We start from the raw sequence: 1076927 nt of genomic DNA on the forward strand, positions 1-1076927 counted from the left end.
AATAAGATGAACGCGAACAATATTCCACCAAGAAGGAGAAATTCATTTGCGCACTTTCTAAGTACGATGGCGAACACTTCATCAGGACCAGACACCTTATTGATATCGAGCTGTTTCGAAATTCGCTTAACTAGACGTTGTCATTGTGGATTCTAGTGTGGCAATAGTGGGTGGTGCCTTTTCCAGAAAATCGACTGTGGAGTGGGAACAATTGTTCAGCTAGTAGCTAGTGGTGGAATTGGGGATTTTGTAAAGTTCTGATCAATAACTTTAGCCACCAACCAGAAGGATCTAGACCCGTTGGGATTGGCAAGCAGTTTATCCCTAATTATCTGATTGTGGAATTTTTTCATTCGGTTTTCATTCAGTTTTCGGCACTGGGATTTTTGTGCCACTGCCGGTAGGCGAGATTTTTGGAGGCGACAGCTTGCTCGCAATTTTTGTTGAACCAAGGTTTGCCGTTAGAAGTTCATTGAAAAAAAAATATTTGCATCCATGGATGATAGGATAACTTCCGTGACTGCAGAAGCACAAGTGTTGATGAATCATTAGAGCTGAAACAAACATCTAGCCAGGGAAAATTTCGGAAATGTTTGGAGTACTTCATCTTGTTATCCATAGTAGTGCTGAAGAGGCAATAAGACAAGAAAGTATCTCATTCCGAAACATCAGTGTACGCCATTGAGAATGAAAATGTTCCATTTAAGTGAAATGTGTCTCTTTTATTTATTATATTGTGTTGCAATCCTGCGAATTATATCTGATTCAATTTCATAACGAATGTTTGGAGTACAAGCTGGATAGCTTGTATATTTCAGTGTTGTATATTTCAATGTTGTATATTTCAATGTTGTATATTTCAACGTTGTATATTTCAATGTTATATATTTCAATGTTCATATGGAAGTAATTGTTCCAAAAGTACTTTTTCTTTCTTATTTCAAGAGGACAATTTCCCAGTTTGTGTCTGTAAGGCACTTCTTTGCGTAATCTACACATTTTTGTGAAGAGTTCAAAATTGTTTCAAAATTGATTGCTTTCTTCTTTTCTTTGAAAGTTTTTCACAATTTTGTATGGATGAATGGAGAAGTAGAAAGTGAAAACCTCTTTGTTCCAAAAATCATTCTTTCCTAAAAATATACCTATTTCAATTTCTTGGAAGTTGAACGACATGATTAAACATCACTGAAAATATAAGTTTTATGATATCATTACATATCCAGTACTTGGTGAAGTTTTTGATAATCGCTCGTTCAAGCTAAATCACCAATTTTTCTGAAATTTCACAATATCATACGACCATTATTGATTGAAAATTTGCTATAAAAAATATAGGTTCCCATTCAAAATTTCAAAGTTGAAGGTGCCCCAATTCATTCTATAGAAAAATTTTGTGATCATGTTCTGACAAATGAATATTACTGGAGTTTTTTTCCAACACCAAATCGTTATTTTCACACCTCGAGGTGTTGGTGTTGGTGTTTGGTGTTACTACACCAAAGGTTCCAAACAGTGCATCATAAGTATATTCTGACAGTCCAAAAAAAGTTGGTATGGCATATATAAAACAGATTTTCAATATTTCTGTAGATGAAGGAGATACAGTAAAACATCTATATTCTAATTTTTTTCTGTAAAACTGTGAATTCAAAAAGAATAGTATCTTGTTAACAATCGCGATGCTAAGTCATTTCACTCTAGAGAAATTATGAGGTTTCTTGGGGAAATTTTGGATGAGTAAAAAGTGATAACAAAGTATTCAAAATATTCAGATACGATTGTTTATTTCGAGAGAGTGGGAAATAAATATTTCAAAACACATTTAGGTACTTCATGTAGGTATTCTGAGAGATATAAATGTAACCACTTCCGCACATTAAAACCGCAACACTCTTTTCTACGTGCATTTCATCAACCAAGTTGGCATCATCAGGAGAATATCTATACAAGGTCCTCAAATTATACTTCGCCTTTCCGCCTAACAAAATACGGATAAACCCTCACCTTTACCCTCAGCCTCAATAATTTCCTGATTATAAATTTGAGAAAAATTACTGATTATAGTGCTCGGGATATTTCCCGATTTAGTGTCATGTACTAATTTAAACAACTTTATTCATTCTATGACTGTTCTCCGAAGCGTATTAGTCGACACCAAACTTTCCTGAACATGTGTTTTAAAATCTCGTCTAGTCTGACCAACATACTTTTTTCACTATCCTATCAGCTTGTTTCATAAATCCCAGATTTTTCAGTTCCCATCATATGTTCATTAGGGATCCTTACTTTTTTTGAAGGAAACAAGATATTTTGAAAGCTACTTCTGGGTTAGATTTCCGAAAATTTGATCTAGCGTATCAAGGATTCTTGGTTCAAATAAAAACGAACTTTGACTTCTCGTCTCCTCGAAAAGTCAGGAATTCACGAAGACGCTGTCCCTGATAACAATTTTCCCGAAATTTTACATTTTTTTGCATAAAGGAAAGACAACAAACCTTTGTACAAGTGTAGAGTCGAATTTTTTTGTTGTGTACAATTGTGGGATTTGCAGAAATATTTCTGAAAGAAATGTGGGGACTAGAACATGAAAGTGCATGGACTGAAATTAAAAAAGCTTTCAAATTATCGCGTTTATTTCAGCAAGTATTCCTCAGAGACAAGATGGCGAAAAATGAGTTAGGAAATGAAGTTCTAAGATTAAGACAACAAATATGTGTGTCATACTAAATGAGCAATCAAAACTGGTTTCAAAGAAAACACTGTACACATCCGATTTTGTAGACCAGATAGAAACGCATGCGGAACTATTCAGATCATTAAGGAGAATAATTTGAAAAACAAAAAAAAATATTTTTCGAAATCGAAATCAATGATTTCAACTCATAACTGACATATAGAAGGTTATCGTTTTCTATCTAGCAAACTCCAAGTCCAAAATAACCTCCACAGTTAGTAATTGAATTAGATAGCTAGGTATATTTTTTGAAAGAGAAACTTCTCTAACACTGAACATTTTCCATTATCAAAAACGAACTAAAGAAAAAATTTTGGGTAATACTTCTTTTTTGACATACTTCAAATGCGTTCAATGAAATTAACGTGAACCGATCGTACTAAGCAGAGTCGGCAAATGAAAGGATTTGTGCCATAAATTCCATAAGAGAACTGCATTTGATTGTATTTTTTCGCGAATTGCAAAACATTAGTCAAGTGTTTTGCAAGTGCGCAAACCGATTTTAGATTATTATATGGACATTCGTTTCAGTAGTTTATTCCTCGACTTCACACAGATTGAATTTCAATTCGAGAAACCAGAACTACATTCATTTGTCCTTGCATCTCGTATCCTACAAAAGCCAATAATCTTTTGCTTTTTTGCAATCATTTGCGGTTAGCAATTACGATCCGTATATTATGTCGAGTGCCATGTATTCATTAACTTTTCAGAACAAACAGTTGCTATCCCAGCCCCAACCTTGAATCAAATATTAATAACACCGTCTTAGCTAATGAAGCATTAGTAAGGTAAATAACCGCTGTAGTAATGGATCTTTTTACATTTTCGAATAATTTTTTTGATTTACATGAAAATGTTTTAAACGTTCACCTTCAGGCAATGAAACACTGCTGAACCTCAACTGTTCTTAAATAGGATTTCAAGAAAGAGTCATCTAATTCGTAATGTAAATATGAACTGAAGAAAAGTAAATTGTTTTTAAGTTGTTTATATTAAGATATTCTTTGAGGAATGTAAAAACTGGAAATCCTCTCAGTTCTTTTCATAAAACATTAGTTTTCAAATCCCATTATTTAAGTATATATCCACTATTATTCCCAAGTATTCGATTGACTTTCTTTCTGCTATTTTGGTGTCTTGTTCAATGATCAAGTATTCAACGTCAGCTAATTATATCCGAACTGAATTATCATTTTCTTACAATCTTCCTCGATTTCTATTTTGAGTTAAGTTGAATTTCCATATCTGTAGAATATTACTATGTTATCAGCTATAATATCCCAAGGACATTGATAACTAACGAAATAATTTTATCACAGTTTTCGAAAGCACGTTATTTGGTAACATCCCGACGCTGAAGGCGGAGGGATGTTACCTAAAATAACGTGCTTGAGGAAGTTGTGATAAAATTATGAGTTATTTATCAATGTTCGAGGGATATTCGGTGAGAAAATTTTTTGCAATTCGAACGAAATTATTTATTGAACACACAGTTATTAAAAGAACAATTCGTATAATGATATTCCGTTGATCTTGCTGTATTTGCCTCGGTTACTGCATAGGTGTTTCCACGCATACTATTGATTATTTGGTTATGATGTTCCTGATCAATATTCAAATAAGGTTTTATAGAATTTCCATTATTGTGCCCAGTAATTTTCAACAATTGCTGTTCTTGAACTCCACTCTTAGCTAGTTGACTGACTGCAGTTGCTCTATTAGAGTGATTGGTTATTTTCCTCTGTTTCGTATCCAAGCCAATTGCTTCAGCAGAAGATTTCGTCCATCCGTTGATTATATTTCTACCCAGAGGCATATTGTCATACCAGTTATCGCTTCCTGTCTTCCAGTGACGATTTGGCCTTAAAAATAGTCTATTTGTCTTGATATTTGTGCCTCGTTTTGATAATAATTTAATGAATAATCTGACAGGACAAGCATTGTTATCACTATTTTGAACTAACCATTTGCTAGAGGCGCAGTTCTTTGAACCCCCTTGGCAGGTTTTACTGAAAATTGGATTATATTCTATCCTATTAGTTGGAGATCCATTGTTGTCCTTTTCGATATGAAAATAATCAACTAAGCAAGCAGCACCTTCACCACCTCTCTAAGCCAATTCCACCGCTGCTATGTGATAAAATTTGCGTAGGAATCCTATAGGGGTATTTTCATCCCAAAAGTTTATAATTTTACTCGTTTCATTTGAAGTTAATGGTACTGAGCTTGTTTTGCGTTTAGTGGGATCTGTTTGTAAATTTGTTCGTGCTGCGTCTCGTGCATTCCGCGCTTGTTTGAATGCAACACTTTTAAAGGGGTCTAGCATGATATTATACTCCTTGTAATACTTTTCTTGTAATAATTTGCTTGTTATATTCCATACGGTTTTAACAGTAGCCTCCTTAAACTCTGTGCTATCCTTTTTTCTCATATTAATCGCCCAATCCTTGAGTATTAATGCAAGCTCTTCGAGAGTACGATTTCTATCCAATTCATATTTTCTGGCGTCAATTGCCGCATCATTTTGAACACCAAAGCGAGGAAGTGACATTTTCGAAATAAATTGAATTACTGAAATGTCAAACAACTTTATTGTGTTGGTTGCTTAGCAATGTCATGACATAAGTGATAACTACCCGTGAAAACTATCCATGGGTAGTTATCAGTGTAATGATGGTTTCATTGGTTATTTCGACACACATGACTAGAAATAGACAAATTTGATAGGATAATTTTTTTGGCAAAAAATTTTCAGCAAAACAGAACTAACCCTTGTGTTTTCATTGATAACGAACTATCAAAATATTCAGTGAAAAGTAGTAGACCTGGCATTGTACCTTGTGGGACTCCGTTTGTGATTTTTCTCGCTTCGCTGATGCTACCGTCAATATGAGGCACATGTTGGCGATTCGATAGGTAACTTTCTAATGAAGAATGTGCATTTCCTCTAACGCTATAGAAACGTTGTTTTTGTAGCATATTCTGTGGCACACAGTAATACGCTTATAGCGACTTCTGAGGACTGTCGAATTTGTTAAGTCAATTCTCCCATCAATTAAATTCACCACTGAAATGGAAGTATATAATTCAATAAATATTCTAGACCAAACTATCACTAAAACTTATAATAAGCATGATTTTGCATTTTTTCCATAAATCATCTCGTACGGACATTATCACTACTCGTGGGACTTTCCTGGACAGAGAAAACTTAAAAATTCTTTCTTACGCTGAGTCTATAGAGGAGATGGATGTTGAAGTTACGACTCCAACTGACCTCCCTGTAAACTTGGATCAGGAGCGAGTCTACAGAGGAGATGGATATCAAGTTTACGACTACAACTGACCTCTCTGTAAATTTAGTTCAGGAGCGAATCTAGAGAGGAGATGGATGTCGAGTTTACGACTCCAACGAACCTCCCTGTAAATTTAGTTCAGGAGCGAGTCGGCAGAGGAGATGCGGATGTCGAATTTACAACTCTAACTGACCTTCCTCTAAATTCAGTTCAGGAGCGACGAGTGTAGCTGACGTGCAAAAACCCTCATATGGAAAGGTTGTGGTGGGTATCAAGTTGGGAATCTTGCAACTTGACTATCCGAATGCCTCATCAACAGAGCATATACTTTGTGCCTGTCCCGCTGGGGACCGAATCAGTTCTTTAGAATTTGGCAAAACCGAACTCTTACCATCTAACCTGAAAGACCACTCACCATAAAACCTAATCGGCTTCATTAAGAAGCTGGGTTTATTTGGCAGAGTGTGAATAGATGTGAGTCGCATTGAAACCTTGCGGGTTGCGATGGAGGATCGAATAGACCAACTCACTTTGGACCTAACCCAACCTAACCTACCTCTGATAGTCCTTTAGAGCTTTTTTCAGTTATCTTTGAGTTTTGTTGTTTTGTTTTGAGTTGCATTAGATTTTGTTTTTAGGTTGTATCAGTATAGATAGTGTTTTTTGGTTTTCTAAGATTTCTTTTATTTTCCAAATTGTGGTCCAGCTTTTGAATATGGTCTAATATCTTTAGGCAAAATATACGAAGTGATGGTCATGCTGATATATCTTACTTCAGTCATTGGATTCACTTCAGGAGTTTTTATTACCTAATCTGCTCTCGTTTCTGAATATATTTTCGCTGAGCGGTGATATCCCAGTCAATCTGGATTGGATATCTCTAATCATAGCTACCAGTAGCAATCATGTTTTCACCAACTCGGTGTCGCCTGCTTGAAATATTTCTTCACTGTTCTGTCTAAAGGCTGCCGCTTATAACTGCAGTGGGGACACGATGATAGAACTGTAACCCCATTTTCTTTGAAATTATTGAATACATCGATGGACAACTGTGAGTCATAGATACCCAACAGTAACAACAGAACAAGCTTTTTCTAATTAGGTATTTCACGAAGTGTTTCGCAAATGTTTGGAAATTATCTTCCTTCATCCACCCAGAAGAATTATCATCGCCATCAGAACCTATCGGTCCACCTCTTATAAAATAATAATAATTTATTTCCTTGTTCAAAAGTACAGAGTTAGAAGAAAAGAGAATTGAAACTTTCTATGTTTTTCACCACTGTAAGTTGGAAAATGTCCTAATAGAACGAAACTGTAGTAATGCCAGTTACAAATAAAAGTGGTAAAAAACATAGTAAGTTTCAATTCTCTTTTCTTCATTATAATTTTCTACCACGTAGTAACGGCTACATCCATCAGTTCATTTACAGAGTTAGAAGTATATGATTTTTATATGTACAGTGACTCGTTACAGAGTGAAATTTTTGTTGATAATCGTTAATAATCTAAAATATTATACATATAGGCATATACATACAATTGTTTAATCGTCTTAGATTATGTAGGAAGAACGAAGTATATATAAATAATTACAGAAACATAAAATTTAATTTGATCACATTATTTTGATATTTGTCATAAAAAATTTAAAAAACTTTAAAACTCATAAAGTGTGTAGAAATTTTGTTCAAAAAGTACCTTTATTAGTCTTGATTTAAAAAATTTCAGAATTGGTGATATTTTAATTGTTTCTTCTAACTTATTGAACATTTTAGGTCCAAGATAAAAAAACTTTTCTGGTGAAGAGTTGTCCTATGAACATTGGGCATCAGTTTATCTCTAGAACGAGTTGGATAAGTATGTTGCTGGGAAGGTATATCATGCATCTTTTCATAAACGTATATACATAATTTATAAATATAGAGACCAGCAACAGTTAGTATATTGAGATGTTTGAATGCATCTCTACATGAATCTCTTCAACCAATACCGGAAATGACTCTTATTGCATTTTTTCCCAAAATAAATATTTTTTCAGCAGCAGATCCGGTACCCCAATTAAAAATTCCATATCTCAAGTTACAATTTATAGTGGCATAGTACAATCTTAGTAAAATCTCTTTACCACAAAAATTAACAATGAATCTCAGAGCATAGCAGTTTTTCATCAATTTAATACAGAGTGTCTCAATATGAGGTCTTAATAGTGGACACGTGACAAATAAAGAACAAAGGAATCATGTTACCAAGCACCAAAATAGCAACTTCGATCAGCAGAAGTCATTCTTCCAAGTGTTTGATGCTACGACGAGATATCATTCTATTAGAAACCGTGTACCGTTGTCGTCCTGTTTCATCTGTATGTTGTTTTGTTGAAAAATGTGACTTGAGATAAACTTGTAGAAATTGGCAGCAGGCCGGGATTGCTTTCAAATATTTTTCTCATATTAACTACGTGGCGTTGGAGTATTTTATACGGTATAGCAAATTCTTCTGCTGTGAAATCAATACTATTTCCATCGAAGTCAACTTGTTCGCGGGGACTGAGCAGGGGGGATAACGGGTGCTATCACCTAGTCATCCGACGCAAAACGTTTGCGTAGCTCGTGTTTTTGGCAATTAGTCTACCTGCCCCTATAGTCAACTATCCCCGGTCCCCCCTATAGGTAAAGTGTTTTCAATAGATTCATTTTACGTTAAAAATTCAGTTGAGATGAGATCATTCACGGATTGGGAAGCCTTCAAGGCTTTCCTAGTGGAGACACGTACAGACCGTGAGGCACTTCAAACTCGCAACGGTCTCGACGCGGCGGTGGCGGATTTCGAGTTGTTTGTGAACAACGCTTTTCGCGCAGCAACAACCAAGACAAGACGTAGTGTCCACTGCGGAGCTACAATGATTTTTCTCCCAGGATAAAGAACCTTATCCGGGAGAGAAACCGACTCAGACGAGTTTATCAGCAGACTCATTATCCTGGAGACAAGACTGCGGCTAGCAGGATGGCCAACCAAGTTGATCAGGTCATCACTGACTACAAACACGAGAGGTGGAGTGAATGTTTGGAATCGCTCGAACCTGGAGATGACGAGCTCTGGCGAATCATCCGCAGGCTTGAAACGAGGAAGACCGCTCCCTCCCCTCTTCACGGACAGCGTGTCATCTGCTACTCCCAATCCGAGAAGGCGTTGGCCTTTACAGATACAATGGAGAGTCAGTTTCGACTCAATGTCGATCCGGATGATGATATCGACCGTGATATCTATGTTTCCCCTGTTTCACCAGAATCACCGTCTGATGAACAAATCGGCTTCAGGAGGGCACACTCCATTAAGCTGTAGGCCCTGAGACTGGTCGAAAATTCCATCTTAGAGCTGAATAATAGGAAGAGAGTCCATCTACTACATAAACTGCTTCGGGCCTGGTTCAGTGGATTAGATCCATTCTGAAAGACAGTACGTTTCAGGTACGAGTTGAAGGAATCCTGTCACGAAAATCCAAGCTGGAGTGCCTCAGGGAGCTGTGCTATCTCCATCACTTCATAGCCTGTACGTGAGCGACCTTCCTAGGTTTAATCACGTAAAGGTTTTACTTTACACTGATGATACGGCTCTCTTCGATTCTTCCATGGGTCGGGCATTGGCGGTCGTCTAGATGCAACATGCATTGGACGACCTCGGACCCTGGTACTTCGATTGGAAGATTCGGTTGAATCCAGATAAAACCCAGGCGATAGACTTGGAAAGACGTAGCGTTTTTCCAGACACAAAGGTTACGATCTCACGCAGGGAGATCGAATGGCAACTGCGAGTCAAATACCTAAGTCTTTGGATAGATTGCCGGCTCACCTGGGTAAATGACATTGAGAACATCAAGAGCAAGGTTCAATCAAGGATAGCCAGACTCTATCCTCTGGTCAACATACAGTCAAAGCTCAACCTCAGAAATAAGGTTTTACTGTACAATACGATGTTCAAACCTATAATTATGCATGCTTTAGGCTGAAAAGATTACAAAATGAGATTCTACGAATGCTGCTGAATGATTCATGGTTCGTGCGGAATGAAGTCATCTGCAGAGATTTGCAGCTGTTGACTATACATCAGTCCATTCAGTCGAGGAATCAAGAGAGTTTTATAGTCAGCGGACACTCATGAAAACATACATCAGGGAAGCTGTAGATTACACTGTAGATGACCCCACCCGATTCAGAAGGCCCCGTCGCTCAGTTAAGTGAAGGTCCCACGACGTCCGTTAAAGTGAACAGTTTGTTAATCAAATACCCCAGGGAAGGGGTATACAGGGTGGCATTGAACTTTATGTTGCAACAAACACCTTGAGTTTTGAATCATTCGTCCTCCTGACGAACCTCAGTTGAAAGGGTAAGGAAATATTTTCCAACCTGATTGAAGTGAAGGTGACTGCTGAGAAATTGTCACGTAGTGAAATGACCTATAGATTGCAAAAATAATATTTTGCCAAACAATGAGTCAAATACTACAAAGACCGTTATTAGTGAAATAGGATAATTATTATGACATTCACGAAGAAATTGAAGGTTACTCGAATCTAACACTCCCCGTAATGAAATTTATGATTACTTTCCATACCCAGTACGAAGAATAATTTTTTTGGTTCCTTCCAATTATTTTAGCAACGCGTTTCCATTAATCATTGTGAAAGTAGCTACATACTTATGACTACGCCCAACGAAATATTGTCAAATATGTGTGTTTGAACTTTAAACAGAAAGAAGTAAAATTTTGACGATTCAAATTAACACCTGTTCAACCGCTCCTTTGTTTCCTCACTACGTTTTTAGCAAATTGTCCAACTGAATGAGAAATACAATACCTTTTGTAACCGAGTCGAGTATGATGACATTCATAAATAGAGTATCCCGCTGCGTTTTTGATGAATGGGTCGCGGAAGCGGTTGAGACCATGTAGAGGCGCGCCTATTGAAATATTAATTGATAGGAATCTGAAATTTTCGGATTGATTAATACTAGATATGGATATTTCATCAACTTTCCACTACACCAAACGGACACAGAAACAAGCGTGTTTTATTGCTACTTATTCATTCAACATCAGTACACACCGAATGTATTCCGAGATATTTATAAGGAAAACCATGATTGTAACTGTAAACAATTCCCAGGTGTTGTATTATTAGATTCATCAAAAACTTCTGAGTTACTTCGGAGAGATGCATATGAAATTCCGAAGTTCTAATGAAATACAAAACCTTACCATTTTTAGGTACGACTAGCACATAATTGACGAAGAAACAACAACAAACCTGGCTAATGACGTTGAAGACATAGCCACTTGTGCAATGTCTTACCTTTGGAAACAAAAAATAATTTCTCCTCATCAATGTCGAGTGGGTCAGTTAAGACAAAATTAAACGTCTCTAAATCCCTAACAAACAAAATTCCTTTCAGCTATTCACGACCTTTGTCTGCAGTTGTATCGGTGGTTTACAATAAATAGATGGGTATTCAGGAAGCAAATCCACCACACATACTTCAGGTGTGGGTGGAATTTTGTTCGTACTAGATTCGCAGATAGTTCTTTACATCTCAACTGACCCACCTGGTACTGACGAAGAACCAGTACTCCGAAACTGGTCTGTCGGTGTGGTCAACACGAAAAAATCAATTTCTGTTTTTCATTTTCAGGAAGCCATACTTGTGATGATTTTTACAAATTGAAAACGTTGTTTAGGTGTCTATAGATTCACTTTAACATTCACCGTGGCATTAGCAGGTTGTGTTGTTGTTTTTTCGTCAGTTATCTGCTACTCTTACATACAAAATGGTGGGTCTCATATATGAGAGGCAAAGATTCGGTGTTTGAGCATTTCATTTTCATACACATATTTATTAATTGATAGGAATCTGAAATTGTTATATTGATCAACAAGCGTCTTGAATTATTGCCGATCATTCCATTAGTACACGCTATTTTTTTTCCATAATATTTATGAGAGAAAAACCATTGAACTTATCGATACCAATTCCAAATGCATTTATCAAAGTTTCTGATTTCATGAATCAAAAACTTCTTTGTATAGGAAAAGTCATCATTCTCATATCGTGTTTGTTCTTGCTCAAGACAGCTTAATGTCTTCATGACCCAGCCTAATACTACTAATGATAAATTTCTTTTCACACGAATATTTTCATTATTCATATTAGCCAAAATAAGCAGAAGCCATCCTTACATCTAAACTCCCGTTGAATGAAAAAAAAAACAGTTGTTTCAATATATAATAATGAAACAGTGTATTGTTTCATTATGAAGAAAAGTGATGTTTTGCATGGCGAAGGGTGGTGATGGGCCGACGACTCGTATTAACTGTGTTATTAAAACATACTATTATTTCTTTAAACGAGAAAAATGCTCTTCATACGTATGTTCGGTGTTTTGGTGATTACTTCCAGCCCAAATGGCAGCTCTTACCGGTACCGGAGATAACGTCAACGTATGTATAAGAATATCCATCACAATACGTCACACACGTTTGATAATTGAATATAAGTTACATTTCTAATAGAGGATATCAAAGCGCCCTCCCTTACCATACCCAGAGTAGTCAACTGCCTAGGGGCCCAGGATCGACAGGGGCCCACTGCAGTCCGCAAAAAAAAGTTTTATGGATCGAAAATGATAATCAACAATACCATTCTTTTTTTTTTCAACGCATGTAACACTATACATTAATCCTTCGGAACGCAACTGGACTTCTTTCACGTAGGGGGAATCCCCGATTCGTTGGGTGCGTTCTGTAAGCTTCCGTAGCGTGATAATAATTTGTAGCGTAATAATTCCGAAACTTTCGAAATACGTTAATTACAATATGTGAGTTTTGCGATTGTGAGGTAAATTCAATAAAGTTTTAGTGTGCTCCGTGTTTGAAGACTTACGATTTTCACATACACCAAAGGTATTAAAAAAATTCCGAACGCAGCGAATAGGCGGACTGTTTATCTCGTTTTACGTTGAGAAAACCCCGATTTGTAGGATGCTATCAGGAGCGTTTTATGACAGTGAATTGGAAAACACTTTATGCTTTGTGTTTACTCTAAATAGGAGTAGAGTATTAGTTTTTTTATGAACACTGTCTTGAAAACTTAACGAGGAAATGAATCTTGATTATAAAACAGAATTAAATAAGGTAAGTTTAATGATTATTTGTGATATTATAATTTGACCAAAAATAGGTACGAAGATCTTTATTTTTCTGAAAATTTAACCAATTCTTTGTCACAGTTTTTCATTCACACCTTCCTTTCAAGGAACAAAATGTCCGATCAGCCCGTGAAAAACAAGCATTTGAGCGGTGCAGAAAAACGTAAAAAGCGGCTAGACCAACAAAATAAGCGTGATGAGGTATTGAAGAAAACGCAAAACCTTTTCCGCTTTTCCAACTTGGATTTGTTTGTCAACCACTCGAAAATCAATCTTTTCCGAGGACGTCTGCTGCTGATCAAACCGGGAGTTCGGAGGCGGACTCGGGAGATATTCTTAGCGAGTGTTCTGAGTAGGCTAACCAGTATCAAGAAACAGCTACTTTAGCAGCCTATCAAGTTGTAGAATACCAGAATGACATTGACTTGTGGCAAAATATTACCAAAGAAATACAAGATTATTGGTGTATCAGAGATTTTAACGAATGTCAACACTTTGACTGTGATTTTTCTGCTTCAAGCCGTTAATACGAAGATAGCAAAAGATGTTTTTTCTCAGTCGAAGTTTTTTAGTAAACATATAAGTGGGGGTAAAATGAAACGAGAGTGGCTCGTGTAATCTCCATCGACTGGAAAAGTATTCTGTTTACCATGTGTTCTTTTTGGTGGTGTTGAAAACCAAGTTCATTGTAGAAAACGCTCAGAGCAATGGAAAAAATATGAATAGTTACCTAAAAATGAAAAAACCTCTCGAAAAACTCTACGATACATAGGGAGACGTGAAAGTTGCTATTATGTTTTTATTCAACTCAGTCAACCAATTTCCAGGGCCGTAATTTAAAAGGGAATAATTCACACAATTATAATCGAATATTACCGAAACGTCCCGAAATATTAAATTGAATTCAATTTTTCAGTGTGAAGTGAACGTCTACGATCCAAAAACTACAACAAAAAATACAGGTTCGTATTTAAAAATTAAAAGATGGGGGTGGCCCAAGTCAGATGACACCCCATATAAAAGATTCATGGATATATTCTGAGAGCCCACATCAAGTGCCAATAGCAAAATGTGGACTGATTTTCAATATGTCTGCGAACAATGAAGATATAGGCAAAATATAATTTGGGATTTTTTGGTTTTTCCTGTATATCTCCAAAACCAAAAGAGCTATATTCGATTCCTTCACATCATTGAATAGGTCTCTGAAATACACAACTTTGCCACAATTTAACCGACACTATCTCCCTTATCTTTTACGAGATCCCCATGTACAGAAACGAATTTGAATAACCCTGTATAAAATCTTGAATAATAGTAAGAATTATAAAGTAATATTCTGATAATTATCACCGGTCATATATTATTTAAAATACATTTAAAATGTTACCATAGTCACTCAATATAAATTTCATCTACTTTATAGTAACATTTACTGATAAGAAGCTTTCTCAATTTGTTTTTGAATAAATATATATTTCCATTGTGCATAAAAGTAGTCTAAAGTTCATTTTTTCAAATTTACTCGGTAAATTGAAAGATGGTGAAAAATGTTTCAAGATGATATATCACATCCCTATACCTAAATCGTCAAGTTTTCTCAATAAAGTCGCTTCTTCTAGAAACATTATTTTTTTTTTAGAATTTGGATTTAGGTAGCAGTGGAATTATCAAGCTTATAGCAGTTCGGTTACTTTTATAAGTAATTCACAAAGAGTTATCGACGATGTTTCGAATCCTCTTCCCAAATGAATGCAAATATCGATTATTCAAACGAAGTTCTTATGAAATTATTTATTATACACATGAACAAAGTGATCAAATCATTGTCAGAACGTGTAAAAAATTCAACCAAACGTATCCTGAATTAACACCAATGAACGAGAGGAAGTTTGTAACGTTACAAAATAATTTCCTTAACTATGGCTCAAAGTTTCCAGGGAACAACTGTACCAAAAATCAGTCATTTCTAGGTAGAAAGTAACATTTTGTGGGCTAAAACATGTGAAAGTAGACAATAACAGAATAGGATGATTCAAAATAACAAAATTGTAAACAAAATATCACATTTTCACAATAAATGCTGAAAACGTCCATTACATTCTAAACACTTTAAAATGTTTTTTGTACGCGACTTGTGGTTGCTTTTTCAATTTCCTGGGGATCCAGATCTTCAATACTCCGCACTATTCGCCGTCGCAATTCTTCTTTGGTAGGCACTGGAGTACTGTATACCCTTTCGTGTTGATCAAAAAGTACTTATCTATTTATTTTTTGATTTTCATGGAATTATTTTACAGTAGCTTGACTGCATTAACCTTTCTAAATTTCATATCATTTCTAAAAACATGTGGATTCGTTTTCCGATGGCATTTCAGGTTAGCTTACCACCAACACTGACATAAAAACTTGGCAAGTTGACTTGGGTGTCACACCAATAGGTGGTTCTACTTATGTTTCGCTTGCGTTTACACAGCTATTTTTATCAAGTACTTCCTTGGTTTTTCTCATTTTGTCTTCAATCGAGGACCGCCTGCCCGGTACTGACGATGCCCAATAGGCTGAAACAGCTATATACCGGTGGCTCTTAAATTGAAATCAATATGGGAATGATCAAAAAGTATTTATCAATTTATCTTATATATATATATATATATATATATATATATATATATATATATATATATATATATATATATATATATATATACGTTCGAATTCAGTAAACTTATTATAATAAGTATCACATTTTTTTCATATAAAATAATTACAGAACTCATTAGAAGTCTCATTAGAAGTAAAACAAAAATACAATCATTCAAAATTATACATAGGGCTGCGAGAATGATGCTAATAATAACATCTGGAAAAAGTTTCCATTGAAAAATCATGTTGTTTCTTGATCAAATAAAAAATTAATAAATGGATATCAAATGCCCATTTTGAATGACTGACTGAAAACCGTAATGCTAACAATGCTAACTACATGACAGGTTGATGAATAATTTTATAAATATCCGAGGCTCATGAGAACTAGTCGCTAAATCTCATGTACCTTGATCAAAAGGTGTTCTCACCATTAATCAACCGTAGAAGGAATGAACGCCTATAATGATCAAATGTGGGATAACTTAATAGCTGCCTATAAGGACTTGCATTAAATAGATAATCTCACTATGAAAGACATTCATCATTTGGAGCCGAGTAAATATACAGTATAATCGTGCACGAATCGAAGATTGTTAACTTCGATTTCAAGTTGACAGTTGAAAATATATAGTTCATATGTGAATAGTCAAAATTCCGCTCAGTCCAAATGTAGTGATTAACTGGGTCTACTAATGGCATTTGGCTCATGAATCAATGGAAAAAGAATGTAGTTATCAGCGATTTCAATATGTTCTAATTACCTTTTCGATTTCATTTAGACTTCAAGCTTTTCCAAAATAACGTTAGAAACCGTTCGTTATGCAATTGACGTTACAATGTTTTGAATTTTTCAACTTGGCAATGTGCATTATGAATCACGTCATAGAATAATATCCAATAAAGTTTGAGCTTTTCAAGTTAGGACAAACAAAAAATTTGCTTGGAAAGCCTCTCAACCTCAAACGTGTCAGTCACCTCACCTATATAATTTGAAGAAATCCCAAAATAGAGAAAAATTCCACATTATAGATTAGTCAGTACCTAAAATGAACAAAATAATTGACTAAGGGTACCATCTTACGGTAACTTCTAGTCTACAAGATTTTCTGAAACAAAAAACAACAGTCCCAACACCAGTATATCCCAGTTTTTATGAATATGTCGTTTACTATGTGATAAAATGAAAATTTCAAAATGGAGATATAAATAGATTTATGGCATAATTAACAACGTATCAAAAACATATAACTGTGGTTGTGGGTTCAGAAATATTGATTCAATAAAAGGAAGGTTTTGTCTTTCTACTTCTCCATCTTTATACAAAAAATGTATATCGTGTGAAGAAGTAATTTTCAGACACAAACTGGAAGGAGCCATCTCAAAATAGCTACACGAAAGAAAAATACTTTCGAAATAAATACTTTTATATGAACACTGAATTATATAAAAAACATTTTTTGCTATTCAGTTTGCATTCCATACATTTGTTATGGAATTGAATCAGATATCATTTACAGCATTCCTACACAAAATAATATATGGATGAAGTAAAATTCCATCCGCACTGGTGGACATTCGATGTTTCGAAATAAGACACTTGCTATATTGCCTCTTCAGCACCAATCTTTGGAAGGTTCACACATTATATATATATATATATATATATATATATATATATATATATATATATATATATATACATATATATATACATATATATATATATATATATGTATATATATATATATATATATATGTATATATATATATATGATCTAATCAAAAGGGCTTTAACTTCAGCCAAAATTCCTGCGATTTTAGAAACCATAGGCACAAGTCGAGACGACGGAAAACGGCCGGATGGTATGACACTTGTTCCATGGAAAAATGGTAAATCTATTGTTTGGGACTTTACTTGTGTAGATACATTAGCAACTTGCCATCTTCCTGCTACTTCTGCGAAAGCAGGTGCTGCTGCTTCTTTAGGAGAAAGTTCCAAACTACGGAAATATCAGAATTTGGGAAATAATTATATCTTTCGCCCAATAGCTATTGAAACGTTTGGTGTTTTTGGCCCTGAAGCCTTATCTCTCATCAATGAAATTGGAAAAAAGGTAACCGATGAAACCCACGAATCAAGAGCCACATCTTTTCTCATTCAGAAAATTAGTATTGCCATCCAAAGAGGAAATGCAGCTTCGTTTTTCGGTACTCTCCCTGATTCCAAAAAACTTGATGAAATTTACTTGTTTCCACTTTATGAAATTAAAATAAAAGCAAATGAAAAAAATACTTTATCTCAGCAAAATTCTCAAATGGGTTTCAAAGATATTTCGGATTGTTCAGTGATAAATTCTTCAGTCAAAACCTTTGGGTTAAATGGTTTAAAAAATATTGGTAACACCTGTTTCATGAACAGCGTAATTCAATGTTTATCAAATACGAGATGATTATTGGGATATTTGAAAAAGGATGAATTCATGAAAGATATCAATACTAGTATTTCTAGTATGAAGGGTGCTTTAATAAAATCGTTTGCAGAAGTCATCAAGGAGTTGTGGTCAGAAGATGCATTTGATAAAGTAGTAAATACAGCCTCCTTAAAAAATCAGATTCAAAGTTTTGCTCCTCGATTCATGGGTAATTCCCATCAAGACGCCCAGGAGTTTCTCCGTTATCTTTTAGAAGGATTACATGAAGAGGTTAATATAATTAATGAGAAACCTAAACCAATCTTAACGGAGATTGACGAAAAATTGAGCGACAGCGGAAATGCACAAGAGTCATGGCTCACATATTTGAGGATGCATAACTCTAAGATTGTAGATAACTTCGTTGGCCAATTGAAATCCACATTTGATCCTTTCTGGGATTTGTCTCTCTCCATACCACAAAGAACCGACCAATTGAGTTTGTGGCAATGCTTAGATTATTTTACAACAGAAGAAACTTTGGATCGAATTGAAAAACCGACGTGTTCGAAATGCAAGGAAAGGAGAAAATGCATAAAGTCCCTATCAATCCACAAGTTTCCCTATATTTTAGTAATACATTCAAATAGATTCTCTCCAACGGAAAGTAGAGGCAAATTGAATGATGTCATCGAATTTCCTCTAGAAGGATTGGATATGGACAATTTTGCAGCAGAAAATGTGGCTACTTGTTATAATCTATATGTACTTTTAAATCACAGTGGGACTACTAACAGAGGACAGTATACAGCATACTGCAGAGACCCGTATACTGGCGCATGGCACAAATACAACGATTCACACGTGTCACCAATTTCACCAAAGTCGCTTGTGAGTGGAGAAGCATACGTCCTCTTTTATGTAAAGGATGGAACAAAATCGCACCTTTAAGATATCCGAGGGAAAGTTTCTTTGTGCAATTATTATTTATTTTTTGTTAATTTCTTACATGTTGTGTTATTATATTGTACTTCTACTAATTTAAATATATATATATATATATATATATATATATATATATATATATATATATATATAATAATAATAATAATATAATAATGACGTTTATTCGTGATAAAATAAAATCCATACAATAATATAAGAGTTGTGTATAAAAATGAATAAACATAATAATATCCACAGAAGTATCAAACATACTTGTTTGTGGAATTACAAAAGAGACAGTCACGAAAGATAAAATATAAAACTAAGTGTAAAATAAATATACATCAATTAAAATTATACCTGATTAATTCATATTATAATAGTATAGATAAACTAGAGTATACATACATGCATTTCAATCTCTGCAGAAATCTTATATCTAATGAATAATGGATATACACATATATACATACATATACACGCATACATACGCACACACATATACATACATATATACACACACATACACAATACATACACGCATATACACATACATACATACATATATAAATAAGCTATTGATAATCATAATAACAATATATTTGGACAGTGGTTCAACCTTCGATTAGTTTATGAATATCCGTTCTTGCATTTTCCTTTACAAATGATACTAATTGTTTTTTGAAGCGTTTCATAGAAGTTTCATATGTAATTTCTTTTGGTAAATAATTTAATAGTTTGGGAGCTAGATAACGATAGCTTCTCTGTCCTATAGATTTGGAAACCAGTGGTATACAATGGTGATGCCTTTTTCTCGTTGCGTATGGGTGGTTTGGAGTGTCATCTTCAGCTTTGTTCTTGTATAGCTGGCATCCTATCTGAACGATGAATAATTGTCTCAAATCTAAAATTTGTGTCTCTTTATACAGCAAATTACTTTCATACCTTGCAAGTTTATTGAGTAGTATTCGAAGAAATCGTCTTTGAGAGACTTCAAGAGGATGTAGGTGAGTTTTTGATACTCCTCTCCAACCAATGATGCCATAATTCAAGTGTGATTCTACTAAACTGTGGTATAGAATTTTTCTGTATTTGTAATTCACGAACTTTCCGACTTGTTTCAGTCTATATGAAATACAACGTAGTTTTTTTGTTAAGTAATGTATATGGTGGTCCCATCTAAGATGATTATCTATATATATATACCCATATATTTGATTTTTTTCGCAGGTTTAATTACAAGATTTTGTTGAATATTCAGAGTGTATTCTGGCAAGGATGTTGAGAGACTGCTGAATGGTAAGTATACTGTTTTGTCAAAATTAATTGAAAGTAATCTACTGTCAAACCAGTCTTTGAGATTTCTTAGGTCTTTTTCAATGTTCAGTTTCAGATTGTACCAGTCTTCATCTTTATAGTATATTACCGTGTCGTCCGCAAAACTTATAATTTTCCCGATTGTTTTTTGTATGAATAAGTCATTCAAATAGATCACGAATAGCACCGGCCCCAGTACTGTCCCTTGAGGTACACCGCATGTTATTTCCATTTCTGCACTGATTTGGCTTCCAATTTTCACTCTTTGCTTTCTATTTGTTAAGTAGCTTTTAAGTAATTTGTGTGCAGTACCTCTTACGCCCATATTTTCTAAGGTATCTAGAAGTATGGAGTGGTCGACCGTATCGAATGCCTTTTTCAGATCTGTGAAAACACCTATTGAAGGGGTACTTGAGTCTAGAGATTCATAGATGGTTTTTGTTAGGGAATGAATTGCATCAGTAGTAGATTTATTATCTCTAAAGCCAAACTGAGATGTTGACAGTAGATTATATTTGGTAAGAAATGTACATAATCTGGCTTTTAGAATTTTTTCGAAAATTTTGCTGATCGATGATAAAAGGGATATGGGCCTATAATTTGTGACATTATCTGTTTCGCCGCATTTGAAAATTGGAGTTACTATTGAGTTCTTCAGAACTGAGGGAAATGTCCCAGATTCAAATGATCTATTTATGATGTCCATTAAAGGTTTGCTAATGAAGTCAATGATGATTTTGAGAATTTCGGCTTTGATTCCATCGTGTCCAGGAGATTTATTATTCTTCAATTCATTTATAGTATTCCTTATCTCATTCATACTTGTAGGTGTGAGAAAAATTGAATTATTCGTTATATTTTTCTTATTTTTGTGAATAGGATTTTTTTTAATGTTTTTCGCTAGGTTTCTTCCTACATTCACGAAAAAACTGTTGAACATGTCAGCGATTATTTTTTGATCGGTGACGATTTCTCCTTTCTCGTTTTTGATGTTATTTATTTGTTTTTTTGTTTCGATTTTCAGAATTTCATTAACCGTTTTCCATAGATTTTTGCTTGTATTCTGTTCATTTTCCATTAGCTTTCCATAATACTTTTCTTTTGCATCTCGTATTTTTTTCTCAGTTATTTTTTTGGTTGTGAGATAATCATTTTTCATGTTCACATTGGTTGGGTCTTGTTTCCAAAGGCGATACAATAGGTTTTTTTCGTTGATATGTGTTATCAAGGACTTCGTAATCCAATTTTTTCGTCTGCGCTCACTATTTTTCATTTTTATGTGTCTTGTTGATTTACGAATACAGGTATTTATTATATTTATGAATTTTTCTGTTACAGTTTCAAGATTATGCATCGGGTATAATTCATCCTCCCAATTTATGTGGCTTATGGATTCAAGCAATTCTTTTTTATCTAATCTTTGAAAGTATTTTTTTGAATTGTTATTTATTTCATTTTTTGTTTTATTATTTAGTACGATTTGTAGTAGCGTTATGTAATGATCTGTGATTGTGGTGGAGATAGTTATAGGCAATAGATTGTTGAAGTTTTGCTGTTTCATTTTAATAAATATATGATCTAGACATGATTCCGATCCATTCCTTGCTCTGGTAGTGGTGTTTATGGTTGAGTGAAACCCATATTCACTCATAATGTCGAGATATGCTTTCGAGTCTTCAGTTTCCTTCAATAGATCAATGTTTATATCACCAACGAATAAACTGTAATGTGGGTTCTTATTCTCTTTGTTTAGCAATTCGTTAAGTTGATATAGGAAGTCATCAATTTTACTCGCTGGAGATCTATAGAACGCGTAGATACAGATGGTCTGTTCGTCTACCGTCATATTGGTTGTAGTTGCTGTCATTGTATAGAGTAACATAATCGGTCATATTAAGGGTGGAAGTATCAGGCACGTGCCAAGTTTCTGTTAAGACTATGCAGTCGAAAGACGCTTTAAGCTCTTCAAGATTGATTTTGAGTTCATCTATATTTTTTGAAATACTGCAAATATTAGTATTGAGGACTTTTATATCACTGAATTTATTATTAATCGCTAAGACTTCTTTCGCTTCATTGCAATTATTCAGGGGGTATGTTCTTATTTTTTCTACTATAAAATCTCTTATATAAGGATCCATACTGATAAGATTTACAAATATTACTATATTAATACAAAGAAATAGAATGTTTTATACTATAAATTCTGAAAGAGTTCACAATAACGAAGAATGGTGAGATTATATAAATATATCTAAGGTATGTAAAGATTGCTATTTCTGGAATACCTATAGAATCGTAAGAATATGTATGTAGTTAATTTACAGCTTGCCGTTGCTTATTTATTTATTTGCCGATCGTAGTCTGTTCTTTCCGTTGGAAGGTTGTTCTCCTGTTTTCTTCTTAATTATACTAGAGTTCGTAGCGATAACTGATTTTTCGGTAGTCTTATTTTTTTGATGGGATTCCGTTCCTTGCGTAGCTGTGCCTTGGCTGAGTGTATCGTTGAAAAATTCTGGTAGACTGGATTCTATTTCTAAAGTATATTCTTTATTCCTTATGTTTGGTGTGGGAGGTGCGCTATTATGTTTTTCGTAGAGGGGATATTCTTCAGCGTTTTCAAGTTGTTCCACAGTGTATGCTTTATTATTGATGTACAGTTTGTTTCCTTTTATATACGTTATATTATCCTTGTTTAGTCTTGCTCTGTTCAGGTTTTCACGTAATATTCTATTTTCTGCCCTTTGTTCAAATGTCAAGTCCTGTAGGATTGATATATTTGTTCCCTTCAGCTTCTTGCAATTTCTTAGTATCTCTTGTTTTTTCATATAAGATATCAGCTCCACTTTCAATGGGTTTCTTTTCATATTTCTCAATGGATAAATGTTATTTATATCATCTTCAGTGATACTGATACCAAGAGAATTTTTTAATTTTGTGCAAACATTGACCGTAGTATTCTCTGTTGTTTGGTCCAAACCAAGTATCAAGATATTATTTTTTTTTTTTTGATGTCCTTTCGAGTAGCTCAACCTTCTTCTTCAAGTCTTGATTTTCTCTTTCCAATTTATTCACTTTGTTATTCAATTCCTCTAATGTCAGTAATACTCTGGCTTCGCTTGCTTCTATTGCACTTTTTATTTCTTTTCTATTTCTAATGACTTCTTGACGAAGTTCTTCCATTTCAATAGCTTGGCAATTAGATTTTAACGTGTATGGACACTCTTAGCCAAATGCTTATCTTCAACTGATAAGGGCATTTGTTGATAGTTTTTATTCTGGGAGTCTCTTATTACTTCGGTAGTCTTTTTTAATTCGTTTTCACTATTTATTTACAGTTTGCTAATATACTTCTTTTTTAGTTTTTCAGAACGTCATATACTTTATGCTTCACCGCTTTTTATAATTTTCAATGCAGTTGTTTACATACCATGACTGACTTTCTGATAGAGCTCTTTAGTTCGACCACTTCACTATATATATATATATATATATATATATATATATATATATATATATATATATATATATAGAAACAGAAGTTAATATCGGACATAGCACTCATGAAAGTGGCAAACCATAGACACGTGTTTCGGGCTTTTGGCCCATCATCAGTATGGTGCAGCCAAGTGTAAGGATGGGCAACACTTGGTTACCAAAAGATAGAAATACAAATGCACGGAGCCATCAACAGGAGCCAACCGCACATTTGTGGTTTCAGTTGATAGATCTTGTGTTTACAAGAAAACTATCAAAATCACCACGGAGGCAGCTATAGCTACCTGCGTGACATCCGGGTCCAGGAAATTATACGAATATGAAAGTTATTGAGTGTCTTGATATAGAAACAGAAGTTAATATCGGACATAGCACTCATGAAAGTGGCAAACCATAGACACGTGTTTCGGGCTTTTGGCCCATCATCAGTATGGTGCAGCCAAGTGTAAGGATGGGCAACACTTGGTTACCAAAAGATAGAAATACAAATGCACGGAGCCATCAACAGGAGCCAACCGCACATTTGTGGTTTCAGTTGATAGATCTTGTGTTTACAAGAAAACTATCAAAATCACCACGGAGGCAGCTATAGCTACCTGCGTGACATCCGGGTCCAGGAAATTATACGAATATGAAAGTTATTGAGTGTCTTGATATAGAAACAGAAGTTAATATCGGACATAGCACTCATGAAAGTGGCAAACCATAGACACGTGTTTCGGGCTTTTGGCCCATCATCAGTATGGTGCAGCCAAGTGTAAGGATGGGCAACACTTGGTTACCAAAAGATAGAAATACAAATGCACGGAGCCATCAACAGGAGCCAACCGCACATTTGTGGTTTCAGTTGATAGATCTTGTGTTTACAAGAAAACTATCAAAATCACCACGGAGGCAGCTATAGCTACCTGCGTGACATCCGGGTCCAGGAAATTATACGAATATGAAAGTTATTGAGTGTCTTGATATAGAAACAGAAGTTAATATCGTTAATATCTTGTAAACACAAGATCTATCAACTGAAACCACAAATGTGCGGTTGGCTCCTGTTGATGGCTCCGTGCATTTGTATTTCTATCTTTTGGTAACCAAGTGTTGCCCATCCTTACACTTGGCTGCACCATACTGATGATGGGCCAAAAGCCCGAAACACGTGTCTATGGTTTGCCACTTTCATGAGTGCTATGTCCGATATTAACTTCTGTTTCTATATCAAGACACTCAATAACTTTCATATTCGTATATATATATATATATATATATATATATATATATATATATATATATATATATATATATATAGGTTTTCGCGAATGGATCTGATTTTCATCATGGAATTGGTTGCTTTGTGCGCGGTTAAAAACTTGTACTTTTTTATAGTATCAACTATTTTATGAAAATCATTTTCTGCTGCATTAGAGAGAACGACATTCGGGCTGGTAGGCCGTGGTTAAATATAACTTGTAGTACCGAACGTTTCGTCTGCTACTGCGGCAGACATCATTCCTTAAGTCTATCTGGTAACCGTTCTGACAAATTGCTTGGTAAAAAGTAAGACCTTCTTTATCCTTACCTCTGAGAGTTTTCGTTTGTATGGAAATTGTTCAATTGAAAACCCCGTTATAATAATTTTACTAGTTCGGACTTCCATTGTCTAGTATGATTCTAATATATTTTTTATTCTCTCATTTCTGCTTACCTTTCATTTTTATTTTTTTTCATGTATTTCTACTCTGTGGCCATTTTCAAGTTTTATTGCTCATACATAATTTTAATTTTATTTGTTCTTCCATAGATTTCGAATCATAATAGAATCATATTAGACAATGAGATTCCAAACTAGTAAAATTAACTACCGAACATTGTTAAACCATTTCAGAAGTTGATGATATAATTTATGGTATTCTGGATATTGAGAAAAAACTCATTGGCAATTTTCCCATTCTCCGTTGTTGTTTTCTATTTTCTTTTCATTCATAGAACTTCACTTTTCACGTTCTGATAAATTGACGATTCATTTATATTTCGAATGGTCCTTACAGATTTTAGAGTGTTAGCCATTATTTTTATCTTGTTTTGTAACCATTTACAAAAAATGTTAACAGAACGCATTTCTCTCACTGGAAGCAAAGTGAAACTATTATGAGGTTTAACGTGATTAACTGTGTCGGACAATAAATGTCGTCAACATTTGAATAATTACCAAGAAGCTCTATATGTTTATTTCTTTGGGTACCGCAATGACAGGTTTCACATAAATATATTTTATGGAACTTAAAAATATGCTGTTATAACAAGTTATAAGTCATCCTTTCTGGGAATTAAATTCTACTAATTATTCCGTCATATGTTTCTACTGCAGTTCATTCAACTGATGATAATCTCGTAATTAAGGTAATCAAATGATTAGAGTGGTCACTGATTTTTGTAAATGTGAAGATTCATAGTAGGTACTTTCCTTTTTATTTTAATTTCCGCCTTATAAATCAATTGCCAATCATAAAACACGGGACCGCGAACACTATGTTTCGTGGTTTCTCTTTTTATGACGCTTTCAGATTTTGGTGTTATGTATAATTATGGGAGGAGGCGAAAAAGCCATGATTTTATTAGATTCTAACAATTAACATTAATTACGACGATTAGGAAATCAAATTAATAAAATTCTTCTCGAAAGTGCAGGTGAATTACTGACATCAAGAGATGATAGCACGACGTGAAGCGAAAAAAGTGGTGATCGTTTCTGAGAATTCATTTCGGATTTTCTCATCACGAAAATTCAAAGTTATGTTTTATTTCAATTTGAAATATATTTGCACCAGTAGAAGAACTGGTTGTGTCGTTAGGATGAAGTCTTGTTTCGTAGAATAAATATTTGAACTTGAACAGTAGTAGCAAGCGTTACTACTGCAACTGGTGAAAATGTCTCCATTGCTAATATTTCAAATCCAGAATGTCCACTGTGCAGCAACAGAAATAATCATTTAAAATGATTATACATTTTGAAGTTACAACCATTTTGGAATCAGTTATTCAGATATCTTATTTTTCTCTCTGCAAACATTAACGGCATTCAACCAGCTTTGGAAAAGTGGCAAAATTATGAAGGTAACTATTCAACAATGGTATCGTATATCTAAATGTAAATATATAATTGGTCTCCGAAATCACTCTTGGTTCATGCACGATGGAGCTCCTGCTCATTTTTTCAGACGTAGCATATCCCCAACGATGGATAGGAAGAGGAGGCACTGAGCAATGGCCACGAGGTCACCGGACCTCAATTCCGTCGATTTTCTCTTTTGGGGACACCTAAATCACTAGTTTATGCTAGCCCCATTGAAAACGCGGAAATGTTGAGGGATCGCATTATAGCTTGCTGCGAAACGATAAGAACCACTCCAGGCATTTTTCAACGGGTGCGGAATTCTTTGATGAGAAGAGCAAAAGGAAGCTTGTATTACTGTTGGGGGGTCGCCACTTTGAACAGTTGTTGTAACAGTTGTTTCGTTCAATTTTTATATGTTAATTTCCCTAATAAATAACATAGTACTTCTCCGAATTGTTTTTTTTACAAACTCCGAAATGTAGCACTTTCTAATAGAATAATTAAACCTGACAAATTTTTTAAATCGGTATACTGCGTATAAAGTTTGATGAAAATAACTAAAATTGCAAAAAACTTATGACAAAAACCCACCATGTTTTGAAAAATTTCAACAATCTGTATTTCGAAAACGAATCATTCTTCGTTGAACATTTGATACAAAAAAGTTGTTTATTTTGACGAGATCCACCACATACTTAGTTTTTGTAATGTTCTCAGCAACTTCACTTAGCGCCCTAAGAGCCAAGTAATATGCATCGATATAGAAAATTGTAAATATTCCGTAAACGATCACCTCCAACGTTGTTGAGGAAATGTACCTTTTTTACTTGAAGAAGGTGTGGGGATGAGGTTTTTTCATGAAAAGTACTAAAAGTTTACTGTCAAAAAAGTTAGGGCAATTTGAAATAAATAATGATAGCGTACGCAGCGCCCTCTAGATGTTACATGAAAATTAATACGAAATTATGATTTCCCACGTCAAAAAAACCCCGGGTACCGAATTTCGTGCCAATAACTTATTTTTTGCTAGAGTTTTTTTTACAAAGCTAACAATAAAATTCAATTTCAACAACCCGTATCTCCGAAACGAAGCATTTTCGGACACAAGTTCATGTAGACTTTTTTTCTTAAAATTGTCTCAGGAATACGTCACTTGAATATTTCAACATACCTACGTCATGGTTTAATGTACAAGTCCGTCTGATACAATTTGTATAAGATTGAATATAATTAAATATGCTTGATGACTTTTTTGGAAGGTATATTTTTTGACAAATAAACAAACTCGAATGTTTTTAAATAACAACTACAACATACTTATATACAGTGGGCTCATCCATCATAAAAGAACAATCTTCATTCTGCAATGACTGCTTTTGTTAAAGAATCTGCAACCATTTTCTCGGTGGAAACTTTTGTGGCGATATTTTTTTTATTTCTGACAACTTTACTTTTTTAGAAAGGTAATCATCCATGCCTCTACAGTCATTGTACTTATCATTACCAATTGTTCGATTAAAGCAGCAACTCTTGAAAATCCTTTGGGTTCAAAGATTTTAGCTTAGCGATCCCACACTTCTTTGCCTGTTTTCAATTCCTTTAGTTCAGTGTAGATATGAGTTTTCACACCAGACACTATGGATGCAAGTGCTCATTTACTTTCACCTTCAAAACCGGCTTTGTTGTCATCTTTTGTTCCATTTACATATTCCAACAGTTCGCAATTGATGAGATGAATTTCCAAGGCGTACTTCCAATCGACATAATTTTCACTTCGAAAGATGCTGAGACGGCAGTATTTGATATGGACATTTTATCAGGAACAGGTATATCTAACTTATTCTGCCTTCTAATTGCAGTATAAGAACAACAGAAATCTAAAGTAAATGAACTTTAAACGTTCAAGCCAGTCTTTATGCTCCTACACAGTAGATTTAATGGACTGTTGCCTATCAGAAAACAACTACTCCCCTGGCTAATACCACGAAGGGCGTTGGATTATATCCGATAGGCGTTAGTGCAGGATTCTTCACAGAAAATTTCCTGCATATGCAATTGGCAATACAACTGAAAGAGTCGACCTTCAATTCTGGAACGGGCACACTTGCAGACCGGTTTCGGGCTTATTAGCCACTCATCAGTGCCAGATAGTGACCATCATCGACCTAAAAACAATGATATTCTACAATTGAAAATCGGAATTCTTTCAGAGTATTTCATTCCTCTTCCGAAGTTGGAGTTAGGGTATGAAATTGGATACGTGTGAGATGGAAAGTTCGGGCGATGTATGGTTTGTGTGTTCCTCTTACGTTTAACTAGTTTCAGAACTTCACAACGAAACTCAATTTTTGGTCTTCGTCAAATTTGCTGATTGAGGGAAGGAAACTTTCGAAAAACGATCTGTCCGGATCAGGTTGTGAAGCTGGAGGAGGCGTAGGCGTAGGCTTCGTCATGAAGTCTATCAATGCGGACTCCACGTTTCGTTTACGTTTCATTGAACTCCCTTGGTCGTATTTTGGACGTTCTGATCCCTTTGATTGGACTGTTTGTTCAGATTGATTTTCAGGTTGAGCAACATCTTCATCTTCGTGAGTTCCTGCTAAGCTGGACTGAGTTTCAGTTATGGCCCCACTAGATCCAAGGAAGGATAACTGCCTGGCATAAATGTTTTTCTTCGTGTTGTCAACAGACTGTCCAGATTTGGTTTTTTCTTTAAACTTTTGGAATAGCTATCTCTTATGTTCCTCCACTTTTTAAACAACTTGTTGCCTGAAAAAAAAAGAATATATGTATAATAAATATGAAAATAAGCAATTTTTTTTAACATGTTGAAAAATTTATACAACGGGTATATATTTTTCCAATATTCTTAACAAATCATTTCTGAACCGTGAGTATATTTTTCTCTTCATTGCAGATACTTGGTTAGCGGATGCAATCAAATTGATCTGCATTTGACATACAGAATAGAACATACAACAATCGGAAGGATTCTTAGAAAAGTTTGCATGGTGATTTGGGAATGTTTACTACTAGAATCCTTTCCCGAGTTAACGGAAGAACGGTGGAAAACGGTTGCTGAAGGTTTTCAAGAATACTGCCAGTTTCCAAATTGCTTGACAGCATGTCGGAAAGCATGTCAGACCTAGAAAACCAAAAATGAGCGGGTCTCTTTTTTATAATTATAGACTTTTTTCCATTGTTTTATTGGCAATGAAGTTGTAATTCGTACAACTTCATTAACATCGATGTTGGAGATTTTCTAAAGGAATCTGACAGCACTATATTTCAACGGTCTTCTTTGTACAGAAAGCTCGAAAATAATACATTGAATATTCCAAGACCACAGCCTCTACCGGGTACTGAAACAAGGATGCCTTATACGTTTATTGGCGATGAGGCTTTTTCCCTCTCGCCAAATATTATGAGACCATTCAGCGGCAAAGTTTTGTCAGAGAAAAAAAGGATATTATATTATAGATTGTCACTTGCCCGAAGAAATGTCGAAAGTACCTTTGGTATACTGTCTAATAAAGCTATAAATGTTAATTTAGATTTGGCCGTTCATGATGCATTGAGTGTGGAAGGTTTCTTTGATATCGTCCGATGTAACCATACACAAAGAGGACCGAATCAATCAATTGAAGCTAGAAATGAGCTGGCAAGTTATTTCGTTTTAGAGGTTGGCAGCGTTCCTTGGCAAAACAAATATATTTAGGTTAGAAATTTGACTTTTTTACATTATATTCTGTTATATTTTTATACTATGCTGGTTAAAACCAGTATAATATTATCGATACATTTTGACAATAAATATGAATTGTACTTACAAATTTCGTTTCTTTCCTTGTCATCCTTCTGTTTTAAATTTTCACTGAACAAACAACATATATTTGTCCATGCTGCTCTCTTTTTCGTTAGATCATGGTAATTTTCATGGCTCACGTTCCATATTTCTGGGTATTTTTTAATTTCTTCAATGAAGAACTCAATATCCACTTCCCTATCAGCCATTGTGTGAACTCACGTGAACAACCTGATGTGTGCACCGGTCAATATAGAAAATAGTACTGAGAGACCTCGGATACGTTTGCGGTCCCGTTGCGGCCTAGAGGAAAGTGCTAGGAAAAAACGTCCGTAACATAGCTTGTTGCGGCGCCGCAACAGGACGGCAGGTGGTGAACATCCTTCCATCTGATACTTTGTACCTCAGACCGCAAGTGCGGCCCCGCAACGGCGTCGCAACTTAAAAAATCGGTTGTCTACACCGGGCCTTAAACTTCTCAAAACTGCGGCCAGACTGTCCGCAGTCTCAACCAGAGACTCGAGGGACATTTGAGAAGTTGCAGGTTGAATAAATAAGATTCTTGGCCAGCCAGAAGTTCAGATGTTAACCGTATTGACTTAAGCTTCTGGGGTTTTATGAAAGAGGACGTGTATTCTGGTTGAATATTCGACGAACAACAACTGAGTCATCAAATCATTGAAAGTGCAATTATATTTCGTCAGAAGCCTATTATCTTTCAAAAAATTCGGTTTTATTTTTTAAAGGTACCGTGTATTATCAGGAAAATGAAGGCATTCACTTTAGGAAATACCACACATTCGAACATTTTTTCTTAGTTATTATGAAATATTTTTGTTACTCAAAATTTTTGCGACATCTCGATAAAAACTGGCTTTTCAAAAAAGTGCTACGAGGTAGCACTTTTGATGTAATGAACCAATGGTGTCATGAATGATAGTATGTAATTGTTGAACCCACTATTTGTTATTTATCCATAGGAACAGCAAGTGTTGGACAGCCAACTGACTATTTATTAAAGAATAATGAAAAAGGTTCCTTATCTCAATAAAAACTGGCTTTTCTAAAAAGTGGTATTCAACAAAAAAAATTAAAAATAATGTGTTACACCAATGGCGTCACAATACTAATTCAATTGAAACAAATAAAATTGTGTGGGGGGTTTTAGGGGTTCAATACTCCCCTAAAATTATTATGGACAGAACATATTTCGTGGTTTTATATAAAAATATTCTTCTACGATAAGGATGCCATGGATCCATTTTCATCACAAAATGTTAAACAGTTCATGAAATAATAGAAAAAATCAGTTTTCATTTTGTACTTTCCAAGGGCTATAATTTTTTTTTGTGTGCACATTTGCATTGAGGTAAGTTATATCCAAGCGACTTATTTTTGGCAAGGAAGGTGATCATACACCAACGGACATTATCAGTACGTTCTCAGAATTCCGATTAATCTTATGAGTAATGTGTTAAGTTTATTAATTATCCATTTCAGCAAAACACATATTAGGGAATCAACCCAACATTCCATAACTTTTAAAGAGATTTAATTCGACGTAGCGAGAGTTTCACGTGAGAAAAGTTTGTGGCAGTAACAATTCGTCGACAGGAATTCAATTTTTTCAATCATTCAGTTGTAAAAGTTTCATATCAATTTAATATTCGTTTATTCTTCAAAAAAAGCCAAGTTCATGAAAAACTATCATCCATAATTTTCATTGATGTCATCCGTTCATGGTCAGTGGAGTTGTAAAAATCCTGCCACTGTTAGACGTGATTCAGAAAACAATGCAATGAGATTAATCTAGGAAAAAAACGTTTCAACGGTAATAAAATAACCAAAGAATGGTAAATACTTTGTAAGGTCACACGAACAATGACTGGCACACATTTAAATAAGGAATACTTCTAGTTTTGTAATTATACGCGGTGTTTTTTAAGGTTATCTGCAGATGAGAAGATTTTCAAATGAATTGAATCGAAATCATTCATTATGGATCACGTATTTGTTTGTTCATATCTTTACAAGAACATCAAAATGATTAAAACAATTATGTGCGAACATTAAAAATGTATTTAGGATGCATCGATGGAGTTTGAGAAATTATTTATTATAAGCATCAAATTTTTTTCAGAATCATTGATTTGGTAGATCGATAGTTTTGAGTTTACCGCCTTTCCGACATTTCTTTAATGTCCCCCCCTTTTATTTTTTGAATGGGTCAACTTAAAAAACTGAAATTTGGGATAATGAAATTAATGCATAAATTATTTATTTTGAAGTAAAATTGACAAATGAAATTTTCAAGATGGCGACTGGGCGCCATCCCGAAAAAAACTAAACGGAAACGGGGGTCTTGTGACACATCATTTTGAAGTTCTTGACAAATACCTCACTACCCTAGAATATAAAGTCAATATCTTCACTTACTACAAAATGAAGGAACATTTAATAATTTCCTGAAGACAAACACATTAATATCGATATTTCTAGAAATTTTTCTTTTTATCTACCATATGGCCATTCGTTCAATCCGATAAGGTTTGTTAAGTTATTTTTTGGTTTATTAAAATGACAAAAATTGTCAGTACGAAAATGAACATCATTATTCAGTTAGAATATTCTCATTTAGTTTTTGGTTTTACTAGTAGAAAGGTACCACGTCAACAATCTTTAAAATAGTCGTCAATTTTCCTCGATTGGAAGAAAAAATTAAAGCGATTTTTATTTAAGATGCGACGCGTAACTTTCACGAGACCGAAATGATTTTCAATGAACGTTTTCCGAATTGTCCTATCTGTATAAAATATTTGAGGGAACTTGCATCCTAATTCACAATTACTCATCTCTACTGTGTGGAGACTTTTGTAGAGGAATAAGTATCATTTATTCCATCTCTCTTTTCTTCTAATAAACTGTTAGACTTCGTTTAGTTCCGATAGTATCTAGTGTGTGAACTTTATGGAGATCCCACAAATTTGACAGAATTATTTCTGAGAACGACATGCAGCAGACAAAGTGAATTCAGATAGGGAGTACCAATCCCTTTTAATTAGAAGCGAATCATGCATATAGTTACATACATGCCCAAGTTATTGTTGGTTTTGAAAGTAGTATTTACACCTTTGCTGTGCAGAAAATCTGAAATATTTGTAGTGGTTTGGCCTAGGTAGGTTAAGGTTCTATAACTTTTATCCTCCTCTCTTCGAATTGGGTAAACTTCTTTCAAAGCTTGACTGTATAACTTCTTTGATAATAAAGAATGTATCAGGCCACTATCATAATCATTGTTGACGGCTATTTGCTTTATTGTATTCAGTTCTTTATTGAAATTCGCTTCTGACATAGGTACATTTATCAGTCTGTGGATCATACTGTTGAAAGCTGCTACCTTACGCTGATATGGGTGGGTGGACGAATTATGAATGATAATATCTGTATGTGCCGGTTTAGAATAAACTCTATTTATTAGTTTTTTAAATATGGATTTTCATCAAGTATCGGCCAGTTCTATTCAATTGGAGCATCCCTTGTTAAGATACAGCCCCTTAAAGGAGGTAAATAAAATTTGTATAACAATTATTTTCACAAGCACTAAATTAACCTGACGTTTTGTACTACCAAAAAAACACTTAGCCAGAAATTTATTTGGTTTACCCCATGGTTGTAAGGGGTGGAAAACGCAACCCCTTAAATTTATTTCCAATGTAACTTTTTGTCTTATCATTTGTTTACCATTTAAAAATGTATTTCCGATAGCCTGTTTCATTCTATACAAAAAATGTCTCTTGGATTTTTTGCCCAAAATAAACCAGTTCGCAGCAAAAAATTATTTTATGAACAACTGATAAATGCAAAAATACGAAACTAATCTATCAAGTAGGTCGCTATTAGCGATAGTGACAATTAAATTGGTATGACGCTCTGTCAGTTCGTGAATTTTCGAAATTGAATTAATACCAATTGTGTGTTGTTGTTCTGTTCTTAATTTGTTACTTAAATAATTCACTTCTTATCAAAATGGCATACACAAATGAGAAAATGGCTGATATGCATTACGTTTACGGTCTGTCGCAGGGGAATGGGTTAGAAGCTTCTAGAAGATATGCTGAAATGTATCCTCAACGGCAGCATCCTTCACATAAAATAATTGCTCGACTTCATCAACGATTACGAGAATATGGTTCATTCGAAAAAATAACGCAGGATTGTGGTCGCCATCGAGAAGTACGAACACCACAACTTGAGGAAGCAGTACTTAATTTGATTGAAGAACAACCTACTACCAGTACTAGAAAGATTGCTTTCCAGCTGAATGTTGATCATATGACGGTATTTCGAATTTTAAAGGAACAACTCTTATTCCCTTATCATCTGCAACGAGTACAGGCACTGTTACCGCGAGACTTTCCAAACCGTCTTGAATTTTGCCATTGGATCCTGGAAATGAAATTGTGACTTTCTGAAGACGATAGAATTCACAGACGAATGTAGTTTTTCTTGGGGCAAGATTAATAATTTTCATAATTGCCACATATGGGCTGATGAAACCCTCACGCTATTGTCGAAACTAACCATCAAGAACAGTTTTCTCTTAACGTGTGGCTCGGAGTTATTGGGGATGATTCAATTGGGCCTCATTTTCTACCTCCTCGATTAAATGGTGAAGCATACGTTCAATTTTCAAGAGAAGTGCATTCAGTACTGCTGGTGGAAGTTCCTTTGGGCGTCAGAAGGGATATGTTTTTTATGCATGATAGGGCTCCCGCCCATTTTAGTCAAGTAGCACGTCAACATTTAACTGAAACATATGCAAATCAGTGGATAGGTCGAGGAGGACCACAGAACTGGCCCGCTCGATCCCCGGATCTCAATCCTCTCGATTTATCTATTTGGGTCCGTTTACAGCATTTGGTTTATCGTACTCCTGTTCGCGATGTAGAGAACTTAAGAAACTCCATCATCGATGCGTGCAGGGTAATCAGAGAGACTTCAGGAATATTTGAGCGTATACGTGGCTCAATGCGCCGACATCTAGACACATGCGTAATGTCTGAAGGTAGACATATTGAACATTTACTATGATTTATACATGTGTGTTTTGTTATTAATAAATTAGTTTTGTTTATTACCCTTTGATCGTTTAATACAGGTACTAACTACAAAATAACAATAAATCCAATTCGCGTTCATGACGATGTATCTCTGTAGTTGTTCGTAAAATAAGTTTTTGCTATGAACTGGTTTATTTTGGGCAAAAAACCCCAGAGACATTTTTTGTTTAGAAAGAAACAGGCTATCGGAAATAAATTTTCAAATGGTAAACAAATAATAAGACAAAAAGTTTTAGGGATTGCGTTTTCCACCCCTTACAACCATGGGGTAGACCAAATAAATTACTGGCTAAGTGTCTTTTTGGTAGTACAAAACGTCAGGTTAATTTCAATATTGTAAATTTTTCAGTGCTTGTGAAAAAAATGGTTATACAAATTTTATGTATCCCCTTTAAGGGGGTACATAAAACCACTATCTTTTTTTCGATGAGAAGGTTCAATATATATGATCGTAAGCTTTGTTATAATTGCATAATAGTACCGTACGACTTAATATTTATCTCATTAAATAATATGAAATTGGGTATGTCTTTCTTTTATTTCAACTGTTGTATCTACTCTCTACCTTAGATTTCTGATTTTTTCCAAATAAGACAGTGGCGCCCTTATTGTATTCTTATTTTATTTAACAGAATCACAGTAATCAATCCACTCCCATATGTCGCCGCCGTACAGCTGCCGGAGCTACTTTGCCATGTTTTCTCTTTTGTAAAAAGACAAAATAGGGAAAAAGATCAACCAGGCATACATCTGATTATTTTGTATGATGAAGACTTTATTCATATGTACTGAATTTATCCATAAAAATCAATCCGTAGCTCAATGCAATGAGTTTTCTTAAAATGAAGCAAATTGTACTCTATTTATCAGTTAGATCATTAATATGAGGTTCTCATGTCATTTTCTGATATATTTTGACACTCAGAAATGTATTGACATTTTCCTATTCTACCGATTCACTCGTATTGGAAAATTCATATCACGATTTATATTTTTGATGCTTTATAAAGCTCATATCAGACCTCCTTTGGAGTATCGTTCTCATGTATGGAGCTCTGCCCCCAAACATACCCTGAAATTGCTGGATTCCATCCTGAAAAGAGCCATCCGCCTGATTGGAGATGCGAACATTACGTGCTGCCTTGATAGCCTAGAACATCGAAGAAAAGTTAGAGATTTGTCTGTCTTCTATAGATACTTTCACGGAAGGTGTTCAAGTGACTTGGCACATTTGATTCCACCAAGAGCGGTACATATCAGAAATACGCGACAGACTGTGGCTTTTCATGGTTTTAAGATTCAACTCAGTACACCTCGAACTTCACTGTATAAGAACTCTTTCATCTGGAAAATTGCGTTTATGTGAATAAACTTCCTGAGATCGTTTTTCCAAATGGATTTGATCTCAAGCGACTCAAATCCAATGTGAATCGCTACTTTCGCACAGGCACCGATCCGAGAGAGCCTTAAGGAGTTTCCTGTAGTGATTGTGTTTTGTCCTTAAAAAAAAGAATACTAAAAATAATATTGTTGATAGGTTAACTAATAGTCCATTGAACGAGCACCATTTATGAAAATCTTCACCACAAATGCTTGCTCTGGTAACAGCGTTTTTTATTTTTTATCATCTAATATGAGAATATTAGTGTTATCAGCATACATTACAATTTTTCAAGCACTGGGACATGAGTACACCATATCATTGATAAATATTATAAAGAGAACAGGTCCCAAGATTGAGCCTTGAGGGACACCAGTATTTAAAATTTTTTCTACTGGTCTATTTTCACCTAATACTACGAATTGTTGCTTTCCTCTGAAATAAGATGCAACCCATCCGTAGATACACGAATCCGATACAGCTTGCCCAATAAAAGAATATGGTCAACTGTATCGAATGATCTACTCAGGTCAAAGAAAAGTGCAATGGGATTGTGTTTGTCGTTAAGACAGTCTGTACAAAAATCGTCCAATGCGGTTGATGCTGATTTGTTTTGTCTGAAACCGTTTTGACAATTAAATAATATGTGGTGGTGATACGAATATTATATGCCTTGTCAATTATTTTTGCTATTTGACTCTGCAAGCAAACATTACGGTATTTTGTAACATCATCTTTTGATTCCTTATTTTTAAAAATTGGTATCGATTTGGAAACCTTATGTGTAACCCATAAGGTTAGTGATGAACTCTTCTTATGCAGGGTGTTTCAAATTCGGTCCTCACCATTGAGATCTTGGAAAATATGAGAGATACGAAGATAGTTAAATTGGGGCAAAGTTGCGCATTCAGCTGACTAACAATATTCCGTTGAGAAAGTTCTGAAATTCCGAGTATATCCGGAGATATCCAAAAAAAAAACAGAAATTTCGGTTTTTATTTTTTTCTGGCTTTATTTTTCGAAGGATTCGAAAATACATTGCACTTCCACATTGCCACTACATAATGGTGTTTTCAGTTTTGTTATCCGACGTTTCGTTTTCCGGCCACCATCATCAACTTTATTTTTTCTTATTGGCGCAACATTGGATTCTTTCTGTTTTGAATAGAATCAGATTTTACCTTTTCAATGATGTGTCATAAGTTATCATGTTTTTTCGAATAATTGGTGATATTGAAAAAAATTAATTCTCATCATAATAGGCTTTGGCTTTGATGTTTCCAAATTTTACTTTCAATTCGTTACACTCAATGACTTTTGTTATTGTACAAGTCATTGAATTTTTGGCGAAAAATGGCTTTCACAAATTAAAAAAAAAGAGATATGATACAAATTTATTACAAATACGATAGAAATAGTGTTAGGACATCGGAAATGTATTTAAATTTGTATCTCGAAAGACGACAACCACATCGAACTATGTTCAAGTTATTGGATCAAAATCTTACCGAGTTTTGGTTAAATTGAAAAGCCAATGAAAGAATACGGAGACAATATCAATAATAAAATTTAATAAATGAAGTGTGTATAAGATAAATTAGACATTATGTTATTTTCAATGAAAATAGAACTTTGAACAAATAACAATAATTAACCAAAATGTGAAGACAAAAGTAAATCACAGCAAATGCTCAAAATGCTGGCCTTGTTCATGATAACAAAACTAACTGTGCCCTTCTTCGAATATTATTCACTGCACGATTAATTTCCCTCCTCCTTGAAGGTCATCAATATTTTGATACTCCGTAAACTCTATTCTTCAATGTACCCTATAAGAATGTATCCATAACACTCAAGTTCGGAGACCTTGCTGGCCACCTCACCAGCCCATTTTTTCCTATCTATTTATCACCAAACCTTTCAGTCAGGGAATTAGATACTCGTCTGGTAGTGTGCGGTGGAGCACCATCATGTTGAAACCAGATGTTGTTATAATTAGCCAAAAGTAAATCATCCAAATAGTCTTCGAAAATCGACATTAAAAACTGGTGATAGGTTTCTCCATTCAAAATTTCGTCAAATAAATAAGGACCCAAAATTCTATCTTTGTAAATTCCTGCCCACGCGTTAATACTAAATCGCAATCCAGGTCGAATTTCTCGGAACTGCCTGGGGTTGTTTGTGTTCCAAATGTGTTCGTTATTTCGGATGAATATCCCACAATTCGTAAAAGTGCTTTCATCTGTCCAAATTACATTTTCAAGGAAAACTGGAAAATCAGGTCTTCTTATTAGCCTATTACAAAATTCTAATCGCCTTTCGGGGTCACCTAGATGCAATTTTTGAGATATGTGTATTTTGTAACATTTTAAACCGCTTTTTTTAAAGATGTCTCCAAGCACTTGTATGACAAATATGCATTTCGAAAGAAATTTGACATGTAGATTTTCCCGAGTTCATGTTTATCTGCAAATTATTAATTTTTATTGAAAAAGACACAATGTCTAACTTACCTCATACGTACCTCATTTATCAAATTTTCTTTAGTTTCCTGTTCCATTCTGTCTCCGTATTTTTTTCTCGGCTTTTCAAATGAATCAAACTCGGTGAGATTTGATCCAATAATTTGAACATATTTCGATGTGGTTGTCGTCTTTCGGGATACGAGTTTAAATACATTTCCAATGCCCTAACACTGTTTCTATCGTATTTGTAATACGTTTGTACCATATCTCTTTTTTCTTCATTCGTGAAAGCCATTTTTCGCCAAAAATTCAATGACTTGTACAATAACAAAACGTCATCTAGTGTAACAAATTGCAAGTCAAAGCCTATTATGATGAGAATTAATTTTTATCAATATCTTCAATTTTTCGAAAAATAATGATAGCTTATGATACATCATTGAATAGGTAAAATATGGTTCTATTCAAAACAGAAAGAATTCAATGTAGCGCCTATAAGAAAAAATAAAGTTGATGATGGTGACCGGAAGACGAAACGTCGGATAGCAAAACTGAAAACACCTTTATGTAGTGGCAATGTAGAGGTGCAATTTATTTTCGAATTCTTCGAAAAATGAAGCCAGAAAAAAATTTCAAAAAATATTTTCCGAAATTTCTGTTTTTTTCGGATATACTCTGAATTTCAGAACTTTCTCAACGGCATATTGCTAGTCAGGTAAATGCGCAACTTTACCTCGCTTTAACCATCTTCGTATCTCTCATAGTTTCCGAGATCCCAATGGTGAGGATCGAATTTAAAACACCCTGTATATGCAAAATAGAATCCTTAAATCCTGAATGATATTCCCAACACCTATAGATTCTGTACAATATGTCATTTTTGTAAAAAAAAAATCAGCTTCTCTATACTGTTATTTATTCATGATACAATAATTTTAAGAACTCTGTAAAATGAACAATGACTCGTTTGAAGTGAAATTGTGATAACCTTTTTCCCCCGGTGTTATAGAGCAATTCTTGGAATGTCAACTCAAAAAGGTAATTCCCCCAATTTTCGATATGACAAATTTTTCAGTAGTTCCCAAATATATTCTATAAAATGTGGTTGACTGTTTCGATTAGTGTTGAGTTCAAAACATAAACATCATGAAGTTTTTCATCTTAATCAGTGCCTTATCAGCGGTGTCTAGTGCTTACCCATATATTGACAAGTGGCAACATCAGCCACCACTTCCTAAACGATACAAAAGGTAATAATAACCTGTCAACTAGTTTAGTGATCCAAAGATTTTTCTGAAGAAAGGTTGGTTAGGTAACGGGACCAATTTTTTGAACAATTGTTTTCTTTCCAACGTTTCGAATTTGATGAAATTCTTCTTCAGGGCTCGAGATGCAGTTTCTAAGTTTTAATATTACTATTTTAAAACCCATTAGACATATTAGATACACTGAAAAAAACATTGCAACAACCAAATATTCGAGACAACATCAACACAGAACAACATGAAACAAGTTTGTTTCGAAAATTGGTTTGTTCCAATGTATTTTTTTATGTATTTTATATGTATGTCTAATGGATTTTAAAATAGTAATATTAACACGAAGAAACTTCTTTTCAAACTCTGAAGAAGATTTTAATTAAATTCCAAACAAGAAAACAATTGTTTTTTATAAGAAAAAATTGATCCTGTTACCCAATCAACCTTTGTTGATTGTTTTATTGTTATCATCTCCATTTATTATTGAAATTATACAGGAAGTCCTAACAGCGGACATCCAAAAAACCATATTTATTAATATCCGATTGTTGATGGTTCTGAAGTTATTGACGTTGTTGAGTTTCCAATCAAAATCGCTTCATGCATTCTTTTACAAATTCATAATATAACAAATTAACAGATATCACTGAAAGTTACCTATTAATATAGAATATTATACAGTATAATACTACGAGGGTGAGTCAAATATTCTTCAGTGATTACCATTTTTATTAGGCCAATGGCTTTTGAACCACAGTAAGTAATTTTCCCAATGAAGAAGGCAAAAAATGATACAAAAACGTGTTCATCTCGGGATGTCCGACAGAAGTGATAACTTAAACTAATCCAAGTTAAACTATTTAATATTGACATTGTTCAACTTGAGAAAATCTCAGGTTATAACTTGAAATTTTATGTATATTAATATGACAATGTTAGGAAATGTTATTTATTATTAAAATCTTTTATTGATTATTTTGTGTATGTACATATGTTATAGCTGCCACAAGCCCATTATTACTTTTGTAGGGTTAAATAATGTTACCAATGAAGTACATACACAAAATTAGTATCAACATTTTTGAGCTATGTTTCACATAATAAAGGAATATTAAGTGTTTATTGGTTAGATTTTTATAATAATCATAAACACAATGTAATCTATATATATAGAGCGAGAGAGAGAGAGTGAGAGAGAGAGAGAGAGAGAGAGAGAGAGTTTACTTTCATTCACCAACTTATTCCATGCACAACTGTCATGCATTCTTTTACAAATTCATAATATAACAAATTAACAGATATCACTGAAAGTTACCTAATTATACAGTATAATACTATAATACTGTCATTTAAAGTGACATTTTTAATGATTGTCAAGAGTATTAAAAGATGGTTTTTACAAAGTAGCGTGTTAACAATATATTAAGCAAAGTATTTTTGAGACGATTTTTTTCGACCAAATAGCAATAAACAAAACATAGATACAATTAAATTCTATTACAAATGTATTATATACATTAATTACATTATTATTATTATTTATGAACATCAATATGAAAAGTACAATCAGAACAACTGCTGATTTCAATACATTGCGATGTTGAAGAGCCTTGTAATATATCTGAACTATCTGAGTTAACAATTTCATGGGCATTACCTTTCAATTCTTGAAGTGGAGAGAACGATGCTGTAACTCTAGAGCTAGTTGTTTAGATTATTCTTTCAGCAATAGCCTTTTCATGAGAAATAGATGTATCGATGTAACCCTCAGCTACTGTTATAGACTTCCATACTCAATGTTCTTAGTACCTATCCGTTATATTTGCTCCTAATTCTGCTAGCAAAGAGGCAAAAGATCTTCTGAAACAGTGACCTGTATATTCCTTTGGTTCCGGGAGGTTCAGAAACTCACCAATGGTAGAGGGGATTTTCCCAAACGTTTATACACCAACTGGGTTGGCACTACATTTATAATTTGAGTATTTCAGAATAAAACGTTGATGATTGATAAGAGAAGGGAATTATGCAACGTATTTTTTAAAATAGTCAATGTTTTTTCCAACAATGCAAAACAGTACGATATATTTTCGTTTTTGTATTTGGAACTTAACTTAACAGTCAATAATGTATCTATTAATTTAATGTCTTATATTAATAAATGGCACAGCCCTTCAACGCCGACAGGCTTCATATATTCCGAAAATAGTAGCAACTTTTATCATCATATATTTTTCATCTGGCGGAAATGTATCTATTTCAAACAGGACAGTTGTACGAAAAAATTTGTATGATATTTGTGTTGAGAGTAAGTAAGTTGAAAGTAACAAAATAGAACCTTACTTTTAACACACTTATCATTAATAGCTATTTCAGGCGTAATTACACTATTTCCAAAAATAACAGGTTCCAGATTTCTTCTTATCTCGTAATAAGGGGTAAAAAAATTGACAAAATCACTTCTTTCATCATTTACTGAATGGACACCATATCTAGGTAATAATAAGTCCGTTCTCATCAGTAGACTTGGCTCCATAGTTCGACGTGCAACGATGACGTGACATAGTGCTCACAACACTACTCCAGCACGGCTGACCGACCGAAGTTTCGTGCCCACGCGAGATACTTCTTAGTCGCGATTGTGAGTGAGGAGAAAAGGAAACCACACATACTGATGCGTTACGTTACAAAGCGGTTTACCCTACCATAAGAAGATAACATTTCCAAAAAGCTTATTGCTGCCTACATCACAATTATTATTCAAAATTTGGTAAAAGGGTATACAAATGTCTCCAACTACGTGGAAAAACCTAGTCACGCAGACACGAATTCAAGCACCATCAATCTACCAAAAGAGAAATCATCAAGAATCTAGTGGATAGTGCTTTCAGGCTCTGTCTCGAGAAGGAAATAGGCATCATCAGAAAAAATCTTCAACGAAATGGTTACTCCAAAGCGATGGTAAAACAGACTTTTGCTAGAAAGCAGCAACAGTTTCGTGAAGAAGAGAGGCCGTCACAAACAGTGCTCACCCTTTCTTATGTCAGAGGATTGTCGGAAAGTATAAGAAGAATTGGGTCCAAGTACATCAGGCCCTGCTTCGAATCCGGAAACATCATCCGTAGCAGCCTCTCGAAAACCAAGCCACTAAACGCGGACTGCGATTCCAAGAATTGCATTTACTAAGAGGCCATCGAAAGTCCGTATTGCTCAGCACAATAGAAACACACAGCAAGGAGAAACTAGCAAATCGGGAATAGCAGAGCATGTTTGGATTCATCAACATAACATCAAGTGGTCCCAAGCTGAGATCATCCACAAGGAGAAACGATGGTTTAAGATAGTGTTCAAATAAGCTGCATATATGTTGTTCATCAACACATTCAACCAAGCTAGCGTAGAGACACAGATATACGCATTATATGGAAACCTGTAATCAAACAGAAAAACTTGAATATAACTGGCCGATACTTGCTGAAAATCCATATTTAAAAAACTAATAAACAGAAAAACGGTCAACTCACACTAAACCAGTGAAGCAGAGAGAGAGAGAGAGAGGAAAGAGGGGATAGGTGAATGCACTCGAATGACCTGTAAATAGGAATATTTCGGAAGAATAGTCCAGTCATTACCCGAAGACGATTGTGAATACTAGCAATCGAAACGTCGTGAATGAACTTGTTTTGAAATTTTTTGATTTTTTTGCTTATTGTTATCTTTATTCTTTCATTTCTTTCTCACCATGTGTTGATTTTCATATTTCATCTTGATTATTTTCTTCGTTTCGTTGTATTTTCATTTCACATTTAATTACTTATTATAATTGATATTTTAGCTACTCATTCTGATTTCATTTATTCTTTCATAGATTTCGAATCATACTAGACGATGAAAATCTGAACTATTAAAATTAACCATTAAACATTGTCAAACATTTTCAAACAAAAGTATTCAAAATGTCTATCGCCTGCTCTAATACACTTTCGACAACGAAGGTTGAAAATCTGTTTGATGCGTCGAAAAGTTCTTTCATTTTTGGTGATAACGTTGGTCGCCTGTCTATTGTTTCAACGCAGTTTCATGAAAACAAGTTCTTTGAAATGGTTCAATAAAAAATTTGAGTCGCCTCTAGGACACTCTTTTCTTTTCTCCTGCTATGTTTAAATTAAGATAAATATAAGTACAGTCATGGACAAATATCTCAGAGACTTTCAAATTAATAAAATTGATACCGTTACAGCTGAAAATATACATCAAATAAACAAACTCTTCAAATGTGAAACTCCAAAATTTCAAATTATTTCATATAACATTCGAAGCTTGAACAAAAATTTAGATGAATTGAAGTTGCTTTTATATCAGTGTGATCAGGATTTTGATTTTATTATTCTCTCAGAAACATGGCAAATTGAAGAAGAATAACGGGAATTGAAATAATATCGAAATTAAACAACAAACAATTATCAATTCTAGCTCTATACAGACCACCTTCAACAAATATACAATCTTTCATTGAAAAACTGGGAGAGTACCTCAAAAATTGTTCCAAAGCTGATACACAAATCGTAACTGAGGACATGAATCTAAATATCTTGGGTGATGATAATGAAGATGATAAGAATGATTATCTCAATATTTTGAGTGAGTACGATTATGCTTCCGTAATAAATGTAGCCACAAGAATACAAGGAAATTCAAAGACCTGCATAGATCATATGTTCATTGAGTATGTCAGAAATTTCATTGATATATTACCAATCGTTCTACAAACCAGTATAACGGACCACTTTGCACAAGTTGTTAGATTCAAATCATCTGAAATAAAAAATAAAGATATTAATTGAAAAATACTAGAATACATTAATGAAAATAAATTATTTGATATCATAAAAAAAAGAACATTTCTCAGAAGTGTATCTATGCAGTGACAATAATACTGCCACCAACATATTTATAGACACAATAAAAAAACATATAAAAAAAAGTACAACGAATATCAAAATAAAAAATTCTCAATTTAGGAAAATAAATTGATGGCAGATGACATCTTGAAATTAGTTAACCAGAAGTATGAACTATATGCAATAAAAATAAAATTCCCAACTGCTGAAAATATACAAATTTATAAAAAATACAGAAACAAATTGAATGATATAATGAAAGAAGCAAAAAAAATACTATCAAAACGAAATTTCAAAAAATTAAGATAGCTCGTTAAGTCTATGGAAGTGTGTGAATGAAATAACAATGAAAACACAGAAAATGGAGCTATAAATAAAATAATTGATGAAAACGGTGACATTCTCACCGATAACAAACAGATGGCTAATGAATTTAATAATTTCTTTTAAAGTATAGGAAAAAAAATGGCAGAAGCAATAAAACAACATAATAATATACATCCACAGGCTCTAAATCAATCGATGAATTCATTTTTTCTAAGGGAGACAAATTATGATGAAATATATGGATACATTGATGAATTGAAAAAAACGAAAGCACCAGGTCTTGACAACGTGACTGCCGAGATTATAAAACTAATTGCCGAATACATCATCAAACCCTTGGTTTATATCATAAATTGGTCTATACAAACTGGCATATTTCCATCCGCTCTCAAGATTTCTGTAATCAAACCACTGCACAAAAATGGAAACACAGAAAATATTTCAAATTACCGTCCAATTTCCTTGATCTCTAATTTTGCAAAAAATTTCGAAATGTTACTGAAAACGCGTCTTACAAACTATTTAAAAGAAATATGGATTATTATCGGAAAAACAATTTGGCTTTAGAGAAAATAGATCCAGGCAAGACGCCATAGTATACGTCACTTCCAGAATATTCAAATATGTTGACAAAGCCAAACCAACATTGGTCATATTCATAGATCTCGCTAAAGCGTTCGACACTGTCGACCATCATACATTGCTAAAGATATTGGAAAGTATTGGCATAAGAGGAAAAACATACGATCTGATAAAAAACTATCTACAAGAAAGAATTCAAAGAGTTAAGGTAAATGATGGCCTCAGTGAAGAAACAGTAATAAAATATGTTGTTCCACAGGGCACAGTCCTGGGGCATATACTTTTCAATGTTTATCTCAACGATTTGCTGAAACTTAATTTAGAAGGAGATGTGGTAAGTTACGCTGACGACACAGCAATTATATATGTAGACGAGGATTGGTAATCTTCAAAAAAAAGCTGAAAGAGACTTAAAAATAATCCAAGAGTGGTTTAAAAATCGGCTTTTAACAATGAACATCGAGGAAACACATTTCATGCCTTTCACCTCATACGAGAACTTACCAGAATATGACACCCTTCAAATAGATGGCAACCAAACAATATCAATGGCCCAACATATTAAATATTTGGGAGTATTCATAGACTGTAATTTGAAATTGGACCTCCATATCGCCTTCGTCTTGAAAAAACTAGGAAGTACATTGTCAAAGTTCAAATATCTATCGAATATTTTGAAAACTGATCAGCTTTGGATATTATATTGAACCACACTAGTTGAACCACACTTGAATTATGGAATATTAGCCTGGGGAGCGGCAACAAATAATTATACCAAACAACTGGAAAAAATACAAAAGTGGATCATCAAAATAATATCTAAGAAACCATACACTTACCCCAACAATGACTTATACCGCGAAACGAAGTTATTTGATCTTCGACAACTATATTTCCTATCAGCAGTAATGCGACAGCATACTCACAGAAATACACTGATAGCCATAAATCATAACTACAGTACACGTCACAAAATCAATTCTTCTGTTATACCAAGACCAGAAAAAAACACCCTATAAAGAAGTTATGTCTACTTGGGACCCAAATTATATAGATTGATCCCTCATGAAATGAAAGAATATGATTCCCATCATTTATTTAAAGCAAAAATTAAGGAATGGATAAGCGCCCAGTCACGCCTTCCCATCCATCAATATATTGATATAAAAAACATATATTACAATTCGTTATTAAAAAAAAAATCAAATTGAAAAAAAAATCACATAGAAATTATTGCTCTATAATATAAGTATTCTTTAATTATAAGTATTCTTTCGTTACTGTTTCCTTAGTATTTATATTTAATATATACAACATTATTCTTTCTTCATTCAAAACTTCTTCCATGATATTTTATATATGCATTACTTTTAATTTTATATTTGCAATACCATTTTTACATTTTATATATAAAATACTATTTTTTCTATATTTTATATACTTTAGACTTCATATTTGAATTTTATATCAACAGCACTATTCATTACTCTTCTGATACTCTTTCCATGATATTTTATATATACAACATTATCCTTAATTTTATATTTACAGCACTATTTTTAAAATTTTATATTCACAACAGTATTTCGAATTTTATTTTTACAACAATATTTTTATATTTTGAACACTTTATAATTCATATTTCAATTTCATATTTTCTTTTAATTTTCCCGATATGATTTCGAGATTCTGGATCTACGTAGACAATTTCACTGTAGTCAAGGTCCGCCTTTTGGTATTTTGTCTACTTTGACCAGATCCCCTTAGGCCAATTGAATGTATAAGCTATTACTTTTGTAAAGTTTTACTCCCACTACCAAGGCTTGCTTTGTGGGGTAGTATGTATTTATTTACCATTGAATGCCTTCTTTTATTGTACGTTTTATTTTAATATAATGTAAATAAATATTATTATTATATATATATACATATATGCCATCTACTAATGAAAATTATTTCAATTAAAGTCCAAATGTCCCCGTAGACTAATTTTCGAACCAAAATAAAAATCACACGATACAAATCAAAGGGGTATCAATTGTTTTGAATTTAATATTTGATAATACTCATCATTTGAATGGTAAAGTTCATTTTATATCCCAAAATTAAGTGAATCATTTTGACGATTATATTTATTTTAAAATACTGGAAGAATTCATCAATCATTCTTCAATATCCATGATATTGAAATGATTGCTTCAGTTTTCGAATAGTTCCTAATAATACTTTTCGGCAACGTTCCATAATTTTTCCAAAAAGAAAAGTGTTTCTTCAAAAACATTTATTTTGTACGCAATGTATACATTCACTTCATTTTGTTCTTCTTTTATAGGTCTACAAAATAGTTCACGATAGCATAAGTCTATATTTTAAGGATAGCTTACTGTTGTGAGCATTCGATGTTGTGGAACGTTGTTGAATACTCTCGAATACCCTCGATTGTTCTAGACTGTTCCATAATTTTCTTGAAGGCGGAAATTATAACCCTCATATATTTGAAAGATCGCTTTTCAGGTGAAAACAGTAACGTTTTTCATGGATAGGGGATAGAGGACTATAACTCTCTTAATCGTTCCACAATGTTCTGGGATATTCCGGAATGTTTCAGAACATTCCAGAATATAACCAAACATTCCATCACATTTGAGAATGTTCCGTGGGCATTGTGAAATATTGTGGAATGCTCTCGAACACTCTCGAATATTCTGTACTATTCTAAAAGAGGGTTGAAACTTCCAGCATGTATAAAGCATGTCTTTAATATTAAAACGAGAATGTTCTTGATGAATTGAAGACAAAGAGCTACTACTCCATATAACTCCCTTGACTTTTTCACAATGATGTGGAATGTTCCGGGATTTTTCCAAACGTTTCAGACTATCTACGAACAATTCAGATCATTTTAGAATATTGCGAGATGTTTTGTAATGTTGTGGAATGTTTTTGAATACTTTCGAATATTCTGAACTTTCTTCCACCCTCATACCTCAACTAACAGCCTTTATACCTTTCGGTAAAAACGGGAAGCTACTTAATGGGCTAGTTGACGTAACAATATGAGTCACTAGACTAAACGAGAAATGGAAAACACATCTTCAAAAATTTTGTTTTGTTCAAATTGTTTCCAATTCTTACTGTTCAGCGAACTAAAGTAAAAGTGCGAAAAAATATTCAAGCCGTATAATTTTATAATTATTCAAAACATTTCCTCTTCTATTTGTGTCAAGTTTAATAAGATTATTCACCGTACAAGGCTAATCCTTAATATCTTTAATAGAAGCTCTCCTATCATATTAGTGACACTTTCCTATTAGTGACATTTATCTTTTTATAGACAATAATCAATTAATTTTCAAATTGATCCTAATTACCGAAATAACTTTGCTTGATGAAAAGGCTATTAAAAAATTAATGAAAAAGTGGATTTGCGATTTGAAAATGCATTCCATCCACAATGTATGTATGTTAGGAAGAAGAGAAAGCAACTTAATTCCAATATTGCCTTTGTTGATATCATTAAAATATAATACCCCCTTTCTTTTTATACTCCTTCAGTGTTCTCGTCTGTATAAACAAACATAATTCTTCAACTATGGAAGCAAGACGGGGAAAACAAATCGAATAGAAAGGTTGCCAAACTTCTGAACAGGTTTCCAAACAATCCAATTGCATATAATTGCAGTTTTCTCATTCATTATGTTCGCTATAAATTATCCTTGATTATTTTTGTCAAAATTTTTAATTGCAAAATCATCATTGAACCTCATTAGAAAACTTCATTGATCAATGTCTCATAATACTTTTAATTTTTTTTTTAGAATATTCAGAATTTTCTAATTGAAATTCAGACAAAGGGCAAATATTCGTTTTTGAAAAAATTTTTGAATGTACTTACGTATTTTGATGGATTACGAATCCGAAAGAAAAAAGGGACGCTCTCCCTTATTTACAAAGTTACGGCCCTTCAAAGTTCAGAAAAGGGCAACTTTTCAGCTTTCTTTTTCACAAGATAAACTATTTAAAAACACAAGCATTTATTCACTAGGTCACCTTTACACCTTATTTCTCCTTCCTTGACACTTTTCACTCCAACAATCAACATTTTTCCAATGAAAATTTTAAAACATGTACAGAACTGCTTTCTGGTTATAGATTTCTGTATTTTACGTTTTTAAGGTTAATGGCACAGTTGGTACGATTGATGCTGTCAATATTCCTAAAGTTATTCATATATTTTTTGCCTTCATTCTTAGATCGTAAATTGGTTTTTGGTGGTGTATTACGAATTTGAAATAGTAGGCGGCGGCAAATACCAACCGCTTTTTTCTGAAATGTCACTAGTAACTAACCTCAAAATAGAAGAATGTCACCAGAAGAAGCATTCGTTTCTAAATTAAATTTTTCATAAGAAAAATGTTGATTGTTGAATTGAAAAGTGCCAATTAAGGAGGAATAAGGTGTAAAGGAGACCTAGTGAATAAATGCTTGTGTTTTTGAATACTTTATCTTGTGAAAACGCTGAAAAGTTGCCCTTTTCTGAACTTTGAAGGGTTGTAACTTTTAAATAAGGAAGTGCGCCGCTTTTTTCTTTCGGATTCCTAATCTACACATCAATATATACGTACACTCAAAAAAATTTTCAAAATCGCCGGGTGCCCTCAAAACGAATATTAACATAATTCGATTCTGGTACCATCTATAACCATGTGCATGAAGTTGGCACAGCCTCATTTCTCGTGTAAAAAGTTTGTGACACAAGAAAAGCGAATTAGTGAAAACAACAGGTTTTCTATCCATCTTACCTAAGATACCTGTATAGTGGTGTAACGGCTCATTGGTGTGAAACTTTTATATAAATCTGATAACTTGATGAAAATTAAAAAAAAAAATGACACCATCTTGCGGTAACGTCACCCTACTTGGTCTTCAAAAATTTCTGAAAGTTGTTTCACTGTCTCTCAACATGTTAACTCTTCGGAACTGAAGAAAAGCCTTCTGGACGTGTATATTACCACAAAGATGTTTCAGGGCCGACGTTTCAATTACCAATAATTTGAAATATGGCATCAGAGATGGAGTACCCTACTTGGATCACAAAGTAAATCTTGCAAATTCTGGTGGGCACATCTTGGATGCTCATGCTCATGTTTCAAAGAACTTTCATGGAAATGGTCCGCTTCAAACCGGAGGAAGTTTGAACTACGGTCATCCATCCGGTATGTTAAAACATTATACGGGAGGTATCACATCGGGATTCCTTCAGTACTTTGTAGTGAAAGAGTGGAGGTATCAAAAATTATTTTTGTAACGTTGTTGAATAATAATAATAATATTGAATATTTTAAATAAGACGCATTACTTTAGTTCTATTTTATAGAATACTTCGAGAATCATGTTACGTTATCCGTAAAATTTTAGAAAAACTCCTAAAATGTAGGCATCCAGGAATACATTTCAGTTTTCTTTCATATCGCATGAGTCAGGGTTAAATATTTGAATCCATTGGCACCCGTTAAAGTGACACCCAGTATTTCAGGAACTCACCCCTCTCTCCCTGTTCAGGCCAGCTGTGAGCGTAACCCTTTACTTCACCTTGTTTACGTAACCATTTGGTATAGTTTTTTTTTGTACAATTCAAAGCTGATAAATTTATTACGTAACAATCGACATCAAATCAAAAAAGCATATTCAAACATATAAACAACAAAATGAAAAAATATTCCATTTTCATGCATAGTTCACCAGTGGCAGAAGGAAAGAAATTCTTGGACAAACAACCAAAGCTGGAATTCGAATTTACCACAATTTTGTGTAAAAATAATGCTTTCATTTTATCCATATTCAAATTTCTTAAAAAATATTTCGAAATCACTTAATTAAAATGCAGTCTACTGCGGTCTGATTTGGTTGCAATTAACATACGGAATATGTAAGTAATGATCATATCTACCCTAAATTATCCCAGACATCGTTTTTCTCTGGACAGTCGAAAAACACTGGCCAAGATTCTCTCACTTCGTTAGCTGAGGAAATGCGAAACTATAATCGAAAAACTGATGCAGTCAACATAAATTTGACAAGTGATTTTTTATTCCACGGGCACTTCTGCAACAATCCGTAAAATCCATAAAGGAGAATTTCAACCCTAAATCTTTCCAGATGAAAAATAGGTTAAACTGTGATATTTCCATAAAAATTTGTCATGTTAATGTCCAGGGTTTGTTAAATAATTATAATTTAATTGAATTGTTTGTGAAGGCAAATAATATTGACGTCCTCTGCTTATCGGAGCATTGGCTTAAGGATGACCATTCTATAAATAATTTATACTTTGGTAACTATGAAATGGCATCTATCTATGCTAGAAAAAATAAAAAACGGGGTGGTGCCCTCATTTTAGTTAAAAAGGGGCAATCATTCTCAGAAATAGAGCCAATTAAAAAGATATCAATTGAAACTGAAATTGAAATTTGTGCTATTCGCTATCATATAAATGATACAAAAATTGCTATTGTAACAGGGTATAGACCACCTGGTGGTAAAATTAACACTTTCATGGAATGCCTAACGCAGACACTCCACCTTGCATCTAAAAGATCTGACTTCATAATACTGTGTGGTGATTTTAATATAAACTGTCATAAATCGGATCTAAATACAAAACTACTATCTGACATTTTCAATTCATACCAGATAAGCAATAATCCTCAAGGTGCCACTAGAATTTTCACTAATAAAAACGCGGACACTACCTCATCCTGCATTGATTACATGGTGACCAGCCTACCTCAACCAAAATGGGAAATAAATTTGGTCCAACCAAATATAGCCGATCATTTGGCACACATTCTGGTATATAAAGAAACAAACACTGTATGCAATAAGAAAAACAAAATATCATATATTGAGAGGCGTAGTTTATGCGATGACAATATGACCGAACTACAACATCGGTTAACTCGTGAAGATTGGTGCCAAATTTTTTATTTACAAATAAATGAAGCTTTTGAGTACTTCTATAACACACTGATTTGGTGTTTCGATGTATCATGTCCAAAAAAGCGGTGCTATGGGAAATCCTACCAGAAAAGCTGGATAACTCATGAAATCATTGATGAAAGTAAAAAATTAAAGGAAGTGTTTTGGCTTCTCTCAAATTCCCAAAAATCTGAACCTCACTTGATTGAACATTATAAATCAAGATTGCGAGAGCACAAACATAATGTAAAGTTGGCAAAAAATAACTATTTTAAGTCTAGAATAAACCAGTCAGAAAACAAAACTAGAGAGACTTGGAAGATAATAAATAAAGAATTAGAACGAAGCACAAACAACTCGAAAAAAACAATAACTCTCAACTATGATGATGGGTCTAAAATTGACTCAGAGGAAGTAACTGAAATATTTGCTGAATATTTCTCAAATGCAGCTGAAAATTTCATATCAAATCACTTCGGGCAAAACTTATCTCTACCCTGTACTGTTACTGAAAATATTACCATTATTGAACCGTTCCAATCTTATCCGGTTACGGAATATGAGATATCGAATGTCCTATCAGAAATGAAAAACAAAAAAACGGCAGGCTTTGATGAACTATCAATTATAACAATTAAGAAAATATTACCATCTATTGTCGTTCCTTTAACATACTTAATGAATCAATCACTTATACAAGGATACTTTCCAGAAGTTCTGAAAAAATCACTCGTTAAACCTGTATATAAAAAAGGAAACCTCACAGAAAGGGACAACTATAGGCAAATATCTTTGTTATGCTCGATATCTAAATTATTTGAAAAAGTTGTAGCACGTAGGGTTATGGATCATTTGGAATCAAATAGGTTGTTATGTATGTCTCAGCATGGTTTCAGGAAAAATAAATCTATAGAAACAGCTTCCTATCATCTTCTGAATTATATTTACACAGAGATTGATAAAAAAAATTATGTGATCTCACTATTTTTCGATCTATCAAAAGCGTTTGATACAGTATGCGCGGAATTTCTCATAAAAAAACTGTCATTGTTCGGGTTTCCACGAAATATAATAAATTGGATACAATCCTATATGACAAACAGAGAAATGGTTGTAATCTGCAATGGAGTTACATCTGAGTCAAAGACGGTAAAACTCGGGGTGCCACAGGGCTCTGTTCTAGGACCTCTACTGTTTCTTCTCTATGTAAATGATCTTCCTCAACATATAAAGGGAGGCTACGTCACAATGTTTGCTGATGATACAACGATAACCATAGCAGGCAATAGTGCTGAGCAACTCATCAGCAAATCTGAACAACTGATCAGTTCAGTACCTGGTGCCAAAGAAATAAGCTCATTCTAAATACTTCTAAATCGATCAGTGTTAACTTTCACTTCAGAAGAAATATTCCAATTGGACGACACTCTAGTTATGACATTAAAACTTCTGAAGAAATGAAATTTTTAGGGACGTTCCTAGACGCCAATCTAAATTGGGAAAGGCAGGTGGACTATATATGTGCTAAGTTAAATAGAGCATATTATGCCATAAAACAGCTGAAATCCTGTTTGGATAAAACTGCCTTACTCAGCATATATTATGCCATGGCCTACCCTCATATAAGTCTTAATATTATGGCTTGGGGCAGAGCAAGGGATTTTTCCAGAGTCTTCATAGCACAAAAACGCATCATAAGGCTAATCTTCAATATGGATTTCCGGGATAGCTGCCGGCCAGTCTTTATAGACAAAAAAATATTGACAGCCCCTTCCATCTTCATTTTTAAATGTATTTCATTTGTTAGGAAAAACAATAAATTATATGATAAGACTGCTTCAGATCACAGTCATAATACAAGAAACGGTGATCTTCTAAAAATCCCACAGCATCTCATGACAAGCTATAAAAAATCCCCTCAGTATAATGCCATTACGTGCTTCAATAAGCTGCCAAATGAAGTTAAAAAAATCACAAGTGACAAGGTATTCCATGATTATGTTAAAACTATGCTTTTAGAAAGAGGCTATTACAGTTACCAAGATTTTTTAATTGACAATCTCACAAGCAATCAAATTCACAGTGGACGAAATGTTATTTAGATTAAATTATGTGAATGATGTAAAATGTTTAGTTAATTTGAGGGCATCTATGCTTACTTGTATATGTGTGTATATATGTGTATATGTGTATATTTAGAGGTGATTCTGTGTTCAATCTCCAACTCTTTTTATCTTTACTAGCCTGTAGAACAACTGACTTACCATATATACCCAAGTGTATCAAAAATGGTGAATAAATATTATTATTATTATTATTTTTTTTTTTTTTTTTTTTTTTTTTTTTTCACCGTAGTGTGCGCTGGTCAGGCCCTATCCCCCGAAGCCCCGATACATTCGGGAGGGCGCGCCAGCATAATCAACCAATGACCACTCCCCACACCGTGGGGTAAGTGATCATTGGGTCCGAGAATCATGTGCCCTGAGCAAACGCAGTGAGCCAAGAATGACAGCCTTCTGCATTTGTGCGGCTAAGATTTCTGCCTTAGTGCGGCAAGCCGGTATGATTTTGATATTCGAGAGTAGAGAAGACATCATTCCACCAAGGACTCCAATAATCAGAACGACCATCTTGACAGAGTGATCTGGATAGAGTCTGCGGAGTTCGAAGAGAAAATCTCGATATTTTATCCGTTTTTCCTCCTCTTTTCTGACGATATTCGTCTCGCCAGGAGCTGAAAACTCCACGACAAATATCGTTTTGGTCTGGTGATCGAGAAGGACTACATCAGGCTTATTAGCTTGTATGAGCCTGAGGGTGGGGAACGAATAGTTCCAATAAATTCGGCACTTCTCGTTCCCCACAACGGATTCAATATCCCCCGGAGCGTAGGGCAACACCGGTGTCTCGTCAATACCGTAAGAGTGCCGTAGATGGTAATATAGCACTCTCAGGGCCGCGTTATGTCGATGGATATAGGCCGAGACCGCATATGCTGGACATGCTGATAGCAAGTGCATTAGGGTCTCGGGCGCCTCGCGGCAGGCCCTGCACCTTGTGTCAGGAACCTCTATACCCATCACGCGACTGCGGTAGACTAAGGTGTTGAAGACACCATCCTGGCAAGCCATGATGAACCCCTCAGTTTCCGACTTCAGCCCACTCGACCTGAGAAAAGCGAACGTCAGGCGCTTTGATAAGCCAAGGTCTTCAATGTTATTGAAGAAGACCCCATGCATCGGCTTATCCCTGTGTCTCCGCAGAAGTAAGGTGATCTCTGCGGCTTTTATCTGAGCTTTTTGCTGAACGGGTTCCAACTCGGTGACAGAGTTGTAGTCACCTCGTTCAGAGTCGAAAACTATACCGAGTTCATCAGCTGCTCGAGCAGCTGCCCTAAGGAGAAATGCTCCAATTCCTGCTCTCTCATGGTCACGGACCATGCAGAGAAGGGGATCCGAACTCCTGACGACTTTACAGGCTGTATCCAGTATCATTCTGTCATGTAGACACTCCAAACTCAAAAGTCCACGACCTCCCTGTTGTCGGGGGAAGTACAACCGTGGAACGGACGATTTGGGATGCAAACTCCTATAGAGCTGCATCATTTTTCGGGTCCTTACGTCGAGTTGATACAGCTCCTCCCGAGTCCACTTCACTACTCCAAAGGAGTAGAGTAAGATTGGAACGGCAAGCATATTTGTTGCAGCTACTTTGTTCTTCCCCGACAGTTCCGATGACCAGATCTGTCGAAGTTTGTGCTGATACTTGCCGCGGAGAGAGTTTTTCACTGCAGTTACCTCTTGTGAGTGGCGTTGTTCCACCCCGAGGTAAGTATACGTCTCTCCGGCATCCAGATGGTGTAGGATGCTTCCATCTACGAGCTGCACATCCTCTCCGTAGTCCCCGCATCGTCCTCTTTTGAGATGAACCATTGCACATTTGTCTATCCCGAATTTCATACCGATAGCATGCGTGTACTCTTCCACCACCCTCAAGGACTGATAGAGATCCTTCTCTCCAGAGGCATAAAGTTTAAGATCATCCATATAAAACAGATGGGTGACCTTGTGCCTCCGGTTTCCGAGGGTGCCACAGTTATATCCTCGAGTCTTTCTGAGCGCAACGGATAATGGCAATAGTGAGATGCAGAATAGAAGGGGGCTGAGGGAATCACCCTGAAATACACCCCTTTTGAAAGTGACCCACCCTGTTTGAACTCTTGCTTGACCAGATGTTATGGTGAAGCGAGTTCGCCAAAGTGGTGTCAGTTGTTCAATGCATCTCACTATGTTGTCGGGTACCGCAAGGCATCTGAGCAAATGCAAGATGAGCTCATGCGAAATTGTATCAAATGCCTTACGGTAATCGATCCAGGCCATAGAGAGGTTACGCTTATATTGTATCGAGTCCTGCGTTACACATCTATCGATGAGCAGGTTCTCTTTACATCCAGCGACTCCTCTCTTCGACCCTCTCTGCTCATATATCCGTTCGAACACTCGGTCAACTGCGGTGAGTATTCGTGTGTATAAGATGCTTGTAAACAACTTATAACACGAATTCAAGCATGTTATCGGTCTGTAATTCTTAGGAATCGACAAATCTCCGCTTTTGGGGATAAGAACGGTCCGCCCCTCGACAAACCAATCCGGAATCGGCTGCTCTCCATCGAGCCATGAGTTGAAAACTCTGGCCAGATGGTGGTGGGTACTTGATAGTTTTTTCCACCAATAAGTGTTCAGCCCATCTGGGCCTGGAGCAGCAAAGTTCTTGGAACCAACGAGGGCCCTTCGAACGTCATCCGGGGTTATCGGGTTGCGCAGTTCATTGGGCTCAGGCTGTCGAAGCTCTCTGTTGAAAGCTTCGAACTGCGCTAGGGCTGGAGTGTCTAAGTTGAGTGGCTGCGGGTGTTCATAGATATCCTTCCAGAAGGATTCCACCTGATCAGCGGTCGGCGGATTATCCACAACACGTGGAGGCTCTTGGAATAAGCGAGAAGGTTTCTCGCGGAACCTAAGGTTTTCCGCGATACTTCTCGCTCGCCTCACTAGTGACTTCTTAGCAGCCACTAGCATTCGTATCCTATCAAGGCAGTGCTGTTTGGTGGTCAGCAGCACGCCTTGGCTCAAAGTGTGATGGATACGTCGTAGATTGGCGGCTATTCGCCGCACTGCGGGCGTGAAAGGCCTGTTGGCTGCCCTGTAATCCATCACACATTGGATACGAGACGCGTGTTGTCTCGCCGACGTGATTTTAGCCTCCATCTTGTGTACACGCCGTTCAATCTTCCGAGCCGCAAGGCCGGGATTTCGTCCTTCCGATTCGGAAAGCGATTGGACGACGTTATACACGGCGGTGTTGATTTACCAGATGTCAGCCTCTTCTGTTAGAACACTATGAACCTCCGCATCCAAACGAGCCAGTTCTTGTGGCTTCAGGGGCTTAATCCTGTGGAGCGCCCTGCGTGTTCTGATTGTCGTCTCCATTGGTGGTATGGTGCTGGTCTCCTCTTCAGCCGTGCCAACGGGTGGTGGAACTGCCACTTCCACCACTTCGTTAGCAGGCTGGAAAGGAGCTATATAGCCCTGCCGCCGAAGATAGGATACGTAATCCCTAAGGTTTTGGGCGGAAAAGGCGGCATGCTCCGGATGTGTTTCACACCACAGAGCATGCAATCTCGCCATGTACCCTCTTCGCGCGGGCTCACTACTCTCGTAGCAATGCATAAGGCTATCTCTTAGTTCATGCGTCCACTCAAAACGTCCGTTTTCATTGCCAGGGTTGTCATCAGTAGGCAAATCATCGTTTTGGGCCCCACCACCTTGCCTCTGACCCCTCCGAGCGGGTCGATTGTGGGGGCCCCTTCCTTGATTATTGGGAACCAAGTGTTGGGTCCACCGGGTGGTTAGCCCTGTGGACCCACGGCCGGCACCGGAGGAGGAATAGAGTTCTCCTTCCCGGGTGCGCCTGGGCTGCCGGTCCGGTTTTGCACCAGTTGCTCGGGTAAGTGGTGTCGCAACTCACCAAAGGCCAAGGGTGTTAGTGGCCATCCCTGCTATTATTATTATTATTATTTTTTTTTTTTTTTTTTTTTTTTTTTTTTTTTTTTTTTTTTTCACCGTAGTGTGCGCTGGTCAGGCCCTATCCCCCGAAGCCCCGACACATTCGGGAGGGCGCGCCAGCATAATCAACCAATGACCACTCCCCACACCGTGGGGTAAGTGATCATTGGGTCCGAGAATCATGTGCCCTGAGCAAACGCAGTGAGCCAAGAATGACAGCCTTCTGCATCTGTGCGGCTAAGATTTCTGCCTTAGTGCGGCAAGCCGGTATGATTTTTAGATTCGAGAGTAGAGAAGACATCATTCCACCAAGGACTCCAACAATCAGAACGACCATCTTGACAGAGTGATCTGGATAGAGTCTGCGGAGTTCGAAGAGAAAATCTCGATATTTTATCCGTTTTTCCTCCTCTTTTCTGACGATATTCGTCTCGCCAGGAGCTGAAAACTCCACGACAAATATCGTTTTGGTCTGGTGGTCGAGAAGGACTACATCAGGCTTATTAGCTTGTATGAGCCTGAGGGTGGGGAACGAATAGTTCCAATAAATTCGGCACTTCTCGTTCCCCACAACGGATTCAATATCCCCCGGAGCGTAGGGCAACACCGGTGTCTCGTCAATACCGTAAGAGTGCCGTAGATGGTAATATAGCACTCTTAGGGCCGCGTTATGTCGATGGATATAGGCCGAGACCGCATATGCTGGACATGCTGATAGCAAGTGCATTAGGGTCTCAGGCGCCTCGCGGCAGGCCCTGCACCTTGTGTCAGGAACCTCTATACCCATCACGCGACTGCGGTAGACTAAGGTGTTGAAGACACCATCCTGGCAAGCCATGATGAACCCCTCAGTTTCCGACTTCAGCCCACTCGACCTGAGAAAAGCGAACGTCAGGCGCTTTGATAAGCCAAGGTCTTCAATGTTATTGAAGAAGACCCCATGCATTGGCTTATCCCTGTGTCTCCGCAGAAGTAAGGTGATCTCTGCGGCTTTTATCTGAGCTTTTTGCTGAACGGGTTCCAACTCGGTGACAGAGTTGTAGTCACCTCGTTCAGAGTCGAAAACTATACCGAGTTCATCAGCTGCTCGAGCAGCTGCCCTAAGGAGAAATGCTCCAATTCCTGCTCTCTCATGGTCACGGACCATGCATAGAAGGGGATCCGAACTCCTGACAACTTTACAGGCTGTATCCAGTACCATTCTGTCATGTAGACACTCCAAACTCAAAAGTCCACGACCTCCCTGTTGTCGGGGGAAGTATAACCGTGGAACGGACGATTTGGGATGCAAACTCCTATAGAGATGCATCATTTTTCGGGTCCTTACGTCGAGTTGATACAGCTCCTCCCGAGTCCACTTCACTACTCCAAACGAGTAGAGTAAGATTGGAACGGCAAGCATATTTGTTGCAGCTACTTTGTTCTTCCCCGACAGTTCCGATGACCAGATCTGTCGAAGTTTGTGCTGATACTTGCCGCGGAGAGAGTTTTTCACTGCAGTTACCTCTTGTGAGTGGCGTTGTTCCACCCCGAGGTAAGTATACGTCTCTCCGGCATCCAGATGGTGTAGGATGCTTCCATCTACGAGCTGCACATCCTCTCCGTAGTCCCCGCATCGTCCTCTTTTGAGATGAACCATTGCACATTTGTCTATCCCGAATTTCATACCGATAGCATGCGTGTACTCTTCCACCACCCTCAAGGACTGATGGAGATCCTTCTCTCCAGAGGCATAAAGTTTAAGATCATCCATATAAAACAAATGGGTGACCTTGTGCCTCCGGTTTCCGGGAGTGCCACAGTTATACCCTCGAGTCTTTCTGAGCGCAACGGATAATGGCAATAGTGAGATGCAGAATAGAAGGGGGCTGAGGGAATCACCCTGAAATACACCCCTTCTGAAAGTGACCCACCTTGTTTGAACTCTTGCTTGACCAGATGTTATGGTGAAGCGAGTTCGCCAAAGTGGTATCAGTTGTTCAATGCATCTCACTATGTTGTCGGGTACCGCAAGGCATCTGAGCAAATGCAAGATGAGCTCATGCGAAATTGTATCAAATGCCTTACGGTAATCGATCCAGGCCATAGAGAGGTTACGCTTATATTGTATCGAGTCCTGCGTTACACATCTATCGATGAGCAGGTTCTCTTTACATCCAGCGACTCCTCTCTTCGACCCTCTCTGCTCATATATCCGTTCGAACACTCGGTCAACTGCGGTGAGTATTCGTGTGTATAAGATGCTTGTAAACAACTTATAACACGAATTCAAGCATGTTATCGGTCTGTAATTCTTAGGAATCGACAAATCTCCGCTTTTGGGGATAAGAACGGTCCGCCCCTCGACAAACCAATCCGGAATCGGCTGCTCTCCATCGAGCCATGAGTTGAAAACTCTGGCCAGATGGCGGTGGGTACTTGGTAGTTTTTTCCACCAATAAGTGTTCAGCCCATCTGGGCCTGGAGCAGCAAAGTTCTTGGAACCAACGAGGGCCCTTCGAACGTCATCCGGGGTTATCGGGTTGCGCAGTTCATTGGGCTCAGGCTGTCGAAGCTCTCTGTTGAAAGCTTCGAACTGCGCTAGGGCTGGAGTGTCTAAGTTGAGTGGCTGCGGGTGTTCATAGATATCCTTCCAGAAGGATTCCACCTGATCAGCGGTCGGCGGATTATCCACAACACGTGGAGGCTCTTGGAATAAGCGGGAAGGTTTCTCGCGGAACCTAAGGTTTTCCGCGATACTTCTCGCTCGCCTCACTAGTGACTTCTTAGCAGCCACTAGCATTCGTATCCTATCAAGGCAGTGCTGTTTGGTGGTCAGCAGCACGCCTTGGCTTAAAGTGTGATGGATACGTCGTAGATTGGCGGCTATTCGCCGCACTGCGGGCGTGAAAGGCCTGTTGGCTGCCCTGTAATCCATCACACATTGGATACGAGATGCGTGTTGTCTCGCCGACGTGATTTTAGCTTCCATCTTGTGTACACGCCGTTCAATCTTCCGAACCGCAAGGCCGGAATTTCGTCCTTCCGATTCGGAAAGTGATTGGACGACGTTATACACGGCGGTGTTGATTTGCCAGATGTCAGCCTCTTCTGTTAGAACACTATGAACCTCCGCATCCAAACGAGCCAGTTCTTGTGGCTTCAGGGGCTTAATCCTGTGGAGCGCCCTGCGTGTTCTGATTGTCGTTTCCATTGGTGATATGGTGCGAGTCTCCTCTCCAGCCGTGCCAACGGGTGGTAGAACTGCCACTTCTACCACTTCGTTAGCAGGCTGGGAAGGAGCTATATAGCCCTGCCGCCGAAGATAGGATACGTAATCCCTAAGGTTTTGGGCGGAAAAGGCGGCATGCTCCGGATGTGTTTCACACCACAGAGCATGCAATCTCGCCATGTACCCTCTTCGCGCGGGCTCACTACTCTCGTAGCAATGCATAAGGCTATCTCTTAGCTCATGCGTCCACTCAAAACGTCCGTTTTCATTGCCAGGGTTGTCATCAGTAGGCAAATCATCGTTTTGGGCCCCACCCCCTTGCCTCTGACCCCTCCGAGCGGGTCGATTGTGGGGGCCCCTTCCTTGATTATTGGGAACCAAGTGTTGGGTCCACCGGGTGGTTAGCCCTGTGGACCCACGGCCGGCACCGGAGGAAGAATAGAGTTCTCCTTCCCGGGTGCGCCTGGGCTGCCGGTCCGGTTTTGCACCAGTTGCTCGGGTAAGTGGTGTCGCAACTCACCAAAGGCCAAGGGTGTTAGTGGCCATCCCTGCTTATTTATTATTATTATTATTATTATTATTATTATTATTATTAAGGTGGGGAGGAGTAAATTATTCTCACATAAATAGTCTGAACATTGTTCATAAAGAAATTTTTGAAGATAATTTTGGTAAAGGGAGAACTTGCCCAAGTAATCTATACAAAAAAATAATTTTTTTGATATCATACAAAATATATTGTTAAAAAATATTTTTGAATACATTCGAAAAATTAAATTAAATTACAACTGTAGCCAAACAAATTCAGTGAAACTATCTGAGTACGAGTATGGAATGTTCAAAAACGAAGTGAAAAATTGGTTAAATTTATAGAGACATTGAATGACAAACTTCATTTTGTGAAGGAAATCGGAGTTTTTACCCACTTTCTTGGATTTTTTTGTGATGAATAACTTCATGTATAGGTGTAGAAAGAGCATCACGATAACTTACTGCGTAAATTCAAAGTATTTTTACAAAGAAAATGTTCTATTCATCAGTTTTTTGCCGTATAAATGAAAAATCCCATTTCTACACCTACATACAATTGTCCAGTTCAGTCCTATTGTAAAACAACGATAAAAATAAAAACAACATTAAAAATTAATTAGCGCTCCGGGCGACTTCATTGATTGCAGTGGCGCATTTGCTTTTTCAGCTGCAGGAAAACCCGGAAAAACGTGCAGCACCACATCGTCTGAAGATCTTGATCTGCCAATGTCCTCTCTCCCATAAAATAAAATGTAGGGTGTCTCCAAAGGCTCCAATAGATTCAATACATCGCCAGAACACTTTCTGACATGACTATCGTCAAACTTAAACCAGACACATTCTAAAAACCCTCAAACGAACTAATATCTAATTCAGTTTTGAGCAGTTTTGCTTCGAATTCCTTATCCTATCAGTCCAATGAAGGGGAGAATCATCCTATCCGTATTTACTCAGAAGAAGATAGTAGTGGCAAACGTAGTTGCAACAATAGATCGGTGATACATTCTTCAATCAAAACTCTTGGGTTCAATAGTTTAAAAAATCTTGAAAACACCTGTTTCATGAACAGTATAATCCAATGTTTATCAAACACGGGATGGTTGCTGGAATACCTAAAAAAGGATGCATACATGGAAAATATCAATACTAGTATTTCTAGTATGAAAGGTGTTTTAATCAAATCGTTCGCAGAAGTTATCAAGGAATTATGGTCAGAAGATTCATCTGATAGAGTAATTAACACAGTCTACTTCAAAAATCAGATTCAAAGATTTGCCCCTCGATACATGGGTTCTGCCCATCAAGACGCTCACGAATTCCTTCGATATCTTTTAGAAGGTTTACATGAGGACAAAATTACTGAGAAACCTGAACCAATCTTTACTGAGATTGACGAAAAATTGAGCGATAACGGAAAAGCACAAGAGTCCTGGCAGAGATATTTGAATATTAACAACTCCAAGATAGTAGACTATTTCGTTGGTCAATTAAAATCCACTATGAAGTGCACACACTGTGGACACTCATCAGTAATCTTTGATCCTTTCTGGGATTTGTCCCTTCCCATACCACAAAGATCTGGCCAAGTAAGTTTGTCACATAGCTTGGAATCTTTCACAAGAGAGGAAATTCTGGATGGAGATGAAAAACCAATGTGTTCGAGGTGCAAGCAAAGGAGAAAATGTACAAAGTCCTTATCAATCTATAAGTTTCCCCGTATTTTAGTATCTCATTTGAAAAGATTCTCTCCGACGGAAAGGTTCAGAGGCAAATTGAATGTTTCCATTGACTTTTCTTCACATGGATTAGATATGAGCAGTTATGCAGCAGATAATGTGGCTCCTTGTCATTATAATCTATATGCACTTTCAAATCCCAGTAGGACTACTTGAAACGGACATTACACAGCATATTGCAGACACCCATATAGTGGCACATGGCATGAATACAACGATTCACACGTGTTCCCAATTTCGCCAAAATCAATTGTGAGCAATGAGGCATATGTCCTCTTTTATGAACAGGAGGAAACGAAGCAGCACCTTTGATGTGTTTTTTTTTTCTTCTTTTTTTTTTTTTCTTTTTTCCTTTTTTTTTCTTCTTTCCTATTTTTTATAATCTTAGTTCTTTGAATTGATTTGTATTTCTAGTTGTGTCACAATTAAACATAAAAATATTAAAATGAGGAATTTAATGTATTTTCAAACTGCAATAACTTCGACGTACGCATATATTGATAATTACCAGTCTTATACTCATCTACTAATATTGTCGATTATATTATCATGTTACACTTTGGCACCTTTCATTCCTCAGAATGAACGTAAAAACCTCCTAAGCACAAGATAACAGTGGTGTCGTGTCAATACCGTAGAAGTGGGGTAGGTGGTAATAAGGCACTTTTAGGGCCACGTAATATCAATAGATACAGTCCGTCTCGTATTTCTGATATGTACCGCTCTTGATGGAATCAGATGTGTCAAATCACTTGTACACTTCCCGTGGAAGTATCTGTAGAAGAGAGACAAATCTCTAACCTTTCTTCGATGTTCCAGACTATCAAGGTTGCAAGTGATGTTCACGTCTCCAATCAGGCGAATGTCTCTTTTCTGGATGGAATCCAGCAGTTTCAGGGTATGTTTGGGGGCGGAGCTCCATACATGAGAACAATACTCCAAAGAAGGTCTGATCTGAGCTTGAGAAGCAGCCTATGTAATTCCAGCGATATTATTGTGCCAAGACATATTGGTTTCCATTTTAACCCCTCACAGACTTTTGGAGAAAACTGATCTACATCCGCGCCGATGTCCGGGAATCCAAATGTAATGACGAGACAAGTGTGCTGTCGTCAGCAAAGCAATATATAGGATTCTTGTTTTTTCCAATAAGTCTTTGATATACAATAAAAAAAAGGATTGGAGACAATATGGATCCCTGAGGAACACTAGCGTTGATGGTGAATGGATTCGAGAGATATCCATCGACGGCCACTTGCAGGGAACGTTCTTTCAGGAAGCTCGAAAGACATACATGAAAATGATTCAACAAGACATAGCATCAAAGTTTGGCCAGCAAACCCTCATACCACACACGGTCAAAGGCCTTAAAAATATCAAGCGCCACAGCACTTGACTCTCAATGTTTCTCGATTGTGTTATTCCAAATATGGGTGACATACGATAGAAGGTCGCCTGTTGATCTTTGTTTTCGAAAGCCAAATTGATGATCGCTCAAGATGTTGAAGCCTTCCAAATATTTAAGGATATGGTGGTTCACGGCTTCCTGCATGATTTTTTATATCACTGATGGCAAAGCGACTGGTTTATAGACGCTGTCGAAAAGTAATTTCCGGCATTATGGATTCTAGTGTGGGAATAGTGGGTGGTGCCTTTTCAAGAAAATCAACTGTGGAGTGGGACGCAAATTGTTCAGCTAGTAGATTTGCTTTTTCTATAGCTGTTGTTGCAATTGAACCATCCGCTTGTGATAATGTGTGAATAACAGCTTAGGCTACCGACCAGAAGAATCTAGACCCGTTGAAATTGGCAAGCAGTTTATCCCTAATTCTCTGATTGTGAAGTTCTTTGCTTTCATTTATCCCAAGTTTGCAGCTATTGCGAACATTAACAAACCTAGTTTGGTTTTCGGCACTAGGATTTTTGCGCGACAGCTTGCTCGCAATATTTGATGAACCAAGGTTTGCCGTTAGAAGGTCGTTTCATTGAAAAAGGAATATATGTATCCATAGATGATAGAATAACTTTCGTGACTTCAGAAGCACAAGTTGATGGATCTTTAGAGCTGAAACAAACATCTAGCCAGGGAAAATTTCGGAAATCATCTTGAAAATCCTCCCATGCAGCTCATATGTAATGCCAAACTTTGCCCGGCTTGGATTTTTCCTCAACATTTATCGGTAATTCACTCAACACTGAAATGAGTTTGTGGTCATAAGACCCCAGTGGAGACTTTTCAGTGATTATGTGAATTTCTGGATTGGTTGTTGAGTATAGATCCAGAAGACTAGCATATTCTTCATTGCAGTCAGGAATCCTGGTTGGCTCATTTATAATCTGAGAAAGTCCGCTTCTTATTGCAAAAGCCTCAGCTTCGCGACCTTGCTCGTCGTTGATATTTAAAAATTTGAACCATTCGATATTGTGGACATTGAAGTCACCGAATATGGAAATTTCGGCACTGGAATGATTGATTTGCAGAAAGACAATAGTGTTTGCGAGTGAAAAGAATAGTGCCCTATATTGTGTATCGCTAGTTGGTCGATAAACTCAGCATATGTATTTGGTGATCTTCTGTGATATTATTTTGAATCACATAATATCAAAGTTTATGGGTTCCAACATTTCCTCTCATTGATAGGACAGATCGCTTCTGATAAAAAGAAATACTCCAAAGTTACGTCTGAATCGGAAGGGAAATCATATCCAGGATATAGGAAACTGACGGGGTTTGTTGAAGCACTGACTTTGGTTTCTGTGAGTGCAGGAATATGAGGACTATTTGATAGCATTGAGTTTATATTTGAGTTGAGTCCTCTGATGCTGCAGAAATCGATTTTGAAGTTACTAGTGGGTCTCTTAGCAACTGCAGTTATCATGCTAAATGCTATTTCCCTATGAAATGATGTTAGGACCCTGCTGACTATCAGAAATAGTGGCAGGATGATGCCGTTAAATCAACCTCCACCCGGAGATCCTATTGGGGAGCTATTTTACCTCCGGAGTATTTTGACCCTAATAGCGCCATTATGCCTCTTCCTTATATCCCCACCCTTGAAATCGAAAACAACGACACAGCAACGAAACGTTAACCCGAAAGCAACTTCACGCTGTCCAAGCCGTTGCGATGATATCTCACCGGGCAATGCCAGGTGGGATGAGCATCTACCATCTATTCCTGTTATGCGACTACGGCATACCATCCTGGTAAGCCATGATGAACCACTCAATTTTCGACTTCAGTCCTCTCGATCTGAAGAAAGCTAAGTTCAGGTGCTTTGATAATCCGAGGACTGCGGTGTTGTTGAAGAGGGTTCACGCATTGCCTTATCCTTGTGAGATCTCTGGGGCTTTCATGTTGCTGAATTGGTTCCAACTCGGTGACAGAGTTGTACTTGTCTTGTCCAGTGTCGAAAACTAAACAAAATCTTACAGAAATAATGCTGATACCTGCCGAAGAACGTGTTTCGTCTTCATTTTCTACTTGTAGCAGAAAAAGAAGCTGTATAAAAGTATGTATTTTATTTCGTATCTCATTAAGGCCGCATGTGTATTCTTTTCTCGGCCCAACTATATCTCCATTAGATCATTTCAATGGGAGTACATAATAGATATCAAAATACGTTCGAAGACTGTATCGAGGAGAGATACAAACATATATGAAATTAAATATTTCGAAATACAATCTCGAAACATTCATCTCTCCCAACGTACCTATAAAGTAGGTTCTGGTAAATACCTGCCGGAAAACAAATATTTCCCTGGCTGATACCACGTTGGACATTGAATAATATCTGCCCTACATTTGTGCAAGATACCTCACTGAGACTAATTTCGCAGATGTGTCTTGGTCATCCAGCAGCAGGACCATGCTTAAATCAGTCGAGTACATCACCTACAGAACGGTTTCTAGGTACCTCGAAACACAACAATAAATCACACTTGGAAAACGTGATGGAATTCCATGGCACTTTGACCAGAAAGTACTCAGTAGAATGTTCATATTATATCCATTCGAATCTTATTTTCAGTAAATAAATGAAGATGTTTCAAAGTCTATCTAGAAAAATTGAGTATCGATAAAGTTTTCAATATATGATAATACTTCGAATGTATTGCATGCAATCGCTGAAGAGGGTGTCTAGTGGAAAAAATGGTACTTTGAGGACCATATCGGTCCGATGAAACGGCATTTTGAAAAAACATTGTTTTCACACATCTTTGAATTTTTATAAAATATTTTCGCTTTCTCTATTTATTTAAATTGAACATTGGTATATGTAAATTTATCTTCATCAATCGACTATCTTCTTCAGTTTCGGCGATCTCAGTAGTGATCATCGAAAAAGTGGCCACCCCATACATACCCCATACATACATTTCAAAGGAATTCGATTATGGCAAACCGAGTGGTATGACCCACTATATTAGCAAATTATTTGAAAATTCTGATTGTATCCAACCTAAAAATATAATGGAACCACTCGGTGTGACACATACACTGTCATTATAAAATTTCTTTCGTGGTCATGACAAAGCTTAATTGTTGAGGTTCATTTGTTCGATTTGAAGAAAAGATATTATCTTGTAAAATCAAATTTTCATCATTAAATTTCAATAATGAAGAGTATCGAAGAGTTGATGAGTCGAATTTAGAACAAAAAGACTGTATCTCGACGCGCATTTCGCAAACCAAATCAGCATCATCAGGAAATGTAGAACTCTTTCTGACATCTCCCGATGATGCTAACTTGGTTAGCGAAACGGGCGTCGAGAGACAGTATGTTTGTTCTGGCGAGGAAAAGTGTGTTTAATTGTACCAAAGAGGTCTAATAAAAATGTGATTTTCAGGAGGTGGATTTGAAATAAGCGGTTCAAAATTCCCAGGGGGAGGTTCAAATATTGGTGCAGCTGGTGTATACAATCTTTACCGAAATGGAGGATTTGGAGTTGATCTTAAAGGAGGATATAATCAAAACTTTGGCGGACCTAGAGGAAATGGTCCCCCTATTGTTGATGTAGAAATTAAAGGAGGATATGCTTTTCCATCGGGAAGATAACTATTTTTCATTGTAAAATCATTAATAATTTCCATTTGTCATTGTATATTCATTTAGAAATGAAATTTATTCCATAGAAGTTTCGTGGAATTTGCCTCTATTTTTTTAATATACTTTTTTTTAAAACAATCATGACATGTCTTTTTCACTTCGCCAGCTATCTTTCTAAAACGGCATCAATGGCATTGACTGAAAGCTCAAAAGCACGAGTAACAATAAACAAACAATAAAGATAAACAAAGATTCCGCTGACGGTTCATTGCATAGTCAAAAGCTAACTGTCTGTCTCTTTAGTTTTCACCCTAAGCAGACAACTAAATGAAATCAATTTTTAGGTGGAGTGAAGGGACAAAAATTAACAGTTTCTTCAGCCGTATCAGTACATTTCAGAAATTTTAAACTTTGAAATACCGTATATGTACACACCACACGCGTTAAAACATAACTGACCACTCCGACACTGTAACATAAATTCCGCCAGCCGATTGCAGTCAAATCTTATTGGCCAGCGAAAGTTGAATTGTTTATTTTACCCAATAGATGCAAATGTGCATGTTGACCATTCTTTGATCACGTATCTATGTTTGTTTGGGTTACTTCGTTTTTTGGATGGATATAGTTTAGTTGCTCTATATAAATTTTCGAAGTTGTAAGAAAATATTCAGTGTAACCTTCTTTTACTTCTCCTTCTTTCACAAGATTGGTTATATTTAAAATGAATAAATGAACAATTTTACTTTTCAAAACTGCTTTCATTTCGATCCACATACAGATTTTTTGAAGGATATGTTTGCTAGAGTTCATACCGGGTAGTTCAAACATTGGAGAGACTCATATTAATAATAAGTATTCATTTTGTAATAAAATAAAAAATTGCACACAGAAGGAGCAAGTACTTTCAAATTGATATCAATCATGCTCAAAAAACAGATAAAAACATATAATACAAACAAACTGATACGATTAAAATTTGCTTGAAGTCAGCTTTGAAGCTTTGAGATTTTTCTTCAGAGTAGGAGCAGATAAATTACGATACTCTGCACAAAGGTATCAAGTAAAGAAAGGATGCCTCGAAAAATGGAGAACGATGAACAGGAACAGAAAATTTATGATTTATGTTTCTCAGTGATCTGTTATGAATGTACTCCCTTCAAACTATTCTTGGGGTAAGGTACTTGGGTAGTCCAGTGACCAAAATCTTGTCGACAAGATAAGCGTAGTGAACAAAACGTGTTTCTTCCAATTTCAAAAGTTGCAATTTTTGCATTTTTTACAACCTTACAAGCCTTTCATGTAATAAACGCGGTTCATAAACTATGTCAGCATAGTTACTATGCGAGAGAGTAAATATTTTTTCAAAGGTAGTGTCCAGATCCTGTTTGAAGAGAATAGTTTTTCAAGGCGTATATACGAGAAGGTTATCTTTATGACAACACCTAATCCACTGACGATAAACTATAAAAACACAGTATTGTCTATTTTCGATGATAGTTTTATATTTGTTGAGTAGTTTCGGTCATTACACCATTTTCAAAACTAACTAGATTACATTCAAATATGAGTATTCATACCTACATTGCCTATACCTATCATTAATAATTTGATAACTACATTGTCTTTACCTGGGATAACCTCAATTGATAGCAGTATACCGAAGAACATAACAAAAATTTTTTATAAAACGTAGGTTTTGGGTACAGGGTTATAGGTTCAGAAGAGGACTATTGTCCTCATTGAATTATCTTTCAAATTCCATCCAATTGAAATTCAGGAAGCAGATTATTTAATTCCAAACCTAAATTAGACAAAGGGAAAAGATCTGGTATATATCGAATTGAATGTGGTGAATGCTCCGCCATATATATACAGGCCAAACTGGTAGAAATTTTGATATAAGGTAACATGAACATGTCATTTCGGATAAAAAATCAATGTATGAACATCTTCAAAATTCGAAACGCCTTGAGGAAATCGTCTGTCTAGAACACACTGCGGAGACTATACTATGTCCTTTACGGAAGACTGACTTGACTGTTCTTCAACAAAGTCTTGTATCAGGGAAAGTATGACCCATTCAGTGATTTTGAGGAATGTATGTATCAGATTTATGGGGCGAAGATCACTGAGGCCACATACTTTTGTAGAGAGCTTTTCAGGAATGTATTTGACAATTGATGTCTTCCACCGCTGGGGAATACAATCTGTTTCAAATGATGAATTTATTATATGCGTAAGGGACGAAGGCAATCTTTAATCGACATTTGAAACATTCCAAGAGAGATTTCATAATGGTTTCATTCAACACCCAATATCTCTTTCTGGATCAAAAGGAATATTTTAATCATTTATCCAAGAATAACACTTCCATCTCTTATTCACAACTTTAATCGAGTGGTGCTTTTTCCATGCAAGGCTGGTCACTTTCTTCACAGTTTCTCTAAAAAGGTCATACTGGAATAGTTTTTACTGTAAGCTTTCAGAAAATGTAGGATTTGATTATTAGATGTCTATCAAAAGTATGGAAAATTCATTGAACCAAAGGAATAACAATGTTTTCATTAAATGCAGGAAAAACTGGAAATGTTCAAATAATCTTTCAATCCGAGCGATGCGTAATCAAGTCCATCTTCAATTTGTTTTCCAAACACAATTAAGGTTTTTTCATTCCATTCAATCCAGTAGTGGCATAATCATGTAGCTGAAATTGCAAAGGGCTCAAAACATTATTCCGAACCGGAAGAACTGTACACACCTGAGCAACTTTTGATGTTGTATAAAGCTCAGATCAGACTTTCTTTGGAGAATTGTTTTCATATATGGAGCTCCGCCCCTAAGCATAACCTGAAGCTGCTGGATTTCATCCAGAAATGAGCCATCCGCCTGATTGGAATAGCGAACATCATTTGCAACCTTGATAGTCTGGAACATCGAAGAGGGGTTGGGAATTTGACTCTCTTCTACCGATACTTCCACGATAAGTATTCAGATGACTCGGCACGTTTGATTTCACCAAAAGCGGTACATATCAGAAATACGCGACGGACTGTGGCTGCTCATCGTTTTCAAGTTCAACTCAGTACACCTTGAACTTCACTGTTTGAGAACTGTTTCATTTGGAGAACTGGGTTTATGTGGAATAAACTTCCTGAGGACGTTTTTCCGAATGGATTTAATCTCCAGCGATTCAAATTCAATGTGAATCGCTACTTCCGCACAGGCACCCCTCTGATATAAATCTCACAATAATTCCAGAACCACACGATATAAACCCAAAAAACTGTATATTCTTGGGAAATCTTTTGATAAAAATTATTCAAGTGAAAAGATAAGGTGTATTCCACATGAAAAACCATAATTTGTAAATCACAACTTTATTTAGCTATCCTACACCCACACATCGTTGATATACCCTGTATGTTACTCAAACCCTATTATCTACATAAAAAAGGGAAAGTTTTTGAAACAACTAGGACAACGACAATGAAGTTGATGCAGTATTCAATAAAAAAAAGAAGGAATTCCAACACGTGAAAGCTAGAAAAAGTCAAGGCTAGATATTCTTTTACTCAGTGGCAGGGCACTAGAAGTTAAAAACAAGGAAAAATCGATAAATGTGTTGTTACGAAAAATAAAGCAAAGTAACAAACAAGTGAACAAATTATTAAAAAAATATTTTTTTACTGATAATAAGAAAAAATATCTACCTCATCGGCTAACACACTATAAGAACATTGAGTCACTAAAAATCGTTTTATAATTTGTACATGAGGTTTATTAGTTCCCGCATAATCGGATAATCTCTACTTTTAATCCATCTGTTCGCGAAAAACTGGATCAACTTGAAAGAACTATATCATGTATGTCGAAAAGTGTTACAATATATTCACTTTAATGAAAAGAATAAAAACACTTTTGTCTAATTACCTCTAGTTGATTTTATTTACACGACCGATTTCGGGTTCAACCCCATTATCAAGTGAAAAACTAAAATGTGAAATTTGAAAACTCGGTTATATCGGTAGTTTCTAGATAAGATGGAAGAACAGGTAGTAGAACGAACCAGGGTGCCAACTTTAAAATTCGACACTGAAGATCATAGGGGTTGTTTAACTTATAAATTCAATAGTGGAGACCTACATAAATCGAGTTGCTCGTTTAGGAGTATATATTTCTGGTTTTTAATTGATTTGTTAATTTCCATGGTCCAAAGTCATTTTCTTCCTTTTATTACATATTTGTAGGATTTTAAGGTTATCTTTACTTATCATGTGTTTTGATTCTTGAAAATGTTGATACATTATTTTGTAGATTTTTTGTCCAAACAGACGTGTACACGGAGCCTTACGTCAAAATTTCTACCGATTGGGCCTGTATATACTGCAGAGCATTCGCCATTCTATATATACCTGATTTTTTCATCCTATCTCGTTTGGGTTTTGCATAGAAGAGTTCTGCCTAAATTATTACTACTTATGAAAGCTGTTATTATTTTGTATTATATATACTCAGGTTCCATTCGAAATATAATTTTGTTTGACCTCCTAGAACGTTATTTCAAAAATCCTTATTAGGGAATAAATAGGTTTCAACTAAAACAAATTAAAAAAATGTCAAATTGTCAACAGTTTTAGATACGTCTTGTCCAAAAAATATTAAAACTATTTTCTTCTTGGAAACATTTTTCTGACATGAAAATCTATAAAAGGTCAAACTCGGATTACAATATTATAAAATATTATAGTAATGGTAGGAATAAATTAGGTTATCAAATATGTCAAAGTTTTCGAAAAGTTTTGTATTTCATATCCAGTTGGATAAAATATTTGTAGTTGTTTGAAAAGTTTGGTTCGTCAGCATAAATTGGCGAAGGTTCTACCGGTGAGAAAGTTATCAAAGTGCTTGAAAAGATGGTAATCGGTTGGCCAGAAATCTGAGGATAATGATGGGTGTGGCATGAATTCGACGCTCAACTTTCGGACGGTGATTTGTAAAACGTGCGGACGGGCGTTGTCATATGGAGCTATAAAAACATATGACATAAAACTAATACCAACTAAATCGTTCAAAGAAATGATAACTATTTTGAATATTTCCTCACAAATAGTCAAACATTATCTACATATTATTTCCAGACTGTTGAAGTCTCTATAGTAGAAGCCGGAGAAAATAAGTTCAGGACCAAGTCTGTTTAAAACATATTTCAACCAGCTATTAGTTCAAAGAAATGAAAACTATTTTGAATATTTCCTCACAAATAGTCAAACGTTATCTACATATTATTTGCAGACTGTTGAAGTCTCTATAGTAGAAGCCGGAGAAAATAAGTTCAGGACCAAGTCTGTTTAAAACATATTTCAACCAGCTATTAGTTCAAAGAAATGATAACTATTTTGAATATTTTCTCACAAATAGTCAAACATTATCTACATATTATTTCCAGAGTGTTGAAGTCTCTATAGTAGAAGGTGGAGAAAATAAGTTCCGGACCAAGTATGTTTATAGTTATTTATGTATCAAGGGAATTAGGAGGGCCTTAATTACCGATGGCAATGTTTGCGTCCCGAGGGCCTCTGGCCCGAGGGACAGCAATTGCCTGAGGTTATTAAGGCTCATTAATTCCCGTGGTACATAGATAATTTTATTTCTGACCGATTTCAATAAAATTTTGTTCATTGTTGAAACGGAAAAATGTACCAATTCATTACCTTCCCGGTATATTTGAATCAGGTACCGTTGATTATAGTAGTTTTCTTGTTGCTAGGTTGTTGCTATGTTACTTGTTTATAAACAGAACTTTGTTATTAAGCTGTGTTTGCGGTGAAAACGTGTTTTCTACCCCAAATATAATGGAGGATATTTTGAAAAAAGCTGAACAAGCAAGAGAATCATTAATTCCATCGAAAAGTGAAGCCGTATACCAAAAAGAATACAAGATATATCTGGACTGGCTGACACGGAAAAATGTTATGCCAAAAGATGTCACTGAAACTGTATTTCTGGCATATTTTCAAGAACTGGTAAGGAATTTTCTATGTTTTTCGGTAGATTTGGTTTATTCCTTTCAGTCAGAAACGTATAGTCCGAATTCTTTATGGACTAAATGGTCAATGCTAAAATCGATGGTGACTATACATGAGAAACGAGATATCACCAAGTTCAATGAACTACAGGCTTTTTTGAAACGGAAGAGTAAGAGTTATAAGCCGAAAAAGTCTGCTGTTTTATCTCCTGAAGATGTTATCAGATTCCTAAAGGACGCTCCTAATGATATTCATTTATTGCATAAGGTAATTTTTTTCTTATTTTCCTTTTTGTGTGTATTTATTTCCTTTTTTTTTTGTTATAGGTTGTTTTGATTATGGGTTATTTTGGAGGATGCAGAAGTCAGGAACTTTTGAATATGAAGATATCGGATATAGAGGACCGGGATTCCGTTATGGTAGTGAACGTACCGGAAAGTAAAACTGGTGTATCGAAGAAATTTACAGTTGTGGATGAAAAAGAGTTCTCCGCTTTGCCTTTATTAAGACTTTATATGTCTTTGCGTCCTAAAGGTATTGAACGATTTTTTTTGAGCTTCCGACAAAATAAATGTACATCTCAGCCAATTGGAAAAAACATGTTTGGGAAAATCCCCAGCAAAATCGCAATGTATTTAGGATTGCCAAACTCATCTTCCTATACGGGACATTGCCTTCGTCGCACTTCTGCTACTGCTCTAGCCAATGCAGGAACAACTATGACTAACTTAAAAAGACACGGAGGTTGGAAAAGTTCCACGGTGGCGGAGGGATATTTGGAGGATAGCATCGAATTGAGAAATAAAACGGCGCGTATGTTGTCTACTTTGTCATCAGAAGAGGCAGGTACCTCGACTGTAGTGAACAGAAGCTCCAGCCATACAAAAGAAGAAATTGTTTCCAGTGGCGGAAGTAATTTTCAGGGAACATTTCAAAATTGTACATTTATTATTTGTAATGACGTGAATAAATAAAATATGGTTCAGTTTTCATTTCTATTTATTTTTATTTCTGACCGGGATATTATAAGCTTATATCGTCATAGTTACGCTATCAATAAAGAGGGTCATAACTCCCTTGGGACATTATAGATTTTATAATTCCCTCTACCTTTCACAAGTAAAAATGAATAGAAATGAAAACTGAACCATATTTTATTTTATTTCTGACCGGGATATTATAAGCTTATATCGTCATAGTTACGCTATCAATAAAGAGGGTCATAAATCCCTTGGGACATTATAGATTTTATAATTCCCTCTACCTTTCACAAATAAAAATAAATAGAAATGAAAACTGAACCATATTTTATTTATTCACGTCATTACAAATAATAAATGTACAATTTTGAAATGTTCCCTGAAAATTACTTCCGCCACTGGAAACAATTTCTTCTTTTGTATGGCTGGAGCTTCTGTTCTTGATAACATCTTTAGGAGATGAAACAGCAGACTTTTTTGGCTTATAACTCTTACTCTTCCGTTTCAAAAAAGCCTGTAGTTCATTGAACTTGGTGATATCTCGTTTCTCATGTATAGTCACCATCGATTTTAGCATTGACCATTTAGTCCATAAAGAATTCGGACTATACGTTTCTGAATGAAACGAATAAACACAATTACTACCAAATCTACCGAATAACATTGAAAATTCCTTACCAGTTCTTGAAAATATGCCAGAAATACAGTTTCAGTGACATCTTTTGGCATAACATTTTTCCGTGTCAGCCAGTCCAGATATATCGTGTATTCTTTTTGGTATACGGCTTCACTTTTCGATGGAATTAATGATTCTCTTGCTTGTTCAGCTTTTTTCAAAATATCCTCCATTATATTTGGGGTAGAAAACACGTTTTCACCGCAAACACAGCTTGATAACAAAGTTCTGTTTATAAACAAGTAACATAGCAACAACCTAGCAACAAGAAAACTCTACTATAATCAACGGTACCTGATTCAAATATACCGGGAAGGTAATGAATTGGTACATTTTTCCGTTTCAAAAATGAACAAAATTTTATTGAAATCGGTCAGAAATAAAATTATCTATGTACCACGGGAATTAATGAGCCTTAATAACCTCAGGCAATTGCTGTCCCTCGGGCCAGAGGCCCTCGGGACGCAAACTTTGCCATCGGTAATTAAGGCCCTCCTAATTCCCTTGATACATAAATAACTATTACTTGTGAAAGGTAGAGGGAATTATAAAATCTATAATGTCCCAAGGGAGTTATGACCCTCTTTATTGATAGCGTAACTATGACGATATAAGCTTATAATATCCCGGTCAGAAATAAAAACATATTTCAACCAGCTATTAGTTTCTATTCAAATGGCTTGCTTTGTGCCAAGTATGATCACGTTTCTACTGAATGCGGTTACGACGTGACGAATTTACACTTAAAGAAATGCTGCAGCACGATTTTCACATAGTCAGTGATGATTTAATGGTCGATTGATTTACCAAGTATCGATAACACTTCCTTGGGTTTCCATAAATAAAAACAAACGATTTTCTGTTTGTATTGTGTCACTTTCTATTGTCAGCAAGACAATCTATACTAATATTATAAATGTGAAAGTTTGTGAGGATGGATAAATGTATGTGTGTATGTTTGTTTGTGGTTCTTTCACGCCTAAATGACTGAATGGATTTAAATGACATTTTACATAAATACAGGTTATACATCAGAATAACATATAGGCTACATTTCATAAAAGTTTTGTGTAATTATGATCATAATATAACGATAAGTATTGAGTAAGTCGGAAAAATTCTTGCTCCCTGAGAGCTATCTTAACGTGCGCTGCCTATACCGTTGGAGTTACATGAAGATAATGTACCATAAGATTGTTTATCTTAAATAAAAGTCCGCGATATCATATTTCTACCTCTTATGTGGTAGCCACCATATGCGAAATACTGAGCCATACTACGATTGAACTTGATACTTTTTTTACAATGCACATTTTACAATATCTGTCAAACTTATATAAAAATTGTCCTTTTGAGTATTTAATGTAGATGAACTTTATCTTTCACACTAAGCAATTTGCACGAATCGAGTTATCACGATAAGATTAACTTGATTTTTCCCCGTTGGGGATGGAAATTCCTGATTCCCGTTCTTGATGCTTATTTACGCTATACAAAGAACCTACCTGCATATTTCAAGATTCTAGGTTCAGTAGCTTCGGCTGTACGTTAAGAGAAGTGTACCAGTCAATCAATAGGTACCTACCCACTTTTACAATACTAGCTGTTCCCCGCTGTTTTACCCGCGTTACCGTGAGAATTTACCCTATATGTCATTCCAGATAATGATCTATCTATATACCAACTTACGTTTGAATCAGTTGAACTGTTTAGGCGTAAAAAATAAAACACGTAAATACATAACATCACATTCATCCATCCTCATAAACTGTACGCATTTCTAATATTAGTAGGAGTAGGATTACCAATGTATTTCATTCTAACCCTTCCAGTTTTTTTGTTGGTGCTATTCAATATTGTATAAGTCAGTATCGATTGATTTACTGACAATCTTATATTAACGTACAGCCGAAGCTACTGAACCTAGAATCTTGAAATATACAGGTACGTTATTTGTACAACATCAAGAAAAGGAATCAGGAATTTTCTTCTCCCAGGGGGGAAAAATAGGGGTTTGAATATCGTATTGAATTTCGTCAGTTTTGAAGTTGGATACCTGAAGTTTTGGGTTAATAACAAAATATATTAAAGAAGAAAGTAATACAAGTCATGAAATTATGAAACAACAATAAAAATTAATTGGCGCTCCGGGGCGACTTCATTGATTCCAGTGGCGCATTTGCTTTTTGAGCTGAAGGAAAACCCGAAAAAACCTGCCTTGTAACTATTTGTTACGAAACTTTTTGTCACGAAACTTAATGTGACAAATCAAATCCTATGCGGGCGAAGTCGAGGGCAACAATTAATAATTTATATCGATGGTATCGATTCGAATCCAAAACTAACCTTTGTATGACTGCAAGCACGTATAAGGCAACTATTATATAGTGAAACATGTGTTGTGGTTTTGTAAACTGTTAATTCCATAACTTCATAATCTTGAATGTTGGTCTAACCTTCATTATGAACATGCCCGAGGAATCTATTGTATAATAAAACACGTGTTAAGGTTTCGTAAACTGTTATGGAAGTATCAGACCCTCAGAGTAATAATAAGACATAATGTTGCCATGCCTGTACGGTGCCTATACCAATACAATACATGTGTTTTGAAACGGGTATCGTACTATCCTTTTCTGTACAAGTTATGGGCGAGGTAGTAACTATTTGAACAGAATACATTTTCACCTGAAATGATTTATTTTATAAATATATAATATCTCTCCGATTATCAACTAAACCGACCGCCTCTGTTTTATAGTCCAACTTACTTCCCGTAAACAAACAAAGTTATGCTGCCTTCAATGTAAGGATGAAAAAGGCATCTCTATTGTCTTTTGTTACTCTGAGATCAGACCATTTCATCACATATGGTGGGATTTGTATCCATGGAAATTTTCCTATTACATCAGTATTGGGCGAAGAAAATCTATTATAACTCTATAAAAATGTAACTTTATAGATTCGACAGAAACCGTTATTTTGACCACAAAAGGTATAACAGCAAAGAATATATACCTAGGATATATTATACCTACTGTTGTAACCGACTACAACTATAGCTATTGCTGAAATTCTTGTAGGTCTTTAGCAAAATAACTCCGCTGATATGAATCACGAGTGTCTGTGAAATTATATCCATCAATCACAAGATACAGGCTCCGGTACTCTTGGGATTATTGCCACCATTTTATTATCTAAAAGTTTGAAATGGGTGAGATATCAAAGTCGGACAAATTTTGTATGAATAGAAATAAAATTTAGTACTTCATTTAATTTCGTTTGATTTTTCAAAAATGTGTCACTCTACACCTTCAAAAGAAAAAAACATAAGCAAATGTCATCTACGTCGGGCCCGGGCGTAATTTTCAACAGACAGAAAGATTGTTCAATGCAAGATTTCCAGATAATCTGGCAAAAATATCTCAGGCAATTGATTGAAAAATTTCAAACACTATAAGGAGTGTAGATAGAGCTAGAGGAGCGGGAAAAAATCTGCATAAAAAGTATTTGTTTTATTGACGCATACACTTTTTTCTTAAACGGAAATATAAACCACCAAAATGTGCGATATTGGTCAGACAAAAATCCACATAATTTTTGAGAAGGTCACACTCAAACTTCTGATAAAATAAATGACTGGGCTGTAATATTGAGAAAGCATATTGTTGATCCCATATATCTAGAAGAAAATCTGACTGGCAATTTATATTTGGAAATTTTTCAAATCCTCATTCACCCACGGACTCAAGAAATTTTGACCAACAATCAAGATGATTTCGATAATTCAGTTGTTGGCCCACCCTTTTATTTTTCTAGACCTGCAAGGGATTGGTTGGATCAGACATACTCATCCTGTGGACTGGAAGCCTCGGTCCGCTGAAATGGTCTGCTCGTTCACAGGATTTGACTCATCTCAATTTTTTCGTTCGGAAATATAACAAATCGAAATTCATGTTACCCAACCTGAAACAGTACGGTAACTTGCAGACAGAATTACCGATATTTGTGCTAGCATTCCTAAAAAACATTCCAAAATGTTAGAAATGGGTTAAAGAATAAACTGTCAGGGGGTTCAAGAATATTTTTATGAAAAAGTGCTGAAAATTATTCATTTATTTTTGTTCGATTCTGGTATCTTGCCGCGTTCGAAAGTTAAGAGTGGAGAGGGACTATTTACGTCCGCACTGTATAGAGCAAGTAAGTCAAACCCATATTTCTCGAATTCTCCAGATTACCTCAAACAAGTTTTCAAATAGGAGATTATCTGAATAGATAGTTCATTTTATATGCGAACTACCATGTAGTAAATAGTTGAATGAACGAATATGAGTATGGGCTGATATTTCATGATTAATGAACTACATACTGTGTGTATAAATTAGAATGGTACTAGATTCAAGAATTTATTCGTTCTGCTTGCGAATTTGTTGTTCAGCTGACCACGACCTCGTTAGTGAACTAATAATGTATAATTTTTGTTTCAGATGATAGAAGTGAGAGACCTAATGATTGTTCATTCTTATATCGCAAAACTTCATAATCTTGTGTGTTGATCCAACATTCATTCAATTGAGGAAAAGGAAGCTTTCGTTCGTAGAATTAGGTTCACAATGAGCCCACCACAACTACCTTTTTTCAGATTGTCAAAAGATTTTTTTCAGATTTCACTACTGAAAACAAATATTTTTTTCAAAAAAATACCTGAAATTTGTAAAAAAAAACAGCTTTATGCTCTTACAATATAGATTAGACAGATGAACATAGAAATGACAACCAGTCACTTATTGAATCCACATTTTTTCAAATTGCACATAATTTTTTGCAGTTTTCCATTAAGTTTGATTTCGACCCGTTGACTATTCCTCCAATATTTGTGACCTCTAACTATACTCCAAAGCCAAGATTATTTATGATATATTTTTTAATATACATACAAATCAGATGAAGACGTAGAATAATAGACTAACCCCAAAAGGAAAATCCTGGAATGTAGTCATTATCTATCATCACAATATTACCGAATATGATGAAAATGTAATGAACACTTTAATGATTAAAGAAGTAAAAATGTACGCCACTTATCACAATAAGTCCTCAAGTACACCCCTGGTTATGACGCACGACAATGACGTAACTATTTACATTTTTCAATTGTTATTATTTATAATTCATTTTGATTAGAGTATTTTGGCTTGTTTGAAGGTGGTTGACAATATAAATCAATATAAATTGATTTGAAATCCCTGAAAGAATCAGTAAAAAATTAAAAAAAGATTAACCGAAAAATAACAATTCAATTAACCAAAGAACTGAAATTGCAAAGAAATAATATACAAGCAACAACCAAAAAATAAAAAAACTGAAATATTAATACAAGCTGAAAATTAGAACATATTATTAAAAAGAAATGAAAATTAAAAATTAAAAGATTCCAAACCAAGTTATGACTCGAAGTTTTGATTGTTAGTATCCACAATCATTTTCTGTTGATAACTGGACTTATTCCTCCGAGATCTGACTATTCATAGGTCATTCGAGGGCTTTCACCTACCTCCTCTTCCCTCTTTCCGCTTAATTGGTTTTAGCCCGAGATGACCGTTTGGCGAGAGTTGGTCGTTTTCCGCTTGATTAGAGGTTTCCATATGTTACGTATCTCTACGCTAGCTTAGCTAAATGCGTTGTTGGACAACATATACGCGGCTTCTTTGAATTTTCTCCTAAACCAGTGATCCTCCCGAACATTGGTCCTTCGAGCTGGATTTCTTTGGAGTGTAAAACACATAATTGAAAGAGACAGTATCGGTAAATTAGACAACGAAAAGTGGACATTTCTGAACCCTTAGCAGCAGAACGAGTAACAGTAAAAGAAAAAAACATTAGAGAAGTTTACGGAATTCAAAAAGCTTTGTACATCTAGAGCAGGGGAAATGCGCCACTGGCGACATAAAAAACAAGGTCAACGAAAGCGATAACAATAGCTGGGGTAGGAGGATAAGTGTATTCCTTATTTTCCATTCATTGGAGTAAATGCGTGTTCTTTTATCTATGTCACATACTAATCATTACAGTTTTTAATATTCCTCTTTGAAGATGATCACTTGGTGATCGAAACACGGGTCTAGGTGTTAAAAATAACGATTTGGTGTTGGGAAAAAACTCCAGTAATATTTAATCATTACAAAATAAGTAAAATAAAGGAACTAGAAATCAAGCGAAGTAACCTAACTTAACAAATGAACTATTCATCATTAAAAAAATTACAGGGGAATATTATGAGTATTCAAGTCAAAACTGAAGACTCAAAAGAAGTTGATATTCATGCATAAAAATGCATTTTTCAAAGTGATAGTAGGTAAGGTAAAAAAAAATTAGCAGGAAATCTGGTTGAGAACAATATAGTTCGTTCTTTACTGGTTCTAGGGGGGCCAAGCCGCCAGTTAAATTGTTATGAAAATGGCGATTTTTCGAAGTGGATACAAAAAACGGCCGGAATTTATTTAACAACACTTTCAGAACTCTTATACATTTAAATGTGGATATTAGTGCGGTATAAAAATTTCATTTTTTTATTTAAATCAAAATACACTCAAGTGTGATGCGACGGAAATTTCACCTTTGGAAGTTCCCAAGGAAACTTACGCAGTGTCGTGGTCATTTTTACAGAAACGGTTTGAAAACCAAAAATTAATTACACTGAGTCACCTCAATACTTTATTGCATTTTCCACCAATTGAAAATTAATCTTATATTACCCTAATAAAGTCATTAGATGAACTAAATGAAATCATAAAGCTTTAAAAGGTTTCCGTCAGCCTGTAGATACATTTTGGAGAATAAATCAGATAACATTAAAAACAGAATGAAAATAAGAAAGTGAATCTGATGAATTTTCTAAATTGGATAATTTTTTTAAATTTCCGAGTCAAACGTGTCAATTAGGTATTACAGGTTCTGGAAACGAATAAAATAACAAATATTATTTCGAAATGATATCTCAAAACAGTCATTTCCCTTAAGGTACCTACGCAGTAGGTTCCGGTAAATTTCTGCCATGAAATAACTCGTTTCCCGACTAATACCACGATGAACATTGAACTATATCCGACCAGACTTTCATGCAAGATATCTCACAAAGGTTAGTCTTGCAGAAGCTGAAAATTTGTGAGAGTTCAATTTTGAGTATTTTTTTAGTATAATAAGGTACTCAAAGGTATTTTAATAAATAAATTCATTCAAAAGGTATTCTCTTTCCATCTTTATGAAAATGTATAACAATAATTGTTTCTGAAAAATCAGCATATTCCCTTTATAAGATTGTTGAAGAATCAAGAGCTACGAAAAGTGAAGCAAAGTGCAAAGTAAGTGTATATGTATCCAATGGACCGTAGCTGGCGCTTGACATCCCCCTAGAACTGCGTAAGTGCCAAATGTCAGCTAAACTTGATCTTGTGCAGGTCATCGTGAAAATAAATGTACACTGAGGAAAAACGTCGATAATCACGACGGAAATATCGATAGTATCAATCAAAGAGTTCATCTACAATGTAACCGGGGGACAGCTCACTTACTGCAAATAAAAAAAGAACCCTAACATGGTTATGATTGTCACTATCAAAGATTTACCGATCAGTTGAAGTAAACTGGGGCACTTACGGTAATAATCCTGACTATGTTTTAGTTATAAACATTTCAATTGTTCTAGACTACATAATAGCGTCGGCTTCAATGAAAATTAATTTATTGTTAATAAACTCAGTATTTATCATAATTAAACTGTCAGTCGTGACATAAAGTCATAGATACTTTTATAAATGAATTGAGTGCTTCATTTTGTAATGTTGTCCAGATTGTGATTCAATTCCATAACGGACATTTGGAGTACAATCTCAATGGAAAAAAAGTTTTTTTGTTTAATGCAATATTCATATGAAAGTAGTTATTTCTGAAGTTTTTTTTGTTTGTTTATATAAAAGTACTTAAGTGTTTCAAGAAGGCTTTTTCTTCCAGTTCGTGTATCTCAAAGTTACTTCTTTGCATGATCTACACATCTTTGTAGTGAGTTTATTCTGAAATTAATTGCTTTCTTCTTTTCTTCGGAATATTCCGAATGAATATTCCGAGAAAGAAGTATAAAGCCGAAACATTTCCCAAAAATAAACAAAGTATCTGTTTACCTCAATTAATTATTTTGCTAGTGATTACATACACAATTAAATAATCTATCCGGGAATCAATAGCAAAGAAACAACGACGAACTCTAACAGATATCAACATGAGTCTGATGATTTTATCAGGAGTGGTATCTACATACATAGGCAGGAACTTGCTAGATCCTACATAAAGAAGAAGAAGAGTGAAAATTTCGAATTTCAATTCGAAATATTTATTTTTCTTATACGAAAGAAACTATCATTTAAAAATCACTGTTAAGGTTGGAAATGATTCAAATAGTGCTTCCTAGTGAACCAATAAAAATAAAAATTACCAATTCATTTTGATCTTAAGCCTACGTCGAGTCTAGTTTATATTTGTATAGTAGTTGTTGCTCGCGACTTCACCCGCGTAGAATTTAGTTTATCGCATTGAGTTTCGTGACAGACCATTTTGAACAAATAATAACAATATTTTTTCATCATCCCATAACTTCCGGTTTCCAACTTCAAATCTGACGAAATTCAATACTATCTTTCAACCCCTATTTTCCCCCATCTATGCTTATTTACGCTATACAAATAACCTACCTGCATATTTCAGAATTCTAGGTTCAGTAGCTTCGGCTGTACGTTAATATAAGAGCGGGCAACATATATTATTATAAGATGATGATGATGTTGATGTTATTGTTTTAAAGTTTGATTTGGATTTTGAAAAATCTAAGTTTTTAATTTTCATTATTTTATTATTATTAATATTACTTGTGATGAAAATTTTACCCGGCTTGACTCTTATGTTGAGTTTAAATCCTATACCACAGTGTATAGAGATTTTTCTCGACCTCTCAGGTGGATTCAGGCACAAACACATGATATATATATATATATATATATATATATATATATATATATATATATATATATATATATCAATTGTCAAAATAGAAAATTCCTTAAATCTAAGAATATCCTAAATCTACAATGAACTATTCAAAGTGAATACACGAACATATTTGACAAATGTCAATTTACTATTGCAGGTCACTGTATTTCTACAGACTCGAGTTTTTGATTCAGAATTTAATTTTGAGGGTCTTGTTCAGTTCTTGGATACTTTCATTAATATATGCATATATTATTTAGAAATGGTATAGTATAATACCTTACCTTTCCTCCAACGCTGGTGTGTGTGGTGTGATATTTCTGCGAAGCTGGAACTCATGGATATCTTACTAGACTTGGCTGGACAGGTAGGTTTTTTCACTGAATTTATTATTACAAATCAGTATTGACTACTATTCTGTTTACTTCTTAATTTATATACTATATATTTCAAATTTTACGGAGAGAAAAATTTAGCGTGGCGTCTCTTTCATTACCTCAAGAAGAATCCTGTTGTTGATAAAAAAATTTAAAATCTATCTCGTTCCCCTAGTTACCATCTATCAATTTTCACATTTTCACAAGTTTTCAACTTCTTTATCAGGAAAATTATCTATTCTACTAATTTAACATTGGCTCTTAAATTTAGATACATTTTCATTTTATAGTTTCGTACAAAAATAGTTAACCTCACTTTTATGTAAATATAAATATTTTTCAAAAGCATCACTTGATGTCAGTTTCCAAGGAAATGATTCACAATAATAAATTTTGAATTTTACATCATTCCTAAATAATAACAATTAGTTTATCATGCCTTTTTCGTTTTTTCATCACAGATGTTAATTTAATTTTATCTGACATTTCCTTCTAACCTATATCGGTTATCAGTTTTTCGTATTTCGATGTGTTTTGATGTAAGAATCTCAATATTTGAATTTCCCACTCTTATTTGCTTGTTTCCGGTCAAAGCTGTGGGTTTCAATATATATATATATATATATATATATATATATATATATATATATATATATATATATATATATATATATATATATATATATATATATAATATATATATATATATATAATATATATATATATATATACTTCAACAATACAGTAACTAAAAAAATATGCCAACTGCACTAAGTGATGAATAGCTTCGAGAATCAAATTATGTTACCTATGAAGAAATTTGCAAAACTAACACAACCTTCAACGACGTCCGCCCTCACGGGTCTGCCCCCATTCGGGTTATGTTCTTAACGATGGCGTTTCATTGCTTAGACCGCCCCTCTACCCCCGCACGTCCCCCCCTCGCTGTCTTACAGTAGACGCGACGCGTAAGGACTTACTGCGTTGCGTCAAGTTGATCGTATCGTGATAACTTTTAAACAATTCTTTCAAATTACTTAGATAAAGTTTACCTATATTAAATACTTAAAACGACAATTTTATCAATTTTCATAAGAACTTGACAGATAATGTAAAATGTTCATTGTAAAAAAGTATCCAATTTAATTGTATATATGGTTCAGTATTTTGCATATGGTGGCTAACACATAAGAGGTAGATATATGCTATCGCGGACTTTTATTCAGAACTATTTAAGATAAATAATCTTACGGTACATTATCTGCATGTAACTCCAACGGTATAGACAGCGCACGCCAACATAGCTCTCAGGGAGCAAGAATTTTTCCGACTTACTCAATACTTATCGTTATATTATGATCATAATTACACAAAACTTTTATAAATTGTAGCCTATATGTTATTCTGATGTACAAGCTGTATTTATGTAAAGTTTCATTTAAATCCGTTCAGTCGTTTAGGTGTAAAAGAGCCACAAAGTTACATGCATACATATATTCATCCTCACAAACTTTCACATTTATAATATTAGTATAGATGTTCACTTAATAAATATGGTGAAGAAACTCTGAATTTGATCTGATAAAAGTCTGAATTCTATGTCGAAGTGAGAACACACATATTTTATACAATACATTTTTCACCCACACTTCATAAATTAAAAATGTCAACCTTTTTTTCTATAAATATATAGTTTATATTATTTGTATTTTGCTCACTTAATGAATATGGAATAAAAGTCTGAATTCATCAATGCGTATACAAAACCAGGATTAATGTCAAAAATGATGATTCCAGAGGCTATAATCACTTTCAGAGAAAGTATATCGAGTGCGTTTGGTACATACATATACATTACGTATAAAGCACTCTTTAAGGTGTGGTACACTCGTCAAACTATGTCCTCGACGAGAAAAATATGTTATGCAATATCAATTTCCTGTAGACCGATACTATAAGAGTGTTGACCTTAGATCATTGTTTTATTGAATGATGTCAAATAATATTTACTAAAAGTAATTTGAGATAATTGGATATCTGGATATTTTATTTTCTTAGTAATGGTGTTAACAGATTTCTGTTTGACTATTTTTTTGGAAAATTATTATTTGTTTTGTGAAAGCGACCTGTGACTGGTTTATCGATTTTCTTCTGTCCTCAGTGGAATTTCTTAAAACTCTCACCTTCTGGACATCATTACCTTTTTTCAACCTATCATCAAGACAATTGAATGCCTTAAATTCATTGTATATGAATTCAATAATTTCTATAAATAATTATTCGATTGATGTTCTTCTTCCAACACTGACATGTATGCTCTTTGATGGGTAATTTTCCTGCCTTTTCCTTTTCCTAAAAATTGATACAGTTGTAACTGTTACAAATGGGGATTGAATATTCTTATGCCGCACCTGGTTGAATATTCAGAGCCACTCTAGCTCTGAGGTATATTCCCAGTAAGTGGAGAGAAGTACGAGTAGTATTTATACCCAAACCAGGTAAGATGGACTACACATTGCCAAAAGCATTCCGACCAATTAGTCTCACACCGTTGTGTTTTAAAAACTCTGGAGAGGCTATGTGAGCGGTACATAAGAGATGAAGTACTAGTTCACAATGCACTTCATCCATATCAGCATGCATATACTCCGGGAAGGTCCCTCCACCATGTGGTGGAGGGCCGAATCATGTGAGGGAGCGTTTGATAAAACAACATTTCCAACAATTACCCAGCAATTACACTCCAGGAATGTACCTATGGTAGTAGAAGAATGGATACTCAAGATGCTATGTGGTAGAGCAATAAGTATCAATGTAGAAGACATCATAGTGAGAGGACTGGTCATGAGGGGATGTCCACAGGGAGTGGTCTTATCACCCCTTTTTCAGAACATAGTTCTGGATACCCTGATTAATCACCTCAACAATAATGGATTCTACACAATTGCATATGCACATGACATAGTTATCATGCAGACCGGCAAATTTGTGGACACACTGTGCGATAGAGCGCAGGATGGGCTCAAATTAATAGAAACATGGTGTAAGGAACACTCACTGTCGATCAATCCCAAGAAGACTGAGATGGTCCTTTTCACCAGGAAAAGAAGTTTATCGGGCCCAAAACAAACCAAAATCTTGAAAGCTAACTAAACTTATCTGAAGAGGTGAAATACATTGGTACTATCCTCGACAGGAAGCTAACATGGAACTCTCACCTACAGAGTAGAACAAAAAGAGCATATGTGGCTAATGAGCAATGTCGAAGGACAGTGGGACGCGCATGGGGTCTTTCACCCCGTGTACAGTAATGCAGTAATGCAATTGAGCCCAGGTTTGTGTTTAATAAACCCTACAAAATACAAATAAAACAGAACACAGAGTCAGATGCTACAAATGCAATACGTATATATACAGACGGATCAAAAACCAAAGAAGGCTCAAGGTGTGGAGTGTACTATATATGATCAGAATGGTACTTACTATATAGTACCAATACACAATGAGACATGTGAATAAAAACTAGCACTTTCTACCTAGCATATGCTAGGTCTAGTAAGTATTTGGTCAAATCAGTGTGAATAAAGATTTGTAGAAAATACTAGGGCAAGTCTAGTGGAATCCGGAAAAACCCAAGCACTTACTCGCAAGGTAGTACATGCTAGACCAAGTAAATGCTAGATTTTAACGTTCCTGTCACGACACGTTCTCCCCTCCACTACCTTTTAGTCTACTCCACATCGGCGGCCCCTCTCTCACTTTTTTCAACCACGTGCTAGAAGATGTATTCATCATCAGAAGAATCTGACAGTGATTTTAATAAAATAGAAAAAATTGATCGCACTCTGTTTGTACGTCTCCTTTCGGATCACATTGTCTTACTTAGCAAATCAAAAACCCCTGCTGTGTTGAAGGCTAAGAAAGAAACTTGGGAAACCTTACGTTATGACTACTGTAGTGCATTGGGGAAACAAGTTACTGTAGGCCAACTAATAAAAGCATTGAACAATGTGAAGTCTACCGTCAAGAAGACAACTGACGTAAAAGTGACGGGAAACAGAAAAATAAAACTACAACCGTGGGAAAAAACATTCTTGGAGTTAATAGAAGATGATAACCCAGTATTCCATAAAATCCCGGGTAATATTTCTGTTGGCACAAGTGTCGGGCCCCCAGTTCAGCCACCAACCAGTGATGACATCCAAGAAAGTTTGCCGAATACAGAAACTGAAGGGAAATCAAATAAAAATGAAGAATCGAAGAGCCAAGAAACAAAGAAGCCGATGAAAACTAAATCTGATGCCGACCACCACAAAAATAAGATCAGAAAAAGTGAAAAAATTGTGTCGAATCATGAAGCAGATGAAACTGAAGACCTGTCCACACCGCAGTTGCAAAGGATTGTTTTGTTGCAACAATACAAACTGAATAACATCATACTGGAGAAGGAAACTATATTGTTGGAAACCATGAAGAAGCAAACCGTTGAAAAGTCTACTCAAACTGATGTAACTGTTGATGATTGCCATACTCATTCACATTGTAATTAATTGTAGGCTACATAAGTTGTATTTTCCTCTGGATTATAATAATGTAGGATTCTTAGGATTATAATTCTTACCATTGTAATCAAACTTGTAATTTGAAATAATTCAGTAATGGTGTGAATGAAAACTAGTATATAAAATAAGATGATTTTATTCAGTGAATAAACAAATCCATATCTCAAAAAAAATTTAAAAAAATATACAAAATTGTGTGCAAGTAGGTGCTTGCGTGAGAAAAACATGAAAACGTTACTAAGTTCAATTTCACAAAAACAATTTCCTGACTGAATATTCAAATACGCCATCATATTGGCACGCTTGTCTTTGTCTCTTAATGTTGTGTCGGGATTTTCATAACGAACCACCCCAGGTTGGTCATCTTCATTTGGGACGTTATCTAGATCTCCATACTCAAAGTCATCCTTTAGCTGCTTGGCAATGTTGTGTAGCACAGCGCAACTGACTACCACTTGTGGAATGTTGTTTAATGCAACTCTAACACAGTTTCCCAGGATTGGGAATCTCCTTTTTAACTGGCCAAAACACCTTTCTATTATAACCCTTTCTCTAGCATGAATTAGATTGAACTCTCGTTCTTGATGCATTCGTGGAGGCTTGAATGGTGTAATCAACCACGGCGATAAACCGTATCTTGAATCTCCTGAAAGACAAACTGCTCCATCATACTGAGACACGATGTCTCTGACATGACTATTCCTCCACACTCTGCCGTCGTGAACACTGCCGGGCCACTCCGCACCAATACTTGTAAACTGTTCCAATGCATTGCATGTTGCCTGGACATTTATACTAGGATATTCTTTTCTACAACTATACTCATCACCGTGCAGCCCAGGCTTTTGTATCTCAATTTGAGTACAATCAAGGGCACCAATTACAGACGGCAAACGAAAATGTCTCTGCCACAAAACTTTAGCCTCGGTCATATCTTCAGTTGTAGTTGGAAACCGTATCCAATTATGTAATTGTTCAACTACTCTACTCATCACGTACCTTATTGTCTTGTTAGCAGTAATAAGATGTACACCCACATCTTGAGCTACACCAGACTGAAAGCCAGGATCAACCACAAACCTCAGAAATATTTCCATTTGCTGTCTTCTGGAATTACCACCGCCACGAGTATCACTTTCTTCAAGAAACTGTGCCGCAAGGAAATCAACACTCTCACTGTTAAACCTTAACAGTTGATTACAATTACGTTCGTTTATTCCAGAGCGAACAGAATAAATTTTACGTTGACGAATAGGCACAAACTCAGCCATGATCAACAACAAACTGTGGACTGAGCAGACAGGTAGTAAATGCTAGGAAAAAGTCTAGTATGCCCCAGACCAGGCTTGAAAATATCGAAGCATATGCTGCAGAACAATCTACTTCAAAAGTTTTATTCACACCATTTTTTAAGCATTTACCACTCGTCCGGGAAAACTCTAGAACTTACTACCCCTAGCAAGTGCTAGTGTGTTTATTCACACAAAACGTAGTATTTACTTAAGAAATTCCTAGTATTTGCTTATACTAGTTTTCATTCACATTACTGAATACTCGCCTCAGCACCGCTGGTGACGTCATGAGATTGCAAACACATTGAATGAGAAACTGATTTATCCTTCCAACGTATATGCTTATAGAACTGAAAAAAGCGTTTCTTTGAACACACCTGAGAGTAGTTTATCAGCTGATGTTTCTTTTTTAAATTGTTAGGTTACATTTTCATGTCACGCAAATGAGTGACGGTTAGCTTAAATATAATATGTTTTAATAATACAATGATGATTTAGTGTTAGTATAGTATAAGTAACAATCAAGAATAGGCATCTTCAAGGTGAGCATTTTTATTTTCATGAAACGGCTTTAAGATATATAAAATTTGAATTTCAAAAAAAATCCAACCAAACTAATTGTTATTGTTACCTGACCTGATTCCAATTATTTTGAATCAAACGTTTTATTGATTCCTCAGATAAAAATATAAGTATGTTGGGACTCTAATTTCAATGAAAAGGCCAGTAATATAAACGTGGAAATATATGAGAGTATGTGTTATGAGAATCAAACTTGATAACATGTTTCAAGATTACTCAAGTCCCTTATTCTGTAATAGAAACTCTCCTATTTATATTTATTTCGTTGCATTGTTTATGTGAATATAAATTGGTATATATATTTCTGAGATTAATAAGAATTTGAATAGTATAAAACTTGTCAGTAATCTTAGTTCATTCAGCAAATTAAGTGGAGTCCAATATAACCAACTACACTCTTGTTCGTATTTAGAATAGTTTCCTTGAAGTTTAGATCACCTGAATCCACTGATGTGCAATTCTTGAAATTATATTCTTTTAGGGAATTTCGAATGAAGTTATTCTCGAACTATTGTATATGACTGTTCTATATAGACATACATCGAATGGAAAATCTCATTCAGACTAGAATTATCGAACACCAGTTTTACCATAGCATAAAAAATCTTTTACTTTTGATCAAAATTTTTATTACATGAACTATATGACCACCCCTCTAATGAAGTTTTCTAATTAGAAAAACTCATGAAACCATCGCAAATGTCACTCATCACACTAAGTGATCTAAAATGCAGACTACAGACTAATTTTAGTAGATTCAAGTAGATGTAAGTAGAGTTAAGTATATATATATACTGTTAGCTATCCATATTTTACGTGTTACTGTTTTTGGTATATTCGTAAATAAATAAATACTAACATAGTGAACTGTGAATTGTTCCAGATTCTTGGAAAGTACTTCAATGATGAGTAAGATGGCAGATAAAGTGGATATAACTAAGAAAATTTTAGAAACAAGAAAACAAACTGAGGAACTGAAAGCGCAGCTGCAAAACCTAATTGATACAGGAAAAAATGTTATGGATTCTGGATTTCATTCAGGTATAGTTAATTCAGTTGATGGGTCCAGTGGAGGAGAAGGAAATTCGAAGTCATCGCCAAACAAAGTTCAAATTATAAGATCTTTTGATGTGCAACATTCCAGTCATACCAATAAACCTGAAACTTCGAAAAACATTCCAAAAGTACCTTGTAATAAAGAAAACATAACTAAAAAGGAGTCTCCAAGAAAAATACGAAACTATGACGTTACAGAAGCTCGACAATACATCAAAAAACAACGTGAGAAACGTTTGGAACAATTGAAATTTCAAAATGAAGAAAAATGCCGGATAGAAAATCAAAAGAAAAAGTTACAAGAGCTTCATAAAAAGTCTTTGGAATTAGTTACCAAAAACGTACAAGCCAAAAGAGAGAGATCTAAATCCAGAGACAAAAATGTTTACGTTCGACCCCAAGAAAATATTCGGAATGAAAGTGTTAAAACCGGTGTAAAGCAGACACGGTCTCGATCAGTTTCTAGAGAAAGGGGACAACAAAAGGCATCAGAAAAAATATCCCATAAATCCAGAAGCAAATCAAATACAAGAGATAATTATGTTGCAAAAAAAACAACTGAATGTGATAAAAAGAAAGAAATTCAACCCAGAAACCCCAATTTGTTATATCCACCTCTGCCTGATTATATGCAAAGGAAAATCACTAATAGAGAAAAGACTGACAATAATAAAGTAAATGAACAAATTGAATCTCATAGAGAAATACTCATTCCAGAAGAAAGTGAAACCAAATCTGATGCAAAAATTGGCACAAATGGGGCAGTCACTCCAATCAAACATTTAATGCCAGTTAACCTATTCAATTCTCTCGAAGATGAGTTACAAAAAATCAATTATATGCAAGAAAATCATGTTGCAAAAGAAAAGTCATCCACTGAAACTAATGAATTAGTTGAAGACTCAACAGACAATAAATTGTCCAAGGAACAAAAGCGGCATATCAATGTTATTTCAAATATTGCCCAACATTTTGATAATTTCAAAGAACAAATTGAGAGCCCAAAAAGAAAAAAAAATGAAACTATCAAAAATTCTGTTTTCAGCCAAATGAATACCAGTAAAAATAATTTAGAAAAGGAAACTCAAACCTTAGAAGTTAGGAAAGAATGTCCGGAATGGCTACAAGAGCAACCAGTTCAGGCCTATCCTTTCAACTTCATCAATACTGTGAAGAGGAAGTTGCAGTATACAGTGAATTCTCCAAAACCATCAACTGATGTTGCAGTTCACAGTTCACTAATTGCAGACATGTCTGCAAATACTCAGTTGGAACACATGAAAACTAGAGAACAGTTACGGGAAATCATACAAGAAAGTACAAAGTCTAAAAATAATTCCGAAATGAAATCATTTATTTCCCACAAACGTTTGAACTTGGATCCAAAATCAATTGATCATTTGGAATTAATTCCTCAAAGAAGTATTAACAAAAATAATTCAAGAAATCATCAAATTCATGAAATAGATAGCAGAACTGTAACTCAACCAACAGAAACAAGTAGTGAATCAGATACGTCCAAAAACATTCCAGAAATATCAAGTGAGAGTGGAACTTCTCTCAAGAAAAATGCAGAATCGGTCAAGAAAAACTTAAATTCAGAACTGAAACTTTCCATCAATACTGATAAAATTAGTAATATGAGACTTATACCTCCAAGTATCAACTCTAATATATCTGTGCCCAAATATAGCCTCGAAATATCAACTAACAAAGGAACTCCACATTCCATTCCCAAATCAAAAGTAGGTGAAAAATCCAAATCCCAATCTAGTCAAATTATATCCACAGAGAAGGAAAGAAAAGGATTTGATAAATTGTCTGTACCCTCTGTAGAAAATGAATATACATCTGACTTCCATTCAGGTAGTGATTTAGATCTAAGTTATCAAGACTTGGCAAGGAGCCGAGATTCAATAATAGCTTTCAATAGCCCCAAATATGAAACACAAATCGTTACATTGAGTCCAGATTATATGAGAACAAACTTTTGTACAATTACCAGCAATAATATCAATTTGGAGAATGAACAGAATAAAAATATATCAGAATCATCTGCTACTTCAAGTAAACTGAAACATTCCAAAAACATTCCGCAAACCATCAGTTCGACTTCAAAATCAGATGTATTTTCTAATGAACCACATTCCAAAAAAGTCGAATATTGTAGTAAAGACGAATTGACAAGTGTCCATTCGAGAAGTGAAGCAAAAAAATCTGGCAAAAGTTCCAAGTCATCCCTCGAGTTCACTTCACTCCATACAAGCTTCCATCCTTCTAAGACTCTCAGCAACCAGTTATCCAAATCTGACAGCAATGTTCAGTCTATTAATACACAAAGGGGAAGCAGTTATTTTTCGAAGAATGATGAATTAGGAGTTCTGCCATTAAAAGAGCCCTCTGTATTTCTGACAGAACCTGAAATTATTAAAGAATTTCTAGAGGAAAATAAAGATATCAACAGGTCGACTAAGAATATGTCTCTGAAGTCAAACATGAGCAGACCAGTTGTGGGTGCGGTAAGCAATTGATTTTATGATTTAGTTATAACACTTGAATATATTAGCATTCTCTTCATTACTGGAATCTTCTTCATGAAAAACTGTAAAATGAATATTTTTCTGTCATAACGTAGGCGTGTGTAAAAATATCCTATAGCTATGATGAGAATTTTTCAAAATACTTTTTCAAAATAAAATATTCCAGTGTTTAGAAAGCTTATTCATCATATCATCGCATTATTTCGTTCCTTTTCTTTTTCATTGTTGAAGTCATAGTAAGAAATTTGTATAGAGTCTTTCATCAGGGACTTCCGAACTTTGTTAATTGATAATAGCCATCTCGTTGAAGCTACATCTGTCAAATTAGTTGTCATTTATTCAATCTATTTCATCAAATCATAATGGACGGATATAGCAATAATTTATGTATTTATTCAAAGTAAACATGGTTGTTCTGTTGTGGCAACATACCACGTGCTTCGTCTATTTTAAGGTCGCCATATTCGCCCTACCGAGAGGACTGTTCGCAATGCGTTAGATAAATTTGAGCCCACTGGTTCAGTAAACGATCGACCAACACCCGTACGTCGACGAAACGCAAGATCTGCCGAAAACATCGCCGCTGTCTGTGAGAGTGTGCAGGAGAATCCGAGGCAGTTACTTGGACCTGCACCCGTACCAAATTCAAATGACACCGAAACTGAAGGTAAACGACTATAGACAACGACGTGGGTTTGCTGAATGGGCTCTGGAGCAGTTGGTAACTGACCCAAATTTCCATCGAAAAATCATCTTAGCCATGAGGCTAATTTCTGGATGAATGGGTCATCGGTCCATATTTCTTTGAGAACGACATTGTCCAGGCTATCGCTGTCAACTGCGAGCACTATTGGTCAATGAATACCAACTTTTTTTAGCCTGAATTGGATGATCTGGATACCAACGACATGTGGTTTCAACAGAACGGCGCCACGTGCCACACAGCTCATGCCACATTGGATATTCTGCACGAATGATTTGAGGGCATGGTCATCTCACCTAGAGGAGATTTGAACAGGCCACCAAGATCGTGCGATTTAACTCCGTTAGACTTTTTCTTGTGGGGTTTTCTTGAGTCCCAGGTGTATGCAAATAAGCCACAAACCACTGCTGTCCTCAAAACCAACACAACACATGCTATCAGTCAAACTCAGATTGATTTATAAGTCAGAGTAATGGAGAATTGGACGTTTCGGATACGCTCCACCCAGAGAAGACGTGACAGGCATTTGTATGATGTTATATTGCATAATAGCCTCAATAGGTCTTTCAAACGAATCAAAAATTTTGATGATATCTCACACAAGCTTTGTTTTATTCAAATTTAAAGATAGGAAGGGCTTAATGAAAGACCCTATATAAACATAAATTACCTATTATGGATTTGATGGAAGAGCAATCTATGCATTAGATCATTTTTCAAAAAAATAATAATTTTGTCACACATCAGAACTGTAAAAAACTAATCTCAACACTCATCATGATGTTGCAAACTCATTTCTTTAAACCTGCACTGAGAATAGTGTTTTCGATATTTACTGTATTTGGAAAATGGAACTTTCCTTAAATTTGTCCTCAAATATAAAATTTCATTCCTACCTACTACTGGCTCATTATTTTATTGCAGAATGGTACCAACGAAATTCATTTGAAATTCGAAGCAGAAATTCATCTTCTAAATGACTTCAACGAATCGTTGCGACAGTTTTCTGCAGTAGAGAAGGTAGATTTGAGTTGAACCTAGTGAATTATGTACTGAAGTTTCATTATTTTCAGGTTTTTGAAACTTTGAAAACCAACAATGAACTTACTTCTTCGAAAATTCTTCAGAACCAAGATACCCAAACTTCTGCTATGGCAAAACTATCAACGACTTCTAGAAGTACAGAAATTGATGCTGGCTCCGACAAATCTCGCATGAGTGGAACGTCTACTATTAATTATTCAAGGGGATCATTTGTCACCTCTGCCGTAGATGATGATTTCAAAATATTCAATAACTCAGCTTTACAACCAGAGAGTAATAGTTTGATTTCAACTACCAGAACAGATGTTTTACCTATGAATGTAACCAAAAGCTCATCCCTCATCAGAAGCAATGATAATTTGTCAAACTTTGAAAATATACAAGCTAATAATTTTGCTGGATTGTCCCTCAATATGGTAAGTTTAAATGCCAATATGTACAGTGTCCGTATATCTGTATGATGTCAATATGCATCACAGAAAGTACAAGGTTTTTGAATAATATTTAAAGCATACCAGAGTGAAGAATCATAGTACAACAGTTATTCACTAATAATTCCTCGATGGTGTAGTTTTTTTTTTAGAAGATGAGCTTTCAACCACCAATGATTAATTTTTGATAATTTTTCAGCAATGTGTTTCATTTATTGAATATATTGGGTTCGAGATAGTATTAACTTTTTATATTCTTATTCTGGAAGTAGGTTAGGTTAGGTTAGGTCTAAAATGAGTGGGTGTATTCGACCCTCCACCACAACCCGCAAGGGTTTAATGTAGCTCATATCTATTCACACTCTACCAAATAAACCCAGCTTCTTAACGATTCTGATTAGTTTGTATGGTGAGTGGTCTTTCAGGTCAGATGGTAAGAGTACGGCTCTGCCGAACTCTAAAAACCTGATTCGGTCCCCAGCGGGGCAGGCACAAAGTATATGATCTGCTGTTTCATTATTATCCAAACAGAGGCGACACACACTGTCTTCTAACAGTCCAAGTCTCTGCATATGATGATTCAAATGACAGTGACCTTTAAAAAGGCCTATTAGACATCATGATTCATCCCTACTGTTTGGTATCAAGCTTCGAAGGAAGAGCCAATCCTGGAAGATTCTGCCAGAAGTCCATAAATCTTCTTGCCATCCAGGTGTTCAATATTTGCAAAGCCTAAAGCGAACATCGTCCAACGTGCTTTGGAGGATATTACAAGCTACCCTTCTCGAGGTGGACCTTACCAGGATAACAAGGTCATCTGCATAAGCGACCACAGAATGGGAGATAGTACCCCACCTTGAGGGCAGCCCCTGGTGACCCTGAACCTAATGGCCTCTCCTTGAAGTGTTGTAGTTGCAGTTCTGTTTACCAGCAAGGCATAGATCCAGCTAATTATGGTCGATTCTATACCTTTCCTAGCCAGAGACAATCCTATAGATTTGAGTAGTGCATTGTCAAATGCTCTTTCAATATCAAGAAATACAGCAACCTCAATTTCCTTGTTGTCCAGGGATTGGGAGATTTTGTTAACAAAATGGATAATTGTGAATTTGAATGACAAAGGATTGAATGAGAAGTACCTATTAGTACAAAGGAATTTTATAATTTTGTTTCCTATTCAAAGTGTTATGAGGGTGGTGATTTTTCTCGAACTTAACAAAAAAGTTTTATCAGATTGAAAAATAGACGAATAAATGTAATTCAAAATATTTTGTCAACTATTTAAAAACAATCACTCTTGATTTCTGTTATCAATTTTATCTAGTTACAAAACAAACTTTCATTTGACTTCAGAAATATTATTACAATTCACATATTACAATCTCAAGTAGTTACTGGCAACTTCAAACACTATGCCTCAGGCTTTCAGAAACCTATGATAATTTTTTTTTGTGAATGCTAAAAAAGAAACATCAATGATGAAGAAAAAATAAGCAGTAATAGAAGCTTTGAAGTCAAGCAATTTGACTTGATATGACCCCATCTCTAAGGAGTTCAGAGATTGGAAAGTTCAAGATTGTTAACGTATTTTCAAAACCACTTTGTTTTCAGAAACTGTATAAAAACTTAACTGAATTTTCCTACTTACTTAAACTTACAAGTGTATAAAAATTATATCAATCGAGCAAGTTCAAGCTTGCATTAAAGGAGTTTTAGGAATACTACGCTCATTTGTGCTATAGTAATGTCTCCATTTTTGTTTTCATAGTTTGAACAGCTCATCAAGGATGAGGATGCTCGTTTAGAAAATTTGAAGACAATTTTAAAAATCAGAGAACAAGTTTTGCTGGATCGAACTAAAGGAGAATTGGCCTGGTTAGAAATTCAAAGAAAGTTAGTATAGATGTCATAATTTGTGAAATTGAAGTAACCTTTCATTTTCTCCTCAGACATTTCAAAGAAACTGGTCAACTTCAAGAAGCATCTGTGATCAAGAAGAAACAAAGAGGAATACTGGTAAATCATCAAAAAGAAAAGCATGAAATGCAAAGGTAACATACTTACGCCCTCAAAGCAGAAATAATTATAGAGTTTTCACAATGATTTTTTTAACGCATTTTGCTACAGGGTTCCTAGTGTATCAAAGAATTGTATTGACTACCTCGAGTGAACTACACTAAAACAATGAAGCAGACCGACTATCTGCCAATTAAACTACATAACCTTATACCGGTGGATTGTAAGACATTCAAGACAAAAAAAATTGAAACATTATTTAAAAAATTCACTTCTTGTAAATCCACTTTATAATATTGAAGATGTTTTCTCCCATATATGGACTTAATATTTAGTACTGTCTATTTAACGTACTACCTTACACAAAGCCTAGTCTCTAGGATTATCTCATTTTAACAGAATTCAATACTTTTATTTCTACAAAGCTTTAAAATTTTATATACATTTTTATATTACTACACCTCAGTCTTGACGTACCTATACAATTATGTTGTGAATTTATCTCATAAACATTTTTGTAATTTTTGAAGGTCAATAAATGAAAAAAACTATTCTACAATATCTTTTATATAGCATTAGGTAAAAACAATTAGATGAATGAGTAAATCATTAGATATTAGATAAGTTATTAAATTATTACCTACTGTTATATAAAAGATATTGTAGAATAGTTTGATGTACTGAGGAAGCAAAACACATTTTAAATAAAGTTCATTGGTAAAATTCTATAATTATTATTATCATGGACAGTGATAATAATTTTCATCACCTAATTGTCAGAGTATTCATAATTTAAAGCAGATTTATTATATTTATTTCTGCTGAAAAAAATTGTGGAAGGTCATTTACTTACAGAAGAAGTAGAAAAGGTCCAGGAAGTGAACCCAATCGTACTTCTAGTCAGGTTTCAATATGAGGTCTATATTTTTTCACAATTATAGTAAATAATTCATTATAACCTGCAGAGGTCTTATTTTTCATTTTGTAAATTGGTATTGGTGTTTTTTCTTCACTAGTACAAAAAGGGACATATTTTGACCAAAATAAATTAACATTTGAAGCGCTCAGTGAAATTTTGTGCTACTTTTCATAGATCTGAATTTTTTTCAAGGCCTGATTCTTTATTTTCAGAGTTCTTTATTTTTGACGAGTAATTATTCATTTTTGCTTTTTCAACTTCTTCTTCTTTGTGTCCCTTAACTTTTGCCTAAAATAAATCCTTAAGAACTGAATTGTTATCTTGAGAATGTGTCAATACCCAAAACTATCTGTCAACTCCTTACTTGATTCAGAGTTAAATGATGCTCCTCTTGGCTCATTAATAGTCTCGTTCTTGACACATTCATATTTTCGGGATAAATCCTCCATCTTAAAACTGAGTTTCCACTATGTACTTCCTCAATTCTATCAATATTTTCCTTTGTATTAAAATATAAGCAAGGTTATCAGCGATATTTGCTTAAACAAAATTACACTGATTACTTGATTTTGGGATATTTCTGTCCTTATGGGCAATAGAAGTTGATCTCTTATAGTAATTTTTATTGGTTGAAACTCTGGTAGATAGTTTGAGATTTTCTCGTGAATTGAGTTTAAGATATCAAGGAGCAATTCATTATTCAGATTAAGTTCAAAACAGTCTATGTTAAATAAGAAAACTGGTCACACATAACTGCTTTTACTGATCTTCTAATCTATATCAATTTTCTTGAATTCCTCATGCCAGTTGATAAATGATAATATTTGTTTTGCTTTCAGACAATATAGAAGTTTTTTCAGTAATGTTATTCATATGTCATGTTTCTCTATTGTGGAATAAAAACTGAGTTCATCTGATGTTTGTTGCAAAACCCCAGCATGCAATACCGTACCTGGTGAGGCTCAAAAGTAGAACTGTTCAACATTTCTAATAACAAAAATAGGATGTTATTAAAATTTCATCTAAACTTTCAAAAGCATCTGTGACTTTTTTACATTTTTTTTACTTTTACTTTATTTGACAAATCTTCTCTTGGTCTACCTGCTGATCTGATGAAGATTTCCCTCACTTAAGGAAGGTACTTTAGAAATCTGCATTTAGTAATTTACTTAACTATTTATTAAGATAAGAGTATATTAATGTCCTCTCGAAGTGTAAACGAAACTTGTAAGCTTACTGAACTTAAAATTAAAGTGTCAACAATAAGTGTTGCTCTGTATGAAAAGGGCATAAGTTCAAAAACTTTGAAAACACCATAAATACGGTTGCATATCTAGCATATCTATCTAGGTATATTTGAAAACATTTCAGAAATTGGTAATTAATTTGAAGAATCAAAACAGAAAAAGGAAATATGATTTAATAATTTATTTAATATTAATTTGAAGACACTTTTTCAACTCTGATTATATCCTCCGGACATATCTCAAATTCAAAAAGATTATCTTATCTATTATTCAATTCAATAAAAAATGTTATCAGTGTGAATGTACGACGTGAAATAAACATTCAACTTCAAGAATAGATTTGTTATTGTGATTGTGTGTGTCAGTAGTTGTCAGCCATCAGTGATTCTAGAAATTAAACAATGGCTAACTGGCTAATTGTGTGTCATAAGGTTGGAATTTTTATGAGTGAACTGAAAAATATTTCTCAGAACTTTAAGATTAGTTAGCAACCTGCATTTATTTCAATCACGTCTAGTCAGAATAAAATGTTGATTTAAATAATGTCGAAGAGGTATACATTTTGTTGGTCTTCAATATAAGCATAGATTTGGAATTTTTTCTGCATTTCAGACTGAAACAAATGCAAAAAGCAGCTTCGATCGAGAGGAAAATAGTTCTTAAGGAACAGAGGAACTTGATTAGGCAGCAACTGTCCACTGATAGTATGCTTAAGAAAATGAAAGTCAGCACCCCTAGAGATCGTAGACTATCTGGTCCATTAAAAGTAAGTCTTCAGTCACATTATAACGAGTTGCAATATGTGTTTTACTATACAATAGCTTCAATTCTTACTAAATTTAGTTGCTATTAGCTATTGCCCACTAGTTCATTCGCAAAGACTTCAGTTCTTGTTTTTTTTTACAGAATTTTGTATGAGCAAAAAAAAAGTTAACCAATGTTTCAGCCAAATAAATGTTTGACGTGATTCTTTAAATTAATGTAACTTCTGATTTATGAACTGATTCAAATCAAAATCTAAATGTTAAGTGAAATTTACCCCAATAGATTTGTGAAAACACAAACACAGAGACAGCGATCAGTTACACATTTATGATACGTATTGATTGAACACGCTCAGTAAAAATTTCACAATGAAGTATTTTTATTGAATATCAGGCAATTCCATCACATTGATTCAAAAATGTTTCCAGGTGATTCAAAACCACACTGAATCAATCAGATCTGAAACGTCTATATCGAAGAGGAGTTCTACTGATAGAGAAAAAGAAGTTCTCAGTATAACTTCCCACCATTCGATGATAAGCAAAGTTTCCGAAATCTCAGAAATTGAGGTATCCTCGAGAGGTGTGCAGTCCGATCCAGAATCAATAGAGCAGCAATCAGCTATGAAGAGGTTAGTTTGCTTTTATTTTTAATACTCATGCACAAATAGTCAAACAGATTGGAATTCAGCAAAACAAGCTCATCATCCTGCTGTCTGATGGATGGATATAATTTATTTTCCAAGGGTTGGATGTTTTTTCGTAACACCCTGTAACAAAATGATAATAAATAAAAATTCACAATCAAATTAATATGATGAAAGTAATTCTCTTGTCCTCTTTTGTCGAGAGAACTAACTTGTGTTTCGTCTTGACAAATATGACCCAATTTCTAGTCTTGTTGAGAAACGATTTTACAAAAATAGAATATCTTGTCAGGTTAGGAACACTACCTTTCACCATCAAAGTAAAACAATATTCGTATTAAGTTTCGTTTGAAAGGAGACGTAAAATCAAATGAAATATCGAGATTTATCTCTTGAAACTTCTTAGACTCTATCTAGACCAGCCAATTAAGATGTTTGTCGTTGGTGAACTGATGCCCTATGACAAAAATTTTTCCTGGACAAATATAGAAAGCAGGCTTACTTGTTTCACTTTGTGGTAAAACTTGGAGGTTTAGGTCCCAAAGAAATCCTTTGGATTTATGTGATGATTGTCAGACCAATGATCACTTATGAAGCAAGCGCCTGGTGGCAAAAGGCTTTACAGAAAACGCTCAGGCGAAACTCTCTGGCTTACAGAGACAGGCTTGTCTCCTCTACACGTTTTTCTGGAGAGAGAGGCTAGATGGACTGCATAAAGACTTGTGCATATTGCTAATGGCACAAATCAATTTAATGCAGAGTGCAACAGACTGTTGGTTGACACCGGAAGTCACAGCATTCTGGAAATGACCTCTGACTTTATTCCTCCAACTGTCAACTATGAACTGCCTTATAAAGTACTGTTCCCGAGTAGAGAGGACTGGTTCCTCCGGATCCGGAGGAGCAGATAGTTGTTGGTTCACAGATGGAACAAAAACACCTTCCGGTTCCAGTGCAGGTGTTTTTAGTCGCAGACCCAGGACAGAGATATCTACCTGCCTAGGAACCTATGCGACTGTATTTCAAGCGGAAATTTACGCTATTGAATTGTGTGCGGAGAGATTGGAAAAATCATTCCAACCTCATACACAAGTCAATAAAAATATGTTAATGAAATAAATAAAATAAAACACTTTTGTCTAATTACCACTGGTACATTTTATTTATACGACCGGTTTCGAGTTTGACCCTATTATCAAGTATAAAACCTCTTACACATAATAAAAATATTGTCGGACAGTCAAGCGGCATTGGAAGCTCTTGGCTCCTACCGAGCAACATCTAAATTGGTAGCAAATTGCCAAAAACGACTCTCCTTGATAGGAAGACTTAACAGATTGTCTATGGTCTGGATTCCTGGCCATATGGCCTGGAATACAATGAGGCTGCTGACTCCCTTGCAAAGAGGGTGCTGCTAGCAGCTTCATCAGACCAGAACCTCTCATTGGCTTTGCCAAACAAACATTGAACACCTGGATGGCAAGAAGATTTATGGACTTCTGGCAGAATCTTCCAGGATTGGCTTACTACAAGGCGTTTATTCACCCTTCGAAGCTTGATACCAAACTTGAAACCAAAGTTGATGGACTACAGTAGGGATGAACTACAATGTCTAACATGCCTTCTTACAGGTCACTGTCATTTGAATCATCATATGCAAAGACTCGGGCTGTCGGAAGACAGTGTTTGTCGCCTCTGTTTGGAAAATGATGAAACAGCAGAGCACATACTTCGTACCTGTCCCGCTGGGGACCAAATCAGGTTTTAGAGTTCGGCAGAGCTATACTCTTACCCTCTGACCTGAAAGACCACTCACTATACCAACTAATTGGCTTCGTTAAGAAGCTGGATTTATTTGGTCGAGTGTGAATTGTGTGAGCCACAATGAACCTTGCGGGTTGCGATGGAGGGTCGAATAGACCCACTCACTTCAGGCAAAACCTAACCTACTTGTTTCGCTACATTTTCTTAGGGTACACAATTCTTAGACCCAATGATCACTTATTTCAGAGAGTGGAAAGGTCATTGGGTAATGATGTTGGCATACCCTACGAAGGAGTGTAAGTGAAGTCTTGATATGAACATATATGTTCAAAAGGTTCAGTTAACGATTACTCAAACAACGAAGCAAATATTTTCTTCAGCCCAACCTGTGGTACTCAAACTATTGTTCATGTAGAAGAATGCCAACCAATCAAACCAAGAGATTCCAACCATAACCGATTATTTCTACTGAAAAAGTATAACTGGGAGGTCTGGCAAAATATGAATATAACACTAACACTGATATCTCACAAATTATCAGTACAAAATAGGATGTTACAGTTTGCAATAACTTAAATACATTTCACTAAGCGTTAAATAGTAACTTTATTAAAAGTTTCCTAAAACTCTAAAAAAAAAGCATCGAATAAATCATTGTTTTGAATATAATTAAAGCTCTTGTGTCTCAGTATTTTCCTAAACCCATATTTAAAAAGCATTCGCATGCATTCAGACACTGTGAAAGAGCCGGTGAGATACCCAACTTTGATTCTGCTTTGATGAATTAAAAAAAAAGGTACAAACATGAATGGCCACCTCCTTGAAGTTTGCTGAAAATGCCTTTTACACAAATATTAACATTGGTTTCAGGAACATCTGTTGTTAGAAATCTTCTCCTAAAGGTGCGTATTCACCAAAAAAGCGAGCACGAGCGAACAAGAGTGAACAAGCATTCTGCATCAATAATGAGCACAAATGCTAGCTCGTGCTAGCTTTTTTGGTGAATACGCACCTTCAGACATATTTATTGCGCACGCACTGCTCGCACAAAGTAGATGGATCAACTACGACTACGAACTTGAAGATATTCGCTCTGGTGTGGACGAGACATCAATATGTCGAGCGAATACGAGCAAACATACACGAATGCTCGCTCGTGCTCGCTTTTTTGGTGAATACGCACCTTAAGATGTCATGTAAACATTTTCTTCATCTGCATCTTTGTTTTTTTCCTAAGGTCAAAAAAATCGATATGATAACTGGCTTTTTCGAACTCAAAATGTGCCGACTTTTGTCAAGAGTGGCACCCAGTCTTATATGTTTATTGAACTTCAGTTCATTATACAGACTGGTTTAAAGAAATCCTACTATTACTGCCTCAGAAATGGGAAGATACAATAAAAATGATGATTCAAATTACAACTATTAATGGCCGTTTTTGAGATATTTGAAATAAAACAAAATTGACAGATTTCATTTTTTAGCTTCAACTCCTTCATTTCAAATAATTTGAAAACTAAGCAAAGGAACTTTTTATAATGGAAGACATATAAAACTCAAAAGATTTTTGTGTATACCCATGTTTTCGTAAAAGAATAGAAGTGTATTTCAAAAACCAATTATCACCACAAATTTGACCATATATCAACACATGTATTTATCGATGTTTCGTCCTCAAAATTTGATCACTGAAAAATTTCTTTCGATAAGAGTCTGAATTTTCCAATTCCATCATAGGGAGGCATAATGAAAAAAATCTATATAAAACAACTGAAATAAAATGAAAACTTTACATTTATATATCTTTATTTCATGTCTTACTAGAAAAACTTGTTTCCAATATTTTTATTTGCCGAAAAAAGCAGAAATGAACATTCATGTTCCATAAAAAATAGTTTTCAAACAGATTCATTTGAGTTTTTATTTCAAGTTGTTTTCTACTGTACAAGCCAAAAAATGAACATCATGTGCATTCACTAACGTTACTATCCAATAATGAGTTTTTTCCCAACTAAAATGAGAATTAATTATTCAGAATTACCCTGAAAGAAATATATAAACTGATGTTGTTGTGATGCCACATGCATACCATCTCAAGTAATCGAACAACAGGATGGAGGGCCATCTGAATATAACTTTTCAAAAAAAAAGTTCCTAATCCAAACCTATTATATATTTATTGAAAACACTTGGACTTGGATATTTTCACAATTCACGTTTTGTGGTATGATTTGAACAATCATATGGAAAGCAGTGCTGAACAATATGTTCAGCTATCTTTATTAAATGAGGTGAATCTGTTTATGGGAACGATGGGATTATTAATTTTGTTTCTTAGTATGTTCATCTATCTGTTCAGACTGTTGAATTTAGTTTTTTCACATAGAACTAACTCAACAAGGAGATTACAAATATTGAGAAATATAATTTCTATCGATATAAAAATCACGTAAAAAATTTCAAGGTAAATTTTTCTAAGTCTCCAAAGTTTCACCAGTGAACCATTTTTTTTTTTTTTTCAAAAAACTTATCAAGTATATTTTTATCACACTCCTACAAACAAAATATTGAAACTTATATCTCCATCTGAAATTAAAAATGCTGTTGATGTTGAAATTTTGAGATTCTTATATATTAGCAATAATATATTTACATATGATCCTGTCATTTTTTTTAATATTTTTTTATTCTTTATGAATTTTCAATTTAAAATATATTTGAAATTTCATTTAACAAGATGAATTATGCTTCCATATCATTTCCAAAGTTTTTTTTAGTCATCAGCAGTTCCTCTAGAAGCAACCCTCAGACGTCCACGTGAGACTTTTGCATGACAAAGGGAGACGAGGGTCTCAACTTTCAGAATGTAGGATTAAATAACATTATCAAGGACCACCAAAGTCCATTCAAATAACAGTTTCAATCTATTTTTTGTGTGCTGTTAATTATAATATAACGTATATTGAATTGCTGCAGAAAAGATACCCATATGTTCAGTTATTTTGATGTATAATTTTCGTATTCGGAAGTCATGATTACTTAAAGAAATATGATATCTCATCATTTAATTCAACTCTGTCTTAGGCAAGCATTAATTCATTATTTCTTCGAATTTATGAAGTGCCTATTAACTCAATGAATATTAATTGAAGAAAACATAATTATATCATCCCATTTTCTCTTGTCTTGCCCACTTTGTAAGAAGACTTATACATGATATATTTAGCATGAAGAGTTTGTCAACAAAGGCGGTTTTAAAAATAACTCCTTAATTATGGTTGTTAAGGTTGTTATTATGAGAATTAGAAATGATTAAAAACAAACTACCTAATATTAGATATCCTGTTGGAACCGATCCAAAAGTCTGTTTTGTGTTAGGAAGTTTCCTATACAGAGGAAATACATGTTTGAAAATTAATCAGCACTTCATTCAGTTGGAGACTGTTATTAGTTGAATGACAAATATGTTTGTCACTTCATGTTAATTCATAAATTGTTGCAAGCTCAATGTTTTTGTTGGATCCATCCTGAATGGAACTTCAAAATTCAGATGTTCGTGTTATGTAATTTGTATGTTTTAGGACGTTGTTGATGCGAGAGGAAGCTCTTAAGAAACGTAAAAAGGCGGCTGAAGAACTGCTGCAATGGCACAAAAAATTACTAGAGGAAGAAAAGAGGATAGCCGAATTGGAGTCTACTGCAAGCGCTATAATTTCTCAACAACCTACTACTTCCAAACCACTTGAGAAATATAAGTTCAAAGGAAAACAACTGAATCAACTATGGTATAATTTAACAGGCTGTGAAAAGAAAAAATTCATCGAAGATAAAATCTACCCTATGTCTCAGATGGCTCTGGAAAGGTTTTGTAAGAGTGCCAGAGAATATTCCAATAAATCTAAAAAACTACTCAGGAGGACTAGTGATAGTGAAGCTAAATTAAATAGTAGTGTTAGTGAAAGCATTCCAGAACAAAAAGATTCCCACCCCATCAGTGGTAGAGCGGCAGCAGATTCCCCCATACATAGTCCGCCAAAGGTCGTCTCTTCAACTGATTATGTTTCTGATTTTGATGTTGAATCAATCGAAGATATTGTCAACAATGAAGATGTTGATGTAGTTGATCAGAGCATCAACCTGTTGATTGACAACTTCAGCAAACTTGAACAAGATATTTCGGCTCGTGGTAGTAATCATTCCAAACACTCTGATGAAGAAACAAATATTACAGAAGATATCAGCAAGGATTCCAGGTTTGAAAAAAGCGAGTCTGAAGCTGAAATATCAGTAATTGAAACAAACAGAGCATCGAGGGAAAGTGAGTTGAAATCTTCATCTGAGAAAATGCTATTGGAAGAGATAAATACAACGGAATCAGAAGTGATTTCTCAGAAAATCAATCATTGTATTGCTGCTGTTGCTGAGGAATCTAATATAAGTGAATATATTGAAACGGGTAAACAAAATTCCTATAAAGAAAATTCAGTTTCATTGCTGAAAGGATCTCCAGAAGCTGATACAATAAAATCAGAAGATAATGATCTTACTGATGAGAAGGAAAATGGTCAGAATTTACACATGCTGACAGTTAATAAACCTGTTACTGAAAATTCAGAAACCCTCACACAATCTTCCCTATTTATAAGTGAAGCAAAGGACAATTTGAATGATTCAAAGGAAATTCTACTCATATTAGGAGAAGCTGAAACAAATAACTATGTTGATCTGACAAATGATGGAAACATTACAAATAATTTAAGTGCAACTGAGGATATACTTTCAAGATTGAGTCAAGTTATAACAGATCTCTCTTTGGAGAAGAAATCTGATATTGAAAAGGATAGTGATCTAGTAAATGAACTAGATAGAGTGAATGATTCGTTACAGATTTCTAGAGATTCTGATCTCAAAAGTTTTTCAGAGAAACTGTCTTCGCCACCAGCTGAAAACAAAGATCTTAGTGAATCTTTAGACTTATTAATGAAAATCAGTCAATCAGATGAAAGAATCCAGTCAGATGAAGAAACTGGAAAACTGTCACTTACAAACTCCAATAATATACTGCGAGATGTATCAGCTCTAGAGGATTTGACTGATAAGTCAGCTGATAAAATTATTGAAAACTCATGTGTCCAAGAAGAAATCAACATAGATTTAGCTGGAGTTTCTAGGGTTAACTTGGAGGGGGATGACTTGCCAGTAGATTTGAAATGTAGTCAAACGTCACCTCATTCTGTTGAACCACTTGAAATCAGCGATGAAGATAATGGAAGTGTGTTGCCTTCTAATGTTGTTGATGAAAAGAAAGTGACTCCTAATGAAGTTGTGGAAATTGAAAGTGATGAAAATATTTCCACTGACGAAACCAGAAAATCACCAGTTGTAGAACTTGTGTCATCATCCTCGAATGAACATATTCCTTCTGAAACGAAAACAAGCGTCACAGAAAACTTGGTGATTGAAGAACTCCAGTCTTCTCCAACAAACAGTGAAGGCTCATCTGGTAAGCCAAGCCTGGATTTGAGTTACGGGATCATTGAGTCTGCTAGAAGTAATGAAGCAGACAACTTTGAGAAGTACATGGATGATAAAGAGTCGGAACCTATTACGGCCAAAGAAGACATCAATTCTTATGAAGAAAAGGAGCTAGATTCATTATCATCACCTACTGATGGTGGATCTCCCAGAGAAAAAGCGGACCTAAATGAGGAGTCTATTTCGACTGAAGAGTTGAAAAGCAGTGTTTCAGGTTGTGAATCATCTGAATTCAAATCCAAAGATGTCAGGAAACGAGTGTCTGAGATTATGGCAGAGGCGAATCAATCTTCTAAAGGAGACAAAAGTCCCAGGATGCAGGATTTGTATGTCACTACGTATGATTTGATTTCTCCTGCAAGTTCACCTGAACCTGGTGAGTTTTTCTTTATTTCAATTTTTTTCATTGAATAAATATTACCTTTTCAAAATTAGATATTGATTCCAAACGCCAGACCTGCAATACTCTTCTCGAAATGTGTTTAACGAACCAAGTTGGCATCTTCGGGAAATAAAGTAGACCGAAGATAAATCTACTTCATCTCTTGAAGATGCAAGTTGGTTGATGAATAATGCTTTGAGAAAAGTGTTGTGGTTTAAGTGTTTAGAAGTAGTTCTTGTTTTGGATGCAAATGATGATGATGATGATAATATACTTTATTGTGCATACAATAAATCATGATTACGAAGATTTAAATGATACAATATAGTATATAATGTCAAATGAATTAAAAAACAATACGTCCACAAATAATTGCAAATGAGTCTAAAGCTGTATAAAAATCTTGATAACAAAATTAACAGATTAAAGTAGTTAATGTACCAGAAGGAATCTTCAGAGTACTCTTCAATATTATAATAAAATTTTTTCACCATAAGGTTCTCCACTGATTTTTTAAATTTGATAAGGATTCTATATTTTTTATTTCAACTGGTGAATGATTATATATCTTACAGTCATTTTAAATAAATGAGTTTTCAAAGTTGTAGAAGGAAGAGTAAGTTCAATTTGAATTTGAATATCACTATTTTGGGGAGTATTGTAGTATATTTAATGGAAGCCGAACATGTCTAAATGTTTCTTTATGATCAATACTGTTTCTAAGATTATAATGATTCTGCAGTTAATATTTGATAGAATTTAACAGTTAATATTTGATAGAATTTAAGTAGTGATTTACATGGCTTGTTATATCTCTTTTTTGAACTTTGAATATGTTTTTGAAACGATAGTTGCTGCAACTACCCCAAAATGAACATACCTCAAGTGAATTTCAAATACAGAGTGATACACCATTTCATCTATAGAACACACTAATTCTATCAATATCATTTCAACTGCTTAGCAATCAGAATTTTTTTTAATCTTGTTGAATGTTCCTCGAATTTGGGTTTATTGTCAACATGGATTCATAAAGATTTTGCACAGATTGTATTTTTTATTACTTCCTAATTAATTGTCAAATTTCATAAAGAGCACTTGATTGTGAGTAAATTGTTTTTTTTTTATAATAAACGAAAGACGATTTGATTCACACCAGTTGAATACTTTTCCCATATCTTCCTCAACACACTTTTTTGAGTCTTCAATGTTGGTATTGTTCCACATTATAGTTGGGCCATCAACATATAATGTAAAACTACCTAATGTATCAACATTTGTTAGATCATTCACATAAATTAAGAAAAGAACTAGGCCCAGAACCGTGCCTTGTGGAACCCCACATTAAACTTGAATTTTCATCAGCTTTCACTATTTGACTACGATTCAATAGAGAGAGAGAGAGAGAGAGAGAGAGAGAAGAGAGAGAGAGAGAGAGATGAGAGAGTCCTGTAAATAAAAAATATTTAAGTTTTTACAGGAGTATTCCATGATCAACACAATCAAATGCTTTAGTTAGATCACAGAAAACTATGTCACGTAAAAGATTAAATACGGCATTGGTAGCGTTTTTTTTTTTTTATTCATTTTGAATTCCAAATTGTGAGCGGTTTATGATTTTATGTTTCTGTGAAAATGTATTACCCTCAGTTTTACTAATTTTTCTCCTATTTTTGCTATAGTTGGAATGAGAACTGTTGTAGAACTATTGTTCGATACTTTGAAGGTTCTTCGGAGTCTCCTCCTTTATGTAGTGGAAATATAATTCATGTTTTGAATGGCTCTGGAAATTTTTCGCTTTTGAATGAGTGATTTATAAGGTGAACTAATATCACCATGCTTCATCTGGTAGGTTCTCAATGATTCATATAGAGATTTCATCAATTCCAGAAGATTTTTTATTTTTCAAACCAGAAACAACTTGTGTTATTTCACAGTGTCATATAAAATAAAAGTTTCGTTGATTCTTTTAAATTTAATATATTTGATAAGATCCTGACCAGGTCTAAAGTTATAACTGAGATTTTCTGCATATATTACGAGGGATTGGTACTTTATGTACTTAGCAAATGATTTGTCAATCATTTGCCAAATTTCTTTAGTCTTGTTGTCTGACTTATTTATTTTGTTCTTGTAATATTTTTCCTCGGCATACTTGATAATTCGCTTATAAATCTCTCTGTTTAAAAAAAAATATATTTTTATGCATGTTGCGAGCTACCACCTTTTTGTTTTTGTGCTTTATTTTCCTTACCGGAAATGAATTATTGAATATATTCAAGAAGTATCTAAAACTGTATGAATTGGGTATTTTCATTCTGAATATTGTCCTATTTGACTGTAGTGCAGGATACAAAGAATCTATTGAAGTTTTCCTTGTGATACATTCTTTCGATTTTTAAATTTTTTGGTTTCAAACAAGTATTAATTTCCTACAAGAATACTATATAGAGTATCAGAGAGTCTTGAATTAATTACATTGCAGAATCTTCAGAAATATTTGTACAAATATAATCAATGATAGTGAAAAGTGTGTAGTTGATTTAACAACATATTGAAAGAATTCAAGATTTGCTAAATATTCAGTTTCAGTATTCTGAGGGTCGTATAAATCAATGTTAAAGTCACCAGTTATACCATTTTCGATTATAATGGCAAATTGTCAAATAAGTATCCTAAGTTGTTAAAAAATATGTTGATATCTGAACTGGGGGCCCGGTAAAGGCATGTTAAATAAATATTCAAATTTTCAGAGTATACAATGGAAACCTCAAATGCTTTCTTAACTGAGTATTAAATTTTCAAATTTAGCAACGTTTTCAACTATAATTAGTTCTGTAGTGAATTTTTTGTTGATATAATTGTACCATGTTGGAATTGGGATCTACAGTATATTGATGATATGGAGTAATCAGACAAATTGAAGAGTTCATCTGGTTTTAACCAATGCTCTGTTGTGAAAAGTATATCAGGTTCTTTTGAAATTGATTGCTTCCTTCCTTTCTTTGGAAGATTCCCACATTTTTTTGTATCAAGATGGAGTAGTAGTCAGAATAATGAACATATTTCAGAGAGGTGCATATGATATGACCAGGATCTGGTGAAAATACCAACTTTCGCATCAAATGTATCAAACTTTTTGCATTTTTCACTTTTCCATATTGGTAGTATACACCATTACGTTATATTAGTGAAATTTCAAATTATTTAAACTCTGATTTTCAATCGGTTTTAGTTTTCTATGTGCTCTTTGAAGAGTAACCCTCAAGGAAAGTCGATTGGCATTTAAATTCTTAATATGAAATCAGTTTTCAGTTTGATTTCATCAAAAGTGAAATTTCACAAAAGTGCTTCAGTCTCCAATTAAAAACTTTCAAAACGATAGAAAACTTATACCTGTTTGAATTTTTGACTATTCAAATGCCTTTGATGTTTTTTCACAAACTTTCTATCTTTCTATCAAAAATTATTTTGCTTTAATTACCAAACCTCTAAATGTAAATTATCAGATCCTCGGCGGACAGTATAGTCAGATATGTCCATCAATGTTAGTGCAAAAATTTTTGCCATCTGGCAAAAATTCAATTAAAATTGTAGCAAATGCAAAATACAATTAAAAGAAAATAATTAATGAATTTCAATTTCTGAAAAATTGTTTTCCAAAACAAATTTTCGAAGGTTGAAATTCATTATTCATCGAGACCAGTTGAGTCAATATCCCATTTTTCATTTGTTGAAGTAGTATTCTGATTTGATTTGAAATGTTTTTCTCAAAGGACAAAAATTACAAATTTTACAATTTTTCTTTAAATTATGATTTTTTTTTGCAGTATCACCTACAAGAAGAGAACCTAACTTCCTACCGTCAACAAGCTTATTCGGTAATGAAGCTGAGGAACTTTTGAAAAAACAGTTAGCCATAGAGCAGGAGGTAAGTTAAAAAAATTAATCATTTCACTGAAAAATTTAATTTTTCATCCTGAAATGTCAAAATCTACAAAAGGGTGATATTTTTCAATTTTTATATATGTCTAAATGTTGATAAAACAAATATAATAATGTTTGAAACTAGTCATTCCAACAGTAAACTTCTAAATCATATCAATTTGAATAATACCGTAATTGATTGCACACGACACACTAAACTGCTCGGTCTTTTTATTGGGAGTAATCTGAAATGGAATGACCATATAGACACACTATGCGTGAAATTGGCGAGAGTATGTTATGCATTGAGTGTATCCTCCCATCAATGTAGTAAAGATATACTCAGGCAACTATACTTTGGATGCTTTCATTCCAACTTAAAATATGGCATTATGCATTGGGGGACTTCACCTTTCGCTTCTAGAGTTTTTGTCTTACAAAAAAGAGCTCTTCGTATTTTGGCAAATTTAAAATCAACTGATTCATTTCATCAGTTCGGACTTCCATTGTCTAATATAATATAAATTGATTTGAAATCCCTGTTATTTTCTGGTTGTAGCTTGTATGTTATTTCCTGGTAATTTCAGTTTTTTTTTAATAAAATTGTTATTTTCGGTTAATCTTTTACTATTTTCAGGGATTTCAAATCAATTTATATTATATTAGACAATGGAAGTCCGAACTGATGAAATACACCACGAAACATTGTCAACCACCTTCAAACAAACAACTGATTCATGTCGAGTATCATTTACAAACTTCCAAGTTTTAACAATGATATCAGTCTACATCTATGAAGTTTGCTGTTTTGTTTTCAAAAGAGGAAGTTTTTTCAATCATAGAAAATTAATCACATCTACGAAACTCATAACAAACTGTTATTAGTTCCACCAAAGCATTTAACAAGTAAATACCAGAAAGGTATTTATTACTATGGATGTAAACTTTTCAAAAAGTTACCAAATTCGAATGAAGAATGCAAAAAATCCATTAGGTTCGAACAAGAAATTAAAGAACTTCTTTTTACAAATATGTACTACAGTGTTGAGTAATTTCTAACTGACTTATAACATTTAATTTATATTTTCATGTTTAGTTATACAGGCTGATTCACGGTGGATGGCACATTAGACGTTTCTGGTGAACCAGACAACGGATCACTTTGAAAATTCAATGGAGGGCATATTCGGACATTCTCTAGCCAACTAAAATATTTGGTTTGGAGTTAGGTGATACTTGGACACTTCCCACACGTCAGCCTAATCTCCGTTACTTCAATACAGGGTGGTAAAAAAATACAGTTTTTTCGTTTGCTTGAAAAAGTTGCTGAAATTTGATTATTTTAAATGGAACACCCTGTATATTATTGAAAATTCGTAAAGCTGCTGAAATTTGCTTTCTTTCTATGTATATCATACCTATACCTAACTAGTCAAGTTTCGGACTTATGAACATTTATTTGTGAAAATGTCCCTTCAGAATGGTATTTCCATTCGGTATTTGGTAAGCAGGCCATGATTACTATTTGACAGTAGCGTTGTGACATTCTCCTAATAATATCGACATTTTCGTCACTTCAGAAGTTGCAAATACCTTCAAAACGATGGAACGAAACTATTCAAACGAAGTTCTTATGAATTTGTTTATTATTTTTGGACAGTGTGACAAAATTATCAGCAGAACATGTAGAAAGTTCAATGAAATGTATCCGAATCTACCGCCAATGAACCTCAAGAAATTTATACGAATTCAGAACAATTTCAATATGTTTGGATAAACTTTAAAAAAGCACCAAGAAACTTGAAATTGGAAATATTGATATGAATAATTATAAAAAAGTAAAACAATCATGTGGAATATTTCAAAATATGTTCGAATCGCTGGCCGTTCACTTCCAAGCACTTTAAAATGCGGGTGTTGACTGCTTTCGTGGTGGCAGAGCTGATTTCATTGGGATCCAAATCTTCAAATGTTTGGGCAATCCTTTCTAACAATTCATCTCTCGAACGCACGGGTATTTTGTTAGCTTTTTCTTTAAACATTCCCCACAAATAAAAATCTAATGGATTAAGATCGGGTGATCTCGCTGGCCAATTCCATGGTCCCAAGCGCCTCATCCACCGATCGTCAAATAGTCTATCCAGTTCTGCGCTCACTTCTCTTGTGCAATGTGCAGGAGCTCCGTCTAGTTGGTACCAACAGTTTCGATAATCTTCGAGTGGCAGATTATCCACGAAACTGTCTACAGTATTCTCCAAAATATTCAGGTAGCTTCTGGATGTTAATGACTCCTCGTATATCACGTACCTCAATTTGTTGTCCATCAACATGCAGAAGACATTAAAACTAAATTTTTCTTGAAATCCGGCTTCTTTTGTGACGTGAGGATTTTCACTGGACCAATAATGACGATTTTTTCTATTGAAAATCCCTTCTCTCGAAAATTTCGATTCATCAGTCCAAATAATTTTATTTAAAAAAAGTGGATCTTCTTGAATACGTGTCAACAACATTTCACAAAATTCTACTCTCTGTTGAGGATCTTGAGGCTTCATTGCTTGAATTTTGGTGAATTTATAATCATGCATTTTATGTCTTCGCAAGATTCTTTGAACCAATGAATATTTTATACCCAAATCTTCTTCAGCACTTCTTATCGATGACTCGGGAAATGCGTGAAAATATGCTAAGACATTAATCTGGTTGTCTTCGAAAGTTACGGGTCGAGGCAAGTTTCTTGGTGCTTTTAAAGTTGATCCAAATGCATTGAAATTGTTCTGAATTCGTATAAATTTCTTGAGGTTCATTGGCGGTAGATTCGGATACATTTCATTGAACTTTCTACATGTTCTGCTGATAATTTTGTCACACTGTCCAAAAATAATAAACAAATTCATAAGAACTTTGAATAGTTTTGTTCCATCGTTTTGAAGGTATTTGCAACTTCTAAAGTGACGAAAATGTCGATATTATTAGGAGAATGTCACAACGCTACTGTCAAATAGTAATCATGGCCTGCTTACCAAATACCGAATGGAAATACCATTCTGAAGGGACATTTTCACAAATAAATGTTCATACGTCCGAAACTTGACTAGTTAGGTATAGGTATGATATACATAGAAAGAAAGCAAATTTCAGCAGCTTTCCGAATTTTCAATAATATACAGGGTGTTCCATTTAAAATAATTAAATTTCAGCAACTTTTTCAAGCAAACGAAAAAACTGTATTTTTTACCACCCTGTATTGAAGTAACGGAGATTAGGCTGACGTGTGGGAAGTGTCCAAGTATCACCTAACTCCAAACCAAATTTCGATATCATAGTACTTCTTAACTAAAAGATATCGGCATTTTTAGAAGTCATGATTTTCGAAGAAAAAAATTGAAATTAGTTTTTATTTCGAAAACGGTAACAGATAGGTATAGGGAAATATCAAGAAAAGTTGTCGGGCAATTGTTGGAGATTTTAAAAATAATATTATATACAGAGTGTTCCATTTGAAAAATCAAAGTTGCTACTGCTTTCTAATAGAAGCGGCAACACCGCATTGTCGAAAATATTTTAGTTGGCTAGAGAATGTTCGAATATGCCCTCCATTAAATTTTCAAAGTGATCCGTTGTCTGGTTCACCAGAAACGTCTAATGTGCCATCCACCGTGAATCAGCCTGTATAAAGATATGTAACTGTGACACATGTCTAATTCAACAGTATACATGTAATTCCTACTTCTCTGCTCACACCTGATCACACCTGACATGTTTGCTCTCCTTCACTTTTTATTTTATTCACTATATAACTCTCTTAATATGTGCATTGTGTGTGTTGTTTATGACAACATTATTGTATTAATTTTTAGATAATGACAATTCTGATAACCATCTGTTTACGATGTAAAAATTGTATAGAAGCTTTTCTGCATGATATATGATAATAATAATATATTTATTGCCATGGGTTTCCTATGAAACATCAGCAACGTCAAATTCAAAATTACAATTTACAAACACACATATAAATATATAAGTAAATACTTATAATAAAATCAAAATTACCATTAAAATGTATATATATATATATATATATATATATATATATATATATATATATATATATATATATATTTCAATATTAATAGAAGACATAAAGCTTCAAATCCTTTTTGTAGAATTTAATATTGAAATACTCATAAAAAGGAAAATTAGTTGCATCAATCAAAAAATAAAATAAAATATATATAAATATATATATATATATATATATATATATATATATATATATATATATATATATATCATCACTTAGAGTACGTTAATTTGTAGCTGTTACAAAAAACAAAAAAAAAAAAGTATGTATATATAACTCATACGTTACACTTTACAGACATTGTATTATTCGTCAAGTGAATATAAGGGATTTTCAATCAGATATTCCTTCAAAGTTCGTTCGAAAATACTCATGGTATTGATTTCTTTGAAATGTGGAGGCAGTGCATTATATATTTTTATACAGTTATAGTACGGATCTTTCTTAAATAGACTTGTTCTATGTATTGAAATGCGTAGATGTTTCTCTTCTTACTATATTGCAAATGTATTGATTATTTGCAGGTATTTTCTAGCGAATATTGCAATATTATATATTTATGCACAATGAACAGCCATAATTCATAAATTGAAAAATAATTGTCTGCAAGAGGTATCATTTTTCAGTTAAGTATAGTTATTATGATTTTTTTGTGATAGATGAATATATGCTTAGATGTTGGTGCACGATACCAAAATATTACGCAATTCTTTATCTATCATAATCCCTAAAAATTTGAAGGAAAATGTCATCCATTTCGGAATTGTTTATATTGATATGTAGTGGGGCTTCCATGCCATTTCTGAAATTTATATAATTGGTTTTATTATTATTAATTAAAAGATAGTTCTTTTCATACCACTAAACAACTCAAGACACTGTTGCATTAGATGTTTCATTTAGAGTATAAATATCCCTTTCTGACACAACAACTGAGATGTTGTCAACGAACAGAAAAACTGAGCTAATGTCTATTTGAGGTCTAATGTGGTTGATAAATATGAAGAAAAGAATGGGACCGATTATGGAGCCCTGAGGCACTCCTATGACAGTTTGTACTTTTTCAGAGTAAATAATTATGTACATCTGGGACTTTCTGTACGGTGTTTATGTTATGGATGTTAGTTAGAATGTATATTGCAACAATGGTGAGGATTTTGATTTCTTAAAATGTAGTCCTGCATGATTCTGTATAATCTGAATTGAAAATGAGGTGTATTAATCTTTTCTGATTAATAAGTACTCTAATATTGTCAGAGGCTTGTCTCCATACAACAATATTATAACTCATCACTGAGTGACCTAAAGAATAATAAACATGTGTTAATGAACTTCTCTGTTAAGTGAGGATTTGAGATTATTTATAACAAAATATGATTGATTCAGTTTTTACACACATTGTTTATTTGATCCTACCAAATAAATTTGTCATCGATGTAACTGTTGATGTAACTTGAAGTAGACAGAGAAATGTTTTGGACATGAATATTTTCAAATTGAATAAAACCTCGACGATTCATGAAAAAATGCATTATATAAGCTTGGAATGAAATAGGTAATCATTATAGGAAATATTCAAACGATCTATTTCCTATAATATCTCCTTCACAAAAAATTATCTCCATAAATGGGAAAACAATTGTTTTAACATGTCAGAAACTGTTTTTAAAAGTAGGTTTAAACAGCATCTGTTCAGCATTCAGAAAAAGGTTTTAGCTATTCATATATCTATATCTTTATATTACCTTCTCTTTTCTTTTTTTCTTTCTTCTTTTCTTCTCTTCAAGCCCTCATTTATTTATTTTTATACATTTTCTACATTGGTGGAAGAGCAGATGCGAATGCAAATTCGCGATCTGAACCGAAAGCCATTTGCAATAAAATACAAAGTGTTTTTATTTTTCTCTCTCTTGTATTTTGTTATTATCTTGTTATTTATTGTTATTTTCATCAAAACGTTGACATTATGGCTCTTCAAAGATGAAGCAACTCAGAGCATAAATTTGTATAATTTGTTTCCTAACATATGACAAGAAGTCACCCCTAAAAGTAAAATCATGATAATCTCTGTATATTGTCATTTTGAGTACTTTGTAAACAAAATCTTCATTTTCTAACAATTGAGCATTCCTAATACGAATTTTGCCTCACCTTAACTATCAATTACTTTCATTTCAGATAAAAGCAATAACGGAACAACAGAAGAAGGAGCAACAAATTCCTCACATATTTGTCAGGGAAATTCCTAATAAACCACCCCCTCCTTACACACCACCCTCATCTTTGTCCACCGGAAATCCTGTTACTATCATTCCAACTCCCAGCGAAATTGAGGAAATCTGCAAATACTCCGCCAAAATATTGCACAAAGCCTACTTGTCGAAAAATCTAGAAAACATTTGCATTTCCGAAAATACTTTGAGTTTGATTTCTAAGGATATCATCAAGGAGTGTTACAAGTTTGTGTTTGATTTGTGCAAAGAAATCGCAAAGGAGCACTACAGCCAGTTCGAGGAAGAAAAGGGTCCTTCTTGGTTACGTTCGAATAAGAAAAATCGGTTAGCTGTACTTCAACCATTGGATGTGATCGGTTTGGAGGCATACATGATCAAAAAACTGAAAGAACTATTCGTTTATGAAAAATCCGCCAAACGAGAAAACGCCATCATCAAATGGAGCAGAAAAAAACGAGATCACGTGGATGAAATATTAGTGATGGAATCTCAAGCAGAAGAGCCAAAATGGATCAACTACGATAAAGATGAGCTTCTGGTCATCAACCAAGTTACAAATGAGATTATGAACAGTTTACTCAAAGAGACTGGTGAAGTTTTAAATAATATTTTTCTAAAACGGACTTGATATTTCTTTGTTTTTTACTTACTATTTTATTATTACCTGTATTATTGTTAGTATTATTTTCGACTGCCATAGTGTTTTTTATTGTAAATAAACTCATTTTTTCAGATTTTTTATTCAGTGTTTTTCAATTTTATGACTTTAACTGTATACCTATCAAAAGCTAGTAAGTTCACTAATCAAAAATCAGACTATATTTTTGAAAAGTTTTCCGTATATATTGCCCGTGATACTAATATTTTTTTCAAGACACCTCATCTTCTCCAGTGACAAAATTGCAACATTTCATGTCCTACAACCTGGACTTTCCTAGTTCCTTCATAATAAAACCTGTTCCCAGGTCTTCAAAAAAGTACATACCTTTTAAAGTGATAAAAAAGAAAGAATAAATTGGTAAAGAATAAAATCCAGAACAAACCCTGCACCCACACACCAGAACTGCAACACACTCTTGACATGCGTTTCACCAACCAAGTTGGCATTATCAAGAAATGAACTATACTCATTCCTAACTCTAACTTCGCCTATTTGTATCTAACATAGTGAACATTTAATGAACCTTTTTCCTGAAGTACGAAAAATCACTCACTAGCAGCGCTAGTAGTTCGTTAGGGAGAAACACTGCCTAATCCTCATATAAACATATGGTAAAGTACAATTAAAAAAGAATGTTATTAACACAAGAAGATGTTCCTGGAGCAAAACTAAAATTTGCAACTGTAAAGGATAACAATGTTGTAATATTAAAAAGTTGGCTTGCATGTCGTAATTTAAAAGTAATTGAAAAAAAAGTTAATCAATAGACAGGTTAGTATACACACTCTGGTAAAAGAGTAGCTGTAGATTCAAACTGTAATAAGAGAAATTTAAAATAATTATTGATTTCAGATTTATTTCCGAGTGAAATATGAATCAAATATAGATGGTAATGAAATAAATTTAATTAAGTATAATAAATGAATATAGTTTAATAAACGATTGAGGTTATATCTCATTCTAATCAATGGTAATAACTATGAAAAGTTTACTATTCATTTCATGTTTAGAGCATACATATGAATATTTATTTATTTTTTGCATTGTTAAATTCACTCTCCTCAAAGCATGTATCCATTTCTTACATCTAACCTCATTAATATGAGGTTTTATAAATGATATTAAAAACAGTTTTCTTCCGGATATCGATTATCCGATGTACAATTCGCAAAACAACAATGCTTTGTTGGCATTATACTAGCAGAAAATAATGTTTTTCATCAGATTTATATTTTTAAATAATAAATTATATTACGTAAATAACACTGTTTTACATGTGAATAGTTTATGTTTGTCCCTACTACTAGCGCTGTCTCTCGTACTATTCTCAGGAAAAAGGCTCATTCCAGTCATATATGAATAATTTCTTGTGTACAAATTAGCGGGAAGTTTCTGGAAAGTTCCCGCTAATTTTAACAGAGTGGACTGTGAAATAGGACCTTTGTCACTGTTTCTATTTCTCATGCCACACTGCTATTTCCAGACTTGTGAAAGTATTCAAAAGTCGAATGTCAACAATATTCATTTATTCTACAGGCATTCTCCAAGGCATATTGAACAACACTAGACTTTTCTGGTCTCTGAAATTGGATGTGCATCTTGTTCTTTGAAATGCATTTGATCCTCTCGTTTATTCTGACGCCATGTACCCTTTGTCACAGTAATCACAGATTAGGGGCCGTTCAAGTATAACGTAAGCATAATTATTACAATTATTTACCCCGAGTATTTTTTAGTAGCTACAAAGAATCTTGAAATTTTTCCTTTCTTATACTCTTCAAATAGGTATTTTTTCAGATCACCTAGTTTAGACATTGTAGGTAACGGTGTATGCATGTAATCGGCGCTGAAATAACAATATAAACTGGCTCCTGGCAAACAGAATCGGGCGGTCGTTCTTGATGCGTGGCGCGTGGAGACTTCGTTTGTTGCCTGGCAACGGCAAGTCAGTCACATTACACACCGCTTTTTGGTTTAAAAATCGCGCTTCACGTGCGTGATACTTCGTTATTTTTGCTAAACCCCCTCCATCCTTTCAAGCCTAACGTGATTGATGGACGGCCCCTTACCCCCCCTTCCATGCTTACATAAACATTGTGATATGCATTTTTCAAACATAGACAATGCGCGGGTTGCCATATGTGTAAAAAAGTAAATAACTACTGCTGACGTGATCACCATCTAGACTCCCCGCCCCATGTCATCACCCAGAGCAGAGGCCCCCCTATAGTGCTTACGTAATACTTAAACAGACCCGACCTTTCATTTTTATGGTTATCCTACACTTGATTTGAACAAGAATTTTCGAAAGCTACTCTCAAGGTGTTTTTTTTTTTTAATTAGATAGTCTCTGGTCGGTTGGTTCGACGTGGGTGCTTTGTTCACTCACTCAAATTGACCGCCGTGTTGGTCGATGTTCAAAGCCGCAGGCTGAATGATCGATTTACACTTGCTATCCTCCAACCCATGTTAGGAATCACACGTTAAAAGGTAAGACCTCGTTAGTCCTGAGCTCGCACAAGTTTCAACTTCTGAGGGTTGTCATTCGTAGGGGTGCGACAACTGGTTAACAGAAAAACATTTTAAGTGTACAGCTTGTCAAGTCTCTTTCTAGTTTTGACAAGCTATATTTTGTTTCAAATGAAAAAAAGAACTCAGGTTTTTACTTTAAAGACATATGAGTCCTATAATGTACTCATGGTCAATTTAGTATCATTGATGAGACCTAAAGCAGTTGAAATAGCGCTCTTTGGTGTTGGATCACATACGCTTTGTTTTTGGCCGCTAGATTCAACTAAATTAACTTTCACTCTGTGTCTTTTTGAAAAGGTCAAAGATTCATAAAAATGTTCCACCAATTTTTCTTGTAGTGGATGATGGCAGCTATTAGGAATATATCTGTAAGTTAAAGTTATTCTTCTCGGAGCAATGAAATATCTGCTCCGATGTATCTTCTCAAAGCAATAAAATAATTCCTATAGACATCAAAATCTACACCCTGGTTACTTCTAATTACGGAAACATCTAATCTTGATGATTTCAGTTCCATACATTCAGGACTCTGTTGAGTCGAAACAAGAGTCTGTGTTTTAAAAACCAAAGTTAGTGGAAAGTTATGCAACTCTTCTCTTGCTTGCAGTTCAACTCTCATGATTAGATTAGTTATGAAAAGAGACAGTGGGTTTCTCATTCAAAAATTAGTAAAAATAAAATAAGTTGTACAGCTTCAATAATATTAAGCAATATTTCTCTATATCATGGCATAATCCAAAGCATGTGAAGCGACACTGAACTTTTCTGGACTATGAAAATAGCGTTCTCTTTAAAATGTTTTGGTTGCTTGTCCAACATATTGTGGCACATTACTGATTAACGGAAAGAGATATAATAGTTTTTTTAGCTTTTTGGTAATTTAACAAATTCTTCAAATGAAAATTATCCCTGAGGTTTCAATTTCATATATAAATAGTTGGTTTTCTAATTAATAGCACAAATGAAAGAACTATAACTTTCATAAATTATATTTACAAATGGTATAACATTTTTTCAGCAAGAACATTATTATTCAGTGTCCATTTCCTCTGAGGAGTCAGACTCTTCAGACTCCTCTTCACTTCCCTCATCACTCTCGGAGTCAGAACCTAGCCATTCCAATGAAGATGTGTCATCCTCGATGATTGTCTTCCATTCTTCATTTTTTTTTAAATCCAAAGAATAGAAATCACTGAATGTTATTTGTTTATCACCGTCTTCATACATGCCCCCATACAAGTATAAAACTCCATGCTTTATTGCTAGCCCACAGCTAGCTCTAGGAGAGGGTTGGAATAATTTGGAAATATGACCATTACTGAAAATTTCTGTACTTCCTGATGTTGCAGGTGCTGCACCCAAAGTAACTTTGAATATGCCATCATCTGATATTGTAGTAGATTCTATTTTTTCCTCAATATGTTCTATTTCCATATCTTGGTCATCAACTTCGTTGTCTAGGAAATAAGTGTCTAGGTAATAAGTATAATTTTTTAAAAAAGGTATAAACACACACAAAAATGTCACTACCATCAAAATTTCACACTCACCATCATTCATTTCATCTCCATCTTTATTTTTCCTTCGTCGTGTTTTATCTTTTTCTTTTTTGCCACTGAGACTAACATTCTTCCAAGTGAGCCTTTCCAAATCCAGTTGATAGAGATCATTAAAGAAATGTCCAGCAATATTTTCTTCATCATCTTCAGTATCAAAAACTCCACCATAACAATAAGCTGATAAGTTATTTGAGGCAGATACAATGGGCATGCTACATCTAGGCGAGATATGTATACCTCCTATTTTTGTTTGAACCCATTTGTACTTTAGACCAGTAACATCATTTTCTGAAAAAAAAAAAGAGAAAAATTAGATGGATAAAAATAGTTTTAGCAGTAAAAAAAGACATTGAAATAAAATTATCATACGGAACACAACCATGACACTGAATAATTACACATATAATACATATGGATAAACAAACCTAAAAAAATATTTGAATACAACAAACAGCATAAAAAATTGAAAAATACTTGTTTTCCTTACTGATTCATGATACATTTTTTTTAAATAAGATCAACATTATTTTTTTTAATTTCTTCTGACCAGTTATTATGAATAAAAACTTCATTATGAAGGAGTAATAATTTTTTACTTGAGATGCACTGTTTGCAACCTATAGTGAAGTAATGAATATTAATGGAGTTTATTCCCAACACCTCAACACGTTATTTTCAATACCTCGACACGTGTTTCAATCACCAAGTGATCATCTTCAAGAGGAACATTAAACTTGAAGATGGTCACTTGGTGATTGAAACACGTGTCGAGGTATTAAAAATAACGGTTTGGTATTGGAATTTAACTCTAGTAATATTCGTGTGATTTTTTTACCGAAGTTTGACTTGATTCTCCCTAAACCAAATCATTCAATTGTGTTTTACTTAGGAATACTGAAATCTGAAATAAATATTGATACAGAATATTTGGTATTGTTTGAAGTGAGTGAATACATTAATCATATTCAAAAAACACTTTATTGTGAGCTTTTCACTGAACGATTTTACAAAAACGCGTTTTTGTAAAAAGTATCGGCCAATTCCATCATATATAATACATAAATCTTCCATTTGAATAGCTGGTACCGGAAATACACTGGTAATTTGGAAATACACTTCTTTGTCCATTTTGTGATTGAAACACGTGTCGAGGTATTAAAAATAACGGTTTGGTATTGGAATTTAACTCTAGTAATATTCGTGTGATTTTTTTACCGAAGTTTGACTTGATTCTCCCTAAACCAAATCATTCAATTGTGTTTTACTTAGGAATACTGAAATCTGAAATAAATATTGATACAGAATATTTGGTATTGTTTGAAGTGAGTGAATACATTAATCATATTCAAAAAACACTTTATTGTGAGCTTTTCACTGAACGATTTTACAAAAACGCGTTTTTGTAAAAAGTATCGGCCAATTCCATCATATATAATACATAAATCTTCCATTTGAATAGCTGGTACCGGAAATACACTGGTAATTTGGAAATACACTTCTTTGTCCATTTTGTAGCGGTTTTAAGGGTCTTGAAATATGAATGTCTGCTGATTTCCACATTGAAAAAAAATATTCTCAGTTTTAATATAAAAGAATGAAATATATAATTCTCAATATTTTTGTGATGATTTCTTATTCTTTATCAAATTCTGACAACTAGCGATATTCTCTTTCTCAGATACATGATATGATTTGACCATGAGAAAATTGAATATAACTCCAAGAACTAGTATCAAAAAGGGAACTATTGTTTTAATTCTAAAGTTATAAGTTCAATCAAGCATTTCTGAAGTGCTTGTTTTGGATTTATTCTATACTAGAGGTTTCAGTGTTACCTTTTACTCTAAACTAATACTTTCACACTAATGTAGAAATAGCAAAGAAACTTTCAAACTTCCGCATTCACCTCTAACTCAGTATTGTGACACTCAACAAAACCACACAAATCCTTGTGCTTGTAGAGTTGTCTACTTTCAAAGGTAACTCTGGTTATGATGATAATATAGTTAAGAACAATTTTGAGGAACAAAAACAATGTATAGCTCTGAAATTATGAAGAATTGCAGTTGTTTATAGTAACCATTCCTTACTTTCTGGAATTAAGATGAAAGCGTCCGTGAGCACAATCCCTTTATCTACATCTTTTTTGATATTTTTTTTTAAGTATCCCCCATAAACAAGTATTCGCCCATCATTCATGGCTACCATACAACAGCCAGACCTTGGAGACGGTGCTGTTCCACTTGGTTCCAGTTTTGTCCATTTGTAGGTTTCAGTATTGAAGGAATATATATCATTATAGTATTTATAGCTCCTAAGATTATCGTTGTAACCACCAAAAACAAATAACTGTTTTTTGATGAATACCATTCTATGCCCACTTCTTGCACTCGGCCCATTGGGAACTGTAATTTTTTCCCATCGTTTGGCAGCAATGTGAAACAACCACAGATCTCTGTAGTGGTAAAATTGAGATTGTGTGGGAGAGGCGAATTCTCCTCCAAACACCCATAGCTGACCCTTGTTGGCTGATGTTACAACCATTTGATGCCCACATCTTGGAGGAGGACCCGCAGGAGCTTTCACAGCAATCCAAGTATTGTTAGGGATGTTGTAGAAAAACAAATCACTGTACAAATGAGTCTGAAAATGAAAAGTCAATGGACACGATATATTAAAGCATAATAAAGTAAATGTATGTTTTAAAGGAGTACACTAGTTTTAAAGTAAGTAAGTAATTTATTGGTGCTTTATGTAATGCAGCATTCACACAAGTCAATACATTCATACGTGTTTATAAATTGACAAGTTGAAATTTCTTACGAACAAGAGACACCTACACATATCCACAAGAACTGATACTCATAGAAGTAAAATCAGTTTGTTTCATTCAACAAATTCAGAGTTGCGGGGAAAAATTGAAACTGTGAAACTTGGAAGTAGAGTAAAAACGGTGAGTTTGGAAAAAATGTTTCATTCTACTCTTGAAAAAATTCTGGGAAAGATCTATGAAGTAATCTGGAAGTTTGTTGTGTGAAGATCAAGGTCCATCGAATTTTCCCTAGATTTATTCAACCTATATCGATGACATCTATGGTTTGAATTTTTGGTTAGAATCTTACTTGTGATGAATTTCTAATATGGAATTATAAATGTTTCATATTTATTTCTGTTCGCAAATCATCAACTCGATATCAAAACTTGGAGCTCTAGGATACTTTTGGAGATACTATTACTCAAAAGTCAAAAAATCAACTAATTCTGGTAATAAGAACTTTTGAAACAATACCTTTTTTTCATAATCCCAAGCTGTGGACCTGTATTGACTCATCAGTTAACCTGGCACATTTTGAGTTCATCCATCTGCATTACATTATAAGAAATTTGAAAAAAATAAACCAATTTTTGTGGAGAAGAGGGGTTTTTCAAAATGATTTATCTTGTTGACAAATTTTAATATCCTCATATTCATCACTGTACTAAAATGTATGTATCTCACAAAGTAAACACATATCAAGAGTGTTGATTCATCATTCCAATCTACAGCACAACTAACAGGTGTTTTGATTTTGATGGAGTTTGCCGTGGTGTTGACTATAGTACGAATCAATTTTGTAAGGCTGCTAATAGCCCTTAAAAGTGTCATTTAGTTACATAAACAATGTTTATAATAGTATATTGTTTGCTGGAAAACTGCAATATGTGACTGTTAAAAAAAGTCGTTTTCACTATTCATATTATAACAGTGGCCGTATCTCCAAAAGAAAACTGAAGTGTGAAGTTCTGACTTCAGATTTGTGATCAATAGACAAAAGAAAACAATTATACTAAAAATTTTGTCAAAAAATAACCCGATATTAAAATTATTCTTTATCATATCAACTAACATACCTGCCCCCCATTAAAATATTCTCCCCCATACAATATGAGCTGGTCTTTGTTTGGGTGAGCAACAAGTGTGAAATTTAATCTTCGAGATGGAGGTTCAACCAAAGTTTCTGTAACTTGCAACCTTTTCTTCTCTTCCTTTTCAATTTGTGCTACAATGCATTCAATATCATCCTGAAATAAGTAAATATGATTAATGAACGGGATTAAATCATGAAAACCAAATCACCTCTCCCATAACTTTCAATTCTTTTTTCATTTTATGAAAATCTTTTTTCTCTGTTTTCGCCTGAGTCTTTTCAGCACCTTTTCCTTTCTTCTTGTCTTTTTTATTTTTACCCATCTTCGAATATCAATTTACCAACAAGAAATAATGAAAATAACGAGTAAAATGAAATTGTTTACATACAAAAAAACTTATTTTCAATCTAACCACAGAATTGACAGAATATTGGAACACCTAACCTTAATAAACAAAACTGTCAAAACTATCTTTCTCTCTCACACTTACTGGTTCCTGCTTTCGTTCCAGGCCTTTTGAATCATGTTTAATAGTGGCGTGGGTGGTGGGTGTACAACAGTATTACCAACCACTATGCAAAATCATATCGTGTTCGCATTACACTGTAGGCGTAACATTTAGAACTCGAAACGACAGAACTCATTGCATAAGGTGTTTTCTGGCATTCAATCGTAATCGAGTGTGTATTCAAAAACGATTCGCTGTGGTTACGCCATAAGATTCGCCAGAATGGAACATCGACATAACCTTAAATAGAATAATTCAATTTGTGTCAGATGTCAAATTCAATAATAAAAACAAACTTTTCAATTTTCTCTAACGTCAATTATAATTGGATCTGTGCAAGTAATAATTTTCCAGCTTTATTTTGTACATCCTTACAACGTATTTGATGAAAAGTGTTCAGCAATCTATAAACTATAACGATCAAAATCTCAGAGTAACAAAAAACAATAGAGAGGCCTTTTGCATCCTTATATTGAAGGCAGCATAACTTTGTTTATTTACGGGAAGTAAGTTGGACCATAAAACAGCGGTTGGTTTAGTTGATAATCGGAGAGATAGTATATATTTATAAAATAAATCATTTCAGGTGAAAATGTATTCTGTTCAAATAGTTCCTACAGGAAATCTGATTTATTATTAATGATTTTGGAAATAGGGCCAGTTTTTTTACCACCTACTAGATTTTCATTTATGTATGGCTTTATAATAAAGTGCGTGGTTTACTGGGTTACAATTAAATTATTTCATATGAAGTAATTCATAACAATGATAAATGTTAATTTCAAAAGTAATGAACTTTGCTTTATAAAATCAGACGAAGAAATTTGTGATTTATTCTCAGATTTGAAAAACAAGCGGTAAGGTATCTAGGGGTCTTTGTGGACCGACATTATGAAAGAGGATATTTTGATGTTTTCAATGATAATGTTTTTATCTTATTCTTATAAATAAAGTTTTTGAAACTAGGTTTACATTATTTCATTATTTGACATATCCCAACCAAAAAATTATTAAAAAAATGACAACCAAATTTCTTATTGAATATTGTCTGTATGCAACGCTAGAGCCTCGTGCAAAGATATAAAAACCAAAACGGAAATCATATTCTTTGTTTGACGTAATTGTGTGACATAAGTTAGTTGTTGAGTGAGCAATAACAGATTTAACACCGGTTGCACAAGAATAACTATTTAGTATACAAACTGAACATTGAGCAGAAAGCTTTTTAATATGTTGATCACAAAATGAATATGGCACACATATGAAAAACATATTTTTCATTTTTGAATACAGTTTTTTTCATTTACATTGATGATTTTTCGTAATTGTAGAATTCATTAGCATGAATTATTGAAAAAAAAAAACATAATGTCGGTCCGCAAAGACCCCTAGATACCAATTTTGAATGAAATCACATAATAATATCAAACCTCAATCGTAATTATAAATATTCATGATTTCTAATCGAAAATTCTTTATATCGGACCTCACAAACCGTACCGCTTGTTCATCAAATCTGAGAATAAATCACAAATTTCTTCATCTGATTTCATGAAGCAAAGTTCATTACTTTCAAAATTAATTTTATCATTGTTATGAATAAGTTCATATGAAATAATTTAATGTTAACCCAGTAAAACACGCGCTTCATTATAAAGCTATACATAAATAAAAATCTAGTAGGTGGTAGAAAAACTGGCCTCATTTCCATAATCATTAATAATAAATCAGATTTCCTCTACGAACTATTTGAACAGAATACATTTTCACCTGAAATTATTTATTTTATAAAACATATATAATATCCCTCCGATTATCAACTAAACCAACCGCCACTGTTTTACGGTCCAACTTACTTCAAATGTAAACAAACTCTCCATAACCTCTCATTACCCACCACCTCCCCTCGTACAGAAAAGGATAGTACGATACCCGTTTCAAAATACATGTATTGTATTTGTATAGGCATGCCAACTCTATGTCTTATTATTATTCTGAGATCAAAATAAAGCAGAAACTGACAACTGACGTAACGTAATGTCAAATTCCGTTTCAAAACTAACCTTCACGTTAGTTCTGAATCACCATGAATACATTTCAAATCATAGTTGATGTGACGTCATCGTTTCAACGCCAGAATGGATGTATTTGAATCACAGACGAATACGTTTTGAATATATGAGCGCCAGAAAACCTCCATAGTAATGATGTAATCACTTAAACCCCTCTTTATGTAAAATATTTTGACAAAAATACTCGATCTACAGCACTCTTGATTCTTCATAGAATAAAGACATCCAACGTAATTCGACATTCCATTCACAGAGATGCTAAACTCAAACCAATGTTTACACTTGGAAACGATTCTTGTATCATTAATCAGCATGTTTACTGTGACGTGTACAATGTTGGGTCAATCTGATTCCTAGCGTTGAGAGTGTTCAACAAAAAAAAGCGAATTGGTTTAAACATCAGGGTTTCTATACATCTTTTTAGCTACTAAGATCCTGACTGAAGAATGATGACAGTTGTTCAAAATTTGACTGACAATGTCAAGTTGGAAAATTCTGAATAATAATCCCACTTGACATTCTCAGTCAAATTTTGAACAACTGTCATCATTTCATGTTTATTCTATGTTTTTGAACCATTTTATATTTTATTCTCACGTTAGTAAGTTCTCCATATTTATATATGGAGCCCAGCTATTGACTGCAACCTCATAAATTGAACCGATTTATAGTTAATCCAGTCACTAATTCTTCTATATATATATATATATATATATATATATATATATATATATATATATATATATATATATATATATATATATATATATATATATATATATATATATATATATATATTTCTCCATCTCCATACAAAAAATGTGGGAAAATTAATGTCTCCTAAAAAATATTCCCCTCTTTCAATTTCATAATTTGGATTACTTTCTTTTTTTGTATGTTTCTATAATTAAAAATTCACTCTTGATTGAAACATATACATTGTTAGTTAAATGAATTAAAATTGTTTCTCCTACACTTATTACAAGATATATTTCCAAAAGGTAGCACATTGGAAGCACTACAAGTTTTATAATCTGACTGACCGTTTAAAAGCCATTATCAACATTAGCTCTACAAATACGACAAAATACCACTTTTTAAGCTTTCTGGATCATACTATCAAACCTCCACTCATTTTTACACGTGATATGTCAGATACATTTCGTTTCAAAATTATTTTTGAACATATTTCATTATTTCAAAAGACTAATTGGAATTCGTTTTCGAATATTTCGAAACATGAAGAGGATTTATTTAGCAAAAAAAAATTGATATTCACGAACATTTTTCAGCACCTTATTTTTTGTGGGGGGAGTCAATTTTTCTTACTGTTTCACCTATAACCTGAGAAATTAAGTTCAATCGATAAAGAATGTGCTGAAGAGTAATGAAGGACAAACTGTGTAAACCACTGAAGTAAAACAAAATAATCTTTTTCGTTTTCAAAACCTAAAAAAAATTACTTGTGAACAACGCCTCAATTAGAAATATCTACATTTTCTTTGACACACATCTTAAGAATGAAAAGCCCAGATGTCATATTCCATAGTCTACATAAATACGCATGAAGAATGGTTTCTGATAATTCAGTTCAGGTTCATATTTCCGTTTTCTACTTTCCGCCTTAGCAATGGCAACTACGTACGATCAATATCCATAGAGCTATTTGAGATACACTTGTTACCTGCTAAAAGAATATATACGGATTTGTTAAGAATCATCTCAGGTTTTGAACTTACTTTAACTTTCCATATTGGTGTTGAAATTGGTTTACAGCCAATGAGATTGAAACATTCAAGAATCTTCATGGCATATGCTTTTTTACTTATCTTAATACTTCCATCCTCTTTCTGGTTAATTTCTATTCCTAAATAATATGTTGCTGGCTCAACTGTAATTATAAACTGGGAGTTTAGTTCTTTTAAGAATTCTTCTAGATCTCCGGAGCCAGAGGCTACTATTAAGCCATCAACAACATACAAGACTAAGAATAGTTTCTCGCTATTTCTTTGCCTGCTGTATGAGCATGGATCAGCTTCGTTGACTGTGAATCCTCAATTTGTCAGAAATATTTGAAGCGACTATACCCATATCTAGGAGCCTGTTTCAAACAATATAAGCTGCTTTTAATTCACAAACCCTGTTTGTAGCGTCGTTGTATCCATCCGGCTGTTGCATATATATAGCTTCGCCACTGGACTGAATGTTTGGCTATAATCGATACCCTGGCGTTGATTGAATCCTTTTACTACCAGCCTGGCCTTATACCTTTCAACACCTCAATCTGGATTTGTTTTAATTCGAAAAACCCATCTGCAAGGTAATGCCTTGGCTGTTTCAGGTACATTTGTTAATTCCCAAGTATGATTTTCTTTTGAAGAAGCTATTTCACTATCCATTGCTTCTTTCCACTTGATTCCCTCTTTACTGTTAACTGCCTCTTCAAAGGTCTCGGGATTTAACATATTGACTAGATCTTCAATAGACAAAACATAATTTTCGAAACGTGTAGGTGGTTTTAGCATTGACCTCTCTTAGATTTCTCCTGGTGTGATACTGAAGATCAGATTCCTCTATCCAATCTTCATTTCCATCGTAGGAAGTTTCTTCTTTTATTTCACGTTTCTTTATGTCTTCTTCTATACATCGAAGTGGCAATCTAATCGTCTCTGAACATTCAAGTATGCTCTCTTGGAATTTTACATCTCTGGATAATATAACTTGATGAGTGTTTCTGGCTATTGGCCTCATCAGCACGATGTAGCCAAGTGTAAAGATGGGCAACACTTGTTTGCCGAAAGCAGGAAACAACATACGCACGGAGTCAACAACAGGATGAGCCAGCCGCACATTTGTGGTTCCAGCTAGAAGACCTAGAATTTCCAGGCTACATCTAACATGACCACGTAGGCAGCTATAGCTACGTGCGTGACATCCGGGTCCAGGATATAAATACAGAGAGAGATTTTATCGAGTGTGTATGATTCAAATAAAAAATGAAACAAGTAGTGGACACAACACTCCAAAAAGGGGGCAAATTGAAGGTCGACTCTTTCAGTTGTATTGCCCATTGCATATGCAGTATATTTTCTGTGAAGATTCCTGCCAGGGGAATAGTTTAAGTTCATTTCTTTAGATTTGTTTACTGCCAGTCTTCAAGCATAGCCTACTGACTAATAAGAAAATATATTCTACTTGTTGAATTGAAGTAAATTTGATTTTTTTTTTCCTTTGCTCTTCAGTATAAGTTTGGAAAAACCTAAGAGTTACAATTAGTTTTAAATCGTTTTAGCTAAGAAACCATAATTTCCCCATTTTGAAACTCTGCACACTGCTGGTCCGTAAAGATTGGTATATACAAAGTCAATTCAAATGTCATATAAACTAAATAGTTACCGAACGTCGGTAGTTTCTTTGTATGGTTGAGAGTCAAGCCATTCATTATTTTTATGTGAGCAGTTTTATATGGTATCAACTAGTAAATTTATCAGACTTGGTACATTAGTCTTTCATTTAGTTGTTCTGATTGACTTTGTATAGACTATAGACTACTTCTGGGAATTTTTGTACGTGACTTTTCAGAAACTCAAAATCCATTTTTTTCAATTAGGAGAAAAGAAATAACAATTTGAGTAAATGCCTCAGAGTGATATTAAGTGTCTTTTGGAAAATCAAAATGGATATAAAATAGGTTAACACGAAAATTTATAATTTTATATGATTTTCAGACTATATGAAATATGCATATGTGCGAAGTTTTATCAAACTCTGAGACATAAGGTTTAATAGGTTTGTTGCTTTGACAAAGATTGACTCCACAGCAGATTCTCTATTGATTTAGCTTTGTTTATTTTTCAAATTGTGGAAGACGAAACATCCAAAAATAGTGAGAAACTACTAAGTATTGAAAAATAATACATCATTATTTAAAACTCATTTATTCAAAAGTATTCCTGTATGTTTTTTTTTGACATGTTTTCTGAAAGCACCTCTGGTATTGAATTTCATATCACAGCTTTCACATTCAAATTCTCTTAAGTTGCTATGAGTTCTTAGATGTTCTTCAAAACCACTAGTCATAGTTTTTCCACAAATATTACAAGTGTTCTTTTTGATTGTCCCTTCATGGTATTTTGAGTGAGCATCTAAATTTTTCTGGGAAGCAAACCTTTTATCACAAACCGTGCAAGAATAGTTTTTTATACCCTTATGGTTATTAACATGCGCTTCTAAATATTCCTTTCGCATGAAACCTTTTGCACAAATAGAGCAAGTAAAAGGTCTACTGCTATTGTGGACTTTCATGTGAAAATTGAGATTACTTATGGTTTTATAACTTTTACTACATTTTGAACAGGAATATTTTTTGTCAGTACTATGAGTAACCATGTGACTTTTATAATCTGAAACTTTAACAAATCCAATGTTACAAATAGAACAAATGGCTATGAATTTCTTGTCATGTTTGAGTTTAACATGATTTTTTAGCTTATTAGCTGAAGCAAATTTTTTGTTACAATAGTGCTGTTTGCACACGAATGGCAAGATTCCCAAACAAAAATTTTGATGTTCCCTCAAATTTGACTTTGTTCTGTGAGTCTTTTCACAATTGGAGCACTTCAAAGGGTCTATATTAACAATTTTTTTATGTACTTTCAAATGCAATAAAAACTTTCTTCTACTAATTGATACCAAGCCACACAAATCACAAAGAAATTTGCGAGTTTTGTGTCTTTTGATATGGTAACGAAAAAAACTCTGGAGGCAAAATACATTTTTACATAATCTACATCTGAACTTTAGAAACTTATTACTGTATAATTTTTTAGTGATTTTGACATCTTCATTTAGTATTTTTTTTTTAACTGAAATATTATTTTCCTTACATGTTTTCTTGAATTTTGTGATGAATTCTTCATTGAAATTTTCCAGTTTGAGTTGCAGGTGGTCTATTGTATTGATTAGTCCTAAACATTCACTGCACAGATAGTTTTTTTTGGTAGAAAAGGCCCCTACTATTTCTGTAATTTTATTAATCACTGGTCGTTGACTTGACATGGTGAGGGGATTTTCAGTGGTCAATAAGTAAAATTGAGTGCCCAGAGGAGTATAATTTATGTTACATACAAGGCACCTATTTGTCTGGTATTGCTGCCTCCTATCATGGTCCTCGCTATGATCTGTTACTTCATCATCAGATTCTTCAACTATAATGTCACTATCATCATTTGAATCTTCAGTCTGCTGATCAATAGGATTTATTATTGGAGTAAAAGGTATATTTGAAGATGTACCGAAGAAATTTTCATTATGGGAAACTGGCTGGCAGAACTGATTTTTATCATAATAATTATAAGAATTATAATCAGGAACAAAGTCACTTGAAGATTTATATCCATTTTTATTGAAAAAATCCGAGCTTTCTGGGGGCAAATTATCGATGTAGCCACAACTCTTGGTGAAAAAATCCAAATCATAATTTTTTTGAATGCTGCAGAACTTTTGAGATTTATCTAAATGGGTGGAAACCTGGGCGCATGATGGCAACTCATAATTTCTTTCACAATTATTTTGGCTATACCACTGATTGTTAAATCTAGTAAAATAATTTGCTTCTTTTTCTAGGGGTTTAGGACTTTCAAGGTCTGCATTGCTAATATATCCAACAGGACTTGGATTTTTACAAGATATTTCAATCATTTCCATCTTATCTGGCATTTTTATGTTTTTTGCTACATCTGGAATCAGCCTATTCTCCCAGTTCAGGTGCTCCAGTTGGTCTGTACTGGATGCATAGTAATTTTGCTGGCGATTTTGTATAGAACCAGTATTAGTATTATAAACATCCATATAATTCACAGAAGATAAAAAGTTATTGTTCACCTGAGGGATAGAATAGTTAGGCCCAATGTTAATCTGAGGCTGTTTGTTACTCTGGAGATACAAATTTGAAAAAGTTTCCATTGTAGAATATTAGTAAACAAAAAATTATCCATATAAATATAGGTTTAATATAAAATAAAAATGTTTGGGGAGGTTCGATGTTCGTTGACAGTTAAGGTTATTGTGATAATTTATATCAGCATAGTCGTCTTCTTTTAAATCATGTTGGAATTAAAACTTCTCTCTCTCTCTCACTCTAATTTATATGGCCGTTGCATCTCATTCGAGCGCATTTGGCCAAGGTGTTCCTATCCATAGTGAAGTTCTGTTCCATAGTGAACAGAAGCTTCGTCCGAGTGCGCAGCGGTCTTGCAAAAAAACACTCTCTTTTCTATAATTCATATAAAAGTATTTGTTTCTAAAGTATTTTTTTTCGTGTAATTCAATGTTTATATGAAAGTAGTTGTTTCGAGAGGACTTTTCTTCCAGTTTGTGTCTGAAAGTTTTTTCTTTGTATAGAGTTAATTTTTTGATATTTATTGTCTCCTTCCTTTATTAGAAAGACTCCGACATTTTTTTGTATAAAGGTGGAGAAGTAGAAAGCCAAAACCTTTCTTTCCCAAAAATCAATCACTCCTTAAAATATACCCCTTACAATTTAAATCTTTTTTTTTGTACCTTGGGAGCTGTCTGACTTGTCCATTCAGTCCAAATCTCCAGAAAACACTGCAGCCTCTTGGGCTTATTGCGTTTATTCTCCCATCTTCTCATGACACCCATTCATTCTATCAGTGTTGTTCCGTGTTGGATGTTCGTCATATTCTTCTGGGCGTAATTTTGTACGTCCATATATTGCTTGCCTCCTGAGATTCGGTGCCTCACATTCGCATAAGATGTGTAAAGCTGTTTCTATCCCTTCGTTGCATAATCTGCAGCTGAGGTCTCCAGTACAGCCTCATTTTATTCAGGTGTCCTCTAATCGGACAATGACCGGTTAGTAATCCTGTAATTATTCTGAGCCGACCCCTACTACATTGAAGTAGTTCTTCGGTTCTTTTATCGGACGCTTCCCTAATGAAAGTTCTACTGTGTTTGTTGCCAAGTACTTTTGTCCAGTACTCTGTGTGCTTCTTATTGGTCCATGTTCTAATATGGTTTCGTAACAATGATTTTGGTACCCCGAGAGCTGGTTCAGGACCTATATATGAAGTTGATGATCCGCGTCTAGCGCATTCATCAGCTTTATTATTACCTGTGATTCCTGAATACCCTGGCACCCAGTACAAAGTTAATTTGTTTCTGTTTGCAAGTTCATTCATTTCTTCATGGCATTCCCAGACCAGTTTTGATGTCCCCTTCGGGTTTGTCAGAGCCCCTAGTGCGCTCTTGCTGTCTGTAAAAATTTTGATCCGCTCATTTCTTTGAGGTCTCAATTTAATAAGCCTTGCACGCTGCAAGATAGCGTACACTTCCGCCTGAAAGACGGATGTGTATAGTCCTAGCGGATAGCTGTAGTTTAGATTTCTATCCGGTCGGTATATTCCAGCTCCCGTTCCATGTTTAGTCTTCGATCCATCTGTATACCAGGTGTTTTTTCCAAACATGTTTTCGGGATGACTAATGGTCTTTCACTCTTAGTTTTGTTTGTGTTAAAGGTGTACTTCGTTGTCATGAGGTCCGTGCACATATTCAATATGTGCTCCTCCACTTGTTCTGAAATTTCGGTTCGGTCCGATCTTTTGTAGTTCGGTGAGTTTTCCAGTCTGAATTGGCCCATCCTGGCCTCCCCCAATATCACAAAGTGTAAAGGAGGTAGATTCAGGAGTGTCTCCAATGCAGCTGTTGGGGTAGTTCTCATTGCTCCCGTCATTCCCAAATATGCAAGTCTTTGCACCTTGCCTAGTTGGTTGATGGCGGTCGCCTGCTTCATATTTGGCTACCAGACCAGAGATGCGTATGTTATCATGGGTTTAACCACCATCGTGTATAGCCAATATACCATGTCTGGTTTTAGCCTCCATGTTTTTCCATAGGTGCGTCTGGCGAGCATCAGTGCTACCTCCACTTTCCTCTTTATCCTGTACAAGTGTTGGTTCCAGGTCAGTTTGGAATCTAGGATTACTACCAGATATTTAACCTCCCCCGACACTTGTATTTCTCAACCTCGAAGTTTTAGAGGTCCGAGACCCTCTGTTTTAGTCCTCTTGGTGAATGCTACTATGGTCGATTTGAATGTGCTTATGTTAAGCCCTTCTTCTTCGGTCCATCTTGTTATAATTTTCAGGGCCTGCTGCATGCATCCCTTCACTACATTATTGTATTTACCCTGGACTAAGATGACTAAGTCGTCTACATAGCCCAGTGGTTTATACCCATTATGGTCCAAGAGACATAGTAGCTCGTCCATTACAAGGTTCCATAACATAGGGGATAGAACCCCCCTGAGAACAGCCCCTTGCTACCCGTGCCACGACTGTTTCTCCCATAATGGTTGTATATACCAATCTTCCCCTAAGCATGCAGTCTATCTTTAAATATTTTACTACCTATTTAATATTTTTATTCCATTGTTACGCCTGAACACATAATTCATATTTCATTCGTAATTTATAATTCCATCATTTTGCTAGTGTTTTTCATTGCCAGAGTAAGAAGTTGAATCAATTGGACTCTGAGCAGCCAATACTTGAAATAAATATTTCGAAATTGACTCTCGAAATATTCATCCTTCCTAACTACCTATACCGTAGGTTCTGGTAAATGCCTGCCGGAAAACAATTACTTTCCCGGCTAATACAACGCTGGATATTGAATTATATCCGACAGACATTTTTGCAAGATACTTCACAAAAGTTAATCTTGCAGATATTTATCGTTCATCAAGCAACAGGAACATGGTGAAATTATTCGAGTATGTTTTATTCGTTCTACGGATTAACTCTTTATAGAAGTTTTGACTACTTTATATAGTTTTATTTTAATAAAAACATTATATGTTGTTACAATTTATCAGTCATTATATTCCCAGAACACCTCTCATATGTCAATGGTCAAAAAACTCTTCTTCTTTTTTCATAACTCTGGTTAAGGTAGGTAATACAACATCCCCCTCCAAGATGATACATCTTCTCATCTTCAGCATAACTACTGACTAACCTTCGCGATAGCGTAAAGGTCTGACAACCGCTCTCCCAGAGCGTTATATTCTTACCCTGCTCGATATTAAATGGTCCCTCAGTTTTCATTGACGTTGGAAGTCGTACAGGCGTTTTGGGTTGAGTTGGGTGACTTTCCACTTCCTGAATACCACTCTCAATGTTTATTGGTCTTTGGGGTGTTATTTGTTGAGCAGTCGGTGTAGTTTCAGGAGTCGAATTGGTTTGTTGAATCCCTGGCAGTTGTTTCACTACTTCGTCGGGGATATTGCTTAGATATGGAGCAGAGATCAGATGAAAACGGTTTCTCCTTATGGCAGTCTTAACTATGTATGATCTTGGTTTAACTTCGTTAATGATTTCCCCATGTCGTTTCAGATCTGTGATCTTTGATGATTTAAATTCAGCTAATGCGATTGATGGTAGATTATCTCTCAATTTTCTTCCAAACATCATTTCAGATGGACTGAATCCATTCTCTAGTGGTGTGTTTCGATATAACAGAAGTGCCATCTCGACGTTGTTCTTATTCTTTTTTATTAAAGTTTTTGTGACTTTTACAGCAGATTCTGCTGCACCATTTGCTTGGTGGAATTGTGGGCTACTTCTTAATGTAGAGAACCCCCATTCTCTGGCAAACTGTTGGAACTCTGATGTTTCAACAGCCTGAAATTGTGTTCCACTGTCGGAACAAACCAGCTGTGGTATACCATATCTTGCAAATGTTGTTTTACAGATGTTTATTATCTCATGTGATCTCATGTTCTGAACAGGGAGTATTTCGAAAAACCTGGAATAGTTATCAGTTATGACGATATACCATTTCCCTTCAGTTTTAAAAAGGTCCATTGATATCACTTGCCATGGATAATCCGGAAATTTGGCTGGCAATAGAGGCTCATGATGGTTTGTCGAGTTTCGAATGCAGATAGGACAAGATTTTACTTTAGCTTCTACTTCTTGAGAAATTCCTGGCCACCACATCGTCCCCAGAGCACGACGACGAGTTTTAGTTATTCCAAAGTGACCAGCGTGTAATTTTTCCAACATGATTGCCCTGAGCTCGCATGGAATGATCATACGCCTCCCTCTAAGAAGGATACCATCCACAACAGATAGTTCGTGACGTACTCAGTAGTATGGTTTAACATCACATGATAATGCAGACTTGTGAGGCCAGTCTCCCATTATGTAGTTCTTCAGTTGGTTACAGGTTGGATCATAGAAATGCATTGCTTGGACTGACTAAACTTGTGATTGGTTGCATAATTTCACTCCTATTAGGGATAAATTTCGCTAGGAATGTTACAGTACCCATAAGGCGTTGAACTTCCTTGACATCTTTTGGTGCTTCCATTTCTACAATTGCTTTCACCTTGTCTGGATCTGGTGCTACCCCATCCTTCGACAACACAAATCCCAAGAAATCGATTTTCTGCTTACAGAATTCAGTTTTGCCCTTATTCAGGGTTATACGTGCTTTTTTGATTCTCTCGAGCACTTCTCTTAGGCAGTCATCGTGTTCCTCTTTTGTGTTTCCCCATACCAGTACATCATCCATATGGACTAGGGTATTTTTTTGCTCCTTCAAGGACTCGTGACATTCTTTTCTGGAATTCCTCTGGTGCTGATGTAAAACCGAAAGGTAATTTCTGGAATTTAAATCTTCCAAATGGGGTTAAAAAGGTTGTGTAGTCTCTTGATTCTTCGGTTAAATTAAGTTGCCGGAATCCATGATTTGCATCAAGTTTGCTAAAATATTTAGCTCCTCTAATCTCTGCAAGTTGTAACTCTACAGCTGGAATTGGATGAAACTGACGTTTGACACTTTTATTTAACCTTGACAAATCGACACAAATACGGACCCCTTTTCCTCTTTTCTTTATGTTTACTACCATTGGGGCACACCATTCGGTCGCATATGGTCTACAGGAACAATGACACCATTTTTCTGCATTTCTTCCAAAGCTTCCTTTACTTGGTCTCTCAATGGAACTGGAACAGTTCTTGGTACAGAAATAGCATATGGTTCAGCATTTTCATTTATTTCAATTTTGTATTCACCCTCCATATTGCCTAGTCCTTGGAATAATGAAGAGTATTCTGTGACCCAATTTGTCTCAGTGCTTATAGAATAAATTCTTTTTACTAAATATAACCCTTGGCATGCTTTTCTGCTCAGCAATGGAACATCGATCTCTTCAGAGATGAATACATTTTCTGTAATTTCCCTCTTTTTATATTTTAGTTATAGTTTTACTGTACCTAGAATTTTGAATCTTTCTTGCTTTTTTGCACTGAATACTTTATTCGAAGATTCATTCAAAGGTAGTTCATTAATTACATCCTTCAGCACTTGGACGGGTACCATTGTTACATCAGCAGCAGTATCCAATTTGAATGTGATAGGTTCAAGCATTTTGTCTTTGTAGCTTGCTTGTAGTTTTTGTGTCCACATATTCTTTTCATCACTAGCTTAGATTTCATGTACATAAGAGTTTTCGTCACTGTCGGGCTCTGAATCTTGTTGAATGGCATGTACATTTTTATTTTTGGACTTTTTATTTTTGTAACACATCTTGCTGTAGTGCCCTTTGTTTTTGCATGTACCACATTTACCATTTTTTGCAGGACAGTTTGCTAATTTATCATGCCAATCATATCCACATCTAGGGCATTTTTTCGTTTTCTCACCTTTACTTAACTGTTGGCAATTTTGGGGTTTCTGTAGTATTTTGTAAGACGATTGTTTTCTTATAGCAAAAACATTTGGTTCATTTAGGTTTTGTTTTTGACGGATTAGCTCTTCATGTTGTCTTAGACAGGTTACAGCTTTTTCGAGAGTAAGTGCAGGATCAAGTTGCAGTTTATCACTTATACTTGTATCTCTCATTCCGATAATCAACACTAATAAAACCATATCATTGTTTAGATTCCCCCAATCACATGTTTTCGATAATTGGCGTGAAGTTATCCACAGATTTCTGGCCACACATGCCGACGTAGAGGAAAATAAAAATCTGTGGTTGGGATACAAAATTATTAGCACCCGTACTAATATCTGTGGCTGGAAATACCTATTCACTATAGGTTGAACGTGAAATTATTAAGACTATTTGGTGTTCAACATTTTTATAGAGTCTTGAGTAGATTAAGGCGTTGATAATCCTTTTCTCATCAACAATACAGATTCAGGGAAAAATAAAATTGAAAATATTAGACTTACTTTCCAATACCCTATATAGAAATGATATCCGATGATGTGCGTCAATCAAAATCACACAACTTCCATAGTTTCTTGGGAAGATCAACTTGGTGATAACAGTTTTCTTGTCATCTAAACAGATTTCGAAAAAGAAATTGTTGAAACAATCAGACTCATTTTTTGAGATTCCTTGTGTTTATGAAAACCACACAACTCTTATAGAATCTTGAATAGATCAACACAGTGAAAACCGTTATCTTGTTACCTATACAGATTTCGAAAATAAAATTGTTGAAACGATCAGACCAACTTTTTAAACCCCTTGTAGAATTGAAACCAGATAATGTGCGTGCATAAAAATCGCATGAATCTTGGGTAGATTGACGTAGTGATAACAATTTTCTTGTCACCCGAACAGATTTTGAAAACAAAAATGTTGAAACAATCAGACTCATTTTTGAGATTCCTTGTAGAATTGGAACCAGAAGATGTGCGTTCATGAAAATTACACAACTGTTATAGAATCTTAGGTAGATCGATATAGTGAAAACCGTTTTCTTGTCACCCATACAGATTTCGAGAAAAAAATTGTTGCAATAATCAGACTCACTTTTTAAAACACCTTGTAGAATTGTAAATAGAAGATGTGCGTTCATGAAAATCACACAACTGTTATAGAATCTTGGGTAGATCGATAAAGTGAAAACTGTTTTCTTGTCCCCCATACAGATTTCGAGAAAAAAATTGTTGCAACAATCAGGCTCACTTTTTAAAGCACCTTGTAGAATTGGAACTAGAAGATGTGCGTTCATGAAAATTACATAAATGTTATAGAATCTTGGGTAGATCGATATAGTGTAAACCGTTTCCTTGTCACCCATACAGATTTCGATAAAAAAATTGTTGCAACAAACAGACTCATTTTTTGAGATTCCTTGTAGAATTGAAACCAGAAGATGTGCGTTCATGAAAATAACATAACTGTTATAGAATCTTGGGTAGATCGATACAGTGAAAACCGTTTTTTTGTCACCCATACAGATTTCCAGGAAAAAATATTGACACAATCAGACTCACTTTTTAAAACACCTTGTAGAATTGGAACTAGAAGATGTGCGTTCATGAAAATTACACAACTGTTATAGAATTTTGGGTAGATTGATATAGTGAAAACCGTTTTCTTGTCACCCATACAGATTTCAAGAGAAAAATTGTTGCAACAATCAGACTCACTTTTTAAAACACCTTGTAGAATTGGAACCAGAAGAAGTGCGTTCATGAAAATTACACAACTGTTATAGAATCTAGAGTAGATTGATATAGTGAAAACCGTTTTCTTGTCACCCATACAGATTTCGATAAAAAAAATTGTTGCATCAGACTCATATTTTGAGTCTGTAAATCTGTGTGGGTAACAAGAAAACGATTTTCACTATATCGATTCACCCAAGATTCTATAAGAGCTGTGTTATTTTCATGAACACATAACATATGGTTCCAATTCTACAAGGTGTTTTAAAAAGTGAGTCTGATTGTTGCAACAATTTTTTTCTCGAAATCTGTATGGGTGACAAGAAAACGGTTCTCACTATATCAATCTACCCACGATTCTATAACAGTTGTGTAATTTTCATGAATGCACACCTTCTGGTTCCAATTCTACAAGGTGTTTCAAAAAGTGAGTCTGATTGTTGCAACAATTTTTTTCTCGAAATCTGTATGGGTGACCAGAAAACGGTTTTCACTGTGTTTATCTATCCAAGATTGTATGAGAGTTGTGTGATTTTCATGAACGCACATCTTCTGGTTCTGATTCCACAAGGAATCTCAAAAAATGAGTCTGATTGTTTCAACATTTTTGTTTTCGAAATCTGTTCGGTTGACATGAAAATTGTTATCACTACATCAATCTACCTAAGATCCCATAAGAGTTGTGCGATTTTCATGCACACACATTATCTGGTTTCAATTCCACAAGGGGTTTTAAAAAGTGAGTCTGATTGTTGCAACAATTTTTTTCTCTAAATCTGTATGGGTGACAAGAAAACAGTTTTCACTTTTTCGATCTACCCAAGATTCTATAACAGTTGTGTTATTTTCATGAACGCACATCTTCTGGTTCCAATTCTACAAGGTGTTTCAAAAAGTGAGTCTGATTGTTGCAACAATTTTTCTCTCGAAATCTGTATGGGTGACAAGAAAACGGTTTCCACTATATCAATCTAGCCAAGATTCTATAACAGTTGTGTGATTTTCATGAACGCACATCTTCTAGAATCCTGCACTGACACCTGTCGGATATAATCCAACGCCCTCCGTGGTATTAGCCAGGGGAGTAGTTGTTTTCTGATAGGTGTCAGTCCATTAACCTACTGTGTAGGGAGTTGAGACTGGCCTGAACGAATTGTTCTTAGATAATTTGATTTATAGCCAGTCTTCAAGTATGCCCACTGACTATATGTGAAAATATCCAGTTAGGCATTAGCCTACTGCATAGGTGGTTGGGAAAGATGAATATGTCGAGATTTCATTTCGAATATTTATTTCTTATACGTATGATGTATTTCTCGTCGATACAGTCTTCAGACACGTTTTGATCGCTACGATATTTCAGTCAATGCCTCAGCCGTTGATGTTGATATGGATATTTTTTGGAAAATTTTTATTCGAGTGACTCTACAATATCTTTCGAATTCACTAATTATCATAAAGAGGTAATTTTACATTCGAGTAGATAGTTAAGAAGTAACAAAATTACTGGAAATTAATAATACTTGATAATTTTTATGCACATTTGATTCCACCAAGAGCGGTACATATCAGAAACACGCTACAGGCTGTGGTTAATCATCGTTTTGAGGTTCAACTCAGTACACGTCGAAGTTCACTGTTTGAGAAAGCTTCTATTATGTTACGTATTAGGAGGCACACTGATCAAATGCGCCTGACCTGTGGCCTGACTAAGGAAGCAATAATCATACAAATGGAGAAGAATAAGAAAAGATAGAGGTTAATTGCTTTTTTACAAGTCAGAGGAATTATGAGAAATTTCTTAAGGGATAGTTATCATGAACGTTAAAATAAAATTATGCTACAGTAATAAGTTGATGAAATAATGGTGAAACAGCTAAACAAATTTTTGATTTATATTTATTGTTGAATTATTTTTTCAGGAAGAAGATTCTGATTTGGAAGAGCTGGAATGGAGACTATACAGTCAAGTTTACCATTCTATTGGTGGAAATGAAGAAAATCCCATTTCTGAAAATGCCATGGATCATGTACCTTCTGCAAGAAATAATGTTAGGAAACCCAAGCGTTATTTTCAGCAAAAAGTTCAATCTGATTCACCCTATCAATCACGAACATATATTTCATTAGACAAAAGTCTAGTTGAAGAGAGTTCCACCTCTAAAATTCAAAATGATTTTACATTTGATTCTAACTCGACAACTATTATCACCAGTAGTGACAAGGATCAATTCCACAATAATATAACAGTTAATCAGTTCACTTTACCGGTCATAATAAATCCTGATAGGACCTTAATATCGCAGCCTGAAAAGTATATTACTTCTTGGTCGAAGGAGACCCTTAAATTGTTGAAATTGTCTAAAAAGGATAAAAAGAAACAAAAAAAAAGAATAGACAAACCAAAACAATCGAATGAAGTAACCATATTTTTATCTGACGATTCTGATGATTGTGTTATAGTAGAGAATAACACAATTACAAACACTTCTAGAAATCAAGAAATCAATACTGGATTTCCCAAAAAATATGATGAATTGGAAGGCGGGAAAAAACCTGAATCAGATGATGATATTGTTTATATCCCACCAGCTCCTATTGAGGTAATTGACATTGAAGAAAATGAAACAGAAATAAATCCTCCAAATATACTTGTCGATAAATCTGGTTCAAAAGATATATCGAAGAAGTCTACTATAGAAAATCAGTTGAAAAATTCCAGCAACCTAGAAGAAAGCAGAGATTTGGTAAAAACTCCAGAGTCAAATGCATCGAATGATTTCCTAGAACACCCATCGCCAGAGAATATCTCTACGGACTTCAATTTTAGTTTACATGGATCAGATTTTAATAATAGCCACGGGGATTTTGTAAGGCCATCAACAAAGCCTGTTGAATATTGTGAAACTGAAAGTAGTTGTAGTACAAATGAGCAGAACAGAGATTTCAGCAATACAGTTAAAACAATTGTTTTTGATGAAGTTGAGTTTCCCAAAGAAGATATATTTTCTGAAAAAAATTTAGAAAGTTTCAGTTCATTTATAACACCCAAAAGAAACACCAAGTCATCTAAGGAAATTTCAACCAACCAAAGTCCTAAAGTCGTTTGTGAAAACAAACAGGATCATAATACTTCATCAGATGATACCAGTTCTGAGAGTGATTATGATCATGTCAATGAAATCAAACTGAGGATTATTGAAAATGATCCAAAATATAAAAATTTACCACATTTATCACCTATGACCCGTTTTGAAGGGACACCTAGAAAAAGTATATCGAAGGCATTAACAGCCAAAAGTTTTCTGCAAAGTGGCTCAAAATTTGAGTTGGAAAAAATAGAAAATTCTCCTACATCTGAAGACAGAAATTATCAACTGAAGAAAAAACAAAGGAAGAAGAAGAAAAAATCATCCCAAAGAGTAATTATAAACTCTGAGGATGATGATGATGATGATAATCAATATTCATCAGGAAGTAATGAAGAAAATACAGAAAATAAAATGAGGCAGTCTGATTGTGCCCGTCTTTCCAATGTCGGTGACTCAAAGGAAAAGTCTCCTACCTCATCCAAACAAAAACGGAGAAAAGGGAAATCTGTCACTTCCGAAAATCATCAAAGAATATCAGACAATGAAATTATAAATAGTCTTCAAGAAAAATCAAGGAAAAAAAGAAAGAAGGATGTGTTAGTTGCTGAAAAATCACTAGAGAATGAAGCAAACGTTGCAGGAAGTGGTGAAACTGAAGTCAACCCTACATCTGACCCAAAAGAGGAAAATGATGAGTCCCAAAATATTGAAGATGGTAGAGATGTTGATGTAGAAAAGGTGATAGAAACGGTGATACTACCTGGGAAATTTAAAAAGAAGAAAAGAAAATCTGGTCCCGAAATCCTACAAGATGATTCTGGTTTAGAAATATCTGAAGGGACTGCGGATAAGTTGAAAAAGAGAAAAAAAAAGAGAGATTCAACATCAGAAAAACTACTGTCAACTGAAATGGAACAACAAATCTCTGTTGGAAATACAGTATTATCAACAAATGATGAACCCATAGAAAATAAAATTGATGATTCTTTGTTAATAACTGAGAGTAATTCTGAGCCTGTAAATTGTGAAATTGAACAGAATACATCTGGATTTGGAACAGACCTCATAGTAATCGATGATACTGAAAACAACCGTGAAGTCCAAGTAATCACATTTTCAGACTCTGAATCCGATTCAAATTTCCATAACTTGGAAGATATTAGTGACGAAGTCAGATTGGCTAACTGTTTCAGCAGTGTTGAAGTTACTGAGGAGAAAAATAGTACTGGAAAAAATATATGTGATAGTGAAATTTCTCAGGGAACTGCAGCTTTTGAAGAGTTCGATGTTCATAGAGTCCAGAGGAACCAGTCAGGTAAGTTCATTATTGTGGTATCATGTTTATGAATGAAAAATCATAGAGACCATTGGAAAGTGTTTTATGGTTAGTATTTTTTTCAGCTAAAAATGAATAGACTTAAGATAATATTTTTATCCAAACTCTCTATCCTCCGAAATGAAATGAAACGAGAAAACTAAGTATACAAAATAGAGTCCATGTTCATGAGCAACTCCATTGAAAATCACACATAATCAGTCTAGGAAAAACCTCATTTAAACATCTCAATCCTAAACTTGTAAGCAAATATTCAAAAGAGAAATCGTTAAGAATACATTACGAGGGTGATCTGAAAAGTTTGCGACCTAACAAAGATACAAGACATTTTTTCAGGTTTTTTTCAACATAGTCTCCTTTTAACTCTACACACTTCTCCCGAAAATGCTTCCATCTCTGTAATCCGTCTAAATAGTACTCGGCGTTTTTCTCTGCAAAATAATTGTTCACAAAGGTGATTGTCTCTTCATTTGACAAAAATCTCTTTACTCCGAGCACAATGTTTAGATGAGGGAACAAAAGAAGTCGCTTGGAACTAGATCTGGTGAGTAAGGCAGATAGATACTGATACTTTATTGTCTAAGAATAACTTCTTATTGACAAAGTGTCATAAGTAATCATTAAAGTAATGAAGGTACAAAATACAAGTAAGCATAAAAGTGGAAGTATAAAAATTATAAAATTAGTCGAGACGAATAAGATGAGATTAATGTGTATAAACAAATAAGTCGCAAAAAAGTAAAACAAGTCTAACAAAAGTAAAAACATGCGCCCGAGGCGCTCATCAGTCTACTATACAAAACTATAAGGTAAAATACAAGACAACAAAGACAAATCATCAGTTTTACATTTAAAGCGAATCGTTAAAAAACTCATCCAAAGTGTAGTATGCCTTATCAAACAGTAACTCTTTGACACTTTTCCTAATTTTTCTCTCTGAATTTAGATCTTTGATATTCTGGGGTAAATGATTGAAAATTTTTTTTGAGTTATAAATCAGGGAATTTTTAACTTGTGTAGTGTTGGGCTTAGGAAGATCCAAATTACCCATCTGTCTAGTCAGGTAACTAGGGTTTTTTATGGTGTTTCTATTTAACTTATGTTTTTTAAACATCAAACACACCGTCTCTAGTATAAATATGCAGGTAAGGGTCATTATTCTATGTGATTTGAATAGTGGACGACATGAATCTCTAAAGCCAGCCCTACAAACATACCGGACAGCTCTTTTTTGTAGCTTAAATATCATATTGAAAGATGCTTTGTCGGAATTGCCCCAGTAGCAGATCCCATATCTCAGGTGTGACTCTATAAATGCAAAATATGTTGATCTTGCCATGGTTGGTATTTTGCAGATGATCAAGCAGTTTAAACCGTAATTTGTGAATTTTCGCCATGGCAACCACTGAGGTATCCAGACAGTGTGTTGCCTTGGTGAAACAGGATTTTCTTTTTCTGCAAATGTGACCTTTTTTCGCAAGGTATGTGTTTATTATCCAATATACAGGACATTATTGACAAACACTGGTAAACAGAGAACCTGTAAATAACTTCATCCAGATAAATATACAATTACATAACTACATGAAAATAATACATATCACATCTAGGTAAAAGTACACATATGTTATTACATATAAGCACCGTCAATTTCATATCGTTTCGTCATTAAAATATTCTGTCAGATTGTAATAGGCTTTAGATGCCAGTCTTTCATGTAACTTTTTCCTAAAAGTTTTTAGAGAATCTGTGTTGTTTATATCTTCAGGAAGTTTATTATACATTTTGACACCGACGTAAATTATTGAGTCTTTGATCAGTGTGGATTTAGGGATGATTAATGATGACCTCATTGCATTCTGTGCAGTGCGATTATTATTTACATATAAAGATAAGTTTATTTCATCATATTAACTACAAAATGTACAATAGTGACAAGTCAAACTGACAAATAAGAAAAACAATAGTTGCAGTTTATACACACTATTACTATAAAGTAGCTATTTCTAAAATTTAAAAACAAAAAATAACATATTGAAAGGTTAATGTCTCACAATTCAAATACTCTTCGATGGAGTAGATACAGTTCCTCAATAACGAGTGCTTAACTCTAGCCTTGAAACAGTTATAACTTAAACTAGTTACGTATATTGGTATTTTATTATATAAATGTAGGTTGAGCGAATTTCGAGCTGATAGATCCATTCGATAAAATTGAGGCCTCAGGTGAGCACCTCTTTAAGGTGGGTCATTATGAAAGTCAGCATTTGTGAGATACTTAATATTATTTTTGTGTATTTCTAAAACGTTGTAGAGTATGAAAATACATGGCAAGGGTAGAATTTTAAGTTCTTGAAATGAAGGACAACAGTGTACTCTGTAAGAAACATTTGCTATTATTTGACTGACCCCATAAAAGTATGCCATATGTTAGGTGGCTGCTAAAAAGCCACATGCTATGCACATTATGTGCATAGCAAAAAGATAAGCTTGGAAGTAAAAAATGTAAAAAATCATTGATATATATCACGAAAAGAGTTAGTAGCAGTATGAAACCTTGTGGTACACCATGCGAAATGGATCTACATGTGCTAGAATTTCCAGATGTATAAACAACTTTCTTTCTCCCACATAAGTAGGTTTTCATCAGCTCTAAAGCTCTGCTACGTTTCTCATAATCTTTCAGTTTACCTAGTAATAGCTCATGATTTATACTGTCAAAAGCCTTACTTAGATCATATAAAGTTAGAGCAGACACTAGGCCTTTTTCTATATTCTCTGTTATTTGTATCAACTATAGCCATCTCAGCTTGGGTTGTCGATTTGTTAGACCTAAATCCAAATTGATTTTTATCAAGTACAGAACGAGCCTTTGAAGAAGAAATTGAAATTAAGTGGTTTTTTAATTAGCATCTCAAAAGTTTACTAAAGATAGGAATGATTGTTATCTGATAGTTATCTGAAATATTTGGATCGCCCTTTTTAAATATGGGAATGATTTTACTTGTTTTAAAGATGTCTGAAAATAGTCCTTTACAGAAATAACGGTTGAAAAATACAGTCAATGGACCAGAAACAAGGTGTACGGTTTCCTTAATTCTACTGTTTAAGTTATATTTGTCCAAGAAAGCAGAGTTTTTTAATTTAATTATTGCTTGTTTAACTTCAACCTCTGTAACTGGGCTGGGGAAAATAGAAGTGCTAGGTTTGGGGAGTGTAAAAAAGTAGGTTAGAGTATTAATAACACAGGAAGGTAGAGATTTTACAATTTGTTCAGCTACATCTGTGAAAAAGATGTTATATCCATCAGGAGAAATGCTGCTTGAGACTGAAAGTTTTTATTTAAATTTCATTCATGGTTAATTAACTTATATAGCACTCTGTTATTGCCTTTTATAAGGCAATATTGTAATAAATTGCCTGCATGATCAGTTATACAAGGATAGCCGTGATGTTGGTCAAGTCAAAATTGAATTATGGCTACCAGCGGCGGTCGGCGTTACTTTCTTTAGGGCATGATTTACAACACTAACCTCTTCCCTGAGGTTGTACGCCCCGAACAACATTCCAAGAGGGGACATCACAACCCATGTATGGACTCAGTCTCTCTATGTGGACAACTTTAGACTTGCTTCTGGGTGACAGTTGGATTCTGTACACCAGGTCGTTTATCTTTTTGGTTACCAAGTAAAAGTTCTTGCCATGGTCTCTGCAATTTGGGACACAAACCTTTCCGACGTTGGGTTTGGTAGATCCACACCGCATCGCCTTCCTTGAAACTCACTGGCAACCACTTTTTGTTCTTGCAACAGGGCTTCCGCCACCGTTTCAGCCTCTTGGTTGGGTAAGGCTACTACTTCAGGCCCTTTGGAGAAATACTCCATCACAACCGTAAGGTACTTGTTACCAGATTTGGTTATAGTGAGTGATCCCAGAATGTCGACTGCGATTCTCTCGAAAGGGCACCCACTGGGGTACTGCTTCAACTTTCCTCTTTGCCTTGTCTTCGGTCCCTTTCTCGAAGAGCATAGATCACACCGCTTACACCACTCTTCCACGTCTCGACGCCAATTGACCCAATAATACCTCTCACGCACTTTCGGTAGAGTTCTGTTTACTCCAAAATGCCCTCCATTGCGACTATCCTGGAGCTGTTCGAGTATATTCGGGATACACGTCTTTAAAAGGGTTATCCGGAATTTGTGGGTTCTTCCATCCGAGCTTTTCCATTTCCGAGTGGATAGCTCATGGAGTCCCATTGAAGCCAGTAGCTAACCCATTTCCTGATGCATTATCCTCGAAGCAATGCTACGTCTGGAACGGCCACCAGCGCACGTCGAGTTAGACGTGATCTTGGTCACGTCACAATTGAATTATGGCTACCAGCGGTGGCCGGCCTTACTTTCTTTAGGGCATGATTTACAACAATACCTAAAGAAATTTCTATTGAATATAGAATCATATTCACTTGAGTAATATTTCAGCTGAGGGGCAAATTTTCCTTGTGACACTATTCCATTTTCATTTTTTGAGAAAGAAAGTTTTTGGTTTTCTACTACTCCATCTTGATACAAAAAAGATGAGGGAATCTTCCAAAGAAAGGAAGGAAGTAATCAATTTGAAAATAAGTAACTCTAAACATGAATGTGTAGATCATGCAAAGAAGTAGCTTTCAGACACAAACTGAAAGAAAGTCCTCCTGAAACAGCTACTTTCATATAAACATTGAATTACACGAAAGAAAAAAAATTATTTCGAAACAAATACTTCTATATGAACACTGAATTATACAGAAGATACTTTTCTCTTTGCATGATCTACACATCCATGTTCAGAGTTACTTATTTTCAAATTGATTACTTCCTTCCTTTCTTTGGAAGATTCCTTCATCTTTTTTTGTATCAAGATGGAGTAGTAGAAAGCCAAAAACTTTCTTTCCCAAAAATTAATCACTCCTAAAAATATAACCCCTTCAATCCATTTTTATATTTTATATGTCTTGTAATGTATAAAATATCACTGTGAAATAACAAATGTTATTATTATTATCATAAATGAAAATTAATTCGGACATTACTTATATTGTATAAGTAGAATATGTGAAACAAATAACATAATATGGTTTTTCTTATCAGGTTTTCAGTTTTTCATGTAATCCAGAAATTTCTATTTCATTTTTGCTTAAATAAAATATATATATATATATATATATATATATATATATATATATATATATATATATATATATCGGATTAACATAAATAGTACCAAAATGAAGCGTTTATTGAAATAGTAATAACGATAATAGATTTCATTCATAAAATTTTACATTAAACTTGAATTACAATGTATTGAAAAAATCTTAAAGAAATACAGCTTTACGAACTATAACTAATCAATTCTTTGTAAATTGATTTATGAAAAAGTTTAAAAATTCAATACATTTTCAAATACTGTCCTTACAATTGTTTACAATTTTCACAATACTAGTCCAACTGATGAAGTTGCCTTTTAGCGAAATGCGTTTTGAATAAAATTTATTGTGATAATTGTACAATTATTATTATCATGGATAGTGTTATTGATTTTTCTCAAGTAACGGGTTAGTGTATTCATACGTTTTCAAATTTTTAATCTAAATACCCCAAACAAAAATGTTATTTCTCAAGACATCTCAGTCAGTTTTATCTCTTAAGATATATCACAGATCTAATATTTGAATTTTTTCAGATGATCCAGATAAATGGAAAATTTCCCACAAAGACCGTGCCACCTATTTAAAAATGGATGGTAATAAGGGACCGAGGTGTAACCGCTGCAGGCATTTTGGACATATAGCTTTGAAATGTACAGAAAAACCAGAACTGCCAAGTTGTTTTCTTTGCGGTCAAAGAGACCATAGAGAACCGAGGTGTCCAAATAAAAGATGTACACAGGTAGACATGAACATTGTATAATTAGTCAAATGGAGTACTTAGTTAAAAAATTGTGTACCTAAATCAATATCGATATACGAGGTATGTTCAGAAATTAAGGAAAATTTTCATTTTTCTCAAAAAATATTTATTTATTCATCAATTTCCCTCAGATATAATACACTTGGGTCGCCGTTTTTTGCAAACCTCGGAGCAGTTCTGATAGGCATTCAGTTTTTATCTCCTCAACTGTCGCCAAACGCCGTTTTCTCATGGGTCTCTTTAATCTTAGGAATAATAAAAAGTCACAGGGAGCCAAATTTGGTGAATACGGTGGCTAAGGCATAATAACGGTGTTGTTTTTGGCTAAAAAATTTACGAACAAGCAATGAAGAGTGAGCAAATGCCATGAATTGTTTTTATACAATGATTCGTCACCACTTAGGACCCTCTAAAACAAATCTGGATCCCTGTTGACGTCATTCAACATTTCCTAGGTGATGCTCATGCAATGTTTTTTTGGTCAAAATTCAGCAATTTTGGAACCAACTTTGCTGCTACACGCTTTATGCCCCAAATTTCCGAAAAAATTGTGTGACATGAGCCAACCAAAATGCCGACCTACTTAGCAACTTTGTTAATAGTAATTCGACGATTCTCCATAACAATTTTCTCCACTTTCTCAACATTTTCATCAGTTTTTGATGTGCTGGAGAATCCAGGCAAGCGTCACCATTCACATCTTCTCGACCTGTGAAAAGCTTATACCACTAGTAAACTTTTTTCTGAGTCAAAATACAATCACTGTATGTCACTGTCAACATTTCAAAAGTTTTTGAGCACTTAATTCAATTTTTTACACAAAATTTGATGCAAATTCTTTCATCCATTTTTTTGATAACAGAAAATCTCCGAAAACGCCTCTCACCAACAAACTAAACAGCTGAAAGTGTGAACATATGTTCAAAACGAGTGGGGCAACATAAAAAAATTGCCTTCGAAATTTAAACATTCACCTTATTTTTTGAACAGACCTTGTTTGTCAGGTGTAAAAAAAATCTTAGGCACTTATTATTTCTATACATGTAAATGAGCCCTGTGGATAAACTATGAAAGAATATAAGCATAAAACATCAAGCTTTTGAAATATACTATAATGAATTCATGTTGAATTCTTTGCAGTGTTTATAATTTTGGTATCTGTTGACCCAGATTTGATAATGGTTTCATTACTAATTCTCTTAAATGGTTTTTGTTAACGTGAAATGATATATCTATGTGATAATAAGAGTATATTTTCTTTATTGAATAATTCTTTTTTTGTAATCGGACTTTTGATTGTATTTTAGAAAACTGATATTTTTTCTTGTAGTGTGGAAATCATGGAGATTATTCGACAACTTATTGTTGGAAATGTTTCAAATTTCGTAATTACGTGTGCAGGTTATGCAAAATGAAGGGGCACGTTGAAAATACATGTCCTGATATTTGGAGAAGATATCATTCAACCGTAAGTTGATATACCACCTACTACTATTTATTTAATAGAACATTATGAATATTATTTTGAAGTTTAATATTGCAAAGTGGTGAAGCATTGAATTGATATAAATAACTTGATATAAAACACAAAATTACCAACGAAAGTTTCAACTCTAGTGTGTATTATGGCACCAACCACTTGTATTAGAAAAGTGTGTTCTGATGATTTTGAGATGTTTCTGTTTTCATATAAGTTGGAAATGTCTGTTGTCACATAATATTCAGTACATTGGAGATTGTACAATACATAATACAATATACTAAACCTATACTCTGTGAAACTAGAAATTTCCACTGGAAGAAAAATTGAATTAATTTTCTGTTCAAACCTGAACATATTCTTTTTACCTATGAATTGTTGAAATATACACTAAATTTAAGTTGTAGTTGCAACAGGTCTCTTCATAACCGTAAGTCTAAAATTCATGAAATCAGTATAATAAAGTTTTGAATAAGATATTTTAAACTTTGAAAAATATTATTTACGATAATGTATGAAGAAAACTATTAAAAAGAACATCTTCATGTCATATCTATTGGGTAAGTAGTAAGATTGTGAAAACATGTCTTTCTACGGCCGATGCTTGGGTCTATCTAGTTACTTTAATTGAATAACCTTATTAGCAACCCCCAAAATATTTGAAAAATTTTCTTCTCTTATGGGCAACGAACCAGAACTTTTACAATATCTGGAAAAATTAAACTACCACAGCTACGTATTTCGATGAAAATTTTTTCTGACATTATTTAGGAATATATTAAAACACAATACTACTTTTCCATTGCCACTTTTTAAGCTGTACAAGTTGGTGTTTACAGATATTTCATCTCTGAGAAACCATCACCAATTTTAATTTTTTATAAGGACCAGAAAAAAAATCACCTAGTATAATCTAGCCTCTTCAGCGAAAACTGATATATCACCATTATTCCTTAGTTAGTGAATTTAAAAACGTCATTTGAATAAACAACTTTTTCTTAATGCAACAGACTTTAAATCTCTTCCGGTTTCCCCTGCTGGTCCTCTTTATCTGGGACACATTATATGACTTTTATGAGCAGTTTTGATAATATTTGGAAATATCATTATACAATTTATTCGAAGTGTGTAATTTTTTTCAGACTATCGAAGGTCCAATTATTATATCTCAAGGTCAATTCAAACCAAGACATGAACAGTGGTGTTCAGGATGTGCCCGACAAGGGCATTTAGAGCATGAATGTAATAATTATAATAGAGAGTATCCGCCAACCACACCATACATCATTAATTATGAAGACAATTTGGCTGAGGACAAGAACAAATTGCCACAATCTATTGTTGCTAATGAAGACTCACAGGAGTGTGTGCCAAGAAATTTAGATGATTCTGCTCCCAGCACGTCTTCTGCCAATAACAGTGCTTTTTACCAACCCACAATTGATGCTCTTCTAATGTCTAATCAATTTCCGTTTCCAAATCAACAACAACCCAATCAGTTGTCAGTACTTGGTCTGTTACCACCTCCCAGTCAGATAGGTTACCTAAATCAAGTCTTACCCCCTTATACGTTGAAACTGTTCAGTCAGCTGCCAGTGCTTAGCCAGTTACAAACAATGGCTATGATGAATAAACAAAGTGTGGTTCCGAACCCTGTTAATCCCAACTTTATCAACGAAATTTCTAACAGGGTTTTGAATCCCTGTTCTGTTCCTAATAGTACAAGTACTTTGTCTTCTGTAAACTCCACCAATGAATATTATTTAGACAATGCCAAGATGACTAAAGTTATTGACGAGAAAGAAATTAAGAAAATAATACTTTCTGCCTCCTTCTCTGTTGTCAATGACTTTTTGATACAACAAATGGAAGAGTTAAGAAATACTGATATTCAACCTCGACTCTTAAAAAATAAACTATACAAATATGATAATGTAAATGCAAATAAAAGATCAACCACAAAATTCAAACGGGAGAAATCCTATTGGTTCAGACTCCTCAATATGTTCATCTTCGGTAAGCACAAGATTGGCGATGGTCAGCTACATGTTAATTATTTGAACAAGTATCTGACTCACCCGATAAAGTCTCAATTGGATGATCATAAACGACGGTCATTGTTGAGTTCATATTCTTATATTTTTACCTATGATAAACATAAAAATGTTAATTACTATAAGTGGATAAACATTCTGATTCAGAAATATGAGAAAAGATCGATTAATAAGTATATCTCATGAGTACAATATATCATGCAGTGATAGGTATTTAACAAAATGTAATATACTTTTGATAAAATTGTTTCTAAATTTTTGTTTCAAATAAATTCGATATTAATTTGTTCGATTTTTTTTTATTAGGTCTTCTTCATACATGGTATCCAGCGACCTGGAATATTCCGAAAAAATAAAAATCCTTGAAAGGTCACGGAATTACGTTTCTAATTTGTAAATTACTGTAATTTTTCGAAATTTTGTTTCATTTGGTAATATTGCATTTAGTGATAAACATGGTAAGCATGAATAGAAATTCTTGATGAGCACCAATTATATAGGTAATGTTTGGTGTTTTTGCATTCTGGTTCGTATATTACAAAGATTTGACTCCCATTTAAGATACGATAATATTTATTAACTTATCATGATACACTTGGTATATGTGGTGAGTCAAGATAAATGTGATAATCAAAATGAAATGAGAAAATAAATCAAGTGAGCGTTCATTGAACATAGTCAAAAACCTCTGAATAAAGTATTCAGAAAACACTTTATTGTGAGATTTTCACTAAACAATTTTACAGAAACGTAACACGTGTTTCGCCATACAATGGAGTGAGATTAAAACTCATCTTCCTCTTTGAAAATGATCACTTGGTGATCGAAACACGTGTCGAGGTGTTAAAAATAACGATTTGGTGTTGGGAAAAAACTCCAGTAATATTCATTACTACACCAAAGGTTCCAAACAGTGCATCATAAGTAAATAAATATTTGGAAAATGGTATTCACCTTTAATTGAAACTACCACACTTCCGATAACAATAAATTCAAACTATCAATTTGAGAATTATTACCCATGAATTTCTCTCAGATAAAAAAAATAAATGAAATTAAAATTGATCATAATAAGTCTGCATACATTATTCTAAAATTTTCTTGATTATGTACCATTATCATTCATGTTCCAAAATCTTCATACTAAATCTTCAAAATCTCAATAGTTAGTTGGGCACTGAAAGACAACGAATTAAACAAGAAAATGGGAAAAGGATATCAAATCTGTTGTGGAAGAGACTAAATGTGAGTTCATATTAGAACGATTGCGATAATATTTTTGCGGTTCCGCAAATTTGCCTCAATTGTCAAAATACCCAGTTCATGTTGAAGCGGGCAATATCTAGGGATCTCATTGTTGAATTTTAAATTTTATTACATGAACCTGAATGATTTCATACGACTCATACGAAATACGACTTTCAAGACCAGAACCCATCATATCAGAATATAGGACTAACAATTTTCTCAAGTTTTGTTTAATAGAAGCGTGTCTTCAAAGCACTTATCTTAACGTTACTGCCTGCAGGGGCGAGGGGTTCTTTTGCAAAATGAGTTTTCTTTAATGAGGGGCCAACCAAATTCAATAATTTATTGAATAATAAAAGAGTGACCCTGAAATAGTTGAAATGTTTCTCTGGATCACTAATTCTCATTTATTTCAGCCACAAGATTGTGATATTCTCCATATTTTCTTCTTTTTTTGAAAATATTTCCCACTATAAAGATGGGGTTTTATCAATGAAGTTTTTTACTGTAAAGTTGATAAAATTTGAACAACCTGACACATTCGTCCATTTCAGATTCAATTTCGATGTATGGGCTTAAAAAACGGGAGTCAAAGCAATATAACTACTTTGTATGATGACGTATAACATTTTGCGGAAATCGCAAAAAAGTTCAATTTTTTCAACTTTTTTACGATAAACACGACACCGTTTTAAATCACACTCTTTATGCGATGTTCGTTCCAACATGAACTAGCCTTAAAGGGTCTACATCTTTCCATCAAACAAGGACAAAATACAGGTTATTTTGTCTTTCGACTATGGGTAATAAGTTTAGGCCTAAACGCCAAGAAGAGGAAGATAAAATAAGATTTGGCTTTAGTTCACAGCTGCATAGCTCTCACAGAACAACCTAAGTTTGGGTGTTCTGTGGCTCTTTTACTCTGAGTGTATTCTACTGTGACGTTAGGCGTTAGTATATTGTGAAATGTGATACTATATAGTTATTAGATGATTACCACTTGACAGATCAAGGAAAACTTCAATTTAATTTAATGTGATTTATTATCTCGTAAGTTTGTGATAATCAAGCAAAAAAAAAAATACACAATGACTATCAACGATCCCAATCAAGAAGAATGTGGAGACAAATCAGATGAAACTGAAAAAATGAGCCTAACCTCATTTATTGAAGAGGTACAAGAAAAGTTGAATTTCAAAAAAGAATTGAGAATTTCAAATCAAAATGCCCTAAATTCACGACCAAGTGACTCTCATTTTAGTAAATTGGATTCAAGTTTAAAGAAAAACACTGCGTTTGTAAAGAAAATTAGGAATTTTTCCTCTGTTCATCTTGATAGTTACCTCAAAGATATGTTTGGATTGAATTTGTCGAAATATATATCGGAAGTGGCTGCTGCATTAGTGGAAGCAAAACTCAAAATGAATGATGTTCCTGCGGCAGTTAAATTATGTAGTATCCTTCACCAAACTTATATAGAATTTTCACAGCATCTGTTCGAGAATTGGCAGAAAGTATTGGCGATAAAGCTGGGGGAAAAGATTCCCAATCCAAGTAAATTACGAGTCGATTTAAGGTTCTACGCTGATTTGCTACAAGCAGGAATTTTCTCAAATAAGAATGCTCTAACCTTACTGGGATCCGTTTTGATGAATCTAATAAATATGGATAAAGAAGACCATTTCAATGCTTCTATTATATTGAGTTTTTGCAAACACTGTGGAGATGATTATGCAGGTAAAGAGTTGTGAACAATTTCAGTAGGTATTACTATTTCAAACACATGTATGTGTACCTATGTGAAGTGTTTTCAGTGATATAACGAATTGACAGTTCAACAGTTTTAAATCAATCTTCAGCTTCAACTTCATACTATACATTATTTGAGTTGCATCTACAGTACGGTTCAACTGTCTCAAGCACTGCAGTTTTTTGTCATTTGAATTAAGTATTTACTTTACCCGAAAGAACTGAGAAGTATCAGGGTGTATACTACATGGAATCCTGTAAACCAATGTTTTGTGAACTCCAAATGAAGAGTTTTTTTTCTTTGATAATCTATTCAGTACTACTAAATGTTGAGCAAAATATTGATAAGTATATTAGGTTTACTGAAATTAACTCCTATGATTTACAAAATTTGATACTGCCTCTGTGACGTGATGTGACAAATCCTGTACCCCTGTGCTTTGTGGAAATAAATTGAATTGTAGGTGCTCACAGAAACGCTCCACCTCGTCTTTTAAATTTTATTCGAATTGATATATTTCAGACGTCACACAGGGACAATTAATAATATTTTACGAGTTCATATGGGACAATAAACCCTATTATATATCATATACTGCAGACATAGCACAGCACATACAGCTTCGGATTTTAATGAAAATTCAACTTGAGCGGCATATACCCCCTTATCCTGTAATGCACTGCGGCATATACCATCTTGTCTGCAAATGTGTTAAGCCTGAATGATAGACTAGCTGCAATCAAAGGTGTAAGTACATATTTGGTACAGATTGTTGTAATTCAAATATATAATTTTCGATTTTCAAAGAAATTTACAAGTGAAAATATTTATTTCCATTCGATAGAAATTGATGTTTTTCTATAAGAAAAACATGACGTCTGATTCAAATTAATAGGATTCATGACTTTTTACTAGAATTTGATGACATAATAATATCTAATATAAAAAAATCGTTCACAAGAAAACTGATTCCAAATATGCTACATGCTTCTCATCATAACGAATAATGCTTCTTACCATCGTTGACAGTTTTCAAGAGTTCCTGGCGTTTCAAGAATAAAAACAGATTCAGAATAATTTTGGTTGGTTTCCGGGTTTTACCGTGGTCTTTTTTGGTTATAATCTCCAAACGTTTCGAGCAACTGTGGCAGTCATCTTCAGTGGCGTGGTCGAAGTACTCTTCTTGACGTGTCAGTTGACACGTCAAGAATAGTACTTCAACATGTCACGTGTCAGTTGACACGTCAAAGAAGAGTACTTCGACCACGTCACTGAAGATGAAGTTGCTCGAAACGTTTGGAGATTATAACCAAAGAAGACCACGGCAAAACCCGGAAACCCTCCAAAACATTGACGCCAGCTGTGAAAGCTTACATTTCTAGATTCGGAATTAGTTATTGTGCAGTGATATATAAGAAACACAAAAAATTAACTATTTAAAATATAAAGACCTTTCAATTTTCAGAATGTCATGTTTGCAATAATCTAGCTATAAAAAAGGGATAGCCAAACTAAGATTTCCTCCATATCATTGTAATTTTAATGCGGTTGTGTTACTTTGGCACATACTTCAATCAAGAGTATGCTCTGAAAATATATCACCAAAATTGATGAATACAATCATTAGTTTAAAAAAGAAACTGCAAGGAAGTTAGAAAAATTCAGTATAAAAAATTATTGATTATGAAAATTCATAAAATAATTTTGCTACCTTTATAGGTCCAGTAATAATAATAATAACAGTTTATTTCAATCAATAAAGTTGTTCACAATGATACAAGTGGGTTGAATGCACACTATGAGACATTATTGTGAAGGACGTCAATGGGAGCGTTACATAATATATTATATATACCTGTATACAATAAACAATACTTTATAGACAGTCACAAGGATTAAAAAAAGATATAAGATTCAGTTGAGGAATTCTTCAAAAGTGTAGTAATTTTTTTGTACTCTGTGTTGTTTCATCATTTTTTCAAAAACATGTTTTTGCGTCAATTCACTTCATAACTATCGTAAAAGAGGGCAGTACGATGGCGTGGTGGTAGTAACAACTGTTCTCTTGTGTTATGGTTATGTAAACATTCATACATGTTATTCAACCTCTGTTCAAACACAAGCTTCTGGGATTAATGTCCCTGCCACTGTTAAATATTAAATTTTTCAAAGAAATATCTGTACGAGTCTCTAGAGTCCCCTCAATTCAAAATGCCACATTTCAGGTGAGAGTGGAAATTAATGATTAATTTCAATGATAATGATTTGAATTTTTATATTGGTATAGAGTGTAGAGTGTGACTTTATAACAAACATTCTCACATTTTTATATTTTTATACTATTTTTTTACTCATATACAATAATTTATAACACTAGAATTTTGTAGATATGTATTATGTATATATAGATATAACCTTTTTTTAGCTACTAAGAACTACCTTTACACAAATTGTTGATATATTCACTACATATTTTCAAATACAGATAAACCTAAGTATCAAAATACATTTTCAGTTACTGGTTTGAAAATGGGTTCTTTTCGTTAATACTTAGAAGTGTTTGCACCCTGTGTTTACAATCTTTATTATCCAAAATATCAATTCGATATATTTCTGAAAATGCTTTACCTAGAAGGCAAAGACTTTTGTGTACGTAACTACTGTTATTATAGTTCTTATATTAATGTTCATTTTATTTTCGCAGGCCTCATTTCCAGACGTATGCGAGAGTTATCTATCAAATATCAGATGAAAATTCCCCGAAGTGATTTTTTACCGCCAGAAAAGAAACAAAATGTTAGATGTCTTTTGAAAGATTATTATATCTCTCTTAGTAAACATTTGGTTAAAGACCACATAGAAATGCAAAATTTTGAGAAACAGAATATGCGTATTTTGCAAAACAAAGGTGAATTAAGTCAGGAGAGGAAGGAAAAACTTGAGTCACTTCAGTCAGCTTACGATAAACTTTTAACAAATACCCAAAATTTTTCTGATATTTTAGATGAAGATATGCCGACGTTAAAAGTGCAAACCATGCCAAAAAATGAGGAGGTAAGATATCTGCAAGTTTTCGAACACTTGAATAATTAATATTCTTTCAGAGTATGATTGTGACTGGTTCAGGAACAGATATGGAGGACGTTACAGTTAATATAGAAAATATTTGGTGTGATATTGAAACACAGAGATTTTATTGTGATCTTCCTGAACTGACTGTTTTTCTTCCTACATCATTTTTGAATAAAGGGCAAACTCCACCGCCAGCAGAAACTGTAACGGAAGAAGTTCTTGATTCAGATTTGCCAGTTGAAGATTTGGAAGAAGAAAGTAAGTTTATTTAATTTCATGAAGAATGTTTGACTAAAATCAGCAGTATTTCTAAAATGTGTGACAATGGTATTGAAAGTAATTTTTTAAATAACATTCTATTACAATACATACATTTTCAGGAAACAAAGGTTCTGGCTTTCTACTTCTCCATCTTGATACAAAAAATTTGATGTGTAGATCATGCAAAGAAGTAACTTTGAGACACAAACTGGAAAAAAAACTAAAACAATAACTAATTATCTTCTATAATATATCACGATTACGAACTGTTGCTGGACAGTCACCACATTCTAGTCTATATATGCCCGATTTTTTCCACTTGAGTGCTCGATTCAGTTTATGTCAACATTCCTTTTCAAATTCTGTAGGATACTTGTGGTAAAATGGGGAATGTTCCTCAATTTGGGTTATTACAGCAAATGCAAGTTTGAACAAAATAAAGTTGAGTTTAATTCACGAGTTTTTCAAATTCACTTCAAAAAGTATTCAAATTGATGTTTCAAATGTTGGATTTTAATTTTTAAATGGATTTGTTTCTAATTCACATATTGGCAACAGCGCCTATATCAAGTTGAAATAATTTATACGTACTTAGATATTCTACTTTAAAAAAGGAAAATTATCTTTATAAATCAACAATTAAGGCAAAATATAAATTATAGTTCAATACCACGTCCACAAGCCACATAAACAACAGTTGTTTCGTTATTTATTTATATAGAGGAAGATAGGTTAGGTGCACAAAATGTCATATGTAACAGAATATCTCGGAACATAAGTAAACAGAACAGCACGCCTCTGAAATATGTCATCTTTGTTTGTCTCATACAGGTAACAGATTATTTCATTCTTTTTTTAAGTATCCAAATAATTTTTTAAAGGGAAAGGTTGAAATGATAAGTTTAAAATACGTTGTTTTAGAGCTCTTTTATGAAACCTACTTGATTTTCGTCAGGAGGAACATTCCCCATTATAAATGAGGTTGTTCGGTTGAACCTATAAAAACACAGAATAAATGATTTGCCTTGATATGATAATGAGATAAAAGAAAAAGCTAAAGAAAGAAATAATGTATACTTAACATATAGAAGAAACCAAAGTGATGCCAATTCGATTTATAAAAAACTAAATGAAGGAATAAATTTAACTAGACTAAAAAAAAATTACTATAATCAAATCTACATAGAAATGCATAGAAATGACCCGCCTAAAATGTAGAAAACATAAAAAAATTGATAGATCCAAAAAAATTGATACATTTGTTAATGACATTCAGTTTGAACTCGATGGGAAGAAGGTGGTTATCGAAAAAGAAGATGAGATTGCAGAAATCTTCAACTTAATTTTTTGAAGCATTGTAAGAGATATTGTGAACACTATTGATTCACATATCTGTTTTATATAGTAATTCAACTTTTAACGAATTGCAATTGCTTTCATTATATAATTTGGATACGATGTTTGGAGAGATAATCAGGGATCTAATGTAGATATTATAAATATTTTCGTTATAAAAAATTCATTTGATGTATAAGACATGTACAATACTTTGGAGAAATATATCTTATAGTCAAGTTGATTTATTTTCTTTTGAAGGTAAAACAGAAGAACCTCCTGCAGTTGAGGAAGAAACAGAGGATGTAGCAACAACAACAGCTAGTAATAAAATAGTTTTAGAAGCATTTTTGAACAATTTACCCAATTGTGTCAATAGAGAGATGATTGACAACGCAGCAATAGATTTTCTAGTAACGCTCAACACCAAACATAACCGTAAAAAACTTGTCCGTAGTTTGTTTGCTGTGAATCGTACCAGATTAGATTTGCTTCCATTCTATGCCCGCTTCGTAGCTATTCTCCAACCAGCTCTGCCGGAAGTAGGAAATGAACTGTGCCAAATGCTGAGGCAAGATTTCAAATATCATGTTAGAAAGAAAGATCAAATAAACATCGAATCAAAGATAAAAGTCGTTAGGTTCATAGGAGAACTAGTGAAATTCAATTTGTATTCAAAAATAGAGGCACTTTACTGCCTAAAGGTTTTACTGCATGACTTTTCCCATCACCACATAGAAATGGCCTGTAATTTACTGGAAGTTTGTGGAAGATTTCTGTACTGTAGCCCTGATTCTCACCAGAGGACAAAGGTGTACCTGGAACAGATGATGAGAAAAAAATCTGTGATGCCTTTAGATTCGAGATACGTTACTCAGATTGAAAATGCCTATTACTATGTCAACCCACCAGAAGTTGTCACGATTGCGAAGAAGGAGAGGCCTGTCATGCATCAATTCATCAGAAAATTGCTGTATCAGGACCTACAGAAAAATAACACAGACAAAATAATGAGACTGATGAGGAAATTAGATTGGTCAAATCGAGAGATATCTACCTATGCAATCAAATGTTTGTCAGGAGCACACAATCTCAAATACTTCAACATCAGGTGAGTCTCAAGAAATAAATAATGCAACTTCTGAACTCAATACAATTACTAGAACAGTCTGGGTTTTTTAAAAATCTTAATTGGAATTATTATTTTTTCAAAGGACAAAACACAAGAACCACAGGAAAATCCTTGAAGCGCTCTAAGAGCGGTGCCTGTGCTAATCTTTTAAGAGCCTACCAGTGAAATTTTAAACTAATACTAAAGTCACTGATTTTTGGAGAAAATTCACTTTCCTATTCTTCATTGATAAATTGAGTAATATAATGAGTTTTGATACACTTTCTGCTTGGAATCGTGTGCTATATATCCTCTGCTGCTTTGAGATATTACCATCGTCCTCACAGTCAATGCATATACCACTGAAAATATCTGCCGAAGTAGCAGATGAAAAGTTAGATACTACAAGTTTCATTCGACCACATCCTACCAGCCAGGATTTGTTCTCTCTAATCATGACTTCGGCCCAGTCTGTAAAACAGGAAAAAGAAATATTCCTTACTAACCACATTGTGATTTTGAACTGAAGTTATATAGTAATTTTTAGAGACAATCCTCACTACAATATTAATCGTGAGAAGTGAAATTATATTCATAAAGTTTCTATTTTTCTCAAAATCCCTTTGGAGAATATTTTCCTTATTGATTTGTCATAATCGAAAACCATTTATGGCCTAACAAAAACAAAATCTACTTGCAAAATAGATAACAGACATTGAATATACTATTGAAAAATAAAGTATTTCATAATATTTAATTTATTGCCACTGACTGGTACATGATCTTCAGTCTGTACTTATTAGATCTTTATGATTCCATATCCTTCCATATCTTGCTTTTAGTATAGAAGTTTCTTGGTCAGTGTCTTAAAAATATGGAAATCTTAAAATTGGAATCAAGAGGAAAATATATTACATTTATATGGCTATTTTATCATTTGGCCAACAGATAGGTCTTTGGATAGGTTTTTGGAGGAAATTGAAAAATCCAAATATAATAATAACGAGATTACTGAGATTTGTTTTATTTTGTCTCAAACATTGTAGTAATAGGGACAGAGAACAAGTCAAGTCCTACAGGTTTTTTTTGTTCAAGATCTGTATGAGTACAATGAAGTTCCAGAACTTGTAAAAAAATATCATACACATTGTCAGTTCAGAAGGCAAGCTAACTGCCTATTTGACTGAAAACTAGCATTTTTTCTCAATATATTTGATGAATAGGATAGATGTGATGAAATTAAAATAGGTATTTGAACTATATTGTATTAATTTTTTTAAAATAAAGATTGATTGAATGAGATACTTTGTCACATATTTGGTTGACCATTTTACACATAGTACGGAAATATTTATTATTTCTATAAATAAAAACATTTAATTTATGGTCAAAGGAGGTATAAGAAAAATTAATAGAGGTAACAACTTTAGGCAGTTAATGTGATAGTTTGTGAGTTAATAAATAAATATATAGAAATAATATATTCTACAGTCATCCATAATCTGTTCAACAACAAAGATGAACTACCAACCACTTCAGAGAAGAATAAATAAATTATCTCAAATTTCATCAATTCAGTTTAATATTTCAACAGTCTCATTACATTATATTCAACCAGCTTGCATTAATTGAAATTTATTTTTAGAATACCCCAATTTTCTTATGACAACAATCAATTCTAATTGCCAATTACTAACTCGAATAAATTTAAATTCATTACTCATTAAAATTATTATCATTGATAAAGGTGAATTGAATTTCAGATGTCTGGCGAATTTACTGGCAGGTCTTGTAGCTTATCAAGAAGAAATTGGAACAAAAGTTGTTGATAACGTTTTGGAAGACATTAGATTGGGTATGGAAGTGAATCTACCAAAATTCAACCAGCGAAGAATTGCACAAGTCAAATATTTAGGTGAATTGTATAACTATCGAATGGTTGAAAGCTCCGACGTTTTCAAGGTGAGTGATTTCTCAGATTGATATAAATATCAGCTATTAATACAACTGTAAACATGTAAACAATAAATTTGAAATTTTTGTTCAATTCATTCCATAGATTCTCTATTCCATTATATCATTTGGGGTGTCCATGGATCCAACAGAAATATCTCCTTTGGACCCACCAAACCAACTGTTTCGAATTCGGCTGGCATGTGTCTTACTGGAAACTTGTGGTAAGGAAATTTCTATTTTATTCAAGATTTATTTTCACCATCATCTTTTACAGAAAAAATATAAAAGTTGTGCTTTTCATTTTGAGAAATATGAAATGATCTAAAGATTGAAAAATCATTTTTGTACCAAGTAGTCTGTATAAATCAATGTTCTGGGCCTATCATGACGATAAATATTTCTCGCACCAATAACTGAGCATGATGTGCACTCTACAGTTCTCGAATTTGATGTGCTACCTGTACTTTTTAATGCAAATACTTGAGGAGTATGTGCATGTTGATTTTATATACATATACTTCTCGAAAGCTTTTGATAGAGTTCCACATAGTTTGTTTATTGACAAATTATGTACATTTGGTATCACTGGTAACGAGCTCGAATGGTTTACCAGTTATTTATTGGGTAGTTTTCACATAGTTCGCTTACATAACAGAGTTTTTGAAGGATGTGTAATGATGCTACTACTTCGATAAGGTTGATAAACTTAGGGCAGAATTTTTGGAATTGAGTGGAAGCACATTTCAGTGAAGGTCTTGTCTCCAAATGAATGAACTCCGCCTTTTTCTCTTGTATATTAGGTTAGGTTAGGTCCAAAATGAGTGGGTCTATTCGACCCTCCACCGCAACCCGCAAGGGTTTATTGTGTCTCACACCTATTCACACTCGACCAAATAAACCCAGCTTCTTAACAAAGCCGATTAGTTTGTATGGTGAGTGGTCTTTCAGGTCAGATGGTCAGAGTACGGCTCTGCAGAACTCTAAAAACCTGATTCGGTCCCCAGCAGGGCAGGCACAAAGTATGTGCTCTGCTGTTTCATCATTTTCCAGACAGGAGCGATACACACTGTCTCCGACAGTCCGAGTCTCTGCGTATGATCATTCAAATGACAGTGACCTGTAAGAAGGCCTGTTAGACATCGTAGTTCATCCCTACTGTAGTCCAACAACTGTTTGGTATCAAGCTTTGAAGGGTGAATAAACGCCTTGGAGTGAGTAAATCCTGGAAGATTCTGACAGAAGTCCATAAATCTTCTTGCCATCCAGGTGTTCAATCTTTGTTTGGCAAAGTCTAAAGGGATGCCAATGACAGGTTCTGGTCCGATGAAGCTGCTTGCAGCACCCTCCTTTGCAAGGGAATCAGCAGTCTCATTTCCTTCCAAGCCAGTATGGCCAGGAATCCAGACCAGAGACAATCTTTTAAGTTTTCCTATCGAGGAGAGCTTCCAACACCGCTTGACTGTCCGAGAATATTTTCATTGACTTATGTATGAGGTTGGATTCTCCCAATCTCTCCGCACACAATTCAATAGCGTAAATTTCCGCTTGAAATAAATGAAATACAGGCCCATAGGTTTCTAGGCAGGTCCTTGTTTATAATCTCATGGTGACAAATATGAAGTGTATGTATGTGAGAAACAAAGGCAATTGTTATTATTATACCTGTGAAATCGGGAGTGCCACAGGGATCCATTGTGGACCGGAGCTGTTCTGACTATTCAGCAATGTTATCAACTCATATGTAGTGAAGTGTCCAAGGACGTATATCTTTGAAATGACCTGAATGCCAATGCTGATTGATGTGGAGTTAATTGCCTGTACCCGAATTCAGGCAAATGTGTCTATAGTTTTTAGTAGATCACAGTCTCCAGATTATTTCGATTAGGAGTGGAATAACATGGTACATGTGAGAAACGGTGAATGTAATCATTTGGGCAAAATTCTAGATAACAAAATTTGTTTAAACTTCAGTGTAATTGCTTTTCGAGTTTGGAAGCCGTGGATTTTTGGAATTTCTTCCTGACGTTTCGCTGGCGTGAGTGGCTAGCTTCTTCAGAGGTTTAACCATCATGGCTTGCTGTCCGATGACTACCTTTTAGGCTTCGTAAAGAGTATTTATGCCTTGTCAGGTAATCAGTTGTATTTGTACCTGTATTTGTACCTGTACTTGTACCTGCACTTGTACCTGCACTTGTACCTGTACTCGTACCTGCACTTGACCCTGGAACATTAACAATCTTGCTGCGAAAGTCTAAACCATTTTGTTTGTTTCAACTACCGTGTAGACATGATATCTCAGAAAGCTCTAAAAATGCTTGGTTTTGAGACCATCTCATGATTTTTATGTTTACACTACAAAAGTTTTATATTGCTTATTCAGGAAATACACTTTAATGTGACATTTCTACTTGAAAATTTACAAAACCGCGACTCATGTTCGGCCATACGATAGTATCTTTGGAAGTCACAAGTATTGGTCAGTTTTGTCGTATTTTATATTGCTCCTTAGTTAGATCCAATGTAGATTTTGGTACTGTAATCCATATTACATCAAACACATTCATAGTATTGAAACTGTGAAAAATACATTTTTAAAATATGTAGCTGATTATTTAAGATTTGGTAGTAGGTGAATGTAATTGTAATGAAGTAAGGAATATAATATCTTCACCATGCTTTCAGGATCGTCCGACAATTGCATCATTGACATTTTTTTATGAACTTCATCAGGGCACATCAATTGTTCTGAAATCCTTTCACTAATATCTTTGTTTGTTCTAAGTGAACAGAAGAGGCATAAAAACTTATTTTATGTACAATTCCATTCAACATATGATTATTTAGACACTTTCGTGTATGTTAAGATTAGGTTATGTTTTTCCAACAATTTGAATTCATTGAAAAGTCAAATGAGTCATTTAACTCTTGTGATAACATTTTTAATGCTTTGTAAACTGAATTAGGGTTTTCTTCCTGACGTTTCGCTGGCGTGAGTGGCTAGCTTCTTCAGAGGTTTAACCATCATGGCTTGCTGTCCGATGACTACCTTTTAGGCTTCGTAAAGAGTATTTATGCCTTGTCAGGTAATCAGTTGTATTTGTACCTGTATTTGTACCTGTACTTGTACCTGCACTTGTACCTGCACTTGTACCTGTACTCGTACCTGCACTTGACCCTGGAACATTAACAATCTTGCTGCCTGTTCGTTATTCGAGAATTCCTTAAAATTGGGTTCCATATTTGATTGAGGTTCACCGCTTCTTCTTTTCTGTTGAAATTCTCCGTGTGTTTGTGGATCTTTATTGCCTCCCGTACCAGTCGGCTATGGTATCCCTGGTTGGGGGCAATTAGTTCTGTGTTTTCAAACAAAATTATGTGGTCTCCTTCACTAAGTGCGTGTTCTGCCACAGCTGACTTGTCTGTTTGGCCTAGCCTGCAGTTCCTTTTATGCTCTTTTAGTCTTGTTCCCATGGATCGTTTAGTGGTTCCGATATATACCTTTCCACAAGTGCACGGTATGCCATAGACCCCCGCTGCTGATAATGGGTCTCTTTTGTCTTCAGCCTACCTGAGGCTTTGTTGTATCTTCCTCGTGGGTTTGAAGACTGTTTCGATGTTGTGTTTGCCCAATAGTTTTCCAATTCTGTCCGTGACCCTAGGGATAAACGGTAGATATGCGCGTGCAATCATCCGATCCTTTTTCGCTTTCTGAACCGTGGTGCCCTTTGGTTTCATGGCTTTTCTGGTCTCGGAGGCACTGTATCCATTCTATCTCAAGATCACTTCAAGGTATTTCAGTTCCCTCTCCAGATGTTCTGGTTCACATATTCTCCGAGCCCGTTCCGTTAGAGTTGAGATGAAATTCGAAAAGCAATGACACTGAAAACCTCAGCCGCGAAAGTCTAAACCATTTTGTTTGTTTCAACTACCGTGTAGACATGATATCTCAGAAAGCTCTAAAAATGCTTGGTTTTGAGACCATCTCATGATTTTTATGTTTACACTACAAAAGTTTTATATTGCTTATTCAGGAAATACACTTTAATGTGACATTTCTACTTGAAAATTTACAAAACCGCGACTCATGTTCGGCCATACGATAGTATCTTTGGAAGTCACAAGTATTGGTCAGTTTTGTCGTATTTTATATTGCTCCTTAGTTAGATCCAATGTAGATTTTGGTACTGTAATCCATATTACATCAAACACATTCATAGTATTGAAACTGTGAAAAATACATTTTTAAAATATGTAGCTGATTATTTAAGATTTGGTAGTAGGTGAATGTAATTGTAATGAAGTTAGGAATATAATATCTTCACCATGCTTTCAGGATCGTCCGACAATTGCATCATTGACATTTTTTTATGAACTTCATCAGGGCACATCAATTGTTCTGAAATCCTTTCACTAATATCTTTGTTTGTTCTAAGTGAACAGAAGAGGCATAAAAACTTATTTTATGTACAATTCCATTCAACATATGATTATTTAGACACTTTCGTGTATGTTAAGATTAGGTTATGTTTTTCCAACAATTTGAATTCATTGAAAAGTCAAATGAGTCAAAAAACTCTTGTGATAACATTTTTAATGCTTTGTAAACTGAATTAGGGTTTTCGGGTTTGAGAATAAATAAATTAAATGGAAAAAAAATTAAATTGGTTGTCTAATGGAACTGGCCTATACTTGATAAAAATCCATTGTAACACTTTATTGTGAGATTTTCTATTTACAGTTTACAAAATCGCGACACGACTTTCACTATACAATAGCTTCTTTAGGGTGTGTTTACTACTAACGTAGTTAGTAGGTTAGCACTCAACAGTTTACAAAACTGTAACACGTGATTCACTATATATTAGCTTAAGAAGCTATTAAATAGTGAAACACGGTTTTGGTTTTGTAAACTTTCAAGTCAGAATCTTATGATAAAGTATTAAATCCGTTGGTAATAATGAAATCCTAGTGTTTGTGTGGTGATCTTAAGCATAAACACTTGAGTTTTATCATTTTATTAGAATAAGTTTGAAGTTTTCTATTACTTTCTTGCAGGTACTTATTTCAGTAGCGGAAGCAGTAAAAAAAAACTTGACTACTATTTAGTGTTTTTACAAGCTTACTACTGGTACAAGAAAAAGCTTTGGCAAGAATCGTTTCCTCCGATGTTAGAACATCTTTTTAAAGAAACTTTGACAGCTCTCAGACCTAAACTGAAACTGTGTAAAAGTTACGAAGAAGCTGTAGAAGAGGTGAATAATATTCGTACCACCCTCGGTATTGAGAAACTATTGGAGGTAGACAGCACAGTGTTGGATGAAGATGGGTTGGATACCATAGCCGAGACAGACAACGAAGAAGGTGTGGACGACGAAACTTCTGAGGGAGTAACTGGACCAATAACAGACGATACCGCAACTGAAGATGAAACAGTTGATAATACCCAAGGATCAGATGATGAAGGTAAGTGATTTTTTTTGTAACAGTGTGCAGTGGTGGCTATATACAATATAAATGATGAATGTATATGTTTGTTGCCTGTGAAACATTTTTTCTTTATCCAAAAAAAAACACTGTTTGGAAACCGGGCTTGTTTTGGGTTTATTATTTGCCAGAGATTCCAGTTCTACCTTTAATATTAATATTTCTTCTTAAACAGATTATTAGTATATGTCTGTATAGTCACGAATATCTGTGTATAAAGATACATTTATAATCAACTTTCAAAACTCCTTAATTTTAAATGCATTCAGAGAGAGAGAGAGAGATATGTTTAATGTCATAAGAAATACATCTTATCGACAAACATTTTTCTGCTAAAAAACTAACTATAAATATTAATAAATTGTTAAGTACATATATATATATGTACGAACAAATAAAAGTTGGTGACATAGTTTATTTCTCTCAGTATGATGCAGTGGTCCTATATTTACTGGACTGTTAGAAATAAATAATCCAATTTCCTTATCTTCTTATCAGTAGGACTTTTTTGCATCTTTTTGTTTTTATATCCTGTTTTCCGAAGAAAAACTAGGTATTAAGTTGCATCAATCATAATTGGTTTTCACTATCACACCTGAGGGTCAAATAGGCATCAAATACCACTTGGTCAGATTGCAGCTTATAATATTCCACACAACTACATATAAATTTTATCTTTTAATTTGACGCTTTCACCAAGAATTTTTGCCTTGAACGTGGAGCAATGAAAACACAACTACCTGGGGCTTTATGTATACACAATGTGATCATTTGCTGTATGAAAGTGATGATTTGAATAATCCTTTCAATCAGCATTCCATTTCTCTATTCCAACTGTAGCAAAAATTATTGAGAAATCAGTCAAAGAATGTTTAAAAAAAAATTTAAACTTTCACGATATTTTAAACAAATATTGGTTTGGGACCATCAGAATTAAACTACAGATTTCATCTATTAGTGGTTTGATCTGTTTTAGGTGAACCAAATACAAGCGAGGCAGAACAAGATCCAGTATCAGAATCTTTAGCCATTCCTAAAGGCCCAAATAGGGTAGATTGTCCAGAAGATGACGAGTTTTTAAACGCACTAGATAAAATGGTTTCTGAAAATATCCAGGAAAGAATGAAAGAACCTATTAAAGCTGGCAACGTTGACATTTCGGTTCCGGTTGTTATGAAATCTAATGTCAAGAAAACTTATGAACAACTTCAGGTAAGTGATGGAATCGGCTGATATTTGATGACAACCCATAATGTATTCAAGAAACACTTTATTGTGACATTTTCACTACACAGTTTTACAAAATGGCAACACGTGTTTCGTTATACAATAGCTTTTTCAGATGTCTCTATACTAACGGAAATATACATATTCAATGATTTATATATATTTTCACAATTTGAAGTAATTGAATTTTACATACCCAATTAATGTTGAAAATGTGTACCCAAGTTCAAGAATGAATCAATTAACATCAACATAAGAAAAGAAATTGTACAAATTCATTTAAATAAACATGCCATGAATTAAATTACCTGAGTTAATATATTAGTTAATAACCAGTTTCCACATTTGAGAAAATGTTCTGTAACAGGGAGTTATTTAATTCTATTTGGTCATTTTGTAAATGATCCAAAATCTATCAAATTATCCAAGAAGAATTCGTTCAGGCCAGTCTCAACTCCCTAAACAGTAGGTTAATGGACTGACACCTACTACTACTCCCTACAACTACTCCCCTATGTATAAATCTATTTATTTCTAAAGGTTCTAAAAGATTGAGTTTCAAACTTTTCTAAATGTAATATGTCATAGTCATGATTGAACTCATCTCCTTCTGCTTAAAGATGGTTTGCAAATGTGGAATTGGTCTTTCTATTCAAGAAACTACTTCTATGATCTTAAATTCTTTGGGAAAATGTTCTCCTTGTTTGGCCAATACTTCAGTTAAAATCCATTCGCATTTTGGCTCACGCTTATACTTAATCTCCTGAGGTATAAGTCTTCTCAAACACTATCGTGTTCTTGATCTTCCTCGATTTCTTTATTGAGGTGTTGTGTTAATTTTCTCATCATCTCTGTTGATGACCTTTTCCTTATGTGTCCTATTTTTTCTAACAATTAAGATTTGATTACTCTCAATATATTTCATATCCAGCTCTTTTTTTGTTTCTTTATTTCTTTGTCTTCTTTCTCCTTCTGAGGTGATATCAAGACCTAGAAGTGTTCCCATTATTTTACTTTCCAGAATTCTTAAGTTTTTGTTTGTTTTTAATATTCATCACCAATGTAGCCATTGCATATGTGAGGATGTTTTGTATATCTTTAATTTTGTCTAGTTTTACATTTTTAACAATATTCTGTTTCTTCTAAAGACTTGGTTTTCTGGCCTGAATCTATTTTGATAGTCTGCCAGTATTTTTCTTATAGTTTTTGATTTCCCTGTAATTATATTTGCAAATTTTTTATATAATGAATGTCAAAGAAATCATTGTTCACAAAGCCATTCAGTTGTTCTGGAATAAGAAATTTGAATGTTTGTTTGAAAGTGGTTGACAATTTGATAATTCATATTGCAACCTCTGGCGTAAAATTAATCTATTGAAAACACTTTCCCAACAAGAGAACAAAAAATACAGTTGCTCGACTTACGTTTCGCTAACCAAGGTAGCGTCCTCAGGAGATCATTGTACTGCTATGTTAGTGTTTTTATATCCTAGTGGCCAAACTACTAGCTATTAGTATTACCTAACTGCACCAGTTAGTATTATATAACTACTACCTGTTATCAATCCTATGCTAAACTACCTGATTTAATACCTCTGATTTGTTATGTATTTCCTCTACATTGGTGATCGTGATCATCTCTAATATTTAACGTTTTTATTTTTATTCCATATTCAAGAATGGTATTTCTTCCTTATTTTCAATTTCATACATGAATTTTGTACTTGCAAATCTGTTGTTGAGGCAAAATACAAAATCCTTTACCTTACTCATATTTGTATCTTTTGATACTGTTAATCCTGAAATTTTGTTGAACAAATTAATTGGTATTAGCGGTAATGCATTTTTATGATTTCAAAATTATTTAAGTGATAGGAAGCAATGTATTTCTGGAAAATGAGAAAATGTTAATAAAAAACATTGTTTGTGGAGAACGCCAGGGATTTATATTAGAACATTTACTCTTTCTCATTCATATAAATTCATTTCAGAATTCCAGCTTTCTGTAAAGTTAATACTATTTGCTGATGATACAACTTTGATCTATCTCAATGAAGATTCACAATTGGTACACCAACAAATTAACTTCGAATTTTGAAGATCTTCATTTATGTTTTTCAATGAAGAGCCCTGTGACAACTTCCAGATTAGTGAATTCAATAGTTCGGAACATATGAAATGATTTGAAATCCCTGAAACAATTGAAAAAGAAGAATTAAAAATGAATAGCTGAAAATAACAAATATATTAAGCAAAAATAACCTGAAATGAAATAATAGTGAAATTAAATACATGTAAAAATGGAACGATTGAACAAAAATTGAAATTAAAGAAATAAAAATGAAAATAAAAAAGTTAAGGGATTCCAAGCCACGTTAGTTCACGACATTTCGATTGTTAGTATCTACAATCGTCTTCGGGTGATGACGATTGTAGATACTAACAATTGAAACGTCGTGAACTAACATGGCTTGGAATCTCTTAACTTTTTTATTTTCATTTTTATTTCTTCAATTTTAATTTTTGTTCAATCGTTCTATTTTTAGTTGTATTTTATTTCACTCTTATTTCATTTCAGGTTATTTTTGCTTAATACATTTGTTATTTTCACCTATTCATTTTTAATTCTTCTTTTTTAGTTGTTTCAGGGATTTCAAATCATTTCATATATTAGACAATGGAAGTCCGAACTAGTGAAATTCAGATTAGTGTTTGGATACTACAAAATCGAAAGGTTCACTAGTGTTTAGTTCTTAGTTATAGATGAAACTCTTTAATGGACTATCCAGATTGATGTGATTTGAAAAAAGTTAGCACCAATCATTGGTATTCTATATAAAATAAGAAACTATATAGTTTACAAAATAAAGTCTTGAAATGCATTTTCCATTTACTTTTCTTAGAACCAACTAAAAATCTATATAATGAGTCTTTTTCCTGAGAATACTATAGCAAACGTGTCACGAGAGGCAGCACTAGTAGTAGGGACAAACAATAAACTATTCACATGTAAAACAGTGTTATTTACGTAACATTAATTTATATTTTAAAAATATAAATCTGATATGAAAAATTATTTTATGCTAGTATAATGCCAACAAAGCTTTGCTGTTTTGCGAATTGTACGTCAGATAATCGATATCCGGAAGAAAACATGTTTTTTATACCATGTATAAAACCTCATAATAATGAGGTTAGATGTAAGAAATGGATACATGCTTCGAGGAGAGTGGATTTAACAGTGCAAAAAGGAAATAAATATTCATATGTATGCTCTAAACATGAAATGAATAGTAGATTTTTCATAGTTAATTACCATTGATTAGAATGACATATAACCTCAATCCTTTAGTAATTTATATTCATTTATTATATTCAATTAAATTTATTTCATTACCATCTATATTTGATTCATATTTCAATCGGAAATAAATCTGAAATCAATAATTATTTTAAATTTATTTTTTTTAAATTTGAATCTACAACTACTCTTTTACAAGAATCTGTATACTAACCTGTCTATTAATTCACTTTTTTTTCCAGTTACTTTTAAATTACGGCATGCAAGCCAACATTTTAATGTTACAACATTGTTATCCTTTACAGTTGCAAATTTTAGTATTGCTCCAGGAACATCTTCTGTTAAAAACATCTTTTTTAATTGTACTCTACCATATGTTCATATGAGGATTATGCAGTGTTTGTCCTTACCGAACTACTAGCGCTGCTAGTGAGTGATTTTTCGTACTTCAGGAAAACGGTTCATTAAGTTTATTCGACATTAATCCTATTTATAAATCAAAAGTATGTACCTTTCCGCAGTCCATTATAAAGGATAAAAAACATTCCACTACGAAATTTATGTAACAGAAATGTACATGATCATCAAACAAGACAGCTCAATAATCTGATAACAAGTAATCTCAGATCTGCATTTTCCAGAAATATTTTACAAAGAAATAATTGCCCATAACGAATTACCAAATGGTGATACAACATATTGAAACACTATTTGTTGTATTAATTTACATTATCATATTTGAATATTACTGGAGTTTTTTCCCAACACCAAATCGTTATTTTCAACACCTCGACATGTGTTTCGATCAGCAAGTGATCATCTTTAAAGAGGGAGATTAAAGTTAAAGTTTTAATCTTCCTCTTTGAAGATGATCACTTGGTGATCGAAACACGTGTCGAGGTGAAGGAAGATCAAAACTTTAACTTTAATCTTCCTCTTTGAAGATGATCACTTGGATATCGAAACACGTGTCGAGGTGAATATTACTGGAGTTTTTTCTCAAAATCTTCCTCTTTGAAGATGATCACTTGGTGATCGAAACACGTGTCGAGGTGTTAAAAATAACGATTTGATGTTGGGAAAAAACTCCAGTAATATTCATTACTACACCAAAGGTTCCAAACAGTGCATCATAAGTACGTGTCGAGGTGTTGAAAATAACGATTTGGTGTTGGGAAAAAACTCCAGTAATATTCATTACTACACCAAAGGTTCCAAACAGTGAATCATAAAAAATTATCATATTTGTTTGTTTTTATTATCAATCAGACCAATTCTGAAATAGCTTCCTTTGAAGTTATATATAAATATAAAACATTGAAGTTTCTTGAGAATAAATACATTTTTATTATATATTGCTTCCATTTTCCTTATTTTGTATTTTTTTTGCCCAGCCACTTGAGCTCCGTTTCATTGTTTTTTTATTTTTAGGAACCACCTAGTGAGAACGAACAAGGGAAAATTGGTTTCGTTTTGATGGTACGTAAAGGCAATAAGCAGCAGTACAAGCAATTTGAGGCGGAGATTGATTCAGAATTGGCCCAAAATTTAAGAGATCAAGAACAGGTTCAGAAAGAAGAAAAGGAGAAAGTAAAACGACTAACATTAAATATTACTGAAAGGTTTGAAGAAGAAGATTATCAGGAGATGATTCAACAACAAAATAGACCTGTTACACAAAACCTAAATAGAGAACGTAAAAAATATCAACATCCCAAGGGGGCCCCCGATGCCGATTTGATATTTGGTCCAAAGAAAGTTCGGTAGGAAGTGACACAACGAAAATTGGGTTTCAAACATGTAAGCATTACGCACTTTGTTGAACAATGCGATTTTTGGCAGAATAGAAGAATGTGACCCCAAGATGGAGTTTCCTTCAAGAATTTCAAGGGATCCTGTAACATTTTGATTCGGTGAAATAATATATGTTTCAATGGATTAAGGCAAAAAATTCGGAGTAATTTTTTTATTTTATTTTCAAACATACTTTGGACTTATTAGGTAGAAAATGCAAAGCTTTTTCCAGCATATGTCTCACTAAGACTTCTGAGATTCACTTAGCCTGATTGTGGTAAAAGCAGTATTGAAAGCCTTTTTTTGTACTTCTCTTATTAAATAAAATACTAAACAGGAAATACATTTTTGCTTTTCTTTATTGTAGCACATGATTTAAAATTGGTATAAATATGACTACCAATCAGACATCAATAAATACAAAAGTACAAAAAACTAATTCTAATCAGCATCTTGAAATTCCTCTTCTTCATCATGTCCATTTGTTGTCGTAATTTGAATGTCATGGAAATTGTCACGGATTCTTCTTGTGAGGTCATCTACATCTGAAAAATAATTTTTCATGAGGCAAGAGATACACAGACTCATCAGTAGATTATTATAATAGTTCTATGACTGAAATATACATTTTCCCATTCAAATCTCCAGGTCAGACTTGTTAATTTTGTAACTAGATGTCTCCAAATAGTCATTAGAATTATCCAAAAACTGAATCTACCCAAAACGTTGCTAAATTTTTGTCCGATTCAATTGAACGCCACAAAGATGTTTTTGATGGTCGCCTGAGAAAACAGTAAAATTGACAGTTGACTCTAATAAAATTGCCATAGCAGCCGTGATTAATCACGTGTACGAAGATAAAAAAGAGAGGCCAATTGCTGTCACGTTTATTAAACTCAGCAGAATTAAAATATGGACAGATGGAAAAAGAGGCATGTGCTATAATTTTCTGTGTCAAAAAATTTTTTCAGTACTTGTTTGGCAAAAAATTCCAAATTTTTACAGACTGCAAAGGTGGGCACACATACTGTCTGCTTTTGATACTTTGTTAATTCTGAAAATAATCATGCAGATTTTCTTTCACGATCACCAGTTGGTGGTGAGTGTGAAAGCATCCCAAAAATGTCATATTAACATTGTCATGAAAAATACGATAGTATTTCATATTTAAGTTTTGTATAAAATCACAATATACCTCTAAAGTTCAACGAAATAAAACTGGTCATACGAAAGGATCCATTTGAGTCACTTTTGAGTAAAATAATTTCTTACGTTTTCAATGGATGGCTAACAAAATGTACGAAGTCGAATATGCAACAATATGTTTTGCTAAAAAATGAGCTCAACTTCGAGCAAGATTGTTTACATTGGGTACACAGATTAGTTATTCTGGGGAATTTCAAAATTATAATATTAGACAATTACACGAATCCCATATGGGTATAGTAAAAATGAAGGGGCTAGCTCGATCTTACTTTTGGTGGCGGGTCATTGACAAAGATATAGAGAAATCGCGAATTCTTGCTAAATTTGTGTTAAATTTTCAAATTCTCCACCAAAAACAAGTTTAGCCGTTTGGGAATGGTCAAAAGATGTTTGGACAAGGCTCCATTTTGATTTTTTTCGGACCTTGTTTAGGTAAATACTTTCTCATTTTAGAAAATGCAACTTCAAAATGGATCGAGTATTGCGAAGTAAATAATATGTCGGCTTAAATCACAACACGAATTTCATGGAACACATTTGCAAGGTTTGGTTTACCAAAGGAAATATGTACAGATAACGCCCCAACAACACCCTACAGCCCTCACACAAACGGTAAGGCCGAAAGCGCTGTTAAAATCATGAATAAAGCAATTTTGAAGGGTCATATTGAAGGTACAACTGACGTGAATTTTGTAATAAAAATAGGTCTTTTTGCAGTATTGAAACACTTCTCACTCTACTATGGGTGTGGAATCTTTAAAATTACTTTTGGATCGAAGACTGCCATTGAAAATTGATCTATTACTCTCATCAGTTGAAAACACATGAAGGACTACAAATCAAATTCTCAAAGATGGGTAAAAGGGCACATTAAAAAAAGATCGGTTCTAGAACATATTTAGTGTCTACGGTTGATGGAGAAATGACTTGGAAAAGGCATACCAATCAGTTAAGATCGAGAATTAAAAGAAAATTGTTTCAAGAAAATGGTCAAATTCTGAAAAGTCAAGACAGTGAAAATTGTCCTAATGTAAACGACAGTATTTTACCACCATGGCCAGAAAACACTAATTTAGAGATACAGTTTTTTTTCTGATTGATTTGGCCGTTACTTGATGAAGATCAAATCATAAGGTGTAGTTTATGAAAATAGAGTCAAGTGACCGTCAAACCGACATTTCAGAAAATCACCAGATTAATAGTGGCAGATGTCTGTGGAGATGGAGTAAGTTGAATCCACCAGAACGATTTACTCCATTGTTAAAAAGTAACATGTATTAGTGTCTACTATTTCTATTAACGTGTATTTTCTATCAGGAAGAGATTACTTCACATCTCTTCCTGATAGTATATTAGGGAAAACTTTAGAGAACTCTCCTGCACTCAGACAGGTAAAAAATGGATCTCCTGCCTGAATGTATCGCAGACCGAATATGTTTTCTTTCAGTAATAAATGAGCAGCATTAAACATTTGTTTACTTATAACCTGAAAACACAAAAATTTCCATTCAGAGTATTGTTGATGTTAAATAGATATGTCACGTATATAAGTTGAGGAGAGATAACTTGTCGATATTTGTTGAAAAATAATGGAAATCCATATTTTATATGACTAGTGACAAAATTAGGATGAATATAGTGATAATTTAATAGAATAACTAGTATAACTAGAATAACCTAACAAAATTAACAGAAATATAGTAACAATTCTGAGAGTAATTCAAAATTTAATGATGTAATAAAAATATAAAGAATTTTCAATACCAATAAATCTGGAGGAAAACCAAAGAAGTCTATAGACTTTTTGGTTAAATCTAGTGACTATTTAGGTAATATACAAGTATGACCCACTTTTTTCTTATGGATTCACATAGGTAATCATTGTATTGTCTTTATTATCCCAAGAAACATTGAATGCTTATGAATAGTGATTAACTACAGATACAAATTTAACAAAATAATTAATTATTGAACAGGAAAATATCAATATGAGCAGTGAACACGGGACAAAAATATTGAATTACATTAGATACTGAAGATCTGAAATTTGGGTATAGGGTACCATAATTTTTATTGAAACATGAAGCTTTCATCTGCAAACACTTTTTTCAATGTTTTGAGGTTCTGAATTGTCAAATTTCATTTGAGAAATGGTTTTTTAATATATTTGCTGATTTAATATGGGATAATCCAAATTTAAATCCCTAATAATAATAATATGTATTTGCATCAATAAGAGGATTTACATAACAAGAAGTATTTGTCAATAAACAAAATTAATTCAATGAGTCTGCAGGGTATAGGTAATAATTCAAATATATTACAAAAATAATCTATAAACTAATAAAATGAAAAAAATAAATAAAAGGAAAAATAAATAAACCACCAGTCCACCTCTTGAAATTTATTTACATTTCTTAATATTTGGGTAACTGAAGTTTTATAATTCACATTCAAAAATGATATCTTCAGAGTGAATTTTACCTAATAAATTTGATTTAATAACATATGTCAGTAATTAGTTTTTATGTACTTAATTTTAATTGATATCATTTAGTATGAATAATCACATTTTGAAAAACCATTCTTTAAGAAAACAATCATTAAAATTTGTTTTGATGAGCTTTTTTGCTCACATGAATTTCATCATTAAAGATAACCTGTTAAATAAAAAAAAGAGCTTGAATAAAATATAGAAGTACCAACATCATCAATTAATAGACTGAAAAGTGTATCATATTCAGTAGGTAAAAAACAATCCTGTCATTTGTCTGGTATGAAATCCACAAACTAGTTTGGAATTGATATAAAGGGGCATAAACTGCCATGCAATATTCATTTTTGTAAATTAGCTTTCAAATTTATCTGAACTGACCCGTTTCTTGATGAAAATTGATAATACTATTCATGATAAAAATTACACAATTTTCACAAACATTTTAATTTCTAGACATATTTCGCTAACACAGTAGCTTCCTGGGTAGAAATGAATGAGAAGCTTTTTGCAAAATAAGTAGAAAAGATTTCAGAAATTACGGGTGGGCAACTTAAAAACTAAAATTCCAAAGGCTTTGGAGAACAAGTATCAGGAATATTTCGTCAATAAATAATAAATTGAGTAAAATTATAATTCCAATACAGCTTCTCAGGTGTAAAAAATATTGAAAATAGGTTCATTTGTCTCTAATGAATTCAGGGGCACTGTTTAAACTGAGCTCAGCACTTCACATTGAAAACCCAGATGTCAATTATTAAATTACCATATTTGGTATTACCAAGAACCAAGAAGGGGTGACATCTAGGTTTGATAATTCAAATATCAAACTTAAGGAAATCATTGATTATTATTACCATAAGGAATCATGGTTACAAATATTCCTTAATGGGATATATCACTATTTTTTACAATAAATTCAAATGATATTGTTCAGTAAGCCAGTATGATAATTATAAAATATATCTAAGCAGTTTTCTATACAATCCTAAAACAAAAAAAAAGTTTGAATGAAGATGTGTTCAAGTCAGAAAAGTTTTAATGAAACAGACTGAAATAATTACTGTAGGTGGATTTATTCATGGTTATGGAATATTTCAATAAGAATAAGGACTAAGGTTTTTATCAAATTTAATGATTAGTAGCTTTTTTGAAGTCTAGGTATTCAAATTAATTACAAGTCCATTTAATGAACTCCTTTCTCCATATAGCTTTTTGCAAGGCTTCATCAACTTCTTTATTTTTGACAGCAATTACAAACAATTTGTTTGATGCATTTTGAGTTGAATGAGTATACTCATAAATTTAACAATACTTTTTCGGGACTTTTTTATCCTTTACTTACAAAATACCGGCAGATGAATACAAACAACCGAAAAGTATTCTACCTTTCTATCTTATCCAGAGAAACACAAATAAACGGCAAAACAGTATAATATTCATTCTTGGGTAATAATGTATGTGTGTATATGTGACTTATCTTATTTGTATACATCTAAAAGATCAATAAATTGTCTTATCTTATCTTTCACACCACTTACATAGAATTGCCTCAAAATAACATCATATATAAATGAAAAAATCAAATAAACCAAATTACAATAATAATCATTTCCAAAGATAACTTTAAAAAATAATCTAGAGGGGAAATATTTTAAAGTTTTTAATTTGGTATTTCGACTTCAGTATCTGTTATTATGGTAGATTTTTCAAATTATGTCTGAAAAGCAATGAAAAAAGAGATCATACAAATTGTCTCGTTGTATATTGTGGTATATAATATTCATTCTGATTTCTGAGACCTTTATCATGGGCATTGTGTCTATATGTCAATTAGGAGATATTGAGGTCACCGTTTGATCCTGAGGTTATGAACGAAATTAACTAGATTAATTATGTTGAACATTTTCTGCCACCAAATCTGATATATGAATTGGAGATACATGATTTCTGAATTTTAAGTTTAAAATAAATCTTCTAAAATTTTTGTATTCTTGATAATGTGATTTGATTGAAATGTCTTGTTTACATTTTCTTTATTCATGATAATATTTAAACAAATTTCACACTATAAATTTTATTTAAGTCGCATTTCACTACACGGTAGCTTCATCAGTTGGACACCTGTCCAACCGTGTAGTGAAATATGTCATGACATGGAATAAAATTCATAGTTTGAAAATTGTATTATTATTATGGATAATGTTATTAATTTTCATCAAGTAACGGATCAATGAATTTATAATGGAATTTCTTTTGTTTTCTAGAATTTTGCTGAGCTACCTTAAGCCAATGACACCCTCAAATAATATTGGATTTTGGAACATTTAGCCTAAGCAAATTTTCACATTTTGAGAGTAGGTTACTTACCAGCATCACCTCCACCTCTTTCCATAATTTCATTCTCCTCATTCAGTTCAGCTTCAGCGTCTTCGTAGAGATTGTCATCTTCATTTGTGCTGTCATCATCCATATCCATGGCAGGATCAGGATTCAATTCCTAAATATTGTATATACGTTGAAACGTCTTATAGAATTCAATTTTTTTTCTTGTAACTGAGGTAGAAAACGTGACAGTGAGATATTTCCTTTCAAAGGATAAAGATGTTGAAAGATCCATTTTTGTGAAATGACACTTTTTACAATGATTGTGTGCTCTGGATACAAATAATCTTTTTTCTGCAGTTACATCTTAAATGGAATCAAAGCTTCACAATAACATTAGTATCTTTGTTCTTATTTGATTCCATTATAACAATACAAGAAAGTCATTGTTTTCAAGTCTCTGTTTCATAACTGAAAGTATAATTAAGAAATGAGAATTGAAACTTTCTATGTTTTTTACCACTTTTATTTGTAACTTACGTTACTACAGTTTCGTCCTATAAGGACATTTTCAAAATTATACATTAAATAAAAGTGGTAAAAAAACAGAAAGCTTCAATTCTCTTTTCTTCATTATGATCTCCTACCACGTAGTAATGGCTACATTCATCAATTTATTGATAGTAAATGTTTCATTTCATTTAATCATATTTACTTCATAGAGTTAGGTCTATTATTCCAGTTTTGATGTGTTATTCTATTATAAGTAAAAATATTCATCTTTTATGATTCAACAGGTTCTACACCCATCAGGGTCTTTGTACCAAATAAGTACGCCACTGCAAGAGACAGATTAAGGCAAAAACGTCAGTCATTTCCGAGAATGTAGTGCCTAGTATTTTAGAATTATAGTATAATAATGATGATGAAAAAGTTTATTTGACCAAAAGTGACTACTCAAATAATTTTTGGCATTTTCTGTATTCTCAATTACAAGTTATAAAAAATATAATTGGTGTAATATTGAAAGTCATTAGACAGATTTCAAAGAAGAGACAAAATATTTATTTGCTAGTAAGAATATATGATTTTCAATGAGTGCATTCATTTCACCAACTCTGATCCACTAGAATAAAGGTTTGAAAGTATATCTATCTTTCTTCAAGGTTATAATGTTTAATTTCAAAACCCTTTTCAAGGAAATATAAGCTGTCAATTAAAAAAAATCAATGTTTTTTCATGTTAGACACTTGAAAAAATTACTTTCCAATTATGATATTCAAATGTGGCTTGAAAGTTTTGATATTTATAGTAACATAGTTTTGCAATAAGGTAGATATAATGAATACTGCTCGACCTCAAAACATTATAAAAATCTATTGCAACTTTACCTGACAGTGCATTATAGCCTCGTAAAGCTGTCTGACAACTTCAGTATCATCATTAGTTGAACTTGGTACTAATAATAATTCTGAACACTCATGTGATACTTCACAATAACTATCTTCACTGTCAGCTGCATCACTGTCATCTGCATCAGGCGATGAAGGATCTTCCCCTGAGAAATTCAAGATAACAAATAATTAGGTTCAAAGTTTTGAAAGATGTTCATAAGGTACCTGGCATATGAATCTTTCCTGCAACCACTACATAAACACATTCTCCTGGGTAAACAGAATCATCTTTCGAGATACCATGTAATACTATATTGGGGTACTCTATCGTTAGACCAACATCCCCGTTCCGTTGCCAACATAAAGTTCTTTAAAAAGGGTGAGTTATGTCTTGACAAATTTTACTATTGAGAAAAAACTTACTGCTCACTAACGTACAGGGTTCCGTTTCCAAGATCCTTTTTTTCTAATACAACTCGAATATTTTCTTTCTGGTACTTAATATCTGATTCCGGATATTTAAATGAATTTATAATAACCATTTTTTGTAATTTTTGAAATCAATAAACTTAACAATGAAAACAAACCAATGACTACAATATAGATGAAGATAGGAACATGCAATGTTCTTCTTCCCTTCTTCTAAATTTTTCTGGATATCCCGCCTTGATTAGTTGTCCACAAATCGAATTCAGGTGAACCGCAAGGTTCCACAATCTGAAAAAAAATAGAAATTGTAATAGAGAACTTCTTACAAGTGTAAAAGGGCAAACTTCTAGTTTACTACAATAAGTTACTGTGCGCATTAGAAATATTTTTACGAGGAAACATAATCTGTTTATTGGAAACCAGCAGCCGTAAAATTTTGCCTTAAAAAAGGTTATGAATTTAAATCTCTGAATCTGTATAGAAATATTATATTTTTTTTATGATGATAGAAGGAAGGTGAAAATCGAAAAGGTTATTGAAAAACTGATTTCCTACACATAAAATGACTGAACCAATACTTGAAGGGACCACAATATTCTGTGATGGGTAAAGGAATGCAGCCAATAACAAAAAATGAACGAAATGCATACAAAATATAAGTCAACAACACAGATCAACAACAACAATAACAGTTTAATCTTCCTCTTGAAGATGATCACTTGGTGATTGAAACACGTGTCGAGGTGTTGAAAATAACGATTTGGTGTTGGGAAAAACTCCAGTAATATTCAGATCAGTATAACAATTTAATCTCTGACATGGTGGTGGATGGACGTGTTGATAATGACCGTTCACAAAAGAAGTAACATGGACGCCATTGGGGGGGATATAAATCATTTTATATAATGATTCTCCGACGTCTGAGTACGTACATCGAACTTAAAAATATATATGTAGTGTTTGCCATTGATGCGATTATTTGTGCATGAGAAGAGTGAACGCTGGTTATAATAGCGCCGTAAAAAAAGCTGACACCAATGAGCTAGTCGAAGAAGAATAAGAACATAATATAACCTCAAACATAAAGTTGTTAATTATTTTGATAGCATTTAAGGTATTCCATCTTTTAATTTTTCCATCCTGAGTGCTTTTTATACGAGGCAGCATTTCGATTCGTGGTAATGGTAATGCTTCACAGCTGCCCTGAAGCGAGAAGAGTCTATACCTGCACAAAGAAGAATATATTGAAGAAGAAATGGAAAAACAAAGAATACAAATATATTAAAAAGAAGAAAAAATGAAGTACAATATTATGTAAAACAAGATTTTACTACTCCTTGGACAAAGTTTTTATTATAGTTATTACTATAATAAAAAGAGTACTGGTTATAATAGCGCCATTTCTGGAAGCTAGGACCAAAATTGAGAAGAAGAATTGTAATAAGCGATTTCGATTTATTGTTTTTCCTATTTCACCATTGTTATTAATAACGTAAAGAACTTGTAGTCGTAGTATTATAGTCAGTAGTATCTCACTGTTTGGATGAGAAAAGTTGTTATTTTTATCTACTTTATTTCAAAGATGGAAGAGAAGTACTATACTAATTAATTAAATTTAAATTAAATTTAATGAACATCAGAGTCAAAGCAATAAAATATCGTGAGACCACAAATGGAGTTACCAAAGATTAGTTTTTACACAGAAATATCTTTAATGATGTTTGGGTTCGGAGACAGTCACACACCAAATCAGGAAACTGTTCTTCTAGTAGAAAATATTGTTTTAAAGCAATTGCGAACATTGGTACAGGAAGCTCTGAAATACTCAGATGGAAAAAATTTGAAAGGAGAAGAGTTAGTGTTTTTAATGCGCCACAATAAACAAAAAATGAGGAGTTTTGTGAAGTATCTCATCAATAAGCAAACCAAGTCAGCAATTCAAAAAATGCAGACGAATGTGGTTGAAATCGATAAGATCCAAAAACCAAAAGGACCCCTGATGGAGTTCATTGAGAGAATTGATGAAACTGGTGAATTTACAGATTTGAGTGAATTTGATGAAATTAAGTACCAACGCCAGCTGCGTGCCGATAGGATCTCCTTAGCATTAGATGAAAAAAAATATCTGGAATTTTGTAAAGCTCGATGTGCTTCATTCTGTAGTCGAGATACTACTCAAAGAAGTTTGGAAAAATTGAGACTTTGGGTGGACCCCAAGAAGAAAATCAATTTCAAAGTTGAAGCTTTAGATGTATTGGCTTATTATGCTTATCAGACTGTTGCTGAAATAACTGATTACGCACTTCTTGTTAGAATGGATTCAAAATGTGGAACTGACCCACTGAAGCACTTACCAGGATCATATTATACTGCTACTATGTTTAGTGGTAAACATAGATTTGAGGAACCTAACCCAGACTACAGTACTGTTCACAGTAGTCAGCCTCCAATAAGTGTCAATGAAATCAAAGAGGTAATGAGAAGGGTTACATCTCCTCAAGCTGGAAGATTGAGTTTTGGGGGAAAGCTGCCTGAGACACATTTTTTATTTGCCATTTGATGAATCAATTCTTATTTACCTATTGCAGACCAATCTAGTTATTTTCAAAAACTTCTAATCAATTACATTTTCAAATTTCTTCAATATTTCAATTGTAAGGGAGAATAAATACCCAAATTACATTATTGTAAGAAGTAAACTGAATAATTGGAGAGGAATATCGCAAAGTGATTTGTCCAGAAAATAGTACTGTACAGTGAGATTTTTATACAAACCCTTATTAATGTTTGATGTGCTGTTTAGTAAATTGTTTATGTAAAATTCCGAGAATGAAATGGTTTAAGTAATTATTTAACGAGTTTTCAATTAGTTTTTGGAAATGAAAAAATTCTCAATAACTTTTGCCCAACATTTCCTCAATATTTGGTGTGTAAATCTATTATTATTATTATTATGTGATTTTGTCGAATGAATATTGTTTGTTATTTGTGTAGTTTCATTTTTGATAAAATACTTTTTAGCTGGAACAAAAATTATCGAAAACAACTATTTTCAAACATAGTGTCTCCACAGTGTGTTGAAAGAAAAAATTTACTCTTTATTTTAGGCAAAAAAGACATTCTTCATAAAAAGTTCTGCAAAGAATAATACCAAAAATTCAACCATCAGTTATATTATTATATGAATTTTAATCGGAAGTAAATTATCTCTATTTTTAACAATATCAAAAATTGTAACTCATATTCTTTCACGGCTGGAGTCACAATTAAAGAGAACAAAATCTGACTAGTAGTCCGTGGTCGAATGGATTATGAAGTATCAAACGTTTCGTTTGCTACTACAGCAAACGTCATCAGTGGTATGTGTGTTGACTGCGAGGACGAAAGTTATACAAATTCAGCAAACAAACCCCAATAAAATATGGAGTACCACAAGGCAGTGTTCTGGGGCTCTTGCTGCTTCTGATATGTATAAACGATTTGCCCTCTTCTATGAATATGAAAACTGTCTTATAAGCCGAAGGCACACCATTTTTATGTAAACAATAATAGAAGAGGAAGCCCCAGTTGCCCTCAGGTACTGAGGGATTCAATGTAACTAAGTTACATATCAATGAAACGGCTTCGATGGTATTCTCAAACTAGGGACATGGTACTGAAGTTTTTAGGAAGTCACCTGGATAGCAACCTAGGTACCTATTGACATTACCTTGGTTAGTCCTATATACTAACTTGGTATGCCTATGTAAAAGAAAATATTAGTAACTATTCTACACTTAGTGATATTCATAATTATAACATACATACATATATATCTGTTTAAAATATGTTTTTCCGTTAACCAGCTGTCGCACCCCTACGAACGACAACCCTCAGAAGTCGAAACTTGTGAAAATATATATTTATATATATAATTATATATATACAATATTATATATATACAATATTATATATAATTATATATATATATATATATATATATATATATATATACATATATATATATATATATATATATATATACATATATATATATATATATATATATATATATATATATACAGGGCTATTCAATGGGGATCTCATAAACGATAAGAGATAGAGTGTTGGTTGAAGTGTGGCAAAGTTGTGTATTTCAGAGACCTATTCAATGATGTAAAGAAATCGAATATAGCTCTTTTGGTTCTGGAGATATACAGGAAAAACCAAATGATCCCAAATTATTTTTTTGCCTATATCTTCTATTCGCAGACATATTGAAAATCTGTCCACATTTTGCTATTGGCACTTGATGTCAATATATTCATGAATCTTTTATACAGGGTGTCATCTGACTTGGGCCACCCCCATCTTTGAATTTTTAAATACGGACCTGTATTTTCTGTTGTAGTTTTTGGATCGTAGACGTTCACTTCATACTGAGAAATTAAATTCAATTTTATATTTCGGGATTTTTCAGTAATATTCGATTATAATTGTGTGAATTATTCCCTTTTAAATTACGGCCCTGGAAATTGGTTGACTGAGTTGAATAAAAACATAATAGCAACTTTCACGTCTCTGAGCGTTTTCTTCAATGAACTTCAAACAAGAAAACCTTTTATGATTATTTGAAACATATCTATATCAAAAATAGATTATATGTGTTTTAATAAGCAGAAAATGAAATGATAGCAATAATAACATCCGAAACGAACACTATAATTGTAATGAAAATTGAAATGAAGTAATTTGTATAGGTACCCAAAAAAATTATTGGCGCAATAAATGTTCGAATTGGAGTCCTTCCATTTCGAGACATTTTTAAACTCGGTTTTTCATATTATTTATTGCCCTTAATACACTTATTTGCTGCATTGTTGCGAAATCATTCAAAATCCTTAATCTCGAGTCTTCCACATTTTCTATCTCTCTCCCAGCGTAAATCCTATTTTTCAATGTCCCCCATAGAAAATAGTCCAAAATAGTAAGATTTGGTGATCTTGCAGACTATCTTATTGTCCCATTATTTGTCACGAAATGGAATGACTCCAATTCGAACATTTGTTGCACAATTAATTTTTTTGTGTATATGAATTACCTCATTTCAATTTTCATTATAATTGTAGTGTTCGTTTCGGATGTTATTATTGATACCAATTTTTTTTCTGCTCATCAAAACACATATAATATATTTTTGTTGTAGATGTTTCAGATAATCATAAAAGGTTTTCTTATTCGAAGTTCATTGTAGAAAACGCTCAGAGCAATGGAAAAAATATGAATAGGTACCTAAAAATGAAAAATAACTCTTGAAAAACTCTACGGTACATAGGGAGACTTGAAAGTTGCTATTGTGTTTTTATTCAACTCAGTCAACCAGTTTCCAGGACCGTAATTTAAAAGGGAATAATTCACACAATTATAATCGAATATTACCGAAACATCCCGAAATGTAAAATTGAATTTAATTTCTCAGTATGAAGTGAACGTCTACGATCCAAAAAATACAGGTCCGTATTTAAAAATTCAAAGATGGGGGTGGCCCAAGTCAGATGCCACCCTGTATAAAAGATTCATGAATATATTCTGAGAGCCCACATCAAGTGCCAATAGCTAAATGTGGACAGATTTGCAATATGTTTGCGAATAAAGAAGATATACGCAAACAAATAATTTGGGATATTTTGGTTATCTCCAGAACCAAAAGAGCTATATTCGATTTCTTTACATCATTGAATAGGTCTCTGAAATACACAACTTTGCCACAATTTAACCAACACTCTATATCGCTTATCGTTTATGAGATCCCCATGTACAGCGGACCATAGAAAGACAAGTCTAATAATAATTCCTTGCTTTTTTACGAACGTTAAACTTTCATGTCCATCAACTACAAAAAGCAATTTGTCTTTAAGGCTCGCTTTTACATGCGTCTGTAAGTGGATCATTTATGAAAAGCAGATGTTATCTAACCTGATTTTCGTGCAATGCTCAAACTACCGGTTTGAGCTTAGTCTATGAACTTCTGATTCATGGTTTTTATCGGACAAATTCAGTTCCGGGATAAATTGCCATTTGCCCTCGGGTAAAACATTTGTCACATGAGACCTCTTTTCAGCACTAGTTGAAGCCCCATCCTGCTTACATACAGTAGTAGCAGACACCTTTTGGGGTCTCTATGGATAAAGCTGGCTATTCAACATTGTAGAGTTTATGCGGAGAAATATTATTGCTCTGGATGATGTCTTGATGAATAATAATAATATTAATTGCTTTTATTGACAAAATGCAGTACAACATATAGTAGATATAAAAAAAAACAGGCAGTTCTTTTTGTCAAAAGGCAAAATTCAGGTTCTGATCTTGTCATTTGAGTAACTCAATCAGAACTTGCTCTTCTATTCAACCGTCTTCATAACAATAATTACAAATGAATTCTAATCATTAACCACTTATGCTATCACCTATCCTTATTTCGTTCAATGAACGACAATGAAAAAACAATAAATAAAAATAGAAAAATGTTGGCAAATTATTTTACCTAGAAACAGATATTTGCATGTATATACACATAGGCATTTATATACCTACACACATATATAAGTAATATAAAATAAGTAAAAGTAATATTAAAAAAATACATCTACTTGCGGCTTGTTGAAGTTTTGGGCTCTCGCAGCTGAAGTCGCTGTTGGTTTTCTAAAATATATAAAATAATCACACAAAATATTTACAATGTAAAATTCAAATTCATATATGTATGAATAAAAGTTGAAAACTAATACATAACAATTTAAAACAAATTTATAATATGAAAGGGACACATTATGTAATATTATGGTTTCATATAAATTATTCGCTATCTATGAGTCATAGTAATATATGTATAAATAAATAAAATTCAGAAGCAATATATAACAATGCTAAATATTCTTTAGTTTATTTTTGAATAATTCCAGGTGTGTATCTCTCAATTCGGTTGTCAATTTATCAAAAAAGGCTTATTCCTAAGCAATTGCGATTAGAACTAGCACAATTTTTTTCCTTGGTGTAATCGGCATCGACTACATTGGTGATTAGCCTCGTGTCCTGGGTAGGCAATGTTAATAACTCCCTGGGCCACCTAGGGAGCATCATGACTATTCGCAGTCCGTCAGCCATGTAATGTTGCAGAATCATCCCAACTTCAACTAGATAAATTATCTCGAGAAAAATATCTGGTCGAGGTTGGGATCGAACTTACGACCTTCCAGCTGTGAGTCGGGCGCACTACCACTGCACCAATTCACCATTAACTAGCTAATTTATGTTATGGAATCAGCAGGTTGTTTTTATTATGCGTGTTATAATTATGAATATTACTAAGTGTCGAATAGTTACTGATATTTTCTTTTACATAGGTATACCAAGTTAGTATATATGACTAACCAAGGTAATGTCAATAGGTACCCAAGGTTGCTATCCAGGTGAATTCCTGAAAACTTCAGTATCATGTCCCTGGTTTGAGAATACCATCGAAGCCGTTTTCTCTCTATTGATATGTGACTTAGTTACATTGAACCCCTCAGTACCTGTCTCGATTATGTCTTGCTGGGCAACTGCGGCTTTCTCTTCTATTATTATTTACATGAAAAATGTTGTGCGGCTTATAAGATAGTTTTCATATTCATAGAAGAGGGCAAATCGTTTATACCTACATATCAGAAGCAGCAAGAGCTCCAGAACACTGCCTTTTGGTACTCCATATTTTATTGAGGCTTGTTTGCTGAATTTGTTTTCATGGTACACAGATTTTATACTATTTTTCACATAGGATTGCATCAACTGCAAATAGTGAAGCCATAGTGTTCAAGCTTTTCTAGTAAAATATTTTGTGAGACACAACGGAAGCTCTACTCAGATCAACAGTACTCTGCCAAGGTTGCTCCCTCATCCTCGAATCCCCCTCACGGTTGTCTGCGTCGAAATCCCGCCAACCATTTATTGCCTGCCCTTTTTTGTTATTATCAAAATCATGACGAATATTATTCACGTCTGCAAACTGGTAGGCCAATTCCACAATTTTCTTCCGAGTGAACCCAAACAATCTTTCTTTCCAGTAGTTCAATATTTTCAATCACTCTAGTTCTTATGTCAAGACACTACTGTGCCTACCCATACCTAAAACAAAAAAATAGTGATTATATTCACCATATCAATCGCATTTTTTAAATTTATATTAGAGACGACATTAGTTGTGTCGAATGTGAAGTGAGAGTAGCCGAAACTTGGTTGCGTTGTACTCCAACATTTCGAATGATGCAGTTTTTTTTTAAATAATCGTTCGTCAGGATCTGCCAACCGGGAACGGATGAGTGGGTTTATTATTGGGAATGCAAATGTTGTAGAGACAATACTTTTATTGAACTTGTCATCGGAAAAATCTTGATAGCTATAGGTAATATTTTCAGACCTCTAAACTCTAGTATAAGTAAATTTTTTGATCACATCGCCGGAAATCTTTCTTCAAATATATTTTCAAATTTTAGAAGCATTATATGCAACGGTGCAACTTCAAATTTGATGCATGCTAATCTGCAGTGGGAAACAGTCAAGTATCACATCATATGCCGTGTTAGGAATCACACGTTAAAAGGTAAGACCTCGTTAGTCCTTAGCTCGCACACGTTTCTCAACTTCTTAGAGTTATCGTTCGTATGGGGGCGACAGCTGATTAACGGAAAAATAGATTTTTAACAGATTTTTCAAACAGATATGCGATTGGGTCACAAATTAAAAATAGATTTTGAGAATACAAATATTATGAAAAAACACATACTTAAAGATCTCTAAATGACATACCTAAATGCTAAGCTTCACCTTGGCAAATTATTTTTGTTAGTAATGATATAGATACGAAAGAAATTCCTGACAATTTGAATAGTAGGTACCTATAATGACATCAATATACATTTAACTGGTTCAACAAAAAAATGTTAACTCAGTGGGCGAGGAGTTACTAACTTGTTCGATTGATGACCTATTTATTTTGTAGAAATTCGTATTGAATATGGAATTAAGAAAATAACTTTTAGTCTAATTTCTACTAAGTATATTATTTGTTATGACCGGTTTCGGGTTATTAGACTATTTTCTAGTTAGTCGAAAGTGTTAGGAATCATACGCTAAAAGGTAAGACCTCGTTAGTCCTCAGGTCGCACAAGTTTTGACTTCTGAGGGTTGTCGTTCGTAGGGGTGCGATAGCTGGTTAACGGAAAAACATATTTTAAACATAAACATTTATTATTTTATTTTGAAAGGTTTATCCTTTGTACAAAAATTTAAAACTTTTATGTGGTGTTGGTGGAGGTCAGAAACAGTTTCTTACCACTTTCCGAATCAATAAGTTCAGCCATTTATTCATCAGAATGTAGCTAATTTTATAATATCACTGCTATTGCATATTTTTTTATTCCTTTGATGGATAACAATAATATATTATTGTTTTGAATTGTTGCTGATATAAGTCATAGAAAAAGTACAGTATTCTACCCTGAGAAATTATTCGCTCGTTGACTTGTTATTGACTACATGTAAAATTTTTCAACTTTACTTTTTGAGTGAAACCACCAGTGTTCAATTTCTCATTAGCACCTTTTTAGATCACTTTGAAAGTGATACAACTAAGTAATTGATTCAATACCAACCATAGAAACTACGTTTGATTGAAACGGGTATTTTTTTTATGAAAGCTTAGTTCTATTGAAAACATTTTTCAATGCTATCTCTCGACGGGCGTTTCGCTAACCAAGATAGCACCATCAGTAGATGACTGAAACCCAGTTGATGTTAACTTGGTGCTGATTGCTAACTGATGATGTAAGCGAAACGCATATCGAGAGACAGCGTTTTTGTTCTCGCGAGAAAAAAGGAAAATCGATTCAGCCGTTCCAAAGTGATTAACAGGTATATATATTCGTTTCAAGAATCTGCAAGCAAACGATAAATATGATAGTTTCAACAGAAAATGCATTCCTAATCCACACGAATTCATTTCTTAAATTACGAAATGTTCCTGGGGTTAAATTTGTTGCAAACACCTCTTTTTTCATCCACAAGTTCTAAAATGAACTGTGGTTACATACTGTACATGTGTGATGTGTCACGTATCCCTACAAAAATATCTAGAGGCGCCAAATCAGGTGATCCAGTGGACCATTTTAAGGGACCACGTCTGCCTATCTACCAGTTAGGAAATTTGACAAAACCTAATGAGTTTTCAACTGATGTTACGTTCGTTCCAGCGAGATGAATTACCTTCTCATTACGGAACGCTGGTTTAAAAGTGCCTGAAAATTATCCAAATTGGCCGATAGGCCTCCTAGATCACCTGATATGACGCTTCTAGATGTTTATGAGGCAATGTATGACATCTGAAGTGTATGGTATATAACCGCCGTTCATTTTAGAACTCCTGGATAGAAAAAGAGATTTGTATTACCTCAGGAACATTTCATAATGTAAGAGATACATTTGTAAACAGACATTATAGGAAGACAGTAAAAATTAAATTAGCCAGGCGGTTTGACGTGGGTGCTTTGTTTTTCTCTCGAATTGGCTGCCGTGTTGGTCGGTGGTCCAAGCCTTCGTTTGAACGAACGATTTTCATTTGCTATCGTTCAACCCGTGTTAGGAATTACACGTTAAAAGGTAAGACCTCGTTAATCCTTAGCTCGCACAAGTTTCAAATTCCGAGGGTTGTCGTTCGTAGGGATGCGACAGCTGGTTAACGGAAAAACAGATTTTAAACAGAACGAGGTATCACGAGACCCCCGTTTCCATTTAAAAAAAAAAGAAGTTGGTAACACCTTCGGTGATGAGTGATGCACAAAGTAGTGAAAATGAAGTCTTCTCACGTAAATTTTATCCGACTTTGAAACCTTGTTCAGTTTAAAAGTCAAGATTGAGAGGCGACTATTATTCCGACTGATTTTGACCAATATATTTCGATGTATCTATTGAAATGTTGTTCGAGGATGGATGTTATTCAAAAATACCAAGTCTTCAGTCATTTTACACAGCGATTACACATCTGGGTGTTAAATCAATGAAAAACAGCACCAATCGAATCAGACTGTAGCCGTTTTAATAAGTTGGTTCTTTTACAGGTAGGTGCCGCCATCGGACAACAATTGAAAATCGCCGCGCAATCGCTACGTTTACCAATTTATTCATACAGTTCTGCGCGTGCCGTAGTTGTGGTTAGTTGACTTTCTCGTTCCTAGTTTCGAAGTGTTTGTTTGAAAATGGCGTTCAATGGAGATGGTCCTCACTCGAAAAGACAACGGACAGAAACTGATTCTATTAATAATAGAGTAAGTCCTTCAAATATTTGAAATATGTAGAAAATGCATAGGTGCATGCATATTTTGCTTGATAGGTTATGAACGGCCCCTTCCCTCGTAAAAATACTGTCAAACTGTTTTGAATCCACTAACTGTGCAAGAAATTTTTAAAGAAAATCTTGAAGCAAGTCCAGTTTCTGTCATTTTTGTTGATGAATAATTTCCGATGTCTGTCGTTTCTGTCATTTTAAGTGTTAAATAATTTTCGACGTCAGTTCTACAGAGCTGATATGATTTGTTTACTTGGTAAAAATATAACTGAACTCAGCCGGTTTTATTTTTTTTCTAAAAATGAGATTTTTGGAAAAATCATCTATCCAAAATGTTTCAGAATAAAAAAGGTATTTACATAATCCTGACCAGTCATCACTAGCTTAATGATTTAATCACAAATCATGAACTTTTAACCGGAAAACTTCAATATGGTTGGATTTTGATCCAAAATAGTTTTCACGGTGATTATATATACATATCCATTTATATTTTTGATTGTGTACGGTGCGAAGCTATAAAGATAAGATCAACGCAAATTTTACCAATTTTTGACAGTTCACATGAAGCCCCTTGGTGTCAGAGCCTTCTACTCTTATAATTTGTTTGTTTTCATCATTTTGTCAAGTATGTACTGTGTTGAATATATATTTGAGGGAATACAGATTAGAATTTTTGTAGAGATATACAGATTCACATGATCTATTTTTAAGGGTAGGTACTGAATAGAAATCTGTCCTTCGAACACTGCATACTGCAATTTTTAAACAGGTTCGATTTTTGATATTTCAAGTCGCGTTAAAGAAATAAAAAAATTTGTCCAGAATTATTTTTTTAATCCATACAAGTATCAAGTTTTATATAAAAATTCATATTTTTTATTTTATTCAATAGTTTAGTCTTCACACGAAATCATTTTTTAAGTAGTTGGAAACAACTTTTTGGCTTTCTACTTTTCCATCATTAGGCAAAAAAAAATGTGGGAAAGTGTTAAAGAAAGGAAGATAGGAAATAACTATGTTCTTTCTTCCTATTTTACAAAAAATTGGAAGAAAAAGCTCTCTCGTTATAAGTAACTACTTTGTGATATGAACATTAAATTGAACGTAAGAAAAAATACTTTGGAAACAATTGTTTTTATATGAACATTGAATTATACAATAAAACTATTTTGTATTCATTTTGTGCTCCGAACATTTATTATGGAATTGAATCAGATATCATTCACAGGATTGCTACACAATATAGTATATGAAAGAGGAATATTCTCACCCTCAATGGCGGACATCCGATGTTTCGAAATAATACACTTGCCTTACTGCCTCGAAACAACTACTTTCATATAAACATTTAATTACACGAAAGAAAAATACTTTAAAAAAACTACTTTTATATAAAAATTGAATTATACAAAATACTTTTTTCTGTCCAGTTTGTACTCTACACATTAATATTTTCTTATTTGATATCTAGTGTGCTAGCATGAGAACAAACGATTTGACATTTCTTTCTGTCAGAACAAATTTAGTGAGATAACTGCGTTAAATTTTATTACAAGACAAAACAATTGGAATTATTCGTTTGTCGATGTAGCAGACATTGCTTGATACATTCCCAACTACTCCAATTACTCATGGAAAAAGAACCGCATCGAATGCTGTTGTCAATTAAAGTGGTAGTTAATTTTACCAGTTTGGACTTCCATTGTATAATATGATATAATATGATTTGAAATCTTTGAAGGAACCAATAAAATTGAATGAAATAATAAAATTAAAATGAATGCTGAAAATAACAATTATATTAATTGATAAACATGAGTTCCCGCCCGCTCAAGAACATATACAGGAATCCTTGTTATGGAAAGGTCTAAACTTCGCCATTGCGCCAACGTCTGTTCCCACTTTGGATATAATTACTGCATGGAATCCACCAGTTTCCTTATTGGTCAGACCGAAGCAGTAACATTTAGATGGAAAATCAAAAAACAGCTGGATCGAGAACCAGTTCCAACATCCAACATCAACGATAGAGAACTAAGATGTCTGAACGGCCTACGAAGATATACCATCATCAAAATCATATCTGCAGATAAGGGAAACGCTACTGTTAGGATGAATACCGATCTCTACGAACAAAATATGGAAGATGTTTTTCATAACGGACAATACACGAAGATTGTACGGGACCCTACTGCATCAATTGAAAGTAATTTGTACCAGACTTAGGAAAAACGTTGAGTCTTTTTTTCGGAAAAATAAAGATTATCGCTATCACCGCACTACAGAAAGCCCCTTCATCTGTATCCACAAAATCCACAAGAAGGGTGTCCCGCTCGGCCCGATCATTATTTCTAGAAATTCAGCTACTTGAAACTTGTCCAGGTTTTTACTTCTAATTATGCAACCACTACGAGGAAAAACTTCATTTTTTTGTTTAGACGTGGAAAGTCTTTACACCAACGTTTATGTCGAAGAAGCAGTTCAAATCATACTTAGCAAGCTATCCGAAGACGAGGACCTGGAAGATAGAACCAACTTACCTATAGAAGTAATCATGGACTTACTAGTATACTGTGTATGGAACTGCTATTTCCAACTGAATGAAGAATTCTTGACGCAAGATGAAGGACTGCCAAAGGGATCGACACTTCCACCAGTTATAGCCAACATATATATGGAATGGTTTGAAACTCTGGTCATTGAAGAAGCCCACACGTTTGGTTGAGATACGTTGACGATACCTTCATAGTATGGAATCATGGGAATACAGAAATAGACATCTTTCTGAAGGACATCAACAGCGTAAAACCTTCCATCACCTTCACAATGGAGAAGGAAATCCACAACGAATTGCCATTCTTGGATGTATTGGTGAAGAGGACCAACACTAAGTGGGAAACATCTCTATATCGTAAACCGACTCACACAGGCCAGTATCTGAAACACAAATCTAAGCATCATTAATCTACCAAAAAGGAATCATCAAGACTCTAGTAAATCGTGCTTTCGGGCTCTGTAATACAAAAGAAGATTTCGAGAAGGAACTAGGAATCATCAAAAAATATCTTCATCAAAATGATTACTCCAAAGTGATGGTGGAACAGATTTTGACTTTGAGACAGCAAGAGCCTCACAAGGAAGATAATCCGTCACAACTAGTGCTTGCCCTTTCATACGTCAGAGGATTGTCGGAAAGGATAAAAAGAATTTGTTCCAAATATAACATCAGAACCTGCTTCTGATTCGGAAACACCATCCGTAGCAGCCTAAGGAAAACCAGTGGTTCCAAGTTGAATCATCCATAGGGAGGAACAGTGGATTAAAAAAAAGCTCAGAGAAGCTGCATATATCCAACGACGCTTTCAGCCAAGCTAAACCGGTGAAGCGGAGGTTAGGAAAGAGGGAATAGATGAAAGCGTTCGATTGATCTATAAATAGTCATCTCTCGGAGGAATATTCCAGTTATCATCCGAATACGATTGTGGATACTAACAATCGAAATGACGTGATTTAAGTTGGTTTGAATTTTTTTTCAATTATAATTCACTTCATCTTTTTTAATTGTTCAATTTTTAATTTTTCACTTGATTTTATTTTATTTTATTGTAATTTCACACGTTTTATTGCTTAATATAATAATTATTTTAGCTATTCATTTTAATTGAAAAGAACTGGCCGAGTCTTGATGAAAAAAAAAAACTAATCAATAAAGTTTATTGTATGATTTTAACTATAAAGGGTTTCACAAAAACCGCGACACGTGTTTCGCTATAAAATAGCTTTCTCAAGAGTTTATGCTCTAGGAAGTTATTGTATAGCGAAACACGTGTCGCGGTTTTTGTTAAACCCTTTATAGTGAAAATTATACAATAAACTGTATTGATAATTTTTTTTCTATTCATTTTAATTCATTTCAATTCATCCTATATCATATTAGACAGTGGAAGTCCGAACTAGTAAAATTCAGCATGAAACATTGTCAACGATTTTCAAACGAAAGAAGTAGTGTTATCAAAATATCTGAAAAAGGTCAACCTCGTTGAATACATCGATATCCCAAAGATAACGCTACATTGGCGGCAAATGGAGAACATTCACGTATGAGCCTTTGAGATTTGTCGTCTCAACTGAATATAACCCAGGATGAACTCAGAAGATGCTTCATTTTCCACAGGATCGAGTCTTATTAAACCGAAATTCTTGCATATATCGAAAATGAGCGAGGTTACCGATTTGGAACCCGTTCAGCAAAAAGCTCAGATAAAAGCCGCAGAGATCACCTCACTTCTGCGGAAATACAAAGATAAGCCAATGCATGTGGTCTTCTTCAATAACATTGGAGACCTTGGCTTATCAAAGCGCCTGAGTTTCGCTTTCCTCGAGTGGGTTGAAGTTGAAAACTGAGGGATTAATCATGGCTTGCCAGGATGGTGTCTTCAACACCTTAGTCTATCGCAGTCGCGTGATGGGTATAGGGGTTCCTGACACAAGGTGCAGGGCCTGCCGCGAGGCGCCCGAGACCATAATGCACTTGCATGTCCAGCATATGCGGTCTCGGCCTATATCCATCGACATAACGCGGCCCTAAGAGTGTTATATTACCATCTACGTCACTCTTAAGGTATAGACGAGACACCGGCGTTGCCCTACGCTCCGGGGGATATTGAATCCGTTGTGGGGAACGAGAAGTGCCAAATTTATTGGAACTATTCCCTCAGGCTCATACAAGCTAATAAGCCTGATGTAGTCCTTCTCGACCACCAGAGCAAGACGATAATTGTCGGGTAGTTTTCAGCTCCTGACGAGACGAATATCGTCAGAAAAGAGGAGGAAAAACGGATAAAATATAGAGATTTTCTCTTCGAACTCCGCAGACTCAGACCACTCTGTCAAGATGGTTGTTCTGATTATTGGAGTCCTTGGTGAAATGATGCCCTTTCTACTCTCGAATCTTGAAATCATACCGGCTTGCCGCACTAAGGCAGAAATCTTAGCCGCACAGATGCAGAAGGCTGTCTTTCTTGGCTCACTGCGCTTGCTCATGGCACATGATTTTCGGACCCAATTATAACTTACCCCACGGGGTGGGGAGTGGTCGTTGGTTGATAATGCTGGCGCGCCCTCCTGAATGTATCGGGGCTTTGGGGGATAGGACCTGACCAGTGCATACTTCGGTAAAAAAATAATAATATTAAACGACTTTATTGCTTCCATCTATAGATTGAAAAGAATACATTTAAAATATGAATTTGGCCCAGAGCAAAAGGCAAAGTTCAGTTTATGAGATTATATAAAATCAGCTCATAAACTGTTCTTCCACTTAACCTTAAGTATATCGCTAGGTGTGTTGAACTTAACAATATAAAATATAAAAGTTCAACAAATTACAGCTATTTTTAATCTAATTTCCATCGTACGTATATCAGGATTACATTGAAAACAAGTGTTTGTTATAGGCCTTCTTGAATCTTTGCAAACTGTAGGATTTGAACATGATAGGGACCTGATTGTATATTGAACATATTTTATACATAACTACGTCTGAATATTTCTAATCTGAAGATTGGCGGTGAAAGGGTTCCTTTATATCGGATATTTAGATTATTTATGTCGGATCGATAGGTGATTTTTCTGTGCAAATATAAGGGTGTTTTATAGAAAATAATTTTTTGAAAAAGAACAGCGGCATGTAATCTCCTATTGCTCATATTTAGCCAACTATCATCTTTCAATTTGTGCATGTGAAATATGTTGTCTTCTGCGGATAACAAATATTATTCGTAAGATTAAATTTTGTATTTTTTGTATTTTTATTTGATATTGGCTGGACAAGAATGGACCATAGAGTACATCTGCATTATTAAATATGGACAGTATTAATCACTCACACAAATTTGATTTCATTCGAATAGGGAGGAAATATTTACTGCCATATATAGTTTTGAGAGTGAAGTATGCACGTTGAATAAGCTGATTTATATATTTTTCAATATTATACCTAAACTTTTAGATTCACTTACGTTTTAATGTACTTCATTTTTTATTACAATACTTATATTGTCAGAAATCTCATCTCGTTTGTTTTTGTTCACAAAAAGAATAAAATAAGGTTTACTGCAATTAATACTAAGACAGTGATCTCCTGCAACTTCAATAAACCTATGCCTCATTCATGAGGTCACATGACTCCACACCTCAAGCCCAAAATCGACACCAAACCGTTACTTTTTGGGATGCATTGGACGCTCCTGGATCTAATGTAGATTCGTATCGTTCCAAATTCAACAATTTTGTTTGTTCACGGACCCATTCATCCAGAAATGGGCCTCATCGCTGAAGAACCCATTCAGCGAGCATACATCGTTGTCTATGGTCGTTTACCTTCAGTTCCTGGCTTAGTAGAATTTTGTACAAGTGCAGGCCCAAGTCACGACGTAAAATTCGCCAAGTTGTGATCTATGAAAGGAAAATTTCTTGTGAGCAACGCGAAATGGACTGCCTCGGATGCACACTCTCACAGACAGCGGCGATGTTTTCGGCAGATCTTTTTATTCGACGTTAAGACGACGAATGGATGTTGGTCGATCGTTTACTAAACCAGTGGACTCAAATTTATCCACGACATTGCTAATAGTCCTCTCGGTAGGACGATTATGTCGACCATGAAATTGGGAAGCGCGCGGTATGTTGCCCGAACAAGAACACCCATTTTGGTGCCAAAATCTTTCTCAAAAACCAATCTCTTCAAAAATATACCAATTTCAATCTCTCAGATTTTTTGGTTATTTTCTGTTGGTTCTCAAATTATGCAGATATGATCTTTTTCTCGATCGATCCTATATTTTCCATTTTATCTTCTCCTATTCTCATTTATGCTGATTTTTTGGGAACGATTTCCACCTTTCTTGGAATGTTCAGAATTGAAAACACGTGGTTTGATTTTTTTCCTATTGAAAATAATATAAGTAATACACAGTAATGAATTTTTATTGTCCTCTCCAGGAAACGATCGATTTGTTCTTGTTTCGTCAATTCGTGATTCGTCACCTGCCCCAAAATTTCTTGTTTCGTCACCTGTACCTTTTTGACCTTTTCGCAGGTAATAATTTATTCCGCATTCTTCAACTGGGATTACTAGGGCCATAAATGTCCGTAAACCTAAATTCTTTTTAATGCTTATTTGCAATAATATTACAATAATCTACACTAATATTATAAAGAGGAAATATTTGATTTTTCTGTTTGAAGAAGGCAAACTTTTCCAATTTCTAGACTTCATTTGGAATCGAATAGTTTAAACCGTATTTAATTATTTTTAAAATAAAAATAAAAAATGCATAATAGAAGCCTCTTAATCACTAGCGCAGGTGCAAAGATGAGGTCACGAAACAAGAACACCTTAACCAGGTATATTTTGCAGTTGACGAAACAAGAATAAAATGGGTCATACAGGTAAAATTTCCCTAGGTGACGAAACACGAATTGACGAAACAAGAAACTACCAAACGATCATAACAAATATACGCTATAAACGACGTTGTTGACGATTATTATTACATTGTGTTTCATGAAATTTAAATCCTAAGCACTATTTTCTGCCGATATCTATTGTTACTATTTACTTTTATACGGAAGGATTCCAAATCTGTCAATCTAGCACAACAAATTGGGGAGATAACAATTATAAAAACAATGATCTTATATCAATATAAATTTCACAGTTCGGTAATATTTATGCAGAATGAGTGTACCGACGATCATATAATTTTATGATGCTTGATACCAAATAATATAAACAAACATTTCACTTGATTGTTCAAGCTTTGAATGTTTATATTCGTCAAACATAAATAAAGCCTGGCTCAAATTATACATTTATAATACTGCCAAAAGTATTTTGATTGATTAGCATTATGCAGGTGCAGTTCAATAATAATAGTAATAATAAATTTGAAATAAAGGTATAAATCTTTTTCGTAGAACGTATTTCATTTTTTAGGAGAGGTACAAACCAAAAATCCCAGCTTTAAAATCAGGGTGTTTGTTTTCCATAAATCTTGATCATCCAACCGATGTTATATAAAAAAAATTATAGTGGGAAAGGGCTCAGTGATCTATTTGGACTTTGGAGAACTACTTAGTTAAGGTCTAATGGCCCTTTACATAGATTTTTTTCAAATTCGATCGTCAAAGCATTTTATAGAGTATAATAGTATATAAGTCAGAACCCTTATTTTGTAATATACATGTTATTGGAGATACAGGATGTTACATTTCTAATAAATGTAATGATTCTTATAATTTACAAAAAAAATTAAAAAGTGTTTTGTATACAGGGTGTTTCAAATTCGATCCTAACCATTGGGATCTTGGAAACTATGAGAGATACGAAGATGGTCAAATTGGAGCAAGTAGCGCATTAACCTGACTAACAATATGCCGTTAAGAAAGTTCTGAAATTCCGAGTATATCCGGAGATATCCGAAAAAAAAATTCGGAAAATGGTTTTTATTTTTTTGTGGCTTTATTTTTCGAAGGAAAATAAATTACTCTTCCACATTGCCACTTTTTCACAGCTACATAATGGTGTTTTCAGATTTGTTATCCGACGTTTCGTCTTCCGGCCACCATCATCAACTTTATTTTTTCTTATGTTCTGTTTTAAATAGAACCAGATTTTATCTTTTCAATGATGTATCGTAATTTATCATTCTTTTTCGAAAAATGGAGATATTCAAATGAATTAATTCTTATCATAATAGGCTTTGACTTTGATGTTTCTAAATTTGACTTTCAATTTGTTACACTCAATGACATTTTGTTATTGTACAAGTCATTGAATTTTTGGCGAAAAATGGCTTCACGAATGAAGAAAAAAAGAGATATGATACAAATTTATTACAAATACAATAGAAACAGTGTTAGGACATCGGAAATGTATTTAAACTTGTACCCCGAAAGACGACAACCACATCGAATTATGTTCAAGTTATTGGATCAAAATCTTACCGAGTTTGGTTCATTTGAAAAGCCGAGGAAAAAATACGGAGACTATTTGGATGATCTACCTTTGGCTAACTATAACAACATCTGGTTTCAACATGATGGTGCTCCACTGCACACTACCAGACGAGTATCTAATTCCCTGACTGAAAGGTTTGGTGATGAATGGATAGGGAATAATGGGCCGGTGAGGTGGCCAGCAAGGTCTCCAGATTCGGATGTTATGGATACATTATTCTGGGGTACACTGAAAAATTGAGTTTATGGTCAGAGGGAATATCAAAATATTGAGGACCTTCAACACAGCATTGCTAGAGAGTTCGAAAGATTGAGAAGAAGGGAATTAATCGTGCATTGAATAATATTCGAAGAAGGGCACATTGTGTTATCATGAACAACGCCAGCATTTTGAGTTTTTGCTGTGATTTACTTTTGTCTTTACATTTTAGTTAATTATTGTTATTTGTTCAAAGTTATATTTCCATTGAAGAGGACACAATGTCTAATTTACCTCATACGTACCTCATTTATTAAATTTCATTGTTGATTCTGTCTCCGTATTTTTTCTTTGGCTTTTCAAACGAACTAAACTCGGTGAGATTTTGATCCAATAACTTGAAACTAGTTTGATGTTATTGTTGTCTTTCGGGATAAAAGTTTAAATACATTTTCGATGTCCTAACACTGTTTCTATCGTATTTGTAATAAATTTGTATCAAATCTCTTTTTCCTTCATTCGTGAAAGCCATTTTCTCCCAAAAATTCAATGACTTGTACAATAACAAAATGTCATTGAATGTAACAAATTGAAAGTCAAATTTAGAAACATCAAAGTCAAAGCCTATTATGATAAGAAATAATTGTTTTCAATATCTCCAATTTTTTGATAAAGAATGATAACTTATGATACATCATTGAAAAGGTGAAATCTGGTTCTATTCAAAACAGAAAGAATCCAATATAGCGCCCATTAGAAAAAATAAAGTTGATGATGGTGGCCGAAAGACGAAACGTCGGATATCAAATCTGAAAACACAATTATGTAGCAGGGGAAATGTGACATTGTGGAAGTGCAATTTATTTTCGAATCCTTCGAAAAATAAAGTCCGAAAAAAATAAAAACCATTTTCCGAAATTTCTGTTTTTTTTCGGATATCTCCGGATATACTGGAATTTCTCAACGGCATATTGTTAGTCAGGTAAATGCGCAACTTTGCCCCAATTTAAACATCTTCGTATCTCTCATAGTTTCCGAGATCCCAATGGGGAGGATCGAATTTTAAACACCCTGTATGTAGCAAGCAGAATCTCGCTGAACATTTCTTGGCGGGTTCAGTTATCAAAATCTTGGGTATCACCGAAAAATGAACATAATTGAAGATTGGGAAACAGAATTATCCTGAATTTAAAGCTTAGAGAAAAACTCAAATTTCAGAGTTGTTTTGCTAGCTTAACAGGGTCGTTTCAGTTTCTTCAGTTATTTATATTGGGCTTTTTTGCGGAATAATTCGTAAATAATATTACTTTATCGAGATTGAAGGAATTCAGAAAAAAGGTTTTAACTAAGGTGGCAATGCTTGAAGCAAACTCGAATTACTCGAGTTTTTTTTCAAAAAAAGTGAAATTTCATTCATTCCCGATACAGGGTCAACTTTGTAGAGGGTGGGTAGAATCCAAATTCAGATTTTTATATAAATCGGTGCAGTTTGACAGAATTTTACAGTATTGCCGTGTTTTACATTCTATAATTAGACTCTACACCAAAACATCATTGTAATTAGTTTTTTATGTTTCAGATAAATACTGGCTTCGGTGCGTCATCAGATGAGCCACGCAGAAAGAGAGCAGACGATACAAAACCAAATCACATACTGCTCTTCACAATAATAAATCCCATGTACCCCATCACAGTGGTAAGTGCAATCAGGCGTTCATCAGATTTCATCGACGGAGCAGGGTAATTCCGTAAAATCGTGTTTTTGCATTTATTGAACGCTTTCGTTACGAATGTTATGCAGTAGCGGCCTCAATCATTGAGAGGCTTCGGGCGGCAGAACTTTATGGATCACTTGACTATTACGAAAGCTTCTCATTGAAGAAGCTTTCATTTTTCCAGTATAGATTAACTATAAAAATTTCGTTAGAACAAAACTGTGAACGAATTATTAAAATATCTCTACAAATGAGAAAGTTATCGGCAATTGACGTTGCGCCTGCAAGAATGATTCCGTCAGGCGTGTGACTCATTCTGCTCATGTCGTATTTCATTCATTACGATGGTCGAACCTGAAAAATACTCTTACAAATATTTTATAGCAACAATTGCGATTGCTAGATCCGATGATGTCAGCTGCCAGTCGTTCTACGCTAAAATACGAAAAATTCTATGATCCATTTTCCTAGTGTACATTCTTTTACTGATTCCACTATTTTGTTTTATATTTTGAGTTCAATTAGGTTGATCTGTCATTAACAATGCCGTCAAACTCCTCAAACTTTTAGCAGCGTATGACGGGTGGGCATAAACATTCATGTAATTGAATTACGTTTATATTCCGTCAAGTACGCATTTCGAACTGTGCGTTCGAGTTTTTTTGTTGTTTGTTGAAATTGTTTGGTTGTTGTTCATTTGGAATTATTTTTTCAACGACTTTGCTCGTACCAGAATAATAATTGCAGATGAAAAATTCAACAACACTGCGGGTTTTAGATTACTTACTTGCAGTGGCGTAACTACAGGGTGGCAAGCCGGAAAATGCCACGGGCTCCCAGCCGGAACGGGCTCCCAGTCAGAGGAGAATCCCAACCCAAATACGGTGTATGTCCATTGTACCGCTCATAATTTAAATTTAGTATTAAATGATGCAGTAAAAGAGGTCATAGAAATACAAACATTATTCAAAACTGTGCAACAAATTTATAATTTTTTGGGCCATAGTATTAAACGATGGAATATTTATTATCTAGTTTTATATCTGACAGACCGGGGTATAATCAAATTCAGTAGCATTAAAAACAATGAATCCAACTAGATGGGCAGGACACTGTTATTCCATGTTTGCTTTAAAAATTCGGTTTGTTGATGTTCAAAAAGCGCTTACAAAAACTATTTTATTAATGATGAGAGGGATGAAGCTATCTTGCTGTAGAAGAAGATAGAAAACTACAATTTTATTATGTTGTTGGTTTTCCATTGCAAAATCTTACAAACTATAGACGAGGCTTCTAAAGCACTTCAGTCTTGAGCCATCGATCTTTCAATGCTTCGAAGCGTTTGCAAATCAGTCTAGAACAACTTGAAAAGTATCGACATGAATTTGAAGATTTAAAAAAGAAAGCAAATATTGCAGTGAAGTGGTTTATAAACTCTGAATTTCCTAAAACTTGTCAGAGATAAGTGAAACGTCATTTTGATGAAATTTGTGAGGATGAACGTCTTTAAAATCCTGAAAGCTTGTTTGAAGTGATCGTATTTTATCGGGTATTAGACATAATAATTAATCAACTGAAATCGCGTTTCCTTGAAATGAATGGAATTGTTTCCAATTTCAGTGTCTTGCAACCTGCCACTTTGCAAAATTTGAACGGTACTGATTTATTGGAAAAGGCTTTGGCATTTGTCCATCTATAATAAAGAAGATATATTCATCTCGTTTTCCAAGGAAATGCTCAGTTTTCGATTCTCTTTTAGACACGAAATAGAAACTTCATCTTCTATAAGAGAACTTGCTGACTTATTAATAATAAAAAATCATTCTATATCTTTAAGCTTTCCTGAAGTGTGCACTGCATTTCTATTAATTATTTCTCATCATTCCTGTGACTACGGCTGGTGCCGAGCGATCATTTTCAAAACTGAAATTGCGTATATCAAATTGCTTTTTTATTTTTCAAGTCATTTTGACTACTCTATGTGCCCATATCAATTAAATGCTGACTGTACTTTAAATTAGGTACTTTTAATTTGAATTATTAGAAAATCAAGTACCTAAGTATAATTATAAAGTTTGTATGTACCTACTTAACGTAGTGATGTATTATTGTACTCTTACAAGTAAAAGTGTATAAATAAGTATTATAAAATAAAAAAATAGTATTATTGTTGGTTCAGCTTCTTTATATTGGGGGGAGGGGGCCCATCCGATGAATTTGCCAGGGGCCTTGAACGGTATAGTTACGCCACTGCTTACTTGAGTCTAGTTTTGACCTGTAGTTCAATTTTAGATATAAGTTATAAAAAATTGAAATTTCTTCTTGCTGGACCGCATTTGCTGGACATGATAGCAAGTGCATTAGGGTTTCGGACGCCTCGCGGTTGGACTTGCACCATGTGTCAGGAACCTCTATACCCATCACGCGACTGCGGTAGACTAAGGTGTTGAAGACACCATCTTGGCATACCATGCTGAACCCTTTAGTTTCCGACTTCAGCCCACTCGACCTGAGGAAAGCGAAAGTCAGGCGCTTTGATAAGCCAAGGTCTCCAATGGTATTGAAGAATACCCCATGCATTTGCTTATCCTTGTGTTGTCGCAGAAGTGAGGACGACTTGGAATGCAAACCCCTATGGGGATGAATCAGTTTCGGGTCTTTACGTCGAGTAGATACAGCTCCTCCCGAGTCCACTTCAGTACTCAAAACGAATAGTGTAAGATTAAAATGACTAGCATATCTGTTGCAGCAACTTAGTTCTTTTCCGACAGTTCCGAAGACCAGATCTGTCGGAATTTGTGCTGATAATTGCCGCGGAGAGAGTTCTTCACTGTTGTTACCTCTTGTGAGTAGCGTTGTTCTACCACGAGATAAGTATGCGTCTCTCCGGCAACCAGATGGTGTAGGATGCTTCTACTTACGAGCTGCACATCCTTTCCGTAGTCCCCGCATCGACCTTTTTAGAGATGGACCATTGCACATTTGTCTATCTCAAATTTCATACCGATATCATTCGTGTATTCTCCCACCACCCTCAAAGACTGATGGAGACCCTTCTCTCCAGTGGAAAAAAGTTTAAGATCATCCTTATAAAACAAATGGGTGATCTTGTGCCTCCGGTTTCCGGGGGTACCACAGTGCAACGGATAATGGCAATAGTGAGATGCAGAAGAGAAGGCGACTAAGGGAATCGCCACGAAATACACCCATTCTAAAAGTGACCCACCCTGTTTGGACTTTGCCTTGACTAGATGTTATGGTGAAGCGAGTCCGCCAGAGTGGTATCAGTTGTTCAAGGTATCTCACTATTTTGTCAGGTACCGCAAGGCATCTGAGCAAATGCAAGATGAGATCATGAGATGTTGTATCGAATGCCTTGCGCCACTAGCATTCGTATCACATATTGGATACGAGACGTGTGTTGTTTCGCTAATGTGACCTTGGCCTCCATCTTGTGTAAAAGCCGTTCAATCTTCCGCAAGGCTGGGATTTCGTCGGAAAGCGATTGGACGACGCTATGCACGGCGGTGTTGATTTGTAAGATGTCAGCCTCTTCTATTAGAACACTATGAACCTCCGCAACAAGCCAGTTCTTGTAGCTCCAGAGATCTTATTCTGTGGAGCGCCCTGCTCTCTAGCCGTGCTAACCGGTAACTGTCACTTCTACCATTTACTTAGCAGGCTGGAAAGGAGCTATATGGCCCTGTCGCTATATCAAAAATAGGGATTTTGATCAAAAGAAGGATGACCTTGAAAATAAGATTAGGGTCAAATCGTTGTGACTTGTTGTATTTTGGTTTTTAGGAGTTCTCATACTTTTTTCTCACTCAGTATGAGCGACTAACAAAGTAAGCGAATGATAAGTGAGGGTTGGCGGATGTCTCGGGAAATCCCCGAACATAAATGATGTTAGTAACCGCCGAAATTATTTTATCATTTCAACTTATATCTTAGAATGAAATGAAGTTTTACATGTGAACTCTTTTATTGGGGTCACTACTCAGAGTTGCCCTGCTCGCCACCCCCATAGGGCCGCCTCTGTATGTGCACATGCACGTAATGGACACATGATATTTATTTCATGAACTCTGAAACGGCATTGCGATCCGGATTACGAGAGATTTCATTTTCAAAAGATTAACATTATTCGATGTTAGTAAAACCAATGTTATCTGGGATTACAATGCCGTGCAAACTTTTCCTGAAGCTCGCTCGATTTTTTTTCACAAACAACATTGTTACCCCTCAGGGGTAACAATACAAACATTTTAGGGGCTGGATAAACTGAAAAAACAGTGATATGCGACATACGAATATACAGTATATTTCAAAAACGATAATAACCTCAGTATTTCAGATCAAGAAGTCAATATCCAAAATTGTCGAAACATATCGATTTCTGAACTGAAGAAGAAACTAAGCAAAGAAGGGGAGCTGTGTGTTACATATATCTGGCGAAGACGTTTGATAAAATGAAGAGGGACCATGTTTGAAAAACCTCACAAGAAAACGGAATTCATAAAGAAATGTCTGATATGTTGCAGGCTTTATACGAAAACGAAGATTTTATTGCAAAACGAAGAATCTATATCTATAACTTCCCTAACAAATGTAGGTGTAAAACACGGATGTGAACTTAGTTAGCCCTTTTCTCTTCTCATTACATGAAAAAATGTACAATAGGAAATTGCAGGGTGAAAAAGTTGAATCAAGGGAACTATTGTTTGCCGATGATATGGCCATTGGAGTAGGTTCAGAAAAAAACCATAACACAATGAGAAAATTATTCAATGTAGCACTGGAGAAGATAAACAAAAATGATGAAAACTATATTTATATCAACAAAACAACAAATACAAAATGTACATAGAAGGTAAAGAAATAGAAAACGTATAACTATAGTTATACGTAAGTAGACCCTAGGATCAGGTTTCAAAGTTGTCACAAGATAGAAAACATTGAAATAGATTGAAATAGATTAAATATATGTTAAGAGTTAACAGACCTTCGAGGTCTCTTTACAAGGATCCCATCTACGGTATGGACAGAAAACTTGAACCTTATATATATCTAAGATAAACCCCTAATAAGCCTCACTGTCTTAACTATTCAAAATGAGTTTTGCCATTAATATCTCTACTCGACCTCCACTAGTAGTCTAGTTGGCAAGTGCAATTTCAGTTCGTTTACATCGAGGTGTCATTCGATTCGTAACTTCACACAGAGTAATTCACGATTTGGGTCAAATTGTGCTGATAAATAGTTTAAATGTTATATAGTGCATTCCATTTAAAACGAGCCACCCTGAATAACTTTTGGTATAATGATTTTCAGGAAAAATAAAAAACACGTCAACAATAGTATACATTTTGACATATTCACATTTGATATTACTTCCCCAATCGCACCCCCAAAACATGTCACTAATTTTTTTTTAAATGGATCACCGTATATTGTTTCACATTATCAGATGCTCCATGATGAGCAGATTTCAACAAAGTATAAAACAGATGGTTTGAAGCTTATGATTCGGGAGCTACAAATTATTTGAGTTGAAAACGAGCCACCCTGAATAACTTTTGAAACAATAATTTGCAGGAAAAATAAATAAACAGGTCAACAATTATACATGAGGCCACATTTTCAAATATTCGTTCTAGAGGCAAATATGCAAGCAATAAATCAGAAAAAGAATTTTTTTATTAATTCTTGGATCAAAATCTGATGACTGGCAAATGAGAAGAAAAAAAATTCTATTTCTCTGCAATGCCTCATGATATCCTCTCTCAAATCTTCTAATGTTGTTGATTCTATCTCATACACTTTTAGACTTCAGATGACCCCATAGAAAAAAATCTACAGGAGTGAGATCCGGTGGCCATTCTGTAGGACCTGTATGAATATATCCTCAGAGGGGAACCCACTATTCTATCCTTCTGAATCAATTTAATGTAATATCTATGAATACACGACGACTTTTTGTCACAATCTCCTTTCTTCACAAACTGCTAAACAATAGATCTCGTGCGCCCCTCTTTTACAAATGATCAACTTCCGCACCCCACGCCTTAATTCCAGATACCAAACGACATTTTACTGTGATCTTGTCAGAACAAATAACAGTTTGAAAGCACTATAATTCAATATGTGATATGTGCGATATCAATCACAGTTCTCAAAGTTTTATTTTAAAATGTATTCTCACTAGAACCTTTTCACTGTGATCACTTTTTCTTTTCGCTTTTTGTGATATATTTCTATTTCTACCTATTTTTCTTTTAGTTGTAGCAATATTTTTTTTAAACTGATTATACTGTTTTGCATATATTTTCATCAACACCTTTGTACATTTCCTGAAATTGGGTGAATGTCTGTTGGAAATAAAGTGCTATCAATCAATTGCCCTATTGATGCACGGTATTATTCGATTCTCCAACATAGCCAAATATTTATCACTAGTCAAATTATCATCGACAAAAAAAGTCCTATGATTTGGTCACCTAAAATCCTGCCCAAACATTCAATTTTTGAAGTCGTTGGGTATGAACTTGACGGTATAAATGAGGATTCGTATCACTCAAATATCGACAATTTTGCCGATTCACCTCTCCAGTCAAACTAAACGTACATTCATCCGAAAAACAAATTTTATACAAGAAACTCTGATGCAAGTTGATCCGTTCAGTGAGACTTTCACAAAACTCGATACGTCTATCGAAATCATCTTCGTTCAATTCATGAAGTAGTCTAATTTTATATGGATGGAATTTGTACTTATGAAGGATCCTGAAAACATTTGTACGACTGATTCCTGATTCTCGAGATAATTCAGTAAGAGATTGTGAATTTTCCATTAGTCCAACGTGCCCTAAAACTGCAGTACAAATGGCTTCATCGTTGACAACTCCTGAACGGTTATGGTTTTTATTGTTAACAGATCCAGTTTCCATAAATTTGTTCATTAATTCCGAAACGTATTTATGTCGCGTATGGGCTGCAGCTCTAGCACTATTTCCATTCTGGTAGTACAAACTGACTATTTCAATCCGTTCTCGAAGCATATAAACCATTGCTTCCCAAGAATTCACAAAAACAGAAACACCAATTGTAACTTCACCTGGTAGGTAATCGGTATTGTAGAATGAGACAAATACAAAGTGAAGAGAATATCGAATTCAAATTTAACTAGGCAAAATAAGATTTTTTTGAAGTATACTTCACAAAAACACCTATGAAACCAAGACTACAGTGCATGGCTTGTTTTCAACTCAAATAATTTTTAGCTCCTGAACATTAGCTTCAGACCATATGTTTTATACTCTGTTGAAATATGCTTATCATGGAGCATCTAATAATACGAAACAATGTAGGGTGATCCATTAAAAAAAATTGGTGACATGCTCTGGGGGTGCGATAGGAAAAGTAACATCAAATGCGAATATGTCCAAATGTGTCCCCCTGTATACTATTGTTGACATGTTGACATGTTTTTTTTATTTTTCCTGAACATCATTGTACCAAAAGTTATCCAGGGTGGCTCGTTTTAAATGGAATGCACTTTATGTATAGTTATGGTCTTACTCACCTCATAAGGGTTAACAGACCTTCGAGGTCTCTTTACGAGGATCCCATCTACGGTATCCACAGAAAACTTGAACCTTATGTTTATCCAAAATAAACCCCTAATAAGCCTCACTGTCTCAACAAGTCAGAGCGAGTTTTCCCATTTCTATCTCTTCTCAACCTCCACTAGTAGTTTAGTCGGCAAGTGCAATTTCACTTCATCTACATCGAGGTGTCATTCGATTCGTAATTCACGATTCGAGTCAAGTTGTGCTGACAAATAGTTCAAATGTTATATACATATCACTTGAACAAAAAAGAGAGGTTCTTTGTTTGTATTAAGGTCGATCCTAACTGCACATGAATAATTACAAGAATTAATGTTTCCATTTATCAAAAAAGTTGCTTGTTACATTAAAAGCAATATTGTATTTCTGTTCGTTGTTACAGTATTAGATGTGTAACCTTGGATGGAATAAAAATAGATTCTGGAATACTTGAAATCTAATTTCACTATAGATATTTGAAAATCGAAAAAAAATTATAAATCGACCATTCGTATAGTACATTATGAATGTGTGATTTCAATTTTTGAAACTTCATTTATTGAAAGTGATCTCAACATTCGTAGTGAGGAACATTTTTGTTCAAGTGGCTTGTTTTATAATAGATATCTATGCATTTTGCTTATCTATTGTGTTTTCAAATGTTATTCTAACCTCATAAATTACATAGTACGATAGATACGCGTACATTGTCAAGTGTTTATATATCAATATCGTGAAGTTTTCATGTGTAAACATTGTTACTGAATAATTCACGTTAGATAAAGTGACGTAAAACTCGAATGTATCAATCAGATAAATCAGTTTTCGTTCTTGATTTACAACTACGAAATTGTGAGATAAGGCATACCCGAATTAAGAATATTAAGATTATTTTTACCTCCCTATGACGGGTGGAAAATAAAAGTTTACTTTTGAATGACAAATGGCTATTCACATGAAAAACAAAAGATGATATAAATTGAGAAGCCTCATAGCAAAGTTTAAACATATCAAGAAATTTCTTGAAATAAGATACTTGAGAATTTTATACACTGGTGGAATCACAATTGAGGTACGGAATAATAGCTTGGGGAGGTGCCTACAATAATCAAATGAACGGACTTGATCTACTCCAGAAATGGATACTAAGGATAATATACTCTAAAGATCGAATATATTCCAGTGATGGAATGTATCAACTAGCAAAAGTTTTAGATACTGAACAATTATTTTTGAACGTCTTGATAGTGACGCAGAAGAAAGAAGGATCTGAAAATTACTGTGTGCACATATATGATACTCGGAAAGGAGATAACCACCTCGCAGTGCCTTTCGTCTCTAAAACAATATACCAACGTTCATCATATTTCCTCAAACCCAGAGTATACAGTGCAGTTCCCACTGAACTGAAAACAATCAATTCGCTAAGCCTATTCAAGAAAGAACTGAAAAATTGGACTTCAAACTTTCCTAGATCATTCACCCATCAACTGATTGATATAAAGAATAATTTCTGAAATAATACAATATGTCTTCGTTTCCATTGTAGACTGAGTTTTCTTCAATGTAAAAGTATCGATACTATAATTTTCAAATAGCTTCATTTATGTATGTGTATACGGTAATTTTTCTTTTCGTCAACACGTATACACTTCTGTCCTTTATTATTTTCTATCATTATTTTCTTTCAATGTTCCACGACAAGCATATTATGTTTCTGTCTGTAGATTATCACTCATATTTATTATTTTATATTTCATTTCATGATACAGTGTGACCCATTTAAAATGGAACCACCCCTGTAGAATGTGCATTTTTCAATCAATCTCAATTTTTTTTTATTGAAATATTAAGCATGAAAAACTGTATCTTGACACTAACTTTCACAATTTTAGTTTCATTTCCAAGGCACTCTATGGTTTTTTTTGTTTGTCAAAAACGGCAAAAGTTTATTAGGCAATTTTTGTTTTCAAATTTGACTACACCACTGGATTCGTAGTCGTTATAAATCAAAACTGTCAAATTTTCATTAAAAAATATTTGTTAACAACGAAGTTACAACAACTTCAATTTTGGAAACAAAGTATTTGTTTGTAATTTTTATTCAGATTATAGACATATTTGAGATCTGACAACACTGTCATCACCAAGTAGAACACCAGTGAATTTGTACAGTGAAAATCCGAAGTCAACAGCTCAATGCGTTCTACAGTTATAACTCCTGAAAATATGGTAATGTGAGAGATTTGTGGTGCAAGCGTTTTGTAATAAAAATCTGACTACGCCACTGGATTTGTGGATAATATTCCCTTAAAATCATTCATTTGAGTGTAGGTTACGAGAAGTGTATTCTAGAATAACAGAAAATTAAAAATTAATTTTCAAGTTATGCAGTACTTAGTACATTCTTCCGCATAGCCGCTAAAATCAAATTGATTTAAAGCATGGAAATCATTTATTCAATAATAAAACAGAGAGCAGGACAAAAATTGTTCCCTGTAAATTCTTCATAACTCAGCTAAAACAATCTTTTAGAGGAGATATCAATAATTTGAGGAAGCTGAACTCATTAGCAAAGGTTTTATAATAAATCAACAGTAGGCTGTGATTTTGACAGTTAATCATAAATAAAATAATAGTTGTTAGTTACGTGCATTTAATAATGGCTTTGCAATTATCATTAGAAGAAAGAATTGAAATTGTGAGAATTTCTGGGGACAATTATCATAGTGAAAGAGAAGCAGCTAGGATATTTAATCACAGACATCCAAATCGACTTCCCATTGACAGAAGCACCGTCAGTAAAATTAACAAAACATTTAAAGAAACCGGTGCAGTCAGCAAACATATTTTAAAAAATAATCACCGAAGAAGAAATTTAAACGAAGGTGCTGTTTTAGATTATTTTAGAAACCACCCAAACAGAAGTTTACGAGTAGCCAGTTTGGATTTAAACTTACCGAGAGAGACTATTCGACGATGTCTTAAACAAAACAAAATGAGAGCATTTAAACCTAAATTTCTTCACTCTTTAAAGGCAGGTGATGAAGTGAAACGTATGGAATTTTGTTTGTGGGCACAAGGCGAGTACCTGAATACAAGAAATTTTTTAAACTGCATAATGTTTAGTGATGAAGCTTCTTTCAGCACCAATGGGGTAGTTTCATCGCAAAATGCTCGGTATTGGGCTACGGAAAATCCGCACTGGATCATAAATTGTAAAAGTCAATATTCCGAAAAAGTTAACGTTTGGTGTGGTATAGTACAAAAAAGAATAATAGGTCCATATTTTTTTGATGGAAACATAAACGGGCAAAATTTTTTGGAATTTCTAAATAACCAATTATCGGACGAAATAGATGAAATGCCTCTTGCGGAACAAGTAAATTTATATTTTCAGCTCGACGGCTGTTCCGTGCACAATTCGAGGATTGTTAAAGAGTGGCTAAATAACCAGTTTCCAAATCATTGGATAGGACGAGGTAGTGACTTAATTGAATGGCCACCTAGATCGCCTGATCTAACAATATTAGACTTTTTTCTGTGGGGTATTCTGACACAAAAAGTATACAGAACAAGACCAACGAATCGAGCTGAACTCATGCAAAGGATGCGACAAGCTTGTGCCGAAATTACAGTTCAACAAATAAGAAATAGTGTAAATGAAACTAAAATTGTGAAAGTTAGTGTCAAGATACAGTTTTTCATGCTTAATATTTCAATAAAAAAAATTGAGATTGATTGAAAAATGCACATTCTACAGGGGTGGTTCCATTTTAAATGGGTCACACTGTATAATACTATGTAAACTATGTACAAAAATATCTTTAAAACCATTTTACCTACCTACTTAAATTATTATGTATTATATAATTAACTATGTCATTTGTTCTAGTGAATAAATATTTTATTGAATAGAACTGGCCGATACTTGATGAAAATCCATATTAAAAACTAATTAATACAGTTTATTGTATGATTTTCACTATAAAGGGTTTTACAAAAACCGCGACACGTGTTTCGCTATACAATAGCTTTCTCAAGCATAAACTTTCAGTTGACACAGGTGATACTCTGGAAACATCTTCATTCTATTGAGGATGGGATTCCACATTGGGTTCCTTCTTTCCTATTACAATTGTCTGTGTGTTTATGGATCTCTATCGCCTATATTTTTAGCCGAGTATAATATCCTTCGGCTGCGCTAGCAGCTCAACTTCCCTGAAGAGGATTTAGTGATCTTCTCTAATCGCATGTTACACAACTGTTGATATATCTACCTGTTCGTTCTGTGATTCCTTTGGTTCTCTTTTATGCTAGTACTAATGCATTTCTTTGTGGTTCCTATTCTAACCGTACCATACGAACGTGATAAACGATATACCCCAGCATCTGTAAGTGGTTCTATACGCTCTTTAACCGATCGAAGATAATCCTTTATTCAACTTATATCAAACGGATTAACAATATCTGAGAGTTTCAAATCCATGAACTTGCAAATGTACAATAACGATTGAAAAAATATATTCACTTTCATTTCTATAGTACCGCAGCAAATAGGAAAAAATCTAGACAGGACAATATAGAAATCATATTTAAACCAACATGGAAAAAAAAGAAATTAGCTGCGATCGGTCAAGATTCGAAGAGACCCTCTCATAGCTGCTGGGATAAGTCGCATACTCCGTTCGAGTGTTAAAGTAAACATAGGAACCTCAAAATGATCAATGGATACTAGAATAAAGGATCACCAGAGCAATAAAAAACTTAGACGTATTTTTTATTTTATTTATTGTTTTTATTATTGTTATACTTGAGTACCAAGTTTGTAAAATAATTTTCAAATACGACACTTTGGGAAACTAATACGCGCTAAAACATATTTGTGACATCACAAGGGATGTATGCGTCGTTGTTGCCAAGTGTGAATAACTCTGTATACTCTCGATTGCATTTAAACCTGATTAAATCGTTCGTTTTCATCAATTTCATAGGTATCTGGTAAAATATGAAATCAATAGTTTCGTTATGCTATGAAGATCATCATACATTCTGCATTTACGTATTTTATCCCCAGGAAGAATCTTTATGTTTATTTCGTATCTCTTCGCTTTGACTGCTCGCATTTCAACAAATGCAAACTATGAATTATTCGAAGGAAAAAATGCCACTACCAAAGGGAGATTATTCCTTCAAACTTTGATTCCTTTTCAATCATTATACAATAATTATGACACAACACATTCAAAAAGCATGTGTTAATGTCGTATAATCGATCGAATTCCACAAATAATTTCGATCTACATGTTTTTTTATGTAGACGAGCTGACAGGCGAATGCACAATGCAAATGACAGCGGTAAATATATCTTGCGAGATATTTTGCTCCATAGAACTGTCTCGGAAAAAAATACCACATTTCGTAACAAAATGGTATGACTGATGATTGGTGGAATAAAAACATACTTCAAATACAAAATTTTGTCAGATTTGTAAAATGAATCATTGAAAAAAAACTCCCACATTCCGTTTCAAATATCTATTTGACGCTGTTGTGTAAACTCTGACAGTATTATCAACGGCGCGACGTCTAATTATGGCGAATAACGACGCAGCCAACTTCTAACGTCAATGACTTCTGAGAAAGTAAGAATTTTGCATTACATGAATTTTTGTTTGAAAAACAAGTGCACACTTGTAATGATAATCAGAAGGGTTGCAGACAATCGTTGAAAGAAAACCAACATGATGTTACGTGATTTTTGGCTTTTCTTAGTAAGCGATAAAACAGTTTAGGTGTATGCACCGACTAATATCTCAGTGGAGTCGGGTGTGGGTCTTATTATTAGTATTAGACACAAAAAATGGTATGAGAGGGCGCCAAGTGATTTGAAAAAATATAACATACACCTCTCTTAGAGTTGAAATCACTAAATCCAATTGGCTTACTTGCCAACCTATATGTTAGTTGAAATAAAAATAGGTGAATGGTATAAATATGTCTCTATAATAGCACAGTAAATATTTTGTAACACAAATTATACAAAATTTAGAGGTTAAAGGCCAAAAAAAACTCTCGAGAGAAAGGTTCCAGAATAAAGTCGATAAAAATCAACCTTTATTTCAGAACGCAACTACTTATTCGTAAAACTAAATCAAGGTAACCAAATATAGGTATATATACATATATATATATAAATTCTAGGAGGCTTTAAGAAAAAATACTCGGCTTGTTCCCACACAGCAAGTGTTTTCCTTATGTGCGCGAATAGACAAAAAATAAAGAAACATCCACTGGGTGGTACTTATCAATGGATCCTTAAGCGAATTCTATCGGGACGTTCCACGAGATAGGGTGAGACTTCCTCCGTTCCCGTATCAGCTGTCTTATGTTTGATCCCAGACAAAGGAAAAATTATCCAATCCTTTTATCACCTCGAAGACTACCACAAAATCCTATTCCTCGGGAGAATTGGAAATACAAGTTGAAACAGTATCATAAAACGCCTAAAAAGTCATGGAAAGTGTTACGGTCTGATCTAAACAGAACGCGGTATAAAAAGGAATATAATTTTCCACAACTCACCTCATGTGCAAAAACCCGACGCAACCCTGAGACGTTGAATATTAATATTCTATAGACTTATCCTCTATTACTAAAGAAAATTCGGCGATATCCAGACAATACTATAATCCAAAACGAACTTCGCCAATTTGGAATGCAATAGTGAAAAATCCGTTAATAACGATACATAATATGCACTATTCATCCAATCTATCCAAAATACACACAGTCACTGTTCGGTCGACCGAAACATCCGATACGGTTTTTTTTTTCCGTACCTACTTTTTTTTCCCATAAAATTCGCATTCCCAATTGAAATCGCTCATTTTGACCGGCGAACGAAATAAATGAATTCGCATGTGTGAGGAAATTCACTATACATACCGAGTGTTGTTTCGCGGCGGTACCCTAGTATTTTAAAACCTTTTATAATTCATTAAAACACGTTACAAACTCCCCTTTTACTTCCCCAAAAAAAAAAAAAAATATATTTACATATATACTCTTTTTTTTTTTTTTTTTTTTTTTTTTTTTAATCTAACTTGATATCTTTAATATGCCAATTACCTAAAAAAGCACCCGATACAAAATCAGTCAGTGAATATACATTAGGAGAAACTTTCCGGGCTACCTTGCACTTTATAAACTTAGGCGCTAATTTTGACGCAAAATAAGCCGCCTTATCGGACAATTGATAGTTTTTCTTCCAAACTATTTGACCAATTTCCAAATTGAGTGGTCGTCTCCTGAAATTATAACGATTCGCACTCTTTTCGTAGGCACTAGTTAACCGGGACTTGACTAAATCATTAATTTCCCTTAAACCTTTGACATGGTCAGCTAAACATTGCCTATCTGCAAATTCAAATTCGGTATTTTCGATATTTGGACCCAATTTATTATGAACTTTTCCCGAAAGATATAACTCACGTCCAAAATTTAAGTAAGCAGGACTATATTTCGTGACTTCGTGCACTGCGGTTCGTAAAGCAAATCCGAATTTGTGAAGATCTTCATCCCAAGTGCGATGATTATCCTTTATAAATGACCTGATCATGGTTTTCACAACACGGTTAACTCTTTCAGTTGGATTTGCTTGCGGATGGTAATGAGCATTGAACTGTATGTGAGAGTCGTAAGAGGAAACTAGCTTTTTAAAATGATTACTTACGTATTGGCGACCGTTATCGCAAATTATTCGCTCAGGTACACCATATATCATGAAAATATCTTTTTCCATATGATTTACTATGGCTTGACTAGTAGCGGACTTGATAGGAAAAAGTAAAACATATTTGGTAAATAAATCTGCCACAACAAAAATGAAACGATTTTTCTTCTTACTGAGTGGAAGTGGACCTATAAGATCAGAGCAGATTACTTCCCATGGACGAGATACTACTCGGGCACTCATTTGACCAAATGGTAGTTTTTGCTCAGGCTTCTGAGACTTGCAGACTTGACAATTCTTTATATATTTTGCTATATCAACGTTCAGTTTAGGCCAGTAATATAATGATGCAACTCGATTTTTTGTTTTGAAATACCCTAGGTGTCCTGAAGTTGGAGCATCATGACATTCCATGAAAACTTTCTTCCGAAGAGATTTGGGTACCAGTAATTTCCAATCATGGTCAGGATCAGAAGATGAAGTCGACTTCACCAGCTTGTAAAGTTTTCCCTCCCGTTCACACCACTTAACATATTTTTCTGGCACGGAACGGATTTTGTATAGAAGTTTTTCATACCATGGATCATAATCATCTTGAGTAACGTCAATATACGCTACCGCTCTTGATAAGGCATCGGGTACCACGTTCAATTTACCCTTACGATGAATTATTTCAAAATCAAAATTCTGTAATTGGAGAGACCACCTAGCTAAGCGACCTGAGGGATTTTGAAGTTTATGAAGCCATAGAAGTGAAAAGTGATCCGTAATGACCTTGAATTTAACTCCTTCAACGTAACAACGGTGCTTCTGAATTCCCCATAAGACTGCTAAACATTCCAGTTCCGTGGTTGAAAATTTGGATTCCTGAGAAGTCAAGGCTCTGCTGGCATAAGCAATCACGTGTTCACCGTCCTCCAAATTCTGTGTCAACACGCAACCTATTCCCACCTGTGAAGCGTCACACTGCAAAATGAATTCCTTCGAAAAATCCGGACAACTGAGTATGGGCGTAGAAATCAGCAACTCCTTAATTCTCAAGAAAGCAGAATCGGCTTCCTCAGACCAGACAAATTTTTGGTGTTTGCGAGTTAGTTGACTGATGGGCGAAACTAGAGAAGCGAAATTTGGAATAAACCGCCTGTACCAACTGACCATTCCAATAAAACGACGAACCTCTTTGACTGTCTTCGGAGTTGGATAGTTCAGCATCGACTCAACTTTCTGCGGATCTGTTCGGAGACCATGTTCGTCGACAAGATATCCCAAAAATCTCAACTGACTCTTCACAAACTCACATTTGTTTCTGTTAACTGTCAACCCCGCTTGTAAAAGTTTATCAAAAACTTTTCGTAAAACTTCAAGATGTGAAGAGAAATCCTTGGTAGCTACAATGATATCATCCATATAAACAAAAACTGAGTTTTCCAATTCGGCCCCAAAAATAGTATCTACAAAACGTTGCATAGTTGCAGGAGCATTATGAAGCCCGAAAGGCATTCTATTGAAATGAAATAAACCCTTTCCTGGAACTGTGAACGCGGTTTTTTCTTTACTGGAAGGATCCAACAAAATTTGATGATATGCACTGTTCAGATCAATTGAACTCAAAACCCTAGCATCTCGTAATTTATCGAGTATACTATTGATGTACGGAAGTGGATAAGCATCTTTTTTTGATACCTGATTGACCTTCCTGAAATCTATACAAAAACGATATTCATTGTTCGGTTTTTTCACCATCACCACTGGACTGGACCAAGCAGACTTTGAAGGCTCAATAACCCCAAGCTGTAACAATTTATCAACTTCCTTATTTATCAATTCCTGAATATACGGAGAAACTGGATAATATCGCTGCTTTATAGGTAGAGCATCCCCTGTATCGATCACATGACAAACTCCCTTGGCACAACCTAAATCGCTTTTCATTTTACTGAAAAAATCGGTAACTAGCTCATTTAACTTAGACCTGTCCTCCACTCCAACCAGACATAAACCTAACAGATTTCCATTATCCCCAAATTCCCACGAATTATTTGAAAAAGAACCGACAATGTCCATCTGTTTACAAAAATCTATTCCTAAAATGATATCAACCTCAATATCTTCTACGACTAAAGCTCTAATAATTCTTACTTTACCTTCTAAGTCTACTGGAAGTAGGATAGACCCCAAAACTTTACATTCGTCTCCATTCGCAACCCTGACTTTAAAATTATTTTTTTCTAACCTAACAAGATTGCCTAACTTCAATAATTTAGGCCAGCCTTTATTACCTATAATCGTTTGCGCTGCCCCTGTATCTAAAAGTCCATAAAAATTGATTCCATGGATCTTCACATTAATATATGGACGGGGATCATCTTTAGATGTACAAAATATTGCATCTATTTTACTTTTCCGATATTGAACACTTATAAAATTTAACCATGCCCCCCAAGAATCGTTTTCCGGTTTATTCAATGAGGAGGTCCTAGAAGACCGGATACTTAATGACCTCCTGAGCCGTTTCCCCGAGGATTACAAGTACATTGAAACTTAGTTACATTCGGTTTTCCGCAGCGAAAGCAAAATTTTCGCGAACGAGATTTTGAACATTTAGAAAAACTATGTCCTACCTCTTTGCAATTCCAACACGTCAAGTTGGCAACATTAGTACTGGAAATATTATTTATTGAAAGCAATGGTCTTGAACTAGGACCGGCCAAATCGGTTTCAAGGACACATAACCTTCGATTGGGTACAGGACGACTTTCGGCTAAGTGTTTAGTTTTCTCTAATTTTTTACATTCTTGTAATAAAGAATCAACCGAATTGATATCGTGTAGACGTGAACCTAAACCGTGAATATAATAAAAATCTATATTTTGACGCAAAATTTCCAATTTTTCCGATTCAGTTGGAGAATGTGGCAGTCTCTTGAATAAATTCATCATTCGAGCAAAATAAGTACCAACCCCTTCGATAGCTCCCTGTACACTAGTACGAATCTCCTCTTTGAGATCTCTTTCGAATGTAAAAGGCAAAAATTCTTCTTTCAAAAGTTTAACAAAATCAGACCAAGAATTAACATTATCTTTCACTAAACGATACCAAATTAATGCATCCCCAAAGAGTAAATCTGTAATAGAGTATTTCAGTTCCTCCTCCGACACTCCTCGTGATATCTTGTATTCTTCCACCCTCTCAAGAAAAGCATTCACTCCCAAACCTAATTTATCTTTTGAATTTCCACTAAACTGAATCCCCCATTTGTGTACCGGAACATATGCTCTGTGAGTAGTTTGATTATTACTTAAACTAGTGGATGAAGATGGCGTAATCACTAAGTTATTATCATTATTCTGTCTACTAGTACTATCACCCTGAGGTTTGCTAATAAAAATTTTATCATCTAATTTTGTTTCCAACTCATTTAATTGTTCGAACAAATTAGTAATAGAACTTCTAATTGTATCATTGGTTCCTCCTACATTAGTTAATCTCGTTAACCTGCCGTACAAGTGAAGTAACTTAGTATTGACATATTTCTGTTCTGTGCTCCCAACTGAAATATTTTTTTCCTCAAAATATTCCAATAAATTGACAACCTTTCTATTACAACAATCTACTTCAGAAACAGGATCTAAAGTCAAATTCTCATCAGTGACCAAGTCTCCCCAAGTTTCATTGTTCAGGTTCTCTTTTAGTTTTTTCCTCATAACCTCAACCGTGAGAGCCTGAGTATTCACCAAACCCCTAACCTTGAGTTCGTAAATCAACTCATCCCTAGCCAAACGATAAGGATCCATTATGTGAACTAAATATTGAACAAAATGACTATAACTATAACCGTAAAACAATATAAAATGTGAGTGTCCTTAAATTTTACTAAATATTATTACTATTATCCCGATTCTCGAGAAATAAAAATGCTTTGTGGACAAAAACAAGCTGAAGGCTGATAGAAACTCGGAAAAAAATTGAAAATGTGCCAAGTTTTTTTTTTCCCAACCTACAAAATACAGTCGATATATCATATACAGTTTCGAAAAAAATAAAAAAATGATTTCAAATACAATTCATGAAATATTCCAAAAATTCAACTAACATAAAATTCACTAGAAATTAATTCAATACAGAACTCAAAAATCGGGCCCCCAAAGTTGAGCGCCAATAAAACTGTTACGTGATTTTTGGCTTTTCTTAGTAAGCGATAAAACAGTTTAGGTGTATGCACCGACTAATATCTCAGTGGAGTCGGGTGTGGGTCTTATTATTAGTATTAGACACAAAAAATGGTATGAGAGGGCGCCAAGTGATTTGAAAAAATATAACATACACCTCTCTTAGAGTTGAAATCACTAAATCCAATTGGCTTACTTGCCAACCTATATGTTAGTTGAAATAAAAATAGGTGAATGGTATAAATATGTCTCTATAATAGCACAGTAAATATTTTGTAACACAAATTATACAAAATTTAGAGGTTAAAGGCCAAAAAAAACTCTCGAGAGAAAGGTTCCAGAATAAAGTCGATAAAAATCAACCTTTATTTCAGAACGCAACTACTTATTCGTAAAACTAAATCAAGGTAACCAAATATAGGTATATATACATATATATATATATATAAAATTCTAGGAGGCTTTAAGAAAAAATACTCGGCTTGTTCCCACACAGCAAGTGTTTTCCTTATGTGCGCGAATAGACAAAAAATAAAGAAACATCCACTGGGTGGTACTTATCAATGGATCCTTAAGCGAATTCTATCGGGACGTTCCACGAGATAGGGTGAGACTTCCTCCGTTCCCGTATCAGCTGTCTTATGTTTGATCCCAGACAAAGGAAAAATTATCCAATCCTTTTATCACCTCGAAGACTACCACAAAATCCTATTCCTCGGGAGAATTGGAAATACAAGTTGAAACAGTATCATAAAACGCCTAAAAAGTCATGGAAAGTGTTACGGTCTGATCTAAACAGAACGCGGTATAAAAAGGAATATAATTTTCCACAACTCACCTCATGTGCAAAAACCCGACGCAACCCTGAGACGTTGAATATTAATATTCTATAGACTTATCCTCTATTACTAAAGAAAATTCGGCGATATCCAGACAATACTATAATCCAAAACGAACTTCGCCAATTTGGAATGCAATAGTGAAAAATCCGTTAATAACGATACATAATATGCACTATTCATCCAATCTATCCAAAATACACACAGTCACTGTTCGGTCGACCGAAACATCCGATACGGTTTTTTTTTTCCGTACCTACTTTTTTTTCCCATAAAATTCGCATTCCCAATTGAAATCGCTCATTTTGACCGGCGAACGAAATAAATGAATTCGCATGTGTGAGGAAATTCACTATACATACCGAGTGTTGTTTCGCGGCGGTACCCTAGTATTTTAAAACCTTTTATAATTCATTAAAACACGTTACAATGAAATTAGCATTTAGCGAAACAACCGCTCAGCGAAGGGGATCATCAAATTCGTTTCGGGAAAGATACGCCAGTAGCGCCAGCATGGTCAATTTCAATGGAAAAAAGAAACCATAAATCTCAATCCAATATGGAACTCAATCCTAGAATTGAAATAGGACCATAGCCCCCCGACTACCATTAACGGCTTCTTCGCTTCCTCGGCTTGCCCTGCCATCTTGCTCAGGATATAAATACAATTTCCAACTAAAGACAACAAGGCGCATAAAAAGCAAAAACTGGGTATGTTTCCTATCTTCGTACATTATGCGTTTTTTGGTTTTTGCAAATTTTCTGGACCATTACCATTCAGTGGTGAATGTTTGGTGAAACGAACGGTGTGCTCTTTTATCTTCTGTGTACCAATTACCGGTGGAGGCTACATACATTTTTAGAACTAATGACCTTTCTACGCCTTTGTAGAATAGTGACGAAAACAGAAGAAAACATAGTAGTGAAACAAATATCATTTACTTAATCAAACAGATAATTCCATTTGATGTTTTCATCTGCAAGTGCGGTTGACATCATCATAGGCGGTGCAGCAATGCCGCAGACTTCGGCAATACCCGAAATAATCACATAATGAACTGTATGGACTCTTTCATACGGGGAGCTTCACATCTCCCGCTTCTATATGGGAGCGTTTATCACTCCTACCTACCGGCCATTCACACCGGGAGCCTTTTTAGTTCCTGGTTCCTGGCTCCTTGAGGTCAGTCATATAATGGATCGCATGCGGGCTGTTATCATATACCTTTTCTACCGTCGAATAAACCTCTACGACAGAAACGTCAACGATCAAGAATGGGATGGGTGGATGAAGTTGCGAAATCTACGTTGAGCCCCTTGCAGACCGAACTTTTATCCCATAGATCGGGTCAGTTGCAGACAGCACTAACAGTTCCACATCGTAATCTGCCATGATACATAGTGTGAATGTGTGAAGCGTAAACGTGAGACGTGGCTCCTTGGCTCGAGGTGTAGGAGACGTGAGAGCTCTCGTCACCCGAGACGTAGCGGCTCCCGCTCTTCCCCTGAAAGCTCCATTGGACACGTTGCATTTTGGCGCTGAGAGCATTTCTTTCTCTCGGGAGCGAGAGACGTGAAGCTTCCCATGTGAAAGGACGCTTAGACATTGGTCGTGAAAGCCTACACATCATGATAATTTTATTTATCTATTTATTTTTCTTTTTTTTTATTGAAGTGAATTTCGGTGATTGTCATTCATACAAGCCAATTCATTCATGAATTTATGTTTTAGCACTTTTCGATCCAATTTTGCGAAATTTTGACATCAACCTGGCCCAAAAAACTCGTTGGATTGGCAACACTATTGTAATAACGGCCATTGCGATAGTAGTAGTAGTATTCATTGAGATCGAGGTCGATCACCCGTTTTTCGGTGTCGATGGTGACCTAAATAGGGGAGTTATTTTCTCTAAAAGTGGGTTGCGAAATTTTGGAAAAAATGGTGTAGTGAAATCCTAGGTCGGTATTTGGTACAAGGGAGTTTAAAATTAAAAGTGTTGGTGTTGAAGACACCCCGGGTCAACAGAACCTATGGTTGACCACGAACCACCCAAAGAAGCGTTATGTGGGTGTTTGTTATTTTTTTTACTAACCAGTTGATATTTAGAGAGTTCACATATTATTTTGTCTGAGTCCACTTCCTATTTGCAAAGAGGTTACATATTGTGGGGTTCCTGATTGTTTAGCTAAAGTTGATAATACAATTACAGAAAAGGGCGAAAATTTGGAGTTATACACCACTCTCCCTAAAGTAAAAGTAAAACTAGGAGTATTTTGTACGGAGTTGGCGCATTTGTAATTATTCAACAGGTTAGATTAATGGTAAATGGCATGGTAAAATTGGCGGCATTTCCTTTGTTCTAGTTTAATTCATTTTATAGAATTTAACATTTTCCTTTTATATAATATTTTACACGTTTTCATTTTGTCCATGGAGTCGTTTTTCTACTTATTATACTTTATATTTGAAACCTTGGACTTTTATTTTCTCTTGGTCTGAGAAAAATACCATCCTCGTAGAGTAGGATGAAGTTAAGAGAACAAAAAAATACAGATAGGATACTTTTTGTCAATCTATCGAGTAGAGAATAGTGAGTTAAAATCATTTTAATTAAGAATAAAAATTCAATTCTGGAACCACATAATGTAAGAGAATATAAGTACGTATACCAAATGATCAGATTTCAAAAAGACTGGCATTCGTGCGACCGGCACGAACCCTACAATGCCTTTTCGGAATTGCCTAACTACCAAATTTGATGTGGAGAAATCTGCATCTGCTGACAGCCACTGCTAAATTAATAATAATAATAGATAACACCATATATGAATAGAATACACATATATCGGGGTGAGGTATTCCAATACTTTGTCGGAACTGCCTAATTTTTGTACTTTGTTACACTGTCCGAGAAAAGGATAAAACCAGCATTTATTACACTATTGAGGGTACACATGTCCACTCTCAACATCCGACGTGGAATTACTTCTGAAGAAATTAACCACGCTTGCTAGCGAAGCGTCACGAGAAATTACATAATTTGACGATTCTTAAGATAGTTCTGTAATCTGATCACGAACGCCCAGCAACATTTTTATTTAAATTAACTCTGTCATTCGATTCATACATAATTTTAATTTGTTTTGTTTTTTGGCCATCTTTATACATCCCAAAATATTAAATATTATAACACAAAAACCGATTTTTATCAATATTTTCCAAGCAACAAAAATAGTGTAGAAATCTTTCTACTGTCACATAATTCACCATTTGAGCTGATGTGATATGAATACCATTCTACTTCCATCAGACTTTCTTCCGGAATAACTCTCGTTTTATTGTGTGATAGGTCGATCCTTTTTATAGAACATTATTTTAGGAACTGGGTCACTACACACCGATCAGTAATTTTAGGTACGTCCCCTAATTATTTCAACTTCCCTTTAAATTCAAGATATTCCTGGAACTTCCAACCGTTGATAAATGTGCCACCTTCATTTCGGCTTATGTTTAGACGTTAACGTCATGTCCAGAGTGCGTTTCTATTCGTTTCACATGTCAACGGTTTAGTGTTTCCCGAACACCTGTTTAAAAATGTCCCGGGAATTGCATACGCAAATTCCGTTGAATATTCTTCCACAGTAGACTATTTTCTAAATATCAAACAAATATCCCAAATGATAAATAACAATAGTGGGTAACTAAAAACTGTAGAATTTGTAACGGGACTTCCTTGAATGGATGCAAAAAATTCGAAATTGTACCAGCAACAGGTCTGAGTTTTGGAAATATATTTGAAGTTATATTTTTGGGTCCTCGTTTATTTTGTTCCATATGCCAAGTATAGAATATCTTACATCTTATCTAGTTCAATTTTCAGGTTATAATAATAATAATAATAATAATTGCTATCAGCATGTCCAGCATATGCGGTCTCGGCCTATATCCATCGACATAACGCGGCCCTAAGAGTGCTATATTACCATCTACGGCACTCTTACGGTATTGACGAGACACCGGTGTTGCCCTACGCTCCGGGGGATATTGAATCCGTTGTGGGGAACGAGAAGTGCCGAATTTATTGGAACTATTCGTTCCCCACCCTCAGGCTCATACAAGCTAATAAGCCTGATGTAGTCCTTCTCGACCACCAGACCAAAATGATATTTGTCGTGGAGTTTTCAGCTCCTGGCGAGACGAATATCGTCAGAAAAGAGGAGGAAAAACGGATAAAATATCGAGATTTTCTCTTCGAACTCCGCAGACTCTATCCAGATCACTCTGTCAAGATGGTCGTTCTGATTATTGGAGTCCTTGGTGGAATGATGTCTTCTCTACTCTTGAATTTCAAAATCATACCGGCTTGCCGCACTAAGGCAGAAATCTTAGCCGCACAGATGCAGAAGGCTGTCATTCTTGGTTCACTGCGTTTGCTCAGGGCACATGATTCTCGGACCCAATGAACACTTACCCCACGGTATGGGGAGTGGTCATTGGTTGATTATGCTGGCGCGCCCTCCCGAATGTATCGGGGCTTCGGGGGATAGGGCCTGACCAGCGCACACTACGGTGAAAAAAAAAAAAATAATAATAATACTTTTTCCGTGTAGACAATATACATTGTATAGGAATAGTCAATAAAAGAAATAAAAATAAAGATAAAAACAGAGTATAAGAAACATACAAGTTGAAACAACACCTTAAAACTAAAATAATGCCCTACTTATCTAATCTAAAAAATTCATTCAATGAATAAAAACATTGTTCAATTAGAAAACTCTTTAAATTTCTCTTAAAAATCACATAATTATGTTCTTCCCTTAAACGATCGGGCAGTTTGTCGAATATTTTTATTCCAATGTATTCTGGTGCAAATAAAGTTATTCTTAGTCTTGCATATGGCACATGAAATCTATTTTTTGTTCTAGTGTCATAGTGATGAACATTTTCATTCATTTTGAAATGTGTTTTGTTTTTGAATATGTAGCTGCATATTTCAAATATATAAACAGATGTGAGTGTTATGATGTGATACTTTTTGAAAATTTGTCTGCAAGATTCTCTCCTTGAGACATTCGCAATACACCGTATAATGCGTTTTTGAGCAATGAATACGTTATGAGTCATGGATGACCCACCCCAGAAGCAGACACCATACCTCAGTCTTGAATCAACTTGAGCATAATAAATGCTCATTAGTTGAGTGGTAGTTAAAACTGTCCGCAGATTCATAAATAGAAATTTCATTGAATTAAGCTTAGAAATTAGATGCTGACAATGAGCATTCCAGTTCAAGTTTTCATCAAGAAGAATACCCAGGAATTTAACACTTTTATTCAATTTTGAGTATGTCACATTATCAGCACTGAAACTGAAGTCTTCCATCCTATTTTGTCTATTATGAAAACGAATAATATTTGTTTTATCCGAATTGAAAAATAAATCATGATAATTGAAAAATTCTGATATATGTTCAACTGCAGAAGCACATTTGTCTTTCAATATTTCATCATCTGATGCCGAGATGATCATAGAAATGTCGTCGGCATAAGCTGTATAATGAACTTCAGAAACAACAGAGTCTATATTGTTTACATATAGAATAAAAAGGATTGGGCCCAGAATGGACCCTTGAGGTACTCCCATATCTACACTGAAAGGCTCAGAATTTATTCTCTGGATTTCATTTTTGACCGTACACTGGAGAGATACATATTGTCTCCTACCTTCAAGGAATGAGGATATCCAGTTGAGAGATGCACCTCTTAGTCCATATCTTTCCAATTTCAGTAAAAGTTTTTGATGATTGACGCAGTCGAATGCCCAACTCAAATCACAGAATATCGCTGCCGGGCATTCACCTGCCTCAATATATCTAATTACCTCATTATATAATGAAAAAATGGCAGTATTAGTTGATTTTTCTGCACGAAAGCCATGCTGCGTGTTTGTTAATATTTTGTGTAGATTCAAAAATGAAGTAAGTCGATCCAAAAATGCATATTCTAATATCTTTGATAGTCCATATGGTACTGTTACTGGACGATAATTTTCTATTAAGTTCGGGTTGTTTTTCTTCAAAATGGGAGTTACTTTTCCGATTTTCATTTCTTGCGGAAAGACACCTTTTACAAATGACAGATTAATCAGATATGTTAATGGTTTTATTATCGTTGGAAGAATTCTTTTCCAAATGTACATGGGAATATACAGGTTAATAAAAGGTTCATTCCAAATTGAAAGTATTTGTAAGAATATATCTATTAAAGAAAATGGGTCTGGATTGGAGCATTATCAGAACGTTGTCTTCTGCATGAGTAGGGAAATTAAAAAAAAAAATGGAAAAAAAACGATTTTTTTACGTAGCTGAGGTTTTGCACGGGCTAAAAAGTTTCTCAACTCCTGAGAGTTGTCGTTCGTATGGGGGCGACAGCTGATTAACGGAAAAAACAGATTTAAACAGATATTGTTAAGCTGTTTCATGACAACATGATGTTGGGATTTTTCTGTAGAATCACGTGGTACATGATTTGTTTTTTCCTTGAAATCAAAATGTAATCTTTCAGCGGGATTACGATACGCAAATAACGGATTCGGTTGTTATAATCCTCGGGTTACAATATTCAACCTCATCCGTTATTTGCTACATATCGACCGTGTAACCTTGATAACTATATTCGGTTTGTTCTTGTTTTTAGGTTGTACTGATTTGATGTTTAGCTTCTATAAAGGTTAAACAACTTGTCAAAAAACCGATTGGTTCCCTGATTTATTAGTATTGCGGAAAGAAAGAAAGATTTGTTTGACTGTTTTTGGAATTTACACAAACTCAATTAGCTTCAAATCGTCCCTCGACCAATTACGTGAAAATTTAGCATCTGGGGGGAAGTTAATTATAATTGATCCTGTATGTTCGGTAGTGACTTTTATCCTGACTCTAACTAACCCAATCGGTGGGCGTGGTGATATTTATCCATCGACCACTCCCCTGGATCGACCGCATCCGCGTGGTAAGTAATCAATTGATCTGTTATTTATGTTCGGGTTCGAGGGTAGCGAAAGCATCATTTTGTCGAGGACACTTATAAAAAGGACCGCTTTCTTGATAGATCTGGAGTGGAATTCGCGAAGTTTGAAGGAACAAACAAAATTCAAATGATCGAATTTTTCCGTTTTATTCAAAATTGATAAAAGTCTAATGATTTGGAACGGTTCATTGAAAATAATTATTATTCATGCGGCTGATGTTTATTTAAAAAAAATATGTTTGAAATCTGTTCTTCCATAAACCAGCTGTCGCACCCCAACGAACGACAACCCTTAGAAGACGATACTTGTGCGAGCTAAGGATTAACGAGGTCTTACCTTTTTAACGTGTGATTCCTAACACGGGTTAGACGACCGAAAGTGAAAATCGATCGTTCAGCCTGGGGCTTGAACCACCGACCAACACGGCAGTCAATTCGAATGAGTGAACAATGCACCCACCGACCGACTTTGATATATTGTCAGATAAAATCGATAATGTCTACGTATACTTATGTAAAGGTTAAATTGAATACAACTTTACACAGTGTGGGCCATCAAAAACGTAACGCAAGGCAAAACTGCTTAGGAAAAAATGTTTCGCTAAAAACCAAGAAGACAACACGTGTGTTCGTAACAGGGACAAGTTTTGAATCAACATCCATTAATTATAAAACCTTCACTCTTCTACGTGGGGATGTCATCCTGCATTTTTTTCACGAGTATGGAGGTTATGTGACAACTCAATGAAAATAGTTTCTGATTCCCAGGCTACTGGGTTACCTAGGCATCCTAGTCCAGGGCCAATCCCTGCATGCATTTAAAGATGAAGGGTTGAAGATAAGCCTAACGGAATCTACATTATAGCATTTACCAAGAGGACCAAGACGAAGGGCTTATGAAGACATACATCTGCCTATTGACTGTTACTAAACCCCAGATTGACCTGGAACCAACATCTAGGAAGGGTAAAAAAAGCGATGTAGCACTATTGTCGGCCAGGCAAGGCATGATAGCTGACACCATACATGATGTACCATGTTGGTTAACCCATGATAACATATTTATGCATACCTATATGGTCTAGTGGCCAAAGATGAAGCAAACAACCGTTCTTAACACTCGACTCTCAACCAACCAGGGTGCAAAAACCTGCTTTTTTGGGATTCGGTGATATTCAGCTTGTAAATAATAATGATAATAATGTTCTTTGATAAGAGTTTGTTGAAAACTTATTAATTTTAGGGATAGAAAGGTTTTTGCTTTCTACTTCTCCATCTGTATACAAAAAAAGTGGGATTCTTCCACTTTTCATATACTACTTTCATATAAACATTGAATTACACGAAATAAGAAATACTTTCGAAACGACTACTTTCATATGGACATTGAATTATACAAATAACACTTTCAACTATTCAGTCTGTACTCCAAACATTCGTTATGAAATTGAATCAGATATCAATCACTGAATTGCTCACAATATAGTACATGGAAGAGGTAAACTTTCACTTACATGGAACACTGTAAACTTCAAAATTGAAACTCGTGCGAAAAAATAAATTCAAGCGGTCTGAGAAACTGATGCGAATCCCACATTTGTATGAAGATGGAGAAGTAGAAAGCTAAAACCTTTCCAAAAATCAATCTCTCATATAAATATACCGTTTTCAATTTGATAATTCTAATTTTGAAATAGGTAAATACTTATGTATCCGAAGACAAATAAAAAATGCGAACTCAACCTTGATTCATTACGTAAAACAGAGGCCAATCAATTGCAATCTTTCTTCATAACGCGTGTCGCATCATTTTCTCGGACCGCTTGAATTTATTTTTACTCACGATAATTTCAATTTTGCGATATCTATTAATTTAGCAGCCACGGCCGATTAGAGTTTGAAAGATACAAAATAATGTATTCACGATTTGAATACAGTAGTTAACAACAAATATAAAAAATAACAAACAAAAAAAAGAACAATACGAACACAGTGATTTTTTGTATGAGCTATAAAAACTCAGTGGGAAAAATGTTTATATGCACATCCATGTGAGAATATGAATTAAAACCAGCTCTTCGCATGTCTGTATATTTACGTTGGAATATATCACCAACATTCTGTACAGTCATAGTCTTGACATAACTGGCACAGAAGAGAAACGAAAGTCACTTTACTATCAGAATAGGGAAGAAAGATATCAGCATTGCGTACCGACAATATGGGTATATGCAGTATATGTGTAAGCAATTATGTACTTTTGCTTTCATAAGCATTAAATTATATATGGAAACAAATTGCCCACATAAGTAATTGCTCATTTGTTTGTTACATCACGATTTGGATAAACTTCATCACATTTGAAACTAATTTATTTAAAAAATGGTCTGTGAATATTCTCCAATTGAATGATTAAACAGTTAATTTTGTAGCCCCTAGTCAAAATAGAGTTTATGTGAGAGGTGAATGTAAGTTTGGATTCAAAAATAGTGTCTAGGCCCTTGAATTTATTCAATCTTGGTTGAGTGTGCTCGTTGAATGTAAAACAAAAATGAATTGATGATATTTCACGACTGTATGAAATCCTATTGTATTTAGAGGAAGTCGATTAGCCAATCAATCAAATGGGGAATGTTCCTCCTGACGAAAATCAAGTAGTTTTCATAAAAGAGTTCTTAAACAACGTATTTCGAACTCATCATTTCAACCTTTTTAAAAATTATTTAAATACTTGAAAAAGAGGAATTAAATAATGCATTCAACATTTGAAGGGATTCGTTTCTATTTCACCATTTGGCAACATCGGTTAAAGCTGATAAAGGACAATGAATCTGTTACCTGTATGAGACAAACAAAATATGACATATTTCAGAGGCGTGCTGTTTACTTATGTTCCGAGTTCCGAGACATTCTGTGCACCTAACCTATCTTCCTCTATATAAATAAATAACAAAACAACTGTTGTTTATGTGGCTTGTGGGCGTGGTATCGAACTATAATTTATATTTTGCCTTAATTGTTGATTTATAAAGATATTTTTCCTTTTTTAAAGTAGAATATCTAAGTACGTATAAATTATTTCAACTTGATATAGGCGCTGTTGCCAATATGTGAATTAGAAACAAATCCCTTCAAAAATTAAAACCCAACATTTGAAACATCAATTTGAATACTTTTCGAAGTGAATTTGAAAAACTCATGAATTAAACTCAACTTTATTTTGTTCAAACTTGCATTTGCTGTAATAACCCAAATTGAGGAACATTCCCCATTGTTGATGTTGTTCCCTTTGAAGACAGTAACCGTCATTCAGTGATAATATTCGATGGAATACCTTACAATTATCTGCAAACAAAAGGATTTCTGAGTCTATATCTACATATATATCATTTATAGAAATTTTTACTGCAAAGAGCGTCGTGCAACATTAGAGAATGGTATGCCATATTTGAAACTAAGGTGAAATGTGAAACTGGAAACTCTGTAAAATAACCCCACAACCAATACTGTATTCACACACCAGAAGTGCAACACTCATCTCGTTACTAGTTACACCAACTAATTTGGCGTCATCATGTGCCGAGAAAAAATTTGTGGAAGTATTTTTTATTTTGGGGGCGAAACGAAGGTTCTGTTTTCTACGAAATAACGTTCAAAGATTTCTGCCATATCAAAAAAATCCGATTTGATGATAAGATATCTAATAAATTATCTCTCATAGTTTCGTTTAGTGAATACAATAATTCGGAAATCAAATTATTGAAGCAAAAATCAATTCAGCAAAAATAAGTAATAGTTCTTACAGAAAAAATCCAGTGGTAGTTGTTAAAGTAATATCGTCATTCAAAACATAAAAGATTCTTGATGGTAACCTTGGGGAACACCTAAAAGAATGAGATATATGAATATGTTTAATATTTTTCATTAATGTGTCATTATTTTTTTATTTTAAAAATGAGTGCACACTCCTCGATTTTTTTTGTTTGTGATGGAAATGGAAGTTTCAATCCAAGTATTGCTCAAGATAAGTCGTACAAATGAAGTGTGTTTTTTTGTATACTTATTCACATTACGTTATATATGCGATTAAAAGTTACTGGGCCTATTTGTGAGGATCACAAAATCACTTTTACAATATCAGCGCTAATTCAAAAACACACAGAAATTGAATTTTTTTCAGCGAAGTAAATAGGATGTTATTGTTTCGATTTGCTTTGAGCAGTTATTGCTTGCTAGCTTATAGTTTGCTAACAGAATGGATCCACTAAGTGTGACTCATGAAAAGGATAATTTTGTCTCATTTGAATTTGGAACTAGCATTAGAAAATTTAGATTAAAAGAAAACTATTGTGAATTGTTGAATGATAAATCGTTTTGAAGTTTCCACCTATCTTTTTCTAGAGAAATAATGTTGATTGAAATATTTTTATGGGCTTTTCCACTTGAAGGTATGGTAACCCCTGATTGAAGTAGTACTCTGTTACAATATATTAAATAGAGTGGAAGATGTGATACTTCTGTAGACGCCTTAAATATAATTGTTCATTTAGTAGTTGAGATTGATTCGATAAAAACGTAAAGTTAATTATATTTAAGAATGTAAAGCAACTTCTTAGGAAAAACCGAAAATAGTATCAGAGTTCTTCTATTCAACATGTTTATTTTTAGCGTAATAGGTGATTGGTTTCTGTCAAATTATATTTGATACCTAATAATACTTGATTAATCACTACTCCGCTACCACTTAACTCGAATATAATTAGCAGCGATGTTCTTGGCATTTCTTCAACGCCTGCGTCACGTGTTTGAATAATCAGCTCATGAAAGCAATAATTTCCGTAAATACTCAAAAGTACTGTGTAGTAAAACTATTTTATTTCGGAAGTTCATTTAAATATGTGAATTTTGTATATGTATTTTGGTTCACAAATATCTTTTGAAAGAGGGGAGTTAAAAGTTATTCCACTTAACTGAGCTAGACTTGAACGTTGGCCGGATATCTGGTACTCTTTATACGGTACTGTTTCATTTTCAGAATTCATTTTGGTTAAGTTTATATTGCGCAAAAGCTGACACGGAGGTAGTAACTATCACTCTCAGTTTTGCATGCCATTCTTTTGGAGAAGTTTTATTTTGGGAGTTCATTTAAATATGTGAATTTTGTATATGTATTTTGGTTCACAAATATTTTTTGAAAGAGGGGAGTTGAAAGTTATTCCACTAAACTGAGCTAGACTTGAACGTTGGCCGGATATCTGGTACTCTTTATACGGTACTGTTTCATTTTTAGAATTCATTTTGGCTTAGTTTTTACTGCGCAAAAGCTGACATGGAGGTAGTAACTATCACTCTCAGTTTTGCATGCCATTCTTTTGGAGAAGTTAATGGTAGAAGTTCTAAAGACATTTCCACAGACAACAGTTCATGAAATTATGTGAACAAAAAAGAAATAGCTCAAATTCTCCTGCGATCTTCTAAAATAGATAGATTAAATGTCAATGGGACTCGCGAGATAGTGATTTCTTTGTGTGTTTTTTTCTGGGAGTTGAGAATTTTAAGTATTTTGAGCTGATGTATGAAAGGTTTTTTAGAACAATATATCCTAAGTTTAACCCAAAGTAGGGTATCTATAATAATGGGCTTGTTTCATGATTTTTGGTTTATAGTTCACTCGATAGAAATTTCAAATTAAAAAACAGTGCAGTTTGTTTCAGCTCTCTAAGTACCGTAGTTTCCCCGTAATTAGTTATTAAAAATCGAATGTGGTAGGGCGGTGACGTCACTGGCCTATTCCCGCTTCTTGTTCGATTTACCAATAGGAACAATAGCCTATAATTACCAATTTAATTATGAAAGTGTATATGAACCCGTTAACGTTTCAATTAATGAAAAATTCTCCACATGGAATAAAATGTACACGAAAAATCATGTTTGGAAATGAAATCTGTATCTAAAAGCAGTACACAAAGTCAAAAATCACATGCTCATGAACTGTAATGAAATAAATCAATTATGCATTTATGCTACCCATCTGGTATATTAGCCATATTGTCATCTAGTCAGCCAGCGCCCTCTGTAATGTAAGCGACAATGTGCTCTTTCTAATGTCAATTGTTTCCACACATAACTTCGTATTTTTGTTAAAATAATTTCAAAATGAATGTTGAGCCTAGTTTTGTTAAAGCTGACTCCGACATCTTACCAAGATTCGATTTTAAAATGATCAATGACTTTTACTTGAAAAATTTGAAATACTTTGGTACCGAAATGAAGAATGAAAAATTTAAACGGTATGTGGTATATTTAGTAGGTCCCTTTTATTTATATGACATTCATTTCAGACTTTGTCTTTTATCGAAGGATGGAAAGTTTTATTTTAGCTTGGTCAACTGAAGAAAACCATAGATCTCTTAGAGTTTCGTTTTTTGGAACACTGAAAGACTATTTCTCTGGTATGGATGATCTGTTTTCACAACTAGGTATAAAACATATTTTAACCATTTTGGTGGTAGAAATAGTCAAATTCAATCCAAAAATGTTCTGAAAAAATATTTTTCGGAATGTAAACTAATGACACGGAATATGCAGTAAAATAGGCACCCGCCGAGACCTACCTTTTACAAAAAAATGTTCTTCAATTAGATAATTGTAACAGTTGTATTCACACCGAGTTGACAATAGTAATAACAAAAATGGCGTCTGTCAAATTGGATCATCAGATCTGTGATTGGATATTTAAAACCAATACACTTGGCAACTCCGCTCCAGACACGATCAATTTTATTGGTCAACAGACACGGGGCCATTTTAAATTCTTGCTTTTCGAATTGTTTTTTTTCTGCAAATATAAAGAGATCTTGAGACCGATTAGGCTTGATAAGTATAATATACCCCTTACTCGATCAGTCTAAAAGCAAACCAGTATCATTTTCCATAGCATGAAACAAGCCCATTGATATAAAACTGGTGGCACACTAATAGGAAGTATCTGGAGAAGTTTATAGGTCAGTCAGCCTTGCATTTGTGGCATACGTTGATTTCTGGTTGATCTGAGATATCGTTTTTTTGTTATTTTCTGGACTCTAACTGTTGATAGGGGGTACATCCGGCTTGTAACAAATACCGGTGTCAAAAATTCGTCAGACTCGTTCAAGGACATTTAGGTGGGACGAGTAAACGTAGCTTAGGATCTTTATTGTGAAAGTTATGTTCTGAAGAATCATTTGTTTACTGTAAGCTGATTCAAAAACATGATTCTTTCATATTAGTTGATGAAAGGGGTTGACTGAGAAAAACGGCAATATTGAATCGTTGAGAGCGTCTCCAGATTAGCTTTGAGACAATCAGGTTTTTTCAGAATTTATTAATTCTTTCATTGTCGCCTGTCTCATCGTTTTTCAACCTCCAGCCTTTGTATGATTCTCCGTTTGGTGTTCAGAGGCACAATTCAATTTGAATGTGATACTTGGTTTTACTTCTACTATTTGTGTCACAGCATTCCATATAAACATCGTTTGTTTACCCACCCTTTCCTCTTGTGTATGACTACTCATGCTTCCATATCAGAGAAAAACTTTTCCAACTTTCCTATTCGGGTAGCATTTCAACAGTCCTCCTTAGCTGTTGACTCGAAATAATTTTCATGATCAATCTGATAATTTAGAACCTTTCTCAATTTGCTAATTTTTTGACAGTTTTGGGCTCTGCGGTCATTGTCATTAAATACTTTGACTAAAGGAGTGTGTCCACATTAGTGGCACTGAGAGGAGATTTCAGTAATTTTTTGAACTTTTCCTTGCTATAAGCTGAAAACTCCATGATGAATGTTGTTACCCTCATTGTTTTTCCATATAAATTGTTTTTATTATTAATCATTAATCATTTTTATTCATTCATTTCATTATCATGTTGATTACGTGAAAACTACTGTTTATTTTTATGAAGCTGTGTATGATAAACTTATCGTAACATCTTATTCTTAAGTTTTCTTCAAGTAGTTTTTATGTAATCAAGATGTTCAAAAAGATCGTTATGCATTTTTCAGAACACTAAAAAACTAGTCCTTGCTTTTCAATATTCAATTGAACAGTAAATTTCACCTTATTGACGAGTCATTCGTTTCTGACCCGAATAATTTGTAAATTGTATCTCGTATTTCTAAAAATAAGTTGCTCGACGTCGACCTTCGTAACGAGAATGTAATCATTAAGTGTGTCATTACGCCGTCGTCTGTCGAAGTCTCGTTTTGAGTTGACGGCTCATGATGTTATCTGGAATTGAAAAATTGAATCGTTCATTTACTTGGCTAAGGATTCGCTATTTTCTGATTCGAACAGTTTTACTTCAGTTGTACGCGACTGGTGATGAGTATATTTTGTGTCACTTTATGTCTACGTCTTAATGAGAGATGTTCATGCTCATTTATACTTGTGCTTTAACCAATGTCGAGTCTAACAATGCTTTCGTAGTTGGAATAATGTTTTGTTTTAAAGATATAGTTTTACCGAAGAGGCTGTAGGCATTTAAATCTAATTAACTTCCTCAACTGATACGTATAAACGTCTGTTTACTCTAATTTCGATTGATAATGTTTTTGTAATGACTTCAAAAAAACAAACTGCAAAACGTTTATTGTTCATGTTAGACAAAGTATTTGATTCAGTGTACTATTTTGTTCAACTAGTCAAGAAAAAAGACCCAAAGTTTCAGTCATGATTTGTTTTGAAAATGAAAGTCGGACACTTGAAGAAATTATTACTCATTGTTTATTGTAATGAAAGTCGCCCAAACTATAATTCAATTTTGCATTCAACGGTATTGGTGAAAACAGATAATGTGATGGCTCTTTTGAAGTCACAAGTCTTATATTATACCATATGTTAGTTCATGATGTGACAGAGATTGTGGCATACATTCAATATTGTTAGTTGTTCTGCTTCTTCAAATACTCGTAACAAATAAATAAAAACTGAAATTTGATTCAACTCATAATTATTTTGAAGAAAAAGTATCCTTTTAATGGAAGAATAGCGACGTATGCCAAACTCCACCAAGTATAGTAAAGACCATTTATTATTATTTTTTTAAACCGTAGTTTGCGCTGGTCAGGCCCTATTCCCCGAAGCCCCGATACATTCGGGAGGGCGCGCCAGCATTATCAACCAACGACCACTCCCCACACCGTGGGGTAAGTGATCTTTGTGTTCGAGAATCATGTGACCTGAGCAAGCGCAGTGAGCCAAGAATGACAGCCTTCTGCATCTGTCCGGCTAAGATTTCTGCCTTAGTGCGGCAGGCCGGTATGATTTTAAGATTCGAGAGTAGAGAGGGCATCATTCCACCAAGGACTCCAATAATCAGAACAACCATCTTGACAAAGTTATCTGGATAGAGTCTGCGGAGTTCGAAGAGAAAATTTCTATATTTTATCTGTTTCTCCTCCTCTTTTCGGAAGATATTCGTCTCGCCAGGAGCTGAAAACTCCACGACAAATATCGTCTTGCTGTGGTAGTCGAGGCTACATCAGGCTTATTATTAGTAATAATATCATTATTATTATTTTTATTAATTCTGTCCTTTTTTATATTTTTCGTATAACAGTTAGTAGTTGTTTACAGCTGATTCTCGGCCTCCCCCCACCACTATGACGTATTAATTGCTTTTTTTATTGGTTGTTGTTTGGTGAAGTTTTTTTGTTGTGCAGTGAAGTCAAGGCATTGTGACCTTGAAGTGTCTGGTGCATGGATCGTTCAGATTTTTTTTTCATATGAGATTTTGTGTGTTTATGTGTGTGTGTAGGAGAATGCACGGTACAGGGTTTCATCATGTGCTTGTTTGTCTATGTACAAACATACGTCTGCATACTTCGAAGATCCTCCAAGTAATAAATGCTCCATCGGTGTTAGGGCACCAAGTTAGTAGTGGAGTGACGTCACAGCAATAACCGTTCAACGGCTAGAGAGCGACATGTTCACTCCACGACGTGTGGCAGAGTAATGCGTATTCATCGGTCTGCCCTCACCTCTCCTGAAGCGATGAAGGTTCGCTCTAGCCCCGCTATCGATGGTGACACAACGGCAGCCGAGGACTGTTTGCCTAGCGTCTACCCTCTCCGAGACCGCAACGACCACTGCTTGCTCGTACCGGCAACTGTTATCGCATCAAGTTGGGAGATGGGCTTGGCTGTGACGTCAGGCATCTCTAGTGGATAGCAACTAGCAATGTGAATCTTTCACGGTTTCATGGTGGGGGTGACTCACACTGTTTAATATAAAAGAAATGCCTGGCACACTATGAAATCAGTAGACGAATATATCTGCAGCAGTTAGCAATTGGTAGAGTGTTATTCAGTTCGTAATAGAAGGAAGACGGTGAGTGTATTTGTCTGTTGGAAATTGTTTATATTTTCATATATATTTTCATCATGTCCGTTTCAAAAGTAGACTTGAATAAAATTAATAATTTGATTGTACAGGAGGTTGAAATACTAGAGCAAAAGGCCTTATCATCATTGCCAATTGATGAAGTGTACATAATTAAAAATATGTCAACTTATTCTACACGATTTGGTAAATCAATTTTATTAACTTTGCAAGATGTGAGCAATGATAAATTATTTAAAACATGGCTACCAAAACGTATTTCGTTGCAATTCAGTGATGACGATATATCTTGTATCAACTCATCAGGTGGTAAATATACGATGATGTATTTAGGACAGAGCCAACAAAGTTTTGCTGGCATGAAAACGCGATCTCTAGTCAAATTCAATATGATTGAATAATAGTAATAATTTATAGTGAATTTCTTTAGGTCATAGCTTACAAAGTTTTTTTTTGGTGTGAAAACGATAACTCTAGTCAAATTCAATATGATTGAATAATAATAGTAATTATAATGAATTTCTTATTGTTTTATTAATATTCATATATTAGATGATAATTATATGGAAATATAAACATTACTAACTTAGTTGAATACACTCACTTTGTAACTACAAGTAAAATGGGAATGTGAGTATTATATCACTGAAAAATTGGAGGTTGCTTATTGTTTTTTTTTTGTTCGATTTCAGTTCCACCATTTAAAGATGTGGATGCAGTACGCAAGTCAAGATTGGGTCGATATTGTAGATCTCAAATCATCGGTTCAACATTTGTCGTCTAAATTGAAGGTGTTGGGTGATGGAGCCGAACATGCAAGCGTTTATGATATGAGTGTATGCTATGATGAAAAACAAATCGAATTATGCCTTCGTGATGCTGAGAACTATTGGAGTGGTGCAGAAGTTTGCAACAAATTTTTGGATAATGAATTGGAATTGTGGCAACTTTGTGAGGTTATGATTGAACTGAACCTAAGAAGATTCCTGTATAGCCTCCAACCATACTTGCCAGAATGGATTATTCATCACTTTGAATTGAATGATGAAAATCGAGAGGAAATTGAAGATGGTCGCGAAAATGATGATTATGAGGAAGAAGTTATTTTAGATAGTCTGTATGTTCCTGTGAATCATAAATAATGTCAAATAAAAAACTTTGTATTATTTTCATGTTTTATTTATTTAAATCTGATGAAATACAATAGAAAATGATTACAAAACAATAAATATGATATAAAATACAATACATGATATAAGTCAGTTACAAATAAAAAAAAAAGATCATAAAACAGTACATGATAGAGTGAAAAAAAAGTGTCAATATCTGCTATGAACTGAACCATCCAATGCATTGTATGTTAAAACTGTATCATGCAAAATTAATGCATATACTTTAGTGTTGTCTGGAAACTTGGTCTTCCTCGTCTCAAACTCAATCTTTATATCAATAGTTGATGATTTTGTTGCATTCGGTTGATGGGAACAATCGATGACGAATAGTGGATTCTCTCTAAATTGTCCAATGTCCATCAGAGGTTCACTCATATCTTTATCATAATAACTTCGCTGGAAACTCTCAAAAGCATAATAAGCAGGAGCATCAAGTTTTTTATCGAAATTCAAATTCCAACGCTCATATGGATAAACTTCAGAATTCAAGTATACTCGAATACTATTGATATCAGCAGTTGTGAATTTTGTAATATCTTGTGTTCTATCTTCAGATGTGGTAGTACTTTGGAATGCGATGATGACAAAACGAGGAGTTTCCAATGCGTTAGTTGTTTTGATGGCCCATATGTCTGAAGAAGTCCCACGTAATGATGGTAGTTCATAGAGGTCCCACATACGATACGCCAACTTGATTTTGGCATTCAGACCGCTTTTGTTTATTCTACTCAAAAGTTTGAGCTTGTGTTTATCATCTGGTACAATATGCCTTATTTTCCATTCGATTTTATTTATTTCCAAATCAGCATCAACCTCACCTATATATGAGTTTTTGAATGATCGAGCGATAATCAAAATCAATTCCTGTTTGGCATTCAAGATACTTTTGTTGTAATCTTCAGCAAAACCCATCAAATATTTCAGTGGTAGTTTTCCACTAAAAACATGACTGTTTGTATCCAAGATATCTTGCTTCAATTGTGAAAGTCCCCAACCAGATGTCAATAATGTGTTAGCATGAGATTGTCCAAATGATATCATGGTTTTCATTGTAGATGTTATCCCAGGTTTTCTAACAACAGCCACTTGTTCACCTCCCATTTCATAACGAATTTCGTCAAAGAGAAATGCAATTGCATTATTCGAGAGATAGCATGTTTTCGCTACATCTTTGGGGGTGAATTTACCTTCTATGTAAATGAAGCTCTCGGCAATATCTAGTATAACATCTTGATTATTGATTGCAATTCTGATTTCATCCGAATTCCTGAATAGCGGTGATCCATAGGGCTTATATGTGTGCTCATGTAAACTTATGAGAGAATGATCGAGCACTGGTTCATTGAATATATTCAACTTTTCATTGTTTGTTTCGAGCACCATTGTTATTTTCTCACTTTCAATCCAATCGATTTCAAAAATTTAAGATCACTCACAGACAGAGCGTTATGTGCTAACTGTTTAGCATACACTTGTGGAATGAGCTTCTTTTTATGCACACCTTTCTTTTTGATAGTGCAACTCGTTTGGGATTGTTCAATGCGATTTTGTCTATTATAAATGAAACCCATAACAACAGTTATTCGATTTTCTTCAATTCCAAAATAATGAAAATCTCTTCTTCACTTCCAAAATCGATAAGGTTATTTTTTTCATCCAAAATACGCACTGTAATGTTGTGAATCAATTGACGACCTTCTGGACTGACAGGCATATATATAATACTGTGTGGTTCTTTAGTAAGATTGTAGCCAGGTTCAACATCAATATCGAATGAGAAAAGAATGTGGGATTCTTCACCATTTATATATGAACCAGATATTATATTGCAATCTAAGCGGATAAGTCTCACAGTTGTAATGTTTATTGGTAATGATGATTCATGTATCTGATTTGGTGGAAATATTTCATGAGCGAACCCCATCATTTCTGCTATTGAATTTGGATGTGTCAGATCAATTTCATATTTGGATCGCATTTCACATTTGAATGTATTATTATTGGCGTGTAGATAGAAAATATCATCTGCAACGACATCATTTGGTTTTTTATCATGAAACAATCTGAACATGATATGTTTCTGTATGACGGCATTGATCTCTTCTATTTCATAAGCACCACATGGAATTTCAATTGTCAACTTTTGGGGTATCGATGAGTTGTCATTACTGATTCTAAAACTAACTAAGTTATTAGCTTCAGTTATATTATTGATTGTATTGCATCCATAGAATCCCAAAAGTCCTAATCCATAACGACTGTTCCTATCCAATTCAATTGGTGGAAAAAAATCCGCACTCAAGACACTTGTCCCGACAGCTTGTAGCTCGAACTTTCGTGACATGACTGATGAATATTTTGAAACACATTTCAATTTATTATTGTACACAGCAACAGCACATTTGAGACAATTTACACTTTTTGGAAGGTGTTGTATTGTAATAAGTATCATTTTTATTGATACCAATATTCACATCCTCTATATTACAAATACAACACATAGATTTCCGAGGTATAGGACCGTCATTAACATCCGATTCTGAATTTTGATCGTGGTGGTGGTGCTCATAACAATATCTATGTTTCATTATATCGATGTCATCTTGCAGATGCTTAGGCAACTTTTCCCAAACATATGCAATCTCATGTGCAACACATGCAAGTATCACTTCCTTAGGCATATTTGCAAGCATCACTTTATCCATTTTTTTCAAGGTACCATATTTTGAAAACATTCTAAGTGAAAACCCCATTCCCTTGATAGCCTCCCGATCCAGTTTTGGTGTTGAATCCATTTTTATTTGGAAAATTATTTAGAGAGAAACTGCAAGCACAAGTGACCACAGAGAACTGTATTAAATTTCTGTTGTCGATCATAGTTATATTTGATTTTTACATTCGAACATTTTCGAAAGAATCGAGTCAATTCCAATGGTGGGGGTAGATCTCCAAAACTATCGAAATATGTGACTTCTTTCCCACATTTTTTATATGCCACCCAATGTGTTCCTGGTCCACTTATTCCATCTAAATTAACAATAGCTGTCTCATTTTGTTTTGGACCTGAAGATGGTAATCTATCACGCATAAAAACACCACGAAAATGTGGAATTTTCATTTTTTGTGCATAATAACTGAGATCGAGATCAGTAAGAGGCCTCTGAGGTAGGGGTTCAATTAGTTTTTTGTTTTGTTTGTGGCTTTGTATGGTTTTAAATATAGTCCTAAACCTTTACGGTATGGTTTGAGATATATTCCACTTCCGCGTTTGCCTAATGCTACAGCCTCCATGGTTTTATTGTGACGATTGGCTTCCATTAAAGCCGCTCTGCTGGCTTTTGCCGAATTCACGGCCTTGGTAATACCAGCAGCAGCTCCCGCCAAACTTCCTAGTGCGGATAGTCCAGCAAAAATTGGTATCAATGGTAAAAGTCCACCGATCTTGGGAACAGGAATTATGCGTGGTGTGCGGATTTTCTTCTTTCCACCGGCAGCTTTAAGGTATTTACGTGCCGCCTGCAATGCCACAGTGATAGCTTTTTTGCTATTATTCGTCACAAATTGATTCCCACCAGCTTTCTTCAATACATTTCGCACTTTATGGACTATCCCAGCACCAAATGCAACTTTTTTAATTTTATTTTTCTTCGTTTGTTTCCTCTTACATTTTTTCTTATTGGTACTACAACCCATGCCCATATGTCTTTTCGCTTTCATAATGTTGGTGACAAGTAATGCAGCTGCTCTTTCCCCAATACTCGCGTCCTTCGATTTAACCCTATCCCAAGCGCTGTATTCAAGTTCTTTGTCGGCTAAATGTCTTGCTGCAAGATCGGATGGATGCTTAGAATATTGAATATCGTGTTTTTTGCATTCAATATCTAATTTATTGATTCCAGGGTCGTTACGAGCTAAACGTTGTTTCAATTTTGTACCCGGTCCACAGTATTGATAACCTCCGGTAGATGTAATTCGAAAGGAAGTTTGTTTATTAAATCATTAACAAAACCACAACCTCTTTTAATTTTACGATCACTTTCAATACGTCCGTATCGTTTGATGGTACACATTGAAATGAATAAGCTAATAACATTTATATAGTCTCCAACCACGGCACGATGCGCATTGTAAAACAGAAAGAAAAGTTTGCTGTAGATAATCTAGATGAGAAATTTGGTTGTGGATTGAATGGACAAAGGGTATTCAGACATGGTCCACTACTTCCATCATCAGTTCGAGGACTCATTATAGGACCTTCAAATTGTGGAAAGACGAATGCAATGATATCACTATTAACACATCCACAAGGACTGAGATTTAGAAATGTGTATCTCTATTCGAAATCACTCAATCAACCTAAATATCAGTACTTGCGAAGTGTTTTGGAACCTATAAAAGGATTAGGTTTTTATACATTCAGCAATAATGCAGAAATAGTGGAACCCTCCGACGCTAAGCCTAATTCTGTTTTCATTTTCGATGATGTGATATGTGAAAAGCAAGATATTATTAGATCATATTTCTGTATGGGACGTCATAAGGATGTTGATTGTTTTTATCTAGCACAGACATATTCACGGGTACCCAAACAGTTAGTGCGTGACAATACCAATTTCATTATAATGTTCAAACAAGATGAGACGAATTTACATCACATTTATTCAGATCATGTTTCACCCGATGTAACATTCAAACAATTCCAATTGATGTGTGTTAAATGCTGGGAGGACCAATATGGATTTCTAGTCATTGATAAGGATAGAAAAATAGATGAAGGTAGATATCGCAAAGGATTCGATAGTTTTATATACCCATGATCTTGTTTTTGGAACTTATTCGATCACTGAATATTGTAGTGGTCACTTCACCAACGAATTAAGCTTTAATTCAAAAAAAAGGGCATTATGAATACAAAAAAAGATCCTGAAAATAAAAACAATGAAATAAATTTGAAACGTCAACTAGTAGAGACAACAGAAGCTGTCAGGCAGAAATTCAACTCTATCAAGAATGATAATATTGAAAATCGTACGACACTTGAAAGATTGTATGAGCCCATAATGAAACCATTGAATGTTTTATCATCAAACGCTACTTCTAAATCACCAGTGTTATCACCAAATCATGGAACTGTTCAATCTACTTCAAATTATCCCATGAGTACTCCAATAGGAAGAAAACAATCTTTTGGTAGTGTATCATCTGTGAATAGTGACACGAGCACACTTCAAGACGATATGAGAACAACTCTATTCGAAACACCATCATCGTCCCACATCGATTCCTCGGATCCTGACATCTCACCTGTTATGAATGAAAGTGGTGAAGATGTTTTGATGAAACATTTGAATAATATAAAATCTAGAAATCCAGCATATGATGGAACATTTGGCGTACGTATGGATCCAATTACACAAAAGCTGAAAATGGGAAGTCTAGTGGTAAATTTCAAAGATGGAAACATTTCATTTTGGGATGCTAATAAAGTGAAAAAATATGAATGCGCAGGTAGTCCAGAATTGTATGATATGATTTTTTTGAAGAATCCACAAGATGTTGATAATGAAGAAACTCGTCAAGTATATTCCAAAATATTGAAAATAACGAATGCTCCATATAAACAATATCATCTGAAGAATGGTTTTAAAAATACAAATTCTAAAAAATTTCGTGAAGTTATCAAACCTCTATTAGACTCACGACAATATCCAATAAGAAGTAGAAGTAAAATTGGTGGAGCACTCAAACGAGTGAAAATGGAGAAAATATATAATTCTAAACCTGTGAATTATGTGTACTGGAATTCACCGAAAGAGTTAGTTGCTCGCCTACGACTATTGGTAGCTTCAAAGTCAGCCGGACATACCGGACATGATAATGAAATAATTTCAATAATTGAAGAATTACGTGAAGAAGGTATAATATATTAACATATTCACATGTAATGATCACTGTCACATCATCATTCAATGCAGTAACATTATCACCTTTTCTCTTTAATCATATTGAAATAGAATGACTAATGAAATAAGTGATGTCAAACGACAAGTTGTTAATGAATTACATAAACCTGCAAGACGTAATTTTCGTAGAAGAATAACCACCATCAAAGGTTTTGCAGATCTATGGCAAATAGATTTAGCTGAACTGCAACCTTATGCAAAAAGTAATGAAGGATACCGATATATACTTGTAGTGATAGATTGTTACTCCAAATATCTGTGGACTGTAGCAGTTAAAGATAAAACAGGTAGTACAGTAACTAATGCAATGAAACATGTACTGAAAGAAGCCAAATACTCCCCCAAACACATACAAAGCGATCAAGGGAAAGAATTTTTCAATAAAAGCTTCTCATCTCTCATGCGAGAATATAATATCAATCATTATTCAACATTTAGCACAAAGAAGGCAGCTATAGCAGAAAGAGTGATTCGTACAATAAAGGCATGGCTCTACAAGGAATTTTCGATGAGAGGTCACCACAAATGGCTTGATATTCTTCCAATTATAACTAGTAGATATAATAATAAAGTTCATCGTACAATAGGTATGGCACCCATCAATGTTGATTCAACAACAAAATTAAAATTCAAGGGTATCAATGGAATTGGAGGAAGACAAAGTAAACCCAAATTCCAATTAAATGATATTGTACGTATAAGTAAATACAAACATATTTTTGAAAAGTCTTACACTGCGAATTTTACCACGGAGCTATTCAAGATTGTTAAAATTAATAAAACCATCCCAACGACTTATAATCTTGAAGATATGAATGAACAGCCGATTAGAGGATGTTTTTACGAAGAAGAGTTATTACGAACCGAGAATCCTGACGTATATCTGATTGAGAAGGTGTTGAAGAGAAGAAAAAATAAAGTATATGTAAAGTGGTTAGGCCTTCCTAGCGAACAAAATTCTTGGATTGATGAATCAAATATGGTTTAAATGTATATAATAGTGACTTTTATGAATAAAGTAATATTAAAGTTCATTATTGTTTTCATTTCAATTATAAGTATGTGAACTGAAAAATATTGCAGCGGTAAACATTGCCCCAGCCATTCGCAATGTTCTGTGTATACCAAACCAAATTAATTGTATACTCCATTCCCGCTTATATTTTTCAACTCACGATATTGAAAACACATTATCATTCCCAAAACTAATCGCCGTCACTTTGAAATGCAGTATCCAACTCTTTTTGCCAATTATCTCTCACTGATAATGCTGTCTCATAAAGCTTAGTCGACTCCTCAAGCTCAGCCTGAGCTTGCATTCTCGAACGTTGATGGAATTGCTTATCTTTACCAATTTTTGAACGGAGTTCATCAGCATCTTTAGACATTCTAGCCAATTCAACCTTCGCTAATGCAATCTTGGCATCTAATGCTTCAAGAGTTTCATTATTAGCATTAATAGCTCGCTCACTCTTTTCAAGTTCAGCAATAGTCATCTGTGCCTTTACAAGACGGCATTTTGCTTTCCTTTTCATTTCCCCAAACCGATGGAGGGGGCTGAAAGAAGATAGCGGTTCAGCTTTCAAATCACTCTTCATTTCTTTAGGAGTACCTTTTGGCTTCCTCTTCGATCTGTCACTTTTCGTTGCGGGTTTTTTCTGTCGCACAACACTTTTGGATTCTTTCTTTTCTTTAAAGTCAGTGACAATCGATGAAGATGCCTTAGTAACCTTCCTCTTGATTGTTCTAGATTTCTTATCAACACCAAGAGGAAGGGTAGATGAAGAGTGTTTGAGTGATGATAATTGCGAAACGATCGGATTTTCAATAATAATTTGCTCATTTGGTTCTGGCACATCTGCAAAGTTAACGAAGTCGTTAATATCAAAATCATTTATCGAATCTTGACTCGATAAATGTAATACTGGAATATTTTCAAAATCAGTCTGATCGATATCAACAAGTGGTGAACCATCTTCAGCAATCAATAGCGGCATAGAGCTCATGATTATTAAGGTCTGAGGAATGATATGTGATAGCAATAGAATGTGGATAGGAAAGGTGATGATGTTACTGAGACCTCACCATTTATAGAAGAAAATAAACTAGCGCATGCGCTCTTTCATCAACTGGCACATGCGCTCTCTCACTAAACTATTCACGCATGTAACAATCTTTGTCATTTAAGAGGAAAACTTTGTGTTGCATGCATGTATTTTTAAATGTTAGAAAATAATACAAATAAATTCAAAATATATATATTTATTAATAATAGAGGACAATAACGATAATAAAAAATGAAAAATGTTAATATGTCTCTGTGGATGTGGAACGTTCTTTGACTCTATTCCTCAATAGTTGTTGCTCGTGCGTCAAACACCAACATTGAAAAAAATGGATTCTCCTATTGGGGTAGAGTTGACCAACCTTCTCACACAGATCCCAAGTACTTCTACATGCATTGCATACATGATTCCAACAATTCATGGAATATGTATCACAACGCAAACAACGTTGCAGTGGAGTTGGAACGGCAGCACAGGTACCACAAATATTTCTACAGATACCTATATTGTTAAATATTATAGGTTCGGAACACTTCAGACACTGTAACTGTTGTTGACGATAATCCGATTTTGTTCGCTTCGGTGGATGAGAAGGAGGCGATAGTTGAATCCGCAACACGCAATCACTACACATACCAGTACATGGATTGATTGAATCCTTAGGTCTACTTATTTGACAAAAGTAGCACACAATAGCCCCTGCAATCATCATTGGGTAGACACACACTTTTGGTTTTTCATTCCACTCTTTTGGAAACGGCATTTTACTAATTCGATTAGAAATATTAAGAGATGACTTACAGAAACTCTGAATGCTCTCTCCTATACCTACGATCTCTATTTATACGAATCAACATCATGTGGAAGTATAGTGGGATAACTTCTCCTACTATTCCACTCTAAACGAGTCAAGTGGGAGTCGCATCACCTCCTATATAAGTTGACTTGAAAACCTAGAGTTCATTCATTCACTCTCTACAACTGTGAGCAAACAACAACAAGATGAATTCTGCAAAAATAAATGCTGCATTAAATAGAATAGCTGCTGTTGATGAAAACAATTGGATAGACGAATCAGATGATGAGGATGTCAATGTTCCGCTAGAGGAAGTGATAGTTGAAGCAGAAGATGTTGGAGTCGATGAAGATGAGATAGACGAAGTTGAAAACGAGGCCAACCAAAGCGACGAAGATGATGACGTGATGGAGTTTGAGAGGGTCATGGATGAAGAAGGAGATGATGAAGGGATAGAAGCTGACACAACTGAAGGTGATGGTGCTATGAGGATCGGTATGCGAACACTCAATGTCAGTGAGACACTGGAAGATCCCTTGGATTTGTATTGTGCATTGGATGCATACGTATTGATCAGCACAATAGATGGAGAGAACAAAAAACTATGTTGGTGCTGCTTTCGGTTTTATTCGCATAGAAACAATAATGGAGGGTGGTATGCCCATGTCAACACCCACAACACTGTCTCAATTATGGAAATGGGACAGAATTGGTGTGAAGCTTGCGAGAGGCCACTAACAAACTTCACCCGAGTATCTACATGTATTATATGTAATAATGTCCAACCTGTGGCACAATAACCGTGGACCTACTGGTCAAAAAAAAAACAACAGCCCTTTTCAGGGCTACATTATTCACACAAACAGTAGTTAGTTGTATTAGTATTCATAGATTATGTGACAAATGAATACTTTGACTAATAAAAGTCTAAGTTGGAAATTTGTTAGTCTTTGAATATCTATACATTATATGACAAATAAATTACTACTTTGACTGAAAAGTCGAAATTTGGAATTTGATAGTCATTGAATATCTATGCATATGATGAGTACTACTTTAAATGAAAGTTGAAGTTGGCATTTGTCAATCATTCATATGCATATAATGATGAATACTTTCACATACATATATTTCGTTTGAGATTATAATGTTAACATAATGTTAACAATGGTATGAATCTGTTTCTGTTTGAAAGTATAATGGTAGCTCTGAAAAGAGCTATTTTTTTTATTGTTTCAGTCTTTAATTGTAGCCCTGAAAAGGGCTGTTATTTTTTTATTAATCCATGCAATGATATGGACTAACGCTCCTCATCATCAGAAACAATAATTATGGTATCGTCATCTGAATCAGATGATATACTAATGATATCATCCTCATAGTAGTCATCTGAATCAGATGATATACTCATGATGTCGTCGTCGTCATAATCAGCTGAATCAGATGATATACTAATCACATCATCCGCATTATTATCGTCAACAGCATCTATGTCGTCCTGAATACCTTGTTCCACTCGTTCTGCGAAATCATCAGGAAGATCATAGATTCGCTGCAGAAATTGAGCGAAGGTTGTACTCAAATGATCAGACGTTGAATCTATTTCATGTACTTGGATGGGTCCTGTACTCGACATTGTGGAAGAATGATATAGAACTGGGATTGTTGCTATATTTATATTGGAAGAAATGAAATGGAGGGGGTGAAATGTAGAACAGTGTTTGAGATTCGAAAACATCAAGAATGAAACTCTGAGCGATTATTAGGAGAAATTCTAGTGATTATTATGGAAAAAAAAACTAATAAGAGGGAGAGGAAGGGAGGAAGACACTGCCCCAGCCTCGCAGTGCCTCGTGTACACCAACCAAAAAGTGTGTACTCCGTGGAAGGAAAGGAAAGGAAATGATGGACGAGTAGATGATTATATGTCATCATCGGAATTGAGGACATCATCATCGATTAGGATTGGGGATGGCGGAGGACTATCCTCGATGAGGATAGGGGATGGTGGAGGACGTCTAACGTCAAGCTCGTCATCAGCATCATCACCAGAGTCGTCGTCGTCATCATCATCGTCGTCGCTACTCATTGGGACAATGTCATCATAAGCAGGGTCCCACCATCCGTCAGGATCTGGATATTCCGAGTCATCCAAGTGTCCTTCGTCACTGCCAGTGACATGTTGAACTTGCATCCTGATGTCGTGATCCCGGTATTCGTATGGCGGACTGTGGGGTTCCGTGGTGGAAGAGACTACCTGTACCTGGCTGTTATCCCAGTAATTGAAGTTGTACCCCTGATCCGGGCAGCTATAGGGTTCGGAGGTTGAATCGGGTTCCATCTCGATGCTAGCTGATCAACTGAATGTTTCATCAGATGATTTCTACTTTTATACTTTCGAGAGGGAGTGGGAGAGGAGTGGAACATTGAGTAGGGGTAAATTGTAGTGTGACATAAGACATATTCAATGAGTAGGGGTAAATTGCAAAGTGACATAAGACATATTCAATGAAAGAGATACTTGAATGGATAAAATACAAATGAAATATACTTGTCGATTTCACTATGAAACATGTCTATTTTTTATTTTTTAAATTTTCTTCACATGAAATTATTTACAAGTGATTAGAGGACACAAAAATTGATGTGAGGTATTTGTCTAGAAGAACTTGGAATTGAAATAAAAAAAATAATAATAATAATAAGAGGAAGTGAAGAAAAATGCTCCAACCATCGCATTGTTCAATGTGTACCAAACCAAAAAACAGTGTACACCCTTTATTTCACTTCCTTTTCATTTATTCAATATAAACTTAACAAATATAAACTTAAAACTACCATAATTAAATACTCCTAACTAACCTAAAACTAATCTTACATTTACACTTCATCTACAAAAAGAGTGTCCATAACTGTCACTATTTTTTTGTACAGCTTTATCGAAGAGGTCTCTGCTTTACACCTTTCCTGCAGAGATGCATAATTCCGATCTATTTCGGCCATTTCCTTTTGGATTTCCCTCCGTCGGTTATCCATTTCAGCCATTTGTCGCTTCATGGTAACCAACGCGGCCTCGCTAGATCGGGCAGCTCGTTCTGCTTTCTTGCATCTCTGCAGAAAAACACTCATCTTTTCACTAACCTCTCCGATAGGCTGTGGCACCAACACCTCAGGATCCGCCGGTGTCGCTGGCAGCGGTGGTAGTCGCGTCACCAACGGCGACAATATCACCAACTCCGGAGAAGGACTCCTCGGAATTTCCACTGCTGCTGGTGCTGCTGCTGGTGTGGAGGCCCTCTTACGAGAGGTCGAAAAACTACCTGCATAAGGATTAGTCCTATTGCAAGTAGCTCGGTACTTTGAAATAGGACCAACCTTTGCTGCAGGTCGTTGGCAAACCTTCTTCACAGCCCTGACTTCCTCCTCCTCCTCGAATAAGTCAGGGCTAGAAGATCTGCACCTAACTCGCGAACGCGAAGTGGTTGGCTGGTCAACCGTCACCGCTCTCGAAGATGCTGCCTCCTCCTGGTCAGCGGACACCGGCAGAATAGACGCCACAGCATTATTCACCTCCTGTGTATTGGTTGCCATTCTGAAAAAGAAGAAATAATACAAAGTTAGTTGATATAAAAAATAACATTCCTAATTTACTTACTCAAATATCAAGTTGGTCGTTGGAACGTACTGCCTTGTTGTGGAGTGGACTGCTCTCGATGAGATGACTTCTCGAACTGAATGTTGTGGAGTGCTCTCCGGAGGGTATCGACTTCGATGCGTGAGCGGTGGGAAAATGGTGGGAGCGCACATGCGCGATGAGGGTAGGGGTGTACATGCGCAAATGTTGGGAGTCGGGGGGGCGGGGCTTCGGGGAGGGGAGGGGCGGGGCTTCGGAAAGGGGGCGGGGCTTCGGAAAGGGGCGGGGTATCCGAAAAGTTGGTGGCGACGGGGGGGGTGTGGCCCTAACGGGCCCCGCCCACTGCCTGGGCTCCGCCCAGGTGGGTGGGGCCTCCGGCCCCAGGTAGGCGGGACATCTGGAGAGACATCTACGCCCTCTTCGCGCGCGCGTTCGTAACATAATATGCAACCGAACACCTAACCTAACGTATTAACGTATTAACGTAACCTAACCTAGTACGCTAACCTACCGCTATGCAACCGAACACCTAACCTATCGTATGTATTAACGTAACCTAACCTGGTACTCTAACCTACCGCTATGCAACCGAACACCTAACCTAACCTAACCTAACCTAACCTAACCTAACCTAACCTACAGTAACTATTAACCTAACCTAACGAGGGAATACTAACCTAACACCTAACCTAACGTAAGTATGCAGCTAACCTAACGAGGGAATACATTCACCATGTTGGTTCCATTAATACATCATCAGTTGGTTTTGGTTTTGGTTGTATTATTCTATGATTTGGATTAATGTTCAGTCCTGGATATCCCAGTCCACCTGATGATGATGGCCTGACTTTATAGTTTCTCTCCAAAACTTCTTTATGGTTTTTCTCCAATACTTCAACTCTCTGTTCCAGTACATCATACTTTTTCATTGTAGTCCCTGTTATGTTTGACATAGCATCAAATTTTTTATTTGTAGACGCTGTTATGTCAGACATTTTTATGTCTACATCACTTGTAAGTTTGTCAAATTTACGAGTGAAAGTTATCCGAGCCTCTGCAATTTTATCGTCAAATGCTTGCCGGGCGTCCCGAGCAATATTGCCTATTGTGGATTGTATTGCAGCTTGTAGGGCTAGAAGTATAACTTCCTTTGCTCCATTAATTTCCCCCTCAAGATATGATACAGTTACACAATCACTCTTGTCAATTGGTTCACTTGTATTTTTCAATATTTTCCTTTGCATGTCATAATGACCATCTTTTGTTAATTTAAAACCATTCCCAGGAGGACCTCGAATGACATTACCACCCCATTTTCTTTTTCTACCAAACTTATCGATTGTTTTAGACATTGTGCACTCTACGATGATTCTCTTCAAACTGATATTTCTATCATTTACATTATACTATATATTGCAGTAATTGATTAGGGAAATAGAAATAATACAAATAAAATTTTAATCATTTTATATTCATTACAGTAATACATATACATACATACATAATATATTAATATCACATTACTTCTATCATATATTATTAATTATAAATGGCTACATAAATATCAATATTGAATTTTCCGGTTTTGAAGATATTGAATGATATTTCAATCATTGATCTCGGCAGATAATAAATTAATCAATTGATCCAATGGAGTCTCCTGAGATTGTGATTGTTGAATAATATTACTTATCCAACGAATGTTCTCATTTGGATCGTTTTCATAAAATTCAATATCATTATGACCCCAAGGAAGAGTGTGGGTAGTATTCGGAATGATAAATCGTTTATCATCGTGATATGATAATGCAACTTAATTTTTTAATTCAGTATACATATCATGTAACACGCTTCTAAATGAATTCATCTTTCTGAATATCATACCACCTTGTTCGACGATTTTTTGATAATCTTCGCATGTCAATTCATTCTTTATTACAGATCGTTTAACCCCTTTGGCTTTCTTAAATTCACCATCAACAGATTTCACATAATATGCTTTAGCACCTGTACCATAAAAACTCATGATTGGATCATTTGGAAATTCATCTTTGAAGTTACCCAAGACTGAACTTGTTACTGGAATATTGAATTGGTTAACTATACTGTAATTGGATGTATCAAATCTACTTATGTTAGTTTTTATGAATTCATAAAAATTTTCTGTGTTTACTTTAAGAATGAGCGAGTCGGTATCTGTGTAAAGTAAAGAGACATTTTCATCAAAGTGTTGTTTGATGCATCCATAGAAAAAGTCATACATGACTGTTTTAGATAATTCTAATATGGAAAATCCCAAATATAATGGTTTATCGTAATGAACCTTCACTCTACCCAATTGAATGGCAACGAAATTATCAGTGAAAATTGAACAATTTTTGAAATTTGGTTTGGCTATGAGAGTGCTGGCACCTATATTTTTCTTTATATTTTCCCAATGTGTAACGAGTCTAACATCAATTCGATTATCTACATTCTCCATTGTCTTTCCATACACCGCATTATTCATTAGTTTATAGAAATCTTTAACAGATTTGTTGTTAGACCTATTACGCATTTCAGTATTAAGATCTATATAGGGTTTCATCCAGCATGATTGTTTGAATTTCAATACTCTATGTGTATTCATTACAATCAATCCATTTTTGACAGCTTGCTGTAGATTCCTATAATGAACAATATATTTTCTTTTATCATTCAAATTTGGATCAGTTCAATCATAACCTCACAAAGTTGCCACAATTCCAATTCATTATCCAAAAATTTGTTGCAAACTTCTGCACCACTCCAATAGTTCTCAGCATCACGAAGGCATAATTCGATTTGTTTTTCATCATAGCATACACTCATATCATAAACGCTTGCATGTTCGGCTCCATCACCCAACACCTTCAATTTAGACGACAAATGTTGAACCGATGATTTGAGATCTACAATATCGACCCAATCTTGACTTGCGTACTGCATCCACATCTTTAAATGGTGGAACTGAAATCGAACAAAAAAAAAACAATAAGCAACCTCCAATTTTTCAGTGATATAATACTCACATTCCCATTTTACTTGTAGTTACAAAGTGAGTGTATTCAACTAAGTTAGTAATGTTTATATTTCCATATAATTATCATCTAATATATGAATATTAATAAAACAATAAGAAATTCATTATAATTACTATTATTATTCAATCATATTGAATTTGACTAGAGTTATCGTTTTCACACCAAAAAAAAACTTTGTAAGCTATGACCTAAAGAAATTCACTATAAATTATTACTATTATTCAATCATATTGAATTTGACTAGAGATCGCGTTTTCATGCCAGCAAAACTTTGTTGGCTCTGTCCTAAATACATCATCGTATATTTACCACCTGATGAGTTGATACAAGATATATCGTCATCACTGAATTGCAACGAAATACGTTTTGGTAGCCATGTTTTAAATAATTTATCATTGCTCACATCTTGCAAAGTTAATAAAATTGATTTACCAAATCGTGTAGAATAAGTTGACATATTTTTAATTATGTACACTTCATCAATTGGCAATGATGATAAGGCCTTTTGCTCTAGTATTTCAACCTCCTGTACAATCAAATTATTAATTTTATTCAAGTCTACTTTTGAAACGGACATGATGAAAATATATATGAAAATATAAACAATTTCCAACAGACAAATACACTCACCGTCTTCCTTCTATTACGAACTGAATAACACTCTACCAATTGCTAACTGCTGCAGATATATTCGTCTACTGATTTCATAGTGTGCCAGGCATTTCTTTTATATTAAACAGTGTGAGTCACCCCCACCATGAAACCGTGAAAGATTCACATTGCTAGTTGCTATCCACTAGAGATGCCTGACGTCACAGCCAAGCCCATCTCCCAACTTGATGCGATAACAGTTGCCGGTACGAGCAAGCAGTGGTCGTTGCGGTCTCGGAGAGGGTAGACGCTAGGCAAACAGTCCTCGGCTGCCGTTGTGTCACCATCGATAGCGGGGCTAGAGCGAACCTTCATCGCTTCAGGAGAGGTGAGGGCAGACCGATGAATACGCATTACTCTGCCACACGTCGTGGAGTGAACATGTCGCTCTCTAGCCGTTGAACGGTTATTGCTGTGACGTCACTCCACTACTAACTTGGTGCCCTAACACCGATGGAGCATTTATTACTTGGAGGATCTTCGAAGTATGCAGACGTATGTTTGTACATAGACAAACAAGCACATGATGAAACCCTGTACCGTGCATTCTCCTACACACACACATAAACACACAAAATCTCATATGAAAAAAAAATCTGAACGATCCATGCACCAGACACTTCAAGGTCACAATGCCTTGACTTCACTGCACAACAAAAAAACTTCACCAAACAACAACCAATAAAAAAAGCAATTAATACGTCATAGTGGTGGGGGGAGGCCGAGAATCAGCTGTAAACAACTACTACAGTTTAAACGTTCGTGTTCGAATTGCAAAGAAAAAAGCAAATGCACAGAATCCCTGTCGACTGATAAATTTCATAGAATATTGGTCATACTCGTATATTAGAAGGGATTTTTTTCAACAAAGATTTACAGACTGAATGTTGATTACGACTTTCCACTGGACGACATATCTATCGAGAAAAAATGACCCTGTATCTACATTAACTGAAATTGAACAAATGTTTCAGTACAAGCAGTTTATACATAAACATTTTCTTAAAAAACCTAACCTAACCTAACCTAACCTTACCTATTTTCTGTTAACCAGCTGTCGCGCACGACAACTCTCAGAACATTTTAAAAAAAATATTACTTTTGTTGACCACGATCGGTTTAATCACCCAGTATGCGAAAAAATGATTTTGAAAGATAGTATTTATCGATATGACTGCGAAAAAAAATGAGCAATTCGAAAAATTGTTTTTCCTGATAGCAATGGATCGACGGAATCTGTATATAGATGGAGACGAAAAAGTTTTACTTCAATCGTATAGTCTAAAGTTAAAGTTAAAGCACACTCGCTTTTCTTCACTACTCACCTCATATTCATCCAGTATCACAGATACAAAAATCTTAACAAGAACAAATTGATGGATATAGCCGTTACTACTTGGTAGGAGATGATCATGAAAAATGAGAAATAAAATTTTCTATGTTTTTACATCACTTGAGTGTAACTAACGTTACTGTGACGTTATTTACAAATACAAGTGGTAAAAAAACATGGAAATTTTATTTCTTATTTTTCATTTACAAAAAAATGTATTTCATATTAACAATTTTAATATTTTTAGTACGATATAGCATAAAATTGATAACAATTTGTGTGAAGGATATTTATTAAAAACAACATTCCAAACTGTGGGAAAAAGTAGCCACATAATTTATCTAAAACCGTATTTTTTTCGCAGTCAAAACGCTGATTTCAACCTGTTTATTATTTTTGAGCAGTTTATGGCTCATTGATTGGATTCTCTGATACCAAAATGCAATATTTCGACTTACAAATAAATTGTCTCTGTTCATGATTTTCAATACCTACACAGTTGGAAACATTAAATTTTGCATTTTGTCAGAATAGTAATAGATGCTTTATTTTAGGTTTCACGAAAAATTTTATTAGTACCACTGAATGATTCAATTTAGTAAATATCGTTAGTCGTATGTACTTGAGATTATTGTAGACTAATAAGTATGTATTTTTTTTCTTTCTCTTGGGTTGCGCAAGTCTCATTACATCTTCCGAGTGTTGCTCGTAGCAGAGCTATATTTTTTAATATTTATTTTCGTAGGTAGAGTGAGAAAATCAAACATCATGGCACTCTTTTTGAATATTCTAAATCTGTTTTCACTAATAGAAAATGAATAGTTCGAAATAAAATCTGGAAATAATGATCTCTCCCAACTACTATTACCGTGAGTTCTGGTAAATACCTGCCGGAAAATAACTTCCCGGGCTAATATCACGCTGGATATTGAATTATATCTGACAGACATTTATCTCTAAACAGGTCTGTAGGTGATCTACTTGAATAATTTAAGCATGGTCCTGCTGCTGGATGAGCGAGAAACGTCTTCGAGACTAACATTTGTGAGGTATCTTGCTTAAATATCTGCCGGATATAATTCAATATCCATCGTGGTATTAGTCAGGGAAGTAGGATGTAGCTCTCCTCGATACAATCTTCACACATGGTTCGATATCTGTTGGAGTATTGATACATGGGATGTTTCTTTCCCGCTTGGGGCTTTGTTCACCAAATGGAGCTATTACTAGTTAACAATCTTTCTCTTAGACGAAGATTCCATACATGCAGTTGAACCGCGTTGAAATTATTCGAGTCCCAGGCAAAGGGTCGGATCTTTCCTGCACTGATGAGAGGTTATACCTCGAAACCGGTATTTAGAAGGAATACACGAATAATTTCAGCATAGTATTCCTGCTGGATGAACGAGAAACACCTGCATAAATATCTGTCGGATACAATACAATATCCAGCGTGGTATTACCTCGGGAAGTAGTTGTTTTCCGGCAGGCATTTATCAGAACCCACGGTAGGTAGTTGGGAGAGATAAACATTTCAAAATCTTTATTTTCTCCTCGATACAGTCTGCAGACACTGTTTTCACTAATTTGACCACCGATTTTATTTATCCGAATTTTTGTATGAAATAGATAATTAACATTTGTTTTTTTGTTGCAGGATGTACTACACACAATATGCCAGTCTAGTGGGCAAGTGCTAAGAATAGTAATTTTCAAGAAGAATGGTGTCCAAGCTATGGTGGAATATCCTTTTTTAACAATTTAACAATTATATGAATAAGCAGATCAGAGTATTATAAATTGATCACCTAACGCGAAAAAATGTTAACAGAGGCACATTCATAAAAAAAACAATTTAGACGCCAAAGTAAAATTAAACTTTACAATTGAAACTTTGATGAAATTTTATACCCCGGTACTCGGTAAAAATCAGTAACACTATTCATGATAATAATTACAAATTTTCACAATATATATTGTATTTACAATACGAGTTGCACTATAACATAATATTTTCCTCAGATTTGGTTGAAATTGGCTACAGTTATTTGAAGTAATATGCCGCTTATTTAGCCCTAACTAGATTGAATTTATTGGGTCAAGTGGAGTCTAAGTGGGCACCACAGCCAACAATATTGATAAAAAACTCACTGATGTAGTTTTTTAATTATTTTAGATTAATTCACTAAAAATACAACTTTTTCTACGCTTGTGTTCTCTTCATATCTAGCTTCGTTAAAAAAAATTGAAGCCACTTTGCATATCATGACCATTTGTTTTGAAGACCAGCTGACAGTGATAGTGTTGACATATCAGTGAAAGTCAGAGTTGTCAATTACCAGTGATTCCATCATGAATAATTTTACTAACTCTGAAATGGCTGACATGCACTTCATTTATGGATTAGCAAATGGAAATGCGGAAGAAGCATTTACCGAGAAAGATATCTTAACAGAGTCATTCCATGTGCAAAAACATTTAGAACGCTACATGCAAGATTATGTGAAACTGGGAGTTTTAATAAAAATGCAGGTGATGGAAGACCACAAACTATAACAACGCCTGAACAAAAAGAAGCTATACTTGATGCGATAGAAGAAGATCTCTCAAATAGTACCAGGAAGATTGTACTGCTCTGTTCTAGCTCTGCTGCCTCGGGATTTTCAACCAAGATTAATGTTTTGCAGGTGGTTCATTCATATGATGGCACACAATAATGATTTATTACCAGATATTTTATTTAGAGACGAAGCAAATTTTTCACGAGATGCTATAATGAACTTTCACAATGACCATTTTTGGCCAATGAAAAAAGTCATTTTCAACAACAATTTTCGCTGAACGTTTGGGTAGGAATGATTGATGACTTACCTAGTTGGCCTATTTTTTCTACCAGCAAGATTAACAGGTTAGGTAAAGTGCTGGTAGTTGTAAGAGGCAACATGTGGTTTATGCACGACGGGGCTCCAGCTTCAGAAGGTGGACATGTTGCTCATTTACTTAAAGGTTGAAATTGTATTTTTGGTTTTCATTTTATGTTGTCTATGGATAGATTTTAGAAGTGATTATTTTTTTTCTAGAAAACGAAGCTTGAAAGGAAGAAAACACAAGCAACAAAAAAGTTGTATTTTCAGTTGCCTAATCTGAAAAAATAAAAAAACTACAAAAAGTCAGGGGCGTTTTCTTTTTTTTTTTCACAATATTGTTGGCTGTGCCCACTGAGACGCCACTGGTCCTAATAATTTCAATCTAGTTCAGGCTAAATAAGCGCCTTATTACTTCAAATAACTGTAGCGAATTTCAACCAAATCGGTGTAAGGATATTTTTGATATTTTATAAATACCATTTTTTTTTAAACTTCAACGACCTGTATCTTGATCTGTACTTGAAGGTTGTGAAACAAAAACTTCAAAAATAATCTCATCATGATAAAACAATAAAGTAAAGAAGATATGGACGAGATAAGTTGCTAAAACAATTATAATGAGACCAAGAACCGAGAATGCTCTAGCATTCATAGCAGAAAAATGGGACTCTTCACAAAGGGCCAACAAATCTCCCAGAAAGAAATGACAGAGAGAGTTCAACAAGTCTAAGATATTTTGTTTGAGAAGTGAAAAATCAGTTGAAAAATCAGCGAGTGCGTCACGAACAAGAAATTGAATACATGAAAAAATTCAGAATCATTATGACGTGAAACTGTGAAGCCTATATGACCATGTACCATTGTCAATCGTCTGTAGCAGTCAACGTTTAGGCAGAAAAAAAAAGCCTAATCCGGCTAGGTTAGGTCCTCGAAATATATTCTATTGTTCCGGAAGGCAGTCTGAATGATTATTAAAATATTGCAGGATCTCTAGAAATGCCATTTGGACTACAATACTTGAAGCAAGGACACCAGACCCACTCCAGGAGCAAATATCAACCATAGGAGACTTGCAGGAGTATGATGCAGAGATATGGAAGACTAATGAATTTTGCATATTTAATCAGCTCACAGATGTATTGTAGAGTAGATTGGAGTATCATTGACGGATTTCATTGGTTGTTAAAATGATGCAAGTTCTGCGACCAAGACATCATGTTAATCGAAGAAAAGAACTATCAACTTCAAAGAAAGAGCAGAATGACGTTTTAAAATTATAGAGGTTGAACATAAGTTCTATAAATGAAAGGATTAGAACCGGTAACCACGAAAAAAGAAGTATTTCAGCAACTGTTGGCAAGCTTAACATCAGATTTTACGGGACTGGGCAATATAATAATGAAATACAAATACAGTTCAATTGCTTTCACCCTAAACTAAATGTTTTTGTTTCGAAAACGATTATTTGATCTGACTGACTACCAACGCGATTGTGATTGGTCTATTGCACACCGTATATACCTACTGAATCATTCAAATCAAATTGCTGCGATGTCACAGTTTCGAATTATCATTTACCATTGAAAGCATTACGAGGTACATAATAGTAATTATGAACTTTGAGTATTGCCGTTATGTGGCTTAATTTCAGAAGTTTTCCATTGAATTTTTTTAGTGGTACGTTAGTTCATTAGGGAAAGTGTGCGTCAATAAAAACCTATTAGCCGCGGAAAAGCTGTCAGACATGAAATTAATAGAAAAGGAACAATTTCTTGTCCAGTTAATGTTTCATTTTTTTCGAGGTTTAATGATCTGCTACTTCCAGACTTGTTGATTGATTTATGTCCTTATGTTCTGAGTAACAATTTATTATCATGTATTCGCTTCTAGATGAAAGGTTTCAGTTAATTTTTCTGCTAACGAACTTCAACGGAACTTGAAGAGGAAATTATATGGAAATGTTTTATTGCATTTTTCAAATCCATAGTGAAACATAAAGAAGGAGAACGAACATTTTTTTATTTATTGCATTCAATACGATATTTGGATATAACTTCTTGGGTTTTTTCTCACTACAATATAAAAAAATGGCAAATTGTTGCATTCAAAATCGGAAAGACAGATTGGTTAAGTCTAGCCAGAAAACCAGGAAATTTCTGGGCTAACGAAAATTGTTTTCGATTACGAAAAACAAAACATCAACTTGTGAACGAAAAAGTTGAAGAAAATGAAACAAGTTATCTTTCAAAATGTGTTCCTGGAATAGAAATTCAGTTTAGTCAACTCACGATCACAAACGTAATATTGCACTGGTGAATTATCATTAACGTTTTCAATAACTGACAGTGAACTCTTAAAAAGCATGTGACTGTTCAACATTTTCAATCAATCAGTTTTAATTAATACAAGATCGATTTTTTTTATTGTCATAGTAGTTCATCATGTAAAAAAATATACATTAGCCTACACTGAATTATGTACAGTAACACGTGTGATTATTATTTAACAACTTCATTTCACAGTATAAAAACAACTGAAAACACCTTTTAGACCAAACTGTTGAGATTACTTCACTAGATCGATTTACTATTCCCTTTTAGGGCTCACTTGTCCCGAAACTTTGAAGTACACAATTGAGGATGGTAGTGTTTCATGTAACTGAAACTTTATATCAATACTCTTTAATATTTACGTTTTGTGTAGCGTTCTTATGTATGATATCTGTTTCAATTCCACAACAAATGTTTGGAGTAATTTGGGATAATAAAAGTTTAGTGCATTTTCATAACAATAGTTAATCACGTCAAGCCATTCATGAGTAGAGTCTGAAAATACCCGAGCCTTCATTCATTTCTGAAAGATGATATCGTCACGTCATATACTGACACCTACATTTTGCTTGTCATCTCGCCTACGTTCTATAAATATTTTACCTTTGAAAGTTCACTTTCTACAAGACCCCATGTGAAAAGTTGACATGTATATCTGGCTAATATACATATAAAGCGATTTATATTTAGGCATGAGAATTTGAAATATTTAATTAGGTTGTTTCAATGGAAAACGTTATAGATAGTCGCGTCGAAGAATAAATGGAACAGTCAATATTCAGGAGTCTTCAGAAACAGCTCCATTTTGATAATTCAAGAGTTTTTTCAATATCAAGCAAGGACAGAATTGTTAATAATGTTTAAATAATTTTTATGCTATTCATATACAAAATTCTGTATTGGGTGGTTTCTTAAAAAATTTGTTATGTATTATTTATTATAACAGTACATTACATATTAACGAAATAACTATGGCGTCAACATTGAAGTTGTTTTTGATGGATATAATGGAAGAAGATATATCTTCAAAGGAAAATTTTAGGAAAATAACTGGAGATTGCTTGATTTTAATCGGTTTTTGATTGTTATTGTTTTCTATTGATGAACTCACAAGTAAACTCTGACTATGTCATTTTGTCAGAGGGAATTTCTGAGTTGTATAGTGCTTTCAGAGATATTCCAAATTGACAATTTATTTGTGATGCACTGTTTGTAGTACTGAATATTACTGGAGTTTTTTCCCAACACCAAATCTTCATTTCAACACCTCGACACGTGTTTCGATAACCAAGTGATCATCTTCAAGAGGAAGATTAAACTAACAGTTAGTTTCGTTATTTTCGTTTTTTCTGTTCCCTGAAAATGGCTTTTTCTGTAAATATCCAATGTACTCTTGTTATATTGATCCATGTACCAAGCCGTGCAAAACTGAATATCATATATATTGTTTAAACAATATGAATAACTTTGACCCCTCTTCAAAAAGTTTCTAATCTCAAATGATATAATAAAACAAATTTTTGTTTCTGGCGACCTCCGACTTAGTCGATTCGTTGATTCGACTAAGATAATCGAGTACCTACACTAGTGAATTTTACCAATCAATAATAACATTTTTTGATTACCTTTCACACCTAACTAAATACATGAAGGGTAGATAAATATACATTCATTTTTATGTAATTAATTTAAGTAATCTTTATTGTGAGACTTTCACACACTACAATAACTTCTTTATGTTGGTTCAACATAAATATATTTCTAAACAACATTTCAATTTGATCATTTGATTTGAAATCATTCATGTACTTTTGTTGACTCTGTGGCATTGGCAATGTAATATTCCTCAATAAAAATTAAAAAATTTTATATTGGTCGATTGAGAATTGAAAACTGTTTATAAAGTTCTATGCCACAAATTCTTGTTTCATTTAAACATTTCAAAAAGGGAGTCATCACTTCAAGGTGGTTGATGAGGAAGTTTAGAAAATAATTTTAAAATATTATATTGAGAATAGAAAATTGGTTTTCAGGAAAAGTATTAGCATTGGCCTTTTACAGAGATCACTAATCGTTATTCTAGTTATCATTCACATTAGTGTTTTCCTGAGTAATAATTTAAACAATATCGGGGACAGGTCTCACATTGATATTCCAATAAAATTTATATTTTTTATGGAAATGCGAACGGCTTCGCCATTATTTTTTGTTTCGTTTGCTATTCAGAAAAACATTTATCGTAACAGACAATAACACATTAACATCTTCCTTGTAACGGTAGCTGAAGGCACTCGTATCTCAAATTGCTTTTCTAATAACGAGAAACTATCATTTTGCCTGACTATCGATGTTAATTATTTGATAACTGTAGTTATGAACCACAAGCGAAATTAAAAATGATATTGTTGGACTACCGTTGATGTATAATTTCAGTTATTGATATTGGTGTGTTATGAGTTCTCAACATCACTTTGTCACTAATTATGGTGAAAACGTAATAAGTATTATATTACTTGGATTTTTATTTCGAGACAATAACATTAATTTCAAAAGTGCTGCTTTCTTGAATGGTTTAATATTTCCATATTCTAAATAAAACAGTTCTGATAGTTACTTTTTGGAAAGATTTGCATGTCAATATCCACAGGGTAATTCCTAATTGCTGTAAAAAAATGTAAGAGCTAATTTTAGGAAAATCTATCAACATAGATCTGAAAATAATTGTTTTCAAGGTACATGGTGCTAAACGGAAAAAACATTTTTTGTGTTAATATTATAAATCTCTATTGTCACAATAACAAATGTAACTTGACAAATGGCAAAAAATCGCAATCAACCACTTTTTTAATGCTTAGCACACTAACTGTTCATTTCCACTTATCGAGCGAGCTACGAAAACAAAACGAAGGATAAATAAATATAGTTTAAAAAACTAAAAAACACGCTTTTGAAAAACATCGAATTAAAAAGTTAAAAATATTTTTTCAAATAGGCTTAAAACAATAACGAACGAAAAATACTAGTATTATTGTGAAAAAAGCGACAAGCGCTTGATATACAAAAAAATATGGTACAAAGCGCCCACGCTTTTTTCACAATGATACAAGTATTTTTCGTTCGTTATTGTTTTAAACTTATTTAAAAAAAATATTTTTAACTTTTTAGTTCGATGTTCTTTAAAAGCGTGTTTTTTGGTTTTTTTAACTATATTTATTTTTCATTTTTAAGTTTCGTATGCTATAAAAGCGTGTTTTTTAGTCTTTTCAACTATATTTATTTTATCTAAACTTTGGAATCTATTAGCCGGAATCGGAGAGGGAGCCTCAAAATCAGCTACCAACCCCAAGGCAGCAGGCGCAAAAAGGAGGGTTACAAAAAAGGCAGCAGGAGTGCGTGTTAATAAAAAAATCCTTTTTTCAGATGAAGAAATACATGTAAAGTAAGTTCGAATTATATCAAGGCCATCTGCCCGCGAATATATCAAGCAATAATGTCGATATATCAAGGAGGTTACGTGCAGCGCCATCTGCCCGCGAATAGATCAAGCAATAATGTCAATATATCAAGAAAGTTATGTACAGCGCCATCTGCCCGCGAATAGATCAAGCAATAATGTCGATATTTCTGTCAAATACAGATCTTGACCTTGAGAGTTACAAACAGACATGCATACATACAGGTGAAGCTAATGAAAGCGTGTTTAAAAGGTTTCAATTTTATATGTTTTATCCAAACACGAAATTAAATGTCACAAGAATCGTTAGTAACGTTCATTTTTTGGTTAAATAAGTTGGGTAAACTGTGTCCCGACACGCTACTGGACTCGATAATTTGTATTTGATCAAGAATAAATGATCCTCTTATCACCTATAATAACATTGCTAAGTTTTACATTTGTGGGATATTTAGAAAATTAATACGAAAATGGATTTTTTCAGAAAACTTTAACACCCTTTATCTTGGAAACAGTGCATTTTCGGGCCATTTTCATTTGTACTACAAGTAATAAGTACCCTCTATAAATAATATTACACAAGAATACTATTTTCCAAATAAATTTTTGAATATGATAATTCGAGACTGTAACAGCATCCTCGAGTTCTCAGTTTAATGAATCATATAATATTTTTTCTTTTAATGCTTTTAAAATACAGTGCGGACGTAAATAGTTCCACGCTTCCCCCCTATTTCGAAAGGAGCAAGATATCAGAGTCGGACAACATTTTTGTAAAAAAGGATCATTTTTACTACTTTTTGATAGAGAAGCCAATAATTGAAGGTATTTCAATTCTCTAAACAATTTCAATTACTGGTTACGGAGTTATTGTTGTTTGAATTTGGGACAAGAAACTTCGTAACTCGGCCACCCTATGTGAGATTTTTTTGAAGTAAATGTTCAATGAAAAGAGAAATAGATTAGAAACATCTTTTGCAAAAGATGGGTGTTAATTTTAAGAGCACAAAACGATAGTATTTAATTTTAATTTTATTATTCATCTTAAAATATTTGTACAAAAATACAGAATGTTCTCCTTGAACCCCATGACAGTAAAACAGTTCATTTCAAACACATTTCTAACATTTTGGAATGTTTCAGGGGCAATGCTAGCATAAGTTTCAGATAATATGTCTCTAAATTTCCGTATTGTCCTAGGTTGCGTAACGTGAACTTTCGTTTTGCCTGATAGAAATAATTGAGATGTATCAAATCTGGTGAACGAGCACGTCATTCCAATGGCACAAATACTATTTAAGCAGTTTCAATTTGCAATCAAACGTTCGGTCATTTGCTCACAAAACTGCATTCCTTTGTCAGTTTATACATTATAAACTGAGGTATTTTTCGATAGTGGCTGTTAAGATTTCATTCTCACGAGCAACTCTTATCGTGCACTACAGATGCAACAATTTCTGTTTCTCGTCCGAGATAGTTTTTTTTCCCAGTTCCTCTAGATTTAGCTATACTTTCATTTGTTCGATATTATTCAACCAATTCCAATTCTACAGATTGGATTATCCTTTTTGCCTCATAAAAATCATGTGAATAAGGATTGCTTCTGTTTTTTTTCTCTTAAGATCTGTCCCGTACCATTTTTGATGATTTAAACGAAATGAAATGAAGCCAATTCTCAGTTTCAATAGGGGAGCTGCGATGCTACCCCTATTGATACGAGGGAAACACACTGGTAAAAATTTTTCCACCGGTACCGGTGGCAATTTAATTACCGCCCATATTAGCGAGAAATTACTTTCGTGTGTGATCTTAGATTCCATGCAGAATATTATTTTGTAATTCTACCCCGAAGACAAGTGTGGAATTTTTCAGTGTAATTTTTCATTTTGAGTGTACTTTTGTGTTGAAATAAAACTTTATAGGGTAAATTTGCGATATACATTTATATCGAGATATTACACTCTTGACAAAATTTTACAGTAGAATTTTACACTCTTATATAATTTCACAGTGGAATTCTATACTCTGATACAATTTTACGGTGTAATTTTTCATTTACGGGTTATATTACCTTGGGATATTCCGTTGTAAGAAGGTCCGTATTCAGAGTAGTTTTGAAGATAATGATACCTCAATCGGATGTTGACTCTTGACTCTTAAGTGGCCATTTTTCCTCATAATTTAGATAATTGAATGCACAAGACATATTACACATTGATATATTGAAAAAAATATGTATATACAAAATTAGTTCATATACATTCTTGGAATGAAATTCTATAAAACATTTTTTTTTTATTTTCAAAAAAGTCAAATAACAGTACAAAATAAAAAAACCATTCTTCAAATTAACACATTTTCTTTCTTGCTCATGGTGGTATTATTCGGAAAGAGAAATGAAAGTAATATTCCTTTTTCTATTTTCCTCAATTCCTGTTATTATCCTAAAAGAGAAATGAAATATCATCAAATGAATAGGTTTAGAAATCTAAAAACACAGTAAGTTGACGAACACACATTCCTAGAGAAAAACTACTACTAGTTTGACTTCAATATTAATATTTCTCAAAAATTTTTGATACATATTCAACCGTTTAAATAAAAAATTAGATTTTTCCAAATGTTTTCCAACATTTTCTGAAATATAGCAAATATAGCTATTACGATATGGTATGAAGTGGTGATGAAGTGTTTTGTTCACCTCTTCAACAGAAAAAAAAGGTCCTAAAGTGTTTCTCGATTCCTTCAATTTTGAGTTCCAACTTGCCTCCCATCGCAAAAATGTGTTCAAGTTCAATAATAAGAATCACAAATCCTCAAATTTATCCAAAATTATGAGAGATGCGAATGAAACGTTCAGATATTTTTTAGGTGAATGAAATTACGATTTAACATTGTCCGATATTTGCAACCACCAATACCAAACTTTATTCCTCATAGAAATTCATTTTTAAAATGGATCGTGCATACGGCGTCACTGATGAGTCACGCCACTGCTATCGAATATATCTCTTTTTCTCAATACCATTCAGTAATTATCACAAACATTTTCAAATATATGTTCTGTAATTATTTGAAAATCAGTTAAAATATGTTGTACTATTCCATATAGTATGAAATAATTCGCGATGTGAGGGTAGGATATACTTGTAATAAAAAACATTCTATAATGCATAACGAGAAAACTCAATGAATTCATCTGTTTATTGGACTAGTTATTGAAATTTTACAAGAAATGTACTCACCTTCTTTACTTATTTTCACCAACAACAAAAATATTCTAATACGCACGTCAGACAAACTGATGCGCTTCTGTAGACAAGAATGAACAATACAATAATCGCTCACAAATACAAGCGTAATTTTACATTCGATAAAGAGATGGCGAAAATTTACATTTCACTAAGGGGGAATACCCATCGTCCAGTTAGTAATTCTCTTCACATGAAATAATACGTTATGATTTCACACATATATTAGATGAATATTTAATTCTCAATGAAAAGTACATTGCCTACTGAAATTACGCTCGGGGATGTGAATTATTCAATAGAGAGAGTATATTTTCAATAAAACTGAAGTAATTTTCTTCGTTCGAAATGAAAATTCCGAGGTAGATTTCAATCATTTTTCCCGGTGCACGGCGTGGATTCGCATATACTTTGTCAATCACAAAAAAATTCTAAATTGGATTAAAAACAGAAATGTGGTTTTTTGTCAAATACTTTTTTTGGGAAAGAAATATTTTGGCTTTCTACTTTCCGTCTTGATACAAAAAATGTGGGAATCTTCCAAAGAAAGGAAAGAAGCTATTAATTTAAAAAATTAATTCTATACAAAGATGTGTAGATCATGCAAAAAAGTAACTTTCAGACACAAACTGGATGAAAAAGCCCTCTCTGAACAGCTATTTTCATATAAACAGTGAATTACACGAAAGAAAAATACTTCCGAAACAAATACTTTTATATGAACGCTGAATTATACGAAAAAACACTTTTCTTTATTCCGTTTGTATTCCATACTTTCGTGGTATCAAGATAGAGAAGTAGAAAGCCAAAATTTTTCTCAAAAATTAATCTCTTATAAAAATGTACTTTGGTTTAGTTAAATTTTATTTCAAACACGAATCATTTTCTTGAAAAATATCGTTCTCTTACACATTACAAACCTTGTGTAACCTCTGTAAGTTTGAAGCCGTTTCAATTCCCATTCGTTGCAACGATTCGAATTATCATTTTTCTTAGTTTCCAATTCATACGCCAATAACTCCGAAACCGGTTATCCAAATTCAAAACGGAGAAGATCGTTGTATAAAGAATTGAAATATATTTCGAAAAAGATTCAGGAACCCCTTTTCTACTTGAAAAAAGTTGATAGCGCCTGCTTTGCTACAAGTGATGTCACACCATTAACTACTAAAAAATGATTCCTTTCCATTCAAACTTCTGTCCGACTTTGATATCTTGTCTCGTTAAAAAGTTGGGAGTGGAAAAACTTTATATAATATATGCTTTTGCCACCATTTTCTGCTATAGATTTTCCTTAATATACAATACGTTCGAGAGTGTGGAATCGGCAATGAGGGCCAAGGAATCCTTGAATGGAGCTGACATATATTCCGGATGCTGCACGCTGAAGATTGACTTCGCCAAGGTATGTCAAACAAAAAAGTTTTTCAAATATTTTTTTGTATTTTCATGTTCCAGAATATTCCACTATTTTGAGGAGACATGAAACATTTTTTTTGTAATGTTTCAACAAATTTTTTCTGGTATACATTTTGTCAGTGTCGGTATTTTGACTTTACGGTATACAAAAAACCCGTGAGATACTCGCTGAATTGAAAAATCGAATGTGAAATTATAAAAACGAAACTTGATGATCTGAAACTTTCACCATTGCATAAGTAAACAAGCAATTGCTTTAAACAACAAATTTGACTAGATGAGTATGTTATCTTTTGTTTTTAATTCAATCTTTCGAGTTGGTTTGTAAGCGGGTTTTGTTTATAAAAACATCAGTTCTGATGGTGACTTCGTTATTCATTTTCAGTTTTGTGCGTGAAAGAGAATAAGATCAGAAAGAAAATAAAAAATAAAAAATAAAACTGGAACCTCTGGCGTAGAAAGAATCCAAAACAATCACTTTTCTCAATTTGGCGTCTTTAGGAAATGAAGACGCCAACTTGGTTGGTGAAACGCATGTCGAGAAGAGTATTGCATTTCAGGCGATTGGAAAAAGTTTTTGTTTTGAATATTAGTATTCATTAAAAAAACACTACATTGGAAAGTATTTTCCAAGTATTATCGAAACTGCTGGTTCTGAGTATTCGTATCTCTTCAACCAAACTAGTTTTTATTTCAACATTTCCATAAAGAAGATTTTTTGGAGTTGAATAGTGAAGGTAGTATCCAAATCAAACGAAAGTATGAAAAAAAAATCACAATGAAAGACTTTTCAAAGAAGTATTGAAATTTCATAAACTACACCTTTCGATTTCAATTCACTGTTGAAGAAGCTACTGTATCAGCGAAACATGTGGTGATATATTTCTCAAATACAGTTTGTGGATATCAAATCGTAAGGTGTAGTTTATCTAGATCTAGACACATCACCACTAATATTAACAAAATTTTATATTGAGAAGTTGTGAGATTCTTCAGTACTATCTATTAAATTGGTTAAGGCTTTCGCGGCCGAGATTTTCAGTGTTACTATCTTCATTCGGGTTTGAAGGCCGTCGTAGTTTGGAGCTGCATACTAACGTTTCGCCAGCACGAGTGGCTGGCTTCTTCAGAAGTTTATTCATCGTGATGATTCACCGATGACTGGTGATTTCTAGTTCGTAGGTTGTATTTATGTTGACTCAGTCCGCCTCTCTTGTTGATGTGTTGCTTCTGGCCGAAGTGTTATTACCTGTTAATGACGAACACTGCATTGCGTTGTTGCCACTTTAGCATCTTTTGGTAAGGGATTCCAAATCCGGTTAAGCGTTACCACCTTCTCTTTTCTGTTGTAGTTTCCCTTATGTTTATTGATTTCTATGGATTATCGTACAAGCCGACTGTGGTATCCGTGATCGGGGGCAAGTAATTTACATCTTCAAACAGTACCGTGTGATCTCCTTTATTAAGCGGGTGTCCGCTATTGCCGATTTGTCTATTCGACCTAATCTACAGTTTCTCCGATGTTCATTCAGCCTGTACCCATGGATCTTCTGGTGGTACAAACAGAATTGGAAAAATCATTAAATAAAAACAGTGTCCAAGCCCACAAGGAAAATGCAACAAAGCCTTAGATCTGCGAAAGACAAAAAAGATTCACTATCAGCTGCGGGAATATATCATATACCATACACCTGAGGAAAAGTTCATATCGGTACCACCAATAGATCCATGAGTACAAGGCTGAATGAACATCGGAGAAACTTTAGATAAGGTTAAATAGACAAATCGGCAGTAGCGGAACACGCGTTTAGTGAAGGAGATCACACGATACTGTTTGAAGATATGTAACTACTTGCTCCCGATCACTGATACCACAGTTGGCTTCTACGGGAACCCATAGAAATCCATAAACTACAACGGAAAACTACAACAAATCCGCTTAACCGGATTTGGAATTCCATACTAAAAGGAGCTAAAATGGCAAGAGCGCAATGTAATGTAATCAACAGGTAATAACACTTCGGCCAATAGCAAAGAAGAGAGACGGACTAACTGAGTCAACATAGATAAATACAACCTACGAACTAGAAATCGCCGGTCATCGGTGAATCATCAAGACGAATTAACCTCTAAGGAAGCCAGCCACTCGTTCTGGCGAAACGTTAAGGTGCGTATTCACCAAAAAAGCGAGCAAGAGAGAGCATAAGCGAGCATTCATGTATGTTTGCTTGTGTTCGCTCATGTTCGCTCGTGTTTGCTCGGCATATTGATGTCTCGTCCACATCAGATCGAATATCTTCAAGTTCGTAGTCGTAGTTGGTCCATCTACTTTGTGCGAGCACCTTTTGATGTATGACCTTTTTCTCGATCATTTCTGAACGCGAACAAGCATACGTTCGCTCGCTAGCCCGTACTCATCAGACGATTATTGATGCAGAATGCTCGTTCACTCTTTTTCGCTCGTGCTCGCTTTTTTGGTGAATACGCACCTTTAGGATACAGTTCCAAACTACGACGGCCTTCAAACCCAAATGGAGATAGTAACACCGACTATCTATTGAAATGGCGGTTTAAGGAGAGGGATCTTCCGCTTGCAGTTGATCCTAGTATCATTCCATGGGTGAGGTTTGACCTCTTCTGGATGCTGTTTATTTGCTTTGAAATATGAGCATGTCAAGTATTCTACTTTACATACTCATAACTTCTTATGGTAAATCATTTATATATCACCTACTCTCTAGCTCGTGACATGCCCTTGAAACCAAAATATATCATTTTCACAAACTACATCGAAAACAGTTTAATCTTCATAAGATCAAATCGTTTCCGGTGTAGTTTATGAAATTACTATGAATCTTAACCAAGTAACAGCCGAGTCAATCAGAAAAAAAAAGAACAATTTTACATATCTTTCCTGAAATATTGAAAGTGGATCGGTTTTAAATACACACACTTTGTATGTATTACTCACATTTCTTCCGTGAATGTAGTAAGACAAATTGATTATTGTATTTCGTTATGTGCTTTCTTCGTCTAAATTGAACTCGCGAAGAAATATATTCGAAATTTATTCGGTACACAAAGGAAGGCATTAAGGATGATAAATTATTTCAATATGGCCGAGAAGCACAAGTATAGCGACGGAAGGGAAAAATAAAGGCTGTTCAAACATGTTAAATATTCAATCCACTGGAATGCTCGAAACTGATCGCACACTTTTGCAGGAATGAGAAAATTTCCTTATCGTACCTACAAAATATTTGTAGTGTCATTTGTGTCTAATGTTGCATTACGAAAATCAAACCATGCTTGTATTAATTTATCGTCACAAGTAATTTTTCTGTTCAAATTACAGTTTTTTTTATCGCGGGAAGTGGTAGCTAATATGTATAGAGACAGCATGTAGAGACAGACTAAACTGAAATTAACTTGGCAGTGAACATTTTTCAGTGGAGGAATAAGAATACTACACTTCAACTCATTTTTTATCTTCAATAACCTTTAATAAATGATAAGTATAACAATTACCAACTTCTAGCCCTACTAGCTAATGAATTTCTAACCTGAAACTGGAAATACAAGGTGGCTCTACCTGTTAATTGGGTTTGTATTTGTTTATTCTAAACTTTAGGAATTACAAAGTCGGTCAAATTTTGTAAATATGAAGGACGTTCTAAGAAAAACTTGACCCCCCTGTAAGTCAGTAACGGACATGTAATCGAAAATTCCAAAGAACACGTCGATTTTTATTTCTAGGGAGACTAATTCTGATATGAAAATCATACCCGAAACTTCACCCTCCGCCGGTCAGCAACTACCCCCCTATTTTTTTTAATAGCATGGGGCCTCGAGTGATACATCATTTGAAAGGTCTTTTGTCCCTCTATTACTTCTGTAACTTTTTTCGAAATTGGTTCATTCGTTATTGAGAAATTAAATGTTGAACGTTTTATTTAAGAAATCGGCATTCCTGAACAATTCTTTGTCGCAGGTCTTCCAGATTTGTAGAATTTATTTAATTAGTAGTAATCGTTTTGAAATGTACGATACTGTTAGTTTTTCTGCACTGATAGTTTTTGTTGAATCTAGTTGTCCCAGAACAAGAAGTATGTAGTTGGCTACTGTCACTTCTTTACGAATTATTATTCAGTCATCCTTGTTCACTGTATTCAAACATGGTTTATTCTACTGAAGAAAGAATATAAATTGTTGCAACCTATAATCGAAATAATGAATGTGCTAAAGCTGCTGCAAGAATTTATAATACGAATCAACCAGAACACAATGTGAGCTTTGGCGATAAGTTGAATTTTACAATTTGTAGCATATTCTTCAGGAGGTATCCAATTGATTCATTTTTTGTCACTCTGTTTATATTGAATAGAACCGGTCCATACTTGCTGAACATCTATATTATAGTAATAATCTTATAAAAAACGTTTAATTAAAACTATTTGGTACTGAATATAAAATAAGACTATATGTTGGAATCGGATACATTTAAAAAATTATTGCAAATGTTTACTATCAAATCGTGATGTTGAGTTATTGAAACTTCCGTCATCTATGGTCGCAATTTGCTATCACCGATTAATCATGATTAGCATGGCGAATACATTTATGACATTCAGTATTGTATCCCTGTTATATTTGTGTTTCGTTAGTGTAATGATAGTTTGGAAATCATTGAAAACATTTTAATTATTCAGGACTTTCCAATCTGGAGTCTCAGTATATGAATTTGAGAATGGGTAGAGTCAGTTAAGCTGGTTATTGCCAAAATTGACAATAAATTGGAATTGAATTTTTTCATTGTGAAGCTAGATTGAGGATTTCATTTTTCAAATATCTCTGAATGTTATTTGGGTATTTGTGGTTTGCACTCCCTTGAAATCCAAATATGAAGGAAAAAGTTATTTACGAGTTACTGACTTTGAATAAAATTCAGAGAAGACAATTTATCCAACTTCACAGTCACATTTTTTATTAAAAAAAGCATATATGTGTTACAACAACTAGATAATATTGATATATTAATGGGATGTCAATAAAAAATTGGGCCTGTACTTTGTTCACTAAATGTTGGTGGTGAAATTTATCTAGTAGTGAATTTTTCCAGTTATTTATCAGGTAACAAAGTTTGATTGAAATTCTTTTAACCTGTTGTCATATTCTCAACACCATTCAACATTCAATTTGGTACTATCATCAGAAGTTTTGCCCAATCCATTATGGGAGTTTTATCTGTTGATGAAATTTGATAACATTGAGCAATGTAAAACAATTTTTGAATTTTTTTCTTCGCTTGATAGATTTGTTCGAATGCACAAGGTAACTTCGTTTTTTTGCCAATTTTTTTGTAAGTCGCCCCATAGCAGTAATCAAAACGCATAGTTTCAATAAAACTGATAACAATTTCCACTAAATTTACCACTAATGAATGAAACTTCAACAATAAAGAACAAGCACAAGAAAGGAAATTAAAAAATAAGATCTTTCAAACCTTTCCCAGAGGTAAAGTCCATAGGCTTTAGGTCCGGTGACCTGGACGGCCAACGTTTGATTCTAGGTTGGCTATCCAATTATTAACAACATTTGCAGCCAAAAAATTGGTGACTATTGCAGTGTTTTGAAGCGAAGTCCCGTCTTGTTGAAAATATATTTTTCTGAGGCCCATTAGTGGTCCTCCGCTGGTCTGAGTTGATAAACTCTTCTGGTCTTGTATGGCTTGAATTTGTGTTTTTTTCAAAATCCACCTAACATTAGTTCTTCTTCTTATCCCAACTTCTTATCCTTATTTGATTCATGTAATTTTGCTCTTTTCTTTTCAAATTGACCACCATTAATTAGGTTGTGTCGCAATGTGAAAATATATATAAAAGGTTGTATTCTTTCTGGACACCTCTCGTGATACAATGCTTCTGCATTTTCCCCGGTTTGTATAAAACAGATCATCATATTCCATTTTTCATAATTCTTATACTTCATTGCGATTGCGATTGTGAAAATTGAATACAAACGACTAATTGAAAAGCGTCTTCACTGCTTAAATCAAAATTTGACAGCAATCAGTAAGAATGTGCATTGTGTTTTATGGCGGCATCGTCCAAAGCCTGTTTGTGCATTTCAAAGTCTACATGGAAAACCTAAAAGCTCTTTATTTCAAACATTACTGTAGCAAAACATCAAGTGTGCTACATTTTTGGAAAGGTAATTTTAATGCAGGAATTTACAAGATGTCTCACTTAAAAAAATAGTTTTATGTCTATAACTATTAAAATCTCATTTTCCACACCATTGAATTATACGTAAAACAGTTATTTGTAAATGTTTTCGTATAAACAAGAAAACTTTTCCGAAAATGAACATTTTTGAAGAACATGCTGTAACTCAGAAACGATATGTCTGTTTAAAATCTGTTTTTCCGTTAACCAGCTGTTGCACCCCTACGAACGACAACCCTCAGAAGTCGAAACTTGTGCGAGCTAAGAATTAATGAGTTCTTACCTTTTAATGTGTGATTCCTAACGCGGGTTGGAATTGGAATTAAGTTTGTCATAAAATTTGATCCTCAGACACAGCCATCAGTTTTCATTTATCCAGTTTGAAAACAGGAGTTTCCTTTTAAAACTGCCTAATTTTGCGGACCCTGTATCACTGATTCGTTGCTGAAAAGGCGTACAGAAAAACAAGTTGTTGGAATTGGTGACAGGTGCATTATTAATCAGTCGGAAACAGCGTTTACAAATACTATAATTTATTATTAACACCAACAAATGAACAAACAGAAAAATAGTGTAACCTCGTAACGAGGAGAATGAGAATCAGTGTTAGTTAGTTCCCGGTCGAAATCACAGAACCGAATCAATGAATGTCTCTGCTAAAAAGTCACTTTCGAAATAATCGTCACTAACAATATGGTCGAGGTCATAAATATATTCGAGAAGGGTCAACCACTTGGGCCCTTATCTTAATAAATCAGAGTGTTAACAATGGCTTCCTACTCAGAACATCCCAAATGGTTTCGTTCTAAATAATCATATGTTTTCGGCAATAACCGTTGGGTTGGAGAGAATAGAGTTATGAAAAGTTAATTTCCTAACAGGAATTTATAATACAAAAATAAAAATCAATAAAGACATGAAATGTTTCTAAACTAAATCGTTTTAGGAAAAACCTTTCAAAGTGAACAAGTGAACAAAAGGGTGTTTTTTGAATTCGAGCAAAAATAGCAATTCATGCAAGACCTGTCTTAATATCTACTATTTTGATTGATCTTCTGGAATAAATATCTATTTTAATATGCTTTGAAGACTCTATACTTGTTTAATCTTCACATTAAACCACATAACGCTTGTCAACAAGAAGTTGGCATCAGCTTGTATTTGCTGTTCAATTCGAAATGTCTTTGGAATTTTATTTTTATCAAGCGAACGCCAAACAGTTGTTTGTTTTGAGTTGGGTCGTGTATTGGTTTTCCAAACCATTTCCCGTTTTTTCCTTCTTTGTATATTACCGGAAAAGTTAAATGTGACTGAGATTTTTGGGATAACCGAAATAATCCTCGGAAAAATGAGTTATATCTCTAGCATGTCTATAGAAAACATTGACCGGCCATGCCCATGCCCATGCCCCGACCTCACTTTTTCAGTGAATGTTTTCATTTCGAGAATACTCAAGAAACACTTCAAACTAAAATCTACGTGTTCAATGTTTTATATACATTTTTATAATTTGAAGTACCTGAATTTTACCTACCCATTTAATGTTAAAAATGTATACCTTAGTTTAAGAATGAATCAATTAACATTAACGTAAGAAAAAAAATTTCACCAACTCATTAAAATAAACATGTTCTGAATGAATTTACCTAAGTTTATGTATTAGTTAATTACCAGATCCACATTTGAAATAATTTTTATTTTTATAGTAATAAAAGCAGAAGAATCATGAAATACGAATCAATTAACAGAATTCAGTTTATAAAAAGAAAAAAAAATACCTCAAAAGTGCTGCTTCGTTCCCTCCTGTTCATAAAAGAGGACATATGCCTCCTCACAAGCGATTTTGGTGAAATTAGGGACACGTGTGAATCGTGCCAATATATCGGTATCTGCAATATGCTGCTCATTGTAAGTAGTTCCACTGTGATTCGAAAGTGCATAAAGATTATAACGACAAGGAGCCATATTGTTTGCTGCATAATTGCTCTTGTCTAATACTTCTGGCAACATTCAATTTGCTTCTGAATGTTTCCGTTGAAGAGAATATTTTCAAACAAATTACAGAAATCCGGGGAAACTTATGGATTGATAGTGCATTTTCTTTTTCCCTTGAACCTCGAACACGTTGGTTTTTCATCTCCATCCAGAGTTTCTTCTCTTGTGAAGGAATCCAAGCAATGTGACAAACTCATTTGGCCAGTTCTTTCTGGTATGGGGAGAGACAAATCCCAGAAAGGATCGAAGGTTACTGATGAGTGACCACAGTGTGTGCACTTTGTAGTGGATTTTAATTGACTAACGAATTTGTCTACAATCTTAGAGTTGTTCATGTTAAAATATCTCAGTCAGGACTCTTGCGCTTTTCCGCTGTCGCTCACTTTTTCGTCATTCTCCGTTAAGATCGAATTAGGTTTCTCAGTAATTCTATCAAGGTCCTCATGTAAACCTTCTAGAATATATCAAAGGAATTCCTGGGCGTCTTGATGGGCAGAACCCATGATTCAAGGGGCAAATCTTTGAATCTAACTTTTAAAGTAGGCAGTGTTTATTACTCTATCAGATGAATTTTCTGACCTTAATTCCTTGTTAATTTTTGTGAACGCTTTGATCGAAGCAATTTTCATACTAGAAATACTAGTATTAATACCTTCCATATATGTATTCTATCTTGAATATTTCAGCAACAATCTTATGTTTCATAAACATTGGATTACACTGTTCATGAAACAGGAGTTTCTAATATTTTTCACTCCATTAAACCCAAGAGTTCTGACTGAAGAATGTTATGTAACGGGAACTCATTTAATTTTATTTGATCATTCTGTAAATGACCCAACTTTTCAAATCTATTTATTTACAAACCTTCATAAAGATAGAATTTCAAACTTTTCTTTCAATTGTAACACGTCATAGTCGTGATGGAACTCATGTCCTTCTGCTAGAAGATTGTTTGCAAATCTGGAATTTATCTTTCCATTCAAGAAACTACTTTTATGCTCTTTGATTATTCGGGAAAATGTTCTTGCCGTTTGACCAAAATAATGGTTTGGGCAGGAACCACCAGTCAACTTATGTATCCGACACTGAAGTTTTGTCTTTGTTGTTTTAAATTAATTTCATTAGATTATTATTTGTTCTGCAAGCCAAGTCCAAGCCCTTCTTTTCCAAAACGCGAGCAGTATTACTGGTGGTTTCACCAAGATATGTCAATGTCCTGTAATGCACACTTACGTTTCTTGAAGTTGAATAGACCTGGTGCATGGCTTGTTTTCGTATTTTTTTGGAGAGAATGGTGTCGATGATATGTACCTTGTTGACAGCGGTTTGTTTAATGAAACTCAGCTCTCTATGAAAGTTATATTCCGACCGTGTCGTGAAACATACTATCGAATGCAGCTACTTTATGCTGGTAGAGATATGTGGAGGAATTATGTGTGAGAATGTCTGTATAAGATGGTTTCTGGAAAATTGCAGAATCATGTTTATTATTGATTTTCGTAATAGTTGACTTGAGATAATTTATAGAATTATTCACCTTGACTTGAATGACTTTCGAATTTTTCACAAACTAAAGGAAATTGCCAACCACAATCCATCTTATAAGGACATTGTCATACATTATTCCTCCACACATTCCTTCCAGCAAAAAGAAGCTGCATTCAATAGTATGTTTCACAGACTATTGAATATTCCACTGTCGGAAAGTAATTTTCAGAGCGAGCCGATTTTTATCAAACAAATCGCTATTATCAACGGTTACAAAATAAATATTGTCGACTCCTTTCTCTCCAAAAAACTACGAAAAGAAGCCATGAAACAGGTCAACCCAACTTCAAGAAACCTTAGTGTGCGTTACAGGACATTGCCATATCTTGGTGAAGCCATCGGTAATATTGCTTGGACTTTGCTTACAGAACAAATAATTTAATCGAATTTGTTAAAAACAATTTAGACAAAACTTCAGTGTCGGATAAATCGGGAGTATATAAGTTGACTTGTGGCTTTTGCCCAAAACTTTATATTGGCCTAATGGGGAGAACATTTGCCCGAATAATTAACGAGCATAGAAGTAGTTTCTTGAATGGAAAGAGCAATTCCACCAATATGTAGATTTTAGTTAGTACAGACACACCTGAAGAAGCTATTGTATAGCGAAAAACGTATTTTGTTTTTATAAAACCATATAGTAAAAATCTCACAATAAAGTGTTTCTTGAATACGTTATTGATCTCCATCAAATATCGGCCAATCCCATCCAATTTCTAGTATATTCAATAATCATCTTTGATATACCGTAGTCCTCCAAAGTACTCTCATCTACAAATTTTACGAATTTCACTGTGTATTTTCCCGATCAAATATATTGATGAAGATATGCATTATAGAGGACTCAATAATGATTTCAGATTTCTCGAAAATGTTTTTTACATTTTCGAAATTTTGTTATTTCAAAATTGTTTCATTAAAATTGGAGGTTTTGTTGATTTACCATAAGATAATCAAATTTAAACGAAAACCTGATTATTTGGAACCCAATTTGAAGTGACTGATTCTGTCAAAATACAGATAAGGACAACTCATAGAAAAATGAAGAGAACGACAAGAAAAGACAGAAGAAAAAAATGAGAAGAGACAGACTGAGATATAGAAAGATACAGAGAAACAGATAGATGTAGATTGACGTAAATGGAGAGAAATAGAGGACGAAGCATGAAAAGAAGGAAAAAAAGAAAGAAACAGAAAAAGCCGAGAATAGACAGACTGAGATATAGAAATTTACAGAGAAATGGAGAGAAATAGAGGACGAAGCATGAAATGAAGGAATGGAAAGAAAGAAACAAAAAACCGAGAAGAGACAGACTGATATATAGAAAGATACAGGGAAAAAGATAGATGGAGAATGATATAAATGAAGAGAAATAGAGGACGAAGCATAAAAAGAAGGAATAGAAAGAAAGAAACAGTGGGACTTGGAAGGAGGTTTTTATTAACCAAGAGATACATAGAACGAAAGATGATGAGACAAAGACGGGTGAAGTAAGAACTAGAAAGATAAATGAATGCTGAGAGAAATACAATAAGATGTAGAGAGAAATTTTTGAATGATGAAATATTTCAGGATGCCTCAGAGATAGGATATTATAGTTTTGTGATAATCGTACGCTCTGGGAAAAATATTTTGCCTTCTTCTGAAAATATACTCGTTTAATTCACAAAAAAAAACACGATTGCTCGAACTGATCCAGTATATTCCTTATTTCATACCAAATTTATTACAGATCAATTTTTCGTATATCTGGCATTTAATGCCATGCCATAATATAATTTTTCCCATCATTGTTATTTTCACTTGCAATAAAGGACTTTTCTAAGTTGATGTTGCCACTAGCGAGTATTCTTATTAAAAGGAATAAACCTGATGCTGAACCCTGAGTTATAAATTCATTTTCTATCAGCAGATATGACATCATTGTATTTAAATATTTTACAAGTACACACAGTGTCAAGTTTATACGTATTGCGGTAGGTCAATTTACACTGCACCTAATAAACATGTACAGATAAATATGTGAATGCGTTCATCCAGAATAACGGGAGAGCATGTTTATAATTTACGAGCACCAAGAAATAAACAGTGAAATTTGAATAACCGCATAAATATCCTGTCAGCTTGAGTGAATTATGACAGAAGTAATTGATTCTGTCCCATCTTTAATGCTGTGTAAGTTTACTAGGATCCACGTATTTATGAAATAACTGGTAAATAATTATTTCGTTGGTAATATTAATCTTCAAGTTTTATGCATAATAAGTGTAGGTGAATTGTTTATCCGGGGATCGAATACACAGTGTTGAATGTTTGGTATCGACTAAAAACAGTTCATTGAATGTTAGAAAGTATAGTTCGTGTATCTGATAAAAACATAATTAAATGAAATGTATAATTATTGGATCGAAGTCTCACGTCAATTCGTTTCATTTAGTACCATTCTGTTATTTAGATACTTGGAACTAGTGTCCGACCGAAAGTTCGGTTTCGGTCGAGTTTCGGCAAAAAAACGGGTTTCGGTTTAGTTTCGGCGGCAAACCTGCCGAAACTACGACCGAAACCGACATTGCATTCGGGAATTTCCACGCTGTGATCGGTCATGTTCGGCGCGTTGAATTTCATACAAGCGACGAAGACATTTTGCCGAGTATACGTGCCTAATCATGTCATGACTCGTGACTTACTTTGTGATTTACTTTGTTTATTACATAAATATTAAGTACCTATTGTGATATTCGGTAACAACTTAAATAAGTAATTTTATGTTTAATATTTTTGAAAAACCATCAATAATATTCAAAAGAAGGATCCACACCTACTCAAATAAACACCTCACCTATTTTAAGTATTTTTAAGGTGCAATTAATATTGTTTCCCAAACAAGGGTTTGTTATGTTGATTATCAATAAGTACAAATGTCGAGGACTGCATAACGTTGTGATTTAAAGATAAAAAAAAATAGAGACTGACTGATTATAATAACGTTTGCTTTATTTTTCCCTCAAAATATAATCCTTGTAAGGAAGTTTCGGTTTCGGCCGAAACTGAGACCGTTGCCGAAATTCGGTTTCGGTCGTAAAAACCAGTTTCGGTCGGACACTACTTCATACTCTTAATGGTTTGCGTTTGGAGCGTCTGCATAACAGAAAGGTACTGAATAACACCTGTTAGATCATCAAGTAGTTCAGATCCCATTCTCTCCAAGGTCTTCAATCATTAAAGCAGCTGCCCGAGCGGCTATAAACTTGGTTTGGGTTTAGACCTTGAATGAGGTTTCCACACCTCTGTGAAAACCCTAGAGACCACTGTTCTCCTGTCACTATGAAAGCTCACAACATCAAGACCTTGGCCTGTCAAAGCACCTGACTTTTGCTTTACTCAGGTTGATTGGGCTGAAGTCAAAAACTAATGATTTCATCATTGTCTACCAGAATGGCCTCAATAACTTTGTCTACCATAGTCGCGCGATGGTCTACCATAGTCGTGTGATGAGTATTTGAGGTTTCTGATATACATTGTGTACGGCCTGCCGCGGGACGGGTGACACTTATGCATCTGGTGTCTAAGGCATGTCTAGTATGTGTAGTTTCAACTTGTATCCGTAGGCATAATGTGACCCTGCGAGTGTTATATGAGAACTTTCGTCAATACGCTCTTATGCTCTGGATGATTTTGAGTCCTTCGTAAGGAATAAGAAGTGACAAAAATTTAATCGAACTATTCATTAGATTATAAGTCTGATATAACTCTACTGCAACTACTGCACAAATCTTAACGTGAAAATGTAGATGTAATTTTTGGTTCATTGTCCAAAATTGATGATTTTTGTTGTGTAGTCTATTCATTACTATGTGGTTTTTTAGTTTTTCTTTCGAATTTCTTCTCACCCTCGTGGTTACTGAAGCACTACCAAGATATGAGTACATTTTTTATTACATTTTAATATGGTGCACAGTCAAATATTTTTCAAGAAGTTCAGTAATCTATATTTCGACAATACTGCCTTTGTAAGAGATTATACTCATAATTTTTTTGATGAAGCAATATAGGCCATTTGTTTTGTATCGACAACGCTTTGATTGTTTTTTATTTGACGGTGTCTCAATATCAACAGAAATCAGCTAAAACTGTAGTATCGTGTAGATGAATATAAATATTTTCGGTCGTAAATTATCAAGATAATAAACTAACTGATTTTATATGGCTTGAATTACCTCTGTGTGTCGTTTAAATAAATTCAAGTAGTGTCGGTTATCGCCATGGAATGAATCGTAAAGATATTTTAATGATCAAAAGCGGGATTGAGAGAAATTTGACTGTTCCCAAAAAAGTAAATACTCTGGATGAATTCATATCTTTCTCTGGTGTGGTTGCAGATATTCTTTCACCTTTCCTTCAAATCAATTTTGACAGTAGTTTGAAACAGGAGTTTTTTCCTAACACACAGTAAAAATAAAAATCTCAAAGTAAAGAACATTATCTCGATTTAAAGAAATTTTGCTCTCCTATATTCATGAAGGAATATTTTTATAAACTGAAAAATATATTCTCTCAAGTTGAATTTGATTCATTAATTCAAATGGACTCAATAAACGTTTATTTCAAGTAAAAAAAATATTCCAAGATTATATGCATACATTTCAATAGAAATCATCACATTAGCTCAAGAGAAGTAAGTATGCATTTTTTAGTGTGAGCAAAATCAATCTCGAAGCAAAACTTGTTTGGGTTTTGAAAGAATGAATGATATGTTAACTTGGAACACTATTTAAATATCTCCGTGGGAGAAATTAATTGTTTTCTTTTGAAGAGAAGCATTTTTCATTCAAACGCTTTTATTTGTATAAATCAAATGAACTAATTTACTTCATGAAAGATGAACTTATGCTTCTGTTTATAAACTGTCTTTCTCATATGAATGTCTTTAGTTATTTGAATCCAAAGTATCTCATCTGTAATATGAACAGCTATAAGTGGTAAGGGAAGAAATTAAGTAATACATTATATATTATGATTGGTTTATTTTAAACAATTGCAAATCACAAATATTATCTTGAAAAAGCCTATGATGAAAAACAAAACGTAGGTAATAGACAACTAAATTTTCTTTGCCAATCTTTGCTTAAATGTCATATTCCATCCTCACACTATTGAGAGATCATTCAGTTATAAAAATAACAGAAATAAAAATTCAATTCGAAAACATACATAAAAAAAGTGTCATATTCTTGAAAAATTGCAAATTAACAAAAAAAATTCGAAGCCTATAAACATTATAACTCAGACAAGAAAATGAATTAATTTATTAGTAATTTTACACAAATAAAGTTTTTAAAACTAGTTGCCATTCTGGTAAGTAACATTAAAAAAATCACTATCGTCTATCAAGTTCTGCATTCTGCTTTTGTTTATCCACAATTGCTGGAACATCAATTGGATTCTGAAAAGAAAGAAGAAATCAGCACATTATCCTTAGACACTATTTCAAATATATAGAAAGGTAAAAATATGAAAACAGCAGCCACTTGATCAAAAAAAAAATATATATTTTTTTTCAATAAAAAACTGTATGAGTGGGGTTATTCCGTTAACCAACCCAATTGTTGTTCGCATACGAACGACAACTCTCAAAATTTTAAACTTGTCTTATTGTTTAACATACGATTCCTATCAAGTTAAAAGGTGCTTAAACATTCCTTCATCAGAAATAAATAATCAATTCAAAAGACGTACCTCAAATTCCTTTGAAGTGGACAGAAGTCTTTACAGAAAAATTGCCTTTCAAAATAATCATTTTGGAATCGTTATAGGAATTCAAAGTGTTGTGTGATTATTATTAGAGGATCAATGGAAAATATAAAATGTTTAATTCGAAAAATTCAACTCATGATCATACAAACAAACTTAAAGGTATGTGATTCGCTATTTGAATAAAAACATTCACTGTTTTCACGTTTTTGGAAATTGTGATATCTCGTCTAGTGAGTTTGGTAATATTTCTACCTATTTCTTACATTCCTACAGGAAATATATTAAATAATTTCAAACTGAGTAGGGTATATTGAATTTGTTCCCAACGAATAAAAACTTTTCTGAAGTAATTACAGAAAGTAAAGACATTTCGGAATTCAACAAACATTTACATGTTGAAATCAGAAAGTGGCTGACATATGGAGGTGCTTTTTATACCTACTGGTGCCTATTTTGGTATTTTTTGTAATATAATTTATTATCGAAACTATAAGTACCTCTCTCGTTCAATAAAAAATGAATTCGGTCTAAGAGAAAATCAAATTTTATTTAGAGAAAATGCACTTATTTAAAACAAGATAAAAGATATGTTCAAAACAAGAGATTGGCGAATTTGAATCAACGTAGAGGATTTTTCAGTTCAAATCAATATACACTTGCAGAGCTCGGCAAATGTAATAATGCATGTGTGAAACATTGATATAATTTTCGCAAAATGAGGGCAAAATTAAGAGTTGCAGTCAAAGTTTACCACTTTCTCTTCGGTACTAGGTATACAACGCAGTACTTACTGATATAGCGGAGTTTCTTTCTCAAGTAACCCAAACACCTCAATTTTATCCAATTATAATACTCACCCATGAAACTATCTTCCAACTGTGTAAGACCCCAGTCGTGTAAAATCTGTTCCATTATGGTGGATACAAAATAATCGAAAAATAATTGCACTACCTAGAGACACATAAAACACTTCCTCCTTAAAATCACAACACACCCATGTTACTTTCCAAATCATACTGGATACTGGCGCGTACGCGAAAACTGTTCTACATTGTTAGTATCTCATAATACTAAATTTAAATTATTTTCAATAATATCTATGTTTAAATAAAACAGTTTTTTTCAAACTGTAATGAATGAAATACTTCTTTGAAAGAAATCCTGTTCATGTTCATTTTATACAAAATTCCTGTTACGTTCAGTCGATCATAATATAGTTTTGCATATAGATTCACAAAACTCTTGTTATAAACGAATTGAGTTATTTGAAGGGATAAAGTTTTGAATTCAAACAAACAATGTGTTTTCAGATCAAGTTGATATTGCTCTCCATTTGAAACAGTTTATTTTTCTCTTCAAATAGGTGGTAGATTTTGAGATGATATTATATTTTCTTGATTCAAAATAGTTCATCTTCGCAATAATAATTGTATTTCTCTTGTGGAACATGGCACTGTTGGCATGAAGTAATAATTTCTCCAATAAAGATAAACATATCAAAGCAACCTATGATCTTCTTTGAAAGAAATACTTTTTACTGTGCACCTGTGATAAGTGACGAGTTGTGGAAAACTGTAAGAACCTTGATGGGTTTTGTTATTTTTGATGTACACTCTCTGAGAAACAAAATAATGAAAAACAGCATAGATAGGATTGTTTGTCAAAATAAAAAACCAGTGGCTGTGGAGGAGCTTGAGATAACTTGATATACTGTAAATGCAATCAGTTCAGAAAATTCGGGAAGTGCATGAATCTGAACATCGTCCAACGGAAGCTGAGACAAGCCTTAACAAAATCGTCTGCTATGGAGGACTTCGGTCCGATATCAGTTTTGTAGATCATTTCCATAATATCAGAAAATGGTATCAACATTTTTTTTAAATTTTCGTGGATCAAACCTGTTGATTTTTTTCTCGAAACTTATTATCCATACGTTACTGAAAAACGAGTAGAAGGCCAAAAGGATATTTTGTATTCTTCAAATATGGATGATATTGAAATTGCAAACGAATATCCAAAAAAGACAACCGGCTAAGCGTCAAACACGAAAGTTCATCTAACGCAAGTGATTCGAAATTAAAATAAACATACTCCTAAAGAGCCCAATTAGGAAAGTTGATACAAGTAATTAAATTTCAGTTTGACATTCACACCGTGTGAAACGACTCTGAATCACCTTGCGAATCCCTGCTAATTGCTAGCTTTTATTCGATAGTGTATACGAGAGCGTCTCAATTTCATAAACCCAACATAAACCTCATAACATCGTTCCACATTCCATATTCAGAAAGTAGGTATTGCATTTGTCTTATTTTCCCGCTCTCGGAATCCATCCTGGATCGACATAAACCCTTCATTCTGATTATGTATACATGAGAAGACTCGAAATGTGATTCGGAAGTCGTCGGTGGTATGATATTTCTGGTAATTCCAACAGAAACGGCAAAAGAAGCATTGTGATATAGCGAGGGTGATGGTTAAGAGAAATCCATGGCAAATTTGATATGTAGATCCCGAGGTAACTTTTTTCTTTACTTTGAAGTTGCCTGCGATGATTTGTTGGTTGGGATTTGTTTGGATAGGTGAATGATTCATTTTATACTAGCGATCTGACCCGGCTTCACACCGGTTGCATAACATATAAGCTTACATTTTTTGTCATAGTTTCGCATCAGCTTGTAACTTATAATAACGACCTTTTATGAAATTCATTTAATTATTTCAACAGACCAGCCAATTTACAATTTCACAAATGTTTGCTGCTTACAGAATTTGTTGAGCAAGATGGCCGCTGCAACAAAATGGTGGATTACATATTGTTTCACAATTACCGGTATACGGGTATCAAATGACAGGGTTGACTAGTAGAATAGTAGTACACTTTGGAAAAGATGCTAATTCAAGATGGCCGCAGCTACAAAATGGCGGATTACATATTGTTTCACAACTATCTCAATATGGGCTTGACTAGTAGAATAGTACTACACTTTGACAAATATCTAAATATAAGATGACCGCAGCTACAAAATGGCTGGGTAAATTTTTTTTACAGGATTGACTGGTAGAATAGTAGTACACTTTGAAAAATATGCAAATTCAAGATGGCCTCAGCTACAAAATGGCGAAAATGGCGTATTTTTCAACAACTGCCTCAATATAGTATCAAATGACAGGGCTTGCCAGTATTACACTTTGAAAAAGATGCAAAATTCATATGGACGCTGCTACAAAATGGAGGATTACATAATATCTTGTAATAATGAGGCATGAATGAACTAAACAGAATGAGAAGAATTCAGTAAAAAATTAGAAACTAAAAACTTGAAAATTAAATCAGTGAAAAAAAATTATGTTGAATAGTTTTATTGAAAAAAAAAGATAATAATGATATAGATAATGTACTGAAAATTAAAAAATGATTCGGAAGGTTCTAGGTAGTAGTCATCACACCACTCTCCTCTCAGCAATCTACAGTATTGATCAGATGAAAAAATAATAAAATCGTTGGGCGTAGTATTTACATATTTACTAAGGTTACGCTACGTCCAACGATTTTATTATTTTATTATCTGATCTAGTGATGATTTGTCACCTTAAAAATTCTATAAATGGTTTCATTTTGATCTTAATTGGTTCTACAAAGAGGAATTTCTGTTTCTTGTAGGATTCACAGAAAAAGAACAAAGTTCGACTATTTCCGGACAATTAATATAGCCATCAACAATTTTATGCACGAATATAAGATCAGTTTCAAGTCTTCTGTGAGATAAAGTATTCATATTCAATATATTCAGTTTTTGTGAATATTTGTATGATTCTTTATTGAACCTTAGGTGACAAGCACATTATTTTTAAAACTTATTTTGACATCCCCTCAACAAATCAACATTGATATTACAGTGAGACGACCAAATAATGGATTTGTACTCAAGTATGAATCTAACTTGTCTGCTAGAGCGTGTGCGGAGCCTAACATTTTACCGGCTCGGAATAAAATCTTCATTATATATGGTGCTTAGGGGACATTTTTGAGTTGGAAATAACTCTTAGACACCTAGACGTTTGATTTTATCAGCTATCGTCACATCCTTCCCATTGATTCTCTATGGAAAATCAATTCAACCTCAGGCCTTAGAGAAATCTGTGTATATAGAATCGACCTGTAACTTGTTTTAAAAAAAATGATATTACGGTTCTCATAAAGTAATAGGCAGTTGATTGTTCCTTGGTGAATCCATGTTGTTGACTGATGTCTTTGAAATCATGAAAAAGTTTACTGGTGATTATACAATCCAACATTTTGGACAACACTGATTGGTTGTAAATATCCCTGTAATTTTCAAAATTATCACGAGAACCATTTTTATGAATGTTTCATGTAGCTTTGTTGACAGATGTCTGAGAAATATTACTGTTTCAAGAGGGTATCTAACTGAATAACCATTGAATTGTTTTTGCTAATTATTGTAAATATATAATTTTTGATCAGATGTAGAGGAATATCTTAAGTTTATATGGTAATGAAAGTACAAAATCTATAATTTCCTTAATAATTATGCTTGCTTAAATAGCAGACATCAGCTATTTTGTAGAAGTAGTACTGAGAATTTGATGTGCTATGGTATCATCATGAACTGTTGGAAAATATTTTGAGAAAATATTGACAAATTCATCGCTAGTATGTTACTACAAACATCTTTATAAACCATTCGATATGGGAGGTTGCGAAATTTTTATCAAAAATACATTTCCAGAAGTATTGGGAATGAGCTGTTTTACATATTCATTTTGTTGACGAAACGCATAAAAGTTAGCAGTGTTTTCCGTGTTTGGCAATTTTTTGCTATCGAAAAAAATGTATCAAAGAATGATCTTGAAAAAAAAACATGAAATGTTGAAAATGGCATACGGTGATTGTACTCTGAGTCAGAAAAATATTTACAAGTGATACAAGCTTTTCACAAAAGGTCGAGAAAATATGAATGACGACGCTCGCTCTGGACCCCCCAGCACATCAACAATGTGTTATGGAAAATCGTCGAACCACTATCAAAGAAGTTGCTAAGGATATCTGCATATCGGTGGGCCATATTCACCGATTTGCCCCCCAGCGACTTTTTTCTGTTCCCAAGATTGGAGAGACCAAAGAAAAACAGCAATTTGCGAAGATTGAGGAGATAAAAACCGAGTCACTGAGAGAGCTTAACGACATACCAAAAAGTGCATATCAGAACTACTTCAAGGATTATAAATCAGCGAAGACCTAGAAGAAATCTAAATGGGTTATGTCGGGTAATCTTGCTGGTCACCTGACGGAACTGTGTGTTCCAAGCTATCATTCAAATATCAACTATAAGTTATCATTGTATTCAGAAAATTATGTAGATTTAAAAATGTTGTGACATTCAGAGTGTTTCACTTGAAAATCAACAGAAGTTGAGAAAAGTCTACCATTACGTCAAAAAGTTCCTCTTTGTGAGCAGATTCAATATTGTGATTTAGTGAAAATAGCTAGAGAAATAAAAAAAAACGACGTACCGTTAGTCTGTGTCACCCGGTATGGAATCAACACGTTTCCAAATGTTGACTGTATCCCGAATAGGGTCGAACTTTTCAGTAACGCTAGTTGCACACATACCGATTTTGGACGGCCAGTATAAAATCGGCCGATATTTTATTGGTAGCGGGTGCTTGCACACTCACCGGATTTTTATCGGTCAAACAATCAGTTGCTTTGTTGTCGTAATTAGCACGCACTACCAAAACGAAGTTAATGCGTAGTAACTACAATTTCACCGAGTATTCGAGACTGGAATGGTCGGTAAAAAACCGGTGAGTATGCAAGAGTGTATTTAGTCATGTACGCCACTACTTCCCGGTACTGCGGCGATACAGTGGCAGTGGACGGCTGCTCACCGGTATTTTACCGGCGACGATCACCGGTCGGCGTGTGCCAGGTCCCGTTCCCACATGTGGTTCGCTTTTGGAATTTGGACGACCGGTACAAAGTCGGCCGTCCAAATTCCAATAGTGAACCACATGTGGGAATGGGAACCGGTGATCGTCGTCGGTAAAATACCGGTGAGCAGCCGTCCACTGCCACTATATCGCCGGCAGTATCGGGAAGTAGTGGCGTACATGACTAAAAACACTCTTGCATATTCACCGGTTTTTTACCGACCATTCCAGTTTCGAATGCTCGGTGAAATTGTAGTTACTACGCATTAACTTCGTTTTGGTAGTGCGTGCTAATTACGACAAGAAAGCAACTGATTGTTTGACCGATAAAAATCCGGTGTGTGTGCAAGCCCCCGCTACCAATAAAATATCGGCCGATTTCATACTGGCCGTCCAAAATCGGTGTGTGTGCAACTAGCGTAAGGTTGTTTTGTTTATAAGCCTGGCAAACATGTACTCGTGACAAGTATTAAAGGTGTAGCGATCATAACGAAAGGTCATCCGAACAATTCAAACTGGATTACTAGCCATTTAGGAGAACACTTATTCGAATGTGGAACACGAATGACCGCATAATGTAAGCGATCGTGATCTTCAGGTTGAGAGAACGTTCGTTAAAATATATGATGAATATCAGCTGTCATTTTTGTTGGTTGTGAATACCTCATGTCGTGCATCATGATATTGCACTAGGTGTGCTGACTATCAAAATATGTCCTTGAACTCTACTATGAATTTTTTATTTTTTTGTTGACTTTGGTATGAACAACGGAATCAAATAAAATATTTCGGTGTCACCAGCTGACATGTTTGTTTTAGACTGTTGATTGCAGTTAACAGAAAGTTTATTATTACTTCCGGTGTACCTAATAATGACGGCTTGGTAGTTATTGGTCATAAAACTATAAGAGAGTAGACATAAAAATGACACTAGCCAACAAATAAGAGGAAAAAATTGCGACTAATATTATAATGGCTATACATGAGAGTTTAAAGCATCCTGACGGTGACTTCAACATCAAACATTTTCCATTACGTAATGATTTTCAGTTATAGTTATTTTCATTTTATACAAAAATGTTCACATATTATAGGGAAATATATGATCACCCATCATTGCTGCAACCCATCTGCCTTGGTAACGTTGCTCCATTGTCAGTATGTCTTGGTGGCACCTTTCCCCTTGTTCGTCACTGACAGCACCCAAATTTTCTGGGTTATTAAGGCCGATGAAATATCCCTTTACGAAGACATCATCTATAGGATCGACAAAGAAGTCAATCCTCGCATATCAAAGATATACGAGGCTTCCAAAGACGGTCAGTTGCAAAACAAAGCTTCGACATCGACCTCTCACTAGATTTGTTCTGTGTCTTTCACAACAGCTTCCACTGCAGCTTGACTTTGCAGCTGACCACCTTTTTAATTGAAAATGTCAATTCCCTTAAGGGGAGATGTCGTGTAAGGACAGTTGACTCTGGCAATACATTTTTGGTTCAGCCTAGCACCAGTGAAGAAACCTATGGCGGGTAGAAGTAGCGCTTTCTGGTATTTAATAATGAATGTTTGGCTTCGCAACTGATCGGTTTGAGTTTTCTGTCGATATGATAGATGGCGTCTTCGTATGGGGAGATGTCATAGCCCCCAATTAAAGAACTCTTGTTTCCACAGAATGTTATTACTTGGTAAACTATCCCAACTTACTATAAAATAACAGTTTCTCAGATATTTTGTCGAAGACTTGTTCTCTATTTTGCCGGTTATTTTCTTTTGACTTCTGTCATTTAGAGTGAAAGTAAACATATTCTGAAATGAATTTCAGCTATGTTTTAGTCATTTGAAGTCACAGTTGGTTAAAAACTATTCAATTTCTATCAGAAGGAAAAATGAGCATGAATAGGATCAACATGAAATCGAAAGCCTGTCCATCCAAAATGAACGATGGTTTCGTGAAAAGTCTTGATATCGCTTACCGAATTGGGTAATCGCTGTTGGTCTCTCTCTGACCTTCACTACAAGTCATTTGATGAATTCAGAGTTCGAAAGCATTCGAAACCCAATACCGAACAGCGTTGTTCCGATCTTTCTTTATGAGTACTCGGCGTGATTACGAGAGAAGGTTTGTACTCGGCTGGCCTCTGAAGACACATTCTGAGAAAGACATGAGCGTGATAGTTTACTTCATGAAGAAATTGTCTATACATTGGACAAAAAAATCTGTTATTCTGAAATTATTGATAATTATTCTTCGGCTCCAAATTTTGGTTTGTTAATTTACCCGTCGCGTCGTAGTACTTGAAAAATACGCCAAAGAACTTGTTCTTTTTCAATTTGTCGTGTCAAAAAGTTTTTCCTCATTGTTGAGAGATTTCTCGAGATCAACATGTACCAAAAAAGGTAAAAATTAGCTAAATGGCTACACTGTATATTACATTTTTTGTATCAAATGGGATTTAAAAAAATAGTATCCAATATACAGAGTACTCAGCACAAGCATGTTTTTTAAGGAAAAAAACACAAGCACTGCAGGAAAATTCCTCGGCGCTCTAAGAGCGGTGCCTGTGTGAAAGTAGCGATTCACATTGAATTTGAACAGCTGGATATTAAATCCATTCGGAAAAACGTCCTCAGGAAGTTTATTCCACATACACGCAGTTCTTCAAATGAAAGAGTTCTTAAACAGTGAAGTTCGAGGTGTGCTGAGTTGAACCTCAAAACGATGAGCAGCCGCAGTACGTCGCGTATTTCTGATATGTACCGTTCTTGGTGGAATAAAATGTGCCAAATTACTTGAACACCTCCCTTAAAAGTATCTATAGAAGAGAGACAAATCCCCAACCTTTCTTCGATGTTCCAGACTATGAAGGTTGCAAGTGAGGTTCTCGTTTCCAATCAGGCGGTTGGCTCTTTTCAGGATGTAATCCAGCAGCTTCAGGGTATGCTTAGGGGCGGAGCTCCATACATGAGAACAATACTCTAAAGAAGGTCTGATCTGAGCTTTATTGGGCATCAAAATTTGCTGAGGTGTGTACAACTTTTTTGTTCGGAACAGTGTTTCAAACTTTTGTTAAGCAGCAGAAAAGCACCTTTAAAAAATATAAGATTGTTATCGAGCGCTTTACAAGTTGATCCAAAAATAACTTACAAAAAAAGGGATCTATTAAACCATCCTGTTTCTTTATGAAGTTTTTATAACGTGGTTTTTTCTATATAGAATAATAATTTGACCATACTCTTTTTTCTGATATTTAGTGAACCGAAACTCAAAAAGATTTTTTTGAGCAGGTCGAGTGAGTTATACCATAAATACATACAAATCAAGATTCAAACAGTATGTTATTGTTATTCTGCTCAGAAAAATATTTTGATTTCACCGTTAACAAGTTATTGGACTGAGATACTGGCGGAGTCAGTGTTTAAAACTTTTTTTTTTAATTGAAAGGGAATTCATTTTTCAGCAGAGATCCTCACGTGTAATCGATAAATTTCAGACACCTTTATCATCAACACTGTTGCTTCTCAGATATTGGTAGATATAGATAGATTGGTAACATAGATATTGGTAACATCCTTTTTTAACGCCCTATTCAGAAAAGACCAATAATTTAGTTTTGAAGTGATAACTCATGAGAGGTAAACCACTTCGTTACCTAACGCGTAACGGTGCCAGTTTCTCTGGCTTCCCTTTCTCTCACGCATACGTCAGCGGAAGTCTGGCTCCTCCTCTCTCGTCGGACAGACGATCAGTGTATGCATTAGACAAGAACTGTTGACAGTATTATGTAAATCTAACCAGTAAGCACATAATATTATTTTATTATGTGAAACGTGGCCTAAAAATGATGATACAAATTTTGTGAATGTACAGTATCATTGTGAATGTATTAGTATCATTATTTAATCCTACAAAAGTACCAATTGGCTTATGGTAGCTATAATATATGTACATACACAAAATAATCTGTAAAATATTTTATCAATAAATAACCTTTCCTTGCATTATCATATTGAAATGCATAAAATGTAAGCTTTTCTCAAGTTAAACAATTCAATATCAAATATTTCAACTTATATTAGTTCAAGTTATCCCTTCAGTCTTACGTAGGATTCGCACATGTTTTTTTTCCAACGAGACATACTTACGATTCCTGAACCGGTATTATAATGCTATACAATTCCGCAAGTGCTTTTATTGATTTTTGTTGATGGCAAAATGGATACCAATTATTCCTGGCACAAACACCTTAACTAGAATACCTGGTAAACTTGGAACTGGCTTTGGCTTTGGATGGTTCTGACTGGTTCGTTTTAAATGATTTGTTGGTGAACAGAGCTTCGATACAGCAGTTGCAGCTGACTCTTCGTATGTGTGAGTACCTGTCTAAGAAAGACATGATAACTTGAGTAACGAAGTCTCCCTGATAAAGTGGTGTTGGATGGCAAGTTTTTGCACAAGATTTTCCTTGCAGATGAAAAGTGAATTCGACATCTCAAGAATAATAATAAATTGTCAATTCACATTTCTAACAGATTTTGACAAAACGATCTGTTATAATGTGAAAAGATGAAGTGTCACTTCAAAATGTTTTTCAAGTTAACCTGAACCAGTAGAATAAATTAACAAAGTTATCTATGTCCAAACGGATATGTTTGTATTTTCTTTAAATTCTGAGCATCTGTTGATTTCATTGCAATATATTCGTTGATTTTGAATTCACAAAAATATTTCAAAATAAGTGTGTACCAGACAAATACATTTAGCGTATGAAAAACATAATTTTGAACCAGTGGAATAAATTAACGAAGAAATATCTCATCCAAACGGATATGGTCTGCAATAAATAGGGTTGGGTCATGAAACACTTATGAATGATTGATGAAAAGAAACAAGATTTATCTCTGCAGATTTGTTTCAGTTTTTCGCCCGTCCGTGTAGAAATGTTCTCCAGCTTGCTTGATAAAAAATGCAATGGACGCAATCAAGTGAGAATTCGTCCCTCTTATTCATCCGACAAAATTTCCATTCGCATAATAATTCATTCGCCGTGTGAGGCGCGGGCGATTTTTCTCTTTTCTCGAAGAAATTGCTTATAAAAAATTCAGCAAACCAACCAACACCGACCTGGGCTTCTCTGAACTAATCAGAAGGCTTCCTCGGGTAGCGCTTTCAGGTCTGTCCTCATTGTTTTCCATGCAAACTCAGCGGTTAGTAAAAGCATTGTCACGTTCATCGACGCACTAGCGATTCTGGTTGGATTTGCATGTTAGAGTGTTCAATCTTTTAATGCATACATATTGGAAAGAACTGCATAGTGTTCGTGAGAACCAAAGATGGGAATTCAAGATGCGAGCTGTCTAGGTTTGTGAGGAATTTTGCCTGTCGATAGTGGCACAAAACAGTCTTGGGAGTAGATTCGTATCAGGTTCGTTAATGATCGCATCGATTGCAAACAGACAAAAGTAGGGCATACTCAGAGAATCAGGAATAAACTACGTACTAGTCTTATCTATCATGAATCTTTCTCGTTATAGTAGCTCAATCTAGAATGAAAGTTTCTCCAAGTCCACAATTCCTTTACAATCCCGAGAGGATGGTGGAGATTTATCAGTGGAAAACTGGCTAATGCTATGGGTGGGACAGCGTCTTATCAAAGTAATCTGTCTGGAAACAGCTTAACACCAACAGATCTTCTCGTCCTGATATAACACCCATTATCGTTCAAAAAAGGGTGGTAATAAAGTTTTAAATGCGTTTGTAAGACCAAAGTTCTCGTTTTTTTCCATTGTTTTGAAAGTTACAATTATATTCAAAAGGGGCAAGATGAATCCTACATACTATAAAACAGTTGCTTTAGTGTTAGTGATATCGAGAATCCCCCGAGACAGCTAAAAATAAAAATATTTTTGATGATTTTGAATGCTTCCACATCTCAAGTGATCATCAATGAGTTTCAGCCAGTAATAACAAACAGGGGCCTTTTTACATGTCATCTATCTTTGGAACAATGAAATTTAGAAATACAATGGTCTCTAACGGAAAATTGCATAGTCTATTTCTTCCAGGTTCAACTCACTATTCCTTGAACTACTTTTGTTCTGAAAAAGTGATTATTTTGTGAACAACGAATTCCATGACAAATAAACTTTCCAGGCAACACAAGAAACGTCAAAATGATAACAGTTTTTCTTAGATAGACCAAGTTCTTAATATTATCAAAGATCTAGTGTAATGTCCAAGTTCGTAATTTTTTGCCATTTTTTTAAATGGGCTATGTCCTTGACATGTACGTGATATGTAAACTCATGACTAGAATGAATGAAATTGAATGAAAACATTCTGTATATGACTGTATTCAAGTACCTATGTTACTTACAAATTCTGGATTAAGCACTCGAAATGCTGGATTCTAAACTGATCTTTCACGTACGATGTCTTTACGATAGCATCTAAGCCTGGTTCGATATTACAGTAATACATTGCAGAGGAATGCCGACACGTAATTGATTCCGCGGACTATAAATAAATGAAAAATCTTTTGTTTTGATGACGAAAATATCAAGACGCCATGTAGCCGGCCGGAGTGGATTTTGGTATTTTCACTAGGAATTTACGGACTATCGCAGTAGTGACGCAAACATCGTCTGTTCCGGTCTAATAAACCAACGGTTTAATGGCATTTTAAACAGGCGATATAATTATTTAATGCGACATTTATCGAAGTCTTCAAGTAAACGTGTCGATCAACCCGTGAAACGAAGGTTCACAGTCAATTTCATGGGCGCTCTCGTCTCTCTGAAACTTGCTAATGAGATTTGCTATGCGATTGGATGTCCATCCAGTCTATACTGAAATTTCTTAATAGTGGGCACTAAATTGTCAGAAATATTATTGCAATAAAACGAAAATATTGTCAGGTTGTGATTCTATGTATTTTATCATTGTACTTATATATTTCATCAGATGATAAAATATATAGAATCACAACCTGACAAAATGTTTTTGTTTCAATGCAATAATATTTCATAGAATGTAGTGCCTACTATTGTGGAATTTTAGTTTATAGTGTATCTCTTGGGGGAACAATTGGCTTGAATCTTAAATTGATGTAGTTTGCAAAACTATGAAATTATTCTCAATGCCAACGGTTACAAAACCTCACAAGTCGTAAATTTCACACTGCTACCACAGAATTACACCAACATGCGATAACATTTTGATTTATAATTTTGAATTTCAATCTTTATTGGAAGAAGTGGTGAAGTAGTGGGAAGAAGGTCGAGGTGAAGTCAACTGAACTTCATAATGCAATCCGTCGTTTCGGTTTATTAATACTTTTCAATTAAGATCACTTATTGTTCACAACGTGTACGTTCTTAGAAAAACGAATGAAACTTGGAAAAAATACATAAGCTGATCTAAACAATATCTCATAAGACCTTGTTTTATGATCTGAATAAATTGTGAGGACTTTATATATTAATTTTTATCGTATAATTTTGTTTGTACTGAATTTCCTAATACTCAATTTGCTTTGAGAGGGTTCACGATATTTTCTTATTTCGGCACAAGTGTCCTTGATAAAATTAATAAAAGATCTGAAATTTGCGCAAGAATACTGTCCAAACACTCGAAAAAAAAATGATAACAAATAATTCATTTATTTTTGGTTGCGAACCAAATCAAGATCTCGGTGCAAGTCCCATTGAGGAAAATTATTTCATTATTTGAAGTCAAAATCATAATGCGTTTTGAATTGGAAAAAGTTTCCTACCTCTCATTATTTTAGAATTTTTATCGTTTCTAAAGAAATCCGAAATACTCGGGAATGGAAAAATTAAGAGGTATTGGTGTCTCCGCCAACATAATCAAAAAATCTACCTTCCTACCAGTTTCTTCCAAAATTGTCTGACACGTATCAAATGTCATTTGATGAAATATGTGTAAGTAGCTGATCAACTTTAGAAATATTTGATGTGTAACAAAGTCTTTTCTAATACCATTTTGTTACAAAAGTGTCCAGATCTGTCTCCCAAGGCCGTCCGTTTCCAGCGAGGTATTTGAGAAATCAGTACTAATAAGCCTCGTAGCATTGGTTCATCAGAGATAATCTTCGCCCTATTTCAATCAATTCGATGGTCGCCATGGAATTTCAAAACATGTTAACGCACTATTCCTGTTGTAATCTCAATGTCAATTCTGGCGCATCTTTTACGTACTCTCAAATATCGTAAATAAAAAGTTTCTGGAATAACTATTAAGTAGTATTAGAACTGTGGATTGAGTTGAAACGGCAATTGAATGAACTTGGACATTACACTAGATCTTTGACATTCCTAAGAACTTGATCTATCTAAAAGAAACTGTTATTATTTTAACGTTTCTTGTGTTTGGTGGAAATTTTACTTGTCATGAAATTCGTTGTTCACACAAAATAATCACTTTTTCAGAACAAAAGTAGTTCAAGGAATAGTGAGTTGAACCTGGAAGAAATAGACTATGAAATTTCCGTTACAGACTTAGAGACCATATAGATAAAAGGTCTATAAAAAAGCTGTGAAATCTAAAAGACTAGTTCCGACTTCCATTGTCTACTATATAAAATAATTTGAAATCCCTAAAACAACTAAAAAGAAGAATTAAAAATGAATAGCTGAAAATAACAATTATATTAAGCAAAATAAACCTGAAATGAAATAATAGTGAAATAAAATACAATAGTATTTAAAATACAAAAATTGAACAAAAATAAATAAAAATAAGGAAATGAAAAAAAAAATAAAAATAAAAATTTGAGAGATTCCAAGTCACGTTAGTTCACGACGTTTCGATTGTTAGTATCTACAATCGTCTTCGGGTGATGACTGGACTGATTCCTCCGAGAGATGACTATTTATAGGTCGTTTGAGTACTTTCACTTATCCCCGCTTTCCATTTTCCGCTTCACTGGTTCCGTGGGAGATGACCGTTTGGCGAGAGTTGGCCATTTTTCGCTTGATGATGGGTTTCCATATGTTACGTATTTCTACGCTGGCCTGGCTGAATACGCTGTTGGACAACATGTATGTGGCTTCCTTGAATTTTCTTCTAAACCAATGTTCCTCTCTGTGCAAGATCTCAGCTTGGGACCACTCGATGTTGTGTTGATGGGTCCAAACATGGTCTGCTATTTCTGATTTGCTGGTTTCCCCTCGCTGTGTGTGTTTCTTGTGCTCGGCAATGCGAACATTCAATGACCTCTTAGTTTCACCAATATAGGATTTTTCGCACTCACAGGGTATCCGGTAAATGCAATTCTTGAAATCGCAGTCCGCGTTTGGTGGCCTGGTTTTCGTGAGGCTGCTACGGATAGTGTTACCGGATCTGAAGCAGGTTCTGATGTTGTACTTGGAACCAATTCTTCTTATCCTCTCCGATAATCCTCTGATGTAGGGAAGTGCAAGCACTGATTGTGACAGTTTTTCTTCCTTGCTAGGCTCCCGCTGTCTTTTAGCCAAGGTCTTTTCTACCATCGCTTTGGACTAGCCGTTCCGTTGAAGATCATTTTTGATGTCTAGTTCCTTCTCGATACCTTCCTTCGTATTACAGAGCCCGAAAGCACGGTCTAATAGAGTCTTGATGATTCATCTTTTAGTTGATTGAAGGTGGTTGGATGCGTGGTTCAGATACTGTCCCGTATGAGTGGGTTTTCGATATACAGATGTTTCCCACTTAGTATCGGTCCTCTTCACCAAAACGTCTAAGAATGGCAATTTTTTGTGGATTTCCTTCTCCATTGTGATGTGTTTCAGGAAGGCGTCTAGTTCAGTGTTCCCATGGTTCCATATTATGAAGGTGTCGTCAACATATCTCAACCAGACTCGAGGTTCCTTGTGGGCTTCTTCAATGGCCAGAGTTTCAAACCACTCCATATATATGTTGGCTACGACTGGTGAAAGTGGCGATCCCATTGCCAGTCTCTCATCTTGTGTGAAGAATTCGTCCTTCAGTTGGAAATAACAGTTTCGTACACAGAATCCTAGTAATTCCATAATCACATATATAGGTAGATTCGTTCTCTCTTTCAGGTTCCCGTCTTCGGATAGCTTTCTCTGTAAGATTTGGAGTGCTTCTTCGACCGGAACGTTGGTGTAAAGGCTTTCCACGTCGAAACTAATTAGTTGATCTTCCTGTGTGGATATTAACAATCGAAACGTCGTGCACTAACGTGTACGACGTGTTATTACTGGCAGAAACTCATTGATGATCACTTGAGATGTGGAAGCATTCAAAATAGTCAAAAATATTTTTATTTTTAGCTCTCTCGAGGGGTTTTCGATATCATTAACACTAAAGCAACTGTTTTATATTATGTCCCTTTTGGATATAATTGTAGCATTCAAAAGAATGGAAAAACAAACTCCTTTTTGCGATAAGTTAGGTCTTACATATATATATATATATATATATATATATATATATATATATATATATATTTCAATATTAAATTTTACAAAAAGGATTCGAAGCTTTATATCTTCTATTAATTATCTGCGAGCGCTTTCGACAGTTGGTAGTACTGTCATCTTTTAGGCACTCCTTTGAGGAGTGCCTAAAAGATGAAGTGCCGGTTGTAGTATAATATAAAAAGCTATGAAAAAGAAGCAGACAAAAACATAAACGGAGTGTACAGCATACAATGCCCGGATTGCAACCAATTCTATTTCGGCCAAACCAAGAAAAAACTGATTCAAAGGTACGACGAGCACAAAAAAGCATACGTGACCCGAATAACATTTAAATCAAACCTCGCAACACACACCATACAAAACAAACATAACTTCCTCCAACAGAAAACATCAAACTCATAAAACAAGTCTATAAAGGAAACCGTATGGACATATGGGAAAACCTAAACATCCATAAATTCAAAAGTCATTCACTTATCGAGGAACAAATACAAATCAAAATACAGCAAGACCTAATATTCAATATACTACATAATACAATACACATTCCTAGAAATAATGAAACTAGAGAAACTTCAACACAAAGGATATTACCTGATGTAACCCGAATTCAGGCAAACTTTAAGAGGCATCCGGAAGACAGGAGAGAACAAATAACTGCACTAAGGCGTTTTAACTGTATGAAACAACAAATAAGAAGACGTTCAGTTTTAGTAGAGCCATGCAGATGATAGTACAGCCTGCTATCGAAAGCGCTCGCATATAATAAGTGGAAGTTATCAAAGCTTCAAATCCTTTTTGTAAAAATGTTTTGGTACTCCCATTGCTTCATTTATTGTTATTCTGTTTTGGTAATCCTATTGTTTCATTCATTGTTTTTTAGAATAAAGTCAAACTATTCGGTTGTTGTAATTTTGAATTATTGTCTTTATGTTTTGTGTGACTTCTGTGAAGTTACATTTTTATTTTTTCATCCACCACATTTTTTTCCAGCTGATTCTATCGTAAGCATAAGATTTGAATTCATCTATGTCGGATTTTGGCAGGTATATTATATTTATACCCAACTATAAATAGAATATATAAAAACATTCTGGACTCGCTGATGACTAATTGCAAAGTTCAATTGTAATACGTAATGAAGTTATTCGAGACTCATCATATTTTATTTGAGTATTGTAACGAGTAGCATATTCCTGATTTTATTTTCAAAACAGGTCGCATTGTTTCATATCAAAAATAATTTTCTGCATTCACGTCAAGCTTAAATGCAAAATGAACTTTAATATTGCTTCACTTCAATATACTTCTTTATTTACACCACTGAAATATTTTCTCTCGTGAACTGGTTGTTTTGAACTTATTTAAGGTCGAATCAGACTGAAGGGAAACGGTATAAGCTCACGACAAACGATGTTATGTTGTTAAAATGAATAATTTTCAGTCAATTCACACTATTGCCAGTTCTTATATTTTTGTACCTACCTCACTAATAGAATTTATAGCATTGAATGGCCTTCAATATCACCAGATTTGTCGCCTTTTGATTTTTTTGTTGGGATATCTGAAATGTAAAATGTCAAGGGCTCCAAGTGTAATCACAACAAATCAGTTGAGTTTTGATGGTCTGGTGCGTAAAACCGTCAATCTTGGTCGAGGTCGACCATTATTAACGTAAAGCCCTACCTGTGGTTTACTAACGCCAAATAAACCTGAATCTTCGTTGTTGTCTCTATTGGAGGAAAATGCCGTAAGTCGAGATTTTCCAGTCCTTCCATTGTATGAATTTGAACATTTTGTTTATAAATGGCAACTCATTCTTGAATTAAAACTTCCGGTAAAATTAATGGTTTTTCTATTTTTCTGTTGTTTTTATTGCTTCATATGTAGGTGTGACGTTGATTTACTTTTACCACAATATTTACACTATACTCGATCATTGACAGCTCACGCATGTTTGAATGAGTTTGTATAAAATTTTTGCCATCATAATATAATTTCGTTTGACGTTTGTTACATATTTCAACCATTTCATAACGGAATAAGGTAATACAAATATTTGAAATGCCGAATTTTGAAATATGTGAATTTTTGCCCTTGAACTTAACCGTCGGATTACCCATTGATTGACTTTCACGTAGTTTTTTTAGTGTTTTAAACCAGCATTGTTGCTTGTACAGAAGGCATTTAGATTTTAGGTATGTTTGGCGTATAGGCTTTGAAAATATTGCATAAGTTATCTCCCAAATCTATTCAGCTTAAGCAAAAACCAGCCCAACAGTACATTCATCCTTCTGTAGAGAAGCTAGTAGTGGCTAAGGTCATAACAGAACTGTTTGAATAAAGTTGAAGGCTAACAAACTTATGATTTCGAAAAGTTATAACTTCATTGGAAGAGCCTTGTCGTGAGAGTAAAGCAGAGAAACAAAATTACTGACATCGTCACTGTTTATTTAAATTGAAATTTCAAAATTTTAGGCTGCGGAGGATCGTGATCTTACTCTCATCGTTCATGAAAGAACTTCAGTATACTTGAAAATAGTTTCTGTTGATAGACAGTTTTTAAGGAAAGTCATCATTTTCCTTGTCTGTACCGTTATTCTCTGAGTTAGAGTCATGATCCCAGAGGCTTCGGATTTATTCTTCTGCTAACTGATATGCCAATTTCGTTGTCCAACATATTCAATCTGTTTAGTGGGTTGAACAGTTGTAGCAATCGGTGTTTTAGTTTATATATTTCAACAATGGTACGTACAAAAATATATCTAGGTGAATATTTTTAGCCTTACTAACTATCCAACGTGTGCCAACTAGGAAATCCTGGCTCTCGGGAGAATATAAACATATGCATGACGGAAAAATCATTCGAGATATTCGAGGCTGACAGATCTTGGCCAAATATTGGAGAGCATTTGGATACCTATAAATTCATTTTTTTTTCAAGATGCAGCGAACAACGGTCCTGATTTTTTTGTAAACCGTTCAAGATTGCTTTTGTTTGAATACTTTTATGTATTGGTGATCTATAGTAGTTCTGATGTCTGGTTTTATCCACATTGTTATTTTGAATCGTGACATGGCTGGTAGTTAACATGCTACGAACTTTTTTCAGGATATCCTTCGATGAAAACTCACGTGGTTGGTATATGGTGTCATTTATTATTTTTTAAATTATTTTTATTTGTGTTAATGCACCGAAAGATTGCCAGATCATATGAAATAAGCAAAGTTTTTCTAGCTAGAGTTATATTCTTTTGTAAATTGTTGTGAAGTTCAATATGCAAAGGTGCCAATAGTTGACACCGATGATTGACATTGATTTTATCGAATGTTTAACACTCCTCAAACATTTCAGATATACATTCTGTAGTCCATCTTTTTTTTAAAGTTTTGGTTTGGTTATGATGATACTTTTTTAGAACTGTCGTGATTTACCCATTAGTTGGCAGCACTGATGATAGTGTGGTGGAATAAAAAATAATCATAATAAAGTACAAGAGATTTCAAAATGCAAATCAAACGAATTCGATTTCTATTTTACCATGCGCTAATATGTGGAAAGTCAAGTTTTTTAAATTTTTTTTGTATTCGAACATTTTTTCATTGCAATAAACCTATTCAATGAATTCTTGGGCACTTCATTTTTCTCAGGAAACTCGACAACAATAAAGTCGCTCTTCCTCAGCGGAGTCATTATTAGAATGTGGAAAGTCGGTATTCATGAGGATGCCATCTCTCAAAGAGCTATTATACTAGACTGAAACTATTCTTCAGATGTTTCGGAATCGAAATGATTCTTTTTTCCTTTTTTTTCCTTTTTTTCCCCTTTTTTTTCCTTTTTTTTCCTTTTTTTTCATACTATTGTTGCCACCCTATGGAAATAGCAACAGTTTTTTTTATTTTTGAGTATTTTGTTGCACTCAGGTCAAAAAACCACTCGTTTGAATGGGGATGGTATAAGCTCAGACCTAGGTGGCACTGGATTATATTCTTATTGCTGACATTTTTCTACAATAGGAGAAGATATTTTGTGAGACTCAGAAAAAAACATCCTTATTGTTTTAATTTCTAATTACAATATTATCCTCATCAACACTTACGAGTATTTCATTATTTTTTTTGTTTGGGTAAGTTGGTATGGGTTCTCAGCAGTAATATTCGATTGCATTTCAGCATCGCCTTCCTTCTGAATTATTTTACTGTCGATATTTGTGCTTTCAATTTGACATGCGTCACTTAATGGAACTTCTTTTATTTTTTTTAATAAAATTTGAACAAAGATAAGTCTCCTACGGAATATCCCTGCCACTTGAAATTGCAAACCATTTTGGAGTTCCTTCAACACTATGTTTTTCTGAACTATGAGAAATTTGATCGCGTGTTTGATGCTTCTCGAAGTTCCATGGCACAACACCGCATTTGTGAAAACCATTTGGCAAAATGTAGTGTTGATCTATCTAGCCAGCTTTCAATGTTCTGAAAACAGACCCGTCCATTGCCTGATTTATGGAATTATCTAAAAGCATAATACGTTCAGGACAGTCTCAACTTACCTACTCTGTAGGATAATGGCTTGACAGCTATCAGAAAACAACTACTTCCCTGGCTAATACTACGAAGGGCGTTGGATTATATCCGATAGTGTAGTTAATTTGATTCTGGGCTGAACGAATCGTTCGTTCAGATAATTTGATTTACAGCCAGTCTTCAAGTACATTTGAGGTTTTTTCCATATACGAGGAATTGGGCGATTCGGATATAATAAGAGTGATATATTACCATCCACGGCACTCTTACGGTATTGACGACACACCGGTGTTGCCCTACGCTGGGGATAGTGAATCCGTTGTGGGGAACGAGAAGTGCTAAATTTTTTGGAACTATTCGTTCCCCACCCTCGGGCTCATACAAGCTAATAAGCCTGATGTAGTCCTTCTCGACCACCAGAGCAAAACGATATTTGTCGTGGAGTTTTCAGCTCCTGGCGAGACGAATACCGTCAGAAAAGAGGAGGAAAAACGGATAAAATATAGAGATTTTCTCTTCGAACTCCACAGACTCTATCCAGATCACGCTGTCAAGATGGTTGTTCTGATTATTGGAGTCCTTGGTGGAGTGATGTCCTCTCTACTCTCGAATCTGAATCTTAAAATCATACCAGCTTGCCGCACTAAGGCAGAAATCTTAGCCGCACAGATGCAGAAGGCTGTCTTTCTTGGCTCACTGCGCTTGCTCAGGGCACATAATTCTCGGACCCAATGATCACTTACCCCACGGTGTGGGGAATGGTCATTGGCTGATAATGCTGGCGCGCTCTCCCGAATGTATCGAGGCTTCGGGGGATAGGGCCTGACCAGCGCACACTACGGTGAAAAAAAATGTCTTTACTGTTTACAACTGATAAGGTTCAACAGTTAATGAAAAGTATGTACACAAATATGGATAAGTTGGAAACAAAAGGCGAAGTTCAATTTTTTAACGATAAATCGTAATTAATTGATCTTCCACTCAACCTCAAAAAGTCGATGCGTTGTTGTAAGAGCATTATTATAAGATGATCCATTCTACTGTAATCAAGGCATGGCACGATTAGAATAATAATAAAATAAATCACTGAGTTTCGAATAAATATTTCTCATCTAATTTGAAATCGCTAAAATCCACTCTTTTTAATCATTTCGGGAATATTATTATAGATTGTGCAAACTTGATAACTGAAACTGCGTCCAAAAAGTTCGAGTCGAAAACAAGGAGGTGTTAATAAACCTTTATTTCTAACATTGAGATTATGAACATCTGCCAGATGAGTGATTTTTCTATGTCGGTATGCTGGTGTTTTGGTCAGAACCTATTACTCTATGGAAAAGTACTGCAGAATGAAGAACTCATATTTAACCAGCCAAATAAGTTTGTGTGAAATTGTTTGACGTCTCCTCATGCCATAGGTTACCCGCAAGCAAGAATTTTGAACTTTGAATTTTCAATTTATATTGACTGGTTAAACATGGACCCAAGATCACATCTGCATAATTGAAATTTGAAAGGAATGTTGCCTCACATAATATTGTCCTCAACCCCAATGAAAAGAAATATATTTGACCGTATATAATCCTCAACATGACATATGCACGTTGTAAGAATATATTGACGTGTTTATCAAATCTGAGATCGACATCTAGGAGAACTCCCAGACTTATTGCTTCTCGAACAGTTGCGAGAGAAGTTTCATTTATATGAACATTTAGATCATTAGGTATACAGTATAGCGATTGATTTTGAAGCCGAAAACAATCATATTAGATTTACTATTATTAATATAATCGGACAGTGGTTTGTTATCAGCGGTTGGTTACCTCGTTTACGGGCAAATGGGGCGATGACAAATATGTCGTTTGTCGTTCGCTTCGAGAAATGATACTCTGAAAGGAATTTGATTTTCAATAATGGGAAATCTTCGTCTTCATGTTGAAGATGGACATTACCTTGCACAGACGAGAGGCCAAATAGACCGAGACCTGTCTGTGCAAGTATGCCTGTTCCAATAATTGAAAATCGATTCCGGTAGTTGTATCGCCAACGGTATATGCAGGAATTACTTCTGTGAAGAATTATGCATCAACACCTGTTGGAAATAATCCTACGCCCTTCGTGGTATTAGCCAGGAAAGTAGTTGCTTTCTGATAGGTCAATTAACCTACAGTGTAAGTGAGCTGAGACTGTCCCGAACAAATTGTTTTTTAGATAATTTGATTCACAGCCAGTCTTCAAGTATGCCCCTTATTATATTTTTTCCTTATACGAGGAATTGGGCGATTCGGATATGCGATTGGTTAGTACTTCGTTCACGGGCAGATGGGGCGATGACAAATTTGTTGTTTGTCGTTTGATCCAGCCTTGTTCGATGAATGATACTCTGAAAGAAATTCGATTTTCAATTATGGAAAATCATCGACTTAATGTTGATGATGGACACTACCTTGCACTGAGGCCGAATAGCCCGAAACCGGTCTCGTGGTATTATCCAGGGGAGTAGGTAGTTATTTTCTAATATGTGTCAGTTCATTAACCAGTGAAGGTGAGTTGAGACTGACCTGAACGAATTGTTCTTTTTGATAATTTGAATGATAGCCAGTCTTCAAGTATACCCCTTACTGAATGTGATGAATTTTATGGATGGCATTCAGATATAAAGCTCTAAGAATTATTCCATTTTTCTCGCAGAACTTATTTCTACACATGATTGAATGAGAAGAGTTACCATAGTTGCAAAATATGGGGAGTGTTATTTTCTTCTCTAACAAACAGGGATGCAAACCATTACTCATAAATTCGAAAAAAGTTTCTTTATTCGTCCATTCAGAGTCGGATTTAGTCATCAACCCAATCACTCGGTACGCTAACTCTTGTGGTATTCGTTCATAGCGAAATTTTACCAGCAGAGCATTTTCTGTGAATAAAACAAATAAGTATGATTATTGGGCCTTTCTATCTGTTTTAAAATCTTTCATGTGACGTTTCTGAAAGAACTTTGTTCTGGAGTTGCCGTTCTTTCATTCGTCCAATATTTTGTTTTGGTTTTCTCTGGAAATCATAGCATATGATTATTATGGTGTTTGTTTAACGAAGTTGCTGTTTTACTTTTTCGAATTGTAGATAAAAACATAGTAATATTTGTTTTGCACCTACAGTTTATATTCATTTATTACCGCATCCTATGTGAACAATCGCCAAAATTGTTTTGACGATTGTTTTGGATAGATAGCAACTTGAAAACTAAGACTTATCAGGTTATACTGTTAAAAATATTACCAACAAAAGGAAGTGTTGTCGATTATATTCAGATTTCTACTCAAGTTACAGAATCGGAGACTAAGTGACCTTGTTACTTTAAACTGGTCGTTCTACGTTCGTGAATATTGTTTATTTCTTGCCACCAAGTCGGTCATGCAAAGCGTTCGATTGCGACTTTTTTTTCAGCTCTCCTTACAAAATCATACGAGGTCAAGGACGTTTTCCTTGCAGTTGTCGTGGTCAAGAACGAAGTTAGTAATATTCATCGTCGCCAGAACTTTGCTTCGTTGCCAGTTTGCTGATTTTTCCCTAGACATAGATCCAGATGAAATAGTTTATCGACTTTTCTAGATCGAGTTGGTGAAGCAAGGGAAGATTGAAGGGAAGCACTTTTTTGTAGAGGAAATTGACCTTTCACTATCCGAAAAAATTGTAATGGATTACTTTATTAACGTATAGGAATGGTGAACTTTTAATTCTTTCTGTCCGTTCTCATTTTTTATTTGAATCAGCGTTTTTCAAAGACTACTATCTCTTTCTGAAATCATTCCATCATCGTTAATTTAGTATATCCACGAAATATCTATCTTACAACTTTCTACTAATGTGAGTTCGTCAGCAGTTCTTAAAGTGCTGAACTTTTGTAATAACTGTCTGGGATATTGAGAAAGCCCCCTCAAGATTTGCATTTCATTAATTGAATGATGAAAGCTTCTTTCCGTATCTGTTGGGTTTTCTATTTGTCTGTGGAATGAACACCCGAGAGTACGGGAACTACGAATAAGAATAATGAAATAAATCTTGATTAACTTTTTTGTAGTGAAGCAGTTGGTAGAAACAATCTCCTATAAGTATGATTCCAAGTTAATTACGAGATGATTTTACTACAACTTTCGAAAGCATGTTACAATTTTTAGTAGTATTCGTGGGATTTTGAGTCAGAAATTGATTTGCAATTCTTATTCATAATAAAAAATGTTCGATAAAAATTATTCTTATACAATTCCCAAAGAAAATTATTCTCAACGCTAATGTTGAACAATCAATTTCAATTCATTCAAAATACTAAATATGTTACGGTAAAATGGTTGACATTTGCTGTTTGAAGGATCTCTATGCCAGAGAAGTTGGCACTAGCAGTAATATTACTGTAATGTAGATCTCTTTGATGAGTCAACAGGAACGCATTAATTTCATTCACTGAGTCATCGGTGAATGCTGGCGAAACGTTAGGATGCAGTTCCAAACTGCGACGGTCTTCAAACCCGAATGGAGATAGTAACACTGAAAATCTCGGCCGCGAAAGCCAACCAATTTATCACCACCAATCAATTTATCACCACCAATCAATTTATCAAACCAAATTCTACGCTGGCGAAGCCGCGGGCAACAGCTAGTAATTTATATTTTCAACACAACCGTCAACGACGTCTGTGCTCACGTGTCTGTGCTCCTCTACCCCCGCGTATTGTTCCCAGTCGTCTTACAGTAGACGCGACGCGTAATGGCTTACTGCGTTGCGTAATCTTATCGTGACAACTTTTGAATGATTCGTCCAAATTACTTACGACCGATTTCATGAAGAAACATAAGTGTCACTTTAATTTTAAAGGATACTTTAATAAATATTTTTGATTTCATCACCAACACGTATTCTTTAAGCCAAAAACGTCCCTTAAGGTAAAAGTGTCGATTTCTCTACTTTTACTCGCTGAAGTTTCATTTAACGACAATATAACCTCAATTTTTATAATTGTGATTTTTTGTGCTACTCGCTACGTTTGCAAGTTTTGTGTTCGTTTAATCGTTGATTATAATAATTTGAATAATTTTGAAACGTCTTGCTCAAGTTTATCTGATGAAGAATTTGTTTATACTAGAAGACCAAAAGTGTATAGAAAAAAATAACAGAGTGTTTTGAAAAATATGATGAGCTTGACTTTTACCAACGTTTTCGCTTAAAAAAACAAATTGTTTTGTATCTACTAGATGAAATAAAAGATCAAATTGAATTACCTACTAATAAGTAAGTTGTAAAATTTTTATTAATAATAGAATTATCAAAAACTTTTATTTTTAGACGTGGGTGCATTACACTATTACAACAATTATTGTTGACTTTAAGATTCTACGCATCAGGAAATATGCAAATAATAGTATCAAATTTTATGGGAATGTCTAGAAGTTCAGTTAACAGGATTATCAAAAATGTGTTTATTGCTATTGCCTCACTATCCCGACAACACATTCGCATGTATGAAAATTATCGAGAATTGGAAGAAGCGGTTGAAAAATTTTATGAAATAGCTTCATTTCCCAAGACTATTGGAGCAATTGATTTCACATTAGTTAATATTGATTCTCGTGGTGGACATGATGCAGAAATATTCAGATGTAGAAAATCTTATTTTGCATTAAATGTTCAGACAGTAAGCGATGCTAAATCAGTTACTGCATTAATTACTTCATTAGTAGTTTTGCATTCTAAAATATGCTTGATAAAAATTTGACAAGCGAACTTTCTTATTATGTTTCAAAATTTCCGTTTTTTTCCAAATAAATCGTCCTCAAAAATAATAAAAACACCAAAAATCACAACTTTTAACCTTAATTATTTAAACACGGAACGGAAAAACTCGCCAATAATGACATATCTTGTCAAAATCCATGTACCTATTTAAGGTTAACCAACATCTTAAAAATTACTTAAAAGATACTTTATGGAAATGGCACTTTAATATCAATTATGAAACCAAATGACGGCAACAGCTACTTTAAAGGGGACTTTAGTGTAAAGTCTCCTTTCGGTAAAGTGGACTTCAGATATTGATTATGTAATCGGCCGTTAGTGTAAAAGACAAAGTTTATCTATATTAAGTACTTATAACGACAATTGTATCAATTTTTATAAGAATTTAACAGGTATTCTCGGTATTCTCAAATGTGCATCGTTAAAAAAGGATCCAATTTAATTGTTTTTATGGCTCACTATTTTGCATATAGCGGCTACCACATACGAGTGTAGATATATGCTATCGCGGACTTTTATTTAGAACATTATCCGCATGTTTCTCCAACGGTAGAGACGGCGCACGTCAAGGTAATTCTCAGGGAGCAAGAATTTTCCCGACTTACCTAATACTTATATTATGACCACTTTAATGAGATGAGTGAAAACACTTTTGTCTAATTACCACTAGTTGATAGTGCTAATTAGACAAAAGTATCTTCATTCATTTCATTATAGTGATCATGAATTATCACAAAATAAACAAGTCATCAATCACAAATACTTATATCATGACCAAAATTACACAAAATCTTTGTAGCCTTCATGTTATCCTGGTGTACAAGCTGCATTTATGTGAAGTTTCATCTAAATCCGTTAAGTCGTTTAGGCGTGAAAGAGCCACAAACATACATACATACATTTATCCCATCCTCTCAAAGTTTCACATTTATAATATTAGTATAGATATTTGCAAATGTGTGTTTGGTGGTATGTGTAAAAGTATAACATTTTGTGCAATATGTATGATAAAAAATTACATTATTCCCATATCACAACGATATGTGTATTTATTTTCCATATATATATATATATATATATATATATATATATATATATATATATATATATATATATATATATATATATATATATATATATATATATATATATATATATATATATATATATATATATATATATATATATATATATATATATATATATATATATATATATATATATATATATATATATATATATATATATATATATATATATATATATATATATATATATATATATATATATATATATATATATATATATATATATATATATATAGTCTTGAATAATGAATCAAGAACCCAGGCTCAAAGTTTTACCTTATATAGTGTCTCATTTGTTCACTGTCTTATGGGGTGAATCTATAAGAATTTTTTATGGTATTCTCATTCGTTTCAGTGAAATAAAGGCAAGCTTGCGTCGTATTTGAACACCAGAAAACTATTTTGAGAAAGTTGTTGTATGTCCCTATTATCACCCTTCAATTTTTAAAGTTCCTCAGCCCTCGTCAATTCCTTTACGCATTTGTTACGTATTATCATTTGTTTCCAAAGTGTTTTTGATGAAAACTATGCTTTCAAGGGTAACAACTACAAGTTTGTTCAAGTTCAAACTTTCACTCCATAAGCTTGCCACGAAAATCCTTTTACGCTTTAGTAGGCCTGCCGAGTTGTTGGGACTTATAGGATGTGCTAAACATACTTTGGGCTTAGACATATGAGTAAGTTTCACTCTAAGGACTGGAATATAATGTACTAGATTTTGAAGTTCATTAAAAATTGTCCTTATGTGGAAAAATGCATTCGTTAGTATAACACAAGAGTTAAATGAAATTAATCATCAATCAGGAGAATAGAAAAGGAAACGGCAGATTTCCACAAAATATACAGGGGCAACGAGACAGTTTCTGGAAGCTAGACGAAATATATTCTCAATGATATTGATGGGTATCCCCAAAAAATGCAGTTTATCGGTTTTTTACACAGAATACCTCCTATTCCATTTTTGAGTTCTATGAAAAATGGGCTTCAGTTAAGGTTATCCATAGCTAAATTAAGTCGATTCCGAAACATTGTAATTTTTTAACAATCGGTGTGTTTGAAAACCCCCATTTAACACGTTTTAAATCAGTCACAGAAATTTCTCGAATGGTTCCATTAGTGTTCACAGATAAAATGGGTCATTTCTGTTCGGTTTTAAACATCAATATCTTTTTTTAGTAGAACATTTCATATTGCTACTTCATAATGAAGGTTTTCTAATTTTCTTTTCAAAGATGCATCTTATATCTATTACTAAGTTTAGTTGAGATGATTCAACAAAGTAATGCCATCGCTTATTATGTATTATCAACTTTAACGCATCAAAGTATTAAATGGAAATAGATCTAAGAAATATAGTTGATAGTGTCGAGAAGATACATTCTGAGATAAAAAAAATTTGAAATATTTTTTTTGTAGCCATCCGTCACAGAAAGATTGACAAATGTACTATTGAAAACAACTATTTCCCGAGCTAATACCACGACGGGTATACATTGCATATGAAAGTTTCCATATTTGTAGATGATTTCTTGTTATTTCGTGGCAATGATCTATAGACTGCTCTCGGAGTTTTTACTTCTCATCGGTGCAGGTCAAACCCAAATAGAAATGGGTCGATACCTTGTTTGAAAATTCAATAAATTCCTTTTCTTCCCACAGTCATTTCAGAATTATATCTTTTATACGTTACTTAATGAAATGCGCGTGTTTAATACTAAATATAGTATTAAACATGCCTGAATATGCTGTTGTATAGTGGATTGCGTATTTCGGTTTTGTGAGCTATATCAATTCTTATGAATAAGTAAGTTTGGAACTGCATCCTAACGTTTCATCAGATCGCAAGTACACTGGTTCAGTATACTTGCGATCAACACCCGTACGTCGACGAAACGCAAGATCTACCGAAAATATCGCCACTGTCTGTGAAAGTGTGCAGGATGATTTGAGCTAGTTGATTTCGCGTTGCACACATGAACTCGGTCTTTCGGCAGACCACACTTTGGCGAATTTTGCGTCGTGACTTGGGGCTGCATCCGTACAAAATTCAACTGACGTGAACAAACAACATTGTCGAATTTGGGAAGATAGCAATCCAGCAATCCACATGAGATTGAAGAGTGTCCAATGTATCCCGAAAAAGTCACTGTTTGGAATGGATTTTAGGCTGGGCCGTCATCGGTCCATATTTCTTTGAGATATTCATTAATTCTTCTTTGTAGTTTCAAAGTTCAGCAATTGTTTTGAAGCTCAACCCAAAAAATTAATATTAGTTTTTAGCATGAGCAAGTTGATGAAATCAGGAGTTACTGAAAAAGGTGAGACAAAATGGAAATCCCCGTAGTGATTCAAAAGTTATATTCAATTTTCGCGTCACTCGGTACAATTCATTTGCATTCACGTGCGTTTTCAAAGGTGCTCAAATTTTTTGGATCGAGACCAGAAGTCATCCCGTCTAATTTTCGTCGAAACGCAAGCATGAATCATCCGTCACACCTCAAAAATATCACCGAAAATATTTGCAAGTTGTGTTTTTGAGCAAATGCAATTTATTCTGTGACGAAGTCAGAATGTCATCTCAATATAGAGTGGTGTAATGAATAATTTCATGAGGTGTGAGTTTAGACAAATGTTGTTTCTATAGTTAACAAGTTAACGCATTCTTCATTAGAATTAAGGCGATATTTTTTGCTTGCGACATTATTTGCATTCAATGAGTAGGTGGTGTATATATGATACATCATAATATTCAATTTTTTTCTCAATATATCACGGAGATTGAAACTATGGTAGAGATTCTTAGTGTTCGGACGTCAACAAATGATCCGTTATCATGAATGTGGTCCAAAGATAATGGTAGGTAGGTCCAAAGTGAGTGGGTCCATTTGACGCTCCACGGCAACCCACGAGGGTTTATTGTGGCTCACATCAATGTAAAGTCGAACAAATAAATCCAGATTCTCAACGATGATGAATACTTGTGTGGTAAGGGATTTTTCAGGTCTGCTGGCAAAAGTGGACTCAAACACTAAAAATGATCCGGTATTCGGCTATGCTGAAATTTTCTTTATGGTATCCATATCGGCATACTTAAAAGAAAACAATACACCGAAAAAAAACTGAAAAAAATCTAGTTCAGTCAGAGAGACGCGGTGCATTCTTCAGTTTTGTTAATGTGATGAAATAATGAAGTTTTGGCAAATTTAAAATTACTATTAATTTGAAATTCATAGTGGACTACAATATTCGTTTTAATAATTCGTAAAAATGTCAAGCAGCGAGTTATAGATAATTGCTTTTATCTAGACGCCAGTGTGATGGAGCAACAAAAATTCTGACGAATTTAAAAAACGATAATATTGGAAGATATCAAACATTTCAATAAAACATGTTTGTGTCATTTATTCAATATCCAATCCATCACTACTTTTACGTTGAGAAGGAAACGAATGTTTTATTCAAAATTCCTGGGGTCCACACCTTGCAAAGCAATTCTTGTCGAATCAGAGATTAAAGAAATATTCCATCAATAATTACGTAATGTAGAGTTTTTCATGAATTATATTTGCGTGGATATTTGTTTCACTTTTCATTGGAGTCGAATGTTTGGTAAACGAATTGAAAAGAAAAAAGAAACATTTATTGTTTCAGATGGACTTTTTCTTTCAGTTTGATTGAAACATACATATAGTTTCGAATAATTTTCATTGATATTCTGAGGTTTTTATTCGGATTTTTTTTTTATTTTTCAATATAAATGGAAAAGCGAAAAAACAGAAAGGATGTTTTCCCTTGAACCATTCGGTGCTCATTCATACGACAAAACAGAAAAATAATTTTCCTACCTACTTCTATACCTACCTACTTCATTTACAATCAATTTATTTTTTATTCACCTTCATATTTCGTTTCACATTTGGCAACTCAGTAATACCCCTTTCTCTCGATCGACCCACCGACCTCGAGGGGTCTTTAACCTCTTCATAGGCTTAGGTAGGCGTCCAGCGTTACGTGGCAGATAAGTTGCAATTCTGACAGCCATTCGCACGTGCACTTCGGCCCGATCCATTATTGGCTACTGGAGCACGTGGCTGAGATAAATAACACCAGGATTTTTTCTCACCATTCTTCATGATGAATAACTTGGAAAAATTCCCAAGAAAACTGATAGAAATTGAAATAACTTGCGTTCGATGCAAATACGTGCACGTTCCTCGCTTTCTGATTGATTACTTTCTAATTGGAGTTTTTTTTTCATTCTGTCTAGTAATTCAACTCACTCTTTACTCATTTGCGGCCGATAAATCGAACAGTACAGTACCTGATATTGTAATGTGTTGCCCAACAACACTTTTTGTTTTTGAAATCAGTGACGTTTCAGTTTCGACTATTGGCTAGTTCTCACTCAAATATGACAATTCGAACTGCACAAAATGTAGAAGGTGTGTACAAAATACGTACTTGCGCCCTCGTCTCTCTCTCTCTCTCTCTCTCTCTCTCTCTATATATATATATATATATATATATATATATATATATATATATAATATATATACAAATATGAAAGTTATTGAGTGTCGATATAGAAACAGAAGTTAATATCGGACATAGCACTCATGGCAAACCATAGACACGTGTTTCGGGCTTTTGGCCCATCATCAGTATGGTGCAGCCAAGTGTAAGGATGGGCAACACTTGGTTACCAAAAAATAGAAATACAAATGCACGGAGCCACCAACAGGAGCCAACCGCACATTTGTGGTGGCTCCGTGCATTTGTATTTCTATCTTTTGGTAACCAAGTGTTGCCCATCTTTACACTTGGCTGCACCATACTGATGATGGGCCAAAAGCCCGAAACACGTGTCTATGATTTGCCACTTTCATGAGTGCTATGTCCGATATCAACTTCTGTTTCTGTATCAAGACACTCAATAACTTTCATATTTGTATAATTTCCTGGACCCGGATGTCACGCAAGTAGCTATAGCTGCCTCAGTGGTGATTTTGATAGTTTTCTTGTAAACACAAGATCTATCAACTGAAACCACAAATGTGCGGTTGGCTCCTGTTGGTGGCTCCGTGCATTTGTATTTCTATCTTTTGGTAACCAAGTGTTGCCCATCCTTACACTTGGCTCCACCATACTGATGATGGGCCAAAAGCCCGAAACACGTGTCTATGGTTTGCCACTTTCATGAGTGATATATATATATATATATATATATATATATATATATATATATATATATATATATATAACTCGAAGATTCTCACGGATAAAGTATGATGAGCTGTTTTCTCGGGTTTCGCTCCGTGTTCTGTGTATTTTCTCCCCATAAGGATTATTTTCACAACGTTTCGGCAAAGTCTCATTTGCCATCTTCTAGTCTAGTTGTAGAGTCTAGTTGAAAAAACCAGACATCACCAGAAGATGGCAAATGAGACTTTGCCGAAACGTTGTGAAAATAATCCTTATGGGGAGAAAATACACAGAACACGGAGCGAAACCCGAGAAAACAGCTCATCATATATATATATATATATATATATATATATATATATATATATATATATATATATATATCGTCAATACCGGGCAGGCGGTCTTCGATTGAAGACAAAATGGGAAAAACCAAGAGTTGAAGTTGAGAATCTTAGCGACTAGAGATATGTACAGTAAAATAAATTAACGGGGTCTCTCAGTCAGAAAATCAAAACTCTAATGGAAAGCTTCTTCAGGACTATATATATTTACTTAATTATTTATTACTTAATTTACTTACTTAATTATTTAATTTATTAAATCATCAAACATCAAAATTAAATAGTTATTTCGGAACAAACTCATTGTTTTTCTAGTAATTCGTCTTAAAACACTTATTTTGGACAAGAAAATCTCCAGGAAATCAATGAATTTGTTCAGAAATACTTATTTTATTTTGTTGTTTTATGATTTGATATTATTGAATATCAAGTATGGTGATATGTAAAGATCAGTGTTTTCAAAAGTAAACCTTCAGATTTGAACGACTTAAAACAACGAATAACGCTTGCGATTAGGTCGGCAACGCCTGATATGTTGAATAATATTAGAAAACAGTTTTTTTGAGATTAGGAAGTTGCCAAGACTTTCGCGGTTAACATTTTGAACATCTACTTCGTTAACATCCATAGTTCTTTTTCGTATTCTACATTTCATTACGTTTTGCATTACATTTCAGTTTTTGAGTGTATTTTATCGAATTTCGGTAACCACATGATTTCAATTTATTTTATCTTGATTGTTGCAATGAAGTTGAAAGCGATAACATTTTTGAATAGAGAATGAAGATACTTTTCAAACGATATATCACAAATCTATACTTCCCATTTAAAAAATTGGGGTTTGTACCTGTCATTCGAAGGGGGTTGAAGGTAGGGCTGGCATTTTTACGTTGGAAAATTATTATTTACATTTGACGTGTTTCGAGATTTTTTAAAATATGTACAGTAACCGAAATAATTAATTTATTCCATTTAACTTTTACACACTTTATAAACCTTCCTCTTGAATCATTCTATCTATTAAAAAACAGGTACCAAAATCCGTTGCGTCTTTTATAGATCTAAGCATACATGGTGACAGACATGTAGTGATTCACATTGTCAACGGCTTGTTGATACTTTGCTGTTCCACAAATTACTTTGGTAATTCTCCAATCATAACATTCAACTCGATGATTTAAGGTGATTTGGTTATTTCATAATTCAGTACTAACACGTGCGAAGTCATATTAAAAAATATGCAAAACCATTATGACATTTTAACTAATTTCTGTAACATTCTTTCGCTTGATTTTGGGTAAATTGATGATACACGTATATGATCACGTATGTTTAAGTAATAAATAGTTAAATCTATTCTGGTTCCAGTGTTAAAGTGCGGGGTTGTTTTTGACTTATAATGGTTTTATTTGTTTGCACATTTCATTGATGTGAGTTCAATAGAGGGGTAGAAAAAATAAGCTGTATGTACATAGGCGACATTTTTTGGTTTCTGCCCAAATGCGCATACAGTGTCACAACATAAATAATGTACCTGGAACATGTCTCTTTCCAAGCTGAGTATAAAGAATCAATAACGATGAGATTGGAATCTTTGGTGTGAAAGTTGAATAACTTTTTTCGAGATCAATTGCTCTAACACCAAACTGATATTTTTGCACTCGACGCGCGCTTCGCCAACAAAGTTAGAAAATTGATCAATTTTCTTCTCCTGAGGATGCTAACTTTGTTGGCGAAACGCGCGTCGAGTGCAAAAATATCAGTTTGGTGTTAGGGCAATTGATCTCGAAAAAAGTTATAAAGAATCAAGTCATGATCTCAAAGATACACCACGACACACAGCTGCTCGCGTAAAGAAACAACTTGACCCTGTCACATTCAACATAAAGAGTCGCTAAAAAAAGATTTACACACACACCAAGTATTCTAACACCTGTTGGAAAACTAATAATTAAAACACAATTCACTTCCCAAAAATATATATTTCACTTCCGTACGTTACAAATGGTATCGATAGAATGAATAACTTTCTCTCCCTTTGTCGTGCCTATGACTCAACTCCCTGATTCCTCTACCACATTAAAACTATAATAGATATGAAAACAAATATATACATCTATTGAGTGGTCGCTTATCATGGGATTTCTAACACACCCTTCTCGATGCACTTTTCACTATATAGGTATGTTACTTGTAGTTTAGATCATCTGAAAAAACCAACTTGATTGTTGAAACGCACATCAAAGAAGGTGTTCAAATTCTGGTGAGTGTGTGAGAAGTATTTCTGTTAGACATGCTATGAAATATTTGTTTCCTCTCACAAAATTGTCTTTTTTCGCAAAGTGACTGAGTCTCATGCTGATAAAAAGTAATAACTAGAAAATGAAATTATTCCAATACTCGCACTTTTTATGTTGTTTATCTCAACCTCCATTCATGTAGGTAACATTTACGACGTGATTCAACATTTTCAGGGATTCCACTCCAAATTGTGTCCTGATTCATACGTTACGATATGTGTTTCAACTGTTGGCAACCAGAAATAAAATTACGCCGTGGAAACTGGAAACCTTCCAAAAATTCGACTGGCATTGATATTGAACTAGCAGTTTTCGATTCAACTCGAAATATTACTTGTTTGTGAAAATAATTTGGAAAATGCAATTTTTACAATCAATTTCGCTAGTCAACAAGTGGATGCGTGGGTTCATTTCGGGAATTTGATGTCGGGGAGATTATAACCTCTCTCGTGAGAGACGTTTTTTTCGAATGAGTGAGTGAGTGAGTCATTCAGGTTTTCCGATAGATTTAGAATTGTAATGGGTCGCAAGGTCCTCCAGCGTCTTAGAAGGTCTGCTCTGCTATCAGGGCCTGAAATTCCTTGGCCTGAAATTCCTTCCATTTTCCTCAATTTATTGAGGACTTGATTGGCGGTAAGTTTGGGACTACCTGTAGCTAAGCAACAAATATCTGGGGCTTGGGAAATAGGTCTCTTGTGACGCATTTCAAGAAGCCCACCCATGGAGTCACAACTGCACTTATCAATCAGGAAACGCTTTCCTTATCCTCTAAGATGATTTCTAGCCATCCAGAACGAAATGTTCAACTCTGGAATCGTACCTTTGGACCATCTTCTGAAATATCCTCTACAGTAGTCATTATAACTCAGGAGAGATTTCAGATGACTGTTCGTCATTGTGCTTTGTCGAATGTTCATGGTGCAAAATTCCCATCTTAAGAACAACAGTAACCTTCTCATCTGGGAACATCCGTAAGTTACCCAGCTAGACATGACTGTATAGTTGTATTCGATTCAGTCATTTAGGACGTTTTCGCCTCTGGCTTATTTTAGTTTGAGCGTTTGCTAACCTGCTCAATGATTGTTGGTTTCTTCCACTGATGCAGATTCTGCTTCTCAAGATACTGGTGTAAGTCAGATTGCTCTTGAGGAGGAAATAAGTCTCTTCCTGCACTGCACCACCTAGCCTCCTAGGCTTGTTAACAATATTGATATTTGAAGAACTAGGACGCTATTTCTCTTGTTTGGATGTTTCAGGTGGAGAGTTTGGGCCGTTCAGTCGACTCATATCTTCTCTGCAGGGTGAGTGTCGGATTATTGGTTACTTATGGTACATAAAGGGTCCCACTATTAGTTAAGGAAAGGAGGTCCGTTTCGACAGCGCACTGAATTACTTGCATTTACTATGACAAGACTTTCTATGACAAAATAGCACTCAGAGTAAAAGGCTATAACCCTCATGCAGCGTCTCACTACTGAAACCTATGTGGTCTTTTGTATATAACTCTAATATGTTCAATGTATGGTGCGAAGGGCATTTCAATGGTCCTATACGTACCACAAACACATTTACTTTTATTTATATCCTCCTTTCAACTCGTGAAATATATGTAAAAGCCAGATTGTTTGGGGTGTAGCTAAAAAATATGTTTCCAATGCATTCACATTCACTTTGCATTCACTAATTGTATGTTTACCAGTAAATATTATTATTATGTAACGTTCGTGCAATCACTCTGTACTGTCATGTTGTGTTATTGAAATGCTTATTTGGGAGTTCTTTTTAGAATTTTTTCATTCCATTTATTAGATTGTAGTATCCTAATACGGTGCACTCTAAAAAAGGACGTTTCTGAAAGCTCGTGCCATAAGCACACACACACGATTTTATATTATTATTGGTGGGCGTGAATTGATTTCTCTCGATTAGATTACCTGACCTTGTTTGTATACAATTAGGAACGGGTAACCAGATTTTATTAATGTTCATTGTCTCTTTTTTTCTATTGAAATTATCCCTGTGTTTTTAAATTTCTATTGTCTTTCTACATACTCTTGGAAAGTAATTTTGAGTTTTATTGAGTATTACTGCATTTTCAAACTAGATGATGTGAGTACCTTATTTTTTGAGAGCATGTTCGGCTACAGCTGATTTGTAGGTTCGTCCGAGGCGACAATTTCTCTTGTGTTCAGAGAGACAGGTACCTATACTTCTTTTTGTGGTTCCAATGAAGACCGACCTGCAGCTACAATTCGGTATACCCTGGCTGTTGCTAAATACTCTCTGAGATCCTTAGCTGAACTCTGACTTTCTCTGATAGTTTTCGTTGGTCTAAATATTTGTTTCACGTCGTTTTTATAAAAAATCTACCAATCCGGTCTGTAACATTTTTAACATGAGAAAGGAAAGCTTTTCTCTCAACGGGCCTAGCTGATGGGGTTACTTCTGGGTCGTACGAATTCTTCGCTTTACCCATTCCCGCTGAAGGCATACCACGGTCAAAAAACCCGAAAAATAACTTCGACACAGATATCTCTGGCCGTGAAAGTTTACATTCTTTAAACATTTTTTTGTTTGTCACTTCTGCCATAACTAGGCATTAATTGTTTTTCAAATCCAGTGGACAATGCATGTTGAACGTTGAAGAACTCCATTCGTAAAAATCTAAATATACTTTAATTCATTTCCTTCAAGAACGCAATCCAGTAACGTTCTCTTACTATTTGTTATGATGATGAACTATTATAAGATAAGAATTGCTTGCAGAATAATAATGAAAGAAGGTCTATTAATATTTCAATTTCGTAAAATGTCGCCTACTCACAAGAGAATACTAAGTGTGTAGAATCCCATTATTTTCTCGTGTTTTTATGTACCCATTCCCAAAACATTGTTAATTTCGTAAGCAATCCTGGTTGAGATCTTTCATTAACTAGTTTGAATTTATTCAAGCTGCTGGAATAAAGTTATACAAATGGCGTTCATAAAAAAATTGTTCCAGACCCGTTGGTTTTACAATCTTTTATTCAACTTGCAATGTTTGTATGTATATATTATTAAGAATGTTTATTCAAGTAACTGAATTTTGAAGGAGGTATCATCAACTACTGAGCTGAAATTTTGCATACACGTTTACTGTGGATGAAAATGACAATGCACGTTTAACAAAGTGACCTCATACTACATCCAATGATGATGGCGTATTCGTTTTTTATCACCCCCTCTGTATGGATATCAAATGGAAGGGTTTGCTGAAAAGAATACAAAAAATAACATCATGTCACTCTTAATACAATATGGTTGATCACACAAAATGGCGGACTAGTTTTTTCATGCACCACTATGATATGGATTTTAAATGAAAGGAATATATTTGGGAAGCTGAAGTGTATAATTATAAAATTATTGCAAAGCGCTTTCGACTTTCGTCATCATCAGTGCTCACCTGAAAGTAAGTGATCTAATTGAAAAGAAAGTTTTATGAAAATTGAAATTTGCAAAAAATTTTGAGGTTATGATATTTGGAAATTTGTTTATGATTACTTACTTGTCAGGCAACAGGAAGTATCGAAATGAGTACATGGCACATTTGTAATATTTGACTTATATAAAACAAAATAGGCTGATAGCCAAGAAAATACATTTTTGGATTGAGGCCATGAGGTTCATTTCGATAGTTTCGGGTGGAACATGTCATGCCGTCTCCGCTTGAAGCCTTTCCCGGGCCGTTCTCCCGCCCCTGCTCCCTTCCTCCTCACTGCGCATTCTTAACCTTGGATTTTAGTGCTTTACGAAGACACCACGAGATATTCACGCCTTTCCTTCAGGTGTCTGGATTTTTCCTATGAAAATATAAAGAATTTCGAGGAAAAATTGATATGTGTTATCCAACAATAGCCTGGGAACAGAGCAACAGACAGACACATGCCAGGACGGAAACAGGATGGGTCTGGCACACGCCGTGCCATCTCCGCTCGAAAAGTAAACCTTCCTGTGCCTATCCACAGACGTCCTCTCACCCCTGCTCATTTCCTCCTCACTGCGCATGCTTAACCTTGGATTTTAATGCTTTACGAAGACACCACGAGATATTCTTGCGTCTTTCCTGTAGGTGTTTGGATTGTCGCTATGAAAATATAGAGAATTTCGATAAAAAATGGATATGTGCTATCCAACAATATCTTGTATTGTTTGATTTGTCCAGTAAATTATATTACGATATAAAAGTTTCAATTACAGTACTCTTCTCATCGGATGAGGGTATCATAATCCGAAAGGGAAATCATCGTAAACATTACTAGTATCAAGGTATTAAATACGGGAGGAACCGAGCAGGAAGAAAAAGAACAGGATGCGGCATCCTGAAGAAGACAAAGGCAGACAAATGACAGGCGGCAATGGACAGGCCAAGTCCCGTCATGTTCTCGATCTGTACCGTCCTGTCGCAGTGTGCGCCTTGATTTTAGGCCTCTCGTCCACTTGGAGCGGAAAGCTGCAAACTGCGAAGCAACGAATTCGTGCGAACGCCGTTCGTTCGAATTAATAATAATAATAATCGTCTTTATTGTTTCCCAGCTGTAGTTACATACAAATATTTAGATGAATTACACAGCTAGTTGCTGATATAACAAAAGGCGAAGTTCAACTCAGCACAAGTGCTACTGAGTTGTTTTTCCACGTGCGATGCACATCGTCCATTGCTCAGTATTTCCGGATTCGTAGTAGGTGAGATGGTTTTTTGGAACGGGTTTTTCAATTATTCTGATGAAGAAATTTTCGCTTTGAATTATCACTTTTGATTGATCGTCGTATCAGACACAGGCGATATACACAAAGGCGGGAAATGTGAGATAATCTCATTTACGCAAAAAGACAGGAGTTCGGTGAATTTTTTTCATTTGTGGCGTGGTCTTCAAATCGACAATAATCACCACTTTTTCATTTTTGAATGAGAAAAGACACATTTCAATACATTATTGTAACTATTTTCGCACCAGATCGCAATTAAATACCAATAGAGTCGGACGAAAACTGACAAACGATACGGACCAAGGGGACGCTGTCCCCTTCCGATCCATGTGATTAGATCGTTCTTGCGTTTTCGCGCGAATTGTGTTGAATATATTTGGCAACTGATCGCAGCTTTCCGCTCCCACGAGAAGCGTTAAACATTCAAGCGAAGATAGCGAGGCATGCAAGTAGAACATTGTGACAAATACATTCCTCACGTTTATGAAATATGCTGTCTATTTTTCAATGTTTAATATTTTGTGTTAAAGCAGTTGGTGTAAAAAATACAATTTTCCTCATATTCTAATTCTTCTAATGCCAATATTCATATAGTCTGTATCAGCTGTGAATGATTAAAACTACGTCTTTGTGGGTCGAAAAATACAATATTATTTTCCATGAACGTGTTTGAGAAAATTATTATGAGAATGTCATTCTCATTTGAAACTTTTTTGAAAATATCTTATTATAATATATAGTCAATTCACTGGTATAGCAGAGAAGAATACCTGTTAGTACCTAGTTTGGTTGTGATCATGGAGGAAGTTTCCAGGATTTTTCACAACGTTATGAAGAACGTACACATATTAAATTAAACATATATGTGTCATTTATATTCGTGAGATTGAATTGGCTGATGTCACTTCCTGATTTCGTTCCAGATTGATACATCTCATCTCATATGCGATTTATCGATCGATACATCAGTAATAGACATGCATATCTTGAATGAACAGAAAATGTCATTTGTACACATCCAGGATTGATGATAAATTCGATAAAAATATTGAAAATTAACTCGTATTGACTTTCATTTGCTTAGCACTCTCGCCAAATAATTTTTTTTTGTGACGGGAAAAAAGTTCGACTTTTTATCTCTGATGTAACAAAATGTCACTTTTCATGAAATTAGTTTTTTCCCCGGTCCCCGTGAAAAAAGTGAGTACTTTTTTCTCGCTCCGCTTCGCGTTGGGAGACATCACAACCTCGAGCTAAAATCTAATACTTGTTTCCCTTGTATAATAAATAACTACATAATACTGACTTCATAATGGCTTTGAGATGAAGTCCCGTGTTAAACATGGTACATACTTAATTTGTATATCTTATATAGGCTCACGATCGTTTACAGCAGATTTCCAAACATTTTTTACCGTGGACCAATTTCAAAATTTTGATGATTCCGGTGGACCCCCTGCAGCTCATTTCTACCTTATTTCCAAAATTCGACAAAAAATATGAAGATTAGATCTGACCAGGGAAATTTGCGTTGCGCCTGCGTTCTAACCCGAAATAACAGTTTTCGAATAAAAAGTGAGGCTTGTAAATGCTCCCCTTTTGCCCCCACGGAGGGCGCTCAGTTGAAATATTTGAAAATTCTTTGTAAGTAGGCATCTGAGACCTGAGAAGCACCTTTATGTCAAATTTTAGTTTCCTAGGAATCATCAACACGGAAAAACAGAGTGAATGAGTGTTAAAGTGAGTGACTTTCGCATTCATATGTATAGATTCATCATATCAATTTATGTCGCACAATCAGATTTCTTGCTCTCTATGTGTATGAATCCCGTTTTTATGAATTGAATGGAGATGATTTCGACAGAAAAGTTATAAGATCCTCTCGGCACGAATAATTCAATTTCCTGCCAATAATTAACAACGCCATCCAGTTATATGCTCTATGATGGAATGGGATAGTTCTTCATCAAGATGGGATTCCTTCTCATTGCGTTGTACTAGTGCGGCAGTTAGTGGATAATAGATTGGAATAAGAGGTTGTACAGAATGGCCATCCAGAATCCCGATTCAACTGTATTTTTTCAATTGGGATGGTTGAAATCAAAATTCTACGAGACCAACCAACCACTGTAGATGATTTACGAAAGAAATTATCACGTGTTGTAGGCTATTGACACCTGACATTCTTAAGAATATAAGGAAGGTAACAGAAACTCGTTTTAACCATTGTATGCAAGTTGATGGTGCTCAGTTTGGACATTCGATAATGTAATTTCTTTTGTATAGTTTCACTTTCTAGTTTCAAATTGAATACAAACTCAAACATGTATTTTATTTTCTTCTGACATCGGTTATTATGAAAAATGTTGATACAGAATTAAAATACCTTTCAAAGAAAATGTCACTTGACTATTATTCCATTTTGAAATTTTGGATTTGTAGGTTGTTATGGTTAGGTGTCTGATAAGGAGTTATATTTTTCTAGAAATGTGTCCTCCTGAAAACTAAAGTTGACGTGCATCGCGATTTATAGTCTCAATAACAAATTACGTATTCAGGGTGACTCGTTTCAATTGGAATTCACAGTATAATAGCTTAATAGAAATTTTGTTAATGTTAATTTAAAATAATAGTTCTAGTGAACTGATGAGTGATTTTTTTGCTGGTATCTTTTTGGCAACACTGTTTTTACAGATCACGCGTGAATCGTGTCTTGTGTCATTGTCAAACTTGTTCAGTTTGGTCTATAATTTAACCATGAACTTAACGAATGAAAACGCTTGCAAATTATTGAATTTTATTATCAAAATTCATGCTTGGTGAAGAAAGTGCATCGTGCACTTCTTCCAATTTATTGGCAGTTTCGTCGGCCTGAGAGAGCTATTCGGAAGCTTATGACTAAATTTCGAATCCAGTTCACGTTATTGGACATTAAATCACCAACACGCATACGTAGAGTGAGGACCGAAGAAAATATTGCGGCTGTATCCGCCAGTGTTCGTGATGACCGTGAAATGTCGATTCGCCGCCGTTCGCAGCAATTGGGCCCTCTGTTACTCCACTACGTGGAAAATTTTGCGAAAGGATTTGGGTGTTAAACCTTATAAGATAAGCTGGTGCAAGAATTGAAACCACACGACCTACCACAACGTCTAACATTTGCTGGCAAATTTGGAGGAAGATCCACATTTTTATCAAAAAATTGTGTTCAGCGACGAGGCTCATTTCTGGTTGAATGGATACGTTAACAAGCAAAATTGCCGAATCTGGAGTGAAGATCAGCCACAAGATTTGCAAGAGCTACCGATGCATCCCAAAAAAGGCACTGTTTGGTGTAGATTATGGGTCGGTGGCATCATCGGTCCGTACTTCTTCAAAGACGACAATGTCCGGAACGTTACTGTGAATGGCAAGCGCTACCGTGTGATGATTGACGACTACAAAAAATGGAAGAATTGGACATGCCTGACATGTGGTTTCAACAAGACGGTGCCACATGCCACACGGCAGGCGAAATAATGGCCCAATTAAGAGCTGCCTTCAGTGAACAGTTTATCTCACGTTTGTGGCCCGTTAATTGGACGCCTAGATCGCCATTAGATTATTTCTTGTGGGGTCATGTTGAGGCTATTAAGGCTCATGTCTACAGGAATAAACCAGCAACGACTGATGCTCTGGAAGCATCAGTCATGCAAATGTTGTCCGCGGAGCCGCGGACCTCTTAAAAAATCACCCGTTATAAAGAAAAATGTTTCCGCATAATTTATCAATTTACAGTTTCCTTTTTGTCGAAAGTAAAGAAACTAGTCTATAGATATTTAGAGACTTCTGTTGAATACATTCGAGCAACATTTCACCGGAAATGGTAAATTTTTTATTGGGTTCCAGATTACTTCATAATCGATTTCTTGAGGTATATTAACCTATTTCGTGAGGACTAGAAGCTTTTTTTATCGAATCAGGGGTTGGTTGAGGATTTTTGCAATTAGACGCTGTGAAATGTTAATCGACAAGGAAATAATATGTTTTCAGTATGAGAGATCGTCTTATTACACATTCTATTCGTAGGGCGTTTTCCACATAAAAATGTATTTATCCATAACGAGCAAGAAGCCCAGGGAGATCGCTGCCAGCGGATATTTCGAAGATCGATGTACTTACCATCTGGCGTGAGCTATATGATAAATTGAACATCCAGAGTTATAAGTGTTCGAGAGCAGATCTATTCAAATTCGATTCTCTCTTGTTGTCGAGATATGGTTTACATATTTCATTCTGTAAGAGGCTACGACAATTGTTCTGTTTGGTTGCGTTTCGCATTGTTGTCGATCGTTCGTGATTGATTTCTGGAATTTGAGTAGGAAACAATTTGGTCGAGTGAACGTTGATAATGACGAGTTAAATTGTACTCTGCATTGGTGATTATAACAGAAGAGTTGAATAAAGCTCTTATACATTGTGTGAATCAGGAATTGAAAATTGATGCTAATATTTCATGTCATTTCTAATCGTAAACATATTTTTCCATCTAATCTGAGCGATACAGTTTTGGTGCAACGCTATATATATACTGAACTGCTAATGAGAAAAATATTTTCACATTTGGTACACAGTTTGTATACAGTAAAAAGTAGAAAAATAGTAGGGTATGATAGTTCTCTCATAATATTGTGTATATAGTTTATAGTAATATTTAAAAAAAATTCAAACATATTCCGTACATATTCTGTAGCAAAGAACAAAGTTTTTATGCTACTTTGACATCGCTGCACATTATTCTCCTGTTCCCCTCTGCAAGACTGATCGAGAGAGAGAGAGAGAAGAGGAATCTGAAGAGAATACCACACTGATAGCTAGAGCATAAATATTCTTATAAAATAGATGCTTTATGCTCTGCTATACCTGAGGTTTCCTGAGCTTCTCGGATATTGATAATGAGCTACAGAAAAGCTGGCCGAAACACCTTGATTCTGAATATATTCTGCACTGTCTGAACTCTGATCTTACCCGATTTTATGGTGAAGCGAAGATTGCACGAGATCCCACTGCATTGATGGAAATGAAGTTGTTCTAAACCTTCAAGAAATATTAACATTTTTATTCTGAAAACATTATCAGTTCCATAAATTTAGCTACTAACTTGGCATCATTCCTACTTCCAATTATTCAATCACTGGAAGGGAAAACTTTATCTTTTATGGAGAATTCAAGACTCTTTGTAACGTTATTAAAGGCAATAATACTATTATCTCAGTCTCTGTAACACGAAAGTCTCGATAGGAATCTAGGCCGCGTCAGAAAATATTCAGCAGAATGGTTATTATTAGAAATCCAGTGGTACCTTCCTAGTGTTAGGAAGAATTAAAAAAATGTGTCAAGGTACACCTTTAGAACCTAGTTTCCTGGTTGGATCCGGTCACACAATTTGCAGCAGCCTCACCAAAACTAAGCCACCAAACGTGGACTACGACCCCAAGAAATGTACACACATCAAAAAAACTAGGGAACAGAAGAATTCAAGACTCTTTGTAACGTTATTAAAGGCAATAATATTATTATCTCAGTCTCTGTAACACGGAAGTCTCGATAGGAAACTAGGCCGCATTAGAAAATATTCAGCAGAATGGTTATTATTAGAAATCCATTGGTCTCTTTCCAGTGTTAGAAAGAATTAAAAAAATGTGTCAAGGTACACCTTGAGAACCTGGTTTCCTGCTTTGGATCCGGTCACACAATTTGCAGCAACCTCACCAAAACCAAGCCACCAAACGTGGACTACCCCAAGAATTGTACACACATCGAAAGAAATCTAAGAAACAAGATAACAAATAAAAATATTTACTTCATAATAATTGGGAAGAACGAAAGGAAGAATAAAGGATATTCATTTCATAAAGTATTTTTTATTACAAGAAGCAAACGTAACAGACTAGTATGGAGATCCGTAACATACGGAAACCTTCAGTTGAGCAGAAAAAGGACTGACATTGGTGGAAGCTTTCGAACAATTTTGAAAGCTGTTTCAATTTTTCACAATGTCATCATATTTTATCACTATTATATTATTCAACTCTCACAAGTTTCTGAATTCTCCCATTATCATATAACAACTAGATCACCCCAGTTGAAATGGTAGCAGAAAATGGTAGTGGTGTGCTTTGATTTTTTGTTCAATGAAAATTTTTTCTAATTACTGCTCTTGCGATCTACATTCGTACGTGATTAATTCCAGAGTAATTGGGAGTAATTGCGGAAAACGAGCACCATCCACTTCACACTCAAAGCAGTCGTTCAAGCCCACCACAATTTCAAGAAGACATGAAGTGTTTTCGATTTATGGGAGCGTTCGGCGGAGTTGGGAGTTCGTTTTGTGGCTACGATAATAAAAATTGATGTTTTCTAGGAAATATGGTGGATGCGAATTACATGCCACCGAATGAAATTGCTATTTTTTGTGTTTCATTATTTGGTGAAGCTTTGGAATATTAAGTTATATTTTGTACTTTGGACAGCTGTGACAGAGGCAGAGATTACTATTTCAAAATTTAATATTTTCATATTTCTCTCTAACATATTGCGCGGTCGGCTACACCAAACACTCTTGGTAAAACTACATGAAATGTGGGGGTAGTGACATTCAAAATTCATATGAAGATGTTTTATGTTTCACTGCGAATATATATGAATAAATCTCATTTTCAGGAAATAGAAATGTAGATGAGAGTACGACAGAAAATAACACTGTAGTTGCATGAATAATCCCATAATGTAATGCAAGTATGTACCTACACTGAGGTGTTTATATGAATGAGAATTAAATTTCAATATGAAGCAACAAACAAGGAATATACAATTAACACTAACGTGTACGAAGGCACAGTGATAAATAACTCATATATGAAGGCAATAATACTATTAATTCAGTCTCTGTAACATGGAAGTCTCGATAGGAAACTAGGCACAGTCATAAATAACTCAGAACACTTTCGAATATTAGAAAAAAACTCGAAAAATATAAACAGGAAAATGTATAGATCAATGTATAAATCTTTTTCCGTTTTGCTCCCTAATTAGAGAAAAACTTTTTGTACAATAAAATCAAAACTTTCCAACTAAAAATAGAAGTTATTCTGTTTAAGAATAACTCACTAACAATCTTGCTTTACTAAGCTGCATTAATGACCTTTTCTGAATTAGTGAACTTATTTATTCTGATTCTCTGAATCAATTGACCTATATATTGGCTCTGGTTTCAATAAGATGCTCGGCAGTGAAAACTGCAGAGTAAAACAGATCGAAACTTTTTCGGCGTTAGATGGTAAAGCTTGGCTTTGCAATTAACCGCACCATCTGTGAATCCCATGGATTATCTTTGTAAGGCAATCAAAATATTGTACGAAAATTTAAAATCGTTTCAAATACACAAATCAAAATGGCGCCTCAGTTACATTGGGGATGAATCTCAAATAATAAGCAATTTTGGGTGACAACAATTATAATCCGAATATTACTAGGGATACTAACAATCGAAACGTCGGTGTTTATTATTGACATTTGACTGCATTCATTATTTTTTATAAGTTTAGAAATTTACCTTCAAATTCCTCATTACGTTGGTCCAATGATGGGAAGAATCATTGCATCCGTGATTAACAGCGATGGCTACAACACAATTAGATCAGTGATACGTTCCTCAGTCAAAACCCTTGGACTTAATGGGCTGAAAAATATTGGCAACACCTGTTTCATGAATAGTGTACTCCAATGTTTATCCAATTCGAGATGGCTACTGGAATATTTGAAAAAAGATGAGTACATAAAAGATATCAATATTAATATTTCTAGTTCGGAGGGTGCTTTAATCAAAGCTTTTGCAGAAGTTATCAAGGAATAATTATGGTCAGAAAATTCATCTGACAGAGCAGTGAAAACAGTCTCCTTAAAAAGTAAGATTCAGAGTTTTGGCCCTCGATTCCTGGCTCATGGGCATCAAGACGCCCAGGAGTTCCATCGTTATCTCTTAGAAGGTTTACATGATGACGTTAATATAATTATTGAGAAACCTAAACCGACATTAACGGAGATTGACGAAAAATTGAGCGACAGCGAAAAAGCGCAAAAGTCATGGTTGATTTACTTGAGTACATATAACTCTAAGATTGTAGATAATTTCGTTGGTCCTTTCTGGGATTTGTCACTCCCCATACCAGAAAGAACTAACCAATTGAGTTTATCACAGTGCTTGGATTTCTTCACAAGAGAGGAAACTTTGGATGGACATGAAAAACCGACGTGTTCAAGTTGCATAGAAAGAAGAAAATGCACAAAGTTTCTATCGATCCATAAGTTTCCCCATACTTTAGTTATTCATTTTAAAAGATTTTCTCTAACAGAAAGATTATTTAGAGGCAAGTTGAATGTTGCCATCGAATTTCCTCTAGATGGATTAGATATGAACAATTATGCAGCAGATAATGTGACTCCTTGTCGCTATAATCTATATGCACTTTCGAATCACAGTGGGTCTTCCTACAGCGGACATTATACAGCATTCTGCAGACATCCTTCCAATGGCACGTGGCACGAATACAATGATTCACAAGTGTCACCAATTTCACCAAAATCGCTTGTGAGTGGAGATGCATACATCCTCTTTTATGAAAAGGAGGAAACTAGTTCGCACCTTTGAGCGTTTTGAAAAGTTATTTTTGAACTGTTCATTTTAATGTTATGTATCATCTAGTTAAATGTTTATAATTTATTAGGAAATATTTGTAATATAGTTGTACGTCATTAATTTTGCAATTCATACTTATTGCTTATTGAAGTTGTACTTCTTTTGGCGCGTTAGGAAAAAATGACTTTCACAAATGACTATATGACTTTCACAAATAACACATCTATTATCGCACTGACGACCTCATCGAATTCTTCGACATCCAGCCTGGTTACTGGTGTAGGGGGCTGCCAGTCCTCTCAAAATGTCTTTTACTTCAATATTCATTCAAACTTGACTTTATTTTTTGAAAAACACCTCACTTTTGTACCAAGACATTCACGTGCCATGTTTGAGTACGGTCGTTATCGGACAACCGTCCTGTGCCGCGATCGAAGAGGAAGTCCCTGAAGTTAGTTTTTCAAAAAAAGTTACCAACAGAGTAAAAGTAAAGACATCTACGTTTATATGCGTGAAAACTGCCAACTGTATTCACTATATTTATTCAAGTGTTTTTGACCCCTACAACACGTGTTTTGTATCAGTCCGAATAAAATATATATAAATATACGTGAATATAATTTTTTTCAAATAAAATATCGTGGTGCCTAATTATTATTAACAATTTATATTTAAGGATAATTTACTGTGATTATAAGTGATAAAAGTGGTTTTTACATATTACTTTGAGTACGTTTGTAGAATTTGAGGTTAGTTGATAGTATGTATCATTTATTTACATCATAAACAAAATAATAAATATAAAAGTCCGCAAAAATTAAATAATTCCAAATATTGAGTTGAAATAAATCTTTCTTAAAGAAACCTTGAAATTTTAAACAAAAAAATTTATCGTCAGGCTGTCCCATACATAGTACAACATGATGATGGTATCAATATAAATGTTTGGAATATATGAACAAACTTAAACAAATAATCAAATAAATCACAGCAAGAAATAGTTTTAAAAAACGAAGTATAACTTCTTACGTGTCTACATAAGTACACACACACTTTTTTTTTTCTCAATTTTTTGACAGTATTGTATTTTGATACAATATCATTCGATCCTGGTATTTTTAGTTTCTTAAATATTTTTTTCCGTTTTTTTTATAGATATAAAATCTGTTAACGCCTTTTTCAAACGATGGAACTTGTAACATTCACTAAAAACATTTTTAACCACATTCAACCGTTGAAAAGTTGTTATTATTTCGGATAATCGGATAATACACCAGAGTTTTCCGTCAAAAACCGTCTTTGATATGCTTTATATTAGAAGAACGTTTGATAGAATATCTCAATGTTTAATTAATATTTCAAATAATATATTTCGTATAACTCCTTGGCTTTTGTTTCTCTACCATCTAAGGCTTACAGTAAAATGAGCGAACTGCTTCTTAGGCCGATCCCTTATGTCAGTTGGAAAATTAACATTACTCAGTCGCCTGCTCATTACTTTGTTTACACAAAGTTCATAAATAAACTGTGATTAATATAACCTGGTACCTCGTAGTTATTGTATCCGGACTTTTATTCAACGTTCCTACGTAGGCCGTTATCAAATTTCATTAAACCTTTCATGTGCTCTTCCTTCCTCCCACATTTCTTTGTGCGAATCCGGAAACACCGCTTTGAATTCCCTCGGCGTACGAAGTTATTCGGTTAGCTTTTAGTGTATCAGGTCGTGAGCCTTGAATTTTTCGTGACGGTGATTTAACTTTGGCTCCGAATAGGAATTACTTTTCTTTTCACGATAAATGTATGTTGAGAAAACTACTCTACGACACTTATATTGTAACTCGACTTGAATACCAAATTGTCGTTTTTGCTTTGGATAACAATCCTCTACTACGTAAATGACTTTAGTTCAGTTATTAATTCTATCATTGTTAACGTTTCCTTTCTATCTTTTCAATATACAGTGTGTCCGCAAAGTATGGAATAAAATCGATATTTCCAAAACCAAAGGTCGTTTTACAAAAACCTGAAACACGTCGATTTTTAATCTTAATATTCCACATTTTACAACAAAATTTCATTATACAGGGTGATCCATATTAATGTGACGACGTCATCGGTAATTTTTTAAATGCAACACCCTGTATTTGGTGTTACGAGCTGATTCCAAAAATGTATGATACTTGGGGTCTAACTGACAGAATTTGAAATATGTGCGCTTAGAAAATAAATGTTATTGATATCTACTAAAAGTAGAAATTAATTATTTTATGTTTTTTTCTAATGATTAATTTAACAATGGGAAAGTGATCCAGTAATAAATACATGACTTTATTTTAAATGTTTGAACTGTAGTCCTTGCTATAGTTGAAATGCTAACAAGTAATTCTTAATAATTTCAAAAAACTAGGCGGTTAGTTTTTTTTGTTATTGTGAAATGTCATTATTTCGATTGACGTTCAGTAACTGTTAAATAGGATAACAACATTCGTGAATTTTCTGTAGTATTGATTCGAATTAATTTGAAGTAGTAATGAATTTAAGTGTAAAGCAAAAAATACTGATTATGATTGGCTATGGAGACAAATCGCAAACTCAGATGGAAGCGTGTAACTTATTTAATAAAAAATATCCAGAAAGACGCATAACGCAGTCAGCAGTAAGTAAGATTGAAAAGAAATTTCGAGAAACTGGTACAGTTGAAAATGCACGCAAATCAGGTCGTCCTTCTGTAAATGATGATACAAAACTAGATGTTCTACTTGCTTTTGAAGAAGATGTTCGTAAGGTTAGTCGTGATTTCGATGTCAGTAAAACAACTGTACACAAAGTAAGTAAAATTGGAAAAATGGCATCCCTTTAAAATCGTACTTCTACAGGAATTGAACGAGGATGATCCAGATAGAAGAATATAATTTTGTGGAGCCATGATGGATAACTGTCACCGAGACCGTCTCCTCGTAAAAAATATATTTTTTTCTGATGAAGCCACGTTTATATTAAATGGTGGGGTCAACCGTCAGAATTGTAGGTACTGGGCCAAAGAAAACCCCCCACTGGATGCGTGAGCATCATACACAATACCCGCAAAAGGTAAATGTATGGGCTGGCACTGTAAGAAACAGGATCATAGTACCCTACTTTTTCGACGGTAGTTTAGACAGCCCAACATACTTTCAGTTTTTAAGGGGATATCTTGTACCTACTTTAATTAATTCATTCCTCAGAATAATTGATCCTGGAAGTTTTGATGAAAGTTTTTGGTTTCATCGGGATGGTGCGCCTCCACATTATGCTCCAGATATTCGAAGGTATCTCGACCAAATGTTTACGAACCGATGGATTGGTAGACGTGGACATATTGAGTGGCCAGCGAGGTCGCCAGACTCAAATCCGTTGAATTACTTTATATGGGGCCATCTGAAGAATGTTGTTTATGAAACGAAACCATCAAATATTCAAGAATTAAAAGAGATAATTCGAACAGAAATAAACAATATTCCTCAAGAAACCATAATTAGGGCTCAACAAGAATTTATTCAACGTTTAGGTTACTAATCTAAAACGTTCAAGCCAGTCTCTATATACCTACACAGTAGGTTCAATGGACTGACGCCTATCAGAAAACAACTACTCCCCTGGCAAATACCACGAAGGGCGTTGGATTATATCCGACAGGCGTCAGTGAAGGAATCTTCACAGAAAATTTCCTGCATATGCAATTGGCAATACAACTGAAAGAGTCGACCTTCAATTATGGAACGGGCACACTTGAAGACCGGTTTCGGGCTTATTAGCCACTCATCAGTGCAAGATAGTGACCATCATCGACCTAAAGTCAATGATATTCCACAATTGAAAATCGGAATTCTTTCAGAGTATTTCATTCCTCTTCCGAAGTTGGAGCGAACATCACAAAATGTCATTCCATCTAGTGGACGAGGTACTAACCAACTGCATATCCGTAATTTGGCCGATTCCTCTGAATAAGGAGAAACACTTTCTTATTAGTCAGTGGGCTATGCTTGAAGACTGGCAGTAAACAAATCTAAAGCAAATGGAACTTCAAACGTTCAAGCCAGTCTCTATATACCTACACAGTAGGTTTAATGGACTGACGCCTATCAGAAAACATTTGCTTTAGATTTGTTTACTGCCAGTCTTCAAGCATAGCCCACTGACTAATAAGAAAGTTTAGGTTACTGTCAAATATAGCAAGGACTACATTTTCAACATTCAAAATAAAGTCATGTATTTATTACTGGATTACTTTCACATTGTTGAATTAATCGTTAGAGATTCTGTGAAAATCTAGAGAAGAAAATTGGATTGGATAATTTAGGAAACACTTGATACATGAATAGCATTTTACAAGTGTTGTTCATGACGAAGAATTTCAAGAACGAGGTTTTAAAGATGAACTAGAACGGGAATGTTTCCTACTTATTCATCAAACTCAAACACCTGTTATGCAGCTGCAGTTTCGTAAGAATGTATCATCTTTCCCTCCAACCGATTTTCTGGAGTCTTTGAAGTCCATTAGATACAACAAGAGGATTGTTCCAAATTCTTAGGGTTCTTGTTGAATACTCTTCTTGAGCAAAACAATAGCAAAATCAATACTCCCGACCGCTCTGGATTGAATGATTCCGTACAGTCTATCTCGTCTTGTGTTTGTAAATCTTTTGCTGGAAAAATCCTCACTTGTTTACTTTGTAGTAAATGTTCAAAAGGGAGCGAGAACTTATGTGAATTTCTAGAACTTCATCTAGCGTTTCCTAATATGACTAATAACCAGTCCGTGCAAAGCTCATTGTTAAATCATCTGAAAATGGAATTTTTAACAGGTGATGATCGACTGTATTGCCAAACATGCGCCAAACTAACTGACAGTTATAAGGAAACAAGTATAGCTAAGGCACCAGTCAATCTAATAATAACACTGATGATCTTCAGACTCAACCTCTGACGGAAGCAAGAAACTCTTTTGAGGGTTCGAAATAGATGAACATTTCAATCTAGCAGACCACTATTATAATATTCATGCAGTCATTGTTCACTGTGGTTCTGGCGTTGAATTTGGTCATTATTACGCCTTGGTCAAAGACGAAACGGGCTGGTTTAAGTTTGACGATAGTCGTGTCACGGAGTGTTCCGGCGATGTATTGAATCTATTGGAATCTCTGGAGACACATTTTGTTTCATGAAAGAGAGGACATTGGCAGATCAAGATCTTCAGATGATGTGGTGCTGCAAGTTTTTCCGGGTTTTCCTGCAGCTGAAAAAGCAAATGCGGCACTGGAATCAATGAAGTCACCCCGGATCGCCAATTAATTTTGATTGTTGTTTTTATTATTATCTTTGTTTTAAAGTAAACTGTTTGAATATCATTAGAAAAAAATATAAATTAATTAATTAATTTCTACTTTTATTAGATATCAATAAAGTGTATTTTCTAAGCGCACATCTTTCAAATTCTGTCCGTTAGACCCCAAGCATCATACCTTTTCGGAAAAACCTCGTTACGGGATATCTAAAACTGACACCAAATACAGGGTGTTGCATTTAAAAAAAATACCGATTACATCATCACATTAATATGTATCACCCTGTATAATGAAGTTTTGTTGTGAAATGTAGAATATTAAAATTAAAAATCGACGTTTTTCGGGTTTTTGTAAAACGACTTCCGTTTTTGAAAATATCGAATTTATTCCATACTTTGCGGACACACTGTATTTAGTATCAATGGAGGCTTTTCTTTAGAACCAGCTGATCTATGTCTTTGCAGCTTGGTAGTACGTCACATAATTCTCGAATGAATGTACCTTTTATCTGAATGGTAAGTAAATTGTCGAAATTTTCTTTACTGGATTTATTCGAATCCCAAAGTCACACCCAAAAAGAAGACCATTCTTTTTGGAAGCAAATATAAGTGATGAAGGATGTTCCAATTTGCTGAATAATGCTGAATAATTTGCTATTTCGAATATAAACTTAATTAAGTAGGTTATTTTTTACATTTTCCTTCCTTGTAATGTTGAAAATGTTGAGAGGATTGGATTCGAATTGAAAGACCGTCCAATAAAGTATTGGGGAGGTGGTGGCCAACAGGCACTCGCGATGCAAGAATCTATATTTCATTAGAATTATGAACCAACTTCATTATAAATTAATTGAAGGTAGCCGATATTCTCGCAAAAGTGAGGGCAAATATTCCATCCCTTTCTTGGGACCAGAATCTTGCTGTAGACTTTAAAAAAATCGCAATGAAATATACGTCTGTCGAATGTAGTGCTAGGATAAAACAAAAAATTCATGGATAAACATTTTTAAGAGCATCCATAGCAAGAGAATGTCAAAAAAGACACTTGCAAATGGCAAGAAACAATCATTTGCGGTTACAGTTTAGAAAAAAAACACTCTTCTCTACAAATGACTTGAGCTCCTTGCAAATGAAACACTAACACTATTCCTCTGGCATCAACAAACTGGTCAATTGGAAGTTTCAGCATACCGAGAATTGACAATATTACAAATCTGGCGTGAACTGAGAAGCTGGAAGGAACAATTCATATACAATGTGAATGAATTTTGATATAAGACTTATCCATCATTTTTTAATTGGATTGAATTGTGTGCGGAGAGATTGGAAGAATCCAACCTCATACACAAGTCAATAAAAATATTCTCGAATAGTCAAGCGGCGTTGGAAGTTCTTGGCTTCTACCGAGCAACGTCTAAATTGGTAGCAAATTGCCAAAAATGACTCTCGTCGATAGGAAGACTTAACAGATTGTCTCTGGTCTGGATTCCAGGCCAGTATGGCCAGGAATCTAGACCAGGAATCCAATACAATGATGCTGCTGACTCCCTTGCAAAAGAAGGTGCTGCAAGCAGCTTTATCAGACCAGAACCTGTCATTGGCTTAGCCAAACAAACATTGAACACCTGGATGGCAAAAAGATTTATGGACTTCTGGCAGAATCTTCCAGGATTGGCTCACTCCAATGCGTTTATTCACCCTTCGAAGCTTGATACCAAACAATTGTTGGACTATGATGTCTAGCAGGGCTTCTTAACGGTCATATGCAGAAACTCGGACTGCGTTTGAAAAATGATGAAACAGCAGAGCACATATTGCCTGCCCCGCTGGGGACCAAATCAGGACCAAATCGGCAGAGCCGTACTCTTACCATCTGACCTGAAAGACCACTCGCCATACAGACTAATCGGCTTCATTAAGAAGCTGGGTTTATTCGGTCGAGTGTGAATAGGTGTGAGCCACAATAATAGACCCACTCTTGACCTTTTTGACCTAACCTAACCTAACCTATCCATAATTTAAAAATCTCAACCATTGAGGCAATTTTTCTTCTGAAAAAATTTTTATTGACTTTGAGGAGAGTTTTGGTTATAAATTGAACTCTAGGGATGTCATATTCTTATGGTTTCAACACCGACTGACTTGTTTGATAGTAGTGGAAGACCTCTGATACTTAATTGGCATAGAATCAAATATTGATAGCATTATTTTCTTCATTATTTGAATTCAACTCACAGTGAACATAGTGGAAGGAACAATCCTCAGTGTAGAGCTTGGAGTGACTCGAACTGACTACAAAACTATCGATTCAGTCAGTTAAGATCATCACTTAAGTCACCCCGGATCGCCAATTAATTTTGATTGTTGTTTTTATTATTATCTTTGTTTTAAAGTAAACTGTTTGAATATCATTAGAAAAAAATATAAATTAATTAATTAATTTCTTCTTTTATTAGATATCAATAAAGTGTATTTTCTAAGCGCACATCTTTCAAATTCTGTCCGTTAGACCCCAAGCATCATACCTTTTCGGAAAAACCTCGTTACGGGATATCTAAAACTGACACCAAATACAGGGTGTTGCATTTAAAAAAAATACCGATTACATCATCACATTAATATGTATCACCCTGTATAATGAAGTTTTGTTGTGAAATGTAGAATATTAAAATTAAAAATCGACGTTTTTCGGGTTTTTGTAAAACGACTTCCGTTTTTGAAAATATCGAATTTATTCCATACTTTGCGGACACACTGTATTTAGTATCAATGGAGGCTTTTCTTTAGAACCAGCTGATCTATGTCTTTGCAGCTTGGTAGTACGTCACATAATTCTCGAATGAATGTACCTTTTATCTGAATGGTAAGTAAATTGTCGAAATTTTCTTTACTGGATTTATTCGAATCCCAAAGTCACACCCAAAAAGAAGACCATTCTTTTTGGAAGCAAATATAAGTGATGAAGGATGTTCCAATTTGCTGAATAATGCTGAATAATTTGCTATTTCGAATATAAACTTAATTAAGTAGGTTATTTTTTACATTTTCCTTCCTTGTAATGTTGAAAATGTTGAGAGGATTGGATTCGAATTGAAAGACCGTCCAATAAAGTATTGGGGAGGTGGTGGCCAACAGGCACTCGCGATGCAAGAATCTATATTTCATTAGAATTATGAACCAACTTCATTATAAATTAATTGAAGGTAGCCGATATTCTCGCAAAAGTGAGGGCAAATATTCCATCCCTTTCTTGGGACCAGAATCTTGCTGTAGACTTTAAAAAAATCGCAATGAAATATACGTCTGTCGAATGTAGTGCTAGGATAAAACAAAAAATTCATGGATAAACATTTTTAAGAGCATCCATAGCAAGAGAATGTCAAAAAAGACACTTGCAAATGGCAAGAAACAATCATTTGCGGTTACAGTTTAGGAAAAAAACACTCTTCTCTACAAATGACTTGAGCTCCTTGCAAATGAAACACTAACACTATTCCTCTGGCATCAACAAACTGGTCAATTGGAAGTTTCAGCATACCGAGAATTGACAATATTACAAATCTGGCGTGAACTGAGAAGCTGGAAGGAACAATTCATATACAATGTGAATGAATTTTGATATAAGACTTATCCATCATTTTTTAATTGGATTGAATTGTGTGCGGAGAGATTGGAAGAATCCAACCTCATACACAAGTCAATAAAAATATTCTCGAATAGTCAAGCGGCGTTGGAAGTTCTTGGCTTCTACCGAGCAACGTCTAAATTGGTAGCAAATTGCCAAAAATGACTCTCGTCGATAGGAAGACTTAACAGATTGTCTCTGGTCTGGATTCCAGGCCAGTATGGCCAGGAATCTAGACCAGGAATCCAATACAATGATGCTGCTGACTCCCTTGCAAAAGAAGGTGCTGCAAGCAGCTTTATCAGACCAGAACCTGTCATTGGCTTAGCCAAACAAACATTGAACACCTGGATGGCAAAAAGATTTATGGACTTCTGGCAGAATCTTCCAGGATTGGCTCACTCCAATGCGTTTATTCACCCTTCGAAGCTTGATACCAAACAATTGTTGGACTATGATGTCTAGCAGGGCTTCTTAACGGTCATATGCAGAAACTCGGACTGCGTTTGAAAAATGATGAAACAGCAGAGCACATATTGCCTGCCCCGCTGGGGACCAAATCAGGACCAAATCGGCAGAGCCGTACTCTTACCATCTGACCTGAAAGACCACTCGCCATACAGACTAATCGGCTTCATTAAGAAGCTGGGTTTATTCGGTCGAGTGTGAATAGGTGTGAGCCACAATAATAGACCCACTCTTGACCTTTTTGACCTAACCTAACCTAACCTATCCATAATTTAAAAATCTCAACCATTGAGGCAATTTTTCTTCTGAAAAAATTTTTATTGACTGAGGAGAGTTTTGGTTATGAATTGAACTCTAGGGATGTCATATTCTTATGGTTTCAACACCGACTGACTTGTTTGATAGTAGTGGAAGACCTCTGATACTTAATTGGCATAGAATCAAATATTGATAGCATTATTTTCTTCATTATTTGAATTCAACTCACAGTGAACATAGTGGAAGGAACAATCCTCAGTGTAGAGCTTGGAGTGACTCGAACTGACTACAAAACTATCGATTCAGTCAGTTAAGATCATCACTTGATGATACCAACTTGGTTTCCGAAGTATCACTCAAAAAAGTGTTGTTACATTGCTTCCGTTGATGCATGAATATTTTGAAACTTTTCAAGAATTCATCAGTTGGATTAGCAGTGGTAGTGCCAATCCAACTGATGAAGCGATTAAGTGGCGAAACGCGTCTCAACTGAAATGTTATAATTATCACGAATATTAGTAAAGAAATTAAATTAACGAATAAAACATTGTAATTATCAAGAAATGTTTACTCTCTTTAGGAATTTTTTTTTTCGGTTTCTGTAAGGAAAAAATCTTTGAAGTATCTCTAATTATCGTATAACATTGAATACGAAAAATTTTTTTTTTTCTGCTATTCTCTGAAAATATCTTGTTATTTTGGCAAAATGAGAGGAAGGAAGGAAACTTATGTTGCCATAAGAAAAGTGACTATGAGTAATTTTTTTTTGTTATAAAATTGATCAAAAGCATTCCTCTTCATAGCTTTTAGAAATGACTGATTGAGTAATCTCAAAGAAAACACATTTTTCAACTAGAAGTCTATAAGAAAATATTATTTCACATATATATTTCCAAGTGATATGAATTTCATATTATATACCTAATATAAAATATGATTATTTTCACGTTTATAATTTATCCCTTCACTGTTATCCATTTCTTGTATTCTGCTTCGATGGAATCGAGATTAAAATTAATTTGTTACAGGTACTGAAATAAAAGAGGTTGAAAATACTCTTTGGTTTCTCCCTTACAGTTGTTTTCACTTCGGACTTCGATCTTTTACTTTATTCATGAGGCTACCTTTTCTTTTTTCCTTTTATTCGAATGGTCCGAAGTCCTTGCTTGGAATAAGGTCACGGCCCTTCTAAATTGAGGGTACAGAGCGCTCGATGAGGTTACGTTACGTTAATCTATCTAATTCTAAACAAAGTAATGTGAAACAGAAGTTATAAATTAACTTGGCAGGGCTGCCAATGCAGCCCTATCTTGAGATGACACTGGTTTGTAGTGGAATTTGATCTGCCTTTATATTGTGGGTGGTTAAAGATGTGAATGGTCTTTGTTTGAGGGTTTGTATCTTCAACAGTCTTCGTTTCAGTCAATCAAGATTAAGTATATAGTGCATTGGTACTTTTCTATACAGGTGTACTGATGGGAAGTTACTAAATGTATTTTTGATTATGATGTTTTAGAGTAGGAAAGTGATGAAGCATTTGAAGTTATAGGTTATTTTAATCTAGTACAATTAAACAAAAAATAAACGCCAATGAAAAATAAAATGAACCGGCGTTCTTCTTAAAGTTCTTATATGAAGTAACATCAACATTCATTGAGAAAATTGATAACACCGGAAAATAATAAGTATAGCACCGGAAAATAATAAGTATAGCTATAAAACATAATAACGGAAGAAACAGTTACATACCTGTGCTATGTGAGGATTATTTCTTTATAAATTTCAATTTTGAAAGAAATCTTCAACGAAAAAGCACTCCTATATATATATATATATATATATATATATATATATATATATATATATATATATATATATATATATATATATATATATATATTTATATTTATACCTTATATCAAAGGTGTGACCGACAAAATCGGGAGAATACTAAGACGTAAAAACATTCGGACAACCTACAAACCACACAAAACGATATCCAGTTGGCTGCCCAGACCGAAAGAGAGAATTTCCCTAGAAAACCAAGGAGTATATAGCATCACATGCGAGGACTGTGGACAACAATATATCGGTCAGACCAACAGACGTATATCTGCCAGAACCCAGGAGCCCAAAACTCGATAAGAACAAAACAAACCTCCTCTGCCCTCTTTCAACACCATCTACAAACAGGTCACAAGATTAATTTTGAGTCCACAAAACAGATAGCACAGGTGCAAAACCCAAGAATACGACAAATCAGGGAAGCTATCGAAATCGAAAAGCGAGGCTTCATCAACAAAAGGGATGACTCACTAAACATCCCAAGGATTTGGAAAACAATAATTAAAAACAACCACCAAAGACAACCACAAATTGATAATGAACCATCGCAGGTAGGAAGAACCGCCAGAAGCCATTAACAACCCTCAGGTAGAAAAACAGGTAGGAGAACTACCAAAAGCCATCAACAACCCTCAGGTAGAAAAACAGGTAACAAATCCATACAACTTACGCAAGCGAAACCATATAAAAACACCACAAGAAGAACCTGACATCAGTTACACCTCTCGAAGCGAAGCAGTAACACGTCTTGATAATGCCATCTGAGATGATGGCGAAACGTCGACTATCGAATAGTACACAACGGATGAACACCCGGAAAAACAACACATCATATATATATATATATATATATATATGGTGTTTCAGGAACCGTGGAGGTACCAAAACAATTGGTATACGTCCAAAGAGTCAGTAAGAACCATAAAGAATACAGGGATAATGAACTACTTGATGAATATTTATGAATTCATGGTAATTGATTAGTGAGGTATGACAGATTGTGTCCCTCTGGATATCACTTAGTGGCAAATTAAATTACACAATATTCAGCAACAATATAGGTATACAATGATTGAAGTAAAGATATTTATTGAACATGAATGAATGAGAATCTACAGAAGGCATTGGCTTGTACGTAGATACATTTCATGCGATTTGAGTCTAATAATGACATGTTGTATTAAATTAGGAACACAATATTATTGTACAAAAAACTTAAAACAAAAATATACAAACTAACAATTGATGGGAATAAATCGTAAATTACAAAGAATGCAAGGAATTTCTTGCTGAAAATTGGGTTTGCCTAAGCAAAAAAAGAATAGATAGATAATAGCACTTTTGGGTTTGTATAGTATTGCGTGGTTTGATGCGAGAAAGGATAAACTAGTTTATGGATAATCGTGGTTTCGAGAAAATGTATATTTAGCAAAAATGGTTTTTATTTCCACTTGTGAAGTTTCGGTTCGAAGTACCTATAAATTATTTTTCATTACATACATTCCATACAAAGAGACATGTTTCAAAATAGATTTAGTGTATCCAATTTATATGACATACCCAATGACTGCTAAATGTACTTCCACACTTTTCATATTTGTATCTTGACGGTTTCGTTGAATGTGCTTTGAATGCTCGTCCCGGGTTGAGTGCCTTGAGTTGAAATCTTCCCCACACGGTTACTGTGTGCAGAACATCCCATCTTGTCCATCCACCCCCGCTCCTCTGGAGCGGTCCTCAACTTACCGATGGGCACATCAGCAAAATTGACATCTGACCTCTTTCAGTCGAAAGTCAGTCTTTAGGTGATTTTACTTTCTAATCGATTGTTTTCTTTTATCGTGACTTTCCTAACTGAATTTTTGCATGGGGTCCTCAAAATCTAACCGGAGACGAATGTCTTTATGTCTTTATGTCACCACTGTTGTTGTTTCCCAGTGAATCTGAAAATGAAGTGAATTTGAAATCTGATTAAGAAGTTTTTATACTTACCGGAGCCGCCTGATAGCGACTCTCGGGGGTGGTCTCTCGCGTAGCGCTGGATTGTTATTCGCTCGAATTCTGTCAAACGCGTCTTCTGTGTGTTTTCTCATACATGCGTCTACGTAGTTTATGTTCAGGTCTAGATCCCGGAATATGTACCTATTCGGTACATATCTTGGAGCGTTTACACGCACGCGTTCATACACGGCAGAATCTGTCTTCTGTATGTCGCCGCGCACTGGTCCCAGGCAGTGCAGGGAATGCGCTGCATTTATTTTTTTTTGGTTTTATATCCGAATTCGATGGTAGCCTAATCGATTATATACCCATTAAATGAATACTCCCGAGAGTTAGGTACCAGTTGAAATGAGCATCCTTTATATCCCTCGAATCTACTCTTTCACACACCTACCAGTGTTAAATTCTAGATAAATACCGTTTCATCTAATCGTGGTTGATAGGACGAGTATATCGTGGAATGTAGATCGTTTTCGTTACAGTTACGATATTGAATGGTAATAACCGGTTTCTATTTTTTAATTAAAGATAATATATAATGAGTCGACTCGATAAGTTATTAAATCAGTCATTGGCCTGTGTTTTTCCGTTGTTGTGATGAACATATACTTCTTATGCAGGTTGAGTATTACTGTTACTTGCTCGTATATAACCAGAATACATTATTTCGATAAATGTTTCAATTGATTACTTTACACTGTGCACCAAAGATCAGTGTTTGCAATTTTTTTTTGTTTTATTAATCGATTATTTGGTAAACGTAACGGTTTGTAACTATTCATGCTTGAATGAAAATTCTGTATATTTTCAAAATGTTCGGGAGTTTAATTGCTTAGCAATTAAAATTGCATACATCCCTTCTTCACTACTGAAATATTCAACCACCTCCTGCGAGTATATAAACCTTTCGTTTGTATAAATGAATTCGTCAAATATTCTAGAAATTTTTTCGAATGCTCAACCAATGGAAATTGGGGGAGCATTCATTTTTCAGCCTAAAAATGCGCCGTGTTTCTCAACATTTTAGAAGTTGAAAACTACTATTTTCTGTACCTACTTCATTCTCTGAACCGTTTCAGCTCATTATTTTAAAATATATTTGTATGCTAAACTCCAAATATTGAATAAACTCTTGGAATTTTATGAATCATTATTGAATCGTTATGAATCGTTATTTATAATATTCTCACAAATATTTCAACAATTTTTTTTGTTTCAGGTAAGACTTATGACATCACCAAGTTGAAGATTTGTAAGTACTTACATACTGGTATATATTTGAGTCTTATTTATTTATAAGTAGTATGTAGATGTGTGATAGAAAATTCATCATTTTCTTACACTCTAAGAAAATAATCTACCGTGTCTATTCCTATTATGGCATTGGTTCCTTTATCAATTTTGAAAATGTTCAAATAGCTAGAACTACGTTATACAAGCTGCTGAAAACTTTTTCAAGTCATACACTTTCTGCAAATACCATTATCGTTTTGTCAAAATTATCTGTTAACATCTATCCTCTTCTACATGGCTTGAAAACAGTTCTCGAAATTCCAAATCTGATACTGTAGTACGACACTCTATACTTCAATGATTTCATATATCTTGACAGCAATATAAATCTTCACCAAACTTTCTTATTATCGATGGGTAACAAGAAGTTAAAAGGTGAAGAGTAATGTTGTAATCCAATGACTTATGTATGCTCATTCCAATTTTTGGTACCTTGAACAGATTTTCTTTGGTGGAAAATGTCTGATATAATGAAAATAATATTATGAAAATATTTAAAAAATCATATTTGTACAAAACATTGTGAGAAACACCCAAAATAAGGAAGAAAGCAATTACATTCAAAATAAAGGCTTATAAAGATGTGCATGAATGTGTATAAAGAAAGAAATTCAAGTCATAGTACGCCGGCTGAAACTTCAGTGGGGACTATGCTTCAGCTGCCAGCATAAACTCGAAAAAATAACTAAAATACAGTTATAGAACCCCGGATAAGATTTATCTAGGTCGTTGTTTGAATAATTAATAATATTTTACGTTTCATTGACCAATTCCTAATACTTTTTGACATGAATACATGAAACAAATCTGATGATTTTGTACGTTTTGTTTATTACACTTTGAAATCAGGAACCTTCGCTTAAACAATGTGTAAGTTATTTAGTAAAAACGAGTTATCATAAAATACTAATCGAAAACTTTGAAAAAATATTTATTTTTGTGTTCATATGTCTATATAAAAGGTTTGAAATAATATGTACATGTTCCATAATATTTTGTGGTTCTTAACTTCCCATAATCTGAAACATAAATCTTGATAAAAGACAATCTGCTAAAGTGCAATAAAGGGCAAAATGCCTTTAATTAGTTATCAACTTGTCGTATTTATAACTCTGCCTAAATATAATGAATAATTGTAACATTAAAATTTTTATGCCTACTTTACCTTTTTAATATAGCTAAGCATGACCTTTCTGTTCCCGAAACTTTTCTATTAGAAATATGCACATTTCTTTCAACGTGTGACAAACATTATGTTTCTTTTTATATTTTGACGGAAAGGCATGATGTTTCGGATTTTTAGCCATTTTAAAAAAGCTAAGAAACATTCCGGAGTGAACATTTCAGTTTGCCCTTCAGCACATTTTAGCAGGTTCTGTGTTTATCTATCTAATTTATTTTTCAGTTTGCGGAAGATTAAAATACTCATCAATATTGGAGTTGTTCTTGAGGGTTTCCCAGGAAAATTCTTCATTGGAGTGATTCAAGACCAAACAGTTTTTGTGTTTCTATTTCTCTATTTTCATACAAAAAATGTGGGAACCTTCCAAAGGACGGAAGAAAACAATTAAGTTCAAAATAAAGTATTTACAAAAATGTGGAGATTATGCATAGGAGTTACTTTCAGATATAAATTGGAAGATAAAGCTCTCCGTAAACAACTATTTTCACATGAACATTGAATTACACGAGAGAAAACAAACAACTATATTCATGTGAATATTGAATTAAGTATAGTAAATTCATGTTTCGCTATTTAGTTTGTACTCCAAACATTCGTTATGGAACTGAATCAAATATCATTGATAGGAACGCTGAACAACATAATGTATAAAAGAGTACAAAAGTGTACGAGAGAGTGATAATGTAAGAAGGAGCAATATAAAATTTTCCTAACATGGAACACTATTATCCTCAATGGCGGACATTAGCACCTTTCTTGATAATATTACATTCAATTCATTCAGAACATTCATTGTTGGGGATATGAACATTGACATCCTCGACGAAAATGACAAAAGCGTCAATGACTACTTAACAGTCATGGCGGAGTACGGGTACAAATCTCTCATAAATGCACCAACGCGCCTTGCAGCTTGTCTTGACCACATCTTTATTAAACCCTGTACTATACAAGATATCGAATTTTCGATCCCGATAGTTACTCTCACAGATATAACAGATCACTCAACCATTATTGTTCAAGAAGTATTCGGAAAAAACACTGAACCAAAAAAATATGAGAAAAAAACCATAAGACAGCTCAATGAAAAAAAGTTTATTGAAAATATAAAAAAACACAAATTGGCAAAACATTTTCTCAGATAGTAACTTGGATATTGTAGTTGAGAGATTTGTTGCACATTTACAATATGAAGCTGAGCAATGCACCAGTTATATACTAATAAAAAGAAACCAAAAAAAAAGGAAAGATTGGATATCTACATCTTTGGTCAAATCGGTAAATAAAAAAAATAGTATATACCTACAACTCAAAAACAACCCAAACAATTTACGACTCAAAGATGAGTATAAGAATTACAAAAACACGCTTGAAAAGATAATAGAAAAAACAAAAAATGCATACTATAAAAGAAAAATTAATGAAAACAAGAATAATGCTGCCAACCTGTGGCGAAACATAAATGAAATGTTTGGTGGAGATCAGAAAAAAGTTGAAATAAAATCTATAAAAAATGAAAATGGAAACATGGTTAATGATATGAATGAAATTGTAGACATTTTTAACAGTACCTTCATCAATACAGGAAAAGAACTTGCAAAAAAATCAATAGAGCATCAAACCATAAATTCACTGAATATATAAACGAAAAATCTATATTTTTGAGTCCTACAACCCCTAAAGAAGTTTCAAGCGTTATAAAAGGACTTAAAAATCAAAAAGCACCTGGAATTGACAATTTAAAGGGTGAAACATTAAAATTAGTTACTGAATTCATCGCTGAACCGATAACGCATATTTTCAACAAGGCTGTAGAAACTGGACACTTTCCATCATGCTTGAAAACATCGATAGTAACTCCAATATATAAAAGTGGAAGCAGAGATGAAGTGGTTAACTATAGGCCAGTTTCATTAATAACAGACTTCAACAAAATTATAGAAAAGTTAATTAAATCCAGACTAAATTCATTTATCCAAAAACACAAAATATTATCAAAATCACAATTTGGTTTTCAGGAAGGGAAATGCACCCAAAATGCACTATTGCAGCTAACTGATAGCATATACAAAGTACTAGATAGAAGCAAACCGTCAATAGGAGTTTTCATCGATCTATCAAAAGCATTTGACACAGTTAACCACTCCATACTATTAACCACTCTGGAGAACATTGGAATAAGAGGGAACGCAATCAAATTATTAAAATCATATTTGACAGATCGGAAACAAATCGTGAGAATTCAAAATATAAAGAGTACTGAAAGGAAAATTGAATATGGAGTACCACAAGGAACGGTTTTAGGTCCAGTACTATTCTGTATATATGTGAACCAATTATTTTCTATAGGATCTTCAGGTGAAATAACTAGTTTTGCAGATGACACTGCGGTTTTCTACTCTGGGGAAACCTGGCTTGAGGTCAAAGAACAAGCAGAAAAAGACCTGGAAATGATTAAAGATTGGTTTGATTACAAACAACTTTCCTTAAATTTCAACAAGACATTTTTCTTACCTTTCTGTAATTATAAATCTTCCTTGCCACAATATCAATTCATAACTATTCAAAATACATTCAGAATATCTTCAACGACAAATATAAAATACTTAGGAGTTTTAATAGATTCTCATTTGAGATGGAACTTCCATATAAATTATTTGGTGAAAAAATTAAGAACTATTCTTTATAAGTTCCGCCAACTTAACAACAGATTGGATCTGAAACAAAAAAAAATAGTTTATTATAGTCTGGTACAAAGTCATTTGACATACTGCCTAATAGGATAGGGAGGAGTATCCAAAACTTACCTGTATCCATTAAACGTAATACAGAGGAAATTCTTAAAACTAATGTTGAACAAGTCTCTCCGCTATAGTAGTGACAAGTTGTATGAGGAATCTGGGATGTTCGACCTAAGACAATTATTTTATAAGACACTTGTGCTAAATCAATTCAAGGAAAAGGGAAAACTAAGTCGGCCGAGCCATGAGTATATCACACGTCACAAAAATATATATATTATACCATATGCATCCAAGAATGTAGGTCAGAGGTCCTATAATTTTCTGGGACCAACTGTATTCAACTCCCTACCAGATAGCATACATTCCCTAGAATCATTTTCACATCTGAAAAAAGCGGTCGATAAATTAATTAGAAGCTAACCTCGTGAGAAAATTGGTCAAATATTTGATGATGCCATTTGAAATGTTCTATTCAAATAAAAAAAAAAATTACTCACCGTTACGCTCTCGCAAGACAATTTCCAACTTGTAAGAAATTTTATTTACACCTCCCATGTGATCTATTTCATCCTTACACGTGTCCAATTGTTTTGTGATCCGAATGATTTTTCTTATACATGTGATTCATTTTATATATAAAAGTCTCGGATGTTCTTATGATTGTTATAATGGTTATTTCAATCTATTTTATTTATACCACATATGATTAATTTTATATCTACTTACACGTCTACAAAGTTTTTGAATGTTCTGTATATATTTATTTCACCCTTTTGTTAACCTTATACTCATTATTAATTTTAGTATCTGAAGTTATAAAAATTAATTTACACCACGCACAAGCAACACCTGTTGCTTCTGTGGGTTTCCCAATGTTTATTTGCAAAATGTATAGCCTTATTATGGTTTCTGTTTTTCTTTTGTGTAAATAAACGATGATGATGATGATGATTACGACTTTGTCACGGACGAGACAAATTTACTCATGTCACGATGACAGTACGTAAATACATTCATACGCTTTTTGGATTTAATCCCAGCGACAGGAATCTTGTTCGGAATGAAAAGGATATTTTTTATGAGAGGCTATTTTCCCATAATTTTTTCTATTAAGATGGAGAAGTGGAGAGCTGAAAACCTTTTTTCTCCAAAAACTAGTCTCTGCTGAATAAAACTCCTTTCAACTGAAGGAAGTCATTATTAGCTCTGCTGGGAACTCTCCATCTTTGCTTATTTTCAATCATCATCAGAGAGATCAGGTAATGCCACTCTCCAATCTAATGTTATTTATTCATTTATTTGTGGGAATTGCAATTTGGTGAAATGCTTATTCGCTTCGCTCATTCGTATTGTATATGGGTTTAAACAGTATCACTCCTGATCCGTTCTCATCATTCGAACAATTTTATTCGCGAAATAATTAATCCGTCAATTTCCGGCTATAATTCGTTTTGGTGAGTTCAAAAGGGATGGTCTGATTTTTATTTCGAAATTATCCTGCCAGTTAGTGTGCTTTAACCAGCCATTTAATAATTGATTCGTTGTGTTCGTGATTGTAATCTGCATCATTTGTGCTTGCGTTCGTTGCATTATTGATCTGTGAACGGCACATTTCCAGTTATGCTCATTTTGATTGTAATGGAGGTGTCACGATATGAGGTTCAGTGTAATATGTTATATTCTTAGAGCAAGCGTCGATTTTGGAAGGCCGTTATTTACATCTGGTCTTAGACCAAATCTCAATAAAAAATTATGAACCTCCTTCCAAAAGTGACATTTTGATACATCTCTAACATCTCTATATATATATATACAAATATGAAAGTTATTGGGTGTCTTGATATAGAAACAGAAGTTAATATCGGACATAGCACTCATGAAAGTCCGAAACACGTGTCTATGGTTTGCCACTTTCATGAGTGCTATGTCCGATATTAACTTCTGTTTCTATATATATATATATATATATATATATATATATATATATATATATATATATATATATATATATATATATATAACAGAATAATTAGTAACTGGATTAACTATAAATCGGTTTAATTCGTGAGGTTGCAGTCAATATCTGGGCTGTTACAAAGAAAACTCTTTGTTATATGTCAAGCTTTCGGTATATTTCACACCTTCGTCAGGACAATAACGTGAGAATAAAATATAAAATGGTTCAAAAACATTTTGAAAACATTAAAGAATATTTTCCAAAACGTCAAACATCTATATAAAAGTATATAATTTAATTTTTTTCCATTGATTAATCACTTGGTTGGCAAAATTTATGAATACGACAAGTTAGTGACAATTTGGACTCTTCAGTGGTTTATATTACGCAGTGAAATTTTCAAATTGTGCTTTACACTCTAACAGATTCTCTATCGATTAAGCTTTGTATTTTTTTTCAGATTATTGAAGGTTGTACACCCAAAAATAGTTAACGTTGATATTTCGTATACATTTTTGTATACAAAAAAACATGATAGAACATAATAGATAGAACTGGCGGATACTTGGTAGAAAACCAAAAATTTCAAAAGAAGTAATTCTATACATAGATGTGTAAAAGTAACTTTCAGACAGAAACTGGAGGGCTTTTTTTAATAGATGTTTATCCAGTTCGATAATTTTTCTGATCAATGATTTAGTTACAAACTAACTCGAAATATCATACTTTTCTGTACACTGAACATTGACTTACAGTTTATAGAATTGGAAAAAACATTTATGGCATTTTTCGAAATTTCCAAAAAAACTTATTTTTATTATGAGCGATGCCTGTGCAAAAGTAGCGTTTCAGATTGGATTTGAATCGCTGGAGATTAAATCCATCTGGAAAAACGTTCTCAGGAAGTTTATTTCACATAAACGTAGTTCTCCAAATGAAAGAGTTCTTTAGCAGTGAAGTTCAAGCTGAACTGAGTTGAACCTCAAAACGATGAGAAGCCACAGTCCGTCGAGTCCTTCTAATATGTACCGCTCTTGGTGGAATCAAATGTGCCAAGTCACTTGAACACTTCCCGTGAAAGTATATATAGAAGAGAGACAAATCTCCAACCTTCCTTCGATGTTCCAGTGTAGATGTTCCTGGTTGCAAGTGATGTTCGTGTCACCAATCAGGTGTATGGCTTTTTCTGGATGGAATCCAGTAGGTTCGAAGTATGCTTGGGGACGGAGCTCCATACAAAATAATTCGCAGAATGTATGATCTGAGCTTAATAAAGCATCAAAAGTTGCTGAGGTGTGTATAGTTTTCTGGTTCGGAACAGTGTTCCGAGCTTTTGAGAAGCAGCCTTTGCAATTTCAGCGACATGATTGTGCCAAGATATATTGATGTCCATTTTAAACCCCCAACAAACTTATCGAAGCAGAAAGCAGAATTGTCTGACCTGACATTATGATAGTTATGAGAAAGTACTTACGGAAATTGTTACATAATATTCATTATATTATTGACCAATATATCAATTGATTCTTTTCGAAGATGCATTTTTCAATTTTCTCCATTACTTAAGCTCTTCCTGATTATATAGAATCATGATTTCCCTAAACGTGTTTTTTGTAAAACCAACTAATACACTTTATTGTATGATTTTCACTATATATAGTTTCAATACAGATTTTCATCAAGTATCCGCCAGTTCTATTCATCATTTCTATCTATTATGTTCTATCATGTTTTTTTGTATACAAAAATGTATACGGAATATCAACGTCAACTATTTTTGGGTGTACAACCTTCAATAATCTGAAAAAAAATACAAAGCTTAATCGATAGAGAATCTGTTAGAGTGTAAAGCACAATTTGAAAATTTCACTGCGTAATATAAACCACTGAAGAGTCCAAATTGTCACTAACTTGTCGTATTCATAAATTTTGCCAACCAAGTGATTAATCAATGGAAAAAAATTAATTTATATACTTTTATATAGATGTTTGACGTTTTGGAAAATATTCTTTAATGTTTTCAAAACCCAAAACAAACAGTTGCACACAAGGCCTTCATTGCAAAAAGCAATATTCTCTTGGACACACGTCAAAAGAATTAAATGTCTAGATGCAATATCCGATAGTCTACATGGATATACATATGGACAGTTTTCCGAGATCTCAGTTTAAGTTCATATTTCTGTTTTCAACCTCTCGCCCCAGCATTGGCAACCAGATACAATCCACTTCGTCATAATTATTTGAAATATATTTGTTAGTTATTAAAATATTATATGAGGTTTCTTGTGGCAATTTTTGCTTCACTCCATTTCTTTGCGTGATCACCAGTTGAATTTATAATATGCTCTGCTATCCCCGATCCTGTTATCTGTCTTCTCTTTATATAATCATGATATATCCTTGAATATTACTGGAGTGTTTTCCCAACACCAAATCGTTATTTTTAACACCTCGACATGTGTTTCGATAAACAAATGATCATCTTCAAGAGGAATATTAAACTTTTCAATCTTCCTCTTGAAGATGATCACTTGGTGATCGAAACACGTGTCGAGGTGTTAAAAATAACGATTTGGTGTTGGGAAAAAAACTCCAGTAATATACATTACTACACCAAAGGTTCCAAACAGTGCATCATAAATGATATATCCTTGTTTATTTCTTCGGATTGTAGGTTATACATATAAAATCGGTAAGAAACATTGACGCCACAAAAATTGTCTTTCAAACAATTAAAAAACAAGTTTTATTTCCATAATCATCTTGCGGTTTCGTTTCGTTTTTGGTAAATGTTGGGCATTTAAAATATTCCACAAATTTGTTACTTGTGTTTAATATTGTGATTTGAATAAAAAATACAGTCCTTCGACCATTTTTTATTACTGCGTTCACTGTTATGTATAATACGTAACTCAAATCAGGTGTTTCATACATATATCCGCATATTTAATCCCTTTAGGAAATGCATGAGAAATAAATAAATTTGTTACAAAATATATGATCTATGAACCATGTTACTCAACATTTGGAAACCTAATTTTCCCTTTTGTATGACCTGCAAAATTGTCTCGTAAATGTTTCATTTCCTTACTAGATTGTAAAATCCAGTGAGTTGAGAAAAAACCCTATTAAATTAGAACACGTGTCGAGTTGAATTTGCAGAGCGTTGCCATCCTTGCACAAAATTGATATAAGCTGTGTCACTTGAACGTGAACAGGAAAATAGCGAGTAGAACAGGTAACTAGCTAGAAAGGTTGGATATTCCAGTTGTTTTGATGCCTATAATGAAGTTCTATCGTGTTTAACATGTAACAACACGGGAGACTTGTGAAATTTCATTGGAATGATAAAGGAAGACCTTGCTGGCAATAACTCATTTTGTACAACAGTCTAAAATACTTCTGAGTATTGTTTTGAGTTTGAATGATTACTAGATTCGTCGGACCAACGTAAAGAAATTTCGCCTTATCTATTTCATTTTTCGTGCACAAATTTATGTCTAATTCTCTTTTTCTTTACTTCTTCCATATACCGTCCTGCCATGCTCTCCATTATTTTTTTAACTCTGTATTTAAATTTTGCCGGCAGTTACTCTCCCTGTAATTTTTTCGCTGTGTTCTGCATTGATTATTTAAATCAGAGATATTTATGACTACCTATTCTATGAATTATTTGATCAACCGTTTATAATCGTATCTAATTTATTATATCCACGAAATATCTATCTTACAACGTTCCTCTAATGTGAGTTTGTCAGCAGTTCTTAAAGTGCTGAACTTTTGTAATAACTGTCTGGAAAATTGAGAAAACTCATTTAAAATTTGCATTTTATTAATTGAACGACGAAAGCTTCTTTCCGTATCTGTTGTGGATTTCTATGCTTGCTGAATGAACATTTTCGAGCGTCCGAGAAATTTAAGTGTTATCTATGACGATTGATGGCATCGTTGAAATGTTTTTCTTTCAATTTCAGGAAAATAGATTTCGAATAAATATTTTTTCCGTTCACATAATTCAGATAATTATTAGGATAACAGTAAAATAGAAAGCGGTGAATTGGTACAGAGCGTAAGTGCTCGGCTCTACCTTGGGGCCCTGAGCTCGAACCCATCTTCAACTAGATATTTTTTTCACGCGACTTTCTCGGGTTGAATCTGCTACGTTACATCGTAGCCCATGGACTGGGCTACGATGCTCTCTAAATGGTTCGGTTAGTTATTAACAGTACACCCAGTACACCCTACCCTTGCAGTAACAGATAGAGGACGAATCTCATCGGCGGTCGATGTTTTAGCTTAGCTTTTCAACTAACCGCCTTGGGGAACCTTGTTTATATTTGATAGGATTGAGTTCTCTGTCGATCTCATCGTGTTCGTCAGGAGAGAAGGTATCGCCCTCACTTATTTAGGCTTTTCTTTCAAGGGCACTTGAGTCCAGCAATACATTTGTAGTTCAGCCTAGCACCACTGATGAGACTTATGGCGGGTCAAAACAGCGATGGTGAATCACAAATGCGTTGCGTTTGGGCTCTTTATTTCAAAGGGTCGTAGAAGTGGATGCCTTTGAAATAGCAGAAAAAAATGCAGCATAAAAAAGTAGGATGGAAAGTATAACTATCCTATAGTATATATTATACAGGTTATATTGATTGTGGTTATGTCAAATGAAACGCTATAAAAATATCAAATGTGATATAAAGACAGGTCCGTATTCTTAAAAAAAGCTGAAGGTGGCCATGTTGACACGAAACGTTTTATCAAATATTTATTATTACATCGTCATAGCACACTTCGAATACAATAAATTTTTTTTTCCATTTTTTGATATTGTTCTAAATAACAACTCCATTCGAAAAAAAAACGAAAAACAGCTTTTTTGGTTTTCCCCGTATAACTCGAGAAGGGCGAGAGTCTCCGTACATTTTCGTCGACCATTGTATTGTTCCTGATGACACTTACCTTTTTTCCTATTTAATCATCTTCGTATCTGTTACGTTTCAGGTTTAGAATATAGCTATGTTACCACATGATAGAAGAAACGGCCTGTACTAAACTACTATATTAGTATAGTATAACGTATTCGTGTCTACATGCTTTCTGTCGTAGAATAATGCATGCAGTTCTTAGAGCTCACTTTCGTTGAAATGTTCAATTCTATAATACAATTTCGTTTATCTTCACACCTGTGTGAAATAAGTTAATTTGTGACTCTCATTATATCATATTTATTCAGTAGAATTTTATACCTTCATAAAGTTAGCAAGGCAACTTGCAGTAAAATTATTGAAATATACGTTTTCAATTGTCGAGAATTTGTCTTGAAAGAAAAATAATTGTCGCGCATCTTTTTTTTTTATGTAGCCCTGCTAACTTGATATAAAGTTAGCACAGCACCTGTAGTAAATTTTTTAATATAACTGAATTATTAAAACTTCCATTACTAGTATTTGTGGAATAATTGTCGCAACCCGATCCGTATCAAGAAATTTCCTGAAACGTATTTTTTGGAAAATATTGCGTTTTTGTAATATATGGATATTTTGAACCATATGGCAACACCGCAACAGGCGTATTTAATTTTTTCATATATTTTTCAAAGGGATCAACAGTGAAAAGTGCTAAAATAAATTTGTAATGTATCTACGTAAAAATTATCTATACATTTTTTTGTTCCATGAATTTTTGTAATCCTATAATCATGTCGATTATTTTTTGCAATTAGCAACCTATTGACCAATTGTATCTCTTTCGACAATCATTTATAAATAATTAATTATTTTTTTTTTACAAAAGACAACTTATTGATCAATTGTATCTCTTTCGATAATTGTTTATGAATGAAAAACAATTGTCGCTCTTCAACTTTTTTTAAATTGGTGGCTCTGCTAACTTGATATAAAGTTAGCACGATCATCCTAGTACAGGTCTGAATAATTCTCAAATGTCGAAATTTTTGTTATTTATATTTGTCGAGTAATTGTATCTCTTTCGACAATTGTTTATGAAGAAAAAACAATTGTTGCTCTTCATTTTTTTAAATAGGTGGCTCTGCTAACTTGATATGTAGTTCCCATCTTCCAAATATTAATAACAAAAATTTCGACATTTGAGAATTATTCAGACCTGTACTGGGATGATCGTGCTAATTTATATCATGTTAGCAGAGCCACCTATTCAAAAAAAAATGTTGAGCGACAATTGTTTTCCATTCATAAACAATTGTCGAAAAAGACACGACAATTGATCAATAAGTTGTCTTTTGGAGAAAAATAATTAACAGAAAAACAGATCACTTTGCTTGATGGGAAAAATTCATAATTCTTCTTTAATATACCTACATACGATATATCAATTCTGCTGTTTCGACAATTGAACAATACTTTTGTTTTTGATTGATCTTTATTTATAAACGATTGTCGAAAGAGATACAATTGGTCAATAGATTGCTAATTGCAAAAAATATTCGACACGATTATAGGATTACAAAAATTGGTGAAACAAGAAAATGTATCGATAATTTCCACGTAGATACATTAAAAATTTATTTAAGCACTTTTCACTGACGCTTCTTTAAAAAAATATATGAAGAAATCAAATACGCCTGTTGCGGTGTTGCCATATGGTTCAAAATATCCATATATTACAAAAACGCAATATTTTCCAAAAAAATACGTTTTAGGAATTTTTTATATATGGACTGGGTTACGACAATTATTCGACAAATACTAGTAATGAAAGTTTTAATAATTCAGTTATATTAAAAATTTTACAACAGGTGCTGTGCTAACTTTATATCAAGTTAGCAGGGCTACTCCTTATGAAAAAAAAGAAGAGGCGCGACAATTATTTTCCTTTCAGGACAAATTCTCGACAATTATTCGACAATTAAAAAAGTATATTTCAATAATTTTACTACAAGTTGCCTTGATAACTTTATGGAGGTGTAATTTATCGTTCACAAAGTCAAAAGATTTTTCCAAAATCTAAAAATGAAAACCTTGGGTTGGTGATAAGAAAACGATTTCAATATCTTATCAAGATTTCATGAAATGAAACTTGGAGATACAGATTCACACAACAAAACAATATAAAAATGAATGGACTGAAAATAAATAATATTCTGTGAGGATTTTTTTCGTTACTTTTTAAATTCATTACCAAAGCATCGACGCACTTCATTGTTCTAGTGGTCATTTCCTGCTTTGCATCTGAATTAAGCACCTTCATTTTCGTGACTAGTATTTTTTTATTAGCATCCCAAGTATTTTTGCTATAAACAAGAATGTATTCCAAAAACACTTTATTGTGAGATTTTCACTAAATTGTTTTACAAAAACGCAACACGTGTTTCGCCATACAATGGCTTCATCTGGCGTTGAAAGACACGCCAGATGAAGCCATTGTATGGCGAAACACGTGTTGCGTTTTTGTAAAACAATTTAGTGAAAATCTCACAATAAAGTGTTTTTGGAATACGTTAGTTATGGATTTTCATCAAGTATCGGCCGATTCCATCATATAACAGGAATGTGATTCGATTATTTCTATAAGTCAGGATAAAATGTATAATTAGAAACTGTGGCGTAGAATAAATACAAAACAAGCACTTTTCTGAACCATCAAATCTGCAGAACTCCACTCGACATGCGTTTCATCAACCAAGTTGGCGTCTTCAGGAGGTGGGGTAAACTCTAAAACTGGTTTCTATTTATATCTAGTAAGGTACACTTCACTATCAAATTCCGACACACATCAATGACTTTCGAGTAGAAATTCACCTGGAAATCTGTCTTGAAAGTTCCGTCTAGTTTTTACAGAGTAATTCATGAAAATATAAACGAAGAGATGATTGGAATGGGATCTTTGTCACTGTTCATAGTTCTCACGCCACACTATGGAATTTCCAGACTTTCGAAAGCATCCAGAAATATAGTATCATATAACAATCTCAACAATTTTAGACAATTTCAAGATTTGTCTCTCTCTCTCTCTCTCTCTAACATATTATTAAGAATAAAGTCAAATAAACTTGTAATAGATGTTTATTTTGGTCATTCTCCGTGGGACAAACTCGTTGGATCCACGATGGATAATGTTTGGGCAACTTACGAAACAAATCTTAATGTACGGCTCGTTCAATCCTGTTTCCAATAAATTATCGCTTCATTTTGTCCTACACTCGGTCGACTTTCAGGACCATGGGAGAGTCACGTTCAATTTGTAGTCGTCTCGATTAGTTTGACCGAGTTTAGAAACGTAACAGTTTCGTTGCACAACTAACTCCCAACTAGATTCGACGGCGTTCTCCACAGTCGAAAGATCAATCGATACCTAGCCTGACAGGGATTGAGCATGATGTGTAAATTATGCTAGTTTACGTGTCTTTATTTGTTGAGAGTTCGAAAGATTTATTAGTCCATTTAGGTGAATGCCATGTTACTTCGAGATAATGAGTGAAACTGTTTCTTTGAGTTCAGGCGGGTAGCACTAATGTTCCATAATACAATTTGTTTGATTAATGATTTGTAGAGTGTCAGAAACGGTAGCAAGAATGCTCATGTGCATGATTTCGTTCAGTCAACCTGCTTCGTAAGTCTCTGGTTTTTTGTTGGTTACTTTGCAAGCTGGTTACTATTTGTTAATCTTTAGTTGACATTAAGTTTTCAATACTACTGCTAATCTGATAGCTCATTCGATTGTGATATTAAATATGAATACTTTTTTATCATCATAAAAAAGCCAATTCATCCCAGAGGATTCAAGAAGTGAGATTAGTGCTATAATTGGAAACCCATTTAGCCCAATATTTCGAGCATAACAGTTCTCACAGGTACCACCATGATCTATTCTAGGACGTATTCTAATTCTCATTTTTATCAGTGATTCACCTTTTTTAGCAGTGTAGAAATCCACGGGTTGGCCTTCCGTATTTTACCACATCTGGAACCGTCATTACATAACATACCATTTCCACTTTCATTGGTGTATTTTGCCGTAGCCTCTCCTCCTTTTCCTAATTTTTATAATTCGGACGGTATTCCAGTTGCTTTTGCCCTCCATCAACACATTGACCCAGTTGTACGCTTTCAGTATAGTTTCGACATTGGTATTACACATGTCACTTTGTCTCAACCATCTAGGGCCTAGGGTATACAAAGATCATATGCTCAATCGTGTCCAATTGATCACAATACTCCCAGGAGTCGTTTTCCTATATGCCGATCACCAAGGTGTATGTTTTACATGAGCCGCGACCAGTTAGTGGTTGAGTAAACCAATAATTTCTTCTCATGAGTCTGCACGTCATCCACTTTTTGATATAAGGGATGAATGCTTTTGTCCACTGTGTTTTTTCCTGAAGGCTTCTCCTTCTGGCTTTCTATTTTAGTGTTTCCAGGTTGGCATCGCCACATTTATCAAGGACATACTTTCTCTCAAGTACTAGAAAATCAGTGGGAATCATTCCTGTTATCACCTGCAGCGCTTTCACAGAAACCGTCCTATAAGCTGACGCCTTTCTCCATAGGCCCTTCCTCTGTGTTTTTGCCATCAAATTGCTTTATATTTTGAACCTAAGCACTGAATATCCATACAACAATATGTATTGAGCTACTCCACACAAAATTGCTCTTTTTTGACTACTTGGCCGATTCATATTCGGTGTTATTCTCGTCAGTTTGGCTATTTTGTCTTCCGCTTTCTTTACAGAGGCTTTAACATGCCTCCGAATTGTTCTCATGTCATCGAAGATGATCCTGATGCATTTAAGGGTTTCTCCGGGCGTCATTATCGTACCGTCGAATATGATTTTTTCCCTCGTATACTTTCAGTCTATTCAGGAGCTTCTTCTTGTAGCTCGTCATCCAATCATTTGTCCGATTGATACATCCATTTGTTTTCCCCATTAGGGTATCTCTTTACAATGATTCATCTAGTGCAGGGGTCTCCAAACTACGGCCCGCGGCCAAATCCGGCCCGCCAGTGTCATCAATCCGGCCCGCGACAGCCAATGATTTACTGTTATCAATCTGGCCCGCGACCGCCAATGATTACCTAATTGTTGTTACTATTGCTGTGATAAGTTGAAGAAGAAAACACAGAATGATAATTAATCGGTTTTATTTACTTGTAAAGTAAAACTTAACGACAGAAATGATGACAAAGAAAACTTAACTTAAGTATTTGAGTTTAAGCATATTAATAACTAACAAATAATTGAAATGAATCACAGTAAAACAAAAACACTAATGAGATTTATGTAATTGTGATTTTCCACCAGAACTTTGCTGTAAGAGTTTCAGAGGAAGACAGAAGATGATTCTCTTTCAGCGATTGATATCAGAGCTTGACTTCGCAACAAACTGCCTTGAGGAGCCGCGTTTATCTTCTCTGATATTCGTGAATTGAAAAATATCCATGCCTATTTATATTAAACCTGCAGCTTTTCATTTGCTTCTAGAACATAATACTTGAGAAATAATAAGGTTTCGGAATAATGAAATCAGTTGTGACGATTGTGACCAAAAGTTTCAAGAATACATGGAACCTATTCGTTTTTGTTGTGCAGAAAAGTGTGGTTGTGGTGATCGTACACATGAGCTACGTTACAAAAAAAGTACGTATTGACATTTAAATTTCATAAGTTAGTTGACATTTTATGATTCATTTTAATTTCATTGTATTTCATGTAAATCATTGTCATCCATTTTGGAATTCTGCACATAATGCAAGCACTTACTCTTTTACAAAACGCTTAAAATTTCTAACTTGAAATTATTTTCAGAAGAAATAAAGGTATTTCAATGGAATGATGTATCATGATAACAAAAATTCGGATATATTACTTCTAAAAAACACTTCTTCAAAGACCAATTCTAATAGCAGAATACAATGTATTTATAAAAGTGCTTTCAAAACGTTTTTTTCGTTTTATAGACCTATATCAAGTTTATTGAATATATCTGCAGGTGTACCCCAAGGTTCAATTTTCGGTCCCACGCTTTTCATAATTCACACATCCCAATTTCCAAAGTGTCTCCATCACACCGAAATTCATAGCTACGCTGATGACACCCAAATTTATAAACGATTTTCAGAATCTTCCGTGGCACTTGCTTGTGAGCAAATAAATGCAGATTTAAAATCCTTACTCACAACCTCAAAGAATTACTGTCTGACGATCAATCCCTCCAAAACAGTAGTAATGCTATTTGGTCGAACAACAATGAGGAAAAGATGTGAGAGAAATATCGATATTGTTCTGGACGAGCAACAGCTGTCTTTGACAGAATCTGCGATTCTTCGTCTTGGTCTCATAATTGACCAATCCCTTAAGTTCAACTCTCATGTCTCCCAAATTATAAAACGTGGCTATAGAAATCAATATAGATACTTGAATAGGAAGTCATTGAATCAAAAATCGAAGAAAATATTATGCGATGCCTTAGTTCCCTCTCACGCCAACTATACATATGGCCCAGCGTTAAGTTTATCTGATAAAAAGATAAATCAGACCATACAAAACGCATGCCTCAGACTCATTACAGGAACTAGGAGGGGACAACACGAGTTTCATTATTTGGGATACTGGGATGACTAAAAATGGAAGCTCGACGCATATTTCATGCTTGTATCACCTAACAAAGATTATAACAACCTAACATAAGTTATCATCACGACAAAATTTAACAGACATCCGTAATTTGAATCTGATATTCAGAAATCAACTAACTACACCCCGCCACAGAACCACTTTATTTCGTGGATCCTTCACTTATAATGTGACCGGGCTTTATAATCGAATTCCCAATTCACTAAAATCACTCTTCGCCCTATATTATAGAAATAAACTCAATATTTACTTACTAGAACACGAATTGGCTCAACTCCTCTGTCAATAAGTTAATTTTGATGTAAATGAGCATTTCATACAGTTTGGTTTTCATTAGTTTTTTTTTATTGTTGTTAGTACCAACAGAAATGATTCTGGTGCATTTGGCACTGAAATATATCTAGGATTTACGTATGTTCTGCATGTAGGTACAATATTTTTCATTCATTTATTTTTTTTCTCGATGTTGAAGTTCTGATTGAGTCATTCGTGACAAGATCAGAAATTGAATTCTGCCTTTTGATAGGTACGTGGATGGATTGTATATATTGTATTCCATACATTTTTTTTACCTATCAATAAAAACAATTATTATTATTATATTATGTATTGTTTTCCCCAAAATCTTGAAAGTAAAATTTAGAAATGAACCATGATAACCACTAAATTACCATGATAAATTGAAATTGGAATCTGATCTTCACTTACTTGAGAAAATCATGCTCAAGAATTATATTTATCCTGAATTGTTTGAATGCATAACCATTAAACAGAATCTTGTTTACAGAATTCATAACTTTTATTAAAAAAATCACATTCTCTCACTTTATAAAATGATTTCATGTTTCATGTAAAACAAATCATATAAAATATATTGAATTTTGAACTTTTTCTACTTACACTGAACTGAGTTGGAAATACCATTTCCAACTATTGTCAAAAGATAATTTCGAAGTAATACTAGTATTAAATGAAGACACAGTATTTGTTAACAACCCGTATCGGTTTGTTCCACTGCCAGTTACTATCAACCGAGAAGCAGTGAAAATTGTCCGTGTACAAAAATAAATTTAGAATGGTTAATAGTATGCGAGCAAAAATGCATGATGCATGCGGTACATTATTCTAATGAATGCATTCGTAATTAGATCTGTAAACTGAGCAAACAAAAGACATGGTAGCAAACAACTCGGAAATGCCAGTTTAATTTTGAAACGCCATTTCGCAATCACTACAGTTGGAGCAAAATATGAGAGATACAAGTGATTTTTCAAACGCCGTAGCTTGCAGTGCCTGTTCAGTTTTTCATTTGGGAATAAATTATAACGTCTGATGAATGTAATATTTCTAGCCGCAATTCAAATTACGTCTTATATTTTAAGCTTGTAAGAGTTTCGTTCGCACAATTTCAATTTTCTTTTCTCTTATAATGGTATTATATAAGATCCCAGAATCGCCAGATGTACGTCGTTTTAGTGAAGCTTATATTTTGGTCATGAATGTAAAATTTTCGGATAGACTGAAAATTGCTGATACAATTTCAGTTTATCAAAAAGAAAATCTATTTTGAGTTCATTTTGTGTGAATTCACAGAGCATTGCGTTGGCCAAAAATAACCAGTGTGAAATTACAATAGTAATTGTAACGAAGACGGTCTGTTATAAATTATGTAGAAGGGGCATTTGTTATGATATTATTATGATAGATTACAACGAGATGACGTATGTCTTCACAAATACTAATGAATCAGTAGAATATAAATTGAAATGATACTCCATATATTATGTAATAATAAATGATTTTTTAAGTGAATCCTCGAATATGATTTGAAATCCTTAGATATTTATTCGATTTTACAGGTCTACTTGTATAATATTTACCTTGTCATAAGTGGGATTTTACATAATATAAAGATTCACACTCTAAATTTAAATTTTCCCTGTATTTAAAAAAAATATTTTCACAGTTTCTACTGTAATTCTATACTATAAAATCTATTCTATAAAATCGCATTGATTGTATTACCGTAATGAATTTCCTGATTTCACCGTCACTTCACAGTAGATTTTCATATATTTCATTTTCATCATAATACATACAATCGAAGTTATCGTGTGTCGGGCATAACACTCAGAAAAAACATAGGCCTAACACTTATTTTGGGCTAGTTTTTCATGGTTGTATGTTTGAAAACACTTTCTCTTGGATTTATATAACAGAATACTCGATGACCTTCCTAGTAGTATGATTTCTCGAACCCAAATGTCACGTGAATCTTATAACCAAAAGAACATGTGTGGAGGGCTTCTGTTGAATCCCTTCAATTTTGTTTCATTTTGCAACCAGTTGCATTCATATACAAATTTCAATTTACAACAAAACTGATACCGCATTAAGAAATGTTTTTACGAAACTGAATCATTTTTTCAAAAAGTTGTACCTGGTCATATGAAAATACTATAAGAGAAGAAATATAGCTTCTACATTTGATAAAACTTTTCAAGTGAAAAACGTTTCCTCATTAGGTTCTGGAAAATTACCTCAAGAGCGCCGTCCAAAATCGATTATTCTAATACTTAAACACATATAAAAAATCAAGTCATCATCAGTATGGATTTCGTACAGTTGAAACAGTGACAAATGACAGGATTCAACCCATCTGTAACAAGCTGCTTTCGATACGCTGGCGCCTGGACTTCTTTCTGAGAAACTCTTTTGGAATCCAGAGGACACATTAATGACTGGATCTTGGCATTCATAAGCAATAGTTAAAGGTACAAACAATCAATCAAGTAAATTTATAGGTTTCACTTAGAATTTCACGGGTAACTATATTTGAACTGCTGTTGTTTCTTCTGTACCTGAATGATATGCTCTCTCACCGAAACGTAGACCATTGAACGAAACAGTCACACGCGTGAGAACTGTTCTGTGGCTGCGAAAACAATCATTTCACAGTAAATTTGAAAAAAGCGTTCTATTACAATGTATAGACCTATTTTAGAGAGACGAGAAAAATCTCAACGAGATGGCTCTGAAAATTTTTTTTTTTTGAGGACAAAACACGCGTATTTCTGATATGTACCGCTCTTGGTGGAATCAAGTGTGTCAAGTCACTTGAACACTTACCGTGAAAATATCTATAGAAGAGCGACAAATATCTAACCTTTCTTCGATGTTCCGAACTATCAAGGCTGCAGGTGATGCAGGTCTTCAATCAGGCGGACAGCTCTTTTCTGGATAAGGTCTGATCTGAGCTTCATAAAGCATCAAAAGTTGCTGAGGTGTGTACAGTTTTCTGGTTCGAAACAGTGTTCCAAGCTTTTCAGGAGCAACCTTTGAAATTCCAGCCACATGACATGTTGGTGTCTATTTTAACCCCCAAAAAACTCATCGAAGCAGAAAGCGGAATTCAATGACCTGACATTATTATATGCGGTTCGGAGACATTCACCTTTTTGGAGAAAACCGATGCCTAGGTTTTTCATCTAGTAGATTTGCTTTTTCTATGACTGTTGTTGCAATTGAACCATCCGCTTATGCTAGTGTAGGAATTGTGGATTTTGTAAACTTCTGTTTAACAGCTTTAGCTACCGATAGCAGGGAAGCCCACGATGCCAAATGGTGATTTATTCGAGCGTCATTGAGACATATTAGGTTGCAAAGCTTAAATGATAAAAAGAAAACATTTTTATATAATATATACCTTTTTATCGGTGAGGGAAGCGGCTATAAATTTTATGTAAAAAAATACTTTTGTTTGAAGGTGATTGACAATGTTTCATGATGAATTTCACTAGTTCGGACTTCCATTGTCTACTATATAAAATGATTTGAAATCCCTGAAACAACTAAAAAAGAATAATTAAAAATGAATAGCTGAAAATAACAATTATATTAAGCAAAATAAACCTGAAATGAAATAATAGTGAAATAAACTACAAGTTAAAATATAACAATTGAATAAATAAAAATAAAGGAATGAAAAAAAATAAAAATAAAAAGTGTAGAGATTCCAAGTCACGTTAGTTCACGACGTTTCGATTGTTAGTATCTACAATCGTCATCACCTGACGCGCTCGAATATTGATAGCATCAATATCCTACGTATTTTTAATAATGTTGATATGGTAATATGATCGTTTGCATGATGTGGGTGGTTGTAGTAAGGGTTGAAAGTGAAAAGAAAAAAAATTTAATCGAGCGCGTCAGATTTTCTAAGGTGGTGTTGAGTACAGTAAAAAAAGCTCTAATTCAATAATCTGACGATTTCGATCTGACACAAACTCGCGGCCATTATTATAATGTGCAAAAAAAATTCGCCACTTTGAAATACTCAAGCGCGAGAGAAAGATATATATGGTTCATCTTTATGTTTTAGACGTGCTGTCTGATAATCTGACGATTATCTAGAGGGATTCGCTTAATCTGACAAAAACAATATTTTTTTCATTTTTTTCAATTCATTGAACTCAATTAATCAAATAGCTCAGGAAATAGCATGCAAATAAATAAGTGTATGTTTTTTAAGTAGAATACTTGTATTTATAAGAAAATAATTTTTTTTAAATGCTCAAAAAAATTAATTTTTTATAATCAATTGATCAATTAATTAAGAGAAGAGAAATGAAACATTCTATGTTTTTTACCACTTTTATTTGTAACTAACGTTACTGCAGTTTCGTCCTATAAAAACATTTTCAAACTTGTATATTGTATAAGTTTGAAAATGTCCTTATAGGACGAAACTGCAGTAACGTTAGTTATAAATGAAAGTGCTAAAAACATAGAAAGTTTAATTTCTCTTTTCATCATTATGATTTCCTACCACGTAGTAACGGCTACATCCATCAATCAATTGATTAATTAATCATCATTTTCATCACAAACGAGTCTCTGTGATCAGCTGTGATGGCGTCATGGCAACAGAATTCAGAGTGGGGACGTAGTGAGAGGTAATAGATGGAGAAAAAGAGAATAGAGGAATAGAAACTCGGGGAGGGAAATATAAATATCACACAGCTGTACGCATTAAACTTTTTTGATGAATTTTTGTTATTTCGACTTGCAGAAATCGTCAGATTATATAGTTTTCATTATCATTGATTTTTCCCTTTAAAATAAAAAAATTAGCTACGCTCGAGAATGTCGAAATGACGTTTTTTTTTACAACTTTGCTGCCCTCCCCTTTCTTTACGTCACTCTCAAATTGTCAGATTTCTGGAATATACACTTTTTAGCAGGTTAACTCACCCTACCTTAATCTGACGGGCTCGAGGATTTCTGATGATCAATTATTTTTTACTAATCTGATCCTCAATCCCTCACAGGCGGCCTTTTATATGGGGCTCATATGTAGTGGAGGTACTTAACCGAGTACAAGATATCCCCCTATATATTAATCTGCCACGTTTTAATAAATCCCCAAATCCCCACTTGGTCTCCCCTATTACGACCTAAAGGGTCTAGACCCGTTGGGATTGGCAAGCAATTTATCCCCAATTCTCTGATTGTTCAGTTTTTGGTCTCGTTGACAGGAGAGACTGCTTCTGATAAAAAGAGTTATTCCAAAGTTACGTCAGAATTGGGAGTGGAAATCATAGCCGGGATATAGAAAATTGACGGAGTTTGTTGAAGCACTGACTTTGGTTTCTGTGAGTGTAAGAATATGAGAACTATTTGATTGCAGGTGCTAGCGGGCCTCTTAGCAACTGCAGCTACCATTATATTTCCCTGTGGACTGATGTTAGGAAGACCCTGCTGATTGTCAGAAATAGTGATTTTCGAGTAACTTCTGCAGGATGATGCCCTTGAATCAGCCCCCACCCGGAGATCCGATTAGGGAGCTATTTTATATCTTGAGTATTTTGACCCTAGGAGCGCCATCATGCATTTTTTCGTATATTCCCACCCTTGAAACCAAAAACAGCAAGAAAAGAAACGTTAGCCCGACAGCAACTTTACGCTGCCTAAGGCGTTGCGATGGTATCTCACCGGGCGATTCCGGGTGGGACCAAAATCTACCATCTGTAAAAATGAACAGCAGTTCATTCAGTCATGAAGCCAAGTTTCGATATGGATCATCCAAAAATGTATTAACGGTTCAGCCAAGTACTACTGATGAGACATGTGGTGGATGCAATAAACGTTCAGATCACGAATGATTTTTTAGCAGCTAGTTTATTTGCAGGGAAAGCTGCGGTGAGAGAAATATGAAGAATCTCGTTCGGTAGTTGATGCCGACTTAGGGAGACTCGGTTACTTTTGATATTCGTGGAATGGGTGATATGGCGATCCCATAGAGGGTGTCTTCGTAAGGAGACGATATTTATTTATTCAGACTTGTCTTTTAGAGGCAGTGGAGTCTACCTATGCGTTCGTGGTTCAGCCTAGCACTACTGATGTCGGTTTGAAACAGCGTTGTTGGAACACAAATGTTTTGTCTACGCTCTGCTTTCATCTTGTTGCCTTACAGTCGAAGATGCAGTGAGAGGCAGAGTATTATTCTCGTTCGGCGGTTCATATCAAAAATATCATTAGGTTAATTTTTTCTGATTATTTCGAGACACCAGTGGTCACTTTGTCATCGCCAACTTTACCAGAAAACCATGGTTTCAACGGCGATTTTAGTTCTTCTCCGGTCTATATCAAATACTTACTAGATATTTCAATGAAGATCGACTTATACCAAAGTATAATTCAAATAAAAATTGGCAATGAAAGGTAGAACTGAAACTTCTAGCGTAGAATGAATCCAAAACAATCGCTGGTCCCAAACACCAGAACTGAAACACTCTTTACGATGTGCGTCTTCAGGAGATGAAGTAGACTGAACATTTTTGTCGACAGGATTTTTTATTAACGTTGTAAAGGATTGTTACCTTTCTGTCGGAATTTACTTTCGAATTTTGACAAATAAAGTAATACTTTTCAAAATTGTTCTAAAAATATCCTTGAATTGAGTCAAGAAAATGTTTACTTATCTCAGCTGACGGAACCAAATACGAAAAACGAAACCACATATGTTTCAAGTTGAACCATTATTATATTCGACTTCTTTTCTTATGTATTGAAGTCAACAAAGAATACATTTTACATTATCATATTTTTTTATTTCTTGGGCATGTAAAATGTAATGTTGACTTCGTAAACTGTCCAGTTAGCGAATCCTTAAGGTAATAAAACACCCTGAGAGAAGCTTTAAAATATGGTCTGAAAGTTGAATTTTCTCATAACAAAGCAAATAATTCGACCAACAAAATCTATTCTTATATCTGAATAATCATTATTTTGAGAGCACCGAGGCTTATATTCTTCAATTTCTGTCTGGAATCTCCATTAATCTAAAAACTAAAGACTTTTGATACTTTATCTTGGTAAAAGCAAATTCGAGTTTATGATCAGTCTTGTGTGATACTTCACAAATGCCAACGTGAATACAAAAACATGCAAATTTGTCGGAAAACCCATTAGAATCTCATCTAAAGTAATTAGTTGTTTTTGAAAGAAACCCATCAGCAGCTCATTTCCAAGGTTATAGCTCGGAGGCTCGGAGAAACACAAGCCCATCCTTCGAAGGACGTTTTAAATATGAATATATTTTCCTCCGGAACATTATTTCTGTATCGATAATTTTTTTATCATTTATTCTTACACCTACTGCTTGAGTTCATGAATGTTCATAAGATGGTGCATCATTTTTTATCATTTAGTAGTTGAGTTCATTTACAAATTCAGATCTCACTTCATTTGATGTTGGACATTTTTCTTGACTGTGAGAATTTTTTTGTTTTTCTGTAGCTTTGCAGTGGTCACGGAATACCTGAAATTGAAAAATCTGGGAATTCACCGTGGGTTAAAAAGTGTTTTTCAGGTAATCAACTGCCCCTTTTGAAAACGACAATCCTCAGTAGTCTAAGTGCCACCGATAATGTCTTCCGCAGTGGTAGACGAAATGTTTGGTACTTCTGGTTCCATTCGACCATGGCCTACCAACCCGGTTTTTGTTCTCTTCAATTCAGGATATTTCACTCATGCTGGGTGAACAGCAATAAAACACCGCTGTCGCCGCTTTACCATGTGCACGGCAGTATGCGAGGCGAGCTGTGTAGTGCTTCACTGTGTCTTCACCCTTGGCAGTGATGACCATGTACGATGCATTTTCACATAGTTGGTTGAAAAACACTATCAACTGGAAAATGAATTATTTGAGGCTGTTTACATCAATATATTTTTCAGAAAGTTGCGGCTTTTATACCAGCGACTAAATATCGACTCAGAAAAAAAGATGTATGGTATAACTAAATATATGTTTAGGAAATTTGCCGCATAATGATCAGTGAAGAATGTTATCAAAATGAAAAGAAAATTATACTTTCGATCAGTAATGATAAATACTTCACTGACATCTATAACGACACCTAAAACGTCATGCAAGCCATGTTTGAATTAGAGGTGAAGTTTGAAGTGGTTATAAACAACCGGCAAACAGACATACCTGGGTACGAAAGCATCAGTTTGCTTTATCGAAGTAATGGTAATAATAATGATAATTTATTCTCCGGAAGGACAATACAAGTATTGTATAGGAGTATTAATATGCTTGTGGGTCCAAACTAACTTGGAACTGCAAAAGCCCTTTGAGACAACTGACAGAGAGAAGTAAATTAACCTTGACGTGGGTGTCAGATGTCCCCACAAAGGAAAGAGGGGTGTTTAGTAAAGTTTCAAGAAATACTCACTGGACACTGTCCATTGACAGGATGTCCAGTATTTCACGTGTTTTGCTATTAACTCTTCTGTGAAAAGACCATCTTGTTTCTTTTCGAAAAATAAAACACTGTTTTTGTTCAACTGTCATTAAAAGTGATATTTTTAATGGATGTCAAGAGTATTAAAAGATGATTTTACAAAGTAGCGTGTACAACTGTCATTAAAAGTGACATTTTTAATGGATGTCAAGAGTATTAAAAGATGATTTTACAAAGTAGCGTGTTAAACATATTTTTAACACTAGTGTTAAAAGTATTTTCAACATGATTTTTTTCGATCTATTAGTGATAAACCAAACATAATTATTCAATTTTCAAGGAAGTTTTATTATGAACAATAGATCTAGATACAATATGCTATTGCAAATGTATTGTAAACAATAATCATATTATTATTATTATTTATGAACATTAATATGAAAAGTACAATTAAAACAACTGCTGAGTTGACATTTTCATGGGCATTAACATTTAAGTCTTGGAAGTGCTGGATGATGTACCGCTGGAGCTAGCTGTTGGAATTACTCTTTCAGCAATAGCCTTTTTATTATAAGAAAGATTGATCGATGTAACCCTCAGCTACTGTTGTAGACTTCCATCCTCCGTGCTTCTCAGTACCTATTCGTCATATTTGTTCCTGATTCTGTTAGCAAAGAAGCAGAAGAAGACCTTCTGAAAATGTGTTGGTTCCGGGAGGTACAGAAACTCAGCAATTGTAGAGGGCAATTGTTGTTGGCACTGCATTTGTAATTTGAGTATTTCAGAAAAAACGTTGATGACTGATAACAGAAGGGTGTACTGCAACGTATTTATTAAAATAGTGAATGTTTTTTCCATATGTTCCGAAAATAGTAGCAACTTTTATCATCAAATATTTTTCATCTGATGCCTCATTTATAAACCTCTGGACTTGATCAAACGTAAAAAAATTTTATTTTTTGGGCCTATAACTTTAATTTTTCCGCTTTAAGAATGTTATTACCTTGAAATATTCGCTTGTATTAACAATATTTTTAACGAGCGCACTCGACTTTATCATTGAAAACTTGCTCCACAAAGTTGACGAGTTCCATATTTTTGATTTCTCTTTTAGATAGGCTAAGAAGACGGTTTCGCTGAAATTTCCTTCGACGTTTTCAAGTCTACACCAGCTAAGAAAATTAGAATGTGCGATGTCTTACTGCTGAGCCGATTTTTTTGGTAACAATTCAATTGAAGCTCTTTTTGCAGCCTCTTCAATATCGTCAGAAACACACAATTCCACACTATTGTTCTTCATTATGCAAGACATTAAACACCAGCAAAAACTTTAAATGTGACTTTAAATAAAACGCGTGAGCTATAAACAACACTGTTTGTTGGTAACCAGGTGATTCGGCGTCACCTGACACGGCCACTTCACAGAAAATGCGATGACATGAAAATAGTTAACCAACCCTACAAGAGATGCCAAAATGTGTTTTTATAGAAATAATAAATGTATCTATTTTATTATGAAAACAGGACAGTTGTACAATAAAATTTGTATGATATTTGTGTTAAAAGTAAGTTTTATTTTGTTCGTGAAAATAAAACCTTACCTTCAACACTCATATCATAAATAGCTATTATGAAATATTATTGGCATTGTAATGTGCGTGTATATACCATACATTCTCGTTCGTTTCATTACTCTTTGTGGTTTGCTAATAATTTCATGGAAGCAGGAATAAATATAGTGACAGGTTTTGACATGGTGATACTATATATTTCAAGCAAATTGTGTATTTCATTCCGTGTGGTATTAATTACTAGAGGATATCACGATCGGGAATGTTTTCAGTGAAAACCAGTATTTCTTTTGTCGAATTGGGCATGATAATGAAATTGAAATAAATTTAGGATAGCTTCGAGCATAGAATTAATTATATATATCAAGATCTTTCGAAGAATAATTCGATATTCAGACTTGATTATCGTTTAAAGGTTTCGTTGAAGAAAGAGATTTCTTGGATGATATTATTTTCGTGAGAAGAATGATATTCTTAGATACGTCGTTATCTTCATTTGATAATGTTTCTTTCATTATTGTTGAAGGAAAATTATATTTAGTTAACAACATTTGTTTTTGTATTTAGCATTTCTGTTGAACGTTCTGATAATACTGACCTCTAGCAAGTAACCGAATGATCAGTTTATACTAATTGATATAGACAGATTAATGAAAACATTTTCGAGACTTTATGTTGATTATATTTTTGAAATAAGGTATGAAAGAAAACTACTTCTGCTCGAAAATTCTGTATACAGGGTGTTTCAAATTTGATTGGGATCTCGGAAACTATGAGAGATACGAAGATAGTTATATTGGGGCAAAGTTGCGCATTTACCTGTTAAAATCTGGTTCTATTCAAAACAGAAAGAATCCAATGTAGGGCCCATACTAAAAAATAAAGTTCATGATGGTGATCGGAAGACGAAACGTCGGATAACAAATCTAAAAACACCATTATGTAGCAGGAAAAAGTGGCAATGTAGAAGTGCAATTTATTTTCGAATCCTTCGGAAAATAAAGCCGGAAAAAAATTAAAAACCATTTTCCAAAATTTCTGTTTTTTCCGGATATCTCCGGATCTACTTGGAATTTCAGAACTTTCCCAACGGTATATTGTTAGTCAGGTAAATGTGCAACTTTGCCCCAATATAACCATCTTCGTATCTCATAGTTTCCGAGATCCCAATGGTGAGAATCGAATTTGAAACACCCTGTATACTCCTAAATAGTATAGACACGTCTGAAAAATCTATTGTGTAGCAAAACACATATTGCTTTTTTGTAAAACTATGTAGTGAAAATCTCACAGTACAGTATATCTTGAACAAATTAGGATCCAAGTTTATAACCCATATACAAATGTTTAATTTTTGCTTGGATGCATTTATTTCACAAAATATAATGTGACACTTATATATACTGATAATCTGATAACCCGTAAACCAAATTCACGAACAGTTAGTGAAATGTATGTGTGTTGGTAAAAATGGCTGAATGGAAACGTAATTGATTCTTTTTTATTGTAGAAACAATAATTTTTAGTATTATCATATCAAATGATTTGTGAAGAAATTGGCCGATAATTGATGAGAATCTATAACGTATTCAAGTTTTACTTGTAAGATTTTCACTGACAGTTTACAAAACCGCCACGGTTTTGTAATGTAATGAATAATAATAAACTTTAAACAGAAGTATCTCGGTGGAGATTAAATAAACTTGTGATTGAGACACCAATTTTTTTTCTCAGGGTTATTTTAATCCTAACTGCTTGAGGAAAAAGTAATATTGCAAACTAGGATACAATCAAGAAGTATTGGGAGGAGCAGTTCAAAGAAACGTCTTTGAACACAATAACAATTCAAAATTTATCCACTACGATAATCTACCGGCACGGCGCATACCTTCTAAATAATTTTTCATTTCAAATTTCGTTCCGTGCTCGACTTATGAAAATACTAACTTTCAACTCCAAACCAACAGCGGTATTGCCGGAACGTAATTTAATTTTTACTAAATATGTTAATGCCTAAACACTGACTGTCAGTATATATCAAATGAAACCAAATGGGGTGGTTTAATAAACAAACAAAATATCACAATAAACAATCAAATCACAGATTTACTTTCATTTTTGATTAAATTGAAAACTCGTGAACATTTTGATCAGGAAAATTCTGTGCTCACAAAAAGGAGGGTGGAAGTATTTATTTTTCATGATAATGGGTCAAAAGATGTCTCTGAAACTTTTCGAATTGCATCATAGATTTCAGTCGCATCAAAAAGAGAGAAAGTAATTTATAGTTTACCGTCATATCCACATGCCCTCTAAATCAAGATCCTTGCTCTTTTTTATCCTCTCTGTGTGCATCATTTCATAAAAAATTACATTTTTTTGTTCAGAAAATGTTTTTCAGATTCATTGTTCTGAATATTTTACGCTTCAGATCTTGAGAAATGTTATGAAGAATTCGAAAACTTAGACTTTCAGGTGCTGTTCAGAACCAGAAAGAATAAATTTGATATCTTATATAGTTCAGCGATTATGATGAAATGTGATTTCATCTACAAAATAACTGACACAGTTTTGCACACATTTTTACTTTAGTATCCTTGTTCATGTTTCACATGGGGGGGTTGAGCAAACCAGCCATTGGATGCCTGCTTCCACGTAGCTCCGCTGGATACGGGAATGGCAGAATCACTTGTAGTTCTGGTATTCCCTAACTGAATGGCATCCCAACGATGGCTTAATCCTAAGGTGTGTGTATCCGTGCCGAGAGGATGAATGACAAGGAACCTATCAGCTGTCTCTACGCAACCTTCGAGATACCGGGCGCCCTCTCGTCATAGCATCGCTTTGTCGCGGTAATGCGGGTCTCTGTCGTGATTGACCTTCTTTCCGTAGCTACTCGCGAGACGTTTATAGACAGAGTAAACCTAAAAATTTTTTCTGACGCTGAGTCTACAGAGGAGATGGATGTCGAGTTTACGACTCCAAATGACCTCCCTGCAAATTTTAGATCAGGAGCGAGAGCTTCTCAACTCTCAAACTCCTGATCCAATAACTGAACCTAAAATAAAGGTTTGGTGATGGAGCCAGGAAACGACTGAGTCGTCTCAAGAGCGGGGTACCTTATGAAACCGCCTTGCACCAAATTCTTGAGCGACGTACGCAGAATCTTTCTCAGGCGAAGGAACAAACCCCCCATGAGCAGGTTAGCAAACGTTTGTGCTCAAGTGATGATTCACCAAAACCAGAGGCGATAAAGCCCTGCACGATTGAATCTAAGGCATCGTCAGGTGTAGCTGACGTGCAAAAACCCTTATGTGAGAAGGTTGTCGCGGGTATCAAGGTGGGAACCTTGCATCTTGACTATCTGAATACCTCATTAACGATGGAACAGCAGAGCATATACTTTGTGCCTGCCCCGCTGGGGACCGAATCAGGTTCTTAGAGTTCGGCAGAGCCTCACTCTTACCATCTGACCTGAAAGACCACTCAGCATACAAACTAAGCGGATTCGTTAAGAAGCTGGATTTATTTGGTCTAGTGTGAATAGGTGTGAGACACAATAAACCCTTGCGGGTTGCGGTGGAGAGTCGAATAGACCCACTCTTTTTGGACCTAACCTAACCTACTTTAGTGGATATACATATACGTTTCAGAAAAACCAGAGGTAAATCAGATTATAATAATATTTGAATATCATTCATATGAAATTATATTTCGAAACTCCGGGAAACTCTGAGAGAGATGCTTCAATTGCAAACAACAAGTAGTTGTTTTTATAGCAGTCACTTGACAAAAGTATAGTTTTGGGACACATTAACTCTAATCTAAAATTATCCTTTTTTCCGTCGAAGATAAATGGGATAGAACCGAATTCCACTGTTTTCAAGTCAAAACACATACCGACTTAACAAATCCGTCGTGATATATTTATTTGAAAAAATAAAGAAACGTTATTTGTCAGCTGGATTCTAGACAAGCGAAAATCCTCGTGGTCGATAACTCATCAACTTTGCAATTCGTGACGTGCCAGTAAATTTGGATTCCCTACTGTGTTGGAATGTGCGAACGCATCCTACGACATATTCGAGACCAGAAAGCGGAAATATTGCACAAATTATTCAGAGATATACGGGGAGTAACCAGTGTGAAGGCAGCCATGGGTTTCAGCCACGAATTGGTGGAATTTACCATTAACGGAAAGGAGTGCGCCAAGCCACCATTGGTCGTTAAAATTCATTGCTAGCCATGAAAATTTGTCTTTTAAAACAATAATTTCATGGCCAGCCATGGAAATTTTCACATGAAACAATAGTTTTCATCGTTTTCAATAATACCTTTAGAGTCCTCGGTTCTGTGGCGGAAAAAAACATTCCCTATAACTCCTTGCATCATTTTGATTGAAAAAAATCATATCTTTTGAAAAATTTTTGCTGCTCGGGATATTTTCACATAAAACGAAAGTATTCGGCGTATTCTATGATACCTACATAGTCCTCGATTTTGTCGCGGAAAAATACACCCCCTGTAACCCCTCCTATCATTTTGATAAAAAAAATCTTTTGAAAAGTGTAAAAATATTCTCAGCAGCACAAATTTTTTGAAAGATTTGATTTTTTTAATCCAAATGATGGAAGGGGTTGCAGGGGGTATAGTTTTCCGCGACAAAATCGAGGACCATAAAGGTATCATAGAATACGCCGAAAACCTTCGTTTTATGTGAAAATATCCCTAGCAGCACAAATTTTTCAAAAGATATGATTTTTGTTTATCGAAATGATAGGAGGGGTTACAGGGGGTGTATTTTCCCGCGACAAAATCGAGGACCATATAGGTATCATAGAATACGCCGAATACTTTCGTTTTATGTGAAAATAAACCCACCAGAACAATTTTATCAAAAGATATGATTTTTTGTTATCAAAATAATTGGAGGGGTTGCAGGAGGTGTATTTTTCCGCGACAAAATCGAGGACCATATAGGTATCATAGAATACGCCGAATACTTCCGTTTTATGTGAAAATAAGCCCAGCAGCACACACTTTTCAAGATATGAATTTTCAATCCAAATGATGGACGGGGTTAGAGGGGGTGTAATTTTCCGAGACAAAATCGAGGACTGTAAAGGTATTACTGAAAACGATGAAAACTATCGTTCCATGTCAAAACTTCCATGGCTGGCCATGAAATTATTTTTATAAAAGAAAACTTTTCATGGCTAGTAATGAATTTTAACGACCAATGGTGGCTTGGCGCACTCCTTTCCGTTAATGGTAAATTCCCCCAATTCGTGGCTGAAACCCATGGCTGCCTTCACACTGGTCGGGGAGTATACGGATACATTAGCGTGATGGGTGTGTAGGAAATAAATGATGCGGAAAAGTTGGAATTTATTGAGATAGAAAATTCAATAGATTATACTGAGTCGGCTTATTCCTCAATCAAACTGGCTCCTTTGAATTAATTTTTTTTTATAAAATTGACAAATATCAGAAAAGATATAGTGCAGATGAAGTAGGTCCTGAAATCTCAAATAATTTGTTTCATATTATCGGATATACTCTATTCAGTCTAATGAATTTTAATCTATCGAAAGGAAAAGTGCCTCAGTATTTCAAAATTTCAAATCAGTCTAATTCGTGAAATTGTTGATAGTAATCTGACAGAACAATTGAGACCCATACGTATGTTACCAATCTGTGATCAAATACTTGTTCATATCGATCAGCTTTTCGTAAATCTCATTCATTGGAATCAGCACTTCAATGTATTTTCTCAGGTATGAAACAAATCCTAGAAAAATCTTGTGAAAAGGGCTTCCGAAACGATATAACGATATATGGAGCCACTGGGATAGTAGAATGGAAGTGTTATTTCAATGTTATAATCCGTAGAAGAAAATTGAAAAACACAGAATCAGATTCGAATGAAACAGCTATGGTGATCCACAAGGAAGTGTTCTAGGCCATCTCCTACGACCTTGGGTATGAATTATCTGAATGTAAGATACATCCATTCGCAGATGGCACTTTGATTGATTTATTTACATAGTAATGACACTGTTGACCTTGTGAAACGATAAATAATGATCTTCACGAACTTTTCAGTGAATTCAAAATTAATAAATTGAAAAGCAAACATATATTTATTGAAAATAACCCACTCTACCATAAATATATTATTTTGGGACTACATATACGAATTAACGACGAACGGTTGAGAATGCCGCAAGAAATTTAATATCTGGGGCTTTTCCTTCATTCCCAACTAGAATTTGACAAACATTTCGATTATATTTTCAAAAAAATTGGTGATACTCATCAAACTCATTAAACGAGTCGCTTCAACTTTATCCTCATATAGTCGTAGGACAGTACCTATTCAATATTATTATTTCACACCATTTTAATTACTGCAGCTCCATAATTCACTCATGAACATCTAACCAAGATAAATATCAAAGTTTTCAGAGCAGAACATATATAGAAGGTATGTTAGGTACGTTAAATCGGTTCAATATAAAAAATGGATATTTTTGGTGAAGAAAGGTTTTGGCCCTCTACTTCTCCATCTTATTACAAAAAAATGTGGGACTCTTTCCAGCCAGAATCTTTCTTTCCTAAAAATTAATATCTCCTGAAAAGATTTTCCCTTTCAATTTAAAATCGCTCTATTCAAACGATGATCTTTGTTAACAAATTCGTAAATATTTTACTACCTGACTATTTCCAACGTCAATTGATTCCTGCGAAAAGCATTCATAATCAAGAAACGAAAACGGTCAAAACAAAATATGAACTTTTATATGAAATCGACATCGGAAGCTAGTTGTACAAAAGTCTAAGAAAAAACTCAAAAATATCATTTGTGTCAGATATGATCAATATGAAAAACAACCGAACGTCCTGTCACATTTCAAATTTATTTTTAGTCTTATTTTCTGTGGTGATATTTGTATCATTATAATGGTTCATGACATTCAGCGGTTAGTTGAGTGGTCAAAAGTGTTTCTCAAATAAAACACGTTATAGACTAACTTTCTCGTTTTGATATAGGAAATATTGAATGAAGTTTCACAGACACCCACTTTATACTTCATAAATTTCAGCACTTTTAAACATACCTCAAACCTCGCTTCTGCTCTGTATTATCTTCAGCTGTTTTCGTTTTACATTTTTTATTTCTCGCTGTTCATGTGTGGGGTAACCAAATCCACCAAAAAATAAAAAAGTAGCCTTTGTTACTCTCAATCAGTATAGTCGAAGTATTCTTTATTGTGGATACCTAAAGCTATCGGCGCCCTCAAAGGCCAAAAAACCCTATAAAAAGAGATAAAGCCGCTGCCAGCTAGTCCACGTGGACTGAAGAATTGGCGGTTCGTATTGGATGATTTTTACTAACCGAGTTTTATGATTGGCTGTAGAGTCATAAAATTAAATTTTGAAGTCATATTACGGTGACGAATAGAATGCGAGCCGTCTTATTGTCAATGCTCAATTCAGGAACTGATCGGAGTGTTGAAATTCGGTATTGGTGTAGTTATAATTACTTAAAATTTTTGTTATCTGTGGCGTCCTTGGACAAGTACTAATAGTAATAACGCAGACTTTTTCTCGTGTAGTGATTCCAATAGCGCTGGTGAACAATGTGAAAAAGATATACCAGTGAATAAGATTCGGATGCATTTGAATATTGAAAGACAGAGAACTGCAATGTTGACAATCAATCATAAAATTTATTTCCTTGCGTTGCATTTGATGATAAACTACCGCGTTCTTTTAATTAAATTCGATATGAATGCCCAGCAAATGTTTGTGTTGCACGAGATCTTTCCTAATTTATTACAATAGTATTGATCAAACTTCGGAATAAATGTAATGAAACTGATTCAAAGATAATAAATGAAGAATTCCCTTCTGGGTTATTCGCAATGTGATACAAATAACTAAGAGAATGTAATTTTTTTTATTTATAGGGTATTTCAGTTAATTGCAGAAACAGCTTTTAAGTTTCTGAGAAAGTAGGGAAAACGATTATCTTTAAGGGAGCTCAAGATTTTTTCCCAATTTCTTTCGAAACTTTTGGCAACAAACTTTCGTGGGATTTGGTTCATTCCGAAATACCCAACCAATGGATGTGCTTAGTTGCTTAGTTTCCGGACCATACAACATAGTCGAGAATGTAAAGAGGCATGGGGTCATTCATTACTGCCTATGTGTGATCTCTTCAATATTTTTGATTCTCAAATAAACTTTCCTTTTATGGCTTTAGAGCTACGCCGTTGAAATTATTCGAGTAGTATCTAACAGGTAGATTAAAGTTTGTCCACGTGAATAATTGTTTCAAATCAGATCTGAAAATCATACAGCGTGGAGCACAGTAAAGGTTCTGTTCTAGGGTCACTGCTATTTAAATCATCTATAGTAACAACCTATGTTTTCATATGATGGCGAAACGTTAAGTTGTTCTGTTTGTGGATGCTTTTCTCGAAATCTTATTAAGTGAAAGAGAAAGTTCTCTGTCAACTAAATATAATAATAATAATAATAGCTTGGAACTATTCGTTCCCCACCCTCAGGCTCATACAAGCTAATAAGCCTGATGTGGTCCTTCTCGACCACCAGAGCAAAACGATATTTGTCGTGGAGTTTTCAGCTGCTGGCGAGACTAATATCGTTTAAAAAAAAGGAGGAAAAACGGATAAAATATCGATATTTTCTCTTCGAACTCCGCAGACTTTATTCAGATCACTCTGTCAAGATGGTTGTTCTGATTATTGTAGTCCTTGGTGGAATGATGTCCTCTCTACTCTCGAATCTTAAAATCATACCGGCTTGCCGCACTAAGGCAGAAATCTTAGCCGCACAGATGCAGAAGGCTGTCATTCTTGACTCACTGCGCTTGCTCAGGGCACATGATTCTCGGACCCAATGATCACTTACCCCACGGTGTGGGGAGTGATCATTGGTTGATAATGCTGGCGCGCCCTCCCGAATGTATCGGAGCTTCGGGGTATAGGGCCTGACCAGCGCACACTACGGTGGAAAAAAAATAATATCTTTATTGTCCAACAGTTACCCATTTACAGGACAATATAAAATTTCATTCACAATACTTAACCATAAACGAAAAATAAAATGAACGAAAAAGAAAAACTAATTCTAATTACCTACTTCAAGTGCATGTTAGCAATTCTAATAATGTTTGTGAAGAATAAATCAACATGGGCACAAATGCTATTGAAATTTGTACACATAACATATTTTGGGGAATTGAGCATAATGTTCCTTCTTGCTGTGAGAGGTCTAAAAATGGATTGAGATCGTGAAGCTGGTCGTGGTACATTGAAGTTAATTTGTTCAAGAACTTTAGGATAGTCAACTCTCTCATTCACTAACTTGAATAAAAATATGAGCGACGCACATTTTCTGCGATGCTCTGAACTAAAAAGTTCCAAACGTTCATATATGACATCATTACTAATACTTCTCTCAGGGTAAAAACCATCTATTCTGAAAATTAGAAACTTACAAAACTTTCTTTGAACTCTTTCAATGGCTATGTTATGAATCTCATAGAATGGACTCCAGACGATACTTGCATATTCTATCTTCGAACGTACGTAGGTGAAGTACAACAGCTTCATGGCTTTGATATTATGAAAGTTTCTGCAATTTCTAACAATGAAACCATAAGCTCTGAGAGATTCTGAAACTTTCTGGGAAATATGTCTACCAAATGTTAATTTATGATCGAATATTACCCCTAGGTCTTTGATCTCAGCATCTCAGCAGATATGAATCTGGTATTACATACGGGAATGTATAAACCTCTTTTTTTTACTATAACTCACTACTTCACATTTCTACACATTGAGTTTCAATTTATTATTGTTACACCAAGTAACAAGAAATTCTAATTGAGATTGAAGATTTACACAATCACCTACTTCCTTAATTATAGAAAATAATTTCAAGTCATCCGCGAAGCATAACCGCTCACAAGCTAAACTTTCACATAAGTTATTATTAAACATTATAAACAAAAGAGGACCTAGATTGGAGCCCTGAGGCACACCAGAAGAAGCTATATATGTTCTAGATTTATAACCGTAATAGGAGATGAATTGTTTTCTACATGTCAGATAGGATTGCATCGTGCAGTATTCGAAAAACCAAAACTCATCAGTTTATTGAGCAAGATACCATGTTCAATTTTATCAAATGCTTTAGAGAAATCCGTGTATATAACATCAACTTGGCCATTGTTATCTAATGCCTCGGAAACAAATTGAGTAATAATGACTAGATTTGTAACAGTAGAACGCTTAGTAACAAATCCATGTTGATGTTGAGATAGTTGCCGTTGAACAGAAGCGTATATGCGATTATATAAAATCTCAAAATTTTTAGAAAACATAAAATAGATATGGATCTGTAATTCTCTCTCTATATATATATATATATATATATATATATATATATATATATATATATATATATATATATATATATATATATATAATTTTTCACCACTTTTGTATACAGGACACACTTTAGCTAATTTCCAAATATTTTGGAATGTTCCAGATATCAGACATGAATTAAAAAATTCTCGTTAAAGGTTTTGCCAATACTCCTGCAACAAAAATGATGGGATCATACCTGGGCCTGATGTCAGTTGGTCCTTTAGTTTTTTAGTTGCAAATATAACCTCAGTTTCTTGAATGGGGTAATAATGAAAATGAATATTATTATTCACTGTACCAACTTTGTTCAAAAGTGAGTCAGATTTTGAATACACATCACTGAAAAAATTACTGAAGGCATCAACAATTTCATCAGTTCGGACTTCCATTGTCTAATATAATATAAATTGATTTGAAATCCCTGAAAAAAATAAAAGACTAACCGAAAATAACAATTTTATTAAAACAAAAAACTGAAATTACAAGGAAATAACATACAAGCTAGCTACAACTAGAAAATAAAAAATTGAAATATCAATAATAGCTGAAAATTAAAAAATATCATTAACAAAAATGAAAAATAAAAATAACCAAATCCCTTGGTTTGGAATCTTTTAATTTTGTTTTTTTGCTAAGAGGTTACTGATCCTGGTATTCTTGTGCTGTTATTCTTAGAGTGAACATATGACCAGAATCTGCTAGGATCTCTAGATAACATTGTTTGTATGTTTGCAAGATAGTTATCATGTGCAATTTTTATTTGGCTTTTAATCAAAGCACACAAACGTTGGAATTCAAATCTATCCTCATCACGTCTAAATTTCCTAAATTTTTTTCTGAATTTAGCCTTCTGTTTAATGTTCTTCATATCAGAATGAAACCATTTAGGATAAATATGACTAAAATTTTTGAATTTGGGTATATGATCCTCGAAAATGCCATATAAAATTGAATATAGGTTATCGACTAATTTATTAACGTCCTTGGACGTACCTAAATTACTCCAATCAGTTTCCTCTATCTCTCTATATAAATATGGGAAAATCATAGAATCTCACAGTTTCCACTCATAATCAGATCATGCTACGTAAATACTGCAAATTGCTAGGGGTCATTTTATACGATTGTAGCATGGACAAATTTTCATTTTGGCATTTTCCATTATTTAATGACGCTTAATCATGATAAGGTGCTGTGGGGGTAATTCTGTTGATTCTATGAAAATATTCAGGTTACAAATTATTAGCTGAAAAAAAAACCACTACCATCCATTGTTTAAAATACTGAGGATTCTGCCACTCTCGAGTATACTTCTATCAAAATTTGATAGAAATCCATTCGAAAATGTATAACATAGAAGAGTTTCTTGCCTTCATCAATACCCTATCCCCTCTGCCAACGAAGAATGTCAGATCGTACTACTACAGAATTAATAAAGTGTGTTAACATAATACAATATTATAAACGGAAACTTAGTAAGGTACTATGACTTTTTCCAGGATATATATCGAATTTTATCAGATAGAATACGCAAAATTAAAGATTAGTTAATGAAAAGTACATAGGATATATAAACTTACCACATCAAAATAGAAATAATACTAGGCTTTATGATTTACGCGTTAAACATCACGAAAAATAATAATTCCTTGATATAAAGTGAATTTCTTTAAAGTCCTCCCCCTTTTATTTTTTGAACGGGTCAACTCGAAAAATTGAAATTTGGTATAATGAAATTATTGCATGAATACTTTATTTTGGAGTGAAATTGACAGATGAAGCTTTCAAAATGGCGACTGGGCGCCATCTGGGGAAAAAAATTAAATGGAAAGGGGGTCTTGTGACACACCATTTTGAAGCTCCTGACGAATAGTTACTTCACAACCCTAGAATATGAAGTAAATATCTTCACCTACTACAAAATGGCGGAACATTTAATAATTTCCTGAAGACACATTAATTTCAAAAACTACACCTCACGATTTAATCTTCACAAAAGTTTGTGGATCTATGGATCTTCATCAAGTAACGGCCGAATCAATAAAAAAAACACATTTATATCAATATTTCTACAAATATTTCTTTTTATTTGTCATATGGCAATTTCAACAACCCGATATTGTTAAGTTATTTTTTGTTTATTAAAACGACAAAAAATGTCAGTACGACAATGAAAATCATTGTTCAGTTAGAATATTTTCATTTAGTTTTCGGTTTTACTAGTAGAAAGGTACCATGTCAACAATCTCTGGAATGGTCAATCCTCGTCCATTGGAAGAAAAAATTGAAGCGAGACCGAGACCAAATTCACAACGACCGGTAGTGTACTTAACAAAAATACTCCAGGTCATTCGTCCATTCCGGAAGAACTGCAAGTGCAAATAATTGGTGAAATGGCAGTAAATCCTGAACAGTCCACTTATTTCGTCGAGAATGATTGTGAGGTATCTCCTTCTACTGTGTGGATACTTTGGAAGAGGAATAGGTATCATCCATACAAAATTAAAATGGTACACCAATTAACTGAAGATGATCCTGATCGAAGAACAGAATTCTGCGAAATCATGACGGAAACCATTGCAAGGCATCCTACCTATCTCCACAATATTTGTTTTAGTGACGAATGTACATTTTTTCAAACGGTAATGTTCACAGACAAAATTGCCGTTATTGGAGTGACACCCACCCTTATGTTTTCTGGAAAACACATATCCAATATCCAAAAAAAATCAACGTTTGGTCAGGAATATTGGGAAACCATATTGTAGGACCTTTATTTATTGACCAAAATTTAACAGGGGTACTGTATTTGAATATGCTGGAAACTACTGTCAACCCTTTCATCATCAAATCGTCGAAGCAAATCCTAATTAATTCGATATGGATATTATATTCCAACAAGATGGAGCACCACCACATTACTCCAGACAAGTAAGAAACTATTTGGATACTACTTTTCCCGGTGTACGAAACTGAACCTGCTTCAATATTAGATATACGGCAGAGAATAATAAATATTTGTAGAGATATTGACATTATTGTGTTCGAAACTTCTGAACTAACCTCAAGCTTATTATCTCATATTATGTAGGTAAATGTCAATATATTCAGGCAATTATTAAAAGTTCCGCCATTTTGTAGGGTTGTGAAGCATTCGTCAGGAGCTTGAAAAAGTTGTGTCACAAGACCCCTCTTTCTATTTAATTTTTTTTCCCAGATGGCACCCAGTCGCCATCTTGAAAGTTTCATCTGTCAATTTCATTATCCCAAATTTCAACTTTTTGGGTTGACCCGTTCAAAAAATAAAAAAGGGGGGACATTAAAGAAATACACTGTATACCATGAAACTTACAGAATGCATCACGAAATTTTACTTACATTTTTTGCAGTGTATAAGTTGTTCTGTAAATTCAGATCCATTAATGTTTCGGATGATAGATCCCTCTCATATTTGATTTAGTATAATATAAACCATATCACGTATGAGTTATACATATAATCAGATAGATTTTATAGTTTCCATGTTCAATTTTTTGAGCATTTCCATTTCGCATTCTTTTTTGAGCGACGTCTTGGGTCAGTTTACGCGGAATTTATCCAATGGACAATTTTATCTCACGGTTTTTCATATAGCAGTAGTCTTGTTTTCGGCAATAATGTTTTCTGGAAGCACAACTAATTTTGGTCGTCTTTCACAATATTCTTCATTGGACGGACATAAAATCACGACGAAATTCTACGAAGTAATTGTATAATGTATTTTTTTCCGATGGTGTATCATTAAAAGTTGAATGTAGTGATTGTCAACATTTTTGTCGAATTAATCGTTTTCGAGCGGAATCCTTTTACTGAACAAACAAGATCTGCAAATATATCTTCTGTGAGACACAATATTTGTTCGATATAATTCATATCCATTGTGAAATTAGCCAGGGAAATTGTTGATTTCCGGTAGGAAATTGGCCCCATACTACTGCGGCGGGATGTTGGAAGAGGTGAATATTTCGAATTCAATTCAATATACCTATTCACTTTCTCATTATTCAAGAAACACTATATTGTGAGATTATCACTAAATAGTTTAACAAAAACGCAACACGTGTTTCGCCATACAATGGCTTCTTCGGGCGTGTAACGAAACGTGTCTTTACACGCTTATACTATTGGATTTCTTATAATTCAGTGAGAATTCAAATGATAAAACAATGATACTAGAGGTGATGTTATCTCTCCCCACTAAGACGACATTTATGGACTCAACCCTCGAATATTGAGGATAAACACGGCTATTCGTATGAGGAGGAGGTTTCATCGCCTTTACTTTCAGGCTTGTTCGTTTCACGGCAGGTGTTGCCATGTCATTTTCTTGAATTAGTAGATTTTATGTCAACAGATTGATACAAAAAACGATAGAATATATATGGTGATTTCCATAATGTGCAGTCATTCAATAATTATCATAGATAGTGAACTGACTCATCAGTAGATTTAAACTTTTATACAAAAGAACATTATCTCGAGAGCACAAACAGGAGATCTACTGGCAAAACACTAGACATGACAACACTGACTATGTCGTGTTATTTCTTCTTCATCTGCAATGGATTGATTTTATATACTTTGCTATCCAATTCAGTCAAATATCCGTTATGATTATTCGATCTTATTGCTCGCGGCATTGTAACTAACATGGCGACTTTTCTACTATTATGACATCAATTATTCCTGTGCGGCTCACTTGCAAATGTCATAATCTCAATTGCCTTTGCGTGCACTGTGACAATTGTCAGAACCTCACCAACCGAACATCTTCAATTTGTTTCATCTTTTTTTTAATGTTTCAATATTATTTCTGCTATTCCGAACAGAGACGAATTTAACAAATCAAAAATCATAAAAATCCATCCAGATTCTGTTGAAACTAACACGATTTTGACATTTTGTTTTATCTAGAAATTTTGTTCTTCATTTCTCAAATGTTTTAAAGTTATTCTTTTTTGGTAGGAGTTATATCCAACAAATGAAAAATCATGAAATTCTTGAGTTATACATGTTGTGACGAACACGATTTTGCGACTTTGTTTTATATATTTGATTTTTCATATTGAACAAGTAACCTCATTGGAAAAAAATAAATGAACTAAATTCATATCACTGCCAGATAAGTTGACAAATTTTTTATTTGCTGATTCTCTCAGACTTCGGAAATTTCAGAAAGAGAATACAGAAATCTCTTTCTACCTCTATTAACCCGACATCACTTCCGAAAGATTCGATTTCGAAAGTTTTTATGAAGGAGTAAAAATTTACGTTTGAATTGTTTCTAAAAAAACACTTTTGATATCAAAAGATAAAACTGGAACCTCCGGCGTAGAATAATAATAAATCGCGCGTTTCAGCAACTAAGTTGGCGTTTCAGGAGATGAAGAAACGCGTGTCAAGAAGAGTATTGCATTTAAGGTGATTGGGAAAAGTGTTTATTTTGGTATTCATCAAAGACTACTAGGATGTAATTATATAAAATTATAAATTGAAGAAATTTTATTATTCTATATTTATTATTATTTATTCATTCATTCATTCATTTATTTATTTAGTTATTACATATAAACTATTCTTTGAAGTTTGAAGATTCATTTTAAAACATATTGTTAATCGCCTTGATGAAAATCAATCATTTATATAAAATGTCAGAAGAATGAACTCTGGGTGGAAAGCAATTAAATTCTCTTGACACTTTCATTAAGTATTCTACTTTCTCTATGTCCACTTTTTAATAAAACTGAACTGCTGTGAACTAAGCTTGCATCTTTCATTTCCTTCCTTCTGTTTTTAGGAGTCTCTGGAAATTTTCGACGTGACTCTCTCTCTCTCTGAAAAGTGTTGACCTCGTTCTGTGATTGCTGCGGTATTATATACTTGTTGCCTTTTGTATACATCTCGACGATTCTTATAGTCGCTTGAAGTTTGAAGGTTTGAAGTCGTATTACGTCGTTTTGTGAACTATGGGGTGCTAATTACTACATACAAGGTGAATCTCCAAGAATTGCATCTATCGATTGTGGGAAAATCGATTGTGGAAAGCATCTGAAAATTTGACAATATACATAAGTCGATGGGGGCAACTCGCCTAAAACATTTTCCAAATAGCGACACTTCCGGTTATACCGGAAGTAACTGTCAACTTCGTGATTTTAAACGGAACACCCCATACAGGCCGTTTCTTTCATCATGTGGTAACATTGCTATATTCTAAACCGTAACACATACGAATGCGATTAATTGAAAAGGTAACTGTCATTGGGAACAATACAATGGTCGAAGACAATTTACGGGGACTTTCGCCCTTCTTGGGCGAAAAACCAAAAATGCTATTTTTCGTTTTTTTCGAATGGAATTGTTATTTCAGGGAATATCAAAAAATAGAAAAGGAAAATGTTATTGTATTTAAAGTGTACTATGACAATGTAATAATAAATATTCCATAAAACGTTTCGTGTTAACATGGCCACCATCAACTTGTTTTTAAATACGGTCTTTTTTATTACAGAAATTGATATAGCAATGAATTCATAATCCAAGGGTATATCACATTTGATATTTTTATAGCGTTTCATTTGAAATAACTACCATCATCAGTGAAAACAATTTTAAATTACGGTCCTGTCGTTACTTCTTTTGTAAATTATTTCAATTTCTTTGAAATATAATTCAGACAACTCAATTAATTCCACAGGTAGGTACCATAACACAATGAAAATTCGTACTTTTTCGTTTTGGAAAATTTTTGTGTTGACGTAATCCTTTCAAGGCTTATTACTCCCTAGGCAATTATAATTCGTAATATTTTTATAATTCTCAATCCTGGAAGTAATGAAAATATCAGTTTTTAGTCAAAATTCGATTGTTGTATAATTTAGTATGATCAAATAGCATCTCAATTCATTTACCATCTTAAACGCGTAGGCTTGCTTGGTTTCTATTGCAGGAAAAATGAATGCCTTGTTGATATCTGTCAGACGTTTATGAACATATCAAAGATGTATTCAAATGATGAAAGGACTGATATGCTATTCAGTTATGCAAAATCAAATAGAAATCCTCTCTTGGCAGGGAATGTGAATGTTGAGCTATACACGAATCGTCGTATTCCGAACATCCAAATGTTAAGACAATTAGAAAGATTTGAGGGACTATGGTGCATTTGACAGAAAGAAAACAAGAAAATATGTGGTTACTGGAAGGGTTAAAAATCAAATAAATGTTATAGGTGAGTAACTATTACCACATAAAAATTTACACAGTGAAAACACCTTTTTTTTTAATTTAGGATTGGCCAGTAACAAAAATTATGTTAATCAAAATTGTTCTTCTCGAGAAATTTTTCACGAAATGGGGATTTCTGTAAAATCCACCAGAACTATTTAGAAAAAAAAAACAAATATAAGTGGTACAGTATCCTGTAGCAAATTTCATCACCTCAATGAAAGGGATTACGGAATGAGAGTACGATTTGCGAAATGCTTAAGACGTAAAAATAGGAAAGTTGGCAATATTTGTAAAAAGATCATATTGACGGACGAAACAAAATTCAACAACAATGGTTGTTTTAACAGAAATATCCATTTTAGGTGGAATAATACAAATGAATAGGAAAACCAATTTCCAAGAAAGGTTCGGAATAAATGTTTGGTTGGGAATTGTGGGAACAAACATCCCTGATTCTTTGTTTTACGATGATCATTTGAAAAGTGAAATGTATCTTAATTTTTTATTCAATGAATTCAATGGCCACTCAGATGAATTGCCACTGAATATCCGCCATGAAATACACAATAGTAAGAGAACATTTAGATGTGATATTCCCAAGAAAATGGATTGGAAACAATGGACCAATTAACTGGCCAGCTCGATTCTCAGATCTTACTTCTTTAGATTTTTTTGTCTGGGGATACATAAAGGATAACTTTTTTTCAACACCAAGTACAGATATCGACCATCTCAAACAAAAAGTAATAGTGTATGTATTAGTTTTACACCTATTATGCTGGAAAATTGCCACAGAAGTTGTCTGGACCGACAACTTATGGGAATTTAACAAAGAGGTCGTCAATTCGAGCTTTTAATGTAGATTGATTTTTTTCTGTATTGGTTTCATTTTTCCCAAAAGTTCATGTTAAATTGTTTTTCTGTTTGATTGTTATCACTGATGATGGTGGTCATTGCAAATGAAACGCTATAATAATATAAAATGTGATATACCCTTGGATTGTGAATGTATCGCTTTATCAATATCTGTAATAAAAAAGACAGGTCCATATTAAAAAAAATGATGTTGGTCATTCTAACATGAAATGTTTTATCGACTTTTTATTATTATCTACATCATCATAGTATACTTCGGATACAATAACATTTTACTTTTCCATTTTTGATATATTTTGAAATTACAATTCCATTCGAAAAAGACGAAAAAAGCATTTTTGGTTTTCCCCGTATAACTGTAGAAGGGCGATTAAATAACACAAACGAAGGTTATTTAATTTTATTCCATTTCAAAGAAATGTGATACATTTGCGACCCGATTTCCCGAAAAAAAAAACCAATACCAAATACTGCCAAGAAAATTATACAAAATTTCAAGAATCTTGGATCTCAGGCATCAATAAGAATTTCACGAAACCACTAGTTTCAATGTACATATATTAAGAGAACTAAATTTTTAAGAGTCCAGGCAATTTAATGTTTATTGAGCCATGTGAAATGACAGCGCCGTGCCTTAGAATTTTATGAAGAGAATTTAAATGTTAATTGAAGACAGTTTTGAGTTCCTCTAGTTATAAAACACGTTTAATAACTTTTAGATGAGCGTTATTTTAACTTCCCGTCTCACACAATTTTGAAATTAACTATCTAGAAACTTTGCCACTGGCTGCCACCGCGCTTTCCAGATCTGACATTACTCGATTTCTTCATCTGGGAAACAGTCAGAAATAATGTTTATAATACCGTAGTAACCACTAAGGAAGATTGCATGCAGATGATCAGAACTTTATTTGAAGAACTTAACTCTCAGTCAGTAAGGAGAGCCACTCATGGAGAATTACTAGGTAGGTGCGAGAAATTGCTAGAAGTTCAAAGGCATCACTTTGAACATTCATTAAAATAATATTTGTAACTCTTCGTTCTAATTGAATATTTTCTTTGGAAACTAGTAAATTTTTTTTGGTTATTTTTCTGCACATTGCCTCTTATGCATACAAAATTTAGTATAATTCTTTTAACAGTATTAGGTGACAAGTAGTGACATTATCATATTAATTGATTGTTTTCTAACGCCGCGACGTCATGGCCAACTGACAGAATTTAGAAACCGTATAGAAAGTATTCTGTCAATGGAATAATATTAAATTGCGAATATTTCAAAAACTACTAATTTTTGGAATATATTTCTTAAAACAAAGTTACCTGTGTAAACAAAGTTGTCTGTGCTCAATACGATTAAATCATTAAAATGGTGGGTTTCTATTTGAAAAGAATCACTGTAGAGGGTTTATTGAATTTCATTTGTATTCTTCTTTTTTGACCATCCTGCATTAATAATTATCGAAATTTCATATAAATTCTATTAAATTTGGTTCTACTCCACAAGGCCCGACCAAAAATAATGATGAAGATTTCCTTATAGGAGCGCATCATGAATAAGTGCATTTCAACAGTTTGAACTTAATCCCTATTATATGAAAAAAATTGGCAAAATCATTGAAACCATCAAGGGTATACATCAAGGCTGAAAGATGATGGTATTTTTTATAGTGACTAAATTATAGTTGGATTTTCAGAAACTTGTTAATAATAAAACTGTGACTATCAAATTGAAAGTGACAATTTTGGAGGTATGAATTTGCCATATAAAAAATCACTGAGAAATAGTAATTATATAATGTCAGCTCAAAAATTTATCAATTGAAAAACAATTTTTTTCAACAAGTTGTATCATCGTTGGAAGCACGAAAAATTGAAACACTAATGTCGATAACGATACTAACTACAATTGTCATATTGAATTCACCTTCAATCCACTGACAATAATAATACAACTATCAAAGGTTACCACTGAATTTATTACTTGGTTTTTATATAAGTGATCTATATTACCTTTCACTTATCTCATGTTTACTCAAAATCACAAAAATTCGTATTTGCTATATTTATCATTCCAAAACTCATTTGAGAATTTCGGATTGAAATTAAATATTTGTCAATTGATTGCTCTTTATCAATGAGATGTAGGTAATACCTATCAATACCTGTTTCAAAGAATTCTGTTATATTGATTATCACACTTTGATCAGTTGAAAATGTGTAATTTCATTAGAACATCTGAGATAAATTTATAACGAATACCTATAATTCGAATTTTGTCAAAGGTCAGTTTGTTCAATTTCTTCGAATTTAGTTTCTTATTTTGTCATTGCTTTTAGTTCCTAACCGTACCAAAAGAACGAAAGGAATCGTTTCTGATCACGATCAAGAAATAGTTATATGATGTGGTAACCCTCCAATACTTTATGCAGGAAGAAAGTTTCTGTCTGAAGATGTAAAAGCATCAGAAGTTGGAGAATAGTCTGGCAGGTTCGGAAATATCATAGAACATCTCAAAGCAACGTGAAACGTTACAGAACATTCCTGAATATTCTGGAATATTGAGATCCATTTAGAGCCTTTCTTGTATGCGTGAGGCTGCCTATTGCTAGGAGTTATATAAAGGATTCGTATAAAGATTCGTCGATCTCTTGTAATTTTGGGTTTATCTTTTCATTCGGCTACCCCATTAGTATTTTATATTTATAAAATCAATATTCAAAAAAACTTTTTTTTTAAGTTGTTTTTTGTCTTTGAACTCGTACATCTCCCTAATGACTTGAAACTCAAAATCTTTTTTACTTTTTCAAAGTGAAATTTATTAGTTACCTATTGGTGAATAAACGGAAACAGTATTTGTACTAGCAATTTCAGTAGTTATTTGAACAAATCAACAAATTAAAGTACGAGTAACTATCGGTAAATATTTTTATATGATGTGATACTTGATTCCTTTGATAGTTTTGTGTTTCAAATGTTTCCATTCTAGCATACATCTGGCAGCAAGCCAGTTGATAATGGATGTTTGAGGTCGCCTTTAAATTATTATTTGAGATTCGTGTAACACTGTTTATAGGTGTGTTTGGTTGATGGTTATATGAGCCGTAGACATGTTTTAAGTGACCGCACTCTATGTTGAACATATGAATGAACACATGAACCAATGACAGGTTGATGTGGGAGGAAAATATTATGTAGTGTAATAAATAATAAGCAACTACTTTATTTTATGATCTTATGATGGAGAAATGACTTGATGTATCAGAAAAGCGCAACATTGTAGATGCTAAAATTACTGTTTTTCTTTAATTTATTTCGATTTTTACTGAATAATGCATTGAAATACATGATATATGATGGAATCGGCCGATACTTGATGAAAATCCATAACTAACGTATTCCAAAAACACTTTATTGTGAGATTTTCACTAAATTGTTTTACAAAAACGCAACACGTGTTTCGCCATACAATGGCTTCATCTGGCGTGTTGAAAGACACGCCAGATGAAGCCATTGTATGGCGAAACACGTGTTGCGTTTTTGTAAAACAATTTAGTGAAAATCTCACAATAAAGTGTTTTTGGAATACGTTGGCATTGAAATACAGTAGGGCTCGATCTTGTACTAAACTTCTCAAATGATAATAAAAACTACTATAGGTAAATCCAATTTTGGAAACAACTAATATTATTCTTTCGATGTTTGATATTCAACAATTTTTCGTAACGAGTTTTGGCGAAGGTGTCAGTTTTTAATTACCCTCCACCATAAACCATAAAAAGCTCTAGTGTACTCTTGATGAACGTATTTGCCTATTCTTAACGTTAAAACCGTTTAGATTCAGATATTTTTTCCAATGAATACTTATTCTTAATTTTTTTATAGAGCTAAAAAAACTTAGTTCTCGGCATTCGAATTAAAAGTGTCAGTGGCTACAAAGGCTGATGATGGCTAGTTTTAGAAATATTGCCCAAAATCGAAATTTTTCTGTGGAGAACTGGAGAACCTTTTGCTTTTATAATACGATAAGCGGATACATTCAATCATATCATATATTGAAATAAAAACGAGTTTTGAACGTCATAATAAATATTTTACAGTGAACCTTCATTTTTTTTTCATTTTCATTGCACATCCATTCTTGCATTTCGCGAGTTTGTTGAACCCTTCTGTAATTCAACTCATGTTAATTGAGTCGAATGATATTATTGGGCATGTAAGTCTTGTTATGATGAATAAATCAATGAATAAATAAATCATAAAGTCAGATAACTACTATTAACGCCACTGTCCTGCATAACACTTGAACAATATTAACTCATCAATTTTTAAATGGATATTATGAGTTTCATCTCAACTCCAAACCGTTATCTTAAACTCAGTTATTTCTTCCTGAGTTTAATCTCAAACTCGGTTTAATCTTCCTCTTGAAGATGATCACATGGTGATCGAAACACGTGTCGAGGTGTTAAAATGACGATTTGGTGTTGAAATAAAACTCCAGTAGTATTCATTACTATGCCAAAGGTTCCAAACAGTGCATCACAATTTCATCAATTTTTGATTGTGAACATCAATGTTAGAGACCAGCGAACTTCGTTTTGCCTTAGAATTAATAAATGTTGTGTTAAGTTGTTAAGTTATATCAACAGTTTTATAGTGTGTTTGTGAAGAATGAAGTCGGGCCATATTAACCCGGCCGATCTTACTACTTTATTTTCTTGTCAAGCAGTAGATTTTGTGTCATAGGAACAGTAAATTAATGCAAAAAACAGAAAAAAATATATTTTATAGAAGATACTGCATACATGATAATTTCTGCTAGTGAATACGCATGAAGAAGCTATTGTATAACGAAACACGGGTTGTCTAACAATGAAGTGTTTCTTGAATACGCTATGAATTTTCATGAAGTATCGGCCGATTCCATCACATATTGAGATAGAAAGGAAACTGAGTATCAAGTGAATTTTAACATTAGAGCAGTATGTTCAGAGTCAAAACAGGAGATTTTCTACAAAAACACTGGATCTGTTAACACTGAACACGGCGCTCTACTCGTGCGATTTTTCCTTCATTCGCGGTGAATTGATTCGCAATATTCCTCAGTCTAGTTGTATCACGGTTTTTTTGTAAGAGATCCGATCTTCTCGCTAACGGTAATGGTAATAACATTGTGATGGATATTGCTGACATTGTTTCTATTATGACTCAACAGTTATTCATGTGAGCACAATAACAAATGTCGTAACCTCAATTGGCTGCGTTTACTATGACAACTAATAACCTACCCTAATTGTAATAATGTAACTTTTTTTTCAAAAGTTTTTATAGCTACTCTGCTAATGCAGGCGGAGGTAATGTCAATATTGATCCACTAACTAACACGATTTTGCGAATGTTTAATATATTAGATTTAAACCATAATTAATTATAGAAATAATTATTGTCAACTCAATTTTTTCATCATTGATAATTTATTATTTCATTGTTTAGAGAATTTCTATTTAGTTCAGTCAAGTCTATCTGCAGAAACTGATTATTAGAAATAGTCATTGGTTTGCCGTGTTTTTTGTTGATGACATTCAATGATAAAAAATTTACGTCATTCCGTTTCTTGGAATCAACATGCAAATTTTCACCTGTTCTGATATTACATATTACTTAAATTGTAGTAGGTGAACATAAGAAAATTCATTAGTTGGTGTAACTACCTATCCTACATAATCTGTTGGGTTCAGAATGGATCCCAATAACCCTTTTGTCTAACTAATGGTTAACCCTTTCGGAGCGTTATGAGTTTCCGTCCAAGTACAAAATCACCATTTAGGGATATTCGTTTGGAATGATTTGTCTGCAATTAGACGAAATTGATGTTTGTAATAATCGGAATTTGACAAATTCAATAATGTGAGTTGCAATAGTACATACATTTTTGTCTTCCACTACTCTTTTCGAGGAACAACAAACATCAACAATTTTATTTGAAAAAAATCAATGATAGGCTCAAAAGAATGGAAATGACACATTTTTATTGAAGAACTCAGTTTGGGTTCTTATTTCCATTTTCAGCCTCTCGCTTCGACAATGTTAACCTAGTACATTTCATTTCTTCAGAAGTGTTTGAAATACTCCTGTTACCAATTCAAAAATATATGCGCTTTCTTTGAGTTTCTGAGAGTTCAACTCAGTTTTTGTTTCATTTCAATTTATGATGATTTTAAAGTGTTTTTGCTATCCCTGAACCTGTTTGTTATCTGCATTTTCTATTTTTCAGTCGAAATGAAAATACCAATCAACTTCTCGATTTGTAAACCTGTATAATCGTCTTGTTTTTCACAAGTAATCTGCGCACAGTGATATCTTGAGAGAATAGAAATGATTGTCTATCTCTCACGAAAATACTAAAAAGTAATAGATTTAAATGTGAGCATTTGGGGACACTACAGAAATGTTGGATTTGCCTACATATTGAGTGTTCTTGCTGTGATAGAAGCCAAGTAGTTTCAAAAATTTGTTCTGAACACCAAAAAGAGTTGATTGATGCCGAAAACATTTGGAAAATTGCTGTTCACTGCGCATGTCGCGACAAAATTTTCATATAGTATCCGTATTGGTAAATTGCGATTTTATTTTCAATCGTGGGAAAAGTTTTTCACTTGATATTGTCTTGAGAAATTTATTCAGCAAAAAGGTAGGCTTGAAATTTTTTCATTTGTCTTTTTCCTAGATTATGACAACGGGTACCTACTAATTTCCTGTCAGGAAAGTTGACAAAGCAATGAAAACGAAACGATATGGCTACTGCCCCGGAAAACGGTAAAGTAATGTAGAAATGTATACATTTTTCAATGAAGAATTATTTTTATTTATGAAATTCGCGAACAATCAAATCTATGTAATCATGTCACTACTTTATTGAGTACATTATTTTTTATATTTCATATTTCAACTCCGATATCTGGCAATTCCGTATGCGAAACGTAAGACAGAATCAGTAAATAACCTTGATGTATGTAGCCGTTACTACGTGGTAGAAAATCATAATAATAAAGAACAGAGAAATGAAACTTTTTTACCACTTCTATTTGTTTGAAAATGTCCGTTAGGACGAAACTGCAGTATCGTTAGTTACAAATAAAAGTGGTAAAAAACATAGGAAGTTTCATTTCTCTTTTCTTCAGAATCAGTAAAATTTACTTACCATGAAATGAGAAATGTATGCAGTGTAGTAGTTGTGGAAACCACTATTTAGTAAGATAGATAACTTCAAATCATAGAAACTTCTCAGTAAACAAAATTGAACTATGAGAGGATAGTGATACGTCAATTGCTCGATTTGAATTCACGCTTGTTCAGTTATCTCTCTTCGATGTACCAAGTGAAAGCTATCATTAAAACAAAAGCTTTCGCCGATTAAATGCAAACGTTTACTGTCTTCGTTTTTCACTTGTAGAAGAAAATGATGCTATATAAATATATATTGTTTCATTGCGTTAGGTATTGATGAAGAATGTTTAGTGATTTGTGATCCTAACTGTATATTGGTAAATAGAATTTGGAACCTCTGGTGGTGGTTTTGATCATCTTCTGATAATGCTAACTTGGTTAGCGAAACGCACGTTGGGAGAAAAGTGATTTTAATAGATCTGGGTGTACAGCTAAGTTTATTCACATGAATTTATAAAAATGCAATAATATCATCTAACCCAAGGTCCCCTAGGTTATATATAAGTGCTGCTTCTCAGTAATATTCAAGTCGATTCATCAATTAGTTTTGCGACAAGGTTTGAGATTTGGACTTTGTGTACAATAGTTTTGTGGGGTTGGCTTTACAATATTTCACTAATTCTATTTCAATTTTGGTAATTGTTAGTTTCATAAGTTTTGAAAGTGCTGACAATGCTCTTATTCTAAAGTTAGTGAGCTATTGTGCTTCTTAATCCTTAGATATCGCGATTTGTGATCAGGTTGGCGTGGTTCATCTCTTTAGTTATTCAGAGTGGTTTCAGTTCTGACATGGTCTGGAGTGAAGATTGCATGGGTTTAGAGTTCATGTGTGACTCCGGGATATCCTCCAGGGCTCCTAGGAGTCTGGCTGGTAAACAGCATGTTGATGCAGCGGTGTTTGTGCTGTTGGCATCGATGGGCGTATCGACCTCGGAGCTCCTAGAACCTTCAGTTGATAGGTGTGAGTATGACGGTATCGTATAGTTGGTTGAAAGGGAATACTCGATGAGAACCAATGTAAAATTCTCCACATAAAGTACGTTGTGTTCTGCCGTATTTCACCTTCCTTATATGTCAATCAATTTTATAATTGCATTTCGGATTACACAATCAGTCTGCAACGATATTACCGATGCAATAACTTTCCTAATATCAAGTCCCCATTATCACTTCCCAAACTTCACAACCGAATTACATGGTTCGAAATAATTCTATCGCAAAAGTTACGTTGTGTACATGATCGGATTTACATAATTGCTGAGCGACGGTCGGACAAACACAATACAAGTGCATGAACTAATTTTAATGACTGGGATATGGAATACGCTGAGTAAAGGAGGAAGATTAATCAACATACAGCCCAACAAGGTTTACGTCTTCGTATGTGGAAATAAAAAAAATACAGGCTTGTATACTTTTGTTCTCAGGGGGCATATTTATACATTATTTCTATTATTGTAACTTTAGCCCTCTGTAGAGCAGCATTCACTCTTATTTTTTTCTAATATTAAGGAGTAAATAGTGCAACGATTTTTTCATTTGCACTGCGGATTCCCGAAAAATTTAATTTTATTTTACTGATCGTACGAGGATTGCTAATTCAATCCAGTACTTCGATCGCCATGTACTGTCATGTATACAGTGCATTTCTTTAATGTCCCCACCCCCTTTATTCTTTGAACGGATCACCTCAAAAAATTGAAATTTGGGATATTGAAATTATTGCATGAATACTTTATTTTGAAGTGAAATTGATAGATGAAACTTTCAAGATGGCGACTGGGCGCCATCTGGGAGAAAAAATTAAATGAAAAGGGGGGTTTTGTGACACATCTTTTTGAAGCTCCTGATCAGGGCCGTAGCGAAAAGAAAAACCAGGGAGGGGAGGGAATCCAAATTTTCCCAACCCCACCAGCAAAATTTCCCAACTTTTTAAAAAATTGAAGCCGAGGGATTAGTTACTACTATAATATAATAATTTTGTTACTTAGCTATCCAAAGATTGGCTGAATGCTTATGCCCGTTAGGGTATGCACAAACATAAATAAATTTTGGTAATTATAAAAATAATAATGGGAATTATTGTACTTGGATCAAGGTCCTTGGTCTTTCACCATATCCACCATGTATAGCAATATTCAATACCAAAGGAAAGGAAACAACACTTAAATAATATTGTGCTTATTGTTTTCTGCTTTTATTTTTTCCATCTTCACGGCCCGAAATTTCCAAACTTTTCCAAGTCGAATAAACAGTGAAAAGTTGTGTTTGTAAAATTGTTACTTCAAAATTTGTGGACTGTTCAATTGTTTTCTCTTACTTGGGAGAAATTAAACTTTTTGAAGTTTTCAAACTACTCAGAATTTCAAAATATGGAATCTCCAAGTTATGCATCTTGGGAAATCCCAACCTTGTCCTGGTTCATTCCCTTTCCTTATTACCTCCTTTTTTTTTCTCTCATTTTTATTTTTTTAATTTTTATTAATTTTTTTACTATTATTTTTTTTATCTTCACTTCCCAACTTTTTCCCAAGTCGAAAAATCAGAGGGGTATCCCCCCATGGTGACGGCCCTGCTCCTGACAAATGCTTCACAAATCTAGAATATGATGTCAATATCTTCAACTAATACAAAATGGCGGAACTTTTAATAATTGCCTGATTACATTGACATTTAATTACATAATATGAAGTAATAAGCTTGAGGTCAGTTCAGAAGATGCTCGAAATGTTTGTCTTGAACTTTTTGACATATGAACAGCCTATCCGATATCTCACACCGAACATTTCCGAACACAGTAACGTCAATATCTCTACAAATATTTATTATTCTCTGCCGTATATCCAATATTGAAGCTGGATCTGGCGAGCGGGCTGGCCATTCTGTAGGACCTCGACGGCCAATCCAACGACCGGGAAAAGTAGTATCCAAATAGTTTCTTACTTGTCTGGAGAAATGTGCTGGTGCTCCATTTTGTTGGAATACAATATCCATATCGAATTCATTAGGAATCGATTCGACGATTTCAGTGATGAGAGGGTCAACAGTACTTTCCAGCTTATTCAAATACAGTTCCCCTGTTGAATTTCGATCAATAAATAGAGGTCCTACAATATGGTTTCCCAATATTCCTGCCCAAACGTTAATTTTTTCTGGATATTGGGTATGTGTTTTCCGGAAAACGTGAGGGTTGGTGTCACTCCAATAACGGCAATTTTGTCTCAACATTGCCGTTTAAAAAAAATTCACATTCGTCACTGAAACAAATAAAACAAATATTGTGGAGATGGGTAGGATGCCTTGCAATGGTTTCCGTCATGACTTCGCAGAATTCTGTTCTGTTCAGGGTCATCTTCAGTTAATTGGTGTTCCATTTTAATTTTGTATGTAAGTATCCACACAGTAGAAGGAGACATCTCACAAACATTCGCGACGAAATAAGTAGACTCTTCAGGATTTACATCCATCTCACCAATTATAATTGGTGAGATGGATGGATGTGCAAATAATTATTTGCACTTGCAGTTCTTCCGGAATGGACGGATGACCTGGAGGCTTTTTGTTATGTACACTACCGGTAGTTGTGAATTTGTATACAAGTTCCCTCAAATATTTTCTACAGATAGGACGATTCGGAAAACGTTCATTGAAAATCCTTTTGGTCTTGTGAAAGTTATGCATCGCACCGTAAATAAAAATCTCTTCAATTTTTTCTTCCAATGGACGAGAATTGACCTGTTTACGAGATTGTTGACGTGGTACCTTTCTACTAGTAAAACCGTAAACTAAATGAGAATATTCTAACTGAACAATGATGTTCATTGTCGTACCGACATTTTTTTACGTTTTCATAAACAAAAAATAACTTAACAAACCTTATCGAATTGTTGGAATCACCATATGGCAGATAAAAAGGAATATTTCTAGAAATATTGATATTAATGTGTTTGTCTTCAGGAAATTATTAAATGTTGTGCCATTTTGTAGTAGGTGAAGATATTGACTTCATATTCTTAGGTTGTGAAGTGTTCGTCAGGAGCTTCAAAATGATGTGTCACAAGACCTCTCTTTCCATATAGTTTTTTTTCCAGATGGCGACTGGGCGCCATCTTGAAAGTTTCATCTGTCAATTTCACTTCAAAATAAAGTATTCATGCATTAATTACCTCAAATTTCAATTTTTTGTGTTGACCCGTTCAAAAAATAAGAGGTGGGAGACATTTTAGCGACATGCAATTCTTGTTTGATTCAAATGATGAAGTAAATAAACAAAATTGTTCGTACGATAGTAATCATTCATCTTCAGAACCACGTACATAACTTGGTATCTTGTAAGATCATATTGTTGGGTCTTTTTGTCGACAGTAATCTAAACATTTCAAATCATTTACATCCAGGATGACCAAAATAGCGCAAAAAGATGATAACCTCACCGAAAACGAACAGGAAGGGGCACCTCATACAGTGTTGCCCTCCTTGATATAATTATCAATAGTATTGGTGGATAACAATAAAAAAACTTTGGGCTATGAAGATCAATTTCAGTTCTGTAATATGGTTATCGAAGGTGAGTTTCAATATTTAATGAAGATCAAATAAAAATGGATATGTTACTTTTTCAACTCCTTTTATTCTTAATTCTCGATAACGTATTCATAAAAATGCAAAACGAAAAGAGAGTAGAGTGAATCAACTTATTGAAGTATCGATTCATTTCCTTTTCTAAAAAAAATAAGATGGCTCTGTAGTATAGGGATGAGATTCGTTTTATTAAACATTTTAGTTTTCTGGATATAAAATACGTGTCTCACGTGTCAAGTAAAGAGTGTATAGAGTGATGAAAGTTGAAATTTTGATATTGAAGTCGGAGTTTCCAGTTTTAAAATTGGAATTTCCAAGAAACAAATGATAAAATATGTAGCCTCTCTGCGCTTCCGTAATTATTCCTGTTAGAACTCCTCTATTTATAATTAAGTTCATTTCACTACAAAAAATAAAAATTATCTGAAATGTTTTCTAAATATAAACAGTCAATTTTGCAAGCAAGATATTATGTCAATCGCAGCATATAGCTAAGAGCATTTTTGAAACGAATATACCTTTGCCGTTGGGTATTATGTACTCGTATGATATGAATAATGCATATATCCCGCGAATACAACGTTTCATTATCGAATAACCTGCTGAGTTTATGAGTAGTTGACATGTACTTTCCCGGTTTCAGCATCAAAGTGATATATAATTTCATCTCTCTCACTGTTCCGGCTATGATTTTGTGAAATTTTAGTCTATCAAAGTGAATGGAAAGTAGTAGCTGTTATCAAATATACACTGTTTTTAATTTTTCTTATTATTTTGTTCAGGCAATATGAACCCTAATAATTGAATAGAACTGACCTATACTTATTGATAAAACATCCATATCAAAAATAATCAAATACAGTTTATTGTATGATTTTTACTCATGAAAGGTTTTACAAAAACCGCGACACGTGTTACGCTATACAATAACTTCCTCAATCGTAAACTAAAAGTTTTTGTAAAACCCTTTCTAGTGAAAATCATACAATAAACTATAATATTTATTTATAAACCCAAATATTTCTTGTTGAAAGTGACTATTTCTTTATAATAACTTCAGCAAAAAAAAAATACGATTCGCTGGAGTGAAAGAAGATAAAATTTCGATCACGCTAACTTATGCTCGATAAAAGAGAGTTTTCGAAGTCCATGGAAAGCGGTTGACATAAAAACAAATTATCAACTATGTGCATTTACAAAATGTCGTTTTGCCAACGCTTTTCCATTATTGACGGACTATTTGAAGAATAGACATCAACTGGTTAGTATAGAGGAAAATAACTCAGATATCTTATATCTCAAATCAGGGGTACCTCAAGGATACATACTCGGCCCTTTATTGTTCTCTATGTATACGTCTAACTGACAGGTGTATTTATACGCTGATGATACTCAAGTATATCATAGCTTTTCGGCGAAAATGGCAGACAATGCTTGTGACAATATCAATGCAGATATAAACAGATTTGTTGAATTGGCAACGGACTAGTAACCCTAGTAAATCGAATGTAATGATCTTTGGTCCGTTCCATAGTGAATAAGTCTACATTCGAAATGAGCCACTAGATATTGTTAGTGAAGAAAAGAATCTTGGTGTTTTGATGGATGTAGATCTGGGATTTGAAAAATTTATAAATAAACTCTTACAACGTGCCTATTCTGCACTGAAACTCATTTATGATAACCGACATATTTTTGCCTTATTATGTGAAAAAATACTTTTGTGAATCTTTGGTGATTTCAGTTTTCAATTATGCGGATTGTATTTATGGCACATGTTTAACCAATCAATACAAAAATAAGATTCAAAAAGTTCAAAACTCGTGCCTTATATTAATTTTTGCTATTGGTCGGCGACACAGGATCTCATATAAACTTCAAGAAATTGGATGGCTGAACATGAAGAAAAAAAGGTTACTTCACGCTGTCTGTTTTTTCCATAAAATAACCAACAAAAAAACCTTCAGATATTCATAGAAAAATTACATATCGTACAGTCATCCAAAACCTGAATATTTGATTTAAAAATACGTTTGCAATGCCAAAATACCAACAGAATTGTTCAGGTGGTCTTTCAGGTACCAAATTCGTCAAAAGTATAATTCTGTTCCCAACTCCCTCAAACAATTAAATTTCACAAAATTCAAAACTAAATATAAAGACTATTTGTTCGACTGAAATTAAATTGAATTATTGATATCTTGTGAAGAATAGGTAAACTAAACTCTTCATGTAAGGTGTTTGTTCCTATTCATATTATAATATCATTATATATAACAATCAGAGTTTTATTTTTGTTCTCTTTTGTTTTCTTTCCGTGTTGTATTTTATTACGGACGATGAACTTCGCCTTTTATTTCAATTGATAGTTGAATATATAACTTGTGTTGACTTTTTTTGTTTTGGTTATGAAATAATGAAGGCGATATTATTATTATCATATTTGATTTTTTTATTCTGAAAGATGTTTGTCCGAGCTGCAACATTCTTTTACAATTTCTATGTCTGTTTTATAGTGGCGAGTGAATTAGTCCCAGTAGTGATTGCTGATATTCTCCAAAGTTGATATTATTATTTTCGTATCGTTGTGTCTCAACGACCCATCCATTCTCCGAAAAAAAAAAACCAAAAACACGTTGGCCTGTAACAAATATACAAAAGGTATATCTTATTCTCTCCAAATATAAAAAGTAGTGAAAAATCAATCTTGCTTGCAATATGTTTTTGCTCTATTCGTGTCATATAAATAATAACATATCTCTATCACTAATGGACATTTAGATATCATTACACATGAAGAATTCAAAACTTCTGAACATACTTAGACTTATTGCGGAAAAGAAAGATTTCTACCTCTCCTTCCTCATACAAAAAATGAGGGTGACAATGATCCATGTAAGTGATATTTCATCTCTTTCATAAACCGTTTTGTATAACGTTTCCGCAAATGACTGTTCGGATTATAAAGTAGATAGGAACGTAAAGTGATCTTTTATATAATTTAATGTTAATTGAAAGTACTCAGTTGTTTCAACTGTACTTTTTCTTTCGTTTAATTCAATATATGAAAGTAGTTGTTTCAAGAGGACAGTTTCTTACAGTTTTTGTATGAAGATGGAAAAGTAGAAAGCAAAACCGTTCTTTCCCAAAAACTAATTAGTCTTGAAAATATATTCCTTTCAATTTTCACAAATCAAAACGTTACTATTCAAAACATCAACGAAAACTGATTAATTTGAAGAACATTTATCACAGTGGTTTCACGAATAACTTAATTATAATGCGGGGGATTTCGTTATCTGAAATCTAAACAAAATCATTCCTCATGCCTGTTAGTTGAAATGATGCTAATATTTAACAGATGATAAAATTGTAGGGACGTTTATTTTTAACTGATCGTTTAGAAGTAGAACAGACAGAAATAGTGAATTGTATATGAGAAGAGGTGATGTACTATTATACCCTCTCAATTTTTTCGTATACTGGTTCACAAAATTATCATCAGTATCAATTCCGGGGGTATTCAGTATATGGCATGACCAGCGAGTGATGATTTCACAAACCCGAGGGCTTCTGGCCCTTGGACAAATCCGTTCATCATTGCATAAAGCATGGCTAGAGCGATAAAAATGAGCATTCAAGCCATATCCAGCCGTGTTCATACAATATTGAACATTCCTTAGGAAGCTATTGTATGATGAAACACGTGCGTTTTTGTAAAACTGTGTAGTAGAAATCTCACAATAAAGTGTTACTTGAATATGTTATGCATTTTCATCAAATATCGGTAAACTCTTTCAGATATTATTTATAATTGTCATTTTTATCATATTGTGTTTGTTCAGTTTATTTGTATGTATCTGAAAATGATTTTCACCGGTAGACTTTTTAGTTATTGCTGATTAGTAATGAATACACATATTCGTCTGTAGGACATTCATCTTAGGACAAAAATTATATTTGATGATTTCGGTTGTGAAATAATGAAAAGTTGTATAATCCTGCATTCCTCTGAGAGGAATGTATTCGAATAACCTGCCTCCTGCGGTCAAACTTCAAAAATCGTCTAGTTTCCACCGGAATCAAAAAGAATATTGAGTTAAAATCAAATTGTATTATTTATTGATCATAGATCTTAACCTATAACGCGTGTTAATTCTTGAAATGAAAATATAGATATAGTCGTATTTCGAATTCTACCTGTTATGATTATAATGACCCTTGCTTCAGTGTTGTAACTTTTCGTGCTGGAACCAATAAATTGAAAAAAAACATGACATACTATAGTTATTCATTAAAATTATTGTGTAACGAAGACATGTTTTTGGCAGTCATTCAATTTTGTATAATAGAAAAGTTATCTTGAGTGAATATTTGAATTTATTAACTAGTTATATTTGAATTTGGTTCACATGTATATATTATTTGCAAGTTGTCAACAATTTAATCTAGGAAACATTATTTTTGATCAATTATTGTACTCCTTGAACCACACTACTACTATTACTGTTATTACGTGTGGGACTTTTTTTTATGGACGATAGACAAAACTCTTACTATTGAAAACTATCCAATTAATAAATAAAAAATAATGAAACTAAACTATATCCATCCAACAAACAAAGTAACCTAAACAAAAATAGGTGCCTGATCAAAGCATGATCACCACGCACGTTTGGATGTATTGGGTGAAATAAACAAGCCTCTCAACGCTGGCCAATCAGATTCAACTGCAATCGGCTTGTGGAATTCATTGTTACAGTGTTCGAGTGGTCAGATACGTTGTAATGCTTGTGGTGTCTACATATACGGTATTTTCAAGTTTAAAATTATTTAAATGCCAAGTACTGATACGGCTGAAAAAACTGTGTTCCTACACTCCACCTAGAAAATTCTCTTATGCCCAACCGTATATTATGAAAAAAAAATTCTGTCGTCCGTTAGAGCGACTCTGTGTTCCTACACTGTGTTCCTATACTACACCTAGAAAATTCTCTTATGCCCAGCCGTTTATTAGGAAAAAAATTCGGTCGTCCCTCAGAGCGACCCTGTACGAGCAGCCTTGTCTGGGAAATCACGAACACTATGCATGATAATGTTTTGGAGCACTCTGTTTGGAAAGAGTATATAATTGAAAATACTGGAATGAATATTGTGGGAAGTAAAATATTCATTAGGTACTTCACTTCTGTGATAACTAATTCCAGATTGTCAACGGCATCTGCTAAGAGAAAGTGGATTGTTTAAAACGGCAGAAAACTGTACACACCTCAGTAACTTTTGATGATTTTGTAATAACGTACAAAAACAATATAACAATAATAAAAATCGTCTGAATTGTGGAATTAGATTTCTTAACCGAGAAATCCTCGGATTTTTATATATAGCTGGGTCATCAGTGAAATAATACTTAATTATCTATCAATCATTCGTAACCATCTCGCTATCGCCGTGTTTCTTTCATTAAAATAAAATCTGGTGGCTGCTGTCGTCACCAAATGCAGATTTCTCCACATCAAAATTTGAATGTCAGGCAATTCCGAAAAGGCTGTAGGGTTCGTGCCGGTCGCAAGAAGGCCGATCTTTTTTAAATCTGATCATTTGGTATACTTACTTATATCCTCTCTCATTATATGTTTCCAGAACGATCCGAATATGCTCTAACTGAATTTTAATCTTAGTTAAAATGCTTTCATTTCTCGATAGATTGACAGAAAGTCAATGATTTGCTTTGGTTTTCTTAACTTTATCTTTCTCTACGAGGATGGTATCTTTCTCAGTCCAAGAGAAAATGAAAGTCCAAAGATTCAAATATAAAGTAAAATAAGTAAAACAACGAATCCATAGACGAAATGAAAAAACAACAAGGGAGAGAGGTATATGCGCCCTTTTTTGTGATTGTAATATGAACTCTAGCTAAACATCCCGCACTAGGAGCCCAACAATATATAATCTCTTTGCAAATAGGAAGTGAACTCAGACAAAATAGTATGTGAACTCTCCCAATATCAACTGGTTAGTAAAAAAAAACACACACATAACGCCTCTTTGGTGGTTCATGGTCAACCACAGGTTCCGTTGACCCGGTGTGTCGTCTACACCGAAACTTTTATTTTCAACTTCCCTGTACTCAATACCGGCTTACGATTTCACTATCGATTTTCCTCTAATTTAGCATCACGCGCTTACAAACAAAATAACTCCCCTATTTAGGCCACCTTCCTTAGCCTCGAAGGCCGAACCCGTCTCGATGGGCTCCGGTGACAGACTTTTTGTGTCTCCGAAAAACTCCCAAGCCCTCGTGTCAGCAGCGTTAGCCACAAAAACCTCATCTCAGCATTTTTAACTTTCCCATCGGCAGTATGTGATATTTATATTTGTTTAGTCTAGCCCAACTTGTTCATGACCACAACGACGCTCAAAGGTCCGACAGTCATAAGTAGTTCAAATGCTTTTTGATCAGGAAAAATATCGACACCGAAGAAACGGGTGACTGACCTCGATCTCTATGAATAAAATTATATTTTACGTTACTATCGCAATGGCAGTTATTACATTTTATAAAACTCAGATCAGACCTTCTTTGGAGTACTGTTCTCATGTATGCAGCTCAGTCCCCAAACATATCCTGAAGTTGCTGGATTACATCCAAAAAAGAGCCATTCGCCTGATTGGAGACGCGAACATCACGTGCTACCTCGATAGCCTGGAACATCGAAGAAAAGTTGGAGATTTATCTCTCTTTTATAGATACTTTCACGGGAGGTGTTCAAGTGACTTGGCACATTTGATTCCACCAAGAGCGGTACATATATCAGAAATACACGACGGACTGTTGCTGCTCATCGTTTTGAGGTTCAACTCAGTTCACTTCGAACTTCACTGTTCAAGAACTCTCTTATTTGGAAAACTGTGTTTACGTGGAGTAAACTTCCTGAGAACGTTTTTCCAAATGGATTTCAAGCGATTCAAATCCAATGTGAATCGCTACTTTCGCACTGGTACCGCTCTGATAGGCTCTTAAGGATTTTTCTGTAGTGATTGTGTTGTGTTCTTAAAAAAAACATTGTGAATTCATTATTTCATGGTATATTTTCTCCTGAAGCTATTACTTCCCAATAGTTCAAAGGCTGAGATTCAGGTCAGTTAATATGAATTATTGACTAACACTTGAGATCAGAACCAGAACAAGATTTAAACTTCAACGAAATCGCACGTTTAATGGTTCGATCGCGTTAAACATAAGATCGCACAAGTTTAGATATTTGAGGGTAGTCGTTGGTAGCGGGGCGACAGATGGTTAACGGGAAAACAAATTTTCAACAGACAGATATGTGCTTGAAAAGAGAATTTTGGAGGTTTAGAAGTACACTCTGAAGTAACAGAAATATCTTTTTTTTTATTCAAAGAAAGGATTGCGTCTGGTTATCGTTGAGTACAGACTGACCACTTATCCGTTCGACGTTTACACAATCAAGCTGTGCCATTATTGATAAAATTATGTTTATCTGCGTCCATTAAAATATTTCACTCTACCGGAAAATATATATCGAATGCCAAAGCCCATTCAATATTCAGTGCACCTATTTTTGCACCAACATCGACAGCATTCATAACAGAGAAAAAACAAATGTTGGCTTCGACCCAAAAAACATACCAGAACTTCATGGCATTTGTTATCGAATAATTTGAATTGATGTTCGTAACTACCTCACTAATTGAAAGGCTTTGATCTGACGCAACTTCTCATTAAAATAACACCCACTAACGCGACCCATTACGAGTATGATATGATCAAAAGGAAGTAACTCTCAACTTTTCGCATTAAAAAATATATCTTTGCATTTCACATTATTGTAATGCACATTTTTTGTGCTTTCTCTGAAGACGGTTAATTTTAAGTGCCAGTGTGTGATTTGTATTTCATTCATGCTAACTATATCTGTTCATTCATTTGCTTCAATGTATAAGACGAGGAGAAAATAATGCCTAATCTAATATCAGGTTACTGAATAAATACAGTTTTTAGTGAATGATGCAACTTATACAGAGCACAAATCTAAACTCGACAAAACTCAACTTGAAAAGTATAGATTATTGTTAGATCTCAAAGAACAATTATGGAAGTAAACTAACCCCAAGTTTATAATACAACCACCTCTTCTAATAACAACCCATCGACTTATAATTAATCAGGCCTTGTATGAGGCCGATGTTTGACTTTTGAATCTAGTTGGAAGTGGTACGTCATAAATCATGTTTCTTCTTGAATTCGTAAGGTAAATACCCATCCACCAAAAATCATTTTTGCTTCAGAAAGGAATAGTTTTTGAATTGAAGGGGTTATATTTTTAGGCGTGATTAATTTTTGGGAAAGAAAGTTCTTGGCTACTTTCATATTAACATTGAATTACACGAAAGAAAAAAATACTTTTGTATGAACACTGAATTATACAGAAGATACTTCTCTCTTCTCAGTTTGTATTCCAAACATTTCGCTATGGAATAAAACCAGATATCATTCACAAGAGTTCTATTTTAAATGAATGGTACCAAATTGCGGTTACATGGAACACTACCATCCTCACTGGTAGACATCGATGTTTCGCCGTAATACACTTGGTTTAGGGCTCTTCAGTACCAGTCTGGATAACATTGAAGAAAATACAGTGGAGTCTAATAGTTACCAGACTTCAGTTTGATCGTGGCAAAGCTATGGCTGACTGAGTGCATGTTTAATTTGCGTTAAAAAATATTATAAACCAAGAAGTACGTGTGATCGTGACTTCAAAGCATTATACGGATTCAATAAAGAAAATGTTAAGTGGCTTTCAAATAACTTTTTGGGTAAAGAATCGGAAGAAACAAGAGGTGGAGCTATATGCAACTTTGATAAAATGAAAATATTTTTAAGATATGAAGGTGATCCGGGGTTTCAAACAGTAGTGGGAGAAGATGTTGGTGTTCATCAAAGTACTGTGTCTAAGGTTGTGACGCAAGTTGCTGATCAGATAAAAGAAAAATGCGCACATACGATGAAATTTCCTTGCAGTCCGCCGGATATAATAGCAGCTTGAAAAAGATGGCAAACAAAGACACTTTTCCGTGTGCTATGGGTGTGATCGATTGCACCCACATAAAAATAAAAAAACCACCTCTTCATAGTGATGAATATATAAATCGCAAAGGATATTACAGTATCAACGTTCAAGCAACTTGCAATGCAGATGAGTGGTTTACAAGCGAAGACGCATCATGGCCAGGATCTGTTCATGATTCACGCATATGGAGTAACTCACAAATTTGTAACATTGCTAAAAATGAGTTTAGGATGTCAAATGCATTAATTTTAGGAGATGAAGGTTATGGCGTGCACCGTGGTTAATGGTGCCTTTTAGAAATCCAAGCTCCGGCACAGCTTGCTTATAACAAATTATTTACAAAGGAGCGTGTAATAATTGAACGATGTTTTGGGCAACTAAAACAACGATTTCCGATGCTTCATCGGAAATCGGGTGTCGATTGAAAATGTTCCAAAACTTGTTATATGTTACAGAATGTAGCTAAATGTTTAAATTGATGAACTCGATCCAATGGAGCCCCCAATACAAGATATTTGGGATTCGCTTCCCGTACAAGATATAGATGACATTAGACCAAGTGGGTAACGAAGGCGATCTGAATTAGCAGAAATCATTCTTGCTTTTACTCAAGGTAAGTAAAAGTCGAACAAAACAACGCATTTTAATTTTCATTTGTTAATTTTTTTTTCATAACTTTTACTTTGCAACACTTCACAAATATATTTAAATATTACATATCACTGTAAGTTTTTCCGTTTGCATCGTCAACGATATCATTATTATTTGAAGTCAATTGTTCACTTGGATTTAGCTCCCTCTTCAGTTTTTGCTCCTTCATTTCCAAAACTCTCAGTTGTTTCAGCAAAACTAGCCTTTGTAGTTCGGTATTTGAAAGCTGTTTAGTATCTTTTGTCTGGTATTTTTCAAAAGGGGTAATTTTATTGGATTTTTTTTTCAGGTAGATTTACTCCACTAGCAGTATCATCATTTGTGGTTCTAGAAACAGAAGGCATGCGGATTTTAGCTTCATGACTGCTGCTTGCTATTGTGTCTGTTTGTTTTGTACCGACAGACAATACTCCTAAAATGAAATTGTAAAATAACTTTAACAGAAATATATTTTTTGGTTTTAGATTAAATATACCTTGGCTGCCTTATTTATATTTTTATTTATAAATATTACATCACCTGGACTCTTTGCAAGTACTGGATTTGTATCGCCTTCCATGATTCCGAACAAAATCTTTTCCCAATCCTGCAGAACCATTTTCTTATTTCCAGTTCTATTAATATCAGTCTTTTCTTGAGTCTGGATTTCATAATATTAATTTTTTTGTTGATTTTACTTGTTATTTGTGAACCGAAATTAAGCTTCCATTCTTTTCTCATCACTTCAAGTGCTTCTGACTTTGATAGTCGGACAGCTGGTGTTTGTGACTTGGACAAAAGTACAGGAAAATCACGTAAATATATGCACGAATCCCATTTAGGATTCGCATCCCTCATTACTTTTGTTTTCACTGCTTTTACTCATTGTAACAAGACAACGCGCTAATTAATTGCTCAAATTAAAGGCAATGTGAGAATATTCCGAATCCCTGCTACCTCCTTAACAGGTTCTGACAAGTTTATAGAAATTAAATAGCGAGTATTTACTCTTATGTACTGTGGGCAGATACTCATCACATCGAAATATTTTTATTCATATAAAATGGAGTACAAACTCATACTTTATGCTCATACTCATGAGAACATACTCGGAGTTTATACTCCGGTATTATTCATACCACCCATTGTCGCTTTTCGATGTATCTTCTTCTCTGCTTTTGTGCAACCAAAATTATCCTTTTTGTATCGTATCGTCACGTATGATGAGAAGTGGGTCCTTTACCTTAACAGGAAGCGTTCAGGACAGTGATTGGACACCGACTCGGGCACTTCCTACAGACGAAAACCCAACAGAAAAAGATGATGGTTACTGTTTGGTGGTCAGCGGCTGGTGTGATTCAGTATAACTTTCTGCAATCGAGCCAAACCATCACAGCAGAGCCGAAAATTGCGTAATTAGCAGCCTGCCCTGGTCAAGACAAGAGGTCCGATTCTGTTCCACGACCACGCCTGTCCGCACGTTTCACAAATCACCATCGAAGTTCTGCCTCACCATAGGACGACCAATCAGGACTAGGCAAAAATGTTACGTTGGCAAACGTGCACTCACTCAAATGACGCTTAATTCGACTGAATTGAATGAGTTCAAAGTTGACTCATAAAAACGAAGACAACTTTCGAAACAACCTAATAGGAATTAGTTTAAATAATCTGTCAATCCTAAATATTGATTTCATGCTAGATTATGTTTCACGCTATATTTGTACCGTGACAAACCTCTACAAATTGTCTGAATGTCATAATGTCAACCGTTTCATTTTTTCTTTCAATAAACGTAACTAGCAAACGATGTGTTTGTTCTTGCATTATACCTCATTAATTAATTTAAACATTCCTTGGCGTTCAATCACGACTAAATTTGTTTCTCTGGTCTCACTGCCAAATCACAGATTTCATTTAAGACAAATACCATGCAACTGCTGTTGTAATTGGCGTAAAATGATTTGTTCATCCATAAAGTTATTCTTTCTAAGTAGAACACCTCAGCTGACTTTTTGTTATTTTTTTTATGATCTATTGATGAATTCATTTTTCAGATGTTGTTTTTTATAATAAATTTGAAAACAATAAAGTTTTCGAATGAACAATGAAAAGGCCCAAGGTTAGAGCCATCCCTTGGGATAAAATTTTACGTAATATGTTGAAATTTTTAAACATGACATTGACATATTTCAGGATTTTTCATAAATATTCACAATGACTAATAATGATAATGCATTCCCTTTATACGTTTCACAGTATACAGGGTAATAAAAGGTGACAGTAGGTTGTTTTGAAGGGCGTCGAATAAAATATTGCAGTTCTGGTATTTGGAAAAAGTGCTCGTTTTGAAAATTCACAGGGTATTTCATAAGTGATGAGATTCGTTTCAAAGAATTTTCCTTTTTGTGATTTTACAAAAAACTACGTTTTTATAAAAAAAAGTGTAGAACACCCAAAGATATTTTTGTTTGTTCAAAAGTACATAGCAGAATTGTCGGTCTTTGCAGTATATTCGTGAAAATTTTTTTTTGAAAATCTTGTTATTTTAAAATTGAGCAGAATTCAAAAGACTGTATATCAAAACAACGTAGTGAAACGACAAAGTGGTTAAGGCTTTCGCGGCCGAGGATTTTAGTGTCGTCAATTTTTAGAATTTTTTCCTGACGCCGGTCCGAGTGGCTAGCCACTCGCCGGTCCGAGTGGCTAGCTTCTTCACAGGTTTATACATTCTGGATTGCTATCCGATAACTAAAATTACGCTTTCGTAACGCGTATGTATGCTTTGTCAGGTATTTTGGAGTGGTAATACCTGTACCTGGACTAGGTAATTTGTCGTTAACATTCATTGACTCTTTTCTACCTTCTGTCATGCTATTTGCTATCCTTGAGTTTCATAGAATGGAATTTTATATTCGATTGAGGTCCACAGCTTCTTATTTTCTGTTGAAATTATCCGAATGTTTGTGGATTCCTGTTGCCTCCCGTTACAGTCGGATATGGTATCCCTGACTGGGGGCAATGAGTTCCGCGGTTTCAAACATAATTCTGTGGTTTCCTTCACTGAGTGCGTGTCCTGCCACAGCTGACTTGTCTGTTCGACCATTCTGCAGTTTATTTCATGTTCCTTCGGCCTTTTTCCTGTGGATCTTTTGGTGGTTCCGGTATATACCTTCCCACAAGTGCACGGTATGCGATAGAGCCCTGCTGCTGATAGTGTGTCCCTTTTGTCTTTTGCCGACCTGAGGCTCTGTTGTATCTTCCTAGTGGGTTTGAAAACTGTTTCAATGTCGTGTTTCCCCAAAAGTTTTCCATTTGTGCCTGTGACCCTAGGGATATACGGTAGATACGCGCGTGTAATCATCTGCTCCTTCTCCCGGTTTTGAACTGTATGACTCTTCAGTTTCATCACTTTGTTGATCTGGTACAGTGTATCCATTCGATCTCAAGATCACTCGTAGATGTTCTAGTTCTTACTCTAGATGCTCTGCTTTACATATTCTCTGAGCCCGTTCCGTTAAAGTGGAGATAACTCCGCTCTTTTGACTAGGATGGTGATTCGATAGTGCGTGCAGGTACCTATCCATGTACGTGGGTTTTCGGTGGATTAGTCCAGCAGTCTCCATGGTGAACTTAGGTGTTGAGCGTTCAGGTGGTCTAGGAAAATATTCAGAGCGTAGCGTCTCTTTCATGTTTCCAGATGACGAAGGTGTCGATTGCTTTTTCTTCAAAACGTTCCATTAAGTAGTTGGCTATAACTGGGCTAAGTGGAATTCCCATCGCCAAGTCGTCCAGTTGGTCATAGAAGTTTTCCCTCCATTGAAACATACTCTGATGCTTCAGAGACATGCTCTGAAGCTGAAATAAAATGGAATTGAATGCTCAAAAACACTTCAAATGTTGTATTTTGCATGAGAAAAATGTTTACGAGTGGTGCAAGCTTTTCACAGAAGGTTGCCCTGGACGCCCCAGCACTTCAACAACCGATGAAAATATTAAGAAAGTGAAGAAAATTGTTATGGAGAATCAATCGTGGAGTCACTATTAGGAAAGTTGCTGAGTATTTCGGCAAAAAGTGCATATCAGATCTGCTCCGAGATTTGGAAATAACGCTGACACAAGTGTATTATATCTTCGGGGGGCTACTTTGAAGGGCACACTATTGAAATTGATGATTAAATAAATATTTTTTGAGAATAATGAAAACTCATCTCACTTTTTGAAAAGACAGCGTATATGGTATATCGGTCAATGAAACAATATTTTTCTCGAAGACAAGAATACGACCGAATTGACAATAAAGATATCCTATGCTACTTCGACTTCTGACATTTTAGAGCAGAAGAAAATTAGAAATTTGGATTTCAATCTGTTATTTCCTGAATGGAAGGCTCGAAATAACTTTTGTTTGTTGCAACAAAGATTTTGGAAGACTTTTGGGAGCATTATAATCCAGATGGTTTCTGAAATTTCAACTTAGTTAACATGTATACTTCTCTATTATAAACATGTAATGTTTCTTGAGAATTGAGCATCACTATTTCTGGCGATTTTTTTAGTTCCAAAACAGTTTTCAATAATAAGAGTCTACAACTGTGATGAGTTTGGATTGACAAGCAACTCGCGTTGTTCTGTCATAAATTTTTGATAGCAAAATTCCACGAGTCTGCTGCTCAAAAATAGGCATTAATACATACTCGTACACATAGTTGGGTATTACCAAGAAACCGAAATAATTTTCAGGTCATAACATAACATTTTCAATTCCATAAAGGGATGAAAGCTCACCTTGGAGAAACTGACTTATTTGAAATTCTCAATCAAAGAAGACCTTGTTTTGATGTCTGTTTTTCTGATTAATTTTTTCCTTGTATCTCCGTGATCATGCACTGTACAACATGATCAAAATATTGGAAAGGCGATATGATCTTTTTTCCAATATCCTGAAAAGTTATTAATACCGTTGTAGGCGCAATAACAAAATTGAATCGGCATATTTTGGTGAAAAAATTCGCTCGCATATTCAGGCCGTGTTGATTTTACAAGAATAGAAAATTGTTTTGAATGGCATTCCTTGTTTATGTGTTGGCTTGGAATGATTCATATTGCAGATGATGAAAAACGAAATGAGTATTCCGTATTTACGGATTTGCTCAAAAAATGACGGAATTTTTCCGTTTAATGAATCGTTTATTTAGGCGAAGAAAAATTAGAACGAACAAAAGATTTATCGCCGTGATCACATCCATCACTTTTTGGATCTCGTCCACATATCTTTTGATTAATCTTCAATGGACCTTAACGATATACAGCCATAAATTTTGAATACATGTAGTAAGGAACACAATAATTTATTATTTTTATCAAGTGTACGGAACTTAGTATAATAAGTAATCTTGATAAATGATGTTAGAAATTCCTCTTCGAGATTCAAACCTGATTCAGATTTTATATTGAATAATTTCATATGAGGTGTTTATAATCCTCACTCATATACAAACATTAAGAATTTGAAATGAAAATAAGAAAAAGATTTCAGAGTAAGTTACTTCAAATCGTTTCAATTGTTAGTATCCACAATTGAAACGTCCTGAAATATTTTGCGTTGAAATCTTTTTCTTATTTTCAATTGTTTATTTGTATTCATTTTCATCTTGATGTTTTACTATGTTTTTACAGTATTTTTCGATTTGTTTTCATTTACGAATGAGCGTTTTTACAATTTTTTGCTATTCATTTTTGCTTTACTTACTTTAAAAACATTTTTTCAATAGATCGATTTATATATTTAAAATATGTTTTTTCCGTTAACCAGATATCGCACCCCTACGAGCGACAACCCTCAGAAGTCGAAACTTTAGCGAGCTAAGTACTAACGAGGTCTTACCTTTTAACGTGTGATTCCTAACACGATGCGTTAAAAGTATAACTACATGGGATTACTTCCTTCACATCATTTTCTTTTACTCCACTCTCATTCATTGTTGCTTCCAGTACATTCTCGAAATACGATATTTCTCGAAATTCCTAACTTCATCAGTTTAGAAATATAGTGTAATACTACTTATTCAGTGTACGGAGACTTTGTGCTGTCTCAAAGTACTTTTTTAAAAACGACTTCTTGAAGTATCGGTCTTTGCTTGTATAATCTTGCTCGTATAATCACACATGATCTAAGTGTGACATAAAGCAATTTTTTCGCCACTTTACATATTTTTAGTGAAGAACATTTGTTTTCACTTCCTGAAATAATGTTTTTATTTTTGTGTTTCAAAACGAAATTGTTAGTTCAATGATTAAGTTTGACGTTTGAGAACATATTTTGGAGTAAGAAATATGCAAGATCTACTTCTGATTGAAAATACTTGGAACAAAATGTAAAGTTATGCTTATCCGTGATTGACCTCGAAGGTATTGAATTATGAATTTAGTCAACTGTTATTGGTTCGAAGATGTGATTTATAGATCATTATTTGCGTATCAGTTTGTTGAGAAGAATTGGCCGATACTTGATGAAAATCCATATTAAAAAAACTAATTAATACAGTTTATTGTATATAAAGGGTTTTATAAAAACCACGACACGTGTTTCGCTATACAATAGCTTTCTCAAGCATAAACCGCTTGAGTTTTTTTTGTATCCGTTTGTAAACGACTTATTGTTCGTGTTTATTTTCTTTTTCATTCCTCTAATAATTTCTGAATCGCTATAATCAATAAAACATTTGGCATTGTTTTTATCTGAATTGTTATTTTTGTTAAATTTTATACCCAACATCTGACCTTTAAGATCACTCACCATATAAACTAATCAGCTTCGTTGAGAAACTGGGTTTATTTTCGAGTTTGAATAGGTGTGAGCCACAATAAACCCTTGCGGGTTATGGTGGAGCGTCGAATAGACCCACTCACTTTTGACCTAACCTAAACTACCTCAATTTCATTTTCCCGTTTCTCCTTCCATGACTTTCAACTTTTTGGAACTTTCCATTGGAAAATCACTATGTATTCATTTGAATTTAATTCAAGCAATTCATTGAGTCAAAATTATTATTGTTCACTCACAGGCTTTATTTTTTTCAAGTGCGGAATATCTGATAATAAATTGATGGATGTAGCCGTTACTACGTGGTAAGAAATCAACATGAAAAGTGAGAATAAAAGTTTTATTTCTCATTTTTTATGTCTTATAATAATTTGAATGCATCATACAAGTTTCCATGAATGTGGTTTAATTTAATTGCTTTTGTGATTCAACAAAATTGTAATATGATTATTTCAATGCTTGGATTGATTTTTCTTTTTCTTAGTTCATATTTAAGTAATAACAGTAATTTGAGAAGCGAATGAAATACTTTTCAATTAACAGTTCATCTAGACACTAGAGGAAGGCACTGAAAAATTAATATAGTAATTTATTTCATCACTATATTACTTGAGGAATCATTTCTTTGTATGAGATGAATAATTCTCACAGTTTTCTGAAGTAACGAGAAAATCTCAGAGAAAATATGCCACTAGTGCTTTTTTTCCTTGTTCATTGTTATCGTTGAAGGAATAGACTGTGAATAATGTTTTTTATTTTGTTACAGCCGGAGAAACTAAATATACACAAGAATGACTCAGAGAGTTGGGACTACACCGTTTCATTATGTAAGTACAAGAAACCGTTATTCGAGTATGAACCATTCTTCATGACATTGCACATCTTGTTCACTACTCTCACACATATAAGTATATAAGTAACTTACAGGTCATCCGTCGTATATTGCAGCAATTTGACTCGAAACCATAACGATGTGCAGCTCTGAATTTTCGCCCCCTTCTTGTCCGTCTCTTCAGTTTTCTCTTTGATGTCCTTTTCAATTTGATGAGAATTCTTAATCCAATTTTTAAACTACTTATTTTCATTTGACCAGTATGTACGAGTTCCGCTAGATCTTTTGAAGATATTTATGTCGTTTCACTAAATGTCTGTCTATGATATCAAAATCTGGAGTTTCACCGGTAGATATATCCGAAATAAACATAGAAGGGCTGAGAGGTTTTAAATCACCTTCATCCTAAATATAAGTTGAAGGCTTACATAATGATCATCTTTATCATTTATAATGACTAATTTTCTTTTTCCAGGACAAATCTATGCACTCGTTTTTTGTTTGAGTATAAAATCAAAGTAGTACACCATCAGCTGATAGTTCCGCATTTATAGAGTCGGACAATTGAGTTACGAAATTTTATTTTCATAAAGTTCAATTGATATTGAGCCCAGTATGTCCAACTTCGCGAAATGAGCTGACTCACATTTCATTTCACTCTACCCCCTGGACTAACTTTTCGATTATAATTTTCAAATTGAAGCCAATCAGTTGTAAATTCATATTTGAGCAATTTCATGAAGAACGGGAAAACACGCCTCGTTCATTAAATATATTGAAGTGGAAAGGAAGCGAACGAATTTTGCAGAATATATTTTATTTTCATGAAAATTTGTTTCCTGTTTTCATATAATGACTGCTCTATACTCGAAAGATATTGAACAGTTTCATTTGATTTTTTCCACGCAATTTTCCATGAATTTCGTTCTGTTCATCGATAACGCCATTGATTATTCATTTACCAATTGTTTATAAACTGAAGTACATCCTGTTGTGTTTTAATCACTGAATTTAAATTGAGCTTGCCAATGTTTGTTTTAATTGATCTATTTTAATTATGAATATTTGTGCTTTCAAAATTTCTAATGCAGATGGGAACACTTAGTAGCTATTTCCGAACTATTTATAAATACACAGTAAATTGATAGATCCTGATTGGATTTTTAACATTCCTTCATAATTGAAATTCAAAAAAGTGTATGTGGAAATTTATCTCATTTTATTTGATTTGGAAGTTTTTATACAGGGTTTTGAATTCAACTGTAGGTTATAAAAACTGCTAGGGTGACATATTATTATGTGACTTGTCAATTCAGCGTTATTTCCGTACAATATAGGGTGGTTTGTCAAAAATATATGGCAAAGCAGACCTACCAGGAAAAACTCCGGGGACTCCGTTTGTAAGGGAAGCAAGTTTTGACCTGAAACCAAACCATTGCAAATTATTTTACTCTCTGAGCGGAAGTGTCGTCCCACCATTTTTTTAATGGGAATGGTGGTGGAGTCACACCACTCAGAATAAAGAGGGACAGGGTAAAAATCCAGTGTTCACTGAAGCCACAAAGGTACAGCAAGCGCCAAACGTGATGGCGAGCTCACCCCCATGCGCACAAACTCATTTTTAATGTAAACCCACTACAGCTTTTGCAAGACATACAAATGCTCTGTACAGAGGCGTATCATTACTTGTCCTCCAATGCCCAGGTATGAAATACCTAGATCCTTGCTTTCATACTTGAGCACAAACTAGTAACATGAAACTATAATACAGAGAAATATACAACAACAACTATTAGGTAAATTAACTTAAGTAATATGTGATTCTTCCATCTATATACATTATTTCATTAATTCAAACTGTGATTATTTTCAAAACCATCAGACGAATTGAGGAAACGCTTCCTAAATTTCTATCGAATATATGAGAAGATTTTTTTTCAATTCTTGAGGAATTCCTTTGTAGAGTGCGTGATTCAATATGAGGAAGCTCGTTTAAATAACTCAGTTCTGTGAGTTGGTTTTTTCCATAGATAACTTGAAGATTTGTGAATGATAATATTATGAAACAGATATGTCGAGTGTACCTTTCTCGTATAGGCCATGTTCAGCCATTGAATTTCAGAAAGCTCATAAGAAATTCTTTGCCTTCTCCTCATTGCAAATATTAGACGCACACGAGTTCTGCATGACTTGTGATAGTCGGACATCTTTAATAGCTAACTATAATATTGTACTTGCTTTGCTGAATCATCTCGATGTAGTTTTAGGTATAAGTGAATTCTGTAACATTCCAAACTTTCCACTGCAAGCACTCGGTCGGAAAAAAGTATTTCCTTTTTCATATTTTTCTCTTGGTTTCTCACACGAACCCAATTGATCAAGATTTTTATTCATTGATTCGGTTCTAAAAAGGTATAAGAACGGCCGGTATTCACAAGATTCCCTGTTGGTGACTTAATTCACATCGGAACTACCAAACGCAATATCAACACCAGGAAACAAGAACACAAGCATAATTGTCGCCTCATATGATCACAGAAATTCTGCAGGAACGGACCATAATAATAAATTACTGCTGCCTAGTCGAATTCAACGTATCACCACGCATGCATTCATATGGAGGCCAACAGAATAGTCTAGATCTAAAATACATCTCACCATCAGTATAACTATTATGATTTCAAATATGATTCCGTAACTTTGAATTGTAAAAACAATCGATTTAAAATTTCAAATATATGAAAGAAGATATATTATTTAAATTTACCTTAGAAGTTTCTTTCATATTTTCGATCTGTACTCGAATTTGCTCTCTGTTAAAATGTATTACTCCTAATTAATTTTACGCCGCAATGGAGATTACAAATAGTTTATTTAACTGCAACCTTGTTTTCGTATGTAATTTTGGACTCTGTGAAAAATCTGGCAATTAAAATAATGCCCCACAAATGAATCACTTCGTCGAAAATACACTTTCAGCTGTTTTCGTTTGCAAACAATATCATTCTGTTAATTGTTGTAGTTCCGCTTCAGTTTAGTCGGACCTGCCAGTAAATTGAATTGTTGGACGAAACGTTTCATTGGTGTCCTATTAATTTGCCTTACTTTTAAAAAAATGTGATAGATCTATAAGTAGAAAGAGGTATTGATTTCATATTTTTTTGGCGATATTATTGATGTAATTAAATTAACGGTGTTCATCTTTTCATTTGTGAAGAAAAATGTATAACAATAACTCATTCATTTCACTTGACATATTTCTCATGGGAATATATCTCTGAATTACAAAAACGAGGAAGAGTGTTACAAACTATGTTTGAATGTCAAAAATTCGATCATTCACAATTTAAGAGCCGTCGGTAAATAGCTGTTTTTGCCTACATGGCATCATCAGTACCGGGCAGCCGGTCCTCGATTGAAAAAAAAAACCGTGACCCAATCGGTCATCTTCAGTTTAGACAGATTGGAGCCTAGCTTCCTTACCCTTTCGGCTGGTGTTTGTCATAAGGACAAATGGGCCATGACTGAATGGTGGCGGCGGTATGAAAATCCTTAGACATCAGTATCGCCCTTCACGGTGTACCCCTTCCTGGCTGGGATGAGATGGATAAAAAATTGTTCACCTGTTAACGGGGGACATGAGGACCTCGTTCGACAGAGTGTCGGGGCCTTCTATATCAGGAGGGGTCGTCTACAGCATAGTCTATAGCTTCCCTAACTAACGGTACAAACCGTGAAAAACCAAGACAAGTATTTACTTCATAAAAATTACTGTGTGAACGCAAGCGAGATATAACTACCTATTGGTGTGACACCCAATAATAGGGGAGCCCAAGCGGGGATTTCGGGATTTACTAAAGCGCGGCAGATTAATATACCTTGTACCTGGTTAAGTACCTCCACCAAATATGATGAGCGTTAATTAGCCGTTTCCGGAAAATATTCAACAGATCAACCTGAAAATTCCCTAGTATGCATAAGTCAATATGACCTTCACGCCTAAAATATTTTAGACGAAGCAGCGTTGTCGCTTCTACTATAAAGTAGCGGCTTCTTTGATTTTTCAAATGGAACTCCCCGTATATAATATCATATTATGATTCATTATCACTTTGTCAACAAATTCATATACTATTTTCCTATACCTATCTATTACCGTTTGAAGATATAAATTAATTTCGAAATTTTTTTACCAAACATGAACTTTTATAAATGCTGATAATCTTGAACTCTCTTGCACTAAAACGATCAAATTTGAAATGGAGTGGAGTGATACTATGAGGATCTTCACTGCGAGTCATATTTTCATTTGCCTCATACAGGGTCTTCAAAAAATGCAGATACTTTGATCTCATGAAAAAATGAGTGGAACTCAATTTTTTCAAATGGAACACCCTGTATATTTCAACATTTTTGAGCTCTACATTCAATTTTAGATTAACTCTGTTCAGATAATACTATTTCTATTTTGAACCGTTTTCGAGATAAACTGTTTTGGTAAAAAAAAATATCGAAATTAATTTATATCTTCTAAACGGAAATAGATAGGTATATGGAAATAGTATATGAATCTGTTGACCAAGTGATAATGAATCATAATATGATATTATATACGGGGTGTTCCATTTGAAAAATCAAAGAAGCCACTACTTTATAGCAGAAGCGACAACGCCGCTTCGTCTGAAATATTTTAGGCGTGTAGGTCATATTGATTTATGTATACTGTGAAATTTTCAGGTTAATCCGTTAAATAGTTTGTCAGAAACGGCTAATTAACGCTCATCATGAAAAGCCCTGTATAAGGCCGCCTGTGAGGGATAAAGGATCATATTAGTAAAAAAAATTGATCATCAGAAATTCTCGAGCGCGTCAGATTGAGGAAGGGTGAGTTAATTACCTGCTAAAAAGTGTATATTCCAGTAATCTGACGAGAGAGTGACGTAAAAAAAGGGGAGGGCAGCAAAGTTGTAGAAAAGTAACGTCATTTTGACATTCTCGAGCGTAGCAAATTTTTTTTTATTTTGAAGGAAATACTTTAAAGATAACGAAAAATATATAATCTGACGATTTCCGCTAGCCGAAATAACAAAAATTCGTCGATATAAAGTTCAATGCGTGCAGCTGTGTGATACCTATATTTCCCTCTCCGAGTTTCTATTCCTCTATTCTCTATTCACTTTTTTCTATCTATTACTCTCTCACTCCGCCCCCACTCTGAATTCTGTTGCCATGACGCCATCACAGCTGATCACAAAGACTCGTTCGTGATGAAGATGATGATTAATGAATCAATTAGTTGATGGATGTAGCCGTTACTACATGGTACGAAATCATAATGAAGAGAAGAGAAATTGAACTTTATATGTTTTTTACCACTTTTATTTGTAACTAACTAATTTATATATTGTATAAGTTTGAAAATGTCCTTATAGGACGAAACTGCAGTAACGTTAGTTACAAATAGAAAGTTTCATTTCTCTTTTCTTCATTAATTAATCAATTGATTATAAAAAATATTTTTTTTGAGCATTTTCTACAGTGTTCTACTTAAAAAACAAACACTTATTCATTTGCATGCTATTTCCTGAGCTTTTCAATGAATCAAGTAATAAAGTTCAATGAATGAAAAAAAAATTTAAAAAAAATATTGTTTTTGTCAGATTAAGCGAATCCCTCTAGATAATCGTCAGAATATGAAACTGCACGTCTAAAACATAAAGATGAACCTTATATATTTTAATCTGACGCGCTTGAGTATTTCAAAATGACGATTTTTTTTGCACATTATAATAATGGCCGCGAGTTCGCGTTAGATCGAAATCTACAGATTATTAAATGAGAGCTTTTTTTTGTTGCACTCAACACCCCCTTAGAAAATCTGACGCGCACGATTAATTTTTTTTTCTTTTCACTTTAAACCCTTAAGTACAACCACCCACATCATCCAAACGATCAGATTAACATACCAACATTATTACAAGTCAACTTGCCAAGTTTTTATATCGGCGTTGGTGGTTTAACCAATCTTTTAAATATACAGCTGTGACAGCAGAAATTTGGGAAGCTTTCTTGGAATGTCATCGAAAAACGAATCCACATGTTATTCTTAAAATGAACAGTTTAATAGATGACTATTATTCCGACCATTCTATCTAATTTCTTTTTTATATTTACATTTTATTGTTTTCAGCTATTTAATGAGAGATATAAGTCGCAACTGACATAGACCTAGATTTTATCTACACCAAGTCCTTGGATTAATTCACATTGTATAGCTTTATCTATGAGAACCTTCTTTACTTCAGATAATGAAATATATATTTAATTATTTGGTTCATTTATTGAAATTGTGAAGTGTCTTCAATTATTTTGTTCGAAATAGTGTTTTCCGAGTTTCCGAGAAACTGTCTTTGCTATTAAAACTATGTGAACATAATTATGTTGGATTGTGCTACACTTTCACAGAGGAAGCTGATGCCTGTATGTTCTTTGACTTGAATTCTACTTGGTTACTGTCACCTCAAGGTGCATTTCCTTGAGATCTTCATTAAGACACGAAACTTGTCGTCGGAGTTTTCTAATGGTAGCTGATGTTCTGGCATTAAACTAAAAACAAGAGACAAGTGTGCTGCCGTCAGTAACGCAATGTATTGAATATCTAATTCTTCCATATACAGTAAAAAAAGGAGTAAGTGAAAATATGGATCATCATTATACCCTTCGTCAATATGTTTCCACTATTCCATATTTTTCCCGAGTTTAGTCAGCTCTTTTCACTGTTGATAATATAGTATGAAACTTTTTAGGCATCATATTTAATAAGGGTCTGTTTATTATTTTCCAACTAGACGATTTCTGGAAAGTAAATCGAACATATACATTTCTCTGTTCAATTGTCTCTCCCCAATGTAAATTTATTGAAAAAGTTTCGGTAATGAACTGTGTAGTCCCTAATTAGTTCTATGTTCTGTAGATGCATGTTTTTCTTCCCTCGTTTTTTAACCTGAGTCAGGGGATGAAGAATAAAAAAATAATTGGAGAGAACTTGAATCGATCATATTGTAAATATTTTGTTAACTACTCATATTCTTGAACAATGTCCCGAATGTTTCTCTGATAAGGGAACTGACAAATCGGATTTGAGGACTTCATGTAGTTTATGGAGTATTATTTTCTAGATAATATAAATATGGAGTGGAGAAATTATACTGAGAATCCGAATTCAGCATTACATTTCTTCACCAGCTCCAAGCACTTCTCATCTATTGATGATTTTTTTGCTAGATTCGTCATGTAGACATGAGAAACTGTATGTATGGTTCTCTTGTACGCTATGGGATAAGTAAAAGTATTGACCTTTCTTTTTTCTGCATCTAAGACCTTATTTGTTTCATACATTTATGCATTACAAGAGTAACAAATGAATGATTTCTTCGTTTTTTTACAAGTAACCTTTCCGTTTTGTTCTTTAAATCTTCGTCTTTCAGTAACATATGATTGAGATATTTTTCATTGAACGGTTTACAAAAGTGCAATGAGTTTTATTTTACAATAGCTTTTTCAGGCGTGTTCAAAAAGTGACCCTATAATCACCTTTTATCAAGTATTGGCCACTTCTATCGCATGAAGTAGAGATGGTTCAAATCCTACCTGGAAATTATTTTTCACCAAGGCATTCAAAAATTTTATATCATAAGAATTGTGGCAAGTCCTCATTTTTTATTGCCATTTGTTAATTTTTACGAGTTTACTATGATATTCGTATAATTTTGTACCTTTTGTTTTTTTGAGGATAAAACAGAAACACTACAGGAGCGGTCCCGGGCGAAAGTATCGATTCACATTGGATTTGAATCGCTGGAGATTAAATCCATTTGGAAAAACGTTCTCAGGAAGTTTATTCTGCACATAAACGCAGTTCTCCAAATGAAATAGTTTTTAAACAGTGAAGTTCGAGGAGTACTGAGTTGGACCTCAAAACGATGAGCAGTCACATTTCATCGCGTATTTCTGATGTACCGCTCTTGGTGGAATTAAGTGTGTCAAGTCATTTGAACACTTTCCGTGAAAGTATCTATAGAAGAGAGACGAATCCTTAACCTTCCTTCGATGTTCCAGACTGTCAAGGTTGTAAGTGATCTTCGCGTCTCCAATTAGGCGGATAGCTTTTTTCTGGATGGAATCCAGCAGCTTCAGGGTATGATCAAGTGTTGAGCTCCATACAGGAGTTTAATACTGATCTGAGCTTTATGTAGAAAAAAAATCTGAGGTGTGTACACTTTTTTGGTTCGGAGCAGTGGTCAAAGCTTTTGAGAAGCAGCCTTTGTTATTCCAGCGATATGATCGTTCCAAGACGTATTGGTTGTCCATTTTAACCCCAAACAAACTTATCGATCGAATGTGGCAACATGACTGGTAAAGACGTGTTAACGAGTGCTCCGAGAAATATATGTAAAAAGTGCAAGAAAAATGTGTTTAATGGGCCTAAATGCTCCATTTGTGAACGTTTATATCATCCTAGTTGTGCGAAAAGTACGGGCTATATAAAAATCAATGGAGTTGATTCTATAAAGTGTTGTGAGGGAGAATCAGCAAAACCGGATATAGATACTGATATTGCATTCTTTGATGCTTTAGAAAATGTAAGTACGGAAAACAAAATAGATATTCAAATATTCAATTACGTCGTGAAACAGAAGGATATTATAATTCAAGAATTACAAGAAAAGGTGAAAATGTTGAAAGAATACTTGGACGTATTGAACGAGAATCGAATAAAAACCCATCAAAGTACAGACATGACTGCTTCAAAAACTTCTTATACAAAAAATATCGATTCAGATACAATGAATGAGTCGACCAAATCATCCGGTGATGATAGTAAAATAATTACCAGCGTTGCCAATATAATACCAATAGCAGCAAATGATAGAAAACAATCAACGTCTTCCCTACAACAAGGCAAAAATGTAATGAACTGATACAGTTAGCACCGGAAACTGCTTCTATTGACAAGAACTCTCCGACTTCGGCAGGTAGTGTTTTACGAGAAAATAAATTAGATGACCATTATTCAGACTGGAAGAGAGTATCCTACAAACGCAACAAAAACCGTTTTGTTGTTGGTGACAATGGTGACACAAGCATTAAAGGTGTCTCTAAGCATGTCCCACTACATGTCACAAGAGTGGATCCGATGACAAAAATTGACGAATTCAAAGAATTGGTGACACTCGTTTTTCCTGAGGTCGCCTGTGAGTTAATTACCACTAAACACCCAACCCTTTATAGTTCATTCAAGGTCACGATTTATGAACAACATTTCCGTAAGGCTATGGATCCCAGTGTATGGCCCAAAGGTTCTTACGTGAGTAGGTTTTTTCAGAAACGCCAAACGAGAAATCATACACCAAACTAATGTTTTATTCAGACCTATTTCTACTCAATGTATGCAGTTTGAATAGTTCTACTATAAATCAAATTGAAAATCATGTTCTAGATTGTAAGTTTTATTTCATTTGTTTAACTGAAACATGAATTCGGCTGAAACAGACTTCAAACACATAGGAGGTTATACACTTACAAGTTATTTTTGTAGAACTTTTTATCGTAATGGTGGTGTTGCACTTTTTGCTCTTGATGAGTTGAATTGCTCAGAAATTAAATTAAATGAATTTTGCTGTTGAGATATCTGGGTTGCACTGTAAAAACTACAAGGGTATGTCTGTTGTGGTACTAGTCTGTTACAGATCTCCGGAAGGAAATTTTAATATTTTTCTGATGAGATTTTATTTATATGCCTGGTAAAAATATTATTTTAACTGGAGATTTGAATATTGATGCAACTGAAAACTCTAGGGATGCTAATGCCTATCGTAATTTGATAACTCTTTTGTCAGGTTTTAATTTACGTCAGGTGGTCGAGTGGTCAACACGCATAACCTACCATTCTGAAACCATTATAGATCAAATCTATACTAATATATCTAACCCTACTGTATGTGTTCTGGACAATACAATTTCTGATCATCGAACTGTATTATTTGAATATGTTGAGACTGTCTCACCACTAAAGATGGAGGTACCACAACCCCGCAGAAGTTTCAGTGCTAATAACGTAAATAGATTCATTCAATCATTAGAGAGAGAGTTTTGGAATGACGTGTACAATTTTTCCAATGTCGAAGACGCATATAATACTTTCAACGACATTTTTGTTTACCACTTCAACATCTGTTTTCCGCTCAGAAGGCATTATGGTTCAAAAAATTCCAATAAATTGTGGATTGATGATAATGTTAGGAAGTCGAGCATTAAACTGAAGGATTTATTTCTATTTAAATGTAGTTTTCCCGACCTGAACGAAGCTTATGCATCTGCAAAGAAGCAACATGAATTGTTATTAACAGAAACTAAGCGATCCTACTACCAAAGTAAAATATTTAATGCAAACAATCCTGCAAAAATGGCTTGGAATATAGTACGAGAAAACATTCCTTTAATAATATCTCTATCTCGCATGAAAATCAATCTGTTGAAGACCCAGAGAGAATCAGTAATTTATTTAACGAATTTTTCATAAATATGCCAATCAAACTTCTCAGTGAACATGGGCCTCAAAGGACAGCTCAACTCCCCGAACCTGAAATAATTATTACAGTTGATGTCGAATAAATTGAAGAATAAAGCCTCGTCGGGGCCACTTATCTAGTTAATCTTTCTTCCACTTGTGGATGTTTTCCATCTTTATTGAAAATCGGCAAAGTCATCCCAGTATACAAAAAGCAAAATCCAGCAAATCTTAAGCCTATTACTGTCACATCCTGCTTTTGTAAGGTTTTTGAATATTCTTATCTCCAAAGACTTTTTGCATTAAATCATGGCATCTTCTCAGATAACCAACATGGTTTCCTGCCTGGAGACTCGACTCAGAGTGCGGTGTTGTCATTTTATGAAAAATTGATCAAAGCAATCGAATCAGGTGAGTGCCTAGTTGGGATCTTCTGTGATCTCAGCAGGGCATTTGACTGCGTTCAGCATGAGGTATTCTTGTCTAAATTGTACAAATATGGTATTCGTGGAGTTTCACTCGACTGGATACGGAGTTTCTTAACACACAGAAAACAATTTGTTAGTATATCTTCCACTGAATCTGCATATCAAAATATCTCAATGGGCGTTCCCCAAGGCTCTGTTTTATTTTTATTCTACACGAATGACATGGAAAATATCGAATCTTCTGCCAGCTTTATTAGATATACAGATGACACCAATATATTTGTCTCTGACAAATGTGAAAATACCTTGAAACAAAAGTGTACGACTGCGGTTGGTAACCTTATTTCATGGTGTGATCAGAAGTGGCTCTATTTCAATAGTAATAAGACAAATATAATACGATTCCACAACTACCAAAAACAATGTGAAACTGTAACAATAAAAACTGATGAAACTTGATTGAGCCTACTTTATCAGTTAAATTTCTTGGAATTACTATAGACTCTGGTTTAAACTGGAAAGAACATTGTACCAACTTGATCTCAAAATTGAACTCATTATGTTTTATGTTCCGAAATCTTAAGAACATTTTGTTACGTGAACAATTAATCGTATTATATCATGCACAAGTAGCCTCCCGATTACGATATGGCATATATTTCTGGGGTGTGTCCACTCGAGCACCAGACGTATTTATTGTATAAAAACGCATTTTAAAAATTATTTGCGATACCTCAAGCAAAGCATCTTGTAGACCGATTTTTAAAGTATCAAAAATTTTACTACGATGAATTGCGCTGATTTCCACATTCCCTACTGTAAATATGTTGTATCTTCGAAATCTTCTGAATATTTGAGTCTGAGGATTTTTAATAAACTGCCTGAAGAAATAGTTAGTTGGGCCAATATTTCTATTTTTAAAACCCGCTTGAGGAAATATTTACTCGACAATGCTTTTTATACATTAGATGATTTTTTAATTTTTTAGATCTTCAGATTATAAGTGACTATTGCTATATGTTTTATCATCTTTGGGAAAAATAAATGTATTATTATTATCGAAGCAGAAAGTCGAATTGTCAGTCCTGACATTATTATATCCGGTTAGGAGACATTTATCTTTTTGGAGAAAACCGATGCCTGGGTTTTTGTGACATTAAATTGAACCTGGTTGCTTTCACTTCAACTCGAAATCACTTCTAGATCGTGATTAAAATATGTAACTTTCTGCTGCCTGTGAAGATGTGACGAGACCAGTGTGCAATGTATTGGAATCTTCATTTTTGCTAATAAATCGAGATATACAATAAAAATAGGGTTAATATGGATCCCTGGGAACACCAGTGTTGATAGTAAAAGTATTCGAGAGATATCCATTGACGGCCACTTGCAGGGAACTTTATTCCAGGAAGCTGGAGAACCATACACAAAAATGATCCGGCAAGCCATAGCATCTAATTTTGGTCAACAAACTCTCAGGTCACAAACGGTCAAAGGCTTTAGAAATATCAAGCGCAACAGCTCTTGACTATGTCTCTCGATTGTGTTATTCCTAATATGGGTGACGTACGATAGAAGGTAGCCTATTGATTTTTGTTTGCGAAAGCCATATATTGAATACTTTTTAGTCTCATTGTACTGCCTATACTGCCTGTATTGTCTATTGTATTCTGTAGTATACTTAGTATCAGCATTTCATCCGTGCGGAGCCGGGGCAGGTTGCTAGTGTTCAATATGATTAAATAATGTCTGTTTATCTGTGGCATAGTTCGACCAATATTTGATATCTGGCTATCTGTTGTTTATATTTCAAAATTTCCCAATGAATGTATGGATAAGGAAATGTTCATTATGATCCCTCGGTGAAATACATTTCAATTCAATATTTTATATTTCATGTCTTGATTATCCACTGGAAGTTGTTGTTTAAAAATATAGAGAGCATATAGAATGAAGAAATGTAGATGTTTGTATCGAATACTTTTTTACTATATTTACGTTCAAAACGATATTTATTTATTTCGCCATAAATTCAATAACCGCATTGATGTATTTTATTATCAGTTAATATGATCATCATTAAATCATCGAATATTATTTATATCAACCTACTTTTTGAAAACATTATACTCGTAAGGAAGCCATGAAACGTTATGTTATCTAGAGCTATTTACATTGCTAATCTACTGAATAAATAAGTATTTAGTCCGCCCTTCTCTGAAAATACTATCATCTCCTAAGTGAAATTTCTATTCGTAGAGATGAAGTATAATATTATACTCACATTATTCATTTTCATAAATGATACCACCCTTTAGTGATTGTTGAATAAAATCTCTCGGATAGAAGACGTACTGTAGTTTACAATACCCATCGTTATAACTCTTACGACAGATTATATACTGAAACTCGACACGATTAAACTCAAGTCTTTGTCCAACCGTTGTTTATTATTGCAAATTGCTCGACAGCTGGCAACTCTTGTTATGTCGACCGCGGCGCTTCACATGTTATTTCAATTTCTATTCTTGTAGAATACAATCATTAATATCTTCTTGTGTTTTGCTTTATATTCTCCTAACCATCTCTATTAGCTGTATGTTTTGTTTTTAGGCGACCAAGGTTTGGTATCGTGCATCGTTTATTGTATGATTTTCACTATAAAGGGTTTTACAAAACCTGCGACATGTGTTTCGCTATACAATAGCTTCCTCAAATGTAGTTTACGCGAAACACGTGTTGCGGTTTTTGTAAAACCCTTTATAGTGAAAATCATACAATAAACTGTATTGATTACTTTTAATATGGATTTTCATCAAGTATCGGCCAGTTCTATTCAATTATAATGTATATGCTTTGAAAGACATTTTCAATGAAAGACTCAATGTTTATTACTGTTTTTAGGTATACACGTATACCAAAAGAAATATAGTTACCTATTCACAATTGAGACGAAAGTTTTCAAATGAATCTTATATGAATGGCACTTTTTAATATTCGTCGGAAATTGTACAACACAGTGGCAAATTTTCATATATTGAGCCTACAATCCTTTGCAATTTGTCATGATACTGGTACCTCTATAACTTCTATAATTGTCGGATTTTCATTATGTCTCTTTTTATTTTGATTCGTTCTAGTTTTGTGAAATTTTGCCACCAACAATTTTCGTAGAACGCCGTCGGATGCCGTCGCGTCGGTTGAATAGCTCCCGCAAACCTATTTCCACGCTCATCGTCTTAATAATAGTTTTCACCATATCTGGAAGTGAGTACCTCATGACTGATACATTGGAAATGTTTTAAATAATCTTCAACCCATTCACCCCCTCACAAGTCAGATACTTACTAATAACAGTATCAATAATTATTATGGATATAGGGGTTCCAACACCTGCACCTGTCTTGAGATCCTAAGGCAGCTTATACACTGATACAACTCAACTCACACGATCGACTTATGCAACTAGTTGCATGAGATCGATGTTTCCACATTGATGTATAATTGATGCTACTATAATTAATCGAGTCGAAATGAAGTCGTCAGAAGACGAGGATGTTAACATTTCTTGGTATTCTCGTAGGAGAAAAAAAAAGACGTTTCTGGGCGCACCCGTATTTCGTAGAAAATTTTGAACGAGTCGGTCATGTTTATATGTATGTAAAGGATAAGTCTAACAACCTTCGTAGAACTACCCGACCTAATTACTTTGAATAGAACCTGCGGCTTGAACCACCGACTCACACATCCTTCGATTGAGGTGAAAATATTGAATTCTGAATTATTTCAAGAAGATGATTTTTTTGTCATCACTTCTCAATCATTATTTGAAATATGAATTCCTAATTGCCAAAGCTTTTTGGGCACCTGGTGTTATTTTTCATAAATAAGAAAATTATTTTAAATCATTTTGGTATGTCGTGTTATTTTATTATTATTTTATTCATATATAAATAGGTGCAAAATTAATTTGCCAGACGTTAATTCAGTTAATTCAGCAGCCAGATCGATTTAATGTTGAAGGGTACCACGAGCAGAGATACATAGGCAAATACAAATTTAAATACTTACTTCCTGGATTGTAGATATATATTGTGTATTAATTTGTTTCAAGTCTGAAACTATTATGATTAAAATAACCTTCATTTTATAATTCAACTTTATTTTACAATAGTTTATTCTGTCATGGATCCCTATATCCATTGATTGTTTACGTTTATTTATATTATGTTCAAATATGTCCAGTTCAAACTTATGTTTTTATCCATAGTTAGTATCCATTCAATAAACTGGTTCATTTTTAATTATTCATATTCTGTTCAAATATGTCCAGTTTGAACTTATATTTTTATCTATATCTACTTCTTATTCCAATACATCGATTGGTTTTATTCATTTATATTCTGTTCATATGTAGCTATTTTTAATATATACCTTAGTACTTGATTCAATGCATGAACCTCATTCCTTACACACAGGCAGATCATTTTGCCTCCTGAGATATATTTCATTTGTGCACTGTTCATTTCTATATGAACATGTAGTTTTACTGTAAACAATCTTGAAAAAGTGAATACATATATTATTATTATTAATATGTTAGTTGTTAGAGAGATAGCGGCAGAGTAGACTGGTGAAAAAGAGACAGGAGTACATATACAGTGTTCAAAGTTATTTTCATTTATCTCAAACTTGTTGATAATGATATAATTGAATGCAATATTGATTAACATAATATTATATTTTCAACAAAATAATAAAAAATACCTGGATACATCATTTATCAGTCTGAAAATGATTATAATTTTCAATTTAATTATTAAAATACAATGCGAACATGTGCCAAACTAACTGACTGTTATTAGGAAACAAGTATAGATGAGGCACCAGTCAATCTAATAATAACACTGATGACCTTCAAATATGACTCAACCTCTGACGGAAGCACCAAACTGTTACGACGATTCGAAATAGATGAATACTTCAGTCTAGCAGACCACTATATTATAATATTCATGCAGTCATTATTCACTGTGGTTCTAGCGTTGAATCTGGTTGAGTCCGCCTTGGTCAAAGACGAAACGGACTGGTTTAAGTATGATGATAGTCGTATCACTGAGTGTTCTGGCGATGGAGCCTCTAGAGACACCCTACATTTTGTTTTATGGGCGAGAGGATATTAGCAGATGATGTGGTGCTGCAGGTTTTTCCGGGTTTTCCTACAGCTGAAAAAGCAAATGCGCTACTGGAATCAACGAAGTCGGCCCGGAGCGCCAATTAATTTTTGTTGTTGTTTGATAATTTCGTGATTTGTATTTTGGAAGTGCTGTTAATATATTTTTGATGAAATATTTCACTTGAATTGAATAATTATTGAAAAGATAAAGGAGATTGTGTTGCAGAAGAGTGACGCATCTCCATAGTCGTCATCATCGTCACTACTCTAATCATTGTAATCAGTATCAACATCATCATCGTTATCGGTAGTATTTTTCTTGTCCAGTAGTGTCGGTTCAGTAACAAAATAAATTTTTAATTATTAGGTTACTTTTGTATTTCTCATTTTGCCAATAACATTTTTATAATACAATAATATCAGCAACGATGCTGGAAACTGCTCCCCAGCAAACCGTTGAAATTATATTCATCGTCATTTATGACCCAACCGGAAACTGTTGGTGATAGAAATGTTGGACTCTTAAAGTGGGCGTTTCTTCAAATAGCAATAAATTATACTATAATTTAGTTTTACATGGTGGTAGCCTCGATTAATCGAATTTGCTCTTCTTTTTTCAAAATTATCAGCTTCTTTCGATTAGTTTTTTTGCAAATAGATTAAAACGAACATCGTTACCTTTTGAAGAGTTAGACACCCCGTAGATGTGACAAATTACTTTTTCCAGCTTCATAAATGTACGTTCGACTACATCTTCATCGTCAGTTGTGATCTCCTGACACGCCGCCTGTTACTCAACATATTTTTTGAGCAATTTGAAAGGCCTCAGTTTGCCTTTTCTGAAAAAATATGGCGTGTAATCGCACCCTGTCATTTCATGGAAACATGGTAGATCATTCGAAAAAGGAATACCAAGAGCTTGATATAATTCATTGGCGTTCATGATTTCCAAAGCTTCAAACGCGCTCTCAGGTGATCCATTGCCGTATAATTGAAATATCGGAGTCTCAGCAGCTTACAACTTGTGCGTTAAAATTCGTGGCAAATATTATAAACATCCGAGTATCAGTTTCTTCATGTTCTTCATATGGTAATGATTCTTCAATGTTCCGAATAACTGTATTATTTTCGGTACGAGTAACACTTATCAAAACTTAAATAAATACATACTTTTACTACATTAAATAGATCTGGCTGTTGACTTAACAACCGAATCAACGTCTGGCAAATTAATTTTGCACCTATTTGTCATCAACAAAAATGCCTCGCGATTAGAAATTCTTGTTTCTAATAATGTTCAAAAGTAATGAGAAAAAATATCTTCTTGAAATAATTTAGAATTCAATATTTTCACGTGTACAGGTGTGCTGCGCAGTACTAAACGTAACCTCTACCAGCAGGTAGCCGATACGCTGTTTGAGGGAATATTCTTTCTCGAAAACGTTGCAATATCTCAGACTTTATGGTACATCAGTAAGATTACGCAAGTGTGAATGCTTCTTGTTAAAATCTTTATGGATCAGACTGATGCAACTAGTTGCTTGAGTCGGTCGTGTCAGTTGCGATCCATCAATGTGTAACCTGCCTTTACTGATCAAAATTGAGCTCCGGCACTTATACGTTATTTACGAGATCCCGGTGTTGTCTTAAGCTCCGGTCGATTTTGGGAATGCAAAGTGTCGAGTTTATTGCCCACTATCAGGCTTATACAAACTAAAAAGCATGATGTAGTCCTCCTTGACAGTCAAAGTAGGGCAATATTTGTCATGCAGTTTTCAGCTAGGAATGAGGCGAATATCGTCTGATAAGAGGAAGATAAATGAACGAAAGATCGTCATCTTCTCTTTGAACTCCACAGACTTTCTAGCCGAACCACTTTGTTGTAATCTTTGGTGGAATCGCTTTCTCTACTCTCTACTGGAATTCTTGACTCATTGAACACGATTCTTGGACGCAATAATAATTCACTTCAGTGTATGGGATGTGGTTATTGGTTGGTGATCATGGTTCACAATCCAAATATGTCGGAGCTTCGTGCAACAGGGTCTGACCGGTGCAACTTTCAGCTGATCAAAATGCATAAATTCATTTTCTACTGTTGAATAATACCATGACTTTTGTTAACAAAATTGAAGAATGACTTCCTCGCTTAGATCGTTGAAGATTAAGCAATGGCTCTAATGTAAAAACAATGTTAAAGCTTTGACATACAATATCGATGGGCACTCTGCATATGTGCCATTTGCACATTTTTTACGAATTTCATAAAATCAGGGAATATTCGTTATAATTCAGATAAGATAGCTCTCTAATGACTCCGCCTAACGTCATGTAAATATTATTTTCCAGTGTTTTGTGTGTTCACCAATGAATAGTATTCTCCTATCTCTCTAATTATCGTTTCAGTCTGTTTGAAGTAATTTGCTAATGATGATAATAGTCCTAATTTACCTCTGAACAACTAGCTTAGACAGAAACCCTAACTACTACGTCGATATATCTCGACCCAAAGTTCAGCCAGGCTAATCTATTATCTGTTTCCCCTTCGTTCATTACCATAAACATCGGAAACTGTCCGGCAGTTTTCGGTATGCCTGCCATAAAAGTTAATGTCGAACCAACCAGATAAACGACGAAGTGTCAACAAAATTTAATATTCGTTTCATTTGTGTTCCGTGTAAGGCTGATCGTATACAGATCGAAACATTTTGGATTACAACGTTGCGCAATGTTTCACCGTGTCGCAGATAAAGTGTAAACTAGTTGAGACATTGTTTATAGTCAAATTGCCTTGATCGGCATCGTGTTTTTTGGAGTCAAAACCGAGATTAATCACGGAGGGACGCAAGATGCGAATTGTAGTAGGAGCAGTAGTGCTTCATTGTACTCAGTCAGTCAACTGCTACGTGAAATTTGGTTCGATTTCAACTGTTGGATTTTCGATTTTGTCTGCTAATAATTTCAGGTTGAAAGAGAAGTCCTCGTTAATCAGTAGCTCGCCCTAGTTTTAACATCTGAAAGTTGTTGTTCGTAGAAGGGTGACAACTGGTTAACAGATAAATACCTTTCAATGCATTTGACCTAGCAACTAGATTACATTCTTTTCTATAAGGAGCATAAACGAATTTTAAAACATATGTATGAGTCTACACAGACTGAGTATGTAGCCGTTACTACGTGGTAGGAAATTATAATGAAAAGAGAAATGAAAATGTATATGTTTTTTACCACTTTTATTTGTAACTAACGTTACTGCAGTTTCGTCCTATACGGGCATCGAAGAAAACAGTGAGCAAAACATTTGATGTGACATTTGATCGAACTTGACATGCTTTCATTGGTCTTGGCTCTCCTGAGGTCTTCCATTGGGACAATAATTGGACTTTGGTTTTCGAAAACAATGCAAGGCATGAAACAACCGAAATGTCGACATTCTCAACAACTTCTCTTCTTCACTTCCTCAACATTCTCATCGGGGCGTCCAGGGCAAAAAAACATTATTCCGACTCAGAGTACAATGACCGTATGCCACTGCCAACATTTCAAGTTTTTTTTGAGCACTCAATTTCAAAATTTCATGCAAATTCTTTGATCCACTTCTTCGATAGCAGAAAATCGTCGAAGACGCAAAACATTTCTAATTTTTATGCCTCACACCAAAAAATGAACATGCTGAACTGATGAAACTGTGAACATTTGTTCCAGACGAGTGTATCAACAAAAAAAGAGCTTATCGAATGTACGTATCGCTCGAAATTTGAACATTCACCTTATTTTTTTAATAGACCTCGTATTTTTGCAGGCGCAACTTCAACTACCCACAACTTTCTCATTTATAAAGATATTATTGTAATTCGTTCACAGTTACCTATATTCACATAATTAATCTATATTGAAAAAATTAAAACTTCTCCATCGGATCAACTCTCACAACAGAATGGCAATATTTGCATCCTCGGCCATTCTTCTTCGATAAAACACAAACGCACTCGGTCAATGGTCAAAAAAAACTGTTTCAACCTGTATGCAGGTAGCAAGAATTGATCATCACATTTTGATTCGAAACGATGTGTTTGGAACCAAAACGTTTCTATCGTATGTGCGATCAGCTTAAGAACTCCAGAAACTGCGGATTCGATGGAGAAACTTAATTGGTTCCTCGTGTTCGCAAATTCCAACGTCATCCATTAATTATGTCGATCTGGGAATTTCTTAGAGGCGTGTCTCTTGTCGCTGACTGTATGATGCTATCAATCACAATTCTGTTGCGGACGGACCTTCATCAAATCGGTACGATAAGAAGTTTTCGTAGGAGATTATGTGTTTGGGGGAACAATTTGAAACTTCTGGGAGAAACAAGTCGAAGGATCGTACTTAAAACGAAAAGGGGATGATCGAGTGTAAGGAAGTGTAAGATAAACTTTGGTAATATAGGAACGCAGGCTTTCACGACTGGCGTCAATGTTTTGGTTGGTTTCCGGGTTTCGCCGTGGTCTTCTTTGGTTATAATTTCCAAACGTTTCGACTGCATCTGCGGCAGTCATCTTTAGTGGCGTGGTCGAAGTACTCTTCTTGACGTATCAACTAAAACTGGAGATCCCATTTCTGACATGTCCGCGCAATTTCTGTAATGGCGGTAACGCGAACCTGCCATTACAGAAAGTGCGAGACTAAGCGAGATTTTGAACTCATTTCGAAGATCACGCAGCACATATCCGATTTCGGAAACTAGAAAAACCCAGTGTCGCTCAACTCGCCTTGAATACGAACATAGAATGAAAAAATGACGACATTTTCAAACGTATTCGTTGGAAGATGTCCTTATAGGACGAAACTGCAGTAACCACAGTTACAAATACAAGTGGTATGAAAGCATTCTTCATCATTATATTATTAAATACAGAAATTTTTCAGATTTTGTTGATCCTTCAGAATTTTATTTTTACATTCAGTTCAATTGATTCATAATAATCCGTACACAGTATTATCATACAGGTCAATAATTGCTATTGGCACTTGTATGACAGACTCCGTTTTCTTCAATATCGTGGTAAATTTTATTTGAAATTTGATCTTTAGTTATTGGTTTCGTTCAGAACGTAACTCCATTTTCATTTGCTTTCAATGAACCCAGCAATTGCCTTTTCTCCGGGCCATAAATAAATGAATTTCTCATAGTTTTTCAGTGTTTAAAAATGTCAGTCAAAACTGAAACTTCCTGTGAAATTAATACTCGTTTCGTGAGATGTTCCAGCTGTAATTCTTTTCTTCGCTCTGAATTTTTTGTTAATCCTGTCACTCTAAAATGTTGTTTTGGTTTTCTGAAAGATTTCATGTCTCAGAGCTGCTAGCTGGTCAATCTCGACCGTTTGAAATTTTATCGGCTTTTATTTTTGTAAACGTTTGAGTGTACAATATTTTCGGAGCGTTGTCTTGATGGATTGCAAAGGTTACCTTTGATTTACTTTCAGTCATTCATCTGTTGATGTCGTGGTTAGTTGTATGTATCACTGAAGTTTCAGTAATATATGTGCACTGGACTGTCACAATGTTTAAAATCTGTTTAAAACTTGTTTTTCCGTTAATCAGCTGTCGCCTCCATACGAACAACAACTCTCAGGAGTTGAGAAACTTGTGCGAGCCAAGGACTAACGAGGTCTTACCTTTTAGCGTGTAATTTCTAACATGTAAATGAGCAAAGTTACTGATTAAACGTGAATTTCGAAATAGGGTATAATTATCCGAAATTCGATTAGAATTGATAGTAATTAAATAGTTAGTAATTGAACAAAATTGTCCTTGGCAAATACGAAGTAGATCTGCAAGTTTATGCCGATGATTTTGCCATCATGGCAGATATCACGTCGGGAAAGTTGGAATGTGATATTCTCCAAAGAAATCTGGACAATGTTCATACTTGGTATTAGAGGAAGCAGATTTATGTGAATTTTAGAAAAACTGTTGTCGGGACTGGTGATAGTTGAATTATTAATCACAGGGACACAGCGTTTACAAATAATAAAATTCATTAATAACACCAACAAAACGACACACAAAAAAATAACAGTGTAACCTCGTGGCGAGGAGAATTAGAATTAGGATTAGTATCCGGCAGAAATACCCTGAACAGACCGAATGCATCGGCTAAGAAAATGCGTTCGAAGTCACTTTCGAATAATCATCACTGACAATATGGTCGGGGTCATAAATATAGTCGAAAAGGATCAACCACTTGGGCCATTGTCTTTATCCAATTGGTGCCTGTCGTTCTAAATATCCATCTGTTTTTCGACAATACATTTTCTTTACGAGAGAAGAGGGCATTTCAATGATATGCGATGAAAAAATTAAAAAATGATAAGTAATAATAAAAATAAAAGAATTAACATAAAAACCCAAGCAGATAGATATTTTGAACACCTGCGTGGTAAAAGAGTTATGAAAAGTTAATTTCCGAACAAGAATTTATAATACAAAAATTAAAATCAATAACGAAATAAAATGTTTCTAAAGTAAGTAATTGTAGGAAAAACCCTACACTGTGATAGTCAGAAAGAGGAATCTGGATGATTGATTTACCATAATAATGGGGTTATTCAATTTTAAATGAAGGTGAAATATCTAAGTACTATTCTAGATATTAGATATTATTACTGATAAAAACTCAATTGGTAAACATTTTATACAAAACCAGACTATACATCTATCAAAGGAATTGTAGAAAATATTGATTTTATGTGAATATTACAGTATGATGATCATATACTGAGCGATTGCTGATCGACCAAAAAATTGACAGCAAACGGCCCAGGTGCAGATCACTGGTATAAAGAGACAGGTTTGTCTGACTATCTCTGGTGCCATCAGAATCAGCCAGATGCCGTGAAATTCCTTCTGAGATAACGTACCCTCTCTGCACATCTTTCTGGGGGGGGGGGGGAGAGCGACTATCTGGACAACATAAATAATTGTATATTGCGGAGCCTCGCAAACTACTGTATGCCATTGAAATTATAGCATTCTGGGAATGACATCTGACTCAATGTCTATTTCTCAACTGCGACCTGCTTTGAATAGTCCTAATTCCAGGTAGAGACAATTAGATCCTCCGGTAGGTAGAAATACAAATAGCAACAAATAGCAGATAGCTGTTGGCTCACAAAAACACGTTCAGGTTCTGGTGCCGGCGTAATCAGTCGCAGACCCAGGTAGATATAACTTGCTTAGGGAACTGTGCTGCGACTATATTTCAAACGAAAATTTACGTCAGTGATTATATGGACATCTTGGCAGAAACCAACTCCACACGTGAACCATTAACAATACATGAACATTTTCGCACAGTTTTATAACTACTGACCCGTGTATATACAATTGTAAATATAGTACTTTCCTTTATTCATGTACTCGACCGATGAATATTATTATTAATATTGCCAAAATAACAAATCCTTGATTTTTCTCTCAGCTTGAAAATAGATTTTGTAAAAGTTGCCTATTTTTGTCCTTATTACTTATTGCAATACATTTTTTTGTTACACGTAAACAAATCGTTGCTAACAACCTTTTCAGTAGATAAGTCCGCTGTGAGCACCAGGAGTGGTACTTTATTCGAATGTTGTCTGTCTTTGTAGAATGTTTTTCATAACTCCGAACAATTTGTACTTTTATCAGAATATTGGTGCTTCATCAATACATCATCTTTTTTTATGTTTTTTATGTGCAAGTATATATCAATTTCTGAGAGAAATATTCTATAGAAACATATTTTTTGTTGTCGACTCTGCTCAACTCACCCCTATGAAAATAGGGATTGGAATAAGGTTTCTAGTGCATTAGGTGTTTCGGAAATAGATATTGTTCTCTTCTTATTTCCGATTGTACCGCTGGATCGATATCCATTGATACAAATTGAAGGAAAGTGTATTATTTTTATTCGTTTCAGATGCATTTCAAAAAGAGTTGGTAAATGAATGATTCGTTAATATACTTTGTTGTTTTGAGTGAACAGATTTGGAACATTATAATGACGGGAATAGCTGATGTCCCAATTTCACTGTCATAATAACGCCAACATTTTTTTGTGATTCTGATACATAGTTTCAATTTTGGTTGCTACCTACTGAAACATTTTCTATTTTCCAGTAATGCTAACAAATTTCAATGAAACTCCTCAAAATGAGAATGCAGTTTCTAAATTTACTCAAACTATTGACATAAAATTTCATAGGGAAAAGGTATTCTCTTTTTACTTTGCGAAATGGTCCAGTGGAATTATCAGTGTTACCAAGTTTGGAGCTTTCTTCGAGCAACTTTGTATACTTGTAAAACTAATTAAAGAAACTTGTTTGCATAAATTTCGCATTCCGTTTGTCCTTCTAAGAATAATTGTGTTCTACCTCCAATGAAACAAATAAAGTTTGGAATAAATTCATACCAAGTAAACAATCAATCGAACTGTCCGCGCTTGATTGATAAATTATTACCCCAACAAAATAATGATTCCGTACCATTGTTGAAGTTGTTTGTACTGGTATAGGTGACGCTTCAATAAACTTATATAGTCCATGCGCCTTCGCCGTATGTATTTGAGTACTTATATCTTTCAATGTCTTCTCGGTAACCTAATTGTATTGGATTTTTCTGTGTGTGGAACCAATTTTCTCAATTTGTTAGACTTGGCGGTCGGTAGCCAGGCGGTTCAACGTGGGTGCTTTGTTCACTCACTCGAATTGACTGCCGTGTTGGTCGGTGGTTCAAGCCCTAGTCTGAACGATCGATTTTTCACTTGCTATCGTCCAATTCGTGTTAGGAATCACAAGTTAAAAGGTAAGACCTCGTTAATTCTTAGCTCGCACAAGTTTCAACTTCTGAGGGTTGTCGTAGTAGGCTGGTTAACAGAAAAACAGATTTTTAAACAGATTTGAGGTATGAAACATTTTTCTGTTATGGCCAACTTTCGTCATAAATTAATAGTTTGTCAGAATTTTTTGAAACAGTAAGTCGTCTTTTATTATATTTCAATTGTATAGTTCTAGAACTTATTTAATTTGATGTACGTTTTTAGTTGAAGTGGTATCAGTTTCGACTTCTGAAAGTTATCTTTCGTTTGAGGGGCGACAGACAATTTTTCAATCCTAATTTCGACCCATTTTCTAAAATGTAAGTCGTGTATCTATATATAAAAAATTTAATATCAAGATCTTCAAATTTTTCTAAAAAATTACACAGTTTTTTTAAAAAACACGAATACGTTTCATCATTAAAATATTAAAGTGAGAGTTATATTACCGTTCTATTCAAAAACCCCTTATTCATTATTAGAGTTACTGAGAGCCTAGACCATAAAGCCCCTAGACGAACCCTTTTTGATACCGATTAATAACAATAGTGTATTTTATTTGCATATATATTATACACAGAATGAATCTTTGACAGTGAAGGTGGAATTATATTTAGTTACACTAAATGTCAGTTCTCAATTGGTCTTTCGGATTTATCTTTGTAAATATGGGAGAGTGTAAAACCTAAAGCAGATTGAGGGGCAAATCACACCTAATTTTTTCTATGAATTGAAAACATACCAGAATCAAGAAATTTATATTTCACTTCTTTGAAGCTTTCATTATAATTTCTGGTTGATATCCAAACATGCTTATTTTCAATAAATTATAAAGAGGCGTTAGAATTTTTCACAATTATTTTATGAATTTATAATGAAAGTTGATCATAATTTTTTTAGGTTCCGTTTCGGTTTCGTTACGGTTTTAAGAACATTAGCCCTTTAAATGGCACCGACACGTTTATCCAGAATATGTAACTTATATTTGATTTTTGGAAAATAGACATTTTTCTTCAACTTCAATCTGCATTTTCAAAGCTCCTTTGAAACTTTTTCGATATTCCAAATGTCAAGAGAAAACAGACAATTAAAGAAAAAAAGGGCTCTTCAAATTTTGTATAATGATAATAAAATATGATATTAAAATATGTTGATAAGCATGAGATATTTCAAGTTCATCACAATTGTGGCACTTGCGAAATAACTCATTCTGCTTTAAGTAGAGGCAAATTTTGAAATGTGTTTTTCCATTAGCAAGAAATAACCTTTATACGGAAGGCAACCCTGAGAAGTAAGCCTGTGCGAGCTGAGGATTGACGAACGATTCCTAGCACTGTTCGAACGGTAAGCAGTGAAAATCAAAAATCCCATAGTTGCAATCGAATCAACGTTCATGTAGGGGTATATTGAATGCGTAGAACGAACCACTCATGCTAACCAACCGTTACTAACTTATTAATCAACGTTGCTTTGAAGTCTCCACACAAATGAACTTTCTCGTTTTTCTCTAAAACCAATACAATGGGATAAGTTTACTCGGGAAATTCTTCTTGTAATTAATACAATTGTATTGAACATACTTTCTCAATTGTTTCTGTTTTTGGTTTTGAGGCATAAGGGACAAGTCGTGGTTAACAAAACTAATCAAATAATTCAAGGAAATTTTGTATTAATTACTTACGAGACAGTAGAGCGGCTCTAGACCGAAGACCGAAATAGAATCATTCAAATAAAAAGGGAAGACGATACATATGCCAATGACGTTCCGAAGTGTTCACTTTTAATGCCTTCCGAAAAACAGCTATAGTCCCAACAGGGACTTTCGAACATAACATAGCATTCTGGATATAGCATTCAACAACCCGTGCTAGTAATGAAATTGTTTCATCAAAATGGGTGTTCTGTTCGGGCAACGTACCGCGCGCTTTGCCCATTTTACGGTCGCCATAATCATCTTACCGAGAGAACTATTCTCAATGTGGTGGATAAATTTGAGCAGCTGTGGAGCAATTAACAACTGACCCTAATTCTCATCGAAAAATCATCTTAGCGATCAGGCCCATTTCTGGATGAATGGGTATGTGAACAAACAAAATCGTCGAACTTGGGACGATACTAATTCAAGAGCGTCCATTGCATCCCGAGAAAGTCACTGTTTGGCTTCTTCGGTCTATATTTCTTTGAGACTGGCTAACTTTTTTTGCCCTCAATTGGATCATCTGGACACAAACGACATGTTCAAATCATGATTTATGCGCCAGAGTCATGGAAAATTGTCCGTTTCGTATGCGCTCCACCCAGAGAAGCCGCGACGGACATTTGAACGATATTATATTTCATACATAATGGCATCAATAGCTCTTTCAAACGAATAAAACATTTTCGATGATATCTCACCACACTTTTTTTTATTAAAAAAGACGCTTCAACCACGTAGGGTTATTAGCGTAGGTTCAGTGATACAGATTATGCTAGTGCTATATTTCCTGTAACATATTAATGTGTTTGAGAAAAGCTAAGAGATTGTCAGTATTACAATTTTCTCCTAAGGTGTCTTTGAGTGAACGAGTAATATTGAAATCGAGTCTATCATTATGATATAGAACGCATTCGGTTAACATATGTTCAACATTTAAAATAGAATTACACACTGTACATTTAGGTTGCTGTTCGCCCGTCAAAAGATATCCATGAGTAGCGCGTGTATGATCCATTCGAAGTCATGAGAGGATTACTTGTTTTCGCCTGTTATCAGGTGTGTGCTTCCATGGTAGAACTGATGCCTTGATGCTGGATAATTTTGAGGATGATTGGGATTGCCAACAGTTGGTGAGGATATGTTTGTAAAAGGGTTTCAGATCTCGGTACGCAATTTGAAGTTCTGTTACTGTAATTGGGTTGGTAATAGCTTCCTTTGCTAGTTTGTCCGCCATCTCATTACCTGCTATTCCTATATGCGATGGAATCCACATAAAATGAATTTGTGATTCTTCATTTTGTAGCAGAGAGTGTATAGCTCTTTTCATGAGGAGTATGATGGGGTGGTTGGTGTACAGTTCTTCAATCAAGTGCATTCAGCGAGTCTGTCACAATAAGGCATTTTGTTAGATTTCGTACTTCGGCGAAATTTAATGCTTTCAATATAGCATATAATTCCCCTGTGAGTACTGTACTCTCTTTGGGTAATTTGAAGGAGGCCCTGTAATCAGAACTTATGAAAGCTGCCCCAAAACCCTCTTCGGTTTTTGATGCGTCCGTGTATATCAAACAAAAGTCCTCATATTGGTTTATTAGTTGATGAAATTGTGTCTTAATTATCTCATAATTGGTTTCATTTTTGTTATTCTGGGTGAGACTTATGTTTGTTTGTATTTGAGGAATTGTCCAGGGAGGAGGGTTTGATATATTTGAAGTAGTCATAATATTTGGAAGTGAAAGACGTAAACTGGATAGGTAGCGGTTGTATCTCTCATAGAATGGAAGATCAGCTCTTTTCTTTCTAGCAAAAGTGTTTTTAAAAGAATTGAAGGGGTTATATTTTTAGGAGTGATTGATTTTTGGGAAAGAAAGTTTTTGGCTTTCTACTACTCCATCTGATACAAAAAAAGGAATGAGAGAATCTTCCAAAGAAAGGAAGGAAGTAATCAATTTGAAAATAAGTTACTCTATACATGGATGTGTAGATCATGCAAAGAAGTAACTTTAAATATGTTTGCGACGACGTTGTGGTGAACTGGGTTTTCTGGATTTGAGTTGACATAAGCTGCATATGTAAGAGTCAAGAGTTGTCTCCGAGAAGATAATGATGGTAAACCTGCTTCACAACGGATGCTGTTTACCGGACTAGCATTATTCTGAATGGTATCTAGTTATTTTAGAACTGTCTTCTTTGCCGAGTTACATTTGATTGCCCCGTAGTCTTATTAATGACCTGTAGATTTGCATTGAGGTCTTTGAATCGGCACCCCAACTTTTACAGAAAATGGTTTTCATCAAATTCAGTCCTTTCTGACAGGAGGTTTTAAGGTGTTGAATATGTAGTTTCCAGTTTAGTCGGTGGTCAAAAATCATTCCTAGAAATTTTGTATTCTCCATGTATTGGATACTCTTGCCGAATAGTTGTAGTTGGGGTAGGTTTCCTTTATATCTCTTGCAGAACCGGATGCACTTGGTCTTGTCTTCTGATATCTGAAGTCCTGTGGAGGGGATCCAGTCTTGGAGCTTAACAAGGAAACGTTGTAGATAGTTATATATCGTTTTGGGTTTTTTTCCTCTGCCGAAGACTACGAGATCGTCTGCATATACCCTTGCCTTGAGCGGTGTGGTGCACTCTTCTATTATGCTGTCGATGGCTAGAAGAAAAAGAGTTGTGCTCGAAGGAGAACCTTGAGGTACTCCGTTTTCCTGAATTTTCGTAGTAGACAGGATTCTGTTAGCTCGTACTCGAAACTTGCGACATTTCAAAAAATTGTTCACAAATGCTAGAGAGTTTGCACCAAATGACCATTTTTGCAGTGTTTTCAGAAGAAGATCGCAATGCATTCTTGGTTGTTGATGAAATACTCGTGTATTTTCAATTCAAGTTCCACCAAGTTGTCTAGTGTGGATCTCTCTTTCCGGAAACCACTCTGTTCGGGAATTAGAGGATTCTTTTCTTCTAAGAACCATGTAAATCTGTTATTGACGATTTTTTCTAACAACTTGCTCATTGCACATGTTAACGAGATTGGTCTGTATGATTCTGAGATGATCTTTGTTTTCTTTATGTATTGGTATAATGATCGATTCAGTCCATTTCTGAGGAAATACTTGTTTGTTCCAGATAATATATTTTGAGCAACAATTTCTTAGCACTTTCTGGTAACATTTTTAGTAAAACTGTTGGAATATCATCAGGACCAGGAGAAGAATCTTTCATGCATTTGAGGCATTCGCTAAATTATTTGATTGTCCAATGTATTTGATGTTGTGGCTGAAGAAATTTTAAACAATTTCTCTCTTAACCTCGTCTGTTTTATAATAATGACAGGAAACCAATCGTTGCTGGAGTGTTCTTGAAGGGAGGTCGCTAGGGTTTCTGCTATATCTTCTGGAGATGTAAAAATATTTCCGTCCATTGCTATGTGGTTAATAAAATTGTGGAATTGAATTCAAAATCTTGTTTATTGTTTGCCAGACGGTACTGGATGGAGTTGAGCTGTTTAGTCCGTTCACAAATGTCTTCCACGAATCGCGTTTACTCTTTTTCATCGTGTACCTAGCTATTGCTCTCAAGCGTTTGAATTCTACTAGATTTTCAGCTGTTTTGTGTTTCTTTTGGCATTCAATGTTTCACCAAGGAAGTGGAGGATATTTGAATATGGTACTAGTTTTTCCAATACTTACTTATTTCTGCTGTTTCAATTATCATCTGTGAAAATTGCTCAACAAGCTGGTCTATGTTAAGATGTGATATTCCATTTTCTTTCACAGTTGATACTTTATTATCTATGATGGATTCATAGAGGTTCCAGTTCGCATTTTTCAGATTCCATTTCGAGGGTGGAGTAGAAGAGAATTCTGATCTCTCTTTAGTTATAATGATAGAATGATAATCACTACCATACAAATCTGAAAATACTTCCCATTTCGAGACCATAGATAATTCCGGTTCGCAAAATGATAAATCAATTGCAGATGATTCCCCATTAGCTGAATTGAAGCGAGTGTTTCTACTACACTCATTGAGGAGATTGAGATTGGTTATATTCATAAGATTTTCAATTTTACAACCCATTGAGGTGGTTTTTTTTGTAACCCCAAATATGGTTATGTGAGTTGAAATCTTCTATCACTATTCGAGGTGCCGGTATCTGATCAAAAAGTTCGGTGAGTTCGTTAATACTAGGTTTATGGCTGGGAGGAATGTAAATGTTGCAGATATTTATTGCTCTTGGCCCTTTAATTGACACCGCTACTGCTTCTAGATTTATCGTAATAGGAACGAGTTCTGCCTCTACTGACTTTTTTATGTGGATAGCTACATCACCATTGGCTATAAGTTGATTGGGTCTATTTTTGTGGAAACAGTTGTAGTTCGAGAGTTTGTGGAAAGTGTCGTATTGGAAGTGGGTTTCTTGTAGGCTTAATATGGATGGAGTATATTTTGACAAAATAATTTTCAACATTTCGTATTGGGTATGCTATCCATTGATGTTCCATTGAAGTATCGACGTGATTTTTTTTTTAAAGAAAGGAAAGTGGTAAGACCAGACTAATGTGTCTCCTGGGACGTATCACTATCTTCTATGTCGCTATCGACTCCAGTTCTAATTCTTTCTTGATTTTGTTCTGTATTTTGGTACAACTTGATTTTATCCTCCTTTCCGTAAGGAATGGATAAATCTTGTGTAGTAGAGAAAGAAGCCCTTGAATATCGGAAGTATAGGATTTTGCTACACTTAAAGGATCAGGCGAGCCGTGGACGTTTTCAAAGAAGTCGATGATCTCGTCATATGTTAACGCGTGTTTTATTGTGTTGTCCTCAAACATTGGTTTGGCCGAGTGTAAAAGGTCTTCCACTGGTGGGTTTTTGTCACCAGTCCTGACTTTTTTCCTCCTCTGATCTGTATTAGGTTTCAAAATTGTTGGATTTTCATTGACTTCAAGGGCCGGTGGAGTTGTTATCTCAGATATAGTTCTATGAAGGCTTTTCATTAACAGTTTCTTGGGGATTGCTATCGGTGTTGACTGTGTCTTTCTGTACAACGACGGCTGGGTTTTCTGTCGTAGTGTCCTTTGGGTTTTGTTTGGGCAGTTGGCTGCTAATTATCCTCCTTGTTTGCAGCAGAAGCATAGCTGATTATCCAAGGAGTGGTATATACGGTAGAGTGTATCGTCAAAGTTTATAATTATTGATTGGGGGATTTTGGAATGGTCTATAAGAGTAACGTACGTTTGTCTTCGAAAGCAAAGAATGTGTTTGTATTCGGGATTAGAAACTCCTATTCTCAAAAAGGATATTGGTGACACCAGGTTCAGATTTAACTTGCGTAATTCCTGCTCCAAAAAACTATGGGGAATAGAAGGGCACACATTTGAAACGGGGGTGATTAGTCTTCGAGCTGTATGGATTTCTTGGTTGATAACAATTTTTCCGTTAGCGTAGTTCATGAATTCTTCAACTTTTTTTTCGCTGGACAGATATATGCATACTCTGTTGTTTGAGATTCTTGAGGAAAAAAGGATATCCTTCGGGTTCATTTTTCCTCCTAAAGCAAGGAGGTAGTCTTCTAACTTCAAGTTATCTAGGGCATTAAATAGAATTGCTTGTTTTTTAGTGGGGAACTTCGGCATGTTTGTTTGGTTTAAAACAGTGGAAAACAATCTTGTAGAGTTATTGGTACTTCTGTAGTCAGAAGTACCCGCCGATGAATTTTCATCCATAATTGAAAGCAGGTGTCATCAAGGTCTAGTACAGATCGCACGCTGCTTCCTGGGGTGATGATAACAGACAGTATTCGTCCTTGGATTGACAGCAATTTACTATGTTCTTGTTTTGTAGGTGAATTCAATTAAGAAAAAACAATGAACTTACGGGTCTCCAAGTGGTCTTCAATTTTGTGAAGACGTGTGAAATCCGTAAAATTTTCGAATGGTTTATTTCACTGATAAAACTAATAATTTTAAACGATTCTGATAAGTACACCTGTTGTTCACTCAGTCAGAACCGGACTCCCTCACCACACTTTGTTAACACGCTTTTGTTAGCTTCACCTGTTTGTATGTATGTATGTTTGTTTGTTTGTAACTTCAAAGCTCGGGATCAGTATTTGACAGAATTATCGACATTATTGCTCATCGCGGGCAGATGACGCTGTACGTAACCTCATTGATATAATTCGAACTCACTTTACATGTATTTCCTCATTTGAAATAAGTATTTTTTCATTCACACGCGCGCCTGCTGCCTTATTTGTAACCCTACTTTGCGCGCCTGCTGCCTTGGGTTTGGTAGCTGATTATCAGGCTCCCTTTCCGGAATTGGAAAATATCAATGGTCATTTTTTTTCTAAACAATATATGGCTGATTGATCCCAAAGTTTAGATAAAATAAATATAGTTTAGAAAGACTGAGAAACACGCTTTTATAGCATACGAAACTGAAAAATGAAAAATAAATATAGTTTTAAAAAAACAAAAAAACACGTTTTCAAAGAACATCGAACAAAAAATTCAAATAAGCTTTAAACAATAACAAACGAAAATATTAGTATTATTGTCACTTTCTGCCATATTTTTTGTATCTATATCAAGCGCCCGTCGCTTTTTTCATAATAATTGTCACTGATTCGTTAGAACAAGCTACCCGCTCACACACGAGTCTCAAATATTTCGATTTTAACTGAAACACGGTTTCGAAAATCGTCTAGAAACTTTCATTGCTGTAGAACAGTTACGAATTACGATCAGAATGATCAAAAATTGTACAAGGTCAACTGACAACTTCTAACTATCCTAAGTATTTAAAATGAAAATTTTTTGCCAAAAAAATTATCCTATCAAATTTGTCTATTTCTAGTCATGTGTGTCGAAATAACCAATGAAACCATCATTACACTGATAACTACCCATGGATAGTTTTCACGGGTACTTATCACTTATGTCATGACATTGCTAAGCAACCAACACAATAAAGTTGTTTGAAATTTCAGTAATTCAATTTATTTCGAAAATGTCACTTCCTCGCTTTGGTGTTCAAAATGATGCGGCAATTGACAAAATCATTGAAGAAAATACACCAAAAAATACTGTCAATAGTAAAAAATACACTTGGAAAATATTTATGGAGTTATATCATTATACGAATTGTTCTTTTAATAACTGTGTGTTCAATAAATAATTTTGTTCGAAATGCAAAAAATTTTCTCACCGAATATCCCTCGAACATTGATAAATAACTCATAATTTTATCACAACTTCCTCAAGCACGTTATTTTAGGTAACATCCCTCCGCCTTCGGCGTCGGGATGTTACCAAATAACGTGCTTTCGAAAACTGTGATAAAATTATTTCGTTAGTTATCAATGTCCTTGGGATATTATAGCTGACAACTTGTCAAATCTGAATATACAGATTGAACATGAAAAATGTCTCATACAATAATACTAGTATTTTTCGTTCGTTATTGTTTTAAGCTTATTTTAAAAAAAAATAACTTTTTAGTTCGATGTTCTTTGACAGCGTGTTTTTTATTTTTTTTTAACTATATTTATTCAAATTTAAAGATACAACAATACTTTCAATACAATAATTCAATATCCCCGAAAGACGTTTGTGAAAATTTTCTCATAGAGAAAGACGAGTTTCATGAGTATAATGGATTTCGCTGAAATCAATCTAGTGGTTATCCACATATGTTTTTCAGGTGGTAATGAGAATTGAAAATGACCCACTGTTTCTCGAATTTTGTAACTACGTGTTTGTTTCCTTATTCATCATTCTGTTTATTTCACTGTCGGTTCAGAGGTTATACGATGCGAGAAGTGTTCACGAACAGGAAACTGAATTATTTCGGGATTTGAATTTTTAATAACATAGTGGAAAAGCGGAAGGTAGGAATACCGTTGTTTGGATGAAATAGTCATCGGGATGCTTGTAGAAAAGCTTGTGTATTATTAAAATACTGTTCTGCTATATTGGCTAGCTTCCTTTTCCACGTAATATGGTCTGGAAAAACTTCTCGTCTCCTGTTATCCTATTGGGAAAAATGGTTTTGGCTAACTACATTCCATTTTTATATAAAAAATGTGGAAAACTTCCGATGGAAGGAAAAACGCAATTACGTTCAAAATTAACTGTTTACAAAGATGTGTAAGTCATGCATAGAAGCTACTATTAGATACGAACTGGAGGAAAAAAGAGTCCTCCCGAAACAACTACTTTCATGTGAAAATTAGTGCTTCAGGTATGCATTTTTTCGTATTCGATGGATTCATGAATTTCATCGATTTCACGGGAAGGTATATTAAAACTCGGCCTTTCCGATTTTCATGTTTAATTTCTCATAGTCGCTTATGAATGATATTGGTCCTCAAAGTTGGCTTGATACGAGCTAAAGTCTACCTAAATTACAATTATATATTACAATTTGAATCTTATAAACTTCTGCTTACTTAGTGACTAATTTCACTGATAATGTGAGTTTATGTACAAACTATCAGGTTGTTTCAAAAGTTTTGTTGGTTATAAAGTCATGTGTTTTTCAGCTACATATAGTCCATATCTTAATCAATATTTATTCTACTGTCGTATGTCGTATACATGAGCGTATAATGCGTATACATCGTATAATGAGCGATAGAGAATTTTCTACTCTTTACATTGATGCTGTTCACTTTTTTTTCCAAATTTCAAGTTTTTGACTCTTTTCAGCTTGTTTCTCTATGATGTAGTTGAGCAATTCGTGGTCAGTTTGTTACTATGATCTCAAATTGAACCATAAAACTGCCGAAAGAGTCCGAAAAATTAACCAGGGATTTGACAATGATAGTGTTAATGAACGCACTTTTCGACGTTGGTACGTGAGATTCCGTTCCGAATATTATAGCCTCGAAGTTAAGCCTCCTAGTGGTCGACCTACAGTAATCCAGGACAAGGATTTGAGGACCCTGGTGGAGTTTGACGGTGTGTGGAATGGCGGAAGAACTGAGCGTCAGCTCTCATGCAGTTTTTGATGGTTTCAAACATATTGAGAAGGTCAAAAAGCTCGAAAAGTGGGTGCCCCACAATTTGAAAGATTATTTTCGAGGCGTTGAGGACAGTGGTTGAACACCGATGAGCCACCCAGGTACTTCTCAACGGCAAAAACCCCCTAAAAAAGATCATGGTTACTGTATAGTGGTAAATAAAGTGTCGAAGTTCTGCCTCAACCCCCATACCCCTCAGACCTCTCGCCAACCGAGTACCATCTTTTCAAACACTTTGATATTTTTTTCAATTGAGAAACGGCACTGATTCAAATGACGCTTATTTCGATGAATTTGAATACGTATTCACTGATATTTAAAGTAGAATCATAAAAGCGGACAAAACTTTTTAAACAACCTAATGATTCAAAATTCAATCATTATGAAAGAAATTTCACCAAATTATAAACTGATTACCAGATTCAATAGAGGAAAATAATCCAATTCTATTTTGGCGTCCAGTAAATTTTCCAAATTCTTATATCTATTAATTTGCGAATATTCCAAAAGATTGAGTTTCAAATCTTTCTCTTCCAAATGTAATACGTCATAGTTGTGGTTGAACTCATGCCCCTCTGCCAAAAGATGGTTTGAAAATGTGGAATTTGTGTTCGCATTTGAAAAAATACTCCTGTTTTTTATTCTTTGGAAAAAGGTTCTCTCCTCTCGGCCAATATAGTTCTTCGCAAGAACCATAAATCATACTCCTGATCTTTCCGACCCTGAAGTTTCGTCTTTGTTGTTTTCAAAACGTTTGCTCAAGTTATCATTTTTTCTGTGAGTCATGTCCAAGTCTTTTTTTAAACATTCGATATTATTGTTGGGTTCAGCAAAGTATGTCAAAGTATGACGCTTATTCTTGTTTCTTGAAGTAGGAGAAGTTTGGTAAATGACTTGTGTTCGTAAATTTTTGGAAAGAATCAAGTCAATAATGTCTACCTTGTAATCGTTGTTGACGTTGAAGAATTCGTTCAATAAAACCCAGTTTTCAGAATCAAATTTTCAGAGTGTGGTACTAGAATACGTTATGGATTTTCATCAAGAATTGGTCAAGTCCATCACATAGGTGAAACTTTACACTGACACTTCTGTTCATTGCTATGATAACGTAATATTTTGCACGGATCGTGTCCAGGTGAACTTCTACGAGGTAAGTTGGGTTAGATTTCGTCCTTCTTATGAAAAAAAGTTATAAAAGTAATCCTTTTTATGACAAGACTATTTTGTAGAATATTGGTGAGCCTTATACAGTGTGTCTCACTTCTCATGGAAACACCCCCGTATCTTCCGTAATATTCGAGGTAGAACGATGAAACTCTCTGGACTGATGGAAATGCTCAAAATGCACCTACCACCTGAATGGGGTTGGCCAAAGTGATATATACTGTCCGCCACTCGCGATGGAACACCCCATTTTTACGGTAAAACATATTAGGGGGCAAATTAGGCTCAAAATTCCTTCAGATTCGTGATCAGGACTACCAACTTACTACGAATACACTTTTTTTCCTGAAAAAATGTCAGTCCTGAAAAATCCGAATTTGTCTCACTTCTCATGGAAACACCCCCGTATCTTCCGTAATAATTGAAGTAGATTTTTTTTGGTTTTGACATCAAAACATGAACATCAGTCCTGAGAGTTTCATTGCTCCACCTCGAATATTACGGAAGATACGGGGGTGTTTCCATGAGAAGTGAGACAAATTCGGATTTTTCAGGAAAAATAGTGTATTCGTAGTAAGTTGGTAGTCCTGATCACGAATCTGAAGGAATTTTGAGCCTATTTTGCCCCCTAATATGTTTTACCGTAAAAATGGGGTGTTCCATCGCGAGTGGCGGACAGTGTACATCACTTTGGCCAACCCTGTTCAAGTGGTAGATGCATTTTGAGCATTTCCATCAGTCCTGAGAGTTATATCGTTCTACCTCGAATATTACGGAAGATAAGCGGGTGTTTCCATGAGAAGTGAGACACACTGTATTTATAATGTCATTGGTATTGTTAATAAGCACACATCCAACGAAATATTGATTTCAACATTTCGGTTTCAGTAAGTGAATATTCGCTATATTCGTTTGTTTGAAGATGATTGACAATGTTTCATGATGAATTTCAATAGTCCGGGATTCCATTATCTGATATTGTATAAAATGATTTGAAATCCCTGAAAGAACTAATAAAAGAAGACGTAACTTAGCTTAGGATCTCCTAATTTTTATTTTATTTTTTGTTCAATTGCATTTTATTTCACTACTATTTCATTTCAGGTTTTTCTACTCAATATAATTATTCACAGCTATTCATTTTAATTCTTTTTTTATCAGTTCTTTCAGGGATTCCAAATCATTTTATATAATATCAGACAATTGAAGTCCGAAATATTGAAATTCTCTATATTCATTAAAAATGTGTTACAATACGAATATCGGAAAAAATTGCAACGGAAGTCAGAAATTGAAGAGTGAACTCCCGATGTTAATACGTGCATATTCATCATATATTTCAACGATACACTGAAAATTAAAAGTCTAAATTTCGTTCCCCTCTTTTCTGCACTAAATCAATATCAAACATTCAAAGAGATCTTTGACATTTTTGACGAATACTCGCTTTGAAGAACACAAGTGATGAAATCTAAGTTTCCCAGCAACAAACGAATAATTGATTATATTCAGCGGCGTTTGCTTTGATCTGTTTATAATTCATAATTTCAAATCAAACATTTTTGGATCTGTCTGATTTTGATTGACGTAATATTTAGATTGCAGAAACCACAAACTGAAAAATAATATAATATCACTTGCAGATGGATCAACATTTTCTTATGTGACTGTTATGTCAGTACCCCTTACCTAAAACATGGTTGAGATATGTCCAGAATAATTTTTTGTCAATTTACTTCTCTGATGGGTGGTTATCGCTTGTATATGGCTTTGATATGAAAATCAATTCAGAAATTAGCCCCATCAACCCCAGGGAGATACTCATCTCTATTATTCAACAGACACAATGCGGATTTCTGCAGACCAACATCTCCGTAAGCTGATCTGGTACATGTCGGAATCTGACCGAATCTAATTACACTGTCTATCTCGGAACGCACATCTGTCCAGATGCACTGATGAAATTAAAAACAAAAAATTCTACCTTGCTAATATTTGATATACCGTACAGTCAATGGATATGCGTTACCAATTTGCTCATCCGATAGAAATCGAACAAGTAATTCACAAGTAGAAGAATTGATCCAAAACAAGCACTTTTTCCAATCACCAGAAATGCAATACTTTTCTCGACGCGCGTTTCACCAACTAAATTGGCACTTCAGAAGATATTTGTATGCGTTGACGCCATTATAAGTGGATGCATGACATTTTCCCAAGACGCCATCCATGGGATTGACAGATTGACCCCAAGGTGTTCAGTTGGTTCAAACTAGTGGTAGCTACAGTAAAATACAGAGGACAAATCTTGTTTGGCCGGCGATGTTAGAGCTTTGCTTTGCAACTACCGCCTTGGAGAGTCTCGTTCATCTCTGATATAATAATATTTCTTTGATGGGTGTCATTGAAATGTAAAGAAGAAGTTATAATTTGCATATAAAAGAATCGAATTTTTATTTGCCTTCTAGTGAAATATTATTCCTTTATTTCTTAACAAAAGCATGCCAATATTCATTAAAATTTGTTCTCAATTGTACTACATGGCGTCCGCAGAATGGGTAGTATACGAGGTGTCAATTTAAAAACTTCTCACCCATAAAATCTTCCTTCAAGTAAATAATATAAGGAATCAAAAACTATGTATAAATGAATTACGCGTGGGATGTTTCAATTGTTAGTTATTGTCTTTTTACAAAATGAAATTTATTTTCGAGAAAGACATTTTAAACATAAAATCTATGCTTATTTTATAAACTGTTCGTACTTCGTCCATTTTTGCTCTAAACAGTAATAACATCTGTTTTTGAATTTCCCTCTAACATCACCGGAAACTTCACTAGAGATTGACTATCATGCCACTGTAATACGTCTTTTAAGTTCTTCAATATCAGAAGGTTGCGTTTTATAAACAACGGATTTAAGATGCCCCCAAAACAATAAATATAAGGGTGTTGAATCCGGTAATCTCGGAGGCCATTCAACTGTTCCCCTTCTGCCAATCCATCTATTCGGAAATTTCTCGTTCAACAACTGTCGGACGGGAAAAAAATAATGAGGTAGAGCACTATCCTGCTGGAAATGTTACAGATAATCCTACAAAATTTCATTACCTTCTGCATTCATTTGAGTTTCTAGCTCGTGAGTAATAAGAGGATCGATAATCTCTTCAAGCATTTCAAGGTACAGATTGTCAGTCATGTTTTCATCCAGAAATAATGGCCCAATGATAGCATTTCCAATAATACCAGCCCAAACATTAATTTTTGTGGAAAAAATATGTGGGTTTTCGTCAATCCAATATCGACAATTTTGTCTATTAACGTTGCCATGCAGAAAAAAGGAACACTCAACGCTGAAACAGTTTTCATCACAAAACTCTATTCTTCTATCATAATCATCCTCGTGAATCTCTTGAAGAATCAGCATTTTAGAAGGATTAAATTTATGCATTTTCACACTGATCTGATACTGATCGTATGGAGCTCGTGGGGTCTGTAGCAAACGTTTCCAAAACTTCAATTTGAGCTGCTTCATTTAGTACTCTGGGGATATTTTTTTATTTGTCACTGAACCAGTTTCGTAAAACTTATTCACCAAACCAAGCACATACCGGTGACTTACATTATAATTTGGATGTCTTTCGTTAAAAAGACATGCCGCCCTTCGTGCGCACTACTGTTACTATTAAACTACTGTTTGATGTAAATTAATTGGAGCTAATGGCTAATGTTAGCTCTAATAAAGGGTTGGAATAGTAATACCTATAATATTCTCATCAGTTGTGGTCAAACCATGCATCTCAGTACAGGCGTAGTAATAATCACTTTTGTTAGTTTAGAAAGCTATTTTTTGGAGAATGCTCATCAAAAAATAATAAATCAGGGTATACCATCGGAAACAGAATTGAACGCCAATTAAAATGATGTGCCACTTGAACCCCCCTTCCTGTTTAAAATTCTAAGCGTAACATCTACCCCTTTTAGGAAGTTAAACCACGAGGGCTACAAATAGTCCTTGAAAGTGTCTACTTGATAACAAACTTGACCTGTTTTTTCGATTCCTCAGAGGAAAATCATGAGTGTGGGGAGTTTTCAAATTCAATGGAATAAATTCCAATCTTTCAGATTTTCACAATTTGATAAAATGAAATTCCTTGGAGAATATCAAATTATTATGCCAGCGCTTTAAGCAGTTTATTTCAAACTTTCTATAAATGCTTTACTTACAATTGATATATCATTGAGTGAATGAACATCAATTTTCTTTTTTATAGTAAAATACTAGAACTTAGGCAACTTTTAATAACAGAAAGAATCTTGATATATAAAAATGTTTAATTTGGTCGTTAAAATAATTATTCATGTACCAAAGCAATGAATTGTGATGGTGTCATTTATAACTTTTGAGACACTATTTTTTATACTGACTAAAATAATTATAATTGATAGTTTGAAGAAGCTTTCTAGTAATATCAGTTCATTCACTTATTTAATTACTTATTATACTTATTATATTATGTTAGTATAATTAAGACTGGGTTCAAAATGATTTTTTCCGTGATGAGTACAATCATTCCAATATCGGTTAGTTTTCAAGTCTCCACAAGGAATATTTTCTTACCTGACGCGAGGAGACCAACCACAGCTTGTATCTGCTTTACCTAAGGAGTACCGTAAATGATAATCTAGCCTTTATTATCATCATTTATAATTTATTGGTCAAAATATGTTTATATATTATGCATTAATTTCGGCCTTCGTGCAGTTATACTTTTCGAAAAAATAGAAGCTTGTGAACTATGGTCATTCGCTTCGATTTCGGGCTTTTAACAATCCATTAACTTCTGAGATTTGTCCAAAGAAAAATCGCTCGATAACATAAACTTTTCGATAACGTCCCCGGCACTGGTAAAAGACCCATTTCCTTTATCCAACTGCGTTATTCTTTCAATCGATCAGTCACATGCGGCATAGCTGGTCTCCCATTTACAGAAATTGTTCAATTTATAACCCAAAACATTAAATTGCGATGGTGTCGTTTATAACTTTCGAGATGTTTTTTTTTCTTTACTAGTGTACTACCACTGAGAGGAAATATGAAATGGTATTATTTTGGGGGTGGCAAACTGGAAGAGATGTTATCAACGTAGTAATTAACGTTATGAGTGATCCACGAAATGATTTGATTTTGGGAGGGTCATGAAAGTCGAACTAATGGCTTTTATCTGATAAAAGCAAGGAGCTCGACAAGGAGCGAAAGCTGTATTCTACCAGACTATGTTTTCACATGCCTCGTCATCATAGGAGATTTGAAACTTAGGCAGTTTCCTGAAAAGTAGCTGTTCATATCTTATTGATGTTTGTTTCGTTGTAATCCACTCACAAGTTTGTTAACTGTATAAGCATTTCAAAAATAAATAGATAACATTCTGAGAATTTTTGTTGCGATATTATTCGAATCATATCACATTTTTTCAGATTTTACTTCTACCATCACTCATAAGTTCTGGGAAAGAGACGGTTTCAATGCCAACTGAAATATTCTTAAGGCGCTCTCAGAGGGGTGCCTGTGCGAAAGTTGCGATTCACATTGGATTTGAATCGCTGAAGATTAAATCCATTTGAAAAAACCTTCTCAGGAAGTTTATTTCACATAAACGCAGTTTTCCAGATGAAATAGTTCTTAAACAGTGAAGTTCGAGGTGTACTGAGTTGTTAGCCTATTTCCACACCACTTGATGTTTTGCTTCACATTCACGGAAGGTTTCAGTCTGATCTCTTTATCGTTGTTGATTAACATATAGTATATTGATTTTTTTTTAATTATACTGTTGCTATTCAGCTAACATTTTATTAAATTTGGAATACTTTCCAACAAGTTTTATTATGATTGGGTGGATATATTATTTGATTTGCTGAATTTATGGGTTCATTATTATTGACTCTGCAGGAAGGAAAAACGTGAAGGTCAATCAATCATCTTTGTTTTTTCACTGACACTCAAGTTAATATAATATCTAGCTGTGTAAAATGGTTGATGATTCATTGAAAATTGTTTCTTCATATTTTGAGTATCTGAAATCACTTACACTACACGAGTGTTCGAATTTTACCTTGATTACAATTCTGATAAATGTTGATGTTGTTTTGTGAATAGGATTTTTTTCATTGGCTATTAAAAGTTCATGAATTTGTTTAACAAATATCTCGTAATTGTTTATTTGAATAATGTATCCTTATTCGAAAATAATATTTGATCAACTTCTTGTTGTACATTATTCCATACTGTTACATTAATATCTTAATGAATTTGTCAATTTCAGTAAAGTCGATTGTCGTATCCACTCTCATTCGAGGAATATATTATATTGTTTTTTCAAGGATTTTTTTTGGCAGATTTCAGTTTAAATCGGCCCAGTTGAATTCAGAAATAAGTTTTTATAAGGAAGTAATGCGATTTTTGCCTCTCTCAATCTTTTTGGTACTTGAGCTCACGTAAGAAATCTAAGAACTGAAGTTAGTAATATAGCTGCAAGAGTTCTATGACATTCCTTTTTGAAAAACGCATGCGAATTTGGGCGGGTCCATTCTGGCGATTTTACGACCTTCGACCTTCAAACCCCACTTCATGGTCACATGTGTCTATTGTCCACTTCAAGGTCACGCGTCGTTGGTAAGTGTTTCAGAGAGAGACGTTAGTGAGTGGAAAGATACTCATGTGACGTAGTCTCCCCACTCCTCCACTTTTGCCATCATCCAGTTGACCTATCAGAAGCTACCTCGCGTACAGCGGGAAATTCAAATATGAAGATGAACAAGGCCGTGAAGAACACTTCAAGATTGCGCGTCGTTGGTGAGTGATAAGTTGAGAGAGACTTTAGTGAGTGGGAGAGAGAAACGTGTGACGTTATCGATGCAGAAAAGGATGGAATGAGTATCGGATAGATTCAAAGATAAGAGGGCATCCTTGTCGCGTACCAGTCAATAATGTGTTTAGTATATACAATATTGACCCTTGAATTGTCTCGGAATCATCTCGAAATTGTTGGCCTGGTTATATACACAGAGATTGAAACTTTTTAATGTTGAAAATATGTTTTCCGTTAGCCAGCTGTCGTCCCCCTATAAGAACGACATCACTCAAGAGTTGAAACTTTTTTGTATGTTATGCAATGAAAATCGAACGTCACGCGCAGGGTTCGAACCACCGTTCCCACGCGCAACTTTAGTTTTAGTGGGAATTCCATGTTTATTTACATATCAATAATAATCAATTCTAGTGTTGATTGTGTAGTGAAATTTTTTTGGTTAATAAACTTATTATTATTATAACATAGCTGTCGATTGAATGAGAAGAACGAACCACTCAAATAACCCAATCGACTTCTATCCCACCAAAAATTGACGAACTGGGCTAATTTAAGCAGGTCTTGAAACGTTCAGTTTATAAATGTACCGTTCAAACAAATAACAAAAAATATTCGTTTCGTGAAAATTTCACTGCCACGTCAACTATTTACTATGATCCGTACACTTTTTATTGTTTTATAGTACACTTTTTTCAGACATTTCGGTTAAGTATTTTTAAAAACTTTTTATTTTTTGGGCTTGGGTGGTCGAACAGTGTTGAAGGGTTTGACTTCTGTAATATCTGAAATAAGAAATCAGCTTTCAGAACAAACTCAATTATATCTCATTTCTGTATCTCAACTCTCTTTGCATGTTTTGTTTCTATTGTTAATGAAACTTTCAAATTGTCAAATGGTTTTGCCGTGTGATATCCGAAACAAATATCAAGTAGTCCACTTACCACTGAGAAAGGGTATTTTATTGGAAACTTTTTTTTCAATCATATTTCAAATAACATTCACCAATTACGGTCAAAACAATAATTCCGAAAGACGTATTCATCCATCGTTGCATTTGTCATTTTTCCACTACCACATGAGGTAAATTTCCAATTTTCCAGTGACGGTTTAACCAATCAATATTTCCAATCAGCCGAAGAGATTGCTGCACCACACCGCGTCACTGGACTGAATAATGTACATGTAAAACTGATAACATGATCCAGACTTCAGTCGAGTTTGAGAGCGTGAAGAAAAACATACTTTGTTATATATTTGAAATTTATTTTACTGGTGATATTTGTTTATCGCATTTCTGCAGTATATGATATCGCTAAGCCTCCATTATGTCAAAAAGAAGAGTAAATCAGTCTGGTTCACACTAGTACTGATTCTTGTCGGAGCGTACAGCTACCAAACTGAGTCATGGCCGGGGGAGAAATCGTACATACATACTTATTGTATTGGGGGAGGGGCTTATAGTATAAAAATAAACTTTATATGTAGTAGTAGAGATTATCCTGAAGAGGCATTAGCCTCTAGCAGGGCCCTACACAAACATACCCAACAAATGAAGTGTAATTAACCAAAAAATTTGAATAAACGATTTGCATTCATTCATTCGTAGTAGTAGAGGAGACCGTGGGAGATCCACCTTCACCCATCAGATTACTTGATGCGACATATTTTTATCAAATATAATTTACCAAGAAACATGCCTATGATAACTTGCCTATCGAAAAGTTTACATATAATTTCAATTGAATTAATTTTTATCAATCTTCTTTCATCAATTTCACTCTTTTCATAACCGAATGAGTTTTATCTCAACTATATTGACCTACATCACTTCTGCTGAGATTATCAATAACAGTAACTTGCTGGAACTATACCAAAACTCATATTGAAATTAATGAAAATTGTATCAATCAACTTTCCCTTTAGAGTCAAAGATTATCAAATCATCATGCCCAATGAAAAATGACATTTATGTGAAGGTATGACATTTGTCAAACCAAAAAACTCCATTAATGTTTAACTTTTTTCGTCGATTTATATGTTCACTTAATTGTTTCTTACTCATTTTTACTGTAAGTATGATTTGTAATTTTATTCATTGGCAAAAAAACCCACAACTCAATAAATTATAGACCCTGGAGAAGCTTCCCACTAGAAGCGAAAGCTTGGCAAAGTAAAACAGAGTTTTTGATTTTTTGACTGAGAGACCCCGTTATTCCATTCTACTGTATATATATATATATATATATATATATATATATATATATATAGCTGTGAAATAATTAAAAAGTAATAATTCATTATGACAACAATAACAAAAACTTAGTTCAAAGCTAAATTATGAAATTATAAAATTATATACAGCAAGCGCCAAACGTGATGGCGAGCGATCGCGCGCAGGTAAAGACTCTCAACTAAATCACTATTGGATTACGATAAGCCCCTTGCCGGCCAGTGTCGTACCTATAATTAATTTTAATGAGGGTAGCAAATGGAACATGACTTCTTAATTATTCCTTTTCATATTCTATTTAATATTATAGGTAGTAGTACACAGTTCATTGAAATGTTATATAATGATAGGTACACTTATCCAAAAATGAACTTTTTTTAGTCGATGACATTTTTCCAGAAACAATACAAAATATTCAGACAATGCCAAACGTCAACAGCATTGGAGGACAAGTGATGATACGTATCTGTATAGAGGGTTTGTATGTCTTACAAGAGCTGTAGTGGGGGTTATATTGAAAATGAATGTGTGCGCATGAGGGCGTGCTCGCTATCACGTTTAGCGCTTGCTATAAAAATTTATATTCCTTATTTGAAATCATATAAAGAATAATTTATTTATATTTGAAAACTAAATAAATACCGTGAAGCGAGAAAGAATAAGTGTTGCTTTTTTAAAATTTTAGTATATGAATTAAAAAACATTCATCGATATAGAAAAATAAAATTGAAACCGTCTATGTTATTCAAAGCGTTTATTACAAAGCATATGAAAACATAGAAAAATTAAATTAAAACATTTATTATAATTTTGATTGTGCACCATCGGAATCACCGGAAGCTGAATAAAGATATTCAGTATCTGATAATTTTGTTTTTTATGGAAAATCAATTTTAAAGAGCATATCAACACTCTTAACTCATTTTTGACTGCCAGTCAATATTATTTAGCACGTGTTGTCACTAATAAATGAATTTCGACTGTATACGAGCATGCGAACTCGGATGTTGTGTCTTGTTAGTAGGGTGCTAATGCCGACTGAACGCCTCCCCCCACCCCTTTTGACCTTGAGACGTCACACGACCTTGAATGACGTCACCTAACCTTGAACGTCGTACACATAGTATGAGATTGAATGCGGTGTTTGACCTTGAGTGTGGGGTTTGACCTTGACGTTCGACACTTCGACTACCTTGAGCTTGCTCCATGGCATTGAATGTTGACCTTGAATGAAATCGTGACGTGTACAGAATATAACCTTGAACAGTGGGCGTTCGGCGTTGTCCACTCCCTTGTTGGTAATTCCTATATAAGTTCAGAATATCGTATGACGTCACCTAACCTTGAACGTCGTACACATAGTATGAGATTGAATGCGGTGTTTGACCTTGAGTGTGGGGTTTGACCTTGACGTTCGACACTTCGACTACCTTGAGCTTGCTCCATGGCATTGAATGTTGACCTTGAATGAAATCGTGACGTGTACAGAATATACAGTGGGATTAGGCGTTGCGGTGTTTGACCTTGAGTGTGGGGTTTGACATTGACGTTCGTCACTTCGACTACCTTGAGCTTGCTCTGTGGCATTGAATGTTGACCTTGTAGCTCTCATTTGGGTTATGGTGGGGGGGAGGAGTTGGGCTTTTATAAGGAGTGTGGTGTGAACGTTTCACTCATTTCAAATTCTCCTTATCGTACGGTATATATTTCTATATACAAGATGTATTCGTGCGTTGATTGTAAAAAAAGTTTCACTCGTAATGACAACCTACGTCGTCATCAGCGGGATTCCTGCACACCCGCAAATGGTGATGGACCTCCAACATCGAAGAGGCAACGGTTGACACCCTCAGCACTTCCAACACTGCAAACATGCGTTTGCTGCAATTTGACTATTGCAAGCGATCAGATGAATGTACATCGGAGGACGTTGCAGCACAGAACAAATGCATGTGTTCAATATGGGGAAGGTGTGAAAATTGTCAATACAGCTTTCAAGTGTCGAATTGTGAGCTACCGAGTGGACAGTGAAAACCACCACATGGATTACCCAACATTCTTCAATGAAATTAAGCAGAAAGTAGTGAAACTACTCGAAGAAGTGTTGGATATCCATAAATGCATGAAAGTGAACATGGAAGTGTTTGGGCGGTACAGTCTGCAAACTAAGGATCTTTCAGACATCAAATCATTTAATAGTCCCAATGAAGTAATTGATCAATCGAATGATTTGGATGTGGTTTATAGCAGTTTTGCAGATAGTTTAACTGTTAAAGCAGCGGAATTTCAAGATCGGGATTCAGGTATGTGATCTAGTCAAAATGTTGATGATGATGGACTTATAGAGAAAACCTATATTTTCAGGTTGGACCATTGAGAAAATTTTGTACTTGGAGGTGAATATCAACAAGTATAGCCCCTTCGGAGGGTCTTCATACATCAAATTGCCAAGGTTCATCGAATTGAAGAAAAGTGTGGTGAATGTTCTTAATCAAGATCAGTGCTGCTTTGCGTGGGCTGTGACTTCAGCTTTATACCCTGCCAGTCAGAAACTTAATGAAATTTCATCATATCCCCACTTCTCAACCGTCTTGAATGTAGCAGGTATGGAATTTCCAGTTAAGTTGAAAGATATTCCTAAGTTTGAGGTTATGAACGATTGCTCTATCAATGTTTATGGGTTGGAAAATGTTTTTAAAAATGGTAGAATTGAATATGAAGTTGTGGGTCCGTTACACTATTCTAAACGTAGATTAAATAGTCATGTTAATCTGTTGATTATTACAGATGATTCTGGTAATAGTCATTATTGTTGGATTAAGGATTTATCGAGACTAGTATCATCACAAATATCTGCCCGTGGTCATAAAAAGTATTTTTGTGATGGTTGTTTATTGTACTTTGATAATGAACGAACTTTATTGCGACATCAGTTGAATGATTGTAATCACATATCGACAACGACACCATCCACAAATTTCAGGGTTGATAAATTTGGTAAAAGGGTACCTGAGAATATTTTGAAATTTGAAAATATCGAGAAACAGTTGAGGGTTCCATTCGTTGTATATGCTGATTTCGAATCTATTCTGAAACCAGTGCATACTAATGAGCCAAATCCTGCTAACTCTTATACAAATCGAACATATCTTCATGAACCATATGCTTTTTCTTACCTCATAAAGTGCTCTTTTGATGATTCTATATCTAAATTTGTACTATATAGAGGTGCTGATGCAGCTAAAGTGTTTGTGTCAAACTTGGAGGCTGATGTCACCAATATTTATCACAAATATTTGAAGAAAGTCATTCCAATGAGTCCATTGACTGATGAGGAAGAGCATGATTTCAATATTGCCGCCACATGTGGTATATGTGGAGAACCATTTGGTGATGGTGATATTAAGGTGCGTGACCACTGCCATCTAACGGGGAAAAAAGAAATGGAGCTGCACATAGTATTTGTAACCTCAATTTCAAATTGCCCAACTTTATACCCGTAATTTTTCATAATCTCAGTGGGTATGACTGTCATTTGTTCATAAAAGAGTTATGCACAAACAAAACAAAAGTTGATGTCATTGCTCAAACTAAAGAAAAGTATGTTTCCTTCACGAAACATATAATTATGGAGAGAATAGTAGATCACAATGGAGTGACGAAAAATAAGTTTTTGAAATTAAGGTTCATCGATAGTTTTAAATTTATGGCTGCTTCCCTTCAAGAGTTAGGTGACAATTTAGATGAAAAACATTTTGTGGAAACAAGAAAATATTTTCCGGAACAGGATAAATTCAAACTTATGAGGCAGAAAGGTGTTTTTCCGTACAGTTTTATCGATTCTTTAGATAAATTAAATTATTCTAGTATACCATCAAAGGTGGACTTTTATGATAAATTAAATGAAAAACATGTTTCTGATGAGGATTATGATAGAGTAAAGCAGGTATGGAACACATTCAATTGTCAAGATTTGGGTGAATATTCTGACATATACCTAAAATCTGATGTTCTACTGTTGTGCGATATTTTTGAAAATTTTAGAAATATGAGTTTAGATACATATAAATTGGATCCTGCTCACTATTTCACTTCTCCAGGTCTTTCTTGGGATGCTATGTTGAAGTATACGGGTGTCAACTTGGAATTATTAACTGATATCGATATGGTGCATTTTCTCCAAAACGGTATACGTGGTGGTGTAAGCCAGTGTTCGGAGAGAAAGCATATTGCAAACAATCAGTTTCTTCCAAATTATAATCCCGAAGAACCTTCATCTTTCATAATGTATTTGGATGCAACAAATCTGTATGGTCATAGCATGTCTCAATCATTACCTTTTGGTGGGTTCACTTGGTTGACCGCCAGTGAAATATGTCAGTTGGATATCAATAGTATTCCAGATGATAGCCCCCAAGGATACATACTTGAAGTAGATGTGCATTATCCTGTCGAGTTACACGATCTACATTCGGATTTACCATTTTTGGTTGAAAGTATTATACCACCTGGTTCAAAGTCCAAAATACCCAAACTTATTCCTAATTTGAATGATAAAAAGAAATATATCGTTCATTATAGGAATTTGAAACAAGCGGTCCGTAATGGTTTGATGGTGATGAAAACTCATAGAATTCTCAGATTCAATCAGTCACCGTGGCTGAAAAAATATATCGATTTAAATACAAATTTGAGAAATAAGGCTACCAATAAGTTTGAGAAGGGTTACTTCAAATTGAATATAAATTCCATATTTGGCAAAACGATGGAAAATGTAAACAATAGAAGAGACATTCGAATTGTCACACATTGGGAATCCATAAGAAGAGGTATGGGTGCCAATGCTTTGATAGCTCGTCCCAATTTCAAAACATTATCCATATTTTCGGAAGACTTTGTCGTCATACATATGGATAAAGTTAAGGTTTGTTATAATAAACCATTGTATTTGGGGTTCAGTATATTGGATATGTCGAAAACAGTCATTTATGATTTTTTCTATGATGTCATCAAAAAACATTACGGACCACAAGCTTCTCTTCTCTATACCGATACGGATTCTTTGATACTGAAAATAATGACGGATAATTTTTATAATTTTATGATTGCAAATGTTGACAAATTTGACACTTCTAACTATAGGTTGGGTAATAAATTCAATGTGCCAGTTAGCAAATCGGTGATTGGAAATATGAAGGATGAACTTCCGAGTGATCCCATCATCAGTTTCCATGGCACCGGTGCGAAAGCATATCATGTACAAAGTGTGTCTGATGAAATAAAGAAAGCAAAAGGTATTAAAAAATCCGTTATAAAAAATCAAATTTCAATTGAAGATTACATTAGGATTGTTGAAACAGGCGGTATAATATTTAGAAAGATGAATGTATTCAGGAGTGATTTACATGATATTTACACGTTGATGTGCAATAAAGTCGCGCTATCACATAATGATGATAAGCGATTCATCATTCCTAATACCACCAAGACATTACCTTGGGGCCACAACGATATTGAATTCTATCAGACAAGTTCCGAACAAAATTTAAGAATTCTTTTGAATGTACTGAAAGATGAAAACAGTATAAGTGACAAGAAATTAAATTTACTCATTGCCTTATTGGAAGAGCAATCGAGTAATTGAATTTTTTCACTCATTACCTGGTTTGTTCAACAAATTGTGAAATTCATACTTGTCGAATATTTCAAACGAATTATCCTACCCCACTTCCACCCCCACTCCCATTCCCACCCGAAGTGGTAGGGAGCATACGGCTATAAAACATGAGGAGGAGGCCACAGTTCATCATTCGATTGCAGTCTTCCTTCGAAAGAAGCAGCCAACCTGAGATACCTGCCAGCCAACTTAGTTGAAAATTCCAAGCAGCTTGATGTAAGTACACACTTCCATACTATTTATATTATATTGTCTAATATTTTCATTTTCTCTTTCTAGAATCATGTCTTTTCTGAGGAATGCTCTGATGACCCCGATTACCACTCTCAGTGAGAGACAGTTGGAGGATGTAGAGCGGAGGAGGGTGGTTGTCCTACAGGACATCATGGTACAACCACCAGCTGCAACACCAGCTGCAGCTCCCATTCCACCACCGGGGATGACTTCCACCCAGGAAGTGGCGGCTCCCATTCCACCACCGGGGATGACTTCCACCCAGGAAGTGGCGGCTCCTGACTTGAAGTTCTTTTTCGAGGACTTCAAACCAACCCCCGAGGAGGAGGAGATTGACCCCCCACCAACTTTGTCGACATTCAGTGGACCAACTTCTTCGTCAGCACCCCAAATTGAAGATTTACTGAATGTCTACAACCCGGACCTGGACGAGTCTCTGGCGGATTTATCGCATCTTCAAAGCTTCTTATCGCCCATCGAACCATTATCCCCCATCGATTCAGGGGATGAGTTCGAGAAACCGGTGAAGAGGGCCAAGAAGATGAAGAAGTCCGCACCTGTGAAGAAGTCCGCACCTGTGAAGGCATCCAAAGCCAAAGGTGGGAGGGGTGGTAAGTTGAGTGCTTTTCGCAAAAAGTGTGAAAAGAACTCACCTTACGGTGGTTGGCCTACAGCACCCCTTCCAGTGATGGAGGTGCAGAACTTGGTGGAAGTCGTCGCCCAGGTCCATCGGGATGCGTCACCCCCTCCAGTCACCCCCCAGGTCCATCGGAATGCGTCACCCCCTCCAGTCACCCCCCAGGTACGTGTTGAGCATTCCGAACAAGAGGTTGGCCCGGAAAATGTCCTTTCACAGACTGTGGTAGAGGGTAATAAACTCAAAGAGTCTATTACCTATGCACAGTCTGTGAAAAAGAGATATTTGAGGGAAAAGAAGGTTGTGGATGGTTCTGATTCCAGAAAAAGGGCCTTGATGGCGGATATTTCCACCATCGAGGCCCAGAAACTGGAATTAGAGAAGCGACTCTCTATGCTTAGGGCGAAACTTCAAGAAGAAGATTCGCAACAAGGAAAGAGTTTGGCTTACATCCAAAAATATGGACCTTAATACCTAACCCCTTTTGTAAATATATTTTTGTTTAGTTTAAGTTAGATGTATGTTTAGAATAAAAAAATTGTAATTTTAGGAATATAATGAAAACTTGCATGTTAATTTTAAGGTTATGAATGTTATGAATGAAAAAATAAAATAAGGAATATTGGAGTGCATATCTATTTTGGTTGTTGCACACAAAATACTGCGTGGTTGGGGCAGTATTTATTCCTTCATTCTAGTCATTTTCTAGTCACATGTAGTATATAGAATAAAATTAGTTAAATAGAATAATTGTATAGAATTTCCATCATTTGAAAGTGTGTGAATTGTAAAAAAGTTATTTTTTCTAGAGAATAAATGAAAGTGATTCTAGTAATGCTCTGAGTATAATTCCAAAACTTTTGACACTTCTCTCATCATTACTTCTCTCAACATTATTCAAACAAATTTCATTTATGTGAATGTGTAAAAATGAAATCATGAATCTAATGAATATTATATTGGATTTATTCCCCAATTCTCACATCAATACTTGAATAAATAACCTAGTGGGTCTTTATTTTTCACATATTCCCCCTCCCTTACTCTACCCCACTTTCTTCAAATCATATAAATAAGATTGTATTCTCAATATTCTTCAACTTGTTCGTTCATCATGAATCAAGCAACACCAATTATTCGGGAAGCTGATTCCACCAGTGAACCTCATTTTGCCCCACCAGAGAATTGGTCCTATGGTGACATTCAAGTTGCTGTAGTTGATTCAACATCTCCCGATGATGAATTCGATGGGTATTCAGATACAACAATAGAGCTGAATGAAGAACAAGATGTAACCTCAGACGAAGATGAATTTGAACATGATGAATTTGCCAGCCCAGAACTTGTGGATCAACTGTGGCTCGAAGATCATCAAATCGCTCCACCAAATATCATCGTGGTGGTTGATTCTCCCGAACCTGACATCATCATTATAGATGATGATGATGATGATCAGGTAGGTTAGGTTAGGTTTTCCTCGGAGTGCACATAGTACCTGGTTGGTGCACACGGAATGCTGCGTGGATGGGGCAGCATTCAACCTAACCACTCTATTTGGTAGTAGTGAAAAAAATAGGGCTATATCGGTACACCCTTGCGGTGAAACGTTAGTTGTTTCGCTATAAAATGAACTAATTAGAAAATGGAAACAGTTAATCATTATCTTTGAATATCTTTGGAACATTATTTCAATAATGTTGATAAAAATTCGTATCATAAAGAAATTTCAAGCAATGTATATTCGGATAAGTAACGAAGGGAAAGGTTGTATAGGCGATCGCGAAGCGATCGCTCAGCAGGCCGCTTCGCGGCCTGGGGCGCTCAACATCCACCACTTGCATCCGGGGCGCGTTTTTTGCGACCCCCACCTCCCCCCCACTCCGCCTCCCACTATACCCCCTCCTGTGCAAGAGTATAAATGTAGGAGTTCCTCAATGTAATCTTCAGTTGAGTAGCTATCGTCAGCATGTCAACATACCAGGAAGCCGATTCCACGACCGGACCCCAGGCGGAAGAACCTACAGCGCCACTCCCGGATCTTCAGTTGGAGGATTCCGATATGGAGAATCCAGATATGGAGGCCGATTCAACCACCACGCCTCATCACCCTTCCACATCTTCGGTCCAGGTACTGCATGTGACCAGTACCGAAGACCACTCCGAAGACTCTTGCAGCTCGGATGATGATGATGACGATCTCTGGGACGACGACGCATTTGCGGAGGAAATGGCGTTTTCTGAGGGTTCGGTGATGTGGCAGTACTTCCCCCGACCCGATGACAGCGACGACGACGACGACTTGTAATCCTTTCCTTTTTTTTCCCTATTTTTTTCCCTATTTCACCCATCCTTTATCCTTCCTCGGAGTACACATTTTGTTTGGTTGGTGTACACGAGATACTGCGTGGTTGGGGCAGTGTCTACCTCCCTCTCTCCTTTCCACCTTTGAAATAAATATTCTGAATTACAATACCAATTACTCTTATTGACTACTCTGAATAAACACCCCTCGAATTTGAAATATTGTCTTATGAAAATTATATTTCCAAATCTTGACATGAATTCTGCAATTGTTCAGATAAGAGAGAGCTAGTATGTTATCAAACAGATTCAAATCCACTCGGACGCTTAAACAATCATTTTTCAATGTGATTTATTTTACAAAGATAAGATATTCAGAGAACTTACATATTCTATAACACATTTGTGCATACCTCATATGTATATGGATGTACATTTTAGAGGTATATCCATATATTACAAACTACTCTTCGTATGATTATGTGACACTCAAAATATTCTATTTCTTTGACTGAGTGATCAATCTTATTATTAGATATCTACACTTTGTTTGTAGCTCTGAAAAGAGCTGTATTTTTGTTGACCCGAAAGTCCACGGTAACTGCTCCGCAGATGGGGTGTTGTTGCAATCTCATTATGAGATATCTACTCTTTGTTTAAATAATGTAGCCCTGAAAAGGGCTGTTTTTTTTGTTGACCCGAAGGTCCACGGTTACATCTCCAGAGGTGGGGTGTTGTTACATATGATACAGACGGCTATTCTCCTAAAGTTGGTCAAAGGCCTATCACATGCTTTACACCATGTTTGCCCCATCTCCATGAAGCGGGCGGTGTAATGAATGTCGACGTGCTCATAATACCCTCCATTGTTATTCCGCACAGAATAAAAGCGGAAGCAACACCAACACAACTTCTCTATTTCACCGTCAATCGTTTTGATCCTGACATGGCTATCCGTTACACAATACAAATCTAACGGATCATCCAATGTCTCAGTGATATTCAACCACTCAACATTGCCAATAACTACTCCGCTGTCGTCAGTCTCGTGAGTCGAATCTGTTGCGATACCTTCATCTTCTTCTTCAACAAGACCTTCTTCATCATCATCAATGTCTAAATCCCCAACACCTTGCTCAATTGCCTCATCGTCTTCGATATTTAAGCCACCTTCTGCACCTTGCTCATTCACCTCATACTGCATATCTCCACCATCATTTTCTTCGTCAACACCCACTATCTGTCCAACGTCTTCAAACTCTTCCACCAGCTCATGGTTATTAATATCTCTCTGAGATAATAATGCTAACACAGCAGCTCTCTGGGCAGACATATTAATGTATTCTTGTGGTGATACTTGAATACTGACTGAAGTTTACAATCACTCACCGATTTTTATATGATTTTTGACAGTGGTGGTGGTAGCTCCCTCCACTCTACCCCACTCTTCACGGTACCTGTTTATAAGAGGGAAACATGGGAGCGTGAGAGTGTAGTTAAATTCATCGATTGAATATTTGTACATCTATCAGTGAATATGTCTTTCCCTAAAGAGTGGGATACAAAACCGACAATACGCGGCTTTCCAATCAAAATTGGCAAACATATAGTGTGTTACAACTGCCATGGGTATTGGCCTGAAACATATATCAACCCATGTACCGGCCTGTGTCGTAGATGTGTTGTGGCAAGGAATCCAGACCCACTTCGGAAGAGGATAAATGGTTCAACTCTAGAAGTAAGTGACTACCGCCAGCAGTGCAGAGAATGTTCGAAAGAGATTATGTGTAATAATATGGGCATTTCAAGGAATATATGCATAAATTGTGTAGCGACTTGCGATACATTAGTCCAGCGATGTCTACAATGTGGTGAATATAGTGTGGATTGTTGGAACAATTTATGCAGTGCTTGTAGAAATGATTGGCAATTGTGTGAGAATGTCGGCCAATTTCACCCCAACAGAGATGTCCACTTTCGAGAGTGCTGGTGTCTAACCCATGAAGAGCGGATAGAGAGACGGAGGATTCATGGAAATCTTATGCTAACATACACATCTTGAAGTGATTTCAATATGTTGAATTTATGAAAAATAAAACCAATAGTTTACATATTACTTGCATCATTTCTAAGGTTATTATTCTATTTAGTTTTTAATAAATAAAACAATTTTAATACACTATTTTTTTATTTTTTATCTAATATTGAGTACAATCATGATAATGTCATTACACTAAAGAATTTTCATCGATCCATGAGTTGTGATCTTCAGAGAACCCCAGCCACTTTACATAGAGGCGATGTCCTTTTCTTTTCAAAACTCGCTCCACCAAATACGTATTGGGATCTTTCGTTTTATTCAACTCCAGCCCATAAAAACAGCCTTTGATTGGTTGCCCATTCACATCTTCTAATGCATAAGTTATAGGTTCTGTATTATTAACTTTCACAACTTTGAATATTTCAGCTGTAAAATTTGCTGTATAACCTTTATCGAATGCATTTTTATATTTGCTGATTCGAACACTATCCCCAATTTTAAACGTATTTTTTTTACGTTTCACATGTGGACTCTTAGATTCGGCATACATTGACAATTTAGTAGACTGTTTCACATCTGCAGGTTTCATACCAATCGTACGATGAACTTTGTTGTTATACTGACGAGTAATTCTAGGAAGAATGTTCAACCACTTGTAATGACCTTGAAGTGAAAACTCCTTATAAAGCCAACTCTTCAATGTTCTGATTACTCGTTCTGCAATTGCAGCTTTTTTTGTGCTGAATGTTGAGTAATGATTGATGCTGTGTTTCTTCATTAACGATGAGAATTTCGAATTATAGAACTCAGTACCATGATCAGATTGTAAATTTTTTGGAGTATATTTAGCATCTTTCAACACGCTTGCCATAGCTGCAGTAACTGAATCACCAGTTTTATTCTTCAACGGCCTTGACCATACAAACTTTGAATAACAGTTGATAACTATAAGGATGTACCTACATCCCTCATTTTCTTTAGAATATGGTTGCATTTCCATCAAATCCATCTGCCACAAGTCAGAAAAACCCTTTATTATTGTCTTCCGACGGGGGAAATTTCGACGCGCCGGCTTGTGTATTTCTTTCACAACCTGCCATTTTGCATTACTCATATTACTGCTCTAAGACTTCTTCAAGATGATAAAATTGAGGAATCACTTTTCTACTGTTCAGGTGCAAGTGTAACGATTGACTATTAAACTTCAATGACTCGCTCAGTAAAAGTATCAACCAACTTAGCTATTACGTCAGTTCGCTTTTCCACATTACTCAATTGATCAGCTAATGCAGAAGTGATGAGTGCATTTTTGTCAATGATTATTTGCACCTCATTATGTTTTGAATCAATATGTTTTCCGATGTTACGTAGCGTTGATGCAATGAATTCTTGGAAATACTTCAGAGTTGTCTCATTGACTTTTCTAATGTGATCGTCAACATATCCTTTAGTAACAGAATCTTTACTGTCTACAGGTTCACCAACATTTTGAAACCGCTTATTCTGAATATCATAATCACCATTTGGTGTGAGAATGAATCCAACACCAGATCTTCCAACTATTGGTTTACTAACACCACCTCTTCTACGACCAAATTTATCAATTGTGGTATGCATAGTTAGATCGTTTGTGATCGACTGAGCCAGTTTCACACATCATGTTCATGATATTGCGGTCAATAGACTAATCCTTCTTCACGTAATTCCTCAATTATGGCTAATATTTCATTATCATGTCCGGTATGTCCAGCCAGTCGTGAACTCCAAAGTAGTCGAAGGCGATCAATCAATTCTTCGAGTTCATTCCAATAAACATAATCTGTATGCTTATTTCTGATATATTTTTTCTGGGTGGGTATTTTGATCATGCCAGCACCTTCTCTACTAGGGTTTCCATTGGATAATAATGGTAGGATTATTTCTCTATATTTCTTCCAATTATTCGATAGAAGACCTTGTTTTCTCTCATTGTATTTATATGCAGCCTTTGTTAATTTGAGTATATCACCATATGTGGTCATATCGGAAGAGGGGATATTTCTCGATGGTACTTTCATGAATATCAAGTTATATAGTTTTGGAGTGCCCTGATAAGAGCCAATAGTTTTACCATTTTTCATAAACACAATTTTCTCATCGATAAATTCCACATCAGCTACTCCCATTTGTAAATTTCCCGTTTCAGTGTTCATGTGTACTCCAAAGACTGTATCGTAAGAGGGATTTCCTGATAGTAACTTTTTTATATGCTTTTGTACTTCATCACCATCATCGAATACATTAGGTGATTGTGAATCTAAAGTTGTCAATTGAGAGGTTTGAAGATCCTTCGAGTAAGCCCCTTCAAATTTCGGTTTCCACTCACTTTCAATTATAGTTTTGGCTGTTAATGGTGTAGCAGGCTTTGTTTTCTGCATCACTTGATTCATTTGAGATGCTCCTTCAGTATTGGCAGATATTACAAAGGTGTTATTATTGGCTCATAGATCCTCTCGAGTGCTGATTGATCACCTAGACGACTACTTTTGATATAATTGAATTTCTTCCGAACGGCATCCGTTGCATCAATTAACTTTCTTTTTAAACATATTTCATCATCATTTTTTCCCTCCATAATTCACTCCAAGAATTTGTATAATGAAGTGTTATCTCCACTATCTAGCACTCAAGTGATTCAATTCTTCAAGAACGTCAAGGATATATGAAAGCGTCGAATCCTTTTCGATAACGTCCATTTACCACTTCTCGATCCTTATCAATTACTAAAAATCCATATTTATCTTCCCAACATCTCGCACACATATCTTGAAATTGCTTATATGTTACATCTGGTGATACATGGTCGGAAAAAATATGATTGAGATTCATATCATCTTGTTTGAACATTACGATAAAATTTGCATTATCTCGTATCAATTGTTTCGGAACTCTTGAATATGTTTGGGCTAAATAGAAACAATCCACATTTTTATGACGACCCATACTGAAATATGATCGTATAACATCCTGTTTCTCGCACATAACATCATCAAAAATGAATATCGAATCAGGTTTGGCGTCTGAAGGCTCTACTATTTCACCTGCATTATTGGCAAAAGTGTAAAAACCCAACCCTTCGATTGGAGATAATACTTCACGTAAATACTCGTATTTAGGTTGATAAAGAGACTTTGAATAAAGATAAACATTTGCGAATCGTAATCCTAGAGGATGCGTTAGCAAAGAAATCATAACATTTGTCTTGCCACAGTTAGAAGGTCCAATAATCAGGCCGCGAATAGAAAGTGGAAGTAAAGATCCGTGACGTTGTTTGACACCGCTTCCCGATCCACCACCCACTTTTTCATCGAAATTATCGATGGAAAATTGCTGCTTCTGCTTCAATATGCGCATTGTATGACAGTTGGAGACTATATAAGCAGGGTTCCACATCGATTCCTTTATTTAAATAGGGGTTATGAGTCGATGCAGATCTACTGAACTGCATTCAAATAAAACTGGTAGAGGATTGATCAATTCCCTCATCAATAATCTACCATTTGAATTACACTTACCTGGCTATCAGTATTGCGGTCCGGGCACCAAATTGCAGAAAAGATTGTTGAGAGGTGATTCGGGTGTCAATCAGCTGGATTTTGCATGCAAAAAACACGATATTGCATATTCACAGAACCCTGATAATCTTGCAGCTAGACACATAGCGGATAAGGAGCTTGCAGAAAGTGCTTGGAATCGTGTCAAAGCAAAAGACGCTACTATTGGAGAAAAAGGAGCTGCTTGGCTAGTTATGAATATAATGAAAGGGAAACGCCGATTTGGTATGGGTTGTGACTCATCTCCCAAGCAGTCACACATTCCGAAGAAAAAGCGTTCTATTAAGAAAAAAAAAGTTAAAAAAATATTGAAAGCTTCTAAGGTGATAGCTTTTGGTTCTGGGATCGTTCAGAAAGTGCGTGATGTTCTACACAAAGCGGGTGGGAGTGAATTTGTTGTCAAAAATTCTAAAAGAGCAGCTGAAATTGCACTCAAAGCAGCACGCAAATATATGAGGGCTGCAGGTGGGAAAAAGAAAATTCGCACACCGCGAATCATACCGATTCCTAAAATTGGTGGAATACTACCACTCATTCCAATTTTTGCTGGTTTATCAGCACTAGGTAGTTTAGCCGGTGCTACTGCTGGTATAACGAAAGCAGTTCAAGCAGCAAAAGCGAGTAGGGAGCAGTTGAGTGAGACAAATCGCCATAATAAACACATGGAGGCAATTGCTATAGGTAAACAAGGAAGTGGTATCTACTTGAAGCCTTACCGCAAAGGATTAGGAGTCTATTTGAAACCTCAAAATTCAAAAAACTCATAAATTTGCTACCTAAAAAAGCTCTCTCCAATATCGACCTCAACTATTACGCTAAGAAAATGACGATTCCATATTTTCGGGGGGTATATATGCGTGACGATTTACCAAAATCAGGACCACTCCGATATGAATCTGCCATAGTAAATTTGGATAGTCGACATGGTCAAGGGACACATTGGGTAGCATATAGAAAAAGGGGAACTTCGATAAAATATTTTGATAGTTTTGGCGATTTACCCCCTCCCAAAGAACTGATTCACTATTTTTATATGGGTTCGAATCCTATCAATACTATCACATATAACTATAAGCGTGAACAACGATTCAACACAGTATGGTGTGGCCATTTGTGTTTGAAGTTTCTTCAGAACAAGACATGGAGTTAACACCAGTACAGGATAGGGAGAGTATCAAGAGGATGAGTCATTCATTGATCGCATATTCCAGAGTACGCACTTTACAAAAAATGAGTAAAGAACAACTCGCTGATATGCCGAAAGAGGTGTTGATTGGGTGTGCATCACATGAAATTGCATCTGTATGGGATAAGTTACCACAAAACCTACAAAATGATATTGATGTCTTGAAGTATCAGTACTGTCAAGAGCATTACAATGATTCCAGCGGTAGCAGTAGTAATTCCGATATGAATGATGGTCCACCTACAAGAAAAATTTTTTGTTGTTATTGTAAAGTGAATGATGTGAATGTAGTCACACATAATGATATGGATAGACCACCGAAAAAGCGACGATTGGTCCACAATTTCTGCTGTCAGCAATAAAAAGACATGAATCATCGAAAATTCGTCAGTCATGTCACGCACGTTTTCATTGTCGGGATTCTCTAGCGAGTTGAGTGCCAACTTCTACCCACCCATCGAATTGGATACCAATAGTAATTATGGTCTGGGATTACATGGTTTCTACTCCTACAATTCCATATTCAATGTAGATGCTAAGAATAATGTTATCGGCTATTCGAAGGCAATTATCTCACCCCCCACTATTATAAAAATTCCACCTGGGGCATATGAAATTGATGAAATTAATAAGGTGATTCAAAGATTCATGAAATCCAAAGAAGTGCAACTAGAAAATGGAATTGAAGAAAATATCGACGAAGTATTTCTCCTACGTGCAAACAACAACACTCTGAAATGTGAAATGCGATCGAAATATTACATTCATCTCAAACATGAAAACAGCATTGCTGAACTTCTAGGGTTCGATGACAATGTTTTCAATTGTGGTGAAATACATGAATCAACATTGCCCGTGAATATCAATAAGGTGAGGATTATTCGTGTGGATTGTAATGTCACAGCTGGAGCATATTCGAATGGCGATGAAATCCATAGCATCTTTGAATTTGATATTGATGTAGAGCCCGGTTACAAACTCACCAAGGAGCCACAAAATATTATTTATATGCCAATCCGACCTGGTGGTCGTCAGTACCTCGACAATATCACTCTTCGCATATTGGATGATAATGGTAATCTGATCAATTTCAATGGTGAAAAAATAATAGTCAAATTGGAATTGATAAAGCTATAATAATCATCATTTCTCATATATTTATTCACAACATCGACAACAGTCATTAGTAACAATCATCGTTCCTCATACGTTGATTCAGAACATCGATGACTGTCATTAGTGTATCATAAAGAAAATGAGTAAAGGAAGCATCGATAAGTTTGGTCGCAGAAGTAAGGCAGTTTCAAATACTGTTTTGCGTGGGCAGCCTGGAGTTGGTTTCAAATTAACAACCGATGGAAACTTTGATATGGAAAATAAACGTTTGAAAAATATAGCAGAGCCTGAAGAGAGTACGGATTGTGTTAATCGAGGATATGTCGGTTTTTACATCTCAAAGATGAGAGGAGAATTAGATACTGATATTGACAAAATTAATTTGAAATTAGATGGAGTAGAAAAATATTCCGTATCAGTGAGGGAAGATCTCATTACGCTTGGACTGAAATTAGTAGAATTTGTAAAAAAGTATGAGCATATGGATAAGGATATCAAATCGCTGCAATCTGATTTGAAAAAACAACCCTCGATAAGCATTCAAACGATCGAGCAAAAACGATGGTGAGCGATGATCATCTGTGAAAAAAGTCAATATAAAGCTGAAGTTGATCAAATTGTTACTCAGTATTTGTTACTTCCTAACGCTGAGCAGGTGATATTCATTGATGGAACTATAAATTCTGCGATTATCGTTTCTAAAAATGGGGTTGTGCTTCAATAGTCAGCGATTGCCGCAGCGGCAGCAGTTGAGTCAGCATAATGTATTTGGTGGAGGCTATGATCATGTGCATTTAAAGAAGCGAAAATCCAGCAGTCGATTCATTCCACGTATATCTGCCAAACGGTCAAGATATAGAATAAGTGCTAGTAGCCTGAACTTTCTCAAATCTATTGGCTTGAAGGTGCGATATAAAAAATAGTAATAACATGGCGACAATCACCACAAGTGATAAATTGGAAGTGTTCGAGGAGCCCATGTTCGACCATTCCCTCATCAGCCTTCATGAGCATACATATAAGCCGTATGGTTCACCATATTACAAAAATTCAGATGAAATACGAATTCCAATCAATTATCAAGATCTCATACTCGATATTGCAGATAGTTACATTTATATCGAGGGGAAGTTCACACCATCTGATGCCACAAAGCGGTGCTACCTATCCAATAATGCTCTCGCCTTTCTCTTCGACGAAATTCGCTATGAAATGGGTGGTGAGCAAGTGGTTGTTGTTCGAAAACCCGGCATAACTACCACAATGAAAACGATGATATCATTCGGAAAAACGCATGCAAATTCGCTACTACCGATAGGATGGGGACTCGATGTGAATAAACAAGATATATTCGATCCCGTTAGCAATGTATTTAGTGGTAAATTACCCTTGAAGTATCTCATGGGTTTTGCTGAAGATTACAATAAGGGGATAATGAATGTGAAGCAGGAGCTCATTTTGATTATAGCTCGCTCATTCAAAAATTCATTCATTGGGGAAGTCGATGCAGATTTGGAAATCAATAAAATAGAATGGAGAATCAGGCACATTGTGCCGGAAGATCGACAGAAACTGAAACTATTGAATCGCATAAATAAAAATGGTAATAATGCTAAAGTGAAGGTGGCTTATCGTATGTGGGACCTTTATGAATTACCCACACTTCGTGATACATCCTCGGATATATGGGCGGTGAAGACAACCAGCAGCCTCGAAAGACCACGATATATCATCATCGGCTTTCAAAACACCGACCAATCCGAAAATATGTCAAAAGATGTAACGAAATTCACACATGTGAATATTAATAATATTCGACTATCTCTGAACTCTGAAGTATACCCATATGAGCGTTGGAATCTGGATTTCGACAAGAAGTTAGACTCATCAGCTTACTATGCATATGAAAACTTCCAACGTAGCTACTATTATAAAACTATGAGTGAACCGATGATGGATATTGGTAGCTTTCGCAACAACCCACTATTCATTATCGACTGCTCCCATCAACCCGAAGCTATGAAGTCATCCACTGTCGACATCAAAATAGAATTCGAAACACGCAAGGTGAAGTTTCCAGCAAACACCAAAGTATATGCACTCATCCTCCACGATGCTGTTCTATCATATAATGCTCTTAATGGCTCTGTTCAAACTGGATTGTAATAAGATTGACATGTAATATGCTATGAAATATTCGATATTGATGAATAATAAAACACTCAATAATTATGTTATATCTTTTATTCACCAAACAATTAGATACAAACAAATATGGATTGAAACATTATTTTATTCACAAACATATACAACAGATTTCAAATATTTACAACACCATCATTTATCGCTTCTTCCAGTTGCGGGTTGGGACTCTGTGGTTCCAATTGATATTTCTCTATGATATTTTGCGGTAGGTAGGTGCATATGTCTTGAAGAAAATGTTTCAAGTCTGCTTCAATCATTAACTCACAGAACTCATCCAAATTTCTACTCCCATATGAATATTTATGACACAATGCCACACCGAGTTCATACTTCTCACTAAGCTCCAAAAGTTTTCGCACCTCTTCAGCATCGTAACATACACTCAAATCATAATTTGATGAATGTAGAGCATCAAAACTCAGATCAGCCATCTCCCAAGCCATTTTTCTTATGGCGGAATCCAAATCCACTGCTTCCGGCCACTCTTGGGCTGAATATTGCATCCACATATTTATAGAATGGTGAGTTCTGGAAATTCATAAATGGCATTCATTAGTTTGCAAATAATATAAAAAAAAATACTCACTTGAAATCTGACTATGTCTATGAAGTGACCAAGTTGATACATATTTTATATTAATCTACCATATTTTCACTATTTACAAAAAAAAATCATAATTTCAAAATGTTCAATCTAAAACATTGAATTTCATCAATGATCGGGTTTTAGCACCAGGATAATCCTGCGAACTTTGACCCATATAAGTAAGTGTGAATTTGGCTTTGGATGAATTCACTTCACGAATGAAGTCTTCTGGTAATTGCTCTGTGACACGTTTTGGAAGCCATGCTTTAAAAGGAGTATCACTTTCCTCATCCAATAAAACTACTTGAATTGATTTACCATATCGAGTGGAATACATTGACATTTTTTCAATTTTATATTCTTTATCAATAACCAGAGCGTTTATAGGTTTCTGCTCTAAAGCTTCACTTTGTTGAATTATAGAAAAATTAATTTTTTCAATGTCAAATTTCAAATTATCCATATTCATAAATATAGTGAAATTACGGTTAATTAAAATAAAATATATATTCACCTCACTGACGAAAACGCCCTCTCGGATGGGTTGATACTCGTTGTCTTCACTTTGGAATTCGACAAGTACTTCTGTTTACCTATTTGGGTATTTTAGAGTGTCTAAACTGAATGTGGAAGCATGATATTCTGAACTTATATAGGAATTACCAACAAGGGAGGGGGCAACGCCGAACCCCACTGTTCAAGGTTATATTCTGTGCACGTCACGATTTCATTCAAGGTCAACATGCAATGCCACAGAGCAAGCTCAAGGTAGTCGAAGTGTCGAACGTCAAGGTCAAACCCCACACTCAAGGTAAAACACCGCATTCAATCTCATACTATGTGTACGACGTTCAAGGTTAGGTGACGTCATACGATATTCTGAACTTATATAGGAATTACCAACAAGGGAGTGGACAACGCCGAACGCCCACTGTTCAAGGTTATATTCTGTACACGTCACGATTTCATTCAAGGTCAACATTCAATGCCATGGAGCAAGCTCAAGGTAGTCGAAGTGTCGAACGTCAAGGTCAAACCCCACACTCAAGGTCAAACACCGCATTCAATCTCATACTATGTGTACGACGTTCAAGGTTAGGTGACGTCATTCAAGGTCGTGTGACGTCTCAAGGTTAAAAGGGGTGGGGGGAGGCGTTCAGTCGGCATTAGCACCCTACTCTTGTTCTATCACACGGACATATATAATTTTATATATGTCGAAAGAAAAATCATCATAGCGATTAGAAAGAACAAAATCCGGACATGTAACCACGCGTCGAATGGAACTTGTAATACCTACCAAACTTTTCGTCTTTCGAACGAAAGAAACGTTTGGCACTACAAGTTCTATTCGACTATGATCTGCCAGCTTGGATTCTGTTATCTATACAATCAACGCTCAGGCTGTTCTTGAATCATCATAACGTTCTGAAGGATGTTCTGGGCGTCGATCATCTTCGATGTCTCCTCGCCATTTGAAACGTTTATACCACTTGGAACTCGTTTACGTGACACACATTCATCCCCACACACTGGTGTAAGAAAGAATAGGTCTCTGCTGCTGATTTACCGAGTTTCGCTAAAAATTATTGCTTGACAAGTTACTCAGTTGAAACGCCAATCAGAGAGCGGCAGATACAAGGTCCGACAAGAACCAGAGTTGTGGTTCAACTTAGCAAGCTGGTGTCGCCCATCCGGTTGTAATGTGGAAATGGAATGTCAGGCGATGGTGTTAGACCTGGTCTTTCTTAATTTCAGGAAAATGTAGTAGTAGTTTAGTTTATTCACGAACGATCGTTTCCAACAATACAATAATACAATGCAATACAAAGTACTATATGAGACTAAGGAAAAGTATTATATGAATAAAGTAATTTTGATAAGTGATTGACCACTTGTTTCAAGTTCAAGAAAGACATTGACAATAAATAAATACAATGAAGAAATAATTAAGAATGCAATTTTCAATAGGTAGGATAGAGAGTAACTGTAATAATATAACACAATTATCATGAAAAAATAGGCAGAACAATGAACATATAAACGGTTGTCGATATGTAAAATTATCTTGAAACTGAAAACTATATTACTAATTCATCTAGAATTTTTTTCAGTTTTATATACCATCGCAGGTACGTTGATGGTCCAGAGATATATGAGCTTTCCGAAAAATACGCATTGAATACCATAATTGCACAGAAGAATAATTTAAAAAAAGTACAAACACTTTTACTACTTTTTTCAGAAATAGCCGCTCCGAATATCTTCAAAATTCTTTGATGTCTCCCCGTATACACTTAATAATGTAGGTGTTTTTCCTTAGGTAAACAATTGTATAAATCGATAGATTTACTTGGTGGCCATTTTCTAAGTAGGTCGTAGGTTAGAATTCTATTCACTCTTTATCGAACATGTTGTTGCAATAAATCCATAATGGGTTCAACATTTTTCCATTTTGGGTCGAAAAGACGCTGAATTCTCAATCGACGTTAAAATAAAGTGAATCACCTCGATTTTACCGTTCCATTTGTTCGCATATCAATTAGATAACATTCCTCGATTCATATAAAGAGCTGAATTACTTTTGAAGTGTTCTCAACGTTTTTTTATGATAGGAAAATCGTACGAAAACAAGATTGACCCAAAATACAATCATCATTAAATGCATTCGTTCGGAATATAAAAGAGGCTCGTGAGGTGATTGGATTTTTTGGGTAAATTGTATCTCTATTTCATATCCTTCAAAGTCGCTTCAGTGCTCGTTTTCTGTGTTTGATAATGACCTAAAATATGTGTATCACTTATATAAAAATATGTGCGTTGAATGAAAATTGATTCTAATCAAATTTTGGTGAATGAGATTTCGAAAGAAATTGTGGATTAATTTCGACTGTGATATCTGATCTTTAAACATTAGTGGTAGGAAATTGAATATGTCGCAGGATAATTGAAAATATTCAGAATTTAATTTCGAATTATTCATGCTGTCATCTATAGGAACCACTTATTGAAATTTTAACAAAATGAATGATTTTTTTTAAATAATAAACTTGTCTTATTATTTCGAATGAACCATTTTTTGATATCTTGATATGACATCCACTGTATATTTCAGAAACTCCGCCATTGAGAAGCCTACTATTCAAATTTGAGTATATTCAAACAATTGTTAATTTACCACATATGAAAATCATTCACAGTGCACTTGTAGAATTTATGTTGAGGTATGGTATACTTGGTTGAGGTGGAGTTACGAAAACACATCTGAAAAAATTGGAATAATTACTAAAAAAGTTTATAAAAATAATGTACCAAAAAAATTCAACCTACCCTTCATATGCACTACTCAAAGATGCACTACTCCTCGATATAAGGCAGCTTCACTTCATAGATGTTGTGTCATTACAATTTAGAGAAAAAAACATGCACTTTGTAGATCACCGATATTCCACCAGATACAAAACTGATACAAATTTTGAAACAAATCCGGCTACAAGAACCCTTGCACAAAGATGCCACTTTCACCTTGCAGCGGGATTATTCAATACCCTGGCAACTGATATCAAATATGGCATCAATAGCCCAAAATTATTCAGGACCAAGTGAAAAACTATTTGCTTGGTTCAAATAGAATGAATATTCGTAATTTGATTCATGCGAATAACAGTTGAGTTAAAAGAATATGTTGGCTATTTTGTTAGGAAAAATATGTGGTTTAAGGGGACACCAAAATAATTTTTATATCTTTAATATTTTTTTCTATAATTATTTCTTCATTGTTTTCATCTTATCATGCAAAGGATTAGAATTATAAGCTGTTAGGAATGAATTATAAATGGGTATAAATGATATACAGTATTTTCTTTTTTACGAAATACTAATTTTTTTATTCTTTTATCTTTTTTTCATAAAAATACATTTTTTGATATCACCCGATGACGATGAAGTAACTTGGTTTGGAATCTTTGAATTTTTATTTCTTGTTAATAATTTTAAAATTTTTTAATTTTCATCTCGTGTTAATATTTCAATTTTTTTATTTTTGGTTGTTGCTTGTATTTTATTTCATTGTAATTTCAGTTTTTTTTGCTTAATATAATTGTTATTTTTCAGCTAAACTTTTTAATTTTTTGACAGATTCTTTCAGGAATTCCAAATCAATGTATATAATATTAGACAATGGAAGTCCGAACTAATGAAATGCGAATGTGAATATGTCAAAATGTGTCCTCCTGTAGACTATTGTTTAGGTGTTTTATTTTTCCTGAAAATCATTGTTTCAAAAGTTATTCAGGGTGGCTCGTTTTCAACTCAAATAATTTGCAGCTCCCGAAACATAAGCTTCAGACCATATGTTTTATACTTTGTTGAAATAGGGTGATATGCCATAGGGAAAGTAACATCAAATGTGAATATGTCAAAAGGTGTCCCCCTGTATACTATGGTTGACGTGTTTTTTATTTTTCCTGCAAATTATTGTACCAAAAGTTATTCAGGGTGGCTCGTTTTGAATGAATGAACTGTATAATAGAAGTGGAAAAACTGAACAGAAATTCAGTAAATCTTTCAGTTGTAATCGAGATTTTCCAGTTGACAGTAATAATTTCTCCCACCCTCACTTATTCTATGGCCTAATCTATATAGTCTATCCAGTCTGCGGCTATAATATTGACCGTTTTGACATGTGATAATTGTTCTTGCTCTATTGAAAATAAAATTTCAATATAATTTTACAAGCAATATCTTTGTATAATAATAGATTAGTGCTAAAAAATGCCGTCCATGAGTCCATAAGAATTAAAGGATTTTCATGAATTACAATCACAATTCAAGTTTTGTATAATTCAGACTTTACAGCTTAGAGAATGATTGAGATTAATTAGTTTCAGGAGTAATCGGGTATTTTATGTTCTCAACAAGAGATCGTAAGGGATTAGGTCGAGATTTTGGACAATTACCTACCCGTTTTATAGCGAGCATTCCAGAGTTGCCAGAGGTAATTCCACTCAAAGAGTTAGTAATTTTGACCTTTTGTGTTGAACTTTCGATGTTAATTCCTGCTTTGAAAGTTATAGTAGTATTCTGGAAACTCCGATCCTACAATGATGTGGATTTCTAGAAAAAACTTTTTTCTAATTGGATTTATAATGGAATGTTACTCAATTGCACCCATTCAATGTTTGTCATTGTAATCGGCAACCATTATTTTCAGTTCACGCTGTTTTTATGTGATTTGTGCCGAACGACGAATAATTAGATCTGTCATAATACGACTAGAGTAGCAACATTATTTTTTGTGATAAAACCTTAAGATATGTGATGGAAATGACCGATACTTGATGAAAATCCATAACCTATTCAAGTTACAGTTTACAAAACCGTAACACTTGTTTCGCTATACAATACCTGACAATAACATTTTACTTCAAAACAGCTTGAAACCACGTTTTCGCTTCAAATTATTCAACAGATATGATTTGTATGGTTCATACCAGAGGTTTTCCCCAGCCTTTCACCCCTTTACGTTTAATGGGAGGTATAATCTACTTTGAAAATTTGAATGGCCACGTTTACTCCTCTTGATATTTCGATTGATTGCTTTTTTATACTGAATGAAACAAACTCAATGGATACATAAAGAGGTATTCACCAAAATTAAGAATGCCAATATTCAAGTAAGCGTTATTGAAGATCTCAAATCAATATCGTAGAAACAACTTTAACCTTGAGTATAAGTAACTCGTTTGTTACTTATATTCAAGGTTAAACTAATACAATAGATTAAGGCCCAGTTGTACAAGTTGAACTTTACTGAACTTGAAACCTGGCTTAAATATTATGATACGTTTCACAATCGAATGTCAAATCGAGTTTATTCCGATTTTTTTTATATTTACACTGTTATGAGAGTAATATTTATTCCTCCTTGTTTGGACATGTACCAAAGGTATCAAGAGATACCTTATGGGTAAACTGGCGATATTATAAAAACTGGTATAGTTTTTCTATATTTCGGTCTCTGTGGGCAATCAGTCTTATAACATTCTATATTGAACTATTCTTGCTGTACTTTTATCATCACTAGAAAAGTCACTTGCAGTAGCTGGGATAAACTTTCCGATTATATAGAACTACAATGTTAAAATACAATCATTCCTAATTGAAAGTGATATATTTTCAGGAGAGGTTTTGACTTTCCACTTCTCCATCGTATCCAAGATTGTGATATCTTCACTAAACATTTTTACAGAAAAGTAACACGTGTTTCGCTATGCAATAGATTCTTCAGGCGAGTAAAGACACGCCAAAAGCAATCGTAGTATCAATATTGAGACTCTTAAATCTTAGTTATTTGAACCTGAAAAAAAGTTGATTCAGTTGATAAGTAACAAAAAAGGGGTATATCTGTGTCACTTTTTTTTAACTTCAAGACTGGAAACGGTACTCTCATTATTGATACATTTGATTTTTATTTCGATATGTTGTACAGGAGAAACCTAATTTTTGTCTTCAACAATGGTGTACAACACAGCTGAACGTGTGGAAATGATTTTTATTTATGGTAGAGAAGATCTGTGTCTGTTAAGAATAACTAAAGTATTCAACCAGAGGTTACCCGGGGAGAAATTAGCGGTGTGCCTCGGGGAGAAATTTACTAAATAGTAGCAAAATTTCAAGAAACTGGTACTGTCACATATAAAAATTGGGATCAATCAAGATTAATGGACGAAGCAACACAAATTGAAGTACTCGAACAGTTTGCAATGAATCATACTTTATCGATTCGTCAGAAAGCTACAGCAACCGGATAATCCTGCGAATCTGTAAGGAGAGTACTCAAATCACATAAATGTCATCCATATAAAATGCAAATCTATCACGAACTGACCCCGATAGAAGAATTGAACTTTATGAAATTATGACAGCTGGAATTATCGCAGAACCTTGGCTCATCAAAAATATTTGCTTTGATGACGAGTGCACTTTTCATTTAAATGGGCATGCAAATAAACGGAACTGTCGTTACTGAAAAAGTTAATGTTTGGGCTGGTACATTGGGATATGTAATTATTTATTACATTTTCCACATGATGTAGTTCCAGTTAGATAGTAGTTACATTATGATTATGTTAATCATTGGATTGGAAAAAGATATCCTATTTAATGGTCTCTTATATCCCCGGACCTATCTCCTCTTTATTTCTTTCTTTGGGGCCACTTAAGATATATTATTTTTAAGGCGTAACCTGACTCAGTAGAGCAACTGAAGGAAAGAATAATCCAAGAATACCAAGGTATTTTCGCTTTTGTTCTACCGTTGAACTAGCCTAGTACAACTTGTCGCAGTCGATCATCAGTCGAATTAGTTGCTTTTACATTTACGGTCAATTATTAAATTGCTTAAGATTATTACAAGGCTTTTTTCATATATCAGGCATTGCGTCGCCATTTTTGTATAGGAACATCAAATTTGATTTAGAGTTCACAGTGTTTTCTCTCAACCCTGTTACTGTATTCACTATAAAAAATATATTGATAAGGTCACCACAAAAAGGCTTTGCAAATTTCCAAGTGTTGTAGGAAAGTGGTCTCTAAGAATGAAGGGTAGGAGCTTGAAAATTACATGACCAATGACCAAATGCCGATTTCAAAATGGAAATCTAAGAAATTTATGTTGGCGGTTTTGCGCTAAGAAATATATTTGTTTCAATCAAACCTTTAGTAGTGAAGGGTATCAATTGAGATATTTGAAGTGAAATTCACCATGGTGTTAACTCTATAATAAACTGTTCACTATTTGTTTTGAAAACTGTAATTGAATTTTGATCCATCGCCTTTCATAATCAATTTGAGTATGCGGCCAAGATGAAATGTATCCGCAGGAAAACACAAAACGATTCAGTTTCCTAATCTGAAGGCGTCTGTTCTGTGAGATAAAACTGTATTTATTAAAGTTTTATGTTGTCAATTAAGTTCCTTCTATGAAAATATGAATTTTCATTCCGCTGATTTAATCAAGTTGATTGTACTAACAACTTGGGGTTGCACTATAATGAGAAAAGCAAAACGATTAATGAAAAGATTGAGAATGTTAAAATTTCAAATTTTACAACTTTTCAGTTGATTTTCCATTTGAGAATATGTGTACAATGTATACTTGTTTAATTGATACACTTTATTGTTAATCTTGACAAAGAAAGTAAATTTAAATTTAGGAAAAATGTGCAAGTTTCACAATTGGAGAATTTAAACGATTACTTCGTTCATATTCTCCAATTTTAGTGTTTCATTTTAATAATTCAAAAGCATATAACTACTTGTCTATCAATGAAAAAATCAATTTACAATCGAGTATTGTTCAAAAATTAAAAAAAAAGGTTTCCGTGTTCATATAATTACTACGAATTGCTTTTTTTGAAAAAAAGATTTTCAGTTCGAAAAACTAATTCCTCCTAAAATATTGTCTTTTCATTTCAGATAACAATTTTTGTCCGTTGCATTTTCTGTAACTTCAGTTATCCAACCAGATCCTCTGTCTGATCAGTTCGATACTCCTAGCAGGGGGACTAGTCTCATTATTTCAAATATCACTTTTCACTCTCTTGAGATCATAGATTATAATGTATTGAGTAATTGCACTTTAGGTACTTTCTCTTTTTCGACAGCCAATGAATCTAGTTATTTGGACTGAAATTGGCTTCATAATCAGCGACTGTGGTTCTTAACTCTTTTGAAAGTTTCAAATCTATTTTGCGGGTATGTTTCATTCATTGAGAATTGCCGGTAAAAGTTTATAAGTGGTGAGCCAATAAACCAGACAATGAAACTTTCCTCAAAAACCTGAAAAAATTCAGAAAATGATTCTCTAAATCATTATCCAATCATATTCCTATCCAACTGAATAACTTTCAAATGAATAAAAAATCTTAGATATTCGATAAATATTTTTGTGAACATTGTAGCCCGCCAAAATAAATACAAAGCGAATCTAGAATCCATCAGTCATTCATACCTCACACGTCAAAGACCGTCAAAAACATATTGCAAAGATTTTCTTTACTTAGGTCCAAAACTTGATAGGTACCAAACAATTTAAAAAAACTTAAAACTTTCCAAACGAAAAACTAAGTCATGGGTTTCCAAATCACCCGATTCCAAATCTGTCGATATGTTGATATAAAAAAAATTATTTATTACTTGTATAAATTATTCATTATTTCAAAGATGTTTCACTCTGATACATAAATTTGAACTTGACTCAGAAAAGTATAATTCTTTTATTTATAAAACCCTGACACGGTCCATTTTGGATTACGGGAGTATTTTTTACGGTAATGCATCAAAAACTAATTTGAAAAAAGTTGAGAATATAAAAAATAGAAGCCCGAGATTATGCTTAGGATTACTCAACAGCACACCCATCTCAGCCCTTGAATCGGAAGCAGTAGAACCACCACTACATCTGCGTAGACAATTACTCAGCCACAAATTCATCACTAAATTATACGCCAAGAAAAGTGATTGATTACTCAAATTACATGACTTGAGCGTTTTGGGACTGACCAATAAATATTGGCGTAAGAAAGTTCTGCCACTTATATGCAATAGTTATACCAAGGCTTCTAGTTTTGCAGATATAATATATTCCAATGAAATACTTCCCTTATTCCAGGGCAAACCACAAGATTACAATTATTCCATACGTACAAACTACCTCACTTCAAGGGAACTTCCTCACTCAACAATCCAAAATATCTTCAAAGAACGAATGTCCAAAGAATGGGCTAATAGAGAATATATCTATACAGATGGCTCAATAATAGATGATAAATGTACTTGTACATTTTACCATTCCAATAATGAATATTCAGAAACTTTTAGACTATCTGATAGGGCATCGATATATACTTTGGAAATCGTAGCTATTCAAAAGGCCCTTGAATATATTAAAGGAAATGATAAAACGAATTTCATGATATTTACAGATAGCAAAAGTGCTGTAGATAAATTCAGAAATTTACAAATAGACAGCAATCTTTCACACATTCTTTCGAATATAATTGGTTTGAATGAAGAAATTCTAGAAAGTAACAAAACTCTAAAAATTGTATGGATTAAGGGTCATGCAGGAATTGAGGGAAATGAAATTGTGGATAAAATGGCGAAGAAAGCAGGTGGTAACAATATTTCTAATATCAAAATACCATACACGGATCTAACGAAAGTGTTCAGGAAAGAAATGTTATATATATATAATTCAGGAGAATCCGCAAAAGTCTCCGTGGTACATATGAAATTAACAGAAACTTTATCAGATCAATCTGCAGGATGCGAACTAGACACGCAATGTACCCAGAATATAAATTCAGAATAGGATTATCCGAAAATCCAAATTGCTCATGTGGAAAAATTGGTACGTTAGATCATCTAATTCTGGAATGTATCGAAAATAAAGAACATATTGATAACCTATATGAAATACTGAAAAATGAAAATATGATATTCCCAATAAGATTGGAAGAATTTCTAATCATTAGAAAAAATACAAATTCTATTCGAATTCTATAAAAGAATTAAAAAAAAGGAAAATTAAACAGAGAAGACAAAAATGTGTACATATTGAAATTCTTAGATAACTCACATAAAACAAGAAATTAATAAAAAAATAAAAAAATGAAAGTTAAAAAAAATGAAAATGAAAACAAATATTGAAAAATGAATGAAATAGTAAGAGAAAAATAAAAAATAGAAAAGAAAAAGAAACACAACTCATTAGTACTAACTAACCGCGGACACGTGTTTCTGGCTATTGGCCTCATCAGCGCGGTGGGAATTCTAGGTCTTCTAATTGAAACCACAAATGTGCGGTTAGCTCCTGTTGGTGACACGGTGCATATGTGAAGTTTTTCATTTTTGGTAACCAGTTGTTATCCATCTTTGCAATTGGCTGCACCGCGCTGATGAGGCCAATAGCCAGAAACACGTGTCCGCGGTTTGCCCCTATTTTTTGAGTGTTCTGTCCACGAATTTTCTCCTTTTGATTTATATCATACACACTCGTTAATATTTATATATATATATATATATATATATATATATATATATATATATATATATATATATATATATATATATATAGATATATATATTACCTTTTCTTGGAATAATTGTAACTATATTGATGTAGCTTTTGCTTATATTATGCTCTATTTAATTTTTCTAACAAGGTATCATTCTTCATGGTCTTAGTACGCTATTCAAAACAAGTAGTATTTTCCACACCGGCACTGCTATTTTCCTTGATGTAAATTATGGAGTGTTTAATTAAAGTTAATATCCAAACTCTTGCCTTGGCAGTGTCTGAGTAAACACTTGAAGTTGTTTCTGCTGGAATTTATGTATATGGAAAATAACACGGCACCGGGCAAATTTATCAGATGAGCAGAGGTGAGGTATTTTCATGTTTGAAAAAGTTTCAAGATTTTTCGCACTGATTTTTTGTTTTGTTTTTGAGGATCTTAGATTCTTTCACAAATATTAAAACAACTTCAATCGATGGATCATTTAAATATTTTCCATAATGCCTCTTTCGCAATGACTGATGGTTTTGAGTTTTAAATCTATTGTCAGGTTATACTAACTTTATAAAATGCTCAGTTTGAATTTTGTATGGCGGTGATGTAGTGAGGTAATTTCTGTCAGAATCAATTCCATTGCTCAAATGTTTCGTAATTGAACGTCGAATCTTTTACAGAGCTTTTACAATCTTTCATTGTAAAACACTTTCAGTAGCACAAACATTGTTTAATAATTATTCCTTGATTTTTTAACGGTACATCCCAGATGAATATAGGAGAATACTGTTTCAGATGGATTGTGTGTAGTAACCTTGTAAAAGTTACTAATCATGAAAATATGTGATATATTGAAAAACAACAATAAAGAAAAAAATCAATGCATTGAAAACTAAACTAGGCGAATTGAAAACATGAGATTTAGTTGTGGATTATTGTTTGTGGTTATATGTCTATTTTCTTTGTTTCTTGTTTCATAAATTGATGTATATGTTTTTCAAACATTAAACTTTTTTTTATCAATTATAGATATTTTTTTAAATAATTACTTGACTGTTAAGATTTCGTATTTTTTGAATAATTTATATGATTGAGAGTCAAAAGAATGAATTTAAAAAAATAATAGTATGAAGTATTTCTGTAGAAAATGTAAAAATTAGATAAAACAAAATTCAGACTAACGATTTCAATGTGTTTTCATGTAATGCGCCCCAGATGTATAAAGATGGAGAAGTAGAAAGCCAAAAACTTTCTTTTCCATATTTGACATATTCTACACTTTCGATTTTTTTAGGATATTGTCAAGATTTGTCATTATCAACGACCGTGTTAGGAATCACACGTTAAAAGGTTAGACCTCGTTAGTCCTTAGCTCGCACAAATTTCAACTTCTGAGGGTTGTCGTTCGTAGGGGTGCGATAGCTGGTTAACGGAAGAACAGATTTTCACTATGGATTTCAAGTTGTTATGTAATATGTTGATATAGATTATGTCTACACAGGCTACGTCTCATGAATTTATATTTTTTTTTTAAATTCCAATTGACTAAGGTCATAGTTCACTTCCTTTTTGGAATTTATAAATCATCTTCTGTGATGATACTGTTTCCTCAACTATCTCCACTAATTATATAAACCATTTCTTTTGCAAATGATATCAATTTAATTTTGGAAGTTTCGTGTGTGTATTTTTGTATAGAAAAAATGAACAGACCTAACTCAGTTCTTTCGCATTTTAAATATTTGATTCCGCTGTTTGTTTTATCTGAGAAAATACTCTGTTCGATCTCTCTGAAAAAGAACTCTCGAAAATTTTCAAATAATTTCTTTCACATCATCTTTTCAAGTTTATGTTATATGAATAGGCCAAAAATTTAAACTGAAGTGAAAAACTTGAAAATCTGTTGAAATTTTAATTTACTTCTTTCGACAAATAGGTGCGTACCTTCTTAATCACCCAAATTTATTCAATGTGACATTTATCCGCTCCCTTGAATGATATCAGAGTTCCTAAGTAAACGTGTCCATTTATCTGTGAAACGAAGAACTCTTACTCTATCTTCTGCCACTTCATTTATCCACTAAGATATATCGGAAAAGACTAATGGAGATAGAATCTACTTTGTTTGGATTCGATGATGAGAAGAGAAAGGAGAATTGTCCATCTTGAAAAAGATTTTATGAGATTTATTCGGGAAATCCAGTGATGAACGAGGCCAATGAACTCTTACATTCGTAAATTATTATCATTCACATGTGAGAAGTAGTCGATGGTGTAATATGGGATTTGAGAAACGCATCAAATCATAATATCATTAGGCACAATAATGCTAGCGCAATTTACCTTTGTCAAAATGGATTGGTATTCATATTCATGTATAATTGATAGACATATACGATTATGTTTTTCATTTTGAAACGCTTCACATTAATCCCTGTAAATCATTAATTTTTCAGCCGATTCGCCGTACTGTCATTAACTTCGGAGTTCAAGAAAAAAAAGTGTGACAAAGTCAATAAACTAAATGGAGTTTTCACATACAGTCAGTGGGCATACGAGGAATTAGGCAAATTTCGGATATGCGGTTGGTCACCTCGTTCACACACAGATGGAGCGATGACAAACTTGTTGTTTGTTGTCCGCTTCAGCCTAGTTCGTGGAATGATACTCTGAAGGAATTCGATTTTCAATTATCGGAATTCATCGACTTTATGTTGATGATGAACACTACCTTGCACTGACGAGTGGCCAAAGAGCCCGGAACCGGTCTGAAAGTGTGTTCCAATAATTGAAAAATCTATTGCGGCAGTTGTATCGCCAACAACATATGCAGGAATAACTTCAGTGAAGAATCCTGCACTGACTCCTGTCGGATATACAGGGTGTTCGTAAAACAAGTGGAAAAAATTAAAGGACCATTCCTTGGATTATTCTAAGGATATTTTGTCCTTTGATGATTTTTGATAGGCGCTTTGTTTCGAAGATACGGGGCGAAAAAGAACTTCGCTAATAACATTTTTGGTGATTCTGAAATTATTAACGTAGCCGAAATAAAAGTATAGCGTTCTTCACTGGACCTACCAAGTAAGAAAAAATCTAACAATTTTGTTGGTACCTATTAACAACATTTCGATTATTACAAACGGCTGCAGACATTCAATTTGAATAGTATGTCTTGTAAGTGATCATTTGTATGTGTCTAATAGGAATAAAAATAGTGTGCTCATTAGAAAATCAATTGAGAATTGTCATTGAACTTTTATTGAAAATAGTTATGAATGGAAATTTTAGGCAGTGATTGTGAATTTTTCCCCTTCAAAAATCATTTGTTTTCGCGATATTCGGTGGTGGAAACAACGTGATATTTTATTTTGATGTCTAACCTGAAGTATCCATGTCACGAAAACAGTTTTTTCACACTCATTGTTGGTGTTTTCTATATTGACCTGTCTACTTTCAGATGTTGTGACAAAAACTCACCTTTAAGAAATTTGTCAAAAAATGTAAATAACTCAAAAACGTGTTCTGAAACGAAATTTTTCGTTAAAATTTTTGATAAATGTAAAACGTTATGTTAAATTATTGAATGAGATAATTGTCAATTATCACAGTATGAGATTTTGCAAATACTTAGCTAAAGTATTTTTTCTGAGTATTAAATATGAGATTTTGTCTAGAAAAAGAATGTTACTTTATTATTTCGAAACTGATTTATTAGATTTCGGTGACATTAATGAAATGGAAAATTTTATACTATAAAAATTTAGTTTTTGGAAAAGAAATGTTTTGGCTTTCTACTCCTCCATCTTGATTTATAAAAATGTGGGAATCTTCCAAAGAAAGGAAGGAAGTATCAATTTTGAAAGAAGTAACTTTGTACATAGATGTGTAGATCATGCAAAGAAGTAACTTCCAGACACAAACTGGAAGAAAAAGCCCTCTCGAAACAGCTATTTTCGTATAAACATTGAATTAGACGAAAAAAAAACTTTTGAAACAAATTACTTTTATATAAACGCTATTCCGTTTATATTCCAAAAATTCGTTATGGAATCAAATTAAATATCACTCACAGGATTCCTACATGATATAATTTTGTGTCTGAAAGATACTTCTTTGCATGATCTTCATATCTTTGAATAGAGTTAAGTTTTGAAATGCATTGCTTTCTTTTTTCATTGAAAGATTCACATATATTTTTTATAAAGATGGAGAAGTAAAAACCAAAACCTTCATTTCCCAAAAATTAATCTCCCCTAAATCTATCTGTACCAATGTAAATGTGAAAGTTTGTGAGGTTCGATGTATGTGTGTATGTTTGTGGCTATTTCACGTCTAAATGACTGAACGAATTTAGATGAAACTTTACATAAATACAGCTCATACATCACAATAACATATAGGCTACAATTCACAAAGGTTTTCTGTAATTTTGGTCATAATATAAAGTTAGTATTGAGTAAGCTGGAAAAATTCTTGCTCCCTGAGAGCTATCTTGGCGTGCGCTGCGTATACCGTTGGAGTTACATGTATATTTTATAATGTACCGTTAGATCGTTTATCTTAAATAGTTCTAAATTAAAGTCCGTGATATCATATATCTACCTCTCATATGGTAATCACTATATGCAAAATACTGAGCCCTGAAATTAAATTGCATACTTCTTCCACAGTACACATTTAAGAACATTGTCAAATTTTTATAAAAATTGATACAATTGTCGTTATAAGTATTTAATATAGATGAACTTTGTCTTTTACCCTAAGTAATTTGGACGAATCGTTCAAAAATTATCAAGATAAGATTAACTTGACTCATCTCAGTAAGCCATTACGCGTCGCTTCTACTATAAGATGACAGGGGTCGATGCGCGGGGGTAGAGGGGCGGTCTAAGTATAATGAAGCGCCATCACCGAAAACGCGACCCGAACGTGGGTAGACGTCGTTGACGGTTGTGTTAGTTTTGCGAATTTCTTTATAGGAAACATTATTTGATTATCGAAGCTATTCATTACTTAGTGCAGTTGGCATATTTTTTAAGTTACTTGAAGTATAAATATAAATTACTAGCTGTTGCCTGCCTTTATATTAACGTACAGCCGAAGCTACTGAACCTATGATCTTAAAATATGCAAATAGATTCTGTGTATAGCGTAAATAAGCCTCAATAAAAAGAATCAGGAATTTCCACCACAAGGGGGAAAATACGGGTTGAATTTCGTCAGTTTTGAAGGTCTAAACCTGAAGTTTTGGGTTAATTAAAAAATATTGTAACTATTGTTCGGATTGTTCCGAATTCTTGGGGTTCTTGTTGAATACTCTTCGTGAGCAAAACAATAGCAAAATCAATACTCCCAGCCGCTCTGGACTGAATGATTCCGTACAACCCATTTCGTCTTGTGTTTGTAAATCTTTTGCTGGAAAAATCCTCACTTGTTTACTTTGTGGTACATGTTCAAGAAGTACTGAAAACTTATTTGAATTTCTGGAACTTCATCTAGCTTTTCCTAATACGACTAATTACCAGTCCGTGCAAAGCTTATTGTTAAATCATCTGAAAATGGAATTTTTAACAGGTGATGATCGACTGTATTGTCAAACATGCGCCAAACTAACTGACTGTTATAAGGAAACAAGTATAGCTGAGGCACCAGTCAATCTAATAATAACTCTGATGATTTTCAAACAAGACTCAACCTCTAACGGAAGCAAGAAACTCTTTGGAAGGTTCGAAATAGATGAACATTTCAACCTAGCAGACCACTGTTATAATATTCATGCAGTCATTGTTCACTGTGGTTCTGGCGTTGAATTTGGTCATTATTACGCCTTGGTCAAAGACGAAACGGACTGGTTTAAGTTTGACGATAGTCGTGTCACAAAGTGTTCTGGCGATGCATTGAATTTATTGGAGCCTCTGGAGACACCCTACATTTTGTTTTATGAGAGAGAGGACATTGTTAGATCAAGATCTTCAGATGATGTGGTGCTGCAGGTTTTTCCGGGTTTTCCTGCAGCTGAAAAAGCAAATGCGCCACTGGAATCAGTGAAGTCGCCCCGGAGCGCCAATTAATTTTTATTGTTGTATTTATTTTGTTTAAATTAGTTTGTCACGAAACCAAATTCTACGCGAGCGAAGCCGCGGGCAACAACTAGTTTAGTCATATGTTAATAAACATTGGGAAAATATTTCGAAATATATATTTTGTGTTTAAAAAAAAATCAACTGAGAATGAGTACATGAATGTTATTCCACAAAAAATTGAATTGGATTGAATACTTATGAATTTTTTTTATTATAATTGTAAACATATTTTCATACACTTTCATCACAGTAATTTAAAATATACCCAATCATCTACTACTCACTTTGAAAAATATGTTATCTTGAATCTGATGTCCAGTCAAAAACAAAATTATATAAATCAAAATAAGTGTTTTCAATTGAGAAACAATATGATTATTGTTACTATGAAGGATTAGTCAATATTTTGATTGACGGGACAATTCATTCACCTTGAAGTTGGTGCAAGTTAAGAAGTATGAAATGAAGTGAATTTTACTGTGAAATGGTACTTTTCAGTTTCCACAGAAACTAGACCACTTCAGTGGTAATATTACTTTTTCACTCAGAATAAAATTTTCCTGTCACGCAAATCATTCATTTTTCATGAAATTTGATGTATACCTACTCATTTACATACTTAAAAAGCTATATTTCTGAATTCATTTAAGATTTCATTCTGATTTTAAACCTAAAAAAGGTCCAGTTTGTTTCTAAATCCACGGTGGTTTTTTTATTCAAACCTTTGAATTACTGTAGTAGGAGAAACATTGCTTTGGAAAACTTTTCCAGAAAAATTTTTTTGATACCAGATAATTTCATCTGAAAAAAAATTACCTAAAAACTGTTTTCAGCACGTCAGTATTTCAGGCTGAAAATGACATTTTTTTTTAATTAACCTCAAAATAAGATGATATTCTGAATATTTACATTCAAAAATTGTTTGTAACACAAATAGGTGAATTTCAACCATTTTGTAAGGAAAAAAAATAAGTAAATACGAAAATATGTACCAGTTTTTTCAATTGTTTGCGTTAGGTTTATATTTCCTACAACTTTTATATTCAAATTTTTTCGTCAGGGGCTCAGATATTTCTGTTGTCTCTATGCACCGGTGAATCATTTCACTATCTGTAAATCAAGCAATATACCAAATTGGTATTGGAGATAGCTAACACCTAGGTAACAAAAAATGTATTTACTCTGAAAAGAAAATATTACCAATCTTCAGAAATATTTCTTTTAATATCACTTCCACATACAATTTTCTACCCTATATTTTGATGAAATATCGATTACTGATGGAATGGTCGCTTGTATTCCCCAAGGAATATTTTCAATTTCTACGAGAGTGCACGTGCACATCCTTTCCACGGGAAAAATATTTCTGTCCATAAATACTTGGAAGTTTTCGGTAGAGTGAAACCTGAATGAAAAAGCTTTTAAATGTATGTGTGGTGAGTTGGTTTTCTCGCATTTCACTGTGAGTGCATTAACCAGATTTGCACACAAAAGCGAATATTCCCCCATGGGAACACGGTCAGGTTGATATACGTACTTTTCGCGAATGATCGGGACAGAATATTAGGTTGTTATTTCCAGAGGTGACATAATTTCAGATTGCTATAATTCAAAATGAATATATATGGAATAATATTTGATTTAAACTTTTTTCTATCAAGATAATTGAAAAAAAAATAAATAAAAATTTATTAGGAATATTTAGTTGTCAGTCGAAATTGAAAGAAGGTGACTGAGTACCCTCCGTGAGAGAACTTATAACTTATAGCAAGTGCTATAAGTTATAAGTTAAAGCTGCATGTACGTAACTGATCAATCAGGAATAGAGTCGTATTTCGTGTAAATAATTTATTTGTAAATTGCAAAGCACTTTCGGCTTTTATGACATCATCAGTGCGATACTCGTCAATTATATACAAGAAGATCCTGTAGAATCAAAGAACAAAACCTTGGTAAAACACTACTTTGAGTGGACATGAACATGAAAGTTATAATACGCACCCCTTTGGATTTAACGTTTCAATATTTTTTGTTTGAAACCTTTTTATAATATTATTTCCAGCGTGCTGAGTGACGAGTACTCGTCACTATATCATCACCAAACAAATATTTAAATAGTTTTTCACAGTTTCGAGAGTTGCTATTTCAATCTCTTTTTTTGGATTAATCAACTCAATTATATCAATTCACAGCCTTCACAGGAATACTAGTTATATCTATATATATGGAAGAGCAATTTCTGTGATGATTTAACATAAGCAGATATTGAATACTGCCATTTGACTGGTTGTAATTGTATGGTACCATCATTATTATTATTATTATTGAATTAACTCGAAAGATATGAAATGAATTTTAAAATTGAAAACTTCATCATCATTATAAAACCAACTTATATGGACACGAATGTAAAGTCAAAATGTTTGTTATTGTGAACTTATTTGAAAATTCTTATAACTGAGAAATCTCGGAATGGTAGCTTGATTTTGTTTTTAATTTCATATGTGAACTAAATAGTTGGTGATCTTCTATATCGAAAGTCTTCTTGACTTGAGTTTATTCTGGTTTCAGTGTCCCAATGAATAAAATAAAGTTATGACTACCCCTTTTCATATCATTTCTTTTTCTACTCTTAGTTCGACTAAAATTAAATGAATATTCTAAGGAGAGAACAGAAGGAAGTAATCAATATCAAAAAATCAACTCTATACAAAGATGTGTAGATCATGCAAAGAGTAACTTTCAGACACGAACTGGAATTGGTTTTTTATTGATTCGGCCTTTTCTTGATGAAGATCCATAGTAATTGCATAAACTTCACCTTACGATTTGACCTCTACAAACTTTATTCAAAGAAATATATCACGACCTGTTTCGCTAACACAGTAACTTTTTCGTAGTGAATTAAGTACAAACTGGAATAAAAAGCTGTCTCGAAACAGCTATTTTTATACTTACAAACATTGAATTACACGAAAGAAAAATACTTTCGAAACACGAAAACCAGTTTTCTCTATCCAGTTTGTATTCCAAACATTCCTAATGGAATCGAATCAGATATCATTCACAGGATTCCTACACATTATAATCAATGAAAGAAGTAAAATGTCACTTACATGGAACACTGTTATTCTCACTGCTAGACATCCGACGTTTCGCCGTAAGACACTTGCCTTATCGACTCTTCACTAGCAAATACGGATATTATGAGAAAAAACACTCGATTCGTTCATCTTTGGAAGATTCCCACATTTTTGTATCAAGATGGAGAAGAAGAGAGTCAAAACCTTTCTTTCGTATAAAATTATATACTTTTCAAATTGTTTGAATTCATAGTGCGTCTAAAGATTTTAATTCACCTCTACCTCCTTAGTGGTCATGATATACAAAAAAGTCTTACAGTATTACAAGCATAATTTTCCTTTGTCAAAACCTGGTTACGGAATAGATATATTCAAGTGTTGTTCAGAAAATCATCCTTGCATATTAGAAATATCGAATAATGCTCTTGGTCTTAATTTTAGTATGGTATTTTTATTTGCAGTTGAATTTCCTGTGTAATTTTTTTTAGAGATAGGTATATATCTTAAATTTTGAAAAATCCGTCCTATCGAATCACAATTGATTTTGATTTGCAATTGATTTTTTCATACAAACAAGAGATGGGAAATACTGAAAGTGAATTTTCTTGTGTTTATTATATTTCCAAAACATTTTTCACACCTGATTATGATTTTCATGATCATGATATGATATGATTATGATGATGATTATGATTTTCATCAATAATTAATTTGCTGAGATTGGACATACTTGAAATCAATAATACTAATACTGATTCATTGATGTGAGAAATAATTCAATTATATAAATGTTTGATAAGGCGATAATCATTATATTGTTATTTGAATATTATGGCCATCTTGATATTCGATTCAAATTATATCTAATCCATTTCACTTCCAGAGAAATGAAATCACACAAAAATATTGTCATCAGCATTTGCATTATGACGGCCATATCTGTTTTTTTACGGATTTCAACGTTAATACTTTTTGAATTTCTGTTAATTGACATACACTGTTTACTATGGCGCATTGCATTTTTTGCCATTCCAATGATGACTGCTATGCGTGGTTGTTGAAAGAGCTGACTACATGAAATCGGAATATATCGCTGAAATCATTTAGGATTGTCGAAAAAGTGCTCATGCGACATTACATTCGGCTTTTTATTTCCTGCTTTTTATTGGAAACAAATGAGCCCTTTCATTATTCGGCAGTAGTCTCCACTGAATTTAACTTCAATTCGTTCAGACGCATTAAAGTGCTGGGCAGAAAATTCTTTGAAATGATTCCGAGGATAATGTACATGCAATTAATTGATGATGATAACAAAATATTGTTGTTTCCAGGGCAGTTGAGCTTTGTACTTTTGCAGATTTTTTTAACAAAACTTTCGTTTGATGTGTATCAAACAGAATTATAGTTATACTCTTCTCACATCAAACCAAATTATGATTCTCAGAAATTCGTGAAGATTCTGAGAATCATAAAAATAATCCAAATAAAATGAAAATATAATATCTTTACAATACTATATGTTCATTCATCAACATTATTTATAAAAGGTATATTGTAGTGTTCATTATATTTTTTTAAATCTATGTGTACTTTTCATTATGAAGAAAAGAAAAACAGGAGATTTGAAAACCGATGCTTTTGCATGACATTTATCCTACTCAAATATATTCAACGAATATACTCTACGAAATTGCATATTCATATATACATGATAGTATATATTCCCTGAAAAGCTCACCTAAGTAAGAACGTATTTTGTTGGTCAGGTTTCATGATTTTTGTTTGACATAAAATGTTTAAAAATATCTTGACTCTTTTGACTATTTTGCATTTCCTCACCCTCTTCTTATACTGACCATTTACTTCAAATTCAAGGTGGAAAAATTGAAAGAAAGGCGGCCTAAACAGAGGTTCAGCGATAAAACTGACAGCCATAAAGTTAACATCTGTATGCCTTCCATAAAATCAATTTAATTACGGTGGGGTGATTGGGATTGTACGAAAGCAAAATAAAATATTTCCTGTCTAAACCGTCTTTGGAATATTCAAATTTTGAAAGCATTTATTTTTCCTGTCAAGAATTTCATTTGTAGGTCTCGCTTTCATTACCGATCTATGGTTTTTCCAAGATATTTCATTGATTCTGCCTCAGCCAACCCATCATCAAGGTGATTTAGACAATTATGAGTAAAAACGTGAATGACTCTGTGTCATCTGCAAAACTGACCTTCTCGTAATTCATACCCCGAGTAAGTACCTGAGTGACTATTCATGTACAGAATGAAGAGCACAGGCCCCAAAAGTGACCCTCTGTACTGCTCTACTTCTATCAGAAAAATAGTTATTTACCGAATTATAGATTTTTTTTTTAATAATTATTTAAATAATTTTTGATGACTGACCGTGTCGAAAGTTTTTTTGATGTGAAATATGCTTACAATTGTCCTTTTTTTATTCATACATTCATAAATCACTGACGTTAATATGTAAATTGCATCTTGAATAAATTCTTTTTAGTCTCGAAATTCAAACTGGTAAAAACTGTGATAAAATTTTGAATTTCATAAAAAACTATCTGGAAATTTGCTTATTATAAAACAACAATTAGTTATGTAAGTAAGGAGTGATTTCATGAGCAATTCATTTAACAGTTACTGTTAAATGAATGTTGTCAAAATCGGGAAATAAGCATCAAAATACTGTATATCAATTTGAACAAATCATAAATCAGTTGATCTTATCTGATCAAATGGTTCTACTTTCACTTGCGTTAGAGAAATGGTAAAGAAAGCATCTTAAAACAAATTAGGGTATCCAGATAGGATAAATAGCTTCGATTTCGTCGATAAATCTAATAATTTCTGGAGTGTCATTATCACCACCGCTATCTAGTTTTACGAGCACTATGAAATTGTGTAATTACAAACTAATTGGTGGAAGTTTGCACCCTTCTTGACTGCAGCTCGATCTGATATATTAACCCATACCTTCGAATTCCATTAGTGGGTTGGGAGTTCTTGAAGAGATATATAGGTTTGTGGATTGACTGTTTGTTTGTAGGAAAACGATCCTGACTTTGCAGATCTTTCCAGTTTCTTATACAAGCAGTAATTAGTTACCGTTATCGACATTGTTAACAAATTGAAATGAAAAAAAATGCTTGAAGGATTGTTGATATGACATTTCCTAAGGGTCAAATAACTTCACGGATTGGAAACATCCGATCACTTGAGAAAATCAATAAAGATATCGATATCTGTTTTGAAAAATAATTCTATTCAACATATTCTGAATTCGTGTTTTATTAATTGCCACATTTCAGAAACTGCTCAATTGTATGAAAAAATAAAGGTTTTGAGTAGGTAATTAAGTGATATTCAAATGTAAATTTGCTGCATTTTCATTTTGAGTTATGGTGAAGGAGGTTTTGTAAAATCTGGTGGAGCCCTATTAGCAGTCACGTAGGAAAGAATTATTAAATCTGTTGTGGAGTGCTACTATGCAAATTTCAAAATAGATTATTGTTGCAAAATTTCTGTGTTGCGTTATATAGACAGCAAAAGAAAAAAATATTTATATACTTCTTCGATTGGAATTATCATTTCTTTCTTGCAAATTCAGGAAGCAACTATAAGAATGTACAATAAAACTTTAGTGATGCACCCCCACCTAAAACATAGTTCCAACAATTCATAGTTTTTATATCAATTCGAGATTTTAGAGATGGCATTTTGATGCGAAAATATTCCTCCATTTATAAAAAAGAGAGATACTATTTAAATATTTTCAGTGTTTATTCCATATAAATCTATTTAAAAAATCTTTAGGTTTCATTTCATGAATTTCAAACAATTTATATTGATTTATATGCTCGCTTTTATAATTCATCTCCATAGTTTCAATTAATGGTAATCGTAACATGGATATTCGTTTCAGAACTATTGTAGACGATCGATTGTCACTAAAAAAGATGAGGTTTTCACTTTTTTACAAATTTTCACAAATGTTCGTTTAATAGGATTTGCACTTTTAAGGTAAGAACTCGTGGAAGTTTCAGTTCAGAGGGTTATCGTTTGTATGGAGACGACATCAAGTTAGCTTAAAAATCCATTTCACCGATTCTTACACAATAACAATAATTCATAAAATGCAGAATTTAAAATATTGAGTGTTTTCCAAGTTTTACGCATAGCGAAGCTCTGGTGAGATTTTTCGATCTGAAATTTTTATAAAAAATAGTAGTATTTTTGAAATATTCGTTGTTAGTTTTATGCCTTAGCAGGTGATGCAGGTAATTTTATGTACGTGGAAAATGCTGTCTTTCGATAAATACCTTGCGTTCAGAAGAGGGAAAAGTGAAAAATTATTATTAGTTTGAATCATTACTCACAAATATTTTTGTGATAACTTTTGTGAAATACACGTTATCTTATATGTTATGGTATATTGATTGTGCTATATTTGTTTTTATTGTGTGATAATTATACTTTGTATTTTTGTTAATTAGTTAATTATTAAGCTTGCTACTTATTTACCAATAAAAAACGAAAACAGAAAACTATTGAAAAGTATTTGGAGTTTACCCAAAAAGTATTAGTGAATTACTGATATTCGATTCGCGGAAGCAGTATTTATTGAACCAATTAGCCAACATGACATGCCGCAGCTCAGCTTTTATTAATTCTCTTCTGTGCCGGATAAGTCAAGGCACTCCATTTCCACATCCTGTATAGACCAATATATTTTCCAGCTCGTTGCAAATCCTTTCCCAAACCACCTTTTAGGAAGCTTACTTTTGTCTTAGGGTTTTATTAGGACCGACACAATGCCCTATCGCAACTATCGGTTTGCGACAGACCTGCCTTATTTCAAAGTGAATTCGCTTGACTCGGTGTTTCAAAGTGGTCGGCTCTTATTGAAAGACTAGTGATACGTTGCTGTTTACACTGTTGAAGGTTTTTGTATTTGCTGAGTACTTGGAACGTTAGACTATCTCGTTTGTTTATTTTTGATTCCGTTTTCCAACCCTTCCTTAACAGGTTTTCAAGTCGATAGTACGTCTGTTTGGAAAAGAAATGGGTAATTGGAAACAGACCACAATAGCCGCGAAAAAATATTATAATAATAGACTTGAATTGAATTGGCCTTCCCTTCATGAGAATATTGATGGGGATGATAGATAGATGAATATATTTCAAAACATAGTAACCTACTACTGAAATAATTTATAAGTAACACGACATCCAATAATTAATATTATATATGTATAAGTAAGTAGGAATACAGGAAACCGTACTTACTTGAACTGCAGCTTCATTTGAAATTTGATGGAAGCTTCGTTCAAGAGATTATTGATTTGAAAATCAATAAATTCTAATAAAGCAATAATTGATGAGTTTTTTATGAGGTCAGTTGTACAATCGGATATAAAGTTTTTGCTATAATCGAGAAAATTAAAAAAATATGGTAAATAGATTTATTATAAATAAAATTGTGAGCCTTCACGGGACGCCTGTCAGATGAGAATCATCAATAATAATAATATTTCGTGACCCCTGAGATGATTGTTGGGTATTGAAATATTTATAAAAAATGTATAATTGAAATATACATTAAAACATTTTAATGTAGCTTCAATATATTAGTAAACTCAAGAATTTTAGGTAGTCATTGCAGTATATTACTGAAACACACTATTTGTCTGTGAAATGTTAGTTATTATTTCAGGGTCACTGTGACTTCCTGTTGGCTTTTAATGGAAATTCTTGTATTCATTAATTTTATTCAGTTGTCCCGTTTTTTGTTCTTGGACAATTTCTTTTATATATATATATATATATATATATATATATATATATATATATATATATATATATATATATATATATATATATATGCATATATTTTATGTTTGAAGTGGAATAGGTAAATACCTGGTTCTTGTCCAATGTGTTATGTAGTGTGAATTTATAACCTCTGGATTCCTTTTCACTACTGCTCAGAATGCTTCAATCACTAAACTAGGACTGGATCTGGCGTATCAGGTTGGTTTTTACCAAGTAATTAATTAATTATCATTATTCAATACAATAATATATAATTTTCTAACTTTTCTATCGAAATATTATTCAATTTCTGTTTGGCCTCCCCTTCGTCGCCTTGAGCAAAATTGTGTTGTTGATGAAAAAGTTGAAAATCTCTTATTTTTCTTAGTTATCAAATTTCACACCTTCGTCAGGACAACTACAATAATAAGATTATATATCTTGTAAAAAATATATAAATACATATATATATATATATATATATATATATATATATATATATATATATATATATATATATATATCAGTTCTTTTATTCATTGAGTGGTCTTCGTTATTGATATGTATCATTTCCAAAAATATTCTTTCAGTTGTATTGATTTCTCTATCTAAAATATTTGGGTTTTCAATTTTTCGAATCAATATGTTCTGCACAAGAATTAACATTTCGTCTACAGTCGCTCTCATGGGAAGGGATGCGACTACTTGTTTACTATAAATTTATATATATATATATATATATATATATATAGTTTCAATTTCCCCCAAATCACCTCGATGGGATTGAAAACACAAAAATAGGGGGGAGGTCTCAATATGGTGTGTCAAGAATTATTACACTATTCGCATCCTAATTTGGGATCAATGTATTTCCAAACTATTCCTCAAAAATAGTAGCTTCCATGTTCCTTATGATAGTCAACATTGCAGTCCTCAAATTTTTTCTACATAATTTCGAAGAGATCGGAACCCATTCTTTACTTTATCTGCAAAGCACAATGATTAGTCGCAATCCTTTGATTGCAGGCATGTTAGGCGTTCACATTTTCGAACCATAAGTCCACCCTTTCGTAACTGTGTCGTGAGACTCATACCAAGTTTCGTCCAAATAGAAAATTTGCCGTTGTTCTTGTCTATATTTAGTTATTTGTTCTAAGTATTTGTTATGCAATTCCACTATTCTTCTGATTTCCATAACTGATTGACGTTTGTTTACTATTTTAAATCTAAATCCCAGTTTCTTTATCCAATTCTGAAGAGTTTTGTCACAGCAGCTCACGTTATGGCCGAAAGTATTCAATTTATTTCTTCCTTATGATTTCAATTGTAGGTATCTCATTGCTTTTGTAACAGTCGTATACCTATTGTTTTCTTCAATGATTTTATTAGATGAACATCTAAAGGTTTTGATAATCCCGTATCAGATCGCGTCTTGCGTTCATAACGTTTGTTTTTGACTATTTTGCGTACATTGAGAAAGGAATTTCGGTCAAATATGATGTTGCTTGTAATAGTTTGTTTCCCTCGAAACCAAACTCGAGATGAAGATTCTTAAATACTTTGGAACATACTATCTGTGTTTCAATATTCAAATGCATCCGCTTCTTATTCACTGGTATGTCTTTTTCGCATTGTTCACCATCGCTATTCTAATCACTACACAGGAAAAAGTCTGCGTTGTTGTCACACTCGTTATTACTATTAGTATTTATCCAAAGACGCTACATTTTAAACAGATAACAAAAATTTTAAGTAATTATAACTGCACCAATATCGAAATTCAACACTCAAAACGCGATCAGTTCCTAACAGAACATTGACAACACGACTCTTATAACCCTGCTCGCATTCTATTTGTCACCGTAACATGACTTCAAATTTAATTTTATGACTCTTCAGCCAATCATAAAACTCGGTTAGCAAAAATCATGCAATACGAACCGCCTAGTCTATGGTCCTCGTGGACTAGTTGGCAGTGGCTTTATTTTTCTCTATTGGTTTTTTTGGCCTTTGAGATCGCCGAAAGCTTTAACTATGCACAATACCAGTTACTTCGGCTATACCTTATCCAGGAAACGGTACGTACTCTAGTGAAACTTGCTTTCTTCTTGAAAGAGAGCATTTGTAGGTGTGACTACACTTTAGTGGTTGGCATATATTTCGGGTGGACTTACGATGAATTGCATATTTGAAGGAAAGGTCTTGTTAATTCTTGGCTGATGCTAATTTCGATGGATTGACGTTCGTAGGGGATACAAAAGAAACTGTACACTGTGATATATGGAAAAATCAGCGGTGGCAGAACACGCACTAAGGACTGGAGAGCACTGGGCACGTTTCGAAGTCCACTCGTCAGCCTTTTACAATCGGTTCGTTCGTGAAACAATTGAAATCTTCAAACAAGACAACAATTCCAACCGAAAGAAAGAATCCATGTATATTAATAAAATTTGGACACTGTCTTAACGAAACACCAGTAAGGCGAAAATGACAATACTGACTGAGAAATATTTCTCCGTGAGTGTCAAAGAAGTTCAGAATTGTTTTTCTTAGAGCGACATTTGAAATTTTTGGAGAGACCTTCTACCATTCGAACAGAATTATTATTTTCAACTCTTTTATAGTGTCCCGTCTTGGCATAAAAAGATCCTCATAACTAAATTATACCCCTTCGTATCATTGAATAATTTCCGCATTCATCAAGTTTCTTTTTCGTCCGGCACGAGCAACTTCCTTTATAAACTTCAAACTTTTCCTTAATCTAATTCAATCTTTGAACCAATTTCATTAGCGATATTTTATCGAAGACGAGTGGGCGGTATTTTTTATCGAATTTTTATTTCCATTGTTCCTGTATGAATGAAAAAATGGATGAAGTTTTCGAAAATGAAAAAATCATTCTTGATTAAATTTCGTCTGGATCGAAATTCACGTGAAATCCGATGATGTTTGATCTTTTGTTTCCCTTTTCTTTTGTGTTGGCACAATAGTAAGGCCTGCGTGACCCCATATGCTGGATTGAACGAATTGTTCGGATTCTCGTTTTCAATACTTCATCAGGAGTTAATGGTGAAGTTTCTATATATTTTTCTCTCGACGTTTTCATCAGGAAAACAGCGTATTAACGGTATCTGCCGTGAATGGGGGAATCCTACAATGGCCTCATGGAAATGTCATTCATGGCTTTTTTCATGTTATTCGCTTCCACCCCTGATTACAGTTCTTTTGTGGAAATAGTGACATAAAGTTAAACAAATAATTCAGCCGTGAAGTTATGTGTAATGTCATAACCGACCAGGTTTCGATACATGATAATGCAAAATAGAAATAGGCTATTAGTTATATTGAAAAATCCAGTAAAAGTGACAAATTGTTCGACTCAACCTAAAAGTCATGGCTTATTGAGAAATATAGTTTTATTTGGAAACTGAAACGGGACTAGTCAAATAGGTTGGATAGTGAGTTATTTTTCTAACAATGCACAAAAAAAGTAACATTATTTTATTATATAAAAATTTTCTCGGATGGAGATAACAGTGTCAAAGTTATTGGGAGAATTGTAGAGACAAAATATTGTACACAAAAAAGGCAATTTAATCCAATTAAGAGAAATGAAGCCCCACCCACCAATGATGGTATAAAATCGGCCACAAATTTCAACATTGCATGCCCCTGAAGAGGCTTAAGACGCATGACCCCTCACAATCATAGGTAATAATACTAACTCTTTACCAACATTGTAGTTTCTGCATTCGAACACTTCGACCATTACCTCAGGCATAAAAACGTCAGGCATAAAAACCTGCAGACCATGGCAGGAAAATAGCTTTGACACAATAAATTTTTCAGTTATATCCTGAAAATGGTTGAACTGATTTTTTTTTTTCGTTGTGGAGAATAGAGTTAATTGCAGTATACATAGTTCACAGTTGAATTTTGAGTTTAATTACAATATTTGTGAATCCTATTTTCGTTGAAATTCATTTTAGAGTAAATTATCGAGAATATTTCAGAACGAAATGATTGAAATGGTAATTGAAGCGAGTAGTATATGACAAATTATCTAAAAGAACAAGCCAGTTTCAACTTGCCTACACTGTAGGTTAATGAACTGACACCTATCAGAAAACAATTACTGTCCCTGGCTAATATCACGAAGGGCGTTGGATTATATCCGACAGGTGTCACTGCAGAATTCTTCACTGAAGCTATTCCTGCATATGCTGTTGGCGATACAACTGCCGCAATCGATTTTCAATTATTGGAACACACTTGCAAACTGGTTTCTAGCTGTTTGGCCACTCGTCAGTCGATGATTTTCCATAATTGAGAATCGAATCCGTATCAGAGTATCATTCCTCGAACTAGGCTGAAGCGATATAATGCAACGCCCTTCGTGGTATTAGTGGAGTAGTCGTTTTCTGTTAGGTTTCAGTCTATTGATCTATAGGTAGGTACTAAAAATTATAAATCTATATCTATATTATATGTATGTAGTTTTCTATATGTAGTTTTCATCATGAAATGTTGTACACATGTTCTTGGAGATATTAGAAGTAACATAGGATACTTTTTATTAAAGAAAACAAGTATTTTTCATGTAAGATAAAAAATCTCAAAATCCAGCTACTTCAACATCATCTAGCATTCCCTACTAATATTATAAATGCGAATGTAAGTTTGTTTGTTACTGTTTCATGCGAAAACTACTCAACCGATCATCATGAAATTTCGTACACATGTTCTTGGAGGTATTAGAAGTAACATAGGATACTTTTTATTAAAAAAAAATAATTATTTTTTATGTAAGATAAAAAAATGTTTTGTCAAAAAAATCTCAAAATCCTAACGTCATCTAGCATTCCAGTAATGAAGTTCCAAACCTCAGTACCGTAATACCGTCGCACTATATTATTCACAGTCACGACAATATCCAATCCAATCCAATTGACTATAGTTTCAGGTGTTTGGAATTTTTCTATATTTATGGTTTTTTCCTCTGTCACCCGTGAGCGAAGCCGCGGGTAGAAGCTATTATATATTATATGTTACATTTTTTACCTTCCCATATAATTATTGAACATGGAGATTGAACTACGATGAATAATGTATAATACGCAACCAAGATTCTGTTGTTTTTTCATCTATCGAAATTGATGATCTTGCTTCGGTTTACGCCTTCACTGATACCGCGTCAAATTGCATATATCTCGCTAATCATCTAAGTATCTACTCGACACTGTGCCCAACATTTACCAGCGGAAGATATATCATCAGTCGTAACTTTCGCGGGATAAATCAGGTTGCGATGGGCTCGAAGTTCCATATATTTTTATCTACGTTCAGATAAATTTCGCGTCTCTCTTGTGGTCTAGATATGCCGTGTTCAAGTTTGGTATCGAATTTCGAATTGAGAGTCAGCTTTTCCTATAAATTAATAGATGATATTCACGGTTACGGTTTTTATCCAGAATATGTTAGTTATATTGTGAGTAATAGAGAAATGAAATGTAAATTTCGACCATTAAGGATGGATTATAAGGCGCATATCAGGAATCACAACCCAGGATTATTCATTTGAGTGATTAATTACTGTTTTGATTTGCACATTACATTAGGAGATGACTACAACAGTTTCTGATGATGCTAACTGTTTATTCAAGTTACACCTCATTGTGAGATTTTCACTGAGCAGTTCACAAAACCGCAACACGTGTTGTTCTATACAATAGCTTCCTCAATCGTTTCTATATAGTAGTCAGTAGTAAATTAAACCAATTTGGATGAAGAATCGCTCAGTGTTATTCAAGTGTTTGAAACTCCTCCGTCCAAATAAATTCGAAAATTTATGACACTCGATTGACTGATAAAATGTGGTATTGTATAGCTAAATACATGCCGTGGTTTTGTAGACTCTCAAGTGAAAGTCTCACATTGAAGTGTGTTTTTTTTTGAGTATAAGATAAAGGTGACAACTGATACTCGTATTTGCTTTGAAAGTACAATTTTCTACTAGAGACAATCAGTAGTAGCAAATATCAGAGAACACATTGTGAGATTTCCACTAAACAGTTAACAAAACGGCAACACGTGTTTCAATAGCTTTCTCAGGCGTTTTCAGTATGGAAAACTTTCGAAGGTTTTGCAAATATTCGAAAACGAAAAGTTCCAAAAAATATTCCAGTGAATCCTCATCAGGAGTATCCAAATAAAAAGTTGAAAATGAAGGGAATTACTTGAATCTGAACTCATTATAAACTTCGCCAGATTGTATACAGTTTTATTGTAAAGATAAAAGCTATTTTCGACGAAGACTTGCGTTCCGCAAAATAAAATTATTTTTCAGTTTCGAAACAGTTTGTACTCGTATAAAAAAACCGAACATAGAATTTAATTTGAAATAAACTTTATTGGATCTTTATAATAACTACTTTTTGAGTCCTAGTCAAAATCTGTATCGGCAGTTTAACACTATATTATGGCAATGTTTATTACTCCCGATCTCAATCTTCTACAAGTCGAATAAATGTCATGTTAGAATCCCTTTCTATTATATATCGTAGGGAGTTGAGCTTTCCTTGCAGAAGAACATAAATCAACTCGACCCAAGAGTAAAATATTTCCAGAACCCGCTAGGGATTAAGAAATTGTCGATCCCGATTCTTATTTTGACGCCAGAAAATATCTCCAGGCTGACCTCTGAAACCAACTCTATTTCATTTTGTGGCCTATAATTTACTTGTGTTTCATCTAGGAGGAGTCTACCCTATTCATCATTATTCATATATATTGCAGAACAGGCCCGTACCGAGAACATTCAGACATTTAAGAAACTATTTTCGAAAACAGAAAATGTATTTCAGATAGAGTAATGATAAATTGTAGTGTAGCCAATTGATAAAACTAGAGGGATAGCTCCCCTCGTAGATAAGTACCTACTGTTTGTTTTTTATGACCCTCAGTGATATTTTCTTAGAGTGTACTTCAGCTATCCAGTGAAAAAAAATATTTCTAGGTAGTTTTTCTTTACTATATCATCATTGTTCCTGGAACCGGTAAATTTAGACATACTTCATATATAGTATGACATGTATGAACATAAACATTTATTATTTTGACATTGGCATTGACAATTGAAATTCTTGTCAAATGAATGCTGGATTTGGTGAAAATTTATTACGCCTAGAAATGGTTAAGTTCACGCCATAAAACACGGCGTAAAATGAACTTTTTGCAATACGTTTCCAACAAAATTGTTATTCTGTAGATGAAATGAATACTGTACAATAGCTTCCTCATGCATGTTCATGCTGTATGAACACGTCCGAGGAAGTGTTCATACAGCAGGAATATATAGTGAAACACATGTTGCATATGCATTTCTTGCAAGTTTTCGGAGATTAAAGTGTACCATCGCACCCTGTTATTTTGAGAAAACTCATCGTTGATTACGACAGTAATTTAGAAGAAAAACATTTTTTTTGCAATATTTAGTGGACATGACATAAGTCATAGTCCAATAGTTAGTCCAATAGTTATAATATTCACAAGGTTTTTTCATAAAAATCATTAAAATAAAGATAACTTTGAGGAATCGGACACCATGTTATACGATTTTTTTTATCCTCCTCTATCACGGCAATCTGTAGCTTCTGGTGCCGATTGCCATACTGAATCTCGACCATTCACTGAAAAATTAATAAACATTATTATTATTATTATTACTATTACAGTACATCCTCGTCCAACTTATTCATCAATAAGAATAAATGGAGTAGCAGACGAATTCCAGAAACACCTTAAAATGTAACTGAAAATTATGTGCTTTTTATAACAAATTAAAACCTACCCGATTTTGTTACAAAATGGGTAAGCGTCGTGGTAAGTCAAAATAGTATTCTCGATTTACGTCAAAAAATTTCCACCATAATTCGCCCTTCCTAACCTAACCTAACCTAACGGGAAAAAATTCGGACAAATAATAATAATAATAATAATCGTCTTTATTGTTACCCAGCTGTAGTTACATACAAATATTTAAATAAATTAGAGAGCTAGTTGCTGACATAACAAAAGGCGAAGTTCAACTTAGTTAGCACGAGTGCTACCGGGTAGCTTTGTTAACGCGAGACGAAATACGGTTTTATTGGCCAAAAACTGTTACTATAATATTTTGAAAATAAAAATCGAAAACCGTTTTAGGAACTTATATTTTATTAAAATCTCTTTACTTTAAATTCATTATACAACAATTTTTCTCTATGTATGTCGATGTGGATTGTGCTTGCTTTGCTTTCACATTATATCAACCATTCTAACCAAATACAAACCACATCAATTTACCAACACACAAACATCAAACAACCAAAATTTTCCCATCAGTGTCGCTCCACTGCGCCGCCCTGCATACAGACAAACATCATGCACATCACCAACCAATAAGACAAATTTACATCGAAAAAAAAAGAAAGATAAAGACTCACGTGTGGCTCTGTCTGTCTGTGTGCAGGTCGCCGCGGAGGAGGGTAGATACCGAACAACAACCATCCATCATCCCCCATTCCACGTTCTCATCTCCGACGATGGTGGCTGCAACACCGGGAATGCATGGCAAGGCAAGGGTTGAGATGGAATTCTGCTTTGGATAGACACCTGGTGAGTTTTTTGTTTGTTTGAAGTTTTCTATAGCATTGAAAAACGTTTAAGCTGTAATGATTGATCTAGAAAATCGGCAGTTTACAACATAGAGTATGGGGTATATAACCCCTCCACAAAGCACTGAGTCCTAGGAGGTTTTCTATTGATGTTCAATAGTAGGCATTCAGGAACAAAAATAAGAAAAAATAAAACCATTGCTTATTTTTGAATATTGTATAACAAGTAACAATAAGGAAAATATGTATATTAAAAATAATCCATACCATCATTGGCATTGAGTGAAAAGCTGATCAAGTAGAAGCATAATGAACTAAAAAGTGAAAGCCGTGAACCCCCATATCCTTAAATATTTGGAAGGCTTCATCTTGACCGATCATCAATATGGATTTCGAAAACAAAAAACAACACACGATACCAATATTTGAAATAACGCAATCCAGAAACATGGATAGTCTAGAGCTGTTGTGCTTGATATTTCTAAGACCGTGTGTGGCATGAGGGTGTGCTGGCTATACTTCGATGCTATGGCTTTTCGGATTATTTTTGTATATGGCTCTCCAGCTTCCTAAAAGAACGTTCCCTGCAGGTGGCTTAGGAATCCTTAGGAATCCATATTGTCTCCAACCCTCGTTTTATTGTATATCAACGACTTATATCCAATATATTGCTTTGCTGACGACAGCACACGAATTGGTCTTGAAGAAACCAGGTTCAATTCAATGCCACGAAAACCAGGCATCTGTTTTCTCCAAAAAGATGAATGTTTCCGAACCGGATAAAATAATGTCAGGGCAGACAGTTCCGCTTTCTGCTTCGATGAGTTTGTTAGGGGTTTAAATGGATACCAATACGTCTTGGCACAATCATGTCGCTGGAATTGCAAATGCTGATTCTCAAAAGCTTGGAACACTGTTCCGAACCAGAAAACTGTACACACCTCAACAATTTTTGATGCTTCATAAATCACAGATCAGACTTTATTCGGAGTATTATTCTCATGTATGGAGCTCCGTCCCTTAGCATACCCTGAAGCTACTGGATTCTATCAAGAAAAGAGCCATCCTCCTGATTGGATACACGAACATCACTTGCCACCTTGATAGTCTGGAACATCGAAGAAAGGTGAAGATTTCTCATTCTTTTATAGATACTTTCACGGGGGGTGTTTGAATGACTTGGTACATTCGAATCCACCAAGAGTGGTACATATCAGAAATACGCGACGGACTGTGACTGTTCAATGTTTTGAGGTTCAACTCAGTACACCTTGAACTTCACTGTTTAAGAACTCTTTCATCTAGAGAACTGCGTTTATGTGGAATTAACCTCCTGAGAACGTTTTTCCAAATGAATTTAATTTCCAGCGATTCAAATCGCGCCTTAAAAGATAATTTTCTTTATTGCTTTCTTATGTATACGTCCAAGACTTCTTCAGCTTCCATTGTATTGGAAATATCCTGGTGTACGTGCAGTAAAGCGAAACAATATAGTCTCTCTTCAGCCATTGTATTGCGTAGATATGTTTTTGAACGACGCAAAGCGGAAAAAGTTCTCTCTGCTGTTTGGGAGAGAATTGGCAAACTTGTAAGCTTTCGTCGGGTGTTAAGGCAACTTCTTTTCAGGATTTGATTTCCACATTTGTTTCCAAATTGGCAAGTCACCTTTCAAGGTCAACAAGCATGGAAAATGTCACTAATGTAGGCATCATTTATATCGGGTGTTAACAAGTGTTGGAGCTTGCCTATACATTCCATCTCCTTTTTGGGAAATCTTGCCGTCAGTTCATTTATAATGAAATCAAGAAACTGGATGTACATTGACATGCGATAATAGACCATAGATCAGTCTAGTTGCACATTAGATCGATTTTTTGTCCAGCTGTTGTCCTATGTGTTGTCCATGTGTTCTGCTTGGAGTTTGCGAGCTAAGGGTAAAGTTACTCCAAGTACCTCAGCCAACACTACTACACTATTAAAAACTCTGACGACAGAATAGAGTGCAGAAAAGCAAATGAATCACTACCTCTACCTTCCGTTGAACTAGCGATGGGTTCGAGGATAGTGGGAAGTGCAGGAAGGTGTTCCATGAACGTCGACACGGCTTCGTGCCTTTCTATCCATCTCGTTACACACAGTTTTTTAAACCATGTGTTCGTGGCTTGAGGTCATGAATTTCCCGCATCTCTTCTTCCAAAGCTTTGAATCTTGCAGTGGAGTTACGCAAAAAAACTGCCAGGGAAGATATAACTCCCATGGCATTTCAGATGCTAGTAACAGAACAAGCTTTGCTTACTACTAATTTCAGCCTATGGTTGGCACACTGGCTGTAGATTGCAAGAGGCTGAATTTGGGAAATGCGGGGTTGCGCAAACCCCTGAATATTCCACTCATATTGGAGAATCCATCAAAAGCTTGTCCCGGCCAAATCAAGGCCAATCTTACCTAGATCTCATTGCTGAATTTCCAGCACTGAGATCGGCCACATCCATATCGTCTTCAATCTTGTATTCCTTGGTCTTGAAATACCTTATGCAAATTTTTTTTCAAGAAGAAAACACAAGCACTACAGAAACATCCTCAAGGCGCTTTCAGAGCGGTGCCTGTGCGAAAGTAGCGATTTACATTGGATTTGAATCGCTGGAGATTAAATTAATTTGGAATAACGTTCATTCCACAGTTCTCCAGATGAAAGAGTTCTCAAACAGTGAAGTTTGAGGTGTACTGAGTTTAACCTCAAAACGATGAGCAGCCACAGTTTGTCGCATATTTCTGATACATACCGCTCTAGGTGGAATCAAATGTGCCAAGTCACTTGAATACTTTCCGTGAAAGTATCTAGAAACGAGACAAATCTTCAACCTTTCTTCGATGTCCGAGGCTATCAAGGTTGCACGTGATGTTCGCGTCTCCAATTAGGCGAATGACTCTTTTCTGGATGCATTCTAGCAACTTCAGGGTAAGTTTGGAGGCAGAGCTTCATACATAAGAACAATACTCCAAAGAAGGTCTGATCAGACCTTTATAAAGCATCAAAAGTTGCTGAGGTGTGTACAGTTTTCTGGTTCGGAACAGTGTTCCAAGCTCTTGAGAATCAGCCTTTGCAATTCCAGCGACATGATTGTGCCAAGACATATTGGTGTCCATTTTAACCCCTAATAAACTTATCGAAGCCGAAAGCGGAATTGTCTGACCTGACATTATTATATCCGGTTCGGAGACATTTATCTTCTTGGAGAAAAGCGATGCCTGGGTTTTTGTGGCATTGAATTGAATTTGGTTACTTACACCCCAATTCTAAATCACTTCTAGATCCTCATCAAGATATGCAACCTTCTGCTGCCGGTGACGATGTGCCTCTGTAGCCGATGTTCTGGAATCCAAATGGAATGACGAGACAAGTGTGCTGTCGTCAGCAAAGCAAAATATTGGATTCTTGTTTTTTTTTTCAATGAGTCGTTGATATACAAATAATAAAAAAAAGGTTGGGGACAATATGGATCCCTGGAAACACCAGCGTTGATGATGAAAGTATTCGAGAGATATCCATCGATGGCCACTTGCAGGAAACGCTCTTTCAGAAAGCTGAAGAGCCATTCAAAAAATGCAATAGCATTGAAGTATGGCCATCAAACCCTCACGGCACACACGGTCAAAGGCCTTAGAAATATCAAGCGCAATAGCTCGTGATTCTCTGGTTCTTCAATAGACAAATATGTGGTCTCATTTGTCATTATTGTGAGAAACCCTTTTATTTTATCAACAATCTTGTCAGTGATAACTTTGCCTCAATATTCTATAATTTCATTCTGCGTGGTTTTGCTGATATTTGTTATATGTGAGGCTAGATTGTTATCACCAGCATCAACTCTGACTTTCAGCAGTGTTCTGAAATTTACTTCGCTGAAACAACTCCCAGCTGTCTCAATAATACTATGATCTCTGTGCCCTCTAAAGGGTATGTTTTGGGCACCAAATGAAATGACTGTTTTAATGATTGGAATAAGGATCCTACAGTAACAATTGTTTTTTTGTCTGTTAGCACTGTTAGCTTTACCTTCATGAGTCATACGAGAGTTGTGATAAAGCACCGTATTTTTTTATTATACTTTTATGATGATCTAAAATTACACAACATTTGCAGAGCCCCCTTGTAATTTTTTGGAGTATCAATTATTGATATGTTTGTAACCAACTGTGCCGAAAATAACGGTTCTCATTTCCTTCTGGAACCGTAGGAAATTTTAAGTTCTGAGGGGGTACCCAAGATTTTTTTAGTCCTAGGTATTTTCATCATCATCTCGCTTCTTCAATAGTTGGCCAAAATCACGATCCTGTAAAAAGTGACCGGAAGTTCCATCGTCAGTGTTAATTTCCGGTGAGGCTATGTGTGTGATTCCTACAAGAAAAACTTTGTTTTGCATAACTTAATTTTCAACTGCCATCCGCTTCTCCTATTTTTCATAATATTCTTTTTCATTACGGATAATACGAGTTTGGTAAAATCAGAGAACTAGTAGTGTTTTTTTTTCGCTGATTAATGTGGTACTAACAGGAAGTCAATTGAACATCGCGTTTTCGATTTATTTTCAAAAATGGTTTTGTCTGATGACACACTATATATTTCTGCTTTATTCGATCAACAAATCACTCCTGAATTTGAAAGATTGATGAATTTCATCATAAAGCATTTGAAAGCATTTCTTCTAGCCTTTTAAATAGTACTACCATCGTTGGCATTCGTTTTGGCTATCTGGAGATCCTAGATACTATCGTAGCGATTTTTATTTACCTTGCTTTTCAAAAACCTCCAAAAGTAAAAATCCATGGGTTGATATCTAGAGAACGGGAAGGCCAACGAACTGGTCTCCTGGTAGCATCAAAACAATCATTAAAAAGGTCAAACAAAAACTATAACGTATCGAGTGTTGTGTGGAGCATCTTTCTGTCAAAACACTCTTTGGCAATCAACTAAGTTGAGATTATCAAGAAACTCTTGCAATATGGTTCTACGATAACGCTCACCTGTTAAAGTACCACCGTGAAAACTGGTTCAATGATTTTTAACCCAATAAGACCGCACCATACTTTTATGCTGAAACGCATACCTGTGGGTTACAAGGAATATTTCGCAAAAATATGATGATATTTTCTGTTATACAGAAAATCACGATTAGCATTCACAAATCATCGGAAAAATGGCATTCGTCTTTTTTGGTCACCAGGTTAAAGGCAATCAGTAGGTCTGTATTTATACAATACGAACTCATATTTCGTCAAAATGTTCTGAATAGTTCCAAAACACAACCCACTGGCTCCTACCATGTAGGAACGGCTACATCCAACAATTTATATTGTTTTGATTTTAAATTGAATTTAAAGGCTAACCTGACGAAAAGAGAGAAAAAACATAACTCCGTTGTTTTTGGTTTCATAATAAAATTCATGATAACGTTTCAGGTTTAGAAAACAGAAGGAAACGATTAAGGTGGTAATACACAGGGTGTCCATTTAAACAATACCTTTTTTGAAATACATTGAAAACGCGATATTTAATTAGTTTTCTTTTAGTACCACTTACTAGCGATAAAACACTACTAGTTCTCTGATTCAAAACTCGTATCTTCAATAACAGGGAAGTTAGCAATAGTATCGGCGTGAGTTGGACATTGTATATGAGCGTTTGAACCACTTGCATTGCAAGTGCAGCAGCATTGACCATTATGCTTGAGACAACTCCAGAACATGATTTTTAATCTGTCAACGGCGTCTTCAGCTGACGGAAATCATTTTTCGCAAACAGAAACAAAAAAGGTTATTTGTTAACGATTCAAAACATTATGGCAGGTGACCCATTAATTCGTTCTTCAATGTGATAATTGGAGAGTGAAACAACTCGTGGAAGAATCAAGTGAAGAAGAGTTAGTTTATCGAAAAATCTAATTATGTGAAACATAACCAATTTGTGCAGTTGGAAAAATGAATTGGTGGCAACTAAAAAACCTACTGTAAGAAGGGTATGTTAAGATGTGATGAAGAAAAATAATAGTCTAATCAATAAAAATATAAAATAAATTGAAAATTTCTCCTACTATTTACAGAATAAAAAAACTCAAGCTTTTTCCATTATTATCGTTCTTTTTGGAGGTGCGCTTCACGCCTAAATATGATTATGTTGACTGGACTCCCAATATTGACTCTTTAATGAAAACAAACGAAAGGAAAACACACATTACATTATCCTGCTGTATCTCAGTTAGTGGTATGTTTATTCAGGCCAGCTAGTAACGTTTCTGTTTCATGGTGTATTCCCATCCGCGCCAACGGTTTGAAAATTGCTATATTATTTGAACATGAAATAATTTTTATGTACCTCCTAGGTACCTATTTGGGTATTTTCACCCTTTGCAGACTAAAATAAATTAAAATCTATAAATACATTGATGAAAAAGGTATACTTTCCCAGTAATACTTCCTCATCAAATTTTTAGGAATTCTAGTTGGAGAAAGGAGAATTTTGTTATTCTTCAACCAAATTCAGGAATTGTTTTGGCGTTTCTCGAGATGTGTTTATCGTTTCACTGTTCAGCAAACACCTTTGTTTGGAATTTTCAGGCATACAAACATTCTCATATATAGTCAGTGGGCATACTTGAAGACTGGCTATAAATCAAATCATCAACCTCAACTCCCTACACTGTAGGTTAATGGACTGACACCTGTCAGAAAGCAATTACTCTCCTGGCTAATACCACGAAGGGTATTGGATTATATCTGACAGGTTTCAGTGCAGGATTCTTCACCGAAGTTATCCCTGTATTTGCTGTCGGCGATACAACTGCCGTAATAGATTTTCAATTATTGGAACACACTTGCAGACCGGGCTGTTTGGCCACTCGTCAGTCCAATTGAGTATCTATCATCAACAAAAAGTCGATGACTTCTGATAATTGTAAATCGAATTCCTTCAGAGTATCATTCCTCGAACTAGGCTGAAGCGGACAACAAACAACAGGTTTGTCATCGCCCCATCTACCTGTAAACGAGGTAATCAACTGCATATCTGAAATTTGTCCAATTCCTCGTATAAGGAAAGAAAACTTCCGACTTTATGTTGATGATAAACACTACATTGCACTGACGAGTCGCCAAACAGGCTGCAACCGGTCTGCAAGTGTGTTCCAATAATTGAAAATCTATTGTGGCAGTTGTATCGCCAATAGCATTATGCAGGAATAACTTCTGTGAAGAATCCTGCACTGACACCTGTCGGATATAATCCAACGCCCTTCGTGCTATTAGCCAGGGGAGTAGTTGTTTTCTGATAGGTGTCAGTCCATTAACCTACATTGTAGGAATATGAGACTGGCCTGAACGAATTGTTCTTTTAGATGGTTTACAAACATTCGTTTCCAGTTTTATTATACTGACGTTATAATAACTTCTTTTTGACCTCTACTCTGTTTAAAACATTCCAAGTCTTGTTACAATGACCCTGATAATATGGTATCAATATGAAATTGATTACTTTTTCTAGTATTTTTCTGGTATAGTGTCCATTTTGTATGACACATGTAATATTTGATTGATTACAAAAATCAATTTGAAGTTTACAACTCGACCAGATAAATAAATCATCGAATATTTCTTCTCAAGTTCCCACAACATATATCTGGGAATCGATTTCATTTCATAAACATGTGAAGGCACATCGCGTGAATACTAAAATGGAACAACTGATCAACGATTCCAAATATGTATTTCTCTTGCGAAATACTCGGCAAGACTAAATAATATCTTCACTGGAACGAAAAAAGGGAAACGAACGAATTGTTGTTTTGTATATATGTTTGGAAAATGCTGTGAATAGGTTTAGTAGTATTGCTGATCGAAGTACCACGTTATGTTTGCCAATATTACCAATATATTTAACTTGGGCACATTTTGTAGTTCAAGCAATTGAACATTTTCATAAAAGGTACTCCATAAGTAAGTTGTCGAAAATGGTTCCGAAGTCCATTTTTTATTTTATTTTGTTTTTTATACACGAATCAGTATGTGTAGTTCTGTTGTCAAATATTATTTTACGAATTCTATTCAATGTCTTGAGTTTGAATCGATCCATTACACGTATGACAGCAACGTCTTAGGGGCCGTTCATTAATCACGTGATGTTTTTTAAGACTGCTTTCACCTATCCCCTCTTCCCTCTTACCGCTTCCTTTGTTTTTAGCGGGAGCTGACCGTTTGGTGGGAGTTGGTCATGTTCCGATTGATTAGAGGTTTCCATATGTTACGTATCTCTACGCTAGCTTGGCAAAATGCGTTGTTGGACAACATATATGCGGCTTCTTTGAATTTTATTCTAAACCAGTGTTCCTCCTTGTGGATGATTTCAGCTTGAGCCCACTTGATTATATGTTGATGAGTCCAAACATGCTCTGCTATTCCGGATTTGCTGGTTTCTCCTCGCTGTGTGTGTTTTTTGTGCTCGGCAATGCCGAACCAATGCCTGGTTTTCGTGAGACTGCTATGGATAGTGTTCCCAGATCTGAAGCAGGTTCTGATGTTATACTTGGACCCAATCCTTCTTATCCTTTCCAACAATCCTCCAATGTAGAGAAGTACAAGTACTGGTTGTGGCGGCTTCTCTTCTTCTTGTGGAGCTCTTGCTGTCTTCTAGCTGAAACCTATTCAATCATCACTTTGGAGTAACCATTCCGTTGAAGGTCATTTTTGATGATGCCTAGTTCCTTTTCGAGACATTCCTTTGTATCGACTAAGAGAGGAATCATCAAGACTCTACTAGACCGTGCTTTCGGGCTCTGCAATATAAAGAATGGTCTCGAAAAGGAACTAGGCATAATCAAAAATGACCTTCAACGGAATGGTTACTCTTAGTAGTATTGTCAATCACTTAAAAAAACCTTTCACAGCCTGAAGATTTAATTTCTGTTGCATTCTTTGGCAAATGGTTGAACATTTCACAACCATTATAGACAATGAAATCCTTTATGACAGATGTCATTGGTATTGGCAACTCAATGTTGTTGTATTGTCTTGTCACATAATGGGTTGGTGAGGATTGAAATTCGTTTAAATATTTTTTAACTGTACACACTGTTTCCATTATGAAGATAGAAATCACTGTTAGAATGCCATGAGTGGTAAAGAGTATAATCTACAAGATTATACTCTTGATTTGCTCATATACCTTACGGCGCGTTTTTGCGAAATAAAAATATTTTGTAGAAGATAACCACTGTATACACCGCAAAATGGAATTCCATATCTCAGGTGAGATTCCACTAGAGAAAAATAAACAGTCTTAGCTGCTATTGAACCAAGTTCATTTGCGACTACTCTGTCTGCATAACAACCAGAGGACACTTTGTTACACAAGGCATAAATATGGTCTTCAAATTTTTGTTTACTATCGATATGTACTCCTGAAAATTTTAAGCTACTTTTATTCTCAATGATGTCATTCCCAATGGGTATATTGTCCCAATGGGTATATTTAGAGGAAGATGACTTGTTTCACACCAACTCTTTACTTCCATCATATCCTTGAATATGATTTTAGTTTTCAATCATTTGCATTGTCTGATTGCCAAAAAATCGTAGTATTGCTTGCAAATAGTGTGAATTTTCCTGATATATTTATACTTGTCAAATCGTTGACGTAGAGAAGAAACAATGTTGGCTCTAGTATTGAACCTTGAGGCACACTCTTACGTATTTTAATAAATTCATAAATTTTCATAAATTCGTCAACTGGCTACGACGTGACAAATATGAACTGAACCAGCTTAATATCACTCCTGAAGCCGTAGAAAGGAAGCTTCCACACAGTCGAAAGCCTTTGAAAAATTGCAAAATACTGCAAACAAATTTTTAGAAAACGGTCAATATAACGGTGTACATGATAAAAAATTGACATGAAAATTCAATAAAAGCTATTTTTCTTCCTGGTGGATTCTTTAGTAATAGACATTTTCATCGATGTTTTTGATCCGAAATGAAAGATTTTTGAATATGAAACAATTGAAAATAACATATTTTAAAATTTTATCAAGTGAATTATTCTGAAAAAGCTTGTCTATTTATGTTGACGTTTCTTTATTTTCATCTTCTGATTTTATTTCCACATGAAATTTGGGATGAAACATCAAATTAAAATGGTGTTAACAAATTATGGATGAGAAAAGCTGAATACAAAAAACAGGTTCTCACATTTTCGTTCGATTATTATGATATTCTGGACTACTGATATATTTCAAAGAACCCACATTTATATCTTTAGTATAGTGTATATGTTGACGTTTGTATTTATATTTTGTTCAATTCGTGCTTATTTAAGCTCCCTGTATTTCATATATTCATTTTATTGTAATGTCGTGATTGTTCAATTAATTTGCTTGTATTTTAAAAGATGCTAGTGACTTATTGACAACTCTCTAATAATGATTAGGAACTTATTATCAGATATCGAAGATGAGTTTTGAGGATACTCTATTTAAAATTTTTAAAATACTTTTTCTGAACAGCAAATACATTTCTTGACGAATCAAGTTTCCAAAATGAGTTGAGTTATTAATGTGTAATCAAACATGAAAATTTATCTGTCTTTTTCAGTTTTCTCTTCCAATTTGAATTTTTATTTATTTCTTCACTAACGTGTATAATATTTCTGTTATTATATTTTCACAATACTGATTTACCATCGATTATTTTTTATATTATCGATAACATTATCCAACTAATATGTAATGTTCACGAAGGAATCTTACAATCAATTTCAAAAAGCAAAAGTTATTCCAAATAGTAATTTCGATTAAAATATATGATGACTCTCCTGAAAAGATTCACGTTTTGATTATATTACACTGATGAAATAGTTGCTATATCTTTCGAAAGAATTAATTTCCCAGAATGAAATATTACAAAAATGATGACTAGTATATATAGACCAGTCGAACGTTAAAGACTGAATTTTTGTAGTCAAATTTTTTTGTATGATAGGGGTTTACTGAGTATGTAAAAAATATGATAGAACTGACCGATACTTGAAGAAAATTCATTATAACTTATTCAAAACTATACACTTTGATGTTTGAAGTGGTAATTCCACAATAAAGTGTGTTTTTAATATGATTTTTCATTTCCTTTCACCTCGGAAGTTATTCGAATTTGATTATTTTTCTGAATACCTTTTTTGAGGCCATGATTTCCCTTGAAATGGAAAATTTTTGCAAATATATGTTTCTCAGAAATTTTATCCATATGCAGAAAAATAGGTTATTTCAGTCTAAAACTTTATTTGAGTAATCGAGTCGAATACTGAAGACAGTCAATATCAGTTCGGCAGGATTGGTGAACGAAAAGTTAAATTGAGTATCCGATATCCGATCTGGCCGATAATGACACCCGACGCGACGTTATAGAAAATGGCTATGGAAGGCAGGATGTAAGCGATAGGAAGCAGAGATAATATATCTTTTTTCTTCTAGTGTCAATCCAGTTCGACATTCTCTGCAAACAACTTTCCATTCTCCATGCAGTATGAAGTTGCACAGAACACCGTTTCGATTACATTAGATATCCTGTTTTCAAAGAGGTGTACACGATTAGTGAATATTGTTTGAATCCTTATTACTGGATTCAACCTGTGTCACAAAAATCGAAGCTATATTAATTCAGTGTTGTAGTTATATTTTGTCCAAATTAACAATTTAAAAAAAATATTTTCAAATTGCCTATGATCAATCAACATTTAATTGGTCCAAGTATGAATTAGGACGTAAGATAAAAATGGCAATAGTCAGAGTTACAGTAATTGAAAACGCCCAGAAGAAATATTGATTCTTTTTTTCAACCCCCCTTCACAAAAACCTGGTCTAATTATTTCGCATAGGGTCCCCTACGCTTTGTTATCTTCTCTAGCATGATTCATAGTGGCTACCAGTAATTTTGATATTCTTGTTCAGTTTTCGAATTTGTTTTGAAAATATTTAATTTGTCAAACAGTTTGATAATAATAATAATTGTAATAATAATAAGTAGTTTCGAAAAAGGTGAAGTTCATGAAGATCTTGCCAACTGTTGTAAGCTAGAATAGATGAAAAACTTTTGATTAATTTAGCGAAGCAGATCTGAATTTGAAATGAATATGAAATTACTGAGTTTGAAATAAGTTTTTTCTGAATCGATTATATCCATTTCAAAGCAATTCTCTTATAACAGTGAAAGATGAAATATTTATAACTGAAGTGATTTGTTCAGTCGTATTTTGTTGATATGCTCATTGTAGATAGTATATTGAATTGAAAATATGAAATTAAATGCAAAGCACCACTTAAATATTTTTGATAATCGCTAAAAACGTTCAGAATGATTGATGGATATAACTTGACACTCATAGACTTGAGGCTCCAACATCACAAGCAATCCTTATTGTCTGAAATTTACAAAAAAGATTGGGCCATATGCTACAAATATCGGACATTTCTTGCCCACATGATATTTCCAAAAGAGTGAAAAGTAAAAAAAACACTGTCTCTAATGAGTATAATCTACCTGGAGTTGAATAAAACGTAAATCGTTTTTTCGCAAAGGCAAAGATGTGTTTTGTTAGAACACGGCCTCGTGTTCAACCCACTATGGATTTGAATAGATGGGTGAAGGATATATCCATCTTATACTAGAATACCTATAGAAGTAAGGTGATTTGTGTAAGAAAGATGTTAGGCAGATATTTTTTGAATAATAACTGAATTTATGTTGTGTTTTTGGGGAACCTGAAAAAACTTTCCCCCTGTACTTACATTGGCTGTACCATGAACATCTTTGCAATGCCTCTCCAGAACAGCTGATGAAAGGACATTTAAGAGTCAATTAAGCAGCAGCATTTCCAACAAACGGGGACCCTCGTCAAACACAAAATGGCTGTAAAGGACATCCATATCAATTCCAAATTTTCCTCTACATACTACAAACAGAATCCCTAGGAAATGATAAATATATAAATAAAAATATGAAATGCCATTGGAATTTAATTTATAATACGGACCGGTAGGGATTTCCTGAGAATGTCGGCATCTGCGATGGACGTAGGACATTAAATGTTCCTTTCGCTAGTTACATCTTCGAAAAGCGGATTTTTCCTCGACGTGCATACCTCAGCAGATGGAATTGAAGTATTAGGTCCGGTTCAGGTATTTTCATTTCCGATCCGAACGCTTTTCCGAAATATGAAATGGTTTCGAACTGGATTGTAAGCTTAACGGCATGCATTTTTCATAGATTCTCTTTTATTTTGTCGTATCATTCACGTCAATGATTTATTGGAGGCGTTAATTATCTTCCAAAGGACAGAAGGAATCAATAAAGTTCAAACTAAAATCTTCACAGGGATGTGTAGATCATGTATAGAAGTTTCTTTCAGATAAAAACAGAAGAAAAGCCCTTCCGAAACAACTACTTTCACATAAACATTGAAATATAAGTTTGAATTATGTTTTTCCGTTAACCAGCTGTCACACCCCTACGAACGACAACCCTCAGAAGTCGAAACTTGTGCGAGCCAAGGACTAACGAGGTCTTACCTTTCAACGTGTGATAACTAACACGGATTGGACGATAGCAAGTGAAAATCGATCGTTCAGCCTGCGGCTTGAACCACCGACTAACACAGCGGTCTATTGAGCGAGCGAACAAAGTACCCCGTCCATGAATTGCACAAAAGAAAAAATTCGTTCGAAACAACTACTGTATTATGAACATTGAATTATACGAAAATCCATTTTTTTTATTCAGTTTGTACTCCCAAACATTCGTTTTGGAATTGAATCATGTATTGCTACACAATATACTATATTGAAGAATACGATTTGAAATTACTCTAACATGGAACTATAGATATTATCCCCAATGCCAGACTTCGAAGTTTCGAAATACGTTTTATTCCCTCTTCAGCACCTTTCTCGATAATATCATAAGATTACAACCATAGAAATATCGTTTATTCCGAAAGAGGTAAAATTTTATAACCTTTTCAATTCAAATAATGAAATATGTTATCACAAATCATGTTTTTGATAAAAACCGGAAGTTGATATGGCACTTGTTTCGGAATGTAAAAATATTTAGCTTTTATTTGTTTCCACCAGATTTATTTCCAGTTTCATTTCTTGATATACAGGGTGTTTATTAAATATGCAGCAAAAATTTGAGGAACTATTCCTTTGACTATTCTAAAGATATTTGCCTTGATGATTTTTGTTAGGGCGCTTTAATTCGAAGATACGGAGCGAAAAAGAAATTCGACAATAAGAATTTATTACCAAAAATTACATGTAATGTTTCTTAATCTACAAGAACATAGTCACTAATGATAGAGAACTTCACTAACAAGACTTTAAATATTGAACATAGAAAATGCACATTAAATAGACAAACTCAATGAGTTTCAACCTATTCGACGCATTCAATTTAAATGTCTGCAGCCGTTTGTAGTAATCGGAATGTTGTTGATGGGTACCAACGGAATTATTAGATTTTTTCATCACTTGGTGGATCCAGTGCAGTACGCTATACTGTTATTTCGACTTTGTTAATCATTTTAAAATGATCAAAATTGTTATTGTAGAAATTATTTTTCGCCTCATATCTTCCAAACAAAGCGCTCTATCAAAAATAATCAAATGACAAAATATCCATAGAATAGTCCAAGGAATTTTTTGCCGCATGTTAAATAAAACGCATGTACAAATGCTTTTTTAGGTACTACTTGACTCATTAAAAAATTCCAAATTCATTTTAAAGTCCAAATTCGTTCGAGCCAAGGATTACCGAGATTCTATCTTTTGACGTGCGATTTTCGACGTTAAACTAATAATTCTCTTTTCGAATCGGAACAAACGAATCGTTTTCAGACCAAAGCTATGAATACTTCTACGTCTAATTTCAGATTGGTTGAACGTGGGGTACCTAATCGAGACTGATACAGCCAAAAACAAAGCATTCGTGATCTACCACTGAGCAGCGTAGTTTCGACCCTTTGTGGGTCTCATTAGTGGTGCTAGGCTGAAATACGAATTAAGTATTTGTCTCAACTGTCCTTGAAGGGAAGCCTGAGTAAGAAAAGGCGATGTCGATGACGCCTTCTATAGGATCGACAAAAGGTTCAGGCCAAGAATATAAATGATAAACGAGGCTTCTATTGCGAAGCCATGCTTGGACATGTCGTGTCAATTGAAGTAAAATGTCAAGAATTCATTATCCCTAATTGGTTTTTCGAAAAATTGTAGGAAGAGATTCATAACTGAATATAAAAACATCAACTGAAGTGTTTGTTTGAAAAATACATATAAATGTATACTTATTGAATAAAGGCGAATGAAGCGGACTAGTACACTGTTAGCAAGATATCAATTTTTTCAGTTAAACTTCTTTTTAGAGACAAACCAGACTCATGAATAGTGTATTCCTCTCTGAGGAAGAGAAACTCTTTCAGGATTGATTCTTGTTCCAATATGCAGTGGCTTTTCGGCATTTGAAACTCATCAGTTATTCATCAGATTCTCGATATCCGTGAAGTGTATTTCGAGATATATATTGAAGATAGAAGGGGCGGATTCGAATAAATATCAATCATAAATGCTTTTTGGAAAACAGTTATTGATATCCAAGGCTTTGACAATCGCATTAGGTTTATTTCTATACATAGATATATTCACGAAACTGTTATGAACTGAGTATCTGTGTCATCGCATAATCTGACACGCCATGTTTGTCTGTCTAGACACGATAAACTCAAACTCAATTTTTACGGTTTTCAACAATAAATGAATTCAAGAATGATTCAAAAGAAAGGTTTATGTTTATAATTCATCAATATTTTGTGAAAATTGGTTCAAATATGAAGAGCTTTTATCGAAAACACTGCATAATTCCTTCGAGATTCAACAAAACAATTCAAACATATTTGTTTTTCTACAAAAAAGTTCGCGATGGCAGTTGCCTAACTTTCGAGGGTAGCTTGTCTTATACATTTCATTCTTTGAAATGCACATAAATAAATTGTAGTAGTTGAAAAGCTATTTAGATGTATACGATATTGATCCGCATGAAATGAAAACTTTAGTTCAGTTAATATTAATAACGGAACTAATAACTAATATTAATAACAGAAGTATCCAATTAGTCAGTAACTGATCGTTTTTATAAATATTGTTCTTAGCTTACTTTACTGAATGATTTTCAGTGGTTTATATTACGCAGAAACTTATCGAGGTGAACATGTCAGTGCGAAAATAATATTTTAAAAAACTAAAAAACACGCTTCAATAGGAACACAAACTAAAAAATTGAAAATCATCTGAAACTAATTTAAGATTGCATTCAACATCGATAATAGTCCTATGGGTTGATGTAATTAATGACTTAATGAGTGTATTTCCATAAATATTAAAAATCGCTGTAGTGAAACTTCTCTATAAGTCAGGAACTAAAAGTTCCCTTACAAATTATAGACCTATTTCAGTTATTTCGAATATTAGTAAAATAATAGAAAAAATTATGAAAAACGAATTTTCAGTTTTGTACAAAAGTACCATTTAATTTATGATAATCAATTTGGTTTTATGGAGGGTAAATCAACACAACATGCAATGGCCGATTTAATCAAAAAGATGTACGCAGCGATAGACACTAAGGAACCGGTCATCTGTGTCTTCATTGATTTGGCAAAAGCCTTCGATACTTCATCAAATCCAAATTTGATGAAGTCCCTCGAAAATATAGGATTAGGAACTATTCTTCTCATACTTTATATCAATGAGATGTTTAACCTACCCATTCCTGGAGATAAAACTGGCTTTGCTGATGACACGGTTGTTTTTTTCAAAGATCGAGACTGAAACAAACTGAAAGAGAAAATCCAAAATGCACTATCAGTTTTATTCAACTTCCTTAGTGGTAAACTTCTGACAGTAAATGTTGGAAAAACAGTATACTTACCACTGACCAGTTATGAACCAAACTGAACATCGATCCTGTCTTTCCAGGAAGGTGGACAGGTGACTAGGAGACATCTTCTTTATATTGGCAGGTGTAGGCCAAGACTCGCCGAACACACACTCTCTTATTGAATATAACTCCGGGCACTCGCATGACAGTTTCATCTTCCTGTTCACGCATCCTGCATAGAGGTGTGTCTACTAGCCCCATATTATGGAGGTGTTTCCTCAGTTGACAGTGGCCAGTCAGAAATCCTACTGTTAAGCATAGGCTTTTCCTGATCATCGCTAGATGACCAGACTTATTGAAAGTCATTAGTTACATCAATCCTTAGGACTTATTATCGATGTTGAACAAAATCTCAAATTTGTTTCGAATAATTTTTTATTTTAAAGTTTGTGTTGCTAATGAAGTGTATTTTTTTAGTTTGGCTTGCTATTTCAAGCCCAAGACAAGCAAAAAGACAAATATGTCCAAATGCTACAGATCAACAACACATTCATTTTTAGTTATTTTTTAAATTATATAATTTGAATCCCACGGAAGTCCTACATTAACTTTCTGGGAAATCTGACTGAGAAAGAGAATAAACAATTATTCTTTGCATTAGCCAAATTCGTACCGAACTCTAATTAGAAATTCTCTCTCCATAGAATATTTCGCTATAAGGGATTACTAGAGTATTCTAAGAAGCGCGTTTGAATAATGCTTGCAATCAATTTGCAATCTGACAGAGAGAATCCGCGCGAATGAGTTCGAAAAATATGAATCTTTCAAGCGAAAATTTAATATTTGAAATCATTTCTCTAACGGGCACACCATAGGAAATAATTCTTGTTGTCAGTTTTATTCGACAACAATGCAGTTGAAATAACATCTTTATTACTGAAACTTACCCAAATAAATAATGAATACTGGATTGATCCGTTACTTGATGGAAATGATGATATACATGATGATAATTAAATAAATTTCTCGAGCATTTTTTATTTCTACACGCTAACACCGTAGCTATCGAGGAAGAGTAACGCGTCTAAAAAAAAATGTTTGTGGGAATTTTTTAATTATTATCATAATATTAGGATAAGAACATAGGCCGGAGTCATGATTGAAAAGAACAAAATTAGAGCTAGTAGGCCGTGGTCGAATATAATCTGAAGTACCAAACGTTTCGTTTGCTACTGCAGCATCAGTGTACGTTGACTACGAAGACCAATGTTATATCTCGAAGTATTAGCAACGACTGATTTGTTGAGACTTCAAAATATAACCTTAATATTAGAAATGTTTTTGTGCATTTTGAATACATTTTTTTTTCTAGTTGATTCGACCGTTACTTTCATAAACTGTAGTTTATGAAATTACTATGGATGGTGTAGTTTATGAAATTGATTTTTCGCATACTTTTGCTGTACCGTAGTTTCTGCTTTGTGTTATTTCAGTTTCAAATACATTAAAATTATCCTTTTCTCCACTATAATTATAATAGTACTATTTTCCGTCACCAAATACTTTCAGTTATGGGATTTTCATTTCATCTTCAGGCATATTGCGGTTTTGTAAACTGTTTAGTGAAAATCTCACAATTTTGAATGTCTTCTTGACATTATTCTATTTCTTCGCTCTTTGAGTAGTACGCTCCTTTCTCATCAGATTTAGATAACTTGGAAATAGATTTTATCATTAGACAAAAAGTGATTATTGTCAGTCATCAGACTCATTCTGATTTCAAAAAGATCTAGTCAAATTTTGAATAAAAATACAAATTTTCTTATGATTTTTTAAAAATATTTGAATTATTATTAGGAAGATACATATTAGATACAACTTACTGTAATCACTGTGTAATTACTGAGTTGTGGGTTAGATTAGAGCAGGGGTTCCCAATTTTATATGGCCACGCATGGAACCCTAATTGAGCATACATTTTTTGATTGAACCCTAAACTGTTTATTTCGATAACTAAAGTGCTCACCTAGTAGTTTGAATATTTTCATGTTGGGACTCGAAAAAACAAAAAAAAAATATAAATGAAAAATAATCATTATAATGTAACATAACGTAAGGGATGATTTTGTAACATATTTTCTCATAATAATACTAAAATTAGGGTTCATGTCTGACGGTTGCATGCAAAGATTAGAAGCTACATCCATTCTGTTTCCGTTTTTTTGTGTAAGTGTATGCTGAAAATACAGTCTGGCATAAAATAGTTCTTTTAATAATTGCAGGGTATTTCGATCTTCAATAGAGCGCGCGGAACCCCTGTGACCTTTTTATTTTTTTTGTCATAACTCCTCGCAAGAGTCAAAGGAACTCTGTTATTAACTTGATGATGGTGGAGAATGAGAATTGAAACTTCCTATGTTTTTATACCAATTGTATTTGGTAAAAAACGGTACTGCAGTTTCGTCCTTAAAGGACAATATTGTAAATGAAATGAAATTTATACTCCAGATGAAGTAGATTCAGTTTACTAAAAGTATGATAACCAAAAAACTACTGTGCAAAATGTATTCAAGAATATTGCCATACCTGGAGTTGATTCAATATTTTCAAACTTTCTGCACTTCCTAATTTTATACTGAGATGAAACTAGTGCACGTGTGGGAAGATAATTCGTCATATAAATTCTAACCACCTAGTCAGAATTCACTTCAGTTAATCACTTCTGTAATAACGATTTCAAACAGCATGGGATAATTGGCTTAGGAGTATAATTTAACTGTTTTGGTGTCTCGAAATACAAACTAAGGCGCCACTGGATATTCGTGTTGTAGGGAAAATATGTCATAAACCTGACGACACGGTGGAAAATATGTTTTCACCCGAACTGCGAGATTTATTATTTTATGAGACTGTTGAAACTGCTGAAGTTGGTTAATTCCAAATACTTGCATTTTTCCTTTTTTCTATCTCGACAATACTTATTATTATATCTTCTTCATTTAGTTGCTGATAGACTATATCGGATAAATATTCTATTTGGAAAACATGTATTTTTTCTGAGTTGGCTTCTGTGTTTATTTGTCGTTAATGTCAGTTGTCATGTTAATTGTTCACGCCGTTGCTTCCACTAAATCTCTATATCACTAAATGGAAAATGAATATAATGAAAACAGTGAATGAAACTCATAAATGTTCTACATACACCTGACACTAATGATGAATAAACAGAGTGGCTAACCCAAAAGAAAAATTCTCCAAACAAAATCCTTATCCGATATGGTCCATTCATATATCGAATATAGTAAATACCATAATCAGTTCCTTAAATCTTTATATAAGGAAAATAATTGTTGATACTTATAATGTTAACGCGATATGAGCTGAACAGCTTTTAAAAATTTTTTCCGTAAAGTTTTAAGCGGCTTACACACATGGGAACCTGGTTCGCTGAACTTGGTTCGGCAAACCCTCTACACACAAAGGAATGTGAACAATGGTTCGCCACTTCACCAGTTTCATTCCAGCAGTTGGGATGAGTTCTTCGAAGATTGCAGCTACTATTGATATATTAGATGAGTTTGGGGTTTTACAAGGAAGAAGATAAATAGATCAAGCAGTGTCTTCATGAGAGAGAGAGAGAGAGAGAGAGAGAGAGAGAGAGAGAGAGAGAGTCTGCACTGAGTACTGACGAAAATTAAAATGGCGAACAACGGTTCCCCTCCCCCACACAAAGACAAACTTGGTGCGCCCTGCCGGTGAACCGAACAAATGTTTTCCATCCCGATGGAATACCAAGTTCGTGAGAAATTGTGGCGATCTTGGTTCGTTAAACACCACACATAAACAAATTGATACTTTTATCTCTTGTTATTTCAGCCGAACGAAATCCAACTCTTGAAGTGCCTTAAAGGGCAACTTTTCACTTGATTTTCCTTTACTTGGGTTTCTTTTACTTTTTGAATCATACTGCCAAACCCGAAGATAGCCTAGAATTATTATTTCAATATAAATCTTTATTATTCAGAAATTCTTAGTGTTAAATTTGTATCTTCAATGTAATAAAATGTGCAAGTAAGGTCCCCTTTATTCAACAGTCACAATGGCGTTGTGAATATTGTCTTCACCAAAAGTCAACTATTCAAAAGCAATGGTGTTATAGTAGGTAGAAATCAGGGATTTTTCCCAAGCACCAGAACTATTCTCGATGCGCGTTACTCTGACCAAGTTGGCGAAACTTGCGTGTTCTTGGGTTTGAGAAGAGTACTTGTATTCGATTTATCCAGACGTTCGAGTTTGTCCTTTCAAAACAGTGGGTGAATTAGCAAAACCTAGTATTCGTAGAATGTGATATCAGATAGAACAATATTTAGTTCAAGATATATTTACATTTCGTAAAAAATTATGTTAAAAAATAAGTTTCAATTCAAAAGAAATTGGAACTTTCTTCACCTGAGAACATTTAATCGATATGTTGAAATGATTAAATAGCAAAATATCATGCATCAATGATTGAAATTGTGAGAGTGTTATGCAACTAAGTGCTTAGAATAGTTTTATCATAGAATATGAAAGCTATGTCGTAGGAGACTTTTTTTTATGACAATTAAGTGAATTGATAGTAGAAGTGTATATTGATGATATTTTATATAACAGCGACATATAATATGCTATGAAATATCGGTTTCCAGTTCAGTTATGAACAAAATGACAAAATACTCTTTATTACTGGATTTTGGCGTTTTACCCGTACCTCTACTTTATAACATCAACGACCTATTCAAAACAATTATGAAATACATTCATGAATAACAATTGTGAAATACATACTTACTAGAAAAATTATGAAAAAGATTACCTCTCTGTTGATAGAACAATAGTTTAATTTACTCACATACCCAAATATAATTTGGGATTGAACATCTTTGTCGTCATGAAGTTTCACGTATTTATCAATTTAAAAAAAATATTTCGAAAATGTAGAATAGAAAAATGTTTTTCAATAAGTATAATCTATAGATATTCGAATGCAGTGGTGTAAAGATTTCGTTCTGAAGTTTTCTTCAGGATTTAGATGTGATACGAAAGAAATTAAAGTATTATTTAGTTGAAAATTATATTATAGTTAAAAACAAGTTAAGGGAATAGATCTCCGCAACTCTGTATACTCTCGTATTGATTTTTTTGTATGTTGCTTCATTTGAATTCATATTGAATTGCCACATGTACTAGATATATTCCAAAGCGGATAATAAAACAATTACATAATTTGATTGGAATGACTGTCCATTTATCATAATATTTTCAGTGCGAAATGTTTGAGGGAAACTCAAATTTTTACTAATCCTTCCATGGCTTCTGTGAACGTTAAATATGGCGAGCAATTTCGCCCGGACTCCGGCGATAATTAGGTAATGTGAATCAATGAAATCTAATGATAGCCCATAACCGTGATTTAATCACGAATTATCCTCCAACGCGTAATATTCGTGTTTGGCACTGTTTAGTTGACTGTAACGTATCATTACTGGATTAATGGGTTTTTCATATCATTTATTGGTGAATTGCTCAGCTTAAAGTGTACCTACTTATATTTTTATACTAGCTGTTTCCCGCGACTTCGTTTGCATGGACTGTACGTTTTAGATTTTTCGGATTGTTTAACTCTTAAAATTTCTCATATATTCATCTATGGGTTCATACGAAAATCGATGTTATGAATATAATTTACGGACCGATTGAAATAATTTAAACAGTAAATGTTAGGTGAAGCTTCAATAAATTTGTGAAAAAAGATTGTGCTCAACTCTATTGCGTTAATAAAAATATCAATTTTTCTCAAATATATTTCATGCACAGAAAGCGTCCAGTTAGTTACACGTTTATGATATGCATTGATATTTGGAAATTTGAAGCACATTGGAACTATTGATGTTCTTCATTACATTTTTATTCAACCAGATTGTGAAAGGTACAAAATACTATTAAAATACTTTGATTTCCTCCACACAAAGTTACTTTTGTATGTGAATGAATACCTTTTGACGACTTGAAGAATTTTCTAGGATTTGATGAATCCGGATACTTGAAAATATGGACAGAAAAACGAATAAATTTTTTTCAAACAAATGAACTTTTCTTTTATGACTTGTAGATAGTCAAACGAATTGTGTAGAATTTTTTCATCGAGTGAATTCAATAATTCCATAATTTGATATTTCGAAATTTTGATTTGCATTTTTTTATATAGATTTCATTGAAATTTGTCAATCAACTGTCATAACTGATATGAAATTGACATATTAGTGCAGTCATATCGGTTCCACGGCTCATTTCATGAAATATATAACTGAATAACAACATTTGAAATTTTTGTAATCTGAAATGAAAATCATTTAAGAAATGGAATGAAATTGTAATAAAAATTAAGAGTAATGAAAAAAATTGCAAGAAAGATAATAAGAAAAGATGTCAAGTTAGCCTACTTCAAGAAGAGAACTTCGACCACGTCACTGAAGATGACTGCCGCAGTTGCAGTCGAAACGTTTGGATATTATAACCAAAGAAGACAACGGCAAAACCAAAACATACATTCCTATATATGCCGAAAGGGGCTGGCAGGGTTTCATTTGACATAGTACTTGGTGTTGTTAAAATTTGGAATCAATGAATTATGGTGAATTATTATTCTAACTATTCTAACATTTTTATAAACAATGAAGTGAAACTGTGTTATATAAAGAAATAATGACACACTTTACTCAAAATTCTATAGAATAACAGCCGTCATTTAGGTTTTATCGCGAACAATAACAAAAGTTATGGATCTCGTGAATAATTTGAATAGCTTCAAATATTACTTCACCTCTCAACGATAAAACTTTATTAGTCTTGTTTTACGATTTTCTATAAGTAGAACTTCAAGGAAAGAAATCTCGTGATCCTAAAGTATAAGTGCCGTATGAAACAATGGTAAAACTTCAATAATAATAGATGCAATATATAGGTTGAAACTAACCTCAGTACATACAATATAACTCAGCTCTTCAGACGAGTTATAAGATATTGGTAAATGGAAATTGGAAAATGAGACGTAATATACTGAGGTGATGAGATTATTGCCCCCATTAATTCAGATTTATCTCTGTATTCAAAAAGTCGTTTGATATTGTTATTAGCAATAATTTAATTAACGATTCATAAGGTAAATGAACAATTATATCATAATTAAGTCAGGTAAATTATTATTACCATCATCATCACCTAATATGACACACGATATTTAAGAAATCAATTTAGTGTTGGAAGAACATGTTAATCCAGCCTGTGACCTTATTCCCGTATAATCTGTTTAAATCTGTTTTTTCGTTAATCAGCTGTTGCCAAACATCACCAGTGTTCATCAAAATTTGGATTTCGCTTCTACTGATGAATCAGCGCACTTTTGCTAACGTTAAACAAGTCGATTAATTATATCAACATGAAAGTTGTGTGGTCGGGATTCCATGAAATCGACGAAGCCCGTTTTTGCCGGTCTTGATTGGCGAAGGTTCTACCTGTGAGAAAGTTATCGAAGTGCTTGAAAAGATGGTAGTCGGTTGAAGAGAGGTCTTCGGAGTATGGTGGGTAAGGCAGAATTTCGATGCTCAGTTCGGTATATTTTCTGTCGGTGATTTGTGAAACGTGCGGACGGGCATTGTCCTGGATCAGTATTGGACCTCTTCTATTGACCGGTGTCGGCTGCTGCTGTTGCAATTTTCGGTACATTTCGTCGATTTCCTCACAACAGGATTCTGCTGTGATGGTTTAGGTCCGGTTGCATAAAGTTATAGTGAATCACACCAGCCGCTGATCATCATAAAGTAGGGGAGGCCGGGTACAAAAGTAACACTTTGTACTTTTACTTTAATTTCTGGCTGGGTGTTACTGTTGTTATTAAATTAATATAACCATGTATAAATTCAGTTTATGTTCTTTACACTAGTAACTCGATTTATTATATTATGATGTGTTTTATATGAATAACATTAATTAAAAAAAATCGTTTGTTGTTACTTTCGACCACGTAGGCAGGTTGAAAGTAACACGTTGTGGTTCGAAGGTAAGAAGAAATTATATATTAAAAAAAACAAATCAATAAAAAGTATTCTTAGTTTGAGTAATGAGATCAATTTAGTATGATGTTAATCATTCTTTTATAATCAGACTTTTATAACTCAGTCATTATTCTCTCACTCAGAATCGCAATTATGGCACACATATTTCTTATCATCACCCACTTATTCCACGTGGGACCACATTTTACATTCGATACATTGTATCCACTGTTCATTTGGTCGACTATTGCCAAAAGTTTCTAAACAGACAAGACAGAAGCAATCTTCGTCGTCAGATTTATTTTCCTTTTCTTTTGGTGCCTTCTTTGTCTTTTTTCCTTTTCCCTTTTCTTTTGCACATATCAATTTTCTCTTACCTTCTCCAGTATTAGTTTGCAGTACCATTTTCTTGGCTTCATTTCGTTGTTGGTGTTCTTGTTCAATTAAGTTTTTTTCGGGAATATCCATCAAAATGGCAGTCTTACGTTTTTTACGACCTTTATTTGTTTCAGTCCTCGGACCCGCTTGTGGTAAAGGTCTAAGATATTTAGGTGAAAAATTAAACAGCTGGGTAGAATTTGTATATTGCAGCTCGCTAGGTCCTGCCACTGGTGATTTGGATCTTCGATTAAAAATCGAGTTAGCTAACAGAGGATCAGTGTCAGCAGAGATCGGGTCCGGTATATTTTGAACAGCCGATGGGTGGTCATTATTCTTTAACAAATCATTGCTATCTGTATGGTGAACAGATAGGCCAATTTATGTTGGAAGATCACCAGCTGGAGTACTGGGATCAACTTGAATGGATGATATTGCGTCAGAACTAGTCAACACATCATTTGGCGGAATTTGTCTGTTAACTTGTAATGGCCGGTCAGTCACAGATGATGGCGCGTAGTCAATAGCAGTAAAAATATTTCTATTAAAAGGACTTATGCCGGTACAGGTGAATTCAACAATTGCATTTCTATTAGTGACAGAAAGAGGAAATGCTTCTCTAACAATCCCAGGAATGAATAGTCATCGTTCGACCAGGATGATTTCGCATCCAGTTTCTGTAGCGGTGTTTATCATTTTCTTAAATGGCCCAAATACTGCTCTATCCAAAGGCTGAAGTTTATGTGTGCAATGGGGTGGGGACGATAGCAGTACTATTCCATTTTCTTTACAAAAATCTAGAGCTTGAATCGATATATGCGATGCATAGTTGTCGAGCAGTAACAAGCATTTTTGATCAACTGTGCGGGCTTGACTTGTCTTTTAAAATGTTGTAGAAACAGTAAAAATTCTGATTCCTGCATCTATCCACTAGCATTTCCAGCTCCAGCACAACCAACAGAACCCTAGCATAACATATGGTCTTGGAATAGTTTCAGTGGGAATACGAAAAGAGGCGGGATGTGTCCTTGGGCATTGATGGCAACAGCAACAGTTAATAATCTTCCACCCTCTGCTGAGGTTACTACACCCACTTGTTTAATTGCTTTTTAAGCTACAATTTTGTTAGGTTTTTGGGCAGTATTCACCCCTGCCTCGTCCATATTCCAGATATATTTTGGCTCGAATTGGTACCCATCCATTACCTCAGCAATGTTATCAAAAAATGTACTCACATTATGCTCGTTGAAACTTGAAGCCCGCGACAGACTTGGACAGGCTCGGTTGTCGTTTTAAAAATCCCGTCAACTATTCCTTACCCGCCATTCGACTATCGTGCAACTTCTCAAGAAATCTCTTTCCATTTTTATTCGCTAACTCGTAGGCCAGTTTATGTACTTCAGATGGAGATAGCCCAAAATACACTGCAGAGCACTCAATTAAATAGTCGCGGAGATTACTTTCCTCATTATTAGTAAAAACTCGGTTGACGCAACGGTAGCCCACAACTGCGATAGTATTTTCTGCTTTTAGTTTTTTCATATATCTACAGTGTCAACATTAAAGTGCGCACCATATGGGAAACTTTTTTTTCGAAAAGTTTCAATGAAGTATAACTTCGGCACTTGTTTGTGCTTTAAATTCAACTCAAAATGATGCGCCCAAATGCGACCCACTGACGTTCAGTGTTTGTCAAATTAAACTTTTTTTTTAATCGAAAAAGTGCATTTCTAGATCGAATTTAACAAAAAGTTACTAGAAAAAGTTGTGTCTACGGCAATTTTATATCCATATGCCAAATTTTATGCAACTAGGATAAAGTTAACGTTTTGCTTATTTTTGACAGATATCCCTTTTATTTTAAATAACAAGTTCGGTTAATTGTCATCAATTCATGTATACATAACAAACTCATTATGGAATTTAACTTTTCTGATACATTTTCACTCGTAGGGACATTTTTAGAGAGAAATTAAAAATGTGCTACACAAATTTTAACATGACTGGTGCAAAGTTTCAATCACTTGGCTATTTTCTTAAACAAACGTCAGTACCTTCAATTTTGAAAAAGCAGACACAACTCAAAAACTGTAATAAGTATTAATAAAATTACTAGAGATTAAAATTTTAATATTCAGTATTTACAGATTATTTATAAACACTAACTAGGGCGGTAAGGATGCTTAATCACGTTGAATAAAATTTTTAAGTAGGTCTTGACAAACAAAATGCATGCCGTGGTAGTGTCAAGTTGTTGATTTACTTGTCAAATTTTTAACAGTTATTGTTGCAATAATGTTGTCTATTCAGGAAAGAATAGAAATAGTTTTAATATGTGGTGAGAATACACCATACCGGCAAGTAGCTAACAATTTTAATGAACGGCATCCAGGAAAAAATGTTCAACATACTACTGCGTCAAGGATAATGTCAGAGAAACAGGATCCGTAGCAAATCAATTTAAGAAAAAGCACACTCCAAGTAAATATGATGAGGAGGCCCAACTCAACATTTGTTTAAAGTTATTGAACACGGGCAAACGAGCATAATCGATATTATAAAAAATACCGATTACAAAAGAGAAAGTGTTAGAAAATTTTTATTAAAGAACAAATTTTGGCCTTACAAGCCAAAATTCATTAACACATTAAAAGAACAAGATTTTGATGTCCGTTTGGGGTTTTTATTCTGGTTTCATGGAGAGAGAGAAGAAAATGTAAAGTTTCGGTATAACATTTTATGGACAGATGAGGCAACGTTCTCTTGAAATGGAACGGTAAGTTCTCAAAATTGCCGATGGTGTGCCCAAGAAAAACCCCATTTTACAGTTGAATGTGGTGATCAGTATTCCTTTAAAATTAATGTATGGTGTGGGATACTTAATGACCAAATAATTGGGCCATTTTTCCTTAGGGAAGATTTATCATCTGTCGGTTATCTCAACCTTTTAAATAATGAGGTTAGTGAAGTTTTAGATAATATGCCTTCAAATATTAAATACGACCTATGGTATCAGCTTGATGGCGCACCAATACATCACACGGTTGCTGTAAAACAGTCCCTCCCTCCAACAAATGTTCAGCGGCAAAGTTATTGGACGTAACTGGGAACATTATTGCCCACCTAGATCACCCGACTTGATGCCTTTAGACTTTTTGTTGGGTTACCTGAAACAAAAAGTGTACCGAAGTAGACCATTTACTGACATAAAACATCTGGAAAATACCATTCGCGAATGTTGTGCTAATATAAATCCCCGATTTATTAAAAATGCAGTTACAGATGTCAGCAGAAGGACCATAATTTGTTTCGAACATGGAGGACGACATATTGAAATGTAGGCTGACATACTGAAATGTAGGCTATAAGTGTTTGACAACCTCATTTAGATCAATAAGTAATTTTTTGTACCCATTTGTATTTACTATAATATTATTGTTGTTTATAATTTATAATAAAAATAATAGTTCTATCGAAATTATTTGCATTTTTTTCAGTTGCCTCTGCTTTTTCGAAATCAAAGGTTTGTTTAAGAAAATATCCAAGTGATTAAAACTTTGCACCAGTCATGTTAAAATGTTCATAGCAAATTTTTAATTTCTCTCTAAAAATGTCCGTATAAGTAAAAATGTATCAGAAAAGTTAAACTCCATGATGATTTTGTTATGTATACATGAATTGATGACAATTAACCGAACTTTTTAAAATAAAGGGGGTATCTGTCAAAAATAAGCAAAAGGTTAACTTTATCCTAGTTGGATAAAATTTGGCATATGGATATAAAATTGCCGTAGACACAACTGTTTCTAGTAACTTTTTGTTGAATTCGATCTAGAAATGCACTTTTTCAATTTTTTTCAAAAAAAAAGTTGAATTTGACAAACACTGAACGTCAGTGGGTCGCAGTTGGCCGCATCATTTTAAGTTAAATTCAAAGCACAAACAAGTGCCGAAGTTAAACTTCATTGAAACTTTTCGAAAAAAAAAGTTTCCCATATGGTGCGCACTTTAATGGTGACACAGGCCTCTAATTTTTGCACCATCTTCAAAATGCTCTTCAGCCGCTTTTCGATACACTTTCATATCGGTAGTTCCTCGTTCAGTAGTTCTTGTCGCGGCATTCTGCTGAAGTAAAGACACACACAAAAATATGATGAATAATTAAATCATTATGGGGACAAAAGTAACATGTTACATGTAACATGTAACATGTTACATGTAACATGAGATAAAAGTAACATATTACTTTTGTACCCATAGGGCTATGTTACTTTTGTACCCGTCCACATTTTTATCAAAACGTCCAACATAGGCAATAAATTCAAGCAATATATAATCACTCTAATGAAAAATGGATATGCAAACATTCAGATTACTATCATCATTTTCAGACTTTGTAAAAATGCAAAAAGAATACGTCTAAAAACTCACTTTTGATTCGTGAAAACCCGTGTGTCCTGTCACACAGTCTAACAACGCATGGCGTACGCGGCGACTGAATGCAATTGCCTTCGGGAAGTGCTTGGGTGGCTCATCACGTGACGATCGATTTGATTGTCCAAAAGCAAAAAGGAAAATACCTCAGAACGTGAAAATGTATGTCAATCGTTCAAATGGTGGTCGTGACCTTTCAATAAGTATCAAACCGTCAAAAACTGCATGGGAGCTGAAGCCGTTTGTGATGGGTGACTCCACCAGGTTCCTCAAATCCTCGTCCTAGATAGGTCGACCACTTCGGGGTTCATTTCCGAGGCTGTTTTCTCCGGGGCGAAATTTCACAAGGCAACGTCGAATAGTGCGTTCATTAGCACTATCATTGTCAAATGCATGGTTGATTTTTTTGGGCTGTTTCAACAACGCTTTGGGTTAATTTGAATCCGTAGAGAAAAATTGGTCGGAATTCATTTAACGACATCATATACTAATAAGCTGAAACGAAGCAAAAATTTAAAATTTGGGAAAAATTAACAGCATCAATGTATATACCATAACACAGTAAAGAATAAATATCTATTGAGATGTGGAGCTACAAAAACACGTGATATTAAACGGATAAAACTTTTGAAACAACCTAATAATTCTAAAATTAAGGAAAATTAGTTGCATCATTCAAATATATATATATATATATATATATATATATATATATATATATATATATATATATATATATATATATATATATATATATATATCGCGCTGATGAGGCCAATAGCCAGAAACACGTGTCCGCGGTTTGCCCCCCCCTTTTGGAATGTTATGTCCACTATTTGTTACATTTTTTATTTGTATCATACACACTCGATAAAATTATATTTCTAAAACATATATAGGACAAACATCTAGACCTCCAAGTTGTCGCATCACTTCCCATAAGAGCGACTGTAGACGAAATGTTAATTCTTGTGCATTAACAGAACATGTTAATTCGGAGGATTATCAAATGAATTTTGAAAATCCAAATATTTTAGATAGAGAAACCAATACAACTAAAAGAATATTTCTGGAAATGATGAACTGAATGAATAAACGAACTGATATTGAGAGTCTTAGCAAAATTTACACGTACCTACTGAAATATGATAAAGAAAATAAAAGATATAGTAATTCGAGTATCATTCAGAATTTTCCCACTTGACATTGTCATCCAAAAATTTTTATCAACTGTCATTATTTAATGTTTTTCTATCTGTTTTTGACGTTTTTATATTTTATTCTCACGTTAGTAAGTTCTCCATATTTATATATTTTTTACAAGATATATAATCTTATTATTGTAGTTGTCCTGACGAAGGTGTAAAATATACCAATAGTTTGACATATAACAAAGAGTTTTCTTTGTAACAGCCCAGCTATTGACTGCAACCTCACGAATTGAACCGATTCATATATATATATATATATATATATATATATATATATATATATATATACCTTTTATGGACACATTGGGGTCGCAATCTGGCATGAACGCGGTTGATCGAAACCAATTTGACACATTGGGACCATGGACCCAATGATTCCATGTATTTTCTAGCATAAACGCGTACTATTGGGATCACAAGGCGGGGCTAGGGGCGGAGCTTGATTAAGAAAAATTAATATATATTCTACACATTCAGACCATTTAATGCTGCGTTGCCAAATGGTCCGGTGTACGTGTATAATCAATTTCGAGCTATCATTACATATTTATGAAAATGTTATTGTTGCTTTCAAACGAAGATGATGAGTTAATCCATTAGGTGTAAATAACTGAAAAATAATGAAATATTGCATGAATAAAAACGTTTTTGATACAAGGTTTTATAAAGTCGCGACATTTGTTTTGCTATACAATAGCTTAGTCAGGTAGAGATGATTCCTTCTTGAAAGCTATTTTGTAATTGAGAACGTTTTATAGTGAACATCTGTCAGTGAACGGTATCAGTAAATTTTGAAATCAATTTTCATGAAGTATCGATCAGTTATATTTAATTTTTGTTATATTCACAATATTGGAACATTCATGCTGTTATTCTTGAATGATAATTTATACATTGCTAAACACAGGTTGTCGTCGAGGATCCAGTGAAAAAAGTCAGTTTTCATCTCGTTTTGGACAAATATTGTACGTGAAAAACGAAATGTCGAAATTATTTTTTTTAATCTTTGAAATATTGAATCCTATCATACTCGTTAAAAACTTTTTGGAGTAATGGAGTAATATGTGAGTAATTGGAGCTTTTGTTAGGATATAATATCCGTATCCAATAAAAACTGATAGTAAATGACTCTGATCGCCCCTCTTAAATAAATATTTTTCCACGAACTAACGTATACTTGATCATATTCCGACAAAAGCAGTTATCGCAGGAAGTAATATTAATTATTTGACAAATTGCTTTCAGCTGTAACATAATTTTTGAAAGGTTTACCTTATTTTTTCATAGACATATCAATAATATAACATTGTCACATACGTACCGCGTGAAAACAAATCTATTAGATTAGTGAAAATAATATCAAAATAAGATGTATTTTAGGTAAATGGTATGTGGAGAGAAAAGTTTTCGGTCACCGGAAATTGCTCGTGTTTTGAATTTTTCACCCTACATATTTTAACGTTGTTTGGATTTCTAAGAGAAGTCTGGATCAGAAAGAAACATTTTCAAAACTTTCAAAGAATACTTCATTTATTTAGAGTTATATTTAATATTCAATCTATGTGGATATAATTGAACGTAATCTAACCTAAGGCCTCAGGTGATACCAGAAAATTACAATCGCAAAGTTTTAGTGACAAGTATGATAGATAGAAATAAGACAAGTTGGCAAAATTACAGGGCAGTGTCTTGTATGGTGATAACTGGTTGACAACCACTTTTCGGAAAAAATCGTTTTTCCCTCATTCCCAACTATCATACTAGTCACTAAAGCTCTATAATAAATGTTTTGACATCATCTCAGATAGTTAGCGTTCGATCAAGGCCATCTAGATGCAATATTGAAAGTGGCTTTAAAAAATTAGGTAGTGGTAGGACTTTTTAAAGTTTCACATTCCAATTTCTCAAAGTCGTTAACGAAAATTAACGTACAATTTGGTATAAAACTTTACCTCGGCTAGCTCGTGTCTAATTGCATAAAATATTTTTTTACAAAGCGAAAATAGGATCATAAAAAAATATAAATACATATTGGAGGCGGGGACAAAAGGTCACTTCAAGTTCACTAAAAAACTGAGATAACATAACAAATAAAGTTCACAATGATGAAGAGTTTCGATATATCGTGTGAAATGGAGAATATATTTATACTTCCAGTTGAAAAGTGGTTTCAACGATGTTGTAATATATTTTAACTTATTTATAATTCGTACTATGAAAATTATATTTCAGAACCATTTTCTCTCGTGCCAAACTGACAGCTTTTTATTTATCAAAAAACTATTATACCGTTTCCTAATAATCGTTTTCTATTGCGAAATCGGCTACATGCACAATGAATATGAACGTAAATGCAAATAAATGACTTATGATGCAAGTTAATAACGTGGGACTATGTATACAACATTTTTAAGTGGATACGTTAAGAATCAAATACATAATCACTACAATACTTGCTTATCGAAGAATTCGAAGCAAATGTGACAAATCAAAAGTAAATGAATTACATTTTTATAATTTACCGCTCAATACATATACCTATCTAGGCAGTGTTAAAAAGTATACCTGTCTGTCGATTTGGTCGGTTTTCAATTTTTGGATTTTTTCTCGATTTTACAACTTTCCAATTATTTTTTGAATTTTCATTGATATATACACTTTTTAATAAATTTTCAACTTTTTTCGACTTTTGTCATTTTGTCATCGTTTCAACAGTTATTCGTTCATTTTCATTTTTTTGGCGGTAATACAATCTATCGTCGATTTGATTTTTTTTAAATTAGGAAAAAATAAAAAATCGAAAAAAGATTAAAAATCGCTAAAAAATAGAATAATCAACGGAAAATTGACGAAATGAAAATTGGAAAATCGACAGAAAACTTGAAAATCAACAAAGAATCCAATAAATGAAAAAATCTACGAATGATTGAAAATATCGAAAAAATGTCAAAAAACTACCAAAAAATAGAAGAAGGGTTGTTTGATTTTTGAACCGTTTCTTATGTTTTGGTCGGTTTTTCAAATTTTTTATTTTTTCTTCATTTTTTGTTGATTTTTCAATTTTTCTTCGATTTCAAAGTCTTCGTTTCTCGTCAATTTCACAATTTTCAACTTTTTTTTGATTATTCTATTTTTGAAGATTTTGAATTTTTTTAATTTTTCATTTTATCAAATCGATAAAAAAAATGAAGGATCGAGAAAAAAATCGAAATGATAATGGTGATCAACACTTAAATACTTATAATCAGCAAACAATCGAATAATTGAAAAACCAAGAGTCGAAATAAATCGAATGAAATATCGACTTTTTGACGATTATTTGATGTTTTCAGTTTTTCAATTTTTCTTCATTTTTTTTTGAGAAAATCGATAAAAAATGTAAAATCGAGTGTAATCAAAAAGTTGAAAAAAGACAAATAAATGAAAATCAATAAAAACTCTTTGATGAATTGTAGTCGCCGATAAAAATGTGAAATAGATGAGAAATGAAAAACAGGAAAACGGACTATTGTTTTTGATTAATTTTTATGTTTTATCGGTATTTCAAAATTTCACTTTTTTGTTTCTTTTTTTTCTGTCGATTTTTCCATTTTTGTCGATCTTACAGCTTCTTAATTTTACGATTTTCCAACGATTATTCGATTTTGATGATTTTGCGAGAAAATTGATGAGAAATTCGTCAATTGACGAACAATTCTAAAAAGAGAAAAAACCAAAAGGAAAGAAAAACAGTAAAATCGATAAAATAATTGAAAATTCTACATGAAATCGAGAAAGTGACAAAAAATTCGAAAAAAATTGGCGAACAATCGAAAATGAAATGGAAAATTACAAAATTGAAAACCCGACCAAAAATTGCGAATATTTGAAGAAATCGAAAAATAAATGAAAATTACTGAAACGTAAATTGATAACCCAATTGACAAAAATTATTTGTTTTCCTTCAATTTTTGGTATATTTTTTGTCGATTTGAAAATTTTTAACTATATTCAGAAAGAATGTTGAAAAAAATTAAAAACCGAATATAATGTGGAAAATCTTCAAAAACAATCGGCGAAAAATTGAATATTCGACATAAAATGAAAATATTGACAAAATGAATGAAATGAATGAAATACTGTGGAAAATGAACGGATGAAAAACTGTGAAATTGACACAAAATGTAAAAAATAAAAAATTCATCAAAAATTATAAAAAAACCTTCACGATAATCGAAAAATATCGACTGAAAATCGAGAAATTGAGAAACTGACCAAAAATCAAAAAATTGTAAAAACGATGAAAAATCGTTAATATGGAAAATTGACAAATTACGAAACAAATGTAAAATCCTCTAACCAACAATTGAGAAAATCAAAAAAATGGACAAAATGAAAATTGAGAAATCGATCAAAATCAATGAAAAATCGACAGAATCAAAAAATGAAAAAATCTACAGCGAATTGAAAATATCAACAAAAAATTGAACTGAATGAAAAGTAGAAAAAATTGCCATGGAACAAAATATTATCGAAAAGTTTGAAAATAGGTGAAAAGTCGTTTGATTTTTGGACCATTTTTCAGATTTTCTTTGTTGATTTTCGATTTTGATTTTGCAATTTTTGATCGATTTAACTCATTTGGATTCTTAATTTTTCGGTTATTCCTCTCTTGATTGGTTGAGAATATTGATTTATCGAAAGCAAAAGTTAAAACAGAAAAAAACGAAAAATCGATGAAAAGTATCTCAATTGAAAAAATATTGTTGAACATGAAAAAAAAATGAACAATAATAAAATCGATATTGAATTGATAAAAAATGGAAAAAATTTATGAAAATCGCAAATATCGACGAAAATCTGAAAAACAATTGAAAAATTGTTACATCGCCAAAAAATTACAATTTAGAATCAAAAACTGTTAAATTGAGGAGGAATTGTAATATCGATGAAAAATTGTAAAATCGAAAATAGAAAAAAAAATCAAAAAATTTGAAAAACGAACGAAACATAAGAATTGGTAAAATATCATACCACTTCATTTATTTTCTTGGTTTTCGATAATTTTTGTTTTTTGGGGATTTTTTCAATTTTTCATTTATTTTTCAATTTTTTGTCGATATTTCCAATTATCTGTATATTTTTCGATTTCTTGGAATCTGTGGAGATTTTTCAGTTTTCATCGAATTCTGATCAATTTCTCAATTTTAATTCCGTCCATTTTCCAGTTTTTGTGAATTATAGATTTTGTTGTGATTTTAAAATTTTTCATATATTTTTTGATTTTACAATATTTTGACGATTTGATATTTTTCAAAGAATTTTTGAGAAAAAAGTGAAATAATGAGAACTTGAAAATTCGTCATATCGTCAAAAATCGAATGAACGATGAAAAATTGAATTTTGTATTTTTTTTTCGTTCGATTTTTCAATTTTCAGATATTTTGTCAAATTTTTAATTTTTCATTCATTTTCAGATTTATCGCCTGTTTTTTTTTTCAATTTTTTTTTCATTTTTCATCTTCTTTACTATTTTTCGTTCTCATTCTTTATTTTTGTATTTTGTACAATTTTTCGTCATTTGAGAAATTTTTCATTATTCGATTTTTTTCTACTTTCCTTTTTGTTGTCTATTTCAAAATTTTTCGTCGATTTGACATTTTTCACTGATTTTTTTGGGAAATAATTGAAGAAAAAATAAATCTTTTCTTTTTTGGTCAATTTTACGTTCATTTTTCAAGGACAAAACACAAGCTTTGCAGGAAAATCCTTAAGGTGCTCGGTTTGAGGCTGGTGCTTGTGCGGATCTGAATCACTGGATATTGAATTCATTTGAGAAAACGTCCTCATTTTTCGATTCACGTCGATATTTTCATTTTTTTATTTTTGGTTGCTTCGTCAAATAAAAATTGTAGAATTGATGAAAAATTTTAAGATTGACGAAAAATTGAAAAATCGACAGAAAATAGGAAATTCCTGTTTTTCGTTTTTTTTTGTTGATTTCTAATATTTCGCAAATCCTTAAATAAGTACGCCTTATCAGTTACGCCAATCTGGCTAATTATCTTTATGAATGCAAGCACTTTCACAAATGATTTTGAATCGTTGGAATTATTTCTCGAATACCGACGATTTCAAAATTACTAAAACTGACAACTAACACTCAAGGTGGTCATTCTTCACTTTGACTCTTCGTTTTTGGCATGTTTGACTTGGTTTCAGTAATTTATGAGACTTCGAATTGGTAATAAAAATTTCATATTATGTGAATTTCTCAATTCTTTCTAAACTATGTCAAAATAGTATATTGTGTAACAAGTGCGTGAAATTGACTTTTTTACACAAGCGTGGAATTTGCGACACGAGCCCTCAGGCGAGTGTCGCAAACAACGCGAGTGTGAAAAAGTCTTCACGCACATGTTGCACACTATACTTTTTCTACGACCATACAGAGAAAATTAAGCACCATTAGTTTAAAGAGCTTTATTGAATTTCAGAATAATTAGTAAGTACCTATATTATAAAATTAACAATTAATTCTTATACTGAGATTATTATTTTTGGTTTTCATTCTGATGTGGAATAATAATGATTATTAATAGTAATATTGGAACCCGTGACCATTCCAAAACTTACACCTGCAGCATTTGATTTTTCTATTAGTGTGTTTCTTGACTTGGAAGTTGAGATGATAGAAGTAGTGGCGATAGGGGCTGAAGAAATTTGATTTTGAGGCGATAAAATTTTATTTGCCACATCAATTTTCTGAGTAATTGAGTTTTCTATGTAATGCTCTGTCACTGCAGAGGATTTCCAACCTCCATGTTTTTTTAAGGTAAGCAAATCGCCTCCAGCTTCTACTAATAACGTGGCGGATAACCGCCTAAAACAGTGGCCTGTATATTGTTCAGCATGAGGTAAATTTAGGTATTTTGCGATTACCGAAGGAACTTTACCAATTTTATTTATACCAACGATCTGGCAGGTACATTTTCCACCTTGATAATTAATAAATAATTTTTTTTCTCCGTATTTTTGCGGACGGAGTGCCGTATATTTTCGGTATAATTCAAGATGTTCCGTGATGGTAAATTTTCTTGAGATTTTGGTTTTTGTATCATGGACGTTTACTATGAGTATTGTACCTAAATCTTCAATATTATCTAATTTCAGTTTATACAGTTCATCTCTTCTATGAGCTCCAGCAAGTCCAAATATTAGTATAACCTAAAAGAAAAAGAAATTACAATATTGAAACTAAAAAAAGATTATGGCTGTCAGAAATCGAACCCAGGTCCTTGGGCGCGCGAGGCCGACGCACTACCGCTGAACCATTTTTATTTACAAATATATGTGTGAAAACGCGATTCTCAACGCCCAATTTAAAATAATTTAGAAGATCATAGTTAGATATCACATTAACATAGTTTTAGATAATATATCTGATTTGGCCAACTATACTTATTAGGATCTACCTAATTTATAGATATTATTTTCTATTTATTTAATACTACCGTGAGACATTAAACTTACCTTGGTCAATAAAAATTTTTCGTCAGGAGCTTCTTGTATAAACTTCAGTATTTGTTCTTTCTCCAAAACTCTGGATTTTTTGGGAACGTATCCCTCACTCTTCCTTTTTAAAAAAGCACGTACCTTAGGATAGTCAATATTTATGTTTTTTTTTTAATGCTGATGGTACTTTTTAGCATTGAGAAATTACTCCAAAGTGTTGCTGCCTTGAAGTTCTCGGATAATTCTGACAAATATGCCAATATTACGTTTTCAGAAAATGAATTGATATTCTTTGTTTTCCTCCATGCCATGGATTTCTCATACGTATTTTCATACACTCTCAATGATTTTTGGGGTAATAAAATCTTACTAGCCTCATTGGCTGCATCCATAACATCTGGCGGGGTACTTCGTATATCTGAATGATCAGAATCCATTATAATATAATGTTAAAATATTAATAATTAACTCTCAACAATGAGCTCACAACAATAATGATCAAGCTATTTTGACAGTTTATTTATGATTTATTGCTGCTCTTAAACAAAAGATGCACTAAGGCCGCCTATCAGCGAAATATTCATGTATTAGGTCTTATGGACAGACTACAATGTATTTCTTATGAGTATATTTAACGCACTGGTAATAAAAACACTTGAATGTACCATGTTATTCTTATGGGTTTATTTCACGCCCTAGGGCGTAAAAATAATTTCACGCACAAGGGCGTGAAATTACGTTTTATGATTCGTGAACGGTGTGTGAAAGTACTATTTCACGTACGGGAGTAGAAAAAATAATTTATAGCATCCCTTGAATGATGCACTGAAACATTAAAGGAACTGAATGACACACATGACAGTGCAAATATTTCAGATGAAGTACTCTTCAATTTATTTGCTACAGCAGCAACAATCACGTGATATATTACAATTTTATAAAAGTTTTTTCACAAAAATTTTCATGAAGTTTTTATTGATTTAAAGAGTTCTTCACGTGTTTCGTCTTAATTTCCGTCAGCCCTAATAATTTAACAACCACAACTTTCAAAATACCTGATTACTTTTGCCATAGTCTTCTTCCAGCTGTTGCCAGTTCCATCAATTATTAGAGAATATTTGGTTTTTTTAACATCACTCACGGCATTCTCTGAGTCATAATTTTTAACTCATTTTTCAAAAATATCATATTTTGCATTCTTATCACTCAAGCAACTAAATAACTGTTTTTGGAAGACTAAACATTCGTGAAATTATTGTAGGCGGGGATGTCGTGGAAGGTCTCAAAAACACCCAGACTAATGGTCTAGAATTTTGAAACCGAATCTCTAGCTGAAGTTTTGAATTGATCCCTAGTATGGACTCATCAGTTATACCTGATCCATAAAATTTATCAGATCAGCCATCTCTAGTTCAATTTGTGGAGTGAAAAATCGAAAACTTGAAGAAAAGATGATTTCTTTTTTTTTACCAAGATTTTTGGAACAGAAAAATTTAAAAAAATTCAATGTCTGTTTGAGGTTTCGTATAGAGAATTTCCATGTTTATGAATTAAATATCACATTGGCCAAGTAATTTTATCTGACTACAATAGAAATAGCCAATGTCCATTATTTCAGGTAAAGGAAATACTATTTTTTTGCTAAAGTCAAGTTCTTATATCAATTCAAGTTTTTGAATAACGTGAAAGTCAGGATTCTATAGAACCAAGCCATCGATTCAATCGGGAGAGACTATTCTGATAGTAAAAAATTAACGAGTCTTGGATAGAGAAATAAATATCTATGAAACGATGTATCCCCGATTTTGTTCAAAAAAATACTCTATAGTGTCCTTGTGGCAACAAGTGACGTTACATAAAAGTGAACCTATTTTACGTTATTTTGTCAGACCTTGATATCAAGTCCCGTTCAAAAGTTAAGAGGGGTAGTCAGTCCATTTACGTACGTGCTGCATATACAAAAATTTCGTAGTCGTCTGTAGAATATTTTATTCAAATTACATACCATGATGCAAAACTCAAAAGTACCAAAATTATCCAAATGAAATAAAAACATTTTTGAAAAATATATCCTCCGTCATCAAGAAAGTAATTTGAAATTCGAAAATTAAATGCAATATTGATGTTGAAAATAAAATTTGAAAACATTTATTACTACTTGAACTAAATAAATCAAAAATATATTTCCTGTTTTTCAAACTCAAAAGTTCAACATCACTTCTAATATTGGTTATGAACAATTTTCAAAGCGTGCTGTAAATGTGCCACAACCATTTCCGGAGTTCTTCTTTGTAATTGGGGATATTTCTCTATCGCTTCGCAAATTCTTTTGAGGCTTGGATATACTCCCTTCTCAACGTCTTCTCCAAACAACTCTCTACAAATTTTTTTTTTCAGGAGTCGACCAAGTTCGTCGGGACATTCCTAAAAAAAGTCAGTGTCAGTAAAATGATCACAACAATTTTAACCATCACTGAAAAAGTTTAGAACATTGCCGTCTATTTACTTTTTAACTTAATTAATAGAAAAATGAACTTAAGGAATAATAATTACATTAAATAAATACATTCTTTTTCACTAAAATACTTACTGTTTGTTTGTTCGGAAACAGCACTCTCAACACACTTTTTTAATATCCAAGAATATTCAGTAAATGGTTGAAAAGAATAAAAACGTAGTGTCTAACTTCAGATGTACAAGTAATATCAAACAAAGTCATATATATCACATTGATGCAGAGTTTCAAAGAACCGTGTGAAATGGAAAATATATTTATAATTTCATTTGAGAAGTGGTTTCAATGATTTTTTTAAATATTTGAACTTATATATAATTTCTACTACGAGAATTATATTTCGAAATCACTTCCAGGAAGTAACGTCGTCTGCACGCCCAACTGACAAGTTTTTTCTACCAAAACACTATTATGAGTTCTTCCAACAGACAACATATTTATGTACCGTTTCCTAAACATTATGGTTTTCAGTGCAGCCAGCAAAATAAATAGGAACGCAATGGCAAATAAATCAGTCATAACAGCGGCGGCTCGTCAGAGGAGCAAGCGAGGCTTAGCCTAACCATAAAATTTGAGGCTATTAATCGCAATGAATTAAAAGATATCGACAAATAATTATGATATTTTTTTTCTAAAAATACTTGGGTATGTATCATTACTTTACCATTAATTTTTGATATAAAAACATAGTATGCCCAAAAAACTTCACTCACTACGTAGTACGTACCTCACTGTATTCTGCCTCAACAAACCTGAAACGCACAGCACATGAACGAATAACGAAGAAACCATCAATCCGAAATAATAAATGCCATACGTTGCAAGGCAGCCAAGCCTCCGACCAGTTTAAAAAACACAAGCTCCGCGAAACCGATCCAGCCAGCGACATACGTCCCGATTTGTAATTTTAGTTGTAGAAATGATAGCGTTAGAGGAGGCTAGCCTCCAGTTGGTCTTCGTTAGTGTTAGACTGCGTTTGATGGGAATGAAAAATATTTCGGTAAATCGTTTTATGTTTCTTAATAATATTTGTTATTTGTGTATAAAACAGGCAGTATTGTATTATAGTAGTGCTTTTTGGTAATATTTTTAATGTGTTTTCAAAGTGTTTTCTTTCAATTTCAAGGTGATTTCATGTTTTCACTTTCCGGTAAGTTTTTTTTTCCATTTATTATGGATAAGTTGGACGAAATTAAAAAAATCTGACGATATAGTCGATTGGTTGCTGAAAAATAATGTTAAGTCTTTATCTCATAATAATACATTTCACATTATTAAAACTCTGGGAAGGCCTCAACCAAATTCTATTTCAATTAAAGCGTCAGATAATCGACAAAATCGAGGATTTTATATTAGTTGGTACGATAAATGCGATTGGTTAACCGGCACCATTGAACGAGAAAAACTTTTTTGTTGGCCCTGTGTTTTATTTTCCGTACAAACCGAATACCAAACGTGGTCTAAAATAGGATACTCTGATTTAAAAAATTTACCTGGTTCTACAGAAAGACATTTTATATCTAAGGAGCATATATTTTCGTCTTATAAATTAAAATTGTTTAGCAAACAAAATATAGCAACAGTTTTAGATACAGCTCAAAAAGAGGCCATCATTTCTTTTGATAATCAGGTTAGGGAAAATCGGTCGAATTTGAAAAGTTTTATCGATATTACGATTAATTTGGGTTCCCAAGAATTAGCTTTTCGCGGACACGATGAAACCTAAGATTCGATTAATCGTGGCAATTACAAGGAACTTTCAATGTTATGGGGCAAATATGGTTTACAATTTGGCACTTTTTTAAACGGTAGCGTTTTTTCGGGCACCTCAAAAACCATCCAAAATAAGCTTATAGAAAGTGTGGCATATGTTATTAAGGAAAATATAAGCAAGGATATTGAAAAGTGTTTCTCGCCTGAGGGCTCGTGTCGCAAATTCCACGCTTGTGTAAAAAAGTCGATTTCACGCACTTGTTACACAGTATACTATTAAATGATCACAAGTTTTGTTACTTGTTAGAAATATTTAAATCAATATTTCAACATACCGGTGTTGTTTTTTCTATTCTTCAAAATGAATCAACAGATATTAATTACTCAAAACAACGGTTAAACAATATAACAGAAATTTTGATGAATTTTAGAAATAACGATACATTTTTTAATAATATTTTCGAATCAATTGATTTAACTCTCGAACCGACGGTGCCGAAAAAAAGAAAAACCAATTTAGACTTACCCAATGAATGAAGAAAAAATTAAAAACTAAAAAAATGGAAAACTCGCCAAGAAATCGATTAACCGACGAAAAGTCTAAAACTCAATGAAAATTGTGAAATCGACAAAAAAGTGAAACATGTTGGATTTACATTCTTTTCTATTTTTCAAGTTTTCGTCGACATTTACAGTTTTTTGTAAATTTTTCGATTATTGGTCAATTTTTCACTTTTTCCATATTTTGTTAATTTTGAGTTTGCTCGATTTTACGATTTTTTGTCGATTCGATAGTTCTTTATTGATTTTTCAAAAAAAATTAATGAACTAAATTTCATAAAAATCAAATAATCAAAAATCAAAGAAAATCTGTTCAAAATCTGTTTTTCCGTTAATCAGCTGCCGCCTCCATACGAACGACAACTCTCAGAAGTTGAGAAAGATAAGGACTAACGAAGTCTTACCTTTTAACGTGTGATTCCTAACACGGTTGCAGAATCATTCCAGCTTCAACCAGATAAATTCTCTCGAGAAAAATATCTGGTCGAGGCGGGAATCGAACACACGACCTTCCGATGTGAAAGAATAAATCGACAAAAGTTTATAAAATCTACTAGATTCTAAAAATCAACCAGAAGTCGATTTTTGGCGAATTTTTTTTGTCGGCATTCACATTTTTCTATTTCACATTTATATGGCGATTACTCAAACTTTTGTCGATTCTTTCATTTTTATCGATTTTCGAGTGATTTTTCAATTTTCGTCGATTTGACAATTTTTATCTATTTTTCTCTTTTATCAACTTTTCGATTTTTTTTGACGATTTAAAAACTCTTCTTCGACTCGGAAAGTTTTTATTAATTTTGAAAAATTGAAAAACGGGAAAACAATGGAAAAATCTTAAAAAAATTAAATAATCTGCGAAAAATTGAAAGATCACTGAACATTCACAAATTTTTTCAATAATCTATAAAAAATTGGAAAATCGATAAAAATAGAAAAAAACGAAAAATTGAATTTCTCTTTTTTCTTATATTTTACGAGAATCAAAAATTGAGATTTTCAATGGCAATAACTTAAAATTGAAAGAAGCAAGCAGTTGACTTGTTCCCTGTCTTACATTCCCTGCTTTATGTATTTTTCCGTTGGATATTGAGATCCTCAAATCTTTTCAAATGGAAAAATGTCACAAGCATTGTGATTTTCTTTCGATATTTATTTGATATTTCGAAAGAACGAAAAAAACAGTAAAATAGATAAAAAATTGAAAAATGGACGGAAAAACTGAAAATTTGACAAACACCAGACATATCGGCAAAAAAAAAGAAAAATAAATGAAAAATTATGAAATTGACAAAATATTGAAGAATTGGAGGATCGGAACGATCATAAAATAAAAAAATTGACGATATTTATATTTTTTTCAATTTATTTATCAGAAATAGTTGAAAAATATTCAAATAAAAAAAATTTGCAATTATTTTGACATGTTTTTCAAGTTCAAAGGATCACAAAATCCACAAAAGAAAAATTTACAAAGCGGTGAATATGAAACAATCAGTTACAAAAATTGGAAACAATTCAACTGTGGTTGTAATGGATGCTTTTCATTTTCATTCTTCTATTTTCTGACGATTTTTAAAATTTTTGCCAATTATTAAAAATTTTTTACATTTTTTTTAATTCTTCATTTTTCAAGTCGACGGAGAATTGTTGAACAGAAAATCGAAAGATTGAAAAGAGACGAAAAACCGACGAATACTGAAAAAATTACACAAATATGAGGAGTAGCTGGAAAAATTATTATTGAATAGACAAAAAATTTAAAATTTGAAAACTAACAATAGATAAAAAATGGATCAAAAATTGACTTTTGTATAATTTTTCGTATCTTTAGTAGATTTACATTTTTCAGGAAGCTCCTCAAATTTTTGTCAATTTTTCCTTATTGATTTTAAAATTTTTCTTGAATTTGTGAATTTTTGAATAATCCCTCATTTTTATACCAAAAAGAGATAGAAAATTTTTGATAATGAAACTAAAATGAAAAAAAAATTGAAAAATCATTCAAAAATGATAATAAATAAAAAATCGACAAAAATTTGAGGTGGCTGAAAAAATGTAAAATAGACAAAACATTCAACGACAAGCAGTAAAATGTATGAAAAGTCGATTTTTTCTGGTCTATTTTTTCTATCGATATTTCAATTTTCTTCATGCATCTATTTCCTGTCGATTTTTGATTTTACAATTTTTTGTCGATCGATTTGCCAATTGTCAATTATTTCTTTCTTTCTCTTTTAATATTGCCAAACAACGACAAAAAATTGAAAAACAGAAAAAAATATCTCAATTTCATAAATTTCCTCAAATATTCATTTTTCAACACTTTTTCTAAAATTGAAGAAGAAATGAAATCACTACACAGAATATTGAAAAATTGTCAAAAATTCGAATTATTGAAAAAAGTCTCATTTCTTATTTCTTCATTTTTTCCTCTTACATGACTGAACATAGCAATTAACAAATAACTAACCTAGATAGAATCAATGAAGTCGCCCCGGAGCGCCAATTAATTTTTATTGTTGTATTTATTTTATTTTTACCATAAAAATAATACAAGATAGAGAATAATAAATAGACAATGATAAATATTATTGAATATAACTGGCCAATATTTAATGAAAATCCATATTAAAACTTATTAATACAGTTCATTGTATGATTTTCACTAAAAGGTATTAATAACTCAAAAAATATATTGTTATAAATCTCTCCTGAATGGGAGTATGTCATAAGATATCTAATCTACGTGGTTCATTTAGATAAATTACACCCCACAGTATAGCACAGAACTAAGTTTTATAAAGCTCCTCTCATGCACGTTGCAAAATGTGAACTTTTTGCACGCCACTGTGAGGTACCAAAAATAAATAATAACATATAACTTGAATTGAAGGGGTTATATTTTTTAGGAGTGATAAATTTTTGGGAAAGAAAGTTTTTGGCTTTCTACTACTCCATCTTGTACAAAAGATAGAGTAGTAGAAAGCCAAAAACTTTCCTTCCCAAAAACATATAACTCTTTGGTCGAAATTGCAAAAAACGTGCAAATTGTCAAATGTTCATAATTTGGTAGGTCTTTCGAACCTTTCAGTAGGTTTGCACGTACTTGTTGCACGTAAATTGTTGAAAATAATTGTAGTTTATTGGATAAAAATGCAAAAACGTTCAAATCATAACAAAGAACTCAAGAAATGATTGAGTAAATTTGCAGCTTTCAGTCTGATTTGGAAATCTATGTTTTTCGCAAATATAATTTTTTATTACTCAAAATATATATTTGGCTCTCTGCAAAATTGCAAACAAAACAAAAACTACGTGCAGTTTGATTATGCTGTAATTTGTTGGAAATTGGAAGCACCAATGCCATTTCTCACTTAGGTAGGTATAGTAAACGGATATATAATATAATATAATATAGTATATATATAGTAAACGGATATATAATATAATATAACTTTTCATTTCATTGTAAATATATACACTTTATCAGCACCAATCACAATCGTCGACCTCTGATCATCTGTTGGTACACTGACAGGTAGGTATTTGGGGTTAAAAAAAGTTATTGATATTGTAGTGACAATGAGAAAAAAACTTATAATAAGAGTTTACAAGATACAGGGGAAATATGAAAAAGTGCAATTTTTTTCCCTCGAGGCCTTTTTTTAGTTTTTCCTTCATGAACTCTTCCACTCATTGAGGGTTTTTTTCACCGTTCAATTTGTCATCATTATACACAACTTTCATTTCATTTAATCGACTTTCTATTTCCCACCGCTTCAGAGATCTCAATATGTATAACATATGTCTCAATATGTATAACAATATGTCTGCTTTTCCGCCGTTCGTTTCTTTCCATCATGGAAAATTTTCGATTGATTTGTATGTCTGTATTTTGGCTTAATTAATTAACAATTTGAGAATATTTTATGGAATTAAAAGTAAATCAAACAGTGAAAGTATTATTATTATTGTTAGTGCGATAAAATGAAGTTCTTACTGATTATATTTCCAAAAAATTTTTAAAAATTATTATGTAATTAGCTAGAAAAGGTTCATTTTGAGAAAGGGACGCAACTGAATATTCTTTAAAGGTCTTCTATTTATCACTCACGAAAGTGAGTGCAAACTTGCTCAATTATTCCTATGGTAATGGAGGTTCTTTGTTAGGATTTGTACGTTTTTTGCATTTTTATCTAAGAAACTACAATTATTTTTAACAATGGATTTTTTAAGTGTGTTCCCACAAACGCAAGTACGTATAATACCTACTAAAACCTTCGAAGTATCAAATCATGCACTTTTGCCGATATGCACGTTATATGCAATTTTGACCATAGTTATTTATACGTTATTGTGACTTTTCGGTGACTAAAAAATGTTTGGTATGTTACAGTGACGTGCAAATTCTTAAAGTACACTTTTTGTAATTATAACACATTTGTGCAAAGTTTCAGATCGTGCAATTATTTTCAATTCCTAATCCCCATTGACTGGCCTATTGTACACTTTCATAGGTATATGTCAAATCACGACATGACTGAAAATTACTGAAATTCTCAGACGATCTGAACTTGTATTTCCGAGTAAACTAGTCATTGTGATATAATCATAGGTCTAGAAATCACAATACGTGCCTATTTTTCATACAGATCAAAATAAAATTATATTTAGGTACTCGCCAAAACACATACAAACACACAAAAACTCACAATGGCTATAGCTTAGCAACCAAATAAAATATAAGAAAAAACAACTCCCATAATAGGGTGAGGGAGACAAAATGATGTATTAGCAAATTTTTTTTCACTTACCCCCTCACCCCCAGCCATCACAATTTTATATTCTTTGATGGCAACCCTCTACTTGTGATTCCTTATTTGAAAGCTGTTAAAAAATGTTCTTCAAAGCCCTACAAAGCTACATTCGATGTAGTAGTTTTTGGTTTATTAAATAAAAGGCTTTTTATTTAAATTGAAATTTTATTTTCTATTATTAATTAAAGAATTAAAAAAAAAATTCTTATCACCATCGTAGCATTAATATTAAGTATTATTTTTGTTTCTTTGCACCTGAAAAAATTTGTCTTCGTTAATAAGTGAAAGTAACAAAATAGGGTGTTTGAAATATTCGTTTCTGAGAAGTATTTTCGTATTGCATTTTTTACTTTAAGACGGGAAACGATACTCTTATTATTAATACATTTGATTTTTATTTCCATACGTTTCACAAGAGAAAGATAATTTTTATCTGCCACAATAATATACACAACAGCTGAACGGGTGGAAATGATTTTTATTTATGGTAGAGAAGGTCAGTATTTGTTGAGGACAACTACAGTATATAACCAGATGTATCCGGAGAGAAATATAAGTCACATGTTCATTCGCCAACTGGTAGCAAAATTTCTAGAAACTGGTACATATAAAATGCAAATCCTTCTAGAATTTGGTGACGATGACCCCTACAGAAGAAATGAATTTTGTGAAATAATGACAGCCAGAATTATTGCGGAGACTCTGCTCATCAAAAATATTTGCTTTAGTGACGAGTGCACTTTTTATTCAAATGGGCAAATAAATAAACAAAACTATCGCTACTGGTGTGACGAGAACCTACGACTATTTGGAAGATGCAATTATTGTTCCATTATTCATAGAAGAAAATTCAAATGGCGGAATGTATGCTCACATGTTAGAAATATCTGTCGAACCTCGGAGGGTTCATGAATTAGAGAATCAGAGAGACTTACACGACAATTCATCTTCAAAAGAAAATTTATTACATTTTCAAGAGGATGGGCCACCTCCTCATTATGTAATTCCAGTTACGACAATGGTAAGATAGTAGTTATGCTAATAAGTGAATTAGAAGAAGAGGTCCTATTGAATAGCCTCCTTGATCCACGGACCTATCTCCTCTTGATTCATTTCTCTAGGGCCCCTAAAATCTGTTGTTTTCAAAACTTAACCTGACTCAATAAAGCAACTGAAGGAAAAAATAATCCAAAAATGTCAAGCTATTTCCAGAGAAACATTTGCCAATATAAGGCGAATGTAGTTTTGTACGATTGAGAAGCATTTCTTAAGAGCTTTTAGATAAGCTGTCACAGTTGGGGGTTGTCATTTAAAAATATAAAGTTGGGGTTCCTGGGAGAAAGAGTAAGTGAAAACAAAATAGCTATTACATTATTTTGTTTCCCCCCTCCTTATTATAGAAGTTGTTTCCAGCGATTTCTTATATTTTATTTGTTTGCTCAGATATAGCCATTGTACGTTTTCTAATTGTCACCCTGTGTATGGGTATATGATAAAAGACGTAATTTCCGTTCACTGGTATTCATAGTCCAGTTTCATTTCAGTAAAAACCGATTCAAATACTCAATATAACAACCCAGTATTGAATCAAGTAGTGTCACAATGCAATTCTAATGATTGGCCTGACAATAAGCTGACTGAAATTATTCTTATAATTTTGTTTGCAAAAATATTCATAACGAATTCATCAAGAAGTTAATTTATTACAGAATAATAAAGGTGGATTAATTTTCGAATCAAAATATATATCAATATTTTAATTCACCGGAAATGGGAATATGAATTAAAAAATATAGGAAATTGACACATTGGGTCCATTGATTGATATGGCAACACTGCTAGACCTCAATCTGTAGGTTTACTATCAAAACAAAACTATAGTCACGCCCCTTCGGCAAGGAAGGGGAAATGACCCCGAAGATCCTAGAGTAGGTATATATATATATATATATATATATATATATATATATATATAGATAATGACAAATGAGATTTTGTCGAAACGTCGGTGAAATTAGAGATAATATCACATACACGGATCAAATACCCGGAAAACCAGTTCAGCATATTCCTATCCGTGAAAACTTCAGATTTCATATTCGATACCTTAACGGGGAGATGAGGTCAACTAAGAAGAAGAAGAACTCAGGTAAAACTCAACAACATTTAAGTAGTAGGTAGTAGAGAGTTTATGGACACTCTATATCTGAACACGTAACGAATTCCGTTTTACCAGTATAGTAAGAAGTGAGTTGAGCAAAGGGTCAACAAAACTTCTGAACACGTAACAGCACACCTAGATAATGACAAATGAGATTTTGTCGAAACGTCGGTGAAATTAGAGATAATATCACATACACGGATCAAATACCCGGAAAACCAGTTCAGCATATATATATATATATATATATATATATATATATATATATATATATATATATATATATATCAGAATAATTAGTGACTGGATTAACTATAAATCGGTTCAATTCGTGACGTTGCAGCCCAGCTGTTACAAAGAAACAGCCCAGCTGTTACAAAGAAACCTGCAACCTCACGAATTGAACCGATTTATATATGTCATATGTTATATGTCAAGCTTTCGGTATATTCCACACCTTCGTCAGGACAACTACAATAATAAGATTATATATCTTGTAAAAAATATATAAATATGGAGAACTTACTAACGTGAGAATAAAATAATAAAATATAAAAAGGTTCAAAAACAGATTGAGAAACATTAAATAATGACATCATTAATGATATACAATTCTATTGCACCACGATTTTATTCGTTACCTAAAGTTCATAAACCTACCTTATCCATGCGACCAATTGTATCTTCCATTGATGCACCTAACTCCTAACTTTGTAAATTTCTAACGAATATTTTAACAACTTCCTATAAAATAGACAATCCTTATTATATTGAAGATTCTTTTTCATTTAGTGAATTTATAAATAATTTTCAGTTTCCTCAAAATTCTGTTTTGATAAGCCTAGATGTTGTTTCACTTTTCACAAACCTACCGTTAAAAGTAGTGAAACAAACTTTGAACAAAAATTGGTCTAACATTGAAGAACATTGTGAATTAGACAAAATTACATTCATGAATATTTTAGATTTTATTTTTGATTCAACATATTTTATATTTGAAGACAAATTTTGTAAACAAATATTTGGCACGCCTATGGGTTCCACCATTTTACCAATTTCATCGAGTTTTGTTTTAGATGAGCTTATTGATGAATGTATTCAAAAATTATCTTTCCGTATTCCATTCATCAAACGTTTTGTAGATGATTTGATTCTGACCATACCTGCAGAAGGAAAAGAAGAAATTTTGAACGTATTCAATTCATATGATCTCAATATCCAATTCACTATTGAAGAGGAAATAAACAACTCTATTCCTTTCGTCGATATGAAGTTATTGAGATTTATTAATTACCATTCCTATCATCCAAATAAAATGAAAATTAATTTAATAAAATCATTAAAAAACATAATCATCAAAATTACCCATCCCGATTTGCAAAACCAAAGTTTGTCTAATTTTAGTAAAATTCTGATCCAAAATTATTATCCTAAATCTTTAGTAAACAGAATTTTATTTTGTGAAAGAACAAAATTTCAAAATGATAATGAAGAAGTTGAACATTAATTAATTTATTGCGAAATAATAACCTCAAAATATCTAAAACAAATGTCACTTCTATATCTAAATCATACAGTAAACTATAAGCTCCAATTTCAAATAAACAAAAATCCAATTTAGTATACAAAATTTCTTGTATGGTTGTTCTGAAACATATATAGGACAAACATCTAGACCTTTTAGAGAGAGTTACAAGTGGTGGAACACATAAGAAACATGATAAATATTAATATTGAAGAGGCCTGAAAAGAAAGCTCAGTTCAAAAATGTATTTGATATTCGAAAAACTGACGGAAAATGAATTGTAAGGTTTGAATCCTGAAGCATACGATCGAAAAAAAATGTTTTCCTTCCTGTTATAATTTGCAATATCTATTACCACCATTTCAGCAACGGTAATAAAATTCACAGAAACTGTGTAACTACTTGGTATAGGCAAGTTAGATTTTCAAATGTAACTACTAGCAACAAACTATGTCCCAATCTATAATGCCTCGAATGTTAACAACCTGTATATCTGGGGTGCAGTATAAGCGTCTACTTTCTTCTTTCCTCATTATCGTCGGAGCTTCACTGCCCGATACGGCTTTCGTAAAGTCGTTTTTCGCCCCCGCGGTTAAACGTTCTTATCGGTACACCAGCTTATGGGTTGGAGCTGATACATTCAGAAAAAGCGCGAACATGATCCAAAATCAATATTTATGTGATTCGGTTTGTTTCATGACAAAAATCTATATTTGTTTGCGTTACTTCTATAACGTTAGCTCTGATATTTCAATAATTATTTAATTAATTTTGTAAGTGGCCTTGCTAACGTTATGACGATGTGTGCGATGTGTAAAATTAAAGTTGTCGAATAAGTAGGTATAATTTTGATTTTTCATGACAGTTACCAGAGTGAATTTTGAAAGTACTGTTTCTTTCGTGTAATTTAATGTTCATGTGAGAGTTGTTGTTTTGGGAGAGCTTTTTCTTCCAGTTTGTATCTTCTACACATCTTTGTAAAAGATTTATTTTAAACTTAGTTTTTCATCCTTCCTTTGGAAGTTTTCCATAATTGTTTGTATATAGATGGAGAAGTGAAAGCCAGAAAGTTTTTTCCCGTTGAAATCAATTTATTTTGTGGTTGAATTTCTTCAAAATCTGATAATGTAGATCTAGACTGCTCAATAGTTTTTAATAATATTGAAGGTTTGTCTCTCGCTAGTGATTTCCCTTACCAGAAACTTCCAGTAAAACCACAAATTATGCTACATAAGCCCAAATTACATCCTCGTAAAATGTCGATAGCTGTTATCATCATTAGGGAAGGTTTCCGTGTCACATAATTCCAGATTTTAGAGTTTGTTACATCACGGACGACCGGCATATCTCGCCTCAAACTTGGCCTCAAAAACCCTCGTATGTGAAAACGTGACAATGAAATACTTATAGACACTCTGTGAAAATGAACGGGAAGCACGGAAGCGTGAACTTTCCACATAATGTTCCATATTCGACATAACACAATATCAGGCAGCCCGTATAAAATAACCGTGCCGCCAACATCTAATGAAAGTTTCACCGTGACAAAGTAGAAAAGATAATAAGGAAATGAGCGAATCCTTTCGACAAAGGCCTGCTAGACCGTAAGGGTTAAATTATTAGATGAGTGTCTTTGATGGGTTGTGTGAATCGAGAAACGGTGCTCTTTTATTATCTGTGAAATTAACTATTTGACTGTGAAATGTGAACGTCGCTGGCTATGCCGATATGGATATTAGACCTGTCTGTCGAGGGGAATGAAACTGAGAATATGGACTTGATTTTGATATGGGAAGTTGTCTTGCTTTACGCCTTTTTGTGGAATTGTCAAAAAATACATCTCTATTCGTGTATACATTATTGAAGTATATTTCAATTTTCTAATAATTTTTTTCTAATGATACCCAAGAAATAAGTTTGCTAACGTGCATAACTTTCTATTAAATTTTCCGATACTTATTGGAAATCTAGAATGAACTGTTTGGGAAAGTTATGGGAAAGAGCCTCAAGCCAGCCTAACTGATCTATCCGACACCACAGTTTTGTCTTTCTCTCCTTCTCTTTTTCATGGTCTTTGCTTCTCTTTGGCGCAGTAGACCAGAAATTTTTGTCTTTGTTTTTAATAAGTAAACGTCATCAGAATTGTCTAGAGGACAAGAAAAAAAAGTAGGTTAATGCAATTTTTAATATGTTAATGAACAATTCCATCACATTCATCATATCGGTTTATTTTTGTTGATTTGAAATAAATATTTTTTGAGGTTCAACCGTTCAACTGAACAGTTCAATTTTTGCTGCAAGTGTAGTTTGTTTACTCTCAATATTTTCCAAATTAATTGTAAAATGACCATTTAATTATTTTCCTCCTCACTTTGCACTCTATATCATTTAGATGTGTTTAAATATTGAAGTTTACTGAACAAACCATTTTATAGTGAAAAATTTTGCTACTGTGTAAAATTCTTATTTGATAGGTGGCGTGAAAGGAATCTAATGAAAACACGAAACGTCCATTGATAAATAATAGTTCTGGTGCGTGTGGAAAACGTGTTTTCATTATCTAGATGTTTGTACCTACCTACTCTACATATCCGAATCGCTTTTCTGTGAAGAACAACACCAGTTACTTACAAAAGGCATCGATGTTGGGTATAATCAGTTTTTGTTTTCGAATCTCCACCACAATTTTTTCAGTTAAAGAACGATCACTCAACAATATAAGTCTCTGAGCTATCTCAACAAAATATTTTATTTTACTATAAATCGTACTAAGTTGGTAGTTTTGAACCAATTTCTTGTAATGGGATTTTGATATTTCAAGTTGTTTGGTTTGATTCCTATTTATTGCGCATCATGTATCATCGCATCATGAATATTTGGAATATTTTTCTGTATTTCTATGTCGAATATTTGCTTTTAAAGTTGCAATATTTTCATATTACCTTATCAAACTTTTTTATTCGCTTATTCTGACTGAAGAGTCCGTCATAACATTGACTATTTGGTATCGTATAATCTATTCAGCATCAGTAAGGTGTAATAATATATCAACTATTGTATTTCTAGACACGAACAGAATATCAAGTGAAGTTAAATTTATCCTTGTTTGTTTACATACTTGTGGGGTACGAAGTATTTATTTAAAGTCAATTCAACTGAAAATCGGACAACGGTGTTATATTGATGAATTTAAACCATAAACCAATATTTAGATTGAGCATTTTAAGAATAGACTAATGAGTTGAATAATGATGATTTTATTGCATAGCGAAACGCGTGTTGCAGTTCTATAAACTGTCCAGTGAAGATCTCACAATAAAGTATTACTTGATTACTAAGAGGCTTTGCATTCTACTGTATAAAGTGTGACCACCAAAGGTCGTTTTACAAAAACCTGAAACATGTTGATTTTTAATTTCAATATTCTACATTTCACAACAAAATTTCATTATTCATAGTGATCCATATTAATATGATGACATCATCGGAAATTTTTTTGAATGCAACACCCTGTATTTGGTGTCAGTTTAAGATGATCTTTAACGAGCTGATTCCGAAAAGGTATGATACCTACTTGGGGTCTAACGGACAGAATTTGAAAGATGTGCGCTTAGAAAATAAATTTTATTGATATCTAATAGAAGTAGAAATTAAATAATTATTTTATATTTTTTTCTAAATATTAATTCAACAATGGGAAAGTTATCCAGTAATAAATACATGACTTCATTTTAAATGTTCGAACTGTAGTTGACAGTAACCGTGCTAACAAGTATTTCTTATCAATTTCAAAAAACTAGGCGGCTAGTTTTTTTGTTATTGTGAAATGTCATTATTTCGATTGACGTTCAGTAACTGTTAAATAGGACAGTAGTTATTATATTGATTCGTGAATTTTCTGTAGTATTGCTTCGAGTTAATTTGAAGTAGTAATAAATTTAAGTGTAAAGCAAATAATTGAAATACTTTTGATGATTGGCTATGGAGACCGATCCCGAACTCAGATGGAAATGTGTAACTCATTTAATGCAAAATATCCAGAAAGCTACATAACGCAGTCAGCAGTAAGTAAGATTGAAAAGAAATTTCGAGAAACTGGTACAGTTGAAAATGCACGCAAATCAGGTCGTTATTCTGTAAATGATAATACAAAACTAGATGTTCTACTTGCTTTTGAAGAAGATGTGCATACTTCTGTTCATAAGGTTAGTCGTGATTTCGATGTCAGTAAAACAACTGTACACAAAATATTTAAATCGGAAAAATTGCATCCCTTTAAAATCGAACTTCTACAGGATGGTCAGGTCAACCGTCAGAATTGTAGGTTCTGGGACAAAGAAAACCCCCACTGGATGCGTGAGCATCATACACAATACCCGCAAAAGGTACATGTATGTGCTGGCATTAATAATAATAATAATTCATTTATTTCGCTTGTTAAAAGAACATAACAGTGGATAATTCTATCAGTACAATAAACAGGAAAACGTCATAAGATTCTGTGCTTTTCATATACATATATTCAAACTCAAGAATTCATCTAAATATTTTAAAAGAATTGAGATAAAAAGATGAAAAAAATATGTAGACACATAAAAGTTGCGAAATAATACAACAGTAAAATTGAGGGTCATGGTTATAATTGAAAAGTTTAAATAATGGTAATGTCGAATATTGACAAGAACGTTAAAGAAGACAAAAAAAACACCTAACCTAACATTCCTCAAGGGTGTAGCAATTTTTATCTATGAGAGCAGCTTCCAGTCTTGATTTAAAAATATTAACATTTGGCGCATTCTTTACCGAATCATAAAGCTTAATGTGAAATTTTGGTCCAAGAAAAAAGTGGCTTTTTTGTATATGGTGGTTCGATGCATATGGGGTATTAATAAGTTTTTAGAGCCGGTAGGGTATTTATGCTGATTAGATATAAAATTATGACAATTCTTGTGCATGTGTATGCATAATTCATAAATATAAATACTCGCAACGGTGGGTATTTTGAGTTCTTTGAAAATGTTTCTACACGATTGCCTCCATCCTATACGAGCAATAGTTCTGATGGCATATTTCTGTAGATCACTGCAGATGATCTAGTGCCCCAGTTCAGTATTCCGTATCGTATATGGCAGTGTATTGATCCATAGTCGTTACAGATTCAACAAAACTTGTTTACTGCAATGATTTGACATAAATCTTAGCGCATAGCAATTTTTGCGGAGTTTGTCGCAAAGAGTTTCAATGTAAGGGATCCAAGTGAGCTTGTAGTCAAGTGTAAGGCCAAGCATTTTTGTTGTTGAGCAAGATTCAACATACAACTCCTCATTCTCATAAATGCTAAAATTGTCATGAGCAGAATTCAGCGAGAATTTCATTTATGATGTTCTCGTGATGTTCAGGGATAGTTGATTTTTTTTGCCCATGTTACTACCTTCTCATAGACATTCTCTGTTTTCTCTGCAAGTGCTATTGCATTGCTCTCTTTGATGAGGAAGTTGGTGTCGTCTGAATAAGCAATCACTTGTATTTCCGTGGGACTATTCATGAACTGCAACGAGTCATTCGCAGTAGGAGTCAAGAATTGAGCCTTGTGAAACACCCTGTTCAATGGTTGCTGACTGACTAACAATTTTCCGAATCACTACTTTTTGGGTCCTTCCATGCAAATGAGACTTCATTAATTTCAATGTGGTTCGCCTCACGCCATATCGTTCAATTTTTACATTATCGAAGGCTCTGGAGAAGTCAATAAATAAACCACAGATACTTAGTTTGCTATCAAGAGCATTTATGATATGTTCGTGGAATTCATATAGTGCCGTTTCAGTACTTTTCTTCTGGGTGAAACCATGCTGATTTGTTCATTAGCATAAAAATGATAGTAATTGCTTTTTAATGTGCAGCTCAAAAATCTTTGAAATGCTTGAAAGCAAGCTTATTCCTCTATAATTCTCATAAAGATCAGTATCTCCTTTTTTTAAAATTGGTATAACGAGTGCAGCTTTCAATTTTTCGGGAAAAGTTCCTCGTTCCATCGACAAATTCAAGATGTATGCCAAAGGTTATTTGAGATTTCGTCGTGACCACGTGCGTTAGAATTTTTCAATATTTTTACAAGGTCTACAATGTCATGCCTAGTTATAGGATGTAAGAAAATGGAGTTGTGGCATTCTTCAAAGTTACTTTCGAAAAAATCCGAATCAATAGCTTCTTGTTTATGAGCTACGGAAAAATGTTTATTGAAGTTGTTGGTCATTTCAATTTCAAGGACAGTTTTGTAGGAAACAGGATCATTGGACCCTACTTTTTCGACGGTACTTTAGACGGGCCAACATACCTTCAGTTTTCAAGGGGATATCTTGTACCTACTTTAATTAATTTATTCCCCAGTAGAAATAATCCTGGAAGTTTTGATGAAAGTTTATGGTTACAACAGGATGGTGCGCCTCCACATTATGCTGCAGATGTTCGAAGGTAGCTCGACCAAATGTTTACGAACCGATGGATTGGTAGACGTGGACATATTGAATGGCCAGCGAGGTCGCCAGACTTGAATCTGTTGGATTACTTTTTGTGGGGCCATCTGAAGAATGTTGTTTATAAAACGAAACCAGCAAATATTCAAGAATTAAAAGAGAGAATTCGAACAGAAATAAACAATATTTCTTAAGAAACCATAAACAAGGATCAACAATAATTTATTCAACGTTTAAGTTACTGTCAAATACAGCAAGGACTACAGTTCGAACATTTAAAATGAAGGCATGTATTTATTGCTGGATTACTTTCCCATGGTTAAATCAATAATTATAAAAACAAATATAAAATCATTAATTAATTTCTACTTTCATTATATATCAATAAAATTTATTTTCTAAGCGCACATCTTTCAAATTCTGTCCGTCAGACCCCAAGTATCATACCTTTTTGGAATCAACTCGTTTCGGATTATCTAAAATCAGGGTATTGCATTTAAAAAAATTACCAATGATGTCATCACATTAATATAGATCACCCTGTATGATGAAATTTTTATGTAAAATGTAGAAGAAAATTAAAAATCGACGTGTTTCAGGTTTTTGTAAAACGACCTTTGGTTTTGGAAATATCGAATTTATTCCATACTTTGCGGACACACTGTATACCTTATGTAGCCAAAATGTATCTGCGTTACCTTCTTCAGACGTCACTTAATTTGAATGTCTGTTTAACAAACCATCATACAAATTGTCACCAATTTACACTACCCATTTCATGTAAGTTTTTCCAGTCAATGTTCATGATTTTTTTAAATATTCATTTCAAGAGAAATCTCTTCCTCCCCCATTATTTTCCAATTTGTTTAGATGACTATGGAATTGAAAATATTTACTTCAGCAGTTCAGTTATCTGACTATGAATTGAAATATTGATTTAATAAAATAAACATGGATCGAGATATATTTGACATGATCCAATTTTTATTGCTTGGTAATAACGATATAACGGGACAAAAAGATGAATAAATGTAAATTGAACATTTGTAAATGTATAATTCAGTTTGAAATTTCACTGTATCATTCGTGTTGTACATGAATATCGCAAATTCGAATATTAATGTGATTTCGGTTAATGTGATTTATTTACGGATAAAAAGTTCAATAATTGATATTCATTACGTTTTTGCAATGTGGTCATTGATGTACGATTTAGTGTTAAAAAAATTATGATTTTGTGATCTGTTGTTATATCCGAAGAAAAATTGTGCACAAAAGCAAGTTTTTTATTATTGAAATGCATTATGTTTTCATCAGGATTATCGACCATCATTTAGTCGACTCGATGTTTCCTCTCACTACAAGCGATTACTATGTTCAGAACCACCCTCACTTCTAAACATGAGAAATAGAAGGGAGATATTTTCTGAATTTTTTTTTTGTTCTGGTGAGATTGTTTTTGTGATAAACGAGGTGGTTATACCTGTTTAAAATGTGTTATATCTGTTTTTCCGTTAATCAGCTGTCGCCTCCATACGAACGACAACTCTCAGAAGTTGAGGAACTTATGCGAGCTAAGGACAAACGAGGTCTTACCTTTTAACTTGTGATTCCTAACACGGTTGCAGAATCATCCCAGCTTCAACCAGATAAATTCTCTCGAAAAATATCTGGTCGAGGCGGGAATCAACCCACGGCCTTCCGATCGTGATTCGGGCGCACTACCACCGCGGCCAATTCCACAATCATAATAATACAATATCATAATTATCTTTAGAATATTTGGAGGAAACGTATACGGGATCAAAACAACGCTTTTATATTGTTTCTATCTTGTATATGAAACTTATGTTTTAAACTTGACACCTAATTTCAAGTTCAATAATATTGAATTTATGTGGTGAATTTTCATAATATAACTGCTGCGAAGTACTTCAAAAAATTTTTGTTTCGGGAATTCATTGTCATAATGTAGTTGTAAAGTGACGTGGGGCAAGTGCAGAAATGGGGTGAGTGCATAAGTTGTGCTCTTGGAAAAAAACTGGATGCAGTCTAAAGATTAAGTTCGTAACTAATGCCATTATACTCATTCGCCAGAGAGTTCCAATATCACTAGTAATCTTTATGGAAGGCACTTAAAACACAATTTTTCAAAAAGAGGTCAAATGTGTGGTGAAAACATGACAACGCACGTGATATACTTTCCCCTAGGCTTTTCTGATGATATCTATTTTCCCAACTTCTACGATTTTTTCATCAAATTTTCCATTAATTTGCTGCGCGGTATAAAAGATGTCAGTAGTTTCCCAAGACCCTTAGGAGTTTTCTAAGAAAAATAACTCGAAACATTGTAGGACAGAAAGAACAAAATCCAGGCTGGTAAGCCGTGGCGAATAGAACTTTCAGTACCAAACGTTTTGTCTGCTACTGCGGTAGACATATTCGGTGGTATATGCGTTGATTGCGACAGTAGTATTTCGAAGTCTCAGTTACAACTGACTGAACTGAAAGTTCGATTCGGTTACGGCCTATCGGAGTTTGTTTTCTTTGTAAGACAAGTTATCTAATTCGATTAATACCACCATGTCCTTCTCCTGGGTTGGGTGCTGATTGACTTCAAACAGATCGATATTCGTATTCAAAAACACTTTTTTGTGAGATTTTCAAAAACGTGTCATACCGAAGAAGCCCGAAGAAGCCATTGTATGGCGAAACACGTGTTGAGTTTTTGTAAAACTGTTCAGTAAAAATCTCACAGTAAAGTGTTTTCTGAATACATTAGTTATGGATTTTCATCAAGTATCGGCCAATTCCATCATAGATCGTCTCGTCTTTTACTAGTTATACCTGACTCTACTGTATGTTTTGAATGCAAGGTGGTGTTCTGTAGCTAGCGGGAGACCTTTGATCAAGGAAACTATGTGATCAAATATATAAATGGAAGTATGACGTACGGTATTCAAATACCCAATATGAATACCCAAGAAAACTTAGCTTCCTTCGATAAAATGCGATATTTATGTTCCTTCAGAAATAGGAGGAGGGGTGGAGTCATTTTCGACATACAATTCTCTAGCTTTAACGTCCATTAAATTTGTAATCAATAAGTATTGTCCTTTTATCTTTCATTTTGCTATTCGTTTACCTAAAATGTATTTTTATTAGTATTTCATTTTTTTTGTTTCTATCCAATTGAAGTTCCTTGTTACTTTATTTTACCAAAAAAGTAAACTTTTATCTAACTGTGTGTGTATATATATAAATATAAAAATATATAAATGTGTATATATATATATATATATATATATATATATATATATATATATATATATATATATATATATATATATATATATATGTATAAATCAAAAGGGGAAAATTTGTGGACAGAACACTCGAATTACTAGATTTTTTATTTTCTTTATCATATTTCAGTAGGTACGTGTAAATTTCAGTATCATTCAGAATTTTCCCACTTGACATTGTCAGCCAAAATTTTTATTAACTGTCATTTATTAATGTTTTTCTATCTGTTTTTGAACCATTTAATATTTTATTCTCACGTTAGTAAGTTCTCCATATTTATATATTTTTTACAAGATATATAATCTTATTATTGTAGTTGTCCTGACGAAGGTGTGAAATATACCGAAAGCTTGACATATAACAAAAAGTTTTCTTTGTAACAGCCCAGCTATTGACTGCAACCTCACGAATTAAATCGATTTATATATATATATATATATATATATATATATATATATATATATATATATATATATATATATATATATATATATATATATATATATATATATATATATATATATATATATATATATATATATACAGGGTGTCCCTGGACTTCCTCTTTTCCTCTCGGGAATGTATAGATGGGGTCAAAATATCACCAGTACTTCATATAACTTTTTTTCCTAAAATCCTTCGTTACCAAGTAACGGGCCCTCGAAGTTACAAAATGAAAAATGTTTTTCTTTGATAACTTTCCAAGTGAATATTCAAAATCATCCAAATTTTGGTAATTGACTAAACAAATGAATTCCTTCCATGAGCTTTCATGCAGGAGTCAGTTGTTTTGCTACAAAGTCAGGAACGGACTACCCCCGATGGTCCACACCCCAAAACTTTGAAATGACAGATATTTTTCAATATTTTTCAACAAATTAAGGTTACTTGGACAATTTTATGAATAAAAGTACTCGTGTGGAAAGTCGATCGGAGCAACGAGTCTTGATAAAAATGTAGTTTCACTCGACGACATCAAACCCGCTCGTCCACCATTATTTGAAATGAATAATTATCAAAGCAGAAATAATAATTATAACGTTAATTCAACAACATTTATCCTGAGATGTCTACCATTATTCGAAAATGTTAGTTTTTAAGGAAAATGGAAATGATAGGTAAAATGTTCATAACGAATTTTTATAATGCAAACACGTTTAACTAACGAAACTCAAGAGCCTCAAGAGCAAACAGAAATGAAAAATCCGCTACAGAAACTGCTCGATATGACCACCTTCTCTCTCTATACATTTTCTTAGTCTGCGAAGACACCCTCTCTGTACTTGAAATAGCATTCCAGGGTCGTTTCGTATGGCTTCACAATGTAATGTTATTTTATTCAACAATAGGTGTAGCGTAAACAAGGCTTTTCAGATGCCCCCACAGAAAGAAATCCAATAGATTTAAATCCGGAGACCGCGATGGCCATGAATATGGCCCACCTCTACCAATCCATCTATTGTGGAAAAAATGGTTCAGATGGTCACGCACAATCAAACTAAAATGAGGAGGAGCGCCATCATGCATAAACCACATATCTCTTCGGGTTTGCAATGGAACATGTTCCAAAAGTCCATTGAAATCGTTCTGAATGAACTCCAAATAACGTTCTCCATTCAATCGGTCCTGTAGAACGAATAGTCCTATAAGATGGTTTCCTATGATACCAGCCCAAACATTCACGTTGAATTTCCGTTGGTGTTTGGTTTGCAATATCCCATGGGGATTTTCTTCGGCCCATATATGGAGATTATGAGAGTTGATAACTCCATCTCTACTGAAACCTGCTTCATCAGTGGATGTGAAATGGGTGGAGCAGTTGTTCCCTAATTATTCTATGAATAGTGGACTTGGATGTATGGAACTGTTCTGATAGATTTCTGATGCTCATTGAAGGATCATCAGCGATGGCTTCCAAAATATTTTCCTCCAATACAACGGTACGTACAGTCCTAGGAGCGCCCTCACCACCTCGTTTTGGCAAAACTGTACCTACAATAATATCGAAATAAAACAACGTGCTCAAATTAATTATCAATTATTACATACCTGTCTCCCTCAAACTGCGATCGACACGATCGAATGTTACTCTTGACGGTACCGTTCGATTGGGAAAATGCTCGGAATACAGACGACGAGCTTCTGCAGCATTACAAAATGCTCGTCCATAAAATACATGCATATCTGCATATTCATTGAATGTAAACTGTTCGGCCATATCAAAAAAATTCAAAATATCCTATAGAATATTGACAATACAATGATAGTCATATGACAACGCACCACTCAACAAAACAAAATCGCATTCCAGTTTCTCATTTTTTATCAAAACTTTCTGAAAGGTTTTTTGTCAACATCTGTGAAAGAAATGAAACATAATTATTCCCTGGATATTTTTCACCTGATCATGTGCAGCCGTTTTTGTAGTTCATTCGTTTGCTTTTTATTAGTATATTAAATATTTTTTCCGATGTGCGTTTTTTCAGCTAAATTTAGATTCGTGTTAAAGAATTTCTCCCATAAAATTATAATTATCAGTGAAACTCCTCAACAGTTTAGCTGTGAAGAAGAATTTGAAACATTCGAATGTTGAGTTTCATGAGATTCAGATAACTGATCAACACGAAACGTGATTATTCCACACGTATTATGTACATACAAAATATGGAATGAATTCGATATTTCATAGTAGAGTAGCTTGTTAGTTTAAAAACACCACGAATCTACAGAACTAGATATTTCTTTTGAAAAAATATCTGCTATCACAATTGTGACTTAAACTTCCATATAGGTACTGTACTTTTTGTTTACGACTTCATTTTAGCATACTTTGTATTATTTCTGTTATAAATGTTGTTGAATTAACGTTATCATTATTATTTCTGCTTTGATAATTATTCATTTCAAATAATGGTGGACGAGCGGGTTTGATGTTGTCGAGTAGAACTACATTTTTATCAAGACTCGTTGCTCCGATCGACTTTCCACACGAGTACTTTTATTCATAAAATTGTCCAAGTAACCTTATTTTGTTGAAAAATATTGAAAAAAGTTTTGGGGTGTGGACCATCGGGGGTAGTCCGTTCCTGACTTTGTAGCAAAACAACTGACTCCTGCATGAAAGCTCATCGACGGAATTCATTTGTTTAGTCAATTACCAAAATTTGGATGATTTTGAATATTCACTTGAAAAGTTATCAAAGAAAAACATTTTTCATTTTGTAACTTCGAGGGCCCGTAACTTGGTTACGAAGACTTTTAGGAAAAAAAGTTATATGAAGTACTGGTGATATTTTGACCCCATCTATACATTCCCGAGAGGAAAAGAGAAAGTCCAGGGACACCCTGTATATATATATATATATATATATATATATATATATATATATATATATATATATATATATATATATATATATATATATATATATATATATATATATATATATATATATATAGCTCGGGCAGCTAAAAAGAGTAAATATTTATTCTAATCAGACCGAATCCCCGAAAAACTACTATTCTATATATATATATATATATATATATATATATCAGTTTATTGAGTTCATCAGTATTGTTTGGTTTTTTGATTTCGTTTCCTTTTGGTGTAAGTGTTTGCTTAATGAATTGTAAAAGTTTTCAAATCGGCGAAACTTCATCTAATTTTGGAATTTCACTCACTTGCTCCTTCAAAACGGGGCAAGTTCGTCAGTATTGCAAAGGCTGTTAGATCATAATGCTGATGATTTTTGTGGCTGAGGAAAAAAACCAACTGTATATTTGAGAACAAGGAATTTTGGGGTATCCAAAGCAGAAAGAAATATTAACCTATTTCTGGGATCTAGTTGAAGTTGAACTTTGAACCATACCAGGCATTTTCCCACCTTACCTCATTTCAACAGGCCGGGAATATATCACTCAAGCTCACTTTCAACGTTAATATTTAGTTTCTTGAGCAGCCATTAAAGGTAGTAGCTATCTGGTTCGAAGCGCCTCATCATGAAATGATTGAAGATGTGAGCCGAATAACTAATCCTTTCACTTTGCCGCGTATTCTGACTGGGATTAATATCACTGAGCCGTACGTTTATTGTATACTGGAAGACAATTTAGCCGACTTGTGTAAATTTAGAGTAGACATGAATCGACACCGATGGTTAGTAATGCATCATAACGTCAACCGGGACAGCCATCTTGATGGTTAGAAACACTTTGTTTGGAAGTGCACTTAGCATCCGGTTATCTGAGGATGTCGGAGAAACTTGTATCGTATTTCGTATGCTCATCAGGATTGCGAGTTACTTTGGAGAAGTTTCGGTTAGGTTGACTATTAACTTTTCATCTGGGTAACGAGTTTTGAAAAAGTTGGCGGAAATAAGTTGGTTGAAATGTTTACTGCTGGGGGCGGTAACAAACGTACATTGTTGGCAGTTTTTTTTTTATTGTGAAAACGGTGTACGCTGATTCTATTTTTCGTCCATTCAAAATAATACAGGGTTATTCCGAGAAAATTATGAAAATTTTACATTATAACAATGATATTGATTGCTTCAAATGTTTTCCTCTGTATTTTATATTTTCCAGTTTCTGTTTCAACACTGTGGGAAGGTCTAAATCAAGGTATCCACAAAAATATTGAAAATTGATATTTATAAACTGTGGTGAATGTCGTTTCTTCAAATGAAAATCCTCACTTTATATTACTTTATCGTGATCAACTTTAAAAACGATTATAACTTCCACTTACATTTTCTTCATCTACAGTAATCTACACTGAATTGTTTTCATTCAAATCCACTTTGTATGTTATCACGCAGATGGATCAATCAATTGATGCTAAGAGTTAGAAATAGCATCACTTTTTTTGTTATGTCGGAAAGTATAAGTCTATTTAACTATAAAAACTTTGATTTGTGTAACGGATATATTAGCCCATACATTAACACTTCCATCTAAATTAAAGTGATTTCATAACTTCAAACAAAGATTCTTCCGAAATTCAGATTGCCACTAGTCATACATAACCTAATATAATAATTCAATACAAAAATACATCTGAAATTATTTTCTGTGGAATTGAAAAGAATTGCTCCAAAAAAAATGACATACAACTTATCAAATCTATTCCCTGTAATACGAGATTATTATTGCAACTGAGTGCTATCACCATCTTCTAATGCCCATGTAACACCGTAGAGAAGTGAACGTGTTTACTGTGCATGTAGTTTGTAGAACCATATCGAAATTGAGAATGTTCGTACTATTTCATTAATTCGGACTTCTATTGTCTAATATGATATAAAATGATTTGAAATCCCTGAAAGAATCTGTAAAAAAATTAAAAAGATTATTTGAAACATAACAATTATATCACACAAAAAAACTCAAATAACAATGAAATAAAATACAAGCAACAACCAAAAAAAATTGAACTATAAACACGAGATGAAAATTGAAAGATTATCAACAAGAAATGAAAATAAAGAATTGAAAGATTCCAAAGCAAGTTACTTCACTCGAAAAGGAACTAGGCATCATCAAAAATGACCTTCAACGGAATAGTTACTCCAAAGTGATGGTAGAACAGGCTTTAGCTGTAAGACAGTAAGAGCTCCACAAGGAAGAGAAGCCGCCACACCTAGTACTTGTACTTCTCTACATCATAGGATTGTCGGAAAGGATGAGAAGGATTGGGTCCAAGTATAACATCAGAACCTGTTTCAGATCTGGGAACACTATCCGTAGCAGCCTCACGAAAACCAGGCCACCAAACGCGGACTGCGATTCCAAGAATTGCATTTACCGGATACTCTGCGAGTGCGGATAATCATATATCGGTGAAACTGAGAGGCCATTGAAAGTTCGCATTGTCGATCATAAGAAACACACACAGCGAGGAGAAACCAGCAAATCAGGAATAGCAGAGCATGTTTGAACTCATCAACATAAAATCAAGTGGGCACAAGCTGAAATCATCCACAAGGTGGAACACTGGTTTACGAGAAAATTCAAATAAGCCGCGTATATGTTGTCCAACAACGCATTTAGCCAAGCTAGCGTAGAGATAGGCAACATATGTAAACCTCTAATCAAGCGAAACACGACCAACTCCCGCCAAACGGTCAGCTTCCGCTAAAACCGATGAAGCGGATAGAGGGAAGAGGGGATAGGTGAAAGCACTCGAATGACCTATAAATAGTGGGATCTCGGAGGAATAAGTCCAGTTATCACACGAAGATGATTGTGGATATTGACAATCGAAACGTCGTGATGTAACGTGGTTTGAAATTTTTTATTTTTATTTTTAATTTTCTGTTAATAATTTTTCAATTATCATCTCGTGTTGGTCGTCCAATTTTTTTTAGTTCTTGGTTGTTGCTTGTATTTTATTTCATTGTAATTTAAGTTTTTTTGCTTGGTATGATTGTTATTTCACAGATACTCTTTTTTGATTTTTCAGAGATTTTTTCAGGGATTTCAAATCATTTTATATCATATTAGACAATGGAAGTCCGAACTGCATCACGAAACATTGTCAACCATCTTCAAACAAACGTTCGTACTATATTTGATACAAGCTATTCACATATAAATTCGACAGAGGGTGCTTATCTGAAACTGAGCACACAAAAAGAAATATACTTTAATGTGCTTGGCATTGAGTTCAACCCTTGGCAGATTTTCTGTATTTGGATAATATATAATAAGTGAGAAGTCCTCACCTTAGATTGTAGTGTTGACCATTGCGTGTCGCCTGTAACTATATCAAAAAGCGAGTGGAGTTGAAAAACAGCTTTACCTAACACTTCACCCATTCTTCTTCATAAGCTAATCTTCAATCAATGTAAATACAAATAGGGTATCCTTTATATCATGTGATGAATAAAGTCTATAATAATTATTAATTAGCGCAGTGGTAGTGCACCCGACTCCCGATCGAGAGGTTTTGAGTTCGATTCCAACTTCGTCGAGATATTTTTCTCGAGAGAATTTTTTCAGTTGGAATTGGGATAATTTTGCAAAGTTGCATAGCTGACGGAGTGCGAATCGCTATAATGCTCCCTAAGTGGTTCGGTAAGTTACTATTGACTCTAGAACACGAAGCTAACGACCAAAGGATTCGATACCATCGATAATAAAAGATGTCGGAAAATACATAGGTTAGGTTAGGTTAGTTCAAAAGTGAGTGAGTCTATTCGATCTCTACCGCAACACACAAAGGTTTATTGTGGCTTACACCTATTCAGACTCGACCAACTAAACCCAGCTTCTTGACAAAGCCGATTAGTTTATATGGTGAGTGATATTTCAGGTCAGATGGTAAGACTGTGGTTCCACCAAACTCGGTCCGCAACGAGGCAGGCACAAAGTATATAATCTGCTGTTTCATCACTTTCCAAACAGAGGCTACACACACTATCTTCCGATAGTCCGAGTCTCTGCATATGATGATTCAAACGACATTCACCTGCAAGAAGGCCTGTTAGACATCGTAGTTCATCCCTACTGTAGCCCAACAACTGTTTGGTATCGAGCTTCGAAGGGTGAATGAACACCTTGGAGTGATCCACTCCTGGAAGATTTTGCCATCCAAGTGTTCAATGTTCGTTTGGCAATACTCAGCCAGTGACAGGTTCTAGTTCGATGAAGCTGCTTGCAGCGCCCTTTTTTGCAAGATAGTCAGCAGCCTCATAGCCTTCCAGGCCAATGTGGCCAGGAATCCAGACCAGAGACAATTTGTTAAGTCTTCCTATCGAGGAGAGTCATTTTTGGCAATATGCTATCAATTAAGACGTTGCCAAGAACTTTCAGCGCCGCTTGACTGTCCGAGAATTTTTTTTTTGACTTATGTGTGAGGTTGGATTATACCAATCTCTCCGCACAGAATCCAGTAGCATATATTTCCGCTTGAAATACAGTCGCATAGGTCCCTTGGCAGGTTGATATCTCTATCTTGGGTCTGCAACTGAAAACACCTGCCCCAGAGCCTGAAGGAGTTTTTGATCCATCTGTGAACAAGCTACTATCTGCTCTCAGAGGATCCACTCCTCTCCACTTAGGAAAAGTACTGTATGAAGCAGTTCGTAGTTGACAGTTGGAGGCATAAAGTCAGAGGTCTTTCCCAGAATGCTGTGACTTCCAGAAAATACATAACAACCAATAACTATCACGGTGAGCAAGCATATTACTATCTGAAGGAATTAACTATTCATTTGTCCCATGAAAGCACTTTTGTTTATATTAAGTGAATTTTTCTCGACAATAATCGTTAAGTTCCCATAGGAGCTATTGTATTGAAATGAATGTGTTTTTAAAATTTTCTATACTCGTATATTTTATATATTGCATCAGTCCAGTTTGATTTCATTTCCGAAAACACGTTTTTGATTTCAATGCTAAGTTAAGTTTGTTAATTAACATTTTCCAAGTCGTTTGGAACGTGACACGGAAACCTTTTTCCGAACAAACCGCACAGAAAAAAATGTATCAACGCTCCAGTCTATTCCATGAATAAATTCATTCATTCGTTGATGAACTTCTGAAATGTATTATTTCATTGTAGAGTGCAGGATTCAGTTCGATGATTAATTTACGGTCGTTGGTCTTCAAAGCAAACTTGTGCTGACACTTTGTAACAATCTGTACTGGAATCCAAAAGTCCCAGTGGCAGATATTGCTGTTCTGCACAGCTGGTGGTTTCTGTTCGATGCAAGTTGGTGACGGTTTTACTTTTCGATATCTTTGTCGATTGTTCAGCTAAGCTGTACGGCAAAATCAAGACTGTGTAACGGTCTAAATTTACTTGTAAATATTGTAGATATTGTTCGTTTATTTACTATGGAATCGACAGAATTGTCATTTATTGATGACGAACTTTTCGTCACAGCTAGGGACACATCTGGTTTGTCAGTGTGCCCAACCTACATTTTCAAAGAAGTTGTTACGTTTCAATTTAGCACTAGATCAAACTGCTCTTATGTGACCTTTCAAAAACACTACCTTACCTTTTAAGATCTTTATTCAGAGGATATTAACAATGTAATTCAGTTACAAGTTCATTTTATTCATTTAACATCATAGTAATGGGAATCTTCCGTTCCATAGAAAACCATACCTGAAATGTATAAGAATAAATGTATGCTCCCTGACTAACTGCTTGACCAGTACTTACGCATTCTCCTATTGCCAATCGACGTTGGAGATCCGAAATTCCTCGCTAGGTTGAAATAGTTGTTATTGTTTGTTTCTCAGTTTTCTTCACCTATCATTTTTTTCAGCCGTTGTCTGCCTTATTCCCTATACCTTTCCGAGAATATTTCTTGCATAGATTGTTATTCATCACTTCCAGAAGGTTTACTGACATATTAGAGCCATATCGCCTGAAAAACAATATTAGTTACCTCTGGGTTTCTGAATACTGTTTGATATTTTCGGTAAATAATCTGAATAATACGAATGCTCTAATATTTGTACTGAAAGGGAAGGATGTGGCGACTTACCTTGTATGTTTCTATTCCATCGCATGAATAAGGATTGGTAAATAGTTGAAAATAGGTTGGAACAATATATTTTGTAAATATTCGTAAACAAGGTTAAGAGACAGCTGTTGGTTGACATCTGCCGAACTTTCGTAGTATCGTTCCGTCGACTTACACCGAACTAGTTCTACAGTTGTTCACGGGTGGAGGATTTATCGGTTACTCAAGTTGTCAAGGGTTGTTTTAGGGTTGCATTGCTTTGAGAAGGAGTTTTGATGGGTTATGGACTTGTTGATATTGTCTCAAGTGGCTGTGGAGGAATTGATAGATGTATGATGTTGTGCACAGCGCCCCCTTGGTGCTTGTAGTGTAGATTGGATGCACTGTGGCAACAACTGGTTAGCTGTCAGATGTGGCAGTCGCTTAGTATTTGGAAGTTAGCCTTCGGTGAGCTTGGTTCGGAGTTCAAAGGGTACCATCAGACTGATTGTAGGATATATTTGGTTGTATTTGTGCCATCCTTCACGGGGATTAATTCTACAAGTCAGGATTGTATAGTGGAAGACTGATTGGTCATTTTGGTGTGGATATTTGCAGTCTGAAACTTAAGCTCTTTTGAGGATTTGTGGTGGTTACCGAACTCGTGCCAGGTGGAAGGATTTCCGAAATTAGGTATGTCTGAATCACTGTCGCATCTCTCATGTGATCTTAGCTATGATATCACTTCTTCAATTCTACAACCTTCGTTTCTCGTCTCTAGATTCATAAGGAACAGAAGGCCCTCAGTCACTCATCAAGTCCCAGCAGGACTTCCGTGCAGAACACCGCACACGAAGAATCGTATAGAAAACCCCTTGGCCAGGGTAAGAATTTTACCATTAAATGTGTTTTAAATGATTTTAGTAATTTCTGGTTCCATCGTTATATCTCAACTGAATATTAGTATTGAAGAGAGGTTTCAACACTCATTCAATTTTCTTGATTTTTACGGGTCATATGGTTATACAGGGCACCCAAAAATATACTCTTGTTATCTTGCTACTTTGCTTAAATGAAAATATACCAGGGGTATTGATTAGTCAAATAGTCCTATTGAATGGGGGTTGAATCTCACCTTGTTTTTATCTGATTCTGATTGAGAATTTTCTTCCGTAGGGTTTTTCTTCCTGCTTTTTTTTTGTCTTCGTTACGGGTTCCTGTTTTCCTTTTTTTTCTTCTTGGGTCTTATTTGATGATCCATTACTGGTCCAGCTTGTCGTGCCCTACAGGGTGATCTATCTTGGTGGTGCTACAGGGTGATCCATCTCCGCCGTACTACAGGGTGATCCATCTCAGCAGTACTACAGGGTGATCCACTTCCGTCGAACTACGGGGTAGCCTAACACCATATACCGGGTGGCCCAAAAGGAGCACGCAAGTTATAATTGATTTAATTGAATATTTGTGATATACTGAGATATTTGAATAATTGTTGCCCTTATGTTTATTGATACCTGTTGATATAGTGTTTGTTTATCGTTTATTGATTAAGAGTTTGTTATTGATACCTGATTGACATAGATATTTGTGAAACGGAAATTGAGGTATATTCTTCCTTTCACGATTGCTGATTGACACCGATGCGCCTACGCCTGAGCTCACGCGACGCAAACGAGTTTGTCTTACCATCCGATACTAGTATTTACGATTTCACCTACTCAATTTTCGTGGTAGTTTTACTCGACGTATTGTAGTTTTTTTTGAGCGTCGTTACTACCGTAATTTATGGCTGATTGAATTCGTGGTATATACACCGCGCTCTTGTATGGACATTTGAACATCGCGTAGTAGTGTGAATATTGCATTGTTGTCTTAGAAGCGTTGTTGGTTAATCCATGTAAGTTAGGATTACTGAATAAATCATATTGGGGACCTTTATCTTTTATTTCCAATATTAATTGGTAAGTTATTGATATTGTGAGTTACTTAGGGTATCTGGAGGATTAAATTTACCTGGCGCCCATTAAGATCTATTTGAAATTTGCTAAGTTGTTTAACCCACTCCCGTCTCCACTGTTTAGCTTAGCCGCGGATACCCATCTGTCTTATTTGTTACCGACAGATGATTTAGTCTCCTCTTGTGGTTTGTGAGGTGACAACTGGTGGGGGATGTCCTGAAAAACTGATAGGAATAAGTTAACTACTTAATGTATCAGACACAGATTAATAAGGGCCTGAATCAGTTACGGGAAAACCAAAATTTCTGGTACGAACTTAGATCAGAAACTGGGACAATACAAAAATTCAATTTACTAGAAATATACACCTGGGAATATACACGGGATGATCTTATAAAGGGAAAATTCAAGAAAAAAACTAACTGAGCAGAGATTTGCTCAGATTAATAACTAGGTTACTGCCTGGATATTGTCAATTCAGAGGACACTTGAAGCAATGCAAAAAAGGAACAAAGGTAGTTTGTCATGTTTTACGTTTTTGTGAGAAACTGGAATACATCAGGCTATCAGTTATTGGGCAATCAATATATTCAGAACAGTATGACAAACATCCAGCCAGACCTACTTATACATGGCACAAGATTGTTGGAATGGGTGTCAAGCAAGAGATGGGGAAAAACGCAATGAGCGAATCTTGGCAGAAATTTTTGTATTGACAGGTTTTTGTATTGATACTTTTATGTTCACGTTAGACCCGTTTCACAAAGAACCAACTATCAGTCGAATGAATTGCTTCAACATTTGCGCGTAAAGGCATTTTGAATTTGTTACAGTGAAAATGACATGAGATCTTCTGCTGATGTCATTCATCAATGTTGACTTTGTTACTCTATTTTTGTTACTGTGATGCAGTAAATCTGTAATAGATTCTATCGAATCCACCATAAAATCCCATGAAATCTTTTACGTCGTTCCCCTTTGTGGATAAAAGTAATAGTATAAAGGCAAAAAATAGTTATTTATTCAACTAAGCAGAAAAGTAACAACTATACTGCCGGGGCTAGCATTTCTTCACAGAGGCAATGAAACGTATGATATTTTCTTCCGCTGTTTATTCAGTGGGTTTGGAAAATCCAAATAATAAATATTTATACTATGATTACAAAGGGCAAAACGGATTATCAGGCCAGTGGGGTTATGTTGAAGAAATGTCCACAAATTTCGTCCGCTATGTATGGAGCCACCATACTGTTTTTTGCATTGACAAACAAATCATAATTTCCGACTCTGAAAACCCCCACTTATCAATTTTGAATCAAATCGAACCATAATTTCAAATCTTGTCTGGCATTGTGGAGCCGCCATTTTGTTTTTTGTCTTAGAAAAATTACATATTGCATTGTTAGCGAATTTATGACAAATAAGCTTGCAAAAGAAGTATCATAATTTAGAATACGGAAAAGTTTTTTCCCGTCAGAGGGCGCAAAATAGAAAGTTAGGTAGCGAAAATTGACATGGTCCAATTCTTTATGAAATTACCTTTTCAATGATATGTGTCACTTACTACTTTTCCTATTCAAATTGTTTGGGTGATAGTGACCGACGGGTGGGTATGACAGTTGAGGTTATGATAGAAAGATGTCCCCCTTGCATTATAAATCGACGTGTTTTCGCATTTTTTTTCCAGAAAACATGTTTTGAATATATTCGATCTGTTCCGTTTTCGATGCCCCGCCCTGTATATAATACATAATTCAGTTGTAGGTGAAAGCAATGTTCAAATTGGCAGAAAAACGGCCTTGAATAACAACAAGTTGAGCTCACATGTAGAAATTTGTGTCTCCATGCGTGTTCAATAGATAAATATTTTCCAAAAAATAGCTCATTAGATCCAGAATGAAAAATGCGTATTTTATTGATTTTACAGCACACAAAAATGGCAATTGTTATCAACAAATTAAGATGAATGAGGCATTTAGTTCATTGTTTATAACTAAGGAACTATTGTTACCTAAGAAATAAAAATGAAATATTCTAATGAAGGTGAAAATTTACAACGAAAAGTTCTTAGAACTACTTATCAATAAAAACCATAGAATTTGTCAAAAAATATTTGATTTTTGCAACAATCTGAAGTATTTAGAATATTTAATGGAATTTGCTGATACTTGATGATAATCCATCCGTATTTTACTAACAGTTTTTGTGAAGTTAACAAAACGTTACACGTATTTCATTGTACAAAAGATTCTTCGGGCATATTAAATGAATCTACCTGAAAATTTAAATACAAATATTCCATGATGAAATATTTTGTAGTTCTCTACCAACTGCAGTATAGTTGGAGCTGGAAACATATGATAGTATAGGCAGATAAGCTGGCTTAGTGCTAATAACACTCGAGAATTGCAAAAGTTTCAGGGCTTTCAGATAAGGCTAATGCGGGTAGTGGAAAGCGTTATGAAGTTCTCAAAGTCTCAAAGTTTGTGTAAATCATTCAACGAGGTAAATGGTAACAGAACTCCACTTGCTAATTAAATATCTTTCTTGATGTTCTGGGGTTATTTTTTGCTGCAATCTACGAGTAATTAGACGAGAACAATAAGTTAGATTGAGAATCTTGATAACGAAGGACACACTGTTTTTTTCTTTGTGATAACTAGAAAAAATTCGAGATGCCGAAAAAGAAGCAGGTTGACATCTTGTCCAAAAGGCCGAGATGTAACATTTTATTTTTGTATTGAGTATTTTTTCTTCATTTTGTATTACATTCTTCATGTTTTTCATATATAGGCAGTTTCTATAAAATCCTGTTATTTTCACGTACGTAATGATTTTTCAGTAACATCAACTAAGTACTGCGTGTTGATTTGTATTTCATTTACGTTTTTAAGAATTAATTTTTTTCTTGACCGAAACATTTACAGTCAAGAAAGATGGGTAATAAATTTATTATTTAACAAAATAGTGAAATAATAAAAACTATGAACTTGTTCTAAATTGAGTCGGCCTCATTGCCAACTCAGTTATTATTGATGCTACGAATTCGGTTGAATAGGCAAACTAGTAGTATTTTTAATGGGCTTCTCGATGCCACAAAAAAATTGACAGTCGCGTTTTCAAAATTGTTCATAAAATGATATTTTTTTAAATGGGACACTCTGTATTTCATTATGCATTTCGATTCTTAGAAACATTCTCAACAACAAAGCTTTTCTTCCTCTTGGTATTGCTTCGATTAATTTACATTTCAAATATTTCCCAATATCGGATATACTTGCCAGGGGTGTATTTTAGGTATAGGAAGGACATTCTTCATGAATTTCATATCTTTTTTTTCGTAGTATCCAAAAATAATAGTACCTATAGTGTATGGTTTCCATTTGAAAAATCGTGTTTCATCAGTTTTCTCGATGTTATGCTTTAGGTGGAAATTTCGACCACCCTGCAAATTATTTTCGAAAATTCGATAGACCTATTCATGACTTGATGCTTAAGGTATAATTCTGTGAAATTTCACATTTTCAACTGTTACTGTCTATGAGGTATGATTTTTTCGGAGTGGTGCTGTAATTATAAAATTCTTCAGAAAAAAATTAATATCTCGAAAACTAACAAATTTGGATATAGATATTGTTATACAAAGTGGGCCTAAAATGTGCTGAGAAATTCAAAATGTAATACAATACAGGGTGGTCCATTTGAAATAAGGAAGATGCCCTCAACTTTCGGTATAACGGAAAGAGACCGGAAGTTGAAAATATTTCAGTTGAGAAGGCCATTTTGTAAAACCCACTACCACAAAATTTCAAGTTTTTATTTTAAATCGTTCTCCATAATATGATCCTAACGAACGCTCATCGTGAAGACCAAGTGCGCACCATATGGGAAACTTTTTTTTCGAAAAGTTTCAATGAAGTTTAAGTTCGGCACTTGTTTGTGCTTTAAATTTAACTTAAAATGATGCGGCCAACTGCGACCCACTGACGTTCAGTGTTTGTCAAATTCAACTTTCTTTTTTGAAAAAAATTGAAAAGTGCATTTCTAGATCGAATTTAACAAAAAGTTACTTGAAAAAGTTGTGTCTACGACAATTTTATATCCATATGCCAAATTTTATGCAACTAGGATAAAGTTAACGTTTTGCTTATTTTTGACAGATATCCCCTTTATTTTAAAAAACAAGTTCGGTTAATTGTCATCAATTCATATAACAAACTCATCATGGAGATTAACTTTTCTGATACATTTTTACTAATACGGACATTTTTAGAGAGAAATTAAAAATTTGCTATAAAAATTTTAACATGACTGGTGCAAAGTTTCAATCACTTGGCTATTTTCTTGAACAAACGTCAGTACCTTCAATTTTGAAAAAGCAGACACAACTCAAAAACTGCAATAAGTATTAATAAAATTACTAGAGTTGGAATTACATTAAAATTTCAATATTCAGTATTTACAGATTATTTATAAACACTAACTAGGGCGGTAAGGATGCTTAATCACGTTGAATAAAATTTTTAAGTAGGTCTTGACAAACAAAATGCATGCTATGGTAGTGTCAAGTTGTTGATTTACTTGTCAAATTTTTAACAGTTATTGTTGCAATAATGATGTCTCTTCAGAAAAGAATAGAAATAGTTTCAATATGTGGTGAGATTACACCATACCGGCAAGTAGCAACATTTTTAATGAACGGCATCCAGGAAAAACTGTTCAACATACTACTGTGCCAAGGATAATGTCGAAATTCAGAGAAACAGGATCCGTAGCAAATCAATTTAAGAAAAAGCACACTCCGAGTAAATATGATGAGGAAGCCCAACATAACATTTGTTTAAAAGTTATTGAAGATGGACAAACGAGCATAACCGATATTATAAAAAATACCGATTACAAGAAAGAAAATTTTAATAAAGAATAAATTTTGGCCTTGCAAGCCAAAATTTATTAACACATAAATAGAACGAGATTTTGATGTCCGTTTGGGGTTTTCAGTCTGGTTTCAAGGAGAGAGAGAAGAAAATCTAAAGTTTCCGTATAAAATTTTATGGACAGATGAGGCAACGTTCTCTTCAAATGAACGGTAAGTTCTCAAAAATGCCGATGGTGGGCCAAAGAAAATCCCAATTTCACAGTTGAATGTGGTGATCAGTATTCTTTAAAACTAATGTATGGTGTGGGATACTTAACGACCAAATAATTGGACCATTTTTCTTTAGGGAAAATTTATCATTCGTCGGTTATCTCAACCTTTTAAATAATGAGGTTAGTGAAGTTTTAGATAATATGCCTTAAAATATTAAATACGACCTATGGTATCAGCTTGGTGGCGCACCAATACCATTCGCGAGTGCTGTGCAAATATAAATCCCCGATTTATTAAAAATGCAGTTACAGATATCAGTAGAAGGACCATAATTTGTATTGAACGTGGAGGACGACATACTGAAATGTAGGCTATAAGTGATTGACAACCTCATTTAGATCAATAAGTAATTTTTTGTACCCATTCGTATTTTCTATAATATTATTGTTGTTTAAAATTTATAATAATAATAATAATAGTTTTATCGAAATTATTTGCATTTTTTTAGTTGCCTCTGCTTTTTCGAAATCAAAGATTTCCGAACTTGTTTTTTAAAATAAAGGGGATATCTGTCAAAAATAAATAAACGTTAACTTTATCCTAGTTGCATAAAATTTGGCATATGGATAAAAAATTGTCGTAGACACAACTTTCTCAAGTAACTTTTTGTTAAATTCGATTTAGAAAGGCACTTTTTAAATTTTTTCCAAAAAAAAGTTGAATTTGACAAACACTGAACGTCAGTGGATCGCAGTTGGCCGTATCATTTTAAGTTAGATTTAAAGCACAAACAAGTGCCGAAGTTGAACTTCATTGAAACTTTTCAAAAAAAAAAGTTTCCCATATGGTGCGCACTTTAATGGTAACACTATATATATATATATATATATATATATATATATATATATATATATATATGTCCAAACAGGACATAACATCAATTTCGACAACACAAAAATGCTAGCAAGCAACGAAAACTTTTACTCACGAACAATCAGAGAGGCAATCGAAATTGAAAAACGACCTAATAATATGAACAAGAGGGATGATGCGCAAAGATTACCATCAACATGGAGATCCGTTTTATCACTTCGCACAAGCAATCAGACCGCTCAACTTCAGAGGCAAAACTCGGTACATGACAATACAGGTACAATAACAGAGACAGGAGAGGCAGCTCAGGTAATAAGACCTAAACAGGTAGTCGAACAAACACAGGTAGTGGCAGCAACGCAGGTAAAGGGAAACATCCATCCCTATAAATTGAGACACAGAGTTCGAAGTAATCAGTCTAGTTGAAAAAAACCAGACATCACCAGAAGATGGCAAATGAGACTTTGCCGAAACGTTGTGAAAATAATCCTTATGGGGAGAAAATACACAGAACACGGAGCGAAACCCGAGAAAACAGCTCATCATACTTTATCCGTGAGAATCTTCGAGTTAACATATATATATATATATATATATATATATATATATATATATATATATATATATATATATATATATAGGTATATATATTTTTTTTTGGATGATGCAACTAATTTTTCTTTATTTTCAGTATTTTGATATTAAATTTCACTAAAAGGATTTGAAATTTGGATTTGGAATTCTTTAGTGATTTAAACAACTTCACGATGAAACTCGACGTGTTATTTGTTTGTGCTTTTCTTACACCGTCCTTTGAGTTTAATTATTTCAGTTTTTATTGAATTGGTTGAACTAGCATGTTATAAATGGATTAGAAGAAAAGTTTCTATCAGACTTACTGAACTAATGTACTTCAGAAATAAAATAAGTTTTACTCTTAGTGACCCGTCACGAGACGTCTGTCAGATGTGAAATATCATTGATAATAATATTTGACCCCTTTCATGATTGTTGGGTACTGAAATATGTAATCAAAATATACATGAGAATATTTTAATGTGGCTTTAATATACTAATAAACTCAAGAATTTTAGCTAGTTATTGCAATATATTATTAAAGATCTTAAATTATGAATATCAATAATAAATGTTTCAATATAAATTTCAGCATCATTAAAAAATTAATTAAATATTCAATTTTTTGATGATCCTTTTGATTACAAATAAGAAAAACATTCGTGCGCTGCTCGATATCGGCTGATTTGAAATACAATTTTGTCAGCCTTTATTAAACCTATTCGTCAAGCAACTGTTTGAGTCATAAGAATGAAATTAAAATTAATAAATAATTAATTTAAAAACTGAAAAGGTTATATTTTCAGGAGTGAATAATTTTTGGGAAAAAAAGTTTGGCCTTATACTTCGCCATCTTGATACAAAAAATTTGGGAATTTTCCAAAGAAAGGAAAGAAGCAATCGATTTAAAAAAAAGTAACTCTATACATAGATGTGTAGATCATGCAAAGAAGTAACTTTCAAACAAAAAGTGAAAAAAAACGCCCTCCTGAAACAGCTACTTTCATATAAACCTTGAATTACACGAATGGAATTTTTTTGAAAGAAATACTTTTATATGACTACTGAATTATACAGAAAACATTTTTCCCCACTCAGTTTGTATTCCAAACACTCGCTATGATATTGAATCAGATTTTTACTTTCATTCAGTATATTGTATAGGAATCTTGTGAATGATATCTGATTCAATTCCATAACGAATGTTTGGAATACAAACTGAGTAGAGAAAAGTGTTTTTTGTATAATTCAGTGTTCACATAAAAGTATTTGTTTCGAAAGTATTTTTTTCGTGTAATTCAAAGTTTATATAAAAGTAGCTGTTTCAGGATACCTTTTTTTCCGTTTGTGTCTGAAAGTTACTTCTTTGAATTATCTACACATCTATGTATAAAGTAACTTTTTTGAAATTCATTGTTTCCCTTTTTTCTTTGGAAGATTCCCACATTTTTTGTATCAAGATGGAATAGTAGAAAGCCAAAAACTTTCTTTTCCAATAATTTGAAAATATTATATGCCATGAAAATTGTGTAAATTTTATTCTAACTAGAGAGTGTATTTATCATTTACTGACCCTTGAGACAGACCAAATATACGCGGGTTTGATGTGTAGATAAATGTACCCTTTAATTATAAAATACAAAAATATAATTAACTTACTGATGACTTGATAATGTTTCGTAGTGTGATTTTGCTTTTTTTGCAAGGAGACTGCTCACTTTCACTTTCTAAATCATTACTGCCAGACATATTCCATTGTAAAGCGGCCTACACACGTTACGATTTTTCGTACTGCATATTGAACTGTAAATTGTAAAGAAAATCGTACGGCATGCAGTACAGCCATGTTTTATCCACACCTCACAACAGCTCGTACTGCCGAGGTTTAGATTTGAACTTTTCATAAGTCACGTCTGAAGGAAGTTCTTGTTCTTGTTTTTCATTACTTCTTAAGATTCGTTTGGGAACAATTCTTTGAATTTCGCAAATAAAATATCGCAACTTGAATTTCTCTTTATTTTATTCGCGTAATCTTTTGATTTTACATGCCACAGGCAGCTGTTTTCTTTATATACAGCAATAAACTCTTTTCAGAACGTCTTATTTTTCATATCCATTATAATGATATGAAATATATAAAACCCTTTTTCCTGAATGATGTGCTTTAAACGATATAAAATCGTAAATGCCGCAACAATAAGCTCCACACGTTCCAACTTGTCTACAACGCCCACCCCAGACACGACCGTTGATACAATATTTATGGAAGTTCTGTACTGCGAACGATTCGACGACTGCATACTGCAAAACACCCAATTTGCCTACACACGTTATAATTTATCGTTACTGCGGCAGTACCGATACATATCGTACTGCAAGCAGTACGTAAAATCGTAGCGTGTGTAGGCCGTTTCAGTCATTATTTTTTAAATTATTTATATAGTTAAACGTTTATACTGTAGTCGCCACGCCAGCAGTCGGTTTTACGTGCGGCTATGTATGTTTCACATATAAATACTTACTTTTATTCTATTTCATTTCTCAACATACATTTTTGTAATATTGGGGATATACAGGCTGATTCACGGTGGATGGCACATTAGACGTTTCTGGTGAACCAGACAACGGATCACTTTGAAAATTTAATGGAGGGCATATTCGGACATTCTCTAGCCAACTAAAATATTTTCGACAATGCGGTGTTGCCGCTTCTATTGGAAAGCAGTAGCAACTTTGATTTTTCAAATGGAACACTCTGTATATAATATTATTTTTGGAATCTCCAACAATTGCCCGACAACTTTTCTTGATATTTCCCTATACCTATCTGTTACCGTTTTCGAAATAAAAATTAATTTCAATTTTTTTCTTTGAAAATCATGACTTCTAAAAATGCCGATATCTTTTAGTTAAGAAGTACTATGATATCGAAATTTGGTTTGGAGTTAGGTGATACTTGGACACTTCCCACACGTCAGCCTAATCTCCGTTACTTCAATACAGGGTGGTAAAAAAATACAGTTCTTTCGTTTGCTTGAAAAAGTTGCTGAAATTTGATTATTTTAAATGGAACACCCTGTATATTATTGAAAATTCGGAAAGCTGCTGAAATTTGCTTTCTTTCTATGTATATCATACCTATACCTAACTAGTCAAGTTTCGGACTTATGAACATTTATTTGTGAAAATGTATCTTCAGAATGGTATTTCCATTCGGTATTTGGTAAGCAGGCCATGATTACTATTTGACAGTAGCGTTGTGACATTCTCCTAATAATATCGACATTTTCGTCACTTCAGAAGTTGCAAATACCTTCAAAACGATGGAACAAAACTATTCAAACGAAGTTCTTATGAATTTGTTTATTATTTTTGGACAGTGTGACAAAATTATCAGCAGAACATGTAGAAAGTTCAATGAAATGTATCCGCATGTTGATGGACAACAAATTGAGGTACGTGATATACGAGGAGTCATTAACATCCAGAAGCTACCTGAATATTTTGGAGAATACTGTAGACAGTTTCGTGGATAATCTGCCACTCGATGATTATCGAAACTGTTGGTACCAACTAGACGGAGCTCCTGCACATTGCACAAGAGAAGTGAGCGCAGAACTGGATAGACTATTTGACGATCGGTGGATGAGGCGCTTGGGACCATGGAATTGGCCAGCGAGATCACCCGATCTTAATCCATTAGATTTTTATTTGTGGGGAATGTTTAAAGAAAAAGTTTACAAAATACCCGTGCGTTCGAGAGATGAATTGTTATAAAGGATTGCCCAAACATTTGAAGATTTGGATCCCAATGAAATCAGATCTGCCACCACGAAAGCAGTCAACACCCGCATTTTAAAGTGCTTGGAAGTGAACGGCCAGCGATTCGAACATATTTTGAAATATTCCACATGATTCTTTTACTTTTTTATAATTATTCATATCAATATTTCCAATTTCAAGTTTCTTGGTGCTTTTAAAGTTGATCCAAATGCATTGAAATTGTTCTGAATTCGTATAAATTTCTTGAGGTTCATTGGCGGTAGATTCGGATACATTTCATTGAACTTTCTACATGTTCTGCTGATAATTTTGTCACACTGTCCAAAAATAATAAACAAATTCATAAGAACTTCGTTTGAATAGTTTTGTTCCATCGTTTTGAAGGTATTTGCAACTTCTGAAGTGACGAAAATGTCGATATTATTAGGAGAATGTCACAACGCTGTCGAATAGTAATCATGGCCTGCTTACCAAATACCGAATGGAAATACCATTCTGAAGGGACATTTTCACAAATAAATGTTCCTAAGTCCGAAACTTGACTAGTTAGGTATAGGTATGATATACATAGAAAGAAAGCAAATTTCAGCAGCTTTCCGAATGTTCAATAATATACAGGGTGTTCCATTTAAAATAATCAAAATTCAGCAACTTTTTCAAGCAAACGAAAAAACTGTATTTTTTTACCACCCTGTATTGAAGTAACGGAGATTAGGCTGACGTGTGGGAAGTGTCCAAGTATCACCTAACTCCAAACCAAATTTCGATATCATAGTACTTCTTAACTAAAAGATATCGGCATTTTTAGAAGTCATGATTTTCGAAGAAAAAAATTGAAATTAATTTTTATTTCGAAAACGGTAACAGATAGGTATAGGGAAATATCAAGAAAAGTTGTCGGGCAATTGTTGGAGATTCCAAAAATAATATTATATACAGAGTGTTCCATTTAAAAAATCAAAGTTGCTACTGCTTTCTAATAGAAGCGGCAACACCGCATTGTCGAAAATATTTTAGTTGGCTAGAGAATGTCCGAATATGCCCTAGATTAAATTTTCAAAGTGATCCGTTGTCTGGTTCACCAGAAACGTCTAACGTGCCATCCACCGTGAATCAGCCTGTATAACGACTGAGAACGAATTGGATGATTTTCCATGTGGAGCAATTTTGAAAGGAGACAATTTTAATTAAATTTCAACTTGGAGCTTGCTAGATGTAGAGTTGGAGTGAATTGACTTCTCTCAATCTACCTGATTCTCATGGAAATTAACTTTTCCGAATGTGAACAATTCAATTCACGTGCCATCTGGTTCGGCTTAATCCCTTGAAAAGCGTCTGGATTGCACCAGCACCTACATGTAATTTGAACCGGATCAAACCTTACATTTTCTCGAAACTAACTTGAAGAAAGCTTCGTAAATATTTTGTTCAACTTGAATACCTTGCATTAATTCTCTCAAAGATAATTGAGGGTGTTTACTTTCACCGCTCTATAAATTCAAATTAGTTTTCCATTATCGAGCTTTTGTTTAATCAATCTTTTATTTTTTTTTCAGTAAAGGAAAACGCAAACAACGGGCGACCACAACCTTTACTGCAAGAGCCTCATTTTGGATCACGACCGCAGCCGTACAGTAAGTTGTTTTCTGTTGGTCCATTATTTCAAATCGTAGTTTGATAAAAATGTGATAACATAATACTGCTGAGAACTATTTACTCTTCAGGACAAATCAATGCATTGGTCCAAAAAAATGCGAAACTAAAATTGTTACTGAAGGTATATACTCACTAATTATATTGTTATTAGAATGTTCATTCCTGCTTTGATTGGCGTTGTTCATATGAAATTAAATTAGAATTGAAATCGCTTTCTTGGAGATGGAAAATTCACGAATATACTCTAAATTTTTATTTTCACTGATCGATTAATCTTACAGACCGGTTCACAATGTGAGATGAGATAATCAGCCAGAAAAAAAGGGAAAGTTTGAGAGAAAAGAATAGCTCATTTCAAAAACTTATATTTGCTCATTAGAACAAAAAAATTGGCATTGAGAATGAAAATTCGAAATGTTAGTCTTTGCCATTTTCCTACACAATATGATCTTTTTTGGTTGCAAACACGAGTAACATTGGATTTCAATCGACCAAATGAGAAACTAGTTGTAGACGTTTCTTGTATGTTAGGGATCACCTATAGACAGGCATTGCCGTCTTCGTGTAACTGATGAGAAATGGCAATCCGAAACCGGAGTGTAAGTGGTCAGTCAGATATTTTCTGTTTGGAACAAACAAGAAAAAATTTCAAAAAACAGACATTTCTGTACGCTGTTTCTGCACAAATGTCGTGGTATTCTCCAGGTGACTATGTTTTTGGTCAGGCATATGCCAGAACCTACTGTATATGAAAGCTGAAAGGTGTGAATTAATCGAATTTGAATTGGAAATATTTCATTTTCACCAACGTTTATATTTCTTCTCGATATATTCGTCAAATTGATTGGAAATTTAATTGAGAAGTTCTAATTTCAGAATTGTAAGAGAAATCAAGAAATAATCAAAATGAAAGGCTTTATTTTTGATTAACACATCAAATTAATTTCGACATACTTCTAGATGTTTTCTTGAATATATATCCAAATTTTTTTCAATAGAAAAGACGTACTTGTGGTCATTTTCTTGAAAATGAATACTACATTGTGATGACCGGTAATACAGTAATGAGTACGTATTCATAATGGTTGTGTTCTCTAGTATTTTGTTTTGTAATATTCGGTCTATGTACTTGACATAAAAGAGACATTTTTTAGATTGCATTATTTTTCGTTTTGATTTGCATTGATTGAAAGAGCATCCATTCTAATCTAAGCAGACACATTTTTTGGGGGGAGGATTTTCTGAAATATGTATTCTGCCGAAGCCCTCATGGACCTGGACAATATTTGATAAAACATAAATAAATAACAATATAAATATTCTGCTAACCACTATTCAAGAAATATCTTCAGGATGTAAGTACTGATAACATAAACGTTACTAGTACATATGTGACTACAAAGTAAGGAATATAAGAAAATGATATCATTCAATTCATGAAAGTGGAGAATCTTCATAAGAATGGTTGAACTTATTCGAAACAATTGATTGTTACAGAAGGAGCACAGAATACATCGTTGGAGGCGAGTTATGTATCGGAAATAATTGTACTCGATTTAAATTCTTCCAAAACACATTCTAGCATCATATCGAAATAATTTCTCGACTGCCTCAATTTCAACTATACCTACTCGTACAAATAAGAGAACTATCGAGAGAAGCATGCAGACTGCTCCTTTTGAATACGTTTATTTCGTTCTGAATTCATTTGTGCATGTATATGGGCTGTTCTAAAGTTCTTTTTGTAAGAGAATACGCGATATTTGATGCTAGGGGTCACATATGGGATTACGAGGGTGAAGAAATAAGTATACGAGGGGCACAACTTTGAATTATAGATATATGATGGAATTGGCCGAAATCCATAACTAACTTATTCAAAAAAACACTTTATTGTGAGATTTCCACTGAACAATTTTACGTTTGCGTTTTTGTAAAAATATTTAGGGAAAATCTCACAATAAAGGGTTTTTTGAATACGTTTGAATTATAGGTTGCAAGCCCACGTTAACTTTTTAGGGGTATATACTTTTTGACAATGTATGATTTTCTGCTTCATTTGATAGTTCGTACTGGAACCTCTGACGTAAAATGAATCTATTGAAAACACTTTCCCAACACTAGAACAAAATTGCTAACATGGTTAGCGAAACGCGCGTCGAGAGACAGTAATTTTGTTCTGGTGCTGGAAAAGTGTTTTCAATAGATTTCTGCTTCATATCATAAGTTTTAGGTGGTGTACGTGAAAATCCTGAGAAAGTGAAAACAATAACCCAATTCACTACTGAAATTTTTTCAACTAAACGCCGTTCCTAAAAAAATGAGACAGGAAAAATATTCCTCTATATGCAAAGATAATAAAAAGTCCTTCGCAGACCACACGCTCTCAAACCAAAAATTTTGAGAAGCATAACAGAATTTTTTTTATATAGAAAAATAATTTCACAAGCCATACCGAAGTTTATCAACTTTGAGATTATGAACATTTTTACAATTTTTCAGTCCCGTTTTTTGTAAGGTATTTGATTATGAAAGATCCCAGTCATAATTGATGATATATAAATTTATAAAAGTCTCACAAGAGTGTTTGGCAAATTATTCCTCAACTTGGGTTATTGATTTGACTTTCCCAAGATTTTTACGAGACCCACCCACTAACGGCATAAAGGTGAAACTCATTTCTCACTTCAGAACTATAAAAATCATACATTTCAACGAGGTATCAACCCCCAGTATTCAACTCCCAGAAATGTCATCTTCCTCTTGAAGATGATCATTTGGTGATTTGAACACATGTCGAAGTGTTAAAAATAACGGTTTGGTGTTGGGAAAGAACTCCAGTAATATTCAGACTTTGGTACAATTTTAAAATGGATTTAGTCGTGATCTTTTCTCAACAGATGATGTACATTTGCTAATTTATGGTAAAATACTCGTTGTGTTACTGTAACTGGTTCAAATTAGAGAGACTCCTTTCAATGTGTCGATGTCGATTAGTTACGTAGATAGGTAGATTAGTTTCAAAATTCCACGATATTTTCTCTTCGGTTAATTTTATTTAACCGAACTTGAAAGAGAATCACGTGTGAACGAATATGTTAATAATGATGAATCATTGATTTTTAAGATTCTTATCGAAGAAAAACATCAGTGATTTCGATTTGGTCACTTTTTATAAGTTTTTATACATCAGAAAAAATAATTTAGTAGCAAAAATACAAATTCTGCTTCTTCTGGTACTTTTGTTCTAAAAAATGATTTTGAGTTTTCATGAATATATTCACAATAAACGGACCATTCTCATTTTCCTATGAAAATTTTACCTGAAAAACATTGACATGGTTTTAGTTAAAAATCAAAAATCATCACTATGAAATATGCTGAATCATCATGTGTTTATTTCAATTGAATTTTTTATATTAGATATACAGTTTTGGTAAGGAAGGTCGTTTGAATCGTACGTAAACTAATAATCGTCAAACAACACTCCTGGCACATTCCACGTCAGATATAAAGTTACAGCCTTACAGCAAATTGAATTTATTTGATACAAATTCAAAAAAATCCTGCACAGTAGTCGAATGCATGTCGAACATATTGCAATATTCGTCATGGTAGCAATCACGAAAGTAGTTGATTTTGAAAATGCATTTGTCAAGCTCCAATATAACGTTTTTTGAGGGAAGTAATAGTTATCATTATATCCAGTTGATGTTTTCAGTCACATGAAATTATTATTTCCTTTCAACTGTCTTCCGTATATGCAAAGAGTAAGAATTTCCAGAATAGGACTGGAATATTTCATTCATGGATGTCTAAGTTTCTGTACTTCCGGCCGTGAACTTGCTCTAACAAAGCATCACGCTCTCAAACAAACTTTTCTCGATCGTGAAATCGGCATTCGAGCTGAAATTAAACGTCAAGCCTTCACTCGACCGTGAATTGAACTAAAATATATGAAGTTATCAAATTTTCAGTGATATGAAACGAATTGAAGAGTTTTATCGATTCTACATTCATGAACTCCAAATTGATGTTCAATATAAAAAGTATTTATCGTTTCAAAGTTAATAAAAGGAAGTAGATGAATCAGAAAACTAATAAAGATAATATTGTGTTAGCGGAAAACATGAATACCACTGTGAAAAGAGATCATTTTTACGCAGTTGGTGCTCTGTTTGTTTCTTCTTCTAGCTTTAGAAAAAGTTAATCATGACATTTTCAACAACCTCTATCGAAAATATTTGTTGTGGACGTACGAGTATTACTTTCATTTGGAGGGCACGTATATCATTAACAAATAACTACTATATTGAAATTAATATGTTTCTGGTAGAACCTTCTGCTACAAAATTTGGCGTCATCTGGAGACTGTAACTCTTCACTTTTAGAGATAAGACCGTTGGAATTTGATAGATTCAATTTCATGTTATCATTAGAAGCGACACTTCCTGAGGAAGTTTTTCCAAATGGATCTGATCTCCAGCGATTCAAATCCAATGTGAATTGCTACTTTCGCACACGTAATGCTCTTAGAGCGTTTTAAGGATTGTCCTATAGTGCTCGTGTTTTGTCCTTAAAAAAAATCCAAAAAGTTGCATTTTGAACCCTTCTTCTCCAAATGTAGTCATGATTGAACTCGTAACCCTCTGTTAAAAGATTGTTTTCAAATTTTGAATTGGTCTTCTCATTCAGAAAACTAGTCCTATGGTCTTTTATTCTTTCCGATAAATTATTTCCGGTTTGGCCAATATACAATTGTGCCGATATAAATTTTATATTGGTAGAATTCTTTCATGAAAGTGTTTTTTTAATACATAATATTTATTGTGATATTACCCCAAAGAAAAGTATAGTGAATAGTGTTTATTATTTACACTATTTCCTTTATTTATATTTCAAAGGGCTGTTTTCGTAGAATCGTCCTTCTGACATTAATGCACCAGAGTTTTAATCGCGGATCAAGAGTTGAAGGTGGTTCAACTTTTTCATTTTCATAGGGAGCTTTGAAACATAGTATATGTGATAACTTCTAGAAATTATTATGTTTGTAATGTATTAACATTATTATTAAGAGTTCAATATTACCATTATGAAAAATATTAAATGACGAATACTGTCTGATTGTTGTGAAAATATTGACTTTCACATAAAAAGGTTACAGCCTATCTAAACTTCGTTGAAAACCCTTTCCTAATGAATTGACGACCCGGTCTGGTATTTAAATTTTGTTAAGGGTTTGTTCGTCACCCAAAACGTTTACGAGGTATTCGTTGCACGTGCCAAATTCTTTTCCGTCCAACCTATCTACTAGACATGTTATTTATTGCATGGTTCTCGTTCTTTGTTACGCTATATTTTTTTAAATTTCTTGCGATGCAAATGGCGCATGTAGTAAGCAAACGTTGTTGTGACGACATATGTGAAGGATGTTAGTTATTTCACTGGCATTTGTTCAAACAAGCTGTTTCATTAATTAATATTGTTTTGAAATAATATAATTAAATGGATGTATTTATGTCCAAGAAAATCTGAAAAGAAACTAGCAACGAATTTTTTTCAAGCTTTCAAATCGAAAGTAGTTTGTTTTGAAAGATATGCTACCCTATGTGAATTTGTTAAATGATGCAATATTAAATCACATGAAAAAAATGAATATCGTCAAAAAATATACCCCTTTCAATTTGAATATGCATCATTTATTTTATTAGATTTCTATCTCTGCACATACTTTGTTTGAATCAACAGAATTCAACACAATACAAATTCATTTCAATTTCTTCAATTTTTTATTTTTTGACAAGCTCTACTATTGTAGAGCACCCAAGTCTCTGTGGGAAGAATCATGCGAAAATGACAATTTTCATTAATTATGTAAATCCACTTGCTATAGATTGAATTTTGGATAAATATTTCTCAATAAAAAAGTTCTCAACCCTTTTTGATGGGAATAAGTTATCTCAGATTGTGCTTTTGAAAGACTTTGTTATATTTCAATATTTTTATACTTTTAATTTGAAATATATCATTCCAAGTTTCTTAGAAATGGGCTTAGCCAATTCTCCTGTTCTCTAGACACAAACAAATTAGTTGTGAAACCTAACGGAATGATTGTGGCTTCTGTCATTTCCTGTATTACTCCGCTTCATCATAAGTATCCATTTAGATCTCTTTGTATATGTCGACAAGGATGTGTAACTGATGTTTGGATATTTAAATTGAAAAATGAGATAAGGATGCTGCCAACGAAGCAATATAATGCACTTTTTGTATATATCAATATATATTAGATATTTACTGCAGAATGGGTCAGATATATTATATATTCTTGAGGGTCAGCAAAGCTTGTGAGAAAAATATCTAAGAGAGACACCCATGCATGGATTTCCATAATATAATATGCATAGTACAGTAATCAAAATCGTAAGAGAATGATCTTTGAATGAAAAAGTTTTGTGAAATGTAGGACTTATTTTTGTAGTACAGATTCATGAAATTTTGGATCTACTGTACACTGGCATGAAATACAGTTTGTCAAGAATGACAGTAGTGGAAACGTAAAAGACAGGAGTGGAAACGCCCACAGCCCAGTCAGTTGAATTTGTATGTTGTGAAGTGACCATCGCGGGTAAATCGAGTGTACCGGGTGTCCCACATTTTATGTGACAGGCAATATCTGGTTTGTTGAAGGAGATACACAAAAATGTTTCATACAAAAGTTTTAGGAGTTCATGAGAGCTATATTTTGATATAATTTTTAAATATACAGGGTGTTTGGTGTAGGTGCTACAGACCAAAATTCCATTTTTTAAAATAGAACGCCCTGTATATCATTACACATTCAGATGCTACGTTAAATTCTGATATCATTTCATGTTTGGTTTTTGAAATTCGGTTACGGCGTTGTTGAGTTATTGCTTAAAATGTAAAGTCTTGAGAACGACTATTATTTTTAAAAATATCTCATACAATTATTCACTCTGCATCAGATCACATGAAAATTAGTCAAAATTTTGGGTGTTCGAAGTAATGGTTTCAATTTTGAGTTGTGGAATCCAGTCAGGAATCATTTTGAATATGAAACAATTGCGAAATTGAAAGAGGTGTATTCAAAAACAAATCTTTAATTAATAACAATGTAAATAATATAACTTGATGAATCATTTCATAAGAATGGTAGGTACCTAGAAATAAGTCATAAAAATTGTTCAAAGTGATGCCCATTAGATATTATACAGGCTTCGAAACGTCGAATCACTTCTCTCGTACAAGTCGCTCTTATAATATCAGGCGTAATATCACTGCACGCTAGTCGAATTTTCATTTTCAGATCATCCACATTCAAAGGGGGAGTAGTGAAAACAATATCTTTTAAATAACCCCATAGGAAAAATCGAGCGGTGATAAATCTGGGGAACGAGCCGGCCACCGAATTGGACCCTTATTACCAATCCATGTATTTGGGTACGTTCTATCCAGATATTCAGTAACAACCTGTGAATTGTGAGGAGGAGCACCATCTTGTTGCCACCAAATTCCTTGTCGTTCTGCTATGGGAATATCTTACATCAACTGGATCAAATCATTTTCTAGAAAATGTAAATATCGCAATCCATTGAGATTTTCATTGAAAAAGTAAGGTCCTATGATGCGGCCATTGAACAATCCACACCATACATTAATACCCCAAGTAATTTGAAAATTACTTTCGCGGACCCAGTGGGGATTTTCTTGAGACCAATAGTGACTGTTATGTCGATTCATAACTCCATTATTGTGGAATCGCGATTCATCGCTCCACAAAATTTGACTGAATATGTTAGGACTTTCATGTAATATTACCTGAATACAAGCAATGAATTCAAGTCGTCGTTCAAAGTCCGTGGGTTTCAAACCTTGTACCAACTGAATTTTGAATGGGTGGTATTTATTTTCTTTCAGAATTCTCTGTACATTAGATTTACTCACACCGACTTCTTCTGCAAGAGTACGGATAGAAACATGTGGATGAATAATAATATAAGCCAACACATTGATCTCTAAATCTTCAGGTCTAACAGATCTCGTATGATGACGATGCTTTATAGTAGAAGGAAATGACCCAGTTCGCAATTTTTCTACAACTCTCGAAAAAGTCATTCATGACGGAATGGGTCTGTCTGGAAAACGTTCTTGGTATAGACGTTGTGCTTGACGGCAGTTTTTCTGACATTCCCCAAAAATTAATAACATATCAATGCAATCACTTGGACTAAACGCGAAAGGCATACTGGAGTTTTCGCACAAAGAACACAGTTACTGTTTTGCAAAGAATCACTGAATCGAACTGACAAGTAGATACAATTCAACAACATTTGTTACTATGGCATCAACAAGCATAAGCTACTTGATGAAATTGTGCCAATATAAAGCAATTCACCCTCAAGTTAGTCACATTCTCAAGAATTTCAATATTATATTCAACTGATATCGATATCGTATCGTAGAGGTGAGAATAATGGTTTGTATTCAGTAGTAGTCTAGTTCAATTTAATAAAAGATATAGACTGGATTCGTGTACGAGTAAATAAGTTTTTTTGAAACTTTATATTTAAGGAAAAGTGCAATAACTCAACAACGCCGTAACCGAATTTCAAAAACCAAACATAAAATGATATCAGAATTTAACGTAGCATCTGAATATGTAATGATATACAGGGCGTTCTATTTTAAAAAATGGAATTTTGGTCTGTAGCACCTACACCAAACACCCTGTATATTTAAAAATTATATCAAAATATAGCTCTCATGAACTCCTAAAACTTTTGTATGAAACATTTTTGTGTATTTCCTTCGACAAACCAGATATTGCCTGTCACATAAAATGTGGGACACCCGGTATAGTCCGAGCAGAATTAAAGCGTAAAGGGTACAATTTGAATATTGTCACTTAACCAGGATGGAGTTCAAATGAAACCTAAATCGTGAAGCGCTGACAAGTCAAACGAGGGAAGTTATAGAAAATGAGAAAAAAATACCATTTCTTATTCTGAATTTGTCTTCAACGAAAGGGTTAACAACAACATATCTGGAAACGTTGGCATCACAGGAACCCATTCAAACGCCGTTCATATAAATTTGAGAGCAAATGTTGTATATCTTCTTAGCATACAGAAAAGATTCTGTTGAGATAACATTTGAGCGAAAGTATAGATATTACTACATATTTCCAACTCTTACGGTTATACTATTTTAGTTGTTTTTATTGGCAAATATTTTCTCTCGACAGAATTATATTTTTTTCAACTTTTTGCCTCATTCTTCCCCTCGTATTTGCTGTTTTAGGGTTTCACTTTTGATTTATTATTCGGCTCTGGCTTGTTACTCCGAGAAATATTTTTTATGATGCCCGTGTAACATGAAACAATTTTATTTCCTATTAGGTTGTTGCGCTGAAACATGGAATATTACTTTCTCTAAGAGTAAGTCACATTTGGATTGAAGTAAGTGATGAGAATTATTCAGACGTCCAAGATTTTCATTATATCATTCAGAAAAATGTATTTGTAATCAACGTTACTGTAACAAATTTTACAAGTGGTGAAAAGTATAGAAAGTTTTAAATCGCTATTTCATGATCTCCTACCACGTAGTAACGGCTACATCCATCAATTTATCATATTATTCGTAAGATTGTCAACCGTTGTTTATTTTGAGTTAATTTCTCTATTCTGTCGTCAAGAGAGTTTGGCATAGTCGTATTTAACTGAAAATATAGAGTTCATCTATTCAAAAATATCAATAACAACATGGCAGTTTGAGAGTAGTTACATGGAATTTGATTTCAATTATTTTCATAACTTTGGATGTGGAATAAATATTTTAATTTTGAGTTTATATTGACACTTATTAGTGCTATAATACAAGAATAAATTCATGCCGATTCTGATATATTTCTGAGAGCTTTATGGAATGTAATGTTTGCCCTACATATTTTTATGTAGGGCACGTATTGAATGATATTTTCGAAATATCGACGACAGTAAAGATACCTGCCTGATTTCACTTGATTGCTCCAAGGCCTTCGACACCATTGATTTTCTTCTTCTGTTGAAAAACCATATTTCACCCACTTGTCGAATTACCGGCAACGAGTGAAATTTTTTTTTCTGATTGTCACTCAGTAAACATAGGGTTGCTGCAAGGCAATGTTTTTTGGTCTTTTTTTCAACTCACCTATACAGCTGATATAAGAAAATATTCAAAATACTGCTCTATGCATCAATATGTAGACAATACCCAAATATACTACTTATTTTATTCATGAAGACGTTTTAAAGCCGGCTCTAACATAAATAAAATGCTTATGTGCACAAGCAAATTATGAAAAAAAAACTTAATATCAAAAATTTGATTTCACAATTGGTTGTTAACATTTGGGCTCAGATGTTAACATGAACTTTGAAAGATATGTAACGAACCTTATTAAAAAAACATCTATGGTAACATTCTTGATAGCTCTGTTTAGTTTTCACTATGTGATAAATAATAATGGAATTTTTTCATCAACTCAAACAGTTCTTTTAACAAACACAAAGGAGAAACGTACAATACAGGAATTCTTGAGGGGTATTGTAGATGACATAATAAGGAAGAAGAAATTCAGGTTGAGAATGAACTAAATTTCAACTTTTCAAAAGGACAAAAACCAAGATAAATAAATCTCAGTCCCATACAACCAGTACACGAAGAACTTTGGAAATATTTTCAAGGAACTAGGTATGAAGGTGGCTTTTAAAACAAGTCATACACTACAGAGCCTTTTAGGAAATCCAAAAGACAAAGTCGAGAATTCGGAAAAGTCTGGAATTTACGAAATTAAATGCGAGGACTGCGATGCAAAATATTATGGACAAACAAGAAGATCTATTAAAATAAGATATAAGAAACACTTAGGACACTTAAAATATTGAAGACCAGAAAAATCCGCAGTCGCCCATCATATTTTGCTACAAAACCATTCCATAGACTTCAGTTCATTGAGACTAGTTTAGACAAGTTAACAACAGACATCTAGATGCCTATGGGAATGTAGAAATAAGTAAACATAATATTATGAATAACGATGGTGGACCAACACCTAATAGTATACTATATAGCTTGTTTAAATAATGTTTTATTCATTAGATTTACCTGTCTATCACGTAAGGACACATTGTAAAATTAATTGAAGACTGGTAGATAAGGCAATATTGTGAATTCATTTAAGACACTTAAGAGGTACCTATAACAGGTATCTATGGTATAAATAAGGATACCTTTGTAAGTACGATTAGTTTTATCTTCCTCTTGAAGATGATCACTCGGTGGCCGAAACACGTGTCGAGATGTTAAAATAACGGTCTGGTGTTGGAGAAAAACTTCAGTAATATTCATTATTTCTGTTTTTCCGATAACCAGCTGTCGCACCCCTACAAACGACAACCCTCAGAAGTCGAAACTTGTGCAAGCTAAGGATTAACGAGGTCTTACCTTGTAACGTGTGATTCCTAACACGGGTTGGACGGTTGCAAGTGAAGATCGATCGTTCAGACTAGGGCTTGAACCACCGACCAACACGGCAGTCAATTCGAGTGAGTGAACAAAGCACACACGCCGAACCGCTTGGCTACCGCTTGGCTATTACACCAATGGTTCAAATAGTCCATCACAAGTACTTTGTGATAGTCTGATACTATCACAGTTTTCTTATCGCATACTAGGTGTGTACTGGCCGGCTTTACTTACTGAACAAAAAAAATTCTGAATCTCTGTCGGAGATTTGCACAACATAAGAAAATACTATCACATTTCTAGTGTAGAATTTAAGTCACAGCATGGCTTGTTTCGTCTACAAACTAAATAAGAGGTAACAACTGAATTATGATTTCGACAGACTCACAAAACTAGATAACTCCAATTATTGACAAATACGAAATCATTCCCAAGCATACATCACAATTCGAACTTTGTTTAGTATAATGCAAACAAAATTAAATGTAACAAATTTCCAAAGAGAAATTTGGATGATTTGTTCGCTATATGGAATTGTTGGAATAAAGATAAATTATTAATATTAGCTTTGCAATTATTATTATTTATACTGTTTTCAACCTAACACGTTAAACAAGTATGAGCTGACACCATGTGCTATTAATATCAATCATAATCCACTATACTTTTACATAATTGCAGCACTTTCGTGCGTACTTCAGGGTTGAATTTCGAGTAGGTTGTCCACCTACTGATGTTCAAACATTGATGCGGTACATACACACTGGTGTTAAAACTGACTGTCGCCTGACTTAAAGAAAGGCGAACGATGTTATATGAGCTAACCACTTATCAATATCAGAAAATGGATTGCTGTCTAGAATAGTGATGACATGTGCCCTCCTCTGCACGCATCATTTTGGAGATCTCTGTTTTTGAACGGTCGTTTCATATTTGGTAGGCGATTCATCAAAACATCACTCTCTTTGGGGTGAGTGAATTTTCTTTAAAATTCAGATAATTCAGTCAACGCAATCTCTGTAATCTTCTGTCGAATTCATCAGAAGGAAGACATCGGAGTATATGGGAAGTTTTCATATTGTCACCCTGTATGAAGAAGAGTATGATAACAATTTACTTTTGATACTCTGAAAAAGTTGGAGATGCAATGAGCCTTTTTCCTGAGAATAGTACAGTGAACGTGTCACGAGAGGCAGCACTAGTAGTAGGGACAAACATAAACTATTCACATGTAAAACAGTGTTATTTACATAATATTAATTTATTACTTAAAAATATAAATCTGATATAAAAAATTATTTTGTCCTAGTATAATGCCAAAAAAGCATTGTTGTTTTGCGAATTGTACGTCGGATAATCGATATCCGGAAGAAAACGTGTTTTTATACCAATAATAAAACCTCATATTAATGCGGTTAGATGTAAGAAATGGATACATGCTTCGAGGAGAGTGGATTTAACAGTACCAAAAATAAATAAATATTCATATGTATGTAAACATGAAATGAATAGTAAATTTTTCATCGTTAATTACCATTGATTAGAATGAGATATAACCTCAATCTTTTATTAAATCATATTCATTTATTGTATTTAAATTAATTTATTTCATTACCATCTATATTTGATTTATATTTCACTCGGAAATCTGAAATTCATAATTATTTTTAATTTCATATATTACAGTTTGAATCTACCGCTACTCTTTTACTAGAGTCTGTATACTAACCTGTCTAATAAGTCAATTTTTTTCCAGTTAATTTTAAATTACGGCATGGAAGCCAACGTTTAAATATTACAACATTGTTATCCTTCACAGTTGCAAATTTTAGTTTTGCTACAGGAACATCTTTTTCTGTTAAAAACATTATTTTTTAATTGTACTTTACCATATGTTTATATGAGGATTAAGCAGTGTTTGTCCCTACCGAACTACTAGCGCTGCTAGTGAGTGATTTTTCGTACTCAGGCTCAAAATTAGCGAGTTGACAAAACTATAAGTATTGGCTGGATTTTCAAATTTCCCGTCTCCTTCGCCATTTTATGAACACACTTCAAATAATTATTTTACATTATTATTTATTCGTTATCTTAATTATTCAAGTCGTTCCTCCCTATTTTTGATACTAAAACTGTCTCTCATGTAGTGGCAACATTTTTTTTTTAGATAGACAATAGCCACTATTTACGAATCCTAACCAAGTGAAACTCATGCAAAAACCAAGATATCAGTGAACATGAACCGGAAGCTATTGTGTGAATTCTGAAAATTTGGTAATCAGTTGATAATATTTGCAGTAGATGGATTTTACGGTTTGAAACAATCTTACTTCGCGTAAATTCCTCTGAACCTAGAATAGGACGTTTTAATTGAAGGGATTATTCCATAATTTTGTTAAGGATCGTGCATCTTGCATGAGCATATAGTACTTACATTACTTACCGAGTAATAATAATAATAATAATTCTTTATTGGTGTGATGACATTAAAAATGTTTACACAAGTCAGGAAAGGATAAAGACATAAAAATGGTAATATATATATATATATATATATATATATATATATATATATATATATATATATATATATATATATATATATATATATATATATATATAGTAATACAAAATACAAAAAAAACTTATTGTAAATACTACAGTTCACAAATCTTTGTAAAATCAGCATTTAAAAATTCGTTAAAATCGTAAAAGGCACCCCTGAGTAACAGTTGCTTAATTGCTTAATTTGGACCTTAAATGTGTTCAAATGTGCATTCTTAATCGATTCGGGTAGAGCATTGAAAAATTTTGGAGCATAGTAGTTGATTCCATTGCGACTTTTTGAAACTCTCTGATAATCTAGGTATATGTTTTTGGAACTTCTGGTGTGGTGATTATGTATGTCAGAGTGACTTGTGTATTTATGTGAGTTGGTTTTAATATATATAAGGCACTGGAAAATGTAAGAGCTGGGAACTGTAAGTATTTGTAGAACTTTGAAGGAGTCCTTGCAGTCATCTCTGTACTTCAAGCCTGACAGTACCCTTATAGCTTTTCTTTGCATGCCGAAGACTTCTGCAGCGTGTGGAGAGTGTCCCCAAGAAATGATTGTGTATGGTAAAGTGGAATGGATAAATGCATGATAAGCGGAGAGAAGTGTGGCGTTGTTCACTGTTTGAGATAGGGTGCGTATTAGATGGATGTGAGAAGATAGTTATTTGCAGATGTTTTCTGTGTGATGCTGCCATGACAATTTTGTGTCTATATAGACTCCTAGGAATTTCACCGACTCTGAGCAAGAGAAATTTTCGGTGTTTCGTAAAGAGAGTATGATATTTTCAGTTTTGCTGTCGTTTACCTTTAGTTGGTTTGCTAGAAACCACTCATGTATGATAGAATTAGAGTCATCAACTGTTTGTTTAAGTCTGTTTGGATTTCTATCAGAATGGATCACAGTCGTGTCATCTGCGTAGAGTACACATTTGGATTGTGGTGAGGCGAGTGGCAGGTCATTAAGAAAGATAAGAAAGAGAATAGGTCCCAATATGGAGCCTTGAGGAACACCATACGTAGTAGGTCTAGAGTTTGATGTGGTATTTTCAATCTTGACATATTGAGTTCGGTTTGTTAAATATGATCGAATCATTTCAATACTATTCTGGTGAAAGTTATATGAGTTTAATTTCTCCAAAAGAATATTAGGAGAGATGCAATCGAAGGCTTCAGAGGTCTATAAGACCGATATGAGTGTACTCGTTGTTTTCAAAGGCTCTAGTTACAAATTCTATCAGTTTATTGATGGCGTGTGTTGTGGAAAGTCTGGATCGGAAACCAAACTGTGCCTGAGTAAAGTATTCATTGTCTTCCATATATTTGGTTAAATGATCTTTCAGCAGAATTTTAAAAATTTTTCCAAGGAAAGGTAAGATTATAATTGGACGGAAATGGGATGGGTTGTCTATAGAATTTTTTTATGTATGGGGATGACTTTACCTGTTTTGAGAATGTCAGGAAACACGCTCTCACGGATGCATCGGTTTATAAGTTTTGTCAGGGGAGAAAGTATAGCATACCTTATTGCTTGAATTATTTTCAAGTTCATGTCAAATGCGTCCTTGACATCAGTTTTTTTGAGTCGTCCAATGGCATCGTTCACCTGAATGAGACTAACTTCCTTGAAGGTGAAATTGATTTTGGAGTTTCTCTTTTGCGGCAGGAAGTTTAGAAATGATCGATTTGATGGTGGCAGCTCCCTAATGACTTTCTCAGCGGCAGCGCAAAAAAAATTATTGAATTCCTCCACAGAGACTTTGGGAGACTTTTTTGTTGTCGGTTTTCGTTTATTATACTCCACATAGCTTTTTGTTTATTGTGATGATTACCTATGAATCTATCGTGATATGTTTTCTTGGCTTTCAGTAGGTTGTTTCTATACAGACTTGTTTTTTCTTTGATCATTTTTCCAGTTTCTGGGGAGGGATTCTGTTTGAAAAAAATTCTCAATAGGTTTATGTTGTCTCTTTTTTTTTTTTAGTTCAGAGGTGAACCAGTTCACTTTTTTAAATTTATTGTTTATAATTTTAGATTTTATTGGAAATGTTTTATCCATGTGGTTCGTTACAATGTTTATAAGATTAGTGAATATTGTATTAATATCTACACTTTCATCATTAACGAAAGTCCAATCTACTAATTCAAGTGAATTATGAAAGTTATACAGTCCCATGTCGTGTATTGGTTGTAGTCCACATGACAGTTAATGTTTACTACGGTTGATTTAATAAAAAAATTGTCTAGACAGTGGTGTTTCCTAGTTTTCTTATCATTTGTGTAATGAAAGCCATATGAGGAGAAAAGATTAATGAGTTTGATGGAGTTTTTATCGTTTCCATCGAGAAAATGTACATTGAAATCTCCAGAAATATAGATATTGGCGAATTTACTTCTTTGAAGAGTTTCGAGAGTCTCCGACATTTTACCGATAAAAGTCTCAAAATCACCACTCGGGGATCTATATAAGGTGATAATTAGGTTGTCATCAAATTTTACTGCTGTAATTTCAAAATGCTTCTCTAGAGAAATTTCATTAATTTTATCGTAGGGTTCTGGATTATATTTTTTTAATGCAAAATGGCTACTCCACCATGTATCATGTTTGTTCTATAATAAGTAGAGCTGATATTGTAATTTGTAAGAATTACAAGTTCATCTTCTCTGAGCCAATGTTCATTTAGGCAAATCAAATCAATAGCTTTGTCACTCAGGTATGCCTCTAGTGCACAAATTTTGTTTCTCAGGCATTGAATGTTTAAGTGTAATATACTCATATGTGTTTTATTATGCTTTATGTTAGAGTGAGTTCGGGTGTTTACCTGAGCTGGTTTATTTTGAATCGTAATGTCGCGTAAGGTTTTGTTCTTGTGCTGAGAGGAAACTGTATCTAGATTCACAGGTTTATTGGAAATAACTTCTAATTTGCTTGAGTTTTGTCTAAGGTACATGAGCACCTTTTAATCTACAACTATCAGTCTCAGTGTTTCGAAAATACTCCTTTTGGCTTTCTATTTTAAAAAAGTATAAAACTGAAAATTATTAAAGAAATGTTAGAAAGAGCACTCGATTTCGGACGTTTTCAGAAGATGAAGACGCCAACTTAGTTTGTGAAAGGCGCGTATGACAGTTCTGATGTTCGGAAACGGTGCTTGTTTTGGATGAAACGAAAAGTAGAATAAATCTGAAACAATTACTTTCCTTACGGATGATTCATTTTTTCCATCTCAGATTGTACACCATAGGAAATGGTATGTGAAATTTTTCGTTACTCCTACAATAGGAAAAAAATGGTTACAATATGTTTTTTCCGTTAACCAGCTATCGCACCCCTACGAATGACAACCGTCAGAATTCGAAACTTGTGCGAGCTAAGGACTAACGAGGTCTTACTTTTTAACGTGTGAATCCTAACACCGAACTAAGGAACTGAAAAATACCGAACGGTGAAACAAATTTCTCTAACCGCCAATCTTTTTTTAATATTGAAATTTGGAAATAGTCTGCAATTTGCACTCGATATCACCATTCGTAGTTGTCTTACGAATATTCTGTCATACCTGATTTCAGTCAATAATATTACTGACTTTATAATTATCGTTAGCAATACCACAATCACTCCAAATTTCAGTCACTTATCGTTGATCAATAAGAATGAAAATCTCTGAAAACCACCGAAACCGTCAAATTTGATAATTGCTAGGTCGAGTTCGGGTTTGTTTTCTTATCCTAGTTGTGGAAGATTGGTATTGAGGAAGTAACGATCCATACAGATAACTGATATCGATAGGAGTACATTTTTCAATATCTGAAGTTTTCTATCGAAAACACTTTTCAATACTATAATTTCACGCCAGAGGTTCCATTACGAACTAATCTAATCTAAAATTTTGTCATTTTCAATTTTACATAAAAAAATTAAGTTTAAAGTATTTGTACTGTTTCAGAGTACTGTAATTATGGAAATAAAAATATCTTAAAGTGGACACAATTCCCCATGATTTGTTTCTGCTGCTAATGTCATTTGTAATGTTATTAAAATTTTTTGACTCATTTACTATTTTTGTTTATTCTTATAACCTTTTGTTGAGTAACCTGCATGGGCTGTAAATGAATATTGTACTATAATAACACTATACTGTAATAACAGATGTATAATAAGGTTGTTCCCAAAAATATTTTTCAGTAGAACAATAGTTAATTTCTGTTTATAACAATACAGTGAAATGTAATTTCGTTGCGTCAACTTTATGTATACCGGAATACCTACCGGCTATGAAATAAATATGCGTTGGTGAAAAAATAGTGAATAGTTGTTCGAAAGTTGTTTTCAGGTAGTTCATTTCCAACTCCTATGCAATATGCTGTTCAAATAATAATTATCCTGAATAAATATTAAAGTTTTCGTGCTGCCCTTTCTTTGACGTGCTTTTCCCGGTTCGAACAAAACACGCCTCCATTTATTACCGGGTTGGTTTGATATTAAACATTAAATATATTATGAACCTCCAAATACACCACGAGCTGAATTATTAGTCCGCAAAGGATGTCTATACAAAGCTGCTTGATAATGTGGCTGAGAGCTCAAAAATTAATCAGGAAATTAGATTAAATCATTTTACTTCGAAACAGGAGGTATTCTTTAGGAGAGATTAGTTTTTGGAAAAAAAGCTCTTTGCTTGCTATTTCTTTATTCAAAAAAATTGTGAAACTTCCGAAAAAATTAAGAGAACAAATGAGCTCAAAATAATCTCTTGACAAACAAATGTATAGTCCATTCGGAATTAACTGAGAGTAAAATAATTTTAAGAATACAAATAGCCCGGTACATTGAAGAATGCAACATAGTCGTCTCAAGCAAGTGGCACTGCAATTCATCCACAAAGTCACTGAGATATTTCTACTCGCTATACTCCTTGAGGACGCCGCTAAGGAGCCATTAAAATAGTGACTTGCCACATGGAAAAAAATTTTGCGAAAATGTCTACAATTGTAAAAAAAATTGTTACAAATTATATCACATATAGTGACGACTCCAATTTGTAAAATTATGTAAATTATTCTTCCATTCGATAACCTTGTGTTACCAGTAACTTTCAATATTTGTGGAGAAAAATAATACAGGGAGTATCAATTCAACTTCATTTCACAGTAAACCAAAATTTTTCTGATACCTCCTTCTTGTTCAATTTCATTTATAAAATATAACAAAAATTGAATTCAAGAAGTTGAATGTAACATCAACATATATTGCTAAAGTAATTTGTGAAAAAAGTTAAGAAATGACAGGCATAGTTAGGAAGTTGAAAAATGGTTAAGGATTTCAAAATCATTTATCTATTTTTTATTTCGAACAAAAAATTTGAAAGATGACAAATGACGTAAAACCAAACAAAAATAATAACATTGAAGATGTCCATCTAGTATAAGTAAGTAGTAAAATTTTCTATGATCAAACTATCGATTTTCCTCATTTCAAGATTTTTCTATTAATTCGGTTAAGTGGAAGCTAAAAACCTCAAGAATAATTCTTTGTGGTATTGCCAGTCCTAAACGAAATGGGAATTTTACCCAAAACAAAACATTTATATTCTACTAATAAACTATTTGAATCCTTGAATAAATATAATTAGACCAAAGTTTACTCCTAGCAGCTTTGGACTTTCTTTTATTATTAACACATAAAGTGTTTTCGTGTGGTAAAATATCATACATTTCTTGTGACCATGTTCTAAATTGCTCACAGGTTATTCTGAAAATGAATTAAAAATCAGTGAAGAAAGTGATATAAAATGTTATGATTATATACTTATGAAGTTAGCCGAGAAAACTTTTAAAACTAAAACTTTCAAAACTAATAATTCCATAATTTTTTTACATTTTTTGTTACATATTAGTCGTAATAGAAAACAATTTCTTTGGGTGAATTATTTTTTTGCAATGAAAATGTGGCTTACCTTTTATTTCTGCCATCTTTCGATTCATTCTCAATTATTAAGGATGCTATCTCATTTCGTAAATAAGTAGCCATTATCACTTTACCATCCTCGATGGTATCCAAAAGCCTTTTTATAGTCTGAAATTTGAGAAAGAAATATCAATTCATGTAAATTATAATACGCAGCATATTTGAAAAGTTACATAAATCTGATATTCTCCTGAAAAATAGGTATGCATGGAATATACCTAAATAAAAATGAAAATCGGGGAAAAACCATCACCGAATTGAGAGTTATCCCTGCTGGAGCAATAATATATATGGTAACCCCACAGTAGCTTTTTCGCTGTGAGGTATCACGCTGTGTGAGGTTCCTTGATATCTTTAGGAGTGTATTCTTCCAAAGTGGTAGTAGTAGCCTTACTTTCCTGAAAAATTAATAGTCTCAGTTATTTATGAGAATCTCCCTAGAGTTCGAATCTGCCTCTGATAACCTAATTTTGTTTTGATTTTATTTTGAGAAGGGCAATTTATATTAGATCGTTACCTTCTACAGATGAAATAATCAGAATATTGAATTTCAAAATGAATACCAATGTAGAAAGAGTAGCAAATTACTGCACTTGATGAATTAACTTTTTTTAAAAAAGTCTGATCTGACAGTAACTTGAATTTATAAAATTTCGCATATAAAAATAAATATGTATCATCTGGTGATGTTTTAAAGACTATCCATTTTCTTTAGCCAACCTATTTAATATTATAATTATTGACACTGATAATATCAAAATGATCGTAGGTTTGATAATGATATGAATGAAGTCTTCGAAACTTCACCAGATAACTATACAAGTAGAATATGTTTCCGCGGTTAGAAATTGGAACATCTGAATTTCGTGTTGAACCGCGCTGAAAGTTTTGCATTGTTCGACGTTTCGGTTTCGACTTTGAATCCATTTTCAAGAAGTAGAAAAGTGTGGCTGTACTGAGAGGCACACTTTGGGGGTTTGATGTTCTGGTCTTGTCAAACCTTCGAGATGACCCATGTTTCATCCAAATAAGAAATAGATTTACCCAGTGTTCTGCTTTCTTTATTTCTCTCAAATAGTTCCTTCTCTATTCTACAATCTCTGATTTTTCTTTTTATATGCTCTTTCTATCTTTTTTTCCAACAGTGAAGTTTAGCTCATGTAATATCTTCCATAATCTAGTTCTTCTTATATCAGGAAAAAACTGTCTTCACGAATAACAGACAACACTTCATTTAATGTAGGTATTTTGTTTTTTATGTAAAAAGAGTGTACTGTTCTCCTAATAGAATTCTTGGCTTCTTCGTCGATAACATTTTCTGCTAGTGGATACTTTCAGTACCAAAAATCTGTTTTTTGAGTTTTGAGTTCCTTAAGAATTCTTAAAACTGTTGATCTATTGACACCGGTTGAACTCGCACATTTTTTCACTACTTCACCCTTAATTTTTATTTCGGGCGGATATAGTATTCTTAAAGAATTATAAACCTTTATAATAATTGTTTTTTCATTTATATTAAATGCTGACAACTAGCTTCCATGTTGTATAGTTTTATTTAACGCACTCTCGAAGTAAACTGAATATTATCACGACTAACCCCTATACCATGGCCTTTGAACTCCCAACAGAAACTAATGTAATATTTTCATCCTATGGGAAAAGCCAAGTCGATCCTATTGATGGGTGCAATGTGTCTGTAGACGGTATAAATCAAAGGAATATATATTTATACCGCCTTCAAAAAAACAATGTTTTTTAATCCCCTTCAACTAAATACTTATTTCTTAATTTGAAAGGGTTATATTTCTCAGAAAATGTATTCGTTACTACTGGACATGATTTCACATTTGTCATAGTTGATGTGTTAAAAATAACAAACAAGAGTTTGTTATGAATGAGAATGTTCAAGAACAAATTTTGTATATTCATTTATTCAATTCGTTGAGAGTGAATGATTTGAATGCAGTACGCCTATGGCACTAATATATACAGATATACTGCTGTAGTTACTCTCATCTCTGAACAGACTATAGATCATGCCCAGAACTTTTTCTCAAAACTGAAAACTAAAAGAAAAAACTCTACGTCTTCCACAACCTGTGAAGGCAAAAATCCCGAAAAAACTCGCTTTTCTTTCACAAATTTTTTTTTTGTTTTATATCGGCATTTCATACGAAAATTTAACCCGAATGAACGAATGAACGAATTCATTTTTCCTCTAATGAGTATACTATTTTATTTCCTTCATTAATATTTTTCCGTTGTTATTTTTTTCTTCTCAAAATTGTTTGCCTAATATCATAGAATTGTGGTAAAATTAATATCGCTTCACTAAAACGATTATGCGGCAGATTGGCTTTACTATGAAGTAGATACTTTAATCTCAGTTTATGACTGACATTATTTTCTGTATACTCGTAGTTCGATTCGAAACTGCTCTCCAAAAGTCGCATTTTCGTATGTCGTATGAAGATTTTCAATTATACTGGTTATACTGGTAACTGGTTGAATTCCTGTAGTGACTTTTCTGTTTGAAAGGAAACTATAGTATCAACCGGTAATGCAAATATTGTATAGTAACATTTTCATCTTCTGCGGCTTTGATACCTACTTATGATTTTTTTTATTGAACCCAGTTCTATCGTCTTTCAATATGAGAGCGCAAAAACAAAAAGGACTAGGTATCAAGATCCAATAAAACTTACTTGAAAATTCATAATTTTTCAGGACTTCTTGATAAGAAAGGTATTAGTGTCGTATAGGAAGCGCTACCAATTTTTTTTTCAAATTAAAATGGGATGTTGTCGTCCGAAAAATATTTGAATTCTCTATTTACCACTGTTTTATTTTTGGAAGTTTGTCTTGTAGGTTCAGTAGATTTATAAACCCAAAAAACAGTGAAAAGCATATTCAACTATAATCTTTATTATTGCTGATGAATTTTTATTTTGACTTGAAGTGTGAGTGGTTCAATTGAATGTTGGACAGATATATAATGAGAGCATGAATGTACATGCACCTACCTAATAAACACACCAACGTACCCAATTTTTTCACACTCCTTGTTTTTAGACCGTTATTAGAAGGACTTATAACAGGAAATGCGACCGAGTGAAGTACTTGCTTGAAAAAGAGATGACTAAGAAAACACACAATATTGGGACCAAAATTCTAATTCCCGAATCAAGAGTTTGAAAATGTCCTTATAGGACGAAACTGCAGTAACGTTAGTTACAAATTAAAGTGGTAAAAACATAGAAAGTTTCATTTCTATTTTTTTCATTAATTGATCAATTGATTATAAAAAATTAATTTTTTTCGAGCATCTGTTGAAAATTATTTTCTTATAAATACAAGTATTACACTTAAAAACATACACTTATTTATTTGCTTGCTATTTCCTGAGCTTTTCAATCAATTAAGTTCAATGAATTAAAAAACAATATTGTTTTTGTCAGATTAAGCGAATCCCTCTAGATAATCGTCAGATTATGAGACAGCACGTCTAAAACATAAAGATGAACGATATATATCTCAAACTGACGCACTTGAGTTTTTCAAAATGGCGAATTTTTTTTGCACATTATAATAATGGCCGTGAATTTGCGTCAGATCGAAATCGTCAAATTATTAAATGAGAGCTTTTTTTGATGCATTTAACACCCCCTATAGAAAATCTGACGCGCTCGAATATTTTTTTTTCACTTTTAACCCTTACGTACAACCACCCACATCATGCAAACGATCAGATTAACATACCAACATTATTAAAAATACGTAGCACATCAATGCTATCAATATCTGACGCGCTCGAGTATGTCCATGCAACAGTATTTTTTTAAATATTTAAAAATCTATAGCCGCTTCCCCTACCGATGAAAAGGTATATATTATATAACATTTTCTTCTTCTTATCATCTAAGCTTTGCAACCAAATATGTCTCAATGACGCTCGAGTAAATCCCCATTTTACATCGTGGGCTCCACTGCTTCTTCTTCTTCTTCTTCTTATGGCTCTGCCTTTACGGCAATTTGCCAGTCATCGGTGATTTGTTCCATCACCCTTCCCTCAGATGTTTAGGTTGTCTCACTCGAAGTGATTCCATAAACATCCCATTCTGCAATTATGACTATATATATATATTTTTACTTAACTTATTTACAGTGAAAGACAATGTATAGACCAACTGACCAGGTGAATAATTATTTTTGGGGTAGGTATAAGACAGATAGCACAACAAAGGATGTCACTTTTCTCGCTCCGGAGCAGCGGCGGAGCATTACACACCCGAAATGTTGCCTCGGACTAGTAGCACCCAGGTTATAAAAAGTAGGGATCTGTAAGAGTAATTTTGTTATTATACTATAAGTCAATTCTGTTATAGGTTATAAATTTCATTAGGAGTAGCATTACTTTGAAGTTCATATTATATAAAATGGTTTGCATTGATAGAGGAGATTTTAACCCAAGATTTTGAAATTCATGGTATAGGTCCAACTCAGGTATATAGTTTATCGGGCATTCCAGTATGATATGATTGAGGTCCTCAACTTTTCCACAATCACAGTAAGGATGTTCTCTGCAACCAATTCGAAATAAATGGGATCCTGTAAGACAGTGTCCTGTTCGCATACGAATTATGGTGGTGAGGTGCCTTCTATCAATGAAAGGAAATTTGTTATACCAAGGTGATATTGGAAAACCTTCCTGAATTGATGTATACCATTTCCCCTTATTAAGGGATAGATTATACCAGGACTCATTGAATTTTAGCCAAATTTGATGCCTCAACTTACATAATATTTCTGACTTATCTAATGGTATTTGTTGGGGGATATTGAGTATCCTTCCTATGGATGCCAACGTGTCAGCTTTATCATTGCCATCGATGTGTGTATGTCCAGGGATCCAGGCAATGCGATAGTCCATTCCATTTTCTATGGAGTCGTAAAAGAGCTGTTTAGTACATAGGGAGACGTAGTCATTTGATGAGTGTATTCTTCTCTGAGAAAGTTTGTAAATAGCATTCCGTGAGTCAGTAAAAACAATGCATTTTTTGATATTTTTTTTTAAACAGGTGCTTATACCTGAATTAATTGCAGCGATTTCGGCATTGCAAATATTTAACAAGTTAGGTATTCGGGAAGAAAATGAAAAATTAATTTCTGGAATGTACACCCCAATCCCTGTTTTTTCATTATTTTTTCCCACATCGCATTTTGAAGCATCTGTAAATACAAAGGAATAAGAGTCTGAAAACTTCTGGGTAACCTCTTTAAATAAAGTATTATTAAATAATGAATCTTTATTAATGTTTAAATTTATGGACGGGACTTCCCATAACTGGAGATCATATCCAAATTCAAAACATGGTAGTTTGTTTGAGTAGTAAATCTCGTCCTTGTAAGGAATGATCATGTTAAAGGCCTCTACCAGGTAAGGAATTTCTTTGCGGTACCAGTACCCAGCATTAGTCATACAAAATTTTTTTAATTTTTCTAGGCAGTTGATAAGTGGATGTCCTTGAATTGTTATAATTTTTAATAAAAATTTTGTAGCCAAGCATTTACGTCTATAGTCCAAGGACATCTCTGAAGTCTCCGCCAACAGCGCATTTGTCGGAGTAGATCTCATGCATCCAGTTATTACTCGAAGCGCCTGATATTGAATACAATCAAGCTTGTTTAGGGACTGGATAGATGAGGGTTTGATAAAAATTGATCCATAGTCTAGATGTGATTTAACAAGGCCGTTATATGCCATATGAAGAGTAGCCGGATCTGCTCCCCACCAGACTCTGCTGAATGATCTCATAATATTCATGCCTTTTATACTTTTCATTTTAACTGTTTCAATGTATGGTTCCCAATTAAGATTGTGTGTGAGATGGACACCAAGGTATTTAACCTGTTTTTTTAAGGGTATGATTTGGTCATTGAAAATGATGGGATTAAGAAGGATATTTTTCTTTCTATTATTTTTTGTAAACAAAACACATTCACTTTTTCCAACGGAAACTTGAAAATTATGTTTATTCATCCATGCAGCAATGTTAGTGAGTGTCTCGTTCATAAGATTGCCCATTCTAAGTGTATTTGAATCTTTTATAATGATTGTAAGATCGTCTGCGTATGTCAACAGGATAATATTTTCAGGTATTATTTCATAGATGGAGTTCGTATAGATATTAAAAAGAAGAGGACTCAGCGGAGAGCCCTGGGGGAGACCCGTCACTCAATACATTCATTCGCACCATGGCTAAGAATTATTTAATGTTTATTTCCGAACTATTCACGTTCTCTTAAACATCGATAAAAGCGGGCTCCACTGCTATAGGTTTGTAATGAATAAAATTACCTAAGGTTATGTCCCAGTTTCTACATTTGAAAAAATATTTAGTAACGGGCAGCCATTGAATTCTTATTGAGTTCCTGAATCTATAGATTTGTAAACATTCTAAAAGATTTAGTTTCAAATTCTCTCTTCTAAATGTAACACATCGTATTCATGATTGAACTCATGCCCTTCGGCTAGTGAAAATCTCACAATGAAGTGTTTTTTGAATACGTTATTTATGTATCTTTTCTGGAGGTCGTTTATACCTGAAAGAATATCATATTTTTCCAACTAATTTGAGTATAATTAAATCTAGAGAAACACCTCGAATATTTTGCTATATAATATCATCTCTGTCGCTAAAGGGAAACTTAACAATGCATACGAACTACTCATTACGTTCCGTAGCCAAGAAATTACAAGATAATTCCAGAGATGAGATAAGGATTAAGGAGAGATGCGATGTTAAACACTGAAGCAAGTTATGGATATATGAGAGAGCTCTTGAATGGTGTGTGTTGAGCCAACTAGTTAGTAGAACTATTCAGAATTCATGAGTGGAAATTAATCCAACAAGCAGTCCTTCAGGTGGTAGTTTTCATGTAGTAGCTCCCTATTTATATTTTTTCCAAAGGTAATGCACCAAAAAATATATTTATTTACTCAGGCTACTTATACTCGCTATATTTTCCGAAAAATGCTTTGCTCGCAATGAAATACTTTTCTACTTTTTCTATTTAGTTGCACATATGTTTTCGACAACATGAGTTTCAAAACCAGGTGAGTCAAATTAGAAGGGGTATATTTTTAAGGGAGATTAATGTTTGGGAAAGAAAACTTTTGGCTTTCTACTTACCCATCTTCATACAAAAAATGTGAGACACTTCCATTGAAAGAAAGAGAAAACAATTAAATTTAGAATGAACTCTTTACAAAAATGTTTAGATCATGCGTAGACATTACTTTCCAACACAAACTGGAAGAAAAAAAACCTGTCAAAACAATTACTTTCCTGTAAACATTGAATTACACGAATGAAAAAGTACTTTCCACCAACATTGAATTCTACAAAAAAACTTTCTCTTATTCAGTGTGTACTCTAAACATTCGGTATGGATCTTTCACGGGATAGCTACACCACAATAAAGTATATGGAAGAGGTAAAATTTCACTCGAATGGAACACTGTCATCCTCAATGGCATAAGCATGGACCTTAAAAAAGTTCAAGAGCGTTGTGCAAATGCGGTGAGTGTAAGTTTGGGTAGCATTAAAAGAATAGCTGGTGAAATGAAAACGCCGCATACATATAAAATTCGTTGAGGAAAATGGTTACAAAGGATCTTATGAGTCTCTGACGAAAGTAAAGAAAGAAGTAGGGTTCAGATGGAGGAAAACGAGAGGAATTGAAAATTGCTCATTGAAAAACTGGCGATTCAGCAGTTGCGAACACATTTTCTCAAAGACATGAAGAAATACCGTGAATAAGGTCGAACAATAATTTATGTATATGGATGAAACATATATCTATGATTCACATACACATGAGAATAGTTGGAATGATGATTTGAATGCACCAATTTCAAAAGAGCAGAGGTATATAATCGTGAATGAAGAAGGAGAAAATTTATTTGTGAAAAATTCATATCTAAAATCCAAATCCAACACAAAATCGGGCGACTATCATAGCGAAATGAATTACAACAATTACAAAAAGTGACAATGCCCCGTACCACAATGTTCAGTATGAAAAGTGCCCAACCATATACTCAAGGAAATATAAGAAGAGAGAATGGTTAAGACGACGGAACATTCATTTCACGGATGTTATGCTAAAAATTGATATCTATTCCATTATTAAAATCCATTAACCACGATTCAAGATGTATGAAATTAGAATAGGCATCACTGCAACAATATGTGACACAAACTGGAAGAAAGCCCTCCTAAAACAGCTACTTCCATATAAACATTGAATTACAAGAAATAAAAAAATCCTTTCGAAACAAATACTTTTATATGAACACTGAATTATATAGATACTTTTCTCTACTCAGTTTGTAGTCCAAACATTCGTTATGGAATAAAATCAGATATCATTCACAGGAGTTTTACTTGTAATGAATGGTAACAAATTGCACTTACATGGAGCACTATCATCCTCACTGGAAGGTTACTTATTTTCAAATTGATTACTTCCTTCCTTTCTTTGAAAGATTCCCACATTTTTTTTGTATCAAGATGGAGTAGTAGAAAGCCAAAAACTTTCTTTCTCAAAAATTAATCACTCCTAAAAATATAACCCCTTCAATACAAACGAGATAAAGTTTCAGTAGAATGGAAGAATAAACTCATGGTGTTTCATGAAGTTGAAATTCAAGGAAAAGCCCGGCAAATTACCAATAGATGAAATAGTCTAAAAAATGGATTTTAATTTTTTCTCTCAATACCTCCATTTCGAAAGAAGAACAAATTGTCATTGAAGTATGTTTTTCGTTGAATAGTTCACAATTTATGACAGTATTACACTTTGAGAATTTCTCCTACTTTATTTACTCATTCCAAATTTTTAATTGACAGTATTATTTTAGAGAGCACATCAAATATTCATTCGATACAAGCCCGATTTCCTAAGTAATTATTCCTAACGACATAATAACCTGATTTGGATGACGAACTCTTATCAGCAATTCAAATTCGCACTGTGAAATAAAGCCGTCGTTGTTTGCTGGAAATGTGTGTCGTTTGGAGATAATTAGCAGGAAATTGAAGATCACTAACTAAGAGCCTTCTCAGCAGGGTACAAAAAGACAATGAGTGCACTTCGTATCGACTATTGCCTTTCCTCTAATGTGGAAAGGCAGCAGGTGATATCATTACATAAAAGGTTGTTCAATTTTTTCTCGTATCGACATTTTCCCCATCCAATAACGGGAAAAATGGATTTTAATTTTTTCTCTCAATACCTCCATTTCGAAAGAAGAACAAATTGTCATTGAAGTATGTTTTTCGTTGAATAGTTCACAATTTATGACAGTATTACACTTTGAGAATTTCTCCTACTTTATTTACTCATTCCAAATTTTTAATTGACAGTATTATTTTAGAGAGCACATCAAATATTCATTCGATACAAGCCCGATTTCCTAAGTAATTATTCCTAACGACATAATAACCTGATTTGGATGACGAACTCTTATCAGCAATTCAAATTCGCACTGTGAAATAAAGCCGTCGTTGTTTGCTGGAAATGTGTGTCGTTTGGAGATAATTAGCAGGAAATTGAAGATCACTAACTAAGAGCCTTCTCAGCAGGGTACAAAAAGACAATGAGTGCACTTCGTATCGACTATTGCCTTTCCTCTAATGTGGAAAGGCAGCAGGTGATATCATTACATAAAAGGTTGTTCAATTTTTTCTCGTATCGACATTTTCCCCATCCAATAACGGGAATGTTAGTAACATTGATTAATTTTAAAATTTTTGTTTTTTTATATTATTCAAAATCAGAAACTTTTTTTATTAGGAATAACAACAATAAAAATTAATTGGCGCTCCGGGGCGACTTCATTCATTCCAGTGGCGCATTTGCTTTTTCAGCTGCAGGAAAACCCGAAAAAACCTGCAGCACCACATCATCTGAAGATCTTGTTCTACCAATGTCCTCTCTCTCTCAGAAACTATTTGAAGCGGGAATAAAATTACTTATATTGTTTAAACAGTATAAATAATTCAGTTCCAGTTTTGCATGGTTATTTTTTGAAAAAATAAGTCGTATATTGAATACCATAACCAAACATTTATACGTGACTACTGGAAGAAACATTTTCAGGGAATCGAAAATAAAAATAGGTTTAACAGTTTCCTTCGCAAAAAACAACTGACCGAAAATAATATTGATGGGGGTCAAATATAAAGTGATATGTAGCATATTCTACAAATAACTTGTGTTTAGTAACTTCTAAGATGTTCTTGTAGCAGCGAATATTGATGTTGAATCTATTTCAATGGATTATTTATTTGAAGTGTATATAGCTGTTATGATTGGTTGTCTTGAGATTATGATGTGATTTTTCGCCCACTATTGATAGATGGTTTCCTTCAGGAAGATTCCGAATAGATTATTATTTTCATCCTCTGAAACGTCATCCCTATATTCCTAGTCCGATGGAGTGTATCTATCCTTATCATGTGAATCAATAATCAGATCTTCCACGATAATGTCTATCATGGGTTCATTTGACATGAAATCGTCCTCAAATTCATTCGCTCGTTCACAACGAGATTTCCACTATTCGGAAAAAACTGTTCAAATGAATTGTCGCAATATTGCATGGCATCGTTTTAATTGAAAGTAATATTTTTATTTGCCAATTGATCTTTCAGATCAAACCAGCCCAAACCAACTCAGTTGGATTCAAATGCGGGTTATATGGCGCTAATCTCACAATTCGGTGATTTGCTACTAGAAAGACCTGATCTGATTCATATACCGTTCGAGTTTTGGTAGTTGTTTATAAGGCATATAATTCAAGTTTCAGTATGTTTGTTTTAAGTGGAATGTTTCTCTCTGATAACCGTGATTCTATATCGGCTTCTTTGGTCAATTTCGTTGGTATTTGTTCATTATGATATGGCGCATAATCGATCACCACAACCCTACTCAACGGCAAACTCGGAATCAACTGTTCCATCACCCGTTTCTCTTAATTATCAAAATTAATCGCGTTGTGATAATTATTGTATATTCATACAACAAAAGGTCCAATTTAACTATAATTATTTATTAACAAAACTTAGAGCATCACAATACAGAATCTGGCCCACGCCATTACCCAACATATTATTCCCAATGCCCCCAACCACAGAACCTCAATTGCTAGTACCCCTCTAGGCACTGTCAATTGTCAGGATCCTGTTAAGGTGCATTCACAATGTAGCTTTTTATTTCAAGATCCCAGCCACGGTTACAAATCCAACCTGTCAGGAGCCTTACTAACTCTTTGAGATTTACGAACCAATGATGGAGATGTCTTTGAATACTCGGGGGAGGAAACCCTGACATTTTTAGCAAGAGATTTAGGTATAGGTGTAATAGGATTAACAGAACTCTTTGGGTCTACTACGTCAACTGAGGGGGAACCTCATTATTTTTTAAACCTTGATAGTCTTTAGATTTCTGCTCATGATGGTTTTCACTACTACTCTCAGGCCTATCGGACTTCTGGAAGTTTTCTACCGCCGACTTACTTGTTTTATCTGATCCATCTACGGAAACATCTATTTCTGGAAATTATATACATTATATTTTCACGTCTTCCCTTGTTTTGTCTCTGGGCTACGTCTTGTTCTCTTTTCCTTTCTACCTTCCCTTTCAAATATTTTGGATGAAACATGTTTAGTTTAGTTCGGGGAACTTGTTTAAATAGCAGTTCGGCCGGTGACTTCATTGTGACGGTACTTGGAGTGTTCCTATAATTAAACAAGAAATTATCCAACTTATGCTCAATTGAATCGCATTTCTCATACAAATTTCGGTTGAACATATCATTTTCCATAGCTTTTTTAATGTTAAGTACTGACAATTCATGCTGTAAAAATACTTTTTTCAAAGATTTTTTTGCTGTCGAAACGTATTTCTCTGCACTGCCATTGGATTCTGGGTGATACGGTGGTGTGTTAATTACATGTATTCCATTGGATCTACAGAACTGATGAAATTCCTCACTGTTAAAAGGGGGTCCATTATCTGCCACTAAAACTTCAGGTAGACCGAATCTACTAAAAACTTCACGAAGTCTTACAATTGTCTTTAGAGCATTTGTTCCATTCATTCGAAAAATCTCTAACCATTTTGACGTGGTATCTATCACCAAAAAGAATTTTTAGCCTTCCAAATCAAAAAAATCAACATGAATTCTCGAAAAGTTTCTCTCACTTTTTTCCCAAGTTGATATGCTGACATGTTTTTCACGGTTACACAATATTTGACATGCTTGACATCGACTAACAAATTGCTCAATATGGTCGTTGATATTTGGCCACCCAAAATCGCTTCTAGCTCTCAGTTTCATTCTTACAATTCCGGGGTGACTTTCATGTAAAATTTCCAACAGTGTACCTCTTAAGGATTCTGGTATTACAACTCGATTTCCCCAAGTTAGGCAATCACATTCTACACTCAGCTCATTTCTTCTTTGAAAATAGGGCTTCAATTCTTCATTGTCGCAGTAAGACCAACCATGTTTAATGTTTTCAATGACTTCACTCACACATTTGTCTTTCTTTGTCTCTCCACAAATCAGCTCTGCCGTGATAGGCAAGTTATCTTCAAAAGTGAAAGCAAAAACTTGGTCCTTCCTCTACCTTACTTTCTTCGAACATCCCAGAAAGCGGCAATCTCGAAAGACAATCAACATTTGACATCTCACTAGCTTTTTTGTATCTAATCTCATAGTTATATGCCGATAATGTCACCGCCCATCGCTGAATTCTGGCATGACCTAAAGTAGGCAACCCCTGTTTTTCTCCAAAAATGGTTTTTAATGGCTGGTGATCCGACAAAATGGTGAACTTTCTTCCATACAAAAACTTGTGAAATTTGCGAACTGCAAACACGACTGCATACGCTTCTCTCTGTACTTGAGCATAATTTCTTTCTGATGGTGATAGCGTACAAGATGCAAACTGGATTGGCTTACAAACACCGTCTTCTACCAAGCTTAAAATTGCTCCCAACCCATATGGACTTGCATCTGCAGCCACTATAAGTTCCTTATTAGGGTTGTAGTGTGTTAAAGTAACACAGTTCTTAATCATGCCTTTACATTTTTCAAAAGCTGCCTGTTGAGACCTTCCCCATTTAAAAGGTTGGCTTTTCCTTAGTAGTTCATTCAGTGGACTTAAGATATCTGAACAATGAGGTAAAAATTTAACAACCCAAGAAAACTTTTAAGCTGAGTTAAGTTAGTGGGGACAGGCGCATCCATAATTTCTTTTACTTTTGATTTTAATGGTTTTATACCTTCTTTACTCAAAGTGTGTCCTAAAAACTCAATTTTTGACTGAAAAAATATACTTTTGTCACAATTTAATTTGATATTATGTTTTTCAAAGCGTTGTAATACCAGTTCAACATTCTTAATACATTCTTCTAAATTTCTTCCTGAAATTACACAATCATCTAAATAGTCACCTACAAATTCCAACCCTTTCAAAATTTGTTCCATCGTTGACTGAAATATAGCTGGACTACTTGAGATACCATAAGGTAATCTAGTGTATTGAAATAATCCAATGTGAGTATTAATTGTTAATAACTCTTGACTTTGTTTGCTAACTGACAATTGTAAATAAGCATTGGATAAATCTAACACACTAAACATAACTCCACCTGATACTGAGAAAAACAAATCATCCAGAGTTGGAAGAGGGTAGTGATCCATTTTTAAAATTGGGTTAACAGTTTTTTTAAAATCCCCACAAATTCTGATAGTATTGTTTTTCTTTGGCACTACCACTATAGGACTAGCTATATCTGCATGACTAACAGGAATTAGAATACCTTCTGACACTAAACTTTCAAGTTCAACTTTTACTTTTTCTCTTAATGAATAAGGTACGGAATAAGCTTTATGAAAAATCTTATTTGCATTTTCTTTGACCACCAAATTAGCTTCAAAACCTTTAATATTTGTTTTCCTATCATAATTAAAAACATTTGGATATAACTTCTTCAACTTTTTTAACATACTTTGAACTTTGACATGACTCAGAACATAACTTGACTCATTAGTTGACAATTTTAGACTGTTTAGGGAACTAGGATTATTGCCTGTTGTAGGGTTATCGTTTTCCCTAACTTGACATATTACATGTAAATTCAATGACTCCTTTTGTTTTTCAAAGACATTTCCATCTATACCTTGGTTTAAACATACCAACTGGTCATACTTACTACTTGACTTGATAATCGGTAACTGACTATTGGTCCTTTTCATCCCTCCCTGACACATTGGCTCTGTTCCCTGGCTGAGACCTTGACTTTTTGCCACTGACGACCAATTATAATCATTATTGACATTTGGAATTGACTTATAATTCGACCTAAAACACTTACAATGATTATTTTCTTTTTTAACATTAGGCATTATGTTATTTTTGACAATTTGACCAAAATCAAACACTGATCTCCAAACTGGTTTAAGCTTATCCAACCAGTTTCTTCCTAACAATGGTTTGAAAGATTTACTAGTTTTAACCACAATTAGAGGTAAGCATTCAAAATAATCCTTACTTGACCTAACTTTGACAATAATTTGACCTTTGACTAACAATTTATCTCCTGAAACTGTTTTAACTGATAATTTGCTAACACCTAAAGATAAGTGTTCAAAATATCTAACATAATCTTGTTCAGAAATTACACTTACACTAGCTCCTGTATCTACTTCCATTTCAATGTTTTTGTTTTCAACACAAACCTGAACGAGTTGACATTCGCTCGAAATTATTTAATAACAATTTCTTCTAACTCTAGGTTCAAACACTGCTCATTATGTACCTCTTCTGACTCTGAGTTTTCTTCACCCTCTGCATACTTGACTCCTCTAGACTGCCTACAGACTTTAGATGTATGACCCTTGCGTTTGCATACAAAACATTCCCAGTTTTTTGCAGGACATGTATCACAATTGTGTTGTCTTCCACAACGGAAACAATCTCTTTGTGCTTGCTTGTACTGTGACTTTTGTGAACGACTTTCACTGTTTGACTGATACCTTGACTGTTTTGAAGACTGACCCATTTTTGGTTGACTTGTCTTATTCATGAACCTGCCTTGTGACTTGACTTGGTGTACGTTTGTGTGTGGAAAGACTAATTTAGAATGTGCTGTTGACATCTCATAATTCAATGCCCCTTTACAAGCTTGCTCAATTTTTAGTGAATTGTCCTTGGTCAATAATCTTTGGACAACTGACTCACATCTGAGGCCACACACAAAACGATCTCTTAGAGCTTGGTCTAGAAAGCTACCATATTCGCAAGATGCTGATAGAGTTTTCAGTTGTACTATATATTCAGATATGGATTCATCTGGTTGTTGATTTCTACTATTAAACTTATACCTTTCAGTAATTATTGATACTTCTGGAGTAAAATGCTTTTCTAACACGCTCACCATATCGTTATAAGCTTTCGTCGCCGGATTTTCAGGACGCATAAGATTTTTCAACAATTTGTATGCCTCCGGACCAATTAATGTTATAAATAAGGGCTCTTTTTCTTTTTCCTTTGTAATGTTTACTTTGAAAAGCTGTTCCATTCGCTCCTTGTACGATTCAAAATCGCCTCCATTGACATTGAAATGCTCTATAGATCCCACAAATGACATCTTTTTTTTTTTACTTTCAGCCGATAATTTTCTCTTTCACTGACCTGACTTATGGCAGACTCCTGACTCGTCGCCAAAATATTGTATATTCACACAACAAAAGGTCCAATTTAACTATAATTATTTATTAACAAAACTTAGAGCATCACAATACAGAATCTGGCCCACGCCATTACCCAACATATTATTCCCAATGCCCCCAACCACAGAACCTCAATTGCTAGTACCCCTCTAGGCACTGTCAATTGTCAGGATCCTATTAAGGTGCATTCACAATGTAGCATATATTACAATAATCACCTGTATTTCGATTTCATTTCCATTTAATGTAACAATTAGACAGAAACCCATTTTTACCACCCGCATGTGTTATGATCAGACGGTGTCCTTTATTAACAGACTTTTTCAGATCTTCCATGGTATGGTCATTTCAACCTTTTTTGTGCGTGTGTGTTGTGTGAATAAATGTTTCCTCCTTAGTAGTCGAACTGGCTGGCGTTCCATCACTATTTTCCTGTTATTTTCCACTTAGCTCCATCGAATTCCAAGATAAATTTCTTTTTGCAAAGACTGCTCACCCTGCTCACCCGATAGTCGTTATTTAGAATGATAGTTTTATGAATTTCCCTAAGAGTAGGAATTTGTTTCTCTTTGATATGGAAATCAATTATACATCTTGGTAATATTGTCGAATCAGCGTCATCATCACAATTTTGCAATTTCTAATACATCTGTTTTCATTTTGAGTTGAAAACGTTTTTTTCTCGCCATTTCGAATTTTTCCAATCTACGATTTGATTTTTCGTTAAGTTCTCACGCAAACCTGTGTGGCCTCAGCTACATGTATTATTACTATTACTTCTTACTTCCGCAAGAGGAATTCTTATTCCATCTGCCGTTGCTTCTGCTGGCATAAATATCAATACTTTGTTTATAATTTCTCTGCTTTGTTGAGTATCCTTACTAGAAATAAAAGTGGAGTTTGATTCTCATATCAATTATTCGAAGAAATTAATGTGGATTCTCACGAGGCTTCATTTAAGAATTTTTCAGCCATTCAGTGAAATGTTCAATATCTTCAATGATACGTAATCTCAATTTGTATCGGAATGAGAGTTCTATTCTGGCTGATGCATTGTGAACAAATATCTGAAGTGATTGCACGAATTCATATTGTCGACGTCATTGAAAAGTATGCCAAATTGCATTCGTACCGCAATTTCAACTATATAATTGGTGCTGAATTAAATTGGAGCGTGAATGAAATACCGAAAAACGTTTTGCATTCAGTTTATCTGTATTAATAGCACGAGCTTTTTGCTCGAATAATATTCAAAGTGGGTTTGCTATAATGAAACTTTCAATGGGCGAAAATGAATTAAACTTTGTTGATTACTGTATCAAAATTTCTATAACTTTGCACATCGTGGTAGGAAGGAGTTAGCAAGCTCGCTGCACTCACTTTGGCCTTTTTGATTGCTTTGTCTCTTCAAATTATTCTGATTGGGTGTCACTACATTTATGTGTGTCACTACTTTCACAATTCAAACATTTGAAATGCACTTATCAAGGTTTGGTATTTCCAGCAGTTTGAGTTACTCCATTTACATGTCTAACTTCCAGTCTCAAAAACCTGATGATAATGAAGAAAAGTATTTTTTCAATAAAATAAAATCTAATGTTATTTATCGAAATGATGAAATTATACATTCTATTCCTTACTCCAGTGTAAACCTACATCATTAACCTTGGACCTAGACTAGTCTAGACAGAAAGCCGTAGATAGTATCAAAATTAGGATTGACAATCACGAGATTGGATGTAGCGATGAAATTAAATGTTGTCTACAAATTACGCTTTCAATAACATGTCAATTTACGAATACGTTAAGCTTATGGATTGTTCAAAACACTTCACTTAAACAGACATTTCCTCAATCGAAACATAAAAATCATTTTATGTCATACTTCACTTTTATCTTGTTTCGTTCAAATCACGTCATCAAGAATACAGAAAATTCAAAACGCATGTACAAGATTGATTTTTGGTTTAAAATTCAGACATCATGTGAAAATGATAGGCAGAAGGGAATTGCAGCTGGATATCTTCCTTCATAACCTCAGAATAAAACAACAACCTCAATATCTTCTGAAGAAGTTGACACATAAACGCGATACACATGATATAACAGCCTGGCCACGGGACACTCGCCGATGCGAATACTCGCGCGGTGCGAACGGCAAAGCGTCTAGCGACTGAAACAAACACATAGGAATGTACTTATGAAGCCACGCACAACGGCGACCGGCGAATCGCGGCGCGGCCGGCGAGCAAAACAAATGCATCAATCTGTACGGCTCGAGCCACGGAGTCGAGCGGAAGTCGCGGCGAATAGTGCAGTGATCAAACGCGTTTACGGTCTGGCCACGGGGAACGGCCATTACTGTCTGAAATAAATATGAAACAGTTTTCTTTATTATCTTTCGAAATATAGATGACAAAAGTTGCCTGAATAAACAAGGATCTTGAAATCAGGTAACCAAAAAAGTTATTATCATTATTATCATCATTATTATTTTCAGCATTATCAACCAACGACAACTCCCCACACCGTGGAGTAAGTGATCATTATATCTGAGAATCATGTGCCCGAAGCACATCTTTATTATTATATATTATATATAGTATATTATTATTCATAATTTAATCATTATTATTTAAGACAGAAAAATGGCAGAATAATTTCAAGTCAACGGACAAAATAAGACGAACATTTTAGGCAAAAAATGTGATGAAGTCATTATTGAAAATTATGTTTTTCTCTCTCCTCTTCATGTTGAATTTGATGAGCTAGTAGATAAACTAACTTTTCTGAAGTACTGGTGGTCTATTCGTTATTGATGTAAGTAGAATAATTTCAATGTTTGTTAATTATTATAATGTTTTTCAGTTGAAAATTGTGGTATATAATTATTTGATTATTGATCTTCCATTCAAGAGGCAGGTGGTTGTCGGCAAAAACATTTTCTTATGAAGGACCGCTTTTTAATTTATAATTATTTCAAGAGGCCAAGATTCCCATAGAACTTTGCGTCGATAAAGCCATTAATTCAAGATATTTCCGGTAAAATACCTGAAGCGTTGTGCAAATATTATCTTTTGGCATTTTGATTCGATAATCAATACGTTGATGGCGTAACTCACATTTGTTGCTTCCCTATATGATATTAAAGGCAATTACTGGACGAAACTGATGAGTATTTGTTCTGTAACAATGGCTATCAGATACAAAGTGTACCTCATATATACCAGAAAGTTTTGTTATTTAATTCGGTTTAATTTTCTGTTGAGGCCTAAGATGAAAATTTCGATAACCATTGATCACCAAATCTACTGTATTTAACTAGTTTATAAACATTTAAAATATTTGAAGTTGATTCGGCGTAAAATGAAAGAATAAATCCATAATGACAGCGTTCTGATATTTGAGATATTTCGACTATCATCATCTTGAGTTATCATCATCTTCTGTTATCTTCATGGTGACAACAGGTACAGAAACAGTAGATCTCACAGTTAAACTTTGAGTTTTCAACTTTTTTTGCATATTTCGTATATAATTCTATTGTATCTGAAATACTATACATATGAAATAATATTTATCTTGAATTGTTTATACTTCCCTTGAGAAATAACTGATTTCTGTGGAAAAAATGTTTCACACCGTCGGCTTATGCCTACTCGAAATACACATCATTGCATTCTTGGAATCAATTCAAAACTCGGGAATGAGTAAAAAGTACTTTCACACTTTTGTAGAAGAAGTATTTACAATAATGCAGAAAAATCTAAATCGAAATCAGAAATTATAAATAACGAGCACTCTCATTGGAGAGACTATTTGGCAGTATTTTAGGTAATAGCTGCACGACCTGAATATCTGTGATTCGAATATTTTTGCTGGATCGCAACTCTTGAAGCGGCCTTGAGTTTTGCGTCAAGTCTCGTCATTCAAAAAAACATTTATATTTGTTTGATGGTGATTGACAATGTTTCATGATGAATTTTATTAGTTCTGACTTCCATTGTCTAATAATGCAATTAAACAAAAAATTAAAATTAAAATTAAGAGATTCCAAACCAAGTTACTTCACGACGTTTCGATTATCAGTATCAACAACCCGAAGACGATTTTTGTTTAATTGTTCTATTTTTTACTTGTATTTTATTTCACTGTAATTTCATTTCAGGTTTTCTTGCTTAATATAATTGTTACTTTCAACTATTCTTTTTAATTTTCAATTTGTATTTATTCTTTTAGGAATTTCAAATCATTCTATACATTATTAGACAATGGAAGTCCGAAAAACATTTATATTCTTCTGAAACATTTAAAGATAATATCTTTATGAAGGTGGTTTTTAAAACAAGTCATACACTGCAGAGCCTTTTGGGAACTCCAAAAGACAAAGTCGAGAATTCTGAAAATTCTGGAATTTACGAAATTGAATGTAAGGACTGCTATGCAAAATATTATGGACAGACAAAAAGATCAATTAAAGTGAGATATAAGGAACACATAGCACACTTGAAATATGGAAGACCTGAAAAATCAGCAGTCGCCCATCATATTTTGCAACAAAACCATTCCATAGACTTCAGTTCTTTAAGATTAGTTAGACAAGTTAACAACAACAGGCAACTAGATGCCTATGAGAGTGTAGAAATAAGTAAACATAATAATATTATGAATAACGATAACGGACCAATACCAAATAGCATACTATATAGCTTGTTGAAATAATATTGTTGGGTTTACTAATTACTACAAAAACAGACACATTGTAAATATATTTAGGTAGGCAATATTGTGAAACTAATTTTATATAGCTGAAAATTGTTCTATATATAGCTGTAACATTTAAACATACATGAGGCCATATTGTAAAATAATAGAAAGGCCAATTGTAAAATCAATTTAGGGTGGTACACTTGTATGGGTGGTATTACTGATTAGTTACCTGTATGATGTACCTGAAAAGCATAAATAGCTTTAGTTTTGAGAAGTTTCTAGTTTTATCTTCCTCTTGAAGATGATCACTTGGTGATCGAAACACGTGCCGAGGTGTAAAAATAACGATTTGGTGTTGGTAAAAAACTCCAGTAACATTCTGTTCAATTCTATTCTATAAATCCCAACCAAGCACTTTTCACAATCATCAGAAATGCAATACTCTTTTCGACGCGCGTTTCACCAATCAAAATGGCGTGTTCGGGAGATGAAGAAAACTAATTGCTAACACACTTTCACTTACTGATATACGTCAATAATTTCGAGTATTTTATAACAATTTTCAGTTTAAGGTAACTCATATACAAATTGAACTGAGAACTAACGGCAACAATGTTAAATGTTAGAAGTAAATTCTTACCGGGGTGATTTTTATTGTCTATGCATGGCCATTGTAAATAATTGAAAAGTAAGATGATTCCATAAAATTTGCCTCCCGTAACAAGATAGCTTCTGCATGTCGATAGGATGTACGATCGAATAGGTGAATCAGTTCGTTAAATACTTTCAAAACATTGGTAAACTGATCAACACTTCGCAGGTCTATTATATTTGCGTCCTTAAAATGCAATAACTAATCATTCGGTTTCTTCATTATCAAGCGTCTTTATCTTCATAGGCGTAGTATGTTCTGTTTCTTGTGAAGGTGACTTTGTTTTGTATTTATTGAATATATTTTATTATATTTATTGAATAGACTGTTATATTTATTAACTTCAAAATATAAGATAGAGTTGACCGATACTTGTTTTTCAAAATACATTATCATTGATTTCCATCACATTCACACTTTATTGTGAGATAATTAGTTGACCCAGTCATGTTCGTTAAACTCAGGTATAACTGTCATTAATTAGTTATTAGTGTCTGGGTAGATAGTAATAGTTCAAAAAGTATATATAAATCACAATATGTAGAATTCAGTTTGTTAGTGAACACGCTCGAAAAAGCTACTGTGCAGCAAAACACGTGTTGCGGATTTGTTAATCTGTTCTAGTGAAAATCTCACAATAAAGTGTGTTTCAGAATACAGCAACTTTAAAATAGTTTTTGAGGTAAGTAAACAACTAACAAATATCTGAATAATATGATTGAATTTTATTATTTTTATAGTAGTAAGATGGATGCCGTAGCAGGTCCAAGTAATGTACAAAGAAAGCGGAAGTTTATGTCGTTAGAAGAAAAACAGATTGTCTGTAGAGTATACGAAAATAAAAAAAAATACACTCCATATAGTGGAAGCTGTAGCCCAGTGTTCATTTTTAACGGGAATATCTGTGTCGACAATTGAACGCATTATACATGAAAAAAAGGTGACTGGGATTGTGCAAGCTCCAAAAGTGCATTGTTGTGGTAGAAAAAAAATTGAATTGGACGAGTACCAGAAAAATTTTGTACGCTATACCATTCATTCTTTCTTTTTTGAGAATAAAGCGCCAACCCTCGAATCCATTAGGACAAAGGTAATGGATAATGATCTCATTCCAAAAATAAGTTAAGGAAAATAATGAAAGAAGATTTGAAATTTATATATGCCAAACGATCCCGTAAACCTGCCTTATTAGAAAGAGATGATATAGTCTCATGGCAACGGAGATATCTTCGCTCTATTGGAGAAATGCGTTCTGCTCACAAAAAGATTTATTATCTGGACGAAACTTGGGTGAATGCTGGTCACACAGTATCTAAGATCTGGCAAGATACTACTGTACTAGTTATCGTCAAGCATTTGTGGATGGTTTATCAATAGGGTTACGCGGACCAACAGGTAAAGGGCAATGACTAATTGTCGCCCATATAGGTAGCGAGAGTGGCTTTTTAGACGATAATGCACTAATTTTTTTATCCAAAGAAACGGAAGATTATCACGAAGACATAGACGCCCAACGCTTTGAAGGATGATTTGAATCCCTTCTTTCACGAGTCGAGCCAAATTCGGTAATAGTAATGGCTAACGCTTCTTATCACAGCCGATTGGTAGAACAGCTGCCAACTATGACCACCAGAAAAGCAGACATGCAGAGTTGGTTAGGACAAAAAGGAATTCCATTTTCCGAGGACGTGGTTAGGGCCAAGCTTATGAGTGTCATTAAACAGCATCGTGACAGATATCGCCAGCATGTGGCGGATACAATAGCTCGTGCTGAAGGCATCACCTTTTTGAGACTTCCTCCTTACCATTGCGATTCAAACCCGATAGAATTAATCTGGGCACAAACTGAGGGTTACGTAATTCGTGAAAACGTGACATATAAAATTTCTGAAGTCCAACGTTTATTAGAACTTGCAATGGAACGGATACGGAAAGAAGATTGGGCTGATGCTCTAGCCCATGTGATCAAGGAAGAAGAGGATGGTAGACACTGTTCTCGACCAAATAATAATAGACTTAAGTGTGACTGGGAATTCTTTTTCGATCGAGTCAATGGATTGTGAAACTTCATAAGCATAACATAAGTAATTATTTCTTTGCTTTTTCTATATTAATTCTATATAAAAGGAACATAATAATTATTTTGTAAATTTTTCTATTTTTTTGAAGTACTGTACTAGGCATAATAAGAAAATGTAATCAGTTTTACCATTGACACCAGGTAGCGCCACCTACTATAACAATTTTTACGTAATTACCTATGTGTTCAAATAAATAAAAATATTATTTTGTTACGCATCTGCAGAGTTGGTAAGAGGATTATCCGTTGGTCACTTCAAATGCGACGTTGCTAATGAATCACCTACAATTGAAAATTGTTATAGTATAACGAATTAGATCGTATTTTCAGAAAGTTGAACGTGAAAGTAGCCTCAAAAACTTTTTGCTCATTTCAACAAATGTTGTGTAACACTAACAACAAGACGTTGAAAAATGGAAAGTCGGGGTTATATGAAATGCGCTGTGAGAACTGTGACAAAAAATATATCGGTCAGACTAAGCGAGACATCAAAATTCGTTTCGAAGAACACGTAGCTAATATCCGATTTCGAAGACCAGAAAAATATAGTGTCGCTCAACAAGAAATAGAGAACAATCATAGAATAAATGAAAACTCTCTGAAATTGTTGAGACCGGTACGTGACACTAAATTTTTGGATGCTCTCGAAAATCTGTAAATATCAAAGTGTGACATGAGAACCATGAACAATGACGAAGGTTCCATTCCAAACAGCCCATGGTATTTCTTTTTATAAATCACTTTATTAAAATTTGCGGGAATTTTCACGAGAAAATTACCCTAAATCCTTAATGCGTATTCCACTCTGTTGAAATTTGAGGGAAATTTCACAATTCGGTATTTTAATTTTCATTATAAATTATGAATAATGGAAACATGCACATACAATTTCCAGAAAGTTGTTCATTATCATTATGTAATGATAGATATAATTGATTTCAGAATCATATAATTTCCAGTTTGTAAGTTGGGAAATGAACCATATAAAATTCACAAAGGTAAAAATACTTTTTGAAATATTCCTAAGTTATCCAAATATTTTGTAGTTATGACAATTACAACTGCATTTCGAAGTCATGGCTATATATCACAAATATATCTAAGAGCATTCGAAAATGATTACTTACAATAAAAATTTTCACCTACCTATGATAATTTTATTTCCTTCTATAAGCGAGCCGGCAGAAATCTCACGCATTACCAAGAATCACGGTTGATATCGTTTTTCGATAGATTTTAAAATTACATTCTTTGTTTTTCACAAGAGGAAACCGCTCATCGATCATCGGAAATATTTGAAATGTTCAGCAACTCGAGAGCAAACAATCAATTCCGTGATCGTCTGTAATGTCTCAAAGATGGGTTCAGATGGTAAGAAGCGATTTCGAGTATGGAGGCGATTATCCTTGCCGCATATCGTTTCTGCCCAACTCCCGAAGGATGCAGATGACGGCAGAACGAACAGATCTGAATTAATGAGATTTCTGTCGAGTGTCGAGTATTTGAATACTCTCGTGGATACGGAAGATTGCGGCGAGGATTTCCACAAGTTTCCGTTGCACTTTACTTGTTTATTGGTTCGTTGAGGACGAATCATACAGATTGAAATTCCCCCTATTGCTCTACTTTGAAAGTTACCTACTTACTATTTCATGCCCATCCATGTCCATCACTAGAGCTATTGAGGTCTCAAAAACATAAATTAGGCGTCGTCCTCGAAATTTAAAAAGCACGTTTGTACCATTTCGCACATTTGTTTCCTATTGCTGAATCGCTCTGTATATATCATGTAAATTGTTGACAAAAGAGTAAGAATGTGGCAGTTTTTCACAAAAATTTGTTGTTTTGTTGCTGACAATCTGTGTACATGGGACAAGCGAGAACGGATTTTTTTTTGCACTTATCAAGCTCAATTTACCATTTTAGAAAACCAAATTCAGATTTAAGCCAAAATATAGCGTGAAAGATGTCAACAAAACTTGAAAAACAAGTTAGGGAGAAATGCACAGCTGGCGAAAGTTTTGAAAGAAGTAGATGCTGAAACATCAATTATCATTTCAAACAGAATTTACTAATAATCGTAAAAGTTGAGCAAGAGAGTAAAAAAATGGTAGAATTGGCATAAAGCAGAATAAGAAATTATTAATGATAATTCTTGCTGTTTTTTGGGTTCTCTACATTCCACTTTTCAGTTTACCCTTCATTATTCTTCAGCAGATTCCTGATTTAACTTTGTTAATTTTTCAGATTATGGAATAAAACAGCAAAAAACATTGACTACTCCACAAAAAACGGCTCTCAAAGAATAAGAAAAATGATATTGAGTAATTGTGATATAACTAAATTTTCCCCAAAAAAATGAATTTGTCGCCTCTAATTAAGTTTTCATTTATTTTTGAGCTCCATTTGCTCCGGTTGTTGTACTCTAAGACAGGTAATGACTCTTCTCCTAACGAGTATTTATTAATCATTATCATTCATTCAAAGTTCAAATAAATAATGCTGATTTTGATGTAATGAATATATTTGACCTATATAACAAAAACTACTCCTGTATTAGATATATGTAACGAGTATATTTCAAAATACACTCACTGTATTTATGGACCAAAAATGACTCGGTGGATAACACAGGTCTGCGATGGAAAAAATGTAGGATATTCAACTAGTGATTTTAACAGTATTTTGTGTGCAGATTACGGAAAAAATAGTAAAAAAAATGTATCACCTATAGATAAGTCATAAATTTCACCTGAACTTTTCTTATTAAATGGGTTTTTGGGTTCGGTATTGTATAGCCAATATAAGCGGTAAATTGAGTCTGAATTATGGAGCTATTATGATAAACAAGTGATGACAGCTACGATCCAGGAACCAATGACCCTGAACTTTTCTCTCAATCAGACTTGAACGATTTAGGACGAGATCTGGGCCTCCCAAAGGACTCAGCAGAAGCTTTAGGGTCTAGACTCGGAGAAAGACATATGTTATCCTCCGGTGTTTCGTTTTCATGGTACCAATTTAGAGAAAGGGAATTTGTTCCTTTTTTTTACACAAGAGGATGACCTTGTTTTCTGCAACAATGTACCCGGCGTCATGGAAGTGTTCAACATAACTTATGAACCATGAACTTATGATTCATCAAAAAGAAATTTGAAAGCTGTAGTTCTTCACAATGGAAACCGATATGCTTTTGTGTCTGTTGGACACTCAGTTCATTTGAAAGAATGCTACAAAAATCTTGAATTTGTTCTTAATAAGCTCAGCTACTCTGATCATAAGTGGACCATTTGTGGAGACTTGAAAGTTATTTCAATGTTACTAGGTCAACAAAGTGGTTACACTAAGTTTCCATATTTCCTATGTGTATGGGATAACCGTGACAGGAAACAACATTATGTCAAGCAGGTGTGGCCAATAAGAAAGGGTCTTATTCCTGGAGTTAAAAATGTTGAAAAACAAAGTTTAGTGGATCCTAAAAAAATCGTACTTCCATCACTATCGAATTTAGGGTAATGAAACAGTTTGTGAAAGCATTAGACAAAGAAGGAGATTGTTTCAAGTATCTTTCTAAGAAGTTTCCTGGTCTCTCCGATGCTAAACTTAAAGAAGGAGTCTTCGTTGGGCCTGACATAAGAAAACTTTTAAAAGATGAAAGCTTTGTCACTAAAATGGAAATGAAAGAAAAAAATACCTGGAATGCATTTGAACTTGTTATAACAAGCTTTCTTGGAAACAAAAAAGACCCAAACTACAAAACTTTGGTTGCTGAATTGATACAAAACTACAAAATGTTGGGCTGCACCATGAGTGTCAAGGTACATTTCCTTCACTCACATCTGGACGACTTTCCCGAAAATCTAGGAGCTGTAAGTGAGGAGGTTCCATCAAGACATAAAAGAAATGGAACGCAGATACCAACGTCGGTGGAATGTTAACATGATGGCAGAGTACTGTTGGATATTAAAAAGGGAAAATTGACAAGAATACAGCCGAAAAAGTACCTAAGGAAGCTTTGACGGAAAAAGAAAATGTTTTTACAAAGACTTATAATCACTTTGCAAACACTGGTGTATCACTATTATGTTTAGTTTAGCGTAGCATTGTTTTTTTGCTTTTACTTCATGTTCAAATAATAAAAATAAATCCACAATTCCTCGTTTTTTTTTGTACTTTTTCAATTATTTCATCCTTATTTTGTAGGCAAACCTTACGTGATAGATAAAAACAAAGGTCATTTTTGAAATCATGGCAAAAAACTACATAAATATCAGTTAACGAAACCAAAACAATTATTTTAAAAGTTTTTTTGCAGACCTCTGCAATCTTCTGCCTTGAGCAATAGTTTCGTAATATACTAGCTGTTCCAACATAAACTTATGTTAATAAATAATAATTCGATAGATGGAGTTATTATAGTGGCCAACTATCTGAAAAATGGCAGTTACAAAAATATTTAGGAAAAACTGAAACTGTAACGTACATTTCGAAATATTCATAGGAGTTACCTCTCATCAAATTATTCAAAAAACTGTCTCAGTTTTTCACGTTGCCAATAAAATAGATATTCCTCTAGTTTTCAGTACATGTTTTTTGTGTACACTCATGTTAAACCTTGAAGTCAAGATTCCGCTTCTACAGGAAAAGGTGAGTTCTTATTCTGAATAGTGATGCGCCGAATATTCGTTTGGTATTCGGTATTCGGCATCTTTTTCATTATTTGTATTCGGCCGAATCATTCGGTTTTGGTGCCGAATATATCTGTGTCACCTGTGAAAAGTGGGGTAAGTACAAATTTGTAAATTTGGAGCTAAGTGCATCATCAAATTTTTTTCTCTTTCTTTGTGTCTAATGGGCTAAGTGATGTGGCTATTATTGCGCTCAATATTCCACTGTACATCATGGGTTGCAACTTCTACCTGTGAAAAGAGAGTCAAGTATTCTTATCCCATTGTGAACAAATTTTCCGTAGCCTTAGTATTTGTGGAATTAAGTTATGTAACATAGTTTTGTACTTTTTTAAATTCCCTTTTGTCACAACCTACTACCTACCTATACAAAATAGTATTTCTGGATTTGTTTCACCAGATCATAGAGGCGCTTCATCTGATGAACGCGGCAAAATTTCAAGAGATGACGATAGAAATTTCCTTAAAAATACCAATATACGAAAGTCATTATTTCGGCCGAGGTTGCTCTAAAAAGTGTTTGCCTCCTCACCTAACTATAACAATGCTTCATGAATAATTCAGAAGGACCTCGATCCTCGAAGCGAGATCTGCTTCTTTTGAAATTTTTCGGAAAGAGTTCCATGGGATGAATCTCCACTTTAAAAAACGTAACGTCGATGCCTGCGTGACTTGTGACAGGCTGACCCTTGAAGAAAAGTTGACTTAAGCGGAGGACAAAACGATGATACAAGAAAAACTGCATTTACATAAATCTGATGCTGACCAGCCTTATGATTAAAAGCGCAACGACAAAAATTTCGCAGTATGATGCATCAAATAAAACCATAACATTTGACTTGCAATCATGCCTGGCAAGTCCATTATTAAAAAATTCAATTTCCTTTTATAAAAGGACACTACGAACCTTTAATTTATTTATTTTCGATTGTGGCAAAAAGCAACCTACTGTTATGTGTGGCAAGAAGCCATCACCGGCCGTGGAGCAAACGAAATTGGATCATGTTTGTATCACTATTTCGTCAACATTCTTGAGCCTACGATAACATCTGTAACAATGTACTCCAATTCATGCCCTGGCCAAAACAAAAATATCCATATTGCTGTTATGTGCTGGGTAGCTTTTGAAAATTCCAGTAGCCTACAAGAGATAAACCACAAATTTCTCATTGCAGGCCATACTCATATGAAGTGCGATACCTCGCATGCTCTCATAGAGAAAAAACAAAAAAAAAATTGCGCACCGACTGAACACCCTCATGATTGAGCGCAATTTATGCGTGACACCGGGAAAAAAAATACATTTCATGTTATCGAGTTGGAGACAACCAAGATAACAGAAAAAAAAAATAACGATAATGGTGTGATGCATTGGGGTAAGGTTAGCTGGCTAACTTACCGCAAAGTTAATTCTGGAATTCTTTTCTGTGAATTAACACTCGGCAATGAATAATTTAAAACAGTTTTTTTCAAGAAAAAAGGGAAAGTTGTAAAACTTTTGCCACCTCTTAGATATCAGGGATCACCAATTGAAATACCAATTAAAAAAAAACGGATCACTTGGATTTACTTTTTTATATAGGTCCAACATACAGCAATTTTTATGAGGACCTCAATTCGGGCTATATATCTGATCTGTACCCCTATGCCCGAGATGAAAAAACCGAAAGGGGCATTTTATGATAATATTTAGGAAAGCAACAATTATTTTTTAACTTTTTTTACTATGACTTTACCTCTTGTTTTTTTAAAAGCACATTTTGTATTACTTGTTATTGTTCATTTTACGATCCTTGCTACTTATGCCTTTTTTTTTAATTATAATATTATTGTGATGAAAAATTATTCTAAGTACGACATATTATTATTGTTCACCTAGCTATTGTGTTTCAATGAAGAAATTTATGAAAAAAGTAAAATGTATTGTTTACATATCATTTCCTTAAGCTTTAACAGGGTAAATGTAGCATAAAATTGCCAACATCTTGAGGTACTATTATGAAATATTCAATTGCGTTTTTCACTTAACTCCCTTTCCGCAGGTGACACAGATATTTAGTTTGAGTATTATATATTTTTTGCTACACGACACTTTATAGAACTAAAGACAAAATGTAATTTTTATGTTATATCATGAGTCAAAAAAAATCCTATGAAGAATGTGTTGAGTAAAGCTGATAAAATGAAGCAATCAGACTTCAAATTGTAATGTAGTATACTTAAAACACTATGTATATGTTATTTACTATTAGTTCACACGGCGCGCGCACCTAAATACCGAGTCTAGGGCGCGCCTCTCACTGTACATCCTGCCACTCAGCAGTTTTAATAAAGTTGTTTTTGCAAACAAACCGTAGTTTCCATTGAACAGTACACAAATCAACATTAATTTTTGAACCTCAAATCAATCCCATATTTATTTTTGAACTTCAATTAAATCAACATTTATTTTTAAACCTAAAATAAACCTTTTGTTAACCTCAAATAAATCAACATTTCTTTTTAAACCATATATTAACATTCATTTTTAAATCTCAATTCAATATTCAAACCAAATAATTCGGCCGAATATGAGATCGGTGAAGGTTAAACCGAATAGTATTCGGTATTAGGTGAAACCACTATTGGGCGCATCTCTAATTCTGAACATATCTGAAATTCCATCTCGAAAATAAGTAATCCCAAGTATTCTCATTATGGCTATAATCTTCGCAAATACTCTTCATGATAATCATGAAGAAATAAATTAGCCACAAAACCATATTACAATTCAGTTCGCAACTTCTTGCTACTTCTAATATCATTTCAAGCTGGTTTAATGTCGCATCGCTACTTGTCATGGTTACTCAGTGTTTTGTAATCATCTTGAAAGCTTCGTTTATGACAGACGTTTAATTTAACAACTGAATGTTCGACTCATGGTAACAAATATGTTGATTGTAGAGAAACTGTGTGATATGATATGTTCTTGAATGTTGTTTGATTTTAGAACGTGTTAGTTTGTTGCATTTTACAAAAGCAAAAACAGTTTTCAGTAGTTGTTTACAGCTGATTCTCGGCCTCCCCCCACCACTATGACGTATTAATTGCTTTTTTTATTGGTTGTTGTTTGGTGAAGTTTTTTTGTTGTGCAGTGAAGTCAAGGCGTTGTGACCTTGAAGTGTCTGGTGCATGGATCGTTCAGATTTTTTTTTCATATGAGATTTTGTGTGTTTATGTGTGTGTGTGTGTGTGTGTGTGTAGGAGAATGCACGGTACAGGGTTTCATCATGTGCTTGTTTGTCTATGTACAAACATACGTCTGCATACTTCGAAGATCCTCCAAGTAATAAATGCTCCATCGGTGTTAGGGCACCAAGTTAGTAGTGGAGTGACGTCACAGCAATAACCGTTCAACGGCTAGAGAGCGACATGTTCACTCCACGACGTGTGGCAGAGTAATGCGTATTCATCGGTCTGCCCTCACCTCTCCCGAAGCGATGAAGGTTCGCTCTAGCCCCGCTATCGATGGTGACACAACGGCAGCCGAGGACCGTTTGCCTAGCGTCTACCCTCTCCGAGACCGCAACGACCACTGCTTGCTCGTACCGGCAACTGTTATCGCATCAAGTTGGGAGATGGGCTTGGCTGTGACGTCAGGCATCTCTAGTGGATAGCAACTAGCAATGTGAATCTTTCACGGTTTCATGGTGGGGGTGACTCACACTGTTTAATATAAAAGAAATGCCTGGCACACTATGAAATCAGTAGACGAATATATCTGCAGCAGTTAGCAATTGGTAGAGTGTTATTCAGTTCGTAATAGAAGGAAGACGGTGAGTGTATTTGTCTGTTGGAAATTGTTTATATTTTCGTATATATTTTCATCATGTCCGTTTCAAAAGTAGACTTGAATAAAATTAATAATTTGATTGTACAGGAGGTTGAAATAGTAGAGCAAAAGGCCTTATCATCATTGCCAATTGATGAAGTGTTCATAATTAAAAATATGTCAACTTATTCTACACGATTTGGTAAATCAATTTTATTAACTTTGCAAGATGTGAGCAATGATAAATTATTTAAAACATGGCTACCAAAACGTATTTCGTTGCAATTCAGTGATGACGATATATCTTGTATCAACTCATCAGGTGGTAAATATACGATGATGTATTTAGGACAGAGCCAACAAAGTTTTGCTGGCATGAAAACGCGATCTCTAGTCAAATTCAATATAATTGAATAATAATAGTAATAATTTATAGTGAATTTCTTTAGGTCATAGCTTACGAAGTTTTTTTGGTGTGAAAACGCTAACTCTAGTCAAATTCAATATGATTGAATAATAATAGTAATTATAATGAATTTCTTATTGTTTTATAATATTCATATATTAGATGATAATAATTATATGGAAATATAAACATTACTAACTTAGTTGAATACACTCACTTTGTAACTACAAGTAAAATGGGAATGTGAGTATTATATCACTGAAAAATTGGAGGTTGCTTATTGTTTTTTTTTATTCAATTTCAGTTCCACCATTTAAAGATGTGGATGCAGTACGCAAGTCAAGATTGGGTCGATGTTGTAGATCTCAAATCATCGGTTCAACATTTGTCGTCTAAATTGAAGGTGTTGGGTGATGGAGCCGAACATGCAAGCAATTATGATATGAGTGTATGCTATGATGAAAAACAAATCGAATTATGCCTTCGTGATGCTGAGAACTATTGGAGTGGTGCAGAAGTTTGTAACAAATTTTTGGATAATGAATTGGAATTGTGGCAACTTTGTGATGTTATGATTGAACTGAACCTAAGAAGATTCCTGTATAGCCTCCAACCATACTTGCCAGAATGGATTATTCATCACTTTGAATTGAATGATGAAAATCGAGAGGAAATTGAAGATGGTCGCGAAAATGATGATTATGAGGAAGAAGTTATTTTAGATAGTCTGTATGTTCCTGTAAATCATAAATAATGTCAAATAAAAAACTTTGTATTATTTTCATGTTTTATTTATTTAAATCTCATGAAATACAATAGAAAATGATTACAAAACAATAAATATGATATAAAATACAATACATGATATAAGTCAGTTACAAATAAAAAAAAAGATCATGAAACAGTACATGATAGAGTGAAAAAAAAAGTGTCAATATCTGCTATGAACTGAACCATCCAATGCATTGTATGTTAAAACTGTATCATGCAAAATTAATGCATATACTTTAGTGTTGTCTGGAAACTTGGTCTTCCTCGTCTCAAACTCAATCTTTATATCAATAGTTGATGATTTTGTTGCATTCGGTTGATGAGAACAATCGATGACGAATAGTGGATTCTCTCTAAATTGTCCAATGTCCATCAGAGGTTCACTCATATCTTTATCATAATAACTTCGCTGGAAACTCTCAAAAGCATAATAAGCAGGAGCATCAAGTTTTTTATCGAAATTCAAATTCCAACGCTCATATGGATAAACTTCAGAATTCAAGTATACTCGAATACTATTGATATCAGCAGTTGTGAATTTTGTAATATCCTGTGTTCTATCTTCAGATGTGGTAGTACTTTGGAATGCGATGATGACAAAACGAGGAGTTTCCAATGCGTTAGTTGTTTTGATGGCCCATATGTCTGAAGAAGTCCCACGTAATGATGGTAGTTCATAGAGGTCCCACATACGATACGCCAACTTGATTTTGGCATTCAGACCGCTTTTGTTTATTCTACTCAAAAGTTTGAGCTTGTGTTTATCATCTGGTACAATATGTCTTATTTTCCATTCGATTTTATTTATTTCCAAATCAGCATCAACCTCACCTATATATGAGTTTTTGAATGATCGAGCGATAATCAAAATCAATTCCTGTTTGGCATTCAAGATACTTTTGTTGTAATCTTCAGCAAAACCCATCAAATATTTCAGTGGTAGTTTTCCACTAAAAACATGACTGTTTGTATCCAAGATATCTTGCTTCAATTGTGAAAGTCCCCAACCAGATGTCAATAATGTGTTAGCATGAGATTGTCCAAATGATATCATGGTTTTCATTGTAGATGTTATCCCAGGTTTTCTAACAACAGCCACTTGTTCACCACCCATTTCATAACGAATTTCGTCAAAGAGAAATGCAATTGCATTATTCGAGAGATAGCATGTTTTCGCTACATCTTTGGGGGTGAATTTACCTTCTATGTAAATGAAGCTCTCGGCAATATCTAGTATAACATCTTGATTATTGATTGCAATTCTGATTTCATCCGAATTCCTGAATAGCGGTGATCCATAGGGCTTATATGTGTGCTCATGTAAACTTATGAGAGAATGATCGAGCACTGGTTCATTGAATATATTCAACTTTTCATTGTTTGTTTCGAGCACCATTGTTATTTTCTCACTTTCAATCCAATCGATTTCAAAAATTTAAGATCACTCACAGACAGAGCGTTATGTGCTAACTGTTTAGCATACACTTGTGGAATGAGCTTCTTTTTATGCACACCTTTCTTTTTGATAGTGCAACTCGTTTGGGATTGTTCAATGCGATTTTGTCTATTATAAATGAAACCCATAACAACAGTTATTCGATTTTCTTCAATTCCAAAATAATGAAAATCTCTTCTTCACTTCCAAAATCGATAAGGTTATTTTTTTCATCCAAAATACGCACTGTAATGTTGTGAATCAATTGACGACCTTCTGGACTGACAGGCATATATATAATACTGTGTGGTTCTTTAGTGAGATTGTAGCCAGGTTCAACATCAATATCGAATGAGAAAAGAATGTGGGATTCTTCACCATTCATATATGAACCAGATATTATATTGCAATCTAAGCGGATAAGTCTCACAGTTGTAATGTTTATTGGTAATGATGATTCATGTATCTGATTTGGTGGAAATATTTCATGAGCGAACCCCATCATTTCTGCTATTGAATTTGGATGTGTCAGATCAATTTCATATTTGGATCGCATTTCACATTTGAATGTATTATTATTGGCGTGTAGATAGAAAATATCATCTGCAACGACATCATTTGGTTTTTTATCATGAAACAATCTGAACATGATATGTTTCTGTATGACGGCATTGATCTCTTCTATTTCATAAGCACCACATGGAATTTCAATTGTCAACTTTTGGGGTATCGATGAGTTGTCATTACTGATTCTAAAACTAACTAAGTTATTAGCTTCAGTTATATTATTGATTGTATTGCATCCATAGAATCCCAAAAGTCCTAATCCATAACTACTGTTCCTATCCAATTCAATTGGTGGAAAAAAATCCGCACTCAAGACACTTGTCCCGACAGCTTGTAGCTCGAACTTTCGTGACATGACTGATGAATATTTTGAAACACATTTCAATTTATTATTGTACACAGCAACAGCACATTTGAGACAATTTACACTTTTTGGAAGGTGTTGTATTGTAATAAGTATCATTTTTATTGATACCAATATTCACATCCTCTATATTACAAATACAACACATAGATTTCCGAGGTATAGGACCGTCATTAACATCCGATTCTGAATTTTGATCGTGGTGGTGGTGCTCATAACAATATCTATGTTTCATTATATCGATGTCATCTTGCAGATGCTTAGGCAACTTTTCCCAAACATATGCAATCTCATGTGCAACACATGCAAGTATCACTTCCTTAGGCATATTTGCAAGCATCACTTTATCCATTTTTTTCAAGGTACCATATTTTGAAAACATTCTAAGTGAAAACCCCATTCCCTTGATAGCCTCCCGATCCAGTTTTGGTGTTGAATCCATTTTTATTTGGAAAATTATTTAGAGAGAAACTGCAAGCACAAGTGACCACAGAGAACTGTATTAAATTTCTGTTGTCGATCATAGTTATATTTGATTTTTACATTCGAACATTTTCGAAAGAATCGAGTCAATTCCAATGGTGGGGGTAGATCTCCAAAACTATCGAAATATGTGACTTCTTTCCCACATTTTTTATATGCCACCCAATGTGTTCCTGGTCCACTTATTCCATCTAAATTAACAATAGCTGTCTCGTTTTGTTTTGGACCTGAAGATGGTAATCTATCACGCATAAAAACACCACGAAAATGTGGAATTTTCATTTTTTGTGCATAATAACTGAGATCGTGATCAGTAAGAGGCCTCTGAGGTAGGGGTTCAATTAGTTTTTTGTTTTGTTTGTGGCTTTGTATGGTTTTAAATATAGTCCTAAACCTTTACGGTATGGTTTGAGATATATTCCACTTCCGCGTTTGCCTAATGCTACAGCCTCCATGGTTTTATTGTGACGATTGGCTTCCATTAAAGCCGCTCTGCTGGCTTTTGCCGAATTCACGGCCTTGGTAATACCAGCAGCGGCTCCCGCCAAACTTCCTAGTGCGGATAGTCCAGCAAAAATTGGTATCAATGGTAAAAGTCCACCGATCTTGGGAACAGGAATTATGCGTGGTGTGCGGATTTTCTTCTTTCCACCGGCAGCTTTAAGGTATTTACGTGCCGCCTGCAATGCCACAGTAATAGCTTTTTTGCTATTATTCGTCACAAATTGATTCCCACCAGCTTTCTTCAATACATTTCGCACTTTATGGACTATCCCAGCACCAAATGCAACTTTTTTAATTTTATTTTTCTTCGTTTGTTTCCTCTTACATTTTTTCTTATTGGTACTACAACCCATGCCCATATGTCTTTTCGCTTTCATAATGTTGGTGACAAGTAATGCAGCTGCTCTTTCCCCAATACTCGCGTCCTTCGATTTAACCCTATCCCAAGCGCTGTATTCAAGTTCTTTGTCGGCTAAATGTCTTGCTGCAAGATCGGATGGATGCTTAGAATATTGAATATCGTGTTTTTTGCATTCAATATCTAATTTATTGATTCCAGGGTCGTTACGAGCTAAACGTTGTTTCAATTTTGTACCCGGTCCACAGTATTGATAACCTCCGGGTAGATGTAATTCGAAAGGAAGTTTGTTTATTAAATCATTAACAAAACCACAACCTCTTTTAATTTTACGATCACTTTCAATACGTCCGTATCGTTTGGTGGTACACATTGAAATGAATAAGCTAATAACATTTATATAGTCTCCAACCACGGCACGATGCGCATTGTAAAACAGAAAGAAAAGTTTGCTGTAGATAATCTAGATGAGAAATTTGGTTGTGGATTGAATGGACAAAGGGTATTCAGACATGGTCCACTACTTCCATCATCAGTTCGAGGACTCATTATAGGACCTTCAAATTGTGGAAAGACGAATGCAATGATATCACTATTAACACATCCACAAGGACTGAGATTTAGAAATGTGTATCTCTATTCGAAATCACTCAATCAACCTAAATATCAGTACTTGCGAAGTGTTTTGGAACCTATAAAAGGATTAGGTTTTTATACATTCAGCAATAATGCAGAAATAGTGGAACCCTCCGACGCTAAGCCTAATTCTGTTTTCATTTTCGATGATGTGATATGTGAAAAGCAAGATATTATTAGATCATATTTCTGTATGGGACGTCATAAGGATGTTGATTGTTTTTATCTAGCACAGACATATTCACGGGTACCCAAACAGTTAGTGCGTGACAATACCAATTTCATTTTAATGTTCAAACAAGATGAGACGAATTTACATCACATTTATTCAGATCATGTTTCACCCGATGTAACATTCAAACAATTCCAATTGATGTGTGTTAAATGCTGGGAGGACCAATATGTATTTCTAGTCATTGATAAGGATAGAAAAATAGATGAAGGTAGATATCGCAAAGGATTCGATAGTTTTATATACCCATGATCTTGTTTTTTACACTTATTCGATCACTGAATATTGTAGAGGTCACTTCATCAGCGAATTAGGCTATAATTTAAAAAAGGGCATTATGAATACAAAAAAAGATTCTGAAAATAAAAACAATGAAATGAATTTGAAACGTCAACTAGTAGAGACAACAGAAGCTGTCAGGCAGAAATTCAACTCTATCAAGAATGATAATATTGAAAATCGTACGACACTTGAAAGATTGTATGAGCCCATAATGAAACCATTGAATGTTTTATCATCAAACGCTACTTCTAAATCACCAGTGTTATCACCAAATCACGGAACTGTTCAATCTACTTCAAATTATCCCATGAGTACTCCAATAGGAAGAAAACAATCTTTTGCTAGTGTATCATCTGTGAATAGTGACACGAGCACACTTCAAGACGATATGAGAACAACTCTATTCGAAACACCATCATCGTCCCACATCGATTCCTCGGATCCTGACACCTCACCTGATATGAATGAAAGTGGTGAAGATGTTTTGATGAAACATTTGAATAATGTAAAATCTAGAAATCCAGCATATGATGGAACATTTGGCGTACGTATGGATCCTATTACACAAAAGCTGAAAATGGGAAGTCTAGTGGTGTATTTCAAAGATGGAAACATTTCATTTTGGGATGCTAATAAAGTGAAAAAATATGAATGCGCAGGTAGTCCAGAATTGTATGATATGATCTTTTTGAAGAATCCACGAGATGTTGATAATAAAGAAACTCGTCAAGTATATTCCAAAATATTGAAAATAACGAATGCTCCATATAAACAATATCATCAGAAGAATGGTTTTAAAAATACAAATTCTAAAAAATTTCGTGAAGTTATCAAACCTCTATTAGACTCACGACAATATCCAATAAGAAGTAGAAGTAAAATTGGTGGAGCACTCAAACGAGTGAAAATGGGGAAAATATATAATTCTAAACCTGTGAATTATGTGTACTGGAATTCACCGAAAGAGTTAGTTGCTCGCCTACGATTATTGGTAGCTTCAAAGTCAGCTGGTCATACAGGACATGACAATGAAATAATTTCAATAATTGAAGAATTACGTGAAGAAGGTATAATATATTAACATATTCACATGTAATGATCACTGTCACATCATCATTCAATGCAGTAACATTATCACATTTTCTCTTTAATCATATTGAAATAGAATGACTAATGAAATAAGTGATGTCAAACGACAAGTTGTTAATGAATTACATAAACCTGCAAGACGTAATTTTCGTAGAAGAATAACCACCATCAAAGGTTTTGCAGATCTATGGCAAATAGATTTAGCTGAACTGCAACCTTATGCAAAAAGTAATGAAGGATACCGATATATACTTGTAGTGATAGATTGTTACTCCAAATATCTGTGGACTGTAGCAGTTAAAGATAAAACAGGTAGTACAGTAACTAATGCAATGAAACATGTACTGAAAGAAGCCAAATACTCCCCCAAACACATACAAAGCGATCAAGGGAAAGAATTTTTCAATAAAAGCTTCTCATCTCTCATGCGAGAATATAATATCAATCATTATTCAACATTTAGCACAAAGAAGGCAGCTATAGCAGAAAGAGTGATTCGTACAATAAAGGGGTGGCTCTATAAGGAATTTTCGATGAGAGGTCACCACAAATGGCTTGATATTCTTCCAACTATAACTAGTAGATATAACAATAAAGTTCATCGTACAATAGGTATGGCACCCATTAATGTTGATCCATCAACAAGATTGATATTCAAAGGTATCAATGGAGTTGGAAAAAAACAAAGTAAACCCAAATTCCGATTGAATGATATTGTACGAATAAGCAAATACAAAAATATTTTTGAAAAGTCTTACACTGCGAACTTTACCACGGAACTCTTCAAGATTGTTAAAATCAATAAAACTTTTCCCACAACCTATAATCTTGAAGATATGAATGAACAACCTATTAGAGGATGTTTTTACGAAGAAGAGTTATTGCGAACCGAAAATCCTGATGTATATCTGATCGAGAAAGTGCTGAAGAAAAGGAAAAATAAAGTATATGTAAAGTGGTTAGGACTTCCTAGTGAACAGAATTCTTGGATTGATGAATCAAATATGCTTTAAATGTATCTAATAATGTATTTATGAATAAAGTAATGTTGAAGTTCATTATTGTTTTCATTTCAATTATATGTAAGTGAATTGAAAAAATATTGCAGCGGTAAACATTGCCCCAACCATTCGCAATGTTCTGTGTATACCAAACCAAATTAATTGTATACTCCATTCCCGCTTAAAATTTTTTTCAACTCACAATATTGAGAACACAATACCATTCCCAAAACTAATCGCTGTCACTTTGAAATGCTTTCTCCAACTCTTTTCGCCAATTATCTCTCACTGATAATGCCGTCTCATAAAGTCGAGTCGACTCCTCAAGCTCTGCCTGTGCTTGCATTCTCGAACGTTGATTGAATTTGTCATCTTTCATGATTTTTGAACGTAGTTCATCTGCTTCTTTGCTCATGTTAGCCAATTCAATTTTCGCTAATGCAATCTTAGCATCTAATGCTTGAAGAGTGTCCTTATTGACACTAATAGCTTGCTCACTCTTTTCATGTTCAGCAATAGCCTTTTGCGCCTTTACAAGACGGCATTTCGCTTTCTTTTTCATATCTCCAAACCGAAGTAATGGAGTGAAAGAAGATAGCGATTCAGTCATCAAATCACCCTTCATTTCTTTGGGTTCACATTTTGTCTTCCTCTTCGATCTGTCACTTTTCGTTGTGGGCTTTTTCTCCTGCAAACCACTTTTCGATTGTTTTTTTTCTTTCAACTCAGTGACAATCGATGAAGATGCATTATTAACCTTCCTTTTGATAGTTCTGGATTTTTTATCAACACCAAGAGGGGGGGTAGATGAAGGGTGTTTGGATGATGATGATTGTGAAATGATTGGAGTTTCAACGATAATTTGTTGAATTGGTTCCGGCACATCTGCGAAGTTAACGAAGTCGCTAATATCAAAATCACTTATCGAGTCTTGAGACTGTAAATGTAATACTGGAATATTTTCAAAATTAGTGTGATCGATATCAACAAGTGGTGAACCATCTTCAGCAATCAATAGTGGCATGGAGCTCATGATAATGATTATTTAGGTTTGGAGGAATGATATGTGATAGCAATAGAATGTGGATAGGAAAGGTGATGATGTTACTGATACTTCACCTTTTATAGAAGAAAATAAACTAGCGCATGCGCTCTTTCGTCAACTAGCCCACTCTTTCATCGACTAGAGATGCCATATCCTTCTCTCCCACTTAAAACGAGTCAAGTGATAGGTGGGAGTCGTACCACTTCCGTTTCCTATTCAATCGTATAAGTCGACTTGCGATCCTGAAGTTCATTCATTCACTCTCTACAACTGTGAGCAAACAACAACAAGATGAATTCTGCAAAAATAAATGCTGCATTAAATAGAATATCTGCTGTTGATGAAAACAATTGGATAGACGAATCAGATGATGATGATGTCAATGTTCCGCTAGAGGAAGTGATAGTTGAAGCAGAAGATGTTGGAGTCGATGAAGATGAGATAGACGAAGTTGAAAACGAGGCCAACCAAAGCGACGAAGATGATGACGTGATGGAGTTTGAGAGGGTCATGGATGAAGAAGGAGATGATGAAGGGATAGAAGCTGACACAACTGAAGGCGATGGTGCTTTGAGGATCGGTATGCGAACGCTCAATGTCAGTGAGACATTGGAAGATCCCTTGGATTTGTATTGTGCAATGGATGCATACGTATTGATCAGCACAATAGATGGAGAGAACAAAAAACTATGCTGGTGCTGCTTTCGGTTTTATTCGCATAGAAACAATAATGGAGGGTGGTATGCCCATGTCAACACCCACAACACTGTCTCAATTATGGAAATGGGACAAAATTGGTGTGAAGCTTGCGAGAGGCCACTAACAAACTTCACCCGAGTATCTACATGTATTATATGTAATAATGTCCAACCTGTGGCACAATAACCGTGGACCTACTGGTCAAAAAAAAAACAACAGCCCTTTTCAGGGCTACATTATTCACACAAACGGTAGTAGTAGAATTCACAGATTATGTGATAAATGACTACTTTGACTAAAAAGTCGAAGTTAGGATTTGGTTTATCATCGAATATCTGTGTATATGATGAGTACTACTTTGACTGAAAAGTCGAAGTTGATATTTTCTCAATCATTGAATATAATGATGAGTACTACAGAGTTGGATGATGATACTTTCACATAAGTTTTGACTATAGTGTTAACCTATTTCTGATTGAAAGTATAATGATAGCTCTGAAAATAGTTGTTTATTGTCTTTAATTGTAGCCCTTAAAAGGGCTGTTTTTCCTATTAATCCATACAATGGTATGGACTAACGCTCTTCATCATCAGAAACAATCATGATGGTGTCATCATCTGAATCATCTGTATCTGATGATATACTGATGATGTCGTCCTCATATTCATCAGATTCATCTGAATCAGATGATATACTAATTATGTCGTCCGCATGATCATCTAGCTCGTTATCCTGTAGATCGTCTAACTCATCTACTTCCTCTTGCATACGTTCCGGGAAATCATCAGGAAGATCGTAGATGCGTTGCAGCATTTCTGCGAAGGTTGTACTGAAATGATCAAACGTAGAATCTATTTCATGTACCTGGATGGGTCCTGTACTCATCATAGAAGACTCTGGTACACTCATCGGTTCGGTGGTGGAATCAGCAATCGACATTGTGGAAGAATGATGTAGAACTGGGATTGATACTATATTTATATTGGAAGAAATAAAACGGAGGGGGTGAAGTGTAAATGTAGAACAGTGTTTGAGATTCGAAAACATTAAAAATGACGATCTTCATGAAACTCTGAGCGATTATTATGAGAAATTCTAAGTGATTATTATGAAAAACTAATAAGAGAGAGGGAGGAAGACACTGCCCCAGCCTCGCAGTGCCTCGTGTACACCAACCAAAAAAGTGTGTACTCCGTGGAAGGAAAGGAAAGGAAAGGAAAGGAAAGGGTGGGAGAAACAGGGAAACGATTACATATCGTCGTCGGAATTTAGGACATCATCGTCATCAATTAGGATAGGAGATGGCGGAGGACTGTCCTCGATAAGGATTGGGGATGGTGGAAGTCTGATGTCGCCAGCGTCATCGTCGTCGTCGTCGTCATCCTCATCTGTGATGTCTACAGGCGGTGGGTCACCCCATTCGTCATCCCATTGGTAGGGATCCGGATAATCCCCGTCCGATAAGTCAGCTTCATCACTCCCAGTGACATGCTGAACCTGCACCCTGTAGTCATTATTCATGAATTCGAAGGGAATGTCATGAGGTGCCGTTGTGGAGTCCACGAATCCTTCATGGATAGAAGCCCAGTAAGGATGTTGATGCGCTGGGTCACTGTACGGCTCAGTAGTTGAATCAGGTTCCATGTTGAAGGTGGCTGATCAACTGAATATTCCAACAGATAATTCCTACTTTTATACTTTTGAAAGGGAGTGGGGAGGAGTGGGGATGAAAGAACTTGGAATTGAAAATGGAAAAAAAGAAAAATAATGAAAAGACGAAGTGAAGAAAAATGCTCCAACCATCGCATTGTTCAATGTGTACCAAACCAAAACAATGTACACCCTTTATTTCACTTCTTTTTTCATTTTTTTTTTTTTTTTTTTTATTCCTAAAATTATAATTACAAACCTAAAACTACCATGCTACCTAATTATCCTAAAACTATCCTAGTTGACCTAAAAACTATTTCCCTTTATTCAAAAATTTCTTTATAAATATTTTTAGTTCATTATTGAGCTCTATCGAAGAGGTCTCTGCCTTCCGCCTTTCCTTCAGAGCTGCAGTCCTTCGATCTAGCTCGGCCATCCTCATTAACAACTCGCGCCGTTGGCTAGCAATTTCATTCTCCTCCCGGGAAATGCTAGCCAACGCGGCCTCACTATTACGTGAAGCAAGTGCAACATCCCTACACCTCTGTAGGAAAGTTTCCATCTCCTGGGGGTTAACCTCTCCGAAAGGCTCCGGCACTGGTGGCTCTTGTGGCGCGATCTCCCCGGCAGGCTTCGACACTGGTGGCACGACCTCCATGGCAGGATCAGGCACCGGTGTGAGTTCCATGGGTGTCAACATCGCTGATAATGCAAATTGGGTGAGGATTTCACCTGGAGATGGCACCCTCGGCACCGGCTTATATGCCCTCCGTCTTTCCACTGTCAATGCGAGCGGTGTGGGACGTCTCGGAGGATTCCTTTTGGCGGTCGACCAACTACCTGCATAAGGGTTAGTCCTATTGCATTTACTCCTATACCTTTGAATAGGACCAACCTTAGCTGCAGATTGCCGCTTGGCTTTGTTAACAACCCTGTCTTCCTGAAATGAGACAGGGCTGCGTGGCCGCTGCACACCACCCGAAGTTGAAGCCTTCACCTCTTGGACCATCGCCACCTCGTCTCCCTCGAACATGTCAGGGCTGCCTGGTCGCTCCACCTCAACATCCACAGGTATGATCGATGCCACAGCGTTGTCGATTTCCTGCGTGTAGTTTTCCATTCTGAAAATGTAATACAAAGTTAGTTGTTATGAAAAAGTAACATTGATAACTTACTCAAAATTCGCTTGTTGTAGACTGTAGAAGACTGCTGTATTAGACTGGTGTTGTAGTAGATTGCTGTAGCTGGACTGCACTCGATGAGAAGACTTGTCGTACTGAATGCCGAGAAGTGTGCTCCTCAGGGTGTAGGCAGAAGTGGGAGTGGTGGGAGTGAGGTGGGGGCGCGCATGCGCAATTGTGGGGTGAGGCGAGCAATGGTGGGAAGGGGGCGGGGCTAAAAGTGGAGGAGAGTGGGCGGGGACTACAGTGTGTTGTTAAATTTTTTTTTAATGAAACATAAAATTAAAAATTTTTAGTCATAGAACCGGCATTGGTCATCCTCAGTCATAGAACCGGCATTGATCATCTACTTGAATTGTGACTGGAGAAAAAAATCTTTATTTTTTGTAAATCTATATTATTAAAATCAATAATGGGGGTATTTAATGTTCAGTGTGTATGTAGAATCGATATTTTTTGAGAAATGAGTGGTGGAATCTCATTATTATAATATTGAATTTATTACACTTATTTTCAATTTTACACGAAAAATAGTAATGACAAAAGTTGTAGAGAATTTAATTTCCAACAAATTTGGTCTCTATTATTTTTTTCGCAGGATTGATATTTTTCGAGAAAAGAACGGGTTGTAATCTCATTATGTAATATTGAATTTATTACACTTATTTTCAATTTTACACGAAAAATGGTAATGACAAAAGTTGTAGAGAATTCAATTTCCAACAAATTTGGTCTTCATTAATTTTTTCGCAGGATTGATATTTTTCAAGAAAAGAACGGGTTGTAATCTCATTATGTAATATTGAATTTATTACACTTATTTTCAATTTAACACGAAAAATAGTAATGACAAAAGTTGTAGAGAATTTAATTTCCAACAAATTTGGTCTCTATTAATTTTTTCGCAGGATTGATATTTTTCGAGAAAAGAACGGGTTGTAATCTCATTATGTAATATTAAATTTATTACACTTATTTTCAATTTTACACGAAAAATGGTAATGACAAAAGTTGTAGAGAATTCAATTTCCAACAAATTTGGTCTTCATTAATTTTTTCGCAGGATTGATATTTTTCAAGAAAAGAACGGGTTGTAATCTCATTATGTAATATTGAATTTATTACACTTATTTTCAATTTTACACGAAAAATAGTAATGACAAAAGTTGTAGAGAATTCAATTTCCAACAAATTTGGTCTTCATTAATTTTTTCGCAGGATTGATTTTTTTCAAGAAAAGAACGGGTTGTAATCTCATTATGTAATATTGAATTTATTACACTTATTTTCAATTTTACACGAAAAATGGTAATGACAAAAGTTGTAGAGAATTCAATTTCCAACAAATTCGGTCTCCATTAATTTTTTCGCAGGATCGATATTTTTCGAGAAAAGAATGAGTTGTAATCTTGAGAAAAATTCCGAATCTTGACGATCAAAATTTTTTTTCAATTATAAACCTTTAATAATTCATAGAAAAAGTAAAATATTGATATTAGTGGTTCAAATCCCGGTTTTTTCGCAGGATCGATATTTTTCGAGAAAAGAACGGGTTGTAATCTTGAGAAAGATTCCGAATCTTGACGATCAAATTTTTTTTTTTAATTATAAACCTTTAATAATTCATAAAAAAAAGTAAAATATTGATATTAGTGGTTCAAATCCCGGTTTTTTTCGCAGGATCGATATTTTTCGAGAAAAGAACGGGTTGTAATCTTGAGAAAGATTCCGAATCTCGACGATCAATTTTTTTTTTTTTTTTAACCTTTATTAATTCATAAAAAAGTAAAATATTGATATTAGTGGTTCAAATCCCGGATTACCCATAAAAAAAATCAATAATTTTTATATAAATGAAGCTTTCATATCTTATATAGAATAATAAATGTTATTAACACCAATATGTAAGCCTGTGGCGTAATGGTTAAGACCCTAGCCTATGCAGACGTATGACATGAGTTCAAATCCCCGTGTGACCAAAAATTTTTTTCTTTATTTCTCACCATTATTCCTTGTGATTTAAATAGAATTGAAACTGTTAGTATAAGTGGGCCTGTGGCAGCGTAGATGTTAAGGTATCATCCTACCGCACAGACTATCCAAGTTCGAAACTTGGCAATGACAAAACTAGAAAAAAACTAGAAAAAATAATAAGAAGGAGGCGGGGGGGGGGGGGGGGGGCAGAGGGTATAGGTTTGTGAAAAAATATTTGTTTTTTAATTTTAATTTATTTTCAAATTTCAAAAAATTTTTTTCAAATTTGCTTTTTTTTTTCAAATTAAATTTTTTTTTTTCAAATTTTAACAGTTGGGAACATGTCAAGTCAGAATTCGAGTACATCACTAATGCCACTTCAGGGACATTGAAATATATATAATAATACTTGTTGATAACTTTCATTATTAATTTTTCAAATACACATTTTTTTTCCTAATCTAACTTAATCAGGCCCTGCCCAGGCAGGCTATTCCACTTCACTATTCACCATGTTGGTTCAATTAATACGTCATCTGTTGCTTTTGGTTTTGGTTCTATTATTCTAATATTTGGATCAATGTTCAGTCCTGGATATCCCACTCCACCTGATGGCCTGACTTTATGGCTTTTCTCCAAAACTTCAACTCTCTCTTCCAGTACATCATACTTTTTCATTGTAGTCGCTGTTATGTTTGACATAGCATCAAATTTTTTATTTGTAGACGCTGTTATGTCAGACATTTTTATGTCTACATCATTTGTAAGTTTGTCAAATTTACGAGTGAAAGTTATCCGAGCCTCTGCAATTTTATCGTCAAATGCTTGACGGGCATCGCGAGCAATATTGCCTATTGTGGATTGTATTGCAGCTTGTAGGGCTAGAAGTATAACCTCCTTTGTTCCGTTAATTTCCCCCTCAAGGTATGATACAGTTACACAATCACTCTTGTCAATTGGTTCGCTTGTATTTTTCAATATTTTTCTTTGCATGTCATAATGACCATCTTTTGTTAATTTAAATCCATTGCCGGGTGGACCTCGGATGACATTACCACCCCATTTTTTTTTTCTGCCAAATTTATCGATTGTTTTAGACATTGTGCACCCACGATGATTCTTTTCAAACTGATATTCCTTTCTTTTACATTATACTATATATTGCAGTAATCGATTAGGGAAATAGAAATAATACAAATAAAATTTCAATCATTTTATATTCATTACAGTAATACATATACATACATACATAATACATTAATATCACAATACTTCTGTCATATTGAATTTTCCGGTTTTGAAGATATTGAATGATACTTCAATCATTGATCTCGGCAGATAATAAATTAATCAATTGATCCAATGGAGTCTCCTGAGATTGTGATTGTTGAATAATATTACTTATCCAACGAATGTTCTCATTTGGATCGTTTTCATAAAATTCAATATCATTATGACCCCAAGGAAGAGTGTGGGTAGTATTCGGAATGATAAATCGTTTATCGTCGTGGTATGATAATGCAACTTTATTTTTCAATTCAGTATACATATCATGCAACACGCTTCTAAATGAATTCATCTTTCTGAATATCATACCACCTTGTTCGACGATTTTTTGATAATCTTCGCATGTCAATTCATTCTTTATTACCGATCGTTTAACCCCTTTGGCTTTCTTAAATTCACCATCAACAGATTTCACATAATATGCTTTAGCACCTGTACCATAAAAACTCATGATTGGATCATTTGGAAATTCATCTTTGAAGTTACCCAAGACTGAACTTGTTACTGGAATATTGAATTGGTTAACTATACTGTAATTGGATGTATCAAATCTACTTATGTTAGTTTTTATGAATTCATAAAAATTTTCTGTGTTTACTTTAAGAATGAGCGAGTCGGTATCTGTGTAAAGTAAAGAGACATTTTCATCAAAGTGTTGTTTGATGCATCCATAGAAAAAGTCATACATGACTGTTTTAGATAATTCTAATATGGAAAATCCCAAATATAATGGTTTATCGTAATGAACCTTCACTCTACCCAATTGAATGGCAACGAAATTATCAGTGAAAATTGAACAATTTTTGAAATTTGGTTTGGCTATGAGAGTGCTGGCACCTATATTTTTCTTTATATTTTCCCAATGTGTAACGAGTCTAACATCAATTCGATTATCTACATTCTCCATTGTCTTTCCATACACCGCATTATTCATTAGTTTATAGAAATCTTTAACAGATTTGTTGTTAGACCTATTACGCATTTCAGTATTAAGATCTATATAGGGTTTCATCCAGCATGATTGTTTGAATTTCAATACTCTATGTGTATTCATTACAATCAATCCATTTTTGACAGCTTGCTGTAGATTCCTATAATGAACAATATATTTTCTTTTATCATTCAAATTTGGAATTAATTTGGGAATTTTCGATTGTGTACGAGGTGGTATTATTTTTTCGACTAAAAATGGAAGGTCAGAATGTTTATCATGCAACTCTTGTGGATAATGAATGTCCACTTCAAATACATACCCATACGGACTATCAGTACTCACATCCATCACATCAAGATTAAGAATTTCATTTGGTGTCAACCATGTAAATTCACTTGTTGGTAGAGGTTGTGACATACTGTGACCGTATAGATTTGTTGCATCTAAATATGTAATGAATGTGGAAGGTTCATTGGGATTATAATTGGGTAAAAATCTATTATTTGCTATATGTTTCCTCTCGCTACATTGACTAATTCCACCTCGTATACCTTTTTGAAAAAAGTGAATCATATCAATGTCAGTTAGTAATTCCAATTCAACATTAGTGAACTTCAACATGGCATCCCATGATAATCCAGGTGCAGTGTAATATTGTGCCGGATCTAAGTTATATATCTCTAAACTTGTGGTGCGGAAATTTTCAAAAATATCACATAGTAGCAATACATCCGACTTCAAATACAAATCAGAGTATTCCCCCAAATTCTGACACTCGAATAAATTCCAAACATTTCTAGCCCTATCATAATCAGTTTCCGATATATGTTCACAATTGAGTGTGTCATAAAACTGATTTTTTGTCGGAAGTAATGGATAATTCAATTTGTCAATGTCATCAACAAAACTATATGAAAATACACCTTTCTGTCTCATCAAATTGAATTTCTCAATTTGTGGGAAATGTTTGTGCATCTCCAAACATTGATCGGAGGTCAAGTTTGCACCCAACTTCTCCAACGAATTAGTCATAAATTTATAACTATCGATAAATCTCATTTTGAGATAATTCTTCCTAACCACACCATCTTTATCGGTATAGCTGTGTGTAAAGAGATGCTTCGTGAAAGATATATATTTCTCTTTAGTTTGCGGGATAACATCAACTTTCTCTTTATTCCTATACAATTCTTTTATGAATAAATGACAATCATAACCACTTAAATTATGAAAAATGATAGGTATGAAGTTTGGTATTTTGAAATTTAAATTACATTTCGAGTGAGCGGCATGTGATCTTTTCTTTCCTGTGACATGACAATGATCTCTTACTTTGACGTCACCATCAGTAAATGCTTTATTACATATACCACAAGTTCTGGCTGCAACAAACTGTTCTTCTTCTTCGACAGTTTGTGTATCCATTGGTTTAGGGTTTCTGAGATGATTTTCATGTATCTCTTTCAAATCATCTTCAATGCTACTCACAAATTTCTGAGCTGCATCAACACCCCTATATGTAACAAATTTTGTCAAATCATCATTATATGAACACTTTATCAAATAAGCAAATGAATATGGGGCATGTTTGAATGTTTTAATCGTGTATGAACTTCCAGGATTTGGCTCATTCACATGAATCGGTTTAAGCACTGATTCAAAATCAGCATACACTACAAATGGCACCCTCATTTGCCTCTCAAAGTTTTCAAACATTAGTTTATTTTCCGCAACCATTCTACCATATTTATTGATCTTTAAATTAGTAGTTGGTGTTGTGGTACTAATGTGATTACAATCATACATATTATGACGTAAAAGCAATCTCTCATCAGAAAAATATATCAAACATCCGTCACAAAAATATTTTTTCTGTCTATGAGCTGATAGTTGATTAGAAACTAATCTTGAAAGATCTTTGATCCAACAATAGTGACCATTACCGGAGTCATCAGTTATAAACAACAAATTGACATGTCTCCGGAGTCTTCTCTGTGAGTATCGCAATGGACCAATCACTTCATACTTCATTTTACCCTTCTCAAATGTACTCTCTAAACCGTAAACATTAATTGAAATATCATTCCTATCTTCGAATATTTCGATACTCTTATTATTAACTTCAACCGGAAAATCCATACCTGTGACATCTAAAACAGTGGAAAAATGTGGATATGACGTAAGTTCGGACACTCGACTATCTGCAGGATATAATGCTGATGTTATAGCCCAAGCAAAACAATATTGATCTTCATTACGAACATTCACAACAGCTTTCTTCCATTGAATACATTGAGGCAGCTTCACATATGAACGTCCTTCCAGTGGACTGTATTTATTAATGTTGACCTCGAGAAACAATATTTTTTCACAAGTCCAACCTGAATTATATAAAAAAAAATATTACTATTCAATCTTATTGAAATTTTTAAAAAATAAATACCTGAGTCACGATCCTGGAACTCAGTCGTTTGAGCCACAATTACATCACGGAATCCATCAAAAACAGCATTCAAATCTGAAGATTGGTCCACTATTTTATTTTGGGAATTAAATGACTTCGTGTCCCTCGAATCATCAGTCTGAAGAATATAATTCCCAAAAACTTCCATATTCACCTTGATGCTTTTATGGATCCTGATGGCTGATTCCAGTAATTCAATGACCTTCTGCCTAATCTTATTGAAAAATGACATGTAGTCACTGGTTACAATCGAACTCTCCACCCTGTATGTAGCAATGCGGCAATTGAATGCATTCGTTATAATTTGAACACCGTCAGACAATTGAACACATGCATTATTTTTATGACTCATGGTTCTTCGGTGAGAATTCACTTGGCTCGTAGGAATTGTCACATTACAACAATTGCACGTATACATAGGTGTTGCATTATCCACTCTCACCCGTTTCACTGCAGGCCCTCCTTGGCAACTCTGGAGCTGATGCCGACGAACATTATCACTACGAGTGAAAGATTTACCACAGTCACAGGAATACATTTTATATAATAGTTCTCACTAACTCACTTGATGTAAACTGACATAGCCAACACTCGTACGCTTCTTAAATACACTCTGATAGGACCCGTCAAGACGTCATAGCCAACCCCACTTCTCAACTACATGCGCCAAGATTACCTCCCAACTGAATGCGATAACAGATGTCGATATACGAGCAAGCAGTGGTCGTTGCGGTCTCGGAGAGGGTAGACGCTAGGCAAACGGTCCTCGGCTGCCGTTGTGTCACCATCGATAGCGGGGCTAGAGCGAACCTTCATCGCTTCGGGAGAGGTGAGGGCAGACCGATGAATACGCATTACTCTGCCACACGTCGTGGAGTGAACATGTCGGTCTCTAGCCGTTGAACGGTTATTGCTGTGACGTCACTCCACTACTAAGTTGGTACCCTCACACCGATGGAGCATTTATTACTTGGAGGATCTTCGAAGTATGCAGACGTATGTTTGTACATAGACAAACAAGCACATGATGAAACCCGGTACCGTGCATTCTCCTACACACACACACACACACACACACACACATAAACACACAAAATCTCATATGAAAAAAAAAATCTGAACGATCCATGCACCAGACACTTCATGGTCACAACGCCTTGACTTCACTGCACAACAAAAAAACTTCACCAAACAACAACCAATAAAAAAAGCAATTAATACGTCATAGTGGTGGGGGGAGGCCGAGAATCAGCTGTAAACAACTACTGTTTTCTTTTCAAGTTTTAGTTTCGAATCATTTGTATTCAGAATAAGTGGGTACGGTTCAACTCTCAGAATTGTATTACTAATTTTCTTTTCTGTAGTTTTCAATCACAGATTTTCGAAATATTTTAGATCTTCACCAGCTTCACACAGTCCTCATAAAGTCCCCTTTTGGAGTTGTCTGATTACAAAATCGTTTCAGCTTCAAGTAAATTACCAGCAAACAATAATCCAAAACCCATGTGATTAGGAGGGAAATATGAAATGCGACCCATTGTTGGATCCAAGTATCCATTTTCCCGTGCACTTTAAATCATACTTTTGAAATATCAGGAAAATTTTCATGATTCTAATGGTCTGCCTTGACTTTTTCTTTCAGGTAGGGTTGTCACAGATTTTTATAGTTGATAAGAAATCATACTGGGCTTCTCTAATCATTCAATAACCCACTGGATTGAAAGTTCTATAGTAAAGTTGTATATTTTTGGCAAAATTGGAGGAAATAAAGTCGAGTGGAAATTTTTTTGAATGTAAGTAGTAATCAAAACTAGCGTGAGGTTGGTTTCGAAATAGAATTTGACGTAACCTTACGTCAGTTATCAGTTTCTGCTTTATTTTGATCGTTATAGTTTATAAAATGCTGAAGACTTTTTATCAAATACGTTGTGTGAGGGTGTACAAGATAAAGCTGAGAAATTATTGTATGCACAAATACAAAAGTTTGTTTTTATCATTGAAATTGACATCTGACAAAAATTGAATCACTCCATTCTGGCGAATCTTATTATTAATGACGTCACTACGAATCGTTTTTGAATACACGCTCGAATATGATTAAACTCCAGAAAACACCTCTAATACGCACAAAACATAGTTTTGCCTCGGGTTGTATTCAGAGATTTCCAAGATATGAATATATTTTTTCAGAATTGCTCAAGAATTCGAGGCAATCAAGGCAAAATTGAGAATGATCATAAAAGTCTAAATTTTTTAGTCAATTGGATTGCAAACCTGCTATTTCAAATATGTCCTCAAATATGGGATTTTTGAAAATGGCAATGAATTCTCCACAGCTAAAAAAATGGAGTTAAAATCTTTATATCAACCATCAACTTCTAAGATTTTCAAGATGAGACGAAAGTGATGGCATCTTTTCAAAAGATTCCAGGAAGAAAATTCAATATCTTTTGAATAACTGATGTTTCGAAATTTCCTATTTCAACCTTCAAACAAGATTTTTCTCCAAAATTTTTAAAATATTGTCAAGTTATAACAAGGAACACCATCCCAACAATGTATGATATGCGTAAAATTCACAAGCATCACTTTCTATAATTCCAATTTTGAAATTAAAAATAAATGTATTGCAAGAATTATCCTAACCTCACTAATATGATGTAATGTCTCTCAGTAGCATTTAGAAAAGCGCAAGCCTACAGCGAACAGTTCACATTAATCCGCAATAGTTCATCTTGGAAAGCATGAACGTTTACGGACGCTTTCATATAGTTTTTAACAATCAAAAATATGGAACAGGAACAATAAACTTTCGGATTAGAACGTGTCCTAGAAAAACCAGAACAGTTCTTACAACGGCGTTTGCGCGTGACAGTCCAGGAGACTAAATTTCAAAACCGAACAAACCAAATGAATGAAGGTACATAACACCCTCACAGGCTGCAGTGCCCATCTAGGTAACCAAGCAGTCTCCACTGTGCCCCGGTTCGTTATTCATAATGAGAGGATTGTTTTGTGGCAGCCAGCGAATAAGCAAAAATCTCGGCTTCCAACGCCTATACCGGCTTCACTATTTTCATTCCCTAAGGCTAGTTTTTCAAATAAATACAATATCCAGCGATTTTAATCCAACATAAATCGTCACTTCTAAGTGCTCGTGCATTTCCATTAAAAAAATATTCGAGCATATAATCAATTAAATTTTGCTATGTTGCAACGGGAAATGCCAATCAGTTTTTGATAGCCAGGATAGCCTATCTAACTAATATCATTTGGAGCATGCAGTCCGATGTGAAATAAGTGGCACCTGTAAATGATATTAATGTTCTTACGGTCAATTTAAAATGATAAATGAGTTCTATGAATACAACAATAAATCATGAACACTGTATAACTGAAATATATCAGGTGAAGTTTCTGCCAATTACCAAATTTTACCAGGAAAAGTTGCCAAATTATGACTCACTGAATTGCAATGTGCAACTCCATAGTTACTCAAACCGATGAAGACTTAAACTTTCAGCATTTTTGTGTGATTGCTTTTTTTACTTTCTCATATTAGGTTTAATTTCCCGAATAGAAACTGTATGTTGAAAAGTTCAACCTCGTTAATTCTCAGCTGGCCATAAGTTTCGGCTTTTATGAGTTGTCATTTCCAGTGGGACGACTCATATCTGATTTTGTGTTACTGAAAGTATAATTTCGCTATTTGACAGTATCTTTGGAAATATTACTTAATGTCACTCTTGATTCTGAAGATTAAGTTACAGTTATTTCTGACAATACCTACTATCAATGTCAATGGGTCGGATTTTTCAAAATTCAAATTTAAAACCAATAGTAATTGTCTAAAAACACCAATAATTTTGAAATGATTTCTCTACAATTTTTTAAAACAAATTGAATCAGTCATTGAGAAATATTTGGAAAAAATCTATGTAGTTTATATGTAGTTTTCATTCACAATCAAATATCAAAAACATATATTATATTTATATGTTATAAATAAGGTAGTAATAAACTTATCATAATGCCAACCAAGTTGGCACTAGGAGATGATGATATGATCTATTTAGATGTCGTTAAAATATTCCCTGATCAGGGCACATTTTCGAATTCTGGTTTTGAGTAAATTAAAAAAGTGAACCTAGGAAACTGAAGAATTCCTTTATTTTTTAGCATGAATTGGAATATTTCATAACATGGGAGAAAAGCGATTATGTCGTTTCTATTTACTAAATTTGAAGAGTGTAGTCATTTGATTTTCCTTCTGTCCAGGCTATTTACGTCTGTCATGACGTGAACTTATTAGTGCAACGTAACATGAAAGTACTTGAGATACTTCTCGAGTTTGTACGTGGTAACAGTATATCAATTACATGGACATTTTAAATCTGCCATTAGTCTTGCGAAGCAGAAAGCTTCATTTTTATAGCGAGCGTTTTACTTCATAAATCATTTTCATAAACCCTAACAAACTCTGGCAAGATTAATATTAACGCTTTAGCGAATATTTTTTTCTTGACAAGTTTAATGTTTGGTGGAATTTGATATTTCAACGTAAGAAATTCCAATTTGCTTGTAATTTAGATTCTCATAGCCTTAGAAATAGAAATTCCTTCAAGAAATTACATTTATCCCAGAAATCAACTACTTACAACCAAACTTCAAAATAACTGGATATTTGGATACTTATAATTGACCGTTATGTGATTCACGAACTGTTCCACACATATACCCAAAAATGGAAATATAATAGTTGGAAAAAATATCTCTGAAAAAAATTGATATAATTTACTAGTTCAAATCACTTTGTTGGGTTCCTATTTATAATACACTCAGAAGTATATCCTTATTTATCCAAAAATGATCTATTGAAATCTCCGATGTCCTATACACAATTAGTTTAAATTTTTATATTGAAAAATAATTTCAACAATTTTTCTGTGGTAGTTTCCATATTTATTCGATAACTTCGTTCATGTCCTAAATATTTTGTTGTTATTCTGTGAATAAATATTATTATTATATTAACTAGATATCCACAAAAGAAGTTATGGAGTGCAAATCATTCATGGCACTTAGGTTTGAAATCTACACTTTGAAAATCAAAAAACACGTGCAAGTTTGAGCAGTTTCATTCTGGCGTTTTTGGACCTCAGGCCCAGTTCACACGGAAGAGACAAAGGTCTGCGCCTCGTCTCTGCCAGACGTCCATTCTGTGTGAATTGGGCCTCAGACTTTCAGAACCCACTTTTCAACTTTTGCCGTCATACATTCGACCAATCAGAAGCTACCGCACGTACACCGAGAAATTCAAATCTGTAGATGAGCAAGCTTGATCTTGGCCCAAAATCCCATGTATTTTCACATGGAGCTAAACTTTTTGCAATTTTCATGTCATCCGATCGGAACCTTGTGGAACACCCAACTGAAGGTAGGTGTGTTTCGGAGAGTATGTATGATGTATGATGAAGACAGTTAGGTAGATGATAATTTCGTGGAAAAACTATAACAACCCGCGAGATGGAATTTACAACTGTTATTTGATAACATTTCCCAAAGAAGTTATTCAATATTTTTCAGTTCTGTTTCCGGTTGGCTTCAGAGCATAAAATCCTCATCCTATGATTTTGCTAGATTAAAGTTATCGAATATTTCCTATAGCATTTCGAAGGTTTATATTTAGTTTTTTTTAATGATTTTATGAAATCGCGTCAAATTTCTGCTGTGAATATTCATCTCAATTATCAAATAGCTTAGAATTTTTCGAAAATACCAAAAGGTTTGTCGAGGAAAATTAATGGAAAAACATTTTCAAAATGCGTCTACCCCTCTAATATTTCAATTCCACAAACATTATATCAATTCAGATAGTTTGTTTTCGAGAATAAGATTCCATTTTTGAATTTTTGATGAAGTATTTCAAGAAATAATGTAAACTTTTACAGGCGGAGATAACAATTTTTCGTTTTTTTTTGGCCATGGTCTGCCGGTCCTTATACCTGACGTTTCGTCTACTACTGCGGTAGACATTATCAAAGGTGTGATAACAGTCGCAGTGTCCTAGTTAGTGCTCGAGATGTTGTTTCCGTTCCAAACGCGGTATTTGACTCTGGTTTTATATGGTGGGCTTGGCTTGGTTTCTCTTAATTGGGTAACCTGACCTTGTTTGTGTACCTTTAAGGCTAAGTAACCAGATTTCATTGTTGTTCAGTGCTTCTTCTTTTCTATTGAAATAATTCCTGGTTTTTGTATTGCTAATGTATCTCTATATAATCTTGGATAGTAATTTTGAATTCCATGGAGTATTACTATCTCTTCGAATGAGATAATGTGAGTGCCTTTTTTGTTGAGAGCATGTTCGGCTACAACTGATTTGTCGGTTTGTCCTCTTTTCGTGGTCCCACTGTAGACCAACCCGCAGCTTCAAGAAATCCGGTATACCCCGGTGTTGCTGAAGCTTCCCTTGGGTCCTTGTCTGATCTTAGACTTTGATTAGTTTTTGTTGGCAAAAATATTGGTTTCACATCGTGTTTCTCTAAGATTCACCAAATCCGGTCCGTAACATTTTTAAAAAAGGGAAGAAAAGCTTTGTCTTTGACCAGCCTAGCCTGAGGTTACTCTGCCATTCTCTCTCCTGGGTCATATGGTCCGCTGGAATTCTCTTTCGCTGTACTCATTCCATTTGCAGGCATTTTTCAGATGATTGAGGGCCTCAGAAAGACTTCCAGGTTCACAAATACGTCGTGCTCTCAACCAACGTTTTAATTACCTCTATATTTTGTCGTGGCTGGTGGTTAGAGTTTTTATTCGGGTATTTGTCTGTATGCGTTGGTTTTCTATACACTCGGTGGCCCAATGTACCATCTCAACGTCTGTTCACAAGAACATCCAAGGTGGCTAGAGTGTCGTTCCATTGTGAATTTAATTTTTGGGTCGAGAAATTTAAGATATAATTGAAATTTGTCTAGTGTTTCTTCCCCAACGAACGGGTCATCAACATAGCGCAGCCAACAATATGGTTTCAATATGGTTCTAAGCTGCTCTTCAAGCAGCTTAGAACGAGCGGTCTTGAAACCGTATTGTTGGCTGCGCTATGTTGATGACACGTTTGTGGTATGGCACGATGGTGAAGAGACCACATCGCCTTTGATAACGTTTACTGAAGTAGTAACGAAACGTCAGGCATAAAAACCGGCAGACCACGGGCAAAAAACACAGAAAATATCTTCCACACTATTTCAAAAAGTTAGGCTTTACATATGATATCTGTTCTCCCAAATTTTTTATCGAACATATTATTAATCTATTTAGGAATGGCCGGTCTACTAAATAGTATGAATAATTTCAATAACATTTTCCATTGATTTCTCCCTTGGTGAAATTTTGGAAAAATTCTGAATTTTTTCCAAAATTTCTATTTCGTAATACCTACTTTTCGTATTTTCCTCAATTCAAGAACTATTTGAATTCGTGCTCTAACTATACTTTTTTGCAGTCTTTTGTATTTTACAACTTTAGCTATGAGGCAGAAAGATTTTTTATGTTGGTACCAATATCACAATTTTTTCATTTTTCAATATTTCCAAAACCCCTGATTTAGAAACACCCACTAAATTTCAATAAAAACTGGAAATCAGTTAAATTTCAGAACGTTGAGTCCGGCTGTACTAACCCTTCTTGCTTCTATAACTTTCAGTCCATTCAATTCCTTATAATATTGTCACGTCTCAGTCATACGAGTGCAGAACTTAACTGAAGTTTCACCGATACTTACAGTAACTCCACGAACTTAGAGAGCCATTCGATTAGATTGCTTGCTTGTGGTGCAAAATTAGAAAATATCCATTCGGATTCTTCGTGCAATGTGGCTCAGGGGTTTTGTTTCGATCTGAACTATTATTTTAACGATGGCTTCCCCATCAATATGTACTTAAGATGTAGACTATTGATTCTGATATACTGGATGATGTACTGCTAAACGTTCATGTTCCACTTTTTAAAATCATGAGTTTGACTATGTGACTGTGAAATAAAACTGGTTACGAATGTGTATTCAGGGATACAACCTATGTAGATTGAACTAAATTGAACAGGAGGAGGAGGAGTGATCAAGGAGGTCTAATTCAAGTACATTAGCTTGTATCAGCCTGAGAGCGGATAATGGATAGTTCTAATATATTCGAAGAATTCAATATCCCCTGGAATATAAGGCAACAACGGTGTCTCGTTAATACAGGAGGAGTGCCGAAGGTGGTAATAAAGCACTCGAAGGCCGCGTTGGATGGAATAAATTTGACTCGATAGCTGAAAGCTGAGACCACATATTCTGGGAATGTATTAGAGTCTCGGCTGACTCGTGACAGGCCTTGAGTCATGGGCATACATGTTATAAACATGTATGCCCATTACTAGGTTACGTTAGTTGAAGGATGAGACATGGTCTCATGGTCTTCTTCTCGAAGAAGATACTTTGCATCGACTTATTCATATGTAACCACGGGAGTTTATCAATTTGTGCGGACTTTATGTGTTTTTTTTTGTTAAACAGAATAGGTCATAGAGTTTTGGTAATTTTGTTAGTAACAAAATCAAAGTAAAATTTGTCGACCACTCAGCAGTTGCTTCATGAACAATCACTTCAGTCTCTGATATTCATTGTCGCGGACCATAAAGATACTTCTCTACTTAAAAAAAAGTGAGGTTGGAATGGTGACCATATTTGTAGCAGCAATTTTTTTATCCTCTAGTTTCAAAGATCGCATATTTATTGAAAATATCAATGCGACTTCAAGATAGGTGGGTAGGTAGATGTAAAATGTTGTCGTCTACGACTTGCCCTTCTATTGTGTTTTTCTACATCCAATCAAGCTAGTTGTTCTGGCATCGTGCGTCTATTCTTGTTCATCCCCGCCAACAGGAAGTAGAACTGATGCTGCTTCTGCTACTTTGTTGGCGTGTTAGGTAAGAGTTACACATGGCCTGACCTAAAAAGATAAAAGTAACATAATTCCACAACGAAGCTCTGACTGTACTTCATACTGGAATGTGTACATTTCTGTCATATACTTTCTACTCGCGGATGTACTATACTCGAAACAATACAACAAGATATTCCTTAGTTCGTTTGTTCACTTGGAACGTACGATAGTATCAACAGTATACAAATAATTGATACCGCCACATTGCTATCTTGCCTCTAACTTTTCTGATTGTGTCATATTCCAGAACCGAATATTTAGGCTACCGGTTGATAAGTCCTGGTCTGCCGAACGGCTTGAAATAATTTTTTGAGGTGGGACGTAACATAACCCCACTTTCATTATTGGATACTAGTGAATAGTTACAAGTGCACATCCATGCAGTAGTTAGGAAAAGAGTATTCAATGTTGTCTTTATTTCTGTAAAATTTATGGTAATATTTCTCATTAGTTTTTTGGGAAAGAAAGTTTTTGGCTTTCTACTACTCCATCTGATACAAAAAAATGGATGAAAGTAGAAAGCCAAAAACTTTCTTTCCCAAAAAATTAATCACTCCTAAAAATATAACCCTTTCAAATTCTCATTAGTATATCGACTAGTTTTAATAACTGTAAATACTTCGTGGTCAGAGTTTTTCTATTCGCAGCAAATACTGCCGATTGAAGGTGGAAGTGCACTCCTTTACTTGGAGCAATTTTCACGTGTGGTTGAACTGTATGTAGTAGTAAATGGTCTGCTGTACAACGTTAACTGCGTGAATTATAGGTACTTCTTAAATGGTAAATTATGTGTGAGTTATGTATCTAGTCATCATATTGAGGTACATATATTTAGGTATCAATAAATATTATTAAAATTTAAATATGTAAGAATGAAATTTTATGTTATTGATTTAAAATTCTAAAAATTTTCAATACCACCGAATGTCTTATAACCTTATAACTGGAAATTTTCCAGAAAACACTGGCCCATTAAGTGTTGTCATCGAAACTTCAACACAAAGGCGGTTATTCCCCACAATAGCTACAACAGATCCATTCCGGTCTGAACTTATTATATTTTATAGAGGGTATTATAGGTTGACGGTGGCATCGTAAGATAGATAATGGGCGCTCATGATTAATGGCTCATGTGCGAGCATAATGTCGATATTATATCGCTTGGTTAGCTATTTTGATAGCCTATCTGAATTCCATTTCATATTTTACAAGAACATACGGGGTGTAATTCGGTGGATTAGCTTGATTTACGTGCCCCGTGGATCAATTCGACGTGAATGTCTTGTTGTACTGAGGATTTTGGAACTGTTTGTACTATTTTCGAGATAGTTGAATATCCATTAATGAAGTGTTCTTGAAATTGTATTGTTTTTTACTGTGTGTATAAGCTCCTTTCAGTTTCTTGTATTTTTTTGAAAATGTTAATTACAAAGGGGTTCAGTAGATTTTACTTTCATCTGTCCTTTGCATTTAAAAATAATCTAGGAACTTTTCTTCCAATAATTTCCTCGTCAAATATAGTTTAGTCAGTCAACAGTATACCATTTTTGTAAAAATACTCGTTTAAAAGATCCAACTCTCGATTAACATAGATCTCTTCCCTGATAATTCACTTTCACCTTCACCATTTTCTCATTGGTTTCTTCAATAGGTGGAGTCAATGACATTCTGCTAGAAAAACATTGTTTTAGAATTTTCATTTATTCATCTGTTATAAATTTGAATCCGACCGAAACTTTGGTCAGGTGTAAGTAATTAAAAATTGAATGGGTAGGGTGAAAATAATACTTCATAATTCACACAACACTAACATTTAATGTAAATTGTGAAGTATTGTAATGTTAATTGTGGAGTATTATTTTCACGCTATCCATTCAATTGAAATTAATTTACACATATTAGAAGCTAAACTGTGGAACAGAAACTTGAAATTCAATATTTTTTCATTTTGACAAAACCATATTTATAAGGCTGAAATACGGCTGAAATTTCAGTGTTCATAAAAAACTTTGTGCCGAAAAATGATTTTTTTTGCTAGATATTGCGTGTTGAACGCATTCCAAGGAGGGTGGGGTCTTATATTAGTGACTTTTGTGAGATGGAGAAACAAATTGAAAGGAACCTACGCCATTTTGATTCTAACCTGATTAGATATGGTGAGGTGAGTAGTGGCAGAGTTGGTCAAGGAATCTCAATAATTTTCGGGTACTGCAAGTTTTGCGAGCCTGATGAATTCTGCATAATACACTTGTGGATCGTCAGGCTCATCCTTGACTTTCTCTGTTGAAACTCGGCTAATTACAATTGTATGGTTATTACCTTGAGTTGGATAAGTGAATTATGACAGTAAGAGTTATTTTACTGATGAGGCGACGCGAGTTAGGAAAAAATGTATTTTAGAGTCTATTTTATAATTACACGACGTTCTTCATTTACTAGGGGGTTAGTTGAAGAGTAATTGAGTATATGTATAGTCGTGAATGTTTTCCCCAATACATTTTGGAAACGAGGGCACACAGTACGTATTTTTCTATTTGGCTAAATGAAGAAAACTGAACAAAACAAAATCAATCACATTTGTTGGGGTTAAATACTGTGATTACGTAATTCTAGCATCAAAAGTTCTTCATTTTCTATTCTCTTTCTGATTTCCATGTTAGCAAATACATCTGCTACTGATATCGAAAAAAAATATGATATGCGAAACTCATATAAATAAAGACACCAGAGGACTCAATTTCCATTCGGTGTTTTATCTGATCGGTGAACGGTTCGAATGTTTCATTTATGTCATTTTTATCTGTTATTTAGGGGACATGTTCCAATTCCAGGATGGAGTTATGGTAGAACGAAACGGTAGAAAAGTCATATAACGAAAACTGGATTACTTTTTACATAGGACATTTTCAGCATTCGCTATTTTATTCATAATCATACCAAATATATGAAATACTTGAATATTTTCATAAGTGAGGCGTATATATTGTATTATCTTTTATTCACTTTTTCAGGGAAATTATCATAATAATACTTCAAACTTCACCTGACTATATCTGTAACATAATGAAATGTTTAGATTCGTTACTAGTGACACAATGTCTATTGTTAAAAAAACTATAACAGAAATCATTGATTGATTATTCCTGAATCATTTTCACATATTTTTTAAACAAGTTCGAATTCTCCTACTTCCAGACATATTTTCCAAATCATCATTACAAAATAAAAACGACACTGAAATTTTCAAGATTTATTCATGCCATGACTCCTCAAATAGTCTATTATTCTCAAGTGAAGGCTATAAGAAAAATCCCAAACTTCTGATTAGAGAAATTGTGTTTTTATTTTAGATACCGTTCATTCTCACTGATATTTTCAATCCATTTTCATTTTAGCTGCCATTAATTTGTGGAGCTGACAATATAATTATTTTCCTGAATTACTTTGCTCTCTTTAGTATTCCATTGTCGATGTCATGAAATGGATGTATGAAGAGGCTTGAGAAAATTACCCGGGAAAATACGACTCTTCTTAGATTTGAACCGTGATGAGTTAATGAGAAGTTTCTCTTTAAAGTCAGCTATCCTCGTCTTTGACCCTCCTTGCTCATATATTGATCCGAATTGTTTATGCTGCTGAGATGATTCTTAGTAGATAAAACGGTTTTTCCCAAAACTATGTTTGTCCCAAAAATACTAATTGTTCTAATCAACTAATAATCATGAATTTATTATGAAACCAGCACATGGAGTTACAATAGATGTTATTTTTGAACCAGTTTATACAACAAGGAGCTCAGGTATTATATTTCATGAGGATCACAAATTCAGTGAACTTTTTCCAGATGAAAAGGTCTTCGTTCAAATACTAAAAAGTGGATTCCATCAACGGACTCTTTTGGAATTTAGACAATCAAACTTACAATTCAACTGTCTGAAACTCTTACTGTCGTTTCATATCAGAGTTCCGGAAATTTAACAATTTGTCAAATCTTCATTGGGTATTTATGTCTTCAGAAATTTTAGTTTTTGCAACATCATTTACACAATATGAAGCTCAAAACACATTCACCATTGTTCAAAATATCGACAAAAAGGTTAGAACTCCATATCTTGAACCTAAGATCAAATCATTATCTATAACATTCCTAGTCATTCTTCTGATTTTTCAAGCCCTTCTTATATCGAACTGTTTATTGTCATAATGTAGCAATCATTTAAAATCTACCTTCGAAAAAAACGTAAATAAAAATTGAAAATGCTTTAGATATATACATTCGTTATTCTGTGTTTTTCTGTTTCTAGTTCCATACTAATTATTTTTTTTTTTCATCATTCATTATTTTTATAAGCACTTTTCTAGATATAATATTTGGTACTTTAAATAGTAGGTTAAGTGTAGGAGTAGAGTTAGCGAAACTCGCCCTGATATTTAATATGATGTTTCAAAAACAAGTCGATAGTATTATTATTATTATGTTTACCGTAGTATGAGCTGGTCAAGCCCTATCTCCCGAAGCTCCGATACATTCGGGAGGGCGCGCCAGCATTATCAACCAACGACCACTCCCCACACCGTGGGGTAAGTGATTATTGGTTCCAAGAATCATGTGTCCTGAGCAAGCGCAGTGAGCCAAGAATGACAGCTATCTGCATCTGTCCGGCTAAGATCTCTGCTTTAGTGCGGCAAGCCGGTATGCTTTTGAGATTCGAGAGTAAAAAGGGCATCATTTCACCAAGGACTCCAATAATCTGAACAATCATCTTGACAGAGTGTTCTGGATAGAGTCTGTCGATATTTTATCCGTTTTTCCTCCTCTTTTCGGACAATATTCGTCTCACCAGGAGCTAAAAATTCCACGACAAATATAGTCTTGCTCTGGTGGTCGATAAAGACTGCATTAGACTTACTATAGCACTCTTAGGGCTGCGTTATGAAGATGGATATAGGCCGAAACCGCATATATTGGACATGTTAATAGCAAGTGCATTGAGGTCTCGGAAGCCTCGCGGCGGGCCCAGCTCCTTGTGTCAGGAACCTCTATACCCATCACGTGACTGCGGTAGACTAAAGTGTTGAAGACACCATCTTGGCAAACCAAGATGAACCCCTCAGTTTCCGACTTCAGCACCCTCGACCTGAGAAAAGCGAAAGTCAGGCGCTTTGATAAGCCAAGGTCTTGGACGATGACCATCCTCGGAAGGATGTACAATGGGTCACATGTGGCCTAAGTGCGTGGGCTTACACTCACCCTCCCTACTCTAGAGATACAGATACTTGCCGGGGAGAAAGTTCTTCACTGTGTGGCCCATTGCACATTTGTCTATCACGAATTTCATACCGATAACATGCGTGTACTCTTCCACCACCCTCAAAGATTCGTATTATTATTATTATCCTTAGTATTATTACTTGTTGCTGCTTTGCCTTCGAAATGATCGAATGATATTATCGAAAATTTTCTTTCAATTTACGAAAAAAACAATTATGTTATTATTATATTATAAAATTATGAAAAAAAGTTATGGTGAGGTTATTTTTAGGGTTGAAAATGAATTTATATTGCTGTGACAAATCCGACGAAATGTTACAAACACAATTCATTTCATCCTTGTCCAATCCCGAGTGCCACGCCCCTCAGTGGTGCTACTGCACAGCAGGATGTAATTTCTGCTTTAGTTGCGGATTAACCGGGAGACGTTCCATTGTGTGTATCATTGTGTTCAGGCTGGGTGTGGGGGGCAGTTGCTCTCACAAGACGCCGTCATTAAGCGGATGTGGAGAACGTTCAACATGACGACGCGACGAGAAAAAAAGGTCATTTGCTCTTCCCAACATCTTGGAAAAGATTCTTTCTTATCTTTTACGATTCCGTTCGGAGTCGGTGTTAGATTTTTTTGGATGTCCCCGAGACGCATTAGGTTTTTGTTATAACTCAGATGAATATAAATAAATTGATGGATAAAGCCGTTACTACGTGGTAGGAAATCATAATGAAGAAAAGAGAATTGAAGCTTTCTCTGTTTTTTACCACTTTTATAGAAGCGGCAAGAAAAGAAAGTTTCAATTTTCTTTTCATCGCGATGAATATACATTCATTTTTCTCTTTTTTAGATAAATGAACTTGTAGGATACATAAGTACCTACCACACCCAAACTTCCCAAACGTGAACCGAATGCAGTTTTCTTCAATATAATTCTTCAAAAAGTATTGTTTTGTCTTGCCGCTGTTTTCAAACATACCCTAAAGTTGCTGGATTCCATCCAGAAAAGAGCCATGCGCCTGGAGACGCGAACATCACGTACAACCTTGATAGCCTTGAACATCGTAGATAGGTTGGAGATTTGTCTCTCTTCTATAGATACTTACACGGGAGGTGTTCAAGTGACTTGGCACATTTGATTCCACCAAGAGCGGTACATATCAGAAATACGCGACAGACTGTGGCTGCTCATCGTTTTGAGGTTCAACTCAGTTCACCTCGAACTATACTTTTTGAGAATTCTATCATATGGAAAACTGCGTTTATGTGATATAAACTGCCTGAGAAGGTTTTTCCAAATGAATTTAACCTTCAGCGATTCAAATCCAATGTGATACGCTACTTTCGCACAGGCACCGATCTGAGAGCACGTTAAGGATTTGGTAGTATCAATTTGATTTCGTATATTTTCTCTAAGCACAAAATACAAGCACCACAGGAAAATCTTTCAGGCGCTCTTAGAGCGGTGCCTGTGCGGAAATAACTATTCACGTTGGATATGAATTGCTGGAGATTAAATTCATTTGGGAAAACGTTCTTAAGAAGTCTATTCCACATAAACGTTGTTCTCCAAATGAAAGAGTTTTTAAACAGTGAAGTTATTTGAACATCTCCTGTGACAGTATCTATAAAAGAGAAACAAATTTCCAACCTTTCTTCGATGTTATAGACTATCAAGTTTGCAAGTGATGTTCGCGTCTCCAATCAAGACAATGGCTCTTTTCTAGATGTAATCCAGTAGCTCTAGGGTATGCTTAGGTCTGATATGAGCTTTATACAGCATCAAAAGTTGCTGGGGATTGTACAGTTTTCTGGTTCGGAACAGTATTCCAAGCTTTTGAGAAGCAGCCTTTGCATTTCCAGTGTTGAAACTTCAGTTGGAAACCAACAATTTGAATACTGCGACAACGCTGCAATCTATATATTTTCTAGTTTCTTCGAAATTTTGAAACTTTTAATTGTTTCAGAGATGAAGAGAAAATATTATTCGCATATAGAACGTTTTTAGTATCTGTAGTTATTGTGGAGATATTGAATAGAATTGGAGTTCGAAAAAACAGTTTTTTGATTTTCCGATTCAAATGAAATTTATGAACCACCATAAAATCATCTCCACATTCACTGAAGATTTTGAATTGATATCTGATTTCATTCGAGAGATAGATTGATGAAAATACTACAAACTACAAAGTTCGGTATAACATGCAGCTTGGCAAATGTAGGAAGCGACTTGTAACATATCCACCACCTACGTACACTACTGATGGAGAACGCATTAGAATTGAAAAGGATGAAATCTACTATCCGACTTGGTGCGCCTATTTGGGTTTTAGACTGGCCTGAGAGTACAGTCCTTGCCGCAAATAGCAATAAGGGTTGATGGTTTTTTATTTGATGGTTAGTCATTAGTTCAGTATGATAGAACGGTATTTACGTAATTCAATATAATTGAATTTGTTATTCAGCAGCCTGTATTGAATTTAATTACTGGTGTATTGAGGAAAGGTAGGAAGACTTATTCTGAAAATGTAATTTATTTGGGTTGAAGATTAAATTTCAAAATGAAAATTTTTAGGAAGCATCATATCAAGATGAATGAATCCAAACAAAAATATAATTGAAGTTATGATCGAAAAATTACAAAGGTTCAACTCCAGATAGATTGGAATCGCTTGTAAATTTCACTGGTACTATCGTTGTCACTATCACCTTGAACGTTTATAATAATTTTTTCTATAGCGAAATTAAGTGCAAGTTCCTTTGAAGCATGAAATTCTTCTATACTTTAAGAGTGATCGCAACGTTTTTTTCCACTGCTCTTGAGAAAACAAAGTGAAGAATTCGTCACATAAACTTTCAACGGATTTGAAGTCCACATTTTTATCAGTCATATATCGTTTCAGTGATGCCCTTACTGATTCTATTGGGTTCAAATCTGGATCATAAGGAGGCAATCTGAGTACAGTATGTCCATGATTTTCAATAATCCTTACAATTCCATATAACTTAAATCGTGGTTTAGCATATCATCCGTCAAATGAATGTTCCGTCGCCTCAACCATTCTGTCATCTCATCTCTCCTTGAGGACATGTTTGATTATTGTGGTATGGGGGGTCTATAACCAAAACGTTTTTTCTGGAAGATTGGGAATTAACATTTTTTGCAACCACTTATTGTAATTGTCGTAATTCATTTCGCTATGATAGTCGGCCGATTTTGTATTGAATTTGAATTTTAGATATGAATTTTCCACAAATCCATTTTCTCCTCCTGCATTCACAATCATAAGCGTCTGTCTTTTTGAAATTGGTGCAAACAATCCTTTCATGTATGTGAAGCATGGGATATATGTTCTGTATCTGTAGAGTAGGGAGGGTGAGTGTAAGCCCACAGCTCTGAGACCATATGTGACCCATTGTACACCCTCCCGAGGAGTTGTTCTCCTAGGATATATGTTTCATCCATATGAATTTTTGTTCGACCTTCTTCACGGTATTTCTTTTTGTCTCTGAGAAAATTTCTTCGCAACTAATGAATCGCCGGTTTTTCCATGAGCAATTTTCTATATATTCTTTCGTTTTCCTCCATCTGAACCCTATTTCTTTCATCACTTTCCTCAGAGACTCACAAGATCATTTGTAACCATTTTGGTCAACGAAATTTTAATGTATGCGCCGTAAGGTGGGAATTTTTTTCTCTGTGATGTAATAATTGATTTTATATCGACGAAGAAGGCCCTTGTCGAACTCATCAAAATCTGATTATAATGCTTTTCTATGTATTTCTTTATTGAACGTTGTAAAAGAGGATACTACCTAAACTTACACACGCCACTTTTGCACAACGCTTTTGAACTTTTTTGAGGAGCATGCTTATGCTCTTATCAGCTTCCCGTTGCATGAAAAAAGTTCATTAGCAATCCCTTCTCGCTGGACCACACAATTTCGATTCGAATGCCATTTTCTTAGAGCACAGACGCGTACTACACTTCACCGAAGTGGATACTACAAGATTGTTATTAAGACTGAGGTACGATCGTCTTTGAGTGTTTTCTACCAGGCACATCTTGGGAAAGCCGAGACTTTGAAGTCGCTTCCTAGATTTGACAGGATGTACTGGTTTGGTGCTGTGAACTATTCAGTGAAAATCTTACATTGAACTGTTACTTAAATTAACATTCAGATATTATTCAACGAGCGGAAAATGTGATCATTATTGGCGAGAAATGCAGTTTGTCGTAAATTATAAATCAAGTATTAACTATTTCTCTTGAGTAGAATACTATACTATTTCTATGAATTATATCAGGAATATTTCAAAATGAGATTCATTTGTAAAGGATATTTTTAGTGAGAGGAATATCTTATAAATATATATTTCATGAAGAACTGCGAGTCTTGATAATTCTCAAGGCTCACTTGAAAATAACCGTGATGTTATGAATTTGTTTCTCTGTGATTGAGCTCTGGGATACTCCTCGCACACAGCGAGGAGAAATCATCAGCGAATCAGGAATAGTAGACCATGTTTAAACTCATTAACATAACATCAAGTAATCCCAAGCTGAGATCATGGTTTAAGAGGAAGTTCAAATAAGGTACATATATGTTGTCCAACCACGCATTCAATCAAGCTAGCGTAGAGATACGTAACATATAGAAACCCATAATCAAGTGAAAAACGCTCAACTCCCGCCAAACGGTCATCTTCCGCTAAACCGGTGAGCGAAGAGAGGGAAGAGGGGATAGGTAAAGGCACTTGAATGACCTCTATAAATAGTCATCTCTCGGAGGAATAGTCCGAAGATAATTATGAGTACTAATAATCGAAAAGTCGTGAAATAACTTGAAATCTCTTGATTTTTATTTCATTTCAATTGTTCAATTTTCAATTTTTTGCTCATTTTCATTTCGTAATTTCATTCCAGGGTTTTTTGCTTAATATAAATGTTATTTTCAATTCTTCATTTCAATTTTCATTTTCATTTTGTTCTTTCAGAGGTTTCAAATCATATATCATTGTTTTGACCCACGATTATTTTATCGTGAGTATGAATACTTAATACACACAAGAATTACATTAACTCTTGTGAAAAGATAGGATGAAAAAAATAACTGGCTAGATGTTTTGGAGACAAGACAAGATTTAATTCTTACTGTACTCTTACAAGGTTTCAAACGTAATGATAAATTTTACAAAATGCAATGGAATTGCATTTTGTAAAATTGAAAGGAATTGAAAGGAATTGAAAATCTAGCTATTTGTAGCTTACATTATTTACGTGAAATAGACTTAAATATACGGGTCGCTTGAGAAAAGATATTCGAGAATATTGAATTATATGAGGATAAGTGGATTAGAAAAGACCCGTACATTAGAAAACCAACTGGAAAACCCATACAAGATGAGTTAACAATACATAAAATTAAAATATTGCCAAAGAACAATCTGCTTTGTTGTACAAATTTTAAGCTGGTAACTGTAGGCTAAATACTAAAATGTTTCACAATTCACTTGAAAAAATAATAATTTCGATAGCAAGATTTTGAGACCGAACAATCATATTAGACAAGTTCGAACTAATGAAATTCACCATGTCCACCACCTTCAAACAAACATAGAAAAAGAATATATTCTCTATGTCCAATCATATCACTAAGCAAAAATGTCGTTTTAAAATACTTGAAAAAGTATATTGTTAGGATCAACGTCAAATTGTTCCGTGCCAATTTCTACTACAATACAGTAAATATTAAATACAATCAATCAGTCTACTTATTGCAGCAATCAGTTATTGTTGAGTTAGTGTGTATTCCACCCACTTTGGTTTTTCTATCATACCATCACGGACGTACTGAAATTCATCGTCTCAATATTTCAATGTTCAATAAGGTTTAATTTTCAGATAAAACCACATTCCATGTTTTCAAAACCAATTTAACTACCTGCTGTTTCATTCATTAAAAGCTTCATAATTCATCGCTTCAATCAATGCCGGAAAAATAACTTCATATTTATCGTAAAAAAAGTAACTCGGCGGTAGCGAACTCCAATATCAATATATATCATCAATTATTATAGCGAGTTTGAATTACCTCGTTTCAATGAATTGATCATTAATAATTATGGGCATTCAAGATTTATAGTATTACAGGATAATGGTACATTTATTGTCATACTTTTCAATTTGACAAAATCATTTTATTATAGCGCTAATAGCATTTGAATGAGTATTATATTCCAATTGTATACTCCCCAAAAACATTATTCATTTCTGAGAAGTATAATTATTGATTAACTAACTTTCATGGATTCTCTTTTTCTTAATTGGATAGGTATAGCAAGTTTTGCGAAACCACGCCTCGTATGAAGAATGATCAAAAAACACGAACATTAACATTTATAGAAGTTAATAAAACATAATAAAACTTCCAATGTGTTTCAATACGTAGAATTCTCCCGATACCCGTATCTCATACCATATTCGAGGTGATCTTTTACATACTCAGCTGGATTGAGATCCGTACTTCTTGCTGGAAAATTCAACGTGGTGAAGTTGACCTTTTCAAGGTACGATTCTGACAGCATGTGGAAGAGTATTATTGTGCATTGATGAAAATCAACGTAGGTGCATGAGGTACTACTACTATACGTGGCCTCTCAAATATCTCTTATATACCTATAGACCGTCATCCTTCCTTCATTGACCATTTCGAGTGTTATACTCTGAAAATCTGAATTCATTTGAGCAAAGCACGTTGGATCATTCTGCTTCACCCAGAGTCTTTCTGAGCAAATGCTAACCTGGCTATACAATGCTTTCTAGTTAGTCGAAGACCTATGGCTGTACTATAGGTGCGTGATGAAAATTTTAAAGCAGATAGGAGCTAAATTTAAGGCATTCGGAACTGTACAATGATGAGTCACTTTCAACAAATGCAGTTAATTTTAACAAATGATCGTCTATAGCCGTTGTATCTATTGTTCACCCCTGTGTCTCTATCTCTTCAAAAGAAACGGGACCGTCTCTCTAATTAATGCCTACGAAATTTTCCTCACCACTTCAACTTCGCTCAAATATTATTTCTTGAATTCCAATGGGCATTCATTATTACCAGAGGTGATAAAAACAAATTATATTCAGTATAAACTTACAGCTTGCCAAATTTAGGAAGGGTTTGCGATTTTCTGTTTTCTCTCTCTTTCGCTAGAACCGTACTATAGAAAGAGAGAGAGAGCAGAAATTCTCAAGTCTTTTCCTAGATTTGACAAGCTGTACAACTAATCCTTTAGATTAGAATAACCTGAATGAAGCGGTAAGTGAGAATTTATTTTTTGTAATAATTACAAAAATATAAGTGATTTAATTTTTGTGCGATGTGTGAAATCCAAATGTAATTCGTTCCGATTTACTCGTAAATACAACTGAACTCGAATTAGCTTCAGCAATGAACCAACCGATATTTCCTTTGCATAATCCGTTAGCAGATATTTACGTTAGATTAGATTTGCCGTATTTGGAGAGACAGGTGCCCCTTTTCACCCCAACCTGAGGTCTGTGTATATTCTCGAGCTAGGGATATACTCGTACATGTAGAGGTAGAGATTAATTCGGTAGGATGTTTGAGTTACCACATCAATGGATTTATTGTGTAAATAGTGCTTATCATGAAGAATCAATAATGTGAAAAACTTTTCATGGTTTGTAGATCAATGCATGTAATAAAATTCTAACTGATCGCTCTTTATTTGTCTATTTGTTTTCGTATATTTCAATGTTATTACAAAAATATTAGAATATTACTGGAGTTTTTTCCCAACACCAAATCTTTATTTTTAATACTTCGACACGTGTTTCGATCACCAGGTGATCATCTTCAAGAGGAAGATAAAACTAGAAACTTCGCGAAACTAAAGCTATTTATGCTATACAGATATATCATACAGGTATACCACCCTAAATTAATTTTACAATTAGCCTTATCTATTATTTTACAATATATCCTTGTGTAATGTTCAAATATTATAGCTATATATAAAACAATTTTCAGCTATATAAAAATTAATTTCACAATATTGCCTATCTGAATATATTTACAATGTGTCGTTATGTAGTAATCTGTACACCCAACAATATTATTTTATCAAGCTTTATAGTATGCTATTTGGTATTGGTCTGTCATCGTTATTCACGATATTATTATATTTACTTATTTTTCTCATAGGCATCTATTTGCCTGTTGTTAACTTGTCTAACTAATCTTAATGAACTGAAGTCTATGGAATGGTTTTGTTTCAAAATATGATGGGCGACTGCTCATTTTTCAGGCCTTCCATATTTAAAGTGTGCTATGTGTTCCACTTTATTAGATCTTTTTGTCTGTCCATAATATTTTGCATCGCAGTCCTTACATTCAATTTCTTAAATTCCAAACTTTTCTGAATTCTCGACTTTGTCTTTTGGACTTCCCTAAAGGCTCTGTAGTATATGACTTGTTTTAAAAACCACCTTCATACCTAGTTCCTTGAAAATATTTCCAAAGTTCTTCGTATATTGGTGTTATGGAACTGAGATGTATTTATCTTGGTTTTTGTTCTTTCTAAAAGTCGAGATTTCGTTCATTTTTAACCTGAACTTCTTCTTCCTTATTATGTCATCTACAATACCCCTCGAGAAACCGTTAGTGGCTGCTATTTTCTGTATTGTACGTTTTTCTTTTATGAACCTATCATGTGTTAGAGGGAAAGTCAAAAGACGATGAACCTAAAAATTGAACCCAGCACGTTTGTGCTGTCCACAGTGATGTGAACTGTCGCCGAAGTAAAAGACGTCCTCAAGAAATGCGACAACATACTTACCCCTCAACTGAAACGGAAGTTACAAGTTTCCAACCCAACGGTGTCGAAACTATATTGCCTCCTACCTACCAAATAGCAAAGTGGCTCACTAAGGAGTTTGAAACCTTGTCTATTGCGGAACCAAGTTTTAGTATAAAAAACTCTTTAGCGTTCATACAACATACAAAAAACATGGTTCTGCAAGAAGGTGAGATTTTGGTTTCTTTTGATGTTAGTTCCTTATTTCCTAGCATCCCAATTCCACAGACCTTTCAATACTTCAGGGAATTACTAGAGAAAAATAATTTCAATAATAACGAAATCGATGAATCCGTTTCTCTTACTAATTTGTGTATGAAACAAAAGCGGTTCCAGGTAGAAGGTTGCTTTTATGAACAACATGAAGGAACGGTCATGGGAAATTCCTTGTCCCCCTACCTGGCAGACCTGTTCATGAGCAGATTCGAAATGGAAACCAAAGAAAAGTATTTTCCTAGGATTTGGCTAAGGTATGTGGATGATATTTTCGCGATATTTGATACCAAAAAATCGAATATTGAGGACTTTGTTTCCTTTTTTAATAACAGATGTCCATCAATAAAATTCACGTATAAGAAAATAAGGGACAATTACCATTTTTTGACGTTTTGGTATTGAGGAGCCAATATGGAGGGTTAGAATACAATATATTTAGAAAAGAAACAAGCACGTACAGGTATATTCCTGACAGTTCACATCACTGTGGACAGCACAAACGTGCTGGGTTCAATTTTTTGGTGCATCGTCTTTTGACTTTCCCTCTAACACATGATAGGTTCACAAAAGAAAAACGTACAATACAGGAAATAGCAGCCACTAACGGTTTCTCGGAGAAGTATTGTAGATGACATAATAAGGAAGAAGAAGTTTAGGTTGAGAATGAACGAAATCTCGACTTTCAGAAAGGACAAAAACCAAGATAAATACATCTCAGTTCCATACCACCAATATACGAAGAACTTTGGAAAGATTTATTAGATATAAGCAACACATAGCACACTCACAATATGGAGTTAGATAAGTTAACAACAACAGGCAACTAGATGCCTATGAGATTGTAGAAATAAGTAAACATAATAATATTATGAATAACGATGACGGACCAATACCAAATAGCATACTATATAGCTTGTTAAAATAATATTGTTGGGTTTACTGATTACTACATAACGACACATTGTAAATATATTTAGATATGCAATATTGTGAAATTATTTTTGATTAGCTGAAAATTGTTTTATATATAGCTATAACATTTAAACATTACGTAAGGACATATTGTAAAGTAATAGATAAGGCTAATTGTAAAATTTTAGGGTGGTATACCTGTATGGTTTACCTTATGATATATCTGTATAGCATGAATATCTTCAGTTTCGTGAACTTTCCAGTTTTATATTCCTCTTGAAGATGATCACTTTGTGATCAAAACACGTGTCGAGGTGTTAAAAATAACGATTTGGTGTTGGGAAGAACTCCAGTTATATTCATTTCTACACCAAAGGTTCCAAACAGTACATCATAAGTACAAAAATATTAGGTTGTTCAAAAAATTTGGTACTTTTTCATGTCATGTGTTTTTGCAGCTCTATATCCCAATGAATTTTCAGTCTACTGTGTCGTGGTATATACTGATCGATAGAGAATTGTGTACTCTATTGGTTGATGCTGGGGACAATAGTCCCCAAATCTCCCCAGCCCAGCCGGCCACAATATTTTCAAGCACTTCGATAACTTTCTCCTTCGCCAATCAGGACGAGGCAAAAACGGCCTCCCCGAATCCCTAACACGCAATTTTTATACTGACGAAATTAATAGACTTGTGTTGTGGTGGCAGAAGTGAACTGATTCAAATGGCGCTTATTTTGATTGAATTGAATGGGTATTCACACTGAGATATTACAGTTCCAAGTAGACTTATAAAGACGACAAAACTTTTGAAACAACCTATAAGTTGTTTTCTATCGTGTAATTCAATGTGCATGTGAAAGTTGTGTTTTCTGAAAGGTTTTTCCTTCCAGTTTGTATCTGAAAAGTAACCTCTAGGCAAGATCTACACATCTTCGTGAATAAATTATTTTGAACTCAATTTTTTTCTTCCTTCCTTCGAAAGTTTTCCACATTTTTTGTATGAAGAAAGGAAAGTTAATCACTACTTCGTCTCTTGAAGACGCCAACTTGGTTGGTGAAATGTGCGTCGGGAGGAATGTCACAGTTCTAGTGTTTGGGAACAATCCTAGTTTTCGAAAGAATATAGATTGAAAATTCCCATAGATTTTATTGGAATCGCCTTCTATGTAAAAAATCCGTTGGAGTAGACTCAATGAAAAAATATTCAATTTACTTGTAAATTCATTCTACAATTCTTGAATAGGGATCTGCAAGATCAGTTTGTACAAATTTAGTAATTTATTCATTTCATGTCATTCAATCATTTAGTTACATGATTTGATTTCCCTGCGATTTACAATTCAAATTATCATTAATGATCCTATCATAGAACCATTTATTAGATAGACAATCTTCATATATATGTTTATTGACATAGACTACAAACCAGACCATATTTGCTTTATATAATATTTCAATACACATTCTTCGAAGAGGATTTTTCGTGATTTCCGAAATTGTTGCTTGAATTAATAAACACGATCACTTGTCCCATGATTGTCACTTATTAAAAATACAATGAAGGCTTGTGGTCAGGCGATGACATGAAACATGAAACCTGCCCCTACATCGGTTGTTTTTTTCTGTCGATAATAGAACATCGATATTAATCTTGTTTTTATTACATTACAACCCTCATCGGACCTCATAAAATATACCCTCGACGTTACCTTGTTTTTGTTACTTCCCTTGGTAAGGGCTTCATAAATACATTCCAACGTGAATTTGTCGATGTAATCCACTATTATATGAAGAGTGTAATAATATGCACGGAAATAAAAATTAACAACATAATTTGCTATTGACAATAATTTGCTGTAAGTTATATTTCTGATATCAATACATTTTTAATATTTTCGGAAGTAATTTTGTAATAGTACTAGTATAGTTTAAATAAATGATATAGTGCAACCTACCTTCCAACAGCTCCTCTTTAATAATATAGTTAGGGAGCTAACTAATTTTGTTATTCAAAACTATATATATATATATATATATATATATATATATATATATATATATATATATATATATATATATATATATATATATATATATATATGAGACCCTGTTAATCCATTTTACCATACTATATATATATATATATATATATATATATATATATATATATATATATATATATATATATAACAACTCAAGGTTGAAAACCGGAGCCAGATAGCCCAGTTTCGACCCACTAGGTATCATCAGTGGTGTTAGGCTGAACTATAAATGCGTTGCTGGACTGTCCAACTGCCTTTAAAGGACAGTGTTTGGACTCTATTCAACATTATGGCTTACTGTGAACGAATTTCGTCGAGGTCAATGTCAACGCTTAGCTTTGCAACTTGCCGACTTGGAAAGCCTCGCTTATCTTTGATACTCGAGGATTGAGTTCTCTCTCCATCCCATGTATGGCATCTTCAGGGAAATATCGTCGACCATATTCACTCGGGATAAACTTAGTACATTTTATATGTTATTAATTACGAGAGATTCTCTTCACATTCAAAAACATTGAAAATTAACAAAATGGAAGTGCAATACCATGCATTGGTTGAAAATGAGTTGGAGCAGAGCATCGAATAATCACACCGATTAGCTCAAAGCAACTCAAAAAAAGATGAAATTATTTTTTCTGAAAAAACCAAGGTAATTTAATGAAAGGGTTATATTTTTAGGAATGATTAATTTTTGAGAAAGGAAGTTTTTGGCTTTCTACTACTCCATTTCAATACAAAAAAATGTGGGAATCCTCCAAAGAAATGAAAGAAGCAATCAATTTCAAAAGAAGATTGCTTTCTTCCTTTATTTATTTATTCAATACATCCAGCAGGCCCAAAATCCTATTTACAGGTGTATACAATTATAATTATGATCTCTTTTTTGAATTGTTTCAACGTTAGAAAAAATATATCTACATTACCTAGAAACATTATTAACACTTCTAGATATAGTTACTTATTTTAAAATTGATCACTTCCTTCCTTTCTCTGGAAGATTCCCGCAGTTTTTGTATCAAGATGAAGTAGTAGAAAGCCAAAAACTGTCTTTCCCAAAAAATCAGTCACTTCTAAAAATATAACCGTCTCTATTTAGATATAGTAGTTATGGGAGAATGAAAATTATGCAGTGTATCGTAAACTGAGATATGAAATGTGCTACAGAATCTAGATGAAATATGCGGTACACAGAATAGCATTTGAGACGATAGAGTCGAGCAATCTATCTGTCCATGTATTATTTTATATGCAAAACACATATCTCGGCTATGCCTCAATTTTTTTAGAGATATCATTTGGAACTCGTTCAACAATGAGTCATAGCTATAACCCCTCTCGGGATAAGCACCATGTTTTTTGAAATATGCATTAATCTCAACATTTCCCAAACTAGATATATGTTTCATATGAGACGGATTCCAAACGATACTACAGTACTGTAATTTACTCCTGATCAGTGTTAAGTAATTGGTTTTCAAAGAATCAAAGGTCTTCAATTCCTCTCAGTTGCGTACTAAGAAACCCAAACTTCTCATTGAACTTGATATCACATCCAGAAAATGATTGGAATATATGAGTTTTTGATCAAACAAAACCCCCAGATCGTTTGATTCCGTGATTCGCGTTAAACTTTCACTATCTAGTACATAGTTGAATGTTACCGGTAAGATTTTACGTTTGAATGTCATTATTTCACATTTATTTGTGTTTAAGTACAATTTATTATGAATACACAAGTTAGTCAAATAATTTATGTCCTCCTGCAATGTGAAACAGTCTATTTCATCTTGTATTTCACGATATATTTTCATGTCATCTGCAAATTACAATTTATGAGAAGTGATATCATGGGCTATGTCATTTATAAATAGTATGAATGATAACGGTTCAAGATTAAACCCTTGTGGGATACCCGAACTCGCTACAAAGCAGGAGGATTTTATACGATCACATTCAACATAACTACGTCGATCATATGAATGTAATTTCAGGAGCAACTGAATATTAGATATTCTGCCAAAATTCGACAGTTTCTTTAGCAGCTGTTGATGTGATACCTACTCGATCAAACGCCTTGCTGAAGTCCGTGTAGATGACGTCAACTTGTCGCTTATTATCAAGTGCATCCGAGGCAAATTGAGTGAAAACACAGAGATTATTTTCAGTACTATGAGCCTTGATAAAGCCATGTTGAAAAATTGACACCGAAGAACGGACATGGTTATAAATCAGTCTGATAGTATAATATAATTTTCAGTATTTTGGAAACAACTGATATTAATGTTACCTTTCCAGACTTGAATACAGGGCAAACTTTGGAGGATTTCCACATTTTTTTGTATCAAGATGGAGTAGTAGAAAGCCAAAAACCTTCTTTCCCAAAAGCCAAGATAATCATTTGATAGATTTTACAAAGATGCGAATATTATATATCAAATATCGAACCCGACAAAAACGTCACTACCTATATCTTACCACTCGTTCAGAAGTATGTTGAATAACCTTGACTTCCCTTCATTGCCCCAAAGCTGTATAGTACTATTCTCATGAATGTGCAGCAGATCAATGAGTTGTCATAATTCAAAAAATTATTCAAACTATTTATTTTCACCCGTTCACGACAAAATGCAGATCTGGTGACTTTTGAAATTCTTTTTTCGTAATCAACACCAAGCTTATTGGGATTATTTTACTCATCTATTTGCTATTTCTCTTCTGATGTTAATCACTACCATTTATGATACCTAATCTCTATTTTCTACCTGTAATTATTACGTATGGAAGTATAAACATCAGGTTTTTGGAATAATTTGAAACAGTGACAAGAAATGCAGTACAAACAAAGACAGAGAAACCCACTAAAACCGAAGCTGTGCGTGGGACTCCTATTACGAAATGCATAATTAATGAGCTGAATTGAGAAACAATACAATTATTTTTAATATAGCGTACTGTATATAAAATATTTAGAAGTATATAACTTTAAGTGTAAAGATTTCATTTCGAAATATTTATTTTCTTTTATTAGTCTCAAAATTAAACTTCTCCAGCAAAAACTTCAAAAACGATATTTCAGAGAGAAATAAATTCGAAACATTAAAAGATCTTGAAGTAATCTTCAGGAATATGCAAAACAAGAGATTTTGGTGATGACAGTGTATTCAGGAGTCTTCATTTTGATAACTCAGATGTAAAATAAAATGAAAAAATGTTTCATTTGATTTAAATTAAGGAATATTATTTTACAGTTTTGATTCATCCAGTATTAGAGAAAGTTTTTTGTCAAATTATCATCTGTTTATGAGGAAATTTCATTTCAAAAATTTTCATAACAAAACTGAAAATGAATATGGTGGAATATATCCGTTTCTTGACATTATTTTTGAAATAACTTCTGAACCGCTCGGTACACCTAAATTTAATACGCCACGCGTTTACTGGTTATCCTGATATTGAAAATCATTTCACAAAGTACAATGCATTTCTGCCTGAAATTTTCGTACGAAAAACTTCACTCCTCCATCTCAAACTTCTGATGAAAGATCGATGTGACACACACACCGTATATATTGAAGAACACAAAATCCGGAATAGTACGTTGTGGTCAAATGAAACCTGAACTACCAAATGTTTCATCTGCTACTGCGGCGGTCATCATCAGAACTATATTTTTATTTTCATTGATTCTGATGATTACATTTTTGCTCAGGAGTATTTTTTCGGAATCACATCATTTTCAAAACTTCCCTTATGCTTTCCAGATCCATATCCCAGTGAACCGACTCGGACTTACGATGAAATTTGCGCCACGACCGGGTTCCCGGAAACGTTCGCTACAGACGCGTTCCGGAAGGGGGCGACACCGGCTGCAGTCACAACGGACCAGAGAAATGCCCAATTTCAACAGCCCGGCGGTGTCCTCATGGTGTACGGGTTGGATCCTTTGAGGACTAACGCTGATAAGTTATTCAATCTCATGTGTCTCTATGGAAATGTCGCTCGGGTGAGTAGCACTGATTAGATATACATATCAAGTTTATTTTCATCTTTGAATTCAGGTAGTTGAGTAACGTTTGCAATAGGGTGTTTTATTTATAGAAGATATTTTTTTCTTCTTTCTCACCAGAAAATCTGATACTATATAGAAAAAGATATTTACCGTTGGAAAAAAATGTCTGAGTGAATTAGATTAATTGCTCATGAATTCGATTTCCTCATGAATAACAAAGGAAAATACCAACCCAATTTTTTGGTATTAAATAATACATATTCGTGACCTCGAAAGAAAATTCAAAAATCGAGCAACAATGACAGTAATGTTGAACATTATCAGTTCGTCATTCATACTAAGCCTACTTTATGTATGGTACACATAATTATGCGAAGGCAGCAAAGATGAAATTGAGTATTGCTCAGAACAGCATTCTTGCGCTCTTTCTTCATTATCTATATTCTGGAAGGTAGCAGTAGGGTAGATACGCACGTGCAAACATCTGAGCCTTCTTCCCGTTTTGAACCTTGAAACTTTTCAGTTTTATGGTCTTGTTGATCTCGGGTACACTGCATCCATTCGATCTCAAGGTCACATGAAGACGTTCCAGTTCTTCCTCTAGGTGCTCTGTTTCACAAAATTTTCGAGCCCGTTCCGTTAGAGCAGTGGTCACAGATATAATTGGAAAAATCTTTGGGAAATATAACATTAAAACGGTTTTTAAACCCACCAAACACCCACTATCAGCAGCAAGGGTCTATCGCATACCGTGCACTTGTGGGAAGGTACTCATCGGAACCACCAAGAGATCAATGGGAACAAGGCTGAAGGAGCATGAAAGAAATTGCAGACTAGACCAAATGGACAAGTCGGCTGTGGCGGAACACGCACTCAGTAAAGGAAACCACAGGATTCTGTTTGAAAACACGAAACTCATTGCCCCCATCCAGGGATACCATCGCCGACTTGTACGGGAAGCAGTAGAGATCCAGAAACACAAGGATAATTTCAACAGAAAAGAAGAAGCGGTGAACCTCAATCAAATATGTAATTCCATTCTAAGATCAAGAGTAGCAAGTAGCATGACGGCAAGTAGAAAGGGGTCTTCGAATGTTATTGATAATTCACAGGTATTAGGACATCAAACTACCTGAGTCAGCATGACCACGCTTTAAGGAATTCACCTAATCCAGGTACAGGTATTAGCACATCAAATTACCTGAGTTAACATAAACACGCTTTAGGCAATTCACCTAATCCAGGTGTACGTATCAGCACAGGAGTCAAGTTTATGCTTGAGGAAGCTATTTTATAGCGAAACACGTGTCGCTGTTTTTGTAAAACCCTTTTATAGTGAAAATCATACAATAAACTGTATGATTAGTTTTTTTAAATATAAATACGCTTTACGCAGCCAGAATATTCAGTCATCGGGGAAAAACTCAGGATGTATAAACCTCAGGTATAAACGTCAGGAAGAAATTCCAAATATCGACGGCCTTCAAACTCGAAAAATAGTGACACTGAAAACCTCGGCCGCGAAAGCCTTTACCTCTATCAAGATATGTTCTGAACCCGCCTCAAGTTTTAAATTTCAAATATAGACCTATATTTTTTGTGGCAATCTTTTCATTGGCTAGCAATACCTTTGTTTCATTATTTACTACAGTTAACTGAAAATTTTTTTGACTCACTTTTATTTCAATAAATAAACACCAAGTATAGTCGAAGTAAACGATATTGGGCATTCTTAAAGTTGGCAGCACTCTCAAAGGTCAAAAAATACAATACATAGAAATGAACCGGCAGCGAACTACTCCACGTGGCCTGTGGACTTGGGGATTCATATTGGATAATTTTTGCAAACCGAGTTTTATGATTGGCTGAAGAATCATAAAATCAAATTTGAAGTCATCTTACGGTAACGAATATATATCGGAGAATGCAGGAACGGTTAACACCATCGTGTTAAGTTCAGAACTGATCGCGATTTGAGTGCTGAAATTCGATATTGGTGCAGTTATAATTACTCAAAATGTTTGTTATATGTTTAAAATGTGGCATCCTTGGACAAGTACTAATAGTAATAAGGAGTGTGATAACAACATATACTTTTTCCAGTGTAGTGATGAATTTGAATATTCTAAACAAAAAATGTCTCCTGGGTTTTTTGCCCAAAATAAACCAGTTCGCAGCAAAAAATTATTTTATGAACAGCTACAGAGATACGTCGTCATAAATGCGAACTGGATTTATTGTTATTTTGTAGTTAGTACCTGCATTAAACGATTAAAGGGTAATAAACAAAACACACAACATGTAGAAATCATAGTAAATGTTTAATATGTCTACCTTCAGACATTACGCATGCGTCTAGACGTCGCGTCGGCGCATTAAGTCATGTATTCGCTCAAATATTCTTGAAGTCTCTCTGATTACCCTGTACGCATCGATGATGCGGTTTCTTAAGTCCTCTACATCACGAACAGGAGTACGATAAACCAAATGCTGTAAATGTCCCCAAATAGAGAAATCGAGAAGATTGAGATCCGGGGCCAGTTCTGTAGTCCTCCTCAACCTATCCACTGATTTGCATATGTTTCAGTTAAATGCTGACGTGCTACTTGACTAAAATGGGCGGGAGCCCCATCATGCATAAAAAACATATCCCTTCTGACGCTCAAAGGAACTTCCTCCAGCAGTACTGGATGCACTTCTCTTAAAAATTGAACGTATGCCTCACCGTACGCCTACGTATGCCTACCTCGAGGAGGTAGGCATGAGGTCCAATTAAATCATCCCCAATAACTCCGAGCCACACGTTAAGAGAAAACTGTTCTTGATGGTTAGTTTCGACAATAGCGTGAGGGTTTTCATCAGCCCATATGTGGCAATTATGAAAATTAATAATCTTGTCCCGAGAAAAACTACATTCGTTTGTGAATTATATCATCTTCAGAAAGTCACAATTTCTTCTAATCATTTCCAGCATCCAATTGCAAAATTCAAGACGGTTTGGAAAGTCTTGCGGTAACAATGCCTGTACTCGTTGCAGATGGTGAGGGTATAAGAGTTGTTCCTTTAAACTCCGAAATACCGCCATCCATTCAGCTGGAAAGCAATCTTTCTAGTACTGGTGGTAGGTTGTTCTTCAATCAAATGAAGTACTGCTTCACCAAGCTGTGGTGTTCGTATATCTCGATGGCGACCACAATCCTGCGTTCTTTTGTCGAATGAACCATATCCTCGTAATCGTTGATGAAGTCGAGCAAATATTCTATGTGAAGGATGCTGCCGTTGAGGATACATTTAAGCATATCTTCCAGAAGCTTCTAACCCATTTCCCTGCGACAGATCGTAAACGTAATGCATATCAGCCATTTCCTCATTTGTGTATGCCATTTTGATTACAAGTGAATTATTAAAGTAACAAATTAAGAACAGAACAACAACACACAATTAGTATTAATTCAATTTCGAAAATTCACAAACTGACAGCGTCATACCAATTTAAATGTCACTATCACTAAAAGCGACCTACTAGATAGATTAGTTTCGTATTTTCGCATTTATGACGATGTATCTCTGTAGTTGTTGGTAAAATAATTTTTTGCTGCGAACTGGTTTATTTTGGGCAAAAAACCCAAGAGACATTTTTGTTTAGAATGAAACAGGCTATCGGAAATAAATTTTTAAATGGTAAACAAATAATAAGACAAAAAGTTACTTTGGAAATAAAATTTAGGGGTTGCGTTTTCCAGCCCTTATAACCATGGGGTAAACCAAATAAATTTCTGGCTAAGTGTCTTTTTGGTAGTTCAAAACGTCAGGTTAATTTCAATATTGTAACTTTTTTAGTGCTTGTGAAAAAAATTGTTATACAAATGTTATGTACCCCCTTTAAGGGGCTGTATCTTAACAAGGAATGCTCCAATGAAATTTCTTTATATGAAAGATCCTATCTTTTTTTCGATGAGGAATCACCTTCTTAAATGTTTTACACTTATTCAGTTACACCCTATAAATGATTCTTATATAATCAGAAATGATTATTAAGTAACGAAATTAGTTAGCTCCCTCTAACTATATTATTAAATGGGAGTTGTTGGAAGACAGGTTCCACTATATCGTTTACTTGAACTGTACCTGAATGTATTGCTATCCCAACTCATTATTTCTACTGAGGTTTGCCTAAGATCGTAAATCCGTAAAAAGTAAAAAAAAAAATAAAGAAAAATGTGAGAAAATATGAACCGCCTCGCTGTCCAAGTAAGAATGAGCTGATATTGGATATACTCCTGAAAATTGATATACCCTCCCTAATTTTTAGAGTATTTGAAGTTACTGATAAATGTAGAAGGTTATTAAGAAAAGTTAAACTACAATATTTCATTTCACTAATATTTTTGAAACCACGACCTACATGTCAGATTTTCATTATTTGTTTTTATTGTTTTCAAGTTCCACTCTCGCTTTTCAAATGATTTAAGTGTATAATAATTTGATGACATCTCTACACAGTAGCTCGAGAAATTTTGTCATAAATTATATTATAGACAAAAGCATCTGCTTATAAGTTACATTTTTAAAATCATGAAATTCTTTGATAAATGTGCGAGAAAAATAATTTGTTGAAATGATTTCTAGAGAAAGGAAACGATAATATAAAATCAAAAATTTACCTGAGCACCGATTTATTATCATTTCAATCGGTTAAACAGTACAGTGTACAGTACATTTAATCCTGGCGAAACTGTGTAGATGCTGCCAAGCTGTTTGATTATTGTTATACATTGAGGGGAAATAATCGATTATTAACAACGTTATTCCCATACTTTGTGAAGTTGTATGTTTGTATCTATAAGGGAATCAAAAAATACAATTGTTGCATTGTAGGCCTTTGTATGACATAAAATATATACCAGACTGTTGGAGTATCTTTTATTTCTTTAACATTTTGTCTTATTTTGATTTTCAATTCTTACCTAGTTTATCCAATTTGAATTTTCACCAAAATTTGCTGTCAATGACAATCTAATTATATGATGTTTAATAAATAATACTTTTCTAAATCAGCAGATGAGAATTCTGGAAGTTAATTGGAGAAAGCTGTTGTCAATTACAGTTATTTTCTTTGCATTTTATTTATTCAGTTCATTTTTCAGATTAAATTTCTGAAATCGAAAGAAGGAACAGCCATGGTACAAATGGGAGACAGTGTTGCAGTTGAAAGGTGTGTTCAAAACCTCAACAACGTTGTAATTGGAATCACAGGAGCAATCCCACTAACACATCGCTCGAACAACATCAACGAACAACAGCTTTTGGATGAAGAAAATGCAAAAGAGCATAAACTACAGCTCGCATTCAGCAAACAACCATTCCTGAGTGAAGTTACAAATCCTTATCCATTACCCGACAAATCTCCATCTTACAAACTTTACATTAATAATAAAAATAATCGATTCATGAATCCAGCGATGGCGAGCAAAAATAGGATTCAACCGCCAAGTAAAGTGAGTATGTTTGATTTTTGTGACTATTTTTGTACCTCTTCACCATCTTTATCCATATACATTTTTTAAACAATGGCTATCAGAATTTGAAGATTCAAGTTTGGATAATACGGAAAGTTTTTCAGGATATGGTGTTTTTGGCATTTCTGACATATTGGGGATGAGCTAAAACATCTGTTTCCATCACAATATGTAATCGCCTTCATACCTATGAAATCCAAAAAGTATATCGAAACTTTCGTATTTATTTAAACGTTTTTGAAAGTATTTTATAATCGAATGGTATTGGTCCCGACTCCCATTGTTCGAATGGATTAACATATTTGTGACCTGAATCTAAACACTTTTTGAAATTGAAATGAAGGGTATTAAAAATGGAATAAGCAAAGTCATCAAGACAAACTGATATAAGATGAAAAAAAAAATTGAAAACATAAGCTTTCACGGCCGGAGTTACGATCAAAGAGAACAAAATTCGAGCTGGTAGGTCGTGGTTGAATGGAACTTGTAGTACTACTGCGGCAGACATCATCACGTGTTTACTGAGAGCACGAATGGTATATCTCGAAGTGTCAGCAACAACTGACTAGTAAATTAGAATCATTATGTTATGTAGGCTTTCACGGCCGGTGGCGAACAACTTATCTGATGTTTTCTGGTTTATTAGCCGTGATCTGCAGGTATTTGTACCTGACGTTTCGACTGCTACTGCGGCAGACATTATCAAAGGCGATGGTGCAACGGACGAAGTGCTCCACATTGCTACGATACGCCAATAAAAATAGTTCTGGTGCGTTTGTACTTATAATGGAACTAGATGTTGGACGACCGACTGCTCTTGTACCTGAAGTGTCCAACCAAATAATTCAAGTGTTCCGGAAATTTTGACGATTCTTGAATTTTCGGAATCTGAAAATCCAGCTCACAATGGAAAAAGAAGAGGAAGGGGAATCGCTTTTCTGGATGCTATAGTGGAAATACGGAAGACCGGGGCATGAAGTATACAGGAAACCAACCCAAACCGATATTTGAATAAGAACTCCGGAAGGACTATAAGTCATCTGAAGAATGGGTTTCTGGATAACAGATATAACGAGGCCGAAATCAACCCAGCCTTGGATCCATATAGAAACACTTCACGGTGACACTGAAGCGAACGGCCAATGGAAGAACTTTTCTGATCTACAAAAGCGATGTGACGGGCCTGATTGAGAGGACCCTCAAAAACGAAAAACAACAAGTTATATGGCCATTTTCAAGCACAAAAGAACGATAGAGAATAGTCTCAGGTCAGCAATAGACCCCAAGGATCCATTAAGTACCCCAGTCGGTTGGTAGCCTGGCGGTTCGTCGTGGGTGCTTTGTTGACTCACTCTAATTGACTGCCGTGTTGGTCGGTGGTTCAAGCCCTAGTCTGAACGATCGATTTTCACTTGCTATCGTCCAACCCGTGTTAAAAATTACACGTTAAAAAGTAAGACCTCGTTAATCCTTAGCTCGCACAAGTTTCGACTTCTAACGGTTGTCGTTCGTAGGGGTGCGACAGTTGGTTAACGGAAAAAACAGAAACAGGAGTATACTGAATACCGTGTAGTTGTTGTTTGTTCTACATCGGATACACGAAAAGAAGCAATGAAACAGCGCTTGACTGAGCATAAAAGAAGTTACCGCTATGGAAAAACAGATCATTAAAAACATATTTACACTAAATATATTCCAAAGTACCCTCACAAACCTTGAAAAAATGGTCTTTGAAATCTGACACTGAGTTCCAAAAGTAACTCTTTCAATTTTTCCTTGAATAATATTGCATTAGGAGACTTCATATTTATTTCATATTCAGTTAGTAAAATATAAAGATGGTAAAGTAAAGAATTTCTTCAGGAGACAAGAAGTTGATGCCATGGGGTTTTGATTAAATTGGCCTGTCTTGAATTATATTTGATAATATGTGATCAAATTATTTTTTGTTGATGGATTCCAGAGTATTTTGACTAATACAATTTTTTACTGATACAGAAACTAAAAAGAATAACAATGATGCGACACAAAGGTCAATGTGCATAACAAGAACGATTTTCAATTTGTGAGTGAACTCTTTGGGTATACTTTCAATCAATGCCTTCTCGATGGAATGAGATGTAACACTTGAATTATAAATACAGTTTAAAATTAAAAATGTCTTTACTAATTTTTCATATTTCACCTAACATGATTTTCACCTAACATGTTTTTCACCTAAAATTGATTTACGTATTGTATATTATTGTTTCTCATTTAGTAGGTACTTGGCATTCGATGTTTATGATAGAAAATTGAAGTGATTCTGTCTGATATTTTCCATTGGAAGTACACTGGAAATGCACAACTGATTTCAGTGCCAAATTTATGGAGACAGAATCAAAGAAGGCAAATAAAAAAGAAACTACACAATGAAATAGTATAAAACGAAGTTATATGAGTTTCTATTTGAGCTCATCATAATTGATTCTATATTAAGTGACAGATAATTACATGCATTTCTGGCATGAGCTGTACATTCGAAAAATTTTGAAATTATATGAATTCCATTGGAATAAAATTATCTACTGCAACAATCTAAAGGAAGATAAATAACTCGAATTGCAGTATATGTTTTTCAGTATTCATTTTTCTTGGACGAGATTCTTAGTTGTCATAACCGTCAAGGATCTGGCAAAAATTCACACATAATCAACATGGAAACTGTGTTGGAGTTTTTTTTACCAGGACAAATGTTTTCGTGATAATTATAAGACACTCTGTCAATTTCGCATTTGTCATACATTTTGATAAAATCTAATTCTCTTGTTGACTTGAAGTTATAATGTTTTTTCGATAACTACTCCATCATGACCTCTAATCCTCTTTAAAATTCAAGGGTTGGATTTCACTCTCGTGAGGGGGTTCTAAAGATACATTTACACTCTTGAAAGTTATGTTTTGAAGTGTGAACAATTCCAAAACTTGTATTTTTAGTGAGCTCCTGAACTGAGTGATTATTTGAAAGACCTATAAGTTAATGTGTCATTGTTGATTTTTTTCTCTACTTTTGTTTCCAAATGTCAGTAGTAGTAAAATGTGTGGATAGTAATTTCAAAGACCATAAGAAGACATTAAATCATTATGAGGTGAAATAAACTAAAATTCTCAGTTTGTTTATCATGAAATTATAGAATCATGTGTTAATAAATGTTTCACAAATTGACATATCATATATATATATATATATATATATATATATATATATATATATATATATATATATATATATATATATATATATATATATATATATATATATATATATATATATATATATATATATATATATATATATATATATATATATATATATATATATCATACATATCATATCTTGCCACTCGGTAGATTATGAGGAACAAATAAAATTTAAAGAACTTTGTATAACTATACACTAATGATCAAGTGTTTCATCATTTGGCTTATTTTCTCTTCTTTTTAATTCAAAAATTTATCCAAAAATATCTAATGTCTGTTGCAGATTCTGCACTTTTTCAATACTCCGCCCCAGGTGACAGAAGAACAGTTGATTGAAGTTTTCAGGGATTATGATGTAGTTCCTCCAAAAGCTGTTAAGCTTTTTCCAATGAAATCTGAACGATCGAGTTCTGGATTACTTGAATTTGAAAACACCACAGAGGCAGTAGCAGCTGTGATGGCATGCAATCATGCTGCCATCGAGAGTCCAGGTAAACTCTAATTTTCCTCTTCTTAGAAAATCTATTCATTTACTATTAGGAGTATTGTTTATCAGAAGAGGTGATGATATATAAAAGTTGAGAGATCATTTATTGACCATATTCATACATAACAAATCTCGGATAGCTTCAAGAGATGGCTTCCAATAAAAAAAAGTAGGTTATTCATATAAAAAAGCTATCCATCTCGTGATTCAATTATCGAGTTTTTTTCCTAAGGAATATATGAAATGTTTCTTTACATAAGTTCATTTCCAAATATGTATATCTGCATGTGAACATAAACTTTTGCTGCCTAAGCTTGTCGTCTGGATTCTTTTTTTTTCCTATAACTTCAATATTCTTTTTTAAAGAAGAAAGTAATACAAATCATTAAATTATGAAACAACAACAAAAATCAATTGGCGCTCAGTAAAAAAATTATTACTGGCCTTATACTAAATATTGAAAGATAATTATGTGCCCAACATATTTTCATGTGAAGGGTAACTTCAACTTTCAGAAATTCTTCATATTAGATATGTTAAATGATATCCTCAAATCATTAATTTATATTTTCAGGTATGAAGTTTCCATTCATAATGAAGCTGTGCTTCTCTTCATCACGCAGCATGACTATTAGAAATGGTGATAATAATTCAAATGAACCAGGAGAAAAAATGCAAGAACACTAATTATTCACCCCCCCTAATTTAACAAATACATATCCTTTCCATATAATATTGTAATCCAACATATTTATTATTGTTAATGATAATTTAAGTACTTATACGCGATATTGTTTGACAATTTCTCTTGAAAGAAAAAACCAGTGAATCTCGTTGACCAATGTTATTTTTTCATTTGATTTTTCAGAAAGTTGAAAAATATTTTTGTAATCATTACAAGTCATTTATATTCAAAAACTTTTTTGATTGACTAAAGATTATTGTTCAATTACCTAACATTACTGTAAACATATCTACTTACTGTATAGTGAAGTTACAAATTGTCTGTGTGTGACACATTCACAATTAGCGCTGTTCAACATTTTACTTGCAACGATTAGTGTTACGATTTTTACAAATTAGGCTATTCATAAGTATATTTGAACTTTATTAATCATCAGAGATTTGATGAAGAATATTGATTGAGTTATTAGTTATTTAATTTCATTTTGTTGTGGTATTTAAAATACAAATAAGTTGATGCTGTGATGCCTTTGAAAATAAATCAATCAAAGTAACAAGTGGCTATTGCATAACTTTCTTTATATTGACTGATTACAATTATTTGGTCAAGACAAAGTGATATGAGCATTGTGAGGAAATAATTTTTGGTTTATGTGCTGTCAAATTTCTTATACTCATTTATGTACCATTGTGTTACAAGATTGATTTATTTCTGAGGGCAAGTGGAAAATTTTCGATTAAAGTTTTTTACAAGATCACGAAAAGTCAATATGAAACATATTATTAGAGTACACCAATTCATTCAAATAGTTAGCGTTGCCAATCTGAAAGAATTTACATATTTTAGGTACATATCACTACAGTGACTATTTTTTTGGGCTTTGTACTTCTGAAAAATCATATCAATCAATGAATCGGGTTGGCTCGAATTATTGCCTCTAGGTAGTAGCTGATTGGATAGAATTTTTGTATAATTTTTTGACATAAAAGCCTGCAGTTCATCGAAACAGCTTTTAGCCGGAAAAATAACGTCCTGTAGAACTAAAACTTGTGCTACTTTAGTTGAATGTCTTCCTAACATATGGGCCTCAGTCTAGATATAATCTAATGTTTTTCAACTCGGGCTCATTATATACTTATTGATGTCAATAACATAGTGTTTGTGTATGACTATTGAAACATATTATGTGCAATAAGTATGCAAAACTTGGATAGTTGACGTGTTCAAAATTGTGGACAAAATTAGAATGCGTCTTCTCTTCAGTTTGTTCATAAAAGACAAATAGTTGATTCATATCATATAGTATTATGTAGGGTATAGATTTTCGTTATTTTCGCCCTGTCTTGCATATTTTTCCAATGCAATTAAAATTGTTGAGCTGTAATTTAGTCGTGGAATTTAGTTGATAGTCATTAAATAGAAAGTTAGATTTTTATTTGTTAGTAATAATTGCCATTGCTGGTTATTTTCTCTTCAGTCCAATGCAGTAGTCTCCTTCTGCTGATTAAATCGCAGCCATCTGGAATTTTTTCTAGGACTTTGCTCAACAAAGCCGAGTGGAACCTTTTTATATTAAATGTTGAAGTTTATAATAGAATTTTTTTTAATGAGTCAATATTTCTCAAATATCAGATTTTATAAAAATTGAAATATTTCAGGAAATTATTGAGCTTATCATAAAATGAGGTACTACCTTAAGTGTTCATCATGAAATTCACTTTGAAAATATCCCAAGACTTTTTTGTTGAAGTAACAATTTTTAAAATGATTAGAATTTAATTCATATTATAGATGTAACGAATAATTTAAATTCCTCTCTATTTTTTGGGTGTATAAAACTAACAAAGCTAAATCAATAGAGAATCTGCCGAAGTGTAATGAAAGTAAAATTGAAAAGTACACCCTGAAAAGTCATTGCGCAATGTACCTAAATCAGTGAAGAGTTCAATTAGTTGTTATATTCATAAATTTTCTAATTGAATAGAACTGGCCGATACTTGATGAAAATCCATATTCAAAAAACTAATAAATAGAGTTTATTCTATGATTTTCACTATAAGGGTTTTACAAAAACCGCGACACGTGTTTCGCTATACAATAGCTTCTTCAAGCATAATGTTATGCTTATGCTTGAAAAACCGCGACACGTGTTTCGCTATACAATAGCTTCTTCAAGCATAACATTATGCCTTATAGTGAAAATCATAGAATAAACTCTATTTATTTATTTTTTTTTTTCATAAATTTTCTCTACACATTAAGTAATCGATGAAATTTAGCTTCCTTTAGATGATCGAAATTACAAAAATAATTCTATTCCATTTTCAAAACACAAAAAATTCATTTATGGACCAATTTCTTTTGATACGAGTCAAAAGAATGAATATCCAAATGACATATTTGATAGTCTACATGATTACATATACAGGATCAAGGGTGGATTTAAATTAAAATTTCGGGAAGAAGGTAGTTTTTTAATTTCGAGGTGGAAAATTTATATATTTATGAAAATATGTGCTGGTATATATATCACAATACTTATTTGAATTGTATTGAATGTTTATGTCGAGGGGGTAACTAACTCCCCATAAATTCGCCCTTGTAGGATATTTTTTGACCAAACAAAGTTCACTTCTACGGAAGCGCAGAGGGGGTACATATATTATTGTTTGTCTCTTGAAATTACGTTTTTAAAACTCGAAGTTATAAGATTAAATTTGAAATTTTGCATTTCAAATTAGTTTTAGTATAGAGTTGGTAACTGGATGATCAGTTGAAAATATTATTTTTGAAAGTATGTATCATCAACAATCCCTTGTGTCTAATATTCAAATCGATATTTGTTCTACATACGATTTTTCAATGCAAATAGGATTTCCTAGTACTCATGATTTTGTTAAAGAGTTCAATAAAATCAAATACTCTCCTGTTATCTATTCAATTTCTTTTGATATTCTCTGCCATATTCTTACACCAAGTAATTACCTAAGACAACAGTTTGGGTCTTTAAATTTTTTTTTATTCCATAATCACATTAGGCCGCAGAGAGAATCTGCATTATTGAATGTTGATAATATTGAGGAATCGTACTTTCTTGACATAGAAAGGAAGAAATTTCCTGTTGCTTTACATATATTTGAATAAGAAGTGACACCTCATGAAAGTCGAATAATATGACCTTCGAACCGCAATTGGGTATCTATCGAAATATCTACGACGTTATGATGAGTGAAAAAGTATATTATTTTGAATTATATCCTTCTTTATGAATTGAGAGTCAAAAGTGAAAAGTTCACCTGGAAAAGTTATTTCGTAATATAAACTACTGAAAAGTCCAATTAGACAGTAAAAATATCAATTGATAAAATTAAATATTGATACCTAGCTTTCGCAAGTGGTTGACGTTTCAAAAAACAATCTTTTCTGTTTTAAAAACCTGTAATTTACTATAAAAATCTCGCCTCAAACTGTGACACAAGTCAAAAGAATGATGATGATTATACAATGTTCATACCGAACATTTTATTGAAGACGCATTTTGCTATTCGGGCAAAAGTTGCTCTTGCTCATTTTAGTGTGGAAAAAGGTGACTTCTATTAAAAAAAACCTGTTGTAACTACTTATTTGTAGAATATTCAGTGGTGAACATCAAATGAAGTCACTCATTTTTGAAGTAGCTATGATAGTTTCCAATATATTTCTTTTCTCATATAACATTATTTGGATGTCAAATATCTGAGAAACTTCTTCTGTTCATAACGAACAAAAAGATGATAACCTATTTTATTGTTTTATTTTATCAATTATTAGTCTCAGCGATATTGTCAAAACAAATTTGAAAGCTTTGACATGAAATTAAAAAAGTTCAATTGTATTTGCTGGCAGTTTTCAAACATTGTTCTACAACGATGATCTAGTAAAATTTCAGTTGGATGCAATTCAATCAGCACATGAGCCTCTCCATGTCTACTAGTCTTGGTTTATTATACTTTCTCAAGATATGATCTTGAAATTTATTGCGAAGGAAGTGATATTCCAAATTTTTAGAAAAGACATTTCATCTATTTGTATTTCAAGATCGTATTTTGTCGAAGGAGCTTGATTGGAATTTGAGATATATAATTGTCAAAGTGTTTGAAAATACTTTGTAGCGTTCATGCAAATTCTGCATTCTACAATATATGTCGTAACAAAAATATTAGTTGAGTCAATTATCTGTGCCTCTAGCCGTGGTAGTCTTTCTTTGTCTATCACACTCCAAAATACTCTATTTACCTTACTCGCTTGTTTCTCTCTGTGCTGTGATAGTTTATGGTGGCAATTCAAGGGGTTTGATCTGCTTCATGATCTGAACAATAGAAATAAAATTACCATGATGGAAGAAACAAAAAGTATTTTAGTATTCACACAGGGCGGACAAAAATAGTTCTTCCTTGCTGATGAATTTTGACTGGATGATGAATTTTGAGTTTTCGATCAACTACAATTATATGTGAATGTCATTTCTACTGAAGAAGTCAAATGAACATATTTCAATGTATCATGCAGTGAATTTTAATTTTCAAAATTCTGATAATTGGGTGCAGAGTGAATAATATTTGAAGTTGTACCTTATAACTTAAGAAATTTCTAACTTACCAGTCAAAAATACATTTCTGATGGAATAATTGGGTTCTGAGTCATATTATAACTTGAATTTCGAAATATAATACAGAAATACTTGAATAATATTTTTAGTGCCGAAGTGACTCTGCTGGGTTCACATGCATGTAGGTCTGTTCGATGTGCTGGGTGTTTCGAAAATTTGTGAAAAACATAAGAGGCCCCGAACTATTGATTTTAGGATCTGATTTTATGGTAGAAATTTGTCAAAACCGGATGTTTCTGTTATAGTATTATTTTTTTGATATTTTGTGATGGTAAAGAATTTCAACAGTGATAAGTATCTCTATAATACTCAAAAATAGAATTTATTTATCGGTTGTCAATTTTAAAACATTTTTGAAAAATAAATTATCAGAATTTCCAAAACCAAAGCTCGTCCGAACAAGCTGTTTCATGACCCAAATTCATTTGATTTTTTCAGTCGATAGTATCCCTATATTTTAATTATTGAACTATGCCGAACATAGTAAAAAATGTTTTTCCTTTTTTTTTCAGTATCTCGTTCTTACATAAAAAGTTTGTGAGTACTATTTTTATTCAGTATTTGCCACTTATTTTCCCTATTGAAAACCTTCAATATTGCAATATAACACTAAGTGTGTAGTAAATTGAAAAAATATTATGCATTTAAATGATTTAACGAAAATTATCATTATATTTATGTGAATTTACCTTTAGATTCTTTATCTTGATAGTGAGTCATTTATAGTACTTTACATGAAAATAACAGAATTACCAATTATTCTTTGGAACTGATGATGGGTTAGGTCTGATTTTCTTGGTAGCCAAATAGTTTTGAACCAGACTTTCTGCTAAATAAATCTATTAGTTTTTTTTTTCAGATCATTCACTTTTATTGTTTTTGTAACTATGTGAATCTGATTCAGTCTGAATAAAATATTTATGGGAGTTTTCAGAAGATCTGATTCAACATTTTTGTAACAATTAGTTTAAATATTTCAAAACAAGTTCTAAATTCACTTGGAAGTTTAAAAGGTAGCTCTTTGTTTTCAACTCATAATTTTTCCAAAATATGTATAAAAATAGGTATTAATTTTTTTAACTAAACATTTTTTTAACTGATTTTTTTTAACTAATTTTCTAAAAATGAATCATTGAACGTTAATTATTCCTTGTTGAATTAAGTGACAATTATGGTTATATGACCATTTATAATGATTCTCAACATCATCAATAAGATTAGCAATTTCAATTTTTTGATGTCTTTTTATTTGAAATTTTTGAAATATCCCGATTCTAATGGACTCACCAAAATAAAACAACCGTTTTACAAGATTGAACAAGATTGTACAAGATTGTACAAGATTTATTTCACTCAAGTTTGCAAATTTTCAATTATTTAAAAAAAACTAATCATTACAGTTTATTGTATGATTTTCACTATAAGGGTTTTACAGAAACCGCGACACGTGTTTCGCTATACAACAGCTTTTTCAAGCAAGTTTATGCTTGAAGAAGCTATTGTATAGCGAAACACGTGTCACGGTTTTTGTAAAACCCTTATAATGAAAATCATACAATGAACTGTATTGATTAGTTTTTTAAATGGATTTTTATCATGTATCGGCCAGTTCTATTCAATTATTTTCAATTATTTGTCATAGGTATTGTTTATAATATGAAAAATTCATTGGGTAACCTTAAATACATTTACACCATTTTAAAAGTCCAGTATTAATTCACTAAAACTTTTGACAGAAAGCTATATACAAAGATAATAAAAAAATAATGAAATGGTTCCTATTTTTTTTTTAGTTATGATTAAGTCAATGCGTAACTGTATATGAAATGATATTTCATTTTATTAAACCCTCATTATGTGACGGGATTGGCTGATACTTGATGAAATTCAATAATTCATTCAAGTAACACTTTATTCTGAGATTTCCACTAGACAGTTTACAAAATCGCAACACGTGTTTCATGATATATGGTGGTATAAAAACGTTCGAGGAAGCTATTATATAGCGGAACACGTGTTGCGGTTTTGTAAACTGTCCAGTAGACAATAAAGTGTCAGTTGAATAAGAAATTCCCATTACTATTTTTGTGATGAACATTATAACTTTGAACGTTATTCAACTTTTTGATGAGATTACTTGAAAATTCCAATATGACGAATTATCATAATATTCAAAAATAGAAGATAAATACAGAACTTTCAGTTATGTTAACACTTCTGCAATTAATATTCAGAACATCAGTCTGAATATATTTGTTAATGAAATTACGCAAGAACAAGTACCTATGTAAATCAGTAATATAGTTTAATATTGAAGAAAAATGCAGATCTTCCAGTAGTGTGAACGTTTTATCTCAATCAACTTGTAGGCCATTAGTACAAATATATTTTTTACCTTTTTCCGATTATAACTATGAAAAATTCAATATACTGTCTGCCCTGGATAATGATAGCTGATATGGGGATATCGAAAAAAATTAAAGGTATAGAGTCAGTTGTATCAGACAAAAATCGTTTAAATAACATTATAAAATTCAGAAAATTCCAATTAATTTTTAGAGATGTTTGAAAAGTAACTAAACTCACTAATTTCCTTTTAACTTTTTTCTGTCGTCATTCAAAAATCTATTGAGAACACTTTTCCGTCACCAGAACAAAAATGCTGTATTTCTATGTGCGTTTAGCTAACCAAGTTAGCGATCTCCTGATGATGCCGATTTGGTTAGCGAAATGCATGTCACGATAAAGCAATTTTATTCTGGTAAGGGGAAAGTATTCTCAATAGAATCATTTGACGCCAGAGGTTCCAAATTCTACTCATAAAGTTATTTAAGAAGATAATGAAAACACTTTCTCATTGCTACTGTATAAGATGTGTTTACAAATTTTTAATTCGTTTCTTCAATGAAAAAACCATGACCAAAATTCCTTTTCATATAGACAGCTTTTTTAGCAAAAATATCCAGTGTCATAATCGGAATTTCCTGAATTTTGAAAAGTCATTAAGAAAAACGAAAAAATTTGTAACTTTTTCCTGATTTGAGTGACTTTGTATCGTTTACAGTGGCCGATTTTTCAATGCTGCCCCTTCTTATTTTAGACACACTGTATAAGACCTGCAAATGGAAACAGTCCATACACTTCCTCCATGTAGATTCCCAACAACATGTATTAGTGAAATTGATTGAATGTAATGAAAAAATGATGAAAAGAAATAAGTGAATATACCGAAATTGATGGACCAAAGTTAAAATAAATCAAATATATTCAATATCTCTTTCTATTGATTTCAACTGAGAACATTTCATTTAGGACATTTGTTATATATTAAATGAAAATACGAACCAAAATTGTTACAGAGACTGAAAAAAAATCATTCAATGCCTTGCACTATACTAGTGCAATTTCTTTGAATCGCTACTTTCGCACAGGCACCGCTCTTAAAGCGTCTTAAGGATTTTCCAATAGTGCTTGTGTTTTGTCCTTAGTAAACAGAATAAGGATATTATTAATGTCTATTACTGAATAGTACAAATGAACCAATTTTTTGATCCTTGACACTGCTAATTCACAATCTTAATCACCCTTCTATCTCTCTGAACCAAAAACCGAATAAAATTATTTATTTATTTAATTATTTAATTGAAATCATTGTTCACAATGCTAGTGAGTTGTTGAATTTGTTCGTGTAAATTTATAAAAGTTTTGTATTATATATAGTTCTACGAAAATAACTTATGTTGTAGAATGTATACGAATGTTGTTAATCCATATTGACACGATTGTTGATTTTGTGTAAATAGGGTAGTATTAGTGGTTTTTATCACAGAGGGAGACAAAGAACACACCATATACCCACCTACAAGGCTTACACGTTCAAAAATACATGAATACATGCATACATACATACCGAGCAACATAAAACACAAGTAATATTAAGTAAATGTATGTATTTTCCGATGCTGTGTGTGTATATATATATTTTTAAATTATTTGAAGTATTATAATGCAATTGTATGCCAAATAAGTCTAGAAGTTTATTCTTGTAACAATATTGTTCTTAAAGACATAATGAATGAACTAATTAAGAGGAATGCTTCTTGTTACAATAATATAATTTCTAGTTTCAGTATTACTGAAAAGTCAATTCATTTTTTTCATTAATGTAAATACATAAGTTATACTTTATTGCTGGATTAAGTAAATTCATGACAACCGTTATGTGTTTTTGAACTGTAAGATTTCCTGCGTCCTCAGAATCCAGTCTTTTCCATCCTCAATAGAGTGTGAAAATAAAAAATGATTGGAGAAATGTATGTGAGTGAAACCAATCTTGATTGGGAGAATTTGTGAAATAATGTTCATATGTTCAGAAATCTGATGAGAACAGGTGGGTCATTTGAGTGCATCAGCTGAAGTCTTCTCTGCAAAATTATTCAAATTATTGACAAGATTGTTATCAAAACGGTTATTTATGTAAAAATACAAGAATTTTGCAGTTATGAAATGTTCATAACTCACGTAAATCACTATGGTTTATTTTCTGAGTTTATTTATCTTCTTTTTTTTTGAAATATTCAAACCAAAATAGAAAAATGCTTTACCGCTATATCATTGAGATTCATCAAGTTCGATGAAAGTTATTATGTAATACATTCAAGGAATTTATCAAGAATGTAATCAAGAAGAAAATAGAAAAAACTTTGAATTCTGGTGAAAACTTTTTGGAATCCTACTTCTCTACCATTAAACAAAAGAATGTGGGAAATTTCCGAAGAAAGGAAAAAAGAAAACGAATACAATGAAAACTCTTCATAAAAATATTCGAGCATACACATAAGTTCCTTTGATGCAATTACTTTCAAAAATTTATATTATAAACATTCGTTATCAAATTGAAATAGAATCGTACAAAATATGAGTGAAAGAGTATTGGTATGAAATGTCACTTATATGGAACGCTATGATCCTCAAAGGTGTACTTCGAAGTTTTGTGGCAAAGTACAAGATGAAGTGCTCATTTTAATAATAACATTACGATTTTGAGTTGCTGGATAATGTTCCATGTAAGTGACATTTCATATCAATAGTTTTTCATATATTACATTGTGTAATATCAGTTTTAATTCCATAACGAATTGTTGTAGTACAAACTGAATGGGAAAAAATGATTTTCGTATGATTCAATGTTCATGTTGCTTCGAAGGGGATTTTTCTTCTAGTTTGTATCTGAAAGAAACTTCTGTGTAGGCTCCATATATTTTTATAGAGTTTTTATTGTATTTTTTTTTCTTCCTTCGAAAATTTCTCAAATCTTTTGTTTAAGGGTCAAGTAGAAAACCAAAAAGCTTTGTTTTAAGAAACAAATTTGAATGTTAACTAAAATTATTATGAGATACATCAATTGCTGGGAATGAAGAAACTTTTGAAAAAAAAATCAATCTTCTAGTACATAACTTTGAAACAAAATGCTTCTACGCTACTATGTGTAAGAAACTGGTGGACCAGAATAGGTTCTGTGTGCCAGGGCATCAAGAAATCACAGGCAATGAAAACGCTCTGAATAATTACAGGGCTGCTTACTAGACTGAATAGAACTGTATAACGAAGAGATAAGCTGGAAGAAATGCAACAAAGGTTGGAGAATGCGAGAAACTAGATCACAAGAGGCAAACAAATGATGGGCAACCTAAATTATGTTTAGAATATTATAACAGACATCAAAGAATGTGTCTGTACAAACTACAAAACTCAAATTTATATTTAAATAGAAAAAGTATATTTTCAAGTGAGATTTGTGTTCAATAGTTACTTCTTTGCATGACCTACACATATTTGTGAAAAGTTTATTTTTAAATTGCTTTTCTCCTTTCTTCAGAAGATTACCACATTTCTTTGAATAATGACGAAGAAGTAGAAAGACAACATTTTTCTTTCCCAAATATTAATCTCTCCCAAAAAAATATATCCCTTTCATTTTAACCAAGCTTTCAATGGCTGGGATTGAATCAAATAAGCGAATGAATATCATTACATACTGTTATCGATGACATAAGTAGATCTAATTCATTCGTGACATAAAATCGTAATTTCATGAATGAATTGAGTGCTTCATCTCGTAATGTTATCCAGATTGATGCTGAAGAGGCAATAAGACAAGTAGCTTATTCCGAGACATCCAATGTCCTCCATTTAGGATGACAGTGTTCCATTTAAGTGAAATTTTTACCTCTATCATGATATCTGATTCAATTCCACAATAAATCAATATTACTGGAGTTTAGTCCCTACACCAAACCGTTATTTTTAACACCTTGACACGTGTTTCTTCAAGAGGACCATTAATCCTTTTGAAGATGATCACTTGGTGATTGAAACACGTGTCGAGGTGTTAAAATAACGGTTTGGTGTTGGGACTAAACTTCAGTAATATTCATTACTACACCGAAGGTTCCAAACAGTGCATCACAGGTCCATAACAAATGTTTGGAGTACAAACTGAATGAGAAAAAATATTTTTCATATAATTCAATGATCATATAAAAGTAGTTGTTTCAAAAGTATTTTTTCTTTCGTGTAATTCAATGTTTGTATGAAAATATAGTTATTTTGAGAGGGCTTTTTCTTCGAGTCCTGTATATCAAAGTTACTTTTTTGCGTGATTCACACATCTTTGTGAAGCGTTTATTTTTAAATTAATTGCTTTCTTTAGAAGATTCTCACTTTTTTATAATGATAAGAAGTAGAAAGCCAAAACTTTTCTCAAACTTATATTTTATTATAAGATGCAACTTACGAATTCTTATTGGGACCATAGACCAAAATATGTATGTACTAGGGTTTTTCAAGCAGATAATTTCAGATAAATTGAAAGGTGATAAGTTTATAGTACTAGACAGAGCTTCAGAAAAATATTTGGTAAGTAATGTATGTGTCAGTTATCAACAGAAAATGAAGCAATGCTTTGAGGTATAATATTGATATCAACAAGAACTGATAAAGAAAACCACCATTAAATTTTTGAAATCAGAAAAGGATATTGAATACCTTAAATTAATCAATATACTAAATGAAGTTGACCTGTACTATCCGAAAATTGGAAAAATTACCAAATGAAAGAGATTTGCACGAAATAAAGTCACTTCTTGTTGAAGCATTCTTTTTTTAAGAATTTAGTTTTAGGTATCAGTGGAATTATCAAGCTTATAACAGTTTGGTTACTTTTATAAGTAATTTACGAATGAATATTTTTGGGCTGATCATAATCTTCATGTGACGAAAGAATGGATTTTAAAGAAAAATTTTACCTGAATGTTTTCTGTATTTTTTTTCGGTTCTTAATAGAAATAAAAATGATAATGGTTTCTTGTGTCGAAATTTCCATTGAAATTATGTAACGGCCAGCTTATACAGTTTGAAACTTCACAATTTGAAAGTGTTTTTTAGTATCAACGTAAATAATGTCAGAAAAGAATTAAAACGAATTTGAAGAAATTGGGTTTCCTTCGAATGACTTCGGAACTGATCAAAATTTACTAACTTTTGAAACAACATTCAAATAAGCTCTAACATGACCAACTTTCACCCTTATTCGCCGTAGAGAGGGTGCTTGTTCACTTGTTTTCAAATAAAAAGGGGGTCCTGTGACCCTTCGCTCGAAAGGTATCTCAATTCTCTATACACCGACATTCACCGTATTGAATTTGAGTAATTGGTAGGAGAGTTATTGATATATAAATTAGAGACTAGAAAATCTGACAATTCGTATCTTTGCAACCAAATAAGAATTGAAACGGCTTCAAAATTAGTTATCACAGGTTACACAAAATGTGTAAAGTGTATAAGAGAAAGGAATTGGTACAAGGAAATAAATCATATTCAGAATGGAATTGAACAAAACTGATAAAAAACGCTTTTTTGTTTTCAATCCGATTTAGAATTTGTTTTTGATAACCAATATGTAGGATAAGAATCCATACCGTGTTACCATAGTACCAGAGATTATTGTGTCAGCTTGACAGCTGTCACTATTGATACTGAGAATTTGCTTCATTTCGTTTCTTTTGCATTTTCAAAGATAGTTCGCGACATATTTTTAGAGAAAGAAACAGAAGCCATCCTTCGTTACGCCGAGGCAAGGAGTACTTTTCATGAGGCAGAAAATGTGTTCAATGCAAGATTTCCTGATTCAGATTTGAGAAAAATATATATCTCATGAAATCAATTTCAAAAATTTCACACAACTGAAATTGTAGTCAGAGCTAGAAGATCAGGAAGAAAATCTACCTCGAACGAGAAACAGATATAAATCGTTGCGTCTGAAATAAATAACCCACTGCAGTCCACGACAACATTCACACGTGAGAATGATGTACAACAATATAAGTGTCACCCCTATACAATAAATACCTATATTGCATGAATTGAATGAAGATGATGCTGACAGAAGAATGCAGTTTTGTGAGTTAAAGTCCGAAAGTTTGATTGCAAATAATACACTTTTTTGTCAACCGCCAAAATGTGTCAAATTGGTCGGATATAAACCCACTTTTTTTGAGAAGGTCACACAAACTCCTGAGAAAATGAATGTCTGAACAAGAATATTGGAAATTGGAATATTGGAAAATTGTTGGTCCCATATTTTTAGATGAGAATTTGACTGATGATTTACCTATATTTGGAAATTCTTTCAAAACTGTTTCACTCACTTATTCAAGAAATTGTGGCCAACAATCATGATGAATTCGAAAACCTAGGAGACTTTCAATAAGATGGTGCGCCTCCACATACCCAGGCATTTGGAGTGGTAAGCGTTCATTGGAATGACCTGCTCGTACACCGGATTTGACTCCTCTCGATTTTTTCCTTCGGAGCTATATCAAATTGAATGTTTATGTTACGCAACCTAGGACATATATGACGGCAACTTGGAGACAGAATTACCGAAACTTCTGTTATTATTTCAGAAATGAATGCAAAAATAGACTATTTCACTGTCGTAAGGTTCAAGAAGAACTTTTTGAACATTTGTTCAAATGATTTTTTCATCTATACAATAAATAATAACTAGTTTCAAATAAAAAGCTATCGTTTCATGCAATTGAAATTAACACAATGGACATTCGTTTCAAAAAATCTGACATAAGTCAGCAAAGTTACGAAATTTCTAGTACCAAATCCAAACATCAATAATAACTCCGCAACCGGTTATCGAAATTCAAAAAAGGAAAGGTCAGTGTACAGAGAATCAGGCTTTGCCAAACAAACATTGAATATCTGGATGGCAAGAAGATTTATGGACTTCTGCTGAAATCTTCCAAGATTGACGCACTCCAAGGGGTTCATTCACACTTCGAAGCTTGAAACCAAACAGTTGTTAGGTCACAGGTCACTGTCGTCTGAATCATCATAATATGCAGAGACTCGGACTGTCGGAAACAGCAGAGCACATACTTTGTACATGCCCAGCTGTGGACCGAATCAGGTTTTCAGCATTTGGCAGAGCCGCACTCTTATCTGACCTGAAAGATCCCTCACCATACAGCTTCTTCCCTGTCCATATGGTATATATGGTGAGAGAAGAAGCTGGGTTTATTTGGTCGAGTGTGAATAGGTGTGAGCCACAATAAACCCTTGCGGGTTGCGATGGAGGGTCGAATAGACCCACTCATTTATGACCTAACCTAATCTAACAGAGAATTGAAATACTTCACATCCGGAAAATCACAAGACAACCTTTCCTATTGAAAAAAGTGTATAGTGCCCTCTCGGTGACTAGTCGCACTATTGGCTTTCTTATGAAAATTTCTGAAAACGATTCCTTTTCACAAAAACTTTGTAAGACTCTGATGTCTTGCCCCGTTTGAAAGTTGAGAGGGGGGTACTGAATATTGCAAACGTATGCTATATGACACCCTTTCCTATGAGTTGATGAAAATACGTAGTTTTCATTGTTGGAAATTTAATTTTCATGTCTGATAAAAATTGAACAAATATCAGACGATCACGGTTATTATAGTGGAATTTAATATCATTATAGGTAATTAAAAACCAACATAAGAAAATTCTAAAAATTAATAAAATTGATACCAACTCTCTTATATACTTTATATTCCGTCACGTTTTTTATTTGATCTCTCTAATAATATTGCACGCTGTTTTCTGTAATTTCATTCTTGATACTAATGACGATATAACTTCATGGCCACCTGGTAGAATCTGCCAAAAAATATCCTCGATGCTTTCTTGTATAACGTGAGATATCTAACCCACTATTTGCTTTCAAAATGACCTTACTTCGAAGTTCAATGGTACATTGGTATATTATGAAATATTTGAAGACACTTATTCCGTTTTAATTTGATTGCACGATCCACCGGTTTTTATGCAATATTTGATGCTATTTTGATGTAGAGAAGTGTCTGCCTAGGATTTTTTGGCAATGACACAAATACTCAGAATCTGGCATCGCAAATTCAAAATTATAGACTATACATTCTTTTTCAGACATTTGTTGTGAACACGTTATCAGATTTTGGTAATTACTGCCACAACCTACTTCTTAATAAAATTAGAAATCGTAATTGGTGGACGACGAAATATGAAATATAAGTAGATAACACGTTTATTAGTACTTTAACACTACAACGAGAATGTATATGATTAGGTAGATAGTTGAGACATTTAATCCATTGAAAAACTAAGGCAAATATAAGTTTCAATGCAGATTTATTGATTTGTGAAATTACTTTCTCCGACTCTCTAAAATTACTGTTTATTTAACCGCCACCGGCAAATAATTTCATATCGATATAATCAGATGTCACTTCGTGACTAACATTACTGATTGTCCTCGCATGCTTTCCAATGAGTCACGTGCCCCCCCAAAAAATCTAAATGACTTGAGTCGGTTGGTCGAGGAGGCGACTCATTTGCACCCCCCCTGTCTAGCGATCTCAAAACTTGTGGTTTCGTATCGACCTTTCTGGAAATGTTTGCGAAATCGTAACAGATTAATATCAGAGAATACTACATCTAATGTTTGGGAATTCAAACAAATATTGAAATATTCCACATTTCAAAAATGAAGCGAACTATGGAAAAACGTGCAGGATACATTTGATTTTGCCATTCAGAAGACGGAGGCAGATTTTGGCTTTCGAAACTTTAAGATAAGTATTTGTACAATTTCTTAGCTCTCTGTCATTCACGACAAGTCACCGAAAAATTGTGCATTTTTCTTTGCGAAAAATACACTGAATTTTTGCAGTAAATAATCGTTTGAAATAAAAAGTTTGCCCTTTCTATACCTGAATGGTGTTTTCCATTACAATTTTTATTCATTTTCAGTTGTGGATTTGAGATCGACATTAACGGAATTAGTGGATTAACATTAAATTCATTATAACAAACACCCAGCAAAAGAAACTAGTTAAAAAAAATTGTTGGGATATATGTTTTATGAGAAAAAAAAAACTTCAAGAAAGAAAAGTAGTTTTTCCACGGGCTCATCCCAAAAGTAACCGACGGTTCATTTTCTCTTACTTGGCTAGGATTACATATGATTTAAATACCCAAGTTACCCAACTTCTGAATGTATTTTCGAAATACCTAATTAAAATACGACGTGACACCCAATGATACATATATTACAATTAATTGGAATATCAGTGGAAGTTCATCATTTCATCATCATCACAGAATCCGTAAGTGCGACACAAATGAAAGCTATTATCTTGATACCACTTTCTGCTATTCGCATTCCCACTATTGCTTTTTGCTTTGCCGAAGAAGTATGCCTACTATTCAGTGTACCGCACCGACAGCTATAGATCGAGCGTACAATCGCGTCGGTTCTTGTTTTATTTTGTGATCTCGACAACGTTTTCGAAAATGTATGGATTTTCTCACATTCTTTGCACCTTCCTGTTAACCTTGATAGCCTGTCAGTGTTCACTCGCATCATCTGGCAATACCGGTTTTAAAGATGCTATTCACGGTGAGTTATTCATGCAAAGAGTTGGAATTTATGCTTACTTAATTGTTTTGGACCAATAAAATAGATTTATATTCATGAATACCTCATTGCAAGTATCAAGAATAAAAATCTGTGCTCCACTTGGCCGACAGAAGAATGCGAATGTGGCTGTTTATCAGCAGGAAGCATGAGAAGGTTCATAAAGATTCTGAAAGAATAACCGAGATTAAATTTAACAAAATTACGAGCACAAAGTCGGAATTTAATGAAATTCCGGGATGAAAGTCGGAATTCAAGATGAATTCTCAGTTGATTATGGGCATTTAGGAGAAGTTCCGAAATTGAAGTTGGAAATCAACAAGTATAGTTTGGAATACCTACCTACTGTGAAATTTCGACTTTGAATTCGAACTTTTGTTGAATTCTGATTTTGAACTCCGATTTTGAACAATGTGAGGTAATTCCTGATATAATATAAATGATTTTCATGATGAAGAGATGAATGAAAATTTCTATGTTTTTTACCACTTTTATTTTATGTATACTCATAAAAGTGGTAAAAAACATAGAAATTTTCATTTCTGTTTTCATCATGATCTCCTACCACATAGTAACGGCTACATCCATCAATTTATTAAATGATTTTCAAGAAACGTATGCGTTTTGATGCAAAGCAATTGTATAGTACTAAATATCATTGTTTCAGTTGGATGTATTCTAACCTAAACGAGAAAGAACAATGTTTACCTCGAACCCAGGTTTTATAGTGCAATTCCTCTAGAAATAAATCAAATAAACATTTTCAAGAAGTATAAAGTACGAGTACTCGTTGAGAACAAACCATTCGTTGGTGACCAATTCAGTGCAAAATATGAATACACTATATAGTTGTTGCCCGCGGCTTTGCCCGCGTAGAATTTGGTTTGTCACATGAAGTTTCGTGACAGACCATTTCAAACAAATAGTTACAACTTATTTTTATTACCCCAAAACTTCAGGTTTCCAACTTCAAAACTGACACAGTTCAATACAATCTTTAAACACCTACTTTCCCCCCTTGGGGATGAAAATTCCTGATTCCCTTGATGCTTATTTACGCTACACAAAGAACCTACTTGGATATTTCAAAATTCTAGGTTCAGTATCTTTGGCTGTAAGTTGATATAAGAGGTTAGAATGAAATACATTGGTAATCGTACTAATCGTACTCCTACTAATATTTTAAATGCGTAAAGTTTGTGAGGATGGATGAATGTATGTATTTACGTTTTTTACTTTTTCTAGCCAAAACAGCTCAACGGATTTAAATGTAAGTTGGTATATAGATAAATTATGAACTGGAATAACACATATGGTAGGTTCCCACAGTAACGCGGATATGAGTAGGTACCTATCGATTGACTGACACTCTGATATTAACGTACAGCCAAAGCTACTGAATCTAGATTCTTGAAACATGCAGGTAGGATTTTTGTATAGCGTAAGTAAACATGAAGAAAGGGAATCAGGAATGTCTTTCCCCAAGTGGAAAAAATAGGGGTTCAAAGATTGTAATGAATTTCGTTAGTTTTGAAGTTGGAAACCTGAAGTTTTGGGTTGATAAAAAAATATTGTAACTATTTGTTTAAAATGGTCTGTCACGAAACTTAATGTGATAAACCAAATTCTACGCGGGCGAAGCCGCGGGCGACAGCTAGTAATTTTTATTTTTAGTTCAAAAATACAGTAGTTACTAACACAACCGTCAACAACGTGGGCCCGCGTTCGGGCCGCGTTCGGCCGGGTTCTCGGCAATGGCGCTTCATTGTTTCGACCGTCTCTCTACCCCCGCGCGTTGTCCCCCATCGTCTTACAGTAGACGCGACGAAGAATTTGACAGATATTTTAAAATTGCGTTGTAAAAAAGTATCCAATTCAATTGTATTTATGGCTCAGTATTTTACATATAAAGAGGTAGAAATATGATATCGCTTACTTTTATTTAGAACTATTCAAGGTATACAATCTTACGTACATTATCTTCATGTAACTCCAACAGTATAGGCAACACACGCCAAGATAGCTCTCAGGGAGCAAGAATTTTTCCGACGTACTCAACACTTATCATTATATTATGACCAAAATTACACAAAACCTCTGTAAATTGTAGCATATATGTTATTCTGATGCATAAGCTGTATTTATGTAAAGTTTCATATAAATCCATTCAGTCGTTTAGGCATGAAAGAGTTAAAAAGATATATACATACATCAATCCTAACAAATATATTAAGCAAAAAAAACCTGAAATGAAATAATAGTGAAAAAAATAGTAAAAATAAAACAATTGAACAAAAAATGAAAATAAAGAAGTACAAAATGAAAATAAAGATAAAAATAAAAGAGGTAAGAGATTTCAAGCCAAGTTAGTTCACGACGTTTCGATTGTTAGTATCCACAATTGTCTTCGAGTGATTTTTCGGAATAAGTCGCTGAAGACGATTGTGGATACTAACAATTGAAACGTCGTGATCTAACTTGGCTTGAAATCTCTTACCTCTTTTATTTTCATCTTTATTTTTATTTTATACTTCTTTATTTTTATTTTTTGTTCAACTGTTTTATTTTTACTATTTTTTCACTATTATTTCATTTCAGGTTTTTTTTTGCTTAATATAATTATTATTTATAGCTATTTATTTTTTTTAATCCTCACAAACTTTCACATTTATAATATTAGTATAGATTTCATTTTCATTATTTTTCATATTCAAATTACCAATAATATCTATCACCTTATAGAATAGAATAATTTTTTCGTTCACAAAGAGTGATCTGCCGGACAATATACAGGGTGGGGCACCGAAAACGAAACAGATCGAATATCTTCAAAACACATGTGTTCTGAAAAAAATGCAAAAACAGGTCGATTTTCAATACAAGGGGGACATCTTCCTATCATAACCTCAACTATCATACCTCTTCCCCCACCCCTCGGTGACGATCACCCAAAAAATTCGAATAGGGAAAGTAGTAAGTATGACACATCGTTAAAAAGGTAATTTCATTTTAGCAATTTCAGCTACCTAACTTTCGATTTTGGCGCCTTCTTGCGGGAAAAGACTGTTCCGTATTCCAAATTATGATACTTTATTCGCAAGCTAATTTGACATAAATTCGGTGACATTATGAAGTTTTTCTAGGGGAGAAAACAAGATGGCGGCTTCACAATGGCGGACAATAATTCTTCAAAACACAAAACACATGTTGTAAACATAATGCAAAATCACGTCAATTTTAAATCCAAGGGGGAAAAATCCTATCGTTACCTCAACTTTCATATTTCTCTCCCCACCCCTTGGTCACTCATAGAATTTGATTAGGGAAAGTACTTAGTGTGACATAACTTGAAAATTGGAAAATTGTGCATAAATTTAAGTAAGATCATTCCAAACTACATTGATTCATAGTAGATGCTTGAAGTGTTCTCCATTCAATGCCATACATGAGTAAAGTTCGTCTCAATACGTTGTCTGACGTTTTGGAGCATGTTTGGGGTTATTTGACGACATTCGACGTTGAAATAACTCTGCGATGCTTGGATTATGTAATTTTTTCAATTGTTGTTCTTTTTTCGTGAATTGTTCACAATACCTTTCAAATAAAATGTGAATTGAAAAACGAAACAGTTGTTTTTCCTGCAATAAAGTGCCAAAATGAAAAGTTAAGTAGCGAACACTCACATGTCTGAATTCCTTATGGAATTACCTTTTCAATTCTGTGTCACCCTTAGTACTTTCCCTAATCAAATTGTATCAGTGAACAAGGGGTGGGGAGAGAAGTATGACGATAAGATTTGTCCCCCATGGATTTAAAATTGATGTGTTTTTGCATTATGTTCACAACACATGTGTTTTGAAGAATTCGTTTTCGGTGTCGGGTTAAATCGAACCATAATTACAAATTTCGTCCGTCATTTTTGAGCCACCATCTTGATTTTTTGCATTGAAAAACAATTCATAATTTCCGACCCTGAAAACCACCACTTATCAATTTTGAATCAATTCGGACCATAATTGCAAATCTTGTCCTCCATTGTGAAGCCGCCATCTTGTTTTTACCCCTAGAAAAACTCCATAATGCATTGCCAGCGAATTTATGTCAAATTAGCTTGCGAATGAAATATCATAATTTGGAATACGAAACAGTATTTTTCCGCAAGAAGGCGCCAAAATTGAAAGTTAGATAGCTAAAATTGACATGGCCGAATTCCTTGTGAAGTTACGTTTTTAATGTGACGCTTACTACTTTCCCTATTCAAATGGTTTGGATGAGAGTCACCGAGGGGTGGGGGAAGAGGTATGACAGTTGAGGTTATGATAGGAAAATCTGTTTTTGCATTTTTTTCAGAACACATGTGTTTTGAAGATATTCGATCTGTTTCGTTTTTGGTGCCCCACCCTGTATATCAAAACTGATATTGAATACCAAAATGAAGTAGAATACAAAATAAGCCATTTTGTGCTCAGGTGACTATATCTGCTTCGATATAATAGTATTGTGGAGTAATTAAAAAAAAAAGTAAATATTTTTTTTGAAGATAAATAAATAAGGAATCTGGAAAAACGGGTCACGTTGTTGTGGTGTAGAAAAAAAATGCATTTGATCTCGTATTTGATGTTTGTTTCATATTTCTCTTTTAGAAATTGAATATTATGCATTTATTTTATGTTTCAACCACATTTCTGCTATGAATTGTATGACCAAACGTAAGCATAGAAAGTGTCAGGTTCATTGAAGTGATTTCTGAGCAAAAAAAAATTATTGATGTGAACATCAAAAATAAGTTCACTATATCAATAGTGATTCCAGTATACTCTCAATGGTGTACTTCATTGAGAGTATACTGGCCGACATGTACATTTTTATTTCTTCTAAATGTAACACTTTTGATGATTCACACATCTTTAAATTCCTCTGTAATCTTTGACAATCAAGAATAGTCCTTATCTCGATAAAGATTCTGAATTAATCTACATAACCTGAAAATTTGCAATGTGAAGCATTCTGAAATAGAATTTACATAAATCAAAAACATGAGTGGACCCAAGTGTGACCTTTTCAGTACACCCGGTAATATTGGAGTGGCCTTGGAATAATAACTGTGAAGTTAGACATACTGAGTTCTCTCAGACAGATAAAATGATATCCAAACTACCAACTCCACCCATCCACACCGACTTCAGTTGGTTTTCTAATGAAGATATCATGGTCAATTTTATTAACTTAAATTTGGAACTGCGTAATATAAACTTCTAAAAAGGAAGTCCTATAAGTCAGTAACTCGTATTTATAAATCTGGGTTTTCTAATCGAGGTCTGCAGGTTTTTATGCCTGACGATTCGTCTACTGCTGCGGTAGACATTTTCAAAGGTGATGTGGTAACGACCGCAATAATAGTAGTAACTACTAATAGTAATTAATGCGTTGGATACGACAGGAATAAGAACCAGAGCACCAGCTCGGGTATTGCGACCGTTATCACATCGCCTTTGAAAATGTCTACCAAAGCAGTAGACGCAAAATGTCAGGCCCAAAAACCTGCAGGCCACGTTCAGAAAATCCGGAAAAAAGCCTTCATACAGGTATCTTAGGCCTGAGAGTTTACATTTTATGAATCGTCTGTTTGAAAGTTTTCAAAAAAATATACTTTTTTTGCTCAGCTATGATAAATGCTAAGGGTTTTGGAAAGTCGTTCGTCAAAAAGAAATTAGAGAAATGCTCTTGATTTAGTGCAGACGTTTTCAAAGTAGACTTGGCAATCTGCGATATTTATAATTGTATAAATTTTCTAATAATGCGAAATATGTGTAGGAGGTCACGTGAAATGAAGATTTTGAATTCTTTCTTTGTGAAGAAGAAATATTTTGAATTCTCTTAGGTAATTTTTTTTCGAATTGTTTTAATTTGCATTTTGTTAATACACGAAGAATTGTCATTATCGATTCTCTTCGTGGGCTGTCATTTTCTATAAAAGACTTTATTTCTCGCATGAACACCATCAAGTAAGATATCAAACCGTATAGGAATCAATTTCTTAATTGTTATTAGCTAAGAACTGCAAGATATTTGAAACATGAATGAACTTTCCAAATCGGCTTATGGTCATCTTCATTTTGTTGGTGATTGTTCAACCTTTGTATGCTTAACTGATTCAAACATGGAAATTTACAAAGTGTGTTCGAGATTTCGTACCGAGATTAGCCACACATATATGGGATTGCATTTAGAAATGCAACATAAATAAAATGAGATTTAAATCTGCCCATAAATGTTTTAGTTTTATTATGATGGACATTTAGTGAGTGGTTCAGTTAGACAGTTAGTTGCTATTGAAAATAAGAGGGCTGGAAGTTTTGCTCTTTACAAAGTTCAGAACTTTGGACGTTGCTCGAGAAAATTCCAGAATATCCCGGAACATTCTGGAATGGATTGGAATGTTCGGGAACAATCTAGATTGGAAACTCCTAATTAATTATAGAACAATCAAGTGGCTTTGATGTTGTGGTGGCGCTTTATCCCCAATCCATGCAATATGTTTTTTAACCTGAAAGTCATGCTTTTGAAGATATGCTCGCTAGAATGTTCATATTAACAGAAATCTCCAGATTCCAGAGTCCAGAGAATTCGAGATATTTTTTAAGCATTCTACAACATTACAGAACAATCTGGAATATATGGGAACATTCTGAAACATTCAGGAACAACCAAGGTCATTGTGGAACATTCAACAGTGTCATATGTTGTGGTAGCCTTCTATCCCCTAACCAAGAAGATTTCCGTTTTTATTTGCAGGGCATGATTTTGAAGATATATAGGTTGAAAGTTTCGCTCTTTAGAAATGTCTAGAACAGTCCAGAACATTCTGGCAGGTAGTCTAGTGCTCGGCAATAGACTACATTCCGGATCATTCCAATAATGACCATTGATAAAATTCACTCAAACATAAGTATGTTCACAACTATCAATTTTAATTTTGAAATAGATAAGTAAGTGGATCAGATACATGGCTTCTGAAGTGTATTCCCTATAGGGGACGTCATTACGTTAGTGAGTGGGAAAGAGACGTGTGCGACGTAAACGATGCATAGAAGGATAGAATGAGTATCGAAGAGATTTAGTTGAGAGATAACAACGCGGTTGAATTATAGAAATAATGATATTTCTATAAAAATGAATGAAAAATCGGGTTGAAGACAAAAAACATGGCGGCGAGGCAGTCAGTGCAGGGTTAAAGAAAAAAACATGGCTGTCATCTGATTCACAGGGTGTATGTAGCGTTTGAGAAAAACATAACAGTTTAACGGGGCTTTATCGTTTCAACGTGCGATTCTTCAATGTGTACAGGGTGGCTCAAAATACGTCATTAAAAAATAATGGCAGTTTAACGGGGTTCTTTCGTTTCAACGTGTGATTGTCAATGTGTACAGGGTGTCTCAAAATACTTCATTTTAAAAACATGACAGTAAAACGGGAGTGTTGCGTTTCAACGTGCAATTCTAATGAGAAATCTCTTTCAACTTTCAAAATTATGCAATATGTAAAATACATTTATTTTTTGATCACATGTGTCACGTCGGCTGGGCAGCTAGATTTTATAATCATGCGCGATAGTTTTGAGTTTACGGTACCTTGTAAGTAATTAGTTTCAACTGTAAGATGGGTAATTGTGATGTTCATGAAAAGCTTGAGGCAACTAACATATTAATTTGCTAAAGATCTATATAGTATCCGTCTAAATAGCTTTCCAATTACCACATGATATGTGGTCATTGAAATAGGTTTAGTACGCTTGAAATATAGACATAAGCCATAACCCATATAAGAAGAAAAATATGTAGTAGATTGTTTTCTAATATCCTACGGCGATTAGGCTTTAGGATATGCAGTGAAACCCCGTACAGTTAGTACCACAACCTTTTCAAACGGATAACACCGTCACATTCTTATCAACTCATACACAACATCAATGAATATAATGATGCAAAGTAGTGTAACACCATTTATATTTCGAACCGATTGGACCGATTTTCATGATTTTTGATTTGTTGTATTTGCTCCACCTGAAAAAGTAGAATGACTATTGAAACATTCGAAAAATTAAAGAAAGGAATTGAAGATTGAACAAATTTACGATATTCGGTTCGTTAGGTTATGAAAGTTGTTATGGTGCGCGCAAAGACAATAGATGTTAGATATAAAATTTATGATTGTGCGCGCATGAATAATTGTTATATCATTATAGAAGCATAGTATCTATCATAGTGGTATCCAATTATACATGAGGAGCACCGTGTTCATTGTTGCCAGTTGTTTTGCAGTAGATATCCTGTTGTGGCTCTCGAGCTATTGTTCTACTGTTTGAGAGATAAAATCTACTATAAGAAGAATATTTGGTATCGAAAAAGTTATTTGAACATCGTTTATGTTTTATGAAACACGAAACATGTTTATGTTTTGTGAAAAATAAACGTGTTTCATGAAACATACACATGTTTATGTTTTATGAAACATGTTTATGTTTTATGAAACATGTTTGTTTTATGAAACATTTTTATGTTTTATGAAACACGATCATGTTTTATTAAAAATGTTTTTATTTTATGTAAAATATTTTCGTTTGAAGAAACATGTTTATGTTTCATGAAACATGTTTATCTTTAAAGAGACAGGTTTATGTTTTATGAAACATGACATATGTTTGTTTTGTGAAACATGAAACAGGTTTATGTTTTAAGAAACAGGTTTATGTTTTATTAAACATGTTTATGTTTTGTGAAACATGTTTATGTTTTTAATGTTCATGAAACATGTTTATTTATATGGAACACGAAACATGTTTATTTTTGTGAAACACGAAACATGTTTGTTGTTTATATTCATGAAACATGTTTATTTTTATGGAACACGAAACATGTTTATTTTTGTGAAACACGAAACATGTTCATTTTTATGAAACACGAAATACGTTCATTTTTATGAAACACGAAACATGTTTATGTTTTATGGACTATGTTTATGATTTATGAAACATGTTTTTGTTTTATGAAACATGTTTATGTTTTATGAAACATGTTTATGGTTTTGGAAACATGTTTATGTTTTTTGAAACATGTTTATGTTTTTATGAAACATGTTTATGTTTTTTGAAACATGTTTATGTTTTATGAAACATGTTTATGTTTTATGAAACATGTTTATGTTTTTGAAACATGTTTACGTTTTGGAAACATGTTTATGGTTTTTGAAACATGTTTATGTTTTTTGAAACATGTTTATGTTTTATGAAACATGTTTATGTTTTTGAAACATGTTTATGTTTTATGAAACACGAAATATGTTTGTTTTATGAAACATGAACCATGTTTATATTTTATGAAACACGAAATATGTCGGTTTTATGAAACACGAAAATGTTTATTTTTATGAGACACGAAACATGTTTGTTTTATGAAACATGTTCATGTTTTATGAAACATGTTTTGTTTTATGAAACATGTTTATGTTTTTATGAAACATGTTTAGGTTTTTTGAAACATGTTTATGTTTTATGAAACATGTTTATGTTTTTTGAAACAGGTTTATGGTTTTATGAAACATGTTTATGTTTTTTGAAACATGTTTATGTTTTTATGAAACATGTTTATGTTTTTTGAAACATGTTTATGTTTTTTGAAACATGTTTATGTTTTATGAAACATGTTTATGTTTTTGAAACATGTTTATGTTTTATGAAACACGAAATATGTTTGTTTTATGAAACATGAACCATGTTTATATTTTATGAAACACGAAATATGTCGATTTTATAAAACACGAAAATGTTTATGTTTATGAAATGTTTATGTTTTATGGATCATGTTTATGTTTTATGGATCATGTTTATGTTTTATGGATCATGTTTATGTTTTATGGATCATGTTTATGTTTTATGAAACATGTTTTTGTTTATGAAAGATGTATGTTTTTTGAAACATGTTTTTGTTTTTGAAACATGTTTATGTTTTATGAAACACGAAATATGTTTGTTTTATGAAACATGTTTATGTTTTATGAAACATGTTTTTATGTAACATGTTTATGTTTTTATGAAACATGTTTGTTTTTATGAAACCTGTTTGTTTTTATGAAACATGTTTATCTTTTTGAAACATGTTTATGTTTTATGAAACATGTTTATGTTTTTATGAAACATGTTTATGTTTTTTGAAACATGTTTATGTTTTTTGAAACATGTTTATGTTTTTGAAACATGTTTATTTTTTTATGAAACACGAAATATGTTTGTTTTATGAAACATGAACCATGTTTATATTTTATGAAACACGAAATATGTCGATTTTATGAAACACGAAAATGTTTATTTATATGAAACACGAAACATGTTCATATTTTATGAAACATGTTTATATTTCATGAAACACGTTTATATTTCATGAAACACGTTTATGTTTTAATAAACACAAAATATATTTGTTTATGTTTTATGAAACATCTTAGTTTATTATCATTAGATTATAGTTACTTATATATTCCCTGATTGGTTTGTTCAAAATGCGTTACAATAACTTAGACATGGTGGGTAGAATACTTGTGGGTCTAAGATCTTTGTAGTCTACAAGTTTAAATTTTATGAAACATATTTGTTTTATGAAACATGTTTATGTTTTATGAAACATGTTTATGTTTTATGAAACATCTTTGTTTATTATCATTAGATAATATAGAAGTATTTATTTCGAAAGAATTATTTATATCTTCCCTGATTAGTTTGTTCAAAATGCGTTACAATAACTTAGACAGGGTGGGTAGAATACTTGTGGGTCTAAGATCTTTGTAGTCTACAAGTTAAAATTTTATGAAACATATTTGTTTTATGAAACATGTTTATGTTTTATGAAACATGTTTATGTTTTATGAAACATGTTTATGTTTTATGAAACATCTTTGTTTATTATCATTAGATAATATAGAAGTATTTGTTTCGAAAGAATTATTTATATCTTCCCTGATTAGTTTGTTCAAAATGCGTTACAATAACTTAGACATGGTGGGTAGAATACTTATGGGTCTAAGATCTTTGTAGTCTACATGTTTATATTTTATGAAACATGTTTATGTTTTACGAAACATGTTTGTGTCTTATGAAACATGTTTGTGTCTTATGAAACATGTTTGTGTTACATGAAACATGTTTGTGTTACATGAAACATGTTTGTGTTTCATGAAACGTGTTTGTGTTTCATGAAACATGTTTGTGTTTCATGAAACATGTTTGGGTTTCATGAAACATGTTTGTGTTTCTTGAAACACGTTTGTGTTTCATGAAACATGTTTATGTTTCATGAAACATGTTTATGTTTTAAGAAACATGTTTATGTTTTATGGATCATGTTTATGTTTTATGAAACATGTCTATGTTTTATGACATGTTTTTGTTTTATGAAAGATGTTTGTGTTTCATGAAACATTTTCATGTTTTATGAAATATATTTGTGTTTCATGAAACATGTTTTATGAAACATGTTTTCGTTTTATGAAACATGTTTATGTTTTATGAAATATGTTTATGATTTATGAAACATATTTGTTTATAATCATTAGATCAAAGTTACTTATAAATACCCTGATTTGTTTGTACAAAATGCGTGAAACATGTTTCATAAAACAAATACATGTTTTATGAAACATTAACAATAATATGTTTATGTTTAATAAAACAAACATGTTTCATTATGTTTTATGTTTCATGAGGATGAGAGTCTGGCATAAATTGATTTTTGTATGTATTTAGGTATGCTCGGTGCGGATAAATTAAGATCTCTTGATATATAATGAGACTTGCTTTTTGAACCTGAAATTATTATCCAACATCAAGCCAAGATTTGTTGCCTCCGGTATTATATTTAGAACCTGCGTTTTATCGGGATTGAGTTGCAGTTCGTGTTTCACAGAACAATCATAAATATATTGAAGTTCAGTATTGATGTTAGCAACAGCTTCATTCAGCAATTCTAGTTTAAACGATACACAAAGTTGGGTATCATCAGCGTAAGCATGATACTTACAGAGATTGATCTTAGTCAGTATATTTGAGGTATATAAACTAAAAAGCAAAGGCCCAAGTATAGATCCTGGCGGAACACCGCGCATTAATCTCACTGATTCAGATAGTTTGCCTTCGAGTTTCACCATTTGATGTCTATTTGTGAAGTATTCTTGCATCATCTTAACGGCTGTTTCAGAGAAGCCAATGTAATTGAGCATAGATATAAGTATTTCTGGATTCAATGAGTCGAATGCTTTACTGTAGTCCAGTAAGATCAATAACGAGATGTCTCCTGTATCTGTTGCTGCCAATATGTCATCCGTTATTTTAAGCAAAGCTGTTGTACAGCTATGTAGAGGCCTAAAACCCGACTCTGAAAGAGAGGCATTAGATTATAGTTACTTATATATTCCCTGATTTGTTTATTCAAAATGCGCTCCAATAACTTAGACATGGTGGGTAGAATACTTATTGGTCTAAGATCTTTGTAGTCTAAAATATCAGCTGTTTTGGGGACAGGTATAACATACGCAATTTTCCATTGAGTTGGGAAAAATTTTCAAGAATACAGCTATTGACTATATGTAATAAAGCATTTTTTATTATCAGTACCAAATTGGATAATTTTATCCAATTTGGTACTGAAGAGCCTTAGGGCAAGTGTCTTAAGGCGAAACATCGGTGTATACCAGTGAGATTAACAGTGTTCCATGTGAGTACAATTTATTACCATTCATTCAAAGTAGAACTCATGTGAATGATATCTGATTCTTATTCCACAACAAATGTTTGAAATACAAACTGAGTAGAGAAAAGTATCTTCTGTATAATTCAGTGTTCATATAGAAGTATTTGTTTCGAAAGAATTATTTTCTTTCGTGTAATTCAATGTTTATATGAAAGTAGCTGTTTCAGGAGGACTTTCTTTCAGTTTGTGTCTGAAAGTTACTTCTTTGCATGATCTACACATTCTTGTATAGAGTTTCAAATTGATTACTTCCTTCCTTTTTTTGGAAGATTCTCTCATCCCCTTTTTTGTATCAGATGGAGTAGCAGAAAGTCAAAAACTTTCTTTCCCAAATAATAATAATAATAATAATACAATTTCATTACATTACAGTTTTTTTTTTACAAATTGATCTCATAATGAGATCGTCTTGTGCCTAAATAGTACTAATTAATTAGTGTTTGAACATTTGATATGTGATATATTATAAGCCTAAATAATATAATAATAAAGAAAATAATCTAAAATTATCAGGAGCTAAGAGACTAAACTAATATTATAAGAAATTGAGGAACTGAGAGAATTATAAATTGGCATTCATTGTATGAGTACTTCAAGAGCTCTAGAGTTCATGCGAATGAAGGACATCAAATTTTTGCAGAACTGTTTATAACTATGAATATTTTCGATGGACTCTGGGATGTAATTGTAAATTTTAGGGCCATTGAATGCTATCGATTTATTATAAAGGGTGGAATTAGGACGGGGAATAATTAAATGTTTCAGACCTTTTTGTCTTGTACTGTGATTGTGGGAAGTCTCTTGGTGTTGCGTTCTATTTTTGTACATGAATTTCGCAACATGAAAGATATACAGATGTTTCAAATCGAGCAATTTATTTTCTATGAAGAGCTGTTCGCTGGAAAATCTGCGCCTTTTCCTCAGTATTACTTCCAAAATCCATTTCTGTGTGACTTCAAACAATTTATCTGATTAGTATATGCAGCTCCCCATACTATTATTCCATAGGACATCACAGATTCTACTAAGAATTTACAGGCTACTTTCAACATTTTTTCTGGAAGGAGATCTCTGAGTTTATAAAATGCAAATACCAGTTTTTTAAGTTGCTATTCAAATATACTGAATGATTATCTTATCTGAGCATTTCACTGATGATAACTCCCAGATATTTGATTTCTGAAGTGTTTTGAATTGTCTTCTTACAATCGCAGTTGGTCAGATCACATCTCTCATGAAATTTAATTGATTTCAGGTTGGGTTTAACTTTTGGGCTGTTTGTGAAAGTTATGAATTTTGTCTTGCTCTCATTTAAGCTCAAGAGATTACAGTCCATCCAACATTTGATTTGATATGAACCTTTTTCCGCGTTTTTCGTTACTTCTTGCCAATTTGTTCTATGGAACAGGAGAACCGTATCTTCCGCTTATGAGATGATATCTCCACCTACTTCCATATTCAACATTGCATTGATATGAAGAAGAAATAACTTATGCCCGAGGACTGTTCCCTGAGGAACACCATATTTGATTTCCGAAGATTTACTTAACTTATTTTTATTTTAACGATATATTTTCTCTTCGATAAATAACTCCCTATTCTTGTAAGTCAAGTAAAAAAGTTACATTACTTCAAATCTCATTGCACAATAGAGAAAAAGGTACAATTCTGAAATACCAACACACACACGACAAGAAGAGAACTTGTTTATCAAAACCCAGATCAGCTGTTTGTTATGTTTTATGAAACATAAACATAGGACAAACATGTTTCATGTTTCATAAAACTAACATTTTCATGTTTCATAAAACAAACATGTTTCATAAAACAAACATGTTTCATAAAATACGAACATGTTTCATAAAACACGAACATAAACATGTATATGTTTCATGAAACATATTTATGTTTTAGGAAACATAAACATGTATATGTTTCATGAAACATATTTGTGTTTTATGAAACATGTCTATGTTTTATGAAATATGTTAATGTTTCATGAAACATGTTTATGTTTTATAAAACATGTTTATGTTTTAAGAAACATGTTTGTTTTGTGAAACATGTTTATGTAGTTTGTTTTATGAAACATGTTTGTGTTTTATGAAACACGAAAATTTTTCATTTTTTTTAAAAAACATTACATGTTTATTTTCGTGAAGCACGGAACATGCTTATTCTTATGAAACATGTTTCATAAAACATAGGCATAAATATGTTTGTTTCATTAAACATGTTAATGTTTTATGAAACATATTTATGTTCTATGACACATGTGTATGTTTATGAAACATGTTTCATAAAACATGTTCTGTTTCATATGTTATGTTATGAAACATAAAACAATGTTTTATGAAACATTAAACATGTTAATGTTTTATGGAACATAAAACAATGTTTTATGAAACATGAAACAATGTTTTATGAAACATGAACCATGTTAACGAAGCACATGATGCGGCAACGTCTGAAATTTTACTATCAGTTGATCAACTTACAAAATGGAATTTTACCAGTTTCATTGCTATTGAACGCATTTCATTGGGAATTTTAACGTTGTTATGTGGGATACATAAAAGTACCAAAAATGACTTTATTCTCTTCTTAACGTGAGTATCCTATAAAACATTAATCATTAAACATGAAACATTAAACATAAAACAAAATATGAAACAGGAAACATGAAACATGAAACATGAAACAGGAAACATGAAACATCAAACACTAATTATGAAACATTATGGAATATGCAACATGAAACATAAAACATGTTTCATGTTTATGAAACATGTTTATGTTTTATATTCCATGTTTCTTGATTCATATTTCATGTTTAATGTTTCATGTTCTATGAGGATATTCACGTTAAGAAGAGAATCGCGTATCACTGCATATTTACTCCCATCGAACATATTTAGTTTCAATCTACGGTATACAAAATCACCAAAAATGACGTCATTCTCTTCTTAACGTGAATTTCCTATAAAACATAAACATAAAACGTAAAACATGAACATAAAATGTAAAACGTAAAACGTAAGACGTAAAACGTGAAACGCGAAACGTGAAACATGAAACATGAAACATTAATCATGAAACATGAAATATAAATCATGAGAAATAAAACAAAATATAAAACATGAAACATGAAGCATAAAACATAAAACGCATTTCTTTGGGAATTTTAACATGTAACGTAATGTCGGATATAGAAAATTACCAAAAATTACGTCATTCTCTTCTTAACGTTAGGATATTCACGTTAAGAAGAAGACAAATATTTTCCTTTCCAATTATTTTTTCAAAAACTCGAAGTTCAATAATCAGTTTTTGTGAACCTGTTCTTTTGATGGAATTGTCAAATCAAGAACGTAGCGGGATCCATTCAATTCATTACTTGAATAAACTGTATTCTTCAAGCATATCCTGGTAGACCGACATTATTTTGCAACGACACTATGTAGGTATTGGAAGAAATTCTACAAAAAAGTGATGAAAATATTTCGATTATCACCAGGAATGTAGCAGTACGATATTAACCACCCTGATGTTCAAAGTGTTTATAATCTGTCCATCAAAGCAATGCAGTGCTCCAAAACATTATCATACATAGTGCACGTAATCTCCCAGACAAGGCTGCTTGTACAGAGTCGCAGTAAGGAACGACTGAAATTTCAATTTATTTTTTTTATTATATGCGGCTGGTTATAGAAAAAAAAATTTCAAGTGGAGTGTGGGGACACAACTTAACAGTTTTTCCAGCCGTATCAGTACTTGACATTTTAAACAATGAGTTCAGCCAACTAATTGCAGTTAAATCTGATTGGCCAGCGCAAGGATGCTTGTTTGTTTTACCCATTAGATGCAAATGTGTGTGACTTTATTTTGAACAAATACAACGTTACAGTTCAAGCAAGGTAACAAGAATGCCTGATTATTGAATTGAGAATAATTCATAAGTTTGGTTTTGTCGACTTAGCGGATGTAACTCTATCCCTACGTGATGCTGAGTCAGCGAACTCGGGTTCATAACTCCTCTATCCCTAAGACGAAAACAAGAGGGATACTGGTTTGTTTTCGGTATTTTCGGTTCCTTTCTCTTTCATGGGGGTGATCCTTTTCTTATGAAATTTCCAGATTGTGAAAGCAGCGGCAGCAACCATCAAGTGGGTTATAAGGATGCAGAACTGGAGACTGCAGGGTGAATTTCTTTTGTGTCCTGGATATGAAGAAACTTGGCATCGTCTTGAAGTTCATGAATTTTCTTCAGGTCTATGAATTTCAGGTGAATTCTTCTGGGTTCCAACTCTTCAGGGTCAATCTTGTTCATTTTGATTTCTGGAATGGAACACAATTTCTTTTTTGTTCCATAATTTGAAATCTACAACTGTGATTCCGCAGTTGAATGGTATTTCAAAAAGGCTGGCTTCTTCTATGAGTGTGAATTCATCGCTTTGGTAGGTTTCCAGGATTTTCAGGGGTTTTTCAGCTGGGATTACTAATACGTGTTGACTGGAGATAGGTTCTATGATGGGGTTGGCTACGTAGACTTCGGCGGTGCGGCAATTTGGATTGTCGGTTACTTTGATAAGGGCTGCTATACAATCGTCTGTTTGTAGATCCCTATGATCGTGGCAAATATGTGTGTCCTCGTTTGTTGGGCAAATCTCATCCTCGTACTGTTGTTTTCTCCAAGTAGTAGGAACGGGTGATTTGAGACAATTGGGAAGAGTTTTTTCGAAAGGGGATTCTACATCCGAATTTTTGAAATGAAATAAATAAAAAATTTCTTTTTGATTATCGGAAAAAGGAGAACCTTTTATTGGTTCATTGAAAGTTATTGAAATTGATTCGTCCGAGTAATTTTGAATTTCGATTCTAGCTAATCTATTTTTTGCTGTCGTAAGTGTTTCAGGGATGAATATATTTTGAAAATTGCATTCGGGTATTAAAACATCATCAGAATATTGAGAAAGGGGGACTTCCACTGAGACAATTTCCTTGGCATTGATAGTTACGCTGTAAGCTTCCTTATTTGGATTTCTAAACAGCATCGGAATTTCAACTTTTTCGTTAACTAAACAATTTTGAACCAAATCTACACAAAAATTTATTTTTTGTAGTTTTCCCAGGCCCAAAATACCATCGAAGAATGAATGAAAATTAAAAAGAATGAATTTTATTATTTGGTCTGAATTGATTTCTTTAAAAGACCTAATATCAACTTTAAATCTAACTTCTTTTTCACCTATACCTGTTTTAATTTTAGAGGGGCTATGATAAATACTTTCTGGAAAGATTTATTCGGCAATAGAGGGCATCATTGAATGATAACCTGTATCAATTAACAATTTCATAGGTGGGTCAAGTATTTCTATATAGGGTAGGTTATGGTTTATTCAGTGATTATGTCATGTGGTTGGTGTAGCCAAACTGTTGAAAATTTTCGGTTTCTAGAAAATCTCCAGGGTTTTCATAAACTTCAGTTTGGGGATTTATGTCCGAATTGTGGTCGTAAATGTAATAGTCATGTTTAAATTCTGAGTCATAGTTATCAGGAATATTATTAGAGTCAAGTTATTAGGGTTATTAGGGTCAAGTATTTCTATATAGGGTAGGTTATGGTTTATTCAGTGATTATGTCATGTGGTTGGTGTAGCCAAACTGTTGAAAATTTTCGGTTTCTAGAAAATCTCCAGGGTTTTCATAAACTTCAGTTTGGGGATTTATGTCCGAATTGTGGTCGTAAATGTAATAGTCATGTTTAAATTCTGAGTCATAGTTATCAGGAATATTATTAGAGTCGTTTGGGGCATTAGTATTTTCTAGAAGCTCGGGTGACTCTTCATCAATTTGGTAAATTTCCTGAGACGTGAAGTTACGAGGACCCGATGGTGGACATTTATTTTGGAGGTTATTTGGTTGCCTATGGAATGTGTTTCTGGATGTGGCTAACATTGGTTCTGGTTGATTTTGGAGGTGTCCTCCCTATAGGGTTGTGTTCCGGTGATTCTCTTACCAGTGTTTATCTGCTTTGTTTGAAATGTCTGGACTCCTCCTTAGGCCCTCAGGTTAACTCAATCCTTTTTTGGTGCACAGGAACGAAGAAAGTCACTAAAAGTCTCGATAAGTGCCGAAGAGTAAAAATCCACGTTTTTCTAGTCCGAAATCGGTTTCGATGCCGTGTATTTCCAACGAAAAAAAAATGCACTTATTCTAGCGACTGCGCCAGTTACGTATGCGATATATGAAGATATTTTTTTAAATACTTCATTTTGAACAAATACAACGTTACAGTTCAAGCAAGGTATCAAGATTGCCTGATTATTGAATTAACAATAATTTATAAGTTTGATTTTGTCGACTTAGCACGTAGTCGCGTCTGGAACAGCGGATGTAACTCTATTCTTAAGTGATGCTGGGTTAGCGAACTCCGGTTCATAACTCGTAATACTTCAAAATTGTCCAACATAGTGGTTGTAGAGAACAAGAAAACTCAATACATCAATCTCATCTCAAAGTGCTCGTTTCGAACAACTGCTTCAACTGATGAAAATGAAATTATCATGAAATTTTAATCTGATGCTTTCTATTGAATACTGAATATCAAGAGTTTTTTGAGGTTTAAGGTCTACAAGGTTTGATACTGAAAAAAGGATTATTAAATTTCCTCTTCAACTTTCGAGTAGTTTCAAGTAGTTTGAAAAAATCATTGTTGAAGTAACTCCTCCAACTGGTTGTTTTATACTGGCAAATTGAATACTTCTTCTGCAGGATCGTTAATGTAAAAAAGGTTTTCTACATTAAGATCTAGCTGAAATGCTTCAAATTGTTCATGACGGAAGAGTTTTTTTTGCAATATCTATACAACAATCTTATTCTCAATATCAATATTATCAACTTTTCTAAATCATATCTGTTTGAAATCTGTTCAAAATCTGTTTAAAATCTGTTTTTCCGTTAATCAGCTGTCGCTCCCATACGAACGACAACTCTCAGAAGTTGAGAAACTTGTGCGAGCTAAGGACTAACGAGGTCTTACCTTTTAACGTGTGATTTCTAACACGGTTGCAGAATCATCCCAGCTTCAACCAGATAAATTCTCTAGAGAAAAATATCTGGTCGAAGCGGGAATCGAACCCACGGCCTTCCGATCGTGAGTTGGGCGCACTTCCACCGCGGTCAATTCCACAACTCTCATATAACCATAAATGAGTGGATTATTAAAGATATCAAGGAGGAAGGTAGACAACTGGGAGAACATTACCGATTAACAAAAAATGCGGATAATGACTTGATACAATTCTACCGAGATAAAAAAAGGAGCATGAATAGAAATATGAATGTGCAAGAGGAAATACTATCAGCCCAAAGAGTATACAAGGTCAAAAAAAAAAAAACAAAAGTGGAAAACTGTGAGTGAACTAACTGGAAAAGGAAATAAAAAATATTCAAAACAATGTACATTGGACATAAATTGATAGGGGATGAATCCATTATAGCAAACGAATTCGCCAAACATTATTCAACTAAAGTGCCAAATAGTTTGAAACAATATATTAAATATGTCAATCTTCCGGGGGCTATTGATCTTGTCGGTAATTTGAATAGTTTTTATTTTAACCCTGTTATTCCATCGGAAGTTTACAATGTTATTCTTGGACTCAAAAATAAAAATTCCACTGGCATGGACTGTCTCTCGACAGAAATAATCAAAGCCACTTCTGAGTATACAGTGTGTCAATTTGAAAACTTCCCACCCTCAATATCTCCCTTCCAGTACATAATATGAAAAAATGGTCAGACAGGTCAACTTTATTTGCAAGGGGGGCACTCTGAATGAATATTTTCAACCCTCGGGGTTCAACCCCCTAGGAGGGGTGGACGTTACCCTCAGAATTTCAAATGGAAAGGGGGGTCAAGTGGCACATCATTTTGAAGGGCATTCAATTCGCTTGCCGACGGTGCCCTCATTTATTATCTTCCGATTTATTATCTTCCGAAAATGTAGTTCTAAACTAATAGAAGTAATTAGAATTGGCCTATACTAAAATGCCTGGTTATCAAGTTAGTATGCAAAGAAATACAATTTATTGACTCTCTTATAAGTAAAACTTGTGATGACGGGTCAGCTTTTCAACTTTCCATCAGGGGTAAAATTAGACAAGCCTCAAAAAATTTACATTAATTAGTTATCTGATTTCGGTGACTTTCATTTGGGTTTATTATCGGATTTAAAACTCTTATCCCTTTTTTGTTACTTCTGCTATAAAAAGTATCGTTTTTTGAGCAAAAAAGGTGTTCATCGCATTCAAGCCATTTGGTAGTACTATCATTTCAGTTTCATTTTTTGAGCTGATCAGCGATACCTTAGAAAGTGTATAAATTGTAAGAATGGTTTACACTATCCAAGACCGAATTGAAATAATTTTTATTTATGGAGAGGTGGGCAAGTGCGCACGAAGGGCGGCATCTCTTTTTAATGAAAGAAATCCAAATCTTAATATAAGTCACCGGTATGTGCTTGATTTGGTGACAAAGTTTTCCGAAACTGGTTCGGTGAAGAATAAAAAAAGGAATAACCCCAGAGTACTGAATGAGGATGCTCAAATTGAGGTGTTGGGAACATTTGCTGCAGAGCCGACTAGCTCCTTACGATCAGTAGCAGAACAGACGGGAATGTCACACGAGACTGTAAGGAAAGCACTGAAAATGCACAAATTTCATCCATATAAAATGCAGATTCTCCACGAGCTCCATGAGGATGATTATGACAGAAGAATAGAATTCTGTGAAATCATGACTCTTCGAATCAATGCTTTACCTAATCTTCTGTTCAATATCTGTTTCAGTGATGAATGTTCATTTTTCCTGAATGGCAATGTTAATAGGCAAAATTGTCGCTATTGGAGTGACGAAAACCCTCACAATTTTCGAGAAGGACATACACAACACCCACAAAAAGTTAATGTTTGGGCTGGTATTCTTGGAAATGCCATTATCGGACCTTTATTTTTTGAAGAAAACTTGAATGGTGATCTGTACCTAGATATGCTTCAAGCACCTATCGATCCACTTATAACTCACGAGCTCGAAACTCAAATTGATGCACACGGTAATTTACTGTTGCAGGAAGATTTGTTACATTTCCAACAGGACGGTGCGCCACCTCATTATTTTCGCCCCGTCCGACAATGGTTGAACGAGCGATTCCGGGAGAGATGGATTGGCAGAAGGGGATCAATTGAGTGGCCACCGAGATCACCGGATTTGACTCCATTAGATTTTTTCTTTGGGGATATCTCAAATCTGTCGTTTATAAAACACAGCCCACTGATATGGATGACCTCAAAGGACGAATTACAGCAGCATGCCGGTCAATTAGTGGTGAAGTTTTCCAAAATGTTCGAGAGGAGTTCGAAAACAGACTGTATTACTGTTTAGAGCAGAATGGACAACATTTTGAACATATTATCAGATAAAGCGTAACAAGATGGTTGAAATTTGTTTTTTGCAATTTAGTATTTTTTGTTTGCACTCGATGCGTATTTCGTTAACTAAGTAGTTCTACATTCCTCTCACATCCACGAATTCGAATATTACTCAAGGGTTGGAACGATGCTACCTAGTACGATGCTCACCTTTTCCAATAGTCCATTACAATCATTTGTTTTGAATACCAACCTGAATACCAAACATCTAGTGCGGGCGAGTTTTAATCATTTATTCTTATTCACTTCTAATCACCGTTCGTTTGGAACGTTATTGTTCAAAAACTGCTCATCAAAAACTAATGAAAAAGGTATCATTGGAAAGAGAATTGAATGCCCTTCAAAATGATGTGCCACTTGACCCCCCTTTCCATTTGAAATTCTGAGGGTAACATCCACCCCTCCTAGGGGGTTGAACCCCGAGGGTTGAAAATATTCATTCAGAGTGTCCCCCTTGCAAATAAAGTTGACCTGTCTGACCATTTTTTCATATTATGTACTGGAAGGGAGATATTGAGGGTGGGAAGTTTTCAAATTGACACACTGTATATATGAACCACTTGCATATATCATCAACAAATCTGTGGAATACGACATTTTTCCAGATATTTTGAAAGTAGGAAAAATTGTTTCTCTCTTGAAAAAAAATGATCCCTTGTTGATTGACAACTACCGACCAATAACTATTCCTAGTGTGTTGAGCAAAGTGATTGAAACATTCACTTATGAACAACTACTTCCTTTTTTTACGAAACATAATGTAATTAACAAATGTCAAAATAGATTTTGCCCCGGTAGATCGACGGAAAGTGCGACTACAGCTTTCTTGGAAAGTATCTATAGAGGAATTGACAAAGGAAAGTTAGTGGCCGCACTCTTCTTCGATTTATCAAAGGCTTTCGATTCTATAAACTTCAATATACTGGCCAAGAAACTTAGTGCAATTGGAATTCGAGGTAAATTTCTATCTTGGATTATGTCTTACATGAAATTTCGAAAGATGTACGTAGAATGAGATAATGTAAACTCGAATACTTGGAAGTTGGAGTTCCACAAGGCTCAGTCTTGGGATCAATAATGTTTTTACTATACATAAATGATTTACCACAACATATCAGCACTACGATAGTTCTTTTTGCCGATAATACTTCTATTTCCGCAGAAGCCGACAGTCCTTTGGAACTTCAAGAAAAATTGAATGTAATAAGTCAAAATTTCTCAAATTGGTGTCAAAGAAATAGACTTATGGTCAATGCAGAAAAAACAGTATAGGTACAGTTTTCTCCAAGAAAATCTGTGGAACATCCCATACACTTTATTATAAATAACACGAACATATACCCTTTAGAATCCACAAAGTCTTTTTGAGTTCACATCGACCACTGGAGTTCACATCGACTGGCAACAAGTCGACTATTTGAGTAAAAGACTCAATAGCAGTTTCTATGCCTTAATGCAGCTTAAAAAAATACTGAGTGAAGAAAAACTGTTAAATATTTACTATGCTCTTGTGAATTCTGTTCTACCCTATAATATAGTCTTATGGGGAGACGCAACAAATATTAACAGGTCTTTGTTGCTCAGAAACGAATAATTCATATGCTTCACAATCTACGTCATACTGATTCATATAGACCTGTTTTCAAGCAAAGGAAGATATTAACAGGTCCTTCTCTCTATATTTATAACTGTCTGTTCTTTGCGAAAAAACGCGAACTCGAATTAGAAACTAACTCCCAATATCATAATTACACAACAAGAAACGGGAATTTAATCAAACTACAACAACATCGTATAAAATTATTCGACAAGACGCCATTTAAACAGAAAATCAGAGAATATCTCGTAGATGGTTGTTTTTACAATATCAACGAATATTTTGAATAACCACATTCGCCAATCAACAATTAATATCATGTCCGGCATTACCTATTTCAACTATTATGAACATGTATAAACACTTTTGATTGTTAAACAAACACTCTCATGTGTTAAATTTATGCATTTTATAATACCGTTGTACTGATGTTTATATACATTTCATGTTTTTTACAATTGACGACTCCTATATCATTGTGAAGTGATCATTTTATGGAATAAAGATATTGTATTGTGTATTCGTATCTATATATTTTTTCACGTGTGAAGTTGGGTATAATTATTTTGAATGGCGGAAATCTGAATTTCTAACATAGTTTTATTAATTTTTTCAATCAATAGAAAGACGAGCCGGTAGAATAAAAAAGGTAAGTCTCATTATTTATACTAGTGTACCTGCGACGCACAGTAAATAATTTGAAGGCTAATATATTGGGAACAAATAAAACCTAATAGAAAATAATCGCCATTAGTCTCGTCTAAGGAATTCAAAAAAATATAAGTGGCGACTATAGGACATTTGAATAGATGATAATTGATTTTCAATTTCAATAAAAGAGAGAGAACTTTACTTTTTTTCAAATATTCGTTCCAATGATTGATCATAATCATATCACATCTTGATCTAACTGGAAATATCTCGTTATGCAACATGTGATTCTGGTTGATTCAGTTCTCTCGAATAGATTATCATCCGCAAGCATTCAGTCGAAATTCAATTACAGGATATTGTAATTCTCTGATTGTTAATAACACCGAGAAATCTTTTTGAAAGCTCTATTGTTCTCTGAATGATCGTTTGTTATTCAAATTAGTTGATGGAGTTCATTATCGTTCATTGCATAATGAAAGCATCATTTCGTAACGCAGAATTTTGGGAAAATAAATTCACCACAAGGAAAAATAATATTTCAAATCAGAGAATAATATTTTATTGAAAAGTAGAATTGGAACCTGTGGACTACAATTCACCACACCAACACCAACACCACAATTCAAGCACTGTGCCCAAACACCAAAACTGCAACACTCTTCTTGACATACGTTTTACCAGCCAAGTTAGCATCTTCAGGGGATGAAGTAGAGTGGTCGAGAGGAGTGTTGCAGTTCTGATGTTTGGAAACAATGCTTGTTTTGAAAAAATTATTCAAACTCCAAGTTTTATAATGCATTTGAGGATATTAAAGTTAACAATACAATTAGGAGACCAAGAACATGGGAAAATATCATACAGACTTATCAAATCATAATTTTAAAACTGCCTTTTTGAAACAAAAAGCTATACTGTCCATCAAGCAACGCAACAAGACATATTGATATAAAGTTACGTCTACGGAAATATTATTCAATAAATGTAACAGAGAATTCAAATAGTAATAGCGACTTTGAAAGAATTCATTTAATCCATTATTCCCGTTGAAATATCTGAATTCAGATTTCCACCATTCAATATAATTACCCGACTTCACACATGAAAAAACTTATAGATACGAAAGACTCATAAAAGTTGATACTATCGATATTGATAATAAGGAAAACTTTCTCCCTCATGAACAATCTGAAGCATTTCAGCCGATTCTTTGTGTAAAAAACCTTCACACCAACGATTCTGCAGAAACAGTATTCAATTTGTCAGATTGAAACAACCAGTTGCAGGAGAAAGTATTCCAAAGTATTTTCGAGGAACTCTACTTCATTCAAAAAGTTGATGGGATTCGATAGGTTCGATAGTTTAGAGCATTCCACTAAGTTTTTTGAAAGCTCTCTCAGCATTCGTTTATCATTAAGAGTTGCCATTCGTATTCAATTGTAAACCTATTAATTTTTCTAGGATTGAGCTGATATCGATAAATGCTCGAAACCCTTCCGATAGTATCAAGAAAGTATCAATGAGCTTTTCATTGTATTGAAGTAACACTTTAATATGAAATTTTCACTCAACAGTTAACGAAACCGCAACACGTGTTTCGATATACGATATACCAAGCGTGTTCATAATGAATAAATTTCACCTAATTAGTGCTTTATATAATATAACAATTTGAATCACATGAACTCTTCAATGACTGAGTTTAGGTATAGACCAATGAAAAATTCTTAAACATTGCAAAATAAAATTTACCAACTCATTCCACAGTAGAAAATAGATTCAACAGCGCAGAAGATTTCAATTCCATTCGGTCATTCAGTAAATCCCAAGTAAGAGCGGTGAAAGTATCTATAGAAGAGAGACAAGTCTCCAACCTTTCGAAGTTCCAGACTATCAAGGTTGCAAGTGATGTTCGTGTCTCCAGGCGGATGGCTCTTTTCCAGCAGCTTCAGGGTATGCTTAGGGGCGGAGCTCCATACATGAGAACAACACTCCAAATAAAGTCTAATATGATCTTTATAATGTATGAAAAGTTACTGAGGTGTGTACAGTTTTCTGGTTCGGAACAGTGTTCCAAGCTTTTGAGAAGCAGATTTTGCAATTACAGCGACATGATTGTGCCAAGACATATTGGTGTCCATTTTAACCACCAACAAACTCACATTTTCGTATTCGTTTCGGAGACGTTTATCTTTTTGGAGAAAACTGACACCTGGGTTTTCGTGGCATTCAAAATCACTTCTCGATGGCCATTAAGATATGCAACCTTCTGCTGCCGGTGAAGATGTGCATCCACAGACGATGTCCTGGAATCCAAATGGAATGTCGATGTCGTCAGCAAAGCAATACTTATATTGTACTCTTGAAAACTGATGCCTGAGTTTTTGTGACATTGAATTGAACCTGGTTACTTTCACTTCAATTCAAAATCACCTCTAGATCGCCATTAGGATATGCAACCTCCTGCTGCCGGTTAAGATGTGCATACACAGCCAATGTCCTGAAATACAAATGGAATGTCTATGTCCTTGATATACAATAAAAATGGGTTGGAGACAATATGGATCCCTGGGGAACACCAGCGTTGATGGTAAAACTATTCGAGAGATATTCATCGACGGCCACTTGCAATGAACGTTATTTCAGGATGCTGGAGAGCCATACACAACACTGACTCGACAAGCCATAGCATCGAAGTTCGGCCAGTGAAGTTCTCCATGTATCTCGATTCCGTTATTCCAAATATGGGTGCCATACGATAGAAGGTCGCTTGTTGATCTTTATTTCCGAAAGCCATATTTATGATCGCCGAAGATGTTGAAGCCTTCCAAATAATTAAGGATATGGTGGTTTATAGTGGTTTTTTCCCTTATTTTATGATATGAATGATAGCAAAGTGACTGGTTTTTAGTTATTTGGAAGATTTTTCTAGCCCTTTTTGGAAATAGGCTGAACGCGAGCAATCTTCCAACAAGAAGAAAAAACTTCTTCCTTGTAAGACAGGTTGGAAAGTCTGCAAAATACTGATGCGAGTTCATTGCCGCACTTTCTAAGTACGACGATGGGCACTTCATAAGGACCAGACGTTTTGTTGATATTGAGCTGTTTGAAAATTCTCCTGACTAGACGTTGTCGAAAAATAATAGTGAACTTTTTTGTTCTCATTTACTCTAATATTGAGTTTCAACCCTTTATCGTCCAAATCATAGTTGTGGTTGAACTCAAGCGCCTCTGTCAAAAGATGATTTGCAAATGTAAAATTGGTTTTCACATTTAAGAAACAAACTTTAGTGTTCTTTAATACTTTATGAAATGCTTTCCCCATTTGGCCAATATAAAGTTCCAATCAATGTATATAATCCTGATCTATCCAATACTGAAGTTTTGATTTCATTGTTTTCAATGAACTGGCTTAAATTATTATTTGTTCTGTAAGTCCCGTCCAAGTATCTCTTTTTCAAAAACGAGAGATGGTTGATTCACCAAAGTATGTCGATGTCCTATGACTTATGAGGCTTATTTTCGTTGTTTTTTTTTGGAAGGAATGGAGTCAATAATATCTAGACAGCATACTACCTGTGAAGCATACTATTGAAAGATAGGAATGTATCGAGGAAATATGTGTGTTATAAATAAATTGATTGATGTAGCTGTTACTGCCTGATAGGAGATCATCATGAAAATGAGAAATTGAACTTTCTATGTTTTTTAAAGTGGTAAAAAAAAGAAATGTTCATTCCCCATCTTTCATGTTTGTTACTATTAATGTAAACTACGAAAACAGTTATTGAGGCTTCTGTCGATGCTATCTTCGTAGAGGCTCGTCTTCTTCAGAATAGTTGAATGGTTTAGCCTAGCACCACTAATGAGACCTTGGCGGGTAGAAGCAGCGCTGTCTTGTGTTGGATCAATTATTCATTCGAATAATACTAATTAATTCTTCTTTGCAGTAAATATTTCATTTAGATCTCATTTTGACGATTTTTACACTTTTCAAGAGTAACTTCTTTGCTATAATAATACATACTTGTCATCAAGTGAGGTAAACTTTCATATAAATATTTTCACTGCATTATATATAATTTTCATTACCCGATTTTAGACTAACAGTTCCTCCCGATTCACACATTTTTCATTGCTTCACTTCATTCACCTAAACATGTTTTAATTATTTGGTGCATTCACCTGTAAAATTCAATTTAAAATCTGATTCCTCCTTACCTTAGAGTTCCCATGTGTCAATGTGGATCACGAACCCCGGGGTGAGAACGATGTCGAAAGTGAAAATGTATCATGTCTGATATCAAACCTGCCCTGCTTTCAATGTAGAATCGCAGGTACTTTTACTTTTATTGACAGCGTAAAATACTTGATAATTGTCGATTCAATAAACCTGGTTTTTGCTAAGATAATAACCCAAATAGCTGACTTTAATGATTTCGAAGCCATAAATATTCAATTAGCAAATCGGACTGCATTCTTTAATCCAATCTAGAAAAAAAATGTATCACAGTGAAAGTAACTTGATCTAGTTGAGGGTAGGATTTATATCATGTAGTATTCAGTCTAGTCATTCTTATTCATTTCCTGAATGCTAATCGATGATAGTCAATGTCTTTGAAGTTATATTAATTTCTCTTCATCAACTCATCAATTATCTGATTACTGATGAAATAAATTGTCACTCCTGAACTGTTCATTAACAAGAACAAAATGGACTTATTCTCTTATACAAGTGATTCAGAAACGACTTAAAATCATTCTGAAGTGTCAAATTCTTATGCTTTTGTTGCTTCAGTGTGTTTGGATTATTAGTGTTTATATTAACATTGGAGCTTGAATCTAAAAAAAATTGCCAACTTATCCCCGCAGAGGAGATTTTTTAAGATACTACTTGTTCTTGTACAAATAACTGTCGGATATAATTTACTGTCCGTTGTGCCATGTATTTGACAGATCCTACTCCGTAGGAGAGGAGAATTTTTCTAATTTCAATTACCCTACCAGAAACATAAGAACAAAAAAGAAATTTCAATCAATGATAATCAATAGAAACGAAGCCATGCCCACTAGCAATGGAACGAAACCGACGACTCAAAGTTTGATTGTAGTATCTGACATAAGGAAACCTGAGCACTTCGTTCATTGATTTAGTGCATTTTATACTGTCTACCGCAGTAGTAGACGAAATGTCAGGCATAGACCACAGCATAGCTTTGACAGTTACATGACAGTTTACAATATTTGATTAATCAATATTTTCATATTTATATGTTCAACAATATGTTATTCATGTAACACTTTATTGTGAGATTTTCACTGAACATTTCACAAAACCATAACACGTATTCCACTATACATTAGCTTTCTCAGACGTGTTCATACTCACACTGTACAAACTCGCCTGAGGAAGCTATTGTATAATGAAACACTGTTACGGTTAAATTTTTTCAATCGTTCCTTGATTGCTTGGAGTGCAACCACAAGTTTCCGGATCCAAAATTACGGAAATTTTGCACTATGCAAGTTAAGGTTGGAGACCTAATTATTTGGAATCCTTGAAAATTCATAAGCATTGCAGATGTAACTATATGCCCAAATCGATCTTGTCGACTGGGAAGTTTTCAGATTAGAGTACCCACATTGTCACAGTTACAAAAAATTCAGGAACTATATTAAGTTAAGAACTTCTGTTATTATCAACAGTGATGTGTAGATATATAAAGATAACATTATCAATTATTTCAGTTTATTGTATTTGTTTGAAAATGTCCATATAGGAGAAAACTGCAGTAGTTACGAATACATGTGATATTGAATCATAGGTAGTTTTATTTCTCAGTTTTCATGACCCCTACGTTTATTTTTCACTTATATTATACAAATATACATTTTTTCAATTTTTAAAACGGTACTAGCTTTTACCACCAAATATATATATATATATATATATATATATATATATATATATATATATATATATATATATATATAATCTAGAACGGTTAATGCAGTCAAGCTGCTGGAAAATAATTCCATGAAAATAGACGTCTGAGAAAGCTAATGTATAGTGGAATACGTGTTATGGTTTTGTGAAATGTTCAGTGAAAATCTCACAATAAAGTGTTACATGAATAACATATTGTTGAACATATAAATATGATATATATATATATATATATATATATATATATATATATATATATATATATATATATATATATATATATATATGATATTTGAACAAGTTCAGATACTGTTCTTGAGTTGCACTTTTCGAAAATAACTTTGATATAATCTGAGATTTTTGAGTGTAAATATCGAGTTATGACTACAGAATTCATTGGACAGTGATAATTATTGGTTTTGAGTTTTTAGAATGAATTTGTGTGTTCACTATGTATTCTGTATAAAAAACGGTCAGTGGTAGACATATCACTTATTCGCCAATTTAGAAAGTCAACAATATTTTTTTGATTGAGATATTTTAAGTTTCCGCATTTATCACCAAATATTGTGAACCAAACTGAAATTAACAATTTATGATTATGATGATTTGATAATGTGATTTAGTTGAATATGTTTACATAGAATCAGATGAATATTATGCGCATATAATACAGGATAACTCTTGTGAATAACCTTCAGTTTTTTCTGTGGAACCAACAACATCAGAAACGGTTCATGACATATTCATCTTCGTTTTGATACGTAAATTTAAAAAACATGGTGACTTACTAGCAAATACAATAGTTTTCATTGCTATCTTTCTACAATGTAATTTTGATTCACTTCTAGTTTTGTTACCTAAATATACCCCAAAAGTCGTTCACAAAAACTTTGAAGGTTCAATAAACAACAACCACTTATATTAACATTCCATAGTGGTTTTCAAAAAGCCATCAGCAACCGCAGAGATTTACCATTACTGCTTCGATCAGGTTCTTCCCACAAGAATGCATTCGTGTCTGGTATGATACATTGGCATATCATTAGCTAAAATGCATCGAACACGTATACAAATCTTTCAAGAGATTTTCTTTCATTGTTAATGAAGACCGCAGTGTGTCCGCAACCTTCCTCAATGCTAAGTAGGCGCAACTCATTCAATAAACTGAATGCATAAATAATTAGTGATGCCATTCTAAAGATTAAGTTTCGCTCAATTATTATTCATCTTAGCAAGAAACTACAAGTATTCCGCTCTTATTGATATATAGTTTTCGAACAATTTTCGTGGGCTGTTGAAAAAAAGGTGTATGTTCAAATTTCGCGGGCTACGTATATTCGATTAGCGATTTTTCTTTTTTTTTATGTTGGTCACACTCGTCTTGAACATAGATTCACAGTTTCATCTGTTTAGCATGTTTAGTTTGCATCAAATTTTGTGTGAAAAATGGAATTGAGTACTCAGAAATACTCGAAATGTCAACAGTGGCATACGGTGATTGTCCTCTGAGTCAGGAAAATGTTCACAAGTGGTACAAGCTTTTCACAGAAGGTCGAGAACATGTGAATGGCGATGCTAGCCCTGAGCATATCAACAACCGGTGAAAATGTTGAGAAAGTGAAGAAAATTGTAATGAAGAATCGTCGAATCACTATTAGAGAAGTTGCTGAGGATTTCAGCATATCAGTTGGCTCTTGTCAGACAATTTTTTCGAAAAGTTTGGGCTTTTGGGCATGGAGCGTGTGGCAGCAGAGTTCGTTCCAAAATTGCTGCATGAGCATCGCTCAGGAATTGTTGAAGGACGTCAACGACGATCCACATTTGCTTAAAAGGATCATAACTGGTAAAGACGCATGTGTATATATTCAAGGTATTGAAACCAAAGCCCAATCGTTCTAATGAAAAAGCCCGGCAGAGCCAAGACCAAATAAAGCACGTCAAGTTCGATCAACTGTCAAGTTTCTGCTCACTGTTTTCTTCGAATATCGTGGCGTAGTGCACCAAGAGTTCTTGCCACATGGTCGTATGGTATGAAGTTATGCACTGCTTGCGAGAAGCGATACGAACAAAACTTCCGGTATTGTGGAAAAACAATTCATGGATTCTGCATTACGATAATGCACCTGCTCACTCGTCATTGCTTGTTCGTAATTTTTTGTCCAAAAACAATACAGTAATCATGCTTTAGCCACCGTATTCACCAGATTTGCTCATCTGCGACTTTTCATGTTCCTGAAATTGGAGAGACCCATGAATGGATGGCGTTTCGCGATGAATGAGCAGCAAAAACCGAATCGGTGGAGGAGCTCAAGGACATCTGTTTTAAAATCTGTTTTTCCGTTAATCAGCTGTCGCCCCCATACGAACGACAACTCTCAGAAGTTGAGAAACTTGTGCGAGCTAAAGACTAACGAGGTCTTACCTTTTAACGTGTGATTCCCAACACGGTTGCAGAATCATCCCAGCTTCAACCAGATAAATTCTCTCGAGAAAAATATCTGGTCGAGGCAGGAATCGAACTCACGGTCTTCCGATCGTGAGTCGGGCGCACTACCACCGCGGCCAATTCCATAATAACGCTGGAACATATGCATTATATCCCAGGGGAACTGCTTCGAAGGGAACAAAATACAAATTGATGAATGAATGAATATTTTTGAGAGAAATGAAAATTTACCTTCCTCTTCTTCTCTTTTTTTATGGGCATTGCTTTCCTTCGGCGCAATAGGCCAGAAAATTCACCTTATTTCATGAACATAGTAGTCTAAGTAGGCATGGGTATTTTCCTTTACAAATATGCCATCTCTGGGATCAACAGAAGTCCCAAACCAAGAATATCAATGATAAACGAAGCTCCTAAAGGCGGTCCGGTCCCTAAATCAAGCTTCGACATTGATCAATTCAGCTTTTGTTTTTATTTTTAAAGGTTTAAGATGTAAAACAAAATATTTATAGACTTTCTCTTTGCTTCAATTAGAAGCATCTTCGTGTTTTGTATCTTCTGAAATCTCCACTGCAAAGTACGAGTACCTCCAAGTAGCCCAAAATAAAACATACGCAATTCATACAGCGCTGTTTTGATCTGCCATCAGTGTCAACCCCGGTATCGCTAAACAACAAATGCATCGTTTGACTCAACTGTTGAAGAATATACCTAAGTATAATGAAAAATGGACATTTCCGCCTACGAAGACTCCAAATAAAAAAACATTTCCCGATCCAAAAAAGATATCGATCTGGGTACAACGGCATTCTCTACCTATAATGATCAAGAATACGGGATAGCTGTATGATTTGTGAATTTGACCCCTTTCAAACCTTCAAGGTCAAACCTTTTTTCAATTTTCTTCCCATAAAACGTGAAAATTTGTCAAGATGCGAATTTTATCTCGTTTGCTATATTTTTTTCTTGAAAAAGTAATGGTCGCACGTCGAAAATTATTGAAAAACAGCATAACTATGAATTCTCGAAAATTTGGCTTTCACAAACTGATTCGTTGAGATTGTTGTTTACCATCCCACTTATTGAAAAGTATCAGGATCAATGGCAGAAAAATCTTTCTGTATGTTTTAAATCTGTTTTTCCGTCAACCATCTGTCACACCTCTACGAACGACAACCCTCAGAAGTCGAAACCTGTGCGAGCTGAGGATTAACGAGGTCTTACCTTTTAACGTGTGATTCCTAACACGGGTTGGACGATAGCAAGTGAAAATCGATCATTCAGACTAGAGCTTGAACTACCAACTAACACGGCAGTCAATTCGAGTGAGTGAACAAAGCACCCACGTTGATCCGCTTGGTTAACAATTCATATTGTTCACAGTGAACATATACTTATGTAGGCGGATAGTGTACAAAATAATCATCAATTTCATTCATCTGTTGATGAAGCGTTAATCTTTTCGAATGAAGACTTGCCTATCGATTGAATACAATTGAAGGTAGAAGCTAGAGATTATTTAAAATAATGTGAATTGTGAAGGACGTTTATGAAAAATAATAACAAAGAATAAAGGAAAAAAATCTACGTTAATGAGATTGGTCACATCGTAATAATTGAAAGAGTACCGATACAACAGTCTAGCTTCCGACTGAAACTGAAAACACTAGTTATCAAATCATCTTCAGATGTTATAATGAATACTTTGCTTCTAGTTTAGATTTATATTAACTATTTCGAAATAATTACATTGATTTAAGAGTTATAAGAGTTAAAAAATTGTATAATTCCACTCAACAAGATTGTTTAATGAAATGTATCCAAATTAGAGTTTTGTTTCGTATTCAATAAAGATTAATTTGAACACCAACATAAATAACGACAACATACCCTATCCATGTATATACAGGGTGTTTATTGAACATGTGACAAAAATTTAAGGGACTATTCCTTGGGCTATTCTAAAGATATTTTGTCTTTCAAGGATTTTCGATTGGGCGAAGATACGGAGCGAAAAAGAATTTCGACAATGGGAATTTATTACCAAAAATGACATGTAATGTTTCTTAATTTACAAGAATTGTTGAAAATGACTACATCCCGCTCGGATGCAAGAATCCAATATTCTCTCCATCCACTCCCAAACTTTTTCAAAAACACCTGGATGACTAACGAGACATATTATTCAAATTGAATGTTTGCAGCCGTTTGTAGAAATCGGAATGTTGTTGATAGGTACCAACGGAATTATTAGATTTTTCATTACTTAGAAGGTCCAGTGTAGTACGCTATACTTTTATTACGGCAACGTTAATAATTTTAAAATTATCAAAAATGTTATTGTCAAAATTCTTTTTCTTCGTATTTTCTGTATCTTCGACACAAAGCGCCCTATAAAAAACAGAAAAGGACAAAATATCCTTAAAACACCCTGTATAAATATTCTGCAATAAATCATGCAAAACATTTCAAAATAAAATATGAACTTATATCAAATTTCATAATTTAGACAACATATTCGTTACTTACTGAACTCATTATCTTTTCATTATATTGACATAATGTATCTCATATTAGCAATTCTTATTCACGTCCATAAGTCAGTTCACTACCATCTAAATATTTCACACTCTCATGACCTCATCGAGACCAGACAAAAAAAAGGAAACAAAACAAATATTTATTTTTAAGCACCATAAACCCTCGGCAAAAATATCATAGCAGATCACCTTGAAACTGTTGAAACTCTAAAAAAATAGCGATAGGTAAGTACATGCAGACATTCCGGTTCTTCAGAAACTGGGAGGACATGATTTAATGCAGAATCTTCATACATGGATTTAAGTATGTTGAAGTTATTCATAATGATGTTCAAATAAATTTTATTGGATACAAAAATAGATAAACTTTGGTTTGGACACATTGCATCAAAGAACATTGGTGAGTGGAATTATACAAAGAATCACTATTCCAATAACTTCTAAATCAATGGAATTATTTTGAAATAGCTGAGATACATCTAAACTGGAAGCAAAATGTCCATTATAACATTTGATGATGAGTTGAAAACTCCAATGATCCAATGCTTTTATTGGACCCCACAGGACATATTTCGGTGTATCATTTCCGAAGCTCTGGTCTATCAGATATATTTCTCACAGTCTTAGGAGGCTGTGAAGAATCATTCTTTAGAGTCGTATAGGGGGCTGTAGAGAATCAATCATTCCTCAGACCCGTAGGGGACTGTGTGGTATGGTCAGTTTGTTAGAAACTCAAGTTTCTAAATGCACAAATTTGAAAACTATTGTTTTCAGTTACATTTGGAATTTATACACTAATTTGGAAGTAACTCGTATATATTTTTATATCGATACTCTTTCATTATCACGCTGATTACCAATCCCAGTAGCGTAGACACTTTTTATTTTTATCTTTTGTTATTATCATGTGAAATAATGTCAGTCCTTGATGAATCATATTATTTTACATAATCACTAGCTTCTACCTTTGATTGTATTTAATCGATAACTAAGTCTCCATTCGAAATGATCAACACTTCTTTTAGAGTTGCTCATCATTTTGTGTATTATAGTCTTACACAATCAGATATTATTATTACTAGAGTTTTTTCCCAATATCACATCACAAATAATTATTTGCTGATTTCATTGTAGGTATTAAAATATTTCTACAAATGCAATAAAAAATATGAAATAAAAATCAATAATAATAATTTCTATTTATAATTAGATATGTTCAGGTGTATTTGAATAATATACATTATTTGGCATTGATCATAATGTCTTTGAAAAAGCGGGATGGTAAATAAAAATATCAACGATTCAGGTTGTGAAAGATTGTAAATGCTCCATTAGACATACTAGGACAAGGCGAGTTGATTCAATGTGTTGCTTAAAAACATGAAAAAATGTGAATTGAATTCAGGGCTTCATTCAATGATTCACGTATTTCAAGATAACCGTCGGTGAGAAAGAAAGTTCTACAACAGAAAAAACGGTATGTTTTGGCACTAAAGTTTTTCAGATTATTACTGGTGTTTTCAGGGTTGAATGTGTTTTTTAAATGAATTGACATAGTAGTCTTATATAATGGAGCTAACCGTATATTTGTGGTCCATCTCGTGGTTTGCCTCCATTTTTTGAGTATTCTGTCCACAAATTTTCCCTTTTGATTCATATCATACACACTCAATAACATCTTCATCTCTTTATTTATTTACTGGACCCGGAAGTCACGCAGATAGCTCTAGCTGCCTACGTGGTGATGTTAGATGATGTCTGGAAATGCTAGGTCTTGTAATTCAAACCACAAATGTGCAGTTAGCTCCTGTTGGTGACACCGTGCATGTTTGAAGTTTTTCATTTTTGGTAACCAGTTGTTGTCCATCTCGCGGTTTGCTTTCATTTTTTGAGTGTTCTGTCCACAAATTTTCCCTTTTGATTTATATCATACACACTCAATAACATCTTTATCTCTATTTTTTTGATTGATGCAACTAATTTTCCTTTATTTTGAGTATTTCAATATTAAATTCTACAAAAAGGATTTGAAGCTTTATACCTTCTATTAATTATCTGCGAGCGCTTTCGACAGTTGGTAGTACTGTCATCTTCTGGCACTCCTCAAACTTTGAGGACAAAGGACATATATATATATATATATATATATATATATATATATATATATATATATACAGTGCTGCCACTTCTTTTATGAGTACTTGGCAGCACTGTATCCATATTCAGATACTTTTTGAGACTGCTAGTGTCAACACTGTTGTTTGGTGTACCTTTTGGTAATCCTGTTTTAGTTATATTGTCAATTTTCAAATTTTAAACTTCAAATGTCATAATGTCAATTATCAATTTACAAATATTTCCTGTTTCCTTTCTTTCTAGTTGCTACCACGCCACTAGTAAGTGCCATGCATGGCCGTTAAAATAAAATTTCAAATTTCAAATCCTCTAAATGTTACTTCTGAATAAGTTTTATATATATATATATATATATATATATATATATATATTTTTTTTTTCTTTAAACCATAAAAACTTAATGTGTGACACTTTTCTACATAATGAAAAGGACTTTTTTGTGTTTCTCAGTGAAATTTTCAAATTTTCGACTTTTTACTATAACCTCAAGTTAGTAAGTACTTTTTATCTATTGTTTTACTATCTATTGCTTCAATGTTATCAATTTATTGTAGATGTCTTGATAAAGGGAATAAACACTCTCGAAAGCTCGACCATATAACAAAGTGTATTCTTTAAACAACAGCCGAGCAATTTTGACTGCATCCCCAACATTATTCCGTATTTCTATATATATATATATATATATATATATATATATATATATATATATATATATATAGGGCTATTCAAATTCGTTTCTGTATATGGGGATCTCGTAAATGATAAGAGATAGTGTGTCGGTTGTATTGTGGCAAAGTTGCGTATTTTAGAGACCTATTCAATGATGTAAAGAAATTGAATATAGATCTTTTGGTTATTGAGTTATACAGGAAAAATAAAAAAATCCCAAATTATAAATATTTGAAATATATTTCTAATAAGGAAACCTTTTATGATTATCTGAAACATATCTACAACAAAAATGTGTGATATGTGTTTTGATGAGCAGAAAAAGAAATGATAACAATAATAACATCCGAAACGAACACTATAACTGTAATGAAAATTGAAATGAAATAATTTATATCCACAAAAAAATTAATGGCAGAATAAATGTTCGAAATGGAGTCCTTCCATTTCGAGACAAATAATGGGCCAATAAGATTGCCTGCAAGATCACCAGATCTTACTATTTTGGACTATTTTTTATAAGGGAAATTAAAGAATAGGATTCACGCTGGCAGAGAGATAGAAAATGTGGAAGACTCGAGACTGAAATTTTTGAATGTTTTCTCAACAATGCAGCAAATAAGTGTATTAAGTGCAATAAATAATATGAAAAACCGAGTTCAAAAATGTCTCGAAATGTATGAACTCTAATTCGAATATTTATTGCGCCAATAATTTTTTTGTGTATATACATTACTTCATTTCAATTTTCATTACAATTATAATGTTCGTTTCGGATGTTATTGTTGCTATCATTTTTTTTCTGCCTATCAAAATACATTTAATATATTTCTGATGTAGATATGTTTCAGATATTCATAAAAGGTTTTCTTATTCGTAGTTCATTCTAGAAAATGCCCAGAGCAATGGAAAAAATATGAATAAGTACCTAAAAACGAAAAAAAAACTCTCGAAAAATTCTACGGTACTCAGGGAGACGTGAAAATTGCTATTGTGTTTTTATTCATCTCAGTCAATTTCCAGGGCCGTAATTTAAAAGGGAATAATTTACTCAATCATAATCAAATATTACCGAAACATCCCGAAATATAAAATTGAATTTGATTTCTCAATATGAAGTGAACGTCGACGAAACAAAAAATACAACAGAAAATACAGGTCCGTATTTAAAACTTCAAAGATGGGGGTGGCTCAAGTCAGATGGCACCCTGTATAAAAGATTCATGGACATATTCTGATAGCACACATCAAGTGCAAATAGCAAAATGTGGACAGATTTTCAATATTTCTGCGAATAAAGAAGATATAGGTAAAAAAATAATTTGGGATGTTTTGGATTTTTTGGTTCTTCCTGTATATCTCCAGAACCAAAAGAGCTATATTCGATTTTTTTAGATCATTGAATAGGTATCTGAAATACGCAACTTTGCCACAATTTAACCGACACTCTATCTCTTACCGTTTATGTAAATAGATTTTATCGACTGTGCATGATACAAATCAAAAATGAAACAATTCGTGGACAACAACACTGCGCGGTGCAGCCAAGTGTAAAGATGGCCAACACTTGTTTGCCGAAAGCAGGAAACAACAAATACGCACGGAGTCAACAACAGAAGGCAACCGCACATTTGTGATTCCAGTTAGAAGACCTAGAATTCCCAGGTTACATCTAACATGACCACGTAGGCAGCTATTGCTACCTGCGTGACATCAGGGTCCAGGATATAAATACAAATAGAGATTTTATCGAGTGTGCATGATACAAATTGAAAATGAAACAATTCGTGGACACAACACTCCAAAAAAGGGGGGCAAACCATCTTTACACTTGGCTGCACCGAGCTGATTAGGCCAATAGCCAGAAACACGTGTCCGCGATTTGCCCCCCTTTTTTGGAGTGTTGTGTCCACGAATATATAAGTATACAGTTTTCAACTAAGTTATAGGTTATAATAACTTCTCTTGTGATATAAAAACGTTTCTTCAATAGCTTATGGCATCAGGCTCATGAGAGTTATATTACGTAAATTTGTTGAAGTTCCAGATACCATTTTTGAAATACTTTTTGGTAAAGTTTTTTCACAAATAACATAGTTCGGTTTCGAACAAACATTGTCGTTCCACATTAGAGCTTCATTTGTATTAAGATAATCGACCTCTAAACAATTTTCCTTATTACCAGCGTTGTCGGGCTGGTGGGGTAACCAGTTTGCCCAAGTTATAGGTTTACCGGTTGACATCCAGAACCAGAAATGTTCTTGGGTAGTGGTTCCTGAAGTCCAGAATCTGAATTCTCCCCATGCAACTGAAAAATGAATGACTTGTTGTAATGATTCTTCTTATGCACAATTTACGATATCGACGTGGAGATGTATGAATATAAAATATCAAAACTGTTTTGAAGATTCGAGCTTTCTTCATTTTGACTGTGGACACGTCTAGTGAATTGATTGGCGCTAAGTTTCTGGGTCACAGTAAAGATATTTGGGGATCAAACGGTAAAACAAAGGGAATATAAAGCAGTGAAAAAAAGACTTCGAAAAATTATTGAAACAGGAGACAACTCGAAAACTATCTAGTACATTAACTCTATCCCTGCAATAGTAGAACGACACAATGGAAGTGATGAAAAAAAACTGTGATTCCTAATGTACAATTCAACCAGGATATTGTATATGTAAATGTGGGAAGTTTAGTAGCTCATAAGACTGATATTATTCTAAATATTGTAAGTCATAATCCAGCACTGATAGTTTCAAGTGAAGCTAGAACAACTCCAGATGTTAACAATGCTGAAATATATACAGTACGATGCAAATGTATGGAATAAATTCGATATTCACAAAAGGAGCGTCTTTCGGAAGAAATCCAAAAACAGGTCAACTTTAATTTTTGACGGCCCATCTCATGATATTCATATGAAAGACGTTTCGTCACCAGTGTTGGCGTGATGACGTAATCGACAATTTTTTTAAATGCAAACAGGGGTCATGTGGCACCCCATTCAAAAGGTCTACTAGTCGTCTATTCAACGGTATAATGGTTTCAATATGTATTAATACAGGGTCAACCGAAATTATGTATTCAGAAGACTGGAATTACAAATAATAGTAATTCGTTGAATCAAATAATGCTATGCACCGCCACTGAGAATAAAGTATCGTACTGTCTTCTATTGTTTTTGTTGATTAGAAAAAAGAAATGGTGATAAAAGTCCTACACTCTACTTGAGATTAGTCAATGTCATTGAAGTGGAGTATCATTGAAGCGGTTGACATTATTTCTAGAAAAAATATTTAAATCACTTATAATCTGGCAATGAAAGTAACAGAAACCCGAAGAATCGAAATTTTAATTATGATTGGCTGTGGAGATAAAGTAAGGACTCAGGCAAAAGTTCGTGATTTATTCAATGCGAAATACCCCAACCGAGAACCCGTTTCTCAATCAACAATAAGTAAAATTGAGAAAAAGTTTCGAGAAACGGGCCATGTTAAAGATCTCCCTAAAAGTGGTAGAAAATCAATTTCAGAAGTCCAAAAACTTGATGTGGTACTTGCGTTCCAAGAAAACCCCCATGCACGAGGCAAGTCGCACTGGATAATAATTTACACCAATCGACTGTTGTTAGAATGTTGAAAAAAGAAAAGTGGCATCCGTATAAAGTTCAGCTGGTCCAAGAACTGTTAGAAGATGACTTTGACAGAAGAGTCGAAGTTTGTGAAATCATGATGGAGCGCTCGTACAGAGATCGGAGTTTCATACAAAATATAATATTTTCAGATGAAGCTACTTTTATGCTCAACGGTCACGTAAACCGTCAGACTTATCGATACTGGGCAAGAGAAAATCAACATTGGATGGAGGAGCATAGCACACAATATCCACAAAAAGTGAATGTTTGGGCCGGAATTTTAAACAACCAGATAATAGGACCATACTTTTTTGAGGAAAGCGTAACTGGTGCTTCAAGATTATCTGATGCCACAACTGAATCAGCTATTTCCAAATAGAAATGATTTGTGGTTCCAGCAGGATGGGGCGCCCCCACACTACGCCGTTGATGTACGAACCTACCTGGATACTGTTTTCCGAGGAAAGTGGATAGGAAGAAGAGGGCCGATCGAATGGCCACCAAGGTCTCCGGATTTGACCCCGTTAGACTTTTTTTATGGGGATACTTGAAGAGTAAAGTTTACCAAAATCGACCAAATGATTTAGAAGAGTTGAAGGAACGCATCAGAGCGGAGATTGCACAAATAACCCCCGAAGTTCTCGGAAACGGAAAGAAATGAATTCAGTGCCCGGCTTTCACATTGCATCATAGCTGAAGGTCATCAATTTGAACATTTATTATAATTTTATTGTACTTCAAAAAATAACATGTTTTGGTTCATCTTGTATAAATGAATATTGGCATGGTTATACCGTTGAATAAATGATTAGTAGACCTTTTGAATGAGGTGCCACATGACCCCTGTTTGCATTTGAAAAAATTGTCGATTACGTCATCACGCCTACACCGGTGACGAAACGTCTTTCATATGAATATCATGAGATGGGCCGTCAAAAATTAAAGTTGACCTGTTTTTGGATTTCTTCCGAAAGACGCTCATTTTGTAAATATCGAGTTTATTCCATACATTTGCATCGTACTGTATAGATAATTATAATGTAATTCGATGTGATAGTAGCAGCAGGCATAGTGGAGGGGTTGTCATATATATAAGAGAATTTCAAACAAATTAATTCGTGTAAGAAGTATAAATGAAAGTATATATAAAGAAATCAATTCTGAACTTCTCTCTGTTAATTGGAACTTGAATACAACCAATATGAATGAAATATTGGATGAAATAGAAACAAAAGTTACTGTAATTGTGAACAAAATAACACCTGAAAAGCAAATACAAATTAAGTTAAATCAATTACCATTCTATGAGAGTGAACTGAAAACATTATCAAGAGAAAAATATATAGCTTATAAAAATTTCAAAAAATGTGCAACAGCTGAAAGAGAACAAAAATGGCAACAATATAAATACTCACGAAACACATATGTTAATACTCTAAAAGAACAAGAAAAAATATATTTTGAAGAAAAAATTGATGAAAATAAAAAAGATCTAATAATTATGTGGAAATGTCTAAAACAACTAGTCAAACCAGTAGAATCACATAATATAAAGATAATTATATTTGAAAATAGTAATGCTAAAAAAATATGTGATAATCCAATAGAGATTTCCCATAATTTCAACGAATATTTTGTAAACAGTGTAATTGAGATAGAAAGTAGTATATATTGTGATGAGATATTGACACCAATAACTATGAACCCATAAACAGTAGGTTGAGTCAATTCAAAAAAATAAACATGGTAACTTTACGTAAGATAATTTTTTCTCTTGATAAAGTAAATAAAAGTGAAATTATAATAGTAAATTCTTAAAAGAAACTTTCGATATGTCTGGGCATATAATATTGAACTTTATAAATACTTCCTTGTACACGGGACTGTTTCCAAACCAGTACAAAGTTAGTAGTGACTCCAATTCCGAAAATAAATAATACAAGTGATGCAAGTAATTTTCGTCCAATAAACAGTCTTCCAACGCTTGAAAAAGTACTGGAACTGGCAGTATATGAACAACTAGTAATGAAAATAATTTATTCATCGAAATCACTCTGGTTTTCGTAAGAATCACTCATGCGAAACAGCATTACAACTAACAGTCACAGAGTGGAAAAAAAGTATTGATAAGAAAGAATATATTGTTGCTATATTTCTAGATTTCAAGCGTGCCTTCGAAACAAATAATAGGAAAACTTCAATCAATGAATTGAAGTATTATGGTGTAACTGGAAAAGCTTTAAACTGGTTAAATAGTTATCTTGAGCAAAGAAGTCAAAATGACATAGGTGTACCACAAGGTAGTGTTTTGGGTCCACTGCTATTCATTATTTATATAAATGATATCAACTATGTACCTGGTTCACACCATAGTAATTTATTTGCTGATGATACCCTTGTATATACGGAAAACTATGATTTAAAAGAAGCTGTACAAAATATCGACATATCTTTAAAGAACATTGAATTATATCTACAAGTGAATAAATTCAAATTGAATATCAATAAATCTAAGGCAATGAATGTTACAACAAATTCGAATCGAAGGAAAGTTGATACTAACGACGTTAATATCAACATATTCAATAATTAACTCACAATTGTAAATGAAATTAAGTACCTATGATTCATTATAGATCATCAATTGAATTTGAATAAGCATGCCGAATATACCATTAGAAAAATATGTTAGAAAATGTATTCTTTCTCTAGAATTTCAAAATCTTTATCAACCTTTGCTAGACTAACATGTTACAACTGCAAAATAAGGCCACACTTTGACTACTGTGCCACACTGATGTATCTATTCAACTAAAATCAAATGGGACAGTTGCAGAATCTACAAAATCGGGGTATGGGAATCATCTTGAGATGCAACCAGTATACACCTATTGAATCTATGTTAAATACTCTACAATGGCAGCCGGTACATAAAATACTGTATTATTTGAGCATGATTTTTATTTTCAAAATTACGAGTGGGATACAACCAGCCTATCTTAGCAGATATTTAGTTCGAAATAGTGACATTCATTCAAATAACACAAGAACATGTAATACATTTTATGGATCCCGAACAAACTATAACAGTGGAATGAATTCATTGTTCTTTAAAGGTCTAGATAGTTTCAATAAGTTACCTGATGAAATAAAACATATAAATTCCTTAAAAGTATTCAAAAAGTTATTATTAGAATATATGAAATTGTAATACATGACGCACTGTAAAATTATATACGTATATAAATTATTCATAAATGCATAACTATATATTGTATATTAGGATTCCTTAAATAAAGTCTACTACTATTACAGGTAAAAAACCATGATTTGTCACATGTACTTAATAACTGGAATTCGAAAGCTCTGGCGTGAAATTGGTCCATTGAAAACACTTCTCCCTCCCCAGAACAAAAATGCTGACATTACATCGTTTTTCTTTTAGTGAGGGAGATGTGTTTTCATCAGCTTTTTCACACGTAATAACTTTTCTCTACAGTTTTGGATCTATGTTGGTGCTTTCCAAGATAGATCAACACAGATTGCTTGGTGCTTTTCAATAGATCAACACTACGCAACAAGAAAATGCCTTCTCTCGTCTCGTCTCGACTATGTCGACAGAAGAAATTCCTCTCTTATCTTGAGACTAATACCGTTCCTCTCGACGAGAGAAAGCATTCTCTTGACTCGTCTTATTTTAAATTCTCTTGATGAGAAAGGCCTTTGGTATTCAGAATTTGCAGTAACCGTAAAATGTAACAGATATTGGTTATTTGTTTTCGAAGGCAATATTGAACCAACATTATAAACTTCATTAGTTAAACCAATAGATAGATACCGGACAGGGACTGAAGTATTGCTGAAATTCGAGATGTACACCGCCAGTAGGTATCACTAGAGAATACATCTAATGAGATAATGCCGTTCTGCAGTTCATATTCGACGATTGGTTTTGCAACTGGGTAGCCTCGTTTTCCTTTCATATGTTTGTATTGAGTCTTCTGTCTTCGTTGATTTTTTTTGCACACGTTATCAGGCTTATTTCAAAGGTTTGTTGTTGACATCATTTCAGATATGCCGTAGCTTCAATTTGTTTTTCCGAAGCATTTTCTTATTCAGAAAAGTACATTTCTAGAAGTGGATCACAAATAAATGGTAGGCAAAACACGTTTCGAGAATGTGTGTGTATTTACGTGGTATGAAATGAATACTTACGAAAAGATTTAAGGCTTGTCCATAGGAAATCATTTTCTTCCTTAGTCTCAATACTGACTACCTGCAACAGAATGCTTTTTGAAACTTATTTGAATAATTTACATTACTCAGCCCATAGTGATGACTGTGGTAATGGTAATTTCATCTAGTTATTTTGAACTTTGTGATAAAAATTGGATTCAAAGTAAAAATACTTCATGACAAAATCATTACTAGAAAATAATGATTTTGGCTTTATGCTTATCTTTCACTACACAAACAAGTACTATTTTTTTAACAAGGTGAAAATAAAAACAAATACTGGCGTGATCAAAATTTCGAGAATAAATTATTTAAGTAATAACTACCTAAAAACCAGTAATACAATATTTGTCAATTCTGTTCTTGAAGACATTCACTGAGAACTAATAATGATGTCATCGTGTTGGTCATTTCAAGTGACGAAATTTCGATTGATCACGATCAGGTTCGTTTATTATCCAGAAATGTCCACTATTTCCGGTAAATTGAAATCTCTCATTAGCAAAGTGGAATTATTTTAAATATCGTTGAAGGCTTTTTTGTTAACGATCACTTAGTAGTTGGATATTTCTTAATTATTCAACACTGTACAACCTCAAAGAAATAACTAATTTGGAAATCTGCTTTATAAAAACAGATAAAGTAACAAAAAATTAGTGATAAGGTTACTGTATATCAAATTTGAATTCAAATGAAATGTTAAAAATAAAAATTTATCTGAAAAGAGAAAATGTTATTTCTGATAATTAGTTGACTATATTCTTTTATGAGGAGAGGTATTTTGATAGTTAACCTAAATTAATCTAATTAATTAAATTAATTAACCTAAATAAAGTTGACTTAAATTCGTTCAGTGTAAATTTTAAACTTCGAGAACATAAATTCTCGTGAATATTGTTTTCCTAAATTCTGATATTGAACGTGTTAAAATTTGTTTTGTGTCATCTACTATGACTGAATATTACTGGATTTTTTTTCCCATCACCAAACCGTTATTTTAACACCTCGACACGTATGACACTGTAGAAAAAATATCTGAATATGTTGAGGATTTAGATTGTCTCAAAGGTGCAGAGATTATAATAAAGGAATTGCCCACTAATGAAAACCAAAATAAATGTTTCATGTTGTTTGGAGTAAACGAACACTTCAAAGATATGGTTTATAACCAGTCTACATGGCCCAGAAGCATGACTTTTAAATGATTTGATTTTCAAAAATATCACCGATACCAAAGAAATTGGGATTTTTAAATAGTGAGCTATCTAAAAAAGGATAAAAGGAATTCAGTTTTATTCATCACAATCTTCAATCAAGTTATAACCTTATTCACTTCAGGAATTTCTAGATAATTTATAAACGTTTATGTAGAAATTGTGTGACGTTGTTTCATTTTATGTTTGATGTTTCTTTATGAAATGTAGAGCATTCTCTGAAATATTATTATATATTATTATTATGGTATGGAACTGAGATATACCACCAAAACATGAAGAACTTCAGAAAGATTTTCAAGGAACCAGATATGAAACTGGTTTTGAAAACAAGTCATACACTATAAAGCCTTTTAGGAAATCCAAAAGACAAAGTCGAAAATTTGGAAAAGTCTGGAATTCACGAAATTAAATGTAAGACTGCGATGCAAAATATTATGGATAAACAAAAAGATCTATTAAAATATGATATAAGGAACTCTAACACGATTAAAATATGGAAGACCTGAAAAATCAGAATTCGCCCATCATATTTTGCAACAAAACTATTCCATAGACTTGAGTTCATTAAGATTAGTTAGATAAGTTAACAACAAAAGGCATCTAGATACCTATGAGAGTGTAGAAATAAGTAAACATAATAATATTATGAATAACGATGGTGGACCAATACCTAATAGTATACTATATAGCTTGTTAAATAATATTTTAATTGACAACATGGTTTAGACTTTCACGGCTGAGGTTTTCAGTGTCATATATTTTCGAGTTTGAAAGCCGTGGATTTTTGGAATTTCTTCCTGACGTTTCGCTGGCGCGAGTGGCTAGCTTTTTCAGAGGTTTAACCATCATGGCTTGGTGTCCGATGACTACCTTTTCTGCTTCGTAAAGCGTATTTATGCCGTGTCAGGTAATCAGTTGTATTTGTACCTATATTTGTACCTGCATTTGTACCTTTTTACTCGTTCCTGCATTTGAACTTGGAACATTAACAATCTTGCTGCCTGTTATCCTGTTCGTTATTTTCGAATTCCTTGAAATGGGGTTCCATATTTGATTGAGGTGCACCGCTTCTTCTTTTCGATTGAAATTCTCCGTGTGTTTGTGGATCTTTATTGCCTTCTGTACCAATCGGCTATGGTATCCCTAGTTGGGGGCAATTATTTCTGTGTTTTCAAACAAAATTCTGTGGTCTCCTTCACTAAGTGCGTGTTCTGCCACAGATGACTTGTTCGTTTGGTCTAGTCGGCAGTTCAGTTTGGTGGTCCCGATATATACCTCTCCACAAGTGTATATTTCAATATGCTTTTATTAGCTTCGCCTGTATCTATGTATGTATGTTCGTTTGTTTGTTTGCAACTCTCCTTTTCATTTCATATTCATTCCCGTTTGAATGTTCGGATATGTATTTGACAGAATTATCGACTTATTTTGTATATCAAGCGCCCGTCGCTTTTTTCACAATAATACTAGTATTTTTCGTTCGTTCTTACTTTTTAGTTTGATGTTTAGTTGTTTAAACTATATTCATGTCAGTTTATGTCATTCAACGTTTAGGCCCTTCAAAAAGAAAACGCCTCTTCCTTCTCTTTTTTTGGTTTCGGACCAGATATGGAAAGAACCTCGCGATTTTCCGTATTTTCAAAGAATATTTCCAAGTATTCTTGAATCAAAAATTGATATATCTCAAGACAGTTAATCAATTATCTACTCGAAACTTTTTAATTGAAGTCTACATTGTCGAAGAACTTGGGCCGCATTCCTTCCTAGGCCTTTGTTTCAGTAAGACTGAATCCGTTCGTCGCTAACTAATAATACCCTTAAGATCTCACCAATTTTGAGAATAGAGGTTGGCGAATCTCTGCATCTTGGATCCCAGATGGCTCACCTCTGTTGCAAGCTTGATTAGAGCGGATCACATCTGCCTTACCCGCTTCATCTATGACTGCAAAGTAATTTCACTAATTTTCTATTGTGCTTTTGATGTGTTGTATTTGAATTTTAAAGCATTTTCTTAGCTACCTTGGAACAAACGATGGTATGCATACTAGAGGGATTACAATTCATCAGTTGAATAAGAGAACGAGGATATTATTGTAAGAAAATCCTTATTCATTCCTCTTCGGGTCATGTTTTTTTACCTTCTCTTTTCGTTAAATATTCTCCCATAACTTTCATCTGCAAAAGAACGAGGAATGTGAGAAAACATTTTTTATATCATTTATTTCTCCTTGTGAATGAATTATCTTTTGTAGATTGGTCCCTGAAGTTATAACTAACAGTTCTAGTCCCTATTTAATTTCCTTTCTGTAAGATACATTTCCATTTGAGGATACTCTCATGTCAGGTAACCCCGAATAAAAGAAGAAACATTTCCTCTGATACCACAACATAACAATTTCATTAAGTGAATTACATGTAACACAATCAAAAGCTTTGGAAATGTCTAAAAAAGATGTTGAATTTTCTTTATTAACTTGAGATGTACTGTTTGGAACGTTTGGTGTAGTAATAATTATTTTTGGGTTTTTTCCCAATACCAAACCATTATTTTAACATCTCGACACGTGTTTCGATTACCAAGTGATCATCTTCAAGAGGAAGATTAAACTAAATATACTTACAATAATTATTTATACCACAGATACCTCTTCCAGGTACCTGCGTCTTAGGTATCTCAAATTAATTTCACAATATTGCCTCATCTACTTGTCCTAAAATAATGTTACAATGTGTCATTACGTAATAGTCAAGTAAATCTAATAGTGAAAATATTATTTTAACAAGCTATATAGCTATTAGGTATTGGTACACCATCGTTATTCACAATATTATTATGTTCAGTTATTTCTACACTCTCATAGACATCTAGATGCCTTTTGTTGTTAACTTGTCCAACTAATCTTAATGAACTAAAGTCTGTGGAATGGTTTTGTTGCAAAATATGATCGGCGACTGCTGATTTTTCTGGAAGACCAGAAATGTGTCCTTAACACCTTGTAAAATTAATTTAGGACTAGTAGATAAGGTAATATTGTGAATTTAAGATACCTAAGACGAACAATAATTAAAGTATATTTAGTTCAATCTTCCTCTTGAAGATGATCACTTAGTGATTGAAACAGGTGTAGAAGTGTTAAAATATCGGATTGGTGTTGGTAAAAAACTCCAGTGATATTTCTATATTGAATTCGTCTGTAACATAAATAATTAAATCTATAAGAGCAGTTGTAGGAGAATTTCCTTCCTGAAATCCTTATTGATTGGGGTTCAGTAGATATTTTGCTGAATATAATAACACAGCCAACAAATTGATCAATAAATAGATTGAAAAATATTGGAGTTTCCATCCAGAATTTGTAGCATCTCTACAATCATTGAAACAAGTTCTATCAGTTACCACTTTTTTAAAATATAAGTTGTGGCGAAGTGATTACAAAAGAGAAAGCATTTCAAAATTCGACTTTTTTGTTGACCCCAACTACCCTTATACAAACGTAGTATCCTTTCCTTCTTTGTCTCAATGATTGTAGGTGCGACAGACACTTTAAAAAACTTCTACTGCACTAGGTGCGAGTTCGAGTTCTACTCCATTATATGATTCAATTCTGGAACCTGATAGACGCAATTCTGAAATCTGTATAATATGGTTATATTATGGTGATACACTCTTCAAAAATATGCACTTGTTCTTTAGGTGTACCTTCAATCAACACACTTAAAACAAAAATAGACTCAAGAATGCACTTATAAATTTCCAGTGATTCCTTTCCTCTTGTGACATCTTCAAAACTATGAAAAAACAATGTCCTAACTTCTGCGAAATGCCGGTTTCTTGACCTCTTTATGGAATGAATATTTGCAATTGCCGTTCAAATTTCAAATAATGTAGGATGTATAAGAACATATGAATGAGTTATTATTTCTATCAATACGTATAATCTACTGAAATTGCCTCATATCTCAGAGGTTGTGAATGTATCAACTTTTTTTTAGAAATCAGACTTTTATGTATGTATTATGACAGTACATAATGCACAACATGATTATCAATTTCATTCAACTGTAAATGAAGCGTTAATCATTTCGAATGGAGACTTGTGTATCGATTGATTACAACCAAAGGTAGAAGCTAGTAATTATGTAAAATTATGTGAGTCGTGAAGGACGTTCATGATAGATAATATCAAAGGATAAAAAAAGAACCTTCGTGAATGGGATCGGTACAAATCGTAGTAATTGAGAGAGTATCGAAATAAAATTCTATACGAATTACTCTCAAATTGGAGTGTAGCTTCCGACTGAAGCTGAAAACACTCGTTATCAAATTATATTCAGGTATTATAGCCGATACTTTGCTTCCAGATTATATATATCAGGTGATTTTAATATAATCACATTGATTTGAGAGCGATTAGACTTGAAAAAATAGTGATTCTTTGCATAATTCCACTCACCAAGGTTCTTTGATGCGATGTGTCCAAACGACAACATACTTAAATTCATGTATAAAGATTCTGCATTAAATCATGTTCTCCCAGTTCCCGAGGAACTGAAATGTCTGCATGTACTTACTCATCGCAATTTTTTTAGAGTTTCGACTGTTTGAATGTGATTACACCTGATGATTAGCAGAGGATCAGTATTTTTGTGCTGGTGTGGAATTTTTTTGCTAGATTCATTTTACACTAAAGGTTTCGATTGTATTTATCACTGTTCCTAAACTTATCAATGAAACGTATTTAATGAACCCTTCATTCTGTGTTTTTTTATGAATAATTTACGATCATTCTAATTAGCCTCATCAACATTAATTAGCAGCTTACCATAGCATGATCTACAGAGTCATCAGTATTCCGATATCCTTCATTTTTGTGAAAAAGTCTTATGATAGCTTCTTTCAGAAATATTTCAGTTGTTCCAGTCAATTCTCTGAAATGAATATTTTGAAGTTTGTTGGTTAAAGATCCAAAAGAGATGAATGTTTTAACGATCGTTTATTTTATTGACGGATTGCCCTCTCTACTGAAAAAATGAAATACAAAATGGAAAACTAATTCAAGATTGACTTTGCAACGGACCATCAATGGGGCCTCGTTTACCATTGATATTTATGAATCAATTTTTTCAGATCCCACGGATGGTGCACTAAGAAGGATTAAATTGAAAAAAAAATCAAAAAAGAATATATCTTGGTCCAAAGAAGATGTGGATCTTTTCTCTAGCGAATATGGTGTAGGATACAAAAACATATAAAAGATATGTAAATTTAATCCTTTGACCTTCAATTCCGAAGTCAAACTTCAATTTCAATTTCACTCATAAATTGTGAGATGCGAATTTTTTTTTCATATGCTAATTTTTTCTGAAAAGTTGATGCAGTCAAGCTCCTGGAAAATAATTTTATGAAAATCAAAAGATGAGTACTATTGTGATCACTCCCACATTGATTTCAATTGGAGAGCCACCGGTAGACAGCTGTTTCAAGCTGTTGGGCATCGTCAATACCGGGCAGGCGGTCCTCATTTGGATACGTTTATGATTTTGCTCGACAGTTCAGGGATATAAGGAATAGAAGAGTATTTGAAACTTGGATTTTCAGCTTGATTGTTTTCTCTGATGTTGATGATATTAAATGCAGTATTATATAACAAGAACAGAATATAAAAATTTCACAAAAAAAGTTAAACCCTTAATTAAAATACATTCAAAATTGAAAGATGAAGAATCGTTATTCGAAAAATCACATGTAGTTTACGAAATTCCCTCCAACAATTGTTAGAATATGTATATAGGACAAACAAAAAACAATTTTAAGACCCGCATAGTAAACCCGCATAAAAGTAATTGTAAAAATTTTAAACGAAATTCTTGTGCTCTAACACAACACGTTCTAGAAAATTATTATTCAGTCGATTATACAAAGAAAAATTCTCCATTTCGAACCAGATTCTAATAAAAGGCAATTTCTGAAGACTGCTGAAATAAAAATTAAAGAAAACAATATCAACAAAAAGACAAACATCGAGAATTTCAGCAAAATTCATTCCTTTTTACTAACAAAAAACCTGAATACATCCTGTGATATTGAAACAATATAAACCACTACGATAAACAACATTAAAAGAATAAAAAAAGTTTTTCATATTGTTCAGTGTCAAAAAATTATCATTCTCATGTTGAACATTCTTTTCAAAATCAAAATTTTTAAAGAAAATATCCTCACATAGGACAGGTATGTAACTATCTTATCCGTTATTATGTCCGTTAGCCCTCGATAAAGCTAATAAACATTAGCGAAAGCTCGGGCAGCTAAAAAGAGTATCAATATGGCTTTCTTCGACTTTTCAAAAATTCAACAGACATTTATTTGAATGTGTGTAGGACGAGAAGCTTCCGTGCCAAATTTCAGTCCGTAATATTGCAAATGAACATCTGTAGAATATCAAAAAGTTCCTAGTTGAGTTGTTTTTCAATATTTTTCGAAGTGTGCCACTTATTTTATTTGTCATTATCTCTACTTTTCCAAAAGGGTCAAATTGAAATGTCTTCTATGGTTTTTTCGTATTCTACAACATTTCAGCTAGATAATACCGTTAGACCGAGATCAACAACTTTTTTGGATCAAGAGATTTTTTAAATTTTATTCTCCTTTAGAGCACCATCCATAGGATCGAAAAAATAGTCATTGATGAATATCAATGATGAACGAGGCCTCATGATGGTCCGTTGCAACTCGGAGTTTAATTAGATTTCCTTCTACATATTCATTTCTGAGAATTGACTGAAACAACTGAAATATTTCTAAAATAAGCTACTATTGGACCTTTCTTTTGCAAAAAACGAAGGAAATCGCGATACTGATGAGTCTGTGGATTATGCTATGATGAGATGCTAATTTCTTATGGGAGGAATTAGAATGGTAGTTGATAGTTGTGCCTGTATAAGTCGGTTTGTGGTAAATTGCAAAATTATATTTGTTGCTGATTTTTGTAATTGCGAGGTGAAAAAATGTCATTGTTATATTGGTTTCTTACGTTGTGAATTTTATTTTCGCGATTGGAAGGATTGAAGAAATGACTGTTATCATTCATGCGTTTCTGTGAAGCAGATTTTTTAAAGATGGAATACAATCACTACAGGAAAATCCTTAAGGCGCTGTAAGAGCGGTGCCTGTGCGAAAGTAGCGATTCACGTTGGATTTAGAAAGTTTATTCCACATAAACGCAGTTCTCCAAATGAAAGAGTTTCTGAACAGTGAAGTTCGAGGTGTACTGAGTTGAACCCCAAAACGATGAGCAGCCACAGTCCGTCGCGTATTTTTGATATGTACCGTTCTTGGTGGAATCAAATGTGCCAAGTCATTTGAACACCCCCCGTGAAAGTATCTATAAAAGTGGGATAAATATTCAACCTTTCTTAGATATTCCAGACTATCAAGGTTGCAAGAGATGTTCGTGTCTCCAATCAGGCGTATGGCTCTTTTCTGGATCTACATGAGGACAATACCCCAAAGAAGGTCTGATCTTTATAAAGCATCAGAAATTGCTGAAGTTTGTACAGTTTTCTTGTTCGGAACAGTGTTCCAAGCTTTTGAGAAGCAGCCTTTGCAATTTCAGCGACATGATTGTGCCACGACATATTGGTATCTATTTTAACTCCAAACAAACTTATCGAAGCAGAAAGCGGAATTGTCTGTCTTTACATTATCATATCCGGTTCGGAGACATTTATCTTCTTGGAAAAAAGCGATGCCCAATTCGAAATCACCTCTAGATCTTCATTAAGATATGCAACCTCCTGCTGCCTGCGAAAATGTACATCCGCAGCCTATGTCCTGGAATCCTAATGGAATGACGAGACAAGTGTGCTGTCGTCAGCAAAGCAATATATTGGATTTTTGTTTTTTTAAATAAGTCGTTGATATACAATAAAAAGAGGGTTGTAGACAATATGAATCCCTGGGAAACACCAGCGTTAATAGTTGAAGTATTCGAGAGATATCCATCGACGGCCACTTGCAGGGAACGTTTTTTCAGGTAGCTGTAGAGTCATATACAAAAATAATCCAACAAGTCATAGCATTAAAGTTTGGCCAGCAAACTTGCTGTAGCTGTAGAGTCATATACAAGAATGATCCAACAAGTCATATGCAACCTCCTGCTGCCTGTGAAGATGTACATCCGCAGCCTATGTCCTGGAATCCTAATGGAATGACGAGACAAGTGTGCTGTCGTCAGCAAAGCAATATATTAGATTTTTGTTTTTTTTAAATAAGTCGTTGATATACAATAAAAAGAGGGTTGTAGACAATATGAATCCCTGGGAGTAGTTGTTTACAGCTGATTCTCGGCCTCCCCCCACCACTATGACGTATTAATTGCTTTTTTTATTGGTTGTTGTTTGGTGAAGTTTTTTTGTTGTGCAGTGAAGTCAAGGCATTGTGACCTTGAAGTGTCTGGTGCATGGATCGTTCAGATTTTTTTTTTCATATGAGATTTTGTGTGTTTATGTGTGTGTGTAGGAGAATGCACGGTACAGGGTTTCATCATGTGCTTGTTTGTCTATGTACAAACATACGTCTGCATACTTCGAAGATCCTCCAAGTAATAAATGCTCCATCGGTGTTAGGGCACCAAGTTAGTAGTGGAGTGACGTCACAGCAATAACCGTTCAACGGCTAGAGAGCGACATGTTCACTCCACGACGTGTGGCAGAGTAATGCGTATTCATCGGTCTGCCCTCACCTCTCCTGAAGCGATGAAGGTTCGCTCTAGCCCCGCTATCGATGGTGACACAACGGCAGCCGAGGACTGTTTGCCTAGCGTCTACCCTCTCCGAGACCGCAACGACCACTGCTTGCTCGTATATCGACATCTGTTATCGCATTCAGTTGGGAGGTAATCTTGGCGCATGTAGTTGAGAAGTGGGGTTGGCTATGATGTCTTGACGGGTCCTATCAGAGTGTATTTAAGAAGCGTACGAGTGTTGGCTATGTCAGTTTACATCAAGTGAGTTAGTGAGAACTATTATATAAAATGTATTCCTGTGACTGTGGTAAATCTTTCACTCGTAGTGATAATCTTCGTCGGCATCAGCTCCAGAGTTGCCAAGGAGGGCCTGCAGTGAAACGGGTGAGAGTGGATAATGCAACACCTATGTATACGTGCAATTGTTGTAATGTGACAATTCCTATGAGCCAAGTGAATTCTCACCGAAGAACCATGAGTCATAAAAATAATGCATGTGTTCAATTGTCTGACGGTGTTCAAATTATAACGAATGCATTCAATTGCCGCATTGCTACATACAGGGTGGAGAGTTCGATTGTAACCAGTGACTACATGTCATTTTTCAATAAGATTAGGCAGAAGGTCATTGAATTACTGGAATCAGCCATCAGGATCCATAAAAGCATCAAGGTGAATATGGAAGTTTTTGGGAATTATATTCTTCAGACTGATGATTCGAGGGACACGAAGTCATTTAATTCCCAAAATAAAATAGTGGACCAATCTTCAGATTTGAATGCTGTTTTTGATGGATTCCGTGATGTAATTGTGGCTCAAACGACTGAGTTCCAGGATCGTGACTCAGGTATTTATTTTTTAAAAATTTCAATAAGATTGAATAGTAATTTTTTTTTTTTTATAATTCAGGTTGGACTTGTGAAAAAATATTGTTTCTCGAGGTCAACATTAATAAATACAGTCCACTGGAAGGACGTTCATATGTGAAGCTGCCTCAATGTATTCAATGGAAGAAAGCTGTTGTGAATGTTCGTAATGAAGATCAATATTGTTTTGCCTGGGCTATAACATCAGCATTATATCCTGCAGATAGTCGAGTGTCCGAACTTACGTCATATCCACATTTTTCCACTGTTTTAGATGTCACAGGTATGGATTTTCCGGTTAAAGTTAATAATAAGAGTATCGAAATATTCGAAGATAGGAATGATATTTCAATTAATGTTTACGGTTTAGAGAGTACATTTGAGAAGGGTAAAATGAAGTATGAAGTTATTGGTCCATTGCGATACTCACAGAGAAGACTCCGGAGACATGTCAATTTGTTGTTTATAACTGATGACTCCGGTAATGGTCACTATTGTTGGATCAAAGATCTTTCAAGATTAGTTTCTAATCAACTATCAGCTCATAGACAGAAAAAATATTTTTGTGACGGATGTTTGATATATTTTTCTGATGAGAGATTGCTTTTACGTCATAATATGTATGATTGTAATCACATTAGTACCACAACACCAACTACTAATTTAAAGATCAATAAATATGGTAGAATGGTTGCGGAAAATAAACTAATGTTTGAAAACTTTGAGAGGCAAATGAGGGTGCCATTTGTAGTGTATGCTGATTTTGAATCAGTGCTTAAACCGATTCATGTGAATGAGCCAAATCCTGGAAGTTCATACACGATTAAAACATTCAAACATGCCCCATATTCATTTGCTTATTTGATAAAGTGTTCATATAATGATGATTTGACAAAATTTGTTACATATAGGGGTGTAGATGCAGCTCAGAAATTTGTGAGTAGCATTGAAGATGATTTGAAAGAGATACATGAAAATCATCTCAGAAACCCTAAACCAATGGATACACAAACTGTCGAAGAAGAAGAACAGTTTGTTGCAGCCAGAACTTGTGGTATATGTAATAAAGCATTTACTGATGGTGACGTCAAAGTAAGAGATCATTGTCATGTCACAGGAAAGAAAAGATCACATGCCGCTCACTCGAAATGTAATTTAAATTTCAAAATACCAAACTTCATACCTATCATTTTTCATAATTTAAGTGGTTATGATTGTCATTTATTCATAAAAGAATTGTATAGGAATAAAGAGAAAGTTGATGTTATCCCGCAAACTAAAGAGAAATATATATCTTTCACGAAGCATCTCTTTACACACAGCTATACCGATAAAGATGGTGTGGTTAGGAAGAATTATCTCAAAATGAGATTTATCGATAGTTATAAATTTATGACTAATTCGTTGGAGAAGTTGGGTGCAAACTTGACCTCCGATCAATGTTTGGAGATGCACAAACATTTCCCACAAATTGAGAAATTCAATTTGATGAGACAGAAAGGTGTATTTCCATATAGTTTTGTTGATGACATTGACAAATTGAATTATCCATTACTTCCGACAAAAAATCAGTTTTATGACACACTCAATTGTGAACATATATCGGAAACTGATTATGATAGGGCTAGAAAAGTTTGGAATTTATTCGAGTGTCAGAATTTGGGGGAATACTCTGATTTGTATTTGAAGTCGGATGTATTGCTACTATGTGATATTTTTGAAAACTTCCGCACCACAAGTTTAGAGATATATAACTTAGATCCGGCACAATATTACACTGCACCTGGATTATCATGGGATGCCATGTTGAAGTTCACTAATGTTGAATTGGAATTACTAACTGACATTGATATGATTCACTTTTTTCAAAAAGGTATACGAGGTGGAATTAGTCAATGTAGCGAGAGGAAACATATAGCAAATAATAGATTTTTACCCAATTATAATCCCAACGAACCTTCCACATTCATTACATATTTAGATGCAACAAATCTATACGGTCACAGTATGTCACAACCTCTACCAACAAGTGAATTTACATGGTTGACACCAAATGAAATTCTTAATCTCGATGTGATGGATGTGAGTACTGATAGTCCGTATGGGTATGTATTTGAAGTGGACATTCATTATCCACAAGAGTTGCATGATAAACATTCTGACCTTCCATTTTTAGTCGAAAAAATAATACCACCTCGTACACAATCGAAAATTCCCAAATTAATTCCAAATTTGAATGATAAAAGAAAATATATTGTTCATTATAGGAATCTACAGCAAGCTGTCAAAAATGGATTGATTGTAATGAATACACATAGAGTATTGAAATTCAAACAATCATGCTGGATGAAACCCTATATAGATCTTAATACTGAAATGCGTAATAGGTCTAACAACAAATCTGTTAAAGATTTCTATAAACTAATGAATAATGCGGTGTATGGAAAGACAATGGAGAATGTAGATAATCGAATTGATGTTAGACTCGTTACACATTGGGAAAATATAAAGAAAAATATAGGTGCCAGCACTCTCATAGCCAAACCAAATTTCAAAAATTGTTCAATTTTCACTGATAATTTCGTTGCCATTCAATTGGGTAGAGTGAAGGTTCATTACGATAAACCATTATATTTGGGATTTTCCATATTAGAATTATCTAAAACAGTCATGTATGACTTTTTCTATGGATGCATCAAACAACACTTTGATGAAAATGTCTCTTTACTTTACACAGATACCGACTCGCTCATTCTTAAAGTAAACACAGAAAATTTTTATGAATTCATAAAAACTAACATAAGTAGATTTGATACATCCAATTACAGTATAGTTAACCAATTCAATATTCCAGTAACAAGTTCAGTCTTGGGTAACTTCAAAGATGAATTTCCAAATGATCCAATCATGAGTTTTTATGGTACAGGTGCTAAAGCATATTATGTGAAATCTGTTGATGGTGAATTTAAGAAAGCCAAAGGGGTTAAAAGATCTGTAATAAAGAATGAATTGACATGCGAAGATTATCAAAAAATCGTCGAACAAGGTGGTATGATATTCAGAAAGATGAATTCATTTAGAAGCGTGTTACATGATATGTATACTGAATTAAAAAATAAAGTTGCATTATCATATCACGATGATAAACGATTTATCATTCCGAATACTACCCACACTCTTCCTTGGGGTCATAATGATATTGAATTTTATGAAAACGATCCAAATGAGAACATTCGTTGGATAAGTAATATTATTCAACAATCACAATCTCAGGAGACTCCATTGGATCAATTGATTAATTTATTATCTGCCGAGATCAATGATTGAAATATCATTCAATATCTTCAAAACCGGAAAATTCAATATTGATATTTATGTAGCCATTTATAATTAATAATATATGATAGAAGTAATGTGATATTAATATATTATGTATGTATGTATATGTATTACTGTAATGAATATAAAATGATTAAAATTTTATTTGTATTATTTCTATTTCCCTAATCAATTACTGCAATATATAGTATAATGTAAATGATAGAAATATCAGTTTGAAGAGAATCATCGTAGAGTGCACAATGTCTAAAACAATCGATAAGTTTGGTAGAAAAAGAAAATGGGGTGGTAATGTCATTCGAGGTCCTCCTGGGAATGGTTTTAAATTAACAAAAGATGGTCATTATGACATGCAAAGGAAAATATTGAAAAATACAAGTGAACCAATTGACAAGAGTGATTGTGTAACTGTATCATATCTTGAGGGGGAAATTAATGGAGCAAAGGAAGTTATACTTCTAGCCCTACAAGCTGCAATACAATCCACAATAGGCAATATTGCTCGGGACGCCCGGCAAGCATTTGACGATAAAATTGCAGAGGCTCGGATAACTTTCACTCGTAAATTTGACAAACTTACAAGTGATGTAGACATAAAAATGTCTGACATAACAGCGTCTACAAATAAAAAATTTGATGCTATGTCAAACATAACAGGGACTACAATGAAAAAGTATGATGTACTGGAACAGAGAGTTGAAGTATTGGAGAAAAACCATAAAGAAGTTTTGGAGAGAAACTATAAAGTCAGGCCATCATCATCAGGTGGACTGGGATATCCAGGACTGAACATTAATCCAAATCATAGAATAATACAACCAAAACCAAAACCAACTGATGATGTATTAATGGAACCAACATGGTGAATGTATTCCCACGTTAGGTTAGGTTAATAGCTACGTTAGGTTAGCTGCATACTTACGTTAGGTTAGGTGTTAGGTTAGTATTCCCTCGTTAGGTTAGGTTAATAGTTACTGTAGGTTAGGTTAGGTTAGGTTAGGTTAGGTTAGGTTAGGTTAGGTTAGGTGTTCGGTTGCATAGCGGTAGGTTAGAGTACCAGGTTAGGTTACGTTAATACATACGATAGGTTAGGTGTTCGGTTGCATAGCGGTAGGTTAGCGTACTAGGTTAGGTTACGTTAATACGTTAATACGTTAGGTTAGGTGTTCGGTTGCATATTATGTTACGAACGCGCGCGCGAAGAGGGCGTGGATGTCTCTCCAGATGTCCCGCCTACCTGGGGCCGGAGGCCCCACCCACCTGGGTGGAGCCCAGGCAGTGGGCGGGGCCCCCCCCCCGTCGCCACCAACTTTTCGGATACCCCGCCCCTTTCCGAAGCCCCGCCCCCTTTCCGAAGCCCCGCCCCTCCCCTCCCCGAAGCCCCGCCCCCCGACTCCCAACATTTGCGCATGTACACCCCTACCCTCATCGCGCATGTGCGCTCCCACCATTTTCCCACCGCTCACGCATCGAAGTCGATACCCTCCGGAGAGCACTCCACAACATTCAGTTCGAGAAGTCATCTCATCGAGAGCAGTCCACTCCACAACAAGGCAGTACGTTCCAACGACCAACTTGATATTTGAGTAAGTAAATTAGGAATGTTATTTTTTATATCAACTAACTTTGTATTATTTCTTCTTTTTCAGAATGGCAACCAATACACAGGAGGTGAATAATGCTGTGGCGTCTATTCTGCCGGTGTCCGCTGACCAGGAGGAGGCAGCATCTTCGAGAGCGGTGACGGTTGACCAGCCAACCACTTCGCGTTCGCGAGTTAGGTGCAGATCTTCTAGCCCTGACTTATTCGAGGAGGAGGAGGAAGTCAGGGCTGTGAAGAAGGTTTGCCAACGACCTGCAGCAAAGGTTGGTCCTATTTCAAAGTACCGAGCTACTTGCAATAGGACTAATCCTTATGCAGGTAGTTTTTCGACCTCTCGTAAGAGGGCCTCCACACCAGCAGCAGCACCAGCAGCAGTGGAAATTCCGAGGAGTCCTTCTCCGGAGTTGGTGATATTGTCGCCGTTGGTGACGCGACTACCACCGCTGCCAGCGACACCGGCGAATCCTGAGGTGTTGGTGCCACAGCCTATCGGAGAGGTTAGTGAAAAGATGAGTGTTTTTCTGCAGAGATGCAAGAAAGCAGAACGAGCTGCCCGATCTAGCGAGGCCGCGTTGGTTACCATGAAGCGACAAATGGCTGAAATGGATAACCGACGGAGGGAAATCCAAAAGGAAATGGCCGAAATAGATCGGAATTATGCATCTCTGCAGGAAAGGTGTAAAGCAGAGACCTCTTCGATAAAGCTGTACAAAAAAATAGTGACAGTTATGGACACTCTTTTTGTAGATGAAGTGTAAATGTAAGATTAGTTTTAGGTTAGTTAGGAGTATTTAATTATGGTAGTTTTAAGTTTATATTTGTTAAGTTTATATTGAATAAAGGAAAAGGAAGTGAAATAAAGGGTGTACACTGTTTTTTGGTTTGGTACACATTGAACAATGCGATGGTTGGAGCATTTTTCTTCACTTCCTCTTATTATTATTATTATTTTTTTTATTTCAATTCCAAGTTCTTCTAGACAAATACCTCACATCAATTTTTGTGTCCTCTAATCACTTGTAAATAATTTCATGTGAAGAAAATTTAAAAAATAAAAAATAGACATGTTTCATAGTGAAATCGACAAGTATATTTCATTTGTATTTTATCCATTCAAGTATCTCTTTCATTGAATATGTCTTATGTCACTTTGCAATTTACCCCTACTCATTGAATATGTCTTATGTCACACTACAATTTACCCCTACTCAATGTTCCACTCCTCTCCCACTCCCTCTCGAAAGTATAAAAGTAGAAATCATCTGATGAAACATTCAGTTGATCAGCTAGCATCGAGATGGAACCCGATTCAACCTCCGAACCCTATAGCTGCCCGGATCAGGGGTACAACTTCAATTACTGGGATAACAGCCAGGTACAGGTAGTCTCTTCCACCACGGAACCCCACAGTCCGCCATACGAATACCGGGATCACGACATCAGGATGCAAGTTCAACATGTCACTGGCAGTGACGAAGGACACTTGGATGACTCGGAATATCCAGATCCTGACGGATGGTGGGACCCTGCTTATGATGACATTGTCCCAATGAGTAGCGACGACGATGATGATGACGACGACGACTCTGGTGATGATGCTGATGACGAGCTTGACGTTAGACGTCCTCCACCATCCCCTATCCTCATCGAGGATAGTCCTCCGCCATCCCCAATCCTAATCGATGATGATGTCCTCAATTCCGATGATGACATATAATCATCTACTCGTCCATCATTTCCTTTCCTTTCCTTCCACGGAGTACACACTTTTTGGTTGGTGTACACGAGGCACTGCGAGGCTGGGGCAGTGTCTTCCTCCCTTCCTCTCCCTCTTATTAGTTTTTTTTTCCATAATAATCACTAGAATTTCTCCTAATAATCGCTCAGAGTTTCATTCTTGATGTTTTCGAATCTCAAACACTGTTCTACATTTCACCCCCTCCATTTCATTTCTTCCAATATAAATATAGCAACAATCCCAGTTCTATATCATTCTTCCACAATGTCGAGTACAGGACCCATCCAAGTACATGAAATAGATTCAACGTCTGATCATTTGAGTACAACCTTCGCTCAATTTCTGCAGCGAATCTATGATCTTCCTGATGATTTCGCAGAACGAGTGGAACAAGGTATTCAGGACGACATAGATGCTGTTGACGATAATAATGCGGATGATGTGATTAGTATATCATCTGATTCAGCTGATTATGACGACGACGACATCATGAGTATATCATCTGATTCAGATGACTACTATGAGGATGATATCATTAGTATATCATCTGATTCAGATGACGATACCATAATTATTGTTTCTGATGATGAGGAGCGTTAGTCCATATCATTGCATGGATTAATAAAAAAATAACAGCCCTTTTCAGGGCTACAATTAAAGACTGAAACAATAAAAAAAATAGCTCTTTTCAGAGCTACCATTATACTTTCAAACAGAAACAGATTCATACCATTGTTAACATTATGTTAACATTATAATCTCAAACGAAATATATGTATGTGAAAGTATTCATCATTATATGCATATGAATGATTGACAAATGCCAACTTCAACTTTCATTTAAAGTAGTACTCATCATATGCATAGATATTCAATGACTATCAAATTCCAAATTTCGACTTTTCAGTCAAAGTAGTAATTTATTTGTCATATAATGTATAGATATTCAAAGACTAACAAATTTCCAACTTAGACTTTTATTAGTCAAAGTATTCATTTGTCACATAATCTATGAATACTAATACAACTAACTACTGTTTGTGTGAATAATGTAGCCCTGAAAAGGGCTGTTGTTTTTTTTTTGACCAGTAGGTCCACGGTTATTGTGCCACAGGTTGGACATTATTACATATAATACATGTAGATACTCGGGTGAAGTTTGTTAGTGGCCTCTCGCAAGCTTCACACCAATTCTGTCCCATTTCCATAATTGAGACAGTGTTGTGGGTGTTGACATGGGCATACCACCCTCCATTATTGTTTCTATGCGAATAAAACCGAAAGCAGCACCAACATAGTTTTTTGTTCTCTCCATCTATTGTGCTGATCAATACGTATGCATCCAATGCACAATACAAATCCAAGGGATCTTCCAGTGTCTCACTGACATTGAGTGTTCGCATACCGATCCTCATAGCACCATCACCTTCAGTTGTGTCAGCTTCTATCCCTTCATCATCTCCTTCTTCATCCATGACCCTCTCAAACTCCATCACGTCATCATCTTCGTCGCTTTGGTTGGCCTCGTTTTCAACTTCGTCTATCTCATCTTCATCGACTCCAACATCTTCTGCTTCAACTATCACTTCCTCTAGCGGAACATTGACATCCTCATCATCTGATTCGTCTATCCAATTGTTTTCATCAACAGCAGCTATTCTATTTAATGCAGCATTTATTTTTGCAGAATTCATCTTGTTGTTGTTTGCTCACAGTTGTAGAGAGTGAATGAATGAACTCTAGGTTTGCAAGTCAACTTATATAGGAGGTGATGCGACTCCCACTTGACTCGTTTAGAGTGGAATAGTAGGAGAAGTTATCCCACTATACTTCCACATGATGTTGATTCGTATAAATAGAGATCGTAGGTATAGGAGAGAGCATTCAGAGTTTCTGTAAGTCATCTCTTAATATTTCTAATCGAATTAGTAAAATGCCGTTTCCAAAAGAGTGGAATGAAAAACCAAAAGTGTGTGTCTACCCAATGATGATTGCAGGGGCTATTGTGTGCTACTTTTGTCAAATAAGTAGACCTAAGGATTCAATCAATCCATGTACTGGTATGTGTAGTGATTGCGTGTTGCGGATTCAACTATCGCCTCCTTCTCATCCACCGAAGCGAACAAAATCGGATTATCGTCAACAACAGTTACAGTGTCTGAAGTGTTCCGAACCTATAATATTTAACAATATAGGTATCTGTAGAAATATTTGTGGTACCTGTGCTGCCGTTCCAACTCCACTGCAACGTTGTTTGCGTTGTGATACATATTCCATGAATTGTTGGAATCATGTATGCAATGCATGTAGAAGTACTTGGGATCTGTGTGAGAAGGTTGGTCAACTCTACCCCAATAGGAGAATCCATTTTTTTCAATGTTGGTGTTTGACGCACGAGCAACAACTATTGAGGAATAGAGTCAAAGAACGTTCCACATCCACAGAGACATATTAACATTTTTCATTTTTTATTATCGTTATTGTCCTCTATTATTAATAAATATATATATTTTGAATTTATTTGTATTATTTTCTAACATTTAAAAATACATGCATGCAACACAAAGTTTTCCTCTTAAATGACAAAGATTGTTACATGCGTGAATAGTTTAGTGAGAGAGCGCATGTGCCAGTTGATGAAAGAGCGCATGCGCTAGTTTATTTTCTTCTATAAATGGTGAGGTCTCAGTAACATCATCACCTTTCCTATCCACATTCTATTGCTATCACATATCATTCCTCAGACCTTAATAATCATGAGCTCTATGCCGCTATTGATTGCTGAAGATGGTTCACCACTTGTTGATATCGATCAGACTGATTTTGAAAATATTCCAGTATTACATTTATCGAGTCAAGATTCGATAAATGATTTTGATATTAACGACTTCGTTAACTTTGCAGATGTGCCAGAACCAAATGAGCAAATTATTATTGAAAATCCGATCGTTTCGCAATTATCATCACTCAAACACTCTTCATCTACCCTTCCTCTTGGTGTTGATAAGAAATCTAGAACAATCAAGAGGAAGGTTACTAAGGCATCTTCATCGATTGTCACTGACTTTAAAGAAAAGAAAGAATCCAAAAGTGTTGTGCGACAGAAAAAACCCGCAACGAAAAGTGACAGATCGAAGAGGAAGCCAAAAGGTACTCCTAAAGAAATGAAGAGTGATTTGAAAGCTGAACCGCTATCTTCTTTCAGCCCCCTCCATCGGTTTGGGGAAATGAAAAGGAAAGCAAAATGCCGTCTTGTAAAGGCACAGATGACTATTGCTGAACTTGAAAAGAGTGAGCGAGCTATTAATGCTAATAATGAAACTCTTGAAGCATTAGATGCCAAGATTGCATTAGCGAAGGTTGAATTGGCTAGAATGTCTAAAGATGCTGATGAACTCCGTTCAAAAATTGGTAAAGATAAGCAATTCCATCAACGTTCGAGAATGCAAGCTCAGGCTGAGCTTGAGGAGTCGACTAAGCTTTATGAGACAGCATTATCAGTGAGAGATAATTGGCAAAAAGAGTTGGATACTGCATTTCAAAGTGACGGCGATTAGTTTTGGGAATGATAATGTGTTTTCAATATCGTGAGTTGAAAAATATAAGCGGGAATGGAGTATACAATTAATTTGGTTTGGTATACACAGAACATTGCGAATGGCTGGGGCAATGTTTACCGCTGCAATATTTTTCAGTTCACATACTTATAATTGAAATGAAAACAATAATGAACTTTAATATTACTTTATTCATAAAAGTCACTATTATATACATTTAAACCATATTTGATTCATCAATCCAAGAATTTTGTTCGCTAGGAAGGCCTAACCACTTTACATATACTTTATTTTTTCTTCTCTTCAACACCTTCTCAATCAGATATACGTCAGGATTCTCGGTTCGTAATAACTCTTCTTCGTAAAAACATCCTCTAATCGGCTGTTCATTCATATCTTCAAGATTATAAGTCGTTGGGATGGTTTTATTAATTTTAACAATCTTGAATAGCTCCGTGGTAAAATTCGCAGTGTAAGACTTTTCAAAAATATGTTTGTATTTACTTATACGTACAATATCATTTAATTGGAATTTGGGTTTACTTTGTCTTCCTCCAATTCCATTGATACCCTTGAATTTTAATTTTGTTGTTGAATCAACATTGATGGGTGCCATACCTATTGTACGATGAACTTTATTATTATATCTACTAGTTATAATTGGAAGAATATCAAGCCATTTGTGGTGACCTCTCATCGAAAATTCCTTGTAGAGCCATGCCTTTATTGTACGAATCACTCTTTCTGCTATAGCTGCCTTCTTTGTGCTAAATGTTGAATAATGATTGATATTATATTCTCGCATGAGAGATGAGAAGCTTTTATTGAAAAATTCTTTCCCTTGATCGCTTTGTATGTGTTTGGGGGAGTATTTGGCTTCTTTCAGTACATGTTTCATTGCATTAGTTACTGTACTACCTGTTTTATCTTTAACTGCTACAGTCCACAGATATTTGGAGTAACAATCTATCACTACAAGTATATATCGGTATCCTTCATTACTTTTTGCATAAGGTTGCAGTTCAGCTAAATCTATTTGCCATAGATCTGCAAAACCTTTGATGGTGGTTATTCTTCTACGAAAATTACGTCTTGCAGGTTTATGTAATTCATTAACAACTTGTCGTTTGACATCACTTATTTCATTAGTCATTCTATTTCAATATGATTAAAGAGAAAAGGTGATAATGTTACTGCATTGAATGATGATGTGACAGTGATCATTACATGTGAATATGTTAATATATTATACCTTCTTCACGTAATTCTTCAATTATTGAAATTATTTCATTATCATGTCCGGTATGTCCGGCTGACTTTGAAGCTACCAATAGTCGTAGGCGAGCAACTAACTCTTTCGGTGAATTCCAGTACACATAATTCACAGGTTTAGAATTATATATTTTCTCCATTTTCACTCGTTTGAGTGCTCCACCAATTTTACTTCTACTTCTTATTGGATATTGTCGTGAGTCTAATAGAGGTTTGATAACTTCACGAAATTTTTTAGAATTTGTATTTTTAAAACCATTCTTCAGATGATATTGTTTATATGGAGCATTCGTTATTTTCAATATTTTGGAATATACTTGACGAGTTTCTTCATTATCAACATCTTGTGGATTCTTCAAAAAAATCATATCATACAATTCTGGACTACCTGCGCATTCATATTTTTTCACTTTATTAGCATCCCAAAATGAAATGTTTCCATCTTTGAAATTTACCACTAGACTTCCCATTTTCAGCTTTTGTGTAATTGGATCCATACGTACGCCAAATGTTCCATCATATGCTGGATTTCTAGATTTTATATTATTCAAATGTTTCATCAAAACATCTTCACCACTTTCATTCATAACAGGTGAGATGTCAGGATCCGAGGAATCGATGTGGGACGATGATGGTGTTTCGAATAGAGTTGTTCTCATATCGTCTTGAAGTGTGCTCGTGTCACTATTCACAGATGATACACTACCAAAAGATTGTTTTCTTCCTATTGGAGTACTCATGGGATAATTTGAAGTAGATTGAACAGTTCCATGATTTGGTGATAACACTGGTGATTTAGAAGTAGCGTTTGATGATAAAACATTCAATGGTTTCATTATGGGCTCATACAATCTTTCAAGTGTCGTACGATTTTCAATATTATCATTCTTGATAGAGTTGAATTTCTGCCTGACAGCTTCTGTTGTCTCTACTAGTTGACGTTTCAAATTTATTTCATTGTTTTTATTTTCAGGATCTTTTTTTGTATTCATAATGCCCTTTTTTTTTAATTAAAGCTTAATTCGTTGGTGAAGTGACCACTACAATATTCAGTGATCGAATAAGTTCCAAAAACAAGATCATGGGTATATAAAACTATCGAATCCTTTGCGATATCTACCTTCATCTATTTTTCTATCCTTATCAATGACTAGAAATCCATATTGGTCCTCCCAGCATTTAACACACATCAATTGGAATTGTTTGAATGTTACATCGGGTGAAACATGATCTGAATAAATGTGATGTAAATTCGTCTCATCTTGTTTGAACATTATAATGAAATTGGTATTGTCACGCACTAACTGTTTGGGTACCCGTGAATATGTCTGTGCTAGATAAAAACAATCAACATCCTTATGACGTCCCATACAGAAATATGATCTAATAATATCTTGCTTTTCACATATCACATCATCGAAAATGAAAACAGAATTAGGCTTAGCGTCGGAGGGTTCCACTATTTCTGCATTATTGCTGAATGTATAAAAACCTAATCCTTTTATAGGTTCCAAAACACTTCGCAAGTACTGATATTTAGGTTGATTGAGTGATTTCGAATAGAGATACACATTTCTAAATCTCAGTCCTTGTGGATGTGTTAATAGTGATATCATTGCATTCGTCTTTCCACAATTTGAAGGTCCTATAATGAGTCCTCGAACTGATGATGGAAGTAGTGGACCATGTCTGAATACCCTTTGTCCATTCAATCCACAACCAAATTTCTCATCTAGATTATCTACAGCAAACTTTTCTTTCTGTTTTACAATGCGCATCGTGCCGTGGTTGGAGACTATATAAATGTTATTAGCTTATTCATTTCAATGTGTACCATCAAACGATACGGACGTATTGAAAGTGATCGTAAAATTAAAAGAGGTTGTGGTTTTGTTAATGATTTAATAAACAAACTTCCTTTCGAATTACATCTACCGGAGGTTATCAATACTGTGGACCGGGTACAAAATTGAAACAACGTTTAGCTCGTAACGACCCTGGAATCAATAAATTAGATATTGAATGCAAAAAACACGATATTCAATATTCTAAGCATCCATCCGATCTTGCAGCAAGACATTTAGCCGACAAAGAACTTGAATACAGCGCTTGGGATAGGGTTAAATCGAAGGACGCGAGTATTGGGGAAAGAGCAGCTGCATTACTTGTCACCAACATTATGAAAGCGAAAAGACATATGGGCATGGGTTGTAGTACCAATAAGAAAAAATGTAAGAGGAAACAAACGAAGAAAAATAAAATTAAAAAAGTTGCATTTGGTGCTGGGATAGTCCATAAAGTGCGAAATGTATTGAAGAAAGCTGGTGGGAATCAATTTGTGACGAATAATAGCAAAAAAGCTATCACTGTGGCATTGCAGGCGGCACGTAAATACCTTAAAGCTGCCGGTGGAAAGAAGAAAATCCGCACACCACGCATAATTCCTGTTCCCAAGATCGGTGGACTTTTACCATTGATACCAATTTTTGCTGGACTATCCGCACTAGGAAGTTTGGCGGGAGCCGCTGCTGGTATTACCAAGGCCGTGAATTCGGCAAAAGCCAGCAGAGCGGCTTTAATGGAAGCCAATCGTCACAATAAAACCATGGAGGCTGTAGCATTAGGCAAACGCGGAAGTGGAATATATCTCAAACCATACCGTAAAGGTTTAGGACTATATTTAAAACCATACAAAGCCACAAACAAAACAAAAAACTAATTGAACCCCTACCTCAGAGGCCTCTTACTGATCTCGATCTCAGTTATTATGCACAAAAAATGAAAATTCCACATTTTCGTGGTGTTTTTATGCGTGATAGATTACCATCTTCAGGTCCAAAACAAAACGAGACAGCTATTGTTAATTTAGATGGAATAAGTGGACCAGGAACACATTGGGTGGCATATAAAAAATGTGGGAAAGAAGTCACATATTTCGATAGTTTTGGAGATCTACCCCCACCATTGGAATTGACTCGATTCTTTCGAAAATGTTCGAATGTAAAAATCAAATATAACTATGATCGACAACAGAAATTTAATACAGTTCTCTGTGGTCACTTGTGCTTGCAGTTTCTCTCTAAATAATTTTCCAAATAAAAATGGATTCAACACCAAAACTGGATCGGGAGGCTATCAAGGGAATGGGGTTTTCACTTAGAATGTTTTCAAAATATGGTACCTTGAAAAAAATGGATAAAGTGATGCTTGCAAATATGCCTAAGGAAGTGATACTTGCATGTGTTGCACATGAGATTGCATATGTTTGGGAAAAGTTGCCTAAGCATCTGCAAGATGACATCGATATAATGAAACATAGATATTGTTATGAGCACCACCACCACGATCAAAATTCAGAATCGGATGTTAATGACGGTCCTATACCTCGGAAATCTATGTGTTGTATTTGTAATATAGAGGATGTGAATATTGGTATCAATAAAAATGATACTTATTACAATACAACACCTTCCAAAAAGTTAAATTGTCTCAAATGTGCTGTTGCTGTGTACAATAATAAATTGAAATGTGTTTCAAAATATTCATCAGTCATGTCACGAAAGTTCGAGCTACAAGCTGTCGGGACAAGTGTCTTGAGTGCGGATTTTTTTCCACCAATTGAATTGGATAGGAACAGTCGTTATGGATTAGGACTTTTGGGATTCTATGGGTGCAATACAATCAATAATATAACTGAAGCTAATAACTTAGTTAGTTTTAGAATCAGTAATGACAACTCATCGATACCCCAAAAGTTGACAATTGAAATTCCATGTGGTGCTTATGAAATAGAAGAGATCAATGCCGTCATACAGAAACATATCATGTTCAGATTGTTTCATGATAAAAAACCAAATGATGTCGTTGCAGATGATATTTTCTATCTACACGCCAATAATAATACATTCAAATGTGAAATGCGATCCAAATATGAAATTGATCTGACACATCCAAATTCAATAGCAGAAATGATGGGGTTCGCTCATGAAATATTTCCACCAAATCAGATACATGAATCATCATTACCAATAAACATTACAACTGTGAGACTTATCCGCTTAGATTGCAATATAATATCTGGTTCATATATAAATGGTGAAGAATCCCACATTCTTTTCTCATTCGATATTGATGTTGAACCTGGCTACAATCTCACTAAAGAACCACACAGTATTATATATATGCCTGTCAGTCCAGAAGGTCGTCAATTGATTCACAACATTACAGTGCGTATTTTGGATGAAAAAAATAACCTTATCGATTTTGGAAGTGAAGAAGAGATTTTCATTATTTTGGAATTGAAGAAAATCGAATAACTGTTGTTATGGGTTTCATTTATAATAGACAAAATCGCATTGAACAATCCCAAACGAGTTGCACTATCAAAAAGAAAGGTGTGCATAAAAAGAAGCTCATTCCACAAGTGTATGCTAAACAGTTAGCACATAACGCTCTGTCTGTGAGTGATCTTAAATTTTTGAAATCGATTGGATTGAAAGTGAGAAAATAACAATGGTGCTCGAAACAAACAATGAAAAGTTGAATATATTCAATGAACCAATAATCAAGATGTTATACTAGATATTGCCGAGAGCTTCATTTACATAGAAGGTAAATTCACCCCCAAAGATGTAGCGAAAACATGCTATCTCTCGAATAATGCAATTGCATTTCTCTTTGACGAAATTCGTTATGAAATGGGAGGTGAACAAGTGGCTGTTGTTAGAAAACCTGGGATAACATCTACAATGAAAACCATGATATCATTTGGACAATCTCATGCTAACACATTATTGACATCTGGTTGGGGACTTTCACAATTGAAGCAAGATATCTTGGATACAAACAGTCATGTTTTTAGTGGAAAACTACCACTGAAATATTTGATGGGTTCTGCTGAAGATTACAACAAAAGTATCTTGAATGCCAAACAGGAATTGATTTTGATTATCGCTCGATCATTCAAAAACTCATATATAGGTGAGGTTGATGCTGATTTGGAAATAAATAAAATCGAATGGAAAATAAGGCATATTGTACCAGATGATAAACACAAGCTCAAACTTTTGAGTAGAATAAACAAAAGCGGTCTGAATGCCAAAATCAAGTTGGCGTATCGTATGTGGGACCTCTATGAACTACCATCATTACGTGGGACTTCTTCAGACATATGGGCCATCAAAACAACTAACGCATTGGAAACTCCTCGTTTTGTCATCATCGCATTCCAAAGTACTACCACATCTGAAGATAGAACACAAGATATTACAAAATTCACAACTGCTGATATCAATAGTATTCGAGTATACTTGAATTCTGAAGTTTATCCATATGAGCGTTGGAATTTGAATTTCGATAAAAAACTTGATGCTCCTGCTTATTATGCTTTTGAGAGTTTCCAGCGAAGTTATTATGATAAAGATATGAGTGAACCTCTGATGGACATTGGACAATTTAGAGAGAATCCACTATTCGTCATCGATTGTTCCCATCAACCGAATGCAACAAAATCATCAACTATTGATATAAAGATTGAGTTTGAGACGAGGAAGACCAAGTTTCCAGACAACACTAAAGTATATGCATTAATTTTGCATGATACAGTTTTAACATACAATGCATTGGATGGTTCAGTTCATAGCAGATATTGACACTTTTTTTTTCACTCTATCATGTACTGTTTTATGTTCTTTTTTTTTTTATTTGTAACTGACTTATATCATGTATTGTATTTTATATCATATTTATTGTTTTGTAATCATTTTCTATTGTATTTCATCAGATTTAAATAAATAAAACATGAAAATAATACAAAGTTTTTTATTTGACATTATTTATGATTCACAGGAACATACAGACTATCTAAAATAACTTCTTCCTCATAATCATCATTTTCGCGACCATCTTCAATTTCCTCTCGATTTTCATCATTCAATTCAAAGTGATGAATAATCCATTCTGGCAAGTATGGTTGGAGGCTATACAGGAATCTTCTTAGGTTCAGTTCAATCATAACCTCACAAAGTTGCCACAATTCCAATTCATTATCCAAAAATTTGTTGCAAACTTCTGCACCACTCCAATAGTTCTCAGCATCACGAAGGCATAATTCGATTTGTTTTTCATCATAGCATACACTCATATCATAAACGCTTGCATGTTCGGCTCCATCACCCAACACCTTCAATTTAGACGACAAATGTTGAACCGATGATTTGAGATCTACAATATCGACCCAATCTTGACTTGCGTACTGCATCCACATCTTTAAATGGTGGAACTGAAATCGAACAAAAAAAAAACAATAAGCAACCTCCAATTTTTCAGTGATATAATACTCACATTCCCATTTTACTTGTAGTTACAAAGTGAGTGTATTCAACTAAGTTAGTAATGTTTATATTTCCATATAATTATCATCTAATATATGAATATTAATAAAACAATAAGAAATTCATTATAATTACTATTATTATTCAATCATATTGAATTTGACTAGAGTTATCGTTTTCACACCAAAAAAAAACTTTGTAAGCTATGACCTAAAGAAATTCACTATAAATTATTACTATTATTCAATCATATTGAATTTGACTAGAGATCGCGTTTTCATGCCAGCAAAACTTTGTTGGCTCTGTCCTAAATACATCATCGTATATTTACCACCTGATGAGTTGATACAAGATATATCGTCATCACTGAATTGCAACGAAATACGTTTTGGTAGCCATGTTTTAAATAATTTATCATTGCTCACATCTTGCAAAGTTAATAAAATTGATTTACCAAATCGTGTAGAATAAGTTGACATATTTTTAATTATGTACACTTCATCAATTGGCAATGATGATAAGGCCTTTTGCTCTAGTATTTCAACCTCCTGTACAATCAAATTATTAATTTTATTCAAGTCTACTTTTGAAACGGACATGATGAAAATATATATGAAAATATAAACAATTTCCAACAGACAAATACACTCACCGTCTTCCTTCTATTACGAACTGAATAACACTCTACCAATTGCTAACTGCTGCAGATATATTCGTCTACTGATTTCATAGTGTGCCAGGCATTTCTTTTATATTAAACAGTGTGAGTCACCCCCACCATGAAACCGTGAAAGATTCACATTGCTAGTTGCTATCCACTAGAGATGCCTGACGTCACAGCCAAGCCCATCTCCCAACTTGATGCGATAACAGTTGCCGGTACGAGCAAGCAGTGGTCGTTGCGGTCTCGGAGAGGGTAGACGCTAGGCAAACAGTCCTCGGCTGCCGTTGTGTCACCATCGATAGCGGGGCTAGAGCGAACCTTCATCGCTTCAGGAGAGGTGAGGGCAGACCGATGAATACGCATTACTCTGCCACACGTCGTGGAGTGAACATGTCGCTCTCTAGCCGTTGAACGGTTATTGCTGTGACGTCACTCCACTACTAACTTGGTGCCCTAACACCGATGGAGCATTTATTACTTGGAGGATCTTCGAAGTATGCAGACGTATGTTTGTACATAGACAAACAAGCACATGATGAAACCCTGTACCGTGCATTCTCCTACACACACACATAAACACACAAAATCTCATATGAAAAAAAAAAATCTGAACGATCCATGCACCAGACACTTCAGGTCACAATGCCTTGACTTCACTGCACAACAAAAAAACTTCACCAAACAACAACCAATAAAAAAAGCAATTAATACGTCATAGTGGTGGGGGGAGGCCGAGAATCAGCTGTAAACAACTACTCCTGGGAAACACCAGCGTTAATAGTTGAAGTATTCGAGAGATATCCATCCACTTGCAGGAAACGTTTTTTCAGGTAGCTGTAGAGTCATATACAAAAATGATCCAACAAGTCATAGCATTGAAGTTTGGCCAGCAAACTTGCTGTAGCTGTAGAGTCATTTACAAGAATGATTCAACAAGTCATAGCATCAAAGTTTGGCCAGCAAACCTTCATGCCACACACGGTTAAAGGCCTTAGAGATATCAAGCGCAACGGCTCTTGACTCTCCATGTTCATCGATTGCGTTATTGCAAATATATGTGACATACAATGGAAGCAGGCTACAATATTGTCAACAAATATGTAGCGTTCGAAAGATTCTTCTGCATTTTTCATTGACTTCTTTGGCAGATGGTTGTCTTTCATTGAAAAGTCTAATATTTCCATATGGAAAAACTTTAAATCGGAGCTCTATATGAGATTATTCCAATAACGAAATAGATAGAACCGGTTGATATTTGTTGGAAATCCATTAAAACGTATTGAAATAATCTTTTAATGTGAGATTTCCACTGAAAAGTGAAAACGCGGCACGTGTTTCACTTTTCAGTAGATCCTTCAGTACTGAACATGTCTGAAATAGCTTTTATGGAATAATGAAACACGTAGCGTGGTTTTGGTAAAATGTAAAAATTGAAAACCTACCAATAAAGTAAATACATTGAAGAGTTCAGCCACAGAGAGAAGTAGAATTGGAACCCCTGGCGTGTAATGAATCTATTGAAAATACTTCACCCAAACCAGAACAAAAATACATTCTCTCGTCGCGCATTTTACTATTCAAGCTAGTTTTTCTCTAATTCATATTTATATTTGAAAAGTTATCAACCACGGTTGCTAATCACCAGAACAAAACTATTTTCTCTCGACGCACATTATGATAACCAAATTAGCGTCTTCAGGCGACAACCAAAATTGAATATTACAGCTATGTTAATGTTTTTATATGCACCTGGATGAACTATTACCTTATATAATGGAGGTCATCAAATTAATTCCTAATATTACTCAAATTTCAAATTGTGTTATTTTGTTATTATTTGTAATGAAAATTACTACATGTACATCGAGAGACAATATTTTCGTTCTGGTGTGGGAAACGTATTTTCAATTTGTATATAAGCTACAGTGATTGAAAACTTTTCAGACATTTTTATGAATTAGTGAAATTGCTGTTTCTGATTACATTAGGAATTACTTCCAAATGTAATTAGTCAAAAGTTCACATACTAACTATAAAAATAAAACATATTAGTACAAAATATAAACTCATGTCAAATTTTAGAATTTAGGAAAGTTATATCCGTGCGTTACCAAAAGAAACTTCATTATACCTTCATTATGTATTCATAATTCAAATATTCGCAATTCTTGTTCACTTCCTTGTTCACTTCCATCAGTCAGTTTACTACTATCCAAAAATGCTACACTCTCATGACCTCGTCGAGGCCAGACAAAAAATAAAATAAAAAATATTTATTTTTGAGCTCCATATCACAGCAGATCACCTTCAAACTGTTGAAATAGCGATGAGTAAAATATGCATCACTATTTTTTCAACTCTAATAATTCTTGAATCAATCTGATTATATCGAAATCAGCTAATATACATCTAAACTGAAAAAAAATGTCCATTATAATACCTGATGAGTTTGAAAACTAGTGGTTTAAGCTCCAGTCGGAATCTAGATTCAATTCGAGAATAATTCGTATACAATTTCATATCGATACTTTTTCAGTTATTACAAAGACTTTTTTTTTCTCCTTCATCCTTTGTTATTATAAACGTCTTTTATGAATCAAATTTTATTTCACATAATCACTAGCTTCTACCTTTGATTACATTCAATGGATTTATTTCATTCTAAATGATTAATGCTTTATTCACAGTTGAATGAAGTTCCGATCATTTTGTTCATTACGGTACCTATGTTCAGGTGTATAGTCTATTCTTTACGAAGTCAATCCGAATAGCTAAATGAAATACTAATGTACCGGGTCCGATAAATCTACTAGTTATTTATATATAAAACCTCTCACATAAAAATAATGATTAGACCTCGTATGATATACCACGCTGCCCATGCCACACAAAGAAACTGCCGACATTCGGTAACTATTTAGTTTTTCTGCAATTCGAATTGACTTTGTATATGATATAACTCTATTTGAACAATATAAATTGTTTGCCATTGATCTTAACAATCTCTACGAATCAGGCTGTAAAATATTTTGAATCCATTAGACATACTAGAATGAAGCGAGTTGATTCAATGTACCTATTGAAAAAAAAGAGATTCATGTGAATTGAATCCAGGGCTACATTTTATGATTCAGGCGTGTCAAGAATACCGCCGGTGAAAACGAAAGTTCTACAATAAAGAACAGTGGGAGATGAATTAAACAAAAAGCTACATGATGACAATGACATTGGGAATAGACACTCTCAGTGCAAGAAACTGATATCTTCCTTGAAAATAATTATGGCTACAACCTAATCTAATTCCACAACTCAGATCAATCTATTGATTTTTTGCGACTAATAACTGACTTGAGGGAGTCAGTTATTAATGAGAAATATATCAAACCACCATTAATATTCGAAGAATTTTACTATACAGTCCTAATTAACTCAGGAAACTAAATGGCTTATCATAAATATTAACTCCACAAAAACAAATTATACCAAAAGTCCATTTTAGAAAGAAATATCTGTCACTACTTCTCGACTCTTTACTTCTTTTGTATATACATACCTAAGGGCTAACTACTACCCTATGATTCCTCTTGCAAAAGCTAGAGGTAGTACTTCAGTTCTGGTACTTTAGTTTTGGTAGGTTCCTCAAATGTTGGTTATACCATAAGCATTCAATGAAAATTCATTTGGTCAAACAAATTATAAACCGCATTCTTCAGATTTCCGATCCTTCACTTCATTAAAAACACTCCAATTATCTATCAATAACTCTTTTGAAGATTTTATTCAGTACGTCTCCTACTGACGTTCAATTTATCAATAATATCTAATAATAATAATCAGTTGGATAAGACTCTTGTACCTATAGTCTAACAATAATGCAAAATGTGACTTATCCACCTCCAGTTCATATCTTGTTCTCTCTCTCAACCCATATCAATGATATAACACCTAAGTTATACAGAATTTTCAGAAATCTAAACGTTAAAATAGTTCTCAGAACCATATTAATTATCAATGAATGGTTTTCAAAACTTATAGATAAAACTCCTACAACTTTTCATTGAAAATTAGTCTATTCAATTCCATGTATAAACTGTGGAAGTGAATATATTGGTCAAACATCAAGATTACTCAAAGATAGAATCAGTTCGCACAAAAGTGATAGTAGATCACATCCTGAGAGATGTGCTCTCAGTAATCATGTATTGAAAGAAGGTCATATAATGGACGTTAATCCAACAAAGTCATTAACAATTGGAAAAAAGGATTCTAAAAGATTGTTCGTGGAACGGTCATTTATATTACAGCCAGAAAATTGTCTTAACAAAAGATCAGATATTGATCACCTCAGTAATATCTTGATATGTATAAGAACTTACACAAACTTCAAAATACAAATACTTTGGATATTTCACTAGAATAAATTCATAACATAATCCTGCACATCAACCATAAATAATATAAATTTTGTTGCCCTCTCTTCTATAGGGTACTATATTCAGATAAATCTTTCATCATTATCATTTTCAGTAAGTCAATAAATAAGTCTACCTCTGGATAATCAATAACTGTGTATTTTATCAAGTAAAAAACAATTAGGACAATTTCTGGAAGTTGTTCCAATATAATTTAAATCACAATTATTACGTGGTATATTGTAAACAATGTTTGATTTGTTCAAATCAGGTGTAGAATCTTTAAACTGTGTTTTAATATTTCCAATAACTTGTCATTACAGTAATCTTTGAACACGACATTACTAATATCAAATATCTGAAAATTATGACACTATTAAGATCAATGCTCCAATTTTGGAAAAAAAAATTCATTAATAATTAATTTTCAATTGTGAAATTCAGATCAGTTGTAAGTATTTTCTTAAATTCTTTTCAATTGTATTTCAGTTTAGTGTTCTGACGAAGTCTTTATTCAGATACAAAAGCTTGGCGATTTGTAAAATAGAGTAAGTATATTTTTTAAACGTGTCTGACTGAAAGTCCCGTTAATTCCTACCTTCCATATACTTCCTTCAGTCGTCAATTAAAAATCTATTAATATATATAAATATACCCCTATTATGGAGAATTTCAAACAAGAAAACTGTTAATTATCTGATAGCTCATGTCGCCAGGCTTATGAATGTTATATTACAAAAATTTGTTGAAGTCCCAGGTACCATTTTTAAAATACTTTTTGGTATAGTTGTTTCACAAATAACAAAGTTCGATTTCGAACAAACGTCGTCGTTCCACAATAGAGCTCCATTCGTATTCAGATAAACGGCCTCTATACAATTTTCATTAACAGTGTTGTCAGGCTGGTTGGGAAACCAGTTTGCCCAAGTTACGGGTTTGCCGGTTGACATCCAGAACCAGAGATGTTCTTTGGTAGTGGTTCCTGAAGTCCAGAACCTAAATTCTCCCCATGCAACTGAAAAATGAATGGCTGGTTGTAATGCTTCATCTTGGATACAATTTTTGATATCAACGTGAAGATGCATGAATATAAAACATCAAAACTGACAGTAAGCTTGTCCAAAAATGACTTCCAGTGCATTGATTTCCGCTTAGTTTCTAGGCCACAGGTGAAAAACCATGATTCATCATTTGTACTGAATGAGTTGAATTCGGAACCTCTAACGTGAAATTAACCTATTGAAAATACATTTCTTCTTCACCTATTCTTTGGCACACAAGATCAGACTCATTTCAAAGGCTAAACTATAGGAGTTGTTGGTGATACCATTTCAAATATGCCGTAATTACAATTTGTTCTTCTAAAGCATTTTCTCATTCAGAAAAGTGCATTTCTAGTAGTGGATCATCATGAAATGGTAGGCAAAACACATTTCGAGAATGTGTATGTATTTACATGGTATGAAACGAAAACTTACGAAAAGATTTGAGGCTTGTCCATAGGAAATCATTTTCTTCCTTAGTCTCAATACTGACCATATGCATATCATGAAAATTACAGAATTGCATGGCTTGGTTGTAATCTCCCTGAAAATATATTTTTTTACTAAAACAGAATGCTTTCCGAACCTTACTTGAATAATTTACATTACCCAACCATACTGATAACTATGGAAATTTGATCTAGTTTTTTGATGACGGAATTATCAATAGAAAATGTAGCTTTTGGCTTTATGCTTATCTTCTACTACACAAACAAGTACTATTTTTTGTAACAAGGTGACAAGGTGAGAATAGATTATTCAAGTAATAATTGTCAAAAAACCAGTTATACAATTGTTGTTAAGTCTGTTCTTGAAGACATTCACTGAGAACTAATGATGTGCAGGTCATTTCAAGTGACCTGCACTGTGAAATTTCTATTGATCGCGATCAGGTTTCTTTATTATCCAGAAATGTCCATTATTTGCGGTGAATTGAAATTTTTCATCAGTAAAGTGAAGTTATTTTGTGAACGATCACTGAGTGGTTGATGAATATTCAACACTCCACAACCTCAAAAAATTAACTAATTTGGAAATCTGCCTTATGAAAACAGATGGAGTAACAAAAAATCAGTAATTAGGTTGCCGTAGGTACACCAAATTTGAATAAAAAAAAAGGTTGAAAATCAAAAACTCTCTGAAAAGAGAAAATGTTATTTTGGGAAATCAGTTGAGAACATCCTCTTATGTGGAGAGGTCGTTTGATAGTTAACACATAATATATTACCATGATGTTCTTTCTGTTTAACCTAAATTCGTTCAGTGCGCTCTTCTAGACTACATACTTCATACTAAAAAAACAAGGAATTCTAGTAGATATTGTTTGCTATTTTCTGATTTCGTATGTGTGAAAATTTATTATTTATCATCTACTATGGGCACCACATTTTTCGTCTTTTCAGTTATAATTCTTTCCACAAATTTACGTACCATTACAAACATTTGATTTTATTTTCTTACCGTTGTGATGTTTTGAAATAGTACAAAAATTTCCATTTATAGTTTTTTTTTAATTTCAAAGAAAAATTTATTGTTCGTTCTCATTTATTGATAGGTTTTGGAAAAATCGAATTCCAATGGAGATTGAAATATTCCGTACAGATTTTACTTAAATCTGGAGATACCTACTTTATAAATAGCTCCAAAATAATACAGCTTGTTTCCAAATTGATGTAGCTTAAAACTTGGCAAGGTACCAATGACTACTTCATGACTAACAGGATCTACAAACATAGGAATGTTAGACGAAAAGTTACGTAGTTATGTATAGAATAAAAAAACAACTTTTGTCTGAATTCTACTGATTTTCTTCATTTGTTAAATCATTTTCAAGTGAACTTCGGTCTAACAAACCGAAACCGGTCGTAAAAAATAACAAAAAATCAGTAGAAATCAGGAAAAAGTTATTTTCTATATCTTATATTCAATATGAATTTCTACAAAATGAATTATTGAATAGAACTGGCCGATACTTGATGAAAATCCATGCTTGAGAAAGCTATTGTATAGCGAAACACGTGTCGTAGTTTTTGTAAAACCCTTTATAGTGAAAATCATACAATAAACTGTATCAATTAGTTTACAAAATTGATAGGTCATTAATCGAACAAGTTAGATAATTATATTTATTGAAAAAAATAATTGAGAATCACGAAAATGAAAGATGAAGATCAATATTGGAGAATATCAGAACGATATATGAAATATATGATTTATCTAAAAGGCAGAAAATATTCGAATCATTAAAAAACCATTTTGATGGTGATGATGATTGTATGAAAATTTCCCAAAAATGTGCTTTGAACAATGAATTCCATAAATGATATGACAAGAAAAATATTTCATATGACAGAAAACAAATGATCCGGCTATGAATGAACGTGATAATTACAGTTTTTATGAAATATTTCCAGTGAAGTGGAACTTTTTTTTCATGGAAAGTAAAATACCTGCAACTGCCATATACTGCTTCGTGGGAACTGCACAATAAATACAATGAATGATTAAACCGCCAAGTACATATGTCAACAACATTATCGAATTTGATATTAAAATATTCAAGAACTCAATGTGCAGACAACAAACAACCAGGGGCAAATGATTTTATATTTTATATCATTGAGATAACCTCAGCACCGGAAAACTTGTTGATGAGAATTTTCATTTAACATATCATGATTTACAGTACTAACAGTGAGTACATCAAATATTTACGCAATAATTGTGGCGCCAACAATAAAGTTGTTTTTGTATTCCCTTCATTTCAAAGTAATCATTACGTGTTTTACACCAGGTAGGTAATGGCTCATTTAGAGTACAAGTGTATTCAACCGTCTTCCTCCCACATCAACGGCGAAACAACGTTAAATAATTGTAATGTAACTATTATGTAATGTAACTATTATAACAAAAAAAAAATGAAATAATTTGTAGGAAATTTTGTCACCAAATTCAGCAATTTTTGTTTCTGTTTCTGTTGTCGTACCAATACGTACTAAAAAAGGTCCAAAATAGTCCATTAACACAGAATAGAATGGCCTTGGAGGTCTTTTCAGTCGATATTCCGGATGCTGACCCATTTCAAACACTTTATGCTTAGCTTATCGTTTTCTACAGAAATTACAATTCATGTTTTGTTGACTGTCTGTCTAATTTGCAGAATCCAGTCAATTTGTCGCAGTTCGTTGATTACCACTTCTCTTCCTCGTGTCCATATTTCTCATGGAAATGTCCAATCAAAATATGGGTATATTTGTGTTTGCTGTCTTGAATTATAGGATATTTTGTTTCCTCGTCTAGTTCTGTCGAAAAATCTGTTCTACCTCCAACTCTCAATAAGCCGTCTCTGAATATAACGGAGAACTGAACTAATCTACTGGAGTGTGAAATGATTTCACCATCTTTTAACGAGACATACTCTTCTGCAAAACTGTCTATCGGTACCTTTTCACATCAAATTTGTTCAGCTTCAAATTTTTCTCCCACAGTTATTTCTCCTTTTAAATTGGAACCATACGGAATTTTCAGACTGTAATTTTTTCAGAGAAACGTATCTCGTATCTGGCACTCCTCAAAGAGTTTGAGGAGTGCCAGATGATGACAATACTACCAACTGTCGAAAGCGCTCGGAGATAATTAATAGAAGATATAAAGCTTCAAATCCTTTTTGTAGAATTTAATATTGAAATACTCAAAATAAAGGAAAATTAGTTGCATCAATCAATATATATATATATATATATATATATATATATATATATATATATATATATATATATATATATATATACAAATATGAAAGTTATTGAGTGTCTTGATATAGAAACAGAAGTTGATATCGGACATAGCACTCATGAAAGTGGCAAACCATAGACACGTGTTTCGGGCTTTTGGCCCATCATCAGTATGGTGCAGCCAAGTGTAAGGATGGGCAACACTTGGTTACCAAAAGATAGAAATACAAATGCACGGAGCCACCAACAGGAGCCAACCGCACATTTGTGGTTTCAGTTGATAGATCTCGTGTTCACAAGAAAACTATCAAAATCACCACGGAGGCAGCTATAGCTACCTGCGTGACATCCGGGTCCAGGAAATTATACAAATATGAAAGTTATTGAGTGTCTTGATATAGAAACAGAAGTTGATATCGGACATAGCACTCATGAAAGTGGCAAACCATAGACACGTGTTTCGGGCTTTTGGCCCATCATCAGTATGGTGCAGTCAAGTGTAAGGATGGGCAACACTTGGTTACCAAAAGATAGAAATACAAATGCACGGAGCCACCAACAGGAGCCAACCGCACATTTGTGGTTTCAGTTGATAGATCTCGTGTTCACAAGAAAACTATCAAAATCACCACGGAGGCAGCTATAGCTACCTGCGTGACATCCGGGTCCAGGAAATTATACAAATATGAAAGTTATTGAGTGTCTTGATATAGAAACAGAAGTTGATATCGGACATAGCACTCATGAAAGTGGCAAACCATAGACACGTGTTTCGGGCTTTTGGCCCATCATCAGTATGGTGCAGCCAAGTGTAAGGATGGGCAACACTTGGTTACCAAAAGATAGAAATACAAATGCACGGAGCCACCAACAGGAGCCAACCGCACATTTGTGGTTTCAGTTGATAGATCTCGTGTTCACAAGAAAACTATCAAAATCACCACGGAGGCAGCTATAGCTACCTGCGTGACATCCGGGTCCAGGAAATTATACAAATATGAAAGTTATTGAGTGTCTTGATATAGAAACAGAAGTTGATATCGGACATAGCACTCATGAAAGTGGCAAACCATAGACACGTGTTTCGGGCTTTTGGCCCATCATCAGTATGGTGCAGCCAAGTGTAAGGATGGGCAACACTTGGTTACCAAAAGATAGAAATACAAATGCACGGAGCCACCAACAGGAGCCAACCGCACATTTGTGGTTTCAGTTGATAGATCTCGTGTTCACAAGGAAACTATCAAAATCACCACGGAGGCAGCTATAGCTATCTGCGTGACATCCGGGTCCAGGAAATTATACAAATATGAAAGTTATTGAGTGTCTTGATATAGAAACAGAAGTTGATATCGGACATAGCACTCATGAAAGTGGCAAACCATAGACACGTGTTTCGGGCTTTTGGCCCATCATCAGTATGGTGCAGCCAAGTGTAAGGATGGGCAACACTTGGTTACCAAAAGATAGAAATACAAATGCACGGAGCCACCAACAGGAGCCAACCGCACATTTGTGGTTTCAGTTGATAGATCTCGTGATATATATTTATATATATATATATATATATATATATATATATATATATATATATATATATAAATATATATATATATATATATATATATATATATATATATATATATATATATATATATATATATATACCGGGTGTCCCACATTTTATGTGACAGGCAATATCTGGTTTGTTGAAGGAGATACACAAAAATGTTTCATACAAAAGTTTTAGGAGTTCATGAGAGCTATATTTTGATATAATTTTTAAATATACAGGGTGTTTGGTGTAGGTGCTACAGACCAAAATTCCATTTTTTTAAAATAGAACGCCCTGTATATCATTACATATTCAGATGCTACGTTAAATTCTGATATCATTTCATGTTTGGTTTTTGAAATTCGGTTACGGCGTTGTTGAGTTATTGCACTTTTCCTTAAATATAAAGTTTCAAAAAAACTTATTTACTCGTACACGAATCCAGTCTATATCTTTTATTAAATTGAGCTAGACTACTACTGAATACAAACCATTTTTCTCACCTCTACGATACGATATCGATATCAGTTGAATATAATATTGAAATTCTTGAGAATGTGACTAACTTGAGGGTGAATTGCTTTATATTGCACAATTTCATCAAGTAGCTTATGCTTGTTGATGCCATAGTAACAAATGTTGTTGAATTGTATCCACTTGTCAGTTCGATTCAGTGATTCTTTGCAAAACAGTAACTGTGTTTTTTGTGCGAAAACTTCAGTATGCCTTTCGCGTTTAGTCCAAGTGATTGCATTGATATGTTATTAATTTTTGGGGAATGTCAGAAAAACTGCCGTCAAGCACAACGTCTATACCAAGAACGTTTTCCAGACAGACCCATTTCGTCACGAATGACTTTTTCGAGAGTTGTAGAAAAATTGCGAACTGGGTCATTTCCTTCTACTATAAAGCATCGTCATCATACGAGATCTGTTAGAACTGAAGATTTAGAGATCAATGTGTTGGCTTATATTATTATTCATCCACATGTTTCTATCCGTACTCTTGCAGAAGAAGTCGGTGTGAGTAAATCTAATGTACAGAGAATTCTGAAAGGAAATAAATACCACCCATTCAAAATTCAGTTTGTACAAGGTTTGAAACCCACGGACTTTGAACGACGACTTGAATTCATTGCTTGTATTCAGGTAATATTACATGAAAGTCCTAACATATTCAGTCAAATTTTGTGGAGCGATGAATCGCGATTCCACAATAATGGAGTTGTGAATCGACGTAACAGTCACTATTGGTCTCAAGAAAATCCCCACTGGGTCCGCGAAAGTAATTTTCAAACTACTTGGGGTATTAATGTATGGTGTGGATTGTTCAATGGCCGCATCATACTTTTCAATGAAAATCTCAATGGATTGCGATATTTACATTTTCTATAAAATGATTTGATCCAGTTGATGGAAGATATTCCCATAGCAGAACGACAAGGAATTTGGTGGCAACAAGATGGTGCTCCTCCTCACAATTCACAGGTTGTTACTGAATATCTGGATAGAACGTACCCAAATAGATGGATTGGTAATAAGGGTCCAATTCGGTGGCCGGCTCGTTCCCCAGATTTATCACCGCTTGATTTTTTCCTATGGGGTTCTTTAAAAGATATTGTTTTCACTACTCCCCCTTTGAATGTGGATGATCTGAAAATGAAAATTCCACTAGCGTGCAGTGATATTACGCCTGATATTATAAGAGCGACTTGTACGAGAGAAGTGATTCGACGTTTCGAAGCCTGTATAATATCTAATGGGCATCACTTTGAACAATTTTTATGACTTATTTCTAGGTACCTACCATTCTTATGAAATGATTTATCAAGTTATATTATTTACATTGTTATTAATTAAAGATTTGTTTTCGAATACACCTCTTTCAATTTCGCAATAGTTTCATATTCAAAATGATTCCTGACTGAATTCCACAACTCAAAATTGAAACTATTACTTCGAACACCCAAAATTTCGACTAATTTTCATGTGATCTGATGCAGAGAGAATAATTGTATGAGATATTTTTAAAAATAATAGTCGTTCTCAAGACTTTACATTTTAAGCAATAACTCAACAACGCCGTAACCGAATTTCAAAAACCAAACATGAAATGATATCACAATTTAACGTAGCATCTGAATATGTAATGATATACAGGGCGTTCTATTTTAAAAAATGAAATTTTGGTCTGTAGCACCTACAGCAAACACCCTGTATATTTAAAAATTATATCAAAATATAGCTCTCATGAACTCCTAAAACTTTTGTATGAAACATTTTTGTGTATCTCCTTCAACAAACCAGATATTGCCTGTCACATAAAATGTGGGACACCCGATATATATATATATATATATATATATATATATATATATATATATATATATATAGCTAGCACGCTAGATGAAGTCATAATTGCCATTTTATTAAGTTTTTTGGGTGTAGTAGCAATACAAATTCATTATAATACATTTTAATAAGCACCAGAAGAAGATAAAAACTGAACGTCGTTGTCGGAAAATTCGACAAGTATTGTAACCCTATCAAAAATTTGGTTTTTGAACATTAAACATTTCTCGAGAGGGATTACTTTCCTGGTGAATCGGTTGATCAATTCATTACTGCTCTTGGACAACTGGCATCGACCTGTGAATTTGTGGCAATTTTGATTTTTGAAAAAATGTTTAAGTGTACTTTCGTATGTTGATGCATAAATTACGAATCCGCAAGAAAAAAGCGGCGCTCTCCCTTATTTACAAAGTTACGACCCTTAAAAGTTCAGAAAAAGGCAACTTTTCAGCCTTCTTTTTCACAACATAAACTATTTAAAAACACAAGCATTCATTCACTAGGTCACCTATACACCTTATTCCTCTTTAATTGACACTTTTCAATTCAACAATCAGCATTTTTCTTATAAAAAACTAAATTTTAAAACGAATGCTTCTTCTGGTGACATTCTTTTATTTCTAGGTTAGTTACTAGTGACAATTCAGAAAAAAGTGGTTGGTATTTGCCGCCGCCAACTATTTCAAATTCGTAGATTTTGATTCTCATTTTGACTTTAGTGATTAGAAAAACACAAAATGAATTTGAACCAAGTTAATGATTTAGTGAAAGTGAGAGAAAATTCAATTCTTCACTTAGTTCAAGTAGGAGTGTTTGCAGCAACAATGCGTTGTACCAATTACAATGAAGACTGCAAATTGAATTATGACACTTTACTGTATAGATTTAACAAAAAACAGAAAATCAAAATATCGAAGAAAAATGCTCAGTAGGTACATTTGTAGGTACATTTGTTGTAATTTTAAAAAAAGTGCTAGAATGGAACTTTGAAATTACACTTTACTGTATAGATGTAACAAAAAACGGAAAATCAAAATACCGAAAAAAAAAGCTCAGTACATTTGTTGTAATTTAAAAAAAAGTGCTAGAATGGGAACTTTCTTTGAATGTAAATTGGAATTGGCATCAGTCGTACCAACTATGCCATTAACCTGAAAAACATATATAACCAAAAAGCAGCACCGTACATTTTTTAACATTTTTATTGGAAAAATGTTGACTGTTGAAGTGAAAAGCGTCAAGGAAGGAGGAATAAGGTGTAAAGGTGACCTAGTGAATAAATGCTTGTGTTTTTAAATAGTTTATCTTGTGAAAAAGAAGGCTGAAAAGTTGCCCTTTTCTGAACTTTGAAGGGCCGTAACTTTGTAAATAAGGGAGAGCGCCGCTTTTTTCTTTCGGATTCGTAATCTACGCATCAAAATACGTAAGTACACTCAAAACATTTTTTTTAAATAGCCGGGTGCCCTCAAAACAAATATTTACCTTATATTTGAACTGCAACTACAAATCAGTTCATAGAAAAATGTTGTTTTATGTGTTGATCTCCAATAAACCATGCTCGATTTAGAAACTTGACGCGATAAAGTTATTGAAAATATTACCTGGACATGAGAATGTTCGTGATATTAGTGTAATCGAGGAAAATTAATTACAGTATATACTCAAATCACATGAATCCGTTTTTATTGGCATATGCAAAATTAATCATCAATATAGAATAACTTTGGATGACAACGCGATTCCATGCGTGAGTGCACCGAGTTAAATCCCCATGGCCTTGAAATCGAAGATTAAAAATAAACAAGATCAAATGGTGTACCTGTTAATGAACCAACTGTTTAGGTACATCCAATTGTACATCACAACCAAATAGTGATGTACGTATCTCTATGGACCCTCGTACATTAAATAAATTTATCAAACGTGAGAGATTCCAGATACCGACCCAGGATTTTTTTTTCCCATTTATCTGGAGCCAAATATTTCACGCTCTTGGATTCTTCCCAAGCATTTCTTCAAGAGCCTTCAACTTATTAAAGCTCTTTGTTGTCTACCATTACAACATGCTATGGTAGATTTCGGTACTTAAGGTTACCATAAGACAATTCATCACCTCCAGAGATTTTTCAAAAATATATTCACGATATTTTAGATGGTATTAGTGGCACAATCATGTACATAGACGATATTTTAGTTTTCGGTAGAACTTTGGGAGAACACAAGTTGAATTTGAAAACAGTTCTCACTAAAATCAAAGATAGTAGCTTAACTTTAAATAAGGAAAATTCGAAATTTTGTGTTAATAAAATTCAATTTCTAGGACACATCATTAGTGAACAAGGAATATCAGTAGATCCTACTGAAACTAAAGCTATCCAAGAAACAAGAAAAAACTTCAAAAATTCCTTGAAATGATTAGATACCTGTCAACATTCTTACCTTATCTTTCTCAAGAGACCAATCAACTTAGAGAATTACTAAGTGATAGAATCGTGTGGATTTGAACTGAAATGAACAAAAGTGCTTTGATGAACTCAAACGTCTCGTGTCTTTTGCAACCACTTTGTCCTATTTTGATCCATCCATTGAACTATCGACCATTACTTGCGTTATTAAAAAAGCCCTTGGATAAATTATCTCTTTGAATTCAGCGTTTAACGCTTGAACTTAGCATATATCAATTCACTTTGAAATACGTACCAGGGAAAGAAATGTATGTATCAGATACATTGAGCCGAGACGGAGTACTTGGAAAATAACTTCAAAGTATTCTCTATTCTATCTACTTCAAGAGAGAATGAGGAAAGGTTGCAAAAAGCTATTTTAGAAGACGAATTATTATACACATTGAAATTTCATGTGCTACAGGGTTGGCCTGATCACAAAAGTAGGGTACCAAATAATGTCAAAAAATTTTGGCAGATGAGAAACGATATTTCTCTTCAACTGTTTATTGAACTGTTTAACGTATAAGTTTGAAAATGTCCTTATAGGACGAAACTGCAGTTACAATTGAAAGTGGTAAAAACAAACAATTCTCATTTCTCATACTGTTATTTTACTAATTATTATACGGTGGGTTTTCTCAAAAAAACTTCGCCTAACTGAATTTTTTATATAAATATCATACATATTGTTTAGATGATATGAATAATTCTGATGGCTTTCGAGAAAAATACTTCGTTGATTCGACTAAACTGCCACTGTATGTGTTTATTTATTTTTAGATATAATATGGATTTAACCTGTAATAAATTTTCGATGAGGGGTTTTTACTGAATAAATGCAATTATCTCAATATTTACTGAGAAATATACCATGTATACAATAAATTAATATTGGAGTCGAAAAAGTTTGAGCACAATAACATATCCATAATTTGAAAATTATGTATAGTCGTTGAAAATATACATACATAAAATTCGGTGAACCTGCAGAAACGAATGTTAAGCTACTTTGAATTTTAAAATAGAAATATGTTTACAAAACATAAAAACCGTGAATAATGTAATTATACACGACAAAGTCTGGTAAATATAGAAATATCAACGCATACATAATAACTTTGTGATAAAACATTAAAAAAAACATACTATAATAAGATAAAAGAAAAAACTCACTATAACACATAACCGTCATCGAATCGTGATCTATCAAAGAAATATATAAACCCTTCATTTGTATATATAAAATAAATTTCCTTTTGGAAAATACAAATAGGTTCAGTTTCTTCTCCTCGTTTGGGACCAAATTGTAATATTCAATAGGTACTTGCGTTTATATCTGGTATATCCTCAACCACCACTGGAAATGTGAACATTAGTGAATGAATTGATCAGTAACGGTCAATATATCTAGTTTTTCAATAGTGAACGGTAACTTTGATTAAATTTTGTAATTGTTGTTACTCTTATTGTCTTTTTTGCATTGAGAACGTTATCAAAATGTGCAGTATTACGGTTTAAAAATATCTACCTCAAAAAGCTGCTAAATGGTTAAATTTTTAGTAAATTCCAGTATATTTCAATAAATTGATGGATGTAGTCGTTACTACATGGTGGGAGATCCTATCTTTTTATACCACTTTTATTCGTTTGAAAATGTCTTTGTAGGACGAAACTGCAGTAACGTTAGTTATAAATACAAGTGGCATAAAAACAGGAAGTTTTATTTTTCATTTTTTCTATTATATTTCATAACGAGGAATGGGAACGTCTATGAAGTATTACTCAGTTTACAGTTTATTTACAATATAAGAAAAACATTTCATTTCGTATTATGAAGTAGTGTGACCCTGTATATGCCAGAAAGTAAAACGAGTCTTCCTCTCTTTGCTGAATCGGAAATTCAGTCACATATTGTCACAGTAGGTCCTTAAAAAAACGCCTCTCCCTTTTTTTGTTCTGGACCAGATACGGAAAAAATATCGCGATTTTCCGGATTTGAAAGAATATATGAAAGTAGCTGTGAGTCGGAAATTGATTCAGGAATACTTTGAGAGATAATCAATTATCTACTCGAAACTTTCTAATTGAAGTCTACATTGTCGAAGAACTTAGACACCTCAAAGGCCACCCTCCATTCTAGGCCTTTATTCTCCGTTTGCTTCTGGACAATATTTCCAGTAAAACTGAATCTGCACGTGGCTAACTGATAATGCCCTTAAGATCTCCACAAATTTGAGAGAAGCGGTTGGCGATTCTCCGCTTCTTGGAATCCCAGATGGCTCACTCTTATTGTAAGCTTCATAAGAGCGGATCGTGAGCCTCATTTGTCAAGCAAGGCGATCTTGTTCCTTATTATCGTTCATTTGGATCTGAATGGGACGCATTGGCATAACAGGAGTAACAATTCGAAACTGAAATCGCATCTACGTTACCCACTTCATTTATAACTGCAAAGTAATTTCCCAAATTTTCTATTGTATTAGTTTAATGTGCTGTATTGGAATTTCAAAGCATTGCCTTAGCTACTTTTGAACAACTGTTAACGATGGTATGCATACTAGAGAGATTATAATTCATCAGTCGAATAAGATAACGAGGATATCATTCTCAGAAAATTCTTCGCTTTTATATCATTTATTTCTCTTTATATCATGGTTTTTTCACCTTCTCTTTTTGTTAAATGCTCTTCCATAACTTTTATCAATAAAAGATTCGCAAATCAATTTACTTGTTTCTTATTTTCAATTCTTAATTTTTTTTGTACCCTATCCCGTTTCTACTATTTAAAAGCTGGTAGATCATTTGAGAAGGTAATATCAGATTCACCCCATTAGAGAATTCCATAGGAAATAGTACTGTGAAAAAGATCACGGTATGCCATGAAAATCTTTTCATTCAGAATGTCCTTGACATTTATAGATACACGCAGGTTCCTGATTCATTACTAAGATTGATTACTTGAGCCTCCCATGTCAACTTATAATCTGATGTTACTCTCAAACATTTCACTAGTGAATTGTCCTCTAGAATTGAGTTATAATTCAGAATAAAGAGTAAGTCCTTATATATTCGCAGTATCTATGCTTTTGTATGAATATTGGTACTTACTGAAAATCAATGATGTACTGCTTATGATTTGCGTTTCATAACTTGAGACTGTGTGCAAGAATCCACCTTCATACATACAGATGATAGACAGTTTCGAAAAATGACAAAAAGTTAGTTTTTTCTTGAGATATTTGAATTCAATGGCGCTTAGATTTTGGCGGTTAGCTTGTGTCGGGTAATGTTTGCCATCCTGATATTATGTTACAAAAAATAAGATAAATAGCAGAATTCGTTTGAAATTTTTCGATCACTTCAAAATAACGAGATGATTTTTTTTGGGAAAGAAAGTTTTTGGCTTTCTACTACTTCATCTTGATACAAAAAAATAACGTTATTCAGATTGGTACTAAAGAGCCCTAAGACAAGTGTCTAACGGCGAGACATCGATGTCTACCAGTGAGGATGACAGTGTTTCTTGTAAGTGAAATATCTACCTTTCATTAAGTATATTGTCTAGAAATCCTGTAAATGATATCTAATTCAGTTACACTAAGAATGTTTGAAATACAAACTGAGTAGAGAAAAGTGTTTTTTTTTTGTATAATTTATGATCTACACATCTAGCAATAGACTTACTTCTTTTGGAATTGATTGCTTCCTCCCTTCCTTCCTTTGGAAGATTACCACATTTTTTTGTATCAAGATGGAGCAGTAGAAAGCCAAAAACTTTCTCTCTCAAAAATTAATCACTCCTAAAAATATAACCCTTTCGATTTAAACTAGATGATCTATAGAATACGTTACAAAAGAAAAATGATTTTAAGGAAAACTCGAATTTAAAGTGTTTCATATTCATTTATTTGAACGTAAAAAACATAAATATAATACCAATTTTTTTGTTGAAAAAAACTACGGAAATAAAATACCTACATATATTTCCTTGCCCATCAATTCAAGAATTGGTATCTCATTGTGGAGGAACGCTAATCACCGTCAAGTTACAATTCGAATTGTTCGTTATCATTTTTGAAACACTTTTTGGTACAGTTGTTTCACAAATAACATGTTTCGTTGCGGTACATACATGGTCGTTCCACATCAAAGCCTTATTTGTATGCGAATATCTAACTTCTAGACATTTCTCGTTATTACCGGCATTGTCGGGTTGATTTTCGAACCAGTTAGCGAAAAGTATAGGCTTGCCAGTTGACATCCACACCCAGTGTTCATCGGGCATGGTAGTACCTGACGTCCAGAACCAATATTCTCCCCAACCAACTGAAAAATGCAAATTACATTATGAAATTTGTTGATACTTTTGAAGTTTTGTCGTTATTGAGGAATACATTAATAATCATTGAATAACATTTTCAACATTATTATTAAGTGTTACGATCTTCATTCGGGTTTAAAGGCCGTCGTAGTTTGGAACTGTATCCTAACGTTTCGCAAGCACGAGTGGCCTGCTTCCTCAGAGGTTATTCATCTTGATGATTCACCGATGCCACTCGTGCTGGCGAAACGTTAAAGGATACAGTTCCAAACCACGACGCTCTTCAAATCCGAATGAAGATCGTAACACTGAAAATCTCGGCCGTGAAAGCCTTAACCAATTCATTATTATTAAGACCAATAGTTTTAAAAATACTAATTTTTGCTTTTCCGGTATTGATTTGAGATTTTTCATCATGAACCAACTTTCTGTCATACTATTGACTCCATACATTCTTGATAAATGAGTTTCTCGCTGAGAGTTAGAACGCGGTATCAACAAACAAAACTGACCTACTTACAATTGTTTATATCTGTAAAATGAAAAATCTGTTGTGCTAATTCAGAACGTTTGCATTTAGATATTGAATTATTATAGTCAAATGCTCGATAACAATTATATGAATACGCCTTGACGAAAGACGAATACACCCGTATTGAACTTCAACTGAAAATTCCTCAAAAATACTACTCTTCAAAAAATAAGGCGAATTTTCATATTTCTCAGGAAATATTTATTCATTCATCAATTTCTATGTTGTCCCGTTCAAAGTAGTCATCCTCGGATATAATACACTTGGGCCAGCGTTTTTTCCAATCCTAGAAACAGTTCTGATACGCACTTTTTGGTATGTTCTTGAGCTTCCTCAGCGATTAGTTTTTCATCTTCTCAATCGTCGCAAAATACCGTCCTACCATGGGTATTTTCAATATTATGAACAGGAAAAAGTCGAAGGGGCTAAATCTGGTGGTGTTTGTTAACCTACATTGTAGGGAGTTGAGACTGGCCTGAACGAATTGTTCCTTTAGATTTTTTGATTTATAGCCAGTCTTCAAGTATGCCCACTGACTATATGTGAAAAGTTTTCTTTCCTTATACAAGGGATTGGGCAACTTTCGGATATGCGGCTGTCTACCTCGTTCATAGACAGATGAGGCGATGACAAACCTGTTGTTTGTTGTCATCGACTTTATGTTGATGATAGACACTACCTTGCACTGACGAGTGGCCAAACAGCCCGAAACCGGTCTGCAAATGTGTTCCAATAATTGAAAATCTATTGAGGCAGTTGTATCGCCAACAGGATTCGCAGGAATAATTTCAGTGAAGAATCCCGCAGTGACACCTGTCGGATATAATCCAACGCCCTTCGTGGTATTAGCCAGGAGAGTAGTTGTTTTCTGATAGTTATCAGTCCATTACCCTACAGTGTAGGGAGTTGAGACTAGCCTAAATGAATTGTTCCTTTAGATGATTTGATAACTTTTTTATTAGTTCGAAGTTCGAACAAGCGAAAGTGAACAAGTGAAACAAGTAAGATAATCATAAAAAAATTTGCGAATATTTTTTCATTGCAAAATTCACAAATTGAGCTACCAGGGTTCTACCAAATTTCAAATTTCCTCATATTGAGGGTTAAGTTTCACCAATTATACTAAAAAGTTAAGCTTTTCAAAAGAACTGAATGGTACTCACGAAAAGATTGCATATGTTTCCATAGAAAATCGTTTTCTTCTTTGCTTTCAATGCTAACCAACTGCATGTCATGGTAGTTACAAAATTGCATGGCCTGATAGTAATTTCCCTGAAAATAAGTTTTTTATTATTGTTTTTAAGAGAATATTAATTTTTCTCAGTTCATTATAAAGGTTCTAAGGGCTAACGAGAAGAGAACAAGTCAAAATAACAAGACTTAGGATACGACATACGAACTTAACATCCTCTTATATACTGAGATGACAACCATCCTGTGAAAATTGCCAAACTTTGATGACGGTTAAACACCGTCTCTTAAAATGCCACCAATATGAAAACGATCGACAACGATATAACTTACCGGATAATATCAGAACTTGCCTCATTACCGAAGCTATAAGAAATGTTTTGAACTTTCTGGAAGCAACAGACCTCAACAAAATATAAACAGTTATCGTATACTACAAAATGGCTAATGACCTCAGTAGTCGATGCCAGAATAATAATAAAAAAAAAGGTTAGTGGTTATTTTTATTTAATAATCGACAGTTTGAAATGTCAATTATAAGTTTGAGATTAACCTATATTTTTCAAGTTTAACTTTGAATCTGAATAAATGTATTTTTGTAAAAACATTGAGATTTTGTTACTCATACAAATAGGTTGCCTTTTATGTTTCGGGATTTGGCAACTTTAGTGTTGCAATCTAGCAACTGACAGCTCTATCGTAAAGTTGGACATTTTTGAGCTTATACATACTCAGAACGTTTTGACATACGCGCGCTATTTGTGTTGTTTACAGTAACTTAAAAGATTCATCTCGTCCCAAAATTGGAATGGAATCGTGAACATTTTCGTGCGATTATTTTTTACAACTTTCGACGTGGATTGAATCAGCAACAGTGCATGGATGCACTGGTCGTAGTTCACTCCAACACGAATGTCGTGAAGGTCGTCCAAAATCAGTTGTTGTTCCGAAAACCATTGATGCTGTGCGCGAACTGATATTGCAAGATCGTCATGTGACCTATCGTGAGATTGAGACAACATTAGGCATTAGTGGAACCAGCATACATTCAATATTGCATAAACATTTGACTGTCATAAAATTTGTTCGCGTTGGATCCCACACAATTTGTCAATCGCTCAAAAAAAGGCTCGTGTCGATTGGTCGAAGAAAATACTCAAAAAATACGATCGCGGTGCTTCGAAACACGTCTATAACAACGTGACAGGTATTTCATCAGTTCGGACTTCCATTGTCTAATATAATATAAATTGATTTGAAATCTCTGAAAAAATAAAAATATACCCGAAAATAACAATTTTATTGAAACAAAAACTGAAATTACAAGGAAATAACATACAAGCTACAACCAGAAAATGAAAAATTTAATTGATAATAAAAGCTGAAAATTAAAAAATTAAAAAATATTATTAACAAAAAAGATGAAAAATAAAAATTCCAAACCAAATTACGTCACGACGTTTTGATTGTTAGTATCCACAATCGTATTCGGGTGATAACTGGACTTATTCCTCCGAAATCTGACTATTTATAGGTCATTCGGGTGCTTTCACCTTTCACCTATCCCCTCTTTCCTCTTTCCGCTTCATTGGCTTTAGCGGGAGATGACCGTTTGGCGGGAGTTGGTCGTTTTTCGCTTGATAAGAGGTTTCCATATGTTACGTATCTCTACGCTAGCTTGACTAAATGCGTTGTTGGACAACATATACGCGGCTTTCTTGAATTTTCTCCTAAACCAGTGTTCCTCTTTGTGGATGATTTCAACTTGAGCCCACTTGATATTATGTTGATGAGTCCAAACATGCTCTGCTATTCCGGATTTCCTGGTTTCTCCTCGCTGTGTGTATTTCTTGTGCTCAGCAACGCGAACTTTCGATGGCCTCTTAGTTTCACCGATGTATGATTCTCCGCACTCGCAGGGTATCCGGTAAATGCAATTCTTGGAATCGCAGTCCGCGTTTGGTGGCCTGGTTTTTGTGAGGCTTATCCTCTCCGATAATCCTCTGATGTAGGGGAGTACAAGTACTTGTTGTGGCGGATTCTCTTGCGGAGCTCTTGCTGTCTTCTAGCTAAAGCCTGTTCTACCATCACTCTGGAGTAACCATTCCGTTGAAGGTCATTTTGAATATGCCTTTTTTTTCGAGACCTTCCTTTGTATTACAGAGCTCGAAAGCACGGTCTAGTAGGGCCTTGATGATTCCTCTCTTAGTCGATTGATGGTGGTTGGATTTCTGGTTCAGATACTGTCCTGTGTGAGTGGGTTTTCGATATACAGATGTTTCCCATTTAGTGTCGGTCCTCTTCACCAATACGTCTAAGAAAGGCAATTCGTTGTGGACTTCCTTCTCCACTGTGGAAGTGATGGAAGGACTTACGTTGTTGTGCTTCAGGAAAATGTCTAGTTCTGCATTCCCATGGTTATATAGTATGAAGGTGTCGTCTACGTATCTCAACCAGACTCGGGGCTTCTTGTGGGCTTCTTCAATGGCCAGAGTTTCAAACCACTCCATATATATATATATATTAGCTATAATCGGTGAAAGTGGCGATCCCATTGGCAGTCCCTCATCTTGCGTAAAAAATTCGTCCTTCAGTTGGAAGTAGCAGTTTCGTACACAGCATCCTAGTAATTCCATGATTACTTGTATTGACTGTACTTGTAAGAGACCCTACTGCATCAATTGAAAGGAAGTTGTACCAGACTTCGGTGACGTATTATTTTTAACTAAAATCATTAAAAACCAAATTGGTTTGCAACAATTACTGCCACAATTACAATTCAGTGTTTCACCAAAGAGCCTTCGGAGAAAGGAATTTTTCAATTACACGAAGAAAAGGACAAATATTGGTACAAACTCTCCTCCCGTACGATCGCAAAAAGAATTTACCTTATGTATTCAAAAAATCGATGTATGTAAAATACTTGTATGTAAAATTTTTTGTTTTTACTAATTTTTTATTATTTCAATAATATCATTCAATGTCATTCAGTATCACTCTATGTATATTTGTAATAATATCCAGAAAATCTATCAATTCACTATATTTAAAATTAGTGACCACTATTTTTGGATTTGCTGTATGTTTCCCCAAGCTGTTAAATAGATAAATATATAATTCCCTAATGCATTTTACGAAGTTTCGCTTGAAAAGAAATAATTGACCAAATTTGTACCTGGCTCCTAGACCATAAGTGAAGTTGTCGCCGAAAGGCTAAATTATATTGGGTGATTTTTTTGCTGGTTCACATAAAAAAATAAAATTGATGTTGGTTTCTCTAAGACGAATCGTCGGATTTAAAATCTGTAAGAGACATCAAGTACAGCTTGAAAAGTGGCAACGAGAAAGTGATTTGGATTTTGAATATCCTCTTGAATTTTGAATATCCCCATAACTAATTGAAATATCAGAAATTTCAAAACTACATTTTAGTAAGCTCTTTTTTTTAATTCAACTGACGTTGTATCTCTCCTTGGAGTATATGGATAAAAAAAGCTGCTGGATCGGCAACAAAAATAATCAATTTTACTATAATCACAGTAATTATAATAATTTCTGTTTAAATAATAATCTGGGTCCAATTTATTATATTATTTCCCGTAAAAGAGATACTAAACGATTTTTTTTTCAAATCGATATCGTTTATCATATATTGAGTCTGTAATTAATAACAGGTCAAGAAAACGTAGGTAATAATTGTTTTATTTAGGGTTCAATATAAAAATGTAAGTCTTAGGTTAGAGAAATATATTAAAACGCTTGAAACCATTGAATGTCAATCGTAATATTGTCAAATCATTCATTGATATCATTCAAGTAGGAGATCTATGCCATTAGATTCTGTAGTTGGTATCAAAAATACCGAAATTAATGTTTATCTGAGTAAAAATGCAGAACTTGATCAGATATCTCTTTTCGAAGGTCAAGGTCATAGTTATTTCAATATCAGATTATGGTGAATATATGGTGAATTATGTAGACAAATAGGTGACATATTCAAGTACTTCAAAAACTATTATATTGAGAACAAAAAGATATGAAGTCCGATTCAAATATACGGGTTCGAAAAAAACATTATTTTCACTTTCCCAAAAGATATTGTTTTCTTGCCAGAATGAATTATAATCACAATACATATTTTTGGAAACTAAACAAAAATAATACTCAGTATACCCACCTCAAAAATAGCTCCAAAATAATACAGTCGCTCTCCAAATTTCTGGAGTTGTAAACTTGGCAAAGTATTGATTACTACGTCATTGCTAAGAGAGTCTACAAGTAAAAAATAAATTAATAATATGGATCATAATTTTAATATATACGGTTAACTATAATTTTTTTTAGACTTCAATGGAAAAAATGAATTTCTTGTTAACGTTTGTGGTTTGTTTGAAAGTGGGTTCGAAAATACCTTTTATAATTATTGATAAAATGTAATTTGTAGACGTTAATATGGATTAAAAAAAATAACTTTTGTTTAATTTCTACTAAGGTTATTATTTGTTACCGGTTTGAATTTCTACAAAATGAATAGGTCATCAAAGTGTAAACGTAAAAATATATTAAACTGACATAAATTACTTGTATCAGATATTTTCCTTATATACAGGGTATTAAAAACTTGATGGTCTATTGGATGATGCTGACAAACAAAATGAAAGTTTTCCAAATTTTGGTTTCTACCCCGAAATGATATGATTTAGCATTTTGAAATATTCTCATCTTCGCATTTTATCACATCTATATATTCATGAATATCATTTCGAGTGTTTCAAAAGGAATACACTGTACATTATAGTATCATCTAGTATCTCAGGTATTGATTATTGTGTATTTGTTTGTATTCAACGAAATGAAGTGAAAAAATATTATCACATCACCCATCCCATACACGAAAGTTAAATTCTGGCATCACTCATATGAGGTCTGGTAATTAATGTTATGGAATAATTGTATTTTATTTCGTACGAAGTTTCTGAAAAACCAACTCAAGCTCGTATGTTTGATACTTATTTTAAATGGAACACTCTGCATATTACTTAATTTTTGAAATGAACTAACAACTTTTATTCTAGTATTTTACAGGATTATACCTATCCGTATTCGTTTCTCACCTTTCTGTTTACGTTTGTTCTCGACCAACGAGTCCAGACCCAAATTTTTCAAAAATTCAGGAAAGAAACTGAATTTATATTTTCCATTGAAATGAAATCTTTTCTATGCAATGCATGTGGTCGCATGGATTTGTAGCCATACATGTTATGTTTTTGTAACAACCCTGTATGTCGAAGTATTTCAGGTTTCTAGAACTGGTACGGTACGGTTCTAAAAACACAGAAATACGGTTCATATAATAATATGAAACTAACGTCTTATTATATTTAAGACCTATCTTATTAGAAGATGAGAAGTTTCATACATTCTTCTAAAGTTGTGATAAAATTTTTCTCATATATTTTCTTTTCACTACACGAGTACTATTGTTTTTCGTATTAAAAAAAAATGCCCATGACATACAAAAGAAAGGTAATTGTAATAAATTGGTACTAATAAATGATTTATACCAATAAAATAATCTAAGCAAAATGTTTTCAGTAACAGACTCCGTTTGAAAAGAGAACGTTGTACGTTCTCATAAAGTTGCATCTCATTTGTTTAATCTTTTTTTCATTATTGAACAGGTTGAACTCATTACTTACTAACTATATTGGAATGTAATCTGAAAAAGCTTACCTGTTAACGCAACGTATCCTTTCACTGGATTTGAAGAAGCATAATGTAACAAAAAAAACAAAGCACCAACTATGCTACTCAAAAACATATTTGAATTGAATACGAACTAGTTTGAAAAATATTTTCTTCAGGTGCCAGCGACGTTGTCTGCTCTTTTATACCGACAATTTCTATCGGCAAGGAATGAGATTTGCTAGAATAATAAGTTTTTAGTATTTGGCCTGTGATAACCCCAAGAACCTGCTGAAGAAATTCCCCGATTACTTCGAGAAACACGATTCTACGAAACTACTTCACATTATACGAACTTGTTTGGCAGTGGCTGTTCGTCGGAAAAGGCTAAGTAATTATGCAGTGGTACAGGTCAAGATTATTACTATAAAGGTGGTTGATAAATAAGTCGAATTCATGAAGATATTCTGTTTTATGACGATTTGATAATGAATATTCGATAGAATGTTTCGTGTCAACATGACCACTATCATTCCTTTTAAATACGGACCTGTCTTTTTTATTACAGATATTGATACAGCGATAAATTCGCAATCAAAGAGTGTATCACATTTGATATTTTATAGCGTTTCTTTCATTTGAAACAACAATCAAACAGAAAAACAATTTATTTTATCATATTAATAACGATAAAAATAAAAACAACAATAAAAATTAATTGGCGCTCCGGGGCGACTTCATTGATTCCAGTGGCGCATTTGCTTCATCATCTGAAGATCTTGATCTGACAATGTCCTCTCTCTCTCATAAAACAAAATGTAGGGTGTCTCCAGAGGCTCTAAGAGCTTCAATACATCGCCAGAACACTTCGTGACACGACTATCGTTAAACTTAAACCAGCCCGTTTCGTCTTTGACCAAGGCGTAATAATAACCAAATTCAACGCCAGAACCACAGGGAACAATGACTGCATGAATATTATGATAGTGGTCTGCTAGATTGAAATGTTCATCTATTTTGAACCTTCCAAAGAGTTTCTTGCTTTCGTCAGAGGATGAGTCTTGTTTGAAGATCATCAGTGTTATTATTAGATTGACTGGTGCCTCAGCTATACTTGTTTCTTTATAACAGTCAGTTAGTTTGGCGCATGTTTGGCAATACAGTCGATCATCACCTGTTAAAAATTCCATTTTCAGATGATTTAACAATAAGCTTTGCACGGACTGGTTAATACTCATATTAGGAAAAGCTAGATGAAGTTTCAGAAATTCACATAAGTTTTCGCTACCTCTTGGACATTCACTACAAAGTAAACAAGTGAGGATTTTTCCAGCAAAATATTTACAAACAAAAGACGAGATGGACTGTATGGAATCATTCAATCCAGAGCGGTCAGGAGTATTAATTTTGCTATTGTTTTGCTCACGAAGAGTATTCAACAAGATCCCGAAGAATTCGGAACAATCCTCATGTTGTCCTAACGAGTATCTAGTGGACTTCAAAGACTGTAGGAAATCGGTTGGAGGGAAAGATGATACATTCTTATGAAACTGCAGCTGCATGAACAGGTGTTTGAGTTTGATGAATAAGTAGAAAACATTCCCGTTCTCGTTCATTATTAAAACCTCGTTCTTGAAATTATTTGCCATGAACAACACTTGTGAAATGCTATTCATGTAGCAAGTGTTTCCTGAATTATCCAATCCAATTTTCTTCTCTAGATTTTCAGGACAACTCTCTACTGATTCGTAAGGAAGAGTATGTTTCACATAATCTCCATAAGAACCATTTCAAGATCCTTCCAATTGAAGAAGGGTTTCGTAGAGGGATCGATTTGGTTCTTCATGAAGCTCTTCCACTGAAAGGGAACCAGCACTACGAGGACTGCAACTCATATTTGGGGGCAGGTGTAACCTAAGTCCATTGACCGCACTGAAAAAGAAGAAGGTGGATCAATCACTTGTGAATTAACCGTGATAGGAGACTGATGAATATCTACATATCTCGGCTTGTTTCGAAGAGATTTCAGTTCCATACTGAAATTAGGGCAATGCATGATCTCATCAAAATTATGTGAAGGAGGAATTGCCACGTTGAATATCAATACTAATTCTTTCTATCAAAAAAGAGACTCCGGGCCATAAACACCAAAAGTTTCAACCGCTTCTGCATGTTCGGCAGACTTCAAACTTCCGGCTAGATGGGAAGCCGCGACCGTGTCAACGCAAGTGAAGTCCTATGCCACAGGTTTCCCGTATTTCCATGGTATAAGAGACATACCATCTGGTCGTTTACCATCATCTCGACTGGTACTTAAGGGTTCCAGAATTGCAGGAACATCATCTGACAACATAGATCGTTTCAATATGTCGTTCACTTGGTGATGTCGAGATGTACGCCCTGCACTTCTCCTGCAACTTAAACCATGTGTACCTTTCTCATCAACTATACTCCGCAAACACAATTATGAGGCATACAAATAGATGAAACCACCCTTAGTTCTACTGCTATTCTGAAAGATTCATCATCTAATAGTGTTCCAAGAGATTTAACAGGTGAGGCATTCAGCCAAGAACCCGATTCCTTGATCATTGCTGCTTTAAGACGAGCCTTATCGTATACACTTGTATATTTCAGAAGATTATCAGTTATAATGTTCAGAAGAGGTCGGTCCCATGCACTTTGTATTTTGTGTTGAAAATATTGTATTTCATGGCGGATATTCAGTGGCAATTCATCTATCTAAGTAGCCATCGAATTCATTGAATAGAACGGAGAAATTCAATTTTTAATTATGGGAAATCATCGACTTCATATTGATGATGGCCACTATCTATGGACACCATCTATAGGGGCCAAATAACCCAAAACCGGTCTGCAAGTGTGCCCGTTCCAATAATTGAAAATAGATTCCGGTAGTTGTATCACCAATACCATATGCAGGAATTACTTTTGTGAAGAATTCTGCACTAACACCTGTCGGATATAATCATATACCCTTTGAAGTATTAGCCAGAAAAGTAGTTGTTTTCTTATAGCTGTCAGTCCATTAACCTACAGTGTAGGTGAGTTGAGACTAGCCTTAACGAATTGTGCTTTCAGACAATTTGATTTCCAGACAGGCTTCAAGTATACACCTTACAATTCGTGAAGTTTTTTTTTTCTTATACGATGAACTGGGCGATTCAAATATGCGGTTGGTTAGTACCTCGTTTACGGGCAGATGGAGCGATAACAAATATGTTGTTTGTCGTTTGCTTCAGCCTTGCTCCAGGAATGATACTCTAAAATAAATTTGATATTCAATTATGAGAAATCAGTGAATTCATGTTGATGACGGACAATACCTTGCACTGATGTGAGGCAGAACAGCCCGAAACCGGTGTGCCCATTCCAATAATTGAAAATCGATTCCGACATTTGTATTGCCAACGGCATATGCATGAAATACTTCTGTGAAGGGAAATAGTTGATTTACAGTCAGTCTCCAAGTATGCCCCCTTACTATATGTGAAGATTTAAAAAAAAATCACTCCGATATCAATTTCTGCTTCAATAAAGGTGATAAATAGTCAAAAATGATAGTCACGTTATTAACAGTTGTTGAAATTATTTTTTCCAATAGTTCTAGTTATAGTTTCCAATAAAAATATATTTTTCAAACCAAATTTCAGCAGCATAACATAACATTGATATTCAACGAAAGTAATTTTTTGTGGAGGAAAAAATCAGTTTTTTATCGACTTATTTGAGTAAAGAAATAAGCTCTCAAAAAAAGGAATAACTGGGTATATATTCGAATTTTTATCCATTTAAGTAAAGAAATAAGCTCTCAAAAAAGGAATAACTGCGTATATATTCGAATTTTTATCCATTTCTGAAGACGAAGGCAGATTTTGGCCTCCGAAACGTATAAGATAAGTATTATTTCTCAATAATATTTTTGATAGGCAAAATTGTTAAATACGACAAGTTACTGATAAATAGAAGATTTTTCTTTGTGAAAAATACTTTGATTTTTACGCAGTAACTTATCAGGGTAAACTGAAAAGTTTGCCCTTCTACACTTGTATGAAGTTCTCCATTATAATTTTTATATTTTTTCAGATTGTGGAAGGTAACAATTACCCAAAAAAAAGGTCGATAAATAACATTGATGTTTTGTAAATTGCATTACTGTTGCAAAATAAGCCCAAAAGAAACCTTCATAAAACTCCTTTACTTTGTCATTACTTTATTCCAAATATAATTCGAACTAGCACCATACAAAAACATCTACAAAAACAAATGGAGCTATTAAAATTTTGTCATATGTGATTCAACGTTTTATTTGTTTTTGACCCTGTATAAAGCAACCACATGAAATATGTATATTTCAAGAGGTGAATTGTCTCACATTTTATGGCACTATCTTTGAAAAAATATAGCCGGAATAAAGCATTGCAACTAAGAAGTGTAATGTATGATGCGTTGAACATTATTATTCAGAAGTGGAAAAAATGAAAAATGATCATCCACAGCTGAAATTCTTTGAAAAATCTGAACTTTGCATGTGAACATAGTGATATGAAAACTTTTTTGATATTTTCAGAAGTAAACCAATTTTGTTTTTGTTGCTGGACAATTCAGATTTGAGGATAACGTGATTAACGTGACTAATAGTTTTCTGATTTGGCCAATCTGCGCTGGCTTCTGGATCATTAGTACAAACTAAAGGAAAAGTTGCATCGAGATCATTCAAATTGGCATCGGCATCTTCTGGTTCGGCAAAACCGTCGGCTACCGAAAAGAAAACGTCCGGTGGTACGGCCGGTGCAACGGCCAAAAAAACTCCCGTTAAACGCGTAGCTAGTGAAAAAGCTAAAACCGGCAATACTCGATTAAAATCCATGAGAATATATTTGAGTACACCTACAACTTCACAAAACAGCAAACGCTTTTTAGGGAATGTTTTATCAATATAACACGCTTGAAGAAGGTATTGTATATTGAAACACGTATTCTTGCTTCGTGAAGTTTCACAAAAACATGTTAGAGTGAAGGCAGTGACATATCTCATCCTGTACAACACAAAATAGCTTTATTCAATTGTTATGTCAACAGATTGTTGAACATTCCTTTATCACCCACTAATTTTAAGTTAGAATTAAAACAGATTGCGGTCAACAATGGCTATCAACCATCTGTTATTCACAAATAATTGGTAAATTCAAACACAGGTCAGATAGAAGATAGGCCTTCAACTCAACCACCTGTGTTAGTTCACTTTTTGTGAAATATTTTTTTTACCTTACTTTGATCAAAGTATGTGTACTGTTACTTCCAAACTAAAAGAAAATACCATACCTGGTACAAAAATTTAATTTAAATCTCACAATAACTTAAACAATTTTCTAGTAAATTTCGAAGACAAAATTAACAAGTTACATAGAAGTGAAGTCTATAAGCTTGACTGCTTTGATTGTTCTGCATCTTACATCACTCGCATTAATGATCATCTTAAGAAAACCTGAAAAATCTGCATTGGGTACCCATATTAAATTTCACAATCATACCTTTAGCCCCAATAGAAATTCCTAAATTTTACATAAAATTGTCAATAAAACATTTCTCAGACTGGACTTGTTTGAAGAGTTGGAGATTTCCAAAGAACTTTCTAACAATGATCACTGCTTGAATACTCAAGCATACATACTTATACAGAGATTTCCTCCTCCTTCTTAAAATGATTATGATTTGTAATTAAAATAATTTAAATTTTTTTATTGAAATATATAATTCTATATTGGTTTCTACACAACGTTTTGTTTTAATCTCATCAAGTTGGTACCACTCTATTCAACATGATATTTAACTTGACACATTTTGTCGCAAGTTGCCCTTCATTCATATAATACTTTGACCGAACCACATGGCCTCAATCTCTAACATGTATTTCACTGGTTATTAGAGGCTTATCACTTTTATATAAATCAAATCTTACACATGTACTATGTTCTCGTTTTCGATACTTCCTGTTGCCTGACAAGTAAGTAGTCATCAATAAATTTTCCTTAATTCATAACCTCAAAATTTGAAAATATTTAATATTAAAAAAAACTGTTTTTTCAATTAGATCACTTACTTTCTGGTGAGTCCTGATGATGACGAAAGTCGAAAGCGCTTTGCAATAAGAATATACAGGCTGATTCACGGTGGATGGCACATTAGACGTTTCTGGTGAACCAGAACGTCTCTATTAATTAAAAATGTTTGAGAGCATCCTTCCGGTGAAGAGAGGGTATCAAAAAAGAGAGAAATGAAAAAGTATGACAGCTATAGTAGGTAACATTAACTCGGCTTGTTTTATAAAAGATATATCTGAAGTTCTTGATTCTAATAGCTGGATGGATTCTTCTCTGAAGAGTGATTGAACATCAGATCCTTTGTTTCAATAATTGAAGTATGAACACTTTTTAATAACACTTTAATAATGAAGGAACTACTCTTTATTTTGATCGTTGAAATAACTGTTTTCGATCTTATCGTTTTTCTGCTTTTTTATTATCATGGTTTTAAAGAAAACTATCGCAAATTCAAATTGTACGACTTACTATTGAGAGCAAAATTGACTTCAGTCCCCCAAAATAATTTTCAGTCATGGTGTGTGTAATTTAGATATCAAAAAAGAAGATGGAAAAATAAACATCTATTGAGTAGGAAACACTATGTTCACATTACAATACCAAACAAGTTAGTTATTATAGCGATCAACTCCATTATTTTACTCAACTTGAGCTCAGAAGTGAATTAATTGAACACTGCTCTTCCAGGGTTATCGATATTTACTGGATAATCTTGGTGATCACTATTTATTATTGCTGATGAGTTCTACATCAATTATTGGAATTCTTCGGCCTAGTTCTTGAAAAACTTACAGTACCATCAGTGCCATCACTGAAGAACTGTCAATAAATAAATGATTTTGACGACATTGAAAGATAGTGGTATATTTTTCAATTATTTTCTTAGTCAGGTGTTGGATAATCAAACACTTCACGTGTTTTTCTTGGAGTAACAGACATTCTGTAGATGGTTTATATAAAAATGTACTGCTTCTGACTTTGATTTTATTTCACCACAAGTGACATCTCATGTCTCAAGTTTATGAAAATTGTGGAACAAATTGTCTAGAATAGTTTCTATTCTTTTCAACCAAGTTTTTCACAATTTTATTGTGAAAAAATACGTAGAAATTTGAAAACGGTGGGTCGTAACCCACTACAGAATTTTTTGGAAAGAAAGAAGGGGCCATCCATAAATAACGTCACACGTTAATGAGGTGGTATCACCGTAACGTGACATAGTGAGACAAGGTGCAGGAGGGGGTTTCAAGAGCTTTGTGACGTCACATGTTAAAATTTCAAATACCAAAAAACGAATGTTTGGAATACTAACTAAGTGGAGAGAAGTATCTGCTGTATAATTCAGTGTTCATATAAAAGTATTTGTTTCGAAAGATTGTTTTTCTTTCGTGTAATTCAATGTTTATATGAAAGTAGCTGTTTCAGGAGGGCTTTCTTCCAGTTTGTGTCTGGAAGTTGCTTCTTTGCATGATCTACACATCCATGTATAGAGTTATTTATTTTCAAATTGATTATTTTCTTCCTTTCTTTGGAAGATTCCCACATTTTTTTGTATCAAGATGGAGTAATAGAAAGCCAAAAACTTTCTTTCCCAAAAAATGAAATTTATATATGAATGAAAAATAAAAAAAAATCGAACTTGATTCATATTTATTGATAATATAGCACTCTCGCAACAACATTTAACTTCTAAAGCGGCGTTGTAATGCAAAGGTTTGTTCTGGTTCTAATATCTGAAACTGTTTGGAAACTGCGCAAGATATGATGCGTACAAACAAAAATCTCAAACAGTCCGAAATAGTCTCGGATACTTGGTTAAACCAGAACGCATTTAAAGGAGACTACTGTGCCACCTATCGTATATATGAAGAGATGAAGACGAGAAAATACTGTTGATCATGTCCATTTTGTTATGTAGCGTATCCTTGTAGTCAGTTCAAACGTTATATAACCCCAATCATCAATTATTTAAATCAAATGAATAAAAAAACATCCTAGAAAATAGCCCAAAACAAATTTCCACATGAATGCGCATGAGTAACGGGTACAGATCTCAACAGTTCAGCCTCAAGAGCAAGAACGGTTCAAGACAGCTTAGGATCATTTCGCATTCGAAACCAGAACAGGGGATTCATCAATCCGAACTTATCCTCAATAAACGAGAACGCTCTATTTCAACTGCGCATGATCCTGACGTCCTAGGACGTCAGGATCATGCGCAGTTGATATAGAGCGTTCTTTTTCATTGAGGATAATGAATCCTCTATTCTGGTTTCGACTAAATGATCCTAAACTGTTTTGAACCGTCCCGAATCGTTCTTGCTCTCAAGGCTGAACTGTTGAAAACTGTTCCCGTTGCTCATGCGCATTCATGAGGAAATTTGTTTGGGCTATTTCCTAGGATGTTTTTTATTTATTTGATTTGAATAACTGATGATTGAGGTTAGATAACGTTTGAACCGACTACAAGGATACGCTACATAACAAAATGGACTTGATCAACAGTATTTTCTCGTCTTCATCTCTTCATATATACGCATCTCTTCATATATACGATAGTTGGCACAGTGGTCTCCATAAAATGCGTTCTGGTTTAACCAAGTGTCCGAGACTATTTCGGACTGTTTGAGATATTTTGTTTGTACGTATCATGTCTTGCGCAGTTTCCAAACAGTTTCGGATGTTAAAACCAGAATAAAACTAGAACAAACCTTAAATGAGACAATAAAATTCCTGAATGGTAAGGGTTTGAATAGGTTTAAGTCGTCGGCGAGTGCTTGCTGGCTTTTCCACCATTCCGCGCGTCAGTTGTTTGCGAGATCTTCGACAAGTGTTACCACACGCTCTGGCGCAGTGACTTCAATACATTGTTATTGTTTACCTGAGAATTGACTTTCACTTAGTGACAATCATAGTTTTCTCCGTTGAACTATGAAAATAACCGTTTTTTTTTATTATTTTTAAATACATGCATAAGTTTGAAATTGTGTGACGTCACATTTGACAACCTCTGACAAAGACGGGGGGTCTAAAAGTTCAAAATTCGTGTGACGTAATTTATGGATGGCCCCGAATCATGAATATAGAAAACCGAATATCTTATCGTTTAAAAAGAATTAACGACATATTTTCACTTGAAAGTTTACAAAACCGCGACACGTGTTTTGGTATACTATAACATTCTCGGGCGTCACGATACTCAACGCCGAAGGATACTATCGTATAGCGAAACACGTGTCGCGGTTTTGTAAACTTTCAAGTTATAATCGATTTTCATGAGGTATCGGCTAGTTCTATCATATTTTCCTAATATTGTAGTGTTGCCCAAAATACTGGCAGTAAACTATGATTGTTTGAAATTCAGACTACATTATTCTGATAATTTCCGAAAAAATGCCTCATGGAGATTGTGAATATAAACTTTGGAGTTTTTGTAACCATCAGTTGCGATTTATTATTATTTTTTATATGTTGCGTTCTTTGAACAATATAGTCCACCAGGACTCTACAGAATTTCAATAGCTACTGATTAATACTGGACTTTTTCGTAATACCTATATTTAAAATGGAGATCTAAGTTCACTTTACACTTCAAATGTATTGAATAAAACTCACGGAAAGCCTGCATATGTTCTCAAAGAAAATCATTTTCTTCTTTACTTTCAATGCTAACCAACTGCATATCATAGTTACAAAACTGCATGGCCTGAAAATAATTCCTATATTACTGATTTTCAGAAAATATATTATGTAAAACTACTTAAATAAATAACTTGGACTGTTTAAAAAATGAGGTGAATGTTCAAATTTCTCGGACTATGTAAATTCGATTAACGATTTTTTAATTTTTTTATGTTGATACACTCATCATGAACATATGTTCGCAGCAGCTGTTTAGCATGTTTAGTTTGTTGGTGAGAGGCATAGAAGTTAGAAGTGTTTTGTGTATTCGGCAAATTTCCGCTATCGAAGAAAAGGGATCAAAGAATTTGTATAACATTTTGTTTAAAAAATGCAATTGAGTGCTCAACAACACTTGAAATGTCAACAGTAGCATACGATGAATGGACTCTGAGTCAGAAAAATGTTTTACAGGAGGTACAAGTTTTTTACAGAAGGTCGAGAAGATGTGAATGACGACGTTCCCCCTGAAGGCCACAGACGTCAAGAACCGATGAAAATGTTGAAAAAGTGAAAAAAATTGTTAGCGAGAATCGTCGAATCACTATTAGATAAGTTGCTGAGGATATCGGCATATCGGATGGCCAATGCCATGCAATTTTTTGAAAAAATTTGGGCCTGAAGCATGTGGCAGCGAAATACGTTCCTAAATTGCTGAATTTTGACGAAGTAAACCGTCGTATGAGCATCGTTCAGAAATTGTTGAATGACGTCAACGGTGATACAGATTTGCTAAAAAGAGTCATAACTGGTGAAAAATCATGAATATATTGTTATGACATCTAAACCAAAGTCCTATCGTCCCAACGGAAGAGCCTAGGAGAGCCAAGACTGAAAGAAGAACGCCAAGTTCGATCAAATGTCAAGGTGGCTTAGTGCATCAAGGGTTCTTGCCAAATGATCGTACGGTCAATAAGGTTAAGCTTATCGCCCACTTATCCAGCACCGTACAGCACGGCCCGTCTCGTCAAAATGCGGATAGGATTGGAACCAGTGTTGCCACAAGCTATCTTATCATCAAGGTACATTTCTGAAAGGGAGCGGGGTAGAAGCGGGGTGGATCCACATTCACTTGATGACACCAATCACAGTGATGCATTGACGTATACTTATGATTGTCGTTCTTTGTTCTATGATCAATGTCATATGTCATCGCATCCAAATTTGGGATCAATGTGTTTCCAAACCATTCCTCGAAAATATTAGCTTTCATGGTCTTATGATAGTCAACATTGCAGTCCTCAAGTTTTTTCCATATCACTTCAAAGAATTCGGGCCCATTCTTTACTTCCTCCGCAATGAACAATGATTAGTCGCGATCCTTTTTTTGCAGGCTTGTTAGGTGTACACATTCTCGAACCATCAGTCCACCCTTTCGTAACTGTGTCGTGAGTGTTATACCAAGTTTCGTCCAAAAAGAAAATTGGCCGTTGTTCTTGTCTATATTTAGTTATTTGTTCTGAGTATTTGTTACGCAATTCCACTATTCTTCTGCTTTCCATAACTGTTTGACGTATGTTTATTGAATCTAAATCCTAGTTTCTTTATCCAATTCTGGAGAGTTTTGTCACAGCAGCTGCTCACGTTATGGCCGGAAGTATTCTATTTCTTCCTTATGATTTCTGTTTAGGAATCTAATTGCTTTTGTAACAGTCGTATATTGTTTGTTTCAATGATTTTATTAGATGAACATCTGAAGGTTTTGGTAATCTTGTATCACATCGCGTCTTGCGTTCATTAGGTTTGTTTTTGACTATTTTACGTACAGTTGAGAAAGGAATTTCGGTCAAATCTGATGTTACTTGTAAAAGTTTCTTTCCCTCGAAACCAAACTTGAGATGTATATTCTTATATACATTGAAACATACTCTCTGTGTTTCAATATTCAAATGCATCCGAATCTTATTCACTGGTATCTCTTTTTCGCATTGTTCACCATCGCTATTGGAATCACTACACTGGAAAAAGTCTGCGTTGTTAACACACTCGTTATTACTATTTGTACTAGTCCAAGGACGCCACATCTTGAACAGATAAGAAAAATTTTAAGTAACTATAACTGCACCAACATCGAATTTCCACACTCAAATCGCGATCAGTTCCTGAACTGAACACGACGGCGATAACCAAAGGCCGCATTCCCAGATTTCTATTCGTCAGCGTAACATGACTTCAAATTTAATTTTATGACTCTTCAGCCAATCACAAAACTCGGTTAGTAAAAATTATCCAATACGAACCGCCAAGTCTCTACAGTCCACGTGGACTAGTTTGCTGCCGGTTCATTTCTATGTGTTGGTTTTTTTGGCCTTTGAGAGTGCCGACAACTTTAAGAGTGCACAATATCGGTTACTTCGACTATACATATACCTACATTTATATTACAGACTGAGATTGCACATAATATAAACATTTCCATATTTACATTCTCAACTAAAAATGTCGAATGTCATATCACAAACATCGAATAACATTTCACACGCACAGAGTATGATCACGGTACTCGGTATCATTGGAAGAGCATAAGAGCATTGTAGTGTAATACAGTACTCAGTCACAGAATCTCGGAACTATCGGTGTAACAGTCTTACAGTAAGACACAACCCAAGGAACCACCGCCACCGGCGCCAGACACTCAGTCTACGCCAACTTTGCCACGGGTACTCGGCTCGTGTAACGCGGTAGATTCAAAATCAAACCTCAAATATTTGTTAATTTTTTCAAATTTCATTTCACATTCTTTTAGTTTATATCTGAGCGGGGTAGAGCGAGAGGGTGGAATTTAGTTCAAGAGGGGTAGAACTAAACCGTACGGGGTAGCTGTGGCAACAGTGATTGGAACAATGAAAATGAATGGACACCGCCAACTTGTCCGGCACGGCACAGCACGGCGTTCGCCGCCGGAAAGGATTCCAACTCTCCTATCCTGTCCGGCAAATAACGGTACGTGGTGTGACGGACTACTTGATGAGCATCATCGCCGGCCACCATCAACTTGTCCAAATGTGCCTAGGAAGTTTCTGTCTTTCTGTTTTGCTATTCCATCAGTTGACAGCACAGTGTCAGACGGTACCTATGAAAAATTGAGTTGCTTCTTAAGGCAGACTCTAGATTCTAGAATATCCAGAAGTTCTGAAAATTTGCCTGGAGTCATTCGGAAATACTGGAAACATTCCTCCTCGCCTTCTTTCAGATCGTTGAAAAGATGATGAAACTGTTCTAGATTTGCCTTCTTTTGAATAATGGAATGCACCCACATCCTTCTTTTTTGGAGATAAAAACCGAATCGCAAAATAGAAATTGATGAATAAATAAATATTTTTTGAGAAAAATGAAAATTCACGCAGCTTACACATTGTTCATAGTTTAGAGCCAATAAAGTAACTGACTTGAGGTTGACTTCAGAATGAACCTATACCCACCGTGTATGATACTGAATTTGTTATGTGTTCAAGTGTCAAGTCATTTGAACACTTCCCGTGAAAGTATCTATAGAAGAGAGACAAATCTCCAAACTTTTTTCGATGTTCCAGACTATCAAGGTTGCAAGTGATGTTCGCGTCTCCAGTCAAGCGGATGCCCCGATAAATATTCGTTTAAAGGACACCCGGTGATTCTGAAAAAAAAATGTGTGTACTTTACGTATTTTCATGCGTAGAAATAACGATTTGGTGTTGGCAAGAAACTCCAGTAAAATACAAGATAAACTATTTAAAAACACAAGCACTTATTCACTAGGTCACCTTCACACCTTATTCCTCCTTAATTGACACTTTTCAATTCAACAATCAATATTTTCCTTATAACAAAACTGTCATTAACCTTAAAAACGTTAAATACAGAGATCTATAACCAAAAGCAGCTTGGTATATTTTTTACATTTTTATTGGAAAAATGTTGATTGTTGAAGGGAAAAGTGTCGAGGAAGAAGGAATAAGGTGTAAAGGTGACCTAGTGAATAAATGCTTGTGTTTTTAAATAGCTTATCTTGTGAAAAAGAAAGCTGAAAAGTTGCCCTTTTCTGAACTTTGAAGAGCCGTAACTTTGTAAATAAGGGAGAGCGCCGCTATTTTCTTTCGGATTCGTAATCTACGCATCAAAATACGTGAGTATACTCAAACATTTTTTCAAAATCGCCGGGTGCCCTCAAAACGAATATTTACCGATGGCTCTTTTCTGGATGGAATCCAGCAGTTTTCTGGTTCGAAGCTTCTGAGAAGCAGCCTTTGCAATTCAAGCGACATGATTGTGCCAAGACATACAGGTGTCCATTTCAATCTCCAACAAACTTATCGAAGCAGAAAGCGAAATTGGTTGTCCTGACATTATTATATCCGGTTCGAAGATATTTTTCTATTTGGAGAAAACCGATTCCTGGGTTTTCGTAGCATTGAATTGAACCTGGTTATACCAGTTCGAAATCAGCTCTAGATCCTTATTAAGATATGAACCCTCCTGCTGCCGGTTAAGATGTGCATCCTCGGCCGATGTCCAAATGTAATGACGAGATGAGTGTGCTGTCGTCGACAAAGCAATATATTGGATTCTTGTTTTCTCCAATGAGTCGTTGATATAACTTAAGAAGTATATTGGAGACAATATGGAAACCTGGGGAATACCAGCGTTGATGGTGAAAGTATTCGAGAGATATCCATCGACTGCCACTTGCAGGGAACGTTCTTTCAGGAAGCTAGAGAGCCATACACAAAAATAATCCGACAAGCCATAGCATCGAAGTTTGGCCAGCAAACCCTCATGTCACACACGGTCCAAGGCCTTAGAAATATCATACGCAACAGCTCTTGACTCTCCATGTTCCTCGATTGCGTTATGGCAAATTTGGATCACATACGATAAAAGGTCGCATGTTGATTTTTGATATCACTGATAGCAAAGCGGCTGGTCTATAGTTATTTGGAAGATTTTTTTTCTTTTTTTGGGAATAGGCTGAACGCGAGCAATCTTCCAACAAGAAGGAATTGAGGTTGAAAAGTCTGCAAAGTACTGGTGCGATTTCCAATAGCTTACAATTTCTATAACATGTTTTTAAAATAGTTGTTCTTGAATTTGTATTATTGTTTTTTCTCATATTTTCTCATTTGAAGTGAATTTGACAGTCAAGGAAAACACACTCCTCAGTTTGAATTGAATATATAATGATTTCACTGAAATCAATTTACATTTTGTGTACTTTAAAAATAACGCAATCAATTTTCATCTGGGTATTAATGCTAAACTTCATTAGATATCCCTTTTGAAGGTCATTTTTTTATCTATTGTAGATATGACAAAATCAGGATGGTAGTTTAGGTTATATCTGAAAAGGAACCAGAAATCCCACAGACTTGTTTTGATAGAAATCAAAAAGTAATATTTGATTTACCTACCTTATAAATAGCTCCAAAATAATACAGCTGCTCTCCAAATTTTTATAGCTGTAAACTTGGCAAAGTTTCAATTACCACGTCATTGCTAAGAGAGTCTACGAGTAAAAAAAATAAATAAATAATAAGGATTGCAATTCAAAAATATGAGTTGAAAACAATTATTTCATGATTCGTTTTTGTTAATAACATTCCTAGGTTCGAAAATATCTTGAACATTTATTGATTTATGGAATGTAATTTGTGAACATAAAAATACACTCTAACGTTACTCAATAACTGAATGAAATAACTTGTATCTGATCTCTCCCTTCTATACAGATTGATGATTCTAATACATATTTGCTTCGTTTTTGAGATGCTGTAATATGTAATATCCTTACACAGATCTCGTAGAAATTTGCTACAGTCATTTGAATAAGGCGCTCATTTAGCCCCAACTAGATTGAAATTATTAGGTCCAGTGAAATCTCAGTGGGCACCACAGCCAAAAATATTTACTGTGGTGGAAAAAAGTATTGTTGTTGTAGTTTTTAATTTTTTTAGGTTGACCAACTAAAATCACAACGTTTTTTCCGTCATGAATAATTTCACTAATGCTGAAATGGCTGGCATGCATTTTATTTATGGATTAGCAAATGGAACAGATATCAATGCAGAGAAATTCCATGTGCTATAACATTTAGATTCGTGCAAGATTATGAAAATGGGATTAAAAAATGCAGATGGTGCAAGACCAGAAACTGTAACAACGCCTGAACTAGAAGAAGCTATACTTGGTGCGATAGAAGAAGATCCTTCAAATAGTACCAGGAAGATTGTACCGCAGCTGGAAGTCAACCGAAAAACCGTATGGACAGTTTTAAAAAGCAATCTCCAATACCCGTCCAAGCTTAACTGCTTCGGGATTTTCACTCAATATTAATGTTTGGCAGGTTGTTGATTCATACGATGGCACACAATAATAATTTTTTACCAAATAATTCATTCACATACGAAGCAAATTTATCACAAGATGCTATTATGAACTGCCACAATTACCATTTTTAGGTCGACTTAAATCCCCATGTTATTAGAGAAAGTCATTTTCAGCAAAAATTTTCGCTGAACATTTGGGTGGGAATGATTGGTGACTACCTAATTGGCCCATTTTTGGCGAGATCATCTACTCGTTTTGTTCAAAGTGCTGTCAATATGGTGGGTGGTGACGACTGAAACGCCACTGGACCTAATAATTTCAATCTAGTTCGGGATATGAATTCCGTTTTTTTTTTCCAGAAACGTCAACGCCCTATATATCAGAAACGAAGCAACTACGAATATATATGTTCATGAAAACAGTTTTTCTTAAAATGACCCTCTGAAGTTTCGTACCGTAGTTAGAAAACATCATGTATTACTTAGATATTTAGCAGGAGCAACTTCTCTTAAATAATTTTTTCATGGTCATGGGATTGAGATATCATTACGTCTCGAATTGACATTCTGTTCCATATCTTTTTTTTTATTCGAAGGGGTAGCATGTTGAGCCATTGTACTCAGAATAGCGTATGAGATATTCTGTCAATCTTTCGTATTTCGAAAGGTAATCTCCGAAACTTCGAAGTCCGCCATTTATAGTGTTCCATGTAAGGAAAATTATTGTTGGGGAGTTTTTTTTCAGTTTGTATCTGTAACTTCTATGCATGTTCTACATATTTTTGTCGATAGTGAAGAGATGTTTCCCACAATTTTTATACAAAAATGGAAAATTAGAAAACCAAAAACTTTTATTAGCCACGATTTAATCTCTCCTCAAAATTTACCCCTTTCAATTTACTTATTTTTCGTCCTGCAGGCAGATATTTCCAGTAGCCCACTGATTTTGAAGTACACTATAATGTTTTGAGTTTCTAGAAATAATCTAGTGAAGCATAGAACGTTTAAGAGCCAACTGAGATCAAAGATGACAAATATTCTTACATATTCCCACAAAATTTCATACGTTCTGTGATGCCTCTGTTGAAATGATACTGTTAAAACATTTTTCATTCAGCGACAACCTTTGAATTTCATCTGAGAAGAAGGAGATTTTTCAGATAGCCTCGAAAATGTTGCATGTCATTTATTTCCTATTGAAAAAACACACTTCAATGTGAGATTTCCACTTGAAAATTTACAAAACCGGGCATCACCAAGGATGCTTTTGTAGGTATTGCGAAACACGTGTCGCGGTTTTGGAAACTTTCAAGTGGAAATCTCACATTAAAATGTGTTTCTGAATACGTTATACTCGAGTTTCAACTCATTACTCACCAATTCAATTCGTTATAACTTACATGTTACTGCAACGTATCCTTTCACTGGGTTCGTAGAAGCATAATGTAACAAAAAGACAGCAGCAACCAAGCAACTCGAAAACATATTCGAATTCAATATTCAATACGAACTTGCTTGAAAATTATTTTCTTCAGAAGCCACAACGGTTTAACGATCTTATCGGTTTTTTTTACTTACAATTTAAATCCTAATAACAAAAAAGTGAACTGCTAGAATAATGAGTCTTTGGACTGAGATAACCACTAGAGTAGTTCACCGATCAGTTCGAGGTATTTGGTTCTACAAAATATATGAACTTATTTAGCAGTGGCGTCAGAAATGAATAACTGAATATTCAGTAGTACAGGTTAGGATTTTTACTATACAGACCGTTATTTAGCTGAACCCACTATTTCGTTTTTGTGAAATGGTAAGACTCTCAGCACAAGGTTGCTTCAATTAGACAAAAGCTGTCTTTTGAAAGACAATATGAATCTCTTTTCTGAGATAATTTTAAACAACAAAAATAACCGAATATTATTCCTTGGCTCTATCACTTCTATTTCAAACGATGTACTGTTTAATGTTTATTATGATCTGCTATGAACCAGTTTTCAAATAAACATTTTGTTCATTGTATTATATCATCAACTCCTTTTTTTCCAATATGGACATCTCATTAACTTTACATTTACATTTGTTACAACACGTGTATATCTTCGCATTTTTTTTTTCTTCAGGACGACACATTTAAAGCAAGCGTTTCTCAACAATTTACCAGTCAACCACCTGCAGCACCAAACTAATTCCATACCAAATTATCAGGAAACTGACCTTTCAATTATTTCACATCAATTTATTGTGTGTGAAAATATTACATGTTAAAATCGCATTGAGTTGTGCTTAAATAAGCCTTTTACATGCATCCGTTACCATATCGCTATCAATCTATCTATAGGTACTTGTATTATAAATGTGAAAGTTTGTGAGGATGGATGTATGTATGTTTGTGGCTCTTTCACGCCAAAACTACTGAACGAATTCAGATGAAACTTTACATAAATACAGCATAAATAAGCATTAAGTAAGTAGAAAAATTCTTGCTACCTGAGAACTATCTTGGCGTTGGAATTACAACGTGAACGTGAATAAAAGTCCGTGATAGCATATATCTTCCTCTTATGTGGTAGCCACTATATGCAAAATACTGAGCCATAAATACAATTAAATTGGATACTTTTTTACAATGCACAATTTAGAATATCTGTCAAATTCTTATAAAAATTGATACAGTTGTCGTTTTAAGTATTTAATTTAGATGAAATTTGTCTTTTACACTAAGTAATTTGGACGAACGTCTTTACACGTCACGTCTACTGCAAGACAACGGAGGACGATGCGCGGGGATAGAGGGGCGGTCTAAGCAGTGAAGCGCCATCGCCGAGAATGCGACCCGAACGCGGGCAAACGCGTGAGGGCAGACGTCGTTGACGGTTGTGTTAGTTTTGCGAAATCTCTTGTAGGTAACATAATTCGATTCTCGAAGCTATTCATTACTTAGTGCAGTTGGCATATTTTTTCAGTTACTGCATTTTTGAAGTATAAATTACTAGCTGAAGCCCGCGGCTTCGCTCGCGTAAAATTTGATTTGTCGCATTAAGTTTCGTGACAAACCATTTCAAACAAATAGTTAACAATATTTTTTTTATTGACCTAAAACTTCAGGTTTCCAACTTCAAAATTGACGACATTCAATAAAACTTTGAACCCCAATTTCCCCCTTGGAGGTGGAAATTCCTGATTCCCTTTCTTGATGCTTATTTACGCTATACAAATGACCTACCTGCATATTTGAAGATCCTACTTTCACTTCCACTTATACAATATCAGCTGTTCCTCACTGTTTTACCCCCGTTACCATGGGAACCTACCCTATGTGTTATTCCAGGTCATGATCTATCTATAAACCAAGTTACATTTGAATTCGTTAAGCCATTTAGGCGTGAAAAATTAAAAAACGTAAAAACATACATTAAATTCATCCATCCTCACAAACTTTACGCATTTATAATATTAGTAGGAGTAGGGTTAGTAGGATCACCAATCTATTTCATTTCAATCCTTTCAGTTTTTTTTTCTGATGCTATTCAATATTGTATTCGTGTGTACCAATTGAATGACTGACACTCTTATACGGTCAGCCGAAGCTACTAAACGTATAGGTAGGTAGGTTTTTTGTAAAGCGTAAATAAGCATCAAGAAAAGGAATCAGGAATTTCCACCCCTAAGGGAGAAAATAAGGAATTGAAAACTGTATTGAATTCATTCACTTTTGAAGTTGGAAACCTGAAATTTTGGGTTAATGAAAATATTGTAACTATTTATTCAAAATGGTCTGTTATGAAACTCAATGTGACAAACCAAATTTTATGCGGGCGAAGCAGCGGGTAACAACTAGTCTATCATATGGGTTTATCGTTTGTTACTGAATTTCTTTTTGGGTGTAAAACCACGAAGGAGAAAGGTAAATTATTGATAGATAATTATTTGGCGATTTAGAGACGAAATGTTAATGTAATTGATGTATTCATGTGTTCATTTTTTAATTGTTGAAGTGTGACAAATTGGTGGTATTATCTTATGAATACCAAGTGCGGATATTTTCTGTACGCTTCTTTCTCCGGGGGCTTGGACAACCATTCTAATATTTTCATTATTCTAGTATCCTCAGATACTGTACTTTTCTCATATCTTAATTTGAAAATGGAGAATATTCGTTCGGAATTTATTTCAAATACAATTTGAAACAAGCTCATAATAACCAATTTTGATAATGCAGCCACAAAATTACCATGCAATTTGATAACCTCACTAAGACTAATTATGGTCGAGGGTCACAATTAGCAAAAATTCATACCGATCAAAATCACTATATTCTGGTGCTAGAACAAACCGTCGATAAAACAAGAGCAAACAATATCATACTCTCCTAATGATTTTGATGAACTCACCGGATGAGATGGCGATGATGACATCATTACGAAGACATCATCTTATTGATCAACAAAATGCAGATCAGAACTCTAAATTGATGTTTTTTTTAATACTTTTATTTGTAACTGATGTTGTTACTGCAGTTTCGTCTTATAAGAACTTTTCAAATAATTATAATAAACTGAAAATAAATCATAATGTTAGCCCTTATATATCTACTGTAACTTGATGAAGTACCTAAACTTCATTTACCTTTGTTAATGTTGGATACGCTAATTTGAAAACTGGTGAGTAAATTAGATCGATATAATTATGAACAGCTTGGAAACCACTAGATATAGTAAATTCCGACCTAGGTAAAAAACATTCATTTTTCGTACAGATATGTAGACGATATTCTCGCCTGTTTCAGTGGTAATACACGTCAGCTGAACCAATTTATCATATTTATGAATAATTCTTCTATAACCTTTTCATTATAATCAAATCGCTCGAAAATAAGTAGCTGCGCCATGTTTGTAACATGTATCAGTGCTTTCGTCAACTTCTGATCATGATCATTTCGATCTAGTTTATCAGAACTTTCGTTCGGAATTCAAACAATCACTGTAAATAGATTACCCCATTTTCTGAGATGGTTTCATAAGTGAAAAGTGGATTTGATCAAACTGGTTCTGGAGAGACGTCTCCAAAGTACCCCAGCCTGTCAAAAATTTGCACATCTGATAAATCGGTGAAACCAGTTGTCTCTGTGAGAGGTTTCAGTACGTATCACTTTGCCAAGTGGCTGAGAAAACAATCCAAAACTGTTTCGATTTTACAATTTTCAATTTATTAGACATTTAACGATTTAGTGAAAGCAATGGGTATCCTTGAAACACAAACTATAACAAAATAAAAGAAATGATTCTAAATTAACCAATAATACATATATACCAAGGAAGACTAAAGAGTTGGAAAAAAATATCATCCAGAAACTGAATAACAACTTTAGGGAGTAGGTACTTATTTTTTTTTCAACAAGCACAAACACATTATACATTAGATTTTTGGATATTTTCGTAAAATGGAGCATAAGAACTATGAATATCGACAATTCCTTGAAAGCACTCAATCACCTTTCAAGCAGAAAAGCATGCTACAGACACTTTTGCCTAAGACAAATTTTCGATTATCTTGGCAATTGCTTAGCATTCCTTTTTCAATTGTCTTAGCAAAATATAAGCTTTAAAATTGACACATGATGTAAGAAAAGACTATTGAGGAGTATAAGAAAAGTTTATTTGATAACTCGAAAAATTATTTCTGTACTAGCTGATAACAAGTGGGATAGTTGAAAAGTTGTGATTGTTTGACTATAGGCTTTTAAATTCAGAAGTAAACTTAATTTTCTCCAATGATAATGATTCGAAAGAGTTGTTTCAATAACTCTCACGATATGTGAATAAAAATGAAGCAAAATGAATGAATATTACGAACATCAAAGATTAAAACGTAGAAGAACTGAAAGTAAAAATGTATATAAACTACAAACTGAATCCAATCAGATTTATCAATTTGTATATCAATTTTCTCTTTACTGTGACTAGAATGTTATGAATTGAAAGGTGTGTAGATACACGTGAGATACATCGTAGGAAAATTATAAACATTGCATAACGGAAGGTAAATATTATTTCTGCATTACGTGAACTCAAGAATGCCAGCATCGAATGAATTATTAGAAAACAGTTCTTGAATCGTTTGAGTTCTCTGACTAATGAAGAAACTTATTCATATCAGAGTCATATCACGTTTACGGCATGATTGTCCGGTAATCAGCATTCCTATGCACCTTCTGGTATTTTATAAAACAATTAAAAATAATGAAGTAGAATTTTTTTTCGAAACGAAGGTTCATTATTATCTATCATAAACATTTTAATTATCAAAATAATTTTTGTCTAACTTTTATTGAGATTTTTATTTGTTACCACCAATTTCGGATCACTGAACCATTCTCAGGTAAACTGACGAATTTTGACAATCAACTTCATAAATAAACAAAGATGCAGTCAATGTCCTTCAGGTACCTGCCATAGGTACCTGTAATAATAAAAATGTTACTGGTATTATCAATACGTTAGCTGAGAAACTGAAACAATAATTATTCAACTTCTATAACATATCAAAATTACTGACTATTGATCCATTAACACTACTTCAGAAGGGAAGAGTTTCATAATTCTGTTTAAAAAAAATCTGTATGAAATCTCTTTTTCCGTTAATCAGCTGTCACTCTTATACGAACGACAACTCTCAGAAGTTGAGAAACTTGTGTGAAACGAGGTCTTATTTTTTAACGTGTGATTCCCAACACGTTGGTTAATGATGGTTTATTGGGGTTTATTGCATGTTTTCTTTATTTATTATGTGATTCTAGTTTATATATGCCCCTTTTTTCCACTTTTCGCTTTTGCGTTGATTAACATGTTCCCCAAATTATGTAAAACTATATTTTGAAAATATTTGTTTTGTGTTTTCGGAGACCTTTGCCGAATAGCTTATGCTAACATATTTCTTGACTTCCTTAGTTTGTTCCTGATTAATTTTTGGTTTTATTGAAGATGATTTTCTCAATTGAGTTGTCTAGTCTAGAGTATGGTTATTAGATGCTATCTTCTTTATGATCTCCATTTCTTCTTGCAAAGCCTTCTTTGATGACGGAGTCATAAATGCTCTTTGTGTCATTGATCTGAATGCAGATAATTTATGTGATAATGGACTGAAAGAATCAATTCGGATTGTACAGTCCGTAAAAGTATTTTTTCTATATATGTATGTTGAACTGAACTAAGATGTATTATTAATAGTAATACCGCGATCAAAAATGTTTATTATATTGTTTGTTCAATTTCGACTGTGAATTTCATCTTATCTTATGACTATGCCCTCACTTTAAAGAAACGAATATTTTGTATGAGGAAAACATTGAAAAATGCTCACAATTGATAATTGAAGACCTTGAATAACTGAAACGTTGAACACAAAGTTTTTCTGAACTCAAATGCTATTAAAATAAACCTGTCAAAACCTTAATGGTAACTAACCAAAGTTTCGACCCACTATAGATATATAGATAACATCAGTGATGCTGGGATAAACCATTGATTCATTATTAGACGACTGTCTTTAAAAGATAAGCCCGAGTGAAAGTAAACACGATAATCTCCTCTTACGAAGGTTCTCCTCATAAGGTTTTCAAAAGTCAAAGGAGATCCGTTACGAAGATAGCTAGTCTCACTGAAACTAGTTGAATCTAGATCTCAAAACAAAAAAGGTTGTGATTCAACAATACCAGTGTTGTTTCGATCTGTCTTATTATTGTTCTTGTTAAGAACAAAATACTCTAAATGTTGAATCTATAGCCTATCCAGGAGATATCAGTTCATGACTGATCGAAAAAGCAGGGTCTGCAATTGGTTCATGCATACTTTCGGACTATAAGATGTTAGTTCATATTGTGACAAAACTCTTTGTGTAACTCAGATACGCAACCATCAGTCACAAAAACAACCAATCTTAATATATTTTTCATGTATTTTTCAATAGTACATATTTTTCCTAAGTTTCTGCTGAATAAGTGTGCTTCATAAGAACCCCTTAGTATTTTCTGAATCGTACCTAATAGAAATAAGTTTGAATTTTCGAGAAAGAAAGGTTTCGGCTTTTTACTTCTCCACCTTTATATAAAAATGTGGGAATCTTCCAAAGAAAGAAAGAAAGCAAACAATTTTATAAATATGTAAAGAGTCAAAACCTTTCTTTCCCAATAAGTTTAGTAATGTTCAATTGCGAATATTTATGAATTTACTCGTATTACTGAAATCATTTTCATTGATTTCAATGGCAAACATTGCTGATTTCATTGTAGGTATTAAAATATATCTACAAATGCAATAAAAAATATAAAATAAAAATCAATAATAATAATTTCTATTTGATAATATAAACAAATTGTGGACGTAAATACAAATAAGGCACTTCGGTCGCCACCGATCATCGGTCGAATAAAATTCTTTTGACATACGACTGATCATCAGTCGTCAACATATATGTGAGAAGTACACAGCATCGCGTTGTTGTCGCTTTGTGCGTGAAAAAGTTGATAGAAAGGAAAAAAAAGAAAAGAAACTCCAGAAATATTTTGGTTCATCCTTTATGTCTACAGAGGCCAATAAAAGGTGCTTTCGTAACCCTTTATTCAATTTTGCGAGAAGATCCACGTAAATTCTTTATGTATTTTCGGATGTCCATTTCTTCGTTTGACGAACTACAAGCTACAAAATGATCTAAAATTTTCAGATCGTATTAGGGCTTCAATTTCTTCAGTGGAAAGATTGAGTGTAACACTAAGGTAAGCTTTTTCGAAAATAATTAATATCTAGTATCATCTAGTAATATTTCAGCCACTTCTATTGCAGTGATTAAAAGTTCGGTATCAAAACGATATTTTTCTGCCATTTTGCATTTCACACACCACAAGAAAGAACAGCGAAAAGGTAAAATTTGCTCACCGCAACATGACAATACTGCACTCAAACCGCAACTGATGATCCGCTTGCATGTGAAAAGATCTATTTATCAAATGGCTCTGACTCCAACCGATGATCCGCACACGCCAAGGGCTAGACCTACGCCCGTGCGTTTTTCATCGGTCGACCGATGATACGCAGACATGTGAACGATCAATTTAAAACAATGGACTAGACTGATCGTCAGAGCTGATCATCGGTCCTTTGTGAAACGGCACTATATGCATTTGCCTCCAAAATTTTGTTGTTTTTGCACTTTCTACCTTCCATTCTGAATGTTTTCATTTAAAAAAAACAGTAATTCAGCTTGTTTTGTTTTCCAAAACTTTGAGATTGCGTTTATAGATAAGCTCAGTTGGGGTGACGTTTGTCTCCTTTTTTCTCATATCTATAATGTTTCTTACAAAACAACATGAATAAACTTTTATTTTTTATTACATTTGAATAACGAAACTAGTTACTTTACTGAATTAAATTATCATGTGGAATAATGATAGCAGAGGAAACTTCATTTGAAAATGAACATTTCATATATAAATTATTAGGTGTGAAAGACCAATTAACTCGCAAATTATGATTTTATTGTGGAGTAACGATAATCGTAGTCATCGAAGAATTCGATGTCATTTTTGATACACGTTTTGGTGTTGTTGTTTCACAAATAGCATATCTTGCTGCGGTGCAAACAGCGTCGTTCCACATCAGAGACTCATACGAATATCTAGCTTCTAGACATTTCTCATTATTACCGAAATTGTCGGGTTGATTTTTGATCCAGTTAGTGAAAAGTATAGGTCTGCCGGTAGACATCCAAACCCAGTGATCATCGGCCAAAACAGTGCCTGACGCCCAGAACCAATATCCTCTCCGACCAACTGAAAATTGTAATGATGGGTTGAATTTGAAACCTTCGTCGTGAAACGAATCCATAGATATCACTTTTTCAGGACAGAACGAAAATACTGTCTCTAGACGCCCGTTTCGTATACATTAGGAGATGACTAAGAGTTAGTCATCTCCTGATGATGGTAACTCGTTAAATGATACGAGCGTCGAGAGACAGTTTTTTGTTCTGGTGTGGAAAAAGTGTTTTCATCAATAAAAATCGCACAATGCATAGAATCCCATATTTTGTTCAAAAATGAATGTTTTGTCAGAGTCTGAGAAAAGCAATTAATTTCAATTTATTTATTTCATTTATAAAATTACAATAGCAGGATCATTGACATTAGACCTTGAGAAATCCTCCATACATTCGAGTTCGACAGAGAGTCAATTGTAATATAAGTCATTTTCACACAGAAATAGATCAGAATAATTTTTATCGAAAATAAATTAACCGCTTATAGTCACAAATCAATCAGAGACGAAAAACAGTATAAACGATTTTAATAAAATTGAATTTTTTAATTTTTGTCATTCATTTTACAGGCTAGAACGGATTAGAACTTGATTAGAACTGGCCGATACTTGATGAAAATCCATATTAAAAACTAATTAATATCTACAGTTTATTGTATGATTTTCACTGTAAAGGGTTTTGCAAAAACACGGTTTTAATTATTTTTTTTATATTTCAATTCGATATTTTCTAGGTATACCAGATCCTTTGAATAAAATGAATGATACTCACGGAAAGTTTGAAGATATTTCCAAAGAAAATCATTTTCTTCCTTACTTTCGATACTGACCAACTGCATGCCATGGTAGTTACAAAACTGCATGGCTCTGAAGTAATTTCCCTAAAATTAATAATATAATATTTTCCATAATTGTTTTTGAGGAAATGTATGCTGGGGACAACATGAAAATATTTTTATCATTCCAATTTTTTTTTTGAAAATGTGTTGTATTGACAATAGTCACACATTTACCGGAACAAAAAAAAAATATTTTTTTCAATATTTATGGTGAATTTGTCATTGAAATATGTAAATCGCTATTCAGCCCTGTTTTGACCAATGTTGTGCGATTTTTAGGAATAAAATTTGTTAAAACGAAACATTTTCAGAGCAAATATATTTAAGATATTTCTGTTGAATTGATTGGTACACCTCTCTGTATTGAATAAACATGTTTTTTTTTCACAGTGTGGAATACTACTAATAATACTGATATTAATGACCTTTGATGAAATTCATTGAAACAAAAGTATGTTCACAACTATGAATTTCAATTTCAAAATAGATAAATAACTAAAGACAGGAAACAAAAATGCGAACTCAATTTTTAAATTGATTCACTGTGTAAAACAAATTCAATTAACATATTTTGGATAGCTACCAAGGATACTACAATGATCAAGCAAATAATTTTCACAGAAATATCATCTATAATACGTATTTGGTGTTGATACATGACCTGAAATGAAATAAATTGGAATAACTGAGAGAAGTACAGTAGTTGTTTAGTGCCAAAATATGCATACAAAATTTTGTCAAAAGATCTCTGTTTGAATGTCAAGACTCTGTCTGATATTTATATTTTGAAACTGTTAGAGAACTTCTGATTGTCAAAAAAAAACAAATTGAAAATAGATTATATTTCTTTTACAAACCTCATAAATAGCTCCAAAATAATATAAATGATCCCCAAATATCTGCAGTTGCAAACTTGGCAAATTATTGAGTACCACGTCACTGCTAAGTGAATCTGCAAGTGTAATGAAAATAAAATACAAGTTGCAGAATGAACTCGATTAAAGTTACCTAAATCATATATTTAAGAAAGCTAGTGACCAAAACAGTAATATCCATTACTACAACAAAGGTTTCAAACAGTGGATCACAAGTAAATAATTGAGATATGTTTAAAAAATAACCACTTCGTGACCGATACTAACCAGAATTTTTGACAACGGTTACCTCAAAAATTATTGGTTACTTTTAAAACAAGACTGCTGTTTCAATCCAGTGTGTTATTCATATTTCGAAGGCTAAATTATTTTCGGCCTATAAAACTGAAAATCATACACTGTAATCATACATTTTCTAAATGATTAATCTTATATAGTGCTGAAATCTTACGTTAAAAGATAAGACCTCGTTAATCCCTAGGTCGTCAACTTTCGACTTTCAAAGGTTTTCATTCGTAGGGGTGCAAAAGCTGATCAACGGAAAAACATATTTTGAAAAGAAACAGTTTTGTTGAACAGTATATGTAAGTGAATGGTAAAGCTGGCCGCTTTTTTCAAGTGATGAGTTGTCTGAGGAGTTGAGAGGATCGATTAATTCTCTTTTCTGTTTTTGACTGAGAAAAGATCCTAAACTGTCTTGAACCGTCCCGAATCGTACTTGCTCTCGAGACTGAACTGAGAATTGTTCCCGTTGCTTATGCGCATTAATGTGGAAATTTGTTTGGACTATTTTCTAGGATGTTTTTTCATTTATTTGATTCTAATAATTGATGATTGAGGTTAGATAACAGATGAACTGACTATAAGGATACGTTACATAACAAAATGGACATGATCAACAGTATTTTCTCATCTTCTTCTCTTCTTCTGGTTTAAGCAAGTGTACGAGACTATTTCGGACTGTTTGAGATTTTTTGCTTGTACGCATCATGTCTTGCGCAGTTTCCAAACAGTTTCGGATGTTAGAACCAGAACAAATCTGCGAAACTGCGTTCGATTTGCGGATTATCCACGCTACGCGTGTGACACACGCGTTTCGTGCAGGTCAGTTTACACACGCTCAATTTTCACCTAGCTTAACCGCTACGCTTAATTGTCACCTTTGAACCTAGGTGACTCATTCTTATCCAAACAGTGTCCTGAACGTCTCATGTTATTGTAGAGTATCCACTTTTCATCACACGAGACGATTCGATCGTTTTGGTTGCGCAAAAGCAATGAAGAGCAGACCTCGAAACTTGACGATTTCTGTCGATCATTCAAATAGTTCGAGTTTTTTGAACTTTCCAATTTGTTTTAAAACATCAAAAATCGCTTGGGAGCTGACACTCAGTTTTTCCGCCATACCACACACCGTTTGTGATAGGTCAGTCTCCATCAGGGTCCTCAAATCCTCGTCCTTGATTCCTGTTGGTTGATCATTTCGGGGCTCATCTTCGAAGCCGAAACGAAATTTTGCAACCCAATGTTGACCCTAGGAGTTGAACTCCTAGGTCATCGTCCATCCTGTTCTTTCCAAGAACGTGGACAGGTCACTAGGTCTCTTTTAAATCGGTAGGAGTAGGCCAAGACTCGTCGAACACACACTTTTTTATTGACGATAACTCCGGACACTCGCATAGGACATGCCTGACAGTTTCAACTTTCTGTTCACACATCCTACATAGAGGTGTGTCCACTGGCCCCATATTATGGAGGTGTTTTTTAGTTGACAGTGGCCAGTCAGAAATTCTACTGTTAAGCGTAGATTTTTCTTGGTCATCGCCAGATTCCAATTCCATCACATCTCTTCAGAGATTGAGCATGGGTGTGACGTTTGGCTAGTTCTGCAATTGTCGAAGTCATCAGGCTGTAGGTGTCACTGGGTCCTAAAAAAAAAAGAAGTGAACTCCAGATCAGGATGTGGAGTGTACTTCAGATCACTAAGCCTAAGGATTGAGTAGGGAATTTTTGGCAAAAACATAAGAATCTGCTGCACTGATAGTAGATGAACCCTAATAGCCTTGAACAGAAAACGTGCTCTCAGGGCTAGTACTAGAGTGCCACCAAGATTTAGCCGAAGCCTCGATAGATAATAACATTTTTTTTTGGGTGGGTTAAGGGGCACGACAGGAGTAAAAGTAATCGCATTGCCGACTCTTCAGCCAAGAAGCGGCTGGACCAAGAATAAATATTTATTAAGATATGAAGCTACAAAAACACCTGAAGTTGAAACGAAAAAAACTTTTGAAACAATCTAATATCATTTATTTCAAAGTTTACTAAGTTTTTACTTAGTTTGGATTTCGATCATGAAACAATCTAATATCATTTATTTCAAAGTTTACTAAGTTTTTACTTAGTTTGGGTTTCGATCAAGAATTTTCTTCAAATGTCTTTCTTGATAATTGTTCAAACAAACCTATGTAGTTCATTGTTTTCAATACCTATATTGACAATCAATGAAAACGGGAACTGTTCAATGTTACAATGTACCTACGTGAGTCATCAAAATGTTTTTTTTTTAGAAAATGTAAATCATAAAATTCTGTGAAAATCATAAGGTTCTATTCATCTAGACATCCAAAGATATCATATTTTTTGGTGTTTTTCTGAAAATAACATGAAAGTAAGCAATCATTCCTTCCAATATTTCAGATTCAAACCCGTCATCTGGCGAATTGTTACACCACAAAAAAATCGGATAGTATTTTGACGTTTAGTTTACAAATTTTCGGGAAATATCTTACCAGATTTTCAGTAGTACCAAAATTTTAATGTTCATATAACCACAAAACCGTACTCCTGGTTACTTTTGGAATATATTGTTGAACTGTGATGAACAAGTCGATACATTTTTTTTTAATCTAAGAGAGTTTAACCATTTCACGGCCGGAAGTAACTGTGTCAAAGTTATTTTCCGGGCTTTTTGGCAATGGTCTGTAGGTTTTTATGCCTGACGTTTCGTCTACTACTGCGGTATACATTATCAAAGGAGATGAGATAACGGCACCTTGACTCATCACCTTTGATAATGAATACCGCAGTAGTAGACGAAACGTCAGGCATAACAACTTGCACAACACAGTTTGATTTCAAAATAACCGGATTTGAAACCAAAAAGCAGAGAAATGAATGATGTTTAGAAATGGTTGCTCAATTCTTCTAGGAAAATGATTTACCAATTCATTGACAGAACAATTCAACATCATAAAACCAATAACAAATTCGGCAACAAACTCCCATCGAGCATATTATTTGTAATAAAACCTTGACGACTGGCCTGAACCTTTATTCTTCAACTCAATAACTGGGGCAAGTGCGTTTATCGGCTATATTCATTATCATATGAATCAAATTATAGTTATACACATGTAGAAAGAGAGAAACGGTTGCTGTTAACTCTTTAATATAGATAGCTCAGTGAAATGAGAAGAAGCCGTCTGTTTAATCAACCGACAGAAACAGGTGTCAGTTTGTGGTAAACAAAGAAGTTGTGCGAGCTGTTTCAGTTATTTTATTAATTGGAAAACATTCTGATGAAGGTTGTCGCTAGAAGAAGCTATTGGGGTGATTAAAGGCGGACGTATTAATGCTTATGAAGCAAACAATATGGTATACCATAAAACACAATAATGGACCATATAATCAAAATCCTTTGGCAGAAGCATCGCGATTCCAATCCAAGATGAAAAACGACTTGCTGAGGGTCTTCTGAAGTTGGAGAAATGTGGATTTGATTTGTCCAGAAAGAAAGTACTTCAGCTTGTTGGGCAGTTCGTTCTTTCAAGGACGTCCTTTCAAGGACGGCACCCCCGGTGTTGGTTTCTTGGTTTCCCAAAAGAAATAATTCGTCGATAAAAAAGTCACAAAGCGTGGAGGTAGCCCGCAAAAGAAATTGTAATCCATTCATAATTGACACATATTTCACATTGTTGGAAAAAACAATCAAGGAGTTAGAGTTAGAAAACTAACCTAGTAGAATCTGGAACCTGGAAGAAATAATTTTCAATTACAAAAATATTTGGGACCAGTGCCAGTATGAGTACATACTTAGTTCATTTTGTTCAAGAGTTTTTTTTCCTTATACTTACTGCGTACCAGTTTATTAACGAGTACAAAAGAGCTTGCTTAAATATTCCAAAATACGCAGACATTTCAATCACTTGCTGAAAATTCCACCAAAAGATGTCTGAAACCAAGCAAGATAACTGAATGCGGCGAAAAGCAATTGAATTTGTTCTGAATTACGCTCTTGGTTTCATTATCCTTTTAACTGGCATGTACGCTCTTGCCCCGTTTTGACGGGGCAGTGCGGATTATTGACATGTAGTGAAATTTTCTGTTATTATGTGAGTATAAAAGTAAAAACGGGGACAGTGATAACAAATTTTCCGAAACAATACGTACACAATGCTTTTTCCACCAGCAATATAACGTATTCCTGTTACACATTGGAAATTCATAGGTTTAAAGTCTAACTTCATAAAAACCAATCTGCACTCACCCCACTCCACCTTAATCATAATTCAGCAATAATATAATATAAAAATCAGCATACATTCATTCTTTCAATTCCATCTTTTTGTTATCTTATTATTTTTTCATATTACTTAATATTAATTCATTTCTGTACTATTAATATACATACATAATAATATTATATGCCACCAATATTATAAAATTATACTTATATTCTGATATTATACGTCACACCCATGCTCATGGGTAACTTTTTTTTGGGTGTTCTGTATTTATTCACTAATAGGTATTTATATTTTTATTTTGTATATTTCTTATGGTGATTAAATTGATTGATTGATTGAAATGAAAATCGTGACAGGAGAAATGGAAATGACATTAAAAAATATGGAAAAATTAAAGAATGAAATGAAATTTGGTCCATGAAAATGAATTGTCATAACCTGAAATTGATAAAAATTATTATTCTAAGTTGGAAAAATATTGAGCTGAAGAAAATAATGATAACATGTAGAGACTTCGGTCCCAATTACCCTTATTTCTTTTCTTCTAGATTATGAATCTGGTAATATTTAAAAAAAATAATTTTCTCATCAATGTTCTGATGAGTGAACGCGAACTAAATTTAGGATATGTATTTTGTAGTTTGTGATAAATTTTCGTTAGTCTTGCAGAGAAGATATATTAAATGTTATAATATCCAAATCTCATCGCATTCGGTAGAACACTATTTGTTCTATCTTCAGCAACTGAGATTTTTGTGTGTTGAAAATCTTATAAAAATTGCAAATTGTACTTTTTTGTATTCATCATAAAAATAACTCACCTGTTAACGCACTGTAAACTTCCACTGGCTTTGTAGAAGAATAATGTGATAGAAGAAGAACACCAACCATGCAACTCAAAAACATTTTAGAATTCAAAACTGACTGTTGTAAAAAAAATTATACAAAAAAGAATTGCGAGTTGTCAAAATGATACACTTTCAGTTTTTGGTTTGAGATGATGTTTGAGATGTTAATGTAGTTCCCCATTATCACGAGATACATGTTTGTATGAAACTATTACAGAGGCCACTGGCAGTGGCTGCTCGTCAAAATAAGCTGACAGGCAAGTGGTGTTGAATCATTCGAACTGCAAGGAAAATGAACGAAATACACTTCATTTCTGACATAGCGAGAAATTTATTTGAAACTTTCTATGTTTTTAACCACTTTTTTATGTTACTAACGTTACTGCAGTTTCGTCCTATAAGGACATTTTCAAACTTATACATTAAACTAGTAATGATAGATTACATTAGCCCTTATATAACACCACTGTAGGTAATAATAGAGGTACTTAGCTTGATTGAGTACCTGAATTTTGTTTACTGGTGACAATGTGGATATGCTAATTTGAAAACCGGTGGGTAAACTAAGTGGATTTGATCATTTAACAGGTTGAACCAGCAATGTTTATGCTTGTGAATTTCCAAGGATTGCAAAAAATTGAGGTTGCAACCTTCTCTTGCATAATGCAAAATTTCCGTATCGTTTAGATTCAGGAACTTGTGGTTGCATGCCAAGGAATGGTTTGAAAATGTCGAATCATTTTCACCTAGTCTGAAGGACCTTTCATGTGTTTTAAGAAATTTCGACCACATTGTCCCACATAAACACTATTACACTCCGGACACTTAAGCTTGTAAACTCCATATTTCTCCAACTTGTCCACTTTACCTTTGGCATTGAAAAAAAAAATGAGATATTGTGGCATGTGGTCTGAATACCACTTCCACATTGTTTTTTCTGAAGAAACCTGCAATTATCTCTGTTCTTTTACCAAAATGAGTTAGAGCTAGCCATTTCCTGATTTCTAATTGTTTGATCCGGGGATATATCCTGTAAGTGAATTTACGGCTTTGTTTTCTGACTAACTTCTGGATAGTATTAGCGTTGATACCATTATTATGACCTATCAGTGTAATTATATCAATTTCCTTAGCTAGATTGTCAGCAGACAAACGTAGTGAGAATGCTCTGTGCAACATTGAATTGTAGGCTGCTAATTTATGACTGGATGAAAAGAATCACTTGGGATGGTAATGTCTGTTTCACTAGGTTTTCTGAAAAAATTGAAGTCAAATTTATTTTGATTGTATGTAATAGTCAGGTCTAAGAAATTTATCTGTTTCGAGTGTGAACTGAATGTTGCTATTGAGATAATCTCAATAGCAACATTCAGTTCACACTTTCATGATTTGTAGCAATGATGACTATCAAAAATAGTTGCATTATGAATAATTGATGTCGCCTCTAATATTACAACAGTTATTCAAACTTTTTGAATTCCTGTGTCGAACAATCGTTTACCCAGGAATTTCAATATTGAAAGGGTCATAAAAAATATTACTTTGGACCAATGACTCTTTCATTGCTACATGCAAATCCAATGCTCGCAAATTAAAAATATTACAATGACAAAGAAAGATTCAATTGTGTCTGGGTCATTTTCCATTTTTATGAGGCAAGATTCTCAAATACACTGTGAAATTCGTCTCAGTACAAAGTAGTCATTTGTCTCATTGTCGTTTTCTTTCAGATACTTTCAATAGTAAAGCTCTTCGGGAATAATCTCCCTCACAACCAGCGGGTTCCACAAAAATGACACTCAACTGAGAGAGCTCATTGTTGAGCTTTGATGAATAAATGTATGCAAAGTATTTCGTTTAGCTAATGTAGAAAAATGGGTGCTGAAAGAGGTTTTTTCATTTCGACTCGCACTATCATGTCGCAGGTGCGTTGTAACTATTCCGCTTTCTTGCAGATATTTTTATTAGTGAGGTTTGTCGGGGATTACCTCTCAAACATGAAACCTCACAATGAAAAATCGAATACATTGGGTAGAGGTAACTAATTGTGGTTGAGCTTTCATTTTCTATATTTTTTCATACTATACAAAAGGTTAACAGAATTACCCTTCCGCGATATAGTTTTTTCTCACCACTTACTATACGAGGGTTTTCATGATGGATGTACTACCACTGAAAATCGTTTTCCATATTGGTGCGGCAAAATGCTTCATTTACTATTTTATGACCTTAAAACTTTTTTCCAACATAAATCACAAAATGTTCCAAGTGAATGTTATACAATGTTATACAATATTAACAAAAAACTGACCTTTCACTTATTTCACAATCAATATACTGTGAACGAAGATACTTTGTGTTATATTCGGATTTGATTGAGTTCTTTCGGAAAATAATGAGCTTTTTACGTGCATCAGTAACACTATTGTCTGAGAGGTTCAATAGTTATCGTCCATAAATCTCTTTTTGGGTTTGTATCCACGAAGCTGGAAAATAATTATGTCGTATATTCTGAAGGATTCGAAGAGAACAAGTAATTTCAATCGGCGTATTTATGTGTTCGTTTTTTTTTTCATTACGAAGGTGTAACGTTTGAGACGCATTATCTTAATAAAGAGTCGATATAATTATCTATATTTATTTTCATTTCCAGTGTTTTCTCTTCGTGGGTGAGGCAATAGGTGATAATTTAAAGTATCATTAGAGATCGTATCATTAGAGAAACTTCAAATGATTATCGAAAGAGTAATCTATTCTAGAATTTGATGACAAATTTGAAGGGGTGTCTGTCTGCTCAAAAAATGAGGTAAATTTCAATTTTTCTCAAAAAATATTTATTTGGCTCTCATAAATAATATACTTGTGCCACTGTTTTTCCAATTATCGAAACAATTCTGTTAGGCACTTTTTGGCATGTCCTTGAGCTCCCTCGGCGATTCGGTTTTTATCTCCTCAATCGCCACAAAACCCAGTCCTTTCATTTGTTTTTCCAATCTTGGGAACTGGATAAAGTCACAGGGGGGCAAATCTGATGAACACGGTGGCTGAGGCATGATTACGGTGTTGTTTTTGACTAAAAAATTACGAACAAGCAATTACGAGTGAGCCATGAATTGCTTTTACATAGTACCGGACGTTTTCTTCGTTTTGCCTTCTCGCAAGAGGCGTATAACTTCAAGATAATACTCCTCGTTGACCATACGGTTGGTACGGTCGGTGTCGAAAACACCTTTGAAAAAATGCTGAGGTATGGTCAGGGTAGATTTGTGTCTGATATTTTGTGAATGTATTTTGAATCGAGGAATGAATTTATTGATTAATGCTGGAGGGTTAAGATCATTCAAAAGTTTGTGAAAAAAGGTACCCACGTGGAAGCTGCCTTCCTTCTATTGTACATATTGAGCCAGTTGCATTCAACAATTTTATATGAAATATGTTCATATTTTCTGATATCATTATCAGTCTTGCGCAGCTATTTTGCACATTTCGTATTCTATCCTTATCGACTTGGGTTAGGCATGGTCCATAAAGGAAATCACGATAGTTAAAGTGACTCAGGACAAGTGATTCACACAACGTTCGCTTCATTTTGAAGTTGAGAATATGACTATTACTGTAAATGAGTTTCAGAGATGCGAAAAATTCAGCAATAAGATTTTTTATGTGCTGAGAAAAATGCATGTCTGTATCTGATACTAAATCAAGATTTCTGGCTGAATTCATTAAGAATTTCATATTATTTTTACTACCGAAATATAACACTTTCGATTTTTCAGAACTGAGTTTCAAGTTGTGTTGTTTTGATAATATCTTGATTCTATTGAATTCGTTGTTCATGATTTCTTCTGCAGACTCGAAATTTTCAGTACGAAAACTGAGATAAAGCCGATGTGTATCATCTGCAAAAACTTGAACTTTACACTTTTCTATTCCATTTAAAATATCTGCAATATATATATATATATATATATATATATATATATATATATATATACACGTTCATCCCACCAGTGGGTGGGATGAACGTGTGTAGGTCTTTGATAGGGTTCACTGTTATCATCATTAGTTTATAGAATAATAATTAAGTCAAGCAAGTTACAGATATCTGTAACACGGAGTATTTTTTCATGTAATATATCACAAAAAGTGGCAACAATGGAGCAGAAATTCAATTCTTGAATCCATCAAAGTGCATATGGGTGTTTTTTCGAGAGTAATATCATAAGACCTCAAAATTGTATGAATGATTTCCATTTCAAACGAAAACTTTGTTATTCAATGATACCATGAGAGCAGTTAGCAAATAACTAGTTCGTAGGGCAAGTTTTTGTATCTATTGCTGGTTGCTCTATTGATATTACTCAAAAATAACATAGTTTGTATTTAAAAAAGTGGACATTTGTGTGAAAGTGAAAGAATTTTCCGAGTTCTTTGGCCGTGGCCTGAAGTTTCTTATGCCTGGACATTCATCTGAGAAAATTTTCAGTATCGATACAAAAAAAAATATCAATTCTGAAATCAGATGATTTGTATTATCTGAATAACGAGAAATTTCAACATCAATACTCAACGTTTGTTTGAAGGTGATTGACAATGTTTCGTGATGAATTTCACTAGTTCGGACTTCCATTGTCTATTATATAAAATGATTTGAAATCCCTGAAACAAGTAAAAAAGAATAATTAAAAAAACAGTTGAAAATAACAATTATATTAAGCAACAATAAACCTGAAATGAAATGATAGTATAATAACCTACAAGTAAAAATATAATAATTGAATAAATAAAAATTAAAGGAATGCAAAAAGAAAATAATAAAAATAAAAATAAAAAAGTGTAGAGATTCCAAGTCACGTTAGTTCACGACGTTTCGATTGTTGGTATCTACAATCGTCTTCGGGTGATGACTGGACTGATTCCTCCGAGAGATGACTATTTTATAGGTCGTTGAAATACTTTCACTTTCTCTACTTTCCATTTTTCGCTTCACTGATTCCGTGAGAGATGACCGATTTGGCGGGAGTTGGTCATTTCTCGTTTGATGATGGGTTTCCATATGTTTCGTATATCTACGCTGGCCTGGCTGAATACGTTGTTGGACAACATGTATGCGGCTTCCTTAAATTTTCTCCTGAACCAATGTTCCTCTCTGTGCAAGATCTCAGCTTGGGACCACTCGATGTTGTGTTGATGGGTCCAAACATGGTCTGCTATTCCTGATTTGCTGGTTTCTCCTCGCTGTGTGTGCTTCTTGTGCTCGGCAATGCGAATATTCAATGGCCTCTTAGTTTCACCAATATAGGATTTTCCGCACTCACAGGGTATCCGGTAAATGCAATTCTTGGAATCGCAGTCCGCGTTTGGGGGCCTGGTTTTCGTGAGGCTGCTACGGATAGTGTTACCGGATCTAAAACAGGTTCTAATGTTGTACTTGGAACCAATTCTTCTTATCCTCTCCGATAATCCTCTGATGTAGGGAAGTGAAAGCACTGGTTGTGACGGCTTCTCTTCCTTGCGAGGCTCCTGCTGTCTTTTGGCCAAAGTCTTCTCTACCATCGCTTTGGAGTATCCAAAGCGATGGTAGAGAAGACTTTGGCCAAAAGACAGCAGGAGCCTCGCAAGGAAGAGAAGCCGTCACAACCAGTGCTTTCACTTCCCTACATCAGAGGATTATCGGAGAGGATAAGAAGAATTGGTTCCAAGTACAACATTAGAACCTGTTTTAGATCCGGTAACACTATCCGTAGCAGCCTCACGAAAACCAGGCCCCCAAACGCGGACTGCGATTCCAAGAATTGCATTTACCGGATACCCTGTGAGTGCGGAAAATCCTATATTGGTGAAACTAAGAGGCCATTGAATATTCGCATTGCCGAGCACAAGAAGCACACACAGCGAGGAGAAACCAGCAAATCAGGAATAGCAGACCATGTTTGGACCCATCAACACAACATCGAGTGGTCCCAAGCTGAGATCTTGCACAGAGAGGAACATTGGTTCAGGAGAAAATTTAAGGAAGCCGCATACATGTTGTCCAACAACGTATTCAGCCAGGCCAGCGTAGATATACGAAACATATGGAAACCCATCATCAAACGAGAAATGACCAACTCCCGCCAAATCGGTCATCTCTCACGGAATCAGTGAAGCGAAAAATGGAAAGTAGAGAAAGTGAAAGTATTTCAACGACCTATAAAATAGTCATCTCTCGGAGGAATCAGTCCAGTCATCACCCGAAGACGATTGTAGATACCAACAATCGAAACGTCGTGAACTAACGTGACTTGGAATCTCTACACTTTTTTATTTTTTTATTTTTATTATTTTCTTTTTGCATTCCTTTAATTTTTATTTATTCAATTATTATATTTTTACTTGTAGGTTATTATACTATCATTTCATTTCAGGTTTATTGTTGCTTAATATAATTGTTATTTTCAACTGTTTTTTTAATTATTCTTTTTTACTTGTTTCAGGGATTTCAAATCATTTTATATAATAGACAATGGAAGTCCGAACTAGTGAAATTCATCAATACTCACATGAAAAACATGAAAGTACAATTATTGAAGACACCGTGTTTGAATATACAGGGCGTTCCAACGAAAACTTGGCCCCCTGTAAGTCGGAAACAGACGTTTAATCGAAAATTTCAAAGAACAAGTCGATTTTTATTTCTATGGGGACCAATTCTATCAGACAAGTAGCTAGAGCGTCTGGTGTGTCAGCTATTAGCGTTTTTCGTATTTTGAAAGCCTACAAATTCCCTCCTTTCAAAATAAGGCTACTTCAGGAATTAAACAAAGATGATCCTGATCGTCGTCTTCACTTTTGTGAGCTGTTCAGCGAGAAATTGACCAATAACCCAAACCTATTATGCAATATATGTTTTTCAGACGAAAGTTCTTTCATGTTGAATGGTGAAGTGAACAGACATAACTGCCGTTACTGGAGCGATGTAAATCCTCATTTTTTGATGGAAACACATTCATAAACTTCACAAAAATTAAATGTCTGGACCGGCATTCTAGCTAATCATATTGTTGGACCATTCTTCATTGAAGGTAATCTCAATGGAGACACATACTTAAATATATTACAAGAATGTGTATATCCTATGATTACACAAATTTCAGAAAATAATGTCCCAGCCTCGCTGGGGACCGAATCAGGTTTTTAGAGTTCCGCAGAGCCGTACTCTCACCATGTGACCTGAAAGACCACTCACCATACAAACTAATCGGTTTCGTTAAGAAACTGGGTTTATTTGGTGGAGTGTGAATAGGTGTGAGCCACAATAAACCCTTGCGGGTTGCGGTGGAGTGTCGAATATACCAGCTCACTTTGGACCAAACCTAATCTACTATTACTTAGTGATCTTTTTTCGATCGCCATGTCAAGATTCAGCCAAATTTTTGCAATTCACACTTAAATTCGATAGATTCTATCTATACCGATTTCTCGAAGGCATTCAATCATTTGTTGTTGTTGGAAAAACTGAAAGCTCTAGGTTTTGGTACTGGTATACTAGATTGAATGAGAAGCTTTCTAACACAACGTTTTCAGTGTGTTAAAATTGATCATTACATTTCTGAAACAATTCTTGTAGCCTTCGGTGTGCCACAAGGATCACATTGTGGGCCATTATTGTTCAATCTATTTGTTGATGATGTTGGAAATTGTTTACAGTATGCAGAGTTTTTACTATGTGCAGATGATTTGAATTTATATTTATCAGTTAGTGATGTCTTAGACAGTCAGATTCTTCAGAACGAATCAGATATTATGCATGATTAGTCCTCCAACGTGTACCTGAGCATAAAGAAATGTCGAGTCATCATTTTTTCTTAATAAAAAAATATCCTTTATTATGACTATGATATTGATGAGAAAGTACTCGACAGGGTAAACGAAATAAAAGAACTTGGGATTACGTAAGATCAGCAACTGAACTTAAAAAAATATTTCATCAATATTTCTACAAAAGATTTATAATAAGAAATGATAAAAATTTGCCATATAATACCCTCAAAACTTCATATTGTTCTTTAGTTAAATTAGCACTGCATGGTTTCCATATTACAGATGTGACATTGAAAAAATGGAAAATATTGAAATTCGATTCCTAAAGTTATAAATGTAATTTATATTGTTTCTAATGGTGAATCCGTAAATAAATTACTCATTTGGAACAGTTGAATGGTACTGATATTATAAATGATCATTTCATTAACAACATTCTTAATCTCGTACCTGATAAGGACAATATTGAATATCACCGAAAATAATCTGAAGAATTCAAATTACTCCTATTTGAATTTTGAACAAGTGAATGAAACAGAAGCGTGGAAAAGCGTGGCAACAAGCTCACGTTATACCTTTGCCCGAGTATAGTATAGTACCAATTAGTATAGTTTCCACTTTACCAAAAATTTTGTAGAAATTTATTGAAAACCAAAATCGATATCATTCAAAATAACTAATCTGGTTATCGGCCAGGTGATAGCTGGACTTCGGCTCTTCTAAAAATTACTGATGACATAATTGATGCTACTGAGATTGCTACTGATAATTGATACTATATCAGTTTTGATATAACTAGATTATTTCAAGGAATTTGAAATAATCTAGCGACAAAACTTAGGCCGTACTATATGATGGAAACGTTTCTGAATTAAAAAAAATTGATACTACAATTGTTACCACAAGGATCAGTATTGAAGCCCATACTCTTCAGTCTATATACTTCTAATTTTTGTTAGTTCCTCCTATCAGGCTATTAGAGCTTTGGGTATTGATCTGTATAATCTTGAGCAATTTTCTATCAACCATTGCTCAAAACTGAATTCAAATAGAAGCATTGCAATCGTTTTTGGTGAAAAAAATGCAAGAAAAGAATTATTGCAAACAACTTTGGTGGCATTCAGATTGGGAGGTGCTTCTGATAAAATTAAGAATCTGGATTTATGGATTGACCAAGATATGATTTTTTTATATCAGCACAAGTTCACAAAAAACAATGTAATCTCACAAAATAGGCAAATGTTGAATGAAAGAATTGAAAGGTCACTATATGACCACCAGAGTTGAAATAATTCTCATTATTGACATTTAGGACGCGTATCATCAGATTTTTGGATAGACAGTGAGTTCTATTTCCATTTCTAATTTCTATTCTTCATTTTTTTCAACAATAAAAAATTTTTCCCATTCTTCATATCCAGTAGGATCTGAGAATTATTTATTCAGCATTAACTATTTCAAAAACATCTTTAATTATGTTTCCTTGACCATTCTTCATCTCCAATTTTATTTGAGATTCAGCAGTTTAGTGATAGCAATGTTTATATTACTTGTAACGTAACTGCATTCAAAAGTAATGAATGATTTTTTGTGTTGTTCTGACTTGACATTTTATAGTTTGTACCGGGTTAGGTGGAAAGACAGATGGCAGTTTGGACCTTCCGGTGCCGATTGCTATACTGAATCTCGCCCATTCACTATTTTAGTTCACGTGTATGAATATAACTGGAAATTAATAATGACTTTTATTATTATTTTCATTATTGTTATAATGGAATTGTTGAGTACTATTTATTTCCGAATCCAGAAACGTGACTCATTCATACTTATTGCTTTACCAAATTCACTCTTGTTGTCGAATCACAATGGAAAAAGCCCACGGATGGGCATGTGCCAAGGTTGGAGGTGACATAATTGGTGGTAGCACTGAAAATATCATTTGCTCCACGAGCATGTTAATATATTCATTTTGGTCACTAGAAGAATCCTGAAAACAGATTCTTTCGTCCGTTTTAAGTACCTATAGACTTATGTATTCTTCATGCTATCATTACATTCCATGATGAATACGTTTACAGATCTGAAAACATTACAGAGTTGCAGTGTACTTCGAAAAAAGGAATGTTTGATGTACCTAACGCTGGTATTCAACAACTATCTCAAATGCCAAAGTATTGTTGATCATACAGGTTGATGAGTAGTGAAAGTATTCTAACTATAAATGTGCATCGAATTGGCGTTGTAACAACATCTGAAGGATCTCCAACGCCTCAACTGAAGATCTCTCATTAAAAAATAGTGATGACAGTAGTGTTAACAAATGTTTAATGGTGTCAATTATGTTTTCTGTGCTAATAATAATTGCGCATCTGAATAATATATGTCTTAACCACCTTATGAGGACACAATCTATAAACAATGACCTTGCACATGTTTTTTTAATTCTACATTTATGTTCTTTACCAATTATAGGATCAACAACTACTCACATTGACCCATGTCTAATTTCTAGATGACACACGATGAATATGTGTTATATGCTACATACGATATTTATTATAAGTACATGTTTATTATTAGTATGGATTTTAAATGAATGAAATAATATGAAATATATTTGGCTCAATTGTAAGGACACTAATAATAGTAGTAGTACAAGATGTAAATATATATAGAAGGTAAAGCTTGTGAGTGTTTTCAACAAGTGGATTTTTGTACATATACTGTGATAACGACAACAATAAAAAATAATAATAATAACATCATCAGAACGGTGAATTGGCGCAGTAGTGTACCCGACCGGAAGGTTGGAAGTTCGATCCCAACCTCGACCAGATATTTATTTCGAGAGGATTTATCTAGTTGAAGCTGGGATGATTCTGCAACATTACATGACAGATGAACTGCGAATAGTCATGATGCTCTCTAAGTGGCTCGGGGAGTTATCAACATTGCCTACCCATAACACCCAAAAAACCAAAAATAACACCATATTCGTGGTGGTGTTTTCTGCTTCTCCGGATGAGAAAAATATCGCTCGAGAATAGAGGAGAAGTGAATGAAATATCAAGATTTTCTCTTTGTTTTCCACAGACTCCACACAATAGGGAGGCCGTGGCCTTGAGTTTGGAGTGTCTACATGTACCAGAATAGTACTAGATGGAGTATGTGAATTCATAAGGAGTTTAGATTCCCTTCTCTGTATGATCCGCGACCATGACCGCGGCTGAAGTTACTTGAAACATTTCTCTTTAGGGCAGCTAATCGAGCGGCTGATGGACTTGGTTTAGTATTCGAAACTGAACGAAATGATTACAACTACGTCACCGTGTTGGAACCCGTCCAGCAGGAGGTCCATATAAAAGCTTGCGGCAACATAAGCAAGGATAAGCCAATGCATGGAATCTTCTTCAACAAGATTGAAGATCCCGGCTTTTTAAAGCGCTTGACCTTCGCTTTCCTCAGATCGAGTGGGCTGAGGTCGGAAACTGAGGGGTTTATCATAGCCTGCTCGGATGGTGTCTTCAACACCTTAGTCTACTGCAGTCACGTGATGGGTATAGAGGTTCCTGACACAAGGTGCAGGGCCTGCCGTAAGGCGTACGAGACCCTAATGCGCTTGCTGTCAGCGTGTCCAGCGTGTCAGCGTGCCCTACGATCCGGTGGATCGTAGGGCATCAGTTCTAGTTCTTCTCGACCACCAGAGCGAGACGATATTTGTCGCTAAGTGTCCAGCTCCCGGTGACACGAATATCTTTTGAAAACGAGAAAAACGAATAAAATATCGAACTCCGCAGACTCTATCTCGACCACTCTGTTAAAATGGTTGTTCTGATTATTGGAGTCCTTGGTGGAATGATGCTCTCTCTACTCTCGAATCTCAAGATCATGGCAGATGGCACGATTGCAGTAGTCTTGACCGGACAAATGCAGAAGGCTGTTATTCTTGGTTCATTGCGTCTGCTTAGGGCACATTATTATTGGACCCAATGATCGCTCATCTCACGGTGTCGGAGCTACGGGGACTGGGTCCGATCGGTTTTCCCTTTGAGGAAAATAAATATAATAATAACAGCACGCTATGAATATAGAAATCATGTAAGGAAAGCCTGTGTGTGAGATACTGTAGTATTCAATAGTTGAAATTTATTGTACATATAATATAATAATAACAGTACAAGATTAAATATTGTTTCAATAAAAGAAGCCTAAAAATCAACCTAGACCAACATAATATATATATTTCGGTAAAGAATTAATTCGAAAGAATTGCGTTCATACGAGTAAAGCCCTACTGCAATATACAGGGTGTTCCTTAAACACATGCTAATATTCAAGGAGGTAATTCTTAGACCCATTTTAACAAAAAAACTTCCTATGGACGTATGTCCTAAACGCCTTAACTTTTGAGATACAGGGTGGCAAAGTTTTCAAAAATAATCAGTTTTTTAATAATAACTGAGATAATTTTGTAGACATCTTTGGCATATTTGGTACATATGTTCCATGCCTCAAGGCGCATTTTCTGATGTACACAAATTTGTATTTTTTCAAACAGTGGCATCCCTACGGGTTTCGCATTGAATATTTTTGGGGAAAAAGTACTACGCCAATGCTTTCTTTTCAAAATAAAATCATTTTTGAAATCCTCATGTATTTTTGAGAAAATTTGATTTCCTGGTATTTCTTTGTCCGACGCATGATTTTCACTCAAAAAATAAAAATCGACAGAAAGCAAATTAAGAAATTAGATCAAATCCAAAATGAATGAGAATGAGAATTCCCTAATAATATTTGAAAACATAATCTGCAAAAAAATAAATTTTTCACAAAAACGAGTTTTATTTTATTTTGTGATAGTAAGTCTAAACGAATAGCACAAATTTGTTAATTAGTAATAATACCAAAACTGATTATAAAAATTGTTTGAAGTGGCCACCTGCACTTAGTATGCATGCTTCCGCCCTTCTACGCATGGAATTACGCACCCGTTCAAATATTCCCGGCGTATTTCGTATAGTTTCACACGAGGCAACTATTCGCTCTCTTAAATCTTCTAAAGTATTAATGGGAGTTTTATATACAAGAGTTTTAAGGTGACCCCATAAAAAAATCTAAACTGTTGAGATCGGGGGATCTTGCTGGCCATTGCTGAGGTCCTCCACGACATATGCAACGATTAGGATAAACTGTATTTAAATGTTTTCGGACAATCACACTGAAATGAGCAGGGGCGCCATCGTGCATGTACCATATTCGATTCCTTAACGCAAGTGGCACATCTTCCAATAACCCAGGTAAGTCTTCTTCGAGAAAGTGTAAATAAGAACGACCATCAAGGCATCCTGGTAGAAGAAATGGGCCTATTAGATGATCACCTATAATTCCTGCCCATACATTAACCGAAAATTGGTGTTGGAAATGGGTTTCGGTTATTGCATGGGGATTTTCTTCAGCCCACACATGATTGTTATGGAAATTTTGAATGGCATTCCGAGAAAAATTTGCTTCGTCTGTGCACAAAATTTGTGTCTCAAACTGCGGATTAAGTGCAATACTTTGTAGATACCACTGACTGAAGTTCACACGCTGTGGAAAATCTCTGGGGAGTAATGCCTGCACTCTTGAAATATGGTATGGGTATAACAAAAAATCAACCGAAATACGCCAAACAATTTGATGACAAATATCCAGAGTTCTAGCGATCTTCCTCGTACTCGTCTCAGGATGTTCCTCAATTTCTTGCAGCACCGCTTCCTCAATTTTAGGAGTTCTTACTACACGAGGTCTACCTTCCGGAGTCCCTTTCTTGAAACTACCAGTTTCCCCAAGTCGACGATGAATATTTGAAAAGGTTCGGCTATCTGGTAAGGCACGATTAGGATATCTTTCCTGATAAATGCGCCTGGCTTCTGTTGCATTACCATCGGCAAGGCCATATACGTAATGCATTTGCGCCATTTCCGCATTCGTATAATTTACCATATTTACTGATATTCAGAAAAACAGCGGACTACCAAAATAACTTCAATAACACTTCAAAATCAATCAAAACGCGCTGTGACAGTTTTTGACACCAACACCTTACTTTAAACCAACATCAATATTAGCTACTGACGTTTGTACATACAGAGAATTCATTTTTTATTGCTATGGTGGGTACGCTGTTTTTTCTGCTTTTAATCTTTAAAAGAAATCACATATCGACAAACTCCATATTTCCAAGAGGTGCAGTAAATAAATTCTGCTACACGTCATTTATTCCAGGATAACTAAATTTATGTTTTCAAAAATTATTAAGCGGTGCTGCGTTATGACGTAATTTTAATTGAGAACAGTGTATCTGACAACAAACAAATACCTTTTAGATCCTCAATTATTTTGCAACAAATCTGATCTCTTAGTTTGCTTTCAGTCGATGCACGATACCGCATCAGATTTTTAAGGAATTTATCCTTAAGTAAAGCGATTTTTAATTTTTTGAGCGAAAACCATGCGTCGGACAAAGAAAACCCAGCAAATCAAATGTGCTCAAAAATGTATGGAGATTTTAAAAATAATTTTTAATTCAAGATAAAGCAGTGGCGTAGTATTTTTTTCGCCAAAAATATACATTTCAAAACTCGTACGTACTCGTACGTACAGAGGAAATTAAGAAAATTGTACATCAGAAAATGCGCCTTGAGGCATGGAACATATGTACCAAATATGCCAAAGATGTCTACAAAATTATTTCAGTTATTATTAAAAAACTGATTATTTTTGAAAACTTTGCCACCCTGTATCTCAAAAGTTAAGGCGTTTAGGACATACGTCCATAGAACATTTTTTCCTTAAAATAGGTCTAAAAATTACCTCATTAAATATTAGCATATGTTTAAGGAACACCCTGTATTCGCTACCATCTTTCCCTGTTGGAAAATAGTATATTTTCGTCATTAACAACTTCATTGTTTTCACAAAACAGTTCACAAAAACGGAAAAAAATGTTGAAAAAAAAGTCAAAACTGCCTCAAATGTAAATTTTACAATGAAGTGCTTTTAAATACGTTATATTTATTAGATGTAAGTAAGTAAGAATGATCAGAAATATCAGTGTTGTGAATCATTTTTTGAATTAATTCAGTGAAATCAATGATTTTTTTATTTGGGGTTATTTACCACACTCACATTGATCTATGGAAAATGTCTCTCTTTTATATTTTTATTCAAATTTGAAACCGAATGTTATTTCTCCTCAGTCTCATCAAAATGGTATTGAAAACTATATGATGGTACAAAATGTTTATTTAACATCAGTAATTCAATTACCATCAGTAAGAAAGAGTATGTCATTCAGATTTGCTTAAATATAATGCTTTGTCACATTAACCATCAATTTCATCCAATGTGGACATATTTCTCAAAAACTTCATATTTTTCTGAATCTGACTGACAGTTCTAATGAGCAACACTGATATTTCTGATGATTTTCAGGTTACAACGTCGATATTCACGAAATAGAGAGACAGAACCAAATCACGACACAGATTTTACAAAACTATTTGGAAAAAAAACTCTTCGGGCAACACCGGTCTTCAAAGCCGCCTAGTCTTTGGGATATTTTGCCGAGGTTGAGGAAAAAATATGCGAATAATATCCAAGAGGAGATTAATGCTACGCTGTCCAAAGAAAAGGAGACACTGGAAAGTGTAGAGTCGGAAAGAGTGTCCGCTTACGAAGATTACGAAGATACCGTTGAAAATTTTGAAGGCAGGTTCTTGACTTTTTTTCGAACAATGTTCCATTTTGGGGTCTTGGCTTTACTGTAACTTTTTGAATTTCCATATATATATATATATATATATATATATATATATATATATATATATATATATATATATATATATATATATATATATATATTTATATATTTATATAAATAGATAAGTACTCTTTGATCATTCCTGACGATGCCCAATAGGCTGAAACAGCTGTACACCGGTGGCTCTTAAATTGAAATCAATATGGGAATGATCAAAGAGTACTTATCTATTTATTTTTTGATTTTCATGGAATTATTTTCCAGCAGCTTGACTGCATTAACCTTTCTAGATTTTATATATATATATATATATATAATCCGTGTATGTGATATTATCTCTAATTTCACCCTAATTTCACGAAATTAGAGATAATATCACATACACGGGTCAAATACCCGGAAAAACCAGTTCAGCATATATATATATATATATATACATATATATATATATATATATATATATATATATACATATATATATATATATATATATATATATATATATATATATATATATATATATATATATATATATATATATATATATATATAGTAAAATGGATTAACAGGGTCTCTCAGTCAAAAAATCAAAAATCAAACTCTGCTTTACTTTGCCAAGCTTTCGCTTCTAATGGGAAGCTTCTTCAGGGCCTATAATTTAATGATTTTTGAATATTTTCGCCTTTGAATAATATTACAAATCATACTTACAGTAAAAATGAGTGAAAAACAATAAATTGAAGATAGATTTGACATAAAAGTTAACATGTATAAGATTTTTTTTGTGGGTTTGACAAATGTCATACCTTCACATAAATGTCATTTTTCAATGGGTATGATGATTTGATAATTTTTTACTGTAATGAAAGAGTTATTGATTGATACATCTTTCATTATTATTATGTTTTTGATGTAGTTCTAGTAAATTACTATATATACTGCTGAGATTATCAATGTCAGTTTTCTTATTCATACAATCAGAAGACTTATTAATTTCCACCATTTCAAGAAAAAGGCGTTTGGAAATATTTGGACAGTAATTGATATATCAATTACTATTCCTTTCACAAAAAATCAGTTAAAATTAATTCAATACTCTGTTTGAAAAAAAGAATAGAAAAATTAGTACACCCTTCCCTCAAGCAAAAAAATCTCAGACTTCTTAGAGACATACTGATCGATAATTCTTATCCCAGAAAACTTCTTAATAAAATAATTTTCAATACTGGCAGTAATACAAATTCTGATGTAATTAACAGAAATGTATGTAATGATAGTTCACCTATCAATATTTCTTATAAATCTATACCTAACCTTGGAAATTTATCTTCAAATATTATAAAACTTTTTCATAATGAACAAAATATCAAAATATGCCAAAAAAATATTAAAACTATAAAGAATTTGAATACTAAATTGAAAGATAAAACTGATACAACAAAAAAGTCAAATGTGATTTATAACATTCCTTGTAATAATTGTAACTTGAATTATATTGGAACAACATCTAGAATTCTTAATGATAGAATAACTTCACATAAAAGTGATATAAAGCTCAATAAAAAATCATGTGCATTAGCACAACACTCTATAGAAACAGGTCATAAACCAAATTTCTCTAATATCAAAGTTTTACATACAGAAAAAAATATTTCCAAACGCCTTTTTCTTGAAATGGTGGAAATTAATAAGTCTTCTGATTGTATGAATAAGAAAACTGACATTGATAATCTCAGCAGTATATAAAGTAATTTACTAGAACTACATCAAAAACATAATAATAATGAAAGATGTATCAATCAATAACTCTTTCATTACAGTAAAAAATTATCAAATCATCATACCCATTGAAAAATGACATTTATGTGAAGGTATGACATTTGTCAAACCCACAAAAAAAAAATCTTATACATGTTAACTTTTATGTCAATTCTATCTTCAATTTATTGTTTTTCACTCATTTTTACTGTAAGTATGATTTGTAATATTATTCAAAGGCGAAAATATTCAAAAATCATTAAATTATAGGCCCTGAAGAAGCTTCCCATTAGAAGCGAAAGCTTGGCAAAGTAAAGCAGAGTTTGATTTTTGATTTTTTGACTGAGAGACCCTGTTAATCCTTTTTACCATACATTTCTCCAGTCGCTAACATTATCCAATTTATATATATATATATATATATATATATATATATATATATATATATATATATATATATATATATATATATATATATATACAAGAAGCGAAAAAGCTAAAACTAGAAATGTGTTCCTGAGAATATTGTCCCATAACACAGAACAAATCAGGAGTATTCAGAATAGTTAGTTCCATATTACAATTATATTAGGGCATAAAAACCATTATTCGGGTGGGTAGGTAGGTAATGAAATATTTAACATATCACAATGTCACAGGATGTAACACAATGTATACAGAATACATAAAAGCTCGAACCAATAAAACAATTTGATGATGTGAAACATAAAAATAAAATAAAATTTCAAAATTCATAGAGTACGTGATGAAATATATATTTTCAAATGAGTCTTGAATGAATATAAAGTAACAGAATCTTCAATGTGGCATGGTAATTGGTTGAAATCATTCAATCCTCTGAAAAACAAAAATTTCATAGATTGTCCTGAAAATGTGGAATTAATTGGTGGTTCTTGTGTTGTAGTCATGGATTTGATTATTGTACGTAATGAAGAAATCAAAATATTTTGGTCATTTCCTGGTTATTTTATAAATAAATATCATACTTGAGTAAAACAGTCTATCTGCCACATCATACCACTTGAGGGCACTCAACATGCATTGAATGGGAGTCTATCTATTACATTTTAAGATGATTCTTTAACTTCGATTTTGCAGTTTCTGTAACTTCTATATATTGTTTTTATCTCGAAGATAAAGCAGAGTGGAACAATAATCGAAATAGGGCTGTAAAATGGTTTTGTATATTGTTATTTTTGAAAACATGGAAATTTCCGATGAAATTCTGGAGAAAAAAATAATTTCTATGATATCTTCTTACAAATGTAGTCACAACGTGCATTAAGTGTTAGTGATTCATCCAACACGAAGCCTAAATACTTGAATTCTGACACCCATTCAATTTGTCTCCCTCCACTTCGAGTTGAAGATTTTCATAGGAAATAGATTTCATTTTGTGTTTCTAACCAATTATCATCGATTTGATTTTATTCGTATTGATTTTAAGTTCATTTTCGCCTAAATATATTACATTTTTTTTCAACAATCGATTCATGTGCTTCACTATTTCTACAACGTCATGTCCATAGCATGCAAATAATGTGTCATATGCAAATAAATTCAAAAAATCATATCTTTGTATATAATTAACATCATTCAGGTAAATTATAAACAGCAGTGGACCCAGGACAATCCCTTGAGGTACGCCTATATTGTTTGAAATTTCATTTGAGAAACATTTCCCCACTCTAGTTATTTGTGACCTGCCATTGAGATAATTTTTGAACCAATTTAAGGCTATTCCATCGATTCCATAATATCTCAGTTTACGAAGTAATATTTGCCTATCGATAGTTTCAAATGCCCTTTTGAAATCAAGGAACACTTCTACTATAAATTTATCGCTATCGATTTCATTCTTCCATTTAGAAACTGTTAATTGAAGGGCAGTGGTGTTCTCTAAATCCGGATTGATTTCTTACTCGTACTTAAGTACCTAATAATTTGTTAATGTACAACAATTTCCAAAACGTTCTCAATAATCGGCAAAGTAGTTATTGCTCTGAAGTCTGACATTTCAACTGCATTACCAATTTATTTTTGGGATGGGAATAACTGTACTTTTTTTCAACATATTTGGAAAGTTACCGAACGACATTGATGTTTGTATTGAGTTTAGGGGATGAAATCCAAGTATAAAAAATGTTGATTTAAAAAATGTAGCAGGCATTACTTCTTCAGCATTGCCTTTATTTTTGAAAGAAAAAATAATTGACTTCAGTTTACTTACATCAATCTTCTCGAATTCAATCTCAAAATCTCGTTTCTATATTATTTAGATTTTGAGGAGACCATTGTCTACACTTACAATAGAATTGGAAATATCTTCAATGCTTTCAACAAAAAATGAATTATTGAAGTTGTTAGCTGCTTGTAGCTCCGTTCTCGCTTTGACGACAGCGCCATTAGTACTAAAATTGATAGATTTGGAATTTAATGGTAGTTTGTCACATTTTATCAATATTTCCATTGTTTTCCACATTTTCCTCAAGTTATCACTATTCGCATCAATTTTGTTTTCATAGTATTGAGACTTTTTGATTTTCAACATATCAACGACTTGATTCCGTCTCAGTTTAAATCGATTCCAGGACTCCTCCTTCTCAATGCCAGGGGACTTGATTTGATTTATTCTCAATTTCAACTATTGGCGCAATATCATTTAATATTATTTCACATTTCGACTCAATATTACTGTATCTTTCATTCACATCATTAGACCCGTTCAACCAATCGCATTCAATTAGTTTCAAATTTATTTTATGAAAAACGTCGTCATTTAGTCTTCGCGTAAAAAATGTATTACTCACTATTTGATCTTTGTTGTGTATGTTTACGGTTATAATAAAGTGATCTGTAATTACTGGTTCATGATGTATACAAACTTTCGCATTATTTTGATTTAATAGCACATAATCAATTAAAGAAGAACTGGTTGAAGTTATTATTGTTGGCTCATCAACGAGGTGTTCCATAAGCTGTAATAATATTTTTAATTTTTTGCTCTAGAAAAGAAATCTTCTATATTTACATTACCTATAAAAATAAATTTTTTGTTGATTGTGAAAATTTATTATGACACGAATTTGGTGAATGATTAAGTCCAGCAATCAACCACTTACTATCCATTCAGTTCAACATTAATAAGTTGACACCAGTAATTTTTATCCAAAATACATTTTTTCTTCAATGAATAACTGACATCTTCACATACATACATTAATACTCATCCGGTATATCGGCTAGAGGAATCACATCTTATAATGGAATATCCAGTAACAACTATTTCACAGTCAATAATATCACTCGTGCATCAGGCATTCATATAAATTATGTCAACCCTGTATATTATATTAGGACTCTGTCGTTTTTTTGAATACTGGATACATCAACAATGGTGGGAATATTGTTAATGTACTTTATCATCCTATTTTCATCTCAGGTCTTGCATTTATCTAATTGTTTTTTTGAATTTGAGAAATATTCTCTCTGAGACTTCGTTTGATCTGCAAAAATTTTGACACTATTGACTTTAATTAATATTTTGTTTCTCAACACTATTATTAAGACTTCTTCCGATGAAGAAAAACATACTTTGACAGGTATATTTTTGTTCTGATCAAATTTGCCTAACTATAATGTTTGCTGCCCTTTTTTTCCTCTCACATAGTTCATTTACAATTTGTTGAATTGAATAATCAAAATTCAGTTTTCCAACATCCTGTATATTGTGCTGTAATTGTAATTGCTCAACCTCACCTTGTAGTTATTTGTGTTTCTCAGCTGTTCAATTTCTTTGTGAAGGTCACAAATGCTTTCTAGCACTTTTTTATCTTCAGTTTTTGTGAAAATTTTTTGGCAACTGTTGAAATGAATTTGTCGTCAGTGAAAAGTTCCGCAATGGATTGTTTGATTATAGTTTTGATATCAATAATTTGTTCACGTGTAAAAGGCATTTCACATTACATGGATCCTCTCACTCACACTTGATGTCAGACTAACTTATACAATGTGGTGAAATAATTTAAAACCACCAATACCCGTATGTCGACGAAACGCAAAATCTGTAGAAAACATCGCTACTGTCTGTGAGAGTGTGCAGGAGAATCGGAGGCAGTCGATTTCGCGTCGCTCACAGGAACTTGGCCTGACCACAATTCGTTGAATTTTGCGTTGTGACTTGAGCCTGCAACCGTACAAAATCCAACCGACCCGGGAACTGATGTATGTTCGCTGAATGGGCTCTGGAGCTAATTTTCATCAAAAAATTATCTTCATCGATGAGGCTCATTTCTGGATGATTGGGTAGGCGAACAAACAAAATGGTCGAATTTGGATCTATAGTATAACAATTTTCAATTGAAGGTAGCTCATATGAAGGGTGCAGGAATAAAACAAGGAGTGTCCAAAATATTACGTTTCTTGGTTTTCAGTTCTATCGGGTGCTATTTTCTAAGCTTTTTCTTGTGGCCAACATTAGCGGCATGAAACTTGGAACGTCACGTAGATTGTACATTATGAAGATCTACCGTACACGCATAAAACTAGGAAGGTCCGCGCGCTACACGTTCAAAACAAGGAGGGTCCACGGCTTCCGGTGCCAGCGAGTCTCGTCGATCAAAATGGTCCAGTCTTAATTCAACTTGCATGCAGTACGCATCGTGATTTATGTTATCGTTAATAGGAAGCTTTGTACTATATTTTATGACAAAAATGGAATGCGACAATGTGGCAAAACAGTCAAAAAAGAGGCCTAAAACTGGACGAATTCAAGATGTGATGAAGAAAGTTCGATTGGCTTCCCATGAGCAGGGTCCGGCATGTCTTTGTAAGCGTTTGAGATGTTTTGAAGTTACAACAAACGAACAACGTATGACGATTTTGTCACATTTCAACAATTTACCCACAAACAATGAACAAAATAGTTATTTATGCAGTTTAATTTCGGTTACTCCGGTTCAAAGACGTCGAAATCGGAAGTCAGAAGAGGAAGCTGTATTTCATGATAGCGTATTTTCCTATAAAATTAGGGTAAAAGAATACGACCGCATTGTTGAGACATCGGTTTGCTACAAAGCTTTCCTGAGTATCCATGGCATTAGCAAAGGAAAACTAGAGCACTTGCAGAAAGCTTTAAAGAATAGAGGAACGGCCCCGAAAGATAAAAGAGGCCAACATAGTTCCAAGATAAGGAGCTTACCTGATTCTACATATCAACACGTTTTTGACCATATTAGTTCTTTCAAGGGAAGGCTTTCACATTATAGCTTGAACGATTCAAAAAAACTTTACCTACCTGAAGAGCTTAACATCACCAAGATGTTCAACATGTTTAAACTGGTACATCCAACAGAAAAAATATCTTACGAAACTTCAACTCCGTTTTCTGTGATAAGGGTTCAGCAACACATGGTTAAGGACTGGGGAACATTTTTCAAGAATAAGTTCAGAGCAAAATGCCCCTTTGCAATTCAAGAAATTCGCGAAATTTACTGCACCCGAGATCATCCAAAGCTAATGTATTTTCGATCAACTTATAATGGCGCCTTTAGTAACAGTTCTATTATTAATAACAAAAAGAAAAAGTCTGGAAGAATCAAGCTGGGAGAAAACGAGTTTGAACTTCCTAATGCAAAATATACAGGTAAGCTCATAGAGCATCTCAAACATAGAACCCGCACTTTTTTTTTTTTTAATTTTTTCAGAAACATTACCCATTAAAAAGGAGAAGTTTTTTAACTTGCAGAAACTAAAGTTATATTGTGAACAACCAGAAGCAGCAGATTTTTACACAAGACTTGCACACTATCAGTGACATCTTGATTGGCAAGAATAGAGAAAATGTAAATACAGCTATGCCTATCACATTCCTTGCAAGGATATGATGGACATTCCGTGTTTTTTCCTGTATTTTTGTATATTTGCACACAATTTTGACAACAAACCTAAATTTTAAAGTATTGTTACAAAATTTCATTCTCTGTTTCAAAGAATATATTTTTTAGTTGCCTTTATATAACAGTAAGAAAAATTTGTTTCATTTTGTAAGCAATTAACAGCGAATTTATATTAAAATATTAAAATACTTGAAATCTATTTTTTGTGACATTCCTTGTTTTATTCCTGTACCCTTCATATACAAATTGAACTGAGAGCTAACGGCAACAATGTTAATCTGTTGGAAAATCTGTTTTTCTGTTAATAAGCTGTCGCCCCCATACGAACGACAACTCTCAGAAGTTGAGAAACTTGTGCGAGCTAAGGACTAACGAGGTCTTACCTTTTAACGTGTGATTCCTAACACGTTAGAACTGAATTTTTACCGGGGCCCTTTTTATTGTATATGCATCGTCATTGTAAATCATTGAAAACTAAGATGATTCCATAAAATTGGCTCCGTAACAAGATATCTTCTGCATATCAATAGGATGTACGAGCGAATAGGTGAACCAGTTCGTTGAATACTCTGAAACATCGGTAAACTGATCAACACTTCGCAGGTCTATTATATTTGCGTCCTTAAAATGCCATAACTAGTCATTCGGTTTCTTCATTATCAAGCGTCCTTATCTGCATAGGCGTAGTGTGTTTCTTGTGGTGACTTTGATTTGTATTTATTAAATATATTTTATTATAATTATTAAATAGACTCTTATATTTATCAACTTTAAAATATAAAATAGAGTTGGCCGATATTTGTTTTTCAAAATACATTATAATGGATTTTCATCACATTCACACTTTATTGTGAGGTAATTAGTTGACCTAGTCATTATACACATGTATAAATGTTCGTTAAAGTCAAGTATAACTGTCATTAATTAGTTCCTAGAATATTGTTAATTTCTAGGTAGATAGTAATATTTCAAAAAGTATATATAAATCACAATGTATATACAATTCAGTTTGTTAGTGAACACGCTTGAAAAAGCTACTGTGCAGCGAAACACGTGTTGCGGATTTGTTAATCTGTTCTAGTGAAAATCTCACAATAAAGTGTTTTTCAAAATACATCAACTTTAAAATAGTTTTTGAGGTAAGTAAACAACTGAGAAATACCTGAATAATATCATTGAATTTTATTATTTTTATACGCTGTACCATTGTACGCTAAACTTTTCTTTCTTTTTTGAGAATAAAGCGCTAACCGTCGAATCTATTAGGACAAAGGTAATTGATAATGATCTCGTTCCAAAAATGAGCAAAGAGAAGTTTAGGAAAATAATAAGAAAAGATTTGAAATTTATATATGCCAAACGATCCAGTGAATCTGTCTTAATAGAAAGAGAAGATATAGTCTCATGGCAACGGAGATATCTTCGCTATATTATAGAAATGCGTTCTGCTCACAAAAAGATTCATTATCTGGACGAAACATGGGTGAATGCTGGTCATACAGTATCTAAGATATGGCAATATACTACTGTAACTAGTTATCGTCAAGCATTTGTGGACGGTTTATCAACAAGGTTACGCGGACCAACGGGTAAAGGGCAACGACTAACTGTCGCCCATATAGATAGCGAGAGTGGCTTTTTAGACGATAGTGCACTAATTCTTCTGTCCAAAAAATGGGGGATTATCACGAAGACATGGACGCCCAACACTTTGAAGAATGGTGTGAATCCCCTCTTTCACGAGTCGAGCCAAATTCGGTAATAGTAATGGATAACGCTTCTTATCACAGCCGATTAGTAGAATAGCTGCCAACTATGACCACCAGAAAAGCAGTCATGCAGAGTTGGTTAGAACAAAAAGGAATTCCATTTCCTGAGGACATGGTTAAGGCCGAGCTTATGAGTGTCATTAAACAGCATCGTGACAGATATCGCCAGCATGTGGTGGATACAATAGCTCGAATTTCAAATTTCTCACCTCATAAAGAATTGAATGGCGCTGTGTATAATGATATAGGAATATAGGTGTATCACTGAGAGAGAAATATACAAATGAAAATCTTGTTGCGTCGATCGAATAATTTTCCGAAGTGAAGAAAGAAAAACTGTTATGTTTCATATAAACTGAAGTCCAGAGATGTTGTAACTGTCTGACCAAGGAAAGGCCAACTGTGAGAGATACAAAATCGGTTTAGCTAGGAAAAATTTGTTAATGTCAGAGTTTATTTAAATAACGTTTTAAAATTCAGATTAAATCCAGAAAGTTGCTATTTTTTTTTCATTCAAGGGAATATTACAAAACAAAAAACTTTCTATAGGCCACTGATGTATCCCACATAATCGAAATTACATGAATTAAAAAACGTCACCTAAACAAAGTCTAAAAATGGAAACTTTTTCCTAATTTAACTGGTTATGCATTCATTCAAATGTAATTCATTCATTCATGAAGGTAATTAACCATATAACTCTAGATGCAATTACTGAAAGTAAATGTGAATAATTTTACAAAGTTTACTTTCTAAAAAATTGAAAAACATTCTTTCGCCTACCCTAAAATATAATATCACGAAAACTGGTTCAGTTACTCAATATTTTGGTGAACTGGAGGAATTGTAGGTCAATCTTATATAAAACAATTGTATAGCGATTTTAATTTAATACTGAAATTGAATTGAATGGGTATTTTAAATAACTGGACCAATTAGCTCTGCTGATCGTACAAAAAACTTGACGTATTTAAATCGAAATATTATTATTCTGAAAGATTTTTAATTGCTTTCATTTGCAGTAGTGAAAGAAGATTTCGGAACATGAGAACAGTGAGCATTTACCGAAGTTGAAAATGGTTTCGAGTGGAATAAATAGATTCTCCTGATGATGCTTAACTGGTTGGTTAAACGGAAAACAAAATAGTAATAAATTTTAATTTTCTGACAGAATTCAAGTCAAATATTACCGATTATTCTTATTTCAAAACATCTGTGATATATTTTCCTAATCACTTAAATCTGCAACAAATTCGGCTTTCAACTCAGTAAGAAAATTGTCATTTCTATGTTGAAACGATTTCTCTCTCAGTGATAAAATATTGAAACAAAACGCTGAAGGGATACGCTTCAACAAAATACATGATACTTGTTTGTCCCTATGTAGATACTCTCATCTTTTTCAAAGCCTACGAAGACGGTATCCATCAAAATAAAACGTTACCGGTACACTGGTTAACCGTGACATATGTCACACCTTTTCCATGTTTGTTTTCAAAACATATTGTAGTGTCAGATGAAGTTGTTTTTATTTTAATTAAAATACATTTCTGGTTGAATTATAATGGGTATTTTTCAGGAGAGAATAATTTTTGGAAAGTGAATGTACCTAGTTTCGTTAAAGCTGGTACTGGCAACTTGCACAATTTCGTAATATAACAGATTTCACTTGGAAATCTGCAGTACTTTGTTACTAAATTATAAAACCAGAAATTCAGGAAGTCATTCCTTTTTACAGTAAAATGTAGAATCCAACCTCTTACTATACTGATCAATTTAATCTTATGTACTGGTATCTTTCCAGATATCTTCAAGTCTTCAAAAGTATTGCCCCTTTTCAAAAAAGGCGATGAAAAAGCCATCGATAACTACAGACCAATAAGTATTATTTCAATATTCAGTAAAGTGTTTGAAATTATAATTAAGATTCAGCTGTATGCCTACTTTGAGAATAATACATTTTTCAGCAACTCCCAATATGGATTCAGAAAGTCGCGTAATTGAGGAACTTGAGCAGGGCAATCACACTGTGTTGATGCTTTGTGAAATGTCGAAAGCGTTCGACTGCGTCTCACATGAAATACTGTTAGAAAAATTAAACTATTACGGAGTTAGAGGTTTCCGCTTCACTTAATAAGAGCCTATCTTACTAATCGTCAACAAGCAGTGATGCTCAACGGTACTTCATCAAACTTTCAAACTATTAAGCATGGCGTTCCGCAAGGATCTGTTTTGGGCCCGCTCTTATTTGTCATTTATGAGATAACTTGTGCAAATATATGATGCCGTTAAAACCAGTTTTCTTTGCGGACGACACCACTTCCATTCTGTCGGATAAACATAATGATATGCAACAGTCTCATCTCGACGAGGTATATAATAGTGCTAGTCAGTGGTTTCTATCTAATAAGCTGAAACTAAATGGTCAGAAGATACAATAATTTAAATTATTAAATTAAGTTAAATTACTGGGCATTACATTAAATAATAGACTCAACTGGTCTGCACATATTCGTCAACTGAAGAAAAAACTCTCGAATTCTTTATTTGTTCTTCGCCAATTGAACTACATCACTAATACAAATATATAAAAACCTTATTTTTCACTGTTTCACTCCCTTATTAGTTATGGTGTACAACTTTGGGGAGATTCATGTCATTCCATTCAAATATTTAGGATGCAAAAGAAGGCATTGAGAGTGCTGGATACAAGGATTACTGTCAACATTTCAAAAAACTCAGAATTATGTCATTGCCAACTTTATTTCTTTATAACGTTTTGATTGAAATCCATAAGAAGAAACCATCCTTGGCAAAACAATGTCATATCCAACAACATAACACGCGAAACGCTCACCACATTAGAATAAATTGATTTCGTCTTCACTTATCGCAAAAAAATTTCATAGATTACTCTGGTAGAATATTTTGCCCTAAGATTTCAAATAATTCAGTCTGAATACTTAAAGAGAAAATTGAAAAATTATTTTTTGAGGTATTTCTTATATTCTGTCGATGACCCCAGAACATAGTTTTACTTTTTTTTTATTCATATATGTGATTGTCGTTATTTGCTTGAAAATTTTAACTTTACATTTTCAATGTATCAATTTTCAAATAAATATTATTATCATTGATAAAGATCACAAAAAAGCATACAGTTCTAATATATCTATACTTGACGTATTCTTGTTTTATGCTTTTTTACTGCAAAATTATTTAATATAATATTCAGTCTGATTCTCACCTGGAAGAAGGATGAAATCCACTGTCATTCTGTTTATAATGAATAAGGTATTGAACGAAATTCATTTTTTATGTATTTCTTTGGGTATTTTCATCCTCCACAATCTGAAAAATATAAAAATTTTAATGGGAAACTTTATACAATTGTGAAGGGCTAACTTTTTGATTCACTCTGATAAATTATTGCGTTAATTAAAAATATTTTTCACAAAGAAACATGTTGTATTTATTAGTAACTTGTGGTATTCAAGAGATAATAAATATTACAATACTTATCTTAACGTTTCGAAGGATAAAATCTGCCTTCGTCTTCAGAAGTGGCCAAAATTTAAGTATACACGCAGTTTTAGCTTTGCTGGTTCTTTTCATTTCTGAACTTCTTCGGCAGATGTCAAAACAGTTTTGAAATGTATGGGTGTTATTACATATATTACATCTATTTGGGACATTCGATATATTCTCATTCTAAAAGTTATCAAGTTGTCAAAGAAATGCCAATTAAAAAAAACACGGAAATGAACGTCATATATTCACTTAGAAGGTGTTATTAATACATAAATCGGATCAAATACCATTCATTCACATCAAATGTAATTTTATCTCATATCTGGAGAGAAGTGTATTTCGAACAGCTCCTTGGGGGTGGATTGTACTTGGCTACCCGTCTTGCAGAGAAATATGGATAGTAGCGAAATAGTAACAGATTGCTTTCAGAGAACACCTTGTGCTACATCGAATGTTTCAGACGTCAATCAACAATATTGACATATTTCATATTTGAGAACTTCTTTGACATCTGTCCAAGAAGTTGTGAAATGAAAAGAATCAGCAATAGAAAAACTGCGTGAGAACTAGATTTTGAATTTTATTAGTTCGGACTTCCATTGTGTAATGAGATTCTACTATAAATCGAAATATATGAAAAAACAAATTAAATCAGAATGAAAAGCTGAATATTCAATTATATCACGTAGTGGAACGTGAAACAAGAAAACAATAAAATATTGTCAACCATTTTCAAACAAACTCAGTTTTATCCAATTCCAAACACGGAAGCAAATTTTAGCCTCCGAAACATTAAGATAAGTATTGTATAATTGCCTAGTTCTTTTTTAGGTAGGCAAAATTATTAAATACAAGTTACTGATAAACAGAACATTTTTATTTGTGACTAGTAATTTGAGTTCACCCAGTAACTTATTCGGGTAAACTAAATAGTTTGTCGTTTCTACACGTGTATAAAGTTCTCCATTACAACTTTTATATTTTACGAATGTGGAAGGTAAACTTACCCAAAAAATGTCAATAAAAACATACTATTGTTTTCAATAGAGCGAAACAATACCATTGTCTTAATGTATTTCAAATACATCCTGATATATTACTTTCATTTCACCCAACTCGAAAAAAAATACTTCCTACAAAATAATCGAACAAAAATCTTGAATTGAACTGAATAAAATACTTAAGTAGGTCGAAAAATTTCTCCTCTAATTTCGTCTCATAGCTTTGGTTGAATATATTAAGACACCCATGAAAATGATCAAATATGCATAGTAATATTTGCATCGGAGAAAACTGGTCATTTTAACAAGTTGATTACCTAACCTAATTTATTATTTGAATATGGCTTTGTAAAATAATTACATGAGAACTATGTTGATCAATTTGTAGTTGACGATTTTGTGGATTTCGTGTCTAAAAACTAGATGCAGCATATCTAGAAACTATTTTATTGAACAATACAAAAGCAACAACAATTTTTTGTTGTTACGAAATCCATGAATGCAAAGTAAGGTTGAATAGAAAGTTTTAGAATATTATTAACGAACAGAAATATTAGTTAATACGTGAACCTGCCGCATGAATATATAGTCTTGCCTATAGTTATTAAAAATTCATTTGAACCGCCAGTCAGCTGCACCTATATGAGAATCTTCCGGAAAATACTTGTTTGAGCTGAAAAAATGTAAATGTACGTTCGTTCAAAGAATCGCTCACCCATGAAATGTGCCTTGTTTTTTGAATAATCAATTTACTTATTCTAACAAGCGAACCGCCCCGGCTCCGCACGGGTGCAATGCTGATACTAAATATACATTCAAACGCCTGCGATCGCTGCTAATCATGAAGCTAGGGCTTCATTTATAGGCACGCGCGGTCGGTCCCCCTGGCCGGTACTACCACAACCGCATGTCCCTGCATTTTAAATCTGTAATGTCTTGGAAAATAATAATGCAAATGACATGCTGTCATAAATTATTCTATATTGAATGCAGAGTGTATTGAAGTTACTCAATTGGATAAGGATTAACTCTGTTTTGCTTAAAATCACTTCGTAAAAAAGTAGAGAACAAAAAATGGTTATTGTGGGTCATCCCTGAGAGATGGATATATACCATCGTGTACTTTTTTCTAGACCTTTTAAGGTGTACGATAATGTAGTACATTATTTTAATCTATCTGATAGAGTTCAGCAAGCATTTGCAATTTAAGCGGAAAAATGTGTATATTTACGACATCAGATCAGAAACCTTTAAAATTATCAGTGTTTCTCTAATATATTTTGTATATTATATACATATAAACTTTTCTCTTGAACCACTCTATCTATCAAAAAACCCGCATCAAAATCCGTTGCGGAGTTTTGAAATAAAAATAAAAAAATATAATGAAATTTTTATTGATTCTTTCAACTATCGATAATAATAGATAAGACAACTCAAATGAGACAAGACAAGTCATAAAATTTAGTTCACAAACAAAAATTACAACAAGACGAAACGAAACAGTACGAAGTTTTTACAATAATGATTGACTCAAATTATAAAATCCTTTGATATTATATCAATGGTATAAAAGCATTCTCTGACTAGGAGTTCCTTAAGTTAACACTTCAAAATACCCAGGGATCCTGCGTTTTTCATTTCATGCGGCACACTGTTAAAAAAATGGCAGTCTGCATTATTGGAAGTTTTTTTGTAATATGAGTTAAAGATCGAAGCTAACACAGGGACATACAGCAGTAAGCGATTTTGTTTTATACTATGTCGTGACTAGAAATTGTCAGGTTTCTTTTCTAACATCAGGTTATGCTTTTCCTAATCATATTGCTTTACAAGTTGTATGCAGACCGTTTGGAACCACACCAATGCGATTTGTCTCTTTTTCGTGTCATGCATTTTAGTGGTCTTTTGGACTTTGTTCTCTTTTTTATTTTTAATAATACTTTTCTACTGTATACGTTGTTTTGGCGAACCTGTTCATTCTCCTTGAATATACCTACTCAAACACAAATGACAGTATAGTAACGTCAAGACCAGAATGTTTCTTGATTTTGTTAGTGTTGTATGTATTCTCAGTAAGTGATAGACTACACTATTACTTGAATCAACTAATTTTCGAATCAGTCTATCTAAGTAAGACTGTCTAAGAAGAATGTAACTCTCGCGATCATTCATCGACAAGCTGTTCTCTCTGCATCAGAGCATCACTGAGCTAGTGAATCTTGACAACTGCCCTATGCTCAAAGAATTTCTGCCAATTAGATCCGTTGTTGAAATAGTTTTGGGTCAACTCCAAATCATTATCTTTCTCCTGATATTTCTCCTTTCATCCGTTGCTAGAAGGTCCGCTTCCTCAGAATAATTTCTCCGGTTGTTGTACGTATTCTTTATCAAATTCCTTCTTCCTTCAGTGTTACAGTTAGTGAACTACTATTTTCAATACCAAAATGCATTTATGAACTCGTAGATCTATTGCATTGGTAATATTTCCCTTCTTTTCCAGTTCCACGATTCCTCTACACTTTCGAGTGTTGCTTATCTTTCCTACTCTCCAATTTGGGTAACCCCTTCTTTCTGGTGGTGAATTTTGAAACAGCTCAATATCAAGGCGTCTGGTCCTGATGAAGTGCTCGTCATCGTTCTTAAAAAGTGCGCAAATGAACTCTTACCAGTATTTTGCAGACTTTTCAATCTGTCTCACACTAGAAAACTCTTCCAAATAACTATAGACCAGTCACTTTGCTTTCAGTGATATCAAAAATCATGGAGAAAGCCATGTCCTCAAATATTTGGAAGGCTTCAACACCTTGAGCGATCATCAGTATGGCTTTTCGAAACAAAGATCAGCAGGCGACCTTCTATCGTATGTCACCCATATTTGGAATAACGTAATCGAGAAACATGGAGAGTCAAGAGCTGTTGCGCTTGATATTTCTAAGACCTTTGACCGTGTGTGGCATGAGGGTTTGCTGGCCAATTTTGGATGCTATGGCTTGCATTTTTGTGTATGGCTTCTTAGCTTCCTGAAGGAACGGTCCTTGCAAGTGGCCGTCGATGGATATCTCTCGAATACTTTCATCATCAACGCTGGTGTTCCCTAGGGATCCATATTGTCTCCAACCCTCTTTTTATTGTATATCAACGACTTATTGGAAGAAACCAAGTATCCAATATATTGCTTTGCTGACAGCTACAGAAAACAGTTATAAAATAAGCTTGAAATAGTTTTATAGCTATCATGAAAATTTCACAGAAAAGTGTTATAAAACTGCTACATAACAATTTACTTTTATAGAAAAATAAGTTTTATAAATTAGTTGCAAAAACGTTTCTGTGATAAGTTCCTGACTATTTTATAATGGTTTTTTAATTTTATTTCATAAACGTTTCTATGACAAATTCATAAAACATTTTTATTGCCTACAACTGTATTGTGTTCACCGATCATCTAATATAATCAATTAGCATTTTGGAAGTGATTATAAAATACTAATAAAATAAAACTGTTGCAACACCATGGAATTATAAAACAACTTTGCTGGTTGGGTACCTTCCACAATGGAACTCTCGCGATTATTCTACTATTAGTTGCGCCTTGATTACTAATCATTGTCGATCTTTCACTTCCATTCAGTAATGCAATCATTGCTAAACTTTGTCCATCCAAGCAACGGAGTGCTCCAAAACATTAATATGTATAGTGCACGAGATCTCCCAGACAACGCTGCTTGTAAAGTAGCACTAAGAAACGACCGAAATTTTATAATTTTTTTTCAATAATATGCGGCTGGATATGGGAAAATTATTCAAAGTTTATCTAATGAAGAAAACAAAAACAATTTTTTTATTAAACATTGAATGAAACATTAATATTGAATAATTATTTCTAGAATTGAAAATTATAAAAAACGATTTTATTCATGAGTGTATCTGAGATTGTGAATGTTATGGTAATTGAACGATCTCAACCATTGCCCAGAAATGTTTAAAACTATTCAGACTGGGTGGTACTTTATTTTTAGGTCTTTTATTCTGTTCAGAGTTTGAGCTTTGATTTTTTTGCAATTGTCTATATGCAAGAAGTGGAGGCAGGTTGCTCTCATTTGTTGATGCCGTAGAAATTATACTCACTGAAGTGCCTGATTTCCCTTTAAAAGTTGTTCTGAAGCAAGTCGTATGTAGTGGTCATCATATTTAAATTTCTCAAACGTATCTGGTTCCTTCAATCAAAGGTATTCGACTTCAATTACTATTTACTCAGATTGCTACTTGAACATATATAATGCATTACATTATTGAAAGTGGAACAGTATTTGTGGTTGAATAATCTCCAGATAAGTATAATTATTACAAATACGGAAAAAAATAATTTATAAGAGTTACCTAGTATTTTCGAAATAGTGAAACATTAGCACAACTGAAATCGTAGATGGGGAAATTGGATTGCCAACTTTTACAATCAGATAAAAAGTATTCATTCTGTTCACGTTCGAATAAATGTGAACGACACCAAAATTACTGTTTATTATCAAAAAGATAATGGACCACGGACAAAACAAATGAAAGAGTTCAACTGCCGTACAGCATTTTTTGAGTACGAAGTCTGAAAGTATAGCTAGTTTTCAGCCAATAAAAATTAAAAAAGTGGTGATCATATTTTTGAAAATAACACTATCAATTTCGAAAAACATAAATTCCAGTAAATGAAAATGAGATGTCATTACAAATACTCAAGTTGATTGAATGAAAAATGTTTTTCATTACTTATTATGCAAATATTCGTTTAACAAACTAGCCATTTTCAAACTTTAACACAAATGTACAATCGCAGCACATTTCACTAATTCGCCGTTTTCGTTCATTGTGTGGAAAATCTTATGAATTAATTCTGAGATATCAGCTCCCAAGACATATCCTGAAATACATTATTTCGTTTTCCAGTACCAGATTACATATAAATTCACTCTAAAAGTGAAATGATTTGGGCCAATATACTCGTATATGCAGAAGAGAACGTTTCATCATGGTTTTATGTAAGAAAAAGTAGTTGAATGTGCCAAGATTCCAGTTTCATCATTATCATCCAATCAAACAACCGAAACCGGTAAAATTTGAGTGAGTAAAATTCGAACATGAATCAAGAAAACAAAAATATAATGCGGAGAATATTAGTTTGGGTAATTATAATTATAGCTAAAGATATCTCTAAATGATCTCTGAAAATTTACGGAGGACGTTATTTTCGTAACAAAATGTTTCACTATAGAAGACGATTCCAACTGAACAAAAAAAAGAGATTTATAGACATAATTTGTCCATTTCATGACTGTAGCTCAAGGTTAATATTCATTGAAAGTACCCGAATCGAAATGTTATGCATTATTTCCCAATAATAATAGAACCATCCTATTTACTCTATTGATCTTATGTTGAGAGAGTTATTTATAATTACAAATTCCATAAATCTCTGTTATATCAATGTTCACTAAATGTTTCATAACAACCTATTAACAATTTGTTTTGCTATTCATTGAGAACATTTTAGTAGAGGTCCTAATTAGTATATTAACCTTTCACTATAGGTATTTGTTCAATTGTTTTTCATGACCACTTTGACCAAACTAGTACTGGTATTGTCCCGAAGTAAAGTTTTTGATACAATTACAGCCAAACACCTTTTTGAAAAAAAAATTAACTCTGATTTACTAGACTTTTTGTTCCTTTCTAGTATTTTGTTGATTCATAGATATTTTTGTGAAAAGGCTTCAAAGGACTCCGCTGTCAGGTGAAATACCTTGCTAGTATCCTCGACAGGGAGCTAACATGGAACTGTCACCTACAGAGTAGGGCAAAAAGAGCATATGTGGCTTATGAGCAATGTCGGAGGACAGTGGGACGCGCATGGGGTATTTCACCCCGTGTGGTCACCTGGATCTACACTGCAATAATAAGACGTATGTTAAGGTACGGAGACATTGCATGGGGTCCAAAAGTTCTACAAGCAACGGCCATTTAAAAATTATACCAAATACAGCGATTGGCTTGTTTAAACATCACAGGAGCCATGAGAACAACACCAACTTCGGTAATGAAATTAATTACTGGTCTGACCCCTCTGGACCTGTACGTTAACGAGGTTGCGTTAATGACCATGTTACGATTGCGCACGACTGGTGTGAACCTCGAAGTAGGAATAGGTCAATTGAGGCTGAGCCTATGGCGAGAAGCGCTTACTGTGCAACCTCTGCTGCAGGCAGCCAGTGATGCAATTGAACCCAAGTTTGTGTTTGATAATCCCTACAAAATACAAATAAAACAGAACAGAGTCATGTGCTACAAATGCAATAGGCATATATACAGACGACTCAGAAACCAAAGAAGGCTCTGGATGTGGATTGTACTCCAGATCACTAAGCCTAAGTATTAATTGGGGAATGGGAAAAAATACCAGCGTGGTTCAAACAGAACTGGCTGGTTTCTCAATCGCTACAAAAGAAATAAACAGAAAAGGAATTTTTAGCAAAAACATAACAATCTGCACTGATAGTAGACAAGCCCTATTAGCTTCGAACAGACAACCTGTTACCTCAGGGCTAGTACTAGAGTGCCACCAAAATACGCCAAAGCCTTGGTAGATAATAACATTATCCTGAGATGGGTTGAAGGGCACGACACGAGTAAAGGTGATCGCATTACCGACTCTTCAGCCAAGGAAGCGGCTGGACTAAGAATTTTAGGACCCAGTGACACCTACGGCCTGATGATTTCGACAATTGCGGAACTAGCCAAACGTCACAACCATGCATCATTTCTAAAGAGATGGGATGGAATCAAAGAATGAAATCTTGCCAGGATCACCCTGGGAGACCCGGGGAAGCTGGCGCCGAAGTAATATCTGGCGATGAGAAGGAAAAATTTACGCTCAACAGTAGGATTTCTGACTCGCCATTGTCAACTACGAAAAACCTCCATAATATGGGGCTAGTGGAGACACCTCTACGCAGGATGTGTGAACAGGAAGATGAAACTGTCAGGCATATCCTATGCGAGTGTCCGGAGTTATCGTCAATAAGAGAGTGTGTGTTCGGCGAGTCTTGGCCTACACCTGCCGATATAAAGAAGATGTATCCCAGTGACCTGTCCACCTTCCTGGAAAGGACAGGATGGACGGTGACCTAGAAGGGCAACTCCTCGGGAGGATGTGCAATGGATCACATGTGGCCTAAGTGCTATGGGCCCACACTCGCCCTTTCTACTCTACAGATACAGATGCAAAGGATATGATCTTAATGTGATTTTAAACCTTCAAGAAATAATGTCCTACTTTCCAAAGTTTTGGAATGAATTTTAATAATTATTTATTGGATCTATGCATGAAAAGTATATAATGAATCAGAAAGAAGAATCACTTTATCGATTTACTTCAATTCTAACAACACAAACTAGTTTGTCACCACCATACGGTATACTATTTTTCAAGATTGCTTCATGTTCTTTCTTGTGTATAAATAATATAAGTGAAGATATTAGTTCGTTGTCTGCATTCTCAAAAGTTATTTACGATCTGATGATTATCTCAAATAACATTTCTTACTTCTAAGAATTTATATTGACCTACTCCTGACTAGATTATTTCATTATGACCTCCTGTGCTTAAAATATTTCAAGTGGTATAGATTCCACTCAACTTCATAACTTGAAGAAAATGGCTTCACACAAAAATTAACAAATGACTATCACTGGCATAGAAAAGTGAAACACATACTATCTTCGTTATTTTTTGTAGTACAAGAAGCAAGTAAAATGAATACCACTTCCTATTAGGATTTTCTGGATAGATGAAATTGAAATGGCTTTTAAAAAAATTGATAAAAAATACATGGATGCTGAAGAATTTTCAATTCATAAATTTTTTATCCAGTTATTTTACAATATTAACATCCAACAATTATAACATCCAGTTATTTGACAATATTTCCATAAACACTAATTAATACAGTTTATTGTATGATTTTCACTGTGAAGGTGTAGGATTCTTCCTACAACTATTTAGTTTAGAAACATTTCATTTCTTTATTGATTTTTATATTTTATATTATGAATTCTTGTTAGGAAAATAACTTTTCATATCTCTATTAACGAGCAGTCATACTAAATATCCATCTGCTTGGGTTTATTCATGTTAATTCTTTTATTTTCATTTTTACTTATCAGTTTCATATTTTTTTCATTACATGTCACTGGAATGCTCTCTTCTCTCGAAACGCGAGTTTGTTGCCGAGAAACAGATGAATATTTATAACGACAGGCGCCACTTGGGATGTTTCGAGTAGGTAAGACTGTTATGTATTCGACAAGGGCCCAAGTGGTTAACCCTCTGTGAATACATTTATGACCTCCACAAAACCAGAGTTAACATAAGCTTAACATAAGCCCATCCAAATCGACCATAGTAGCATCCACCAAGAGGACTAAAACGGAGGGTCTCGGACCTCTAAAACTTCGAGGTGAAGAAATACAAGTGTCGGGGGAGGTTGAATATCTGGGAGTAATACTAGATTCCAAACTGACCTAGAACCAACACTTGGACAGGATAAAGAGGAAAGCGGAGGTAGCACTGATGCTCGCCAGACGCACCTATGGAAAAACATGGGGCTAAAACCAGACATAGTATATTGGCTATACACGATGGTGGTTAAACCCATGATAACATACTCATCTCTGGTCTGGTGGCCAAAGATGAAGCAGGGGACCGCCATCAATAACCCAGGCAAGGTGCAAAGACTTGCATGTTTGGGAATGACGGGAGCAATGAGAACTATCCCAACAGCTGCATTGGAGACACTCCTGAATCTACATCCTTTATACCTTGTGATAATGGGGGAGGCCAGGATGGGCCAATTCAGACTAGAAAACTCACCGAACTATAAAAGATCGGACAGAACAGAAATTTCGGAACAAGTGGAGGAGAACATATTGAATATGTGTACGGACCACATGACACCAAAGTACACCTTTAACACAAACTTCACGGCCAAAATAATAAGCCGTGAAGAGTGGAAGACCATTGGTCATCCCGAAAATATGTTTGGAAAAAACACCTGGTATACAGATGGATCGAAGACCAAACATGGAACGTGAGCTGGAATAGACCGAGCGAATAAAAATTTAAACTACAGTTATCGGCTAGGACTATACACATCCGTCTTTCAGGCGAAAGTGTATGCTATCTTGCAGTATGCAAGGCTTATTAAATTTTGACCTCAAAGAAATGAGCGCATCAATATTTTTACAGACAGCAAGAGCGAACTAGCGGCTCTGACAAACCCGAAGGTGACATCAAAACTGGTCTGGGAATGCCATGAAGAACTGAATGAACTTGCAAACACGAACAAATTAACTTTGTACTGGGTGCCGGGCATTCAGGAATCACAGGTAATGATAAAGCTGATGAATGCGCTAGACGCGGATCATCAACTTCATATATAGGTCCTGAACCAGCACTGGGGGTACCAAAATCATTGATGCGAAACCAGATTAGGACATGGACCAATAAGAAGCACACAGAGTACTGGACAAAAGTACCTGGCAACAAACACAGTAGAACCTCCATTAGGGAACCGTCCGAGAAAAGAACAGGAGAACTACTTCAATATAGTAGGGTCCGGCTCAGAATAATTACAGGATTACTAACCGGTCATTGTCTGCTTAGAGGACACCTGAATAAAATGTGGCTGTATAACGGAGACCTCAGCTGCAGATTATGCAACGAAGGGATAGAAACAGCTCTACACATCTTAAGCGAATATGAGGCACTGAATCACAGGAGACAGGCAATATATGGACGTACGAAATTACGTCCAGAAGAATATGACGAACATCCAACACGGAACCTGTACGAACAAGTACAGGGAACAAGACTGATGGAATGGGTGTCATGAGAAGATGGGAGAATAAACGTAATAAGCCCAAGAGGCTGCCGTGTTTTCTGGAGACTTGGACTAAATGGACAAGTCAGACAGCTCCCAAGGTACCAAAAAAAAAGCCAGAGTTAAAACTTCGAACACATGTTTTAGTGGATGCAGTCATTCTGTTCTGGGATTTCGGCCGAGCTAATCCTTATTTTCATTCTCCTCGCCACGAGGTTTCACTATTTTTCTGTTTCTTCATTTTGTTGGTGTTGTTATTAAATTTTATTATTTGTAAACGCTGTGTCCGACTGAATATTAATTCACCTATCACCTGTCCCGACAAAGGGTTTTACAAAAACCGCGACACGTGTTTCGCTATACAATAGCTTTCTTGAGAAAGCTTGAGAAAGCTATTGTATAGCGAAACGCGTATTGTGGTTTTTGTAAAACTCTTTATAGTGAAAATCATACAATAAACTGTATTAATTTGGACAATTCTATTCAAATATTTCCATAGATGGCGTCATAGTGCCACCATATTGAATTTGGAGTAATAGACTTCCGCGAAGCCATTCGTTTAAGCTACTCGTTTAATATGCAAGGTTTATTGAAACCGGGAAAGGTTTCCACTTGTTTTTTTATTATCGGTTCTTGACCTCCATTTTTAAATTCCAGAAATAACTGAATGACGCATAGTAACTATTTCATTGTCGAACCTTGTATGTCGAATAAAAAATTTAATGACCGTCACAATAATTTGATTGCTTTTTGTGTACTATTTTCTTTATAACCTTATCGAATTAGACAACAATTTTTGATTTAGGGAGTCAATGTAATTTTTGTTTAATTGATGCTAATTGGTGATTTCTATGATCTATAATAGCCTTTCAGTAAATAATCAACAGCTTTATTATATATTTGAAATCACATAATTATTTTCTATTTCATACTATTGTAATAGACTATTCACAAAATATGACACAATTTTTCGATAATTATGTGAATGATTAGTACTAAATAACTATCGATCCAATGATGTTGTTACGAAATTGCAATGTTACTGTTAATTATGTTTCATAGGTTAAAGATCAAAATGATCAAATTTATCAAAATGTGAATTTCATTCACAGCTTCAACTTCTGTTTTCAAGTACATACTTGTGTGTGCTAGGGAAAATGAGAAACGTTGTGGAGCCCTCATTCTAGTTAAAAAAGGGCAAACATTTTCCAAAATAGATCCAATCAATCGAATCTGAGATTGAAATATGTGCTATTCGCTACAGTATAAATGCTACAGAAATCACTATTGTAACAGGGTATAGACCACCAAACGGTGAAATCAATACTTTCATGGAATGCCTAACGCACTCCACCTTGCATGTAAACGCTCTGACTACAATTCTGTTTAGAGATTTTAATATAAACTGTCACAAATTGGATCTCAATACCAAACTACTATCTAATATTTTGAATTCATACTAGATGAGCAATAACCCTCAACGGATCACTGGAATTTTCAGAAATTAAAACGCACACAGTAGCTCAACCTGCATTGACATGGTGACTGGCCTACCCCAATCAAAATGGGATTGTAATTTGGTCCAACCAAACACATCCTGGTATACAAATATCCTGAGACGTAGCTCATGCGTTGAAAATATGTATCAAGCCAAAAAAAGGGAACCTATAGGAAATCCTGGCTTCTCTCAAATTCCCAAAATTCCCAATAACATATTCATGGTTGACATAGTTACTCATATTTTGGCATCAAATAACCATTCTGCAAAATTATCACACCTACCATTTTGATAATGAAGTTCAATTATCATTTGCAGATAAATAAACCTTTATGAGCAGAAGTCTAAAATAAACCAGTCAGAAAATAAAACTAGATATACTTGGAAGATCATAAATAAAGAGTTGGGAAGAAGCACAAACAATTGAAAGAAACGATGTCTCTCAAACAAGATGATGGGTCTATGAATGACTCAGATGAAGTAACTGAACTTTAGAGTAAAGATACGCCCGAAGAAGCCATTATACGGCGGAATACGTGTTGCGTTTTTGTAAAACTGTTTAGTGAAAATCTCACAATGAAGTGTTTTTTTGAATACGTTAGTTATGGATTTCATCATATATCGACCAATTCCATCATATATATGTGCTAAGCTAAACAGAGCATATTATGCTATTAAAAAGCTGAAATCCAGTTTGGAAGATACTGGCTTACTCAGCATATATTATGCCATGGTCTATCCTCATATAAGTTTGAATAGTATGGCTTAGAACAGGGATAGGGATTTTTCTAGTCTTTATAGCACAGAAACGCGTCATAAGGCTAATCTTCAATATGGATTTCCGAGACAGATGCCGGCCCGTTTTTATAGACAAAATATTGACAGCTCCCTCCATCTTCATCCTCAAATGTATCATGTAGTTAGGAAAAACCATATATTATATGAAAACACTGCTTTAGAACACAGTCACTATACAAGAAATGGTGATTTTCTAAAAATCCCACATCATCAAATGAGAAACTATAAAAAACCCCTGAGTGTAATGTCATTACGTGCTTCAATAAGCTGCCATATGTAGTTGAAAAAATCACAAATGACAAAGTATTTCATGATTGTATTAAAAATATTCTTTTAGAAAGGTGCTATTGCAGTTACCACGATTTTTTTATTGACAATCTCACAAACAATCAAAATCAGAGTGGTCGTAATTTCATTTAGGTTAATTTTTGCAAATGGTATAACATGTTCACTGAAGTTGTGGAATTATATGTTCATTTGGATATATGTAAATACTAACGACCACTACCCACACCGTGTGGTAAGTGATCATTCGGTCCGAGAATCATATGGCTTGAGCCAAGAATGACAACCTTCTGCATCTGTCGGCTATGATTTCTGCCTTAGTGTGGTATGATTTCAAGACTCACGAGTAGAGAGGGCACCATTCCATCAAGGACTCCGGTAATCAAAACAACCTTCTTGACAGAGTGGTCTGAATAGAGTCTTCGGAGTTTGAAGAGAAATTCTCGATATTTTAACCGTTTTTCCTCCTCTTTTTGGATGATATTCGTCTCGCCAGGAGCTGAAAACTCCACGACAAATATCGTCTTGCTCTGGTGGTCGAGTAGGACTACATCTGACTTATAAGCTTGTATGAGCCTGAGGGTGGGGAACGAATAGTTCCAATAAATTTGGCACTTCTCGTTTCCCACAACGGATGCCCACGGAGCGTAGGGCAAAACCGGTGTCTCCTCAATATCGTAAGAGTGCCGTAGATGGTAATATAGCACTGTTAGGGCCGCGTTATGTCGATTAATATAGGCCGTGATCGCATATGCTGGACATGCTGATAGCGAGCGCATTAGGGTTTCGGACGTCTCGTTGCAGACCCTGCACATTGTGTCAGGAACCTCATAACCCATCACGCGACTGCGCTAGACTGAGGTGTTGAAGACACCATCCTGGCAAGTCATGATGAACCCCTAAGTTTCCGACTTCAGCCCACTCGACCTGAGGAAAGCGAAAGTCAGGCGCTTTGACAAGCCAATATCTTCAATGTTATTGAAGAAGACCCCATGCAATGGCTCATCCTTGTGTTTCCGCAGAAGTGAGGCGATCTCTGCGGCTTTTATATGAGTTTTTTACTGAACGGGTTCCAACTCGGTGACAGAGTTGCGATCACCTCGTTGAGTGTCGAAAACTAAACCAAGTTCATCAGTTGCTCGGACAGCTGCCCTATAGAAAAATGCTCCAATTTCTCTCTCATAGTCGCGGGCCATGATCCTATATTAATGCAATCATTTTTCGGGTCTTTACGCCGAGTTGATACGGCTCCTTCCGAGTCCACTTCACTACTTCAAACGAGTATAGTAAGATTGGAACGACAAACATACTTGTTGCAGCAAGTTTGTTCTTACCCGACAGTTCCGATGACCAGATCTGTCGGAGTTTGTGCTGATACTTGCCGCGGAGGGAGTTATTTATTCACTGCTGTTACCTCGTGTGAGTGGCGTTGTTCCACCCCGAGGTAAGTATACGTCTCTCCGGCATCCAGATGGTGTAAGATGCTTCCATCTACGAACTGCACATCCTCTCCGTAGCCCCCGCATGGTCCTCTTTTGAGATGGACCATTGCACATTTGTCTATCCCAAATTTCATACCGACGTCATGCCTGTACTCTTCCACCACCCTCAAGGAATGAAGGAATTATTATTATTATCACCATTATATGTTATGAAAATAACAAAAGTAATGTCATTCTCAGCACAGTAATTCACAAACTTATGAGTAGAATACACTCTTTTGAAGGTAAGCAACAACCGAAAAAGCTGTAAATTCAATAAGACGAGCGCCATCTATGAGTTAGGCCCGATACATTTCATCCCAGGTAGTATTTTAGCACACATGAAATAGATGAAGACTTTTAATTTTCATTATTCAAGACCTGCACCAATTTTCAACTGTATACGAATTATTGTAAGCTTATCACTTTTGTCACTTATTTTTAACTGGACTGCGAAGATATTACGTGACGGATTTTGATGCTATTCGGCAAATAATAATCATCACTTCCTCGACGTCATTAACTCCTCTCAACGAACCGAAGAAACCACTTTCTCTGGCGGTCGACAAGGTCATTTCGCTGTCGTTGGTCCAAGAAACCTCGCGGACGAGACTTCAGTCTTACGCGAGGAAGTTTCGGTATTCCGTTGATTTCGAAAAAGTGCAAGCTTCGCAAGGTGTGCGTCGAAATGTTCAGTTGCATCATTTATTCGGCTGTTCTTCTAGGGACGATATCGGCTGCAGGACCTTCGATAAAGAGTGCTTCTTCTTCTTCGTCGCATGTTCAAGGTGGATACATTATCTTTATACAAATAATTTTATTTACAAATATCTGAAAAAATGCGATGGTAAATACAAAAATATACCAATTGAAACTTTTGATTTTTCATGGACACTTTTGATATCTGGATGAATAACACTTTTGTAAAACCTAAATCACAACTATGAGGTTTTGGGTTGAGGCTTGAAGCTCAACTTATTCACAATAACCTCAATAACCACAATAATAACCGAGGTGCGTCAAAGCGTTATTACTTACAAGTCAACATGAAGGAAGGATTTAGTATGTCAATTTTCAATCGAAATTCGTGTTTTGACATTTTTATAGGAAAAATAATCAATCTTTTGAAGCAGAGCTTGAAGGATTTGGCCTTAGAATGGGTGGGTGAATGAATAAAAATAACTCTGTTTCCGAATAGCGACAGAGATGTCATTCAAAACTCAGGTGTACTTAATCATTTCAAGTGTAACATCAGCAACAATTCCATGACATAAATTATCTAATGATGTTGGTTGAATTTCATTAATTGTAGACTTCAAGTAATTCTACAGAAAAATGCTAACGGACTCAAATCGAAAGACCTTGCGAATCTTCCACAGGATACCTATGACTGATAAAAGGAATCAGCAACACAATCACCATGAGTTTAAGTCCACAAGAGTAATGTGAATCTTTTCATAGACTGGATAAATATTTATCTAGTTCTTCAGGATGTTACGTGTGATCTTAATGGAATAAATATGGATTTTCGTTAGTCCAATACTAACTGTTATGACGATCAACAATCCTAAAGAAAAACAGCTGATGAATGACAAATTCGACTTATTTATTATATTTGCTGGATAACTGTGAATAGATAATGGTAAATTTTATACGAAGAGTGGAATTTATGGGATTTTGAAATTCTTTAAAATGCCTGGTTCTCAATATATGATTGAAGATGGTATGGCGAACAATTTATAATAATTAGAAGCAATATGATTATTATATTGCTTTATTTTCCAAAATTTCATCAAGGAGCTTTTTTTATTTGTCATTTCGAATGTGTTCATGAATTTAATAACATATTCATGGTTGACATAGTTACTCATATTTTGGCATCAAATAACCATTCTGCAAAATTAGCATACCTACAATTTTGATAATGAAGTTCAATTATCATTTGCAGATAAATAAATCTTTATAAGCAAAGTATCAAGCCATAAGCTTGTTAAAACACTGTGAGATGAATGGTATAAAGTGAAATTTGAAATGAGCGTCGTCGAAAAGTTTGTTAGCTACATAACGAACAATTTTTCACTACATTTTTTCTCAGAATCTCTCCAGGGTCATTGCCTCTGCAGCTAAAATTCGTTTAAACAAATATTTTTTTGTCAGTATAGAGAAAAATCATCGTTATCCAATTATCAGTTGCTTATCTGAACCATACCAAGGCAATATTTGAACCGTCTTGCATTCGAGTTGGCAAAATCCATCTTGATTTTATTCACGTTTGGAGACCAGCCCCCCTACCCTTTCGACTGATTGTTGGTCTCGAGAAGGACCAATGGGTTCATGACTGATTGATGACGGCATGAAGTCCTTAGACATCAGTGCCGCCCTTAACGGGATACCCTTACCTGGCTGGGGCCAGGGGGACATGAGGGCCTCATTCGACAGAGTGTCGGGGCCTTCTATATCGGGAGGGGTCGTCTACAGCATAATCTCTGGCTTCCCTAACTAACGGGTTTTCATGAGTTTCCGTTCTTTCAAAAACTCTCTCATTCCTCGATTGGATGGATTGCCGAATGGAAGGCAGCTGCAAATCTCTGCGGATGGCTTCATTCCGCACGAACCAAGGAGCATTCACAATCATCCTAATTAGCTTATTTTGTAACCTTCCCAAAATGGAAATGTTGGACGGAGCTGCTTGTCCCCAGACGCCTGAAGCATACATGATGACAGGCTTGAACATCGTGTTATAGATCATGATTTCGTTCTTCGTGCTCATTTTTGATTTTCTGTTGATCAGAGGGTACAGATTGGATATCCGACCCTCGATCTTAGACTTAACGTACATGATGTACGGGTTCCAAGTGAGCCTACGGTCTATTAGTAGGCCGAGGTACTTTACCCGCGCTTGCCAGTCAATCTCCCTTTCAGAGATTCTCACTTTTCCGGCCGGAGAAGATAGTAATCTTCCCATGGTTATCGCCTGAGTCTTTTCCGGGTTTACTCGGATCTTCCAATCGAGGTACCAGCGCTCGAGGTCATCCAATGCACGTTGCATGTAGACGATGCCGAGCTCTCGACCCATGGAAGATGAGAGAAGAGCCGTATCATCGGCGTACAGGGATATCTTCACTCGCTCGGACCTAGGCAGGTCGCTGGTGTAGAGTGAATGCATTCGAGTTATTTAGTATTTTGCTCAAAGTAGTTTTATTGAGAACCAGAACCAAAAGTGTGTTAGAAAGTGTTTTTCCAGTTATTATAAAAACAGTATATTAATATGATCACCACTAAAGTAAGGGATTTTCAAAATATCATAAATAGTTCATGTGAAAGAGGTACTTTGCATCTACTTGACTGTATTTGAAGATTAGGAAAAATAATAAATCACTTGGAATAAATCGGATCTTCTATACATGGAAGCTGTGAAAACATAATTATTGTGGAAACATGTTTCTATGATAAAATTGGTATAATCACCAAATGATTGCAACTGAACGATTACACCCTATTTATATTCATTTCTAACTTAAGGTAAACTTGCACTCTCAATAACAGTTATCACTTCTATAATTTCCTAACTGGTTATTAATTGGCAAAGTGAGTCGAAAATGAAATATTCATAGAGTTTCTGTACATCAAAAAAGTAATTTTGTGAGATTTTTCCATCCAGAGACCTCGTAGCTAATTTCCATCATTGACTTCGAAATAAAAATAAAGTATATATTTATTAATAATCAGTTTCAAAATATAATTCAAACATCACTGTTTGGCATTTTCTGAAGTGGATGTAATCTCAAATATCAATTTGAATAAATCTTCCGAAAAACAACAAAGAACAGAAATGATTCTGTACGAACAAAGCTGATAAAAAAATAAATGTCCCAAACTGGACCTTGAAAAACCTTTGATATGTTAATAAATGAAGCAGGGGCATGTTTGTCATTATTGAAGACATTCAATTCATATCGGTTTTGTAAACTGATATCAGTTCAGTTGACTGGTTTCTATTGGTTTTTCCAATCCTAAATTGTTTTTAACAAAGCATGCAGTTATCTAATGTTGCATTAATGTTATTTTATGTTACATTAATGCTACCTTATGCCAATTTTGGATTCACTTTTCCCCAGAATTTCAGGAATGTTCATGTTCTATTAGGTTGTACTGTAGATTTTCCTAGTTGGCATCAAATGAATTAATTTTGAGTAGGGTAGTTCGGGGAGAGATGACTCGCCTTTTGATTTTTTTTATAACTTAAATATGAATAACTACAGGGTTTAAAAAATTTTGATCATTTATTGTCCAAAAAAAACATATTTACTATTAAGGTAAAAAACAACAAAAGAATACACTTTTAGACAAAATATTAATTAAAAAAAACTCAAAGAAGGTTATCTCACCCGTAATGTAAGGGTTAGATGCCCCTTACACTATGGGTGAGATGACTCTTTATTATTAGTATATGCAAAAATCATATTTGACTTCAATTTCTTGTTTTCGAGAGTACTTTTCCACATCCATGGCACAGGTTGATATATTTGGAACAACCTTCATGAAACCATGCGGTACAGTGTACGCATTGAATCCAATCATCTTGTTTATTTGTAGTTGTATAAGGTTCACCAGATCCAGCACATTCAGCGTTATCATTTTCATCGATGTCATCGCTTGAATGATCAGATAAAGAAATATTAGTATCAGAATCCTCAGAAGACAAGGCTTCCACTAGTTTTCTTGATAGTGATGATCTTTTCTTCGCATTTTCTAAATCAACTTTCTTAATAAGTTTTATACTATTTTCCTTATTTGCCCTTTTTTCTGCCTTTACTGTTTTTTTAACTTCCTTCGTAGCTTTCTCTTCTTCTTTCTTTCGTCTTTTTTCAATAGGGTCTGGACTAGTTAATTCCATTGCTACCTGCTTAGCACGTTTCCTTACCTGGTCATCGCTACTTGTTGAAGGTACAGGTGTAATTTGTTCAAGAAGCGTTCCAGGAGTAATGTTTTTTCTTCAGCAGACGTGGAGGGAAGAGGTGACAATGAATGGTTTGGTAGTACTCTTTTGTCCAGTGTACTATGTTCTTCTTGACTGTGACTAAATGCACATTCAGTTAAAAATGCATACTCTGGTATCGCACTAGGATTGAACGGATATAATCCACAAGCTTTGAAACCTCCTTTTCTATTTTCAACAGTTGCTGATTTTGACCATGCATCATCAAATAATTTGCCAAAGGATAGCTGATTAATTTTCTTAGTTGTGTTAGTTTTCACAAAAGTATTACAGACAGAATTGTAATGAGATTTTAAGGACTTAAAAAATTATCTATCCAATGGCTGCAGAAACTGTGTCGTATGACTCGGAAAGCAAAGAAGTGTTATGTCATTTGCTTCAGCATATTCTAGCATTTCAACGGAATTGCAGTGACAGAAGTGGCCATCTAAAAAAAGTACAACGGGCCCTTGAGGTTTCCGTGGAACAAAATGGGTTTTTAACCAATCTAAAAATATATCAGTGTTAACGTACGCTGATTTTGCATTCATGTAAAGTTTTGATCCAGGAGGCATACCATCTTCAAACTCCTGCTTTTTATTTTTCCTTTAAAAATCAAACATGGTGGGAGAAACGCACCTCCTGCATTACAACAAGACAATACAGTTACCGTTTCACCTTTTTCTGAAGATGTAAGCGCCGCTAGATTTTTAGAACCTTTTTTGGCAATAACATATCCAGGTTTGTTATTGAGCTGCAAACCAGTCTCATCCATGTTATAAATCTGTGCTGGAGAGTTTAATATGTTTTTGTCGAGTAGAGTTTTTTCTACCAAGGCAAAATAATCTCTTACTTCTTGTTTATTCATGCCTTGGAATCTAGCTAAAAACACCCCTTCAGATTTTCTTATACTTAAATCGGAATTTCTATGAAGAAAAGAGTGTAGCCAGTCATATCCAGCTACACTTTTTTCTTTATTAAATGGGTGTTTTATTTTCATGAAATCATCTAATCTGAAAGTCATCTCTCTAACAGTCTGCCTTGTTGGGGCAAACCCAGCTTTTTGCAACTTCAAAATGTGGAATTTAATTTTTACTTCGTTTTCATACCCAAGTAAACAAGAAGGTCCTAAACCATGTTTATTAAAATCTCCTCGTCGAATTCTTCTTCGTAAAGTTGGTTGTGGGATACCAAAGTGCCTGGCAGCTTCATTAACACCCATTTCATTATTTAAAACTGCATTTCCTGCTGCTTTTAGCTGATCCTCGGTCCACTGACCCCTATTGCACTTTAGCTGTCTGTTATACTTTGTGGGCATGTCTAAAAATAAATAAATTTGATTAGAAAATTGTATTCATATCACCCCTAATTTTTGAGTCATCATTCCCAAAATTCAGGGTTAGATGACTCATTTATTTTTCCAATCATAGGAAAATTAAATATCAACGACAACGCTGTACAGATGATACATAACCTATACGCAAAGTGGTTAGTATCTAAAACTCTATAAAAGACGTTTTATTTTAACTTAATTTTTAAGAACCTTTTTTCTCCATGCAAATTTTCATAAGCAATTAAAAATAATTTTTGATCTTACTCACCTATTTATTTGTAAAACTCACAAAAAATACACAAGAAATAACTACGTGACCTATGTATAACGATTCGTTGTACTGAACTAGCCGTTGTTGCCTCATTTCTGAAATTATTAAAGTGAGTCATCTGTACCGACGAGCCATGTCACCCCGAATTACCCTATACCAATTATAGGGTCTGATAAGAAGAATACATTCAATTTTCCTAAAGAGCTTTCCATAATCTTCATCGCCAATGAAAAAAACTGTGTAGGTTTTTTTATGAAGAGCAGGAATAATAATTCCTTCAAAAATTCAAATGCGCACTCCAGTAAAGATTTTAGATAGAGGGTTATAAACATTTGTAACACTTTATTTGAAGTGTGTTTCATCAACAAAGTGTTATTGTTATCCTGACCAGCTTAGCTTGTCTCCAGAAGTTTTTATTCTACCTTTCAGCACATTCAGTTTTTTTATGATTTGCTGATGCCTATAATATAACCGTAACAGTCACCCCACGGCAAGTCCTGTATCTAGTACTAGCAACCTCCATAACCGTCATATGACTACTCAATACCCAAGGTTCAAAGTTAACATCCTAACAAGCAAAAAATCAGCCTCCTGACAGGTTTTGGCAAAGGATAGGTACTTGAATAATTAATGCACATAACCTTTCCTGGCCTCACTTTCGAAGTGATTTCTGTAGGTTAAGTGTATGTAGCCTTCTTCTGAACGAGTGCCGAATCGGTGGCAAATTTCTGCTTACTCCGATTATTTGGATTAGGTACTCGTTCCTTGGTTTCTTATTTCTACCACAATGCAACTCAATAATTTCATATTTTGTTTTTATTACTGTCTTTGTCCTTTATCGTCTCAACTCACCGATATATGGTAGAGGTTGTTATTTAAATTTATACAACCGTGACCGATCATTGGGGTATTTGACACTATCAAGATTAATCATTTAACAATAGGAGAGTGAGAGCACAGCTTATCAATAAATAAACCAAGTGCTATATTCGGGTTTAATACCAGGAGAACGTTTATCATTTAGTTGTTTGAAGGCTACGGTTAATCAGAATTGTTTTGTATACAGTACGATGCAAATGTATGGAATAAACTCGATATTTAAAAAAAAGCGTCCCGTGGAAGAAATCCAAAAAGACGTCAACTTCAATTTTTTGACGGCCCATCTCATGGTATACATATGAGAGACGTTTCTTCATCGGTGTTGGAGTGATGACATAATCGACAATTTTTTTAAATACAAACAGGGGTAATGTGGCACTCCATTCAAAATGTCTACTGATCGTCTAGCCAACGTTATAATTATTCCAATATGTATTGACACAGGGTGAAACAAGACTTGTTATTCATTAAAATACAATAAAATCATAATAAATGTTCAAATTGATGACCTTCAGCAATGATGCAATGTGAAAGCCATGCAATGAATTCCTTTCTAACGTTTTCGAGAACTTCGGTGATTATTTGTGCAATCTCCATTCTGATGCGTTCCCTCAACTCTTCTAAATCATTTGGTCGATTCAAGTGCTGAGTTGAACCACTGAATTCAGCACTTGAAACAATTCTGACCTCGAGATTTGCGAATTTTTCAATATAACCGTAATTTGGCTGATAATCTGATTTGAGTTACCAACTTGTTATATCATTAGTTTGATTATTCAATGAATAACTAATTGAGTGGTATGCTTATTTAGATATAACTTCATTCCAAATCGGATAGTCATAGTCGTTTCAAGAAGTAGATCAAACAGGCAATTTTCTGATTTTTTTTTCGATATTATTTGAAATCAGAAACCTTTTGATGTGGGTAATGAATCATTTATATTGTTTGAACAATATATGTTCCTTAAAAAACTGTCTGCTGGATATGCATATAGAAAATGCGGTTTTGGGAGGATATATTAAAAATAATGAATTGGATATTCACGTAATAACTATGGCACCAACGTTAAAGTTGTTTTTGATATATATAATAATAATGTGACTGAGCATCCGAACAAAATAGATACACATGCTTCAGTCATGCTTCAGTCGATTATCTATTTGAAAAACATACATATCTTTATAAGGTTACGTTATCCAGATTGATTTTACTCAGTTATCTTTTTGCCACCCTGTTCTTCAAAATATAATAGAACATTATTTTTATATCATCGAGCAAGTTAACTTTACTAATGTGTTATTTTTCTACATCATCTGTCATAGGAAGTAAGTTGTATAGTGTTCTCAGAGATATATCAAATTGACAATTCAATCCTCTAGACAAAATCAGCAGGCAGGTACTCGACAAGCATTAAATTTAATTATTATAAATATCAATATATAGGGCGTTATAACGAAAACTTGACCCACCCTGTAAGTCAGAAACAGACGTGTAATTGAAAATTTCAAAGAATACGTCAATTTTATTTCTAGGGGGACTAATTCTGATATGGAAATCATACCCGAAACTTCACCCCCTGCGGGGTTCTAGTGATACATCATTTGAAAAGTCTTTTGTTTCTCCATTACCTCTGTGATTTTTATTGAAATTAGTTGATTCGTTATTGAGAAATCAAATGTTGAACGTTTTATTTAAGAAAAAACAGAAAATTCGCTTCATGAGGAAATCAACAACAAATAATATCAGTGCAAATAAAATCAACGGATGAATTGTTCAAAATGACCTCCACCTAGTTCCATATAATAATACAGTCTACCCTCGAAAGCGTTCCTTACATTATTCAAGATGTCCGGAGTCAGCAATCAGTATTCCCGAACAATTCTCTGTCGCAGGTCTTCTAGATTTGAAGGCTTAGTAGAGTACACTTCCGACTTCAGGTGTTCCCACAGAAAGAAGTCCATCAGTGTGAGATCAGGTGATCTAGCTAGCGACTCCACTGAACCCCTTCTGCCGATCCAACGCATTAGAAAACGTTCGTCCAAAAACTGTCTTATCCGAACAACAAAATGTGGGGATGCACCATCCTGCTGGAATGTTATTTCATTTTCTACTAAATTGTCATTTTTCAAATTTGTGTAATCATAGGATCTACACAGTCGTGTGATAGATTAAGGTATATGTCTCCATTGAGATTACCTTCAATGAAGAATGATCCAACAATATGAATACCAAGAATGCCAGCCCAGACATTTAATTTTTGTGAATGTGTTTCCATCACCAAATGAAGATTTACATCGCTCCAGTAACGACAATTATGTGTATTCACTTCACCATTCAACATGAAAGAACTTTGGCCTGAAAATCATGTATTGTATAATAGGTTTGGGTTATTGGTCAATTTCTCGCTGAACACCTCACAAAACTGAATTCGACGATCAGGATCATCTTCGTTTAATTCCTGATCTAGCCTTATTTTGAAAGGATGGAATTTGTAGGCTTTCAAAATTTGAAAGACACTAGTAGTTGATATACCAGATGCTACAGCTACTTGTCTGATTGATTGTCGATTATCCATTTGTAGATGTCCTGAAACTTCAACACCGTCATTTCTAACAGGACGGGATACTTCATGTCTTCTGTTGTGAACAGAACCTGAAGTTCGAAACTTATATCCATTAACTGTTTTCGTATTTATGGCTCACGTTGTGGTCTGGATGATTCGTATTATAAATTCTTGAAGCAGCTTTAGCACATTCATTATTTCGATAATAGATTACAATAATTTCTATTCTTTTTTCAGTAGAATAAACCGTGTTGAATCATAGTGAACAAGGATGACTGAATAATAATTCGTGAAGAAGTGACAGTGGCCAACTATCTACTTTTTGTTCTGCGGCAACTAGATTCATCAAAAATTACCAGTGCAGAAAAAACTAACAGTGTCGTTCATTTCAAAACGTTAACCACTAATTAAATAAATTCTACAAATCTAGAAGACCTGCGACAGAGAATTGTTCGAGAATGCCGATTTCTGACTCCGGACATCTTCAATAATGTAAGGAACGCTTTCGAAAGTAGACTGTATTATTGTATGGAACTAGAAGGAGGTCATTTTGAACACTTCATCCGTTGACAAAATGGTTTGGAATTCATGGCTGACATTTTCAATGTCATTGCTTTTCGAGTTTGAAAGCCGTGAATTTTTGGAATTTCTTCCTGACGTTTCGCTGGTGCGAGTGGCTAGCTTCTTCAGAGGTTTAACCATCATGGCTTGCTGTCCGATGATAGTCATCGAGTCATCTCATTTCACCGAGTTCGGCAGATGTCAAAATATTTAGTACATGTGAGATAACTGATTTTTTCCATAGGCTCGATATGACACTATTTAACTTATTCGGAGATAAATGAAAACTCAGATTCTCAATTCTTCTAATACTACCAATTTTAAATTATTTTGCAAAATATTGCGATCGAAGAAGACTAGAACTTAAGTTGTATATATCTGTTTCTCAATATGCTGATAATTTAGGCCACATCTCAAGTTTACACTTTCGCGCCCTAGATATTCATTGCGTGGTAATCAAACAATGAGATATTAACCTTCGTTTTTGAAATTTCGGTAACCGGAAACTCAGTTTCAATACTCGAACGGCCAATATAGAAATGAATCTATTAGGAATTCCGTGACCACCAACTGAGTCATGACATGTGTATGAAACCTTGGATATATATTTTATTTTTTTTTAATTTACGCGTTATGAAAGTTTGGTGTTGACCTTGGATTCATCTTTGATATTCGACAGAATTAGATAGGATTGCATGTGTTTCGTATTACATAATGTTCAATGTAGTTAAAAAAAACTTGTAAGAAGGATCTTGATATACTGGATGGTAATCAATCCAGGTTTTTTAGAAATGAGAGAACGACAACTATTTCGGAAAATACATTTTGATGTAAGCGGTGGCAAACTTACATTCCAGAACTTGGTTTTATATGTAGGTGGAATTGAAAAATATATTAGAGAAGGACAGAAAAAATTACTAACAAGGGACATTTTTTCAGTGGTTTTGGTCATATCTGGTGGAAACTTCTATGTCGAATATTGAACTGGAAGGATAATACAGTTTTACAAAATTCATCTATGAATATACAGGCCGTTATTTTTAGCTGGTCATACTATTGCTATCTCGGAAACGGTAAGACCTACATGGTCGGTTGAATTGGACAAAAGTTTTCCATTTCTGGGACTAGAATAATCTATTCTCAGATCCAGGATATCAATGGTTCTTTTTGAAATATTCGACAAAAACTAGATTTGTTGAATTTTTTTTTGCTCTGCTATCTCCATATCGAAAGATATAAAAATGTCCAGGGAACTGTCGAGAGTGTTCTTTATATTCTTTCTAATCTAATCTGAACCAATTTTCGATGCAACGTTTCGTTCATTATATATTCAGTCAAGACCCCAAGATTCTGAGAAAGCAAATCTTCTATCCGTTCATGAAGTCTTGGAGAGAACACGAAAAACGTCATATAAAAGTTCAAAGCTTCTCCGCCACATCTATTTGGATTACCAAAAAAACATAAAGAGAATGTTCCACTTAGACCTATCGTCAATACGATAGGTTCGCCAAATTATGAGTTGGCCAATACTCCATAGCAAAAATATTTATGGGTTTCTAATAGGATCTTCCAGGATTGGCTCAATCCAAGGCGTTTATTTACCCTTCAAGCTTGATATCAAACAGTTGTTGGATTATAGTGAGGATGAACTACGATGTCTAACAGGCCTTCTCACAGCTCACTGTCATTCGAATCATCATATGCAGAGACTCAGACTGTCAGAAGACAGTGTGTGTGTGTTCTGACAGTCTGTTTGGAAAATGATGAAACAGCATAGCACATACTTTGTGCCTGCCTTGCTGGGGACCGAATTAAGTTTTTAGAGTTTGGTAGAGCCGTACTCTTACCATCTGACCTGAAAAACCACTCACCATACAAACTAATCAGCATTGTTGAGAAGCTGGGTTTATTTGGTCGAGTGTGAATAAACCCTTACGGGTTGCGGTATAGAGGGTCTTATAGACCCATTTATTTACCTAACTTAACCCTACACCAGCCAATCATAGGAATACAGAGTCATTTATTAAGGACACGGGACACTTCATCGAGAAGAGTTGAGGTATGAAGTTGGGTCTTTGAGACATACTAGTGAGCATATACACGCTGGTTCCGATCAAGAACACGATACGGCTAATTGGCGGAGTATTCCTAGCCGATATAACCCCCTCTTTGCTCATCATCAACTTATTTCCAGTGTGATGGTACTTTTTACGAACAAACGGATGGTAACTCGATGAGCAGTCCATTCAGTCCAGTGGTAGCAAACTTTTTCATGAACAATTTCGAACAACGGGCCTCAGACTCTTCCTGAGGAAGTTATTCACCTGATAAATGCTTCCAAACGGAATCAGTACAGTGAAGGAGAATTCGAGCTTGCTTTACGATCCATGAGGGAGACGCCAAAGTAACCTCAGCTAGACTGGTGGAGAGAAAAACTTTCTTCGCTATGTTAAAAATGTTACAGACCGGATTGGGGGAATGTAAGAGAAACACGACGTGAAACCAATACGAGTATTTAGGCCAACAAAAACTATCAGTCAAACTCCAAGGTCAGCAAAGGACCACAGAGAACCATTAGCAACACCCCGGGTACACCGGATTCCTTATAGCTACAAGTCGGTCTACATTGGAATCACGAAAAGAAGTGTGGGTACCTACCTCTCTAAACACAAGAGAGAAATTGTCGACCCGGACAAATCAACAAATCAGCTGTAGAATCGAGAGTATATGGAGAGGCACTACGACCTTACCACATCTGTCTGTTGAAATCTGTTTTTTCGTCAACCAGCTGTCGCTCCCCTACGAACGACAACTCTGAAATGTCGAAACTTGTGCGAGCTAAGGGCTAACGAAGTCTCATCTTTCAACATGTTATTGCTAAGACGGGTTGGACGATAGGAAGTGAAAATCGATCGTCCGGCTTGCGGCTTGAACCACCGGTCCGCACAGCGGTTAACTGAATGAGTTGAGCAAACTACCCCCCGTTAACACACCAGGCTACCTTTGATAATGTATACCGCAGTAGTAGACGAAACGTCAGGCATCAGAACCTGCAGGCTACGGTCAAAAAACCAGTGAATATGAAACAGTATTGAAAGTTCATTTGCCTTTTTTTTTAGGTACTCGAAATGGAAGCGGTAGAGCCAAAAAACGAAATACGACAATTCTAGTTTTTGGCGAATATTACAAAAATTACTACTGATATTCTCGATCTGAAAAAAAACATTCTAGTTCCCCAAAATTGGAAACTTTCATCCAATTCAACCGACCTTGTAGCTCTTTTCCGAGATGACAATAGTGGGATCAGTTATAAAATAAACGGATTTTTACTGGCGGTTGGTAGCCGAGCGGTTCGATGCGGGTGCTTTGTTCACTCACTCGAATTGACTGCCGTGTTGGTCGGTTGTTCTATCCCTAGTCTGAACGATCGATTTTCACTTGCTATCGTCTAACCCACATCAGGAATCACATGTTAAAAGGTAGGACCTCGTTAATCCTTAGCTCGCACAAGTTTCGTCTTCTGAGGGTTGTCGTTCGTAGGGGTGCGATAGCTGGTTAACGGAAAAACATATTTTAAACAGATTTAGACAGATATGTATATAGATCATCCACAGAATTTTCATTCGAATAAATGAGGTTGAATTAGAAAAAAAAATCGCATTGTGACGTTGGGAAATTCAGAAAATTTCAGTTATTTCAGAATGTAAATTTATTTATACTGAACAACAAACAGAATGGTTTTCACTTACATGATGCACATTTTTTTTAAGTTCCTTACATATCCATTACATTACATTACATTACTTTACGTTACGTTACGTTACGGTACATTACATTACATCATCATGCTACAAGAAATGTAGATATGTTCATACAGCCTCGATACAAACTCACAAGGTCTATTAAAAATTAATTGAATATCAATATCTACAATCGTCTTCTTATTCGTTCAAAGTGCTCAAACAAAGCTCCTTCAAAAACAGAGTCAGAACTATTCTCCTGGAAAACTGTTTTTATAGTACTCAGGATTATTTAAGTACTTAAATTATGCCGATTGGCGTTGAACTTGGTCATTATTACGCTTTGGTCAAAGAAGAAACAGACTGGTTTAAGTTTGACGATATTCGTGTCACGAAGTGTTCTGGCGATGCATTGAAGTTATTGGAGCCTGTGGAGACACCCTACATTTTGTTTTATAAGAGAGAGGACATTGTTAGATCAAGATTTCAAATGATGTGGTGCTGCAGGTTTTTCCGGGTTTTCCTGCAGCTGAAAAAGCAAATGCGCCACTGGAATCAATGAAGTCGCCCCGGAGCGCCAATTAATTTTTATTGTTGTTTTTATTTCATTTTTATCTTCGTTTTAATAACATCCTCAATTATTGTAATGTTCAAAATTATCTTTCATTTTATTCATAATTTATGATTCAATATTTTTAACTTGTGACTAGTTTTTTTTCTATTTATATTTTAAATGACTTGCAAAAAACTTTCAAGTGTAAAGTTGTCAAATAAATATATCTATCTATATCTATACTATTCATTGAGTACCATCGATACAGTTAAAATCGATATAAAATATAACAATATGAAACAATAAATAATGAAAGTATCTTAAAAAAATTCAGACACATTTGAGCATTCGAAGGAGTTGTCCCTCTGTAATACTGAATAAATCCAATTCACCGTTCCTCACCATTTTGTTAACGATTTCAAGGCATTGTTGAAGAGGAGACAAAATTTTTGAGACACGATATTGATTGTCTCTTCTTCTCAGTCTTACGTCAGGTACAATAAAATCAATAGTATAGAGAATTTCAGGCACTTTCAGTTTTCTAAGAATGTTAAAAACAAAAATCACTTCCGAGGACTCACGGCGGTCTTTCAATGGTTGCATATTAAATAATTGAAATTGGCTAGAATACGATATAAATAAAGTCCAGACATTGTGTTTGCTGAGAAAGAGTGTTCTCAATAATCGTTTCTGGACTTTTTCTATAGTATCAGAATATAAAAAGGTCTTTCTTTGAATTCCAAATGACACAACCATATTCCAGCTTAGAACGAACAATGGAGTTGAAGAGTAACAAACAAGTATCGTGTTTGAATTCACGGCTAGGTCTCAAGACAAAGCTCATTTTGCTATTACAGTCAGATACTAAGTATTCAATGTGCCTAAAGAAACTGAACACATGATCCCGAGATCTTTCATCTCATTGATTCTCTTTAAATTGGTTTGATTAATAAAATAGTCCTTGATTGTAGGTGACTTCTTCCATGTGAAACTCATTATTTTGCATTTAACTTCGTTGAGAGATAGATCAGATACTGAAAAGTAAGCAGAAAGATTATTTAGATCATCTTGAAGCATAGAAACTTTTTGCTTTCGATTCTTCTGAAAATCTTGAAATCATCGGCATATAGGAGAAATTGAGAATGTCCGATATATTGAGAAAAGTTATTAACAAATAACACGAAAAGGAGAGGTCCCAAAATCGAGCTCTGCGGTACTCCAGAAGTAGCGGTGAATTCGAACGAAGATTCGTTGTTGAACTATACGAACTGTATTCTGTTAAATAGATAGCAGTGAAAGAAATCAAGTATGTTGTTTGTGAAACCGAATGCTTTTAATTTCAGGATCAAAACCTCGCGGTTAATTCTGTCGAATCCCTTGGCCAAGTCTGTGTATATAACGTCTATTTGATAGCCATTTTTTATTCAATTCGTAACAAAGTTACCAAATGCGCATAAATTGGTAATGGTAGATTTATTACGAATAAAGCCAAGCTGTTGGTCGATTGTGATAATTATCACTGAGTCCACGTGATTTTGTTACATCAATGGAGTTGCCGCCCAAAAATGCTAACTCATACCAGGTGATTCTTTTTCCGGTGTATTGTACAGCTCAGAAAGTGTTTTGTTTTCAATTATTGTTTTAAATAATAACGGAATTAATTGACGTTTCCTGAATTTAAAGGAAGTCATTTGAACGAGCTCTAAAGGCTAACTTTTTCCTAATCCAACCTACTTTGTATATCTCGTGGTTTTAAATTCTCCAATGCTGGTCCTACTCATTTCAAACACAGCTTATAGGTTGGTCTCAGGTGCCTTGTAAAAAAAGGAGACATTCCTACTCTTTTCGTAAGTTTATTCGCCAATCCCTTTACTCGTTTGCTCCAATATCTACGATTTTCTGCAATACAGACACGAATTCCAAGTTTTTTATTTTCGTTTTTTTGTCATTGACAGAAGATTCAGCCGAGTTTTTCTTGGTTTTGTGAAAGAGAAATGAAAATATATTATATTTGGTGAAAACCTGACAAGAAAAAATCTGGTTAACCTTTCTTCATATATCAATTTTGAACTGGAGTATAATTCCTCCTATCAATTATGAATATATTTGGAATGGATACTCGAAATTACACATTGGAATTGAAAAAAAAACAAATATGCAAATACTTTCGAATGATTTAAAAAACCAAGACATGGTTTATCGTTTCAAAATAATTTATTATATTTGATAATATATTCGACAAAATATATTGATAAAAAAATATATTGAATAAAACTGATTTCTTTTATTTGCAGGAATAAAGTGAATAAAATATTCGATGAATTTTGTAGAACTATAAAGAATATCCCCAACATTCATTAAATAATGATATTTACGTATATCTGTCTGAACGCTTTTTGACTGAAATAATATTCTCTTTATAAACTGAAAAATTGTGTATGCTGAATGAAAACCATTTATTATCATTATTATTATTTGATACGCATTGAGTGTTGAGTATACCAATCACTTACTTCCATTTCAGTGTGGGACAAGCCCATTACTTTAATTACTGAATATTCCTTTTGGGAAATAATGAGATGTTTCTCAAGAAAGCTTTGAGAGTCATTGCAGAAGGTCAGGAATGCAGTGAAGCATTGTGCTAATAACATTTTCTCGAAAAAAACTACGATTACCGTATCATTCTATATAAGTACGAAACTTCATTTTCAATTGAAGTAATTAACTTACGAAGCACGGATTCATTTATTGTGTAAATGATGTAAGAACAGAACTCATCTTCATGAATGTAAATGTGAAGAATTATCTAAACTGATATTTGATTTGATTTTTTCTATAAGTTTGAAGCACATTTCTGACGAAAGTTATTGTGAACACACGTTCATAATTTTCATTAAGTCACAGTTACTATTTTAATGGGATAATAATAATAATAATAATAATATACTTTATTCTTATTGAAAATAAATGTTGTGGACAAAGCTTGTGAAAAATAAATGTAAGTATAGAAATATAAAATGTGAATATAAAAACTAAAAAAAAGTAAAGTTAGAACACACACTATAGTCCAACGTCGAAATTTTGTATCAACATGGTTGCGTACAGATTTGTTTAAAAATATTATGTTTGAAAATATAATAGAAATATGAACATATTTACTTATATATAATAGTACATAAGTAAACACACCCATTGCACCAGATAATTGAACATTTATATTCAAAGAAGACTATAAACAAAAATCTTATACAACCTCAATTGAAATATGCACATTTTGTCACGTAAATTTATGATTATAGAATTCTTGCAAACATTTTGTTGGTCAAATTTGCTTATCTTATCTCTGAGGGCAAGTGATTTAACATCTTGACCCCATTGTAATGAATGAAACTCCTGACCAAATTTGTTAAAGGAATTGGCAATTTCAACGCAGTGGAACGGGTGCTATAAGAACGGCATGAAGCCTCAAATAGAGACATATTTTTTTAAATGAGGCAAACCGATTCCCAAATGAACAAAGCAATCACTGTTAAAATCTTTTGCTCAACGAATTTGTGTCTGCATGAATCACGAGGTTTATTCCTACACATATACCTGATAACCCATTTCGGCAGTACTAATACAGACAGAAGTGCTGATGAATTGCATACTTCCCAAAACGGTATTTCATAACGTAGGTGGGATTCAACGATGGCGTAATACACCGTTCTTGCATTTTTGATTCCTAAATTTATTGAAGTTACATTTACTGCATAACATCCAGAACAAATTTTACTTCAAGTTGTTTGATATGTTCAATAAATTTGAGCTTATTCTCAATGTGAATACCTAGAAATTTAGATTGAGTCTCGTTCTTGATCACTAGCACATCTGAATAATAAAATGTTTGTTTTAATGATATTGAAGGATAGCAAATTAGTATCACACCACTCCTTGATTCTTTTCATATCAGTAGATATTGCATTGTGTAAATCATTTGAGTTTTTATTGTTCCTTTTCGCCCTTTCCGCTGTCACCAGCGAAAAAGGTTAAATTTCCAGAAATGCTCAAATTTGCAATGTCATTGACATATAATAAGAATAAGATGGGTCCTAAAACTCATCCTTGTGGAACACCACACCAAATTTGCCTTCTTTTTTTTCTGAAAGTCCTGTTGTTCTTACCATTTGATTCCTTCCTGGAAGGTAAGATTCAAACGATTTGAGCGATTTCTCTGCAGCCGTATTGGTGAATTTTTCTTAGCAAAATCTTATGATCAACGCAATCAAACGCCTTAGAAAGATTACAGCTGCTACTTTACCAGAATTAAACTTCGAATAAATATCATAAAGAAATGAAAAGATGACATCGTGCGTATTTTTATTGCTTTGAAAACCAAACTGGCTTTCACTTAAAATATTGTGGTGTTGTAGGATATATAATTGAGGTGGACATCAATTGTCTTTTCAGTTTCACATTCAAAGGAAAAAGTGATTGAAAAAATGAACCAACTCCTAAAAGATAACTCAAAATTATGAAATTATTTTTTATACAATGTGGTTTATTGAATTTGCAACAAATGGGAACTTGTTGAAGAAATGCATTATCGAAATTTGAATACCGTCGAAAGTTATTGCATGTTCTTTAACTATACTGAATGCATTCAGAAGGACTTCAATCCGAACAATATACAGAGCAGGTGAAAATATATTAAATTCATTCAAGAATAAAGAATATTCGGTTCAAAAAATACAACAAGATGTTATTCAGGAAAAAATAGATTTTCAATCTCATGCAAATTAAATTGTTATCCTGGCAAAGACCACGTTGGGAAAACTAGACCTTAATATCCTACAAAGAACTCTGGACAACGTTCATAATTGGTGTCTGAGAAAGCAGATTTCTGTAAACCCCAACAAAACAGCGATAGTATCTTTCACCAGGACGAGGAATCTGGATGATTTAACTCCGCCTTGGAGTGTATCTCCAACCTTGAAAGCGATAGTACAGACCTCTGAACATGCCCGCAACTCACGCCAGGGAAACTTCAGGAATACGTTTCAACTCTATGACGGCCATGAACCCGAAACCACAAACGGTTTGAGATGGTAGCAAAAATCTAAATTTTAACAATCAACTCCACGTTCTTTCAATAGTACGGAAGTAAAATATATTGGTATTATTATCCTTGATAAAAAAACTTATATGAAACGCTCACCTTGGAAAATGTTTTACATAAAGCCACACTGTTTCTTTGGACATATCGAAAGATTTGTGGAAAATATCAGGGCTTACGTTAGGTTGAATCAAAAGTTAGTGGGTCTATTCGACCCTCCACCGCAACCCGCAAGGGTTTATTGTGGCTCACACCTATTCACACTCGACCGAATAATCCCAGCTTCTTTACGAAGCCGATTAGTTTGTATGCTAAGTAGTCTTACAGGTCAGATGTTAGAGTACGGCTCTACCAAACTCTAAAAACCTGATTCGCAGCGGAGCAGGCACAAAGTCTGTGCTCTGCTGTTTCATCATGTTTCAAACAGAGGCGACACACACTGTCTTTCGACAGTCCGAGTCTCTGCGTATGCTGATTCAAATGACAGTGACCTATGAGAAGGCCTGCTAGACATTGTAGTTCATCCCTACTGTAGTACATAAACTGTTTGGTATCAAGCTTCGAAAGGTGAATAAACGCCTTGGAGTGAGCCAATCATGTAAGATTCTGCCAGGAGTCCATAAATATGCTTGCCATGTAGGTGTTCAATGTTTGTTTGCCAAAGCCTAAAGCGATGGCAATGACAGGATCTAGTCCGATGAAGCTTCTTGCAGCAACTCCTTTGCAAGGGAGTCAGCAGCTTAGGGCTTAGGGGCCAAACAAATCTATTGGATTGATGTGATGATTGTCAAACCGTGATTATTTGCTATTTTCGAATAATAAACTTAAACAGCGAATATTCTGCCACCAGCCGTAGAAGCTTAGGAAATATTTTCACTTCTCATTATTTCAACACATATTTTATTTGTGTTTCAAACCGCGCCAAAGATAAAAATTATATTAAAGAAACGTGACTAAAACGGAAGCCATAATTATGTGTTCAAATATGTACTTACACCTAACTAGTAATGAACATACTTCACGAAAACACTATACTTTTTCTATGACTCGTGACAGGAATATTTCAATATCCATAATGAGATACATAATGAGAAGCAGCCTAAAACAGATTTGAAAAGTATTCCCTATTTTTGTCGAATTATTCAAGGAAAATTGTTTACTATATATGGGACTTGAACCTAGGAACACTTCAACAACTACTCCAAAAAAAACTAAGCAATACAGTTTATACATGATTTTCACAATAAAAGGGTTTTACAAAAACCGCGACACGTGTTTCGCTATACAATAGCTTCCTCAAGCATAAACTGAGAATTACTTCTGAATTACAACCAATTTATACACTAATAATGCACTGTTTGGAACCTTTAGTGTAGTAATGAATATTACTGGAGTTTTTTCCCAACACCAAATCGTTATTTTTAGCACCTCGACACGTGTTTCGATCACCAAGTGATCATCTTCAAAGAGGAAGATTAAGACTAGAAACTGATGCGAGCTAACCCTATTTATGCTATAAAGGTTACCCATACAGGTAAACCATCCAGGCATACCAATCATACAGGTATACCAACCTAAATTTATTTTACAATTTTGCCTTATCTATTATTTTACAACATATGTTTATATAAAACAATTTTCAGCTATATAAAAATTAATTTCACAATATTGCCTATCCAAATTTATTTTTGCAATGTGTCCTTATGTAGTAATCAGTAAACACAACATTATTTTATTTTATTTTAACAAGCTATATAGTATGCTCTTTGGTATATGTCCGTCGTCGTTATTCATAATATTATTGTGTCTACTTATTTCTACACTCTCATAGGCATCTAGTTGCCTGTTGTTGTTAACTTGTTTAACTAATCTTAATGAACTGAAGTCTATGGAATGGTTTTGTTGCAAAATATGATAGTCGACTGCTGATTTTTCAGGTCTTCCATATTTTAAGTGTGCTATGTGTTCCTTATATCTTACTCTAATAGATCTTTTTGTCTGTTCATAATATTTTGCATCGCAGTCCTTACATTCAATTTCGTAAATTCCAGACTTTTCCGAATTCTCGACTTTGTCTTTTGGACTTTCCAAAAGGCTCTGTAGTGTATGACTTGTTTTAAAAACCACCTTCATACCTAGTTCCTTAAAAATCTTTCCAAAGTTACTCGTATATTGGTGGTATGGAACTGAGATGTATCTATCTTGGTTTTTGTCCTTTCTGAAAGTCGAGATTTCGTTCATTCTTAACCTAAACTTCTTTTTCCTTATTATGTCATCTACAATACCCCTCAAGAAACCGTTAGTGGCTGCTATTTCCTGTATTATACATCTTTCTTCTGTGAACCTATCATGTGTTAGAGGGAAAGTCAAAAGACGATGCACTAAAAAATTCAACCCAGCACGTTTGTGCTGTCCACAGTGATGTGAACTGTCAGGAATATACCTATAGGTGCTTGTTTCTTTTCTAAATATATCGTATTCTAATTCTAACCCTCCATATTGGCTCCTCATTACCAAAACGTCAAGAAATGGTAGTTGTCCCTCATTTTCTAGCTCATACGTGAATTTTATTGATGGACATCTATTATTCAAAATGGAAACAAAGTCGTCAATATTCGATTTTTTGGTATCGAATATCGCGAAAATATCATCCACATACCTTAGCCAAATCCTAGGAAAGTACTTCGACTTTTCTTTTCAAGGAACTAGGAACTAGGAATGAATTGGTTAATTTAAAGTTTTCTCCCAAACACATTTGAATTTGCTCATATGTGATGGACTTCTAAAGTAGTGAGTTATAAAAGTTATAAAAGACGGTCACACGAATGGCTTTTCTCATTAGTCATATAAAAAAACAAGTTATCATTTTCAAATGCAGGAAGCCTTGGTTCAATTTCAAATTACAAACGTATACCAAACAATAGTTTCATGAAATTGGTAAAAGAGAAAATTTGCATATGTTCAGAAATGCACTATGAATAATGTCAATACTAAACCTGATGTCCTATTTTTTACATTGTTACCTAATTTATATTCGTTATCAAATTCAAAATGAATCTTTCATACTTTATTTTTGAGCTAATTCGTAGAGTAAGGAGAAAATGTGTGTTTCATAAACAATTAATGAAACATTATTTCTATCACTGACGGAACTTTGAATGTTTGTACCGTTCTCTTACGTAATCGAATAACTTCTCAACAATATTTTATTTTCGAAACACCTGTTATACCTATAAATCTAGACGATCGAAAATTATTTTTGTGAAAGTGATAATGGAATTCTTTGAATTAATAAGATGTTAAAATCGAACTCTCTTGATACAGCGACAACCTACATTATGGATCTCAGTCTCGTCGCATGTTTATGCTTGACACGTTCAATCGCATATTTCTTCAAGTGAAGTGCTACACGATTGAGATATATTTCCATCCATACTATTATAATGACATCAATAATCCCAATTCGAATCAATTGTACTTTAACTATGCTATTTTACCGCAATGGTGAAAGAAATGACGATTCAGAATGTCAATATTATGACTAAAATACTGGAGAAATCTTGAAACGCGCAGAACTGAATGGAACTAATACAAATATCCCTCTTTGAATACAGCAAAGCCCCGACGCAATCTAAAAGAGGCTTCTAGTGGAAAACTCAAGATTCTTCAAGATACTTGTGGAAAAATTCTAAATATGAATTATTAATCTCAATATTCGTATGAGGATACCCATAATATATCAAAGTAGGTCGAAGAAAAAACGTTAATGAAATGAATGAAAAAACTTTTGTCTACTTACCACTAGTTGATTTTATTTATAAGACCGGTTTCGGGTTTGACCCCATTATCAAGTATAAAACTGAGATGTGGAGTTTGAACACTCGGATTTATCAGAAGTAAAGACAGGTATTTGAGAGACAGGTAGTTGGCAAACCAGCATGCCCACTTTAAAATTCACCACTGGAAATTCTAGGGGTTGTTAAACTTATAAATTCAAGAGAGGAGACCTACATAAATCAAGTTGCTCATTTAGGGGTATATATTTTTGGTTGATTTCATGGTTTTCAACAAATTCATTTTCTTCCCTTTATCACATATGTGTAGGATTTTGAGGTTATCTTTATTCATCTTGTGTCTTGATTCTTGAAGATGTTCGTACATTGTGGATTTTTTGTCCAAACGTGTTCACGCAGCCTTATTTCAAAATTTCTACCGGTCTGGCCTGTATGTTCTGCAGAGCATTCGCCACACTCTGTTCTATATATACCTGATTTTTTCATTATATCCCGTTTGGGTTTTGCATTTAACAGGGTTCTACCTAAATTATTATTACTGATGAAAGCTGTTGATATTTTGTGTTTGGAGAAATAATTTTGAATACTTTCTGAAGGTTTACCTACCTACTACACTTGACTCGGCAGTAGTTGTATAGTTTGTAGATGTTGAGTTTGAAACATCTTCCAGAGAGTGTCACTGTGTAAGGAAGGACATGTAGTGATGCTTTAGATATAATATTGAAATCGTAGACGTTTCTTATTCAATAATCCCAATTTTTGAGCCTATATGTTATTCTGTAATTCTATCTGATTTCGGTCATTCTAGTTGGTATTAAAACTCCAAGAAAATTGATTATTCCGCGTAGCAACAACAATCGAAATAAAAAATATCACAACCAAATATTGAATGATGAATGATGAAAAATGTCACTTGCATATTGTTCAATTTTGCATCTTCAACATGTTTTTTGCTAATAAGAATTACGTATCACTCAGAGATCTCATAATTATTATTTTTTCAGATTGTCCAAATTGCATAGATGATTCAATTGCAGCACCCAATAGATGGACCATGCCACTTTTGAAACTAGGAGAGAAACGATACTATCTGGGAATATTTTTCAAGGTAAGACTTTCTTTCAACATGAAAAGGTTTCAATTCATTCGTGATTTTTAAAAAGGTCATGCACTTCTCTGAATATAGTTGGATGGTTAAATAATTATTTCGGAATATGTCTCTTTGGCAGATAATTATTTTATTGGTCAATTGAAAAATATTTAGGAATACGTAATTGTTGACAAGTGTTTAATTAGTATTGAATAATTATTGTTTTATATTATCGAAACTTTCTAATCAACTGTAATAAACCAATTAAACAATTAATTTTTCCAAAAACTCGCATATGTTAATATTACAAGTGTAGGTTTCATATTCCGTATTGACATTTTTGTGGTAATCATTTTTTAAATTAGCAACTTTCACTGTTGAACATTACGAGGTCTGAAGAAATATCTAAGCGAACGCCAAATAAAATCCTACTAACACATATTCTCGAATAAAACAATCATCATTAGAAATTTTCATATGATTACTCGTCATCAAGTTTTTTTACTAACTCAATGTCATTGTAATTAAAACAATGTTAAGGCAACTTTGATTCAATACTCGTAATAATAATAATGATATTAATAATAATAATAATAGTTTATTAGTTCTTTAGATTATGTCTGGTATAACATAGATCAAGACAGTATAGTACATTAGCAGTTATGAAAAAAGATAAATTAATATTTAAAACATTTTTCACAAATGGTGGTCAATATAATTGATATAGTTATTGATGTAACTAAGTGCAAGAAAGCATGTAGAAGGACTCGGTATAATAGTAAACAGATTGCAGATCATACAAAAGAATATCTAAAAGCAATAAAAAACAAAGTGGTTTGATAAAATATAAAATATTAAAATATGCATACATACATGAAATATAAAATCAGATAAAATATGTGCCTCCCAGATACCCACTCATAGAGTAGATATTTTTTACTACTATTTTGAATTTATTCAAAGGAAGATCTTTGTAGCAGTTTGGTAGATGATTAAACAAGGGTATGTTGGGCAACGTTCTGTTTTTTGGAGACGGTGCCGGTGATTCGGCACTTCCAGGATTGCTACATTTCTTGTGTGATATCTACTGTTTCCCAGCGCTCTGAATATCTGTACAAATATATTCTTACAGTTTACTCTCTTGGCCACTCCAACGATATTTCTAACTGCTCTTTTCTGGAGTTTGAGTACCCTATCGGACTCTTGGGATACTCCCCATACTATGATTCCATATGTCATTAGTGACTGAAAGTGTGCCAAATATATTATCATCAATACAGATTTTTCGACGGTCTTCCTAAGTCGGTACAGGAGATAACACTTTGAGGCCAGTTTTTTTCACACTTCATTTATATGGGTAGTCCGTGTACAGCATTCATTCAGTGATAGATCTGCCGTTAGAATTTAGCAACAAGCTGTGATCAAGTTCATTATTTGAGTGTTCATGTGTTCATGTTCAAAACTAGATGAAGTTTACAATATTATTCTCATTCTGTAGGCCTCAATAGTATATTCCATTGCAATGGCTGTCTGTATTTTCTGATAATTGCATCGAGACAGTTTGAGGAAAATAATCACTGAGGTGATTGTTAATTATTCGGGCATCGGTTACCTAAGGGCCATCGTCATTAGCACATATGTTGTCCAAACATGACTTGCCCCTTGTTAGTTCCATGATTAAATTATAAATACAGTATAACTCAAGCAACTCTTTTAATGAAGTCAAGTTCACGGATTCCACAAGAACTTTCACATTAAAATCACAAAAAATCAATACCTTATGCTTATTAAACTTTTTGGTAATTGTTTGTAGTGCTTCCTCTTACTTTGTTGCAAAAATATCAAACATCAAGTGTTATTATAACACCAAGTGTTATAACACCAAGTGTTATAATAACACTTGGTGTTTTGTTTAATTTGCATTCAATACCAATACATTCGAATTTGTCATCTACTGATAGTCTCTCTATTAATTTGAGATTATTGGCAATGAAACTGAGCTCGAGCAGTTCGAAGTGTAATCAATTAAATTAATCAAATATTACGTGCAAGGGAAATAAGTTGTGGAATAGTGAAAAATAAAAGGCGAATTTTTAAATATTCAACGAAAGTCATTTTTTGTATCTAAATTGTCAGAACACATTTCAAAATCAGACGGTGAACATCGAGTGGAATGGAACAAGACAAAAATGATTAGCAATGAGCCTTACTCCAAGAGACGTAAGCTGGAAGAATCAGCATATATTCTTTTATCTGGAAATGGACCGTACTTGGCTACTCATCTTGAAGAAAAATTTGGAAAGTGGCGAAATGGCAACAGACTGATATCGGAAAGCACCTTGTATTACATCGAATGCTTCAGTTGTCAATCAAAAACATTAACATAATTTCATATTTCATTTCATATTTCAAAACTCCTTTGACATCTGTCGAAGAAGTTGTTAAATAAATAATAAAAAAATGACTGCAAATATCCTAGAATTTTTTTGTCCATTTCTGAAAAAGGAACCAGATTTTGGCCCGAAACGTAAAGATAAGTATTGTATTATTTCTTAGCAAGTTTTTTTGATAAGCAAAATTGTTAAATACGACAAGTTTTGTTGTGAAAAATGCTTTGATTTCACGCAGTAACTTATCGGGGTAAACTACAAAGTTTGCCCTTTCTACGCTTGTATAAAGTTCTCCATTATAATTTTTATATTTTTCAGAATGTGGAAGGTGAAAAATACCCAAAAGAGGTCGATAAAAAACGAATTTTGAAATTCTCAACGTCTTGAATATATTAATAGCAAAATAAAGGACGAAATGGAGGAATGTCAGTTAAAACTTTTTGGAAAAATGCATAGATTTTTATTTTATTTCTCTTTCCAGTAAAAATAGTTGTGAACACTTGAAGCAAATGAGAAACAAGTGTCAGATGTTAATCAGGATTCATTCAAAAAATTTACAAATTATACCCAAAAGTTTCTGTCAGAGCGCAACCGGAAAACAGAAGATTGAACTCAAAACTCGGTGATATTTGATAATATTTTTGTTTAGCTCATAATAAATCTATACCTGGCTTGATACACGCACTTTAATGATAATGATACAATATGTTCCGATGGAAAGTTTCCATTTTGAATACTGAATCGAAGATATTGCAAAAATAAGTCAGTTTTGATTTTAAAGGATGACCTTTCCATACACAAATTGTTGAGAGTACAGAATCCTCTTTTCCTGACATCTGAATTAATCCAAGTGTGTGTTAAATGTGTGTGTTGAAATATATTTGTCCCGTTAACCAGTTGCCGCTCCCTTACGAACAACAATCCTCAGAAGCCTATAGTAATGCAAGATAAGAGAATTAACGAGGTATCACGTTTCAACATGAGATTTCTTGCACGGATCAGACGATACACAGTAAACATTTTAAATGTCACATAACAGCCCTTTGGATGAGCCGCCCTTTGGATGAGTAGCACGACTCACGCTAACCAACTGAGTACTGTCCGACCATTTCAAAAGTCTCTTGATTTTGTAAGTGACTGTGAAATACGTTCTTTGGTATTTTCTTTCTCAGAAAATTATCGGAGAAGGTGAATAACGCATCACTGGCAGAAGAAACATACATTATACGGGGTTATCAAATTACTTCACTAAGTTTATGAAGTAGCAGCAATTTATCTGAAAAATACCGAAACATGTCAGGCGATTAATTTTTTTATGTTCGTGATGACATTTATTGAGATAACAAAAAGATGTATTTGTCAAAGCATGACGTTATTTAAGTTTTTTCAAGTAGTTAGCTATAATTTTCTTTGCACTGATAGATTGAGGACATTTTTCTGCAAATGACAATATTTTCGAATGAGGAGGTCACAAAATAATGTTCAAATACGTCACCACAATTCACGAAGCATACTATGCTCTTTTAGATAATTGAGCAAGCAAAAACTGAAAAAAGGTAATCATTCTGGAGCAGTTTACTTTTGACAGTAAGACTGATTCGGAAGTTATCATTTTCAATTTAACTTTTTTGAAAACGTAATAGAAGCTGCAATAGATAGACAATCGAAGGGTTCAAGGTCAAAACTGATGCCCTTCACGAATAAACATGCAGTGTTTTTTGGTTTTTGCGAAAGTTTTTTTTCTCGCAGCATGACCTTGTGGTACGTTTTCGATTGCCCACTTTTTATATGTCGGTAATGGTTTTTGTGAATTTTTCAAGAAGACAGATATGAAAATGATCCGATGTTGCGCACATCGATTCGTACTTGAAAAAAATTGATTATAAATGGATTTATGTGCAAGATGTGCAAAAGGGTATCGACAATTATGCAAATTATTGAAAATATTAATTCAATCGGTTACTCTGAAAAGCAGTTCTCGTATTATTGTAATATAATTGAAGTTTTGATAAGTTACTGATATCGACTTCCCGGTCTGAATATTCACTTTCACGTTTCTCTAGTTTCTCTAGCTACCCGATATGCAGGTCAGTGTATATTAAAGTCCAGTGCATTCAAATAAATTCATCATTAAATCCTATAACAACCACGATTTCATCGTGATGAAACTTTTACTTTCTTAGAAAAAAATATACTTACCTCTTTCATATGTCTCTACTAATTATGTTACTGGAAATTTTCAATCATTTCATTGAAATTATCAGTTTCAGATAATGAAAAGATTTTATCATGTCCGATCTGACTCATTCTTTAAAATCATGCCACTTTTTCACAATATTTTCTAAATTAAGACAAGCATTAGAAATTCAGATTACAAATATTGAGCGTTCATATATCAATAAATAAAATGATGGGGCAATGGATGTGAGTTTCAGATGATGAATTGATAGGTAGAAGACTATGGCTGACCTTTATCTGGTTAGAAAATAAACTAATGTGTTAAAAATGTTTACTACTATCGACATGTTGCTTACATGCCAGTTTGGCTACCTAAAGAATATCGACCATTCTGACTATTCGATTCTCAGCTCATACAAGTCTCTGGAAAATTTTACGTGTTTCTGCACCTGAAAAAGCAAATGCGCCACTGGAATCAATGAAGTCGCCCCGGAGCGCCAATTAATTTTTATTGTTGTTTTTATTTTATTTTTATCGTTGTTTTATTAATAAAAAAGTTTTTTAATTCCATAAGTAATACTCTTGTCAACTGAAATATATTTTCTATTACATCAAATAAATTGACATTATTGATAAGAATAAAACTGTTGATATTATTTTTTTTATATGTTTTCAGATAGTAAACGAATGCTGATACCTAACCTCTCAATCAGCTCACTTTTTTTCCATTTTGCGGACGCCCATGACGTTTTAACCACCTTTTTAATTGCTCACAATTAAGAGCCTCAACCGAATTATAAGCAAGTGAAGCACCATCAATGGTTTTTTCAAATATTTTATTTGTTTGTAGAGATAATATTCCTTGCACAGCCATTGTTGATGAAAATAGTACGAATGTTTTGAATTACGCAATTTCAATATGACAGCTACGCTTGCGCTCGTCTTATGATGAAAAGGCCTATTGAAGGAAACAGTAAGCAGAAGCTTAACATTTGATATAACTTTGCGTGCTATTTTTGATCTTGGCTCTAATGGGCTCTTTCATTGGAACAATTGGACTTTGGTTTCGATGTCATAACCATATACCCATGAATTATCGCCAGTTTTGACCATTTTGAGGAAATACGCGACAGTTTTGGTCAAAATTCAGAAATTCTGGAACAAACTTACAAAAAATGCATGGTATGAGCCAACTGCTATTCCCAAATCCTCAGCAACTTCTCTAATAGCGATTCCATGATTCTCCATAACAATTTTCTTCACTTTCTTACTTTCATCGGTTGTTGATGTGCTTAGGCGTCCAGGGCGAGCGTCGTCATTCACATAGTCTCGACTTTCTGTGAAAAGCTTGTACCTTTTGTAAATATTTTTTCGACTCAAATTACAATCACCGTATGTCACTGTCAACATTTCAAGTATTTTTGAGCACCTAATTCTATTTGTCACAAAAAATTTAATACAAATTTTTCGATCAATTTTTTTTAATAACATAAAATCGTCGAACATGCAAAACACTGTATTTCATCAGTTCGGACTCCATTGTCTAATATAATACAAATTGATTTGAAATCCCAGAAAGAATATGTAAAAAATTAAAAAAGATTAACCGAAAAATTACAATTTTATTAAACAAAAAACTGAAATTACAAAAAATTAACATATATAGACAACAATGAAAAAATGAAAAAATTCAAATATTAATACAAGTTGGAAATTAGAAAAAGACTATTATTAACAAGAAATGAAAATTAAAAATTAAAGGATTCCAAACCAAGTTACGTCACGACGTTTCTATTGTTAGTATCCACAATCGTCTTCGGGTGATAACTGGACTTATTCCTTCGAGATCAGACTATTTATAGGTCATTCGAGTGCTTTCACCTATCCCCTCTTTCCTCTCTCCGCCTCATTGGTTTTAGCGGGAGATGACCGTTTGGCAAGAGTTGGTCGTTTTCCGCTCAATTACAGGTTTCCATATGTTACGTATCTCTACGCTAGCTTGGTTGAATGCGTTATTGGACAACATATACGAGGCTTCCTAAACCAGTGTTCCTCCTTATGGATGATTTGAGCTTGAGCCCACTTGATGTTATGTTGATGAGTCCAAACATGCTCTGCTATTCCAAATTTGCTGGTTTCTCCTCGCTGTGTGTGTTTCTTGTGCTCAGGAATGCGAACTTTCAAAGGCCTCTTAGTTTCACCGATGTATAATTCTCCGCACTCGCAGGGTGCAATTCTTGGAATCGCAGTCCCCGTTTGGTGGCCTGGTTTTCGTGAGGCTGCTATGGATAGTGTTCCCCGATCTGTAGCAGGTTCTGATAATATACTTGGACCCAATCCTTCTTATCCTTTCCGATAATCCTCTGATGTGGGGAAGTGCAAGCGCTGGTTGTGGCGGCTTTTCTTCCTTTCGGACCTCCTGCTGTCTTTTAGCCAAAGTCTGTTCCACCATCGCTTTTGAGTAGCCATTTGGTTGAAGATCATTTTTGATGATGTCTAGTTCCTTCTCGAGACCTTCCTTCGTATAACAAAGTCCGAAAGCAGTGTCTAGTAGAGTTTTGATGATTCCTCTTTTAGTCGATTGATGGTGGTTGGATTCGTGGCTCAGATACTTCTAACTTTTATGCCTCTCACCAACAAACTGAATATGCTAAACAACTGAACCTTTGAACATATATTCAAGACAAGTGTACCAACTTAAAAAAATCAATCGCGAATGTAAGTAGCCCGCGAAATTTGAACATTCACCTTATTTTTTGAACAGTCCACGTATTTTGCGTCTCATTGACCAATTTACGGTACTTGTATGACAGTAGTATACCTTTGAAATAACATTATTTTGGATCACTGATATGTTTCACCTCCAAATACTTGCTTATTATTTGTACTCAAGTACTTCAAGTACTCCAGCAACCCTTGTAAATGCGAAAATTTATTCAGTTAATCAATATATATATATATATATATATATATATATATATATATATATATATATATATATATACAAATCAAAATAAATAACTTGATTTGTATATTTGTAAATAATATCACCTGATGCAACTTCGTAACTCTTTGTATGATTCATTTCCTTTTCATTATCACAAATAATCATTGCATATTTCCGGCCTCTGTGAAAACGCATAGGCAAATTATCTGTTGAGAAATATATTACGAAACGGAAAGTAAACCGATCTCTTTTTGTCTTCAGGCTAACTACTATCGAGCAACGCAGTATTGTAGATTCCACGGCATGCATTTGGCCAGCATCACATCCCAGGAGGAAAACGACAAATTGGAAAAGTATATTAAAGATTTCGGTAGGTACAGGAAGAAAGAAAGGGTGTTTTGAAAATTCACATTTATATTATTGAGAATTAACTTTTTTAATGGCTTTTAATGTTCTTGAAAACATACCCTGTTGACTTTTGTGTAGATAATAGTGTAGAACTGTAGAAAAAAGTGATAAATGAAAGACCATACTACTCCAATCGCAATGATCCGTCAACAGAGTAGAGTACAAAGATTTCAATACGTATTTCATAGAAGAATAGAAACTTTGTATTGTATTTGCCAATTTTTTCTGAATATTCCCTTTATGTGAAACTATTGAATAAATGTCTGAAATCCACATTATGCCGCCATTCATTGTTTTAGAAGATACCAATTTTTATAGTAACTACTTCAACGTCAAAAAGTTTTCTTAAAACTTTACTGTTTCAATGATTCACTAAAAGGTTATATTCCCTTTGAGGTTAGGTTAGGTTGGGTTTTTGAGGTTATTGAAATTGTAGTTCTGATTTGCAAAAGAGTCAAGATGAAACAATTCTTGAAAAATATATAAAGATTGGTCCACTCTCAAAAAGTTTACTTCTCTATAGTCTATTTCAAAAGAGTGTAGAGTAATAAATCATGAAGTGTCATAAAATTTGCCTGAATTTCGTTGTCGTCCATGGGCGTAGGCAAATCTTAGGATTATTGAACTTAATAATTAAAGTAAATTAAAAATTACAGACATAGATAATAATAAAAGGCCATTTTTGGGAAGTAATTTGGTCTAAAACTAAGTACCTACATGTATTTAGGTAAGTAAAATTTCTTAAAAAAAGATTAAGATTAATTTTAGTGGTTCTTGTAAACTTATTTAATATGCAATTTGGGTTCATATACTTGAGCATGATTTCTCAAAAAAGGGTTAACACTTAGTTCCGAGGTGCCATGTCATTATAATAATCCCTTTTTGACCCTGCCCACCAATCATGCAATACCTATTAAACCCAGGTAATTAAGAAAAAGGGTTTAAATATATTGTAATGGTGTCTTAAACATTCGAGTTATAATAGTAATTGTTACTACACCAATTAAACGTACAGTGATATTGTGATATAGAAATAGTGAAAAAGTTATAAAATGGGAACATTTACTCCAAAGAAAAGAAGTGTAAAAAATTCTCCGCTATCTGTTTGCGAAAAAGTTATAAATTATTAACTGGCTGTCAAATAAAGGTATTCAGTTTGAGACGAATTCAGTAAAGAAGGAACTACTAGCCATAGTAAAACAACATAAATCTCGCTTCATGAAATATGCCGTAGAAGATGTAGCAGAAAAGTATAAAGTAACTGTGCTGCGCCTACCGCCATATCATTGCGAATCAAATCCTATAGAACTTATATGGGCACAAGTTAAAGAATATGTTGCAAGGCACAATACCACATTTAAAATGAAAGATGTCAAGGTATTGTTTGATCAAGCCATTATGGAAATCACATCAGAAAACTGGCAAAAGAGGAAGATAAAATGTGGGAACTGGACAACTTGGTCGATCAGGTGGTTGACCCTATAATTATAACACCAGGGGATGATGACAGTTCTTCGGATGAAGACTATACTGATGTAGAATAATTTAATTGAATTGTAAATATACTGTAGCGGGATAAGCAATCTGGACAGAGACCAGTGTATCAGTGACAGTGACACTTTTGCTTAGGTTAGGGTTTAGAATTAAGGGTAGTCTGAATAATTATTTTCTCGGAAGGTTCTCGAAAATTGTACCTAGTAATCTCTAGAACATTCAATTAGGGTATAAATAGAGTGTTGTTAAACGTTAAGGGAAGTTCACAGTTTTAGTATTGTTCAAGTGTCAAATTGTAATAACGTATCCAGTAAAGTTCTTGTCGTTTTTGTGAATAAATTGATTTAAAGTCCCCACAAGTGTTTCAATACGTAAAGTTCGTTCGTGTGTGTTTGTGAGTATTTCCCGATTTCGGTTCGTATATATTTTATTGTTACATTTTATATTTTTTTAATAACACTGTTCTGCTGTATTAAATTTTTATTTCCTTTAATATAATTTTTATGAATGCATATTCTTTTGGCAATTATCCCACTAGCGCGCCTCTGGCTCAGTATTTATCCGTCGATAACAATGGACAAATCCCTTAAAACAGGGTGATACCTACCTGCTCTTTATGAAACGACATAATTTTGCAATGCGGACTAGGGAAGTGACAGAATTTATTGACGGATCACCCTGTAGCGCTTTTGAATACTTAATGAGATTTTATTACTCTACACTCTTTTGAAATAGACTATAATCGTAAATCATTTTATGTCTTTCTTCAATACGCAAGGCAGGCTTCAACGGCTGAAAGTCCAAACTTAAATATAACACATTTCATTAGTTTGGACTTCGATTGTCTAATATGATATAAATTAATTTGAAATCCTTGAAAGAATCTGTACAAAATCAAAAAGGGTAGCTGAAAAGTAACCATTATATTAAGAAAACAAAAAAAATTAAATTACAATGAAATAAAATGCAAGCAACAACCAAAAAATGAAAAAAATTGAACTATTAACACGAGATGAATTCAAAAAAATATTAACAAGAAATGAAAATTAAAAGATCCCAAACCAATCTGATTATCACTAGTTATCACCCGAAGACGATTGTGGATACTAACAATCGAAATGTCGCGTCGTTTAGTAACTTGGTTTTGGAATCTTTTAATTTTTAATTTTCATTTTTTGTTAATACTATTTTTTAATTGTCATCTAGTGTTAATAGGTCAATCAATTCATATCATATTAGACAATGGAAGTCCGAACTAATGAAATGCACCATGAAACATTGTCAACACCTTCTAGTGAGAACCTGGTCGATAATCATTGTGTAACACAAATGGGTGACTGGAGAAATAGACCTCCTATGACAAATTTCAGAGATATACTCTCTTGCCAGCCCGGAACCGATCCACTGATTCTCTCAGGCAACCGGTAGCTATCCAGGCCGGAATGTGCGGCTCTGGAATCGTACCTGTGGACTTTCTTCTGAAATATCCCCTACGGCAGTGTCAATGACACATTGAAGAGGTTCCAATCAGTTGGTTGATATTGAGGTTGCCCGATAGTCAAGGTGCCAGATTGAAGATTGCAGCCTATCTATCTCAGCTACACCTGACGAATACTATATTCAGCCAAGCAGCGCTTTTGTGCTACTGGTATGGGAAAATCATTGTTTGAGGTAATTTGTTTCTTTTTCTGAGATGCAGAGAAGACTCATAAGATATTCCGCCCTTGAGGAGGCGATAGTTCACTTCCTGGCTGCACCATTTAGTTTTCTAGGTTTGATGAGATCTTGCTCCACGGCTAGCTAGGGAACGTATGTCCGTAACGACAGAGCCTTCACTCACCGTGACAAGAGTGACAAGATACATTGAGAGGGTTACTGATATTTTGAGGTGAATTCAGAGTCATAATCCTTTCTGTACGGATACACACCTTACAATGAAGTGTCAATTTATAAGAACTCCCACCTTCACGGGTGATATCTCACTCTGCAGGGGATTTAAACGCCATCCGCTGCAGGTAAGGGACTGAGGCTGATTAAATTTATATAATACTCTCTGTGTCTTTCTTACGTGATTATTACTTTTGATGTTTTTTTTTCTGTTATTGAGAGCCGTCCCAGTTATTCATTTCTTCTTAGACTCAGGAAAAATGCAAAGTGCAAGTGCTTCTCTCATGTGTGTGTTCCCAAGTGAAATTTTTTCGAAACTTACTCATTCATTTTCAAATATGTTCTTGTGCCCCCATAGCTGATTTATGACTCATATATTGAGCGGTTGATCGATGTCTAACACACTCATCAGCTCCCGTTTTCTGTGATTCCTAGATGTTAGAGCAATTTATTAACCATTTTGAATCCAATGTGAAGTTATGCCAAGTCAGGCTCTGTTACAATATTGAAATATTTTAACCAGGCACCCAGTTAAGGGTTGGTCTATTCTTGTCATTTGTTCACCATACATTTTCAGACTAGTTTCAATGCCACTCTTGGGTTAATCAGTGCCCGAGTTCAACCTAACTGTATATAAAAAAATCGACCTACTCATTTCCTTGAGGTCTCAAGTTAATGTTCGATTATATAATTATTTCTGCCAAGCATGTTCCCAGGGTAACTGTTCAGCATCCATTCTTTACGGTCTTTAACTTTAACGGTGAAGTTTGAAACGAAAGTGTACTTAGATGTCATGTGTTATAAACATATTTGATGTTCGTTTCTCAATATATTTCGAAATTTCAGTTTCGTCTGATCCTTTTCATCTCCATGTATTTTTCAATCTTAGTTGATCCTCTCTTTTGGCCCAAATTATTGCAAAATTCTAGAGTGTTATCAACACACCCATATAATTTCCGAACAAGCAAATCCTTGCACCTTCTCTAGTTTGTTATCAGTGGGGACTTTTCTCATATGTCGCCACCAAATCAAAGATGCATATATTCTCAAGGGTTCAACCACCATTATGTATAGCCAACACATTATGTATGATTTTCGTTGGTGTGTCTTGTCAGCATCAATGCTTCTCCGCTGATCCAAAGACAATTTGCCTAGGTTCTCATTGGTCATCTTTGATTTGGCCTCCATCAAGTCTCTGGTAGACGAGTTCCTCAATGATTTTATATTTGATCTTTTTTGGGCAATTAAACATTCTTGGGTCATTTGCGCTTAATTATCGGACCCATCCCATTCCCATGAGATTCAAAATTATCTCCTTTGCTTTCAATATTATCTTATGGCGTTTCTGTTTCCAATTCCTACGAGTATTTTCTTTTATTTGCTTTCTTTCACATTCTTGATCAAAAAACTAATCTTCAATTGGAAAACATTTTTCCTCACCGGAACAAAAATGCTGTCTCTCGATTCGCGTTTCGCTACCCAAGTTCACATCATTAGGAAATGACTGAAACTACTTTTTACAAGTTACAATGATATTCACTTATGAATCTAGACGAATCGGTACTTCTCTTAATGAGGAACGTTGAATCAATTCTTAGTATTTATTTTGTTATTGTCCTACCTAATTTTTTTCTTCCTATAAATATGTACTAATGCGAACAGTGATCTATTAGGAATCGAACTTTTATCACCATGCATATATCTCATTCCACTTTTTTTCATTTGATTTTAGAAGGCATCTTAAAACTTGTTGTCATGTACAGGCCTCAATAATTTCAAGAATTCATCACTTATTTTGTGGCCGTTCTCTATGGCATGCTAAGCAATACTGGACTTCTCTAGTCTATGAAATCGAATATGTGAAACATGTTTCTTGTAGCGTCGCGTCTTGACTTGTAAAAGTCAAAAGTGAAAACTTTCCTGTTGAAAGAACTTGAAAGGATACTGGACGGACACGTCAGGAGGGTGGCATTATATGCATCCCATCTGAATGACCACAAGTATGTTTATCAAACCGGCAAATCGACAGATTTAGCATTGAACAACATTGTAGAGAAAATTTCCCAATATCTTGACAACAAGGAGATTGAAGTTGCTGTATTTCTCGATATTGAAGGAGCATTTGACAATGCACTACCTAAATCTATAAGATCATCTCTGGCTAGGAAAGGTATAGAATCGACCATAACTGGCTTGATCTATGCCATGCTGGTGAACAGAACTGCAACTACGACTTTTCACTGCGAGGCCATTAGGTTCAGGGTCGCCTGCCCTCAAGGTGGGGTACTATCTCCCCTTCTGTGGTCGCTCCTGATGGATAGTCTGATTGATGCCCTCGACAGAAGAGAAATAGATCTGCAAGCTTATGCAGATGGCAAGGTCCACGTCGGGAAGGGTAGCTTGTTATATCCTCCAAAGCACGATGGACGTTGTTCACGGTTGGTGCCCGAGAGAGCAGATGTCTGTCAACCGCAGCAAAACTGTGATAATACCCTTCACCAGAAGGAGAAAATTGGACGATCTAACGCCACTCTCCCTCAATGGTGTGGTCATTCCATTTGGAACGGAGGTGAAATATCTTGACATTGTCCTTGTTAAAAACTCACCTGGAACGCTCACTTGGAAAAAGTTTTACACAAAGCCAGACTGTCCCGATGGCCTTGTCGAAGGATTTGTGATGAAACTTGGGGCTTACAGAAAACGGCCCAGGTGAAGCTCTCTGGCTTACAGAGACAGACTTGCCTGGCCATCAGTGGTGCCATCAGTAGCACAATGTCAGCGGCCATGGAGATCCTTCTAGATCTACCTCCTCTCCACATTTTTCTGGACAGGGAGGCTAGATGGAATGCATATAGACTTGTGCACATTGCCAATAGCACAAGTCAATTTAATTCAGAGTGCATCAGACTGTTGGTTAACACTAGAACTCACAGCATTCTGGAAATGACCTCTGACTTCATGCATCCAACTTTCAACTACGAACTACCTTATAAAATACTGTTCCCAAGTAGAGAGGACTGGATTCTCCTGGAGAAGGTAATATTAAGAGCAGATAGTTGTTGGTTCACAGATAGATCGAAAAATCATTCTGGTGTCTGGTCCGGATTCCTGGCCATACTAGCTTGGAAGGCAATGAGACTGCTGACTCCCTGGCAAGGGAGGGTGCTACAAGCAGCTTCATCGGACCACAACCTGTCATTGACATCGCTTTATTCTTTGCCAAACAAAGATTGAACAGCTGGATGGCAAGAAGATTTATATATTTCTGGCAAAATCTTTCAGGATTGGCCCACTTCAAGGCGTTTATTCACCCTTCGAAGCTTGACACCAAACAGTTGTTGTACTACAGTAGGGATGAACTATGATGTCTAACAAGCTTTCTCACAGGTCACTATCAGTTGAATCATCACATGCAGAGACTTGGACTGTTGGAAGACACTGTGTGTCGCCTCTGTTCAGAAAATGATGAAACGGCAGAGCATATACTTTGTGCCTGCCCCGCTGGGGACCGAATCAAGTTTTTAGAGTTCGACAGAGCCATATTCTTACTATCTGACCTGAAAGTCCACTCACCATATAAACTAATCGGCTTCGTTAAGAAGCTGGGTTTATTTGGTCGAGTGTGAATATGTGTGAGCCACAATAAACCCTCGCGGATTGAGGTGGAGGATCGAATAGACCCACTCACTATGGACCTTACCTAACCTTACCTATCAAGTCACAAGATTGTGTCAAAATACATCATCCACGTATCAACTCCAAGTTTGTGAAAAGTAGCCTAACTCCTCTATTACTTCCATTCAAAATCTGATCGCAGTTTTGTCTGTTAAATGTTTCCGTTCAATTGTGAATTTAGTTACCATCCAATAATGTATATGCTCAGATATAATATTAGGGTCTGAATAGTTGATTTGGAATTGAGACAATCGACATATTTGTATTTCCGATTTGTTATTCAACTCAGATGACCTTAAATTCAACATTTTGTATACCGTACTTCATATCCAGTCGTGCCACTTACAGTAATGTGTAATTTTTCTGCAGGTTATGGAAACGAACATTTCTGGACGTCTGGAACCGATATAGCGGAAGAGGGCAACTTTTTCTGGATGTCCACCGGTCGACCGATCACCTACACGAACTGGAATGCTGGCGAACCTAACAACTTCGAATACGAAAACGGAGAACAGGAAAATTGTTTAGAACTTTGGAACAGAGACGGAAAGGGATTGAAGTGGAACGATTCGCCTTGTTCATTCGAAACGTATTTTGTTTGTGAAGTGCAACCTTGAGCAAACTGAGTGTGTGTAAATAGTGTGTTTCAATTGTTTCATTCAATGACTGAAAGTGAAAATGCGTTACTGATCTTATGTAGAAGGAATGCGTGATATCATTTGTTCAGCTTGTGTGTGGTATACCTTTAACGATTCTAGTCTAGAACTTACCACCGAATTTTGTTGTAAATAATATTGAGGTTTCAACCAGGTTATTTATAAGACAATTTTCAATAGGAATGCATCAAAGAAGTTTTTTTTCCAAATAGTGGATACTTCGCTAAATATTTACTTTCGAAGTTTAGAGCCAGGACTGAAATTTAGATAACTATAAAGGTACCTTAATTATTCACTATGTTAACGATCATTGCATTTTGTGAGAACTCGATGTACTTCAAACAGGTACACTAGAAAAGTGTTATCGTCTAACAGAAATATTTTTAAAATACATTGAATTGATTTACTTTCAGTTATTCTATTCATGAATTGAATATCCAATATCAATATGGGGAATGGCAACAAATTCATTACTGAAACCAAATGAAAAACTTCAAAATTAAGTTATCAAGTATATATTTAAGCTGAAATATAAGGAGCCTACAGTCAACTTCCCTAAAAATTATTCAATTTGTCATTTTTAAATTTTAGAAGTGACAATTTTTGGGAAAGGAAGTTTTTGACTTTGTACTACTTCATCTTGATACAAAAAAATATGGGAATCCTCCAAAGAAAGAAGTAACTCTATACATGGATGTATAGATCATGCAAAGAAGTAACTTCAGACACAAACTGGAAGAAAAAGCTCTCGTAAAACAGCTACTTTCATATAAGAATTGAATCACGCGAAAGATAAACTCTTTCGAAACAAATAATTTAATATACTTTTTTCCACTCAGTTTGTATTCCAAACATTCGTTATGGAATTGATTCAGAGATCATTCACAGGATTTCTACGCAATATACTGAATGAAAGGTGAGAATGTCACTTATATGGAACACTCATCCTCACTGGTAGACATCGATGTTTCGCCGTAAGACACTGGCCTTAGGACAAGTTAATTCTTTGCATGATCTAGACATTTATATATAGAATTACTTTTTTTGAAATTGATTGCTTCATTCTTCTCTTTTGAAGATTCCCACCCTTTCAATTTAAACAAGACTCCTTCGAATAAGCGAATTAATGTCATTACGATGTCATCGATGACATGAATAGATCAAATTCATTTCGTGACATAAGGTCGTAATTTATGAATGAATTGTGTGTGTTTTTTTATAATGTTATCCAGACTGGTACTGAAGAACCCTAAGGCAAATGTCTTACAGCGAAACATCGATGTCTACCAGTGAGGATGACACTGTTTCATTTAAGTGAAATTCTTACTTTTCATTTAGTATGTTGTGTAGGAATTCTGTAATTCAATTCCATAACGAATGTTCGGAATACAAACTGAGTAGAGAAAAGTGTTTTTTGTATATTTCAGTGTTCATATAAAAGTATTTGTTTCGAAATATTTTTTTTCTGTAATTCAATGTTTATATGGAAGTATCTGTTTCAGAAAGGGTTTTTCTTCCAGTTTGTGTATGAAAGTTACTTCTTTGCATGATCTACAAATCTATGTATACAGTTACTTCTTCTGAAATTATTGGCTTCCTTCCTTTCTTTCGAAGATTCCCTACTCAAACTTGAGTAGCGCCTTGATGATGACAGCACGACCAGCTGTCGAAAGCGCTCGCATATAATTAAATAGGAGTTATAAAGCTTTAAATTTTTTTTTGTAACTTATATTGATATTTAAATATATATATTGAAAGGTCAAATTTATTCGACTGGCTATTATATAACTATAGGTTATTTTTGAGTTGGGTATTTCAGTCTAATCTCTGCGGGCTATTTAAATTCCAAATTTAACCCTTAAATTACTTAAATATATTTCGAAACATTTAAAGTATTAGAATTTCTACCAGAAATTATAAAACAATTTAATCGCTATATTCTAAAATCAAAACCCCTCTCAGCAACAAAGAAAAATCTAACATTATGTATAGTATTCCATGTTCTTCTTGTAATTCAATTTACATTGGTGAGACCAGTTGTGATCTATCTGGAAGGATCACGTCACATAAAAGTGACTGCAGACTCAATAAACGTTCTTGTGTATTGTTATCAGAATATATTATCTCTTCAGATCATGTTATGGATTACGAAAATTCAAAAATTTCAGCAGTTGAAAATAATGAAGTCGAAAGGCTATTTCTAGAAATGGTTCACACAAGTAAAAATAATAATAGCTCAAACATTATATTTTAACTTTTGATCAATAAAATCAAACAAATAATTTCAATATAATAAAAAAATTATAGATCACTGATAATTTTTCACTTACATTTAAATCTCACTGTATATGCAAATATCATAACAATCACATTTTCTCTGGTGCTGTAACAAAATGTTCAAAGTAACATTTGCATTTGACTTTTCGGTTTTTATGTTTGGATTTATTTTACCATATAGTGTTTGAGTCACATTTATTCTTTAGATATTCTTGATAAAGAAAAAAATTAATTTATGTAAGGTTGAATAGCAAAAAATAGTGCTTTTATATCCCGCAGAGATTTGACTGAAAATTTGAAAATTTTTGACTGAAAATTTGTGGACAGAACACTCAAAAAATGGAGGCAAACCGCGGACACGTGTTTCTGGCTATTGGCCTCATCAGTGCGGTGCAGCCAATTACAAAGATGGACAACAACTGGTTACTAAAAATGATAAACTTTACATATGCACGGTGTAACCGTGTTAAAAATAATAATCTCTCGAATTCAAAAAAGATAAACTATAAAAGAATATCAAGTGACGTCAATTGAAGCAATAAAATTCCAATCTACCGGAGAATAAAAAAAGACGCTTCTCTTGTTTTCTCCGATGTGTATTTCAATATTCAGTTTAACCTTAACATATTGGTCAACATCAAAATCCGGAATAGTTTTCGAAATCGAGTCACGACACAGCCTTAAGGCGATGAGATTTTTTGTAAAGAAGATCTGAAGAGAATGCATAATGACCTTGGCTGATAAAGATGAATGAGATTTCTTGAATGTGATTTCAGTTGTCCCTGAAAGCACAAATTATTTTCAATAAATGAATAGGTGCCGTGTATTCACTAAAGACTGAATAGCAAATTATTGATAGTTCATTTAAATGTTTATGACATAATGATCGAGTGATATAAAGAATATAAACATATAAAATACAGAGTGGGCTGTCGCTTTTGAAAGTCTTTTAATTCTTCAGAAAATTTAAAGCTTTGAAATGACCAAAATATGATGGAACTTGTAATTTGTTTCAATATTGTTACTTCTATAGCTTTATTAGGATCGTCCAGTTAGCCAAAATTTTTTCACCAATTAGCGAACAACTTTCAAAGATGTCTCCCAAGATATTATTGGTTGGTAGTCTGACCACCCGATTTGAAAAAATTCCAAAACAATTGTTCTGCTTTTATAAATCTACATAAATTCCCGCGAACGCATATGGATATCTCTTAAGGATAGCTTATTACACTATGAAAATTATTCTTGTAAATTCACAATAAATATCACTAATAACTTAGAGCCATGGCAAACATATAATTTTACATAATTCATATCACTCAAATGTATTTTTACATTTTGGTATTACATGTTGAACGAATAAAAAATACACGATAAATACATTGTATGATTTCTGGAATTTTTTCATATTACTACAAGTAGGTATATCAAGTTTTGTGAATTAATTTATTGAATGCGCCATTTTTTTGTCCAAATATTTTAGGACTTTATGAGTACAGATGGGAACGTACTTTACTGAATAATTTCAGCATATAAGAAACTGTGAATAATGCCTCAGAAAATTGAGAAATCAAAACTCATTGGATCGTAGCACAACTAATACAAATGTGGAGTTTTGTGACTTGGATTTCTAAGGCAGACATATATTTTTGTGTCAATAACTTGAAAAAATATAACAAGCGTATCTTTAATAATATATTGCGTTTACAATCTATTACATTTTGTAATTTACCACAATTTTTTTCAACATTTCCCGTTTCAAATTGAGAAAATGATTATATTCAGTAACAAGAAAGACAAAAAAATAACTTTGATAACGAAGTTTTCACTGTTGGCTGATTTTTTAATTTTCCGTTACTGGATGAATTTTAAAATGGAACCTCTGGATGAATCCAACATATTGTGGTTGAAAGCATCTATGGACACATTGGATCTGCTTCTTCCAATCATGTCATTTTACATCTTTACAGAGAATCCAAATTCTGAAATGAAAGCATTGAAGTCATAAATTCGTCAAAATGAATTCAAAAAGAATACATTGTTTGATATTTGAGTCACTTCGACCTCAAACTATATACTGGTCACATAACAATATTTTAGGTTTTGGAAAGTTTTGGCGTCGAAGGAGATTTCGGAAAATCAAAATTATCGCCCGACAAAATAAATGCAAGTGGTCTCCGATACAACACGCGTGATGAATCACTTTGAAGGTTGAGGCTGCACTTTTGTTTTGTGTTGTCTGTAGGTACTCTATATTGAAATTGAAAGTTTTGAAGCTTCTTTTGTTTGAGTGAATGAATTTTATCACAGTATTTCATCAGTTCGGACTTCCATTGTCTAATGTAATATAAATTGATTTGAAATCCCTGAAAAAAATCAAAAAGATTAACCGAAAATAACAATTGTATTCAACCAAAAACTGAAATTATAAAGGAATAACATACAAGCAACAAGCAAAGAAATAAAAAATTGAAATATTAATAAAAGCTGAAAATTAAAAAAATTAAAAAATATTATTAACAAAAAATTAAAAATAAAAATCAAAAGATTCCAAATCAAGTTACGTCATGACGTTTCGATTTTTAGTATCCACAATCGTCTTCGGGTGAATACTGACGATGAAATACACCACGAAACATTGTCAACTACCTTCAAACAAATTTTATCATTATTATCAGTTACAATAGATAGATAGATAGTTTTTTATTGATCCTTTTTGCTAAATAATGTGTAGATGGGATTGAAGTTAAGTTATAAACATGCATATATATAAACATACAAAGGTATAAACAAACATATAAATAAAATTCTAGGTCTAGATAGAATGCAAGTGAACTAAGTTTCACAATAAAAATAATTTCGTCCAGGCATCATATAAAATCCTATGTAATGATATCAATAATATATATATATATATATATATATATATATATATATATATATATATATATATATATATATATATATATATATATATATATATTTCAATATTAAATTCTACAAAAAGGATTTGAAGCTTTATATCTTCTATTAATTATCTGCGAGCGCTTTCGACAGTTGGTAGTACTGTCATCATCTGGCACTCCTCCTGGCAGTTTGAGGAATGCCAGATGATGACAGTACTACCAACTGTCGAAAGCGCTCGCAGATAATTATTAGAAGATATAAAGCTTCAAATCCTTTTCGTAGAATTTATTATTGAAATACTCAAAATAAAGGAAAATTAGTTGCATCAATCAAATATATATATAATAGATATTCTAATATTCAATCTTTGAGAAGTATCATGTATCATTATAAAACCTGAATTTCACTAATTCGGACTTCCATTGTTTAATAAAATATGATTTTCATTTGATTGTATTTATTGCCAATATAATTGTTATTTTTAGCTATTCATTTCAATTTTTTTTTTTTTTTTTTTTTTTTTTTTTAAGATATTTCAAATCATATTATAGTATATCAGACAATGGGATTCAGAACTAATAAAATTCTCCATGAAACATTGTCAAACACTTTCAAACAAACATTATAAACCTGTCCTTGATTACCATCATTTAATATAATACATTTAAGTGGGCATTCGCATGGACACCTCACTTCCACCCTTCCGCCATGTCCACCATCACCCCTACCGCCCTCTCAAATTATAAATACGAGTGAACAAGCGACTCGGCAGTTGCAGAGCCACAAATCGAAACGGCCAAGCGCTCCATGCGCATGTTGACAGACATGAATATCTCGTGCTGGGACCAGATGAGCCTACGTACTATCGCGGGCAGACTAGGCCTGACGTACTAGACATCGCGCTTCTCAGAAACGTCTCTCTGACTAGCGAAATTTACGTTCTGTCGGAACTGGATTCTGATCATAATCCAGTAATCCTGGTACTGGGCGATGATCTTCCTCCCCCTGAGTATCGCGTGAGATCTAAGACGGACTGGGATGTCTTCACAGCCCAGCTCGAAGAGATGCGCGCCCCTCCTGAGGTACTCGACTCTCCCGACGAACTCGACGCGGCAGTTGAGCGTTTCGAGCTTTCCGTGAATGATGCGTTTCGAGCGGCCACCTCCAGGGAGGAGTGTCCGCTGAAGAGCTACAACGAGTTTCCCCCTCGTATCAAAGCCTTGATACGAGAGAGAAACCGCCTGAGAAGGCTCTACCAGCGAACCCTTTTCCCAGGGGACAAAACAGCGGCGAATAGGATGGCCAATCGTGTCAAACAGGCCATCAATGAACATCGAAACGAAAGGTGGGAAGAGCTCTTGGAATCCTTCGAACCTGGGAGTGACGAGCTTTGGCGAGTCACTCGTAGGCTCAGGGGGAAGAAGACTGCTCTCTCACCCATTCACGGAGAGCGCGGAGTGTGCTACTCCCCCGCCGACAAGGCGTTAGCCTTTGCAGACACGATGGAACGTCAGTTTCAACTTAACGTTGACGACGACGACGACATCGACCGCGATATGCTGCTGGAAGACCGGGTTCACCGACTTCTCAGGGAGGATGACGACGACGACATCCGTCCAGCTTCTATGGAGGAGCTGAAGGGTCTCATCAAGGCTGCGAAAGCAAAGAAAGCTCCGGGAGCCGATTCAATAACTAACAAGTTGTTGAAGAGACTCCCGGAAAACAGCGTTGAATTCTTGCTGAGTCTTATCAACAGTTCGTTGGCCCTCAGACACTTCCCTAGAAGGTGGAAGCATGCGATCGTCGTCATGCTCCCGAAACAGGGTCAGAACCAGCTGTTCCCGCAGAACTATCGCCCGATCAGTCTACTCTCGTCGGCGGCTAAGCTGGCTGAAAGAGTCGTTCTGCAAAGACTCAACGAAGAAGTTGAGGACCGAAATGTTCTGCCTAATGAACAATTCGGCTTCAGGAGAGATCACTCCACTGAACTACAGGCTCTAAGGTTGGTCGAGAACACCATCAGCGAGCTGAATAACAACAAAAAAGTACATATAGTACTTTTGGATATTTCAAAGGCCTTCGACCGAGTATGGCACGAAGGCCTTATACATAAGCTAAACGCGCTCGACCTACCTCGGGGCCTGATCCGGTGGATCGGATCTTTCCTGAGAGGCAGAACCTTTCAGGTTAGAGTAGAGGGCTCTCTGTCCGACAACAGAGAGATCCTCGCTGGAGTGCCACAGGGGGCCGTGCTCTCTCCGACGCTGTATTCACTCTATACAAGCGACCTGCCCAGGTCCGATAGAGTGAAGATATCCCTGTACGCCGATGACACGGCTCTGCTCTCATCTTCCATGGGGCGTGAGCTCGGCGTCGTCTACATGCAACGTGCATTGGACGACCTCGAGCGCTAGTACCTCGAATGGAAGATCCGAGTAAACCCGGAAAAGACTCAGGCGATAACCATGGGGAGATTACTATCTTCTCCGGCCAGAAAAGTGAGAATCTCTGGAAGGGAGATTGACTGGCAAGCGCGGGTAAAGTACCTCGGCCTTTTAATAGACCGTAGGCTCACTTGGAACCCGCACATCATGTACGTTAAGTCCAAGATCGAGGGTCGGATAGCCGGTCTGTACCCTCTGATCAACAGGAAATCCAAGATGAGTCTTAAAAACAAAATCATGATCTACAACTCGATGTTCAAGCCTGTCATCATGTACGCTTCAGGCGTCTGGGGACAAGCGGCTCCGTCCAACATTTCCATTTTGGAAAGGTTGCAAAATAAGCTAATTAGGATGATTGTGAATGCTCCTTGGTTCGTGCGGAATGAAGCCATCCGCAGAGATTTGCAGCTGCCTTCCATTCGGCAGTCCATTCAGTCGAGGAATGAGAGAGTTTTCGAAAAAACGGAAACTCACGAAAACCCGTTAGTTAGGGAAGCCACAGATTATGCTGTAGACGACCCCTCCCGATATAGAAGGCCCCGACACTCTGTCGAATGAGGCCCTCATGTCCCCCGTTAAAGGATGAATAACTTTTTCATCCATCCCACCCCAGTCAGGTAGGGGTATCCCGTGAAGGGCGGCATTGATGTCTAAGGACTTCATGCCGTCATCCATCAGTCATGTACCCATTGGCCCATCTCAAGGCCAATGATCAGCCGAAAGGGTAGGGGAGCTGGTCTCCAAATCCTGAATGAAATGAAGATGATTGTCAACTCGGCAGTTAGTCGTTGCTGAGATTTCAAGATATAACCTTCGTTCACAGTAGTGGACGAAACAATTGGTACTACGAGTTGTATTCGACCACGACCTACCAGCCCGAATTTTGTTTTTTAATAATGACACATTCGAATAAGTTCTCATGAATTCGGAATATGCGCTGTCAGACGTTTTTAGCTGTAAAAAGTGAAATTATAAATAAATACCTTTCATTTTGACAGGAATACTATCTTGTTGGGACTTTTTGTTAGTGACATCATATATTCAAGGAAAAAGAAATGAAAATTCAGTTGCTCCAGAAAACCTAAAAATGTAAACTTACACATTGATATTGAGGAATTTGTTTGCATATTTTAGCATTTTTTAAGTAGCAATTTCTTGCATAAGTTTCACTGATTGGCAAAATATTTTATCAACCTGAATCTTTTCCCAATTAAGTTAATCCTTCACTAGCACTCATCCGATTCAAATGGGCTTCGTTCAAAAAAATTTACTATTCTATACATTAGGGAATTTACATATCACTAAATCATTACAGCCAGTGCCTAAAGTAGGTGTTTACATGACTGATTAAAACCAGCTTTATTACAATAAGTTTTTCCCAATAGTATATCGTTACTGAACCGGTCTAATAACGTTCGATAAAAATGGTGTATACACAGGCATTATCCTTGGTTAATGGTGGCACTGGTTGTCAGAAATCCCTCTTTGAAATGCCGTGTTATCGTCGTCCCTGAGTTTCATCTCTACTATTCTCTACTATTAAACAAAACAAAGACCAAAACAGCAGCCAATGTCAGAAATTTTATAAGCCCATTTTTGTGTTCTGTATCATAATACTCTGACAGACGCGAACTGTTTATCAGATAACCAACCGCAGATGGGGCGATGAAAAACATGTTGTTTGTTGTTCGCTAACACCATATGCAGAAATAACTTCAGTGTAGAATCCTACACTGACACCCGTCGGATATAATCCAATGCCCTTCGTGGTATTAACCAGGTAGTAGTTGTTTTCTGATAGATGTCAGTCCATTAACGTACAGTGTAGGTAATTTGAGACTGGCCTGAACGAATTGTTCTTTTAGATAATGTTTAAACTATATGAAGAATTACATATGTCGGTGGTCAATGCTTAAAAGACAACATTGTTGTTAAGTCTTGTTGATATTTCCGTTGTGTTCTAAAATTTTGAAACTTACAATATAAATGACTACTATAGTAATAGGAGTAATTTGAGAAAATGATGATTAAACCCATTAGTATCAGACGTTTCTATGTGAGCAGTGTGAAAGTTGGATTTTTTTTATTGTTTGTCCTTGTTGCATCTGTTGTGGATATTTGGAAGATCAAAGTCCTATTCCTATTCATAACACTTCATTCTCACTATGAAGTCGCTTGAAAAAGCTATTGAGTTGTAGTTGTTGCGGTTTTATAGCTGTCTACTGAAAGTCTCACATTAAACGGTTACTTGAATACATTATGGATTTTCATCAAGTATTATCCAATTCCATAACATAAATGAATGTTTCGAAAAAGTATTGTTTCTGTTGTGAGAATCATTTGTTGTGAAATAATTTCAAAGTAACAACGAACTGAATAAATTTGTACCTATTAATGAATAGGGTGGTGGATTGAACTCCATATATCATTTCAAATTTAAAAATTGGATAATTGAAAAATAAAACTGATGTTAACTTATAAAAAGGCTAAACAAATGATATCAGTAAGTTAATGCAATTATTTATATCAACAATTACAGTTTGAAAAGAACTCAGTTCGAAAGATTGTGATAAACTTTAGCTAATAATCTGTTATCAATTGTTTATTTTTGTGCAGCAATAGTCCAGGTTAGGCGTCAAGTGAGCGTCACAATAGAATTAAAAATGATGTAATAGTAATAAATTATCACGAACTTTTCGGTTAAATTCATTAGAACCCGTAACCTCTGATTGTTTTTCAATAGTTTCCTAGAAAAATAATTTCTTTCAGCATAATTCGAAATAATCGTAATAATTTATAAGTATTATAAGTTTTTTCAAAAGATATGTAGTCAATAGTAAACCTAAGTCATACTTATACAAATGTTCAATACAAAGTGAAGGAACTATGTTAACTTTGTTGTACAAAGTCTCAAGAAAATAAATTATTTAATGAATAACTTCCAAAAACGACTTTATTTATTTAAATATGGCTGAAACTGACTTCATAGGGGGAGATGTCATCACCTTTTATCACATGTGAAAGGGAAAGAAATTCACTTCTTTTTGGATTCAATCATATTTTTGGAAGATATGAATTCTAATAATGTATCTGAAATATCTGGGATGGATATGGAAAACTGTTTCGATCAGGAATCAAAAAAATCGAAATTGTTTCATCAGAAGGAAAGTATAGGAATGAAAATGGGAATTCTTTCTGCTTTCACTCTTTCTACAGCCATAGCAGAGTCACTGATTACTTTCACGCTCTCATTCATGCTCCACATGCTGATTACTAGCTTGATCACAATCAACTCTGTTTCATTCACGCTGCTTTGTCCGGTGAACCTCTCATTCCCTATGATCTATCCATTCTCTCCTCCTTTATATGCCCAGCCTATCCCTATTCTTTCGCCCTCAGTCCTCGCTCCGGCATCTACATATACTTCAATCACTCCTTCGGGAGGACCCTTTCCTCCAGCAACTCCTCTTGCAACCAGGGGAATATCCTATCTACTCCTTTCACCCTATCCTAAGTCTTCCTAGTCCCGATCTCTCTCCATTCTTGATATCTGGCCCATTCTTCTATCTGCAATGGCGCCATTCCAGTGATGACACAGAATGCAGCTGTTGGCGTCGTCCTGTAAGCCCCATACGAGATCAACAGGATGGGCATCTGTGCTGCACTCAGCTGTCTCCTCACCCTGCTATAATTCACTCTATTTCCCCACACCTGTACTCCATACAGAGCTGCAGATTTGGCTACCCTTCCCTATATCACTTTCACACATTCTCTCTTCAGTCCAATGTTTCTCTCGGTCCACCTTTCCATTTTTCCTGCCAGATCACTCAGTTTTTTACTTACTTTCTCGTGGTGGTCTATGAACAATTATCCTGAGTCCACCATAATTCCGAGGTACCTAACGGTCGTTTTCATTTCCATAATTCTCCCATTCATTTCTAGAACTGGAGGTCTTTCATCCTTCCTGGTTGGTATGTACATACCCTCTGTCTTCCTTTCGTTGTAACTCAGCCACTTCTCCTCCTTTCATTCATTCCATACCAACTTCCATCTGTCCTCTAAGCTTTCGACGAAGTTACCTTCAATGATGACAACCTGGTCATCTGCTTAAGCCTGCACTTGTACTCCAGTTGCCCCAATGCCTTATATGCCTTTCATACTGTTGATTCGCTCGTATCATGCTTCCACAGTGTCGGTCCTAGATTTGAACCATGTGGACAGCCTCTGTTCACCGTTTCAGAGACTGAGCCACTCCTATGAAGCTCATGCATATCCTCCCCACATTTTCCGACAACCTCATTCGTCTCAGACTCACCTCAATTACCGATGCCCACGCGGTATTAAAGGCGTTTGACAGATCCATCGCCACAACTAGACTTTGTCTCCTTCCTCTCTCATTTTCTCTTATCCTATTCATCATTCTCTCTACTGCCACTCTTAAACCAAATTGTTTTGCATCATATCCTACCGTTAAGAAGTCTGTCTAACATCCTTCCCATGCCCGTCAACAAACTGATTGGTCTGGGATTTCATTCCTTTTTTGGTATCCAGACAACCTTCGTGAGCTTCCATGCTCCGGGGAAAAACCCTTTTCCCAGATAGGCGTTGAAGAGTTCCATCATACTGTCGCCTTACGAATAATTTCGTTAGGGACCCTATCCACCCCAATCGACTTTTCGTCTAGAAGCTGTTCTTTCGAAATGTTCATAATCTCTGCTCTCTTAATCGAATTCGGCGGTCATCTAGCACCTTTTAGTGAACTTTGGCCATATTCGTCGGTAGTTGCAGTTTTTGGACATCCAGAAGCTCTCACGGCCACCTTTAAAAATTCAGCTGCCCAAAATTTCACTGTGGTAAATGATGGTGGTCCCCATATATAGAATCCAACTCATCTTTGATTTGCGTAGGCGTATTGCCTTTCAAAATCAATTATTTAATGACAGCTCGATACTCGATTATGTTCACACCATCTCATTCAAACGACTGTTACATAACAACTGCGCGTCCAAAATTACTGAAACTTCAGTGAGTAACTGTCAACAGATTTTTTAAATTCACTAACTTTTATTTACGAGTGCAGCTATCTTCGTGTTGAGGTAGGAAATATTTCGTTGGAACCTACCAGAATGGTCCGAAAGTGTGGTGGAGATATGTTAACGATATCTTTGTTATTTGCAATGAAAATCATAATGATCTGGATGTTCTTTTAAATCATTTTAACGAACAAGAACCGACAATTGAGTTCACACTAGAGATTGAAGATAATCAACTTCAACTTTACTTGATGTGAAACATCGCCATATCATTTTGAAATAAATGTTCAACAAAATAAAATACATACTGATAGGTATCTTCGAGTTTAAAAAACTTGTTTTAGAATAGATCAAAAACGATTTGTAATATTCTTACAGCTGAAAGTTTTGATGAAGAAATGTCATTAGTAAAATTCATTCTGAAAGAAAATGAAAGATATGACTTACAAATTTGATATCTTTAAGAGATGAGATACTCCATCTGATCTGATATAACGCATTTCGAGAAACTTGTTGCAGTTCTGGTGTTTGAAAGCAGTGCTTATTTCAGACTGAAATAGACTGCTTATTCATATTCGTTCGGGGGACGTAAGCTCCAAGAATTAGCGTATATTCTTATATCTGTATTTCAAACAGCTCCTCAACTGCCACCGAAGTGAGCTGTCCATTTTGAAGAAAGATATGGATAGTGGCGAAATTGCAACACACTAGTATCAGAGAATAATACATCGAATATTTCAGAAGTCAATCAACAACATTGCATATTTCACATTTCAACACTTTGACATCTGGAAGAGGAAGTTTGAAAATGAAACAAATGGAAGGAAAAACCTGAACGTTACATTTAATTGTTTTTTTAATTCTGAATACATAGACAGATTTTGATCTCCAAAACGATTCGTATCTATACAATTTCTCTGATTTTTTTTATTGGCAAAATTATTTAATACGATGAATACTACATTTTCCATTATGAAAACTACTTAGAATTCATACAGTAATTCATAAGGGAAAACTAAAAGCTTACCTTTTTACGTTTGTATATTTTCTTCAGATTTTGAAAATTGAAAAATCCCAGAAAGATCAGTCGAAAAATCGAAAACTTTCTAAAGATATTTTCACTTATTTTCACTGAATAACCTAACCTAACTCAACCTAAGCTAACCTAACGTAACCTTTTTTTTTTCTGTAGGGTGGAAACTGCTTAGGACTAGGTCCTTGGCCTAAGTAGTCTATCAGACCTAGTACTGTCGGGCGCTACTCCGACAAAAACCACCCCTGGCCCTATCCCATCCCTGGAACTATCCGGAAGGACATAATCAGAGTTGGGCGGCAAAATTTCTTATACTTCTTAGATAATTACAGACCTTGTTCTGTCTGAATCCTTCTCTCTTCTCTTTGATGTTCTCTCTCTTCTACCTCTTTTTGTTTCATTACTCTCTCTAGAATTTAACATTTCTCTTACCATGGTATCGATGGCCGCTACTCTTCCAGTCTCCTGTTCGAATATACTTCTTTCTCTGAGCCACCTGTCACATGCTATGATAGTATGTTTCACGTCGTCAAACCTCCCACAGTAAATACATAAGTCATCCTCACTCCTGCCTATTTTCTTCGTATATTGCCTGAAAGAACCGTGCCCTGTAAGAAACTGTGTAATAAAGTAATTTACCTGTCTATGTCTGCAGGCCAGCCAAGACTGGACATCCAATATTACTCTTCTTGTCCATTGGGCATTTAGTGTATTTGTGTCCCACCTATCCTGCCACTCCTGTACCGTTCTCCGCCTCTCGGTGTCTTTATGTTTTTTTTGGACATCCGGTATCTCGTTCAAGCGAGACCTTTTCCTGACCAGGAGGTCCATAGGGGGTATTCCAGCTATCACGCGAGCTGCCTCCGCTGACACTGTTCTATACGCGACAATCACTCTGACGATCATTTTTCTCTGCGTGGCATTTACCATTCTCTTGTATTTTTCCACCTCCATTACTCTTTTCCAGACCGGTGCCGCGTATAGCATCACAGATTGTACCACGCCGTACAGCAACCTTCTTTTGCCGGTAGTGGGTCCCCTCATTTTGGGCAATAACCTAAACAGGGCGGCTACTTGCCTATCAGCCTTCTCACAGGTCTTGCGAATATGCTCGTTAAAAATCTTCTTGTCGTCCAGCCAGACGCCAAGGTACTTTACGAACTTTTTTGGTATTATCCTCACTCCCTATAAATAAAAAAAGATATTGTCCCTCTTTCTCGGGCCTTTTATTATGATGGCCTCAGTTTTCTGAGGCGCGATTTCAAGGCCATTTGCACTCATCCATTCCCCTATTAGTGCGAGCGCGGTGTTTGCCCTATTCATAAAGAGGCTTGGCTTCTCTGCCCTCACAACCAATGCTAGGTCATCAGCAAATGCTGCGGTCGAGCATCCCTCCGGAAGGTCTTGTCTCAGCACTCCATCGTAGACTACGTTCCACAGTGTTGGCCCCAGTATGGAACCCTGCGGGATACCCTGTGTCATATCTTGCTGGTGCCTGCCACACACCAACGTTCTTCCTGAGAGATACTCGGACATAATATAGGTTAGATAGTTGCTGACTCCAATTTCCTGTAGTTTATGTAGAATTTTTTCCCATTTCGCTGTGTTGAAGGCATTTTTCACATCTATGAGGATGATCGCCCCCCACGCTACCCCTCTCTCACAAGCTCTTTCCAGTACGAACTGGACTGCCTGGATTGTGCTTTTTTTCGGCCTAAAACCAAATTGGGTGTCCGAAATTCCATGTTTGTCTCCAAGCTCCGCTTCTAGTCTTGCCTTCAGCAACTGCTCATACAGTTTGGCCGGGATATCTATAAGACTGATAGGCCTAACCTTGGTATTTGTCTCATTCCCTCCGCCCTTGGGTATCAGAATGACCTTAGCCTTCTTCCATTCCTGGGAAAAGGCCCCCTCCACCAGCAGCGCATTGAGGATATTTAAAAAGATGTCCGGGCTTGTAGCTGCCGCTAACTTTATGGCCTCCGGAAGGATGCCGTCCGGGCCTGGTGCCTTTTTGTTTTTTAATCTCCCCGCCGCCGCTTGGAGTTCTTCGGTGCTGAACAATGGTGGATCCTCGTTTGGTCTGGGGCATGATGGAACCTGGCTGTCGTCAGTTGGAAACAGCTCCCTGATTCTTTTTACTTTTATTGTATGATGTAGGTCATACGGGGTCCTAAGATGTCTCATCGACCCTGTGACTATTGGTATCCTCTCCCCCAGGGGTCTTCTTCCAACTCACTACATAGCTCCTCCCATTTCCTTCTTTGTGCTCTCCTAATTGCAATCTTTAATTTCTTCCTGCCGCTTTTATAACTAGCCTCTAGACCTTCGATCGTGGTTTGATCCATGTCTCTATCTCTAGCTCTTGTGAGGGACCTCCTGTGATTATTGCAGATTATTCTGAGCTGCTCGATTTCCTCGTTCCACCATACTGGCTGCAGCCTGTTGTGACCAACCTGTGTCGCCACCGTACTCAGATCCTGTACCTCTCTGATTACCTTGACGAGGCTCTTTACGTCTTTTACACCCCTAGCGGCTATCCGAATGGCGTCTCTAAATACATCTGCCTGCGGGCGAGGCCTTTCCACCCATTCTTTCTTCGGTGTCTCATTTCCTTTGTTGATGTCATAGAATATATGTCTGTGTAGGCTAAAGCTTTCCCCTGTGGATACCCTCCACGAATGCACCAATCTGCTAGTCTTCTGGTTACGTCTATGTACGATGTCGTTGCTCCCCAAGTGAAAGTCGGGGTACTCCCCTCGTTTAGGACTACCATGTCCAGAGCATGCAGCGCTTCGTCCATATAGGTGCCTCTGGCATCTGTTAATGGAGAATTCCAGGAAGGCGATTTGGCATTGAAGTCTCCCGCCACTATCGCTTCGGTCTTTGAGTCCACCACATGATCCAAAATAAGGTGTAGCCTTTCCTTGTATACTTCTAGCGAGGTATTGGGGGATATGTAGCAACTATATGATGCCCAATCTTCGAATTTGATGCAGACAAAGCCCTGCCCCTTCACGTGTGTTACCACGCCGCAGCCCAGGTTCGCGCAGAATACCGCACAGGTATTTGTCGAGTCGAGTATCCACCGTGGATTGTTAGATGTTATCCGGACGTTTGGCTCTTGGAACAGGGCAATGTCTACTCCTTCTTCCTCTATGATTTTTGCTAGTAGTTTTTGTGCTGCCCCCCTTCTCTCCACGTTAATTTGTATTATTTTTAGTGGCATTACTGGATGTTAGGAGACTCCTCCGCCGTCTCCTCCTGCATTGATCTAGATGCCTGATCTTCTATTGAACCTAGAAGTACAGTATGGGTTTCGTTCAGTGATTCTGCTTCTAGTCTATCAGAGTCTTCGAGGACTGGTGTACTTTCCTTGGATCTGCTCCCGTCAGTCTCCAAAGAGAAAACTTCTTCCTCCATGTTGGGAGACTCCTCACCGTCTTCATTCTTCTGCTTACTGTTTTTTTGTAGGCAATTATTGGGAAAAAGTCTTCCCCACTAGTAACACTAGCCCTCCTCCTTTCTCTGAGGCTTCTTCTGGCCTCTTTGAGCGCCTATCTGAAGCGCGGGCAACTCGCATTTCCTGCTGTGTGTCCCGTCGCGTCGCACACTGGGCAGTATTCTTTCTCTACACAATTTTGGGCTTTGTGGTCCGCCTTCCCACACTTGTAACAGTTTCCTGTTCTGTCGAGCCCTTTGCAACTGTCCTTTTTATGATCATGGCTCCAGCGTCTTATGCATTTATGGACTACCACTCTCATTTCGACACTACATTTGACGAGGCCTACCCTCAACTCTTCCCTCTTGTACATTGGCTTAGCCAGATCTTTAGGCAAGGTCACCGTTATGGCCGTTGTATCGTTCCTAAACGGCCTTATCTCGCTCAGTTTACATTCACTAGTCCACTGTCCAGTGGCCCTTCTAATTGCCTCTCGGACCTCTTCCTTAGTGGCGTCTGCCGCCATGCCTCTAAGGTGAAAGGTGTCAGAAGCCCCGCTCCTTCCCAAGCTCATGGTTTTGAGTGATCCCTTACCATCTAGGGCCTTCTTTAATTCTAACAGCGCTTCCGGGTCTTTTTCCGTCGTGAGGAGAAGGTTTCCTTCTCTTGTTTTCCTAATTCCTCTGATGGCCTTTGCCGCCTCAAAATTTCCTACGGCATTTTTAACTGCACCTAGAATGTCCCTATAAGATTTTCCACCTTCGCTCACTATGACCCCGTACTTATTGTCTCTGCTTCCGTTCTTGTTCTTGACCGTAGTGTATATTTACAGCGTAGTGTTTTCCCTAAGGAAAGTTGCCTCAACCATCTTCCTGAAGTCTTTGACTGGTATTGACTTGATGTGATGCAGGCTCACCCTCTTATCTTCCTTTATAGCCTCTTTCAACTTTTTTAGTTTCTCCCAGAGGTCTGGTGCCGTTTCATCATAAATCATTCTGGTGACCTTTCTGCTCGAGATGTTCCCTGTTCCTCTGACTCTGGTCAATTGCTCAATGGTCTCAATTTCTCCCTCGAGTTTTGACAGTTCCGGGAACTTCTCTCTGAACAGCTTCTGTATGCTTGCTGTCATCTCTGGGTCTTCAGGTTCGACTATGACAACCTTATGCACCTCGTCCTCCGTCTCAAGGGGGTTTTCCACTACTACAGTTGTACTCGTATATACCTGGTCTTCCCATCGCAGTTGTTCAACTCTTTTGTAATCATCGTATTCGTCGACAGCTTCCAGGTCTTCTGGGGAAGTAAGCCTAGACGCTGAGCATGAGCACACGCACGTGCACTCCTTACTCGTCATCGTCCGTCCCAGCGTCTTTAGTCCGTGCCCTGAGGTCCCTTCCCTTCCTGTAGTGTCTATCAGGTAAGTATTCGCCATTTGTCTGGTAATATTACCGAGCATCTTAATGAGTTCCTTAGTATCCTCGGGGATATTGGGGTTGTCTCTGACCTTCATTGAAAGTTCTTTCACTATGGCCTCGGCATGTCTTATTAGTCTAGACTGCTTTTCCCCTTTCCCTGTTGATTTATCCTGGTCCTCACCTCCATCATCCGCTTCCTGTGACCTATGAGCCCTTTCCTCGGTTTGAGTTTCCCTGTTGTGAGAGTTAGCCTGTCTGGTCTCGGTTTGCGTGTCGGCCTCCAAATACAGTTTCGCTACTGTTTCCATTCTATTTCGTTCCAGCCATTCCTGGACTATTTTTCGCTGAAACAGTTCTGTAGTTTTCTGCATCTTTTGGAAAATATCCTTAATCTTCCTCTCATTTTTTGAGAAGTCTGGCAATACTTTTTCTATTTCCCGCATTTGATCTTTGTTGCATTTAATTGCCTCCATGATTGTAAATGCCTCCGGGCTCTCTTTTCTTCGCCTTTATCAAAAGGCAGATACCATTCTCCTCTTTCTCGAAGTTTCTGAGACCGAGAAACTTCTGCCCAGTTTTGATTGCCTACTTACGCTCAATTGTACTACATTTTTGTTTACGCCACCAGTATTACCGGGCTGGTGGTCTCCCGTTTCTTTTATTTGTAAATTTTTATTTGTACTCACGATTGTTCCCACGAGGTGGGTCGGAATTCAGTTCCAGCGGGGCAGTGCGCACTTACCCCGCTAAGGCTATCTACACCAGGAGATCGCCATCCTCCCGGTGGCTCCGTCCAAGACTATATAACGTCTGGTCATTCACCTCTCGGCACGGGTCGCATAACACCTCAGGTTACGGAATTTTGGAAGGGTTTACTCCCTGGGCGAGGACATACTACAAAATAATGATCCCTAGCCCTCGAATACTCCACTGGCGTCAGGATCGGAAAGAAGAAGAGTTGACCAAAGGGGGTCGATAGATCGAAGATGCAAGAACAACGAGACAGGTCCACCCAAGACAAGTTGAAGGAAGGTGGAATCCGAGCTGGAGAAATCCCAGGGTCGCCATGCCTGCACACCAGATGTGTGACTCCAGGAGGATTTTTTATCGAGGATTCCCCCTCTAGATCCATTGAGTTCTGTAGGAGACAGGTCCGCCACGAGTAGGCACTCAACGATCTTGCCGATGGAGAGGCTATTTGCTTCGCGTCACATCGACCTGGAAAAGGAAAGTATTGCTACTTTCCTCGACGCCCTCACCTTTTTTATACAGGCGGTGAGGCCGCCCAAGTCCCTAGGACCCAACCTAACGTAACCTAACCTTACCTAACCTAACATAACCTAACCTAACATAGCCTAACCTGACCTGACCTGACTTGCCATGACTTCACCTAACCTTACCTAACCTAAATAACTTAACCTAACTTAACCTAACCTTTCTTTGTGGAGGTGAAAACTCATGTTTTCCGTACGCTTCTGCCGTTTATCGCGTGTTGGAGTCGAGACGGGTCTCGCCTACCGACCAAAACACCTCCTTTTATTCCTCCCCTGTGCATGGAATCGCTTTTGGTAGACATAACATCGGGTAGCAGGTGGACTATTTTGTTTCATTTTCCTTGTATGGCTTTCTCTTTCTGTTATTTGGCCGTCATCAATTTCTTTATATATTTCCTTATAATACTAAAATTCTTTCTGCCTTGCACCATTTGTCCGATGAGATTTCCTGTTGTCAATGCAGTGCTTATTTCCAGTTCGGCCTCTAACCATCCGTTGCAGATAAACAATGGGTGTTCCGGCGAATCCTGTCCATGGCAGTATATATATATATATATATATATATATATATATATATATATATATATATATATATATATATATATATATATATATATATATATATATATATATATTTATTTTAATATTGAATTTTACGAAAAGGATTTGAAGCTTTATATCTTCTATTATTTTTCTGCGAGCGCTTTCGACAGCTGGTCGTACTGTCATCTTCTAGGCACTCCTCAAACTCTTGTTTGAGGAGTGCATGCACTGCCTCTGTACTTTTGTCAGCATGTCGTGATACTTTCATATTTTGAATGCAATTTCCCATGTCGGGGCAGCATAGAGTATAGTGGAGTAGACAACTGCATTTATCACCTCTCTTTTTCTAGAGGAGGGTCCTCCAATATTGGATTATAAGGGCCTCTGCTTTCTTAGTTGCTTTTTCTTTAATATATTTAACGTGCTTTCGGGGCTAGCTCAGATCATTTTGTGCCATCCATCTAGCCACTCTCCACCACATTACATTTCGTTTGTGTATGAGGTCTTCTATATCATCTGCTCTGATCATGACACGTATGCGTATGCAATAAGTTCAACCCCGTCTGGTCAAGCGATATGGATGACATCGTCATATAACACGTTCCACAGCAGTGGTCCGAGTACGGAACCCTGGGGAATGCCCAGTGTTTGTGTGTGACTTAGGTTATTCGTAATGATTATTTTCCTGCATTTTTCACGTCCAGCGTGATTATCGCCACCCACTTTTCTTTTGAGTTCCTAGCGATGTCCACTATCTTACCAGCAGCTATCACCGTTGATCTGCCATTTATAAAACCAAACTGATTCTCAGCTATATTTCCTCTTCCTAGTAGAAATATTGCTTGCGCTAATCTTTCAACTATGATGATTTCGTATAGTTTTCCATTACATTAAGGAGACAAATCGCTCTGTATCCCACAGCGCCTTCCAGTTCTTTCCCTTTCCATAGTAGTACTAGTTTTGCCTCTGCACACTGCTGAGAAAATTTCTGGCATACAAACATGTTGTTTAACAGTTGTAGGAGAACATTTAGGCATACTTTTCCGAGAATCTTAATTGCTTCTACCGGTATTCATTTTCTTCAATGCATTGCCAATTTCCTCCGTGGTAAACGGTAGTGGAGGTATTTGTAGTATTTCATTTTCCGGCATCTTGGTTTGGTTTCTTCTTTCTGGAAAAAGTACCTTGGCATCTGTATCTGTAGAGTAGGGAGGGTGAGTGTAAGCCCACGCACTTAGGCCACATGTGACCCATTGTACATCCTCCCGAGGAATTGTCCTCCTAGGTCATCGTCCATCCTGTCCTTTCGAGGAAGGTGGACAGGTCGCTGGGAGACATCTCCTTTATATCGGCAGGTGTAGGCCAAGACTCGCCGAACACATACTCTCTTATTGACGATAACTCCGGGCACTAGCACAGGACATGCCTGACAGTCTCATCTTCCTGTTCACACATCCTGCATAGAGGTGTGTCCACTAGCCTCATATTATGGAGGTGTTTCCTTAATTGACAGTGGCCAGTCAGAAATCCTACTGGAAGGCGTAGATTTTTCATGGTCATCGCTAGATATTTCTTCGTCGCCAGCTTCCCAGGGTCGCCCAAGGTGATCCTGGCAAGATTACATCCTTTGATTTCATCCCATCTCTTTAAGGATTGAGCATGGGAGAAACATTTTTCTAGTTTCGCAATTGTCGAAGTCATCAGACCGTGGGTGCCACTGGGTCCTAAAATTCTTAGTCCAGCCGCTTCCTTGGCTGAAGAGTCGGCAATGCGATTACCTTCACTCTTGTTGTGCCCTTTAACCCCCCTCAGGATAATGTTATTATCTACCGAGGCTTTGGCTAAATCTTGGTGGAGTACTAGCCCTAAGGTAACACGCTGTCTATTCAAGGATAATAGCGCTTGTCTGCTATCAGTGCAGATTGTTATGTTTTTGCCAGAAATTCCTTTCTTGGTTATTTCTTTTGTGGCGATTGAGATACCAGCCAGTTCTGTTTGGACCAAGCTGGTATTTCTTCCCATTCCCCACTCAATCCTTAGGCTCAGTGACCTGGAGTACACTCCACATCCTGAGCTTCCTTTGGTTTTTGAGCTGTCTTTATAAATCCGTATTGCATTTGTAGCATCTGACTCTATGTTCTGCTTAATTTGTATTTTGTAGGGTTTATTAAACACAAACCTGGGTTCAATTGCATCACTTGTTGCAGCAGAGGTTGCGCAGTGAGCGCTTCCCGCCATAGGCCCAGCCTCAATTGACCCATTCCTTGGCATATTCCGGTTTCTTTTCGGGGTTGAGTCTGTGGGACGGAGTTAGTTTCCACAGGTGTCTCGTGGCTATTTTGTACGCTCGTCCCCATATATCGCCGCCCAGTTTTGTGCACAGGTTTTTCCAGTGTGTTCTTTTGGTCTTGTTAAATTATGTTCCTCGAATCCTCCACTTCTGCTGTCCACCAGTATGGCCTATTATTTTTCACTACTCTCACCTGGGGCTTTTTCACTGTGTTCCTTATTACTTTCGTGAGACAGTGTTCTATGTTGCGGAAGTGGATCCTCCTTGATTTTTTTCTGGAATTTTTTGCCATTGAAAAATATCTGAGTGTGGTTCACTTTGGGATTGTTGCTCTTGGTCCCGTTCGTTGAAAATACAATGTGATTGTGAAGCGTGAACAGCTGTCCCTCGATTTTTTTCAATCCTTGATATTTGTTGGGATGTTTTGTGTTGCCGCAGATATATCTTTGGACGATTTAGATTTTCCTCTTTGGAAAGTGGGTGTGGTTCCCGTGTTCATAAATACTATTTTTAGGGTAACAGCCCATTCTTCAATGTGTTCGCCGCAAACATCCGTTTGCGGTGAACGGTGACTTGGCGTAGTAATCTCCTAGAATGACTATTTCCCTTCTATTCACGAGTATTTGTGTTGCTATTTTATCGAAGAATTTTTTCGGATCTGTAAGTTTTGGTTAATTATTTTGATGACGATATCCGCGTTTATATCTCTGATATAGTTTCTGTCTACTCCATCTTCTCATTTGGTTTTTTCTCATTGCCATTATATAGCGTTTGTTTTCATATGCTATTATATCGGCGATATCGTGTGCTGCCCTTGCTCTTCCCAGATTGCACTGTAGGACTTTGGGCATCTTGCTTTTAGTTATCTCTATCAATATGGCTCAGATGTTCTGATTCCACTGATACAGGCTCCATTTCTTCTCGATTTTCGTTAACCATTTCCTCTGAGCTTCGTTTCTTGTCTTCCTTGTTTTTGTGATTGCTGTTCTCAGATACATTTGAAAGGTGTATTTCTCTGTCAATTTATTTCTTCTTGTTTTCTGTTCCTGCCTTCTCGTTTTGTTGAAGGCTCTTTTATATACAGGACATTTAATTTTTCGTGCTGTGTGCCCTTTTTCTTCGCAGATGGGACATTCCTCTTCATTTGCACATACCTTGACTGAGTTGTTTAGTTTTCCGCATTTGTCACAGTATTTTGTTCTGTCGACGCCGGAACATTTTCCGGCAGGTGTCTTCTTCCCATTTTACTATCTCCTCATTTGCATTTATTACTTCTGCCTCGGTTGTATCCACGTCCATTTCTCTCAGATGTAGTACTGCGTTTTTTTTATTCATTCCTATTTGTTTTATATTTTGAGATTCGGATGAGTTTTTCAAAGCCTTTCATAACTCGCCGAGGGCCGCTTCATTTTTATCCATGGTTATGAGTAGATTGCCGTCTTTTTTGCTCCTCAAGCTTCAAATGGCGCTGTTTGCCGGATTGTTGTATGTTGGTTTTTTAACCGTATTTAGCATTCCCTTGTAACTTTTATTTTCTCCTTCTACTATCAGAGCGTAAGTATTCCATGTTCTTGCGTTTCTTGTTAATTGGTCAGAGGTATATATGGTAGCCACTGTGTGCGTATCGTGGAATACAGTTTTTATCATCCTCTGTAGTCTCTCAACTGGCATTCCCTCTAGTTGATGCATAGCTATTTCGTTATCAGTATCTGTCTTGCCTCTCAGTTTATGGAACGCTCTCCATAATCCTTCGTCTGTCCCGTCGTGTTTTATCTTAATACATTTTTTTTAATTTCCCTAGGCGGTTTCGTTTTTATTTTTGTTATTTGCTCAATTAACTCTACTTCATCTTTAAGCTCAACTAGCTTCGGGTATTTATCTTCATAGAGTCTTTGGATACTCTTTTCCATTTTCTTGTCTCTTGGTTTTGTGATAATGACTTTAGGTATTTCGGCTGATGTATTCAGTGGGTTGCCTACCGGTATTTTAATGTGAGTGAGTATGCTTCCATCCCATTCTTTATCTTCCACCAGTTTGAAACTCACCAGTGAATCGATTCCTTCCAGTGTTTCCAGTTTTCCTTCTTTGATAACATCCCACGGCAGGGTTTGCGTTTCTGCATCCGTAGTGTATACTTGCTCCTTTCGCATAATGATTTTCGGGACCTTCATCGCGGTTTGTATATCATCTTCGTGCATGGGATGATTTACTTGCGTTTCTATCTACCTTGTTTCTTTTCTGGCCGGAAGGGTTGGTTCTTTTTTTCTCTGTAGACTCCTTGCAAGATATTTCAACAGTGGCTACGTTTTCATTCACTTCCTGATTTTTTAATTTCTACTTTTGTATTTGGCATCATTTTATCAGCCCCAGAAGATCATTTCCTCTGTTGAATGTTTTTTTCATTGCTTTCTCAGCTGGCTGAGCTTCATGACAGTGTCATACTTTTTTTTGTAGGTTGCCTTTTTCATGTTTCCTAACGGGGGGGAGGAAGTTCTCTATGGAGAGTTATCGACTATGTTGGCTTAGGAGTAACTTTTCGTATTTCTCTATCTCCTCACTCTCCTTTCTTCGTCTCTCCTGCTTTTCACTCTCGGACCCTGCATCCTGTCTTCTGGTGTAATTGTTTCCTACCTCCTCTGCTCCCACGAGTAGCTATTTTTCCAGGGAGGTCGTCATCTTTCAGGTGGCTCCGTTCGTGACCATATATCGCCTGGCCATTCACCTCTCGACACGGGTCGCATGACACCTTAAGTTTCGGATTTTTGGAAGAGTTTACTCCCTGGGCGAAGACTGTAACAGAGAAGAAATACCCCTAGCCCTCCAATAACCTGATAGCGTCGGTGTCATAAGAGAATAAGAACGATAGGTCATAGACTAAAGAGAGAGATAGACTCAAGACAAGTTGAAGCAAAGTTAGTTCGGTGTTAGGAAGAGCCGGTAGTAGAGGTGCAATGCTCGGATTCCCAAAAATAGGCCACTCATCCTTTTTGCGGGTTTGTGACCGGCATGAATGTGGTGCAAGTCCATGGCGGAGTTAACCTAACCTAACCTTACCTAGCCTAGTTTAACCTAACCTAACCTAACCCAACAGAAACTAACCTATCCTAAACCTAGATTGTTGTTAGACTGCCAAAACAAACAACCCGGTTACCATTCAGTATCGAAAAGGAAGCGAAGACAGTTGCTCGATTCGCTTGCGTCATCGTTTGGGTATGCTCGACAACCAATTTCATCATCATTCTCATTGCTATACAAATTCTTCAGAAAAAAAAAACAGCGGTCCTGTAAAGGGCCATTTTTGTAATAAAGAAAATTTATAAGCCGGTTTCTAAGTCCGAATATTCCTCTTCATCAGCCACATGAACGTCATTTGTCTCTTCAGAGGAATTTTTGCCGTCGTTAAGTTTACCGGCTAATCTGACTATTTTCTCTGTTCTGTTTGAGTTGAGTTGGTCACATCTTTAACAAAACATGTATCTATCGCGCAAGATTTCCTGGAATGTGCGCTTTCTTGTGTCTATTCAAAACTGTGGCCGTCTTTGCGTGCATCTCAGAAGATTCAATGGTTTTGGTGTTTACACCCCTTTCAGTGTTCTTGAAAGTTATCGAATGATTTACTTTCAAGTGGTTTTAGCCTTCACAAAGCCAGGTCAGATTAAATGGTGAAAATTGTTATGTTTTTAAAGAACTCCACAGCTGCAAAGATCTTTGGGAGTGACTTACACGTTTCTGTAATGGTTCAGTAGTTCAAAGCAATGAATTTTACGGAAATTGGTTTCATTTCTTTCAAAGACTCCACTCTTTTGAGATTCTAGAACGAATAGGAAAGTACAGCTTAACAAAAACAAGATTACCATACACAACCACTTATATTAGCGTCGTTATAAAATCGTCGAAGATTTTGGTTCTTCAATTGATATCCATTCAGGTTTTCTGGTTTCATTACCTCAAAATCAAGTAATTTCAAACACAATTCACTTAAAATCGCCATACAGCCTGAATTCAATTGATTTATCTACATTAATAACAGATTGTTACTTAGAAGTTAGTAAAATGTAAATCATTGTTACGAGCACAGGATACTTATTGACCGACAATTTCAATGACTAACCTTCACGTCATCTTTTTATGATAACAAGAAGATATTGTAATTCCCCTTTATTTCATAGTTGCATAAACTTCAATCGACTCAATTAGTGGTGCGTTGAATATGTGGAAGTATTTTATAGTGTTTTCGATTTTCCATTGTATTGTGACCAATGGTCAAAATGGAACGGAATTCACCTCTGCCGTTTTGGTGAGAAAAAGGCCAACCAATAACCTCAACTTCGGAGGAAGCAGATATTATTTCCAAACGGTATTCAAGGTACAAGGATTCACTTCAATTTCTGTTAACTTTCGAGCATTTGTCACAAGAACATTCAATTAACTATGAGATTTTGTTCATAGAATTTTTATACATGGTGCTCTCTGACTTGGGCCACCCTCAAATACGGATCTGTATTTCAAAAACAGCTTCCTCATATTGAATTCGCGTTCTCCAGCTATATCTGATATTGAACTTTTTTATTGATAATCGTTAAAATTCAAATGGTAACTAGCAATACAATTTGTACTCATCACACTCGATGTAAATCCTACACACGGAAATGACAAATAGTTCCCAGTGAATAACTGGTAAATAATATTGCAACTGATATTATATTATATCTGTTAGATACATGACATAGATCATATACGCTCAAAAAGAGAAAGAGAAATTAGTATAGAAAACTATAAAGGCCGTTTCTTTCATCATGTGATAACAGTGCTATATTCTAAACCATAACAGATACGAAGACGATTGAATAGGAAAAAAAGTAACTGTCATCGGGAACAATATAATGGTCGAAGAAAATTCACGAAGACTCTCGCCTTTCTCGAGTTATATGGGGAAAAGCAAAATGCTGTTTTCCGTTTTTTCCAATGGAATTGTTATTTCAAAGACTACCAAAGAAAAGAAAAAAATGTTATTGTTTTCGAAGTGTACCATGACAATGTGATAATAAAAATTCGATAAAACGTTTCGTGTCAACATGGCCACCATCAACTTTTTTTTAATAAGGACCTGTCTTTTTTATTACAGATATTGATAAAGCGATAAATTCACAATCCACATTTGATATTTTCATAGCGTTTCATTTAAAATAATCACCATCATAAGACAACAACCAAACATAAAAACAATTTATTTTATCATGAACTTCTGGGAAAAATGAAACCAATACGGAAAATCAAAGCTACGTGGCAACCTACATTAAATTCTGGAATTGACGTCCTCTTTGTTGAATGCACATAAGTTGTAGGTTCGGGTAAAGCTCAACATCTGTCAAATGCACCATAGTCCCTCAAATGTCTTTCTAATCATCTAAACATTTGGATGTTTGGAATACGACGATTCGGGTATAGCTAACATACATATTCCTTGCCAAAAGAGGATTTCTATTTGATTTTGCATAACTAAATAGCATATCACTCCTTTCATCATTTGAATACATCTTTGATATGTACATAATCGTCTGACAGTTCTCAACAGATATCAACATCGCATTCATTTTTCCTGACATAGAAACCAAGCAAAGCCTATGCATTTGAGATGGTAAATGAATTGAGAAGCTATTTGATCATACCAAATTATACAACAAACAAATTTCGACCAAAAACTGATATTTTCGCTACTTCCAGGATTGAGAATTATAAAAATATTACGAATTAAAATTAATTAGGAAGAAATAAGCCTGGAAAGAAGGATTACCTATGGCAATTCAAAAATTTCCAAAACGAAATAATACGAATTTTCATTGTTTTAGGGTACCTACCTACGAATTTATTGGATTGTCTTAATTATATTTTGAATAAATCGAAACAATTTACAAAAGAAGTAATGACAGGACCGTAATTTAAAATTGTTGTCACTAATGATGGTAGTTATTTCAAAGGAAACGCTATAAAAATATCGAACGTGATATACCCTTGGATTGTGCGTTGATTACTTTATCAATATCTGAAATAAAAAAGACAGGTCCGCATTAAAAAAAAAGTTGGTGGTGGCCATGTTGACACGAAACGTTTTATCGAATATTCATTATTACATCGTCATAGTACACTTTGAATACAATAACATTTTCTCTTTCGATTTTTTTATATTCTCCGAAATAAAAAAAAACGAAAAACAGCATTCTTGGTTTTTCCCGTGTAACTCCATTTAATCGTCTTCGTACCTGTTACGTTTTAGAATATAGCAATGTTAACACATGATGAAAGAAAAGGCCTGTATATTGGCTAGAACCGACAGTAGTAGTAAACAGACATACAGGGGGAACTGCAATATTGACTGAAAAATTTTTAGCGATAGTTGAAGTGTTTAAGGATTGTATTGATGAAGTGTTTCGGTTAACGGGAGTATTGATGTATTTTCAAAGAAAAACTTATATTGTCGTTTTTTATTCAGGTCTCCCAATAGTAGTACAACACGATTTTTGAAATTGTTTGAAAATGGTGCGAAGAAAATGTAACTGAAAAAAATTCTATAATAATAATTTTTGGTGATTTTAATTTGAATTGTTTGGAATCAAATACAAATACTATAAGACTGAAGAACTTTATGGATGACGTGGGTTTTTTGAACTTAACTGCTACAGAAGGGTCAATGATAGATCAAGTTTTCACGACTACTGACATAGATGCTACTGTATTTGATTGACCAAAAATAAGTACACACCGTAATATAAAAATAGCATTACCAAACATTCTACCAAAAGACACATAAACATTCAAAATTGAAACTAGGGGAAAAACATTGATTATGAATCAAAACCAAAACTTATTGAGTGGAACTACACAGAGAGGGAGTTGAATCATTGATGTGAACAAGCTTTGAATAATGTATTGTCAATATTGAATGAAGTCCCTTCGAAGAAACCATCAAGATCTTTGGACATTATAAGGAATTCCTGAATGAGAAGGTGAGGCAAGCTACAAAATAAAACACAGGAATATAAGTTACAAACACTATACAATCAATAAAATAACGGAGAATTGGGAGAAGTAAATAAACAAAAAAAATATAGCTGTAGAAAGAATAAAACAGGAGAAGAAGAACTATTTAGAGTCAAAAATTGAATCAAATAAGAACAATCCTACTGAAATGTGGAATACACTGATGATATTGATACCGAATAATAACAAAGAATACAATCTCACAATGGTGGAATAATTTCTAATATAAAAGGTGAGACTTCGATAGTCCTTATCTCACACAAGTTTGGACTTCTGTGGGTTGTCGTTCGTAGGGGTGCGAGAGCTGGTTATCGGAAAAACAGATTTCAAAACAGAAGGTAAACAGTGTTCCATGCCTGTAATAAAATAACAGCCTCCAAAAGAAAATTAGATTTTTGGATTATTTGCATTGGTGAGAGAAATATAAAGTTTTACGTCACTCAGTGAGTTTGTTAGCGATAACGACTCAGAAATGTTTTAAAATGATTTATTTGAAGAATTGGTCCAATTTCTCACTTCGATGTTGTAACCTTTTTTTTATCAAAAGGTACACTTGCACGGAGCTCTTAGTCAGGAAGCTTCTTTGGGTCGTGAATAGGAGGAAACTAAAAAATTTGATGTTGAATCGGGCGCCACCGGATTTAAAACAGTAGTATTTCAGAATTTTGCCAACCACGGAAAACAAAATTCATATTATATGACGTAAAAGAAACTATCCAGTGACTACATAAAATATTCCACTATCTCTGTTGAAAAACGAAAACAACATTAAAATAAAATATCATTTAATAATTCGAACATTCAAACAATCATATGTTTAGGAGAATCAAAGTTAGATATGATCAACATTTAAATTATATAACTCGCGTGTTCATAGTACTTTGTTCAGCGTAACAAGTGTGAGTCTTCTAATGACTCGCTGTAAAAAAAAATTAAGATTGATTCTTCAAAGTAATTATTTTAAATGAATTGCACGTGATGAATATATCAGTGCCAATAATTTTTCATTATCAGTTGCGGAGGAGAAAATAATAATATCATCTAATAATCGGTAATCAAATAAAAAAATAATGAATCAGGAAATATCGAAAATCTGGCCTTAATTTCCCTCGATGTATGATGGTGCTTAGAGTTCTTGGTAATGTCCTAAAGAGATGACGACAACTTGTAGCAGTGCTCTTATAAAAAATGTTCCACTGTTACATGAATATGGAGTAGAGGAGTTCTCAGGAAATGTAGAAATATGATTTTGCCAATTAGTACCAATACTTCGGATTCGACTGACGAAGGTGATTCAGATACTGGAGTCGATCAAACTTATTATATAACAAATTCTGAAGTCGGAAGCTTTTCTCAGCTGACTGAGTTGGTACTCTCCAGAAGAAACCCTACGAGAGAATTACGAATAAATTTTCACGTGATTGGAAAATAGTCCAATTCCCCTTTTTTTCAGTAAAGGAAGGTTTCTATTCTAAATAGATATAAAACCTACTATTAAATGATCTACAAAGTGATGAAAAAGCAATAGCCATACACCATAACAAATCCAATTAAGATATAATGCATAAACGCAATTTGCTGAGGCAGAGAAAGGCTAAGCCGCTTATCATATCACATCACCTTGGTAACTATCCACAATATTCTAAAATATTTTCAGAGGACAGAAATGGAGTTTGGGATTCCGAAGAGTGAAGTCGTGTGCCATCTAATAGAGACAAGTAGAACTTGGAATGTTTTAGGTATAGACAACATAATAAATGATAAATATTAAGTTCGAATTCATTTTTGGCTGGTGGCACCTATCAGTAAAGAGCATCACTAGGACAGTACGAAATGAATTGATCGTGATCGAATATGACATGTATACAGGTAATTTCATAAAATAGTTCGCGTTATACTCTGAACAAAAAAAACCTTACAATGTACCCATCTTTTGTGAGGTATTTTCCCGAATAACAGAATACAAAAATTGAATTGAATTCATGGAATCATAATCTTGTAAAAGCCCGAAAGTATATCAAACGACGTATATTAATGCTTGCAAAAATGGCTCTGAATATTCTTCTCCCGTTCCCAATAACATATTTGTGCAAAACAGGATTCTAAACCAATGCAGCCACCAAAAAACCGCAAAAGACTGGACACCGAACCTAATATGAGACTTCCACTGTCTTCTATCAAACCTAATAGCAACCAATTAATGAATAATAAAAAACAGTTTCATTCCTTCAGGGCCATCGCCACCATGGGGTGGGGGGGAGGAGCCTTCCCCCTGCTATTTCGACTTGGGAAAAAGTTGGGAAATTTTGGACCGTGAAGATTGAAAAAAAAAATAGTAAAAAAATTAATAAAAATTAAAAAGATGAAAATGAGAGAAAAGAAAGGAAGAGGTAATGAGAAAAAGAAAGAAGCAGGAGAAGGTCGGGATTTCCCAACATGCCTAACTTGAAGATCCCATACTTTGAAATTCTGAGTTGTTTGAAAACTTCAAAAAAGTTTAGTTTCTCCCAAGAGTCCCAAGTAAGAGTACAGTCCTGAACAGTCCACGAATTTTTAAGTGATAATTTCGCGAAATTCCCAACTGTTCGCTGTTTTTTCGACTTGGAAAAGTTGTGAAATTTCGGGCCGTGAAGATAGAAAAAATAATAGTAGAAAACAATAAGCACAATATTATGTAAGTCTTGTTTCCTTTCATTTGTATTGAATATTTCTATACATGGTGGATATGGTGGAAGACCAAGGACCTTGGTCCAAAGTAGAATAATTCCCATTATTATTTTTATAATTACCAAAATTTATTTTTGTTTGTGAATACCCTAACGAGCATAAGCATTCAGCCAAAGGGTTCCGTCAGAAAAAAGTTTGAGAACTGTAAATGTAGATCAACCATCACCCAATTGAAATCAAAATAATCCTTGGAATAACTCATTGTGACACATTTTTATGTTGATCACTACATGTTACGTACCTAATCTTTTACCAGTTTCCTTTCGGTGATAATTACGTAAAAAGCCCGCTGTTTACACTGGAACGTAATGACTAGAACAGCAGTAGTAGTCATATCTTGATGAAAAAGTGTTTTGATGGATTATTACGTACCATCGTAAACAGCGGGCTGTTTAATGCTTCAGTGAGTGCTCTTAATGAATTCATTTTATGCCAGAGGTTCGAATTCTACCTGTCAAATCTACGTATCAACATAGTTTTTTCTTATTCGCGGATTACGTTAAAGTTGGCACGAAATTTTATTATCATGAAATAAAAGATTCTAATAATTTTTTCTGATTAATACTAATAACGATAAGTTACTCGACATGACAGGTCTTCAAAACTTTTGTTTTCGATAACTATTTTCAAGCAAGTTCAAAAATTTACGATGATGAACTAAACACTCTTCAACTTTTCAACATAAAAAACTTTCTCAACGCATTATTTTAATTTCAGGCCAACTATTTTGGGGCATGGCAATATTGCAAACAACAGAATATGGAATTAGTGAGTATCGAAACTCAGGCTGAGAATGACAGAATAGGCTTGTTTTTAGTTGAGAATGGTAAGGATTCATCCTCTCATCTCTAGCATTTCAAAATGCGATCAATAATTTTAAAAAACATAAAACTCCAAAGAGCGGAAAAAAAAAGAAACAAACAAATATCTATCAAAACTCTTCAGAGAAATGTTTAGTTTATTATTATTATTATAACAAGGTAATTACAATTACAATTACCAGAAAAAAAGTTGAAGTGAAATGTATTTGTATGAAGTAGCGATACGATGAAAAAGATAAATTCACTGTTGAACTTTTTGAATCTTTATTGAAAATACACATTGGTGTATGATTGAGTTACTACAAGTAGAAAATCTCTAGAATGAGTTGAGTAATCATCAATTTGTTGATTCAATAAAAAGTTGACCTTGTTTTGAAAAAAAAAATACACAATTCGTAAATGTATATTCCAATAATCTTGAGATCTTGGCTGCTCACCGTTTTAAGGTTAGGAATCACACGTTGAAAGGTAAGACCTCGTTAGTACTTAGCTCGCACACGTTTCGACTTCTGAGGGTTGTCTTTCGTAGAGGTGCGACAGCTGAATAAAGGAAAAACATTTTTTCATACTCAGTATACCTCGAACTTCACTGTTTAAGAACTCTTTCATTTGGAGAACTGCGTTTAGGTGAAATGAACTTCCTGAGAATGTTTTCCCAAATGAATTCAATCCTCCAGCAATTCAAATTCAACGTGTATCGCTACTGTCGCGTAGGCACCGCTCTTAGAGCGCCTTAAGGATTTTTCTGTGCTTGTGTTTTGTTCTTGAAAAAAATTTCTTTGAAAGGCCTCCTACATAAAAACTCCACCGAATTTTGGAAATTACTCGAAATTTGAAAGAATACATACCTAATACATATTCAACAATGTTTCAATCCAATCATTGAAGGTTGAACAGCACCGATTTTCACATACATTTGGATTCAGGCCCTACTACTTGAAAGTCAACCCTCAAGCCTATAGATCGGATTTCACTCAATAGTGAACAAAACGCTGAATATTGTGGTAATGATTTGATGGATGAGAAAATAATAGTTTTAGCTTTCTGGAAAGGAAGATTTCGATATATTTATACAAAACTTTGAGGGTGTTTTGAGTTAGATAGATAGATAGATAGATAGATATGTTTACTCATCACTGAAGTTTTACAAGATACAGCATATAAACTTGTCTCCCTAAAACTTATCAGACTAGTCAGACATACAACAAATACAATTAGTATAAAAATAAAAGCATAAGCTACCCTATACCAATTGATATATACTATGAACAGAATGCTAAGAACTCGTCCATTGAATAAAAGGCATTTGAACATAAAAGATCAAACAATTTTGATTTACATAATTTAAAGCTCACAATTTCACCCATCAGTGTGACTGTGTGATTATAGCAAATAATTCCCTGATACATATATGAATTCTGTCCCAGTGATATATATATATATATATATATATATATATATATATATATATATATATATATATATATATAAGCATGAAAGAGTTAGAATTCTCAAACGAACAAAGATTTCTCTACAGCTCTCTCGAGGGTTGGCTCTCACCATACATCTTAAAATTCTTTTCTGTATTATAAACACCTTTAGAATATGAGCAGAATTGCCCCAAACAATAAGACCATAACTCAATGTGGACTGAACAAGACCATAATAAGCTAGCTTAAGAGTTTCCAGAGATACTGTTCCTTGTAGTTGTCGAATAACAAAGCAAACACTGCTTAGTTTGGATACAATATGATCTGTATGAACATTCCATGTGAGCTTCTGATCTATGTATACTCCAAGGAATTTACAATATTTTACTTGCTCTATGGACCTATGATCCATTCTTATTTATGGACTATGGTCACGACTGATATTTTGTTGTTGAAATACCATAAAAGAAGTTTTATTGGTGTTGACTGATAATCCATTATTCTCGCACCATTGTTGGAAATCGCGCGCACATGTATTGCTAGTTGTAACAGTGCCTGCTAGAGATTTTTCAGCCACCAGCTGGTTTGTATCATCTGCATAGATAATCATTTTGTTATGAGATGTACATGGATATATAATATCATTGATGAAAGCAATAAATAGTGAAGGGCCTAAAATAGAGCCTTGTGGTACACCAGTTGTTACTTTTAATCGGTTAGATTTCACTTTGTCTACAACCACTATCTGTGACCTATCCTTTAAATAGGATTCTATCCAAGTGTTGGCCACTCCTCGAATACCTATCCTATAAAGTTTCTCTATTAATAATCTGTGGATCTATAGTATCAAAAGCCCTACTAAGGTCATAATAAACGGCTATTGGATTTTGTTTTTCATTCAAGCAGTAATAAATATGGTTACATAATTCTTTTATAGCAGTTTCTGTAGATTTTTTATGCCTGAAGCCATGCTGACAATTTAGAATAAGATTATTTTGTTCTATAAAATTGCTTAACTGCTTTCGAGGACTTTCGCGAATTGAGATTGTATACACACGTTTCTATAACTTCCGACGTCATTTTTAGATCCCTTACCCTTAAATATTGGCACAGACTTTGAGGTTTTGAGAACTTCTGGATATTTTCCTTTTTCATAGGATTTATTAATTATGAAAGATAGTGCATTACATATTATATCACTGACAAATTTAAGAGTAACCCCAGAAATATCATCAATTCCTGCAGAAGGTTTCTTAGTTGTTTTTTTTATAATGTCTTCGATTTCAGGTGGACTTGACGGATACAGAAACATTGTGTTATAAGAAAAGGGGGAGAATTTATGGTTGTTCAGATCTGGTTTTGTATTTACCACATTCATGAAAAACTCATTGAAGTAATTACCTATTTTGAATTTATCATTTTCAAGTTTATCTTCTATATTTATTTGCAATGGTGTAACAGATAATGTGTTGTCTTTTGCTTCATTAATTATTTGCCAGCTTTCTTTAGATATATTACTGGTCTCAACAAGTCTTGCATCATTATATTCCAATTTAGCTTGCCGTACCTTATGTCTATAAATAACTTTTAAATTTTTGTACCGTTCTCGAATAACATCAATATTAGTAATTTTTGCAACTTTAGCCATTTCACATAAAGTTTGATGGAGCTCTTTTATTTCTGAAGTAAACCAAGGCTTCTTACGGTTACATGTTGAAACCGAAAGTTAAAGTGATCATCATGGGTGATTACAATATCGATTTTCTGTTGAATTCGTCAACTCTTAATGATCTGACATGCATCCACTTGTATTGATAATGTTATCACAAACATGTATTTCCAATTATTTCACAGTGGAGTATTTGAACCCTGCATTTCTGACCATAGAGGTTTATATTGTGTATTGCATGAGAAAACAGTTATTGTCAATAAATGTTTTCTCATGCAATACACAATATAAGTTATTGTTGAACAAAAGTCATTATGTCAAATTATAACAAAAAACGGAATCGAAAACTGTAATTATCGCTTCATGATGTAGAATGGGACAATGATGGTTACTTTACGGGCAGGAAACCTATAGAAAGCTAGTTAATGTAATATTTTCTATGAAATTGTATCTTTCAGAAAATGAGGTATCTCAGTGTTCTCGTTCAATGATACACACAAGGAGATCAGGCAAATTAAATCAATATTACTGGAGTTTTTTCCCAACAACAAATCGTTATTTTTTACATTTTTAACACCTCGACACGTGTTTCGATCACCAAGTGATCATCTTCAAAGAGGAAGATTGAAACCTTTTTAATCTTCCTCTTTGAAGATCACTTGGTGATCGAAACACGTGTCGAGGTGTTAAAAATAACGATTTGGTGTTGGGAAAAAACTCCAGTAATATTCATTACTACACCAAAGGTGCATCATAAGGAAATTAAATCAAGCCTGAAATTTTCAGCCGATGTGAGCAGAGGGACAGAAGCCATCTCTGCATACAAACAACTCAAAAATCTCAAAAAAGTTGGCATACGACAAGTACATTCTTTCGTCTGATAATAAATTAAAAGAGTGTTGGAAAATAATAAATTTTGAAAGAAATAAACTCAAAGGGACTTCTCAGATATGCGATGTGTCTTCTGATAATTTCAATAGCCATTTCATAAATGTTGCTGACAATGTCATCAAGTCTCTGCCAACACTACCAAAAAGTGAAATACCCAATTTCAGAAATTTTCCAGCCCCTTCTAGTTCTCTCTCCTTAGGTCCAGTAACCAAGGAGGCTGTTCTAGATGTCATAAAGTCACTGAAAAACTACAAGTGTTTAGACGCTAGTGAAGTAGTATAAAGACTAGGGCTAAGGCTTTTCATGGATTGGGTCATGATATGGTCGAATTATATTGTCCACATATCATTCCATACATAACGCATATAATAAATTTTTGAATGACCGAAAATGTATTTCCAAATGCATGGAGAAAGGCGATTGTAAGCGTTCTATAAAAAAAAGGCACCCACTGAATTCAAAGATCTGTGTCGTGCAATTAGCATTTTGCGGGTGCTCTCAAAGATTTTAGAAAAGGCTCTAAAAACCCAAATCAGAAAATCAGTCCCTAATTCCCTCAATTCAACCAGGTTTTCGTAAATTTTAAAGCTGAACCACTGCTTTACTTCACAGTGCTGACGATATCATGAAAGGTACAGATAAAGGACGGGTAACAATGCTAGTGCTATTAGATTTTAGTCAAGCTTTCGACACCATTAACAATGATTCACTGGTTGGCATGTTGAAATATATGGGCTTTTCGAACAATGCTTGTAATGATATCTCGAAAATAGAAAACAGCAGGTATGTATGAATGGTGTGTGCCCAGATTATATGTCTCTGAGATCTGGGGTTCCACAAGTATCCATTTTTGTTCTCCATATACTCTTCCAAAATTCTTACCAACGGCAATGTGCAACTCTACGCTGACGATACTCAGCTATACTATAGTTTCAAGTCTCAAGAACTAGAAAATTGGAGCCTATGGAGACACCCTACATTTTGTTTCATGAAAGACTAAAGAAAGGACATTGGCAGATCAAGATCTTCAAATGATGTGGGGCTGCAGGTTTTTCCGGGTTTTCCTGAAGCAGAACAAGCAAATGCGCCACTGGAATCAATGAAGTCGCCCCGGAGATCCAATTAGTTTTTGTTGTTCCCTAATTTCATGATTTGTATTACTTTCTTCGTCAATATAGTGATTTATTAATATAAATAATGAGCAAATAGCATAAGTTGATGAAATAAAAAATCTAGGCATAGTAATGGTTCCTAGCTTGAGGTTCGAAAAGCATATAAAAATCTTGATAGAACGTGCTCATTCTAACATCAAGTTGATTTATGGAAACCGACATCTTTTTCCAATGAATATAAAACTCTAGTTTTGTCATTATTTAATTACGCGGATGCTCTGTATGGACCTAATTCAACTGTAGAATATAAAAACCAAATTCAGAAACAGAATATGGAGAACAGGAGAAAGTTAAATTTTGCTAATCTATGTCATAGCGTTATTGTCAATAAAAAACCAGGGTATCTTCATCGTAAAATTATTAATCGCACTGATATACACAACATAGATATTATAAATAGAGGATTATTGAGTGTTCCTTCTTTTGCGACAGAAATTTTCAGACGCTCGTTTTGTTACAAATCAATTATTTCAAAACTTAAAAACCATAGTGAAAAATTCAAATATAACTTTACCTTCCATTACTGGCGCACGGTGTATCGGACCGGCCCAAAATTCTTTTCTGCGTAATTTCGATATTCGCGGCGGTGCATCGTCCCCCCTCCATGTACCTTTCCAGTACTTCTTCAGCTAACATCGCCATCAATTATTTATCAGTTGATATGAAGTGTTTCTTACAAGTGCTACCCCAACACGGTGCAGTAGACCGGGTGCGAGTAAACAAGTGACTTATTTTTATCATTTGTGAAAAGATTCTAAAGTCGATATCGGTAAGTTTCCTTTTGTTTTTCACAAGAACTACTATAATATCACTATTTTTGTAGTGATTTTGAATATTGATATTAAGTATGCTCACGAAAAAATTGAAATATCTTTGAAAAAACGTTGATTTGCATAAGAAATTAAGTTTTGCAGATTCTCAATTTTTCTAAAATATATATTAACTTCTTTGATATGTTTGTCTCTTGCTGCTAACTTGCCGATGGAATAAAAAGAAAGAATGTACCTATAATATACCAGTTCCTTCAGAAAACTCCCGTTACGCTGCCGCCCGTTTCATAAATCGACACGTGCCCTAAAATGTGTTATAAAACTATATAATCAACTTTTTTTATTATAGATATGGACTACGAAAAGGAGCAGGAAAGACTTTTGAGGTTGTTCGAGGAAGTGGAAAGTGATGATGATTATGGGGGAGATGATGACGATGAACAAGGCGAAATAGATAATATAGAGCAAAGATTGGAAAGTAGTGACACCGAGCAAGAGTTTGAGGATGGTGGAGATGATTATACACCTGTTGCTGTTACCAGAGAACCAGTATTCATAGGAAAAGACAAGATAACAATGTGGAAAAAGCATGCCCCACTAAAAAATGTAAGAACTCGTAGTTCAAATATTGTATTACAATTGCCAGGAGTAAAACCATATGCAAAATCCAAAAAGTCTCGACTCGATATATGGCTATACTTGTTTGATGAAGAAATGCTGAATATCATTATAGACTGCACCAATATAAAAATAAATAGCATTTCCCAAAAATTTTCCAGAGAAAGGGATGTTAGGACTACTAAAGTTAAGTTAGGACTAAAGGCGCTGATTGCAGGAGTAAGAAAAGCTAACCATATGAATCTAGGCGATCTTTGGAGAACGGATGGTAGTGGAGTGGAAGCATTTCGTCTTGGAATGAACAGAATACGATTCCAATTTCTAATGAGATGCCTTCGTTTCGATGATATACATACAAGAGAAAAGAGAGTACAAATTGATAAATTGGCTCCGATCCGAATTTTGTTTGAGAAAGTCAACGATAATCAAAGAAAGTGTTACTCACATTCTGAGCACGTAACCATAGACGAAAAGCTTGAAGCGTTTAGAGGTAAATGTAACTTCAGACAATATATACCAAGCAAGCCAAATAAGTATGGCATAAAAATGTTTGCACTTTCTGATTCTTTTATGTACTATTCCAGCCATATGGAAATTTGTGTGGGTAAGCAGCCAGAGGGCCCCTTTCGAACAGAGACCACTGCTAAATCAGTAGTAGAAAGGCTTTCTCAACATATCAATGGTACAACAGATAACTGGTTCACCAGTATGGAACTTGCAGAAGGTCTAAAAGCAAATAAACTAACCCTCGTAGGGACAATCCGAAAAAACAAGAGGCAGCTTCCGTTGGAATTTGTACAAAATACTGGCTGACCTAGCGGATCATCAATGTTTGGCTTCTCTCATAATACAACACTGGTTTCATTCGTTCCAAAGAAAAGTAAAAATGTGCTACTCATTTCAACAATACATTTTGGAGATGACATTGATTGTATTACGAATAAGCCAGAAATTATTATGACTTATAATTCCACCAAAGGAGGAGTGGACATGGTGGATAAATTGTGTGCTCAATACGATTGTGCTCGTGGCACCAGAAGATGGCCAATGGTCCCCTTTTACTACAGCATGCTAAATGTAACTGGTAAAAATGCGTTCGTTGTTTATAATGAAAACCATCCCGTTTCAAAAATACTCAGAAAGGAATTTCTTCTAAATCTTTCCGTGGCCCTCCTCTACGACTATCAAAAAGAAAAAGCAGTTTCTGCCAATTTGCCAAGGACCATAAGAAGCAGATTACGAGAAGTGTGTGGTTTACCAGCTGCAGCCGAAGCTCAAGTAAGAACCCCGGGAACCGTGGGTCGCTGTGCTGACTGTAATTGGAAGAAAAACAGAAAAACCAAATACCTCTGTCATAACTGTTCAAAATATTTGTGTTTAGAACATATTAGACCAATGTGTAATGTATGTTATGAAAATTAAGGTTGATTTTTTCTTTCAAGTACAGTGAAACTTTTCACTTCTGTTTTTATGCTCAATATATTCCTTTTGTAAAAAATCTTTGAAGTATCTTTTATTCTGCCCCAAAATCATATGATAATTATTGAATTTTTCTCAACTTATCAATTACACCCAGAAATATCATAATTTACTTGCCGGTCTGCTGGACCCTGCGCGAGTTACTAAGTACAATAATTTGGCGCGAGTAATGGAAGGTTAAGACTCATCTTTTGCATTGTCATAAATAAATACTTCATTTCTGAAATTTCACATAAAATAACTAATGAAGTATTTAGATTTTGATGGAAGATACACTCTATTGATCTTGTTGTATTTTCAAGCTTCATTTACTTTCCGAAATGTCGATGCCCGTATTTTGAGGGTACATAGGTATGTAAACATAGTTATATGAGTCTTCCTAAACCATATGCGACGTGTATAGCAATAGTTAATGGTGATGAACACCAAAAGACACAATTCCAAGTTGAAATAATAGTTAATTTTCTTTTTTCCTTCCTATTCTACAATTCAATTTTGGAATAGATAATTTTCAGTGAGGAATGCATTCGCAATGTGTAACTAAAATGCTATATCAGATTAGAGCACATCTCTGTTTTCAGGTTAAGTGGAAGAATATTTTTGATGGTGTCTAACTCCTAACAAAAACAAACTTCGCCCTTTATTTTCAAAAATAATCAGGATAGTTATCAGTATTTTTTGTTCTTTTGTTGTATCTATTCATTTGAAAATAATAAAGACGATTATTATTATTATGTCTCTTGGACCACAATGGGTATAAAGCACTGGGCTATGCAGACGACTTAGTCATCTTAGTCCAGGGTAAATACAATAATGTAGTGAAGGGATGCACGCAGCAGGCCCTGAATATCATAACAAGATGGACCAAAAAAGAAGGGCTTGACATAAGCCCATCCAAATCGACCATAGTAGCATTCACCAAGAGGACTAAAACGAGGGTCTCGGACCTCCAAAACTTCGAGGTGAAGAAATATGAGTGTCGGGGGAGGTTAAATATCTGGGAGTAATCCTAGATTCCAAACTGAGCTGAAACCAACATTTGGACAGGATAAAGAGGAAAGCGGAGGTAGCACTGATGCTCGCCAGACGCACCTACGGAAAATCATGGGGGCTAAAACCAGACATGGCACATTGGCTATACATGATAGTGGTTAAACCCAAGATAACATACGCATCTCTGGTCTGGTGGCCAAAAATGAACCAGGCGACCGCCATTAACAAACTAAGCAAGGTGCAAAGACTTGCATGTTTGGGAATGACGGGAGCAATGAGAACTACCTCAACAGTTGCATTAGATACACTCCTGAATCTACCTCCTTTACACCTTGTGAAGGGAGAGGCCTGGATGGGCCAATTCAGACTGAAAAACTCACCGAACTATAAAAGATCGGACCGAACAGAAATTTCGGAACAAGTGGAGGAGCACATATTGAATATGTGCACGGGCCACTTGAGACCAAAGTACACCTTCAACACAAACTTCACGGCCAAAATCATAAGCCGTGAAGAGTGGAAGACCATTAATCATCCCAAAATCATGTTTGGAAAAAACACCTGGTATACAGATGGATTGAAGACCAAACATGATACGGGAGCTGGAATATACCAAGCGGATAGAAATTTAAACTACAGCTATCCGCTAGGACTATACACATCCGTCTTTCAAGCGGAAGTGTATGCTATCTTGTAGTGTGCAAGGCAATGATTGTAATTGGCTTGCTTCAAACATATTTCATTATGTAATGTAGGCAATAAACCTACTTTAATTTACTATACTGGGGGTTGCTTTTACCCCCATTGGGAAATTTGTATTACCTGTATACTACATGGGTTGATGAAATATTATAAATATCAATATAACATGAAATAATGACACCTTGGTGGGTCGAAACGGTGCTGTCTTTTGTTGGATCACCAATACATCTAGATGCCTTGCAGTGAAAGCTACAGTGGAAGACAAAAGACGAATCTCGCTCTTTGGTTGATATCGAAGCTTGACTTCGCAAGTTACCGCCTTGGGAAGCCTCGTGCATCTTTGATATTGAAAAATTCAATCTTTTGTCGATCCCATAGATGGCATCTACTTAGAGAAAGATGTCATTACCTGTACCTTCAGGCTCGTCATTTCAAGGACAGTTCAATGGTTCAGTCATTGAACTGTCCTTAAACGCCACTATTATAGAAAGAGTTTATCAAATAATCTGTAAAAATAAGAGAAAACAAAGTCCGAGTTTAGAGCATTGGGAACTGCTCACACGAAAATGTTTAGTTCACTAATAATCTCTCCAATAACAATTTGTTGGGTTTTATCTTGCAAATACCTATTCATATAAAAATATTTACAATACTGATAATAAAACAAATGAGTGTATGTGTGCAATCAACTTTACCAAAGAAACTACCTGGTGCCTAGACTTCATTCCTGTGGACTTCAGATTTAGGTTCTACTCATAATTCCTAACAGCAAAATTTTCTCATGTGCCCATTTGTCTATCTTTGATTGATAGGAAAATCGATTTACGAATTGTAAATATAGTCAACCAAAGTTTAATCTGAACAATATTTTTTTCAAACTAATATTTGCGCGATTCTTCAAATTCAAATAACGTTTCCATTCATTAAGCGACTGAATTGAATGAAACCCGTATTAGTTATTGTGATGCACTGTTTGGAACCTTTGGTATAGTAACGAGTATTACCGGAGTTTTCTCCCAACAACAAACCGTTATTTCAACACCTCGACACCTGTTTTGAACACCAAGTGATCATCTTCAAGAGGAAGATTGAACTGACAATAATCTTCTTCTTGAAGATGATTACTCGGTGATCGAATCAAGTGTAGTTATTGAAATAACGGTTTGGGATTGGGATAAAACTCCGGTAATCTTCACGTATTGGGTCACGAAATGTAAGACAATGATAATCGAAAAACATCTTTTTTTTTCAGGTTTAACTTATGCCCACTTCTGGACATCAGCATCGAAGCACGCAGATAATAACAGATGGGTATGGTTGGCAACTGGCAGAGACATCGTATACACCAACTGGTACTGGACTGAACCCAATAACTTACCGTTTCTCGCAGAAAACTGCATCGAAGCCAGGCATGAGGGTACCAGTGGATTCACTTGGAATGACTTGAATTGCATGAATCAGCTGTTTTTCATATGTGAAACTTCTCTGCAATGTCGATGTTAACATAAATAAATGTACTTGTGTTGCACTATTTGGAACCTTTGGTGTAGTAATGAATATTACTGGAGTTTTTCCCAACACCAAACCGTTAATTTAGCACCTCGAAACGTGTTACAAGAAGAAGATCTTCCTCTTGAAGATGATCACTTGGTGATCGGAACACGTGTTGAGGTGTCAAATTAACGGTTTGGTGTTGTGAAAAAACTCCAATAATATTCATAAATAAATGTATCAGTACTTTCAATTCAAAACTTACATTCTTAAAAAATGTTCCTCTGATAATGAGATTTATGAAACAAAAAATACCTTTTATACTTTTATACCTTTTCGTTCAGTCAACTAAATAAAGAATATACTCTTTGAAATGTTATCAACACTTATTTTGAGTCGAGACAAACTTTCCAAATTTGATATTACTTGCCTAAATTCGATAGTACTGGTGACTTACCTTATAAGATGAAAGAGAAATATTCTAACAAAATCAATTAATGTGATAATGGTATTCATATACTGGTTCATGCTGTTTTAATTTCTTATTACAACTGAACTGACGCACAATTTTTACGCTGCTTGTCGTGCAACATCGTTGTGCAATTGATTCAGTCGCACAACGACTGAGTCACTCGTTGCTGAGACTTCGAGATAAAACCTTTATCCTCGAGACTATACCACTGGTGATGTATGCCGCAGTAGCAGGCAACACGTTTAGTATTTCAGATTCCAATAAACCACGGCTTACCAGCCTGAATTTTGTTCTCATTATTTATGATGAATACGTAGATTTGAAAAAAAATGTAGCATAAAAGAAAGGCAAAAAGGTGATTTTTCATCAAATATTAAATATAGTGAAAAAAATCACTTTCGTAGGAGAAAAATAGAAAACGAAAAAGCGGTTAACCAATTTTTCTGGTTTCCTGAAAAAATGGTTCAAACAAATTAATTTTATAGGGGGTTTATTTTCGGTGGAAATTTTGGCTAACTATTTTCCACTCTTAAAATTGAACCCATTTGATTTTTTTTTATTGATTCGGCCATTACTTGATGAAGATTAATAGTAATTTCAAAAACTACACCTTACGATTTTATCTCCAAAAACTTCATTTTAATTTATTTTTTAAATATCACGATATGTTTCGCTAACACAGTATCTTTTTCATTGTGAATTACGTACTGAGTAGAATCAAATCGTAAGGTGTAGTTTATGAAACCATTTGATATTATTAATAATAAATTGTCTTCATTTATGGTGGCGGAATTTAGCCTACGCTTCGTTACGAAACAAAATGATGTAATAGCCAACTTGTTTTCACTTACTCCCCTTGTCTTCAGCCAGCCAAACTTTATATTCTTGAATAGCAACCTCCTACTTGTGATACCTAATCTAAAAGCTCTTAAGAAATACTCTTTGATGGTACCCTACAAAGCTATATTCGATGTAGCAAGTTTTGGTTTATTGAATACAGTACTATTTGTTCAAATTAATATTTCATTTTCTATTATCAATTGAAAAAAATCAAAAACATTCTCATTACCATCGTAGCATCAATATTGAGACATTTTACGGCTGTACAATTTTTGTTTATCTATATTTGTTAAATTAAACTTAGTTGATAAGTGGGAGTAAGAAAAAAAGGGGTTTTGAAATATTAGTTTTTGAGAGGTATTTTCGTATTGCATTTTTTACTTTAAGATGGAAAACGCTACTCTTGTTATTGATAGGTACTTTTGATTTTTATTTCGATACGTTGAACGAGAAACAGAATTTTCATCTGCAACAATGGTGTATAACACAACTGAGCATGTAGAAATGCTTTTCAATTATGGTAGAGAAGATCATCGTTTGTTAAGAACAACTAAAGTATTTAACCAGAGGCATCCGAAAATAATATGTAAGTCACGTGTACATTCGCCAACTAGTAGCAAAATTTCAAGAAACTGGTACTGTCACAAATAAAAAAGGGATCACCCAAGATTACTGATCTGACTAATCTAGGTGTTACTTTTGATTCATCCCTCTCTTTCAATAAACATATTGACACTACTCTAACAGCAGCTTATCGCATGTATGGATTCTTAGTTAGAAATACAAAAGACTTCGAAAAAGCTTCAACATTGAAGTTAATTTATTTCACCCTTGTTCAATCTAGGCTGGAATATGCATCTGTCGTGTGGAGTCCCTACTATCAGGTTCATATAAATCAAATAGAAGCCCTACAGAGGCGCTTTCTAAAATATATGTCTTTTAAACTGGAAGGCACGTATCCAACTGTAGGAATACCCTATTATGAATTGCTTGTAACTCACAATTTTTGCAGTCTCGAGGTAAGGCGTAAATATTATTCATTTCTTTTTTTATTCAAGGTCATAAACAATATCATCACCTGCTCTCAACTACTCAACTACATATGTTGAATGTTTCTGTTCCTAGACGGTCATCTAGGAATAGTGTCATATTTTATCCCAACACTCCGCGTACGAATATAATGAAAAAATCTCCAATTTATAAAATGTGCGATACCTCTAATTCTGTTAGTCATATCCTAGATATATTCAACTGCCAGATTATACAAATCAAAAGACATTTCTTAGCTAACTGACAGTTCCGTTTTTATTTTTTTTAATATAGATTTACAAAAGTACATATTTGTAAATGCCACTGTTCCTCCCTATTCTGTAATTGGGTTCATCCTGTAGAATAGTGTATGAAATAAATAAATAAATAAATTACTGGACGAAGCAACAACAAATTGTAGTACTCGGACAGTTTGCAATGAATCGTACTTCATCGACTCGTCAGAAAGCTACAACAACAGGATTATCCCGCGAATATGTGAGAAAAGTACTTAAATTACACGAATTTCATCCATATTAAATTATTAAATGCAAATCACCACCAAGAACTTGGTGATGATGATCCCGACAACGACGACAGCTGGAATTTTCACAGAACCTCAGCTCATCAAAAATATTACATCAAGTGATAAGTGCACTTCTGATTTGAATGGGCACGCAAATGAACATAACTGTCGTTACTGGAGTGACGAGAACCTTCGACTATTTAGAGAAGGGCATATACGCAATACCCCAAAAAAATTAATGTTTGGGCTGGTATATTGGGAGATGCAATTATTGGTCCATCATTCATAGAAGGAAATTCAAATGGCAAAATGTATGCTTACATACTAGAAAGATTTATCGAACATCGAATAGTTCAAGAATTAGAGATTCAGAGAGACATACACGGCAATTTATCTTCAGAAAAAAATGTATTACATTTTCATAGATGGATCACCTCTTCATTATACAGTACGATGCAAATGTATGGAATAAATTCGATATTCACAAAAGGAGCGTCTTTCGGAAGAAATCCAAAAACAGGTCAACTTTAATTTTTGACGGCCCATCTCATGATATTCATATGACAGACGTTTCGTCACCAGTGTTGGCGTGATGACGTAATCGACAATTTTTTTAAATGCAAACAGGGTTCATGTGGCACCCCATTCAAAAGGTCTACTAGTCGTCTATTCAACGGTATAATGGTTTCAATATGTATTAATACAGGGTCAACCGAAATTATGTATTCAGAAGACTGGAATTACAAATAATAGTAATTCGTTGAACCAAATAATGCTATGCACCGCCACAGAGAATAAAGTATCGTACTGTCTTCTATTGTTTTTGTTGATTAGAAAAAAGAAATGGTGATAAAAGTCCTACACTCTACTTGAGATTAGTCAATGTCATTGAAGTGAAGTATCATTGAAGCGGTTGACATTATTTCTAGAAAAATATTTAAATCACTTATAATCTGGCAATGAAAGTAACAGAAACCCAAAGAATCGAAATTTCAATTATGACTGGCTGTGGAGATAAAGTAAGGACTCAGGCAGAAGTTCGTGATTTATTTAATGCGAAATACCCCAACCGAGAACCCGTTTCTCAATCAACAATAAGTAAAATTGAGAAAAAGTTTCGAGAAACGGGCCATGTTAAAGATCTCCCTAAAAGTGGTAGAATATCAATTTCAGAAGTCCAAAAACTTGATGTGGTACTTGCGTTCCAAGAAAACCCCCATACCAGCACGAGGCAAGTCGCACTGGATAATAATTTACACCAATCGACTGTTGTTAGAGTGTTGAAAAAAGAAAAGTGGCATCCGTATAAAGTTCAGCTGGTCCAAGAACTGTTAGAAGATGACTTTGACAGAAGAGTCGAAGTTTGCGAAATCATGATAGAGCGCTCGCACAGAGATCGGAGTTTCATACAAAATATAATATTTTCAGATGAAGCTACTTTTATGCTCAACGGTCACGTAAACCGCCAGACTTATCGATATTGGGCAAGAGAAAATCCACATTGGATGGAGGAGCTTAGCACACAATATCCACAAAAAGTGAATGTTTGGGCCGGAATTTTGAACAACCAGATAATAGGACCATACTTTTTTGAGGAAAGCGTAACTGGTGCTCGGTATCTACACTTTCTTCAAGATTATCTGATGCCACAACTGAATCAGCTATTTCCAAATAGAAATGATTTGTGGTTCCAGCAGGATGGGGCGCCCCTACACTACGCCGTTGACGTACGAACCTACCTGGATACTGTTTTCCGAGGAAAGTGGATAGGAAGAAGAGGGCCGATCGAATGGCCACCAAGGTCTCCGGATTTGACCCCGTTAGACTTTTTTTATGGGGATACTTGAAGAGTAAAGTTTACCAAAATCGACCAAATGATTTAGAAGAGTTGAAGGAACGCATCAGAGCGGAGATTGCACAAATAACCCCCGAAGTTCTCGGAAACGTTAGAAATGAATTCAGTGCCCGGCTTTCACATTGCATCATAGCTGAAGGTCATCAATTTGAACATTTATTATAATTTTATTGTACTTCAATAAATAACATGTTTTGGTTCATCTTGTATAAATGAATATTGGCATGGTTATACCGTTGAATAGATGATTAGTAGACCTTTTGAATGAGGTGCCACATGACCCCTGTTTGCATTTAAAAAAATTGTCGATTACGTCATCACGCCTACACCGGTGACGAAACGTCTTTCATATGAATATCATGAGATGGGCCATTAAAAATTAAAGTTGACCTGTTTTTGGATTTCTTCCGAAAGACGCTCATTTTGTAAATATCGAATTTATTCCATACATTTGCATCGTACTGTTTACTTCCAGTAAGGGAATGGTTAGATAATAATTATATTAATCAATGGATTGGAAGAAGAGGTCCTATTGAATGGTCTCCTAGATCTCCATACGTATCTCCTCTTGGTTTCTTTCTCTGTGGCTACCTAAAATGTGTTTTTTTAAGACGCAACCTGACTCAATAGAGATTCAAGATCATCCAATGCAGCCCAAAAAAGTTTGTTGTGAATTTTGGGCTGGCATCGTCATCGGTCTATATGTATTCGAGAATGACGTTGATTAGGCCATTACAGTCAACGGCGAGCAGTATAGTTCGATGATTACCATCTTCTTTTGGCCTTAATTGGATGATCTGGATACCAAAGATATGTGGTTTCAACAGGACGACACTACGTGCCACAAAGCTCATGCCACATTGGAAATTTTGCAGGAGCGATTTGAGGGGATGGTCATCTTACGTGGAGATGATGTGAACTGGCCACCGAGATCGTGCGATCTGACCCCGTTGGACTTTTTCTTTGGTGGTTTTCTCAAGTCGCGGGTGTATGCGAATGAGCAACAAACCACAGCGGTCCTCAAAACCAACAAAGCCCATGTCATCGGTGAAATTCAGCCTGATTTATGCGCCATACTCATGGAAAATTGGAAGTTTCGGATGCGCTCCACCCAAAGAAATTGTAGCTGATATTTGAACGATGCCATATTCTACACATAATTGCATGAATATATCTCACATTCTATGTGGCAATAGTGAAAATCATAGTCAACCAACAATTTGAATACATGGATGACAAATACATTAATTCCTCGTACCTCAGATCGACTTTCATTTATTTTTTCCGTAATAGACACACTAATTTTCTTCCTTCACTTTTGGTGTTGTCATTATGTTTTGTTCTTAAAATATTATATGCATTGGCGTTCAAACCACTATAATGAATATAACGAATTTAATCTCAAGCCACTTAACTAAAGTAGTAATACATACTATAGAAATTCAAATGTGTTTCAGCTAATGAACACAATAAACATATTTTTTAATGTTTAATGTTAACAAAAAATTAATTAGAGTAGAATGAAAATAATTGATATTTCTTGTTTCTAGGCGATATTACTTCTTGTTACTATAAATTAGTTATGTTTCTGAAAATAAGTTTTCTTTAAATATCAAACTTCAATGAAATTGAGTTGAATCAAAGAAAATCGTCTTTCTAGAGTTCCATTAGAAATTCATTAAGAATAATTTTGAAAGAAGATTCGAAAATCGTGAGTAATCAAGAATTATTGTTGTATGTATGTGTGATCAGAAATATTTTCATTGATTTTTGCATAGCGATCTCTCAATCAACTAAAAAAATATCTCCTGACTTTAATGAAATGAATGAAAACACTTTTGTCTATTTTTCACTAGTTATTTTAGTTTCACGATAGCATTATCATGTATAAAAACTCATTAATACATTTGAAATCTGAAAACCGGGGTATATAGGGAGTTTGTAGGTAAGCTGGATGGGAAGGTAATTAAATGACCAGGGGTGCCAGACTTGTCGAACTTATAATTCAAGAGTGGAGACCTACATGAATCGAGTTGCTCGTTTAGCGTTGTTTGTAGCAAGTCAAGAGTATAGGCTTTCTTAAGTAAACATATAAAACAAAGTAGTGAATTGTAAAAATATAAAAATATTAAACAACGCAGGTGTTGCTTACGTACAAATATAAACAAATAAATATTCACCTATGATAATAGGGGTATTTACAAACTACTACAGTATAATCGATACCGGTGTTTCATCTCGATTAGACATAGCTGACGTAGTATTCCTAGACTGAGTAAAAACATTGGTTGAGTAGCATTTACTTGATGGCTCTTTTGAATTTAGTGATACTAAGCTCTTTAAAGTTATTTGGCAGAGAGTTGAAAAGATTCTAATCAACAGAGTTCATTTTTGATCTGGTCAAACGATAACGGCATATTTTCACCTTGTCCGCATTTTTAGCGAAGTTTGATGTATGTCAGACTCTAGCAAATGAGCATTTTTTCTGATTTCCAGTAGTGTCTGATAAATATATAATGTTGGCAACGGCATGATACGTAATTTTTTTAATAATGGTCTACAGTGCTCCAAGAAACCTGCACTTGCCAGTATTCTTACAGTTTTTTTCTGTAGTTTGAAAATTCTCATCGAACCAAAGAACAACACCGTAGCTGATGTGTGAGTGGAATAATGCAAAGTAAGTCATTTTTAGAATCTCACCGCTTGTGATGTTTTGCAGTTGACGAATGATAAATATTGAACTAGCAAGTTTATTTGCCAGAAGATCTGTATGTTGATGCCAAGATAAAGTACTGTCGAGAGTAATGCCAAGTAATTTTACATTTTTGTTAGCTGAACCTACAGTGGTGAACTCAAGATTTTGAGTTTTGTCACTATTCAACTTCAATGTATTTGCTAGAAACCAAGTGTTGGCTCAATTTTCAACTTCTTCCATTACTTGTGGAATGTTAGATGATGATTGATCGCTATATATTCAAGTTGTGTCATCTGCATAGAGAATGGACTTATAGGAGGACATGAAATTACATATGTCATTAACAAAAATAACAAAGAGCAGGGGCCCAAGTATTGAACCTTATAGAACACCGTGCTCCACAAGTTCAAAATTTGATGTAACACCATTACACTAAACCGCCTGATACCTATTTGAAAAGTATGATTCTATGAGTGACAGAGATACCCCTCTAACTCCAAATAATACAATTTTTTAAGAAGTATACTGTGTGATACACAATCAAAAGCCTTAGACAAGTCAAAAAGCGTTATGGCAGTGTGCACACCCTTCTCGAATCCTTCAACAATAGATACAGCAACATCAAAGACAGCTATAGAGAAGTAGAACGATTTTTGCGAAACCCATATTGACTGAGAAAAGAAGTTGTTGCTCTCGTAGTAATCATACAGACGCTTCTTCATTATTATTTCAACGACTTTGGAAAAAATAGAGATGATAGATATGGCCTATAATTGTCCAGGGAACATTGGTCCCCCTTCTTGAAAACTGGAATTACTTTCGCATTTTTGAAAACCTCAAATATGAGGTTGACCAGTCCTGTAAATGGCGAAATTATAATATGTAGAGTTTCCCTGATGATACGAGCGTTCAAATTTTGGCATCTAAACAGTTTGAAGGTTTCAAACAATCGCGTTCAAAATATATTTTTCGGTGACGGAACCGAGAATCAAGGAGCTACAAGGTACTGGACATTTTTTGAAATTAATTAAATCATCTATGTCCATCTGTGGTAAAGATTTAATGATGGTATCTGCAATATTATCAAAAAAAAATTGTTGAAGTCCTCGGGAGATATGTGGGGTGTTTTTGCAACAGCCTTTGTTTTGTTACGATCATAATTTATTATCCGCCAACATGCGGATGATCTATTTTCAGAAGAGATAATAAATTCATCGTATGCCCGTTTTTTACTCAGTGTTATCCGTTGATGATATTCTTTTTTGAGTTTTTTGTACACATTTATATTGGAAGGGTCTTTACTGCTATCTGTAATAACTTTGATACTCTTTATTGACTCTTTGAAAAATTTAAGAGAATCGTCAAACCAACACAGGAGGGATGTTTGTTTATGAGCTGCAACTCTTCTTAGAGGAAATTACTTGCAAATTTGAGTAGCATAGAATTCAGTTATGTAAGATATACATTAACCTCTTGACTTTGCCGAAAAGTTTCCCACTTTAGTTCTGAGAGTGACTCTTTGAGTTTTCTCAAACCTATTTGTGTGATTCTCCTTGTATATGAACAGTTTTGGCTGGTTTTGAAATTTTTATGAATTATAATATATGAAGCTTTATGAGCCGCTATGCAGGGTTCAAAAACACCTGTGCCGATAGATTGGTCCTCAAGGTTTGTTAAGATATTATCTATCTGATTAGAAGCGGCTATGATTCTTGTATCCTCATTTATGATGATTTTTAATTTTTAATCCAAAAGAAGATAATAAAGTTTGAAATTCACTCAGGATATTGGAGTTAATTTTGAAGTTGATATTGAAATCACCCATTATGATTATATCAGTTTAAGCTTTGACAATGGTAGTCAGTAGATTTTCAAAATTTACAAAAAACAAGTCGACGTCGCCCTTGCCTGATTTATAGACAACAATGATTGTTACTTTCGGTTCAAACAACTCGATACCACAGAATTCCGAAATGATTTCGCTGTTGAATGAAGTTAAATTTGTGTAATTGAAATCAAGGTATTTTTTCACAAATAATGCTGTGCTACCATGGACCCTGTTTTCTCTACAAAATTGAATAGCAAGAACATATCCATCCAGACATACTCTGCCTATTTCTCCCCCTCAGCCAATGTTCTGAAACACCTATTACGTCGAATTGGTGAATCAAATGTGAAATAATTCAATATACCAATATTATTGAAAATACTCTGAACATTGACGTGAAACACACTCACCGAATTCGGGCCAAATTTTTAAAATTGCTGAAAAATAAATCTTTTTTCTTTTCTTCTATTGTCCCTCGATGCTGGGAGGAGTTTTGTGAAAATTTTGTTTGAATTCGAAGCGTCTTACAACAGATCCTTGTGGCCAAATGGCTGGATTGTAAGCGGCGTCCAATTGGTCCAATGGGAAAGATACTTTGACGGTACAGGTACGTTCGTTTTCATTCAATGGTTCGCAAACAAAATGTATATCCGGAGAAGTTGTCTTCAAGTAACCTCTCAAGTTTTCAGAACTCATTCCAATTTCAATACGAGATATATGGACATGTCCCATGCGCGATACAGTTTTGATAACTGATTTCTCGTTTCTTCCATTAATGGGTTTATATTTATTTTTATTTTGGTAGTTTTTGTTGGGGAAATTCCGTTGAGGAATTTTGTTTGTATTTGTGGTCCGGTTTTTGTCTACCTCAGGTTCTGATAATGCGTTTGTGTTTGTTTTTGTGGTTTCACGCGAGATTTAAATTTTTTCCTGTTCCACTTTTTCACCAGATTGATGAATGGAATTTGTAGTGTTTGTATCGTTCGTGACATATTGCGACTGAAGTGATGCATGAAGATTCTAGTTCAGATTCTGTTTCAGTAGCATAATCAGGTCCTCTTGCTCTTGGGTCCTTTTCTCGAGGTGATAGGTCAACTTTGACAAAGTTTCAAGTTCCTTCTTCAAACTATTCTGGTAACTTGAGTCGACTTCACATCGTATTCAAGTTCTTATCACATATTGTCTGTACTTCATTTTCACTTAGTTTTTTCACATGATCATTCAATGGTCCATTGCTTACAGTCATTGGCAGCTTGAAGGTGAGAATAATATCAATCAATTCGTTTCTCTTCAATTTATTAGGCTCTGCAGTTAACGTAGCGTGTTCACTAGCCGCGTCCATTTTATTTATCCATTTCGAATTTTTAATAGATTTATTAATTTCCATAGAATAGATGGGTAGTCTCTGCTGACTAGTTAGAAACAAAATTACTGAACTATTGGGGTATGCAGCAAGCGAAAAAATACTCTTAGGACATTGATTCCAATATTTCGACACTTTTTATTGTCATCATCAAGAAACTACAGGAGTAAGATTATGTGTTTTTACAAAACTACTTACATTGTCCACGAGGTTGTATGCAAATGGTGAAAAAATCATCAAATATATGTACAACAACCCTTGGGTTGGGATACCTATCGGACGCGTCCCCAGGTGGCGGATAGGGAACGGCCAGGGGACTTGAGGCCCTGTCCGGGAAGCCAATGTGGCCTCCTTACGGACGGGGTCGCCGGACTCCTGGTCAGTGGCAGAAATAAGTAGGGTGAGGAGAACTAAAACTCCCCAAAAGCCTTTGCAAAACATGCCACCGTGGACCAGCCTACCCAAGCTAAAGTGTAAGGAATCGTGCTGAAAGCTGAATGGCCGCAGGGTGATATGCGATTACGGACGATCATCTTGGGAAACTGGGCGAAACCTCATCGTAGTAAACCTACCTCTGGTAATGCGAGGCTCTGTCAGAGGTGACCAACTCTTCCCTTGCTACTCGTGGGAACACACATGAATGAAAGAAACTATACATCAATCTACCGCTTGGAATGAGGCTGGACATAGCAGATCACCTCGTGTTGTAATACAAAGGTCATAGCATAAGCGCATTTGCGGCGCCGAGGCCAAAAGGAGAAAGAGAGCGAAAGAGACAGGAGTGGCAGTAATTATAAGTTGACCCCTCTCCTCGCCCATTCCACCTCCAACAGCAAGGGCACTTCCTGTGGCGAGCGCCAAGAGCTCGGCCTTCAATAATAAAAATAATAATATAATAGTAAAGCTCCACGGAGGAAACCCCAAGAAGGTTGAAGAAGCCGCGCAACGACAGTGAAGTCGCTGCACCTTCCAAAACCTTCGCGGAAGCCACCGTGAGACACCTCAAAGTTGGCAAAGAGAGTGTGTGTTCGGCGAGTCTTGACCTACACCTGCCAATATAAAGGAGATGTCTCCTAGTGACCTGTCCACCTTCATGACAAGGACAGGATGGACGATGTCCTAGGAGGACAACTCCTCGGGAGGATGTACAATGGGTCACATGTGGGTCTACAACAAAAAATTTGGTAAAGTTGGCATTACAATCTTTCACATTAGTGTTCATTTTTCAAGAATCAGTAAATAATATCATTATAAAACACTCTCGAAACATTCAATCAATATTCAAAATAAGTTATTAATGTTGAAATTTAATACGACGCAGTAACAGAATAACGAGAATATTCGAATATTGAAGTTGATGGATGCTTGTTTTCAACATCAAGGTCAAAAGTTTAACAGTGGTGCCAATCTAATCAGTTAAGGCAACTCAAAAACCAGTTTCATAGTTTCTATTAAAGCATGAAGGTGATTGTGAGAGGTTATTAGATTATTGAACGATGGAATAACATCTTATAAAAGTGATTGTAGATTGAGACCAGAAAGATGTAATCACGTAAATAAAGAAGGTCGTTGTATGGACTTCAGTTCTACCAAAATACTAGCAACTAAACATAACTATTACAAATCACAATCACCTTCATGTTTCGAAAAAAAAAACTAATATCAACCATTTGAGTGAAATATATTCCTACATGTTGCATTTGGATCAACGAAATATCCAAAACCTTTCCAATGCTTTGTCAAATTTCTAAGTATTTCGTATTGTGAAATTCATAAATTTATATTCTAATATATCTTCAATTGAAATCAAATAAAAGTCAATTTTTCTATTCCATTGGGTGTTTTATGATACATCTCAACTTAGTGTTGTTCTATTATATATATATATATATATATATATATATATATATATATATATATATATATATATATAATAGAACAACAGGAGTGAACCAACGTGATGGGACTTAATGGTAAGCCCGTACGGTGATAATTTGTTAGTTGGGTCTACTGAATTCAGAACTGTGTTGGAAGGAGTATATTTTGTTAGGTCTCTGAATTTTGAATTCAAAAATTTTAACAACTCACTGGTTGGGACATCTATATACAGTGTGTAAAAGCCAAATGAAATAAATTCATTATTTCGGTTACGGTACATATTTTAACAAAATTTAGAAACACGTCAAATTTGATATACTTCAACGGAAAAATGCTACGCCTACCTTCAAACCTCGTCGAATGACAGGTACAACCCCCAATTTTTTAACTGAGAAGTAAAGGTTTGTGATATATCGTTTGAAAAGTAACTTCATTCTCTATTCAAAAATGTTATCCCTTTCAAGTTTCTTGCAAAAAGTAAGATGAAATAAATTCAAATCATGTGGTTACCGAAATTCAATAAAATTCACTCAAAAACTAAAATGTAATTCAGGTAGGAGTGGCATTTTTACACTGAAGAATGTCAATTTACATTTGATGTTTTTTAGGATTTTTTTAAATATGTACGCAGTAACCGAAATAATGAATTTATTCCATTTGGCTTTTACTGACTGTACGGGTCTGGCTGGATGTCCTTCTTTGTGGAGCTTGATCAATCCATACATCTATGGAAGCTTTCCCATTGTGAGAGACATATTAGATAATTGTAATATAAACCCATATATAACTAACGAATTTTGCAATGTCTTGAATACATGTCTGAAACAAAATGTTTTCAAATATAATAATAATTTTCACCTACAAAACTCAGGTCTCCCTATGGGCTCACCATTAAGACCCATTCTGACAGACATTTTCATTGACACACTAGAAAATACCTTCATCCTCAATAACTCCCTTTCTCAAATATATATTGTGTTTTTGTTTAGATACGTTGATGACGTACTAGTGGGTTTTGATGGTTCCAGCTAGGGATGTTGCGGGATGTTCATTTTTTCACATCCGCGGATGTGATTGCGGATGTTTAAGATCTTATATAAATATAGTTTGTAAAAAAAGATACAGTAATTATCAACATTTTAATTAATAAAAATTAGTTCAAACTTCACTTACCAATATTCATATTAGTAAGTGAAGTAGAAAAAGGAGCATTATACTTAATAAAGAGTAATATTGCCGCCTTTTCTGATTCAAATCGGTTACGCAGAGGTTCGTAAATCAAACCTGCGCTACTGAATAATTGTTCGCTAGGAACACTGCCTGGTGGAACGGAAACAATTTTCGTGTTATCGGTGGTAATATCTTAAATTCATCTCGATGAACAGTCCACCACCCAAGAAAATTTTTTATCTACATTTACTATCAACAGAATGATAGAAACTTTGAGTTCATTGCTAGAAACTTTTTTTTGTGCGAATATAGGTAAAAATCCAATAGAAGATTTTTTCTGTTTGAAAATATTATAATATGATGTGATCGGTTCCTTACATTCACAGGCTGACTTGAATCAAAACATCGCCTCACTTGAAGTTCCCAGTTGACGTCCTTATTTGTTTACCTATTACCATAATTTTCATAGTACCTATATTGCCCAACAAATGTTTCACATGATCAATTAATTGACATTACTTTTTTCATTACCTGATTGAAATAAATTTAAAAAAATGAAGTGGAGCTCATCACAACACAACCGCTTTCGAATATGTTTTGCCGTTCTCAAGATTAGCTCTTATTCACAGAAAAACGGACCAAAATTATTCATATTTTAGTTTGTTACTGAAGGTCTGGGGGGTTTGGTGGTTGAGGCAGATCGGACCTCTTCTGTTAACTAGTGTCGGCTGCTGACGCAATTTTTGATAGATTTCGTCGATTTTCTCACAATATAATTTCTACTGTGATGGTTTGGCCCAGTTGCAGAAATTAATAGTGAATCACACCAGCCGCTGACCTGTTGTCGTAGAGGATACGCTTTTCATCATATTTGATAATCCGATTCAGAAAAGGATGGTTTTGCTTGCATAAAAACAAAAAAGATCCCTCGAAACGAGACAATTTCTGTCAAACGTTTAAATCATTGGGCACCCACTTTTCGAGCTCTTCGACCTTTCCAATATATGTTCCAAACCGTCAAAAACCGCATGGGAGCTGTTCTTCTTTTGTTATTCCACGTACCGTTTGTGATGGGTCAGTCTCCGCCAGGGTCCTCAAATTCTCGTCCTGTATTACTTTAGGTCGGCCACTTCGGGGCTCATCTTTGAGGCTAAAATATCCGAAACGAAATTTCGCAAACCAGCGTCGAATAGTACGTTCATTAACACTATCATAGCCAAATGCCTGGTTAATTTTTCGGGCTGTTTCGTCAGCGCTATGGTTCAATTTGAATTCGTTGAGAAAAATTGGCCAAAAGTTGCTTAACGATATCATATAATAATAAGCTTAAAAGTGGCAAAAAACAGCATCAATGTAGAAAATTCTCTAACGAACAGTTTATGCTATGACACTGTAGAATACATATCTATTGAGATATGGAGCCACAAAAACACATATCATTAAAACGTACAAAACTTTCGAAACAACCTAATGAATCATTATTCTGGATTATATTGCTTCCATAATAGTTTGTGTTGAATATCTTCCGTGTACAGACTACGATCAGTCTCATTGATTTTGAACATACAACAAATATACCACAAACAATCGAATATACGAAAATACGAAAATTACTCTTTTTTCTTCGATATGCTCTCTATCCCCAAATATTAGGCCAGGCTTATCTTCGAGAAAATAGGTAGTTATTAATATCTCCTGTTGACTCCAAACCGGTGAGTTGAACATTCGTCAAAAAAAGCTTTTTACTATTTTGGAGTAGAAGTTGAAAATATTGAGAAAATAGTTCATCTTGATAATCCAGAATCTTTCAGGTTTTATTGAAAGATAACAAAACGTATTAATTCGACACTACTATCATACTGGATCATAAAGTTAAGAATTTTCAGAAAAGAACCGATTCGTCAGTTCTAGAAGATCAATAAACGTTTAATTATTTCAATTTTTCATTGGAGTTGTTTTAAAATTTTGAAAATTTGCCAAATGGTTTGAGAAAAATGAAAATTTGAATTTGTCAGATGCTTAACTAATACTTATTTTTGGAAGCGGTGCAGTAATGAAAATTCATTATGTGTACAGAAAAACTTTTAGGGATATTTATATTTCCAGCGTCATATTTGGGAAAAACTCAACAAAAATGAGATGTTTATTTATTGCAGTCTGAAAAGTTGGCGTGCCATTAGGGTTATTGGTTTTGAGTATTTTATTACTGTCGCTTTCAAAAAATTGACTATAGTTGAATATATTGGTAGATCATTTAAATAAACTGAAAAAAAATAAGTTGTTCGTTGTTATTTGAACGTGATGAATTGATAAATTCAGGTGTGTTTCTAATTTTCTCACTGCTAATCACAGATTTGAACAACATTATTGATACAATTCACAGTGTCGGTTATACCATAAATATAAAAGTCAATATTGACTTCAAGATTCCGTTAAATTCCGTAAAATTCCGAAACATAAACTTTTATTTTCATGAATCTTCTATTGATATCCTTCAAATTAATTACAACTGTTTGTATCGGCAGTACGTTAAACCGTCTCTGGAATTATCAAATTTCAGGTTCTTGAATGAGCCTGAAAATAGTACAGCAAACGTGTCACGAGAGGCAGCACTAGTAGTAGAGACAAACAATAAACTATTCACATGTAAAACAGTGTTATTTACGTAATATTAATTTATTATTCAAAAATATAAATCAGATATAGAAAATTATTTTGTGATAGTATAATGCTAACAAAGCATTGCTGTTTTGCGAATTGTACGTCGGATAATCGATATCCGGAAAAAACGTTTTTTTTTTTATACCATTTATAAAACCTCATAAAAATAAGGTCAAATGTAAGAAATGGATACATGCTTCGAGGAGGTTGGTTTCAACAGTGCAAAAAATAAATAAATATTCATATGTATGCTCTAAACATGAAATGAATAGTGAATTTTTCATAGGTAATTACCATTGATTAGCATGAGATATAACCTCAATAGTTTATTAAATTATATTCATTATATTTCATTAAATTTATTTCATTACCATCTATATTTGATTCATATTTCACTCGGAAATAAGTCTGAAATTCATAATTATTTAAAATTTCTTTTATTACAGTTTGAATCTACTGCTATTCATTTACTAGAATCTGTATACTAACCTGTCTATTAATTCACTTTTTTTCCAGTTACTTTTAAATTACGGCATGCAAGCCAACGTTTTAATGTTACAACATTGTTATCCTTTACAGTCGAAAATTTTAGTTTTGCTCCAGGAACATTTTCTTCTGTTAAAAACATTATTTTTTAATTGTACTTTACCATATGTTTATATGAGGATTAGGCAGTGTTTGTCCCTAGCGAACTACTAGCGCTACTAGTGAGTGATTTTTCGTACTTCAGGAAAAAGGTTCATTCCATGAATATGTCAAGCTGGTGCTAGACATCATGTAGAGCTAGACACCAATGAAAATTAGAAAATTCTAACATATTATTTTCAACAGTTTACTTCAAACATAAAAATATAATATGTAAATATTAGAGTTTGAGAAATTCAACTGAGCAAATTTGAATAAAAAATAAACCACCTTAACTTGTTTTTCAGATGGCAGTAACATCTTCATGGATTCTGGATGTATTCATTTTATTTGCCATAGCATCGTTCCTCCTCTACAAATACAGTACGAGAAAATTTAATTATTGGAAAAAACGCAGAATATACAACCCAAAACCGCTTCCATTCCTCGGAAATTTTCTAGATGTATTGTTGCTGCGATGTACCCTTACAGAGTGGTTCAAAAATATGTACGACTCTGTAAATGAACCATACTTTGGCATTTTCGTTTTCGACGAACCCTTTCTAGTAATAAAATCTCCGGAGCTCATAAAAAATATTACAATAAAGGACTTTTCGTATTTCATGGACAGAGCCGTAGCATTACCAACACATAACAAAATACAGTCTCAAGTTCTTTTTTTCCAAAAATCGCCAGAATGGAAAAACGATAGAGTAAGACTCAGTCCAAACTTCTCATCAGGAAAAATGAAAAGAATGTTTCCTGTCATCAGCGATATTAGTCAAAATCTAGTTCGATACCTCGATGAACACCAAGAAGAAGTGAAAGTAAGAGAAGTTGTCGGAAAATATCTCACAGATATTACCGCAAAATGTTTTCTTGGAATCAACTCCAGATGTTTTGATGATTACGAAGCAATCTTCTATAAAATGGCAAAAGATGTATTCAATCTGGGTTTGAGGAACTCGATTATGCAGACAATGTACTTATTCAAGCCAAACTGGGTATCACTTTTCCACCTAGACTTCGCGAAAAAGATTCATTGCGATATTTTTTCGGAAGCAGTTTCTATATCGATGAGAGAGAGAACAAATAGGAATGTCAATAAAAGTGACTACGTTGATATACTAGGAAATTTAAATTTTCCAGAATTGAATATAGATAAGGGTAAGTTTTACAGCTCTTCAAATAATCTTGCTATTCCTATCTTGTATTGTCGATTAGATTTTGCAACGGATTCTATAGTTAATAATGAAGATGAAACATGTTTCTTGAAATCGGGATTCAAGGAATCTAGTCAAAAATCGAAAGACCATAACCACATCCCGTTTCTAATTTATATAGGCCGTTTTTTAGCTGATTCCTCTATTGCTATCTTGAAACCGGAAAGATCAACAAGATCGGTTGAGCTAAAAAAAATATTATGTTTTTACGCAACTAAAATAATTTCTTCTCAGATCGAGAATATAATAATAATAATAACCGTCTTTATTGTTTCCCAGCTGTAGTTACATACAAATATTTAGATAAATTACACAGCTAGTTGCTGATGTAACAAAAGGCCGAGTTCAACTCAGCACAAGTGCTACTGAGTTGTTCTTCGACTCAACCTCAAAAAGATTCTACCTAAGCTAAGAAAGCTAAAAAGAAAGTAATACATAAAAAAACATTGGGATTGTTCAAATATCTATTAAGGGAAGACATTCGTTACTGGGACTTATTCTGGTCTCATAATGATGAAAAATGTATAGGGTTGGGCAGTTTATACTTGAAGTTGGCTTTCGAACAGAAGGAGTTTGAATCTTTTCCATGAAACAGAAAGTTCTGAACTTCTTATTTCTTTTGGTAACAGGTTGATCACTTGGTATATATTAAAGCTGAAACATCGCTTGAAAAATTCAGTTTTAAAACTAGGTGGGGTAAGAGTACCCTAAAATCTGATGATCAGATTGTGAACATCAGTACGAAAAGTGATTTTTCTGTACAGATAAGGCGACGTTTTGGTTTGTATAATTTTGTTATATAAATTAGCAGCATTTAATTATCGTCTATTTTCCATTGTGATCCACCCCGTATCCCGTAACTTATGGGATATTCTTTTGATATTTCCTAATTCCGTGAATGAGCCGTAGACACGAGTTTTGTACTTTCTGTATTTTCTGAGCATACTATTTGGTTAAACATGGACCATATAAAGTATACGAATAGTTGAAGCGCGATAAAACCAGTGCATCACAGTGCTTTCGTCTGTTTCGTGAGTACGTGTATGTGTCCATAAATAAGTTTCAACGAAGAATGTGCCACTTGTATTTGTTTGTTTATATGTTTCTCAAACCGCACGTCAGAGTCGATTATAACTCCAAGATTTTTGTATTCATTTGTGAGTTGTAAAGGAACATTATCAATCGTGATTGTAAGAGATTCACTTGTTTTCTAGCAATTCTTTTTTAATCCGAATAGGATGATATTCGATTTAGTAGCATTTAGTAGTAGACAGCGATCTTTTGCCAACTCAACAAATGATTCGAGATCAGTGGTTGTTTTTGAAATAACCACCAAAAACTAGAAGCAGAAGATATTTCAACACTGTATCATATTTTTTATGGTCTGACATGAACCAGTTTACAATGCGACAGACACTCCGTTCATTAGATTTTATCGACAACTTAATAATGTTTTCAAAAACGGACCTCTAGTTTTTTCAATTGATTTTTGTAGCTACTGTAATAACGAATTCAGCTATGTATAACAATACAGGTCCATAAAAAATGAGTCGCATTACAAAGTGTTTCATATGAGATTATAAAAAGTATGAAATAGAATTGGAAGGTTTTCTGTCATTGGAAATAGGGGCGAGAGAGACAAAAAAAAATAATAATGAATAATAATGATAATAGATGGGCTTTAATCATTGACATACATTGTTTATGAAGAAAAAGTAAATACAAAAATCAATGATAGAGATGGGAGAAAGCATGTTTTATATAGAAATATAAAAATAATTACCTAGTATACATTGGTAAGTGAATAGTTTATGAATCTTTGTGAAACTGGAGAAAAAACAAAGGTTATAAATTCCAAAGTAAATTTCAAAAATCTATTTAGCTTAAATAAGGTAAAATATATAGCAAAACATACACAAAGGTGAGACAATGGGAAAATCATATGAGCAAGGCATAACATGAATATATTATCTACCCAAAAGACTTCAGATATGTTTTCAACTTTTTCTTGAAATTACATATGGAGTAGTGTCTAAATTCACTGGGCAGAGCATTATATTGTTTAATAGAGTTGTAAATAAAACTACGAGAATAGCAGGCTGTCGAGTGTTTTGGAATAATAAAAGTGTTACGGTTTCGTGTCCTCGAATTATTCTGTGATTTGAAAGTTTTATATCTTTCATAAATATAATTTGGCTTTTTGTAAATGAGGAATTTATGTGTATTGACGAGTAGGTGGAACTGCCAGGTTTTAGCAATCGGTAACCAACCTGACTCCTCGAAATTGGGGGATATATGGTCGAATTTTCTCACATCATAAGAAAGACGAATGCAATTGTTGTGTATTTTTTGTAAGCGATTTACATCAGTTTGTATCAAAGCAGGCCCGTAGATTATATCGCAATATGTTAATCTAGACCACATGAGGGTTTCGCAAAGTTTCAACTTCAGTTTGGAAGTCATAATATCTCTACTTTGATAGAGTTGATGTAAGATACTGTATGAGCTACGACAAAGTGAATTTATATGTTTGTGAAATCTCAGATCAGCATCAAGCCATAAACCCAAGTTCTTGCTTCCTGTAATTGTTTGTAGTAAGTCTTGTCCAAGTTGGATTTTAATTCTTGCGAATTCCCGTCTTTTGTGTTTCGGGCCAAAAAGTATCAGCTGAGATTTTTTAGAATTCACTTTCAGGTTATGGGCTATAGATAGATTCCGTAACTTTTTTAGATCGCTGATTTTTTCCATTGCCACATGCCAGTTACTTGGAGGAAATTGATAATATACTGAGTGTCATCGGCATAATGATGAACTGTGCAATGATCAATTATTTTATGGAAGTCAGGGAGTACAATTGCATGTTTCCATGCAGAAGGAAAATTATTTGTTGCTATAGAGGAATTGAATATGTGTGTGATGTGGTTGATAAGATAATAGTCAATATACTTTAACATAATGAAAGAAATGTTGTCAGATCCAGCACAGTTACTTTTCATACCACTGATGTATTGTTGAGTCTGGAGTGGTGTCACTCTGCGAAAATTAAAAGTAGGTCCATTATAGGTCTGACTGAGTATATCTTTCAATAAGTGTTTCATGATGATGAGATTTTGCAGAATAATATTTGTGAAGTGGGAGTTTATTACATTCAGATCTGATAAATCCGCGGAAAGATTAGGATTGTGTTTATTTTTCAAAATTTCAAGTTTTCTTAGAGTACCCCAGATCAAACTGGAATTTTCGTTTCTCGAAACAAATTCTAAATAGCCTTTTTTTACGTCGGATTGCTCCGGTGGTATAATTACGGAGTTCCTTATAGCTCGTCCAGTCTCTATGAGATTTGGTTACTTTGAACTTTCCAAGAGCTTTATCTCTTATTTTAATCATTTCCTTGATGTTGAAGGTGAGCCATGGAGCGGGCGGTTTTGTTGTTTTTATAGACCTAACTGGGGCATGGGCATTGAAAATAATTGATGTGTTTGTGGTGAAAAACTCTACCATTGCATCTACTGTTTCAAAGTGAAAGATTCTATCCCAATCAAAGAGGTGGAGCTCATTGAAAAAATAATCTTGGTTGAAATTTCGGAAATCTCGGTAGTAAACTGTTTTGTATTTTGATGTTATTTTCAGTGATATAATTTCACAAGTAATTGCAAGATGATCGGAGATATCAATATCTAAAACTTCAACTGACTGTATATCATCCTTTTCTGATCTTACCAAGATATCGATAAGGGTGAGTATTAGCTGTTATTCTTGTAGGGACTTCTATCCGTTGAGACAGATTATAACTTTGAAGAAAGTTTAGAATTCTACAGAATTATTCATTGCTAAGAGGTTAATGATCATATCTCCCGCCAAGTTCAAGGAATCGCAGTTCATTAAAAAATTTTACACCATATCTTCGAGTACGGCGATGGAAAGTGATACATTAGCTTTCGGTGGTCGGTATACAACTCCGAATATGTATTTGTTTCAAATTTACTCACCGATATCCAGATATGTTCAAAATATTGGTTAATCTCAGAAAAAAATACTCGAAATTGTATTGAGTTTTAATATAGAAGCACACTCCTACTCTTCCGTCTCTTTCAGCTCTGGCAATAATATAATTGTCAATATTAACCACTTGTGAAGAAATATTAGGACTGAGCTAAGTTTCTGAGATACCAATAGTAACTATATCATTGCTTGTAATAAAATCCTTCAATTCATCAAGCCCAGTGAATAAAAATCTAACGTTGAGGTGACTAAATTTCAAACTACGGGACATAATTTAAACACGGTAGAGTAAAATAGATTTTAAAAAGAAGAGGAAATTGAATTTATAAAGTTAAATGATTCAGTGCTGAGTTGACCGGGTTCTAGCCTTCGTTGCTGGTCGGTTAGCTTTTTTTTAAGGCTTTCTTGATTGTGCCGGTTGACTTAGGTGTGGCTGATATAGTGATAGTTTTTATCGGAGAAGGGGACCTGGTAAGATCTTGAGTTGGAGTAGGTGGAACGCTGTTTGATTTAATTGGTTTTCTTGTTTGCTTATCCTCCAATTCCAATAGATCAGCAACAGAGAATTGGAAAATACCTATAACCAGCTTATTTCCTTTCATGTAACAGGGATCCGAAATTCCCTTATTTATATGAAGATGTTTCCTTAACATTTTCAAATCTTCTTGCTGATTTCGAGTGAGGTCATGTGCTAGACTTATGCTAGATCCTTTCAAGTTTCTGACTTTCTGGAGAATTTTCTTCTTTATCAAATAGGAAGGGAATTAAATTTTGACAGGAGAGTTCTTCTGATTTCCAAAGCAGTAAAAGTTATTAAATGACTTTCAATGACATTGACCTCAAACAGTCTGTTCAACTCATTCAATGAGTATCGAAGAGTTATTTGCCTTATTTCTTTGTTCGACCCAAATAGTACTATATTGTTATATTTATTATTTCTTTCAAGAATTTCAACATCACTTTTGAGTTCTTTGTTTTCCCTTTCAAGGAGTTCAAGTCTGTTTCGCAGATATTCGAATTTGAAGAGCAATCTAGTTTCGCTAGCTGTAATGGCGTTTTTTAGTTCTTCCTTATTTTTATTCATTTCCTGTAGAATAATCTGGACAGCTGCATCATTCATGATAACAAATTATTTATTATGTGTAGATACACCTTCAGCGCTCCAATAAGGACAATTAGTTTCAAGCTTGATGTTACAGTTTTTCAATATAATTCGTCAATGATTTACATTCAAGTTTGTAAGGGGTTTAGGGATTTATCTTTCTTATTTTGAAGCACTTTCACAGATATTTGATGAATACACAAGAGCGATTTTATGGTACCGTAGTATATCGTCACCACCTCCCTGTATAGTGTGTTTGTCTGATTAAGTAGAGTTTTTGTTTTCATTTTTTATGTTTATATTCTTATCGCGAGAAGACTGTGGTTTTCTGTCTGCCGCGAGAGGAAGAACATATAGACAAAAGGTTCGATTCCGGAGAAAGAACCGAAAGTGCTCGAGAAAACTGCAGTTGTACTGGAAAAGTGCAGTTTCTTATCTCTCTCTCTCTATTCACCGATTTCTCAAGTGCCGTTGTGACCAAAATCAAGGTAAGGAAATCACAGACACGTTAAATTCTCTCTTTTTGATATCATTATTATTGTTAGTTAATTCTCATTCATTAGCACCACTGAACAGAACGAACTACTCGATAATTTTCAAAGACCTATTAAAACAGTCCACTAAGTTACCCAATATATAACACCTTAGTATGGTTAAGGTGGTTAAGGTGGATCGAGTGCACTCTCACTCAACTATACTAATTTCACTTGTTTGCGGAATTAAATTTCCTTTGAAACTTTATGTTGAAATCACTGTTAGTACGCCACTGGAAGGGTGATATCTACCCATTTGTCTCGCCAGATGTGATAATTTTTGAGCGTTTTATGCCGTTCGACTGCAAACCGCACAACTGCACGTGTATAAAAGAGGTCTAATTCCCAATACACTGAATGAATGTCAGGTATTATTCAAATTTCACAAACTCAGAACTCGAAACTGACTCTTTTCTTTTCACAGTCATTCGCGTTACTTTCACTGTCGTTTTGATTTGAAATTTGATATTTTTCATCAGTAAAACACTAAAACTTAAGTTTATGTCGGGACGCCGGCAATGCACGCGTGCACTTACATTATATGAACATGGTCATGTTCATGGTCATGGTCACGGTCATGGTCATGGTCAAATTTAATCAAACTTCTTGCTTTTACTGTTTCCGCGATAGCAATAGTGTGTTCAGCTCAAATAAACGGCATGTATATTCAATTTTTTTTGGTACCTACTCTGTTTTGCTCATTTGAAGTACATCTCATAATGTACGCCACCTATTCAAAAATAGGGTGAATTATATTTTCTAAAAAACATATATTATGAAATTGGCCGATTCTTAATGAAAATCCATAACTAACGTATTCAAAAAACTTTATTGTCAGATTTTCACTAAACAGTTTTACAAAAACGCTTTTGTGAATGTGTTTAACGCTCAATTTCTATTTTTTCCTCTTCAAAGTAGTCGCACTCAGATATAATACACTTGCGCCAGCGTTTTTTCCAATTCACGATACAGTTCTGATATGCACCTTTTATATGTCCTTGAGTTACCTCATCATTCCTGTTTTCATCTCCTCAATCGTCACAAAACGCCGTCCTTTCATGGGCTCCTTCAATCTTAGGAACAGAAAAAAGTCGCAGGGGGCCAAATTTGGTGAAAAAGGTGGCCGAGGTATGATTACAATGTTGTTTTTGACCAAAAAATCACGAACAAGTAATAACGAGTGAAGAGGTGCATTATCGTGATGCAAAAGCCATGAATTGTTTATTCACAAAACCGGACGTTTTCTTCATATTACTTCTTCGGAATAATACTCCTCATTGACCGTACAACTATGTGGCAAAAATTTCTGATGCACTATGCCGCGGAAATCCAAAAGAACATTGAGCCAAACCTTGCCATTTGATCAAACATGCGTGCTTTTTTTGGTCTTGGTTCTCCTGGGCTCTTCCATTCGGACGATTGGTTTAATGTAATAATCCCTTTTAAGCAAAGTTCGATCGCCGTTGACGTCATTCAACAACTCCTAGACGATGCTCATGCGACGGTTTTTTTTTGGTAAAAACTCAGCAATTTTCAAACAAACTTCGCCACCACACGCTTCGTGCCCAAAATTTACCAAAAATTGCATGCCATGAGTCCACCGATATGCCGACATCCTCAGCAACTTCTGTAATACTTATTCGACGATTCTCCACAAGAATTTTTTTCGGGACCTCAACATTTCCATCGGTTGTTGATGTGTTGGGGCGTCCAGGGCGATCGAAGTCATTCACATATTCTCGACCTTCTGTGAAAAGCTTGTACCACTTACAAACATTGTTCAGGCTTCACATTGAGTAATGAAAGAAGTTGTAAATACAAGTGTTGTAAAAAAGTTTTTATTCATTATACATGCACAGTGTGCTTTGCTGTGTACCATAAAAGCTGTCTATCAAGGAACAGAAAAAATATACAATTTTTGAGGGATAATAAGATTGTATGTTGTACAAACGATAATAATCAGGATATAAAGGAGACCAGTTTATTGGATCCAAGATCTTGAAGTAAAGACAGAACAAAAAACCAAGCACATTCAGAAACTTAAATGTGAACATGAAAGTTTCATAGAAGAGGCTTTAAAAAATGAAAGAGAATTGAATAAATTAATAGAGGAACAACAAGCAATTATAAACGAAATCCAACAAAAGAAAAAAAAATAGAAAAAGTCTTGGCAGATAAAGAAAAAATTAAATGCGATCCTAAACAAAAATCACAACATAATGAGTCATAGTGGGAGTAAACTGGGCAAACAAAACAATGGTACCAATTTTTAGGATATGGTACAGAAGAGTGACATCCTAATTCTTGGAGATAGTAATGCAATAGACTTGTCTACTATCCTGAGAAATATGTGTCAGAATGAATATAGAATAACATTTTTTATAAAACATAATGCATTATTGAATCAAATTGTGGAAGATGCAATAACCTTAACTAAAGACTATGGAAAAAAATACCATGTTATTGTAATGGGTGGCTTATTAAATATATTGAAAGGAGTGAGTGTTAATGAATTTGCAATTGATATACTAAAAAAAATTAAGTACTTATGCAAACGTTATTGTGATGACAGTACCATTGTGGAAAAATAGAAAGGTACTTAATAACTTTATAAATGAGCACAATATAAAATTGCATTTTGAACTGTGTATAAATAATAATAACACTAACTCAATAACATACTTGAATGTGAATTCATTACTCAGCAGCAAATTTTTTTATGGTAATAGACTTTATCTGATGAAATACTCTGGCAAAGTCTGTTTAATGAAATACATAAAGATGTTAATTTATGGACAACTTCCAGTTGAAAAACAAAAAATAATATATTTCCAAAAAAAATTACATCATCACAAACAATGCCGCATAATTGTACATTGGTTGAAACTCCAAACGTAGGGATGAAAAAGAGAACATCAGCGAAATACCTCTAAATAAGGATAATTTCAATATTTCTCTGATGGCAGAATTACAGAATATGAACGACCGAGAAAAATGTAATGATGTTTCTTTTTTTGGAACAGACTATCGGAAGAACGAGAAATCGTTGGAAATACAGGTCTAATATTGGTTATGAATGTGCAAAGCTTATTGCCCAAATATGATGATGAAATACATGCCTCAATAACCAAATACCATCCCATAGCGGCGTGCTTAAGTGAAGTGAGGTTAACTAATGACATTGGGGACAACGAAATCTGTATTGATGGATATCAAATTACCAGAGTTGACAGTGAAAGTCGACATACAGGAGGGGTATTAATTTAACTAAGACATGATTTAAAAATATTAAATTTAGATAAACATATCTCAACAAAAAATTTTTGGATATTAGAATTAAAAGTACTATATAATAAAAAGTGTAGCCATCTAGTTTGTTTATATCATTCGCCCAATAGTAGTGATGCTGATTTTTTGAACTTTTTTGAACAGTGGGCCACTTCTTTGTCTGATATAAATTGCTTGGTTCTGATTGTGAGGGATTTCAATATAAATTTCTCAGCAAACACCACCTACAGCAAACGATTGAGGGAAGTTACCTCTGAAATGGGCTTCATGCAAGTTATTGATGATATTACTCATCCTACTGACAATGGTGGAAGTATTATAGATCTGGTGATTACTAACAGGAATATTTCAGCACATATACACAAAACTTCAAAAGTAAGTGATCATTATTTAATTACACTTAATTTAAACAATGATAAAGACCAAACACCATACGAATATTGTATATACACTAGAGGCAAAATTGATTATGATGATATAAATAATGAGCTGGCGAAGGTAAATTGGGTATACCATCATGATAATGTAGATGAGAAATGCCAGTATCTGACAGGTATTATGAAAGAATGTTTGGTTGAAGCAGCTCCAAAACAGGAAAAAATAATAATTTTTATGGTCACTTTCGGTTTTAACACGTGGAAATACATTAAAATCATCTAATTTCAACCCCGAAACAAAAACTTTGTTGTGTTGTGTAATTGTAGTGGTGACCCCAAAAAAATGTGGAAAACACTGAAACCTTTGCTGTCACCAAGAGAAAGAACAAAATTCACCAAGTTAGAGATTGACAATGAGGAGGAAGTAGATATCAATATGATTCCTGATAAACTCAATACATATTTTGTAGAAAGTATCAATAAATTAGTAAAAGAAATACATATTGAGACACAAGATGGAATAAGGATACAAAACACTGCAAAAGAACATTTGAGTGATTTCAAATTGATTAGTTTTGAGAAGCTACATGATATATTGTTGACAATGAAAAATAAAGGTAGCGATGATGATCTAACAACGGAATTCCTAAAAAAGTATATCATAATATAAAAGGCCCGTTATTAAACCTAATTCCACTTCCAAAAGTAAAAAATACAAGTAAAGCCAGTGATATGCGACCAATAAATACTTTGTTGGCAATAGAAAAACTAATTGAGAAAGTTGTCTATGTAAATAGTAATAATATTCTAACTGAAAATCAATCAGGTTTTAGAACTGGGCATAATTGCGAAACAGCGGTCCAAAGTGTTTTATTTGACTGGAAAATGTGGACAGATCAAAATATGAATGTAGGAGCAGTTTACTTAGATTTTAAAAGAGCCTTTGAGACAGTAAATAGGAAAAGACTCCTGCTTAAATTGAGAAATTATGGAATATCCGGTACACTCTATAAATGGTTCGTCGATTACCTAAATAGTAGAAGACAAGTAACAAAACTAAATAATGTAACGTCCTGTGAAATTGTCAATAACAACGGAGTACCTCAGTGTAGTACACTAGGACCACTCTTATTCCTAATATATATAATTGATATTGTAAATGAGGTAGACAAGTGTAAAATTCATCTCTTTGCTGATGACAAACTTGTATATTACTGTGCACATGATGCGGAACATTTGATAGATACAATGAATAGTGAACTACAAAAAATAAGTCGGTGGTGTAGTTATAATGTATTGAAATTAAATGGTAATAAATCAAAATTCATGTTATTTACTAATAAAACGGGATATCATGAACTTGAAAGCAGACATTTAAATATACATATTGATAATATAGAAATAGAAACCGTTATTGCGACGAAATATCTTAGTCTTAATTGATAGAGGCTTAACATTCAATAAATCAAAATTCATGTTATTTACTAATAAAACGGGATATCATGAACTTGAAAGCAGACATTCAAATATCCATATTGATAATATAGAAATAGAAACCGTTATTGCGACGAAATATCTTGGAGTCTTAATTGATAGAGGCTTAACATTCAAAGAACACGTACAAGAGGTAATAAAAACTATCTCAAGGAATGTTAGCTTTCTAGGAAGGATTTCGTCAACACTTACAAAATCTACAAAAGTTATAATATATAACACACTTATATTACCACATTTTACATTTTGTGCATCGATAATATATACTGCCAATAAAAATGAAATGGATAGATTACAAAAACAGCAAAACCGAGCCATGAGGATCATATTAAGAAAACCAAGAGAGACACCAATCAAAGCAATGCTGAAGGAATTGCAATGGATGGCTGTGACAGATCTCATATATTACTATACAATGATAATCATATATGAAATGAATAATCATCTATCACCGACATACCTGAGTAGGCATATTGAATACAATGAGAATCATCATCTCTATAATACAAGAACGCGTAATAAAATATATGTAGGAGTTAAAAATAAAAAGTGTACTGAGAAATCCATTTACCATGCAGGAATGTTAGCTTTTAATAGTTTGAACAAAAATATTAAAGAATGTAGCACTCTTGCATTATTCAAAAGAAAGTTGAAGAGTCATCTATTGGGTGAATGAACTAGTCTTTATATAATATAAATTTTGACTGTATAAACTTATTTTTTGTATTCTATATTTGTATTTCGTTTGTGTTTTATATTGACTAACAACTCTGATATTTCAAGTAGATGTTGTATATTTATTGTAGTACTCATACTTTGAAATTTTATTCCTGAGTTTGGTTGAGTAACAAATTGTGGTGTCGCATTTGATTATAGATGTAATGTATTAGCAGTTTCATTGCTAAATAAAGGATTTATAATGACTCAGAGTACAATCACGATATGTCACTGTCAACATTTCAAGTGTTTTTGAGCACTCAATTTCATCTCTCACACAAAATTTTATGCAAATTCTTCAATCAATTTTTTTCGATGAGAGAAAATCTAACTTTTATACCTCTCACCAACAAACTGAGCATGTTAAACAGCCGAAACTATGAACATATGTTCAGGACGAGTGTACCCATTAACGATTTAAAGAATAGGTCATTCAGTTCATCTCATTCAATTTCTCCCAACTACTTATAAAAAAAATTGTAATAATTATCACAGTCAACACAACATACATTGCAATTTCGAATGAATAGCCATAGTTGTACTACTCCTAAGTTTTTGGCATATAAGCAAGCACATTCTTTTGTACAAGCATCTTTCTATTTTTGAGGTTTCAACCAAAAATCTGCTTTACTATTCTACAAATCAATGTAAAAATTAATTTTTAAGCAATATACAACCAATGACAACAATCAATTTCAACAACTATGGGAGGTATACTAATGTCATATCACAAATTGAACTACTCAACATTATTAATTCCTATTTTCATTTTTGAAGTAATACAAACATAATGCAAGAGATGCATGAATAGAAATTATTCGTGAATAACTGATTTTTGAAATAATTGCTTTGTTTCGTGTACGACGGCCTAGCCAAATAAAAGAAAGGTGCCAACGATGATTTGTTGTAGAGCCAAATTCGCCAAAGAGAAAATCACTTTCCGAGTATCTCTGCAGCTTTCAACACAAACAAGCAACTAAATCATACTAGAGTTCGAATTCATGATCAACTACCAGGCTGTGATGTTTCGATCTGATATTAGTGATACTAAGCTGACTCATATATGCACTCATGTTGAACTCATCTGTTCTCAACAAGAACAATCCTAAGTAAGGGCATGATGACTCTCCTCACGAAGACACCATTTATGGGATTGACTGAGAACTCAATCTAAGAATATCAAAGATAAACGAGGATACTGATAGCGGTCTTTTCGGAAGTGTATACATTGACCACCAAACGAGAAGGTAAATTATTAGCTCAAAAACAAAGAATTCACGATTCAACACCAGACAGCACTTTTCGACCTATCACAAATCTTATCAGTGGTGCTAGGATGAACTACGAATGCATTGTTGGGTTCCACTGTCTTTGAAAGAGAAGCTTGAGTAGGAACAAGTACTGATATCTATAGAATCGACAAAAATCTCAAACTTTGCCCATCTATGAAAAGCAAAGATTCAACAATGGTATGTTGCAAGTTTCGACATCGACCGTCGAACGTGAAATATTTTTATGGCTTTGTCTGAAGCTTTCCCCAGACTTTGTCCCCGTGCCTGAAAGTATGTATGTCTCTGAGCCCACTTAGTGCCACTAACGGAATCTTTGAGATATCGTGTACCATTTCGTGATAGAAAGCGGTAATGCAGGGCTCTGCCGTTATAAACCTTATTTTTCTAGATACTCGTAGGACCCTTCATAGAACGATAGATGATATGGGCGTCAATTAAACGATCCCAAAGGATCGAGAGAAAGAGCTTCTCAGATCTCCAACTTTTGAGTTGAGTTTACAGAGGAAATAGAGGTTGATCAAACGACAATATTGCATCAAGAGCAGGAGTTTCTCAGTTATCCAACTCTCGCTCGTGTTAACGAACCCAGGAGGCTAGGTGATGCAGCCAGGAAGCAACTTATCGCTTCCTGAATTGCGGGATATCTTAGGAATATGCCTTGCACCGAATTCTTCAGCAGCTGAAATATATTCACGAGTGAAAACAAACTTCTCTCAAACAGTCAAGCAAATGCTCAGCCTCAAACTATGATTTACCCAAAGCAGAGGTAAAAATAATGACTGAATCTAATGTATCGTCAGAAAAAGCTGACTTACAGATATCCACATATGGGAAGGTTGCATGTGGGTGGTAAGCCTGCACTTTGAACATCCGAGAAACTTAAATTCGAACAATCAACTGGGATCTCTTCAGTATGTCATTATGAACACTGGCTAGTTGGTGAAGTACGTACCCTGCAGCCATGGGAGAACATCTTCTTGAAATACATCACAAGATCCCTACTTCACAAGCCACACATTTGTGTTGCTTACCTTCCTGACAAAGGTAATTGCAGACTGATCGCTGAACCTCACTAGATTGAGAGAAATATACAATGGTCTGTCAGAATCAGGTTTTCAGCGTCCCATAGAATCTCACATCCGAACTAGAAAATCGCTCACCAAATTAATTATTCACTTTCGTTAGGGAGCTGGATTTATTTGGTGTACACCGCAATAAACCTTTGCAAGTTGTAGCGGAGTGTCGAATAGACTCATTAACTTAGACAACCTACCTACCTACCTTGACATCTGCCACCCTGTGATGGAAATGTATTGCTACAATTCTAGATGAGCACAGAGTAAAATGGATTTTCAGGCCAATGAGTACTATCAGGGTCTGATGACTTTAGCAACACAAGTTTCCGAATTTCTTGTAGCTGGAGCCATGAAAAAAATTGTTATAAATCGTCTTTCTGAACACAATAGAGATTCTTGTTTCGGATACACCGACATATCAATAGTAACCAAACATGCAGTCACAGAAGTCACTTTTCGCGATGGAAGAGACCTTGACAGAGCTACTTGACAAAGCTACTTATTATCCAATATTAAACAGTTCGAAAGTGAAAAGTTTCCACTCTCAACAAAATAGAACAAAATTCACGTGAAAAGGCACATTTTTGATAAGAAATGTTTTTTGAAATTAGATCAGCTATTCCTGAGTGATTAAAAAAAATGTTTACAGTCAGCCCTTAAGCATTCAAAATATTCGCCATTCACCTCTTTTTACACAAAAATCATTTCTGGGGTGATTTGGTTATGAGTTCCTCTTATAAATGCGTCGTTAGGAAGTAAAGGCTAACAAAACCTAGAGAGAAAGAGAGCTCCTCTCATTCTATTCATGAGCTCTGGGTATTGTAGGAAATGATGATGATAGGTCACTTGTTTTCACATTATTAAATCTTGAAAAAGTCGACTATAGTTTCTCTTCAAAAGTAACTAATAGAAATGACCAAAAGCATTCCTTCAGTTGGCAGTTTCTGGTCTGTGAGAGATCGCTTTATGGTGTATGGTATAGGAACATAGATGAAAAACTTTTGGAAAAAATATTTGATTTTGACCTATGGATCTGGTAGTACGATAGAGCAGTTATAAAAATCCCTGTAAAATAAGTAAAAAAAAACTAATCAATACAGTTTATTGTATGATTTTCACTATAAAGGGTTTAACAAAAACATTAGCTTCTTCAAGCATAAACTTGTAAAACCCTTTTATAGTGAAAATTATACAATAAACTGTATTGATTAGTTTTTTCAATATGGATTTTCATCAAGTATCGGCCAGTTCGATTCAATTGTAAAATAAGTGTTATCACAACAAACTTCTGATCCGTTATCATACATTATTATTGTTTTACATACAATTCAGTGAACTATTATTGAAAAGCAAGTGACGTTTTCATTCCAGCGACTGAAAAAATTACTGGTCAGCTCTTCCAATTTTTTCTGGCTGGATACGAAACAACTAGTACCACAATTGCCGTCACTTTGCATGAGTTAAGCCTCAATCCTGACATCCAGAATAAACTGAGGAAGGAAATTCTAATCAGCATCGATGAAAATAGAGGTATCACATACGAGGCAATTCAAAACATGAAATATCTAAGAATGTGTGTGACTGGTGAGTATTATCTAGAGCCTTTTTTCAAAAATTCGCCAACAATTGATAACGTATTGTTTATTCTATCAGTACAGAAAAATTAACCAGTCCTATTCCAGTTCAGAATTCAATTACACAGGATATCAACATCGTTCTGTCAAAGAATTTTATTGACTGTTTGACATTGCCAAAACACCATTATCACGCTCATTTGGTTTTCAGAAGTTCTCCGCAAGTACCCAATAATTCCTTTCTTGAGCAGAACGTGCAATGAAGACTATAAAGTACCAGGAACCAACGTAGTAATTGAGAAAGGAATGTCTGTTTTGCTTCCCTCATATAGTGTACAAATGGATAAGAAATACTTTCCGGAGCCTACGAAATACAATCCAGACCGATTTTTGAATATTTATTCCAATGAGAATGGACTATGTTACTTGCCCTTCGGTGCTGGACCACGAAATTGCATAGGTAAGTGAATTCTTATCAATTTTTCTTCGTTTTAAAGGTGGAGCCTTCCCAATAACTTAGTACTGTGACCTATGAACGTTTTTGTCAGTCACCTCGATGAATGCAAGCTATATAATGCTGAAATATCTGAGTGAGTTGCTCAGTTTCCTGAAAGCCAATCCTCATTAATGGTACTTTCTCAAACAATAATCGGTTGTGTAAGAATGGAAAATATCGATGATAACTCTTTAGAAAATATTCACATACTCGTATACTACTCAACAAATGGAAGAATATTGGCATACAATTTCATTTTCAAGATTAGTCTTAAATTTTGGATGGAGGATTGTTTTAGAGGATTGTTAGGATACCTATTATTACGGAGATATCAAGGAAAAAAATTTCAAAATTGATACAATATAGAATTCAGGTACAAGCAATTAACAAATGAAAGAATATTGGCATACAATTTCATTTTCAAGGATAAACTTGAATTTTGTATAGAAGATTGTTTTAGAGGACTGTTAGGATATCTATTATTATTATTACAGGAAGAGGCAATCCACAATTTTGATCGGAACATTATTTACATAGCCATTTTAGCTATTTAGTCTCTGAAATTCAATACTTGTAATATGAAATATACTAACTGTTGAAAGTGGAAATGATCGTGACTATCTCGGCTTATTATTTCATGAACAATAATTGACTCAACTGTTAAATTGTACTTTATATATTACTCACTTCGGGATCAAACTTACAGAGACAGCATCAGTAGCGAATAAATGAAAAACCCACAAAATTAAATAGTTTGAAACGAAACTAAAGAAGTTATTGTTCAGAGCCACGTCAGTATTGATTGTAAGTTAACTGCCAGAAAATCAAATCAAATTTATTTTGAAGAAAAAAAAAAGGAACTTTCTATGTTTTTTACCACTCTTATTTGTAACTAACGTTACTGCAGTTTCGTTCTATATGGACATTTTCAAACTTATACAATGAAATTAGAAAATATCCGTAGGACGAAACTGCAGTAACGTTAGTTACAAATAAAAGTATTAAAAAACATAGAAAGTTTCATTTCTCTTTTCTTCTTTATGATTTCATACCACGTAGTAACGGCTACATCCATCAATTCATTCAAATTTATTTTCCGCATGAATTGAATTATAACATGACTGACAGTCGTCTGCAATCTTATTCAACTAGTAATAATTCACCAGATTTTTTGTTTAACACCTTTTATTTCTGAACACACACAACGTTCTGAGAAGCTCAACATGTGAGCCGGACTTTATGATGACTGTTTTGTTGGTCCTTTTTTCCTACCAGAAAATCTCATGGACTTACAACTGTTTCAAGGCACTGTCAATTTCCCGTTGATAGGTCAACTAACCAGTATAATGAAAATGATTTGATATATCCACAAGATGAGGCACCTCCCCAATAAACCTTTGTTGTTTTTTTTTGAATGAAACCTTTTCTGGTGAAAGGTTCGGTCGAAAAGGACCAATGGAATTCTCCACAAGGACACTCCATACACGTGCCTTAGATTCAATTTTGTATGGTCAGTAAAAGTTTGAACCATTATCTCCCACAAATAATTGATAAATATCGAAACATTACACTTGGAATGATTCAGATTGCCCAAAACAGCTTTGAACAATGTTAACTTATCAGAAGGCAATGAAATCTCCATGTGGTGAGATGCCATCTATGGAATCGACAGAAGATTCAATCTTCGAAAATCAAAGATGAACAAGACTCTCCAGCAAGACAATTAATCATAAATTCAAGCTTCCACGTCGACCACCAAACGAGATTTATCCAACTAGTTGAAACCCGATACCAAAAAACAAAGCAACAGACAGCATTGTTTTTACTCACTGATAGCGGGTCGAAACAGTGATGTCTGATGGTAGTTCACGAATGTTTTTTTTGGGCTTTAATTTCAGATGTGAAGTTATGTTAAAGTTTTTCATTATCTTTCCCCCTTTACCTCAAAAATTTCATCACACGAATTTTCATCAAAATGAATGCCAAGGTCTTTCATTTCATCAACTCGACTTATGGTTATGTTATCAATTTCATAATTGTATCAAATTTTTTTTTCTGGAAAAGGACAATACATGACAACAATACATACATGTTAAGATTCAAACGATTATTGGAACACCAATCATATATCAGATCTGATTCATACTATAAGTCTAAGCAGTCTCCATAATTTTCTATCACTTTGAATATTTTAAAGTCATCGGCGTAGGGCAGTTTAAAATTGTTCATTTTTTTAGTTGAATCATTAATGAAAATCAAGAACAAAAGAGGTCCTAAATTTGAGCTTTGGGGCACTTCGGAACTGGGAGTTCCGAAGTATCATCAATTCATAACTTTCTTTCACGATATCCTCTGCAACAATTAAAAAAAAAACTGCAAAACAATAAAAGAGACTTTGAATGGAGTTATCGTTTAACCCCTCATCCCAATCAAGATTACGGTTAGATCACAGTCCGCTGAGGGGGTGGAAATAACAAGGTTGAAAATATAAACGAAATTTTATGGGTCTGAGAGATTTTCAACTTTTTATTTCTACACACAAACTATACGACATTGGAATGTTTAGTTTTCACTGGTTCATCTTGTATATGATTCATTCGAAAACATTCTTTTTCTGTTTTAGGCGAAAGGTTCGCTTTACTAGTCACAAAAATGGCACTGTGCTACATACTTTCCGAATATGAAATACAAACATGTGATCCAGCTCCAATGGAATCCATATCGACTTATGTGCTTTTGTCAAAAATTGGCTCTCGGATAAGATTCAAAAAAATTACTACCAAATCCACGTGAGGAAAAGCGAACCAGAAATCCCAAAGTAAACATATGTTATATCGTATAATGATTTTGAATATATCTTCTCTAGCAATAATATTGTTTTCTTGTATAAAACCAAGAAACTGTGGTTCAAAAAATATTACTATTAACAGAAAAGAGTTCCATGAGGTTTTTTGCAGATGGTAGAGAGTTTATGACATATATGCACAAAAACATTCAGTAAAGTATGACAATTATTATATGGTTAACACTTAATTTTTTCAGTCAATATACAAGTGTTCAATATTTAAATTTCGATCACAGTAACATAAATATTTCAAAAATTGAAGTTTAAGATTATGAATTTACCCAGATCAAATTTATTTACAGTGGTGCCAATACACTTAGTTGAAACAACTCAAAAGCAGTACCACAGAACACGATATCAGAATTAATCTTAAAACATCAAATAAAAAATAAGGTAACAGTTGTGTCGCATGTTACTGCCATCACAATTTGAATATTGAATGAGAAATGAAACTTTCTATGTTTTTACCACTTTTATTTGTAACAATAGTTACTGCAGTTTCGTCCTATATGGACATTTTCAAACACAATGAAACTGAAAATGTCCAAATAGAACAAAACTGCAGTAACGATAGTTACAAATAAAAGTGGTAATAATAACAGTCTTTAGTATCAATTCTGAAGAACTAGGCAAATAAAAGGTGAGAGTTCAGTTTTATTTCAACACCAAAAAAAGAGAAACTGGTGTTCCACTCAAACTAGAAGAACGAGAAGGCTAGAGAAAAGCGAGAGAAAGAAAGAAAAGAGAGAGAGAGAGAAAGGAAAGAAAGGAAACCTTTCTATATATCAGTTTCACTTTACGAGGGCAGTGATTCCTTTAGGTCATGAAACTACTATATTGCATGACGACGCTGTTATAATTAAATTTTTTGCCCCGACTTGGGAGATATTTTTAATATTTTTCATTTTTTCAGTTCACGCAAATATTCAGTCATGGATTTTTTCAAAGAAAAACACGACCTACTGTTATCTTGAACGTATTCATGTAACTTCTTTTCAAAATTTCCTTTTTATGTCGAGGAATGGTGATAAAAAGTTTGTCGAGTATTTATATCATGTATATCTTTTTTTATAGATTACTTTATCATGGAGATAGTTGGGATGCTTGTATTTCAAAAGTTTGTAAAAGTAGCAAAGGGTATACCATTCAACGTCTTTAATTTCATGGGAAATTCTCTGCCTGCTTTTATGCCAAAAATAAGTCTCCATCTGCCTACTCCTCAGATTGAACTGAGGTGTCGATGTAGTAGTACTCACGTTTATTCACTTATTTTGGTTAGTAGGTTACAGTTTGTTTGAGTATTTGTTAAGACCCTGCTATAGGCTCGTGCCTCTTCAGGGTTTGAGGTGGCGATGGGTGTTCGGTGGTATTTATATCGACGGAAGCTACTGAAGCGAAAAGGTGGGGGCGGAGCTTCGGGTGATTACCATCACCGGACGTCTTGGTGGGAGGTGAGCATCGGGAAATTAAGGGTTTCGAGGCCAAGCAGTTGGAAGTCTTTGACCGTCATCACGTTTGTTCAGGCAGAAAGGTCGCTTTTCGATTTCGATGGCCTCGCGAATTATTTCGCTGTGGAGATGGTCTTAGTGTTCGCAGTCTATGTTGTGTCCTGTCTCTTGATGATGTTTTGAGAAGGCTGAGGATGGTACTTTCGGACAGCAAGTTGATGTTTGTATACTCTACTTGTCACACGTCTGTTGGTCTGGCCTACATATGTTCTATCGCAATCGGAGCATGGAATTTCATATATACCCTGGGTTTCATTGATAATTTTGTCCTTGGGAGAATGAAGGAATGTGGAAATTTGATTGTTGGCGGTGAATATCGTTTTTATGTCCTGTTTTTGAGAATTCGACTAATTTTGTCAGTTACACCTTTAACGTAGAGAAGGAAAGCTTTTTGGGGAACGTTGTTGTCTTTTGGATTTTTGGAAATGGACGAAGAAGTTTGTTGACGACGGATGGATCTGTCAATTTGATGGTCTGTGAATCCATTTTGAAGGAGAGCTGATTTGAGTTGGGCTAGCTCTTGTGGTCTGTTGTGGTGGTCCATGAGGTTGATAGATCTATGGATGAGATAATTCGAAACGGAGTTGGTTTGTGCTGGAAGATGGTGGGAGTTTGCGTTGAGGTATCTGTTTGTGTGTATTGGTTTTCTATAGACCGTGTGGTCTATAGACCACACGGTTATTGAATTTTGTGATGAGGACATCTAGGAATGGAAGGGATTTATTGGTTGCAATTCCATTGTGAATTTTATTTTTGGGTGGAGGTCGTTGAGGTGACAAAGGAAATTATGGAGAGTGTCGGAGCCGTGGGGCCATATGACAAAAACTTCATCTACGTATCTGAACCAGCAAAAGGGTTTGTGGTCGAACCTGCCAATAGCCTTGGTTGCGAAATCTTCCATGAAAAGGTTTGCAAGGACTGGTGAAAGAGGAGAACCCATGGGGGCGCTTTTCACTTGTTTGTAGAAAGCATCTTGAAAGACGAAGTATGTGCTGGACATACAATAACTGATGAGGTTGAGGTTGCTTTTGGAAATTTGGTGTTTCGTTTTGAGAATGTTCAATGTGTCCCATACGGGAGTATTAGTGAATAAAGACCTACGTCGAAACTCATAAGGACATCAGTCTGTTGGATGTTGAGATTTTTGAGGATTTCAATGAAGTGAATATATTTATATCGTCGAGCCTCATGGAATATTGCAGAGAAAAAGGTGAACAAAAGTGAACCCAAAATACCACCCTGAGGAACACCGCATGATACATAAGCAAAATTAGAAGTCTCATCATTCGAAGTAACACGTTAAAGTCTATTTAATAATTAAGAAAAGATAAATTAAACTTTTTATGTTTTTTACAACTTTTATTTCTAACTAACGTTACTGCAGTTTCGTCCTCTAAGGACATTTTCAAACTTATACAATAAACTTTATTTAATAAGTATGAAGTAATAAGCTTTCAAGTATTTTGGTCAAAATTTAAGTGGTAAAGTTAAGATACGAAAATTCTGTGAATTATCAAATCGAATGCTTTCGAAAAGTCCAATAGGATGACTACAGTTGATTTATTTTCATCAATACCTTCAATAATGTCATCTGTAATATTTGCAAGTGCACTCACACAACTGTATCCAGGTCTGAACCCCGATTGCTTTCGACGTAGAATTTTAAACTGTTCGACAAAGATTCGTATTTGTATTCCTATAATTTTTCTGGTACTTTATACAAAGCAGGATGAATAATGAGAGATCTGAGATGATTGAAGTCTTTTAGTTAGTTCACCTTCGGCAAAGGAACTATGTTGGCCATTTTCTAGGCAGAGGGAAAATAAGATTTTAAAATACATTCATTTTTCATATGTGTTATATAAGGCATTACAGTCGGGCAGCAAAAGTGTAAAGATGTGATATTGACTCGATCAATACTATTAGAGCTGATACGTGTAAATCACATTCGAACGAGAAGTAGCCATTGATGTAATTTCTTTAATTTTTTAGAATCAATAAATTTTCGTTTGTTTGAAGGTGGTTGACGATGCGTGCATGAGAATCTTCGATGTTTCTTTGCGGATTTCTTCAGCAGGTACAGGTAAAGTACGAATAACTGATACGACATTGACAATAATATCCTTGTAGGGTAAGTAGGCTGAAGCTACAGCAAAGTTTTCATCTTCGGCGAGTATGCCGCACTCGTCTTCTAACAGTGTCCGATCAGAGAAGTTGACCACTGTTTATCTATTGTATTGTGGTATAGGATATTTCTGGCTCTCATTCATTTCCATCATTTTCATCGTGAGATGGTCAATTTTGTGTCAATCACTAAAGTGCAAAACACCCGCGAAACATGGCCAAAAAAAAGTGTGTCGTATTCAGCAAGTTGACACAGATCTGCTTGATTGGTGTTCATTAATACGTTTGTTTGAAGATGGTTGACGATGTTTTATAGTGAATTTCATCAGTTTGGACCTCCATTGTTCAATATGATATGAAAGATTTGAAAGGATAAAAAAAATTAAAATAAATAGCTGTATCATAGCTATATCAAGCAAAAAATTCCTGGAATGAAATTACAATAAAATAAAATACAAGCAACAATTGAGAAATATACAATAAATAATAAATGAAAATCAATAGATTTCAAGCCAAGTTGCCACGTAAAGTAACAGATGTTTGGTTTTTTAAGTTCAGTCCATTTTTCCTTTGACGAACAATTTTTTAATTTTAATTCCAAAAATTCTTTTTCTTCAGATTTTATTGCGAGAGTACCTAGTATAATTCCTCAATTGTTTGTAGTAGTCCCAGTGACGGATTCGTTTGGTGATCTTGAATTTTTTTATTGCCTCATCTCTTAGTTGATGCATATATTTTTTATTATCTGTTATCAAGGGGAAGTATTCATAATTTTTTCTTTGTCGTTCTTTTCGAACAGAAGTAAGATTTTTGGGAAAGAAAGTTTTTGGCTTTCTACTACTCTATCTTGATACAAGCAATCAATTTTAAAAGTAGTAACTCTATACATAGATGTGTAGATCATGCAAAGAAGTAACTTTCAGACACAAACTGGAAGAAAAAGCCCTCCACTTTTTCTTTTGTATCAAGATGGAGTAGTAGACAGACAAAAATTTTACCAAAATTTACTTACTCCTAAAAATATAATCCTTTCAATGTAAACAAGATTCCTTCTGGCAGGAAATTGATCAAATAAGTGAATGAATGTCATTACGATGTCATCGATGACATAAGCAGATCAAACTTAGTCCGTGACATGAAAAATTGTAATTTATGAATGAATTGTGTGGTTTTTCTTATAATATTATCCAATTTGGTACTGAAGAGCCTTAGGGCAAGTGTCTTATGGAGAAACATCGATGTCTACCAGTAAGGATGACAGTGAAATTTTACCATTCATTCAGTATATTGTGTAGAAATCCTGTAAATGATATCTGATATAATTCCATTGGAATACAAACTCAGTAAAGAAAAGTGTTTTTTTGTATAATTCAGTGTTCATATTAAAGTATGTGTTTCGAAAGAATTATTCTTTCGTTCAATTCACTGTTTATATGAAAGTAGTTGTTTTAGGGGGGGCTTTTTCTTCCAGGTTGTGTCTGAAAGTTACTTCTTTGCATTATCTTCGTATCTATAGGAGAGTTACTACTTTTAAAATTGATTGCTTGCTTGATTTCATTGGAAGTTTCCCACTTTTAAATGAAATGAATAAAAACACTTTCGTCTAAATACCACTGGTAAATTTTATTTATATGACCGGTTTCGGGGTTGACCCAGTGATAATGGGTCAAACCCCGGACAGTACGCTTAGTAATGTGATTTCTCTGTAGTTACCAATTTCCAGCCTTGAGGTACAGTACATGTGTTGAGGTATATTGAACTTTCCAATCATAACCTCTATACCAATATTTCCTAAGATATTCAACGTCTCAGTTTGTAGAAAATTAGATACCTAGAGAAACAGCAAGAGAGATGAACAACAAAAACTATCTTTTGAACAATAAATTCTCAACCGGCGTTCATTCTAACATCTCGTGACATTATTTCTCAATAAAAGAGATGCTATTTCATAAGTTCAGACTTCCATTGTCTAATATAATCTAAACTGATTTGAAATTCCTGAAAAAATATTTTTAAAAAATTTACCGAAAATAACAATTTTATTGAACAAAAAAACTGAAATTACACAGAAATAACATGAAACCAAATAACAACAAAAAAAAAAGAATTTGAAATATATTTTTTTTTGGTTATTTCTGTGTAATTTCAGTTTTTTGTTCAATAAAATTGTTATTTTCGGTTAATTTTTTTTAAATATTTTTTCAGGAATTTCAAATGAATTTATATTATATTAGACAATGGAAGTCCGAACTGATGAAATACACCACGAAACATTGTCAACCACCTTCAAACAAAAAGAGATGCTATTGTCGATGTGAACAATCGAAAACTCGCGTGAAGAGGTGAAAAATTTACCACGTTCATTCGTTAAATTAAGATGAAACTCATAGCTTTGACTGTACCTGACTTGTTATTCAAGTATTCTGATTCGTGCTCTCGCGATATATAGGCATCTTACACTTTTGCAGTCTGATAAACAAAGTTGTGAAAGATAGAACCATGATGATTCCTTTAATATTTTTAATGGTACTAGTTTTTGTCGATTCGACGATGGAACAAAACAGGAGCGGAGAATTTTTGTCTACCTCTTTAAACAAGCGAAAACAGTCGAATTGGCTAAATTTTGCAGGAAAGACATATTATTTTGACAATGTTTTCAAGGTAACATATCTGACTACTATGTAAAATGAAAGTAAATTATTTTTTGTAAATGAAGTAGGTAGTGTTCTGAATTTTGGGGTAGATTTACTTTTATGTTACTGGATATCTCCACGAGAATAGTATAACAACTTAATAATATTCACAAGAATTCATACGTCGTCTTTATGCTTGTTTACGAAAACCATAGCATGACAAATTTATTAATTATTCGTTTTGCAAATATTCAACTCTCTTCGCAAATATTCGCGTGTTATCAGTGCATATAATTGATAGGCACTAATAATGTTACAAGAGTTTGACATACCACTGAAAAAATATTTTGACATCAAGTACAGTTTGTTTTAACCAGTTACATTGGAATGGAATGTGCAAATTATTCAAACGAAGATAAACAGGTTCAACATAAACTCGTTTCAAAGTTTCCTGGGGTAATCAATTCCTTAATTAGAACAGTCCATTCGAAACTATTTATCAGTGTGTTGAGAATAATTGAAGAAATATTTTTTTAGATTAGTAATCAAGTTACCACTTTCAATCATAGTCCTTCCTCTTAGTAACCTAAGGAACCAAGTCTCCTTTTTTTTTCATTTAATCCAATTCAAATCAATTTTGGAACTTGCTTTTTTTATGCTATCATTTCATCTTTATTCTACAAGTATATTTTATTCTAATATACAGGGTATAACATAAGTACGTTGAAATATTACAGTGACGTATTCCTGAGACAATTTTAAGAAAAAAGTCTATATAAACTTGTGTCCGAAAATGCTTCGTTTCGGAGATACAGAGTGATAAAATTGCATTTTGTTGTTCGTTTTTTAAAAATATCTTTTGCAAAAAATAAGTTATTTGCACGAAATTTGGTACCCAGAGTTTTTTTGACGTGGGAAATCATAATTTTGTATAAATACTTTCATGTAACATCTAGAGACCGCGTAAGCTGTTATTATTTATTTCAAATTGCTCTAACTTTTTTGACAGTGAACTTTTGGTACTTTTCATGAAAAAACCTATTTCCCACAACTTTGTCAAGTGAAAAAAGTACACTCATGTACACATTACTTAGCTTCTAGGGCGCTAAGTGAAGTTGCTGAGAACATACAAAAACTAAGTATGTGGTGGATATCGTTAAAATAAATAACTTTTTCCAATAAAATGTTTGATGAAAATAACCAATATTGCAAAAAACTTATGACAAAACCAATCTCGTTTTGAGAAATTTCAACAATTAGTATCTCGACAACGAATTATTTTCCTATAAACAATTTATAGGAAAAAGTTGTTTATTTGGACAGTGTACCTTTTTTACTTGGAAATGGTGTGGAAATTAGTTTTTTTTTTTTTTCATGAGAAGTGTTCATTGTCAAAAAAGTTATGGCAATTTGAAATAAATAATGACAGCGTACGCAGCGCTCTCTAGATGTTACATGAAAATCAATACGAAATTATGATTTCTCACGTCAAAAAAACCCAGATACCAAATTTCGTGTAAATAACTTATTTTCAAATTGTCGCAAGAATACTTCACTCGAATATTTTAACGTACTTATATTAGACCCTGTATTTTCCTTACCTCGGTTCGAAGGACTACATCGAGACGTTTTGTTGGGCCAATTGGGCATGTTGAATATCCGAAATTCACCTACCCGGTGACTGAATACATCAAGTATAGGACGAAATATGGATCGGAGACTATGATAGCACTCAACAAACTCAAATATATTCAAAATAAAGTTCAATACAATTGACTTATCAATCATATGACAGTAAGTTGACAACTCTTGTTAGAGAAAATACATTGTGTACAAGAAAGTTTAACAAATTCAGAAAATGAACTATCTGCGACAAGGCAAGTGAGTTATTCGATAATTCTCTAGCAACTAAATGAGGTCTGTTAAAAAAAGGGGAATGTTCAAATTTCGCGGGCTACGTAAATTCTACTAGTGATTTTTTAAATTTTGTTTTATGTTGGTACACTCGTCTCGAATATATGTTCGGCTATTCGGCGATTTTCTACTATCGAAAAAAAATGAATCAAGGAATTTGCATGAAATTTTGTGTAAAAAATGGAATTAGGTGCCTGGTCGCCCCAGCACATCAACTATCGATGAAAATGTTGAGGTAGCGAAAAAAATCTTTATGGAGAATAGTCAAATTACTATTAGAGAAGTTGCTGAAGATGTCAGTATATCGGTGATCCATATTTGCCCAAAAGTGTCATAACTGGTGACGAATCATGAATATATGAGATTCACTATTTTCCGGGTTTGAAAGCCGTAGATTTTTGGAATTTCTTCCTGACGTTTCGCTGGTGCGAGTGGCTAGGTTCCTCAATGACTACATCCTGAGTTGATATCTCCGATGATATCGGAAATAGTGAAAATAGTGACACTGAAAACCTTTACCGCGAAATCAAAGTCCAATCGTCCCGGTGAAAAAGCCCAGGAAAGCCAAGGCAAAAAAATACGTCAAGTTCGATCAAATCTCCAGGTTTTGCTCACTGTTTTCTTAGATTGTCGTGGCGCAGTGCATCAGGTGTTCTTTTCACACAAGAAGTATTATCTTCGAATTGCTACTTGCCGCTTGCGAGAATCAATACGAAGAAAACGTCCGGTATTATGGAAAATCAATTCATAACTTTTGCATCACGATAATGCGCCACCCCACTCGTCATTGCTTGCTCGTAATTTTTTTGCCAAAAAAAATTAAAGAGACCCATGAAAGGACGGCGTTTCGCGACGACCGAGAAGATAAAAATCGAATAGATGAGAGAGCTCAAGAACATAACAAAAAGTGCATATCAGAACTGCTTCGAGGATTGGAAAAAAACGCTGACATAAGTGTATTATCTCTGGGGGAGACTACTTTAAAGGGATGATAAAATGGATGAAGGAATATTTTTTGAGAAAAATGAAAACTCACCTCGTGATTCAATTTTTTTACTGTTCTTACGAAACCAATTTTCCAAAAAGGAAGTTGAAACTTTTGTAGGTAATATGCCAGATTTCTCAATTACCTCTATTAGAATAAATGATCGAAATTCTAAAATAATTCTTATACCTCAAAACTGTATAGTCATCTTCATTTTCATCAGGTTGGAAATTTTTTCACTAATCCGTTCAACTGAGATTCATCAGGAGGACGAATGGTTCATAACGTAAGGTGTTTTGCTGGCGACATAAATGTCAATGACCTCTATGCCGCTCTGGCCTTGTGTACCCCTTCCTGACTGGGGTATTTGATGAACAAACTGTTCATTTTAACAGACGTCGTGGGGCCTTCACTCAACCGAGCGACGGGGCCTTCTGAATCGTGCGGGATCGTCTATAGTGTAATCTACAGCTTTCCTAACTAATGGATTATCATGAGTTTCCGCTGACTCGAAAACTCTCTGATTCCTCGACTGAATGGACTGCCGTAAAGTTAACAGCTTCAAATCTCTGCGGATGGCTTCATTCCGCACGAACCATGGAGCATTCACCAGCATCCTGAGAAGTTTGTTTTGCAACCTTTCCAAAATGGAGAGGTTTGACGGGGCGGTTTGTCCCCAAGCACCTGAAGCATACATGATGACAGGCTTGAACATCGTGTTGTATAGTGAAATCTTATTTTTTAGATTGAGTTTTGAATTTCTATTGACCAGAGGATAGAGTTTAGCTATCCTCATCTGCACTTTGCTTTTGATATAATCAATGTGATTTACCCAGGTGAGTCGGCAGTCTACCCAGAGACCTAGGTACTTTGTCACCTCACAAACCACAAGAGGAGACTAAATCATCTGTCGGTAACAAATAAGACAGATGGGTATCCGCGGCTAAGCTAAACAGTGGAGACGGGAGTGGGTTAAACAACTTAGCAAATTTCAAATAGATCTTAATGGGCGCCAGGTAAATTTAATCCTCCAGATACCCTAAGTAACTCACAATATCAATAACTTACCAATTAATATTGGAAATAAAAGATAAAGATCCCCAATATGATTTATTCAGTAATCCTAACTTACATGGATTAACCAACAACGCTTCTAAGACAACAATGCAATATTCACACTACTACGCGATGTTCAAATGTCCATACAAGAGCGCGGTGTATCTAACCACGAATTCAATCAGCCATAAATTACGGTAGTAACGACGCTCAAAAAAAACTACAATACGTCGAGTAAAACTACCACGAAAATTGAGTAGGTGAAATCGTAAATACTAGTATCGGATGGTAAGACAAACTCGTTTGCGTCGCGTGAGCTCAGGCGTAGGCGCATCGGTGTCAATCAGCAATCGTGAAAGGAAGAATATACCTCAATTTCCGTTTCACAAATATCTATGTCAATCAGGTATCAATAACAAACTCTTAATCAATAAACGATAAACAAACACTATATCAACAGGTATCAATAAACATAAGGGCAACAATTATTCAAATATCTCAGTATATCACAAATATTCAATTAAATCAATTATAACTTGCGTGCTCCTTTTGGGCCACCCGGTATATGGTGTTAGGCTACCCCGTAGTTCGACGGAAGTGGATCACCCTGTAGTACTGCTGAGATGGATCACCCTGTAGTACGGCGGAGATGGATCACCCTGTAGCACCACCAAGATAGATCACCCTGTAGGGCACGACAAGCTGGACCAGTAATGGATCATCAAATAAGACCCAAGAAGAAAAAAAAAGGAAAACAGGAACCCTTAACGAAGACAAAAAAAAAGCAGGAAGAAAAACCCTACGGAAGAAAATTCTCAATCAGAATCAGATAAAAACAAGGTGAGATTCAACCCCCATTCAATAGGACTATTTGACTAATCAATACCCCTGGTATATTTTCATTTAGCAAAGTAGCAAGATAACAAGAGTATATTTTTGGGTGCCCTGTATAACCATATGACCCGTAAAAATCAAGAAAATTGAATGAGTGTTGAAACCTCTCTTCAATACTAATATTCATTTGAGATATAACGATGGAACCAGAAATTACTAAACTCATCAAAAACACATTTAATGGTAAAATTCTTACCCTGGCCAAGGGGTTTTCTATACGTTTCTTCGTGTGCGGTGCTCTGCACGGAAGTCCTACTGGGACTTGATGAGTGACTGAGGGCCTTCTGTTTCTTATGAATCTAGAGACGAGAAACGAAGGTTGTAGAATTGAAGAAGTGATATCATAGCTAAGATCACATGAGAGATGCGACAGTGATTCAGACATACCTAATTTCGGAAATCCTTCCACCTGGCACGAGTTCGGTAACCACCACAAATCCTCAAAAGAGCTTAAGTTTCAGACTGCAAATATCCACACCAAAATGACCAATCAGTCTTCCACTATACAATCCTGACTTGTAGAAATAATCCCCGTGAAGGATGGCACAAATACAACCAAATATATCCTACAATCAGTCTGATGGTACCCTTTGAACTCCGAACCAAGCTCACCGAAGGCTAACTTCCAAATACTAAGCGACTGCCACATCTGACAGCTAACCAGTTGTTGCCACAGTGCATCCAATCTACACTACAAGCACCAAGGGGGCGCTGTGCACAACGTCATACATCTATCAATTCCTCCACAGCCACTTGAGACAATATCAACAAGTCCATAACCCATCAAAACTCCTTCTCAAAGCAATGCAACCCTAAAACAACCCTTGACAACTTGAGTAACCGATAAATCCTCCACCCGTGAACAACTGTAGAACTAGTTCGGTGTAAGTCGACGGAACGATACTACGAAAGTTCGGCAGATGTCAACCAACAGCTGTCTCTTAACCTTGTTTACGAATATTTACAAAATATATTGTTCCAACCTATTTTCAACTATTTACCAATCCTTATTCATGCGATGGAATAGAAACATACAAGGTAAGTCGCCACATCCTTCCCTTTCAGTACAAATATTAGAGCATTCGTATTATTCAGATTATTTACCGAAAATATCAAACAGTATTCAGAAACCCAGAGGTAACTAATATTGTTTTTCAGGCGATATGGCTCTAATATGTCAGTAAACCTTCTGGAAGTGATGAATAACAATCTATGCAAGAAATATTCTCGGAAAGGTATAGGGAATAAGGCAGACAACGGCTGAAAAAAATGATAGGTGAAGAAAACTGAGAAACAAACAATAACAACTATTTCAACCTAGCGAGGAATTTCGGATCTCCAACGTCGATTGGCAATAGGAGAATGCGTAAGTACTGGTCAAGCAGTTAGTCAGGGAGCATACATTTATTCTTATACATTTCAGGTATGGTTTTCTATGGAACGGAAGATTCCCATTACTATGATGTTAAATGAATAAAATGAACTTGTAACTGAATTACATTGTTAATATCCTCTGAATAAAGATCTTAAAAGGTAAGGTAGTGTTTTTGAAAGGTCACATAAGAGCAGTTTGATCTAGTGCTAAATTGAAACGTAACAACTTCTTTGAAAATGTAGGTTGGGCACACTGACAAACCAGATGTGTCCCTAGCTGTGACGAAAAGTTCGTCATCAATAAATGACAATTCTGTCGATTCCATAGTAAATAAACGAACAATATCTACAATATTTACAAGTAAATTTAGACCGTTACAACTTGACTCGCGTTTGCCATTCGATCTCCCTGCCTGAAATCGTGACCCTTGTATCTGGAGAAACATTACGTCTCCCCAAGTCTATCACCTGAGGATCTGGATTCACTCGAATCTTCCAGTCAAGGTACCAGCGTTCGAAGTCGTCCAATGCACATATCAATGGACGGATCACGTCGTCATCATTTTCCCTAAGGATGCGCCGGTGTTCCAGACGGATATTACGGTCAATATCATCATCCGGATCAACGTTAAGTTGAAACTGACTCTCCATTGTGTCTGCAAAGGCCAACGCCTTCTCGGCGGGGGAGTAGCAGATACCGCGCTATTCGTGAAGAGGGGTGGGAGCGGTTTTCCTCATCACGAGCCTACGGATGACTCGCCAGAGCTCGTCATCCCCAGGTTTGAGCGATTCCAAACACTCGTTCCACCTCTCGTTGCTATAGTCAGTGATGGCCTAGTTGGCTATTCTGCTAGCCTCAGCCTTGTCTCCAGGGTAGAGTGTCCGCCGATAAACTCGTCTGAGTCGATTTCTCTCCCGGATAAGGTTGCTTATCCTGGGAGGAAACTCATTGTAGCTCCATAGAGGACACTCTGTCCTAGTTGTGGCTGTGCGGAAAGCGTTGTTCACATCCATTTCGAAATCTGCCACTGCCGCGTCGAGACCGTTGCGAGTTTGAAGCGCATCACGGTCTGTACGTGTCTGCACTAGGTGAGCATTGAAGGCTTCCCAATCCGTGGATGATCTCATGCGATAATCCTGGGGAGGGGGATCATCACCCAGCATCAAGATGACTGGATTATGATCTGAGTCAAGTTCCGACAAAGTGTACACTTCGCAGGACATGGAGACGTTCCTGAGCAGTGCGATATCAAGCACGTCAGGCCTTAAATTCTCACGGTAGAATGTGGGCTCATCTGGACCCATCACTCGATACTCATGCCTGTCAGCATGCGCAGGGAGCGCTTGGCCGTTCGCGTTGGTAAGTCTGCTCTACAGATTGTGCTTGGCGTTGAAGTCACCAGCAGCAATTGTGGGGGTATTTGTCGACATCAGCAGTGTATCCAGTGATTCTGGGAGTAGACGATTCCGCGGAGGGTTGTAATCTGAGATTAATTTATGACGACCTCTTCTCAGTTGGAATTCAACGCCCACGGCTTCCGTGCCATGTAACTGATCCGAGTCAATGCCGAATTGTACGTGGGGAAGATTACGTTTGACAAAAATGTCAACTCCTCCTCCAGCACGTCCAACGCGTTCTCTGTGGTAGAAACGGTAGTTTGGAATACCAAAAGGTTCATTGTGCAGGTGGGTTTCCTGCACCAGTGCAACATCGATGTTTTGTAAAATTAGAAGTATGTATTTGAAGTACTGTTGGCATTCCAAAATACAACCTTGAGAGAACAAGGCAATGTTGGCTGTCTAGCTATTGACAGGTTCCAGTTAGCACGTTGGTGTTCACCGTAAACATCTTTTCGAGTACGGGGAACTGAATGAAGAGTTCATTCATCTGGTCAAGAGCGGAACAGATGTCACTAACCTTCGACGGGCGGGGACGACTGGGCGCCTGGGCGCCTCGGTCGGCCTGGCGGAGGTGTTACCGCTCGTGGCCGCTCCTGCGTAGCTCATTCCCGGGAGTGTACCAGATGCTCCGGCAGGATGCTTTCCAGGTGTGGGTGCATTTCGGGGGCATTTGCAGCTACTTTGGGCCTCCTGCGAACCCTGGGGAACTCAGGACAACCGCGGTAGTTTGCAGTATGCATAGGTACCCATGCAATTATTGTACTTGGGCGGATCTGCTCGTGGCTTCTTGCACTCACCTGAAAGGTGTCTGCCGGCGCATTTGACGCAAATGGGAATAGCTAGGCAGTTCCGTTGACTATGCTCGAACCGCTGACATCGGTGACACTGCCCTACCAGTGATTTTTGGTGTTGGGGCTCAACCTTAACTTCACTTCACTTCACTCAAAGTTCTTGGCCTTTGCTTCCAGATAGGCGCATTTAGCCAGCTCGATTCGAGGGGGCGCAGCTGTCTTGCACGCAGCAATGATGCCGCCCCTTTTTTATCTAATTTTTTTTATTATAAAAAAAAACACCTAATATTTCTTGAAGACTTCAAGATTTTTTACACATAATTAACACATTTATTTGGTAAAATCATGTCTCCACGTGGACATCCGGTCCACCCCTCCACGCCTCCAACCGGCGTGAATGGGAGTTCTGTTTCTCTACAACACTTATGGAATGTTCGCAAAAACGTTTAATTTAATGATGGCACGTTCTATGACGGCAGACATTCACAACACAAACTGAGTTTCGTCCCCAACTATGGCGTCCGCGTGCCTTCTTTGTGGACGGTCGCTGTCGGCACGTCCTTTATCGTTAAGGAGATCCCGGACGTCATGAATATGGTTCTGATCTTGGTTCACTTGAACCAAAACTAGGGGAAAACCTTTTTCTGGAGGATACATTCCGTGACGGACGCTCGAGAAGCTCCTTGGCCTCTGGTGGAGGGCCAGAGGGCTCACGAACTGCCGCCACGGGGCTGCCCCTTAGCAGCTCTGATGGACTCTGGCCCTAGCGATCAAGCAATAAACCCATGAAGGTAATTACTTCACCCCTGTCCCTGGCCATCAGGCTGTCAAGCAGTTCCTCCATACTGCTGTCGAAAAACTCACACCCGTTGATATCCCAAGGGTAGGCGATGAAGAGTTCCATGAAAGTGATAGTTTGAACGTACTCACCAGAAGTCTGGAGGGTCCTTGCGCACTACAACTAACGCACGCACTTATAGGAGATATGTAACTACTGGTGAATGGCTGATCATCCACCAGAAATAGTCGTATTTGTGGAAAAAAATTCGAAATTATCGTAGCGAAAAATATTCTGTATGTCAGTTTGACAGCTAACATCAGAATTTTTCAAAACTGTAGTTTTATTAAAACAACGATAAAAATAGTACCAAAGTTCATAGTTTCAATGATCGATAAAAATACGGTTAAAAAAAGGATGATTTGATGAGCGCACACGATGCCCCCATTCGGTCGCGTCAACAAAAAAATATTTCAACTTATTGAATTATGAAATAACAAAATTGGTACTTGGTGAGTAGTTGAAAAAATTATAATCCTCTGAGAGACAGAATTTATCACAATTTCCCTTTTAATAATGCTTTTATCAATTAAATTTTTTATCAAATTGAAGGATTACATAAAAACCTTAATGAGTTTCAAAATCGGATACTTAGATTTTTTTTGAAGGCTATAGAAAAGATACTTGCTGAAAATACTTATCAGAAAAATTTATTTATGAACAATGAAATGTTAAAAAATCAAAAACATAAATGAAGCGATCAAAAAATTTTTTTATACTCATATTGGTTCATATAGGTTTTTTGTTTGTAAAAGCTACATCGATATTTTTCAGTTTTATTGTTTAGTAAAGTGATAAAAAATGCATTGTTTATGACATAATTAAAAATATTTTGAGAAAACGCTGATTGACGCAAGTAATAATAATTGATAATAAATAAATCATTAGTTGAAAAAATGTATCAATTACTACCTATTCAGAGTATTCACAAAATATCAGTATCAAAGAAACATTTTTTTTCTTGAAAAATCATTACCTATATTCACTGCTTTTCACGGTTTTTGTCTGAGGAAAATTGTTAATTTGCAAAAGCATAATAAAGAGGATAATTACCCAAAAAAAATTTAACAGGTTATCACTGTTCATTTTACTACCTATCTAGTACATTTTTTTAATTTCCTCATTCATATTTAATGAGTCAATTTTTTCGGGCATCCTTTTTCACCCGTTTTCCTCTGCCCAATAATAACTACAAATATTGATCCTACAGTTTCGGGTGATTGTACTTTTTTTTATTAAGTCAATAAATAAGACTGAATTGGGAATCTCCTTTAATTTTTCTGCATATTTTCAATTTTGTTAGGTAATATAGAGATCAACTGCTTTTGACATACACAGCGCCATCTAACAAGTGGAAGAGAAGTCTTGTAAAATAATAAAATTCAATGCAGATGGAAGTTCTGATCCTGTACTTTGGTATTTGACGGGATTCAAAATCGATGTTCACAGCTCATAGCTCACCAACATATTGGGGTGTCAAGTCGAATCCTACCAATTCAATATATGTGTTGTAAAATAGACTTCCAGTCCATTAATTATTCGAAATACTATAAATTTAATAAGCTTGGAATACTAACATCCTCACTGGTGTGCTTTGGAGTTTCGGGACAGGGCACCTGTATTATCACCTCATAAGCAGCGTTTTGAATAACATTATAAGAGGAAAATACAATTTTGCTCTTCATGGCTATAGAAAGATTTTATTGAAGTCATTTTCATTCTTCATTTCTTCGAAAGTTAACACATTTTAATGGAATAATAAAGAAACATAGTCAATCGTGAAGACAGGAAAGATGTTCCTGGACATCTTTCTAATCCAAATAAAATAAACAGTCACACTTCATTACTTCGATCACTCAAATTGCGACTGAACCTCCGGATACTCTTAACTTCTACAAAACAAGGCAATTTCAAGACAATTTAACTTTTATATTTCGTCAAATCAATATGGATGATATCAACACGATAGTTAACTGCATAAAAATGAATGCTATCGGATGTGATAAGATATCTATCAAAATGATCAAAATCTGTATTCCTTACCTAACTCCAATTCTAACATATTCAGTCAACAAATGCCTAGAAACTACTGTTTTTCTGAAAGTATGGAAACAATCTATTATTTCTAAACTTTCGACAGCAAATGATTCGAGACCCATAAATATAGTAACAGCAATTTCCAAAATTGTAGAAAAGGCAGCCTATAGTCAGATATACTCTCATTTCTCTGATAATAACATCCTGCCTGAACACCAATCTTGTTTTCAACAAAAATCACAATACAACTTGTGCTCTGTTGAAAATGACCGACATTTTTTCAACCACCAATAATGAAAAGGTCACTCTTTTCTTGTCTCTCGATTACAGTAAGGATTTCGACACCATGAATCACAGGCTGATGTGCCCTAATCCTGTTTTGTTTGGCTTCAGTATGAAAGCATATAACTTTATCAGTTCCTTTTTAAAAAATAGAAAGCAATGTGTCGTGATTAAGGGTAGTCAGTCTGATAATTTGAGTTTACGTCATGGACGGTTGAGGTGGGTGGTTAGCTCTCTTCACTCAATCGACCGCTGCGTGAACCGTTGGTTCGAGCTGCAAGGCCGAACGATCGATTTTCTCTTCCTATCGGTCAACCCATGTTAGGAATTATACGTTAAAAGATAAGACATCATTAGTCTCTAGCTCGCACAAGTTTTAGATTTTTGAGAGTTGTCTTTCGTAGGGGGGCAACAGCTGGTTAACGGAAAAACAGTTTTTTGATCAGATTCCCGCAAGGTTCAATTCTTGCCCCGCTACTATTTATTATCTACATATCTGACTTCTCCAATGTTCCTAAGTTCTTCAACATTCATACATATGCAGACGACACTAAACTTGTACTACCCCCATAAAGTAAACGCAACATCACTCAATAATGATAAAATATCTTTAGATTTCGTAGCAACACTGTCTAAACCTCAATCCTAATGAATCATCTATAATAAATTTGGGAAAAACCAAAGATCGTGGAAGGGCCATAGATAATATCCATTTGCATATTGTGGAATTGAGAAAATAAAATGCTTGCGACTTCATATAGACTTACAACCTCAGATTTGTTCATCAAGTCAATACTCATATCCAAAAGTCGTACGATAGCTGATTAACGGAAAAACAGATTTTAAACAGATTTTTTTTAAACAGATACTGAAACATCTGTATTCAAACAGGCACTCTTTTAGCAGCTCACTCAAAATTACCCTTTCAGACGTACTGATTATATATGTATATCATTATTGCGATGTCGTCTATGGCCCCAGTCTCGATTCTATAACCTGAAAACTGCGTTTACGTGGAATAAACTTCATGAGAACGTTTTTTTGCAAATGGATAATTTCCAGGCGATTCAAATCCAATGTGAATCGCTACTTTCGCACATCGTTCTTAAAGCGCCTTAAGGATTTTCCGGTAGTGCTTGTGTTTTGTTCTTGAAAAAACCTCTGTAAGAATTCAGAAAGAAGAGAATTGCATTTCGCCTGTTTCATTCACAAACTGATAAAAAAACTACAATTATTTGGTGAAAAAACTCCTTCCCAGACATCAGATACATTCAAGAAACCATTTATTTTAAGTAAACTTAAAATTGAATTGCTCAGTCAACAGTGATCCGATCATGAATATTTCATTATTGTTTCGGAATTGCCATTAATTTTTTGGGAAAGAAAGTTTTTGGCTTTCTACTACTCCATCTTGATACAAAAATAGGGGTGAGGGAATCTTCCAAAGACAGGAAGGAAATAATCAATTTGAAAATAAGTAACTCTTTACATCTATGATCATGCAAAGAAGTAACTTTCAGACACAAACTGAAAGAAAGTCCTCCTGAAACAGCTACATTCATATTTATTGTAATGTTTTTTTTAAACATGGTTGAGTGGAAGACTAGTGCTTTGCTAAACTCCGCCACGTAAAATGAAGACCATTTATTATTATTACTATTATAACAGGGAGATAAAAAGCTTTTTACCCAAAAAAAAATATGAAGACTTGTGACTGTATCAAGATATGAACACACCTTTCTCATTTTCAGGCCAACTTTTTTAAATCCATGCAATACTGCCGTCAACAAGGAATGCATTTAGTAAGCATATCTAACAAACTTGAAAATGACCGATTAGGGAAATTTGTTATCGATAATGGTAAGTAAATCAATGAATGTTTACATGAAATGTATTGGAATTAAAGTACTTCCTTCAAGCATATAGGGTATACATATATGCATAGAGGATATAAATGTTGTATTAATCGATTTAGTCCTTTTTTAAGGACAAAAAACACAAGCATCACAGGAAAATCTTCAAGGCGCTCTAAGAGCGGTGCCCGTCCGAAAGTATCGATTCACATTGGATTTGAATCGGTAAAGATCAAATCCATTTGGAAAAACGTTCTCAGAAAGTTCATTCCACATTAACGCAGTTTTCCAAATGAAAGAGTTCTTAAACAGTGAAGTTGGAGGTGTATCGAGTTGAACCTCAAAACAATGAGCAGCCAGAGTCCGTCGTGTATTTCTGATATGTACCGCTCTTGGTGGAATCAAATGTGCCAAGTCACTTGAACACTTTCCGTGAAAGTATCTATTGAAAAGGGACCCAACCTTTCTTCGATGTTCCAGACTATCAAGGTTGCAAGTGAGGTTCGCGTCTCCAATTAGGCGGATGGCTCTTTTCTAGCAGCTTCGGTGTATGCTTAGGAAGAGAACCTCCATACATGAGAACAATACTTCAAAGAAGGTCTGATCCGAGCTTTATAAAGCATCAAAAGTTGCTGAGGTGTGTACAGTTTTCTGGATCGGAACAGTGTTCCAAGCCTTTGACAAGCAGCCTTTGCAATTCCAGCGACATGATTTTGCCATGACATATTGGTGTCCATTTCAACCCCCAACAAACTTATCAAAACAGGAAGCGGAATTGTCTGACCTGACATTATATCCGGTTTGGAAACATTTATCTTTTAGGGGAAAACCGATGCCTGAGTTTTTGTGGCATTGAATTGAACCTGGTTGGTTACACCCCAATTCGAAATCACTTCTAGATCCTCATTGAGATATGCAACCTCCTCCGCCAAAAAAGATGTGCATCCGCAGCGATGTCCTGAAATCCAAATGTAATGACTAGAGAAGTGTGCGTCAGCGAAGCAATATATTGCATTCTTTTTTTTTCAATAAGACATTGATATACAATAAAAAGAGGGTTGGAGACAATATGGATTCCTAAGGAACACCAGCGTTGATGGTAAAAGTATTCGAAAGCTATCCATCGACGGCCAATTGTAGGGAACGTTCTTTCAGGAAGCTGGAGAGACATACACAAAAATAATTTGATAAGATATAGCACCGATGTTTGGCCAGCAAACCCACGGTCAGAGGCCTTAGAAATATCCAGCGCAACAGCTTTTGACTCTCCGATGATGAGTGTCTTGCAAAATATTATGAAAATTCAGTAATTCAGCGATTTTCGTAATTTTTCATGTGCTCGAATTCAATGACGTCAGAAGTCCCCATGAATCATTTCCAAGTTTGAATAATTGTGTGCAGTTTTGGAGAGACTTTTGCACTTTTGGACTTCGGTGCAAAAATGTATGTGGTTTGTAATCCCTATCGGCCTGACGAATGTGCCAGATTTTGTCAATTCTTCTTGATGTATATGTATGTTGTATAAGTAAGCAAGTATTTCTTCGCTTACCAAGTCGCCATCTATGAATCAATTGAAAATTCAAACCATCATTATAATAAACGAGGCTCCCAAAGACGGTTCATTGAGTAGTCAAGCTTTGATATTAGATAAGATTAGATTGTCGGGGAGCTGGCCCATGACCTGATTCACTGCGACCTTTTCAGATATATTGTGATGCTCCGTGGTTGTTAGAGCTCATGGTCTAGCTTGATCTCTTTGATGAGACCCCATAGCCTTGACACTGACCCTTTCATATAGCTGGCAGCCTCTGATTTCTCTTCCCCGCATCTTGCGTGTCTCAGCCTTGCTATAGCTTCGCATTCACAGAACACATGCAGTGTGGTTTCTTCCTCTTTTTGACAGAACCTGAATTGTATTTCTTCTATCAGACCCATGTTGCTCATATGTTTTCATTAGGCTATGCCCTATTAGTCGACCCACTACTACCCTTACAACCGTAGATCCAATACCAGTAAACGCAGTTTCAACTAGCCTCAGGTCTCTTAAGTGATGCAGCCTGAATTTATATGGTCTTGAATACTCAGAATTTGAAACTTTTTATTTTCGGTAAACATTGACGAGGAAGATAGAATGATTTCACTAATTTTGAGTGTCTCCAATTTCTGTCCTGAGTGCAATTACAAAAATATTTTCAGAAGTTTAAATCACATTCACATTCATTTCTGATTGATACTCTGACTACCGTTAAATTTAACATTTTTTTTTAGGTTTGACCAAGGGACATTTTTGGACATCGGCTTACAATTTGGGTGATAATCAGTGGGCGTGGCTGTCTACTGGAAATAACGTAGTTTTCACCAACTGGTATGAGGGAGAACCAAGTGGTGGTGGTAATTTAACAGAAAACTGTATAGAAATGAGATTTTGGGGAAATAATGATTTTACTTGGAATGATCTCGATTGCTATGCGGAAATTTTTTTCATATGCGAGTCAACCACCGATTGCAAAAAATGAAATTTATTAATATAAAAATAAGCAAAACAAACTGGTTCATTTATGATTCAGATTGTCATTGTTCGAAAATCATTTATTACTGATTGTTTGAAAACTGACTGTGAGTATTCAAATATCTTTTTATTAAATGGGTTCGAGAACCAGCATTTCCTTTCGTCACCCTATTTAAACTTTCCTTTTGTTATTTACCAATTTGAAAAAGCATCGTTTTTGAAGGAGTATTTTCTTCAATCTGAAATGCATTAAATTCTGAGTTTACGTTCGGAATCTTATTAAATTCCATGTTCAATATCGGAATTAACGAAATTACGAGTTAATGGATTTTGTGATCAGGGCCCCCCTCATAACCCCAATACAACCTAACTATGTTATAACCCAAAACTGAATAAACGTTTTTGACTTGACTTTGCGAGTTAATAGTCGGATAACAAAATCGTAGTTTAAAATTAGAATTCGGTGACCATTCCGAGATCATTGAACTTTGGCA

General features: G+C 34.4%; 20 protein-coding genes, 1 long non-coding RNA gene and 1 pseudogene across 26 annotated transcripts; 14 read left to right on the forward strand and 8 right to left on the reverse strand.

Annotated features, from left to right (window-relative positions):
• The first annotated feature begins 4000 nt into the window (after positions 1-4000).
• On the forward strand, positions 4001-30995 carry LOC141479930 (uncharacterized). The gene is made up of 2 exons (XR_012464070.1): positions 4001-4181; positions 30080-30995. It is a non-coding gene; the product is annotated as an uncharacterized lncRNA (long non-coding RNA).
• A 10043-nt stretch (positions 30996-41038) lies between these two features.
• Positions 41039-70703, forward strand: LOC111508698 (uncharacterized). Its single transcript, XM_023164284.2, has 3 exons — positions 41039-41183; positions 52028-52215; positions 70369-70703. Exons 1-3 carry the CDS (start codon positions 41080-41082, stop codon positions 70575-70577), a joined length of 501 nt encoding a protein of 166 aa, XP_023020052.2. The 5' UTR covers positions 41039-41079; the 3' UTR covers positions 70578-70703.
• LOC141487528 (ubiquitin carboxyl-terminal hydrolase 2 pseudogene) lies at positions 64627-70362 on the forward strand (annotated as a pseudogene).
• Positions 70704-76081: 5378 nt separating the features above from the next.
• On the forward strand, positions 76082-77601 carry LOC141479933 (uncharacterized). 2 transcript variants are annotated; one of them, XM_074169265.1, is made up of 3 exons: positions 76082-76594; positions 76643-76864; positions 76924-77601. In XM_074169265.1, the coding sequence occupies exons 1-3, from the start codon at positions 76424-76426 to the stop codon at positions 77569-77571; spliced, it is 1041 nt and encodes a 346-aa protein (XP_074025366.1). In that variant the 5' UTR covers positions 76082-76423; the 3' UTR covers positions 77572-77601. The 2 variants fall into 2 exon arrangements, with proteins under 2 accessions (XP_074025366.1, XP_074025371.1); XM_074169270.1 differs by having other exon boundaries at positions 76643-76766; positions 76924-77595.
• A 16326-nt stretch (positions 77602-93927) lies between these two features.
• Positions 93928-124142, forward strand: LOC111508699 (uncharacterized). The gene is made up of 11 exons (XM_074169277.1): positions 93928-94065; positions 94989-97680; positions 99329-99424; positions 99478-99864; positions 101648-101772; positions 101829-101930; positions 104674-104827; positions 105255-105457; positions 110818-113147; positions 116984-117084; positions 123346-124142. Exons 2-11 carry the CDS (start codon positions 95008-95010, stop codon positions 124027-124029), a joined length of 6855 nt encoding a protein of 2284 aa, XP_074025378.1. The 5' UTR covers positions 93928-94065; positions 94989-95007; the 3' UTR covers positions 124030-124142.
• Positions 124143-127567: 3425 nt separating this feature from the next.
• Positions 127568-132510, reverse strand: LOC111508691 (kelch domain-containing protein 4). Its single transcript, XM_074169292.1, has 5 exons — positions 132271-132510; positions 132045-132215; positions 130244-130796; positions 128145-128441; positions 127568-128051 (listed from the first exon to the last, which is right to left on the reverse strand). Exons 1-5 carry the CDS (start codon positions 132382-132384, stop codon positions 127624-127626), a joined length of 1563 nt encoding a protein of 520 aa, XP_074025393.1. The 5' UTR covers positions 132385-132510; the 3' UTR covers positions 127568-127623.
• A 17344-nt stretch (positions 132511-149854) lies between these two features.
• Positions 149855-162344, forward strand: Zcchc7 (Zinc finger CCHC-type containing 7). The gene is made up of 5 exons (XM_023164281.2): positions 149855-150003; positions 150059-152543; positions 158295-158500; positions 159852-159989; positions 161144-162344. Exons 1-5 carry the CDS (start codon positions 150001-150003, stop codon positions 162239-162241), a joined length of 3930 nt encoding a protein of 1309 aa, XP_023020049.2. The 5' UTR covers positions 149855-150000; the 3' UTR covers positions 162242-162344.
• Positions 162345-164304: 1960 nt separating this feature from the next.
• Positions 164305-184935, forward strand: Upf2 (UPF2 regulator of nonsense mediated mRNA decay). Its single transcript, XM_074169311.1, has 9 exons — positions 164305-165040; positions 167758-168107; positions 168158-168383; positions 169983-170832; positions 172596-172794; positions 172892-173009; positions 177844-178251; positions 179249-179484; positions 184232-184935. The coding sequence occupies exons 1-9, from the start codon at positions 164392-164394 to the stop codon at positions 184565-184567; spliced, it is 3372 nt and encodes a 1123-aa protein (XP_074025412.1). The 5' UTR covers positions 164305-164391; the 3' UTR covers positions 184568-184935.
• icln (chloride nucleotide-sensitive channel icln) lies at positions 184936-192623 on the reverse strand. Its single transcript, XM_023164283.2, has 5 exons — positions 192437-192623; positions 192239-192381; positions 192011-192177; positions 190665-190794; positions 184936-185139 (listed from the first exon to the last, which is right to left on the reverse strand). Exons 1-5 carry the CDS (start codon positions 192553-192555, stop codon positions 185036-185038), a joined length of 663 nt encoding a protein of 220 aa, XP_023020051.1. The 5' UTR covers positions 192556-192623; the 3' UTR covers positions 184936-185035.
• Positions 192624-193522: 899 nt separating this feature from the next.
• Positions 193523-195427, forward strand: Spt3 (Transcription initiation protein Spt3). Its single transcript, XM_023164278.2, has one exon. It carries the CDS (start codon positions 194115-194117, stop codon positions 195000-195002), a length of 888 nt encoding a protein of 295 aa, XP_023020046.2. The 5' UTR covers positions 193523-194114; the 3' UTR covers positions 195003-195427.
• An 8194-nt stretch (positions 195428-203621) lies between these two features.
• sm (heterogeneous nuclear ribonucleoprotein L) lies at positions 203622-736475 on the forward strand. 2 transcript variants are annotated; one of them, XM_074169375.1, is made up of 10 exons: positions 203622-203778; positions 214601-214717; positions 272835-272920; positions 284388-284484; positions 439489-439549; positions 624819-624896; positions 726138-726388; positions 731542-731892; positions 735437-735644; positions 736215-736475. In XM_074169375.1, the coding sequence occupies exons 1-10, from the start codon at positions 203710-203712 to the stop codon at positions 736325-736327; spliced, it is 1431 nt and encodes a 476-aa protein (XP_074025476.1). In that variant the 5' UTR covers positions 203622-203709; the 3' UTR covers positions 736328-736475. The 2 variants fall into 2 exon arrangements, with proteins under 2 accessions (XP_074025476.1, XP_074025484.1); XM_074169383.1 differs by having other exon boundaries at positions 726147-726388.
• LOC141479939 (uncharacterized) lies at positions 265377-266304 on the reverse strand. The gene is made up of 2 exons (XM_074169349.1): positions 266153-266304; positions 265377-266089 (listed from the first exon to the last, which is right to left on the reverse strand). The coding sequence occupies exons 1-2, from the start codon at positions 266302-266304 to the stop codon at positions 265378-265380; spliced, it is 864 nt and encodes a 287-aa protein (XP_074025450.1). The 3' UTR covers position 265377.
• On the forward strand, positions 491314-492578 carry LOC141487529 (uncharacterized). The gene is made up of 2 exons (XM_074186624.1): positions 491314-491452; positions 491516-492578. The coding sequence occupies exon 2, from the start codon at positions 491520-491522 to the stop codon at positions 492576-492578; it is 1059 nt and encodes a 352-aa protein (XP_074042725.1). The 5' UTR covers positions 491314-491452; positions 491516-491519.
• On the reverse strand, positions 688490-689985 carry LOC141479944 (uncharacterized). Its single transcript, XM_074169398.1, has 2 exons — positions 689422-689985; positions 688490-689367 (listed from the first exon to the last, which is right to left on the reverse strand). Exon 2 carries the CDS (start codon positions 689364-689366, stop codon positions 688560-688562), a length of 807 nt encoding a protein of 268 aa, XP_074025499.1. The 5' UTR covers position 689367; positions 689422-689985; the 3' UTR covers positions 688490-688559.
• Positions 689418-696938, reverse strand: LOC141487535 (uncharacterized). The gene is made up of 3 exons (XM_074186631.1): positions 696066-696938; positions 695107-696003; positions 689418-689668 (listed from the first exon to the last, which is right to left on the reverse strand). Exons 1-3 carry the CDS (start codon positions 696622-696624, stop codon positions 689418-689420), a joined length of 1707 nt encoding a protein of 568 aa, XP_074042732.1. The 5' UTR covers positions 696625-696938.
• Positions 736476-752593: 16118 nt separating the features above from the next.
• On the forward strand, positions 752594-976473 carry tfc (Brevican core protein triforce). Its single transcript, XM_074169420.1, has 5 exons — positions 752594-752971; positions 904030-904305; positions 957098-957201; positions 964960-965068; positions 972532-976473. Exons 1-5 carry the CDS (start codon positions 752866-752868, stop codon positions 972777-972779), a joined length of 843 nt encoding a protein of 280 aa, XP_074025521.1. The 5' UTR covers positions 752594-752865; the 3' UTR covers positions 972780-976473.
• LOC141479945 (uncharacterized) lies at positions 808685-817732 on the forward strand. The gene is made up of 3 exons (XM_074169413.1): positions 808685-809950; positions 810013-814894; positions 814958-817732. The coding sequence occupies exons 2-3, from the start codon at positions 814521-814523 to the stop codon at positions 815667-815669; spliced, it is 1086 nt and encodes a 361-aa protein (XP_074025514.1). The 5' UTR covers positions 808685-809950; positions 810013-814520; the 3' UTR covers positions 815670-817732.
• Positions 832749-836549, reverse strand: LOC111510516 (C-type lectin mosGCTL-7). The gene is made up of 4 exons (XM_023166438.2): positions 836380-836549; positions 835559-835653; positions 834365-834473; positions 832749-833901 (listed from the first exon to the last, which is right to left on the reverse strand). Exons 1-4 carry the CDS (start codon positions 836462-836464, stop codon positions 833591-833593), a joined length of 600 nt encoding a protein of 199 aa, XP_023022206.2. The 5' UTR covers positions 836465-836549; the 3' UTR covers positions 832749-833590.
• LOC111510518 (C-type lectin mosGCTL-1) lies at positions 847900-856169 on the reverse strand. Its single transcript, XM_023166441.2, has 4 exons — positions 855794-856169; positions 854238-854332; positions 850033-850141; positions 847900-848342 (listed from the first exon to the last, which is right to left on the reverse strand). Exons 1-4 carry the CDS (start codon positions 855879-855881, stop codon positions 848032-848034), a joined length of 603 nt encoding a protein of 200 aa, XP_023022209.1. The 5' UTR covers positions 855882-856169; the 3' UTR covers positions 847900-848031.
• Positions 881214-888954, reverse strand: LOC141479949 (C-type lectin mosGCTL-1-like). The gene is made up of 4 exons (XM_074169439.1): positions 888724-888954; positions 883359-883453; positions 882435-882543; positions 881214-881676 (listed from the first exon to the last, which is right to left on the reverse strand). Exons 1-4 carry the CDS (start codon positions 888806-888808, stop codon positions 881381-881383), a joined length of 585 nt encoding a protein of 194 aa, XP_074025540.1. The 5' UTR covers positions 888809-888954; the 3' UTR covers positions 881214-881380.
• Positions 976474-999629: 23156 nt separating the features above from the next.
• LOC111509537 (C-type lectin mosGCTL-1) lies at positions 999630-1017314 on the forward strand. Its single transcript, XM_023165302.2, has 3 exons — positions 999630-999839; positions 1005956-1006064; positions 1017036-1017314. The coding sequence occupies exons 1-3, from the start codon at positions 999684-999686 to the stop codon at positions 1017284-1017286; spliced, it is 516 nt and encodes a 171-aa protein (XP_023021070.2). The 5' UTR covers positions 999630-999683; the 3' UTR covers positions 1017287-1017314.
• A 6267-nt stretch (positions 1017315-1023581) lies between these two features.
• Positions 1023582-1054261, forward strand: LOC111513266 (cytochrome P450 6k1). 4 transcript variants are annotated; one of them, XM_074169355.1, is made up of 5 exons: positions 1023582-1023707; positions 1034524-1035382; positions 1050691-1050903; positions 1051105-1051353; positions 1054013-1054261. In XM_074169355.1, the coding sequence occupies exons 2-5, from the start codon at positions 1034524-1034526 to the stop codon at positions 1054180-1054182; spliced, it is 1491 nt and encodes a 496-aa protein (XP_074025456.1). In that variant the 5' UTR covers positions 1023582-1023707; the 3' UTR covers positions 1054183-1054261. The 4 variants fall into 4 exon arrangements, with proteins under 4 accessions (XP_074025456.1, XP_074025470.1, XP_074025464.1 ...); XM_074169369.1 differs by having other exon boundaries at positions 1051108-1051353; XM_074169363.1 differs by lacking the exon at positions 1023582-1023707 and adding an exon at positions 1027601-1027778.
• The last annotated feature ends 22666 nt before the right edge of the window (positions 1054262-1076927 follow it).

Source organism: Leptinotarsa decemlineata, unplaced genomic scaffold (assembly GCF_025532065.1).
Source record: "Leptinotarsa decemlineata unplaced genomic scaffold, Ldec_3_MD MMD2_P_RNA_scaffold_11, whole genome shotgun sequence".
NCBI lineage: Eukaryota > Metazoa > Arthropoda > Insecta > Coleoptera > Chrysomelidae > Leptinotarsa > Leptinotarsa decemlineata.

Bases quoted from the DNA above. Each gene is read 5' to 3' on its own strand.
- LOC111508698 (XM_023164284.2), top strand. From the start codon at position 41,080: ATGAAGTTTTTCATCTTAATCAGTGCCTTATCAGCGGTGTCTAGTGCT. The intron at 41,184-52,027 runs GTAATAATAACC...AAGATGTTTCAG, and splicing joins CTTCCTAAACGATACAAAAG to GGCCGACGTTTCAATTACCA. The intron at 52,216-70,368 runs GTATGTTAAAAC...TGTGATTTTCAG, and splicing joins GAACTACGGTCATCCATCCG to GAGGTGGATTTGAAATAAGC.
- LOC141479933 (XM_074169265.1), top strand. From the start codon at position 76,424: ATGGAGGATATTTTGAAAAAAGCTGAACAAGCAAGAGAATCATTAATT. The intron at 76,595-76,642 runs GTAAGGAATTTT...TATTCCTTTCAG, and splicing joins TGGCATATTTTCAAGAACTG to TCAGAAACGTATAGTCCGAA. The intron at 76,865-76,923 runs GTAATTTTTTTC...TTTTTGTTATAG, and splicing joins ATATTCATTTATTGCATAAG to GTTGTTTTGATTATGGGTTA.
- LOC111508699 (XM_074169277.1), top strand. From the start codon at position 95,008: ATGATGAGTAAGATGGCAGATAAAGTGGATATAACTAAGAAAATTTTA. The intron at 97,681-99,328 runs GTAAGCAATTGA...ATTTTATTGCAG, and splicing joins GCAGACCAGTTGTGGGTGCG to AATGGTACCAACGAAATTCA. The intron at 113,148-116,983 runs GTGAGTTTTTCT...TTTTTTTTGCAG, and splicing joins TGCAAGTTCACCTGAACCTG to TATCACCTACAAGAAGAGAA.
- LOC111508691 (XM_074169292.1), bottom strand. From the start codon at position 132,384: ATGGGTAAAAATAAAAAAGACAAGAAGAAAGGAAAAGGTGCTGAAAAG. The intron at 128,442-130,243 runs GTAAGGAATGGT...TTTTTTTTTCAG, and splicing joins TTTCATCTTAATTCCAGAAA to AAAATGATGTTACTGGTCTA. The intron at 128,052-128,144 runs GTGAGTGTGAAA...CTTATTTCCTAG, and splicing joins TGGAGATGAAATGAATGATG to ACAACGAAGTTGATGACCAA.
- Zcchc7 (XM_023164281.2), top strand. The intron at 152,544-158,294 runs GTAAGTTCATTA...GAATTTTTTCAG, and splicing joins AGTCCAGAGGAACCAGTCAG to ATGATCCAGATAAATGGAAA. The intron at 159,990-161,143 runs GTAAGTTGATAT...AATTTTTTTCAG, and splicing joins GGAGAAGATATCATTCAACC to ACTATCGAAGGTCCAATTAT.
- Upf2 (XM_074169311.1), top strand. From the start codon at position 164,392: ATGACTATCAACGATCCCAATCAAGAAGAATGTGGAGACAAATCAGAT. The intron at 168,384-169,982 runs GTAAGTTTATTT...TTTCTTTTGAAG, and splicing joins TGAAGATTTGGAAGAAGAAA to GTAAAACAGAAGAACCTCCT. The intron at 173,010-177,843 runs GTAAGGAAATTT...ACTTTCTTGCAG, and splicing joins TGTCTTACTGGAAACTTGTG to GTACTTATTTCAGTAGCGGA.
- icln (XM_023164283.2), bottom strand. From the start codon at position 192,555: ATGGTTATTATAAATTCATTTAAATATCCGGAATCAGATATTAAGTAC. The intron at 192,178-192,238 runs GTACCTTATGAA...TGAATTTCTCAG, and splicing joins AGGAAAGATTCATATGCCAG to GGGAAGATCCTTCATCGCCT. The intron at 185,140-190,664 runs GTAAGTAACCTA...ATTATTTTTCAG, and splicing joins AAGAGGTGGAGGTGATGCTG to ATGTAGATGACCTCACAAGA.
- Spt3 (XM_023164278.2), top strand. From the start codon at position 194,115: ATGGAGTTACCAAAGATTAGTTTTTACACAGAAATATCTTTAATGATG.
- sm (XM_074169375.1), top strand. From the start codon at position 203,710: ATGGCGTTCAATGGAGATGGTCCTCACTCGAAAAGACAACGGACAGAA. The intron at 439,550-624,818 runs GTAAGTACAAGA...TTTTTTTTTCAG, and splicing joins GGACTACACCGTTTCATTAT to TAAAGGAAAACGCAAACAAC. The intron at 735,645-736,214 runs GTAAACTCTAAT...TTATATTTTCAG, and splicing joins TGCTGCCATCGAGAGTCCAG to GTATGAAGTTTCCATTCATA.
- LOC141479939 (XM_074169349.1), bottom strand. From the start codon at position 266,304: ATGTGCGCTCCCACCATTTTCCCACCGCTCACGCATCGAAGTCGATAC. The intron at 266,090-266,152 runs GTAAGTAAATTA...CTTCTTTTTCAG, and splicing joins ACGACCAACTTGATATTTGA to AATGGCAACCAATACACAGG.
- LOC141487529 (XM_074186624.1), top strand. From the start codon at position 491,520: ATGTCTTTTCTGAGGAATGCTCTGATGACCCCGATTACCACTCTCAGT.
- LOC141479944 (XM_074169398.1), bottom strand. From the start codon at position 689,366: ATGGAAAACTACACGCAGGAAATCGACAACGCTGTGGCATCGATCATA.
- LOC141487535 (XM_074186631.1), bottom strand. From the start codon at position 696,624: ATGTATTCCTGTGACTGTGGTAAATCTTTCACTCGTAGTGATAATGTT. The intron at 696,004-696,065 runs GTATTTATTTTT...TATATAATTCAG, and splicing joins GTTCCAGGATCGTGACTCAG to GTTGGACTTGTGAAAAAATA. The intron at 689,669-695,106 runs GTAGCATTGAAG...AACACACTGTAG, and splicing joins TGCAGCTCAGAAATTTGTGA to TCCCCGCCCACTCTCCTCCA.
- tfc (XM_074169420.1), top strand. From the start codon at position 752,866: ATGTATGGATTTTCTCACATTCTTTGCACCTTCCTGTTAACCTTGATA. The intron at 904,306-957,097 runs GCAGGTTCTTGA...TTATTTTTTCAG, and splicing joins TACCGTTGAAAATTTTGAAG to ATTGTCCAAATTGCATAGAT. The intron at 965,069-972,531 runs GTAGGTACAGGA...ATTTTTCTGCAG, and splicing joins AAAGTATATTAAAGATTTCG to GTTATGGAAACGAACATTTC.
- LOC141479945 (XM_074169413.1), top strand. From the start codon at position 814,521: ATGTCTCTCCAGATGTCCCGCCTACCTGGGGCCGGAGGCCCCACCCAC. The intron at 814,895-814,957 runs GTAAGTAAATTA...CTTCTTTTTCAG, and splicing joins ACGACCAACTTGATATTTGA to AATGGCAACCAATACACAGG.
- LOC111510516 (XM_023166438.2), bottom strand. From the start codon at position 836,464: ATGTTGTTGACATATGTACTTGGCGGTTTAATCATTCATTGTATTTAT. The intron at 834,474-835,558 runs GTAGGTATCTCC...ATATATTTTCAG, and splicing joins ATTTTGGAGCTATTTATAAA to GGAGATTACAACCAAGCCAT. The intron at 833,902-834,364 runs GTAAGTTTTCGT...TTCATTTTTCAG, and splicing joins GACAAGCCTCAAATCTTTTC to TTGCATGGGGAGAATTTAGG.
- LOC111510518 (XM_023166441.2), bottom strand. From the start codon at position 855,881: ATGTTTTTGAGTAGCATAGTTGGTGCTTTGTTTTTTTTGTTACATTAT. The intron at 854,333-855,793 runs GTAAGCTTTTTC...TTTTACTTGTAG, and splicing joins AGGATACGTTGCGTTAACAG to ACTCTCTTAGCAATGACGTA. The intron at 848,343-850,032 runs GTGAGTACCATT...TGCATTTTTCAG, and splicing joins GAAACATATGCAATCTTTTC to TTGGTTGGGGAGAATATTGG.
- LOC141479949 (XM_074169439.1), bottom strand. From the start codon at position 888,808: ATGTTTTTGAGTTGCATGGTTGGTGTTCTTCTTCTATCACATTATTCT. The intron at 883,454-888,723 runs GTGAGTTATTTT...TTACACTTGCAG, and splicing joins AGTTTACAGTGCGTTAACAG to ATTCACTTAGCAGTGACGTG. The intron at 881,677-882,434 runs GTGAGTATCATT...TACAATTTTCAG, and splicing joins GAAATATCTTCAAACTTTCC to TTGGTCGGAGAGGATATTGG.
- LOC111509537 (XM_023165302.2), top strand. From the start codon at position 999,684: ATGTGGAAGTATTTTATAGTGTTTTCGATTTTCCATTGTATTGTGACC. The intron at 999,840-1,005,955 runs GTACAAGGATTC...TTTTAATTTCAG, and splicing joins ATTTCCAAACGGTATTCAAG to GCCAACTATTTTGGGGCATG. The intron at 1,006,065-1,017,035 runs GTAAGGATTCAT...TTTTTTTTTCAG, and splicing joins CTTGTTTTTAGTTGAGAATG to GTTTAACTTATGCCCACTTC.
- LOC111513266 (XM_074169355.1), top strand. From the start codon at position 1,034,524: ATGGCAGTAACATCTTCATGGATTCTGGATGTATTCATTTTATTTGCC. The intron at 1,035,383-1,050,690 runs GTAAGTTTTACA...TTTTCATTCCAG, and splicing joins AGAATTGAATATAGATAAGG to CGACTGAAAAAATTACTGGT. The intron at 1,050,904-1,051,104 runs GTGAGTATTATC...TTTGGTTTTCAG, and splicing joins TCTAAGAATGTGTGTGACTG to AAGTTCTCCGCAAGTACCCA.